Source organism: Myotis nattereri (assembly GCF_964212035.1).
Source record: "Myotis nattereri genome assembly, chromosome: 10".
Lineage (NCBI taxonomy): Eukaryota > Metazoa > Chordata > Mammalia > Chiroptera > Vespertilionidae > Myotis > Myotis nattereri.
Genome location: NC_138085.1, coordinates 36,453,749 through 37,607,181, shown reverse-complemented (window position 1 = coordinate 37,607,181; position 1,153,433 = coordinate 36,453,749). Strand labels below are relative to the sequence as shown.

At 37.2% G+C, this 1,153,433-nt stretch overlaps 1 protein-coding gene and 1 pseudogene across 2 annotated transcripts; both read right to left on the bottom strand.

Moving 5' to 3' along the window:
* Positions 1 to 299,707: 299,707 nt before the first annotated feature.
* On the bottom strand, positions 299,708 to 993,745 carry LRRTM4 (leucine rich repeat transmembrane neuronal 4). Its single transcript, XM_081101041.1, has 3 exons — positions 993,107 to 993,745; positions 989,707 to 991,253; positions 299,708 to 300,934 (listed from the first exon to the last, which is right to left on the bottom strand). Exons 1-3 carry the CDS (start codon positions 993,108 to 993,110, stop codon positions 300,713 to 300,715), a joined length of 1,773 nt encoding a protein of 590 aa, XP_080957167.1. The 5' UTR covers positions 993,111 to 993,745; the 3' UTR covers positions 299,708 to 300,712.
* Positions 769,169 to 870,623, bottom strand: LOC308526348 (COP9 signalosome complex subunit 5-like; annotated as a pseudogene). Its single transcript has 3 exons — positions 870,528 to 870,623; positions 769,957 to 770,331; positions 769,169 to 769,724 (listed from the first exon to the last, which is right to left on the bottom strand). The product of its transcript is annotated as a COP9 signalosome complex subunit 5-like (transcript).
* Positions 993,746 to 1,153,433: the final 159,688 nt, after the last annotated feature.

Below are 1,153,433 nucleotides of genomic sequence, written 5' to 3'. Positions count from 1 at the left end.
ATTTGTTTCTCTATTTAATTATTAGAAGATATTTAGGCTGTTTCCAGTTTTTGCTAAACTGCTATGAACATAAGATTTCTCTTGGGTAAATACCTAGAAATATAATAACTGGCTAGTATACATGAACTTATTATAAAACCAACAAACCATTATCCAAAGTGGCCATATCATTTTGTATTCCTAATAGCAATGCATGCATATTCTAGTTACTCCACACCCTTACCAATACTTGGTCAGTTTTTTTTTTTTTCATTCTAATAGCTGTGTAGTTATTTATCATGTAGTTTTAATTTATATCTCCCCGATGATTAATAATGTTCTGCATTTTTAAGTGTTTTGGTTATTTGTTATATATTTGTTCATTAAATATTTGTTCAATAATGTTATAATAACTTTATACAGGGACATATGGTAACTAGATGTATGGTGGGAATCATTTTGCAACCTATATAAATATCAAGTCACTGTGATGTACACCCGAAACTAATAAGATATTGTATGTCAATTGTATGTCAATTTAAAAAGAAACTTGTCATGAAGAAAAAATCTTTTGAACTAAAGGAAAAATTATTCTAAAGATGGAGAGAGCACTGTTCTTTTAAAAAAGCTTAATCCAGAATAATTAACATTGATAAGTGGCCTGGCAAATTATTAAATTATGAGGAACAAAAAAAGTACTCATGTATTCAGGTACTAAGTCCCATTATCGGCAAGGATGAAAATTTGTGGCTGGTTTTAGATTTCTCCACTACAACTTAAATGTCAGGAAACAAAGAAATGATGTCTATAAAATTACCTAGAAAATAAATGTGACTCAATAATACTATATCCCGCTGATACACATTTCAAGTATGAATAAAAGGGAGAGGCATCCTTAAACATTACAGAACTTAAGGAAAATAATATTCAGTGACTCTTCTTGGAATTTTTTTCCAGTAGCCAAATGCAGCTAATTCAGCATTCAATCAAAATGCAGAACCCCGAAAAGGAGAAACTGTGGTAGAGGGAGTGATAATGAGCATTTAACTAATTTACACACAGAATTAAGAGTAAGCACATGTGATAATTGAGATTATAGAACAAAATATAGTTGTATTATACCTTGACAATGTAAAACATAATATTAATAGTAATATTTGGCAGGAGAAGAGGTGGAAATATATGAGCACTAATTAGCTCATCTATTTTTTGGTGGTCTCATCTAATCATTTGATTTCTTTTTTGGTAGTTTTATTGAAAAATAATTGACATACATCACTGTATAAGTTTAAGGTGTACAGCAGAATTGTTTGATTTATATACTTTGTTAAATGATTGTCCTACAATAGGTTTAGTTAATATCTATCATTTCATATATATACAAGGAAAAGAAAAAAATTCTCTTTGTGATGAGAACTCTTAGGACCTGCTTTCTTAACTACTCTCTTATACATCATACAGCAGTGTCCATTATAGTCATCATATTTCTAGTACTTATTTATCTCTTTTGACCACTTTCCTCCAATTCTCCTGCACCCACCTCCTGCCTTTGGTAACCACAAACCTCTTTTTATCCGAGTTACATGGGCTTTTTGTTTTGTTTCGTTTTAGATTCCACACATAAGTGAGGTCATATGGTATTTGTATTTCTCTGACTTATTTCACCTGGCATAATGTCATCAAGATCTGTCCACATTGTTGCAAATGGTACGATTTCCCCATTTTTTATGTAAATTAATGAATGCTTAGCACTTAGAAATGGTTCTATGAAGTTTCTGTCTTCAGGAGGGTTAGTATTCACTTCCTAGTGAAGGAAGACAGTGGAGAGCACTTTTAAAATATGAATAAATTATTTTATTTAGTGGATAAATTCCTTAAAGGAATCAATGAAGTAATCTTATATAATAAAAGTGTAGTATGCAAATTGTCCCTTCGACCGGGAGTTCTTCCAGGAGTTCGACCAGGGGTCAGGGCCAGCTGGGGGAAGGGAGGGAGTACCTGGCCAGCAGCTCCCAGAACGACCAGAACGACCAAAATGACTGGAGCGACCAGTCACTATGACACGCCCAGCAGCAGCCAACTGGCCCGATGGGGGCCCCAACCTTCCCCTGGCTGGCCTGCCCCTGATCAACCTCCCACCCCAATCAGGGGTGGGGCCAGCCGGCCAACCTCCCACATTCCCTCCCCCCCACTGGCCCAGCCCTGATTGGCCCCCATCGGGGCAGGCCTGCCAGACCCCACCCATGCACAAATTCATGCACCAGTCCTCTAGTAATGATATAAAGAGCAACAGATATGGGGAGAAATAAGTTAATCAGAATGTCAAAGAAGGCCTCTAAAGGAAAGCTTACTATGTAAATGCCTAACATACTTTTACAAATAATAAGGCCGCCACTCTCTTGATATTTTTAAGAGGTATTGTGTTTTGATATAAAGATATACAGTATTTTAAAAAATAAATCATTGAATCATTCAGTTTTACCTCAGATTCACTGCATTTTTATATTAAGTTCAACTAAAATTGTAATAAATACTATTTATTAAAAATATGGAAGAGAAAAGGATACCAATAAAATATTCCTACCTACTCATTTACTATGAAAATCTGTTAATTTATCTATTGTTCTAGTTGTGACAGAGTTACTAGCTATCTCTCACAGAGATTATTAGGACTATTGTTCACCTATTTTACATATTTTTAATTTACTTTTAGAGAAAGAGAAGAAGGGAGAGGGAGAGAGATAGAAACATCAAACATCAATTGACTCCCTTCCACATGCCCCAGGGACCAAAAAACAACCCAGGCATGTGTCCTGACTGGGAATTGAATCAGTGACCTTTTAAAAAAAAATATGTATATTTTTTTATTATTGATTTCAGAGAGGAAGGGAGCGGGAGAGAGAGAGATTGAAGCATCAATGATGAGAGAGAATAATTAATCTGCTGCCTCCTGCACACCCCATACTGGGGATCAAGCATGCAACCTAGGCCTGTGCCCTGACTGGGAATTGAACTGTGACCTTCTGGTTCATAGATCGATGCTCAACCAATGAGCCACTCCAGCCGGGTGAACCAGTGACCTTTTGATGTATGGGACCCTGCCAAACCAACTGAGCTGCACCTGCCAGGACTTGTTCACCTATTTTAAAGCTGTGGTTATGGGTTGTGCCACAATCTCTTAAAACTAAGCAATTTTAGAAACAAAAGATTTATTCCATTATACACACTCCTTGACAAAACATTTTCTAACTCTTTTTGTTTTACTAAACATGCTCTATTGCTGCAAGCATTTGCTGTCCAAATAGCTGATTTCATCCGGTATTTTCCTATCTTTATTCATCAAGGTTAAACTTGCACGGTTTGTTTGTGAGGGAAAATGGATATTTCTCTTAGATATAAATTGGTATGTTTTTCCAGGAAAATAAGTTTGAGGAAAGCAATTGACAGAACTTTTGAGCTCAATTGTCTTATTCTTGAACCAGTTTCATATTCATAAAAGATTTGGCTCTAACTTGAAACAGAAAGTGGCAAATAGAAACATAATGATAGAGAAAAATGCTCATCTTAGGATGCACTCTAAATAGCAAAACAATTATTGTCCAGTAAAAACTTACTTTGACCTGTATGAAATGCTTTGTATTTCCTGTGCTAAGCAACCTTAAAAATAGATGTCTTTTGTATAGGATCACTCGGTGAAATCGGTGTTCAATAAAAATTCTGGGTGTTTCCATACACTTTATTTTCATCATGAACAAAACCTGGTGACTGTATCCTAAGAGAAGAAAGACTAGATCATGGACTATGAAGTATCACTGGGTTGGATTAGCAGTTGAATGTTGGCATTAGCCTATTAAAAAAGGTTAAAATGCATGGATGTACTTGGAAAATATTATGCTAAGTGAAATAAGCCAATCTGAGGAAGACAAATATAACATGATCTGACTTATTTATAGAATCTAATGGGCAGAATGAATTGACCAACAAAATAAGGCCCCGAAGTGTGGAGGGATGGAACAGACTGACATTCCTCGATGTGGGGTTGGGGGAATGAGAAGAAATAAACCAAAGAACTTATATACTTATAGTCATAGCCCATGGACATGAGAAATAGGCTAGTGAAGACATGGGGGTGGTGTGTAGGGGCTGGGAGGGTAAAGTTAAGGTAGGGGGGAGGGGAGATATCTGTAATACTATCAACAATAAAAAGAGTATTAAAATTTTTTAAAATGCAAACAAAATATAAGTCAAAAGCTAAGATGCATTTTGTTGTTCCTGAATACCTTTGAAGAAAAATTAAAAATTGCACAATATGCTGAGAAATAATAATGGCAGGGAAGGTTCCAATAAAAAATAGTCAATAATAAGTATGACAAGGAAAGCTGGGGAAAATTCTGTATCACTAAGTTGGTCCCTTTGAATTCCCAACGTGGTGAAATAATAGTATGTATGTAGATAGGCTTTGTGTCCTCTTTGGATGGATTTTTATGGTTCTAAAGTTTACAGAGCTGGTCCCGCAATAACAAAAAATCATTATCATCAGTTAGTGGGGAAATGAGTGCTCCACAAATGGTATATTGATGCTGTTGAGGTTATAGGCTGTCAATGTTTATTGCCCCTATTTTGTACCCAAATGTGGAGTCCATTTACATTTGTGTTAGATTTATAATTTAATTGTTCCAATCCAGGTTGGCAGACATGTCTTAGCTATGCCATCAAATGGACATGCTGTACTTCCTACTCTCCAGTCCTCCTGTGCCCTCAGTCTAGATTCTAGACTCTAGAACTTGGGATCTCACATCTGAGGGAAAACTTGAATTTTGTAACTGATCGATTGACCCAGAATCTGAGTGAAGAGAGAATAAAAGAGACTAAAGCAACAGTGCTTATGGACTTTTAATGGATTGACTTCATCTGATTAAAAGTTATAAATCAAAGATACCATCCCTTTATCAGGTAGCTTACTTCTTTTCTGTGAGCAGAAGTAAAAAATGCCTAGGAGATAACAGTCATCTTAGCTCTCCTTGGAAACGCAAGGAGTAGGAACTAAGTGTTACCCCTCATAACAAATAACTTGCCCATATAGTTTATCGTCTAATTTAATTTAAAAACATTATTTGAAACCATAGCGTGCATTTATATTAGAATCTCAGATGCTAAGACCTACGCCACACATACATACTTTCTTATTAAAATATTTTTTAAAGAAAATAATAAGACAAGTGTATCTCAATTGGCAAAATTCAAAGAAAAAGTACATGGACAATGAATAGCTTAAAACTAGAGGTAAAAAGAATATCTGCTCTATATGGGTATGTCAGCTTTTCTAAAATTGTCTTGGTCCAATTTTATTATTCTCTATTGGTTATAGCTTCAGTTCTGAAAAACGCTTTTTTTTTCATAATGTGACACATTTTTCAGTTGCAACTCATAACAATTAAATAGCTTGTCAATAGAAAAGTCATAAACAAGGAATGACAGTTCATTCTTATGTTATTAAGATATGAGCCACCGAATCGGTTGATTCTGCAATTTTTGTCAGTCTAAGTGACATTGGATCTACTCAACTTTTAGAATGTGTTAACTTGATAACTTAAAAAACTGGGCTTGTTGTGTTTTCCAGCCAGTGTTTCTTTTTATAAAGGCATTTGTTGAACTAGACAGCTTCAACCCTTTCGAGGCAAGATGGGCACTAATGCAACAGTTGCTCAGAAAAAAGGAGTCTGAGAAATGAAGGGTAGAGACACAAAGAAAAGTGTCAGAAAGAAATCTTACATCACAAGACAATGGAGACAAACTGGCAACAGTCTTAAGGGTTTTATGAATAAAAGGTGTCTTTCTTGCCCTAGGCTGAATTTAATGGGTTCGACTGCCTATACATTTGCCCTGCCTTGTTTCAGAGAGACAGAAAATTAATCCTATGTGTCAATTGAACCTTTTGGAGAAGGGCAGTGTTAGTGCAATGATCAGGAATTAAATTTGATACAATAATATTGAGTAGCCCTAACCGGTTTGGCTCAGCAGATAGAGCATCGGCCTGCAGACTAAAGGGTCCCAGGTTCGATTCCGGTCAAGGGCATGTACTTTGGTTGCAGGCACATCCCCAGTAGGGGGCATGCAAGAGGCAGCCGATCGATGTTTCTAACTCTCTATCCCTCTCTCTTCCTCTCTGTAAAAATCAATAAAATATATTTAAAAAATTCCACTTAGTTTAAAAAAAAACAATATTGAGTAATGCTTTTGGTTTTCAGAGGTAATTTTTATTATTTATTATTTATAGTGGCTGGACCAGTGTTTGGTATTTATGCATCTATAATAATCTATAGTAATAAAAGCATAATATGCAAATAGACCAAACAGCCGAACAGCAGAACCACTGTCCAGACGAGCATGCTGTGACATGCACTGGTGCCAGGCCAGCCAAGGTGGGTGCGGTGCGATTGGTCAGGGGGCCCTGCCATTGCTCCAAGATTGCCCTGCAGAGCGAGGCCCAGGCCACCAGCCAGTGGGGCGATCAATCAGGGGGGCTCTGCGATTGCCCCAAAGAGGGAGGCCCAGGCTACCGGCAGGTGGTGCTGTGGAGGGTGGGCGGGACCTCCCTCTGCTGGGAGATCTATTACAGGGTTCCCAGACTGTGAGAGGGTGCAGGCCAGGCTCAGGGACCACCCCCCCCCCAACAACCCCCTCCCCCTGCTGAGTGCACGAATTTTGTGCACCAGGCCTCTAGTATTAAATAAACAAATACATGAATGAATGAATACAAAACAGTATCAATACCCTTCCATGATCTATCCTATAGGGAAAGTGCAACTAATTTTTTGTTTCCAGTGGATTTATGAATGAACAATTCCAACCACAAGAGGCTCCATCTGTTCTTGAAAATTCTGGGCAAATAAGCATTTTCTCCCTGCCGGTTCATTAACTATAACACTTTTTCTCATAGATCCCTAAACCATTTGGTCATGTCCAGCTAGTTAAGTCTTTTGTCAAACTGTGGTTCATTTGCCTCTCATTGCTAAAAGAGCTAAAGCATCTATTATTTACAATGCTCAGCAGTGTGCTTAGTTTAATACCAAAGATTCTTAGAAGCAGGACTGTGATTTTGGTCCAGGTGTTTCCCTTCCAAACAAAATCTTTGATCATCTTCCATTGCACCCTTCACAGGGACTCACAGCACAGTTCTAACCAGTAACCGGCCATTGCGATGATTTGAGGGAAGCTCACTGACAATATTGTGATTTCAAAGTATGGGAACAAAGTTCTGATGATTCTGATCATTGGCTTGGAGAGCAAACTTTAGACTCCAAATGTAAGGGCATATTAAACATTGATTTCAGCTTAATAATTTGATGGGTACCTCTTCTTTCCTTTCAGTTACACAATTACTAAAATGTTTATTGTAAACAATGTTTTAAATAAAACCAAACTCAAAATTTTAAACTTGAGTACAAATGATTGAGCTGGTAATGCAACGGTATCATGTTAGCTCATTAGAAGTATTTCAGTAGATGTATACATACAGATAGAGATGTAGATATAGCTATGGCTAAATATATGACAAAATTATTCTCTTGGCAGTGTTCCAGAATGTATATTACACATGTTCCCCCTCATGCTGGAATTTATCACTCTTTTTATTATTTTCTAATCATAAAAGATAAGACTGTCATCTTATTTTTAAAATGTGCATTTCTATGATTGCTAATTAGAGTAAATATTTACAACATTTAGAACATCCATTTTTTTTATTTTTGAATTGCCTTTTGTATTTTTAGATTGCTTCATCAAGGTCATGTTGTCTTTCAAATTGCTTAAAGCAATTCTTTTTTAAAAAAAATATTTTTATTGATTTCAGAGGGGAAGGGAAAGGGAAAGAGAGATAGAAACATCAATGATGAGAGAGAATCCTCAATCCGCTGCCTTCTGCACGCCCCCACTGGATATTGAGCCCGCAACTCTGGGCATGTGCTCTTGACCAGAATCAAACCCAGGACCCTTCAGTCTGCAGGCCAACGCTCAACTAAGCCAAACCGGCTAGGGCTTTAAACAATGCTTTATATATTAACAACATTAACCATAAATGCTTCCATTTTCCCTAATTTGTTTAAAGGTGGTTTTGATAAACAAATATTTTAAATTCTTATGTAGTGAAATTCAATAATACTTTTTTATTTCTACATTTATATACATTTGCAAAGACCTCACCTACCCAGAAGAACACAAATATTAAATTACTTTATTTCTGTTTTGCCTTTTAATTATTTCATTTAAACCTTTATGCATATGAAATTTATTTTGAGGTAGTATGTGATATAGGATCCAAATTTATATTTTTTCACATCATTTGTTGAGTAACGATTTTAACAAAAATTTGAAATATTTTACCAATGAAAATGTTTATGCATACTTGGATCTGTTTGTGGACTTTCTATTCTATTTAATTAATTAATTTTGTAAAAGTTGTATACTTCTAACACCTATTGAATTTTCAGAAACATTTTAATTTCTAATGTGATAATGCTATTGTATTACTCTCCTTTATAGTTTTTCTATGATAAAATTAAAGTGTTAAGCCTGGCTAAATATTTGAGCATCAACCTATAAATCAGGAGGTCACAGTTTGATTCCTGGTCAGGGCACATGCCCGAGTTGTGGGCTCGATCCCCAACAGGGGGCATGCAGGAGGCAGCCAATCAATGATTCTCTCCCATCATTGATGTTTCTTTCTCTCTCTCCCTCTCCCTTCTTCTCTGAAATCCATATTAAATTATAGCAGCAAGTGTCACTAGAGTCATTAAAATAACAATAGCTAGTGTACTTTGGAGTCTTTCATAGAAACATATGTTCCTTTCATTTATACAAATCTTTAAATGCCATTCAATAACATTATTGTTTTTGCATAAATTCTTTTCAAGTAATAGGAATTATTTATTTTTGTGACTAGAAACTTTTTCTCATTGTATTTTCAAACAATTTTTGGTATCATGTAGGAAACACTAATTTGTGTATCCTATATAATAAAACCCTAATATGCAAATCGACCAAATGGCGGAACCACTGTCAGAATGACTGGTAGCTATGACATGCAGTGACCACCAGGGGGCAGATGCTCAATGCAGGAGCATCTGCCCCCTCAGAGGGAGGCGAATGGCAATGGTGATCAGGGGGCAGTTCCGGCAAGCAGGAGGCGCCAGGCTGCCAGGCAAGGTGGGTCGCCCCACAGATGGCCCTGATCACTGGCCGGGCCTAAGGACCCTACCCTATGTATTGGGAACAGTCTTAGGTTTAAAAATTAAAACCTGGCAAGGCCACTCTAACACTGGGAAAACAGGATGATGCAGTGATGACATTCATGGACCCTGGCTTGCACATTTTGTGGTCAGCCCTGATTCTGACACTTATAACTGTGTGACAAAGCCAATTACTTAACTTCTCTCTGCTTCAGTTTTTCAACCCATAAGATGGGGAAAAAGGTACTACTGCCTCAGAAGGATCATGTTATGTGCCACTTTTTATAATCAGGGCAAAAAATGTAGCTGCTCATACAACAGCAAGATGCCTTTCACCTGTATGAAAAGTATGGTCACTGGTGCAAGCAGCATCCTGGATTGTGAGAGGGATGTCAGACTGCTGGTTTAGGCGCGATATCCCCCGAGGGGTCCCAGATTGGGAGAGGATGCAGGCCAGGCTGAGGACTCCCCCACCCCCGTGCATGAATTTCATACACTGGGCCTCTAGTTTAGTTTATAATTGGCCATCTCATTGAAATTTCTTATTCAAATCATTTGAAAAGAAACTATTCTCTGGAGAGACTGTTATATTCTTTGTAAACATAATGATTTTTTTTTTTGTATCTTTCTTACCAGCATTTATTTGCTAATGTGTTTGCTTTTTGTTTGTTTGCTTTTGTGTTTGCTGTATTATATTGCTACACTTCCAGAATAATGGTGGAAAACTGGCAGTGATAAAAAGCATTCTTTTGTTTAGAGTAATTATATTAAAAAGTTCCCAAAATCCAGCAACAAATAAAACAAGACCAAGTAGATTTAATTCAGGAATGCCAAAATGTTCTTATGTCAGAAAACCTATTATTTTGAATAATCATATTGATAGGTCAAATAATAAAATTACTGCAGTAATTTGTAAAGAATGCTTTGGAGAAATTCAATATCCTGTTCTAAACTCCTAATAAACTAGCAATAAAACATGAGCTGAAACAAATAGTCTGTAGGATGCTTAAAGATAAACACTAAATTAGAGTGGACCCATACTCGAAGTTTCAACTTCCTATCTATGGGTCCTTTACTCAGTTGGTTGTTCTGCAATTTAGCTGTAATTCTGGTTTGGTCCTGGGAGGAGGTGAGTGTGTAAATTTCACCCACTCCTCTGCCATGCCATCTTGGATCTCCTTTCTGTGAGTCCATTGAAGTCATGAATGAACATCAGAGAGTCTATATACTAGTGAAAGTAAATGTAAAAGTAAGTGTGTATACATATACATTTTTTTTTTGTAGATTTAGAGTTTCAGGAGATTACCTCTGACCAAATTTTCTAATAGATCTAAAGCAAAGTGTTTAAAAATAAATGAAGAGGAAAAAAAAAGACATACTAGAATGTCTTCCATTACTATTTTTTTAAAAGTATTATTCTTGTTTGAAAGGGTGCTACAAATAGACAAAAAAATTAAATTATATGATTTTTACACATTTTCTTCAGGGAGATCAGGTACATTTAAGGATAAAATGAATAGACTGCAAATATGTCCAATTTTCATAAATAGTCTTCCCTTGTGCTGGGTTTTAGATAGAGGTTTGATAGCAGATCATCAAAGATTATCTTTTATGAAGAAAATTTGAAGTGTAGCATTCTCTGAATTTATCAGTGAACAAAGATGACTTATGTTTTAACAATGATAGGAACAGTGGTAAATAGTCCTTTTGTAAAATATTAGACAATAAAACCAGGGGTCTTGTGTTAGATTTCTTCCAGTGGAGACCAGAAAGAACCATTGCTTTTCTGGAATTATCTAAAAGTAACATTAAACCTATTGTATCTATGGAATGTTGACTTAGAAATCAATGGGTGCATGCACAAAGGTCTATTTATCTATATCAAATTACACATTAATTGCTTTGTGCAAAAACTGATGCATACTAAAGGCACAGAGATCTTTTCATACCACTACTAATAAAGATAAAGTGTTTCACTCACCATGCAGTGAGTGTATTTATTGAGTGCCTGCTTTCTAAGCTCTGTCAATGGCTAAGTCATCTTTTGTGTATCTTCACAGTTTCAAAGTCCTTTCATATAAACCATCATCCTTAGCTTCAGATGAATTTACATCTCTGCAAAAGGTTCTCTATGAATTTGAATTAAACAAATCACACAGAAAATTTTTCAGTTTCTTCCCAAAGCTGCTTTCTGGTGAAGGTTTACAATCTGCCCCCCTCGCTTATGCACCTCTAGAGTCAACTGCTTGCACTGAGATGATTCCTCTGTACTTGTGGGCCAACCCATCCTCCGAGAAGACTGTGTCTGGAACGGCCAGGTTTTATCAAGTCACACATCCCTTCATTCTCCATTCCTGATAGTAAATCTCACTTTAGTTCTCTCATCAGAAAGAACCCCAAAACAGGTGTCTGGGAAAATTCTTCATGCTATGTCTATTCTAGAGGAGTTTCTGGGTCCTACGTTAGTTCCAAAACATCCTTGGGTATCGGCTTCAGACTTCAGGTAAGATAAGAGGCCTTTTCTCCAGATCTTTATAAGATCATTCCTAGTGTGCTGATTCTCCAACAGTGAGGAAATCAGTTGCTTAGTGTTTTCTGATGATGAGTAGTCTTACATTGTTTTTATTTCACCTTGTTAAATCACCATCTTACAGAGAGGCCCTCAGTGAGCATATCTACCACATCATAAGAGCAAAATCATTCTAAGTATTTTAAGTACCATTACTTATTGCTTTTGCCACCACATAGTATTGCCACAACTTTGTCTTTGCTGTCATGCTTTAAGTGCCATATATATTTGAATTGTTGCCATTTCTTAGGGTGCAGCCGTATAATCTATATGTAGTACAGCTAGTAGCTCATACTAAAAGGCTTGTTTGGAAAGGCCTATCACCCAAATTACAAATCAAATCACCCGAGGGAAATTCTTCTGAAAGCAGACTGTCAGGTAGAGTTTAGTGGTGGGATATGGAAGAGTGAGGAGTGATTGCACAGAGGGAAAAACCGCTGTGATACAGACCAGACAATACCTGACCTATTCCATGGGAAGTCTTAGAACATATCACATTGGACCTTCATTGCAATACTATCCTGGTTAAAGACATCTATGATGCCAACATTAACTTTTGGTTGGGAGGAGGTGATGGGGGAGGTGAGATAGATGGCATAAAACTTATGCAAATAAAAATATAGCTATTATTTCAAGATTGAATCCCTGCCTTTTTATCCCATATTCTTCAGTAAATGATGATGGATGAATGTATTATTTAGCTTGATAGTTGTTACATTTATTTCAGTCTAGTTCTTTTTTCATAAAAGTTTGAAGAAAAATTAGTTGAAACTAACCTAAGAAGCATACTATTTGCAAGGGTGACCGTTAGTTCAATACTCTCATCTCCAAATCAATAAAGAATTGATAAAATAGGTAATTATGAGAACACTGTGACCCTAAAGTCAAAGTTATAAAACGTGTCAATAATGCAAAAGATAAAAGCAGTAGAGGTCCAGAATTAAAAGACCAGCAAGTGATAAATTATAATAACAATAACAATAAAAAAGATTGCAAATATTTGAGTATTTTAAATATAAAACATTTAAATCTATGCATCAATGTGCCTTTTGGAATAAAAGTGGATCAATGAGTAACTAGCATGTACCAATCATTTTTTCTCATGTTGAAGGCAGTAGAATTCAGACCTGCCTCTGGAGAAATACAGTATGCACTCATTTTGTATATTTCACTAAGGCAAATTATAGCATTAACTTTTCACTCAGAACTCCCACTGGGAACAGTACATTTCATAGAAGAAAGAAATAAAGGGGGGAAAAAAAAAGAACTGGATGTTTTGAGAAACAAGCCAGAGAATAAAAACAAGGCCTGACAGCACAGTGAGCCATATCCCGTCATCACAGGCATCTTCTGGCCACCATTGCTGCCAACATCAATGGAACCCACTTGGAGCCCTTTCTCAGGGAAAGCTCCTATAAGGGCATGTCTGCAGGGAGGTTTGGGGAGCCTGCCTATTGCTTTCAGGAAGTTTGCACCTTCTTTGTATGACCTGCCTAAAACGAAACTATCTAATTATGTAGTCAAATGTTTGGGTTAAATGCTTCACTTCTTGTTCTAGTTATCACCCAGCTCAAAGGCAAGAGCTTCACTGTCATAAGTGTTTCCCTCCACGTCCTGCATGGTTCAGGGTTCGGGTCTGGAAGAGGAGCCGCACAACAAATGAAAAAGAAAAGACACGAGATAATTTGGGAATATTGGGGGACCAGGCGAGCAAGTCTGACTCAAGAGGAAGGACTTCCACTGTGCTCAGGCCTCACCAAGCTTTTTATAGTGAGAGGTAAACAAGGTAGTGGTTACCATAGTTATACAGTTCTTGTGAGTTTCACTTGTTTTGACCATGGTTACACTTCCTGCACTTCCTCAGCCCCTTAGATTCCCAGATAAGATCTAGGGAGTGTTACAAGGTCAAGCCTAATTATGCTAAGAGGACTGTGCCCTCTAAGCTGGGACTTGTTTGTGACTTTGCCAACAGGTCAGTCCAGAGGCTTAACCCTATATCAGTTTCCCACACTTCACTTTATAAAGAGTAGGAAGAACACGATTAACTTCTCCTCTCAAACTTTCATAGATGAAAAAAAACACAGACCTGGGCACTTAACTGTGGTGTTTACCTATGTAATTGGTTGCTTTTCTTAATATAAGTTCACTCACCTAACAAACACCCTCTGAGAAAACAGGAAAATTTGTAGTCACTAAAATGTAGATTTTTGTACACTAGAAGGTTTAGTTAAAAAAAAAAAATTGTTAGTGAATTTCAAATTGGTCAGAGATTAAATTGAAAAAAGTTTTAATTGAAAAACTAATATGCAATTAAATTATTTATTATATGTCCTGATGCAAATTGAGGTAGTAATACCTTTAGGGCTGTTTCTCACATGCTAATAAACATTCCAGCTTCTGTGAATATATCCAAGGGCAGGCTGTACTTTAAATTCCAACCTTCAGCTTAGTAGCAGCTTAAATGCTTTCATGCATTGTAATGATCTCCAATTCTTAAAAGTATTCACTTGACCCTGAACATGATTTTACAAAGCTTATATTATATTCTAATTTGTCCAGGAATAGTAGGTTTCTTGTTTGAGCAAATTCTCCACTTTATCCTCATTTAAAAAAATATATATAAATCTGCAATTTTGAATTGGTTAAAACCTACATTTTTGTGAGGTATATACCCTGACTCTCTCTGCTTTATGAGTCCTCATGACATCTCCTGTACCAATGAATGTATCATAAGCTTTTGAAATTGCCAGGCCTACTGATTCCAAATCCATGAAAGTGGTGAAACTGTTCAGGTGAGCAGTCTTTGACCAAGAGGAAGGAGACATATGACTGGTATCCAAATCACAACACTTATTTTTGCTCTCATGGGGATACTGTGTTTTTATGGCCTCTACAGAGATGAACATCAGGACTTCAAGGAGGAGCAGAGACGTCTGAAGAAACTTCATAGAAAGGGGTAACCAAGGAAAGGAGAAGGAAAAAGAGCAGCAAAAAGGAAATAGTGTTGGTCAGTACAGAGAGAAACTTCCTCCCCAGCAACTAAGAGTAGAAGCAAGAGTATTTATTCTCTTTCCACATGTTGGACGAGTGTAGGCTTCCTGAGCTGAAGAGCATTTGGAGGAACACACATGCTCAATACTGAAGTCTGATCCAGTTAAAGTGGGTCTGGTTTCTTGAACACATTCTGCAAAGTTATTTTGGCCTTGATTTTGTAATCTGAGATTTATCTCATTCCCTAAAGAAATGAATGCAGACTAGCCGGTGTGGCTCAGTGATTGAGCATTGACCCAGGAACTAAGAGTTCATCTGTTGGATTCCTGGTTGCAGGCTCAATCCCCAGTGGGGGACATGCAGGAGGCAGCTGATCGATGATGTTGCTCTCTCACTCATCAGTGTTTCTCTCCCTCTCCATTCCTCTTTCTCTAAAAATCAATAAAAACATTTTTAAATGTAAAAAAAAGCTGGCAGGCTTGGCTCAGTGGTTGAGCATCAACCTATGAACTAGGCGGTCATGGTTCGATCCCTAGTCAGGGCACATGCCTCGGTTGTGAGCTTGATCCTCAGTGGGGTCATACAAGATGAAGCCAATCAATGATTCCCTCTAATCATTGATGTTTCTATCTCTCTCTCACTCTCCCTTTCTCTCTGGAATCAATAAAAATATATTAAAACAAAAAATCTCCTTTTCTGAAAATAATTACATCTATGTGCTATTTTTTGTGTGCAAATATATGCTATTAATATCCATTATCTCACTTCAAAATCTTACTTTTTGTGAAAGCATAGATGGACCTGGAGAGAATTATACTAAGTAAATAAAAATTATTCTAAAATAAAAAAAATGCATTAAATTTATATCAGGAATAAAGACATCCAGAGGAAATTGCTTAAAACATTTAACTAGACATCAGAGAGAGGAGCCACAGAATAAAGATAAGAACATTTGGCTAGAGATGCTGGGACAACTGACAAGAGCTGGAGCCAGGGTTTTGTTAGAGGGCAGGGTTTGGGTTGCAAACTATTTTAGCCTTACAGGCCATGTAGTCTCTGTGACAACTAATGTTACACAATAGTCACCACATACAATTTATAAACAATTGGGCATGCTTGTTTAATAAAACTTTATTTACAAAAACAAGAAGTGGGCTGGATCTCTCCACTGGATTGTAGTTCTTGAAGATAATTGGGGAAATTGAGAAAGCAACAGAAAAAAAAAAAAAGGACAGAAACATAGTCACTAGAACTGGAATTTATAACAGGGCTTAGCTCAAGGAACACATGATCCTAAATACCTGAGCAGTGATACAAATCAGAGTGATTTAAAAAAAAAAAAAAACAACACAAAAAATGACCTCTATTGTGGGTTGTCAGAGTTATTGAATCCAATCCTTGACATTCCCTTGACTGAGGAGATGATTTGCTCCAGGGGCTGTGCTGAAAGGACTGTAAGGCACAGAGCCTGGGCCATTCTCCATGCCCAGGACCCAGAAAGCAGGCTGTTCTCTATTGCTGGCCAGGCCCAGTCATACATTCAGTCTGTATTCAAACACACCGAGAAAACCTTTTTCCTACCAAATTCTTTTGGCTTATTGCTCAGGAATCACAATCAATTCTTTTTTTGAAGGATAAGGAGGCAGACAAGTCGTATTTATCCTGTTTGCTTCCACAGTTTAAGGAACTAAGAATGGGTTAGTGCCCTCTCAAAGATTTAGTTGGTGTTTTGCTTATTTTGTCTGAAAATGAAGGATTCATAGATTAAGAGCATCAATTGTTTTAAATTATACAATATAGAAAAGCATCATAGATGTAAATATCCTTGCTACATTTTCTAGAAGTTTGACATACTTCAAGTCCAAGGTGAATTGACTTGAATGAGACCTGATGGAGATCAGAGAATGTTATTTCAAGGAAATAAAACAAATTTATTGAAGGTAAACATGTTGTCAGAATCCAAATAAATTCAGGCTAAACTCAAAGTTGAGGATTCATTGGTCTGACAATTTTACATAACAAGTTTTAACTTTTTTTTGTCCCCATGGGTTGCTTTTCATTTGTCCTTTTTGTTGTATTATATTTTAAGGGTATTTTCAGACTTCTTCCCTCATCACTGTATCTGAGAAAACAGACAGTTACCGTTATATATCTTTTATAAGACTGCACTGTAAGGGAGGGGGCCTCATATGGTTTACGATCAGGAACTCTTTTTATTTCTCAAATGTCTTAAGGTTAAAATGGGAAAAGCTTGCAATGGCGGAAGGGTGGAGTTGTCAAAATAAATGTGTCTGGTGGAGAAGGAAAGGTTACTAAATCCTAGGAAATATCAAGAAGTAGGTCGTTGCATTTTCAGTGGGGTCAGCAATCTCCCAAGGTGTCTACCAAATAACTGGTAAAAACTTTCTTTTAAAAAGTTCTAAACAAGAGCTTTGGTTGCATTCAGCATTTTTATATCCATCTCTAAAGATCACTGGCCAGAGTCAGGGAGACATGGATTCTAATTACAATTTAATTCCTAAGAAGCCCTAGTGTCCTTGTAGAAACCAATTTATACATTCTATATTTCACATTCTTTATTAATAAATTTCAGAGTTTGAACTATATCAGTACTTTCCAATTTGATAGCATATCAGTATTCGTTAATATTATATTAGGTTGTAAACAACGGAAATGAAAAAAAAAACTTTAGCAAAAAAGTAGTATTTTCTGGGTGAGTATTAGAATTGCTCACAACACTGATGGAATAGCTACTCAAGCAAACCATTGGAAGGACATGAATAAGGAAAGCTCTGCAATTGTGACTAACTGGAGTTGGTAGATATTTTTCTCTAAGTCACTGCAAATAGGATGACAGCCCCAGGCATTTTCAGTCTTTGCTTAACTCCATTAAGACTTCAAATTCTACAGAAAGAGAATCTAAATTGGCCCAGTGAGTCAATAGCCTCCCATTAGGGTTTCAGCTATTACCAAAGTATGAGACCATGTAGCATAGACATAGCCATGAAGTGGAGGGCTCCACCCTTATGTAATTTAAAATAATTCTTCCCTACATTCAATTAATGTGATTAACTTATTGATGATTCTAGTGCATGGTTCTTGTACGAGCCATCTATTATCATGTACAATAAAAATGCACTCACATATTTTCCAATAGGAGACAAGCCATTCTTACCCCTAATTTCTGCATTTAAATTTTCTTAGGTGGTCTCTGCTGTAGTGTACATTGTTCATAGCCCTCTCAGTATGTGTCTCTCCTTCACCCCTTCAGACACCGCCCCATAATTAAATCATGTATTTTATCTCTTTCTGTAGACCTATACAATGCTCAGGGATGACCACATGCTCCGCTATGCTGATCCATGTGTACTAGCACCTCCTTTGTCAGAGATTGCCTAGGATTGGAGCTATAACTTAATTCTGGCTATTGAGCTATGAGAAGAAAAGTTCCAGAGGTTCCTTGGGATCCTGGGTTTTAGATACGGGAAATAAACATTCAATTTTTTACTATGAACTTTTTTTGTGCCTAGATGTGAGGTCCATTCTACTAAAGGTCATTGAGTAAAGAGCTGATGTAGGAGAAGAGAAGACAAAAATGATCTGAGGGAAATGAAGCAAAGCCTTCTCTCCATTGAACTTTCAGGTATGTGACTTAAAATATTTTGATGTTACTTACAGCTGAACAAATTCTAATTTGTACTCTCTTCTCTGATTCCAAAATATGTTGGTAATGCTTATTTTTCCTCTATATCTATGTTGGTCATTTCTTAGTTTACTGTATCTATGAGGGGAAGAATATTAGTTTCCCTTTACAAATATTTCCTAATATATGACAGAGGAATAAAAGAAACAAACATATTAAAATATATAATTTGGTTGTTGTTGTTTTTTAATGGAAACTGTAAAACTCCAAGGACATACCAGTGTCCTTGAATTTGCAACTGAAGTGTGGCCATGACTTACTACCACCACTATTATTCTGCTATACTACATTTCTATGTTCCACATGGATTCACCTGGCAACTTTGCTTGTATGGAGAAGCAAAGAAAGTTCTCATATGAAGAAACTGGACATTTGACTATTAAGATGGTAAAACGGGCAGCAACTAAACAGGAACCATTCTTTTTCTGGATATTACTTTATAATATCATCATATTTGCTCTGGATGGCCAGATTTAATAACCTCAACACCTATTTGTTTTACACAATTTTCCCCTATTTACATTAGGAGTTACATAAAGCCAGGTCACACTTTTAGCTTCCAGTTAAGAGAAAACATGATTGGGGGCCCATTCCTTAGCGTAATAAAGCCTCTCCAGCCGCGGGCAAACTACAGCCTGCGGGCCCGATCCGGCCCATTTGAAATGAATAAAACTAAAAAAAAAAAAAAGACCGTACCCTTTTATGTAATGATGTTTACTATGAATTATATTAGTTCACACAAATACTCCATCCATGCTTTTGTTCCGGCCCGCCGGTCCAGTTTAAGAACCCATTGTGGCCCTTGAGTCAAAAAGTTTGCCCACCCCTGCGTCTAGCCTGACATATCCCAAGGAAGTTCAAGTTTTTGAGGGGAGCTACTAGCTGAACTCTTGATAGATACCATTGTGCCCTTTATCACCACTCCTTTGTTTATGGCACTGCATTTAGCACTGTGGGGTTGAGATAGTTTATCTCTGCGAGAGAAGGAGCATCTTATCATTGAAATGTATTGTCCCACAGCATCCAATGGGCTTTCTCTCTCCCTTTCTTTCTTTCTTTCTTTCTTTCTTTCTTTCTTTCTTTCTTTCTTTCTTTCTTTCTTTCTTTCTTTTCTCTTTCTCTCTTTCATTTTATCATTTAGAGAACCAGTTGCTTACAGGTGATAGAAAATAATACCAGTGAATCTCATAGGCAATAGCTCCTTGTTCACTTCCTTTATTTTGAATCGGTTTCTTAGTTTAATGCAGAATATGAAGCATTAAGTAATTTCATGGATGAATGATATTGGTAACAGAAGGAAAAGCAACTTCAAATCTAGGTTAGGTGTCAATTTGGTAAAAAGAAATCTTTGCACCCTTCATTATAGAAAGGGTCACATGCAGTAAACCTACCACTGGAGAGCTGGCTGAGACCCTAGTGCGTGATGTCATGTCATAGGTTCAGAGAAGTCTCAGCAATAGGCATAACCAAGCCAGACCTAATGAGAGGAAATTCATATGCTTAAATCTATGGATTCATTCCATCTCTGTCCCTTTACTCACTCTGTTTCTTGGACTTACTGCATAAACACTGGCATGGCTGGGAAAGAAACTTAATAAAGGCTCCTTGTGCCCTTCTATATCCGGAGACGCTGTTTTGCAATGGTAGCCTTTTGGTTGAGGATACAAATATTTTCAGACTTTAGGCCAATACCTTTTAAGACATCTGCAGTGAAAGATCTGTTTTGGTTTACTAAAGTCTAATCTGGTGGAAACCAGCTATTTGTAGCACTGCCCTAAGTGCATTCTTAGATCTGCAACCACCATCATTTTCACCAGAACTCCTCGTCACAAAATCCTCTAATATCGCCATACAAAGTCCTTTATTAGCTATGTGACTGCACTATTAGTCATTGTCTAAAAATCAGTGTATATCCTGAGCTGATGCCATCTCTCCCTTGAAGGCAAAGTGAAAAACAAAGTGCAGTCTTTGAAGATATGCCAATGGGAAACATTTTTTTCTCCATTATTTGATAATCCCTGAGAGAGTGTTAACACTGCTGCAAAACCCATTGGCTGGTGCTACTACACTGTGTAATGCCATCTCTATATCAGGCTCATTTTTTTTTTCCTTCTCAGCATCTGGTCAGTATATGAATACATCACAATATAGTGAATGAGAGATGCTCTGGGGTTGTATTTGTATAACTATTTGCCTCTTCAGGTTCTGTTTGAAGCTTCTATCTGATGGGATGCTATTCGATATGCTACCTAGAAAGCTCAGAAAACATCTGGTCGATGTTGTCATCACGTCCAATAGTCATATGCTCCTTTATGATCAGAAACTGTTTCTTTAAAAAACAAGTTCTTTGTGAAATGAAAACTGATCTTAGGATCCTCTGCTCCATTGTTCTGCTGTATGTTTGTACCAGGTGGCACATACATATTGCCCAGTCTGCTGCCAATATATTGAATATCAACTTGATAATGAGTTACTTGGGCAAAAGCACCAGATCTTTTACTCATAGTAGATAGTGCACTAAATAACTGTTTCTACATTTTAAAAATTGCCCTGAACCTTAATGGATTAAAACAAGAACACCTTTCCAGTTTCTATAGATCGGGAATCTGGAAACTGTTTAGCTGTGTCCTCTAGTTCAATGTCTTTCCCGGGGCTGAGCCAGGTGTTGCTCAGGGCTATGGTTTTATCTGAAGGTTTGACTAAGGGGATAATCTTCCAAGCTCACTCATGTGGCAGTTAGTAAATTCAGTTCCTTGGAGGCTGTTGGATTTTGGGTCTAAGTTCTATTCTGAATGTTGGCCAAAGTTCTCCCTTAGTAACTGGACACGTGGCTCTCTTCCTTGAACAACTTAAAATATTATGTTTGGGTTTATCAGAGTGAACAGGCGAGAAAGGAAGAAGAAAGCCAGAGTCCTTTTTTTTATAATTTAATCATGGAAGTCATATTCCATCAATTTTACCACATTCCATTTATTAAAAGCAAGTAGTAGATCTAGTCTACATTCAAAGGGATGAGGTTAAAAAGAACTTAAACAGGAGGCAAGTATCATTGGGAATCATTTTAGAGGCTGTCTACCACAGATGATGACACATTGTTGGTCATCTGATGAATAGAATAAGGACATTCAAATATGGTATCCAACTAAGCAGGAGACATTATATATGTCCGTCTTTACCAAAGAAGACATAGGCTGTCTTCACTTTGGAATGCATCTCTCAGATGAGTTCAGATGTGTAAGTGCACAGAAACTTCACTGAGGTGATAATGTCCTGTATTTGTTGTGAGATTTATGCCCTGTCCACAACCATCCATATATTTTTGGAAAATTTGTAGGGAACTTATCGCTCCATACTGTTTTCTATAGTGGCTGCCCTAGTCTGCATTTCCATTAACAGTATACTAGGGTTCCCTTTTCTCCACATCCTCATCAGCATTTGTTATTGATTATTGATGGTAGCCTTTCCAGCAGAGGTGAGGTGGTACCTTATTATCATTGTAATCTGCATTTCTCTGATTATTAGTGACATTGAGCATTTTTCATGTCTCTTGGCTATTTGAATGTCCTCTTTGGGGAAGTGTCTATTCAGGTCTGCTGCCCATTTTTAATCGGATTGTTTGTCTTCCTTTTGTTAAGTTGTATGAGTTCTTTATATATGTTGGAAATTAACCCCCTTGTCAGATGTATCATTGGCAAATATATTCCCCCATTCAGTGGGATCCCTTTTGTTGATGGTTTCTTTTGCTGTGCAGAAGCTTTTTATTTTGATGTAGTCCCATTTGTTCATTTTTTTCCTTTGTTTTCCTTGCCCTAGGAGCTGTATCAGCAATAAGAGCAATGCATATTGCTATAAAAGATGTCTGAGATTTTGCTGCCTATGATTTCTTCTAGGATTTTTATGTTTTCATGATTTACATTTGAGTATTTTATCCATCTTGAGTTTATTCTTGTGTATGGTATATGTTGATGGTCAAGTTTCACTTTTTGCATGTACTTGTACAATTTCCCAAAATCATTTATTAAAGAGATTGTCTTTATTCAGTTGTGTGCTCTTATATCATTTGTCAAATATTAATTGAGCATAATGGCTAAGGTCAATTTCTGAGTTCCCTGTTCTGTTCCACTGATCTATATTCCTGGTCTTGTGCCATTACCAGGCTATTTTGATTATAATGGCTTTGTAGTATAATGTGATAACTAGTACTATGAAAGATATGGTACATTTACACAATGGAATACTATGCAGCTATAAAAAGAAGGACCTCTTACCCTTTGAGACAGCATGGAGGGATCTGGAGAGTATTATGCTAAGCAAAATCACCCAGTCAGAGAAAGACACGTATCACATGATCTCACTTGTATGGGCAATCTAATGAACATAATAAACTGATGAACAAAATAGATCCAGCAACATTGAAGCATGCAACAGAACGATGAATTTCAGAAAGAAGGGGTCAGGCCGAAACCGGTTTGGCTCAGTGGATAGAGCGTCAGCCTGCGGACTGAAAGGTCCCAGGTTCGATTCCGGTCAAGGGCATGTACCTTGGTTGTGGGCACATCCCCAGTAGGAGATGTGCAGGAGGCAGCTGATCGATGTTTCTCTCTCATCGATGTTTCTAACTCTCTATCTCTCTCCCTTCCTCTCTGTAAAAAATCAATAAAATATATTAAAAAAAAAGAAGGGGTCAGGAAAAGACTAAGCAAAGAACTTACATGCATATATGCATAACCCATGGACAGACAATGGTGCGGTGAAGGTCTGAGGAGGGGGCAGGAAGGGGATGGAGGGAATCAATGGGAGAAAGAGTGGGGACATCTATAGTACTTTCAACAATAAAGATAAATTGAAAAAAATTAAAATAATCTAGATTCTGAAATTCAGAATTAGAGTAAGAAAGAACATACTATACCTGTTTAGAGGGAATTACAGAGAATTGTTAATCTTTAGCATACACATCTAAGAAAAATATTTGCAATTGTTCTAAACACCTACATGTCTTTGCAAAGTTTCCCTCTTCGTCGCTATAGTCACAAATTAACACGGGTGATAATGTAATTGACTAGCACCTAATCTATGGACCTACACTAGTGTGCCTGGTATCTATCAACATCTTTTCAAGATTTGTCTAACTGGAATCCACAAAAACTGATGCTGCCTGATTTGGATAAGAGAGGATTCATGTAATGTCATTGGAGGAGTTCATGAAATCAAAGGTATAATATGCCAGGATATTGGGCATCTCTGGGATCATCGGCAGTGGGAGTATATTTATGTTTCTTCTTCTGAGGGTGCTGACTTTAGCTGACTCAACTCTAGATACATTCAACTGTCAAAGTTCTTAAAAATCACTAGTTGTGTGCATTCTATAGCAATTACCCAGGGCATAATTTTTCTTCCTCAGGGAAATTTTCTTTAGCTCCCTTATTCCACTCATGGAAAGCTGCTATGAGGGCACATGGGAAAATCTCTCCCATAGTCATAAAACAGTTTTGCTAGTGGCAGTAGGCAAACTTCCCTTTGCAGTTCAAAGATCAGAAGCAGATGTTAGGCCAGGGTCCCCTTAAGGAAAGTGGAAGATTGCCAGCCTCTAAAATTAGCACTATCTCATCTCTGCCAAGTTCAGACCTGGGCTCAATCCAGGAGCTCCTTCTCTAACGGAAAGGTTTTGGTGTGGTTCCCTATGTTCCTTGATTTACTTTTCATCAGCTGTTCCCCAGCATGCAGGCTTTTCCAGCCTTTGCTGGATTGCGCATATATGTAAGAGTTGCCATTCTTTGTGAGAAATATAAAGGGATTTAGTGGGGATAAGAAGTTCAGACAAATTAATTGCTGGGTCATGATGGAGTTTCCTGTTTATTTTATTCTTTGTGTTTGTTAGAGCAGGAGCCCCTACTAGATCTAGCTCTGTTTCCCATGCCAGAAACCTTACTGAGCAATGTATCTTCCAATGAGTCATCCTTCCTAAGGACAAACAGAAGACAAAAAATACTGATTTGCCTATTGATGGACAAATGTCACTAATTGAAATTATGGCTCAGACTCTTATTTTGGGGGTGTAGTAGATACGTTATCCATTTTTAAAAACAAAAATGAACAGATAAAAGTTAAACGATTTTTTCTTTTTAGCAGGATTTATATTATTCTCTTGATCATCTTTAGGTCATTTTTCAGCTCAGTACAATTGGCTTCATTTTTGTTGTTGTTGTTTTACCATTTGTTTGATCTCTTCTGGGCATTTCTTTAGCAATATCAATTGTTCTTTTTTCATACCTTTGTTCACTGTTCACTATGTCCTGATCATAGTGTCAGTAATTTTTGTAGGTCATTTTATTGTTTCTACTGTAATATTTTAAAACTCTATTCAATTATTAGTTTCTTTACATTTCCTTACACAGTAATCAGTTGTCTATTATATTTATTAACTATTTTTCCAAAACTTCTTTAAGCCAACATATTAAGATTATAAAGTAGATAGTCTACAAATATTATTTCTATTTTCTTAACCATGTTTTTGTTTGTTTTAAAAGTTATCCCTTTCACCTGCAATCTGGTCAGGGCATATGCCTGGGTTGTGGGTCAATCTCCATTGTGGGGTGTGCAGGAGGCAGCCGATCAATGATTCTCATTATTGCTGTTCTATATCATTTTCCCTCTCTGAAATCAATACAAATATATTTTAAAAATAAAATAAGTTTTCTTTTCTTCTGTTTTTTGTTAGATTGATTTCTTGTTTGTTACAAAACATTTTAGCAGGCTATTCACGAGTAGTCTGTTACGCTTTTTCTGTTAAGTTGTCTTTGAGCACAGCCCTTCTCCATGACTGACACATTCTTCCCAAGAAGGCTGTGCCGATTTTTATTTTTATCCCCTATCTTTCTTCCCAAATGCTATTGGAATCCTCTCTGTTGTTAAACTAAAGGATTTACGAAAAAAAAAAATTGCAACACCACTTTGTTGATATGTCAGTCCCTTTGAAGTAAATTGGGATGGATTGGTGGAGGAAGGGGTCCCAAATTCTGAGCTCTATTAAAAAAAGAATTTATTCCTGACACATATTCTTTTCTCTTTCATGTCATTCTTCTACTCAGTGTGCATACTCAATTTCTGTTTGCCTAGCTTCAAAGTCCTGGCATTAGCTGTGGGCATGGCCTTTTTAATTCTGGTACTCCTGCTCCCTATAGTTGAGAAGAACCACGAAACAAGTATACAAGACAAGTGTGGATGGGAGAGTTGGAAGGGGTCGACCTCAGCGAACGTACCTCAATCAGATTGAGGACGTTTTTAGCAAAGGCGAGCTTAGGAGTGCCCTAATTAAGTTAATAACAATGTACCTACCTATATGGTTTAAGTTTAAAAAATTTGGCTCTCAAAAGAAATTTCAATCGTTGTACTGTTGATATTTGGCTCTGTTGACTAGTGAGTTTGCCGACCACTGTTCTAGGGAGAAGCACTGAGGTTCTATTGGTGTGACCTCACTTGCCCAGTGCCATTTTGGAGCAGCTGGTTTCATTTTTATTTGATCCCAGACATATAAAAAACCCTCAATGTTATATTTTCTTCATTTCTTTTATGATCCTTTATCTTCCATATGTCACTTAGACCGCTCAGATTTTGAAGTCTTCTGGATTTCTTTCTGGATCAGTTCTTGCAATATTATGGTGCTTTCCCTCTCCTCTCAGGAAAGCAAAGTTTTCTTTTGAGATTTATTATCAAGCTTTTCTTCTAATATGGCCTCATATATGCTAGATTTAATACAAATTCTTTGACTTGAATTGCACATTGATGGCCCCATTTCCCAGTTCTTCATTTGTTATGTATTTTTCCTCTTTGCATATGTTTCATTTCCGGTCTAAGTCAGCATCTATGATAAGGAGAGGAGTGATTATGTTCAAGTTTCCATCTTTTACAGAGGCTCTCTGTCTTTCATTTTCATTGTCTTCTTGCACAATAGCTAATTCTCACAGGAAGAAAAGATACTCAGAGTTTGTAAGGTTTGCTTCTGGCCATGATGTTAGAGCAAGCAACCAGATCTAATCTTCATAATTTGTAGCCAACATTCCCCTTGAGCCTTAGTCAGTCTTTGGAACAAGCCAACATGTTCAGAGATTTATTCTAAAATCCACAATCTCATGTCCCATTTCCCCTAGCTATATCTTTTAGGAGCAAGCAACCACACCAAAGTGTTACTAAAAGAAGCATTTAGTTTTATAGAAGATAGTTAAATTTTAAACGACAAATGAAGTAGATCTCGAACTACTTAAAAAGTGCTAAAGAAATGGTAGTATGTTTAAACTGTGCAAAAAAGAAAATTTATGTATTGTAACATGCACTTGGATTTTCAGCACAAATGGTTTAAGTGACAGGAAAAAAGAAATAATGATGACCCAATCCTATTCCCATGGCCCATTCCCTTGTGGAAATCTGTGTCTACAGTCCCTCTAGCTTGTTAGTGTGTCTTTTTACCTATTCTGGTTGGGTCTCAATATTTCCTAGCTCTCACTCTACAGAACTAAACTCCTATTTATATATGAAAATGACATTGACAAATACCTTCTTAAGATCAAAACTGAACTATCTGCCTACCTCAACCTAAATTAGTCAAATCTTAATGGATCAACATATACTTAATGAGTATTTTTAATATTTGAGGCACTTTGTTCATAGATATTTTGAGAATCGAGTTTATACTGTCATATTAGTGTGTAAGGGCTGCCATAACAAGGCACCACAGACTGGAAGGTAAACAACAGAAATTTAGGTTTTTACAGTTCTGGAGGCTAGAAGCTTGAGGTGAGGATGTTGTTAAGGTTTGGTTCGTGTGGGGGTCCATGAGGGAAGGATCTGTTATAGTCCCGTCTCTCTGCCTTATAGATAGCCATTTTCTCCTTATATATTCATGTTGTCTTCCTTCTGTCTATAGCTGTGTCCAATTTCTTCTTCTTATAGGGACACTAGTCGTATTAGAATAGGGCCTACCCATATTACCTCATTTTCACTGCAATCACCTCTGTAAAGTCCCTGTTAAATTCTGAGATAAAGGGGATTGGGATTTCAACATATAAAATTTGAAGGGGGTACAATTCAGCTCAGAGCATACTACATACTACTTATCATATACATAAAAGACAGTGTAGTGTTTTGGTTAAGAGAGAAGACTGTGGAATCCATTTGCTGATATGTGGAAACATCAATCAGTTGCTTTCTGTATGTTCCCTGACTGATGAATCAAACTCATAACTAGGTATGTGCCCTGATGGAGAATTAAATCTGCAATCTTTTGTTGTATGGGACGATGCGCCAACCAACTGAGCAACCCAGCCAGGGTAAATATTAAATTAAAAAAAAAAATCTTTAGCCCTGGCCCTGACCCTTGCATGCAAGGGTAGAGCATTGGCCCACCCACTGAAGGGTAACTGGTTTGAATCCCAGTCAAGGGCCTGTTGCAGGTTCTATTCCTAGCCCCAGTGGATGTACATGTAGGAGGCAACCAATTGATGTGTCTCGAGCATATCAATGTTTCTCTTTCTCTCTCTTTTCCCCTCCCTCCCTCTCTTCCAGTCTCTCTAAAAATCAATGGAAAACATATCCTAGGGTAAAGATTAACATAAAAAATCTTTGAAAGAAATTGTTTTTAAAAGACCATCCTTTTGAGCAGCCAAGGGTGAAAATCATTGGTCTAGTGCAGGGATAGGGAACCCTTTTTCTGCCAAGGGCCATTTGGATATTTATAACATCATTTGAGGACCACACAAAATTATCAACTCTAAAATTAGCCTGCTATAGTAGATCAAACATATAATTAACTCACCCCTAATGTCTTGACAGGGCCAGACCAAATGATTTCTCAGGCCTTGTACAGCCCACAGGCCGGACATTCCCTACCTTTGGTCTAGTGCAATCCCCTTTGCTTTCAGATGAGGAAGCTGAGGCTGAACATAATTTCCACCATTAACGTTCTCTGCCACCTAGACTCTGAATACTATTTACTACCAGTTGTTCTCCGGATATGCCAGTATGATGACTCAACTTTCAATCTAATTCATCATGGTCTTTCAATCCAGCTTTCTATCTTCCTTTATTTCTCAGAAAGCTTTCTTTTGTTTGTGTATTTATTTCTCAGAACAGTTTGCAATTAGCTTTATTTTTCACCTTGATTTGAGTGCTAGCTTGGGACATGTGGGCCACTTGCGTCGGCCTGAAATTTGAGAGGACGTCAGCAGTTTAAGTGATTGAGATAAATTGTATTTGGAAGCACTAGTTTTAAAAGTCAAAATTAATTCAAACAGGTCCATGATAAACAAAATATCAAAAACTTAAAGTAAAAATCACTAATTGTTAGGAGAGGCCATATTCAAATTTGAACAAAAAAAAATATTTACCTTATTATTATTTGGAATTTTGATGTTCTATTTCTCAGACATTTTTTTTGCATTTGTTGACTACATTAATTATTATAAATAATTTGTGCATTGTTGAAATATTGTTTGCCTTGATTGCTAAGTTTTTTGCCGACTCTTGGATTTGTGCTTGGGAAGAACCTTGCCTGGTTTACCCTGATCCCCAACCTGAGTACAGCACCTATTAAGGAGGGCCTGGGGGGATGAATAAGACGCTAGCTCCTGGCCATTATAAAAAAATATATTAAACCACTGGGAAGTGGAAGCATGGACAGAATGAACAATATCAAAGGCAGAAAGAAATGCCTATGCACATTTAATGCTTCATTATAAAACTGGATACAAATTTTGCTTTATTAGCTGACACCAGAAATTTTATTTGAAGAGGGATCAACCTTCTTTTCATAACATTGTTTAATAAGTTGGCTAAAGTGAAATTGAGCATCTGAGTTATTAGCAACAATATGACCTTTTTAAAAGATGGAATTAAATAGGTTGTTTGATGAGCAAAGAAAAAGAGAATAGAGGAAGAAATAGCTGAGAAAGCAAGAGCAATGGAAAAATAGGAAGGAATTGCTAATATCTAAGCTGTTTGCACTTGAAATACAAATCTTTCCATCTTCCTAAACCTTACAGTGAAGTTCCTATAAACTTTTATGTGAGTGGGTTTTATTTTATTTTTATCTTATATGAGTTAAAGAAAGTGACACAATTTTCTGTTAGTGGTAACAATAGAAAGAAAATGACAGGATCCTTATATTGAACTATTTCAGTCAAAGCAGGAGCTCAGAGGCAGAGAAGCACATGGAAATGTAAGGCCAAGTAGCATCCTCAGAAATGTCATGGAAGGTGTTGGGCTTTCCAATATTTGTAAAGAGTTGATTCCAGCCCTGACCGGTTTGGCTCAGTGGATAGAGCATCGGCCTGCGGACTGAAGGGTCCCAGGTTCGATTCCAGTCAAGGGCATGTACCTTGGTTGCGGGCATATCCCTAGTGGGAGGGTGTGCAGAAGGCAGCTGATTGATGTTCCTCTCTCATTGATGTTTCTAACTTTCTATCCCTCTCCCTTCCTCGCTGTAAAAAATCAATAATATATATATATATATATATACATATATATATATATATATATATATATATATATATATATATATATAGAGAGAGAGAGAGAGAGAGAGAGAGAGAGAGAGAGTTGAATCCATCTTCCCAAGACCAGAAGTTTCCCATGACCACAGCTGATAAGTGGATGACACCTTAGCATAGCTGTCAATGTAACTGGATGGCCCACATACTTTATTGGTTTCTAGCTGTGTAAACTCTTGGCTTTCTTGTGAGTGATTATGCAGTGTTTCTTCTCCAGCCAGTAATCTTATTACTTCTTTCCTGCTATTAAAAAACTTATCCAAAAATTGTAAATAAGACAAATAATAAATGGGCAGCATGTCTCTTCAATGTTGTATGGGGCAAAAATTACTTAAGGATTGTCTAGTGTAATGCACTTTCTTCAACTCAATGTGTGTTCTTCAAAATTACTAGACTTAGTGAAGTTACATTTAAGTTGTAGATTTTGTGTGTGTGTGTGTTTGTGTGTGTGTGTGTGTGTGTGTGTGTGTGGTAGAAATGCAAAGAATATTTGACTGGCAGAAAAAGATAACTTCAAAGTTTACAGTTTATTGGTTGCCTATCCAACCTAGCAATCTTATTCTAAGAATTCCTTTTGTAAATTCCCAGTAAATACCTAGTTCATCCAAAGTCTTTAAAGACAAAATGGCAAAAAAAACCCCAAAAACCAAAAACCAACAACAACAAAAAATAAAAATAAAAAACAACCTTACCAAATTTAGATAAAATAAGAAATGCTTAGATTGAGTAATTTCAGAAGATCACACACCAAATAAAAAAAAGCAATTGATGCACCAGTGAAATCATGACCAAAGTTTCAAAAATTAAATACAAGGAAACAATCTTGAAAGCAACTAGAGAGAAATGGCATATTACCAATAGGAAAATATGATTTGAGTGGCAACAGTTTTCTCATCAGAAACATGTGAGGACTAGGGAAAGCAGCTTGTTATTTGTAAGGTGATAGGAAAAAACCAGTCAACCCAGAACTATACCTGGTGAAAACATTCTTCAAAAATACAAATGATATGAAGATTTTTTAAATAAAGGAAATCTAGAGAATGTGTGATCACCATAACTTTTAAAAAATTTTTTATTAAGGAAAGTTATTTTGACAGAAACAAAATGACACCAGAAAGGAGGAAAAAAAGAAAAGAAATATCAGGATGGTGGAAGAGCAAGACAAATGATAAATATTGATATAAATGAAATTGACTCATTTTAATCTCTTCTTGAGTTTTTTAAAGTATGGTTGTGAGTTGAAGCAAAAAAAAAAAAATTGTAAAATCACCTGATGGATCTTCAGTGCAAGTAGATATATCACATAAGACAATAATAAAAAAAGGGAGGGAATGGGCTCTATTTGGGGGTACAATTTCTACATTCCATTTGAAATGTAAAATAAAGTTAAATGAGTGAACTGTTAAAAGTTATGCAATATATTATAATACTGAAGGCAACCACTCAAAACACTATAAAAATTATAGTCAATAATACAATAGATAAAATAATAAAAAATTTCAAAATATCTAAAAGAAAGTTTGAACAAAAAAACCCCATAGAAATGAAAAAACAACAACAAACAGATGAGGGGTGGTGGTAGGAAAGGGGGGATAGGGTCAAATATATGGTGATGGAAGGAGATTTGACTTTGGGGGAAGGACACAGAATGCAATACACAGATGATGTATCATAAAATTCTACACTTGAAACTTATATAACATTATTAACCATTGTAACTTCAATAAATTTAATTTTTAAAAATGTATATGGATATATAAAAGATGTATAATAATAAAAATAGTCTTGAGAAAAATCAAAGCTGAAGAAATTATATTACCCAACTTCAAAATGTGCTATAGTAATAAAACAATGTGGCCGAAACCGGTTTGGCTCAGTGGATAGAGCGTTGGCCTGCGGACTGAAAGGTCCCGGGTTCGATTCCGGTCAAGGGCATGTACCTGGGTTGTGGGCACATCCCCAGTAGGAGATGTGCAGGAGGCAGCTGATCGATGTTTCTCTTTCATCGATGTTTCTAACTATCTCCCTTCCTCTCTGTAAAAAAATAAATAAAATGTATTTAAAAAAAACACAAAAAAAACAACAATGTGGTGTTTGAGTAAGATTTAAAAGGTTTAAGCACAAGAAAAAAAAGAGTACAGAAATAAGCACTGATTTTTCACTAAGGAGGCAAGCCAACACAGTGAGGTAAATTTAAATATTGTAAGATGATGTGTTATAGAATTGTACACCTGAAACCTATATGATTTTATTAACCAATGTCACCCCAATAAATTCAATAAAAATTAAAAATACAGCAATCAAATATAAATAATACAGATAGACTAGGTGAAAATAAAGTTAAACTTTTCTTCACTCAAAATGGATATAATTTAGATATAAATTATATTATATTAAATCGAAATGTATAAGCTAGAACCATAAAACTTCTTGATGAGAACAGAACCCTATGTTTGTCATTTTGGATTTACCAAATATTTCTCAGACAAATGCTAACAGTTAAAAAAAATAATAAATTGGACTTCATGAACTGCCTTACTTTAAAAAAAGTCAGCAAAACACATAATTAAAAAAAATATTTGCAATACATACATGACAAAAATACTCAAATCTAGATCATATAAAGAACTCCTAAAAATCAATGTATTAGGAGAAACAACCCAAACGACTTGAACAAATCACAAAAGCATAGAGATGTCCATAACATTGGTCCTCAGAGAAATGCAAATTAAAGACACAATCAGACATTCAAGAAAACAATAACTCAAATCATCTGCAAGTGCTTTCAAAAATAGAATAAGGGACACTTTCCAGCTTATTTTATGATAATAAAAACCTGAAAAATGCATTGTATATAAAGGAAATAAAAAACTAATATCCCTCATGAATAAAGACACAATAATCTTTCACAAAATAGTAGTGAATCCAATAATATGTAAAAAGTATAATATACCTGAACAAGAGGAGTTTGTCAGGTAAATAATAGGCTAGTTTAATTTTCAGAAATCAAACAATTGGCCAGGCGGCTCAGTTGGTTGGAGCTTTGTCCAGTGCAAAAAAAGGTTGAGGGTTCAATCCCAAGTCGGGACATGTGTAGGAGATATTGATCAATGTTTCTCTTATATTGATGTTCTCTCTCTCCCTTCCTCTCTCTCTAAAAGTCCTAGTTGATTTGGCTCAGTGGTTAAGAGTCAGTCTGTGCACTGAAGAGTCCCGAGTTCGATTCCGGTCAAGGGCATATGCCAGGGTAGTGGGCTTAATCCCCAGTAGGGGGTGTGCAGGAGTCAGCCCATCAATGATTCTCTCTCATCAGTGATGTTTCTATCTCCTTCTCCCTTCCTCTCTAAAATCAATAAAAATGTATTAAAAAATAAAATAAAAGTCAATAGAAACATATCCTCAGGTAAGGATATAAAAAAAATAATTAAAGAAGTCAAACATTAAAAGAAAAAATGAACAATGTATTAATACAAATACCACTGTAGAAAAGTCCTCTCTAGTGTGATAAAGCAAGAAAAAGGCACAAAGGCATACAGATTGTAGAAAGAAAAGCAAAATTTTCTATATTTGTAGAATCCATGATCACATATGTAGAACATCCAAAGGGATATCCAAAAAATTATTGAAATTAAGAAAGGAATTTAGTAAGTCTACAGCACACAAATATCAAGTGTATTTTTATATACTAATACTAAACTATTAGAAATAAAACTTAAAGAAGTAATATAATTTATAATAGCATCTAAAATATGAAACACTTAGAAACAATTTCTTTAAATATCTATAAAATATTTGCATTTAATATTAGAAACCATTTCTGAGATGAATTAAAGAAGACACAAATAAGTGGAGAGATATATGATGTTTATGTATTAGAAACTTGATATTGTTAAGATGCCAATTCTTTCCAAATTAATCTATAAACATGATATAATTTCAATCAAATTTCCAGCAGACATTTTTCCATTGAATTTGCCAAGGTCATATCTAACGTTTTATGAGTGAGATGAATTTAGAATAGCTAAAACAGTTTTGAGAATCAAGAACAAAAATCAGGCCTGACAGGCATGGCTCAGTGGTTGAGTATTGACCTAAGAACTAGGAGGTCATGGTTCTATTCAGTTCAGGCACATGCCCAGGTTGCAGACTCGATCCCCAGTGGAGGGCTTGCAGGAGGCAGCCAATCTTTGATTCTCTCTTATCATTGATGTTTCTATCCCTCTCTCCCTCTCCCTTCCTCTTTGAAATCAATAAAAATATATATTTTTAAAAAGAATAGAAATCAGAAACAACATTAAATGATTTAAAGGTGTAGTATAAATAAATGGACACTAAGCAAGGCAATGTAATTTTTCCTTAGAATAGACATATAGATCAAGAAAAGAGAAAAATGTCCAGATTTAATGCTACACATAAATTTGTTCCTATATATTTTTTCCAAACATGTCAAGGCAACTCAATAGGAAATTTTAAAAAATGTGGTGAACAACTGGTTATATACATAAAAACAATTATGTAGCCTTACTGAATACCATGCACAAAAGTTAAAAATTAATAATAGGCTGAAATGTAAAAAATAATTTAAAAAATAAAACTAAAAAAATTTAGGAAAAAATCTTTGTCACTTATCATAAGCAACCACTTCTTAGGTATGTGCAAAAAACATGAACTATAAAAAATTGATAAATTAAAATTTATCAATTTTAAAACTTTAGCCCTTTGAAAAATTCATTAAAAAATGAAAATGTAAGCCACTGACTAAGAAAAAATATTTGCAACACATAATTTGGCAAGGATATTACATGCAGATTTATTTTAAAAAATATTTTAATGATTTGAAGATTGAATTTAAAAAATGGCAAACAATTTTGAACATCCACTTCAACAAGGGAGATATATGAATGGCCAATAAGCACATAAAGATATTCAACATTGTTGATTATCAATGTAATGCAAATTAAAATATTTTGAGATATCTCTACACACTCAATAGAATCATTAAATACTGACAATTCCAAGTGTTGGTGAGGATGGGTAGCACACAGAATTCTCATTCGTTGTTGGTATGATTGTTAAATTGTCCGGTCATTCTGGAAAGCAATTGACAGTTCTTTATAAAGATAAAATACAACCATTATAAAACCTAGCAATTCCATTACCTCATTAGTTAAAGGGAATAGACTATGAATACATGCAATAACATGAACCCCAAATATTTCACATACTCTAGAATTCCCCTTATATGACATTTTAGAAGAGACATAATTAAGCAAATTGGTGATTGCTTGGAGCCAGGGGTTCCTCAGAGTACTGCCTTCAAAGGGGTACAAGGGAGCATTGTAGGGTGATAGAGATATTCTTTATGTTTGGTATTACCGAATTGTGTGCTTTGTCAAAACCTATCAAACTCTACGTTTTCATTGATTCACTTTGCTTCTATGTAAATTATACCTCAATAAATTTGATTTTAAAAATGAGCACATGACTTGAGTCCCCAAGATCCTTCCTTGACCAATGTAATCCTCTATCATCCTTTTCCTTTTTCTGCCTTATCTATGTTCTATTAATCTTCCATGTCTTTCAAAACTTGTTCATCTTTTGAAAATTTGATTTATTTGCATCTCAATCATGGACCACTCTTCAATCTTTCAGTTCAGTTCAGTTCTCACTTGTCTTTAAATGCCTTGTTTTGGTATAGTCCAATATGGGGCCATGGTAGCACACAGAATTCTCATTCATTCTTGGTAAGATTGTTAAATTGTCTGGTCATTCTGGAAATCAATTGACAGTTTAATTGTAGGGTATTCGATTTTAATCAAAATAGAGGCTATCCACCAAGGATACGGTTTGGAAGAATTAGTTTTAAAAGTTCAATAGCATTTATATGATGTAATTTATGGGAAGTTGCTTGACTTTTGCACTGTTTCAAACTTTTAGTGCACACCAAGACCACCTGGAGACCTGTTACAGTTCAGATGGTCTTGAGCAGGTTCTGAGATGTTGGTTTTGAATAAGCCTCCCAGGTGATTTGAATGCAAGTGGTTTTCTAATCATATATTAAAAGCATAGGTTTATTGGAAAAAGTGAACTTGGCCTGTTTTGGGGTAGAATGTGTGTGTGTGTGTGTGTGTGTGTGTGTGTGTGTGTGTGTGTGTGTGGTAGTGATGAGGGTTAGAGAGGATGACACACACTGAATTCATATCCCAGTTCTGCCATTTTCAAGTTGCAATATATTGAAAATCACTTAAACTCTTTGAATATCAGTTTCCTTCTTCCTGCGAGAAAAATGATTATACCTAGTCCTGAGATATGCTATGCTGATTAAAGGTGTGATGTTTACTAGGCACCTGAAACTATGCCAAGCATATAGTGGACAATAGATGTTTCTTCAGTTTATTTTAAAAACAGCATACACATTCTTAATATATATTTAGATACTTAACATGGAGATGATATCTACAAGAAAAACATGTTTTTTTTCTACATAGTTAGTCATAAACTTCAAATTACAAAATAATTATTAGTCCTTTGCTGTCACCAGCTCCTTTTACTTGTTTTGTCATAAAAATTGTCTAGTGGATATACATGAATAAGGTTTAGGGGTATGGGATAGCTGGAAAGGACCTTTCATTTCTTCCTTTTTTCTTTCCTTTCATTTATCTCTTCCCCTCTCTCAGTCTTCTTTCTTTCCTTCCTTTCATCAACTGGTCTAAATATAGATTTAAACTGTGAACTAAGCCTCCTTTTATCCAATTCTTTTTAGCACAATTACACTGAAGATTGAATGATACTGACCCTTTTCTGGCATAACACTACCCAACTAAGTATCTCCCTCTAGGTATGGGTCAAGCCCTGAAAACAACTCATACAGATTATTTTATCTATGCTGCATCATTAGGTTCTGGTATATTGAATCCCACTAATGTGATTCTTCACTGCCATAAAATGAGGTTACAACGGATTTATCAATTCATCCCAAAGTCCTCAATTCAGACTTTTCTTTGGCTTTTGAACACTTTTTAGAAGTCTAGGCCAGAATATTATTGCCATTACTAAACTCAGATTTCATTTCAGTCACCTTCAGGTGCTTGTTTATTTCCTATTTATTATTACTTGCTTTTGATTCAGGCTTATTTTTCAGTATCCAGCAATCTGCACATACTATACCAGTCAAGTTTATCTCTCATCAGTCACTCTGCACGCACCTTTTCCTCCCACCTCCCTGCTTTTGAGTCATGCCATTTCTCCAACCCGAGACAATCCATTTACCAGCTTAAATTCTTCCCATTATTCAAGACCCTATTCAATCCCCACATTTCCTCTAGGAAACTTTATTCAATGACCCCAGCCTTCTCTGAACTCCTGCTATAGTAGTAGAGGGATCACAGTGCGGCTCTCTAATTACACTCAGAATGTCAGAGGGGGAAGGGACCTCAGAAATCATAGAGCCCAATGCCTCTGTTCACAGGGACGGAAACAGCACAGGATGCAATCTGGGGAAAGTGGAAAGGCACGATCTTAGCGGGTAGGGACAAGATTTTGATGTAGCCCTGATGTTATACGTGATGATAATGGTCTGGAAGCAGGAGGGGAGGATGGAGATGGGATTCGGTGTTGAGAGGAGTAATCAAGGTAGAACTCAGACAGGAGGGAGCTGTGATTGGTGGTTCACCGGAGCTGCACTGGTGTATAGGAAAGGGATAAGGAGGTGTGAGTGCTGATCTGTATGTGCTGCCAGCCGCAGTGACAGTCGAGGATGCTGGTGCCTTACAGGCCACGTCAGAGGCCAATGAGATGCAAGCTCGCTCGACAGGTTTACTCCTGCTTTCTTTCTTTATTATTTTAAAATCCTCACCTGAGGATATATTTATATTGATTTTAGCGAGAGAGGAAGGCAGAGAGAGAGAGAAAGAGAAACATTGATGTGAGAGAGAAGCATCGCTCGGTTGCCTCTCCTACACGCTCGGACCATGGATGGAACCCGCAGCCTAGGTATGTGCCCTGACTGGCAATCGAGTCTGCGACCCTTTGGTGCACCGGGATGAAGCTCTAACCAACTGAGCCACACGGGCCTGGGCAGCTTTACTTTTTTTTAAAAAATCGTATTTCAGAGCCAGTTTTTTGTTTTAAGTCAATCATTCCAATTGGTCAACCAGTATTTATTGATGGCTGATTGGAATGTAACCAATGTAAAAATGAAAGAAAAAGCTGCATTCTGAGTTAAGAGCGCTGCAGAAGATAGACTCTGTTAGAAATGTTTGGGGAGGGGGCTGCTTTAGCTAAGGTAGTCATGGAGGTATCTCTGAAGAGGTGATATTTAACTTAAGATTGAGCAGGGAAACATCAGTTGTGTGAAGGCCCAGCAGGAGTGGCAGCAAGGGCAGAGACCGTGGTATGAAATAAACATTCCGTGCAGATGGCCAGCAGTCATTCCAGGGTGGCTGAAATACAGAGGCTGAGGACTAAGACAGATGACATTGCCATGGGAACTCCCCTAACAATGGAAGCTGGCCTGGCGCTCACCCCAGGCTGTGGTGTCTTTCTGTTGAGCATCATTTTATAGAGCACCAGTCTCAAGCAAGGTGATCGTAAGGGAGGAAAAACAGAAACAAGACCACTCCGTAATTATGTCTGATCACAGATGAAAACAAGAACACCGTCCACTCCACAAAACTGAAGCATCACCATCTTTCCTGGCTAACAGGTGTGGCTACTGCTTTCCACCCATCACAACTTGAACCCTGTTTTGTTCCTCCTGCCTCCTTGATGAGAGTCCTTCAGATACCCAATTATAGAATCAACCTGGCTGACTGAACACATCTGGCCTAGAACAAATCCATGCTTTCTTAAACACTCTTCAAAATCCTGATATAAGACAAACTCCTCTAATACCTTCTTTCTAACACTTTCTTACCAAGACCCCACCCCCACCCCATGGGTCCCTATGGTTTGTTTTCTTCCTTGTTTCCATGAGTCCGTAAAATAAACTGTATTCACATACAGGTGGACTTTGTCCAGATGGCGTCAACCAGATCCCATTGAGGAAATATTTTGGCTAAAATAAGAGACAGATTTGTGAGAAGTAAAGGACACCTTGAGTCCACTGAAAATTTTGATGTGTATATTTTGTAATGTTAAAGATGGGGTAGAAGCGAATTGACAATAGATTGACATTAGATAAATAATTTGAAGAAAATTACTTCTCCTCTTTTCTATAGAGCAATATTCTTTACATTTATCTTGCATCATCACCTGTTGAGCTAGAAACAAACAGACAAACTTGGGAGTCTGCCCTCCTCCAACTGATGCAATTGAATGGGGAGAGCCTTGGACATTTTAGTTTGTAAAAGCTGCTCAGGTAATTCTAATATGCAGCCAATATTGAGATTCACTGTTCTAGAGGCAAATGATGGCATATTTAAATTTTAATTGGCCCCTTGCAAATTTATATTTAAAGCTTCCACAGATTTTTGTGTAGCTAAGGGAATAATCATTAAGGAACAACATACAGTAGTTTTCTTATTTCCAGTAGCAAGGGAGAAGAATCTCGAGTGCTGCCTGTAACAAGTAGTATAGTATTTCTTATTCTGTGAGTGAGATGGCCTTAAAAATTACTGTGTAATTAGGAAAATTATGGGTTTCGTGGGCTGATTGCATTTTTCTGAGAATTATTGTTTATCCTTTGAAACTATGTGGTGATCCAATCATTAATGGCTGGACCCTTAGTGGAACACAGTTATTTTTTTTTAAATATATTTTATTGATTTTTTACAGAGAGGAAGGGAGAGGGATAGAGAGTTAGAAACATCGATGAGAGAGAAACATCGATCAGCCGCCTCTTGCACACCCCCTACTGGGAATGTGCCCACAACCAAGGTACATGCCCTTGACCGGAATCGAACCCAGGACCCTTCAGTCCGCAGGCCGATGCTCTATCCACTGAGCCAAACCAGTTAGGGCAAATTTTTTATTCATATCTTCAAGAACTCAAAAGTTTTCTTAACTACCCACACTTGTGAATTGTTTCATATATTTCCTTCAGTATCCCCTCACCATTTATGAAAGATTAGTGCATCTCTTTAACTTTGTGTGGGGTGTGATGCTTTGAAAGTCTATTACAACTACTGTCACCCTCATGCTACTTATTTCAGGCTGTCAACAATAGTAAATGGACATGTTTGTTTGTTTTTTAAATTCTGTACACCCATAGTCATTTTGAAGAATGTGATTCTTTTAGACTTTAGCAATGAGAAAGATTGTTGGGAGTGGTCTTGTAGCATCTGTATTTTATTTGCACTCATCAGTAAAGCCAGTAATTCACTGGCAATTATATTTTTTTGTGTGGAATCTCTTTTATGTTTTGTTTGTTTTTTAAGAGATTGGTGTTTTAAGTCCACTGCACTATCTTCTTTACAGGTATTCAAAATATATTTTTATGTTTGTCATTGCTTTTGTAACTCATATTTTTGGTATTCTTTTGACCATTGTTTTCTTATAGTCACATAAAGTAATATTTTCTTTTATTGTTTTGAGCTTTGTATCAGCCCTTTACTGGATTAAAACTATGTGAATATTTACATATGTTTTATTTTTGTGATTCTATTACTCTTGAACTTGGAAAATTTTGTACCAGTTAGAATTAAATTTAGAAAATAAGAAAAAAAGTAGTCTGTAAAAATATTTATAATATGAATAAAAGGAAATAGGCTAAAATATATAAAAAAATTTATTTCAAAAATAAAAAATAAATATCCCAATAGAGAAGATTGAGCCTAGGGTATAAATAAGGAATTAGAAAAAAAAAATTTTAAAATTTAATCCATGAATTCAATAAACGTTTGTTAACTTTTTCACTATGTGCTTTGTACTGTGTTAGACCTTGAATAGTAGTATACACTGGATAGTAATATACACTCAGGTTCCCTGACCTCCTGAAGTTTACTGAAAGTCATTAACCACCCGGATAAATGTTTTCAGCCATGCTTTAATTTCATTGTCCAAATTACATAATTAATTTTATGCCCTCTTTCCCAAATTAAATTTATAAAAAAGAAGATAAATGGAATAGATCATAACATACAAAATTGGTTACTCAGTGTGAAGTTATTTTAGTAAAATCTTTCTGGCCTGAGATTTAGTAAAATTCAAAATAATATAAAATCATTTGATTTTGGAAGTGCATCCCAGGAAAGAAAATAACCCATAAAATTAATTATGTAAAAATATATTGGATTCTTGTGTCATAATATGCAGACATCTCGCAAAAAAACTGTACAATAGATAAGTTTTAGAAATATGTAATATATTTATTAGTATATAGAGGATAAACAGCTTACAAGAGATAGTTATGACAATGTGTGTACTCACAACCACATATGCACGTACACACTCACAAAGATCCAGAACAAGATAGTAGTTCTGGGAGAATCACAATATTAGGATTGTATCCAAGTACAATCTGTGATTACCTATCACTAGTGGAATTATGAATTGTTTTTTCCATTGACTATATAGTCTATTTTTTTCTTAAATAAAAATTGTGTAATGAATGAGGAACATTAAAAAACCTACTTCCTTCATTTTTTAAATTTCTTATTTGATTTTTAAATATATATTTCTTTATTGACTTCAGAGAGGAAGGGAGAAGGAGAGAGAGACAGAAACATCAATGATGAGAGAGAACCATTAATCAGCTGCCTCCTTCACGCCCCCCACCGGGGATCAAGTCCGCAACCCAGGCATGTGCACTTGGCTGGAATCAAACCCGGGACCCTTCAATCCGCAGGCCAACGCTCTATCCACTGAGCCAAACCGGCCAGGGCTCTTATTTAATTTTTAATTAATTTTTAGAGAGAGAGGAAGGAAGAAGGATCGAGAAATAGAAACATCATCTCTCCACTGCCTCCTGCATGCCCCCTACTGGGGATCGATCCTACAACCTAGGCATGTGCCCTGACTGAGAATTAAACCAGTGACCTCTTGGTTCATGGGTCAATGTTCAACCACTGATCCACACCAGCCGGGCTCTTATTTGTGTCTTATAAAGATAGTAATACCTACTCAGGTAGGCAAGGCCACTGTTATTAGCAATCTAGAATTATCTAAGCAGTGAATTTATTCTACATAAAAACCTTGATTTTTTTCTGATATTTTATGGAAGAGTGATGATGACAAGGCAAAATTAGTGAGTCATTCAATAGTGTAATTTTGAATTATTAAACTAATGCATTAGTTACTCTCAATGGTTTTAAGTAGAGTAGGTCTTTCAATGTCAAAATATATTGGATTCTTGTGTCATAATATCCAGACATCTCTCAAATTACTTAATGGTTTGTCTAACCTTTAATTCCACAATGATAAACATAACTCCATGTAAGACTCCGTTTTTGGAGTCTGGGTAATATCAGGATCTAAGGGTAGAAGATGTCCAGCAATAGACAAAGGTAATAGTAAATTGTTTTATTATTTTAAAAACAAGATAGATTAATTGATTCTGTCATAACATTAGCCCTTAAGGTTATAAACTGTGAAATGATTTAAAATTATAGCTGTTATCTAATGTCCAGTGGCTCAATTTGTCTGTGCTGAATGAAAAATGAATGATATATGTGCCAGAGCAAAAAGGAATTATCAAGTTTGATAAAAGCCAGACAGAAATCACATGATATCTTGCTGTACTCTGCTTTATTTCCTGTTTTTTTGTTTCATTTTCATGGAAACTTTTGATCTCCTCTGTATGGTTTATCACTTCAGACATATTATGTGACTGAATACAAAAGGGTTTGTATTCCTTATCTTTAGGGAATGTTAGTAGGTTTGATGCTGCTTGGGTATCTATATATATAAAACCCTAATATACAAATAGACTGAATGGTGGAACAACCGAACAACCAGTCGCTATGATGTGTGCTGACCACCAGGGGTGTTGGCAGCAGGAGGCAGAGCATGGACCATGACAGGTGTCGGCCGCGGCAGAATGGTGGAGCAGGTGAGCGGGGGCGTCAGATGAAGGCAGGAAAGATGCTGGTTGCTGTCATTGGGGCGAACCTCTGGTAGTTACTGAAAATTCTTTGCTCCCACATGCCTTGGTCTCATCCAGTGCTCACACCTACTATTGGTGCCAGAGCCTCCGCTCGCACCCACTGCTGGTGTCCAGCACTGGCCCCAATCGCTTAGTGCCATCAGTGGGTGCGAGCAGTGGCTGCCAGCCCTGATCACCCCTCAGGACTTCTCCACCTCACCCTGCTTCTGAGGAGTGATTGGGCAGCAGCTGCCACTCGCACCCACTGATAGCGCTGTCAGTGGGTATGAGCAGGGCTGTCACCGTCAGCATGTGGGAATCATGGCGGCAGGAGCGGGGCTGCAAGCAGAGAGGTAACCAGGGGCCATGGTGGGAGGGGCCAGATGGGTGCTCAGAGGATGGGCCGAGACCTGCCCCTGTGCCCACGACAGCCCCGTGGCCCACAGTTCCTTTCGAGGTGCACGAATTCATGCACTGGTCCCCTAGTCTATGTATACAAAAGGCTAAGTATCCATCTGTCCTACTGGTAGCTATGACACTCACTGATCACCAGGGAGCAGACACTCAATGCAGGAGCTGCCATGATGCGCACTGGCCATTTAAAAATAAACGGCACCATGGACCTGGTGCCAACAAACCAACACTAGGCTTCCCCCAAGTGGGACACAGGGCCCGCCACCATCCTGGAGTGACACCCTACCAAATTGCAGCTAATGCTGCCAAGAACCCATAGCGCAAAATGCGGCCCACAGCCCAGCCCAATCCTGAAATGGTCACTGTGGGCACCGGGTAATGACGTCATGAGCAAGGCCCAGCTTCCTCTCCCTAGCGACTAGCCTCCTTGGAGCTTCTTCAGCTCAGGATCCCGACTTGCTTTATAGCCAGGTGCAAACATTTCACACTTTAACCAAATGTTTTTGAAGAGTTTTTCTGTGCCTCATCTCATTTGATCCTCACAGAAGTCCTGGAGTAGGTAGATAGGAGACTTGGTAGAATCCTATTTTCTTTTCATTAGCAAGATGCGAATAGTGATATAAAAATATTTCTTCTAGTTAATTTCCTTTCCATGGGCACGAATCCATGCACTGGGCCACTAGTATATTAATAAAAGAGCTGAAAATCCATTAATCCACAAATAAGTACTTATAAACTCTACTATATGTCCACATTGACTTATGAAAATCTACATTTCCACTTTGTAGAAGACAAGGTTTTTTGATTAACGCAAAAGGCATGCCCATTTACCTCCCTTATCTATCTTGCACTATACAGTAGGAAAGAGTAATATACTGACTTTTTCATCTTCTTTTGTAGGTAGAGGTGGTGATATGATCCAGTTCTGGACAATGGCATTTTCTGGGAGATTTAATAAAATCTTTTTCTTTTTGGTTATATGCACCCTCCACATGGGCTTAGAAATAGCACGATGTCTGGGAGTGTGGCTGCCATCTTGAAACCTCATGTGAAGGGGAACACATCTATATATATAAGACCCTAACTGACTGACCATTCGATCAGTCGACCGTTTGACTGGTCGCTATGACACTCACTGACCACCAGGGGGCAGACGGTCAATGCAGGAGCTGCCTCCTGGTGGTCAGTGCACTCCCACAGTGGGAGTGCTGCTCAGCTGATGGGTGCCAGACTCCAGGCTCATGAATGATGAGCGCCACTGTGGTGGTGAGGGCACTATTGCCTCCATGGCAGTGCTACCAAGTGGTAGCAGCGGCAGGCGCAGTGGGGCTGGGATGAGCGGGAGTGACATGGCCCTGGGCCTGGGCTCAGGCTCCTCCCCGGCCGCCTGCCAAGTCATGCACGACTACATCCCTTGGGGGATGTTGGACTGCCGGTTTCGGCATGATCCCAGCAGGCCAGGGGATCGGGCTGAAACTGGCAGTCCAACATCCCCCGAGGGGTACTGGATTGTGAGGGGGCACAGGCCAGGCTGAGGGACCCCACCAGTACACGAATCCATGCACCGGGCTTCTAGTGAGAAATAAGATCCACGAGGCTATGAATAATAAAGAGAAAGACAGTGAGAACCCAAGCTCTTGAGTGCATTGCTGAGCCACTGAACCATCGACAGTGTTCCCTACCCCCAGACATTATGTGAAAACAGGAAATTCCTATCTTTTAAGCCACAATTCATTAGTTTTTATTACGTATATCTAAACACTTTCGTAATTGATTAACTTTTTTAACATTTATTTATTCAATAAATATTTGAACATCTATAAGGAGCAAGGCATCTTGCTTGCCCCTGTGTTTGTGATTATTAACAGTCCTCATTTCAGGGGTATTGAAGAGGGAACATGTTATTATGAAAATTGTTACTAAGGCCAAACTGGTTTGGCTCAGTGGATAGAGCGTCGGCCTGTGGACTGAGGAGTCCCGGGTTCGATTCTGGTCAAGGGCATGTACCTTGGTTGCAGGCACATCCCCAGTGGGGAGTGTGCAGGAGACAGCTGATTGATGTTTCTCTCTCATCAATGTTTCTGGCTCTCTATCCTTCTCCCTCCCTCTCTGTAAAAAATCAATAAAATATATTTTAAAAAAAAGAAAATTGTTACTAAGGAAATCAGGACACAAAGAGATTCTGTTACAAAGATTTAGAACACATAAATTGAAACCTGTGAGCTGCAGAGTACCCATCTGGGTAGAGGGGAAGGGGAAACATGCCTGGCAGAGGTCAGCATATGCTTAAGCATGAAAATTCACAGCAGGAAGGAGCTTACTTAATATTCAGGAGTGGGGATAAAAGCAATGCTGCCAAATAGACACAGATATAACATAGTTCAGATCAGAAAACAACATTCACTAAGTAATAAGAAATAATTCAAATGAATGTATTCTCAATATAAGAAACATAGAGAGTTAGAGGAGAATTTTGGTCCTAAGTGCTAGCCTAGCTGAAGGTAAATACATATATTTATCTTGCTACCTTAATAAGAATCTCTTGAGAAAAAGAAGAGAAAAATTAAATGCATTCATAAAATCAGTGTTAATAGGAAACAATAGGAGATGACAACAGAATAGGTGCTATAACCCATGTACCTAACTCCCCTGTATTTTAAAATTATAGTTTACTTATTTTTAATATCTTATTAATTTAATAAATTCCTCTTGAGTCTTAATTCCAGTAGATTGGAGATTTTGGGAAGTGGGTTTAAACTGCCAGTTAATACTACCTTGAATGTAACATAAATACAGAAGAGTGCACTAATTTTAAATAACAAAACTCAAAACATTATAGCAAAGCAAATATACTCATGTAACCACAAACCAGGTAAACAAATAGAATAATTACAACACCCTAGAAATATCCTTTCCTTCTAGTAACTAATTACAACTTTTATTTCCAGACTTCTTTGTTTTTGAATTTGAAGGAGGGCATACAATACACAATTTTTATTATTTTTTGAAACTGACATTTTTTTTCTCCTATTGTTTTAGGTAGTAGCAACTCATTTATTTTCATTGCTATATAATATTAAAAATGTAACATTTCCTTTGTCCACCCTACCATCACTTCATTTCCACTAATAAATTTCAACTGCTTTCAGTTATCAGTTATTGCAAACAATGCTACTATAAATAATACCAGGGTGAGGGCTCAATCCCCAGTGGGGGGCATGCAGGGGACTTGTGGATAGACGTTGGATAGATGTTTCTTTTTCACATTAATTTCTCTCTCTCTCTCTCTCTCTCTCTCTCTTCTTTCCTCTCTCTCTAAATAATAAGAAATGAAAAAATTAAAAAGACTGTAATAGAGATCCAGTGTTTCAACTTTTTTTGTATTTACCTAAAATAATTGAAAGACTTGAAAATATCTTTGTATATCCATGTTTATAGCAGCATTATTCACAATAGCCAAATATGAAAACAAACAAAATGTCCATCAATGAATGAATGGATAATTAAAACATGGTATCTACAGACAATGGAATATGTTTAATATTTAAAATGAAGGAAACGCTGATACATCCTATAATACGGGTGACTGAAGACACTGCACTAGGTGAAGTAAGCCATCATAAAAGGATGAATATTATATAATTTCACATACATGATGTACCTAGAATAATAAAATGTATAGAGACAGAAAGTATAATAGTGATTGACAGGGCCTGGCAGGTGAGAGTCCATGAAGAATTATTATCTGATGGAGTATATTGTATTATAATAAATTATATATACACACATATATGTAATATAATATTTGAGAAGTGTGGAAATGGAAGGAGCTGGTATATTGGCCAATTTCCCATCACTCATAGTATGATTTCAATAAATATCATTTATTTATAAGAAACTAAGCTATATATAAATAAACAAACTATATATGAGTAAAGGAAGAAATATGAAAGGAGGTTCAAAAGTTTATTATTATTTTCAATAATTGCTTTTGACAGTGGAAAACAACACATATGCTTGAGGTAATATTTTTAGTGAAAGAACTATTTAAATACATTTATTCTCTTCTCATTAATTATACCTCCCAATTAACTTACAATTTTGTGCTCTAGAAAAGGTGTGAAGTCAAAACAGAGATGTGTTAGTTCTTTTCATTTCATTGTCTTCTCTTAACACAGTAAGCAACCTAGCCAAAAAACAAAACAAGACAAAAAAAAAACAAACAAAAAAAGACACCACAATTTTTATAAAGCATAAAAAATAGAATTTGGCTTAATTGTTAAAAGAGAAAACCATTTTTTGTTTTAGATTTATAAAGGTAAATTTTGTTTCTATCCAAATTTTCTGTTTTCTGAATGTTTGCATTTATTAAAATACTAGAGGCTCAGTGCATGAAATTCATGGACTGGAGGGGGGTGTCCCTCAGCCCAGCCTGCCCCCTCTCACAGTCTGGGAGCCCTCAGGGGCGGGAGGCGACTTGGCGATCAGGGGAAGGCGATGCCCCATCACACCTCTGCTGCTGCCACGGCCGACAGTGCAAGCTTCGGCCGGCCCTGGTTACCTGAGCCTTGGGTGACCCTAGGTGGCTGGACAGCCACCATCCAAGGCTCGCCTGTGCCTCAGGCCGGCCCTGGGAGGCTGAGGGGCTGAGGGGACTGGGGGACTTTGGAGGCAGGTGTGCCTGCTGCCCCAGCGGTTCTGAGGGGACTGGGCACCACCATCTTGTGGCTGTGGGTGCCGCCATCTTTGAGGGCGGGACAGTCAATTAACATATTCCTTCCTTATTGGCTGTGGGGGCCACCATCTTTGTGATGGTGTGAGGGTCAATTAGCATATTCCCTCTTTATTAGGTAGGATAGCTTATGTATTTAAAAAAGCATGCTCTTTATACAATATGCTATGATTATTTTAAAAGATTTTACCTTTTTTAGAGCAGTTTTAGGCTTACAGTAAAACTGAGGGAAATGTGCAGAGATTTTCCATATACTTCCTGCTCCCAAACATGCATAGCCTCTCCCATTATTAACATCACTCACCAGAATGGCACATTTGTTACTAAGGATGAACCTGTACTGACACATCATAATCACTCAAAATCTATAGAACCTTAGAGTTCACTCTTGGTGTTACATAGTCTATGGGTGTGTACAAACGTATAATGATGTATATCCATCACTATTATATACAAAGTATTTTCACTGTTTTGTGCTTTGCCTATTCATCTCTCCCTTCTACCACTCACTTCTGTGACTACTGATTGTTTTGTTTTATCCATAAATTTGCCTTTTCCAGAATGCCAGATAGTTGGAATGATAGAGTATGAAGCCTTTTCAGATTGGCTTCTTTTACTTATGCATTTAAATTTCCTCCATCTCTTTTCATGACTTAACAATTCACTTATTTTTAATACTGAATAATATTCTCCTGTCTGGATATACCCTGGTTTACTGATCCATTCACTTATTGAAGGGCATCTTCGTTCTTTACAAGTCTGAGGAATGATGAAAAACACTTCTATAATCACCTATGTGGTGGCTTTTGTGTGGACAGACATTTTTAACTCCTTCAGATAAATACTAAGAAACGTGATTGCTGGATTGTATGGAAGGAGAAGGTTTAGTTTTATAAGAAACTTCCAAACTCTCTTCTAAAGGTCTGTATACCATTTTGCTTTTCCACCAGTAAGGTATGAGAGTTATTGCCATCCTTCAGCGTTATCCATGTTTTGGATTTTGACCTTCCTAACAGTACACTTTTGTTTTAACTTTCATTTCTCTTGATGATATATGATATGGAACATTTTTTCATATGTTTATTTGCCTTCTTTATATCTTCCTTGAAACTATGGTACATCTATCTATGCAGTGGAATACCATTCAGCAATAAAAATATTTAACATTGCATGGCCATTAAAAATGAAGTATATACTGTGTTTATTATACTTGTGTTCATTCAAGCTTGCAAATTGTATTTTCATCTCTGATTCCTGTGACTCTGATGTGACAATCTGATCCTTGTGTTATCTCATCTTATAATTCTATTAAAATAATTCAAAAGGAATAAAACATAGATGAACAGACAATAAAGTGAACAGAGATGGGCTGTCTTCAAATAAGAAATATAAACACATTTCTGAAACACAAAAAATGTAGAGACAACCAGAGATTCTTTTACTCTTAGTTAGGCTGAAGTCCCCAGTGTAGAGTGGGTTACAGTGAAGGAGAAAGTTAGCTTTACTTCCAGGACCTCAGAGAGACTTGGACATGAAAACATTGGTATTATGGAGAAAAGTTAATCAAGAATTTATAGGGATCAGTTGATCCCTTCACTTTACTTTTCCTCGTATTATCCATACAATTCTGAGAAATCAGTAGTGATAGCAGCAAACCCTTCTCAGGTGCTTACTATGTGACAGGCAATGTTCTAATGCTTTATATACGTTAAACTTAATCTTCACACATCTTGATAAGGAAGTTATTGTTATTAGAATTCCCATTTTATTGTTCAGGAAAATGATGTATAGAGACATCACATAATGCTGACAATAGGTGGATGAACTAGAATCTGAGCCCAGTCAGTCTCCCTCCAGAGTTGAGTTCATTGTTAACTATTATCATATTTATGACTCTCATCTGCCTGTCCCCTTGCAGCAAAAAGGGAGGGTATCCTGTCTGGCCACTGTGGTGGTCCGTTTTACAGGTCAACTTGGTTAGGCCGAAGTCCGCAGTTCTTCAATCATCCACTAATCTGAGTGTTGCTGTGAAGGTACTTTGTAGATGTAATTAGCATCTACAATAAATTGATTTGGAGGAAAGGAGATTATCTCTGATAATTTGGCTGAGCCTGGTCAATTTGTTTAAAGGTTTTGAGAACAGAAATAGGGTTTCCCTGAGGAGGAAGAAATGGTACCTGTGGACTGCAGCTTCAACTTCTGGCAGAGAGCTTCCAGTCTGCTCTTACTGAAGTCCTGATGACCTAGTCTACAGATTTCAGACTGCCTGGCCAGCCCTCACAATTGTGCAAGGCAATTCCTTGCAATAAGTCAGTATCTATCTATCTATCATCTATCATCATCATCATCATCATCATCATCATCATCATCTATCTATAATATTTCAAAACTTTGAGGGATATAGTTTAATGTTTTAAAGTAGATTATTAGATGTGATGTTATAAAATCTTAAATATTAATGGATATTCAATAACCACAAGGCATTTCAAAGAACTGAAAAATAAAAGTACAATTAAATAGGACAAAGTCATAAACATCAGAAGATCCAGAAAAAAAATTCAGGATTGAAAAAAACCCAAAACTTAACATAAACATTAATATTCTATTTGGTATCCTGAGAGACTCAAATGTAGTGAACAATAAACAATGTGATATTATGATTTTCATTCATGGGTAATAGAGACCACTATAAACTTTTGAACAATAATAGATACAGAGGCAGAGCTGCCTCAAACAGATTGTCAAACTGCAGCGGGAAGGCCAGGGAGGGTTGGGGGGCAGGAGGTAGGGGGGTAAGAGATCAACTAAAGGACTTGTATGCATGCATATAAGCATAACCAATGGACATAAGACACTGGGGGATAGGGGAGGCTAGGGGACTGTCTAGGGCGGGGGAATAAAATGGACACATATGTAATACCCTGTGTAATACTTTAAGCAATAAAAAAAAACAAAAAAAAAACAATGTGATATTATGATTTGATATATATATATAATACAATATATATATATATATATATATATATATATATATATATATATATATATATATATATATATTGTTTTTCCTGGTTTCTAGCACAGAGCTCCCCAAAACCTTAGAATTTTCTATGGTAAGAGTGAATAATAAGAAGGACGGAAGATGGCGGCGATATAGGCAGACGCGTCCCAGGTCCTGTCCCGGAGCAAATGGAGTCAGCAGCTGAAACTAGTAACACCCACACCGAATTGGCGAAATTGCTCAGCTGGTGAGACGGTTTGCAGCCGAGAAGAGCAGAACTCCCCAGGAAAGGTAAAAAAAAACCAGGGATTTGGGCAGGAAAGTTTGCCAGACCTCTGAACCCAGAGAGTCGGAGGGAGACCGCGCGGCAGCCGCGTCCCTTGGGACAGGCACAGCCCCTGACGGGGGAAAGGAGAACCGCGGGATTCCTGGCGCCGCCGGGGGAATTGAGAGCTCAGTGCTGTGATCACAGAGGACTGAGCCTAAAGGGGGCAGCCTGAAGAGCTGACCAGACCATGCAGTCCCGGTAAGAGAAGAAGCTTACAGAAACCAAGCCTTCCCTGTTTCCGCGGCCGGTGTTTGTTTGATTGTTTTCACTGAATCCTGTTCATGGGACATTTCGGATACAGACACTCACCTGTGCTGAAGAGAGGGAGAGTGTGCGGAGGAGTGGAATCTGGGGAGAGACTGAGGAGAGAGGGGGAGCCGGGAGAGGTGGCAGCGAATTGAGTGCTGAGACACCCCTGAGCACAGGACTGGGGCAGCCATTCTCTCCGGAGAGTGAGACTCCTCCCCCCAGCCCCCAGGCAAGGAGCACAGCCACACCCAGATTCCACCCTGTACAAGATCAAGGATTAAAATAACCTGATCAGTCCCTGGGAGTTAACAGGGTGTGGCCTATAGAGGGATTTTCAATCCCAGCAACAACACAGCGCTGGTAACTAACTATTACGCAGCCAGCTCTGGGCAGTGAACTTCCACTGGACAGAAAGGCCCTACAGCCTCAGAGGCCAACCCCAAAACACTGCCACCCAGAGGCTGACCCACAAACTGACTCTTTGCTAAACACAAAATAAGGCAGTCTGGGAAACAAAAGCGGTCTGCTTTAAAATAAGGACTGTGGTTTACAACACAGAGGAACAGTGTATCGCAGGGAAATTCAACACTCTCCTGGATACCTGGCAGGTCTAAGGCGAGCCACACTGAAGAATAGAAGAACCAAGGGACCTTCACTACTGCAATTTTTTTTTTCCACCTTTTAACTAAGAAACCAATTTTTTTTCTTTTTTTTTTTTCTTCTTCTTTTTTTTTCTTTTCTTTTTTTTTTCTTCTTTTTCCATCACCTGATTTTACCCTTTTAATTACTACCTTCTTATTTTTAACCAGTATTACTACTGCTACCATTTTACCATTTTTTAAAGTGCCATTTTATTTTCTCTTTATTTTATTTTGGGATTAGTGTTCTCCATTCTATTTTCATCGTTATATTATTGGTTGTTTCTAGTTTGCATTCATCTCCAGGGAGCTGTTGCTGGAATTTGTTGGGATTAATGGCTGTTCTATAGGAGTATTCTCCTCATATAAAAAGTCTCTTCCCCTCTTCCACTTCATTCTCTCTTTTCGCTCTTTTTTTTTTTTTCTTTTCTTTTCTCGCTTTTATTTTCCCCCCTTCTTTTTCCAAATTTCATTTTTGCACTCCTTTTTTTTTTGGTCCCTACTTTTCTTTTCTTTTTCTCTTTTATCTTTTTCTCTTTCTTCTTCCTTGTTCCCTAATTCTCTTAATTTGGGTGATCACCTTTATTTGGGGTTATTAATATCGTGAATATATTTGTGTATAGTGCCTGGTACGTGGTGCCTTGTTGTGTTGTATTTTGTGCCTTTAAATCAACGCAGCAGGTCCAAGCAACAGCAACCTCCTGAGCAACACACCCTCTGCCGAGGAACAGCAGCTGTACATGAAACCTCGCCCACCAGCCAGAAGAGCCACCACAGCTGTGAACAGAACCCACCAGAGGAGCTGCTGCCAACTGAAGAGCAGCTGCTACCGCAACCGCCCGAAGAGCAACCACAGATCAAGGAGTCACTGCCACCAAGGGAGCAACCACTGAACGACTCAACGTCTAGATATGTCAGTGAGATCAAACATGGGTAGACAAAGAAACCCCCAAAGGAAAGAGAAGGAGGACTCTCCAGAAAAGCAGCTAAGTAATACAGAGGCATGCAACATGACAGAAAAAGAATTCAGAATAAGGGTCCTAGAGTGCATAAACCGGATGGAGGAAAAAATCGACAACCTCTGCAAGAAGCAAGACGAAACAGATGAAAAAATCGATAACATATGGAAGAAGCTAGAAGAAACAGATGAAAAAATCAACAACTTAAGTAAGACCCAAGAAGAAATGAAGAGTGATATAGCTGCAATGAAAAACTCCATTGAAAGTATCAACAGTAGACTAGGAGAAGCGGAGGACCGAATTAGTGAATTAGAAGACAAGGAAGCAAAACACACCCAAAATGTACTGCAATTGGAGAAAAAAATTAAAAGACAGGAGGAGAGCCTAAGGGAGCTTTGGGACAACATGAAACGAAACAACATACGAATAATAGGAGTACCAGAACAACAAAAGGATGAACAAGGATTAGAAAACCTATTAGAAGAAATAATATCAGAAAACTTCCCTGAGGTGGGGAAGAAAAAAGTCACACATGCCCAGAGAGTCCCAAACAAGGTGAACCCGAAAAGACCCACACCAAGACACATCATAATTACCATGGCAAATGTTCAGGACAAAGAGAGAATCTTACAGGCTGCAAGAGAAAGACGGAAAGTTACATACAAGGGCTCTCCCATTAGATTGTCAAATGATTTCTCAACAGAAACACATCAGGCCAGAAAAGAATGGACTGAAATTTACAAAGTGATGCAAAGCAAAGGACTGAATCCAAGAATACTCTATCCAGCAAGGCTATCATTCAAACTTGAAGGGGAAATAAGAAGCTTCACAGACAAAAAAAGGCTAAGGGAGTTTATCACCACCAAGCCAGCAATGCAAGGAATGCTAAAGGGACTGGTATAAAAATAAGAAATAAAAAGCTCAGAAAGAAAACAGCCACACAAAAACAGAAATGGCTACAAACAAGTACCTTTCAATAATAACTTTAAACGTAAACGGACTAAATGCTCCAAACAAAAGACATCGAGTGGCTGAATGGATAAAAAAACATGACCCATACATCTGCTGTCTACAAGAAACCCACCTCATTAGAAGGGACTCACACAGACTGAAAGTGAAAGGATGGAAAAATATCTTTCAGGCAAATGGAAAGGAAAAGAAAGCTGGGGTAGCAATACTTATATCGGACAAAATAGACCTCAAAGTGAAGGCCATAACAAGAGATAAGGAAGGCCACTTCATAATACTAAAGGGATCAATACAACAAGAAGATATAACTCTGGTAAACATATATGCACCCAATGCAGGAGCACCCAAATTCATAAAAAAACTCCTGGAAGATATCAAAGGAGAGATCGACAACAATACAATCATAGTAGGGGACTTTAATACACCACTGACAGCACTGGATAAGCCCTCTAGACAAACAATCAGCAAAGATACAGCAATCCTAAATGACTCACTAGATCAGATGGACTTAATAGACATCTTCAGAACACTCCACCCCAAAGCCAGGGAATATACATTCTACTCAAATGCTCATAAGACATATTCAAAAATAGACCATATATTGGGTCACAAGCAAAGTATCCCCAAATTCAAGAAGATTGAAATCATAAAAAGCATCTTCACAGACCACGATGGCATAATATTAGAAATAAACTACAATAAAAACAACCAAAAATACTCAAACACCTGGAAGCTGAATAGCATGCTATTAAATATTGATTGGGTTACCAATGAGATCAAAGAAGAAATTAAAAACATTCTGGAAACTAATGACAATGAAAACACAACAATCCAAAACCTATGGGACACAATGAAAGCAGTCTTGAGAGGGAAGTTTATAGCTCTACAGGCCTATCTCAAAAAACAAGAAAACATGGTAGTAAATCATCTAACTCTACAACTCAAAGAATTAGAAAGAGAGCAACAAGAAAACCCCAGAGTGAGCAGAAGGAAGGAAATAATAAAGATTAGAGCAGAAATAAATGACATAGAGACCAAAAAAAACAATACAGAAAATCAATGAAACCAAGAGCTGGTTCTTTGAAAGGATAAACAAGATTGACAAACCTCTAGCCAGACTCACCAAGAAGCAAAGAGAGAGGACCCAAATAAACAAAATCAGAAACGATAGAGGCGAAATAACAACAGACCCCACAGAAATACAAATGATCATTAAAAAATACTATGGACTGCTCTACTCCAACAAACTAGACAACCTGGAGGAAATGGACAAATTCCTAGAAAAATACAACATTCCAAAACTCAATCAGGAAGAATCTAAAAATCTCAACAGGCCAATAACTATGGAAGAAATTGAAGCAGTCATCAAAAAGCTTCCAGCAAACAAAAGCCCAGGACCAGACGGCTTCACAGGGGAGTTTTACCAAACATTCAAGGAAGAACTAAAACCTATCCTCCTCAGACTACTACAAAAAATTCAAGAGGAAGGAACACTTCCAAGCTCATTCTATGAAGCCAGCATCACCCTAATACCAAAACCAGGTAAAGACAACACAATGAAAGAGAACTACAGGCCAATATCCCTCATGAACATAGATGCCAAAATCCTCAACAAAATCTTAGCAAATCGGATCCAGCAGTACATCAGAAAGATCATACACCATGACCAAGTAGGATTTATCCCAGGGATGCAAGGATGGTACAATATCCGCAAATCAATAAACGTGATACATCACATAAACAAACTGAAAGAAAAAAACCACATGGTCATATCAATTGATGCAGAAAAAGCATTTGACAAAATTCAACACCCATTTTTGATAAAAACTCTCAGCAAGGTGGGAGTAGAAGGATCATACCTCAACATAATAAAAGCCATATATGACAGGCCCACAGCCAACATCATACTCAATGGGCAAAAACTAACACCATTTCCCCTAAGAACAGGAACAAGACAGGGATGCCCCCTCTCACCACTCCTGTTCAACATAGTACTGGAAGTGTTAGCCATTGCAATTCGGCAAGAAGAAGAAATAAAAGGCATCCAAATTGGAAAAGAGGAAGTAAAACTGTCCTTATTTGCAGACGACATGATATTATACATACAAAACCCCAGAGACTCCATCCAAAAGCTACTAGACTTAATACATGAATTTGGCAATGTAGCAGGATATAAAATTAACCCCAAGAAATCTGAGGCATTTCTATACACCAGTAGTGAACTTTCAGAAAGAGAGATTATAAAAGCAATCCCGTTTACCATTGCACCAAAAAAATTAAGCTACCTAGGAATCAACTTAACTAAAGAGGTAAAAGACCTCTACTCAGAAAACTACAGGACGTTGAAAAAAGATATAGAGGAAGACATAAACAGATGGAAGAACATACCGTGTTCCTGGATTGGTAGAATCAACATCATTAAAATGTCCATACTACCCAAAGCAATCTATAAATTCAACGCACTTCCCATTAAAATACCAACGCCATACTTCACAGATCTAGAACGAACTCTCCAAAAATTCATCTGGAATAAAAAAAGACCCCGAATAGCTGCAGCAATCCTGAAAAAGAACAAAGTGGGTGGGATCTCAATACCAGATATCAAGTTGTATTACAAAGCCACTGTTCTCAAAACTGCCTGGTACTGGCACAAGAATAGGCATATAGATCAATGGAATAGAATAGAGAGCCCAGAAATCGGCCCGAACCAATATGCTCAATTAATATTTGACAAAGGAGGCAAGAACATACAATGGAGCCAAGATAGTCTCTTCAATAAATGGTGTTGGGAAAATTGGACAGATATATGCAAGAAAATGAAACTAGACCACCAACTTACACCATACACAAAAATAAACTCAAAATGGATAAAGGACTTAAATGTACGACAGGAAACCATAAAAATTCTAGAAGAATCCAAAGGCAACAAAATCTCAGACATATGCCGAAGCAATTTCTTCACTGACACAGCTCCTAGGGCACTTGAAACTAAAGAGAAAATAAACAAATGGGACTTCATCAAAATAAAAAGCTTCTGCACAGCAAAAGAAACCATCAACAAAACAACAAGAAAACCCACTGTGTGGGAAAACATATTTGCCAATGTCATATCTGATAAGGGCCTAATCTCCAAAATTTATAGGGAACTCATACAACTCAACAAAAGGAAGATAAACAATCCAATCAAAAAGTGGGCAAAGGACCTAAATAGACACCTTTCAAAAGAGGACATTCAGAAAGCCAAGAGACATATGAAAACATGCTCAAAGTCACTAATCATCCGAGAGATGCAAATCAAAACAACAATGAGGTATCATCTCACACCTGTCAGACTGGCTATCATCAACAAATCAACAAACGACAAGTGCTGGAGAGGATGTGGAGAAAAAGGATCACTTGTGCACTGCTGGTGGGAATGCAGACTGGTGCAGCCACTATGGAAGACAGTATGGAGTTTCCTTAAAAAACTGAAAATGGAACTCCCATTTGACCCTGTGATCCCACTTCTAGGAATATATCCCAAGAAACCAGAAACACCAATCAGAAAGGATATATGCACCCCTATGTTCATAGCAGCACAATTCACCATAGCTAAGATCTGGAAACAGCCTAAGTGCCCATCAGTAGATGAATGGATTAGAAAACTGTGGTACATCTACACGATGGAATACTATGCTGCTGTAAAAAGGAAGGAACTCTTACCATTTGCAACGTCATGGATGGAACTGGAGAGCATTATGCTAAGTGAAATAAGCCAGTCAATGAAGGAAAAATACCACATGATCTCACTCATTCATGGATAATAGTGACCATTATAAACTTTTGAACAATAATAGATACAGAGGCAGAGCAGCCTCAAACAGATTGTCAAACTGCAGCAGGAAGGCAGGGGAGGGTTGGGGGGCAGGAGGTAGGGGGGTAAGAGATCAACTAAAGGACTTGTATGCATGCATATAAGCATAACCAATGGACATAAGACACTGGGGGATAGGGGAGGCTAGGGGACTGTCTAGGGCGGGGTGATAAAATGGACACATATGTAATACCCTTTGTAATACTTTAAGCAATAAAAAAAAAAAAATGATTTAAAAAGAAAAAAAAAAAAAAAACCCTCAATGATTCTTTTCAAAGGACAAAATAAATCTCTATTTTCTTCTTTCAAAAAAAAAAAAAAAAAAAAAAAAAAAAAACAAAAAAAAAAAAAAAAAAGAGTGAATAATAAATATGTCTTTTGCTATGTTAGGGAATTGACTTTTGGGAAATATCTAAGAATGGATGAGGGTTGGTTGCCAGTGGAGCCAACCACAGTCATTGGAATATTAGAGTTTTAAGACGTCCCCCTTCCCACCTCTAGGGAGAGAAGAGAGGCTGGAGGTTGAGTTGAATCACTGAATGTTCAATGATTTAATCAATCCTGCCTGTGTAACAAAGTCTCCATAAAAACCCCAGAAGAGGGATCAGAGAGCTGGGTTGGTTTAAAGGTAGAAATTTGAGGAGAGTGGTGCCCTCAGAGAGATCCCCCTAGTTCACCCTATGCATCTCTTTCATCTGTCTGCTCTTGAGCCATATCTTAAAAGAAATTGATAATCTAGTAAGTAAAATATTTCTCTAAATTCTTTGAGTCTCTTTAGCAAATTAATCAAATCCAAGGAAGGGGCTGTGGAAACCTTTGATTTATATAGCTAGTCAGTCAGAAGCAAAAGTGACAACCTGGCCTTGCAATTTGACATCTGAAATTGGTGGATGGGCAGTATTGTAGACTGAGCCCTTAATCTGTGCAATCTGATGCTATCTCCAGGTAGATAGTGTCAGAATTGTAGGATAGTCAGATAGTGCTGGAGAATTGCTTGATGGTAGTGTGGGGAACTGCTCTCCCACCCACCCCTACCTTGGAATTGGTGACAGAATTGTTAAACAATAGAACAAATAAATGCTCTTGAAAATTAAAATGTGATTGCAAAATAAATGTGGAAAAAACAACAAAATAAGTGTGGAGCAGAAGTAGGTTTACAGATGTGAGTGCTGGAAACACAGAATTTATTCTTTTTTTTTAATGGTAAAAAAAAGTGACCTTTTTTTTTCTTTTCTTTATTGATTAAGGTATTACGTATGTGTCCTTATCCTCCCATTACCCACCTCACCCACTCATACCCTCACCTCCCTGGTGTCTATGTCCATTGGTTGGGCTTATATGCATGCATGCAAGTCCTTTGGTTGATCTCTTCCCCTTCCCCCCCACCCTCCACTACCTTCCCTCTGAGGTTTGACGGTTTTATCCTTATTATATATTAAGTGTTGAATTCTTCTCCATACAAACAACTGTGAACCTACTTTTGCCACACAATGTTCAGAAGATAAAGCTGAAGAAAAAATTTTATGCAGTGCAGCAAAAAGAAAAGACAGCATATGTGAGGGAAAATAAAAGAGATAAACTTGAAATCAATATAACATAGGAGGTCTAACTTTCTACTAATGAGCTGCCTAAAGAATTGAATAGTGATAACAATAAGGAGGAACATTTTAAAAGGTATAATGCAAGAAATTTCCTAGAGCCTAAGGACATAGTCTTAGGATTCAAAAGAGGCCACTGAGTGTTTGTAGCCTAATGAATGAAAAAGATAAACAGCTGGACATATCACTGTCATAGAATTAAAGAAAAATATCTGAAAGAGAAAAAAAAATTGAAAGAAGTGAGTGGAAAATAGAGCAGTTAGCCGCAGAGACTAGAATCAGGCAGGGGTAATTATTTTCTTACCAGCAGCACGATGCGCACTAGAAGAACTGGAATCAAGCCTTCATGTCTTAAGAGAAAGTTATTTCCACGTTTAATTCCATACTTGGCCCACAAATTGTAATGACATCCAGGTAGGTGAGAACTAAGAAAAAATGTCTTGCAAGTACTTTATAGGAAATTCCTCAAGCCTGTGCTCTAATAAAACAAAGGAGAAAATTAAGAAAGAAGATGGATGTGATTCAAGATGTGTGGCCCTTGCCCTGGTGAGCAATGAAGAAAGCCTACAGTGGACCCGGAGGACACTCAGCCCTATGTGTTTAGACCCTGTCAAGCAGAAATCAAGCAGGAAGCTGATGTGTGTGCTACTGGCAAACCACCCATGACACCAGTCATGCAGGAAAGACAAGGAGTATGTCTCCTTAGTTGTTTTTTTTTGCTCCCAAGTTCTTTATACAATTGAGATCCCTTGTCTTGCCCATGTCCACCCACCTCACTGCCTCATATCCTGCCCTTCCCACAAACCTGAGGGGGTCTTGCTGGGGACTCTGCCCACTAATCTCCCTGAGAGACTTTTGCGTTCTTTATTTTTATAGTCTTTATTTTCCCCAACCTGGTCTCAAAGTTTCTTACAGAAAATGATCAACTTGGTGATGCCAGCATTTCCTGATGTCCAGTTGGTATGCAACGCTTCCCTGTTTCCTTAATACATTTAATGACTGAAAGGTCGGGGCCTCTGAGGGGACCTTGACTTTTCCAAACAAGTCCGATTCCCCGGGGTGTTTTGCTAGAATCTCTATGTTTAGTCTCTACCACCTGACCTTGTGGAAGCATATACTTTCTCAAGGATACTTACCCTGCTGATTGTACCTAAATGTTAATTTGAGTTCAAGCTGTTGTTATAATAAAAAGCCAACGAGGCAGGCAAACAGGACTGCTTTTACCACTAAAGTAAAAGAGTCCCTTAGGCCCTAACTGGTTTGGCTCAGTGGATAGAGCGTCAGCCTGCAGACTGAAGGGTCCCAGGTTTGATTCTGGTCAAGGGCATGTACCTTGATTGCGGGCACAACCTCAGTTGGGGGTGTGCAGGAGGCAGCTGATAGATGTTTCTCTCTCATCAATGTTTCTAACACTCTATCCCTCACCCTTCCTCTCTGTAAAAAAAATCAATAAAATATATATTTTAAAAAAAAAGAGTCCCTTAGCCCTCTCTTTCATAGAAACCTGTGTCAGAGTAATCTATTCATCCATCGCTCAGGGTCTGCTGGTCAGCCCAGCAGAGAGAAAGTATATTTAAACAAATGAACTGAAATCATCAACTCAAACAAAGAAAATAAGCATTAGGAGACATTCAGAATGATAAAGTTAACTTACATGCCTGTGCTTTGATTGTTAGTTAACTTCCTTGAGCTCTTTTACTCATAAGGAGGTTGTCTTCACATATCAATATATACATTTCAGAAAAATAATGTTTATTTTTCTCCATGGTGACCTCACTACTTCAGACAGAATTTGTTAATCGATAGCTTTGTACAGTGCTATTGAACAATACTCTCGGCCCAATCTCATTCAGTGAAGCCATTGAATCCAGTGAAGCCATATTGTGTTATTGTTCTCTTAAAATGTGCTCTTCTTCTTAGGGCAAAGTTCTTCATTCTCCTATTTCTGTTGGTTATTATTTATTTATTTATTTTTGCTACAAGTCAGACAACGTTATATACAGTTCTTAGATTTAAAAGGAAAGTACATAAAACCAGAAGGCAAGAAACAAAACTCGTTCTGAAATTAAGCAGAAGTTCTGGTATAATGAGCCATATAATTAATCTAAGAACAAAATGATAAAGTCTCTAATCATACATATATTCAACTGGTTCTTTGTCGATTTGGTTACTAACTCAACTGTTTCATTTAATACTCTGAGTTAATGAGGGATCTCATACTCTAACAAGATGAACATTACCTAAGTTTTGCATTAAGCCAAAGGTTTTCATCCGCCTGGATAGCAAATATAAAGAATGATTAGAAAAGTAAGTGTGTGTATGGATATGTGTGTGTGTGTGTGTGTGTGTGTATGTGTACACATGTCCATATATATGATGGTTATTTGTATATTTAAATAAAATTCTGTTACATAATAGTTATAAAAATAGTATGTAAGGGGAAAAATGGCATTTTAATTCTGTTCTCAGAGTGAAAAAAATACACATATAATTCAGTGGAATATAAAACACTTAAGATTAGTCTGGAGTATACTAAATTATTATAGAAATATTAAAATATTGCTTAAGAAGAGAGTTTTTAAAGAAGAGCTTTTATAAGTAGAAGGTACGGTTAGGCTAACCTTTACAGAAGGTAAGGTAAGAGCAAAGTTATAATGATATCTTTAGAGAATAACAACAGCTTTAGAGAATAGAACAGCTTGCCTAGATTAATGGAATTGTGAGATATAAGGCAAGAAATTTAAACCTAAATCAGCATCATAGTTTTATTCATCTAAATTTGAAATGACCAGTTAATCACCTGAAAGTCTCTAAAAGATTTTTAGCAGAGGAAGGTCACAATCAAAGTAGTGGTTGAAGTCCCAGGGTGCTAGATCTAGTGGGCTAGAATCTGGTGATAGGGAAGTCACTGGCAATATTAAAATGGTCTATAGATCTACAAATGAGAGTTTAAATTTATAATATGTTGGCAACTAGGAACAGGGAGAAAGGATGTTTGTGGGAGATTGAAAAACAACAACTGACACAAATGAATGATATTTTTGTCCTGGGACATGAAGAAGAAAGGGGCCCAATGATACCAGTAGGCTTCTACACTTGGTGAAGGAGAGAGTGACAGATTCTTAAGAGAATACAGAAACCAGAAATAGTAGCTGGATTTGTTCAGGATGGGAAAGGGAACAGGAAGAGAGAAATGATGGATTCAAAAACTAAATTATTGTTTGTCATAATTTCAGAGAGATTTCATTAATGTTATCATTGGCTGTTCTACACTCCTTTTTTTGAATCCAGAAGTTGTGCAAAATTATTCCACATTGTTTCTAAGCACCTAAATATCAGTTAAAATGCGTATAAGTGAGAAAGGAGTCAAAGTGGAATGATATTGACAGCTGTCTCTGTGGCTTATTACTATTTGACTGTGTTCTACAACTTCATTAGTTCAACTGAATAGATATTTTGAAATAAAGTAATTTAATGGTTCAGCTGACTATATAGCAATTTGCATAAATTATACAAAAAACATTGATGTAACAGTGTACTGGAAATAGTAGAAGAGTGTCATTATTAATTTATCTGTAATAGTACCAACAAAATGTATTCCTATGTCGTGAGTCATGAAGGAATCAGTTTGGTTTGAAATAGTGTGGTTTATTCTTTTCTCTTTGAAATACACTTCATTCCTAAATATCCTATCACACAACCAGGAGTTAGCAATGGGACTTCTGAATTGATTTCAAAGGATGAATGTGATCTGTAACATCATAAGTAGATTGCTTTTCCAGTTTAACGAAGGGACATCTATGATGCATGGATGAGTGTATCACCGTCCATCTCTGTCACCTCAAATAATTCATGGGAAGTAACAGGAAATTAGTAAGCACAACAGCAAAATGCCGACACATACTTCCCCTCTTAGATAGAAATATTATTGGAATGATGTCCTATAACTTGTGATATATATATATATATATATATATATATATATATATATATAATATATTTAGTACATATACAGACAGATATCTATATATCACTATACTTTTATAGCAAGTGAAATAGTTTTTATTATTTATCCTTCTCATACATTTTAAAAAATAAATATTTTTATTCATTTCAGATAGGAAAGGAGAAGAAAAGAGAGGGAGAAATATCAATGGTGAGAGAGAATCATCGATTGGCTACCTCCTGAAAGATTGAGCCTGCAACCCGGGCATGTACCCTGAGTTGGAATGAAACTGTGAGTTCCTGGTTCATAGGTCAACGCTCAACCACTGAGCCATGCTGGAATACATTTTATTTTCTAAATCATCAACCCAAATCAATGAGTTTGATATTTTTAACTATGCCTCATTCATAAAATAATTGATTTTTCATATAACTTTGAATTCAGTATATTTAAAATCACATGATGGGAAGATCATCAAGTTTATGTCTGCATACTACGTGTACCGGTTAATAATGTGGATTTTTTTTCAATAGGTGGAGTTACACATATGTTGATATATATGCGATTTGATGTGTATGCTATTTTGTTGTATTGACAACAAGCTTCAAAACTTCATATGTCAAATTTGCTGAAGATGCTAACATCATAGATATTTTTACACTTAAAAATGTTGAATTTCGTGGAAAAAAAAAGAGCATTTGTGGGAAGTTTTAATTCATTACTTTATTTTGAAGAAAAAGTTATCGTATACTTCGGGAAGCTTATGGTGAACATGCTCCATCTCAAGATACTTGTGAAAGCTGGTTTAAACGCTTTAAAAGTGATGATTTCGATGTGAAAGAAAAAGAACGTCCAGGTCAACCGAAAAAGTTTGAAGACCAACAATTAAAGCATTATTGGAAGAACATGTGTATCAAACTCAAAAACAACTTACAGAAAGATTAAACGTTGCTCAGCAAACAATTTCTGATCGTTTACAAGCAATGGGAAAGATTTTAAAGGAAGGAAAATGGGTGACACATCAACTGAACAAAAGACAAATGGAAAACCCAGAAGTCATCAGTAAAATAAATATCAGTGTAGACTAATATATTTTATTATAGAATAAAATTGGAAAATGATTAGCTTTATTTGGGTTTCTTAAATCAAAGCTATATATGCATGTACACAAACGATCATTTACAAATTTTTCATTAAAAGTAGCACTTTAAAATAGCATTTTTTTTCCTAGAGTCACCTTTATATTGCTACTCTGATGGAAAATGTTCTTATGTAGTTCCTTTAAACTATTCTCTATATGTCTATTAATATTGTTCAGCATATATTTTTCAATATCTGCAACATAATTGCATTTAATCTATGGTTTTAGAAATTCCCAACAAAGTACAGAAAGAAAAGGGGAATTAAACTTTCTTGAACATATGCACTCAAACATGCTGAGTATTTTAATTGTGTAAATCAAATTAACCCTCCCAAAACTTGTGTGGTACTATTTTTTACTATAATCTAATAGATGAGAAAAATGTAAATAACTATTAGTACCAGAGCTGAGGTTCAACTGCAGGTGGACTCCATTCCAATCAGAGTAGCATTTTGCTGAACACATCGTCAGTCCCTATATTTAAACATACCCTTATCTTATCCCACTCTTTTTATTTATTTTTTTATTTTCTTTATTGATTAAGGTATTACATATGTGTCCTTATCCTCCCATTGACCCCCCAGAAACCCCCGCTCATGCCCTCACCTCCCTAGTATCTGTGTCCATTGGTTATATTTATATCCATTCACGCAAGTCCTTTGGTTGATCTCTCCCCCTTAGCCCTACCCTCCCCTGCCTTCCCTCTGAGGTTTGATGCTTCTCTGTCTCTGGATCTGTTTTTGTTCACCAGTTTATGTTGTTCATTATATTGCACAAATGAGTGAGATGATGTTGTATTTATCTTTCTCCATTTGACTTATTTCGCTTAGCATAATGCTCTTCAGGTCCATCCATGCTGTTGCAAATGGTAAGAGTTCCTTTCTTTTTATAGCAGTGTAGTATTTCATGGTGTAGATGTACCAGAGATTTTTAATCCACTCATCTGTTGATGGACACTTAGGCTGTTTCCAAATCTTAGCTATGGTGAATTGTGCTGCTATGAACATAGGGGTGCATATAGTCTTTCTGACTGGTGTTTCTGGTTTCTTGGGATATATTCCTAGAAGTGGGATCACTGGGTCAAATGGGAATTCAATTTTTAGTTTTTTGAGGAAACTCCATACTGTTCTCCACAGTGGCTACACCAGCCTGCATTCCTACCAGCAGTGCAGGAGGGTTCCTTTTTCTCCGCATTCTTGCCAGCACTTGTCATTAGTTGATTCGTTGATGATAGCCATTCTGACAGGTGTGAGACGGTACCTCATTGTCATTTTGATTTTCATCTCTCAGATAATTAGTGACTTTGAGCATGTTTTCAAATGTCTCTTGGCCTTCTTATGACCATGATATGCTGGACAAAGTTAACTCTCCAGTAGCTGCATTCAGTGATACCAAAATTCCCTCACTTTGTGCTCAAATGAGAGTGTATGTCTTAATCATATTCTTTGCAAATACTATTTTCTCCAGAACACATTTGTTAGGACATTGGATTCATTTTTCATGACCAATCTGTTAACGTTGTTTTCACACTGTAGTAACTGGGTCCTGTCCACAAAATTGACCAAACGAATATTACATAGGACTCTTAACTCATTTAATAAATAAAATTCTTTGGGATCTCAAAGGTTAGGGGCATGCATAGATCTTTTCTGTTTTAGTTTGTTCAATGTTGTGTTTCTACTGCCCTTAGAAATTAGATAAAACAATATCATTGAAAAAAAATTCTATTGATTTTAGTACACCAAAAAAATAACATATCTCTTTATAACAAAGTATTTATTTAAAAAGATACATATGAGAAGACCAACCCCACATTTCTGGGCATGTTAAGAGGGAAACCTAAGAGCAATTTGGTTTCTTCTATTGTATCTCAAATACCTTTTGACTGGATGGGAAGAGATGGAAAAATCTAGTGGCTTTCCAGGTGACTACTGTTATCATTGACATGTATCAAGAATAGCTCATAATAAGAAAGTGGGTAGATAACAATAATATGTTCAGTGTTATTAATATTTAATTTGGGCTTCAGTTGGAACATCACCATGAAAATGCCCAGTGATTGTGGGATTCAGAAGAGAGGCCCTGACTAGACATAAACATTGGTGGGCATCCTCATGAAAGAATCAGAGAATATAAAGTAAGAAGAGAAAACCTGGTGTAAAATTCCTATGATCATTTGAACTCCCAGTTGCATATAAAGGACAATGTTCAGACGCCTTTGCATGATATATAGGGTCTCTCATATCTGTTTGTCTTCATCCTGATCTTGTTGCTCTTCCCTTCTTTATACAACTTACACTGTAGTCAGAGAATTGCTGCTTATTTTCCTGAAGAGGCATATCTTTAAACATGATGTGCCTTTACCTTTAGTCGCTATTCATTCATTTACACTTAGAAACACTTCTCTTTCAAAATGCAGATCAAGTACCATCTTCCTTAAAGTTCTTACTTGACATCAGAAGTCATCTTTTCCACTTTTTATCTTAATGTTTTATTTCTCATGCAGCAGGTCCTGGACCGACTTCATTTTGTTCAATGCCGTTTCTTTATAATGTTGATGAGATGCTGCAGGAGCTTAATTCTTGTTTATATCAATTAGTCTATGGTGAAATTGATTTCATTATACATAATTTCTCTTAAAATGACAGAAACTATCAATGATAAGTGAGGACTTACTATACTTTTATAGAATTACACACCCTATTATAAACACACGATTAAAACAAGAAGCTGCCCAGGGTAAATATTCCATCGTCCACAAGTATTTTATATAACTAAAATGAGAGATGTTAATTGATGGAGAATGCTGAATCAATTCAATAGAAGATTGGGTACCATTAGTTTAATTTCCTCATGTCACCTTTGAACTATGACCTAGTTTCTCAGATTTGATCAAGTCATTTCACTTGTTTTAATTGCAATTATTCCAATTTTGAAATAAAGGGGTTAGTATAAATGTTACTTAATTTTCTTTGACATTAAACATTCCATAATCACACTGATATTTTTCTCTTGGATAATTAATGTATGGATAAACAGCAATCATTTCAGAATTAGAAACAATATAAAAGGCAAAAAATATTAGAATTCCTTCTTTTGAAAGACAACTCTTAAAAATTTTGACTCGAGTTGTTGAAAGAATAATTTTGTAATAAAAGCATAAAAACAAAAGAAACATGTTTAGGACAGCTACAGACGTCCAGCTAGGTAAAAGTGATCGGCATGTCAAATAACATAGAGTTAGTGTCTTAGTAAAAAATAAATAAATAAATAAATTAGGTGAATTAATCGTCTTGTAATTTGGCCCTAAACAAAGGGAATATTTGCTAAAAATGTATTGAGTCTTGTGAGTCTAGAAAAATGTTATAACTATAAATTTTTATATCCTCTGTCGACTGAGAGCTAATATTAACTTATACTATTCTAGGTCTAAACACAGGCTTTGAAAAAGGCAAGGAACGGGTCAGAGAGTAGAGGGGAAACTTCTGACTGGGCTAGAATAGGAAATAGTCTCCAAGGAATATTGAAAAGGTTAAGTTTTCACTCTAATTCTCTCACTACAAAAGCATATATATATATATATATATATATATATATATATATACCCAAATCATTTAAATCTTAATATGGAAAAGATAAAAACCACCTGTGTTTTCATTAATAATGGTATTAGAGGAAGCTAAAAAAGTTTTGAATATTTTTAACACGTATTATGTTGAAAAAATGTTTTCCTTTACCTTAAAAATAGTATTTTGATATAGAAACAGTTTTCTAAAAAATCATCAGATTGCTTTCAACGTATTCTCTATAGCCCCCAAAATTATATTTCTTATTTAAAGTTTTACACAATCAAAACTCATATAAAGAGATATGATTTTGAAGGTAATAGGTATAATGATCAAATACAAGGCAATGAAAGGAGACTAGATTTCAGGTGGTGAGCACATAATAGAGAGTATAGATGTTGTGTTATAAAGTTGTATGCCTGAAATGTACATAATGTTATTTACCAACACTACCTTAATAAATTTAATTCTAAAAATGGAAAAGTGAAATGAGGAAAGATCTGGAGGAAAAGAAAAAAGTGGCTAAAATTTTTCAGAGAAGAAAGTCATGATACTAATTAAAACTGATGGAAAAAGAACTATAGATATATTATTTAAAATCACGCAGGTAAATAATAAAATATTTTAAAATAATAATATTACTATCAAACTATGAAATGATTGTATAATAAGAACAGAGAAATATAAATGTATTATAATGCATAAATATGATCCATGAAGAAACAAAGGTCTGAAATATTGTTTTGAGTCAGGACAGCTGTCACTAGGAGAATGCAAGACAGATAAACGAATTTCTTTCTAGGAGTGGACCAGGGTTGGTGAGAAAGGCAGGTGTTCAGTCTAAGCTCTTCCTCACTACTCAATCTACGACCATATTATATACATGTGTCAATTTGTTAAAACAATTAAAAATGTAATGACCCCCCCAAAAATGGATTTTGAAATTCTTCAAATGCCTGTTCTTTTCCCCTAAAAGATATACCAGTTAATAAATTCTACAATATTAACTTTTAAATGTTTTCCGGTTGTTTTAAAAGGTAAGATATTTCACAATTTTAATCATATTCCTATCAAAACAATACTCTACCGTTATGACTAAAAAGGTACAGCGAAATAAGCCAGTCAGAGAAAGACAAATATCACATGATCTCACTTATATGTGGAACTAATGAACAAAATAAACTGACAAACAAAATAGATCCAGAGACATGGAGGCATGCACTAGACTGAAGAATCTTAGAGGGAAGGAGAAAGGGGAGGGATTAACCAAAGAATTTATATTCATATATGCAAAAACCATGGACACAGACAATAGTGCAGTGAAGGTCTGGGGAGAGAGAGGGAGTGGGGTGGAGGGGATCAATGGGGAAAAAAAGGGGACATCTGTAATACTTTCAACAATAAAGATACATTTTTTAAAAAGGTAGAGAATGTTGGATTTGGTTCAGGTGAATTGAGCACTCATTAGTGGGTATGAAAAGCATTTCTTATAAGGGCCCCTAATAAGAGTCTTTCTAATCAGTAAGAAAATAGCTGAAATTTCCATATAGATTTAGTATGGTTTATCCCCACATTTGAATAAAAAGTTTCTGATCTGTGGAGTTTCCTGCTGCATCATCGATGACATTGGAGTTTTCAAGACCAGTTAATAATCACTACAGGCCAGCATGTGTGCTTTCTAGATGTCACACACATTCTTAGGTAGTTACGATAAGGTCAGTTTATTAAGTAGTAAAAGGGAATATCTAACTTAATGTAATTTCTCTGCCAGGTAACCTATAATTCTTTTGATGACCAGTAGACTTTGTCCACCCAACTTTTATATTTTTAATGAGTCCATTGTGAGTATTGATATGTATTGGCAAGAAACAACCTTCTTAAGAAACCTATGCATTATTGCTATTATTGGGAATAAATTTAAGAGTAGCAGAAATGAATTAATGCATGTAAAAGAACAGTGTGTAAAATATAAATGTTTATCTGTAATAATAAAAGCGTAATATACTAATTAGACTGGATGTCCTTCCGGACATCCTTCTAGACAACCTTCTGGATGAAGCCAGGGCTGTAGCCGGGGGTTAAAGGCAGCCGCCCAGCTGAGAGGGAGGGATCCAGGCAACCACTGTGGCTGGGAAGGCCTACTCTTGCACAAATTTTGTGCATTGGGCCTCTAGTATAAACATAAGATAGTAGTGATAAAAATAATAAACAACTGAATTGAGTATCTAGGATATGTAGGGGAACCCCATGTTTTTTTCTACCAACAGTTCAATTTTGATTTTGAAAATGTTTCTTTTCTACTCCGAGTTCCTAGGATTCCCATTAAACAGACTGCATTCCCAGCCTCTGAGAGGGCATGTGCCTCAGGCACTGTGTCACATTGCCTTGGCAGTAATGACTGCTTCACATACGAGTACCTGAGCAATCAGAGGTTATGAGACTGAAGTTACAGATAACTGTTGGTATTGTGAGGAGCAGCTTTTCTCCTTTGCCTTAGAGCATAGCCACTTGACAATCATAAATGATGGATATGTCTGAGAATAAAGCAAACATATTAGGGAGGGGAACAGGAGCTAATCAAGAGATGGACAAACTCAGGTCCCGTTGGTGTTGTTTCATCTCTTACTAAATGATGCCAAACCTAAAACTTTGGATTTTCCAGCCTAACTTTGGATTTTTCCAAATTTACATAAACTAATAAATTCCCAAAGCCTAATTTAAAAAAAAATTAAATTGATTTTAGAGAGGAAAGGAGAGGAGAGAGAGACAGAAACATCAATGATGAGAGAGAATCCTACTGGGGATGGAGCCCACAACCCAAGACTCAACCTCTGAGCCACACAGGCTGAGACCAAAAGCCTAATTATTTAAAACTACAGTGTAATTTGGACTCAGTAGCAACCAAAATGTCCTAATGATTTGGAAACGGCTCTCTCTAGGAGTCTTTAGGTAGCAGAACAAAAGTCAGCCTCAGCTCTTTCAAGAAGTCATAATAATCATCATATTTTCCCGGAAATTAGAATAGCAGAAAACACATCTGGTGATGACGTGGAGTCTGCCAGAGCATTGCGGAGCAGTGGGAAGAACACCGGAACTTCAGGAGGAGACAGTGAAGAAAGGGCGGCTTGGTACAAGGATGCTGCAGCCAGAGAATGACTTGAATCACAACTTTGGCATTTAGTAGCTGTGCAGTATCAAGCAAGGTACTCTCCACTGGTTAGCCCTAGCTTTCTTTCTTATAGAATAAAGAGGGGGTGAATTAATAGTAGCTGCATACGTCAGTTAATTAATGCACGAATTAATGCAGATCTCTTAGCACAATGCCTTACTATTGTTATAGTAAGAACTTAGATAAATTGTAATAATTATTGTTGTCATTACACAACCCAAATGTGAGTCTGATCTTTGTCATTTACTGTGTGTTAACAGTAAGTCTGTTTAGTTTTTCTAAACTCAAATATTTTGATCTGTCAAATAGGGGTGACAACTTTTGCCACATCTGCTTCACAGAACTGTTGTCATGAAATGAGAAAAATGTAGGACTCTTAGAAGTCATTATGAAGCTGAGGTAGAATTAGGGTGATGTGAGAAGCTGTAAGATGTTAGACATTCTCGAGCAGTGAGTGACACCAAAATATCTTCCTGATACTCCTAAGGATAATCTGTCCCATCCTAATGAATCGGAGTCTTGCAAGGTGAAAGACCAGGCATTTTTGAAAAATCGCCACAGGTATTTCTAAAACTCATGAAAGTCATAGGACTGATGCTTTTGTGCAGTGACTCGGAACCCTGGCTGCTTGTTAGAATCATCTGGGGAGCTTTACAAACTACAGATGCCTAGAATCTGGCCCAGAGCAATTTAATCAGAATCTTTGGCAACAGAGCTCAGAGAATCAGTAGTTATAAAAGTTCACTGAGCGATTCTAACATGCATCCATCATTGAGAACTGTTGTGTTCAGGAAAAGGGAATGTAAATACATTCCTTGATACCATCCTATGTACCAACCATGACACCAGAAGTTTCCTATATGTTAGAGGCACCTTTCCTGACACCGGAGAGGTATTATTGCATGCCCCTCTGAGTCAGTGGGAGCGGGCTGTGTTCCCAACTTCGATCCTTGTCTTCTCATAGAAATGAATTTATACAAGAGACCTAGACCTAGAAAAGCCAATTTATTAAAGCAATTAAAGTACTTAAAGCATGAACCTTTATTGAAGAAGCGATGCAATCTGGTTTAGGAAGTGCAGACAGGCTCTCAGCTAATCTGAAGAGCCAGTTGGGTGGGGGTCCAAGGCCTTATCTACCCTCCTGTCTTTAGGTTTGAAAATTCCTTTTCTGACTATTTTGGTAGAGATTAATTCTCAAGGTTCCTTTTTACTTAGTTGTGGCCTTCCCAGAATTCATGAGAGGCACCTGGCAACTTTATCTTGTCAAGCCTTGAGACTGCTGGCTTTTCTGCTTAGGGAATGAGACTGTCCCCTTTCCCCCTATTCTCTCCTTTCCCCATCCCCTTCTGCAATCTCTCATTAGGGAGGCTTTTTATTTTTAAATCTTTATCTGAGGACATTTTTTCCATTGATTTTAGAAAGAGTGGAAGAGCGAGGGAAAGACAGAGAGAAATATCAATGTGAGAGAAACACATCGATTGGTTGCTTCCTGTATGCGCCAGAACCCGGGCCAGGGAGGAGCCTGCAACCAAGGTATGTGCTCTTGACTGGAATTGAATCCGGGACCGTTCGGTTCATAGGTTGACGCTCTATCCACTGAGCCAAACCATCTTGGACTAGGGAGGTTTTTTTAAAAAATATATTTTTATTAATTTCAGAGAGGAAGGGAGAGGGAGAGATTGAAACATCAATGATGAGAAAGAATCATTGATGGCTACCTTCTGCACATCCCACACTGGGGATCAAGGCCACAACCTGGGCATATACCCTGATGGGGGATCAAACCTTGATCTCCTGGTTCATATGTTGATGCTCAACCACTGAGCCATACTGGCTGGGCTAGGGGGGTTTTATTAACCCTTTGCTTTCAGGCATCTTTGGCTGGGGAAGATAATGGCTTTTTAGTTACAAGCTGGCTGCAAATTGCTCACACTCACATTATTTGGCTTTGTTTTAACTCTCCTGTCTCAGTTTCCCTATCCCTCCTGCCCTGGAATCCTGTAATATATATATATATATATATATATAATGTTATGTAAGTTTTACTTTAAATTACCCACATAAAAACAGGTGTTATTTTTTAGGTTCTGTAGTTAAGAACGAAGTTCACGAAGGTCAGGTGGCATGCTCAAGAATTTACAGTTAATACATGGTAAAGCAGTCATTGGTCCCTCAGCTCCAAACCCCATTCTTTCTTGTGTTGCTTCTCTGCTGACTCTAAAGTACCTGCCACCTGAAGTCTGCCAGGGGTGTATAATTTAAAAATGTAAGATTACCTGTTTTCTCTTGAAATACACTCTTAATTTATGGTGGTTTTTTTTTTTTATTTTCCTCCTCTATCATACGTACTGTCAGATGCTTTTAAAAGCTTAAAGGATGTGGTTTGGGATTTTAAATTAATCTGTAGTCATAAAATCTCAAAACATTCCATTGACAGCTGCTCTCCTTGTATTCCAAAGAGAAACGTAAGTTTTGAAAAAAATCACTGAAAGAAACCTTCAAAACTTAAACCCTTCAGGAATATTGAGAACCATACAGAGTTTAAAGTAGATTCTTGTCAGATATTTGACAATGAAAATAAAACGGTTACTTCTTGGGAACCAAAATAAGATATTTAGAAAGTGACTGATAAACCACTGTATTACTTTAGGGGAAACAAAGGAAAAAATGTTAACTTCATGGTCCCCAGTGGGAACTCTGTGTCTTAGGATGTTTCAGGAGAAATGTTTACGTAGGTTGAACAGTAGGTTCCTGCAATTTTAAAAACATGAATAAAAATATCCAGTGGGAATGGGACCGGGGTAGAGGAGGAAATCAGGTTTGAAGACCTGAATAAAAGTTTACCCTGCATAGTTGCAGAAAGTTTCTTATATGTTTTGACTTCTTTTTCAAACCAGTTGGTTCCAACGTCATATTAACACAGCTGCAATGCTAACAGCCTGTCTGCTAAGACTGTCTGCTGACCTCAGAGGCTGCAGTCACCAGCTTGAGCTGATACCTCCAATGCAGGAAAATGGAAACATGGGATCACACGTTACCTTTCACAGAAATCAGCTGCCTAAGCAAAGTGTTAAAGGTCAGATTCATCTTAACTCTCTCCCTTTGTTAACTACTTGTCGTATTAGGCCAGGAGATATTTTCTGATTCATAGTCAAAACGATTTAAATGTATCTCTTTCAAAAGAAAAGAGATTGAAGGGAGAATGACAGGGAAACATTCCAAACTATGGGCCTACATTTGAAATATAATTAGAAAAGATATAGTAGAGTAGAGCTTATTTATATAAAGCGATGACGTGCTGCTTGGTCTGTGGTTCCAGCATTGACAATTAGCATATGCATTTTTAGAATGATGCTTGTCAATCATTAGTTTATCTTGGTATTACTGACATGTCTGTTTAGTCCATACAGAAACTAAGAAGGAATGTTTTACATATATATAATAATTCTGTCATGTGTGGCTGCCATGATGATTTTTAGTTGTATTTTATTTTTGGTCCAGTAAAAAGAGTTATAAGAAATGTCATACTATTGCCCTGGCCGGTGTGGCTCAGTTGGTTGGAGTGTTGTCCCATGCACCAAAATATCACGGGTTCATTTCCCGGTCAGAGCATTTGCCCAGGTTATGGGTTCGGTTCCCCAGTTGAACCCTGGTCAGGGTGGTAACAGTTGACTGATCAATGTTTCTCTTTCTCCCTTTCCCTTCCTCTCTCTAAAATCAATTAAAAAAACATATCCTCGGGTGTAAATTAAACATAATTTTTGAAAAGTTTATACTAGCACCGATATGATGTAAATCAGTGGATCTCAAACTTGAGCATGCATCTTAAATTATTTCTGGGCTCCAAAATTTCTGATCTAGTAGGTCCAGGTTGAGGCCAGAGCAGAGACATTTCTAATGCCTCTGGTCCAGAGAACACACTTTGAGTAGCACTGCTGTAAATAAAAGGTCATATGAAGGAAAACTAATAACGATAATAAAAACACTAGCTCCCATTTGTTGGGCACTTATTCTGCATCTGACCTTGAACTCATTTAAACCTCACTGGTGAAGAAACTGCAACCCAGAGGAAAATTTCTCAAAGTGAGGTCAATAATAAGGGGTCAAGACATGATTTTAATCCAGTTTGTTCAAGTCCCAAACCTTGAAATTTAACAAAAAGACCCATAATAATTGTTCTATGTTCTGTATTAACTTAAAAGAATTAATATTGATTTATTTTTCCTCTCTAACAATGGATTTTCTAAACATTAAAAGTATATAACATAGGTATTTAACATATTGAACACTTCCATTATCTATCTAATGTTAATCAATTCTCAACAACTGAATCAAGAAATTATAGATTACTGGCTCAAAATCACAACAGTGAACATACTTCGATGTAATTACTCAAATTCTTCCAATAATACCAAAATAGGTCATGGGTGGAACAGAAGGTGAAGAAAACTAAAACTAAGTTTAATAAACTATGTTCTGATTAACTATTCAACAGTGGTACCTGGGGGAAGTGACATGAAGAAGAAGATAGAGCTGAATAAGAAGAATTAAGTGAAGGATTCTGGGTTCCAGATCTTTCCTAGTCCAAACTGATTTTAGTAAATAGGGGTCTTAGAAAAAGAACATAGCAAATTCCTTTATAATTTTCTCCCATTCTTTCCCCTGACTCATTGACACAGAGGAAAACTAACTTGAAAGCTGATGGGAACCATTCTCCATCCTCTTGGCACCATCCTGGGAGAGACACAGAGTTTTACTTTAGCCTTGAAAATTCCAGAAGAATATTGAGGACACACCCTAGATGTTTTAGTCTTCCTAAAATGCATGTGTTCAAAGTATCAGAAGATCAGGAAGTTAAGATGAAAGATCCCTAAATGAAGCTTTTTAGATCCTGAAATCAGATGGGTGTTGTGCATATTCACTTGTGTTCATGTGAGGAAAGTATCCAGTCACCACAGGAGATAGAAAGTGACCCATACCAAGACCAAGGAGTCTTCACTTCCCTATCTTTTAAACATAATTAAGTGTGTCCAGTTGTTGCCTCATTTTAGGATGAAGAAAGGCCCACACACACATACACACACACACACAACAAAGAAAATGGAAAAGATGAGAATAATTGCCAATTCTCCACATATTTATCTTTATAATATGGTTGGCAGTTTAAATCAGTACATAAAATCTATGTTATTTAATAAATAGTTTGGGGTTCATTTAGCTCAATATTTGGCAAAAATAAATTAAGGATCTTTGCTCACATGTTTATCAAATTAATTTATAAATTAATTAGATGTTTGAATATTATTAAATAAATATACTATAAGAAAATAAAAGTGACTACTTATATAATTTGGGGAATAGACAAACTTTAAATCATGATAATAATGGAGATAAAATATAGAACAGTTAATGAATTTTTTCTCTACAACATAACTTTAAGATCAATATATTAAAATCAGCAAAAATATTAAAAATAAATTTGAGAAAATATTAAGGAAAAAAGATACAGGTTGATATTTTAAACATAGGGACCTAGTTCAAAATCAATAAATGGTAATAAATACATATCTAAAAATAAATATAAAAATAAACAAACAAGCAAAACAGAGATTCATAGATACAGAGAACATTTTGATGGGAGGATGGGTGAAAAAGGTGAAGGGATTTAGAAGTACAATAGTGTAGTTAATGAGGATATAAAGAACAGCATGGAGAATATAGTCAATAATAATCTAATAACGATGTAAGGTGTCAGTTGGGTCTGAGATTTTTTAGGATGATCACTTAATGAGTTTTATAATGTCTAATCTCCAGGGTATATACCTGAACTAATACTATTGTATGTCAACTTAAAAAAGAAAAAGTAATGATAAAAAATACAATTGAAAAAATAATAATGATTTTTAAAAAAGTAATCCTTTACTCTGCTCCCAACTCCGCACACTCAATGGCTCACAACCAGTTATATTTGACCCAATGATTCCAATTCTGATAATTTATCTGAAGAAACCCAAACACGAATTCAAAAGAATATATGTACCCAATAGTCAAGATTTGAAAGTAGCCCAAGTGTCCATCAGTAGATGAATGGATAAAACAGGGTATGGTACATGAGCTATTAAAAAGAAGAGAATTTTACCCTTTGTGACAACATGGAAGGTCCTGGAGGACATTATGCTAATTGAAGTAAGCCAGAAAGAGAAAGATATGTACCATATTATTTCTCTCATATATGGAATCTAATGAAGAAATGAACTAACAAGCAAAATAGAGACAGATTCATAGATAAAAAAAGCAGGCTGACAACTGTTGGGGAGCAAGCTGCGTGAGAAGGGGTGGAGGGACGGAGCAAAAAAGAAAAATGAAAGAGAAAGAAGTCATGGACCAAGTGGGAGCTTAATTTATCACCTTCAGACATGAAACTTATGCCACTGGGAAGACACTTCTTTGTATCCCCTACTAGAGTTTCTTGTTGATGGTTGAATTTTTTATCTTAGTCTTTTACAGAATGTCTTTATGTTTTCTGCAACAAAGATGGAACCTATCACCAGAGTTCAGTCATATATAGGTTTTTCTCCTTTATGACCATCCCTGACCTTTTCAATTGGACAACATACGTGAGAATTATTAAAAAGCATGAACTAAATATATTTAACCACAGGTTTATCTTTAGTAAAATATCTAACGTACCAAATAAAAATGTGGGTCATGCAACTAAAAATATTCTAAGACTTCAATTATGAGCTATACATGTATATTAAATTTTAAAAATAATACACAGTATTGTATTTATATCATATACTTATATATTATATATGCATGAATATAATATATATGTGTGTGTTTATATATAATATCAAGGTAGACACATAACATTTATATAATAAAAATCGATTATAGGTGTTTCTTATTTTCTTTTGTATGCTATGTCCATTTTCCAAGATGTTTTTAATTAATTTGTATTTATGTGAACTGAAAAAAAATAATTTGTACTTTATTAGCCTATCTGTGGTAATTAAGCATTGTTGTGTGTGGATCATCAAAATTTATAGATTTGCTTAACTTTCAAAGAATCTAGTTTTAACAATGGATAAAATAAAACCCAATTTGCATTAAACCAATTAACTTAGACTAACATATTGATTACCTTCTTTTTAAAACTTAAAACTCCTCTTAATTAAAGGCATTTCCATGGGTAATACAAAAACAAATTAGAAAAACTCAGAGGTGGGGTGAAAAAAGATACTTTGCAAGGCCAAAGTTAAAATACTGTCAATTTTATTGGTCTTAAACTTATAAATTAGTAATATTACTTGACTTACACTTAGATTTTACTTGTACATTAATCTGAGATTCTTTCAGATATTAATAATTTGCTTTTTTTCTTATACAATTTATATTGAGAAATGTAGGCTTGTCTGTTTTAACCAAACTTAACCAACCAAGTCAAGTCACTAGACCTTGAAGAACAAATAACAATGAACACACACTAACTGGGAGTAATGATTGACTCACACACCTTGTCATGTGGAAGGAATCAATTAAAACATTGAAATACTGTAGTGACCAGAAAATAAAAGCCAAAGGTAAATATCTCTGTAATGAATGACACATGGATGAAAAAGGTAAAGATGCTTAGAAAGTAAATAGGAAGCAATTTTGGAAAGATATTTTATTCAATCTATATTTCTTTAGATCTTTTCCTTGCTATGCAGACTTTCTCTCTACTTTGAAGATGCTAAACTTTTTTGTTTCTTATAACAACTCCATGTGATAACATGTAAACACTCTAGCAAAATTCCTGAATACGTATAAAGCAGGTAAGCAATATTTCTTAATGCTAAAAGTCCTATCACTTCTCTGAGCTGTCACCTGCTCCATCCCAGCACAGATGTTCCTTATGTCCACAATCTCACTTCTCTCTTTTTTTTTAATTTTGTTTTATTGCTTAAAGTATTACAAATAGTATTACACATGTCTCCCTTTTTTTCCCCTTGACCTTCCCCGGACTCCCTTACCCCACCAGTGTCTTGTGTCCATTGGTTATGCTTATATGCATGCATACAAGTCCTTCGGTTGATCTCTCACCCTCCCCCATCCCCAACCCTCCCCGGCCTTCCCGCTGGAATTTGACAGTCTGTTTGAGGCTGCTCTGCCTCTGTCAAAAAATCTCACTTTTCTTAACTGTTCTGTTCTGGAGTCACATACAAAGCCAGACTAAAATATTAGCAGCTACCCTTCTCACAAAGATTTGCTTGGAAATTATTTTATTCATAATTCTTTTTGCCTGATATTTTTCTACTAACACTTGGAACATGATATAAATTTGGTGAATGTGTTATTTGTCTACCCATTACTGACACTTCTTCCATGCAAAGCTCATAGGTTTAGCTAGCCATGCTGAACAGATGTCTAAAGGTGGATAAAAGATGGATAAGGATGTGCGACTTTCTCACCTCATCCCATCAGGTTCTATTTCCATGTGCTCTATCTGTTGCCTAAACTCATGGATCTATGCTGAATACATGCATGGAATGGCTAAAAGCCCATCTTCAAGTATGTGTTTATCCGAAGTCTGTTCAGTTTTTACCTAGTAGTTTTGCTTCATTATTTCTAGGTTTTCTGACCCTTGATTTTACATGTCAACTCTGGATACACAATTCAGACCTTCAGTGAATTGACAGCCCATTTAGACCAGAATTTTGCTTTCCACCCATAACCCTTAGGACTCTTTCTCTCTTTAGATATGACCTTGTTCTAAATAACTTTATCCATGAATTCACAGTTATAAGTAAAAGATGCTTCTACTACCATTTATCAGACTGCCTAGCCTCCCTTCCATAAAAAGAAATATAATAATCTCCTAATTTCAGTTTCCCCCTTACTTATTAAGGACTGGCCATCCTTTAATATCAGAAGTGGTGATTGCTCAGAAACCCTCACACAGAATTACAGACAGTCCCCTTACATAAATCTCCAGTTAATTTGGATATCACACATGGCCTCCGGCTGTGACTTCCCGCCCTTCTCTTTGATGATGGCCCACCTGTGAAGACTGAGCTGCTCACAGTCGGCCTCTCATCCATGCTTTAGAAATTACTTTAAAGACAATCGCATGTGATTTTTCCATTTTAAACATTGTCACAAGGTAGTGGTAGTAATTCGAATTCAACTTTTTTTTAACTTTCCTGAGATTCACTGAATAATGAGAACTTTGTCTTTAATATACTCCTAAATCCCATCCCTCTTTGATAGGTCATACCATCTCCATATTCAATTATTCTCTATATAATGTGAGTTCTTTTTCACTTTAAGCCAAAAATCAGACTCACTTTTGCCTAAATAGAAAATAGAAAGTATAGCGTTTGAAAGGATGTGTGATGGTTTAAAAGCACGATTAGAATTATGTCCCCATCCCTGGAATCTGGGTGGGCTCTACGTCTATGACCACGTCAAACAATAGATTATGCAGAAGCGACACTGTGACTCCCAAGGCTCATCTTGGAGCCAAGAGCTGCCATGTTAAAGGCGTGGCTTCCCCGAGGTCACCGTGCTGCAGAGGCCACAGAGAGCTGCCATGTTAAAGGTGTGGCTTCCCTGAGGTCACCGTGCTGCAGAGGCCACAGAGAGCTGCCATGTTAAAGGTGTGGCTTCCCTGAGGTCACCGTGCTGCAGAGGCCACAGAGAGCTGCCATGTTAAAGGCGTGGCTTCCCTGAGGTCACCGTGCTGCAGAGGCCACAGAGAGCTGCCATGTTAAAGGTGTGGCTTCCCTGAGGTCACCGTGCTGCAGAGGCCACAGAGAGCTGCCATGGTTGACAATGTACTTGAGTCTTTCTTTTGCCACCCAAGACCAGGCATCCAACTCATTAGTAAATAAGCTTTCTTGGAAACCGCTCCTCTAGCTCACTAGTATTCTATCTCTCACCCATTTGAGGAACCCTGAGCTATTCTAGTTATCTGTTATGGAGTAAATGATTGTGTTACCCCTAAATCCACATGTTGGAATCTAATTCCCAGTGGAATACTATTTGGAAGTTGGAGGTCTCTGGAAGTCACTTAGGTCAGAGGGGGAGCCCTCATGAGTGGAATTAGTACTTTTATGCTAGGAGGTTAAGGTGGTGCTTTTGCTTTCTGCCATGTGAGGGTACAATAAGAAGTCAGCCCAAAGAAGGCCATCAGCAGAGCCTGACCATGCTGGTGGCATCCTGATCCCAGACATCTAGTTTCCTGAACTGTGAGAAACGCATTTCTGTTGTTATAAGCCACTCACTTTATAGCATGTTATAGTGGTATGTGCTGACTAAGGCATCATCCCAGCTAGCATTATGGAGAAGAGAGGACCATTCTTTCTGTGCTTTTTTTTTTTTAACCCTGACCCACAAAATTCATGGACATAACAAAATATTTGTCTTGTACAACTAAATTTTGGGGTGGTTGTTATGCTGCAATAGATAAATAGTATAGGTAAATAGATAAATATTCCTTGGTAAATAGAAAGAATAGAGCATAGAGCATATCTTGTTTGAACATCTCATTTTATAAAAGATAAAATTAATATTTGTCTTAAGCTGCCACAATTTCTTTACTATTTCTAATATAATATTTTATTATCAAACCATTTTTGTTAATTCTCTCTCTTCTTTTTAAATGGGTGATGTCTGATGAGTGGCAAGTTCAACCATGGGCTGTCACATTCTTTGTTCTGGACTCCACTGAAGCCGATTAGGACTGAGCTTCCCTTTTGGGTAGTTGTATCGCTGTTTACTTAGCTGAGGAGTCAGCTAAGAGTCCCTAGGCCTCTCAGTATACCTGCCAACTCCACATTTTATCCCATTAAATCTTTAAGTGGTTCCAGATTACTATTTCAGTCTGTTGAAGTACTTTTGAATTCTGATACCTTTAAAAAATATTTTCAACCATTTACAAGCTTAGTATTACCTTCACATAAAAAAAATCATACTGTTTTCCATTTTTTAATTTTAGCAGGTCTCTGTTTGCCTTTTACAGTTACTCATGGATTTTACATCTTATTTATATAAGAAAAATACCTTTGAACACAAGCATGAGCAGCAACTGAACCGGCATGTAAGCAGATAATTGGAAATCTATAACTGAAACTTCCTCTTACATTATTTCATTTCTTCTGTGCAGCAACATGATGATAAAGGTATTATTACAGGTGGAGAAATTGAAGCCCATGGAAATTAAGCGAATGCAGTAAGGCTGGGATTTAAACACAAAATGCATCTCTCTCCAATATCTCTGCCCTCTCCTTTGTACATTGGCACTAGAAATAGGACATTCAGAAGATAATAGTCATGACCATGCACAGTGAGCACCTCAGTCACTAAATCAAGACCCACCAAAGGGAAGTGACTTGCACATTCACTGGTATTTGGTTGTACATTTTCCCTGGAAACTGCTAAGAAAATAACAAAAGTTATTTTCAGTCATGGCAAGAAAGCTAAATATATTTTATATAAAGAACTCAGAAGGATTTGCTCCAGGAAAACATATTTGGCAAGGAAACCAACTCATCCTAAAAGAATAATGCACTACCTAATTATGAAAGAATGACTTTGAAAAGAGGTAAGGATAAGAAGTTAATGCCCAAACTACTAAGTCCTTCTTTTAATCTGCTGTGGTGTGTGGTGAAATATTACTCAGGCAGAAATATTACTTAGGCCATGAGTACTGGTATAGTCCTGGAAATAAGACATAGAGCCATTATGTGTTAAAAATAATTATTATTGTTTCCCAAACTAGCTTCTTCCTTCGTATCCCTGATACTGATTAATTACATACTCACTAATTTAGTAGCCTAGAAAGAAACAGACACAAGCCTCAATTTCATTCTCTTCCCTCCTTACTTTGTTAACTGGTTAACAAACAATTTTGATTTTACTTACTGAAATACTCAAATCTATTTCCTTCTTCCCAACCTCACTGCCACAGCCTTAAATGGGGCCAGCTCTCTGTCTTCCCTCCTTAACAGTCATAATCCCAAATGATCTTCTTTGTCCATTTCCCTGCCTTCAATCTAGGTTCCAAGATGACATGGTAATTTTCTGAAACAAAATCCCAATTACTCATGCTAACATTTATTAAAACTTTACAATGTGGCATGTACCACACTACACACTGATATAAAAGTAAATGAAAACCAGTTGCCAACCTCAAAACTTAACAGTCAAATTGCTCTTCAGAGGAGTCTGTTATCCTATATAATAAAAGGCTAATATGCAAATTGTTCCCTGGACAGGGAGTTTGACCAGGGAATGGGGCCAGCTGGCCAACCACCTGCATCCCCTCCTCCTGGCCGGCTGGCCCAATTGGCCCCTATTGGGCGGGGGGGGGGGAGCAGCTGGATCCCACTTGTGCACAAATTCGTGCACTGGGCCTCTAGTTACAACACACAAGTTAATAATGTAGAGAGATAAGTATAGGGTAATATGGAAAGACATAGAAGTGAAATAGAATCTGTTCTAGGAAGATTGCCCCTGTTTAAATTCTAAATGATGCCCTTACACCAACTCTCACCTACAGAATACAGTTCAGATTCCTTAATAGTTTGTATTTTTATTCATAGATAAGTTGTAGCCTGTTAGACCTATACTTAAGATGTGGTTCAAGTCAATAAAAATCAGTGCTGTATTTTTTTCTGTATAGTCTTCCATCAGCAATAATTTAAAGTAAAGACATCAATTCCACTAAAAGCAACATCAAGCTATTGCATTTAATTTTTTTACTTCTCAATTTTGATTGTTGGAGGTGAAGTCTTAGGTCGGCCTCACAATTTTTGAAAGTGACAGCTTAAGGTTCACACATGGCTTGACTCATTCTCCCAAGGTGAATGATGTGAGTGCAGCTCAATTTATTGTCTGTGGCATTTATAGACAAGACCTTTAATGTCCCCAAGCAAGGAAGTGCCTCTATGTTTAAAGGTTTTCATTCTGAATTTTCACTTATGTTTTTATTCATCTATTTCCACACTGGGATTGTCTTTCTGCTCCTTTTGACAATATTGTCATCAAGTAAAGTACACTTGACCCTTGAACAACATGTGTTTAAACTGCACTCATCCACTTATAGGCAGATTTTTTTCAATAAATACAACATGTGTTTAAACTGCACTCGTCCACTTATAGGCAGATTTTTTTCAGTAAATGAATTTTTTCCTCTTTATGATTTTCTTCTTAATACACGTGGGGCAAAGTAGTTTTACAGTTGTGTATAGAAAAATAATGCCATATTTATAACAATACAATAATAAACTGCTTCATGTACTCACAACTGTAAACCTATTTTTTTTTTAGTTTATATATATTTTTTATTGTTGACAGTATCCATATGTCTCCCATTTTTGTCCCCTGTGCCCTCTTCGGTTCAGCCCTTACCCCCAACCACTCTATTTTCTGTGTCCATAGGCTATGCATATAAGTATACGTTTTTTGGTTTATCTCTCCCCATTCCCTCTGAGGTATGTTGTTCTATGCCTCCATGCCTTGGGACTTATTTTGTTGGTCAATTTATTTTGTGCATTAGATTCCACAAATAAGTGAGATCTTGTGATCTTTGTTTTTTTCTGACTAGCTTATTTCACTTAGCACAATAATCTCCAGATTCATCCATGCTCTCTCAAAGGGTAAGAGATCCTTCTTTTTTACAGTATTCCATTGTGTAAATGTACCACAATTTTTTTTTTATCCACTCCTCTACTGATGGGCACTTGGGCTGTTTCCAGGTCATAGCTATTATAAATTGTGCTGCTATGAAAAAAATGAAATATGGAACTGCCATTTGACCCAGTGATCCCACTTCTAGGAATATATCCTACGAAACAATCAGAAAGAATGCATGCACTCCTGTAAACCTATTTTTGCACACTGTATTTTCTTTCTCTGGTTTACTTCATTGTAAGAATACACTGTATAATACATATACCAACAAAAGATAACATTAATTGACTGTTTATGTTATCAGTAAGTCTTCTGATCAACAGTAGGCTATTCGTAGTTAAATTTTGGGAAATTCAAATGTTATAAATAGATTTGCAACCGCACAGGGGTGTCGGTGCCCCCAAAGTCGGTGCATTTTTTCAAGGGTTAATTGTAAATTTTTGCTGTTCTGGTAGAAAAAGAAAGAAAGAAAGGAAGGAAGGAAGGAAGAACGGAAGGAAGGAAGGAAGGAAGGAAGGAAGGAAGGAAGGAAGGAAGGAAGGAAGGAAATGCCCTTGAAATGAAAGATTGTTTTGAGCCCAACTACAACTCAACTAAAGCTCACACCAGCAGTGCATGAAGGACAGAGACTGTGGGGAAAGACAGGTTTCTTGCATCCATTTTCTAGCCTTGTGACCAATGTTCTCTCTACTTGTCCTAAGCTTCTGTCCTGTCATCTGGAAAATGGGACTGATAATGCAGCTAGGCTCTGAGAGTCATGGAGCTTTCTTGGGATTTAACATTGTTAGACCACTGCCGCTTATATTCTCCAATATGAAATGGCATATAAAACATAAACAACATATTAGTGCTACATTCTTATCTTAACGTTTCTATACACAAGTGACCAATATCTCATGAGATATTTTTCAAATCCATTTTCAAACACAAATGATGTTTCCATTTGTCTCCTTCAGTGTGGGTTTGTTTTCACTTCATATGAGTTCTTTCACTTAAAGGGGAGAGGAGAGCAATGGTGAAGGGTGAGAGCCAATGCTGAGTCATCAACTGAAGAAATCATTATATTATGGATGCTGACCTCAAAGCATACCAGAATCATAATATGTCACAGCAAAATTAAGCATTATTGTAATTTATGAGGATTTCCTACAGGAGATTCAATTTTCTAGTGGCAGATTAGTTAATGATAAGGGATTTCATATCTATCCATATAATGGTTATGAAAATGAAAGAAGATACCATATATGAACCACCTAACATAGTATCTTGCCCAAGGTAGACAATCAATAAAGGTTTGTTTTTGCCCACTTTGTTGGCCAGAAAAATTGTATTTGTCACTTTATCTAAAGTCCCCTGCCAATATGGACTTTTCAAACACCATTAAAATTTATTTGTAGTTGAAGAATATATTCACATGCAATAGCCACACAACTTACTTCACATCGTATTTATAAAAACAAGCTTGCTCAAATAGCCCTCACATCTGTTTGTGTGTGTGTGCATTTGTGTGATTGTTTTGCCTCAGGCTAGCTCTGGGCTTATGTCCATCATAGATTTAATTTCCACAGAGGTATTATATCCACAGCTTTAGCAGTTTGCTAAAATGTGAATAGCTGTTTTACCACAAAAGGCAGAATGCCGTATGCTAGAGTTTTCAGTTAACGCAATTATATAGATAGCGTAGCCTTGGTTTACATAATAGGTCTGCAGGTGTTTTCTGGACAGACAAATGCAGGAATGAATAAAGTAAAAAATAAATAATAAAATCCCCATTCGTGATAAATAAGTGGAAATACAGAAAGGCAACTATTGCTGTGTCTCTGCCATTTGCTCATGTGATTCACTTTTCCCCGATCCAGGGGTGGGCAAACTTTTTGACTTGAAGGCCACAATGGGTTCTTAAACTGCTCCAGAGGGCTGGAACAAAAGCATGGATGGAGTGTTTGTGTGAACTAATATAAATTCAAAGTAAACATCATTACATAAAAGGGTACGGTCTTTTTTTTCAATAGTTTTATTCATTTCAAATGGGCCGGATCCAGCCCGTGGGCCGTAGTTTGCCCACGGCTGAATTAAACCTTCAATAGGCCAATGACAGTATGACAGGAAGGTATATAGCTGCTTACTCTCCACTACCATGTTCAAAGTTCCTCAGGGTTTTTGTAAGCTCTGGTGGCCCTGAGCCACCCTGGTGGTGAAGAGGCAACACAGTCCTCTTAGAGCCTCCATTATAAGATTTCAGTAGACTTAACTCATCCTTCTGTCTGTTCTTCCTCTAGTTTTCCTTTTGGAATACATTTAAATCTCAGTCATTAGATTGGACGAGTGATTTCTTAGCCTATTTCTTTCCACTCATTTTTCTGCTTTACCAACCTCTGATTGCTTTTAACTTCTTTACCTGTTTGTTTTAATACTCTACTCAATTAAATTAGACCTGCTCCTTTTGTCTCGCCACTGCAAATTAGTATGGATAAAGTGTAGGTTTATCTCTCTTCCTTGTATTTGGTCTTATCAGCATTGTCTTGATCCATTTTTTCTAGGTCCCCCTTTATGACTCCAAATTTGTTCTTATCTCCCTGGTGGGAGCTCCAACTGTGCTGTGAAGGCACCATTGCCCAATTTCTGACAGTTGAGAGTTAGTCTCATATCAAGGTATTGTATGTAAGTAAGTCTAAGTCAGAACGGTGAAGCAATGCAAAGATATTGGCATATTGTGCATGCAGTAACCTAGCTGGCAAGTTATGTCCAATTATGTTTGTCTTAAATACAAATATGGATGTTAATGTAATTTATCATTTGCTTGACAAGCATGCAGCATCATTGCAGGAGAATTTTAAAGTTGTTCTTCAAATAATATGTTCAATCTTTAACATTTAAGCATTTATTGACTATCTCCAATGTGAAAGCACAGTCTTTGTACTACTCTTTGTAGCTTATGGCCCATATAAAAAGTTCTGTGGATTTTATTTCTATTTTAGATTTATTTATTTGCTTATGGGATTGTCTCCATCACTAACTACTTAAATAAAAGGGCAATAATATTGATTGTATTATTTACTGGTCCTAGAACAGTGGCATGAATATAGTTGGTGTTCACAAAATGTTTGTTCAGTGAATAAATATGTTACATAGATTGAGAATTGAGCTCAGAGAAAGGGGAAATACCCAGGTCTAAATTATTCAAACCTAAGTCTAAGTTAATAAAACATCGTATCTGAAAACCTTCAAATGGCTCAGTGAAATGTCTAAAAATCTCAGAAGCACTTAGGGTTTGGAAAAAAGGTTTTCCAGATCTGCCTCCAGACACTATCAGGAATTTTGTATTAAGGACACATTTCTGAGGTTCAAGAGGCATACTGGGTTTCTGTCAATTAAAGAGAATTAGAAACCATGAAAGCTGAGTCTATTCCCATAGAAAACAGGAAGAAAATTAAGCTCCTAATGAAAATTGCTTAGTCTAAAGAAGATACAAATAATCCTTATAGACACACAAATAGCATATGTAGACACCACTACTGACAATAGCCTCCTTGAGTGAAGGTTCTATTTAGTAACTCACTTCCAAGGAATAGAGCACAGAAAGTGGAAAACAGTGCTGTATAGTAGAGGAAAGTGGTACTCATGACCTTAGCCAAGTGGTTGCTCCCCCTTGACATCACCAGTGTTAAGTCACATTGACCTCATGTACCGCCTGACCTCCTGTATGCCATCAGTGTCTGTTGTATTCTTCCCTAAACCTTAAAACCTCAGTCTAGTCATGACCAAAATTTCACATGTTTAGGGACATTTTACAAAATACTAACCAGTACTCCTCAAAACTGTGAAGATCATGAAAACCAAGGAAAATCTAAGACACTGTCAGGGTTTTTAAAAATTTTATTAATTTCATAACTATGGACGACTAATTTAAAATATGTTCATTCTTGGGTCATTACAATTTGCCAACAGGAACTTGAAATACATAGATTTTTCTCTGACAGTCGGGTGGAATACAGATGGGCATAGTATTGCCCCAATGGCATATTTCCTTCTGGGAGGACTTATAGGTTGGCAGCTCTGAAAAACTGTTGCATTGAATACACTTATTTATACAAAATTGAGATATATCCATTTTTACTTTTGTTCCATCGTGATATACATCAATGAAGACTTCTTAAGGAATATTATAGAAAATAAGGACTTTCATACAAATATTACAGTGATCCTTATCCATTAAATATTTGAATTCATCATAAATGTTTAAAATGTCATCAAAAATTCATTTTTGTCTTAGACTATTTCAATAGGTTTTATATAATATTTTTCTTCAAACTTATGGACTTCTACATTCTTCATGCACAAAAGTAGTCTAGGGCATACTTGAGAGTGAAAAGTCTATTTTCTCTGTGCCCTAAAGAAATGAGCCTGCTGAGGGGGAAAAATAACAGCTGTATGGTGAAGTGTTAAGCAGACTTTTTCCACCTTGTTAAGAGCAGTGGAAGGTTACTGTGACCATGACTTCATTACCGAGCAAACTCACCTTGTATTATCTTTTGAGTCCCCCTGTGGATCTTTTTTCACTTTATTTTCTTCCATATGACATCTGCTGTTCAATCTAAGAGATAGAACCAAAAAAATATGATATTTTAGCTCCGTGGGTTTATCTACCTACAGCTCCGTGATGCACTAGCACATGTCTGGCCTAGTGCACACCTAGTTTATACTCTTAAGAGCCAAAACAAGCACAAAGAAATATTTTTCTATATTGCAACAAAAGTGATGCTAGTAAAATATAAGCTAAAAATTACCTTCTATGGGATCTTCTTTTCACTTAAAAAAAACGTCCTCAAGACGTCCTTATAGCTTCAGAATAGTTCCGAGACAGTCTCTAAAGGAAAATTAGAACTTTTCCTCTCAGATCCTTCCTTGTCTAATATTAGACAGTTTCTGTTCCTAATCAATTTTACTGGTTTAATATTATTGCTTTTGTTCCTGGTATATAAATGTTATACTAGATGCAGAAGATCAAAACTTAAGACAAGCAGAAAAAATACTTGGATCATGGTAACTCAAAAATGAGAAATGATCCAAGATACTCTTTAACAAAGACATATAGGATCAGACTGTCTGTTACCTGCCTTTTATTTTGAATAATAATAATTTGATCTTAAGTGCCATCTAAGGTTATGGTTTTCCCCATCCCCAGCGGTCCACCCTGTTCAGCAAGACATGCTGACACTGAGACATCCTAGGGATGAGCCTTCCTAGCACCATAGGACTCCATTATCCAACCAAAAGTTTGGTCATCAATGCATCCTTTGGTTTGATTTATGATCAAAAGGGAGATGTGTGGACGAAACCTGTCAAACTCAGGGAAGGCCTGCATGGCAGCCTTGCAAACTCAAAGACCTAAAGTAACCATAAAGAATGGTCTATTCTTTTTTTAAACATATATATTTTTTGATTTTAGAGAGGAAGCTAGATGGAGAGAAAGATAGAAACATCAATGTTGAGAGAGAATCATTGAGCGGCTGCCTCTTGCATGCCCCCTACTGGGGATCAAACCCACAAACTGGACATGTGCCCTTGACCGGAATCGAACCCAGGACCCTTTAATCCATAGGTTAATACTCTATCCACTGAGCCAAACCAGCTCGGGCTCTATTCTTAACCCAGCTTTTGGTTTACAACTTTGGGAAACCCAAAATAGGCCCCATACACAGAAGACAGGGAGAGAGTGAAGAAAGAGGCAGACCACTCTAAATTGGTTGGTGACAGGCTTAATAAGAAGGGAACTTACATAAGAGGCTTGTCTTGGGTGGCCACAAAACAAGTAGATTTCTGTACTTGCAAGTAAGAATCTTAAATGTTATATAGAGGCCTTAATTGGGTTCAGTCAGTATAAGCTCCAGATGGTCTCAACAGCATCCAGCTCTCCCAAGGTTGCTTCCTTGAAACAGTTCTGGGTATGGGAACAATGGATGAAACATACATTCCAGGGACAGCAGAGCGTCAGTTAGAGCTTACCCATGCTTAAGGAAGGCCTCTGTCTTACTCTTCTTCATGCTTCATTTCCTCTTCCAGGCTTATTGCCCTTCATTGGTCAAAAACTTGCTCAAAATTTCCCTTCAGAGATGTGCTATCAGAATAAGACAACCTTACTTATCGTCGCTCCACCATCATTTTTGCCTGTTTTGCCCTTGTGCATTACCTTCACAGTTCTTAACATGATTTGAAATTACATGATAATGTTTCACCTATTTACGGTTCACCTTTTCTGTAAGAAAGTAATTTTTATGAAGGTATGAAACTTGTCTTTTTTAAATTTGTGTTCCCCATTATAGGACAGTGCCAGACATAGAGTAAAGTTAAAAATAAATCTCTTTAGTGTTTTCCTGAATAAACACAGAAGGAAAGTAGGAAAGGGACATTAAAAATTATTACAATATAATTTCCCTGAGATTGGAAAGACTTGCATCTTTGGCTGTAAGCAAGGTAAACCCAACTCTAGTCATTTAAACGACTAAGAGGTTAGTTTTCTTCTGTAACATGAAGTCCAGAAGCAGATGACCACAAGCTGATGTAGTTTGTTCAAAGATATCTGTTGCACCCCCACATACTAAGTCTATTTTTCAAGCAGAATGAATGAGAAGGCCCAAAGTGAAAAGCATGTGCAGGATGATCCTTCTCTGTTTATAAGGAAGATAATAACACTCCTGCAAATCTTAGTTCACTCCTGTAACATTGCTTTTGCCATAACCATGTCACTCTGTTACAGGACCACTACTATTTTCAAAATAAAATTTTTTTAAACTTAGATTTATTATTGCCTCAGATAAAATCTGGATTCTATTCTCTTAGTACTACGGAAGAGAGGGTTGGAGATGGGATAGACAACCAGTGGGGTTGACTCTGGTTGAGCGTAGACCTATGAACCAGGAGGCCAGCATTAGATTCCCTGTCTGGGCACATGCCCCTGTTCCAGGCTCGATACCATTGGGAGAGTGCAGGAGGCAGCTGATCAATGATTCGCTATCATCATTGATGTTTCTATCTCTTTCCCTCTCTCTTCCTCTCTGAAATCAATAAAATATGTTTTTAAAAAAATAATCCAAAATTTAAGCAAATGAGGACTAAGGTATTGCCATAGGTTATATCAAATGGGGTCAGAAGTGAGTCCATTTAAAAGTCAAGGTTCAAGAGATCTGACTTCTGATCTAACTTCTCACAATCGTTTGATCTAGGAATGTGAAAGCGACACCTAGCATTTCTGAGGCTCAAATGTTTTATCTTCCATATGATGAACATATGTTTTTTATTCCTTACTGAGTTTACAGACTTGTGAAAATCATCTGATTTGCTAAATACAAAGACACTTGACAATGTATTAGGTAAATCATAACTCTAACATTTCATTATTTTTTTATTATTATTATTATTTTGTTTATCCTCACCTGAGGATATTTTTCCCATTGAGTTTAGAAAGAGTGGAAGGGAGCGGGGTGGAGACATGCAGACAGACAGACAGACAGACAGACTTGGATCTGTTGCCTCCTGCACATGCCCCAATTGAGGTGGGGAATAAGTCTACAACCCTGGTAGGTGCTCTTGACTGTGCATCCAACCCATGACCTTGTGGTGCATGGGCCAGTGCTCTAACCACTGAGCACACAAGCCAGGGCATAACTATAACATTTTATTTTTCCTTCTCATTTGGAATGAAAACAGGTTTTTCCCAGGTCTTACATTGCCAATAGGCAATTATTATGTAGGTAAAAGTTGGTTATAAATTTTTTTTTACTTCAATAATGACCTCTTAGTGATCAAGAGATTCACTAGTTATATATTAAACTAGAGGCCCGTTGCAGGAGGATTCCTGCAAGAATAGGGCTTTGCTCCCATCTCTGCGGCTCCTACCCTGCCCGTCTCTGTGGCTCCTACCCCGCCCTTCTCTGTTGCTCCTACCCCGCCTGTCTCCACTACCTCAGCTCCATTGCTTGGCTTCCTTCTACAGTGTCTTCAGTCTTCGCTCCCAGCCAGTATATGCAAATTAGCCACCATCTTTGTTGGTGGTTAATTTGCATATCGTGCTGATTAGCCAATGGGAGGCATAGCAAAGGTATGGTCAATTGCCATGTTTGTCTATTATTAGATAAGATCCTGTTCATGATAGCAGGGCATTTCAAATTATCAGTACATGTAAAAATAAGCTGGCATCTTAAAACTCTTAGTTTATATTTAACAGTCCTGCTTTATGTATGTCAAAGCAAATTTCTTAATTATCTAAGAGAATGTGATAAAATATCCTCACCAACTTCCATGCAGTGATAGACTATATATTGGTATTGTCAGTGGCTGGATTAATACATTTTGCCTAATTAAGATAAGGCTGTTGCTTCTTTGCAGATTTCACTAGTAGAAAATTACTGATGCTGCATCAGAAATCCATGCCATCCAGCCTAGGCAGAAACTTGAAAGATTCATGAATACAAACAGATATATGTGCTTTGACTTTGTGTCTGAACAACAGTGCTTTGCCTTGAAAGCAGGGCAGCCTCCAAGTTCTGCTTCTCTGGGACAAAATAATTGCTCCATGACTATATTTGGGTTTAGGTTTCAATGATAATTCTAAAACTTATTCCAAATGTGTTATAATAATATCAAGGCTCATTTATTGAAAACATCACCCTCCATAGGATAGTACTTAGCATTTAAGGTTGTACAATTTTTATTATTTCAATTTTACTTTTGAATTAATTATTTTTCTGCTGCCATTTTATGTGCATCCTAGGAGAAGAGGCAGCCTGTCTGTAATCGATATTTATTCTCAGTAAAGTTTTGGCTTGAATTTATATATCTCTTCCCCATCATAAAGTATGCACTGCCTGTGCTTGAGTTGGCATCATAAAGTATCTGCCTGTTCGTAGAACTGTAAAAGTTGCTTAATGAAGACTATCCTTCTTAGCTTCGATATGATTTTGTTTTCCTTCAGGTAAATCCTACAAATTGATGCAAGTTATCTATTTGCCTGTTTTAAGAGAGATCAAATAATAATAGTTTAAAGAAGATAAAGTATTTTTAGGATTTACATGTCTGTAATTAAAAGGCCAAACTCTTTGATTTTTTTAGGCTGGATTCTTCTCAGTTAGGACATCTAGGCACCCAGATTGCTCCTCTCATTTTTTAATTAAATTCATTGTGGGTCACTCTTATTACTCTGCCATTTCTAAAGTATATTCTCCTTGCCCACATGGAAAAATCTGACTTGCTAGCATCCCAGTCTCTGAGGAGAAAGAGTAAAGCTAAAGGCAAACTGCTTCCTTTAAAGAATGTAGCCTAGAGGTTGCACAGATCATTATAGACCTTTGGCCCAAATTTGGTGACAAGACCATAGCTAACTACCAGGGAGGCTGATAAATCCTGTCTATGACTGAGAAGCCATAGATCCAGCTAAAACTGGGCATTCCGCTACCAAAAGGAAGCATGGGGAGTATTATTAAAGGACCGCTAGGGGTCTCCACCACAGCAGGATTGCTCAAAGTAGAATCACCATGTTGACTATTAAGTTAGTTTATTTCAGCTACCTCTGTTTACAAAGGCTCATTCATTTGAAGGATTGGTAAAGGTCAGAAAGTGACGAAGTGAAAGTAAAGCAACATTATATAATCAGCTGTACTAGTATACCACTTAGAGAAACAATTAATGCTAAGAAAAGTTTGCAGTAGTTTACAGATAACATATGGGTCTAATTATAGTGCAGACCAGATGTTAACTATCAATTTCTCCATGCAAACATGTCATTGATACAGGAAAGGGTAAGAGAAATCTATCTGCCCTTGCTTCTCGAACATCATCCATGATTTGTTCGCTCAGTGTACCCCTGAGTTTCAGTGATGCAGCCACTTCCTTAACCCCATGATAGTTTACGTGCTGCTCAAATCAGTCTCTCTGCTTCCTTAAATAAAGGTTGATATATATTGAAAAAAATTTGACTCATTTGTCTTTATTACCAAAAGTCTACATTTTGGAATACGGAATGCTTATTAACTGCATTGTCATACTTACCATTATTTTTGTTCTAGATATCTAACAAATATATGAATGCAAATTCAAGGACTCCCAGAAGTACAGCTGTCTTCTATTTCATACTACAATTACTGCTACAGAAGTTCTCTTCTCTCTGTACTTTTTCAGGCAACTATATTTATGACAAATTTGGAAGGATGAAACAACTTCAGGCCTGGGAGATATTTGGAAATCTTTCCTGGTTACTTTGAGGTCATTTCAATGAATATTTTTTTATATCTCAGGAACAGGGTGGAAAACATTTAATTTGTGTTTAACATCTTTCTGATGATTAATTTGTGCTATATTCTGAAAGAATTCATTGAAGAAGTGTAATGATTTAGAGGAAAATGAATTACTCTTAACATAAAGAAAGTCACACACATATACACACACATTATACACCACAGCACTGCTACCATTTAAATAAAATAAGAAATGCTGGACATGAAATATTGAGAAAACTTGAGATTAAATAAAATGTATTCCCAGTTTTCTGAATTTCTGTGAAGGTTTCAGAAGAAAATTGGAAGTATTCTGAAAGTTCGTTATAATGAACTACATAATAAGATATATAATTACTGAACTTTTCCCGAGGTATAGTCCTTGGGAAAAGTTCAGTAATTATCTTCCATCCTTTTAGACATTGAATTGGACATCTCTGAGACATTTAGATCATCACTATAAAATACAAAATCCCCCAGCCTATGAACCAGGTAGCACAGTTGGTCGCATTTTCAAAAGTCAAAAGAAGCTTTAACTCTTTAATGTAGTAGAAACAATGAAAAGAACACTGGTAGAAATTGTGGCAGATCCGTGGGCTCTCTGTGGAAATCTGTGTAGTGTAGCAAAGTTTGGATTAAATTCTTCACAAAGCCTCCGTGCTCCAGTGCTTAGTGACTATGAAATGCAGCAACATGTCCATTTGACACCTTATTTGAATTACAGCTCATCATGTCATTGTGTGTTATGGCCTCTCAACAGTCCACATGTTCTGGCATAACATGTTCTGGTATCTCAGAGAATAACACTCTTGCATGTCATCCATTTTCTATTTACTACAGCCATTGATCATCTTCTCTACATCTAGAAAAACAGCTGTGATGCTTTTCTTGACAAACAAGATTAAAGTCCTCAGAGGTCTTTATCATCTCCATTGACTTCTGTGCTCCTCAACTGGCTTGTTTGTCACATCAACTGACACTCCCTGCCATTTCTTGAAACGTTGAGGACTATTTCATTATTCCAATTATTTTTAAATGAAAATGTTCTCACTTCCTCCAGATTAAACACTTCCATGCTTCATATTTATTATGGCACATTTCTTTATAAAATAGATAAACAATGTTGAACTCCAAATTATGCCTTGCTTGTCACAAAGCTGCAGCTGTAAGCTGCAATGTTAAAATATTAAAATATGAGCTGAGCGTCATCAGAACAAACAAGGTCACCATCAAATAACTGCTAAGATTAGCTTCGTTTTTATCACTTGCTAATTGCAATATCTGTTGGATCGAAGGGGAAATCTAATATGCCATTTTTAGAGGGCATCACAGCCAATACAGTAGTATAGCTAGTGGGGCCCTGTTGCATCCCAAGGCAATAAAGGCAGACTTATCCATTTATTCCACCCGTATTGAGCACCTATTTTTCATTTGCCAGGCATTGTTCTGAGTATAAGAAACATAGACAAGAATAAAGCACAATCCCCGATTGCAAAGATTTTACAATACACTTAGGGAACTAGACAAGTAATAAACAAGTTGTATGAATGAAAACGCATTTATAAATGTTAAGCCTTTAAAAGGCTGTTAATATTTATAAATGTAATCACTTCTAGTCACTATTGGTTATCTATCTATAATATTAAGAAATCTGCCAGGGACAGCATTGAAGAAGGTTCCATTGTATGTGATTTGTAATTCTCAACCAGGAGCTAGGGAGTAAAAAGAATACAATGTTTGATGCAGGGAAATATAACAAAAATGTTTATACTGGACTTTTAATTTCCATTCTTAAGATGAATTTCCTTTTCCTTTCTCATTATAGGTTATTTGATAGACTCTTTCAGTGTGGTAACATTCACTGAGGAGCTAGAAAGAGAGGGAGCAAAATGTTTTTTTCCCAGGCTCTGTACTGTACCTGAGAGCCTCACTTCTACCTCCCCAAAACAGTGTCCTTTCCCCTCCATACTCACTCTGACAAAAGCTTTGATTGACGATCAAGCAGTGGGAATCAGATTACATGAAACCCGATACATATAATGCATCCCACCTTTTGACCTTAGTGACACTTCAGTTAAACAACATTTGATTCAACAATCTTCATTTGGATGGTCTTCTGGTATTTGTTTAATGGAATATTTGAACTATCCATAAGAAATGCCATTTAATTACTCTTTCACTTCAAATTTCATCTTAGGTTTTTTCTTAACATGAAAAGTATACTGCTTTCTTCCCTTCAGGTATTTTTTCAGAGCAAACACTTTGTAAATAACAAAGTACTTTTTGTTGGCGTTTGGGGAGGTAATATAATCTTCATTAAATGTCTAATGGGAAACTCTGGTAGGTCTCAATAGACCAGTGATGTTTAGCACAAGAGTCAGCGTTGGCCAAACAGCTGGAGAAATAGAGCTAAGACTATTATTATTCAGCTCAAAGTTGTCTTCCATATGGAAGGTGTCATAAAGGTGAACAGGCAATTCCAAAGAAGATAGTTCTCTACAAAGAGTAGCAATTTACTACTGCTCTGTTGATCACTCAACCAAAAATGCATGAATTAATATACATCTTTTTCCATTTTTCTTTTCTTTTTCCCCTGACAATTTTATTTGCTACAGCTAATACTTTAAAAAAAAAGTTTTCCAGTAGGAGGGTTTTGTTTTATTTATTTGCTTGTTTATATACTCAATCTTTGACCCTTTTCATCCATTTCTCCCACTCCTACCCCCATATCTGGCAACCACAAATCTCTCTATATTTATGGACTCTTTTTGTTAGCTTATTTTTGTTTGTCTACTTTTGATTCCCATATGAGAAAGTTTCTATGGTATTTTTCTTTTTATGTTTGATCTATTTCTTTTGGCAGAATGTTCTCAAGGTCCATCCAATGTCCTCTCATATGGCAAGATTTCATTATATTTTATGGCTGAATAATATCCCATTGTATATGTACATCACAATTTCTTTATCCATTCATCCATCAATAGACATATAGGTTGTTTCCATATTTTATAGTTTGCAGTATATAGGTCTTTTATCACTTTTGTTAACTTATTTAATTCTTTTTGATACAATTTTAAATGGGATTGTTTTTCAATTTTGTTTATCTTTTAAAAGAACCAGCTCTTAATTTTATAGGTTTTTAAATTCTTTTTTTTTTACTCTCTATTTTATTCCCTTCTAATCTGTTATTTCCTTCCTTCTACTAACCCTCAGAAGGTTTCTGGCCCCCCTCATTGCCATTGATTATTATAGAGGACAAAATCAGGAAGGTCACTTTGACATTGCAAGTTGAGTGTTCTCCCCCTTAGAATATGAGGTATTTTATCTCTCCAGCATGAGAGAACTTTTTAGATATTGATATCCTACATGGTCAAACTCTGCAAATCTATCAGTGAAATCCACCTCCTAGTTAGAGTAATCAAAATAGTGTTGAGGAGCCCAGCCAGTGTGGCTCAGTGGCTGAGCATCAACCCATAAACCAGGAGGACACAGTTTGATTACCTGTCAGTGCACATGCCCAGGTTGCAAGATTGATTGATCCCCAGTAGGAGACATACAAGAGGCAGCACATCCATGATTCTTTATGATCATTGATGTTTCTATCTGTCCCTCTCCCTCTCTCTAAAATCTATAAAACATATTTAAAAAAAATAGTGTTGAGGGGAAATGCCAACTGGGAACCGGTAAGTGTGCCACCCTCACAAGAGGAGTAACTTTCAAAAAATAAAAATTGACTTTGGGGGAGGGGCATAGGAAATAGGGTAAACTATTCAAGAACTGCACTGAGTGGGTATTGCACACCCTGCCCATGGTGCTTTCAACATCTCCATAGGCTGGAGGAAAGACAGATTGCTCATAACTAATGACTGCGGACAACTGAGCACTGAATAAGGCAGTGCTCCTCATCTACGTGTCTGTGCCCAATATCACCAGCATCTTAGATACCTTGGCCACATTCTGGGAGCATACCATACTGTACTGGATGTAGACAATGCTATTTTTAGTGTACCCCTGGCTGCAGAGTCACAAAATCAATTTACCTTCACATGAGAGGGGCAACAATGGACCTTTAAAGTGCTTTGTCAAGACTATCCACACAGCCTCACAACTTGTCATGGGATGGTAGTCCAAGGTCTGTCTTTGTCCTCCTTACCCACATCAGAAAAATGGGCACTTTATATTGATGATATAATGTTAACATGTTAAGTCTTGCCTCTCCTGCTGGACACTGCAGATTTTGGTGGAACTGGTGTGCCTGTGTGTGTGTGTGTGTGTGTGTGTGTGTGCAACATTTTTGAGGGGGAGGATGGGTGGGGAACCTACAGAAAATTCAAGACCCAGGCACTGCCCGGAGTCAGTTATTAAAGTAAGAAGTGCATTGTTGCAGGATCTGTGATTGTGAAGATGCAAGCCCGTTCAACCCCTAAAAATATAAAAGAGGTGCAAGCATTTGTAAGGATTTGGGAGTTTGGGGGACTTTATTTGCACCTGGCATAGTGCCTCCATTCCTTATACCACCTGGTAAAGAAAGGGTCCATGTGGCTCTGGGCATCACAGCAACAAACCTCCTTGAGAAGACAAAAGTACTAGTGAAGTCGGTTAAAGCTCTGGGCATTTCCCAAGCAAGGCTCCTATTAGAGTTAGATATACTTGTGACTCCAGAAGGTCTGAGTTAGGCACCATGGCAGAGACAACAGAAAAAAAGCATGCCCCTAGGATTGTGACCCCAGCTTTGGAGGGACAGAAACCCCTCCACAGCCCCATAGAGCAACAGCTCCTAGCTGTGTACACAGCGCTCCTCCAGGTAGAGCCTCTCCAAAAGGAATGGCTTATCATGCTAAAAACTCCCCTTCCTACAAGGGCTTTTTATCACATACGAGAAAATTCCATCAACCCGTGGCAGGATAGTAAGAAGACAGGGAAACTCCTTGACAAGTGGGATAAGGGAAATTGAGACAAAATAATTAAACAAGACCAAATGATTTGAGCAATTTCCAGCCAGTTAATGAATCACAGTGTTTTGTTTTCCCTAACCACGGCCATTTAGGAGCAAATGATTTACACTTTCCAGACCTTGCCAGGACAGATGGGCCTTGGTCCCAGTCCCTCTTCAATGATGTTCTTGATGACATTCTTTAAAAAGAAAACTAATCAGAAGATAACTCCTGACCCTTCTATGTGCACATTTTGATGAATCAACATATTGAAGGACACACCTGGAAAGCTAATGAATAGTCTGTTAAGACCCTCCTGTGAGATCTCCCCTAGGACTCCAGTTGGCCAAAGAAAGTTAAAAAGTCTCAAGACAAAGGGCCCACAGCACGCTCTAGCGCATGCCCACACCTGCATCTCTCTACTTTTTTCTCCTAAACTTTAAGGGTCTACATGAGACTTCCAACCAGGAGAACAGCAGGTGGAGGCAGCTCACCCCAGGCTTAGCACGTCAAACTGTCTCAAGGCCCCTTTTTTCTATGACTTTTCGTTGAGCTAACAGCATCTCTGTCTGGCTCACTTCTTTGTACTGACTTCTATTTCATGATGAGCCAACACAGCCCCGTCTAGGCTCATTGTTTTCCTATAATATTTCTAAAGAGGCAAAACAGCCCTGCCTAGGCTCTTTCCTGTTGCTTCTTCTACTTTGAGCCCTTCCTTTGTTTTACTGTCCCCAGCTTTAATAAACATATCCTCAAAATCACCTGGAATCATATTGTGAAATCTTTCCTACACAAAGTCAAGAACCCACACACTACCAGCTAGCCCAAGGCAAATATGCCCCAGGCCCAGACTCCATCAGGTAACAAACTCACCTTTGCCGTGACTCAAATCCCCATTTTGACTAAGTAGCATACCTATATGCAAAAAGGAGCACATTTTCTGCCAGTCCACTATCTCTAGAAATGTGAGTGCTACTGGGCTCTATAGTGTGTGTAGATCTTCCAAATGCCCCAACTCTATTCTGAGGCTCCTGTGGCCTATGGAGGAGTGAGAGAAATTTCCACTGATGCTCAGTTGGGGCAACCCATCCACATGGATTGCAGTCACTATTCAGCCCCACACTGGTACCATCTGGATGAAAACAAGAATGAATTACAGCCTCCAGTGAGCTAAACTCAGAGTGGTTTGGCTGATGACCTTTCATGAACCCTGGCCATTAACCCTGCCCACCAACAGTTGGGCTATTCAAAAGGGATCACGCCTATGGTGTAGAATGGAAGGGAAAGGAATGGATATCACAAATTAGCCCTTGTGTGGTCAGGATATGTGGAAAGAGACTGAGTTCACTTGTAAGAGCCTAAGGCAGTACGCTTTGTTTTCCACATTCCAGTTCGTAAGGTGTTGATCTCCTGGCAATCAGGAACCCCCTTTGCCCTCACTCAGGTATGAGCTCTAGCTACTGAGCCTTCCAAAAATATGGCATATTAGGTGCCTAGAAAGAGTGGCCACTGTAGAGCCATGTGGGGTGCCATATTGCACAGGATGCCACATCACCCTTGAAATACAATGACTTGGTTAATTCAGTTACAGCATGTCCTGTGTGTTCTCAATAATGCCTAAGTCGATTACCAAGAGGTCTGGGGCCATCCAACTCATAAGGGATTGCCAAATTGATTATATTGCATCCCTCCCTTTGAGTGAGGTTTCTAAATATACCTTGGTTTTAGTGGACAGTGCATCTGGCCTAATCCAAGCTTTCCCCTGTGGCCATGAAAACCAGGCTGCACCATTAAGGGATAAGAGAAGCTGAGTACCACCTATAGATACCCTTGTCAGATAGAAAGTGATCAGGGATTACAGTTCCAAGGTCATGATATGCAAGGCTGAGCAGAAGAACATGACATTGGATGGAGGTTCTATTTCTCATATAACCCAAAAGCAGCAGAGTTGGGAGAAAGGAAGAATGAAATATTAAATTGGTAGATTCAATTACTAACAAGTAAAACTACATACATTTGAATGGTTAACCAGTAGAGCCTGTTGCCCCATATGCCAGACTGAGAACCCCTGCTAAGACCACAAGCAGCATAAAATATGGAAGTTGCCAGAAACAGCCATTGCCTCGACTTTCACCGTGTATCAACATGTTATGCTGCAGAGACCTCTAAGCTCCATCACACCTGGGAAAGACATTATATACTGAAATTTGTAATGAGGTGTCCTCCCTGGATGATGGAGTTACTTCTCAACCCTAAGTGGGGGAAACTACTCATTTCCTACTGGGATCCCATAGTCTTGCTGCAAACTGGACCTGTGGAAATGCACTAAAAGTGAAATGGAACACACAGCATTGTAAAGAGGAGAAAATGGGAGCCCTCGTCTGACATATCTGTTCATGCCTGACAGTGCTGCATCCCCTAGCCAACATGTATGGTATGCACAACCAGGTCAAATTCCTAAAGCTGCAACTACATTAACATCTGAGGGGTAGGTCGTAAGGATAGAGAGGGAAGAGTTTCCCATACAAATTCCTAGTAGATATCTGTTCTTTGATCTTAGATTTCTGCTTAGATATATGCCCAACAGAGGAATCAACCCAGCTGTTGGGCGTATGGGCAGCTGCCTCTTTTAGATCGTCAGGGTGGCTATGGTGGGTATCACCACCCCAGAGAAGGGATTGGAAAGCCCTAAAGCAGTGTGGTAAGGAAGAATAAGCTAGGACTAGTACTCTTCATTCATTTGATATCATCAATACTGATCCAGAAAACTGGCCTATGGCACATACCACCAATAATACTGGGCATAGGCATTCTTTTCCTGTTCATCAAACTACACCAGCAGCTGACCAAACTGCTGACCAGAAGTATTCTAAAAATATTACCATCAGAACATGCTCAGATTTGGGATAGGTTAATATGGTTCACCTTGTGTTATGGGCATCTGAGCACATGGACATCCATATCTCAGGAACAGAAAAATGACTCTAAACAGAACCTATGCAACTATACCAGGGATATGGAACAGATGTGACCAGAACTGTGTAGTCATTGTGTCACTTTAAAATATAGCTACTGGTTTGGCACTGACTGGTTGTGCCACCCAGGTATTATGTATCTCCCAGTGGGACCTAGTGGTAGTGTGGTATAAAATTTTGGCTGTGTTTTCCACCTGGATGATTGGGCACCATGGATTTTCTCTGGGCACAGGGGGAAATCCACTTCATGGTGACAAAAATTGCCACCCTCCCCTCCTCAAGTCCAGGTGGACATGTTTGTTTCCCACTTGCATTATCATTTGATCGCAGTCTTTGTCCCTTCCATTGGCTTGGAGGATGTTATAGCACACATGGCAAACCTTAATGTCCAAGGATGGCCTTGGACACTATTACTGCCTCAAAAGGAGGCATCTATGCTATTATTAAAACATAATGTTGTGTGTTCATACCTAATGAGTGTGCTAATGTATCATCTTTATTAAGTCACATGAGGACACAGGTGAGGTCCTTAGTTATCTGATCTCCAGCCTAGCAGCCTTAATCAGTGGTTTAGATCACGGGCTCTGGGTGGAAACAACTGTTACTCTGGGTGTCATTATTTTGATCTCTGTTTTCTCTTGCAAGTGCCTCAATTGTTGCTGTGATATCTGCCTCAAATTCAGCCAGATAGCCACCCAACAAGCCACTTCCATGCCAGTAAAACTCCCTGCTGACTGTTCAGAGAATATTGCTGAAGATGGGAGGGTATAAGAGTGTCACGAAGGCTTGAGTGCTGGGGGAGGTCATTGAGAGGATGTGACCACAAGTTGACCTGAGAGCTGAACCCGGGCTATCAGAGGCTTTTTACTTGTTCTCTGTTCTTGAAATGTTGCTTTGCTCACCATTCCCACAGTAGGACCTATTTCAAGGACATAGCCTCGAGAGAGTAAGAGATTGTTGAAACCATCTGGACTGTATCTGTGATTGAACCCAGTTAAGAAAAGCCTCCAGGTAAACCTTTAAGATTCCAGCAGGGAGGTGCAGAAATCTATTTTGTAGCTGCCCAAGGCAAGCTTTGTAAGTACTTGGTTATCAAACCTACCACCTACCAATCTGGAGTGCCTCTTAGTATCCACTCTTCCCTTGCCCTCTGTGTGTATATGGGGCTGCTTTCTGATTTCACCTGGGAAACTCCTGAGGTTTTGACTCTACAATGAACAAGTCCTGATTGTTCACTCAGAACAAGAGCAATGCTGAAAAAGTAGGTTCCATAGGCTCAGGCCTACTGGCTGGGTCCAGGGCTCTGTGTCCTGGGCTGGCAGTTCAGGAACAAGGAGGTAGGCAAATGTCACACAACAGGACCCACTGAATTAAGTCTTGGGCACTAAAGGTCAGGATGAGAAAAAGGGTCTGGGCAAAAAGAAGCAGAATCAACCCAGGTTTCTGAGCAACATAGATAAAGTTCCAAGAGCAGCTACAGGATCTGAGATGAGAGTTTTATTTCAGTTTTCTCTGTACTGTTTTATTGTCTAACCATCTAGAGCAGGGGTGGGCAAACTTTTTGACTTGAGGGCCACAATGGGTTCTTAAAATGGACCGGAGGGCCGGAACAAAAGCATGGATGGAGTGTTTGTGTGAACTAATATAAATTCAAAGTAAACATCATTACATAAAAGGGTACGGTCTTTTTTTTTTTTTTTTTAGTTTTATTCATTTCAAATGGGCCGGATCCGGCCCGCGGGCCGTAGTTTGCCCACGGCTGCTCTAGAGTCTCTGACTACAGAATGGGGAGAGAGAACTGGACAGCAGCCAGTTTTATAATTTGAAGTCCACTGTGACTTCTGAGGTCCAAGGTTCTAAAGAAGACTGCTGAGCCCAGGTCGGGTAGCCCAACTCTCTCTCTCTCTCTCTCTCTCTCTCTCTCTCTCTCTCTATCTCTCTCTCTCTCTTTCAAAATTAATAACTTGAAAAATGAGGACTACTGAGTCACCAGTTTTATACTCCATATCAATATATATATATATATATATATATATATATATATATATATATAGAGGCCTGGTGCACAAAAAATTGTGCATTCGGGGGTAGGGGGTCCCTCAGCCCAGCCTGTGCCCTCTTGCAGTCTGGGACACCTCGGGGGATGACCACCTGCTGGCTTAGGCCCGCTCCCCGGGGGATTGGGCCTAAGCTGGCAATCAGACATTCCTCTGGCAGCCCGGCAGCCCTCGGGGGATGTCCACTTGCCAGCGGGGTCCAGGCCTAAACTGCAGTTGGACATCCTTAGCGCTGCTGAGAAGGCAGGAGAGGCTCCCACCACCACCGCTGTACTGGCAGCCATCAGCCTGGCTTGTGGCTGAGCAGAGCTCCTCCCATGTGAGAGCACCCTGACCACCAGAGGGCAGCTCCTGCATTGAGTGTCTGCCCCCTGGTGGTCAGTGTGTGTCATAGTGACCAGTAATTCCCAGTCTTTCTGCTGTTAGGGTCAGTTTGCATATTACCCTTTTACTATATAAGATAGAGGCCTGGTGCACTGGTGGGGGTCAGCTGGTTTGCCCTGAAGGATGATCTGGATCAGGGTGGGGGTCCTGCTTGGGTGCCTGGACAGCCTGGATGAGGGGATGATGGCTGTTTGCAGCTGGTCACACCCCCTTCAGGGTGGGGGTTCCGCTTGGGTGCCTGGCAGCCTGGATGAGGGGATGATGGCTGTTTGCAGCTGGTCACACCCCTGTCAGGGTGGGCATCCCCACTGGGGTGCCTGGCCAGTCTGGGTGAGGGGCTGAGGGCCGTTTTCAGGCTGGCGAGTGACTGAAGCTCCCAACCTCTCCTTTTGTTCTTTTTTTTTTTTTATTCTGGGATTTATTTACCTTCTATGGCTGTCACTGGAGCTGAGAGCCGGCTTTAGATCTGAGGCTCGGCTCCAGCTCTGAGGCCATAGCTAGCTGAAAGCAGTTATCTGGGTTTGTTTAGCTTCTATAATTGAAACTCTGTTGCCATCACTGGCACTCTAAGCACTGAGCCCGCTGGCAGCTGAAAGCAGGTTTCTGGATTCGTTTAGCTTCTATAATTGCAACATTGTTGCATCTGGAGCTCAGAGCTGGGCTACGGCAGGCGGGGAACCTTGGCTTCCTCCATCACTGGAGCAAGCAAGCCTCATGTTCTCTTCAGCTGCCTGGCTGCCGGCCGCTATCTTGGTTGGCAGTTAATTTGCATATCTCGCTGGTTAGCCAATGGGAAGGGTAGCGAAGTTACGGTTAATTACCATGTTTCTCTATTATTAGATAGGAGATTTTATATATATATGGCCTTAATCTTTATTATCATCTTGTATCTCCATCTTTGGATTTCAGTTCCAGAGCTTTCCTGATCATATTATTTTCTATTTCTCTTTAAAGTTAAGCTTAACTCTTTGCTTTTAAGAACAAACTCCCCCCAAAATACAATTAGCATTTTAGTATCAGGGACCTCTGGGCAAAGATCCAGTCTAATTCTCATCTGGTGGCTCAGCATGCACTTGACTGAGATGAAGGGTAACAGGTTTTTATCCAAAGGGAGGGCTGACTGCAGAGCCCCCAAACACAAGCCGCACGTGTGGAACTAACAAAACAGCATCTTTGAGAAGCATCTGTGTTCTCTCGTCCTTGAATCATGATAAGATTATTTTGTTGCTCAGAAGCCCAAAAATGTCGAACAAAGAAAAAAAATGTGTAGTCTGATCTTGTTCTTGTTGGAAATAGCATGTAAATCCATGTTTATTCAGCCTAATAGACCACAATGCTAATGATCATGATAGCTCAACGCAGGCAGCTCATACCAGTAAAGACCAATGGTCACAGGCATAGAAGCAAAGTGCTGGGATGGACGAGAAAGAACTATGTACCTTTTGCAGTCTGTGTAGATATTTAGTATAGACTAAAGATATTGATCAATAGATTTATGTTTTTCTGCTGAAGAAAGTAGATATAGCACAGTTGTACATTATTAGCAATGTAAACATTTCACCATACATAATATTTTGTATCTATAGTTAATCTTTGTGGACAGTGATCTATTTTGTATGTAACATTCACTGACCAAAAAATCTAATAATGAAGCAGCATTAGGCAAGTAGGAGAAACAAAAACACATAATCACCACCAATACATACAGATTATATTCATTGTATTTGTAATTCTTTTAGCAACTGGAAACCTGCTTTAAAAAACCCCATGGGGGAGAGGAGCAAAAACTTAATATTAGTTCAGAACCCCATCATTACAAATGTTCCTGTTTTAAGAATGCATGCATCTCTGTTGTAGTGAATGGTTCAATTAATTGAAGCTTTGCTTTCTTGTGTTAAAGATTAAAAAAAAACAACCCAAAACCCTTCATGTGCAGAATTTTGCTACCATCTTGTCCATGTGTCAAAGCTTAGGCAACTTTATAGGATAAACCTAATGCTTTTGAAATATAGTGATGGTGGGGGGTGCGTTTCTTTGGGTGTAATCCATAGGCCACAGGTTTTCATTTGTACAAGCATGTGGATCACACTTCATTTGCCTTTTATTAGCATAAAATTTTCTAATGAATAAGTCCCTTTGTCCCTCATCACATAATTAAATTTTGTAATAGTTGTTGAATATATACAATATTTACTCATCACTGAGAGAGGGAAGGCCAAGCCTTAGAGATTATTACATGTAACCTCATTTTCCTGAGTTGTCCATGGACAAACTTGAGTACCACATGTGCTTTAACTTTCTGGAGTGAAGTCAGATACTAGAGCTAAATGTATCTGCCCAACAGATGCTAAAATATTGCATTACAAAGAAGGGAAACCCGAATGCCCATATGTAAAAACTAAAACACTGTGTCAAATGCAAATGTAAGCATTCACTATTTTTTAAACTACTGCTTTTTGTCTTGCATATTAGAAAAATAAGTCAATCCACTAAGGCTTTTTCAGTCTTTGTCAAGAACTACGAAGGGTGTGAGATGTTACCCTATTTGCAAGTGCACAAGTTAACCTGTCACAGTTTCATAGACGCTGGCAAGAGTCACAGGACTCCTGGGTCAGAGATTAGGACCTTTTGTTACTCATGGCACAGAACACACCAGGTTGCCTTGCTCTCCATGCCTGTGGCAATGCAGAGTGGTCAGGGTAAAATTAGTCAGTGGATTTGTATCACCGTGGGGAACCTCCGTTTAGGAAAGCCTAATCTTTTTTAATGAGCTGCAAAGAAACCTGCGCAGCCATTTCCCTGAAGGAAGACATTATGTTTGATAGCCTGATAAGGAAACACATTTGCTTTCTACCTGGAGGGAGACACTATCTCTGTCTTCCAAGGTTGTTTACTGTGTGGACATCCTTGTGAAGATAGTTTGGACCAAAAGCTGATACAAGATGTGCAGAAATGGAAGAGACGCACAGGAAATTACTGCAGCAATCTTTGCCTATGTCAAAGTCTTGGTTTTAAGAACTCCGGGAGATACATATATGGCCTTCCAATGTAAAAGAAAGTGTGTAATTTCATAGTTGGAGTAACAGGAGGCTTAAGTATAAAGGTACAACTTAAAAGAAGAGATAAGGTCATCCGGTATTTTTCCTGAATGATGTGAAGCTTGGAAGCTGCTCATGAATATAACACTCCCCACCCCTCCTGCACACAGAATGTCACCATATCCACAGCAATATTTGTTTACAATGGAGTCATCAATATACATAAGAGGTCTAGTTTTATAATTTTGGCAGGAGATATAAATGTTGTTGGGGAGGTTAGTAAAGGGATTGAGGGAACATGTTAAAGAAGGATGATTGGGGATGATAAACTAACTCCCATGTCCCTTGAACTATGAGCTCTGACCACAGTCACAGATGATCAGGGCTGAAACAGCAGTCGTAGAACTGAGCAGGGGCCGAGGGCATTCTCCCACTGCTCAGAGCCCATCTCTGCACTGACAGCCCATAGAATGGAATGCATGGGGGCATCTGTAGGCAGCATCTTTGAAGAAATTTCACTCTTCCAATTATTACCATTTGAGTGATGATTTTTTTAATGTTATTTCACAGTGGCAGCCAGAACAGCAGAACAGAAAACAGAATAGAAGAGAAAAAAGAGGAAAGATGCTTTATGTGTGTGTGTGTGTGTGTGTGTGTGTGTGTGTGTGTGTGTGAGAGAGAGAGAGAGAGAGAGAGAGAGAGAGAGAGAGAGAGACTTAATAATTAAAATTGGCTGAATGTTTACTGTTCTAATCAATTTACATGTAATATTTTATTTATCACTAGAGGCCTGATGCATGAAATTTGCGCAAGTGCAAGGGCCTTGGCCTCGGCCCTCGCCCACCACCACTGTGGCCGGGGGCCTCTGCCGCCTCTGCCTCAGCCCCTGCCTGCTGCGGCTTTGTCGAGAAGGAAGGACATCCAGAAGGATGTCCAGTCTAATTAGCATATAATGCTTTTTATTATAGATTATCAGTATTATTATTATTATTATTAAAATAGTAGTTTTACAACTTGTGGAGAGAAGGGGCTAGGGGCTATTGAGTTAGTAGACAACTGAGTTAGAGAAATATAAATGAGCAATAGAGGGGACAATAGTTTAGAGAATGGTCAGAAGATCCAAGAAACAGAGTGGTCACTGAAGACTGATAAAACTGATAACATATAATATAGGCCGTGTGAAATGATGGAAGCAAAGGCATAAATGTGGAGAAGTTCATGATTGTGTTGGGAGAACAGTAACCAAATTAATGTGGTTGCAATGGAGGGTTCATCATTTATTCAACATTTCTATTGTTGGAAAGCTATTATGTGTAAAGCAGATAAGGCACAAGGAAAACAATACAGAGTGTGCAGACTGGATTTGTGAAGAAAACCTTCTAGATGAAAATATGAAATATATTACATTTGTTAAGATTATTGCTTCTTTTTATATTGTAAATTTGAGCTTTTCAAGCCTATTTTTATCTCACTTCTAACATTTGTGATTCTATTACCTTGCCTTAAAATGATAGTTCTTTAAACTGCTAATTAAAACATAATAAGCCCAAGAAAATATTTTCTCTCCTCAAAACTGAAGATCCTGTTTTCTCATAACATCTTCCTTGCAACAGTTATATCTAAAAGAGATGACTTTGAAGGTACTCACACTTCACAGAATATTGCTCTGTCTTTTGAACTTAAGTTTTAACTTTTAAGATATTTGAAATTATTAAATACTGAGATTGTGCTCCTAAGAAAGTTACAGTTGATGTTTTTGTTTTCCAGTTTCTTGGACCGGCCACCTCTGGTGAAGTTAGGGAGAGGCCAGGACCTTTCGGTAGAAGTTTCTGGAGACATTTGCTGATGACCTTCTGGAGACAGGGGCAAGGCAATCCCACCTTTCAACCTGCCCACCTTGGGCCTGTCAGGAAAGGCTATGATGGCATTTGCTTCTGACCCTCTGGAGACACAGCTTAAACTGACCTCATTCTAGGCCTTTCCTACTCCCTCCCAAAGTAACCCCGGTCCCTGTTGACCAAGGTCTCTGCTTTGTGGACCCGAAGGCAGCTCAGGCGAGGCCAGGACCCAAGTCCAATGGCAGTTCATGGCTTTGGTTCTCATCCTTCCAAAAACCGAAGACTTTATTTTTTCTGAACATTCTGGGTTTTCTTCCTGAAGCCAATTGAGAAGAAATATGAATTATCCCTTCTTTCATATTCATGAAGACAGAAAATACCTTAAAGTTTATCATTCTTAGGTTTTTAAAATTTAAATAAAGAGTCTTTCACATTTAAATTAGTAATATTAGATATCTGTAAGAAGAGTTTAAATTGCCTAAAATATACTAAAGTGTTTTTGTGTTTTTTTAAACATATGCTGATAGTTTTCTTTCTGGGGTTCAATAAAAATTGAGCTGTAAGGGGGAAAACTGATCACTTGAGAAGCTTTAAATGTGGGCTGATTATGTGAGTTGATGGTAACTATTAAAAAAAGACAGGGTAAAGTTAAGAAACAAAAACACAGGAGAATAACTTAGAATTGAAAACTGATTGCTTAAAGGGTAGGAGGCAAAGAAAGAAAGAGGAAGGTGAGATATCTTATCTTTAACATTTTCAAAATAGTCACGGGTATATAAAGTACAGTATAGGGAACATAGTTAATACAACTGTAATAACTGTGTATGGTTATTACAGGTAGATACTAGAATTATTGGGGGACCTAATTGTCTAATCACCATGCTGTACACCTGAAACAAATATAAAATAATATCAAAGGGAGTCTGTAATTTAAAAATAAAGTAGAGCATGAATCTTAAAGGGAAGGCAGGGGTGGGTGGGAAGAGATCAACCAAAGAACTTGTATGCACATATGCATAATCCATGGACACAGGCATTAGGGAGGTGAAGGGTGCGGTGGTGGGGGGGGGGGTTCAAGGGCAGGATAGAAGGGGTCAATGAGGGGAGAAGGGGACATTTATCATACTTTCAACAATAAAGATTTTAAAAATAAATTAATTAAATTAAATCTTTTTTTAAAAAAATACAAAACAAAGTAGAGACCTTTAAAATTTTGGTGGGCAGCCAGAAAAGGACTTTGACAACACCAACTCCTTGTCTCCATGTTCAGAGCACATAATTTTTCAATATAAGCATCTAACCATGTTACTAAAATTGGTTCTTTTACAGAGATGCTGGTAGAGAATATACATTCAAATGCTCTTTCTCATCTAATGTTGTATTAGATAAAGGGTATTTTAGGGGACAAAAGGCTCACAATTTATTCATTTGAGATTAAGATAATTATAATTAAACATCTGGACTTTGTGCCAACTTAAATAACTTTTTCTGCTCTGCATAACACCATTAGAGATATAAAAAAATTGCAAAATTGCACACATATTTGCAAATATTTCAGCAATAAAATTATCTATGAATGCACCTAATTGCATAATAATAAAAAAAGTATTTCAACACACTTTAAGTTTAAATGATCCAACATAATAATAAAAAGTATTTCAACACACTTTAAGTTTAAATGATCCAACATGTCCCCAATAGAATAGTGTGCATTTTTCCTTTTACCACTTTGGAAAAGCAATCACATTTTTATATCTATTGGATAGAACCACATTTTTTGTTAAATAGTTTTAGCTATGAAATGCTAATTTTGTTCACATGCATGGATTACTCCAAAAAGAGATATATGGCTTTTCAGTCATAAAAGGCTGAATTTAAAATTGCGTGGTGGTTAAAAGTATCACTTTTAAAACTAGGTTAGACATTCACACATGAATGAAAAAGCAAGTCTTAAAAGCGTGGTAAAAATTTGTTAAAATTATGTAGTTATATTTTTGTTTGTGGTCAGTGAAAGCTCCATGATACTGGGGCCTATGTGTGTACTTGTTTAATTCTGTGTTTTCAGTGCCTAGAACAGAGCCTGACACACACAAAAATATCACTGGGTATGTAATTTAAATATATGTATATATTACCTATATGTGTGTATATTTATAAGAACATATCTATAAGTGCTTATAGATACCCAAAGGAAAAAAATCTCTAAAGTATATTATTGGATGTTCAATTGTGAATTATTTAATTTTTTTCTCTATACATTCCTTAAATTTCAAAATATTCCACAATAACCAATTATTACATTTTAATGGGTAAAGATAGTTATGCTATTAAAAATAATATATACAATAATAAAGTCATATATATAATCAAAACTGAAAAATATAGTGTTTCCTTTAATGTGTATAAAATACTTCAATCTTTTACAAAATCTCTACAATTAAAATTAATTTAAATTCCTTCCTATGTAATGTGGAAACTGTGTGGACCATTATCTAGTTTAATGGCCATTTTAAAATTCCTCCAAGATCTTCCAGGGGGGACTAACTAATGAATAAGTGCTTTAGGGCTATTTTGTCCCCTTTTATGGTGGCTGGTGTCATTTGAGAACTAATGAGCTTTAGATAGGCAATAATGTCTTCATTTTTGATTGACTCAACTAGTGACCTTGTGACTTCTAAAGCCATTATGAACTAGAGAAAGAATGATCTAGAAAAGTGGCATTATCAATGAAAACCTCATTATTATTTTATTTTTTAGAGGAAAATTCAAGAGGGATGAGGAATAGTAATCCAGGTTTCTTGGCTTTCAACCTATCTAATGTAGCTAACATTTACCTAGTATTTGTGGTGTATTACAAGTACTCTCCTAAGCACATTGCAAAAATTTCATTTAATTCTCACAGTTGTCAAAGAAGCACAGATTATTTTGCAAATGAGTAATGTGGGGTACAGATGGGTAAGATAGGTTACACAGTGTTACCTAGCTAGTAAATGTTTAAACCAGGATTCCAAACCAGGCAGTCTGACCCCAGAGTTCATACTCCTGACCACAAGAGTGAACCACCTGCCAACCCTCCAAATCTGGAGCCTCCCCATGGTCTGGTAGAATGAGGATTGCCCAGAGAAATGAGATGACATGGCTATAATTTTGTATGTTTCATATTATCTTCATAACCATTGGCAAAGATCTTTCATCCTTGATGAACACATGTGCAAAATGTGAGAAAATTGCACTTGTCTATCCTGAAAGAACCATAGTCCAACCAGTTTGGCTCAATTGGTTGAGCGCCGTTCCATGCACCAGGTCAGTGGTTCCATTCCCTGTCAGGGCACATGCCAGGCCCCTGGGGCTCCATTCCTAATAGGGTACATGCAGGAGGCAGCAGATTCATGTTTCTCTCTATTGATATTTCTATCTCTCTCTCCGTTTTCCTTCCTCTTTCTAAAATAAATACAAGCATATTTAAAATAGAAATTAAAAAAAAAAATTGTAGCTTATGTCCTGCACACTCCCCTGGGGACTGAGCCTACAGTCCAGGCATGTGCCATGACTGGGAATTGAACTGTGACCTCCTGGTTCATAGGCCGATGCTCAACCACTGAACCACACCTGCCAGGCACTATGTAACATTTTCATACTCATTTCTTTCACCTAACAATGCTCACTTAAGGTTTCTCAATGTCTTTAGCAATAATATTCCATTGTATGGATGTATTGTGATATATTTGTCCATTTACCCATTAAATGATATTCTAGTTATTTTAATTGTTAGCGATTATGAATAAAAATCTCCTATAACCATTCATATGCAAGTTTTTGTATGGACAAGTTTCCCGCTTATTCAAGGAATCAATTATCTAGAATTGCAATTGCTAAATCTTATGATAAGACTGTTTAGTTTCATAAAAAAACTGCTAAATTGTCTTCCAAGTGGCCATATCATTTTGCATTCCCACCAGCAAAAAATGAAAGTTTCTGTTGCTTGTACATCTTTTGTCAGCTTTTGGTATTGTCAATGTTTGGCATTTTAGACCTTCTAATAGGTGTATAATGACACAGTATCGCATTGATTGTTTTTTTTTATTTGCAATTCCTTAATGACAGATGATGTTGAATATATTTTCCAATGTTTACTTGCCATCTGTATGTTTTCTTTGGTGAGCTGTTTGTTCAGATTTTTTGTCCACTTCATAATTGGATTGTTTGTTTTCTTACTGTTAAGATTTGAGTTCTTTGTTTTGGATATTAATAAAGGATATGTGTTTTGCAAATATTTATTCCCAGTCTGTGACTTGTCTTTTCATACTCTTGCTATTGTCTTTCACAGAGCAGAAGTTTTAAATTTTAATGAAGTGCAACTTATCAATTTTTTTCATTGATGGAGTCTGCTTTTGTTACTCATTGCCAAGCCCAAGATTATCTTGATTTTTCTCCTGTTATCTTTAGAATTTTCATAGTTTTGTAGGTCTATGGCCTGCTTTGACTAACTTTTTGTAAATCTGTAGGGTTAGCGTCTAAAATCATTTTTTGCATGTGAATGTCCAGTTGTTCCAACATCATTTCTTGAAGAAATACTAATTTCTCCATTGCATTAACTTCGTCCTTTGTCAAAGATCTGTTGACTTTATTTTTAGGTCTATTTCTAGGTTGTCTTTCTGTTACATTTTGGTACATTTATCTGTTATTTCACTAATACAAATTTCAATTGTATATGACAATGTTATCAACTATAGCCAACATATTTTATATTAGGTCCTCAGACATTATTCATCTTACATGATGCAATTGTAAGTGAGATTGTTTTCTTAATTTCTCTTTCTGATAGTTCACTAAGAAGTGTTTTGTTCCATCTTAAGTTATCTATGACTGAAGCATTAGTGTTCAGACTATGTGCCTGTGTTCATTGCTACAATCAAGAGGCAGCATGCATAAACAGTTGCTAAAAGTTTGTATTCTGTTATGTAAAGGATGAAGCAAATATTTTTGCCAGCTGGAATAAAAAATCCAAGTCAATGGAATGAGGGAAATATTAAAAATCTTACCAGTACTGTTCAGAAGTGGTTCTGGAAGTCTATGCAAACTTTCAAGATTTCAGTGTGTGCACCTGTATTTTACACCACCCCAGGCAAAAAGAAGATCTACTGGTTCCTATCTGAAAAACTGTTGATATTTCTCTCCCAGTTGATTTGCAGATTTTTTTTTGGACTTTTATTGTACTTCATTAGATTCCAGATTATGCATTCATAAATGATATATGCCAAACTTCATATCTTAAATTAATTGCATGAAAACATTAACCTAATATAGACATTATTCCATATGTAGAATAATAGCTATTATTCTAACTTACCCATACCTTATATCAAAATAAACTGCAGAACTATACAGTTAGGTTTTGGAAACATGATATTTAAAATTAGATAGACTTGGGGTTTTTGAAGTCCAGAAATTCATCCTCAATCATACTGGTATTCCTATTTTATAGAGACCCCACTTAAATAAAACTCTATCAATAAAATCAAGATAATAATGCATATTTACAGATTGATATAGATTTAAATAAGAAGTCACACATAGATAGATAAAAATCTTTTTTTCTATATCAACATCTTTACTAAACTATTCTGTGGCTATGGCTATTTTTCTCTCCCAATCTCTTGTTCTTTCTATCTGTATCTATTCCCAGTACCCTGTCACACAGGAAATGTGTGATATCTTGATAAAAACATGAAAATGGAAAGCAGAGAAAAGAAATATATATATAATCTTCCTGCTTTTTGAGATTTAGAGCTTAGAGAGAATTAGGTGGAAAGAACTCATGGCACACCACATTTAGGATGAGGGAGAGCAAAAATGCTATCACTGACCACCTTTGTGGTCGTGATGAGATTCAGTAACCTTATAAGAAGTGACACCAAAGAGCCTACTCCCTCTCCACCAAGTGAGGCCACAGTGAGAACATGGCCTTCTACAAGCCTGAAAGAAAGCTCTTACCAGAAGCCAGCCATGCTTCTCCACTGAACTTGGATTTCCAAGTGTCCAGAATGTGAGAAATAAATAGCTTTGTTTAAGCCACTCAGTCAGTGGTAGTTAGTTATGGAAGCCCACATTGATTAAGACACTGCTGAGCAGCCAATCTGAGATAGAAGTCATTGGCATCTTAAATTCATTGCATGAAAACATTACATGCCATTGATCTGGCTCTGAGTCAATTCATCCCGTATGTGGTTTTCTCTTTCACTGCTGCCTTCTATTTTTCCCAGCATTATTGTCTTTTCCAAAAAATCCCGCCTTCCCATCATGTGGCTGAATTAGGACAACTTCAGTATTGTCATTTTGCCTCCAGTGACGTTTCAAGACTAATTTACTGTAGGACCCACTTGCTCATCTTTTCGGCAGTCCTGGGGATTTGCAGAGCCTCCTCCAACACCATATTTGAAATTAATCAATTTCCCCCTCATCAGCCCTTTTTGCTGTTCAACTTTGCATTTGCACATGGTAATTGGGAATATAGGGTGTGGATGATTATAGCCTTGAACTCTAATGACACATTTTTGCTTTTGGTGATCTTTCCTAATTCTTCCATTGCTGTCTTTCTGACTCCCAGGCTTCTTTTGATTTCTTGGCTGCAGTCTCCATTTGAATTGATGACTGAGCCAAGGTAAGCAAAATCTTTAACAATTTCCATGTGCTCATTGTCAATATTTAGATACTCCATTTCTTGATATACCATTTCCAGTTCACCTTGGTTTATGTTGGGAGACTGGGGAGACTCATCTTTCAACACTATCTCAGGTTTCATATCGGACTGTGTCTTATATGATTTTTTAGGGTAAAACAAAGGAAAAAAAGAGAGTAAGAAAAGAAAATGAAGCAGTGATTTGCTATTGCCTTCTGCTGCTCAGGCATGAGTCCAAGCCACTTGTGCTCTGTCTGTGATGTTACAATTACCAAATGCCTACAGAATTCAAGTGCCCCTGTGGGTGATCACCTTTAACGACCCTTAAAACAGAAAACAATTCTCAAGGCTATGGAGAGAGGCAACATGAGAGATGTGAGGAGACTTTGTGTCCTTCAAATGGGTCCCTGAATCTTGCTTTCTTGGTCAAGCCCCAGAGAGATGGCAAGGGTAAGTTTATGAAATTGGAACATAGAGGAAACCTGACTTCCAGCTCAGGTTGGCTGCTCAGCAGTGTCTTAATCAATGTGGGCTCCATAACCAACTACCACTGACTGAGTGGCTTAAACAAAGCTATTTATTTCTCACAGTCTGGACACTTGGAAATCCAAGTTCAGTGGAGAAGCATGGCTGGCATCTGGTAAGAGCTTTCTTTCTGGCTTGCAGAAAGCCATGTTCTCATTGTGTCCTCACTTGGTGGAGAGGGGGCAGGCTCTTTGGTGTCACTTCTTATAAGGTTACTGAATCTCATCATGAAGGCCCTATCCTCATGGCCTCATCTAAACCAAATTACCAGCTGAAGTTCTAGTCTCCAAATCCAATCACATTGGGGGTAAGGACTTCAACTTTGGAATTGGAAAGGGGGTGCACAATCTATATATATAAAAGGCTAATATGCAAAGTGTTCCCTTGGGAGTTTGACTGACTGGGAGTTTGATTGCTTGCTATGATGCACGCTGAACACCAGGGGGCAGTGCAGAATGAAGGGAGGCCCCAGCCGGCAGTCAGCTGCCCCTAGGGACCCTACCCTTACATGAATTTCATGCACTGGGCCTCTAGTTAAGTCTATAAAAAAAAATAAAGACCTTGGAAAATAAATCATTTCATCCGTATTTACAGAAGAGAGGGTCTTAGAGAGCTAACAAGTTTCCTTTAACATTATATGTATAGTATAGGAGCAACACAATAAAATTTGTGCATCTAACAGTGGCACAGATTTCATAGTCATTGTATCTAAAGTGGTATTGGAGGACAGAATATATGGAAAATTCCATGACTGACCTGTGTGAATCCAAACAAAATATAAGGGGAGTTGGGAGATGTTAAAATAGAATGTGACATCAATAATCAGAAACCCCAACCCTCACTAGCTTGGCCTTATCCGAGCACCTTAATTCGTGGACATTATATAAAGCCCTGTGGGAATTTAACATAATGCTATGGAGAAGAGGGAGGCAGGAACCAAACTGACTCAAATCAGGTCTACGTCATCTCTTAAAAGTGGATATTTGAAATTAAATTTTCAGTTATAAAAAAGCAAAAAAAATAAAACAAAAATCACTGCATATTTGAGTTTGTGGTTTATTAATGGTTGGTGATCAGATGCTATTTTGAATCAAACCTGATTGTTATAATTTTTAGTACATTTGGTCTTCTCTTTTTGAAATATTTTGCTTTCATTGAATTGTCCCCTCAATCCCTTTATCAGCTTCAACTAAAAAGAAAGCAGGCCATGTCATGCTTTAGTCAATGTATTTTAAACCACCTGCATAGAGGGAGTAGTTATAGGTACTTTAAAGGCAGCTTTCCTTCTTCTTTTAATTATGTTAGTATCATTTTATTTATTGAATATTTCATAGAGGAGTTCTATAATAGCAGCCACTCCTATTTGTCAGTTAGCATTATCACAGGAGTTGTAGGAGTAGTGTAATTACCAAATAGTTCTAGCCTGGTGAAGTGGATAATGAGAAGTGCAGTGAATATAGATTAGGGGTGTGTGTGTGTGTGTGTGTGTGTGTGTGTGTCCATAACAGTTCAATTCTTTTATTATCACTATGCTTCACAAATGAGTCTATGCTTTCAAGGTTGCTACAGAGAAAAGCTCTGCTTTTAACTAAGTAGGTAGGGGGTTCCTGGTTAAAATGAATAGTATGAGAGTCTCTAAAAATAATTCTGAGGCAGACTTTGAGTCGTGTAGATATTAAGTAGTTTAAAAAATCTATTTTATCAAGTACCCAAAGGATAATCAGTGTTTCTCCATATCTCCAGGGCATTGGATTTCAAACCTTAAAATAAGAATTTGGCCCTATATTTTATACATGCATTTTGAGTAAACAACAATTTCCTTTTGTCTATTCTCAATTTATACTTTTCAGCAGAAGAACTAAAGGCAAAATAGCACAGAATCTTATTTAATCGAATGACATAAATAAGGTATTATGTTGTCTTCTATGAACTTTTTGTAAGTTCTACTGGCTTAAATAACAAATTAAAATGTTGAAATATCTCAAAAGGATTTGAGTGAATTCATTCATACTGTTTTGACTTATTGGTAATGATTTCTAGACACTTAGCTTATTTGCAATAATTAAGCTTTATTATAAACTAGAGGCCCGGTGCACAAAAATTTGTGCACTCAGGGGGGAGAAGGGTCCCTCAGCCCGGCCTGTGCCCTCTCACAGTCTGGGACCCCTCGGGAGATAATGACCTGCTGGCTTAGGCCTGCTCCCCGGTGGCAGAGGGCAGGCCCAATCCCTAGGTATAGCCCCTGGTTGGGCTCAGATCAGGGCCAATTGGGGAGTTGGAGCGCTGCCCTCTGTCATGCACAGAGCAGGGCGATCGGGAGGTTGTGATGCCACCCTCAGTCTCGCTCAGGGAGGGCCGATTGGGGGGTAGGGGCACCTTCCCTTGTCACACTCAAGGCAGGGTCGATGGGGAGGTTGCAGCGCCACCCCCTGTCATGCACAAAGCAAGGCCAATCAGGGGGTTGGGGCGCCGCCACTCTCACACTCAGGGCAGGGCTGATGGGGAGGTTATGGCTCTACCCCATCACACACAGGGGGGGGGCAGGGTTGGGGCGCCACACCCTGTAACACATGGAGCCGCTGGGCGATCCGGGGGTTGGGGAGCTCTCCCCTATCAGGCACAGAACAGGGCTGATCAGGGGGTTGGGGCACCTTCTCCTGTCACGAACAGAGCAGGGTGGATAGGGAGGTTGTGGCCCCACCCCCTGTCACACACAGAGCCACAGGGTGATCAGGGGGTTTGGGCGCTGCTCCCTGTCATGCTGATCCTGGTGCTGGGAGGCATATTACCCTTTTACTATATAGGGTATAGGCCTGGTGCACGGGTGGGTGCTGGCTGGTTTGCCCTGAAGGGTGTCCTGGATCAGGACGGGGGTCCCCACTGGGGTGCCTGGCCAGCCTGGGTGAGGGGATGATGGCTGTTTGCAGCTGGTCACACACCCTTCAGGGTGGGGGTCCCCACTGGGATGCCTGGCCAGTCTGGGTGAGGGGCTGAGGGCTGTTTTCAGGCCGACTGAAGCTCCCAACTGCTCCTTTCTCTCTCTCTCTTTTTTTTTTTATTTTTTTATTCTGGGCCAGTTTTAGCTCTGGCTCCAGATCTGAGGCCTCTGCTGCTGAAAGAAGGTATCTGGTTTGTTTTAGTTCTATAATCGAAACAATGTAGAACTCCAGCTCTGAGATCCCCAGCTCGCTGAAAGCAGGTTTCTGGGGTTTTTTTTAGCTTCTATATTTGTTACAATGTTTCTTAAACTGCAAGCTCAGAGGCTGACAAGGCAGGTAGGGAATGTTGGAGTCCTCCATCACTGAAGCAAGCAAGCCTCATGTTAGTTTCAAGCTGCCTGGCTGCCGGCCACCATCTTGACTGGCAGTTAATTTGCATATCTCGCTGATTAGCCAATGGGAAGGGTAGCAGTCGTATGCCAATTACCATGTTTCTCTTTTATTAGAAACATGGTAATTGGTGGAAATCAGGTTTTACCAAAACCCAAAATGCTGGTGAATGTTACTTCGGAGAACCCAGGATGAGTAAACTGCTCATCCTGTCACAAACCCAGGTAGTCTGTTTCCAGAGTCTATGCTCTAAATCCACCCAAAGTGAAGATTGTTACTCTATGTGACTGCAACCTGGTATCAGGAAGAACATGGGCTGACGAATCAACCATAGAGTCTTAGGGTGAAAGTGATTTGGTGCTAGGCAACAAGGGACTTTGTAGAGTCCAGACTAGACTCTAGATCACCAACCGGGGTGAAAATCAGGACCAAGTCAACAATATCCTGCATTCGGGAGCAAATCAAACTCAAAAAGAATGATCTAATTAGTGAAAATATTAGACTGCCTCTTGTAAAAAGTAGGGAGGTGACTTTAATATTTTTAGTTACTCTAATTTTAAAGGGAGAAAAATCACAAAAGTAGCTTAGAAGGTGAGCCAACACATGGATATTGATCTATAAGTCTTCCTGGAGCTCCATGAAGTACTAGGGATTTTTCTCCACCTCCCTGTTCTACTCTAAAGGCTCATCTTAAGGTAACCCTTCTTCTGGTTACTGTTCTTTATCCAGTAAAGTGACTCTAGCATAAATTTATTAACCAACATCACCCCCAATAAATTAAATTAAAATAAAACTAGGTACATTAAAAAATATATCATTTTGAGGGATCTTCATATCTATCTCACAATTCCTAATTCTGATTATCCCCCATTTTGTATGGTTGGGTGAGAGGCAAGGCTTCCCTTTCCACAATGGAGATTGTCACTCTTCTAATCAGATAGCTAATTAAAAGCTCTAAGAAGGATTCAATTCCTTCTTGTAAACCAAGATAGCAATGACATTTAGCAGGCAGTCATTAATTCTTTCTTGACCTCCAGAAGCTGCCTTGGTTCTTGTTGTTCCTTTCTTTTCACACACACACACACACACACACACACACACACACACACACACTGCAGAGGGATGGGAATGGGGATATTTGTCATTTTCTGTTCATTTTATAGATATACATTGAAAATTCAGCAGGAACTACTGTCCAGTGCTCCAGAGGTCTGAGGTCTTGTAACACTAGATGGTCTGACAAAACGTTTTTCATATTTTGAGTGTTTGTCTGTTTAAGGCTGCATTGAAGGCAATTTACCATGTGGATCTGGTAAATATCCACAATATTTGAACCAGAATATTATCTTGCCTTTATAATCTCTATAGTTTTCAAACTTTTCAACCAAAGGCCAAAAAGATCATTTACCTGAAGTTAATAAAATTTAAGCCCCAAGTTCCTTCACTTGCATAGACCCCTTCCAGAGTCCTTACTAGGCAACCTAACCAAATTCAGAAAAAATAAAATGATAAAATTAACAATATTTCAAGATAATAAAAAATGCATGCAGACTATGGTTTATTTCAATTCTGTGCCTTATCAAAACACAATGAAATAGAAGGCAAATATGAGTAGTTTTATTTGTATATTGACTTGTTTTAAACTAAAATAAATTATACTTTTATTTATTTATAACAGCACTTCTGTTGATTTTATCTTTCTCACTGAAAAACCTGAATTACAATAATTTAATTGAAATAATCAGCTGCAGGTATCCTTCTGCTGGGAAAACATACAGTTTTATCCAGAACACACAAAACAGCATATTGAGTACAAAAGGAATGTTATCAAATTAGTTTTCCAGGCAATGTGAAATAGGGTGCCCCGATTGAAGTAAAAGAAGATAATTTTGTTTTCTCTTGTCCTATTTTTAAACAGCATTGCTTCATGTGGTGAGTCAGACAATGTTGTACATATTATAACTTTTATTTATATCAGGTCATTAGACTAAAATTAAAGCCTCAAACAGCAAAGATTCTATTTTCATGCAAATCTTCTTAGTAATAAAAGATGAACTAAAAGACGTTTTTAAAAATATCTGTAAAGAGTTGCCTTGAAAGTAAATAACATTTAAACAATTCTCATCAACTCCAAATTATCTTTTGTATTTGTTCTTACTTGTTCCAAAACAAGGAATTTTCTGAAATATATGTGGGTTCTCTTTCTTTCAGCTGTTCTCTCTTTTTGGGTCTTATTTAATATCAGAAGTCAACAAAATACATTAAAATTGCAAACAGTTGTTTTTTTTAGGATGTTGGCAATTAGCTCACTCATTTATGTCCCATTTCCTATCTTCACTGGTTTTAAGTTGTATATGTCTTTAAATTACCTTTCTAAGTAAAAAAAAAAAATTGCATCCTTTCTACTCCATTATGCTATTAGCTCTCACATAATTATGTTAGTACACTGGAAAAATTTTCATTATAATTGAAAAGAAATCTTAGTCATATCACAGAATAGAAATTTTCAGTTGTGAAGATCACTGAATAAACCATTACCAAAGACTGATTTTATGTTCTCAATTGGAAAAAATTAAAATTTACTTCTAGTTTTATTTGTCAGAGTACTAGAACATCATAGTGGTTACCTGAACCTCATATTATAAGAGATGTAGGGTAGAGTAACTAATTACTTAAATTTGAAAGGTAAAAATTATAGAACATATAAAAATAAAATTATACTCCTAAAAAGAAATATCTTTCCCAGTCCTGTCACCAAACAGCTCGGTAATAGCAACAGTATCAGCATGCCATTTGCTCACCAGAACCTCTGGTGGCTCCCCTGGGTCCTGCTACTGATATGTGACATACTTGTCTCGTTGATATAAAAAAGAGTAGCTGACTCCATGTCCTTCCACAGGAAAATACCAGAATGAACTTGGAATAGCCTGAGGTTGCCACAAGCAAGAATAATTACAAGGTTTGGTTGGGGGCAGTGCCTCAGAACAAATGATCAGCTTGGGAACAGCCCCATGGTCGTGTTCTGACAATTTTAGAAACATATTATTATTGAAAATGTGTGAACAATTTAAATCTCTGAAAGGCCCTAATGATACTCCAAAAAGAAAAGTTAAAAGGAAGTCTGTAAAAATCATGCATTGTATTGCTTCAGCATTTCCTACCTACACTCCCATCAAGTGTTTCTTCCAAACGTGTACAATGTTCAGCCACAAAGGCACTTGTTTTGGGTTTTGTTTTGTCTTACTGATCATATTTCCAGTGATGTATTGGTTCCCTGGACTCATTTCAACATGTCTTATAGAAAGGCTGTCCAGGCAAGTGTCTTGCTGGCTCTCTCTTCTCTATTCTATTCTGCTTCTCAAGTCATATCTTATATTAAATAAATGTTATTCAGTGAAACAAATCAAGGCACAACCATACAACATACACGTTAAACTTATGCGCAACAAACATAAATTGTTGCCCATATTATCACATGAGATAATGCACAAAAATGCCCCTCAGCTTCATTTCTATTCTATAGTTTACAAAACACTTCTACATGCATTATGGAAACTGATTTTATAACAATATGAAAAAGAGATAAGAAATGATAGTCCAATTATCCATATATATATATATATATATATATATATATATATATGTAAAATAAGACTACACCAGTTTACACACTCATTCACAGATTATATAATATAATTCAGGGATGTTAGACCAGAAATTTAAATTCAGGCATATTGATGCCAAAAACCTGCTTCTAAGACATACATGCAAAACATTAAGTGATTTTTCAATAAACACATGTTTTTTGAATGAGTGAGAGATCTGGGATTTAAATAAAAGTTAGCATTCCTCAACCCTAAAAAATTGCCAGGGTGGTTCCCTAAACACCAACCTGTTACCAAATTACTGAAACACCTCAAGCTAATCTGTTTAACCTCTCCCTGCATGCCTCTACTAGCCTGTCACAGGAATGGGATTGATTACATGGATAGGAATATTTCATTCAGCTCTAAAACAAATCTAAAACAAATTCTGTCTCTTGAAGTAATTTGTGTACCAGAGCAGTAGTTGTCAATGCCATTCATTTTCTGATGCCATCTAAAATAATAATGTGACCAGCTAAGGAAATGGAACAAGGAAGTATAAATGAGTTCTTCTTAAAATGAGAGCAGTTGCGGAGTTGCAGACATCACCATAGACCCTAAAATATGAGCATATTTTAACAAGCAACGCCTCTTTCTCTCCCTTCCAAATAGACCATAAGGCTTATATATATGCTAATCCCTGCCCTTATATAATATCTTTCAGTATGGTTTTAAGGAGCCCTAAGTCAATACTCTGAAATTTTGGATTCAAATTTAAGCCATATTTTATAATCATGTAGGGATAGAACTCTTCTTAAGAGATCCAATTTGGGGAAGGGACCCATAGCCCATGATGTAGTGCTTCTTAATAGCACCTCTAGAATGCAATCCTCAGTTGTCTCAAAATTTCCTGTCCAGTTACCTATTGAGAGGGATTTTCTAAAAGGAATAACTGGAAGAATAAGGTGACAATCTGATGACAGGCGGGGTTCTCAGATTGAAGGAATTTCAGAAAGCAAAAGCATTGGCCTCCAAGGCAGAAACATGGCAGCCCAGAGCTCCTAAAGCCTTAGGGTATGTCTGGGGATGGAAAAACAGTGAGTTGAGGGCATAAAGCAGGGATGGGGGACATTTAATATTATGACATTTGCTTGAAGCATTGCCTGTGATTGGCATGAGGAACTCTATATGCATAGATATTAGATGACGTCTCTCTAGCCCGACCTCATTCTTAATCACTGAGGCACTAAAAACGCAAGGGTCAATTGCAATTTTAATAGGAAATAGAAGTTTTAGATGTTTGGTACCAACACTGAAAGAAAGCAGGAGATCTCCATAAAGATTTAAGGGATGGACAATAAAGACAGTTTGATGTCTAAATTAAAAAAAAAAGCAAATGTGTTTGACATGCTCTCTTAGAGAGATAAAAACATTCTAAGTGGTGTCCTGCACCCCTTAAGGATTTTGGAAGCATAATGGAAAGTTAGAATTTTGATAGCATATTTCTCCCAATTAAAGGTATAGTTCACAGGTATCAATTTCTAACTAAATCAGCATAGATTTGCTTACCAATTGGTCAAATTCAAATTTTTTTTTAAAAAAAACAAGAAAACATGTTTTGTCTTTCCTCATTTTTCTTTGTCTACCATCCTAGTCCCCCAAACACTATCTGCTCTAGTCTGGTAATATTAATGTACTGCTAGATTTTATAAGATTGGATCTTTCGAGAATGAATGGTATTTAGGGAACAGAGGGAAATGGTGTTTCGGAGCTGGATGCTTGGGATGTTCCTTGTGTTTACCTTGGAACTTTAGAAAACTTGAGTGGTTCTTAAAGATATATCTCAGTTGGTGAAGAGGGCATCCCTGAAGAGTAATTCACATCCCCTCTGTGGTGTGAGTGAGATCCCTCGAAGTGGGAGTAAGTCTAATTAGAAAATGATGAAGGAGATGGGATGCTTTGTCAATATTTGGTCCCTAAATTTATCTATAGGGAGAAAAGAGAACAGTTAATTTTGTTTTAAATTTAATTCTCTCTGGGAACTGAATGGACATGTTGATGGGAGAGCTGACATATTAAAATGTTATAGGTTGCAGGTAAATTGGCAGCATTGTATATTTTTAGCACTTTATTATTAAGGCTATCTCTCTCATCCGGGCAGTTTGTATAATCTGTCTCCAAAGCTTTATTGGACAGCAGAGCTGTCATAATTTGGACAGGGGTCTTTCTTTGGAGTGGAGTATGTGCTTTGGGGTAGACTTAATAACCTATCTTGATAGATTTCAGAGATTTGGGGTACAAAAGAAAAAGACATTCATAAAATGTCCTGAAGGACCTAGGGGTTCATATAATTTTTTCTATGTTTTTAAAGAAACTAAAAGTGGTGACAAAAATTTAACAGAATGGTTTTTTATACTTTATGTTCTCCATTAATCGAAGACACACACCACTGAGTAATTAGTATACCTATACTTGCATTTCTTTATTCCATGGAGAGGCTAATGTTTCTTTACCTCAACCATTGCCCCTACAAGTAAGTCTAAATAGAGGCTAGGGGAGTATATATCTGGCCAAACTGCTAGAGATTGATTTTTTAAAAATATGTTTTATTAATTTTTTTACAGAGAAGAAAGGAGAGGGATAGAGAGCCAGAAACATCGATGAGAGAGATCGATCAGCTGCCTCCTGCACGCCCCCCAGTGGGGATGTGCCCGCAACCAAGGTCATGCCCTTGACCAGAATTGAACCTGGGACCCCTGAGTCCGTAGGCCGACGCTCTAACCACTGAGCAAAACCGGTTCGGCGAGATTGATTTTTGATATTCTTTCAGCTTTTGTTTATTTCCCTGGGTTCTTTTTGAGAGGCAGTGTAGTTATACGTGCCCACAGTTGTTTCTTAGGAGGTGAGGTCTAGGGTGAATAGTTTCATTTGATTTTGCCCTACAGATTTGTCAAACTAAAATCATAGAAATACAAGACACAAATGAAGTGAACATACTCTTTTTCTTATCCCTCCATTAAGTACAACTGAATCATATATTAATTATATATTATTACTTAAACAAACATGAAAATGCACTGAAAATCAGAGAGAAGAAGGGATCTTGGAAACTAAGGAATGGTATGGTGGTAAATTTCCTGACATATTTTTCCTTCTGGTTGAAGAACACAGCAACCTGTAAGTGTTCATGGGATAGAGTAGACACACACACACACACACACACACACACACACTAAACTAAACAAAATGAAAACCACAATCACCAACAAAAACCCACAACAACAAACAAACAAACAAAGCCCAACAGAAGCCTGTGATCTTTAGCCAAAAGACCAGGAAAAATGCAAGACAGAAACATTTTTAGACAATAGTGACTCCATCCCAATCAAATGTCACAGAATAAACTGTGCCCCACACCAGCAAAAGTTGACTGGGGAACCGGACTTCCATTGTCAAAAGGTTGTAACAAGGCACAGTGACATTTCTGTTGGAGTGGTGCTGGAGAAGGCAGGTAGAGAGCCATGCTTTACCCGCCTGTGAGCCTTAAAGAGACTCCCCAGTCCTGTGGTGTCAGTGAAAATCAGGTGGGAATTCCAGACTTCACCCCCCACAAATCAGGGATAAAACTACAGACCCTGATGACATGAAAAAGATAGTAAAGATATTCTATAAACAACTTTAAAAAATAAATTTGACAACTTAGATGAAATAGACAATTTCTTTAAAACCATAAACTACCACAACTCCTTCAATGTAAATTTATTAGTCTTATTAAGAAAATTAAATTTGTAATTTAAAAAATTCTCAAGTGTAAAAATTCTTTTTGGAGGGAATTAGGGGAGAAATTATATCATATAATTTTCTTTAGAGTTCTCTGTTTTCTTTCTACCACACATTTGATGACAGATAATCCTTCCCCAGAAAACACTGTTTTTCTCTCTTTTATTTTCTTTATCGATTAAGGCAGTGATGGCGAACCTTCTGAGCTCGGCGTGTCAGCATTTTGAAAAACCCTAACTTAACTCTGGTGCCGTGTCACATATAGAATTTTTTTGATATATGAAACCATAGTAAAACAAAGACATATTTTTGATATTTATTTTATATATTTAAATGCCATTTAACAAAGAAAAATCAACCAAAAAATGAGTTCGCTTGTCACCTCTGACACGCGTGTCATAGGTTCGCCATCACTGGATTAAGTTATTACATATGTGTCCTTATCCACCCCATTGCCCCCCCCCCCACTTACGCCCTCACCCCCCCCGCCGGGGTCTTTGTCCATTTGTTATGTTAGGCTTATATGCATGCATACAAGTTGTTTTTGTATTCTTTTGTTGTATTCTATCATAACTCTCTTTTTTTAGAGAAGGAAGAGAGAGAGAGATGTGAGAGAGAAACATTAGTCAGTTGCCTCACTCATGCAACCTGACCAGGGGATTGAACCTGCAACCTGGTTATGTGCCCTGACCAGGAATCAAACCTGTGACTTTTTGGTGTATGGCGCTCCAACTAACTGAACCACACTGGCCAGGGCCACAACTCTCTTTTTTAAATGAAGAATTCCAAACAGATAATAGCTCAGTGTCAAGATTTGTAGTATAGGCACACTCTTTTGTGAAGGGAGCAAGCTAACAATATCAAGTAGATGTGAGCACTCTGGTTTATATAGGTAAGTTATCTGGCTCACACTGGACATCATCGGCTAATGACTGATGTTACGGATCCTGGTACCTTTTGCTTCTTGGCAAGCCCATAAAGAATACTATATATAACTCATTAGCTTGGAATAACAACATCACAGAATTTAATTACTTTAAATACACATTTTAGAAAAAGGTGAAAAGAGCTAGACTCAATACAAATGGGCATTAACATTGGAGAATACAAATGATTGTCTTCTCATCAAGAAACACTAGGTATGCCATCTAAGCATTCTGTAACTCATTACAAATGGCAGCATATTTCACACAGAAGGTAATTTATACACCAGACTAATATGCAATCAAGGCTTTGAGAGAAATAGATATCAATGTGCAGTGGGACAAATTCAAGGAAACCTAATTACATTTACATTAAACAATCAGATAAAGCAAATCCCAGCAGACAGGCAAAAATTCAAGGACGGCCTTACAGGCATGCTAGATGAATAGTAAAATTATTTCAAAGTGCAAGGGAGACTCTTCTTCAAAATAATCTCTGATTGCACTTTTGATATCGTGACTTATAATTATAAGTAGTATATATTTAGTTTCTGTCTTCCTCCTGTCACGGAACTCCTAAACCCTTCGGAATTTCCTAAGTAATAAAACCAATAAAGGTGCCTTGTTATTCATAAGAAGCCCTTTTTGAACCACACTTGAGTTTATGTTAATACAGCGATTTTTGAAAAGCTCCTCGATATCCACAGGATGGGGGCTGCTTGCCAGGAAAATCAAGTGTGATTAGGATCTTGGAACATTCAAGCCAAGTTTCAGAGACTGAAGGTTGACTTACTCACCAAATGGTAATGATTTAATCAATCATGTTTACATAAGAAAGCTTCATAAAAAAATTCCCAAAATACAAGATTTGGAGAGCATTCTCATTGGTCAACAGGTAGAGATGCCAAGAGAGGCATCCCCAGAGAGGAAGTGGAGGCACCACACGCCCTCCTTCCTCAGGACCTCGCCCTATGCATCTCACATCAGCCTTTAAAATAAATCAGCCATCTAGTAAGGAGACTTGTCCTGAGTTTTGTGAACTGTTAGACCAAATGATGGAACCCAAGGTAGGGGTTGTGAACCTTAGATTTATAGCCAATTAGTCAGAAACCCAGGTGACAACCCGGACTTGTAATTGGTATCTGATATGAGACAGTCTTGTGGGACTGCGCCCTGAACCTGTGAGATCTGAAGCTATCTCCAGTTAGATAGTATCAGAGTTGAGTTAAACTGTAGGACACTCAGCTGGTGTCAGAGAACTGCTTGATGTGGAAAACCCTTCCACAGATCTGGTGTCAAAAGGGAACTATTGAGAGTAGAGGGGAAACGGAGGATTTTTCCTTTTAGTGTGGAACCTAAAAAGATTGTAAATTGTGCAGACTTTGTAGAAGACAATATGGGGATATCACACATGGTATACTCAGCACAGAGAATAATCATACCTTAGATTTCAAAAGTGGAATGAAAGGTCATAAGACTAGCAGGAAAGTTACTGTGATGGAACATCACTGAATGTTCAACCAGATTTTAGTTGAATGAATATTTTTTGGCTGCTAGCTACTTTTAACAACATACTCTATAGATAGGTAATAAGGTGCAGTATGCACAGAATAGCACAGATGAGAAAGTTTGGGTTAATAAGCAAGGACTTTCACCTTGTAGTCAAAATGACTTGCATTCAAAACCCAGTGTAATTTCTTACAAGCTTCGTGGTCTAAGGTAGGGTTGGCAAACTTTTATTATAAATGATCAGACAGTAAATATTTTAGGCTTTTAAAACCACATTAGATCCCTGACACAAATTGTGTGTTCACAATCCTTTAAATTTGTTAGCTGTGTGACAATCGGTTATGTGGCATATTAGGTCTATGGGCTGTACTTTACCAACCCTGGTGTAGGACAGATTACTTATCTTTAGTGTGCCTCCGTTTTCTCATCTTATAATGTGAATGGTGCCTATATTGCAAAGCTGCCTTGAATAGTAAATAAGGTAAGGTTTGCAGAGTGTTTAAAATGTGGTATCTCTTTAATAAATGGTAGTAACTGGAGTCATTATGATAGTTGCCATCATTAAGCAGTTTAGTTTTACATGATTATTATAACATTACTATTACTTTTACTTTATTAAAACATTATTATTATTATAAAATTGCTATTATTTTATTCTCCAGAATTTTGGGGTGTTCCTCTTAAAAACACTATGTCCATTTTGGGGGAGAAGGCAATCCACGAGAAGAGAATTCTTCAGCTCTGTCTAGTAGGTATACTAAGAAGCCCCACAAAGAGAATCAGCAGATGTAACAGCAAGAGCAAAAGTGTGAGGTCATTTACTAAAGTGCTGAAGAGCGCATGCAGAATCCTATTTCTAGCTAAGCATTCAGTGCAGGATTACATGTGATGTAGCATTCTAAGTTCATACACTCCATAAAATATGACGGTCTTTCCTTGACCAAACTTTAATCAGGTTCTTCTGAATTCTCTTCCCACCTATGCCTTGACTTTTGTGCTTATGTGTCCTACTTTTTATTGGGTAATTTTAGCAAGAATCATGCTAGGCTGGTTTGGACATAATTTCCCACCATCCATATCTGATTAGGTTCCCCATCTTCTACCATTCCCTAGTTGATTACTTATCACCTTGGCCTACTTGCAGCAAAAATCCTATTTTATTAGGTTAGCCAGAATCTCTCCTTACTCCTGACATTTCCTCTTGTTAATTTTCTATCCACTAACCTCCCTCCTCGCCTCCTCCTCCCACACATTCTGCTCCTTGGCTATAAATTCTCACATTTTCTTATATTTGAGGTTGAATCCAATCTCTCTCCCTTACCACAAAACCCCATTGTACTAGTCCCCCTGAATAAAGCCTGCCTTTTTGTTCTTTAACAAGTGTCATTTTCTCCTAACTAGTATCACAAGTAAGGTTAAAAAGGACTGGATCATATAGCATTTTTTTCAACATTATAGAGCAATGGACTTTATCCTATAGGAAAGGATTAAATAAGATTGGACAAAGGATTTGAACTATGGGAGTCACTTGGGCCTGATATCTTTTGATATTGGGCAACTACATGGGCATATCACTTAAACAACATTAAAAAGGTCACTCTGTCTGGAAAGCAGAGAGTAAGTTAAGTAATGCTTATACTGAAGACAGTGAAATCAGCTAGTATCTAATTGGATCAAAGATTATGAGTGTCTGAAATGGAAGGGCATATGGATAGCATAACATCATGGGCAGGATTTTAAAATATTTTCAAGAAATAATGTTGGATTTTATCTAGTGCAGGATAGAGAGGTATCTAGGATAAGTCCTGAGTTCCTGGCTCAGGTGCTACTGGATGACAAAACATTTACAGGAAGTCTGATAACAGAAAGTCACAGATTAGGTAAAGAAGATACACACAATTTTGGACATGTTGAGTCCAATGTCTACCATGGTTACTTAACTCAACATGTCTGACAGGTGGTTGTATATTCAGTTTTGAAGGCCAAAATTGAAGATAGATATTTTTAAGTCATGTCACCACAGTGAATTTTTAAACCATGAAGGTGAGTAAATTTGATCAGGAGAATAGGTGAGACAGAAAGAAATGTGGGCAGAAAATATGTGGGTAAAAAAAAAAACGTATTGTATTAAAAACCAAAATAAAGGGCTAATTTTACAGTTGTGATTGACATAAGCTATGCTAGAGAAGAAATGGTGCAAAGAAAGGAGTCATGCAGAAATTGACAGATTAACCTGTTAACAGTCCCTGAAAATATTACAATTTAAATAAAAATCAGTACATTGCATATCTTCCCAAAATGCAATTTCAACATGCTTTAAAGTTAATTCAGTACAAGCCTTGCAATTATAACTTATTTCAAAACATGACCCAGGAAGAAATTAGGCAGCTTGGTATAGCAGGTCCAATTTCCATTCTACTTGGTGCTAAGTAAAGGTGTTCTTTCTTTACCTACTCAATTATCTCACATTGTTTAAACACAATTAGGCCAAGCAGATGCAGATTCTGTTAAGGCAAGTACTATTGTTTTTACTAATCACATGATCTTATTGTTTCTTGAATTGGCATGGAAAAAAAGAGGCATTAGGATCTGTATACCAACATCAACATCAATTACATAAAAGTCAAAAAGGTTGTATTCACCATTAGCTATTGATCCTTCTTAAATAATTTTTTACAGAAGGACAATATACTCAGAAATGATGGTGTTCTATAAACAACAGGCAGCCTTTTCAATATATATAGCAGACATCTTTCCAAAATATTGTGCAGACAAAAATATATGGCATGAACCTTGGGGTCACATATAATAAATATTGAGATCATGTGGGAAAATATAGTATGACTAATTTGGTCTCAAGTGTTCTACATTGAAACAATCAGGCAAATGCTAACTATGTCAAAACAGTACCTACATATCTATTTTGATGCATGGTATAATTTGACATAATTGACCCCAGCTAAGAAAAGCATCATTATCTTATCATAAGCACTTATTGAAAATTTAATTATGACACATTGTCTTCTCTAGTCTTCACATGAATTTATTCATTTAATTCTCATAACAACTCTATGGTTTAGGTATATTATTATTATCATTGATGAAGATGAAAATGTAAAGACAGCATAAGTAATTTTTCCCAAGTATTTGCCCAATCTGAAACAGTTAGTACATAGTAAAGATGGCTTTTATACATAGGTGGCATATTTTCACAGTCTGTGCTTTTAACCACTACAGCTCACCTCACTAATACTGCTTCTCCCCTCAATATGAATATTTCCTAAAATATAGTGCCAGGGACAGGGAACACCATAGCTCAGATATGCCAGAAGGAAAAGAATTTTACACTGGCAAGGACTGGGTTAGATTCTAACCATTAGAACATTACAAGATATTTATCTACTTGAGGAAAAGAATTAGTTTCCTTCCCTTTAAAGGGTATCCATTATCAAGAAAATGGAGACAGTTTAATTTTTGCCTTTTGAAGAGCAAAATTCAGTGGAATTATAAAGTTTCAGCCCTAGCTGGTTTGGCTCAGTGGATAGAGCATCAGCCTAAGGACTGATTTGATTCCAGTCAAGGGCACATGTCTGGGTTGTGGGGCTCAATCCCCAGTAGGAGGTGTGCAGGAAGCAGCCAATCAATGATTTTCTTGTCATTGATGTTTCTATCCTTCTTTCTGTTCCTTTCTGAAATCAATAAAAATATTAAGAAAATAAAGTTTCAACCATAGCCATTTCAAAAGTCTGTGAATAATGCTGATGAGCAGTGTGGGGCAGGTAAGCTTAACAATTAGAGGTCTCAGAACTATAAGGAAAATCATGTAGTCTTTAAGTAATGATATTTTCAGTTTCCCATAGCTTTCTCTAGGTTAGAAACAAGTATTGTAACTTGCCAATTTGTATAGAAACTTCAAAATTAGAGATTGTTTATGCAGATGTGGAAATAAATGAAATCCATCCAAATAAATACAAACAGAGGTTATTTGTTCAGAACTTACCACAAGGCAGTCAGCCATGGACACTTGCATTTGGCAACAACTCAAAGGCACCCAAGGGACTGGGAAAGATTTATAGTAGAAGAAAAGGTACGTCATCATTGGTTATGGTTAAGCTCTGATTGGAGGTCATTGGCATGGGGAGGCAGGAAACGAACAAACTAGAAGTAGAATTTCACATAATTGTTTTGAAGAACATATCTGTCTTTCATTGGTTGGCCCTGAGTTGGAAACTGGGGCAAAATATAAGGAAGCTGGCAGTCATTGACTAAGTTTGAATGTCTTGACTGATTCCTTCAGAGAATGTGGGTCAGAATTTTACTAACGTATTTGGTCTGGTCATTGTTTACTTGTGTATTTAGTCTCATAGATAAATTTTAAACAAAAAATAGGACAGTTTTCAGAACTGTGTAGAAAAAGCCTTCAAAGGCAAGAAGGGCCACAGAGGAGGTATACTGACATAAAGGCCAACAGCTAATTATTTAGGAGCACAAAGCAAGAAGTCACAAGATCTGTTTTAACACTTTGTGCATATATTATAAAAAATGATATGGAAGTCAGGGCCTGGATGGAGCTGCCATGTCAGCCGCTGTCACCAATTCTCCCATCCTGGGGCAGTGATGGGTATAACCCCAGTACTGGTTGCTCTCAGGAGTATTATTTTACTTCCCTTCCATGAGAAGTTCGTCCTGGATATGAGTTTATTCTGGGAAGGATCGAAAGGGCACTAATAAAGTACAATGGTAGGAGTGGCTTTGAACAGAATTTCCATGAAGCCAAAGATTAAATTGGGGCTGAGAAAATTGAAGGTAATTTGATTAGTATGAAGGAAGAATGATAAGCTGTCAAAAATGGAGTGCGATGACTTTCTGTGGATGGTAGTGGACTTGAGAAACAGGTTGTCAGAGAGCTACAATAAGCCAAATAGGTGGTAGATGATAAAGAATTTTAGAGAAACTTGCTAGGGCTCCCATTAGCTCTTTAGGAACCCATAGATTTTTCTTACATATAAAACAACATAAACATCCATGTTTGAGGGAATGTCACATGTTAAAAATACAAAAAATGTTTTTACAGTTGTTTTCAATAGACAGTTAGTAAGCACCCAGGCAAAGAGAGCTACATATATATTATTCCTCTCTTCTAAGAACTGGGAAGATATACATCAGGGCTTACAGAATGTACAATAAATAAGAACACTCATCATTCACTTAACCATTTATTATTCATATGTAAGTAGGATATTAATGCCACCTACCTCATAGAGTTGTTGTGATCTTTCACTAAATTAGTAATGTGAATTTCTGAAGAGTGCCTAACACAAAAGAGTTGTAAAAGTACTAGCTATTCTTCTTCTTATTATTACTACTCAACAATTTCGAAAATGGTATAAAAGACCAAACAAACAAAGACAAATTAGACATAAGGCCAACCAAAAAAATTCATGGCTAAGAAAGGGAATGAGGGATATAATCAAATAATTACAATACAAACTAAGTGCCATGAATAAAGTTACACACAATTCCCATGGAAACAGAGGAGAAAGTCACAACTAGAATGTTAACCCTGGAGCTGGGATACCATATTGGTAAAATTCCATTAACATTAAAATCACAAGGTTGCTTTCTGTTATATTATAAGCATCCCAGATGGCAGCTGATTAAACATGACCTGAGCGAACTTTCAAAAGGATTAATTCTGATATAAGAGATGAGTGAAGGGTTTGCTTTTTAAGTTTCTAATTTAGAAGCTCTTTAATTTCACACTAATTTAAGTCAAACTACTTTAAATCGAGACACGTCTCAGTGGGGCTGGTCTGTATTAATTGAGTATTTGCATTTGCAGTTCATATGTGCTGCCAAGATTTTAAAGTTATTTATCTCAGTGTTCATGGAGATGAAGTTAAGGGAAGACAAAAAGTTACTACTATGTATTAAACACAAACATATCATTCCATCCTCAAAATATTCTTATCATAAAGATATCATTAATTCCATTTAATAAAATAAGGTAAGTTATATCAAGAATTTGACTAATTTCTTAAAAAATGTTTTTTAATAATTTACTTCAAATTAGGTATATCTAACTCTGAGGACAAAAAATATTCATGCTGCTTCCTACAGCATAACCATCAGTAATTATTGTCTAAGACAACTAAATAATGGTCAGTTTCTTATGTACATTGTATTTAGTCATAGTTTCATGATATAGATGTATACATGTATATATGTCAAATTAACAAAAATCATCTTAATGATTTGGGGAAATGCTTTTTGATAAAACAAAACACCAATTCTTGATAAAAATATAAGCAACTAAGAATAGAACAGAACTTCCTTTGTCTGATAAAATGTATCTGTCAAAATCTATAGCAAAATGTATTTAATGAAAACATTATAAGCATTTTCTTTAAAATCAGATATAAGACAAGAATGTTATCATTTTTTCTAATAAAATGTTTACTAGCGATCTAGTATTTAGCTTATCACTGTTATAAATTTATTTAAAATAAAATTATATCTCTATAAAGAATAAGATAACACTTATATTGCAATTGTTTTGGTTTTCCTCAAATTGATATAGTGAATCATTGCAATTTGTATCAAAATTCCAGAAAAATTCTTCTGAAACTTGGCATATTTTTAAAACAATGGTGGGAAGCTTTCTCTAAAATCCTCTCTTTCAAGAAGAGTTGCTCAAATAAAAGCATAATTTCTGATTTAAAAGATATATATATCAGCATAGAAAGAGGAAATAAGGCAACATTGATAAGCCTTGAGAATATCAAGCTAAGCAAAATAAGTCACTCAGAAAAAGCTAAGAACCATATGACTTCACTCATATGTTGGATATAAAACTGAAACTCACAGGTACAGACAACAGCATGGTAGTTACCAGAGGGAAGGGGGTGGGTGGTTAGTAAAGGGTAACGGGGACCAAATATACAGTGATGGACGATCATTTGACTTTGGGTGGTGTGCACACAATGCAATATGAAGATTATGTATCATAGAATTGGATACTTGAAACCTATATAATTTTTAAACCAATGTCACCTCAATAAATTTTTAAAGAAGGAAAAACTACATAAAGCACAGAAAAAAAAGGATAAAAAAGAAAAATAACCCACAGTCTCCGTGGGGGGCATCTGTAAAGGAAAAAGGAAAAAGAATAAGGCTTACAGCTTTTAGCCTCACAAATCATGTGGCTGTAAAGTCTTAAGTTGTTTTAATCTTCTCTCTCCATACCGCTGGTTTTCTTGACCTTGCAAAAGTCACTCCGTATCTGTTCATATATCTGTGAAAACAAGGGCAATGATCTCTTCTCTCTGTGGATCCTTTGGGATAATTTAGTGACTTTAATATCTAATACCAACTACTATTATGTCCATTGCCTTTGTTCTCAAAACTCACACCACTGACCTAATAATGGACAAAATGACAGCTATGTCTATAGCCACTTGCAGCAAAAGACTCTCCATAGCCTCATATTGCAGTATAATGAAGAGAAATTACAAGTGGGTAGAGAGCAGCAACTACCCAGAGAGAATCTGAGAATGGAATGAAAAGAACAGTCTTGATGATGTCCTTATAAATGTGCCACTGGCCTAATGGGGGAGAAAGCATGCTTCCTAGTTAATTTTCTATATTAGTGTAATGAAAAGAAATAGACAAACTGCCAGCAGGTTCATTTGGCTAATGTCTCAGCCAGAAGACACGGCACAGCTCCCACTAAAAGGGGTTAAAGGTGGACAAAAGTACATATAATTCCAAGCAGCTTCTTTTGGCCTTAAAAAAATAACAGAGTAGGGATGCTAAGGATAGTGGTTTGGGGATGAAACCAATTATTTATAGTTCATTTCTCCTATCAGATTTTTATTTTTGCAAAATATTTTATTTTAATAAACCTGAATTATATGTAGAGCATCAAGTCTAGACTTATACTTCCCATTGCTGTGAATAGCTTCCCGGGCAGTCAAATAAATGTCCATTTTTTTTGTGGATGCTCATTCTGCTCATTTTCAAAATGTAAGAGTGAGTGCTCATTATTCAAACTAAATAGCAACTATTCAACCTAAAGACCAACTTCTCTTAAAAATTTGACAAGCAACAAATGAACATAATATAGATATGTAGTAAAAGCCTGACTTTGCTTATAGACTGGAAAAGCTGCTGACTCCTAGCATAAATGCCCCACATTTTAGCAATAGAATGACTGGTTAAAGGATTGTATTTATTAGGTCTAAACATTACAGATCCACTGGGAGTACAAGATTGGTTGTAAAGTATTTATATGACATATTTTTCTAAAATGCTCTGCAATCAGCTATTCATGACAAGGGCTCTCTGAGAATTGTGAGGTGGGTTACTACCTACTCAGTGCTACGTTGGAGCAGGTATGGAAAACACCTGTCAGAAAATTACCCAGGGCGATCATTCAGGGCTGGAGTTGGGCTGAGATAAAGATATACTCATACTAGATCCACAGTTAATTCATTGGCCAAACTCCTCATTTGAGAAAACACTTATTGCTTCTTCTTCTTTTATTTTTTCTTCTTTAAACCACCGAATTCACAAGACTATTTAGGGCAATTCTCTTTGTGTAATAATTATAAAAATTTAAAGATATCAATTATCTATAAATTGATTCTTTTTTACAGATTAGCCACCATGACTATGAGTAAAAGCATGGCATGACGGAAAGAAGACATGATTTGGAGTCACGCCTAGCTCTGCCATTCATAAAGAGATTTGGTTAGGCAAATAACTCCTTCTTTTTGCTTATCTGAAAAAAAAAATAAGAGAGATTTTGAACAACTGATTTATAAGATGCTTTCTGGCCTGAAAAGTCAGTAATTTTACATACTTGATGTTCATATAATGGTAAATTAAACAATTATATTTTTCTCTGATTATCTTCTGGAAAAAAATCTTAGACTATCTAATAGTTAAACCTGTATTTTAACTACTGCCTTTTTGGCAACATGATTAAATACAGGCTGAAAAAGTCCCTGGTATTGACTATCACTGGCCTATTATAACAAATTCACATCAATAGGAGTGAATGACCTGCCAGTACAGGTAGCTAACAAGGAACTCAGTAAATACATGATGCATTGTACATGTTATTTAAAGCTGTCAAACTTATCTTTAGTGGAAGATAACTAAAGAAGTATTCTTAAACTACTTGCATTTCAAAAACCATATGCAAAGAGTCCGAAATTGTTTTCAGCTTACTTCATTTAGCATAAAAATTGGTACGTGGTCGTGGTTATATTTAAATATCATAGTTCCTTAATGGCCTAACAGTAATTCAGACTAAGGTGATGCTGCAGAGTGTTGCTAAGATTTTCAGCTATGTAGGGTAAAATGCCAACATCCTTGAGCAAGGTATTTAGAAGCTCTAGTTGGTCATTAACACTTGATTGAAAATTAATTTATGTGGTTTACTAATCTGACTATAAAAATAGGACATAAACATGACAGTGTGATAAACAATATAGCAAGAGCTTAGGGTCTCATTTGGGAGAGCAGGTATGGATAACAAGCAAGAGTGGGTGATGCTGGCCAGGAAGTGTTTCTGGAATCCAAAGATTGATGCCAAGAGAAGGAACATAGAAACATAGAATAACGTTCAATATTCTCGCATTCCTTTTCAATATTGCCTTTAGTTGCTCTTGGCCTCATTAAACATCATCTGGGAAATTGAATTATTGGTGCCAATTTTTCACTCTCCTGTTTGAAAATTGGGCATCCACAGACTTGCCATGTCATGGTAAAATTACACACACTTTCACTTTGGGCTTGGCTATGTGACTTGTTTGAGTCAATGGGATGTTAGTGGATGTGACACTAACAGAGGCTTGATTATAATTGCTCATTTTGACTTGCCTTTTACACTTGATAATTTGTTAAGAGAAAAATATACACCAGTTAGCCTCTGACCAATGGGGAATTAGAGGCATATGGACTCAAGCTGCTGCTTGCAGTCAAGCCCAGCAAACCTGTAGCCAAAAGCCTTGCCATAAAGCTGCACAAGTGAACCCAGCCTAGGCTAACAAGGCTGCAATTGGCTTGCAAACCTAGAGTAGAAAGTGCCTGTTTTTAAATATATTTTTATTGAAATCAGAGAGCAAGGGAGAGGGAGAGATAGAAACAATGATGAGAGAGAATCATTGACTGCTGCCCCCTACTGGGGATGGAGCCTGCAACCAGGGCATGTGCCCTGACCGGAAATCAAACTATGATCTCCTGGTTCATAGGTTGACGCTCAACCACTGAGCCATAGCTGTCAATCAAGAAAGTGCCTACTATTCTGAAACACTGATTTTGGTGTTTGTTTTGTTGTCGTTGTTGTTACACAGCATTATTATAGTGAACAATCTAGTAAACCATTCTTTAGTAGTGCTTTCTCCATTTTTCAGAATTTTTATTTTTTAATAAAAATATAATTCATACGTACAACAAAAAAATTAGAAAATAATTTTGTATATTTTAACCACATCTGTAAACATAGGTAACAAGTATTTTGTTTTAAATGAACATAAAACGCAAATAAGATGGCCATTATATCTATAAAAATAAGGTCATGTTAATTAATTTTCCTTTCACAAATAATTGAGTTTGTATTATAAGGATCGAGTTCAAGTTAGACTTGAGCAGGGAAAAAAAGTCCTTCTTTGTGGACTAATTTCAAGTAAGTTAGTACAGATCTTATAAGTTAGTACAGATCTTATTTGTTATAGAGTTTTTAAACTGAAGGAAATAGTCGGGTTACTTACTAAATGTAACTAAGTATTGCCAGATTTTGTGCATATCTGAAATATAATCCTATAAAAAATTCTGATAGATGGAGAAAAAACATCTGTTAAACTCTCAGACATGAGACCCTATAGTTAAAAATAATTTTCTTAATAATTATATTTACAACTGTAATTCTCATTGATTAATTTTTATTACAGTTTAACTTTGCTTAGGTGTGAAAGATTCATTTTAAATTTATAAATTTAATCAGAGCTATCATTTACAATATATTTGTGTTGAGTTTTTTTTTACTCTCTGAGTTTGCTAGACCACATAAAATCAAACCATCTCACAGCAGGTGGTCAGTGAATGAAGTGTGAAAAATATGTCACACAACATCTAGAAACCATATTGTATGTTTTAAAACCTCCAAGTTAATTTTTTTAAATTATTTTTAAAATTTATTTTATTGATTTTTTACAGAGAGGAAGGGAGAGGGATAGAGAGAAACATCGATGAGAGAGAAACATCGATCAGCTGCCTCTTGCACATGTCTTACTGGGGATGTGCCCGCAACCCAGGTACATGCCCTTGACCGGAATCGAACCCGGGACCCCTCAGTCCGCAAGCTGACGCTCTATCCACTGAGCCAAACCAGTGCTGGCTATTTTTATTTTTTAATAAAAGTATAATACATACGTACAACAACAAAATTAGAAAATAATTTTGTATATTTTAACCACATCTGTAAACATAGGTAATAAATATTTGTTACTGATGGAAATAATACTAACTTTAAAGTGCAACATTTATTGAAGTGTTACCAAATGCCAAGCATTGTGATGAGCATTCTATATACATTAATTCATTTAATCATTACAGCACCACTCTGAATTTGCTGTATGAATATTCTCATTTTGAAGTTGAAAAAAACTAAGGCAAAATTCTCCCATTTTTCTTAAATCTGTAAGGCCATATTGAAGCAAAAATGTTCTGGTGTCTTCTATCAACATATGGAAAATATGATCTATTGAAAAACAACGGATTTACATAAGTGACTGCTGCTTAATATTAGGCCACCATGGAAAAGGGTAGAGATTGCAATGACCCTATCTCCCACCCCTGTCACCATTGACGTTATGTTAAAGATTTTCCAAATATCTGTCAACCCATCTAATAAGTAGAGACTCAGCCACATTTTTCCTTGTTTGTTAGTGATTAATGGTGTTAAATGGAACAGCACTGAAAATCTTGTTAACATCAAGATATATTTAATCTATTGCTTCTCTTTGATCTCCAAAGACACTGTGACATATAAGGAAATTAGATTAATCTGACATGATTCATTCTTTATACAGTCTTATTTATTACTCCCCAGGACAAGGTAGCTGGTGTTCATCTAGCTGTTGCCAATTGATTTTTGATGATAAATTCTACCTTCTTTTTTAGCTAGAATGCATCATTACTTTGTGATCTATATTGTGGGTTGGAAAAGAGATACACACATAACTCAATGGTGTAGATCTGTTTTAGCAAGAATCTGCAAATTTAATTTCTTGATTCTCTAAGTCTAGAAACTAAAAAAAGATATGCATCATAATTCAATTAATGTCTCAATTATCTGAGGCTGTTGATCACTAGGAACAAAATGTAACTTCAAGTCTAATTTTTGACTCATTTAAATTTACTTTGTTCTACTCTGGCTCAAGTATAGCATTGCTTTTCTTTTTCGACTTTCAGTTTATTAAATAATAAACAAAAGTAACATGTGAAAAGTTTTTCTTCTTGAATGTTCTCGCTATGGGTGGATACTTCATTTTTATTGGATTTCTCGCCACTTGGACAACAGTATACACCATCCTTTCCATGCGGCCACTCTCTGGATATCCGCTAATTTTTCTAGGAGAAGTTTCCTTACCAGCCCTTATGGAACCAAAAGGTCAAAGACCAAGCACTCTGGGAAGAAGAAAATATGACCTAAAATAATAGTGGACAATATCTACTAGTAAGTATTCAAAAAGCAGAAAAGGAAACAGAGGAGTGCATTTATATCTCAGGAGTGGAGTGAGTAGGGGTTTGGGAACAGGCAATGAGGATGAACAGTACCTGGAGGTTTTGCCATCTCTCCTGCTCCCCACCAGAAACACACGCAGGATGTTGTTTCCAAGTTGCTTCTAAATGATCCCTGTTCATCTATTCTGCAGGCTGCCTCCTGTCAGTCAGGACTCTCGGTTTAATACCTCCTAATCTGGCAGCACATACAAGAATATTAATTTAAATGAAATACATTTTTTACGTTTCACAACTTTAATAGAGTATTCTAACTATCCTGTACAAATTGAAAATGCCATTTTCAGTTACAAATGTATCTTAACTAAGTCTGAGCACTATCCCAGACAGGTCACAGTATGGACCGGATGCCCAGGGATGCCAGAGACCACAGTCACACACTCAGAAACCCGAGCCAGCAGGAACAGTTCACCCCGAACCCAGGGCTTTGAAGATACACAAAAGGAGAGTTGTGTCCCTGCCCAGTCCTCTCCACAGAGCAGGCCACAGCGTTCTGCCCACAGCCCCACCTGGCAGAGGCTGAGAGACCTGCAGTCAGTGGGTTCCTTCCACACAGACCTCCCTGAGGGGGGCAGCCACCACCTCCTCCCGGTCAAGTTACCAGGTCTCAGTCACAAACATGATTTTAGAAACTCAAGGACAGGCGGCAGGATGCATCCCAAACCTTCACTGCATGGAAGAACAAATAAATAGGAGGATGAAGCACATGCGCTCCATGGGCACCACGACCCCACCCTCACCTGGAAGAAAGTAAACCAAAGAAAGAACAATCTGAGGAGAAGGGGACTCTACTCTACAGCTCCTCCCAGACACACAAACCTGGCAGCTGGAAATGACGCATGTGGTGTCTTCAAAAGAAAGATCAGAGCAGACCCCGGACAGATAGTGCAGTTGGTTAGAGCATCTTCACCATAGGCCAAGGTTAGGGTTCCATCCCAGGTCAGGGCACACACAAAAATCAACTGACGAATGCATAAATAGGGGGAGCAACAAATCGATGTCTCTCTCCCTCCCCCTTCCTCTCTCTCTGTCTAAAATAAAAATAAAATGAAATAAATTTTAAAAAGAATGAAAGCAGAAGCTCCCTAGACAACTGCTCTCCAGTGACCTTCCACCCCTACCCCCGAATGTCTATGCATGCCCACCCCACCCCAAACATCGGCCTGGGAAATTCTACTGAGCTGCACCCAAGTCCCTAGGACCTGGTGGGAGCTGGAATTAAGCCTCCTACTTCTGAAATGCATGTAAGTTGCCACTGTACAGGTTAATAAGGGAAAAGGAAAAGTTAATAAGAAAAGTGAAAGCCATGCACTTAAAAACAGGTTAGGTGTGAGCACTGGCAGTAGGTGGTCCAGCCCTGTGCCATGTCCTTACTTCTCACTGCTGCTTGCATGCTGAGTGCCGACTGAGCTCTTCTTGGGGTTCACTTTGACATTGTCCTTGCTCCTCATCTACTCCTAACACCCCCTCTTCTCCTTCCTCACCTTCTTCAAAATGTTGTCAACCTCTATGGCCTCCCCTATGAAGTAAAAGCACAGTCCCAGGGACTATCTGCTCATCAACGTGTCCAATCTCAAAGTCAGAGACTAGTGTGAACTCAGAATCTTCATCCAGTGACTCTCCATCCCCACATGCTTTGAGCACATGGAATAAGGTGAAAGATAAATCCTTGGGGCCATGAAATAATGTAAATTGAAAGTGTTTGGTACAATATAGGTGAGGCAAAAGTTGAGAGTATGTGCAATACCGAGCTTATTCTTGTATTCCTGTTTATTAATTACTAGTGGTCCAGCGCATGAAATTCATGCATGGGGTGAGGGGAGTGTCCCTCAGCCCAGCCCGCACCCTCTCCAATCTGGGACTGCTGTACCTAACCGCTCACCTGCCTGCCTGCCTGATTGCCCCTAACCACTCTGCCTGCTGCCCTGCTCACCCCCAACTGCCCCCACTGCAGGCCTGATCTCCCCCAGCTTCCCCCCTTACAGTCTGCTCGCCCCAACTGGCCACCCCCCAACTGGCCTGATCACCCCCAACTGCCCTCCCCTCCTGGCCTGATATCTCCTAACCACCTCTGTCTTGGCCCTGCCACCATTGCTTTGTCCAAAAGGATATCTGGAAGGTCTCCTGGTCTAATGAGCATATTACCCTTTTATTAGTATAGATTGTGTTATTTTCCAGAGGAACGACTGTAAACCTACGTTTGCCCCACCCTTTATTTGTTGAATATCAATACAGCATCCTCACTTTTAAAAGTCTCTTATTTCTTGTTTATATTTCTGATTATATCCTAATGTAGTATTCTTTTCACTCCCTCATCTTTTTGGAAAAAGCTCCTTTGTGTCTATTTAGTTATATACTACTTCCTACACTTCTTACGCATCTATTCCTGAGTGCTGGAATGTTTTCTCATCCAGCTATTGGTAGTTTTTAAGGGTTGTCCGAGAATCTTTGATACTTAAACTGCATCTCTCTGGACATCTCCTGTGATCTCCACCAGCCTCTGAAATTCAGTTTCTACCACAGCACACGGAAAATGTCTAATCGTCTGTAAAGTGCATGGAATGACATCGAGTTGAAGCAACAAAGAGAAAGAGGCTCCACAATGAAAAAGCCTGCTTTGGGAGTTCAAAGCCCTTTTATGCATTCAGCTGACTATTAATAGAGACGCTTTCTTCTACTAGGGTGTTAGAAGCAGGTTCTGAAGCATTCGCAGAAGTAGCCTCATTATTTCTAGCAAAAGGAGCTAGGCACATTGAAAACACACACAAAGTGGTTTTATTATCACATGTTACATTTTGTGCCCAATAACCATGGAAGAAAACATATAATCATCTCTTTGAGATCAATGAAATCTTGGTGGTTAAAAAGGCGAGATAAATAAAACTATACCAGCATCCTGAATGTTATCTTTTTTTGTCACTGTAGCTTAGATATATTACATTTATTTTTTAACACACACACACACACACACACACACACACACACACTCACATAAAGGAAACATAAAGAAGTGCCACTGATATGTATACTTTTTGAGAAAAAGAGAAAAAAATTTTCTATTAATTTTTTAGATCTTACAACTCTAATATTTGCCATTTAAACTTGTTTTCTATAGCTTAGTAATTTTTCTCAGTGTATTGATTCATATTTTCTCTTTATCTGGGTGATTGCCATTTTAACAAATTTTATTATTTATTTTTCTGATTCCATAGTGACGAGTGAGAAATTGAACTTGCATGAAATGTCAAGAGTTTGAATTCAATGAGAGCTAACTAACCTAACATTAAATTTAATTATATCTTCTCTTAAGCATTTTGTATTTTTCAGCACGGTGTTCAATAAGATTTAACTGCAGCAAATAACAATAATATAAATAAATAGGGCAATGGTTTTATTACTGATAGATGCAAGATTAATAAAAATGTGAAGAGGAATCATAAATGTAATTCATTAACATTTGTTTGACATCATTCCAGTTATTGTTATAGATAGTAAGATAGTAGAAATATGACTAGATAGATAAAGCATTTCTTAGTATTTTATATTTTTACTTAAATATATTTACTTTTTTATAAATATAAGAGAATAAAATAAACTTGACATAAAAAGAAAAATATTGCAGAATTTAAGGTGAAAAGTTCTTCATGAAATAGTAATCCCCTAAAAATCATCCCTCTGAAGCTGAGGATAGGGAAGTTCTGAAAATCTTACCTCAAAGATTGGAGTCAGTGCACATTGTGTGTTAGCCAAACACTTCAAGCATTTCTAGTATTTCCAACATTTTCAATATTAACTCCCTGCCATGAAAAAACAGAAAACTGGTATATTAATATGCACTTCCCATTTCTAACCTTATGATTTTGTATATTTAATATTTCTTATACTTTTAAGATTTTTTATAGCATAGTGATTCTATGTTTGCATATATTACAAAATAAATAGTACAAGTCTAATCCATCACCATACATACTTACAAAAAATGTTTTTCTTGTCATGACAACTTATAAGATACTAGAGGCCCGGTGCGTGAAATTCGTCTGGGGGCAGGGGGGTCACCTCAGTCCAGCCTGCACCCTCTCCAATCCGGGACCCCTCGGGGGATGTTCGACTACCGGTTTAGGACCGATCCCGAGGACATCCCTCTAACAATTCAGTACCACTGACTCCTAACTGCTCACCTGACTGCCTGCCTGATCCCCCATAGCTGGCCCCCCTGCCACCATGATGAAATAAATCCTGCTTTATCTTGGTGTATGATCCTGTTAATACATTGTTAAATTTGGTTTGTTAATATTTTTTTGAGAATTTTTGCATCTATGTTCATCAGGGGGTTATTTTTAAAGTATAATTTCCACAGTCATAGGGCATTACTTTGCCATTTAAGTGATTTATTTTTACTTTTTCTTTCCTCTATTACAGCCTTCATAATTTTGATATTCATGAATCTGTCACACACACACACACACACACACACACACAACACACACAAACACACATAACACACATGCACACACACATACTTTTTCTACTTTTCCTTTCCTAATACAAAGTGATTTGCTCCATTACAGATCAGCTTTCTTTTCTTGTATTATTTTAAGCTGTGTTACTTTTGCAACTAGTTCTATGTCAGTTCTATAGATTATAAAGACTACTGTTGGCATTTGTATCTTTGCAAATATATATTGTGATGAATCATTATAATTCTTTCTTCTCTGTGCCACATATAAGATTTGCATGTGCAACAAAAGCATAAATCATTGCTATGTATTTGTTACTCATATAAAATGCATTCCAAAGGGCTGAGGGAGAAATATCTAAATTGAAATTATTTAAAAAAGAGTTCACTTCCCAGTCAACATACCAGGAAAATTAAATGTAGTATAAAAATGACTGATGTTTTTAAAGAAATATATGATCTAAACTATTTTCATCTTTGCAAGGTACATATTAGTATGATTAGTAAACATTTGGAGTTTGCATTATGCTTAATAATCTAAAGCATCATAAAAATAAGATACATAGCTGATCTTCATTTTAGAAATGAATAAAAGTAATAAAATAATGAAATATAGAAGATTTTTAGATGATGTATTTTTGCATAGTTTAGAATAATTTTATTTTAGAGCAATAATTTTGCAAGAGTAATTTCATCCACACAAAGGGACACCTCTTTTGACAATTATTTTGCCTCTCTATTCCAATTTTAATGACATGGATAATAACAGAGACTAGAAACATATATTCTAATTGCTTTTATCTTCTAAGAGCATGCAGACTTTTAGTAACAGTGATTTTACCATGTGTGATTTTTTCATCGTTTCAATAACCACACAAAGCAAGTAAATGGCAGGAACTAGAATCACAATAATCACAATTTTTATTTTTTAAAGACCAAATAAAAAAATTCCAGAATAATTTATGACATAATCTAAAACTTTTTTTGTTGGAGAGGCAGAATCATGGGGACTAGGCAGAGTATAAACAAAATCCATAGAAAAGGGAAAGATAGAATATGCACACACAGTCATGTACACCAGACAATTTAGGTTTTAATCTATAATGAAATCATATTATTTATATATTTCCTAATATTTTTATATTAAATATGTTTAACCTGATATCAATAAAAAATCAAGTACATCACAATATATTTTACATATTTAAATTATAAAAAGTCTTTGATAGATATTTAGCAGTAATTGTATTACTTATAAATTTTCATTTCTGCTCATCCTTAGAAATTTTTAATATTTTGATGCTTTCAAAATTTTTGGCGTTCTGAATTTCTGCTACTATTTCTATAAATGTCCTTTTCTGAAACTTTCCTCTGTGAAAAAAATTACCATTTTACATAAACATACAATAATAGCCACATTTGTTTTATTAAATGCTTTCATTAATGTTTTATTAATCCATTCATTGTGGATTAATAAAATAAAATAATATATGATAGAAAAAGTTTATAAATAAATATTAATCCATATCAGAGAAGTATAAGAAAAGTATTTTTTATTTTATTTTTATTTTTTAAATTTCATTATTGATTAAGTTATTACATATGTGTCCTTATCCCCACATTAGCCCCCTATCCCCCTCCACTCATGCCCACACCCCCCTGTTGTATTCGTCCTTGGTTAGGCCTATATGCTTGCATATAAGTCCTTTGGTTGATTTCTCCCCCTTACCCCTCCCCTCCCCTACCTTCCTTCTGAGGTTTGATGGTCTGATCAATGTTTCTCTGTCTCTGGACCTATTTTTGTTCATCAGTTTATGTTGTTTATTATATTCCATAAATGAGTGAGATCATGTGATATTTATCTTTCTCTGACTGGCTTATTTCACTTAGCATTAATGCTCTCCAGTTCCATCCATGCTGTTGCAAATGGTAAGAACACCTTCTTTTTTACCACAGCGTAGTATTCCATTGTGTAGATGTACCATAGTTTTAAATCTACTCATCTACTGATGGGCACTTAGGCTGTTTCCAAATATTAGCTATGGTGAATTGTGCTGCTATGAACATAGGGGTGCATATATCCTTTCTAATTGGTGTTTCTGGTTTCTTGGGATATATTCCTAGAAGTGGGATCACTGGGTCAAATGGGAGTTCCATTTTTAATTTTTTGAGGAAACTCCATAATGTTCTCCACAGTGTCTGCTCCAGTCTGCATTCCCACCAGCAGTGCATGAGGGTTCCTTTTTCTCCACATCCTCACCAGCACTTGTCATTTCTTGATTTGTTAATGATCAAATTCTGACAGGTGTGAGATGATACCGCGTTGCCGTTTTGATTTGCATCTCTCAGATGATTAGTGACTTTGAGCATGTTTTCATATGTCTCTTGGTCTGTCTTCTGTCTTCTTTCAAAAGGTATCTGTTTAGGTCCATTGCCCATTTTTTGATTGGGTTGTTTACAGGGAACTCATACAACTGAACAAAAGAAAAGTATTTTTAAAGTTGTAACTTTGTAACTATTTCCTGAACAAATACGACTTTTATGCCTTTTCAAACAGAATAAACTAATGTAAGGATATATTTATTTTTTAGATGTTATACTGATATAAAATATACTCTTTTCTAAGATAATTTTGTGCTGATTAGCGTAATGTAAATATTAAAGTCATATGTAATGCCAAAACTTGCTTCTATAAATGTATATCATTGAGACATGCCTCTCTCTTGTTCCAACTGGATATTAAGAAAAAAATGTTATTAAAGTAAAGAACTCTACTTTTAAAGTGATAGCCTTGAGTCAAAGTCACATGGAGAGCTATCCCTGCTCTGGATAGGCATGTGGGAAGCTCCAACAGAAGCTACTGTTGGTCATGGATTCGTGATGCTGTAGAGCAGGGGTCCTCAAACTACGGCCAGCGGGCCACATGCAAATACAAATATTTTATTTGTTCCCATTTTGTTTTTTTTACTTCAAAATAAGATATGTGCAGTGTGCATAGGAATTTGTTCGTAGTTTTTTTAAAAAACTATAGTCCGGCCCTCCAACGGTCTGAGGGACAGTGAATTGGCCCCCTGTTTGAAAAGTTTGAGGACCCCTGCTGTAGAGCATATCTCCTTCTCTTAAAGATGGTTTAAGAGCCGCCAGGAGTCCTTAGCATTCTCCCTATAAAAATATGCCAAATAAAAAACAATGGAAGCTCAGCATAACCATGGCCCAATAGAGGTAACATTTCTATTCATGACTGAGAAAAAAAATCCAATTTATGAAACCCTTTTACTTTGGTATTTTGTGTGGGCATTAAAGGTGGTAGGGGTTAGTGCTGTAAACAAACAAAAATGGAGGTTTGACTACCTGGCTCAACGAAAGGCAACCTCATGAGGCAGGTATAAAAGGAAAGAGGTTCATTCAGGAGCCCTCAACCTGAGAGAACAACGGGCTCCCACCTCAAAGACCAATCTCGCTTCCTGCTCAAGCCTACAGTTCTTATAGGGATAGGGAGGGGAGGGCTTTTTTTTTTTTCTATCCGTTTATACTGCTAGCTTTTGGCATGCTCAGGGCCCTATCCATTCATCTTCCTGGCTTTCAGTGTGCTGGAGGCCCTATCTATTCATATCTCTAGCTTTTGGTGCCTTCAGTGTTAGAACCTCTGCCTGCCACCATCTCTGCTGATGGGGGAGACTCCCAAGCACTTTATGGTGACAGGGACATTTCTATCTTTTCATTTCCTGTCTCCTCACCACCTTTAAAGTACCTACTATTAAAACAACAACAACAACACAACATTTAACTGTGTGGTGAGTGTTGTAAGTTAAGCTCACCTAGAAACCATTCTGTAATCAAGATCACATTCAGGAGTTATCTATTACAAATATCAGCATATATCATTTTAACTGGGCAGCAATCCTTTCTTTGAAATATAAAATGTCTGTAATGAAAATGAATTTATGAGAATTCAAATGCACGTTTATTAACCAATGCATCTGCAAGTGCCAACACAACATAATTAGCCTTGATAGAATTATAAGCAGTGTGATCTTACTTGCTACAAATACAAACATTTTATCTTTGCCCATCAAACACAGACATTATGAGTGTCCCCTAAGTGTTTACATGTTGAGAAAATATACTGGCGTCATCTTACATCCTACCATTTTACTTTTCCTATCCAAACACTCCTGACTTTGTTACATTTTAACTCACAGCAGGCTACTATGAAAGCCAGAAAAACCTGGTTCCGCTCATGGGGTTTCAGCCTCTCCCACCCTGTGTTTTCACAGCACTTTATAAAACACTGTGGCTTCCATTTCTGATATTCTAGCCATGCACTCTAATGCCCGCTTTTATATTATTGGCCCAGTTCCTAGAGGCTTGGATTTCTTTGTTTGTTTGCTTTTTCTTATTCATTGTCAGATGAATCCTTGAAGCTGGTATAATAGATAGCTAATATTGGCTCTCAAACATATTTGAGTAATAGATAAAGTAATTAATCTAACAAAATCCTGAGATGTCTAACTCATATTTAAACAAGACACGCTCAAGCCAACATTGAAGAGCAAAGGAACTTATTTAACTAATTACTGAAATATGGGGCACAGGATTAATTTATGTAACTCCAGTGATTTTCCTTCAGCAACAGTTATAAAAATCATTTTCTATGTCATTTTTCTGAGATTCCATCAGATATAAATTTCTGAAATAGAAGAGCAGGTGTAAAGACGCAGCCCACAGATGAACATGTGTTAGAGCTACAGACTAGTAAACATGCCTTCTTATAATTAATGCATCCGTGTTATATTTTATCTCAGAGGCCTCTCCAAAACCCATGACTCAAATATTTTTTTTTAAATATATTTTATTGATTTTTCACAGAGAGGAAGGGAGAGAGATAGAAAGTTAGAAACATCGATGAGACAGAAACATCGATCAGCTGCCTCTTGCACATCTCCCACTGGGGATGTGCCTGCAACCCAGGTACATGCCCTTGACCGGAATCGAACCTGGGACCTTTCAGTCCGCAGGCCGACGCTCTATCCACTGAGCCAAACCGGTTTCGGCGACTCAAATATTTTTATTTTGCTTTTATGAGTATCTTCTAAAGGGAGGTGTTTATGTTTTGTCTTAGTTCTTTTTTTCTTACATAATAAAGTTATATTTTATTATTGGCATTTTATTGTCCCCAAGGTGAATAATTAAAAATGGTAAAAGCATGTGAGACCAGAAATCAGGTGGATTTCTTACAGTATGCTGCAGTGTTCTTTCTTTCTGTTCAAGTTTTGAGTTCAACTTGACAGGAATTAAATATGCTTTCTTCCCTATGAGGATTAAAGTTCTCCTGATAGTCACTTCCAACCAGAGGAGTGAACACTGCTTAACAATGAAAGTTGGGATTTTATTTTCACTTCCCCTGGAAATCTTGTCTCTCCAAGGGCAAAACGCATTTCTGAGGGAACAATCAAGGAGAATGTTGTACTTGGTGCCATGAACTTAAAGTAGATGTGTGTTGATCTGGCTCTATTCTAAAATATTTCACTGCTTTCCAAAAGGAAATATATTCAGATTTATTGATGCAGAAAGAAAGTTGGATATTTTCAAAAGGTTGTTATTTTGATTAGGTATCTAATTTTTACTATCTGTGAAATGGGTGAATAATACCTTCCATATAAATTTTTTTATTTTTTAGAGGAGAGAGAGAGAGAGAGAGAGAGAGAGAGAGAGAGAGAGAGAGAGATCCATTTTGTTGTTCCACTTATTTATGCATATACTGGTATGTGCCCTGACAGGAGATTTAACCTGAAACCTTAGTCTATTGGGATGACATTTTAATCAACTGAGTTACCGGGCATTTTTTTACTTTCATTCAATTTTTAAGTATTTGTTTTTCTTTCCTTCTTTTGGGAAACTGAAAAAAAATGAGACTGCTCACCTGTAAATCATAAAGATGAATAAAACACCTACCAGTGTTAAACTGCCAGGTGATGAGCTGGACACTGAGGACAATGAGTCAAACTGACAGTAACAATCCGGCCCTTTCCCACTTGCTGTGCTAGTGTAATCAGGAGGCAAAAATAAGCTTCAGCTCCTAGTGTTTCATTTTCCTCTGGAACAGCACTGGTAGAGGGTCAAGTGACATGCAGCTCAGGTGCAGGAAATTGTCCCGCTTAGATGCACTAAAAAAAGGCTCCTGTCTTTTTATGAACCCAGAGTACCAGGGTGGAGAGGAGAGGCCGGGGAAAGGGTAGGAATGGAAAAGGACTGAGTCAAAGTGGATCATCGCGCCTCATCCAAAGCCACCTGACAAGGAGGTCTCAGGCCCGCACTGAGGAAAGTAGACCTGCATATGAGCAGGGCTGGTAGGTGGGTGTGGGGTGAGGGGATGTGCGGTGAGGGGTTCTCAACTGCAACTATGTCCCCAAAACTTTCATTCACTAGCTGGGCACCAAGTCTGGTATGGGGAGCACAGGCTTGTCCTGTGAGATCTGCCAGCCAAACCCTTATTACCTGTGGTCAAGCTTGAAAAATCACACATGAGGTTTTTGCCTGGAGTCAGACACCTTAATTTTGTAAATGTAAAATTAGAAAGCAACTCACCCACCTTAGGGATAAAATTATATGCTAGAGAAAAGGTCCTGGCAATTCTAAGTGGCAAAGTAGACGTAAATGACATCAGGAGAAAACGAATGTGCCCAGTGTTGGAGCAACAGCCAAGTAGATCGTGGTATATCTACATCATGAAATGTTAGGTAGCAGCTATAATTGTGTTTTCAAGAAATAGTTAATGATGTGAGAACATATTTGAAGGATAAGATGTAAAGAATGTAGAACATCTCTTTGATATAAAATGAGATACCCAAATGTATAGATATATGTTTGTGTGTGTGTGTGTGTGTGTGTGTGTGTGTGTGATGTAACCTTGAGAAAGCATATTATTAAAAGTGGGATTTCCAGGAAAATAACCTTGTAACTTTATGAGATTTGACAGATTCTCAATAGTGAACATGTATAACTTTTATAAGGATTGATTATATAATTAACCAGGCAAGTTTTTAAAAAATTGAAGATATGTTCTGAGCAAGGGGAAAAGGAGTTGGGAGAAGCCAGCTCAGGTGCGAGTGTCATTGCACTTAGCACAGGTGGATGCTGCAGATGAAGGGAAGGAGGTCCCAGAGGGGGAAAAAACTCACTGGAACTGGCCTTTCTATGAAACTTAAGTTTGCTTCTTCATTGGACTTTTAGCTTTCTCTGTGTGCATGTGGGCGTGCACGCATGCGTGTAAAACTATTATGCATACAAATAATAATGTAGTAAACCTAATGTTTCATTAATTGATACCAAATGAGCAATGATGTTTTTAAAGACCTTGGAAGAGACATCATTTATATATAAATCAATATATATATTTTATTGATTTTTTACAGAGAGGAAGGGAGAGGAATAGAGAGAAACATCGATGAGAGAGAAACATTGATCAGCTGCCTCCTGCACACTCCCTACTGGGTATGTGCCCGCAACCAAGGTACATGCCCTTGACCGGAATCAAACCTGGGACCCCTGAGTCTGCAGGCCAACGCTCTACCCACTGAGCCAAACCAGTTAGGGCGAGACATCATTTTTTATATATATTTTTACTGATTTCAAAGAGACAGGGAGAGGGAGAGGAAGATAGAAACATCAATGATGAGAGAGAATCATTGATCGGCTGCCTCCTGCATGCCCCCAATGAGGGTTGAACCCGCAACCCGGCCATGTGCCCTGATCTGGAATTGAACCTGGTTCCTGGTTGACGCTCAACCACTGAACCACACCAGCCAGGTGAGAAAACAGTTTCTGAGATAAGTGGGGTTCTTACCGTTACTGCTGAACCACTGCAGTGCTCCCTCCTCACTTTCTCCCCAGGCCTCATTCTGCCTTTATGCTTCAGCAGTGGGTGCACAGCTGATATCATCTCATTTCTCTGGGTGCTCCCCTGAGAGGCTTGCACACACTGTCTCTCTGCAAATGTCACCTCTGCCATTTCCATTGTGATACATGCCTTGACAAGCAAGGGAATTAAAGAACATCACTGCACTTTTTCTATTTTATATCATCTTGACAACTTAAAACCTCTACAAACACCACAATCCTTATGGAATTTTCAGTTACTTTTTGATTTCATAGGGGTTTGTTTTAGAGGATGAAGGACTTGTCACCTTGGCCTCACCTCTCCTAATCACTGGTCTTGATCCTGACATTCAAACTTATTTTCCTCAAGAAATTCCAAGGCTGAATCACTGCCATTTAGGAAAGCAAGGGGAGCAGGCTGAGAAATAAGAAAGGAGGACAAAGCAAATTATTCCTGAAATATGATGTAGAACTGATGCCATTGATTCTTTATATTACTATTATTATTTCTTATTTATGTTACTGATTTTTGAGAGGGAGGGGAAAGTAGAGGGAGGGAGAGAGAAACATCAATGTGATAGAGAAATGTCAGTCAGCTGCCTCCCATATGCACCTTGACTAGGGCTCAAACCTGGGTATGTTCCCTGACTGGGAATCATGGGACCCTTCAGTGCACAGAGCAAAGCTCCAACCATCTGAGCTACACAGGCCAGGATTGACAGTGATTCTAGTGTTTTTTCCCAGGGCTGTTTTCTTCCTGTTCAAAATAACCCAAAGCAGAAGCAAGTAAGTTTTAAATTTACTGGAAAGCTTGGTCTATAATCACTGAACAAGTTAATCAAGAGAACATTTGTACCATGTGTGTCAATTTGAATATGAGTTTTTAAGAAATTCTATGTATAATGAATATAGACAGCCATGTACTCATTGACAAAGGCCAGGAGGTTGAATAGTTTATGTTCTTCTTTTCACATTCAGATAGATACACAATAATGGAACTTTTAATATTTTAATAGCTCTGATTACATATCTCATTTCACTCAGCCGAGGGGGAAAATTGATGCCTACCTCTAAGGTATTATAAATGAGTAAGCCATCTCATAGATATAAAGAATTAAACGGAAACCCAGGCTATGAAGATAGATGTAGATGAAGTGTAATGTTTTCAGTTAAAGGAATGAAGGATTTATACATAAACATGAAGTAGGTAACCTAGATTCCTTGGTTTCTCTCTTAGATTGATCTCAAACCCATTACCTCCTGTAGACTGTAGACTGTGATGTCTTATTTGGAATAATCCTCTACTGTGGGTGAGGCACCCCTGCCCTTGGAAAATCACACAGGATCAGGGTTTGAATTGTGAGACTTTTATCTGAAAAAAATTTCTAAATCCCCTTGTTTCTGAAGCTAGAATATTGAGAATTTGGAGAGCATATGTTTGATTAGTAAAAGGTACATTATTTTATTTATGTTTTTTCATAATTATTGTTAAATAACAAGGCACATAGGTTTATTTTCTGCTACTCTAATACTAGTAAATTAATTTGACAAAATGAGATTAGCAGCTATCTTTATTTTTCTACTTTCTTGAGCAAATTTTATAATAGAATTATATGTTCCTTGAAAGGGCAAAGGTGAAATAACATTTATCTCTAGCACCATCTGGTTTTGGACTGGATTTCTAGGGGTGAACTAGGGAAGAGTGTCTTTGATTACTATTTTAATTTGGTCAATAGTTATTTTATTTTTCAAACTAATATTTTCTTATATTAACTTAGTATTTTTTTCCTCTTAGAAAAAGCACTCATCTTTTCTAAATTTTTAAATTCATTTGCATTTACTTTATTTTATCATGTTATAATATATCAGAATTATAATACTTTATTACTTTTAATCTCTTATAGTAAACTAGAGGCCCGGTGCACAAAAATTTGTGCACTCGTGGGGGGGGTCCCTCAGCCAGGCCTATGCCCTCTCACAGTCTAGGACACCTCGGGGGATGAACACCTGCTGGCTTAGGCCCGCTCCCCGGGGGATCGGGTCTAAGCTGGCAATAAGACATCTCTCTGGCAGACCTGGAGCCCTCGGGGGATGTCAACTTGCAAGCGGGGAGCAGGCCTAAGCTGCAGTTGGACATCCTTAGAACTGCTGAGGAGGAGGGAGAGGCTCCCACCACCACCGCTGTACTGGCAGCCATCAACCTGGCTTGTGGCTGAGCGGAGCTCCCCCTGTGGGAGTGCACTGGCCACCAGAGGGCAGCTCCTGCATTGAGTGTCTGCCCCCTGTCTGGGAATCATGGGACCCTTCAGTGTGTGTCATAGTGACCAGTCATTCCCAGTCGTTCTGCTGTGAAGGTCAGTTTGCATATTACCCTTTTATTATATAGGATAGAGTCTTGGTGCATGGGTGGGGGCCAGCTTGTTTGCCCTGAAGGGTGTCTCAATTCAGGGTGGGGTTACTGCTGGAGTGCCTGGTCAGCCTGGGTGAGGCACTGAGGGGTGTTTGCAGGCTGGTCACGCCCGCTTCAGGGTAGGGGTCCCCACTGGGGGACCTGGCAAGCCTGGGTGATGGGCTGATGGCTGTTTGCAGGCTAGTCACACCACCTTCAGGGTGAGGGTCCCCACTGGGGTGCCTGGCCAGCCTGGATGAGGGGCTAATGGCTGTTTGCAGGCTGGTCAAGCGCCCCTCCAGTGAGGACCCTCACCCCATTGAGGTTTGGCCAGCCTGGGTGAGGGGCTAATGGCTGTTTTCAAGCTGGCCATACCCCCTTTAGGTGGAGGGTCCCCACTGGGGTGCCTGGCCAGTCTGCGTGAGGGGCTGAGGACTGTTTTCAGGCTGGCCAAGCCCGCCAGCGATGGAAGCTCCCAGCATCTCCGTTTTTTTTCCTTTTTTTCTTATTCTGGGGTTTATTTATCTTCTATAATTGAAACTTTGTTGCTTTGAGTGGAGCTCACAGCTGACCGTGGCAGGCGGAAAGCTTGCCTTCCTCCATCATTGGGGCAACCAAGTGTCCTCCTTGCTACAGCTTTGTGGCTACCGGCCGCCATCTTGGTTGGGTTAATTTGCAAATACTCACTCTGATTGGCTGGTGGGCGTGGCTTAAGGTATAGCGAAGGTATGGTCAATTTGCATGTTTGTCTTTTATTAGTGTAGATAGTTTTTGTTTTCATTCTATATTGTTCATTTCTAGAAACCTTTCTAAAAGTATGTTGTGCTAGAATTTTTAAAAGGTTTTTTTTTAGTTTTTCATAAAAACACCTTTTAATTATCAATTCATTTTTTAAAGTATTGATTTTCCTATTCTTATCTTTATTAATTGTTCTTTATTATTTCTATATTTTTGATCCTTTGCATTTACTTTGTTGCTCCACTTATATTTTTTTTCTGAAGTTGCACAAGTATTTTTTTTCAAAACCTTAGATGTATACAATACTTTTTAAATTTAAATTATTTTATTTATTATTTCATTAAGTATTCCTTCTCTAGTGAATAATTAATATAATTTTTTCAACATGTGGAATTTATAGCTATGTATATTTGTTTTTATATTTGTTGATTTCTAATATTACTTCATTATGGTAAGATATATATGTAGGCTACATATGGAATATATTTTGGCCCTGAACATTCAATTTTTGAAAATGTTCCACCTTGATTTTATATTTCTGATAGTTTGATTAATTTACATTTCTTATATATAAGGTTTCACATATTGAAAGAAGGTATTAAAATCTCTAAAATCTAACAGGTATTTATTTATTTATAATTTTATTGTTAGTTTTGCCTACATTTAGATTTTTGATAACCTCTTTGCTATTATTCTTTTATGCAGTATATCATTCCTTCATTTTGTTTTGGTATTTTTCAGCTAAACTTACATTTTTCTAATATTAAAATTGTTATCATTACTGACTTATATAGGCTTATACAATCAGAGGCTTTATTTTATATTTTGTAGTTAACTCTTTTACATTGATTATAATTACTGTTATATTAAGATTTACTTCTGCCTTTGTTTATAAAGATTTTTTATATATCATATTTATTTCAGATTGTATACTACATGTTCTTTCTTCTTTACTAGCTGTTAAATAAGTTCAATTTAATTCCCCTGATTTGAAAGCTGGTTCACTTGATTTTTACTCTTGGTGACACACACATCTATTTACTAGTATACATATATGCGTGTATATTTCTCCCCATCTCTTTCTTAAGGACATCAATATATCCATTTCTTTCTCTTCTTTGTTCTTTGTCTGCTAATCCACCAACCCCAAGATTACCTTTTCTGCTCTTTTCTTAATTTGGCAACATTGTTTATTTAGAGCACTATAAAGCATTGTCAAATTATTTATTCAATGTTTTCTCCTATATCTTGTTTCTTTCTGAATTCATTTCTATTTCTTCCAGATGTGTTTAAAAACTTGAATAGGAAATTTTATAAAGCCTCATTTGCTTAAGAATAATATCTTGCTCTCACATTTAAATAATAGTTTTACTGGATAAAAAGATATTTTCAAATTTCTCTTCTGTCGACACACATATTCCATTACCTTCTGGCATGCATTGTGGCTGTTATGAAATCCGGTTTCAATTTGATGCTTGTACTTCTGTAGGTTAACTGCATTTTTCTCTCTGCAAGCTTTCCGAATATTCTCTGTATTGGATTATCTCAAATATTACAGTAATATATACAATACAAGAATGGGCTTTTACCTTTTTGTTTAATACTTTTCATGCACCTTTAATCTCTTAAGTTGAAAACCTTTTTAGTTGTGGTTTCTAATATTTCTTCATACATTTATATGTATTTTCTCTCCTTATATATGCATGCTATAGGTGGCAACACTTCTATTTTTATACTCTATCTCTAGATGTATCCCTTGTTTTGCCATCCTTTTAATCTTCTTGTGTGTTTGCTACAAGATATTACTTAACACATTGTTTGTGGGTAGTTTTTATCGTGCGCTAACAGGTGGCGTGGGCCATTTTTGCTAATTTTTTGCACAAATGGCAACGTTCAGTAAAATTACGATAACTTTAGTTTACGTATTTATACGTTACCCGCATCCTACTGCTAGTCTATAAAAAACATATTAATACGTATCCCACACTGTACTACACTGGTAGAACGTATAAATATGTTTCCTGCATACAATGTGTTAACATCATTCTTTTATTAATATTTTTCTTGTCTTTTTCTAGTTCTTTATTTCATATTTTATATTATAAACACCAGTATCTTTAATTGGCTCCTCTTTGCAAAACTTATGTCTCTGCTATCAATTCTATCCCTCATCTATAATAATAAAAGTGTAATATGCAAATCAACCGAACAGCAGAACAACAGAACGACCGTCCAGACAACCTTCCAGATGACCTTCCAGATGCAAGAGCTGAGGCAGCCATGGCTACAAAGGCCTACTCTTGCATGAATTCCGTGTATCAGGCCTCTCTATATATAAAAGGCTAAGTGACCGGCTGTATGTCCATTGACAGTCCGACCAACCAACTGGCCAGTACATGTAAAGCACACTGGTAATTTAAAAAATAAATGTTGACTCCCGCAAGCATGATACATATAAAGCTCTTACTGGCACCAATCATGTGTGTGTGTTAATTTTATAATGCTATATTATATATTCTATTTTGATACATAATATTTTTGCAGTAACCTAATTACTGCACGAATCTTTCTTCTAATTAATTTCCTTTCAATGTGCATGAATCCATGCACCAGACACTAGTCTGTAATAATATACATGCTGTGCTTGGTTTAAATTCATATGTTGTGTGGACCATTATTATCTTTTTCTGACAAATTGTTCATTCCTTTATTTTCTTTCATAACTCTTGAGCTCCCAACTTTATCCCTGTGATTTCTCTGTGACACCTTGGTGTGTCAGTTACCTTGGCTTTATTGTAAACTTGTAAAAATGGTAAAAGCTACAGTCCTATGTTATGCCTTTTTCAAAGGCTCTTTGGGATAAGACTTCAGAGCCAAGAACTTCTGGTGTTCTCCTGGGCTCTTGACTCCATTTCCATCAGGTGATCTTGCCTATCAATGAAAAGAAGAACCTTTATGCGATTTTCCAAGTGTTTCTTCCTTAGGCCGACATTATGTGCTTCAGCGGTTGAGTGATGGAGGAGGCACGACCATCCCAAGCAGTCTGCCTGTTCTGCCCCAGCTGGACTGCATAAGTTAACGCTGCCATCTCCATCTGGTGTTCAGTTGGTGTTATTTTCCTGCCACCCAGGAAAGCAAGGAGCCATCCTGCACAGAGGAAAGAGATGGCCAGCATACCAGGAAGCTCTTCCGTAGCTGATTTTCTCTTTCAGCTCCACCTCTAGTACCATTTTTTTTTACTACTAAGAACCCTACCAACTTCTCAACTTCTAGTTCCCCACAGGCCTTTTGTAGTTTTGTCTTATGTTCCAGATTTGGTCAACCACCTTCTATCTTCTGTGGTAGATTCATCAGCAATTTAAACAAAGCCATGATCTTGTTTCCTATCTTCTATCTTCTATAATAATAAAAGCATAATATGCTAATTAGACCAGATAGCTGAACAACCTTTCGGATGTCATTCCGGACAAAGCCGCCACGGCAGGGGCTGAGGCAGAGGCAGTTAGGGGTGATCAGACAAGCAGTTAGGGGAGATCGGGAAGGCAGGCGAGTGATTAGGGGTGATCAGGCAGGCAGGTGAGTGGTTAGGGGCAATCAGGCAGGCAGGCAGGCAAGTAGTTAGGAGCCAGTGGTCCCGGATTGCGAGAGGGATATCCGATCGCCAGTTTAGGACCGATCCCCCTGAGGGGTTCCAGATTGCGAGAGGATGCAGGCCGGGCTGAGGGCTTCCCCCCACTGCTGTGCATGAATTTTGTGCACCGGGCCTCTAGTATTTATATAAAGATGCATAAATTGTGTCTGTGGCATGTATTGATAATAATTGCTAAGGTGCCATATTCACTCCTTAGCAAGCTGAACATACATTACTGTAGACCAGGGCCCTGGAATTAAGTGACAACCAATTTGATTTTATATGAGGTGCAGATTTATATCTGAAGTTGAATGATTCTCTGGTATCATTCAGTGTTGTTTTTTTTTTTTTTCTCTCTCTCTCTCTCTCTTTAAAACATATTTTGATTGATTTCAGGGAGAAAAAGAGAGAAAGAGATAGAGACATCAATGATGAGAGAGAATCATTGATTGGCTGCCTACTGCATGCCCCACACTGGGGATCAAGCCCTGACAGAGCCCTCACAGGGAATCAAACCAGTGACCTCCTGGTCCATAGGTCGATGCTTAACCACTGAGCAACACTATGCTGGTCTCTCTTTTTTAAATGTTATGAGTGTTTTGTAATTTGAAAGCTATTCAGGTGAAACTTCAGAGCTGTGTTGAATTGTTGGTAATTTTATTGATAATAGCTTTGCGATTGTGCCTGGTAGCACAGCAGAATATACTAAGAGACTCTGACAGTCTAAAAATAACTAATATTTGTTTAGCATTTGGCAAAGCATTATTTTAGTGGCTGATAAAACAAAACAGTAAAACAAGCCTTATTATAATTCTCATTTTATGGGTGAGGAATTTAGGATTAAGAAAGGCTCCCTGACTTTTGCCAAATCACTCAGTCAAGAATGAAAGTCAGGTAAACAGCATAAAGAAAATCACAAAACCTGGGATGCCCCACATTCAGGAATAAGCAGGCACAAATAGCAAGTGTTCTAAGTGGGAGACCAAGCCAGCAGAAGGGAGAAAATACAAAAAATAGATTTCTACTTATGGCTACAAAATCTGAAAGACCTAAGGTGGTTTTACACCAGAATTTAGTCCCAGCTATACCTATATAAGAGCGGTTCTCAACCTGTGGGTCGCGACCCCTCTGGGGGTTAAACGACCCTTTCACAGGAGTCGCCTAAGACCACCGGAAAACACATATATAATTACATATTGTTTTTGTGATGAATCACTATGCTTTAATTATGTTCAATTTGTAACAATGAAAATACATCCTGCATATCAGATATTTACATTACGATTCATAACAGTAGCAAAATTACAGTTATGAAGTAGCAACGGAAATAATTTCATGGTTGGGGGTCACCACAACATGAGGAACTGTATTAAAGGGTCGCGGCATTAGGAAGGTTGAGAACCACTGGTCTATTATATATACATGTATATATATATATATGAACTAGAAAAATTAAAACAAAGAACAGATCCTTCCTTTAACATTGTCCTAACAGTGGGGAAGCAGTGAGTGGGAACAATTCAGGTGCTTTCCCACAACTTTGCAGGTGAGGATTTTTGGTTATTACACTTGTTTAACAATTATGTCAAAACAATGGTAGTTTCCTTCTCTTCACACTACCCTGACTGTTTCTGCCTCTCCCTTTCTTGACTTTTTCTTCCTTTGTACTTCTTGCCTTCTACCTCCCTACTTCACTATCCCAGTAATTTCTATGTATAGATGCCTCTCCTGTTTGCCTCTATCTTTCTATTCTTCTCTTCTGTTTCTCCCTAATTCATCATCTGGATCAGAATTATTATACAATGATGTACCATGACCACTGACTCTGCAATGTTTATACCTAAAAAGTGTTTAAGGTATAAAGTTAAAGTGTTTTTCTTTCTAGTATAGAGATATTATATTACATTCTAAATACTTCCTTAGCTATCAAAATTTTTTCAATTTATTACAATAATTCTTTTTAGGCCTAGACCTAGAGGGATTTATTACTCTATCTTGATAAGCTAAACTTTTAGTGGATACTAAGTAAATCTAACATTTATTGAGTTTTCTATGCCGATGTGGTATCTAATTACTTTGAATCTCTATTAGGTCAATAGTATAATTATTATTATCATTCCAGTTTTACAGAAGAGACACCTGGTGTAAACAATGAATATTCAAAGTTACTCTAGATCAGTGGTCGGCAAACTGCGGCCCCTTGGGTGTGGCTCTTCCCCAAAATACCACGTGCGGACGTGCACCTACAGTGCGATTGAAACTTCATGGCCACACTCAAGGGGCCAAAGAGCCGTATATGGCTCGTGAGCCACAGTTTGCCGACCACTGCTCTAGACTCTCAAGTAAAGGAGGTGTCCTAGATCCAAAACCACACAGGTTGGCTTCAGAGTCAGGCTCTCTAACTACCGTTCTCTGTGAATTATCATTAATATCATTCACAGTTTTGTCTTCTCTTTGAATTCTATTTTGTTCTTTTCTTTATATAGTGTTTATCTGACATACTTTCCCATTCTTTTGTTTTCAGTCACTTAGTGCATTGTGTTTTATATTCAATTTTTGTTATTATCACATAACTGAATTTTTAAAAGCCAATGGATAGTCTTTCCTTTAATAAACAACCTCCTCCCCCAACACACATTTTAATTATTCGTATTTTGACTTATTTTATTTTCCTATTTACTATATTCTTGTTAATTCTTTAATTTGTTTTTTTCTTCTCCAACTTTTCTTTTCTAATTCTTTATTATTCATTCACTTCTCCTAATTTTCTTCATGGCTCTGTTTTATTGGGAGTCATAAATCCTTTCCAGTTGTCTAAGGATTCACTTCAACATTTTATTGTGTAATTCTCTGAAAAGGCTAAGAGAAATCAGCTTTTATTTCTCCTTCTGGAACTATACAAAAAATTGAAAATGTCTACCCTTACCACCAGATGGTAGGGGAATTTTGTGCCAAGGTTATAAATTTTTAATATTGGACATTATTAATAAGTTATATTTAATTAAAATATTACATTCTGTTCATCAAAGTTTCTTTACATCAAATTTTTTCGCTTTGTTTCTGTAATATTACTTTAACAATTTGAATGATTGTATGCCAAAATTTTTATCTTTAATTATGAAATTCACTTGTATTTTTGCTTACATAATTGTTAGAGAATATTTTTACATTAAAATATCAATCTTTCACAAACTTATGTGTTGCTGTATAGCTCTAAAAATTTTATACTAGAATGTCCAATATAATAACCTCCTTCAGAAAAATAATTTATGTTTTTTATTCTTTGACTACTGTTTATCTTCTCTCTGTAATGTTCTGATATTTCTTCTACATGAATACCAGATTTCTTAAATCAGTCTTTCAAATCTGTCATATTAAAGCATCATTTTCTTATCCTTAGTGATTTATTTTTAATTCCAGGAAAAGAATATTAAACTAGTCATATAACATTTTAATTTCCAAATTATTTTTTTACTTTCTCCTTGACACTTTTAATTTGTCTTTAATCACTAAGTAATCCAATTTTTCTTTTATGACTTATGACTCTAGATCACAAATACATTTTTTATGTTATAGAGACTTTCTAAGATTGCATTTCTGTCTTTGATAAATCTCATTTGTAAGGGAATCATTCTTCCAAGTAACCTCTTCTAACTTGCTATGTATTTGGCCTAACTTTTTTTGTTGTTTGCTTTCATTTTATGCCTTCTATATACTGTTTATATATGTGATTTTGTAATTATAAAGACTGAGCTGACTCTTCTCTGAGTATGAAGATCCTGTCCAGATAGCACACATGCTCTGAAAAAGTGAGGTCCTTTGTTGATGGCTGGGAATGAGAATTGAAGATGCTCTGCAGGGGAATTGTGGTAATATCTAAAGACATTTTGGTTGTCACAACCTGGGTGAGCTACTGGCCAAGAATGCTGCTAATTCACCACCAACACACAAAACAGATCTCCACACAAAGAATGACTCAGTCTAAAATGTCAATAGCATGGAACTTGAGAAATTCCTTTCATAGAAATGAAAAGGAACTTATGGTTGAGGAAAGGCAGGCAACCAACTACTCAAAAAAGCATCAGGAAGAGGAGAAAAGGTCGTTGCCACAAGAAGAATAAATATTTGGAATAGCATGTCTAAGCAATGTCCTCTTTTCATTTCCCCAAGAACATTGAGCAAAAAAAATATGCATTGTTCAACTTACTTTGAGTGTTGCATTTGCATTTTTTATATCTGTCTATTTTGTTTTCAAAAATGTGCGAAGAATGACTTCCCAGCAGGTGAAGCAGAAACTACCAATGAGTCCCTATAACATTGTTATTACATTTAAGATGGCTGTTATTTACTAAGCCATATCAGAAGTTTCCCAGTTTCTGAGAAATAGGAAGCAGCAGCTGTATGATAGGGCAAATGAACTAAATTTCCGAGTCTTAACACAAAATAAGTGAATTGTCTTAAAATAAATGAATTTTTATTTATGGCCAACACAAGTGTTACTGGTCAGCAAGCAGCTTTCCCTCCAGGATAATTTAGGGACTTTGGGATCCATTTATTTTTGCTTAGGCCACCCAAAGTCTTCTGCATCTAGTTAGCACATGAAAGATGAAAGAGTAAAAAATAAATATAGACTTCTCAAATACCCTACCCAGATACCATGAATATGGAGAACGTAATTCTTAACACGGCAGACACTTACCAGCAATAACTTTATCCTATATAATAAAAGACTAATATGCAAATAGACTGAATGGCAGAATAACCAGAACAACCAAACAACCAGTTGCTATGATGTGCACTGACCACCAGGAGGCTTGTGAGGAACATGGTGGGCATTGGCCGCAGCAGGATGGTGGAGCAGGTGAGCAGGGGCACCAGACCAAGGCAGGGCACAGGTGCTGTCATTGGGGCAAGCCTCTGGTGGTTACTCGCACCTGCTACCTGTGCCGGCCCCACTTGCTCCCTCTGCTGGCACCAGAGCCAACGCTTGCAACTGCTGCTGGTGCCCGGCACCAGTCCCAATCACTTGGCACCATCAGTGAGTGGTGGCTGCCGGCCTGATCGCCCCTGAGGGTGTCTCCACCTACCCCTGCTCCTGAAGGGCGATTGGGGCAGTGGCCACCTCTTGCACCCACTGACGGTGCCAGCCCCACTCCCACCTGCTGCCGGTGCTGGCCCCAATCACTCCACACTGTCAGTGGGTACAAGGGGGGCGGTTGCAGTCAGCATGTGGGAGCAGCGGCAGTGGGAAAAGGGCTACCAGCAGACAGGGGTCTAGGGGCCATGGAGGGAGGGGCCGGATGGAGGCATGGAGGATGGGCTGATGCCTGCCCCTGTGCCTACCACAGTCTCGCGGCCCACAGTTCCTTTCAAGGTGCACGAATTTATGCACTGGCCCCCTAGTATGTTAAATAGGAAGCATGCATTTTGGTTTTGTCTTTGAATTAGATTTTTTTATATTAACTACTACAGTTGGGCACTTAAATGAGGAAATTCAGTTATTCTCTTATTGACATAACCTTTGGCCTTGCTAGAAGCAAAACATGTCAATATTTTTTCTTTTCTTAACATTCCTTGTTCTTATTAATAAGAGCATGGTCTAGGGCTGAAGAGTATTCTTTCCTTTATCAATTCAAGTTCTCCTCTGAGTGGAAGAAGTCAAAGAATTTCTACCTTTAGAGAGATTTTTTAATTCACTGTACAAATGTGCAATATATGTGTAGAAGTTGTGAGTTGTTTTATCATGGCTTCAATATTATCTTGTTTACATTATAATATGCAGAAACTCAAACATATTTGGAACAGATAGATTGTATCTTTCTTGAGTTTCTATAAAATATGAACTTAAAAAACTTATATTCATTATTTCAATGAGGATTTGGAAGAAAATGACATAAATGAATGCACCCAAAGGGTGTTCTGATCACTGACAGCATTATTTTCTTAAACACCAAGCTCTTGTCAACCCCAGATATGAAACCCCTAAAGAGTCAGCCATTAATGCATGTGTAAGTATTACAATTCTGAAATAATACCTGAAAAGTTCTTGATCACAATAAGATATGTGTTGATTTCCTTAGAGAAATGAAATCAGTTTAGTTGTGTGCATGTTTTAAGATGTGAGAGGACCAGCATCGACGGCTTACAATGAGCAAACTATTTAAAACAGTCTGACTTCTTTTGTAATTGCTGCTGTATGAATTTCAATAAAAGTGTTTTTCATAGGAAGAACATGAAAAAAATAAGCATTATCACAAAAAGAAATTATCCAAAGAAAATAACTATTGCCTGCCTTTTTAGAAATGTAGACCATTCTTTTGAATTAAAAGCACTTTATTTAGAAACAATTAGGTCATGCAGAAAACAGTCTCAGTACTTCACATTTTTCTAGTGAGGACAAGGAGAGTATTTGTACATCTACCAGGCCATTACATCAACTTCTGGAACACAAAGCATGTAGGGCTGGCCAGGCCTACAAGTCCAGCTAAGCACAATTCTGAGATTTTATTGGTTTTAGCAAATATGTATTAGATACAGGTAAGTAACTGAAATAAAGGAATAAGCAGAAGTATAACTTTAAGAAGGAAATTAGAGGGCAGACTCTTAGAAATCATAAAATTAGAAAACAACATTAGCAAGCAAAATTGATTCATTTTAATACAGTGAGTTTTCCTCTGGGTTATATGCTCTCCTGACTTTTGAATTTTTTGTGCTCAACAGGAATAATTGGAGCCAAGTAGAAGGTAGGGTAAACCTACTCATGATTAAATAAGGGAGAGATAGGCAAATATATTTTACACAAACAAAACTTAAATAGATCACAAGATTTATTGAGGACCATTATATCAAGTTTCTATTCATAGAAAATATGTTTATTCAGTACCTATTCTGGCTAAGAATATGGAAAGAAAACAATAACCCATAAGAATGTGCAAACTTCCAGAAATTTATAGACTAAAGTAGAGTAGATATGAGATCTATCCAAATAACTACACTCTAGGTGAAAATTATTGACTACTATAGCATAATGAAAAGATGAATAATTTCAGAAATATAGAAAACAGGGATACTGCTTGCTTGTGTTGAGGGCGTGTCAAAAAAGCATTATGGAAATGGGCATATTTGAAGAGAGCATAATGTAAGGGTAGTATTTGGATATGTTGTGGTTGTATAAAAGCACATTTGGTAATTTCCACAAAAGATATGATACTTTGATAATATATAAATCTGTTTGTATGTGAGATAAGTAACGGAGTAATAAATTTGGAGAACAAAACTTAGGATATATTAACAGAAACCCTCACATGCTGGATTAAAGAGTTGCAACTGTAGTGCCCAATAATAACCACTGTTGCTATTCTAAGAAGAGGAATAGGGCAGTCTACTTTAGGGAGGTACCTTTAGTAGCACTGCAGTGTCACTGCAGGTAAACAGACTATGAAAACGAAAGGGCTGTTAGTCAGTTATTGCAGTATGTATGGTGGTGACTGCAGTAGCTCTGGTAGAATGGATAAGAGAAGTGAGTGGTAGGGATGCAGCAGGCATGTGCTCATCAGAATGTGCTCATCATTGCGGGTGAGTCACAGATAATGACATCACTGATGTTTCAAATCTAGATATCTAGAAGGATGGGCATATCTTCAGTTTTAAAAAGGGATATGCATGGAAAATATGGTTAGAAACAAATTTAATTACCAAATAAGCAATATAAATATTAAGCAGAGTTATTTTAATATTTTAACACAAAAAAATAAAATTGTAACACAATTTTCTAAGGATTAAAACAATATAGCATTGACCAAATCATTTTTTACAAAAGAAAATAAAGACTGATGGATCAAACCTCCAATTCTAGCCATTATCTAGTTCAGCGCCTGCTAATGTTTAGATTAATCATCTCATTGCTATATTCTTCATTTTACTTGATTGAGAAGACTTATCCTTAAGAAGGTCAAAGGGCTCTAGTTATGAGAATATTAATGGCTAAGTTGGCTTGTTAAATTATTTTTTGCAATATTACCTTTGGCTTTTAATAACCATTAACAGTAAAAACAATGGTCATGCACTTTGCAGATTATATATATAGAGTTTCTTGTGACCTTCTCCTGGGGAAGAGGAATAAAATGAACCAAGAGAAAAATAGCATACGTAATTAGAAGAACTTCTAGAGTGCAAAGGAAGAAGGTCATGTTGTTTATATCAGTTTGAAAACAAACTTTTCAACTAAAGAATCCTTAGTGCCAGGGAGGAGTTAAACATAGACTGGAGGAAAAGGGAAGTTGGAGCCAAAGAGAATTGTTCCAAATCTTAACTGGCATTTTTTCCCTGTAGAAGTAACAAGCAGATCCTGAAGTAACTTTTCAGAATATAAAACAACAACAATAGAATACACATGCACAAATAATCTCTCTAGAATTTGCATTTCAGCTCATATTATTTCCATCTTTTCTAGTCACATATATGCAGATATTTAAGTCATGCATTCATTATTGAGATCTAACTCTGTTAATATATTGATTTAGATCATTAGGTCTCAACCTGGGTCAGTTTTGCCCCCAACCCCGCACCTCTGAAGAGGACATTTGGAAATTTTTGAATACATTTTTGGACATCATACTTTGTAGTAAAAGTGCTCCTGGCTCCTACTGGGTAGAGGATAGTGATGCTACTGAACATTCTACCATGCATAGTTCTGTAGTCACATCAAATAAATATCCAGCCCCAAATGTCAGTAGTGCTAAGACTAAAAATCCCTGATCTAGATGGTGAGGATTCAGTAATTTATAAAACAAAGTCTCTGTTTTCATGGAAGTTTCCCTATTTGTTGGAGTCACACACACACACACACACACACACACACACACACACACAAGCAAATATATAAGATGAAGACAAATTAATTCATAAAATGTATTAGAGAGAGTCATGGTGTGGGAGTTGGCAGTTTGTATAAGGCAGTCATGGAAGGTTAACTAAAATAAGTTATCATAAGAGCAGACATACAGATATGATGCATGGGACCTAATCATATGGCTATCTTAGCAAAAAATCCACTGAGCAAAGGGTAAGTAGGCACAAAGACCCTGAGGATGAAATATGTCTAGTGCTCAAAAAAGAGCCAGGAAGCCAATGTGCCTAGAGCACAGTGAGGAAGTGATTGATAGAAAGAGGTCAGATCAATGGTTGCCAAGTGTAGTGCCTTGTTAAACATGACAAAGTTAGGGGCTTTTACCCTGGATGAGAGAAAAAGTCATTAGGAAATATTAAATGGAGGAGAGACAGAACCTAATTTGAATTTTAAAAAATCGCTGTCTGCCATGTAAATAGACTAGAAGCGAAATTGGGTAGGTTATTGATATTGTTTAGACAATAAATTATTGTGGTTTGGGTCAAAATAATAGCAATGGAGATAGTAAAACATTATTAGATAGTGTATATATTTTGAAAGTAGAGCTGAATCATTTTGCCCTTGGAGACTGAGAAGTTCAAATTGACCAAACTCAGTTTGCCACAGTGGGAGCAAAAATTGTGTATATTAGTGAAAGGAGACACTTCTACTCTATGACCCACTGATTCTGGCTATAGAAGGAAAAGTACCATGCCAATATATATTGACTCAGTAACATACAGTGTTGGGCAAAAGTAGGTTTACATTTGTTCCTATTTAAAATAAAACAATAATTAATAAATAATACAAGAATAAACTCTGTTTTGTATACTCACAACTGTAAGCCTACTTTTGCCCTACCCTGTGTATATTCCATTATGTAAGCCCATTTTTTTCAGGGTGCTGTCTCCCAACCAGAGATTTAACTGAGTCTTTGGTTAATCATTTTTCTTTCATTAACCCAGCTGCTTCCTTGTGGTGAGAAATGGAGAAATGTAATTATTCAGTTAATTCTATGCATATGAACCTACTGTTGTACTTTCTTTGGTGTAAAATGAGTTCTTTGTTTAGAAGCAATGTGATGGGGAATATTCTATGAGTCCACAGATTACAAATTGCAGAAGCATCAGTGGCAGTAAAGACAAATCCATTTACAGAATGCATGTCTATGTCAGTGAGGTTTAATCTCTACTCTTTCATACTCTACCTACTACCAGATAGCTGGCTACTTCACCCCAGGAAACGGAGCTATACCAGGAAGAGCTAATTTTTGCTACTGACAGATTAGGTACCTGACAGTCGTGTTAGCCAGGTATTCTTGGTAAGGAGAAGACCATCTTGTTGACCTGAATGCATCACTTCTAACCTTGTCACCATGGCCACTTGGTTCATGAGCAAACTGCGGGGTGGCTAAAGAAAGAGGCTGATTAATACACACGGAGGGTATATGCCATTTTGTCTATCTGACTAGTAAGTCTCCCATGCATTGGATGCCCTTTAATGGGACACAAATATCTTCACAGTCGAAGCCCATCTGAGAGGTCCATGAGCATACTTCTTCACCAGATTTCATTGAGGCACAGTGGCAATTTGAGCCTTTGGTTATTAGCATCAATTCAAAACCAGTAACGTCTGAAAAATCTGGGTATTTCATTTTCCCCAATGTACAGTCATTCTTGTAAATAAGCTTTTAGAGAAAAAGGCTTGGAGAAAGATTTATGTAGTGGGCACTTCTGGCAAAAGTTCCTTAAAGGTACCTAGCCTTCCAGCCTTCAATAAAAGGTCTGCGAATTGACTTAGGACAGGAAAATTATGTGAGGCTGGGACTCTCCATGGCGATTATTCAAGTCAGCTTTTTGGCTACTAGACTTAGAGTTTTTTTCTGTTATATTGATCAAGCAATGCTCTAGTGGGCTGCCCAACTATTTCATTGCTAGAGATTTCATATCAATAGTCACTGCCAAGTATCTTTGAAGGCCAAGTTTTAACTGATTACTGGTACATCCCTGTTGCTTTTTGTCAGTATGCCCTCTTTGTGTTTATGGTTTAGTGCTGCCAGGTGGCCTCTGCTACACTCAGACTTCACCATCTCCTTTGAAATCAGAGAGCCTATCTCATACCTATCATATGGCATGAGACCTTGTGATCACACCTGATCTGCTGGAAATCCACACTTTAAGGTGCCTGGGAAGCTGTTCGCCACTGTTCACTCCTAACTACAGTGCATTGTAAGAGCCTCGACAGAGAAGCAAATGGTGTCAGCAAAAATGTCTCTTCCTCCTCAAATGCCCCTCTAATGCCCTCTACTGACAAATTATCACTGTGCTGACTAACAAAGAAGAAATATTTAGGAAATCCAAATCCTTGATCACAGAAGAGTAAATTTGAAGCTAGGGGGGTCATACATTGATAAATAGCTCACCTTCTACTGTAAAGGTTCAAGAATAAGAATTTGGGGCTTATCTATAAATTCCACAGTTGAATAATTTGCACACATCACTTTCACATGCATGCCAATGCCCGGAGCTTAATCACTGGGAGACAACTAGTTGTAAAGAAGGCTGGATTATGCAGTCTTTATCTGGGCTGTCTGTGGGGTTCGGTTCCTATCTACACTAATAAAAGAGAAACATGGTAATTGGCGTACGACCGCTACCCTTCCCATTGGCTAATCAGCGAGATATGCAAATTAACTGGCAGCCAAGATGGCGGCCGGCAGCCAGGCACCTGATGCGAACAGGGAGGCTTGCTTGCCCCAGCATGAGGAAGCCAAGGTTCCCCGTCTGCAACTGGGGGGCTCTGAGCTCCTGAAGCAACAACTCCAAAAGATACAATGTTTCAATTATAGAAGCTAAAAGATGGTGGTTAATTTGCATACTCAGGCTCCAAGCGGAACTAAGACAAACAGCCCTGAAGCAGCAGGGCAGAGAGGCCTCAGGGCCCCGGGAACAGTGGAGCAGACAGGACTCCTGGCCCAGGATCAGCGGAGTCGCGAGGCCTCCCGGCCCCGGTTATCAGCGGAGCCCAGAGGCCTCCCGGCCCGGGATCAGCAGAGCCACGAGGCCTCAGGACCCCGGGATCAGCGGAGCTGAGAGGCCTCCCTGTCCAGGTTATCAGCAGAGCTGAGAGTCCTCCCGGCCCCTGGGATCAGCGGAGCCACGAGGCTTCAGGACCCCAGGATCAGCGGAGCCGAGAGGCCTCCCGGCATGGGATCAGCGGAGCGAGAGGGGTCCTGGCCCCAGGATCAGCGGAGCAAGGAGACCTCCCAGCACCTGGATCAGCATGACAGGGGCCAGCGACAAAACCCCTGATCGCCCTGCAGCTCTGTGCATGACAGGGGGTGGCGCCCCAACTCCCCAATCGGCCCTGCTCTGAGCCCGACCAGGGGCTGCACCTAGGGATTGGGCCTGCCCTCTGCCACCCGGGAGCAGGCCTAAGCCAGCAGGTTGTTATCTCCCGAGGGGTCCCAGACTGTGAGAGGGCACAGGCCGGGCTGAGGGACCCCCCCTTCCCCCCCCAGTGCACAAATTTTTGTGCACTGGGCCTCTAGTTGGAAATAAGAAGAATGGATATTGGAAGCCAGCTCTTTTGCTACCTGTTGAAGGAGATCATCAAGAGGCCATGACTGACAGTTGACCCTTGAACTAGACCCTGGAAATTGGAGGCTCCTTTCCTTTCCCTGCCTTTGGAATGTATATTCCCCCCACCCCCCCACCCCCCGTTCTCATACCAGGAGCCTTTTTGAAGGACATAACCTTAATAAAAGAAGGTGTTATTAAGACCACCTGGACTAAATATGTGACTGGACTCATCCTATATAATAAAAGGCTAATATGCAAATTGTCCCCTTGAATGGGAGTTTGACTGGGAGTATGACCAGGAGGTGGGGCTGGAGGGCCAACTGCCCATGGCCCCACCCCCTGGCTGGCCCCATCCCTGACCACACACCCCACCCTGATTCGGGGCAGGGCTGGCCAGTCAGACCCCACCTGTGCACAAAATAAGTGGTGATACTAGTTGATCTTCTCTAATTTCACAATATTAGTAGAATACCCATATTATTTCACCATAAGCATGATAATGTTATAGGTTAAAACCATTACCATTCATCATAATTAAGAAGCATCTTTTTATTACCAATCTATCAAGATTCCATTGGCCAAACTTTTATGTAGTGTCTCCTAATCAGAGCAGTGGTGTAAGCAGTGTGCTCTGGCTAAGATCAGGCTGCATATATAACAAAGTCTACAAAAAGTTGTGAAGATGGTGGTATGAGTTAGCAAAGCTTACTAGTGAGTGGAGGAATTATAGGTAATCCATTATCTGGCCATTTGATTTGGGCTTTTAAGTTGGAGTCTCTGTCAGGACATAGTGTAATTACAGACATGCTCTAACTAGGGGCATTCACAAGAATGCAAGTAACCCTGATTTACAAGTCTAAAGAAAGCCAATGTCAACCACATGAAACAACTTAAGAAACTTCACTTCCCATATTTACACTAATAAAAGAGAAACATGCAAATTGGTGTCACTCTGCTACACCCACCAGCCAATCAAAGCGACTATGCAAATTAACCCAACAAATATGGCAGTTAATTTGCATACGCAGGCATGGAGTGAAGACTGAAGGCTCCGGCTGGAATGAAGACTGAAGACTGAAGAGGCTTGTCTTCTACACTGCAGCCACAGCAGAGAAGCCAAGTCTCGCTGCAGCCGGACCAAAGGCCTGGGTCCCCGGTGCCGGAGAAAAACCAGTGCCTGCAGCCAGGGGAAGGAAAGCCTATTGCACAAATCTTCATGCAATGGGCTTCTAGTATATATATAATCTATTTTAACTCTAATATGTGAGAACTTTGTACATAATAGGCATTCAAAAAACATAGCTGACTAAATAATTTGAAGATTATATTCTTAAAAATGTTGTATAATAGTGGTTCTCAACCTTCCTAATGCCGCGACCCTTTAATACAGTTCCTCATGTTGTGGTGACCCCCAACCATAAAATTATTTTCGTTGCTACTTCATCACTGTAATTTTGCTACTGTTATGAATCATAATGTAAATATATGATATGCAGGATGTATTTAAGCGACCCCTGTGACAGGGTCATTCGACCCCCAAAGGGGTTGCAACCCACAGGTTGAGAACTGCTGTTCTATAATATACAGCACAAACTCATTTGCAGCATTTATTAGAGAGTTGAGGAACCAAGATTAAGCATGGTTCCTGAAAAATGACTAGTAATTTCTGTCTTCAAACCAAAACAGAGTAGAATAAAAGAGCAAAATAAAGAAAACACAAGGAAACATGTTAGTACCCTCTTTTGTTTTCTGCACCTAGACCTAGGCTGTGTTTCAAATATGACTTATGACTTAGATTTTCAACCCTTTAATTTTTGGTGTGATCACTAATTTTTAATGAATGTTCTATGTTATGCTTTTACTTTATTACGTATTAAATTTTTTTATCTTTAACAACTTTGGAGAAAGTAAAATTCATAAATTTTAATGAATGTCTGTGAAGCATGAGCACTGTTTTCTATTTTAAAGCCTTAAAACCTCACACATAAGTGATTGGGCCAGTTCAGGGCAGTATTCAGACATAATATAACAAATATATATATTTATATTGTCTACCATAAAGCTCTCCACAGTCAGAGCATCGCTCCTTTGAGAGACAGCCTTTCTGAGCATAGAGTCAAAAAGTTTGATGCAACACAGGCATTTCACTATTCCCACCATCTGAGAACAGAGAGAAAGTCCATGCCCTTATCCCCTGATCATTGTCTGATATTAATGACTATAACTAAAGAGAAACGGACTTCACATGCAAGCCATATCTTAACAGCGCTTAAATTATCTGAGCTAAGTTTAGACACCTTAGCATACCTGATGGGCCCAGTAAGCGATAATAAGTGGCTTCTGTGTTGCTGGGTTAGTAGATAAAGCTTGATGTCTGAACTTCACTTGTATAAATTCCAGATACTGTAAAGGTATAAATGATTTCAACTGTGATCATGGTCCAGACCACAGCATGAGAGCAGTGCAGAGAACATAATATATATGATATTCATATTTAGGAAGAGACACATTTCTGGCAAACATGTGAACTATTTATTTTATAAAAAGTATATATATAAATGAACTTGTATTATATTATTACTAGTTTCAAATTTAAATAGTTTATAACTTTATTTTATTTGAATAGTACATGATTTTCAATATGAATGGTAGAAATAAAAACAATAAACCAGGAAAAATGTTTACTAATATTTATGGAAGATAGCAAATTAATATTCTTACTATGCAAAATAAATTTTCAAATAAAAATAAATAACAGCCCAATAAAGAAAAAAGACAAAACTGGAATACTGACTCACAAAGAAAGGAAATATAAATGGTTAATAGCTCTTTTGGTGAGGAAATGCATTTTTAAAATATATATATATATATATATATATATATATATATATATATATATTGATTTCAGAAAGAAATGGAGAGGGAGAGAGAGATAGAAACATCAATGATGAGGGAGAACCATTTATTGGCTGCCTCCTGCATGCCCTACACTGGGGATTGAACCCACAACCTGAGCATGTGCCCTGACTAGCAATTGAACTGTAACCTCCTGGCTCATAGGTAGATTGATGCTCAACCACTGAGCCACAATGGATGGGCACAAAATGCATTTTTTAAGATACCATTTTATATATAACATATATTCTCTTCCAAACATTTTCAAATCCAATTCATTGCTTAGTATAATTATCAGTAATTCTTAGATGTAAATTGTCATTTTATTATCTTCATTAGTCTCAGCTCTTAATATCCTATATAATAAAGAGGTGATATGCAAACTGACCATCATGCCCTCGCACAAGATGACCACTCCCATGTGGGCACAAAATGGTCACCCCCATGTGGTCACAAGATGGCCAGCAGGGGAGGGCAGTTGGGAGTGACTGGGCCAGCAGGGGAGCAGTTAGGCGTTGATCAGGCTGGCAGGGGAGCGGTTAGGGAGTGATGAGGCTGGTAGGCAGAAGCGGTTAGGGGGAATCAGGCAGGCAGGCAGGTGAGCAGTTGGAAGCCAGCAGTCCTGGGTTGTGAGAGGGATGTCCAACTGCCGGTTTAGGCCCGATCCCCATGGGGTCCCAGATTGGAGAGGGTGCAGGCTGGGCTGAGGGACTGCTCCCCCTCCAAGTGCATGAATTTCATGCACCGGACCTCTAGTTATATTATATCTTCCCTATTTTTAATTTGTATGTGTGTATGTTTTAATTTATTGATTAGGCGCACTATTTTGTCAAAAATTGACACTCCAGAAAAGGTGGCATATTTTGTAGCCTACTTTTTGATTCAACAAATAGCCCATAATATCTTTCTGTTAAGTTTCCATATGGAAGGGAGAGGGAGAGAGAAACATCAATGTGAAAGAGGGACACTGATCAGCTGTCTCCTGCATGCCCTTACTGGGGATCCGGCCAGCAACCTGGGCATGTGCCCCAACAAGGAATTAAACAAGCAATGTTTTGGTGCATGAGACTACACACAACCAACTTGTCCACACCAGCCAGGGCTGGATAAGTAGAAATTTATATAAAAATTATAAATTGTTGCTCCTTTGTCTTTCAACATTTAGTATTTGGAAAAATAAGACAATTAAATTTAAATTTTCTATATTTGAATGGTGTCTTTATTTTTTCTACCTATATTCTTTCTACCTAAATAATTTAAATATCTGTGTCTTAATTTTCGAGCACAAGGAAAAGGCAGAGAATATGCCTAACACCAATGGCTTCTAGGGAATAGATTCCATAGGAGAAAAATCATATACATGGTGTCTAAGGGAGTTGGGGTCCTGGGCTCCTCTGATTGGTTGGGGCCACAGTAGGGAGTAGTGGATAATTGTATTGGGGCTGGATGTCAGCCAGGGCATCATTCTATCTAGTTTCCTGAGGGTGTTGGTAAGGTGTTTCCATTTCAAAGGCCTGGGGCTCAGACACAATGGAGATCAAGATGTTATCTTTTTTTGAAGAAACTCTGTTCCCTTGATCAATAGACCTGAGGCTTTTTCTTAAGATAGTTTGAAGCTGACCAGAACCTGATATCCTTAGGACTTAATGATTAATGGAGTGGACCTGCAGTAGGTGCAAAGGTGGAAGGGTCTGGTTGAAGGAAGGCAAGTGAGTCATGGTATTATTATTCTAGCAAAGCTAGCTAGAATTAAGGAAAAGGTCATATTAAAGAAATGAAGCTCTTGTGCAAATACATTATTCCTATTATTGCTGTTTATGTTTACTCTGTGTATTCTTTCCCTTGTGTATTTTATAATTTCAGATAGTTTGTTTATATTTGACTTATTTATCTTTCTTTTGAATACCTTGTGCCTTGGGTTAAGTGTTTTTGAAGACTGATTTTTATTGGTTTCTGCCAAGAAAAATAAGTATATCATTGGCTCAATATCACTATCCATATTAATTTCTCAGATTGAAATTTCTGGGACCACTCAGCATAAACTGAAACACAAAATTGGGTAAATTATATAGTAGTGGATTTATATTCTCAGGGTAAGCTTTTCCATATCCAGAGTGGACATGGAATCTTAAGCAAAGATACACAACATTTTTGTTATCTTTAATAACTCTTTTAAATTGCAGATTTAATTATGAAAATGAACAGAAGTTCTAGGTGTAGGCCTATTATCATTACTACAGAAATAACATCAAATTCCCCTTTTCTTTTGTTCTTTCCTCTTCTGAAGTTGGGCACTGTAGGAAAGGGACCTTGAACCAGGAATTTGGGAGTTTTTATATAACAATTTGCAAAGGAGACCCTCTCCCCTCTAAGAGAGGGTAAATACTTTCTTTTGGTGTAAACAAATCCTTTGTAATGTAAATGTAGCTCCTGATGTAATCCCTCTGAAATATAAACACGTATGTCAAGGGAGATAAAGCTCTGCTCTAGAAAGATCTAAATCATTTTTTTTTTTTCACTTATAAAACAAGTTCTTTAATCCAGATTTCAGGTGTCTTTGTTTAGAAAGCCCTAACCATGCAGAACCATCAAAATATTTTCTGAGTTGTCCCACAGTTTCTAATTACGGGTTAAGTGAATATTTTTTAATATTGCTTTTTCATGAAAGGCACATGTAGGCTTTTGAAAAGTTCCTACCAAACATGAGGCATTCATTCCAATGTCACCACTCACCCAATATAAAGGCATCATTTGCTTTACCTGCATGAAGATTAAAATTCAGGCCTTAAATTGCTGTGATGAATAATCCCCTCAAATTCAACTCTAATGCTATTATACCAGTAATGTTTAATTCTTCATTTCTGGCACTTGAGGATTTTTCTTTGTTTCTTTCAAGATTTTCTATGATTTATTTATTTTTTAAAATTACATACAGTATTTATGTGTTTGTATCTGAAAGACATTCTGGTTATGTTTGTCACATTGTCAGAAATGAACAACTGATGATTGTATTCTGTAATTATAATAATAGTCGGTCAATGAGGTGTCTGGATAAAACATAAATTCAACAGATGTTCCATATGACAGCAATAATCAGATAAAATATAGTGAGGGAAAATCACATTCAAAACAGAAAACATATGCTGTTTTATAGAATAAATGTGTTACAATGTGTTTTATAGAATAAAAATGGGGAAAGAGGCACTTTTGATGGGAGAGCAATGGGACCATTAACAAAACATTCTTAAAGAACATATAATGATTTGAGAAAAATGCAACCTGCATAAGGTTAGGTTAAAAAACAACAATACATGATTGCCCTGCCAGTGGTTGAGCATCGACCTATGAACCAGGAGGTCACTGTTAGATTGCTGGGTCAGTGTCCTGTAAGGGTCTGCCAGAGGCAGGTGATCGATGATTCTCTCTCATCATTGATGTTTCTATCTCTCTCTCCCTCTTCCTTCCTCTCTGAAATCAATAAAAATATATTTTAAAAATAAATAAAATAAAAATGAGGTGGGCTTTCTCATAATAACTCTAATTTAAAAAATACATAATTAAAGGTCATAACAATGTTAACTTATATTTGTTTTCTTAGATAAAATTTAAGTAGTCTTCAAGATATTAAATAATAGCTATGGCTACCATGAAATATGCTGCTTTTTAAATAAAATACTTATCTATATTCTGTGAGATTTCATAGGGCTATAATATTTCAGAAGGAATAACTGTGATCTCATTATTCTTTAGAATATATTTTATGTGCTTGATAAAGCATACTTTTATAAGCCTTTGAAATTAAATCACCTAGTCAACCGCATAGCTGGTGCTGTACAATATTGTTGCCACTAGCCACATGTGGTTATTTAAATTTAAATTAATTAAAATAAATTAAAATTTATGTTTCTTAGTCATACTTGCAGCATTTCAAATGGACAATAGCCACATGTGACTAGTAGTTACCCTAATAGCAGTTGGCATAAAAGCATATACCATATGCAGTTATAGAATATTTTATCATCACAAAAAGTATGACTAGTAAGCGCCACATAGAGTTTTCAAAACAATTCCCAAATGTCTAAGAATATATACAATTTTTTTTAAAATGAGTGCTATAGGTTTACATTTAAAAAATAATTTTTGTTTGTTGTTTACACTGCTGGTTATATGCTGTCTGTGAGGTCAGGAAAACACAAACCACCCTAGAAATTTCAACAACAAGGGATTTCATACAAGAAATTGGCACATAGATGTTAAAAGTTTAAATGAACAAAAGGAGAACCAGATACTAGTTACTAGAAGAAGCAGATATTATTCATTATGAGAAGACGAAAAAGGGCTAATTCCAATGTAACCCTGACATTTGGGGGGCTAGCAATCAGAATCCATGCCAGCAAGCTCAGTGTACATTCTTGATAACCTATAATTAAGTCAGTACCTCCTTCCCAGAAACAGGCCTTACAGAACCTGTCACAGAGGCCATAAAACTGTGAAGAGTGCACCGCCCTGGAGGGAGGGTTATTAACGCTGACACCAGGCCAGACCATCAGATATGTCCTGGAAACCCCCAACACCTGGGAGCCTTCTTGCAAAACCTGCGAAAAGGACCGGAAGCATAATCCATATTTGCTGGACAAAGACCCCAGAAAGATAGAAAAGAGAAGCCCCTTGCATGTTACTTTATTCAGATTTGGAAAGTTATTCCCTGAGTCTGCTGGTGTAAATAAAGTGTCACTCCTTTTCTCTAAAGTGTAGCTTGGTTTTTCTTTGGTCTTCTGCAAGAACTAGACAATGGTAACCTGCATAATAGTAACTGAGGGAGCCTATGGGTAGAAGAAGTGGTGTTATCTGAACATAGCACCCCAGATAGTCCCATGTTAAACCGCCTGGAGGGATACACAGGATGGCTGGTACATGGATCACTGAGAAAGGCATGGGCAGCTGGGGCTGGTATCTCTGGGGATGGAAGTAGCAAAAAGAGACAGAGGATAAAATTATAACTGTCATCTGAAATTTTACTGATACTGACATGAATTGTAAACAGAGGGAAATATCTGTTCTCCCTTCATCCTGCATTGCTATCTTCCTCTGATAAAGCTCCTAATAGGGCTAAGAGAACATCAGTGGTAAAGGGAGGTGAAAATTGTAGTTTTCAGGTGAATATGAGAATCTCAGACCCAATAAGTAAATTACCTGAACACACTTACATAAAAATGAACCTAAAATTACCTCATTAAGTATGGTCCTCCAAAGACAAAAATCACACTTAAGTAACATACATATATTTATATCTGTAAGTACATGTATACAGATGTACACTAGAATTTTGTATTTAATACTAACGTTGAAAACAATAGAAGTGGCTATTAATCATTAATAATACTACTTATTTGTCAGGTACTCTTACATATATTATCTCATTTATTTGTAACAAAAATCCTATATTCTATTATTTTAACTCATTTAATTCATGTGAAAACTGAAGCTTTGTAACATGCCCAACAGTGACTCTCGGGAAATGGAAAGCTGATATAGGAACTGAGCAATTTGCCTCCAGTGGCCAATGGCAATAAGAGAATAGTCTGAGGATGCCTGCTTTTATCATTCCTCTCATACATGATATTTTGACTAAGTACTGCTTAAGAAACAAAGGCAAACAAAAGATATAATGATTGAAGTAGTAACAAAGTTTTCTGGTAGGAATGTGACAAAGATTTGTGTAATAGCACACTAATTTTGACTTTTCTTACATAAGTCCTTGGAACATTTTTGGCATATATAGTCAATCTATGAATATTGCATTTCAAGCAGTTTCTCCTGTCACTTTTATTTCTCATAATTTATGTATTTATCTATAATGTTAGAATCATGCTCCCCTGAACCATTCAGGAAAATCATTTTGGAGATCATTAAAACTGGTTTTTATTTTTATTTTTCCTGGTAGAGATTATGCATGTGTCAATAAGAACAAAGGAGAATGTACTAAAATGTAAAAACAAATTTCCAAATACTATGCTATCACTGAGTCTAGAAATGTGCATAATTTTAGGACCATGTGTTTACGTGTAAAAGCTGAGAATCTGAAAGATAAAGGAATAGGAAAATGAGAGGGAATTACATTTTATTGCATTGTAACTATCTGCCAAGTGTTCTGAATATGTTTTCAATTAAGCAGCAACATAAGCCTATGAGAAAAAAAACGTTATCTCATCTTCGATAGGTCAGAAACCTGAGGTTCAGAAGGTGGGGTGGGTCCTTCTGACAAAGCCAGAGCCAGCTCTGCAGGCCAGTCTGCCCCACTGTCTGTGTGCAATCCTCAACAGTAGGGGGGATCGTGGCTACTCATTTGGTTCAAGTTCATTCCCTATTCACCAACGGAATACAATTTTAAGAACCCAATTTATTTGCTGGTAACTAGAAATGCTAAAAGCAGTGTCCCCAACAAAGAAGAGCTCTGAAACAGGGGACAAAGATCAGACATGAATTCAGACATTTGCATCTCAATGATTATTGACAAGAAGACTCTCTGAGTCCTGTAGAAGAGATAGGGAAAGCCCAGCTTTTCTCTGCATTTGGGAAGGCTTTCTTAAGAAGATGGTAGAGATTTAAGGCATAGCAGAGAGTTGCCTGTTAGTAGACATGGAAGGCTTCCTATCTGGAAGGTTCTTAAAGGCAATTGAAAGTTCTCACCATTCTCCCCTGTACCAGGCCATTTTAAGGCTTGCTGGGATCCCCACAGGAGAATAATGCAAATTGGATGTATTATATTTGATTCTCAGAATCTCATATCTCCCTTGGAGCTTTCACAATTACCATTATGCCTGATAATATCAAAGATTTGAAGAAATAGAAATATATATCGTATGTTTCTAATCTGATAGAAAACCCTATTGGTAATACTCATTTTGCCCTGATTCCTTTTTCAACACTCAAAATGTAAAAATCTAGATAAGCACTGATTTTATATAGAGAGCAGTTTTCAATTAGATGCCAAATAAGAAAATAGAGCATTTCTCAAATGTATTTTTAAACTTTTTAGAACATACTAGGATAAGCCAGTTTATAGCATAATCAGCTAGTATATGTTACTAATCTCAAATACCTGTTTCCAAATGAAACAGAATTTTTGGACTGAAACCGGATGCTTCATCCGCCAGAGTTGAAGAATGAATCCACGGACAGGAAATGGTATAGCAAAGGTGGAACTTTATTAAAGAACAAGTATTCTCACGTAGGGAGGGGGAAGAGTCCCACAGAATGGACTCCCACATGGGGAGGGGGAAAGGGTCCCCTGAGTTCCTTTTCCCTATGGCTTATAAAGGCTGTAGATCCTGGTGCCTTGATATCCCCTCTGATTGGTCACTATTCCCTTAGACTGGTTACTATAGTAACTCCTAGGCTCAAAGGTTGAACCTCACATGTCTCTCCCCGCCCCCCCCCTCCTTCCTTATTGTTTTCCTATTCCCTTGGGCTTTCTTATCCTCCTTCTGGATGAAGGGCTTCCTTCCCTTTATTTTGTAAATATAGACCTTTTGCTGTTCCCAGCTCCCTCATTTTATGGAAATGTACCTGTTGAAGCTTTTCAGCTTCCCTAGTCTATGGAAATATACCTTCTGCTGCTCTGCGGCCCTGTGCTTCCTCCATGGTCCCCTTAATTTCCAAAATTTCTAAAATTTCCTAAAACCTGTCTATTTCCATGCCTAAAAATTCCTGTTTCACAAATAAGGCCTAATTGTTTACATCCAAACTCATATATGAACAAAACCACATTTAACATCTTTTCTCATTTTGATCTCTAGGGCCTGTTTATTTGCACCAACATTTATTCAAGCCATAAATATGAAAGAATGCTAGACACCTTCCTCAGTCACACCTAAGGGGTCACCTTGTTCCATCAATTATATTTCCTCCTCTGCATTTCCATAATCATTTTCATCGTTTGAATTCTCATCATTTATATTATATTTACTAACAACTGCCTCACCAATATTAATTCTACCTATCAATATGTTAGCATAAATCCTCATAATTTTCCACTTGAATTTTTATAAGTATTTTCTACCTGGGCTTCATGTTTAATCTTACCTTGTTACCAAAGCAAATCTAACGCATGATTTATCTACTGAAATGGTCCAACATGTAGTCCTTATTTATACAATTAGCTCTCTGTGACTTAGCACAACTTGCAAAGTTCCCTATACTTTTATCGTATGTCCAACCTTTCCCAATACATTCTCCTTCCATGAACGTTACCACCATGCTTCCAAACTACAACCCATGTTGAACTTCCCCATTTTTGAAGGAGCCCTCCTTTCTTATGTCCCTTCCCTGGGTGCAGGCTGCTGGCTGGGGCCTTCCTTCATTCCATGCCTCCCACTGGTGGTCAGTGCATGTCATAGCAAGCAATCCAACTCCTGGTCTTCCAGTGGAACTCCCGAGGGGACACTTTGCATATTAGCCTTTTATATATATAGATGTCTTTCCCTTTTAACCTACACTTTCTCTGCTTGGAATTCGCTTTCCATTCCTCAACTCTTGGGCACTTCAAATGTGACCTCCAGTATTTTATTTTCTAGTCAAACCCTTTGACTTCCCCAGGTGAAGTCACATATTGTCCTTTGACAATATTTGTTTGTACTGTATTTGTTTATATGAGCCCTGCTTATCTCCCATCCCCCGCAATAGCTCGGCATTTTAAACAGGGTCACATTGACAACAATTCCTACTTTTTTGTTGTTGTTGTTCTCAACTTCTATTTCAGGCACTCCATCCTATTGCTGGCCTATTATTACTCTGGTTGTTCTCAGTTATGTCACATCAGCCTTGACAAATAAGGCTATTCAGCTCAAATATACTTAAAAAATAACAAACTTCTATGACCTGTGTGATTTATTGTGGTTGATACCAGAGAAAAAACTGTGTCAGCTATTCACTCTACCTTTGCACAGCTGGGTCCACTGATGTTTTTCATTCCTGCTTAGTATTACCTCAGTTTCCAAGTAAATCTTTACTCAAGTGGCTAGCATAAATACACATACAGGGGAGCTTAAAACTAAGCTCTCCAACCAGATGGGGATTTAGTTTTCCTAGCATGAATGTCAAACTAATTCATTGCTCCTAAGAGCTCCCTTGCTGTATAGTTAAACTTTAGACACTGTGTTCCCAGGAAAATCATATCCACACTCATTAAACAAACATCATTACATACCAGATGTGGGTCCATAAGTTGAAGTTTTCCTTTTTCCTGATTTAACCTTTTAGATTAAAAAACAAGTCTGATAAATGTTTGTTAAAAATAAATTATGGACATAACAACCTGTTTGGAGAAAGCAGTGCTATCAAGCCATGTCCATAAGGTTAGCCTCACTTTTCTGATTTTTTTCATCTATGAACAATTTGGCTGAGTCTCCAGGTTCTGATCATCCTCTGTCTCCTATTCTCAGATCTCTTCTCTTCCCAAATTCTTGGCATCTCACATTAATTTCTGGATAATTATACTTCCAGCATCATAAACTGAGCCCACCATGTTCTTGCTGTGGGCTGATGTTGACCATTAACCTTCCTTCAGCTATCACTTTCAACCTTCTCTGCCAGCATCCCCGTTCTAGCCGCCACCGCTCCCACATGCTGACAGAGCCAGCCCCGCTTGCACCAGCTGATTGCATGGAGCAATTGGGGCCGGCGCCAGCAGCAAGTGCGAGTGGGGCCAGTACTGTCAGTGGGTTCAAGCAGCAGCTGCTGCCCTGATTGCCCCTTAGGAGCAGGGGGAGGTGGAGAAGCCCTCAGGGGCGATCAGGGCCAGCAGCCGCTGCTTGCACCCGCTTGATTGCACTGAGTGTTCGGGACCAGAACCGGACACCGGCAGTGGGTGTGAGTGGCAGCTCTTGTGACAGTTGCAGGTGTGAGAGGAGCCGGGACTTGCAGTGGGTGGGAGCGGTGGCTCCATCACCAGCAGCGGGTGCAAGTGCCAGGTGGGACCGTGGCACATGGAAGCAAAGAATTTTCAGTAACCATCAGAGGCTCGTCCTGATGACAGTGACCAGTGCCCTGCCTTGGTCTGGTGCCCGCGCTCACCTGCCCCACCATCCTGCCGCGGCCAATGCCCACCATGTTCCGCACATGCCTCCTGGTGGTCAGCACATGTCATAGTGACCAATTGTTTGGTTGGTTGGTTGTTCCACCATTTGAGCTATTTGCATATTAGCCTTTCATTATACAGGATTGAATTTATATTATAAAACAACCTTTTAGTTCAGTTTTAGCATTTTAGATTCAAACATAAAGATATATACTCATTTCATTAAAAATATCTTTTGGGGCCGAAACCGGTTTGGCTCAGTGGATAAAGCGTCAGCCTGCGGACTGAAAGGTCCCAGGTTCGATTCCGGTCAAGGGCATGTACCTGGGTTGCAGGCATATCCCCAGTAGGAGATGTGCAGGAGGCAGCTGATCGATGTTTCTCTCTCATCGATGTTTCTAACTCTCTATCTCTCTCCCTTCCTCTCTGTAAAAAATCAATAAAATATATTTAAAAAAAAATCTTTTGGGTTCTTACCAGTGTGTTTAGTGGTTAGAGCTTAAGCCTGCACACCTGAAGGTCTTGGATTTGGTTCTTAGTCAAGGGAACATCCTCACCCCCCAATAGTGACTCATGTGGGAGGCAACCAATCCATGTGTCCCTATCACATTGATGTTTTTTCTCTCTCTCTCTCTCCCTCCCTTCCTCCCTTCGTCCCCTCTCTCCCTCTCTCTCTAAAAATCAATGGAAAAAATATTCTCACTCCTTGGGTGAGGATTTAAAGAAAAAATAGAAAAATATTTTGGTGCCTCATATATTACCATATATTCATGTTAGTATATATACTATTTCATGTTTGCTGTTCATGAAAATTAGCACTATACCCAAAATACAACACTGTTTTGAACTGTGCAGGTCTATTTTAAAAATACTTAGATTTTAAAAAATAAATACTGTAAATCAATTTTCTCTCCCTATGATTTTCTTATAACATTTTCTTTCGTCTGGCTTATTTTACTGCAGGGATACTGTATATAATACATATAGCATTACTATTTATGTTAATTGACTGTGTATGTTATTGGTAGGCAATTAGTAGTTAAATGTTTGGGGAGTCAAAAATCATAAGTGAATTTTCAACTCTGTGGGGGTTTGATGCCTCTAACTCCCAAGTTATTTAAGAGTCAACTGTATGTATGGAGATTTTCTACATGAGAAGAAATATCTTAAATTTTATCATCCATCATTACCCTCAGATCATGTCCCTTCCAAGCCATCAAACTGACATTCAGATCCTTAGGTATCTACAGTGACCTCAGGAGAAACGTCTCTGAGACATGAGTGTACCTTTGGAATAGAATGGTTTGAACTGTTTTCTGTCTTTTAGAAGATCTACAGATATAAATTGTCCACAAAAGACAAACCATTTGTCCTAATACTAAATATTTCCTTTAGCACAGGTTTCTTTTCTCTTCACCCAGTATCCAAAAAATACTTTTACTTTCAGAGTGAACTACATACAGCATCTAAAGCTGGGCCAGAAAAAATATTTCACATAGTTATTGCCATCACCACTTGGCTCTCTTGTCAGCTACTGACTTTAAAGTATGGGGATTTTATTAGCTAACTTCCTAGTCTTTCTCTATTTATCAAGCTGTGCTTGGTTGGATGTGGAAGAAGCTTGCCAGTTTATAGGATTTCCATGACATATTAAATGCCTAATAGTTACATTAAATTAAAACTAACTGTTGGATAGCTTACAGAATATGTGAAAAGGTATAAGTAGATTAATTGCCTTTTATTAACACATGATCTATAATTTTGTTTCCCAGTGTACTTGCATACTGAACATATATTTTAGATTTACTTGAGATCTGCAAAATTAATCTCAAATTTGACTCTTGGGCATAAAACCAAGCCTATTTTGGATTTTCACACTGCATTATAGCTTTTTGGAACACAGAAACATTACTATATTAAAAGGTCACAACTAAATGTGACTCAGACCCAAGGCTCAATCATTGCCTTCCATAATGTTATTAGAATAGAAAATGCAGAATTCGTGCACCAGGCCTCTAGTGTTACTAGAATAGAGAATGCAGAAAAGCCCATCTTCAATTGCTTATTTTCCCTTTACAACCAGTGGTAACTTTGTCACATGCAAGCATACTAATCAATGAACTGATTTCTTATTTATTTTGGGCTTATTTCAGAATCATTACTCAATGTTGAGATCAAAAGAAAGTGTAAGATGTGGCCCTTGTCCCCAGTAGCAGATAAGTAGTAAATTTAGGTGGAAGGACATTGGCCAGAAAAAATTTTAAAAATGAGGGAGATCAGAGAAAGGTAATATATCAAGGGAAGTTTTCTTGAAAATGTTAGAAATTAAGGAAGATTATGAAAACCAAATGAAAAGGAGAACTGATTCAATGGCAGCACAGTAGGTTATAGCTTTTATTTTTTTAACTTTATTTTTTATTGTTGACACTATTACAGATGCTCCCATCCTCCCACCCCTTTGCCCACTTCCACGAAACCTTCACACCCTCCTTCCCTCTGGCCATCACCACACTGTGTCTCTGAATTATGCTCTTTGGTTAATCTCTTCACCTTTCAGGTTATTCCCATCCTTAAAGTCAAGTCAAACAGTCTCTTTGAACCTTTCAAAACTTTATGTCATTATTATGTCAGTACAATGCACTATACTAGATATTCAACTGTGAACGAATTGAATTCTCATTATTGTTTCCCATATGGATGTGTCTTTAATAACGTTTTAATGATGCAAATAAAAGTACTTGCATTTATTTTTATGAGATTTTTCTATGGTACAAATGGAAATACATATGTATATATTTAGTTCTTGGATATATATAATTTTTCTTTTTTTTTGTTTTCCGTCATTCACTATTCAGATATTTTCTTTAGTTATTTATTTATTTTAATCCTTACCTGAGGATATTTTTCCACTGATTCTTAGAGAGAGTGGAAGAGAGAGGGAAAGACAGAGAGAAATATTTACGTGAGAGAAACATATCGATTGGTTGCTTTGTGAATGCACCCTGACCAGAGTCCAGATGCGGGAGAAGCCTGCACCCAAGGTATGTGCCTTTGACTGGAATCGAACCCGGGATCCTTCAGTCTGCAGGCTGACACTCTATCCACTGAGCCAAACTGGCTAGGGCTCTTTGGTTATTGTCTCAAGTTATTTGATTAGAGTGGCCCCAGGAATAATCTGATTACATATGTGTTTTCTTTGTCATTTTTAAAAATTGGATTTCAACCCTGTAGATAAAACATTCATTTATTTATTTTTTAATAGTCTCCCTTTTTTAAAAGTAGATCCATGTTCCTGATCTGTATCATTTTTTTTTATTAAGAATTTATTTTAACAGTTCTTGCAAATTCCCTCAACATTTGTTTTTCTGAGGAAGTTTCTATTTCACTTTATCTTTTTAAGGATAATTTCACCTGATACAGAATTTTAGGTTGTCAGGTCTTTTCTCTCAACACTTTAAATATTTCAATCCACTCTCTTCTTGCTCACAGTTTCTGAAGAGTACTTTGATGTAATTCTTATCTATGCTCCTCTGAAGGTAATTTATCTTCTCTAACTTTTAAATTTTTTCTTGAAAATTTATTTGAAATTTTCTATATTTTACTATTTTGCAGTTTGAATATGATATGCCAAGGTAGAGTTGATGTGTGTGTGTGTGTGTGTGTGCGTGCAAATATTTCTTTTCTCCTGCGGTATCACTATTACATGTTTTGTAGTTCTCCCATAGTTCTTGGATATTCTGAGATGTTTTCTTGGTCTTTTTTTTCTCTGTTTTTCAGTTTTTGATGATTCTATTGACATGTTTTCAACCTTACTGATCTTTTTTTAGCTGTGTCCAGTTTATTAGTGAGCCCATGAAAGGCATTTTTTTGTTTGTTTCTGTTACATTGTTTTTGGTATCTTATATTTCTTTTTTATTCCTTCTTAGAGTTTCCATCTGTCTGATTATATTACCCATCTGTTCTTGCATGCTGTCCACTCTTTTCATTAGAGCCTTTAGCATATTAATTGTAGTTGCTTTAAATTTCGGGTCTGATGATTCCAATATCTCTGCCATATCTCTATCAGATACTGATGCTTACCTTGTCTCTTCAAACTGAGATTTTTGTCTTTCAATATGCCTTGACAATTTTTGGTGTAACATATGATGTACTATGTAAACAGGCCTGAGATATATATAGTGGGCCTTCAGTGTGAGTTTTAAGTTTATTTTGCTAGGGGTTAAGTTGTGTTTATTATTGCCATGGCTGTAAGTGTCAGAGGCTAAAATTTCATCTGGTGACCTTGTTTTGGTCTCCCTTATTGTCTTTGATGTTTCAGAGACTTGTTTTTAAATAAAGTCTTAGATGTGAGGTTCTTTCAGTTGGATTACCCTGTTATTATACAGAAGCCTAATGATTGGGGCTAAGAGGAGGGAAGGGCCTCATTTTATAGTTCTATGATTAATTTCAGTCTTTCAGTGAACCTGCACCCTTCACAAGTTCTTGTCAGTCCAGTGTTGGCACAAAACCACCTAGACGAAGCTGGAGTTGGGTATTTTCCTGCCCTCACCTGGAAGGCTAGTGGAGTCTAGAGATGGCTATTTTCCTTTACCTGGGTTAGAGAGGATTGGGTAAAATGCCAGCCATTTAGTAGGCACTCGTGAAATCTTTTTTTGTTTTTATTTATTTTTTGAGGGTAGATCTTGTTAAGAACATAACTTACCCCCTACCCATGCCAGAAGCAGAAAATAATATTTCTTTGATCTTCACTGTAAGACTCTGGTAGAACTCCTGGAGGTAAAACTCATAAAAGTGTGTGTGAGTGGGGAACCTCCCTAAGACTGGGCACCCTATCCTTAGAGCTTTAAACTCGTAAACTTACCCACATTCAGTCTCCAGAAATTTTTTTTACCTACCATTTAGGTTTTCCTACCCTGGTACTGGTTCCCATGGATGTGTCTATTCTTGTTATGATTCTCTGGATCTGCCTATCTGTCCCTCCAATTTTTGAGGCAGCAGTTTGACCTGTGACTTTAATTACAAATTATATCAGAGACAATCATCACACTGGAGCCATTTTCATTTATTGGTATTCTTTTGCATGTCTTTTAGCTTCCTACATCATTTGTTTCTGAATAATATCTAATAAGCTGGGTACTCCCTTTGTGTCCCTTTGGGCAATATTTCAAATTATAGTATATGAGTAGTATTCTATCAGGATTTCCTATAGTTATTTTCTACAACTCTGTACAGATATCTTGGGTAGGGATTTGTAAATTAACCTTCATGTTTCTCCAATATCATAACACTAAATCTCATCAAAACTATTTTATTTTATTTCATTCTGTTAGCACTCTTTCTGAGTTTTCATTGCTATGAAAAACCATCTTATCAACACAATATAAATATATATGTATGTATGTATATATATACAAATGTATTTATTTATGCATATATAGATACATGTATATACACATGTATAGGTATACACATATAGATATTTTCATAAATTTCTGCTATGTAATGGAAGGGGGGTGGCAGCACAAACACCTGTGCTCAAGTCAGCATCTTTTCTAGGTGTTGTCTTTTCCACAATGTTATATAGCAAATTGGGAATCTCCAGAACCTTGAGAAAATCAGCTTTACAGAATAGGAACTCCCAATTTGGCAGCATTTACCATTGGGCCATGCCTTAAAATCATAGAGTGATACACACTTTGAGTTATCGTGCCTCTGTCAGAGGTAGAACAACAGGAACTGTTAAACAGATTTACTCAATTAGTCATCTAAGGGCACTTGTCCACAGCATAATATATTACATATTGATAAAAATTACTGTGGTAAATGCCAGCACAGGGGAGGGGTTTGTCAGGTGAGTTATGTGTTTTTTACTGATAGGGAAGAAGTATCACATAGAGCCAAGTAGGTTGAAATAATGACTTTGCATACAAAAGAAAAGAAAAGAAGAGAAAAGAAAAGAAGAGAAGAGGAAAGAAAAAAGAAAAGAAAAGAAAAGAAAAGAAAAGAAAAGAAAAGATAATGTTTGCTTGGGATGTGAGGGTAACCAGTATGCTCACATCCAAGAGAGGAGGAAAAATCACACAGACTCTAAATGTAAGCCTGTAATCACATTTATTACCATAATCTCCCAAGAGGCTCAAAACTAACATAACAGGTTGCAAATAGATTCTTTTCATCTGGTGTGAACATAGGCCCATAATCATAAATAGTATAACATGTTTTCAAATAGGTTGAAATAATGCTTAACCGAATTCATTAGCAGCTCAAACTCCTAAACACTGAAATAAAGAGAATTATGGGTAAAACTGGCAGTGAGCACTTGAGTCCGTGTTGTGATATTTATTGGACGGCTCTGGAAGGCTTCAGCTGTGCACTTTGGGTTAGTTACATAAATAGTTTCTGTTATTCAGACTATAGGCAGATTTGATATTTATACACCTTTGTTAAATATTATCGTCAACAGGTTTGGCTGAGCAATAAGTGCTAATATATGACTTCAACACTTACTGACCCACCAGAATAAAGGAACATAAATTTACTAATTATTTGAATCAAGTAATGAAGATAAGACATTTTCTAGAAATAGAAAACACATTAGTTTGAAAAAGAAGTGCTTTACTCTACCTCTAACTATGAAACTCTGCTTAGTTTCCATTTGAAAGTAAAAAATTTGTTCTATACAACCTATTAAAATTTTTTCCATCTTGAGAACTTATCAAAACACATGCCAAGCTTATGATAAAAGTAACGATACTTAGTTTTTCTCTAGACCATCAGAAACAGACTACCCATCCGGTAGTCAAGCCATTCAGGTACATACTTTTTTTCTTTTCTTATTTGCTTAAAAAATTTTTCATTTTATTTTTATTTTACATGGGATTCTGATACATAATCAACATTGAAAACCCTTTCTATAAGTATTTTCTAAATCTTAACTTGATTAGTGCCCTATAGGGCATTAGATCTACCCGAGTTTCCTAGCCATAGTATACCTCAAGAGAATAAGAACTCAGTTTAGGAAGAACCTGAAACAACTACCCAGCACAAAGCTGGTGACAAAGAGCAACAATAACTTAAGTATGAAGAGGAGAATGGCAAATTTAAGGCAATCTCAGGTATATTAAATGCCCAACATTTGTTCTGATTTGCCAGAGTATTGAAATAACATGTCTTCAAGGTCTGATGCAGTCAAAAATTATTTAATCAAATTTATTAATTTATGCAAGGTTAGGGAAGTCAATGCCAAGTGCACAACCTTGGGAGAGAGTGGGAGAGTCTTAAGAAAATAGAACAGGTTCTAATGAGATGGCTGGTTGACCATGCTTGACATCATTGGAGGGTGGACAGTAAGTCTCCATTAGAATTTCCCAATACGAAAATCATTGTAGTTGGGAAACTGTGTGCATGGGCGGGGCAAGGGGAACTCGGGGGGCGGGGGTGGAAGGAGATAAGAAGTGGTAAATATTAGATTTGAGAAAATATTTTCTAAATTAGTTCTAAAATGCCAGAGGGAGACGTTAATTTGGTTTTGATGTTTCAGCCCTAGAGAAAGTTTCTAAACTGTATTATTTAACACAGCAATAATTTTTATTTCTTTTTAACCTCTCTCATCAAGAATATAGAGAAAACCCTAGATGGCGTGGCTTAGCAGATAGAGCATTGGCCTGTGGACTGAAGGGTCGCAGGCTCAATTCCAGTCAAGGGCACATGCCCGGGTTGTGGGCTCAATCCCCAGTAGGGGGCATGCAGAAAGCAGACAATCTATGGTTCTCTCTCATCATTGATGTTTCTATATCTCTCTCCTCTTTCCTCCTCTCTGAAATCAACACACACACACACACACACACACACACACACACACGCACGCACACACACACACGCATCTTACCGGTCAACCGGTTGCTATGATGTGCACTGACCACCAGGGGGCAGACACTCAATGCAGGAGCTGCTCACTGGTGGTCTGTGTGCTCCCACAGCCAACCTCCTACAGCCGGCCAACCTCCTGCGGTCCCTCACCCCAGCTGGCCAATCTCCCGTGGTCCCTCCCCCTAGCAAGCCAACCTCCCCCAATCCCACCCCCCACCCCCAAATGCCCCCCCCCCCGATCTTCCCTGATTGCTGGCCAGGCCAAGGGACCCCACTATGCACAAATTCATGCACTGGCCCTCTAGTATATATATCTCTCTCTATATAAAAGCCTAATATGCAAAGTGTCCCCTCGGGTGTTTGACCAACTGGAAGTTCGATCACTTATTATGACATGCACTGACCACTAGGGGGTGGCGCGGAACGAAGGAAGGCCCTGGCCAGCAGCCAGCAGCCTCTAGGGACCCCTACCCGTGCACAAATTTTGTGCCCTGGGTCTCTAGTATATATATAAGAATCTAGAGCAGTGGTTCTCAACCTGTGGGTCGCAAACAATGAAAATACATCCTGCATATCAGATATTTACATTATGATTCATAACAGTAGCAATATTACAGTTATGAAGTAGCAACAAAAATAATTTTATGGTTGGGGGTCACCACAACATGAGGAACTGTATTAAAGGGTTGTGGCATTAGGGAGGTTGAGAACCACTGATCTAGAGAAATATGCATATAAGTTCTTTGGTTAATCTCTTCCTATCCCCCACCCCTTCCCTCTGAGATTCATCACTCTGTCATATGCTTCCATATTTATTAGATGGGACATATAAGTGAGATTATGTGATACTTGTCTTTCTCTCACTGGCTGATTTTGCTTAGCATAACACTCTTCAGATCCCCTCCTCTTTCCCCAATGCGGTCTCAAAGCATAAGAGATCCTTCTTTTTATAGCTGTATAATATTCCACTGTGCAAATATACCACCCTTTTTTTTATCCACTCATCTACTGATAGGCACTTGGGCTGTTTCCAGATCTTAGTTATTATATGCATATATGCATAATCCATAGCCACAGACAATAGTGCAGTGAAGCCCTATGGAGGGGGTGGGAGCAGGGTGGAGGGGGTCAATGAAGGGAATAAGGGGATACCTATAATGACTTTAACATAAAGATATATTTTTTAAAAAAAAGAATCTGGAGAACAATTTCTCCACTATCTCCCCTTATCTCAAATCCTCACTTGCTCCTTTAGTTAAGATCCTTACTGTCTGCAGCCTGAATCATTGCTCCAGCTTGCTTACTGGACCTCCTCTGTCCACTCTCTCCCTCTTGCCATGCAGTTCATCCTCCACACTCACCAGGGTATTTCTGAATGCAAATATGAGATATGGTGCTGGGGTTCTTGTTCCAGCATCAAGAAGGGTTCAGCAATCTGGAGAAGGACTGTGTGTAACTTAATAGAGTCCAGAGATGAAGTATAATTTTGAAAAAGATTTGGGGGTCAGACGAGCCTAGCTAAAGAAACTAAGATCTCCTTGTCTCAGGACCCCTTGCTTTTTATTAACACAAACTGTCCTGAGGCAAAGTGGAGATAGACACTTCAAAGGGTTAGGTTTCGTTTATAGAGTCCATTGTCAGATTATCAGGTTTTGGAGAAACTGCCTTCAGCTGTTCAGGTGTTTGGCCAGTAGGAGGCAATAACATGTAGATTAAGATGCCCTGAGCTGTCTGGCAGCAAGCAATCATCCCTTTTCAGGTTTGGGGAAATGCCCTTGCCACTCCAGATGATTCAGTCCTGCTGTCATGCGGGAATTGGCTCCAGGCAATATGGTTTACAACTTTCAATAGCTGTCTGTCACTGACAAACATCCTCTTCCCATGTGTGGCTGGCCCTTCATCATCTGGGCCACACTCACCAGGGTATTTCTGAATGCAAATATGAGATATGGTGCTGGGGTTCTTGTTCCCCAGAAAGTCTTAAGACCTTTCTGCTGTGCCTTCCCTAAGGCTCAGTTCCAATTAGGAATAGCCACTTGACTATTTCTTCTGCGGGATCCATGTTGATGTAGCCAGTGGAAGCTAAAAAAGATAATTCCCCAAACCGAAATGAGGAAATCAAGTCTTCTAAGGAATAAGAATAGGAATGCTCAGTGTAATTGAGTCAGCCTCTCCCTTTGTCACAGAAGGTCCTCCCCAGTCATTCAGGACCCCCCTTGAGGACCAGACAGGCTGATTGCCCTTCAGGCTTGTGTTTGGTTGGGTTTTATGACTGCCTGCAGCACCTGACTCAGCCCATTGCTTTAGAGGTAAAGATAAGAAGATGTGGTATTTTGGAGTTAACCAAGATCAGCAGGGATGAGCCTAGCTGCATTCAGGACTTATCCAAAATTCTCTCCTGAAGAGAAAACTCTTTTTCAAAACCTCACTTCATAAAAGGTTGATTATTATTTATTCAACCAATAGGAAAGGCAGGATTCTCTGAGTTATTGAAGGAGAAGAGGTGAATCTCTGTTGATACCAACTCATAAACAGAACACAAAAATGTTATGCTACCTTGAAGAAGGAGGCACTGAGTTTCAGCCATGCTACATCAGTACAAAGTGATGATTCCAAATGCAGAGACACAAAGTTCTGAAATGAAAATGTATGGAATAGTAGTCAATAATTTTTAAAATATGAATGCCTACTTTATGAAATGGTGTGCTAGTATTCTATTTCCTAGTGGTCTTATTAAGCAAATAGAAACTAACAACTATGTCAGTCATCTTTTTCCCCCTCATTGTATTGCACTATTGATGTATCACCATCTTTCTGACACCAATGAATAGCTCCTATTGAATAAAAATTCAGTAGTGGGAACAGAATTATAGTTTATTGATCCTCCAAATTCACACATCTGAGAAAAACTTACAAAATAGTTCAGGATTTGTACACTGACTTATCTCATATTTTGTTTCTAAATTGAGAGAAAAATATATTTTCCGACTATGTCACCTTTCCTTTAGCCCTGTCTATGGAAAGAGTGCACTGATTGGGGAAACCATAGTATGTATTTTTATTCAGTATTTTTATATGATATTAACAAGTTAGCACTCTGGTTGTACACATTATTATATACATGTTTTCATCTGCACACACTCAACCTCTAAACCAACTTTCATATTTCCCCTCAAATTCACTTATATTTTGCATAGTTTTAAGTGAAGTTAATAGTTTAATAAAAATAAAAACAAAATTAATATGCTCCCATACTCTAAGACTTGTATTGCTTAAATGCTATACCCCTTATCCTATTATTTGAATCCCAATGTACAAAATCTATGTTACTTTTCAATTATAACTATTTATGTGTGTAGTACTCCTGAATATATTCCAAATTTTGATCCTCAAAAGGACACTATGAAAGTAGCAGATCATATGTTAATCTCATTTTACATGTGCGCAAAGACTAAGATGGGTTTGAAGATTTGCTGCCTAGGGTCACTGTAAATACTAAAAGCCAGTGAAAATCAGATCTTACAAATCTGGGATTACCCATCAGAGTACCCAAATGCATTAGTTAGGACTTTTGGTTCGCAAGTTCTAAAGGGAATTTTAATGTAGTTGACATGATTTATACACTTAATATGAATAAACTAAGCAAGTGTCATAGGGCTTTGATCAAAGAAGTTATAGGAATTTATATTTTTACTCAGTCATTCCAGCTGCTTTTATGAAAATAGACTGCAGAGGGTAAAATATGGAGGAAAGGAAACTTGTTAGGGCAACCACTGCAATAAATAACCAATGAGAGATGATGGCAACTTGGACTAGGGAAGTAAGTGGTAAAGATAGTGAGAAATGATCTTATTCTGAATGTTTTAGAAAAAGAGTCAACAGGATGTGCTAATAATCATGGGAAATGAGATAAAATAGAAGTAAAAGATAACTCTGCTTTTTGTGTGTAAGATGCTCAAAGTATGTAGTTACATTAAGCCAAATGGAGGATAAGCAAGCTGGAAAATTTTGGAAAAGAATGGAATTTCAGGCATAGCCATGTTCTATTAGGATTATTTTTGGATATCTAAGTTAGGATGTTAACTAGACAGTTGTCTATGTAAACCTGGAGTTCATAGGAGAGGTCTAAAAGGAAATATAAATTTAGGAGGCAGATCTGCTTTGTTTTTTTGTTTTTTCTTTCTGAAAAACTTTCTCTGCCCTTCAGTTTAAAGATGGGCCCATGCACCTTTCCAATTTAAAGGCAGTCTAGGAAGAATAAAATTATTTTGTCCCAATTCCAGTTTATTCAAGAGAAAACCTGATTGGACCCACGTTAGTTAGAAATCTACATCTTAACCAACTAGCTAAAGCCAGAAAGTTGAATTGTGAGGCTGAAATATTGTTGAGTCCTGCAGCATTGGTGAGTAGTTTCTGGACAAGAGTTTAATAGACCACCCTGTAGGTGACCACAATATACAATTAAGCTGTTTATAGGCAAGATCTTAATGTAATTTCTATGTTAGAAGCAACCAACTTTGACATAGTAGAGAGAAATATCTATTAAAGAACTGTAGCAGAGTACAGACATGTATATTAATATTTTACTTAAAATAAATCAAGACATGCAAGAAAAATTGTAGAGAAAATCCAATGAACCATCACTAATAACAGCACAGGCAAAATATTATCTTAATAGAAGATGCTTTGTTATATTCAAATTTGATTCAAATTCAGATTTGATCTGGTGATAATATTGAGACTCATTAATGGCTGCTATATTCACATTTGATAGAATAATGATGAGCCTCGATATTATCACCCAATCACTAAATTCTTATTAAATTTTACTTGAAATCAATATCTGACATACTTAATAAATTATAATTTTTGGCTTATTTTCCTTATACTTTACACTTCCTTATTTCTTGATTTTATTTGTGATTTACAAAAATAATCATTTAACATTTACTTAAAAATAAAATAATAAATTATTTGTGTGCAGAATTATTAAAATCCCTTATATTTTTATTAAAGGGCCAAATATTCTCTCCATGTTAATGATGATCAAGGATAACTATTGTCATTGACATAAATCTAACAACTATTTTTAAAGTCAAACCATTAGAGAGGTGGTGTCATAATTGATGAATAAAACCACTAAGTGGTGCTGGTCGTCATCAAAGATACAGTAGGTTTAATATTAAAATTTGTGTTAAAGTCGCTATAAAATGTATTTTGCTAGAACAAACATTACAATGTGTGGTTAATACCCTATATCTCTTTTCAAAGGGAAACATAAAGAGTTCTCTATAACGTTTCTTCTCATAATGTGGCCCCGACAATGGACAGGTACTAAAAGTGCACATTTATTTTTGTCTCACCCCAGATCTCTAAGGTAAGACCTAGTGAGAAATTTGTATTTTTAACAAGCATTCCAAGGTGACTTGATGTGTACAATAGTTTAAAAGTCATTTGCTGAGAGTCAATATAACCGAATTTACTTACAAACTCAGTCTAAGCCAAAAAACACACTAAAAAGCCAAATGAAGAATGAGATGACCGGTTGTGTTTCACAACCTTAAATGTTGGTGGGGAAAGAAGGACATGGATGGTGATAGGAGTGGGCAAAAAGCCAAGCTCATCAAAATTCTGACTGGCTCCCTGCCTGACCAGGTCATATTTTAAGCAATTCATCAATCAAGAATAAATATTTAGTGAGAATGTGTGGCATGCTCAAGGTGTAGTGCGATTTCTTCTAGTCCCTGGACATATGGACATACGTTATATTTGCATGATTGATTGTACATGATATCCCAGTATTTCTCCACTCCTTTTGGCAGGGCAAAACCACTACTCTACTCAAATTGCCCTCAACAGGCTACTGAAGAAGGAAGTAAGAAAACCTCTAAGCTAAATAAATGAGTCAGGTTTACATATTAGGTATATCTAATAGGACTGTGTAGAATGTGACTGAGGTTTCAAATTATTTTCGTGATGAGCACAGAGAGCCTGGGCTTTAACAGCATTTTCTGAGTATTTTCATCACATTGACTGAACTATATATTTGAAATTATATTGATTTTTGGAAAATGTTTACTCTGTAGACCAGCTGAAGTCTAAAACACAAAGGCATTGTAATGCAATAACCTTGGTTCAAGTTTGACTGATTTACTCTAACATGTTCTCTCTATGGCTAATAATCGGTGCCTTACCAATTATTGTAATAAAGAACAAATGCCTTATTGTATCAAATAGTGAAAAATGTCTTGACACTGTAAAGAGCTATGCAAATATTATTTGAAAAAGTCGCTGTTCATTTCAGGTAGACTCATGACAAGACTAAAGTTTAAAGCTTGTGCTAGCATTTCAATAACATGGCATGTGAAAACCAGGGGAAGTCAGAAATTGGCAGGCTTTTTGGCTCAATGTGGAAAAGTTTTCTGAGGAGAAGTTAGGGCTAAGATCCAATTAGAGGAGAAAACACCCAGCAAAGAATAGGCAAGTGTGATGCCAGGAGTACCTTATGGAGTTTCACCATCCTTGGCTACAATAAGTCCATGATCATTACTTATAGCGATTTCATTTGTCTCTCTTCGTGTATTCTCTTGGTTTCTGTGAATTTATCTATTATTCACAACCAGGTAGTACTGAGCTGAGCAATAGCTTATTTAATAGTCACAGCACCAATATGAGAACAAACACTAAACTGGTTCCATTTTCATTTATGAAGACAGTAAACTCTAGTAACAAGAAGTGGCTTGTCCATATTACACAGAAACCTGAAATTAAAGCAAGACCAACCGCCTTTTCTCTCTGCCTCACACTGTGAAGGACTCATTGTAATTTATCCTAAGGTTTTTAATTACTCTAAATGACCTATTAAAAGACATGATAATTATGCTCTTTGTTTACACTTTCATAATTTTCATGTATTTTAAAAATTTTAATGGAGTACTTTTAATACTTTTAATAAAATCCCTTACATTTTGAGTCCTAAGCTCTAATGTTGATGCTCAAACATAAATTGTGTCTCAATATAAAGTAAATGGATGATGCAATGCACTTTTAGTAATATTGGTATTTTTAACATTTTAAAAATCAAGTCAGTATGTTTGTATCTACACCCCGTGTTAAAGATTCCAGAATTAATCTTCCCTCTGAGCCTGACTTCTATTCCCTAAAATAGCCAGATAGAAAGAATAAAGTGTGAGACGTGTGCTTATCTGGCAAGTCGGGGGATACTGGTGATCGAAGGAGAGAGAAGGGCTGGGCAGAGAGGGAAAAGGAGACAACTGGGTGAGCACGCCTGTCACAACTATACACCCCCCCAGGATTAGTGGTCCAGAAGTAGCCCTGGCCTCTTGAAGTAATCATGAACGCTCAGCCTTCTGAGTCTCAGACATTCCATTACAGCAGGTAGGATGGCCAAATATGGTCCAGTGTGCTGGGAAAGAAACGATGTAATTATCTAAATAAATCACATAATGTATTCTAAATATTCTTTCTATAGTATGACTTGAGTCCCAGTTCTGTCATTTACCCACTGCATGATCTTAAGAAAGATCCTTAAGTTATTTATACCTAAGTTTCCTCAAGAGTAAAATGAGAGCTCAGAATAATGTCTAATTCTTTAAGTTTTCCAGAAGAGAAATTAGTTAATACATACAAAATATATATAAATAAATAAAAAGTTTCCTGAACTATACCACACACTCAATAATTGCTAATTGTTGTTCTTGATTACCTATTTTTATCTGATCTAATATAGATCATATTGCATGGAAAGATGAATGCTTGGCACAAAGATGGTTCTGAGCACATTTTGTTGAATTTAATAACATATTTAAATTTTCTCCTGTGATTTCACTTCATAATTCATAAAATATTAAATTATCTATAAGAAATTTTTATGTAGTTAAAAATATTCATACATGATCCCATCCTTATCAGATACTGCTAGGAATGTTTCTTTTGCTAAAGTCAAAGCTAAAACGGAATATTTTATCTTTTCAGGAAAATACTGTACCTGGTGGTCTCCAAGATATATTAATCTTTAGATTTCCAATAAAAGAGCTCTGATAAGGACAGATTTGGTTCTGCAAGGCTCTCTTATAAAAGAATTCTCAGCTACTCGTCTAACAAATCATCACTAACAGAAGTGCTCGGCTAAGATATGATTTGCTGTCAGGAATGTCTTTCAAAGCAGGTCTTATAGATTTTGAATCCAATCAAGTCCAAAAAAAAAAAAAAGTTTATACTTAATTGTATTCTCTCTGTCTCTGTCTCCTCTGTCTTTGTCTCTCTCCCTAAATTACATCCTCCTACATTATTTTAATAGAGGGATATACATTAAAATCTTTAAGAATTAACAGTATAAGCAAGCTTGGTCTCATAATACCCACTCATTTTTTTTTTTTTTTTAAGAAATTTAAGCCGAAAGTGATATACTTGGAGTAGTCCCTACCTCACACTCCAAACTTTGAGAAAGGACAGCCAGCACTTCTCTTTGTTATATAAATATCCTCCCCCTGTACTTGGAAGAGACAGCTTGAGTTTATTCGAATCCACCAGCTCTCCTCTAAGTGATAAGGAGTGTAAGCCTTGCATATGCTCTGCATCATTCACTGGCGCTGTGCGCACTGAGGGCTCCCAACCCCCTCAGTTGCCAACAGAGTTGCTGCTGCCAATGTCTGTTGCTGTTTCCCAAGTCTTCCTTATACTTGTTCTTTTTCCAGAAAGGCCTTGTATTTTATGAAAGAAGCCTGGTCTGGTAGCAAGGGACCAGAAAGAAGGAGAAAATAGCTTTTAGCTTTATTAGAAATAAACTAATAAGAACAGATGTACAACAGGATATTGGATTAGGTGACTCCATAATCTTTTTCCATTCAAAATAACACTGATTTAGGAATTAAATCAAGCATTGGTGTTTTCAGTAAGGGAAGGAGCTTGATGTGTCCACAGGTCTACGTGGAATTCACTAGATAGACTAGTATATGAAAAAATTAAGTCAAATAACTAAAGAATAAAACTGAAAAACCTAGTAAAATAACTAAGAATAAAACTGAAATCCAGAAAGGTTAAATGTAATAGACTCAAGATTAGAACTTAGATGATCTAGTTTCCAATCTGATATTCTTTCTATAAAACCTCAAAATTTCCATAGGCCTATAGTTAGGCATCATCTGGTAGCTTGTGGAAGAGGTAATGTATGATAAAAAGTAAAGAAGACTTTTCAAAAATCACTGAAATCAGTTTGCATTGACTTTCTGTTTGTGGAAATCATCATGTATTCAGGTCTTTAAAACACCCAATCCAGTTGGTGTAGCCTTTTGTAGGGCTGGTTAAATCCCCTGTACACTGGAATGCTTTTATGAGAGGAGGGTAGAGTGAAGATGCCCATTCCCACAGTTTCCTGTCCTGTCTTCAAAATTTTAGAAACTTGCTCAAAAAATTTATTCTATATGATTTTATCCCATAATATATACACTTCTCCAATTTTTCTTCTCATTAAAATTTTGATTCTCATTAAGATTTTTCTTTAGTGTCTCAAATTTAGGAAATCTAGAATAAAAATTGTCTTCCAAACATCTCTCCTAGGTATCTGGACTGAACTAAAAATCTCCAATGTGAATGGAATCACCGGAGATAATCATTATAATCTCCCAGGGAAGTTAAGACTTCCTTGTTTAAGTTCTCCCATGTAAAGATCATGAGGTGCAGACAGGGAGCCAGTCTTTATTAATTGTATCCAGATTAGAGCAGTAGGTCAACAGTAGGTAGAGTATTTTATCCTTTGCTGCCCATGAAGAATTAATATGGGATACATCATTGCAATGTATCTGGTCTGGTTGAGAGTAGTGAGATATCAGGTGAGAAGGAGACAAGACCAAGTAAATAAAGAAATTGTCAAATACCAGTAATTAATTCTCAAACCTAATTTTATTCTCCCAGCATTGGGAAAATCATCCCTTGAGAACATAAACTTTATTTGTCAGTTCAGTGTAAGGCGCAATAGTATAGCAAACAACAATAAAATCTCAGAGACTAAAAACAGAGTTGCTGTTTTTCCCTCTGAAATTATATATCTCTCATGAGCTGGCTCTGCTTCTGTTTCATGTTGCCTTATTCCAGTATGCAGGTTTACCAAGACACGCACAATCTCATGTAGAAAATGTAAGTCAGAGCTAATACAAAAAGAATGTGTGGGACTGACAGTTGACATATTCTTTTAAATCTCACTAGTAATTGATAGGCCAAAGTATGTTATGTGTTCACGCAAGAGAACTGGGATTATATTCCAAAACATAAAGGGGAACACCCAAGAAAGGGAACAAGTATGCTAAGTCATAATGCATATCAGCACATTGACCAATGTGTCAGAAGAGGAGAACTTACAGTTGAAAATAGCATGCAGCCTTGCTTCCTCTCCCAACAAAAATAACTATGGCTATACATGCCACCCCCTCCTCCCCACCCCTGAAAAAAAAGTCAAGACTGACTGCAACTGGATTCCACTCTTGATTGATGGAGCTGAACTGAGAAAACAGATAACCAACTAACACAGCGGTTCTCAACCTGCGGGTCGTGACCCCTTTGGGGGTCAAACGACCCTTTCACAGGGGTCGCCTAAGACCATCAGAAAACATATTGAATATGTAATTACATATTGTTTTTGTGATGAATCACTATGCTTTAATTATGTTCAATTTGTAACAATGAAAATACATCCTGCCTATCAGATATTTACATTACGATTCATAACAGTAGCAAAATTACAGTTATGAAGTAGAAACGAAAATAATTTTATGGTTGGGGGTCACCACAACATGAGGAACTGGATTAAAGGGTCGTGGCATGGGGAAGGTTGAGAACCACTGAGCTAACAGTTTCTGTATCTCATGACCTGTGTCCCAGTTAGCCAGAGACAATCTCCTTATACTTTCAAAAGTGTGCTGGCTTGTATGTTTAAAAAATTTTTAATAATGAGATGTTGGCCTCCCCCAAAAGTGCCCCAGATCGATGGTCAATTATATGGTTATTCTTAGGGACATATAATGCCTCTCTCTGCAGATTTATGTTTCAGAAATACAGGCCTGCAACCGTGAGACATTAGAGAGCCACCAGATAACCCTGGGTGATGCCTATGAGGGTCTGGAAGGGCTCTTGTCCCCACACATCCATGTTCTAGTGCCTTGTTTTGCATTTGGGTTGAACAACTAATCAGAACTGAACAGGTGCTATTGAACCAAGCAGAAGTAGAGGATCACTGGTCTACCGTGACACTGTAAGTCAAGTGAACACAGACGGTGGAAATTGCCACTTTTTATATCTTCTTTCAAGTGTCAGTGTGACAGAACCAGGTGGCAAGAGAGCCGAAAATTAGAACTTTCACAAAAGATGAGTAAAGTGGTATAACCCTTTTCTAAAGGGAATTTGTTGATATTTTTTTTCAAATTCTAAACAATGTACATACTATTTATTTCAGCTAAGGAAATAATCAAGCTATGAGCAATGACATATTGAGTAATGACTTTCTATGCCATTTTTATAATACTTACAATGCACTAAGTACAGTACTAAGGACTTCACACACATTTTTAAGCTTAATATTGATGACAATGTTAAGAACTCTGAATAAGCATCCCTTTTTTTCCAGAAAAAGAGACTGTGGTCTAAAGATTTTTAGTAACTTATACCATAAGCAGAAGTGGGAGAGTAAACATTTCAATCCATATGTGTCTATCCAAATAAATAAGAACAGCTTCCTATGCTGTTCTCAGAAATTGAAATACTACCTAAACGGGGGGAAATAACCATCTATTACTTAAATTGCAGTTCAAATATTCTACAAACAGACAATTGCAGTTTTTAAAAAAGAATATTTTAGAAGAGCCTAGCAGCAAAAATAGCAGAGTAATAAGTAGCTCCAAGAATTAATCCGTCAACAGGAACATTGAAAAATCAAGCAAAAACTGTTTGAATCAACTCTGTCAGAGCTCTGGAAAAACAGTCCAAGGCTTTCAGCAATCAAGTCAGCACTGAATCAAGAAAACGTAACTTGAAAATAGTGGAAAAGGCATGTGGTGTTTTTGCTCGCCTTTGCCCCGCCCCTTCACGACCTGATTGCAGTCTTAAGGATGGCCTACTTCCCAGCATAGACCCCCGTCTCTGGTTCCACAAGGAATAGACAGACATTATTCTCAAATAATTATTTTCATCTGTTCTAACGTGCCTGGGGGCTACCTGAATACTGACACGAAATGCCTTATTTCATTTTGCCTAACATAGAACCCACAAAGTGTGGAAATGTGGTAGACATTCCGCACACACACACACACACATGCATGCAAAATTGTAAGACAAACAACTCAATGTGGCCAGTGGTTAACTATTACAGTTATGACAAACAAAAAGATATCTAAATCTTGGGAGTAAAAGATGGGAAGACTGAGATTTTTCTCTGTGTCATTGTTTTTATAAACTTAAAGGTGTCCAAGCATACTAGAGAATTTAGAAAGCTGTATGCATTCCCAGGGCAGGGAAAATGGACATAAAATAGCCTAGAAGACTAAGCTTTTACATTTCACTGATTTGAGGTGAGAAAATGTATACACAGATTTCACTACAATAATGTAAAGTCAGAGAATAACCAGCTACACCACATAGCAGATAAGGGAAAAAAAAAAAAAAGTGTGCATAGAGGGAAATGTGCTTTCCAGAGTTATAGCATTATATTACCCAAATGTCCAATGTTTAAAAACATTACAAAGTCTGTAAAGAAATAAGGATGGCCCATTCACAGAAGAAATCGTTGAAACTATTCCTGAAGAAGCATAGGCACCAGATTTACTAGGCAAAGACTTTAAATCAACTGTCTCAAATATGTCAAAGAATTTTAACAGGACAACAAAACAACTATATCCAACAGGCAGATGTAGAACACTATCTAAAAACAACAGCAAGTGCACATGGAACATTTTTTTTTTTAAGGATAGAACATAGGTTAGGCCACAAATTAAGTCTCAGTAGATTAAAAATATATAGATATTTTACAAAGTATTTTCTCTGACCACAACAGATTAAAATTAAAAAGAAATAACATAAGTAAAACTGAAAAGTTTCCTAAATATTGGCAATTTAAAATACTCTTAAACAAAAAATTTATCAAAAATAAATCACAAGCAGCCCAGACTGGTGTGGCTTATTTGGTTAGAGCATTGTCCCATGCACTGAAAGGTTGCCAGTTTGATTCCTGGTCAGGGCACATAGGGCATATACCAAGGTTACAAGTTTGAGCCCTGGGAGAGGGGGAGGGTAAGTATGGAGGCAACCTATTGATGTTTCCCTCATACATTAATCTCTTTCTCTCTCTCCCCCGACCCCCACTCTCTCTTTTTTCCTTCCCCTTTCTCTAAAAGCCATTAAAATATATCCTCAGGTAAGAATTAAAAAATCTCACAAGGAAAATTAAAAAAAATACTTAGCAATTAATGAAAATAAACACTCAACATATCAAAATTATGAGATGCAACAAATGCAATGCTAAGAGGAAAAACTATAGTTGTAAAGTCTTATATTTTAGAAAGAAAGATCTCAAGTCAGTAATCTAACTTTATAACTTAAGGAACTAGCAAAAACAACAACAACAACAACCACACACACAGAAAACTAAACTAAACCCAAATCTAGCTGAGGAGAGGAAATAAAGCAGAGATTAACAAAGTAGAGAAGAGAAAAGCAATAGAGAAAAATCAATAAAACCAAAAGTTGGTTCTTGTAAATCTAATATTCAGAAATATTCAGAGACAGAAAACAGAATGGTGTTATGCAAGGACAAAGGAGTGGAGAATAGGAAGTTACTGTTTAGTTGATATGAGTGAAATTTTCTTTGAGAAGATGAAAAGTTGAAACTAAACAGAGGTGGTGGCTACAAAACAATTGAGCGCACCAATAGACACTGAATTGTACTTTTTAAATGATTTATTTTATGCTGCTTGAATTTCACTTCAATTTTAAAACACAATGTTTTAAATGCTTTATGCCCCAACAATGCTGAACATGCATATTTTTACCAGAATATGTATTAAGACAAATTTGTGTGTATATGTGAGTGTGCATTCATATATCTGGGTTTCAATTATATTTTACACCCTATAAAGGCAAAGTTTTTTTTAAAAAAATGTATATTTTGTTCACTAATTTATTATCAAAACCTGAACCTGGCATTAGATTGTACTCAGAAAACATTTATTGAATGAATAAATAAATCTGTGAATAGATTATAGAGAGACAAACTATAGAGGTAAAAATAAAAATGTTACCGCTTGCTCTCACTCAGGGAATTGTGGATTATTTTTATTTGCTTAGTTGTACTTTTCTAAGATTTAGTTCTTTTTAATAAACGTGTAATTTTATAATGAAAACTAATAATAACAAGAGTCTTTTAAAAAGAGTTGGATGGTTTTTACATCAGGGATTCACAGAATTGCACCCCTTTCTATTCTAGTTATAAACAGTCAGATTTTAAGTAAACTAGTGACCTGGTGCATGGATTCATGCGCATTGAAAGTAAATTAATTAGAAGGTGGCTGGCAGGGCAGGACTGGGTGAGATGGGCAGGACACACCCTGGAGCCAACCTCCTGTGGTCCCTCTCCAGTTGGCCATACCTGGGAAGGAGCCATGGCTCAAAGGGCATCTGCAGAGTGAGCAGGGTCCCTCCGGCAGGTGGGGTCCCTCGGCCTGGCCTGAGGGGATCGGGCCGAAACCAGCTCTCCAACATTCCCTGAGGGTTTCCAGAGTGCAAGAGGGCACTCTGCAAAGTTGCTATTGTACAGGGTGTTGAGCGCAAATGCAAGTGTGCAGTAAACCTGATTTGGCACCGACAGTGCCGCAGCAACGACATAACCCACGGCCAAAGGTGGAATCGTTCAGCCCCAGGAGGAATCGGGCTCCCTCCTCTCTGGTTCAAGGATGCATTACCCGAGAACTGCCGCTGCCAAGTCACAACAGCTTGGCAGCTCCTGTGTTGAGTGTCTGCCCCATGGTGGTCTGGTGCGTCATACCTACCAGGTCGTATGGTTGGATGGTTGGATAGCCGCTTAGCCATTTCTATATATAAATATTTGAATATGATATCAACCATCTACTAAATCTTTGGGAAAAGCTATTGAAAATGCATTTCTTAGGACACTACTAAAAATGTCTTAGTGCTCCAAATATGAAGCAGGAATGTCTTTTTGAAGAATGGAAAAAATATAGTGATCCATAGCAAATATTCTCTAGTGAAGAGAACTCTCATATAAAAGCAAAAACAGAATTGTATGACCATATCATCATTGTGGGTGTAATTGCTAAAAATATGCAGTAGGAAAATCAAGGTTACTAGAAATTAACATATAATTTTTCAGAGCCCCAAGCAGGCAGATTAATGGGCTACTTAATACAGTAAAAGCCTTTCAAAAGTGGCTGTTTAATGAACAATTATAGCAGTGTAAATGTTAGAGAAAAAGCTGAAGACAGGATAGTATTTTGGAACTCATAAGGAGTCTGGATATAATGAAATCAATTTCAATGAGACAACAATAGACCTGGAACATGGATCCCTGGAGCAGTGATGAGTTAACCTTTGAAAATCACTGTGAGATCTAGTTAAGAGAAGTAAGTGAAAACTCAGAATCTTTCATCCCATTAATCAGAATCTTTCACTACACGCACTGAAAATAAGGTTCATTATAAATGGAGGCTTCAATTATGTAGGAATAAAAATTCTTTTTACTAGGATATTATTTGAAACTAAACTAGGGAAATTAAATTAAGGGGGAAAGTGCCTTAAACATTTATGGCCTCTGGAAAAAAAATAGAAAAAGTGAACATCTGGGCTGGTTTCTTTTTATCAGAATTGACTTTTCAACTTTAGCTGGAGGCTGTCCTATTTCTCTAGGGAATTCATTAATGATGCATTTGAAGTCCCCATAAAAATTCCAAGTGAGAACATAACAGGCGCTCCCTGCCCATAATGAAAATCAGAATCTATGTGCTTAATATGACATCACCTTGCCATATCTGCACTGAAATGATAAAACAGTATGAACATCTCATGAATCGTTTAGAGTTTATAATCGCAAGCAATAGGAACATCTGAGATATATTTCAAGAATATTAACTCACACAAGAATCACCAGGTATCCTTGAGTTTATACTTGTGAAAGAATTGGAATCAAAGACAACTGTGCACCATGATATCTACCCACTTCCGCTGTCTTGGAAAGCTTGTTTCTTGGATGCAGATGTACAGGATGCAGGATACCACTGCATGCACTGTTTCATTAGGCAACTTGATATTGCTGCTATCACCACCATCATCAAAACTGAGTCCACATCGTTCCCACTTCTATATCACTAACTCCCAATTCAAAGTCAGGAAAAGTAACGCTGTATTCTTAGTGGAAATACTTCTCCAATAAGCATTAAAATCTCTAAACAGAGTTCAAAATGAAAGCAAATATTTTGTCAATAGACATGGAGGGCTAATCATGAGATGTTCTGTTCTGTAGATATCTATAAGTCCCTCCCAAAACCAGTAGATTTCAAGCTAAAAAATATTTTGGTTTTCCTTTTATCTCAGATAAAATAATACCAGAGAAACATAGAGCTGTAGTTGATAACACAGACATTCAAATTAGCCAGTCCTGGGTTAATTTTAGCCAAGACAGCTATTGGTAGTGTGATCTTGGGTAAGTCATTTAATATCCTTTGAGCTTCTATTTTTCCACCTATAAAATGGAGATGACAACAACTACATAAGGTTGTGGATTTTTCCCCCCTGTAATATTATAGTTAAAGTGCTTAGCACATTGCCTATGAATGTTAGTGTTTGGTTCATAGAAGCAGGGGCAATATTTAAAATACTTTGCAACTGACACATCACAACTGCTGAGTAGTCAGGGCAGATTCAGGCTTTGATGCTAGAGCAAAGATATTCGGGGCAAGGCGTCAGCCCTTATGATGGTGTATACTGAGGAGGCTCAGAGGAGGGGTTTGGGCATCAGAAGCCATGAAAGGAGGGCCCAGGCAGCCATATTTTACCAAACCAAAAAGGAGTGTTTCAGTGGTATAATGACTGGCACAGCTGTGGTGTAATAACTGATTGCCAGTTCATCACCGAAACAAGAGGAGTAGTAATGGGGATGGTGAGGGTGCTGAGGGTAGTTGTGGTAAAACATTCCCTTAGTAAGGATGAGCAGAGAGAAAGAAATTATTCAACACATGAAAAGACCCATACCATGGGAAATTAAAAATAAATACTGAGAGTAGGGTAAAAAAAAAAAAGAGAAAAATCATAAACTGAATGCAAATGATGTTCTTGAAATTTCCAAGTACTACAGTTGTTCAATAGCTTTTAATGGAATAAAAATGTGACTCATTCTTCTTAGAAATAGGAACTCCCCATAATGTTTGTTTTTTTCACTTTATGAAACCATTAATTTTTAAGGAAAATTTAATTTTGTTTGTCAGTGTTTTCTTCTATCCAAATGGAAAAACTCTTATCTAGAATTAATTATATTTCATTTTCTAGAATTTGTGAGACAAGAAAAGAGAAAAAATTAAGCTTCTGAGTCTTATTATGTTTTGCTACACAGAAGAAAATAATACTCATCAACTTTCAGTTTTTGTTATGTTGATATTTTAGAATAATAGCTATAATTAAATATGTATTCTCCTTTTGAGATACTATATTTATTTCAAGTCATATTTATTGAGCATTTATTACCAACTAGCTAGACAACAGAATACTGTGATTGATAGATCATGGTATTTGTGAGGGAAATCCAACATTTAAGCTTACTGCTATCTTATATGATAGATAAGTGCCCTGGCTAACTCTCTGAGCTCATGTCAATTTCTATCTGTTCATTATACTCCAGAAAGACAGTTTCTTTTTCAGTCCCTGGATGGGGCCAAGCTTAATCTGCCTTGGGTTCTTTGCATTTACTCCGTCCTCTCTCTGGAGTACCCTTAACATTTACCATAAAGGCCAGCTACCTTCTTACAGAGGTCTCATGTGACCAATCAGGTAAAGCAGCAATGATTCCTCACTTGTCGCTTTCTAACTCATGGCCATGTTTTGTTGTTTTAGAGACGCACCATTATCTAAATTATTTATGCGTTTATGTACTTACAATAGACCCTCCAAGTATAAACTCCACTAAGCCTATACTTTGGAGTGGTCAGCATGAGAGGACTCAAAATAATTATTTAATAAAAATAGTTACACAAAGGAAAACTAAGTCACTTTATCTCCAAATATATACGTTTTGAAATAGTTGGAAATTTACACTTCAAATTCTACATTTGAAATAGGCTAACTGCCATTATATACATCTCATACATGAGGGAACAAACATGAAGCTTCCCTTGGGAATGGTATGTCAGCTTATTTTATTCTATGTGAGATTTTTGGCTACAGTACCACATCTCAATAGTAGATGGGGCTTATATTAAGGCAATAAAATTTAAACATCAATTATGTTTCTTAAAACTTTCAACATTTTGGAGTCCTGTTCCTGAGGCCTTGGACTAATTTATAGTCATCTATTAAATATGATGTCACTCCATCCAGTCCCATGCTGTGAGGTTGTGCTAATAATGGTATATCTAATTTTTAAATCCAGTGTTCAAAGGGAAACAAGAATTTTTTTTCCCCCTCTGGCTCCTTCTGGAGATATAAAATGGCTCTAGGGATGAAAAAATAATAGATCAAATGTGAAACCACACATCTAAAGATAGAGGAAAAAGGCAGCAAAGGAGATGGCCAGATACCAACTTTTAAGGGAAGAAATGTTCATATAAGAGAAAGAAAATGAGAAGAAAAAAAAGGATAAAGGTTTCTGCTATGTAAATTTTTCCAGAGCTATAAAAATATTAAAAATCGACCCATTTGATATTTAGTTTGCTTATCATTGTTATATAATTACTGACATAATTTTAAAAACAATGCACACAATAACAGACATTTACATAATTGACAGCAGATGAAAGATGAATATCCCAGGCACAATAACAAAAAAGGTGAAACACACAGGAATCTTCTATCTATCTATATAAAACCCTAATATGCAAATAGACTGAACTGCAGACAACCGAACAACTGGTCTCTGTGAAGTGTGCTGACCACCAGGAGGTGCATGCACAACACTGTGGGCATTGGCAGCAGGGGGCAGAGCACAGAACATGGCAGGCATTGGCCGAGGCAGGATGGTGCAGCAGGCGAGCGGGGGCTCCAGACCAAGGGTGGGTGCTGGTCGCTGTTACTGGAGGGAGCCCCTGGTGGTTACTGAAAATTCTTTGCTCCCAAGCGCCATGGTCCCACCAGGCGATTGCAGCTGCTGCTGGCGCCAGCCCCACTCACACCTGCTGCTGGTACTGGAGCTATTGCTCGCACCCACTTCCAGTGCCTGGCGCCAGTCCTGATCACTAGGTACCATCAGCAGGTGCAAGCGGTGGCTGCCGGCCCTGATTGCCCCTAAGGGTTTCTCCACCCCCCGCTCCTCCTGAGGGGCAATTGGGGCAGCAGCTGCCACCCTCACCCGCTGACGGGGCCGGCCCCACTTGTGCCCGCTGCTGGCGCTGGCCCCAATTGCTCCGTGCTGTCAGCGGGTGTGAGCAGGGCTGGCACTGGCAGCACATGGGAGTAGCAGCAGTGGGGGCAGGGGACCAGAGTCCATGGCAGGAGGGGCTGCGTAGGGGCGCAGATGATGGTCCAAGACCGCCCCTGTGCCCACCCCAGTCTCATGGCCCATAGTTCCTTTTAAGGTGCATGAATTCATGCACTGGGCCCCCAGTATGTATATACAGCAGTAATATGTAAAGTAGGCTGGAACACTGTAACAGGTCACGATCAGACAGGAGGAGGTTGCACGAGCAGGTGAGGCCCGGAACAAAGTTGGAGGGGGGCCTGCACGAGCCAGTTCAGTGGCTCGGGTGGCCCTGGAGCGGACACAGGCAGGGGAGCTGGGGGATGCTGTGAGTCAGGCATGGGTCCTGGCCCCCCATGGGATGACTCCTCGCACGATTTCAACCATGCACTGGGCCTCTAGTATCATAATAATAGAAATGAGACATATAAAGAAGGAATAAGAATACTTTATTGATTTCAATATATTAGAAGGATGTTGTTTGATCGTATTACTGAATAGAATAATACACATTTGAAAATAATTCTCAAATTTATTGAGTTTAATTCAATTCAAATCAAAATATTAATTATGTATTTTTAAAAAATTATTCTAAAATTTCTCCAAAGTCAATATAAAAATGTATGGCAATTCTCTCTCAAATAATTTTTATATAATTTATTATAGGCAAAAAAATTCATGTCTGAATTTAAAAAAAAATTGAAAATTCTAAAATAGAAGAGAACTATAAAGAATATACTTAGGTTAATATTAAAAGGTATCAAATTTATCTACACAATCAAGATTAATATGGTACTGGTCACTGATTGAACAAATAGAAAAGTAAATCAAACAGAACGCTGAGAAATAAGCCAGAATACATAACCATTTAGTGCATGAATAAGTTGGTATTTTAAGGTAGCATTAAATATTCAAGTTCCTCTATAAATGGTGTTGAAATAAATGACCGACTTTTGGGGGAGGAAAGAAGATGCTTACCTCACTTTATGTATCAAAATAAATTTCAAAATGATTAAATAATTGATAGTAAGACCTGAAACCAAAAATATAAATAGAATATAAATGTTAATATACTATTCAACCTGTAGAAAGCCTTTTTATTCATGATACCAAAGGTAGACATTATAAAGAAAATTATTGATAAATTAAAATCCTTCATCACCAAAAAACACAACTAAAAAACAAATAAACAATAAGAAAAAAAATCATTAAAAATTAACTACCTTTATTCTCTTGTAGGACTCATAAGCTCATAAAACAATTCAGAAATGTACAAAGAATTAAAGAAAAGTGACCTCCAAGGTCTCCTGCACAGATTATTACATAACTAATTTTTGCATGAATTTCTTTGCAAATATTATTTTCTTTGTATTGATACACATGAAATTGAAACAATATAATTTTACTTGTTATATAGGTTGCTCTGATAACCATTTTACCAAACAATACATTCTAGAAATGTTTTTATTGCATAAATGATACATCTATGTCATCATGTTAAATATAGATTATTCTATATATTAAAATTTAATGAATAAATCCATTTTCCTCTATTAGCATTTGTAGAATAATGTATGCAATTATTTTTTTCTGTGTAACATTTTTCTTCCTTGCTACAGAGTGACTGTCCTGACAGCAGAAATGGTCTCCGCAATTTCTCTTGCTATAATCCCAGTCTGGGACCCAGCTAATTCTGTGTTCTCTACATGTAGCTATTGGGTTAAAGTTAGAGGTGTACTATATGCTTAACGATCCCTAATTTTGAAAATAAAATGGAGACTATGTATAGCCTGCAGGGTTAGTAGCAGGATTTGAAGCCCAAGATTTGTTATCTGAGTGGTAAAGACAGTGTGTGATACAGAAATGGTGGGAACTGATTCTCACTGAAATATGTGACCCTGAGGCCAACATCATCATACCTCTAAAGAAACTAAGAGCTACCTAAGTTTTGTGAATTACTATTACTAAGAAAAAATTGCATATTGGTTTTTCAACAAGGATCAGCTATGTAGCTAAGTAAACTTATACGCAGCAATTCCACACTTTTGAAGAAATGATCTCCTTTTTTGAGCTCCGCAGAATGAAACTGGTTAAGATGAAGAAGGGGCTCACATTGGAGTCGCTGGCTGACCCAACTACCATTTATTTTCAGAAATTTCAAGACACCCAAACATTAATGTCCAAATATTGTGGATCAAAATTACTATTAGTAGAAAAAATTATGGGCAAACCCCACATAAACAGTGATTAAAGGAATGGTTAAATCGAGTGTGCGGTGGATTAGCAATGTCTAATCATGAGAAGATAAGGAAATGGTGACTAGAACACTATCTCTAGAACAGGTGTTCCTCAAATTACATGTGGTGTAAATATTTTTTCAATTTCAATCTATTTTAGACTGATCCTATATTATAAAAAGCCTGTGGTCGTGACGCCCTCATACTGTAACAACCCATCAGCAAGAGGCTGCGTGTGCATGTATGGTGGGGCAGAGCTGCCGTGTTGCTCTGGGAATGGGGCAGAAGTGGGGAGGCATCTGGAGGAGGCAGGACCATTCTGTGGTGGGGAGGGCTGGGATGAGAGCCCATAGTGCCCCCCTCACCAGTCCCTTGCAACCCACCGCTCACACTCAGCACGCCCGCCGCCCACCTGCCAAGGGAAGGAGCGCAGAATGTGTGCTGCCAGGAATCTGTGCTCGAAGCTTCGCAGCAGGTGGGAGGCTTCCATGCTCTCCTCTGGCACCATGACAGGGCGGAGCCATGCATTGCTCCAGAGACAGGGGCAGAAGCAGGTAGGCTCCTGGAGGAGGGACTGAGGGTGGGACTTGAAGCGGCCAGAGAAGGCCAAGGAGTTGGGGGCAAGGACAGGTGTGTTTGAGCTCTGGGTGGAGAGGTCAGGGTGTCAAGGCAGGGTGGCAGGCAGGTGGGTGAGGCCATGCAATTTTGTGCCCAGGTCTCTAGTATTTTATAAAATACAACTAGAGGTCCAGTGAACAAAAATTTGTGCACTGGGGGTGGGGGGTGGGTGTCCCTCAGCCCGGCCTGCACCCATTCATAGTCCAGGACCCCTTGGGGGATGTCAACCTGTCGACTTAGGCCCACTCCCAGGGGGATCAGGCCTAAGCTTGCAGTCAGACATCCTTCTGGCAGCCAGGGAGCCCTCAGGGGATGTCCGACTAAAGGCTTAGGCCCCCAAGAGATCGGATCTAAACCGTTAGTTGGACATTCTTAGTGCTGCCACAGAGGTGGGAGAGGCTCCTGTCACCACCACTGCGCTGGCCAGCCATGAGCCAGCTTCTGGCTGAGTGGCACACCCCATATGGAAGTGCACTGACCGCCAGGGGCCAGCTCCTGCATTGAGCGTCTGCCCCCTGGTGGCCAGTGCACATCATAGCAACCGGTCATTCTGCTGTTCAGTCAATGTGCATATTAGCCTTTTATTATTATTATATAGGATGTCCCTACTTCCCCCCTTTTGACCCCTCTATCCAGCTCTTGCCCCCCACTTCTCTCTGGCCATCACCATACTGTTGTCTGTGTCCATGGGTTGTGCATATATTTTCTTTGGCTAATCCCTTCTTTAAATTCACTTCCTTAAATTTTTATTTTCAGATAAGTGCTTATAACTGCACTATTATATATTTTTTATTATATCACTTAGAATTAAGATATTTTTTAATTGAACCCTTGTAAATTTTAGCACAATTTAATAAATTATTCTAGAAGCAATTAGGAGGTTTTTCATGTAATGCCTATTCATTTCAATTAATATATTATTAATTTTTAATTTTTTAATATTTTAATTTGAAATAATCTCATACATGTAAAAAAAAAAACTATAAAATACTACAGCATATTATATGTGCCCTTCACCTAATTTCTTAGGTGTTAATAATTTAAACATGACCATTATACAACTAACAAAATTTGGAATATATTTTTCTTATAATCTCTTTAATGTTACTTAATCCACTTACTTTGTTTTGTTCATCTTCACTCAAGGATATTTTTCCATTGAATTTTAGAGAGTGAAGGGAAAGAAAGAGACACATTGATTGGTTGCCTCCTGCACATGCTCTGATAGGGACTGGGGATCAAGCCAGCAACTGAGGTACATGCCCTTGACTGGAATCGAACCTGGGACCCTTCAGTCCATGGGCTAATGCTCTATCCACTGAGCAAAACAGGCTGCAGCTTAATTCATTTACTTTTAATCTATATGTGTATAATATAAATTTAATCTAAATTTATATTTAAAGTGGGTGTTTTTTTTTGATTCACCCTCATAATCTGTCTTTTAATTGGTGCATTTATGCCACTGACTTTCAGAGTGCTTACTGATAGAGTTACTACCATATCAGGAGGCTGCTGGGGCCTCTGGGGTGGGCCTGCCTTGCCACTGGGACCCGCCGATTGGTCTGGGCGGCAAGGCAGGACGGCTGCTGGGGCTTCTGGGTCCGGCCTGCCTTGCTGCCCTGGACCCACTGGATGGCGGCGCACTGGTGGATCGCTCTGTCCCGCCCTGCCTGTAGTATGCAAATTAGCCGCCATCTTTGTTGGCGGTTAATTTGCATATCACACTGATTAGCCGATGGGAGGTGTAGCGAAGGTACAGTCAATTACCATAACTGCCTATTATTAGATAGGATAATTTTTTTCAGCATTATTGTGTTGCTGTAAATTTTCTAAGCATGTCCTCTGATTTTCTCTATTTAGGTTTTATCGACCAATTACAACAGTTCAGAAACTGGCATCATCTCATGGACCATACTTTGTGTAACACAGTTTTGTACAACTTTGGTAAACAGGCTAATAAACTCAAAATTGAAGTGTCTTTTTTAAAAAAAATCCAATCCCAAATATTATTCTCAAAGTAAAATGTATTTGTGTAATACTGACTACACTGTAGAATTTGGGAGTCATTTGTCATCAATGGTTTCCTGCCACCAATCACAAAACTGGAAACTTTCTTGTTTCTCTATGTTTTGTAAGCAAACACTAAATTGACAATTTAATAGACTTTATAATATACTAACTACTCCACCGATGACAAAAAGGTTTTGAATTTACCGTACTTTTATCTGATCATTTCTCCTTTATAAATAAGATAAATAAAATTTTTATAAATAAAAATAATTGGTTTGTTCTTGGCAAAATCTTAAATAGAGTTCATGGACCTCGGGAAACAAATATCTAATATCATCCCAGCCAGAAACCCTTTCCAAAGAGCTAATTAACTCAAAGAATTTGAAGCCAACAGAATTGCCCACCCTCACCCTAGAGAGGGCAAATAGGCCTTATTTTGCTGTCATACACTCACAGGCTCTGTTCGTCGTTAAATTCTGGCAGTAGAAACCCAGAGGTTGAGTTTTTAGTGCTGTTAGATGATCCCAGAGCAGCAGCAATTTCTGGCAGTGATAACACATGCAATAGCTTTCCGGCAGGACACGGCCACGGGGTTCCTGGCAAAGCCACTGAGTAAGGTTTTTGTAAGCAGATCCATATCATTTTTGACAGGACTAACATATGGCTTTGAATTTCTGGCCAAAGTCTCTCTCATGGTTCCTATCAGAAGAGACCCTACATGCTCTCTGGCAACACTGCCATGCGATGTAAAGGATTTAATTCCTGGAAATATATTGCCGCAATGATTTGCTACAGAACAAATTTTAAAGTTGGTTTCCTGCCAACATACAATTCTATAGGTCATGTCAAGGCCAACACTGCAGTGAGTTTTCAGCAAGATGATATCAAGTTGATCTTTTAATAGCTTTTATACTCTCACTTTGCTACACTGTGAAGGGTCTCCATGTGCATTAAGTGTAAAAGAAATATTTTCTACATGAAAGAATATTGCAATCACATAATGTGTTTTGGGCATGTACATATACAGCACTCTCCTGCACCTCTCACTTGTCCATCTAATACAATGAATTGCAATTATTTCAAAATTTCACTTTTATTGGTAAGAGATCCAATCCATAGTCCTGTTTACAGTGAGGATGGAAAGAACAATAATATCCAACCATTCAAAGTGCCATTTAATGTTTCATCTTTTTACTTTGACCACAGACTAACTCAGCAGCTTCACTGACTGCAAATATCTGAAGGAAAGACTCCGTGGCCTTTAAAGGGGATTAAAGTTCAATATGCAGGACAGGAAGTATCAATATATGCTTGAGTGGGAGTGATGCATCATTGTATTTTCCTAAAACAGCAGTATGCACAGTGCATATATTGAAAACACTGTTCTGACGCTGCTCTCAGGACAATGTTACCTCACATTTTCTTCAAACTTCCATCATAGCTGGGGTCACCCTGTCCAGGATGAACTCAAAAAGTACTGATTCAGATAAGAGATATCTCAAATTAAATATCCCAGAATCACTAGATATCATTTGACTTATCTATAATAAAAGCATAATATGCTAATTAGACAAGATGACCTTTGGATGTCCTTCCAGATGACCTTCTGGGCGAAGCCAGGGGTGCAAGGAAAGCCAGGGTCCCGGGTGCCAGAGGGAAGCTGGTGCTGGCAGCAGGGGGAAGGAAGTCCTACTTTTGCATGAATTTCATTCATCAGGCCTCTAGTATAAAATATTAAACAAACCTACAAGAGCTCAGCTCAAAGTAAGACAAAATTATTTTTTAAAGTGGCCATTATTCAATAAATGCAAACCAAAAATTATTCTAGGTCACTTTTTATCTGTTCTTTGGTCTTATGATAACAATGAATTCAGTGTAGCTTTTTAAATGTGTTTATTACCATCCTAATAAAAGCACTGTCCTCAAATTGAAAGTCATTCACCCTTGAGGTATATACAGATGAACTGTAATGTGAAAATGATTTGAGGGAAAATGTCTGGGTGAAATGCAAAGCTGCAAAATTTACTGGCAAATTAAGTTATAGGTGTGAGGCTTGTTTCTTTGTTGTTTATTTTGGTGGGCCTAAGAGATAGAGAGTAAAATAAAGGTTAGAAACAACCAGGACGAATATTTTCTGAATGCCCTTTGGGATCAGAGCACTTTATTGATGGATTGCTATCTTTGTAATTCCAAGTCAGCTCTTACCTTCACTAGATAGAACCCTTCTCTAAAACCTGGGAAAGACCTCTGAAGCCGATTTCTGTTCTTTTTCTTTAGTAGCTGCAAAGACATCCTGAATTAGTAAAATTCTAGTTGTTCTTCTATAATAATTCCAATAATTTGGAAATTGTCCTACTATTACTGATGCAAAGTTTAACACATAATTGTCACAGACCCTCAATATTTCACTCATTTATTTGTTCAATCTATACATAGTGATTGAGTAGCTAATATGGGCCAGGTACCTAGATGTAGTGTTTGGATGTGGAGTGTTCTTACACAGTTTTTAAACCATGAACCTCACCCTTCAACCATAATAATAAGAGAAGGCTTATTAGTTGTTATTAATTTTTGACTTGCCATAAAACTCCATCAAAGAAGAGTGATGGAAAGGTAAAGCTAACAGTTTTAAAAGCTGAAAGATCTCAAAAATTTTTTAGTGAACCATGGTTAAATTTGAAAAACAGCATGTCATACTATTCTACTAAATACATGTATATTTTGATTTATAAGATGTAAGATTGTGGCACCACAAAAAAACAAAACAAAAAAACAACAAGAACAACAAAACAACTTTTAATTTAACTGACACTTTGTTTTGCAATTTTGCCTTAATGCAGGACTATCTCACACTAACTTAGTAAGTGCCATAGTTTCAAACCAAATAGTTTGAGAATCATTGATCCGACTGGTCCAGACAACCAATGGCTCAAACTCAAGGTACTGCTAAGACACAGAGGAGAAATAATTCTGGCTTGTTAGAATCACAGAGAATGACACTTACTCTCGGATGATAGAAAAAGACCCTTGGTCTCTGGCCTTTCTTTGACTTTGTATGTTGTAACTTGGGATGACTGGGTTTCTTGGTTGGTAATTATAGCAGCAGTAAGTCAACATGACACAGGTTCATCCTAATGCAGACAGCGACAGAGAAATCAGACTTTGTCCCAACTTAGGGCAAGAGAGAGAGCCCACGAAGCAAACTGATCAGAGTTGAGTGGAGTAACTACTACACAAATGATGGATCTGCTTGAAACAAGAGCAATGAAAGAGCTTGGGGGAATCCAATAGAAATATGCCTTCTTTTCTCCTGAGAAAATGCAATAACTACAATTTTTAAAGCACATTAGGCACTAAGAATTTTTTCTGGTGATATTGTTATGCTGTTTTAAAAATAAGGATAGGGCCCATAGAAGTTAAGCAAATAACCCAAGAATGCGGAGCCAGCACCTGGCAGAGGCAGGGCTGGCAGGCAGCAGGCCGGTCTCCCCCACAGTCAACTGCACCCCACACCAGACTCTCCCTGAGCCTGTGGTTTCTTTTTATCACTGATGGTGATAAAAGCATCACTTTCACAGACATTTTATTTGTTAATTTTAATGTACCTTTATTGCTGAAAGTATTATAGATGTTTATTTTCCCCCCATTGACCCCCTCCACCCTGCTTCCACCCCCTCCCCTGGCCTTTTACTACATTATTGTCTGGGTTATGCATATATGCATATAAGTTTTTTGGTTAATCTCTTCCTGCCCCTCCCCACCTTCACAAACATTTTAGAGTAGATTGTGCTCACTACATTTCTCATTTCCATTCTCACAAAGAATCCATGGTGTCTTTATATGGGGTCAGAAATGTCAGATTTCAACATGATACCCTGAGTTATTATTTTTTAATTGAATTTATTGGTGTGACACCGGTTAACAAAATTATATGAGTTTCAGGTGCACAATTCCACAACACAACATCTGTACACTGCAGTGTGTGTTCACCACCCCAAGTCAAGTCTTTTTCCATCACCATTATCCTCCTATACCCTCTTCAACTTCCCCCAACCCTCTCCCTCTGGCAATCACAACACTGTTGTCTGTGTCTATGACTTTTTTCCCTCTTTTTCTCTTTTTTGCTTAATCGTTCCAACCCCCAAGTCCCCTACTCCTGCCCCCCAGACAGCTGTCAGCTTGCTCTCTATCTTTAAGACTGTCATTATTTTGCTTGATAGCTCATTCCGTTCATTAGATTCCACATATGAGTGAAATTATATGGTACTTGTCTTTCTCTAACTAGCTTATTTCACTTAGCACAATGCTTTCCATGTCCATCCATGCTATTGTAATAGATACGATTTCCTTCCTTTTTACAGTTGAGTAGTATTCCACTGCATAAATGTACCACGGCTTTTTTTTATCCACATATCTACTGATGGCCATTTGGGCTGTTTCCAAATCTTGGCTGTTGTAAATAATGCTGCAATGAACATAGAGTACATATATTCTTTCAAAGGAATAAACAAATAGGACATCAAATGAAAAAGTTTTTGCACAGCAAAGGAAAACATCAGCAAAATCAAAAGGCAAGGCCTAACCAGTTTGGCTCAGTGGATAGAGCATCGACCTGCAGACTCAAGGGTCCCAGGTTCAATTCCGGTCAAGGGCATGTACATTGGTTTTGGGCACATACCCAGTAGGGAGTGTGCAGGAGGCAGTCTATCAATGTTTCTCTCTTTTCGATGATTCTGACTCTCTATCCATCTCCCTTTCTCTCTGTAAAAAATCAGTAAAACATATTTTAAAAAAAAGAAAATCAAAAGACAATCCACTGAATGGCAGAACATACTCGCCAGAGATACACCTGATAAAGGTTTAATATCCAAAATTAGTAAAGAACTTATAAAACTCAACACCAAAAACCAAACAACCCAATTTAAAATGGGCAAAGAACCTATATACTAGTAGACACTTCTCCAAAGAAGACACACAGATGGCCAATAGACATATGAAAAGATGCTCAATGTCACTAGTCATCAGAGAAATGCAAATTAAAACCACACCTGTCAGAATGGCTATCATCAATATATCAAGAAACCACAAGTGTTGGCAATGATGTAGAGAAGGGGAACCTTTGTGCACTATTGATGGGAATGCAGGCTGTGCAGCTACTGTGGAAAGCAGTATGGAGTTTCCTCAACAATTTAAAAATAGAACTGCTTTATGAACCAGTGATTCCATTTTTCAGAATTTATTTGAAGAAACCCTGAATTTTAAATCCATAAAGTTTTTCCCCCTGTTTTATATGTGATTTTTGAAAAGTTGCCCATTGGAGAAAAAACATTAGCAAATTAATTAATTAGGACATTTAACCTTGCTAGGAAAATAATTTTAGAACAACTGTTGAGCCTTCAATAAAGCCATTGCCATTCTATAGTATAGAAAAAACGTTTGAACCTCCCACTGCTGTGTTGCTAGTTGGATTGTCTTCTACTCCACATTTTATTGAACTATAGTATAATCAAGGTTCAGCGGTTCTCAACCTGTGGGTTGTGACCCCTTTGGGGGTCGAACGACCCTTTCACAGAGGTCACCTAAGACCATCGGAAAACACATATATAATTACATATTGTGTTTGTGATTGATCACTATGCTTTAATTATGTTCAATTTGTAACATTGAAAATATATCCTGCATATCAGATATTTACATTACGATTCATAACAGTAGCAAAATTACAGTTATGAAGTAGCAACGAAAGTAATTATATGGTTGGGGGTCACCACAACATGGGGAACTGTATTAAAGGGTCGTGGCATTAGGAAGGTTGAAAATCACTGGATTAAGGTAACACATTACTTGGCTTCCCAAGAGAAGTGTAAATAAATACTGACTTGTAAATTGGCTAATTATGTTTTTGTGTTACATCATCTTACCTAATAATAGACAAACATGCAAATTGACTGCACCTTCCCTACTCCTTAAGCCACGACCACCAGCCAATCAGAGTGACTATATACAAATTAACCAAACCAAGATGGCAGCCAGCAGCCACGGAGCTGGAGCAAGCAGGAGGCTTGGTTGCCCCAATGATGGAGGAAGCCAAGCTTCCTGGCTGGCTCTGAGCTCCACTCAAAGCAACAACGTTTCAATTATAGAAGGTAAATAATCCCCAGATACCTGTTTTCAGCCGTCCGTGGCCATGGAGCTGGAGTGAGCAGGAGTGGGTTGCCCCTGGTGATGGAGGAAGCCAAGCTTCCCAGCTGGCTCTGAGCTCCTCTCAAGGCAACAAAGTTTCAATTATAGAAGGTAAATAAACCCCAGATACCTGCTTCCAGTCACCATGGCCATGGGGCTAGAGCGAATAAAACAAAAACAAAAAAAGGAAAGGCTGGGAGCTTCAGTCACCGAGGGGCTTGGTCAGTCTGAAAATAGCCATCAGCCCCTCACCCAGGCTGGCCAAGCACCCCAGTGGGGACCCTCCACCTCAATGGGGCTGTGGCTTGCCTGAAAACAGCCATCACCCCTTACCCAGGCTAGCCAAAACCCCATGGGGTGAGGGTCCCCACTGAGGGGCTTGACCAGCCTGCAAACAGTCATCAGCACCTCACCCAAGCTGGCCAGGCACCCCAACAGGACCCCCACCCTGATCCAGGACACCCTTCAGGGCAAACCAGTTGGCACCCACCCATGCACCAGGCCTCTATTCAATATAATAAAAGGTAATATGCAAACTGACCCTAACAGCAGAATGACTGGGAATGACTGGACTCTGTGACACACACTGACCACCAGGGGGGAGATGCTCAATGCAGGAGCTGCCCCCTGGTGGTCAGTACGCTCCCACAGGGGGAACTCTGCTCAGCTACAAGCCAGGCTGATGGCTGCCAGTACAGCGGTGGTGGCAGGAGCCTCTACTGCCTCTTCAGCAGCACTAAGGATGTCCAACTGCAGCTTAGGTCTGCTCCCTGCTGGCAAGTGGACATCCCCCGAGGGCTCCCGGGCTGCCAGAGGGATGTCTGATTGCCATCTTAGGCCTAATCCCCCAGGGAGCGGGCCTAAGCCAGCAGGTAGACATCCTCCGAGGGGTCCCAGGCTGCAAGAGGGTATAGGCCAGGCTGAGGGACCCCAGCAAGTGCACACATTTTTGTGCACCGGGCCTCTATTCACCTATATAAAGTCTTTAGATTCCAGAGTATTATTGACAGAAAAATTCAAGTCTATTGTTTAAAAAAGGCACAATATATTCATTATTCAAGGACATGTTATAGCTGAGCCATGAAAGAAGGATTTCTTCCATTCTTCTCATTTTATAATTAGTTTTTACTATAAATGTAATAACTGTTCCTTGCAGAAAATGTAGGAAGATATAAAAAAGCCATAAAAAATAAGAATTGCTTGAATCCCACAGCCCAGCCCAGGGATAATTATTAGCATACCCAGTCTTTAAACATATATAAAAATGCAAATATATTTATAACTTTACAAAATTGGGAAAGTAGTATATTACTTGTTTATAGCCTAATTTTTTCCACTTAACAATAAACTAGGAGCAGATCTCTCTGTTATTAAAATATTTTGTATAAAGTTATATATGTGAATATAAAATTCATAATGTACCAGTATTTATTTAGTCAATAATTTATAACCATGTTTCAAGTTTTTAAACTATTATGAAAATCTCAGCAGAAATATACTTATTGAAAAAAATGTTTTCCTAAGAATAAATTAATGGAAGTAATCAAAGAATATGTATTATTAACTTGTTTCCCTAAAACATCATACTAATTTAATGCCCACCAGCCATGAGATACATTGTTTATGTTTCTATTACTGCTAACAGTGGCTATTAAGAAGTCTTTTAAACACTTATGTATTTAGTAGATTAAAGACTTTATCTCATTTTTATTAAACTGAAGGTCTTTGATTATTACTTAAGTAGAAACAATTCTCAATGTAGTCATTGGTAATTTGTAATAAAGTATAAATTGCTTTTTTATTGTATTCATTCACTCATTCATTATTTATTTACTAGAGACACAGTGCACAAAATTCATGTATGGGGGTGGAGCCCTCAGCCCGGCCTGCACCCTCTCACAAACTGGGATTGCTGACTCCTAACTGTTGGCCTGCCTGCCTACCTGCCTGATTGCTCCTAACCACTCTGTCTGCCTGCTTGATCTCTCCTAACCCCTCTGCCTGCCTGATCACCCCTAACCCTTCTGCCTGCCTGCCTGATTGCCCCTAACTGCCTCTGCCTCGGCCTCCACTGCCATGGCTTCGTCTGGAAGGATGTCCGGAAGGACGTCTGGAAGGTTGTTCAGCTGTTTGGTCTAATTATCACATTACACTTTTATTATTATAGATTTATTTATTTATTCCTTATTTATTAAGTACCTACTGTGTTGCAGGCAATATCATTGCAGTCACTGGAAAAACAGTGGTGAAGAAGACAAACCTGTGCTTTCATGTGGAAATACGCCCCTGAAGGGAGACAGACAATAAGGAGGACGTCAACAATAGACCAGTTGATTTCAGATCATGTATATTAGTTTCTCAGGGGCCACTGTAATAAGTCCCTGCAAACTGGGTGGCTCAAACAATAGAAACTTATTCTGTCACAGGTCTGGAGGCTAAAAGTTTGAAATCAAGGTGTCAACAGGGCCATGATCTATCTAAAGCTCCAGGGAAGAGATATCTTTCTTGTCTGTTCGAGTTCTAGTGGCCCCAGGCATCTCTTGACTTGTGGCCCCACCACTCCAATCTCTGCCTCCATCTTCTTCTCCCTGTCTGTATCCTCTATGTCCCTGTATACAAATCTCTCTCTCCTTTCTCTTATAAAAACATCAGTCACTGGATTTAGAGCCCAATCTAGCCCAGTATGACCTCATATTAATTACATCAGCATAGACCCTGTTTCCAAATAAGGAGCTGAGGCTTAGGACTTGAACATATCTTTTTTATGGGTGTGGGGTGGAGAGGTACAATTCAACCCACCACAAGGAGCAAAACACTAGGAGGCCTTGTCTCTGGTACATCTGCTCAAAGCCCCTGCACACAACTGCTATTCCAAGTTTAAATCCACATTAACAAAAATCCTTCCTGTACCAGGGCATGATATGACCTTGTCTTAGTCAGTTCAGTCTGCTATAACAAAATGGCTGTAGGTGAGGTGGCTTAAACAACTATTTTCCACAGTTCTGGTAGACAGAAAATCCAAGAATAGGCTTCTGGCAAACCCAATATCTATGGAGAATCCTCTTAATGGTTTGATGATGGTTACCTTCACTTTTTTTTAATAAATATATTTTTATTGATTTCAAAGAGGAAGGGAGAAGGAGAGAGAGATAGGAGCATTAACAATGAGAAAGAAGCATTGATTGGCTGTCTCCTGCATGTCCCCCACTGGGGATCGAGTCTGCAACCCTGGCAGGTGCCCTGACCAGGAATCGAACAGTGACCTCCTGATTTATAGGTGGATGCTCAACCACTGAGCCACATTAACCAGGTGGCTACCTTCACCTTGCATTTTCACATGGTGGAAAGTAGAGAGAGAAAGCTCTGTTGTGTCCTCCTCTTCCTACGGGCACTAATCCCATTGTGAAGGCTCTACCCTCTGTCCCCATAAAACTACTTAGTTCCCAGAGACCCCCTTCCTCTAAATGCCATCATTTTGAGAAGTAGGGTCTCAACATAGGAATTTTGGGGGAATACAAAATTCATTCTACAGCAAATTTCTAGTTCTTGGCTTTTCAAGTCACAGAGCATTATTGCAGCAAACCAACAAAATAGAAACAGGCTTAAAGATACCAAAAACAGACTGACACAGCTGTCAGAGGGGAAGGGATTTGGGGGGCTAGGTGAAAAAATTAAAGGGATTAAGTAAAACAACAACAACTTGTAGACAGATAACAGTATGGTCACTATAAGAGGAAAAGAGGGCAGGTGGGAGAGGTAGAAGAGGTTAAAGGGCAGATAAAGGTAATGGAAAGAGACTTGACTTAAATGGTGAACACACAATACAATACATGTATTATGTAATATATAATTGTATACTTTAAACCTATATAACTTTATTAACTAACGTCACCCCAATAATTTCAATAAAAGGTAAAAAAAGAAAGCAACCTCCCTCCTGGGTTCCTATAGTGCCTCATTTCTTTCACAGAGAGGATGCTGGGAGTCAGCTTTCGGTATTCCTTCTTGTTTTTGTTTTTATGTCTCAAGCCTGTCCAAAATGACAATTTCACATACCTTTCCTTTAATTTTCAGAGCTAAAATTTGACTCTGGATGACACCAGCTTCAATAAAGTGTTGGATTTGTTTTTTAAATCAGTCATTCACTTTATTCCCAAGAATGTCAAATTTCTTAGTTGTTAGTTTCTGGTCAGATGGCTAGGCCTTCTAAACAGAATAAATGTCAGATCATATCAGAAAGAAGAACCAGTGAAATCGAAGTAGTGTAATTGGTTTGGTGTAATTGGTTTGGCAGAAAAGCATTTTAAAACATCTGGATGCTATAAATTCTGTTAAGATAATGACAATATGTAAAATATTCACACAAAATTGTGAAACAGACAATACTGGGTCAATAAAACCATCAAGAAGCATAGCCCTTGAAAACAGAAAATGGCATGGTCTTTTCAGATAATTGATTTCTTAGTCACTTACATGTGGCAAAGTAGCTATATTTTAGTTTGGTAGATTTTAACACTGTGTCAACTTTAGCCCCTAAAATAAAAAAAGGAAGATGTGATTATTGGTTTAAAAGTCAATAGAAAAATTATACAGAGACACAAGAAATCCTACCAATTTTCTCACATAGAAGCAACTCTATTTATGCAGCTTCATCAGACCCATTTATGTAATTGTAAAAATAGATGGTTCACTTTAAGTTAGGGATGCTGAAAACTGTGCTCAGAGTCTGATAGTACCTCACTTATTTATTTTATGCTATTGTGATTCTATTTTTCCCTGAATAGTAACACTACACACAAATTCCTTAAAACATAATAAATAAAATTAAAATCATCCTATTATACCCACCAGTTAAAAACAAGGACATTAAATTATTTGTTCTTCTGTGGGTTAGTCCCATACTTTTCTTGATTAGAAACTGCAAGCTGGTACCTTTTTTTTTTTTTCCTCCCCTCTCTCCCCACCCCTTTCTTCTACTATGCCATCTGGGTAGGCAAACCCAATTAGCACATGTTGAAAGCTAGCGACACCTTTTACAACATTTCAAAGTTTTGGCAAGCTTTAAAAGTTACTGTGTCACATAAAAGCTCATTTGGCACATTACAAGGGTTTGCAGTATGAATTTATCATATGGAATGATCATTTTCCAAGTGCATCCAGAACATACAGCACAATTCGATTTGGAAAGATCGGTTGAAATAAACGTCATAATTGTGGTTCTAGGATCAATGCACTCAATCTCTTTAATGGAGTTCTTCACCTTCTTTACTCACACAAGACTATGGTCCAGAAAAGGCCTCGCCTTGGTCTGAGGCAGTCTTATTGCTGGCACTATATCAATTCACTAAAGGAATCTTGGAAAAGACGGAGTGAAGGCTCCAAGTTTACACTACAGGTTTTAGAACATTTCCTGATATCTGTGTCTTTCTCATTATGCTAATAGTTTCCAAGGCTGCTCAAAGCTCAGCAATCATTGCTTTCCTCAACAATTACCTCCCTGAAACTGGTTGCCAATTACCCACCAATTTCTCCCTTCTACTTCAGGAACATGCATTAGAGAAATTCTCTGGTGTATTGCACTTGTCTATTATGGTGTATATGCTAAATTGTGTTATTCACCATCTGTTCCAAACTCCTTTAAGAGTGCCCTCCTTTATTGAAGAGGCTGGACAACAAAATATTACATTTCCCAGACTCCATTTTACCTGGAGTTGCAGGTGTAATTTAGGACCCACCATTTGGATACACTTGCCTGCGTGTTGAATCTGTAATTAAGTCGAGAGATGGGCAATAACTCTTGAAACATCCATTTCACTGTTGCACATCAAGCAATCATTACAGGGCTCTGGGGCCAGCAGTCCTGACAGCAGCTCCCTACTCTCAGATCAGGGCTCAAGCAGCTTAGTCAGCAACTACCTCATGTTTCAAGATTCTGGACTGTGGCAGAATTGGCATTTCTTTTGCTTGGCCAGTTCTATGGATTATCTTTTTCTTCTTCTTCTTCTTTTGTTAAGATATTTTTATTTATTTCAGAGAGAAAGGGAGAGGGAGAGAGAGAAGTAGAAACATCAATGATGTGAGAGAATCATTGTTCACTGCCTTTCGCACGCCCCACACTGGGAATCAAGCCTGCAACCCAGGCATGTGCCCTGACTAGGAATCCAACCATGACCTCTTGGTTCATAGGTTGACACTCAACTATTAAACCATGCCAGCCAGGCACGGATTTTCTAGGTGGCAACCTTCTATGAATCTCAGGCAGACCTTAGCCTGCCAGTCTTATCAGTGATTTGCTTGAGATTCTACTTTCCAGGATTAAATGTCTTTATGTTCAAAATAACTAGTTTTCATCTGTACTGAATTCTGACTCATTCAGACGGGTGTTAAATGAGATTACTATGTCCTTTATGTCAAACTACATTTTTGAAACTACACTACAAATTCTTTTACCTCCTTCTTGCTCACACAGAGATGAGAACATGAGGAATTATTTTGGAATTCAAATATCATGGTAGTTCAGGGAGACAAAAGTTTGTTATAAAACTTGCCATAAAAACAGTTAATTCTAAAACTATTTTTTTTAGGTTTCTATCAATAAAAAGAACTATGTTAAGAGCATGCAACACCTAATTCCATACACACATACTAACATTTTAACTTTCCAATGAATATATCTGTTTGAATGCTCCGTTGTAAGCCAGCCCACTCTCCCCAGTCTAAACCCAAAACTTGATAAAAAACAAAAACAAAGTGACACTGAAAATATTACCTTCACTCTATTCATGGTCTTATGTTACTATTTTAAAAATTTATTCCTAATATCTGAACAGATTCTTTGTCTTATTCTTCTATCCCAACTGTACTTCATCAAGGGAAGCATGATGCACTGGGACCAACAGGTCCTATTCTACTACATTCTAGATCTCTGTGAGTGACATTCTCTCATTGTCCTTAGTTTCTTCAGCTAAAAAAAAAAATGTGCACAGTAATGTCTACTCTATGATGTCGGAAGGCAAATGAATGAAAACATTTATTCATTAGTGGTGACTGGCATAGTAGGTGTTCAATAAATTGTTGCTTCCTGTTTGCTGACATCATTCTCCATCCAGCAGTTGTCATTGCATGCCATTGTATTGTAATGACCTGCACATGTTTCTGGCTGTGGCAGAAGATATTTAGATTGAGAGATCACCATGTAAGAGGCCATTAGGTGGGAAGACCAAAGTGTCTTATAGAAATACATGTAATCATAGTTTTTCTCCATAAACTACTATGAGTCCATCAACGTAGAGTTAAGCCTTTACTGATAAGACAACCATTGGCAACCTCTTCCTCTATCACATGTTTATAATCTTTAACTCTGCAATTCTTACATTTTCACATATTTATGTTTTTTTCTAATTATGTTATAAAATGAACCTATGGGTTGTGTCAGGGCTCAGGGCTTATTCTCCATTCTTTGCTGCTTATCACACTATAGGTACCTTAAAAAGGCACAGATTGATCTAATCTAATGTTTAGAGATTTAGGATAAGCTACATTCTTGAATCACTGTAATACTTTTAACTCCCACAGTATTTTTTCACCCAGATAGCTGCCTCTCTGTCTTATTTATTTTATTTTTGTACACTCTTAAAATATGACTTATTTTTTTACAAATATGTAATTTGTTAATCTGGCCCCTTGCCACCAGAATTGAAATCTGTCCAGTCTTACAAAAATAGCTATTTTTAAAATTCTGATTTACTGATGCTAAAATGCCACTCAAAGTTATCACCTTGTCAGAGGTGAGCAAAAGCCATACTGAATGGACTCTGCTTATCATAATATACATCAGGCTATCCCAAAGTGATCTTTTAAGTGGCTGACACACCTCGTGTCATAATAAAAATTGTTTAAAAAGTAAAAATGACTGACATATCTCAAGTATCATAATGAAAATTATTTAAAAAGTAAATGAGGTTCTCTTGCCAGTTTGGTTCAGTAGATAGAGCATCAGCCTCTGGACCAAAGCATCCTGGATTTGATACTGGTCAAGAGCATGGATCTGGGTTGCAGGCTCCTCCCCAGCCTAGGCCCTGGTCAGGGCTCATGCAGGAGGCAACCAATCAATGTATTTCTTGAACTTTGATATTTCTCTCTGTCTTTCCCTCTCTCTAAAAATCAATGGAAATAATATCCTCCAGTGAGGATTAAAAAAAGTAAATGAGGTGAAGATCCTTAATAACACAATGTTTGCAATAGAGAAGTTTTTGTATTGTCTTTTAAAGATAAATTTGAACCATTGATGGTGTGTTCTCATAATGTTTAGTATATTCTCTTATAACATTATTCATACATATTGTTATTTACTGTTAGAACTTAATCAAATATCAAGTGTGAAGCAGCACATACATAGGCAACTCTGATGTGTAAAAATTGCCATATATTTGGCTTGAATTAGCCAGTTATTGGCTGAAATGACAACATACCAATTCACATTAGTGGCCTAAGAGGTTAAGTAGGTCAATAGGGTTATCCTCTTAAAAAGTCATTGTTTCCTCGCCCAGCATGCAAACACTTATGCAATGTGGACCCTGCTCAAAAGGCTCATTTCTACAGGGTGAAGAAGAAAGCCAAAATCTGAGTTCCCAACTGAATGAAAATGTGTTCATTCCTCCCACTCCAGGGAGGTGTCAAAAAAGACTGTCAGATATAAAATTATGCCTCTTGAGCAGATGGGCGGTAAGACATTCTGTGACATTTGAGAAGAAAATAAATTTAAAACCCTAAAAATAATAATAAAGAAACTTCTAAATAAAGTGCATGCTCCAACACACAAGTAAAATATCTGAAAGTAGTAATGGGGTTTTTAAAATGACTAGAGACCCATTTGTTAGCTAGACCTTTCTATGTTTACCGTACACACACCATCAGGTTTTACAGCAGGTCATAACAAAAGACAACCCTGCAGAATGTTCCAGAATAGCTACGTAAGTTTGGAGCCAATGAATTTATGTAGTAGGAATCCACAGTTTGTTCCTGCTTTGAATCAACCACAAGAAATAGCAGATGCAGTGAATAAGGTTAAAATTATAATATAAAGCAGGGTTCAGGGGAGGGGATGTTAAATCTCAGCTTTTGTTCCATTCATTCAAAAAAGGTGAAACATAACACAGGCAGGAAACTCACTCCTATCTTAACCTGAAAGCTACCTGGCTCTCTAAACTGCCAGGCTACTGATAGATGATAAAGATTTCCATTCTCTGAATCATTGCACCCTTTCTGTATGCTGTATTTTCCTGACAGTGTTTCTTTGGGTCCACTGGGTAGATAAACACCTCAGCTTCAGGTGTGAACAGGCCAACTAGAGAAGCATGAAAAAGAATATTGACAAGTCATTTGTTTCTCTTGTCTTTTGTGTCAGATTCAGAAAACCAAGGAACAGGAAAAAATATAACAACAAACAACTAAACTAAAACAAATAATAAAAAAATAAAAATAAAAATAACTACCAAAAGACAAAAGCCAGAAGATTTCAAAGCTCACATCAAATTTTGGTTGATTTAGCAACATCACCACATGGGTCCTGCAGCGACCAGGACTGCTTTAATAAGCAAATGCCCTCAATTTTTAAATATAATGTATTTTCAAATTACACAAGAAATACATGCTTATTATAGAACAAATAGAAAATAAAGATAAGCACAAAAATAAAATTTGAAATTATCCATAATTCCACTATCTAGAGGTCTGTACTGTAAAAATTTGGTGTTTGGTCTCCCTGGAATTTTCCATACACACATAACTATATTTGCAAAAATAACATTATTTTTAGCTTACTTCTTTTGTAGGCTGATTTTCCATGTATATTTGTTGACAACTTGCAGTGCTGTTATATTCCTACTTTTAAGGACTTTATATTGCTTATATGTATACATATTATATAGACAGATATAGGTATAAGATAGTTGCCGTGCATTTTTACTAAATTCTGGTCAGTATTAAGTATTTCACTTGGGCTATTTCTAATATTTTGATATAAATAGAGCTGTGATTAATTTTCTGCTATATACAATTTTTAAAATAAATTTTCTGAATTGCTGAAATTATTCCTTTGTAATTTTTAGGAGTAGAGTTGCTCGGTCAACAATAATATAGACACACATATTTTTAAAGATTTTGATATATATTATCAAGTTTTCTTCCAGAAAACTGTATCAATTTAAGCTACCCCTAGCAATTATTATAATGCTCAATTCTCTATACCTTGTCAAACCTGAGTTTCACCTTTTCAAACCTTTCCTATATAGAAAATGTCATTAACCAATTTTCCATTTAATTTATACTATTTGCTTACCAGGGATGAGGAATAGTAAAGGGTAAATGGGAAGAAATATATGGTGACAGAAGAAGATTTGACTTTGGGTAGTGGGCACACAATGCAGTATACAAATAAAGTATCATAGAAAAATACACTTGAAACCAATATAACCTTATTAATCAATGTCATCCAGATAAATTAATAAAAATAAAATGTATGATGTATTTTTAAATAAAATAAAGGGATTTTATTGAACTAGGCTAAATAAGACTATGAGTGTTGTACTTCATTTTGTGTCATCGCTGTATAACTAAAATTTGTTCATTAAGTAAAATTATTAAACAAATTAAGGTGGTTAAGTATTTTTTTTTAATCCTGTGATAAAATAAAATAGGAAATAAATACCTTTTAACTTTTGTGATATATTGTGACTGAAATTACGAATGAAAACTCTATTAGGTACATATGTATATACACCTATTTAATATATATATTAAATATTTATCCTTGTGTAAAGAGATCTAAATATTACCTTAATTCTAGTTATAATATTAATTCTCTGCCCTCGGGATCTCAGGATCTTTTATAGTACTGTTGAGCTTAGAGCTATTATGTTCAAACATTAGTAAGAAGGATACATAGTGGAAAATGTCCTGATGAACATACTTCAGGCTTTTTTTTTGTTACCAAACTACATAAAAGCTTGCTTGGCCTTTAGAATTTGTCCCCTCAGTACTTCATTGGGAGGCAGGGAAGTAAAGATGGGGTTGGTTTCTAGTTGCCCAATCTTTGGCAATGGTGGGGAGGGGGGAAGGTCGTCTCAGCAGAACAACCTCATAGCTGGGAAATTGATTTTATACAGTTACAACTCCTAGTGACTGCTGTCTTTTCTGATATTACAAAAGACTTACATTCTCAGGAAGCAGCCCTGGGCTTTCCCCCTCCCACCCATTTCTTTAGCTGTAGGCCTGAGGTGTGTGAGGCTCCAGCTGCCACAACTTTCTCACACCCCGAGGGCAAAGGACCTCCAAATGGGATGTTGACAGTAGGTCTCCCTTACCATGAGTCACCATTCTTGCCTCCAGTCTTTGATTCTTTAAACTAGGAGCTTCAGAAAAAAACCAATTTTTATATAGTATTCTTCATTAAATCCTGTTATATCGTGATGCATTTTGGGGATGGTGAGTTTTGTGATCACTCTGAGTTCTCTTTATCTCCTATCCCATCCATAACAGATTTGGCAGAAAATTTTAGTGTTTGGCATGTAGATAAAACTAATTCAAACACCAATGCAGGGTTTTATCTATCTGTCTATCCTGTAGAAGTTTTAATATACATTGGGCAAAACTTTCATGTAAGAAGTATAAATGAGTTTAAGAGGAAGTTATCACAAATACTCTTGAATGGCCTAATTATGCACCTAAAAGCATTTTACCTAATTTAATGGCTAGAACATGTATTAATGATCTTTTCCTGCTATAACATGCTACTACAGACATAGGCATAAACAACATACATTTAATATGTTAAGGTTCTGTAGGTCAGAAGTCCATCATGGGTCTCATTGGGTTACATTCAAGGGGCTGTCGAGGTTGAGTTCCTTTCTGGATACTCCCAGCAAGAATCTATTTCATTGCCTTTTCTAGTTTTCAGAGGCTGCCCAGATTCTATTTCTGATCTGCTTTCATCATCACAGCTCTTTCTCTGAGCTCAGTCAAGAAGAATTCTTTAATTTTAAGGATCCATGTGGTTAGACAGGGCACACCTGGATAATTAAGGAAAACCTCTTCATCCCGGGAGCCTTGAATTAATCACATCTGCATAGTCCATTTGTCATGTCGAGTAAAATATTCACAGGTTTCAAGGAATATCATGTTGACAAGCATGAAATTCTGCAAATAAGTACTGAATCAAAGAATAAACACATGTCTTGATCAATCCGTCGTTGGACCTTAGTATGAATGGATTTGAGATTACTTTCTGAAACAATTTTTTTTTTTTAATCTTTGGGTTAATTTTCACCCAAGCATACATTTCCATTGATTTTTCGAGAAAGTGGAAGGGGTGGGGATAGGTAGAGAGAGAGAAATATCAATGTGAGAGAGACACATGGATTCATTGCCTCCCGCACACATCCCAACCAGGGCCAGGGATAGAGCCTGAAACCTAGGTACGTGCCCTGACCAGACTCGAACTTGGGACTCTTCAGGCCCACTCTCTATTCACTGAGGCAAACCCGTTAGGGCTGAGACAAAGTATTAACTTGAGTTTTATGGGATGTTCCAGGCTTCCCCGCAGGAGAAGGTGGGACTTTTGGTCACAGATAACATGTTGTCCAGGAAACCTATAGTAACATTCCAGGGTCCTTTCTTAGGCAATCCTTCTCCTTGACAAAACCCCCTAAATGTATTGATATTTAAAACAGTGTATTACTCAGGATGCGAAACATTGGTATTGAGAATTCCGTATCAAAGTCGGCTGCACCCTGCCATGTACGACCTCAGCCACATTGTGTGGGCCCTGAGGGGGTTGAGCATGCCCTGTTCCTTCGGACAGACTCAGTCCCTAAGGCAAAAGAAGCCTGGGGCCTTCCCCAGCTCCCACGTTGGATGCAGTGGTTTCTACACAGAGATGATCAACTGGCTGTCATCTGCTGTCACGTTTCATCTGCTGTGATGACATGACGGCACAGGCACCTTTCCATTGGGCAGCCAGATGGAGAGGAAGTCTTTCTCTGGGAAAGCACCCTTTGGATGAGTAACTTCGTCCTCTCCTCTCACCGAAGCTCCGGGGAAATCTACAGGATGAAGCGTCCTCCACACCCGTTCTTGTTACGCTGCTCTTTCTGTTGCTGCTCTCCCCCCACAACCTCGCCCAGCGTCCGGCAGATGTGCTCATTCTGCCGCCTGCTTATTTTTCCTTGAAGTGGTTGGCCTGGCAGATGTTGCAGTAAGTGTTTTCTCCTTCAGCTCCTTACAATTCTGCTACAAAATAGGAACCGTACGCTGCTATTGCCCTTCAGATTTTCAAAGAGAAAACTCTTCACAGCCCTCTTTCTGCCTCAGTAGAAACTGCCCTCCTCCTGGCCTTCGGGCACGGATGTAATTTATTAGGAGAGCATGTCCCATCCTTTTTCCATCTGCTTCTCCACTTCCGGGTGCCTTTCTTTACAGCCTGATGACTGCATAGTTGTTTTTTTTTTTATTTTATTTTAGATTTTTCTGCTTCTTCTAAGCCAGTAGCAGCACGGCTAACAGAACAGTTTGGTCATACCTGTCTTTTTCATCCCACTACTGTTCTTAGTCCGGCATGCTTATTGCCCAGCTTCTGAAAATGGTAACCACAAGGTCAAATACCATTGAAAAAGAAAAGCGCATTCCATTAAGTGAGCATCCCTGTTAATTGTATTATAGTAATGTCTGCAGGAAGTGTTGTTTAAATGATTATATATGTGCATTTTATAAAGCCAATACGCTATTTTAGTAAGATCAAATCCATTACATGTTAAGTTACTGAAGTGCATTTACTCATCCATTTTACCAATATTTCATGAACACCTAATACACGCCGGCTTTGTGTTAGGCTTGAAGGGCAGGCGCCAGCCACCAGGTCTAATTTATTTGGTGTTATGGGGTTTAGTATCCTGTCCAGCATACCAACTTCCATTAAATGTGTGTGGAATATTCTTAGAGAACGAAAGCAGCAGCTAAATATAAAGGCTCTCCTCCTTGTCATTGAAGGCCAATACACTAGAGCAGTGATGGCGAACCTTTTGAGCTCGGCGTGTCAGCATTTTGAAAAACCCTAACTTAACTCTGGTGCCGTGTCACATATAGAAATTTTTTGATATTTGCAACCATCGTAAAACAAAGACTTATATTTTTGATATTTATTTTATATATTTAAATGCCATTTAACAAAGACAAATCAACCAAAAAAATGAGTTCGCGTGTCCCCTCTAACACGCGTGTCAGAGGTTCGCCATCACTGCACTAGTGCAATGTACTCCCAGATTCAGACAAAACTGAGACCACATTGAGACGCTGACATTCAATGGCTGTGTGCCCTGGGAGAAATTATTTGACATTTCTAAGACTCAGTTTACTCATCTCTTAGTCATTGTAAGATCAGATGAGACAATATCTGTAAAATCCTCCTGATAGTGCCTGGCAGAGAGTGTGCCCGGCATATGTTTTAGTTCCCCAGCTGTTGGTTTTGTCATCACTTCCACGCTAGGCACATGGTTAGAGTACTGAGGGCCAATGGGGACTGCCTGCTCTAGCACAGGAAAAGAACAATTACACAGCTTCCCAAGATGAAAATGATCATCCAAAAATTTGGAAAACTATCCTCGCTTACAAAGAGAGGGCAAAGTTCTCACACTGAAGAGTTGAAGAGAGCTGAGGATGTCATGTTCATGTTAGGCACAGATGTGTTAGGTAAGACACTGAGGGAAATCCATTAACCAACCGACCAAAGCCTTTGCTCATATGGTTGTTCATTTGTGTAGCGCCACCTGGTGTCTGCTGAGATAATTATGAAAACTGCCATAACTGTGGGTGCGTTGCTGTGTTCAGAGTCAGGGCCAGTATGGATGATGGATTCCACCCATACTTTAAATAAACCATTTTTGACTCATAAGGTATTGATTGAATAGAGAAAATCAGCAACCACTTTTAATCCAATGCTAGTGACAGCCCATTTACTCACCTGAACACATCAGACCCTCTTTCTCAAACGTTTTCCTCTTTTTACACACAGAGTAAGATTGTCTAATAAAATATAAGACTCCCAGGTAAAGTTTCATTTTATCTAACAATGAATAATGTTTGAGCAGTCCCAAATTTAACTCAGATATTGCATAGAATGTTTATTGTTTATCTAAAGTTCAAAGATAATTGGAGATCCAAATTTTTTACTATTTATTTATTTATTTTTCTTTTTTATTTATTTATTTATTTTTTTGCTAACTATCGCAACCTTAAATGAAGGTTAATTTCCTTTGTCCATTTGCTTCTAACCACTGTCAAAGGCATTAATGAAATCTCTTTCAAACTATGCTCCCTAACAGAAAACAAGGACCTGGGTCAGTGTGACCTTAATAATGTCTCAGAGAAACCATTTGATTCATCTGTAAGCTTTAAACAGAAAGTTCCAGAAGGGCTTCTTATGCACACAAACTTTGGGAAACTATCCTGCATATGAATAAATGAGTTAATGTTTGTTTGTTTTTTAATATATTTTTTATTGATTTCAGAGAGGAAGGGAGAGGGATAGAGAGAGAGAAACATCAGTGATGAGAGAGAATCATTGACTGGCTGCCTACTGCACGCCCTCCACTGGGGGTGGGAGGAAGTCGAGCCTGCAACCCCAGCATGTGGCCTTGGCCAGAATCGAACTGGGGACCCTTCTGTCCGCAGACTGATGCTCTATCCACTGAGCAAAACCAGCTAGGGCATGAGTTAATGTTTTAAAGTGTATTACCTTTATTAAATTTACTTGTTATTCCATATTATAGATGAGAAAATTGGGATGGTGCTGTTTTAATTTACTTGATTTCCTGAGAGCTGCTATTCAAGATCAGATTCTACTAATTGGAGTACCTACTCATACATACCATGTTATTCTTTCTTCAGTTGATATAACTTAAGATGTAATATCCACAATTAATTCAAAGACAAGAAATGACAAGAAATCACACTTCTTCTCTCCCATCTCATAAAAGTTTAAATTATCTAGGCTCATCAACCAATATGAGCCAGATGACATGATAATCCCAAATCCTATATAATAAAAGTCTAAACTACCCGTGGTGGCACGGGGGCGGGGCCAGTGAGCGGGCAGCACCAGGCCAGCCAAGGTGTGTGCCAGGGGGGTGGAGGGGGCATCGCCTTGCCAGTCACCCCACATATCAGTTCTGATCGCCAGCCAGGCCGAGGGAGCCTAATGGTGCATGAATTTCATATAACTGTGCCTCTAGGATTATAATGAGCACACCAGAAAATGTTCCAAATTGGGCTTTACTTTATCAAGCAAAACTTTTTCCCCCCAAACTAAATTAAGGATAACATATGTCCAAATTTACTCCCTTTCCCCCCTTATATTGTCAATTCCCATGCAGAGGATGCGTACGCGGTCCTGGGCTCATGCCAACGCCACCACTGCTGCTCCTTCAGTAACGAGTGATCACTCGAATACCAAATCATTCATGTCGCCCACATTTCTGAAGTTCCAGGGACTCACCAAGACACATATCATATACAAATATCAGAACATCGGCCCTGAACTCACCGGAATTCTAAAATATGACCAAATCTCAGATTAGTTTCCTAATGGCTCCCTTGAGGACCTATCATTTCTCATCCTGTTCATCTCTCTTATTTAAAAGCTTTTACTTCCCCTTGGGTTTTTTCTTCCTAGCATTTCAGTGCTAGACTGACGCGGGCTTTGTATAAAGAAAAGTCAATTCTTTTGTTGTCAGAGATCCCCATAATTGAACTGGCAACCTCCCTGCCTCCATAGTCTCGTCCTCAAGATGTTTGTGTCCCAGGGCTGTTTATGATGGCTTTTCCTCCAGCTGTGACCTTTAATCAAGTGCTCTGCTAAAAACCATGCCTATCCTCGGCTTTGGAAATGTATTGCTCCAAAAACAGTACAGTGTAGTATTAATGTTTTGCATACGCCTCTATGTTTTGTTGTTGTTGTTTTTTTTGTTTGTTTGTTTTTGTTGTTTTTTTTCGTTTTTTTTTCTGGGTTAATATGTCAGTCACTCATCCCAAGAAGAAAATAAACTTTTAATTCTAAACATAATGCCACACACTGGCTTCTGGACCCTCTAAGCTGGACCCTTACAGTGAGGTTCTGCAGGGAGTGCTTCTCTCTCCAGGAAATAAAGCCCAAGTTCCACCAAGGCTTTCTGTGCATATAGGACTCTGCCTGAATGGGTTCAGCTGCCTTGCAGTTTGAGACCCTAAATAACTCTGCTTCAAATGCTAAAATTAATTTTCCCTCCTGCCCAGAATTTCTTCTACTCCATGTGAGATTGTATTTGCAAAAAAAAAAAAAAAAATGCTGTTAGTTGGAATAGCAGTTTAAATCTAAGAGAAACTTTTCCAGCCTCAAAGCAAATATCTCATCCTCATCAAAGCAAGATCCTCTGAGAGATATGAACAGCATTTACCAAGGGAAATACTATATCAGAAGACTGAGATGTTGTTAGCACTTGCTCAGGTAGGGTTTGCCTCAGCCCCCATCCATTGCATATTCTCAATCTGTGAAGCTATGCAAAACCTCGTATTATAAGGGAAGCTAAAAATACAAGTACTGATAATATTATGGTATATTATATTTTACCTAGAGGCCTGGGGCACAAAATTCATGCACTCAAGGCGGGGAGGGCAGTGCCTCAGCACGGCCTGCACCTTCTTGTAGTCCAGGAGCACTCGGGGGATGTCTGACTGATGGCTTAGGCCTGCTCTGTAAGACGTCAGTCAGACATCCTTAGCACTGCTGTAGAGGTGGGAGAGGCTCCTACCACCGCCACTGTGCTCGCCAGCTGTGAGCTCAGCTTCTGGCTGAGCGGTGCTCCCCCTGTGGAAGTGCACTGACCACCAGGGGGAAACTCCTGTGTTGAGCATCTGCCCCCTGGTGATCAGTGCACATCATAGCAACCGGTAGTTCTGCTGTTCAGTCAATTTGCATATTATCCTTTTATTATATAGGATACTATTAATATTTCTTTGTGGAATTGGGACTTTATGAATAATTATTGTAGAAATATGAAAAATTTTTATTCTTGTTTATAAAAATAATAGATGAAGCATTCATATTAGCTTTGAGTTGTTCTTTAATCCTTGTATAATATCAATGAAAGGATTTTTTAAAGGTATAATCTCATAGAGGAAATTAAAAGAAATTAGCGACAACACTTTGGAAGCAAAAAGAAGGATGAGTGGAACCTGACTTAGCATATAGATCCAAAGTAGAAAAAGCTTAGATATCACAAAGATGCCTCAGAAATAGTCAGTCACAGGTGATCTGCAAGCCAGAGTAAAGATGGGGCTAAAAAAGGAAATATCACAATATGGAGCAAAACTGAGGGGAAAAAAACACCAACCCAAGATACTAGGACAGGTAACAGAAATTGGCTAGTATAAATATGGACTACTCTGACAGTAAAAGATTCCCACCCCAACTCTGTACAACTGGGTGGCTGTTCCTTCCTCATCCAGGCAGAAGAGGGTAAACTGGAGCATGACTACAGAAAGCACAATTGACAGCAGGTACATGTACATGATATGAAGGAATTAAGTGAGCACATATCAAATGGAGAAACAAACAGCCCTCTTCTCCCTCTCACAATCACAGGATTCTCAACCAGGTGGACACCCTCCTGGCAAATATTAGAAGGTCCTCAGAGAAGACCAAAGAACCTGAGTAGCCCAAAGACCTGAATAAACACATCAGAAAGGCCTCAACAATACAGCCCCAGGACATGATCTACCAGAGAAACTCACATCTCAGTACATATTTGGAGCACTTGAAATTAGGAGGCCAAAATAACAAAAAAGGAAATTAAATTGGAGGACATGCTGAAGGGACAAAACTTTCAAACATTGAAGAAAAAAAATTTTTTTTTAAAGTCAAGAAATATTAAAATTTTTCTAAATTTTCTAATTAGAAAAGAATTATTCTAATATAAATCGAATTTATATTAAATATAAATATATGTATATTACATACACCCAAATTAAATAGATATATTACCTAATAATAGTCAAACATGTAAATTGACCGTATCTTTGCTACACTAACTAGCCAATCAGGAGAGTATGCAAATTAACCCAACAAAGATGGCGGTTAATTTGCATAAGTAGGCACAAAGAGGCAGAGCAAAGACTGAAGGTGTCTCTGGCCAGAGCAGCGAAGACCCAAGGTGGCTCCAGCCGGAGCGAAAGCCTGGATCCCATGTACCAGAGGAAAACCAGTGCCACCAGCCAGGAGAAGGGAAAGCCTATTGCATGAATCTCTTCGTACAACAGGCCTCTAGTCCTATCTAATAAAAGAGAAACATGGTAATTAGCATACGACCGCTACCCTTCCCATTGGCTAATCAGGGTGATATGCAAATTAACTGCCTGCCAAGATGGTGGCCGGCAGCCAAGCAGCTTGAAACTAACATGAGGCTTGCTTGCTTCAGTGATGGAAGAAACCAATGTTCCCTGCCTGCTTTGCCGGCCTCTGAGCGAGCAGTTTGAAACATTGTAACAAATATAGAAGCTAAACAAAACCCCAGAAACCTGCATTCAGTGAGCCGGGATCTCAGAGCTGGAGTTATACATTGTTTCGATTATAGAACCCAAACAAACCAGATACCTGCTTTCAGCAGAGGAGGCCTAAGAGCTGGAGCCTCAGAGCTAAAGCTGGCCCAGAATAAAAAAAAAAAAAGAAAAAAAGGAGCAGTTGGGAGCTTCAGTCACCCGCCAGCCTGAAAACAGCCCTCAGCCCCTCACCCAGACTGGCCAGGCACCCCAGTGGGGACCCCCACCCTGAAGGGTGTGTGACCAGCTGCAAACAGTCATCATCCCCTCACCCAGGCTGGCCAGGCACCCCAGTGGGGACCCCTACCCTGATCCAGGACACCCTTCAGGGCAAACCAGCCGACCACCACCGATGCACCAGGCCTCTATCCTATATAGTAAAAGGGTAATATGCCTCCCAGCACCAGGATCAGAAAGGCTGTGAGCCCTCCTGGCACTGGGATCAGCGTGACAGGGGGCAGCGCCCAAACCCCCTGATCGCCCTGTGGCTCTGTGTGTGACAGTGTCGGGGCCACAACCTCCCTATCCGCCTTGCTCTGTTAGTGACAGGGAAAGACTCCCCAACCCCCTGATCAGCCCTGCTCTGTACCTGATAGGGGGGAGCTCCCCAACCCCCTGATTGCTCTGCGGCTCTGTGTGTGGCAGGGTGCGGCGCCCCAACCCCCTGATCAGCCCTGCTCTGTGTGTGTCAGGGTGCGGTGCCCCAACCCCACCCCCCACGGGCCCTGCTCTGTGTGTGACGGGGTAGAGCCATAACCTCCCCATTGGCCCTGCCCTGAGTGTGACAGTGGCAGCGCCCCAACCTCCTGATTGGCCCTGCTCTGTGGGTGATAGAGGGCGACTCCCCAACCACCCCCCATGGGCCCTGCTCTGTGTGTGATGGGGTAGAGCTGTAACCTCCCCATCAGCCATGCCCTGAGTGTGACAGGGTGAGGCTCCCCAACCCCCTGATACGCCCTGCTCTGTGTGTGACAGGGGGCGGTGCCCCAACTCCCCTATCGGCCCCACTCTGTGAGTGACAGGGGAGAGCTCCCCAACCCCCTGATGGGCCTGTTCTGTGCGTGACAGGGGGGAGCTCCCCAACCCTCTGATCAGCCCTGCTCTGTGCGTGTCAAGGGGTGGCGCTGCAACCTCCCCATCGACCCTGCCTTGAGTGTGACAGGGGGCAGTGTCCCAAACCCCCAATCAGCCCTACCGTGAGTGTGACTGAGGGTGGCATCGCAACCTCCCGATCCGCCCTGCTCTGTGCATGACAGGGGTGGTGCCCCAACTCCCCAATCAGGCCTGCTCTGAGCGCGACCAGGGGCTGCACCTAGGGATTGGACCTGCCCTCTGCCACCCGGGAGCAGGCCTAAGCCAGCAGGTCATTATCTCCCAAGGGGTCCCAGACTGCGAGAGTACACAGGCCGGGCTGAGGGGCCTCCCCTTCCCCCCTGAGTGCACAAATTTTTGTGCACCGGGCCTCTAGTAAATATATAAAATTAAAAGTGTGAAATATTTTTATAGAAGAAGAAAGACTGGCAAGTGGAAAATCACCATGAAGGATAAACGTATAGGGCTCATATTTAAAGCTTAAGTGTATTGTAGGGCCTTTTAATAAGCATGCAGTCCTGCTTCCTTCTCCTCTCGATCATTGTTTGAGACTGGGAGAGTTCAGTTATTCATTGGGCCCCTCTTTTGTAATATAAAGATAATGAAATATACCTCTTATAATTGACTTCTAAATTAAATGAGAAATGGATCTAAAGGTCTGAGTATAGCCTTTGTCACTTATGAGATATTCAGTACTGCTAGTGATTAGTATATGGAGAAACAGAGTTATTATCCTATATAATAAAAGGGTAATATGCAAGTTGATCCTAACGGCAAAACGACTGGGAACTACCAGTCACTATAACGTGCACTGACCAACAGGGGGAAGATGCTCAATGCAGGAGATGCCCCTGGTGGTCAGTGCACTCCCACAGGGGGAGCTCTGCTCAGCCATAAGCTGGGCTGACGGCTGTGAGTGCAGTGGCAGTGGTGATAGTCTCTCCTGCTTCCTCAGCAGCGCTAAGGGGTAGTGGGCCTAAGCTGGCAGGTGGACATCCCCCTAGGGCTCCCAGGCTGCTAGAGGGATGTCTGACTGCCAGCTTAGGCTCAATCCCCCAGGAAGCAGGCCTAAGCTGGCAGTGGACATCCCTGAGGGGTCCTGGACTGCAAGAGGGTGCAGACCGGGCTGAGAACACCCCCCCACTGCCTTGAGTGCACAAATTTTCATGCACTGGGCCTCTAGTTTTCTACATAAAATAAAAGTAAAACTAATCAACTTATCATCACCAGTATAAAAATCCATGCTGTTTACACATCCTTGTTTATTTCTGGTTGCAAATGAGAAATCATGGACTCTCCTAGATGAATAGAGACACATGACTAGAGATCATAGTCACTGCTATCTCTCCACCACTCAACATATGGTGTTGGACTGAACTCATAAATCTTCAAAGCAGGAAAGACTGGAGAACATCAAGAATACCAGTGTCAGGTTTACAAACCCATAGAGAATGTAGGACTCCATCGCAATGAAGAGCACCCCAGTTTGACCTCACAAACCTTGCTTTCACTCCACACTCATCTTCAGAGCACAGTGGGCCTATGGAAGTTTGTGCTCATTGGATATTCAGCTCACGCTGGACTCCACGCACTCCACCAGGCATCCTTCCTGCGCTCTGTGGCACAGTCGCGGGTAAACAAGGAGATAATACGAATAAAGCACAACAGATCTGATCAGTATTGCAGATAAAAACAAAACACACAAACAAAAAGTAAAACTCAAAGGCAATGTCCCAATGCAGCAGAATTAGAAATTACTACCTAAAGCCCAACTATAGCTACAGCCAAATGAGTTCTCCTTGAGGCGAGGTGATTTCCCCCTGCTGGCATTGTTATCAGCTTTGGCTGACCCTGCGCTTATGCCATGCTGTTTTGGTGCATTAGCCTGCTGCTACTGTCTCCACCACGCCAGAGGGAGCAGTCTTTGAGAAGTAAAGCTGCTTGACACAATTGAAAAAGACAAAGCACACTCTTCCCTTTCTCAATGTTTTAGGACATGAAACCAGGCAATTTATAAACAGGCTGGTCTGTTCGATTATGTGTTCCCTTTCCTATACTTTCTGTCCATATTGGAAAAAAAATGGATGCATACATCACTCATAAACATTTACATAAATATACTCATGTCAACAAAATATACTTTTAATAATTTTAAACATAAGAAAGCGTCCCTGTTACAGACTAAAGTTAAAATAGATGCAAGTTCGCAAGTACTGTTGCAAAGAAAGAAATAGAATTAGGAGGTGGGTGGTTAACGTTTCAAACATAAGTCAGGATTTTTTTCTCTCGTCTCAAACAGATGTGTCCACACTAAGATTTGATGTTTTGTTAAATGATAACCTTTTCATCACTGAAGGTAAAGACAAAGTTATTTATGAAGAAAAAGTACGTCAGAAGAGAGTTTAGACATTATATTTTCTTTCCATTCTAAGATGTCTTTGTTCTGTAAATAAACCCTGATTTGAGAAAGAAAAGGAACATTGTAATTTTAAATGTGATTGATATTCATGCTAAAACACTATTCTCAGTATTCTTGTAATTTGTTTTCAAGCTGAATTATATTTTAAGCTTACATGACTCCACCTTCCACAGCACTGTGTAGCAAGTGTAATTCTAGGGTCCCGGATTCCAAAGTGGAAAAAACAATGGGCTTTTAAAATATATATATTTTTATTTATTTCAGAGAAGAAGGGAGAGGGAGAGAGAGCTAGAAACATCAATGATCAAAGAGAATCATTAATTGGCTGCCTTCTGCAGGCCCCCTACTGGGAATTGAGCCTGCAAACTGGGCATGTGCCCTTTCCCGGAATGGAATCCCAGACCCTTCCCTCTGCAGGCCAACGCTCTACCCACTTAACCAAACTGGCTAGGGCAAAGCAATGGGCTTTACTCCCACTAGTTTGCTATCTCATTCCTTCTAAGGCACTGATTTGGTCTTGTTACTCCCCCAAATTAAAGTAATAGCTCTAAACTCATTAGCCACAGGTACTTCCCACCACCTGTTGGTTTTCTCATCCAGCCAGTCTACCCCTCTTCCCCTCACCCCTTTGCTGTCTCTATCTTGTCTTGCCTCTGTATGTTTTATGCACTGAGTTAGGTATTTTATATTGGTTATCATAATACAGTCTTACAAAGTATACACTTTATTCTTAAATTTCAACTCAGATTCGTCCAAATTTTTGTATGTACTATATAGTGTGTCCTTCTTAGAGTTCACAATTTGTATGATATCCTGGCAATTTTAGATTTTCCACTTTTATGTGGTTAGCACATAGGGTGGGGATATTAAAAGTCAAATAAAAATTATTGCAAAAACCACAGTTATTGCAGTTATTGGCAAACATTTAATGTAATAGATATTTATTCATAAATGAAGAACAATTTAAAGGTTATTAGTAACATGGTCCCAAAAGACATCACCCAAACCCACATGACAGCCCCTAATGAAAAAGACTTTTTAAATCCCTCTGCTAGGCACCTATATGTCACACAATATCCCAGAACCAAGGTAGGCAAGGTTTTATATGAAAGACAAGTGCAAGTCAGAGTTAAGATAAAGTTAGAACTATTGAGGCTAGTGGAATATCTTCAGGAATAAGCCTGCAAAAGCCTTGGTCATATATCTTTGCATTGCTCCAGGGTCCACACAGAGAAATAGGAAAAAAAAAAAAAAAAACAGGCCACAGTTCCAGACGCATTCTATAGTTATGCCCATTAACTCTTGGAGAGAATACAGACGTACCACCTAATGATAGCAATTTCCAGTCAATCTAGCAAAAGACCTGACCTGTTCTGGGTTTCCTGGAGGTTATAAGAACATTGACTAATTTACTGAGCCACTATAATAAAATAACCAGATGGAGAAGCTAATGGGCTGAGACAACGACAGTTAAACATTATTTGCTAACACCGGTATAGTGGAGAATGGAGTACATTATAGGCCAGTACTTCCTTTTAATTAAGATAATACTGTTTTCAGCATTATTTTAATATAGCCGTTAGGCAACATGGATTCAGACTACCAGCCTTATTGTTTTTTTAACTTCTTTTGGGATGACTGCTTAAGCAAAGTCAGACAACCTGAATATCACAGTATTTTGATTCAGCTGTTGGAGGGCTATTTAACTCTACCCAGTTAATATTTAAAAGATTAAGATGCAGTAGAATAATAGTCACAAGAATCAAAAAAACCTTAGAATTGAAAAATAAAAGTTTTAAAGATCATCTAGTGCAATCTCTACATCCAGGCTTTGAATTTTAATGATCTACAAATCATTGCAATTTAAAATATCCCCTTTAAGTTTCTGTTTTTAAGTGCTTTTCAGTTGTTTATTATAGCAAGACATGAAGATATTTCCTTAAGCAAATCCATTTCAGTGGCTAACACTCTTCTAAATCCATTTCTATGATTAATATTTCAAACAATCTGGAAATCTAAAGTCTGATCAAATATCATCGACCATTTGTGTTTTGGGGATTCTTCTGCACCACAAAGCCTTGAAGGTATCTTTATATCTCCTCACTTCATATAGCTTTTTTTTTTTTAATTTTAACCTATGAAATTTAATTAGAACAAATAAAACACATATTTCCTTTTGCCCACTTAATTCCATCCACTCTTATTTTTCCTCTGTGTGCTTATCTTTAACTTATTCTGTCTCTCTGCCTCTAACTTTCACTACTGTCTTTCTTTCTCTGCCCTTCATTATCCCTTTTTCTCGCCCTTATTTTATACTAGAGGACCGGCGCACAAAAATTTGTGCACTCGGGGGAGAGGAGGGGGTACCTCAGCCAGGCCTGTGCCCTCTCGCAGTCTGGGACCCCTCAGGAGATAATGACCTGCTGGCTTAGGCCTGCTCCCGGGTGGCAGAGGGCAGGCCCAATCCCTAGGTGCAGCCCCTGGTCTGGCTCAGAGCAGGGTCCATTGGGAGGTTGCAATGCCACCCTCAGTCATGCTCAGGGTAGGGCTGATTGGGGGGTTGGAGCACCGCCCCCTGTCACACTCAAGGCAGGGTCGATGGGGAGGTTGTGGCGCTACCCCATCATGGACAGAGCAGGGCCCATCAGGGGGTTGGGGAGCTCCCCCCTGTCACTCACAGAGCAGGGCCGATAGGGGAGTTGGCACACCGCCCCCTGTCACACACAGAGCAGGACAGATCAGGGGGTTGGGGCGCTGCCACTGTCACCCTCAGGGCAGGGCGGATGGGGAGGTTATGGCTCTACCCCATCAAACACAGAGTAGGGCCCATCAGGGGGTTGGGGAGCTCCCCCCTGTCACTCACAGAGCAGACCCGATAGGGGAGTTGGGAGCTCCCCCCTGTCATGCACAGAACAGGGTCAATCAGGGGGTTGGGGAGCTCCCCCCTGTAATGGACAGAGCAGGGCCCATCAGGGGGTTGGGGAGCTCCCCCTTGTCACTCACAGAGCAGGGCTGATAGGGGAGTTGGCGCACCACCCCCTGTCACGCACAGAGCATTGCCGGATCAGGGGGTTGGGGAGCTCCCCCCTGTCACACACAGAACAGGGTCAATCAGGGGGTTGGGGAGCTCCCCCCTGTCACGCGCAGAGCAGGGCCCATCAGGGGGTTGGGGAGCTCCCCACTGTCACTCACAGAGCAGGGCCGATAGGGGAGTTGGCGCACCGCCCCTGTCACACACAGGGCAGGGCAGATCAGGGGGTTGGGGCGCTGCCACTGTCACACTCAGGGCAGGGCCGATGGGGAGGTTATGGCTCTACCCTGTCACACACAGAGCAGGGCCCGTGGGGTGGGGGCGTTGGGGCGCCGCACCCTGTCACACACAGAGCCGCAGGGCAATCAGGGGGTTGGGGAGCTCCCCCCTATCAGGCACAGAGCAGGGTCGATCAGGGGGTTGGGGCGCCTTCCCCTGTCAGGAACAGAGCAGGGCAGATAGGGAGGTTGTGGCCCCAACCCTTGTCACACACAGCCACAGGGCGATCAGGGGGTTTGGGCGCTTCCCCCTGTCACACTGATCCCAGTGCCGGGAGGCCTCTCAGCTCCGCTGATCCCGGTGCTGGGAGGCATGTTACCCTTTTACTATATAGAATAGAGGCCTGGTTCATGGGTGGGGGCCAGCTGGTTTGCCCTGAAGGGTGTCCTGGATCAGGGTAGGGGTCCCCACTGGGGTGCCTGGCCAGTCTGGGTGAGGGGCTGAGGGCTGTTTTCAGGCTGGGACTGAAGCTCCCAAATGCTCCTTTTTTTCTTTTTTTTCTTTTTTATTCTGGGCCAGCTTTAGCTCTGAGGCTTGCCTCCAGCTCTGAGGCCTCAGCTGCTGAAAACAGGTATCTGGTTTGTTTCGGTTCTATAATCGAAACTCTCTATCAACTCCAGCTCTGTGATCCCAGCTCTCTGAAAGCTGGTTTCTGGGGTTTTGTTTAGCTTCCATATTTGTTACAATGTTTTTTAAACTGCAAGCTCAGAGGCCGCCAAGGCAGGCGGGGAATGTTGGAGTCCTCTGCCACTGAAGCAAGCAAGCCTCATGTTCAGTTTAAGCTGCCTGGCTGCCGGCTGTCATCTTGGCTGGCAGTTAATTTGCATATCGCCCTGATTAGCCAATGGGAAGGGTAGCGGTTGTATGCCAATTACCATGTTTCTCTTTTATTAGATAGGATTTCTCTCTTCATTGTTTTTCTTGCTTTCAGTCTTCTGAATTTACTGCTTGGTCACTCTTATTTCAGTACTTCTGCATCTTTTGAGTCATAGTTTGGATTTTAATTTTATTTTTCTGGCTGTAATCTTTGAATGACATACACAAACACTGACAAAACCAGGGTCAAAATACACACACACACAAACATACAGACACAGAAATTAAAAGAAACAAAAACAAAAACAAAAAACTTTACTCTTCATTCTTCACAGAAGTAGATAGAAAGTAGTGATAGCCAGTCTGAATTAACTAAAATTTTGGCTTGCTGAATATTATGTGTAATAATAAAATTATGTTTGAATAAAAGTCATTTTTGAGATATTTTAATAGACTATTTTTTTTTTTTGCTTTCTCGCTCAATGTATATTCTACTACGGGTAGTTGAACTAATGAAACTGTATACACCTTTTGTGTGTGGTCTATGCTACCATACAGTAGTCCCCACCTATCCACAGGGGACATGTTCCCAGACCCTAGTGGATGCCTGAAGCAATGGGTAGTACCTGACTCTATATATGTCATGTTTTTACCTAAACAGACATTCCTATGACAAAGTTTAATTTATAAATTAGACACAGTAAGATATTAACAACAACTACTAGTAAAATTGAACAATTATAATAATATACTGTAATTAAAGGTATGTGAATGTGGCAACTTGATTCAGGGGACCCTCTGCTGAAGTTTTCATATAGGCTCAATGCTTTCTGGTGCAACACATCGTTGTCCTCATTGGGAACATGTGTTCTGTTCATGTTTTCCACCCAAAAAATCAATGCCTTTTCCCTCTTAACAGATCACTTACCACATGCGGTGGCTGTAACTTTTGCAGTTTAAGTGGCAATGGCATAACTAGTCTAAATTTCTTTTTCTTTCTTCACAATTTCATGACTAGAAGCTGCATCCCTACCATGAATCTTAGCAACCTCAGTAGGTAACTTTTTTTTTCTTTCCTTATTAAATAAAGAACTGTCACTCATGTCTTCATCTGAGAATGGAGAAAAAGGGAACTTACAGGCTTATGAATGAGACTGAATAGCAAAATAGGTGACTTTATACCAACATTTCTGATGAGGAAAACTATAAAGGCTATATCAAATACTTTAAAAATCTGCATGAGGGCATCATAAAACTACTAAGTCGGTGGCTTATCTTTGAGTCAGAACCAGGAGTCGTAGACAGAAGCTTAGGGAATTGGTCCTGTTAGACCAGCTCTTCCCTTGGGACGCTTGCTGATAACTAGGGAGATAATTGAGAGGGTTGGCAGCTTGTCATCATTCTTGAGAACCTCAGATGACAAGGGAAAGAGGGCTTGGAATTGAGAGCCCACCCAAGTGTGGATGTGGTCCTGGAGAATTCCCCTTCATTTATTTGGAATCTGTGGGGCTCACACTAAGAATAAGAATGGAATGCACATTAACATTCCATTGCAGAGTATTCCTATCCCAAATCCTCTCCATAGAAATATACGAAATTGAATTAAAACATTACATAGTGATAATGCCCCCAGCTGTTTGGCAGAAGAAAACATCTATCCTTTGATAAAGAAGGTAATATTATTAGCATAAAATTATGTTAGCAAATTGTAAGTAAAATGTCCTGCACACAATAAGGAATAACAGGGCTCAATAAAACAAAACAATTAGAACAACAACAACAAATCCCAGAAATCCAAATAGTGAAAACAATGACCTTCTCCAGCCATTGAGCATAAGTTACAACAATATATACAACTGAAAAAAATAAAATAAACACAATTCAAAACTCAGTGGGGACTTTTGGTTTTAGCTCCAACATATAAAATGTTTGGAAAATATCCACAGAAAGGTATAGCATAATAAAGCTGCTTGCTGTTCACTTCTTTGTATGTATATTTTATAATAAAGTGGAGTTTTATTTAAAAGTTTGAATGATTTAACTTTTATTTCTATTAGGAAAAAAAAAACCACAATACTTGCCCTAGCCGGTAAGTGGTTAGAGTGTTGGCTTGAGGACTGAAGGGTCTCATATTGGGTTTCAGTCAAGGGCACATACCTCAATTGCAGGCTTGACCCCTGGCCCTGAGCCCCAACACATTCAGGGAGGCAACCAATAAATGTATTTCTCTCACATTGAAGTTTTTCAATTTTTGTCTCTTTCCATCCCTTCCACTCTCTCTAAAAATCAGTGGGGGAAAAAAATCCTCGGGTGAGGATTAACAAAACACACACACACACACACACACACACACACACACCTCTCCACAATTCTATTATATTTATTCGTCAAATTTTTCCAGACTTGGTTATTGGGAGTTTTTTTCAGCTGGCTTCTGTATGCCTTGACATACTCTATCACTCACATGTGTGTGTGTGTGTGTGTGTGTGTGTACACCTTACTTTCTGACACTACAAGATACCCAGGCCTATTTTGTATACTCCGTGTCCCAGTCTTAAAATAATCCACTGCTCCAAAGAGCCCAGTTCCTTCAATGGGAAAATAGTATTTAAAAAATCAAGATCTGGTAGCTACGTGTCTTTATTGAGATGTCATTTCTAGGCCCTCTCAGCTGACAGAGCAGGAACAGATATACATGTATACCAACCTGTGTATATATACATATCAATACAAATTCCTATATGTAAACATCCGCATCTATACTAAGCATAAATTTACACTGATGTCTCCAACTCCAAACTATTGCTACATGGATCATTTTTGTCTCTTTCATTTGTTTATCTGTGACGTGACCTCTCACTCCAACAGTGAGAAACTTGGCTCCCGCAATCATCATTAGTTTAATTAATTGTTCAATTCAGAACACATGTAGAGCAGTATTAGAATTGTTACCCTTACCCTTGTGGGAAATGACTCTATCAACTACACACAGTGCTCACATTCAGTTTCTCTTGCCTTTAGTCTTACTAACTCAACTCACTTACAAAATTACTTAGGGTAGCACCACCTCTTCAGTGAGGTTATCTCATACACTTGTGATACAGTAAAATTGTTATGTGCATTCTTAATTTTATTCTGTGTTTTTTTTTTCTGGTTCCCCCAAACTCATCACCACCGCAAATCGTTTTACTATATCTATAGGTTTGCCTTTTTCAGAATTCATACATATGTTATCTGCTCAAAATGGATTCTTTTACTCATCAAGATGCACTGAAGATTTATCATGTTTATTCAGAGCTGGACCAATCATTTTATTGCTATATAATATTCCCTTGTATGGAAGTGCCAGTGTTTGTTAAAAAAAAACCACCACAATTTTGTTGATTTCAGTTTTGGGCTGTTATAAATAAAGTTTCGATGGACATTTTCTTACAGGATTTTATGAGGAAATAAGTTTTCAAATCAGTTGAGTAAGTACTTAGAAGCACATTCTCTGGATTATATAATAAGACAATGTTTAGCTTTTTCACACACTGAAACTGCCTGGCAAAGTACCCATACCATTTTGCCATTCTACTAGCAATTAGTAAGAGTTAATCTGTATAGTTGCCAAATTTGGTATTATCATGTGTGTGTTTTTTAAATTTTTAGCCATTTAATAAGTGTGTGGTGGTATCTCACTGCTGTTTTTATTTTAAATTTCATGATGACTATAATTTTAGTTACGTTTTCACATGCTTATTTTCCAATAGTACATGTTCTATGATACAGCTCAATGGTGATCTTCTGCCTATTTTTTAGTTGGATTATTCATTTAGTTATTGTTCAGTTTTAAGAGTTCTTTGGATATGTTGGATACCATTATATATCAGATGTGTGTTTTGCAAATAATTTTAACAAAATCTGTTCATCATTTTAATGGATTGTGTTTGATGTTTTATGTAAAACTTATTGCCAAACCCAAGTTCACCTAAATTTTCTTCTATAATTACTTCTAGAATATTTATAGTTTTGCATATTATCTGCAGGTGTGTGATCTATGTTAGTTAATTTTTGTAAGAAGTGTAAAATCAGCTTCTGGGTTTGTTTGTTTTTCATAAAGACATTGAATTTTTCCAGCACCATTTCTGAGAAAGATAACCCTTTTCCCACTCATTTGCCTTTGCCCCTTTGTTAAATATCAATTGACTATATTTGTGTGGGTCTATTTCTGGGTGCTGCAGTTTGCCCCATAATCCTGGTTTGTATGTGTATCATGTGCCAGTACTACCCTGTCATGTGTAGCTTTCTAGTAAATCTTGAAGTTGAATAGCATGTATCCTCCAAGTTTGTTCTTATTCAGTATTATGTTGCTATTCTAGGTTGTTTGGTTTAATAAATAAACTTTAAAATCAGTTTGTCAATGTCTACAATATAATTTATTAAGACTAATTGAATTGTATTAAATTTATAGATCTGGTTGAATAGAATTGATATTTTAACAAGATCTCTCCTCTTATTTAGATTCTTTTTGAAAATTTTCACCAGTGTTTTATAGTTTTCCACAAGTAGATCATGTACATATTTTGTTAAATTTAAACCTAAATATATCATGTGTGTTTGTGTATGTGTGTGCTAATGTACCTTGTTGATAGAATGGTGAGAAATGCTTTTACTTGATCTTAGGATTAATAGTTTTCATTTAATTTAGTGAAGCGTGATTTTTATATGCTAAATAAACTCAAATTGCATTAGAAGCAAAGCTTAAATCTGTAGTTTAAAACCTAAAAATAAAACGTTAGAAAGATTAACTATAAAACAATGAGTTTTAGGGAAGAAATGTTACATTAACATAAGAAGACATCAATGTCACTTTCACACTGTGCAGAGACTAGCTGATCCCTCCATTGCCTCTTCTATGGTACTATATTGACTACGAAAGCTGGGCAAAAAAATCTAACTAAAATGATGAAAAACTGCCTCGAGCTATCAAAATACTCTTTGATCTTTCTCCATTTGAGCTTCCTCTGTGATCTGGTTCTATGAGAAATTTTCTAGAAAACGTGATGAGAACTTCTGTTAGAATAAGTGAGTCACAGTAAAGATGTAGACATATTAAAATAGTATTTTAGCCTGATTGGCCAGGCTCAGTGGTTGAGTGTCAATCTATGAACCAGGAGGTCACAGTTCAATTCCTGGTCAAGGCACATGCCCAGGTTGCAGCTCAATTCCTGGTCTGGGGCATGTAGGAGGCAGCTGACCAATGATCTCACACATCATTGATGTTGCTATCTCTCTCTCCCTCTCCCTTCCTCTCTGAAATCAATAAAATTTATTTAAAAATATTTTAAACTTAAAAATAAAGCAAGTTAAGTATACTTATTTCAAAAGTAAATTTTCAATGATTTTATTCTTGTTACCATTCATGAGACTATGATTTATTTGCTAGAAAATCCTAAAGAAAAAGTAATTTGTTATGTTTAGGCTGAAATGCTTATACTATACTATATTGTAATATAATACATCATAACATACCATACTATACTAAAAACTTATGTCTTCTCTCCCCAATTTTGCATTTCTTGATCAAGAAAAGGAAGTGCAAGATTTAAAATAAATATTATTTTAATTAAATAACATTTTATTTAAATGCCTGTATTAAGCATTCAATGATTAACATTAACATGAAAGCTGCTTATTAAGTAGTTTGTTTTGAAAGACTGATGTTGTACTATCCCACCAGGTGACACATCTAATAGCTGTGTTCTTTAAGATTTTTCTTGTTCTAAAAAGACTTTGCACAATGTCTGGCTTTTTAGAAGGACAAGAGATTATTAACAAGAATTTTGAAAAAGATTAATTAAATAAAAATCCTTGAATTGAGAAAAAAAAACCTATTTCTCTGTCTATAAGGAGTTTGATAATTGCATAAATAAATAAATAAGTAACACCCTAATAAATTTTTATTTCTCAAGTTTTTGGTTGTTTCTAATAATTGTTGAGAATACAACTGTCTTTTGTCATAAAAGGACCAGACTTGAAATGACCCTTTTGGTTTAAAATGGTATCTAACCTGGACTCTTCCTGCCCATACCCCTAACTTCTCATTAAATTACCCATGGGGAAAGGGAAAGAGGCAGCAACAACATTAAGAACTAAGATGAGCATGCATCTGGCTTTCAATTTCTGAGAAGAAAGTAGCAGTAACTATCAAACTGGTGAATTTGTATGGGGATTATACATGCCAGAGTGGCAGACACTGAATCTTTTCATGAAACAAGGAAGCCGGCATTTGTCGTCTTGCCACCGTTTGCTGTCAGTCTCAGAAATACAGGGTCTCTGTCTCCCCAAAAGTCCAGGTATCTGTCTCTGTGTGTGTGTGTGTGTGTGTGTGTGTGTTTTAAAATCTTTTGCCCAGATGTTTTGTGGCTAAGAGATCAGACTGTTATTTCTCCACACAGGGCCTTCATCCTGCTTTCTGTTATCTTACCTTGAAACCAGCAGAAGCATCCAATTCTAGAAAGCATTAGAAGGACATGACCAGGGTGTAGGCGGGAGTAGGGTTTTGAGAGGATGAGACTACCTATAACACAACAATGTTTAGTCTGAAAGATAAAAATACCATAGAAATAGAAATAAAAACACCTGCTTTAGCAACACATCTTATTAGCAATTTGTCAACATAGACATCTGTTTAGGATATTAAATGATAAGATAGTATAGAGAAGAACATTTGATCTGTGTACAGTGAGTATATCTTGTGAGCTCGGAATATTTTAGAAACTTGAATCTGAACACAGAATTGTGAATTCTCTGGCAAAGAAGCATAGAGTGATTTTATCTGTAGAGTTCAGAAGAAAAGTTCATAAAGCAATGTCTTCAAAAAATTTAAAGGGACTTGATATCCTTCAAATAAAAAAGAAATATGACCAGCTTTCCTTGAAACCAGGTGAAGATTATTAGAAAGCACATTTTGAAGAATAGCGTGCTTCCCAAGCCAGCATTATTAACATCACCAGGAACTGGTTAAAAATGTAAATTCTCAAGCCCCATACCAGATTTACTAAATAAAAAACTCTGGGGTTGAAGCCCAGCATTTACTGTAAGGAAGAAAACCTTATTTATCATACTAGAGGCCCGGTGCACAAAAATTTATGCGCTCGGGGGGGGGGAGGTCCCCCTTAGCCCAGCCTATGCCCTCTTGCAGTCTGGGACCCCTTGGAGGATGTCCACCTGCTGGCTTAGGCCCACTTCCTGGGAGATTGGGCCCAAGCTGGAAGTCAAACATCTCTCTGGCAGCCTGGCAGCCCTCGGGGGATGTCCACTTGCCAGCAGAGAGCAGGCCTAAGCTGCATCAGACATCCTTAGCGCTGCTGAGGAGGCGGGAGAGGCTCCCACCACCACCGCTGTACTGGCAGCCATCAGCCTGGCTTGTGGCTGAGCAAAGCTCCCCCTGTGGGAGTGCACTGACCACCAGGGGGCAGCACCTGCATTGAGCATCTGCCCCCTGTTGGTCAGTATGTGTCATAGTGACCAGTCATTCCCAGTAGTTCTGCTGTTAGGGTCAGTTTGCATATTACCCTTTTATTATATAGGATAGAGGCCTGGTGCATGGGTGGGGGCCAGCTGGTTTGCCCTGAAGGGTGTCCTGGATCAGGATGGGGGTCCCCACTGGGGTGCCTGGAAAGCCTGGGTGAGGGGCTGATGGCTGTTTGCAGGCTGGTCACACCCCTTCAGGGTGGGGGGGGTGTCCCCGCTGGGGTTCCTGGCCAATCTGAGTGAGGGGCTGAGGGCTGTTTTCAGGCTGGCCAAGCCCCCCGGTGACGGAAGCTCTCAGCCTCTCCTTTTTCTCTCTCTCTTTTTTTTTTTTTCCTGGGATTTATTTACCTTCTATAATTGAAACTTTGTTGTTTTGAGTGGAGCTCAGAGCCAGCCAGGGCTGGTGGGAGGGAAGCCTCCTGCTTGCTCCAGCTCCATGGCCACGACTGGCTAAAAGCAGGTATCTGGTGTTTATTTAGCTTCTATAATTGAAACTCTGTTGCTTTGAGTGGAACTCAGAGCTGGAAAGCTTGGCTTCCTCCATCATTGGGGCAACCAAGCCTCCTGCTTGCTCCAGCTCCGTGGCTGGTGGCCACCATCTTAGTTGGGTTAATTTGCATATAGTCACTCTGATTAGCTGGTGGCATGGCTTACGGTGTAGCGAAGGTATGGTCAATTTGCATGTTTGTCTTTTATTAGTGTAGATCAGTGATGGTGAATCTTTTGAGCTCAGTGTGACAGCATTTTGAAAAACCTTAACTTAACCCTGGTGCCGTGTCATATATAGAAATTTTTTGAGAAGGTAGATTTAGTTACATTCTTTCTTGCAGGGAGAGTTGGAAGAGTCTATTTCAAGCTGCCCTGTTGTCCAGGCAACGCAGGATGGATTTACTTGTGGTTTCAGAGCCTCTTACTTTTTTCCATATTTTTTTTTTGTGTGTTTTGTTTTTCACAGACATTTTTTTTTTTTTTTGCCTGTTAACATACTATATAATTTCCCTACTTATTATGTCTTGCCCATTGTTTTCTATTTGAAATAGAATGGAAAGTCCAAGAAAGCACAGCTTTTGTTTGTTTACTGATATTTTTAAGTGTCTAGATTTATTCTGCATCCTAGTAGGTAATCAGTAAACATTTATTGAATGAATGAGTGAATGCATGAAAAATGAAGTTCCTTTTTTCCCAAGTCTAGCTGCCTTTTCTGCTCGCTTTCTCATCTAGACCACTAGCCCCGGCCCTCAGCACGAGGAAGCATTTTCAAGCTCTGCTGTCTAAATCAGGTTCAGCTTTTTGTATCAAGCACCATTGTCTTTTCTATGACTTTTGTATGTTTTCTCCCTCTTCATTAGTGCCTCTCTCAAGTTTATTTAAAGGAATGTGAGTTAAAAAAATAAAATGGCAAGTAATGTTATAAAGTGATGGGGAAAATGCAAATGTGTAATTGGAATGATCTGAGTTTATAAAAACAATAAAATGAAAGAAAAGGAGACCGAAAATGAATGGTGTTTTCCAGAATCTCAAAGCACAACACTGGAAAAAGGCAGCGGGTTATAAATCTGGTAAGATGGGTAATAGTAGTCAGAATGTTATGTTCAAATAAAAGATTTTTGGAAAGGAGAGAAATCCAAAAGAAGACAAAATGTGTGCCATTGCTACAGGGGTGGGTGCTCCAGGAGAGGATTTGAGTTTCAGAGGGAAGAGTAAAGGATCTCAAGAACCAATGTGTTGGATGGGCCACAAACATGTATATTTAAGTCAAAGATATGATTTCAAAGGAGATCTTAAGCATAGAATTTTGTAGCTAACAGCTGCCAGGATAATAACTAAATGGTGTTTAAAGGGGAGAAGTTATGTTCCTTATTTTTTCCCCCTTTATTTTATTTTATTTTATTTCAATTTAATTTAATTTTATTATTTTATTTTTAAATTTATCTTTATTGTTGAATGTATTACAGATGTCTCCTCTTTTTCCCCCATTGACCTCCACCCTCACTCCCCCCCCCCCCCCTTGCAGGCCTTCACCAGACTATTGGCTGTGTCCATGGCTTATGCAAATATGCATATAAATTCTTTGGTTACTCATGTGTAGAGAAACTGCAGAGGGAGGTCAAAAAGATGATTTTTTCTCCCTCATGTCCCTGAGCTAAAAAAGAAACAGAAGTTTTAGCTGGAAAAGTTAGTGAGACCATACAACCAAATTCTATGAATGAAAACCTCAGGAGAAATCTGAGGTGAAGAAAGGTGGGGGAGGATGGGTGGGTGCGAAGAGATCAACAAAATAACTTGAATGCATATATGCCAGCCGTGGACAAACTACAGCCCACGGGCCAGATCTGGCCCGTTTGAAATGAATAAAATTAAAAAAAAAAGACCGTACCCTTTTATGTAATGATGTTTACTTTGAATTTATATTAGTTCACACAAACACTCTATCCATGCTTTTGTTCCAGCCCTCCGGTCCAGTTTAAGAACCCATTGTGGCCCTCGAGTCAAAAAGTTTGCCCACCTCTGATATATGTACACCCATGGAAACAGACAATAGGGTAGTGAAGGCCTGGCGGGGGGCATGGAGGTGGGCTAGAAGAGGTCAGTGGGGAAAGAAAGGGGACATATGTAATAGTTTCAACAATAAAGATTTTTTAAAAATCTGAGGTAAAAAAAAGTATCTACCCACCTGATACTCGAAGCTTGGTTAATTTTAGAATGCACTATCTGCCACAGACAAATTAGCCAAGGATTTGGCTCAAAGTAAGATTTCAATGAGTGCTTATCCTATCTAATAAAAGAGAAACATGGTAATTTGCCATAGGTCTGCTACCCTTCCCATTGGCTAATCCGGGTGATATGCAAATTAACTGCCAGCCAAGATGGCTGCCGGCAGCCAGGCAGCTTGAAGCTAACATGAGGCTTCCTTGCTTCAGTGACGGAGGACTCCAACGTTCCCGCCTGCCGCTACCAGCCTCTGAGCTTGCAGTTTGAAACATTGTTACAAATATAGAAGCTAAACAAAACCCCAGAAACCTGCTTTCAGCCAGCCAGGATCTCAGAGCTGGAGTTGATACAATGTTTCGATTATAGAACCCAAACAAACCAGATATCTGCTTTCAGCAGCAGAGGCCTCAGAGCTAGAGCCAGAGCTAAAGCTGGCCCAGAAAAAACAAAAAAGAAAAAAAGGAGCAGTTGGGAGCTTCAGTCACCTGCCAACCTGAAAACAGCCCTCAACCCTCACCCAGGCTGGCCAGGCACCGCAGTGGGGACCCCCACCCTGAAGGGTATGTGACCAGCTGCAAATAGCCAACATCCCCTCACGCAGGCTGGCCAGGCACCCCAGTGGGGACCCCCACCCTGATCCAGGACACCCTTCAGGGCAAACCAGCCGGCCCCCACCCGTGCACCACGTCTCTATCCTATATAGTAAAAGGGTAATATGCCTCCCAGCACCGGGATGAGTAGAGCTGCAAGGCCTCCCGGCACCGGGATCAGCATGACAGGGGGCCACGACCAAACCCCCTGATAGCCCTGCGGCTCTGTGTGTGACAGGGGGCGGGGCCACAACCTCCCAATCGGCCCTGCTCTGTTTGGGACAGGGAAGGCGCCCCAACCCCCTGATCAGCCCTGCTCTGTGCCTGATAGGGGGGAGCTCCCCAACCCCTGATTGCCCTGCCGCTCTGTGTGTGACAGGGTGGGGCGCCCCAACCCCCTGATCGGCCTTGCTCTGTGGGTGATAGAGGGCAGCGCCCCAAACCCCGCCTCCCCACGGGCCCTGCCCTGTGTGTGACGGTGTAGAGCCATAACCTCCTCATCAGCCCTGCCCTGAGTGTGACAGGGTGCGGCGCCCCAACCCCCTGATCTGCCCTGCTCTGTGTATGACAGGGGGTGGTGCCCCAACTCCCCTATTGGCCCTACTCTGTGAGTGACAGGGGGCAGCACCCCAACCCCCTGATTGGCCCTGCTCTGTGTGTGACAGGGGATGCTGCCCCAACTCCCCTATCGGCCCTACTCTGTGAGTGACAGGGGGCAGCACCCAACCCCCTGATTGGCCCTGCTCTGTGTATGACAGGGGGCGGTGCCCCAACTCCCCAATCAGGGGCTGCACCTAGGGATTGGGCCTGCCCTCTGCCACCTGGGAGCAGGCCTAAGCCAGCAGGTCGTTATCTCCCGAGGGGTCCCAGACTGTGAGAGGGCACAGGCCGGGCTGAGGGACCCCCCCTCCCCCCCGAGTGCACAAATTTTTGTGCACCGGGCCTCTAGTTAAATATAACATTGATTTATAGAAATTTCATTTGTGGCCGAAACCGGTTTGGCTCAGTGGATAGAGCATCAGCCTGCGGACTGAAAGGTCACAGGTTCGATTCTGGTCAAGGGCATGTACCTGGGTTGCAGGCACATCCCCAGTGGGAGATGTGAAGGAGGCAGCTGATTGATGTTTCTCTCTCATCGATATTTCTAACTCTCTATCCCTCTCCCTTCCTCTCTGTAAAAAATCAATAAAATATATTTAAAAAAAAAAGAAATTTCCTTTGTGTAATGGCAAACATCCTCACACTAAAAGAGATAGGCTTATAAACACATCAGCACAGTAGTCAATCCTCATGGATGCCTTTGGCAATTTAGGCAACATTTGAAGCTAAATGTCACCATAATTCCCAGTTTGATTTTCCTTTTGAATCTTGATACACTTGTTTTCAACATTCAAAATCTAACTAATTTTATTAATTATTTGACCTACCTTCTTCATCATCTCAGTTATAATTCATATATGAAACTTATTAAACCTATTTTCTACTTTTGTCTTCTCTATTAATCGGCCATAACATGTGAATTTAGGAAATGTCAAGGGTAAGTCCCTCACGTAGATGTAGAAAAAAGATGACAAAGTATGACAGCAGGAATTGTATATGATATGCCCTTCTATTCAATCATGTATAGCATGTCACTTCTTGTCCAACTTATCACGAGAGCCATTGAATGGATCTGACAGGACATATATTTGACTGCTGGAATGATGGACGTCTCTGAATGTGTAGACCTGGCTTGATGGGAGAAGATTATGAATGAGTGGCATCGAGGGCAGGTTCCCAGTGTGAAAACTGAATTTCTACCTGACGCTGCACCAAGGTTCTGGAATATTTGCCCTATTATGATGGCTGACAGTTTGCATGTGTTTTAACTTTCGCAATCAGTCAACCTGCTCTTGATGGGTAATTGCCAGCAGGAACCTATTTTTTCCACATCAATGTCACACATGCCTCTGATATTCTTATTCACCATTAACTAGATTGACGATGTTGTTTCAGACAAGAGTAAGAGAAGGAAGGAAAGGTTTTGTTTTCTTTGTAGAAAGATGACATAAGAAAAAACTAACAAATCTTTGCAACAGATACTTAAGATTCAAATAAATGACAATGTCCAATCTTGCACTCATGCCTTGATCAGTGTAGATGTGCTAATAACATATTATGTTGTTGTTCAGGAAGTGAGCCAAGTTACTTTCACTTGTGGAATGGAGAGCCATGGATGCATTTTGAGAGTAGGACCTTTAGTTACCACTTTATGTGGACATGTTGCTCTCTTTCTAAATTTGAAACACATTTTAAACTAAAATAAGTTACTAATTTTTCTAATTTTAAAAAGAAGGTATAAGAGATTCTGGAAACAAGATGAGAATTGATATAATGAACAAAATACAAATTGCTAATGAATCCATCACAAAATAGCAATTTTACATATGTATATATTTACACATATATTGTTATGTATCATCACTCTAATGAACGTTTAATATTCATTTTAATAGTTCTCTGTTCTTTCACATATGAATGTCCTGTAATTTTTAATGTTCATAAGTTACAGTTTGATAAAAAAAAAGATTATTGGGCATTTTTTATGCCTTGGGTATGTATTTGTGTGTAAATGTGTATATGAAATGCATTTTTACAAAATCATGATAATTTTCCTCAGATTTTTTATATAATTTACTATTTAATTTTTTTTTGAGTTAATTACAGAATCATGGGAAGTTGCAAAGCAAAATGCAGCATTCTTGTGTAAACTTCATCTTATTTTCCCAATATTTACATCTTACAAAACTATAGCACAATGTCAAAACTAGGAAATTGACATGACACAATGTGTGTTTTTAGTTAATACCATTTTTATCATGTTCTGTAGCCACCATTACAACCAACGTGCAGAAGTATTTCATCACCACAAAGATTTATTGTGCTATTCCTTTATAGTCACACCCACCTCTCTCTTCCCAACATTGCTCCACTAATGTTTTTTCCACCTCTATAATTTTGCCATTTTAATGATGTTACATAAATAGAATCATAATTTACCCTTGTAGTACTCTTTGTATATTAAAGATTTTACATACTTGTAATTGTTTCTTTATGCTGCAAATTCTTTTAAAAGAACATTTACTTTCAATTTCTATGAGATATTCTTTTAAAGAGTTTTATATTTTATTTATTAAATATATTATTTTTGATTCCTGCCTTTAATGTTTTCTAATATTATCCATTTACTCTATAGTCTTCTTGTGCACTTAACATGTATGTTTCTATATTTGTTAAATTATTTAAATTTTTACCTTTAGTTTTTCTTTACTTTTATTTTGAAGCATGTTGTAAAATAAAAACTCTAACTTTATTTTGTTGTTAAAACAATTTCCAAATATAAGCAATTGATGTATACATACAAATATATATTTCTCCAATTTGAAAATGCCAACTTTATATAATATCTAATTATACATGCACACACATAGATGTACACCCATATACACATATTCTGTTAGGTCTGTTTCTGGAATTTTTAAGTTTTCATAAACTATTTTTGTATTCTGTCAAAAGAGTAGCCTTCCCTGAAAGATTACTTAATTATATATATTTTTCTATTTCTGAAGATGTAATTTTCCCTTTGTTATGCTTCTTTTTCGATATTATTGCTATTCTCAGATTTTTGAATCCTCCTCTGATGTTAAGATGTAGAAAAGTCCCATTAGGATTGTAAATACAATAGTGTTAAATTTATAGCCTGGTTTTGCAGAGAATATATAACAACACCGTATTAATTCCTCTCAGTGACCTCCAGTGCTTCTCATTTTTATTCAAGCCTCCTGTCCTGCAAGTTATGTGTGGACGAGTGTTTATACAAGGTTTATACATTTATCATCAGGTAAATCCCTAGGTATTTTATAAGTTGCATCCTCTCGCCTCACCCTAATAGTCTTGCCAGGTTACAGTACCACTCACAAGGCTCCCTAAATCATTTTCACCAAATCAAATCTGACTCTAAGGAGTGTTTCCAAGTTGTCCCCAGAGGGAACTGGACAGCCCGCCCTTCCCAGGCAGCAGTTATTAGAGGGACTCAGCAAGCTGTTCTTCTTGCCTTTGCAGGCCTCCTGCCCCTCAGGGGACTGGGCTAGGAGTGAGCTGGCAAAGATGATGGCCCAGTGGGGACTCTGGCTCCTACACAACTCAAGCATTCTCTGTCCTGCTTCTCCTGCCACTGCCCAGCTGTTAGGTGCGCTTCCCTAAGGAGCCCTTGTACCAAACTCCTCACAACAGCTGTTTATAACCTCCACCTCTATTCCCAAACCTCAGATCTTGCAACCTCCCCTCTCACGCCCAGCAAATGACCTGTTACCTACTCACTAGGAAGTAGGTAGCTAGCTGTCTTAACTTCTCACCTCCTCACCTACCACCTACCAGCCGTGGGCAAACTACGGCCCGTGGGCCGGATCCGGCCCGTTTGAAATGAATAAAACTAAAAAAAAAAAAAAAAGACCATACCCTTTTATGTAATGACTAGAGGCGCGGTGCACAAAAATTTGTGCACTCAGTGGGGAGGGGGGATCCTCAGCCTGGCCTGTGCCCTCTCGCAGTCTGGGACCCCTCGGGAGATAATGACCTGCTGGCTTAGGCCTGCTCCCAGCTGGCAGAGGGCAGGCCCAATCCCTAGGTGCAGCCCCTGGTCGGGCTCAGAGCAGGGCCGATTGGGGAGTTGGGGCGCTGCCCCCCATCATGCACAGATCAGGGCGGATTGGGAGGTTGCGATGCCACCCTCAGTCACTCTCAGGGTAGGGCCGATTGGGGGGTTGGGGCACTGCCAACTGTCACACTCAAGGCAGGGTCGATGGGGAGGTTGCGGCGCCACCCCCTGTCACGCACAGAGCAGGGTCAATCAGGGGGTTGGGGCGCTGCCCCCTGTCACGCACACAACCACACAGCAGGGCCCATCAGGGGGGTTGGGGCTCTGTACCCTGTCATGCACAGAGCAGGGCCCATCAGGGGGTTGGGGAGCTCCCCCCTGTCACTCACAGAGTAGGGCCGATAGGGGAGTTGGGGCAGCGTCCCCTGTCACACACAGAGCAGGGCGGATCAGCGGGTTGGGGCACCGCCCTCTATCACCCACAGAGCAGGGCCGATCAGGGGGTTGGGGCGCCTCCACTCTCACACTCAGGGCAGGGCCAATGGGGAGGTTTTGGCTCCACCCCATCACACACAGAGCCGCAGGGCGATCAGGGGGTTTGGGTGCTGCCCCCTGTCACGCTGATCCCGGTGCCCGGAGGCCTCTCGGCTCCGCTGATCCTGGTGCTGGGAGGCATATTACCCTTTTACTATATAAAATAGAGGCCTGGGGAACGGGTGGGGCCGGCTGGTTTGCCCTAAGGGTGTCCTGGATTAGGGTGGAGGTCCCCACTGGGGTGGCCTGGCCAGTCTGGGTGAGGGGCTGAGGGCTGTTTTCAGGCTGGGGGTGACTGAAGCTCCCAACCGCTCCTTTTTTCCTTTTTTTTTTTTTATTCTGGGCCAGCTTTAGCTTGAGGCTTGGCTCCAGCTCTTAGCCTCCGTGTGGCTGAAAGTAGGTTTCTGGCCTTTGCATACAATGGTGCGAATCTGCTGGCTGAAGTCCTGCGGTATTTGTTACAATGTTTCTTAAACTGCAGGCTCAGAAGCCTGCAGCCACAGGCGAGGAACGTTGGTTTCCTCCAACGATCCTCTGTCACTGAAGCAAGCAAGCCTCATATTAGTTTCAAGCTGCCTGGCTGCCGGCCGCCATCTTGGCTGACAGTTAATTTGCATATCTCACTGATTAGCCAATGAAAAGGGTAGCGGTCGTACGCCAATTACCATGTTTCTCTTTTATTAGTGTAGATGTTTACTTTGAATTTATATTAGTTCACACAAACACTCCATCCATGCTTTTGTTCCGGCCCTCCGGTCCAGTTTAAGAACCCACTGTGGCCCTTGAGTCAAAAAGTTTGCCCACCCCTGAGTCCTAACCCATTGATGGCGAACCTATGACATGCGTGTCAGAGGTGACATGCGAACTCATTTTTTTTGGTTGATTTTTCTTTGTTAAATGGCATTTAAATATATAAAATAAATATCAAAAATATAAGTCTTTGTTTTACTATGGTTGCAAATATCAAAAAATTTCTATATGTGACACAGCACCAGAGTTAAGTTAGGGTTTTTCAAAATGCTGACACGCCGAGCTCAAAAGGTTCACCATCACTGATATGTACCTGCATCAGCACTCACTTACTTTTGCTGTTGTTATAATAAAGAGTTGTCCCTATTTATATATATATATGGCTTATTTTCAACCTGTGCTTCTGCCTTCTTGGAGACCTTGTGCTACTAATCTCTTTTTCTTGTATATCTTCAATACATTTCTAACTATCGTCCTCTGTCCCTCCAATTTAGAAATTTTAAAGCTTTGCCCACTTAAAAACAAATCCAATTTTCGTGTCATTTCGGGTTGCAGTTTCTTTGTTTATATATTTTTAATTATACAACCTATATATTAGTGTTGTCCATTATATTGATCTTTTCAAATAACCAGTACCAGTGTTGCTTCAACTCTTAAATTTGTGTATTTTCCAATTTGTTGATTTTGTTTTTATCCTATCTCCTATATAAAAAATGTGTTTCCTATATTTTTAGCTATAGTCTTTAGGAATATAAATCTTTTTCTTTCTTACTTATTTAATTAAATGTGGAATTTTTTAGTTATTGCTTTTTTTTTTTCTTCAAAATGAAAGTATTTGTTGCTACCATTTTTCATCTGATTTTAGTTTTAGTTACATCTCATGTGCTTTGATGTATGGTCTTGTCATCTTCATTTTAATTTAAAGCCTGTAATTGCAGTTTTGATTTCTCTTTGACTCAAAAGTTATTAAGGATAGTGCTTTTGGTTTCCAAGTAGTTTGATTATTTTGGTTTATTTAATTATTACTTTCTGGAATCATCTAGTGGGAGTCAGATAATATGATCTCCATAAGATATTCTTTGTTACCTCACTTTAAAAAAAATTCACGGACATTTAAAAACAGTACACATTTTCTGAAGAGTACAATGTTTAATATGAAACTATAAAGGCAACATTGTTATAAAAGATAATATTTTACCCATTTTTTAATATTTACTTTTTCTCTTTTTAATTTTTAAGTCTAACAGAGTTAAGCCAAATTTTCTATTAAAATTGGTTTTAGGAAATACTTTCATGCATGTGGATGGTATTTATCTAATTGTATAAATGCTTATGGCAATACATCTTCACTCTGGAACAAAATTTTAATAAAAATAATATAATCCTCTTTATCTAATTTCTTCACCTGGAATATTACCTTACCCGTTAATATAGATTTGCTAATATGGTTTGCCTCATAGAGTTTTGCTAATCTCTTTATGGTTTTGTTTTTTGATGGATTGTCTCATAATTACCATACAGATGAATTTTGTGTCTGACCCTTTTTTTGAGAATTCTATTTTCATAAAAATCTATTTACCCATGTATTTATTAATTAGATAAGCCTTTTGGAATGTTGCAAAATTTAAAAGGTACACAATGGTATATGTGAAAAAATAAATCTGCTTTCCTTCCCTTTATCCCAGGCAACATTTAGTGTTCTCAAATGTGACACTATTTCTGTATAACTGTTTGTCATATCTGAAAGGTCTGTGCATTTGCACACATTTGTTCATATGCTATTTTGTCAAACAATGGTAGTATATTTTATACAGTTATTTTGCCAGATATATTTTACTGATTGTGTGACTAGACATCCTCCCTCTCTATTCTTACGCCACCTTCTTTTTGTTTTTCAGTTCGCACATTTAGCTTTTGCTAAGTTTCTTCTTTCTCACTGTGGATGAGTTTTGGTACGATTAATAGATCTGATGATCAAAATTAGTCTAAAATTAACAGATACATAGGAATAATCCAAAATGCCTTCTGAAATTGGCACTCTGCTGTATTGAGCTACATAACTGAGCTAATCAAATTACTCATACTACACACATTGACTGTATTGACTTATTGGTGAACGGGCATCAAGATTTCTCACAGAAACACGTGCTTCTTCAGGCCCTTTTGCTACATATATGGAATGTCAATTAGGGAAAAATAATCACTGGTATTATTAATTTCCTGTGCTTTAGTACCTAAATTCGTAAGTAAATACTAAGTCATTGAACATAAAAATTTACTTTTTTTCACTTAAATTCATACATACATCCTGAATTCTAGTAATTGGGCTCTCCTTCTCTCTCTCTATCTCCCTCTCTTTCTATATCTTCCTCTGTCTATCTATCTATCTAGATCCCACAACAGGTCCAAATTGCCCATGGCCACTCCAATACCACTAGATGGAGATGGAAGGGTAATATTTCATCAGTCTTGTTTTTAGAGTAAAAACAACATGGAACCATCAACAATTATGAGGATCTGAGATGTTAACCTACTTGTAAGCTAACAACGTTAGCCTCCCACTGTTTTAGAGAAGGCACAATGAAATTTGTGTCAGAGGGAAAAAAAAAAAAATTGCTCAGCAGCATAAACTTCATGTTTCATGTAAGTCTACCTTGTCCCCTAATTCCCATGGGGGTGATATGGAGGAGGTCAGTGTGCAGAGCACATGTCTGGAACCTTGAGTTAGGGAACTCAAATATTTCCTCATGGATTAAGACAAATCTGTACCACCTTTGCCTTGGAGGAAGAAATTACCTTTATTATACTGGACACCAAACAAGCCTTCTCTTTGCTTCAAAGGGAACACTAGCTCTATATTCCAAGGTTGTTCACTGTACACACTTCTCTAAAGAGATAGTTCAGAGCAAAGTCCAGTAGTTCTGCTCACAAGATGCTCATAAATAAGCAAGAATCTTGGGGATTTTTCTCCCAAAAGAAGAAGAACCTTGCATTGAAGGCTGCACTGAACTGATAGCATGAGCTACAAATAAATCTGTGATGTAAGCCACTGTGATTTGGGCCATTTACCCTCTTTGTTTGAAATCGTAGGACTTCTTACTCTTCATCCACTTACCAAATTGTCAGCAGCTAACTAATTCCCACAAATTCTTCTATGGCCCAGATTTATAATAGTTTCACTCAGTCTTCAAAAGGAAGATAAAGGAAGATTTTCAAAGAGGGTCTCCTCAGACTCTCAAGATAGATTTGTCTCAGACATTAAAGCCGCACCTCACTGGCTGACAAGAAACTTGTAAGTCACTTATGAATTAGTTGAAGTAATGAGTAGACTAATAAATATTAGTGCAACTGATACACTGTAAATATTTTACAAGGGATTTATTTGTTCCCCATCATAATTTTATGTATTCTGTTACATGATAAATCATTTCATTAGGTTAGTGTGCCCTGTAAATAGCTTATAAACATTTGCAAACAATTTATCTCCTGTAATGACCCATAAACTATTTGTGATTTATACTTTACCACATGCTTATGATCTTCTGTTTACCATAAATATTTGAATTCCTGGGAATTCATTTTAAGGTCCTGAGCTCCGAAATGATCTATGCTAGCTCACTGTGACCGGGAAGAATAGCAATGATGCTTCATGGGGCTTTGTTTGCTTGTACGCTTTCATCTTAGGAATCCCATATTTACATTGATGCCTCTAAGTACTGGATGATGTGGTTATTTATGGTGAGATGGCTAATTTTTAGCAGTAATGAATACTTTGCCAAAATAAATGACTGCCAATTTTCAAAATGTTTTTTGGAGACCTACGTAGATTAGATTATCAAGAAATACTCCTGTTTCAAAAATTACTTCTGAAACCTGCTTTTAGAGCTGTATTTATTCTTCACAAACTTGAACTTTTTTGATATTTACTCTATAAACTACAGAGTTTATTTAAAAACAAAAAGCAAGCATTTCTTGTTTTTCCTAACATAGTTTTCCTAACTCCTTTACTTGCAAACGACTTCCTTATTACATCACTCTGTCACAAATCCACTAAGGCCTGTGTTTCCCATCGGTCTTCCATCAGAAATATTTCTCTTAAATTGATAGCAAGATTTCTTGTGTGTATGTGTGTGTGTTTAATTTTAAAAGTTATACAAAATACTATAGAACTTTAGAACAGTGCAGAAAAATAAAAATAAGCAATTGCTGCCCTCAGAAATATGTACTATTACTACTTGAATAAATATCCTTCATTTTTGTAGTCTCTCTGTTTTTAAAAGTATAAATATACATTAAAATTTTGCAGATGTCACCAATTTTTATTTTTACTTGCAATCTGTGATGACGAGGTCTTTGACTACGGATAAGTATTGATTTATAAACTAGGAGGAAACTACCTGAGGAAATTAGCAAATCTTGAACAGTGTTTTTTTAAGCCTTTTTTGCTATGTTCCATATTAAGAAATATTTTCCGTTGTGATCAAATATACACATATATTTTTAAATGTCACATAAAACAACCCCTGTAGGAATGACATCACTTTTAGTATTATCTACCCTCTTTTGTATTTTTATTTTTTGTAGATTATTTCTTTTAGTATGGCAAGTGGTTTTCTTAGTGGGTCACAGGCAACGGTCACTATCTCAAGTTTGGGAAACAATGATCTATGAAGTGCCTTTATTACCAGATCTGATAACAGACCTTAAGAACTAATTCACTTATCTCTGAGTGCTCACGGCTTCCTTCAGTTTATTTGCTATAGGAGTTGCCAGACCTCTGTGGCCACCAGGAGTGAATTACCACTGATTCAATCTCTGTCCCAGAGCAGAGCTTCCCAGGATTTGTTTCAGTTTTAATCAGTAAATGTCCTGACCTTCCTAATCCATAGGTGTTTGATCAAATCAAAACACTATGTATGAAAGTTTCTCAATAGTGGCACTACTGACATTGTGGACTGAATAATTCTTTGTTATGGAGGTCAGTCCTGTACAGTTTAGAATGTTTAACAGCATCCTTGACCTCTACCAACTACATGCCAGTAATAACCCTTCAGATACACCATGCATGACAAGAAAAAGTATTTCCTGGTTGAGTGTGTGTGTGGGGGGGAATCAAACCCCATTGAGAACAATGATTCTCTATGATCAGGCATTTAATAATAATACATAAATAACTTATACAGAGACAAAAAATGAAATTCAAAGTGACCCATAGTAGGCCATTTTGTCATGCCACCCACTGTAAACTCCCTCACCCCCGACCACCACTTTTTGCTCAGGTCCTCAATGCCTGAGTGTTAGGTAAGAAGTTAGACATGAACGGCTGGGACGGGGCCTGCCCTGGGACCCTAAACAGGGATCAGACCAGCATTGCCTTCAGACCGCCTCTCTATGGGCTGCCCAGCAGACTTCCAGATGGCAGGCTAGGAGCCAGCCATTATTGGCATTATTGGTGGAAGCTCAGAGGAAAACCCCATGGCCTCAATGCCAATGAGACCTTAATAGGGCCCTGGACTAATTATAATAAACTTTGCAATTCAGTTTTGACCCCAGCCCCTGTGAATTTTTCTGTGTACATTATAGTTAAGGGCATTCCCAGATGAAAATTAGTTTCTGAATGGAAATGCAAGTCTCCACCCAGAAAATCCCTCTTTTAAGCCCAGGAGTTCTGGGCCACGCTTTCGCACGTGCTCTAGCTCCAAGGAGCAGCCCACGCCATTTCCTTTCCTCTTCCCTTCCCCCACAGGCATGTATCCCCAATACCCTGAGGGACCCCAGGAAACTTTCAACCAGGGGATAATTGTCAGTGGCAGCTCATCCCCTGCTAACCCCTTCAACCTGTCTCCAAGGCCTCCTTTTCTCTTCCTTCCCAGTGAGATGAAACAGCCCAGCCAATCTCTCTCTCTCTCTCTCTCTCTCTCTCTCTCTCTCTCTCTCTCTCCCTCTCTCTCTCTTCCTCTCTCTCTCATATCTGGCCCACTCCTCATTTAGAATGTACCTTCAATAAACCCCATTTTGCTTTACTTTCATTTTTGTTGACCTTAAAATATTTTCTGTGTCATAGAAAAGAGCCCAGGTTTTAGCCAGTAATCCCAATAGGTGACACCAGGACACAATATGGTCACCATGGTTACGTAGGTTATGTACCACGTTCATAACAACTTGATGTGGAAGAGAATAATAATGTGCAAATATTCTGTACCTGACACTACTTTAAGTGCTATAGATAACAAGTCCACCCAGGGCTTGGAAAGGCAGAGGACGCTTAAATGTCTTGCTTTGTTAGGCCAAAGATGTCTATAAAGGAATTAAAGCAAAATGTGAACCCAGGCAGGATGGCTGCCAAGTTCACACATTTAACCACCCTGCCATACATGTTCTAAAAAATTCAGATATATTTGATTTTTAACAGATTGGTTCCCACACATCTGTGCTTGCCAAGCAGCAATGTCTGCTGAAGAGAACTCCTGCAAAAGGGAGACACAGTTCTTCCACTGTCATCTGGCTATCTCCCAGACCACCCCTTTAGCACAATTCTTACCTAAGGACACAGGGAGTAGTTAATTCAGGGCACTCTATCCATACTTTACATAAGATTTAGTCCTCGATGGGTCTGGTTCTCTAAAGAATATGTGCAACGTGCCCAGCCAGCATGACTGACCAATGAACCAGGAGGTCATGGTTTGATTCCCGGTCAAGGAATATGCCCAGGTTGTGGGCTCGATTCCCAGTGTGGAGCATGTAAGAGGCAGACAATCAATGATTCTCTCAAACATCATTGATGCTTCTGTATCTCTCTCTCTCCTCCCTTGCTCTCGGAAATAAATAAAAATATATTAAACACACATACACACAAAACAAAACAAAACAAAACAGAATCTTTTTTATTTTATTTTAAAGACTATGTGCAGTGTTCAATTAGCTACTGGGATGGTGGAATCCACTTTGCTCAACAGTTTTATTTAGCCCACCCTTCGCCCCAGCCTGTATAGTCTCCCAGCTCACATGCAAACCACTGATTGTGATCATAAGAGAAATGTCAGCTGGATTTTTGGCTAATGAGTGGTGTGGTTGATCTTGGGTGATAGTATTTTACCTTTTATCAGTTGAGCCTGGGGCTGGGTGACAGGTTGGTCTAAAAGGGCTCAAGAACCATGGTTCCTCTCTTTCAGCTTCTCTGAGCAAGGCAGTTATATTGAAAGAAGTGAAATTGATTGGAAAATTGTCATGTGCAATTCAGATATTCATTTCTTTCCCCCAGTGTCCATGTTTACCATGCTTCCTTCTGAATTATATTAAGATCTAATCTCTTTAATCAAACTTAATTTTTCTATATTTAGAGAAAAACATAGTCATTATTTAGATAGAAGGTGAACATCTTTGCGTATCAGGGCTGCAATCATTCCTTTTTCTTTTATCCTAGGCCATATTCAAGCTGCTTTCACCTTCATAGGCATGTTTCTTATCTAGGGGACTGATTTTTTTTGCCTCAGGTGATGCGTACACAACTCCATTTTAAAGTCTTCTGTTTTATGAATCTTCCAAAAACAGACCTACTCTCAAGCTCTGAGAATTTCATGTGTTTTAGATTCAAACATATTGTTGCAGTCTATTTTTCAAAAAGATAAGCTGTCACCCTAAGGTAAATATCAAATGGGTACATGAAAATATTTTACTTAACTTATTAATTAACAAGACAATCAGCAAGATGTGATGGCAGGTTCAAAAAGCATTTAAGGAGCAGCTTATTTACAAGCACTTTGACAAAGAAGTGTCAAATCAACCTGCAAGTTAATAGGTAATTTCACTAAGTCTGACACCGTTTGTCACTAATAAACAAGTAGATGAACTACATACATCCCCCAGTTAATTCTTGACGGCCTTTTCTCCCATATAACATTTACAGATTCTGTCACCCACCTTTCCTACCTTCTTTCAATTTGCGTATTTTCTTTTGCATGAAATTAGTCTTTTCTACCATGAAATTCCCTATTGCATTCCTAATTTTTAGAAATAAAGTACAAACAATTCAAACAATCCAAGATAATCAAAGAGCTAATTTTAATTCCTTTCACTTCTTTCTTCTAATTTACCCTTCACAACACTTACGAGTATTCTTTCAAGAAGTGTGTGTTTTTCCTTAAGCATGTGCCTTGCTTTCGAATATGTTACTGGTCTCATCATTGATTTTTCTATCTCAACTCAGCCTCTGAAATGTCATTTTTATTTCATATTTTATCCAGACAAGAGACCCAAAAGGTAGTTGCACAGGACAGTTGTTGAGCTTGGACCTGATACCACAATGGAATACCTGGAGTATTTGTGAGTGTGTGTGTATGTGTGTGTATTTGGATTACTTAATCACTGGAGGGAAGTATCAGATAAAGTCAAATAGTATATAATAATCATTACATCCTATTTCCCTGGGTCAGAGGGTTTTATTTTTCATTAAAAGCTGATGCCAAATGGACCTAAGGCTTCTAAGATTCAGTGGAAAGCCAGGTCTCGGGCATTTTATCTATATTGGCAGGATGATCTAGAGACCACTAGTAACTAATTCTCCTGTAGTAGCAAGTCTATAAATATACATGCTGCAAACTTGGAAATATGGTTAAATGTGAATTTCAGGGCCAAAAGCAGTAAATCTGTCGTAGCACTTCTTTTCCAGAGTCATGATGCCACGCTGATGAATGTGTGATAAACAAGACTTGGAAGCGTAATACTATATTGGGTTGCTGTAGACACTTATATGTGTCGAACAGAAGGTTGCTTTGAGCTGTACTCCAAGTAGAAAGGCAGGCACATTATTTGCTCTGAGAGCTCTGCTCACATGGAGAGCTGCTGCTTTATAATTGATGACTTTCTTGATTACCTTCCATTCTAGAGAATTACTGATTTTTTTTTTTAATTTTAGCTCTGGCAATACAAGCAACAATGCTAGAGACAGTGAGACAGTGCCTGCCTCACCACACTGGTTAGCATAGCCTCCTGTCAGCCCTTAATGAGTTATGTAACATGAGCAAGACATGAACCTGTGCTATTTTAAGCCATTGAGATTTCAGGATTATTTGTTATTGCAGCATACCTTGCTTCTCCTAAGGTACTTCAAAAATTATTTTTATCATTAACGTGCAGGTGAGCAAATAAACAAGTAGGAAATACAAGTAGAAAAATCATGTAGAACAGTGATTCTTGTGCCTGAGCATGCTGATCAGGATTACCTGGTGGTAATTTTGAGGCCCCACTCCCAGGATTTCTCATTCAGCAGGTTTGGGAGATAGGACTCAAGAATTTGTCACTCCAAAACATTCCCACGTGATGCTGATGCTGCTGATGTGGACTTACAGCCAGAAATGCATTTCCAAAGAATACTAACGATCATGAGAATTCACATAGTTTATCATATGATAAATCTACAATGACTCAAGTAGGCTGGTCCTCTGATACCAATGAAGACATAATTTAATGAAATTGACTAGAAGGTCCAGGAGCAGATATAATAATATATGTACATGTTTTACTATTGCAGTTTAAACATGAAATTATTTTAATTTTCCAAAACTGTTAACAACTATAAGCACGTTTCCTCTTGAGCAATTGAGCCTTTTAAATGATATCTTGGTCCAAGTGCATAATTATACCATGGTTATTAAAAAAAGTACAGTCCATTAAAAAATTCAATTTCACATAAAATTCAAAGTTTCCCCTCTCTCCTACAACTTTTTCATCCCCGGCCCCAGGCTGAAATTGGGGAGGGGAGATGAGGAGAGTAGTGTGTTATCTCTCCAGCAGCAATCACTAACCTGCTTCCTGGTGTCCACTTCTCAAGAGTTAGTTGGGGTGGGAAATGGGGTATATTTTTTTGTGGCTGCAGAGAGTGTCGGATGAACCTTTCTTGTTTGTATGTAATTGTTGTGACACAAGGAATTGCACATCCGTGGTGGCAATGACCCTGATCAAGATGGTTATCTGCAAGGCATTATGTTTTGAGTATTGGTGGAGTCCCCATGAGAGCTGATTATTGACGAGGAATTTAATTCCAAGCTGCTCAGCTGCCATTCATGACCCTTCAGGACACAGACATCTTCAAACTCACCCATTCATTCATTCCTTTGAAGCATGCTCCTCTCCTTGAGTGCTGCCTTTAGGGTTAGTTTCCACTGCTCTGCCTTCTCAGCTGATACCAGGTTAATGTTTGGGGTCCACTCTAATGTTTTCTTGCGTGCAAGTGAAGAGATACTATTTTCCCTTTAATTAAAATTATTTTTTAAAAAATACATATTTTTTATTGATTTCAGAGAGGAAGGGAGATGGAGAGAGAGAGAAACATCAATGATGAGAGATAATCATTCATTGGCTGCCTCTTGCACGTCCCCTACTGGGGATCCAGCCCGCAACCTGGGCATGTGCCCCGACTGGGAATCGAACCATGACCTCCTGGTTTATAAGGCAATGTTCAATCGCTGAGCCATACTGGTCAGGCTTACTTAAAATTCTTAAACTTTTTGGGAAATCTTATGAAATAAGGTAGGGAAAAGCAGCAATTTTGTCCTGATGGGGGTTGCTACTCTAGGGAGATACTCCATGGAGCGTCATGCTTTCAGAACTATTCAGACCAGAAAAGAGCACTATTTTCTATGTTTAGAATAGCCAACATTCAGCAAATAAACATTAAGCGAAGATGTTCATCACTCTGACCTGGAGAAATTGGGGTGCTATGGAGGATAAAAAAGCAACACAATATGAAACTTCTAGACCTATAGAATGTCCTTCCTGGTTCTGCTCTTCTCTCTCAATGATTCCCTTTGACTTTTCATAAGGTCACTTGCCTGACGTGTATTGGGAGTCATTTGCCAAGAACCAGACATACTTTGAACTTAGCTTTAGAGAATGTGATAATTATATTTTCAATGGGCTGATTTTTCTCCAGGCTAATCTCTATTTTGTAAACTCCCAGGGCAAGAAGGAATCTTAGTACTTAATACCTTCATGTTCCATAAGTGTGCATTACATGGTAAATGTGGTGTTTTTAATCAGTGAAGAAATAATTATTTCATATTGGGTCCTAGAATGAATAATTAACACTTTGAAGAAAAACCATGTATTATTCATAGTTAACATTTATTGAATATTTGCTAGACTGTGCGCTAAATCTACACCTTTAATATCTCATTTATTCCTCATAGTATCCCAAGAGGTGAGTCAGAATAATTCCTGCTTGCAAATGGGGAAACTGAGGTTTGTGGAGGCTAGAAATCATCAAATGTCTGTTTCTGTCAGATTGCAGAGCCAGGGTTCTTATCAAGGTAGTTATAAAACAAAAAAAGTTCTAGATGAATTCTAGACATCAAAAATAAAACCCTAGTAAACAAAGATGTAGTTTTATGTAAAGATAATAATATTGATTAGATAGACAATAAACCAGATCAAATTAGTGTTGAGGGATGTTTAATGAACCGAAGACGCAGAGGTAAGATGAGCACACAGGGTGATTAATGCTGGACAGAGGGCTACAGCTCACTCAGGCATGTAGCAAACTCTGCACTCTCACCATCGCTTTTATTGGGGTTTGGTTCAAGGTTAGTGCTTCAGCAGTTAATCAACTAAATCTTGTTTTGTTCTATATTATTACAATAGCGTATTGAAGACAACTTGCAGCTGTGCCCTCCCTTTCTGCTCTACACCCATAACTATTTAATCTTAGCCTTTCTTAGGGAGGTAAATGTTCCTGGAACTCAAGATTGTGTGCAAACTTGCAAGCGAGTCACGCTGTGCTCCTGATAGAACATTCACTTCTTCTTGGCAGGACTTCACATCCTTGTTTACAAATGTCCAGCTACAAATTAGCTACCTAAAAGTGAAATATTAACAAAAACAAATAATCTTGCATTTCTGTTTTGGCCTAGATCTGTTTAAATCTAAAATAAATTGCAAACCACACAACCCCAAAAAACCCACACATTCTTTTGATTCTAGGTTTTGACTCAGCATCTGAAAAGCTAATGAAATGGTCATTCACATATGGTCTTTGAAATAGTGATCAGAATGGTGAGGTATGAAGCCTCCCTCTTATGACCTATCACTCTAAAGAAAATTATGGATGATTATTTTTGACATTGGAAAATATTAATAATATATTAGAAGCAAGCCAAAGTCAGTAAGCAAATAATACTGAGATTAAAACACACACACACACACACACACACACATTTGTAAATTTTATATATATAGCATATACAAATCTTAAAAGTATTTAGTCGTTGTTTTCTGGACTGTTAAGGTTATAAAGAATATTTTCTACATATTTTTTTCTTACACAAGTATTTTAAATTTCAATAATAGTATTTTAATGATTAGAAAAAAGCTAATGTGGACTATGGCAATGATGATGTGTAATAGAGGAAATGTGAATAAGATAAGTCATGCACTGCATATTTAGGCTTCTGTTTTTCCAACACCAATTCTCAGACACCAACTGGGTGTCCTAGCATTCAAATCAATTCAATTTTGACACTAACTGCCTGCAGTTAGTGTGAAACCCACAGGTTAAGGACTCAGTCCCACAAGACTGCCCCCACTTTAGATGCTAGCCACAAGTGGGGGTTGCCAGGTTACTTATACTTCTGTCTGACTCAGCAACTACTTTGGAGATTCCCATAATTCCCCTTCAGGTTCAATGATTCATTAGAATGGCTCAGAAAACTCAGGAAAATGCTGTAATTACCACTATGGCTTCATTATAAAAGATACAGCTCAGGAGCAACCAAATGGAGGAAGTGCATAGAGCAAAGAGTGAGGTAGTACAGAGCTTCCATGCTGTTTCTAGGTGCTTCAACCCTACACATCATTGATGTGTTCTCCAACTGAGAAGCTTCCTGGACACATTACTTAAGAATATTTTCATAGAGGATTTATTCCATAGGTATGGTTGATTAAATCATTGTCCATTGTTGGTTAAACTCAATCTCAAGACCACTCTCCTCCTCATATATTATTATCATGAGTATTATTATACCACTAGTGGCCCGTTGCACGAAGATTCGTGCAATAGGCCTTCCTTCCCCTGGCTGCCGGCACCGGTTTTCCTCCGGTGTCCGTCCACAGCAGCTTGGCTTCTCTGCTCTGGCTGCTCCCAGACCCTCCTTTTTTTTTTTTTTTTTTTCCAGCTCCTCTAGCAGAGGCCAGGGCTGGTAGGAAGCATGGGTTGTCCCTGGCGACTCAGGCCCGCAGCCACTCCTTGAGCAAGTCCAGGGCCGGTGGGAAGCTTGGCTTCCTCTGTCGCCAGGAGCAACCCAAGCCTCCTGTTCACTCCAGCTCTGTGGCTGCCACCATCTTCAGTCATCTTCAGTATTCACTCCACGCCTGTGTATGCAAATTAACCATCATCTTTGTTGGGTTAATTTGCATAGTTGCTCTGATTGGTTGGTGGGTGTAGCGGAGTGGCAAAGTGATGGTTAATTTGCATGTTTCTCTTTTATTAGTATAGATAGCCACAGTTAAAATCTGTTAAGTATTTGGTGAAAAAAATTCTAATATATTTCTAGAGGAAAAAAAAGCAAAAATATTAGTAAGCAAAAATGAAATTTCAAAGTCTCTGTTACTTAGAAGATAATCAATAACATTTATTTCAATCTCAAATATAAAAATGTGTAAGGCTGTCCATTCTAAATGCCAATTAACCACTCAATCACCATGAACTTTGTAGCGCAGGAAGAACAACTTTGTCGTGGGTGCGATGGAAAATTATCTTTCTCTCATTAAGACATTTACTATTTGCAGGTAAATGGGCCATTTAACTGATGGACCATTGCAAGTTACTGAGTCCCCTCTTTTTTGATTCTGAATCAAACAGTGTAGAATGAAATAGCCTGCTTCCCTCTGTGGCCAGATCCTCCTGAAATAATTTTTATCTGTTAACCATTTTAGCCTGCCTCACCATTTACAAAAATTCTTAAAACTCGAAATGAACTGATATTTATTTTTTAAATATATTTTTACTGAATTCAGAGAGGAAGAGAGAGATAGAAACATCAATGATGATAGAGAATCATTGATTGGCTGCCTCCTGCACTCCCCACACTGGGGATCCAGCCTGAAACCTGGGCATGTGCTATGACCAGAAATCAAACTGTGACTTCCTAGTTCATAGGTCAACACTTAAATGCTGAGTCATGCTGGCTGGGCTGAACTGATAGTTAAATATTTAGACAGTCTTTGCATCATTGAAACAGGGTAATATTAAATGATGCAATAATTGTCTGCCTTTGCCCAGTAAACTCTAAGGTTTTAGATAATATTGTTGATAGCACAACTTAATTATGATCAGTATGTACTAGTACATGAGCATATGGGTATATACATTCTGGATGTTCCATACATTCGAGGTGCAAGCATCTCTATAGGTTTATAGAACTATATAAAATGGGGGTGTTACTAGCGATATATTTTATGAGATAACTTTAGGAATATTTTGCTATGCAATAGTCTTTATGTGGTATAGAGATCTTGTTCTCTAAGAGTTTAAATTTTAGGAAATATAGAGTTAAAAATAAATAATGCTAAGTAACACTATGGAATGAATAAAAATCTAAGACAACAATAAAAGAGGTAAAAACAAATAAATAAATAAAAATAAAAGAGGTATGTAATTGTTATCTGATAAACTACCAAATAAACAGTACACACAAATAGCAGGAGTTTAGAGGAAGAAAATATATTTAATGTGAATCTATTCTAGCACTCTAAATCTCAATTCAAATAAAGTATAAACTTGATCAACAGAAAAACTATCATTGCTATATGATTCAATCTAAAAAAAATATAGAAGTCATATCTTTAAAAACTATTTCCAGATTTGTATCACCCAAATGTACCTGTCTCAGCATATGCCACATTTTACAAGTCATCCACAATTCTAGCTTCGAAAAGGTTACTACTTACAATTAAGTTAGAGATGATGTAAGCAGCTGTCACATTTAAATTAACAGAGCATTATATTTTATTATTTGCTTGTTCACTCCTTGAAGAAGTCACATAAATATTTGGGTGGATGTTTTAAATTTTTGTATGTATTAACTGTTATTGTTTAAAAAATACTGTAATTGAATGGTTATAAAAGTCTGACAATATATTTGCACAAAGAAAATATACTTGAAAAGGAAAATTACTTCATCCATGCAGCAGCTAGTTAATAATTCCCAAATTTCTTCATAGAGAGTAGGATAAAGTTACGTTTTGCCTGTAAGAGCACTTTGAATCCTGAGGGACCCAGCAGCACTGATTGTAAGAAAGTAATGATTTCATTAGCATACATGCAGGCAATTTACCTTGCTCTTTGAAATAAGTAATAAGATCTTGAGAATAGACATATACAAATTAAGACATACTTCAGGCAAAGTAATGTATCTTACTTTTGAGGGTGCATTGTTAAACAGGTTCTGTGATTGCTCTGGGAACAATTTCTAATGCCCTGGCAAGGATACCTGTTTCCTGCCCCTTTTGATGTATTCATTAAGAAAGTAGATGCTAAAAGGCAAGATTTTCTTTGAGAAGGTAACATGGATGATAAATATAAAAGGTAAAGAGCTTTAAAGAAGAGAGAGAGGGAGAGAGAGAGAGAGAGAGAGAGAGAGAGAGAGAGAGAGAGAGAGAGAGAGAGAGACCTTGAAATAGGTGAGAGCAATCAAGAGATTTGAGGGCAGAAAATAAAAAAAAAAAATGTATTGTTGAAAACATTTAAAAATACTACATTAGTGGATGCAAAGACATTTAGGATTTGTTTAATTTGACACAAAGGATCTGGCTAAAGACATTTCAAGGTCATAGAGATCTTGTATTTACTTGATAAAGTAATTGTTGTTTCTGCGCATTTTGGTGTGTGTGTTAGCCATACTAAGCTGGTTTGCAGCAATCACAGAACCTATGAAATATCAGTGGCTTTGTACAAGATTCTAATTACGAGCATTGTTAAGTGTGTGTTCTGCTAGCTGCATATGAAACCTTTTTCTTATGGGTAACTCAGAAAGCCAGGATTTTTTCAATAGCTACATGATCAGGAAAAAGACAGAATGGAGAATTTCCATCTGTTCTCAAGTGTCTCAGGTTGGAAATAACAAGATCACTTTGACTCACTTTTATACCAGCAAGAACCCAATCTAACCATCTAGATTGGGCCACATCTAACCATCAGGAGTACTTGGAACTGTAGTTTTTCAGGATTCTACAGGAGGGGAAGATGATGTAGGTAACACATAGCATCGTCTCTACCACAGTACTCTGGGAAACATATGAAGAGCTAAATGAGTGACCAAAGGCTCTTAAAAATATATACTTGAACAGAAAAATGGCTTCATACATGAAGCAGCTAGTCAAGATTTCATAAATTTCTTCACAGAGTATAGAAGGCTAGTTAGAGTTGATAGAGCAGAAAATGAACTCCAGGATAGTTTTATCATCTCTACTGAAAATCAGCACACGGTTTGGGACTTTGGGAATGAATATCATGTCACCTATAATGGAAAATGTACCAAATCATAAAATCTTGTAGTTAGAAAGAATCAAGGTGTCATTTAGTTCAAACTCCCAACTAATACAAGCCACTTTGTACAAGTTGAAAATCTGCAAAGTCAGGCTTCTCTTGTCCATATGTCCATGAATCTGTTTTACCTACCAAGAGAAAGAAGACTTGGATATATTAGTTGAAAAACATAAATTTACCAATGAAGCATAAAGCAGGGGAGACAAATGAGAATCACTTTTTTTCTGAAAGGAGAAAAATATTGATTATGTAATATACTATAAAAAAGAACATGACCCTTACTAAGTGCTGTCATGGAAATTTGTGTTAAATATTAGTCAGATAATTTATGGCCCTCAGGAGGGTCTCAGAAGTCTTAGTCACCTACAGTGATGCTCATTTTACTTGGGTTTTTGCTTTGGCTTGGATATTGAGACTGATGACATCTCACCTGCAGCAAGAGGGTATGAAAAGGTTTATTAGTCACATAATAACATTTTCTGGAGAGAATAGAGCATGCTCCCAAGCTGGTTCAAAAATGGTATTGAGAGAGCAGGGAAAGAAGACTAGCTTGGGATTTATGGTAGCTAAGAGTTGGAGGTGGAGTGTGGGTTGCCACTGGTTTCAAGGAAGGTAGTTCTCAGATTTTCTGATCAGCTTACCCAGGTGTGGAGCAGAAAGAAGAAGGGGAGTGGTGAAATTTCAAAGCTACCAGCAGTAGAACATCAAAATGGAGTCAGTATTTAAGGTAATTTTCCTGGACCTGTCCTATTTTTTTTTCAGTCTCATTATACAAATAACAGCTTATTTTACTCTTTCTCAACATTTTAAAGTTGCATGGGGGAAAGGGAAATTGTAATATTAATAAGAATTGGAAATTTTCATTTACTTATTTTTTTTAAAGTAGTCACTGTGGTCATCTTTATTTTATTCACAATCTTGGGGAATCTTTATAATATTTTATAGCTATATATGATGGTAATAGTAGGCTTAATTTTTTAAAGATTCTTGTATTGATTTTTAGAGAGAAATAGAAAGGGAGAGGGAGAGAAAAATAACATTGATGTGAGAAGGGAAACATCCATTGACTCCTTCCTGCATACCACCTACTGGGGATTGAACCTATAATCTGGGCAAATGCCCTGACTAGGAATTAAACCAGCAACCTTTCTGTGCATGGGATGATGACCAACTAGCTGAGACACACTGTTCAGGGGGAAAGAATGGACAATTTAATTTGTATGACCTGAGAAGATTCCTTAGGCAATCTTTGTAACTTATAACAAACGTAGAAATTTAATATTAAGAAGTAAAAATTATGAGACTACTCATGTATTCTGTTTCTGCGAAGGTCATTGATTGTCCTTGGGGTAAAAACCATCCATGGAATAAATATTAGAATGCATTCTGCACCTAGAAAATTTAAAAAATCCATGATGAACCCAAAGAGGCCTACCCCAAGACACATCATAATTAAAATGCCAAAGGTTAAAGACAGATAATCTTAAAAGTAGGAAGAGAAAAGCAGTTAGTTACCTACAAGGGAGTGCCCATTAGACTGTCAGCTAATTTCTCAACAAAAACTTTTCAGGCCATAAGGGAGTGGCATAAAATAGTCAAAGTGATGCAAACAGGGACCTAAACCAAGCTTATTCTACTCAGCAGAGCTATCATTTAAAAATCAAAGAACATATAAATAGCTTCCCAGAGAAGAAAAAGCTAAAGGAGTTCATCACCACCAAACCAGTGTTACATGAATGTTAAAGCGTTTTTTTTTTTAAGAAAAAGAAGGGAGAAAAAAGATAAAATATATGAACAATAAAATGGCAATAAATACATATCTATCAACAATTGAATTTAAAAACAAAATATATAAACAAGCAGAACATAAACAGATTCATAAATACAGAGAACATTTTGGGAGGGGGTTGGAGGGATGGGTGATAAAGGTGAAAGGATTAAGAAGTACAAAGTAGCAGTTACAGAATATTCATGGGGATGTAAAGTACAGCATAGGAAATATAGTCAATAATATTATAATAACTATGTATGGTATCAGAGTGGTACAAGATTTATCAGGATGACCACTTAGTAAATTACATAATGTCTAATCACTGGGGTGTACACCTGAAACTAATATTGTATGTCAACTGTAACTGAAAAATTAACAATGGCCTTAGCCAGTGTGATTCAGTTGGTTGGGAGTCATCCAGTGCCATAACAGGTTGCTGGTTCAATTCCTGGTCAAGGCACAAGCCCAAGTTGTGGGCTTGATCTCTGGTAGAGGACATGCAGGAGGCAGCCCAATGATGTTTTTCTCTCATATTGATTTCTCTCTCTCTCTCCCTTCCTCTTTCTCTTAAACTCAATTTTAAAAAATCTTTTTAAAAAGAATAAATGATTTAAATAAAAAAAGAAAGTTAAAAAGATTTATGTTAAGAAAGAGTATCCTCACACTAATTTCAAACTAATTTTAAAAAGTGATGCCATGGATTTGTCTTATTTATTCATTTTCTAACAAATGTTTATTGTTTCACTACTGTACATATGCCAGTCTCTGTAGTCTTGGCAATTTGAAAACATTTGAGTAATTCATAGGCAATTTGGTATAAGTATCATAAAAGTTCTCCAGTCACTCATTATTCAATTTAGAGATTGAAACGTTTGACAAACAATATGCCTCATGAAAAATAATATCTGAATGCAAAATTAAAACTGATATAAACTGAAACTGAAAAAAATGAACTCCAGGATATGTTTTTCATCTCAACTACTGACAGTCAATGCACAGTTTCAGGCTCTGGGCATGTATATCATTTCAGCTATAGGAAAAATGTGAAAATCATAAGATCATAGAGTTAGAAGGAACCAAGGTGTCATCTAGTTCAAACTCCTAACCAATACAAACTACTTTGTACGTTGTCTCTGAAGTTGGACATCAGATATCCTTGTTAATACTTCCAGTGACAAGTTTTCACTACTTACCAAGACAGGTCTTTCTGTTATTTGTCGAAGTTGGAAAATTCTATCTTCCTTTGGCTTAAAAAACAATCAAACAGAAAAACCTATACTTCTTGTTTTCCTGACAATTTTCTAGGTAATCATTTTGATTCTCCTTTGATGGCACTTTTGCTATTATCAAGGGTTCTGGTGTGGTCCCCCCTCCTTTTTCAATCTACACACAGTTCATGATTAATTTATGTAATTCCCATGAATTCAACATCAAATTCTAGTGTATATGGTCCTATCATCATTCTTAATTTTACATCTACCTATCTCACTGGCCCCTGAATGGCACCAGTCAACATCTCCATAATAGTCTTAAGAGTTAATATATCCATAATAGAATTCATCATTTTCTACAGCAAAACAGGTCATCCCTCTTGTGCCTGCTATAGCAGATGATAATATCAACATGGTCTTCATTGCTCAAACCAGAAATATGGGCACTATGCTCAGTACCTCCCACGTCCTCAAACTTTTCCTGCTTCCATTTGCAGAGTCCTGCTGTTTTTACATCCTAAATAGCTCTCATGTAAAATTTTAAGAAGCCATAGAGCAGAAGTGCTCAGAGACCCTCTTTCTTGAAGAGATTTCCTGCCTTTGAATACTGGTACTATGACTTAATACTTTAACCTCTCCATTCCTGGCATTGTTATCTATAAAGTGAAACTAACAACAATAAGTAGTATATTTACTTCAAATATACTTGTTGTGGGTTGTTAAATGTGACATTATTGGAACTGTGCATGATATATAATAAGCACTCAGTAAATCTTAACTATTATTGTAATTATTTTCTGCTTGTAATTCCTACTGGAATTTTCCTAGATAAAACCTGCATCATCTTCCTATAAGTGCTATATTGCAGTGGACTCCTAACTGGTCTCTAGGGTTCTGATCAGTCTTCCTATATACAGTCCTCCTACCAAGCCAAAATGATATGTGCAGTACTTTCATTAAGATGCATCTATGACTCCCTGGTTGCTGATAGTATGCACTGAGTAGCCAGATTATTATGACCGGCCAGATTATTATGACCACCCCATCAGTACTTCGTTGGGCCACCTTTTGCCTTCAATACTGCAGTGATTCTTCTTGGCAGTGACTCCACGAGATGTTGAAAGGTGATGCGAGGAATCTGACACCATGCCTGATGAATAGCACTGTCCAGTTCTGTGAGATTTGATGCTTGTGGAACCAGCTGCCTGATGGCTCTTTTAACTTTGTCCCACAAATGCTCAATTGGATTGAGATCTGGTGATTGTGGGGGCCACCTAAGCAAGGTAAAGTCTCCCTCATGTTCTTGAAACTACTCCTGCACAATCCGAGCACCGTGGCATGGCGCATTGTCTTGTTGGAAGAAGAATCCATCTCCATTGGGATATGCCATCAACATGATAGGGTGAACTTGATCAGCAATGGTACTTAGGTATGTTGTGCTATTCGGACAACATAATGATCTGGCCCTCTAGCAACTTCAGTGCGAAATTATAGCTAATTTGCCTACAAACGTCAGGTGGTCATAATAATCTGGCCACTCATTGTAAACTCCTTAAGCTAAAGCCTGTACTCCTTTGCATAGCTGCCTCCAAATGCATGATCTGGGCTCTGCTTACCTTTCCAGCTTAACTTTGTACCACATTTTCCCTTGTGTATTATATTCTGGCTCCTTAAAACTACCATCTTCTTTTTATCTTTGGGTTGATTGTTGCACTCCTTAGAATACTCTTTCCATCTCACTAACCCTCAGCATACTACTTCCATTCTTGCCTATATGTTACTTTAGCATGTGTGTCAATTCTACCCATTCTTTATTTTAGCACTTTAGGCATGGAATACAATAGATAATTTTCTTGTCCATAAAATACCCTTGGGGATACTGTAATCTCTAATAAAGCAACATGAGTGGCTGGTACAAAAGAAGTGCTTATTAAATACTTATTGAAAGAATGAGTACATTTAACTAAAATCTGCCATCTGGTACTATCCATTCTGACTTGTTTTACATTTGGAAAAGGGAGCAAGTGCACTTCCACTTTTTATTGCAATCATTTCAATCATGGAAGACAGGAATGTTTTGCCACAACTGAATCTCTTCCTTATTCTAAAGTTCTCCAGTGTATTCCACAATTTTGTTATTATTTCCAGCATCTCAATACTCTATTCATCATACTGTGGTGAATTTCAAGGTGTAAGTGAATATAGTATCCTAGTTTCCTTCAAACCATGATAAAATATGGAGAACTGAGCTGCTCAACTTATGTAGAAATTGTTACTCTAGGCATTGTTTGGGTAATAATTCTGATTAAAAGCTCTAAATATTTACTTTTGATAAAAAATCCAATACATTCGTAAAGTGGTGTATCTTATAGAAAGTACCTACATTTGTAGGTATTAGAACTCTACAGCCCTAGCCAGTTTTGCTCAGTGGATAGAGTGTTGGCCTGCAGAGCAAAGGGTCCCAGTTTTGATTCAGGCCAAGGGCACGTACCTTGGTTGCAGGCTCCTCCCTGGCCTGGGCCCTGGAGGCATGTGCTGGAGGCAACCAATCAATATGTTTTTCTCACATTGATATTTCTCTGTCTTTCCCTCTCTCTTCTACTCTCTCTAATAATCAATGGGAAAATATCCTCTGTTGAGGATTTTTAAAAAAGAACTCTATAGCCATGCTAAACACTCTTATTTCTCTTCGCTAGGTTAGCACTTCATCACATAGGTGAGCTCTTCATACAGTCCATCACATAACCCTAGTTGGGCATATAATGTCTTCCTAAATGTACTCTGTTGAAAACGAACACAATAGTTGTGATTTCACTAAGGGACATTTCATAATCCAACAGCACTGGGAAATGCTGAATTCAAATAGCTTCTTTGCTATAGGAACTTGGAAACCTTTTACTATATTAATGAGCACTGAATATATTTAAGAGGGTGGATAAAATATGCAGGTTTCCTTAGGGTTATCTGACCTTGGAATCCTTTTGGCCAAAGCACATCATGGGACTAGTGTAAAACCAGTTTGGGAAATGTTTTCTTTTTTCTAAGTAATGGATCTACTTAAAAACACTAAAATGCTGCATAAAACTTATTTAATTAACTTCTTTGATGACCTTATTAAGCGATATTTTTAGTACCCCATGCCACTAATACAAAGTGAACCATATTATATCCCCTTATAAATGTATTCGGAGTGCATACCCACTTGAAATTCCAACTAGTCTGTTTTTTCCTCAAGCATTCTTCTGATAGAATAAGCTGGCTCTTTTCTCTACTCCCTCCTCCCTCCCCCCTCCCCCGCACCGTGACCCTCCTCCCCTCCCCCACATAAAATCATTTGGGTTACTCTTGTAGGAATCCTGCAACTGTTTGCTTGTTTGTTGTTGTTTTGTTTTTCTGGTTGCCTGTCTGGACTGAATTGTGTTCCCCCCAAATTCAGATACTGAACCCTAAACCCCTAGTGTGATTGACTGTATTTGGAGTTCAGGCCTATTAGAAGGTAATTAAGTCTAAATGAGATCATAAGGGTGGGGCCCTGATCTGATAGGATTAGTGTCTTTCTTATAAGCAGGGGCACTAGAAAGTACACTTTCTCTGTCTGCCACCTAAGGATATAGAGAGAAGGTAGTGATCTGCAAGCTGGGAAGAGACCTCCCACCAGATACCAAACCCCGACTTTGCAGACTCCAGAACTTTAAGAAAATAAATTTCTGCTGTTTAAAACACCCAGTCTACGGTATTTTGTTATGGCAGTTTGAGCAGAGTAAAATACTGTCTGTTTAAGCCACTCTTCAGTCATCTTCCATTAGATTCCCTCCATTGTCTAATAGCAAATGTATTTTCCCCTAAAAGGGTATAGTCCCACTCAAGAATTTAGATAATATGAATTTTTTAAATTCTCACCTGAGGATATGTTTTTTTTAAAAAAATTGATTTTAGAGACAGGAAGGAAGAGAGAGAGAGAGAGAGAGAGAGAGAGAGAGAGAGAGAGAGAGAGAGAGAAACATGTGCCATGACCAGGGTATTTAACCCACAACCTTTTGGTGTACAGGATGATGATCCAACCAACTGAGCCATCCAGCCATTGCTAATATGAATATTTTTGATCCCAGGGAATTTCCATCATACAGTTATTAATTATTGCTATAAGGCAACTTTCTTAATTCATATGAAATCCAAGCTTATATCTAATCTCATTTTTATTCTTATATCATTTTTAAAAACAAGCCATAATGAATATAGAAAGTCTAAAATCCATTCTGACATTGCAATCAATTGCCCGGATCTTATACCAAAATGACTTAGTGTGAGCCAAGTGAGTTTGGTTTTCTCCTCTGTCCTTCGCATAGCTTTTTTCTTACCTGTCTGAGGGGACCCTCAGGCCCAGGAAACACAGATGAATGAATGACATCACCTGAGGCCATTGACTGATCAGGAGCTTGTCAACTCAGATTATAAGGTTGCTTACATTTCTATGTGCTCTTTGTTGACTTATTATGATGCTACAATGCTTTACACAGTAGAAACAATGGACCTAATTTCCTCTAAGGAAAAAAAATGTCATATATGGAGAGATCTATTTTCTATTCATGATACCAGGTCCCTATCATTTTAATTATTCACTCTCATTTAATCCAGCAAATGTGACATTGGCTTTATTATTAGAGAGATTAAAATACATTGAGCCCTTGATTTAAAAACAAGCCTTCATGCATCTCAGAAGAGTACATTATGTCATTTGTAAATATGGAAATAGCTTTTTGCAAAGGTACATGCTTTTCTTGATGGCCAGGGGAAGAGCATTCTTTAAATGAGCATTTTCCAGGTGAGCTCTACAGAACATTAGTCCTGCAGGAATGTGTTAGGTAGTAAATTGAGGAAGGGTATTATGCTTGAACACATTTAGAAAATTCAGGGTTAAACAAAGTGAAATCGGTTTCTCAACTACACTATTTCTGATAACCTTTAAATGTTAAAGTGCTTTGTGAACTTCCAAAGGGAATATGTCTTAAGCAATATATTACAAATTAAATTTGATCATAGAAACTTCTGTTGTTGTTGTGGCTGATGTTTATTTATTTTTTTTTTTGCTTCTTTTCTTTCACAGAAAACATATTCTAATAGTGTTATGCAGCACATTTTACAAAATGTTCTGTACATAAAGTCATGGGCCTTGCAAGCTGCATGATTGTATAACACTTCTACTTGTCTTTCTTTTTTCTGTAGGTTGCTACTTCTTCTTATCTTTAATCAATGCTTATTTTAAAGCTTCATTTAACATTAAATCCTAAAGCTTCATTTGGCATTAAATCCTGTCAATATGGAATATAAACTTTGAGTCCCTGGGCAGAGTCATTAACCTATGAGGGATATAAATAGCTATTCTCTATGGAAATGATTTCCAACTTGTGGTCCACATTCCAGCAGCATCAGCATCCACTGGAGACTTACTAGGCATGAACATTCTCAGACTCCACCTCAAACCTACCGCATCAGAAACACTAGGGATGGGCCCCACACATACATTTAAAAAAAAAAAACAACAAACATTTAGGGTAATTGTCCTATATGCTAACATTTGAGGGTCTAAGCACCAGATCACTGATCTTCCATTATGGAAACCCAGATTTCAAATGTGCAGAACAGGCCTTTTTGAAGCTGGATTGTACTCCTAGAATAGTGCAAGCTCAGCAACAGAGGACGGGAAGTCAAGTTGCTAGGCAGCAGAGCAAACTATGAAAATAATAGGGTACTTGCCAGAAAGTTACTACAAATGGAATCAAGGCTGGCCTAGCAGGGCAGACTGGGTGTTGGAGGAGCAGAGTATTATTTAGACCTAAGCAGAGCAGGTTTGGTAACCCATGACTGGGATTTATGGGAAGAAATCAGGCGCCTGGTAATATGGGCAAGAGAAAGATGGTGGCCAGCCTTGGAAGAACCAGGATAAAGGCAGGAGGAGCTCAGCTCTTCAGGGAACAAAACAGGAGGCAGTTACTGAATTTTATTACAGGAACAATGCTGTGCCCTGTCACTATAGACATGCACGTGGGACGAGAGAAATTAAAGCTCAGATAACCCGAATTTCTGAACTTGGACTGGTTATATTTTCTGAATGAAAGTCCATTAAAGGCTATATAAAATGGGAGGCCATGAGGCTTTAGAAATTAGGAAGTCCACAGAAATGAGGAGCTTGACAAGGACCTATACAGGCCATTGCCCCAAGAGCTTTGCATTCCTCAATTAAATAATCCGTTATCAAAAAGGTAAAGGGATTAGAAGCATTAATTGGAAGTTACAAAATGGTCATGGAGATTTAAAGTACAGGACAGGGAATATAGTCAACAATATTATAATAGGTGCATACAGTGCCAGGTGGGTACCTGGAATATTGAGGGGAACAATTTGTAAAGTAGATGATTGTCTAACTATTATGCTGTACATGTAAAACTAACACAAAATAATGTTGAATCCAAACTATAATTGATAAATTAAAAAACAAACAATTACCAACACTGCGTGACAATCATGGATCTGTGAAGCAGGGATGTATGCTACAGATTGAGTAATTTCCAATATTCTGGCTACTATTCTTATAGATCTCCCCTTGGAGGTATGACACTGATACTGAAGTCCAGGTGCGGTTTGACCAGTAAAGGTAGATTCAAATAATAACATTCCTTATTTGGGGCATTTCTATGATTTTTTTTCTTTGGTCATCTTGCTATATTATTAATAATAAGCTGACAACCAAAATTCCCAAATTCAATTCGCACTTATGGATTTGCTCATAAAATAGAAAGGTTTCCAGATTGGAATGTTACATTTTCTTCCATTTCTCATGACATGAGTCACTTTGTTATGTACATCTGCCTTATCTGCACTCAAGTTACTGATATAAGTGTGGCATGAAGGCCAATAATAGATGCCAGGGCCTCCTCCTGGAGCCCTCCTTCCCCTCACACAGCTTTATTGTGAGTGAAATTATTTGAAATATTGTAACATAGTCTACTTTTGATTTTTAAAAGTACTTGGGTTTTTGGCATTCTTCAATTGATGAGTCTTATTATTTATATCCTTAGTCTTAGAAGGTCATACATGAAATATTATAAATAGAGCTATGATAGCATAAACATTTAAACCACAGCTACATTTATACATATATTAATCAAGCTTCTGATTTTAGATATTTCCTTATTGCATGATACAATAAGTAAAAGCAAACTCAGCATTACTAAGGATATTTATGAAATAAATTAATCAGAATGTTTGAATAATTGACTGCTCCAATCTGTATGTTTCACATTCACAATTCCTAGCAGGCATAGTTTTAATGTTTTTGCTCTATAAATACTCCATGATACTCCCAAATGTGCAAAGCTTTCAGAGTTTCAATAAAAAATATAGTTTAAAGTCAAATGACTAATTAGAATAGTCTTGAAATGAAGCATAACATTTCACACAATATCAAGCTTGAATTTTCCCATTAAGGGCTTTTCCAAGATTCCTCAAGCAAAATTGTTTTGGGGGTTATATTTGTCTATTTTGGTTGTTGTTTAATCATCAATAGATTTCCAAAACTCAGTGCAAACTTACTCTGGCATATTTAAATGATATATTTTAAAAAGTTATTTTGAAAATTTTCATTTTCATAGGGCAAAGCATTTTCATAATGCCACCTGTTTTGCAGTAGTTCACCATTTCGTGTTAGGCTTGAGACAACTCTTGGCCAAGTATGGAGTTTTAAATAATATGAAGGGTGTTTTCTATTTTGGACTCCTTTGCTTATAACAAACAGAATAAATAGTTGACTTAAGGCAACTTTAATCAAACATTTTCAGGTATGTCTTCTAGTATATTGGCTATGGCAGGAGTGGGGTGTTATGGGTGATGCTGGATAGATGAAGGAGATGGGAATGGGAGACACTAAAAAATGCCCTGCCTCAATGCTATCAAATATTTTTAAAAGAAAAATCATAATGCCAAAAATAATTTTAACATATAAATTCATAATTAATTAATTCTACTTAAATGGTTAGGACACATACCCAGATATAATGAAATCCTGATTGTAAATATTAGTAGGAAAGTTATCAGAGTTTGACAGCCATAGTCCCTGTGTTCCAATGTGAAAAAAACTTCCTTTGATAGAATTTTCTTTAATATGGAATAATATTTTATCGATTGAGAGTTTACATTCAAGTATAATATAAAATAGTAGTAAAACTGAAAGACTTTGAAAAAATAAACATGCTTCGTACTCTATGACAGTTTACTTTGATGCAAAAGTATTCACAAGGCTCTTTCATTATTATTTTAGCAGAATTTGGAATTAAATGGAGGGCAGGTATCAACTTAGCTCTTCAGATAACCCACTCAAACTACTCCATGTTAGCACCTTTCAGAAGGCAAAACCTGACATAACAAAGAATGGCATAAGCTTGTAATTTCATTTTGTTTTAAAAATAGAAGAACACAAATGTGCCTAGATTAGGATAAGTCCATAGTGAATCAGAAAATTACTGAAAGCTGGCATCACAGCCCTAACGAAGTCAAGTAAAAGTGGTTCAACTGGTGTGTATATAGTTATCTCTCTGGTTAAAAAATGAGCGATTACTATGTTTCTCTCAGATAGTAACCGATTTCCACACACTTCTTTCTTTCCTAGAATATCATACAACCATAACCCTTCCATGAATACTTACTGTCACCTCATATTTATTATATGATTTTGCATCACATCATAAATCTGAAAAAGAAATAATTGTGAAACAAGTTAGGGCATAAGCCACACCTCATACTTATTGTCTATACTATATAGACCAGTGGTTCTCAACCTTCTGGCCTTTTAAATACAGTTCCTCATGTAACCCAACCATAAAATTATTTTCATTGCCACTTCGTAACTGTAATGTTGCTACTGTTATGAATCGTAATGTAAATATCTGATATGCAGGATGGTCTTAGGCGACCCCTGTGAAAGGGTCGTTCGACCGCCAAAGGGGTCGCGACCCACAGGTTGAGAACCGCTGATATAGAGTCTCTCTACCTGATGGTGGAACACACAGAAGACACTTGACAGACACCAATGCATTCTTATTGAATTGCCCTAATCCAGGCTAGAAGGGTTTCACATTATAGAGATAAAACACTCAACCTTAGATGGGCTGTGGTGTACCAACCACAGAACAATATATTTATTTTTCCAACATTTTTTTCTTTTATTGATAAAACTACACAAAAAATTAATTGATAATTTAAAAAAAATCAATGTTACACATTATCTCGTATTTAGAGATTTGTTGGCTTGGCAGTTTCATTCATTGACCACATGACCATCGTAGTTCATAGACCCCCTGGTCCCCATGAGGAAGTTTCTGCTGGCAATTTCTCTTGGAGGTCTTCAGGGGTCCCTCCTTCAGCCTTCTCACACAGGAAAAAAGCAAAGCTCCTCACACTGTGTACACCGAGTGTCAGGAAACGTCATTCCCACACCTTATATTGGATCTTCATTGCAGTACTGTCAGACCTGGTGGTCAACTTTGTTCATCTGTGGTCTGTGGTAAAGCAAATTTTCTTTTGGTACAACATAAGCTTGATGCCCATGTTCAGAACCGGAAAGAGAATCACTTGACTAGGTGAACAATAAAAATCAAACAAACCAGACAAGAAAAAACATCATTTTTAAAGGAAAAAAATGAAACAAAGCAATCAAAACAAAAAGTCCAAGCGTTACACATACCTAACAAGGAAAACTCGTATTGTTTCCCCAACTTCCCACCCTCCCCAGGTTCTCCCCGCCCTGTGGTCGTCCAGGCCAGGAACCATGCAGAGTAGAAAAAGCAAATATACAAACAAACCTATGTGTAGCTAGGATGAAATCTATTTTTATAAGAACTCAACACTTTTACTATTTACATCCAGGAGCACGTTTGTTGGTTTGTGGTACGTTTTAAAGCAAAGAAAGGTCTGTGGTTCTCCTGGTTAGGTTGCAGGTGCATCTGCTCTCTGTCAGCAGTTTTGTTTTTCCTTTCCAATCGGTCATAAATGTCTTCCCAGGAACATGAGCCGCCTTGATTGCGCAATGTTGGACATCCGTTCTTCTTTAAGACGAAGACCCTCCCTCCCCGCTCATGGAGTCCCCTAGAAAGGAGTTGCTGTTGCATTAGTTTGTTAATCTCTCAAGGTAAATGGTTGGTGCTGCTGACCTGGCGATGGTGGCGATGAAGCTGTGGTCACGCCTGAGCTCCAGGCCGGGGGTTTCGTCCTGTTCCAGGGACACGGCTTCATAGCCCTTGTTGACGTGGAGCGGCTGGTGAGCCTGGCAGTACCCCATCACCGGCTGGTCGTAGCTGTAATACGGCAAGGGCTTCACATGGTGTGGGACCTGGATGTGAGAGAGAGAAGATGGATGGTAAAAATGCTTTGGAAAGATAAGATGACACAGGCTTGTATTTTGTTCTCTTTCATGCTGCTTTAAGTCATCAACTGCTGATTCAAATATTAATGAACATTAAACAAAATAATGATTATTAGTATATATATCTATATAATTCTATATCTCTCTCTCTCTCTCTCTCTCTCTCTCGAGAGAGAGAGAGAGAGAGAGAGAGATACTTTGCATAATCAGGTTAACATACAGATGAAAACCAGTAGCTCATTTGTTAACATGACTGCATTTTCAACGCAAAATAATGTCCTTCAAGTTGAAATATAATGGAAATGAACAATTTCATATCTTAGGCACCATGGTATTTGTCTTCAAATTAAATTGATTCAGATGTCAAGCAGTCGGCTTTCACTGCAGAGCTTTAAGTTTATATATTGCATCATCTCTGAACTCAAATAAACTGTTTTGCGATTACAGTTTATTTTTTACTTCAATTTACTGCCATTTTCTCTATTGTATTCGAGATGGGCTTAGAACCTCTAGCAGGGCCAAACACATTGTAAAGTTTCTTGCACAATAGTCCAAGAGCCAGAATTCGACAGCCAAGTGAGTTGGCAAGCTCTGAAAGCATATCTGAGATGTTCGCTTATTCACTCTTAAAATGTATTCTGTAGGGCACTATGTGATCAACTGACTTTGTGGTTTCTGAGGATCTAAGAGACTGAGGTCTGTACTGTATAGTAATAATGGGCAGTGCATTAACCACCTGAGTCCCCATGTGTATCATGGTTTCCCTTCCAGCAGTCAAAACAAACCTATCCTTAAGTTCCCCTTAATGTGCATTTAGTATTTTTGTAAATGTGCTCTTAAGTTTTTCCAAATGGTCCCTATGTTCCATCAGCTCTTCGATAGACTTCATTCTGTAGCAGAGCAAAACACTACTTAAAGATGGCCTCATTTGTGTGCTTGACTGCTCATTGATTGCATTGGAAGCTACTCTTTATTTACAGATAATGGGTGTGGTACGTAGAATGAAGGAAGGATCTCACTAGGCCCTAGTTACTAGGGGAATATATTACACTATCCTAAAATTCATATGAACATTTGAACTCAAATCGAATTGAACTTTCTATAAAGGTGTTGCCAGTGGAGAGAGGTCCTCGTCCCCACCTGTTGCTCATGGGAGTAGAATTCTTGTGATACCCCAAGAAAAATAATTTTCTAAAACTTGCATGGGAGGATGAAATATTATAGAAAGCTTTATTCCCTGAGCTCCCAAGGTCCCATTTCCCCGTGTCCCACCAAAGAATAAGTCCCATGTTGCCTAACAGGCTAAAATTAGAGCCAGTGTCCAGAGTTTCCATTCAGCCCTAGCCTATTTGGCTCAGTGTATAGAGGGTCGGCCTGCGAACTGAAAGGTCCCAGGTTCGATTCCGGTCAGGGGCATATGCCCGGGTTGTGGGCTGGATCCCCAGTGGGGGACTTGCAGGAGGCAGCTGATCCATGATTCTCTCTCATCATGATTGTTTCTATCTCTCTCTCCCTCTTCCTTCCTCTCTGAAATCAATAAAAATATATATTTTTTAAAAAAGAGTTTCCATTCTATGTTAGAAGAGTGCAATCCAGCATCAGGCTGGTTCAGCTTGTGTTCTCTGCTGCAGTCGATCAGCCCATTGCTTATAGGGTCCACAGGGCCATGGCTGTGGAGGAAACACTGGTGAATGCAGGGAACAAGAGAGCCCCATGTGCTAAGAGCCACAAGAGAGACCTAAGAGCAACAAGAAAGCAAACCGCTTTGTTTAGGAGATTATGTATCACCACATTTTCAGGGGCTGGCAGTGGCCACACCCATTCCGGCCAATGATTTCTGTTCCCAGGAGTGACTGACAGGCACCTTCCCTAGTCACCCCAACGTCACTGTGCAGGCCTCTGTCTCCCATGTGTTGTACTCCTTCCTCCTGTGTTTTGTGGGAAATGAGCTGGTGATTCACTGGGAGCTGCAAAATTGCAGCTTCCTGCTAAAGCTTCCCAAATGAAATGCCTATAATGTCTTGCCTTCCCTTTGCTCCTTTTATTAATAATGAGCTATTTACTATGGTATCAGTGGCATGTAAACTTCTGTAGAGCCATGTTTTATAACTAAGTGTGAGGTCAGTTACAAAGGGGAGGAACAATTATTATCCCTAATTAAAGTCACTTTAATTCTCCTGAGTTTCCTGTGAATCCTCTAAAAATGAGGATAATAATGACACTTTATTCACCACTATAAACTTTGGATAACTCTGAAAGTATTTCCTGATTATCAAGAAAGAAAGTCAGAGAAAGATAAATACCACATGATCTCACTCATTTGTAGAATATAGAGAAAAACATAGACTGATGAACAGGGACAGATCCAAAGACAGAGAAACAGTGATCAGACTATCAATCCCCAGAGGGAAAGTAGAGGAGGGTGGGGGTAAGGGGAAGAGATCAACCAAAGGACGTGTATGCATGCATATAAGCCAAACCAATGGACACGGACAACAGGGGGATGAGAGCATGAGTGTGTGTGTGTGTGTGGGGGGGGAGGTTGGGGGTTAATGGGGGATGAGGACACATTTGTAATACCTTAACCAATAAAGAAAGATAAAAAAAGAAAAAAAAGAAAGAATATACAGAAAAGGCATATTCCCACTCTAGTTTACTCAATAGTGACAGTATCTTTCCTGAACACGTGCTCCATCTCTTGTCTTCTGGTTTCTCTTCAGAGAGATGCAAGGGAGGGAAGGTTCACAGAGGGGTTCATTAACCAAGGCTTCAGTACCACTTTGTGCACTCAGAAGCTTAGAGTCCTTAGTATATGTTCTAATTTCCTAAAAAGACCATATACCTTTTGCCTAGGGCTAGGCCCTAGAATATGTTTTGCTTCCAACATGTTGGAGGGAGTATAAAAGGACACACTCCTTTCAATTACAGTGGCTCATAGCATTAGTGAGTCAAAGAGGGAAGTCAGGGGTAGAGAGAATTTTTAAATCTTGGAAGGAAGGGCAAAATTAGAGAGAAACATGTGGAGCTTAAAAGTCTGCAAATTGATTCAGATCCCATAATTTCACATCCATAATAATTATATTTAAAATGAGAAATGTGTCTGTATATAAATGTGAGAACATTGTGAAATGGGCTCTTGATATATGTGATCATGAAAAGCTTTTGAAGTTCAGGGGTTTTTTTTATGAGCATGAAATTCCAATATTGTTATACTCTTTTCTCAAAGATATTAGCATTAGTATAAGTAGTTTAATAGCCTAATCATTCTAAAATTACCATGCACTATCATTAGTCTTATTTATTAACTTTTCATGAACATTGTTCACATTTCAATATAAGTTCTTTCAATTGAACTCATAAAAAGTTGATTTTCAATTTCCTAAATGACATTTGGTCTCTAATTTTTAGAATTAAAGGGTAGTGTCTGACTACTCAGACCATTTAAAAAATACCATCCTATAAATACAGATGACAAATTCAATATAGTTGAATTGCTTAATTAAGATGGACACTTGGTTTATTGGAAATAAAATTAATCAAAAATGAAGGGCAGTAGCTAAATGAATATATAACAGCCTCTATTCTACTTACTTTATTAATAGGTGATAAGAATGGCCAGGAAATAAGAAAATGTAAACAAGTTTGAATAAAGTTCTTTTTTTTTTTTTTCAGGAGCCTTGATTAAATTTTACAGAACTTCACATCACTTATGTTAATTGGATAACAGGGAAACTTAATGGACTCATAGACACAAGAAAGAATTTAATAGCTATACTGGAGGTTTCACAGGTCTCAAAAACAACTGAAACCAGGAACATGAATGTCACCAGGGTCCTCTTCATATACTGATTGCCAAACAGCTTCCTCTATCTAATTTGACACACAACTGTGACAGCTCCAAAGTATTATATATTCCACCCCAGAATTGTGCACAAATGACCACAATTGTTTCTAGCTCTTCTTATCAAGAAGTAGAGTCTATTTCTTCTTGGGTGTAAAGCCTTGTGGAGTCACTGAGGTAGAGAACCTAGCACCCGTTAGGGCTCACAGAAGCTCATTACAGGCACAAGAGTCCAGGAGCAAAACACCCATGCAGCTGGCTCTGAATAAGCAGAATCACAGCTTTTTTCATCTCATTTCAAAAAAGCATATCAAACATTGAACCGAGCTGTGAAATTCACAGTTCCTATAAATCTGATTTCATCCCTCACTCCTCAACTGAGATTATTAAAATCACAATTGCCTTTTCATAAATTTTGCCTTTCTAAGTTTTGAATATCTGAAGCCATTTATAATTTACAGAGACACAAGATAATTAATAAATCTAAGCCAATGTATCAAATCATATTATTTAATCCCATTCTGCAATGAAACAGCCTATTTCATTTTTTTTTGTCCAATGCAGGCTTGCTTCTTAATCAGAAAACACCAAGCATCTAAGCATAATTTCTGTGAGTTAAAAAGTAAAACTTTCAACATCACATGACACTATTTTAGAAAGTACTTGTTTTAAAGCTAATTTTAAAACACAATTTTGAGAAATAGCTTGAACCCAAAAGTTAACAACTGTTTTCTGTATCAAGATGAAAATTGGAGCCCTGATTACTACCTTTCCAATTTACCATTCAAATGAACAAAGTTGTTGTTGTTTTTTTTTTTAATAAAGATGTTTGTTTTATTGTTTGTTGTTTATTCCATCATTAAATTAAAAAAAACTCTTTAAAATTACTACAACTTACATTAGATAAATGAATGAGTTAAAAGAGCCCTATGGCCCTAACCCAGCCATGGGCAAACTACGGCCTGTGGGCCAGATCCAGCCCGTTTGAAATGAATAAAACTAAAAAAAAAAAAAAAAAAGACCGTACCCTTTTATGTAATGATGTTTACTTTGAATTTATATTAGTTCACACAAACACTCCATCCATGCTTTTTTTCCGACCCTCCGGTCCAGTTTAAGAACCCATTGTGGCCCTCGAGTCAAAAAGTTTGCCCACCCCTGCTAACCGGTTTGGCTCAGTGGATAGAGCGTTGGCCTGCGGACTGAAGGGTCCCAGGTTCGATTCCGGTCAAGGGCATGTACCTTGGTCGCTGGCACGTCCCCAGTGGGGAGTGTGCAGGAGGCAGCTGATGGATGTTTCTCTCTCATCGATGTTTCTGACTAAAAATTTTTACAGTATTTTAAAAATATATTTTATTGATTTTTTTACAGAGAGGAATGGAGAGGGATAGAGAGTTAGAAACATCCATGAGAGAGAAACATCAATCAGCTGCCTCCTGCACACCCCCCACTGGGGATGTGCCCATGACCAAGGTACATGCCCTTGACCAGAATCGAACCTGGGACCCTTCAGTACGCAGGCTGACGCTCTATCCACTGAGCCAAACTGATTACAGCTTAAAAAAATATGTTAAAAAAAGAGCCCTGCCCTGACTGGTTTGGCTCAGTGGATAGAGCGTCAGCCTGCGGACTCAAGGGTCCCAGGTTCAATTCTGGTCAAGGGCATGTGCCTTGGTTGTGGGCGCATCCCCAGTAGGGGCTGTGCAAGAGGCAGCTGATTGATGTTTCTCTCTCATCGATGTTTCTAACTCTATATCCCTCTCCCTTCCTCTCTGTAAAAAATCAATAAAATATATTTTTTTAAAAAAAGAGCCCTATGGTTCATTTTGTGGAGCATTTTTTTTTTCCAGCAACTAGCAATTTAAGCATGGCTCTACAAACTGCCATTAATTTTTCAAAGAGTTACTGGAAAACTAGGCGAATCACACACTTCTTTTTCAAAGTTCTTTTGAGCCATGACAATACAATTATAATTTTCTATGTCAAATCACAAGTATGCAGTCAGTAAAGACAATGATATATACTAACATGGAAGGACCTAAACAATGTTAAGTGAAGAAGCACCAAGCCCAAAAATGTTTAGGAAAAATTTGTTATTAACCTCGATATACACAAGTGGCCAGAAGCATACACCAAGTTTGTTATGTTAAGGGAGAAAAATGGGAGTGGGAGAGGTGCAAAAATGGACACCCCTTTTACTCTCTCTACTTCTATATTGCTTGAATCTTTGCTGAAATATATTAATGAATTATTTATGTAATAAAATAGTTTTTGAAAAGTGACAATAAATGTGATCATTAAAAAAACAAAATTAAATAAATAAAAGAGGAATTTACTAGCTTATCGTTCAATATAACTGGAGGAAAAGCTGATTTGGGGCTTGGGAAAATGTCCTTTGCAGAACTTTGAAGCACTCACCAGCTTTGAGTATCCAGAACTGGTAAGGAAGAAAGAAAAGGACAGGGTTTTGAATAATTCCCTAGCCACGAGTCTCTCCTTCCCTCTCCCTCACCCTCTCCCTCTCTCTAAAAGTCAATGTGCCCCAAAGGGGTGGCCATGAACTTGCAGCCCAGGTACCGCCCTTGACCTAGAGAGACACTTTGGTGCACAGGCCAATGTCTAACCACTGAGTCACACTGGCCAGGGATTAAAATGCATTCTGAAGGATCATTATCTAGACATTGTTTGGGTACAAAATAGGTATTCATATATTTGTTGAAAAAAAGAACCAGAACAATCTTTCCCCCACTTTGTTTCAAAGACTAAAAAAGTAATAAATGTGAGAAATATAAAATAATCTATCAATATTTGTTAAATACACTCATTAAATGTATTGATCTTTGGTTTCTAAAATCTATAAAGGAAAACAAGAAGACAGTGGTACAAACTGGTAATTGTCTCACTCCCATTTTGTTTATGGGCATGTGAAATACTTGATGCTCAATACACTGGATGCTGTCTTTTTATTGACGAGACTATCCAAATCATTGTAAGTTCTGACAACAGTTGCACAGTAGCATTTTTTTCCTTGTTCTGTTCTTATTTAAAGGTGGCAATGTGTACTATTTGTGCACTCATGGTTGTCCAGATTTTAAGGTTCAAGTCAGTTGTGGGATAACAGAACACAACATCCACTTACATCTTTATTGCTCTCCTACCAAGATGCCTTGCCTATGAAGTGTCTAGAGAGTTGATTAAGTTAATGAATGAGGTACTAGCCGTTCTTTGAAGTTAGCTTTGACTGCATTAGCTGGGAAGCTTATTACATTGGCAGCACTCTCAGCATTCAGTGAGATTTTAGGCTAATGAGCTGGATTAATTAGCTAGTATTAACTTGTAAAAAGCTTTCCTTCTGTAGCTCTGGCCCTTGAATTTGAAGAGTAAGGTCTCCCCAATAGTGCATTGCAAGCAAACATCCTATTTTAGTGAATTCTACATAAATTTGCTTCCAAAATACTTAAATAAAAAATAGAGACACCAAAATTTCAAAACCCACATCTTTCCTTTCTAAAAACAAAACCCATAGAAGTTTCGGTGACATAATGATGTACAGAAGACAAGTCTTTCCTAATAAAAGAAGACAATGATCATTACTTGAGTCCGCATCTTCTCCTGGAAAATTAAAAATAAAACCATACAAAAGAAAGAGACAAACAAAACCAAAACTTATCAGCATATCTAATAGATTCAATGTCCAATTTATTTTGTCAACCCTTCTCAGAAATTTGGAAAAGGAAATAAATAAAAAGCTACAGAAATGCTGCTACTGAGAAGGTACAGGCAATAGGAATTAACGGTAGAGCTGTTTTGCTTCCAAATTCAATTTCTCCACAATGATCAGAGTAGCTTATTCTATTTCCATATGAGTTCATATAGTATTTTGTATACTTTTGTGTTGAATATTTAATCGTGTTTATAACTTGTTTTATGGAAGAGCATGCTTCTTGTATAATCCAAATGTGACTGATCACATTTTGAAGATATACGCTATTTTGTAATCCTCCCAAACATCCAGTTCACTAGTGCAGTGGTAGTCAGTAAAAAAAAAAAAAAAAAAAGGAAATTTTTAAATATGTAAATGAAATGAAGTTTATCTAGTAGGAAGGTGATTGAGTTTCCTGCATTTCTGTATTTTTTTTAATAGCAGAATTACATACCTGGGGTAAACGTTTAGAACCAAATGACAAGCACAGAAGGACATACACATACTCGATAGAAGAGATATGTAAGCTGGTTTTAATAGAGTTTAAACAGAACTTTTTAGGGTACTGGCTGATCCTAATGAAAAGAAGCTTGGCAATGTATATTTAATTACTAAAATAGGCGAAGCCCATTTAGAAAATGCAATTAAAGTTTTTATTTTGATTGAATATGTTTTAGAACAGCATGGCAGAATAGTGCATAAATAATACTAGTTTCATATTTTTAATAAAATGTGCTATGTTCTAGGTTATTGCCAAGAAGTGTGTACCATTAAGAAGTAATTATATAAAAGTGAATTGGCCATGATAGTTCACTGATTTATGTATTCGTTCATTCGTATGGAAAATATTTGTCACAAAGGTTGACAGACTTTTCCATGAAGGGCCAGTAGTAAATACAGGAGTGGCAAAAGCCGGTTTACAGTTGTGAGTACGTGAAATAGTTTTTTCTTATATTTTACTAGAGGCCTGGTGCATGGGATTTGTGCACTGGTGGCGGGAGTGGCCTGTGAGGATCAGTGTGCTGTGGGAGTGTGGCTCATCCTGGTCAGCCGAGTGGCTGTGGACCTGCCCTCTGAACGGCTGCTCCCTGGTCTGGCACCTTCCGTGGAGCCTGAGCACTTGCCTCTCCAGGGGACCCGGTTGGGGCTGGACCCAGGGACAACAGCACTGAGAGGTGGCAGAGTAGGCCTCAGTCCCACGAAGGCCACAAACCTGCCTCCCAGCCTCCGGGGTCAGCTCTGTGAGCCCGGCGGCACCGCTGCACAGCCTATGGGCATCCAGGGGAGGCAGCAGGGAGCGAGGAGGAGGAGCCTGGGGCGAGGTTGGGAAGATCACAGCCCGGGTCCCTGCCTGTTGGGCCAGGGTTCGCAGCAGGAGCAGCCGCTCATCCCAGTCAGCCAACTGGCACTCTCACTGTGGTAGCACACGGACTACCAGGGGGTAGCTCCTGCTTGAGTGCCTGCCCCCTGGTGGTCAGTGTGCATCATAGCAACTGGTCGACCTGTCATTCTGTTTTTTCCGCCATGCCGTCACTGGGCTTTTATTATATAGGATTATGTAGTAATTATAGTATTACTACTGGCCTTGTGCACAAATTTGTGCACATTGAAAGGAAATTAATTAGAATAAATATTTTAATATTGCTATTCGCCCTTTCTCTGTAATAGAAATGTCAACCAAATTCACAATTGACAATTACAGATCAAAAAATACGCGTGTAATTGGTACTAGTGAGAGCTTTATCTGTATCGTGCATGCATGAGTCAACTTAGCCTTTTATAGATATAGAATAAACTTGCTTAATTAGACCTGCTTTCTTATTTAGCTAAACTTTTTCCAGCCCAGTGAAGCACCCCAACTTCTCTTTCAGGTAATTGTCAGCAACACAGCAGTAAATATCAACACCAAGCAGATTATTATTATAGATCATTCAGGGAGAACAAAGGATAAAATAAATAACTGCAGCAGTTTTTAACTATATTCTGCGCAGTGGGAAAACCTGAAGTCATTTTCAAGGTCCACCATTTCTTACTTCTTTTCAGTCAGGTCAACTTTCTAAGTTTTCTAAATCTTCATTTTCTGGTTAATGAACAGAAAATAGGATTCCATCGAGTCTCCTATCTACCTACTCAGGACTTCTGAAGGATCAAATGAGATGAGGCAGGAGAAAACGCTTCACAGACATTTGGTTAAAGTGTGAAATGTTTCCACCTGGCTATAAAGCAAGTGGTTTTCCTGGGCTGAAGAAACTGCAAGGAGGGTAGTTGCTAGGTAGAGATGAAGCCGGGCGTTGCTATGTGACATCATTACCCAGTGCCCACAGCCACCATTTCCAGGCTTGGCTGGGCTGTGGGCCGCATTTTGCACCATGGGGTCTCAGCAGTGTTGGCGGCAATTTGGTGGGCTGTCGCTCTGGGGTGGTGGCAAGGCCTGTGTATCAGCTGGGGGAAGCCAAGTGTTGCTTTGTGGGTGCCAGATCCACGATGCCGTTTCTCTGTAAATGGACAGTGCATGTCATGGCAGCTCCTGCATTGACCCTGGTGGTGATCAGTGTGCATTATAGCAGCTGGTCAGACAGCCAGACACTTAGCATATTAGCTAAGTGTAAACAACTGTAGACCTACTTTTGCCCACCCTTGCACTTTAGGCTTGCAAACCAGGGTATCTGGCAACTCCTGAAAGCCAGGCTGCCATTACAGTGTGAAAGTAGGCTTAGGCAAAATATCAATGAAGAGAGTGAGCCTCTGTTTCAATAAAAATATGATGTGTAAACACTGAAACTTGAGTTTTGTGTAATTTTCAGTGTCGTGTCACAAAACTATTTATATTCTTTGATTATTTTTTGAACCATAACAAAACGTATAAAAACTATTTAGCTTGGGGCTAACTGTCTGTGAGCCAGGCATTATGGTAGGTGCGGAGCGTATTAAAAAAAATAAGGTTCTTTACTCAGAGAACTTCTTTAGAATGAATAGAATGAGACAAACCTGATGTTTGAGACTACGTGATCGAAGTCAGCAGAGCAGAGGGAGAAAAGGGCTCGCAGCCAGTTTGCATTGCATGTTTCCTTGTGAAGATCCTGGTCTTCCAACTGCACAATAAAGCTCTCAGTGGATCGCAGACAAACAGTTGCCCTCACAGGACCTTGGCCCTTAGAAGTCAGACTTGAACCTCCAGGTAGGAGTTCTGAAGTCACCGTTCAGGTCATTTAGATCAAACCTGCTCTGGCAGAATAGATGCCCAATGACCTTTTAGTGAAGATCTTAAGCGACACTCAAGCCATTGAACCTGCCCCTGGGTGTATGATGGCGTGTAACACAAAGCTCAAGAGAACTTTGGTGATTTTCTAAAAGAGGATAGGTTCAAGGGTCATCTAATGATAAGGAGGTTTTGTTTTGTGGATATGTTAGAAAGCTTTTTTTTTCTTTCTATTTTTCAATCTCACCAAACCTCTTCCCATGTTTGAGCCTATGTATCTGAAGAATTCCCTTTGACTGGGATATTCTTTTCCCAACTATTTACAGTGGGATTATGGTGATCTTTTAAGTCATGGCATAAATGTCATGTTTCTAAAGGGGTCTCACATATGTCAGCCATTCCTTGTTTATTTCCTTTATAGCATTTATCAAAATGTTAAATATATGGTGATTATGTATCTCTCTGCTCTTTTACTGTCTGCTTTCCCCCAAGGTAAGCTCCGTGCTGTCAGAGTTATTTCTGACTGGGTTCTTTCTATCTGGTTAACCTACTTCAAGAAATGCGTGATAAAAGAATGTATGAATTTATGAGAGACATTTGTTAGAGAATTGGGTTTTATTTAGAAGAATTTTGACTTAAAAACTGTAAGCTCCTCCCTTTTCCTTTCTTTTTCTATCATCTCCCATCTGTTCTCAGCTTTGAATTTAAACAAGGGGAAGTAGGACGGCACACAAACATTTTCTATCTACAAATATTTGCATGCCTGGCATTATTCTGAAAGCTAAAGATATTAAAATGACTAAAGATGTCCATAACCTTAAAGAACCCATATCCTAATATGGAAGACAAATGTGATCATATTTTCTAAGGTGATATCATTTATGGTACAAGGTAATACTGGAGGTGTATAAAAAATGACAAGGAAAGAAAAAAAGAGGGACTAAGAAGTTTACAGTTGATTTCTGATCTCAGGTATAGATGCTGATGAAGTCACCAAGAGAAAGCCTGGTGCCACATGTAGCTTCTATATGTCTGCTATTGTTGGCATCACGCATGGCTTTCTATGAGCCATTGGAGCCTGCTGTCTAGGTCATATGTATCAAAAAAGAACTCATTTTTTTTTCTTTTTTTAAAATAACAACCTATCCAACTCATCCCAAACTGCTCTTGTGGAGAATAAATTCCACACCTTCAATCTCTATAGCCATTTTCCTCACCTCTCAGCCAAATACTCAGCCTTCGTCTCTCATGAATGACGCATCCCAAAGTTATGATGCGCAGTAGAGACTGACTCTGCTTCCTGGATATGGAGGGGGCAGGACACTGCTACAGCTGCTTTCTCAGCTTCTGCTGAGGAGCAGAACAACCAACCCATGCCGCCCTTAATGGAAGCCGAGAAATGCAGTGCTTCATTTGCCATTTGGAATTTCATGAACCACACAAACTGCCCTTTAAAAAACGGTTCCCAGCTCTAGCTGCAACTTTGACACATCTGAGGTGATTTTATAAACACATGGAATCCCTATCCCAGATCAATTACATCAGAATTTTGGGGATGTCACCAAGGCCACCCTATTTTAAAATAGCACCCAGCTGATTCAAATGTGCAATCGAGATTGAGAAAGCTGCTTCTTATTACATTTAGATTGCCATTTCCTTAAAGATGTGGGCATAGGATGGAGTACACAGTTTGATTGACCTAATTCCCCACGCCTTTCTGGAAAATACCTGACTCAAAACAAAGCCGATTACTTCCCAACCAGAAGTCACCAAACATGGTGCACATATGTGTGTTTTTTACTCTCCAATTAAATTGTCTTTTAAGTTCAATTCATTACTGCTAATTAGTCTGTCTCCCCAAGTTGAGCTTCCACAGTTGGACTATTCATACTCTCGTCAGTTATTATTCTGTCGCCCTTTTAGTTATCATCAATTTGGTTGTATATATATTCTACTCTATTGTCTGAAAGTTAGGTGCAATTCAGTTGGGCAAGTTTAACAACTATCATTATACACATGCTTTTAAATAGCTACTTGTAGGTGAATTTACCTCGCCTTGGTGGCGAAGTGCCCATAAATGTTCAGTCAGCTGGAGAACTCCTTTGGCTAAACATTTTCACAATCTATTTCTTTTATTTTTTTTAAGTAATTTAATTTACTGAGATGGTAGTAACAGCCCATTTCACTTTGCACTATGGGGAAGAAAAGATATTTTTATCTACTTAAAAGCTAATAAAGACTCCCACTGTTGAAAAATACCCAAACCTCCCAATTATTTCCATCAAGCAATAAATTTAAAAGGAAAGGAAAAGAATTAAAATCCAGAAGTACCAGCAAGTAAGCAATAAAGACAAGGAGAAACTTAGGGAAGGGTCATTAAATTCATCTTTTTCCTTAAAGCATCTTGGTACTCATATACATATAGATTATGTCCTTTGCAACTGGAAATAGTAAGTTGACAGAATTTACCATCTGTGGTAGTAAATCATAGGAGGAAATTATCTGTATGTGTGAGACTACAGAGAACAGCTTGAGTGAGCTGCCCCCCACCCCTTACTCCATCCACCACCCCCAACTCCAGCTGCCACCCACTCAAAAGAGACAGGGATTCCTTGCTTGCCTCTTACTACCAAGCTCCCCCACAGGCCACCAGGCCCACATGCTCATAGTTCCACAGAAAAACACGTATCATCTTTGCAGGCTGCCTCCATTGGTCCTTATTTCAGAATGAAGCTAAATTGAGTAGCTGGATTATTCGACATATTCCAAAGGAGTTGGGTAATTCTATCATGCTGCACTTCATTGTTTTCCATGGCTAACTCCCAAAATCTGACCTCTTCCGGTTATCTATACCCCCTCATCCTATAAAATTATTTTTCCCCTGTCCAAATTTTAATGTTTTCTACCCCAAATTCCACCCTGTCCTCTTAATTCATATTCTATCTTTAACTACATTTTGTCCCAAATCAATGAATGCATGTAATTTCCTCAGCTGTTTTTTAGGATTCAATACCTTTTCCTTCTGACCATCTAAGTATGTTACTTCTAATCTACTATTATGTTCTAGTTTTATGTCTTCCTCCTAGATCCTGACCTCTGGATGCTTGAGCCTAGTCAGGGTATTTAGCCTAAATTCCTAATTTCTTACTGTTCTTCGCAGTTTGATTTGAATGTTCTCATTTCTGAAATGTATCTTACTACAAATAACCATAACTTTTTAGCATAAAAGCTGATGTTCATTGAATATTATGAAGAGTGCTCAGTGGAAAGATTAATATTTTACAGAGCCAACTGAATTGTGGTTTTCTGGTTTATCATTACAAATACCACTTGTTCTTTATAATAGCACATTATAAATAAACATAGCATATTGATATTAATTATTATAAAGAAATTTATTATTTTATCATGAACTGAAACACTGAGAGAAGTCCTAGATTCTTGAAACTGAGGTTAGCACTGGCAATTTGATAATAAAATTTGATCTGATAATAATAATATCCACAATATGCTTAGATTGATTTAATTTTACGTGGCTTCCATGTGGCCACCCAAAGTAAAATTTCTTGGATGGCAGGTCATTTGTATTTAACTAAGTGAAAATGTGGAAAGGGTCCATTATCTTTCTAGTTAAATATCTAGTAAAACCTCGCTGATTCAGACTAAGAGATAATCACTCAATGGTTGAAACAATAAATTTGTGTTTAACTGACCCAAGGTCAACAAGCCACTAGTTGGTCCAATACTGTCCCAGCTCTATCTCCTTGATGGGCCAAGTCATTTTGTAAAGTGAGCAGTGGTAGAGAGAGACTCTATGTAAGCAGGGACTAACAGTGATGGTGAACCTTTTGAGCTCGGCGTGTCAGCATTTTGAAAAACCCTAACTTAATTCTGGTGCCCTGTCACATATAGAAATTTTTTGATATTTGCAACCATAGTAAAACAAAGATGTATATTTTTTATATTTATTTTATATATTTAAATGCCATTTAACAAAGAAAAATCAACCAAAAAAATGAGTCCGCGTGTCACCTCTGACACGTGTGTCATAGGTTCGCCATCACTGGAATAGGATGACTGAGGAGAACAAAAGAGATGATGAAATGATATCTCTTTCCAGTCCATTGTCTATTGTCAATGGTTTGGGGAGGTCAGAAGTTGATGAAAAGGTTCATGAAAGATTTGGAGACACACTGAATACTAAAGGTGGCATACACTCATCAAGAAAATCATTCTCCACTTTTCTGTGGAAGAAACAGCACTCTTATCTCCCTTACTTAGTCATTGGGATTTTCAAGGTGGAGCACAATATAGACCACCAGTTGTGGTCTCAATATTTGTGTCTCCCAATTTATATGTTGAAACCCTAACCTCCATTTGTGGTTCTGTTTTGAAATGGATCCTCTAAGGCAGTGGTTCTCAACCTTCTGGCACTTTATATACAGTTCCTCATGTTGTGACCCAACCATGAAATTATTTTCTTTGCTACTTCATAACTGTAATGTTGCTACTGTTATGAATCATAATGTAAATATCTGATATGCAGGATGGTCTTAGGCGACCCCTGTGAAAGGGTTGTTCAACCGCCAAAGGGGTTGTGACCTACAGTTTGAGAACCGCTGCTCTAAGGAAATAATTAAGGTTAAGTGAGGCTATAAATTAGAGCCCTGTCTTCATATAAAAAGAGACATTAGATAGCTTCCTCTCTCCCTCTGTCCACATGTGCATAAGGAAGATGTCATGTGAGCACACAGTGAGCTGATACTTCCTATAAGCCAGGAGAAGAGGCCCTAGAACAGTGGTTCTCAACCTTCTTAGTGCCGCGACCCTTTAATACAGTCCCTCATGTTGTGATGACCCCCAATTTCATTGCTACAAATTGAACATAATTAAAGCATTGTGATTAATCACAAAAACAATATGTAATTATATATGTGTTTTCTGATGGTCTTAGGCGACCCCTGTGAAAGGGTCGTTCGACCTCCAAAGGGGTCGTGACCCACAGGTTGAGAACCGTTGTCCTAGAATGAAGAGCACCATGCCAGTACCTTGAGCTTACACTTCTCAGATTCCAGATTTTTGTTTAAATCACCCGGATTGTGCTACTTTGCTATGACAGCCTGAGCTGACTCATACAGGTATCATGACCATTCTGAGTCTTTGCATGAAGTTGGGTGGATGCTATCACAAGATGGAAGAATTGTGGCTGGAGCTGATGATCATAAAACTATTTTGTGAGAACTTAACTCTTCTGCAGACCTTCAAAAACAATTTATTGAGAGAGATGAGTGAAATCCTGTTATTTGATAGCAGAGTATATGGACTTTAGTGGTATTTATCTGATATATTGCTGCTGGATTGAGGAGAAGACTGCAAGTATCAGTATATTGGCTGTCACAAGATGTCGAATTCTGCCTCCTAGGAAAATGTCTGAGTTCAGGGCGAAGTTTACAGAAGCAAGATGATTTATATTCTTCTTTCTTGAACATTTGCATTATATAATTAAATCCTTCTATTATTATGTAATGTTAAGCTTTATACTATTAAATAAGGCTCAAGTTGGGAGGTGGTTATACATTAGAGGATTATACAGAAAGGGATTTTTTCCCTTCTTAGTGTCTTATTTTTAATGTCTATTTGGAATCCAAGATGGACACATTTATAGATCTCATGGTATCCAGCTGGGGCCTATGATATCAATATATTTTCCAAAGATGCTACAAGCCATTGTGTTCCTTGTCTTTTTATGTTACTCCAGGGGGTCATGACTACTGAAAAGCGGCCCAGGTAACTCTAACGTAATGCACGTCTTTGGACTGCATATTAATTATTCTCCTTTTGTCCTCTATGGCCATTTCTCACCCTCTATACCCTACTTGTGTCCAAGGAGGCTCGATCTATGACTATAGTCCTTCACCAAGCTTCCTTGCTATGTGGCTTTGACTAGTTTCAGTAATGTGAGGCACTCAGTGGTGGTAGGAGATGGAGGTCAGAGTATTTATTCCTTGCTACCCATTCTGGCCTTGCTATAGTTCTCCAGAGGCTGGTTCTTCTACAGCAGTGGTTCTCAACCTGGAATAATTTTGCCTCCCAGGGAACATTTAACAATATCTGGAGGCAATTCTATTGTCAAGACTGAGGTTGTCAAGATAAGATGTTGTCAAGAATGAGGTAATATTGGCATCTAGTGGGTTGGTGCCAGGGATGCTATTAAGCATATTACAATGCTCAGGACATCTCCTCCCACACACACAACAACAACAAAGAGTGATCTGATCTAAATGTCAAAGTGCTACTGTCAAATAAGCCTGTGCTGTAGCAACAACTCCTATACATGGGCCCTCTTTCACAGCCACAGGTCCTACTTGGATCTAATAACATTACCTTCCCTCTTCCCCTTCAGGCCAAGATGGTGGGTGTGGGTGGGTTTGGGCTTCTTGCTGTTTCTATTTGAATTCTTCACTGCCCTTTGTAAGTCCTCTCTTAAACTCCTCTCCATGTTATAACCCCCCCCCCCATTAAATTCTATTTGATTAAAACTTTTGCGTGCACAATGTCTCTTGCTGGGACACTGACAAAACTTTATGAACACATGTAGCAATTGATACGGGCATTTAACATCATACTCGGTTTTCTTCAGTTAGAGGTAGAATGGCAAACTATCACCAGTACTAATTGCTAACATTTATTTATTGAGTGATAAGTGCTTGACCTGAATGAACTCATTGTCAACAAGAGTCCTATGATTTGGGCACTAATGTGATTCTCACGTAAAAGATGTTAAGATTGAGGCACACAGGTGAGTGACTTGACCAAGATCATGTACTGAAAATGGCTGTTAAGCACAGGCACTTACCCATGGTCGGCAGCCTTCAGAAAGAAACCACATTATAATATTTGCAAGAAGGTGACAGTTGGCTCTCATGAATCATTCAAATGTGAATCAAGGGGAAATTTCAGAGTGGCATCTAAGGCAATTCTTTGTGTCATTTTACACCCCCACTGGGTGCATCCTTTTTTAAAAATGTTTTCCTTCATTTCTATGTCTTTACTTTCTCCTTATCTCCTGCCTCTCTTTTCTGTTCCCTTTTGTTTACCTCTTCCTTTTATTCTTCCATACCTTTTCACTTCCATTCTTTCCTTTCTCTGCCTTGCCTAATTTGCAAAACTTAGGTCTGCTTCTGGCACCTTAATGTTAAAATAATCTAGGTTCAGTTTTTAGTCAGAATGGCATTCAAACCATAAGGGACCGAAAGAATGTGTGAAATGTTAATTAAGCCTATTCCTGAGACTTAATGAAATTTTAAGCTTAAAGTCTTTTAAATGTTATTTGCCAAGTGCCAGTATCATAAAACAATATAGCCAATTTCATAAGGAATTTGTGATATATAATCAATTAAGTCAGAAAGCTTATGCTTTAGAAATACAGAAAAAGCAGATTTTAATTTATATGCATATTATATGGAGATATAAAGCTTCTAAAATGACAAAGTCCATTTATATAAAGGCTTTGGTTTGCAAATATGAAATGCTGATATTTGAAAATAATAGTTTCTCTGAAAATACTTTTCAAAACTGGGCAAATTGATTCATTCCCTAAGGAATTGTGACAGTTAGGGGAAAAGTACAGTTGCTTTTTTACATGCAAAAATCCTGGAGACAGAAACCTACTCTATCCATTTTTCACAACAAATATGTATAGCACTTAATATCAAATCTGAGTCTGCCTGACACTGTGATAAATGGATGCATTGGTAGATGAGTAAAATAAGATTTTGTCTTAGAGGAAATATTGGCTTTTCATTAGGTCAACTGAGAATTTATAGCATGCAAAAGAACTACCTAGAAAGTGATGTTTTCTCTAAAGAGGTTTAAATACTCTTTCTAAAGATATACAAGCCTAATTTTTTTCAGGAAAAAATTATTTCCAATTTCTATAACTAATTGAGAGCAATGCACTACAACCTTGTCCTAAACTTGCATATGGAGAGAATCAAAACTCAAAGTTTATGCTTGGAGATTCAGTGTTCTTCTGTTCTGTCCTCTTACAGACAAAAGTAAATCCTCAACGAATAAGAAAACAAAAACTCTCTGTTTCTCATGGCAATATTTGTCTATAAATATCCCTCTCACAGCACAAGAAGAAAGCAATTCTCTTGACATTTCAGAAATTTCACTGAAATCAGCACAACTGTTCATGATAACTGAAGAATTGGGAGAGATCAATTGTCTCAGTCATTGCTTGTAGAGAACAGAAAGTGCTGGGAGCACATTCGATGGAAATTCACATGAAACTGGCAGTTAGATTTGTCATCTTTTGATGTGCGCTTCACCCGAATTAGCGAATTAGCGTTGTGAACAGGTTTGAACAAAGATTCCAAATGAAGATCCTGTGCCACTGCTTAAGAAATAACTGTTTCTTTGAGGCCTGCGTGTAATCAACAACCAGGTTCAGGAAGAGTGGGGGCTCTAAAGTATGTGTTTCATTTCATAGCCATAAAAAGAGGTAGGCGAAGGTCATTGGCATCTTCGTGGGCCTGAAAAGGATCATTCTGCTACTTTGGTTTCCTAAACTGCCACTGTTATCTAAGAAACTTTTACTTTTTAGACTAAATCTACCTTGAAAAATGCAAAGGAAGAGGCCTCAAACGATTACACCCTGTTCTCATTTCCAATCAGATGTAGGACTAGGAAAAATGTCCTGATACATAAAATGAAGGAATTGATTTGAAAGATATCTAAGGCACACTTTGCCTTATTCTGTGCATTCTGTGATACAAAAGATCTTTTCTATTGGAATAGTTGACAGTCATAATATTATTGAAACTGTTGATTAGGTAAATTTAGGATATGAGATGTCCCTTAACAAAAGCTCTTTTGCAACTGAAAAACACTCATATGGTTGTTGAGGTGCTATGCCCAGTATCTGTTGGTACATTGCTTCTAGTGTCCACATCACCTAAGACCTTGTTAGTAATGCCAAGTCTCATGTCTTACCCCAGACTTACCAAATCTGAATGAGCATTTTAACAAGGCCTCTAGATCATTCATATGCGTATGAAAGTTTGTGATGCACTGTTTTCATGGATCACTTGTCTTATAGTACTCATCTACCTGAACAGCAATGATATTTACACTGGAGGAGCCCTATGTTTCCACTAGACCAAACATTATCAAGAGAAAAATTAATATTTTTTTCAGAACCCAGAAAAGTGGTCTTCCAGGTGGAAAGCATCAGCATGACCTGATAACTTTTTAGAAATGTAAATGATCGTCCCCTGCCCCAGCCCTACTGAATCACAATGCCAGGGTTTAGGGCCCTGGAACCTGAGTTTGAACAGGCTCTACAGGTGATTCTGATATACAGTGTGACTTCCGAGTGGGAGCTGAAGTGACACCAGGTGTAGGTGATCAGGCTGAAAGGCAACTGACAGGACTTAGCAAATACAGTGGGGACTTGACTTTTTGAGATACCAGCTGTCTCTCGGCCAATTTTTTTTTGCATTGAGTTGATAGAGTAATTTGAGTTAATGAGCTCCTTAACGAACTCCTTAACGAGCTCGGTCTTGGAACGAATTAAACTCGTAAGTCAAGGCCTCACTGTAAGAAGAAAACAAAAATTCCAAGAGAGGGTTAGAAGGGAAAACTGACCATAAACAGTGCCATGTTTTAAAAGGTTAGTATCATAATAATGTAGAATGGACTATGGTTGTTACATTTTCTCAGACTCCATAAATTGTTGTCCTTCAAAACTCATGAAATGCCAGCTCCCTCAGGTAACACATTTGCTAACAAGAGTATTGTTTTTGCTGTTCTATCTCATCGCCATAGACCATGTGGTGTTTGTCACTTTCCAATAATTGTTACCGGGGCACCACTAGGGGACTACTTTATATGCAAAGTTTCCAGAGGGTAGAGATTTTATCTTGTATCTACGTAGCCCCCTGCAGCTAGCACTATATATTTGGGATGCCATTGATGTCTAATGTTTTCTGTTTGTTTCTTAATATTTTTGTTTTGGGATAAAAAGGCCTATTGTTTTCCTAATTTAGAGGGCATTCTACTTCTTTTCTAAAAATGAACAACTACTATAAAATATGTTGAAATCCTCCGATTAAAAGTAAGTTTTGTTAAGAATGTCTCCTTTTATACATTAAGCATTAAAAATCCAGCAACAAAGTCATAGGTCTTTTGCTCCTCAGTAGTACAATTTAAACATTTGATATAGTATAAAATATGTCTCCATTTTCATGCATTTAAATTTCTAATTGTTTCTCAGTCCCTTGGAGAGACTTTCTAGGTCAACTAAGTGCTCACACTGTGCTACATGTTCCAAGACTCCAAGTTCGTCTCATCTCTGTAATCCTCAAAAGAAAGAATGCCAGTCAATGCTCCTCATTTATACAATAATTAGAGAAGATCCAAATTAAAAATTGACTCTTTGTCAAATGCAAGCCCTGGCAGCTGTTAGATTACAGGCTCACAATGTTATTCCTAGCTCCTTAATATTTCCCCTTCTCTCAGTTTGGCTTCTAACCAGGTTTAATCCTGAGGAACAAAACAACAACAACCAAAAAAACATGACAAAGAATCATTGAAAATATAGTGATGTGGTCACAGATTCCTAAACATCCTCTCATCTCACTTTCTTTGTTAAAACAATACATATCTTTATTGATTTCAGAGAGGAATGGAAAGGGAGACAGAAACATCAATGGTGAGAGAGAATCATTGATTGGCTGCCTCCTGCACCTCCCCCACTGGGATCCAGCCCACAACACAGGCATGTGCCCTTGACCGGAATTGAACCTGGGACCCTTCAGTCCGCAGGCTGATGCTCTATCCACTGAGCCAAACCATCTAGGGCTCATCCCACTTTTGACCCAGAGAAATAATTAAGGTTGAAAAAAGTGTGTGTGTGTGTGTGTGTGTGTGTGTGTGTGTGTGAGAGTGTGTGTGAGGGTGTATGAGTGTGTGTGTGTATGAGGGTATGAGTATGTGTGTATGTGTGTGTGTGTGTGTGTATGTGTGTGTGTTGGCAAGGTTGGAATCGCTGTATCAGCTCTTTGGAAAGAATGTAAGTGACATCCCTTTGCTATTACCTTAGAAGATTTTTGTGGGATTTTTATGCAACCGCAGCTAGACAGAGAAAGAAAACAATGGCTGACTCAGAACTACTGAATGTGATTTAAATGCGATTCAGACAAAATGCCACTGACATGATCCTATCTGTAGGAACGAAGAATGGAGGTGAGGTGGGATGATAGCCATGGCACCACATAGAATCCCTTTAACCACCTGCTTCCAAAGTGTTCCTAAGTAGCTGCCTGGGAAATGTGTGGCCCAGCACTGCCACTTCTAACAGCTTTGACTAGAATAATTCCCTGAAACATGGAGAAGGCTGTGTGCTGTCCTTCCAGCCATTGCCAGGTGAACTGAAACACCAGTTCAGTTTACAGCTGTTCTCCGTGCACCTCATGAGGAATGCAGTGGTGAGCCCAAACCAGCCTGAGTGCTGTAGGATCCGAAATTCAGTTTGTTTGCCTCAACATCCCCTTGTATCCAGAAGGACTCTAATATTCTCAGGTGAGCAATGAGGGATCTGAGGAAAGCCTGCCCAGGTGATTTTCTTAATGTATTTTTATTGATTTCAGAGAAGATGGGAGAGGGAGAGAGATATAGAAACATCAATGTTGAGAGTGAATCACTGATTGGCTGCCTCCTGCATGCCCCCAACTTGGGATGGAGCCTGCAACCTGGACAACCCAGGCATGTGTCCTGACAGGGAATTGAACTGTGACCTCCTGGTTCATAGGTCGATGCTCAACCACTGAGCAACACTGGCTGGGCCCTCCAGGTGATTTTGAGAGAGCTTCCAGGCCAGGATTTCCCTTGTCTCCTCAAAACAAACAAACAAACAAACAAAACAAAAAACAAAAAAACCAGGGACAAAAAATCTACAAACAAAATAAACATCAAAACACAGAGGAATGCAAAAATTCACAGAAAATTACTGAAGTAAAGATGTGGCTGTGGGCAAAGAGAACAGTATGCTTAGCAATGTTGATTGTCTATTAACTACTAAAATAATAGAAAATAATTATTAAAAATATGTAAAAGAAATAATAAACTAGCTATAAAACCGACAGCCTCTGCCTTCTCCTCAGCTGGACTAAACTTTAGCTCTTAGATCGTTTCTTCCTGACTATAGGCCCCTGACCTCCATTTTGTAAAAAGAACATTTACTTGAGAAAACTTGCAATGGAAATTATTTTTCTGTCCTTGGGAGATGTAGTTCTCTTAGACTCTTACCAATTTTACAACCCAGGAATCTCTTTCTCAAGGACCTGGGAACTATCCCTTTGAAATGTAATCATTAAAAAGATAGCATCCCTGTCTCTCAGTGTGTGTGGGAGGGTAGGAACCTAACTTCGAAAACGACCAGCTAGCAAACACATACAGACTGATCATATTGATCAATTTCCGCCTTAACCACCTCCAGTAACTTGACATTAGCTCACTACAGGGCTTAAATCTGTCCAGACTTTTGTTTCAGTAAGTTCAGTTCAATATCTGTCCCTACTGCAATCATTTCAAATAAAATCTTTCTTGCCTATTTAACTCTGCCCAGTGCAATTTTTCTTTGACAAAACCCATGTCATTTTAATAAAAACTGGTATAGAATATGGAATATATGTAAGCCAGTAAAATAATACATTTTTCATCATCATTTTATACAGCTATGTAATTTCATTCTAGAAATTGAATTGAAAGAAAATATAATGTTAAATTCAGGCAAAGTAGATTCAAAGCAAGGAAACAACCAAAAATAAAAAAAATAAAGCTTTAAATTAAATTGAAGTTCCCAAAGATGTGATCTTTACATAGAATAGCACATCAAAGAAATATATAAAGCCAAATATAGTTTAGGGGAAAAAAAACAAGAAATTCAAAGAGAAATTGATCAATTTCTTTCAATTTTTGACAGACCATGTGGACAGGATAATAAAGAGGGATATAGGAGGTTTAATTTTGGACTCAGTAAGTTTTATTTCCAAGTCATAATATAGTCTCAGACTACTTAAATTCTATAAATTCCAAATATATCTTAAATTAAGCTGACTATAGCTTTTTGTAAAATAATAATTAACCATATTACATTGATTTTAAATATCTTACTAATTTCAGAAACTTTAAATTAATGCCGGGGGGGGGGTGGTGCATCTTGGAATTAAGGACATATCAAACAGTGCTAATTAATATTGGGAACAATTCAGATCTCACCAACATAGAAATAATAACTAAATTACACTATTTTCATTTAGAGGAAAATGCAGAACATTAATTTTCTTTTAGCATTAAAAAGTGAACTAAACATTTACTTCATGAAACTAGAACAAATAAAAAAAAAAGATACTGAACTAAATCTGTGGGAGAGAGGCTACCTCAAGAAGGAATTGAACCAATTATTGAATAAAATAAAAATAAAAATGTTAGCCATAATTTTAAATGAATCATTTAACCCTTTTCTCTAAAGATAGTTATAAAATATCACAAATAAACTTTCCTTCTGTTAATCCCTCTATATATTTTTAATTACCACATATTATGTAACAAATATTTTTAATATGTTTTTATTGATTTTTAGAGAGAGAGGAAATGAGTGAGTTAGAGAGATAGGAGCATCAATGAGAGATGTTTCTATCTTTCATTGATGTTTCTACACCCCCTACTGGGGATCAAGACAGCAACCTGGGCATGTGCCCTGACTGGGAATTGAACTGGTGACCTCTTGGTTCCTGGGTCAACACTCAACCACAGGGCACACTGGCTGGTAATATGTAACAAATATTTAATTGCACTTGCCATTACTGGTAAATAAGACCCTGGGGGATAGATATATAGTAGACAAAATCAACAGGTTCCCTGTCTTAGCTCATAGCCTGTTGCAGAAAAGAGACAGGGTGATAATTATGCCAGAGTGTTTAGAGGTAATATAATGAGAAGGCAGACAGAAGACTCTTCACTCTAGCTAGATTTGTGATGTCAGATAACCAGTAAAATTTTGGGTTGGGGAAGATGACATTTCAGGCAGAGAAAAGATATGAGACAAGAGAACACAATAGCCTTTTTGACAGAAATCCAAGTTGATAGTGCTTATGTGTTTGTGTTTGTGTGAGCCATGTATTTTAACTATAATGTTAATTATGAGCATTTCAGAATGATATGGGAGAAGGGTGTATATGACCTTACATTATTAAGGACCATAACAAAAGTGCTTAGTAATATCTATATTATTCTTTAGGGAAAATGTAAAACTGGAGGGTTAACAAAATGTTTGAATTTTGAAGCGTTGCTACTTGCATTTTCTTTATTTTATGGTGAAAGTGAAAAAATGTGAATAACTATTTAGTGAAAATTAATTTCTAAATAAACTTTTATATGTTGCACTAAAATAGCCTGAAAGTTTATGATAGTTTCATATTTGTCTGATTTAATGTTCAGTTCTAGTATAGATGTGTCACAAGAATGGTGCATTGGTACCACTAGATGAGTGTATCACACTTTCTTCAGTTAAATACATTATTTTAATAAATAGCTTATACTACATTAATTCATGCATCGTAATTGTATGCAGACTGAAAATTATTAAGGAAAACATATTTAATGTCATAAAATATTTTTGTATACATGGTAAAATGACATATGAGGATCAGGAATTATTATGCTTCCATTAAAATAAATCTAACACATGTGCACATCTACAGATATATGAGTGCCATGGTTTTCACTGGGTGATGAGATTAAGCTGATTTTTGTATTCTTTTATAATCACATAATATGAATAAATGCCATATTTTCAAAATTAGATGTTCTATGCAATTTCATTCATTTAAATTGTATTTATTATTGGGCAGCACTGATTTTGAAATGATAAATATAAATGTTCTTTTTATTTCATGCATGAATAACTTCTTATCATCTTGTTAATATCATTATTCCACATCTGAACAGCTTTTAAAAATACCAGTAGCTGTACAAGTTGGCTAGTAATTTGACCAATACTAAATTTTTTTGTGTGTAATTTTTTCATTTAGCTATTTTCACAAAAATAAAATACTTAGACAATTTCATAAATTTGCCTTAAAAAAACTGTACTCAGTTCAGCATGCCCTGAAATGCTTTCATTGTGAATTCAATAATTTTTTACAAAACTAAATCAATTCAAATAGAAGTTCATAATAACAAGTGGCAGATTACACGCTACCAGTGATGGCGAGCCTTTTGAGCTCGGCGTGTCAGCATTTTGAAAAACTCTAACTTAACTCTGGTGCCGTGTCACATATAGGCATTTTTTGATATTTGCAACCATAGTAAAACAAAGATTTATATTTTTGATATTTATGTTATATATTTACATGCCATTTCACAAAGAAAAATCAACCAAAAAAAATGAGTTCGCGTGTCACCTCTGGGATGTGCCATCACTGCTCTAGGATGTACTGTAGTGATTTGGGACTTCCATTTTTTTCTATCCTATTCTAATTTCCTATAGGCAACATTCTCTAGTTGTCATTCTTATAATATACCTATATAAACATTTAATTTATTCTGCAGTAGGAAATACACTGTTAGATGTAAGTTCTCCAATGGTAGCTTGCTTCATGCATTCTTAAAAAAGAAAGTACAAAGAACTAATTGAACATTCTGATCATGTGTTTATACTGTCATTTACATTTTGAATAGTCTGCAACAAATTCAAGAATGGGAACTTTAATAATTGACTTAGAGTATTTGTAATGAGAGGAATATTTTCTAAAATGTGAGACTATAATTTCCCTTCTGAAGTTAAGCATGCAGAACAAATAGTCTGATAAGTTTAATAATTAGAAGAATTAAGCAAAGAGAGCATTAATTTATAATAATGTGTTTTATGACATCAATAGTATACTTATTAAAGTGACTCAGATGAACTTAACAATTAAGGCATATTTCATGAGAGTGAATTTTGGTTGGGAAACCAAATAGTTCTATCATATTTTAGAAGCAGATTACCACCAACCACCTTTCGTATTATAATCCAAGAAGAATCCTTTTCTATTTAATTTAGAATGCTTCTAGTGTTTATATTTTCTACCAAGAATTTAATTTTAACATATATTTGCAACAGCCGTCTTCAAAAAAGTCCAGCCTGGTCAGCGTGGCTCAGTGTTTGAGCATCAACCTATGAACCAGGAGGTTGCAATTCGATTCCAGGTCAGGGCATATGCCAGGGTTGCAGGCTCCATCCCCAGTGAGGGTTGTGTAGGAGGCAGCTGTCCATCAATGATTTTTTCTCATCATTGATGTTTCTGTCTCTCCATCTCTCTTCTTCTCTGAAATAAATAAAATTATTTATTTTTATAAAGACCACAGCAGGGTAAAGGTTAGACAGTATATATTGAGGTATTCAAGTAAGAAAATATTTTTTTACCCTTCTCATATTTATATCATTCAGATGTTGCAAATACCTAATGGGAAATTAAATTTAAGTAGGGGAAGCTTAATAAATCTGTGTTTAAACTGATAGCATGGCCTGAATCCATTATGTTCTTGAATTTATTTATTTTTAAGTTACATGTTTATTGATGAAAGTATTACCTATGTCCCCCTTACCCCCTCACTAACCCCTTTTAGCCCACCTCCATTAATCCCCCCAGGTCTTCATACTTTATTGTCTGTGTCCATGAGTTATGCATATATGCATATAAGTTCTTTAGTTGATCTCTTCCCACTCACCCACCCACCTCCACCTTCCCTCTGAGATTCTACAGTCTGTTTTGAATTTTTGTATAATACATTGTTATTAAAAGACAAAGACCAACCAGACAAAGTTGCCCAAGGAAGAAAAACCCTCACCTGTGGGTTAGCCAGCAATAAAATGAACTATGAGCAGAAATATCTGCAGTGAAAGTTCATCAGTGACAGTGCACTTGACTGATTTCTGAACAATATGCACTTTAGCTGCATGAAGCCTGGCTGTGTCTATCTTTTCATTAGTTTGTGCATCCAGAAAACATAGCTATATGAGTATCTTGGCAAGCTATATCTTCAACCCTCACCTAAAATTGAACTTCATCTGGGAAACCTGCCACAATTGATCAAAAAAGAGGTACAAATGCTTTCCTATTCATACAGCAATAACGTTTCTAGCCTATCTTCCTAAATGAACCATGAACCATTAAAAATAAACTATACTTGAAACCATCTTTCCAAGTGACCGATTTTCTTTAGATTAAAAGCTTGAAAATGGCAGAAAATGTACTAAATTTATAAAATATGAAAAGCCAAGAACATACAAATGATACATTAGTAAACTGATGATCATGTTTGCCAACATTTCTAATCCTTACTTAGCAATATTTGCATACTATTTTCAATTCTATTATAAGTTTAATTGTCATAAATTAAAAAAATAAGTCATTATAATTAAATTTAATGGAAACTTTGAATATTTGTCATGTAGCTCTTTTTACCTTTAAGGGAGTTGTCTAATTCAATTTTCCTTTACATTTTCTCCACTTCAACCTACAGAGGACCAAAATAACAAGAGAGCTAACAGCAGAGGTAAATGGTTTTAACAATGTCTGGGGAAGGTGCAGATGGTTTCAGACAGTTTCTCCCACTTTAATTCCTGTTCTCTAAGTGGCTCCCTTTCTACTTCTTTATCTGGAGTCAACAGGCTATAAGATTACTTCAAAGGAACGCATCATTTTCTTGGTTGACAAACTAAAAATAGTTTGTTTAAAGAATGCAGAGGGAACAGGATTTTCATATTGCCTCCCTTGCTGTTTCTTTTCTTCATGCTGATAGCATCGAAGTCAAACCCATTCCAGTCAGCAAGTTCCTGACACCTTGATTGGCTGAACACAATGAAAACTTGTTGAGGAGCAAATTTAACTGTTGCCTTTCTATTTCCACCCATGACCAGGTGACTTAGCAGATCCAAGGGCATATATAAAGGAAGTTCATAGGAGTGTTCTGGGGAAAATTGCCACTTTGTTAAACACTGAGAAAGGCAATGTTTTTGACGAGGGAAATCGAAGGGCAGTATCTGTGCTATAAATGAAGAGGTGTTCCGTCAGACAACAAAATATATCTCAAAAGGAAAGAGAGAAGGGATGTGGCAAATAAAAACTATTTGGCATACATGACGTTTGGGTAGAGAAAAATCATTCAGTGGTAAAGAGTGAACAGTTGGCATAAGATATTTGGATTTGCACAAAAATTATTAGAAATTTCCAGCCCACAATGATCTTTCTCTCTTTTGTCTGTATTGACATATGCAGCATGTTCTGCATAATCTCACATGTCGTTTTCCCTTACTTTATACATTTCCTGTGTTCAAGATTAACAGGTAGAAAGCTCGTTGTCTACTGAGGTCAATACAAAATATTTAGTGTTCAAGTGTTGAATTGAAAATGGAGAGTGATTGTTAAAAACAGGAGAAATAAATATAACTTCTATAGAGTTAATGGGAAAATTCAGTGATTTGGTTAATTTTTACAAATATCGCCTATTTTGTGAGCATTAAAATGTTATAGGGAAAACGGGGTTTCAGTGGGAAACGATGCATTTTCTAGAGTACACTTTCCAGTTATCTGATTCTGATCCCGTGGGAGTTATTTTACAACCATGTGAAATAATTCTTATCTATAGACAACAAATATGTCCTGTCAGTTGGAGGTTCAGATGACTTTGCTCCTTCTCCATGGAGAAAGCTAGTTTCTGTGTATTTGTAAATTTATTTCACCAGTGCTTTTTTGGCTTCTTCTTTGAATGAGTTATAACATCTGTCTGATAACTTCATGATGAATGAAATCAAATCTTTAATATTCATTTATGCCTGTAAAAGATTCATGATTTTACCATTTTTTTTAGAAAATTATTTTTAACGAAGTTAATATGTGTAAAAACTATTAGAACCTTGCCTGATATAAGGAGAGATATTGAATAAAGGTAGCAGTTGTTGCTATTGTTCTTATAAGCCAGCATTCTTGATTCTAAGTAGTGGGACACAGTCATGATTAAAACTGAAAGGAGGTCAAAGCGTAGTGGAAGAATCAAGTAAATAAATAGTTCCAGTACAACGTGTTAAGAAATTACATTTGAAGTAAGCACAAGTTCTTATAGAAATGTGGATCCTATAGCAATTGACTCTGCCCAGGGTCAAGAGAAAAATGGATGGTGGGGGACAGGGCAGCATTTGAGATTTAAATTAGAAAAGGAGTTAGCCAATCATATTATTGTCTCTTGCTACTCCTGATGAATAACTGTAATCAGACATTGTAATATTAAGCATAGAATCAGGGCAAACGCAATGAGTGATTCAGCGCTCTTTTACTGAATCAGAACTAAAATGAGCTTGAACACAAGGTCACATTTATAGTACTACGAAGTCAGCAAAAATACAAAGTGTAATGTTCTTTATTTAACCTGTGTGGATTTAGATATGGCTAGAATTAACGATAGCCATGGAAAAGAAAAGAGATCATTAAAAAATAAGTGCAAGGAAGCTTATAAAACAAGGTTAAGTTTATGTAAAAATGTAAAGCCAACTTTTTAAACATAATCACATAAGAGGGAAATCACATAAGAAGTAAAAGTAATCACACAAACTTGTAGCACTGCGTTTCTACTCAGTGTCTTATATACCCATTCTATCATTGCACGATAGAAGACCCTGTAAATTCACTAAAGAAAAGGAATAGTTTTTTGGCTGGTGTGGTTCAGTGTTGAGTGTAGACCTATGAAACAGGAGGTCTCGGTTCTATTCCTAGTCAGGGCACATGTTGGGGGTGTTCAAGAGGCAGCTGATCAATGATTCTCTCATCATTGATGTTTCTATATTTCTCTCACTCTCCCTCTCTGAAATCAATAAAAATATTTTTTTTACTAAAAGGAAAAGAATAGTCACATTGTTTCACAGTTAGGAACTCTTAAAAATAGAGATATTTTTATATTAAGATATGTGATAATAATGATAAATGCTTTCATGTGTAGAGAAGTAATAGATTCAAAAGTAATTTCTATATACAGTGTTTCCTTTAAGTCCCTAGCCACTATTGAAAAGGAAGTTTTATTTTTCAAATTTTACAGACTGAAAGCTGAGTCTTAGAGAAAGATATTTTCTTATGCTAAGTTAAACAGGTAATATGTGGCATTCTACTTTCCTGGTTCTGCATTTCTGCATTCTTTACTTTTTACACTATATGCTGTTGCTCTGAAAAAAAAAAAAAAACAAAAAAAAAGCAACCTTATGCTTCAAAAATGCTAGAGTCACAGAGTTCAGGTTGAAGATCCATGAGGGCTAGGGATAGAGTTTGAGATTAGAATCATGTGCTGGAGCTTTGTCTATAATCCCAATTTTTTAAAAAATATATTTTATTGATTTTTTACAGAGAGGAAGGGAGAGAAATAGAGAGTTAGAAACATCGATGAGAGAGACACATCGATCAGCTGTCTTCTGCACACCCCCTACTGGGGATGTGCCCACAACCAAGGTACATGCCCTTGACCAGAATTGAACCTGGGACCTTTCAGTCTGCAGGCCAATGCTCTATCAACTGAGCCAAACTGGGTAGGACTATAATCCCAATATTTTTAAATGTCAAAAGAATAGGTGGGAAAGAGATGGCAGAAGAGCCAATTAGATCTTCCTTCCTTTCTATCCCTCCCTCATACTATGATACTTGTAGATAATAATAAAAAAAATTGCATGTTATGCCTGGCCTGCATGGTTCAGTGGTTGATTGTTGACCTATGAACCAGGAGGTCACAGTTCAACTCCCAGTCAGAGCACATGCCGGGTTTCAGGCTTGATCCCCAGTAAAGGTGTGCAGGAGGCAGCTGATCAGTGATTCTCTCTAGCTCTCTCTCATTCTCCCTTCCTCTCTGAAATCAATAAAAATATATTTAAAAAGGAATTGCATGTTATAATAGTTTCTCTGATCACTGTTGTACTTGGTTTGCCATTTGACTTCTAAAAGAAATGCACTTCAGTTTCTAAAAATTGTTGTAGTTTTATTTATATTACAGGAAACAGGTAAAGATAAAGGAAAGTCCTGACCATCTCCACAAAACCATATCCATTTCAATAATGTTAATGTTAAAGAAATCTATGTAGCCTAGGCCAGATAGACCCTTCTTGCTTAATTTATTACAGGGGCCCAGAATTCCAGCTTGTTCTCAACTTCAGTGTGGGCCATTGTTATGATATGCTGCATGCCCAGGGTATTGACTAATTTATCCAACATTGCAGAGCCACTCCTTAAGGCTTGTCGTGTTGTGCCCTTCAGAAGTTGCCCAGCCAGCTAATGAGGGTGCTCAATTACAGGCCACAGTCCACCCATACTCCCTTCCTCAAGGGGAATGCCTGGAATTGGGCTGCAATTATCTGGAGAGGATGCTCAGTCTTTTTTTATTCACATCAAGGCACTGCACATGCTAGCTGAGATAGTGATGAACGCGATGCAAACAGCAGGGAGGACACTGGAAAAGGTGGTCAGTAGGTTAGGAGCACCTTTAGAAACCCCCACTTCTGGTTTCTACATCGCTTCTGTTGCTCAGCAGCCTGGAATCCTCATCACTCAACTCCATGTTAGTCCCCTCTCCCTCTTCCAAGAACACTCTTCTTCAAAAGATAACTCAAATACAGTGGAACCCTGACTTATGAATTTAATTCGTTCCGAGACTGAGCTTGTTAAGGAGCTCATTAACTCAAATTACTCTGTCAACTCAATGCAAAAAATCAGCGGAGAGACAGCTGGTATCTCAAAAAACTCGCTAGTCGGGACACTCGTAAGTCAAGGCCCCACTGTAGTGTGAGTGATGCAGTAGACCTTCTTTGGGAGAGCATTTACCTGGCTAACAGAGGATGGAAAAATGAGTTTGCTAGTTAGTAGGTAGCTTTGACTCTTGTTTTAGAGTCAGCCCAAATGGTCTCCTTTTTGTCTTTGTTTTTCACTGATTTCACTTACAGATGGTTTTGATCTTTTTTGCAGCCCCCAGGATCCAAGGGCTGCTTCCTTAGATGTGTTGTCCAAGGCAGGTGACCTGCAACAGCTCTGCTGGGAAAAGGTGGGTGTATGCTCTCTTGCTTGTTTATTTTCCTAGACTTGCTTCATCTTATCACTCCTGCATGAAACCTTTACCTAGCATCAGAGAATTTAGTTTACTCTTAGAAGTATCAAAGGAATTATTCCAGGCTTAATGAAGGAGGCACCGCAAGGCTGATTTGGGCAATAACGCTGTCTGATTAACACTGACCCAGAGACGGTCATTGTTAATAAATGAGCACTGAGCTGCTACAATAGCAAGGCACATTTCTGTATCTGGCTCTAAATATGGAAAAACACACTCCACAGGTCTTTTCTCAGCTGCTTGATAAGCTAGTTTGATGTTAAAATGACCAAGGGATAAATGACTGAAAACATAATTTACTGGCTGTTACCTTGATAGCCTCACAGAATACAGAATTAATATTCCCTTGTATTCTCCAAGTTCCCTGGTGTGTTGCAGGGGCTACTTCTTCTTAAGTCAAAATTGGAATCAGAAAACGATAGAACCACAGTACATTAGAAATTAAAGTGATTTCAGGAAGTATCTTGCCCAAACCCTCACACAACAAAAAGATGTGGAGGGGACACGCAGCTTCCCAACCTCTTCTGTGACCATTCCAGGGTGGCCAGGTCGGGAGGCATCATCTATTTAAAGAAAATAAGTTCCACCCTAACCTGTTTGGCTCAATGGATAAAGCATCGGCCTGCAGACTGAAGGGTCCCGGGTTCTATTCCAGTCAAGGGCTTGTACCTCAGTTGCGGGCACATCCCCAGTGGGGGGTGTGCAGGAGGCAGCTGATTGATGTTTCTCTCTCATCCATGTTTCTAACTCTCCATCCCTCTCCCTTTCTCTCTGTAAAAAATCAATAAAATATATTTTTTTTTAAAAAAGAAAGAAAATAAGTTCCTTGGCCAAGTCTATCTACCCATGTTCATTAGCAGCTTTGAAACTCAACAGAAGCCCTTTGAATGCAAAATTGGTATATACATCTCATAGCTAATCATTATAACTGTAGCAGATAATTTAGAAAAACTTAAGACTATCTTATGGACATCAAGCTACCATAAGGAAGACACAGGGCTCAGGGATTTAGGGCCTCGACTACAGTATAAGTATTAATAGAGTGATTCCTACCTGCCAGATATAGTATAGAAAACACAATAGGACAAGAGAAAAAAACCCAGTGGATGTTTCTGGATTGTATATAAAACTTTTTTAAGCTGTGAGGGGACCAGCTAAAGACACAATTTCAATGCCTGTTATGTTCTCATATGGAGAAATGTCATAAAGCAAATTAGTGACAGAATCAACTACACTGAGTGCACATTCTACAATACACAACAGAGAGGCACTGAAGGTTTAGAAGCTGTACTTATTTTGCCAACAATATCGGTCATAGAAAATCAAGTCAAAACATTGTAATAAGCTAGTTTCCAATATTGAAATAGACTTTTAAGCCCCAGAGAATTGTTAAAGGAAAGTGAAAAACAAAACCCGAACAAAACTCCTTAGCCAGCTTAGCCGATCACCCACTCATGTTTCTGTATCAGATCTGGGTCATAAATTTCATTACATTTCAGTTTTCTCTATTATATCGTTCCATTTCAAAAAGAAAGTCAGAACTCATCTAAGCACACAAACCTGGAGGCAGGCAGAATACTTAAAATAAAAATGCCCATATTTAGAGAAATGAAGTTTTTCTAATCATAAAAAAAGGGTTTGCAGAGTCAGAAAATAATATCATATACATGTGTGGCTTTTGGCACAGTACTTTACCTGTAGTATTACTATGGCCCAGCATTAAAAATAATGTATATTAAATTAACTTACAAACAAATAATCAGAATAACCATTCCTTCTCACTATGTAAGAAGAAAGTGATAAAAGGCTGTCATTTTACACATTAAAATATTTACTAACCCCCTCCCCCAGAGATCAGGATTATAAGAAATTGGGCCAAGTGGTTATAGAATGCCAATGTTCCACTCCAGATAACATTTATTTGGCTTATACTCTGTACAAAACACTCTGCTAGGAACCATGGATGATCCAAAGTTAGAAAAAACATATATCCATCTTTTAAGAGTATATAGTATACTGGGAAAGATGTGTGTGTGTGTGTGTGTGTGTGTGTGTGTGTGTGTGTGTTATTCAGTCATATACCTAAGGCGCAAGGTAAGCTGTTATTCTAGCACAGTGGTTCTCAACCTTGGCTGCGCATTAGAATCACCTGGGAATCTTTTTAAAATCCTGATTTCTGGGCCCCATCCTCCAGAAATTCTGTTTCTTTGTTTTGGGGTGAGGCCACATTAGTAACAAAGAAACAGAATTTCCAGAGGATGAGGCCCAGAAGTCAGGATTTTAAAAAGATTCCCAGGTGATTCTAATGTGCAGCCAAGGTTGAGAACCACTGTTCCAGTAGGTAGCACCTAATGCAGCGTTCTAGGCAAGAGAAACCGCCTTGTGAGTAGTAATGCTGCTGCTAAGGATTTCTTCTTTGCTGAATTCTTGATGAGAAGCCTCTCCAGATCTCTGGAATTCTCTCTTTGTGCTTTCTTTCCTCTCTAGTACTTTGTCCTTTAAAAGCCAGCCACTAAGGAATCAGGAAGTCAGCAGGAATCTGTCTGGGTTCCGCCTCCCTGTAGTGTGGCCTAGATGCTCATTCAAGGCAGTAGGCTGGAGCAATTACAGGGCTTACTTTGTTTCCTGTCTCTCAGTGATCGCTGTCCTGCACTGCTTGATGTCTAGTGCCTTGAAACCATTGTTTTATATATTTTGTACAATTCTTTGTTTGTTATGTGTGTGAGAGGGTGAAACTTACCTCTGTAACTCCATTTTGATGAAAAGTGGAAGTCTTCACTGATTCTTACTTTTAGAAGAATTTGCCAGTGAAGAAACTGAGACTTTAGCAATATTAAATAACTTCCTTAATTTTACACAGAAGATGGACGTATGAAAATGAACAAAGTGGGTTCAGCTGCCTGTGCAGCGAAAGTCAAACTCATGAGATAGGTTCTGGTGCAAAAGGAAAGTGGTTTATTCAGGTGCCAACCTGGGAGAGTGGTGGACTCCCATCTCAAAGACATCTCGCCTTCCTGCTTAAACCCATGGTTTTATAAAGATAGGGAGGAGAGGGCTTTTTTTTCCCTATACAATTAGCTTGCTATCTTTTCTCATGCTTGGGATGCTTGGGTCCTATCCATTCATCTTTTCAGCCTTGGTGTGCTGAGTGTAAGAACCTCACCCTGAGCCATCTCAGGCCATGGGTGAGACTCCAGGCACTCACTGACTGTCTACAGATCAGAGTCAGTGGGGAGGTGGAGGGCTATAGGACCCACTCTCAGGAAGCCTGGAGATGCCACAGCCCTCAGCCCATATCCTGAAGCTGGACTGAGCACTCATCCATCCAGGGAGCTGGCTGGAGTCTGCAGGGATCCCCTGGATTCTGGTGCACCTACGTCTTCTGTGCAGCCTTCCAAAATGTATGAAGTGTATGCCCTTTGATTTTGAGTTTGCAGCCCACCTCTCTGATTGAGTTTCTATAGTACATTGATATTTACATTCAAGTCTTCAGGCAAGTAAGGTCAAGGGGCCCCTAGATTGAGGTGAATGACTATACCATTTATTCTAGGTTTCAGGGAAATCATTCCCCCTTGGTATTCATTATGTTTGTTTGTTCTTCCTTGACCTTTCTCACCATCAGCGTGCTTGCGTACAAACAATGTGTTTTACTTACTTTCTTCTCAGGAGTCTGGAAGGTGCCTACATAACCAGCCCCCAATAGAAAGCATGGGTGCGGAGTCTCTAATGAGCTTTTTCCTTAGACAATCTTTTGCACTTGTCACAAGTCACTGCTTGGAGAATTAAGCATGTCCTATGTGACTCTACTGGGAAAGGACTCTTAGAAGCTTGACCTGGTTTCCCTGGGCTTTGCTTTATGTGATTTTTCCCTTCTGTGATTTTACTTTGTATAATATTGCTTACTAAATTACAGTTGGGAGTAAAACTACATACTAAGTCCTCCAGGTGAAACTGCCGGTGGTCTTGGGCATTCCTGGCAGAGGGTAGAAATACCTTTGTTTGGTGTTATCATGTAGAGACAAGCACCCTCCCATGAGAATTTTAATTGGTTCGTTATTTCTGGAAAGTGATTTGGAAATGTGTATCAAAATTTACTAAGTGTATGCCCTTTGATTTTGTGTTTGCGTTACTTGAAAATTTTTGTAAGCGAAAGATACATGAAACACTCACACACACACAGCTATATAACTTTTCAGTATTATTTATAAGTGTGAAAACCCTGTGACTACTCATGAATATAGGACAAGTTAAATAAATTATGCCGTATGCATGTATCAGCTATGCCTGGTTTGAGGAATCAACTCTAATTTGCTGGTGATGTTTTTGATGTCTTGTTAAAATGTTTAATTATGTATACTATACCATTATATATACTATACCATATTGCAATAAACATTTTTAGATAGGTAAACACTTCCTCAACTGCTTACAAATTTGTGATTTAGAACAAATGTGTAATCTGCCACTAGATAGTTGGCAGACAAAAAAGAAATCATATTATGAAGGGGCAGAACTTTTGATAATTTCCTAAATATTTCAAATGGTCTGTTATTGATGCTAAAAAAGTGATTAGGCCCCTATTGTCATAGGGGAATAGTTTATCATGAATTATTTTCTTTTATTTTTTTTTCTTGACAAATGTTCTCAAAATCTCTCTACAGAGCTAGGTAAAATTTTAAAGAAGATAAGGAATTTAGACCCCACCCCCCTTCTTTTGAGTTTCAGTGTTCTACAATCTCAATGTATAAAGATTTTCCAGGCCAAGTTCTACTGGTGGGAAAGAGCTCTGAAAAGACCAATTAAAAGTACAGCCCTGCCGAAACCGGTTTGGCTCAGTGGATAGAGCGTCGGCCTGCGGACTGAAAGGTCCCAGATTAGATTCCGGTCAAGGGCATGTACCTGGGTTGCGGGCACATCCCCAGTAGGAGATGTGCAGGAGGCGGCTGATCAATGTTTCTCTCTCATGGATGTTTCTAACTCTCTATCTCTTTCCCTTCTTCTCTGTAAAAAATCAATAAAATATATTTTTAAAAATAAATAAAATTACAGCCCTATTAGGCATGGCCCTCCTTCTTCTCACTGGTAGTTGGGTCACAATATATTTTCAGTAAGTTTGATTTGTACAATCTACGTCTTAAATTTATGATTTTACCATTTGGCACTCAGAGTAAATCTCCAATATGTTTAAATGTATGTTATCTGTGCCCTTGCATGTTTTATAACATCTTTTGTCACCTTTAAATAAGACAAAGCTTATTTGGGTAAAATGCTTTTCTTGAAAAGCCAGAGGTTTTGTTCCACTATATTTTTTGTTCTCTCTGGTTGAGGCAGAGAAACTAAAGCCAACATAATTTTAGGTCCATCATAAGTAAATATGTCTATCCTCTGTCCCTCTCCATAGGAATGTTTGTAGGCATATCTCATTATATTTGCAACTCAAAAAATAATTCCAGGATCTATACAAAAAAAGTTATATCTGTCAATTTTATGTAAAGCATAGTGAACTCCTTCAGCATTAATATTTTGCAGTTCAAAAATACTTCCTGTTATTATATTTTAAATACTGGCTTTGTTTCTTTATTATGGTGCTTACTTCAGTTATGTTGATGATCTACACCAGCAATTTAAACCAGTGTGCTACAAGACTTTTTATTTTTTATTTATTTTTAAAATATATGTTTATTGATTTCAGGGAGGAAGGGAGAGGTAAAGAGAGATAGAAACATCAATGATAAGAATCACTGATTGGCTGCCTCTTGCATGCCCCCTACTGGGGATTGAGCCAGCAACCTGGGCATGTGCCCTTGACCAGAATCAAACCTGGGACCCTTCAGTCAGCAGTCTGATGCTTTGTCCACTGAGTCAAACCAGCTAGGGCGATTTTCAAAACATTCAGTACCTGAGTATTTAGAGGCCAGGTGCACTGACCTCTTTTCTCTTAAACTGTCAAATAAAAAAATGACAAGAGCCAACACAACAATAGCCATTCAGTATGAATGGATCAAAACTATACCTTTTTTGTGTGTGTATGAGATCAGTAAAAAATATATTTTTGGTGTGCCATATAATTTTAGTAATTAGTTTGTGTGTGCCTTCAGATGAAAAAGGCTGAATATCACTGATCTAGATGGATATCCCTTTTTCTCTACATATACATTGTTTTCATGTATTTGTGGTTCACAATCTACAACACTCAGTTGCATCTCTATAGTATCAATTTTGTATTGCCTCCAAATGAATTCATTGCAGGAGAAGAGAAAGCTGGTTATAAAAATCTCAAAATTCACACTAGCTATTTCTGTGCCTGCTCCATATTTTCTTTCTGCTAACTTCCAGAGGGGTTGGGAGAAACTACACAAACCAAAAGTGACTCCTTGGTCTGATTCCATGTATAGTATCAATAAAAATAATTTTAAAATATTAGAATAAATTCAATAAGAAAAATTATCTATAAAACACAAGGAAAAATGCAATTTCAACTCTGAACACAAAATAAGAATTACATAAAATGGAAATTCCTGAATAAGAATAACCATTTTAATATTTCCATGATCCCCATTAATGAATAGATTCCTTCACCTCTTTAATACAGTTTATGAAAAATACTAAAAAGCAACTTTTTAATAAAATTTGATAAATTATTGTCAAAGTTTTTTTGAAAAATATATGAATCATTGTTGGCCATAAAGTAAATTCTCAACAAGTAGTTATGGAATGAATAAGAATGGTAATGATAATTTAGCAAAAGCTGAGATGCTGGAGGTACTGGACAAGACAGACTAGTAAGCAGGATACAAAATCTTAAAATATGTTTTACCAGATCTAAGAACCTAGCAGTCAATAAAGTTGATATTTCAAGTGAGTGGAAAAAGGCATGAATCAACAACTCATTTGGATGGGCACTTGAAGAAAAAAAAAGTAGAAACTACTTTAAATTATAAAAGAAAACAACCTCACTTTAAACATTTTAAAGCAGATACATATGTAAAAAAAATATTAAAAGATAACAGAGTTGAACTTTTGTATAAACTTGGCATAAATATAAATGCATAGTGATATGCAAATTATTATGATATATAAGATATTGGTATCTTTAAGATACAATGGTTTTTAGGAAAGATAAACATTTCAATAGAAAAATAAGCAAAGAATCTATAAATGCTTTTTATAAATTGACATGCAAATGGCTTATAAATATGACAATATACAAATTCACTGGTAAACATGGAAATGTAAATTTAATAATATAATGATGCTTCAAAAATTATCAATAAATAAATTTTGTAAATGTATTAAAAATGCACAATAGATGAAGTATGGACAAATAGCTGCTGCTATATTTCTGGGAGTGGAGTGTGCAAACCTTCTTGCAATGTGGCACTAAAGATTCCCCTGTTAAGTCATTCAGCAATTCTACTTCAAGGAATTGACTCAAAGTAAGTAATCAACACTACTTGGCTATAGAAATGCTCACCGAAATATTATATATTATGATGAACAACAAATTTTTAGCTATAAGGACAAGGTAAATGAATTGTTATATACCCACCTTACTTAACACTGCAAATATTGAACATTTTAGAGTTGAAAAATAGATAATTATGGGTAAATATGTTTCCAGCATATGCATAATAAACTTTTGTATAGGCCTATATATCTATGCAAAACTATAAAATAAAATATTGATCATGGTAATTTCTTCTGTGTGTCATAATCTTTGTTTTCTATATATTTTCATTTTCATAGCTTTTGACTTATTTTTTTATTTCCTCCTACCTTTATTATTCTCAGTTATCTGTAAAGATCATTTGCTGCTTTTTCACAGTGAAATATTTTCTGATTACATAAATAATATATGTACATTGTTTTTAAAAAAGACACACACATAAACTCATAAAATTTAATCACCCTGAAATAAACACCATTTTGGTGTGTGTGTGTGTGTGTGGGGGGGTTCCTTTTCTTTATCTCTTGATGTCTACATACAATTTATGCTGTTTTAAATTTTTTAAAATTTATTTATTATATATATTGATTTGTTGTTTCACTTATTATGCATTCATTGATTTTTTTTCTTATATGTACCCTGCCCTGAGATCAAACCTGCAACGTTGATATGTCAGCATGACTCTAACCAACTGAGCTACTGGGCCAGGACCAATTTATGCTATTTTTAAAGTTGAAAATCACCATGGACATTATTTTGGCATGCGTTCTCATTTTCCTGGAATGTAAAAACCAGTATTCTGAAGGTCACTTCCCAGTTCCTAGAATTGGTGCGGAAGGGTTTTGGAATAGGCCATTATGTGCCCCGCGATGTAGAAGAACATTGCATGGTCAGTGCACTTTCTTGCAACACATTGAGTCAGGAAATTAAAAAATGTTATGGATGACTGAAAATTTTCTGCTAGGATTCTTTTATTTTTAGTTCAACTTAGAAAAAAGATGACAATCTTCTTATTTTAAAGGGATGTTTCCTCCATTCATTTTCCATTTTAGCAAAGACAGTAAAGATTTTAAATTATATAATATCTCTGTTTTCCAAGCCAGCTGTGTTTTGTGTTTGTCAGATGCTTCAAGTGATTTTCCAACAGCTGGGCTTTCTCAACCATATTTTACCCCAATTATCTTTCTCCATGATCTTCAAAGCTATTTCAAATGATTTTTCTCCTTACTCAATGCACATGTTTATAGTAAAAAAAAAAAAAAAATTGGAAAATAGAAAATGAAATGATAAAGAAAAACAGAGTCAGCTATAATCACACCAACCAGCGATAAATAGTGTTTACATCGTTTTATCATTAGTCATTTTCTATACACACACACACAATCCTATTGTACATACTGTTTTGTACCATTTATACCTCATAATAGAGCTTTAGTAGTTTCCAATTTTAAGTATTTTTCTAAAGTATGAACATCAATGTTTGCAGTTTATTGCTACTATCTCATCAACACCTGTCCCTCCCTGGGTCCCCCTATCAGCTATGCCAACTCCATCACTCAGGCCTAATACCATGTATTTTTCCATTATTTTTTCTTGCACAGTCCTTATCCAATCATCAAAAGATTCTCATAACATTTCCTTCAAAAACAAGCAAATAAACAATCATAATCTACAGACTTCCCACCCTTCTACTCCGTAGCCAGGCAATCATTATTATCTTTCTAGTCTTCAAGAGAAACCTCCCTTCTTCCACTTTGCCATCCCTACCTTTGATTAAATATGTCAGACCTGCCCAGGCCAGTGTTGCTCAGTAGGTTGGTCATCATCCCATGCACCAAGAGGTCACGGGTTTGATTCCCTGTCAGGCACATGCCTGGGTTTCAGCCTTAATCCCCAGTAGGGGGTGTGCAGGAGGCAGTCAATAGATGTTTCTCTTTTTATCAGTGTTTCTCTCTCCCACTCCCTTGCTCTTTCTCTCTAAAATCAATAAAAACAAATTTTAAAAATAAAAAAATATATATCAGACTTTACTCCTCTGTTTAGAACTCCCCAATGCCCTCCCTTCACTCTGAAAAAAAAAAAAAAAAGTGGCCTATAAGCCCCTGGATGACTTACCTGTGGTTTCCTCTTTTATTTTTTAATATATTTTTATTGATTTTTAGAGAGAAAGGGAGAGGGAGAGAGAGTTAGAAACATCAATGATGACAGAGAGAATCACTGACCAGCTGCCTTCTGCATGATCAGGTATTGAGCCCGCAACCCGGGCATGTGCCCTGACTGGGAATCGAACTGTGAGCTCCTGATTCATAGGTCCACTCTCAACCACTGAGTCACCATAGCCGGGCTGGCTTCCTCTTTAGCCTGTTCTTTATCCTTCTCTCTCTCACGTGGTTCCACCCATACTTGCTTCCTTAGTGACCCTTGGATGTGCCATTTTGTTTCTGAGCTTCTTTGCACTTTCTGGCTGTAAGACATTTTCCCAGACACCTTCATGATTCCTTATCTCACTTCCTGCAGTTCCTATTCAAATGTCACCACCTCAGAGACTCCTGCTCTGACTAACCTATGAAAAATACTAGTATCATCACCTGTGACTTGCTGTTCTACATTTTGCTTTATATTTCTTCATAGCATGTATCACCAGCTGATAGTATATTATATATTTATGAATTCATTTTACGTATTTTCTATCTCCTGCACTCGAAGGATAGCTGAATAAAGACAAGGACATTGTCAGTTCTTAATAATTACTATATTCCCAAAGTGAGTGGTACACAATATTCATTTAATTGATTTAACCGCTTTTCCTTTAACTGGACAGCTTTTAATTTGTCTTGTAAACAGTGAGTCTCATCCTGGATTATAACTTAAGGGTAAATTCTAATATCACATTATATCATTTAAAGAAGTGAAAATTTTGCAAGATAATTCTCAATAACAGGTTTTCCTAATTTATAATTATACTACTAAGGTATAAAATATCTATTTTCCTATAATCTTATGAATATTGAGTTATATATTTTTTATCTTTTATTTTCCATTTACTTGTGAGAGAAGGTGCTTGTTTTCACATTTTAAATATTATCAATAAAATTGCTCTGTGATCATTTATGTAAACAGCCTGATACATACTGAGCTATCAATGCAGGTTAGTAATTTTAAAAAGTTACTGTGTTTTTCTAGGAAGCCTTAAAATCTATAAAAATTGTTTTCTAAATACAAAATATTGTTGCAACTTAACTTGCTTATTGGGTTTCTCATTGTTTTCACTAAAATATTGAAGACCCTGTATCAGTAGCAATATTGGCCTCTTAATCAAAAGGATGCTTTGAGATCAATGGATAAACCACATTACAAAAGCATGCTGATTGAGCCTAAATTTGTTTTCTTCTTTTTTTAATTGAATTTATTGGGGGTGACTTGGTACTAAAATCCAGGAGGTTTATTTATAGTTATTATTCAGAATTACAAACTCCCTTTTACTATTTATGCATACTTTGGGTTAATTTGAGAAATAGGAGGCTATTCAATAGTGTGGCCATACTGTAATCATTGGTGGCCAGGTAGCTCAGTTGGTTAGAGCATTGTCCCCATACACCAAGGTTGCAAATTCTATCCCTCGTCAGGGCACATACTGGAATCAACCAATGAATGCATAAATAGATGTAACAACAAATTGTTCTCTCTCTCTCTCTCTCTTTCTCTCTCTCTCTCTCTCTCTCTCTCTCTCTCTCTCTCTCTTTTGCAAAAATCAATTTAAAATTTTTAAAAATATATTAGTGACTAAATACACTCACAACAAATTAGGAGATATTTTCAGATTGCTCATTTAAGGAAATACAAAAATGGAAAGTTCTTACTTAGATGAGCTGCATCAGCCACTCCACCCCACCTTAGCTCCATCCTTACCTGATGTCTCAGCTGCAGACCTGGAACGTTCCACAGCTAGAGGCTCCTCTATCTGTTAAGGCTTTGCTCCCAAAGCCTATCATCAGCTTGCTTAAATACACAGCTCCTGACATTTTCTAGGCACCTCAATTTTTTGAACATCCATGAGTTAATATTACCAAAGGAAATAAACACTTGCATCTTATAGCCTGTTAGCCTCAGTATTTTATCCAATGCCGCTGTTGTTACAAAGCAGCTTACAGATGCTTGAAGGCCTAATGACAGATGAATAGACACGTGGAAGCATGAAAAGCAGATGAGGACAAAGCAACTCATTTGGAAGCTGTTGGGCATCCAGAAGGCTGCAGGTGGACACTGGCTACCTGATGTGTGGGCAGCAGATCCCGGGATGCTCAGAGGGAGCAGCCACACCTTCAACTCTGCTCTCCAGTGTGAGTTTACCTCTGGCCTTTCAGCTAAAGCAAAACCCTCTCCTTTGGGGCTGTCACTGTAGGCGGGACTGCCTGTCTTTGTTTCTACAATGTCTACATCTACTAGGCAAATTCGTTTGTGTTGGGTGTTTATGCAAGGATCAATATAAAGAAACTGCAAACACTAACAGACTGACTTCTTGTGTGTCTGACCAGTGCACTCGACCCTGAGAAGGGCCCCACGCTGGCTCTTCTAAATAAGTTTTCAGCAAAGGCCTTATATGTTTAATTTAATGGTCCTGAATACCAAGGAGGCAGCCCATTAGAATCTGATTTCTCAGTGGTGGAAAGTAAGCCTTCCTTTGATTCAAAAAGAGGAAGTTGCAGTGATGCAGAATAAAGAGAACATGAAAAAACCCGTGTCTTTCTTCCTCAGTCCCATTTATTGTTTTTGTCCCATAATAAGTTTACTCATTTGCCTTTCTTATGTTAATCTCCCATTTTCCTCACTCCCATTATACTTAATATGTTTTATGAGAATTATATTTCAAACACCGAGCTTCTTTTTGTTCCTGGAGCAATAAAACATTAAAATAACTTATACTCCTTTTGATAAATGGAGTTATTTGAACTTCATAAAGCACGAAGAAAAAAAATTATAGTGTAACTGAATAATAAACACAGCTAGTGGGAGTCTTTGAGTTCTCGAAGGAGGAATGAAAGAATGCGTGCTTCCTCCTACCTCGTATATCTAATCCAATTTTCAGATCTCAGATCCATTCTAGTCACTTAAACATCACATAAACTTCTTTGACATTTAATTATATTATGCATATGCCTGGTACTATAGAAGGACTGACAGTATGAAAACTTCATTGAGTGTTTTCCTGGCTGCCAACCAATGAAATGTTCTGTGGGAAGGGGCAGTGGTTAACAAATGCCTGGCCCAGCAGTAAATTCTCCAGTCAGAAGAGACTGTTGGGGAAGCCTGAGAGTGGCAGCTTGCTAAACTGTGGTCTAAATTGATTAGGAATACTTGTTAGGATTGAAATGAGGTTTAATAGTCTCAGCCCGAGCTTGGTAAGAGCCTGCATCCACAAGAGACACTTAATTCAGTTTAATTATTGGCTTTTGGTTATAGATGGGTCATCTCCTTCCCAAATGCTTTCCTGTGAAGGAGACTGTTATGAAGCAGCTGTTTTACAATAAGACAGCATTTTGTGCTGGGGATGAAGGTGGGATAAATATTTAATTGGAACCCGCACTTTCACTGAATTTCTATATTAAAATAGGCTTTTTCCAAGGTCAGATTTGAGAAAGTTTGCATATGTTTCTGCTAAAATAAAACTTCAGATGCACTTAAAGGAGGGATATGTACACATATCTCATGTGGAAAGGTGTGCACAGAAAATCACTCCCCTGGGGAATTGTGTGTAGGAACTATTTTTCTCTACTTAAATCAACATGAAGGGTGTAATCTTGCTCCTGTCAGACAAGGGCCATCTCTCATCAGATGTTGCATCAGTTGTCTTTCATTAACCCTGGGCTTGACTTTGCCTCAGTCAGAGAAATACAAAAGCCCTAGGTCTATGGACAGTTTCAAGTCAAGAAATCCCCAACACATAGAATATGAAAATATCTATTATGACTCTGTTCTTTGCAATTTTCCTCATTTTGGGGGGTTTGAAAAATATATATGAATATTTATGTATTTTAGATGTAAGCTACTCATTTATGTTAGCAGTAAAAAGAAATAATCCCAGGCAGCAAAATATGATTAGTCCAAATTAGCTTTTGGTACATTTCTTTCCTTGTGAGATTCAGATTAGAGCTAGTTGATAAGCTTTACATTGTATTACCTCTGCAGCCATGGGATGAGGCAGATGAGGAAGATAGAAGGGATATTATTTTTTAATAAATATTTTTAGAAGAGGTTTAGATTTACAAAAGATTATTAGAAGTGTTTTTACCAAAAAGACAATACAGAGGGTTCCCATATACTGCTCAATCAGTTTCCCCTCGTCCTAACATTTTACATTAGTAAGGCATTGGTATTACATTGTCACCATTAGAGCACCAAATTGGCACACTGTTGTGAACTACAGTCCATTGAGATTTCCTTAGTCCTTACTAATGTACTTTTCCTGTTGCAGGATCCTACATTTAAAAAAATCATGGAGAAGTAAACATTTATTTTTGTCTCAAAGCTTTCATAAGTATTTAAATCAACACAGTAATCATTATTTAATTGCCAAAATCTGCACAAATATACAAAAACTGTAAACTCCCCCTACTCCACATGCACACTGAGTTTGATGCACTGCCCCCTGTCTGCTCACCTTCCTGGCATTATTTCAGAGGGTCAGAGGAGGAACAGCTTACAGAGTGTTGCACATTTGGTCCTCATGTCTCCTTAGCTGCCTCTGGACTGTAAAGTGGGTTAGACTTTACTTATTATTTTTTATATATTTTTTTATTGATTTCAGAGAGGTAGGGAGAGGGAGGAAAAGACAGAAACATCAGTGATGAGAGAGAATCATTAATTGGCTGCCTCCTGCATGCCCCCTACAGTGGGACCAAACCTGCAACCTGGTCATGTGCCCTTGCCTGGAATCAAATCATGAACTCCTAGTTCACAGGTTGATGCTCAACCACTGAGCCACATCAGCCAGACCAGACTTTACTTCGTTTTTATGAACTTGACAGTTTTGAAAAGTACTGGTCAGGTATTTTGTTGCTTTCCCTAAACTAGAATTTGTCTAATCCTATATAATAAAAGCCTAATATGCAAATTGACTGAACCACAGAACGACCAGCAGAATGACCAGTGAAACGACCAGTTGCTATGACACGCACTGACCACCAGGGAACAGATGCTCAACATAGGAGCTGCCCCCAGCCCGCAGGCCCCAGACCAGTCAAGATGGGTGCCAGCGGGGGCCCCTGATCACCCCGCCGGTCGCCCCAGAGGAGTATTCACTCTAGCATATATTTATATTAGCAAAAGTTGTTCAACAACCTAAATTTCCATCAGAGGACTTGGGCTAAATAAATTAGAATCCATCATAAAATGGATTAATATAAACAAATATATTAAAGGGAGAAGCTAATAAGGAAAAGTACTCAAGAAATAGTGCAAAGTGAAAAAGAAATCAAAGCAAGGTGTAAAACTATGGGTTCATTATGCTACAATTTGGATTTGAAAATGTGAAAAGTAAGAGTATTTACATGTGGATAAGACACTAATGACAGTGATCCCCTGAGAAGAGGGAAGAGTGACATGAGTGACAGATAATGTCACTATGTGCCTTTCTTTTTTCTTTCTTTCTGCTTTTTAAAAAAATATAACAATATCATCTATTTAAAATAAATAATCTATAATAATAAAAGTGTAATATGCTAGTTAGAGCAGACATCATGCGGACGACCTTCTGGACAAAGCCGGGGCTGCGAGGAAAGCTTAGGTCCTGGGTGCCTGCCAGTGGCTGGAGGGAAGCCCAGGTCCTGGGTGCCAGAGAGAAGCTGGTGCCGGCAGCTGGGGGAAGGAAGGCCTACTCTTGCACAAATTTTGTGCATTGGGCCTCTAGTATATATATAAAAACCTAAGTGACCATCTGACAGTCCGACCATCTGGCCAGTAGCTATGATGTGCACTGACCACCAGGAGGCAGACACTTAATGCAGGAGCTGCCGAGCTGCAGTGACTTGGCAGCTGCAGTTCTCAGGTGATGCACCTGGAACCAGAGAGGAGGGAGCCCGATTTCCAGGGTGCGTCACCTGAGAACCACCCTCTCGTAATCCAGGATCCCTTGGCTTGATCCCCGCAGGCCAGGCTAAGGTTCCCCACTGGTGCATGAATCCATGCACCGGGCTTCTAGTAGTTAAAAAATACATTTTTGAATGAGTCAATGACTCTTCATACAGAAAGACTATAGTGATGTGTCCAACTGAAATTTAAAGTTAGACTAATCCTGTGAATTAGGTTGACAGGTCTTGCTTGCAAGTGACAGACAATTAAATTAACTTGAAGATCTTAGGTTAACATCGCAGAGAGGGACCTGGCCCCAGGCTTGCCAGAAGCAAGGGATTCAAGTTGAATCAAGATGTCCGGCTTCAGTCTCTCAGCTGTGCTGCTCTTTGCAAGGCCACATGGCTGGAAATACGGCTGATGCCAACTGAAACAAACTATTCATTTATTTGTCATCTATCAATTTAAATGTTTTAATATCTGTAATGGCTTAAAGCAGAATCTGGCAAAAAAAGACCTATGCAAAGTTAGTATTCATAATAGAAGGAGCAATAGTAATTGTAGCATTTATTAGTTAATGGATTTGTATGAATGGATTCTTTTGAGGAGTACAAAAAGTTGGGAATCCAGATTGGGACTGGGAAAAATCATAGACTTCTGCTGAATCCAAGCATTAGAGATAAGAAACTGATTTTGCAGATTCACATAAAATAAATATATATCAGAGATGAAAGGTAATGATATGGAATGGAACAGGGGGAGGGATGAATTCCTGTGTTTTGGGTCCTTAGCTGTCACCACAGGTAGAACTCTTCTACAAACTGCTATCTTCCTTCCATTAGGGTTTTCCCCTCTACTTTCTCTAATAATTTATATTTTCATTTTTGGTTCTTGTTTGTCACTATAATCATTTTTATTTTTATGACTTTTGAGATGGGGGTTAGGATTCCTTAGACCTGCCTCTATCTAATCCTTCCAGAATAACAGATACAAAGTGGAGAAGATCAAAGTCAGGAATCTGTACCATTTTCTTTCTGTTTTCCTCTGTCTGCCTGGAGAAGGTGACCTTGCTGGTATCAGACTGAATCTGATTAAAAAAAAAAAAAAGATTGTTTGTATGCAAAGGAGTTAGTTAGACATGGTGACAGGAGCTGTTCTCTCACAGATCCTTAGCAGACCTTCCCCATGGAGTGCAGTCAGCCTTCAGAACTCTGGTCACCAGCTGTTTGCTGGCTGCTTGAACTAGGGACCCCATGGAGATCAGCAGTGTAATGACGGACCCGTTTCTGGAACACAATGTTCTCCTGCAGTCCGCTCATCAGAGTATGTGAGCATTCAAAGAAGGCTGATTCATAGGTCTATTATAATAAATTTTAATTGGTAGGAGAGGAACAAGGAATCTAGTGTAGTATTTTTCTAAAAGACTCCAATATAATTTTAAGGATCAGTGACTCTTGTACATTTTCTTAATAATTATTTCCCTCTAGCTCCATGCTTCATAAGCTGGACCAACCCTCTGGAGTCATAAATTTCAGCTGGTGACACAGGTCACCCCAGAGTCTGCCTTCTTATTTCCTTTCCCTTCTCCTTTCTTGTGACTTGTCTCAGATTTGCAGGGGATTATCTGAATACGGCTTTTACTTGAGGTAAATATTGCTAGTGTTTAAAGACATTAATGCGCTTCCTTAAAAAAAACAAAACAAATAGGAAACAGAAATGGCTTTTGCATGTGTGGGGGGAGTGCACCCACAGTGAATTGCAGTGCACTGGAGTAAAGACAGTCATGTAAATTGCCCTGTGTGTTCAGGTTAAGTCACATAGTTCTATTAAATCCTGGAAATGAGATTAATAATAAATGTATTTTCAAGGGTCAGAGGAAGTTTTAAGAATAAAGTGGACCTTACTCTCTGAATAAGCTTAGATTCAGACTAAGAGGAGAAAGGGAACGCATTTCAGAGGGAGGGAATAGCTTGAAAGCATTGGTGAGTGCCAGGAGCGGCATGCTGTTTCTAGTATCAGAGAGAAAGCAGTCTCACTAAATTGGTAATTCACTGGGACACACAGTGGGGAATGATATTTCATAAATAATATTGGATTAGATTAAAAATTCGATTGAGGTTGTTGCTGAGTCTAAGTTTTCACTGGCGTACTAAAGTTGACATTGATGATTATAGAAGCAAAAGACAAGAGGATTGAGGTTGTGCAGGATGGAGTTGGGTTTGGGATATAGGAGATGAAGCAACCAGCTAACATTGAGCAAATTCTGATGTTGGGGATGGAATGAGTACTAACTTGTATAATCCTCACAGTGATACTAAGTTACTTTTAAATGACAAAAAAAAATGTCCTTGGGAAGGAAAAATAACTTATCCAAAGTTGCACATCTAGTAAGTTAGCAAGATCACATGCTATGACTCCATTCTTGGCACTAGAAGTTCTGGGGAATGATAAGAATTGCAGCCAGAGTGAGGCTATGTCCCTATTATATCCGCTCAAGTCCTCTGCAACTGTCTTGGAAAACCCCATTTAGTATCATTTCAAAAGGAAAAGTGCTTTAAAACATGCTTGAATTCTCTTTAAACAAGAGATCTTTTTAATGATTCCATCAAATTTGTATTTATGAACCTGAGTAACATTGTCTTGCTTCAGATCTGCCAGGTTTATGTGAAAAGATTGGTTTTATTCTCCAGGGAAGAACAGTTGTGATATTAAGCACAGAGCATAGCATCTCTCATAAAACATAACCATGTTGGACCTACCTACCACTAGGGGGTTTCATACGCCTTTAAACTCCTAATGAAAATTCAGAAAAAATTTGTTAAAAAGCTAATGAGGACATGGATAGCAATAGAAGCATGGGAGTTGTGGTTTTGTAGACTTTGGTTAAAGAAGGGAAAAAAAAAAAGGCACCATGCATTTTTCTTTGTAACATATATTTAAGCTGCCAATATATTTATTCTCCCCTAAACATACAGTAAAAGTACTTTATTTTAAAAATAATGACAAAGAGTAAATTAAACTTTATCATCTTAAGAATGTTCTTTAAACTTATTCTAGAAACATAATGCTTTATTGATCTGTTGTGTTTCTCTAGTGGGTGAATAATGCAGTAAAAATTACTTACTAGGACATATCTCTCATAATATCAAATTTCTACTTTGAAGTTTTTTAAAAACATGAAAAATATGCTTTCCACACAGCTATGACTCATCATATTGCTTAACATGAAGTCTAAACTATCATGGCCTCTCAAAATCCTTAGCTAGAGTAAGCAAATGTTAAAATGGAAAAATATATTATAAAATGAAAAAAAATGTGGTAACCAGTTTTCCCTTTCTCAGTTCCTCAGAAATAAAATACGGATGCTTTCCAAATTCTCACTTACTATTGAAGGTCACTAGAGAGACATCCTTGAATATGAAAGTCAACCGTGTACCATCAAACCACGCATGCAGACACCCACATACAAATACTATATAATTGTGTACGTGTTTCCAGAGAATATTCTCTTTTAAAAAAATGGTTAATCCCCCCCAAAACAGAGACAAAGTAAAAAAAAAAAAAATCACATATGATATTTAAAATTAAAAGGTGAAAAGTCCTGGCATATTAAATATTAGTGAAACCAGTAAAAATTATGTTCTAAATAATTGTTGACATGGTTATGAAACAAATCAAATACCAGAACAATTCCTGAAATAGAAATAGAAATAGATTTCACTTCATAACCTTAAAAAAATTATATTTCAAGAGAAGCAAATAAAATTTGAAATCAAAGACTTTGCCATACCCCAAATGGTACTTTCATACTTTTTCCACTCGTGAAACTGTAATTCATCTTCTAGATTGTTATTTCTAGCCCACCACTGTGATTAAACCTTCAGTTTATAAATAAATAATATAATTTTCTCAAATTCCCACCATCCTATCTAAATTTTGACTTTCATGTGCAACCATCTTTCCTTTCTTCCTCCATTTTTAATAGCCTTCCAGTGAAAGGCTAATCCATCTACTTTTTGCTTTTTCTGGAATTCCAACTCATCAATATATCTACTTCGTGATCTGTATTTTCAACCTCAATATCTCCTTGGCATGCTGCAGTGTCCGAACAGTACCCATCCTAACAGAAATGGCACTACAACAAAAAGAGTGTCTGCGTTTCATAGCTACTTAGATGTCCACCTTACAATTCTCTTATCCTTTAGAAAAATTTAGTAAGCAAAATAATCTATACCAATAAAAGGGTAATATGCTAATTGGACCAGATGTCTTCCAGATGTCCTTCCAGACAAAGCTGCGGCTGTGAAGGCTGAGGCAAGCTGCCACAGCTGGGAGAGCCCATCGCAGAGCCCCAGCCAAGTGGGCAGGGCCTCCCCCTGCACACAGCATTGATCACAGAGCCCTGGCAGGGTGGGCAGGGTGGTCAAGGCCTCCCTGTGGGCGGGGATCAATGGCAGAGCCCAGGCCAGGTAGAAAGGGCCTCCTTCTACTTTGCAATTGATCACAGGCCAGGCCTAGGGACCATACCCACATACAAATTTCACGCACCAGGCTTCTGATAATAATAATAAGAAGAAGAAGAAGAAGGAGAAGAAGAAGAAGAACAAACTACACAACTACCTCAATTCTCTACTTAACACAGGTTTTTGCTCATGCTACCAAAATGAAAGCTATGTAATTATTATTCAATTTAATTGATGCTTTTTGAGTTTTCATGGACTCTCAGTCTGTGTTAGATAGTCTACCTCCTACTTGGCTTCTTAATATTGGTGTTCCTCAGGTCTCCATCTTAGACTTGCTTTCTTCCTCCATTATCCGGTCCCTATGCTCTCTGATTTTTTGCCACATCAAATTGGAAAAGACAATACAGAAGACCAGATTAAGGCCAAGGTTCTAGCAATGTCAGTGGAATCCAAGATGAATGAAAAGTTTAAAATTGCTCCAGGCCCCCATGGGAGTGAAAATGTAGACAAAACAGGAATCTAGGATCAATCATGGCTTTATTTTATCCTTAATCTCTGGGGCTTGCAATCACTAGAAGAAATTTATCATAAAAATAATAGACCCTGTTTTAGATATGTTAATATTGAAGGAATTAGATAGATATCACTACTCAACTATGTATGATTTTTAGTGTTTTTTGCCTATAGAGAATTACTGAGAATTCATTATCAATTATCATAAAAATTAATCAAGAGACTGAAACTATATTTCTATTAAAATAATAGAAAAAGTCAGATTAAGTATCAAGATGGCAATACTGACAATGTACATTTGTAATTTAAGACTATATGAAATTGTGAATGTGGTTATTGCACTAATAAAATGGAAAGTCATTGAAGCAAAAATGAGAAGGAAGAAATTGCTGTAAGTGAACTCAATTATATCCATTCTCTGAAGACTGAGAATTAGGACAAACAGGTAGGACATCACCCAACACATCTGACATCAATTTTTTGAAATAAAAATAAGGTGACTAGATATATGTTTTGATGTAAAATCATGGGTGATATCAGCCTACTGAGCAGGTACTCTACCCCACTGAAAATATGAGTAAAAATAAATAAATAGATGTTGATGAATATAAGAAATAAATGAGAGATGGATTTTTGAGCAGTCTGTATCAAGATAAACTGAGTTGCTCTTATAACATAATCCTATATAATAAAGAGGTAATATGCAAATTGACTGTCACAACCTTGCACAAGATGGCTGCCCCATGTGGTCACAAGATAGCCACCACAAGATGGCCAGCTGGGGAGGGCAGTTGTGGGCAATCAGGCCAGCAGGGGAGGGAAGTTAGGGGTGACCAGGCCAGCAATGGAGGGCAGTTGTGGGCAATCAGGCCAGGAGGGGAGGGAAGTTGGGGGTGATCGGGATGACAGGGGAGGCCAGTTGGGGGCAATTGGGCTGGCAAGGGAAGGGCAGTTGGGGGCAATTGGGCCGGCAAGGGATCAGTTAGGCATCGATCAGGCTGGCAAGGGAGTGGTTAAGGGGTGATCAGGCAGGCAGGCAAGTGGTTGGGAGCCAGCAGTCCTGGATTGTGAGAGGAATGTCCAGATTGGAGAGGGTGCAGGATGGGCTGAGGGACACCCCTCCTCCCTCAGTGCACAAATTTCATGCACTGGGCCTCTAGTGTGTCATATAATTGTATAGCAAAACAAAGCTAAACATTTATGGAAGCACATATTTAAGAAGGGGTGATTGTGCTTTGTTTAAATGTATCCTAAAGTTCAACAACTTGAGGAAATCACACAGAGTGAGTAAGCTCCCTCTGCTCCAGGTGGAATTAAATTAAAATATGGAAGAAAAGTTGAGTGCATCTCTGAGTATTATATACAATTGAGGATAGATTATCTCTATTTTTCCCTGAGTTAGAATATAATTCCTATATATTTTTAAAAGAAGATAAAAGCCTTTATTTCTGAAACATCTTGGAAATCTAAAAAATATTATTCTGTGTATAAAATTAATAGAAACAAAGTGAAAGAGATCCCAGAGACCTATCAATTTAAAAAGAAATCAGGCATTAGGTAATAAAAACAACTAATGGATATTGACACAATTTTATGTTCCTGACATGATCATCTTCTTTGATTCCCCTGGTATTACCTGCTTAGAAAAGAGGGATACTGGGAGATGATGTGCTAATACATTCGGCACATGCCCATGTCAGCAGGGAGAGTGGAGAAGTGGGCTTTCTCCCTGAAATGGTAACATTCCCACCTTATTAAAATAAGGTATAAAAAATATTAAAGTTTTACCAGACAGGAGGGCAAAAATCCACTTCTTGGCCATCTACATAGCAAGTGTGTATTGAAACAGAGTCTAATAACTTTTTGAAAGAATCACAAGCAAATTAATCTATCATGGTTTCGGAAAATAGTAGAACTGAATTAAACTTTAAAATGAGTGAGTGTAAGTGGAGAACCAAATTTGTCTCATTAAAATATTTAGTAAAATTTTGATAGCAAGAAAACATAATATTTGAGTCAAAGATCATATTTTCAGAAAAAATGCTCTCAAGAATACATTTTTAAATAGCGTATGTTTTGTGCTTCAAAAACAACTTAAATGAAACATAAACTTCATGAAATTAAAGCTTAAAATAAGAGTTGCTAAGACCTGAAGATGATTGGAAAAGATGAGTTGACTATAAAAAATATGGAAATAAAGACAGTCTGATATTATAATAAAGGAATGTAAGCAAACTAAAATGTTATAGAATTAAAAATGATATTAGGTAGTAAAAATAAAAATTAACATGGCAGAAAAACAAATTAATAACTTATTATCTACAAAAAAAAAAAATAGAACCAGGGATTGAAAATAGATTAAAAACCCTGCTTCCTAAAGAAGAAACTGGTAATATTATAGTAGATCATAATAAAAGAAATAAAAGGAAACAAACAGGGGGTGGAGGTGGGCAAAGTGGGGAGAGAAATGGGGAGCATCTGTAAACGATGTCAACAACAAAAAAAAGAGAAAAACGTTATTTGAATGATGGGTGGAGAATTGCATTCAAGGAGCTAAGTGTTAAAGCTCAGAGAAGAGTTAAACTATTGCAGCAGCCTATGCTAGAGCTAATGGTTGGTTGAACCATTCTGATGGTAGTTTGGGATATAGAGAGGTGAGCAGGTGGCAAAGGATATAGGGGGAATTGGCCTAATTCCTGGTATATTCTGAATGTGAGTTGATATACTGATGGGTTGGATGTAATGGAGAGAGAAAGGTATTACTAATGACTTGTAGCTATTTGACTTAAACAATGGTGATACCAGTTAAATGAAAATGATGATGGGAGACATAGAGTGAGGTAAGGGTTTTTGGAGTGATGTGATGGCAATAAAAACAAGTGAACATTTTGTATATATTAAGTATAATATTTTCAAAAGCCCTCTGGCTATTGCATACACTGTCTAGTGTGCTGGGGAGAAGAGCTATACATACAAATAAGTGCATATAAATGGTCTATAAGTTCATGAGACTGAATGAGGTTACTTAGCAAGAAAGTCTAGAAATTGAAATGAAGAAGCCATGGAACTGAGCCTGGAGCATTAAAACATTAAGGGTGTAGTCAAAGAGAAAAATACCAGAAAAGGATAATGAGAAAGTGCAGGTGGTAAAATAAAAGGAATCCAATGAATTATGCAGTTGTAGTCTCCAAGAGAAGAAATTATTTTATAAAAGAATCATTCACTTTTCCGAATATATCAAAACCAGTCAAAGAAGTGAACACTGAATTGGCTAACATAGGTTAATTGATGACCTTGATAAAAGTAAGTTGAATTGATGGAAGTCCACATAGCTGAGGGGACAATAAGAAATAGAAAGAGGTGGTTGCATATAAGCAAGTGTCATTCATTAGTTTTGCTATGAATAGGACCAAAGAAAAGCCATGGTATATGTACTGAAACATTTTTTTTTTAATATTGAATATGCTAAGTCATTATCAAATGAAAGTGTTAATGACACAAATAATTTAGAAAAACTAAGAAGAAAAGTTACAGAAAAACCACCATGTCATTTAAAATAGTGGCAAAGAATTTAGGTTAGAGGAGTGAGGAACAGCTGGCTTTGAATCTAATTATCATTGCACACCACATGTGCAATCTTAAATAAGTAGGTAAATCCTTTTAATAAAATCTAATCATTTAGAAAAGAAAAAATATAATAAAGTTGCCAACATTAAGAGCTGCACTCATGTACACCCTGAGATTTAGGTAAATAGGAAAATGGATCACCTTTGAAACAGAAACTTTTACATAGATATAAATAAATACATTTATTTATGGATGTAATTTATATATTCTATAAATAATGGATTATATATATGATGGATTTTTAAATATACCTATAAGAGAATAGCTACATCGCTAGACTATTTATCAGGACTTAAAGTGAACTGCATTAAAAGACTTCTAAAATCTTGTGTCATTCGGAAAAAGGATCTGACCAGCCATAAAAGCAGAGATAAAAGGAAAGTCAGCAGGGAAGATGTTCATCACACTGATTCCAGTACTACGCAGCAACAAGTGCACATTAGCCGTGGCCTGAAAACATGTCTTTTGTGAGGAATCCATCTCTGAGGTAGAAATAACTAGAAAGTTCTGTAGCCAAGGGGATGTGTATTTCCTTTCTTGCAGGGAAACTCATCACCAGCATGAAAGTGGCCTCCAGCTTTCTCAGCAGGCACTGGGCAAGCTTGGATTCACCCACTTGCCTTGTTTGTTTCCAGGCTCATCAAGCCATCCTCAGACTCTAGCACCCATCTACCTCATGAAGAGAATGTGCTGATGGGATGGACTTTTTGAGTATTTCTCTCTCCTGAGACCATTTAGTTCTTGGGATAAGTCAATATAAAGTGGTTTCTGATTTTGATTTGGCTTCCTATACTATTGGATGGTAGAGGAGAAAATGTTCTGATGACACTCGCATAAAGGATTTCCAGGCCCTGTGACATTATTTTCCATTGTAAAATAGTAAACCTAAAAGTTGGTGTTTCAACCCCGTAGGCATATTAGGTGGCAAGGGTTAGAGTAGTCTCTCAGACCCTGATCATCTCCAACCACTTGAAGAGACACTTTTGGGGTCTTTAAAGAGAAACATCAAATCCCAGGGATCTGCCCTTATAAGTCACCTGTCATAATTCTTACTGATAATGAGTTACCACTAAAACAAAAATTCATATTTATGCACTGTTTCCTCTTACTGCTGTTCAGATTTCATCTAAGATTATGGTGATGCTAGAAACTACACACTGTGATGACTTTTGCTTTGATGGATTGACACAGCACTGAGAAATTTTCTCATTTGATTCTGAAAATGTGTCGTTTAAATTGATCAACTTTCAGATTCATGCAAAAAAGTTGTATTTGTAAGGATAATGAAATCAGCCAACTGATTTCATTTCTTTTTTAAAATATTTTTATTTATTTCAGAGAGGAAGGGAGAGGAAGAACGAGATAGAAACATCAATGATGAAAGACTCATTGATTGGCTGCCTCCTGCACACCCCACAATGGGGATAGAGGCCACAACCCAGGCATGAGCCCTTACCAGGAGGAACTGTGACCTCCTGGCTCATAGGTTGATGCTCAACCATCTAGCCATGCTGGCTGGGTTGATTTTATATCTTCGAATGTGTATTTAAGATCAGTATATTGAGTAATGATAAGATTACAAATAAATTGCTTTAGTTTTTAGTAATGCAAAGTCTGTCAAGATATCAGGTCCTTAGGGTTATTTTTTTTTTTCTCTCCTCTCTGACTTTAAAGCTATTTCTTCATAGGAACTAGGTAGTTACAATAATATTACTGTTATTGTTTCGTTTTCTCAGGAATTCGAATTTCCATTTTCCACAGTTACTGATTCTAAATATAACAGTCTAGTTTGGGAACACAATAGAACAAATAAAATGTTATTTTCAGAACACACAGGAAAATGGCATTTGCTTTTACTCTTGGGAAATCCTAAGCGAATAAAAAGATCTGTTGCCTGTGTTAGGAAAGTCTTGCTTAAGCTTAAGTGTTTACACACTGATGTTGAACTTCATAAAAAGAAGAATCATCTCTTTTGTCATTTCTTTATAAATACCAATCTTTGAAATAGAATAATCTCTTATGAGTTTCTCTTTAACATTGAATGATCTGATGGTAAGGGATTGCCTGATTGCCTAAGCATGTAATTTGAGACACTAGTGAGTGCTCTAAAGAGCAGAGCTGCTGCTCCCTCCCACATTGTACTAAAGTAGTAAAGCTCTTAAAACTTCAAGAGGTAAAGGATGTCTCCATTTCAACTCTTCCAAAATTGCCTCTTATTTGGACTCGAATGTGTAGTTTCTAAAAATGGAGCAGTAATATGAAGTGGAAGTGACATCATCGTAATGCACATTTCAAAGAGACTCAGGGTTAGTTCTCTTGACTCCCTATACTTTGAAGTGCTCAGAGAATGAGATGGCGACACTTGTGAAGAAACTGAAAAATTCCTTCTCAAGTGTTACTGTAATGCAGTCCTTTGAGAGAGAATAAGAGAAGACTGTACAGATCCATTAGGAAGTTAACAATTTCCTCCTACAGCTATTAAGCTGTGAGTGCCATGAGTGCTACGTACAACTGAGTTTTCCTTTGCATTTCCAAAACCTGTTTAAACCTTTCCGTCTTTATTTGAAAAATACACTGTAACTAATTGAAGCTCATATGGTCACAGTGCCTATGGCCTCCTCATATTAACTAAAAGTAAATTCGTCTTCCAGCTTCCACTTTTATTTTCTTTCATTTTGTAGATGTAGAAGAATGGAAAAAAAAATGTAATATATCTAGCACCGAGCTACTGCAACCCACTTTCTCAGTCTTCCTTAGTCATTCCTACCTTCCAATGTTAATTCTAGTTTGATTTTTAGATCAGAAATATAGCTGATACCATTGATCTATGATCCAATAAATAAAATATAAATATATTAAAATATCATAATTCTAGTTATGATCATCTTAAAAAATAAAGCTTAATGGGATTACAATGTACTGTAATTAGATTTGTATTGATAGCCTATTACTTACTTTTAAGAATTTCATTTGCCTTAATAAAGTTAACAATGTTCCATCTTCTATCTTGTTTAAAGGTGATTTTATTAGTAGAGAGTCTTTTTCTTTAATTCTATTTTGTAATGGCAAAATACTAAGTCATAGCTACCAATATAATAAAGTGTGTGCCTCTCTCTCTCTCTCTCTCTCTCTCTCTCTTCTCTCTCTCTCTCTCTCTTTCTCTCTCTCTCTCTCTCTCTCTATACACACACACACACACACACACACACACACACACTTGAGGCCCGATGCATAAAAATTTGTGCAAGAGTAGGTCTTCCTTCCCCTGGCTGCTGGCACCGGCTTCCCTCTGGCACCCGGGACTCAGGTTTCCCTTCTCTGGCCACCAGCAGGCACCCAGGACCTGGGCTGGCTTCCCTTGGGCCACCTGCAGGTACCCGGGACCCGGACTGGTTTCCCTCTGGCCCTGGCTTCATTACGAAGGACATTCGGAATGACATCTGGAATACGTCTGGTCAAATTAGCATATTACCCTTTTAATATATGTATATCCTATATCATAAAAGTCCAGCAATCGAACAGCTGAATGACCAGAACGACTGGTCGACCAGTCACTATGATGCTCACTGACCACCAGGGGGCAGAAGCTCAATGCAGGAGCTGCCCCCTGGTGGTCAGTGTGCTCCCACAGTGGGAGCGCTGCTCAGCTGACCAGGATGAGTGGCATCTCCTGCAGTGGGAGCAGGTACTCAGAGGGCAGGTCCACAGCCTATGGGCTGACCAGGATGAGCAGGCTGATACCTGCATGCCACGCCGCCCCCCCCCCCCCCCCCGCATCTGTGCATGAATCTGTGCACTGGGCCTCTCTCTCTATATATATATACAGATAGAAACACATATAAAATGAATATGTATTAAGAACTTATGGTTCTTTGAAAGTACTGAATATTATTTGCAAATTTGGTATTTTGGTCTATGTACTTTCATTGTTATGTGTGTTTGTGTCCTTTACAATCTTCATGATCTCTGCATCTCTCACTATTCTACACACACCTAGGAATACTTTAACCATTCTTTGGAACTTATTTTTATGCCTATTCCTAATGTGTTTCCTATTGAAAATAGCTTTGCTATTGGCCCTCATCTATTTAATTCCTTCTATATCATATATAATCCCAAACACAAAATTTGATAGCTAATAAAAGGATGTATCCCTTGATATCTGATTGTTTAATATTTCAAACTTGGCTATAATGACTTGAAAAATAGTATACCCCAAATCCATAATCTAAATTGTAAGAGTGTTTTAATGAATATAGTCATACATCAGTGCAACCCCTTTTGAGATCCCATTATTGTCACTAACCACTTTCTAATCTTTCCTGAAAAATTAGCCTTTCATGGCCCACAGTGTTGCATCTACCAAGCACCTAAAGGCACTATCAACCTGGGTATAATTCAGATATCATCTTTAGTATTTTTAATATTTTTTTTACAATTTATATGGTAGTTCATATTTTTCCTTTTTATAAAAGAAATGTAATCTATATCTGACACGGTATGGTATCTTTATATTCTACCTGTATACATACCTTTTGGGGTTGGTTGAAGTTAAATAATTTGATAATTGGTATCTTTAAAATACCAATGGAATCTTCAATGGATTGTTATATTGGTGTTAAAATATTTTCATGGTTTGCAAGATGTTTGGAGCTTTGGATATAGTGGGGACACATTCTCCACACCCCCCCCACCCCGCCTTAAAATAATATAACCTGAGCCCTCCCATGTATTGAGAGGTCACTGGTTCAATTCCTGATCAGGGCACATGCCCAGGTTGAAGGTTTGATCCCCGGTGGGAGGTATGTAGGAGGCAGCTGACTGAAGTTTGTTTCTCTCTCTCCCTCTCCTCTTCTCTCTCTCTAAAATCAATAATAAAAAAATTAAAGTAATGTAACAGAGGCTCTCACTGTCTGAAAATTTGTTCTATAACAAATCAGACACAAATTAGGTGTTGTTACTTAGAGATGTCTATGTTCTGTTTTGTCTTTTTTGCTTTGTTTAGCTTGCCTGAGTCTCCTATCACCAATTTGATTATATATAAAATATTTGGACATTCCTCTTAGGTATCTTTGCATCCCTAGTGAGCCCAGAATATGTACTAAATGTAAAGCAGGTATTTTACATGTGTTCAGGTTAATTAAAGCTTCATACACATGCACCTGTGCACATGCACAGACACACACACACACAGTTTATTTGACCACTACTTGGATTCCATATCTTATAATTTCCTGTAGTCCATTTTCACATATATCTATAATAATCTATAATAATAAAAGCATAATATGCTAATTAGACTGGACGTCCTTCTGGACAACCTTCCAGAAGAAACTGGGACTGCAAGGGCCGAGGCAAGCTGCCATGGCTGCGAGGGTCAAGCTCCTTGAATGAATTTTCGTGCATTGGGACTCTAGTATATATATATGGCTAATATGCAAATTGTCCCCTCAGAAGTTTGACTTGGAGACTGGGAGTTTGATTGCTCGCGAGGACGTGCACTGACCACCAGGGGGTGGTGCGGAACAAAGGAAGGCCTTGGCCGGCAGCCTTAAGGCCCCAATCAGGCCTAGGCAACCTACCTGTGCATGAATTTCGTGCACCAGGACTCTAATAAATATATATATATATATATATATATATATATATATATATATATACATATATATATATCTATTTCAGAGAGGAAAGGAGAGGGAGAGAGAGATAGAAACATCAACTAGGGGAAAGAATCATTGATAGATTGCCTCCTACATGCCCAACCCTGGGGGGATGGATCTTGTAACCTGGGCACGTGTCCTGACCAGAAATTGAACTGAAACTCAACCACTGAGCCACACTGGCTAGGCCCAACTTGTGCTATTTTAAGTTGACTATAGCTCATGGATGAGGCAGTGAGATTGAGTAAGATCTGCAACATCTCTACTGCATTTAAAGACATCCAAGACAAAGACAATGCAGGTCTCTAGACATGATGTGATGAAGGCTAGATTAAAGTGCTATGGTTGCAGTAAGAAGTTGGGGAGGGTTAGTAAAAGAAAGAGTCAATAGAACATGCTGATTGATCTAACCCAAGAGTTAAAGGGCTCCAAGGAGTTCAGACACTAGCAAGTTGTTAATGTTGAGAGAATTGGAAGGGTATGGTACACTAGGCACATTTGATGCTATTAGCAAAATTGGAAAGTTAGAAAATAGAACATGTTTATTGGGTGGGGAGAATTATGGTGGGTTATTTCGAGTTTGCAGAGACTGTTAGATGTCTAAGTGGAACTGTGTATGAAATATGAATTCAGAACTGGGGTGAGTGATCATGACTGGAAATACAGATTTGGGAGTTGTTTGACATAGAAATAATGGTTGAGACCATAAAAGTAAATGAGCTCTGCAAGGGAGTGATCATAAAGGGCGAGAGTTTTATTTTAAAGCTCCTATTTTCCTTTAAAAGAATCCTCTGTGACTTACCCATCCACATCCGTGCAGCAAACTGTGATTGTAAATATGCCATTTGTTCTCCAACTTTGTATGGATGTTCTAAGTGGGTCAGAGTAGTTGAATCCATAAATTTATCTATAGCCAACACATTTTATCTCAGCACTGGAGAAAGTAAATTTAAAAAAAAAAAAGAAAAAAAAAACTTTTAAAAGACCTCAGCTGTTCTTACATATAATGCACCTTTCAAATATATGATAGTTTAATCATTATACAACCTAGTAGAACAAGGCTGATGATTGATTTTCTCAGTTTAACTATGTAGTATTAGAATATCTATTTATAAATTCACAGTAGTACATATATTATTAATAAATATAATACACATCATTATAGAATATGTTATAAATATGTAATTCAGTTTTAAGTGTTAGCTTTTAAAGTATTTAACATTATCATAATGATTTATAAAATGTTTAACCTGTTAATCTTGGAACATTTTAAATATATATATACATATATATATAATTTTAACCCTAACCGGTTTGGCTCAGTGGATAGAGCATCGGTCTGAGGACTGAAAGGTCCCAGGTTAGATTCCGGTTAAGGGCATGTACCTTGGTTGCAGGCACATCCCCAGTAGGAGGTGTGCAGGAGGCAGCTGATCGATATTTCTCTCTCATCGATGTTTCTAACTCTCTATCCCTCTCCCTTCCTCTCTGTAAAAAAATCAATAAAATGTTTTTAAAAAAATAAAAAATAAAAATATATATAATTTTAATTTATATAAATTTAAAATATTTTTCTTAGAGAAAATAGAAAAATATTATTTTGATATGTCTGCACTTTAAATATATACTGTTCTATTTAATTATAAATAACAAAGAAAATCTGCATTTTTCTCTTTCCTTTTTCTCTTTTCCCCAATGCCATTCAATATTCTTTATAAGTAATTTTTAAAGAATATATATATCTCCATTAAATAGATAATCATGATTTCATTGAACAAGCCCTTATTTTTGTACTTAAAGGCAATTTTTCAAATATCTGTTTCTGTAAATTATTTGTCAATGAGAAACTCTGCATATAAAATTCAGTTAGTTTTTTACTTGGCATATATTCCTAGAATTAGGATAATGAGTCAAGGCTTTCAGGTTTGCATAGGCTCTTGGTCCACATTATTGCAATCCTGGGTCTGGAAATGTTTGTAAAATGGTTACCTGTCATTGTTTACTTATTTATGTATTTATTTATTTATATTTTATTTATCTATTTTTACTGATGACCTCAAAGAACAGATTTTTAAAATATCTGTAATAAGTAGATTTAAGATCAGAAAACAATTAAGAGTGTCTTTATACCACTTTCATTTCTGCTTACTTTTTAAATGTGAGCAATATAAGTGTATGAGCCCATCACAATCAGATTTATCATGTCCTTTAGATAATATGTCATTTGGGATGGGTATTCTTTCTCTATGTTTAGTGACTCAAATGCCTATTCAAAAATTATTTAACTCTGAGCAAGGATTTGTGAGACTAGTAAAATATTTAATTTGCTAGTTTATTCTCTATTTGTATAGAAGACAGGCATATTAAATATATTGATCACTTTGGAAAAATGAATCGTATAAAAATTCACTGAAAATAAATGGAAGAAATACTATATACAATGTTATACAATAGTACTTGAATAAATGCCAATGCGTGATTTCAAAGAAGGCTGAAGCCCTTGTGCTTGTATACAACGGCCAATAAAAGAAAGAGCATAAACGTCTGATCCTCTCTTCATATGTGGAAAAGTTAATGACAGAAAGAAGACACAGTTGACAAATGCCTAAGTGAAATATTGTGATATGTAAAAACTATATATTTAGTTATTCGGAGGACCACAATTCCCTGGCTCAGAGCTTCACAAACCCTCAAAATTTCCTGAGCAATAAGAGCAACGGTGGCATATTTTTGTCATCATATTTGGTCTCTGGTCTTCAGTTCCCGAAATCACTTCAGAGTACTACAGATGTTCCAAAGTTCAACAATAATAGAAGTTATTGAAGTAATAATTAGTAAAAGTTTATTGTACACAAAAACAGTTTACAAACAGGAAGCACTCAAACCAAAACATGGAATTGATACAGTAGACAGACAGACATGAGCAGAACAAGGATGATGGGGCAGATCTAGAAGGTCACCAGGGCAGAAAGCCCAAGGTGCTGAAAAATGGGAAAAACTAGGAAAACAAATATTTTAGGGTGGGACCTTGCCCCCAGAATGACCTTTTCTCCCTTAGCACATTGCTGGTCATACCATTTAGATCCCCTGACCTTTCATGTTGGTAGTCACTGAGTTTGTACCCTCCCCTGACTTTTCCTCCTGAGGTATGTAACTAGTTATGTGGGTAGACCCCGTAGAGGAGGATCAAGGGGGCAGAGAATAGTCTCATATTACTCCCATACAAGTTCCTCACTCTCTTAAGCATTAAGCCCTCAGGAAAATGAGGTTCTGACCCACATCAAGTAATCTTAGAAACAAAGCCTCAGGTCTGTTGATCTTGAAGACAGAGTTTTTGTCAAACTTGAGATAACATGGAGGCTTAAGTGATTTTTCAGCTTGGGACCCAGAAAGGAAGCAAAACCAGGTGAAATGACACCAAGACTAACATCAGGACCAACTGCAATGACTAATGACCCCTAGTTCCAACCAATGAGTAGAGACCATGACCCTGAAAAGCTGATGAATATTCTACTGAAATCCTCCTCTGAGAATTCCCCTAAAATCCCTGTCTTTAGAGAACAGATAAAAGCCCTTAAGAGGAAGGACCCAATGTGCCCATTTGCGCTCTCTCTCTATTTCTCTCTCTCCCTCCCTCTCTCTCTCCTTTGCCTTTCCTCCCTGCTTTCTCTTGCCTAAGCTCCAAGGGTCCTTCTTTTGACTTTGCAACATGTTTCCTGAGTCCATGCAGCCCAGCTAGCTCCCTCCCTCTACCTCTGTGGCTTTGTAAATATACTTTCACTTGTACTTGAATTCTTGGCTCTGAATTCTTTCCTAGTCAAATTCAAAGACAGAGGTCTAATAAGTGGTCCTATTTCGCCATTAACAAAATGGGGCTCAGGTGAATAGTGTTATAAAACAGTTAATATAGTAAGAAACAGTGATATTTTATTCTTCGCAATGATTGGTTCTATTATTAGAATTTCCAGTGCTTAACTCATATTAACCTTGGGAAACAGTTCGAATTTTTCGTATAATTTTCAGAGGCATAAGCAAAAAATAACCCAAGTCAATCTAGTCTTGCAAAATAAACTATGTCAAGAATTATTCGTACAAGTAAACTAGTTTTGTCTGCTCAGGGAATTTTCAAGGCTAGTCTCCTTTTGTTTTTGCTTTTAACAAGGTGAAATGGGTGTCTTGTTATTCATAACAAGCCCCTTCCATCACATCCTGAATTTACGTTAATAAGGCGACTTTTGTAAAGCACCAAAGGAAGGGGACTGGTTGCCAGGATGACTAGAGGGTGTGAACTTTCAGCCCCCCAAGAGGGAAAAGGGCTGGAGATTGAGTTCAGTCATCAATGGTCATTGATTTAACTAATCAAGCATTTGTAATGAAGGCTCCATATAAACCCAAAAGAACAGTTCCAAGAGCTTCCAGGTTGGTAAATACTTACAGATGCCTAAAGAGTGGAGCACTCAGAGAGTGTGGAAGCTCCTTTCCACATACCCTGTTTTTTCCATCTCTTTCATTTGGCTATTCCTGAGTTATATCCTTTTATAATAATCCAGTGTGGCTCAGTGGTTGAGCATTGACCTATGAAGGAAGATGTCACCAGTTTGATTCCCTGTCAGGGCATAAAGGGGCAGATCTAGAAGGTCACCAGGGCAGAAAGCCCTCAGGACAATGAGGTTCTGACCCACATCAAGTAATCTTAGAAACAAAGCCTCAGGTCTGTTGATCTTGAAAACAGGCTTGATCCCCAGTAGGGGGTGTGCAGGAGGCAGCTGATTGATGTTTCTCACATCAATGTTTCTATCACTTTATTTCTCTCTCTTTCTCTCTAAAATCAATAAAATCATATTTAAAACAACAAACAAACACACACAAAAAACCATCATGATTAACATCAAATATGGAAGTATTTTCTGGTAAAAAGTATAATAAGAAAAAAAAATAATAAACTTGTTCAGTCACTTGACAATTTTCACATTTATTTAGGTATATATTTGCTTATGCATCTAACTATTTTTGTAAAGGTCACTTGATGCAGGTTATCCCAGGGGACCAGCTTCCTATTTATAACTATAACCTAAGCCCTAACTAGAAAAATGTTTCAGTAAAAGCCATTACAAAATACATAATAATTATAGTTGAGGAAACAGTTGAAAATATTCTGGATGGATTCCTCATGCGATCAAAAATCAGCAGGGCCAAATTTAAGTTGATATTGGCAATGTTTTAGCAATTTTTTTTTTAAATTTCTAGAGTATTACCAATCTCTTAAAACCTCAAGGATATTTATTTTTCTCCCTTGATACTGTTGAAAATTAGATGGCATGAAGTTGGGTAGAAGATGAGAGATAAGTCAAGGGCCCTATCCCCTGATCAAGCTTTATAGGGATTCATTTTAAAGGGGAAAAGAAGAAAATTCTTAGAGGAATAACATTGTTAGGTGGTATATTTTGAGTTAGTTTCCCTAGCCTTCAGATATCACAAATCATATGTGATAAAATGAAGAAACAAAACAAAATGTGAAATATAAATATTTTAATATCAATTCTTTCTTGTTAGTAATATATTAGATACAAGACTTTGGTTCAAATGCAATCCATTTCTGAGCTTCTATTTCATTCTAAACTAAAAGACAGTGTAATTCCTATGATGTAAATTAGAAATGACTTAAGAATATGTTTCAAAAGTTCTTGGCATATTGTAATTGCTCAATAAATATTAGCTTACTTCTTTCTAGTTTTTTCAATGTCTTTGATCACGCCCATGCCAACATTTGTAAGTGCCTATTTCAGGGTATTCTGTACCTTCCTATTTTCTTTCTCATCTTCATTTTCTTTCATACATCATTCTATTTGCTCTATCTCATTTTTTTGTTGTTACATCTTTAGTTGTAAAGACAGAGAAGATAATAATGTTGATAATTAAGAGTTAGTGAACAATTAATATATACTAGAGACTATACTAAATGCTTTACATACCTGTCATTTAATTCTGATAACAATCCCATATGTAAAGTCTACTGCTACCTAACCTTATATATAAAAGAATAAAGGTCAAAATGTTAAGTCATGCAGCTAATAAGTATACAGTTGTAATTCAAATTGACATGATCAGAATCCAAGATCTTACCAAATTCAGTACAGACTATGTTTCCCAAAGTCTAAGAAGGCAGAGAGAAAAATGAAACAAGTGGCTAAATTTTATGTTTGTTTAAGGGTTTTTAAAATTGATCTGAGAAAATTTGTTTTAATTTCTCTTTTCCCTTCTGTTGCAAAAACAGTTTAGTATAAGTTTTATTAATACGGTTAATCAAAATTTACAATAACATGAAATCAGAATTTTTTCCATGTTGTGAAATGTTAAAACGGGATTATTCTGTCACTTTCAAAGGTTAAGCATTTATAAGAATGGAAGCAGAAGCAAAATTTTGGGAATGTTTAAGCTACTTTAATACTCTTTAAAATCTCAGAAGTGTCATAAAAGTCAATTAATTAATATACAAGAGATGCTTAATCACATTTATCATTCAATTTATATCACTGTAAGAAATGGTTTTGGCTGTGTTATCCAAAAGCATATTTTCAACTCGTTAACTCTGTACGATATTTATAGTAGTTGTTTTCCAACTTCTAAGATTATAATTAGTTTATCCAGGAAAGATTTTTTGCAAAGTTTAATGTATACCTCTAAATCAAGAAGAATAACTTATTGAGTAGGAACAAATAATGTAAAAATTCAAGGCCCTATCATACTATTCTTCATGACAGTGTAAAATAATTTCAGCTGTGGAAACTAATTTTAATTTTGTTACCTCAAGTGTCTTTGCAAATTAGTTTTGGAATCTATTTTCCATCCCTCCATACAACCTCTATTTCATTCCTAGAGAAGCAAACTACCACTCTCTACTTAAAGCTGGTATTAACACTTATTGAGTTCTGAAATATTACAGTTTCTTCTCTGAATCAAACCTGGAATAGCATCCAGAAACATATGAAAATGGATTTTTTTTTAAAAAAAATTGATGTTCTTTGAATGAAATATTTTTGTATTTGACAATGACATGGCAGGAGTTAATATGAACTTATTGATAGACTTAAAGGGCTATATAAACTAAATATCACTTTTGAAGTTAATCTGAGAAAATGTCAATGATTTATCCTCAATTTAATAATCAATTATTTCAGGATGTCTATTTGTTTTGTGCAGAAAACAAACCCATCCATCCAATTTGATTTAGTTTACATAATTAATTCATATTTATTAACAACAATACTAGCAATGAAATGCATAACATCCACTCCTCAATTAAAAGAAAGGAAATTCAGGTCCCATTATGGAAGCCAGATTACCTCAAGTTTTCTGTAATGTAAATATTTCTCACTGAAATATTTTTGTAGCATTTTCCCAAGGATATTTACCACAATATAACATTAATTATAAAACTGTTAAAAAGAGAAAAAGAAATTAAGAGATAGCGTGAGGAAAATAAGAAATGTTCTCCAATGATTGTAACAACAGATGGGGAGCCAATGAAGTAGAAAGATACAGACATTTTATTCTCAAATGACAACAGTTTCTGAAAGGAAACTTCTCAAAGCAAGAAAACAAGACTGCTTTAGCCATTCTAGTCAGGTGTCAAAGAAGATGAAACTCACAGAAGAGAGGGAAAAAATTGTTCCATTAACTTATATGTAACTGAAACATTTTGCTGCTCCTAAATCCTCAGATGGTAATCTTACTAAGAAATCAGTGAACTATTTTTACTGTACAATTACTTGATAATTTACAAACAATTTCCATTTTTCTTATAATTAATTAATTGTATTTTCTAATCTATTAAGCCTCAATTGCATATCAAGCCATTCGGCTAGATCATTTTGATCCTGTCATTTCCAATTAATTATTCTTGTTTTCTGGAGATGATTATTCTGGAAATGTCTCATGAAAATATTATTATTCTAATACAACATTTCTCACCTAGTTGAATAGCTTATCTTACTTGGAAGCACATATTTGCATGCACTATATGACGGAGTTATGTATGTATATTTATTTATTTATTTATTTATTTATTTATTTATTTATTTTATTTCAGAGAGGAAGGGAGAGAGATAGAGAGATAGAAACATCAATGATGAGAGTCATTGATTGGCTGCCTCCTGCACGCCTTCTACCGGCGGGGGCAGGGGGATCAAAATATTTCTGTATTTGACAATGACATGGCAGGAGTTAATATGAACTTATTGATAGATTTAATTTTTCTTATTAATACAGTATTTATTTGTCTTCCTTCTGTCAAACCCTGAGCCAACCACTTTCCCCAGGCTGCCTAGGGAGGTATAGGAAAAGGAACATACAGGGCAGACAAGACACTGGAAAAAGGACTATGGGAGGTGGAGACAGCTCCCTCCCATGGCGAAGAGGAGGAGAAAGGCCACCATCAGACAAAAGAGCCCCATGGCCTCTGAGAGGGCAAAGCCCAGAATGGCGTAGGAGAAGAGCTGTTGCTTCAGAGAAGGGTTCTTGGCATAACCAATGATGAGGCTCCCAAACACAGACCCAATTCCAGCCCCAGAGCCTGCCACCCCTACTGTGGCGGCCCCAGCCCCAATGAACTTGGCTGCCGTGTCGATGTCCCTTGTAACTGGGGCGCCGTGGAGCTGCTGCTGCCAGGCCTGGAGCATGCGACCGGAGTACATGCCCTTGGCTGGAATTGAACCTAGGACCCTTCAGTCCGCAGGCTGATGCTTTACCCATTCAGCCAAACTGTCTAGGCCTAAATTATTTTTCAAATAATACTTTGTCTATGCTTATAAACATTTCTAAATAGAATTTTATTTCAATGATGAATATTCTAAATGTAAACAATGGGAGCTATTTGTTCCTGGGATATGAGGCATAATCTCAATGTCAGTGTTAAATTAGGAAATACTTGCTTTATCATATGATTCTAAAATGATGAATCCTTCTTCTATTCACTTATTCAATAAGAATTATTGTCTCCTATATGCCAGGCACTAAGCTTGGCCATGAGGATGCAGATGATAAATAAGGAAGACCCACCTGCTGTCCAAATATGTTTTCTACTACAGAAAGACCCTCTTTTAAACTTGTTTTTAAGGTTATGGTCAGTATTTTTAATATAATCAATAGTGACAAGAATTGTTTCTTATTTACTTATTTATTTACTTACTTACTTACTTACTTACTTACTTACTTACTTGAGGCCCAGTGCACAGAATTTATGCAAGGGGGTGGGGGGGTGGTTCCCCTCAGCCCAGTCTGCAACCTCTCCAATCCGGGACCCCTTGGCAGATGTTCGACTGCCGGTTTAGGCCCGATCCTGGGGATCGAGCCTAAACCTGCAGTCAGACATCCCTCTCACAATCCTGGACCACTGGCTCCTAACCACTCACCTGCCTGCCTGCCTGGTCACCCCTAACTGCCCCACTCTGCCGGCCTGATCACCCCCCACTGCCTCTGCATCTTGGCCTGATTGCCCCCAGCTACCCCCTCCCTGCTGGCCTGGTAGCTCTTAACTTCCCCCTCTGCCAGCCTGGTCACCCCCAACTGCCCCCTTTGCTGGCCTGGTTGCCCCTAACTGCCCCCCCTGCTAGCCTGGTTGCCCCAACTGCCCCTACTGCTGACCTGGTCACCCCACACAGACTGCTGTTCAGTTCTTTGATCATCCCTCACTAACCCCCCTGCTGGCCTGGTTGTAGGCAGCCATCTTGTGAGGGCATGAGGGTTAATTTGCATATTACCTCTTTATTATATAGGATAGGATTTACTAGAGGCCCAGTGAACAACATTCTTGCAATGGGACAGGGGTCCCTTAACCTGGCCTGTACCCTCTCACAGTCTGGGAGCCCTTGGGGGGATGTCCGACTGCCACAGAGGCACTCACCGGCCATGAGCCTGGCTTATTGGCTTCTGGTTGAGCAGCTGTCCCTTTGTGGGAGCACACTGACCACCAGGGGGCAGCTCCTGCATTAAGCGTCTGCCCCCTGGTGGTCAGTGAATGTCATAGCGATCCATCGTTCTGCTGCTCAGTTGATTTGCATATTACCCTTTTATTATATAGGATTGTTAATCCTCATCCAAGGATATTTTTTTTTCGAGAGAGTGAGAGAGATATCCATGGATTGGTTGCCTCCCACATATGCCCTGACCAGGCTGGGGATGGAACCTATAACCCAGGTAAGTGTTCTTGACTGGGAATCAAACCTGTGATCCTTTTGAGTGCAGGGTGAAGCTCTAACCACTGATAACACTGGCCAGTGCAATTTCCCCTTAAAAAATGAATTTCCTAGTAATGTTGTATGGGGTAAAGACAAGGTCGGCTAACAGCCATTTTACTATTTTAAATTAAGTTTAGTGAAATTCATAATGATCAAGTTGTTATAACTATTCCCTTTAAAAAAAATCATAGTAAATAAAAAACAATGGGGGCACAAACAGGTTCTGTTACCCTGATAACTACCTTGTTATTAAAATGAATACTAGGAAGTCAGACATTACAAGCATGGTCGTCTGGGCAGCTTCACCAGGAAGCTGCACTTTCATACTCCCCAGGGAACCACTGGTCCATTCCCTGCAGATCACTGCGGGACGAGGTCCAATAAGGGGGAAGATGGGCCCATGGGTGGTGAAGGTGAGTGATGTAGGGAAGGGGCTTGCCTGTCAGTCTAACCTGGAAAAAGATAATTGGCTAAAGTGGGTGGAGCCACTGTTCGCGCATGAAATCCTGGAAGATTCATTGGTTAAGCTCCTTTTTAAAATTCCCACAACAAATAATTCTCCCTCTCTTGGTCCCTTTGTTATGCTCTGCTTCCTTGAACTCACTTGCTCGGTGACCTGTGCTAGCCTGCCATGTGGCCCTGGAAGCTGTATGGCCCATGGCTATGTGGACTCCACATGCAATGGATGACAGCTGACAACATAAGCTAAGCTAGCCAGACTCTGGACTGGGTTGGCCCTTAATATGGATCAGAATCTCTGGGCAGTGGCTTTGGTTCTAGCTCTGCTGAAGACAAAAATGAGACTTTTCCATGGTGGGATGGAGGGAGATAGGACCTTGGAGGGAAACTCCCTTAATGTTATATCACCAATAAAGCTTTCCCCAATACCTCATCCTCCCATGGGGAGCCTCAGGAAATTCTTATTCCCACAGCACCCCAAGAATTTCACTTCTACCAGTAACAGGTGGGGACACAGAGGACACCCACTGATCACAGTTCAAAAGGAAACTGAAAAAAATAACTCTAAATTTGTTTGGGCAAAGGCATCCTCCTACCACTATTGTCCACAACCCAGCCTTTTGAGGGTAGTAACAGAGGTATTCCTTCTCTTTTATTCTGTCTCCCAGAATTGAGTTCTGGGCATACAGCAAACGCTTAAGTGCACTTGATGGATGGCTCACCTTCACCAGGTAAGGCCATTCAGTCATATCAATGAATATAATACAGATGGAGGATCATAAAACAAACAAATGAAAAATCAAATAACAAAACAAAACAAAAAAGCCAACAACTGGTTGGATTTTTCATAAATGCCCGACTAGATGTAGTTTTCTATTTCATATGAAAACAGGTAAGAAAATAAAAAAGAGAGAGGTAGAGTTCGAATTGATATCTGAGTTCTTGTTTCTGATTAGAAATTGGTCAACTCTCTGACCATACATCTAGCAAAATGTCACTTTCAATCTGCCATGTTTAAAAGACACTAGGAGGAGTAGAAATTTATTACTATGAAATATTCTGACATGCCCAACTTTTAAAAACCATGTAATTTCAATGATAATAAGTATTCAAAACACACCATGCTAGTAAAAAATGCAGGCAGGTCTGAGTCAGTCTGGCAACCTGGAAAAAATGGGAGATAAAACAGTGCTGTGTACATATGATAAAAGCATTCGATATGAAAGAGAAAAGTGCTCCAATAGAAAAATGTGAAAAGTATATAAATATGCATAAAGGGCAGATAAAAATAGCCAATAAAATAGCAAGTATTAAACCATAGTAGAAACCAAAGAAGTGCAATTTAAAACAAAGATATATTTTTTAAATAAATCAAATGGGTAAAAATTAAAAAGGTGTTAATGAGCCTGGAAAAACAGGCTTTCGCATACACTGCTCAGAGGAAAAAATTAGACATTTGTTATTAGCAATTGAACATTATTATCATTAAAATGTATTTGGACTTCAACTTTAACTTAGCAATTTAGGCCAATATATTTAACATTTAGCTTTCCTTATTTAATTTGAAATAATATGAAAATAAGGAAAATTGTGTTTTTGTGACAAATTAAAATGGAGAAGGGAATTTCTCTTTTCACAGGAGGGGAAAGTGATTAGGATAAATATTTATGAGAGCTACCTACATTAAGGGAAACTTACTTTTATGAATACAGAGTTGGAGTTGGCTGTCCCTTCTATGGATTCAGATGCAAGAGAAATTTCTGCTACTTAAATATTACCATAGTCTCAAAGTTATGCTTTACAATAAATGAGAAAGTTGACATACTGCCACCCTTTTTTTCTTTTCCATCTTAACTTTAACATTATACTGTGGTTTTGTTTGTTATTATTTCCAAGTGACTGACACACAGGTGATAGGGCACCAATAGGTATATATATATATATATATATATATATATATATATATATATATATTATAGATATATAGTAACTTAATTCACCTTTCTGATGGGGCTTTAACATTATTTTACAGGTAAGGAAAACAAGGCCATACAGAAATAAGTTGAAAGATAGAGACTAAAATCCAGTTTCATATTAATGAACAAGTCGAAATATCAATGCTGACTAGATATTTGATAATAATAAATTACTTTTAATTTTTATATCTGGTAATAATAATTGGTTATGTTAAAAAAATGAATTTGTGAAATTATACACAGATACATTAGTAAATGAAATGATATGATTTCTGAGACCCATTCAAAAATTTGGAAGAGGTGAGGTTGGGCCAGGATTGACGAGGGCTGAGTTAAGGTGATAGGTACAAGGGGGTTTATAAGACAATACGACTCATGTGTATGTTCAAATTCACCATTTTGAAAAATTAAAACAACATCAAAACTAAATCTTTCTCCAAAGTCCATGCTCCAAAACACTCACTTTCAACTTTTTCTTAATATTTGCTTGAAAAAGAGTCACTGTTTTTGTAATTTTGGGGAGTTGAATAATCTTTTTTTTGTTCCCATATCTATATCAGGAAAAGATAAATGAAACCTTTTTTCTTCATCTACTACTATTTAATTACTTTTGATTTTAACTGAAGTTTAGCAAACAAGCAAAGAAAACACAATGTAGCATTTCCAATAATGTCTTAAAATCACTGAGTTCCATGCTAAAAGTATGTCAAGGAGGGTTAAATTGTTTTGGATAAAAAGACTATTTGATTCTAATGTCTTTTCATCACCACTTGTAAAGTCATTGAACATCTTACGGATCACTGGTGCATAGAGGTTTTAATGAAGAAAGATGGTACAGGGCTATCAGACCTACACACATTGTGTAGTTAGATTTCAGCTTAGAGGTTGATTAGTCATTTTTTAAAAAACAGAGTGTATTCACTTCACTTTGAGAAATGACCATAAGATTCTTTTGTTAGCAATCAGGAGGCTGTGGTAAGCAGAAGGGAAAGACAGGCTGGCAGGGCCGGGCTGGCTTGAGGCAAAGGTAAGGTGGGGTTGCAAAGGTGAATTCATTTGAGTGATGAAAGTGAGAATCCTGCCACCAACATCTATAGCTTCCTTCACCCTATTTCAGTCTGCTTCGATGTCAGAGAATTCATGTTTTGTGCTTTATTAAAAAAAGAAAAAGAGTCTGAATGTGGCAAAACCTGACTGTAAAAAACTGAAATTCAATCAAGGTAACAAAACCCATGCATATAATACAATTGAAAAATAACACTAAATAAGAAAGTAAAAGTGTATGGAACAAACTAAGAACAGGGCAGGTCTGGTGCAGACTGCAACGTGCATGGTGGCTCCCTGTACACATCAGAGGCAGAATGTCCCCAACAGGAGGCTCCATGGGGGCTGTGGGTGGACAGGGGATCCGGTCATGCAAGCAGAGACAGGGCGGTGGAGAGGAGCGTTGAGGACACTAAAAATATATTCCTTAGTATTCAGGCATTTTCCTTTAAAATGCAAGTACTACCTGGGGAGCTAACATCAAATGCTTTTCAGCTTGTTTTTATCTCAAAAAAGAAATGGCTATTTATAAAATAGTCTACATGACAGTGTTCTCCCTACGAATGGTACAGACACAACTGGACTTTGATGTGGCAGTAAAAGAGAGCAGCTCCTAAATATGACTGGTTCAGAGCCCTAGTAGAGTGGGCATCTCAGAATTTGTCATCAGAGGAAGGTGCTGGAAGTCTAGAGGAAAAATGGGCCAAAAAAAGAGGGCAGTTGCAGAGACCAGGGTGATATGAATGAGTCAGCTAGGAGTCACAATTTATGGAAATACTCTCAGCGGCTGACTCCACACTTGCACCACCTTCAACGCATGCCCTGGGCACCTTTCTCCCTTCTGTGTCCTGATCTAGGTACCACAAAAGGAAACCTCAACCGGAGAATTAGAGTAACAGTTTGTTGAAAGTGTATACATTTTAGCCAGCATGGCTCAGTGGTTAAGCGTGGACCTATGAACCGGAAGGTCAGGGTTTGATTCTGTGGTCAAGCATATGCCCAGGTAGCCGGGTCCATCCCCAGTGTGGGCATTCAGGAGGCATCCAATCAATGATTCTCTCCCATCATTGATGTTTCTATCTCTCTCTCCCTTCCTCTTCCTCTCTGAAATCAATAAAAATATATATTAAAAAAACAAAATGTACACATTTTATCTAGTTGTTATTATCTTTTCTCTCTCTGACACAGACAAAAAGAGAAATGTCTCTTTGAGTTACAGATATTTCTTAACTAGAGGCACGGTGCATGAATTTGTGCAGGGTGGGGTCTGGTCAGTCTGCCCTGATGGGGGTCCATCAGGCCGGGTGGCAGGGGGGAGGGGCTGCAGGAGGTTAGCCGGCCCTGCCTCTGATGGGGCGGGGGGGGAGGGAGCAATTAGGGGTGGGTGGCAATCAGGGCCCAATCAGGCTGGTTGGTGAATGGTCGTTCTGGTAATTCCGGTTTTTCCAACATTCCAGTCGCTTGGCTTTTATATATATAGATAATTAGAATATTCAGTTGGTCTGTCTGCCTTGTACCATTAGATACAAGTGTTAGAAATATTCACACTCCCTCCCCCCGCTATATACTAAGAACTTTTTGGAATTTTGGAAATAGAAAATTGAGTCTGTCTAGACACTTTTCTGAATGTAATCCACCATCTGGCTAGTGAAAGATATAATGTGCATAATGATCAATGAAATTAAAGGCTAAAAAAGTGTCACATACTAATCACAAATAATGAGTTATTTAAGTTAAGATAGTTTTTAAAAAATTCTTACAACTGAGGAGGTCAGGAAAGATTTATGTGAAGCAAGTTAAATGTAAGCTGGATTTTGAGACAAATGAACAATAAGCTATTAGATGAGCACTCTTCAGATAGGCCAGACATCAAAAAACAACTAGGAATGTTCCAAAGTGTAGTCCTTCAAAAACATGAATGTTTATTGTCATGGCAAGTATGGCAGAGAATGAGTGTAAGTTTTGCAAAATACTATGAGGTGATCTATCCTTCCATCACCTCATCCCCGCATTCCTCTTCTGCACTCAAATAGCGTGTATTGAAAATTCTACTGAACAGAATATGCTTTACTTGGAATAGGCTGTCCAATAAAATGTATGTTTTTTGTAACAATGGCCACAGATATAGTATTTTAAAGGCATGAATAATATCTAGAAATAATATCTTTATGTACCATTTGCAAATAGTGCCATCTTATATTTCTTTCATTTATTTTTGCATTGCCTAAATACCCCAGAATTATATAGTTCTCACAAATTGTAATTCATTTACCCACAAAACTTTCTAAATCCATTGCCTTTTTAGAGATAGTTTGATGATTAATATTTAGGATCTCACTTGGTTCATTTTATGTTCAGATTTTAAATTTCATTTTGAGTCAGTTTTAGATATGAATTTTTTTAGTTTTTATCTTAGAAATTACTTAGCAGTCATTATTACTTTAGAGTTGATTTCCATTTCATTATATTTTAAATATATAAAGTTTCTATTTATAATTTGTGCTGAACATCTCCAAAACTGTATTATAACATGCGAATGCTAATAAACAATTACAGAAAAAGGAAAGGAAAACTTCACCTGATCAACAAATGTTTGGAGAACACATCCTTATACCAAGTGTGAATGTTCCTTTTCTACAGATTGCTTGGAGCAATAGAGACTTTACCTATTAAAACATGTTTATTACAGGGGCATGAAAGGATATGCAGTTCTGGAAACTTATTTTATGAAAGCACCCTCCTTGATGGGCACTTGATAAGAGGTGAGAGTTTCATAGCTTGCAAATGGCGTGGGACAAAAGTGCAGAGTGGGATGAATCAAGGAAAAGCAATCAGATGGAGGACCATTGCTCTCCTAACAGGCTTCTGTCCTTCGTGCTCTAGACATGCATTATCAGTGTGATCCTCCCCCACCATTCTTTGGGACATCATAATTTGTCTCCTTGGAAAAATGGAAATTTCTCTTCTGTGATATAGCATATTTGTGTAAGTAAAAGAAGTCTAAAAACACAGAGTTGGAATATCACCCAGAAGTAATATATATATATATATATATATATATATATATATATATATATATATACAGTGATATATATAGTGATATACTATCACAGAATAAAATTGTACAATAAATTATAGTCATTTCTAACAATACAATGAATTATAGTTACTTAATATTTCTATAGAAGATAGCTTTTAAGAAGCAATCATTTGATTATTTTTTAAAAAAGTATCCATTCTGGTCAACAATTTCCATCAAATGGCTCCTTAGAAAATAAGTTTCAAAATAAAAACTTTGTAAATTTTTACATTGACCCAAAATACCTTATTAATAAATACTTTTAACTAGATTATAATCTCCATGTAGTTGAGTCTGTAGTATATAATTTTGGTTTCCTCACAGCATTTAAATTAATATTCAGCAACACCTTAGAAGTTCAAAATAATTTTCTAAAAAGAAAATGCTAATAACATGTTCCTTTCATGCAAAGAACTAGTTTGTAATTCTATTTTCTCTTCTTAACCACAAGTAGAGGAAAGTGACTGACAGTGAATTGGCAGAAGGTAATGAAAGGAGTTCACTACTGAAGCACAGGTGCAAATGGTGGTGGAGAGAAATACACCCTCATGCCCAAGTGCCAACCATTTGATACTAATGGATAGTTATTAGTCCTTGAATTTTAAATTCTCCACCGTTTTATATATTTCTGAATAATATTTTTAAATTTCTAAATTTTGGTTCTCACATGTCTTCAAGTTAAACATACCATTCTAGCCACACTACTGGTAGGTTGGTTTTCTTGTTTGTGTTACTCAAACCCTTCATTTCTCATCTGCACTTTCATGCCAGATCTCTTTTTTCCTTTACAGACATTCACATCTTATCCATCTTTCAAGACCCACCTAAAGTTCAGTGTGCTCCATGAATAGGTGCATTTACTAGAAATTCCATGAAAAGCAAGCCTTTGTGCAGTGGAAAGATCAGAACATGATATCATAGACAGACCATGAATTAAGACTAAGAAAAGTGGATTCACATCTTGGTTGCATTGATAATTCAGTGATGTTAAGCAAAAGAATGAATAGTTCGAATCCTTAATTTTGTTATTCGATGGGTGAGAATGAAAATAACTTGGAGCCACAATTTCTGCCATGATTAAATGTCATGTTTAAGCAAGACATTTCAGAGAGAGTAGGAAATGGAAGGTATGTGTATTTCTCTATTATATGTTAAGCACTATGCACATAGTAGGCATTTAACATGTAAGTGTTACTCTCCTCTCCCCATCTCTGCTGATCTTAAGAGCAGGGACCCTGTGACCATGTCATCATATATGTGTTTGTGTGTGTATGTGTCTGTATATTTGCACACATGCTTTGTAGCCCCTGATCCAGTGTTATGTATATAATTTTCTCAGTAAATATTCTGTTATTGTTTTACTTATTCTTAAAATTAAATTTTTTCATCTTTAATGATAAAAAATGGAAAAAGCAGAGAAAGCTAGAAATGAATCAAATATCACAAGTAAGATATATGGCGTATCAATTTATGTTCCCACATGCCTTATTATAGACTTTTTTGGAATATCTAAAAGATTGACATTATTTCTAAATACATTTAATTCCCAAAGCTCCAATTGATTTTGACTACATAGAAGCAACCAATTTGGGTAAATCTGGAGCCCCACTTGGGCTGAGGGCCCAGTTTTGCTAACAGTGCACATTCAGGGAACATTGTGAGCAATTCTATTTATCTAAGAGTTCAGCCTCACGCTTGGGTTTGCAGGTGCAGCTGTAAATTTCAGGTGATTTACGGAGTGGGAAGCACACCAAATCTGAAATTATAATGGAGCCTCAAGGCTCACAGCATCTTTTGTTCGATGTCCTGGTTTTATGATTTTGGGTGGGTGCCACCACATTTTTCTTCCAAGTGCAATAAAAAAATGATGCCTTTCAAGCTGAAAAGCTTAACAACCACTTTACCTTTATTGAATCTGTAGCTAATGTACTGAAATAGCAAGGGTTTTGCTGCAACTGTAATTTGGATTTTTGTCTGGGCATCTCTGTATGCCTTAAAAATGGGTTTGCATTGAGCACAAGGGAGTTAGCTAACAGTGCTAAAGATAAAGATGCACGGTCTGATCTTCTTGTTGCTGACAGATACCCACCTCGGTCCAGTGAGAAGGACTACCGCTTCAGAGATCATAGAGATATGGAAGTCATAGTCTAGAAGTCACCCTGCTACAATGACTGTGGCTCTCAGTATTTGCTTAATCTCCCCAGGGCTCAGTTATTTTATAAACAGTTGGACAGTGTTGGAGATGATAACCTTCGATCCCTTCAAAGTTCAGGATGCATACTCTTCTAAGGAAACTTGCACGTTTAGTCAAGTTTGTTTATTCAGCACTCCATGTTTTCCTGGGTCTTTCCCCAAAGTGATGCTATCCTCCTGAAATGTAGTAAATTAAACAAAGGTCTTTGATTCTGAATTATGCTATCATTTTGACGATACTGGTTCATCACATAGGAAACAACCTCTATGACTACAAGCAGAGGAGAGAAGAAAAAGTGCAGCTTTTGTGATTGTGAGATGTTGAATTATATTTCATGTCTGTTAAAGCCCTAAGGAAACTTTATTTCTTCTAATCCTATTTAGATTTATTTAATATTCTAGAATCCTTATTATTTACTACCTATCATGCTGGAGAATTTCACCTGATTCATTTATTTATTTATTTTAATTTAATTTTTTTATTGTTCAAAGTATTACATTAGTCTCCTTTTCCCCCATTGACCTCTTGCCGGCTGCCCCCACCCCCCAGCACATGCCCTCACTACCCCCCCCCCCCCAATCTGTGTCCATTGGTTATGCTCATATGCATGCATACAAGTCCTTTGGTTGATCTCTTACCCATTCACCCCCCTCTTCCCCTCATAGGTTGGACAGTCTGTTCCATGCTTCTATGACTCTGGTTCTATTTTTGTTCATCAGATTATGTTGTTCATTATATTCCACAGATCAGTGAGATCATGTGATATTTATCTTTCTCTGACTATTTATTGTTGAAAGTAATACAGATGTCCCCCTTTCCCCCCTAATTAACCTCTTCTAGCCCATAACTTCCCCCAGGCCTTCACAACACTATTTAGTGTGTGTCCATGAGCTGTGCATATATGCATACAAGGTCTTTGGTTAATCTCTTCATATCTACCCACTCCCACCTTCACGCAGAGAGTCAAAAGTCTGTTCAATGCTTCTATGCTTCTGGATCTATTTTGTTCATCAGTTTATTTTGCATTATTGAATATTGTCATCACAACAATCTTACTGAAGGTCACACATGAGCAATCAGGACTTGGATTCAAACTCCAAATCTTCTCATTCTAAACTTAGCAGATTTCATTATACTTTTTCTATTTAATCATGTCTTTTACTATAACACAGTACAAACCAGAGGCACCAGACAACCTAACTCTTATAATCACAGCTTCATTTCATCCTCAAAGTTACCTCTGCTTTTCAGCTTTGTTTTTGTTCTTCCCCTATGGACTATGAAAACTTTATGTTTATGTTAAGATTCAAATGATGTTCTAATTCTCATCGAAACTCTAAATCACTACATCAGATTTCATTTACTGCTTTCTCTGAATATTTTTAGTGAATTTTGACTGTATCACGTTTAGATGTACTTTTGTATTCTCTTATGTCATTATTCACTAGAGGCCTGGTGCACAAAATTCATGCACTCAGGGGGGGTCCCTCAGCCAAGATTGTGAGAGGGCACAGGCCAGACCGAGGGACCCCACTGGTGCACTATCAGGGCTGGGGAGGGACACAGGAGTTTAGCCAGCTGGGGAGGGATTGTGGGAGGGCTCCAGGGCATGTCCGGCCCACCTCGTTCAGTCCCGATTGGCCAGACCCCAACAGCAAACTAACCTATAGGTCGGAGTTTCTGCCTCCTGGTGGTCAGTGCACATCATAGCAAGTGGTTGAGCAGCCTTACCATATAATTAGCATATTATGCTTTGATTGGTTGAACAGACGACTGGACGACCGGACACTTAGCATATTAGGCTTTTATTATATAGGATTAAATTTATGTGTGCTGATAAGCCCCTACCTGAAAAAGGGTATTTGTCTACTCATGCAGAAGATTTACAATAATTATTATTTAATCCATTCATTTAATAAGAATGTCAACTTTCCTTGCCCTAGACCAAGCAAATATAATAAAGTACCCTTAATCTTTTGGGAATTTGAAGATTGAGATGAGGGATACAGACACCAAGTAAATTAAAATATTAATCAGAACAATTCATGATTAAGAACAGATGTGAAAAATAGCTTTGTTGAGGGAATTAGTTTGAGAGATATTAACTAATTTGGAGAAGGCTGCAAATGAGTGGAAATGTGATCTTTTTTTCAGATAGGAGAGCACTTTGCTATTAGAAGAAGCAATATATGCAAAAGCAAGCACAAGTGTGGTTTATTCTTGGGAAAGAATGACATTCTGTGTGGTAGAGCTAGTTGAATAGTGAGAGATGGCACAGGATTCATAATTTGGTACCTGTGTGTTAAAAGATTTATGCTATGCTGAAAAATCTAGGCTTTATCTTGGGGACACTAAAGATTTTTCACTTTTGTTTTGTGTTTAGGAGAGCTTTGATGTGATAAGATTTGGTGTTGGAGAGATAAGGCTGGATACAGTGTAGAGGATGCATTGGGGAGGGGCTGCTGTCACTAATATAGCTGTGGTGAAGAAGGAGAGGTAAAAAATTGATTCAAGAGATGTTCAAGAAATATAATCAACAGAACTGATTGAATCAAGATAGGCTCTCAGTCCCCATAGATTTTTTTTTTAATACAAGCCTGCCTTTATTTCAACATCCCAATAGTTGAGAGCACCTGTCACAATCTAAATAGAACTCAATTGCTTTCTTGCTGATATTTTTTTTCTAGGACAAACCAAACATTGGTCCTTGCCCTTTGGATGTTAAAGCTGTCTTTAAATGGAAACTACTGTTCAGTTGTGGATGATTTGTCTAAGATATGCTACCCAGAACATGTACTTAAAAGTGACCCTCTGTAGTACTTCTTAAAATAGGTTATGTGGAATATACTTGTGCACAGAAAATAGAAAAGGTTAATTCTACATATCTTGAAAATAGCGCTTTACACTCTTTCCCACTGTAACTATCAGGCATATAATACATCAAAAATGGTAAACTGAAGTCAAGATCAAGTCATTTTCCAAAGGAAGAAACAAAACAAAATAGAAGACTTGACATTCTTCAAGGACAAATGTAATCACAGTATATAACTGAGCCTACGTGATGCTAACCTACTATATAGATATCTAAGGGATTTTCTAAATGAAACCAATCCATTTGTCTTTCCATCCCAGTTGTGAATTTTGTTGAATTTTCGCATATATGTGGCTGCCTCAAAATTCCAGATGCTCAACTGTCTACCTCTTAAATAACTCAATACTTAAAAAATCTTTCATCATGGTTTGCATTTAGTAACCACTCTGAGTTGTCAGTCTTACAGCCTTCATACTCCTCTTCTTCCCTAGCAACTAATAATTCTCAGGAGTTGAGTCATGATTACTGTAAGGCAGGGGTCCTCAAACTTTTTAAACAGGGGGCCAGTTCACTGTCCCTCAGACCGTTGGAAGGCCAGACTATCGTTTTTTTTAAAAAAAAAAAAAAAAAAAAACATCAACAACTATGAACAAATTCCTATGCACACTGCACATATCTTATTTTGAAGTAAAAAAAACAAAACGGGAACAAATACAATATTTGTATTTGCATGTGGCCCGCGGGCCGCAGTTTGAGGACCCCTGCTGTAAGGCAATAGTGGTAGAATATTTTCCATTGCTAAACATTTACTCCTTTGCAGTCTCCTGTGCAAGTAACAGATGGTCTGTGACAAATATGGGCCAGTGAGAGGTTAGCATTAATGTTTTAGGAGGCTTCTGAAAGAGCTTTGGGTGTCTCATAAAAGAGCTTGTCATACTGAGAGTTTGCTTTCACCTTTCCTCAAGACATACATAAATCCTTAAAGTGAGTCAAGATATTGCTGAAGCGACAGTCATATTTCAGTCATGAAGTAACAAGCCAATGACCAAAATCCCAATTAATGAGCATGGTAGAACTAAAGAAATGAAATACCTGGGTTCAGAGGTATGCTGATAACCCACCCTCTGAGAGCGAAGAAAAAAGTCCTAATTCATAGTGTGTGCGAAATTTAATGGTGTAAATATATCCACTATGGGCAAATTGAAACAACTAATCACTGAACATTCAGCACACCACTGCCTAAGTATCTGATGACAAAATTTGAGCTACTGAGCCTATTCTAATTTATCTACTTTAATATATCTTTTTTACTTTAAAAAAATATTTATTGAGCACCTACTATATAACTGGAGCTATTTAAGACATTTGGGTTACACCAGCGTGCAAAGTTAGAGAAACACATGTCTGCACTCATGGAAGCAATATCCTAGAAGGAAGGAAAAGATAATCAGCAAGAAACAATAAATATAATACGTAAATGAACTGTATAGTATTTTATAAATTGGTAAGTATTAAAAAATAAATAAAAAAGAAGAAGCAAATTGAGGGGATAAATCAGATGGTCCAAATAGGATGCACTGAGACAGTGACACTTGACTAAAGATTTAAAAAGAAGGAAGGTTTAGCCAGGACAATATCTGGAAGAAGAAGCATTCCAGGCAAAGATAATTGGTAGAGCCAAGGCTGTTGGTGAGGAGCCTGGGAGGCCTGATTGAGGGCTCTTTAGAAGCAAAGTGAACAAGGAGGAAGAGGAGGGGTGACAGGCTCGGATCAGTTAGCCCTTGTAGGTCATCAGCTGTTAAGGCAGTGACCATCATTGCTAAACTAACTGAAGAAAGTTACTGATGCATATCTCGGACAGTGATAGATGTTTATGAACACCCTATCTCATAGACTTTGACAATCCTTTAATGTTAACTTCTGCTCTAAGAGATCAATTTCCCTTTTGGACTTAAAATATTCCACAAGAAAACATTTTTTCTCCTGAAATGACAGTTACAGCCAAAGCTATTAAACTTTCATAAAATTTCTACTTTATTATAAACCAAAACAAATTCTCTCTTATCTGACAAATGGTAGGACCATATCAAATACTTTATAAAGTTCCACTTAAAACCAAACCTACAAAACACATTCTAGGAACATATTATTGCTAGAAAAAAATACACCTCATTTATAATAACAACCTCTTCTTTTGTCCTCCAAACTGTATGTAATGAAACCACCAAAAGCATATAAAAGTTTGGATTATTATTAATCAACCTTAAAATAAAAAAAAAAAAACAACAACTAGAAAATAATAGCATTAGCATGCCAAAATGTAAAAACATTTTCTGAAAACAAATAAAGCAGATGAGTCTCAAATGTGGATCTGAGGGCATTACTGGGGAAAGAGAAATGACCCTCCTCTTGGCACATTTGGGTCCTGTGAGGGGCTCTGGACACTGGATAACAGGCCCCAACAGGGATGGGGAGCTTTGAAAGAAAGCACAGAAACCCTGTTGTTGAAGGGCAAGAGGCAATAGCACCGCTCATTTAGATAATGCCTCCTCTGAAAAAATTTAAAGTGGGAAATTGAAATACACAATCCATAGGAGAATTACAACTGGCCACTCTGATAATCACTCAATCACTCTGGTAATCAAAGAAAAACATACATTAAGAAAGGAAATATAGTGTTATTTTTAATTAATTCATATATTTTCAAATTCATTTTATGTTGGATATACTATTTAGTATGTTTTATGTGCAACTTAAGAAGTCTTTTATGTACATAAATGTAAATATTGAAATGGGCACATTTGCTACCAAAAAATATTAAGGCCATATGTATCTAAAGCATTTTCAATATGCCTAATTTTATTTAGAAATTTGATTTCTAGAAATTTCTATGAAAGGGTTAATCTTGCTTTGTGTAATTTGTCTACAAGTGTCCCTCTAATAGGAAAAAGAATCTGGAAATAACCTAGATGCTTAATATGTTAGTGCTTAGAATAAATTACTATTTATTTATCAATAAAATATTTTATGCCATTAAGAACAATACATATTAAATAATTTGGAACTGCCTCTATATATCATCAAGCTAAGTATGTATTATAAATCTTTATAGTGTTTTTGTAAAATACATATAAGTTATATATACATATTAAATATATTAAAATATGTATAATAAAATTTTAGTAAAGCATATACCATGAAACAATATAATCATTGCATGATTTTTGCTCATTTGCTTTCATGTTTTTCTGTTTCCCCTCCCAAGTTTTAAAAAATAACCATGTATTTATTCTGTTATAAAAAAATAATTAAAATAAAATAAAAACAGCAAAGATTTTTCAGATTGTTAACAAAATTAGCTTTTCTCTTACTCTTCTAGCATATAAATATTTTCATTATCCCTTTTTTTGAAACATATATTTACAAATTTTTATATTTATATATAAAATTATATAATACATAATCATATTCATAACAAAATATTTGTATCTAGTGAGCAGTTTATAAGAGTTCATAAACTCAAAGAAAATATTTTTAAAAAGGCAAGAAGCATGACATTTAGAATTATCTTTGTTACACATTTCTATGTAACTTTTTATTATCTCTATATTTTGCATTTAATCATACACTGTCATATGCTATGGGGTTGAAAGAGAGTGACTTCTAAATCCAACTTTTTCATTAACCATGTCTCTTGGCTTTTTATCTATCATTTGAACATCTCCATGTCTCATTTTTCCATTCAAAAGCAATACCATCTATATATATAAAAGGCCAATATGCTAAATGTCTGACCATTCGACCATTCGACCGTTCTACCATTTGACAGTTTGGCCAGTAGCTATGATGCGCACTAACCACCAGGGGGCAGATGCTCAACACACAGGCATAGAAACATAGAACAGACTGATAAATCTCAGAGGGAATGGGGGGATGGTGAAAAGAGATTAACCAAAGATCTTATATGCATACTAAAGGCCTAGTGCATGAATTCATGCATCAGTGGGGTCTCTCGGCCTGGCTTGTGCCCTCTTGCAATCTGGGGCCCCACAGGGGATGTTGGCTTGCTAATTTCAGCTTGATCCCCGCAGGACAGGTCAAGGGACCCCACTGGTGCACGATTCTGTGCACTGGGCCTCTAGTCTATACTAATAAAAGGTTAATATGATAATTAGACTGGACATCTTCTGGACAAAGCCATGGTGGCAGGGGATGAGGCAGAGGTGGTTAGGGACAATCAGGCCATCAGGGGAGGGCCGTTAGGGGCAATCAGGCTGACAGGGGAGCAGTAAGGGGGCGGTCAGGCCAGCAGGGGAGCAATTAGGGGGCAATCAGGCCGGCAAGCCAGCGAGCGGTTAGGAGACAGTGGTCCTGGATTGCAAGAGGGATGTCCGACTGCCGGTTTAGGCCCAATCCCCGGGATCTGGCCTAAACCAGCAGTCAGACATCCCCCAAGGGTTCTTGGTATGGAGAGGGTGCAGGCCAGGCTGAGGGACGCCCCCCCCAACCCCCCGCGGTGCACAAATTTTGTGCACTGGGCCTCTAGTTAATATATAAAATGGTTAACACATTGAAAGTGTAATACATTCTGGACAGTATTTAATGAGTTTAACATGTATCCTGTATTTCTCAAATCAAGCCTATGAGTAGGTAATACAATTACTTTATTTAATAACTGGAGAACTGAAGGAAAAGAGAATAACATTAAGAAAGGAAGAGTCAATAAGTGACAAAACTGGGAGTCTGACTCCTTGTCCTTGCACTTGACCCATATCTTTATCTCCTCATTAAGTTAAAGAGGATACTTTGCAGCCTTCCCTGCTTTCTGCTTTTTTTCTGAAGTGCAATTAAGATGATAATAAGGACATTACTTTGGAAAATATAAATAGCTGTTTTAAATATAAATTCACTAGCAGTTATTGGGTTGGTTTTGAAGAACCCTCCATAGTGTAGTTTTTTGCTGGAGAAAAGTGCAAATGGGCTTCTTAGACACACATATGAAGACATTTCCTTGATAAATGCACTGGAGCTTTGAAATCCTAGAAACTTGAACTATTCAGTATCTCAGGGACTCTGTGACTTAAAATACTGTTTCAAATAAATTAAATGAGCAAAATGTAAGGTCTGTACAACTCAAGAAAGCCTTTTAAAATTGTAATAATAAAAATAATCTTTAATGTGATAGACATCCATATCTTCAGCCAGCACAATTTCCCTATAATCCAAGAAAGATCAGTTGACAATCAATGTGATTGTCAATTGACAATCAGTTAACAATCAGTTGAGCAAAATGTGAATATATGACTTGATACTTGTCACTAAAGGAATGATCTCACTATAATAACCACGCTGTTTTACCTACTGAAGAGGAATGCAAAACCCTTCAGAACTCTAAGGACATCAATTTCCCATTTACTTTTTCATTCAGATGAATCATTGCTAATATTCTTTCAGTAGTTATGTAGAAATTGCACTAGATAAAAATTTAGGACATGCTAATAGTACCAAGAATTATTTGAGCCTGCACTCTGGTACCTTGTTAGGGGAAACTTCCAAATTGCTCATTGACATTTTGTCTTTTCATAATCTTATTCTGAAAAGTCACATTCTCAAAATGTCACACAGGGACATTTTGCTAGTTTGTTCTTTTAATGCCTAAACTGTATGATTATTTGCCTATTGGATATTAATGTAATATTATTGAATTAAATGGAATCAATTAAAATATATTTACAAGGGCATCATTTCACAAAAGCCAAGGAAAGAGGAAGGACCACTGAAAAAAAATTTTGTTATTAAAAACAGTAAAGTGTGCATTCATATAAATACATTGTAGGACATGCATCCCACAGGTTGTACTGATACCCATTTCCTTTTTAAAAATATTTTTATTGTTTACAGAGAGGAAGGGAGGAGGAGAGAGAGACAGAAACACCAGTGATTACAGAGAATCATTGATTGGCTGCTTCCTGCACACCCCTGACTGGGGAATCCAGCCCACAACACAGGCATGTGCCCTGACTAGTAATCGAACCATGACCACCTGGTTCACAGGTCAATGCTCAACCACTGAACCACACAGGCCAGGTCCCCTTTCCTTTTTTATAAAAAACAAAACAAAACTTGCTTTTCAAACACAAGCTACCTGGAGATTGTGACCTGCTCTTCTTTTCTTTCAGTAGGCATGGTCATTACAGTCTTGTGTAATGTTTATCTCTGAATGCATATTAACATTTGCCTTCCTCATTTATGCATTGGCTGGTAAGTGTGAGATGTAACATTTCTTAAATCCTATAACCAAATCATAGACTCTAGAATGCATATATGTGGTATAATAAGTGACATTTCTTTCCACTACGAGATATCAATTAAAGTCCATAGTGGTCAGTCTGCTCAGTACAGAAAGGCCTGGGAATTCATTTTGACACAATGCCTTAAGACAGTGGTTCTTAACCTTCCTAATGCCGTGATCCTTTAATACAGTTCCTCAGTTGTGGTGACCCCCAACCATAAAATTATTTTCGTTGCTAATTCATAACTGTAATTTTGCTGCTGTTATGAATCGTAATGTAAATATCTGATATGCAGGATGTATTTTCATTGTTACAAATTGAACATAATTAAAGCATAGTGATTAATCACAAAAACAATATGTAATTATATATGTGTTTTCCGATGGTCTTAGGCAACCCCTGTGAAAGGGTCGTTCGATCCCCAAAGGGGTCGCGACCCACAGGTTGAGAACTGTTGCCTTAAGAAGACACACATAACAAGTAGATGTGTGTCAAAGGGTTAAAAAGATTTGCCAAACTTCTAAAATATTCCAATGATATCACAAAGATACAGTGTTCTGAGGCTTAGTTTAAAATGGTAAGTCAGCCAAACGGTCATATTGCTACACATCTCGTGACATAGGGAAGGCTGCAAAGACATGTCACTTAGGTTAGCTCCCAGAAGATGTTTAGAGTTTGCTTGGGGAGCAAGGAGCAGTCAGGGCATTCCAACTTATTCACATGATATCTAGGGTTACTAATGAACACAAGTTTGTTTGTTCACATGTAGAGCAGATCAGATAATTGAAAGCAAGAACAGATATTACCATGAAACTTAGTCAAGATTATTTTACAAAGCACCCCTCTGGGCTAGCCACAGATGCTATGATATTCTAACCTTCATACCATAGATAGACAAAAATGTGCCCTTGGTTCAAATAATATTTGTGTATGGTTGTATACGTAGGTGCATGTGTGTATGTCTATAGTATTGCTTAGGGAACCCCTATGAGAGTAGAACTTAGGTTTCTGGATTTCAATTATGTTCTATCTGTTTTTTCCATTTTATTTATTTATTTATTTTTTGTAGAAGAGGACCAGACTATATTGATAAAAGGCAGGTTTAAATAGTGACTTAAAATCTCTTTTTATAAGTTCCAGAAATCTAAATTTATTTGCCAAGATTTACATATTGTAATTTTATTTATTTTTTATTTATTTATTTTATTATTTTTTTAAATATATATTTCTTTATTTGTTGAGTGTTTCCTTCCACGACTCGCGTGGAGTAGGGTTCGGTATCTGAAAGAGGAGCCTCACAACAAATGAGAGAAAAAGACACGAGATAATTTTGCAATATTGGGGGACCAGGCGGCAAGTCCCGAAGGACTTCTCCCTGTGCTCAGGCCTCACCAAGCTTTTATTGATCTGGGATGCACCCATAGCATAGCCCTAGGCAGATGACCCCCTGCAACAGGCAGACTAGCCCATCAGCAAGGATTTACATAATAAATGGGGGAGTAGTTTCAGCTACCACTGTCTGGACAAACAGAGGTGGCGCCTAGCTCCGACCTTTGGGAGGGCTTCAAAGGCACCCAGCCTTCGGCGGGCGGGGGGGGGGGGGTTCTCTGTCTATGCTTATCAGATAGTGAAGGCAATAAACAGTTTCCCACATTTATTGATTTCAGAGAAGAAGGGAGAGGGAGAGAGAGATAGAAATATCAATGATGAGAGGGAATCATTGATCGGCTGCCTCCTGCACGCCCCCGACTGGGGATTGAGCCCGCAAGCCAGGCAGATGCCCTTGGCCGGAATCAAACCCCCCGGGACGCTTCAGTCCACAGGCCAACGGTCTATCCACTGAACCAAACCAGCCAGGGCATACATATTATAATTAAAAAAAAAAATAGAGACCACAAGGAAAGATGACATGTCAAGTTGGTGATAAATGTAGATCAAATATGGATTTATATAAGATGTAATAAGATAAGAAAGAAGGCTATAAGAGAAAAGGCCTCGGTATAATACCGCAGAGTATGCAAATACTAAGAATAAGTGAAAGAGGAACAAATCAAGGCACTTTCTCTTTGACAAAGAAAGTGGCTGATCTACTTTTTCCAGAGAAAACAGTTTTGAGGGTAAAAATAGGAAGATCTGACTTTGTATTTAAGTGGTGGGTAGTTTGTGACAATTTATGTTGCCTCTTTAGGTATCAAGTTCCACATATCTAAATTCAGACAAGTTGTATTTTTTGGAGAATGAAGTCAATTACAATGCAATCTTTTAATAATTAAATGATTTGATTAAATTTATGTATAGTCTCATTTTTGAGAATTCCAAAAATGCAGGAATAAAGCATCAGCCTAAGATTTCACTTAAATCATTTTTTTTTGAGTCACCAAAAATCATTCTTTACACTACCAATTGATTTGCTTTTTCTTCCCATATCTACATTATGTGTCACTTACCTCCAAGAGACATGGAGTTACATTCCACTTCTTCATCAAAGTGGTCTGGTTAATTCACAGTTTCGATTTCTTTCTGATACTTTGTTGGCTATAGTACTTTGCTTTCTCAGCTCAGTTGTCAATCCAATGTTTTCAACAGTAACAGTGTCTGTCCTTTTTTTGAGGAAGTTGTGTTGGTCTTTGCTGCTCTTTAATTTTTGACTTAGACATTGAAATCTGCCAGGAAGAGCACTCACTCACTTATTTGGAAAAAAGAAAAGTACTTTCTCACTTTCACTTTCCTCTTTTTAGGAATCCTATATAATGAAAGGGTAATATGCAAATCAACTGAACGGCAGAACTACCAGTCGCTATGATGTGCACTGACCACCAGGGGGCAGATGCTCAACAGGAGCTTCCCCTTGGTGGTCAATGCGCTCCCACAGGGAGAGCATTGCTCAGCCACAAACTGGGCTGAAGGCTGGCAAGCGCAGTGGTCTGCCTCCACAGCGGTGCTAAGGATGTCCAACTGTGGCTTAGGCCTGCTCCCCAGACGACTTAAACCATCTGTTGGACTTCTCCCGAGGGCTTCCAGACTGCAAAAGAGTATAGGCCAGGCTGAGGGACCTCCCCACCCCGAGTGCACGAATGTTGTGCACCGGGCCTCTAGTCATCTACACTAATAAAAGAGAAAAATGGTAATTGGCGTACGGCGATACCGTTTTCATTGGCTAATCAGGGCTATATGCAAATTAACTGCCAACTAAGATTGGCAGTTAACTGCCAACTAAGATTGGCAGTTAACTGCCAACAAGATGGCGACTAATTTGCATATGTAGGCACAATGCAGGGAGGCGAAAGGGAAAGCAGGAAGAAGCCCCCTGCCACTGACAGTGATCGGAAACCCAGGGGGGAGCTTAGAGCTGGGGGGCAGGGCAAAGGCGGCCCTGGGGCCGTCTTTGCCCTGCCCCCCAGCCATGATCAGAGAATCAGGCGCCTTTGCTGCCCTGGCCAGTGATAGCAGGAAGTAGGGGTGGAGCCAGCGATGGGAGCTGGGCACGGTCGAAGCTGGCAGTCCCAGGAGCTAGGGGTCCCTTGCCTGGGCCTAAAGCGAAGCCCACGATTGCGGCGCCCCCCGCTGCCACTGCAGGTCCCCGCTGCCCAGGCCAGACGGCTAGGCCAGAGACGTTATGCCTGGGCAGGGGCGGAGCCTGCAACCGCGGGGAGCTGGGGGTCCCCTGCCCAGGCATGATTCCTGGGCCAGAGGCCTCAGGCCTGGGCGGGGGCCAGAGCCAGTGATTGGGGGGAGATGGGGGTCCCCTGTCCAAGCCTGACACCTCTGGCGGAGGCGTCAGGCCTGGGCAAGGGGCCGATCAGGCGATCGGAGGGTGATGGGGGTCAACGCCTGAGGGCTCCCAGTATGTGAGAGGGGGCAGGCTGGGCTGAGGGACACTCCCCCCCACCACACACACACACACACACACACACACACACACCCAGTGCACGAATTTCGTGCACCAGGGCCCTAGTAATATAATAATCCAGATTAACGAATGGTAATACAAGCATTTAGTGTTTATCATTTCATACTAGAGCCTGTGATTAAAAAAATTATTATGCTGGCTTTGGAATTCTCATAAGATAAAAGAAAGTCTACTCTATCCTTAAATATATAGCAAAATTTATCTGAAGTAATAGACACAGATATGAAATAATTTCAACAAATCATGTGATTTTACCTTGGTAGGTCTAGGAACAAAAGCAGCTACAGCAATGTGTGTCTAATTAGGCATTCTTTGGCTGGAATATTCTTCGTAACATTTCTCAGGCTATTTCTTTTTTAAATATATTTTTATTGCGTTCAGAGAGGAAAGGAGAGGGAGAGAGAGATAAAACCATCAATGATGAGAGAGAATCATGGATTGGCTGCCTCCTAGACCCCTCCCACTGGAGATTGAGCCTGGAACCCAGGCATATGCCCTTGGCTGCAATCAAACCTGGGACCCTTCAGTCCACAAGCTGACACTCTATCCACTTAGCCAAACCAACTAGGGCTTCTCAGGCTATTTCTATGTTTAGCACAAATACAATCATATTTAGCCACAGGTACAGATACTTGCTCACTAGGGCATTAAAAAAATCATTTTAAAAATTCACATTGCTATCAATACTGACATTTGTTTGCCCCTTTGTTTCAATTAAATTAAGACCCCAAAAAGGGGGGGTGGGGCTGCAACCTCTGAATCTCTGAACGTCTGGTGACATTTGGTATCCCTGCTCATGGGGCTGGTAATGCCGGGTGGTGGTTGGGTTTTTGTACTTTTAGCGCCCAGAGCCCAGACTTTCTCAGGTCAGAGAATGTCCTTGGCAGGTGAGGAAGCTTGGATTAAATGGCAATTCACGGCAGTGCTCAGAAAATACTTTCTTGGGGATCTAACAATCATTTATTTGTTGCTTCCACCTAAAATTGCTGTGAACTTTGTTCTTTATTCAGGGAAGTGCATGGAAGAGGTGATGGCGCCAGCTGTCACTTCTCAGGTGAGAAGCAAATGCTGAGAAGTGCTATTGTCCTACAAAGATCATCCTGAAGGTTATTGCTCTGGACCAGACAAAGTGACAATAGATAGTAGCAGCATGACCTTCCTGAAAGAAAGAGAAGACTGTACTTTGAGGAGCGAGGGGAAATATTATTTTCAAATATTTATAAATGTTTATTATGTGTTTTATAAAAATGTTACATATACAAAAGCAATGATAACATCAGAGGATGCTTTATAGGTGTATTTTTTCTGTAGAGGTGAATTCTGTTGACTCCTATTTGAACAATCCAAGAACTAAATATGAGGTTCTTACAGATATTGATTGACTTAGTTGGAGAATTAGAGCTAAAAGAAAGAAATGAAACTTTTATAAGTGAAGACACCTAGCTGGCAAGATGAATTTGTATGTGTATAGAACATCTCTTTGTTAAGGATAGAACCATCTGTACAGTTATTTTTGTCATCCAAATCATACCCTACTTCTAAACTACTTCTCTACTCCCAATTATCTACTTTTTCCAGGAAATAACTTAAAGTATATACCATCACACCAGCATTACAAATTGGAAGCAGTTAGCTGGTGACATTAACACATCCAACTCTGGACAGTTCTATCTCCCAAGTCCCTACCACCTTCATTCAACTCTTCTATTATTTGTGCACTTGTCCATCTTCTCCAGGCCATTATAACCTTCCGTGGAGAGAAAAAACCTAACTGCCAAAAAACAGGTTCTCAGATAAAATAAATAATTCAGTTCTTACAATGTCTTGGTAAGGCAGGTGTGTCTGTGTTCCATGTCAGAAAATCAAGATTCAGAGATTAGTGGTTATATCCTCTAGGTCACCCAGCAAGTGTCCACTATAATCTATAGGTAGAAGAGTTTTATATTTATTTGTATATGATTTCCCCCTTTCATTGCCTAAAGCAGTGGTTCTCAACCTTCTGGCCCTTTAAATACAGTTCCTCATGTTGTGACCCAACCATAAAATTATTTTCGTTGCTACTTCATAACTGTAATGTTGCTACTGTTATGAATCATAATGTAAACATCTGATATGCAGGATGGTCTTAGGCGATCCCTGTGAAAGGGTCTTTCAACCGCCAAAGGGGTCGAGACCCACAGGTTGAGAACCACTGGAAGTGAAGTCTACAGTTTTTTTAAAATTATAATGGTCAATAGATGCTAATTATATACAAATAACTAAAACCACCCCTCAAAAAAAATTAATAGAACACAGAGAAGAGAAAGTCATTTTTCTATATATTAACACTTTGATTTTTAACAATTCTAATAATAATGTAGAAGGTAATGTAATAATATTACACAAATCATTAACACTCAGGGACCTGAAATACACTGGGATATTAAGTGAGATCCCAATGTTCTCACCCAGTTAAAATAGTAGGCAGCACCTAATAAGATTAAACTTAACAAGAATAAATGTTAAATCCTGCACTCTTATTTTTAAAAACCTGAACAACTTAAAAAGATTTAGGCATTGGCTAGCTCACCACATTTCAGCATGGGAAACCAAACAAATTATATCCCACTTAGAGGATGATGCTCATGATTATCATGTAAATTGAAAATATTTCATCAAACAAATTTTGCTAGGAGACTAAAAGTCTTTGGGAAAATATAATAACCTTCTTGCAGTACTTTCATATGGTCATGCGGAACAAAAGTTAAACTAATGCTACTTGTTTTTTAAAGTGATGGAATTTAAGTCAAAAAGCAGAATGTAGAATAGGAAATTTACTCTTACTATTGTAGCCAAGTTGACCAAAGATGGAATAAAACCCCAGAAAGTATAAATTATCTCACCACTGGAATTGTTTTGCAAATATTTAAAAGAACATTAACTGGGGATTTTTAATACATTATTTTAGTATCAGATGATGCTTATAATCCACCTAAATAGTGATGCTTACTTATGTTTCTCACATTCTTATGGGAGAAACCTGTGACTGGGATACTGACTCCATGCTCTACCCTCATTCCTGGTTCGGTTCGCTTGCCCCGTCACACTCTCCTACAGCACAAGCAATAACTATGTAGCACTTTGCACACATATATTTTTAAGAAGTTATTTAGCATTTTGTATTTAATTCCTCTCCTTCCCTTTGGACTATAAACTCCATAAGGACAGGAACCATCTACATATTTATGGTCTATCTACCATCATGGGAGAAAGAGCCAATAAATATTAGTGGACGGATTAATTATATACTAGGAACCCCTTTCCAGGAGCCATTTTTTATATCATCAGATAGGAAAAGAGTTAAAGGGCAGTATAGCATTGAGGCCAACAACACCTTGGGATCTAGGGGATGGGCATGACCCACCTAGCTCAACAGTCATTTTTTTTTTTTTAAATTAGTGACAGTGTTACAGATGTCTTCCATTTTCCCCACTTTGCCCCCTCCATGCAGTCACCCCCACCTTGACCTTCACCACATTGTTGTCTGTGTCCATGGGCTATGCATATATACATATATGTTCTTTGGCTAATCTCGTCCAGTCCCCCCACACACACCCCCTCTGAGAGCTGTCAGTCTGTTCCATGTATCCATGCCTCTGGGCCTACTTTGTTCATCAGTTTATTTTATCCATTAGATTCCATATATAAGTGAGATCATATGGTATTTGTCTTTCTCTGACTGGCTTATTTCACTTAGCATAGCAATCTCCAGGTCCATTCATGCTGTTGAAAAGGGTAAGAGTTTCTTCTCTCTTTTTTGCAGCTGCGTAGCATAATATTCCCTTGTGTAAATGTGCCACATCTTTTTTTATCCATTCATCTACTGATGGGCATTTGGGCTGTCTCCAGATCTTGGTGACTGTAAATAATGGTGTCATAAACCTAGGGGTGCCTATATCCTTTCCCACCTAGATCAAGAGTCATTTTGAATACAGTTTACAAGATTAATGAGAATTCTTTCCAATTCAGCCATTTAAATAATATTTTAGAACCAAGGATATCTCTAAGATAGTTCCTATTTCAAAATAAATAAATAAATAAATCAGGCAGAAATAGCCATGCTTACAACAGATGATGACTTTAAAATGTGAATGTCATACATTTAAACAAAAGAGAGCTGGTATTACCCGATGACCCTGTTGATATATAAAATAAAATGTATTAAGATGGTCACACTGCATATTCCTAGAGAGTAAGAAAACACAGCATATTTAGTTCTAGATTTCTAAAATGTAAGGAGTGAGTCCAGAACACTACTTTCCCATCATGACAATGTTTTGAATATCACAATTTCCAGGTTGAAATCATTTAAATTATTTTGAAGAAGACACAGGTTGCTCTCAGGGTGAGCAATAAAAACTCCAGATAAGATTTCACTGAGTAGCTGGAGTGAAAGGAGCAGATGGAGAGGGAGAGGGGTCTTGGTATCACTCCCCTTCCCATCTCTGAATGAAACTGTAACAGCGTGACTTGGTACTAGCTCCACCAGTGCAGGACAGCACGCTTGCCAAAGAAGAATCCCAATTACCTAGCTCGTGAAATCCACCCTCAGGTAAGGAATTAAATCTGTTTGAGGGCCACTGAACATTTCAGAAGTTAATGTAAACCTATCAGTATGCATTTTCATTGAGGAGCAATCTCAGTCCCCACCATCCTTCTCTTTGAAGCCTCGACGAGTTCACCAACATGAAATGATTACGACGCAGGGATCTCATTTGGAACATTTTCCTCTGGGTTTTCATCAGCTCAGCTGGTTACCTTTCATTCCTTAGAGCATTTTCAATTTCCTTATGACTCAGCAAGCAGCATTTGGATCAATACTGTATTTTTTCCTCTTTCAGTTTTGGATTAGCCCTTCATCTTTTTTTTTTTTTATTTAAGACAAATGTAAAAGCTTTTTCTTCCAAAAGACAATACTTTTAAAACTCTAAACTGTATCTGCTTTCAAACAATCCTTGATGGATGTGTCTTGTTGTGTCACATCACTTTAGGTAACTCTTGTCTCCTTGTGTTGTACCAGTCAATGAGCAAGTGAGAATGATGGGCTGAACAGAAGCACTAAGATACTTCTTGGTGCTTATTCAATAGATTTCTTCGAGGCTTTACAACAAATTCTGCCAGTGAATAGAAATATGAAAGCTTTAGATCATGTTTGAAAACTAAACTGGACACAAATAAATCCAAGTATGAAAGATTTAAAGATAAAATACCTGTGATGTGGCCAAAACCCTGGAAACGCCTTTGCAATTGATTTCCTCTGGGTATATATGGTGTGGATGTTAAGTGAGGCTGTTTAATACCTTTTTTTTCTTGATTCCTTTCATGAATATTAGAAGTTCGGTGCTATAATAAATCCTTCAGGGATTTTTTTTTTATTGAAGAGATATTTGCTATTAGCTTAATGTGCAACCGATGCTACAATGATTCTGAAATCACAAACCATATATTCCAATCACTGCTCATGCATTTCCCCTATTTGATAATGCACCTTAATAAGTAATCACGACATAACCTTGTGAAATAGGTTGCTCTTATCAATTTACAGTTTTTAGCATCATGAAGCATATGTTATCTGGAATAGAATATGTTTTCTACCGGACATACCCCTTCCCTATAATGCACCCATCTACACATCTTCTCATCCCATTTAGCAATAAAATTCCCCCTAAGTCTCAACATACATAAGGTTGAGGTTTGATGGGAATCAATAGCCTTTGGTATTTTTTAGAATCTAGAGAGTTTAACTCAGTGAGAACTTTTTATTTATTTTTTTCTGCCAATGTAACCAAAACAGCCTTTCTGAATCACTTTAGCCATGAGGCATTTCCTTTACACACGGATGTTCTGTCCTACCAGAGATTTCAGGAACCTGTCTAGTGTATCAGACACTGAGTCAGGAAAAGGTTATAAAGTCATCTCATTGAATCAAGGACTATTTTTAATCAAGGAACTCAGTCAATCTATAGTAAGATTTTAGAAGTAGATATTTGTCCTAAAATATCAAAACATAGCTAGATTTCTCTGATATTATTTTTGCAAGTTGATTAAATTAATAACTCATGGAGGGATTATATTTAGGACCCAGTCTATAATCCTACACAAGTCTGAATCACATTTGTTAAAATTTCAGTATGTTCTGTGTTTTGACATATGCCATGGTCAGTTTTTAACAATGTTTTTGAGTGTGAACAGACTAAGAAAAAAAATTAAAACTCATTTATTTTACATCTGTACACAGTTAATTTCCTCCCTCAAATATATGTGTTAAACTCCCACAGATCTACCAGCAATTTCATGAGGCTATTTTAGGATTATGTTAGAGAAAGGCTTTAGCAGAATAAAAAAGCCTGGTGCAGACTTCACTCAATTTAAGGAAGTTTAAGCTATTTTTATATAGTCCAGTTCTATGAGAAAATGTTGCTAAGAATGCAATAAAAATATCCAGTGGATCTTCCATAGGTGATGTGTAGGAGGAAGCCTGGTCACTTAAGTAAAGAGAAGCATAAAAACTTAACCTGAGCCCTAGCAGGTCTGGCTCAGTGGATAGAGCAAGAACCTATGGACCAAAGGATCCCAGGTTCTATTCTGGTCAAGGGCATGTACCCAGTTGCAGGCTCTTCCTGGCCCAGACTCTAGTCAGGGCCCTAGCAGGAGGCAACCAGTCGAGGTGTTTCTCTCACAGCATTGTTCTCTCTCTGTGTCTTGCCCTCTCTCTTCCACTCTTTAAAAATCAATGGAAAAATATCCTCAGGTGAGGGCAAGCCTTTTCTTTGTCTTTCAGATTCTGTAATAGAATAGTTATCAGTTTTTTTATATTTCTTATATTAGGCTTGTCTTAAACTTATAAATGCAGACTGGCAAAGCTAAAAACTCTCATGGGATACTGCTTGGCTTATCGGAGGCCAATCTTAAAAATTAATGGGAGGTGGGAAAGGGAAGATGATTGATTTTTTTTAAAAAGGTCAGACATTTTGGGGGAACTTTAAAAAATGTCTTCCAATTCCAGATATACTTAAAACACGGCTATTATGAGGTATGATATAAGTAAACTTCCGCTACTAAAATCGAAATCCTGTATAACCAAAGGCCAAATGAATTTGACTTAGGAAACAGGGTTGTGTTAATATTATAAGATTAGAAGAGAATGTGATAGAAAGCCACAAAGTAAAACAATACCCCAGGACAACAAACTATTCTAGGAGCTAACTACATATAAATTAATGATAGTAGTGAAAAGGATAATAGCATTATGAACTTTATTTGGCATTTTACATGCAATTTACATTTGCTTTTTTATAATATCCCCTCTAGGTGAGTGAGAGTGTAATTCATCTAGGACAGAAACTGAGATGCTTTCAATATAAATAAAAAAGGAAAGGAGATTTAGGGAGGCAGAAAACAATTACATGCATTGGACGGCGGCCAGAGCACACAGACTAACGGCCCCATCCTGGAGGAAGCAGGCAGGGATCCTTAGCGCTCACTAGTGTCCAGGGTCCTTCTCTCATTTCTCACCAGAAAGACATACGACCTTTTGTCCTACTGGAGCCCTCCCGTGCTTCCTGCCCGCTCAGCATTTTTTGCATACCAGTACCTTTTACTGCCTTCTTCAGGGAGAATATATAGCTTGCATTGGGATCTGTGGACTTGCTGAGTAGCCTGACAAGGTCTTTTCAAAAGGGTTGTGTGCTGTGTCTTTTTTTTTTTAAATATATTTTATTGATTTTTTTTACAGAGAGGAAGGGAGAGAGATAGAGAGTCAGAAACATCGATGAGAGAGAAACATCGATCAGCTGCCTCCTGCACACCTCCTACTGGGGATGTGCCCGCAACCCAGGTACATGCCCTTGACCGGAATCGAACCTGGGACCTTTCAGTCCACAGGCCGACGCTCCATCCACTGAGCCAAACCGGTTTCCGCCTGTGTGCTGTGTCTTACAATAAAAAGATAGTATAACCCTCCCTGGCACCTCTCACCAAATTCTATATTATTGAATAATGATGATTACATGTGAATTATCAGAACACCCCAACTCCACCTTTAGGGTTTCCCCACCCAATAAAGAATTGCAATCTTTAACAACAACAAAAAAAGGAAGCTGTTGGGAATGTTGGGAAATGTTACATATATATGAAGCACAGGTATACAGCAGGTAAATGAATCTTCTTCCAGTATCAGAGTCTATTGCTCCACACAGTAGCAGGACCATTCCTCTATGATCACATCGGAGCTTTTATTTTTTTCTCCATTAGAGCACATGCCAAACTTAGAAAAAATAAACATCTCTGTACACAAGTAATTTTCTTCACCAGGAAAAGTCAAGAAAATGTACTGGGAACAGAGTGGGCCAACCTGTCTGTAATGCCATGGAAATTGCTTGCTTGTGGCAGGACACTGTGGGGATTAGTTAAATGGAATCACCATGCACAAGGTTACATGAATGCAGATAGTCAAATGGTAGGATGTCAGGAAACCACACACAGGAATGCCTTAACTCCGCTGGTCCCCAAGTATATACACTTCAATCATCCTACCTTTGTACTGAACTTAGTTTCTGAATGAATCCAGGAACACTGCTCCTGATTATGCTTGCACAGTTCTACATCTCACTGAATATACAATTAGGTTGCGACATAATGCAACATAGATTATAAAACGTTTGGAAAATCAATGCTGCATCAGCATGGTTGCCCATATATAAAAATGGCATATTCTGTGCTGTTGAGAACAAACATTATTTCAACTTTCATATCATGTAAAATTGCTAAAGCAGAAAAAAAATGAACTTCCACTTAAAATAAATATTAAAATAAAATGTTTGCAAAACTCACCTTGAAGCTTCAAATAACTGTGTGTTATACACAGTAGTAAAACATTAGCATTACGGTTATTTTTAGTTCAATGTCTTGATACCACATATAATGGAAATGAGCAAGAGTGAAATTGAGATTGACAAACATTATATAACTAGAGGCCCAATGCATGAAATTCATGCAAGAGTAGGCTTTCCTTCCTCCAGCTGCTGGCACCAGCTTCCCTCTGGCATCCAGGACCCAGTCTTCCCTCTGGCTGCTGGCAGACACCCAGGACTTGGGCTTCCCTTGCAGCCCTGGCTTTGTCCAGAAGGTAGTCGAGAAGGGTGTCTGGTCTAATTAGCATATTACGCTTTTATTATTATAGACTAGAGGCCCAGTGCATGAAATTCATGCACTGGAGGGGCGTGTCCCTCAGCCCAGCCTGCACCATCTCCAATCTGGGACTGCTGGCTCCCAACTGCTCTCCTGCCTGCCTGCCTGATCACCCCCTAACCACTTCCCTGCCAGCCTGATTGACACTTAACTGCTCCCTTGCTGGCCCGATCACCCCCAACTGGCCTCCCCTGCCGGCCCGGTCGCCCCCAACTGCCATCCCCTGCAGGCCTGGGCATCCCCAACTGCCCTCCCCTACCAGCCATCTTGTGGTGGCCATCCTGTGCCCACATGAGGGCAGCCATCTTTTGTGAGGGCATGATGGGCAATTTGCATATTACCTCTTTATTATCTAGGATAGTTTGAACATGTAGAGTTTAGACTGTAGTCTATTTTCAACCAGTAACTAGTATAGCAATCCAACTAGTCTTACCATATCTTCTAGTCAAGGATCTCTTAGTAATGACCTGTACTGAATTAAAAATCTTATGTTTCTGCCATAACTTATGCAACCCATGTAAGCAGAAATCATGTATGTTTTGTGATACCCAGTGATCTCTGCCTTCTAGTACTCATGCCCTTATATAATCATTTCCCATCGACTGGGCAGAAAGTGTGATTTGCTTCTGATAGAATACTATAGTTGATAGATCTGTCACTTCTATTATTACATTGCATATAATTGCAAATTTTGTTGTTGGTAACAGAATAGCTTCTTTCCTGACTTGGATGAACTCAGTGGCTATGTTATAAAGAGGCCCAGGTGGCAAGGAACTGAAGGTTACCTATGACAGCCAGCAAAAATTTCAGTCCCCCAGTTACACAGGCCAAAGGAACTTAATTCTGCCAAGAGCTATAGAAGTAATCTTGCAAGAGGATTCTTCCCCAGTCACATCTTCAGATGCGACCTCAGCACCTTGATTGGAAACTTGTGATACCTTAAAGTAGAGGACCCAGCCCAGCCATTCCTTAACTACACACTCAGAGAAACTATGAGCCTATCAACATACGATATTTTAAAACACTAATTTTGAGAAAATTTGTTATGCTGCAATAGATAAGTAATACAATTTGCTTCTTAATAAAATGTATAATACAAGAGTGGGTGAAAGTAGGATTATAGTTGTAAGTACACAAAAATTTCTTTTTGCATTATTATTTATTAATTATTGTATTATTTTCCATAATAACTGAAAACCTATTTGTGTCCACAATAAATTTTGTCTATAATTAAGGGACTGGGACTGCAATAGAGGAACCTTATTTTTTATATTCAGGATAGATTAAAATCAGAGTCATGAAACCTCTATTATAATAAAACCATTGTGCAACCCTTAACTAGTAAAAACAATAATGAAAATGGAATTAATACTAGACGATTGCAATTATTTTCCAAAATGTCTTTGCTTACAACAAAGCAATTCTATGAATGACACTCTCTAACTGCCTATATTGCCCTTCCTGAAGTGTTCATGTGACACCTCCAGGAATCTCTCTCTGACCTCCTTGGCCCATTTGTTTTGCTAATAGACTATCTCCCTTCCAGGTTTGGATGAAACTACCACATTATGAGCTTCCTTAAGGAGAGGCCAGGGTGGCAAAGAACTGAGGGTCACCTCCAACAGATAGGTTTTGCCCTCTCTAGGAACTCACTGTTTGTGTCACTGACATGAGGAGACACTTAACGTACATTACAGATACTGCTGGTGGGTGCACAGACATATCTTATATGCCCTTACGCAATATGCCCTTCTAAGTGAGTGAAACTTCCAAAGGGCAGGAACAATGCCCTTTATTCCTCTCATGACAGAGAAGATGCTCAGAAATCTGTCTTTGTAGGTCATGGTGCTGAAATTGATAACAGGAATAATTTATGTCTTTTCTCTTTAAGGAGAAAATTTACATATCAAAAGCTTTCAAAATAAGAGAAAATGCATTTGCAACACAGTGGTAGAATAACAGGTAGTTTAGTTAGTACTTTAAGACCCAGAGTCCTTCTAGATACATGTACATTTCCCATTACCTAGTCAATTATCGCTACATGCAGCTTAGGTGTAAACCTGCTCTGAAAAAACAGCTAGATCCTGTAAACAATTATTGATTTTTCTTATGACATTCAGGCAGGTAATTATACTAATACTATGACCTATCGTTAAATTCTGGGATAGCCTTGTGACCCTGACATGCGTGTGATAAACATGTGCTGCAGGTGCCACATGACCTTATGGCTCATCATCAAGGAATGCTGCTCGAGGTCACAAAATATGACAGGGGAAGCATGTGAACAGGCTGATAGATAGATATCCCAACTTTGATGCCAATATATTTAAACACAAGAGAACTCTTGAGCAGAGTGCACAGAATAAATTTAAGTATTGATTACTTCTTCTGAAGGTCACTCTCCTCTAAGCATTTGAATCTCTTTAAAATTTATAAGGTTAGTTTTTCCTAATCCAATAGCAAATCTGTTTACAGTAGACAATATTTAATAAAATTTTTGAAATGAGGAAAATGTTGGAGATATCACCTCAAAATCTACCTCCTACAATCATTCTTAATATGTTGAAGTACTTCATGAAAAACTCATATTGTACTGTACATGAAATATCTCTTTCTTTTCTTTGAACATTGGCATATAATATTTCTTCTTCCTGGAACATTCTTCCAAAGACTCTTTGTCTAAATCCTGCTCATTCTTCTGGTCTCATTTTAGGCAACAATTGAGGAAATCAACAAGTCAAAGTTGACGGCCTGGACATGCTTTGCTTTGCCAAAATTTTGTTCTCCTTGTAACTTGCTCTTCTATCTCAACATACACACACATAATATTCCCTTCTAATTGCATGCCTCTTTGTTTAATTTCACAACTAGACTATAATTCTCATGAGGGCAAGAACATGTCTTGCACACTTCTATACTCCCAAAACAGGTACAGAGCTGGCTATGCCATAAAAAAAGCAATATAAGTTTAATAAATGAATGACTGGATGAATAAATGACCTCATTTAATACATAATTTATGAGTATATTTTATGATAACTAAATATTGAGAACAAAATTTTGAATAGCTGGGAAATATTCCATCATATGATTATATCATCATTTACTTCGAAAGTTCTTTTTATTTCTTTGTTCATTCATGTTGTTCATTGGTGTTATTTCTAATGCATATATATATATATATATATATATATATATATATATATATATAATCTCAAGCAATCTGAACAACCTGAACGGCCGGCTGCCATGACACGCCCTGCAGCTGGCCAAGCGGCCCGATCAGGGGTGGGGCCGGCGCCCAGTGGCCAACCTCCTGCTGGCTGGCCCAGCCCTGATCTTCCCAATCAGGGAGGGCCATCCGGACCCACCAGTGCACAAATTTGTACACTGGGCCTCTAGTTTTACATAATTAATTCAGTGGTCAACCTTACAATGGACTCTTAATCTCTATTTTTGATTATTTCTTCAGAATAAATTTCTAAAAGTAGAATATTTTTAAGGTTTTTGATACTAGGGCCACATTACTTTTTTGAAAAATTAATGACTAATGTTAACAGTAGGTATAGTTTACTTCTTAAAGTTTACTCATTTTATAGGAGGGCAGCCTCAAGTTTTGTGTTACGTTTATGTGATAAAGCTCAGATATTCTGTTCTTATATTTATCATATATCTATTATAATAATTTACATCTCTTCATTTGTTATAATTATTTATATTTCTAATCTAAACATTGTTTTCCACTATTTTTGGTTCATTTTTCCATTGGAGTGGTATTTGATTGGTGGAATTATTTTCATGTCCATATATTCTGCTGCATGATGACAGAAACTGGAAGAATCTATGTGAGCCCAGTAGCATACAGAAAAAAAAAAAAATAACCACATTAAATGATATATATTTTTTAATTGATGCATACATAAAGGGCATATATTTGCCTGAAATAAGTTTGGCAAGTATTCCTGTAGGAAAAGTTAAGAGATGTAAAAGATGTGTCTGCTACAGCTATCAGCTAACTCCTACCACATTCTGACTACGCAAGGACTTTTCAGAGAAGTAGCACTACTTCCTTAATATTTCTCAGTTTTCTCCTTCCTTAATACTTGTGTATCATTTACATAAACTTCTCTATTCACCCAATATGGCTTTTACACTATACACTAATTTAGGTTTAGTTCTCTAAGTGCCCGGAGGCCACCTTTGTTGTCCCTTGTCAAGCCCATACGTAACAGATTTTGTTGCAATGTGTTGCTGAAAATAAGTGAATTATGGGTAAATGAGAGAATGAATCAGTAAAGTTATTAAGATACATTTCTATCCATTTTGTCATTGCAGATAGTGGGGATATAAGAGAATAAGAAAGTTGAATTTTAGTAACCAGCAACTGTTTGGAAAAAAAAAATACTATGGCCTTTGCCTGTTTCTCTATGTTTCCTTTAGCCTAATTAAGCATTGCTGTCAAGTAATCATTCATAATATAGAAAAGTTTGATATGTTTATATAGGTTATGATTTTTTCTCCCATGAGTTGCCAGATATCATCAATTGAAATTATTCTTCTAAAGGCAACAGTACATTTTGAGACATTGTATGGGAACCATAAGCAATTGCTACAGGCAAACTTTACTTTAGCTGAATTTTGTCAGAGTGTGTAGTTAAAAATGAGTGTTTCATTAGAGGGGTGCCAACATTGGAACACGTCTTCAGTGTATTTACTGACTTGGAATACCAGTAACAGAAAAAAACATATTTCAACTTGTTGCCATCTTTACAATAATTGAATTTAATGAGCTTTACTCTAGCTTTTCCCCAAGGAATCATTTCTCTAATCAAGTCTAATTGGTGTTTTCCCTTAAGATGAGTATAATATACACACCATAACGAACATAGTATGCCTAAAGATTTTAGAGAAAAAGAAAGTATTTTATTCAAGTAGTGAGTAAGATTTTGATCGATTTATGTTAAATTCTGATATACTTCCAACTTATTTTAAAATAATGCTTATTTATAATATCTCTTAACTCAAAAATACACTTATAAAAGCTAACAAAGTTCCAGATGTAACGCTGGGGTACAGAGACATAAAACTTCCTAAAACAATGAATTATTTCATTAAGATTAAGAATTTTACAGAATTTCACTGAAGGTCTGGGAAATGTATTGGAATGAATATTGTTTTTATTAAATCTCTATCTCTATTAGGCATTATGCTATAAGTCATTAATTTCATTCTCTTAGATAAAAATATAGAAAAATACGAAAAATAATATAATGCATATCTATATATCTGATCTTAAAATTAATATATAATGCCCATGATTTTCATATTTGCCTCAGATCTTATCTGTTAACAAATATGTATATACAAGTCGAACATCATTCTTTATGCTCTTTTCCTTTCTCCCTTTCTCCCATGCTACTTCCCTCCTTCATAAAAGATAGCCACTTTATCATGACTTTTTGATATTTCTAGCCCATGTTTTTATATATTAAATACTTATTGTGACTCTAAAAAACAGTATCTAGTGTTTTTATTTATCTACTTTGCTTTAACTCTGGCTATATATATATATATATATATATATATATATACATATATTCATATAAATATGAAAAAATCACTATCTACACCAGGGGTGGGCAAACTTTTTGACTCGAGGGCCACAATGGGTTCTTAAACTGGACCGGAGGGCCGGAACAAAAGCATGGATGGAGTGTTTGTGTGAACTAATATAAATTCAAAGTAAACATCATTACATAAAAGGGTACGGTCTTTTTTTTCAATAGTTTTATTCATTTCAAATGGGCCGGATCCGGCCCGCGGGCCGTAGTTTGCCCACGGCTGATCTACACTAATAAAAGACAAAAATGCTAATTGACCATATCTTCACTATGCCCAAGTCACGCCCACCAGCCAATGAGAGTGACTATATGCAAATTAACCCAATCAAGATGGCGGCTGGCAGCCAAGGAGCTGGAGCAAGCAGGAGGCTTGGTTGCCCGGCGATGGAGGAAGCCAAGCTTCCCGACTGGCTGTGGCCTCCGCAAAAGGCAATAAAGTTTCAATTATAGAAGCTAAATAAATCCCAGATACCTGCTTCCAGCCAGCCTCCACTGGGAGCTTGGGTGTCTGGGGGCTATGGCCAGCCTGCAAACAGCCATCAGCCCCTCACCCAGTATGACCACACCCTCATGGGGTGAGGGTCCCGGGGTCCCTGCTGGGAGGCTTGGCCAGCCTGCAAACAGCCATCAGCCCCTCACCCAGGTTGGCCAGGCACCCCAGCCGGGACCCCTACCATGAAGGGATTGTGGCCAGCCTACAAACAGCCATCAGCACCTCAGCCAGGCTGGCCAGGCACCCCATTGGGGACCCCCACCCTGAAGGGGGTGTGGCCAGTGAAAATGTCCCTGCACCCCAGGAGTGACCCCACCCTGAAGGGGCTGTAGCCAACCTTCAAACAGACATCAGCCTCTCACCCAGGTTGTCCAGGCACCCCAGGGATCCCCACCCTGATCCGGGACACCCTTCAGGGCAAACCAGCAGACCCTCATCCATGCACCAGGCCTCTCTCCTATATAATAAAAGGGTAATATGCAAATTGACCCTAACAGCAGAGCCACTGGGAATGACTGGTCACTATGACACACACTCACCACCAGGGGGAAAACGCTCAATGCAGGAGCTGCCTCCTGTTGGTCAGTGTGCTCCCACAGGGGGATCTCTGCTCAGCCACAAGCCAGGCTGACGGCTGCCAGTACAGCGGTGGTGGTAGGAGCTTCTCCCACCTCCTCAGCAACACTAAGGATGTCCAACTGCAGTGTAGGCCTGGTCCCCGCCAGCAAGTGGACATACCTTGAGGGCTCCAGGGCTTCCAGAGGGATGTCTGATTGCCAGCTTAGGCCCAATCTCCCAGGGAGCGGGCCTAAGCCAGCAGATGGTCATTCCCTGAGGGGTCCCAGACTGCAAGAGGGCACAGGCTGGGCTGAGGGACCCTCCCGCATGCACAAATTTTTGTGCACCGTGCCTCTAGTCTATATTATAAAAGGCCTGTGGTCATGACGCCATTATGGCATCACGACCAAACAACCAGTCACCAGGAGGTTCATGGACTTGTGGACCAGGACTCGTGGCTTGTTCAGCGAGGCAGGGCTCACGTGGGGCTGGCTGGGGTGCTATACAGTGAAGATGGCATGAGAAATGGACGCCATGTGGGCGGGGGGGGGGGGGAGCATGGTGCGGGTCCCCAGGTGGTAAGCGGAGGTACATGTGGCCAGCGGTGGGAGGGAGGCAGCATGCAGAGGAAGGGTGTGAGCTGGGAGGGTCACAAGGTGCTGGCAGAGTCCATAGAGTGTGCAAGGCAACATGGGGAGGCAGACATGGCCCTGATGGCAGGCTAGGCCTAGGGTATCCTACAGGCCTCTAGTCTATATGTATAAAACCCTAATATGGAAATAGAATGAACAGCAGAACAACCGAACAACAAAACAACTGGTCACTATGATGTGCACTGACCACAAGGGGACGTGCGCGGAACACGGTGGGCGTCAGCCATGGCGGGATGGTGGAACAGGTGAGCAGGGGCGCCAGACCTAGGCGGGGTCTGGTTGCTGTCATCAGGGTGATCCTCTGTTGGTTACTGAAAATTCTTTGCTCCTACATACTGTGGTCCCACCCGGCACTTGCACCTGCTGCTGGCACCAGCCCTGCTCACATCTGCTGCTGGTGCTGGAGATGCCACTCACACCCATCGCCAGCCCCGATTGCTCAGCACCATCAGTGGGTGCAAACGGCGGCTGCTGGCCCTGATCACTTCTGAGGGTTTCTCCACCTCCCCTTGCTCCTGAGGGGCTATCAGGGCCAGCAGCTGCTGCTCACACCCACTGCTGGCTCCAATTGTTTCGTGTCGGTGGCGGCGGGAGTGGGGCTGCCAATAGAAGGCACGGAGGATGGACTGTGACTCACTCCTGTGCCCACAGCAGCCTTGCGAACCACAGTTCCTTTCCAGGTGCATGAATTTGTGCACTGGGCCCTAGTATATATCTATAATAATAAAAGTGTAATACACTAATTAGACCAGACAGCCGAATGACCTTCCAGACAACCTTCCATATGACATCAGGCTGGGAGGGCCAAGGCAGCCACAGCAGCTGCAAGGGCTGACACAGCCGCCATGGCTGTGAGCACCGAGTTCCTTGCACAAATTTTGTGCATCGGGCCTCTAGTGTATCATAGAAATAGAAAAATCACTCTGGAACTTTGTAAACAGTAACAGATTGTTGGTTGACAGAGGTGGTGATTGGGATAAGTGAATTTATCAGAGTTTTGGTAAATAAAAGGTCTTGCGTCCATTTTTACAACATTTTTAAAGAGCTACAAGTAAATTTCATTTTAGCTTGAGCAGTTTCTATCTGCTCTGCTTCTTTAGTAAGGCGTTTTGATAATTTCATTTATTTCCTTCAATTTTAAGTGAATAGTCAGAAGAAAAGTTGGTTGAAAATGATTTTTATTAATTAACATGTCAATGATATTTGTCCAACTTTTTAAAAGAGTTTATATACTTTAAAAACAGTCCACTTTTAAATTATTTTTCTGCTTAAATAAGAAAATAAAATCAGCACTAATGACTAGCTTACCTTATGAACAATGGTTTATAAACTAACGAATCAGCTATTGTTACTTAGAGTGATGTGTAAAATAATTCCTACAATTATTGTAATTTTAAATCAAAGTCAAAAGGACAAATTAAAAATGAGTTACTTCTGTGTTTTACATTCTAATATTAAAATTTGTTATGTTTAGTTATTTTTATATTCATTTCAGGAATGCAAAACCAAAATTTCACTATTCTTCTATTTCTTTTAGAATTATTTTTTCTTCGTGATAAAAACACTATCAGAGTCACTTAGATATAAGTGGATTATAAAAGGATGCATTAGTTGGGTATCAGGGTGCTACCCTTTATCTTCAGCATAGGCCCAGCTCCTAAGCTCTTATTCAGACCTCAGAGAATATTCTCCCAGTACGTTCTACCATGCTGCCACATACCAGGATACCAAGGAGACCCAGCCCTGCAAGGCAGGGTTGCCACATTTTAACTGCAATGCTACACATTACTTTAAAAGGAAGGTATGCAGCGCTAAATTTGCAAGAGGATGTGTGTAGGCAGACCAAGCTACAATTTGAAAGTCATATTCACATGAGCTCAAACCAAAAAGAGAATCAAAGAACCTCAACAGGGTGTTCATCTTGGGGGCAGGAGGACTGGGACAAGAGAAGATCCGTACTAGAAAACAAAGAAGCCAACGCTTTCTCAGTACACCCCACTCTTCACCTCAATTCCATTTTTTAAAAAACATGGTTACCCCAGGAGTTGAGGACCTTGAAGCAGTCAGTTCCTACATTTTCCCCCTGAAAATTGTGTCAGCAATCTCAGCTTGAGGGACCCAGGAGAACTAAAGTTGAGCACAGCAAACAGGCTCCAAATGAATATGAGTTGGAGGAAAGAAGGATATTTTATACTAATCTTAACCTGATCAAGATTTGGATGAATTATTAGTAGCTAATTTAAATTAAGCGAGGGAAATGAGATTTAAAATACCTTTGAATCTTATTTTGTTTCGCACTTGATTTTGTAACAAGAACTGTGCTAAACTCATTGTTATATTATTCATTATCACAACAATCTTATGAAGTAGATATTTTCAAAACTATAATTTTTTTGTAAGGAAGAATAAGAAACTCAAAGAAGTGAAGTAATTTGCCCACCTTATAGAACTAATTAAAAGTTAATAAGGAATTCAAAGCCAGTTTTCAAAAATCAGAGTATAAATAGTATTACTAATCAAATCATAGGTTTAGTTTAATACACAAAATTACATTATGCACATAACAATTGGAAAACACTAAATTCCAACAACAGACAAATTTTTAAACAAACAAAAATTGCATACAAAGATTATTATGTGCTATTAAAATATTTATACATAATGTGTGATCATATGGAAAACATGTTCTTGTTAGGCCAAAGAAGTAGAATGTAAAATTATACATAAAGCATTATTACAAATATGCATATGTATATGTGAAACTTTAAAAAATCAATGACAAAAGAAAACTTGTGTCTACTGATACACAATTGGATAAAGAAGATATATTATATATGTAATGAAATATTACCTGGCCATAAAAAAATAATGAAATGTAACCATTTGCAACATGGATAGACCTAGAGGGTATTATGTTAAGTGACAAAAAGTCAGACAGAAAAAGACAAATACTATATGATTTCACTATGTGTGGAATCTAAAAAACAAAGTAAACAAGTAAACAAAATAAAAGCAAACTCCTTGATACTGAGAACAGACTGATGGTGCCAGAGGGGAGAGTGTTTGATGGTCTGGGTTTAAAAAATTAAGGGATTAAGAAATATAAATTGGTTGTTACAAAATAGTCACAGGGATCTATAGTATAGCATATGGAATATAGTCATTAATGTTGTACTATGTATGGTGCCAGGTGAGTACTCGACTTATCAGGGGGAATCACTTCATAAATTATAAAAAACATTTACCCATGATGCTGAACATCTTAAATAATATAATGTTGAACATCAATGTAATTGAAAAATTACAATTGATTAAAATTAAAAAATAACTGGCCTCTCTGAAATAAAATAAAAAATATAAGACACTGAACTTGGGCATGGGGCAGTAAAAGGAGTAACAACCAATACTATTTTTTCTGGATATGTACAAAAAGCATTCAAAATGCTGAGATTTTTCAGCTAGTAATTCTATTTTTTATAATCCTTTTTTGAAGAAATATTCTAAAAATTAGATAAATACTTGTGAACAAAGATGCTCATCAAAGTGAAAAAATATAAACAACTTAAATGTCCAAGTGAGTACTTTCAAGAAAAGCATTGTGCACATATAAGATGTAATTTTATGTAATGCTTATGCCTTCAACACCTTTTTAGTGTCAAAGAAAACTGCTTTCAATATAATGGCAAGCAGAATTACAGTATTCAAAATTGTATGTGTATGGTAAAAAATATAAGCACAGATAAAAGATTGGAAAGAAATATGTCAAATGTTACTGGTTTTTCTCTGGAGAATAGGAGTATGATTGATTTTTCTCTTTATAACTTTCTGTATCCTACAATTTTTTCTACAATAATCATACAGTATATTATTTTATTTAAAATATAAAGTCACTCTACTCTCTAAATTTAATAAGCATGATTATTTTTTGTAAAATGAAACACATTAAATGAGATATTGAATGGTGACTTGTTAAATAAGGCTCTTCCCTATTAGACTAAACTGTAAAAAGCAGCTATAGCATCTTAATTATACCTGTATTCCATTGGCCTACCACTGTGTGTTCAGTGAATGCTTACAGAACCAATAACAACAAAAGACATGGAGGATTGGAGCTGACCCATAAATACCAAGAAGCTTTTGCGAATTAAGAAAAAAAACATACACAAACAAACAAACAAACAAACAAAAAACAGGCTAGAAAATATCACAAATTATTTTAGAGAATACATATGAACTTTCAATTAATAAAGAATAATTTTGCATATAAACTTTTCCAGATCATAAGACAGAAAACTTTTAAATTTATTTGGAGAAGCTAGCAACAACTCAGATAAATAAACCTGACAAAAATAGCATCCTCCAAACAACTAAAAATACAGTACACTATAACAAATATAACCCATTTGTAAATTTTAAAATGTTCAACATAATTTATCAAGCCAAAGGATAAACTTAAAGGCATTGGAGAAAAGTCTATATCTTGAATAGATAGTCAAAGCAAAGGAAAACTAAAAAAAAATTACGAGGGAAAAAAAGTATTAGGAAATAAAATGTCATAATACTGTCCCCTTACTGTGTTAAAGGATACTTATCTCAAATAAACAGCAATATTTCACTTCTTAATGAGCAATAGTCTCAACATTTGATTCACAAATATTGTTGAGATCATCATTGATTATAATTAGACACCCTTAAATTTGTACATACACATGCATTTTTATGTAATATCTGGGGTTACATGGATTAGTTTAAATGCCCTTTGAACTCCAGGTAGACATGTCTGCTTTAGAAGCATTCCATTTAAAGTCAAGACTAAGTAAGGATTTATCATGGCCTGTTTGAAACAATGCCTTATCTCAAGAAAAAAAAGTACAGACAATATGAATGAATGAATATGGAGGGGAAAAAAGAAACATCTTTACTTCAAGATGATATATTTACTACCTAGAAAAACCAAAGGAAAAAAATAAAAAGCCAATAGACAATAAAATGATTGTAAAAATGCTGGTTACAAAAATAAAACCCAAACAACTTCCTTAGATACTAAAAATAACCATTTAGAAAAAGAAGTGTTTAAAAGAAAAAGATTGACAAAGAAAAATATTACTTTGTAAAACTTTTAACACATACATACAGGATCTCTACAATGTTATTTTTGATAGACTTAAAAGAATAAAATAAGTCAAAATCTGTTATACTATAAGACACTACCTATAAATGAAAGATTCAACACAAGAAAAACATCGATTCTATCAAAACCGATCTATAGTTTTAAGGAAACTTTTTGAAGTTAGTCCACTGATTCTCCCATTTGTCTCTAAGTCCAAATGTGAATTTCAGAATATTTTGATGAATTATAGTAAGAGCAGACTTGCATTTATAATTTTTGCATTACTGTTATTTGTTTTAAAACTGTGATGCCAATACCAGAGTGCCCTGAGAGATCTATTAAATAAAATATAAATCAAAGAAAGATATACAGATAAGCAATTGTCTTCCCATAAGGAAAGTCTGAATTATTGAAAATGCTTTTGAATGAACTCTTTAACTCATTAAACGGAAAGCAAATCTTGTCTACTCTATGCCAAAAAAAATTGAAGAGGGTAAAGTGTAAAGGGAAAGTAAATGTATAAAATATTAAAAATTTGTAATCTTTAATTTAATTTGGTGTTTTCCAAAACCACATATAGAATGTTATTTACATTTTCCCAGAGCATAAAAAGTAGAATAACACTCTATATGAAGCAAAGTTATTATTAATTCTGAAACATGTCTGTATTCATGTACCCCAAATTAATAATCTGTCTCATTTATGCATATTGATATAAACTTCCTAAATAAAATATTTGCAAAAAATTTTTAAACACATTAAAAATAATGCTTCATGATTAGGATCCTAAGAATGTCAGAATAGTGTAATATTCAGAAATCTTTTGCTATCATTTACTACATTAATAGTTCTAAATAGAAAAAAAAATCATGATTATCTGTGTAGATACCGAAAATGTCTTTTATAAAATTCAATACTGTCTGGTAAAAACATAATAAAATAGGAGGTGATGGGTACTTGCTTTAATATTAAAAAATGTATACCTAAGAAAAGTCATCATTTTACTTATTCTGGAAACATTGTAAGATATACTAAAGATATACAAAAGCCAGGATGCCCAGTATCTCCACTAATATTTAACATTGTATGGGTGGAGTTAATTAACCCATTCAGACAAACAACAAAACAAAAACTATTAATCTATAATAATTGGACACAAAATAAAAATATCTTATTCCAGATCACATAATATTATTATATGCAGGGATCACTAAATTATAGCTGATGGGCTATACTTTATGATTTTGTAAATAAAGGATTATTGCAGCAAGCTATGTTCACTCATTTAAGTATTGTCTGCAGCTGTTTTGCACTACAACAATAACGTTGAGTAGTTGTGACAGAAACTTTATTGCCAACAAAGCCTACAATATTTATGACTGTTTAAGAAAAAGTGTTTTGACCCTAACCTAGAGAATCTGTGATAAGCTTAACACAAAAACCACCATGTGGCAGAATATGAAATAAACAGGCAAAAGTCAGTAATCTTTTTATATGACTAAGATCTGGTTAGAATATTGAAAGCAATACTAGAATAAAATAATAAATTTTTAAAATTGATAGGAGGAAAAATAAATACAAATAAGTGACATAAAATTAGTAATATCTTAATTTAATCACCTCTTTACTCATCTGTTTATAAACTAAGGGTTTGATTTTAGTTTTGAAAATGCCTCACCACAAATGTCTTTAGAAGCAGCTTAGACTGACAAGATGTTGATTGTAAGAAATAAATACTTCATATAGACTTTTAAAATGTTGCTTTAGTGCGGATAATCTTATAGAAAAGAAATAAGAGTATTTGCTTGAAATGTCTTTAATTTTCAACGGGATCAAAGTGAAAAATCAAGTACCATATCCTTCAATATTTTCATGAAACTTAAAAATCATTAAGGATTCATGTTTGATTTATGTGTATTTAAGAACCGAGGGTGATAAAGATAAGCTGAACACCTGGCCATGGATACATAAAAATAAAAAAATCCAAGAACACTGGTTGAAGCAAATGGAAGATTAAGTTAACCGATGATCCAATTAGGAAGGCAGCAGGTAGGCAAAAAGATTGTACTTCAGTCTGAGCAGGGGCTCCTCCTGCATCCCCAGGGGATGTCTAAATGATAAAGCAGAAAAAATATTGTGGAGTCTGTCTTTCTTTACATTTCTTTTATGTAGGAGAGGAAGGGAGACAAAGAAGAGAGAGGAGGAAAGGAGGGCAGAGAATGAGATTGAGATAGAATGATTGCAAAGAGAAGCAATCAAGAACATGCAAGCCATGGCCACAGGTATTGAACCACCATTCACCTCAGGGCATTTTGTTTTGTGACCTACTCTTAGATGGATGACTGCAAGGATATTTAGGGAGTACTTTGATTTTGTCAAGGGAAAAAAGACCTGAGGTCATTTTCCGGTGAATGTCCCATCCAGGATCAATGAAAAGAAATAACTATAGATAGAATCTTAGAGTTGGATTTCTCTTGGAGTTAGATTTCATTATCCTGCCACACCAATCCAATAATTTTATGCTGAAAGGACCTAGGCTTATTATTGTGAAGGCCTATCAGCTAGCTGTCTAGCCTTGAATGGTTATTAGAATCTAGGTCTCATGTTTCCAGATCCAATAGTAGTTTTTTTTTCTTTATTTTTTAAAATATTAGTTTGTATTAGTTTCCGGTGTATCGCATAGTGGTTAGACAATCATATACTTTTGAAAGTGTTCCCCTTGATATTCCCAACCCCCACCTGGCACCATACAAAGTTATTACAATATCACTGACTATATTTCTTATGGTGTAACTATTCTTCCTGTTTTATAACTACCAATCTGTACTGCCAGTCTGTTCCCTGTATCTAGGAGTCTGTTTCTGTTTTATTTGTTCACTTACATTGTTCTTTAGATTCCACATATAAGTGAAATCATATGGTATTTGTCTTCCTCTTACTGACTTATTTCACTCAGCGTAATACCCTTAATAGTGTTCTTAGTTTCCAGTTATTACTCCTGCAAACTAACATTTCAAATGGGGATGAGCCAAAGCCTCACAAGTGAACCAAGAACAAAAACATTTATGTCTTGACCATCTTAATATTCTACTCTACAAGTTCTAACAAATGGGGTAAACATGATTTATGTTAATATCAAAAGACTAGAGGCCCGGTGCATGACAATTCATGCACTGGAGGGGGGAAAACTCAGCCTGGCCTGCCCCCTCTCACAGCCTGGGAGCTCTCAGGGGCGGGAAGTGACCTGGCGATCAGGGGAAGGTGACACCCCCATCACAACTCTGCTGCTGCCGCTGCCAGCAGTGAAAGCCTCAGCCAGCCCTGGTTACCTGAGCCTCAGGCAGTCCTGGGCGGCTGGCAGCCGCCATCCGAGGCTTGTCTGTGCCTTGGGCTGGCCGTGGGTGGCTGGGAAGTCACAATCCAAGGCTTGCCAGTGCCTAGGGCGTTGGCTGGGCAGTCGACATCTGAGGTGTGTGCCTGCCACCCTGGTGGTGCTGAGGGGACTGGGTGCCACCATCTTGTGGCTGTGGGTACCATCATCTTTGAGGGTGTGGCAGTCAATTAACATATTTCCTCTTTATTGGCTGTGGGCACCACCATCTTGTGAGGGTATGACAGTCAATTAGCATATCCCCTCTTCTTTATTAGATAGGATGCTTCAGAGACCAAAGTGGTCACAGGAGCTTGTCATTTCTACCTTATGTTTAAAATGGTCCATGTCCATGTTTTCTCACACTCAGTTGATACTTTGCAGTATTTAAATGTGCATTGAAAATGTATATTTATCAAAATAAACAGCTGAGAGAAATATAGAAAAAAGCTTAAAATTATATGTAAATATAAAAATAACTGCATAAATGGTAGTGAAAGGCCATGTTTTTATAAAACAATGGCAGCCAACTAAATTTTCCAAAAAATTTCAACAAAATTCACCAGTACAACTGACCATAACCCATACCTAAGTGTAATTAGTCAGTAGGTAATGATGCAAAGTTGAGTTTGTATAACAACAAATACCTAAATAAATAATAAATACTGAAAGCAGAGCCAACTCTGATTCATATTTCAGAAAAGAAGGTTGGGAAGACACTGTCTGGGAAAGAATAGAGCTGCAGGGCCTAACAGCAGCATAATACAGGTCAGATCAGTCCCAGAAAGAGAGAAGCACATCTGGGTGGAGAGGACTCAGAACAGACATTGGGCTGATGCCTCAGAGGAAGGATTACTGGGAAGATAAGAAGCCTTCAAATTCTAAGGTAGCATATATGGCAGTCTTAAGTGTGAATGACATAAAAGGAGGAGGCATCATTTGAAGCCCTGTTAAAGGAAAGAAGGAAATTAAAGATTCAATGAAACAGAAAAGAATTATAGAGCTAGAAGGAATGCCAATCCCTTGCCAACAATCCCCCTCCACCAAGAAGTTTCCTGAATAAAACAAAACAATGTCTTAAGAATTCAGGAGCTTGTCATTTCTACCTTATGTTTAAAATGGTCCATGTCCATGTTTTCTCACACTCGGTTGATACTTTGCAGTATTTAAATGCGCATTGAAAATGTATATTTATCAAAATAAACAGCTGAGAGAAATATAGAAAAAGCTTCAAATTATATGTAAATATAAAAATAACTACATAAATGGTAGTGAAAGGTCATGCACCCCACCCCTATATCCACATCTAGTGGTACCTAAGGCCATGTATAGCGCTACTGAATATACTGTATATACTCTGTTTTTTTATACATACATGTAAGTGATAAAGTTTTATTTATAAAATTAGGCACAGTAAGAGATTAACAGCAAAAACTAATAATGAAATGGAATGATTATAACAATATACTGCAATAAAAGTTAGGTGAATGTGGTAGTTCTCTCACAAAATCTTACTGTACTCTACTCATCTTTTCACATAAAGGAAGCCCTTCATGGTTTCTCATTGGCATATCTGAATTGCGTGTCACTACTCTTGAGCTTTGGGGCCATTATTAAGTAAAATAAGGGTGACTTAAACACAAGCACCGTGATCCTGCAACAGTGGATCTGATAACCCAGATGGCTACTGAGTAACAGGTGGGTAGTGTATACAGCCTGGAGACGCTGGATAAAGGGATGATTTACATCCTGGGCAGGATGGAGTAAGATGGCATGAGATTCCACTGTGCTACTCAGAACAGCATATAATTATAATTTGAGTTGTTTATTTCTATAATTTTCCATTTAATATTTTTGAAATGCAGCTGACCACAGTAATTGAAATTGTAGAAATCAAAACTTCAGATAAGAGGGGACTAATGTAAAAATAAGAGAGGCTTTTAAGAAATGTAGTAAACCAACTCAACCACTCACTAATGCTTAAAAGAAATAACTGTTATTGCTGGTACAGAATATTAGAAGAAATTTCAAAGTAAACTAAAGAGTAGATAACATACTTTAAAATTAAGAAAAAATGAAAGTATATTAGCTGGTAGAATGGAGAAAATCTCACTGAACTACTTCATGCAAACACTTGGCAGTCTCAGAAGGTTTTACAATAAATTATATCTAATTTTCCAAAACCTATTATAGAATGTTATTTTACATTTCCCCAGAGCATAAAAAGTAGAATAACACCCAGATTCTCTAAATGAAGCAAAGTTAACATTAATACCTAAACATATTCATATTATGTACACAAAATTACTAATCTATCTCATTTATGCATACTGATGTAACTTCCTAAATAAAATATTAGCAACAAAATTTTTAAATACATTAAAAACAATGCTTATGATTATGTGGGATTTGTCCTAAGAATGTAAGAATAGGTTAATATTCAGAAATATTTTACTATCATTAGTTCTAAATAGAAAAATCATGATTATCTCCTTAGATACTGAAAATGTCTTTATAAAATTCAATCCTATCTGGAAAAAAACATACTAATAGGAATTTATAGGTACTTGTTTTACATATTAAATATGCATAATTAAAATGTCATCATTTTACATATTGGGAAACACTAGAGGCATTCCCACTAAAGGTATACAAAGGCAAGGATACCCAGTGTCTACACCAATATTTAACATTGTATGGGAGGAGTAAATGAACCCATTCAGACAAAGATGAAACAAAATGAAACACAACACAAAAAAACAAAAACTATTACTTTGTAGTAAGTGGACAAAAAAATCTTATTCCAGATGGCATATATGCAGGGGTCAGTAAATTATAGCTGATGGCATATACTTTATGGTTTATAATTTATGATTTTATAAATAAAGTTTTACTGGAGCAAGCTATGTTCATTCATTTATTGTCCACTAGAGGCCCGATCCACAAAATTCGTGCAAGATTAGGCCTTTGCAGCTGCGGCTGCCTTGATCCCTAGGTCGCAGGCAAGGCAGCTGCCTCAATCCCGTGGCTGCAGCCCTTGCTTAGTCCCAGAAGGACATCTGGAAGGACGCCCAGTCTAAATAGCATATTACCTTTCTATTATTATAGATGGCTATTTTTCAGTACAACAATAGAGTTGAGTAGTTGTGACTGAAACTATATTACCAACAAAGCCTAAGGTATGTATGACTCTTTAAGAAAAAGTGTTTTGACCCTGCCCTAGAGATTCTGTGATAAGATCAACACAAAAATACCAAGTCATTACAGTGGCAGAATATGAAATAAACAGGCAAAAGTCAATAATCTTTTTATATGAATAAGATCTTGTTAGAATATTGAAAAAGTAAACCCACTTTATAATAGCAATACAAAAATAAAATAATACATTTTAAAAATTGATATGAGGAAAGAGAAATACAAATGCAAATGGATATTTAGTATATTATAAAGGTGGCATTTCAAATATATGGGGGAATGCAAATTTATATATAAAGGTATTAAGCAATTAAAGAGCCATCTGGAAAAATATGAAATTGGATTCATACCTCACATGAGAATTGACTTCAAATTAATAAGATATCTAAACATAATAAATAAAGCCACATAAATACTAGGAGAAATCATTGATGAATTAATTTATAAACTTAATAATAATGAAAGTCTTTTTAATTATGTCTCAAAATCCAGCTTCAAAAAAAAGTACTCATTTGACAAAGATTTCATGAAAAAAATATCAAAATAAAGGAAAAAGACAAAAGATAATCAAGGAGAAAATATTTACAACATACGTCACAGATGAAAAATTAATATCCCTAAGTCTGTAAAAATCTAAAATATGAAAAGGGAAATAATAAAAATCAATGCAGATTAGCCTCTATTTAAAATACATGTAGAAAATAAAAATAAAATATGAGTATTACTTTTGTATTACTGAAATCACCCTAAGACATTATTGTAAACACTCGAAAATTTTTTAAAATTTAAATTCAGTCTCAGTTATTATGTAAAGAATTTATATAAGAATCTCTTGAAGTGGAAATGTTTTAAAACTGCTCAATTTCCAATAGTAAGAAGTTTTGTCTAATAGAATAGGGAGGTTTTTGCAAGATAGTTAGATATTTGGTTATTTGGGAGAGAACAGATATTTTTAATCTCTTGTAATACCGGTAACAATTGGAACAGCTGTAATAATTGCTGTAATTTTAGAAAGCCCAATATGTGCCTGATACTGTTTCATAGGCTTTTGTGTATTATCTCCTCTACGTTAATAAAACCCCCAAAATTATTACCTCCATTGCATACATAAGGAAACAGAAGCAGCGTGGTTGAGTACCTTCACCAACATGGACAGCTGGCAGGGCTGAGCGTTGGGACTCACCCTGGCAACAGCACTGCACGTGATGTCCAGACTCACAGAAAAACCAGGCTTCCACCATATGTTTGCAGCTTCTCATCATCTCTTAATACCATCAGAAGGGAAAGGTAATGGAGACTATGGAGCCATCAGATAAAAAACTGATCAAGGAACCAAGTCTTCTAACCATTGAACCCCAACGCATGCTTCATTCTCTAATTTACCTTTTCAACTGGGAAACTGTTTGGCGACCTTCCTCAGTCTCACCTTGTCCTTTCAGACACCAGATTTGGAGGTGGTTTTATAGTTTGTTTGCCAATTATATATGTTGACTACTTTCCTTTCCATTTTTAGACCTGGAACAATAAATAGTTCCTTCTTTCCTAGCTGCGGATGGTAGCACAGACCTTCCATGCCAAAAGCCCTAGCTGTTTCATTGTGCTGCCAAAGTTTCTGCCAGGCCCATGATGTAAATGCTATACTGCTCATACTGTGCTTACTGCTTCTAGGGTAGATTTTAGGAAGTTAGGAAGAGCGAATAGGCCTGTGAAACATAGTTCCTCCCATTTTAGGCCTTTTGAAAACCAAGTTATGTTTAAATTGCCATGTTTTTGGCAAATCTAAAAACAGAGATACATATTATCAGGAACTCCCAAAACATGTTTTCAAGGAACCAGAGAACACCAATAGGTTTAGTTTTAAAAGAGAAAAAGTCCGTGGTGTAGGTGAAGATTCAAAGTGAAACACAGTTAGGAAGAGCTGGGTGATAATTCGTATTTAAAACTCAGAAAGTGCCAGCATTTAAATATTCATTATGGCCCTCCAAGAAGGAAATGAAGTTTGCTGCATTTCTCAAGTATATTTATTGCCCAAGTCATTTTTTTAAGGTGTATCATAAATGACTAATGTTCCTCAATAGTCTTTGGGAAATATTGATTTAGCAGGAAATATGGTAAGAAACATTGAAGTGACACTTCAATGGCATACTTTGGGGATTGTTAAAAATATTTTCTACTAACATATTTGAAGTTCTCCCAAAAGTGTGAGAATATGCTGCAAATCATAATTAGGACCATTACTTAATTTGAATCTCAGAGAAAGAGGCATATCTTTTATCAGCAAAAAATAATCAAAATGTCAATACACAAAATGTTCAAGGAACACTCATCATGGAGTTTGAATTTATAAATCAACCATAAAATAAGATTAAAGAAGTAAAATTATTCTATTATTTAGTTACAAAACATTAATTAGTTACTTTTTAAAAAATATATATTTATATTGATTTCAGAGAGGAAGGGAGAGGGAAAGAGAGATAGAAACATCAATGATGAGAGAGAATCATTGATTGGCAGCCTCCTGCACACCCACACTGGGAACCAAGCCCGCAACCCTGGCATGTGCCCTTGACCGGAATCGAACCCGGGACCCTTCAGTCCACAGGCTGATGCTCTATCCACTGAGCCAAACCCGCCAAGGCACTTACATTTCGTATTAAAAGAAAAAAAAACTTTCACATTTGACTTTTAAAATAAATCCAAGTATATGTTGTTCACAAGAAGACATGCAAGTAATTATGTTTTGAAGAGTCACATCAGGTAAAAAGTGTAATATTCTAGGAAAGGGCCCCTTAAAAAAAGAAACAGTGGAAGCAGAAAATCTCTAATAACTTCGGATAACATTACTTTTTAAAATATATACAGTATATTGTTATTGATTTCAGACAGAGGAAGGTAGAGGGAGAGAGATAGAAACATCAATGATGAGAGAGAATCTTTAATCGGCTGCCTCCTGCTCGCCCCACACTGGAGATCAAGCCCACAACCTGGGCATATACCGTGACCAGGAATTGAACCGTGACCTCGTGGTCCATAGGTTGATGCTCAACTGCTGAGCCACACTGGCTAGGCTGATAACACTACTTTTAAAATAAAAAAATAACTATCAAATGCCTCTGAATACAGATAATTCCTGGTAAGTTATATGAAACTTTCAAAGTGCAAATAATTTTTAGCTTATTTGACCTATTTCAGTGGGTAAAACGTGTGTAAGCAACCACAAAGTGTTGCTCCCTGTTTGGTTAACCACATGCAATCAAAGAAAAAAGCAGACTAATCTACCACTTGGGTTAGTTGTATATTTTTTTGTCATCAAAATTATGTTGATTATCCACAAAGAGAGGGAAATTTTAGTGAAATTCCATGTGGGTCTTGATTCATGACTCATTTTTTTCTTTTTTTTGTTTGTTTGTTAAGTGTCATCTGAAGATATTCTTTCCATTGCTTTCACAGAGAAACTGGGAGGGAGGGAGGAAGTGAGGGAGGGAGAGGAAGAGATATCAATGAAAGAGAGACACATTGACTGGTTGCCTCCCACCCATACCCCAATCTGGTGTGGGGAGCAAACCCAGAACCCAGAACCCCCAACTTAGCTACGTGCCCTTGACCCAATGAAACCCATGACCCTTTGGTACCTGGGCTGAGGTTCCAACCACTAAGAACTCTGGTGAGGGCTTTTTCTTATTTTTTGGAGTGTGTGTGGGGGAGGGGGGGATAGGAGGGGGTGTTAGTGTGGGTGAATACCTATGTAGGATATCAACTTAGTCTAAATTGAATCCCCTGCTCAGTTAAGGCATGGGTTCTGCAGAATCTATTTGATGGAAACACTTAGAAATGACCTGAGAGAGAACTCATCCTAAGGAAATGAGCATAATTCCTGACATGCTTGACCCAATATGTAAATTTCAGTGTCAGGAGTAGAGGAGACTCTAGTTGTGTCAAGGCATTCTGTACTTATTTGTGGCCCACCTGACCCCACCCCCCTCAACAAAAATAAATAAATAAATAAATTCACAGACTTGTCCCTTGTTCCCAAGGTTTTTTTTAAAAAGCTCTATATAAGATCTGAAAGAGTTATTTTTCTAGAAATTCCATACATATTTAGTATACATTTAGGTTGCATGTCTCATATGTTTAACATTAGAAGAGCAGGAAGGCGCTTTTCATTATTTATTCATGAACCGCTGCACAGCACAGAACTTTTCCCCCTCAAGTATTAGAATTGTCATGTGAGGATAAGTTAGTCAGATTTTAAATGGCCTGAATTTAAACAAGTTTGAAGCATAGCTGGCTTAGTCAACTACAACTCCCCCAATTAAATAAACTCAAATATGCATATTATACTGAAATGTTAACCTATTGTATGTAGTCATGGTTTTATCAAAATCAGTTGTTAAAAATATATAAAGATCACTTGTGGTGGAATTTACAGGAGATATATTTTGGCTACTTAAATCTTATTTTCCTGGAGTTTGATGGGACTTACACTCAAATAGGCTTCCTCCAGAGGAGGTGGGCCTGGCCCACATGCTAGAAAACCATGTTATGATAACAAATTAGTAAGATTTCAAGCACGGATATGTAATTGGATTTTGTGGCAGATTAGGTCCCATTGGTCCAGGGATTCTAGGATGCTATGATTTTTGCTTGAGTCCTCTGATCTCCAGATCTAGAGAGAAGCCATGTCTACTCTGGTTTCCAAATTGGCCACTTCTGAGGAGAATATGTTTAATCCATCTTCTTAATTAGTTTGTAATCAACTGAAAGTTTTGGACTGTTAGCAGAACAGCTGATTGTCAATAAGTGCTTTGAATTAAATGGCATTGTGCTGGAAGCTAAGTTAATGGTCCTGTTTGCAAAATGGGCCAACCACTAATTCTTTTGTAAGTTTCTGAATTCTATTTGGTGAATGTATTATTAATATATCACTATTACAAATATTTTGCAAGTAGCTTGAGTGACATTTTTAATTTTTTTTAATAAACTGGCTATTCAGCTTAATGAATAATTTTACTCATTTGGCTGTAAGCTTGCAAGGAAATTTCTGTGTGTGATACACACATATATGATAAATATGTATGCATATATTTATACATATGTGCATATAGTTAGACTTACCTTCATATATAAGTTTATAAATACACACACATCGTTCATTACCCATATATGTGCACAAATATACATAGCTATACTAGAGAGTTAAAAATAATAAATTCAATAACCACTTTATTTGTGCATTATAAAATATTATCTCTTAACAATAAATTATAATCTTGCATCTTTCAGTTCATTAAAAAATTTACTTATAAAATATAAGAGAATGACCTTTCATTTTTAAATTTTCATTTTAATCACCAAGGAGAAATGCATGGCAAACAATGCAACTGTTTAATAAAAAAGAGCCCAACTTCATAGAACAATCCCAGGCTGATATTTTCCCATTATAAAATTGTAGCACTTCATTTCCATTTCTATTTGTAACCTACCTACTTCTTATAGCACTCTGTGATAATTGCCAACCCTATTTATATAAAACTTATGGGAGATGGTAGACTGACTTGCTACGGATAAAAATACCTCATATTCAGGTAAGCTTTATTACATCGATTACCTATACGTTCTTTACTAGTGAATCTGTTCTCAATTGCTGTACCATTTATCCATCAAAGAGAAAGGGTGGTCATAATAAAAACAATGACTTATCGATTATTTGTGTGACCTGTACAATTTATAAATTGAGGTCACAAATATCTCATTTTGATATAGATTCTCAGAAGAAAGAGAGACTTGGGTACACATCAAGCTAAAATCATTCATCCTCAGAGCCAATGGGAATAGAGTTGAAAACACTGTTCTCAGAATTCTCTTCCCTCCCAGTATGGTTTCTGATAAAGGGAAGCAATATTTCTCTACTTTTACCTTGAGCCTATCCATTATCTGTTCATCCATCCAACATGCTCTTTAGGTTGTACAATGAAGACAGCAATCTGTGCCTTCATCACTCCATCTGAAAGGAATGTACTGGTAAGGAGCCACAGGGGTAAACACACTGAAAAAACATACAGTGGTGGTACTGAGGCCAATTCTGGCTTTGATACATAATTAAGAAAATGGCAAAATCCCATGCAGGCTAGGGAGGGTGGCGACATAGCCTCGATTACTTACACTGACAATGGAATTAATCTTCTTTTTTCTTTTTCTTTTTCTCTTTTCAATAACATATGGGCTCCAGTCAGCTGTGGAATATGGTGGAACCTCACTGGGATCACATCTGTCAGGTTTCCAGGGTGAATAAAAGCACTCAGCAGGTTTGTGAGCTACCGTGTGTGTGTGAATGTGGGGAAGAATTAGAGCCAAGTCATTGTCCTTGGGAAAACACTTTACCTTGTCCCAAACATGTTAAAGAGTATCATCTCTCACATAGATGGACCCCACAAATTATCCTTCATGGGGAAAATTCAAAGAGGAAAATGTCTCTAAAATGCCTTATATTAAGCTAGAGTTTATTTGCAGCTCACACACACAGTTTAGACACTTGGGAAGTTTTTCCCATGATGTGTACTAAAATAAATCTTGAACATTTTTGACCCAATAAACACCATGCAGTCATGGTTAATAAAAATAAAATAGGGTGAAACAAGATTTTAAAAAGTAACTAGGCTATAATTGGCAAAAGTTTATATAGTAAAAAATTAACAGGGCACATATCTGTTATTTAGAGCCTTCCCAGAAGGGACTCACTTTATTTAAAACTATGGTTTCTTTATATTCTTATTTTGGTAATAAAAGTGTCATCTTATCAAATCTTTAAGAGTCAGACAGCATTTCAAACCCTTTCATTTGAAGTTAGCAAGTGTTTACTGGACACATTCCGAGAGCACTTCCTTAGGGACTGAGACTGCTTTTCAAGATTTACATGACATGCTGCTGATACCAAAACCTCATTATCTAGTCATGCTAGCTACAGAAAAAAGATAGAGTTAAATAATTACATAAAGCAATGTCTATCTAACTAATTAAAATGTAGAAAAAGTATAAGTAGGCCCTGACTAGTATGGCTCCTTTGGAGCATCTTCCTGTGCACTGAAGGGTTACAAGTTTAATTCCCAGTCAGGGTACATATCCAGGTTGTGGGTTTGATCCCCAGTCAGGTCAGGGTGCATACAGGAGGCAGCAAATTGATGTGTCTCTCTCACCTCTCTCTCTCTCTTTCTCTTTCTCTCTCTCTCTCTCTCTCTCCCACCTCCTTTCTTCTCTCTCTAAAATTATATTTTTTAAAGTGTAGCTTGTACATTTGTACAATAAGGAAATTTGAAGAAATCTAGAGTCTGTACTTTTTTAAATATATATATATTATTGATTTTTTACAGAGAGGAAGGAAGAGGGATAAAGAGTTAGAAACATCGATGAGAGAGAAACATCGATTAGCTGCCTCCTGCACACTCCCTACTGGGGATATGCCTGCAACCAAGGTACATGCCCTTGACTGGAATCGAAACTGGGACCCTTTAGTCTGCAGGCCGACGCTCTATCCACTGAGCCAAACCAGTTAGGACGAGTCTGTACTTGTAATTGTCCTGAATTTGGTGAGAATATTGTGATGAGTGTGCCTAGGGAACTTAACTAAGATTGACATTCTTAGGTTGGGTTTCAGAAAGGATTTCATTACAAATCTATGATTATTAATGAATCTGAAAGAGGTCAATTTCTCTGTGAACTTGAGATGAGGCAGCGAGCTTTGAACTAATTTTTTGTTATTTGTCTCGTGCAAAGTAGGGGTTTCCTGATAATTCAATCAACCATATTCCACATTAGACAAAAGTTAGCTCTCTGAAAAGTAAACTCCTGGGTGGATAGAGGGAAAGAAAATGTAGTCATACAACTCCTGTGACATCTTAAACATCATCCTCACATCCAAAATAAAAGTAAAAGCTTGTATAATAACTAATACTTTTATTACTAACTCTACTGGGTATAAATGAAACTAAAATGAATCGATTTGAATTTTTGAATTTTCTCATTTTTTAACATTATGATATTCTCTATAGAGTATATAACATTATGACAAAATTGCCTATCATTAATTAATCTCTGGCATATAGGTATAATATTAGATGTGATGAATGAAGAGAGAAAAAGGGTAATATGGAGCCTTGAATCCTAGATGTTAGTTTGTGAAAGATAAGCATCATAGCTGTTTCTCGACCTATACCAATGTTTACCTTTAATTAATAGGAGGTAATATACTTTAGACAAATGTTATATTTTATGTATTTTTTATTTTTTATTGTATTCCTAGCAAATTTATCAACTTTGGAATTTCCTTAAATCACCGATCATTATACATGTGAATGAGCCTGGTTTGTGAGTTTTTGCTCTGCTAATATAAATGTCTGACGGAAACTTCACACAATTACTAGCTACTAAAACATTATTTTCTCTATATGTAAAGTATGTTTTATACAAAGACTATATTTTAATCACTAGTTGGGCTATGGCCCCCTGAACACTAATTCCTACAGTGACATGGGCTTGGCGCTATGGTAATTCCTAGTCATTCACTCTGTGGACCCTTGTCCTTGAGTCCCACCTCTGTTCTTGCCTGGCCAAATAATAACAGCAATGCCATTCATTCCATGGAGGCAGAAAAAAAACCCCAATAACAACAACAAAACAAAACAAGAAGTAAGCCATCAAAAGGGAATACAATCTAGATAGGGAATACTTTCTATAGAAAAACATATTTTACTCTCTGTTTTTTCAAATATAAACTTCAACCCCTAACAAAATGGCCTAAATTTGCTCCTTTGTTTGGTTCTCCTTCAGAGTTTCTCTGAATGAAGGTGAGGGTCCAAGTGAATGAATAAAATCTCTTAGTGTCAGAAAAGGCTGGCAAAAGAAATGTGGCAGCTTCTAACATGCTCTCTTTCCTTATAAATAATTTTCCTGAGTATTCTAAAGCATGTCTACTGAGACTCACATGCATTGTGTCATAACTCTTGGCTGTTTCTGCTTCTTAATTTTACATAAAGTATGTACTCATTGGATGGTGACTCTGTATTTGCTTTTAAATACATAAGAATGCATCAGCAAAATCATTTTCTTCTCTTTACATCCTAATAATTAGAAAATTTAAATAAACTGTTTGCTGTCTAACACATTTTTGGAAATCAGCAAATTATACAGCTATATTTGACACAATATGACAAACAACCACTGAAATAATTTCCCCTTATGTGCTTTGTAAGTCAAAATTTCACTGCTGTAAAAGAGGGCAATTTCAAAACATTCATTATGCCAGTACAGTACTGAGCGGTGGTAAAGTATAATTTAATTAATCAAATACTTTTTTTGTGTTTTTTTTTTTATTGTTCACACTCTTTAGAGTCTCCTGAGAAAATAGCTCAGAAGATATGGGATTTTATGGAAGATATCTACTAGATCTTATTATAGGAAGTATAGGATATATATAGTTTTATTTATAATTTTGCACATATAGACCAATGAAAATGTGAATTTAGTCTAAAAGAAAATAATATAGTGGAAACCCACTTAATTGACCTCCACTTAACATACTCATAAAATAAATGGTCCATCTCCAAGTCTTTTTATTTTTTTAACTCTCACCTGAGAGATATGTTTTTATTGAGAGGGAGGGAGAGAGGGGAGAGAGAGAGAGAGAGAGAGAGAGAGAGAGAGAGAGAGAGAGAGAGAGACATCAACTCGTTGCCTCCTGTATGCATGTATGCATCCTGACTGGGAATCGAACACACAACCTAAGTATGTGCCCTGACTGGGGATGGAAGCCACAACCTTTCGGTATACAAGATGGTGCTCCCATCAACTAAGCCACTCGGCCAAGAATCCAAGTCTTTTGTAAAATGTATTGCTCATCTTCTACAGCAGCCTGACCCCTGTTGCTATAGCCAAGTATTCCTGTTCCTACCTACCACACTATAAACAGGCCACAGTCATTTGTATTTTCTACATCAACCTTTCTTAAATTTAAATAAACATCTTCTTAAAAATTTTAAATTCATTAAACAATCTATCTCTATCCAGTCAGATTTAAGAAATTGTCTACATTAATGCTTTACATGAATTTGAGTATTAGCACACCTCTGATTAACCAGAGCCTCTTAGAGAAAAGAGCATGAGGCATGTGGATTTTGATAACTGAAGGTAGTGTGGACAGTTTAGAATTTTGGGATAAAGATAGAAGATGATAGCCATGAATGGAAGTCTCCTGAGTCCAGGGACTATAATGGGAGTCCTAGGATAACTAGGAGACAATTCCTGGATGAGATTTGGGTTAGCAAGTAAACTTCGCCAATTTTTAGTTTTACCTGAACTTGTACTCTTAAGGAGTTCAGTTTTGCCCCATCATTTATTTCTCACTGAACACTTATCTAGAATCAAACTGCCCTTTTTAAAATATTCTATTGAGTTATACATCATCGAGCCCAAATTGGTAGATGTCCCTGGTGCATTTGAAAGGAGTTTTTGAAACTGTTATATTCACTGTGTTCTGAACATTTCTTGGTGTTTCTTAATTAGCTCTATTTCCAAGAACTGTTAGTGATTTTTTTCTATAATAAACTAATAAATTGGGTGGGTCAAGGTTAATATAATTTTAAACTGTCAATCAAATTCCACAGCTTCTCAGCTCATTAATATATGTTGAACTGTTTCACTTATCTTTCACCCAGATTTTATTAAAACTACAAAAACTCATTTTTAATTTTTTTTTAAATTTTAGAGAGAGGAAGGGAGAGGGATAGAGAAATAGAAACATCCATCAATCAGCTATCTCCTGCACACCCCTCGCTAGGGATTGAGCCCACAACCCAGCCATGTGCCCTGACTAAGAATCGAACCGGCGACCTCTTGCTTCATGAGTCAAAGTTCAACTACTGAGCTACACTGACTGGGCTACAAAACCTTATCTTACTAAGCATGGTAATGTTTGTTGATGACATTGTTGTCTAGAGAAATTGAGATTCTGAGTAGCAATCAATAATATGATATTCTTGCAAGTGAGATAAACTAAAAGGAGAAATATCCAGAAAGCATTTTCATTATATGTAAATGATAGATTTAGTATTTGCCTGGGTTGCAGATATTTATAGATCCAGTTTCTGATAAACCAATCATAGAAAGGTTGCATCCCAGGAAAGTGATTTGCTGCATTTCTTAATTATGTAATTTTTTTCACTATATTATAAGCCCTTAGTGTATCAATTATCCTATTCCATCCATTCACAAATGGCTCAAAGTGTTATAAGATTTAATAGAATTCCCTAAAATGTGTCAGCATCAGTTTCCATTCTTCAAATGTAGGAATGCAATTTACTGAAAGTGTGAAAGCCAGTAGCTCAAACGTTAATATCTAGTTTAATCTAATTGCTGCAGCAATACTGAGTGACAGGTCTCATCCCCACCTACTTATAAGGAACTGAAGTTGGGAGGAGTGAAGTTACTTCCCAGGTTTGCACAGCAGGGCAGTGTCCGGACTCAGACAAGCACTCCCCATGAAGTTCTCACTACTGCTATTGCCCTTGGGGCAGAACAGCACTTGACTTAACCTCAGAGAATGTCTCCATTGTATGATTGGAGTATACTTAGCAGATCTTCCTATCTTCTAATTAAGCTGTAAAGCTAATTGCCTAAAAACATTTTACCAATTTTTCTAGAACAAAGTCTTCTTAAAAAATAACCTGGGGAAGATTATAAGAGAGAAAAAAAGTATCTGCTTAAAAGGAAGATGGGATGGGTATTTTCTTATAACAAAAAAGAAAATAAACAGAAAAATGGCAAAACTTGGGTGAATTTGGGATAATATGGCATACTACTTTTATTAAGAAAGAAGAAATTAGTTTTTAATTCATACTATGAAATGCCAAGCATTTTTAAAATTTATATCCCCAAGGTTATACAAAAATGTTGGGGATTTTTTTGTGTGTTTTTTTAAAATATATTTTTATTGATTTCAAAGAGGAAGGGAGAAGAAGAGAGAGATAGAAACATCAATGATGAGAGCAAATCATTGATTGGCTGCCTCCTGCACACCCCCTACTGGGGATCCAGCATGCAATCCTGAATCAAATCATAGGTCATTGCTCAATCACTGAGCCATGCTAGCTGGTCTAAAAGGTTGTTTTTACAATCCTTGTACTATACATACAAAAAAGGTAAGGCTCATGGTTTAAAATGCTGGGCTAAATTAATTAGATAAGAACAAATAAATTGAGGTAAATACAAGCCTATCTGTCTCTAAGACCATACACTGTCAATGGCTTAACATTTAGTATACTGTCAAACAATATTCCCATATGGGTTATCAAATGAAAATAAAATAAATTATAATTCTTTCTCAAAATCATTGTGATGATGTTGTTGCTGTGATAGAAGCATCAAATAAATATATTTATCACTTTCTGGAATTGTAAATAAAACATATACCTAAGGTTAATAATAATGTGGCTATTGAAAACATTTGATGATGAAATTAAAGTACACATCACTTTAATTAGATTTTACACAAGATAATGAACATATGCGGTATATATATATATGCAGAACTCATTAAAATAACTGTATTAAAAAATAAAAACAGACTAAAACAGTAATGAGTTACCTTTATCAGATCTGACTCAAGTAATAATAATAATAATAAAATTTGAGATTTAAATGATACCCCAAAAAGAGTCGTCCAAGATTTAAAGACCTACTGCATGAAATAAGTCTTAAGTTTCTGGGTTGAATTTATAAAGAGGTATTTTTTTCAACTCCATAGTAGATAGGAATTGCCAGCAATTAAAGCTTTATAAAAATGGAATGAACTACTTAATGAAGTTAATGAGCTAATCATTGCTAGAAGTTTCGATGGTGGAGTAGGCAGGCTTTTGTTTGGCAAGCTGCACACAGGACTCAAGCAGGCAAAGAAAGAATTGACTGGATGCTTAAGTCTCTTCTAACTCTGCTTATGGTTTTATTTCACTAGGGAATATGAATGTATAAATTTCTGTTTACTTAAAAACTATGTGATAATGATCATTGCCTCAACTACCAAATGTTTTCCATATGTTCACCCCTGAGGAGGCCGAGATGGAAGAAGTCATGAAGTTTCTATTACATAGCCAGATAACTTCTACGAAGATTATAACTTGATTCCTTGAGCAGCCATATTTTATTTTAGAAAATAAAACCTACAACTCCCTAATCACACCTGATTTGATTCAGTGATTGTGGTGTAAGGAAGGAAATAATCACAGATAGAATGGACATGGAATCTTCCCAGCTCAGTGGGACTTGATGTTGGCCTTATGTTTTATAATCACATGTATTAATACAATAATATTTTCATAATACAAAATAATATGTTTTTTTCATGTAAGCACGATAAATATAGCTGGCTGAAACATTGTATATCTCAGCAGAGTTAATGTAATTCTTTGTGAGAATATACATCATCCTCAGTGGCTCTGTAGGACCCATTTTCATGTATCAGAACAGAGAGGAATGTATCAAAGGCTGTTGGCTCAATGGGGAAGAAAAAAAATGACTTGGAAGTTAGAAAACTCATGTTCTAACTCTATCTGCTATTAACAAGTTTTGTGAGCTGAGGCAGCATCAGATGTGACATACGTAAAAGTTGTATGCCAACTTGAGGTAAATTCTTTTATATAATTCAGTTCCACCCTTATGTCCCATTAATCCATTAGTTTTAACCTTTTTTCTGGAATTAAATAATTCCAAATAGGCTTGCCACATAAGCCACACAAGTGTGGAACATGAGCGCTTATCCACAAAAATGTAAATGGGGAAAAAAAGCATTTAGAATAAATGAAACTGGCCCCCAAAAAGAAACAGACATAATGAGGGAGTGAAAATAGAGAGGAACCTGAAATCACCTGTGCCATGGCTCTCAGTGGCCTAGTTAACAGCCATTTCCTTAATAACAGCCCACATTCTCAATTAGCCTCAGTTGCAGCTAGGAGTGACCCTGTGACCTGGTTCTGACCAAAGAAAATGAAGCTGTCTTAGGGGAAATTCTGGGAAAATTTTCCCTTTGTGGTAAGAGACATAAGTGAAAATGATGTTCTCATTACTTCATTTTTGACACTGATTTAGCTGGATGTCCCCAAAACTATTCTCAGGATGGGTCATTAGCTAGAAGGACTCACAGGACTCAAAAAGCTGTTAATGCAGCGCTGTGGTTTACTACAGCAAAAGAACATAGGTTAAGATCCATACAGAGCAAAGATGCATAGTATAAAATTTAGGAGAAACCAGGTATAAGCTTCAGGGCATACTTTCCCAGTAGGGTCATACCAACATGCTTTTTCTCCCAGCAATAATGTGTAGTACACATAAAAAGCACTGCCAACCAGGGCAGCTCATCTAGCCTCAATATCTAGGTGTTGTTTTGTTTTTTTGTTTGTTTATTTTGGGGGGAGGGGTTTGGGGGCACTGTAATTAGTCATATAAGCACACAGCACCTCTGTAGTTGGCCTCAGCTATTCAGACTCCAACCCCCCAGAGCAAAACAGGCATTCACCATAAACAATACTGCTGGTATGAAATGTCTGATCAAACTGGTCCCTCATGGCCCAAGTCATGCAAACAAAACACAAAATATTTAAAACAGCCAGAATATTCCAAAGGCTCAGTGTTCATCTCCCAGGAGCCAGCCAAGGGCCAGTCCTGAAGGCAAATCTTTCTTGGGAATGTACAGGGCTTGAACAGCCCAAGGGTGTTGAGCAACCCAGATGTTCTAAATTAATCCTTTCCCCCACACTCGAACATGGCTGTGAGCTGACATAATGTTTGGAGCTGTAATCTCCATCCTATGACTCTAGGAGAACAAGGAGAGGACTGTGGAAGTTGATAAGAGCCTTGACATTTTTGAACTTCTGATTTACCAACTTTAAACCACACTCCTGTGAATGCCTTCTTACGTGAAATACTAGAGGCAGGTTTCGGCCCGATCCCCACAGGCCACGCCGAGGGACCCCACTGGTGCACGAATCCTACACCGGGCCTCTAGTATTCACATAAGATCTTTGGTTAATCTCTCCCCACCATCCCCCCTCCCCTCTTCCCTCTGAAATTCACCAGTCTGTTCCATGTTTCCATGCCTGTGCATTGAGCATCTGCTGCCTGGCGGTTAGTGCATGTCATAGCTACTCGTCGAATGGTCAAAAGTCTATATATATAAACTTTATATATATATATATATATATATATATATATATATATATATATATAGTTAAATTCTGTATTAAAGTTATGTTATTTGACTATTCTCTTTGGTTCTGATAAATGGATTTTAATTGACTCATCATGCAATGCAAACCATGGCATCTATATGAAGTTTGAAAGTTAAAAATATATATATTCTGATAGAGTTGGGCCTTAGAGTGAATACTGATATAACAGGAAGCCTGCCTTCATGTCTTTTTTCTGGTCCTCTATCCAGTGCTCAGTAGGCACAATGACTGCAATATCCTCATTGCTACAATTCTAAGAAATTATCATTATTTTTTACTTAGTTATATTTTCTTAAAATGTTATTTATTTTTAGTAACCTAGCCCAGTGTTTTGCACAACAAACTTTCAATAAATAATAATTTCAATTATATATTTTTTCCAATGAGATTTTGCCAAATAACTCTTCAAAAGAACAATTGAGGGTCCTTTTCTGGCACCAAGAATCACTATGCAGGAAATATTCATGACATTTTAGTCTTGATGGAATGGTTAATTTGTAGCCACTCCACATTTTCTATAAAAATACATTTTCCAAAAAAGAATGCACTTTTATATAACCCCTGTTAGTTTAGATAAGCTGCTTTTCATTCAAGTGTTTCAGCAGTCCCATCCACAACACTTGGAGTTCTTCAGCACAGTTTTAAACTACAGAAACACCTTTTATAGTCTCCAGGCTTGAATGCTCAGTTTTGAACAAAGGTTTAGTTTCCTATAGAATTCTGGTTTTGCATTTGTGTGAAAGAATGACATTGAGGTTTTAGTAATTTGTTTTAGAACCTGGAGAAGACATCATTTTCCTAGCTGTCACACTAGGTGATATGTAAGCCCTAATGACATTCAAAAGTTGTCAATTTGATTTATTTGTAATTTGAGAAACTTGGCTGGTAGCTATTTGGAGCTGGTTTATTGGTTTAGAGGTATTTTCTGTGTGCCTAAATATAGAGTGATGCAAAGGCAACAAATACAATATGTTATATTGAATGAAGCACCTAGCACAGCCTAGCCCATGGTAGATTCTCAACACATGGTCTTTGCCTTTCACTTCATTTGCCAAAACACCATTATTCTGGTCCCTACCTCTACTATATTTTAATTAATTTACATATATTTGAAACATTTTCACTAGGGCCACTCTATGTTTTTTCGATTTAATTAAAGGTTTTTTTTGTGGTTTTTTTTTTACATTATATTTTACAGAAAAGTTGCAAAGATAGTACAGAGTTCCCATCTACTCTTTACCCTATTTTCTTTTTCTTAACGCTATATTTAGTATGCTACATTTATCAAAACTAAGAAGCCAGCCTTGATATATTTTTATTAACTAAACTTTATGCTTTATTCCGATTTCATTAATTTTCATCTAATGTTCTTTTTTGGTTCCCAGATCCTGCCCAGGATATTATTTTAAATTTAGTCACGACTCCTTAGCTCTGACAGTTTCTCAGACTTGGCTTATTTTTCATGACCCGACAGTCTTGAGGAGCACTGGTCAGGTATTTTGTATAATGTTGCTCAATTTGGATTGGTGTGATGCTTTTCATATGGTTAGATTTACAGGGCCATGGTTGATCAAACAGGTGAATTTGTCTTCGCATCCCATCATATCAAGTGTACATGCTATTATGGTGGCATATCATTGATGATGTTAAACCTGATCACCTGGCAAAAGTAATGTTTGCCATATCCCTCCCCCCCCACCCCAACACACACCTTTTCATGCTCTATTCTGTAAAGGCAAGTCATTAAGGATAGTTTATACTCAGGGGTTGGGGCATTAAGCTCCATCTCCTAGAGCAGTTAATATATATATAAACATCTTAGAATTCTTCTGTAGGAAAGATTTGTCTTTTTCACCCATTTATTTATCTGTTTGATTTTTAAAAATATACATATATATTTACTGATTTCAGAGAAGGAAAGGAAAGGGAGAGATAGAAACATCCTATATAATAAAGAGATGATAAACAATTAACCCTCACGCTCTCACAAGATGGCTGCCTACAACCAGGCCAGCAGGAGGATTAGTGAGGGACGACCAAACGACTGAACAGCAGGCTGTGTGGGGCGACCAGGCTGGAACGGGGGTGGGGTTGTGGGCGTGAGGTGTGACAAGGCTGGTGGGAGGGCAGTAGGGGGTGACCAGGCCAGCAGTGGTGGGGACAGTGAGGGGCAACCAGGCCAGCAGAGGGGAGGCAGTTGGGGGCACCCAGGCCGGTAGGGGGGCAGTTGGGAGCAACCAGGCCAGCAGGGGGGGCAGTTGGGAGCAATTAGGCTGGCGGGGGGGGGGCAGTTAGGGGTTAACAGGCTGGTGGTGGTGGCAGTTAGGGGTGACCAGGCAGGCAGGCAGGTGAGCACTTAGGAGCCAGCGGTCCAGGATTGTGAGAGGGATGTCCCCGATTGGAGAGGGTACAGGCTGGGCTGAAGGAACTCCCCCCCCTCCCATACACAAATTTCATGCACCGGGCCTCTAGTCAACAATGAGAGAGAATCATTTATTGGCTGCCTCTTGCATGCCCCCACTGAGGATCGAGCCTGCAACCCAGGCATGTGCCCTGACTGGGAATTGAACTGACTTCCCGGTTCATAGTTTGACGCTCAATCACCAAACCACACCAGCTGAGCTGATCTTTTATTTATAGCACATGGACTCATGGACATTTTTTATAGACTATAAGTTATATTAATTTTTTTGTTGCTCAAATTGTCCAGCTTTGGAAGTTGACTTTCTTTCATGTTGGCTTCTATCTATGTCCTTTAACATATCCTTATTGTTTCAGTTTTGAGGTTTTGACCACTTTCTTACTTTCTGGCACAAGATGCCCCAGGCTCATCTTGTTTATTCATGTCCCAGTCCTAGAGCCAGACATTTTCCCGAGGAGATCTGGGTACTTTTATTGAGAATGATATTGTAACCTAAGAGCTGGGTGCTCAGTGTGCTCATTGCTACTGGGCTAAGTTTTAGTTTTGTCTTGCAAAATTTCACACATATACATAAGTAGAAAAATTATTGAATCTCTTAAAATCTTTCACTTAGTTATCAACATAGGCAAATTTCCTTTCATCTAACCCTCTTTTTCTCTACCTGCTTTTCCTACATCCTCCCTGCCCCATTTTAACTGTATATAGAGCCTCTAGAAAATTTAAAAAATACACCTTTTTATGTTTTTTAACATAACTACAATGCCATTACCAAACTGATTCTGTAATTTCATCCAAACTCCAGTTAGCATTAAATTTTCTTGATTATCTCCTATCTTTAAAGTTGATTTGTTCCCCTCCTAAGCTTATGTGAAATTTTGAAAGTCCCGGAAATTTTTAGTAAACTTAGCCATGAATGAGCTAAGTTATTTAAACAACAAGACCTCTTCAGTGATTGTCAAACAAAATTGTAATTTCTAGATCAACATATTAGCAGAGATTATGTGTATCCCTAATTGTATTTACTTTTTTGGGAGAGCAGGGGAATAAAGCTTATGGTATAACTCCATGACTAGTAAAACATTGATGCCTCGGATTATTTAAGAAAGACAGAGATGATGAAACTTGGCTGAGGGAAGGGAAAATTATAAAGTCTTTTTTGTTTGTTTTTTGTGGGATTTTTTTAAAACCGCTCCGATGATATTTTTCCATTGATTTTTAGAAAGAGTGGAAGGGAGGGGGAGAGACAGAGAGAGAGAAAAAAACATCAATTGTTTGCCGCCTGCACACACCCAGCCAGGTCTGGGGATCGAGACTGCAACTAAGTACACGCCCTTAACCAGAATCAAACCTGGGACCCCTGCAGTCCACAGGCCGATGGCCTATCCACTGAGGCAAAAGGCTAGGGCAGACCACAACGTCTTTTGCCTGCACCTGCTCATTTCAACACTCAGCACTACTTCTGGATATAGCAAGCACCACGTAAAAATATTTGTCAAATGAGTCATACCTTTCATCAGAACTGTACATTGTCATATATTGTCTAGGATGGTCACTGGCATTATTTTTTGTTTGTATTTAGCTAATGAACATTTGTTATTCCTGTAGTATTATCCCTCAATGCTATTTTCTTTTAGATGGATTTATTGCAAATGACATTCAGTTTTTTGTTTCTGAACCAGCTTGGGAGTCACTGACATTTTTTAAACAAAATTCACCTTTGTTTCAATAACAAGCATGATGTTATTTTTGTGTGTTTACTCTTACATTGTTTAGCTACTGCATTTTATATTATTTTCCTATTTTTTTCTAATTAGCACCAAGTTTTTCTTCTCAACCCCACAGATACCCCATATATTCTAGAAAGCTTTCCCGTGTGTTTATTAAGTTTCAGTTTGTTTGACACTTCCTTTAGTCATATCACAATGCACTAGTATTTTGTTCGAAATTCTCAAATTTGTCTTGTTTTTGATGCTATTTCATTACTGTATCTAACAAAGGCTATTAAAAATACTCTTATTTCATGTATCTTTACTTATTTCAGTGGTAATTTAGGTGCTAATTTGAATTCACTGTTTGGTCCTCGATCATTATATTCAAAAAAAGAATATCTTCCTATGGTCTTCCTCACATGATTTCATAAGTTACACTAGATAAGCTACACACAAAGCATCCTAATTTTGCTACTCCACAGATGAAAACCATTTTTGACAGAGTTTGTTTTGACACTTTTCCTGCTTGTGTTTAGGTTCCTGATCATGTTTCCGTGGAGGAAGCACGATTGGGGAGCTACGTTGAAATTTCTTCAATATAGCAGATCCTTGATTACCTAGGAAATATTTTACAAATGCCTCAAGTAGGAAAAGGAGACAAACCTATTTATGTGTTTTTGAAAGGTTCTGTTACAGATGCTCATCTGCTTTCAGAAACTTACTTATCTCAAACACATTTTAAAACAAGGGAAAATTTACATAATGAAGATCATCATAATAATTGTTAAATTAGAACTCAGGTATCCAAACTGTATCATTCTGCCTTCACAATATATTTTCCTGAACGTTTACCATTTATTCTGTATGAGTTCTACATGATTATGCAGATAAACCATATATTCATCAGTTTCTCTTTCTCTTTGGCTCAGGGGAGCCATGAACACAAATCAGTGAGGACTCGATGGATTAAACTAAAGCCCATATGTGTTTCTATCCCAAATTCCAAAGTCTATTTCAATTTTGTCCAATTTAAAAGACATTGCACAACTTCCACTACATGCCAACATTATTCTAAGTATTAAAGACAATAGAAAGATAAATATGTATAGTTCATTCTGCTGTAATGCTTGTTTTAAAAACCATGCATTAGTCCCAACACAACTGCTCTATTAAGGAACAATTTGAGCATAATACAGATTTCACATTTGCTTATGCATGATTTCATCTGTGAGAAACACTAGCTGAATGCACAAAACTATACCCAGCTAAGCTGAGCTACCACGTAGGCATTCACTAACCACACACATACATACACCTCAAGTATCCGCCAGCTACCTCAATTCACTGCATGTGTTGTGAGCCCCATTGGTCCACATCTTGTGTTAAAACTTTCCATGCAATTTCACATAGCCCTCCTTCCACCACTGCACATTCACTCGCAGGCAGCAACTGTTCTGCCTTCGCCAGAACTCAAAGATGACCTTCAGTGATTCATATCCTTGTGTTATCTCCCAGCTTTTAGGTGGGAGAAACTTGTCATTTGCTTCTGATCAATGAAACATGGCAGAGTGAGGGTTATCTCTCCCACGACTATGAAACATTATAGAGTAAAGATGAAGGAAATGTACAGTTATAATTAAGTTCTCTAATCAGTTACCTTTAAGTTAATTGAAAGGTAGATTATTCTGGGAGAATCTCAATTATGTGAGCCCTTTAATAGAGGGCCCTTTAAAAGAGGGTCAGAACCCTAAACAGTTTGGCTCAGTGGATAGAGCATTGGCCTGTGGACTGAAGGGTCACAGGTTTGATGCCAGTCAAGGGCATATACCTTGGTTGCGGGCACATCCCCAGTAGGGTGTGTGCAGGAGGCAGCTGATGGATATTTCTCATTGACGTTTTTAACTTTCTATCCCCCTCCATTCCTCTCTGTAAAAAAACAATAAAGTATATTTTAAAAAAACAGAGGGTCAGAGTTGGCTAAGTTAGAGATGTTCTCCTGCTGGCTATAAAGAAGCAAACCACGGAGCCTATGGAGGGGGGTGGCCTGTAGGAGGTGAGGGCTCCACTCTTACAGCCCCAAAATCTACTCTGCTAACAACTGAGTGAGCTTAGAAGAGGACCAGAGCTCTAACAGCTGCTGCTGACCCTTGATTTCATCCTGTGAGACCCTGAGCCCAGGATCCAGTGAAGCTATGCTAGACTTCTGGCCCTATAAACCTACAAAATAAAAATGAAAAAAAATGGGTGCTGCTTCAAGGCAGTAAGTTTGTGGTGATTTGTTATGCAAGCAATAAAAAACTAATATAGTTTCTGAAGCCCACATCCACAAACTTCAGGCATATTTTAAGGTAAAGTGCCATTTTTGAGGCACTATTCATGTGTTTCTTCACCATTTACTATGTATGAAAGTGTGCCACTGTTTTTATTAGGTTCCTATCTTAAATGTGTCACTAACAAAGTTCTTGAGTGCTGTGACCCAACCACATTTTTCCCATAGGCCCTGTGTTTTTTTATGGTGCAATTTTACACAGCACAGCGATTTTTAGGACTACATATGGTATGTTATATTAGAACTGGCTGTACTCACAATCTATTTGGAAAGAAACCACTTCACAAGTATTTATAATGCGAGCATCCTATACAGGGAAAAACATTTTTTAAAAGTATAATGTAGTTGTCATATTTATTTTCAAACTACCTTTAATAAATAGTTTGTGAGGTCTTCAACAATAAAACCAAGTTATTACAAGATTCTTCTTTTCAACCTCTAATGTTATAAACAACATGAGCTAAATCTGAGATTTCATTTGGGAATTAGAACTCTAAGTGAATTTGTTCTACGTTCTACTTTTTATAAATTGAGGAATTTAGTCATTTCCTCATTTGGGGTTCTTCATTCAATTAATATTTAGAGAACCAAATGAAAAATGAAAGTACTTAAGAGTATTTTTATAAAAGGTTAATCAAGATCTTAAAAAGCATTCATTTAAATATATAAATATAATAAAGTTATCCTATATAATAAAAGGCTAATATGCAAATCAACCGAACTTTGGAACGACTGGTTGCTATGATGCACACTGACCACCAGGGGCAGATGCCCAATGCAGGAGCTGCCTCCTGGTGGTCAGTGTGCTCCCACAAGGGGAGAACTGCTCAGCCACAAGCTGGGCTGATGGCTGGGAGGGCAGCAGTGGTGGCGGGAGCCTCTTCTGCCTCTGCAGTAGCGCTAAGAATCCCTCGGGGGATGTCTGCCTGCCAGCTTATGCAGGGAGTGGCCTAAGCCAGCAGTCAGACATCCCGTGAGGGGTCCCAGAGACTGAAAGAGGGCGCAGGCTGGGATGAGGGACCCCCCCCCTCCCCAGTGCACTAATGTCCTGCATTGGGCCTCTAGTAAGATATAATCATATAGATGAAAACTATTTAGACAAGGCTATGTACTGCCCATTAGCAATATTACTGATTTATCCTATATTAGATCCAATAAATTTTATACATAACACATACATTCTTTTGTTAACTTCTTCTAATAAAAATCCATTCTTATCTATTATTAAAGAGTAAATTGATAAAGTAAAAGGGACTTGAATTGCAGGTGACATTTTCATGAATTGCTATAAACTAAAATGATAAAAGTGCTTAATAAAGATAAAAGAAATTACCTCTCAACTGTATTCACATACTATTCTTATCTTAAAATGTCCTAAATCCTACATCATAAAAGCTCAATTGCACATGAATCTTCCTCCTAGTTTCACTAGTACCCAAACAAAAGCATAAAAAATGTGCCAAGATGATGAATGGAGACATAAGGTATTCTATCTGCTTAATTTATTTCTGCATTAAACCACAAATTGGAAACTTATTTGTGGTGTTTTTATTTATGATATTTGCATTTATGGTTCTTAGTCATTTGCAATATTTACATTTTATATGTCTGTAGTCAATCTCCATAGAGGCCTTTATTAGTGGCTGTCTTATGGCTTTCCTGGTAGCACTGCCTTTGTTATACCTACCTGACCCACTGAGACACTGGCATTTTTATGTACACAGTTGATATATCTTGGGAGGTGAACCTTTCTCAAACTGAGTCAATCAAATTTTCCCCCCAGAATTCTATAATGATGGGGTTAAGAAATCAGCGAAGTCCTCTCTAACATAAAAATTAGAAGATTTAAAACTTTGTTCTTCTTGATAGCTATAATTCCTAAAGGTCAGGCATGAGACATGATGAAGTGATTGCCAGAGGTAGACAGAGCCAAAGATGAAGTGGACAAGGCTATATGGGAGAGCTGAATTCTTGGAGCTGGCATCCATCCCATGGTTTGGCTTTCTGAAAGTCATGTATTTTCAAGAGTCAATATATTTCTTGCCGAAACCGGTTTGGCTCAGTGGATAGAGTGTCGGCCTGCAGACTGAAAGGTCCCAGGTTCGATTCCGGTCAAGGGCATGTACCTGGGTTGCAGGCACATCCCCAGTAGGAGATGTGCAGGAGGCAGCTGATCGATGTTTCTCTCTCATCGATGTTTCTAACTCTCTATCCGTCTCCCTTTCTCTCTGTAAAAAATCAATAAAATATATTTTATATATATATATATATATATATATATATATATATATATATATGTATATTTCTGTTTTCCTCCACTAATTTATTTGGGTTTCCATCACTTAAAGCCAATAGACTCCTAATTAATACACTGCTAGAGAGGTAGCAAATAAATCAACATATGTTATTTTGCTTCCTAGTTTGTACCTTATGTTTTCTCAGTTTAAAAATTCAGTCTAATGTGTTGGTCTCATTATCAAGATTTTTTTTTTTTTTTTTTTTTTGCAAAGCACTAATTTATCTCTGTAAGGGTTCTAAATAGTTGGGACAGGAGATAGAGAGACCTAGCAAGTAAAAAAGAGTAATTTTCCTCTAATCAAGTAATAAGATTCATTTTCTCATATAATTTATTGCTCCTGAGGTGTTTTCTATATTAAATTTAGAGAAGAAGAAGAAGAAGAAGAAGAAGAAGAAGAAGAAGAAGAAGAAGAAGAAGAAGAAGAAGAAGGAGAAAGAGAAGAAGAAAGAGAGAGAGAGAGAGAAACCCATTTGCTGTTCTGCTTATTTATGCATTTATTGGTTGATTCTTATATTTTCCCTGACCAGAGATCAAACCTGCAACATTGTCATATTCAGACAATGCTCTAAGCAACTGAACTACCCAGCCAGGGCTACTTCTAAAGTCTTGTTCTTGAAAAACAATTACACAGAAATGATTCACATAAGCTGACTAATTTTGTAAGACACATGCCCTAACTGCTTTTTTAAATTTATGCTCCTAGAAGGCAGAGCATGTGCCTTTCTCATTGTACATGGCTTTATATCAGACATACAGTAGTCACATAATAAATGTTTGTTGAATCCAATAGAAGGGCAGGAGCCATGTGGATGTGGAAATTTTGATTTGTGACAAAAGTCACACTTTAGAATCACACCTCATATCTGATGCTTAAAATCCTTTAAAATATTGATAAAATAAAAATTCAGTGTTAATTGGAATTCTCTATTTTGACTGTCAGCTCTCTCATTTAAAACATTAGAAGTGGTATCATGTATAATTTACTGAATAACAGCAAAAGCCATTCCGAGGTATAATGAATATGTTTAAACACATGCAGGACTGGAGGCTCAGTGTAAAGACTTTCAATTTTGTGGTTTCAAGATCACATTTTTCAGTGTGCCCATGGGCCTGACCACTGTTCATGGAGGAGCTTTGAGAATTTTTGATGATGTAGAACCATCAGTGGTGAAAGATCAAAGACTAGAACATTGAGGGCAATGTATAGGTTCATGCATTTTAAAAGCAGTCGTGCCTTAAATAATTTCAAGGCAGAGGATGAAGCTGCTGGTGCTGGTGAGCTAGGTATTCAAGGAGGCCAACTCACCTTCTCTTCAGATGAACAGGAAAATAAAACTATGGCCCAAAACCTAGGCTCATTCTCAAAGCTAACTAGATGACCTTTAATCAGTTCAAGGAATAGAACAGTTTGTCAAGATTGCTAATTAGTTTGTGACAACTTAGCTTTTCCTTTTCACTTTCTGCCAGGAAAAAAATTAAGCAAGAACTATCAAAAAACAAAAATACAATAAATATATTTTCTGAGATCGGCTCTGTTATGATATTTAATGTTATAAAATCTTTAGAAAGTTTTATGTAGTGTAGTATCCTCTTACTTTTAGAGTGATTGAACATGGTTTTTGTGGGGGTTTCCGCTGCACGTGCAGGCAGATGATTGCATTACAGGTCTAGGTTAGTAACGGGGTTACTAATGAGGAAAAACTCCCTTGGGATATCATTGACTACATATTTTAACCTGAAGCTCAGGATTACAAGATTAGCCTCTGAGAAGCAGCTCTGAATGCTTCAAGAAACTAAAACCAAACTAGGCCATAGAGTTAAGGGTCAGAGACATCAATGAAACAAAGAGTCGTGTTTGTTTGTTTTCTTTCTTTCTTTTTTTTTTGGGGGGGGGGGAGGTGTATTTTTAATTTTTATTTCATTTTATTGTTTAAAGCATTGGTTCTCAATCTGTGGGTCACAACCCCTTTCACAGGGGTTGCCTAAGACCATCAGGAAACACATATATAATTACATATTGTTTTTGTGATTAATCACTATGCTTTAATTATGTTCAATTTGTAACAATGAAATTGGGGGTCACCACAACATGAGGAACTGTATTAAAGGGTCGTGGCATTAGGAAGGTTGGGAACCACTGGTTTAAAGTATTACAAATAGTAGTACATATGTCTCCTTTTTTTCCCCATTGACCTTCCCCCGGTATCCCCTATTACCCCCCCACCTCCCCACCCCCCCCCCCACCAACCCAGCACATGCCCTCTCTTCCTTGCCTTTCCTGTAGTTCCTTCCAGGTGATGGCCTGAAGCCTCTTCATGCAAGGAAGGGCGACAGAGTATTCACTAAACACCCACATAGTCAGTACAAGAGGCCCAGAGGCCACATCCAGCCAGTTCTACTGCCAATCTGGCCACGACCACTTGTTTCTGAATTGTCTGTGGCTGCCTTCATGTTGTAGTGGCAAAGTTGAGTGGATGCCACCGAGGTCTTCTCAGCCACAAAACTGGATTTGCATTTACTGTCTGGATGTTTGCAGAGAGATATCTGTCAACCCACCTGATGCGGATTCAGGCAAAAGAAGCATAAACTGAGAATTTTAGGCCTGTTCTGCTCTAGTTCTTATTTTGTTCTACTTCGGTTTTTGATTGGAGCCTTCCTTTGGCATTAGGGTTCGAAAGCCTAAATGCTCTAGTACAGACAAGGAAAAGCGAGAGTAGGCATGCTTGGAGCCTTGACCTTCAGTCAAACACCCCAAATAAGGTCTTAGGCTACACGTGCAGTCCAGCATATTTCACCAGGGCACAGACACAGGGGACTCAGACAAAACTCTTCTTACACTGCAATAAAATGAATATGTGTCTGGCATTCCCTCCATGAAATCCTCATGGACCTAGTGCAGGTCAGGCTGCAGGTGCAGCCATGTGCTCTAGTATCCGTAACCTAATAAAACACACTGCTTCGAAGTGAAAATCAAACGGACCTCACTTTTTAGCTTGTTTTCAATATTAATACAGAGCCAGAGACAGAGAAGCATTGACCAGACTGTCAAACCTCAGAGGGAAGGTAGGGGAGGGAGGGGATAATGGGGAGAGATCAACCAAAGGACTTGTATGCATGCATATAAGCCCAACCTATGGATACAGACAACAGGGGGGTGAGGGCATGAGTGGGGCCGGGGTGGGGGGGAGAATGGGGGGATAAGGACACATATGTAATACCTTAATCAATAAAGAAATTAAAAAAATAAAATATTCAAAAATATTAAACATACATATTTCAATGTTTTTTGGAGTAAAGGTCTAAAAATATGTTACTTTCAATTAGAGGTATTTTTATGTTACTTAAGCATATTATCTTAGAATGGAATACAGTTTAAGTTGAACTACTATGGGATTTCTTTGCTTGTTTTACCATTTATTAACTACAGAGACTGGAGATCAGTACTGTTTTGACTTCAAGCTCTGTGTACTAATAGTGTAATTTCTAACAGCCTATCTGCCACAAACCCATAAAACTTGTCCTAATGGGATTTTGCCTTGAGCACCATCTGTAATTAGGTAGGGGGTTACCACTGCAACTCCATTACTGTGATTTCTAGGTGAGTCTCTCGGGGTCCCTTTGGCCTCTGGGCTTCCAAGCTTTACAGCCTTCGCTGAGCATTAGGTAAGCCTCTTCTGGTGCTCAGGCAGATAGGCACACGTGCGTGCACGCGCGCGCGCGCGCGCACACACACACACACTCACACAAGACAGTATGGTTAATATCCATCAGCAGTTTCATAATTAGTAAATGTGTTCACACTAAAAGTTTTGTTCTTATTTTATTATGATTTTCTTTCTTTCTGAACATATTGGCTCTTTGAATGTAAGTACTATCCAATGTAGAAGCACAGAAGTAACCGCAGATGCCACACCAGACGTGTGCTGTTGACACCATCTGCTTTCTACAATTCTCTCCTGGTCATTGATTTCGCTGGGAGATTTTCTTCAAAATAGTTAGAGAATCTTATGGCATGTTGTGTGACATATGGAGGGCTTTTTCACTAGTGACTTCAGTACGCTGTAGTAGAGAGAGCAAGGAGTGTGAAATCAGAGGGCCAAATTTAGAAGTCTGGATTGCTTTCCTTACTAGACAAAGTCATTTTTCTCCCTGTCCTTAGTCTCCTAGCCTGGAAAATAATGGTCAGTGTTATGTAGCTACCTAAGAAGTATCTATGAGAAAACATTAAAATTTCTTAATCCTTAGATCAACCAAAGGATTTATATGCATGCATATGAACATAAGCAATGGATACAGACAGTAGGGGGGTGAGGGCATGTGCCGAGGGGGTGGGAGAGGCTGGGGAGAGGTCATTGGGAGAAAAAGGAGACTCATGTAATACTTTAAACAATAAAGAATTTAAATTACAAATACAAATTAAAAATTTCTCGATCGTTTTATGTAAACATAAGTCAATTTTATGTTCCTTACAATGTTCTTATTGGGATTTAGATCATTTCTAAAATAGAAGAGCTTCAGTATTCCTTGAAGCTCATGGACTCTTGGATTTTTTAGGTATTAGGCTTTTATTTGAAGAATCTGCACAGATTTGTTTTATGGCAGTGTCTTCCCTACTTATGTAAGCCAAAGGCTATAGCTGTATAGATGAAAATCAATGAGAGTGTGAGAGAGAAAGAGAGAGAGAGAGAAAATGAAAAATTTGTTCCCTGGTCCTGGCACATATGGTGGTTGTGGGTTCAGTCTCTGGTCAGGATGCATACAGGAAGCAACTGATCAACGTTTCTCTCTCACATCAATGTTTCTCCCTCTCTTTTTCTCCCTCTGCCTTCTTCCCTCTCTAAAATCAATCAAATATATTTAAAACAATAAAACAGGATAGGGGAAACCATTTTCTTATTCTCCCCATAGTTCCTTGCTTTTTGTTGTACTGCTCTTCTTGACATTCACCACAATGTCTTCTTTGATTCAGGAGTACAGAATAAGGTTCCCAGGGGGGCCCATCACTTGCATGCCTTTCAGCTGTTTTGCCCCGCCCTCAGAGTTGTAAAGACAAACTCCAGTTGTCTGGCAAGTACATATGTTCTAAAAAGATCCACCTGTCCCTGCAGATAGATCACGAGGGCTTGATTTAAAGAAGGAAAGTATACAAACCCCATTTAGATCTCATGTCTAAAGCAACTTCTTCAGTCTAGATTTAGCAGCCAAGTAACTGATCTTTTGATACCTATCTTACTCGTATGTTAGTTTTCAAATGATTCAGAACCATTAAGTGAGGGAGTTATGATTAATTAGCATGTTTCAAGTTCTAACAAATAATTTCAATATCAAGGTACTTGCCATTTGGTTGAGGCACAGAAGGATGGGCAGAACAGAGAGGCTAATAAGTAAAACAGTGATCGCTTGAGACTCAAAAATATGTCCCCACAAGATATTTCGCTCCAGTTACTTTAACTTGGGAATTGACCACAACAATCACAGTGACTACTGTGCCATCCCCATTTCTACCTTGTTCAAAGTTAATATCATTGTGCTTGTCCTGGGCCTCTGACATACTGTATGTTAGATGAGGCAGAAACAGCTGTCTTGAGCAATGGGCATCATATGCAGATCTGACCTTTATCTGAGTTGCTGGATTTTGAACCAAAAACATGAATTATCTACAACCTTGAGGTTATTTCCTTCGGTGGGGGACAAATATGTTCATGTAGGAGAAAAAGGGTTCCTACCATCATTTGGGTAGTCAAAGCACTAAATGGTAAGACATAGGTGCTGTCTCCCATCAATCGCTTGCATCCGCTTCTTTTCCTGAGTAATAGAATCTCAAACCTGTATCTGGCCACACAGCCATCCTATAATAAAAATATCCCCCGTTTTCCTCAAAGCTAAGTGTGACCACTGCACTAAAAGGTGGTGAAGAGATGTGAGTGGAAGTAATGTTTGCCAGGGGCAGGCAGCCTTAAGGGGAGGGAGGGCACAGGCTTATGTTTGTATTCAGTCTGTACTCTGGACCTCAGTTGTCCCCTTGTGAATAAAAAAGCATTTTCCAGATTATTATCAAGTTCACTTCAAAGTCACTAATCATCCGAGAGAGGCAAATCAAAACGACAACGTGGTACCACCTCACACCTGTCAGAATGGCTACCATCAACAAATCGGCAAACGACAAGTGCTGGAGAGGATGCGGAGAAAAGGGAGCCCTCCTTCACTGCTGGTGGGAATGCAGGCTGGAGCAGCCACTGTGGAAGACAGTATAGAGTTTCCTCAAAAAATTAAAAAAAATGGAACTCACATTTGACCGAGTAATCCCACTTCTAGAAATATATCCCAAGAAATCAGAAACACCAACCAGAAATGACTTTTGCACCCCTAAGTTCCACAGCAGCACAATTTACAACAGCTAAAATTTAGAAACAGCCTAAGTGCCCATCAACAGATGAGTGGATTAAAAACTGTGGTACATCTACACAATGGAATACTGCCGTGCTATAAAAAAGAAGGAACTCTTACCATTTGCAACAGCATGGATAGGCATAGAGAGCATTATGCTAAGCAAAATAAGCCAGTCAGAGAAAGATAAATATCACATGATCTCACTCATTTGTGGAATATAATGAACAATATAAACCAATGAACAAAAGTAGATCCAGAGACAGAGAAGCATGGAACAAACTGTCAAACTTCAGAGGGAAGGCAGGGGAGGGAGTGGGGTAAGAGATCAACCAAAGGACTTGTATGCATGCATATAAGCCTAACCAATGGACACAGACACTAGGGGGGTGAGGGCATGTGCGGGGGGGTGGAGGTGGCCAGGTAGAGGTCAATGGGGGGGAAAGGAGACATATGTAATACTTTAAACAATAAAGAATTAAAATAATAATATTAATGAATAAAATAAAAAGTTCACTTCCAGGTCTACAAAGCCTATCACTATGATAATCTCCTGAAATCTACATCAGACAGTATGGCCAGAACTTGCCCTTGGCAAATTTTAAAACAGATTATGCTTGTTTTTAAGTCCAAAGGCATCCTTCTTCTGGCTTTTTGTGAGTATGACTTCCTCTATCAGAGGAAAGCCAAAAGTTATTTCTGGGAGTGATGGTGGTGAAGGAAGCAAGCTAATTCATACTAATGTTTACTAGTAGTGACTAACACACTAGTCACTAGTTGGGTATTTAGTTTGCTTATTTTTCCCTTTCCTTAATTTTCTTTACTTTTGAGGAAAAGAAACACACACATAGCATATAATGAACATTCCATATATACATTAACACATAGCTATTCTCTCTATATACATATACACATATATGTGTTTGTTTATATACATTAAGAGAGAAAAATGCTTACCTTAAATAAATGAATTTCAACTGATAGACTCTCACACATTTTGTTGAAGTCTATATATAAAAATAATTTAAGATATGTGCATATTCTTCAACTTTTCAAATATTAATCTTGGGGTGCAGATCTTAGCCAATCCTATCTAATAATAGACAAAAAGGGTAATTGACCGTACCTTTGCTACGCCTCCCATTGGCTAATCAGCATGATATGCACATTAACCGCCAACAAATATGGCGGTTAAATTGCATACGTAGGCGCCCAGTTACTATTGGAGCCTGCAATCAGAGCTGAGAGGTCCCCTGCCCAGGCCTGACACCTCGGTCAGAAGCATTAGACCTGGGCATGGGCAGAGCCGCGATGGTGGGGAGCAGGAGTGAAGCCCGCGTTTGTGGGAGCTGGAGGTCCCCTGCCCAGGCCTAAAGCCTCAGTCAGAGGCATTCGGTTTGGGCAGGGTCGGAACCAGCGATCACGTGTATCAGGGGCGGAGCCAGCAATGGTGGGAGCTGGGGGTCCTCTGCCCAGGCCTAATGCCCTGGCCAGAGGCATTAGGTCTGGGCAGGAGCGGTTCCAGCAATTGGGGGTAGAGCCAATTGGGGGTAGAGCCAGCAGGGGCAGAGCCAGTGATGGTGGGAGCTGGGGGTACCTTGCCCAGGCCTAAGGCCTTGGCCAGCAGCATTAGGCATGTGCAGGGGCAGAGCCAGTGATTGCGGGGAGCAGGGAGGGAGCTGGCAATGGCGGGGAGCAGAGGCAGAGCCAGCGATCATGGGGATCAGGGGCTGAGCTGATGATTGAAAGAGCTGGAAGTCCCCTGTACAGCGCTAATGACTCAGCCGGAGGCGTTAGGCCTGGGCAGGGGCCAAGCCGGGAATTGGTGTGAACTACAGAGGAATCACCTTTTCTCACCGCTCATTGGCTTAGCTCCCTGTATGCCACTGGTAATATTCTTAGTAACTTGGGTAATAAGAATCCAAATAGGTGATCTAGGGTTTTTTACCACACCCCTGGAGAAAAAGAGGAAGGCCCGCTGCTGGAGGGTTAAGAAATGTCATATCCTGTCCTAGCTGGTTTTGCTCGGTGGATAATGCCCACTATTGGGTCTGGGTTCAATTATGACTAAGGGCATGTACCTAGGTTGCAGGCTCCTCCCTGGCCTGGGCCCAGGTCAGAGCTCATGCAGGAGGCAACCAATCAGAGTGTTCCTCTCACTTTGATGTTTCTCTCTGTCTTTCCCTTTCTCTTCCACATTCTCTAAAAATCAATGGAAACATATCCTCAGGTGAGGATAAAAAAAAAAATAATAAAGAAATTATTATTATATGAAAGACACATCTTGGAAGTTGTCAGTTTTTCATGGTGAAGGACTGGAGTCTGTGTTGATGAAAACACCTTGGTGGCTGCGGTGACTGGCAGTGGCTACAACAGCGGGGTGATAGGGCTGGTGCCTTCCCCTGATCAGCCCGGTCGCCTCCCACAAAGGGAGGCCAGACTGTGGCTTAGGCCCGCTCCCCAAGGGGAGCAGGGAGCATGGAGTAGGACATCCGTTGAGGGCTCCCAGTATGTGATAGGGGGCAAGCTGGGCTGAAGGCCCTCCCCCGTCCCCTCCAGTGCACAAATTTTTGTGCACTGGGCCTCTAGTAAGATAAATAACATAGAATACAAGAGTAAGTAAACTTATGGTAAATGACAGTAAATTTATCTAAATTTCACATTTTAAAATCCTTGAAATACCATCAATTTCTTTCACCTGAATCTCAAAAGTATTCAGTGAATAATTAATGAGAGAGAGATGCTTTCTCAAACAATAGAGTGCTATATTATCTCATTATACTACTGTTTAACTTGAAAATTAGCGCATATTAAAATATTAGTGCATTGCCTTGGCTGGGTAACTCAGTTGATTAGAGTATCACTCCAATATGCCAAGTCGTAGGCTCAATCCCTGGTCAGGGCATATACAAGAATCAATCAATGAATGCATAAATAAGTGGAACAACCAATTGATGTTTCTCTCTTTTTCTCTCCAATCAATAAATAAAAAATTAAAATATTAGTGCATATTACAATATTTATTGTGTCTAAAGTAGACATTCTTTATATCCTCATACTGCCATACAAATAGCTAAGTACCCAAAGAGACTGGTCATTCTTTTAGTAGTACAGTAAGAATCAGATTTTGCATATTTAACTACCTGGAGTAATTCAAGGAAGATAAATAGAATTGAGGTATGTAAAAGGAAAGGAGTACTTACTAATTTTTTAGAGTTTATTACTATAACTAGAGGCCCGGTGCACAAAATTCATGCAAGAGTAGGCCTTCCTTCCCCCAGCTACTGGCACCAGCTTCCCTCTGGCACCTGGGACCCAGGCTTCCCTCCAGCCACGGGCAAGCAACTGGGACCTGGGCTTCCCTTGCAGCACAGCTTTGTCTGGAAGGTCATCCAGAAGGATGTCTGGTCTAGTTAGCATATTATGCTTTTATTATTATAGATTAGCCTATGGTGTTAATAATTGTATTTCTTCTAGGGTATCACACTTTGAAATAATCATTTGTAGGGTTTAGCCATTGGTGCACTAGCAGTATCTATTCTGTTGATTGAAAGCTGACAGATAAATCTCTCTTTAGTTACAAGTTGTTGACTGGATCCGAGATTGATGATTTAAATAAATAAAGAGGGAGAAATTTCTGAGCACAGCATTACTGTCAGAATCAATGAATTATCCCTGCTGGGTATTTATTAGTGCACCCAGGAATACTAGTTTTAGAGGCAACCAGGACATTTCTGGGAAAGTTGATGAAAAATTTAACACTTCACTCCAATCCTCTTCTAGAATATTAAAGGTTAAACATTTTAAATATATTGGCAATAGTCTCCCCTATGCAAGTACTCTTGGGCTGAGAAATAACATCTTCAAGTCTGTGGCCCAGATGCCAATAACATTCACATTGATTTATTGCTGTACACTTTGGATGGGGAATCAAGATTCTATATTAAATGAAAATAGAGAATGCTACAGAAACAGCTCATAAGAATAAACTTGTATCTTTGTCCTTATCACTCAGAATTCCTCCATAAATGTCAATAAAATCTAATTAAGTAAAACAATTAATAAAATAAAGTGTGTGTACACACACATACACAAACCTGTACAATTTTAGCACAGAGATAAACAATATTTAAAGACTTAATTTTTAGTGGCACAGAGAAATAAGTGTAGTGGAGAGTAAAAAACGTAACTGAGTTACAGTTTGAAAGCCTTCATTTCAACATGATTACATACAGGATAGTCAGGATGAGGAGCAAGCCAACTGAGACTTTGGAATCATATATGCCTCATCTGTAAAATCTGTGTACTTTTCTCAGGTAGTTAGTTGTTTCAAGGCCTTCATTCAGTGGTGTTTAACAACCAGTTCTCCAGGCAAAACAAAAATAAAACAAAACAAAACATCATTAAAATGTCCAAACTACCCAAAGCAATCTATAGATTGAAAGCAATTCCTATTAAAATACCAATGACATATTTCACAGATTCAGAACAAGTAATTCTAAAATTTATATGGACCAGGAAAGATCCCGAATAGCCTCAGCAATCTTGAGAAAGATGAATAATGTTGGAGGTATCACAATACCAGATATCAAGCTATGTACTACAAGGCCATTGTAATCAAAATAGCCTGGTGCCAGCCTAAGAACAGGCATATAGATCAATGGAACAAAACAGAAAGCCCAGAAATCAACCCATATTGTAAAAATTATATCACAAATTGTAGACTCTTTTACTGATTTGTGAATTATATTATTTCATTATAAGGAGCTTTCTCTTAACTGCTTTTTTTTTGTAGCTACATTTGGGAGATGTGATATAACACATGCTATGTTTGCATATGTGTATTAACAAGCTAGATTATAATGAGCTTCACTGAACAAAATGAGATACTGAGTAACCTAAATTTTTTTGAGTAACCTAGAATTTTTCTCTAACATTTGTTATTATTTTTAAATAAATTGTCAAACAAGTTTTGATTTAATACGTAGGCTTTTTTATTTTTTTTTCAGGAAGAGATCATGTCCAGATATGAATTTCATGCATTATTGGATTTCCTAAAGGTGCATTGTGAACTTACTTCACTTTGCATTAACATTGACTTCAGATAGATCATTACTCAATCATAATTTATTTTATATATTTACTTTGGATTTCTATAGGGTAAATTATTAAAATAAACTTGTTTAAATTTTATTATATATGTAAGTGTGTCTATGTAAATGCATTTATGCAAATGTTTCATATGTTTATATATAAAAATTAAGTAGTTATACTGATAATGTAATATTTTTGCATATTTTGTGTTAAGACTTTTGACACCTTACACATTTAAGAATTAACCCAGAGGAAATGTATCTACAGTGTGAAAAGTATTCTAAATAATAGAGTTTAAAACACTTACAAATGTATGAATTTTAGGCCTTGTGTACAGAACACATCTGGCCTCAATGTGCACATGTAGTTCACTGGAATTAATGTATTTGTAACCTTAAGCATAGTGTCTAATGCAGGGGTGGGCAAACTTTTTGACTCGAGGGCCACAATGGGTTCTTAAACTGGACTCAGAAGAAGGAGCTGCGGCCGTGTTTCCCGATGTTGCCATGTTAACACTGCTGCTGGTGAAGGAGCGGAGGGGAGAGCAAGAGAACCCTCCGCTCTTTTGGCTCCGCGGGCCGGATAGAACAGCCGAACAGGCCAGATCCGGCCCGCGGGCCGTAGTTTGCCCACGGCTGGTCTAATGCATAAGAGCACAAAAGGTATCCTATATAATAAAAACCTAATATGCTAAGTGTCTGGTAGTCGGGTCAACCTTTCAACCAATCAAAGCATAATATGCTAATGATATGCTAATGCAGCTTAACTGCTCGCTATGATGTGCGCTGACAACCAGGGGGCAAACACTCTGACTGGTAGGTTAGTTTGCTGCAGGGGGTCCGGCCTATTGGGACTGAGTGAGATGGGCCAGACACACCCTGGAGCCCTCCTGAGGTCCTTTCCAGCCCTGATTGTGCACCAGTGGGGTCTTTTGGCCTGGCCTGCTCCCTCTCATAATCCGGGACCCCTTGGTGGATGTCAGAAAACCAGTTTTGAACCAATCTTGCAGGACACTCCACTCAGGAGGGTGCCAGATGCAGGGCTCAGGGGTGGCAAGCACTGCTGCTGGAGTACGAGCCTCTTTGGATAGGGATTGATTGGGCATAAGCCCACGGCTGGCGCAGTGGGGCAGATGAGCGGGAGTTGCAGATAGCAGCTACAGGCAGCATTGGGCTGCAGGTTTCAGCCTGATCCCCACAGGTCACCCAAAGGGACCTCTCCTATGCACGAATTTGTGCACGGGGCCTCTAGTGTAAAATACTATTGATCATTATAATAATGATGACAATAATGATAAATATACTATTATTTTATCATTATTATCCAATACTTGTGGACTTACATGAAGAGCTCAAGGTTCTTTCATTCTGCTCATTTCATGATCTGATGCCCCTCACGTCTAAAGTAGAAATATTGACAACATTGGATCATGATTAAGAATATTGATTATATTAAAAGGCAGAGAGGTTTTAATTTCAAGATCTATTACAGATCTACCATTCAAACTGTTGGTTTTAGCATTTTCTCTCTCTTAGGTGGAATATGGGATAATCACAAAACTTGAGGCTACCTGCTTTCTGGACTATGCCTCTTTCTTAAGACCTGTGACAGATCATTTAGATTAACTCCATATTTAACATTAAGGAAAAGTACATTTTCCTCTCCTTTTTTTACTTAGGGTTTTTCTTTGATGTCAAAATAATGATAGTTTTACAGATAAAATGTAAGGAAAAGAAAACTAAGGAATCCATTATTGCTATTACAGCGTAGATGGGCAGCCTATCTTTTCAACACAAGAGAGTTCTGTTTATAGGCTCCAGGTTTGTTCATGAGGCTGTAAGATTAAGGTCCACATGAAAACAAGGATTAAAATGTTTCTTCCTTGTTGACTTCTGTATCTACATCTCCCTGAAGAAATTTGTACTGCAATCGTTATGTTAGGATAGCTTTCAGGAATGGTAGTACATGGTTTCTCTGATAAAGGTTTCACTAGGCCCATGGGCTATAGAACCTCATAGATAACTTATATTTTTTATTTAAATCCATTCATGAGGAACCTATTTGGTAACTAACAAAAGGGAACTGGAATGAAATCAACAAGCAAAAAACCAAATAGCAGACATGGTAAGTGGTAACAGTGGAATGACATACCACTAGTGAAAGGCAGGAAAATCTAAATCAGAGTAAGCTATTGGTCTATGAAGAGTTATTTCTGAGGTCTATGATAAAAAAAAATATATATATATATCATTCTAGAGAATCTAGAAACGCTCCTCATTTCCCACCTTCAAAATGAATATTTACACTCTAAAAACTTGCAAATTTACTAGAACAGATGATAATACATACCTGCTAGCAAATTTTTTAAGTGATAACTGGCTTTTGGAAAAATTCTGGGGATTATACTCTTAGGAAATGTTTGCACCTATTAAAAAAAACCTTGAATTTGAGATGACTTAACACAACAAAAATTTCTCAGGTAGGTTTTCCTGGAGAATTTCCTCTGTGTGAAGATTCATGAACCCAGATTGCTTGCATTTTGTAGCTCCACTATACTCTATGGGCTTAGAATCCACTATAGTCAATATAAAATGGGGAGGAAAGAGAGTATTAAAGACATACCTCTACCTTACAAACCAGGAAAATGTCACGTGTTACTTCTGTTCACAAGCCATTGGTGAGCAGTAGTCACATAGTCTTGCCAGTATGAAAGGGAAGCCTGGGAATGCAGTTCCAACCTGTATAGCTCCCTCTCAGTAATGTATTCATGCTATGAGAAATAAAATACATTTTTTGGTAGCTATCCAGTGCTTTGATCCTTGAATTCAAAGAATAAAACAAATATTCCGCCACTGTTTTTGATAGATGCAGTGATTCTCTCCTGACTTTGTAAACCATGAATTTTCTTCTAGCCTCCAAATTGTGAAATATACTTTATTCAAAGTATCGCATATATTTTAGACAGTTCTAGAGAGTCTGGTTTTTATATGGTATCTTTTTGGTAAATCGGTATCTGGTTCCTTCTCACTTGCCAGAGAGCATCCGTAATTCTCTGCATTTCTCATCAGATTTAGAAGAAAAATAACAGGGAATTTTCCTGGATCCACTTGGTTGATACCATTCTAAAAGTCATAATTTCCTAATTCATCTCCTTTCTACTCATACTTTCATGCCATCTCCTCCAAGCAGCCTTCCTGACACTCAAATCTTGATGAAATTTCTTCTCAGGGGTTCTTATGGTACTCCTTCTCATACTTACAACATTGTATTTAACTCCTTCTCTACTTATCTGTTAAAAAAATACTGAAAGTTCTCTAATGGGACCTAAACTCTTTGCTCCCAGCTGTGTCTTCAGTGATTTTTCTAGTGCCTGAGAAGTAGTAACCTAATAAATATTTGACAACTACTCTTGAATGAAAGAGAAGAGGTAAATGCATTGTTTATGAGAATAAAATAGTGCACCATATCATAAGCAGGTATGGGTAGCTTTACCTACAGATAGGAAATAGTGGGAGGCAAAGAAGATGAAAGAATCATAATGTTATTGACTTCAACTTTGTTCTAAATGTATAGTCATATTTACCTACTGATCTATCTATATTATTTTATTAATTTATCTATATCATTATTATTATAAAATATTCCATTATTAAACTGAGAAGTGCTCTTCTAAGTGTTCCTAGAGTTTATTTAAGAGAAATGGGCAGAAAATGGATCACCAACGGAGAGTGAAAAAAGTCTTCATAGTAATGATGAGATAATCAAAATCATGTATTTATAAAGGTACAAGTCTGTATTACTTGAGGTCATTTATAAATTTTCTTCAGCTAAGGTTTAACAGAGATAATTATAAATTATAGGGTTTCTACAGAGTTTACTTGGAGGAGCCAGAACTGCCACAAGAGGCCACACAAATTGTCAAAGGTAGACATCGCCCTGTGGAGTCAGGGCTCAGATCTGAAGATTTAAAAACCCTAATTTAGATTTACAATAGGGGTATGTTTTGTCCAAAGTCATGGATATAGCAAATAGCAGGATATTATAACATATAGATCATTACAAATAAAATATCATAAACTAAAGATAATCTTAGCCAGTGCATTCAATCCCTTAATAGTTTTCCCTTTACTTTGTAAAAGGAAGAGAGAATATGCAAGTAACTTCAACTCCAAGGAAATTGTTCATAAGATAAAGCAACCAGTATATTTAAATGACACTTTTTATATTTTCCCGAGGAGAGGAAGATTCACTTTAATATATATTTATTGGTCTCTGAGTACAACTTTTTTAGTGCAGAAACATATGTTGTGAAAATGCCACCACCATAAAATGTATCATGTTTTAGTTCAGCAGATTGAAAATGGCCCTACAAGGCATGGGGCATATTGGTGCAAATGAAGAGTAAGCTGCTGTGGCAAATGTGCAATGTGATTGCTGGCAGAAAAAGGATTTATGGTGTCATATAAAATATTAAATAGCTTTCCATAGAAAAAGAAGCAGCATTTTGATTACAAAGCCATTTGCACCTAAATATCTATTGGGCATTGAAAAAAGACCTGCGTATCTGTAATGCAATCCTTTACTTAAAGTCTTACAATGAACCTCAAGAACAAAGAGAGCAGAAAAGCAATAAAACATTGACTAGTATAACTATAAAACAATTTAGAGGAAAAAATGAAATATGTCAAGCAATCATATTTTGAGTGATGAAGTGTGTATTTTTTTCATAAAGCATTACAAGAGAGTGGATATTTTAAATTACAAAAAGGAAAACTGGTTTTTGACTTTGAATTCATTCAAGTATGCGACCATAATTATATCCACAATTGAGAAATCATGGTAAGAAATCCACATATCCCTTCTCATGCTCGCCATCCAATCAATTTCTCCTTAAAAATATGGGTTTCTCTTAAAAATGATAATGATATTTTAACTTTTTAAATGTCTAGTCTCAAGGCAATGTCATTAAAGTATAGCATTTGCCATGTTTCAGAAAGGCAGGCTCATTGTATTCGTCTCCATGGATAATTGAGGCCTTAGAAGTCAATCTTTTACCTAGATTAAATATTTTTCTAAAAGATAATAGCAAGCCTCTAAGGAGCAAATATTCTAAGAAAATTACACTATTAATCATTCTAAATGAAATTCATATAAGTTTATAAATTAACAAACTTTTTAAAACTTTTGCATTATCATTATAACTTGCTACAGAATGAGTTTTTGTGCCCCCCCCCCCACGCCCCACCGCCCCCAATTCATATGTTAAAACACAACTCCCAATGTGATGGCACTTGGAGGTGTGGCCTTTGGAAGATAGTTAGTTCATGAGGGTAGACCCCTCATGAATGGGATTAGGCCCTAATAAAAAAGAGATTCAACCCTGCTGGCATGGCTTAGTGGTTGAGCCTCAACTTATAAAACAGGAGGTCAAGGTTCGACTCCGTGGTCAGGGCACATGCCCAGGCTGTGGGCTCCATTCCCAGTGTGGGGTGTGCTGGAGATGGTAGATCAATGATTCTCTCTCATCATTGATGTTTCTATCTCTCTCTATCCTCCTTTTCTCTCTGAAATCAATAAAAATGTATTTTTATAAAAAAGAGATTCAGAGAGCTCCTCCCCTTTCCTCCATGTGAATACACAGCAAGAAGCGAGTTCTCACAAGACATCAAATCCCTGGTGCCTTAATCTTAGACTCCCTAGCTTTCAGAATTATAAGCAATACATTTTCATTTTTTTAAATATATTTTTATTGTTTTCAGAGAGGAAGGGAGAGGAAGAGAGAGGTAGAAACATCAATGATGAGAGGGAAGTGTTGATTGGCTGCCTCCTCAACCCATGCATGTGCTCTTGACTGGAATCCAACCCTCCATCCACTGAGCCAAACTGGCTAGGGCTTTTTCATTCTTTATAAACCACCAAATCTATAATATTTTTGTTATAGAAGTCAGAATAGACAAAGACATATGTAGAAAAGCCAATTTAAATCACAACAAATATGTGAAAAATATCAAAATTATACTTCCTTGCTTTGAAAGAAGATGTCCAATGTTCCTTCATGTTTTTGTAAATAAGGCCAGAGACTAGCTATAAAGTCAAATTAAGACTTCAGTGTTGGAAGCAGGCTTAGCAGTGAAGTGGTAAAAACGTACACTAAGTAGTCATACGCATTGGATAACTCTATCAGTTCCTAATATTGAATAAACTTAGCAAGTGATTATTTCTGAAATCAATTTGTTTATCTTTAAAATAAGGATAACGATTTTTGCAATGCTACATTTATTGGAGGAAAAAACACAACAGAATACATAAAGTCTGGTCAGTTTCAGTAAGAAGTTGATATGTAATCTTCAAAATTATACAACATAATAAAAAGAGGTTAATTTTTCCTGTAAAGTTTTTATTGAAATTTTTAAATATCATTTGAGCCATCATTCAGTATCCATGAATTTATTTATGTCCCATTGTTTAAAATCTGTCTTTTTATACACAAATGAGATACACACACCTGTCATACACAGGTGGGAAAGAGAACAAAAGACCAAGTTTCTTTCTTTGAAAAGATCACATTTTAACCAGAAAGGCTTGAAAGAAGAGAACAATTATAGACTACTATATCAAGAAGTATAAAGCAGTTAGAATGATAAGTAAAACAATTCATAAGTGAAGAAGGGAACAGGAATTTTGAACTCTCAGTTCCTGATCTTGGAATTTCAAGGAAATATAGAGATTTGAGTTTGAAAGAAAATAAAACTCTTAAAATGCTAAATGCACTTGTCAACTACAATCAATCATGGAATAAGAGAGAAGGATGTGTTAACAATAATAAGTCACAGAAGACTATAATTAATATTTATTGAAAGCATTCAATGATCCCCAGGCTACAATGAGAGGCTATAGACCTCTTGCATCCAAGCCTTATAGTTTCCCCATTGTAGAAATGAGGAAGTGAAGAACTAGATTAGATGGTATAAATAAATTGCCTAGAATAACAAATCCAGTAAGTTGCAGAGGCCTGGATTTGAAGCCAGAATTCTTATAAGGAATTGTCATTTTAAACCAAATACAGTAATTATGAAAATAATGACTTGTTATGTAAAGTTATAATTTATCAATATACTAAAAATATCCAAACATTACCTAGTGCCTAATATCTACTTCATGTTTGTATGTTCAAAGAATCAATTTACAGATGAAACTGAGAAATGAGACTTCCTTATGCAGAAAGACACATAGTCAAATGCATAGACATTTGCACATACCCTTGTCTGCAAGCACACAGACACATATACACACATAGAAACAACATTCACATTTTGATAATCTACTTTAGAGGCAGCTGCCTATTACAAAGGAGCAGCAATATAATTAATACAGTACATTCAGTAGTCACATTATCATTTGTGCCTCACTTTTAATGTGTTTTTTTTATTCTAAGTTTGAGAGAATAGGCACATTTATACTAAATTCTTAGTAAAGACCCAACAAAAGAAAGACATTTCAAGGTGACTTTTCACATTTAATATATATATGCTTCCCAGATACTCAGATCTCCCTCCCTTGTGCCCTGGGCTGGAGCATCTTTTAAAATTATATACCATAATTTGGCTTTTGCCGTTTTCTCCTTGTGCAGATCTTTAATCTGTTTTATTCACAGCAGGATAGAGAGCACGAGAGCTTTGACTTAAGACAAAGATTCCAAATACTGGGAGAGGAGCAAGTTGCAGGAATACTGCAAGTAAACCACATCACAAAGTGAAAAATTCATTCAATGACAAGAGGGACAAGACTGTCTTTTATTTCTTCCTGCCCTCATTACTTGCTCTTATTGTGAGCAGGAAACTTTATAGATAGAGGTGATGACAAATATACCTGGGGGCTACATTCCTATCTCACCCATAAATCCTTTTCACTATTTAATTACACTAGAGATGTGTGTAATCTACATGACTAAACTCTCTTGGGCTTGTCAGGTAAAGACAAATGTCCTTGCATTTTCATTTTTTCTCTCTTTGAAGCCTACTGGAACTATTTGCAAAAAAATTAATAATCTTACACTATTTAAAAATTCTTCATTTTGTGGTGCCTCTTTTTTTTTTTCATTTATCTGATTTCCACTTTCGTAGAATCGGTCATAGTAATTTCATTTGGGATCAATTTCTTGGTCTGATTATGATTCTGCAGGTGTTATATAGTAACTTAATAACAGTTCTTCGGCAGTTAAGTCACAGGAGCTAATTTACAGTGGAAATGCATATGGAATAATAAATTACCGTTTCACTGATTTTCAAGGAAATTCATTGTGATTAATAATACTAAAATAGCAATTGGAGGAAGTAATAATGATTGGCCACAAGTTGCAAGGACTCATTGAATAGTTTTAATCTGACTATATTTAAACATTGAACTGCAAGTAAATTCAACAATACTCGGTAATGAGATTTGAGATTCATAATAATGCCACTAATCATAACTAGATTTTGTACATTTTATGGTATAGGACACATGATATTCAGGGGGTTTAAAATATTTTACTGATCTTAAATTAAGCTATCTGTGTGAGATTTAAAGCCTGCAGCGATTAAGTATTTACAAAAGCCGTATTTGCTTTAAGTGATTGATGTGCTCAATTATCTCTAGTGAACACTTCATATTTACACCCAAATCTAACTACTTCGTACAATTAAGAGAAACAGAGTGATCTCGGGAAAAAATAAACAGTGCTTTAGCTAATAAAAATGCATTAACCTCCCCTTCTCTGTTTCCTAGGCATTCTCAGGTATTGGAGACAACATTGACTCTGGGCACAATTTTTAAAAATGAGTTCAAGTAAATGAATACTTATTAAGTTTCTGGCTCTGTGTTAAACACCTGGGATACAAGTGTAAAGAAGCCTGGCTGCTCACTCAACTGGAATCCCCAATAAAGTAGCTGCAGAGCCACATAGATCTAAATATAATACAATGTAAAACCTCTTCTACTAGAGATGGAACAAAGTACCCCAAGGAAAAAACAATTCTTTCTGCTTGAATAGTTCACAGAACATTTCACAGAAGAGATAACATTTTCAGCCAGACTTGATGGATGAAAGGAATTTAAAATGTTGGGGGTGGCGTGGAAAACGTGCCAAAAATTATTAGTAGAGAAATGGTGATGCTTGGTCACCACAGGATGTGGAAAGATCCCAGACTCCTCCCTGGTATGCAGTCTCTTTGTGTCTCAGCTGGCTTTATCTGTAAAATGTGTTATCGTCCTGTGATTGTGATCACTTCTTCATCTCTAACAGGGTATCATCACTGAACATGGTGAGGTTGGTGAGATCACTTTGGGATAGTATAAATATGTTATTTATTTTGATATAAACTATGTATGCTGTTAATATTAGAAAAATGTAGGAACACAACAACTGTTTCAACAGAAGAGGGGTAAGTAGCATTATCATTGAATGGTCAAGATCATAGACTAAGTCCCACTATAGCCAAAATTATGAGCCATGGAAAAAGTTTATAAGAAAAGTAAGAGAGAACATAGAAAAAATGTAAAATTATTAGACAGTGAGAAATCAGCAGTAAGAAGCATACACTTGAGTAGAATGAGCAGTGGCCATAATGCAAGCAGAGAAATGGATTCTTATGATGAGAAGAGTTGGAATGATGGAATTCACGGGAAAGGAGTTAAGCCCCCCCAGATCTCTTGTCATATCCATGAGAGCTTAGTAATCCTTAAACAGCTTTGCCAAGAAAAAAGAGCAACCCATAGTTCTGAAGAAAAATCTAGAAGTATATTATAAAAGGTCAGGTGAAGGCCTCTATGGTGTCCCTGCATTTAGCTCATGAATACATCTAAAGGCACATCCACCAAGGCATGTCAAGTATCAGGAAGGAATCGTCACAAATACGACATAACCTCATGCTTGACGCAGCTCAGTTTAACCAAGCAAATGGCAGAAAATCTTCCCTGCTTATAGCTTCCAAACTCGATCTAATTCAAAGTAAACAGAGTTATTTCAGAAAAGTCTATTAACCTTCAAAAACAAAACATAAATATGTATCTGAATTAACAGCTTAGGGAAAAAACTGAATCCTTGGATGGATCAAGGCAATACTAACTCATTTGCTTGATATAATATTTCAACCAGAACATATTGCTGTCTAAAACCTCTGATAATAGTTTTTACAGGCCAAAACCGGTTTGGCTCAGTGGATAGAGCATCGGCCTGCGGACTGAAAGGTCCCAGGTTCGATTCCGGTCAAGGGCATGTACCTGGGTTGCGGGCACATCCCCAGTGGGAGATGTGCAGGAGGCAGCTGATCGATGTTTCTCTCTCATCGATGTTTCTAACTCTCTATCTCTCTCCCTTCCTCTCTGTAAAAAATCAATAAAATATATTAAAAAAAATTTAAAAAAATAGTTTTTACAGTTAGTTAAAAAGTACTTTACATCCTGTATAGAGATAAATTTGTTTCCATATAAGAGTATTTTAATAGGAATATTAAGATGTGACCCAATTCTTACAAAAAAAAAAAATTCTTAAAAGCAGTTACAGTTGAATGTGCTTTTAAAAAGGGCTCTGCCATATATGGATTTTTAAACCACATCAAGTCAGAAACATTGTTTTGCTGTTCTTTTGTCCATAAGATGTTTCAATAAATCTGTGTTTGTTGAATAAATGAAAGTGTTGATAAAACTTTATGAAAACAAGTATACATCAAAAAGTAACCTTCAGAATAAGTGTGCAACTAATTCAAGGAAATACATTTCTGAACGTTATTGTTCCCTTTCAAAATATTAATAAACCTCTTTCTGTTTCAGCATTCTCAAGTTGTATTATAATTGGTGCCTAAGAATCAGTTGTCCTTGTAATGAAGGAGATGTAAGACAAGCTGATATTTTAAGTGTGCCAGTGCTGCAATCTCTTATAAAATAAACCTTTGGTGATAAAACAATATGATTTTCCCACCACATGGAAGCTATAGAACATTAATTTATTGCTTTCAGAGTTTATGTTTATGTTTGAATAAGAAATGACAAATATTCCCTAACTGGCTGAGTCAGACATTTCTATCTTTACTAATATATTCAGAATACAGTTCAGCTCTTCTATTTCTGGATAATTGTAAACCTTATCACAAGGACAAGCAATAAAATTCTCTTGAAAACAGAAGACTTGGATTATTTAATAATAATGTCCTTTACATTCTTAATGGCTTATTGATTGGGAATTAATGAAATGCTATCTGGAAGTACATTCGTCTATTTGAATGGAAGCAATTCAGACTCAAGCAATTATCATACTTAGTGGCATATTCTCTTGCCTTCCTGGAAAGAGCTTTGTTATCACCATTAATACACAATGTAATTGAGTTATTCAGGGGCTGTTTTGCCCAATATCTACATGTGCATCATTAATGAAGCTAAAATGAACTTGAGTTTCCCAGATGTCAGAGAAAAACCTCATTGTTTCCCGACAATGTAGCTCCAAATAGACCAGACAGATGCATTCACAAGCAGCCTGTTCTACTTCATTTCAACACTTTCGAGGAGGAATACATCAATATGATTTAAGGATAGATCTGCATGTTAGCATTTGTTCTATATTAATAAATAAATAAATAAAATAAATATGCCACATATAATTTAATGGTGATTTTACTCTAGAGCAGGGGTGGGCAAACTTTTTGACTTGAAGGCCACAATGGGTTCTTAAACTGGACCGGAGGACCGGAACAAAAGCATGGATGGAGTGTTTGTGTGAACTAATATAAATTCAAAGTAAACATCATTACATAAAAGGGTACGGTCTTTTTTTATTTTTTTTTAGTTTTATTCATTTCAAATGGGCCGCATCCAGCCCGTGGGCCATAGTTTGCCCACGGCTGCTCTAGAGGATATATATATATTCAACTGATAGATCAACTGTTCTTTGAATAATACCTGGAAAATATTACTAAGTAAAAATGTACATAAATAAGTTATTTTTACTTTTTCCAAATGTTTAAAATAAACTGACAAGTGTCAAATAGTCATAAAACTGCATTGGAGTGATAAAAGTTAAGTAGATTTACTGTGGTGATCATTTTGCAATATATACAAATATCAAATCATTGGGTTGTACACCTTAAACTAATAAAATGTTATATGTCAAATATACCTCAATTTAAAACAAAATAAAGAAATAAAACTTGAGTGCTTAACAGACAAGAAGTGTCTGGCCTGGAATTCTGCTGATCAATATGAAGACAATTTGAATGATAAATGAGTAAGTGTAAGGATTAGGAGTGTATAGTTGATTTGAGTCTTATTTGATGATAGTCCTAAGCGTGGCTTCTTTTTCACTCACTTTGAAAGACTTCCAACCTTATTCACAAACACAGTTTCCTTTGAACTCTATTCTCCATAAAGAGGAAATATTTTCTTAGTTATTATGAGAAAACATGTCCCTTGGCCACATCTTTTTTCTATTCCAAATAATATTTTTCACTTTGTTTTCCTAGTAGTGGAGACATAATTTAAGAATTTCAGGGTAAGAAATAATGTTTTACTTTCTAAAATAACAAAAAATACATTAATTTTAGTAGAAATCCTATTTGATTTTTAAATCTAATCTTAACAATTTCAAGAGGATTCCTTATTTTCAACTCCATAGTTTACGCTTTAATCTTGGGCAAACTTCGATTATCACATTTCACAAATGTACTTCCAGATAGCACTTCATTAATTCACAATCAATAAAGCATTAGGAATGTAGAGGACATTATAATATTTGACTGCCCTTACCTGATAGTGCTAATTGATTTAATTCTGTATAGTTTTAATAACCAATGTCGCCCCAATAAATTCAATAAAAAAGATGAAAACAAAACAAAAACTAAATAAGAAAGATCAAACATGATATTTATAGGTAATGAATTATACATAATATACATAACTAATGTTTTTTTGGTTTTACATTAAACATGGGAATAAGATATTAATATGCATATGTGCAATTTATTGCTATATAGCAAAAATTCTGGGATCCTATTTCATTTCCTTGGATTTATTTCTTTTTTCTTGAACCCAATGAAGTTCTGGAAATATGGATATTAAAATAATCTATATATATAAAAGCCTAAGCAACCATCGCAACCGAATGGACGACTGAACAGGCTGTGTGGGGCGACTAGGCCAGCAGGGGGGTTAGTGAGGGGCGACCAAATGATTGAACAGCAGGCTGCATGGGGTGACCAGGCCTGCAGGGGGGGAGTTGGGGGCAACCAGGCTGGTGTGGGGGGGTGGCAGTGAGGGGCACCCAGGCCGGTAGAGGGGGGCAGTGAGGGGCGACCAGGCCGGTAGAGGGGGGGCAGTGAGGGGTGACCAGGCTGGCAGGGGCAGTTGGGGGCAACAAGGCTGGCGGCGGGGGGGGGGGGGGGCAGTAATGTGTGACCAGGCCAGTGGGGGGGGGGCAGTTGGGGGTGAATAGGCTGGCAGGGGGGGCAGTTGGGGGTCACCAGGTCAGCAAGGGTGTTAGGGGCAATCAGGCAGGCATGCAGGTGAGTAGTTAGGAGCCAGTGGTCCCGGATTGTGAGAGGAATGTCTGACTGCTGGTTTAGGCCTGATCCAGGGAATTGGGCCTAAACCGGCACTTGGACATCCCTGAGGGGTCCCGGATTGGAAAGGGTGCAGGCTGGGCTGAGGGGATGCCCCCCCTCCACCGCCCCATGCACAAATTTTGTGCACCAGGCCTCTAGTCAATAATAATGTAAAAAAAAAAAATCTCAGCTGTGGTTTGGCTAAACTGAAGGCACTGATGCCATTTCTTCCTCAAACCAGGAAGCCTAGCAAACTTGATATCCTTAAAGGTGCAACAATATACATACAAGTTCTCAGTGATGTTTTGGAAGGAGCCACAGACTCTAAGAAACGAGACCCAGATCATCAGGACTATATCAACAATACTTCTGAATCACATATATGCTTAGCTAAAGGGCTGTTGGGAAACAATACCCAACATGCTAGCTATGCTGTGGGCTTGAAGAATGAGGAGAAAGGGCCCTGGGCAGATGGTGGCAGTGGTGAGTTGGCATCCATTTATTGCCAAAGCGTGATGTCTACAACTGGATTTATCTCCCCAACCAGGAGTCTGGATAGATTCCCAGAAGTAGAACTCCTGAGTCATGGCTCCCCCAAGTGAAATGTATAAAAAGTGAAAAGGCTGGTCTAGACCTATAATCTAGAGACAAATAAATGCAGTATTTAAAGTTAAAAAAATTTAAATAAAAGAGAAAGAGAGAGAAAGAAATAATGTCACATCCTTTGGAATCACAGGAAGATTCTAAGTTCATAAAACTATATCATGTGTTGGTAACAATATGAATTTAAAAATAAATGTCATGGAGAAGAAAACTGCAATTTGAATATAAGAATCTAGCAGCACCATAAATCTAGCAAAAGAGAACACCACATCAGTATTAAAGGTGGAGCATAAGGGTGCTGTCTTATATCTAACATCACAAACATCAAAAAAGTGAAGACCATCAAACTCAGAGGGAAGGTAGGGGAGGGAGTGGGTAAGGGGGAGAGATCAACCAAAGGACTTGTATGCATGCATATAAGCATAACCAATGGACACAGACACCGGGGGGGGGGGGTGGTGAGGGCATGAGCAGGACTGGAGGGTGGGAGCAAGGGGGGGGGGATAAGGACACACATATAATACCTTAATCAATAAAGAAAATTTTAAAAAACTGAAGACAAGATAGAAAACAGAACAGAAATTATTCCCTCTCTTAAAAATGAATTTAATTTCATTAGAACTGCACAAAAGAGAGCTAGGAAGAAAAAAATCACTTCCCTTAATTTGAATAAGGAAGAGATAGAGGAGAGGGTTGTATCTGGAACAAACAAGGCACAGCCTCCTGGAAAAAAATGTAAGCAGCGTGTGCATTTGATATTGTCCCAAGTATTTCATATTGTCTAGACAGAATTGAAAGACGACATGTGACGCAACTCTTCCTTTGTCTGGGTAGCTGTGGGATATGATTATAATAATAAGAAGCAATAGCAGGTCAAGGCGTATGTGTGTGTGTCAAGGGGCTACATCCAGGCAGAAAAGAATACAGTATCACTTAATTTGTATTCTGCTTGGTGGTTTAAAAATTAAAAGGCCAACAACTCATTTTATGTTATTATTATTTGTTAAGTCTCTACAGACAAAGCGTCCCATCATTGCCAGTGCTTGAGGCAGACCACTTCAATCATTACCACCTTCACAGGCACTGGTTTATTGTATATTAGAAAACAAAATATGGCCAAGCAGAAAATGAGCTATTGGAAATCCCCTGATGCCACACTGACTCTCCTAGACTATAAGCAGAAAGAAGACAAGAGGCAAGTTGTCTCACTAAGAAGAACTGCCCCCACCACATCTCCCTCTCCATCCTCCCAATTACCAAACTGTAAGAAGCTAATCAAACTCTAACATGTTAAAAGTGGGAACAATAATTTATATAAAATTATGTTATACTAGAGGCCCGGTGCACAAAAATTTGTGCACTTGGGGGGAGGAGGGGTCCCTCAGCCCGGCCTGTGCCCTCTCGCAGTCTGGGACACCTCGGGAGATAACGCCCTGCTGGCTTAGGCCTGCTCCTGGGTGGCAGAGGGCAGGCCCAATCCCTAGGTGCAGCCCCTGGTCGGGCTCAGAGCAGGGTCGATTGGGGAGTTGGGGCGCCGCCCCCTGTCATGCACAGAGCAGGGCGGATCGGGAGGTTGCGATGCCACCCTCAGTCACACTCAGGGTAGGGCTGATTGGGGGGTTGGGGCACCGCCCCCTGTCACACTCAGGGCAGGGCCCATCAGGGGAGTTGGGGCTCCGTACCCTGTCATGCACAGAGCAGGGCCCATCAGGGGGTTGGGAAGCTCCCCCCTGTCACACACAGAGCAGGGCCCATCAGGGGGTTGGGGAGTTCCCCCCTGTCACTCACAGAGTAGGGCCGATAGGGGAGTTGGGGAGCTCCCCCTGTCACGCACAGAGCAGGGCGGATCAGGGGGTTGGGGCGCCGCCCTCTATCACCCACAGAGCAGGGCCGATCAGGGGGTTGGGGCGCCGCCACTCTCACACTCAGGGCAGGGCCGATGGGGAGGTTATGGCTCTACCCCGTCACACACAGAGCAGGGCCCGTGGCGGGGGGCGGGGGGGGGTGGAGGTTGGGGTGCCATACCCTGTCACACACAGAGCAGGGTCGATCAGGGGGTTTGGGTGCTGCCCCCTGTCAGGCTGATCCCAGTGCCGGGTGGCCTCGCAGCTCGGCTGATCCCAGTGCTGGGAGGCATATTAGCCTTTTACTATATAGGGTAGAGGCCTGGTGCATGGGTGGGTGCCGGCTGGTTTGCCCTGAGGGTGTCCTGGATCAGGGTGGGGGTCCCCACTGGGGTGCCTAGCCAGCCTGGGTGAGGGGATGATGGCTGTTTGCAGCTGGTCACACACCCTTCAGGGTGGGGGTCCCCACTGGGGTGCCTGGCCAGCGTGGGTGAGGGGCTGAGGGCTGTTTTCAGGCTGGGGGTGACTGAAGCTCCCAACCGCTCCTTTTTCCTTTTTTTTTTTATTCTGGGCCAGCTTTAGCTTGAGGCTTGGCTCCAGCTCTTAGGCCTCCGCTGCTGAAAGTAGGTTTCTGGCCTTTGCATACAATGTTGCGATTCTGCTGGCTGAAGTCCGGCAGTATTCGTTACAATGTTTCTTAAGCTGCAGGCGGGGAACGTTGGTTTCCTCCGTCACTGAGGCAACCAAGCCTCATGTTAGTTTCAAGCTGCCTGGCTGCCGGCCACCATCTGGCTGACAGTTAATTTGCATATCTCGCTGATTAGCCAATGAAAAGGGTAGCAGTCATACGCCAATTACCATGTTTCTCTTTTATTAGTGTAGATTATGGATAAGTGTTCTAAATATATTAGTTACATACAACAAAGTTACAATGGAGAATTTACGGAATGTTTATCAATTTGTTAAAAATACAAATTGGTGGTTTTACTGTAAGTTCTCATATATATAGAATGTCATGTATAATATATTTTTATGTATTTGTATATAAAACATGAGCAATGTAATTATATAAATTTTCATTTTATGAATTTCTATTTTGAAACTTTAAAAAAAACATTTTTATTATTAATAAAAGAGTTGACATTTTAAAAGTATAACTCATTTCATTTAAAGGATGACTAAAGCTAGAAAGTTTTACACAACAAATAAAATCATTCACAAAATGAAAAGACAACCCACTGAATGGCAGAACATATTTACCAATGATACATCAAATAAGGACTTAATATCCAGATTTATAAGGAACTTATAAAACTCAGCACCAACAAAACAAAACAAAAAAATAAGAATTGGTCAAAGGACCTGAATAGATACTTCTCCAAAGAGGACATGCAGATGGCCAATAGACATATAAAAAGGTGCCCGATTCACTAATCATCAGAGAATTGCAAATTAAAACCACAATGAGATATCACCTCACACCTTTAAGAATGGCTTCCATCAGCTAATCCACAAATGACAAGTGCTGGTGAGGATGTGGAGAAAAGGGAACCCTGGTATACTGTTGGTAGGAATGCCGATTTGTGCAGCCACTGAAGAAAGCAGTATGGGGTCACCTCAAAATATTAAAAATGAAATTACCTTATGACCCTGCAATTCAATTTCTGGTAATTTATTTGAAGAAACATGAAACACTATTTCGAAATGATATATGAATTCCTATGTTCTTTGCAGTGTTATTTACAATAGCTAAGATTTGGAAGCAGTCCAAGTGTCCATCCTCAGATGAGTGGATAAAAAACAAAAACAAAAACAAAAACCTGTAGTTCATTTGCACAATGGAATACCACTCAGCCATAAAAAACAACAAAAAAAAACCCGAATATTACCTTTTGTGACAGTATAGGTGGACCTGGAGGGAATTATGCTAAGTGAAATAAGCCAGAGAAAGATAGTAAAAAGGATTTCACTTATATTGGAATCTAATGAACAAAATTAACTAAAAAAGTAGAGACATACAGAGAACATACTGACAGCTGGGTGAGGGAAGAGGGTTGGGTACTAGGTGAGAAGGGTGAAGGGATTAAGCAAAGACAACCAAAAAAAAAAAAAGACTCATGGACACAGATAACAGCATGCTGGTTGCCAGAGGGAAGAAGGATGGGAGGAGGTAGAAAAGGGTAAAGGAGGGATAAATTGTGATGGACGGAGACTTGTTTTGGGGTGGTAAACATACAATGCAATATACAATGTATTGTGGAGTTGTATACCTGAAACGTATATACTTTCATTAATCCAATAAATTCAATAAATAAGGAATTAAAAAAAATACATTGACCATTCTAATACTAAAAATAAAAAAGGAAAACTAAATCTTTATGGACTTGCATAATCTGTTGATTATTTCTAGTCAAACACACACGCACACACACACAGTAGACAATGTCAGAATCCTTTTCAGCAAAAGTTAGTTAACAATGGTTTCCTGAGGGTCTTGGTAGTATAAAAGACAAGAGGACTCTAGAATAACAAAAAGTTTGGGACCTGACTATTTCCTGGTGGTGTGACAGTATGCACATTTTCTAAAAAAGTAATCTCTATAAATGTATAATCTAATCTTAAATATTTGAATTTGCACAGTTCTTTAAAGGTTTTAAATTGATAAATGTATTTAAAGTGGTCAGCAGAATGTTTGGCATGTTGTAAAGATTCAATAAATGCTCATCATTTCTACTGAGTCATGACTATTCATAATATACTGTGCTAGGACTGTGGGGGAAATAAAAGTAATACCATAAGATCGTTTAATTTTGAAGTCAATACTTGTGAAAGATTAAAGAAAATGTAAAATCTTATTTTTAGCTTGCCTATCAGCATCCATGGTGCAAATACATTAATTTATTACATATTTTCATTTGTACTTATTATTCTAGGATATAAAACATTTCTTTTATTGGTTGATATAAAATACTGATTTTTCTGCTCAAATAAAATAATAGACAGTGGCATTAATTTTCAGGTGGCATATGTGAATGTTTACTTAATATAATTGGAAATCTTTGGGCAGTGAGAGGAGATGCTGCCCAAACATAAAATATTTATCCACACAATCATTTCTGTGTCTTGAAATCCCCAACTGCTACAATAGAATTTATTTGAAGTAGAATTTTACAAATATGTAGTTTGCCAACATTCTTATACATTAAGAAAGACCTATCATTATCATTTCAGACCTTTGTGTTTCCCAATGAGAAAAACTTTACCAAGGAATGGCTACCTTAAGTGGCCTTTCAGCGTCTAATTATATATTTTCTTCTGGGAGAGGTGTATAATTGAGTAATCATCAGGAACTAGGTGTTGGCCATCCTCATTGTTCTATGCCAGAGTGTGGAAAAGAAGTTGGGGGTGGGGGGTAATGGTGAAGTAATGAAGTGAGGCATTCATAAGTAATTTTGTTGATGCATCCGTCCTGTGCATTGATCATCGTCTCAAAATATTATCAAATATTTATAAAATTAAATAGTATATGCTTTATAAGAATTTCAGGGCAATTCAGAAAATAAAATAAAGAATGGGTTGATATGTAGATGAATGTTCAGTGAAATTTTGTCACCTGATTTGAAAGATGAATATTATATAAACTTCTACTTTTTGCCTCTGCTAGTTAAAATTTATGAAATCTTATAGATTTTCTTGCTCTCTTCTATTTTAAATGACATTTTAATTTCCTACCATGGGAAATTTCAGAGACCAATGGCAATTATTATTTTTAAAGCTTGTCAAATTAATCATCCTTAAGACTCTCCAACTCTCCATCACCCCTCAATAAGGAAGTTGTTTTTGTTTGGAAATCCTTTTGTGAATTAATAACCTTGAATTGATGAAAAGTAAAAGACTATACCAAAACATGTGTAAAACCATGCCAACATATAAAAGTGAATCAAAATGCTTCCTAATATTTTGAGTATAGACTTTAACAATAGAGCTTCATTCTATGATAGCTTGAAACAATAGCAAACTTTGAGGGATATGGAACTGACATTGTATCCCCCTAAAAGGAATCACCTCTAAGTCTTACTGCATTACTACTAAAATCAACAATTTTTAATTTCATTTAAGTCTCATTTAGTTGGTGAATTATCCAACTTAAGTTGCATTCGATTGAAATGAAAGAATCAATGTTTCAATAAACATAGTGTAGTAGATTCTATATATGTATAGAAATAATTCCAATTAATTATTATTTTACCATTACATTTATTCTATAAGGCATATTGATACATAATTAAAGATTTTTAAATAGTTTGGTACTGGAGGACAATGCTTCAGCTTTCACATCCAAATTGGAATTACTGCTTTAAAATCTTGACATTTGCAAGTTTGGATACTAAAAGTACTTTGCACTTTAAATGTGTGAAATTGTTCTTACTAAACTGACCTTATATTTTTTGAACAGTGTAGTAGATTCTATATATGTATAGAAATAATGTAAGCCACACTCACATTATACATTTGCTGCCAATGAAGAAATAAACATTAAACATTTGAGGAATTTACCTCCAATATAGAAATCTTTGATTAAATGTAAGGAATGGAAGAAGCCAGAATCTAGAAAAGACTTGTTTAAAGAGGAAAATGCAACACTTTTACACTTTTTTTCCTCTAAAATTTACAATAACATTAGGCTCTTCCCATCTGTGCAAAAATAAAGAAGGTTAGTTTCTCGAGTCAGGAACAAAACAAACAAAATATCAAAACCATGCCTTTTGTAATGAACAGAAATGGATTCTGTGTGTGAGGAAAGAGAAAACTGTTCTTTTGCCTAGATCCCTTTCCCACCTTTGATTGTTGTGTAGTGCACTGACTTAGCAAGATTGAGTTCACTGAATGGAAAATCACCAATATTCCAGTTGATAAAAGTGACCTTTCTATGTAGGCAACCCTAGTCTGGCTTGTGACTCTTCCCTTTTTTTCTAACAATGCCATTTGCCAGACAAATATCTCCTTGTTACATAGTGACCTAGATGTTTCGAGTCCCTCTCCTAATATCTCTATAAATAGATAAAGCAGTACCTTTGGAGTGAGGAGTTGTGGGTAGTTGGGGCAGGGAAGAGTAAGGCCCCTTTCCTAAAGGTTGCTATGTTCCAGGTCTGACACACCTTTCCACAGGATAATAGGAGGACAGCCTGCTGATCCTCTGTGAGTTATCCTTAATAAAACATTTTTAAGCCCATTCTATCATTTACTTTCCAGTATGTGTGTCCATAGAAGGGTAAGGGGTAGTAACCACATTCCTTGGACATCAGTATGATGACTAACACAGACATCGAAATCCCTAGATTGCTATCATGTTAAGAAATGATAAAACCTATATATGTCAATAAAGAGAGTTGTTTTAGAATAATAAATGATGGTTCACAATAGATTTGAAATATTTTATTTTCCAATGACATTCATCTTTTAAAATGTGAAGCATTTTGCTACTTATCTTCTGCAAGTTATTTTTTTAAATGTTTTTGTAATTGATTTCAGAGAGGAATGGAGAGAGAGAGATAATAATATCAATGATGAGAGAGAACCATCGATCTTCTGCCTCCTGCATGCCCCATATTGGGGATCAAGCTCACAACCGGGCATGTGCCCTTGATAAGAATTGAACCTGGGACCCTTCAGTTCACAAGCTGACTATCTAGGGCATCTTCTGCAAGTTTTTATCAAGTTCTTATACTACTCTGAACTTGTTCTACATAACAGGCATGATTATTTTATTACCAGTGGCCAGGATTGTCTTGTCATCACTAAAAATCATCAGTGTAATATCTTTTCTTCACTCTACCTTTAGCCACAATATTTGAAAAAAACAGCATCCATTAAGCAGTTGAACAGAGACCTGTAGGAAATGCAATGTATAATGGCCCAACCCTCTAAGGCACAATTTTATATTAATAGGGTCATTGCAGATTCCTGAATGTCAGTTTCTTCATCCTATGTAATAAAGAGGTAATATGCAAATTAACCCTCATACCCTCACAAAGATGGCTGCCTACTACCAGGCCAGCAGGGGCGTTAGTGAGGGACAACCAAACAACTGAACAAGCAGGCTGTGTGGGGTGACCAGGCCGGCAGGGGGGCTGTAAGGGTAACCAGGTCGGCAGGGCAGGTAGTTGGGGTGACAAGGCCAGCGGGGGGGGGGAGGCAGTTAGGGGCAACCAGGCCAGCAGAGGGGGGCAGTTGGGGGCGACCAGGACAGCAGGGGGCACATAAGAGACAACCAGACCTGTGGGGTGGGGAAGTTAGGGGCAACCAGGCTGGTGGGGGGTGGAGTTGGGGGTGATCAGGCTGGCAGAGGGGGTCAGTAAGGGGTGATCAGGCTGGCGGGGGGGCCGTTAGGAGTGACCAGGCCAACAGGGAGAGGGCACTTGGGGGCGACCTGGCAGGAAGGCAGGTGAGCAATTAGGAACCAGTGGTCCAGGATTGTGAGAGGGATTTCTGACTGCCAGTTTAGGCCCAATCTCTGGGATCGGGCCTAAACGGCAGTCGGACATCCCCCAAGGGGTCCTGGATTGGAGAGGGTGCAGGCTGGGCTGAGGGGACCCCCCCCCCCCCGCATGAATTTCATGCACCAGGCCTCCAGTTCCTAAAATAAGCATGTGTAATGAAATAAGGACAAATGTTTATTCTGGCTCTCATACTCTGAGCAATTCATTATGTACCTATTGTGTATCTGATTTTCAACAAATTTTACTTCAATAACATACTTTTAAACTTTGCTTGAGGCCATTTAAATCTTTGATAAATTAGCAGATGTATAAAAACTGACAAAACTTTAACATCATAATTATGAAGTTACTTTTACTTATTAATTTTTGTAACAGAACTGTGAGTACAGACTTTGTGGGAAATGGACCAAGTTTATGTCATAACCATAAATATCCTGGATTTATTTTCCATAACACATGAATCGTAGCAAATTCTACAGATCAAATATCTGCAAGGCATTTCCTTTTTCTTTTTTGTGTTCTTTACCTTAGGCTCTCTCTAAATTCCCTTTTGCAAACTTTGACCTTGATTCCTTAATTCTCAAAACTCTTGTTAAATCTTAAAGTTGAGAAAAAAATAATTATAGCCTCTATTTGAACTTGGGTCCTATTTGCAGTTACTCATCTTCTCAAGGAAGCCCGTCTAATCTATGGGTATAATATTTCTAGTTTTCTGAGATTTTTCTCCTTGATGTAACTCATATATATTGAAGATAACCATACTATGCTAAATGCATATGTATATGTTGATCCTAAGTCCTGTAATAACCTTATGCATTCTCTACTGTAACTTTCTTTTACACATGATTAAACTGAGGCTTGGAGTGTAAAACACTCTGTGTAAGGGTACATTTTAAAACTGAGGGGTTTAATATGATTTTGACATCACTATAAATTACTAGTTTGTGATTTAAAAGAGAATATATATATATATATATATATATATATATATATATATATATATATATCAAGGCCCAGGTTTGTACAAGACAGTTTTTACAAAATCAGATACATACTAAGATTATAATACATACAAAGTAGTATTTGTTACAGAATAAATAAGTGATGGTGGTTATAAATGCTTATAAACTCATCATTTTGTGTAATTTTATTACATTTTACCTCCCCTCCTGTATCTCTCAAATTTTGTTGGTTGTATAACAACAATATACTGTCTAGATTAATAAATCATATACAGAGGAAGAGAGGTATAATTAAACTATTTAGTTCAATGCTAATTAACAAACAAGAGTATTTTTCCTCTTGGGAGAGGGACTGAATATGAAGCATTGGTTGTGAGCTGAAGTGACTTGTACTATTCACATTTTTAATCCAGGCATGTATTAACTTAAATCTAATCTAATAAAGAGAAACATGCAAATTTACTGCACCTCTGCTATGCCTCAAGCCATGCCCACCAGCCAATCAGAGCGACTATATGCAAATTAACCCAACAAAGATGGCGGCCAGCAGCCACGGAGCAAAGCAAGAAGGAGGCTTGGCTGCCCCAGCGGTGGAGGAAGCCAAGCTTCCCACCTGCCCTGGCTGGCTGTGGCCTCCGCTCAAGGCAACAAATTTTCAATTAGAGAAGATAAATAAGTCGCAGATACCTGCTTCCAGCCAGCCTCCACTGGGAGCTTGGGTGGCTGGGGGCCGTGGCCAGCCTGCAAACAGCCATCAGCCCCTCACCCAGGCTGGCCAGGCACCCCACCAGGACCCCCCTCCCTGAAGGGGGTGTGGCCAGCCTGAAAACGGCCCTCAGCCCCTCACCCAGGCTGGCCAGGCACCCCAGTGGTGACCCCCACCCTGAAGGGGCTGTGTCCAGCCTGAATACAGCCCTCAGCCCCTCACCCAGGCTGGCCAGGCACCTCAGTGGGACCCGCACCCTGATCCAGGACACCCCCTCAGGGCAAACCAGCCGTCCCCCACCATGTACCAGGCCTCTATCCTATATAATAAAAGAGTAATATGCAAATTGACCCTAACAGCAGAACGACTGGGAATGACTGTTCACTATGACACACACTGGCCACCAGGGGGCAGATGCTCAATTCAGGAGCTGCCCCCTGGTGGTCAGTGTACTCCCACAGGGGGAGCTCTGCTCAGCCACAAGCCAGGCTGATGGCGGCCAGCACAGCGGTGGTGGCAGGAGCCTCTCCCGCCTCCTCAGCAGCACTAAGGATGTCCAACTTCAACTTAGGCCTGCTCCCTGCTGGCAGTGGACATCCCCCAAGGGCTCCCAGGGCTTCCTGAGGAATGTCTGACTGACAGCTTAGGCCCAATCCCCCAGGGAGTGGGCCTAAGCCAGCAGGTGGTCATCCCCTGAGGGGTCCCAGACTTCGAGAGGGCACAGGCCGGGCTGAGGGATCCCCCTGAGTGAACAAATTTTTGTGCAAGGGGCTTCTACTATATATATATTTGTATTGATTTCAGAGAAGAAGGGAGAGGGAAAGGGAGAGAGAGATGGAAAATCAATGATGAGAGAGAATCATTGTTAGGCTGCCTCCTGAATGACCTCCACTGGGGACTGAGCCAGAAACCCAGGCAAAACCCAGGCAAAAGCTCTTGACTGGAATGGAACTCAGGACCCTTCAGTCCACAGGCTGATGATCTATTCACTGAGCCAAATTGGTTTGGGTGCATATATTAACTTTCAAAATCAAAATAAGTGAAATAAGTATATGAATAAACACATAGTAATATAATTAAATTTTTTGGTGAAATGAATGGTTTTATAGTATAATCCTATCTAATAAAAGAGAAACATGGTAATTAGCATACAACTGCTACCCTTCCCATTGGCTAATCAGGGCAGATATGCAAATTAACTGCCAGCCAAGATGGTGGCTGGCAGCCAGGCAGCTTGAAACTAACATGAGGCTTGCTTGCTTCAGTGACGAAGCAAACCAATATTTCCTGCCTGCCTTGCCAGCTTCTGAGTCTGCAGTTTGAAACATTGTAACAAATATAGAAGCTAAACAAAACCCCAAAAACCTGCTTTCAGTGAGCCGGGACCTCAGAGCTGGAGTTATACATTGTTTCAATTATAGAACCGAAACAAACCAGATACCTGCTTTGAGCAGCAGAGGCCTCAGAGCTAGAGCCAGAGCTAAAGCTGGCCCAGAATAAAAGAAAAAAAAAAGAAAAAAAGGAGCAGTTGGGAGCTTCAGCCCTCAGCCCCTCACCCAGACTGGCCAGGCACCCCAGTGGGGACCGCCACCCTGAAGGGTGTGTGACCAGCTGCAAACAGCCATCAGCCCCTCACCCAGGCTGGCCAGGCACCCCAGTAGGGGCCCCCACCCTGATCCTGGACACCCTTCAGGGCAAACCAGCCAGCCCCACCCATGCACCAGGCCTCTATCCTATATAGTAAAAGGGTAATATGCCTCCTAGCACCGGGATCAGCGGAGCTGAGGGGCCTCCTGGCACCGGGATCAGTGTGACAGAGGGCAGAGCCCAAACCCCCGAATCGCCCTGCAGCTCTGTGCGTGACAGGGGGCAGTGCCCCAACCTCCCCATTGACCCTGCCTTGAGTGTGACAAGGGGCGGTGCCCCAACCCCCCAATTGGCCCTACCCTGAGTGTGACTGAGCGTGGCATCGCAACCTCCCGATCCGCCCTGCTCTGTGCATGACAGGGGGCGGTGCCCCAACTCCCCAGTCGGCCCTGCTCTGAGCCCGACCAGGGGCTGCACCTAGGGATTGGGCCTGCCCTCTGCCAACTGGGAGCAGGTCTAAGCCAGCAGGGCGTTATCTCCCGAGTGGTCCCAGACTGCGAGAGGGCACAGGCCAGGCTGAGGGACCCCCTCTCCCCCACCCCTACCCCGATTGCACAAATTTTTGTGCACCGGGCCTCTAGTATTAAATAATATTAAAACCAAGATAGTCAGAAAATCTGAGAAAAGATAATTAAAATGGGAGAAATCCCAGAAGGGATTACAGGTTAGCTCATTCGATTCACTAAGCCACAGATAATTCTAATGTTATTTGAATAATTTTAGAGGATTGAAAAAGATGTCAAATTTTTCAATCCATGTTTAAATGCCATAATGACTCAGAAACCAAAAAAAAAAAAACAAAAAAAAAACACGTGTATTTTCCCTCTCTCTGTGTCTGTCTATAAAAAATATATTTAAAGTGTAATTATAATTCTTGAAAAAACAAATATTACTAAAATTAAATTTTAACACAATAAATATAACAGTTATATGTATTACAAACCAATAGTCAAAATTAAGTGATTAAATCTAGATGCTTTTTTCTGAAGTCAAAGGTATGTTGATCTTTAGTATTAGTAGTCATTGCTCTGAAAGTCATGGCCAATGCAAGATACCAGGACAAAGACAGGAGTATACACCTGTCTGTGGAAAAGAAGAAATAATACACACATATACCCACACATGCACCAAAAAAATTATTAAAAAATATATGAACAAAATACATGTAAAGTGATTAATCAAAAGCCATTTTTCATAAATATGAGAAAATAACATGATCAGGCAAAACATAAACACAATGGCCAGGAAAACTTTGAAAAAATATTTTGGTTCAGAAATACTCTAAGTTAAAATTAATAAAGAATACAATTCATTTTCTTCTATCATATTAGAAAGTATGCTTTGATTATTGACTAAGCTAAAAATAAACACTTTTATGTTTGTAGTAAAAGTGTCATACTACTGTTTTTATTATCATTTATTTTTTATGAAGAGGTGAGGAAATTTAGCTTTATGTTTCTAAAGCCTTAAGATTTTACATAAGGATTGCTATAGCTTTTCCATATTTCAGAGATATTATAAGAAAATACTCATAGATATTGGTAAAGTTCAACACCATGTTGTTTATAATAGTAATAAAATGTAGACAAAGTCAATATTCAACAAAAACTAGAGGTTTGTAACATAGGTTAATGGAAATGAATATTTAATGAAGCCCTTTTAGCCAGAGCATGTTACCAATATTACATCATTTAAAATTTTTCATTGTTATATTTAGTATTTTAAATTTCTGAAAGCATATGTTAATATATATTTTCTAATACTTCAATAACTAATATATTTTATTACATATTCATTGCAAATTATGTTTTTGTTAAATTTAACTTGTGTAATACAATCAAAATTATGTTACAAATATAAATGCTAAAGCATTTGGGTAAGAAAAATAATTTTAGCCCTGGTTGGTTTGGCTCAGTGGATAGAGCATTGGCCTGTGGACTTGAGGGTCTCAGGTTCGATTCCAGTCAAGGGCATGTACCTAGGTTGCGGGATCCTCCCTGGCCCAGGCCCTGGTCATTGAGGCGCATGCAGAAAGCAACCAGACCATGTGTTCCTCTCACATTGATGTTTATCTCTTTTTTTCTTCTCTCTTCCACTCTCTCTAAAAATCAATGGAAAAAAGTGTCCTCGGGTGAGGATTTAAACACACACATACACACACACAAAAAAAAAAACCAACAAAAAAAAAACAGCACACCCAGAAATCATTTTAGTCAATGGATATCAGGTAAAATTTTATGGAATTAGTAAGAGTTGATATGGAATTAAAAAGAAACTTGCATAAGCTAAACAACCCTAATTCTGTGACCAGAATAGCAATTCACTTTATTTGGAGAAAAAGGGGGTGGGGGGGTAGTGCCTTTTTAAGCAGTAGACAACCCAACCAGTTAGATATTTAGGAATTATTAGTTGCTCTCTAATATCTGGGTTTTTTGGCTATCATATGAAATACTTGGAAGAAATAAGTTTATGTTAAATTTCAGGTCTGCCATACAGAGTATCTCTATAATATCAAAAGTCAGTACAAGTAAAATTTTCCTCTGATCCTTCTTTACTGTCCTCCAAGGTTTATTGGAATTTAACATTTTTTTTCCTGTGTCTAAGTGAAACTCAATAATCTTACAGGCATCTGTATCACATATCATATATTTAAATTGTTTCATATATTAAAAACTAAAATACAATTATGCTATTAAAATGGTTTGAGTAATGTATATATTAGAAAAAAAAGATTTAAAATTACTAATCTAAGTTTCCAAACTAGGATAGTAGTGACAGAAGAGCAATTTAAGATTAAATTAAGCAGAAGAAAATAAATAATACAAATTAGGACAGAAATTCATGACATTGACGACAGGAAAACAACACAGAAAATCATTAAAACAAAATTTAGGTCTTTGAGAAGATCCATAAAATTGATGAATCTCTAGCTAAGCTAACCAAGACAAAAAGAGGAAAAGACACAGATTACCAATGCCAAGAAATGAAGACGAGTACTCACGACTTATCCCACAGTCATTCAAAGAATAATAGAGGAATACTATGAACAGGTTTTTGTTTTGTTTTTAATTGTGGGTGCTGCTTTATTTATAAAGGTGCTGGATGGCCAGCAGCTGGCTATGCCAGCCAGGTCCACAGACAGCCATGGGGCATAGGGGTGGGGTCACAGCTCAGCCTTGGTGGGCAAGGCCGACTTGGCCTTGCCAGGGGTGCAGTGATCCCTCCTGGGGCTTACATGGGGACCCTGCTAGGTGGTGCATTCTATGGCCACATATTTTATAATTTAGAAAAAAATGAATCAATTCCTCAAGAGATATAAATTAACAAATTCAGAGAAGGGAAAAGAGATCATCTGAATCATATTATATTCAGGTAGAAATAGAACCAATAATTTAATGACCTTGTGTTAGGCCCAGATAGTTTCATTGGCAAATTCTACCAAACATTTAAGGATAAAATGTTATAAATTCTTCACAACCTATTCCAGAAAAATAGCAACAGAGGGAAGAATTCTTAACTCATTTGCTGAGGGCAGTATTATGCTAACACTAAAACTGAATTAAGATATTGCTAAAAAAGAAAAAGAAAACTACATACCAATATCTCTAATGAATATAGATGCAAAAATCCTTAATAAAATATTAGCAAATCAAATTAAAATGTGATGAAAAGAATTACACTCCATAACCAAATGGGATTAATTTCAGCTATTCAAGCCTAGTACACCATTCAAAAATCAATTAATGTAATCCACCACATCAATAGGATAAAAGGGGAAAAATCAAATGATCATATCAATATATTTAATTTCTAATCACTTACCTTAGGGTTATGTAAACTGTTTCCATATTTTAGTACCTGAAGTAAATACATATTTACATAACTCCAAAATTATCACAATTTGCAAATCAAAAATAATTTTCAGAACTGACTTGGGTCTCTTGTATTTGAAGTCACATTTGATAAGGCTTAGTCATACTAAATTTTTTTAATTTTTAAAAATAAAATATTATTACATTCTTTAATTGTAAAATACATAGAACTTGAAAATAAATTTATGTAAGCAAAAATTTTGATAAAATGTCATCACCATTACACAAATTGTTCTTGCTTATTTAGGACAGAAACTATCTATGCAAATACAAGTACAAATTATCATCCTATATGTACGTCAATAAAGTTGAAACAGAGAATCTGACATTGCTTTTGTACAAGTCCATTGTATCATGTCTTAGGGATAGTTGAAGTCATATATACACAGCCTGGCTTCAAAATCAAATTACAAATTAGTTTCCTGGCAGCTATACCTGGGGCAAGAGTAAGCTTCAAATTGTCATGGCTATGTGCGTGCCCACAGTTTCAGGAAAGGTGAAATCTATACTAGGATTGACAAGAGGTTCTAAGGTAGAGGTGATCATTCCAAATCCAAGATCTCTTGACAGATTTTATAACCAATGGCAATAAATATTTTGAACTTTGTAACATAAAATTGAATTGAAAACAATAAGGAAGAAGAAAGAGGAGAAGAAAGGGTGAGGAGGAGAAAGAAGGAAGAGGAAGCAGCAGGTGAAATAGAAGGAGGAGGAAGTAGAGGAGAACTGGGGTTTGGACTGGAGAAAGAGTAGAAAGGAGACCAAAGGGATTGGATTGGGAGTATTACCTGAGTGTATGTATCTTTGTATCTGCTGTGTGTTTTTACTATAGACGCTGCCCTCAGATTTATACTTCACTTGGTAACAAAAGAAAAAAAAAATCATTGCATCATTTTTAGAAGCTTTTAAACATGCATAAGCTTCTTTCATATCTGAAAAGCAAAGAAGCAAGCAATTAGCTTGTGGCAAACACATGCAACAAGACAACCCCTCAATTCTGTTTCAACTTTTGAAACTCTTTTTGTCATTGTCCATTCTACTAGAATCTTGTTCCATCAAATTAACTCTACAGGAAATGGTAGTGTTGTGACTTAAAGTGCAATCTAAGTATCATTTGCTGGGCACTTTTTAAAATTCTCATGCAACATTTTTTTAGTGTTTGATACTGATGATTGTTGATGAAGCCTCTTTGAAGGTTTGAATAATAACCTCTCCTGGTTTCCCTTCCTTCTCTTTGACTAATTTACAGGCTGCCTTCCTCGGCTTCTTTTTTCCTCTGGATCCTTAAATATTTCCCTATAAGACCTACTGAGCCTTTCAATTTTGCCCTAAGATATTTTCTGTAGTAACAACATCTACAGTTTTGACTTCTATGATCATCAGCCCACCTATTTATTAAATAAATGACTTTTTAAATGAATTAATTGGTTCCTAAATTTCTATTTCTAAAACATATCATCTGTGACTCTCCTAATCCACCTTTACTGTCTTTTAGATATCTGCTCCTGTTTTGCATAATATATATCTCTCCTCTCAAAACTGGGTCCTCTCCATTTTATCATTCTCAGGAGAGGCACAACAATTTACTTAGTTAACAAAATTAGCAACAAGGAAGTTATTCAGTTACTTTCCTCCCTATAATACTCCAATTTTTTTTTAAATATACTTTATTGATTTTTTTACAGAGAGGAAGGGAGAGGGATAGAGAGTTAGAAACATCAATCAGCTGCCTCCTGCACATCCCCCAGTGGGGATGTGCCTGCAACCAAGGTACATGCCCTTGACTGGAATCGAACCTGGGACCCTTCAGTCCGCAGGCCGACGCTCTATCCACTGAGCCAAACCGGTCAGGGCAATACTCCAAATTTAATTAGTCAGAATGTTTTCCTGATTTGATCTTCTAAATATATCTGATCTATTCCTTTTTAGTCTCTATCAAATCAGATTCTAATATCATATACATTTCCATCTACTGAACCATTCTACAATTGGCTTATTCTTTCAATGTGGCAATTTTGATCATGTCACTTCCAACGTGAGGCCATTCCGCAGCTCCTCAATGTCTATAGAACACATTTTAATCTCCTTCATATTTTGGAAAGTGGGCATGGGCCTTTTTTGACATGCTGCATACCTCTTTTTTACCTTATCAAATTATCTTTCCATCACTTAGCCTATGTTTCACCACACAAAATAATTTGTAATTCCTCAATCTGGTCGTGGTCACAAAAATTTGTCTCTTTGCACATGAGGATTCTTTTTAGAATATATTTTTTTCTTCAGCAATCTTACACATTACATTTATTTCATTTGAGAAGCAGGTTTTCCCACAGTTTTTTTTAATAACACCTTGTAAACATTATTGATATTATAACCCTCATTATATCTCACCAAATATTGAACTTTAAGTGAATTGACCCCACTTCTTATTTGTAACTCTTTCCAGCAACTATTTCAATACCAGAGGCATTATAGGTTTTAATGAGTATGAAGATAAATGAATTTTGACTGAACACTGGCATGATTTTGTCATCTACTTATTTGATTAAAAAGGCAATAGGGATGATTAAAAGATTCAAGATGTAAGTAAGCAAAAGGAAGAAAATCAAAATCAACTACACCATCCATCTGTCACTGACATTTTGGCACACATGCAGGTATTCATTTATGCAAACCTTACAAAAGAAAAAATGATGTAGCTCACAGGGCATATGCAAAAACTGCTTAAGTCACTCATGGTAATCAAATGTCTATAAGTTAAAACAGCATTAGGAACATTTTTAACAAGAAAAATAAAATCTGGCAATGAATCTAATATCTAATAATACATAGTGTTGGTAAAATGTAACCCTTAAGGTTGGTAAAGCACAAAAATCAAATCAATCAGTCATTTTGATTCTCTCTCCTCCTGTTTACATCTGTTTATCTATCATCTATCTGTCTTCTCTCACTTGATTTAAGTATCTGAAATATATGTATTCTTCAGGTTAACTTTAAGAAATATTTATGCTTTCACAGTCATCCTAGTCACCCTTGATAACTTTAATTTTATCCATAGCTCATGTTGCCTTAGCTAACTCTTCTTTCTTGGGTTGGGCAGAAGAGGAGTGGAGTAGTTTGTATGGTGGGGCGTGGGGGTAGGGGGTGGGGGGCAAAGAGAAAACTATGAATTATGTACACATGACACCTTTTAAGTTCCTACCAGATGTTTCTTATACCCTGTGAAAATACCCCTCTCTCAGTCCAGACACCTTCCCAGGCTTTGAGAGTCCAAAGGTTTCTGCTCAACAAAGTATTTAATGTAGATCCCTACACATGGATTTGTGGCTACTTTATAAGGATCTTGCAAACCAGAGTTTTGTTGTCAATGTAGTAAATCAAAACCTAGCTCCTCCTGCCAGGGCCTGGGGGGAGAGGGGGAGCTGCCAATTACCTTGCAGTCATTTAGTCTTTGCTAATTGCAAAGTAGAGAGACTGCTGCCCTCATTACCCTCCCACAGGGCTGTCCTCTCCTCCATACAGTACATCTAAGGATCTGCTATTATCTACTTCACTTTTTAAAGTTGAAGGAATCTGAATTCCAGAATTTAGAAACCTGTTTCAGAGCAACTTTTGGTCCTCTCAGATCCCCTGCCTTATGTTAGCAGTCCACCAAGCGGATCATCAGTCTATTGTGAGGGTGGCGCAGGGTGCTGAAGGGGTAGCACCATTGACCTTGCTTCCTGACGAGTCATTCTGCAAGTTGAGTTTTATTTTACATTGGAGAAATTCTGGTAACTTTTCTATATAACTCATCAGTTTTCATTCTCTGTTATTCCTGTTTTCACCTGATGCCAGATATGGTAAAGTAGTGGTTTTAATATTTGCCTCAATCCAGAAGCATATGTCTGAGAGTTCCCGCACAAACACAGCTCTAGAAAAGTTGCAAGTTCAGCTGTAATTATAGGAAAAATGTAAGCCATTCAGGTAGACATCCATAGAGCTAAAAACTGATAATAAGACTTTGCATTTTCCAAACAGCAACCAAATTTTCTAACAAGCAAAATGCCTTAACAACAAAATGAAAATAACACATATAATCATGCAGAATGATGATAAAAATGATGATGATATCGGTAATGATGTTTGAGTACTAACTGCATTCTCAAACTATATTATGGACCATTTTGCCACTTGTTTTTAGCTATGTTTTCTTCATCAAACCTCACAACAATTAAAGAGTTGAGATTATCTCCATCTTTCATTTTTTTTAAAGATAAGAAATTGATGATTTCTCTCTTGGTCTGTGTCTTCTTCAGAATACCTTTATTTTGCTGAACTTTGATAACTGCCATGTAACTTCATATCAGAAACAGTTTTAGAAATTGCACAGTCCCACCCCCTCATTTTAGGGAAGGAAACCGAAACTCAGTTAAGTGATTTGTCTAAGGTCACTCAACAGGGCAGTTTCAAAGCAGGCCTCTAAAGTTAATCCCCTGGTGCACAGTACGGTCTTCCTTCCATGATATCTAAATGAACTCTAACAATGAGGACTCATAGCTTGATCACTGTGAGTAAGTGTACAAGTGAAAGTGATAGACTATTTAAAATCTCTGAGAGGCCTATGTATGCATTCAACGAATACACCAGGCTGCCTATTTGCTTCACCGACAAAAGTGATGAATTTTTCATTGTTCAGTTGTGAAAGTCCTTTCTTTTCCTGGTATACATGACAACTAATAGTATTGTATAGTGAGAAGATCATTTTTATTCTCAAATGTCCCTTTCCTGTTAAAATAATAAGCACGTTGGTGTGAGTCCTTATTCTACAGGTATATCATTGATTCGTGACAAGGTACAAGAATTCTGCGAAATTTGTGGCATATCATCTGAATATTATAAATGTTATAGAATATCTATTATCCTTAGCTCGATAATTCCTGAAAATAATTGGTTTGCATTATGAAACCTGTAATTTCTCACAAAAGGAAAATACCCTGAAGCAATTTCACACCAGCTTCACATATGTTCTGCCAAAAGTTATATAAAGCCAAACCTCCCAGCCTAGAGCTGCAGCAATGTAATTAGATTTCTATTTTACAACTGAATATGCTGATTTCATTGAGAGGTGTTTAACCATATATTTTCCTTATTATGCAAAAATGTCATTGTTAGACTGCGAGAAGTTGAGTTATAATTAATTACACAGTTTCGGGAAATGACTTTGAGACAATAACAGGATGGAGTTCCCATTGAGATGTAAATGAGGCCCACTTAAGTCTCCAGATCATTGATTTATTTGCTCTTTAGAATCAACCCCTCAGCTCAAAGATCTCCAGAACAGAAAACACAGGGCGAGTAGGAAGCATTATGTGGGGAAGCATTATGTGGGATGCGGCAGGTAATTTGGTGGTCCAAACATTCCGAGATTCTTGAAATGGAGATAAGAGTGCAACTCTTTGTGGTGGGGCTACTGCTAGAGCTGAGAACAGCAGCCCTGGGGAGCAGTCTTCCCAGGCAGATAAAACAAACTCTCAACAATAACATTCTCAAAGTTTTGTGAGAATGATCTGTACCTGCAGCAGCCAGTGTGTTCCTTAAAAATGCACATTGTCAGCCCAGCCTACCTAATCAGAATGTCTTGAGTTGGAGTCCTGGAATGTGCATTTCTGATGAGCTCCCCAGGCCTCTCTTACAGCTCAGGGAAGTTTGACAACCACTGATCCCTAGAGCTTGGTGACAGGCAATTGGTGAGAGGCAAGCAGGTGGTTAACAGGTGCTAAATCCCACACCCTGTATCAGGTGAGTTTCATTGGGGAAGGCCAATTACTGCCTCCCGGGAACTGGGAGAGATTCAGAGGTACCTTGCAGACAGAAGGGTAGCAGGGGTAGCAGAGCTCCAGTCTCAGTTTTGGGTAGAGTTCTGATCTCAAGGAAGAAATATGTGTGGCCCCTTGTTTGAGGAATCCCAGTGGAAGGCTGGATCATAAACTGAAAATAAGGAATCAGCTTGGAATTGAGAAAACAGAGCCAGAGTTTAACTGTATTGACTGTAATGAAATGTATTTACAAATACATCCAATCATTTATTTGTGGATTTTTTTTTCCAAAGGTTTCTTGGCACACAAGAGCAGAAAACACCCCATCCCTTTCTTCCAGAAATACATAGATGAAATAGAAAGATCAATAAGGAACTGTAATAGACACGTTTTAATGGTTATTTACTTTCCTACAAAATGAGGACTGATAATCATGGCGATGGTGCTATACCTCATCCCACAAACAATGCTGTTTTATTGGCCTCCAGGGAACAAAAGCCTATTTCTGTGGGGACATTGTCATTCCTCTTTTGTGGCCTCCATTTAAAAGGCAGCACAGAATCTGGTTGTTGTTCTAGCACTTTTCCTAGAAATCAGCCAGTTTAGTAAAAACCCCAACATTCTCAACTGATGTTTCCCAGAAGAATGTGTTTCAGTGAAAAAGAGGGACCCGATAGTACTCCCCCAAAATGCTGGTCAGATGGTCTCATTAGAGGAGAGAGGACTGAGGGAAGAGATCAGAGAACGCACTAACACCCATCGGGAGCCTCTCAGCAGGGAGACAAATCTCTTCCTCCTCCTGGTGGAAGCCAGCTCCTAACTAAGAGCACATTGAAGTCACCTGTCGTTCTCCTCCTGGTATATATTGTGGGTAATTCCTTTACTTACTGCGCATTTTGAAATCTCCTTCTGTGTGCCATACGGTAGTCTAGGCACATCCATAAGTAAGACTGATGATGTCACTAACTTCTGTGTTTCCTTTTCCTGAATTCTCTTTAAAAGATAGGCTACTCGAAACCGGTTTGGCTCAGTGGATAGAGTGTCGGCCTGCGGACTGAGAGGTCCCAGGTTCGATTCCGGTCAAGGGCATGTACCTGGGTTGCGGGCACATCCCCAGTGGGAGATGTGCAGGAGGCAGCTGATCGATGATTCTCTCATCGATGTTTCTGACTCTCTATCTCTCTCCCTTCCTCTCTGTAAAAAATCAATAAAATATATATATATATATATAAAAAAAAAGATAGGCTACTCAGTGCCCGGCCAGTGTGGCTCAGAAGTTGAGCTTTGTCCAGAGCACCAAGAGGTCCCCAGTTTGATTCCAGGTTAGGGCACATGCCTGGGTTGTGGGCTCGATCCCCAGTTGGGGGCATGCAGAAGGCAACCAATCAATGTTTCAGTCTCATCGATGTTTTTATCTCTCTCTCCCTCTCCCTTATTCTCTAAAATCAATAAAATATATATATATATTTTTTTAAAAAAAAAAAACAGGCTAGAGTATTATGTAAAGACTTTTGTCTACCAATGTTTTATGCTTGTCCAATTTTGACCAGATCAAAATGGGAATGCTTGCTAGGATTCTAATACAACAAAAACAAGTTTTGATCCCTTTGGGTAGATGGGGAATCTATCTCATGAGATATAGACTAATTTTATTGCATATAAGTGGTATATTTGATGACAATTGGAATGAAACTCTGATAGCTACAAAAAAAGGGTTGGAAAGAGTTAGTGGTATTGAATTAGGATGTGATTTCTATGGTTTTAAAATTATAGATGAAGTGATTAAATATTTTAAAAGTAGTAGTTACAAAGCATCCCATTTGTGCACATTTTTCCTGTTTATAAAATAGGAGATTACTAGTTGTTCCTCCTTTCAATTAGTCTAAATTGCTGAGTGTTTGTGGACTTAAAACATATGCTTAAGAAAGAAATATGTTCTCAAAAGTTTTAGTTTTCTAGTGCATAATACAAAAAGGATGTATCACACTTAACATGCATATCTCCTGAAGGTGGACATGCTATTCGCCTTTCCCACGGTGTACAATCAGATGGAGAGAGCTCTTCAGCAATATATGGAACACTCTGCCCAAGGAAGTACAGTCATTCCTGTGAGGCAGAGGGTATTGCAGACCATATCCCTTCTGATGAGTGCTAATCTGTACTTTAATGGTAATGCTTATTTCTATTCTATCAGTGCTCATATGACTGAACAACCCATTTATGCAATCAATTTTCCATCCTCCTACAAGATGGATAAGTAAGCTTAATGTATAAGAGATGCCAAAATGAAATCTGGACAGAATAACCAAGGTAGCACATACAATTATTAGCATCTGTCAATCCTTCCCCATCACTTGTCACTCGTTCTGTTACTAATTCTACTGTTGAAATTATGTGTCACAGGCTAAATGTGATGGAAAGTTACTTTTCAGCTTTTCTTAAATAATCAATGAAAAACCCATTCAGAAAAATAAATGCAACTGGCATTGCTTGTCGCTTTTACATTTTCAAAATGGAGGAAAATGTACTCTCCATCTTTGTGTTTTTTTTTTTTTTTCTTTTTTAAATAATGTAGCCCTGTTAAGAACACAGTGTGGAAAATAATTTCCAATTCCTTAGAAAAAGTTTTCTTTTATCTGTTCAGATAAATGCACAGTTTCTATTGCAGAGTCATATGGTTATTAACACATTTGGTATAATATATTTGTTTTTTATTCTGACTTACCAAAGTATTAACAATGATTTAACAAATTTTAATCATATTTGTGATTGTTACTCCTAAAACTTACTAAAAATGTTTTTGAGCTATAACATTTATCTTGAAAACACTAGAAATTTAAAACATCTAGTGATTCTGTTATTATTATGACATATGACATATTTCATGATATTAACTATACCCTCACTATGCCTACCAGCTTGTAATAGATAAACAGGGTGGGATTACCATTGTGATACACATACTCACATAATGAAAATGAAGAGAAAGTCCAGAGAATGATCTAGGGAGATGTCTAGACTCTACTTTCTAATAAAAGCGAAATTTCCAATGAGTGCAAATGATAGATTTTTTAGTAAATGGTGCTAGCATTTGGAAGGAAGGAAATTTAGTTACATTTGAGAGAATGAAGTCCAATGAATATTCTGGTATAGCAATGTGAGAAATTTAACTTTCCAAAATTATTTGTAGAGTGTATACAACAATGTATTACAAGAGTTCTAAAATTGTACATTTTTAATCTTTCCCTTATACCCTTTTTAAATTTAAGGAAACATGGTGGGCATGCAGAAGTAGTTATGCACAACAATAATCATCTTGGCATATGTTTTTAAAATATTTTCTTTATTTCTGTATTTTCTACCTTTCCTGGCATTCAAAATTGATAAATTAAGTGGCACTTTGGAGAGTGGCTAATTGTTTACTGAGCCATGTACACTGGTATGCTGATAAATATTTAGCAAAAACAAACAAACAAAGCCCTAATTGATGGCAGTGGGTGCTTACTGTGTTATAAATACTCCCACCATGGGGACTTTCAAACTACCATCATCACATCATTGAAGGTGGAGATGGGAGGAGATGTACACAATTGGCCCTATCTTCCAGCAGGTTCCAGCACACCGTTGGACCCATTTATTAAAAAAAAAAAGAAAAGAAAAGAAAGAAAGGCCTGGCCAGTGTGGCTCAGTGGTTGAGCTTTGACCTATGAACCAAGAGTCATGGTTCAATTCCTATTCAGGGCACATGCCTGGGTTGAAGGCTTGATCCCCAGTGCAGGAGGCACCCATCAGATCAATGATTTGCTCTCATCAATGATGTTTCTATTTCTTTCTCTTTCTCCTGTCCTCTCTAAAATCAATAAAAACATTTAATAAAAAAAGGAACTTCACAGGCTAGAGGAACTCAGAATTCATTTTTTCTGAGTCTTTGTTCTGCATAGTGATTTCCTGAGAAACAGACCACTTTGCTGCTAACACCTGCATCACCGGAAGGCAGGGAGAAGGCAGCTTAAGTGGCTGACTAGGGTTCTGAGGACAAAATCTAACAGGAATTTCTAAAGTGCATTTTTCTAGCCCAGTGGTCGGCAAACTCATTAGTCAACAGAGCCCAATATCAACAGTACAACGATTGAAATTTCTTTTGAGAGCCAAATTTTTTAAACTATATAGATAGGTACATTGTTATTAACTTAATTAAGGGTACTCCTAAGCTGGCCTTTGCTAAAAACGTGCTCAGGTACGTCTTGAGGTACGTTCGCTGAGGTCGAGCCCTTCCAACTCTCCCATCCACACTCGTCTTGTATACTTGTTTCGTCTATTTCAGTGGTCGGCAAACTCATTAGTCAACAGAGCCAAATATCAACAGTACTTCTTCAAAATAGACTCACCCAGGCAGAAAACCAACTTCTGCGCATGGGCTATGAAGTTTCACGCGCCCGCACGTGGTATTTTGTGGAAGAGCCACACTCAAGGGGCCAAAGAGCCACATATGGCTTGCAAGCCGCTGTTTGCCAACCACGGCTCTAGCCTAATTCCTTATGGTTTTGAAGGGGAAAATCTGGGAGGAGAGGGAAGCTGTTTTCATAAAGTCTTAACAGTGATGTTTGGGACACTAAGGCGCTGCCATATTCTTGTTATCGCTAATATTTCTTATGATTCTGGGCATTCTTTTTAACATCACTGCATCTGTTTTCAAATCTCAAAAATAAAAGGAGATAATCAGACCTCCACTCACAATCAAAAGATGATCATGAGGTGAATGTGAGGAGTTAATTGTGGAAGTTCCTCTTCTAAGCAGAAAACATTAAACAAACATGAAGATTTATTATTGGGCATTTTTGGCAGAGTCCTTTAAAAAAGACCCTGAGGTGTCTTTATGATGCCAAAATAACTGGCCAAGTTTATAGGAAGCAATGCATTAAACCAGTATCGCTCTCTCATTTATTTCTTGCTTGTTTTGAAGCTAATTAAATAATTATGAAATAATTTAGAAACAATATATGAATACTTAAGACATAAAGTAAGTCATAAGAAATTTTTGCAAAAAAGGGTAACTTCCCATCCCGTCCCTCCCTATTTTGCATTATTGTTCATTCATGCCATGTATGAGGATTATCTTCTTTTCTTACCTCTACTGTAATCTCTCTTTTCAGGTGTCCTTGCTGTTTTTGCCTTCTCCATAGACCTCTGAATATTGGTGTGCCCAGGTTCAGATAAGATTGTTTAGAATTTCTACTCACACACACCATTATCCAATCTCATACATTTTTATGGCACCAAAAGGTATCAATATGCCAATTGTGTGTGTGTTTGTGTGCACGTGTGAACATGTGTGCATGTGTAGATAGTTCTTGCTCTCAGTGGAAACCTTCCCATTGAGTCAGAAACTTGGTCCTTTCCCCTGGGTGTTCATTAATACCATACATATTAATAAGTAAAAAAACGGAACACTTGATTCTGCAACCCCTGGTATTCTTCATGACATTAGCAACTATCCTTAATTTTTTACAGAAGACCAAGATGTGGTTGTGTACCCATCCCCAAATTTTGCTTCTGAATATTTTAAAACTTTTGCTAAGGTTTTTCTCCTGGAAATAATAGATGGTTCTTAATTTTTGATCAATTTAAGTACAAACACCCAGAAACTTACCTGCCTGGTGGCAATCACAATTTCCTATATAGAGTACACACAGCATGAAGACGTTTTATTACCAGCTAACTCAGAAAGATTGCAAGTATTGGCTCATTCTCAATGTGAAGCCAAAATTTCAGAAGGCAGGTAGAGCATTAACCCACCGCAGTCATTCACACTTGAAACGGTAGCCTGTTGATTTCCAAAATATCTAAGGCTGCCTCTCAATACCCAAGGCATAAATGCAATAACCATCACAAACTGAATTCCTAGGTCCTCACAGAGGTAATTCACTGTAAATTTTTATTTCTTTGGGAACATGGATAATGTTGAGACAGGGAAAATGTCACATTTCATTCTTCTTGGTATAATGGTTGTTAATTGGTGAGTCTTTCTTATATTTCAGTCATGAAGTAGCAATGTAAAGCATAAGATATATGTTTTCTCTTTCAAAAACCTATTAGGAGAAAACAAATAAGGATTAGGGCATAAACTATTTTTTTCATCCAAATGTAGTGAAAACAGTGGGATGCCTTTTTATGCTAACTATGTCTAGGAAAGAATTGAAAGGCTTGCTGAGCCAGAAACATAAATGGCTTTGATAGCTCTGGAGTTGAAAACCTTTATTTACATTCACTCAGTGTGAATGTGAGCTTCCATATGGTCAAAACCATGGCTTATGAGTCTATAGAGAAGGTTAATATGTTATCTGGCTCTTCTCACACAAATTATATTCTGATGGCCACGATTAGCCCCCTCATAGTTTTCTTTCTTTTATGAGCCTTCCCAAACTCTTCTCCCCCTTGACCTACCAACAGAGTAACTCCTTCACCAGGCTTAGTTCAGCATGATTGACTCTGAAGGCAAGGTTTTATGTTTTCTACTACAGAAAAGTAATGCTTCGCTAAGGCATTTCCTTCAGAATCATTTGGCTGTTCAGATATAGGAAAAAGAAATCAAGGCGCATACTTGGCTTAACTTAGAGGATTTTATTGCTTAGTTATGCTGTTGCTGATGAATGGTAATGGCTGTAGACATTTTTTTTCTCATATAACATTAAAATATAGTGTTTTCAATGCTCTGTTTTCACATGTATTTCCTGCAATCCAAATGCTCACTTGCTCATATAGCCTCTAGCTTAATATTCTTGCATTTCAAACGGTGGATGAGAAGATAGACAGTCATAGAAAAAATGAAAGTAGTGAGATACTACAGTGCATTTAATCACTCTTTCATTAATTCTGTCATTTATCCGATCAATATATTTCCAGAAGTTATGCCTACCAAGTATACTACTTCCAATACAAATTGAAACTTAAACTTGCCTGGGTTCGGCTGGGGAACTGATAAACAGATCTTCAAGTAGTTGGTTTGCATGAAGATGTACTTATTTTGGTAGAAGGTGAAAGGGAAGATTTTTGGATGTGGACACCTGGTGACGGAGACCAGAATGGGGACAGTGTAGAACAATGCAGCATGGATTGGGTCTGAGGTCTGAGAATATAGAGATGAAGGGGAATCTGTAAAAGTTATTACTATGTAGCCTGGTATTTGATACTGAGAAATTGTCTGAAATCCTGTGTCTCTAGACAACAAAATATGGCAGGATGGGGGGTGGGGCATTAAGGTTGTTGAATCATGTGGATTTTCACGGTGATTCTCAGTGATCAGAAAAGAGCCACAGAGACCAGGCGCTCAGTGGTTAATGAGGATGCCTGGCCCCCACTTAGTGCGCAGCAGTTGCTCATCTAAACTAATAGCAAATTCCAGTATTATCAGGCATACGGATGACCCCATAGCAGACATCCTTTGGGGACTCCCAGAAGCATTACAGGATAAGTTCAAGTTATTGAGATCCTAACAAGAATAAGTAGATTTTTCAGTTACTAGTGTTAATGTAACCTCACATCTACCTGAAGATTGCTGAAGCCTAGGAAAGACAAGTGTCACTTTCTGCAGGTAATTGGGATTTTAGGTGATGAGCAGAGAAAGGATGTACCTGAAAGACATGAAACCAAGACGCTTTTATGGTAGCGGGAGGGGCTGGAAAAATAAAGCAATAGTAAACACAACCTAGTGTGAGATGCTTTGATAATTTGGGGAGGAAGAGTGATGTGGAAGCACAGAGGATAGATCTATAATCCAGACTGGAAAGGCTGAGTTTTGAAAGATACAAAGAAAAAAATTAGAGGGAGCATAAAATGCACTAAAGCAAAGGAATTAATAAGACTTTCTAAAGTTTATTCATGGACCTGCAAGAGCTTAGTTGTATTTGAAACATGGGTTTCAATTAGAGTATAAGGAATAGCTAATGGTAGATAGATTAATATAAATGATAGACAGCATGATGGAGAAATATATAGACAGATAGATATGCGTTCAATAGACAAGTAGGGCCCATTTCATGAAATACCATGTCTCCTTCCCTGATATTAGGTCCTATGAGTCCAAGGACCATATCTATTCTATTCGCTGATATACCTCAAACAGCAGGTCAGTTACTGGTAAGCAGTAGACACTCAATAAGTAGTTGTTGATTGAATGGATGAATGCATAGCAATGTGGTTCAAGTTTATTCTATACCTAATGTATGTCACCAGACAATAGTAGATAGATAAATCTTTTGAAGGGAAAAATAATATATAATTGTGGTCCAAGAGAGACAACTTTTGGATCTTATTGTTTTCTTTTAAGATGATAGTGGTGAGCATATTTATATGCTGGAAAGAATGAACCAATAGGAAGAGAGAGGATAAATGTTCAAAAGAGAAATCAAATGTTGGCATAATTGCCATAAAAAAATGAATGAAGAAATAGATCCTAAATAATAGGAAGGATTTGCCTTGGACAGATGGCATCATGCCTCTTCCACTGAGAAGAAAAATAAGTAGATGAAGGTGAGCAAAGAGGTTATACCACTGGAGAGAAGAGGTTGGAGGAAGAATGGAGGCTGAGAAAAAAAAAAAAAAAAAAAAAAAGAAACAACCCTCCTGATGTCCTATGTTTTTTCTAAGAAGAAGAAAATAAAATAGTTTTCTCAGAAGTGCAGAAGAGACCAAAAAAAAAAAGAAAGAAAGAAAGAAAGAAAAAAGCAGAAGATGATCCTGATCAGAATCAGCATGATGTATGGGGAGAATATGCTGAATGTCTTGGCTAAAGCTGGAAATAGGATTAGTGTCAACAATAATTTGGATGTATAATTTCTTTTCTCCCAATTTTATTCATAAAGGGGTAAATGAAAGGGAAGTATCTCATTGTATAGAGAGCATACGTAAGAAGCAAAACAAGCATTTTTTTAGAGCTTTTGTAATGTAGGCTTATATAAGACAGTGGACATTCTAATAGTATAAAGAAATATCTCTCATGACATTGCACATGAATGTGAATTTTACCTCACCAAGTTGACTCCTTCAGCTCTAATAATATCCTTAGGGGGTCCTCTTCTTGTTCTTTTTTAAAAGTAGAATAAGGTAAAATGAATGATGATAATATTATGAGACATTGAGCCATGTATTTAATACCCACTAAGACTTTGTGCCAAAGGCTGAATCAAGTTGGCCTCAGTTAGTCCCACATGACGCAGTCCTGAGTGGATTGGATAAGAAGCAGGTACTGAATCCAAGAATGAACTTCCAAAGGTTATTCAGGCACCTTTGACTTACATTCCAGCCCCTAAATTACTCAAGAGCAGTGCCACTCATATTCTAAAACTCCTGTCTTATAACCTGGGACTACCGATAGAAAAGGTAGGTTAGGTTTGGAAACTGATGCTCAAAAGATTCCTTGAGAAATAAAGGATTGCCAGTTTTATGACGAGTCAAGCACAAATTCAACTTGTAAGACAGAATAAAGTATGAGTAAGCAGAAAAATGCAGGCAAAAGATAAAATAGGATGAGATACTAATGCAAATCAGATAATTTGAACAAGCCAACATGCAGCCTAAGAAAAATATGAAGCAAGTCTACGGACTACAGGCACTTTGCATTTTTGCAATTTTCAGATATTGCATTTTTTACAAATTGAAGGTAAGACCCTCCAGCAGTAAAAATGATATGACTTTCTGAAGCCTCAGGTGATAGCTAGCATTTTAAATAATACAGTAATTTTAACTAAGGTATGTCCATTGGTGTTTTTTTTTAGACATAATGCTACTGCACACTTAGTAGACTACAGTATAGTGTAAACATAACTTTTATATGCACTGGAAATATACAAAATATACAAATGATTTACTTATTGTGATATTTGCTTTATTGCTACGGTTTGGAACTGAACCCACAATATAGGAGGTATGCCTATATGTCCCTACTAGCATTTTATTTCCATACTAGAGACCGGTGCATGAAATTCGTGCACTGGGGGAAGGGGGAGTCCCTCAGCCCAGCCTGTGCCCTCTTGTAGTCCGGGACCCCTTGGGGGATGTCTGACTGCCGGCTTAGGCCTGCTCCCCTGTCTTGAGAATCTGCCCCCTGGTGGTCAGTGAGCATCATAGTGACTGGTCATTCTTATTGTTCTGCCGTAATGGTCTCTTAGGCTTTCATTATATAGATTTATGAATATCATAAAGGTTAAAGGCACAGGCTATGGAAACAAACTTTTTGGGTTTACGTCAAAGCTCTACTATTCATTAAACACATGATCACTGAAAAGTTAAAGCTTTCTGCCCTCAGTATTGTCATTCATTTGATGTGAATAATAATATTATAAAGATTAAATTAATTACTAGAAAACACTTTTGAGACATTCTTCAGTATAAATCTCTTGCTATAATTTTAATATTCCTTATAAGCAATGAGTTGTGCCTAAAATCACACCTTCCATTTCCCACCTACCAATTGTTTTATTCAACCATGTCCCAATTTTTAAGACACTAAAAAATTAAACTGTATTTGTAGGCTCAAAACATCTTTGAAACTTTTATAAATAGAAAAAGAATGAGAGGTTCTTGCTGAAGATGTGACCTTGGAAGTTATTTAAGCTAACATCAACATGATAGTATATGAAAACAGTGTACTAACAGGAGCACAGTCTAGATTCCTATCGGACTGCTTGTCCCTTATTCCACTTATTATGGTAACTTTCTTCCCTTATCACTGATTCTTTTGGGCATTTCTTCTGATCCCACTCATCTTGCACTACATTCAGATGTTTAGTTTCAGAACCTGAACACAGTTGCTTCGGCCATGACTGGCAGGTGGAAAGGCCTGACCTCAGTTCAGACAATCATTCCCTTCTCTGGGTTTTAGATAATGGAGAGTGAGGTTATGCTTTCTTCAGGTGAGTATAACTATAAAACACAAACTCAGATACTGTAGAAAACCATGTATTACTTGCAGACTGAGGAGCATAGAACACCATAGATTCCCAGAGAGACGCAACAGTGAGAAATGGAGAAAATGTGCTGATGAAAATTGAGTCTCTGGGTGGAGTATTGCTGAAGTCTGGGCATCCCTGGGACCTTTAAGTGCTTTGGTCTGAAATGTTTGTCCCCCTCACCCCTATTCCCTGCCAAATGCACATGTTGCATTCCAAATGCCCAATGTGATGGTGTTAGGAGGTGAGGTGCACTTGAGAGTTGGTTAGGTCATGAAGGGTGGAGTCCTCAATGGGGTTAGTGCTTTCATAAGAGATTCCTACAGGGCTCCTTAGCCTCTTCTACCATGTGAGGATATTATGAGACCTCTGTAACTGGGAAGACAGCCCACAGTCAACCATGACACTCTATTTCCAGCCTTGAGAACTATGAGAAATAAATTTATGTTGTGTATAAGCTACCCAATGTATGGTATTTTGTTATAGCAGCCCAAACATACTAAGACAACAAGCTATACATTCACTCAAACTAATTTGTGTTTAGCTTTGTATATTTTCCAAAAGAACAAAAAATGGCTCTGAAAAACCAATGTGGGTTAATTTCTTTCAAATATATGAAATTTTAAAAGAAAATTAAAATTGGCAGGGAAACAAATGGGATATTGCTACAATCTATGTGATTCTTATAGAAAGATTTATGAAAAAAGAAGATAGTTATGAAAAAAAGGAACTCTTAGAAGACATGTTCTTGGCACAAGATTATTAAGACAGATAAACTCTACCCTGGTATGTTAGCTAATAAAATGCAGGAGGCACTTTTTAAACCAGTAACTGTGTAGTGGAGAGTTTTACCCTAGTGCTTCAAAGTTCCAGAGTAACGCCTCCTGAAGTGAGGACAGCCAACCTTTGATGGCCAATAGAAAATTCAGATGTTTACTTTCAGAACCTGAACATAGTTGCTTGGTTCATGTTTGGCAGGTGGAGGGACTTGACCTCAGTTCAGACAATCATTCCCTTCTCTGGATTTTAGATAATGGAGAGTGATATTATACTTTCTTTAGGTAACTATAATTATAGTACGTAATTCAAATAGTATAGAAAACCATGTATTGATGGCCAATAGAAAAGAATCCTAGTGTTTAACCTCAGTTCCTAATGAATGCCAGAGGGAGTGACTGGGCACAAAGCACCAGTAAATGATAAAGGATAATGGAGGTACTATCAATTTATATTTTTAAATTACATTTTATTTGTAATAAATGTTTAAAATGTTCATGAAAATTTGAGAATTAAGTCTGCAATGGTTACATCCTGATATTTAAGAGTTCTTATCCACAGTTAACAAAATAAGTTTGTTCTTTACCACTGGCCTTCAGTTTCTTTGGGGGCACAATTACAATGAGATGATTAATGTAGTTATCTGATGCTGTTTCGCTCAATTACAGGTGCTTGCCACCATAGTAAATGCTATAAAATATTCATACTCAGTGAATAAATATAATCATTGTTGATCCTGTTACATTAAAAAAGTGATAGTGTTCATTCATTCTCTATTCAACATTTATTGGCCTTGTTTTAGGCAACACATACTGGCTATGTGTGGGAAATACAGAGATGTGACTCTGAAAAATCATAGTTTCTGCCCTAAAAGAAAAACTCAGATGGTAGGAAGTTATCTCTCAAATATTCCTCACTCAAAAATTCACAGTTTGGAATAGCAACTAGAGGCACCATTGACAGAAATCTCCATTCACCTCAGGGCATCAACTCCTACTGCATCCAATCTGCCAAAGCAGAGCCAGCTGGGCTTTGAAAACCCAAACCTATTTTAAATATAGAGATTTAATATTAGCACTATCTGCAAATACATTAGAAGTATAATTTTAAAATATTTATTATGAAAGAACCTATAGGCTTCAATGTACAGTAATGAAACATATGAATTTTACCATAGACATTGAGCAAAGGGTAAATATAAAAATAGGGAAAGTTGAGGGGTCTGAGTTTCCTTAACTTGATTGGTCTTAAAAAAAAACTGAAATTAAAGTTTCTTGGAGGAGACTTCTTTGCTTTTTAATAGAAACATATTTGCTAACAAAACAATTGTGCTTGGTGAGTTATTATTTTCTTATATCAATCCTAGGTCCTATTCTACTACATTGTTCATGAATATTGTTATGATCTGCAATTTGCCACATTTCCTTTAATTATTTGACCTTAAAAAGAAAATTGGCTATCAGCCTCTATTGATTCACTCAGTCATTGTTTAATTTGAATACAAAAAACGGTAAAAAACAAAAAACAACAACAACAAAAAAAACTGAGTAGGAAATCATCAAAGTAATATAAATTCCTAGAACATTTCTAACATTAATATAACTTTACTCTAAAAATCCCAGTGAGGCAAAATCGAAAATGTATTTTAACCACATAAAGATCTTACTTTCAAGCAAGCAGTTTCTTTCTTTGATTTAAATTAAATAGAAAGGAGAGAAAAATTTGAACTCCATTACCTGCATTTCAAGGATGATAATAAAAGTGCAAATTTGCATAATTCTTTACAATTTTCCAACGGTCTTTGCCTCCAGTGGGTGCCATTGGTTATGAAGGAGTTTGTGACCAGCTGGGGAAGCCAGGGTGAGTGATAAAAGGTGACCTATTCCAGATGCTGCAGGATGTGGGGATCAAGAGGCGATGGGCAGACACAGAGAGGTTTGGGGGAAATCCAGAGTTACACAGGGAGATCATGAAAGTCTGAGATGGAAGGGAAATCCAACACCAGGTAAAATTGTGAAGGCCGGTGTTTAAAGAGATTTGCAAAAACAGCATAAACTTGTAAATTGAATGAAATGAGGGTGTTGACTTACAAGTTGTATTCATTTTTTTTTTTTTTTTAAAAACACATCTTATTTGTATAGCTATAGCTAATGGCCACAAGTAGAAAAGCATTTTTAAAACAATTTCTCTTAGATCCAAAATGCAGATACAATTGAGGCTCTGGCAGTTAAATAATTTACTCTAGGCCACCCTTCAAATTAAATACTTAGAGTTAAGTCCGCTTGTGGCCAAAGAAGCTAGTGGGCCAGATATCCCAGGCACCAGTGGGTGTGAGGTTCTTGGGGTACTGCTGGAATAAGCATTTTCAGAAGCCCCCAGGGAAGAATGAGTTGTGGTAAAAGGTTTTATTTCTGTGGAGTTACATTTTGGGGATTGCAAAGTCCTAAGCCTCTTCGCCCAGTCCTGAAAGTGGTGCAGCGGGGGTTTCAGCAGGGTCAAAAGCAAGGCCAGTGTCCAGAGCTTATATTCCATGTTGCAGCCAGGTGTGGTTCAACATTCAAGCTAAGCTAAGTCCATTAGTCCATTATGTGGAGTCCCGCATGGCCATGATCATGTGGGCACCGGGGAGGGCAATCAATGCAACAGGAGATTGGAGCCTGGCATAGTGCATGATAGAGCAAAGACCAAGAGCAAGAACTTCCTTTGTTCAGAAGTTTAAACATTCAGATTTCCCATGCTTGCAGTGGCCACGCCCATCCTAACTATTAATTTGTTCCCAGGTGTGACTGACACACAGGTAGGCACCTTCCCAAGTCACTCAGCCCTTACTGGGCATGCATCTGGACTTCATTTGACCATTCCTTGCCCCATCAATCAGCAAATAATAGACTTGGAGAGTATTAAATGCAGTTTTTTGGCAAAGCCTATATTATTTAGTCTTCCCTTTACTCCTTTCCTGTTAATAATAACTAGGTTGTTTTAACAGTGTCATTCTGACTATAAATATTATGTTCTTTATGCAATAGTACAGTTACCCTCAAAAAATTTTTAAGTAGTTCATTAATTCCAGCATAACATTACAGTGAGAAAACCACTCCTTTCTGCCAATATAGAAAAGTCACTGTACAATTCAGGAATGTTTTAATAAACGTAAATATGCAAGATAATCATATAGTTAGAATGGAGCAGGAGAATTGGTTTCAAATTCCTAATACTTTTTCTGGACTCTAACCTGTACATTACTGAACAGTAGAATTTCCTAGTTTGATCTTTGGGTTTATATTGTATTCTTCAGAATCATACAAAAACTGGAATGGAAATAATTTGAAAATTGTTTCCAATGATATCCACAAAATCCAGTGCCAAAAATAATTTCAGCAAAATGAAAGAAGAGTAGAGCATAAAATATTAAAATGTATCTGCCTTCATAATGACCTAGGTGATAGACAAAATCCAATCAAAACAGTGGCAGTGAAGCCACAAGGAAGTCATGCTCTCAGATGATATGCACCTATTTCTTTGTATGCTTTTTAAGATGAAAAGTATCAAAAATGGAACAAACTCCCATTTGAAAACAAGCAGGGTGATTCCCAGTGTGACTAGCAGACACCTGCTATTTGTGATCATTATCTGAATTAAGATTCACCACATGGTTAGTTAAACAAGTATGAATTATTTAGTTTTAATGAAATTTACCTTGTTAAAATGTTAACAATCTCATTTTGGAAAACAGACCGAACACAAACGGATCATCTGATAATTAACACATCGTGGCTCATACATGACATATTTTCTCAGATTGAAGACACATTATTGATTTAATAACAGCTGATTTTTAAGTATATAGTATATTTGATACTAGTACATAGTGACTAAAAGTTGTTTCTCAGATTCAGAAATGTTTCAGTATAAAACACTCTGTAGAACTCTTCCTTTTAGAATTAAGGAACAATGGAGTATCAGGTAGCTTTTACATGTTTATCTCAAAGAAATTAAACAACAGTCATGTAGCAGACACTGTTGACTAATCCTCTTTCTGGGGTGACTTATATGTATGGTAGCCATGTGATACAAGTTTGGCCCATGAAACATAAAGGGGAATCTTCTGGATGAAACATACTCGCCAGAAAGCCCTTGCTGCCACCTTCCTTTTCCTGACATAAAATGGGATGTGATGCTGGATTTGGAGAAGGTTTCTTGCAACCTGAGGCCAAGGACCTACATGTTAGAGTTGATAGATCAGAAAAACAGCAGACGCCTGAAAAACCAAGGCTACTATGGAGCCACTAGATCAGCACAAAACTGCTCTCCAAATTCTTTACATAGGAGGGTAAACTCCTATTTATTTGAGACTAGAGGCCTGGTGCACAAAATTTGTGCACCAGAGGGGGGGAGTGTCCCTCAGCCCAACCTGTGCCCTCTCACAGTCCAGGAGCCCTCGGGGGATATCCAACTGATGGCTTAGGCCTGCTTCTGTGAGCCCCGCTTCTATTTGAGCTGCACTCACTCTGTGGGAGTGAACTGACCACCAGGGGCAGCTCCTGCATTGAGCATCTGCCCCCTGGTGGTCAGTGTGCATCATAGTGACTGACTCATAGCGACTGGTTGACCGGTTGACTGTCTGCCCCCTGGTGGTCAGTGCATGTCATAGCGAGTGGTTAAGTGGCCTTAGCATATGATTAGCATATTACGCTTTGATTGGTTGAACAGCTGACCAGACAACGGAAACTTAGCATATTAGGCTTTTATTATATAGGGTGGTGTTAATTTGATTTGCTGTCACTTCCAGCTCAAACCATTCCTAACTATACTAGTTACTCACTGGCAAGTTAACATGACTAAAAATCAGAAGTGGGTATAACATATTTCAATTTACGTAAGTAGATAGTGAAATGGAGGTTTGACAACATAAGAAATATGTTTAAAAGCAATATAAGAATTTATTTCTGGATTTTGGAGAAAGTCAGAGGATAATAAGTTCAATATTATAACACTGTAGACATTCAATGTAAAGTATATTTGACCTTGAATAGCACATGTTTCAACTACACAGGTCCAATTATCTGTGGATTTTTTTTGTAAGTACCTGTACTCTTTTTGATCTGTGGTTGGGAGTCCACGGGTGTGGAGGGCTGACTGCATGAATTGAACAATGCCTTTATATATAGGGGGCTTGAGCATCTGCGGAGTTTAGTATCTGCAGGGGATTCTGGAACCAATCCCCTATAGACACCAAGGGACAATTTAATTTGGAGGGGTCAAAAATTATACACGGATTTTTGATTGCACAGGGGGTCCACATTCCCAATCTCCACATTTTCACGGGTCAATGGTACTTTAAATTTAGAAGAAATTGGGTGCAATTGGGTCTTTCAAAATCCTATAACTCGACACAGTTCCTCTTATACCTTTCCTCTGAAAATAATTCTTTACCTTGCATCAAAATGTGGATACTCCGGGAAAGTCTTTAAACTATAGTTTAAAATTATTTTGTAAAATATGATACACTTCCAGTTAGAAATTGGTGAGAGGGTCTGCATTAAGAAACTTGCAAAAATTGTGTATATTTAGAAAAGTTCCAAGCTGTGACCTAATTGGGGGGATAATGTTTCCTTAAGAGTAAATTGAGAAATTACCTTCTTGGCATTAGAAAGAATTTCCAGAGAGATTTTGCTTTCAACTTAGAGGCTCAGTGGGGTAGCATTTCTTTTTTAATGTCTGCCAATCCCACAGAAAAGGAACAGAAGAACTAGAAGAAATAGATGGCCTTTCCAGAGACCTTGAGTGGCAGTAAGGCAAACAAGGGTCATCACTTTAATTATCTTTAATAACCCAAAGCAGGGTGAGAGAGCCCCTCCTGAGACAAAAGTCGCCAGCTGCTGAAAGGCTGTCAGGGAAAATTCTGTTATGTCAAAAGTCTTGCCGCATGATTTGAAGTTTTTATTAAGGAGTCCAGGAAGATAGAGGCTCTGAATAACATGTAAGAGGCAATCAAAAAGGAAATGAAATGTAATGCCTTTTCTTTTAAGCTGAAAGCTGACTTCTTTTAATGACATAGTCTTAGTGTATTGTGGTAGCTTCATTAATTTACCAGACACTCACCACTTTTAATGATAAAAGGGACTACTGAAAGAATAGGAAGCGTTAATGAATGCCTGGTAAAAAAAAAAAAAAAAGGAATTTGCTTTGCTGCGCCCTATTCACCACACTCTGTTAGAGGTTTCAAAGAGCTGCAAACAAATAATTCCCTTTCTGAACCTCTAAACTCTTGATTCTTGGCTAACTCTAATAAAGGGTGGACTCCATGACCCTGAATGCACATTGTAACTTTGAAGCTTATCATTTGCTTTGCCATCCAGAGATAGGACTGATTGAGTTATATTTGGAATGATTGTTTCTAAACAACGCCGGTTTATTATCTCAGGTCTGTACGTTGGAAGCCCAGCACAAGAGGACTGGATGCTCCTCTTTGGGTTACACTGGGCTAACGTCAAGGCATTAATTGGAGCTCTCACCTAGGACTTGGGTTGTCAATGATGCTTCATGGGACGCTGGTCCTGTGCATTTAAGCAGTGCTACATGTTCCATGATGTCCCTTCTAGTTATTGACTTGAATTTTCATTGGTTGACTTGAACTTTAGTGTACAATTAATCATCTGTTCTTTGCCAAGCTAAATCCGATTATTCTATCATCTGATATCAATTAATAAATTGAACTGCAAAAGATTTTGCACCTGAGGAGATTTGCATAGTCTTCAACCAGAAAAAAAAATAGTAGGTAAATTCATTCTGGAGTTATGATGTACACATGGGCTGAAAAACCTAGGTCAGAGTTCCTCCTGCACATGGCAGATTTTATCCGTGCCTCGATTATTCATATCTTTTGCTTTTGGAAGTATTCCTCCTTCTGCAGGGAAATTAATCATTTGTTAGTGCTTCTGGTTCACAGGATCTGGTGTGGCCAAACTGAATATATTTGGTGGGTGCAACATGAAAGTCATCTCTTGCTACTCAAACCTCAGGAGTTGAAGGTAATGGAAGCCTGAACAACCTGGCACAGCTATTCTGGCACTTAAGAGTAAGTTTGCTTGAGAATGAAATCATCAGAGAGAAAATAGAGCAATAAATGGAGGAAAGGAAAGAGATTCACTGATGATATTGTTTGCTCTCCCTGGGCTCAGTCATACCTGGAGCAAGTTCTACTCCTTGGACTTTGCAGTTATATGGGCCAATGCACTTCTTTTGTTGGTTTGTTTGTTTTAGCTAATTTGATTCTGCTTTCTATCCTATGCAACCAAAATTAGCATGACAAATACACTGCCTTCTCTCCTATTTATAAGGTAGTTAGTTGCTAGAGAAAATTTCAAACAACCAGGTAGCATGAACTATGTTGATGCTGTATTTATCTAAAACTTAGTAGTCAGTGGTAGATAAAACTGGCTCCAATAAAATATTCCTTTATTGATTCCATACAAAACAATAGACAAATATCATATTTATATTATTTGGAAGAGTGATATGGGTTAGTAACAATGAATCTGATTGTATTTACATGGTCATCACTTCTTTGAAAGTTTTATGTGAGAATCATCTTTATGGTATTCATTTTTTTTGCAATATTTTTTGTTTATTAAACAGGTTTTGTTTTTTTTCTTTTTATAGCCAAAGCATGCATAATATCTGCTTGTACTGAGAATACTAGAACTTCCAATATGTGAGGCAGGTACCCACACTTTACCTAGTGATAAAGTACAAACTCTTCAGCATTATTTAATGTGACATACATTTATTCTTTAACAATTAGAAGACTAAAGACGCTGTTTTACAGTTGCCCTTGCATGGCTATCTATTCTGGTGATATCAAGTGATTTCTACAGTACTGGTTTCCAAAGGAGAGATAATGTATCCCAGGGAATGTTCAGAATTATGTAACGGGTACAGAAATAAAATGCAGTTGACACTTCAACAACACAGGTTTGAACAACCCAGGTCCACTTATACATGGATTTTAAAAAATGAATATATTTTTCAACTGCAGATTCAATCAACTGTGGATCAAAAACAGCATTTTCAACTCAGGCTTGGGGATCTGCTGATGTGGATGGCTGGCTGTATGCATTGTTCTATGCCATTTTACAGGAGAGACTTGAGCTTCACAAATTTTGGTATCCTCGGGGCCACTGGAGAGACAGCTGTAGCTAAGTTTGGGAAGTCAAAGGTTATACAGTACATGCATTTTCAACTGCACTGATCATTTAAATCATGATGTGGCAACAAACAACTCCAAAATCTCAGTGGATTAACACCATAACTTGTCCTTATCTCTCATGCTCTGAGTTTACCATGGGTTGGCTGAGGCCTTTGTCCCACAGTTGCTCAGAGACCCAGGGTGGCAGTCTCCACTATCCTGATGCACCATTCCTCTACTGCAGAGGCCTATAACGGGGGTGGCAGGGGAATTCTGCAGGACTTTTCACTGCTTCAGTACCTATAGTTACTCAGATGTCCCCCAAAATAAATGAAAGCTGAGTAGTGGTGGGGACTAGTAATGCTTGACAGAGTAGACTTATTATATATATAATATATAATATATTTGTAGAATACTGTACAAATAGAGTTTTTGAGAGATAAATATCTCGGGAAATGTTTAAAAATTTTAGTACTGTGTGTGATAAAAATATTTGGAGATTGCTAAGCCATTCTTAGTTCTTTCTTGGTACGGCACCTTTTTTCTTTGCCAACTTTAATTTGCCTCTGTGATTGCTTCTAATCATTAGTCTTTTCTCCTGTGTTTTCTAGTTTACAGCCAACCTAATATCTCCTAATCTTTCCTCTTCCCAGATTCTGTCATTCTTATTGATAACTTGAAAGCGTGAACCAATAATTTTATAGCAGGTCTTCCTAAGCACAAAACAAGAAGGAATAAAATGAATGTTTTACATGTTTATGCTATATCAGGAATCTATCAAAACATGGTAAAGATACCAATAAATCTAGATCTGGGGCATCAAGGTAGTTGATGATAATAATACACCCCTGTAAATTCAGGGTAATTTATTCTCTATGACTTTATGTTGATGGAATGATCTAGTCAGCATGAGAGTTTGAATTTTTATTGTACCACAGACATCAACTGATTTATTCTTTGACTACTGCAATCACATATTTCAATAGCCACTTCTTCAAATTTCTCAAAAGGGAAAAACAGAAACTTTTAAGAGCCAATTTTGTCTCCTAAATATTCTGAAAAACATAGATGCAATGATTGCAGTGTACACACATGCCATAGTAAAACTACTTTAAAAAGTATTATTTGACATTTCTATCCACCGAGCCTTCTCAGTTTATATTAAAAAATGTGAATGCAAAAGGACTGCAATGATAAAGCAAGGGAGACGTAAACTATTGAAAATAATAATTATTCTAAAAGATATATTCAAAATTCTAAATAATAATTACATAGAATGTGGAATGGGGAGCATAGAGAAAAATGGGGGAAGAGGCCATTTTTAGTTAAGGAGAAAGGTAGATTAGGTAAATAGCCTTATATTTTGATAGAAAAGTATAAAATTCAACAGGTATAATAATATATTGAGTGGGATGTATATACAAGGTAGGGCAAAGCAGGTTTCCCGCTGTAAATATGCCATACAGAGTTTATTTTTGTATTATTATTTATTAATTATCGTATTACTTTTCCATATGAAAACTGCCCAGCTTGCATTTTATTATATAAAACTATGTTATGAATTGTTCTAATATAAAATTGAAGTGACTAATGAATTGTATAACCAGCAATATGCTGCCAAATTCAAATCATAGTTAGCTCATCATGAAGAGTCTTAGGTAAGTATTAGGCAGAAGAGAGGCTATATGCTTGGATGTGGGAATTTCACACTTAGGTCAGGCCATGTTATAAAAGATCATGTGAACATTGCTACTTTGCTAAAAGTTGACTTGATATCTCTGGTCCATTTTACATGATAAGCCTTACAATGCTTTCTTCATTGTTCTTGACAAAATGCAGATCAAGAAGCTTAAGTTTTTCTCCATATAAGAATTCTATATTATTCCCACACCAACCAACCAACCAACGAACAAAAGGGATAACTGACCAATTTTATTGGTTTAGATGAACATGGCTTAGAAAGCTCATGGAGTTAAGTCAAATCTTGTCAAACCTTTGTTGAATAATCATTAAATAAATAGAAGGATGAAAAGGTGGTCAACATTACTAATCCTCAGGGAAATGCAAATCAAAACCACAATGAGATATCACCTCACACCTGTCAGAATGGTCATTACCAATCAATCAATAAACATGTGTTGGCAAGAATGTGGGGAAAAGGGAACCTTTGTGTGCACTGTTGGTGGGAATGTACATTGGTGCAGCCACTATAAAAACAGCATGGAGGTTCCTCAGAAAAACTAAAACTAGAATTACCATATCATCCAGCAATCCCACTTCAGGGTATTTATTCAAAGAAAATGAAACCAGGATATCAAAGAGATAGCTGTACCCTGTGTTTACTGCAGCATCATTCATAATAGTCAAGATATGGAAATAACCTAAGTGTTCATCAATGGATGAATGAATAGAGATGTGGTACAAATATAATGAAATATTATTCAGCCATAAAAAAAGAAGGAAATCTGATTTTTTGCTGGGAAACACATCAAATGCACAGAAACAGCATAGAAAAGGAAAGTGGTTGCCAGAAGCTAAGGCGTGGGAATAGCAGCTATGAGGTAAATAAGTTCTGAGGAGCTAACGTAAATCGTGGTGAGTATAGTTGGTAATACTGTACTGTATAGTTAAAATGTGTTAAGAGAGTAGAAAAATATTTTCACACAAACAAACAACAAAAAGTGAAGTGATGGATGTGTTAATTAACTAGATGAGAGGAATTTTTACAATATATACATACTAGAGGCCCAATGCATGAAATTTGTGCAAGAGTAGGCCTTCTTTCCCCCGGCTGCCAGCACCGGCTTCCCTTTGGCTGCTGGCACGCAGGACCTGGGCTTCCCTCTAGCTACCAGCAGGCACCTGGGACCCGGGCTTCCCTCACAGCCCCAGCTTCGTCCAGAAGGTCATCCGGAAGAATGTACAGTCTAATTAGCATATTTTGCTTTTATTATTACAGTTGTCAAATCACCACAATATACATTTTAAGTATCTTACAATTTTATTAGTCAATGGTACTTCCCACTAGCAAATGGTACCTCAGTACAGCCAAACTTAAAATATCTACACTAATAAAAGAGAAAAATGGTAATTGGCGTACGACGATACCCTTTTCATTGGCTAATCAGGGCTATATGCAAATTAACTACCAACTAAGATTGGCAGTTAACTGCCAACAAGATGGCGGTTAATTTGCATATGTAGGCACAATGCAGGGAGGTGAAAGGGAAAGCAGGAAGAAGCCCCTTGCCACTGACAGTGATCGGAAACCCAGGGGGGCGCTAAGAACTGGGGGGCAGGGCAAAGGCGGCCCTGGGGCCGCCTTTGCCCTGCCCCCCAGCCATGATAGGAGAATCAGGTGCCTTTTCCGCCCTGGCCAGTGATAGCAGGAAGTAGGGGTGGAGCCAGCGATGGGAGCTGGGCACGGTCGAAGGTAGCAGTCCCAGGAGCTAGGGGCCCCTTGCCTGGGCCTAAAGCGAAGCCCACGATCGCGGGGCCGCTGCAGCTGTGGGTCCCCACTGCCCGGGCCGGACACCTCAGCCAGAGGCATCCTGCAGAGGCAGGGGCGGAGACCATGCGATAGCGCCCCCCCCCCCGCCCCCCCCGCTGCCACTGCAGGTCCCCGCTGCCCAGGCCGGACGCCTAGGCCAGAGGCGTCAGGCCTGGGCAAGGGGCCGATCCAGTGATTGGAGGGTGATGGGGGTCAACGCCTGAGGGCTCCCAGTATGTGAGAGGGGGCAGGCTGGGCTGAGGGACACTACCCACACACACCCAGTGCACGAATTTCGTGCACCGGGCCCCTAGTATATATATAATAAAATTAAAGAAGAAATAACACTAATCATGAGATTCCCAGTGTCCTGCTAACGAAAGCCATGCCAACTCGTATGCTTATGCTTAGTGTCTTGTAAAATGTTATATTTTCAGCTTTACCAAAACAGAGAAAGAATATTTTAGAGGGAAAACTATAGAGTGAGAATAGTTCATTGAATAAGTGTAGGGAGAAAGCAACTCCTCATGATGGTATATGGTAAAGTGAAATTTTGCTCAAAAAGCAGATATCGTTAAAAATTAACAGGGAAAAATGAGAGTTATAAAGGTGCACTAATCCCTAAATGCTACCCTAAAACAAATGGTCTCTTCCCTAAAAAATAAAATTAAGTGCAGTTATAGAAAACAAACATATTTTTTGTGTAATTGAATATTGGTCTAAGATTCATGCCTAATACAATCTTCTACTTAGAGAACCCCTCCTACAGCTTTGCAGGAACTTTTCTGTGTTTCACTGTATCCAGAAAGCAATCAAGAGCACATATTGAGTTTGGCAAATATGCTGTGCAGGAGGCAAATGTTCATTCTGGTCAAGGGAAAAGGATCCAGAGCCATAGGACAAGGTATTGTAGGCTTATTTTGAGTATTTATGCAAAATAAGAGTGTTCTGAGATGGATTTCTCAGAATGTCTTATTTCAAAGCCAGTAAAATTTTAATTAACCTAATTTCCCTCATTCCGATTCCAGGCTCCCTGAGCAACCACCAACTTATGAAGCTCAATTAAATAGGCTTCACATATGTATGATCTCTCTAACTGTGATTTCTAGAAGTAAATTATTACTCTCAGTCCTGATTGTGTGGGATTTTTATTTCTGTTCATTTTTTTGGTTCCCATGCCATATATATATATATATATATATATATATATATATATATATATAATTTGTTGATTGCACATATGTTAGTGTACCTGTGTAAATGTTTTATTTCTCATTATAGTTTTCGTGATTTAGCAATTTTTTGTTTGCTCAGTTTTCTGGATATTTTATTTAGCATGACACAGTCACATGTTTCAAGCCTCGTCACCCATGGATGGATACAATAAGCATCTGGGATACTAAAATGATGCTACCAAATTGAGGTACTACCCCAGGACATCCAGCAGAGCTCAAGCCAGTCTTTTTTGAGACCGTATCACTCCCATGTCTTGATTCATTCTATTAATTTATACAATTCCTGTTTGACAAAATAAAATAAAATAAACAAACCAAACCAAAAAGTACTCTGAAGTTACACTTGAGGATCTGTGTTTGGTAACAGTGCTAGAGGAAGTAGAACTAACATTTTGTGGAGTATCTACCGCATTCCATACACTGTGCTCCATTCTTCTTTTAATAGAATGTTCTATTTAATCCTTCCTTTTGCCTACATAGGTTTAGAGGCTAATCACAGGTCCCACTAGCAAACCGAGGGATCATACCTACAGATGGCATGCAGTGTCTTCCCAGGCCACCTCCAAATGAGGTCAATGTGAAAGTGTGGTCCCTTTATTATCTATGTTACGATCAACTTGAGTGCTGCTTCCCCACCACACACACATCCCGTACAATAGCCCTTCCCTCCCCTCCTTGAGCTACCCTCCAAATATAACAAAACTGTGAAGTCAATACCTCCAAGCTGAGTCTCTGAAACCTGCCTAACAGGTGAGCCCATGTGAACGCCTGACATCCACAGCTATCATTGGCTACCCCTTCCGAGAAGGAACCGATGTGAAAAAGTCATTGCCACCATCCTCGGTTACCCTTTCCTCAGGTTTTCCTTCGCCTTTGCCTGTGTTTTTTTCTTATCAAGCATAAGTTGGAGCTTCTTTTAGTCAGTCCTGCCATATAGTCCCTTTGTGGTTATGACTCATCCCCAACACTTTCAAACTGAACTGCAGCAAAAATCAATACATCAATGTAATTAAATCACGATCATAAAGAATATTGCTCAACAGGATAAGAACTGTAACTACTTGCCCTAAGGTGAGTTTCTTTCTGTTTCCTGTCCTTTGAGTAGATATAACTCTCAAGTGAACAGTTTCAGAAAAATACCTTGGTAGAATCTCAGGATGTATTTGAGTAAATGGTACACAGTAATGGTGACTCTGACTTAAGGCTCTCTGGGGGCCAATCATGGGACCATAAAAAATGCTTAAATCCAAGAAAGAAAACACAAAAGGCAACAAAAAGGGGGCTGGTGAGGAGTCTATAAATACTAATGTGAGGAATGTAAACAGTTTTTCTCAATTTTATAAAATCGACATGCATGTAGCTTAGGCAGGTTAAAATAGAGAGAGCTACCCTTTTTGGACTCATGAGGACAACAGAAGGACATTTGGGGTTTCTCTACCTTTTTTCCCAACTTCGACATTAACACTTGAAACACTTAAGCTGTTAATACAGTGCGATCTGCATATGTCTGGTGCATTGAATTTTCTCCACCAGACAATACGAAATTCAATTTTGTCTTCCACAGCACACCACTTAGAGTTTCCATAGCTCTATCCATTTTTCCATTGTCTCAGGATCTTAAATCAGAAAATGCATTGGACAATTATATAATACAGATTCCAAACTTTTATAAAACTATCTCAAGTCCCATTGTCAGATGGTTTCTATTGTACTTTCAAACTAAGTTGTTACAGGTTAAAATTGTACAAGGGCAGGTAGACAGTTCTATTTACTATGGAAAGAACTAAATGGACAATGATAATAGCTCTTTAGGCCAGGAAACTGTACAATAGATCATTCCTTTTTACACATTACTGAAAGTAGACTGAAAATAAAGCCTATGTGGCCTTTTTTTTTTTGGTTCCTAAGCCTCATTTAACTTGATGAATTGACACAAGCCTCAGATAGTTTCTGAGAGGAAAGAGACTGGCAAAGCATGTCCACCGGTAGAAAAGCATGACCCTCAATCAAAGTGTGAATGAGTCTGTGGGGGCACTGAGGCACAGAAGAGTCCTTTGCCCTCATTGGGGAGCGATTTCCCCTTCAGGACTGAGCTTACAGTCTCTGTACTTATCAGCCTTAAAGGATTTCTAGGAGCAATAAAGTGTTAGTAATTGTATGGCCTTCTCCATATCAGAGATGCTGACATTTCCAATTCTGAGGGCTGTCATGACTGATAGCTTGGGAGAGAATGTGGCAGGTTGTGGATGCAGACCTGTTAATGGAATGGTAGAACATGGCTGTGCTCTGGGTCTTGGCAGTTGCATCTATGATATATGAAGGGTAGACTGATCACCAGAAACCTATAACTCAACATTGTTAAGTGTCTTCAGAAACAGGACATTGCACAGGTGCAGTGTTGCCTGTTTGTAGGAAAGGACACCCTAAATAACTGGAGTTGGGAGGTGTCCCTTTACTGTTCCATCATTGTGTACTGGAGCAAAAATAAAAAAAAAACAACTTGCAGATCTTAAGAGTAATAGAATAACTAAGATTACTCTGGCAATTCCTTCATCTCTCTGCTGGTTTTCTTCAGAACTATTATTTAGGATCTGCTTTCTGTCTCAGGAAGTTTCTTTTTTTTCCATTCCTGAAATCAATCAATTTCTCTCCATGGGGGGGGGGATTTTTTACATGGAGGCACCCTGACTCTTATTTCCTGGGAACCTCTTTGCCCTTGAGAAAGAATTGTCCCTCTATAATACTTTGTCTTAAGAGATGCCATCTCTACCTATACTACAGAGGAAAACAGTTTGAAACACTTCAACAACAATGATGACAACAACAATCATGCCACAAAAACAAAATGTTCTTCCTAAGCCCAAGGGAAAACAAAGAATATATGTGCACATATTTAAGCTAACTAATAAATGATATTCTGACATGCTCTCTGAGGCTATAGGCCCAGTCCTCTCAAAGCATTTACTCACTGGGTGGTGATAGGTGTCATCTTACCTTGTGAGTTCTGATTTTCTTTTTCTTAAGGATCACACTTTCTCCTTGAATGATTGACAGGGTGTCTGGAATGATTAGCATATTCAATGGCAATTCTGGGTCCACAGTCCCAGGAACGTGATCCACTCTGTTGCCTCAGTGAAGTAACCTTATCAGAAAGCAGTACCCGTCCCTAAGCCATGTGTGCCTATGTGATAGGAGGCTCAGGGGGTGGGGAGAAGGGCTGCAGATCAAACACTCCTTTTGTCTCAGAGAATTTTTCATTAGTACGTCTTTGGGATAAGAGGTCAGAATAGAATCAATGAATGGCCAACAAAAGCAAGGCATCATTGTTGAGCTCTTGCCTTCCTAACCCTCATAGCCACTTCTCTACATGTACACTTACTACAAAGCCAACCACTCCAGATCCAGCAGATACCATGTAAGGTATTCTAACAATTAAAACAATGGGAGAGATGTTGGAGATTAAGAATTTTCTACAGTGCTTCATGTGCTTTTGTCCTGGCTACTATTCTTCCTCTATCCTCTTGTACATGACCTCAGCTCCTCACTGTTAACCCTCCCGCTTCTTCACAAGATGCATATTGCATAATGAATCTGCACAAATGACTCCTTCCTATTCACAAACCACCTGTGATACACTCTTTCTGAAACCAGCCAAATTGCAACTCACTTGGCCTGTTAAACCTCCTTAAAACATTCTACCCTCCTACCCCAAGTTAGAATGTTTCTGTGGAGCCTTTTCATGACTGCTATTTTTAAATGAACGTTTATGTTAATGAAGCTTGATGGATTTACTTCCACACAATGTATAATATACATGCTTGATATTTTACTCAATTAGAATCCTACCACTATACTTTTGCAAATCTTCAATGTCACTCTCTGTGTTCTTCTGAGGTGATATTGTGATTCCCCTTATTTTCAAATGCATATCTGGCATCTTTTCCAATGTACATATTTGTTTGACTTTCAAATAGCCTTTTAGTCTATTTGCAGAGGACCCCAAAACTACTCTGAAAAGAGTGGAAGTTGGGGTCCTACTCATGCATGAAGATTTCCAGCAAATGTCAAAAGCTATATTTCAAAAAAAAGCTATATTCCTAGTATGTAATCCTTTTCCCTCATAACCACAACTGCTGTCTTTGTTGCAGTTGAAACCATCATGAACTATAACATATTGCCCTTTAAGTGGTGTCCCTGATTCTATACTAGTCCCTATTTATATTGATTTGAGAGAGGAAGGGAGAGAAGAGAGAGAAAAACATCAATGATGAGAGGGAATCATTGATTGGCTGCCTCCTGCATGCCCCCAACTGGGGATCGAGCCCGCAACCCAGGCATGTGCCTTTGACTGGAATCAAACCTGGGACCCTTCAATCCACAGGCCAACACTTTATCCACTGAGCCACACTGGCTAGGGCACCGATTATTCTTTATAAGAGCAAATAACAAAAATGTGTCACTCCTCTGTTTAAATCTCCAAGGTTTCACCCCACAGTGCCCTTTGAGTTTCCTGAAAACAAGAGATCATTTTTTTCTCTGCCCTTGATGTGCCCTTTTGCATCCTTGCTCTCACATTCTCCCAAGACTGGCTTCTTCCCTTCCTGTGATTCAGGCCTCTGCTTAAAAGAAATGTCCCCTAGAATACTGAATCTATCCTCTCTCTTCCTTCAGTCACTGTTTACCACATTAATGTCTCCTATTTATTTAAAATACATTTTGGAGTATGTATCACTATTTTATTCATTTTTACTTGTTTCATAGCTGAGAATTTATGCTACATAGGGCCCAAAACATGTTTGTCTTGTCTATAATAGACCCGACATAGTGGTTATTTAGTTAAATTTTTATAATGTTTCAAATTTATTTTTATATGTCTAATCTTTTCTTTTGCAACAAAAAGATATGCAATTTCTCTTCTTGTGGAGTCCTTTAGTCTGCAACTTCAGCCTTTTAAGTTATTTATGTTATTTTCTTCCTGTTGATGGAATTTTATCTGTGTGTATGTTTTTATAAGTAAACTTTTACTTTTGTGATAACATGTTTCCAGCTTATTTTATTTGTGCACTGTCATTATTATCATTGGTGTTATCATTATTATTAACTACTTATATAGAGCTTCTAAAATGCCAGGAATTATCCTAAGAACTTCAAAAACATCAGCTCATTTATTAACATCCACGTGTGGTTGCAACGATACTATTATTATCCCTATTTTACACACAGAGAAAGGGAGGCACAGAGAGGATAAGTCATGCTCATCATCGCAGAGGTTGTGAATAGAAGAGCCAGGATTTAAATCCAGATCCAGGTTGTCTGTCTCCAGAGTCTAAGCTCTTCAGTGAGTAAATAGATCAAAATCCACAGATGACAAATTAAAAATTTTTTCTCATATATGTTGATTTCTTTTCAATCATTCTCTTCTGAGAATTCATAATTCTTAAGCAAAGAGCATTCATTCCTCAGGGGAGAAAGAATATGACTTGGAATGAAAGAGTTACTGATCATTTTTGAATCTCAAAACTAACATTTTGAGGAATTCCAGTTATTATAATATTTTTTAACTCAGGCACTGCTGAGGAAATGATCTTTTTCCTAAATTCTCAAAGCTCATTTTCATGCAGGTCAGATATCAGAGAGATGTTCAGAGGGAAATGGTAAAAAATGGTTGTGGATTATTACCAAAGAACATTCTCTTCCACAGGTAAAGCTGCCAGAAAAATTTTTATTGGGAGCTGAGAGGGAAGATATGAGAATCTTCACGTTAGGAACAAGGGCCGTTGCCCTCAGCAAAGTCCAACAGTCCACCTGGCATTCTGAGGTGTAGAGACATAAGGGTTATATAAGGTGTCTAGGTGGTTGGGCTGGACAGCAGCCCCTCAGAGTCTGCAGGTGCCTCTGAGACTGCAATATGATGCAGAGAAATAACCTGAGATATCCCAGACTTTGGGAAGTCATGGAATACTTGATTTGATTAGAAAGGTTTGTGATCATAATAAAGGGGATAGCAAAATAGACCTCTTAGCAGGGGCCTCTCGTATGTAGCAACAAGCTTCCCACAAGAAATAGGCAAAACCAAAAAGCTTCCAGTGGACACTGGACTTCAGACTCAAAGAGAAGAGGCCAGGGCAGACCTGAACCCTGGGAAGTTTGGTAGAGGCCCAGCAGTTGGACTGACTGTGTCTCTAGCCAAATACAATCATACAAACGTCCTCTTACATCCACATTCAAGGAGGGCAAAGGGTAAATTTTATAAGAAGAATACCCCAATATGATTTTTTTAAAAAAATATATTTGTTTAACTTTTTACAGAGAGGAAGGGAAAGGGATAGAGAGTTAGAAACATCGATGAGAGAGAAGCATCGATCAGCTGCCTCCTGCACACCCCCTACTGGGGATGTGCCCGCAACCAAGGTACATGCCCTTGACTGGAATCGAACCTGGGACCCTTCAGTCCCTAGGCCGACGCTCTATGCAGTGAGCCAAACCAGCTAGGGCACCCCAATATGATTTTAAATGTTAATTGTTTTCACCCTTAAATGACCTTTGGTTAGGAAGAGTTTGAGTTAATTTAAGAGACCTTAGGAGAAAATGGAAACTGAAGAAAATTATAGTTTCTTCTTATAAGAAATGAAGAGAAGTAATTGTTTTTGTACCCACAAGATGTAGTATATGTACACATGCATTCTGCCTTCTAAGAGAATTATGACTAAATATTCACAGAGGAGATGTGAGTGAAAAGAGGAAGTGAACATCCAGGCTCCCTTGTGTATTATATTAATGGAAACATTGAGTGCCTTTAGACACAGTGCAAAATATTACAGCAATTTAAAAAGATCAATATGAAGATAGCAGTCATGCATGTAAAATCTGCTGAGCTATATTGCTATATGATCAAATTCCATTCCCATGTGAATGAATATATTTGGAAAGCAATAAAAGTCTATAAATAGAAATAGGCATTTCTGTCCATTGGAGGACCAAGGGAAAAAAATGATTCCAAGGTTTGAGACAGAATTTATCTGCAATAGTCTATTTCTTGTCTAATAAAATGGTAACATGATTGTGTTGATAAATTGTACATTTCGCTGGCATATTAGTGGATGTGCTTACAATGAAATCTCACCAGGTCTCTTGTAAGCGGACATAATAAAGTAAGGTATTTACAGTGATATTGCAATGGGTCAGTTGAAAAAGTAGTCTGCATGTCTTTTGTTCTTTAGAGAGAGTTCCATGAATAGAAATTGACTCTTTTCCTAATTACTCGCCTGTAATCAGCTGCCTATTGCAACTCCATAACCTAGATCAACTCACAAAAGTCACAGCAGAGGCTAAGCGATTTTGTCCTCCTTCTAAGATAGATTTCATATAGCTTCATTGTTCCTGCGATTAATTGAGTCATTCTCTGAAAATACACACTTTTACTGTGCCCCAGATATATTATCTAAGGCATTAATCTTCACAGCATCAAATTGAAAAATGGAAGGAAAATGTAAACCACACCAATTGAACAAGTGTAGAATCCTGGTGTTAAGACAACCACTTATTATACTTGGCCAAATGCATTGAGAAAGGAGACAATGAAAAAGAGATCAATGAAAAACTTGAATGTGGTATGGTGCTCAATTAAATTAATGTCATCCCCCATGACTCTCTTTACATTTAAGTCAAAATGACTAAAGGAAAAGCTACATGAATTGGTAGTACACATACTTTTACTTTTATTTATTCCAACATTCTAAATAAGAGCTGGTAGGTAGAACCTCTAACCTTGGTTTACTTTATAATAAGATCTAACCTGCATTATTTTTTTCTTAAACTCAGTCATCCCAAAAATCAGAGTCGCAGAGATCTTGTAGAACATATGGGTTAAATTCTTCCACATTTTCAAAATAATGCAGCTATACTCAAAAGCTGGCATAACTGTGGGCAGTCTGACTTGATCATGGATGTGATATTGGTTCAGCCTCTGAATGAGGTTGCTGCTGTTGTCATCAAATAATGTAGGGGCTGAGGAGGTTAAATTCACTAAATGTTGGCAACACAGTGTCTGACAGTTGTATACTTGAATAGCATCTGAGTACCAGACTACACTCCTGTCTTTCTTGTTGAGGTGTGTTTGCCATATAGCATATGTTTATATCAGCAGTCAAATCATTTACCTGAACTCAGTCAATTTATTGCTTCTACCTGAGATCCACTGATTTCCAATGTACCATTTTTATGATTGTTTTCCAGGCCTGAAGTCATGACTAGACATAGGCAGTGCCTTTCCGATAGCTTATTGTTTTCTCCTTGTGGGATTCACTGTTTCTAACTGGGTTGGCACTTTCTGTCTAACACTTGACTGTGTTATACAGAATGCCAAGTCTCAAGCCACATTAAAGCCAAAAAGAAAAAAAAAAGAGAGAGAGATGAACTGCAGCTACACCATTTTGCTGACATTGTCCTGTCTCATTTTATTCACAGAATGTAAGCCCTGGAGTCTTACAACCATTTGAAATTTAAAGGCAAATGCTAAGAGCATACCCTCCTGAGACTTGGCACCAATCAAAAAGTTTGTCAAAACTGCTTTGGCATTGAACCACTGAATGTTTTCGGCACAAGCAGAAAGCTGACACCATTCATAGACAACTCCTGGGCCAACCCAAAAGAAAAGCTGTCAGATCCAGTGAATTTCTTCCCTTGCAATTACAGTGATTTCAATATTGAAGTCTAAAAAAAATACGACTTTTCTCTGAACTATGTTCTGTGGCATTATTATTATTTTTTTATCATGAGAGGTTGTCCTCTCATATTTTCCTTACAACTTGGACATGCATTTGGAAGTCTGCTAGTGTTTAAGAGAGATACCAAACATGATTCATGTACTATGACTCATCCCTTTTAAATGTACTAATTGTATAAATTACATCCTTCAAGCACCCTACAGATACATTAAATATTAATAAACATTTAAAAGCCCCATGAGATATGATCGCTTTATGTTCACTGATAAGACTGTAACTGATCCTCTACTTTATGTCTGCAGTTGAAAATAAAGCTAGGAACCTGGTAAACCTTGAATTTTTAACATTAAATTTGATCACATTAGCTCTAACGTTCAGTAGCCACACCTTGCTATCCATGGCAATCAACTCCAATATAACATTTGTTGTTTTCTATAATTCCCCCTTTGTTGCTTCAAATAAATAAAATTGAAATTGTTATTGTATCTTGTGCGATTTTTTATGAATAAATGAATCATTTTTAACACATGTATGCTTCTATCATATAATAATTTAGAAAAATAATGGTCATTACCCAAACTATCTGAAGAAAACCATTTTCATTCACGATCATATTACTTTTATTTTTCTCAGGATACTCTTCAAACTCTCTAATCATGCCTTTGGTTCATGTATCATCTGACTCCCCTCATTAAACTCTAAGTACCTTCAAGGCAGGGCCCTTTGGTAACATGTTCAAAGTGGTGCTGAGGAAGTAAGTCTTTAGAGAATATTTGTTGACTTATTAAATATACAAATGAACCCACTGTTCAGAGTGAGGTTCTCCACAGGTAATTTTCTAAATTGAAATTGATTATGTGTTTCAGCCATGGAAGAGAATCTTACTTCACCACTCTCACCAAATTAAAAGAGAAGTAATCAGTTGTACATCAAATATCAATTTGGAGGTTATCTCTAATATTACTCATCCATATAGGAAACTGGAAATATTAAAATTAATAAATTAGACAATTTTCTATAACAGCATCAGAAGTGCTATGAGTCATCTAGAACAGCAATAATATGAATATGATTTGACCCAAAGATGTAATTTAAAACATCCTTGGGGCCACATTACAAAAGTAAAAAGGAAGATGTTATGGAATGATTGTGTCACCCAAAATTCACATGTGGAAACCTTAACTCCCAGTAATGGTACAGGGAGGTGAAGTCTTTGGGAGAGAGGTAATTAGGGTTAGATGAGGTCATTAGAGTGGAGCTACCAGGTGGGATTAGTGTCCTTATGACAAAAGGAACAGTCTGGAGGTCTCCAAATGAGGATACAGCAAAAAAGAGGTTGGTGTGAAAACCAGAAAGAGGCATTCACCAGACACTAAATCTGCCAACACCTTGATTTTGGTCTCCAGAATGATGAGAAGTAAATGTTTGTTGTGTAAGTCATCCAATCTATGATATTTTGTTATTGCAGCCAAAATTGACCAAGACAATATGATGAAATTAATTTTAATATGTTTTATCTAATGCACTATTTTCAAAAAAATAATTTCAACACAAAGTCACACAAATATTATCATGAGATTCCTTATATTCCTTTTTATATACTACGTCTTTAAAGTACAGTGGGGCCTTGACTTACGAGTTTAATTAGTTCCGTGACGGAGCTCATAACTCAAATTACTCGTATGTCAAATCATAAAGTGAATGAGTGAGACACGTGATGCTGGGCTGATGTTGTGACGTTTGCTGCGCCAACTAGCGGTGGGGCATCTGAAGCTGGCTCGTAACCCAAATTTTAGCTCGCAACTCAAAGCAAAAAATCGGCCGAGAGACAGCTCGTATCTTGAAAAACTCTTTAGTTGGGACACTCGTAAGTGAAGGCCCCACGGTATGTGTATTTTATACTCAGAACACATTTCAATTCAGAGTAGTTTACAATTATGTGCTCAATAGCCACATGAGTTAGTGACTATCACATGGGACAGAATAGAGCTAGAATAGGGAATTTATTATTAGGGTTAGACACTAAGAATTATAAGAAGTGAGGGAGGAGTCTATGAAATGCTTAGATTCTGTGTTTAATGTTAAGCCTGGTGTCTCTAAAGGTCATCCCAACTGGCAACTAGTGAAGATACTTTTTTTTTTTTTTTTTTTTGGACAAGAAAGGAAAAAAGAGTGAACACACGGGGACAAAGTGCTACACAGGTATGTTTCTCACCACCTCCAACCTAGACCCAATAGGTGACTTGCAGAACAGACTTTGGCCATTCACCATGGATCCAACTGCCCACTCCTGTGGTTCAAAACCCAAAGTTGTTCTTGGAAGAGAACTGATGGGAGGCAGGGTGGTCACAAGTTTAGATGCTTTTTCACACCTACAAGGTGAGATAGCAAATCAGTGACAACATGTGCCAACCGCCACAGTGTTTGAAGGCCCACATCACAAAGAGAAATATAGCCATTGCTTTACTTCTGCCTTCCAAATCTTATGCAAAGATGTCTTTTGTGGTTAATGAAAACCCCAAAGCATGCAGGGAATGAATTCTGGGAACTGTAGTTCCAGCTTAATTACATTGATACAGTATAAGTGCACCACAGACATGTAGGATAGCTTATGTCAGTGTTTCCAAGTCCTATCAAAATAGAAATTACTCTTCGGAAATTTCACTTCAATAATATTGCAATGCAGGGTTTTGAAACAGATGTCCTAATGTAGCCTTATGAAGTGCAGAAACACTTTTTACATGGAAAAATGAATGCCTTTGGAGTCTGTATGGGGGCATTTCTCCCTTCTCTTTTTTCTTCTTCTTTTTAAATCCAAAACTATAAACACCGATACAAAATCATTTAACTACAGAGAACCTGAACCATATAAAGAACCTACTAGAGCCCAGGCAGGATTGATGAGTGCTAATTGCACTGGAAGTCAAGTTCTAAAGTAAGTTTTTAAGTAAAAGTATCAAAGGCTTTTAGAACTAGAAATGATTTTCAAGTTAACAGATTTAATTTCCAGATTAAAAAAACAACAATTGAGACCCAGCCCTAGCCAGTTTGGCTCAATAGATAGAGCGTTGTCCCTTGGACTGATGGGTCCCAGATTTTATTCCAGTCAAGGGCACATACCTCAGTTGCAGGCTCCATTCCCCCGCCCTGGTCAGGGCATGTGTGGGAGACAACCAATTGATGTGTCTCTCTCACATCGATGTTTCTCTCTTTCCCTCTCCCTTCCACTCTCTCCAAAAATCAATAGGAAAATATCAAAATATCATCAGGTGAGGATTAACAAAAACCCCACACACAGCTGAGACTCAGAATTATGAACTGAGTAACTTCAAATCAGTTGATTATGTAGCAATTCTGCAAAAGCTAGGGCTCTGTTTTTCAGAGAAATAATTTACTATAACTGAAATAAAATAAGAAAAGTAAATAAGATTATGCAGTCAAATAAGTATTGTTTCCCTGTTAAGTCTAACTCACCACAGGATACATAATACCTATATAAAATCTCTACCCACAATACTATTAATCACTTACTTATATAATGGGTGCAGGGCATTTTTAGTGATGAGTGAGCTTAAGGCACATTCCACCAAGGAAAAGATAAATGTTCAGGTGGTATACTCTTAATGGCTACAGATTTAAATAGAATATAGCCTGAATGATTAAGATTCAATGACCTCTTCCCATCTTCCATCCTTATCATTTTCTTTCCTTTTTTAAAAAAAAATCTTTTTTTCCCCCTCTGGCTTTCCCACTGGGACAGATCTTCACACAAAAGGCTTCACTTTCCTGACTTTAGGTTGAATCTCAAAGGGAAGAGGTGGGACTACCCAGAACACTTGAGATAGAAGCAGAGTGGGAGAAGGTATGTGCCTTTGATTCCAGTTTGTTTTTCATGCTCCTCTGTTGGCTGCATAGAGCAGATGTGATCTTGTCACATGTTTTGGCAAAGACAGAGCCTGAGGAGGCACCTGCCATTCTCTCTTAGTTCCAAGGCAGTACAGAGGGTCTTCCTGTTGATCGAGCTTGTCTGCGAGGTCACCACTGTGAGGGAAAAATGGCCTTGTAATGAACCCTGCAGGGCACAGTAGGAGTCAAATGGAAGTCACAGACGGGCCTGGGAAGATGTGAAGTGATATTAAAAATTGAAGTGACTAAGAATATCAATATCAACGAAGACCCTCTCTTCTGCAACAATTGCCTCAACAGCCTCTGCTGAGAGAACAGAATATGCATTAAAATAGCCTCTGGCTTCTTATCGGGTTAGTAACGGGGACAGAGGTCAATGCAACCCCAAAGCCAAAAGCAATAACAATCTTCCCAATAAACTGACACATTCTTTTGGACAGAAGAAGGGGAAGAACAACTCTGCATAATGGGAGAAATAACTCGGGTGAGAAATTTAAATTTTGAAATGCTTAAATATTTACAGTGAGGTCATGTTGACTATAAAGAGGCCATTTTAAGCTGGGAGTGGGAACATCTGTTCCTTTCACTTGTATGTGTGTTACTTAACCTTTTAGCGCCTCAGTTTCCAAAGAACAAAATGAAGATCAACATACCCATTTAAAAGGAGTTTAAAGGCAAGATTAGATTTTGTTATAGAAAATGAGCTTATTTTTTTTTTCTTTCTCCCATTTGAGAATCAAAGTGAGTAAATTTTCAATCTTGTGCTATGAGTATGCTGGATATGATCACATTTGCATGGTGAATATGAACATGAACAAATCCATACAGGCTATGGGTTTGTAGGGCTTGATGGAGACAAAGGATAGAGAGGTGTATGTGAGCAAACAAGATCAAGAAGGCCAAATTGGGAAGAAAATGAAAACTAGGCAAAAGCTGATGCTCGAGGGATGGGCCAAGTGTGAGCATAAGTATGTTTTGAATTCAGATGATATGAGCACAGGTCCTACTTAATAAATGAAATCTTAATTTATTATAAAAATATCTGCCCACTGAAACATTTCAGATTTATAGGATACAAACAATTCCATCCTCTGATATGAACCATTTCCTGCCATTTTATATCTAAGAACTTTTATGTAGTTAATAAACACTGTTTACATGATTGACTATCTCTTTCCTCAATAACATTACAGAAGAAGCATTTTAGCCATCTCATAAAACATTTAGAACCATTACTTTTAATGACTATACAGTAATGACTGTGTAACATCCAATAAGATAGCTATACTGTAATTGACTTTTATTTCTTTCACGGAACTATATTTCTTAGAGACCATGAAGGTGTTCTGATGTGTCAATTTGGTAACGTTACCATCTCCACTTATTCACCAGGTACTGATGCTGTATGAAGGTGATTTGTGGATGTGATTAAATCCATAATCAGTTGACAGGCAAGAAACATATCTTGGATAATCAAGGTTGGGTCTGATTTCAGCAGTTGAAAGACCTTAAAAATGGAGCCCAGGCTTCCCCTAGCTGGACAGCAGCTTTTCTGGTGTCCAGAGTCCCAGCTTGCCCTTCCTGGCAGCCTGCCCTTCCTGACAGTCTGCCCTAAGGAGTTCAGACTTGCCACTGGATCACAACTGTGTAAGTCAACTCCTTGCAATATCTGGCATTATACAGTATAGCTCCCACTGCTTTGTCTTTTCTGATTGAACTGAATTGATACAGGGAGGAAATTTTGATTTTTAGAAACAATATTGCCACAAAACGTATGTTGAAGTTGGGGCTAAATGACCAAGAGAAGCTCATCGGCCTAGTGAATGCAGGAAATGCCTAGGAAAACAACTACAACAAACCGGGAATTTGAAATCTCTCCGAAATATCTATAAGTACTAGATATGTAATGCAGAGAAACTGAATTGCCAAGGTGATTGCTAACATGCTAATGTAGCCCTGTTTTGCAGATGGTGAGGAAAGAAAGAGGGAGAAGGGGAAATGAAGACAAGTTCTAATTGATGAATACAAATACGTTCTTCAAATGTAGAGTGTCAGAGCAACCAAGATCTGAGATTCTCCTCCTGGCACCACAAAGCCTGCAAAGTATTGCAGACACGCTGATGCAGTAAATCAGCTGGAAAATATCTCCACATCCATTGCAACTGGACCACATGAACTGCCTCTCTCCTCTCATGAAAGGTTCTTATTTCTGATGAAAGGCAGAACGTTTTGCCCCTGAAAATGCAAATATACTTACCCCCACAGAGGCAGCCACTCACAGATGATAAATGGAGGCCTTGAAGTGTTTCCTCTCTTGTGGATTACATATTAGAATTACACGTTCTATTTCTGGGAACTTCACATTCTCACCTATTGCCTTGTTCACCATTGGCTGCTTCTGGCTGCAGAAACTGATTAGAAAGCAAGGCCAGTTGGAGATTTGAAATGATACTGTATTGACTTTTTTTTTTTTTAATAAGGGAGACATAGCCAGCAGAGAAATATGTATTAATGTTTTCTATTTGATTGTATTTAGGGTCATATCTTGTTTTCTCTATCCCATAGTGCAAACCCCTGAGTCTCAATGACACTCAGCTAAAACATAGTGGGTGTTACTCATTTTAAAAGCCTGAGGGAAGAGAATCTACAATAGACTGTAGGCACTTTGCCCTTTGTTTGATATCCCCTAAAGGCCATTAAAAGGGATTCTTGGGGACCTGTATCATTCCAGGTGAGGGCATCACAGCTCCAGAGTTTAAGTTCCATATCCAAGGCAGAAATGGGATTTTTACTAAGGCCTGCTCTCTTTTTGCCCTGCCCTGCTGCCTCTTTAAGTAATACATGTGTTCTCTCAAACTCACATTGTAATGAACCCCTATTTTAGTAAATATACTCATGAAATATCTACTAAAAAGAATCACCTACTGGAAACACTGTGTAGAACAAATGCTCTGCTTATTTGCCTTATTCATCCCCCTTTCCATTTACTTTTCTTTTAATTCGGAGAAGTACATATGAGATTTTTTTTTCTTTCTAGCATCCTCTCCATTAGCTATACATCCTAGGATCTGATAAATCTGGTTAAGAGATTATTTGCTGCAGCTTTCTCATGTACTTGTGTTCCATCTCCACAGAAGCAGTTTTCCACCGATAAGGACGCTCACCAGACATATGACACAGTTGTGGACTACTTATACCAAAAACACTGTTTCTGAAAATAAATGTTCTCTTCCTGCTCCACTGCCCACAACTCAGAGTAATCATAAGAATATCTAAAAATAAAAATGCATGGTAGGTATAAAAGACAATGTTAGAAATGACTATGTGAATAGTCTTAATTTCAATATCCAATTAATTTAGCTTTGTATAAGTTTGCAGAAATGAGAATCCCATCCAATTATATTTAGCAAGTTTGCATAATAATCAAGAGTATTTATCTCAAAATATCCTTATTTTAAAAAGAAAGTGTAAGCTCAGTAGAGATAAGATGTCAACAAATAATCATAATGAAATGTTGAGACGTAAATATATTTTGTATATAATTAATGCAAATTTAAATCTCTGATTCATCTATATGTATGATTAAATCAATATGTTTTGACTTATTTATAGATATGATATACAAATTGGTCATTGTAAGAAACAATCGAAAGAAATATTTTCATTTTGATGTTTATGAAATCCATTTTCCATCTCAAATATTTAATTTCTCTTATGTGATAAAATATAGCTCCCCTAAAGAAAAATACATTCGTTTTCTTTATTCAAACACACATTCTGCTTAGCCATGAAGTTCTGAGTTCTCAATGGCTTTCATTTTTGTTTTTGCTCTTTTTCTGACTGTGAGCAGATGAAAAGAGAACAGGAGGGGTGTAAGGCCCTCTTTGGTACCTGGAGGATTCCTAGGGGTTCTTTTATTTGTTGATGGCTGAGACTATCTCATTTACATCCTTTCACAGAACAAACTATGTAGCTGCAATATTATACCTGTGTCTGGCTAACCTTTTGTGCTGTGCTGCTGTGCTTGGATTTACTCATGAGGGCTGTTTACTCAGACTTCTTATGGCATTCCTTTGAGCAGAAGGCAGACATTAGCCTCTTCCCTGCCTTCTCCTAACAACAACATCCAGACCAATTTCTAGATTTTGAAAGAGGTACATTTTTCTTACCTTAAGTTACATTTTTTAATACATATATTTTATTGATTTTTACAGAGAGGAAGGGAGAGGGATAAAGGGTTAGAAACATTGATGAGAGAGAAACATCGATCAGCTGCCTCCTGGACACCCCCTACTGGGGATGTGCCTGCACCCAAGGTACATGCCCTTGATGGGAATCATACCTGGGACCCTTCATCCACAGGCCAAAGCTCTATCCACTGAGCCAAACCAGTTAGGGCTTAAGTTACATTTTGAATTGTTAATAGTTTAGAAGAAGTTAGGGTGAAGGCTCTTAACTAAAGAGAAAAATACAATTGTTAGAACAAGATTTAAAGCCCTTTAAAATATTTAAGTTTTCTAATACAGTGTGAAAAGTATAATTTGCATATAAACAATTTGGATGACAATTAGAATTATTTTCCTTTCATGAAAGCAAATTAAAGACTTCTAAGGGGTAGCGCTGTTTTAGTCTAATTTTAACATTTGTTTATGTTTGAATGTGGTAAAGCATAATTTCTTTAAATATTTTTAATTAGCATCCCCATCCAGTCTCTAAGGGAAAAAGAGGAGAACCTTGTCACAGAAATGTAGTGAATTTGCAACTCCATTCTCCAATCTCACACCTTGGAGGGCCCCAATCTGCTGTTCATTTCACAGTGCTATGTGGAAGTTTTTGAATGAAATATGGAAATTCAATTTTTAAACTTGTTATGCACAGTCAGAAGATGAATCCTCCAACAAATAGATCATATTGAGTTTTACAAAATTGGATTTATTTAAGAACCTACTACTGGACACTAAGCTTGTCCCCATGTTACAAATAAAGAATACATGGTGTATTGACTTGATTATTGATAACCTTTGTGATCATTAAGTCCCCGAAGGCCTTAGTGTTAGTTATGCGACATTTTAGACAGCATTGTGTAGTGTTTAAGAGTATTGTTTCTGCAGTCAGAATAATAAAGTACGAATGGCAAATTTATCACATTCTATGGGACCTTGAGAAGTATAAAAACCTTTCTTAAGCCTCAGTTACCATATCAATGATGCCATGAATCTCATTGAAGAAATGGTTGTGAAGGAAGAATAAGAAAATTAGTTTAAGTCTTTAGCACAATGTCTGGCACACAGTAATTGCTTAAAGGATTAACATATATTCATACTGCAGAGTTATAAAAATTAAATCAGTTGCAGATAAAGCCAATTTCTTGTTTCTGATACATGCAAATCAATTTTAAGAGAGACAAACTTGGTTACAATTACATATTATTACATTAACTAGAGGCCCAGTGCACAAAAATTTGTGCACTTGGCGGGGGGGGGGGTCCCTCAGCTCAGCCTATGCCCTCTTGCAGTCTGGGGCCCCTCGGAGGATGTCCAACTGCCAGCTTAGGCCTGCTCCCTGGGGGATCAGGTCCAAGCTGGCAGTCAGACATCCCTCTGGCAGCCCAGCAGCCCTTGGGGGATGCCTACTTGCCAGCGGGGAGCAGACCTAAGCTGCAGTCGGACATCCTTAGCGCTGCTGAGGAGGCAGGAGAGGTGCCCACCACCACCGCTGTGCTGGCAGCCATCAGCCTGGCTTGTGGCTGACCAGAGCTCCCCCTGTGGGAGCACACTGACCACCAGGGGGCAGCTCCTGCATTGAGCATCTGCCCCTTGGTGGTCAGTGTGTGTCATAGTGACCAGTCATTCCCAGTCGTTCTGCTGTTAGGGTGAATTTGCATATTACCCTTTTATTATATAGAATAGAGGCCTTGTGCATGGGTGGGGGCTGACTGGTTTGCCCTGAAGGGTGTCCTGGATCAGGGTGGGGGTCCCACTGGGGAGCCTGGACAACCTGGGTTTGGGGCTAATGGCTGTTTGCAGGCTGGTCAAGTCCCCCAGTGGGGACCCTCACCACATGGGGGTTTGGCCAGCCTGGGTGAGGGGCTGATGGCTGTTATCAGGCTGGCCACAGCCCCTTCAGGGTAGGGGTCCCCGCTGGGGTGCCTGGCCAGCCTGGGTGAGGGGCTGATGGCTGTTTTCAGACTGACCAAGGCCCCCGGCGACCGAAGCTCCCAGCCTCTACTTTTTTTTTTTTTTTTTTTTTTTTTTTTTTGCTCCAGCTCTGTGGCCATGGAAGCTGGAAGCAAGTATCTGGGGTTTATTTACCTTCTATAATTGAAACTTTCTTGCCTTGAGAGGAGGCAGCAGCAGGCCGGGAAGCTTGGTTTCTTCCATTGCCAGGGCAACCAAGCCTCCTGCTTGCTCCAGCTCCATGGCTGCCGGCTGCCATCTTGGTTGGGTTAATTTGCATATAGTAACTCTGATTGGCTGGTGGGCGTGGCTTGGGCGTATTAAAGGTATGGTCAATTTGCATGTTTGTCTATTATTAGGTAAGACTAGAGGCCTCGATGCACAAAAAATTGTGCACTCGGGGGGGGGGGGGCGTCAGCCCGGCCTGTGCCCTCTCACAGTCTGGGACCCCTCAGGGGATGACCACCTGCTGGCTTAGGCCCACTCCCTGGGGGATTGTGTCTAAGATGGCAATCAGACATCCCTCTGGCAGCCCGGCAGCCCTGGGGCGTTCTCTACTTGTCAGTGGGGAGCAGGCCTAAACTGCAGTTGGACATCCTTAGCGCTGCTGAGGAGGCAGGAGAGGCTCCCACCTCCACCACTGTACTGGCAGCCATCAGCCTGGCTTGTGGTTGAGCAGAGCTCCTCCCATGTGAGAGCGCCCTGACCACCAGAGGGCAGCTTCTGTATTGAGTGTTTGCCCCCTGGTGGTCAGTGCCGGGGTCCTGCCCCAGGAGGTCCAGGGGTCCCCAAAGGTGTGGACGGAGTTGGCGAAGAAGGAATGACAAGGAGACAGCGTTCAGTTGATCAGCAGCCAGGATCTCTAGCCACAATCTCCAGCGAAGTTCTGGTTAGGATCTCCAGTGAAGGTTCTGTGTCCATGTTCTCTTGCTAGGTTCTTCAGCCAGGTTCTCCAGGTTCTCCAGCCAGGTTCTGTAGCCATGTTCCCTCGCTAGGTTCTTCAGCCAGGTTCTGTCCAGGTTCTCCAACCAGGTTCAGTCACCAGGTTCTAGTCAGGTTCTCTTGCCAATTTCTGTAGTCAGGTTCAGTCCAGGATCTTTTGCCATGTTCTCTCCAGCGAAGTTCTTCTGTCTGTAGGTTCTGTGTAGGTTCTGTCTTCTTAGTTCTGTCTTCTTAGTTCTGTCTGTAGGTTCTGTCTTCTGAGTTCTGTGTTGTTACATCTGTATTTATACCAGTTGATTCCAATCCTATCAATCTCTATTCCAAAGGTTAGGGCGTTTCTTATCTCCATTCCAGGGAGTAAAGATTATGTAGCTTAAGCATGATTGTTCAGAGTTAAAGTGATTAATTACCCGCCTGGCACTTAGTTAAGAGGTTTTATTCCCTCCCTAACTTCAGGGGAAAATCCCTACCTGGGGAAACAACCTTTCTCAGAGACCTTGGTTAAAACACATAGTGCCAAGAAGGTGAGCAAACATATTAAGAACAGTATGCCATATATGCCAGGTCCCTTGAAACAGCAAGGATGGACTGGCTCCCGGCAGGTCAGTGTGTGTCATAGTGATCAGTCATTCCCAGTCCTTCTGCTGTTAGGGTCAGTTTGCATATTACCCGTTTACTATATAGGATAGAGGCCTGGTGCATGAGTGGGGGTCGGCTGGTTTGCCTTGAAGGGTGTCCCATATCAGGGTGGGGGTCCTGCTTGGGTACCTGGACAGTCTGGGTGAGGGGCTGAGGGCTGTTTTCAGGCTGGTAGGCGAATGAAGCTCCCAGACTCTCCTTTTTTCTTTTTCTTTTTTTTATTCTGGGATTTATTCACCTTCTGTAGCTGTCACTGGAGCTGAGAGCCGGCTCCAGTTCTGAGGCCGTTGCATTGCCGGCTGAAAGCAGGTATCTGGGTTTGTTTAGATACTATAATTGAAACTCTGTTGCCATCACTGGCCGCTCCTAGCTCTGAGGCCATGCTGGCTGAAAGCAGGTACCTGGGGTTTGTTTAGGTTCTATAATTGCAACATTGTTGCATCTGGAGCTCTAGCTGGGTTGCGGCAGGCAGGGAACCTTGGCTTCCTCTTTCACTGGAGCAAGCAAGCCTCATGTTCCCTTCAGCTGCCTGGCTGCCGGCTGCCATTTGGTTGGCAGTTAATTTGCATATCTCGTTGATTAGCCAATGTGAAGGGTAGTGAAGTTAGAGTTAATTACCATGTTTCTCTATTATTAGATAGGATGGTACTCATTATGCAACAATAGATAACTGACCAGAAAATTTTATTAGAAGTAGGGGTCTATCCCTAACTGGTACTGGCTTGGCTCAGTGGATAGAGCATCGGGCTGCTGACTGAAGGGTCCCAGGTTTGATTCCAGTCAAGGGCATGTACCTTGGTTGTGGGCATATCCCCAGTAGGGGGTTTGCAGGAGGCAGCTGATTGGTGTTTCTCTCTCATCAATGTTTCTAACTCTCTATCCCTCTCCCTTCCTCTCTGTAAAAAAATCAATAAAATATATTTTTTAAAAAAGAAGTAGGTGTCTAATGTAATAGAAATTTGAAAGATATAGTTAGCACTGACTTTGATACTCAATAGTGATTGGGCAAATATTAGAAATGTAACAAGAAGGCTATTGGGAAAAGTTGGGAGATTGGTAGACAAAATATTAGTGGAAAGTGGAAAGCAAGTAAAGAAATTGTTATTAGAGTCTGAAAAAAAAAGTGGTTTTATGCGATTTTTTTTTTTTGTAGCAAGACAATTGGCAATGCCATATTCTGAGGTTAACTACAAAACATAAAATGTTTGTTTTTTTTTAAATATATTTTATTGATTTTTTACAGAGAGGAAGGGAGAGAGAGAGAGAGTTAGAAACATCGATCAGCTGCATCCTGCACACCTCCTACTGGGGATGTGCCCACAACCAAGGTACATGCCCTTGACTGGAATAGAACCTGGGACATTTCAGTCCACAGGCCGACACTCTATCCACTTAGCCAAACCAGTTAAGGCAACATAAAATGTTCTTAATAAGGTTTTGAATCCATGATTCCAGGTTGGATACTGTAAGTTTGTTTTTATTAGCTGTATACATTAGGGTACAAGAAGAAATTCCGAAATATGGTAGAAAATTTCAGTTTGAAGTGGTATTAATAGAAAATATAGAGGGCCCAAGACTCAATTTAAAGAGAAAACTGTATTCTCTCTAAGTATTAAAAGATTCTCAAAAGAAGAACTGGCCTTAAGAGTAAGGATTAAGTTTAGTGTAGCTTTAGGATCCTTTAGGATAACTTTAGAAACAGTTATGGAAGCATAAAATAGAACACAAAATGGTTCCTAAGAATTTTAAAGGCTTTATCTTTTCAACACTCTATGAACAATATAGAGAGTTCTACCTCAGAAATAATTGTAGATATGGGTTTTGAAGCATGGTATAAATAACTGTTACATGCATATGAAATTCACATTTTTAAGGGTGTATTATTAAATTGAATTAAAAGTGCTTCCCAGAGGGAGAAACCAAAATGGCGGCATAGGTAAAGACCAGAAATTGCTGCCTGACACAACAACTTCAAAAATACAACGAAAAGACAAAACGGAAATCATCCAGAATTACAGGAAGGCTGGCTGAGTGGAAATTCTACAACTAGAAGAAAAGAGAAAAGCACACTGACTCAGAGGAGCTGCGGAAGTAAAGTGCAGAGGTACAGAGGCTCGAGCACTCACGGAAAGGGGAGGCTCAAGCGCGTGCGGAAAGGGGCTGGTACCTGAGGACGCGGCTGTCTTTTTGAATCTGGAGGGAGTCACAAGTTCCCGACTGCTCTGAACTCTGGTTCCGGGAAGTCTCTGGGGACCCAGGGCTCATACGGGGAGAAACTGGACTGTCTGGCAGCAGGCAGAACTCAGAACTTGCGGGCGGCTTTCCCTCAGAGGTGCTTGTAGCAATTACAGGGACACTGAGACGCGCAGCCCCTTAGGGCAGGGCTGAAGATCCACCATAGCTGCTTGCTCTGCCCTTTGATTCCCTGAGACCCCGCCCCACCCAGGCTGCAGCAGAGGCTTTTGCATATGAATGCCCTGGCCTTTTGCAACCTTAAAATTACCTAACAAATTGCAGCTGGGCCAGACAGACCCAGAACTTCCAAGAGAAGGCCCAAGGCCCCACAGCAGCTTGCATTGCTTCACAGCTGGGCCTCATCTGGGCACCTCCAAACCCCATAAAAGGAAGGGGAATCTGCAGATCTCTTCATAGCTCCTGCTGGGTAACCTCAGGAAGAGGCTAAATTAGCACCTCCTTAGAGCCAAGAGCCAGTGTACCCAGTGGTCAGAGTGGGACCATCCAGATTACAACTCCTCAGATCCATAAGGGACACACTCAGGGGGCAGACTCAGTGAGCACCAAAGCCCCACTGAAGCAAGTCTTGCCCCAGAAGGGTGTCTTCAGCACAGAAGTTCTCCCACTGCAGACACAGCTGATTCTCACTGCCAACTGGCCTGGAGGTCAATTCCTCCCAGTGATACCTACAACAATCAAGGCATAACTACAACAAGACTGTGCAGAAAACCCACAAGGGGGTGCACCAAGAGTGTCCACCTCTGGTAACTGGGGAGGCTGAGCCACTGGGCCCTATAGGACACCTAGCACACAAAGCCACTCTACCAATACAGGGAAGCATAAAAAATGCGGAGACAAAGAAACAGGTCACAAATGACAGAAATGGAGGAAAGAAAACGACTAGATATAGAGTTCAAAACCACGTTTATAAGGTTTCTCAAGAATTTTATGGAAACTGCCGGTAAATTTAGTGAGACCCTGGAGGATATGAAAAAAGACCAACTAGAAATTAAGCATACACTGACTGAAATAAAGAATAATCTACAGAGATCCAACATCAGACAAGAGGATCCCAAGAATCAAGTCAAAGATTTGAAATACGAAGAAACAAAAAAATACCCAACCGAAAAAGAAAAAAGAATACAAAAATATGAAGATAGTGTAAGGAGCCTCTGGGACAACTTCAAGCGTACCAACATCAGAATTATAGGGGTGCCAGAAGAAGAGAGAGGGCAAAATATTGAAAACCTATTTGAAGAAATAATGACAGAAAACTTCCCCTACCTGGTGAAAGAAATTGACTTACAAGTCCAGGAAGCGCAGAGAACCCCAAACAAAAGGAATCCAAAGAGGACCACACCAAGACACATCATAATTAAAATGCCAAGAGCAAAAGACAAAGAGAGAATCTTAAAAGCAGCAAGAGAAAAAAAGTCAGTTACCTACAAGGGAGTACCCATACGACTGTCAGTTGATTTCTCAACAGAAACCATGCAGGCCAGAAGAGAGTGGCAAGAGATATTCAAAGTGATGAAAAGCAAGAACCTACAACCAAGATTACTTTATCCAGCAAAGCTATCATTCAGAATTGAAGGTCAGACAAAGATCTTCACAGATAAGCAAAAGCTAAAGGAGTTCATCACCACCAAGCCAGCATTATATGAAATGCTGAAAGGTATTCTTTAAGAAGAGGAAGAAGAAAAAGGAACTCTTACCATTTGCCACAGCATGGATGGAACTAGAGAGCATTATGCTAAGTGAAATAAGCCAGTCAGAGAAGGACAAATACCACATGATCTCACTCATTTGTGGAATATAATGAACAACATAAACTGATGAACAAGGACTGATCTAGAGATGGAGAGACATTGATTGGACTGTAGGGCCTTGGAGGGAAGGTAGGGGAAGGTGGGGGTAAGGGAGAAAGATCAACCAAAGGACTTACATGCAAGCATATAGGTCTAACTCTAACCAATGGACACGGACAATGGGGGGGTGAGGGTATGAGTGGGGGGGGTATAGGGGGTAACGTGGGGATAAGGACACATATGTAAGATCTTAATCAATAAAAAATTTATATATATATATATATATATATATATATATATATATATATATATATATATATAAAGTGCTTCCCAGCTGCCGTGGCTCAGTGGTTGAGCATCTCCCAAGCATCAATAAATCACTGGTTCTATTTTCAGTCAGGGCACATGCCCAGGTTGCGGGCTCAATCTCCAGTAGGAGGTGTGCGGTGGGGAGATCTGCATGTCCCCAACTGTTGCCAAGGGATGTGGGCTTCTTGTGATGTCAGGAGAAAAATAATTTTCTGAGACCTGCAAGGGAGGATCAGATATAGTAGAAAGCTTTATTTCTGTGGAATCATACCCCTGAGTTTCCAAGTTCCCATTTCTCTTTATCCTCCCAAGGAAAAAGCCCAAATGTGCCTTTAGCAGAGCTAGAATCAGGGCCATTGCCCAGTTTTCCCACCATGTTTGTGCACAGTCCAATCCGGCATCAGGCTAGCTTAATTTGTGTTGCCAGTGTAGTCCATCAGTCCATTGCGTATGGGGCCCACATGACCAGGGGAATCATGAGGACATTTACCCAGCTATTTTTAGAATTGTTATGGTCCAGATACTCCTCCCATTTTTTAATTATTTTTAAAAAAATGTATTTTATTGATTTTTTACAAAGAGAAAGGGAGGGATAGAGAGTTAGTAACATCAATGAGAGAGAAACATCGATCAGCCTTCTGCACACTACTGGGGATGTGCCTATAACCATGGTACATGCCCTTGACCGGAATGGAGCCTGGGACCCTTCAATCCTCAGGCCGATGCTCTATCCACTGAGCCAAACTGGTTAGGGTCAATTTTTTACTTTTGAGGTTGAAGTGTCAATTACAGTTATCCTATACTGGTCTCATCATTGTGTGCCGCTAGTGTAAAAGTATAACTTGTCTTTAGTTTTATGAACCCCTGGAACAACCAGAACATAATAAAGGAACTGCAAGTAAGAAGCATTATCGATATTCAGAACTGATACAGGTAACAATCATAATAAAATATTGGAGTATAGGAAGGTGACTGTATTTTACAGGCAGGGTTGGTTGGATCTTAATCATTGGACTTAGAGAGCATACCAGGATACAGTGTTTCATAAGTGGCCCCCTATCACTTCATCAGTCATCCATGATTGAAGATAATGCCTTTCCACTTTGACTCTGGGCTTGTCCATCTGAGATACCTTGGCCAAAGGACATCAACACACATCACAAAAGCAAAGAAATGATAGTCGATTGCACATCTAAACTCTCCAGCTGTCACTTTTATACTAAGTGAAAGATCATACTCAGATCCCTAGTTGTCTCAGTCTTCCCAATTAAATTCAGTCTTCAGCCGAACATGCCAACTGAATGTAGCTGCATGGGTGACAGCCATTGAGACTAGCAGAAGAAACTCTTCCAATCCACAAAATAAAGAAAAAATATATTTTTTGTTTACTCTCTAAATTTTGTGGGTAGTTTTGCAGTAAAGATAACCAAAGCAATTACTAATGTTATAAATCCTTAACACCAGTGACCTACCTCACAAATGCATGTCATTGGTTGCAGAGACTCTAGAATACAAAGAACAAAGCATTCTAAGTCCTTTTTTTTTAAAAAAGGAAATAATTAGAAGAAAAATGGGGGGAAAACCATATTTCTTTGTTACTTTTTAGCCATGTAGTCTCTTTGCATTTTGTTTTTAGATAATTTTTTTCACATGTAGAGAATCATAAAAATTGTTTTACTAATCTAATATTTTTCCCATTGGAGGATTAAATGAGAGAATATATGTGAACCATTCTGAAAAATATAAAATACTCAGACCCCAAAAATGCGTCAAGGTAGACAATAGGAATTACATGACTGGAAACATATTTTAAGCACTGACTCTACTACATTGTTCTCTAAGACTGTTTAGAAAGCCAGTTAGGATTATATCTTGTTTAAAATTCAATGGCCTTCTTTAATAATAATGCAAGAAGATAATATTTTTTAAATTTTCACCTATGTCATCAATTGGAGAAATTACACTTTTGTGTTTCAAATATGGTGAGACTCCTGATGCATATTTTTAAAGTTCTAATATTTTAGCAACTCAAAGACTATGTATTTTCACATTTTGAATTATGATAAGGGAATCAGTCCCTCCATAATATTGGAATTTTATGTCAGATTCTAAAAATTAAATGTCTCAACTAACAAAGAGATCTGTAATGCCTTATTACCCTGGCTAAACCTGTTACCCCTTCCCAGATAATAACTATGTTCTTGGAAAGACATTATGAGTTCTTTCAAATAATAATAATCCCTTCAAATAATAGCTTGAATAAGGCTGATTTATAACTACGAGATCCACTTCTTTTCTTCTGTCGTTTATCACATCTAATCTTTCTTACTTGAATATCACTACGCCCTCCTATCTCAAATGAACAGAAAGCATTTTGGAAAAGGTCTTGCTCATGTTTAAGTGTAAAAATGATATATCTGGTCCCCACTCCTTAATGGGTGAGCATTCTCTTTATTCTATTTCTGCAATGCAGTTCTTAGAAATGGGAACTATTGGTTCATGATCCTTCCTTCCTTGATTCCTTATTTTAGATGCCATTTCATCAACAACCATTTCAGCATATACTTGATAGCAGACTCTAGCTAGGTCAGGATTACAAAGATTGAAGTCAATTACTACTTTTCACAAACATCAATAAATTATCTTGCTAAGTAAACAAATTATGACTACATATCCCTCCTACTTAAGTCATAATAGAGCATGTGCAATGAAGGAACAACAAATATACATCCCTAAAATTAACTCATGCATTATAAACATTGTGTGAAACAATATTTTATTTTATTTATCTTTGATTGAAATGACACTGGAGCATACTCTGTGGGATACTCTTCAATAATTAGCACAAGAGGAAAAATCTTTTGATTTATTACAATAATAGCTATCATTTATGTTCTAGAGGCTGTTTGAAGCACTTTACCTGCATCATCCGATTATATTTTCCATATAAGGGAAATAAGGCACAGAAATTAAAAACTTAGTGCAACTTGAAAGGTGAAGCTGATAAATAATTATCTGTATACTAGATTCTAAATGCTTGTTATTCATTAATTATTATTATTATTTTTATTTTTTAGAAAGAGAGGACAGGAGAGGGGGAGAGAGAGAGAGAAAGAGGCGTCAATGTGAGAGGGAAACATTGATTGGCTGCCTCCTGCATGGATCAAGGCCACAACCTGGGCATGTGCCCTGAGCAGGAATCAACTGGCAACTTTTTGGTGCATGGGATGATGCCCAACCAACTGAACCAAACCAGCCAGGGCTAAAGCTTTGTTTTTAACCAAATCAATGATTATGGGAGTAGCTGCTGTCCAACATATGCATTTGCAAAAGATTTAAATGATTATATAATTAAGTTTTCACCCTTTTTAAATTACATGCAAAATTAAACCAATGTAATACAATGTAATACTAAGTAACCAACCTAATTTTTGAAAAAAACTTATCAGGCTCTATTTAAATTATTATACCAATATATATATAAATCTTTCTACAAAACCTGAAAACCAGGTTTTTGTCATATAAACATTAACAATCTGAATTAAGAATGTTTTACTTGCATTTTTATTTGCCTATTATGTACTATACATATATTAACCTGAATATTGTTTTAAAAATTTTATCTGAACTACAATTCTATTTTTTGAGAAATTCCCAATATAATATTGATCTGTAGGGATATAAGGTATTCAAAAGAAGATTTTAATAGCTAAAAATACAATGCAAATAAGTATTAGATGCAATTGTGAACATTTAGTAAAAGGTTACTTGAAGAAAAATCTATAATAATAAAAGTGTAATATGCAAATTGACTGAACGGCCAAACAGCGGAACGACCGCAGCCAGGGCTGTGAAGGCCTACTCTTGCACGGATTCCGTGAATTTGGCCTCTAGTATAGCATAACAATAAAAGGTAAGCAAAAGAAAAGTATCTCCTATTAGTCATAATTCTGGAGAAAATATTTGAGTTGCCCCATTTACCTTGTGACCTTCTAATATCCATCATATTACTAAGACCTACTGGAATTACAGTAATCCCTAAAGTGCCCATATCACACATACCCATGCCACTCCTCCTTGCCTTTTCCCCTGTTATTTATGGATTATATCCACCAGCAGATATAAAGCTCCTTTTCTGCCAGATAATCTAAGGTCATTATTCCCATGTCTCTTCATTTTATTATTATTATTATTTTTAAAATATATTTTTATTGATTTCAGAGAGGAAGGGAGAGGGAGAGAGAGAGAAACATCAATGATGAGATTTATTGATTGGCTGCCTCCTGCACCCCCCTCCTGTGGAATGAGTCTGCAACCCCAGGCATGTGCCCTTGACTGGAATTGAACCCAGAACCCTTCAATCCACAGGCTGACACTCTATCCACTGAGTCAAACCAGCTAGGGTAATGCCTCTTCATTTTAAAGAAAGTACGATGTCAGAGTAAGGTTCAATTTTTAATGGGGAAAGAGATGCTTAAATCTGAGGAATTTTTAAGGTTATAAAATTGGAGAAGATGAATTAAATATCAAAAGGAAATACATTCTTTTAAAACTAGCTTATGTAATAGACTGAGTAATCACAGCATGCTAAAATTAATTTTAGCCGTAGATGCATGCACTGGTGATTAAGACGTTTTAGGAGCAATGAAGTGCTCCTAATCTCAAAAGCCAGGTGGCAAGGGCTGAATGGGTGATAGCCACTCAGGAAGCTCATAATAAAAACTATTTACCAACCAGTATAGAAGCAGTTTAATATTTTGACAAATGGCAGTTTAATATTTTAACAAATGACTATACCGATCCTACTAGTGGAATACCAGCTCTGATTGCATAATGTGCATTTTGAGTCACTGAGAGTCTTCTAAATGATTATAGTTATAAGTGACTTGTCTAAAGATTCATTTCATTTAGAGTTTACTCTTTTATTGACTCTCTTAAAATAACATGTAAGGGAAATACTATAAAAATCAAGACATTTGAATGACAATGTGCATCACATTAACTTTAGCATGATTGTCTGGTTCATACCATGTGAATTTTAACACATTCTATTTGCTATATCCAAAGGCTATGTTCACTAAAGTTCTATTTGATAAGCAGCAATACTGCTCAAAAGCAGAATAAAAATTATCAATAGAATTAACAGTAAATCATTTTTAACTGCTCCCTGTACCTTTTACTCTTTTTTTTTTTTGGTAACTCTAAATTAAAAATATATATAATAAACTCATTATACTTTGAAAAAAAATAAACTCATGAATTTTCACTTTACACCTACATCAGTTTTTCTAAGTTCTTACTCAAGATAATAGTTATTTGTGGTGCTCCCTCTATTAAGCTCTGCAAGGATCAGGAGAGGTTAGCACAAAGAACTGAGTGTTCAGCGAGGAAAAAAAAAAGCAAACATATGTTGGGGACCATGGCAGGCCACTCCAAAATATCCCATCATGACATATTGATTATTTGGAATTAAAATCACTTGAGAAGCAGCAGGAGTGAGTGAAGTTTTCTGATTTTCCTGTCTCTCCAAATTCAGGAAATAAATCTCCATGCGGAAGGTGCCCTCCCTGCTGTAAAAGGGCTAACAAGCAATAATCACACTAAGGAAGAGAAATAGCCTTATCACCAGAGATAGAGAATCCAGAGCTGAGAAGTCTATGTAAACAAACCCTTTTTATTTTTACTAATTTACTACCCTAAGCCTCCATTTTACTTAAATTTCTTATTAATGACATCCCCCAAAACATATGTGCCATGTCTTGTCAAATCTCCACGAATTTGTTTCTTTACATAAAGTAAACCTATATGACCTGTTTGCAATCTCTCACAGGAAATTATTCTTTTAATTCTTCCATGTACACATAATAAAGTGTGGGCTATTCTCATGTTATTCTGCCTTGTGGCAATTATATTAGTAGCCTAGCTTTAAGAATTCAAGAAGGGTAGACGGAGGAATTCTAAAGTCCAAAGTAGGATTTGAAGAAGGAGGAGATATCAACAGGTAATATACGACACATTGAAAAATGAAGGTACATAGATTAAGAAAGGTGACAAATGTTCAATGATATAGAAGTAGAACATCAGAAGCCAAAGGCATGGATGGGAATCAGGTCTCAGAAACCACTTAAAAACATTAATCAGAGGATTTCCAGGAAAAGTGTTGAGTTGAGATCAATTTTTGAACCTCCCTTCACTCCATTAAAAGACCTCTGGGAAAACCCAAGGGAAGGTAAAATGAAAATAAATCATCCACATGACTAAATCTTCAAAAATTTGGCTTGGATATTAGAGTCTATGAGACAATATTAAAGGAAGGTATGAGGAACCACTCTCAAGTCATCCTTGTTATAATTAAAAGGAAACAGACAACAACAACCTCCAAAAAGTATAAACCCTTTATAATGAAAAAAAATATGTTATGATTATAAAATTAGATGAGTCAAGTGCCACCACTAAAAAAAAGACACCTTATTATCTTTTTGGAGTAAAATATCCCAAAATGTTTTCTAGGCCAAAGATTGTTGGAATCTTTACAATTTTTATCAATAATGCTAAATTATCTGTCAAAAACTTATACCAACATACAACATATATTTTTATTAGCAGTGTTTTAAAGAAACTTATTTTCATCCTGTCTAAGCTCAGACCCTATTCAGTTTCTAATATTGCCACTTTCTTAAGTAGTATGTTCCTTAAATTGAAATTTGTTAAGAAATCTTAATATAAATGTTTTGAGAGATTTATTGGAATATGTTGATTTATTTATTTTAGAGAGAGGAAGAGAGAGAGAGAGAGAGAGAGAGAGAGAGAGAGAGAGAGAGAGAGAGACATCAATGTGAGAGATAAACATCAATCTGTTGCCTGCAACCTGGTATGTGACCTGAACCAGAATAAAACCTGGCAACTTTTTGTACACAGGATGATGCTCCAACCAACTTAGGCACACTGGCCAAGGCACCCATATTTTTATTAGTGTATTATTTCCCTCTAGATTTATGTATTTTATAATATGTTATGTAGAATGTATATGCATATTATTATTTTTCTCTTATATTGCACAGGATATATTTCTATATTTACCATTTACTTTGAATTTTATGCTGTTCATTGATATGCCATTTTTTTCAGGTTTTATGTAGTTGAATTTACTATGCCATTAATTTACCATTTCTTCCATTAGGAATAGATTTTCAAATGTTTTTAAAACTTTAAGATCAAATAAATATTTTCTCATACCTGTCCCATGGTTTTAAATCTTTATTTAATTATTCATTCCACACAAAATTAATTTTACTATAACATCTGACAGGGATTAAACTTCCTTTTCAAGTAGATAACAACTATTTTAGGGCCATTAATTAGTTATACTTTAATTTTCCCACGTAACTAAAAGTAGACCTTGTTCAAGTAACAGGCATTGGGAAAATTATAGATTATTATAAATCATGGATTACTCAGGGAGCAGCATTTATTGCAGAGCTCCAAGGTTTAGTCTCAGACCTCTTTTTTGTTTTGTTTTGTTTTAAATATATTTTATTAATTTTTTACAGAGAAGAAGGGAGAGGGATAGAGAGTTAGAAACATCGATGAGAGAGAAACATCAATCAGCTGCCTCCTGCACACTCCCTACTGGGAATGTGTCTGCAACCAAGGTACATGCCCTTGACCGGTTTCGAACCCGGGACCCTTGAGTCCGCAGGCCGACGCTCTATCCACTGAGCCAAACCGGTTAGGGCCTCAGACCTCTTTTTAATGCATAATTGTGTTTTTGATCACATGAAGTTTAATGGGTTTAGGTATCATATATGGCTGATGACCCCTATATGAATATATCCAGACAGGAGCAGATCCCTCTCATTTCTAACTCTCTCACTGTCTCTTCATATACAGCATATTTGCATGTTGTGTGAATAATATATAAAGTAAACATAGATATGTATTTTATCGCCCTATTGACATTTCTCTGGGAACAACTGTCTCCCCTTCTTCTTTATCCATGCCAGAACAGCATGTCTACACTTCCGGTGGCTCAGGTGCCAAACCTTAGCATGGTTATCAACTCCCCTCTTCTCTACCCCACAGCTCAGACCTCAGCAAACCAAAGTACTTTTTAAAGATGCCAAGATTTTTATCTCTTTGTACTGCCTTGACAGCAACTGCCCTGGTGCAAATGCCATCATCTTGGGCCTGCATCATTGCACTTGGATTCTCACCAGACTCTCTGTTTCCTTCTACGCTTGTACTTTCTCCCCAACTCTGCAGAATTTTTCTATATAGAAGCAAGACTGCAATTTTTTTAAATACAAGTCAGGTCAAGATAGTATCTTCTCTTCTAAAATTTCTGCCAGTTTCCCATCTTAGTTAGTGAAATCCAACTTCCATAGCTTGTCCTACCATGCTCCGTGTGATCTGTCCCTCCTTCGCCTCACCAGCCAGTATACACCTGTCCTTGACCTTCTCACTATCCAAGTGCTGCAGGGCCTTAATTACCAGTTCCTCTTTCTGAAGCTTCTCCCTCCTCCATTCACATAAACTCCTTGCTCAGTTTCACCACATCAGAGAGATTGGCCTCATCATCCTTCACAAAATAGCAGCCCCCAACCCTGTCCCATTTCCTCCTTAATTTTATTCAGGTTCCTTCAACCACGTACCACTTAAGGGGTTATTACCTATACATGTCATTACCCATTTCTTCATCTTTGCACTAGATTGTAAAGTCTATGACCACACAACTCAGATTGAATAAATGAAAGACAACCTGAATCATTAAGATCTGATTGATTCTATTAACTTCCATCTTTTTTCTAAGAGCTGTTCAGTTTGGGAGTAAATTGATTATTAATGTATTTTTTTATAGTCACATAATCAAGTGTCATTCCTTATTATGTGCTAAGGCTGCATCTGAACTTTAAGTAATGCCTTTTAAATTATTTTTTTACATTGCTTTAATTTAGGAATAGTATTGGTTTATAGTAATTATGTTTCACTAATGATAGGTTTGGAATTACTTATTCATTTTACCACCAGTTTTGTCATATTTTTTGGTGGGAATTTATACCACACAATATTTGTTTGTTTTTTTCTTGCTGGGACCTAATTGCCTATTATGCCACAGAACATGTTTCTACTAATTGTACTAGGAGTGATCTACTTATAACACATTTTATATTTAATACTATGTCCAACTCGCAATGGAACAGCACACAGACATAAACGAAGAAAGAACATTTGAGACAATCACAATCTATAGTTACCTGCTGTTTTTTAAGTTGAAAAGTAACTGAAAAGCTGCAACAAAAATTATGTCGCTTGGGGCTTTAAATTTCTGTTACAATGAAAGAAGAATAATTCCAAGGAACCAACATAGGTTGCTATGTATTCAGTATTTAAAACTCATATTTTCCTAACAAAATCATTGTCAAATGCATTTATTATTTTAAATAGGCTCTCTCAGGAAAGCTTTGAATTTATATTTACAAAGACATTTATTGCACACTAAATGCCAAGTAAAGATTATAAAAAATATCTTTATTGAAGTCTAACAGCCAGAAAAGACATTTGCCATTAGTAGTATAATTAGTTCATAAGTATGTAAGCAATAAATGCATAATTAGGTTTTTTTATTCTTATTAATATGGTCTACAATATTGGCTATAGAGCTATAAATAACATTGACAAATTAAATCACCATTTCCCTGTGTACTGAATATCAATGTAATTGAAGGAACAAATACACATTTGGGCAGAAGTAGGTTTACAGTTGTTTCCATGGATAATAATACAGTAATTAATAAATAATAATAATACAAGAATAAATACTGTTTCATGTACTCACAACTGTAAACTACATTTGTCCCACCATGTATTTCAAACACATTCAAGGGCTGAAGAATTTCTCCACAGTAAATCTACATAGAACCCTTCCTCTTATAGATTTAAGAATAAAGTATACTTTCCTGTATTTGAGCAGGTGGGGAGGGGTGAGGATAGTAATCTACACTGCAAAAATCAACGTTAAAGTTAGAACTTATCAGTTTAATTTGCTCTTCAGGTCATTTCTAATATTAACAGGGGCTTTAGTTTTATACTAAAAAGCAGGCATGTTTTTCTCAAAATGTAATAACGTCTCATTAAGTAGATTAACTCCCTCCTGCCTCCCCCTAAAAACAACCTATAAGGCATGAGGCAGTTTGCTTAAATGCTAAATGGAGACTTAGATTGAAAATGCTCAGGTCATTACAACTTTATATTTTTCTTACATTCGTGGCAATAAGCCAAGGATGAGCATGCCTGATGCTAAAACTATAACACAGTCAATATTTCAAGATGTTTTTATAAAATAGAAAATATGCTTTCTGCACCTTTAATTAGTGATATTTAAAAACTGACTAAATAAATAAAAAGAACACAATTGTCCTATTATGGCAAATCTATATATACAAAAGGCTAATATGCAAAGTGTCCCCTCCAGAGTTTGACCCGGAAACTGGGAGTTGAATCGCTCACTGTGAGGTATGCTGACCATCAGGGGGAAGTGTGGAAAGGAGGAAGGCCCCAGCCGGCAGCCAGAAGGCCCTGATCAGCCCTGATGTCTAGCCAGGCCTAGGGGCCCTACCCACACACGCATTTTGTGCACCGGGCCTCTAGTTGTTATATAAATATTGTAGTTCCTACAATGGTATATTATAAAAACAATTTCATATAAGGATTTCAAAGCATTTATAGAATTTGGAAAAAGTTTGATGAAAACAAACCTTTCTTAAAGCTTTAATTAAAAAGTATAATAGAAAATATATGCAGAGCTTACTGAAATAGTTTAAAGTGAGCATCCCTGGAACCATAACCCAAGCCAAGGAACAGAACTTTGCCTGCCCCCTGAAAGTCTTTTCCAATGGTCCTAATTCAATTACAACTCCCCCTTCCCTGTAAAATGAAGTGCTCTCTTGGTAGTCAGAGGAATCGTGTTCTCATGAACTCGTCTAGTTTTAATATCAGAGTGTGCTTCCTAAGAACTACAATTTAATCTTGTTCAGTTTTTATATGTGTTTTAATTGGCTGCAAATTCTCACTCCATCTCTTATAGTTCCCTAACTGTTTATAAAACAAAACAAAACAAAATCCCACAAACTGGAGTTTTCTGATTTCGTAATCATGGGATAGCTCAACATCCCTCATCTCTTGTAATTCCTGGAAAAAGGCAGCAGACCCCAGAGGCTTGATTAGACTCAGTTTTGTCACGTGGTCAAGACTACAGATGATGTTTTCTTTATGCTGGAAGATTATTACCTCTGCTTGCTTGTGAAGGTAAACAATTATTTTGGAATGCATGGAATCATTTTTTTAGGGTTGCAAAATGGTAATATTCTAATTCTAACTGATTTTTATTTATTAATTTAAATAACTAATTTAGAGAGAAGCTGTCACTTATCTACTAGTGTATTCACCAATATAGTTAATATATAAAGGCAGGATAAAGGCAAGGATTCCCCCCCCCCCTACTATTTACTATTTTTCAAGAAAATGAATCAGTTCTCTGTAGTGCATCAAAGGTCACAAACTAGGCTCTTTCTTCCTCCCTTCCTTTCTTTCTCTCCTTCCCTCCCTCCCTCCTCCCCTTCCTTCCTTTCTTTCTTTTTTAATAAACTTTTTATTTTGAGATAATTTTATATTCACATGCAGTTTTAAGAAATAATACAAACAAATACCAGGAACATTTCACCCTGTTTTCTCCAATGAGAACATCTTACAAAACTATCATGCAACATTACAAGCAAGCTATTGATGTCCACAGGTCAAGACACAGTACATTCCCATCACCACAAAGGCCCTTCTTGTTTCCCTTTTAAAGCCACAGCCACTTCTGTCATGCTCCCGGCCTCACCATCATCTCCAACAATGACTAATCTGTGCACAATTTCTATAATTGTGTCATCTCTAGAATTTATAAAAATGGAATTATAGAAGAAGTAACTATTTTGAATTTACTTTTCCCATTCAGCCCAATTATCTGGACAGCTAGGGGGCTATGTGTATCAATAGTCCATTTCTTTTTATTTCTGAGAAGTATTCCATGTTATGAATACACTACAGCTTAATAATTCACCTCTTTAAGAACATGTGAGAGATTCCAGTTATTAGCTATGACAACACTGTTATTTTTTAAAAAATGATCCCCAATTCCTAAAATGTGTATGTTAATTTTTAATACCAAACTAAATTTTTATTAATCCCTGTAGCATTTTAGAATTAGAAAATAATATTAGGTTTTTAAAATCATTATTCATAGTATAGACATGGACACAACTGAAAGGTCCTCCCATAGATGATTTGATAAAGAAGATGTCGTACATATATACAATGAAATACTACTCAGCCATAGAAAAGATGAAATACTGCCATTTGCAACAACATGGATGGATGTTGAGAATATCATGCTAAACAAAACAAATCAGACAGAGAAAGTCAAGAACCATATGATTTTTCCCATATGTGGGATATAAAACTGAAAGGTCCCAGGTTTGATTCTGGCCAAGGGCATATGCCCAGGTTGCAGGCTCGATCCCCAGTAGGAGGTGTGCAGGAGGCAGCCAATCAATGATTCTCTCTCATTATTGATGTTTCTATCCCTCTCTCCCTGTCTCTTCATCTATGAAATCAATAAAGATATATTTAAAAACAAAAACCATGGTATCTCCCTTTCTGAGCTCTCCTGACTCTTCTCTTTCTTCATTTTTATTTGGAATTATTTATTCTTCATATTTATTTTTCTTGCCTTGTTCGAATTACATTTCACTCCAAAATTTTTTTTCTCAATAAAAAACACACACACATATTCTAGAAGGAGTCCAGGTTGGTTTCTGTTGAGCATTCACAAATATTATATCCCTGCAAAGCCTGTAGACCTGAGCCCTGGCAACTTGCACTCACTTATCTTTGGGTTAAGTGAAATGATTTTCAGTTTTACCTTGAATTCTCAAATTGCCCACTTTCTGTTTTTCAGTAAATATATGTTGGCTATTTTGGGGTTCTCCTACTATTGCTCCATCAGATGTCTTAATTGCTTTTCTTTTATCCTTCTCTGCTAAGGCCAAGAGTTCTTATGTTTCTAACTACTGAATTTAAGGGTTTATGGGAATTAATCTGTCACCTAGTTTGTATTAAATATTATACATGGATTTTTTATTTAACCATCTTATTTATCTGTCCATTATTACATAGGTTTTTGAGAGATTCAAGCACTATGCACATAGAAAACTGCATTTCCTCACAATAACCAAGATAATTAACTTTTATATTTTTTATAATGTTAATAAATTACCCTTCAGAATCCCAAGGGAGATACACCATCTTCCATTTTTAGTCCTCTCTCAGACACATATAATTTTACCAAGGAGACAATAAAAAAAATAAGACTGGAATCATCCCCATTTTGGCCGGTCTTTTCCTGAGAGAGGACTCACCTGTCAGATAAAGGCAACTGAGGAGAAGGGTTTTAGTAGGTATGGATTTGCTTTTTTGTTGAGATTACTAGATTGACAGGCCTCATCAAAAATGCCAAGTTCACTATGTATTAATTTTATCTAAGTATGACAATGACTGACATGTTAATTTTGTGAAAATAGGCATATGCCTTGTGAGGATACTAGTAAGATTATGTAGTGTCACAGCTGGTTCAATAATTATTGCAAAATGGAGTTGATTAATAACTTCCCATCACTCTAGAGGGAGGTTTTAGGTGTCTATTAAAGATTTCAAGGAAATTATGAAAGCAAAATTTAACAGATTTTTAGATGGCAGAAGGTAAACCTATAGGATAGTTCACAAAATGAACATTTAATAAATGCTATCATGCTAATGTGCTCTTCCATAAACAGAACAATAAAAACTCATAATATAAATATTAATACTCAGAATAGCACAAATAGGGAATAAAAGGGATCTAATAGCTAACACAGGTCTTAGTCGAGCAGAATTTCTGAACACCATGCGATATAAGAAAAGATTGACAGGAGTGGAGTAGCTTGTGCTATTTAACATGTCTATATAGACTAGGTATATTGGTCTTGAATGCATTCAGTCCAACTCACCGCCTTATTTTTGTAAAATTCTATTGAAAAAAAAATAGTCTCACCTATTTGTTTATGTATTGTCTGTGGATGCTATTTCACCACAATGGTAGAATTCAGTAGTTACTACAGAGGCCATATGGACCACAAAGCCTAAAATATTTATTATCTATCTCTTCACAGAAAATTATTTGACAACTTATTTGGCTGGAAAAGCAGTCTAATGGGACACATGATTGCCATATTTAAATGTGAGTACAGTGGGGCCTTGACTTACGAGTGTCCCGACTAACGAGTTTTTTGAGATACCAACTGTCTCTCAGCTAATTTTTTGCATTGAGTTGACAGAGTAATTTGAGTTAATGAGCTCCTTAACGAGCTCCTTAACAAGCTCCTTAATGAGCTTGGTCTCGGAAGGAATTAAACTCGTAAGTCAAGGCCCCACTGTATTTGAGAACTATCTTTATGAGTGGAAATGTTCATTTACCTTAATGTTCACACATACTGGGTACCTTTTGGTATTGGAAATGGCAATCAATGCTGTGACTCATCTGTGGTCTATAAGGGAGAATGGGTTTGCTTTGTGCATATGGCAGGTGCAAAGTAAAAATTTAATCTGTGAATCAATCATGAATGAGTGAGGCAGAGACTCTGCTTTCATAAAGCTTACATTCTGATGGGGAACACCTGTTATGAAATAAATAATTATCTAATCTAGGACATGTTTGGTAAGTTCTATTGAGGAAAAATAGAAAGTGTTAAGAGAGCATGTGCATCATTCCATTTATTTAAACATACCTTTATTCCCACATTTTTAACATCTCTGAAATAAAAATATATGATTAAGTCAATTAAGTCACTTTATAAATGATATCCTATATAATAAAAGGCTAATATGCAAATTGACCGAATGGCAAAACAACTGGTTGCTATGACGCTCACTAACCACTAGAGGGCAGATGCTCAACACAGGAGCTGCCCCCTGGTGGTCAGTGCACTCCCACAATGGGAGCACTACTCAGCCAGAAGCCAGGCTCGCAGCTGGCAAGTGCAGCGGCGGTGACAGGAGCCTCTCAATGGGACATCCCTCAAGGGCTCCCAGACTATGAGTGTGTGCAGGCTGGGCTGAGGGACCTCCCCCCTGCCCCAGAGTGCACAAATTTCATGCACTGTGCCTCTAGTCTGTTATAATTGGTGGAGTTGTAGATTGGTTGGAAAAGTGATACAGTTACAATTAGCTAAGGAATTTTATCAAAACTATGAAGATTCCTGTTAGTCAATATTTTCCTTCTTCATCTTGCCTTGAACCTAGGAGAAAGTTTCATGACAGTGGTGCTTCAGGCTATTAACTGTATTTTATAGGACCACAATCTTGTAAAGTTTATAATTATGGCCCAGCTGATGTAGGCCATAATTATAAACTTTGAGTGTTTATCTATGAACCAACAGGTCACCAGTTTGATTCCAGGTCAGGGCACATGCAGGGGTTGTTGGCTTGATCCCCAGTAGGGGGCCTGTAGGTGGCAGCCAATTAATGTTTCTCTCTCATTAATGTTTCTATTCCTCTTTCTTCCTCTTCCTTCCTCTCTCTCTAAAAATGATAAAAAAAAAAAAAAAACAGCGACCATAAGCATAACAACCAGAACAACTGCTTGACCATTCGCCATGAGGTGCATTGACCACCTCTTGGTCCCTCCCCTCCTTGGCCCACAGGCTCTGATTGCAGCATGGTGAATGGGAACCAAGGTGAACCAGGTGGGTGGTGGAGGGCAGGACTGGTGAGCGCACAGAATGGCCGACCTCTTGGTCCCTCCCCACGGATCACAAGCTCTGATCGCAGCATGGCGAACAGGGAATCACAGCAAACAGGGGGGATGGCAGTGGGGCAGGACTGGGGACTGGCGAGCGGGCGGAAGATGGCCCTGATCATAGGACAGGCCTAGGGACCCTACCCATGCATGATTTCATGCGCTGGGCCTCTAGTATAAATATAATTATGCATATAAAGAATGTTATCAATTATCAGAGTTAAATAAGTGTTAGGTATTAATTTTTATTATTTTATTTTTATTTTGAGAGTACGTTTATTAAAGCTTGTGATAGTGAAACAAGAAAGGTCTCAGGATGGAGGGAGCAATGAGAGAGAGCCTTGTTGGGGCAGCATTAGCTTTCTAGAAATGTTATAGGAAAGAAATGAGCCTAAGCAGAACTCTGTCAGCTCACGGGGAAATAAAAGTCACAGTGTTGGAAGTGGGCCAGTGTGGGGCTGCTCTTAGCCCATTGGGAAGTAGAGAAAAGGGGACCTTGGAGACAGTTCAGGGGTTAGCCTGGAACGAGCTGCCACTGCCCAGTGCTCCCTGGTAGCAAGTCTTGGGATGCTCACAGTAAGGAGATGCACACCTCAGAGCTAAACATGGCATGGGCAGCCTCCTGAGATGGAGAGTGCCAATTGTAGGTATTAATTTTACAGACATTTATTTTATCTTTATACATTTTTTAAATGCAATAGTAATCATTTCATCCTTAGATAGCTGTTACTGTGTCTGCAACTGTTGCGAGTACTTACAAAACACACTCTTTCCACCACTGAGGTTAGGTGACTTGCCCACGGCCACTTGGAGTGTGTTGTGACAGTTGTCAATCCAGGCCATCTGGTTTAAGAGACCATGTTCTTAAATGCTGTGCGGTACTGCTTCTCAAACTGGAACGACTCAGAATAAAATGGGCAAGTCCCAGAGCCCATTACACTCAATCAGTTAGCATACAATGGACTTCATCTTCCAGAGTTATTAAAGATGAGATATGTTCACCGAGTAGTTTGATTTTATGTGCAATAGTGACGAACTCTAATACATAATTATATAAGAAGTGGTCCTTTTCTATGTCACAAAACACATACTATGACTAATAAACATAAATCCTCTCTTATTTGTTACAGCTGTGTTTGTATTCTTTCAATGATGTGCTTTAGTATCTTCTTTTGGTATAATTTTAAATCGACTGGGCATTTTTAAAGCAAACAGATTATATAAGTTCTTAGAAAAATGACTGGTCATCTCAAGTTTTCATGAGATATTCTATAAAGTATCAGGAAGAGGGATAGATATTTTATGGTTCTGTTAACTGTCACTTTTATTTTTAATTGTTTGCTTGGCATTTAATTGGTTCTGCCAAATTTTAAAATTACCGCAGGGTTTCTGAATAATTATATTTGAGAGTTTAAGAGTACCCAGGTTCTCTGATTTGGTAAAAGAAAACATGAGATACATGCCAGATACACTATATTAACTGTTGATGTTTTCTAAGCAATGAGATATTAATGAAGTACTAGAGAGTAAGAAACCAAGGATCCACACATATCTCAGAAATTTCTACAAAGATTTCTACATATATATATATATATATATATATATATATATATATATATATATTTGCATGTAAATGAGTGTGTGTGTGAGTGTGTGTGTGTGTGTGTGTGTGTGTGTGTGTGTTTTCCCATTAAAGAGGAGAGACAAGGAAGTGGGATTTCTACTCACTTTATCAATGCTGTAATTCTCCACTGTCAGTATTTTTCCAATCCAAACATAAGTACAAGGGGGCTTCTCAGAATTAATTTTGGAATTTTTTACCTTTTAAAAATTTTACATGTTGCTTTCTTTTATTACAATAGATAACTGAGAGTTAATATTTATCCTCTGTGCCTTTGTGTCTTTCTGCATTGTTTGGGTGCACATATGTACGTAGAGCTCGGGAAGTATGTCTCAGCGCTGCGGCTGATGCAATGGTGTGAGCACACTCCACCATGACATGCTTCCTCGGCACAACAGGAAGTAGCAACGCCCGCCTGAACGATCTCCTAGAGCCACGTGCACAGTACCTCAGCCTTTCAGCCATTGGTCGCCTGTAGCAACGTGTCTCCCTCTGATTGGTCCCCTCATGCTGTATATACCCCTGTAGTTCCACAATAAAACGGATCTGCATCACCAAACCTCGTCTCCAGAGTCACGCATGCAGACGCCCTCGCGCGTTGGGGCTCCGTCGTCCTCACCCCTGAGGGACCCCTTGCTTCACACATAGATACATATAATGAAGAAATGAGTATAATCTATAATCACATTTTGGGAAAACATGAATAGTTTTATAAGTATTTTATCTCAACAGCTTTTCTTTAAATGTGATTGTTGAAGATTTAACTATTTTGAAATAGTTTTTGTTAAAGTAAAACAACTCTATTTGAAGAAAAGTAAATGGTGTCAAAACAGCAGTTAATAAAAACAGACAAGGTGTCCTTGGAAGCTTTTCATAGAACATTAGGTTAATTGTTATCTTGTTCATCTTCTGACTTGTTGACAAACACTAATCAGTTTATGTTTGCACTTCATCAGCCAATGAAGATTCACTCCTTCATGAATATCTTTTGAATGTATCTAAATTATATGTCACATTCAGGCCAAAATCTGAACTGTACTTCATTATTTTATTTCCCAAATCCTGCCCTATACCTGATATATAATAGGCTTTTGATAAATATGTACTTAGTTAAATAATAAGATATTGCTAGGCATTCAGAGATTAAGCATATAATCATGGCATGACTGATAATGATAATAAGTCACCTGATATTTCAAAACTAGATTGAATAAGTCTAGTTTTCTTATTATTATTTCTTACCTATAACTTAAAAATTATAGGTAAGAAAGAGAAAAGCAGGACCAAATAATTAGAATTCCTCTTTCTTCCTTCAAAATTAAAGGTAGATTGTGTGTAGAAGCTACAGCAAAATAAACTGAGAATTGATTTCCAAGGCACAAGAGGAAATCCAGGAAATTGTGGTTATCTGAATTGAACAAGAAAAGTAGGATTCAAGGAGAGCAATGCCAGCTCTATTGAAGGTTACTGAGAAGTAGGGTAAAATCAGAACTGACAAGTATCAACTGAATTCAGCCACATACAGATTACTGATGACCTTAGCAAGAGCATATTCTGGGAGGTGGGAAGACATTATTTTAAATCTATTTATTAGTGGTAAAGGTCACTTTGATCTTTAGATATGATGATCAAATATTTTTGGAAAACATATTTGGAATAGGTTAAAGAGTGATTGAGAGATTGGAAATATATATTTTAAATAAAATAACTTGCTTATTTCTAACTTTATACCTTTCAAATTTCCTCCCACACTCATATCTATATAATCCATAAGAGACACAGTTGAATTGAATGGCCAGATAATATTTTTTATCTCACAAGAGTGATAGCTATCATACAGTGTAGCACAAAAGGGACTAAATTCTCTGTACTCTGATTTATGGCCCAGTGCTGCTTTCACAACAAAATATAATGCAGTATTCTCTGAAATATACCTTTACTATAAGATAACATAAGCATTTAATACTTTATAAGAATCTGGAGTACTTGTTAGTGGTTAAATCTAATCAACAATAGTTATTATCAGGGGCTTTTTCAAAAGCCTTTCCCTTTATAATTTGATTGGCTTATGCTCTAAGGAACAGTCTAATGGTTTTGAGATTCCAGGCTTCAACTACACTTCCCCAGGGTGTTAGAGCGTCTGACTCTCAAAGAATTAGTTTGGACCTTTATTAATTAAGACATATTATGCCCATAGTGATGTAGATGTTGCTATATGAAAGCTAAAGAATACAAATTGATATTTTATTCATATGTAAAAATGAATCACATGCTTCAAAAAAATAATGAAGACCATGACAGAAATGTAAATCAGAGGAAAGCGTTATGCTGACATGAAAAACCAAAGTGAGGGAAAATATTGAAGAGAAAATTGTGGATATGGGAGAAGATAGAAAAATGAAATGATTGAAAAATAAAGCTTATTTCATTGGACATAACATTTCTGGTTCTATCCATAATTTAATATAGAGATTACATAATTTCATGGACTAACATGTTATTATACCATTATAAATTCCTTTGTTAAGGCTAACTTTTAATACTTAAACCATTATTAGTTTTGTCAGCAAACAAAGATTTGTTTTCTAAAACTCATTATTTAAGGTCCTTGCCCAGATAGTTCATTTTCAGTAGAGTCATTCTTGACTAGCCAAGCTCATGTGGATCTCTCTACCAAGGCATGTGCTCCTGCAATCCTTACCATCTATTGATTTCTTGGCACTCTGTAACTTTTGCATTTTTCTTTTCACATATACTTATCTCTTAAAATATTATGTATACTGTGGAGTATCTACATTATTTTTTATAAATTTCTAGGCACCCATTATAGAGACTTTCAAATACTGAATATACTAGAGTTGGTAAGTTTGGTTTTAGGCTATTACACATAGATATTGCTGAATCTTTAGTAGAAGAATCCTTCCCAGTTGACCCAATAATAATGATAAAAAAGAAAGATGGTGAGAGATGTTTTATCTATACCCCTTCCATTTCAATTTAGAAAATTTAAAAATAAATATTCAATTGATTCATGTGAAGCATAGAAAGTTTTTATTAACTAAGATTGTGAGTGGGTAATCTAAATATTTCTAGAAGTGGTTGAGCCCTTTTTAATTCTGCAGAAACTGGTGGTTATTCACATGCTTAGAATTCTTGGTGACCCCGCTTCCCATTGCTCCCTCCACTGATTCCTTGGTATTTTCCCTAGGTAGCCTTCAATTAGATGGAACTGTGAGAATTAATTTTACCGTTTCTCTATCCACAAAATGAGGCCCCCAAAGACAATGGCATGGGGTTCCACAAACTACAGTCATCAAGGAGGTCAGGAGTATAAAGTGACTAATATATCCTTAACTATAGAAAGAGAAGATGTGGACTTCAAGGATCTGGCTTCCCAATAAGGTCTTCATCCAATTCAGTGAGTGTTAAAGTAATCTATACAAACTATGTTAGAGATGAAATTAATATTGTGAGAAAACAATATGGTCTCCTGCATTTTTGAGTCTTTAATTTATTATTAATTCAGTCACTTAAGTATCTGTATGTCATAATATTTCCCTGCATAACTATTGTTTAATTCTGCCTTGCTGACAATTTAAAGCATTACACAGAAACTCAATGTTCTGTATGTCTCTCAATGCTTGAGGCATTACTTACAAATATAACCTTGTCAATGACTGCTTTCATAGTTGCTTTAATTATTCCTAGACTAACCAAAGAAAGCCTCATATTCATGTAACACATCATGTCTCCTGCAGACAGGAAAGAAAACTCTCCATTTAAAATAAATGTAAATATGCTAACACAGGAAGAAAGACTTTCATTGTATCTTAAGCCTACAATTTAGATATTTCTATATAGTCCCCAATGGACACATTTTGTTTATTTGTTTGTTTTTAGTTTGGAGCATTTACAACTAGTGTTTACTTTTGCCCACAATAAAATTGTTATAGATTTGAAGTGATCTCTCAATTGTTTTTAAAAAACAATATGTTTTTATTGATTTCAGAAAGGGAGAGGAAGAGAGGGAGAGAAAGAGAGAGAGAGAGAGAGAGAGAGAGAGAGAGAGAGAGAGAGATCAATGATGAGCATTGATCAGCCTTCTACAGGCCCCCTACTGGGGACTGAGTCACAAACCAGGCATGTGCCCTGACAGGGAATCAAACTGTGACCTCCTAGTTCATGGGTCTATTCTCAATCCTTGAGCCACACCAGCTGGACAATGGTCTCTCAATTTTTAAATTCACAATTTAAATCAGCTTCATATTATTTGGTGGGGTGTACACATTTATCTGGCCACTATCCCAAAGATTTTAGAAATGCCTGGAGGAGGCCAGAGGCCATTGAAACTGTCAGCATCCGCAGGCTCGTGTTCTTGGCTGAGTCCAACTGAGCCTAGTCATCTTCAAAATATTCATATAATTAGAGTAAGATATTTTCTCCCAAATGAAGTATCCATCTGTTTCTTTTTCAGAGCACTTACATTTCTTTTTAAATATTTATTCATGAATATACACTATTATTTCCAAGAAAAATATCTATAGGCTTCTAAGTAGAAAAATGTGAGGACTAATTCAATATTGTTACTAAGATTTTCAATAATTTTTTGCAAATCCTTTAAAAAGAGGCAAATCAAGGCTGTGGTTTAATCACCATTTTTCGTTAAAAATTCATCATTTTAAATTTCCTAATAGACTGTTCTTTGCCATGCACAGTCAGGCACAGCTTTGCTATTCGAATTCACTTGACCTTAGGCATGTTAACAGCAATTCTAAAATAGCATCTATTTTGTTTCATTTTCATAAGCTACCCCTTATATTCTGATAGCTAAACTTTTACTTTAGAAAAATTACAATATGTTTCAACATTATATAAGTCACATGTCAAATGCTGAAGTTATGTAAAATTCTGGGCTCCTTATAATTTCATTTCTATCCTAGTACCCAAAGCACCTGCATGACGTGCATAAGATTTATGCTGATAGAACTGAGCTGTTAGCAAAGCAGTATCTTCCCCACAGTTTTTACTCTCCTCCTGCCTTTTGCATAGACCATCCTTGAAAATCCATTCTGAAAATACAATTAACTAAGGGTTTTCTTCCTGCCTCAAGTCATCATGCAGTACAATATTAACAGGGGAGTCACTTGAAGAGTTTCTTTCTCCATTAACCTACTCATTTCATACTGTATTTTATTTCTTTGTATAATTGTCTCCCATATCAGACCAAGCAATAATTTAGTATAAGCACTATATTACATGTGACATCCCTTCTATTATACAGTGAATGCTTTAAAAACATATAAACAAAAAGAAAGAAAGATAACATTTGCAACGCTAAAAGTCTGGGGAAGGTCAATAGATTTTTAAAACCCCTTTCAGTTCATAAGAAATTTCATTTAGGCTATAAATATTTGCAGTATACCAACGAATGCAACTAATTTAAAAAAAGTCAATTAAAATATTTCATTGCTCAATTATAATAAGAGAAGTAATCTACACTAATAAAAAAGAAAGATGCAAATTGACCATACCTTTGTGACACCCACCAGCCAATCAGGAGTGAGTATGCAAATTAACCCAACAAAGATGGCGGGTTAATTTGCATGTACAGGTGCTGAGTGGCTAGGGGCAGGACAGGAGGCTTGCATCATCGCCATGGCAACGACATAGGCGTTCACACTGCCCCAGCTGCTTGGAGCCTCTGGGCAGCATAGGAAGGCAGAAAAGCAGTTTTGGGCCAGAACGAAGGCAGAAAGGCGGCTCTGGGCTGGAGCAGAGGTGGTGCTGGCAGCCAGGGGAAGGAAGGCCCATTCATGCATCTTTGTGCATTGAGCCTCTAGTTAATATATAAAATGGTTTACAAAACAAAACAAAGATATTACCTATATAAAATTTAACAGGGCTGGCATCTAAGAACAAGGGCATCACAAAATAATTTCTGTGGTTGAAGAGACTAACAGCAACTAAGTTTTCAGATTTGATAGAGGCTTTAAGACCAAGCCAGGGACATGTGGTGAGATGAGATCAAAACATCTTCTAACCAATGTTTTTAAAATTACAATATTATTTTTATGAAGCAAAGCCACAGAATATTATGAGTTAAGGGCCAGGTGTATTTGTCTTACTCAAGTTCTGTTTGTTGTTTAATCATTAATGTCAGTTCCTTCAGTGTCACTAATATTATTCAATTTGAGAAGATGCATTAGGACTAACAGAGGCAATTTTGAAGTTGTTGTATTTGGATTGCTATAAAATAAGACACACCTCCCCCCCCCACACACACACATACATAAATCTGTCTTCTATTTTTATGAAATTATACTATTTTAAAATACATAAGAAAACCTAGTTTTTATGCCATATTTTTATTAATTAATATCATCTTTAATAATGTCATGATTAATTTAATATCCTTTGTGTTTACATGCACAGACTGATTCTTGCTTTAGGATATCTCTCTTTTTTTCATGTTATTCATTTTCAAGAAACATTGCTTGATTGTTTTTACATTTGCTTAGTTTATACAAAGCCAAAACCTATTGGACAACCCACTAGAACAACCTTGAGCTCACAAAAGGGAAAACTATATTTATATTATTATTACAGAATAATTTTTGCAGAAGGAACAAAACTCAACATAGTGATTTTCTCATTTTATAATATTAATGACTTATTCTTAATAAGTATTTTCTTAGCTTTTAATTCATTAAAATTACTTTAAACTCTCTTTATACACAAGATTATTTGAATTTTGGTTGTACCTTTTGGCTAAATTACGTTACCTTGAGGTGTAATTTGGTATTACATACCTGGTGGGCAGGGTAACAGAAAATAAAATCAGTGTGCTCTAATTTACATAATCTCAGCTTTCATTGTGGTCCAAATACTTTAAGTATTAAAATATTGAGATTGTTCTGTGCTCTTTTAAATTTGGAATTATGCTAATTGAGATATAATTGTTGGGAAAAATCAAGATGGCGGCATAGGTAAACACCGAAGATTGCTGCTTAGCACAACCACTTCAAGAATACAACTAAAAGATGGAATGGACATCATCCAGAACCACAGGAATGCTGGCTGAGTGGAAATTCTACAACTAGAAGGAAAGAGAAAAGCATACCAAGACTCAGAGGAGGTACAGTGCGGAAGTGAACTACAGAGGTACGGAGGCCCACGAGGAGAGGGCTGGTGGCTGAGATCATGGTTGTATTTTTCAATTGGTAGGGAGTCTCAAGCTCTGAGCTCCAGTTCCAGGCGAGTCTATGGGGACCTAGCCTCATACTGGAGAAACTAGACTGTCTGGCATCAGTTGGAACTCGAGGGCAGCTTTCTCTCAGAGGTGCTTGCAGTGATTGCCGGAACACTGAGAATTGGGGCCTCTGAGGGTAGCCATAGCTGCTTGCTCCGCCCTGTTGATCCCCTGGGACCCCTGCCCTGCCCATGCTATGTACCTGCTTTTGCATATGAAAGGCCTGGCCCTTTGCAATCTGAAAATTACCTAACAAACTGCAGCTGTCCCAAGGCCCCAGGGCAACTCGAATTACTTCACAGCTGAGCTCCTGCTGGGTAGCCTCAGGCAGAGGCTAGATTAGCACTTCCTTAGAGATCCAGGAGCCAGTGTGCCTGGTGGTCAGAGTGGGACCATCCAGATTGCAGCTCCTCGGATCCATAAAGGACACACTCAGGGGGCAGACTCAGTGAGCACCAAAGTCCCATTGAAGCAAGTCTTGCCCCAGAGGGGTGTCTCCAGCCCAGAAGTTCTCCCGCTGCAGACACAGCTGATTCTCACAGCCAATTGGCCCAGAGACCAATTCCTCCCAGTGATACCTACAACAATCAAGGCTTAACTACAACAAGACTGTGCACAAAGACCACAAGGGGCTGCACCAAGAGTGTCCACCTCAAGTAATTGGGGAGGCTGAGCCACTGGGCCCTATAGGACACCTAGCACAGAAAGCCACTCTATCAACACAGGGAAGCATAAAAAATGCGGAGACAAAGAAAGAGGACACAAATGACAGATATGGAGGAAAGAAAACTACTGGATATAGAGTTAAAAACCACACTTTTAAGGTTTTTCATGAACTTTCTAGAGACCACTGATAAATTTAGTAAGACCCTCAAAAAGTTTGGTGAGACCACTGATAAATGTAGTGAGACCCTCAAGAAAACTAGTGAGACCCTCAAGGTTATGAAAAAGGACCAACTAGAAATTAAGCATACACTGACTGAAATAAAGGATATTATGCAGAGTTCCAACAGCAGACTAGAGGATCGCAAGAATCAAGTCAAAGATTTGAAATACAAAGAAGCAAAAAACACCCAACCAGAAAAGCAAAATGAAAAAAGAATCCAAAAATATGAAGATAGTGTCAGGAGCCTCTGGGACAGCTTAAAGCGTATCAACATCCAAATTATAGGGGTGCCAGAAGGAGAGAGAGGGCAAGATATTGAAAACCTATTTGAAGAAATAATGACAGAAAACTTCCCCTACCTGGTGAAAGAAATAGACTTACAAGTCCAGGAAGCGCAGAGAACCCCAAACAAAAGGAATCCAAAGAGGACCACTCCAAGACACATCATAATTAAAATGCCAAGAGCAAAAGACAAAGAGAGAATCCTAAAAGCAGCAAGAGAAAAAAAGTCAGTTACCTACAAGGGAGTAACCCATACGACTGTCAGATTTCTCAACAGAAACTTTGCAGGCCAGAAGGGAGTGGCAAGAAATATTCAAAGTGATGAATACCAAGAACCTACAACCAAGATTACTTTATCCAGCAAAGCTATCATTCAGAATTGAAGGTCAGATAAAGAGCTTCACAGATAAGGAAAAGCTAAAGGAGTTCATCACCACCAAACCAGTATTATATGAAATGCTGAAAGGTATCCTTTAAGAAGAGGAAGAAGAAGGAAAAGGTAAAGATAAAAATTATGAACAACAAATACACATCTATCAACAAGTGAATCTGAAAATCAAGTGAATAAATAATCTGATGAACAGAATAAACTGGTGATTATAATAGAATCAGGGGCATAGAAAGGGAGTGGACTGACTATTCTTGGGGGGGTGGGAAGGGGTGTGGGGGGTGCTGGAAGAGACTGGACAAAAATCGTGCACCTATGGATGAGGAAGGGGAGGGTGGGAGGCCTGAGGGGGGTGGGAACCTGGTGGAGGGGAGCTATGCGGGGAAAAAAGAGGAACAACTGTAATAATCTGAACAATAAAAATTTAATTAAAAAAATAAAATATAAAATATAATTGTTCTTCCTTTGAACAAGATGTATATCTTGAATCTTCTTTATGTTGTACGTGTTATATATAATCATTAGGTATCTAAATTACAGCACTTCATTTGCTAAAATGCTTGCAGAGATTTTGACAAATGATACACGTGTAATAACTAAAAATAAACAGGTCTTGTTTAATCTACTGAAACTCTAAATGAAGCTTGAATAAGGTCACATCACATGAAGCCAAAAGAGACTGTCAAATTGATAAATTTTAGCTAAGCCTCAGTAAGTTCAATAAAAAGTAAAAAAAAAAAACAAAAAAAACCCAGAAATCATCAAGCTCATGATTTGGTGGTTCTACTTAGAAGCACTATTAAATGGCCTTTTCAGTAGATAGAACTACTCTAGAATCTTGGCATGTGGAAATCGCAGACATGAAACACTCCATATAAAAACACATGCATTTCCAGCATATAATGTAGGAGAGTTGGCATGATATATTTTTCTAAGAATAGGATTAAGAAACCAAAGGAATAGATATTTGGATACCAACCCAGTTATTAATTATTTTTGTAGTCCTAGATAAGACAAACTGTGTAAGTTCAGTTTCTTTATTCATATAATGAGACTGGGGAAATGTTCCAAATTAAAATGAGACCAAAGAGATGAAACAACTGAATGTAATACGTGACACATAATTTTTTTTCAGTGAGACATTATTGGAACAATTGGAAAATTTTGTAGAAAGTTTGTGGTTTAGATATCAGTAATCTGTCACTCTTAATTTCTTGATCTTGACAGTTACACTATACATGTATAAGGTAATGTCTTTGTTTTGCAAGAAATATACACTGGAATATTTAGAGGCAAATAATCATTATTTTTCTATTTATTCTCAAATAGTTTAAAAAAACAGAGAAAGAAGGAAAATGATAAACTGATATGACAAAATGTCAACATTTGGGGAATGAGAAAATCTTTTGTTCAACATTCATATAAATCTAATTTATGTCAAAATAAAGTTAAAATTAAAAAAAAAAATAAGAACAAGAATATCTCTTCCTATCATGAAATTTTATTTTACATATGAGACTTGGTAGTTACTTAATGTCTGTTATTATGGGTACTCAGCAAAATCAGAATTATGGCAAGACTGTAATTTACATGTGTAATAGAGTATAAAATAAAATAAAATATGGGGTCTTTCTATTACATGGGAAATACTTTAAAAATAAAATTAATTTTATATAATACTTATGATCATGTGTAAAATACTTACGTGAATGTTACCAATGCAAGATTTATAAACATATACATAAAGAGCTTTTCTAATAGTGAACCTTAAAGATGCAGTAATAGCAGTTGTAGCCTCAGAGACAGTAGGCTCCTCCCTCTTCTCCTCCTCCCCTTCCTCAGTCCCCTCCAGCTCTCCTTTAGTAAAGTCTTTGAATGGACCATGTGGGTGAAGGATAGCGCTTTCTCTGAGTTAAGCAATGGGATTAAAGCTAAAGCTGATGTTTTGGTCAGGGGGAGTCTTTGTTGGACTCTGTCTCTCTTCTATCAAGATGCCCGGTTTACCCTAGCTGGTTTTGTTCAATGGTTAGCACACCAGGCCTTGTACTGAAGGGTCCCCTCAATTCTGGTCAAGGGCTCATACCTTGGTTGCAGGGTCCATCTATGGCCCCTTCGGTGTGGTGTGCACATGGGAAGCAATCAATGTGTCTCTCTCTCACATCGATGTTTCTCTCTGTCTTTCCCCCCTCCCTTCCACTCTCTCTAAAAATCAATAGAAAAAATATCCTCAGGTGAGGATTAACAAAAAACAACAACAAAAAGATGTCCTGGTTATATTAGAAGATACTCAGAACTAAGAAAGTTTTGTTAGGCCATTTCTGCCCTTGATTTCAAAAATATAAGCCTTGTTTTTCCACTCCTGATTCCTAGCTTCTAGTAGTACTCACCGTTCATTGACACTGCTGTGTACGTGGTTTTGGGAGTAAAATAGGGCACTTTATTTTAGTTGTAGGACAGAGGCTGCCTGTACTCTAGGCATTCAAATTTGGGTTAATGTTCCAACTGACAACTGGCCTTCTCTATGCTTAAATTTTCTCAGTATTTGTCAGAAGTTTTGTCTGTAGGAGGACACAAAACGAGGATTCAGGCATCCTAGCTTCTCAACAAGCATTACCCTTCCTTTCTAACCTAACATATAACCTTGCAACAAGAAGCACTTCTGAGAAATTTCTAATTCCCTGAAGTGTCTTCCTGGAATAATTGCACAAAAGTTTTCAAGATGTTTAAATGAATGCTACTATGTTCAATTTACAATGTCATCTGAAATCAAAATCAAGCCATTATGAACAGTCATATAGCATGAGAGAAGAGAGAGAAGGAGTTAAGCAAGTGCTGTGTTCTTCAAAAGGTATAATATGGGAACACTTAATTATAACTGGAATATTATCATATAAATGTGCAGATTACAGCCAAGCTTTATGAAGGATGATGAATCAGGACCAGTCTAATGATCCTATAATCTGGCAGAATTCCTCTTGCAAACATCCTTCATCTTAAAGCGATGAAGGATTTCTGCTGGAATAATAACTAATGGATGTTAAGCTCTATATGTCAGCTAAAAAAGAAATCAATGATAATTTATTTGCAATTAAAATAGCAAAACAGTAAATTCTGCAGCCCACAAATAGGCAAGAACAATTTTCAGCCCACATCCTCGGCAGGAGATTAGTAAGCATCTCAACGAAGGAGATGCCTGCACACTTACTGTGGGATGTGTGATGCTCCAATAAGGAGATTCCTCATTTCCTCCTTTATTAGTGTTTGCTTTCTTCTACCTCATCTTCCCAGATAATAAAATCATAAATGCATTAAACTTTCTAGGGAATTTCCGGTAGGTATTTTAATGACTGCTGAAGGAGTTAGAATATCTTGCTCATAATTGGGAACACATACCTAAAGGACATGCTGTCCTTTACACTTGAGTACCTTGAACCCATTTGAATATATAATACGCATGAAATTTGTAAAGGTAATATTATTTTATTGGAATTACACATACACTACTTAAATAAAAAGTAGTTCAACTGAAGATTATCTGTACAATATGGTGCTTAGAATATTTGTTAGAAACTCTGCCAATTAGATCAAACAGTCCAAATGTTACTTTGTATGAAAAGCCTGAAAATGTTAGCCTTGATCCTGTTTTCTTTGAAAAGGGAATTTTTTTAAAAGAGGAATTTTATACAGATATTCAAGTTGACATTAAAAATCTATGATAATGTATTTTTCTTAAAAAGGCAAATATTAGTTAAGTGTGTGTGTGTATGTGTGTGTGTGTGTGTGAGAGAGAGAGAGAGAGAGAGAGAGAGAGAGAGAGAGAGAGAGAGAGAACATGGTATTTTTTTAACAGAATAGGAAATTAGGTTAGAAAAATTAATAAATAAGTAACCCAGCAGAAAGCTAATAAATCTGGAGAAAAAGGTAAAATCTGAATACAGAATAATGGGATTCTAAACTAGGTATTTTTATATTTTGTATGTTTACTACACAAATTTTCAAACCTCACAAAATAGTAGAGAAAATATCACAAATGAACTCCCATATGTCCATCACTCTGTTTCAGCAACTATCAATATTTTTGCTTCATTTATTTTATCTATCATTTATTTGTATTGTTTTTAATGAAGTATTATAAAGCTGATCCTAGGCATCATGTCATTTCACCTGAAAATTACATTTCTATTAATATTTTCAAAAATATAGACTGTCTCACCTAAGAATATGTTCATCTTTTCACCTAAAATAAAATTAGCAATATGTTTGCATCATTAAATATCTAGTTCATAATCAAATTTCCCTGATAGCTTCAGAAATATTTTAACTGTTTTGAATCAAGATCCAATTCATACATTGCATTTGGTCTCTATGCCTCTCAAGTTTATTTAGTACAGAACAGCCTCCTGTTTTTCCTTCATACACTGACTTGTTAGAATTCATTGTCCTATTGAATGTCCCACAGTCTGGGTTCTCTATGTTTGATTTGTCTTATCATCATTAAATTGGTCCTTTACTCTCCCATATAACCTATAAATATACCTAAGTATAGCTTCTTGATTTGATGGCAATTCAAACATTTAGGGGGGAAATATTTCACAGGTGGCCCTATGTACTATACATTGCATTAGAACAGACCCTATGAGCTTAAAAGAAAGGGTATCAGATTCTAAAATGATGCTCTTTCCAATATGTCATATCTCCCTTCACACTAGTCTATGAAGTTTATCTTTGGGGACAATTGTTAACACAAAAGACCAACAAAAGGCCAAGATGTGCAATAGGCAGATTTTTCCCCCTCTAAAAATAGCTATAAATTTGGGTAAATGGAAGCTTAATGCCAGCCTGTACATTCTACTATTCACCACCACCTAGTACACTCAAAAATAATCTGATATTCAATTGACACAGAGCCCTGGCAGACAACCTCAGTCATGAAGTCTCTGTAGGAGCCTTTGGCAGGAGGACTAGAGCAGATACCGCTCAGCAGGGAGACATCCATGTGTCTGATACATGAACTCTTGGGGTTGCAGAACAAAATTATCCATTTTCTCCAAGGAAGCAGTTGCCTCACTCACACCGTGAAAAACGGTAGAATGAGTAAGATTTTTAAATAAAAAGCATAGGAACAAAGGCAGAGGATCTCCACAGTATAACACACACACACACACACACACACACACACACACACTGTCACCAAAAAAAAAATACAGGATAACTTTGAAGTTTGAATTATTTACATCAGTATAATCATTAAACCAAACGAGGTGAATCTGGCTGGCTGGATGAAAGGGAAGAAGAAGCATGATATTTAGAAATGTGTTCACAGGCAGAGAGAGATCTGTGGAAGGAGGAAAGGGCTTGAACTCCAGTTCTGTGTTTTGATTGCTACTTTGTCTGCATGATGTCCTTGATGCTCTTGTTTCAGAACAAGCATCCAAGGAAGAAGACACATTCTGTCACCATTCAGAAGTTCAAATGTGGTTAGTGGTCCAGAAATATATTACATTTCAGCCTGGGAGAAATCTTTACAGGAAGAAATCCTGTTCTTGGCAACCTTGCTGTGTCTTGGCACATCTTTCGAAAAATACTTGTTGTCCCTGTTTTGATTTTACATATAACATTGGCTTCGGTTAGGTGAGCGCATTGCTACATGAAGTGAACCTTAGGCAGTTATTACAGGTGCAGCATATTGTTGTTATTATTATTTATTTTCACAGCTGTTCCGAAGAAGAATCTTTAAGTAAACTGCTTAGTAACAGAGAAGTTAACAGCACGATGTATTTGTTTTCTAGAACTGCCATAACAAAGTACCACACACTGAGTGGCTTCAACAAGTTTATACAGGGTGTCCCCAAAACATGTATACACACTTTAACAGCTGATAGATCAACTTTGAAAAGGAAATGTATTTTAATAATCACTGTCTCTATAATTATGCAAAGTGTATGTATCCATTTTTTGGGACACCCTATGCTTATTGCCCCAGAGTTCTAAAGCAGTGGTTCTCAACCTTCCCAATGCCGCGACCCTTTAATATAGTTACTCATGTTGTGGTGACCCCCAACCATAAAATTATTTTCGTTGGTACTTAATAACTGTAATTTTGCTACTGTTATGAATCGTGATGTAAATATCTGATATGCAGGATGTATTTTCATTGTTACAAATTGAACATAATTAAAGCATAGTGATTAATCACAAAAACAATATGTAATTATATATGTGTTTTCTGATGGTCTTAGGTGACCCCTGTGAAAGGGTCGTTCGACCCCCAAAGGCGTCGCTACCCACAGGTTGAGAACTGCTGTTCTAAAGGCAGTAAATTGAGACCAAGGTATCAGCAGGATTGGCTCCTTCTGAAGTTTGTGAGGAAGAATCATTCCATGATTGCCCACTGGCTTCCTGTGACTTGCTGGCAATCTTTGGCATTTTTGGGTAGCAGAATCATCACCTTCATCTCTGCTTTCATCTTCACATGATATGTGTATGTGTGGATCTAAACCCCTCTTTTTGAATGACACCAGTCATTGGCATAGGGTCCCACCCCATTCCAGTGTCACTTCACCTTCACTAATGACATCTGCAGTGACTTATTCCCAAAAGTCCACATTCTGAGGTACTGGGGATTAGGACTTAAATATACGAATTTTTGAGGGATACGTTTCAACCCATAACACCCAATAGACTAGCTGTGCTTAGATGATAAACTATTTAGGTTTCTCAATGTTGGCCTATGACATTTTGAATCTGCTGACTCTCTGCTGAGGTGGGGATATGGGCCATTCTGTGTATTATAGGATGTTTTTAGCAGTATCACTGACCTGTATCTATCAGAGCCAATAGGAACTCCACCCCATCATGACAATCACACGTGTCTTCTTTGGGTAATGAACATACAGTACAATATGCAGATAATGTATTATAGAATTGTACACCTGACACCTATGCAATTTTTTAAACAATGTGACCCCAATAAATTCAATACAAATTTTTAAAAATGCCTTCAGACATTACCAAATGTCTCATGAAGGGCAAAATAGCCCAAGTTCAGGACCACTGGACATTTAAATAGCTTTCAAGTTATTTCTGTATATCCACTGAAACTTGAAAATTATCATAAAAACAGAAACAGTTGACTTTTGTTATTACTCCCAGCAATAGCAATACAATTAAATGTTTTTTTTTAACATTTGTGTTTTATTTTAAAAATTAAACAGATTTATCTACTGTCTTATCATGTGTCTCTGCATTTTTATTTTCATCTCATAGAAATGATTTGAAAATGAAGTCAGATGCAGGCAATGGAAGGTTCTGTGTTAAAAGGGAACAATAAAGCAGAATGTACTTCTGTGTACATATAGAACAATCACGATTTAAAATAGTTAAATGTGTGTTCTTGTGTGTATATATTTGTGTCTGTGTGTGTGTGTGTGTGTGTGTGTGTGTGTGTATGTGTGTATTCAGATGTGCCTTACAAAGCACTGGCAAGAAAATATATTTTAATGGTCAAGTGAGTCAAGAAAAGTGGAAACATACAATATTTGGGTGATGTAAACCTGTTTTGGCATAAATTATTTTATTAAGTAAAAGCACTTGCCATCTGAAGTCCATTTTTAGAAATAGACAACAAAGTTGGTTTGTGTTTAGAGCTTAATATAGCTATCTGAAAACAAGAAGTTCAACGGCAGAATTCCTATATGCATATGATTAAAACTATACTTCAAAAGACAGGTCTAAATAAATTCCATTAATGTAAACAAAAACAGTTCCCTGGTTTGTGCATTTTTTAAACCATTTTTTAGGGTTTCTCTTATTAAATTTTGATGCTATGGGCATAATATCCCTTGCTTGCTTTGAAAAGGTGCAAAAAATAAATGTAGACACTTTTTTTGCCCCGTAGTCTCAATATCTCTTACTTAAGTGACTCTCTGACAAGGAATATAACAAATTTCGCTTATTTGAGTAAATCTGTAAAATGGGCATAACATCCTTTAAGCTGGCAAAATCATTCATGAGAATTTAATGAGATAGTTACAAAAGTGCTTGGTAGACTTGTGTTTCTTCTAGAAGTAAAAAAAAAAAAAAGGAAAATGACCAAAAGGTTCATAATAAATAGTTGTTACAGAAATTGTCCCACTTTTTTTTTTTTTGTAGAAAGGAATGAATCTTGTGCTATGCTATAACTTAAGGACATTATTTAAAGGTCAAAAACAGTACCCAATGGACGGCATTTGTCTACAGCTGTGTTTTGTTTGGTCAAACACTTCCTTTGTATTTTATTTTATTTTATTTCAATTCATTATAAGTAATAACATAAGAACATTTTATTTAAAAATGGGAGATGTCTGCTTTTGTTGAGAAATTATCAACTTTGGGATTGATCCCTGACCTCTCATTCTTGTGTGGAAACCATCAGGTGAAGCTCAAAAGCTGTAGCCCTTCTGACTGTAGTCAGTCCCTTTCAGTGGGCTGCTGGCCGCACCATTGCCAGTTTCCTTCACTGAGGCCTAATGCTAGGTGCCATTTATTCTTGTTGGTTTAGTTAACTAACTCCAATTCCACTAATCTCACTGCCCTGTAGAAAGCGCCCAGGTTTACCATCTCAACTTAAAACTTTAATCGATGGAAACCAACTAAGTTAAACAAAAACACACAAGAAAAACCAACAGGTGTCAGAACACTTTTATAAGGAATAGGGCAAAAACTATACGGCATCATTATGAAGGCCAAGAACCTAAACCCACAGAGGTTTCTTCATTCATGCATTCAACCAAAGATATCATCACTAACTACTTTGCATTGTTAGAAACACATAGATCTCAGATCTAACAATATCTTGAATATCTCAAACTGTATCTCTTACATACTTTTTTTTTTTTTTTTGCTAGCTATGGATCTTGGCATTACTTAACCTGTCCAAACCTCATTTTCCATTTATATAAAATGGAAAAAGTAATTATATTTATTTCATGTGCTTAAATGAGTATTTAAAAAGTTAACACACTTTAACTGCTTAAAATTATATTTGCCAGAATAAGCATTGTTATCTACTATTATTTTTACTACAATTATTTTGATTACCCACTCACCCATTCTCTAATCTTCAATGACTCAAATGGATAATTAACTTTATTTATGTGTATCTAGGTCAACCAGACTCCAAACAAAGGCAATAATCAGCATTACATATTAGAGCAATGGTTCTCAGCCTTGGGTGATTTTGCCTCACTGCCCCTTCCCTCACAATGGGACATTATTAATATCTGCAAACATTTTTCATTGGTAAGAGCGGAGGTGTATGATATTGTCATCTAGTTGGTAGAAGGCAAGGATGCTTCTAAATATCCTTCAGTGCACAAGAACCCCCACACCACAAAGAAATATATGGCCCAAGCAAAACAGTAGTAGTGTGCAAATTGATAAACTCTGCACTAGAGATATTTTCTAACACAAACCAAATAATTACTGTTATGACAAAGGAAAATAAGATCATCAGAAAAGGAGGACATGTCTAGAGAAAAGCCAAATGACAGTTAAGAAACTGTTTCCATTCCCACCAGAGATTACTCAACGAAGTTTTTATTGTCAAATGAATTAAGGACTTTTCTCTGGACTACTGAAGTCTGACTTTCAAAAGAAAGCTTTTAGGATCAGGATAAATCTATCATCTTAATGCCTAGAACTAAGCTCTTGAAACAAAAATAAATGAAATCCCCCAGTGGATCATTAGCCATGTGTGTGAGTCTGCTCCTAAAATTAATACATGGAATGTCATGGCTGGCAACTACTTTCCATACTTTTTCTTCAGGACAGATAATATACCAACATTTTAAAGGTCCCTAGATATCTATAAAGCCAGCATTTATGCAAGGCTGTCATCTGTTAGCATTAACTATTTACATAAAGACTAAATTGATTATCAAATTTGCCATCTGAGCACCTGCATAAAGACTAACTTTTTTCCCCACTCTTTGTCTCACCTTGTCAAATTGGCAGCTAAAAGCAGTGGTTGTTCACAGGACACTAGAAGCGTCTACGAAAACCAACCAACCATTTCCCTCCAGTATGCTACTGTTTTTAGAAAGTATAATTTGTTCTTGGATCCTAAATGCTTTCATTTCCATTTTCTTCAAGGACCTGCAGTAAATGTTAAAAACTGTATTTTATTTGTAAACTAGTGGCCCGGTGCATGAAATTCGTGCATGGGGGAAGGGGTGTTCCTCAGCCCGGCCTGCACCCTCTCCAATCTGGGACCCCTTGAAGGATGTCCTACTGCCGGTTTACAGGGATCAGGCCTAAACCGGCAGTCGGACATCCCTCTTGCAAACCGGGACTGCTAGCTCCTAATCGCTCACCTGCCTGCCTGCCTGCCTGATTGCCCCTAACCACTCTGCCTGCTAGCCTTCTCGCCCCCAAATACCCCCTGCCAACCTGATTACCCCCAACTACCCCCTCTTCTGGCCTGCTCGTCCTCACCTTCCCTCCCCACTGGCCTGCTCACCCCCCACTACCCCCCTGCTGGCCTGCTCACTCCAAACTGCCCCCCACCACTGTCCTGATCACCTCCAACTGAACCTCACTGATGGCCTGCTTGCCCTCATCTGGCCCCCCTGCTGGTCTGCTTATCCCCAATGGCCCTAAGCCCCAGCCTGATCATGATCACCCATAACTGACGCCCCCCTCTTGGACTCTAACCACCTCTACCTTGGCTCCACCACCATGGCTTTGTCCATAAGAACGTCCAGAAGGTCTCCTGGAAGGTCTCCCAGTCTAATTAGCATATTACCATTTTATTAGTATAGAGGCCTGGTGCACGGGTGGGGGCCGGCCGGTGTGCCCTGAAGGGTGTCCCAGATCAGGGTGGGGGTTCCCTTGGGGCATGGGGAGGCCTGGACAAGGGGTCTGTGGTGGTTTGAATGCCGGCCACGCCCCCATGGGATGAGGGTCCCTGCTGGGGGGGCATGGCCAGCCTGGGTGAGGGGATGAGGGCTGTTTTCAAGCTGGCCACACCACCTTCAAGGTGGGGGTCCCCACTGGGGTGCCTGGCCAGCCTGGGTGAGGGGCTGATGGCTGTTTGCAGGCTGCCAAGCCCCCCAGCGGGGACCCTCACCCCATGAGGGTGTGGCCAGCCTGGGTGAGGGGCTGATGGCTCTTTGTAGGCTGGCCAGACACCCCAACAGAGACCCTCACCCCATGGGGGTGTAGCCAGCCTGGGTGAGGGGCTGAGGGCTGTTTACATGCTGGGAACACCCCCTTCAGGGTGGGGCTCCCTGCTGGGGTGCCTGGCCAGCCTGGGTGAGGGGCTGAGGGCTGTTTGCAGGCTGGCCACGGCCCCAGGAAACCCAGGCTCCCAGACCCTCTTTGAGCAGAGGCCACAGCAGCTGGAAGCAGGTATCTGGGATTTGTTTATCTCCTATAATTGAAACTTTAGAGTCTTGAGCAGAGCCCACAGCCAGCCAGGGCCGGCAGGAAGCTTGGCTTCCTCCATCGCCAGGGATAACCCAAGCCTGTTTGCTCCACCTCCATGGCTGCCGGCTGCTATCTTGGTTGGATTTATTTGCATACTCGCTCCTGATTGGCTGGTGGGCGTGGCTGGTGAGTGTAGCAGAGGTATGGTCAATTTGCATGTTTCTCTTTTATTAGATAAGATGAGAGGTAGGTTATGGTAGGAAACATTTTTAACTGTTGATCACAAGGAGATCAATAAAAGATAAGCAACAACCCTCACATGACCCAGGCAAAGATATACAAAGGAAATCAGGTTACAATTCCTTTTTTCACAAAAGAGAATAATGCTCTTAAAAGATCTATGTCCATATTACTCATTGAATAAGTTATAAAGTTTCCTTTTGTCTTTTACCTCTTTTGTTTTTTATAAATTGGAAGAAGTTATATGCTTCCAGGTTTTATAATGATATTGTGCTCAGAATTTACACAATAAATTTTATTCTAATATTTTATAAACATTGCATTTACTTTTCTATAATAAAAATTTGTCTCTCTTTGTGTATATATCCTTGTGAAAGTTTCTATTAATTTTCTATTTTATTTTCTTACAATAACGAGAATGCGACACTGAAATTCAAAACAAAATGAAAAATGTGCTTGATGTAAAGTTTAGCCTCATTAATTTTTTTCAGGGGCATATACAATAGAATAGCTTTCCATTTGAATTCAGGAAGATAATAAGGTTTCAGGCCCCATTCAGTAATTTTTGAAAAGGAACTAGGAATCCCAGGATAGAAGAAAAAAAAGACAAAAAAAAATAAGATGAAGATAAAGGGATATTTATTAACATAGTTTAGAAGAAACAGAAAGCTGTGTTAAATTTGAGAGAGATCCAGAAGAGAGTCCTTGGTGATAACTACAATCTCACTGATTCAAAGAAACCATAACTAGAAGACAAAATGCAAATGTGTCACCCAGACAGAAATCAGATACTGCACAAATGCTATGTTTATAGGGGATTTTATTTTAATTTGTGGAAGCATGTCAACTCTGTCTCCTCTGTTTCTATAGCCGATCACTGTGAATGCTTAAGTTCAAATAAGATATTCTTACTAAACAAATAAAGTAAGTGAACAAAATTACTAGTTCAGTAAAACAGCAAAGCAGGGACAGTCCATGAGAAAAACAGACAAAAGAATTGAGGGTCAGTATAATATGAAGCTTAGGGGGTCAAATTATTTATAAACCAATATATAACATCACAAACCAATGATGATAAATCTATGGAATTGGATAACAGAAAGACAACTGTAGGCATATGACTCTCAATTTTAAAATAATACACTTAGAGTTTGCTTTGTATTTTCTGCGATTTATCCCAGACCTAAAAAATGATTGCTTACAGCTGACAGCTTGCTAGTCTCCTAGTGATTTCAATAATTATCTCTATTGAGTTAGGATATTGATCTGTAGCTGCCAGCCATTTCAAAATTCCCCTTTTATCCTGCTAGGGGTAATAGAATTAATGAGTCTCTTTGCCAAACACAGCAGGAACATGAGGTACACAATTAGGTCACAATGTGAGACTGAAAAAAAAAACATAAAGAAACATTAAATAAAACTTTTGCCCTAAAAGAAATTTATATAAGGTAGTTTACTTTGTTTGTTATATATAGGCATGCTATGAAAACAATAGCAAAAGAAAATCAGATAAATTGACAGTGCATCTTCAAATCATCCCATGCTAATAGGAGTGGTGGAAGAGTTAGTTCAAACATAAGTGATTTTGAGTTAAAAATATACTCAGTGATTTCTACAAAACATTTTTCCATGGTAGTTATTGTATGGTAAGGATCAGAGTTCCGACTTTGAGTCAACATGCCTCCAATGAATTCTGTGTTTGCCTGCTTTCTAGCAGTGAGACTTTGCCTCAGTCTCCTTGTCTATAGAATGGGATTGGGTAGTGCCTACTTATGGGTTCTTTGGAGGAGTCAGTAAAAGGGCAGGCCATGGGGAGGGTAGCTACATACATTCTGTAATTTCCCATCCAAATGGACAAGTGGTTAGAAACCACAAGGAATGGTTCCAAGTAAATGTATATATATATATATATATATATATATATATATATATATATATATATATATTGGTTGACAAAATATGTTGCACATTGTTCAAAATTAGAAATCAATAGAATGTAAATTGTCCATTGATTTAAAATCATTTTTCCAGAGGTGCTCACTTTTACTTTGCAAATCATTAAGCAAATCAGGGGATTCAGACTACCTGATAGATTGATCAATGAGAAGGGTATTAGATACATTTTTTTCACACTCAGACAAAAATTCATATTTATTTGCTTCACTGGGAATTTTAGTTTCCTTATCAGACAGATTTTTTTTTATTATTGACACTATTACAGCTGTCCCCCATCCCTGCCCCACTTTTCCCACATTCCCCCAGCCCCTGACTCCCTCCCCTGGCCATCACCACGCTGTTGTCTATGTCCATGGGCTATGCATATATGTTCTTGGGTTAATCTCTACACCTTCTTTTATCCAGTCTCCCCCACCATCTTCCTCTCTGACATTTGTCTGTCTGTTCCATGTATCCATGCCCATGGTTCTAGTTTGTTCCTCAGTTTATTTTGTTCATTAGATTCCACATATAAATGAGATCGTATGGTATTTGTCTTTCTCTCACTGGTTTATTTTGCTTAGCATAATAATCTCCAGGTCCATCCATACTGTTGAAAAGGGTAAGAGTTCTTTCTTTTATATAGCTGTGTAGCATTCCATTGTGTAAATGGACCAAAGCTTTTTTATACACTCATTTGCTTATAGGCACTTGGACTTTTTTCAGAGCTTGGCTATTGTAAGTGATCTTGATATTGCCTTTTGACCCAGTGATTTCACTTCTGGGAATATAATCCAAGAATCCTGAAACACCAATCAGAAAGAATGTTTGTTCATGACAGACATTTTTTTAAATAAAGCTGTGTATTAATAAAAGAACTAAAAACTATGAATGATAAAAAAGTATACATAGCTAAACAGTTAAAGTACGTATTATTAAGGGGGAAATTTTCATTTCTCATTAATTTGTCATTCCTAATAATTATAGATATTATTAGAACCTTGGCCTTAAGTATACCTATTTACAATTAGAAAAGGCTATACCCTTAGACGAAACAATCATGGCTTGTAAACACACTAGTAGAAAGGTAGCTACCACTGGTTGGCCACTGTTTTTAAAAGTAGGAACAATCAGGCTACTTCTTTAGTTTGAGTAATTGCTGTTTTTAAAAGTAAAGCAGGCATCAGTGACTGGACAAATTGCAAAGTCAGTGACTGGAAAAATTCATTTTGACCAATTTATCATTTCAACAAGTTTGTTTTCAACTTACTCATTTGCAACATTTCCCCCACAAACAATTTATTTGGAACCAGATCGCCTGCTTTCAACACAGTAGAAATTGAGTAGCTGTATTTATTCTTGCCCCAGTGGCAAGGCTGGGCCAGGAGCAGAGGCCCTGGGATAGCTGGCCCCCAATAAAGGGCCAGTGCTGGCAGAGAGGGAGGACACGGACTCCCCTAGAGTCTATAGGAAGTCTATAGGAAGGAAAACCAGCCAAAGTATTTGAGATGCCCTTCTGTGAAATCAATTTACCTAAAAAATGAGTTTATTTGAAAGAAGTCTCAAATTTATATTTTACAGTAGATTCAAAAGTAATACCTTGTATATTAACAGTAACAATGAAATAATCAAAATTTGAGAGCAAAGATTTAGGAATACAGGTCCTTGTTCACTGGATATTAGGCGGAGAAGATGTGAGAAGTCAAAGGCATATAAGAAAAACTTTATTACAGACCAAGTAGCCATTGCTAATAAGGAGCCATCAGGCAAAACAGTTGTTCAAAGTAGCCCTACAAAGGAGCTGCACAAAGCAGCCTTACAAAACAGTCACAGACCGGCGAGTTCAGTAACACATCTTTATACAAAAGAAGCTTCTTGCCAAACAGTGGCATTGCTATTTGGGTTATAGAAAGGTATGTCCGCACAGTGCATACAGTAAAACTGCTGTGTCATGGCCTTTGCATACGTGTATGGTAAATTGGCCTTGAACAGCCGGTGTACTTTGGACAGGGCCACCATGAAACACAACTACAGAAATAAGACTAACATAAATTTAACATAGAAAGTAGGCAATAGAGAGCAGATTTGCTGTAAAAGAAAACAGGAAATGACTTAAGCAAAGGGTCAAGAACAATGGAAAAATATAAAAGATTAAAGAATAGATACAAAACATGAAAAGACTGTCATTGATAATTATACATAAAATAAGAATACAGTAAGAGGTAAAAATAGTCATTCGCTAAATAAATATTTAAGATTTTATATTATTGTGTACCAGGCAAAATTGTATATATCTTGGTATATAATTGGCTAAGTTTTAATTCGTAATGATGTAAGAAAAAAGTCTAATTCTCCTCCATCAAAAATGGTTGCCTATTTTGGGTGAAAAATTATTTTGGTTATCTAATTTCCCTGCACAAGCTAAATATCTCAAGACAAGGCTCATTAAATCTAAAGTTTTTAAAGGATAATGATTGTAGCAGAAGAATTGTTTATATAGACAAACTATATTTTGCACAATGCAGGGTTTGGTGAACTACAACCCATATGCCAAATCTGGTCTACCACCTGTTTTACTACATAATGTTTTATGTTAATACTAGAGATCTGGTGAAGAGAAATTTATGCACTGTGGGGGGGGGGGGTGTCCCTCAGCCAGGCCTGTGCCCTCTCCCAGTCTGGGACTCCTCGGGGGATAACCACCTGCTGGCTTAGGCCCACTCCCCGGGGGATTGGGCCTAAGCTGACAGTCAGACATCCCTCTGGCAATATGGGAGCCCTCAGGGAATGCCCACTTGCCAGCAGGGAGCAGGCCTAAGCTGCAGTCGGACATACTTAGGGCTGCTAAGGAGGCGAGAGAGGCTCCCACCACCACTGCTGTACTGGCAGCTGTCAGCCTGGCTTGTGGCTGAGCAGAGCTACCGCTGTGGGAGCGCACTGACCACCAGAGGGAAGCTCCTGCATTAAGCGCCTGCCCCCTGGTGGTCAGTGTGTGTCATAGTGACCAGTCATTCCCAATCATTCTGCTGTTAGGGTCAATTTGCATATTACCCTTTTATTATATGGGAGAGCCACACCCATTAATTAGCATGGGATATATGATTGCTTATAAATATTACATAGAATTAATTTGGGAAAGAATCCTGTAAAATGTGAGGTAGAGCCTGGCCAATGTTGCTCAGTGGTTGTCAACCCAGGAACCAAAAGGTCACAAGTTCATTTCCAGGTCAGGTCATAAACCCAGATTCCAGGCTCAATCCCCAGTAGGGGTGCCAGCAGGAGGCTGCTGATTGATGATATTTATCTCTCATTGATGTTTCTATTTCTTTCTCTAAAAATAAAAAAAAAACACATGTTTTTTAAAAAATATGGGGTAGAGCATAGATAACTGTGATGTTATTATGAAGCCTATGTATATGTAAAAAATATATATATTGTGGAACAGAGCAGGCCAACAGTATACCTAACATTGAAAGCAATTGGGGTTATGTATGTGAAAATGCTCTGAAATTCGAAATAAGCAAAACAATTTAATTTGATTATCATTAACCATAAGAAGACCATTAATTAGAAGAATAACTAGTTCACAGTATAGTAGCATGCAATTTAGTGGCTAAATTCTAGTGCAGGAGTGGCTAATTTTATCTTTCTGTACTTTTAATAACATGAATTTCAGTATGGCTGTTTTGATTTCAGGAAATTAAGCACCAACCAAGCTAGTCCACTGGTTCTCCATCTGGCTACACATTAGACTCACCTGGGAACTTTCAAACAAAATACCAGTGCCCTTCACACACCCCAGATTCATTAAATCCAAACCTATTGGTGATTTTTCAAAGCTCTCTAAATGTTTCTAATGTACAGCCAGGTTCAACAAGCAGGAGCTATCTTCTTCTAATTAATTAATAAGAGGAATCCGCATTTAGGGTGCTTATTGACTGGGAAAATTTCATGGAAAACAAAGAATAAGATTTGCCCAGCCAGTATTGCTCAGTGGTTGAGCATCAACTTATGAACCATGAGGTCACAGTTCAATTCCCAGTCAGGGCACATGCCCAGGTTGCTGATGCCATCCCCAGTGGGGGAGGGTGTGCAGAAAGCAGCCAATCAATGATTCTCTCTCATCATTGATGTTTCTGTCTCTCCCTCCCTCTCCCTTCCTCTCTAAAATCAATTATACACACACACACACACACATACACACACACACACACACACACACTCACACACTGGAGGCCTGATGCATGAAATTCATGCAAGGGGCTCAGCCCTCACAGCTTCAGCTTTGAAAGGTCGTCCAGAAGGATGTCCGGAAGGTCGTTCGACTGTACAGTCTAATTAACACATTATGCTTTTACTAGAGGCCTGGTGCACGAAATTCATGTGGGGGGGGGGCATCCCTCAGCCTGACCTACACCCTCTCTAATCTGGAAGCCCTCAGAGGATGTCCTACTGACGGCTTGGGCCTACTCCCCGTGGTTCTCTGCTCTCTGCTGGGCCTACCTGCTCCACAGCACGGCGATGGGCAAGCAGGCCCTACTGGATGCTGCCTGCAGGCTGAGCTTGCCTGCCCCCAGGTCACCAGAGCAATGGCCAAGCAGGTCCTACTGGGTGCTGTCTGCAGGTGTGCTTGCCTGGTCACGTGTCACCGTGGTGACGGCCAAGCAGGCCCTGCTGGCCCCCGACACTCAAAAGGCGGCAGAGCAGTGAGGCTTGATCCGCTACCAGAGTGGGCAGATCCTGCTTCTCTGCTTGGACCCCGTGACCCCTGGCCAGGTCGACAGGTGCTAACACTCCAGCAGCAGGGCTGAGGGGACTGGGCATTGCCAACTTGTGACTGAGTGCACCAGGTTTGTGATGGAGTGACAGTTAATTTGCATATTACTCTTTTATTAGATACGCTTATTATAGTTAGGTTTCTTGTATCAACTCAATACTATAGGTAAAGTGGACAGTTAGTTCCTTTAAATCTTAAGATAGTAAGTCCTGATCTTTACTAGTTGCTTTTTTCTTTGAATATTTAAAATATATTTAGAAACAAGAATTATCAGATTCAGTGAATATTAGAATAAGCATTTCTAAGCAAATTTTACAAATTTCTTCATTACTTAAATCAGTCAAAAAGTCATTTTAAAGACAAAGTCTTTTTCTTCTCCCTCTAAACATTGTCAGACAGTCTCTTTTTTTTAATGTGCTAAATTTGGCAATGGTTTTCAGAATCTGAAACTGAATTTAATATTTTATATATAGTGACACAGCATACTTCAATCAAAAGAACTAGACTATCATTCTAAAACAATGTACTTCAAAATAAATATACTATGTTGACTCAATTTTTATTTCCTGACAAATGACTTGAGATTTGAAAGACTATTTGTCTTTCAGTAATAAACCATTATCTTGTCAGAGTAGATAATTCCTGCAGAAGAGTTGTCTAAATATTCCCAAGTCTTTTTTTTTTTTTTCTTTACTATTTTCCCCCTACTTGATAGCATCAGCATTTAGGTGGTATTGAAATAGCCAGAAACAAAATGTAATGACTTATGTTTTGAACTTGAATCAACACAAACTCTGTCAGGGAAGTGCCAGCTCCTCTCAATCATTTGGAACACAACCCATATGTCTGACCAGCATTGTTTGTTTAGAATCAAGTCAATGGCAGCAGACCCAGTAATTCTGTGTGTGTTTTCAAATGGAGTTACATTGGATTTCTTAAACCTGAACGACATGCTATTTTCATGAGCAGGTTCTACACCAAGTGATTGATTAACCCACACACAGTGGCCATTCAGTAGGCAACCATAAAGGCCAATAATTTTGTTCAATGAACTATACTTGTTTCCTTTCAGGAGAAGTGAAATGTAAAGCAAAAGACATTTTGCTCACACCTTAAAGTCACGTTTTATATTAAGCTAGTGCCCCGTGGGAGATTCGTGCACATTGAAAGGAAATTAATTAGAAGGTGGCCAGCAGGTTGGGATTGGGCGAGATGGGCTGGACATGCCCTGGAGTCAACCTCCTGTGGTCAATCCCCAGCTGGCCGCATGTGGGACAGTGCCCAGGCTTGAAGGGCATCTGTGGAGTGAGTGGGATCCCTCCAGCAGGTGGGGTCCCTTGGCCTGGCCTGTGGGGATCGGGCTGAAATTGGCTCTCCTACATCTCCCAAGGGATGATACACCCTGGAATCAGGCTCCCTCCTCTCTGGTTTTGGGGTACGTCACCGTAGATACACCTCTGCCAAATCACCGCAGGTCAGCAGCTCCTGCATTGAGCATCTGCCCACTGGTGGTCAGTGCGTGTCATACCTACCAGAAGGTCAGACTGTCACTTAGCCTTTTATATATATAGACTAGAGGCCCGGTGCACAAAAATTTGTGCATTCGGGGGGGGGGGGGGGGAAGGGGTCCTTAAGCCCGGCCTGTGCCCTCTCGCAGTCTGGGACCCCTCGGGAGATAACGACCTGCTGGCTTAGGCCTGCTCCTGGGTGGCAGAGGACAGGCCTAATCCCTAGGTGCAGCCCCTGGTTGGGCTCAGAGCAGGGCTGATTGGGGAGTTGGGGCGCCACCCCCTGTCATGCACAGAGCAGGGCGGATCGGGAGGTCGCGATGCCACCCTCAGTCACGCTCAGGGTAGGGCCGATTGGAGGGTTGGGGCACCACCCCCTGTCACACTCAAGGCAGGGCCAATCAGGGGGTTGGGGTGCTGCCCCCTGTCACGCACAGAGCAGGCTGATCAGGGGGTTGGGGAGCTCCCCGCTGTCACGCACAGAGCAGGGTCGATCGGGGGTTGGGGAACTCCCCCCTGTCACGTACAGTGCAGGGCCCATCAGGGGGTTGAGGAGCTCCCCCCTGTCACTCACAGAGTAGGGCCGATAGGGGAGTTGGGGAACCGCCCCCTGTCAAACACAGAGCAGCACGGATCAGGTGGTTGGGGCGCCACCACTGTCACACCCAGGTCAGGGCCGATGGGGAGGTTATGGCTCTACCCCATCACAGAGCAGGGCCCGTGGGGTCGGGGGGGGGGGTTGAGGCGCCGCACCCTGTCACACAAGGAGCCGCAGGGCGATCAGGGGGTTTGGGCACTGCCCCCTGTCATGCTGATACCGGTGCCCGGAGGCCTTGCGGCTCCGCTGATCCCGGTGCTGGGAGGCATATTACCCTTTTACTATATAGAATAGAGGCCTGGTGCATGGGTGGGGGCTGGCTGGTTTGCCCTGAAGGGTGTCCTGGATCAGGGTGGGGGTCCCCACTGGGGTGCCTGGCCAACCTGGATGAGGGGATGATGGCTGTTTGCAGCTGGTCACACACCCTTCAGGGTGGGGGTCCCCACTGGGGTGCCTGGCCAGTCTGGGTGAGGGGCTGAGGGCTGTTTTCAGGCTGGAACTGAAGCTCCCAACTGCTCCTTTTTTTCTTTTCTTTTTTTTATTCTGGGCCAGCTTTAGCTCTGAGTCTCCAGCTCTTAGGCCTCCACTCCTGAAATCAGGTATCTGGTTTGTCTCGGTTCTATAATCGAAACTCTGTATCAACTCCAGCTCTGAGATCCCAGCTCACTGAAAGCTGGTTTCTGCGGTTTTGTTTAGCTTCTATATTCATTACAATGTTTCTTAAACTGCAAGCTCAGAGGCCGGCAATGCAGGCGGGGCTCGTTGGAGTCCTCCGTCACTGAAGCAAGCAAGCCTCATGTTAGTTTCAAGCTGCCTGGCTGCCGGCCGCCATCTTGGCTGGCAGTTAATTTGCATATCTTGTTGATTAGCCAATGGGAAGGGTAGCAGTAATACGCCAATTACCATGTTTCTCTTTTATTAGATAGGATGTATTTTTTCTTCCTTATGCCATTCTGTTATACTCCAAATTATATTTCTAATTCTTCTCAAGACCCCAGACTTGATATTTCCAATTGGCTTGGCAAACAGGCATCTAAAGGAATAACACAGTCAAAACAAATCCTGTTCTCTTTGTCTTGTGTTTTGTTTTGTTTTTGAGAGGCAGGGTAGAGTAGCAGTCAAGAGCACAGGCCAGCAAACCATGGTCCATAGGCTCAATATGGTCCTTGAGCTAAGAATACTTTCTACAGATAAACATTTGCAATTGATTTGATGATAGGGAAGGTTGAGTCATTTTTTCTGAACTGCATCTTGCTTTGGCTATATGACCTTAATCCAGTTATGCAATCTCTCTATGCCTTAACCTTCTCACAACGGGTATGCTGAGAAAAAAATGTAAAGGCATATGACTAAATGTTAATAATAGTGGTTGGTGAAAGAATTACTGATGACTTTTTCCATTTTCCATGTGATTTGGGGGGAAGAAATGCATTTTCAAAAGTTTCTACAGTAAACATGCAATTATTTTTTTGAAATTATTAAGCAGTACATGGAAAGAGTTCAGATAATATATATCCTTTGAGAAAATGGGTTAGCATATTTGGGTAATGGATTTTGGAATTTTAAAATATTACTTTAAGGAAACATAGGTATATATTTTCTTATTTGTACCAAAAATGATTCAAATTTTTTGGGAAAAATCAAGCTTGAACACATAGGATTATACTAGATAATTTAACAATTATTATTTAACTCAAGGTAAAGTGCAATATTAAGAAAAGGAAATATCTTTATATGAAATATACACTATTATAAATGGTAAACAGCTCTAGGTCAGGAGTTTAAGATTCAAACTGGCTTCTGCCATTTAGCAGCTCTTGACTTAGATAAGTGCAATTTAAGATTCTGTTTACTTATTTTTTCCAAAATGCAGGAAAATGTAATATTTTCTTAATACGGATGTTTAGAGGGAGAAGTAGAATAATTCTTGGAAAGGTTTTAGCACAATGCCTGGCACATAATGTTTACTTATCACTCAAAACAATTTATATAAATTTATTCTCTGTGTGTGCTTTTCTTTTGCAATATAAGTACTGAATAGAAACAACAGCAAATCATAAAATTATATCATTAAGAAGCAAACCATAGTTTATTAGAAAGTTAAATGAAGGGTGTCACTTAGAGTAAAAAAAATCAACTCGGGTTTTATTTTTGCCACTTCACTGATTTATAACTTTGGAAACATCATTAGATTTCTTTTAACCTCAATTTCTTTAAATTTATAAAATGAGTTCATATTTGTGTCCTGATATCACAGTGTCATAGTGAGAAGAAAATTAGCTAATGCAATATCCTTCAAATTATAAATAGTAGCAGCAATTTTAATTAACATGATTATACTTGACAACTCTTAAAAGTAAGTTCATATTGCTAATGTCAATAATTCAAATGTTAAGGACATGGTTTTATAGCTGCCCTCATAATTTCTTAATCTAGTCTATCAAAATTTGAAAAAAATAACAACAGTGTTCTTGAAAATCACAATAATGAACAATTAACTTGCTGAAAATCTGAAAGCCAACACTTTAATTGTTTCTTCACTTAATATGATGCAAAAGCTCTCAATGGGAGCCCAGTACTGCTTTGGCCTGGTCTACTGCATCTGTGTGAGAGTTTCTGACCAACATTCTAATTCCTCCAAAAAGAGAGTTCAGCATGGGGCCAGTTGGGTATAATTTACCCTGCTTTGTCCGTAGCATTGCTAATTCTCAAATGAGTATGAAATATCATTTTCTTATATATGTGAAACCAACTTCCAAATATGATTATCCATTATCCACCATTCTGAATGATCTACCATTAAATTCCTGAAACGAAGAGTCAATAGTGTGAACACTCATGAGTTAATTGAACTATCTTTCTCTCGGTTTATTTATACATATCCAAACTATTCACTGTGTTATCCTCATTGCCTGATGAATAAATTGAACCCAAGTTGACTTTCAAAGTCATCTACACAGTATTTAATAGCTGATAGCTGTTAATGAGACAATTAAAATATGTTATGCAGACTCCTTGAGAATGTGTAAAGCATAAGTGACCTTAAAAAGCATGATACAATGAAAATAGTGTTCTGGAAATGTTTGAAGGGAAGAGAGAGGTGACATGGGTCCAACACATTGTATCATTGGTTAACTTTGATTTGAATTAACCTTTGGAAAATACCCGCTTTTTTTCCTGCATAATATTGTGCATATTAATATTGTTGGACATATCCCCAATCTAGTAATTTCCTGGGTGCATTAGTCAATAACTTCAAGATCTAAACAAAATGGAAACATTAGTGTTTGCAGGGTTTTTTTGTTTATGTATTTATTTTTTAGCTTCTAAACTAGATAAATCAAGAAGCGCATGGCAGAAATAAAAGCAGATAAGAATTTCTCCATTTAAGATACTAGAGCCCTACATAACAATAGCATTTCAGTTTCTTCAGAAAAATGATACAACTCGAGATTTGAGAAGAGGAACTAATGCTTGTAATCTGATGCAATCAGTTTATAAAACTAATAATAATTTAATTAGTGGCTGATCTGATGAGTAACATAATCTAGTAATTATGGCAAGTTTCCCTACTTGACAAAGCCTAGTCTAGAAAATGACCTGGTTCTTCTGCCTACTCAATATGTCTAGAGATTATGCTGATACTTTGAATCCAGTAGAAGCATGATGGTAAGAGAGGTATTCTCTCTGTCTCTTTCTCTCTATCTCCCTCTCTTCCAAATACTAAGTACTCTTGGATCATTCATGGTGTCTTATTCTTGCCTCCAATAAAGTGGAGCTGGGGCAGGTGGCTTATGGATCTCCAGAGTAATCACTCTTCAGCATTCTGTGATGTTGGCACAGCAATAGCATTCTCAGCACAGATGCAGGAAGGTAGAGGTGGGCCTTAATTGCTGTCAGTGTGAATTTTAAGGCTGATATTTTTCCTGTGTTTAGTTCCCCTTGTTCTTTTTCTGGTAACATAATCTGCTGGTCATTGTGTTCACATTTTAAATCACAGTAAGGTCTCCAAAGACTTGTTTTACATCTGTTGAGTTCATTCTATTTAGAATAATATAATGTTGTCTTCTTAGCCTTGTGTATTTGCTAGCTATGGCGCCATTATATGATATGCGTCTATATTTCCACCAAATTATATGTACAATTACTTTCTTGGGAAGAAAAAAATATAAGACAGTAAAGTATGGTCTTTTTTTACTGGTGACAATTTTTCTGTCAACAGAAGATTTGTGTGTAGTCTTATCCAAATTATTTGGGTTTTTTTTCCCCCATAAGTCTTTAAAAGATGCTATTGAACATAAAGGGCAAAGGTCATTCAAGTTCAAAACCAAACCAACCCACTTTATAACATTCCAAACTTCAATAACATTAACAATTGTTCATTATCCTATATAATAAAGAGGTGATATGCAAATTGACTAGCTCTCCAACACACAAGATGGCCAACACAAGATGGCCAGCAGGGGAGGGCAATTGGGAGTGACCAGGCCTGCAGGGGAGGGCAGTTGGGAGGGACAAGGCCTACAGGGGAGGGCAGTTGGGGGTGACTGGGCCTGCAGGGGAGGGCAGTTGGGGGGGCATTTCATCAAGGGAGGCCAGTTGGGGGTGATCAGGGTGGCAGGAGAGGGCAGTTGGGGGCAATCGGGCTGGCAGGGGAGGGCAGTTGGGGGCGATTGGGCTGGCAGGGGAGTGGTTAGGGGGTGATCAGGCTGGCAGGCAGGCGAGCGGTTAGGAGCCAGCAGTCCTGGATTGTGAGAGGATGTCCCAGATTGGAGAGGGTACAGGCTGGGCTGAGGGACACACATCCCCTTCTCACTCCATGCACGAATTTCATGCAATGGGCCTCTAGTTTTTAATAAAAATTAAATTGAGCAGAGTTTAAAGCAATCATTTTCATATGCTGTCCTGGGGGTCAAATGCCTTTTATAATAAAGTAAAACTCATTAATTTGTCACATATTTAATATTTTTTTTCTTTGTGTCCCCAATTCAATCAACTCCATTCAATAGTTACATGAAGTCTAGTACTAAAATAAAGATTATTAATGGCCTGGATTTTTTTTTCTGAAGGAGATTAAGGTTATTTGGAAAACAGATGCTAGATTCAAAGTAAAAGTATGAATGGGAGGAAACATCAAGTCTGTGTGTGTGTGTGTGTGTGTGTGTGTGTATGTGCATCATACTATATGATTTTTAATGAACTCATGAAAGGTAGAAACATAATTTAGAAAAAACACATAGAAACAAAACCTTAACATTTTTATCTTAAAACACATTCATTTTTTAAAAAAATATATTTGGGGAACTCTAATTTTATCCAGTAAGCACTCCTACCCTAGAAAATATTGCATAAGATTAAGAAAGTAATAGGTAAATAGAAAACGATGTGTTACAACAGTATGATTATCTGTTATCTAAAATAGGCCTTCAGTGGGCAACCTGATAATTTTCCCACTTGCTGGAGTATATATAGTAGAGATAAAGCATTGAGGGCTACAAGGAAACAGAGAAAGGCTATCTTAATAGCTTAATTTAAAAGTAGATTTCAAAGTTGACATTTTCTCTCTATTGAGTGTTTTAGGAAAATTGTGACAGAATACACAGAAATAGATCTTTGGAAAATCACCTGCCAAAAATAATTTCACAGAGCAACTCTCAAACACATTTTTCAGATCAGTGAAGTATGTGCCTATCTCAGTGGGGTCCATTTTACCTTCAAGCAAGATAGTGGTTGGTCATTCAGGCCAGAGTGTATCGCTCAGCACATTTCTCCTACAAGATGATATTTTAGATTTGCTTAGAGTCTTTTCTTAATATTCTCTAAGGAATATAGGTCCATAACATTACCCAGCATCTTGGGGAAGTTTTTGTCAGAGACCTAAAATACCTGTGTTCCAATTCTCTCACTATTCAGCCCCTTCTGATCATTTAAACATATTTTTATTGATTTCAGAAAGGAACGGAGAGGAAGAGAGAGATAGAAACACCAATGATGAGAGAGAATCATTGATTAGCTGCCTTCTGCACGCCCCCCACTGGGAATCGAACCCACAACCCAGGCATTTGCCCTTGACCGGAATTGAACCCGAGACCTTTCAGTCTGCAGGCCAATGCTCTGTTCATTTAGCCAAACTGGCTAGGACCCTTCTGATCATTTAATACTTGATCCTTACCACCTCCCCTGTGAAACCCATTTCCAGCTTAGGGGTAGTGTTAGGAACCCCAGGACCTTGTGAATACCTTGTACAGACCTCTATAGTAATTTATGTGCTTCATTTCCCTATTTCTAGCAAGGAGTGGTAATGATGCTAAGCACAGAGGGTTGTCAGAATGATTAAAAAAGGTTAAATGGATATATATATATATATATATATATATATATATATATAAATTATTTCAGAGAGGAAGGGAGAGGGAGAGAGATAGAAACATCAATGATGAGAGAGAATAATTGTCAGCTGCCTCCTGCATTCCCCCAACTGGGGATGGAGCCCACAGCCTGGGCATATGCCCTGACTGTGAATCAAACCATGATCTCCTGGTTCATAAGTTGACGTTCAACCACTGAGCCACACCAGTGAGGCAAGAATTTTTGAATATTCTCTTTGGGCTATGAATTTTTAAATATTCTTTTTGGGCTATGCTTTTTCGGTACCTTCCTTCTCCTACCTTTTCTGACTGACAGACATAAAACACTTTTGGGCAACCTCTCTAAGATATCATCTACATTCTGAAGGCTGTCCTTTCAAGCACTAGTCCCTCAATATTCTAAGATCTGATAAAACTATAATGTTGATTAATGTTATAACACCAATTGCAGTCTGCTCTGGTTCATTCTACACATATTAATTTAACACCTGTAATAATAATTAATATTATTAATGCTTTATTGAAAAAACTATCATGTGTAAAGTGTTACATTATTGCATTTAATTGTCCTCAAAATCCTTTCAAGTATTACTATTCCAATTCAACAGGAAACTTTATTACTTGCTTAATTTAATTGAGTGGCAGAAATGCTTTTCCACACAGATCTGCTGGACATGGAGCCATATACTTTTGCTCAATTTTTATTACTGTCCAATGATAGGCCCAGAAATTACAGAGATAAAAGTCCAGTCCTTGCCCTCAGAGAACCCACATGATAATAATAGATATTAATTATGAAAGATATCTTAAAAATACAATGTAAAATCAATGCATGTCTTGCTCTTTATTGACCCATTTTTGTTAGGTCTTATTATTTTCATCATCTCAACTTTCCTAGAGAGGATGCTAAATACTTTATTGAGTGAATAAGTACTACTCTGTGCTACTAAATCACATTTTGTCACAACAGAGTCTGACAGAATAACACTCTGGATTACATGAAATGAAACTGTGTACGATGCTGGGAAACGCCTGGGGCCTGATTCAGGAGACACAAACTCAATATCAAGAAAGAGGTGTTACACAGGAACACAACATTTGGCTAAAGCTCCATAAATTCCTGGTTCAAAGTCAGGAACCTCCTTTAAACTTATAATTTGATTCTTTTTCATTTAATAACAGAATGGAGCTTATTCCCAGTTTGCCTATCAACCATTCACATGGTTGGCATCAACTCTGATCCTCCATTTTTTATATTGGTAAGAAGAAAAATAATGTCAGCTTTATGTATTTTATATCAATAAAATCATATGTACCAGATAGTTACTAGAGCTCCAGGCACATAGCTAGTGCTTAATAAATGTTTGTTTATGTCTAATAGATCTTCCCTTTGCAGCCTAACAATCTGTACAAAATACATCCAGGATGGTAAAAGAAGCTACAGCTTTTCAAAGCAGAAGAACAGTGTTGAACTATAGCCTTCTCTTTTGGATTCAGCAGCTTACATTAGTGAAAACAGACTAGCATACTAGTCAGGAGCTGAGATGCTGAATTCTAGTGTTTGTTTTTTTTTCTTCTCCAAATCCCAGCTCTATCAATTACTATTTCATGAACATCAATTTCCTACTGAATTGTTTATGTATCTCAGTTCCTCCATATATAAAAGGGGGTTAATAATTGTACTGAACCTGCCTGGTCTGTTTATTAAGTGAATGAAACAGGAATGTGGCTTGAACACCACTGACATATAGTCAACACTTGAAAAACAGAAGACTCATGGTCATCGTCTTAGTGGAGGAGGAAGTCACATGTCATAGATTCATGCTCTGAAGTTCAAATTCTCTTATTTGACTCATTTTAAAGTTCAACCCGTGGCTAAAGAATCACCAAGGCACAAAGGGAGTGTAGTAATAGAAGGGATTTCAAGAACTTAATGTGAAAGCTCAGCAGTTTCCTTTTATTTGAACATCCACAGTGATTGAATGCCACCATGAAAAGAAAATAAAAAAGACTCTTCTTGCCATAGACACCAACAAAGATGGGCATTTTTTTTTAACAACGGGATTGAAAAAGATATGAAATTTAGGTTGAGACTTGAAGACATACTGGAAATTTACTCAACCAAGGATGCCTGGTGATTTTGTGTGTCTTATGTTCAGCACAAATATTCAGCAGACAGGGTAGTGGGGGCCCAATTCCAGGCCATAACTGATTTGATCACAAACCTAGGAGGCTTGTCTGAACTCCCCTAGGGAGAGTGCCAAACGCCAAGTTCCCTCAAAGCCGATGGATCGGCCTGGGGCATGGGGGGATTCTGATACCCCATCATAATTGGAATTTGGCATTAATTAGATCTGGAAATGTGTCCTATTCTGAGTGTTTTATACTGCCTATTGCAACAGAATGCTGGAAAATAAGTGAAGTGATTGTCAGGGGACAATCTAAATTTAACACCACTTTTTCTCAGTTCCTATTAAAATGACTGAAGGAAGAAAATAATAGACAACATAAAAATCACTTACAAAGCATAAGAAAAAATCCTGAAAACTAGAGACATTTCCAAAAGATAAAAAGCAGGTGAAACAGGATGGTGGAAAGAGCTGAATGCATGTTTATGGCAAGTTAGAGAAAAGTACTTCTACAGAACAAAACCCGGGACTAAGATAAACCAACAATCATTTCTGATTAGGATCAGTAGTCTAACCAAAAGGAAGGCCACAAAGTAGGTAAGGCGGATGTGGGGTGAGGAGGTATTTCTTGATATAAGTAACTAAAGTTATAAAGCATCTCTTAAAGATCAGATGGGATTCTGTAGAAATAGGGCAATAAGTTAGAAGATAAGACCAAGCATTTTCTCAGAACTCAGGGGAAAAATAAAGGGATAAATGTATGGGAAAGACATAAAGAGAAGAGCTAGAAATGTTGACTTTCAAAGCACAGAAATATAAAACAGGATTTTCAAAAGAATAAAAAAACATAGAAGCTGGGGGAGCAATAATCCATACATAACAACAGAGATTTGCTCTGAGCCAAAGGAAACCTCAAAATTAATGAAAAAAGATATACAATTATAAATATAAATATATACTAATCTCGTGTGTCAAAACTAAAAAGAACTAATGCTAAAAATTATATTAAATGTATCATAAAATAAATTTAAAATAAAATGACAACTTGGACTAAATAACATCAACATGTAGGAAAGGTAAAATAATAAATTTATAAAGAGTCCTTATATATAAACTTTATTGATAACATAAAAATAATATATACTTTTATTTATATACATATTATAAGTAAAATATGGATAACAAATACATAGAGACATTTTGTTTGTTTTAGAAATGTAAACACTGGTTTATTTATGTATACTCTGTTTTGGAAATGGCACAATTTTTAAATTTTGCTATAAACTTCTTGTTTCCTAAAGAATTTTGCCTATAAAATGATAAAAAAGGGAACATTTGACAGTCTGAAACTATGTGTGACAATTTCACTTTTGTTTTTTTGCTTCAGTTATTTTGTTTTGAGATATAATTTATATACCATAAAAGTCACCCTTTTAAAGTGTACAATTCAGTAATTTTTAGTATATGTACTAGTACAGTCATGCAATCACCACTGTTTAATTTCAGATCATTTTCATCAGTCCAAAAACAAAAAAAAAATTCAAATTATTCATCAGTCCCTTTGTTTCCCAGACCCTGGCAACTACTATCTACTTCCTATCTCCATAAATTTGCCTATTCTGGACACTTAATATAGCTGGAACCAAATAATATTTTAACTTTATACCTGGCTTCTTTTTTTAAAATATATTTTATTGAATTTTTACAGAGAGGAAAGGAGAGGGATAGAGAGTTAGAAACATCGATGTGAGAGAAACATCGATCAGCTACCTCCTGCACACTCCCTACTGGGGATATGCCTGCAACCAAGGTACATGCCCTTGACCAGAATCGAATCTGGGACACTTGAGTCCGCAGGCCGATGCTCTATCCACTGAGCCAAACTGGTTAGGGCATATATCTGGCTTCTTTTAATAGTATAATGGTTTCATGGATCATGCATTTTGTAGCATATATTAGTACTCCATTTCTTTTTATGGCTGAATATTATACTGAATGTATGATTATACTACATTTTGTTTTTCCATTATTCAATTGGTAGACATTTGGGTTATTTCCACTTTGGGCTATCTATATATATAAAAGCCTAAGCGCCTGTTATGACCGAACTACCAGAATGACTGGAATGACTAGTTGACCAGTCGCTATGATGTGCACTGACCACCAGGGGGCAGATGCTCAATGCAGGAGCTGCCTTCTGGTGGTCAGTGCACTCCCACAGACAACTTCCTCAGGCTGGCCAACCTCATGCGGTCCCTCCACCTGGCCGGCCACGCCAATCAGGCCCAATCGGCCCCCATCGGATGCGAGGGACCCCACCTGCATACGAATTTGTGCACTGAGCCTCTAGCAATTCTATAATGTAGAAACTGTACATTGCAATGTGTGGTGCTCAGATCAGTTACAGCAGCATCATCTGGAAGACTGTTAGACAAACAGAATATCAGTCTACATCCCAATCAGCAAAATAAAAATCTGCTTTTAAATAAGATTCCCACGTTTTCATTTGAGAAATAATGACATTGAGGCAACCACTAGTGATATTTTGGTGCAGATCCAGTATTCTACACAGAATAAAAAATTATATGCTGTATAGATCCTTGTAACATGCTTATTTTAATGGCACATTTCTTGCCATTACAAATTTTCTTTCTATGATTAGTACTATTATAAACATGTCAGAAGTATTATATTTCTTAAATCATTAGTATCTTTCATTATTTCCTTAATATTGAACCCTCAGATATGAGTATTTTTTACACCAAAATGTATCCATTATTATCATTATTATTTAATACTCACCCAAGAAGGGAAAGAGAGAGAGATCAATGTGAAAGAGAAACATGGATCAGTTGCCTTCTGAACATGCCCCAACAGGATCTAACCGAAAACCCAGGTATGTGCCCTGAATGGGAATCAGACAATCAACCTTTTGGTGCACAGGATATTCTCAACCAACTAAACCACTCCTGCTGGGCTCCATTATGGATTTTTAATTTTTATTATTGTCAATTGATCTTCAAATACATTGTACATGAAGGGTATCAAAGAGTGAATCTGTAGACGGCCAGTGTGGCTTAGTTGGCTGAAGCGCCCCCAAACACTAACATGTGGAGGATTCTATTTCTGAGTCCTTGATCCTGCAAAGGAGAGGCAGACAATTTCTGTTTTTCTCTCTCTCTCTCCCTTCCTCTCTCAAAAATAAATTTAAAAAAAGAACTTATATACTTATAGGCATAGCCCACGGACATGGGAAATAAGGTAGTGAAGACATGGAGAGGTGGGTAGGGGCTGGGATGAGGGGGATAAAGTAGGGGAGATACATTAACAATAACATTAACAGTAAAAAGTATGTTAGGGGAAACATCTCCAAAAAAATATATTTTAAAAAGAGTGAATGTGTATTACCATGGAAACTATAATACTAATTCTAGTTTTATGTTATAAGAGAAAACCTTGATTTCTTTTGTTATTGAGTTTATTGGGGTGGCATTGGTTTATACAATTATATAGATTTTACATATAGAATTCTAGAATATATCATCTGTATATTGTATTGCGTGAGTACCATCCCTAGTCAAGTCTCCTTCTATCACCATTTATACTCCCTTTACCCTCTTCCATCTCCCTCCACTCCCCGCCTTCCATCTGGCAGTCACAAAGGAAAAAAAGAAAAGCTCATAGACAGTAGAATGGTGATTTATTTTCCTTTATAGATAATTTATCATTTCCTGCCTGGATATTTGTATACATTTTTATTTTAATAATAAATTAAAAATTAGCATGTCTAAATATGAACCTTTGCAAAGCTTTTTTTTCTAGGAATTTGGTAAATATTTTCATTTATATATTTCAATCTTTTTTCATCTAAGGGCCTTTCATTAAATATACACAATTTTACCATTTATGTTTTTGAGAAATACATTCTTAATTAGCTCTACATTATTTTTCTTTTCAGTATGTACATTTGTACTTTTCTTCTGCATAAACCTTTACAAGTTTGCCCTTCAATAGTGCACTGTGTCTTTTTATGTTTCATTGTCTTCAATGCAATTTTAAATGTTTTAATAGATATTTTAATTGTGCCAAATTAATCTTATCTATTTCTACTTTAATTTTATTCTGCTTTCTGATTATCTCAACCTTTATACTGTCCTCCAGCATACAAATATACTTATAATTACCCTTTGCTAACATGTGGGAAAGTGGATTACATTTATCTGTACAGCCTGTGTCCTTGAGCCTGGCTGATCAGCATCTTCAAATCTGTAGCTGAAAAGGTGCATTTTTGTCCACAGTTCCTGGAATACTTCCCACTGTTGACATTGACTTTATCATGTGTAAATTATCTATACTAATAAAAGCATAATATGCTAATTAGATCAGACAGCTGAACGACCTTCCGGACATCCTTCCAGATGAAGCCGGGGCTATGAGGGCTGAGCCCCTTGCACGAATTTCAGACATCGGGCCTCTAGTCAGTAGTAAAAAGGAATGTTCTTTTTTCCCCACTGCTTGGAATTATGAAAATTTAGGGCTAAATATTTAGCATTCCTAGATTCATTGTTCCTTTTATTAAGCCTATTGCACTCTATATTTGGTGAGTGAATTTCCAAGATTGCATTTCCCTGAATTTGTCCTACCCACTTGATATGTCATCTCTCTATCTAGATGGATGGATGAAATGGCTGTGGAGTATGGTCAACAACTGAAAGTGGAAAGAGAATTTCTAATGTGGAACAGAGGAAAGGAGGGCTGTTTTAGAAATTTAGAATATAGCTTCTCAAGATTAGAATGACAGCAGATAGTTTGTTACAAACCTGCCCTTTCTAAACAGAGGTGGGAAAACAAAGAATAGATTTTCCTATAATTCCTGGTTGGTATTGCAAAAGTATGCCAGCATTGGAGTTAATAAAAAAATTCCATCAAGTATGGTTGAAAGGAAAAGTAGATACACCAGCAGATATTTGACTTTAAGCTTGATTTACTTTGGAACTTTATAAGATTCTGCTGTTTTCTATGTTTTAGTTAGTATTTCAGTGGAAAGGTGGATGACAAAATTCCAGACTACTAGCTAATTGTGAATTTAAACCAGAAACTATCTCTGGATCATGGAAACCAGAGCAATATTTTTACATCAAAATTAAAGATTCTTTTTGTTTTTTTTTGTTTTTTTGTTTTTTTGTTTGTTTGTTTGTTTGTTTTTTACTATCAGTCATGTTTTCCTACAGAGTAGATAGTAGGTGGGATATCCCTTCTAACATATGATAAATCTGAAGTTGAAACAGACCAACATAAGGTGTAGATAGAATACCCTCTGAAACTTATCTAGAGATTGAGTTTTGGAGAAATACTAGTAATGTTTACAAAAAAGGCAAATCATTTGATTATGATTTTTTCTACTTGTAAAAATTAGGCTTAATCACAAATAGGCTGGATTCTTTGTCAGTTTATTTATTAGTCTTAGTAAGTAAAGCTGCAGTTAAATTTTTTCAATTTCTTCAGATTCAATAGAGCCATGGGTTTATAGTTAGTGTTTATTTCACAAAAATGTGTGACATGCTTCATAGAGGTAATGAGGCTCTAGCTATGGTGGCAATAATACTAAATGCTACTTAAGATCGCTTTACAAATGTGTCATAAAAATAAGTTGTATGTTGTTCGTCATACATGCAAATAGGACTCAAATGTGATCATAAGAATCACAATTTAAAAGTGATTCTCATATAAATTTGTACAATAGGGGTAACTTTTCCTTATTTTCTTTTTTTAAAGAATATTTGTAAACTCAAAGCTGAGCAGAATTGACTCTACTCTAAGTTTGATATTGAGTTGACTGCGTTTCTTCCTTTGCCACCTCATTGCTCCCCTTCCCTTTCCTAAGGCAATGATGCACAACTTAGGTTACTTTTGCTTCAAAAATTTGAATGAAAAACTTCATGTCATGATTGTTTTTCTTTTGCAAGACATCTGTTTATCACATTGTTCAAAAGTAAGTGTTTCTTTATGCTTTTGAAATAAATTTCCTTTTGTAATTTTAAAAAAAAGTGATTCTCAACTTTGTGTTAAATGGACTGGGATGAGTAGTTAAGCTGGGTTCTCTTAGGGTCATTCTGCAATTGGATGCAGATTCCTTTCTAAGAACTATTTTCATGTATTGCAGATTTTTTAGCACTATGTTGATCAGTGAGGCTTCTGACATTTACATGAAGCTAAAAGGCATTTTCATTCTCTCAGAGCCATTCTTCCAAGAGAAAACTGCAGCAGCCAGGGAAAACATTAATTACAAGCACATCTACCATAAATGGCTTGTCACTGAGTTACAATACTTAGCAGAACTCACACTGTCCTTGAAAGATAGAAAAATGCCTTCAGTGCTTGGCTCTCACTTGAGGAGTTAACTACTCTAATTTGTAGCAGTACATATTATGCACAGGCTGCAATGTATTTGCATATTTTAAATACTTTAAAGAATATTTCACCAAATAAATCCCTGATGGAATATAATTTAATTCACAAGTTGAAAAATGGGATAACAGCTTCAGCCTCCGTCACTCTCCTAATGTTTGAAGTATAGCTGGAGAATAAAACAAGCAGTGCATAAAAAACAGATATTATAGCAACAACTATCCATGATAATGAGAAGGAAACACTGCAGTGTTTTTGCTTACTTATAACAAATGAGCATGGATATCTTCTTGTGTTTCTTGGGGGAATAGTATTAATTCCTTTTGCTAGATTGAAATGAAGCATGGGTAATGCCATTGAAAGTGTGTCTAACTGACTCTGAAATGTTACATTAGTAGACATGAAAGAATAAAAGTCCATGCAAATAAATGTAATGTTTATGTTGTCCATATTCTCTAGTTTTAAGTTATGTGATTTTGAGAGAATTCTTTCATTGTCCAAATTACCCATGAATGGCCACTTTATTTGTCAAAGTAGCCTTTGAGAAAACAGAGACTGTGTGCCAGATTTGAAAGTAACAAAATTTGCATCAGTTTATCTCTTTATCAGGAAAGTACTTTTTTCTCCCCTCTCTATTTACCCTGACAACAATAACCTGAACAACACCAACAAAAATGAAGCAATGCTAACACAGGCATTGCAACTACTGCAATCAGTTCCCTTCTCCAATAGATTACTTAGCTAGTAGTATCTAGATCCTCTGAAAAGCACACTGAATTTTCCAGTGCATTAGTATGTGCATAAAATATATCACAGTATGAAAAATTACATAAAAAAGAGGCAATAACTCTATATTGATTTGTGTGCCTAATACAAGGATATCTTTGCAAACATGCAGCAACTTGCCTTATTACTTGGAATTTATAAATTGTGCCACAGGTTTTACTAAGTGACCTAAATCCATACATATATTACATAACTATAATTAACCTGACAAGGTGAGATGAGGACATGTGGCCAGTACTAGCTTATTGCCAGGCGAACAACATAATTAGAGTTATCATATCCTAAGAGATACTTCAGTTGGGACGTGTCAGAGATATTTTCTAGTGCTTCCAGGAACCATTTGGAATTAAGTCCGAAACTTTAGAAAATTCTACTATGACATTAGGTATAGACATTAGACATTTCTAACTCTCCAAAACTGCCTGTGGACCAGAGTAGAAAATTCCAACTGTCCATGTATTGCCATGGATTCCCCAATCACAGGCCATGATCTTGGAAGTTACACAGACGCTCCAGTGCACAAAATCCGCAAGGCCCACTAGCAGCATCATAACCCTGGCTCCTGTGAGATTATAAAGATTGGGATGACCAACCTAGTAAAAATTCTGGGTATGGTTTTTGGTGAATAAAATGAAAAGTTTCTTTGTCTGTCCTTGTATTTGTATAATGTACTCAGTATCCTCTAAAAACAATACATTGACCAAGATGGAAGGAGCTTGCATTTTGATTAATGAGAAAGTTACATGGAGCACATTCATAGTAGTTAGTATATGTCAAATAATTAATCTTCACAGCTCCCTGTAGCAGGGAGCACTGCATTTCTAAGTGAAGACAAAGAGACACAAAGAAGTAAAATGATGTGCTTGCTTCTGTTTTCAAGAGGTTTTCTAATCCCATTTTCCCAGGAGCCATAGTCCATGAACTCCAGATTTCACTTCCTTTCTGAAGGAGTTGAGGTACCCTTTCAAATCTCTGAATGCAAGCTCTCCTTTGTGATTTTATGTGTTTACTTTTTTGCTATAAGGCGATAAGCAACATTGAGATTAATTTTATTGTTGTTGTTATATACGCCCATGAATCATCTGAGATTTCTTTAAGAATCCTGTCCTCTTACATTTCTGTATCTACCACAAACCAATCCAACAGGGACTGGCAAAGTGGCATTGGTTCTGAGCGTTAGCTTCTTTTGTTACTATTTCCATTTCATATCTAGTACCTTCTAAAACATCAACAAAAACAGAAAAGACACCATTCTTATTGAAGAATATATATATATTTTTATAGAGAATATATGTACAGATATTCTCGTGTAGTGCACTGCAGTCCCACAGATGGTAAAAGACAGAGGAACTGTCAATAAAGCAGAATAATATAACAATATTGCATGAGCTGCCTTTGTTCTTTATTTATTATAAAATATATTTTTTTCTAATCAATATTTTATTAGCTTAGCAAGTCAGAAAGTCTTTTGTATGGATGAGCTGTCATAATATATCATAGAACAATTGCCATTATTTTAGAAAGCTACTTATCTTTAGGGACTTTGGCAAAAATAAGATTATCTGATCCACATAGAGACAGTGCAAGCCTTGTACAACAACCAAAGGCTATGGAAAAATGTTCAGATTTCTGTTAAAATTGCCTCTAACTAGAGAAAAAAATTAACTATTTATTTTTAATCATATTTACATGTGACTGACATACAAAAAGGTGTAGATATTTAATGTACACAATTTTCAGTTTGTAGGTAAGTATACACCTGTGAAAACATCATCACTATCAGTGCCATCGCTTTAACTACTATCTACAAAAGTTCCCTTCCCACTACTCCCAACTTAGCAAAACATTTACACACAGCAAATATTTAACTATACAATGCTAGAGGCCTGGTGCACAAAAATTTTTGCACTCAGCGTGGGGGCGGGGGGGTCCCTCATCCCGGCCTGTGTCCTCTCGCAGTCTGGAACCCTTTGGGAGATGTCCTCCTGCTGGCTTAGGCACACTCCCCAGGACATCGGGCTTAAGATGGCAGTCATACATCCCTCTGGCAGCCCTGGAGCCCTCAGGGGATGTCCACTTGTTAGCAGAGACCAGGCCTAAGCTGCAGTCGGACATCCTTAGCGCTGCTGAGGAGGTGGGAGAGGCTCCCACCACCACTGCTGTGCTGGCAGCTGGCAGCCTGGCTTGTGTCTGAACAGAGATCCCCATGTGGGAGTGCACTGACCACCATGGGGCAGCTCCTGCATTGAGCATCTGCCCCCTGGTGGTCAGTGTGTGTCATAGTGACCAGTCATACCCAGTCGTTCTGCTGTTAGGGTCAATTTGCATATTACCCTTTTATTTTATAGGATAGAGGCCTGGTGCATGGGTGGGGGCTGGCTGATTTGCCCTGGAGAGTGCTCCGGATCAGGGTGGGGGTCCCGCTGGGGTGCCTGGCCAGCCTGGGAGAGGGGCTGAGGGCCATTTTCAGGCTGGCCATGCCCCCAGGGACCCAAGCTCTCAGCCTCTCCTTATTCCTTCTTTTTTTTTCTTCTGGGATTTATTTATCTTCTATTATTGAAACTTTGTAGCCTTGAGTGGAGCAGAGGGCCGGCCAGGGCAGGCGGGAAGCTTGGCTTCCTCCATTGCTGGGGGCAACCCAAGTCTCCTGCTTGCTCCAGCTCTGTGGCTGCAGCCATCTTAGTTGGGTTAATTTGCATACTTGCTCCTGATTGGTTTGTGGGCATGGCTTGTGGGTGTGGCTTGCGCATAGTGGAGGGACGGTTAATTTTATTATATAGGATAGTGTTAATCATAGGCCCTTTGTTGCATAGATTTCCAGAACACATTTATTTGCATAACTGAGACTCTTTACCCTTTGACCAGAACCTCCCCCATTTCTCCCTCACCTAAGCGCCCGGAAACCACCATTTTCTTCTGTGTTTGACTATTTTAGATTCCACATATAAATGAGATAACCCAGTATTGTATTTGTCTTTCTGTGTTGGGCTTATTTTACGCAGCATAATGTCCTCCAGACCCATCCATGTTGTCACAAATGGCATATTTTCCTTCTTTTTAAAAGCTGAATAATATTCCAGTATGGATATACCACATTTTCTTTATCCATTCACCTGTTGCTAAACTTGGATATTGTCAATAATGCTGCAATGAATATGGAAATGCAAATATCTCTTTGAGATCCTGATTTCAATTATTTTGGATAAGTACCCAAATTTAGATTGCTGGTTCAAATGGTAATTTAATTTTTAATTTTTTGAAGAACCTCCTTTCAGTGTTCCATAATGACTGCAGTAATTTATATCTGACCCATAATGTACAAGAATTCCCTTTTCTCCAGATCCCCATCAACACATATACAAGAAATGCTTTAAAGTACTTTATAGATGAAGAGAAACACATTAATAAAAGGAAAACTATCTTCTCTGTCAGTAATAGATTTGGACTTTACAAATATCAAATATTTGAACTTTTATTTTTTAATCCTTACCAGAGGGTATTTTTTCCATTGATTGTTTTAGAGAGAGTTGAGAGGAGGGAGGAGGAGGGGAGAGAGAGAAAAAAAATGGACATATGAGAGAGACACATCAATTGGTTGTCTCCAGCAAGTACCCTGACTGGGGCCTGGGATCTAGCCTGCAACCAAGGTATGTGCTATTGACCAGGAATGTAAACCTGCCACCCTTCAGTCTGAGGAACAATGCTCTAACCACTTAGAAAACTGGCCAGGGCCATTTCAACTTTTGTATGGAGTTAAAGTTAGGGGTTGGAATCTTAAATGCCATGATAGTCTTGCACTGGGACTGGCAAACTAGAAGGGCTCAGTGCCTGCTCTTGTAAATACAGTTTTATTGGAACACAACTCTGCTTATCGACTTACATATTGTTTGTCGCTTTCAACATACAACTTCAGAATTGAGTGTTTAATGTGGTAACTGTCTGACATACAAGTTTAAAATACTTACTATGATCTCTATTACAAAACTAAAATTTCTAATTCTTCATCTTGCTATCCCATGAAGCACAATAATTATTGATTAAAAGTTAGGCCAGTACTACTTATTGAATGGAGGAATAATGGTGGTTTTATTTCCATTAATTTACTTTCTTCTTTCTAGTTTTCTGTATGTTCCATTTTTTTGTGGAACGCTCGAATGTAATTTCTATAATGAAAACTCAATTAATTTGAATTAAATATGCATTTACATATGTAAGTGAACATTTACATTTACATATGTTGTCATGACTGCTTCACAACAAATGAATTTAGGCTTCATTATTTATAAAGATTATAGTCTAGAGAATTGGCTTTCTTCCCAATAAATGCCATCTATATTTTGTAGTTTGGGATTCTATATATTTTTTCTCAAATCTTACATTTTAGTAGCAATTTATCAGTTTGGGAGTGCTCTGTGGATAGGTTTTTAAAATGTTCTAGACCTAATTTTCTGACAATATTGCACCATGAAAAACTGTTCAACTTCTTTCCATAGGTGATTACTGAGTCAATAAATATCCTCCTAGACCAATCATATATATTCATCTTTGAAAGCAATATTCCAATGGTGACAGTCACAAGATCCATTAGGAGATTTACAAAGACATATTTAGTCAGCTTTTTGTATTGTTTTGTTTTGTTTTTTAAAAATAATCAATAAATAAAAAACTGTCCTCCAGGTTTCATCCTACTTGGAGTTTATACCTATGTTTGACTTATCTATTTTTATTTTGTTGTTTACTTATTTTTGCTATCTTTCAGAGCGATCAATAGAACCAGAAGAGTACCTGTTTTCTTGTTGGCCTTTTCTCATTGACTTTTCTGTGGTAATTTTTACTTACCTTTATGCTTCATGTAAAGTTCCAGAAATATTGATGTGTTCGTTTGGATTTTGATCCTGAGGTCACTCATGTTTTTGCTAGTTGCTTTGTGTCAATTCCCTTGTTGTTGGATTGTTTTTGTGTTTTTTCACTAATTTTGGAGTACATGCTTAGGGGAACTGAGATCCCAAAACTTACTATCTTGTTTTATTTCCTTCTTTAACAAATTTTATCATGGAAACAGCTGTTAATTTCAAATACATTTACAAGTTAATGTTTACTGTGAAATTTTACAGCTTCCACTGCTAAGGACAACTTTGCAGCTTTACTTAAAGCTACATTACTTCCATATGATCTAGCAATCCCACTTCTGGGTATATTCTGGGAAACTAAAATATTAATTCAAAAGATATCTGCACCACCATGTTCATAGCAGCACTACTTATAATGGTCAAGATGTAGAAACACCTAAGTGTTCATGGATGGATGAATAAATAAATAAGTTTTCACACACACACACACACACACACACACACACAGATATTATTCAGACGTAAAAAGTGAGGAAAATCGATTTTTTGCAAGAACTTAGATAAAATTTAAAGGCAGTGTGCTAACTGAAATAAGTCAGAAAGAGAAAGACAAATACTATGTAATCTCACTTATATTATACATAACAACAACAACAACAAAACTCGTAGAAAAAGAGATCAGACTTGTGGTTACCAAAGGAAGGGGATGAAGGTAGGGGGAATTGGAAGAAGGTGGTCTAAGGTACAAACTTCCAGTTATAAGACAAATCAGTACTAGGTATGTAATGTACAGCATAATGACTATAGATTACACTGCTGTGGTCGCCAAACTGCGGCTCACGAGCCACATGCGGATCTTTGGCCCCTTGAGTGTGGCTCTTCCACAAAATACCAACTTCTGTGTATGGGCCACGAAGTTTCAATCGCACTGTACATGTGCACCTGCACGTGGTATTTTGTGGAAGAGCCACACTCAAGGGGCAGAAGAGCTGAATGTGGCTCGAGAGCCACAGTTTGCCACTACTGGTATAGAAATGTTATTGAAAGTAAATGCTGGGAGCTCTCATCACAAGGAGACATTTTTTTTCTTCCTTTTCTTTTTAGTGTATCTACATAAGCAGTTAGAAATTAGCCAAACCTACGAAAGTTCACAATACATATATTCAGACTATTATGTCACATTCCATAAACGTATACAGTGATGTTTATCAATTATTTGTCAATGAAACAGGAAAAAATAAATTAAATCCATTCAAAAGGGCACCATTCAATACCAAAGAGGTATGTGTAATTTTATATTTTTTCCTCTTTATATTTATTTTTAAAATAAAGTGAGAAGTACAGATATGTGCATGTATATGTGTTCACACCTGATTTATCTTTAGCAGTTCTCAGTTTAACAGGTGTGGACACATATACATGCACATATTTGTATTTCTCACTTTAGTTTTAAACATCTATATAAAGTGGAGAAATATAAAATTACATCTCTTTGATTCTGACATACAATGAGAGAAAAGATATATTTCTATTTTGAACATGTTTGTCCCTTTTTTACAAGAACTTCATTACTTCTTATGCTATGTTGCACATTTGCTCTTAAAGAAACAGAAATGTCCTACTGCAAATACTATGCATGATGTAGTATAAATAATATTTCATCATTTTCATATATTTTTTATATCCTATTGTTTTAGGAGACCAACTTGGTATGCATAATATATGAAACTAGAGGCCCGGTGCACAAAATTCATACATGGGGGGGTGTGTCCCTCAGCCTAGCCTACACCCTCTCCAATCTGGAACCCCTCGAGGGATGTCCAACTGCCTGTTTAGGCCCAATCCTGGTGGGCCTAAACGGGAAGTCAGACATCCCTCTCACAATCCAGGATTGCTGACTCCCAACCCCTGGCCTGCCTGCCTGAATACCCTTAACCGCTTCTGCCTGCCAGCCTGATCACCCCCTAACCACTCCCCTGCCAGCCTGATTGATGCCTAACTGCTCCCCTTCCAGCCCAATTGCCCTTAATTGCCCTCCCCTGCTACCCTGGTCGCCCCTAACTGTCCTCTCCTGCTTGCCATCTTGTGTCCACATGGGGGAGGCCATCTTGTGTATTGGAGTGATGGTCAATTTGCATAGTACTCTTTTATTAGATAGAATAATTCCAAGCCAATATCTTCAAGGAGAAAAAAAAAATAACTGTTATGTGCTGATATTTTGAGGGTTATTATTTTATTTAGAACGTTAAAAAAATGCCATTACTCTCATTTCATTAATATAAAAATGCTATATTTCTACATATGTGTTTTTGTTACATATATTATTTTCTCTATGAACAGACTGTAAAATCCCAAGCTCTTTCATTTTCCATAAAACAAGAGTTGGCACAATGGTGGGAATTGCATGGTGCACAAAAGGACACAAAGTATAATTGGGATGTGGTTCAGCCCCCCAGATCCCCATTAGCCACCCTATAGAGCCAAGGAGCTCATCAAGCAGAGTCTGTGAGGTGGGCTACATGTGAGGGGTCTGCAGGAGTGTTTATGCATCCTTGAGGTCCTAAATCCTAAGAGACTTTGAATGGTTTGTCCATATAGGAACCAAAACAACTTGAGATGTACCATGAGTCAAAAGTTGTGGCCAGTAGACAATCTAGCACACATTTCTTTCTTTTTTAAAAAAAAATATATTTTATTGATTTTTTTACAGAGAGGAAGAAAGAGGGATAGAGAGTCAGAAGCATCAATGAGAGAGAAACATTGACAAGCTGCCTCCTGCACACCCCCCACTGGGGATGTACCTGCAACCAAGGTACGTACCCTTGACTGGAATCGAACCTTGGAACTTTCAGTCCTCAGGCCGACGCTCTATCCACTGAGCCAAACCGGTTATGGCTCTAGCACACATTTCATGAATCTGTTATTTCAACACTGAAAGCCAGTAAGACAGCCAAAAATGTGATGTAATTATCCATGTTTATGAAAAGCTAGATTATTACACCAAGGCTCAGCTGGTTTAATAATAAATAATTATGATAATAGTACCTACAACATAATATTGTCATGAGAAATAATTTTAATAGTGTATATAAGGGGTTAGCTTAGCTGAGAACACATATGAAGTATTTAAAATTTATATTATAGATATAAACATATGTACAATTATAGCAATATGTATTTTGAATTATGAGCTATAGGACAAGTTAATAGAAAATTAATGTATGCTAGAGTTTAATACTTAATAATGGCGGTGATAATTTCATATACATAAACACATACACAATAAATTTTAAATTCCTAAATATCTATTGTAAAATGTAAGGTTGTCATCTTTCTAAAATAAATATTTTATAATACCTGAAATGTAACAATAAATGCTTATATATCAATTATAATTGATCTGATTTGTGCAGTATAATTTCAAAAGCATACCTTTCACTTTATTGCTGAGAAGAAATATTTTCATGAGTTAGATGAGCTAGATTTAAGAATTTTAGCTATACATAAGTTTCTAAGATCTATTTCATATGAAATATTTTTCTTTAAAATATGTTTATTACTTTAATATATACATAGAGTTAATAAATCATATAAACTTTTTTCAGTAATAGATGAAAATACTTTCATAGTCAGCTTTTTATTTTTGGACTTTTTTTTTTTTTTACCCTACAAGTGTAATACAGTAACAATAGCTTAAGAACCACTATTTGAAGAATTGAAAGAAAAAGCACCCCCTCCCCCGCCACACACACACTTTTTTTCTGTTTTAATTTTTGGAGGTTTTTAAGAATTACCTGCTTTTCCCAGTAAAAAATAGATTAACTTAAAAATATTAGAGATTTATCTAATTTCCTATTCTCTTTGAAACACAGAATTAAGTATTAAAAAGGAATAGTAGTCTGGCTTTGTATTCTTGGGAAAAATTAATGGGCCATTTGTCCATTTTCAGCCAATACTCTATGAAAGACAATTTTCTGCCTGACACAATCCCTTTATTTTTTATCAAGAAAAAATGTGATCAACTAAAGAGAACAATCAAACCATTTTCTATTTCAAATTGATATCCTATTCTTTTTGTCTGTTTTCAGCATTTTGTACATCAGATAACGGTTTTTTGCTTGTTTAAATATAGCTTCTTATCATAAACTGATTAGCCAATGTAAAATAGATGAAGCTAAAATGGTTTCTAAATGTGCTCAGTTCCCACTCTTAAATCTCTCCTGTTTGCCTGCATATGCTTATCCTCAGAAAATTTATGTGGATAAGGGCCATAGGGAGCAAACTCTTTTATTCTATTGTTACTGCACAGTAATGTAAGCCAATTTTTAAAGAGGGGAAAATGCATGTGAGTTTAATTTAGGTTAAAAAATCCTGTAAAATGCTGTCTTGACCATATTAATTAAGTAATTCAGAGCTGCCCTGAGGGTGGACCCTATAAAGCAGAGGTGGGGAATGTTCAGCCCGCAGGCCACATAAGGACCGCAAAATCATTTGGTCTGGCCCTGCCAAGGAATTACGGGTGAGTTAATTAGACGTTTGACTAAATATAGCAGGCTAATTTTTAAGTTGGTAGTTTTGTATGGTCTGAGAATGATGTTATAAATATCCAAATGGCCCTTGGCAGAAAAAAGGTTCCCCACCCCTGGTATAAAGCAACAATAATAATAGGAAGTATTCATAGAGCATTTTAAAGTATTAGGCACTTCTTCTAAACTAATTCATTTAATCATCACAGCCATTCAAAGAAGTAGATGCTGTTATTAGTGCTTCTATTTTGTAGATAAGAGAAGTGAGTCACAGAGAATGGCAACTGGCCCAAGGTCTAATGTTACAGAAGCCATAGAGCCAGAAGTCAAGTACAGGCTGCGTGCCTTATGTTTTTTTTACCAACATATTTCTGTTGCCTCTTCAATGTTGCATGTTTTCATGTGTATTTTTTTAAAGCAGTTAAGATGAGAAGCCATTCATGATAATTTTAAAAAATACTGGGTGCAAGTCTGTTAAGCCATAGCACAGTGAATTAACACCATAAGTCAATGTCAGAGAACAGACTTCCATTTCTAGCAGCAAAGTTATCTAAATAACCCAGAGAAACAAGTAACAAAACACACCTAAGCAGTCTGGAGAACATATAAAAATACAACTTTGTAAATGTTGTAGCTGAATTCACAATATAGTATTGTAAACATCAAAGTCTCCAAAAAAGAGGGAATTAGACATGAGACTGGTAAGAAGGTGAAGGGATTAGGAAAAAACAAACAAACATAAAAAAACATATAACACATAGACAGACAACAGTGTGGTGTTAGCCGGAGGGAAAGGAGGTGAGGGGTAGGTGGGCAAAGTGGGGGAGAATGGGGACTAAAAGAGACTTAGCTTAGGGCAATGGGAGCATGATGCAGTGTGCAGATGGTGTTTGGTTGAGTTGTACACTTGAAACATGTATGGTTTTGAGAAGCAATGTCACCCCAAAAATTCAATACTAAAAAAAAGGTGAGGCCCGGCCTGGGTGCTCAGTGGTTGAGCCTTGACCTATGAACCAGGAGGTCATGGTTCAACTACCAGTCAGGGTACAGGCCTGGGTTGTGGGCTGGATACCCAGTAAGGGGTGCGCAGGAAGCAGATGATTATCATTGCTGTTTCTATCTCTGTCTCCCTCTCCCTTCCTCTCTAAAATCAGTAAAAGTGATTTTTTTAAATAGTGAGAATGGTAAGTTAATAGTAAAACTAAAGTAGCCAGTGTATAGTTGCTGATCCTGTTAAGCAAGAGGCTTATTTGCTGGCATCTTCGGTTTTATGCAGGAAATGGCTCTGAATGCAGGAAATAAGACCTTGGCCTAAATAGCATCAAAGAGGGGGCACACATAGAATTAAGTTGAACTCTCAATGGCTATATCCTAAGTGAACTGGTGGACTAGAGACATTCTAATGCTGCCCAATGCAAAACCATAAGCTAACATACCTATCTTAGCCTAGGATCTGATAAGAAAAATCATCTCCCATAAAAATTTATAACCGCAGCAGCTCTCAGCAGTTAAGATTCTGATTTTACAATTTCTGCCTGGTCCCAGAAAAATGTCAGTATTTTTCTCAGATTTATAGTAACCTATGATACCTGGTTGAAGTAAGCCTACAAGCTCTCCTGATATACAGATGCCAAACCAATCTTCACAGAATTCCCACAAAGTAAACCTTGGGGTACTTGAGCTCATTATTTAAATGTATCAAGCCAGCCCTAGCCGGTTTTGCCCAGTGGATAGATCATCAGCCTGCGGACCAAAGAGTTCAGGGTTTGATTCTGGTCTAGGGCACATACCTAGGTTGCAGGCTCCTCCCTGGCAGGGATACCTGCAGGAGGCAACCAATTGATGTCTTTCTCTCACATGGATGTTTCTCTCTGTCTCTCCCTCTCTCTTCCATTCTCTCTAAAAATCAATGGAAAAATATCCTCAGGTGAGGATTGAAAAAATAAATGTATCAACCCACAGTGAGTGAGAACTACCAGGAACATTCAGAAACATAACACAAACACCATCACAGGGCAGATAATTAAAATAAATTGATAAAGAATATAAAATGAGTATATTTAAAACAGAATTGAGAACAATAGAAAAGCACATAGTATCAAAAGAAAATGAGCAGCTATGAAAAACAATCTATGAAAATGTTATAATCATTTAATTAAAAATATCTCAATAAATGTGCTAAATTAAATAACCAGGCAGAGAGAATTAATAAACTGATAGACATATGTGCAGAAAATAAAGTAAAGTAATAGAAATATGAAAATGTAAAAATACATGTATTTGCCCGTATTTCCTTTTACATGAGCCAAAATAGCATATGCTAATACATTATTAGAAGTGTAATTCCAGGGAAACAAAAGTGAATGGAAAAGTGAAGCAGACACAATAAGTATTTCTAAGTTTGTTAAGCATGTTATTGAGCTAGTCACGGCTTCATGGCAAGCTGAATGATTGGTCCTGCCTTGACTGGAGGTGGAAGAGATGAGAATTGTTCTGTACCATTGCATTTAATCTCCTATTTGTCAGTTTTCCACCCGGAGGTAAACTCCATACACATTCAGGTTGCACATGTGCAGATATAAATAGATCCTACAGTGTCTCATGCCTTAGAAGTTACTGGAAGCCCTGAGGTGAAGGGAAGAGGCACATGGTACAGGTAAGAACTTTGTATCATCCAGTACTGTGGCGGGTCGCCTATGACCAGTAGCCTCAGAAAATCACTCAGCCTGTAGTGACAATGGTCATCATGACCTGGTGCCAAGATAGAGAAATAGCACAAAACATCTATAGATCCTTTGGACTAGTGAGGCAAAGCTCACACTGAATCTGGCTGCATACATCCAGCCTCTTGCTTACTAACATCCACAAATATGCCCTATGTCTATTATTCATCTAAGTGATGTCACAGGTGGATATAACATGGAGAATGGGAAAGAGCTAATGGTAAAGAAGATGACTATTTTTAGAATTGAGAAATGACATGAAATTAGAGAATCAGAAGATTTCTCAACAGTGATAATAGGGAAGGTATGGAATAATGCCTTCAAAATGTTGAAGGAAAAACTCTAAAGTTAGAATTGAAATATGTTCATGTATCATAGTTATAAGGAAAAAAAAATGACATTAAAAAAAGATAGCTTAGAACTAAGAAATTTTCACAAAAGGAAGTTCTCCAGTAATAAGGAAAACATTTCATAAGAAAATATTGAGATGTAAGAAAATTATAGTGAGCTAAGAAATTGATTAATTCATGAATTGGCATAAATAAAAAATAAAAATGTTTATAATTAGGGAGTAAAAGACAAAATAAAAATGAAATGCCTGATTAGAACACCACATAAATGGAAGAGAGTGATAAAACACTATGTTTTCTGAATTACTTTTGGAGTAGAAAAAAATAGAGATAGGTATTTCAAAATCAAGTATGAATAAAAGCATGTTGGGAGTAACTACATAAACTAAAAATAAACTACATAATTTCTTTTACTAGGAGAAATTGAATAATCTTTAATGAATCCAATAGGAGAAATAATTCTAAAATATAAGGAAAAAAGCTTAGAAAATCAAGTAAATAGAAAGCCCATATTAAATGACAGAAATAATTTCAAATATTTGTTATCAATTTAAGATAAATGGACTAAACTACTCAGCTAAAAATAAAAACTTTATGACCTCAATCAAAATACAAAATTTGTATGCAAACATAATTACATATACATGTTATAATAGTATTTATAAAGAAAATAGCAAAACCATGGGGTTATTGAACATTTGAAAGCAGAGGTGAAAATATATGGCAGGCAAAACTAATCAATAACAAGCTGGTAGGGCTATAATAACGTCAAGAAAAAGTACTTTTCGGTTAAAAACATACTAGACAGTAAGATAATTTTTATATAATGATAAAAGTGACAAAACACTTGGAAGATACTAAAATGCTCTTATGTTGTGCATTTATTGACATTGGCAGATTACTCATCAGGTAAAACTATCTGAATTACATATATATAGTCAACCTGTCACTATGACACACACTGACCACCAGGGGGCAGATGTTCAATGCAGGAGCTGTCCCCTGGTGGTCAGTGCACTCCCATAGGGGGAGCGAAGCTCAGTCAGAAGCAGGGTTCATGGCTGGAGAGCACAGCAGTGATGGCGGGAGTGTCTCCCACCTCCGCAGCAGTGGGGGATCCGGGATTGCGAGAGGTTGTAGTCTGGGCTGAGGGAACCCTCTTGGCCCGGTGCATGGCACTGGGCCTCTAGTGTATATATAATCAATAATATGTGGTATGTTATTTCTGACTTTTGTCACAGAGCACTGTATAATGTTTTAGAGGTTCACCCATGTTGTATCATAAATCCATAGTTTCTTCTCTTTAATTGCTGAATAGTATTCAATTGTATGCATCAGGGTCATGTTATATATTGATTCATCAGTTGATGGACATTGATTTGCTTTCCTGTTATAAATAAGACTGCTATGAATATATCTGAATAAGTCTTTGCTTTGACATATGTTTTCAAATATCTGTGTACTTTTAAGTAATTGGCCTAAGATTAAATAAAAACTTTGTAATACATAGAATTTTTAAATGACTCAATAGAAACCAAAATTGTCACACTCTTTTCACTGTAAAACTTGAAAAAGCTGTTTAAATGTTACCTTTTACATATGTTAATAATACATGCATTCATTTGTATTCATGAGAAGAAAATACATTATATACTATATGAAATCTCAATTACAAATCTCCATGTGCTTTTGTTTCCTGAAGCAAGGTTCTTTCCTTTTTTACCATAAACCATCTGCTCCATATGGGAGTGGAAAATATGCAAAGTAACTTCTCTTTATATCAGCAGTGACCAAATAAATAAATAACTTTGAATAAATAACTTTGCCAAATCAAACTTACTTATGCTGTTAAGTTGGTGCATAAAATAAAATAGGTTGATTCAATTTAGACAATTTTTAACCATATTGGGATTCCACACTTGTATGAACTCACATAAATATACACTTTATCTTATGTGTTATTTAAATCTCATAAGTGGTTTAATTTATTCAAACGTTATAAAAACATTTATGGATTCTAGACCTATCCTAGGTGCTGGAGATTATTTCTGCATCAAGAATTGAAGAGTTGTTACATATGGTAAGATTTCATTATTTTTATTTATTTATTTTAAATATGTCTTTATTCATTTTTAGAGAAAGAGGGAGGAAGGGAGAGAAAGAGAGAGAGAGACAGAGAGAGAGAAAGAGGATGGAAGAGAGAAACACGGATCTGCTCCCTCCTACAGGCACCCGGACTGGAGATTGAGTCCACAACCTGGGCATGTGCCCTGACCTGAAATTGAGCCAGCAACCTTTAGGTGCCTGGGATAGTGCTCAGCAACCATCTGAGCCATACCGACCAGGGCAAGATTTCATCACTTTTTATGTTATGTTAAGTGAAATAAGTCAGACAGAGAAATACAAATACCATATGATTTCACTTTAAACAAACAAAACAGAAACAAATTTATATATACAGAGAACAAATAAAAAATGCTTGCCAGATGAGAGGTTTGGGGGCTGAGTGAAAAAGGTGAAGGGATTAAGAAGTAGAGATTGGTAGTTACAAAACAGTCAGGGATGTAAAGCACAGCAGAGGGATAGTCAACAATAATATCATAACTATGTATGGTGCCAGGTGAGTACTAGACTTCTGCAGGGGATCACTTTGTAAATTACATAAATGTTCAGCCACTATGCTGTACACCTGAAATTAATATAAAATTGAATGCAAATTGTAATTGAAAAATAAAATAAAAAAACGAGAAATTGAGTATAAGTGTGCTGTTTGAGAAGAGAGGATTCCAGCACTGTGGAAGAATTTATTTTCTATCTGCACAACTCCCACTGTGAAGTCCAGAACTTCCACACTGTACACAGAACTTTTATTAAAATCAAAAACTAGAGTTTATTTCACAAGTTAAATTACCATTTTCCATGTTCACTGAATTTAGCAATCCATATTTTAATTAAGAGTAAATTTGTTGCCTTCAGAAAAATGTTTCCCCTCATCACAGTGATCTCATTTATAGATACAAGGCTAGCACTTTTATCAAATATTGTCACTGCGCCGTAACCGGTTTGGCTCAGTGGATAGAGCGTCGGCCTGCGGACTGAAAGGTTCGGGTTCGATTCCAGTCAAGGGCATGTACCTTGGTTGTGGGCACATCTCCAGTAGGGAATGTGTAGGAGGCAGCTGATCGATGTTTCTCTCTCATCGATGTTTCTGGCTCTCTATCTCTCTCCCTTCCTCTCTGTAAAAAATCAATAAAATATATTTAAAAAAAATATTGTCACTGCTAGAAACTGGTAGACATTAAATGGGCCTCACTCCCTGCCACTGGGAGTGAGGCCCATTTAATGTCACAATGGTTATGGGAAAATGGATAAAATATCCTTAAAAAATAAAGTGATATTCTTACTTCCAAACACTATTAAATTATAGCTTAGCTGAGGAGCATGAAGTACTAATAGGGATGCAATACCTAGAAAAAACTACAACTGCAAACTCAGAAGCACATCTTCTTTCTTCATGAAGGAAAATGATATACTCATTAGTAGTAATGTCAGTGCAGCTGGTAAGTCACGGCCTAACTCCATTTTCATTTTTTGCTGTGGTTTTTGAGTTGGTAGGGGCACAAAGGAGTTTCTTTCCATCCTACTTGCTTGTTATTAATGCTCAACATCTCTCAATGATGGATAGATCATGCCACATTGCTAAGGCATCATTACACACATTTATTGCTGATAACTCTTCAGCTTTTGATAAAGTGTAATTTTTGGAATCTAGTAGTACTGAATCAATCAAGGTGAATGTTCATGGTTGAATGCTGGAAAGCTGAAGGTGGTAAAGCTTAGTGGTCAAGAATATGCATTAATTGAGCCATAGCTGCTGACTTGTTATTTATTAATTATTTGAGAGCTAGGGACAAATAAGTTGGTTTTATCACCTCTCATGATGTCATAGAAATTCTTTGAGGATCAAATGAGAAAATCATAAAGGGTTAGTAGATCAAATAAGTATTCATTCTAATCAAGATACTTTGAGAAAGAGAGCTATCAATAATTATGCTGGGATAACACACATAAAATAAGAATTCCTGATCAAGTGGGACATATGATTACTCCGGGTCAAAAGCACATTTAGCACAGTATTTGATACGTAGTAAGCGTTAATTAGCATAAGCAAAAATTAATGTTTGCTTAATTTTTATCTATTTACCTGATATTTAAATATAAAATCTTCTTTTAAAATACTTTGATCTAAGAGCAACTAATCAAAATTCAACCTACCCATTGTCCTAGGGCAGTGGTTCTCAACCTTCCTAATGCCATGACCCTTTAATACAGTTCCTCATGTTGTGGTGACCCCCAATTTCATTGTTACAAATTGAACATAATTAAAGCATAGTGATTAATCACAAAAACAATATGTAATTATATATGTGTTTTTCCGATGGTCTTAGGCGACCCCTGTGAAAGAGCCATTCGACCCCCAAAGGGGTCGCGACCCACAGGTTGAGAACCACTGTCCTAGGGTCTTTACTTATAGGCATAGTTATCAAGTAACCATTCATTCATGTAAGCCATGTTTTACCTTGCCTACTCCAAGTACTAGAGCAGATAATATAGATAGAGCAATGATGAGATAGTCCCTTCCCCTTGGAGCTTACTTCCAAAATATAAAATCAAAATACAACAATAGTGCTTCAATAATCTTAAAAAAAAAAAAAAAAGAGGTAACCAGTGATTTAAGTTTGCCTTTATAGCAGAATTTCCAAATGAAGCTAGGCTTAGACCTCTAGAATTTTGAATAGCATTGTTCTAAGTAACTTTTTTCTCTCTTCCATGCTTCTTTTCTACTCTTTACATCAAGACTGGAACTGAAGTCTGAAGATATTCTGGGATAGCTGATTGAGGACCTCCTGTCTCTGAAGACCTAGGACTCATATACTAGTAAGGATAACCTGAATTCATGCAAATCTCAAAGCTCAATGCCTTAACAAACATATATTTACTCTTTACTCATGGAAATTTTGCTACTGCCTAACTTTTGAACAGCTTCCAAAGGGTGACTCAGTGATCGATCTCTACACTGCCCTTCACAGTTATTGCCAAAAAGAAAGAGAAGTGCTAGAAGGTTGAAAATTAGCTTTGGTCCAGATTTTTTTTTTTTTTTACATTACTTCTCACACCTCATTGGCACTGAGTAATTGCAAGAGGGCTGGAATATGTGGGGGAACATAAATTTATTCCACTATCAGCAAATGTATTGACCACATGAGTCTATGAGTTTCTCAAGTGACTTTGAAAACTACTTAAGAAATTATCATGTGGAGTGGACACTAACAGTCTAGGACTAGAGCAGAAATTGAGGTGAAGGGTGATGGTGAGAATTTCCAAAGATATGCTTTTTATTAAAATAATGAAGAAATGTTTTCATGATGTATCACTACTACTTAAAGCAGAGATCTTCTCCAATATGAGTTCAATAATATAAAGTGGAATATAAAAATGGGTCTTTGTAAAGGATTCAGAAAATTGAGGTACATAAGGTTTTCAAAGACTTCACTAATTTCCTTGGTCAATAATGTAATTTCATGCTTCTGATGCTTCGTTTTCAAACTTAGATCACAGCATCTCTCTTTTGTAAGCTCACTTTTTTAGATGCAGGTCCATTTAGAAATGCCTCAACAGTGCCTGGGAGTATAGCTTTTATTTTCTTTGCATAAAGGACAATATTTATCTTGGTAGGAAAACAAAATTTGCACATTTAAAGAATATCTTTGGCATCTCTGATTGAGCCAAATGTTGCACTCACTTCACTGATGCATGGTATTGTGTCAATGGAGGAAAACTTTCTATCAACATTTCTTGTTTTCTGACAATCTGAGAACATATAATTTAAGTTGGCTTTCTAGCAGCAGCTCTAAGTACAGAACCTCTAGTATTCAGAATGATTTTGAAACCAATCTCGAAAAAAACAACAGCAACACAGAAGATGTATGTGTCTGTGGGCGCATTGTGTGTGTAGGAGTACTGTTTGCAAGATAAAGACAAGAGAGATAAACAAGCCAAGAGACGGAGTTTTAGTGTCAAGCCATCAAGTCTAGGTAAAATAATTAGGTTTTTTTTTGTAATGGGATGGGGAAGAATGTGGAAAGGCAAATCAGAAACTCACCATTTCATTTCATACTTCCAACAGCTGTGTGCTATATGCCTATGCAGTGGTGTTGGCTCCAACTCCTGTCTACTCTGAATGAGTGATATCTCCAGTGCCCTGTCCTCCACAGCTCTGTCAGTTCTTGTAGACTCATGCCTATGGCTTCTTATATAGAGTCAATTGTTCTCATATTTGGGCTTTCTCTTTTCCTGCTGCCTTGTATTTTCCCCAGCAGTATTGTCTTACCCAAGAACTCTGCCTTCTCATGATGTGTCTGAAGTTGGACAGCTTCAGTTTTGACATTTTTATCACTCTGAATTTTGTTTACATGAGAGAATATGTATGAATTTTAAAAACTAAATAAGTTTTGATTGTTCTATTTTTAGCTCCTCAACTTAATAACAATATGAACATCTTTTCTTTTATATTTGTTAATCCTTACTGAAGAATATTTTTCCAGTGACAATTATTTTTTTATTTTTTTTTTTAAGAAAGAGAGTGGAAGGGAGGGGTTAGAGAGAGAGGACAAAAATAAACAAACAAACAAACAAAAACCCACATTGACGTGAGAGAGACACATCAATTGGTTTTCTCCCACACACGCCCCAAATGGGGCTGGGGACAGAGTCTGCAACCCAGGTACGTGCCCTTAACCAGAATCATACCCAGAACCCTTCAGTCTGTAGGCTGACACTCTATCCAATGAGCCAAACCAGCTAGGACAATATGAACCTCTTTTCAATAAAACTGGACTACACGTAAATAAGAATATAGCACAATAAATTACCCCTCCAAGACAGAGGATAAATGGTGTTTTCTCAATTCAAGAAAAAAAAAAGCGTTAAGAAAATATATATTTATTTTGATGCGTCACATTTAAAAAACATACTTCTAAAACTCTAAAACTAAGATGCTTGCTCTGAAAAAATTCTGCGATATTTGGATTTACAAGGAGAACAAGAATTATCTATATCCTATCTAATAAAAGAGTAATATGCAAATTGACCATCACTCCAACACACAAGATGGCTGCCACAGATGGCCAGCAGGAGAGGGTAGTTGGGAGGGACCAAGTCTGAAAGGTAGGACAGTTGAGGGCAATCAGGCCTGCAGGGAAGGACAGTTTGGGGGTACCCAGGCCTACAGGGAGGGCAGTTGGAGGTAAACAGGCCAGCAGGAGAGGGCAGTTAGGGGTGACCAGGCTGGCAAGGGAGGGCAGTTAGGGGTGACTGGGCCAGCAGGGGAGGTCATTTGGGGGCAACCAGGCCTTCAGGGGAGGACAGTTAGGGGTGACCAGGCTAGCTGGAGAGGGCAGTTAGGGGCAACTGGGATGGCAGGGGAGCAGTTAGGCATCAATCAGGCTGGCAGGGGAGTGGTTAGGGGGTGATCAGGCTGGCAAGCAGAAGCAGTTAGGGGCAATCAGGCAGGCAGGCAGGCAAGTGGTTGGGAGGCAGCAGTCCTGGATTGTGAGAGGGATGTCTGACTGCCCTCTCACCGTTTGGGAACCGGGATCGGGCCTAAATGGGCAGTTGGACATCCCTTTAGGGGTCCCAGATTGGAGAGGGTACAGCCTGGGCTGAGGGACACACACCCCCGTGCACAAATTTTGTGCACTGGGCCTCTAGTGTATATATATAAAAAAGCATAATATGCAAATCAACCAGTCATCTATGACACACACTGACCAACAGGAGGCAGACGCTCAACACAGGAGCTCCCCTTAGTGTACAGGCCCTGATTGCCTGATTGGGGTCCTGCCGGCCAACCTCTCAGTCCCTCCCCCTGGCTAGCAGGCTTCGATCGCCCTGGTTTCCTGGGAAACCAGGAACTGGGGGTGGGTGGTGGTGGATGTAGGAGGTACTGGGCCCCAGTCGTCCCACCAGTCGCTCCACACACAGAGGATGACTGGTGGTGGCAGTGGCAGTGGCGGGGCCACCTGCACACACAGAGGGTGACTGGTGGTGGCAGCGGTGGTGGAGGTGGGGCCAGCTGGCGGCAGCAGAGGAAGATTGGCCCTGATTGCAGGCCAGGCCCAGGCACCCTACCCATGCACAAATTTCATGTACTGGGACTCTAGTTTAACAATAAAGATCTTTATGCTACAGAAATGTTTAAACAGATAAAATACAGAAGTTTAGAAGATGATGGAAGGCTCTGGTGCAAATATGTGTCCACAGGAGAACAGCTGTAGTGTTGTTGTACAACCAGGGATTCATAATGACTACAGATGGTCCCTGGCTTCTCTACTTAATATTTTTCAACTTTACAATGGTGTGAAAGTAGCATGCAGTCAATAGGAACCATACTTGGGATTCGTATTTTGATCTTTTTCTGGCTCTTCATATGCAGCACAATAATCTTTGGTAGTGATGAGCAGTGGCAGCTCCTAGTGAGCCACAGGATCGTGAGTATGAACAACACACACTCTACAGGGTATTATGTCACCAGCATTTTTTGGATAATGTGTTCTGTGTGTTTGCAACTCATCACATCCAAAAAATGCCCCCTGTGTACAAGTGCATGTACATTAATTTCAGATGTGTACATAAATGGTGAATGCCTATGCAGTCATTCTGTTTTTCATATGCAGAACAGTATTCCATAAATTACATGAGGTATTCAATACTTTTTTGTAAAATAGGTTTTGTGTCAGATGATTGTGCCCAACTTTAGGCTAATGTAAATGTTCTCAGCATGTTTAAAGTGGGCTAGGCTAAGCCACGATGTTCAATAGGTTAGAAGTACTATGTATATCTTTTGGCTTATGATGTTTTCAACTTAACGGTAGGTTTATTAGGATATAACCCCATTGTAAGTGAAGGAACATCTGTATGCAGATTTTTCTTTAATTTGGTGACACTATTATTATTCTAGAGAGTATAGACATGTATAATATTTATGTTTATGCATAAATATGTATTCCATATAGTATATGTTATTTTGTAAGCACTCAAATACGACATATGCTTTAACAGGTTTATATTAAAAGCTAGAGATCTTAAAGAACTTTTCATAAAAGGCACCTGCACAAACACTTCCTGAGTGAAATGTTTCAACTCAATAGGAATGATCCACATCCAATATTATATGTGAATCAAATTATGTGCCTTAGTGCAATGCAAGTACATTAAAATATTTGTATAGTTTAAAAATAAATGTAATGAGTTCTCATAATAATATTGTCTTTGGTTTTCTTTTCAAATATCTGACTTCACATAAAGCCCACATGCTGTAGGATTCAATATATATCTTAAATGACATATTTTGAGTAGGCATACAACATTCTAGCAATTTGCATAATTGTAGCTCAGAAAATCTGATATTGGGCAATTGGATGTTAATATTCTGGTCAATAGCTCTGCCATCCACCATCCATAAATGTACACTTTTCCCCATGGGAGTCTGCTCACTGCCTTAATTGAATAAATGATCGAAAATCATCCAAGTAAAAAGCTTCTCTCAAGTAATAAGGGACAATAAGTTCAAGGAGAGGTGAAACTCTGAAAATCCAGCACTTCGGAACGAGTGAGAAATAATTAGTTTTGAAAATATTATTCGTGTGATTCTATCACTCCAAGTGACTCAGCAGCCCCTTGGATTTCCTCCAGGCTTTTATTTATTGAGGACATGTCAAGTTTTATATGTATCCACTCTAACAGTCAGAATCTGATCAGAGCCTTGAATAAAAACGACTCCAACCCCACATAGAGAGAGAAGAGGGGAAGGAGGGAGGAAGAAATGTAATTCATAATTCATTCTTTTTACTTTTATTTTGGCACACTTTTCATATTCTCACACTAAAGTAAATTAACTTTCCTGTTGAACTCCATTTAATTAAATATTTTCTTTCTGTGCTCTGGCTTACAGCCTCAAGTAAAAAAAAAAAAGAAGGAAACCCCAACTGAACCGTGTAAAATCCTAAATGGCAACGCTGCCGCATTTCTCCCATGCTCATTAGTTTCTATGCATTTTGTGTGGGATGAGGCCTTTGCAAAGAACAGTGGAATTAATAAACAGACATGGGCAAAAGCATCCCAATGGCATAAGTTCATGAATCCAACATCTGAACTTATTATCATATTACATATTAATATAAATGAAGAAAAAAACATTTTTTGCATTAAAATTTAGGAAGAAGTTTTTGTGTGTGTGTTTTTTGTTTTTTTTCTATTTTAGAAAATCCTGACTCATCTCATGTTTCTTTCCCTTTTAGAGGAACAATGATGGAAACTATTACCTAGTTAACACAAAATCTAGGGTTTGATTTTTTGTTTTTGTTTTTTAAATCTGTTTTAACATCAGGAGTCAATATTTGCTATATTGATATATATTGACTGTCACCACAGTGATTTATATGGCATGCATACCAGTATTTCAGTTAAAATACTAACATAAGACTTCGCCTGTCACTCATTCTGCCTCAACTGTAAGAGTATACTAAGTGCATCTTCCTGGGTTTGGGGAGGTAAGGAGAAAATAACACACTTTATGTGGTATTGCACTGTCATAGGCCAATTCCAGCATGTCATAATTTTAAGAGTTTCATCAAAAGGTTGATGAAACTTGGGGACTCAACAGGGTTGAGTCACACATGTAGTCACCTGCATCTAGGAATGGCTAAAGACATTTCCCCAAACCTGAATGGGATACATTAATTTAATTGATTGTGGTTGCCAGACAGTTAAAGGACATCTTAATCTACATGTTATTGCCTCCTACTGGCCAAACACCTGAACAGCCATAGGCTATTCCCCAAACTGACAATGCCTCTGTACCCTTTGAAACCTTACCCTTTGAAGTGTATTATCTCCACCTGCCTTAGGACAAATTGTATTAATAAAAGCAAGGATCATAGACAAGGAGGTACTCTTCAGTTCCTTTTGCTGAAGGTCCTCTGACCCCCAATGCCTTTCAAAATTATAACTCGTCTCTGGACTCTTTATTAGTCTCTGGATTTCTATGTCATTTACGCACAGTGCTTTTTCCAGATTCCTGAACCCTTCTTGATTCTGAGACAAGAACCCCAGCATTGCATGCTGTATGTGGTATTGCACGCTGTAATACAGTGGAAATAAGGAAATCTAGAAATTGGTGAGGCAATTAACCCCACCATATGCTAATGTAAAGGATTAGAAGCCAAGGATAAAGAATGCTTACTGGCAGGTAAAGAACTGAATTATTTATTTGTTAGTATTATACTTAGCACAGATTTTTGGAGCAGGTATTTCAAAGACAGTGGAATATGGCGACAAGGTATTCTATTGACAATACTGTTTTTTACTGTGATGTAGTTCATGACATCCACCTTCTTCAAGTCAATACATAACATTGTGCTGACTTTTCAGAAACATTTCTGTTGTCTAGCATGTCTTGCAGATGCATCTTCAGGGAATAGGAATCAGCAGGCAGAAATGTTTTTCAGCATTCTGGGCCTGGTTGAGTAGGATATGTTGGGTGGCACCATGAATGATTTCCATGGAAGGACATTAAATAAGCAGCAAAAGTGTGTCAGTTACTCCACTATCAATTTTCCTAATTGGAGGTCCTCAAAGTTTATAAAAACAAATTTACTATAGTATTTATTGCCTACATGCAAGCAAAATAGATGTATATATGCATTCTGATATATCCCATGTGTGTGTGTTTATGATTTAAGAAAGACATAAAGATATGAACATGTTAAAACTCAACATTGAAAAAATATGAGAGCATCATTCCTAGTTTATATCATTTGAAAAATCATCCTATCTAATAAAAGAGGAACATGGTAATTAGCATATGTCCACTACCCTTCCCATTGGCTAATCAGCGAGATATGCAAATTAACTGCCAGCCAAGATGGCGGCCGGCAGCCAGGCAGCTTGAAGTTAACATGAGGCTTGCTTGCTTCAGTGACGGAGGACTCCAACATTCCCCGCCTGCCTTGCCAGCCTCTGAACTTGCAGTTTGAAACATTGTTACAAAAATAGAAGCTAAACAAAACCCCAGAAACCTGCTTTCAGCCCGCCGGGATCTCAGAGCTGGAGTTGATACAGTGTTTCGATAATAGAACCCAAACAAACCAGATACCTGCTTTCAGCAGCAGAGGCCTCAGAGCTGGAGCCAGAGATAAAGCTGGCCCAGAATAAAAAAGAAAAAAAGGAGCAGTTGGGAGCTTCAGTCACCCACCAGCCTGAAAACAACCCTCAGCCCCTCACCCAAACTGGCCAGGCACCCCAGTGGGGACCCCCACCCTGAAGGGTGTGTGACCAGCTGCAAACAGCCATCATCCCCTCAACCAGGTTGGCCAGGCACCCCAGTGGGGACCCCCACCCTGAAGCGTGTGTGACCAGCTGCAAACAGTCATCATCCCCTCACCCAGGCTGGCCAGGCACCCCAGTGGGGACCCCCACCCTGATCCAGGACACCCTTCAGGGCAAACCAGCCGACCACCACCGATGCACCAGGCCTCTATCCTATATAGTAAAAGGGTAATATGCCTCCCAGCACCGGGATCAGCGGAGCCGAGAGGCCTCCCGGCACCGGGATCAGCATGACAGGGGGCAGCTCTGTGTGTGACGGAGGTGGGGCCACAACCTCCCTATCTGCCCTGCTCTGTTCGTGACAGGGGAAGGTGCTCCAACCTCCTAATCAGCCCTGCTCTGTGCCTGATACGGGGGAGCTCCCCAACTTCTGATCGCCCTGCGGCTCTTTGTGTGACAGGGTGTGGCGCCCCAACCCCTTGATCGGCCCTGCTCTGTGGGTGACAGGGTAGAGGCATAACCTCCCCATAGGCCCTGCCCTGAGTGTGAGAGTGGTGGCGCCCCAACCCCCTGATCGGCCCTGCTTTGTGGGTGATAGAGGGCGGCACCCCAACCCGCTGATCCGCCCTGCTCTGTGCGTGACAGGGGGGAGCTCCCCAACCCCCTGATGGGCCCTGCTCTGTGAGTGACAGGGGGTGGCGCCACAACCTCTCCATCGACCCTGCCTTGAGTGTGACATGGGGCGGTGCTCCAACCCCCCAATCGGCCCTACCCTGAGCGTGACTGAGGGTGGCATCACAACCTCCCGATCCTCCCTGCTCTGTGCATGACAGGGGGCGGTGCCCCAACTCCCCAATCGGCCCTGCTCTGAGCCCGACCAGGGGCTGCACCTAGGGATTGGGCCTGCCCTCTGCCACCCGGGAGCAGGCCTAAGCCAGCAGCTCGTTATCTCCCGAGGGGTCCCAGACTGCGAGAGGGCACAGGCCAGGCTGAGGGACCCTCCCCCCACAAGTGCACAAATTTTTGTGCACCAGGCCTCTAGTTGTGTATAGTAGAAATTTCATTTCAAGCCAGTAACATTTCTGATTCCAGTGATTTAAAAAAGTAAGGGATTGCTCACACACACATATTTGGCTGTGTGTAAATAGATAAAAATATGTGTATAGGTATGTATGTATACACACACACAGGATCATATTATGCATATATGTTTGGGTTATCTATATGCATGTATATGTGTATATACTGCTTAAAATAAAACTGATCTTCAATAGGAAGCTTACATAACTCACTTATTTTCTCTATAGATGCAAGTCAATTGCATTCATAGAATTGTAGTTATTAACCCACATTCAATTTCTTTTTTCCTCCCCAAATACTCTATGCCTTTATGTGGTAATGCTAAATTGCTTTCATTGTTATTTATTTCAAAGTGACATAACCTAATAAAGAAATACATTAATAAATAGTGTTCTTAGAGATAATTGAAAATTAGAGAGATAAAGATTATACTTAAGCATTATTAACAATGACATGATAATGAGGGAAGAAATATAAGAATTTCATATTGGGCCTATTGGGTATACAATGAAGAGAAGCAGATAAAAAAAAAAAAAAAGCTTGGGGAAGTGGATATTATTGTCTTATCTACATATAAAAAAGGCTAATATGCTAAGTGTCCAACTTTAAGACCGGTCACTATGATGCGTACGGCCCACCAGGGGGCAGAAGCTCAACACAGAATCTGCTGAGCTGCAGTGACTTGACAGTGGCAGTTCTCTGGTGACACACCCTGAAACCAGAGAGGAGGGAGCCTTATTCCTCATGAGGCTGCGGATTATGCTGTTTCTGGGGCACTGTCGTCCCCAAATCTGGTTTACTGCACACTTGCGTTTGTGTTCCACACCCTGTATGACAGCAACTTTGCAGAGTGCCCTCTCCAACTCTGAAACCCCTCGGGGGGATGTTAAAGAGCTGGTTTTGGTCCAATCCCTGCAGGCCAGGCCAAGATACCCCACCTGCCAGATGGACCCAGCTCACTTCGCAGATGCTGAGGAGGGATCCACGGGAGGTTGGCTCCAGGGATTGCCTGGCCCATCTCTTTCAGTCCCACCCCGCCAGCCATCTTCTAATTAATTTCATTTCAATGTGCACAAATCTGTGCACTGGGTCACTAGTTTATTATATCTCCCCCTTGCTCTTAATGTGGTAAGTCTCCTTGTGTAATGAAAGCAAAAGGTTCTGCTTTCAGCACCCCAGAGGTAAGTAAAATGGTGATTCCATTAGAAGTAAGAAAGATAGATTTCCTTCATGAGAAATCAATTCTCTAAACTCGCTTTTTATGGATTTCTCTCATCCTACAAGTGAAATGTGGGATGTAGAAAGAAATGTGAAATGACAAAGGGGTCTTGTCAGGTCATTCCTGGAAAGGTTTGGAGCTATTAATAGGGTCCTCTGGGAGTTGATTTAGTATTACCTAAAAGTATAAGAGCAAAGTAGTTGAAGGTTATCAGGATGATAAATGGAAAATCAGGCATTAAATCCTTGCAAGGTGTTTGCATCACTGTTTTTTTTTTTTTCTTTTTTCTTTTTTTTCCTGGAGAGGTCTGTATTCCTTTGAGTTCAAAGATATTTACCCACCTTCTCTTTTTGTATATCTCAGAGAGCTCCAAAGAATTATGCAAAGCCAAGGATTATAATTGTGAGTGGTTTTGGGATTTATTTTTGGTTCTGCCACTGGTTTTCTGAAGATTTCTATAGTTTCTTTATGCACAAATCCATCTTTCTCCCCTACCCACACTTAATTTTTTATTGTCCTCTAAATATAGTGAAAAACTAACATGATATGCATGGTTTCTTACCTTCCCAATATTGTTATTTGACTCTTCTCCTCAGTTTACATGTCATGTACACAGATATTTATCTTCTGTGGATGGCCACCCAAGCCCTATTGCTCTCAAAGCCCAAGCCAGATCTAACCTTTCTCACTTCCTTTTCCATACTGCTATATGACTCTCATTTAAATTCCTATAGTCCATGTTATGCACTTAACAAATATACATTGAATAAACTAATCAAATTATTCATTTAAATTAATAAATCAAAACATAATAAGAACCCATAAACTAATAAATTATATTGCTGCTAATATCCAAGATGGTCCACGATGATCCTCGTTATTGCTTTATATTCACCTGTGTGGATATCTGTCCACATTATACTAGAACTAGAAGCCCAGTGCACAAAATTCATGCACTTGGGGGCGAGGGGTCTCGCAACCCAGCCTGTGCCCTCTCACAGTCCGGGAGACCTCGGGGGATGTCCAACACACAGAGAGTGGGCCTAAGCCAGCAGTCAGACATCCTTAGTGCTTCTGTGGAGGCGGGAGAGGTTCCCACCACCGCACTCGCCAGCCTTGAGCCCTGCTCAGGGCTTCTGACTGAGTGATGCTTCCCCTGTGGGAGTGCACTGACCACCAGGGGGCAGCTCCTGTGTTGAGCATATGCCCCCTGGTGGTCAGTGTGCAGCATTGACCAGTTGTTCCGCTGTTCGGTCGATTTGCATATTAGCCTTTTATTATATAGGATTGGTCTGTGTGACCAATAGAATATTACAAAAATGATGGTAGATTGTGTTTGAGATTGTTATATGAAAACTGCATCTTCCATCCCGATTATTCTCTTCCTCTTTCATCACTTGTTCTGGGGGAAGTAACATTATAGATAACCTTATAGAAAGATCCATGTGTCAAAAACCGATGTCTCCTATAAAAATGCACATGTGTGGTCTTGGAGCCCATCCTCTAACCCCTGTTAAACCTTTTGACACCACAGTAGCCCTGACTATAATCTCAGGAGAGACATTGAGCCAGAACCACAGAGCATAGTAGCCCTCAGATTTCTGAGCTTCAGAAATTAAACAACAATAAATGCTTGTTGTTTAAGCCACTGAGTTTTGGGCTAATACAAATCAATTATTTCGAGGAAAAAAACCTCAGAAATAAAAAAGTTCATATGTATTAAATGTCATTTCTAAGCAATTGGTAAACTTTAGATGTTTTCTTCACCAGAAGTTTGACATCTGGATTTAGAGTTATAAGACAACCATGACAGAACATGAAATATTAAATTCTGCAAGTTACAAACACATGTTAAGAAGTGTGTCTTCAGAGTTAAGAGAAAGTATTTTCCCACTCATGTCCTTGGGCCTATGTATTTGTGACAATTAGATTCACTCACAATGGAATCTCAGTAGATTAAATGCTCCAAGAAATCCTGCTAGTAACGCCATATAAAACCTTTCCAAACCTACGCTTCTCTCTTATCGTTAAAAAGAGATTCCATTGTGCATTATAATAAGAAAGGAGAATTGTGCTAACATTATTATACTTGAAAATTGTACTGATATTTTTCATATCTGTCATCATGTCATGTTTGATTTTCCTTGCAAACAGGTGTTTCCAATCGAAAAACATATTTGTGTCTCTAAATCTCCTTTGTTTTTCTTTTTTTTTTCTACTTATTTATTTAGTTATTTATTCGGCTTTTTATTTTCAAGGTATGCTGTCAGGGATCCAGCTCTAAGCTATGGCCTAAGAACATTGATTTAGTTCTGAGTGGTTTGGCTCAATTGGTTGGGCATCGTCCCATGCACCAAAAGGTTGCCAGTTCAATTCTCAGTCAGGGCACATGCCTGGGTTTCCGGTTGTATCCCCGTAAGGGTAATGCAGGAGGAAGTTTATCTCTCTTTCTTTCTCCCTTCCTCTCTCTCTAAAAATCTATTTAAACACAAAGAGCATTTATTTAATCTAGAGAACAAAATAAGCAATGAAAAATAAAGAACAGTCCACAGTCCATTCCTCTTCACCATTCACACAACTGACTGAGCTCTTGATTCTCCAGTGGCCTCACACAATGAGTCAGCAAGACATTCACTGAAAGCAGATACGAAGCACTCTTATGGTTAAGGGTGAGGGAAGGACAGTATGTTCATATCCTCCATACAAATAAATGCTTGTAATGCAGAGGTGGGTGTCTTGACTGTCTAGACAACTCCCGCCAGGAAGACAAAACCAATCAGTTAGGTCCAGGATAGTGCAAACTCAGAACTATGTAGAGTGCAAGTACAAAAGCCCCCTCTGAAGGAATGACGGACACAAGCCTTCCTAGTTTTACTTAGCATACATTTTCTTCATAATTCAAGCTGGTTCTTTCAAACTTTTTCTATGTTTGATAAAGGTTGTCTGACCCAACACCCCCTTGGCCTACTTTGCATTGCTGGCTCTACAGAAGAAGTGCTACAGCCGTTCCTTTTGGGTAAGGACTGACTTACCCAACCTTGATCATAAAGGGGAGGATACATTATCCTCCACTGATAGCACAATCCTAGTTACCCAAAGCTTCCAAAATATCTCTATGAAAACCTGGTTGCCAGAACTATGGCCTTGTAGATATCAAGTAAATGACTGCCAGCATGGTGTGACCCTGAGGGCTTTTACAGAATTGTTCTCTTTCATTAGTAAGTGAAAATCTGTTACTTCTCTTTTAGGGTAATATAGGTGTTGTGAAAGAAAGCAATCCAGAATGGTCATCAATGATTTCAAACATACTGAAATATCATGGTTAAAATTCAAATTGCAGCAACATAAGTAATCACAGAGATATACCTGTCATATATAGTCATCTTCCAAAAAAGTTCTAATATCACATTTTGGCAGCTCTTATTCATTAGAGTATTTCATTGTTCCATAAGTTTTGGAATCTACTAGTCATTTTACCTCCAGAAAAGGCAGGTAATTATCAGAATCTCTATTATATGCCTCATTTTATTCTTTTCAGTTGTTTTGAGTATCACAATTATATATAAGACTACGCACAATATTTTCTACTATGATTAAGATACTTGCTTCTAGTTTACAAATGAGAATAAAAGTGAGAAACAAGGTTCACACATTTTTATCTGGAAATCTTAACTCTGTGTATGTTCTGGAAACAAGTTCAAGAGCCTTTCTACTTCCCATATGTTTCAGACCTACAGGGTGCGTTCACAGTTAAATTCTCCTTAAAGCACTCTCTGGTTTCCCCATACATGTTACTTCATTGTTCTTTAATGTACCTCTCTACCATGAAAGGTATAATTTTAACAGCAGAGCAAATAAGTGGATGCTAGAAAGTGTGAGAAAGAGGGATTTTTTGCTTCATATTCTGAAGTGTGTGTGTGTGTGTGTGTGTGTGTGTGCATGCACGCACGAGGGGGAGATAGAGAGAGAGAAGCCTAAAACTATCAATAAAAATAAATGAATTGCTTTTCTTTTGAGTAATTTTAATTTTATGCTGCAAAATATTGCTAAGGGAAGCTTTCAGTTTGTTATATACTAAACAATCCATGTTTACTATCCAAAGACTATGAAAAAGAACAAAAGTTTGAAGTGTGGCTTAGGGCCAAGAACATGAGTAATTTGTCATAGCTGTTTTTAATGTGTATCACTGCTTTCTAATGGATTTATTACTAGGGAAATTAGTTAGAGGGGATGACTTATTGAATTTCACAAAACATGAGTATAATTTAATGTATTATTCACTAACTTTATTAAGAAGTGCACATTATTCAATTGTTCAGGTTTTCCAAAGGTCAATATACTTCTCTCAAGTCTGGTAAAAGTTATTAGTCTTTCATTTCATTATTTGGATTATTTAAGTCAGTGGACCTAAATTGACATTTCTCCTAAAAGGACATACATATTGCCAACAGATATATAAAAAGATGCTCAACATCACTGCTTATTGGGGAAATGCAAATTAAAACCACAATGAGATACTTCATCATACCAGTTAATGGCTTTCATGAAAAATAAAAATTTAAAAAATCAACAAATAATTTCAGGAGAGAATGTGAAGAAAAGAGAAACATCATATGCTGTAGGCAGGATTGCAAATTTATATAACCACTATAGAAAACAGTATAGAGATTCCTCAAAAAAATAAAATAAAGTTGCCATGACCTGGCCTGTGTGGCTCAGTTGGTTGGAACATTGTCCCATGCACCAGAGGGTTAAGGTTTCAATTCATACTGGGGCACATGCCCAGGTTTTGGGCTAGATCCCTGGTCAGGGTGCCTGCAGGAGGCAGCCAATCGATGTTTCACTCTCACATTGATGCTTCTCTCTCTCTTCCTCTCTCTCTAAAAATCAATTTTAAATATAAAATAAATAAATAAAAATAAAGCTGACATTTGGATATTTATCTGAGAAAATAATACAATATTAATTTGAAAAGACATATGTATCCTTATGTTCATTGCAGCATTACGTATAATAGCCAGGATATGGAAGCAATGTAGTTTTCCTTTGAGATATGAATGGGAAATATGTGGTGCACATATACAATGGAATATTACTTGTCAATAAAAAATAATGCAATCTTGTGACAACATGGATGGACCTAGAGGGCATTATTTTAAGTGAAATAAGTCAGACAGAGAAAGAAAAATACGTTATGATTTTACTTATATATGGAATCTAAAAAAACAAACAAAGAAACCCAAACAAGTGAATAAATAAGACAAAATAGGAACAGACCTCTATATAAAGAGAATAAGCTGATTGTTGACAAAGGGGAGGCTGTGTGGGGATGGGTAAAATTAAAAAAAAAAAATTCTGTCTTCCAAGTTATTACTTAGATTATTTAAGGCTGAGATAGACTGAGAGTTTTATTGACTTTTTGAGCATTATTTGTAAAATGTGTAAAGTGTTAAAGAGATTTCCAAAGTAAAAATATAGCAGTTATTATTTTGGTCGTCAGGCACTACGTTATACTAGATAATTATTTATATTTCATTTTCAAATATTTTACTTTCCTACGTATTGAATATGTGCTGAAAAAAAAAAAGCTCCAAGTAAATGTTTTATAGACATTTAATTATCACATGTGGTAGGTATCAGTATTATTCCCATTTTACGGACAAAGACATTGAGATTCAGAAAGGTTAATATAAACAAGGTCACTTTCCTTGTTAGTGTCAAAACTGGAAGAAACATCAGCTCTTTTGAAATTCCAACTTTCCTTAGCATCTGTGTTTCCATCATTGACTAATTGGCCGTGATAATCTGTCTATTAGATACATAAAACTGGACTGATGAAGTTAGCTTGCCTTTTGTTCAGTAACATAAATACCTGGATTCAGGATTGTAACTAAACAGAAATTATTGTTCACAATATGGAATATATCATGAGAACATAATTTACTTAAAAATGATGATATTCGGATTAGAAAGGTTGTCAAGGGCCAATCACAAATTTCTGTATTATTTAATTTTGTCAAAAACCAGCCTAATCTGTGATGTATACTTTGGAAGAAATGTCAATGGTGTGGACACTGGGGAGGGATTTGGAATAATGTTTTCAAAGGTAGAACCTAAAAGCTCCTTCCTGCACCTTATCAATAAACTTTCTGTGAATATACCTGACTGATAAATACTTAGGAAGAAACATCCCTGAAGCAATCCAAAGCAGAATTTTAAGAAAAAGAGAAGGAGAAAAGGAAGGTGCTGGAAGCCGATCCACCCTGGCTGCTTGAGGCAGTCCCCAGGTTTCAAGGGACCTGGCGTATATGGCATGCTGTTCTTGGTATGTTTGCTCCCCTTCTTAAACAGCTGTGTGTTTTAACCAAGGTCGCCTCTCTGAGAAGGGTTGTTTCCCCAGGTGAGGATTTTTATCAGTGAACCCATTAACTAAGTGCCGGAGGGGTGGTTGATCACTTTGACTGCGAGCAATCACGCTTAAATTAAGCTACATAATCTTTACTTAGAATAACATCCTTCAGTTACTTCCTTGTAGCTTAGTGGAAAATAGAGTAACCTTTGAATGGAGATGGGAAGCCCCCTGGCCTTTTGTATAGAATGGATAGGATTGGGACCAAATAGTATAAATACAGATGTTAGATGACAATAAAGAGAAGAACCTGGCTATGATGATCACCTGAACACTGCCTCCGTGTCTTCCCTTCCTCGCCGACTCCGTCCACACCTTGGGGAACCCCTGGACCCGCTGGGGCTGGACCCCAACAAGAAGGGAAAGGAAACAAAGAAAGGAGGTGGAGGAAGTGAAGAAGGAAGCAAAGGAGGAGGAGAGAAATAAAATACATCTGAGGACAGACAGAAAGCCACTGCCACCTGATACTTATTTGCCGAGAGCGAATCTAACAGTTTCACAGAGAATCTACTTCAAGTTATTGACCATAGCCAGGGGCCATAATAAGCATTTTGAGTATAAATTATATCTTCATTGAGTTTTACTTGTTTAGTAATGAAGCTGGGCTCCTGTTGGCAGCTTTGCAAACATCTAAGACAGAGACAAGCCAGCTCAGCAGTACCTGGGATAAATATCAAGAACATTAAGCATGACATGACACAATTTATGCCTCTCTCCCTGCATTATTTTTCTCAGTCTACTCTATTTTCTTTGTTTTTTTGAAAAAGATTTTAATGTCTTTGCTGCCTGTGCCTAAATCTGCTAGGAATATCCACAGATCATGGTTTATATTTGCTAAAGCTCTACAAGACAAAGAAGTGTCCAATCAAATTAAGAAACTAGAAAAGAACTACTGCCAAGGTCAGTTCCCTATTAAGGTGAATTAACTTGTACTGTGGGATAATTGGGGAAGTTGCCATTCAGACTTCATCAGCTAGTAGGCTAATGATCCAAGTTTTTTGTGTCTATTTTTTTTTCATGTCACAGGTTTCTGTTGTGCCATGTAGTTAAGGCATTCTAATTTATATTTAGATGTTGGGTGACATAAACAATTCCTCTGCATGAATGTGTATGCAGCCTCGTCCTGTGGGTCCCATGAAAAGAATAGCACCATGACAACTGTCTCCTCACTATATTACCACCACCATAAACATCATCCTGACTCATGAGGCATGAATGTGTTACCACAGCCAGCTGGGATAGAATGATGTGGCTACATTGTTCCATTTTATTTTCCACATGTAGATATGAGGAATTTTAAACCACTCATTATTTGAAAATAGATTTTTAAAAAGTGGGTAAATCTGCCAAACCCCAAATTCACTGTTGATTACTCAACCTTTATAGTTAACATTAAAATTAGTAAAGATTACAAGGCACTAGAAAAAATATATTCAATAAAAATATGAAATACATCCATATCTTCCTATATATCTGTAATATACAGGAGTGGGCAAAAAAAATAGGTTTATAGTTGTTCGAATGGAAGAAGACATGTAGGTTATGATTACTACAATAGCTTTTTTAACTCAAAAGAATGTCACTCATGACTGTAAACCTGCTTTTTCTCACCTTCATATATATATATATATATATATATATATATATATATCTCAAAAGATATATATATGTATCTATATATATAAAAATTAAAGATATGTTATATAACATACCATATATATTATAGTTTTTTTAGTAAACGTGCATATATGTTGAGAATTTTAAAAAAATGGAGATAAAAATGAACACATTTTTACTTTAAAGTAAGTTGCCAGCTCTTCAAAATTGACCAAATTAAAGGTAAATGAAATTTAGATCTTACCGTGTCATGGCTTGTTTTTGAGAAAGCCATGCTACAGGTATCCTAGAGGTAGCTTACACACTGGGGCACCTTGCCCAGCTTGAGGTAATTGCTTTTACATTGATGCGGTTCTCAACCTGTGGGTCGCAACCCCTTTGGTTGTCAAATGACCCTTTTACAGTGGTTGCCTAAGACCATCGGAAAAACACATATATAATTACATATTCTTTTTGTGATTAATCACTATGCTTTAATTATGTTCAATTTGTAACTATGAAATTGGGGGTCACCACAACATGAGGAACTGTATTAAAGGGTCGCAGCATTAGGAAGGTTGAGAACCACTGACTTAGTCTAATATTTTCATATACAGTTTTTCCATTAGACAAATAGTTTTCATTAGTTTGTGTTACCCCCAAGAATTTCAAGATTTAGGAGACATTTATTATTTTAAAATATGATATATATATATATATATATATATATATATATATATATATATATATATCTCCTATATAATAAAAGGGTAATATGCAAACCGACCGAATGGCGGAATGGCCAGTCACGATTATGTGCACTGACCACCAGAGGCAGATGCTCAATGCAGGAGCTGCCCCCTGATGGTCAGTGCACTTCCACAGGGGGAGCACCACTCAGCCAGAACCCCAGAAACTGGGCTCACAGCTGGCGAACGCAGTGGGAGCCTCTCCTGCCTCCGCGGCAGCGCTAAGGATGGCAGTGCTAAGGATGTCCTGGGGAGCGGGCCTAAGCCCTCAGTCAGACATCTCCTGAGGGCTCCTGGACTATGAGAGGGCACAGGCTGGGCTGAGGGACTCCTCCCCACCCCTGCCCCCTCCCAGCACGAATCTTGTGCACCTGGCCTCTAGTGTGTGTGTATACACACACACACACACACACACACACACACACACACACACACACACATATATATATATTTGAACTATGTATGGACTTACTAGGGACATAAAAAATGGACTTAATGCTTTTTTTTCACATGACTAAAGGTATCTAATACTTGTAACTCACAAATATAGTGATTTTTTTTTTCATTTTTAACTTTTAATCACAATTTTAGTTATTCATTTCCTATAATCTTTTTAAAGTATATATTTTTACTGATTATTTAGAGAGAGAGGAAGGAAGAGGAGAGAAAGAAGCATCCATGTGAGAAAGAAATATGGGTCGGTTGCCTCCTGCATGTGCCCCTACCCAGATCGAACCCACAACATGTTCCCTGACTTGGAATCGAACTGATGGTCTTTCAGTGCCCTGGATGGTGTGGCTCAACCAACTGACTGAGTGAGCCACACTAGCCAGGGCCCCATCATCTTTGTAGACTTAAATGCATAATTCCTAAGAGGGAAGAAAAGTAATGAGATCTTTTCTGAAACAGAGCCCTGATGACATATCGAACATTATAGGTCTTTTGGGTAAAGAAAACTCATGAGAATATCTTTTTCATCATGTAAATAATAATTCCCAAAATGAATTAAATGGACAGAAATAATTCCTTAATTTACCACATCTATGTTCAGGTTACAGATAAAGGGGGAATAATGCACATTTGAAGACAAGACCTGCTTACAGTAATGGGAAGTTTAGTTTTACAGAAAGTGAGTGAGATCCTTAAAGGCATCCAAAACTTTCAGAGGTGTCAGTAACACTTATTTGAAAGGCACTCCAAATCTAAGTCCTGAAATTATCTTGACTGAAATTATAGGTGAAACAATAACAATGAATAAAAATGAATTGATAAAACATTCAATCTGAAACTTGAAACACTGGATTATCAGTCCCCTACCTCCTACAGAATCAGTGTCCTGGCAGGAACTGGCCAACATGTGGAGTTGATATCATTAGCCATTGACTTACTAGTGTTAAAGGACTCTAGAGCTCTCTCTGCATGAGGCAGACCCACGAGTCTCTCTTCAGAGAGATAAAGCATTCCTTCTTTGAGGCACATTCATGTCAAATGGCACTTGCCTTCTCACATCTGTCCTCACCACAGCCAAGTCAACAATGAGGAGTTCTCCATCTTAATGAGAGAACAAACTCTGAAGAGTTACTTAGGGTCTTCTGGGATTAAAAAACCCCAACCATATATGGACCAAACATCAATATGGTCAGTGACAGCATGATATATGTACAATGAAATTGCTTATGGGAGAATTTTTAAAAACATGCTTTTATTGATTTCAGAGAGAGGAAGGAAGAGGCAAAGAGAGATAGAAACATCAATGATGAAAGAGAATCATCTATCAGCTGCCTCCTGCACACCCCTATGGGGCATCGAAACTACAACCCAGGCATGTGCCCTGACCTGGAATACAACCATGACCTTCTGGTTTAGGGGTCAATGCTTAATCACTGAACCACACCGACTGGGCGCTTATGAGAGAATTTAATTTGAAAAATAAATGCTACATTTGCTTATCCCATTTTGATTATTCTGCATCATTTTATTTCACAAACATGAAATAAAACTGCTATGAAAGAAGAAGATATCCTATATAAGAAAAGCCTAACATGCGAATAGACCGAACAGTGGAACAACAGGTTGCTATGATGCACACTGATCACCAGGGGGCAGACTCTCAACACAGGAGCTGCCCCCAGCCTACAGGCAAGCCAAGGTGGGTGCCATTGGGCGGCCCCTGATTGCCCCACTGCTTGCCTTGCAGAGGGAGGCAACTGCTGGCAGTGGCGGAGGGCAGGGCCTGTGAGTGGGCAGTGCCAGGCTGGCCAAGGCGGGTGCCAGTGGGGGCCCCCCAATTGCCCCGCCGGTTGCCCCACAGATCAGCCCTGATCGCCAGTCAGGCCTAGGTACCCTACCTGTGCACAAATTTTGTGCACTGAGCCTCTGGTTGGTAATATAAATGGAAAGTGCCAAGGTAGAGTCACTTAAATCAGGGGATCTAAAATGGAGCTGGGAGGCCATAAAGAAGCTTATCCTACACATGTCCCCCCCCCCCCCGCACCTTTCTCCATGAACTTTTAGGCTTCTCAGCCATGGCTCCTAATATTGTTATTATTATAAAGTTTTTACTATTATATACCTCGTCTACTGGTGTATATTATGGCACAATAGTACTAAGGATACAAGGAACACCAATCAGCAGTTGAAAAAGCTGAAACTCAGAAATTTCATTTTAAGAAGGTAATAGGAAGAAGATACAAACACAGGGAGAAGATACAAAGCCTCTCAACTGTAATTTTGTTTTTACTTATTACATTCATCTCTAGAATTCATGTCTGCTAGAGCCGGTGCTGAGCTAGACTGAAAAATCTACAGTCACCAACACATTAGGTACAGCAGCCCCCCTTATCCACTGACTCACTTTTCATAGTTTTAGTTCCATGCAATCAAATGCAGTCCAAACATAATAAGCGGAAAATTCCAAAAATAAAAAAAAATCACAAATATTAACTCTTTTGCCATTTAAACTCAAGTGATAAAATCTCAGACTGTCCTGATCCATCTCTTCTAGGGTCTTCATGCATTATAGGCTCTCTGCCCATCAGTCACTTAGTAACCACCATGTTTAGCAGTGCTTGTGTTCCAGTTACCCTCATTTTACTTAATAATAACTCACTCACCTCACTTCACCTCATCACAAAGGCATCATATCATGTCACATTATCATAAGAAGAAGGGTGAGTTCAGTACTATGAGATTTGAGAGAGAGCAAGAGACCACATTCACATAACTTTTATCATAGTATAGTGTTATCATTGTTTTATAATTTAGACCAATTTATTATTCTAATTATAGAACATTTTTTCTCTATCGCTATTCTTGTTCATCTCCTATTGTTCCTAATTTAAAAATTAAACTTTATCATAGGTATGTATGTGTAGAAAACAAAACATAGTGTATATCAAGTTTGATACTTTCCAGTTTCAAGCATCCACTGAGGATCTTGGAACATATTCCTGTATAGATAGCACAAGTAATAAGTGTACCTTACATTAAAGATGATAGGTTTTAGCCCTAACCGGTTTGGCTCAGTGGATAGAGCGTCAGCCTGCGGACTCAAGGGTCCAAGTTTCGATTCCAGTCAAGGGCATGTACCTTGGTTGCAGGCACATCCCCAGTGGGGGTTGCACAGGAAGCAGCTGATCGATGTTTCTCTCTCATTGATGTTTCTGACTCTCTATCCCTCTCCCTTCTTCTCTGTAAAAAATCAGTAATATATATATATATATGATGATGATAGGTTTTATAGTTTAGCCACAGGTTTCACAGTTCTAGAAAATGACTTTCTAGAAGTCTTCTTCAGTGACCTGAACATTAGAATTAATATCCTTGAAAATACATGAGGATATTTACAGCAACAAATTGTTTTGTACTTTTGTCACCACACATTTTAAAGATTTTTTTAGCAGGCTGAAAGTATTCTATGACATACCCTTTGACTGAGTTCTTATTGCCATGGTTTCTGGGATGTTTGGTCCCTGGACCAGACTAGATAAAAAAAAAAAAAAACAACAAACAACTAATGAGGCATTCTTCTTTTTGTTGCTACTTGTAACCCTCATCTCTCTCTCTCTTTCTCTCTCCCTCTCAAGCTTCACTAAATAAATAATAAAAAGTTTCAGTTGTTTGAAAAATATATAAGGTAATATTCACTTTTAATTTAATAGCCTAAGTGTATTAATAATTAATTCTTGAATTCAAAGGCTAGGCACTGATATATTCTAGATATTTGTCCCTGATAAGTAACTCAGGTGAATCAGTGTTAGTATAATAACAAAACCAGTCTTGATCCCTCGACCCCAAGTTCTACAAACTTTATTCAGGATAGGATATCGATAAAGCTGGATTAAAGAAGAGGATAATAATGACGATGCCTTCCATGCTTACAAGACTAAAATAATTTTTAATTTTTTATCTATATCTTCTAAGCTGACTCTCCTAACACATGATGTCCAACCAGTTTGTGAGATACCAGCTTTGTTGTGCTTTGTTTTGTTTCTGTACTTGCAGGTGAGAACTCTGAGTCACAGTGATATTAAATAATTTTCCAAGGCCTCATTCCAGCTGGGACAAAGCTATAGTATGAACCCAAGTGTTTAGTTCATGGAATGATGTTACACTAAATAATTACATTTTCTTTATATAATTGAGCTATCCGTCCTCCCACTCAAAATTAACAGCAACAGCAACACCACCAATATTGAGGCAAATATATGACAGAGCCAGGATTAAAATCCAGATTGGATAGTTTTTCGATTTATGATCCTAATTCCAATTGTAACTACTCTGAGTACAGCAACTTCAGTTAGAAAATTTTTGGCATTTCTTTCCTTATCTATATGATCTTTATAATCAAAGTAGTTTTAAGATAACTATAACTTAATTTCACCTTCAATTATCATTTGTTTGTATAGGAAAAAACACTGTAATATTTGTTCATTTTTGTTTTAATAAATTCCAGTGCTCTGTGTTTTTTCCCCTCTATGATATATTAATTTTGATATCAAGAATATGTCAGGGGCATTTCCTTTGAGATAGTCATCTGAGCTCATGTTTACAGATTTTTCTTTCCCTCTAGCTTTGGTGTAAATAATCAATTGTATGCAAAAACAGAGAAAGCAAGCAATACGATAGAGAGAATCAAGGACAATTGTATCATCCTCAAACCAGAAGCTTTTAAGAATATCTGCAAAGTATAAAAGAGAGGCTGGGTTGAGGGAAGGGCCAATCAATTCATTGTTTACAATATGCTGAAAAAAAGAACCCAGAGGAAAAATAAAGGGGCAAAACCACTGGAGGATTTTTCAATGCCAACTGCTAGCTTAGGGGCAAGGAGTGAGAGCTAGCTATATCAAGTGCTTTCTGTAAATTAACTGTTAATGAGTTCACACACAGCTAAACTACCCAGAGGTCATTCCATAACTTAATGTTCCATGGTAAATTCCCCTGGAATCGATTCAGGGACAGAGTTTAATGTTTAGGATATTTATCAGGGAATGTCCTTCAGGACAACTATGAAAAGTAGGGGAAGGATAGCACATTAAGCAAAGGGAGAAGCTGAGATACAATAGGGTCTGATTGTAGGTTCAGCTAACCCAGTAGGAAGCTGTGGAGCTAGAATGGTATGTCTGAGTTGCCCCAGGGTGAGCCAAAACGGCCAGACTTTCATAACTCCAACCCATTCAGTTATTGAATATGGATCTTCATTGGAAGAGCTGTGGCCTTGACAGCCCTACCAACAACTAGTCTGTAGATCCTTTCTTGAAGTTGGTAGTAGGAGGGGACCAGGGCAGCACATAAAAGTGTTCACCACACTTACTCCAGGCATGACCAGATCACTATATTAAGTAGGAACATAACATCAACCCCTGATGACAATAGTCATGCTCGGTAGAGAAGGGAACATGAAGCCAGTTATCAATGACATGAAAGAGAAACTCATAAGTCCACAAATAAGGCCATTTTCCACGATGCTTACAACTATAGGTAGACTCAACTCTGCTGAGAGAAGCAATAGGACTTCAGCGCTAGAAAAAGGAAACATCAGAAGAGCTAAGAGTTTCCTTGTTTTTTTCATGTGACTATGCAACCAGAAGAGAGAGTCACAAATATGGTACAGTTACTCTGAACTCCCAAACTATATGATCGGCTATAATTTGGAAAGATGGTCAAGGAGAAATAAAAGGCACGAGTCATAGAAAGAGACTGAGTAATTCTAAAAGAGAGAAAATGTCTGCAGAGCAAGAGCAAATACATTTGTGACACAATAGTTGCTGGAAGGGCTGCTAGAAAATTCTTACTCTCAAAGATCTTTGAAACAAGCAAAACAGAAACAGACTCATCCATAGAGAGCAGGCAGATAGCTCTGGGTATGTGTGTGGGGAGGGGGATAGGGCTGGAGGGATTAAGCAAAAAAGAAAAAAAGAGAGAAAGAACTCTTGGATAGGACAACAGTGTGATGATTGCTGGAGGGAGAGAAGTGGGATAAGGGGGATAAATGGTGACATAAAAATAAAATAAAGGGCTTTTAAAGGACTGAATTTATGAACTGGGGAAAGACTAAGATTAGAAATGTATGTGCTGATATGAAAAAAAGGTTGGAAAAATGTTTAAAAATGAAATAATGCAAATAAACTATGTAGGAAACAAATTGATGGACTTTAAAAGGAAGTCCAAACATATTCATTTCAGCATGGAAAAAGGCAACATGAACAGGAAGAGATAAAGATAATGGAGAGAGAGTGAAAAGCAAGACAAGATACCAGAGTCACCGAAGGGTAACCCCAAAAGTAAAGAGCAGAGCAACTGACAGAGAAATAGTCATTAAATCATTATTTTTAAAAAGTCAGAAGACCCTGTCTTCCTTTGTGTCCCAAATCTATACTTCATAATATCGATACTGTTCATATGTGTTAATTTCAAGACAAAATCAGTGAATGCAGTGAATGATTTGAAGAAGAATCTTTCAAGTAATTGCAACATTAATAGATCAGAGTTTTTCTCATGTAATTTGCATGTATGCTTGGGTAATGAGAAGGGGATAGGCCAGGGGTGGGCAAACTTTTTGACTCGAGGGCCACAATGGGTTCTTAAACTGGACCGGAGGGCCGGAACAAAAGCATGGATGGAGTGTTTGTGTGAACTAATATAAATTCAAAGTAAACATCATTACATAAAAGGGTACGGTCTTTTTTTTTTTTTTAGTTTTATTCATTTCAAACGGGCTGGATCCGGATCCTGCCCGCGGGCTGTAGTTTGCCCACGGCTGGGATAGGCTAAGAACATTGCTTATACATTCTTGATATGTGTTTCAAAGATTATCAAAGTTTTCCAGATTCAATCACTACTACCCACCCATTCAATGTCACTTTTAATCTACAGTCTTCCATCTGCTTAAAGTTGTAAATTCAATATTAAAAATGTGGCATTTTAATTTTTTTATTCAGTACTCTTCAGCTGATGATATATATTTAACCTCTTGTTTCAATATATGCGTTTTTTCTCTTAAACTCTTCCTTTAGAATTAGCTTTCAACCACAATATGTTGTTGAATACTTTGTCCTTAGAGAAATAATATCCTGTTCTCTATATTATTTTGTAATGGTTGTGACTCTAAGGACTGAGAACAGAATTACAATAGTGAAGGGTCCATGCCTAATTTTAAGGAGGAGGTTTGCAAGAGCTGTTCTAATACTTTCCCCCCAACAATTTTCATTTAAACCCAAGCATGTGAACTTTTTCAAGATCAGTTTCATTGCTTACCTTTGGTTACATGGGGACCATAACATAGCTGCTAGGTCCCTCCTGCTCTAACTGTTAGAACTGAATACCCAAACTACATGGAGACACTGAATTATGAGGAACTTATGAAACACGAGGCCCTGTTTCAACTGAGGGTCTCTGAGAATTAGCAAGGAATGGAAGGCTCTGGTGTTCGGGACTAAAGGTAGCCAGAGTAAAACTTCCTTTTTTCCATTGCTGCCGCATTCCCCTTTAGATCTTTGAAAAAGCTGCAGATTTCTATGAGGCAGAATCCAAAGATTCCAGAAAATAAAACATGTTTCACTAATAATTTGTTATTTCACCCTAATGGATGCATTCTATTACAATGTTGGGACCAGTTCCAATTTCCAAACAGTGAAAACAATCTTAAATATTTTCCTTTACCCAGTTAAGCAGCTTATTTAGAGATTGTAAAGAATTAAGGATTTTTCCTCTTTCCTCCTTCTCCTTCTTAGCAAACATAACTGGAGCATTCCAATAAACATAATTGAAACCATAAAAATATGACTAGAACAATACCTATTTCCATATAGAACAAAGGAATTTAGAGGGAGCCAGTTTACCTGACAAACCAATTCAAATTAATGGAATAATAAAAGTAGTAGTAATCAGCTGGCACTATCTGATTTCATACAAATTAATAAAATGTTGAATTTTAAAAACTATACAAACTTTGCGAAGAAATATAATGACACCGCATAAGTGGATTGAAGCTAATATTTTTTCTACACATATATTTCTTTTCCACTAAATCTATAAGCACACTGAGTTCAAAGGGATGGTTTCAACATTGTTTGTTCTTATATGTGTGCCTGCTGTTCATTGTCAATAAAATAAGGTACTCAGAGACCCTCTGTGCCGGGAAGTCCTTGATACAGATATAAGCCTCCAAGAGGGATTTCCCATCCCAGATGACAGGACTCAGAAGTATATGAGATCTAACCACACAGCTCAGACAATAAAACATATGTTCCAGGAGCACGTTTAATTAGGACAGGGACTGTTAGTGTGCAGGGGAGCAGAGCCGAATTAACGGCACAGAATTTCCCTGTGGGCTCCGAGGGGTTGGTTTTCATGTGCTTAGAAAAGACCTGCCATGTACACTGCGCCATCGTCTTTCTAACCTGTTACTAGGACTCTCTTAATTTGCATTTGCTTTCTTACTCAGATAAGTGTTTCTCCCCCGACTTCGGCACTTTCCCACCTACCACTGAAGTTCTTTTTTTTTTTATTTTTCCAAGTTTCACCTAGCTCTTCTGCTGCAAACAGTACTTTTTAAAAAGTTATTTGTAAGCCATGACAGACTCAGTGAAAGCTCTCTCTTGCACTCAATTGAGAAAAATCCCAAACTATAAATATAAATTAATAAAAGAACATTGATATGAATGGGGTGATTTGTCAGGAGGTATACACTAGAAATTGTGCCAAAGGTATAAATTAAATGAAAAGATGCATTTACTTAGACATAGAATAGGGTTTTGATCTTTATAATTTTTAAAAATAAAAATGGCTTTTAAATATTTATTCTATTCTAGTAGACCTTATATTATGTAGCATTTGGCACTATGAAAAAATTGCTAAAATTTATTATTAATAATGAAAGAAAAGTTACAATTATGGTTATGATGGAAGGTTTCCCCCAGTTTATGAGCACCCTTTGAACTTAATATAAGTGACTTTTGTTAAGCACATTCACAATGACTAACATGTCTTGGCACCCAAATCTGTGGCTCCATCTCCAACCACTGACTTTATATCATCTACATCCCTTTTTAATTAATACCTCATGGACATTGTAATTAGCCGTTCCTTTGGTTACTCTTGATTTCAGCCTGGCAAATATATGGTGAGAATGGTGTCAGTATCTTGCAAAATAAAAATTATTTGGCACACCTTGACATTTGGGGGAAAATACATTGGGAGATAGATATGAGAACTTGGGTGAAACTCAATTGAGCTGGGACTTTACTTAAACTGCTATGAGAATTGGTATATAGAGTTAACCCCTCCACGTCTCATCATCTGTCTTCTTTTTATTTTTTTAAGAACTAGATATACAATTATTGGCATTGCCCAAGATACAACTCCTCATATTAGTCAATTTACTTTCGTAGGTGGTCATTCTGTTGCATTTGAATAATGGAAATGAAGGGAAACATCAACTAATTGGGCCTGTGGTAGATAGGAATCAAGTGGACATAGAAAAACAGAAACATGACAGGAGAGGAGGGCTGAGATTAGGAAGAGGGTGAATAGAAAGCGCTGCCAGTGATGGTTCAGGAAGCCGTTCTGTTTGGGTAGTTACAGTAATTCACAGGCTGTCCATGAACTCCTATGGGGGATTTTCTACATTCATAATCCAATGAGGAAGTGAAAGGTGGGAAGTAAAATATTTCATTCTTCTAGCAGAGATTCCTAAGGCTGTTGTCTGCCTTTAATTTTTATATGATCAGAAATGATTTTATCCTAAAGCCACCTTTAAGAAATTTCTACAATTTCTGCCAGGTACATGTTCTTTTTAAGGAACATTTAACTATGTAAACAAAGAGTCTTTGTTTAGGGTCTCAGGACCAACCTGACATTTCATTAAAAATTTTTATTTGTATATATTCACACTATGTTTTTTTTTTGTTTTTGTTTTTTAACCTGGAATCAAGAGCATGTTTAGTAAGTATTAGACACACATAGCTAGTAAGCATTTAAAATATAAACAGTCTTAGCAGCTGGTGTGACTCAGTGGTTGAGCATCGACCTATGAACCAGGAGGTCATGGTTTGATTCCTGGTCAGGGCACATGCATGGGTTGCAGGCTCAATCTCTAGTGTGGGGCGTGCTGGAGGCAGTGGATCAATGATTATCTTTCATAATTGATGTTTGTATCTCTCTTGCCCTCTCCCTGAAATCAATAAAAATATATTAAAACATAAAATTTGAGCAGTCTGAACTGAGATGTACAGTGAGTGAAAAAAAATATAAGCTGAAGTTTAAAAACATAATATAAGAATATTATAAGATATATTAATAATCTTTTTACTGATTAAATCTGAAGTAAAATATTTTAGATATAGTGGATTAAGTAAAATATATTTTATCTATTTTTATTTGTTCGATGTGGCCATTAGAAACTGTAAAACTCCACAGAGACACACACGTATGTCTCCCACGATAATTCTATTGAACAGCATTCACCTAAGTCTCATTAATTTCACAGATTCCTTGGTCTATTAAAGAAAAATCAGAGGCTCACAAGGTCTCCTCTAGTAAAGAAAGAGTTTGTCATTGCGAATGTGGAATAAATACTTGCTAATTATATCTTATCTGTGGGAAATGTGGAAATCATTTTGTCAAGAAGCATAAAAATCCTATTTGAGTTTCCATTAAGGAGATTTGGTTTCTGACATATCAGGTTTTTCTGAGAGACTTTAAGCTGCTGAAGGAAAATTCTCTGCACACGGAAAGACTCATGTGAGAGTTTTTGAATGTAACAGTGCAGATGCACATTCTTTTCTCTTTTTTTAATATATTTTTATTGATTTCAGAGAGAGAGAGAGAGAGAGAGAGAGAGAGAGAGAAAGAGGAAAGAGACATCAATAATGAGAATCATTGCTTGGCTGCCTCCTGCATGCCCCCTACTAGGGATCGAGCCTGCAACCTGGTCATGTGTCCCTGATCAGAATCAAACCCGGGACCCTTCAGGCTGTAGGCTGATGCTCTATCCACTGAGCCAAACCAGCAGATGCACATTCTTTAGGAGCTGCACGCCTTATTGGTGGGCACTGCCTCAGCAAACTTGGACTCCCAGACCACCACCCCAATCATTTTCTGCCTCACTCCCGCTCCTGAGTTTAAGGAGCCCTGGCCTTGGGTTTGCTGGAGAGGCCATATAGCCTCACCTACATACATTATTGACTTGAAGACAATTCACTTGGTCCTTGGGGCTAATTTTTTATCTAAGCAAGTGAAAATTTGTATTTATTCCTGGTTACTTTATACATTGATACTTTTCCTAACTGCTTCTTAAATGCCATCTATTTATAGTAGAGAGAAAAAGAGCCACTATTTTGCCCTGGAATTTGTATTTTTAAATAGTGGAATTGAGCCTGTGCAAACCTGGAAAGAAAATACTCCTGGTAGATGATTTAGGCCAGGGGTCCTCAAACTTTTTAAACAGGGGGCCAGTTCACTGTCCCTCAGACCGTTGGAGGGCCGGACTATAGTTTTTAAAAAAAAACTACGAACAAATTCCTATGCACACTGCACATATCTTATTTTGAAGTGAAAAAACAAAACGGGAAAAATACAATATTTGTATTTGCATGTGGCCCGCAGGCTATAGTTTGAGGACCCCTGATTTAGGCTATTAGGTAGTAGGGATAATAGGTTACCTGAAATATAATAGAACCTGAATTCTCTTTTATTTTTGCCTTTTTCTCTTTCCTTCAAAATAGAATACAAAAGGCCCAGCCTCCCACCATGTCACCAGGCCAACTTGGCTATAACTCCACTGTTTTATTCTTTCTCTACTTTTTAAGAATAAAAATTGTTACAGAACAAAATTAAAAATTCAACATTCTCCTAATAAGACACTGCCTTTGCAAATCTGTAAGCCTGCTGCACAGCGAGAGCTCAGCCCCAAAGAGACAGAATTGATTGACTATCTGCATTTACAAGAATGATCCAGAGCTCACCACTTATTTTAAATTCTCATTTTTAGTGAACTACGCTTGTTTTCAAGTGGCATTACACTTTTCATTTACATAATAACACATAGAGATACCAAATATAAATAATATACACATATGCATCCTATTTTATGTAATGTTTATATATACAACATATATATGTATTTATATATACATATCTTTACACATATCATTTTATATGTAGTTTTTCCTACACAATTGAAGAAGCCTATGCAAGAAACTAATATAATAATTGTCTATTAAAAGAACAGACTGAGTGGCTTAGAAACAGAGGTGGCTGACTATCATTTTTACTTTCTTAATTCTGTGCTACATGCTCATATTATTCAAAGTGCATGCAAATAATATTTTAAGGCAAATCTCTGTGTCATACTTTCTCCACTACAACCACTCCTCAATTGACAAATCCTTTTCCATTGTCCTAACCCTTTTTTAGTAGAGGCTTTCTCCATCATTGTCTAAAATTATTTTTCTCCTTGTCTCCCCTTCCATTGAATTTAACAAGTTAAATGTCTTTACACACTTTTAAAAACTTCACATGAGGAAAAACAGATTTGAATTCACTTAGGCATAGTATGTAAGTTTAAAATGGAAAGATTTTATTTTCTTATCTAATCTAATAAAAGAGAAACATGGTAATTGGCGTACGACTGCTACCCTTCCCATTGGCTAATCAGGGCGATATGCAAATTAACTGTCAGCCAAGATGGCGGCCGGCAGCCAGGCAGCTTGAAACTAACATGAGGCTTGCTTGCTTCAGTGACTGAGGAAACCAATGTTCCCCGCCTGCCTTGCAGGCCTCTGAGCCTGCAGTTTGAAACATTTTAACAAATATAGAAGCTAAAAAAAACACACCCAGAAACCACTTTCAGCGAGCTGGGATCTCAGAACTGGAGTCAGAGCTGGAGTTATACATTGTTTCGATTACCTACTTTCAGCAGCGGAGGCCTAAGAGCTGGAGCCTCAGAGCTAAAGCTGGCCCAGAATTAAAAAGAAAAAGAAAAAAAGGAGCAGTTGGGAGCTTCCGTCACCCACCAGCCTGAAAACAGCCCTCAGCCCCTCACCCAGACTGGCCAGGCACCCCAGTGTGGACCCCCACCCTGAAGGGTGTGTGACCAGCTGTAAACAGCCCTCAGCCCCTCACCCAGACTGGCCAGGCACCCCAGTGGGGACCCCCACCCTGAAGGGTGTGTGACCAGCTGTAAACAGCCCTCAGCCCCTCACCCAGACTGGTCAGGCACCCCAGGGGGACCCCCACCCTGAAGAATGTGTGACCAGCTGTAAACAGCCCTCAGCCCCCCACCCAGGCTGGCCAGGCACACCAGTGGGGACCCCAACCATAAAGGGTGTGTGACCAGCTGCAAACAGCCATCATCCCCTCACTCAGGCTGGCCAGGCACCCCAGTGGGGACCCCCACCCTGAAGGGTGTGTGACCAGCTGCAAACAGCCATCATCCCCTCACCCAGGCTGGCCAGACACCCCAGTGGGGACTCCCACCCTGATCTAGGACACCTTTCAGGGCAAACCAGCCAGCCTCACCCATACACCAGGCCTCTATTCTATATAGTAAAAGGGTAATATGCCTTCCAGCACCGGGATCAGCGGAGCTGAGAGGCCTCCCGGCACCGGGATCAGCATGGCAGGGGGCAGCGCCCAAACCCCCTGATCACCCTGCAGCTCTGTGTGTGACGGGGGTGGGGCCACAACCTCCCTATCTGCCCTGCTCTGTTCATGACAGGGTGTGGCGCCCCAACCCCCTGGTCGGCCCTGCTCTGTGTGTGACAGGGTAGAGCCATAACCTCCCCATGGGCCCTGCCCTGAGTGTGAGAGTGGTGGCGCCCCAACCCCCTGATCCACCCTGCTCTGTGTGTAACAGGGGGCAGTGCCCCAACTCCCCTATTGGCCCTACTCTCTGAGTGACAGGGGGGAGCTCCTCAACCCTCTGATGGACCCTGTTCTGTGCGTGACAGAGGGCAGCGCCCCAACCCCCGGATTGGCCCTGCTCTGTGCGTGATAGGGGGTGGTGCCGCAACCTCCCCATCAACCCTGCCTTGAGTGTGACAGGGGGCGGCACCCCAACTCCCCAATTGGCCCTGCTCTGAGCCCGACCAGGGGCTGCACCTAGGGATTGGGCCTGCCCTCTGCCACCTGGGAGCAGGCCTAAGCCAGCAGGTCGTTATCTCCCGAGGGGTCCCAGACTGTGAGAGGGCACAGGCAAGGCTGAGGGACCTCCCCCCCCCCCCGAGTGCACAAATTTTTGTGCACCGGGCCTCTATTTTGATTATAACCCAGATCAAACAATTTTTATAAAGGTTTTCTATCCCACTCACTGATTTCTTATATTTGTGTTCATCAATCCACACATGTTAATTTTGTAAACAGGAATACATTTATCACAGTAATGCTTTTGATTAAATTTTATCCAATAGAGAAGCTTGCAGGGATAAGCATGTAGACAACATGTATGGAATTTAACAAACATTTGGCAAAAGCAAAGCAGAAAATTAGAAAGAAGATTTACCTCATGGTTCTGTACTTATATCTCTCAACTAATATCTGAATCACGAAAGGCATGCTTCAGCTTCATGCAACATGGTATAATAAGCTCCTTCTAGGAATTCCCAAAGGAATTCACACAGGCTGTCTAATATGGGTTTATAAAGATGCGTAACTGATGTCCTCAGGGATGTCATGTGGGGCTGGCTTTTGATTCTCCCAGAAGGTAGAAAGTATGGTGTTAACAGCACTTATTCTGGAGCCTCAATGCCAAGGTTCACCACACACTTGACAGGGAACCTTTGACATGTCTATACTTCCTTTATCTTAGTTTATTTGTTCATAAAACAGAGATAGTAATTATATTTCAAGGATGGCTCTGTTAAGTAAATGAGATAATCCATGAGAAGTACCTTTAATAATGACTAATCAATCACTCATTAGATATCAATTATTCATTATTTTTCTCCTATTCAACATCCAGCCTACTTTTTTGATATTCCATTTAAGATTTCCCCTGTCTACATATTTGTGCCCAGATGACTCCTTATTTCCTTTCCTTCTCACAGATGACCTCCTCCCCATTAGAACCAATATTGAGCCTCCTGGAGAAAGAGGTGCTGAGGTGTCTCAGATCAGTACTGTGCTCTTTACATCCATCACAGTGATGTAACTGTGCTGTCTGGAGATGTGGGGAGAATGCTACCTGCCTGCCTTTCCTGTAGTAGTTTGTCAGATTCTTAAAAGTAGGGCTGCCTTGTATCCTAAATACATAGTCTTCAATGAAGTTAGCCCTCTGAGTGTTTTGCACAGCCTCCAAGTTTAAGAATCTAAGAAATACTAATTTTTTTACATTTAATGCAAAAAATGGTGATTCAGTTTTATCTCTCTTTAAAAGCCAAGGTAAACATAGTTCTTATTATGCATATGCATGCAGATTTTCTTTATTATTTCTTGAAATAAAGAGCAGATACCTTCTTTGAAAGCTGAATTTTCATCTCATGGTCAGACATATTTTTATATTACTCTTCCAGGTGGAATATTCCTTTGAGCAAAAAGGGCATTTTTTAGGGTTAATGGGCTCTGTTCTCATTAATACTAAAACTTATGAAATGCTTTTAGATTTCACCTAGGGGAAAACACCGTAAATGCAAACTGTCAACTCATATATATGCATCCCAAAATCTCCATCACGCACAGTGAAGTATAGTCAGGAAAAATAATTATCCTCTTGGTCCCTGGTGATGAATCATTTAATTATTAAAAGTTTATAGTAGTCCACAGTTGACATCTAATTCATTTCATCACACAAAATATGTTGTTAGATATATATTCAAACTTTCAGAACAGGATTTTAAGATAAATCACTATTTTATTCAATATTTTGCAATGACAATCTTTCAATTACTAAAAATTTGATTACTATTAATCAACACCAAGGGCAGAGAAATTGTAGGATAACAGAAAGTGTCCTAAAATTGTTTTATGAAGACTTGAGTATCAATCCTAACACTCCCAAGAACGCTGTGATATCAACACAATCATTTAGTATCTTATCTTTTTACTTTCCATGTCTAACAACTCTAGACTTTGTTTATACTCCACCCTAGAGGCAGACTACTTAATAGTGTTCTTTCCCTAGTAAAACTTCTGTGCTTTTGATCTATCAAGAAAAAGAATAATTTTACAAATTGTGATTGAACAATAGAATATATGGCCAACCTAACAAATTATCAAATAATTTTAAATAAAAATACATTGTATAATTTCTGGGTTTTGACAATGCAATCGATGATTGGCAAAGAAAAAAAGCTGACTTAGTATGTGGATTTCTTTTCAATAAATGTACAGTTGATTCTTGCACCCCCAGGTTTTACATCTGCTGATTCAACTAATGGCAAAAGGAAAACTGTGTTTTCAATCTTTGGGTCTGGGAGGCTGATTGCATGCATTGTTCTACACCATCTATGTATATAAAAGGCTAAGCGACCAACTGACTGTCTGGCTGGTAGCTACAATGTGCAATGACCACTAGGGGGCAGACGCTCCAACTGGTAGCTATGACACACACTGGCTACCAGTGGGAAGACGTTCAACACAGGAGCTGCCGAGCTGCAGTGAACTGCCCTCTTGCAATCCAGGACCCCTCAGGGGATGTCGGAGAGCTGGTTTTGGACCAATACTCGCAGACCAGGCTGAGGGACCCTACCTGCCGGAGGGACTCTGCCCACTCCACAGATGCCCTTTGAGCCCCAGCCACCCCAGGTAAGGCCGGCCAGGGAGGGACAGCAGGAGGTTGGCTCTAGGGTGTGCCTGGCCCATCTCATCCAGTCCCACCTTGCTGACCACCTTCTAATTAATTTCCTTCCAATGTGCATGAACCCGTGCCCTGAGCCTCTAGTTTTATATAAAGGACTTGAAGATTCATGCATTTTGGTATCCCCAGAGGTCATGGAACCAATCCCTTGCAGATACCAAAAGACCACTCAAGGTTTTGGGAAGTCAAAAGTTACAGTATGCAGGTTCTCAACCTGTCAGGGGTTGGCATCCCTAATCACCCCCACTTCTGTGTTGTTCAAGGATCAATTATATATTTAAACAATGGAAATTTATACAGAAACTAGAGGCCCAGTGCATGAATTCATGCATGGGTGGGGTCCGGCTGGCCTGCCCCAATGGGGGCCAATCAGGGCTGGGCTGGCCAGGGGGAGGGGCAACAGGAGATTGGCTGGCTGGCCCCGCCCCTGATCAGGCCAGTTGGCAGGCCACAGTGGGCGTCATAGCAACTGGTCATTCTGGTTGTTCCAGTTGTTCTGACATTCCGGTCCCTGGCTTTTTATATATATAGATACAAATGAATCAATTCAAGTTTTCTGTATTAAAAGGAACATTTGGTTTAAAAATGATACAGAGGATATATACAGAATGTTGCCAATAATATAAAATTAAAAACATTCAAAACAATGTCATATATTATTTAGAAATACATGTGTAGTAGCAGTGCCAACAAATACATTTAACACATCATGTACCACATAGAAATCTCTAAGACATACACCAGGGACCGCACGTTTTTGGGCAAACTGCATGTTATTTAAATCATCATAATGCACTTTAGGTGTTGTTTTTCAATAATTATAACATTTTTATTTACAAAAACAATGAAACAATTAAAGTTCCTAGTACTTTTTTTAACGTATGGTACTGCATAAAACATTTTCCTCTATGAAGAGGGACCAAACAAAATTTACATAAGTATCTAGATTCGCTCCTTTTTCCATGGGCATGAAAAACAAGAACACTCGTGAGCGGTCCTTAACAGATGGCGTGCGAAACATGAGAAAACTCCTGAGCGGTACGAAATGTGTTAAATACAATACTCTGGGTGACATATGAAGATGGGAATTAGAAAGGGACACAGTGGGGCCTTTCGCTGCTTCCTTTCTCTTCAGTGGGCATATTTTTACTATGTTTTTTAACATCTTGTATTTCTGAAATATTTTACAATAATATTTATTAAGTTCCTGTACAGGATTTAAGAACAATTAAATAAATAAAAAGATAATTCAAGAATTAATAGATATATCCAGGAGGGGTTACTTAACATTAAGAAATCTAAATATTATATTGCTCACTGCTGTATAACAAGGTCTAAAACTGCATAATTGTGGAAGGGATAAAGAAAAGGAAGAGGTAATGATGGGGTAGGACTGCCAATAAACTTATATCAAGCACTTTGTAAAGGGTTATATTAATTAGTCTAAACTCAAAAGAATATGGATATCATCATGTGACTAAGGAGATAAAGTTTTAAAACTAAAACATCAACACTTAAGTTTGATGTTGTAGAAATCATGATGAGTTTATTTCTCTAGTCCTGGAAGTTAAAATTAATGTTTCTATTTCATCATTGCATATGACACTTGATGCATTTTTTAAAAGTTAACCTTTTCCCAAATGCATGAGTATAGTTATCTTTTTGATATTGATATTTAACTTGATATATTTGTGATCAGACAATGGAGCAGGATTCTACATCTGACTAGAGATAAGCTGTGATGTGAAGTTTTTGTCATCTTATTGAATGTTTCTCTACTTTCTTGATCTATTATTGAGAGACTAATGTTTGAATCTTCCTCTTGGGCAGTATGAATAAGGTTTTGGTTGATATTGCTAAGCACATGGAAGAAACTCTCCTTTGAGGTTTTCACTGTAGTAAAAATACTCCCAAAGGAATTTTATTAATTACAATTGACTACAAAGCTCCTCATGGGTCTTGGAGACAGCTGACTGGAAGGAAATAAAATGAAGGTGCCAGGAAAGGATAGAGAAGAAGGATCAGGAGTGTCATTGGAATCAGCTGCACTCATGTGTAGAAGGGGGCTATAGTCATGGGGTTGCAGCTAAAGCTTTAACTGGAAGAATCAAGGCCTAGTACCAGTGTCACCTGGTTATTTGGACTTGTGGGCCTTAATCAGGCAAGTTGTTTAGATAGTGGGAGATGGGTAGAGGGGGGCAAAGAGGCAACTCGAGGCATCTGTAATACTCTCAACAATTAAACATATTTTTAAAAATTATATTTTAGCCTTTGTAATTCGTATTTTTAAATTATTTTAAGGATATTTTCACATAATTCAAAATGTTTTCATAATCTCTTGATGGAGATGGGATATGGATAATTAAGGCACAGCATTACAATGGCAATCTTGTGAATGGATGGCCCAGTCAGCAAATAGTAAAGAAGCAAAAACCTAGGCCTTTGAATGCCAAGCCTAGAACTCTTTCCTATAGAAGCAGAATTAATGCCAGTAAGCAAATGTCCTGAAATGTAGTGGTAGCAGCTAGGATCATTCACTCTGTTTTAGAAAATCTAATTGGCATTGCACTTTACCTCACTCAAAGATGTCAATGAACAAAGTCGGAATAAATGTACTTATAGGTGTCCTGAGTCAGTGGTCTTTGAAATATTTAACTCCACCTCCCCCCCTGTGGATTATTTGGGGTTTTGCTGAATAATGTGATGTGAAATTTAATAATTGTTCTTTCAGTTGACTGACAAGCATTGCATTGAGTAAGTAATTACTTGTCATTCAGCAGTATTTCAAGAAGACTGTGTGGTTAAGTCTAGAGTAAGTCACTTAAGGTTTAGGGGTTTAATGTTTGATTTTCCATTGATTTATGTCAGTTTTTACTCTATTAAAAAAATTAGACCATAAAACTGTCCTAATAAGGATGATTTGGGCTTCAGCTGCAGGGAAAAAAAATGAGAATAAGAGCCAACTCATTTTATTACTAAGACAAGACTGATTGCTTATCAACATAATCAGCTTACAACCAGGATGCAGGTCTCAATGTAGTCAAAATTGAACTGTCTTGGCTATAGACATAAACACACACACACACACACACACACACACACACACACACACAACAATTCTTTTAAATAAGTAGTTTCTCTGATTTTTAGGAAAACAAATGTAACAAATGTACCAACAAACAAAATTACTGATCAGAAGTACCTAGATGTGTTACAAACAGTTATAACAAACTTGTCATTTTTAAGGAATGAAAGCTATGTTCAAGAGTGAATAAAAATTATAAAAAAAATAGTCAAAACCAAGAAAACTAATTAGAATTGCTTATGAGATTAGTTGTAGTCTTGGATATCAAAGTATAAGAAGTTAGCATCTGAAAACCTATCAGAAATAATTTAAGAATACAAGAGTGTTTGCTGAGATCTTGCAGGATTGTTTTAGTCTCACACAACAGAAATTACAACTTGAACATCAGACAGAAATTACAACTTGAACATCAGACAGAAATTACATCAACCTGATTCTGCCTGATTCTGAGCCTCAGTACATTTCTCTGGTAAGCTAGTCTCTCTTTCAACAAATGTAGAATGCGATTTGCGACCCTAAAGTATACCTGCTGACCTGCCTAATTCTCTCTCTCTCTCTCTCTCTCTCTCTCTCTCTCTCTCTCTCTCTCTCTCTCTCTCTCCCCCTTCTCTCTCTATTTATATTTTGTATATACAGACGCAATTATCATATTATTAATAAACTTAAACTCGTATGCAGCTATGGAGTCTACTGGTGTAGGTTTAAATCCTAGCTCCTCCACTAATTAGCTGTGGGGCTGATATAATTGTAATTAACCTAGTTATTAATAACAGGAAAGGAGCAAAGAGAAGGCCAAATATTATAGACATGTCATTTGGGCAGCTTCACCAGGAAGCTAAGGCTTTACACTCCCCAGGGAGCCCTTGGTCTATTCCTCATCTATGCCCAGCAGATCACTGGGGAAACGGACTGATCAGGGGGGATATAGATGCATGCCCAGCAAAGTTATGGGGGAGGGGGGTTAGTGAAGGCGCTTGCTGTCAGGCATGCTGGGACCAGATCATTGCCCAGAATAGGTGTGGCTCAAGGACACAAACTTTGGGATATTTAATCCCCTGAACAAAGAAGGTCACTCTCTTGGTTCTCTTGTTGCAGGGGTGCCCTCTCTTGGCTCCCCCTTATTCACTCACACACCATGGGCTAATGGGCTGCAGCTAGCTAGCCTGATGCTGAACGGGACTCAGCTGCAACATAGAATGGATGCTTTGAACACTGGCTTTTAGCTCATCTGAAACCTCATTTATACTTCTTTTGGGACTGGATTAAGGGAAATGAGACTTTGGAAACCCAGGGATTTACTTCCATGCAAATAAAAATCTCTCATTCTCCCATGCAGGTCTTAGAAAATTCTTTTCCTCAAGATATCATAAGAACTCCACACCAAGCACTCAGTAGAAAAGGGATAACTCAACTTCCCCAAAAACAGGACCTGTCTTAGTAGTTTAAGCTCTCTTGCTCAACTTCACCCAAAAGAAAAGATTTAGTTTTTCCAATCTTGTAGCCTTATAGAGAAATGTATGTAATACTTTCATTTTAATAAAATAAAACTTTCATAATTTTTCCAGGAAGTTTATGAAAATCATGAAAATTATTTTTTAATATTCTGATGTTGAATATATGCTGATTTTACTTTCATTTGTATTTGGAAGAGAATGCTGATTGCCTCATTTATGCCACTGTACTATACATTGATGATATTCATCTGTCATAAAAGCTATATCAAAGGATATCACACACACACACACACACACAAAAAAAAAAAAAAAAAAAAAAACATTTGGAAAAAATAGTGAATCCAGAAAGTTATGAAACACTTCTAATCTATGAAGATACAATGTGTATATTCCCAGAATCAGGCATGGACAGTAAACACTGAATTATGTGAAGTTTCAGTATACTTACATTTACTATAGCAATTCCATCCTCTAATGCTTTATGTTTAACTCTGACACAGCTCTCTAATCTTTTATCTTTAAAAGATTTAAAAGAACAAACAAACATGAGGAATGGAGACTATAGTTTGAGCCCATGGATTAATCTGTCCATTCTTAATCCCAAATGATTTTACCAAAGAAATATAGTAATGAGTAGAAATTGATTCTAGCACAGGATGGCTTAAATCAGAAAGATGTTTTGAGAAACACTGCAGGTTAGACTGGGCAGAAATTGTGATTTACTGCTTGAAGGAAAATCCCGCCTGGGTATATTAATGGCAAGGTGTTCAAAAAACCCATGGACAAACCTAACTTGGACCAGCCATTTGATGTCTGATGGTGGAGCAGATGGGGAAAGGAAGATGGTGGGGAGTTGAGTAAATCACTAAAGAGTTAAGAGAAGTGGCCCAGATACCAGAGGCAGCACATAGCATTCTCACCCCAGTGCCAAGAACTGCATTTGACTGAATGGCTGGTGAGGAGAAAAAACAAACAAAGGCTTAAAATGGACTCAAGAGAAAGGCAATGGTGCCAGTCTGGGAAGAATTAACTATCATTCCGTTGACACACAAAAAAAGGAATGCAAACTTTTAGGTATAAAAATAAAACTTTCTATAAAAATAGCAAACAATAACAACAAAATGATGAATTACCCAGGCATACATTTTTCAAAAAATGAGCTAGAATATGAATAATAGTTTAAATATACCCAAACGACACAGAATAAGAACAGATGGACAGTCAACTAACACTGTTATATAAGGTATTAAGTTTTCATATGTTAATTAATAAATGTAATGAGATGCCAATAAAAAAAATCATAAGTTTTTTGGGAGAGATGAGAGTGATAATTTCACAAGACTATTTTAAAGTACACATAAAAATAATCAAAGGATAACTGTTAGTTCTGATCAAATAGTTGAATCAACATCCCCACCCCTGGGAACTGACCTTTAGACCTCTTCACAGCCAATCTTTCCTTTCCTTTAGACCACATTCCACTTGCTAGGACCACATTCCACTTCTAAGACCATTATCCTTCCCCTCCAGACCTTCCCAGGATCCTACCCTTATCCCTGGGCACTGGCACCATTTTGGGGCTTAGCCCATTTGGATTTTTTTGAACACCTAATAAATTCACAATTGTTTACCCCTTTTGGCTTCATGCATTCCTCCTTTGGCAACCCTAACATTTGGTACCAAAACAAGGGATAGGGAGTTACAGATAAGGACTCTAGGCAGGGTTTTGCTGGGTAGAGAATTCTCTGGGTGGGTCCTGAGGGGAAAGATAATGGTCTTAACAAATGGAATATGGTCTTAGCGAAGGAGAATGTAGGTTGTGAAGTGGTCTAAAGGTCAGTTCCCAGGGGACAGGAGTGTTGATTCAATTATTTGTTCAGACCTAATAGTAATAAGTAGATATTAGCTGTTATTTTCATTACTTTGTAAATGAAGCCCTGATATCCAGAGAAAAATAAATAATGTATTTTATATCACAAGGCTACAGAGTGGCAGAATGGAGACAATATTCATTGTTTTTAATATTCTTCAACATCACATCCACCCTTATTTTTATGAACTTCAGTCAAACTAGTTTCCAGTCACTCAAATGAAGATTTTGTACCTTGCTTCCTTTACGTATTTTTTTCTTTGTGCTCCAGATAGCTACATGTAATCTTCCTGTTCTGCAGTTTATTGTGTATCAGTTTATTATGTACCTCATCCAAGAAACTCTCAAAGACTGTAAGGGGGTGTTAGCTCTTTTATTAGCAGACTAGAGGCCTGGTACATGAAATTCAAGCATGGGGTGGGTCCCTTAGCCCAGCCTGCACCCTCTCGCAATCTGGGACCCCTGGCTTCTAGCTACTCCCCTGCCTGCCGGCCTGCCTGATTGTCCCTAACAACTCTACCTGCCTGTCTGATTGCCCCTAACCACTCTGCCTGCCTGCCTGATCACCCTTAATCACCACTTCCTTGGCCCCCACTGCTGTGGCTTCGTCTGGAAGGACATCCAGAATGATGTCCGGAAGGTCGTTTGGTTGTCTGGTTTAATTAGCATATTAAGCTTTTTTTATTATTATAGATATAGCCTGTGCCCCTCATTTGGCACTAATCAAAGATATCCTTGAGTTGAAATGAATTATGAATATGTCTCAGTTATCTTGCTGGATTTTATGTTCTTGAGTAGCAGGATTTGTTTATTTCTTTGTTTAGTGTACTATCTTATCTAGAGTAGGCACTCAATAAGTATTTGGCAAATGAAAAATAAATTAGAGAACCTGCCAATATTCACTTAGAAAGTACTGCATCTATCAAAAATATTGAAGTAATGAAATTGTAAACACAATGACAAAGTTAAATCCAATTAAAATGCCATAGGTCTCATATAAGAAAAATAACAATTCTCTACAATGTAAAATTAATTGGCAGAAAGTAACATCACACTCAAATGGTGCTTCTATTACATTTGGGTATCAATGTTATGATCACTACAAATGTTTTATAGACAGATTTATATAGTCACATGCTGCTTAACAACTGGGATATATTGTGAAATATGTATCATTAGGTGATTTCATTGTGCAAATATCACAGTTATGCATTTACACAAACCTAGATGGTCTAGCCTACTATGTGTTATAGCTTACAGTTTGTTACTGTACCAAACAACATGAGATGAAATCAAGCACAAGAGAAAATAAATCGTGAGCTATATGGAGCTGCTGCTAAAGTGTATTGTTTTATAGCAAAGTATTTTTTATTAGTAGAAATAGTATACTCTAAACCAGGGGTGGGCAAACTTTTTGACTCGAGGACCACAATGGGTTCTTAAACTGGACCGGAGGGCTGGAACAAAAGCATGGATGGAGTGTTTGTGTGAACTAATATAAATTCAAAGTAAACATTATTACATAAAAGGGTACGGTCTTCGTTTTTTTTAGTTTTATTCATTTCAAACGGGCCAGATCCAGCCTGCGGGCCGTAGTTTGCCCACGGCTGCTCTAAACTAACAATCCTATCTAATAATAGACAAACATTGTAATTAAACATAGCTCCGCTATGCTTCCCATTGGCTAATCAGGACAATATGCAAATTAACTGCCAACAAAGATGGTGGCCGGCAGCCAGGCAGCTGAAGTGAGCAGGAGGCTTGCTTGCTCCAGTGATGGAGGAAGCCAAGGTTCCCCACCTGCTGCAGCCGGGCTCTGAGCTCCCGTCTAAGCAACAATGTTGCAATTATAGAAGCTAAACAAACCCAGAAACCTGCTTTCAGCCAGCTGGCCTTGGGGCTGGAGCCGCAACAAAGTTTCAATTACAGAAGGTAAATAAATCCCAGAATAAAAAAATAAATAAAAAATAAAAAAAAGGAGAGACTGGGAGCTTCAGTTGCAGGCTTGGCCTGCCTGAAAACAGCACTCAGCCCCTCATCCAGGCTGGCCAGGCACCCCAGTTGGGACCCCCACCCTAAAGGGGGTGCGGGCATCCTGAAAACAGCCATCAAACCCTCACACAGGCTGGCCAGGCACCCCAGTGGGGACCCCCACCCTGAAGGGGGTGCAGGCAGCCTTAAAACAGCCATCAGCTCCTCATCCAGGCTGGCCAGGCACCCCAGTGGGGACCCCCACCCTAAAGGGGGTGCGAGCAGCCTGAAAACAGCCATCAAACCCTCACCCAGGCTGGCCAGGCACCCAAGCGGGACCCCCACCCTGATCCGGGACACCATTCAGGGCAAACCAGCCAGCCTCCACCTGTGTACTAGACCGCTATCCTATATAGTAAAATGGTAATATGCAAACTGACCCTAACAGCAGAACGACTGGGAATGACTGGTCACTATGACACACACTGACCACCAGGGGGCAGACGCTCAATGCAGGAGCTGCCCTCTGGTGGTCAGTGTGCTCCCCCATGGGGGAGCTCTGCTCAGCCACAAGCCAGGCTGATAGCTGCCAGTACAGCAGTGGTAGTGGGAGCCTCTCCTGCCTCCTCAGCAGTGCTAAGGATGTCCGACTGCAGCTTAGGTCTGCTCCCCACTGGCAAGTGGACATCCCCTGAGGGCTGCCAGGCTGCCAGAGGGATGTCTGATTGCCATCTTAGGCCCAATCCCTCAGGGATAAGGCCTCAGCCAGCAGGTGGTTATCCCCTGAGGGTTCCCAGACTGAGAGAGGGCACTGGCCAGGCTGAGGGACCCTCCTGAGTGCACAAATTCTTGTGCACCAGGCCTCTAGTAAAGTATAGTATGGTAAAAATATGGAAACTGCTAACAGTTGTTTATTATCACTGTTAAGCATTATGGACTGTACATATTGTATGTGCTATACTTTTATAAGACTGGCTATGCAGTAGGTTTGTTTACACCAGCATCATGACAAAGACATGAGTAATGCATTGTACTATGACATTTTGACAGATATGACATCACCAGATGATAGGAATTTTTCAGCTCCATTACTATCTTATGAGACCCCTGTCATAGTTGTGGTTTGTTGTTGACCAATATATCAATGTGCTGGGAATTAATATCTGATGTCCCACTATTAGTCAAGAAAAACTTGGTTTTCCTACATTATTGCTAATCTCACAACAAAACCCCAAGGCCTACTAATTAATTTTGGAGTCCTCAAATTAGTGACTAAAATAGGGTATTACATTGTGATGAAGACAAAAAATAGAATAATATATCAGCAACAGGTAGATAGATTTGCCTTTTAAAAGCTATTATAGTCTTGATTCCCTATGGCACCTTCTAAGTAATATAATACCAGTACTGACACTTGTTTAACTTTTAGTCTAAGTCTATTTTTTCTCCAAATTATGGTTATATGTTTTATATATAAGTTTAATTCACATTGAGAATTACATCATTATAAATGGTAATACAGTTAATTCATTAAATGAATGAATGAAACACAGTGCTTATTTATTACATTAGGTTTTAGAATGTTTAGTGAAGATACTTGCTTACCACTTCCTTGCAAGGACTTCTGTGATCTCAGGATTTTGTTGACATTTTCAGTTTTTAAGCTTTTTTTATTTTTTTTGACTAAGATCTAAATTTGATGCTATCTTTATGCAGGGAGGATGGCTAATTATTAATAGTTGCTTTCATGGAGGATATATTTGGTTCTCCTGAGTAGAGATAGGACTAGTACAAGATGAATAAAGCATTAATCTCAGATACAAAATGTCAGGGCTGACACAAACATGGTGATCAAGATAAATATTATATTAATGCAATGTTTTATCAAATTAGTAAAATATGGTCCATAAATTAGCTGCCTATTTTATTAGTAAAGTTTTATTAGAAGTAGCAAAACTATAAGTGTATGTTTAATGACACTTGGATTTAGGCAAAGAATTTTCCTGACACTGATTAAATCATGTCATAATAGAAGTCAGCACTTAATACAATATGTTAACTTGCTCAAGTGGTATCTGATGAATACTGAGTGAATTAAGGATTTTGGAAAATTATAGAAAGACAGTAGTGAGTATTATAGAGATTATATCCTTTGAACTTCTTTCTCTTTATTAAACAAACAAAATGTGCCAATTACTGTACTCTCACTTGGAAATTTTTTCTGATTTTATTTAGACTACTTTAACTTCATTTAATTATATGGAACTTGATAGACCATATTCAGTAATTGAGTCCAAGGAGAAGACAAGAGCTATAAACCTTTCTAATTTGATTAAAAAAACAACAAAAATGGTTTTAGCAACATACATATACTATACTGACAGCTTACAATGGTATTTCACCTGAACCACAGAGACAAGGGTTATATAAGAAGGTAATATATATATATATATATATATATATATATATATATATATATATATATAATTTATTTCAATAACTAATCATTTATTGATGATGATTCTACCAAAAACTTCATTAGATAAAGCCACAGCAGTTGATTTGGGAATTGTCATTCACCTTTTATAGATTAAAAAAATTTGAGACCTAAAGTAAGCTACTTGCTGGTGTACAACTATTTGAACAGTTTTTTGTTTTTTTCAAAAGTTCATAATCTTTCTACCAAAACACATTGCTGAAATTACACTTAGAAGTGTCTTAACCCAACTCCCCTTTTCACTATGAAGAAAATGGAAAAAAAAATCAGCATGAGAGCTAGATACTAATTCTTACTTCCCGGGATAGGGCTTTCTCCATTTTCGATTACAGTAGAAGTGCAGTTGCCTCACCCAGCTCCCATTTGCTGCAGGTGCACCCACCCATGAGGAGCCATTGCACTGAAACGTGCTAAGGGAAGGAGGAGAAAGGTAGCCCCCCACTGAGTGCTATGGAGGTACTAAGCATACAGTCCCATTGCCTCTAGATGGGACACCTGTGGTACCACTGGCGCTCCGGAGATCATGTTGAACCTCAGCTTCAGCTGAACCATACCTTTGCTTGGTTTCCTTCCTTGTCTTAACCTGTGCCCTCGCTGTATCACAGTCTCTCTCTTGTGATCACTCCTTCAGGTAAGCACTTCTACACGAAATTGCTTTCTCAGAGATTACCTAAGATATCTGTGTTGTCTATTTCTTTTCGATGTTTTTTTTAATTTTATTTTTTAATTCCCAATCCTTTAACAAGCAAAAGCTGTGATTATATTTAGTCCCATCACTGAACTGGGGGAAAAAACAAAACAAAAATTAAAAGTATGTCCTTTAGCCGAAACCGGTTTGGCTCAGTGGATAGAGCGTCGGCCTGCGGACTGAAAGGTCCCAGGTTCGATTCCGGTCAAGGGCATGTACCTGGGTTGTGGGCACATCCCCAGTAGATGTGCAGGAGGCAGCTGATCGATGTTTCTCTCTCATCGATGTTTCTAACTCTCTATCCCTCTCGCTTCCTTTCTGTAAAAAATCAATAAAATATATTTAAAAAGAAAAAAGTATGTCCTTTATATAAACATGCAAATTAAAAGCTTTAGGAGAAAATTGATTGACAAAAAAGGTAAATCCATTTAAAACATTGTCTTCTGGTTAAATAGTAATCCATACCTCTTATGAAAATGTATAGCAACATAAAATTAAATTTTAAAAGTGACTGATGCAAATACTGTATTTTATTCTAAACATTGTTCTGTATTTTCCTATTTTTTATAGTTTTATTATGTTTAAATTTCCTTGTGTCTTATGTGTATTAAGTTAAATAATTTTTACTAAAATCAGGTGGCATTACCGTGTGTGTCCAAGAAAGGTATCTATATCAAATTTATGTGATCCTCCCAAGATATTTCATCGTGGGGCAGATTTAGAAATTATCATGTATAATATGTAAATTATTCCACAGAATATCATTGCTATTACCTCAGTAACACTAACTAGACTATATATGGAATAAAAAAAGTTTCTGATTTTCAGTCAAAATTCTAATCTGTGCATTTCCCCCTTTGTTCTCAAATATTTAAGTTACTTAAATAAAGTTCAAATTTTAATTTAATATTTTGTAAATAAATGAAATGTTAAATATTTTTTATAAAATAAAATAATTCTCTATTCTTGTATTTAAGACAACACCTAGTTGCCAGTGTACAAAGTGGTATCATGAGTTATTCATGTTTCTTGTAGAACTACATATATATATATATATATATACACATTTGAGAGAAGTGCATATTTTGAATATCACAGAATATTTTTCAGTCATCATGTGCAACTGTTGTACACTGGTAGGGCAAACTAGCCAGCATGTAAATGGGCTAGTGAGGAATATATCATGAGGAATATATCATGAAACAAGAAAATGCAAACTTGTCCCTTCTGGAAAATGACTATGCCAGAATTTATGGGACTCGTGCTAAGAGAAACGATTTAGCAAGTTAATTTGTTTTCGTTCATCTATGTTGCTTAAAATTTCTTTATTCTGAAATGAACAGACACAACTCGCACACTCACCAAGCATTCAGCTGTAGTTACTTGTTTTGAGGATTAGGATGAGAGTGATGGATATGTCGTAGGGGCCCTCTTAAGCTGGTCTCAGAGGAGTACTGAGAAAAGAAGCTAATCCAAGGCCAACATCTTGAAAATGGCATTGTAAGTCATTGGGTCTTTAGTGATGTTAGTTTGCCCCTGAGATAATGACCCTTAGAACACATCTACCTCTAGAATTCTTAAATAAAAGTCAATTTCTTTAGGTCACTTTTAGTTGCCATATCAGTCAGAACTTGAAGACCAAAGGAAAACTGCTCTATGTATTTCGGATTTAATGTTGAATTATGAAAGCCTTTAAATATGGGGAGAAATGAAAATCAAGAAAGTCACCATGAATATCTCAACCCTAAAAGCTGAAGTGTGAGGTTCTTGGAATTCACATGGAAGTTGAAGTAATTCTAAAGAATCTGTACAAGTTTCCACCAAGTATGCAGATAACATAATAAAATCAGGATGTACTCAAGAGCTTACTAGTAAATTACTCTATACCCTGTCAGAGTAATAGCATCAGTTGCTATCATTTGAGATTGCTGATTTTAGAGGCTATTAGACCTAAAAAATACCCATTTTACAACTTCTTGCTCAAGCATATTAATACAACTGTAATATAATACTATATATCTCTTTAATACTATTCTGTTAATCTATACACTATAAATCACATACTGCAAATGTAAATAAATTGGGAGGCAGTGATGGAAAGGGGCCTCAGTGAGGTATATTTTATAATTTTGCAACAATTTTAGAGCCCTTCAAATATTAACTCATTTCAGCTGAACTTCAGTTATACAATCTGTACAGTGAGTATCTCTTATGTCTTCCATGCTCATTCTGCTCATCCACATACTGAGTATCTTTATAATAGGGAGTAATACTAGGTTATTTTTTTCTCTTATTTATTAAAAACTTGCTGTCTTCCAAAGGCAAAGAGAAAGTCCTCAATTTTTTTCTTTGCATGCATTTTATCAGTTAGTAGAAATACACTCTTAAAGGGAAAAGAAATCTATACACATAAACATAATGTTATTTTGGCAGATAAGAGTATCAGTTAGATTAGATTAGATCATGTTGCAGTACCGTAAAACTCTCAAAACCTCAACACTTCACACTACATACTTTCATTTCTTCCTCATGCAACCTGTGCATTGAGGGTTGCTTTGCTCAATGCACATACTCTAGGACCAAAGGCAACCAAGACTTCATCTTTTTTTTAATTTTTATTTTAAATATGTTTTTATTGATTTCAGAGAGGGAGAAATAGAAACATCAATGATGAGAGAGAATCACGGATTAACTGCTTCCTGCACACCCCCCCAGTGGGAATGGAGCCTGCAACCCTGGCACATGGCCTTATAGAGAATTGAACCTGTGACCTCTTGGTGGACTGTCAACCACTGAGCAACACCCGGCTAGGCAAGAAACTTCATCTTGACAGCCTCCTTTCACTGGCTCAGTGGGGAGGGACCTCTGCAGGATTTTGCACAGTCTGATGCTGTGTTCTGGTAGAGACTTGCCATTCTCTGCACCGCTCACTGGTCAGAAAAGTGCCCCATCTCCCCACGTGGTGCTCAAAGGTTCAGCTTTCCTAATGTCAGTTTGTGGTCAGGAGAAGACAAGAATATTAGGAAGCAGCTCTCAAAGCTCACATTAGGCAATGTTGTTGGCTCAGAAAACATAAATATTTTTGCCTACATTAATTTTAGATGCCACATGGCCAAGATGATAGAGTAATTCCAGCATTTTAGTGATCCTTAGAAAGATCAAATGAAAATAAAAATGTATTATTTGGAAACAAGTAGGGGTAAAAGTTCAGAAAGCATTAAAACAAAGCACCTAGATAGCATATCTGGCATAGAACTTATAAAACAGAATTTCTAAAAGAATCATATAGCTATAAAAATCAGTGAATTCAGTTATTAGTTTTTAATCATTGGCATTTCCCAAGCTACTGGGTGATCTTCATTCAGACACATACAACAAAATTTCCCTCTCCCAGTCGAGCCTCCTGTACTAGATCTAACTTAGTTCTCCTTGGTTACTCAGTCAAACATATCCTAGAATGCTCTCTCTCTAAGCATCCTGCCTACCTTCATAATGCTCTTCATGTTTCCTATGTACATTCTCCCCCTCTTACTTGTGATCACCACTTTCCCCAGACTGTAAATGCCATGTAGTCAGCGACCCCATCGGCACTGTTAGCCCATGATCTTTGGAGCCTACTGTACAGCGATGGCCCTCTCCAACTTCCCAGTTCCTCTGTGTCTGTGGTGTCTGTAGCTCTGGTTTGACACATTGGAACTTTGATTAAAACAACCATTCAATGTTCTTCTGATAGCATTCATTAAGTTTTAAGTCATTAAATATTCCCTATCGAATCATTAAATAATATTTTTCTGAAGACACCTAAAAATCAGAGACTTGAGTCTTAATTATAATAGCAAATAATTATCCAGCACTTACTATGTACCAGATCAAGTTTTCTATATTTTAGTTCACTTGGCCCCAAACAACCACCTTTGAGGCAGATACTGTTATTATCTTCATTTTGCATATGAAGAAATTAAAAACACACAGGGTGAGCCATTGGTCGAAGCTCAAAGCACTAATAAGTGGCGGAGCCAGGATTTGATCTTAAGACAGTCTGGCTCCAGTCTGGCTCACTCACTAAGCTACAGTGTCCCTTAATGACAGATTCCACCTTCATTAAAGTTTCTAGCTTTTGAGTAGTTATTTTTCCTGTTTTGCATTTTTTTCACTTTCTGTAAAAAAAAAAGTTTCAGAACAAATGATCAAATAATCCTCAGATCCTACTTTCCATTTCCTGAATCTCTGAGTAAGGTGAAAGAAATGGTTTTAAATTGCAAATCTTTAGCTACAGGAACCTGCACAATTTCTCCCCAGATATGACAGAAGTGACACTAGTCTTGCTTGTAACATCTTATGCTGTCATGTTGTTATACTTCAAAGACAAGGAATAATTATAGCTGTTCAAATAAGGGAGGTTTACTCATTATAATTAATTAATAGCAAACATAAATCAATTTCAAGAATGCCATGCCCAAGATAAGTGGAAGTGTCATGTCTTATAACCAAGAGAACGCTAGGAATCAAAGCCATGTGAAGAAACCAGTCATAAATACATTAAGAAATTCTCTGAAAAGTTTAAAATTGCTAACTTTTTATTAGCACTTCAATGTCTCTGAGAAGTAGTTAGATCTAGAATCTTAATTTTATAGCAAACATGTGTGAAAAATGCAAAATTAAGCAAAGTTAAGCAAGTTTCTTAGAACTTTTACTATGATGATAAAATCATACACTGCTCTTAGAAGGTAACAGCAGTCTTTCTCAACTTAGTTAGCTACAGAACTTATGTTTGTGTCATAAAATATCCTGCTTGATTAATGATCCCTGAAACATCCTTCTGAAATACTAATTTTGAAGTTAAAAATTTTTTTAAAAAACAGTGAGTTTATTTTCAATGTTATAGAACTTGAAACAAACAAAATTTACCTTTCTAAATAATGTCACTTTCTGATCAAAAGTTTAATTTTTCTGTGGCCTAATGATATAGATGATATAGATATAGATAGGTATAGATGATGATATAAAGATAGATGATAATATAGATAGATATAGAGATATAGATATACATATAGATATAGTTATATAGATATAGATTGACAAGAATTATTAAATCTGTGTATGTATATATAGATCTCTCCATACATCTATATGTTACTATAACTATATAAAAATATATAACTATATATAAATGCAAAACTCATCAATTGAGTTATGTACAAAGCAATTAATTAGCTTTTTAAAAATGTTTATAAACAATATGAATATCAGCACTAGAAAACTCTCATTAATGGTTGTATCCATGTTCTGAAAAAAATATTTCACAGAGGTGGGGATTGGTAAGAGTCACTTTAGCTAGGGTGAAAATGTTCAATGACATATAATCTTCACTCATTTTCCCCCCCAAGCTACAACTCGCTGCTACAAAGGTCAGCAGCATGGTCCTCAGCAGATTTTCTGAATGTAGAATAGGAAATTTGAAATTATTTGTTCTGTCACCTGTTCGCAAAAAACCTGACATAATTTAATATGAAGACTATTCTACTTTACCTCATGAAACTGGCAAAGAGGAGTTGGATAGAATCCTAAGTTATTTATGACTTATAAAATATGATTTTGGGATTTTAACCTCTACTTGCTACAATTGCCTTCCTCCTCCCACCCACTAGCTAAAATCATCTGTATGCATATAATAGAAATCCTGGAGCAAACTCCCTTTTAAATCAGCCAAGGCAAATGCAAATAAGCATATACAGTGTAAATATGAATGAACCACTATCTTTGGCTTTTAGCAAAACGATGAGAAGGCTTATCCTTTATACAGCCATTTCTTAGAATCATTGGGTTACAAAAGAAAAGAAGAAGCATATAAGTATGAACGTGAAATACTAAAGAAAAAAAGAGCATTATGCTAAGCAAAATAAGCCAGTTAGAGACAGACAAGTATCACATGATCTTGGAATATATTGAACAAAATAAACTGATGAACGAAATAGATCCAGAGACATAGAGGCATGGAACAGACTGTGGAATCTCAGAGGGAAGGTGAGGATGGGTGGGTGGGTGAGAAGAGATCAACCAAAGAACTTATATGCATATTTGCATAATCTATGGACACAGATAATAGTGTGGTGAAGGCCTGGGGTGGGGATAGGGGGGCTAGAAGGGGTCAGTGGGGGGAAAAGGGGGACATATGTAATACTTTCAACAATAAAGATCAATAATAATTTTTTTTTTAAATCCTTCAAATAGGACTCCAATGTAGTGGTTGAGAGCCTGAGTGCTTAGAAATTAATTGCACATCGAGGATGCAGACAAAAAGTAACCCTCATGCACTGCTGGTGGGAATGCAGACTGGTGCAGTCACTGTGGAGAACAGTATGGAGTTTCCTCAAAAAACTAAAAATGGAACTCCCATTTGACTCAGTGATCCCACTTCTAAGAATATATCCCAAAAAACTAGAAACACCAATTAGAAAGAATACATGCAGCCCTATGTTCATAGCAGCACAATACACCATAGCTAAGATTTGGAAACAGCCTAAGTGCCCATCAGCAGATGAGTGGATTAAAAAACTGTGGTACATCTACACAATGGAATACTACACTGTGGTAAAAAAGAAGGAATTCTTACCATTTGCAGCAGCAGGATGAAACTGGAGAGAATTTTGCTAAGTGAAATAAGCCAGTCAGAGAAAGATAAATGATCTCACTCATTTATGGAATATAATGAACATAAACTTATGAACAAAAACAGATCCAGAGACAGAGAAACATCGATCATACTGTCAAACCTTAGAGGGAAGGTAGGGGAGGATGAGGGTAAGGAGGGGAGATCAACCAAAGGACTTGTATGCATGCATATAAGCCTAACCAATGGACACAGACACCAGGGGGGTGAGGTCATGTGTGGGGGATATGGGGGTTAATGGGGGAATAAGGACACATGTAATGCCTTAATCAATAAAGAAATTTTTAAAAAAGAAATTAATTGCACAGGTAATTAGAGGTATCTGCCAAGTATAATTTAGAGTTTCAGAAACCAAAATGGGAGTCATGTATCATAACAGTTTCCAGGAAAAACACATTGTTACATTTCCTTGCTTTTACCTAGAATTATTGTAAGCCCATGTGCTAAAGTAATGCTATCTCTGTACATTGGAAGTTATATATGTCTTTAATTGTTTGAAGTTTTGAAAAAAGAAATATTATCACTTAAAAATTATAACATGGTTGACTAAAACTTTTTAGAAACTGTGACAAATGGAGAGGCTTTAAATACATTATTTGTATATTTAGGCTAGTGTAATTCAACTTCAGAAACCGAATGCTGAGAGGGAAGAGGCAATTTTTCAAGCAGATAGGACTGTACTCAAAAGAAAAGGTTTGTGTCCTTCTAAGCTCCCTAGTGGAATAAATGACATGGGCATGAAAGCAAAATTCTAATATACACCAAGAAGAAGCAATATTTCATAGCATTTCTGATAAATTTTCTCATAACATTAAAAACAGTTTTCTAGGCCTTTTTTGCAGATAAATGAAATAGTTTATAAGAAGTTAGCCATGATCCTAACCTCCTTCAATTTGTAAATCACTTATCAAATTTCTAAATATGATTTTTCATGATGTTCCTTTTACAGAGGTACTACTAGGGAAGGATATCATGGATGCTATTTCAGATCTGTCATATATAATCTTCTAATCGGCCAAAGTTTTGTGGCTAAAAGATGAGTTCATGTACAAACTGACAAGAGGTGATGATGAGTCTAGGCTTTCTGGAAGGTTGTTATAAGTTTAAGTCCCTCCCATTGTGCAGATGCTCTCTGAATTGGGTTGGCAATTTTTATAATGACAGATGCTGTCAGGTGAGAAGGAAAATGAATCAGTTCAACTGGGAATATTGTCAGTAACAGTTCAAGGGTGCTAGAAATAGAAGTGGTCCCAGATTGTGGAAAGAGTGACTTGTGTAAACTTATCAAATCTCTCTGGGAATTCTGAATGTTTCCCTCCAGTGTGCTTTAAAATCATTGCTTCTGCTGATAAGTATGCTTTCTTTACATGGAAAATGAAGTGTAAAACTTAATCAGATTAGCTGATATAGAAAAAAAAAGACAGACATGTCAATCTGGAGATTTTGGCCTTGACATCCCCAAGTCTGACAGCTCCTTATAAATGATATTACTATAATTTGCTATTATTAGAAGAGATAGTACCAATACTAGTATAAGTGTACTACATAGTTTAATGTATGTATATATATATATATATATATATATATATATATATATATATATATATAATGTGTATATATATATATCCATAAATGCCTACAAGTTTCAATGATCTCTTGGGTAGTGGTCAACCAAAATAGTCTACCATTTTATATTGGAACTTGGATAATTATTTTTTCTAGGCAAGATGGGGTCTAATACTTAAGAGAAATTACTCAAGATATTAGAGCTGATTGGGATATCCCAAATGAATAAAACTGAAATTATGTCAGCCTTGGATGGGAGATGAGATCCTAGGGCATTTGTTGTGGTTGTTGTTTTATTTGTGTGTTTCATTTTATTTTTATCTTCTCAGTGTTGTTTTTTAATTTCTGAATTATATTCCAATTTTTATAAAATTGGAGATTTCATATAAAAATACAAATTCTTATATATGTAATCACAAGGATCACATTTAGCCATGATAAGAGTGAGCTCTTACTGAAGAGCTGTGGCTCCCTGGAAATGCTTTTATGTCACCATAGTCCCCACCTGACTGGTGTCACACACTTAGGTGACCTACCTGGTCTCTATGAGCATCTGAGACTGATAATTTTGCAATAGACAATGAAAAAATCCAATGGCAATAGGTTCTTAAAGGTGAGTAGGAAGCAAAACAAAACAATAGGCAATATATAACTGATATAACAAATTATTCAAATGTTACTTAAGATCTGAGAGGTCTAGCAATGGAGAGCCGGACTGTTAAACAATAATTTCTACCCAGTTACCTTTGTGGTCTTTAGAGAGTGGCTGATAAAGACAAAGGCATATCTCCATTAAGAGGAGAAAAAATTGACAGGTTACTCAAAAGCAACAATGACAGAGCTCAGGCAAATGTTGAATTATACAATGTGAGGGTCCTAGTGGTGGATAAAAAATGATAAGCAATAAAAAAATGGATTTCAAGAACTAGGTCACACTGTCATTTTTGGAAGAGCAGCAAATATAACTTAAAACAGAATTCCAGAAGACACAGCTTGTTTGCTACTCACTGCCTTAGGTCAAGGTTGATGTTGGAAGCTGGCCATGAGTCCTAGCTTACAGGTAGGGCTTCAGGAAGCCACTACTGCTGTGAAGATGAGAATGAATGCAGAGACTCAAGTCTGAGCCATAATTATTTTGTATTTCTGGAGCGGAGCTCTAGAATGTTGGTGTAGAAAACACAACTAATGGTTTTATAATGATGACAAAACTTTCTAAGCTGTGGGGATACAGAAGAGAGAGTCAAGTACAACAGTTTTGTTCAGAGGCAGTGCATATTCTTCACAGGAGATGCACACTGTTGGTACAACAAGTACATGATAACTCCCTTCTGTCAAAGGACTTTATTCTCAAAACTAGAGGCCTGGTGCATGAAGATTTGTGCAAGAATAGGCCTTTCTTCCCCTGGCTGCCAGCACCAGCTTCCCTCCGGCACCCGGGACCTGGGCCTTCGCTCTGGACACCGCCTTCTGCCTTTGCTCTGGACCAGAGCTGCCTCCTGCCCGCTCTGTGGCTGCCACCCAGAGACCAGCCCTCGGCGGCAGGCTGGGGCTTGCAGGAGGCTTGGCTAAGCATCCCACCCAAAGGAAGCCAAGCATCCCGCCTGCTCCAGCTGGCTCCAGCCAGCATCACCATCTTTGTGTCTATGGATGCCACCATCTTTGTGGATATGGGCGCCAGCTGCCATCTTTGTTGTGGAGTAATAGTTAATTTGCATATTACCCTTTTATTAGTATAGATGGTTTATTATAAGGTTAAATTAAAGAAATATGCTATTTCAAGAGATACCTTAGAATTCAAGGTAGCACTCATATTTAGTCTAGCAACCTAAGTTAGAAGGCACTTTTCCTCTTTCTAGGTCATAGAGTAAACTATAGTAACCCTAGACCTGAACTGAAGCTACATGATAATTGTCTAGTCTCATTATCTGCAATGTCCTTGAATTCACAAGGTCAGTGTCAGATGTTGATACCATTGTAATTAGTTAGCTATTAATAATAGGAAAAGAGCCAAGGGTGGAGGCCAGGCATTATGGGTATGCCATTTGGGCAGCTTCACCAGGAAACTGGATTTCACATTTCCCAGAGAACCACCAGAATCATTGGGGAATGGGGTCCAACAAAGGAGAGATAGACCCAGGTGCAGTGAAGTTGGAGTAACTAGAACCGGTTCCTGTCAGTCACACCTGGGAACAGAGATCATTGGCCAGAATGGGAGTGGCCACAGTAAACCCATGAAAATTTGGTAATACATAATCCCCTAAACAAAGGAGTTCACTCTCTTATTGCTCCTGGCTCTCTTGTGTGACTCTTGGCTTGCTCTTGGCTCTCTTGCTTTCATCCAAAATTGTCCAGGGCCATAAGGGCTTTACACATAGTGGACTAATGAACTGCAGTGGGAAACATAAACTAAGCTAGCCTAATGCTGGACCGGACTCAGCTCCAACATGGAAAGGAAATGCTGGACACTGGCTCTTATTTTAGCTTTGCTGAAGGCCTAGCTACACGTCTTCTATGACTGGCCCAAGGAAAATGGGACCTTGGAAACTCAGGGATTTGATTCCAAAAAAATAAAGCTTTCTATGATATGTTATCCTACCTTGTGAATCTCAGAAAATCTTTTCCACTGGATCAGCAGTTCTCAACCTGTGGGTTGCAACCCCTTTGGAGGTCAAACGACCTTTTCACAGGGGTCGCCTAAGACCATCGGAAAACACATATATAATTACATATTGTTTTTTTGATTAATCGCTATCCTTTAATTATGTTCAATTTGTAACAATGAAATTGGGGGTCACCACAACATGAGGAACTGTATTAAAGGGTCGTGGCATTAGGAAGGTTGAGAACCACCGCTCTGGATATTGCAAAAATCCACTCCCAGGAGCAACAGGTGGGGATGAGGACCTCTCCCTACTGGTAACAATATGAAGACCTAGTCATTAAACTATGTCTTTTGTTTACATTGACATTTTATTAATATTATCACTTAAGAAGGAATCTGTCTAGTAACTGAGTCAATGCAGCCATTAAAGGGAGCATTAGAGAACAGAACTGCAGGATTATCTGGATGTACTGGGATAAAACATTGGGAGCTTCACTTTCTCACATGTAAAATAAACATAATATTAACTATCTATGTTTAGGGTTGTTAGGAAGATTATTTTCATTATCCATATAGAGTGTTCAGATATAATTTTTCACTAAATAAATATTGATAAAGATGATGATCATGATGATGTTGATGGTGGCAACCAGGTAGACCATACTTGGAAGAACACCAAAGTTTACACTGCCTGGAATACAATGAATCATTTTTAAGATTGGATTCCAGCAATTATTCTAGTTGCTAGATCAGGCCAGGTGGATATATGGTTTCTCCTGACTAATTATTATTTACTCATCTAGTCTCCAGTTTGGTGCCACTTCTGGGAAACATTCCCTGACACCCGAAATTGAGTCAGTTCTCCAGCTTTCTGAGCCCATGATATTCCATCATTCCCATAGCACTTTTTATGACTCATTGTGAGGAACTATTTAATTCTCTGACTGTATCAATAAACTATAAACTCTATGAAAGTTGGGACCATTATAATTTATAATATATACCAAGTACAGCACTAAGCAAACAAGAGGTGCTCAATAAATACTTGACTAATATATGAATATAGTAACATATTGATTGCCATAGTATACCTACTCACTCATCTCCAAACTCAGGTTAGAGTTCCATAAGTAAAGGCATCAGATATAAACCAGTAGCATTCAGAACTGATGTGAAATTTTCCAATTTAAATCTATTCTGAAAGCATTATAAAGTAAAAGTGTAAGGCTGTTGGTAATTTTATAAATCCAAAACTAATTTGAGGGATGTATAACTTTCCATGTTTAGAAATAGAAAAGATGATAACTTATGTATTGAAAGGCTAGGAACATTTTCCAGTCCTGGAATAAGGCAATGTTTACATGCAGTACATTACAACACTTAATTATTTATTCACACGGCAACTATTAGAGTAGCTCTTTTCCTAGATTTGGAGGATGCAATAGGGAACATGATAAATATGGTTCTTTGTTTCCATGGAGATTATATTTAGGAGAGGAAGAGAGAAAATAAAGAAACAAGAAACCAAGCAAAAGTCAGCTGCCTGTGCTCTACCCGAGGCCACCCACCATGAGCTACAAAGTGAGGTACAGATGGATGCTACTTGTGCTGGGTTTGGAGGTGCCCAGATGAGGCCAAGCTGCAAACCAAGGCCAGCTGTTGCAAGTGCTGGGCCTGGGGCCACTTAGCTAGAGGTATAAGGCACACTGGGGCCAGATGCTGCTTGTTTGAGAGATTTCAGGAGAGTCTGAAGTGTGAACCAAGAGGTCATTCTAAGGAAAAGCCACTAAAAACAGCTTGGGTGTGCCCACAAGTTGGGTGGGACAGGGTCTCAGGAAATCACCAGGACTGGGCTTCAACAACACGTGGGTGGACTGAGAGGGTATTATGCTAAGGGAAATAAGCCAGTCAGAGAAAACAAGTACTATATGATTTCACTTATATGTGGAATCTAATGAAAGAAATAAACAAAATAGAAACAGATTCATAGATACAGAGAACAGACTGATAACTATCAGAAGGGAGTGGGGTTGAGGGTCAGGGTGAAAAAGGTGAAGGGATTAAGCAAAACAAACCAACAACAACAACAACAACAAAAACACTTTTCATAGACACAGACAACAGTATAGTGATTACCAGAGGGAAAATGAATGGGGGGGGGGGGTAGAAAGTATATAGTGGGGATAAATGGTGGTAGAAGGAGACTTGATTTGGGGCGGTAAACACACAGTACAATATACAGATGATATATTATAGAATTGAACACATGAAATCTATATAATTATATTAACTAATATCAACCCCAATATATTCAATGTTTCAAAAATCAATTAAAGAGAGAAGAAAAAGAAAAGAAAGAGATCAACCAAATGAAATATCAGATATTGAAAGGTACCACAGAATATAATAGTAGGTAATGGGATGCAGAGGACTGGGAGGTTATGAATAGGGGTTACTTTAGATTAGATTATCATGGATGGCCTCTCTGGGGAAATTTCTTCTTATTTCAGAGATGAACAATGAGAGGTTTCTAGCACTGAGAAGATCTGGGGGACACCAACCAGACAAAAGAAACAACATGGTAAAGGCTATAAGAAGGGAGTTTTGTGATGTAAGCAAAAGACCCTGAGAGGAAAGGAGTCTAGAGCAAGAGGGAGAAACAGAGGGAGGGTGGAGGGAGGTGATGTCAGAGAAGGAGGAGGGTCTAGATCCTGTAGCTTTTGTGCAGCATAGCAATTAGGATGTTGTTCTGATTCCAGTGGAAATCCATGTTGTTTTTTTCTAGCATCATTTAGGTTATAAAAAAATAATGGTTATTTTAAGGAGAACATACCAATTCTGTTATGAATGCTGAATGAATGCACACATTATATATAAATTTCAGACATCATTAATAATGATGTTGCTAGAGATTTTGCCTCTTTTTAATGCTACATAATGATTTCAAAATCCTTCTGGCTGAATATTACAGCCCAATTGTTCTCTATTCTCCAACATCCCCAAAATGATTTTTGTTGACAGATCAATGAAAATAGCCTTAATTAAGGCAGTGGGGGGGATCACATTTCACATCAAAGACAGCTAATTTATATCAGGACCAAAAATTACCACACTATAGAAAAATCTCCTGTAATAATTCTAGTTGATGTAGTCCCATCACACAAATCATCCCACAGAGGCAGCAAGGTCATTCACGACAATTTCCTAAGACGTTCCCTCAGAGCCTAAATCCCTCGGTGCAGAATGTGACCTGCCACTTTTTTTTCTTTTTGTTTGCAACTGATTGAAATTCAGATTGAAGAAAGTTAAATTACGCGGGGCTTTTTTTTTCTGTTTTTTTTTTTTTTTTTCATTTGTTTTCTCACCAGAAAACTTTGGGGACGCACTTAGATGTTACCTTCTATTCTCCTTGTAGCCTGTCGCCAGGGTGAGGCTATAATTGATGCTGACTCTCAAGCTGGCTGTGACTTATTGTCCACTGCAGAGTTTAGCTCACAGCATTTGGCCATTTGTTATAAATCCATACACAGTTTCACAAGTAAGTATCCTTGGTGTCTCTTTATGCTATTACCTTTAAATGCCTATAACAAGCACTGACAATTCTGGCCTATGTGGAGGTTTTAGCCAGCTTCTTGGTTATCCTTATTATTTTGAGCTCATAAATAAACAATGGATTGTTTGTTCCATCAGTTATTTCAAAATAAATCATGTTCTTCCCCCGCCCCCCTCCCCCGCCCTCCTCTCTGAATGGAAGTATTTCTGTATACTCTGTTCTGTGCTATGTGCTGGTTGATAAAAGTTGAATAAGGCATGGTTGCCTCATTTAAGGCAAGGGTAGAATGTCAGGCCCACGGACCATATAAGGCCTGCGAAATCATTTGTCCTGGTCCTACTAAGGCACTAGGGGTAAATTAATTGTTTGGCCAAATATAGCAGGGTAATTTTTAACTTGATAATTTTGTATGGCCCACAGAAAATGTTATAAATTTCCAAATGGTCCTTGGTAGACAAGAGGTTCCCCACCCCTGTTTTAAGGGTGGTAAGGAAGACAACAATTTAATCAATAATTACATGCTATATATGGGAACTAGGTCCTGTAAGGGAATTTAACACCTTCCTCTGTCTTCCTTTCTCACACAGCAGTGGAATCTAAATTATCAGAAGTTCCAACAGAACTTTGAAGGATAAATAGAATTAATTATATGAAGAAGGAATTGTCTTCCATACATGGGGAGGTAGACAGGATTGGAGATCCACACGACCTGTGAAGGTTGTAGGAGGAAGACTAGGTGTACTCACTGAGTCATAAGGGAAGGAGGAAAGGTTATAAGTAAAGAGATTGAATACTGCTCACCTGTTGGAGGAGTTGGGGTGCCCACAATTATCCCAGAAAGTATCAGGTTAGATTATGCTTATAGAGAGAGTGATTAGGGAGGTTGTGAAGAAGAAAGACTGGTCTACGGCCAGCATGGGAGCCAGGAGACCAGAGGTTTAGACTGGAAAATGCAGGTTAATAGTTTATCAGAAAATGCCAAGGTCAGGGCCCTGGAAGTTTTGATGGAAAAAGTAATTTTACTTACATTATATACTAAAATAATTATATTTTGGGATGAATTAACAGAGTTGACTGTTTGTACCACATGAATACAATGGTATTAGTAAACAAAACACTTGGATTTGTTAGAGATGTCAGTGATTCTGTGATTCAATGATAACAGCTTATACACATACAATTTCTCTGCATGAGATTTTACTCCATATCTAACCCCCAATTCGGATTCATCCCTCCACTCAGCCTTCCTCACTCCTACCATTTCTAGAATACCCAACCTGCCTGATCACCATCTCTCATTTCTAACATGACTCCTTCCAATCCAATACCATATAGTTTAGACCTTAAATGGTTATGTACTTATCAAGATAATAAACTCATTATAAGAGAGAAATGTTGTCTCAATTTATGTTTCCTTTCTGTTTCCCCTATAGGAGAATTCTCAACCAAGCTGTACATTAAAAACTATACTGTTGCCTTGTCTCCACATCTAAACACTAAATCATAATTCTCTAGAAGTGAAGGCTGGGCAGTGATGTTTTGGGAAAATTCTCCAGGTAATTGTAATGTGCAGCGATATCAACCCAGTGTTAGTATCTAGTTGGCACTCAGAGAAAGGTACAGTGTTTCAGAAGCCTTTGTACATAAGAAGAAAACTAGCCAATTAAACACCAGTCAAATTGCAAAAGCACAAACATCCCAATTTTTTTTGCTTCTCTTGCAGTGGAGGGGTCAATATCCTTCAAATCACAGGTGAGGTTTTAAAGCTAGGTATTATCAACAATAGTGTCATTTAAACAAAGCTTATTTGCTGGGACACTCAACCATTCTGTCAATCTGACCGTTGCATGCATCTAATTAATGAACAAGATTCCAAAGGAGGGGTTCTAGTGAACTGTAATCTTCTCCTGCCATTTTCTAAAATGAATAAAAGGTAACAAAAGCAATTACATTGAAACAATGCTCTGACCTCAATAATCACAGGTTGGAAATACTTTTATCTGGCAGAACCATTAGGAGGAAGTGTGAACGAGGTGAACATCAGCTTCTCTGTGTTTTGGATAATAGTAACTCAGCAGGACTGCAAAAGCGGAGCCCTAGTAAATCTCCTTCACATCCTACAATTCCTGCTTCTTCACAGAGTAACTCTTTGATTCCTGGTTTCATCCACCCAGCTTTTATGATCATTATACTTTTCACTAGGATGTGTTAGACACTTCATGAACCCATTAGAAATACACCAAGATATGCTCCATTTATAGACATAAGAACTAATTTTGTTACTGATGATTTCTAACATGTCAGGGGATGGACTAGGCATTTAAAGGAAAGACAAAGAGCAAAATGGCTTTAGCTCGTCACTTGTCACCTCAGGGCCTCAGGCTATCTTTTCATTTTCCACCCCCTGTATTAATAACATCCCTGCTACTTATCTCACAATAACACAAAACTCATGCAGTCCTGTTATTTCTGGAAAACTGTGCTTCTGAGGGTTCTCTCTTTATCATGTCTTTCCTTCTCTCTCTCTCTCTCAGCTAGCTAACATCAAGAAATGATAGAATCGTTTAAAATAAGTTAAAATTCTAAAATAATCACAAGATAACATTACACATAATTTAGGAAACAAGGAGGAACAGTTTGTATAAATTCACTATGCTGATAAAGCATGCATCATCATTTGGGTGGCATTTCTTTTTTTGTCTTTGTATCATATTCATGAATAATTTAATAAATCTTTTCAACTGAGCCTCCTTTCCTAACAATCTTTCAATCCTTACCTGTCTCCCGACCCATAACCCTAAGTCACACAGCTGGTTAATTATGGAAATAAAACTCTAATCAAGTTCAGTATGACTCTTATTTTCTTCTTCTTCCTCTTCTTAAAGGATACCTTTCAGCATTTCATATAATCCTGGTTTGGTGGTGATGAACTCCTTTAGCTTTTCCTTATCTGTGCAGCTCTTTATCTGACCTTCAATTCTGAATGATAGCTTTGCTGGATAAAGTAATCTTTGTTGTAGGTGCTTGGCATTCATCACTTTGAGTATTTCTTGCCACTTTCTTCTGGCCTGCAAAGTTTCTGTTGAGAAATCAGCTGACAGTCATATGGGTACTCCCTTGTAGGTAACTGACTGCCTTTCTCTTGCTGCTTTTAAGAGTCTCTCTTTGCCGAAGCTGGTTTGGCTCAGTGGATAGAGCGTCGGCCTGCGGACTGAAAGGTCCCAGGTTCGATTCCGGTCAGGGGCATGTACCTGGGTTGCGGGCACATCCCCAGTGGGAGATGTGCAGGAGGCAGCTGATTGATGTTTCTCTCTCATCGATGTTTCTAGCTCTCTATCTCTCTCCCTTCCTCTCTGTGAAAAATCAATAAAATATATTTAAAAAAAAAAAAAAAAAAGAGTCTCTCTTTGTCTTTTGCTCTTGGCATTTTAATTATGATGTGCCTTGGTGTGGTCCTCTTTGGATTCCTTTTGTTTGGGGTTCTCTGTGCTTCCTGGACTTGTAAGTCTATTTCTTTCACCAGGTAGGGGAAGTTTTCTGTCATTATTTCTTCAAATAGGCTTTCAATATCTTGCTCTCTCTCTTCTTCTGGCACCCCTATAATTCAGATGTTGGTATGCTTGAAGCTGTCCCAGAGGCTCCTTACACTATCTTCGTATTTTTGGATTCTTTTTTCATTTTGCTTTTCCAGTTGAGTGTTTTTTGCTTCTTCGTATTTCAAATTTTTGCCTTGATTCTTGAGATCCTCTAGTCTGCTGTTGGGAGTCTGTATAATATTCTTTATTTCAGTCGGAGTATGCTTAATTTCTACTTGGTCCTTTATTACAACATTAAGGGTCTCATTAGATTTCTTGTAGATCTCATTAAGTTTATTGGCAGTTTCTAGAAAATTCTTGAAAAACCTTAAAAGTGTGGTTTTGAACTCTATATCCAGTAGTTTGCTTTCCTCCATTTCTGTCATTTTCTTTCATTTGTGTCCTTTTTCTTTGTCTCCACATTTTTTATGCTTCCCTGTGTTGATAAAGTGGTTTTCTGTGCTGAGTGTCCTCTAGGGCCCAGTGGTTCACCCTCTCCAATTACCTGAGGAGGACACTCTTGGTGAACCCCTTGTGGTCTTTGTGCACAGTCTTGTTGTAGTTAAGCCTTGACTGTTTTAGTTATCACTGGGAGGAATTGACCTCCAGGCCAATTGGCTTTGAAAATCAGCTGTGTCTGCAGTGGGAGAACTTCAGTGCTGGAGACACCCCTCTGGGGCAAGACTTGCTTCAATGGGGCTTTGGTGCTCACTGAGTCTGCCCCCTGAGTGTGTCCTTTATGGATGCATGGAGCTGCAAACTGGATGGTCTCACTCTGACCTCTGGGTTTCCTGGCTCCTGGATCTCTAGGGAGGTGCTAATCTAGCCTTTGCCTGAGGCTATCCAGCAAAAGCCTCCCTGCACGGCTTGGGTGGGGCGGGTCCCAGGGGATCAACAGGGCAGGGCTAGAAGTTATGGCTGCTCTCAGGCCTGCACTCAGAGGCTCTGCTTCTCAATGTCCCAGTAATCGCTGCAAGCCCCTCGGAGAGAAAGCTGCCCTCGAGTTCCAACTGATGCCAGACAGTCCCGCTTCTCCCGTATGAGTCTGGGTCCCTAGAGACTCACCGGGAACTGGAGCTCAGAGCCTGAGACTCCCTCCTGATTGAAAACGACAACCATGCCCTCAGCCGCCAGCCCTCTCCACATGCACCTCCGCACCTTAGTATTTTACTTCCGCACCGCACCTCCTCTGAGTCTCGGTATGCTTTTCTCTTTTCTTCTAGTTGTAGAATTTCCACTCAGCCAGCCTTCCTGTGGTTCTGGATGATGTCTGTTCCATCTTTTAGTTGTATTTTTGACGTGGTTGTTCGAGGCAGCAAACTCCGGTGTTTACCTATGCCGCCATCTTGGTTTCCCTAGCTTATTCTCTAACCTGTGACCTTATTTGAAAATATCTGCTCCTCACTGTAGACCATGCTGTGATCAGTACAAAAATTAAACTGGTTAGTGTAAATACTATATCAGGTCTAATTTACTTCAATAAAATTATTTATCCAATGTTTCCCTTGGATATAAAAAGGGTTTTAATTTAATTAGTCTTTGAGAGTAAAGGCAAAATATATTAGATATGAGTTGTAGTTTCCACACAAGTAATCATATTTCTTTGTACCCACTGATCATATAATGAGCTTCACTAGAAATACAGAATATATATACTCTTTGAAGATTCTGATCTATCAAAATCTTTGAATCTTGAACTTTGTCTCAAGTTCTCAAATTGATTTAGTAATCAAATTTAAGTTAATCATTTTGAATTAGTGGCATAGCAATTCTCATCAACACTAGTTAACATTTGCAAATGATACCAGGAAATAAAAACACCGGTAGGTCATTCTGTCAAAAATAAAATTCTTAAATATAATTTTTATTTTCTTTTAAACACTGTCAACATCAACTTTATTTTGCGAAGTAGGAACATGTTGTCTCGCTAACACTGAAGAAACAATGTCAGCCTGATAGCTAAGTGGACAGTGCAACTACTAACAAAAGCAGCAGCTTCAGAGTTAGCTTCTTAACTCACTGCATCACCCTGTCATGTCCTCTAATCTCTTGTGGCCTCAGCTTCCTCATCTACAAAATGGACATGGTGATAGCAGCACCCATCTCATAGGGTTGCATTAAGAACAAGTTAAATAATCTATATTAAGCACATAGAGGAGTGCCTGGAACATGGTACACATTCAATAATGTTAGTTACTATTAAGCTCTACAATAATTTGAAGCCAGGCCCTACATTATCTTCCAATAACAAAAGATAAGAAATATTTCATCATGAGCTGTCCTTTCTCAGTACATGCTGAGCTCTATAGCATCCAACCTCAAGACTCTAACAACCCGTGTGGGACTGATGGGATAGGCTGAGTTATCTTCTTCTCTTACCTGCCAGCTAGCTTCAGCTCAGATATGCTAGAGTCTTAAGGGTTGTTGGGAAGACGTAATCTATTCTTTGTTTGATGGAAATCTAGCAGAGATAAAAATGCTTTACTTCACCTATCCTAGTTGGAAAGATATAGAAGATAAAGGGAATAAATGTGGAATGTTTTGATTGTTGTGAAATTAGCCATTCAGTCCCTGCAATAATAGGCTGGGTCCTGAGTCCTAGAGGAAACAATGCAGGGGACTCAGGACAAGATGGTGTCTACAGTTACAACACTGTACTGTGCACTCAAAAAAAAAAAAGGTTAAGAAGGTAGATCTCATTTTAAGTGTTCATATCAGAAGGAAGTACTTAAGTTAAACAGATGTTGTGGGGTTTGGAATCCTAACGAGGCAGTCTCTCCTCTTTATTCCAGGGTAACAGTTCTCTGTGAGATAGCCTCATAATATGTTCTTTTATTAAATAATTTAGAGTCTGGGTTCTTTGAATTAAATCAAACCAAAGTTCCTATGTAATTAATTGGCTGATTTTATACTCAGTAACTTTCCAAATGTCTCTTTTTAATAATCTGATAAGGACTAACCGTGTATTCCAGATGTGAATTAACGTAGTCAATTTGGAATTGCTACTAATTTAACATAAGCAAACTTTATGTTTTAACAATAAGAGTCCTTCATTGAATAACATGTTCCAAAAGACTCATTTTAAGAGGGGGGGGGGGGAAATGCTAGGAAAGAGAAAAGAGAAAAAAGGTGATTGCAGAAGGTTTTGAAGGGAATGAAATCAGGAGAAAAGCAATCACTCCTAAAACTTGTGGCCTGTCCAAGTAGAAAGGTGTTTTAAATGATTCAATAATGAGAACACTAGCTTGCCCCAAAGTACACTTCAAAGTTACGGGGTACAATTAGGCACTTCTATGCCTAAATGCATGACTTGCCTTTAAGAAAATGTCATAGACTAATTAGGAGATAGTCTAACACTATGTCTTTAACAAGGTGGAATTATGACCTATTTTTTAACTATTCTTGGCATCTCATCATTAAAAACCAATTGGCTTATTCTCTCATACTTAAAGCAGAAATGAATGGAAGCCTTACTTTTGAGGTAAAACTTGTGCTGAGCTCCTGTCATTTTCATTTGAAATGTCTCTGAATCCCTTTCTATTCATCACAGTGGAGAATGGCTTCAGAACTGGCTAAACATCCAGACTTTCCTTTTTTGTCATTTAATTGAACTTTGGTTGGTCTAGTTTCTTTGGGATAACTTATTTTCATTGCCCCTCCTGAACAATGTCAATTATAGTAAAACCTCACAGATTTTTCACTGCTCATGCAATCTTGAGTAATGGAAGTTTGAAATAATGCATAAATATCATTTGTATTTAGAATGACCATTGCTAATGGCACCATCAGCAAATTTTCAGTCAGCTATAAGATCCCCTCCCCACATACATTATTTGATCTCTGGTCCCATTCTTTGCCATGGTGTATGCTGACTGTTGGAGCTGGCATAACATAAAGAAGAGAATTTTCTATTCCTTGTAGAAAAGATGAAGACTACAGTGTTTTGAAAAACCTTCCCACTGCAATAGAGATAGGACTTAGATAAACTAGAAAACATGATTAGTAAAGCATTTCTGGGATTTCAAAAAGGTAATGAAAAACTTCCCGGACCAAGAGTGAGGTGAAATATGCTTGACAGCGTTGCCAGAATATGAGATGGAAAACTTGGGTGGACCTGGTTTAAAAAATATAGATATTTTTAAATAAATGAGAGTTAATATATATATATATATATATATCTCACATATAAGATTTTTTTCCATAGAGTAACTTGAAGGCAAGGCTAACAAAGTATTTCTTAGAAGAAATAATAATGAGCTTATTTCATATATGATATATTTGTAAATAGCAGTATTTAGTGAGGATATCTCCCTTGAAGTTAGCTTTTCACCTATACAGGTAAAGCTGAGCTCCCTTGCTTTGTATTTTCTATTTGAAAGGGTTACCATGTTACTTGAACACAGAAATTATCCCTGTTACTGCAGGCAAGTTTCAGAGGATTTCACACTTACATGTGCATCGTGATCACTTAGACAGACTTTTGAAAAAATGGGAGGGCACATCATTAGGTCAATGAATCAGGATTTCCAAAAATAGTTCAGTACTGGTACCCAGGCACTGATTGCTTTCTTAAAACAGACACACACATATACACACAACCTTCAGCCCGGGCCAGCGTGGTTCAGTGGTTGAGTGTTGACCTATGAACCAGGAGGTCCTGGAGCAATTTCTGGCCAGGGCATATGTTCAGGTTGCAGGATTTTATTCCCATTGGGGAGCATGCAGGAGGCAGCCAATCAATGATTTGCTCTCATCATTGATATTTCTATCTCTCCGTCTCCCTTCCTTTCTGAAGTAAAAAAACAAAACAAAACAAAAAAAACATTCTTCAGGTGACTTTCATGCCCAAAGATGTTTGTCAACCATCTTATCCTTTGATTAAGAGGAGACTTGTTTACTTCATTAGCTTACTGTACATACCATAATTTTGAAGTCAGCCTATTAGAAATATTAATATTTAATGATATCTACCTTGATTACATACAGTCACTCAATTATATTAATTGAGAATGACTTTGGCAACATCACCGAATGAACTATATATATTTATTAAGTCTTCAGTTTGAAGATAATTTACAAATAATACAAAGTGTGATTTGAGAATTAAAGTCAAATTACTCCTCACTGAAGCTAGAGCTAGAAGTGTCAAGGCAAACTGCCTGTTTTGGAGGGTCACATTGTACCAATATTCACATCATGGCTGTGCTAGAAGGAGAAGGGAGGGAGAGAAAGAAATTGAAGACCTATTTGACAAAATAATGACAGAAACTTCCCTAACTTGGTAAAAGAAATAGACCTACAAGTACAAGAAGCACAGAGAGTGAAAAAAAAAAAAAAAAAAGAACCTAAAGAGGCCCACACAAAGACATATCAGAATTAAAATGCAAAAGTTTAAAGACAAAGAGAGAAACTTAAAACTAGCAAGAGAAAAGCACTTAGTTGCCTACAAGGGAGCTTCCTTAAGACTGTCAAGAGATTACTCAAGAGAAACTTTTCAGGTCAGAAAAGATTGGCAAGGAACAGTCAAAGGTTTGTAAAGCAAGAACCTACAGTCAAGATTATTCTACCCAGCAAAGCTATCCTTTAGAATTGAAGGACAGATAAAAAGCTTACCAGGCAAGAAAAAGCTAAAGGAGTTCATTACCCTCTAAGTTTGTCTAGTGTTAGATGGGTGCCTAAAAAATTCCTTGCACTTAATAGTTAGAAAAATTTTGTCAGATGATGTAATATTCTGTCAAATATTAAACAAATAAAATTCATTCATTGAGCTTACTATGTGGAACATTCTCAAGTATCCATTTTTCCTCTCATGGGAAATATACATTCCATAAACCTGTATTTTGACATACTTTAAGTCCCTAAACAGGACTATGGTTAGGTAGACTATTATTCTGAAAATACAACTGTCTGAATAGGCACAAGGGAGAGTGTACTATTAATACTTGAGTGACTTTAGGAAGATGATGGATTTTAGACAGAGTATGTACATAGTACCTCTAAGATCTGAACTAAATCCTCCACTCAATATCCAATACTACTTTTCCTCTGATCCATTTTATGTTTTCAATGTGTTGCCTTATACTGTATTGGATGGAAAGTTAATGAAATGTTCACTGCACTGACAGTTATTCCCAACCATATCTGGAGACAAGCTGAGACTGGGTTAATACCACTGCACCTGATTTCCTACTTCCCAGGGCTAGTTGTTGCTAACACCTGTCTTCCTAGAGTAATACCTACATCACTTTTCCTGCCCTCAACTTCGGTTTTATGAGTGTTATCAGAAATCTGCTTTAAGCATTTAATGTACAGCCTCCAAGAAACAAAAGAAAATAAAATTGCACTTTTATGAATTTCCAAATCGCCATAGCTCACACTCAATATTTATTTTATTTTAATATCACTGCCAATGCGTTTTGTCAGTGAAATAAATTTAGCACTAATGAGCATATTTCAAAAGTTTAAAAGCACAGTTTAATTAATGATTCAATGCAATCTCTACAAAAACAACTCTAAGAGGCCATGGAGTCATTGAGCAGGAGGGAAACCATGAGAAGACAATGGAGCAAAAATATAAATAGGCAAAAGCAATAATGATGCTTACATTAGCATTTAATAAAGGAATCTTATTTCTTTTCAACATCACAAAGACAAAGTTATACAATAACAAAATTAGGTTAAAATAATTATGAACATGCCCCAGACTAGTTACTTCATTCAATTAATTCAACTGTTGCCCTGGCACATAGTAGGGTTTACACATGTTCATTCCTTTCTATTCTCTGCTTCTCTTTTGTTTTACAATGTTTTAAATAAATATCTGGTCTGGAATTAATTTTAACAATTAAATTTGTTGTCTTTTAAAATATAATCATTATTTTACATTTAGAATTGTTTAAAGGAATATATATTTTTAGGCTTTAAAGTGTGGTTGTAATTTCCAGTCTGTCTAATGTGTATGCCTACATTATTGATTTTTTCTTACAAATTGAGATATCATAGGATCATTTTGTTCCTCTTATTACTACTATTTAAATAGTAATTAATTTGTTAATCTCATATAGGACTTTTCAAGCAAAATAAAATATCTTGGTCATAGAGATTATTATTATCAAATCTAATATTAACTTTGTTTTGAAATAGCACATTTTTTAATTCTTACAGCACAACACAAGCCTGAGCAGAGGAAAAACTCTGAGGAATCAAAATGAAAAAGATTCAATTTTTTGCCCACTTTCCATAACAAATCTGAGATTTTTTAAATTAAACTTATTGGGGTTAATAAGATTACATAGGTTTTGAGTGTACATTTCTGTGATACATAACCTGTATAATTGCATTGTGTGCCCATCACCCAAAGTCAAATCATCAGCTGTCACTATATGTTTGCCACCCTTTACTGCCCCTCTACCCTCTTCCCTCAGGTTATAGTAGATGCCACCCCAATCTATAATCTTCCTACTAAACTTGGTTTTCCCCACATATTAATTTTATATTTCCATTGTTTAGTGATATTTATATACTTCCTGACCTCTCTTCGCTCTTTAACCCATTTTAATGGCTTTGTCCCGTCATGAGAGAAAAGAATGAACCAGTTGTGGATTGATCTCCTGCAGATTGGTCACGCAGAGAAGGTGCAGGCATTCTGCAGAATAGAGCAAACTGAATAGAGCCCAGCGAATAAGGCATTCAATCCTGGACAACCCCAAAGCTGATATTCAGTTTACCTGATCATGGCAGAGGAGGGTCTGATGCTTATCCAACCATGCATCTATGGAAGGAATCTTGCTGCCAGCTTTTTATATTACACAGCGACAAGCTCAAGGCTTGGACGCTAGCCCACTGATCATGCCAGGGAAAAAGATGGTGCTATTCCCACCATGAAAGCTGAGTCAGCAGGATCAGCCTGTAGCCAAGGTTCTGCCAAAATGTATTCCTGTTGTGTCCTGCCTTTGTTCACAACAGGAGAAGAGCCAGTGCTTCTTTAAAGCCAAGTCAGACTCCTTCTCTCAAAAGTTGATGTCCTCCCCTAACCGGTTTAGCTCAGTGGATAGAGCGTCAGCCTGCGGACTGAAAGGTCCCAGGTTCGATTCCAGCTAAGGGAATGTACCTTGGTTGCAGGCACATCCCCAGTGGGGGGTGTGCAGGAGGCAGCTGATCCATGTTTCTCTCTCATTGATTTTCTAACTCTCTATCCCTCTCCCATCCTCTCTGTGAAAAATAAATAAAATATATTTTTTAAAAAAATTTGATGTCCTTTCCTGCTAGATACCCAGAGGTTACCTTATAATAAATGTGCATCAGAGATCCATAAATCTGCTGCTGTTGCTCCTTCTGAACCAGGGGGCCTAGTAGATACGCTCTTTGGCTATTTAACCTCTCCCTTTTTTTTAATGAAAATCTCCAATTACTCATCCTGGAGGCAGAATTGGGCAGCTCTGAGCATGACCCCTCCCTGGAATACCACACTCTTCCTTTTTTTCCTACCTTATTTGTGACTTCACCTTATTCTCCTTTGCTGGATTATATTGAATTCATAAATTGTAAAATTAGGGTCAGCGAGTGTTTCATCCTTCTCTCTACTTCTCTGTCCTCATTCCCCAGATCACCTCATCCTGGTCTATGACTTTAAATATCATCTGCAATCAATGAGTAACAACTTTATACTTCCAGCCCAAACCTCTTCTCTAAACCACGAATTCAGGTATGCACAGACTTCTCAAGTAAGTAAGAGGGTCATAAGCAAATGAGTTCTACCTTAAGCAAGTTTTTACTCAGACTAATAATTAGTACTCCATTTTAATACATCCAAATTTGCCCAACTCTAAACTTACTTCTTCTTTACTCTTTCCATCATCATTAAAAGGTAACCATAATTTTCTAGATAATTATACTAATTCACTTGGCATCCTTGCTGACCCCTCTCTTTTCTCTAATACTTTTCATCTGAGCCATCAGCAAATTGTTGATAATTCTGAAATATATCCTGAATGCATCTGCTGCTCCCCACCTCCACTACCACATCCACAATCCAGGGCAACATCACCTCCTGCCGGGGCTGAACAGTAGCTTCCTAGTTATTCTCTGTGCTTTCGCTCTTGCCCTTCTAGTGAATATTCTTCAAACAGCAGCAGCAGAGCACAGGTTTTGAGTACAGAATTGGGGCCACCTCACTGTCTGAGTGTCATTCGTCTCATGTGCCTCCTCAAGAACAGGTCTGCTTCGGGCTTTTGCACTAGATGTTCCTTTCACCTGGGATGCTATTTTCTTAAGTAGCTGAATGCCTATTCTTATTTTCTCTAAACCTATGCTCATATATCACCTATTCCATTTTTTTAAAAAATTCTCATATAAAATATAAAATCCCCCAGAATAATTTTTTTATCTATTAATCTTGCAGTATATTGCTTCACCACATTTACCCCCACTGAAATAGTCTATCCTTGTTTGTCTTCCTCCGAAAAATATACACTGCAGAAGAGCAGGGCTTTCTTACTCTTGTCATTCTTCCAATTTGTCAGTGCCTATGTCCCTGTGTGGTAGCTTATAAAAGTCACTCCTTTTGTAGCTTTTAGTATCTTGCTGTAAATTTAGTTTCAAAACAAAAATAAATAATAATAATGTAAAAGCATCACACCCTTTGCATGTATTTAATATATACATTAGGGTATCACATCATTAACTGTTGATATATAATTGTTAATTATTTAATGCTAATAAATTATTTACCAAATATACTTTTAAGCCTGTAGATGAGATTGTGCTAAATACTGTTGGGAATACAAACATATATAAAATCATTGTTCTCCTTAAAAAAGCAGTATATAAATTGGTATGCATCGTCAGAGACAAAAACATATAAAGATAACAGTCTAGGAAAGTTCCAGAGCGAGAAAACAAAGATTCTTAGCTGGATAAAAGACAGCGATACAAAGTTTTGTTGCACAGTTGGCAATTGCATTGTCTCTTGATATGATTTGAACATAAAAAGATGAAGAAGAAATAGCAATTCTACCACTTGCTAATTATAAAATTATGTTTCCTTAAACTTAATTGATATTTTAACTATCAGATATTTAGTTTCCTCATCTACATAATGGAGGGTTTGTGCATATTAAGTGAGAAAATTGTTTGTAGAGCACATAACTTAGTGCCTGGCACATAAGTTCTAAATAGTATAATAGTAAGAAAAATATAGACCAAATAAACAGCATGAATGATACAGCTATAAAATGGCAGGGCTTTTATTTTATATTGTTTTAAAAACAGAACATAAATTGCTATTACTTTAATAAGAAAAAAAATAACACAAGGTATTATGAAAAAATGGATAAAATAGCTTTTTTTTGTAATGGCCATTTTTGTACATAAACAACATGCTTACTAATGTTTCTCTGTTCTTCACAAGATTTCTAATTAATGCAGGTAGAGTTGCATATTTACCAAATTAAAAAATAAAAAACAATTTTCAGTTAAATTTGAATTTCAGATAAACAAAAAAGAATTTTAATATAAATAGGTCCCAAATATTACAATGCACATACTTGTATTTTTTTTAAATATTGTTATTGTTTTTCAACTAAATATCAAATTTAACTGGCATGCCTGAATTGAATCTGGCAACCATAAATACAATGTCTGCTTTTATTTTTTTAACTTAGACAGTGGTATGCTCATAAACAGGCTCATCAAAAGTATACACACACACACACACACATTCACAGAGGCCTTATATACTTTGCCATTTCATTTATTCAGCTGGTAAGGGCGAGCTCTAATGTACCCCTAGAAAGAAACTAAAAAAAAAACTAGAAGTGATTGTAGTAATCAAATTAAGGCCCATTTAATATAAACATCAGGGATCTGTAAACTATGGCCTGTGGGCTAAATCTCATCTATTACTTGTTGGGCACATCCCTCAAGCTAAGAATATTTTTTCTTGTTTTATATTTTAATTTATAAACAAACAAAAAATACAAAGAGAACTTATGTGACTCACAAAGATTAAAAATTTATTTTCTGCCCTTTAATAGAAAAAGTCTGTGGACTCATGAATAGAGAAAGAAACTCATTTGTCATTCATTCATTCATTCATTCATTCATTATTGAGAGCCCACTCTGTTGCAGGAACCCTGCTTATAGAGCTTACAGTGTATTATTAAAGGGAAAGAGAGAGAGAGATTAAATTAAATAAGCATTGAAATAAATCTATAAGCACTCAAGAAAATCATGTACAAAAGTGTAGAGCATTATGCAAACAAATGATTCTAAAGTTAGGTATTTTGATTTCTTTACTCTGCAAGGTAACAATTTAGCCCTGACAAGAATGGAAACCTATTTTCTAATTTCAATAAGCTAACATTTCAGATACTTAATTGAAAATTGTACTTTTTGTATACCCTTTGCTTTTCTTCAGATTATTTCTTTGTTCAGGATTTTCAGAGATTCTAGCAAGGCAATGTTATTATATGTGTATTGCCCATAGAATGATTCTCATTATCTTCAAGGTCAACTTCTTTTATATAAAAATGCAGGTTCCAGCAGGGTACATATTGCATAGTAAAACCTGAATGGGAGAAAATAGGCAGGCAGAACTGTTAAATCTACTCTGCTTTTGAGTGTGACAGTAAATATCATTGCCCAGTAGACATTAGATCTGAACTTCATCTTTACTCAAATCTAACTCATTTTCCCAAGTCATCTCCTTCTTTGATATTCTCTTTAATGTTTAACATTAAAAGGTAAGGAGGTGTCACTTATGTAACTTTAAGTCCTGCTGAAGAACAGAATTTGAGTGCTAAAATTCCACTTAATGCATATTTTTCCATGTCATTCATGAAAGTTATGCCCTCCACAAAGAAAATCGAGACAGACTCTTCAAAGACTGATTCAAAATATGCCTCGTGTGGTTGGGCTGCCCTCTTAAGAGGCTCATGGTTTTCTTTTTTGTCTTTAGAACAAAGTCTAAGTCCTCCTTCCCCAGGCACCTAAGCTTTGTTGTATATATGTCCGGGGCCTTCATCTGACCTCTTATCTACGCATACAAGTTGTACATAAGAAAGAAAATCTCTAAACTCTTATTATATTGCTAATGGCAGAATTGTGACATAACCTTAATGTTTTAAAAGCCAACATGAATATACTGTCACGAATATCCAATAATTACATTTTAGGGTCTTTTCCAATGCTACATTCGAAATTCAATAGAAAAAAAAAAAAAAGGTACTTCATATAAATGGCTTTATAAGACATGGAACACATTTACATTTTAAAATTACTTCTCTAAGTCAGTCAGAGAAAGACAAACACCATATTGTGGGGAAGCACGGGACTTGGTTGGAATGTCTGAAAGGAGGATTCTCTGAAAGATCAGGGCCTCTGAGGAGACCTTGCTGAAGGCTGCAGCCCCTATCTTGACTTTTCCAAATAAGTCCAGTCACCCAATCACGTGGGGTGTTTTGCTAGAATCTCTATGTTTAAACTTTATATATATATATATATATATATATATATATATATATATATATATATTTTATATTGACTTTTTTTTTTTTACAGAGAGGAAGGGAGAGGGATAGTTAGAAACATCAATGAGAGAGAAACATCAATCAGCTGCCTCCTGCACACCCCCAACTTGGGATGTGCCCACAATCAAGGAAGGTACAAGCCCTTGACTGGAATCGAACCTGGGGCCCTTCAGTCTGCAGGCCGACCCTCTATCTACTGAGCCAAATCGGTTAGGGCTCTATGTTTAGTCTTTAAAGACCTGACCTTGTGGAAGCATATACTTTCTCAAGGATACTTGTCCTGCTGATTGTACGTAGAGGGTAATTTGAGTTCAAGCTGTTGTTCCAATAAAAAGCCAATGAGACAGGTAAAGAGGACTGCTTTTACTACTGAAGTAAAAGAGTCCCTTAGCCCTCTCTTTCACAGAAACCTGTGTCTAAGTAATCTGTTCATCTGCCACTCAGGGTCTGCTGGTCAGCCCTGGCACCATATAATTTCACTTATATGTGGAATCTAAAGAACAAAATAAACAAACACACAAAATTGAAGCAAACTCATGGACACAGAGTGGACTGGTGTTTGCCAGAGGGGAAAGGTTTTGGGGGACTTGGAGAAAGAGGTAAAGGGATTAAGAAGTATAAATTGGTAGTTAAAAATAGTCATGGGAATATAAATTAAAGCATAGGAAATATAGTCAGTAATATTGCACTAACTATGCATGGTGCCAGTTGGGTTCTGGAAATATCAAGGAGAGCCCTATGCAAATGATATGGTTGTCTAACCACTAAGCTGTCCACCTAAAACCAATACAAAATAATATTGAAAATAAAAAAGGTAAGGTCTATTAAAGATATGTAATAGATCTCAGATAAAAATCTCCCCTCAGAGGCATGATCTTTACCTACTGAAGAAAAAGTGGATGATTAAAATTATAATCAAAATATAAAGGCTGATTCTGCAAAAAAAGTTAAGTGTGTCACAGAGAGCCAAAGGAACATTAAACTAGTTCCTAATGTTAAACAATTTCAGTAGGAAATAGTTTCTAACAACTGTTGTTCCAAGGGTATAAAATCACTGAGTCCAAATAATAGTCAATATTTGAAAATTATGTAAGAAACAGTCATTGTTTTGGATACTCCTTGTGCCATCCAGTAGTAAGTGTCCTGAACTATGGGAAAATTATTCAGATTCACAAAAAGCACTGAGATATACCAGTTAGGTGGTGGTAGGAAAGGTGACTAGCCAATAGACTGATGTTGGGATGAAAACATCTTTTCGGCATCACATACTACATTCTCAATTATTGTTAAAATTCTCTCTTTTCTTGGTTTTTATGTCAATATTCTTTCTCTATGATCTCCTTAGTCTGTTTCTGTTAAGCTTCACAACTTTGTATGTACTACCCTTTCTCAGATATTTCCAGCAATATTTCACAGACATCTAAAACCCAATGTAGCCAGCTTAAACTAATTCTCACATTTTCCTTAAATAGAATGTACTGATTTGTTGTATTAATAAAAGAATATTGTCCTCAAATACATATGTTATTTCTCATTAATATATTTGCAGTTGAGAGAAAATGTTTCTTTAAATTTTCAAGTGAATTGTCAGATCAAACTAATCACTTTGATTAACCTGTCTTTAGAAACTGTGATACAACTATAACAACAACAAAAAACTGTAAAAGAAAAAGAAAAATGTACAAAGATGATAGATGGATGGAGATATATATATAATATATATATATATATATACACATATCTACATATATATGTTGAATATATAGATAGGTAGATAAATTGTATAGATGAAAAGATACATCTAGATTAAAAGATTAGATTGCTTGATTATTTTTGTTTGTTTTTCATTTTCTAAGGTAAACATGGGTAGAGAGTCTGTCTTTGGGGGACATAAATCTTATGACAAAATAATATCTGAAACATATTAATTTTATAGAAAAAAAATAGTGTTTATGAAGTATTTGGAGGCTTGGCCCTTGCTAAACGTGTTTTAAATGGTTAAATCCTATCAATTTGCTTGCCTTTCTGCCAAATATTTAATCTTTCTAAGGAGTCTGGTTTTATAGCTACTTTTTTGAAACAACTCCTAACTGGATCTCAGGGAGCCTCCTCACTCCCAGCTGTGCTATAACAGAAAAGTTAAAATATTAAAGTTATCCCTATAAAATTCAGAGGTGACATTTCTTTTCCTTTAATAGGATGAATTCTGGAGTATCTCAGAATCATAGCTGTACCTATGACTCTTTATTATTTTGATGTTTCTGTTAGTATTCCTAATGTACTATTTTGTCCTTTTATTTTCTACTAGAGGCCCGGTGCATGAAATTCATGTACTGGATGGGGAGGGTTGTCCCTAAGACCAGTCTGCACCCTCTTCAATCTGGGACCCCTCAGGGGATGTCCGACTGCCGGACACAGGAATCGGGCCTAAACCGGCAGTCGGACATCCCTCTCACAATCCGGGACTGCTGCCCCTAACCGCTACTGCTTGCGAGCCTGATCACCCCCTAACCACTCTCCTGTCAGCCAAATCAACAACTAACTGCTCCCCTGCCAGCCCGATTGCCCCTAACTTCCCTCCCCTGCCAGCCTGGTCACCCCCAACTGCCCTCCTGTGCAGGACTGGTCCCCCCCAGTTGCCCTCCTCTGCAGGCCTTGTCACTCCTAACTGCCCTCCCCTGCTTGCCTGGTCACCCCTAAATGCCCTCCCCTGCTGGCGTGATCACCAACAACTCCCCCCCCCCCGCCGGCCATCTTGTGGTGGCCATCTTGTGACCACATGGGGGTGGCCATCTTGTGTGAATGTGTGACGGTCAATTTGCGTATCACCTCTTTATTATATAGGATACCTCAAATTATGCATTTCATCTTGTGTCATAAATTCTCTATAGTTTCACTGCATAATTTCAACATTATGCTCACTAATAAATTCATATTTAATTTGATGGCTTCACAATTAAGACTATTTTATTAAAAGTGTCCTTTTGTAAATTTAAACATCAGAGGATAGTTTCTATTAATGAAACCTGTATATAATACTATTTCCTGAGTAACAAGTTCATGCCAGCTGTACAGTACATGATGTATCTGACAACATATTAATCACATCTACTGAACTGAGTCATAAGAAACCAGATCATATAAAGGAGATATATGTTCTTATTGTTTCAACCTCTCCCCCCCATATTTCTAATATTCTGTGTTTCATTTAAAAGGACCTCCGTTAATGTTCTATCCAACCATGAAAATAGAAGGGCCCAAGGGGACTGATCTAACAACTTGGAAAAGACACTTCTCTCCTTAGCTCACAAAATCAAGACACTGTAATAATTTAAAATAATCTGTGACTACTGTTTGGATGTGGCCTAAGGCAGAATATGTGTCTCCAAGTGTAAAACATGTGACCTTGGTTAGTTTCATAGTGGAGAGTAGAATTAAATAGTATCTTCAAATAAGTGAGTGATCATTATAGATTTAAATATTCATGGTTTATACACTGTAATTTGTTATTTCATGCACTTATAGGACCATTTATAATTATAATAACAGTGATCCTAACCTTGGTTGTACATTAGAACTACCTGGGTAAATTTTAATAAATACCCAGACCAAATTAATTAGGAATCTCTAGGGATTGAGACTTGAGCATCAATATATATATATATATATATATATATATATATATATATTTTTTTTTTCCAAAAAGTCTCCTAGTGACTCTAATCAACCCATAGGGTTGAAACCTATAGCATTGGAGGATATGCATATGCTCAGTTTTCTGGGGTTTTTAACTGCAGTGGTATATGATACATGCTAAGAATATTTTGTTATTGTTTTTGTTTAGTACTGTTGCAGTTTTTCTTCCACCAAGGATTCAGAAATCTATAAAAAAGCCTAACTCCCAACCTAACAACAAGAAAAATTGTACAAACTCAAAAATTACAACTTTTTTAAAACCCAGATTGCTGAGGTCGCAAGGCCGAAACATAGGCTGCAATCTAAGATCCTTCTCAACTCTGCCCAATGGAAATGGTTTGCAAGCCCTGGCGAACTTACTGCGGAGCATTGGCAGAAGACACATAAAATGCCCTACTAACAAGTAAGAAGAATTTGCCCCCACATTTTAATGAACTTCTGAATGCATGAACTCCTGTGAGCATGAGCCACAGTGAGAGTACCAAATCACTGGGAGCTGGAGATGAGTTAACACCCACCCTGGCCCTCATCCTTCATGAACCTCCACCAAGTTCTCATGGGTAAGATTGGAACAATCTCATTCATGTATATGATCTCTAGGTTGCGTGGGAAGGGGCAGCCCATCTTGTTGTCCCAGGGCACAGGTAAGGACCATCGTGACTGAGTGTAGAGCAAAAGAAAGATAAACTCTAACTCTGTGGGAGGTGCAGGTTCTGGGTCCAGAAGATATACCACTCTCAATGGTGGTCTCCTATCTTTGGAGCAGAGCAGGAAAATCTCCTTCAAACGTGCCAAAGAAACATGACAGCATTTGTCTGCTGCAGGGAGGTGACATGGCAAAGGAAAGCACCACTTCAAAGACATAGGCACACAGTGTCTTCCTAGCATTAAATCTGGATCAGGACAACAGAGATCATCCCCTGTCCCCCTGTGTCCCTCCCCCCCAAAACCATGCTAGCAAGCACCACATAACAAGCAACAGCATTCTACTGCTGGGAGAAGGTACAGAAGAAGGTGCAGAAAGATACAACCAGAATAAATACCAAAAACCAAAACAAAAATAAAACACTACTAGGCACATTATATTCAATCTGCTTAAAACCAAAGATTAAGAACTAATCTTATAGGTAGTCATTTAAAAAAAAATAGAAATATCATATACTGACTGAAAATCAAAGGCAAAACTAGATCAGACTTCTGCTCAGAAACTATGCAACCAGAATACAAACAAACAAAAAACCAAAAAACAAAAAAAAAGAACATCAATAAATGACCAAAACCAAGATAAAGTTAAACCAAAATACTGCATCCAGAAAAAACTTATTTTATTTACTTAATTTTTTTAATATTTCTTCCAAGGGCAAAAAGTGTATTATTTTTGCTCAATCCTTCACACCTCCCCCCCAACCTCCTAATCTCTCCTGACAGGTGTCAGCCTGCTCTCTATCTATGAGTCTGTCCCTATTTTGCTTGTTAGTTCATTTTTCTCATTAGATTCCACATACGAGTGAAATCATGATAAAAGGACAAAAAAAGCAGTTGTACATGGACACAATGGAATACTACTCAGCTGTAAAAAAGAAAGAAACCTTACTCTTTGCCATAGCAACGGAGCTGGAGAGCATTATGCTAAATGAAATTTGCCAGTCAGAGAAAGACAAGTACCATATGATTTCACTCACATGTGGAATCTAATGAAAAATCATTTTAAAAATAAAATACACATTTTTAGACAAATCAGTTCTAAAAATAATCCATTACCAGCACACCTACACTATAAGAATTTTAAAGACAATTCTTCATACAGAAGTATACAATATCAGAGAGAGAATTGAAATAAAGAAAGCACTCCAGAAAATGTTTCAATAAAACTAGAGAAGATGTTTTTATTCTTAATTTTAATTATTTTAAATATAATTGACTGCCTAAATAAAATTAATAGCAACGCATTGTAGATTTATTGCATATGTAGAAAAATATATGACAATGATACAGAAAAGGAGAGGGAGAAAATATAAGTATAATGCTCTCTATACTTCTGTATAGTGCATGAAGTTGTATAATATTACTTGAATGTAGATTGTAATAAAGAAAGAAATAAGAAACTAATATTATAATTAAAATAGAACAATAAAAATATATCCAATTATTCTAAAAGCATGTAGCAAAAGAGAGAAATTAGAATAAAGAAAAAATGAAACAATTTGAAAACTACTAGCAATCTGCTGGATTTTAAAGCAACCATATCAATTCTTAAATGTTAATTATCTAATATAATAATTATGAAATAAATTGTTGGTTTGGATAAAAGAAAGCATGACCCAACCATATGCTGTCCACATTTCACTGAGCCTGTTAAGCAACATATGCACTGTCACTTAAATTATACGAGTAAAATAATGGGAAATGAAGTATTTCTCAAAAGCACTTATCTAAAAGAGAGCTGTGGTTGGCTATATTAAGAATATCAGCAGGGTAATTAAATTCATCCTAGAATAATAAAGAATTTAATTTATCCAGAAGATATAATAATCCTAAACATTTTTCACCTACTAACAGAACTAAAGAATTCATAGAGCAAAAATAGATAGATCTAAAAGCAGATTATAAGAAGTCCACGAATGGGCTTAGATACGTCAATGCAGTACTTCTCTTTCAGTAATTGATAAAATAAGTAGACAGGAAATCAGTACAAATAGAGAAGACTTGGAGAGCACTCCTTGTTCTTCAACCGATCAAGTCAACCCGTTTGACCTAATTGACATTTATAGAACAATCCACTGACCAACAGCAGAATACATGTTTTCTTTCCAGTGTATATGGATCATTATTGCATGGAGTTGAGGGATAATTGGTAAGCCATTTCATCTTTTAATATGCAGGGTTACAAGACACAGATGGAGGGCTACTATAATACATTAGCGATCTCTCTCACTAATACAGGTGGGCATAATCCAACCAATTGAAGGCCTAAACAAAAAGGAAGAGAAAGGGGGAATTTGCTCTTCCAGCTTGAGCTGTGACATCCATCTTTCTGCCCTTGGACATAGCACTCCTGGTTCACAAGATTTTATACTCAGAGCAGGACTTATGCCATCGGACCTGATTGACCATATGTGCAAGAGTCCATATTTCTGGGCTCTTTATTCTGTTCCATTGATCTACATGTCTATTTTTACACTAGTACCACACTTTTGGTTATTGTAGCTTTATAATAAGTTTGGAAATAGGAACTGTATGAGCTCCAAATTTGTCCTTTTTAAAGATTGTTTTGACTAGTTGGGATCCATTGAGATTCCACATCAATTTTAGGAGGAATCATTCCATTTCTGCGAAAACTGACTAGAATTTTGGTAGAGATTGCCATTAAATTAAATATTGTACTCTTCAATCACTAAGCATATTTAATGTACTAGTAGCCATATGAGTTCAATGGCTATTGAACTGAACAGCATGTGTATAGCACGTTTCAATCATTACAGATCACTTGTGATGATTATTAACATATTAACAACACTAAATAAAAATGAGTTTTTGGATTTGACACCAAAAGCACAGAAAATAAAAGCAAATATAAATAGACTGGGCTGTATAAAAATTATATCCTACCTGATATTCGTGAATTCATTTCATCCCTTCTTGACTGTGGGTTGAACCTAGAGGCTCATAATTAATAGACTATGCCATAAGTGATAAGGATAGCATTTTTAAGATTAGGTCACAAGGTACTATAACTCCCCTCTTATTCTCATTGTCTTGCCTAGTCTCTCAGAGCATTTTATCTCTCTCTGCCACTTCTCACTTGCTCACCCTGATGAAGCAAGTTGCAAAGTTTTTAATTGCTCTATGAAAAAGCCCACTGGTAAAGAACTGAAGGAAACTTCCAGCCAGTGGCCAGCAAATAATTATGTCCCTCAGTCCGAGGCCCACAGAGAAACAAATCCTAGTAATGTCCTCAAGAGTAAGCGTGAAAGTGGATCTCTTCTCGGTAGAGTTTTGGTATGAGTCTCGCCTTGGGCAATACCTTGATTTAACTTTAAGACCCAGAAAACACAGTAAAGCCAAGCTGAGATTCCGGATCCACCTATATTGTGGTTTTTCAAGCTACAGAACTTTAGGATGTTTTATTACACCTAAATAGGTAATTACTATTGACAAACACCATTGAGTGAGACAGACAAAAGTTGCTAAAAGATAATGAGAAAATTCAAAGAAGGCAATAATCTCCAAGAGTTAGGAAATAGGAGGCATAATTCCCCAAAAGAGGAACTCCAAATGTTCCTAAAGTTAGAAATTATTTATATTCAAATTATATGTTGGGGTGTGAAGGGAACAAAAACCAATGACATTTATTGTAAGCACATTTTCTTGGGAGTTTCTGGTGTCACCATGGACCAGGCTACACTATTTCTTCCACAGAGTGAACTAGCTCTCAATTGAGTTTGTGAGATTATATTTTTACTTCTACATATAAGGTGTATTTGATATTTTGAAGCTGTGAAATGCGAAAGAATTGAAAGGATTCAAGTAACTTTCTCAATCATTAGTAGGGATATTTTTTGTAGTTTCTGAGTAAACACTGGGGCTGTGAAATAATATTTGGATACCACAGATTTTCCCCTGGCATCTCACAAGAAAAACCCCAGTCCTTGTTAATTGCCAGGAATCTATGGTGCTCAACTATATAACATGATCAGTTAATTCCATTAATCTTAAATGCCACTAAATTCTCTGTAAATCCTGAGCTGAATTATTTATCCTCTCTGGGTTTTTCCAATGCCTGGTTTGATTAACCAACTTTAGTGATGAGTAGGCAAAGCTTTCTTTAGTTTGGAATGTGTTTTATTCTAGATAAACATTTGCAAGTGACAAAATAAATTATTCCACTAGATTCAGTTTATATTCTACAATCTAATTGCTTAGCAATTAAAACACATCTCCATCTGAACGTGCTTTCTATTCTCCGCTTCCCCATGAATTGGAAATTAGGCAACTTTGCCAACTCCGTAATGTAGACAGCATGATGGAAGGACTCAGAAGGCATAGGTCCAAATCTATTGTCATTTCTCACATATATACACACACCTCAAATCTAAACAAGTGTTTAGTATATAAATGTACAATATTGTATACCTGTGCTATTAAAATTGCCCCCTGTGACTATTAACATATATTACATTTTTAATTAAATTAAATATTGTACTCCTCAATCACTAAGCATATTTAATGTACAAGTAGCCATATGAGTTCAATGGCTGTTGAACTGAATAGCATGAGTATAGCATGTTTCAACCATTACAGAGAGATCTATCATACAGAGCACTTTTAAACAGAGCTTCTTTAAACTCTTTGAGGTTTTCCCATCTTTAAAATAAAAATGAAAACCCCTGATTACCTCACAAATACAAATAGGGTGATCAAATATGTGATAATGGTTGTAAAAGCTCTTTATATATATTATGGCATATTATTATAATCATACTAGAGGCCTGATGCACGAAATTCATGCAAGAATAGGCCTTCCTTTCCCTGGCTGCTGGCTTCCCTCTGGCACCCAGGACCTGGGCTTCCCACCCTTTCATTATTATAGATTATTTTCATTTTTTAAATTTAATTTTTACAGAGAAAATGTGCAACCTCTCAATGAACTTATAGGACTATTCTCAGAGACAATGATGATACCTTATATAAAAGTATTTACAAAATGTGATGTTTTACTCTTAGATTCATAAGCTACTATTTTTTTTAATATTTAAAAAATAACATTGTCACCATTGCAATCAATGTAATTTGTACTTCATTTTTCTAAGTAAACATCCTTCTTCTCATAGGGGGAGATTTTTAAAATTATATTGATTGGTGCATAAATAACATTTTTTTAACAAAAGTGCAGAAATGTGCCATACATTGTTATTAATAAAATAATAATCACTTGAAAATGTATTTTAAATTAATGAAATTATTTAAAATTAAAGAAACATTAATGGTAACTGACATAAAAATAAAATATAACTTTGAAAGGAATGGGAAATATACAATGTACAAAATTGAGTACCTGCAATTTCTATTCATTTAATCTTGATATAGGTAAATTGAATGATCACAAAATCACACTACTATATAATTTATTGAAAAATTTCTTCTATCTTCTTATTAGAGACCTGAAAAACCTTCCTTCCATTTTCTAATTTCTAGCAATAGTGACTTTTAGGTAGGTATTTTAAGGATAATAGCCCTATTTGTTCTTCATATACAGCACTCAGAACAGAACTGCTGTGCAGAATCCATTGCTGTTGTGAAGATATTGTGCCTTAAAGTTATAAATCCCCTAATAACCATAAGTAGGTGCTTATTTTTCATAATAGGTGCTCACCATATCTTCCAGAGCTCGTTACTCTTCCAAGATGGAGAGAAAAATCTGAGCAACACAAAAAGTCGGAATGAGGTATTCTCCAAATAACATATACATGGGTAATATTAAAGAAAAACTATTAGGCTTACATCTATAATTAAGAATTCTGCCCACAAAAAATTGAGATTAATATTTTGAAATTGTGCTTTTACATTTAGTATTTCCTATAAAAGCATTTTGTAATTTTAATATGATAAAATTGATAATAATTATGTTATTGCAATTTATAATAAACATATATTAATATAATAGATATCTTATTTAACATAACTGATATTAAAATAAGTTAATATATTAATAAATATAAGTTATTTTATATAATACTAGAGGCTCAGTGCACACAAAATCGTGCACAGTTAGGGTCCCTAGGCCTAGACTGGCCTCCGTCACATGGCCTCTGCCGCCCTGCGACACTATGTGAAGCTCCCGCCCCAGGATGCTCCACGAACCCCCAACTGCTCCGCGAGGCTCCCTCTGCCCCTTGACTGCTCTGCAAAGTTTTCTGCCACCCCATGAAGCTCACCGCTGGATGCTCTGTGAAACTCCCCCCCTCTCCCACCCCACAACTGCTTTGCGAAACTGTCACCTGGGTAACTGCTCCACTATGCTCATGGCCACCCTGCAAAGCAGCCCATCACCACCACTCAACAGTCCCCAGTCGCACCCCGCCGCCACCCCCCCTCATGGTGAGCGGCTCGGGAGCTGTGGGAGGGGGGACCGAGAGGTGCTCCATGCACTTCATGGTGACTGGTTGCCCGTTTGGTTGTGATGGCACCTAGCTCTTTATATATATTAGGATTAATTGCATTAATTAAATCAAGATATTATTGGTATATTCTTTTAACTTTGGAGACTGTTTTCCTTTGAAATTTGATAATTCTAGGGCACCAGAAATAATTATCATTAGCTATTCAAACATAAATTTTAAAAATTGCTGGAACAGGAACACATTATCAAACATGTTTAGATCTTGCTGTATGTGAGGCACTGTTCTGATAAATTCAACTATATTTATTCATTTATTCCTCACAAAAATCTTTGAGATCAAGTATTAGAATCTGCTTTTTACAGATGAAAAACTGAGGTAAGGAGAGGTTATGTCATAGGCAATGCCACACCACAACTAATAGTAGAAAATGTATGTGACTCAGAACTGCTTACCTCCACTTACGCATATACTCTTTCCCTGCTAATGGCTGTGTAGAGGGCTAGGCTTCACCTACATGGTAGCCTGTTAGCAAATTCCTCACTGTCTCGGCATAAAATAAAGCCCCTAGGAGAGTTTGTCTCTTTTAGGGTGATGATATTTAAGGGTGTAATAATTGTTAGAATATGAATTTTCTGAGATTGAATTTTCTATCAGCCTGGTGAAATGGGGGCTCAGAGGCATAATTACGTTAATTAAAACAACATTTTAAAATGTCAACATTCCCACACACTTTCAGACAGATAATAGCATGAAAGAAACCTGGAGGAATTTAGGGAAAATATAAAGCAGAGAGAACTAGATCTGATGAAAAGTTAAACCCACCGTTCACCAAATTCAAGACAACCAATGACCTCAAATATGTGGAAGAAATTCCAATAGATCTGCCTGCTTGTTTCAGAATTTCTGGTCTCAGAGGAAGGAGAACTGCTGGAGCAGATGGTTTGTACAAATCCTGATCTAACTATGTCCACAGGGAAGATCACCTCAGGGATGCCTGAGGTGACACAGAGTAGGGATCCTGTATTGGCAGATATCGCTCCCTGTTTATACTTGGCCAGTTGAACTTGCTAGACAAAGAGGTTTGTTTTTTTGTTTGTTTGTTGCTTTTCAAGATCAAATAAGCCTGTGAGAGAATGAGAGTACATGTCCTAACCACTTTCTGGTGGCACATCCAAAGAGAGTCAAAAAGGCTATGCCATGCTTTCTGCTGACTCCATGGCTGCCTCGCTCCCTCCTAACTCTTCATAGTTGGGGGTCTCTGAACTGAAGAAGAAAGTTAAAACATTTTCTTTCCTACCACATTTGGGTATAACTGATTCAAACCAAAACCAAGCCAGTCTCTGAGATGGCTCTTCTAAATTTTCCATGAAGTACAAGCACACTGGGTTAGCAAGGAAAAAAGTCACTCAAACTAAAGTAGATATGGACGGGCAATCATAGTGAGGAGATAGAATTTCGAAAAGGAAAAAGAAAACATTATGTGCATCCTAGGAAAGATCCCTGGGTTGTGGTTGTTTTTTTCTTGAAAAAAATGGGAGAGTGGCTTTAAGAGAAGCTAAGTGTTTTACAATTCTGGATACTAGACATCAAAGACCAAGGTGTGGGTAGGGTTGTTTCTTCTGAGGCCTTTCTCCTGGGATTGTAGATGGTTGTTTCTCCCTCTGTCTTCACATGGCCTTCTCAGTATCCTGTTCCATCTATGGCTCTTAAATATTAGTAAAATTGCCTTGAATCCCTTCTGTGCCTGATTGCACTATCCTCACGACCAAGTTCATAGCTCTTGGAAGTCCAAGGAATTCCCAAGTATCTATGCTTAATGCTAAGGAGTTACATTTTGCTTGCTTTCTATGTGCCCTTCATTATTTACTGACCCTAACACATTAGCCCTAACATAAAACATGACACTTAGACATTCCATTTTCAAACAATCAAAAAATTATTCAAATGTATTAACCAAGCATTCATATGCTGAAAATGCGTGGGAGCCCCACCAGGGACATCATGAGGAGTATCTCAGGACTTTCCAGGACTTCCCTGATTCTGTCCCCTCTCCCATCACACCTTAAAATTCAGAAATCATTATTTGTTTCATAATCATTTCCTCAGTTTCTCACCCACGAGCAAAATGCTTTTATAATAGATTTATTTTTCTCTAAGAGAAATTTTTGTGCGACCTATTTAGAGTCAAACCTCAGTTTCAGAACATCTCAGTTATCAAACATCTCCCATCTTGAACAGTTCACTTCTCAACCCCAAAACCCTTCCATGCTGATATCTGTACGATCAGTTACAGCTTTCTCTGGAGAAAAACAAAGGAGAGAATGTGCAAGTATGAGTCAGTTTACCACTAAAGTTTATATTGTTAACATCTCTGGAAATTGTGCTGTGAATATTTGTTGGAGACCAGATGTAAGCTGACACAGTCCTTGCACCTGAAGGGGCTAGCAAGGCTGGGACCCTTACCCACACAGTTTTTCCAGATTTGTTTGGATGGCGGTTATCAGTAGAATGAGAGCAACATTTGTTGAATGAGAACAGCCTTTCATGGCTTACCAAGAAGTCTGTAACTATTTACTGAGATTTGCTGTACAGAGAATTTGTCCTTCTGCTCTGTCTCGGCCTTAGAGATTAAGAGGAACAAAGAATACATTCCTTTTGACAGATCTCCTATTCAGTGTTTTGTGTATAAAAGGCATTGCGTGGTTAATAAACTTGCTGCAGTCCCTCCATTGAGCTGTAGTCCTCCCGATCCCGCTCTCCTGTCTTTCTTTCTTTTCTCAATTCCCACCTCCCTACCTCAGCCCAGTTCAATCTGTCAGGCTGGCCCTGACAAATATTTTTGCTTGTTTGTTTGTTTGTTTTTACTTTTGTTGCTGCTTATTATTATTAAAATAGAAGCCCAGTGCATGAAAATCATGTACTCGGGGGTGTGGGGTGGGGGGTCCCTCAACCTGACCTGTGCCCACTCGCAGTCCAGGAGCCCTTGGGGGATGTCTGACTGCTAGCTTAGGCCTGCTCCCTGCGAAGAGTGGACCTAAGCCAGCAGTTGGACATCCTCAGTGCTGCTGCATAGGTGGGAGAGGCTCCTGCCACTGCCGCTGCACTTGCTGGCTGTGAGCCGGGCTTCTGGCTGAGCACTGAGTGTCTTCCCTCTGGTGGTCAGTGCACATCATAGCAACCAGTTATTCCTCCGTGCAGTTGATTTGCATATTAGCCTTTTATTATATAGAATTTTCATTTTTTACTGTACATTTTATTTCATTTTTTGTTAAATTTTCATTTATATTTCATGTCCTTTTTTAAAGTGTTTATTTATGGATTAAATAGTACATTAGAGATTATACTACATATAAGAAAGCTAAAACAAGGAATCATCTGGGGATCTGGAATGGATGAATTCAGTTTACATTATTTCTAATGGGAAAAAAAATGATTTGTTTTTGAACAGCCTTCCAGAATGAATTAAGTTTGAGAACCTAGGTTTCACTGAAAATATGTCACTTGGATAAAAAACATAACTGTTACAAAAACTGTAATGAAAGGGTATACAGAATTTGGATATTGTAGAACCCACAAAAGTAAATCAGATGTCAATTTTAAGATCTCTTTTACAAAATACCTAAGGAAAAGGAAAAGAGAACATAAATTATGAGAGTAAGAAAGGAACAGAAAAAGTACCCTAAAATACAATTAGTAGTCCAGATTGTATTAAGAATATGATGAAAATTAATGATCAAGAAGTAATGAAATAAATATTTTTTGTGATAAATGCATGAGTCTGAAGATCAAGATACTTAAATACTACCATGCAATATAAATATCTACAGAGTTCCAAGTTTGTAATTATTCCTGTAGCGAGTCTTAAATGTCAAAGATAAAGAAACAAACAAAAATTTTAAGTATTTTCTAAAAAACAAAGAAAAATCCAATTCACACCAATGTTGATAGCAGTGTATTTCTCTATATCTGTAATGCCAAGGAGCTACAAAACAATTGTATCAACACAATTTGGGGGAGAGGGACATACATATACATCCTATATAATAAAAGCCTAATATGTAAATCGACCGAATGGTGGAATGACTGGTCGCTATGACACGCACTGACCACCAGGGGCAGATGCTCAATGCAGGAGCTGCCCTTGGTGTTCAGTGTGCTCCACAGTGGGAGCGCCATTCTGGTGACAGGGATGAGCCACACTCCCACAGCAGCCAATTTCTGCAGGCCACGCCCCCCACCAGTGCACACATCTTCTGCACAGGGCCTCTAGTTTATACATACTTATATACCAACATATATGTACATATACACATATGTATATTTATTTATTTTAATACTCTAACCTATAATACACAAATTATGGCAGCAAAAGAACATTTCCAGAGATGTAAGAGTTCCAAAATGCAATGTAATCTAAAAAGTAATCTGTCTTAAAGATGTTCTCCAGATGAATAAAAAAATGAATCACATAAAACATTGGCAATAAATAAAGTTAAAATAAAAAAAGCAAAGGCTTCTGTGTCCTAAAAGATGAAGTAGGAGTAACTCATTAGTCAGCCTGCTAACTATAGCGAAAAACACTGCAGAGAAGAAGGCAAACGGGCAGGGCACGCTGACATCCAGGGAGTGACACAGTGGTGAGTTCTACAGGTTTCCTTCTTTCTTCATACACCACAGACATGGTGTTGCAAAAGCCTGTAACCCACCAACGCTAATGAGAATAGGAGATAAAAAAAAAAAATCTTAAGAAAAGCCTGATCCTGTCTATCTAGTAAAAGGACCAGAGAAGAGGAAATGTAGCAAAGTAAAAAAAAAAGTAGAAAAGTTTTATAAAACAGCTCCCTTATCCAAACACCACAGAACAATATTGTGGTCCCACCTCCACCCACACCACCAAATGCCTATGGTGGAACCTAGACTTCCACCTCCACTGGTTATAAAAATGTGTCCCAACCCTCCTTTCAATGAAAGTGGATCGAAGTATTATAAGTGGTGAGCAGAGTGAGGGATGAGCCTGTCTTCCCCCTTTGCCATCAGTGGAGACCATGTAGAAATTATGCACTTCTCTTCCCACCTGAGGGTAACGAGGTTCCCTTCCTTACTCTTAGCTGACATGGTGCCAGAGGGATCCTAGTAGTAATAGAGTCAGGACTGTCACTACTCAGTGCTAAAGAGAAGTTCATCGCGGACTCCAGTGTCAGCAAAGGCTGAGTAGGACATCTGGACTTCCACTCTAACCTAGTAGTAATGAGCAGCACACCCGCTTCCCTGCCAGAGTGGTGTCAGAAAAGACCAACTAAAACAGGAATAAATGAGAACCAGAGTGTCATGTATCATCTCTAAAATATCCAGGATTTAACCTTAAAATCTGTTGACATACCAAGAACCAGAAACATCTCAACTTGAATGAGAAAAAGTAATCAGTAGATGATACCTAGATAATACAATGTTAGAAATATCTCTCTGACAAGAATTTTAAATCACCCATCATAAGATTGCCGCTATGAACAGTTATGAAAACACTTGATTTATTTTAAAAAGAAAGCTCAGCAAAGCAATAGAAGATATAAAGAAGAACAATGAAGGGAGAACAAAGAAATAATGACATTTGAACAAAAAGAAAATAATCTGGAAAAATAACACAAAGACAAAATAACACGAAGTCCCTTAGCAATCTGTGGGACTACTACAAAAAAATCTAACACCCATGTTATCACAGTCTCCAGAGAAGGGGAAAAGGGCTGAGTTGGAAAAAGTATCCAAAGAAATAAAAAATATTCAAAATTGCCAATAGACATAAACTTATAGATTCAAGAAACTGAGCAAATCTGAAACAGTATAAACCCAAATAAAAAGAAAAATTTTGAAAGTAGACAGAGAGAAACAGAACCTTACCTGTATAGGGGGTACATTTATAATGGAAGTTAGTGTCTCATCCGAATTCATGGGGACAAAAGGAAGTGGCACATTTTAAAAGTGCTTAAGATAAAGAACTGGCATTCTAGAATATACATACGACAACAACAACAAATGGCCTTTAGGCAAAAAAGGAAATCAAGACAGTCTCAGAGGACGAAGAATGAAACAAAAGAAACAAATCAGAAACAAAAGCAAAAGAGAATCATTGCCAGATAACTTACCCTGAGAGAATGGCTTCAGAAAAAATTAGGTAATCAGAAATGATAAAAGCACAAATTTTGGAACATCAGGAAGGAAGAAAAAGCAACAGAATGCAAAACTTTGGGTAAATACAATAGACTTTTCTTTTGTTGAATTTTCTAAATTATATCTGATGGTTGAAGCAAAGAACATAATACTATCTATTGTAGTTCTCAATGAAGGTACAGGAAATATTTAAGACAGTTATAATTGAGAAAGTTTCCTGTACTTTACTTGAATTGCTAAAATGTTGGCACCAGTAGATTTTGATGTTATGTTTACGTAATGTAATATCTAGAACAAATATGCTAAAATTCTATACAAAGAGATACTTAAAAACATCATAGATAGATTAAATGGATTTCTAAACAATGGTAAACTAACCCATAGGAAGAAAAAAAAAACAAAAACAGAGAAATATGACAGTGAGCAAACAAAAAAAATAAAATGACAGTCATTCATAAGTCCTGACATATCAATAATTATATTATATATCAATGGTCTAATAGATTTAAATAGATAATGTAAACACTGCCATAACTATTAATAAATTGATTTTTTAAATCCTAAAAACAAAAAATCCCTAGGCTCAAATGGTTTCATTACAAATTATACCAAATATTTCAAGAAGAAAGAACAATTTTGAACAAGCTTATATAAAGAGTAGAAGCTGAGTGAAGACTTCCCAATTGAGGCTAATATTACCCTGTTAAATAATCCAGATGACAAAGACCATAGAAAGAAAAGAAGAAGGAAGGAAGGAAGGAAGGAAGGAAGGAAGGAAGGAAGGAAGGAAGGGAGGAAGGAAGGAAGGAAAGAAGGAAGGAAGGAAAAAAGAAGGAAACTACAGGTCAATATAGCTCATGAATATAGACACAAAAATCCTTACCAAAATATAAGCAAATAAGATTACAAAATAAATAAAAGGTGTGCACCATGACTAAATGGGGTGATTCCAGGGATGAAAGGTTGGACCAATATAAAAAATCATGAAATGTAACCCATCATATTAACAGGCTAAGACATAAATATTAGGTGATCTTAACAACTGATGCAGAAAAAAGTATTTGGCAAATTTCAACACCCACTCATGATTAACATTCTCAGAAAACTAGGAGGAGAAGAACATTTTCAACTTAAAAAATTGCAAAAAAAAATTCTATATTTAATATGACACTTACTGATGAAAGACTAAATGCTTTTTCTCTAAGATTAGGAATCAGGTAAGGCTACGCAATCTTAACACTGATATTCAACATAGAATTAGAAGTTCTAACCAATAGGATATGATAAGCAAAGAAAATAAAGGCATACAGATTGAAAAGGAAGAAATAATTGCTATTTGCAGATGACTTTACTATGTAGAAAACCCAAACCAAAAATATGTTTCTGGAATAAATGAGTTTGGAAATGTTATAAAGTACAAGATTAAATTTAAAAAAAAATCAATTGCATTTCTATACACTGGCAATGAACATGTGAAATCTGAAATAAAAATACAATACCAGTTATAACATATTTTCCTCAAAAAGGGAAAATACTTAAGTATACATTTAATAAAGTATATACAGCTCTTATATGTTGTAAATTACAAAATAGTGATAAAATCAGATAAGATATAAATAAATGAAAAATGTAACATGGTTGTGGATTGGAAGACTCACATAGGATAAATATCAATTTTCCATGAATTGATATACATTTAACACAATTTTTAATCAAAATTCTAGCAAGATCTTTTGTAGTATGTACAAGATTGTTCTAACATTTATATGGAAAGGCAAAGAAAATAAAAGAGCATGTTGTTTCTGAAAAATATAATACATTGTTGGAATTATCAGTCTGCCTGATTTTCAGACTCATTATGAAGCCCAGTAATCAGGACTGTGTGTTATGAGCAAAGGGATAGACACACATATTAATAGAATAGGATGAAGAATCCAGAAACAGACCTATGCAAGAATAGCTAACAGATTTTTGACAAAGGGACAAAAGCAATTCTATAGAGGAAGAATAGCCTTTCAAGGAATTGTGCTGGAGCAGTATAATACCCACAGGCTAAAAAAATGAATATTATCCTAAACCTCCAAATTTATACAGAATTTAATGGCATGCAGATTTAAATAAAAACATCCTATATAATAAAAGGCTGATATGCAAATTGACTGAACAGTAGAACAACCAGTCGCTATGAGGACACTCAAGGCAGGAGCTGCCCCGTGGTGGTCAGTGCACTCCCACAGAGGGAGCGCCACCAAGCCAGAAGCCAGGCTCACAGCTGGTGAGCGCAGCGGCAGTGGCAGGAGCCTCTCCCACCTCCACAGCAGCACTAAGGATGTCCAACTGATGGCTTAGACCGGTGATGGCAAACCTATGACACACGTGTCAGAGGTGACACGCGAACTCATTTTTTTGGTTGATTTTTCTTTGTTAAATGACATTTAAATATATAAAATAAATATCAAAAATATAACTCTTTGTTTTACTATGGTTGCAAATATCAAAAAATTTCTATGTGACACGGCACCAGAGTTAAGTTCAGGTTTTTCAAAATGCTGACATGCCAAGCTCAAAAGGTTCACCATCACGGGCTTAGGCCCACTCCCTGTAGGGAGTGCACCTAAGCCGTCAGTTGGACATCCCCTGAGGGTTCCCAGACTGCAAGAGGGTGCAGGCCAGGCTGAGGGACCGCCCCCCCCCCCCCCAGTGCACAATTTTTGTGCACCTGGCGTCTAGTAAAACTATAAAACTTGTTGAAAACTTAGGAAAAAATGTTTGTGACTTCAGCGTTGGTGAAGAGTTCTTAAACACAACAACAAAATCCATAAAACAAAGATAAATTGGACTTTGTCAATATTAAAAATGTTTCCTTTATAAAAGACCCTGTAATCAGAATAAAAAATAAGTGATGGACTGGGGAAAAATACTTGCAAACTACATATCTGATAAAGAACTTAGATCAAGAATTTTTAATGAACTAAAATACTCAACAGGGAAAATAAATCTAAGTAAAAATATGGGCAAAGACCTTTCACTAAGGAAAATGCATGATGCATATAAGCATGTGAGAAGATGGTCAAAATCAGTAACCACTAGAAAAATGCAAATTAAGCCCACAGTGCTATATCACTGCACATCCATTAGAACAGCTATAACTAAAAATAGTACAATGCCAAATGCTAGTGAGGACATGAAGCAACTGTCTCTCCCACATTGCTGGCAGGAATATAAAATGACAGTCACTGAAAATAAACAGGTTGGCAGTTCCTTAAAACACTAACCCATACATTACTATACAACAGATCAATTGTACTTCTGGGAATGTATCCCAGAGAAATAAAAACTCATATTCACATAAAAACCTGTACCTGATTTTTCATAGCAATTTTATTTGTAACTTGAGGCCCGTTGCACAGATTCGTGCACTGTGCAGGGCATGGCCTGTGGGGATCGGTCTGCTATGGGAGGGTCACTCATCCCGATCAGCCAAACGGCTGTGGAACTGCCCTCTGAGCGGCTGCTCTCACTGTGGGAGTGCCACTCATCCTGGTCAGCCAAGCAGTGCTCCCACTGTGGGAGCACAGTGACCACCAGGGAGCAGCTCCTGTGTTGAGCATCTGCCCCTTGGTGGTCAGTGCACGTCATAGTTACTGGTCAACCGGTTGTTCTGGTTGTTCTGCCATTCAGTCACAGGGCGTTTATATATATATAGATAGCCTAAAACTGAAAGCAACAAAAATGTTACTTAGTACATTCATATTTAAACAAAGTGTAGTATCTCCATATCATGGAGTACTATCTATACTAATAAAAGTATAATATGCTAATTAGGGTGGACATCTTCCAGATGTCCATCCAGACAAAGCCCCAGCAGCTGAGAGGCCTGGAGCTCACGGCAGCTGTGGGCTCAGGCAGCTGTGAGCCCCAGCAGCTGAGAGGCCCAGGGCTCAGGCCTTGCAGTTACCATGGACAGTAGTGGCAGCAGCAGCAGGGTGATGGGGGCAGCACTGTCCCCTGATCAGCCCAGGTACCTCCACAGGCTTAGGTTGCCTCCTAAGCTGTCAGTAGGACATCCCCTGAGGGCTCCTGGACTGTGAGAGGGGGCAGGCCGGGCAGAGGGACCCCTCCACCCAGTGCACAAATTTTCGTGCACTGGGCCTCTAGTTAATCAACAAAAAATAATAAAATATCAGTATATGCAGCAGCATAAATGGTTAAGGGCATTGTGCTGAGTGGGAAAACCCAATCTTTAATGATCACATACTGTATTATTCCATTTATATAACCATCTCAAAATGACAAAAGTAGAGATAGAGAACTGATTCACAATTGCCATGGTTTAGGATAAAAAGGAGTAAGGGGTTTGGGCATGACCACAAGGGTATCATAGTGGGGATCTTGTGGTGACAAAGTACTTCTGTATCTTGATTGTGTAGTACAGTGGTGGTTTCATGAATATAGATGTGGCAAAACGACATAGAACGATATTTACATTTTATAGTATGTTTGGTTTCCTGGTTTTGTTCTTAGACTATAGACATGTAAAATGTAACCTACGGAGAGAATTGAAAGAATACTACTAGATTCCATTCAGTGCTATTTTTGCAATTTCCTGTGACTCTATAATTACTTCAAAATAACAAAAAAGAGACCAAAAATAAGTAAATAAAATAAGCATAGTCCATTTCAATAGGAAACTAGAAAACCTTTTGTATTGCTGTTAATAATTATTTATATTGTACTAAGAAAAATTATCAAAAAACTTTAATATAAGGCAAATGGATACCTGCATGTTTTATTTTTATACTTGTAAATTCTATGACTAAAATTAAAATTTTAGTGGGATTTTATTGCAATGAGACCAATTCTTATAAGGTTTACCTAGAAGAATAATATGAGCAATACTTACAAGATATTGGAAAGAAGTTAAAACCAAAGAAAACAGGGAAGATATATGACAGCAGAGATTTGGAGAAAAAGCAAAGAACAGAAAGGAAGAAGGCCTTGTACTAGAAGACACCAAAATATATAATGAAATCACTACAACTAAGTTTGTACATTATTGACCAACAATTAGCTGGAAGGTTTTGGCACTAACTTAAAAATCCAGAAACAAGCAAAAATTTTAAAATAGATTCTATGGTACTAATATTAGTGACACAGTATGCCAAGGATCAAGATTATGGATTTAGGAACCAAGTTAAGCTCAGAAGTGAATCCTGGCTCTTACCTTAAGTGGCTGGATGATACTGAGAAAATTATCAGCATCCCAGAGAAATAAAAACTAGAGGCCCTTTGCAAAAACATCTTGCAAAGAGTTTTAGTGTAGAAATGACACTACTCTTGTTGCTCTTAAAATGAGTGATGAGTGTTGATGCAACACACACAATATACTAAGGGCCTGCCATATAGCTTATGTTCAATACATATTTGCTATCATAATCATAACTACTTATTGAATTCATTTAATAGCAATTTTGTGAGGGCTATCTATGTTTCAAGGACTATGTGACACATTAGTAAAGCAACAATAATCCTGATACTTATTCTATCTTGTAAGAGAAATTTAAGAAGGATATAGACACATGAACAAGCTGTTAAGATAAAGTGAGATATTTCTATACAGAAAGTATGGGGAATATGGAGGTCAATAGGTAAGAAACTTGATTTAAGGTTAAAAAGTAAAAGTACCTTTTCTGAAGGTTATATATGAAAGATGAATAAGAGTGATCTAGGTGAAGGAATGGATAGAAGTGAATGAAGATTGTAAGCATGATTCAATCCAGTGGGCACATCATTTGCAAGAATGAGAGGAAGTAATTTATTCAATGTTGATATAATCCATTGACTTTTCATTCTTTCATGTGTAATATATACATGTTTGATGAATGAAGAGATTTAGTAGAATAGCCCACAACATGTGCCTTGAGGGTCAATATAGTCTCATAACATGTTGCTTAATTATTGTGAATGGAAAGAGAAATACAGAGAGAAAAGAAGAGAGCATTCTATTTGGAGAGTGATGAGTCAAACAAAAGCTCAGTGTCAGGAGGTTTAAGATGTGAATTAAAAGATCAGCCTAACAGATCATAGGGTTCTTTCTGGGACTAGCAATAGAAACTTCTGTATGAAGAGACTATAGAAAGTCTCTATTAGATTATTAATCAAAAGGTAATATTTCTAGAACTTATACAGTTTCCAGTCTTATAAATGTATGGGTCACAGCACAGGTTCCAGAGGTAAAAAAAAAAAAAAACATGCTCTTCTGAAATTCCACAGAAGAGGTCAGAGAGATCCATAACATGAATAGATCATGAATGCATGCAGAAGTCTCCTCCAGTTTTCCTACATTAGATTTTCCCTACCACTTGACCTATCATTATAGCATTATAGTGATTGGAACTGCCAAAAAAGTGTGTGTGTGTGTGTGTGTGTGTGTGTGTATTTAGTTAAGTTGTTACTTACAGTAGAGTGTACATTATAATCTGTATTTTGGGGTCAGAATATAGTCTACAAAAGCGAATTTAAATATTAGTTGTAATTCACAGCACTACACAAATTGATAGAAGCATTTAGATATCAAACCACTTCTTGACAATGTTTGTCACTGTTTTAGTAACAGCTATTAAGTACCACAAAGTCATAAAAGAGACTCCAATTTGTCATCATTTAGTTCTTGATATTATTAAGAAAGGTAAATATAAACTCAGCTTGTACTGAGATGCAAATCTAATTCAACTCTACTCATAGGCACAGATGAAATAAATGCATGTCAAAACACTATTTTCATAAGCAATTGAGCATTTACATTTCAGAGCAGGTTTAGAGAATTATAATTACCCAATGTATAAGGCAAGAGGACAATTTCCTTAAGATAAAGCTTCACCAAGACTAATAAAAATGCACTTGGGGACCTCATACTAATTTATGACACTGGAAATGGAGATGATCTTAAAATAATGATTTCAGGAGATGAACCATAGAGTAACTTGTACATTTTCCCATCACCAGACAATAACTTTAAAATAATCACCTCCTATATTCACACACATAATTATTTCATGTTTCTTATTATTTCCATTAATAAGGCTTAGAAAGGCACAAAATGAAGGAAGAATGTATTGCTTTTAGTCTATAAGGGAAGATGAATTATTGGGATCTGTATTGGGATTTACATTTACTCTAGGAAAGGGATTGAGATTATTGTGAATATCAAAGGTTTCGCAGTGTTCATAAAAGGAGAGTTCGCAAATATTTTGGAAGTAGTAATTTCAAAAAAAGAAAATTGGATACAAGTAAACCAATGAGTAGATGGAAAAGAATCAGGAAATAAGAATGGATGTTAAATTAATGCTCACCACATTTTCCATTGGTTTATCACATTCCCTAGTCTTCTTGCAGCCAGCTGTTGTCCTATGACAAATTCTAGCCAATGGGCTGTGAGGAAAAGTAACATGCGCCATTTCTAAATGAAGGCACTGAAAAGTCTCTATGTAATAGTCCAGTATATCTTTACTTGTTCTGGTGAACCCAGAAACCTTTGTGCTGTTATATAAAGCTTCCATTATCCTTGGTCCTTGAGTAAGCACCCTTGGTGTCCCAAAATGGAAATGAAATATGACCAAAAAAAAAACCAAAACAAAACAGGATTACTTTAAGCCACTTAAAAAAAGCCAAGCCTAGCCTCTCCTGACTAATACTCAGGGTGCCTAGGAACAGGGTGCTAGGATGCCACATGGATAAGTGAATCTGTGCAGGATTTCTCAGAGTTTCCCACTACTGATCTTCATCAGAGAGGCTCTAACATGGTCTATGAGTCTTGTTGACTTTAGGTAAAAACAAATTTGAAAACAGCATCCCTTGCACATGCCATTTTAGAATATGTATTACATTGCTTTCAAATTTACCAAAATGTTATTGAGAGTTCCCATATACTCCATTAGGGGTAGGTATCCTGTTTCCCCTAATGTTAACATCTTACACTAGTATGACACATTTGTCATAACTAATGAACGATCACTGATATATTACTATTCATTAAAGTTCATACTTAATGCATTTCTTCAGTTTTTACCCAAAGTCCTTTTTCTTGTTCCAGGATCCCATCCAAAATGACATATAATTTTATTTGTCATATCTCCTTAGACTCTGCTAGACTATGACAGTTTTTCAGACTTCCCTGGTTTTGGATGATCTTTGTCGTTTTGAGAACTGGTGAGATATTTTGTAGACTATCTTACAATGTGTATATGTCTAATATTTCCTCATAGTTGGATTGTGCCTATGGATTTGGGGCGGAAATAGCACATCATACCAAGGGTAAGTATTATAAAAATGACTTACCACTGATGAAGTTATCCTTAATTACCTGGCTAAGGGAGTGTTGGTTAGGTTTTCCCCCCTTATAGTTAATCCTCATTTCAACTTTTCATGTTATACCCCACAGAAGGAGGTCAATTTACTTACTTACGTATTTTTATACCTAGATGATTCTACCTGGAATTTCATTCTCCGCTAATTGAATATTCCAATGTTTCTTGTTACCTTGTCCTAATGGTATCTATACAAAAGAAGACCTTAGGGCAATAAAGGCTCAAGCGGGTAGAAAGATACGTTAAGCCCATTCTCTTTAAATATTTCTATGGAATTCCATCTAATACCTACATATCTACTCTTACAGCAACTCAGAGACTGAGCATCTGACATCAGAAAGCCAGTACGGTTGGTTTCTGGTGAGGACTTTCCTCCCGGCTTTCAGATCACAGCCTTCTCCATTTCACATGACCTTCCACAGTCTTACCTTATGGGGCGAGAGAGAGCCAGTGAGCTCTCTGTGTCTTTTCTTATAAGGTCCTTTACCCTATTAGAGCAGAGTCCCATTTAACTGTCATTATTCCTTAGAGACCCATCTACATATACAGCCATGCTGGGAATTAGGCTTTCAACACATAAATTGTTAGGAGACAAACATTTAGTCTATCACTGAAGGTAAACAACTAAAAGCAAAGCCAATTAATTAATAGAAGACAATATATGAAATCTACTTTCTCAAGCAATACAAATAAAACAACAGCAAATTACCAGAAAAAAAAATGTTTTGTTTTTATAGAGTCTATTTGTCTCTGGGAAAGCAGCAGTCTGTACCTTTCAAATGTGTGCTAGGTGTCAAGATGTGATTAGATATAAATCTATTCAAACCAACCCTAAAATAAGGCCCCTTGTATAAACACACTGCACAATTAGAATGAAACGGTCATCTCAATAGTGCGCTGCTAATGAGAATTGCCTCTATGAAATGACTATATTCATTTAATTAAAAAGCCCATTATGGATCTCATTCAAAATGCTGTTCACTGAACTCTTCAAAATAAATTTAATTTGTTTTAGTGGAGTGTTTAGAAGTGTCATTTTTATTTGTTCTCAAAGATGGTAAAACAACAGGGTCTTGGAAAATATAATGAGCCGTTCACCAGGAGAAGTCACAATGAATGGCTCTTACAAGTTGAGAAAGCTTTAAAATCCAAAGGGAATTCATGTGGTGTTAAGAGAAGAACAAAGGAGAGGTTCTGTCTAATACAAGGGGAAAAAAGGAACAATGATATAAAAGGTAAAGCTTTCTTCTACTTTTTTCTTATTAAGCATATTTATAAATTTGCATTTAACTACTCTATCATATCTGAGAAGGAAACAGCAGAGTTATATTTGTTATAGTAGTAACATGTTCAAACAAATGTGCTACACAGTTTTACATGTAATTTTCTTTTATTTAATACATGCGAGACATTAAGAAAAGGCTTTTGAAATTTGAGGAGGCATATGAAAGTTTTTAGTCTATAATAACATGAGGACAACTAATTGATGAGAAAATATTGGATAGTTAAATATATTGTACAAGAATAGCTGATATTTTAGCAGAAAAAAATTAAATTCTTACCAAATATTATACTATTCTAAAAGAAAATTCATGTTGAATAAATGTTTTAAATGTAATTATAATTGGTATATAATATATATTAGTTATATTAGTTTCAGGTGTATAATACAGTGATATGACATTTTTATACCTTATAAGTGATCACTCCACTAATTCTAGTAATCATCTGTTACCATGCAAATTTATTACAATATTATTGAATATATCCCCCTTTACCCTTTCCACTCATCCATCAACCCTCCCTTCAGGTAACCATTCCTTTGGTCTCTGTTTTTATGAGTCTGTTTTGTTTTGTTTTATTTTATTTTCCACATATATGTGAAACCATATGGTATTTGTCTTTTTCTGCCTGACTTTACTTCACTTAGCATAATATCCTTTAGATCCAACCATATTGTCACAAATGGCAATATTTCACTTTTTATTGCTGCAATATATATATATATATATATATATATATATATATATATATATGAGCTGCCCCAAGCCCACAGGACTCAGGCCAGCCAATCACTCCCCTGGTTGCCCCACAGAATGGCTCTGATCTCCGGCCAGGCCTAGGGACCCCACCTGTGCACGTAGTGTATATATATATATATATATATATATATATATATATATATATATATTATATCTTCCTTATTCATTCATCTATCCATCGACACAAAGAGTTGTAAATGACTTAGTAGTCTGGAGTGAAGTGCATTACAAATGTCTACAGAGGGGATTCTAATAAGAAAAAGGCCTATTTGTCCCACTGATCACATCATAGGACCCAGAAGAAATAATAATGGCTAGTGGGAGACTGGTGCTAAAATGTGTTGAAAAGGCCCAGTTATTTTTGACCACGGAAACAGGGGGATACATCTACAGGTGAGCAGAGCTGTGAGGCTCTGAATGTGCGGGACACCAGGCCCAGTATAACGCAGAGATGGGCTAAGCATCAGGCTGAAGTGGAGTGAGTGACATTCACACGCTACTCTCAGAGCCCTCTCCCAACTCTTCTAATCTGTTTCTTGAAAACAAGTCAGAGTCAGGAAGATGGCTGAACAAACTGTACTATCCAGAAGAAACAAACAAAAATATTGAAAAACTTATGTTAGAGGGAGAGCCCTCCCACCTCTAAATGTCATAACCTGCTTTCCTCTTGATCTCTGTACAGTGAAGCCAACAGGAAACAAATGGTGCCATGTAAACCTTCCAATAAGCCTCCTAGTGCTTCAATTATTACTGAAGTAACCACTCCCCCCGGAAAGTAGAAAATGAAATAAAGTAAAAAAGAATATAGTAGAAAATGTAAAATAACCCAGACGATCCAACATATCACTAACATAGAGAGACAATATATTCTAGTTTGTCCTGGTCAGTCCTGTTGAGAACTGTTTTCCAGCATACTTATTGATAATGCCACTTTTGAGTTCAAAAATATCCTAATTTGCACTATAAATAATAAGATCACACTATTAGACAATTAGAATTTCCAAAATGAATAAAAAAATAGTAAAACATGAGAAAAAGTTTCAGTAGGTGGTGTTAAAACATCAGAGCATGAATATTACATCGAGGATTCTAAACATCTTCAGATGTGAGAAAACACCACATAAATGTCCCTATGAAAATGATTAGACACCTGAACAATTTAAGTAATTTTCCCTTCTAAGTCTCTGGCTCTTATCCCTCCATTTTTTAATCAGCTCATATTCTTTTCTGTCGAGTTTTGTTCCTTCAACTCAATTCAAAGCCTTTTCATGTTTTTTTTTCTATATTTTAATTTCAGATGACTTGATCCATACACAAAACTTTGTATTCATCAATGAGTCAAATGACTTTTAAATTTGTATTTTCGACACATACTTTTCTTCTAAGTTCCAGGTTCCAATATATCCAAATGCTCACTTGACATTTTCACTGAAAAAAATAAAATCTCAATACCCTAATTCCATATGATAATTCCCTCTTCTTTTCATTACCTCCAAGTCCAACCTGGCCTTCCTCAAGGAATCTCCTTCCCTGGATGGTACCACAAAGTGCGATTTAGGCATCAGAAGGTAGAATCTTGGAGTCATCTGGACTCTTCTCTCTCACATACAATTACAAACTTGTCGGTTTTGTGTTTTTTTTTCCTCCTTTGTATCTCTCTAAATATTTGCATTTCCACTCCTAACACCCTGCTACTGCTCTCCTCTGAACTCCTGGAATAATCCCCCAACTATAATCTCCATGAAACATTCTTCTTACTTCCCCTCCAATTCATTCTACACCCTATACACCTAGCAATCTTTCTTAAAAATAGATGTGATCACATCAGTTCCTTGCTTCAAATCTACTAAGGCCATTCTAATTTCTTTTAAAACTATTTTTTATTTATTTATTTTTTTAATATATTTTTTATTTATTTTTTACAGAGAGGAAGGAAGAGAGATAGAGAATTAGAAACATCGATCAGCTGCCTCCTGCACATCTCCTACTGGGGATGTGCCCGCAACCCAGGTACATGCCCTTGACCAGAATCGAACCTGGGACCTTTCAGTCCGCAGGCCGACGCTCTATCCACTGAGCCAAACCGGTTTCGGCAAAACAACTATTTTTTTAAAAATCTTACAAGGGCAGAATTAATTTGTCTTCTCTCTACATTTGGCCCCTCCAGTACTTGTTCCACAGTGGACTAGCCATAATGACCATTTCCAATTTCTCTAATTCAATGGTGCTCAAAGTATGTTCCCCAGATCAGCAACAGCAGCATCACCTGAGGATTTATTAGAAATGCAATTTGTGCAATTCTTGAACCCTTCCCCAGGCCCACAGAGTCATAAGTCTAGAGTGCAGCTCAGAAATGTGTGCTTTAACAAGCCCAGATAATTTCAATGCACTCTAAAGCTTAAGAAAAATTCAAAGTTTGTCTCTACTGATTCCTTCACTTGCAATTGTTGCCCTCCTCCCCTTTTCTTACTGTCTAGTTTTCAATATTTCAGTTCAAATTTTATTTCTTCTGAGCATCTTTACTGATGATCTAGTTTTGATTTCTTTATTATAAACTCTCACAGCTTTCTAGATATTTGTATTCAAATCTCCTATCACAGTGTGTGATTGTATATTTGTGTGATTAGTTGATTGATGTCTACCTCCTCCACTACATTGAAAAATAGGAGGCCTTGGCCCTGGTTAGATTACCTAGTAATTTATCAAGAATGGTAGCTCAGACCTGGCTGGTATAGCTCAGTGGACAGAGTGTTGGCTTGTGGACAGAAGGGTTTTGAGTTAAATTCCTGGTCAAGAGCATACACCTGGATTGCAGGTTCGACCCCAACCCAGTTGATCAGGGTACATGCAGGAAGCAGCCAATCAATGTGTCTCTCTCACATCAATGTTTCCTCTTTATCTCCCTCTGTTCCTCCCTTTCAGTCTCTCTGAAAATCAACTGGAAAAAATATCCTCAGGTGAAGATTAACAAAAAACAACAACAACAGAAAAGAATAGAGATAGATGGTGGTAAAACAAGGTAAAGGAAGACAATTAGCACACTGTAATGTCAATGATAAGCATTCACTGATTTAATTAAGACAGTAGATTATATGTCATTATATAAAACTTACTGAATCAAAACAAAGTATGTGCCAAAAATTCTGTCAGTACCAGTATAAATGAAATTCAAATATATCCTTTGCTGATAATCAAGAATGAGTTTAATGAAAGAAAAAAAAAAAGTGCATAGTTATACAAAGCATGATTGTATGGTGCTCACTTGTAAATAAGGACCTTTGTTAAATATTTTTCCCCTTAATTTCTTTTTCTTTCAGAGCACAAAGAGCTTTGTTCAATCTGTGCTTTCTTGCATAGGTTTTATATTAAAACTTTTTATAATGTTCAACAGAAAACAAATAATAAAAGAGACTGAATAGTTAGATGTTTTATCTTTGGGAACAGTGATTTATTAGAAAGAGCTTAAACTAAACTCCTGGAGCCCTGGTTTCTTAAACTCTGAATCATGTTGCCTGGTTACTAAACTATATGGGTGCTTCATGGAGGCCCACGCTTGCAACACCAATTTAGCTGCATCTTTCATACCTGTGATTACCAAGAGACACAGAAGTCGAGGTCGTCTGGCGTGCACTGGAGTGGAAAGATGCTGCCCAGACCTGAACTGTGACACATGTCTGGATTGACTGATAAACCACCACTCATTCATCTGCCTCCCTCAGTCCAGGCTTGTTCACAAGTTAAAACCTCTATCTTAATAAGTTATGCATTTGGGTCACTGGTTTTAAGAAAGAAAGGGACAGCCTAGAAAAATTGAAAAAATCAGGGCTTAATTGAAAGAAAAAAATAAAAATATATATATACTAGGTCTTGCTCCTGGTTTGCCAAGGAAGGTTGTAAAATTGCATCCTATGGCTCTTCTTCCTGTATGTCCACTAAAAGGAGATTATATAGACTCAGGTCTGTCCATGATGACTGATGTGAAAATAAGGTCATTCTTGATTGGTTATCCTCCAAATGCCCTTTTCTATGAAAAAGATAATTCTGATTTGGTGTGATAATAAACATATGGCAAAAGGCTGTGTGGGATTAATAGCTACGAGGGCATTTTCTGGAAGAAATGTCTACTCCTTTTCGGGAGCCGGACTTTCAAGGATCCTCATTTCATAGCCCATGTTAGTCTTCCTCATTGTGATTTGATGATTTACATTTTTTAAAACTAAATTTATTGGGGTGACAGTGGTTACTAAGATTAAACAGGTTTCAAGTTTGTGTTTCTATGATGCGTGATCTGTATATTACATTGTGTGCCCACCTCCCAAAGTCAAATCTCCTTCCATCACCATATATTCACCCCCTTTTCTCTTTACTACTCTCCCACCCCCCTTCTCTGAGAGTAAACAGGCCATCTTTTCTGTCAAAGAACAGTTTAGACAGCCGCCATGTTGGACTGTGTGACTTGGCAGATGCCATGTTGGCCGCATGACTTGAAAGAGCAAAGGCCAACCCCTCCCTTTGAATTAGCCAATTGTGAAAGACTGTGCACCTGAGCTCCAATCAAGAGTGAGGGACAGGTCACGTGCGTCAGGATTAAAAAGCCAAGCAGATCACCTGCTCAGTGTGCGCGTGCTTCCAGACCATGTGCTGTGCACCCTCCTGCAGGAGTAAAGATGTGTGCCTTGCTGCCTGGCTCCGGAGTCTGCTTTGTGTTCTACCAGGACCCCTGAATTGGGGGGCTCGCCTTATTTCTTACATCTCTAGTAATCCCTGTACTGTTGTCTGTGACTATGAGTTTTGTTTGTTTTTCTTGTGTGTTCACTTGTTGCTTTCAGTTTTATACTATTTACATTCCTTTTACAATCCATACTGTTCTTTTCTTTTTTTTTAAATATATTTTTATTGATTTTTACAGAGAGGAAGGGAGAGGGATAGAGAGCTAGAAACATCGACAAGAGGGAAACATCGATCAGCTGCCTCCTGCACATCCCCTACTGAGGATGTGCCCACAACCAAGGTACATGCCCTTGACCAGAATCGAACCTGGGACTCTTCAGTCCGCAGGCTGACACTCTATCCACTTAGAGAAACCGGTTAGGGCCATACTGTTCTTTTCTTACTTCACCCCTCATTAGCTACACAGAGTCTAGACCAGTGATGGCGAACCTATGACATGCGTGTCAGAGGTGACACAAGAACTCATTTTTTTGGTTGATTTTCTTTGTTAAATGGCATTTAAATATATAAAATAAATATAAAAAATATAAATCTTTGTTTTACTATGGTTGCAAATATCAAAAAATTTCTATATGTGACACAGCACCAGAGTTAAGTTAGGATTTTTCAAAATGCTGACACGCCGAGCTCAAAAGGTTCGCCATCACTGGTCTAGACCATGAAACAACCTTCTAAAACAGTGGTTCTCAACCTTCTGGCCCTTTAAATACAGTTCCTCATGTTGTGACCCAGCCATAAAATTATTTTCGTTGCTACCTCATAATTGTAATGTTGCTACTGTTATGAATCGTATGTAAATATCTGATATGCAGGATGGTCTTAGGCGACCCCTGTGAAAAGGTCATTCGACTGCCAAAGGGGTCACAACCCACAGGTTGAGAACCACTGTTCTAAAAGATCTTCCTTATTTCTGCTGCCTCTACTGTAATTCATTTGCCAGACTACTACACACCCAACATTTTTACATTATCATTCTGATTATGCCATCCTTCCATGGTTTGTTTCCACTTACTGTTGATTAATGGTCAAATATCTTAGTCAAGAAGTGTTCCGTGACCTACTACCCATGAAAACATGCTCCACCACCCAGCCCTATGCATGCTTACTTCAGAAACACATGTAATTCAAAAATAATAATATTGTTCAAATTTCTTTGACTATGTCATGTTGTTTAACACCTCCATGCTATTATACTTGCTGTGCTCATTTGCCAATATCCAATTCCCTCTCTACAGTTTTCTGCCTGGTTATTCCTTAGTCCTCCTTCAAATTGTTTCTTGTTCCATCTCTTTTTAAAACTTCTCAAACCATCTTTATCAGCTCTTCTCAATAAGCACAGTTATTATTCCTTCTGTAACACTCTAATTTTATCATGCATTTATCAACATGTGGCATTTTATGTAGATAATGTAGGGTTTCAAACTTAATTTTGTGTCTTCCTCCACTAGATAGCTCCTTAAAGACAGTGAAATAGGAAATTTAATGGTGAAATAGGCAGGTTTAGGGGATTTTTAAAAATTAAAGGGATCCATGAAGAAAGCACAGGATACTGAGCTGTAAAAAGTTACATTTCCACAAGACAAGGGAATTGGGTGAGGCAGAAGTTACATTTCCATAAGATAAGGGAACTGGGAGTAGCCAAACATCTATATTTACCAAATAAAGAAGGAGGGACCCATATGAGATTTGACCTTTGAGTTCAGGAGTTGCTGTAGTGACCAAATCAAAGGGGAATAGTAGCCAATCAGAGGGGGTAGCAAGACACAAAAAACTGCAGCCTTTATAAACCAGGGAAAAAGGAACGTGGTGGGACTTTTCCCCCTCCTCGTGCGGGAGTCTGTGCTTGTTCTTCAATACGTTTCTACCTTTGCTATACTATCTTCCATCTGTGGTTTCATTATTCGACTCTTACAGACAAAGAATCCAGGGAAGCCATCCTGCTCAGGGGAACACCATGTGTTCCAATCCAAAAATCCTGTATCAACAGCAACAGCAATGTCTGGAAACTTTATAGCCAGTGCCATGAGTAGGAAGACCCTCAGTAAGTATACCAAATAATAATTTAAAATTTACTATAATAGAATAATTTGCACTTATAATTCACATTACATTAGATTGAACTGGGACTCTGTCATATTTATCTTTATATGTCCAGTGCCTTCTCAAGACCAATCAGGTTAGAAATGTTCAATAAAACAGTTTGAACAGATGAATCAGGGGGTAAAAAACATAAGTTAACTTTCTGAACTAGACATAAGCAATATCATAATGCAGGAATACTTGTCTTTGGTCCCCACTCATCTTACCTTTTACTAGCCCACCTATTAAACACCCTTTCCCCTGCCCCAAGTTTTATATTGTGCCCATTCTCATTGGTCTCTGCTTCTTCTTTTTCAAACCCAAGATGGATAATCCTTGCCACCTGTGACTTTTATTGAGTTGCTTCTTAGTTGATGACTCAGGCATATTAGCACTTTAATGGGAGTGTCTTGAAAAATAGAAAGATTTAAAGGTCCCTTAAGAAAATCATGAAAAGGGATTTTCAAGCAATTTAATTAACCTAATAATAGCTGTCTGTAAAGGCATGGAAGGCAGAGGGAGGAGCAAGAGGCAAAGGAAAGGAGCAGCAATTCACTTTGCCTGAGTTGGCAGTTTCCATGAAATGAGGGCACTAAAGAAGTGTTTTCATCACCATGACCAAGTCCCTGACCATCAGGAAGTGAGCTTATAAATATTGATCTTTTTTTAATAAGATGCATATTTATTATTCAGAATCATAGAAAGCCATATTTTTACATAAGATTTTATGATTTGACAGTTTTAAAGTCATGTATTTTATATACAAAGAGCTTTCAATGGTATAATTTTTTTAATGAATTTTATCTTAACATTTTATTCTGTGGCATAACAAATTATAATGGGACCATTTTTAGTCAACTTGTTTTTTCATCCTGGTAATTTCCATGTCTATTTGGGACATCCATTAAAGTCAATATCCTTCATTTAATGGAAGATTTCCTTTTGAAGTTGCTACATTTTTCTGTCTAAATTAACAGTGAGGATATGTAATGGATGTGTTAAATAGATAATGCTATTAATGGGAAAACTGCATAAATTAAACACAAGCCTGATAATTTTAAGACCATCTGTTTTATTTTCAACAGTTCAGATTCTCTTATGTAATGAATAAGAACTCTGAGCAGCAGACCTCTACCCTGGATTATCTATTTCCCTAAATGTATAAGGACTATGGCAAATATTTTAGTCACTAAACCAGATTTTTATTTTGATATGGATTTAGCAGAAGGAAGAGAATAAGCTCAATCTCATATGGACAACACCTTCACACACGCAAAATAAATAACCTAGGTTATAGTTAGATTTTATGTGGGAGTTGTTATTTAAGAAACCTTTAACATGAACAGTGAATTAAGAAATTTCAGGAAATTAGATTTAAAGTTTAAGAATGTTTAAAGGGACTAACAAGCAAAATTCTCTGTTCTAACTTTCTACTTCTCCTTTAGAAACAAAATATAAAGACCAACATATAAAAGAACCCCTAGAATTTAAAATATGTTTTTTTGTGGTTTTCTGTTTTGCTTTGACATCTTCAGGCTTTTAGAAATAGATCCAACTTGTGAGATTCTTAAACTGATGATTATGTATTTATCAGCAATTGATTTTACAAAATATATGGCCAGTTATATATTCTAATGTTCTGTAACCAGAATTTTTTTCTCCTTATTGATATGGTAAATGTGAGATGCCTATTTCTTACTTATTTTAATAATAAGAGAATTTTTAAGAAATGACCCTCACAAAAAATATTTTGTTAGTTGCTCCTAAAAATAGAGGTTAACAGTGTTTAGAGCCATTAATTTGATTTATCTGGCAGCATTTATGTTCACTCTGAGGAAATAATGCTAAATTTTATATTCCCAGAGATCTCATACACTTGTTCGTTTTTGCTTTTTCTCTTCTGTATGTGAACACACACACACACACACACACACACAAACACAATGTTAAGCTTTTTGGTAATCAAGCAGGATATTTTTCTGTTGCCCATTCTAAATTTTAAGAGACCAGACAATCTATCACAAAAAAAGGTTAATGAGCATCTATATGAGCTGGAGCCCAAGGGTTTTGATGTTCATTCAGTGATTTTAAATGTGGCCTTGGATTCCTGCTGTGTCTGTACCTGTGGAAAAATATCTCAAACTGCAGAGGACTGTGGTGAAGCCATGGGCATAATAAAGGTGGGGTTGTTTGAATGAAAAATGTGCTCACCTAACTATCCATAATTTTTATGAATATAAGTTTTTAAAGAAACAACAAAAATGCTTCCTAATTGGTATTTGGAAATATTTTATACCTCTGTATATTTTTTTTTCCTAGTGTACTTAAACACTAAAATTTAGGTTTTGAATCAGTAATTTTCAAGTAACATTAATAAATCCAATTTACAATGTGTCAAAAGGTTCTGACCAAAAAATTCTGTTATTGCTATTATATTAAATGTATGACCTTAGGACTTTTTAACTATATTATTATCATAAATAGCTTTTGGATAATTAATATAATGATCCATTCACAACCTCATGAAATCCCTGCATGTTTAATTATTAAAATGAATATAAAGTGAGCCACAAACAAGTTAATGAAAAATAACTGTCATTAGGTCCTTTCTTCTTCCCTACATTGAAAAAACTTAGATATCTGGAAAGAGTGTGCAGTTGGAAAGGAAACCTCATTGTTCATGGGTTCCATTCACTTACCATGGGTATCATTGAATGTGTCTGTCTCTGTGAGGGCCCCTAAGGACAAAAGATGGACATTGATGTGCAAGTACATTAGAATCACATACTATCCTAAGGCCAAAGTTTAAATATTAAAAGAGAGAGGGAGAGAAGAGATAAGAGAAAGAAAGGGAAGGGAAAGGAAAGGAAGGGGAAAGAGGAGAGGAGAGGAGAGGAGAGGAGAGGAGAGGAGAGGAGAGGAGAGGAGAGGAGAGGAGAGGAGAGGGGAGGGGAGGGGAGGGGAGGGGAGGGGAGGGGAGGGGAGGGGAGGGGAGGGGAGGGGAGGGGAGGGGAGGGGAGGGGAGGGGAGGGGAAGGAAGGAGAGGGGAGGGGAGAGGAGAGGAGAGGAGGGGAAGGAAGGGGAGAGGAGAGGAGAGGAGAGGAGAGGAGAGGAGAGGAGAGGAGAGGAGAGGAGAGGAGAGGGGAGGGGAGGGGAGGGGAGGAGAGGATGGTTGCTATGGATTATTTAAACTCATTCTGATGTATATGCATAAACCACTCTGGCTGCCTATAAATAATCTCTTCCCTTAAAACTTCCACAGCCCTTCTCTGTGCCACACATTTAGTACCCACCTACACTCATTTACATTGTTATTTGCTCCTGCAGGGATTTCTTTATAATTTCCAGATAGATCATAAAACCTCTTAGAAGTGGTTGGTATTTTATAATGTTTTGATTCTCCCCTCCTTCCAAAGCATGGATCAATCTCTTCCATAATTGGGGCTAAATAAATATTTGTTTATTTTTTATAGAACCAAATATAGCCTCATGCAATCAACAGAAGCTCAGAAAATGTTCCTGAATGTAATTTAAAAATATAACTGGTAATAAGACAAAGTTATTCTGTAGGGCATGTTATTGTGCAAAAGTGTCCCCCAAGTAAAAGTACAAAAATACAAATGGATTCAAGAGGCTTACTATTACATAAATAGTAGCAGGACTTTAAAACTATTGTATCTCTTGTTTAGCTTCAGGAAGATCTATAGGAGGAGATAGGTCTCTAGACATCTACAAATGCACTCCTCCCTGGACCTCACCTGTGCTCATTTTTACTTAACAGGAGTTAAAATGCCCAGCTTTTAAACTGCTATTAAATGTAGGCGTAAGAAAGTTCATGGGCCCTGACTGGTTTGGCTCAGTGGATAGAGCGTTGGCCTGTGGACTGAAGGGTCCCAGGTTCGATTCTGGTCAAGGGCATGTACCTTGGTTGCAGGCACATTCCCAGTGGGGAGTGTGCAGGAGGCAGCTGATCTATGTTTCTCTCTCATCAATATTTCTGACTCTCTATACCTCTCCCTTCCTCTCTGTAAAAAAAAAAAGAAAAAGAAAGAAAGTTCATGGATGCTGAAGGTTAATTTGATATAAATGGGAAGAGATAGATAATATAAAGAGATAGAGACAGATAAAGAGATACACAAGATAATAAAATAATTTTTAGAGGTTATTCCTGGGAAAATATTGTTGATATGTTTTCAGTTTTTAGGATGAGCTTGCAATGAAATTCCCTACACTTAAGATGACAATCCCTTCCTATTAAGGCTTTAGGAGAGAACTGATTTTCAAAATTTGGAATTAAATGGGAAACACAAAAGTCATTGAATTGAGAAAAGTTAAATGACTTAAATATTAGGAGTACAGGCAAAATAATAAAGTATCAATATATATAAAAGGCTAAAATGCTAAGTGTCCCTCTGACCATCTGACCGGTCGCTATAACGCACACTGATCACCAGGGGGCAGACGCTCAACACAGGAGCTGCTGTGACATGCACTGGCCATTTACAAAGAAATGGTACCATGGACCTGGTGCCAATAAAGCAACACTAGGATTCCCCCAAGTGGGACACAGGACCCGCAACCACCCCAGAGCAATACCCCACCAAATCGCAGCCAACACTGCCGAGACCCCATGGCACAAAATGCGGCCCGTAGCCCAGCCCAAACTGGAAATGGTCACTGTGGGTGCCAGGTAATGACGTCAAGTAGCAATACCTGGCTTCCTCTCCCTAGAGACTAACCTACTTGCAGTTTCTTCAGCCCAGGTATACAACTTGCTTTATAGCCAGATACAAACATTTTACACTTTAACCAAATGTCCGTGAAGTGTTTTCCTGTGCCTTATCTCATTTGATCCTAACAGAAGTCCTGGAGTAGGTAGATAGGAGACTCAGTGGATTCCTATTTTCTTTTCATTAGCTGGAAAACGAAGATTTAGAAAGTTTAGAAACTTGACCCGACTGAAAAGAAGTAAGAAATGGTGGACCTTGAAAATGACTGCAGGTTTTCTCACTGCGCAGTGTATAGTCAAACACTGCTGCAGTTAAATATTTTACCCTTTATTCTCCCTGCATAATCTACAATAATAATCTGCTTCATGTTTATATTTACTACTGTGTTGCTGACAATTACCTGAAAGAGAAGGTGGGGTGCTTCACTAGGCTGGAAAAAGTTTAGCTAAATCAGAAAGCAGGTCTACTTAAGCAAATTTATTCTATATCTATAAAAGGCTAAGTTGACTCATGCATGCGTGATATGTGTACTAGTAAAGCTCTCGCTGGCGCCAATAGTGTGCATGTGTTTCTATCTGTCATTGTGAATCGTGATTTTGTTTGAAACTTCTATTATAGAGAAAGGGCAAATATTAAAATATTTCTTCTAATTAATTTCCTTTCAATGTGCATGAATTTGTGCACTGGAACACTAGTATCTATAGATAGATGATGATAGATAGATAGGTAGATAGATAGATCTATCTACCCTCACCTACTGCTCCTGAAGTATGTTAAATCAATGAGTTCCATGTTATTCTCTACCCTTATTATTAAGTCATTATTCTAATTATTAAGAACTGGTTAATGGGAGGGTTTTTGTTTGTTTTTGATTATCCAAAAATCTTCCAAACTGCTCACTTCAGAGTCTCAAATAATTATCCCATGCAAATATGTAGCTAGGAGAAGAGAGAGAGAGAGAGAAAGAAAGAAAAGAAAGAAAGAAGAAGAAGAAGAAAGAAAGAAAGAAAGAAAGAAAGAAAGAAAGAAAGAAAGAAAGAAAGAAAGAAAGAAAGAAAGAAAGAAAAGGGAGGGAGGAAGGGAGGGAGGAAGGGAGGGAGGGAGGGGAAAGAAAAGGAGGGAATTGGGGAGGGAGGAAGGAATCTCATTAGAGGAAGTATATATAGACATAAAATTACTGTAAACTTAAAGATCATAAAATTACTGTAAATTTAAATATATTTTTAAAATATATTTTCATTGATTTCAGAGATGAAGGGAGAGGGAGATAGAAACATCAATGATGAGAGAGAATCATGATCATCTGCTTCCTGCACAGCCCTACTGGGGATCAAGCCCACAACCTGGGCATGGGCCTTGACCAGGAATCAAACCATGACCTCCTGGTTCATAGGTCAATGCTCAACCACTGAACCATGCAAGCCAGCCTTAAATGTATTTTTTAATTTTACATATATTACATATATTTAATTTTATAGTAGTATAATTAATGCTGGTGTAATTTATGCAAGGAAAAGGCTTAGAAGCAAGAAACAGTATGCGGGATTGAAACAACCTTGTATTTATTCCAGGAATGAAGAGGTAGGAGAGCTGTATGATAAAGATTAGGAGGGACTCAGCAAAGCCAAACAAGTACAATGATAAGAGGCCATATTCAGAGTTCAGGGAAAGAGGGCAGGTGTGAGCAAGCATTTGTGTTGCTTTGTCCTTAAAATAAAGGCCTTATGTCCTCCATAGGTATTCTGTGCTTTTGTATGTTCATTATTTAAAACAGGATAGTAAAGGCCGTGACTTACAAAAACAAAGTACATGTCAGGACAGAAGGAACAATCCAAAAAGGTTCATTTTAAAATATTGTCTATCATGTGGAACATACCTCATTTTCTAGCCTTCACGTTTTGAAAAAACTTACATTTGAAAGCAATTACAGACAGCGACAATGGTGCACAGAACATATTTTCTTAGAAAAAAATACTATTTGCAGTATCCCTGTGTAGCAGTGAAAAAAATTTTTCTTTTCTCATCTGGCCAAATATATCACGAAGAAAATAATTTTTTGCTGATCACATTGTATGTTGCATAAAATTAGAACATTTGCATTATGAAAATTTATAGTTCTGAGACATAAAATAATAAATTTAATCAAAAGAGATATCTACTGGTTTTTTATTCACTTACCAGCTGAACACACATGATATTAAGGTTTTACACATATTCTTCAGGTTATCCTTTCTTTTCTCCACCAGCATTTATCAAGGAAAGGGCAGATAGGAAATATCCTCATTGTTAGATTATTTGAATGCAAACCAGTATAGATTTGGACATTTTCTGGCTTGGGCTGAGTTAATACACTGTTAAATGTCTCCCTTCATATGTAAAAGCAGATGATCTCATTTTCCTAAGTGACAAATGGATTCCGTGCAGTATAGCTCATTCATAGTGAACTTTACAAATGACTCATACCATATATGACTTGTGTCATCACATTTACACTTGCTTGTCATATCTACTCTAAAATGTCACTGAGTACTTTTTAAAATTGCTCTATATGGAAAATTAAAGATGAGAAAACTGTAGCTATTCATTTCAGATTAATTCCAGCACTGATTACGTCCATAAAAAAAAAATAAATCAAATTTATTTGCTAGGGTTAACTGGAGTGTTTCACATGGGATTTCTCTCTCCTCTCTCTCTCTCTCTCTCTCTCTCTCTCTCTCTCTCTCTCTCTCTCTCCAGATCATTCATATATATATATATATATATATATATATATATATATATATATAAAATCATCTCTCTTCCTTAGTAGAATCACTGCCTCAAAGTCACACTGAAAGCTACTTGCCATGTTGGGAAAATGTGGCATTTTACTTGGAAAGGTCACATAGCATAGTGAAAAGAGCACTGAACTTATAAATAGAAGTCCAAGGTTCAAAGCCTGTTTCCCCCCGTCTGGTGGGATCAGTATAGGACAGTAGTAACTCCTCTAAAGCCCTGTGACCTTGAACCAGCAACGTTGCCCTGGACGAAGACATCGGGTCTCTCATGTTCCCTCAGGACACCTTTCTTTTTATACAGCTCTTGTAATGATCAAAGGAGATTATAGCTTTGAAACATTTAAAATATGTTAAATTTATTCACAAATGAGTTTAAACACCAATTAATAAATTAAAAACATATTTTTGTATATAACACTCTTCTATGACAGCTGAAAAGAGCTTAAAAATTCGCCATATGTATGTCTTTGCATAATTGATTGGCATAACTGAAATATGTTTTTTTTATTCATCAAGCATTTCATAGCAATAGATACGAGGCTGAGACTGCCAGGAAAATCATGACGCTAGAGCACTAAATGTCACTTGAAAAAAGATTTTCCCAAAACTGCATAAAGTTATGTGGAAAGAGTTAGCAAAAAAAGTTAAAAGCCAAAAATATGAGTTTCAGGGCATTTCTAGAGGGAGAGAAGGAGGCAGTTATCTTAATAAAGCTGAAGAAGAAGGAACCAGGTATGAGGAGGGGAAATAGATATCCCACCCACAATATCTTACTTCACCAATTTGTAGAGGTAGATTTATGAAGAGTATGCCAAGGGGACTCCACCAATGTCTGCCTCAATATAATTTTGCAAGTATTGTGAGTTGTTTTTTTTTTCCTCCCAAAACTACCCTTCTGCGCTTGGTATTTCATTACCCACTACCCTCAGTCAAGTAAGATGCATAATGTGCCCTTTGTACATTGTATCAAACCAATGACACTTCACTTGTCCAATCATTTCGGTGTGATTATAATAGGCAATGGTGACTCTGCAAGACTTAGAAATTGTGTAGAATGTGATGCAAGGTTTGGAGGTCATTACTAACTAAAAGGGCCAAAGTTTCATCCATTACCAAATTTTCAGTATAGGTTAGAATAAACTAACTGAACTTCAACAAACTATTGCTTGGATCCTATTCATGGGCTTATCTAACTCACTATCATTCAAGACAGTGTCTTCATCTTTGTATAATTCAAATTATTATAAACACCAAAAACTCTTTCATGGACTTACTGAATAGTGGCAAATTATTTAATCATACTGTACTGTGAAACACTTTCTCTCTTGTTCTACATATTAGAATTCTATTATTTTAATATTTATTGTATTAGCTTTTAGATTATTCTCATGATATGCCTGTATGGGATGGGGCCTAAACCGGCAGTTAGACACCCCTCACAATCTGGGACCTCTGGCTCCTAACCACTCACCTGCCTGTCTGCCTGCCTGATTGCTCCTAACTCCTCTGCCTCCCCGTCTGATCTCACCCACAACTGTCCTCCCCTGCCAGACTGATCTAACCCCTAACTGCTCTCCCCTGCCTACCTGATTGTCCCTAACTGCCTCTGCCTGACTTATTGCCCCTAACTGCCCTCCCCTGCCGGCCTGATCTTGCCAACTGTCCTCCTCTGCCAGCCAATTTGGTTCTGATTGGTCAGTTTCTATGCCAGTCAGCCTCAAAAGATTCGCCTCCTAGGCAGTTATTGGCTCCTCACAGCTGACCCAGATTTGGTTCTGATTGGTCAGTTTCTATGCCAGTCAGCGTCTCTGGGCCTATCAATGGGGCCTGATCAGAAAGGTGGGGCTGATCAGCAGCTCCAGTGGAGGCCTGGAGAGAAATGAAGGCCGGTTGTTAGCCAGGCAGGGTGAGAAAGAGAGCCAAGTTCTGATCAACAGCTGCCACAGAGGCTATGGATCAGACTCTGCCTCTCTCTCTGCAGGCCTCTCTCTGGGCCTGATCCGCAGCCCCCTACGCAGTCAGTGCTGGGTCGGTGCCCACAGTGGCTCCAGTCAGTGCTGGTTCACCATGGCAACCCATGACTGACTTCCTTTGGGTCTGGTTGAGCCTTCAGTCATTACAACCCTGGCTCTTTATTATATAGATTTTTATAATAAATTAAATTATGCTTTTGTTCAAACAATTCAAGTGGTGTTATCACATAGTAGTTAAGGGCATGCTTTTGACATTACAATTACTGGGTTCAAATTGTAGCTTTGTCATTTGCTATCCATATGACTTTATACAAAGTTCTTAACTTTCCATTGCCTCACTTTTCTAACTTGAATAATGCTTATAACACTTCAAAGATTTTGAGGGTTAACAAAGTTAGAGCATACATGTAAAGCACATAAGAGTGGTTTGCACATGAAGAGTTATAAATAAATATCACTAGTTCAATATTTTTTACATTATTTACGTATTACCATAACTTTTCTTCAAGCAGAAATTCCTCCTAAGTCAAGCTTATTTTAGTTACCTCGTCAACAAGGAAAACCTCAGAAAATTTGTCAAATGCCTAGGTGAAATCCAGACCCTGTCTGCCTTGTCTCTACTATCCCCTGACCTATTAAGTTACTAACTCTATTAAAAGAAAAAATTGAATTAGTCTGGCATGACTTAGTTTGAGTGAAGCCATATTGAAGCTGATTGGTATGTGTATCTTCTTTCAGGTGCTCTCTAATAATTTCCTTTATAATTAGTTCACAAATTTCATCTCAAATCGATGAATTTCATTTAGCTAATGTTTGCCCAGTCTTCTGTTTGTGGTTTCATTCCAGAATCCCTTGCTTAGTGCTTCCTCTGATACTAAATAAAATATTGTGACAGTCTATAACAGCCGTGGGCAAACTACGGCCCGCGAGCCGGATCCGGCCCGTTTGAAATGAATAAAACTGAAAAAAAAAAAAAGACCGTACCCTTTTATGTAATGATGTTTACTTTGAATTTATATTAGTTCACACAAACACTCCAGCCATGCTTTTGTTCCGGCCCTCTGGTCCAGTTTAAGAACCCATTGTGGCCCTCGAGTCAAAAAGTTTGCCCACCCCTGGTCTATAAGCAGCTCACAGTCTGGCAGAGGTCCTCCTCAGGGTTCCAGAATCTCATATTATCCATGATTTCTGGAGATGATCAGAGTGTTTCCAGAGTTTATAATTTCTAGATTTTTAAATAACATTTAAATATTTCAATAGAAAATATTTTCAGTGAGAAAGCAACTAGCCAAGCTTCTGTAAACAAGGCCTTCCTTTCTTGCAACCCTCTCTTCTTAACGTGAAACATGAAATCTACTCTCTTAATGTTTTGAGTGTACATGCAGGATTGTTAACTACGGACACAACGCTGTATAGCAGATCTCTAGAACATTTTCATCTTGCATTTCTGAAGCTGTGTTCTCATTAAACAGCAACTCCCCAATCTCCCTCCTCCAGTTCCCAGTTATCATCATTCCAATTTCTGTTTCTGGAGTCTGACTACTTTAGATACCTCATGCAAGGGAATTCATATAGTATTTGTCCTTCTGTGACTGGCTTGTTTCACATAGCATAATGTCTTCAAGGTTCATCCATGTTGCACAGTATAACAGGTTTTTTATGCCGATTAATATTCCATTTGATGTATATGCCACATTTTCAAGTTAGTTTTCTTTTTTCCAGTTTTATTAAAACATAACTGTGTAAAGTTTAAGGCGTACAATGTGATGATTTGATACAGGTGTATATTGGGAAATGATCATCATAATAAAGTTAGGTAACACATCATCCTTCATTATACATATTTTTCTTTTTAATTTGTCATTATTGTTATGGTGAAATCATTTAAAATTTAGTCTCTTAGATATTTCCAAGGACACAATATAGTACTGTTAACTATAGTCACTATGCTATATATAACATGCCCAGAACTTATTTCTCTGGAGATTTGTATCATTTGACCAACATCTCCTGATTTCACAATCCCCAGCCTCTGGTGACCACGAATCTACTCTCTGTTTCTATTCATTTGGCTTTTATTTTTTTCTTTCAATTTTACATATAAGTGAGATCATGTAATATGTGTTTTTCTCCGTGTGACTTATTTCACTCAATGTCCTTAATTTCTGTTTGTTGTTGCAAATGCCAGGATTTCCTTTCTTTTCGTGGCTGAATAACACTCCATTTCATACACATACCACGTTTTCTTTATGCATTTATCCATAGATAGACGCATAGGTTGTTTTTACCTCTTAGCTATTGTGAATAAGGCTTCAATGACCCTCGGAGTACAAATATCTATTCAAGATCCTGTTTTAGTTCTTTTGAATAAATACCCACACGTGGAATTGCCCTGGTAGTTCTATTTTTATTTTTTGGAGGAATCTCCATATTGTTTTCCATTACAGCGGTACCGTTTTACATTCTAGAATCACTTCTTCTTTTCTTTTTTTTAAATATATTTTATTGATTTTTTACAGAGAGGAAGGGAGAGAGATAGAGAGTTAGAAACATCGATGAGCGAGAAACATCGATCAGCTGCCTCCTGCACATCTCCCACTTGGGATGTGCCCGCAACCCAGGTACATGCCCTTGACTGGAATTGAACCTGGGACCTTTCAGTCCGCAGGTCGACGCTCTATCCACTGAGCCAAACCGGTTTCGGCTCTAGAATCATTTCTTAACGGAGCTTCCAACTATCACCATTTGGACAACATTGGTGCTTTCTCATGCTTGTGAGCCACTATGACTAAAATATCAATTTAGTTTTTAAACAAATGATCAAGGCAAATTTAAAATTATTGGGGGTAAAAGAGGAAATTTGATATATCATCTCTGTCTGTGGCTCAGCTTTGATCTAATTTGTGATTTAGGTAATAGGCCTGCCAATTTGCAGCTGTTTCCAACTGCTAACTTCTCAGTAGAACGAAAAAAGAACGCATGACAGAAATGATGTGATTTGCATCCTGACAGCTTCAGCCTTTCAACTGTAGACAAGAACAGGCAAATGGGTGGGAGAGAAGCCCTGACTTAAGTAAATGTGTTAAAGAAAATATGCAAACAAAGTTACAAAAACAGCCACAAAAAGAAAGAGTTCTCCAACAGAAAACCTGACCAAGTAGACTATGTCAGTTCTCTGGCTTCTGTTGTGCTTCATAAAATAATTAGAAATAAAATGCAGTTTACATGTTCAACAACTTTCATCCACATTGGGTGTGTCTTTAAATAGAACACCTATCCCTGTGTTGTCTCCTGCATATGTAAAAATAGTGCCAAGCAGCTTCTTAGGTGAATTCTGAAATTGTGTTACTGTGTTCCCCTATTTGTCCAACAAGCAAAACTCATTCCTTATTTAGGAGTTAATAGACAGCAGGTACTTACAGCCCAAGTCTTTCCTTGGGCTGGGAAGGATGCACACGTTTAGTAGTGGAGGCATCAAAGATGTGCACTTTGGTCTCTTAATGATAATTCTCATGTGTACTCATTGTTCCAGATAATAATAGCCTATTAACAATAGTTAAAGTCAGGTGATAACACAACTAGAAATGCAAACTTATCTAAACTGGTGAATAATTACATTTTATTTCAGATGTAAAATGTTTTTCTCTAGCAATCAAATGTCTTTGCCTTAAACATAGAAAGTAGTTTAAAAATAAAAAGACAACTCTATTTAAAATTCCATGTGGATGGGTGACATATTTCCTTTTAAGTGTCAGCAAATCCCTGACAAGATGATTAGATACATCGTGCTTATTAACTACATTCTTGAATAATCCCAATATTCCAAGTCATGCTGTCTCTGGGCTCCCCCTCCCCCCCCGCCCTTCCATTCTGAAGGTGATTCATTTTTCTCAAGGTCAAGGTCATTAGAAGACATTGATGGAATTAGAAATAGAATTTCTTTTTTAAGTCCTTCTGTGTTCCTTGATATGTTGCTTGCCTGCATGATTTCACAGTAGTGAGAAAGAGATGAATTTCAAAGAAATTAGAAACTGAAGGAATCAGAGGAAACTGAATGTTGATCATCTCAACGGTCCTTGAAGTCTGCTTATCTGCTACTAAACAGGCAATTCACTCAGAAGCTGGAAACCTTAATACACTCATCAAAGCCCTCTTGGCAATTACAGAGGTATTTCAGAAAGTGTCCAACAGTGGGAGGTGAATCTTAAGTAGTTAAAGATTGCATTTTGATGATGAAGATAAGAGTAATAATACTTAATGCTACTATAGAGCCTTTATTACTGAAGTCTTAGAGTTTTTAACTAAAGGTCAAATGATATAAACCTCTGATAGCTGCCAAATTGAGCTGAAAAATTTTATCTATTCTAATAGTGCTTTGTGTTTTTTTCTAGTAGAAATAAACTCAATGCCTATTTGTGAGCATTCTAGCAGAAATTCTCTTTAAAAAGCAATGATAGTCTTTTCAACTTCAGTAAAAGCAAATATGCCTTAAAATGCTAAGTTTAAATAATTGTTGAGAGTAATTATATCCATGTAAATTGAATTCTATCTCTAAGACAAAAAATTTAAAAATTCTATTTGGTTCATAGAAATACTACAAAATATAGCATCACGAGTAATTACTAGCAAGTATTATAGAAATCCTGTAAGAAGAAGGAACATTAAAAATAGATTCCAGTCGTCTAAAACAGAAGACTAAAAGCAATAAACATTTAAGGGTTCTACACCTTCCAAATTTCGCCAGTTAGGTATATCTTTATCTTTACAATGTATGATAAAACAAACCACGTTGGATGGCAACACTTTAAAATTAATGTAAATCTAGGCTTTACAAAGTAATATATAGGCTGGCCAGGTGTGGCTCAGTGGTTGAGCGATGATGACCTATGAACCAGGAGGTCACGCTTCAATTCCTGGCCACGGCACATGGTCGGGGTTTCAGGCTCAATCCCCAGTGTGGAGCATGCAGGAGACAGCAGATCAATGATTCTTTCTCATCTTTGATGTTTCTCTCTCTCCTTTTTCCTTCCTCTCTGAAATCAATAAAAACATATTTTTAAAAAAGTAATATAAAAGTCTGTACTGCCAGATAAAATTATAAAACATTTTTCTTAAATATAAATAACTTATCCTTATATATAATTATACCTGTCTAGCTTTGTATTTCATGAAGTGTTAAAACTACATTGTGTGAGGCTGATGGGAAGATTATAATCTAGTAAACCTTGAGAAGATTATAAACTTGTATATGGCCAATTTATGCTTCCTGCTATTTACAGAACTGAAAGAATGCTGTAGATGAATTGATTTGAGGGATTGTTTTGGTCCTGTAAGTTTAGCTGGGGTTTGCAGACTGAAATCTCAATTAATAAAAAGGTTAAGACTCTATTCTTTATACTTACCTTAGTGAATAATTCAGTAAAACGAAAGCATGTTTTTAAATACATAGACTATAAGGTAATCAAAGTTTACCTTAATAAATCATTCTAAGCCATTTTATGATATTGAGTTTAAAAAGAAGCGTTAGTTAAGAAATTTTAATTAGTAGCCATCATACTCTTTTTATCTAATTTAAAAAGATTTAAATTTATAAAACTAATGTCATTGATTAAAAACACATTAAATGTGAGCTAACATTTTAGCCTTTAAGCATCTGCTATTTTAGCATTATAAAATGCAAATGATTTTTCTCTCAACTGGCAGTTTTCCTTCACTATAAATCACCACCAACAAAATATACATAGAGGAAAAAAAAAACTCTAGCAAAAAAGAACTTCATACTGTAGAAACCACACAGTGATATTTAAGATAGAGTAGGAACTAAGAAAAGGGCTTCTATTTAAATTGATAGGAATCCCTATTTTAGCCTAGGCAGGTTTCATAAGAATCTTCATTAAGACAATGAGCAAGATCATAAATAAGGGAATATCTTGGAATTGTAGTATTTTTTAGAGGGAAAACAAAGACTAATGGAAGCTATGGGCTATCTGAACAAAGACTTATTCAACATTAATCTTATTAATTTTTCTTGTCCAATCCTATCTCAGACTCTCCATCTTTGCACACTGGGGAAGTAGAGAGAAAAAATCAAGAGTAATGTTGTGTTCATAGCTGCAATCCCAAATCAATTCTCCACTGGGCCACTGGGTGAGTTAGTTCTGGTTATGCCATGCAACATCCCTGCATCGATTACCCAGCAGATAAGATGAGAGGGGAGGATATGATGGAAAACCAGGAAGTTAACTGTACTTTGTTTATACTTGTTTCACACACTATGTTTCAGGATGTGGAAAATCAAGAAGTACGTGAAGGTGTCATGTGAGAACAACAGGAATTATGTGGATATCCATTACCAATCAGGTCCTCTTCTTAGTTACTCACCCTTTACCTTGGGGGAAAAAAATTATATATATATATATATATATATATATATATATATATATATATATATATCCCTATCTATCATACTTATCCAAAACACAAGGGTACCAAAAAAAGCAAAAGGGCAATCTATTCATCTCCAAACATTGGACAAATCTGTTGTCTGGACATTCTTTAAGGACGAGTAAAAACAAACCAAAGATAGCAAGCTACAACATTGGTCTGATGGAAGAAAATAAAAGCTTATTTGATCTTACTTTTGAATATGACCCAATAGAAGATGAATAAGGAAAAAAACAGAAAACTGACATACCAAATAGATGATAACAGAACATTGTCCCTGCAAATCAGAAGCAGAGCATGAAGCAGAGAAAACAGACAAATTTAAACATTAGATAAAGTAATATATTTAAAAGGTAAACACAAAAAGGAAGAATAATAAAGGAAGTTTTTTATTTTTTTATTTTTATTTTTTTAAATATATTTTATTGATTTTTTACAGAGAGGAAGGGAGAGAGATAGAGAGTTAGAAACATCGATGAGCGAGAAACATCGACCAGCCGCCTCCTGCACATCCCCCACTGGGGATATGCCCGCAACCCAGGCACATGCCCCTGACCAGAATCGAACCCGGGACCCCTCAGTCCGCAGGCCGACGCTCCATCCACTGAGCCAAACCGATCTCGGCAAAGGAAGTTTTTTAAATGAAAATATAATACAATTCAGAGACAAACAATAAATATAATGTTGCAAAAAATGGTATGGAAAACAGACTTCTATGTAAAAATAATATAGATTAATTAGACGGTGTAGCATAGACATGCTAAGGAGAAGAGTGTGTGACAAGCTGCTGTTTCTAAAGGAAAGATGACAAATGAAAGAAACAGAAGTGAAAAAGCAATGCCATCAGAAGCTAATATTCATAAACTATGAAAAAATGTATACATACTGCCTTTGAGAACTCATTATTTTCCATGTTAGTATTGTCCAATCCATCAACATACAATTGCAACAGGCAATGAAAAAAAATATATATAAAGGAATGAAAATGTGTCTGCCGACAAAATTTCACACTATAAGCATTAATGTCTAGAAGAGAATAAAATAGTATCTATATAGTTGTTAGGAAATACTGTGATTTATTCAAACTCATCTTGAGGATCCTATTTCTCATTTTCTAGTGTTCTTCCGGCTAGGAGTGCTGCTGCACCGTGGTTCTGCTAAATGGCAGCTCAGGGGAATCCAGCTGGGGTGGACCAACAAAAATAATTCCAAGGTATTACCACATTCTTAATCTTTAAACATGGGGAAAGGAAAGCAATAATACAATTGATCGGCTAATTTCCTGCTCGTCCATATAATGGGAAGTTGTTTGCCATTTGCAATATTTTGAAAATGAATAGATGTTTTTGGATAGATAAATATGTTTGTAATATATTATTGAGGGTTTTTTTCCTCTAAAAAAAGTTACAACTCTTTTAATATAATCGCATTCTTTTATTAAAAATAATACTATTAGCATGATCTGAACCTTGACGAGTATCTCCAAGATGTGAAAGAGGTTTACACAGAGTGGTAGCATTATGCATATTTTTACTTTCTTTCTTAAGTCACTTATTATTTTTGATCCTCACCCGAGGATACTTTTCCATTGATTTTTAGAGAGAGTGGAAGAGGGAGGAAAAGACAAAGGGAAACACTGATGTGAGAGAAACACATCTATGGGTTGCCTCCTGCACACCCCCCCCCCCCAAGGAGATTGCTACTAAGGTACATGCTCTTGACCAGAATCGAACCTGGGACTCTGGTTCACAGGTCGATGCTCTGTCCACTGAGCCAAACCTGCCAGGGCTTAATTCACTTATTTTTTTCCTTGCCATAATAATGTATTAATTTAGGCACTAATGCAAAATAGGTGGTTTTATTTTCAAAAGGAAATTTTGTAAAGCAATGGATGTACAGCATGATATTCCTAAACTGTGCATCTGGACAGTGTGTTAAGTGATTGTACCCTTCATTAGCTACATATTTACCCTTGAATTGAAACATCCACGCTTGCATTATGTGCTCCATGATTACCATAATCCCTGGAGCTACAACCATAACCCTGATTAACATTTATATTAACCATGGGCTTCATAATGCACCATTCACAGTTGACAATGAAACCCATTATCTTTTTCGCGCCAACAACACAAGCAGAATCAAGAAAGGTGTTTGTGTCCTTAGGAGTTGCTTGGAGGACAATCTGGGCTACCACTAACAACTTGGATGTTGAGGCTGGGCCTCAGGCAGGCCTTTTTCTGTCTCCAAAGTTAGCATGTGGATTGATTTTCATATTTAATAAATATGCAATATTCAATTCTGTTTGACACAGAAACATTTCAATGTTTAAAAACTCGGAGGTGAATCTTTAATATGAAGAATCACACATTTTGCCAATTTCCAACATTCTCAAAATAGTGTTCATTTATTCTTTCCTTGCCTACTCAACTCCCGGTTAATTTATCTCTTAATCCCTCAGGAAAATTCATGAAAAACATCCTGGAGAAATTACTTTCTGATCATAAAAGTAAGATTGATTTCATTGCATTATCAGTTGACTCCGCTTATTTAATTCTTTAATGCTTTGTAAGCAACCTTAAATATTTTGTAAGCTAAAACAAGGTGAAAATTAATGAAAATGTACACATAAGACAGGAAGGAGAATCTTACACTGTGTGGTGCATTATACAACTGTGTTGCACGAGGAATGTATAGGCCAGATTTTCCAGACACCAGTGGGAATGAGGTTCTTAGGGTACCACTGAAATAAGCATCTTTAGAAGCCCCCAGGGGAGAATGGAATGTGGAAAAAGCCTTGTTATGCATAAAGTTAATTTTCTGAGGTTCCAATGTCCCATCTCCCCCAAGCCAGTCCGGAAAGAGGGGCAGCTAGGAGTTCAGCAAAATCAAAAGCAAGGCCAGTGTCCAGAGCTTCCGTTCCATGTTGCAGTCGGGTGTAGTTTAGCATCCAAGCTAATTAAAGTCCAAAGCTCTTAGCACCGATTTACACTATTTTTTCCTCAAATTTTACCTTGTGGATTTGTGGTACCTTCTCAATTCAAATATACAGTTCAAATTTTAAGAAACCATAAAATCATCATTTATTTTGTATCATGTAGGTGTGTCTAATTATTTCCAATGATAGCAACTTAAATAATTGCCAGTAAAGATTAAACTATTATAACGCTATATTCACATAGAAATGTTTAGCAAAGTTTCTATGTGCTTTAGGATTTCAGATAAGAGCAAAATTTAGAGGGAAGAGGAACATAAATTTCTACCGAGTGGCATATGGTCTGTATTTTTCTATTTAATAACTGTTATCAAAATCTGTTATCATCCCTTTTATTTTTGTAATGGCAAAATAAACATTCATCTACTTATTTAAAACACATCACTAGTTACTAGCAGAACTGGAAACTAAATTCAGATCATATGACTTTATGTCTAGTTTGTTTTTTAAATATACCACAATGTGTCAGAGAAAAATGTTTAGTTTCATATCAAGACAGTACATGAATCATGTATGTTTGATTCTTTCCTTTTCATATTCTCATAGACACACACACATAAAGTTGTTGGGAAGCATGAGACTTGGTTGGAAAGTTTGTAAGGACATTCTGGTAAAAGGGAAGTGTGTGAAGGGCCACCTGCCCTGTTTATCATAATTCCGACTTAGGGGAGACTTAGGGGAGTGTTGAAGGCGGTGCCCCTAATTATTCCTTGACCTTTCCAAACAAGTCTGTGCATGTGCAGACCCCAGTGTTTACTGGAATCTTTATGCTCAACCCCTAGATGCCCTTGCCTAGAGAAAATGTAAACACATTTGTCCTCCCAAGCTTACTCACCCTACTGATTACATCTAAAGATAAAAATTCCAATAAAAGCCTAATGAGGCAGGCAATCAAGACTGCCCTGGCTACTAAAGCCAGAGGCCCCTTAGCCCTGTCTTTCACAGTCAAACTGTGTCTGAGTAATCTGTTCATCCATCATTTAGGGGCTGATGGTCAGCTCCAGCAAAAGGCAACACTTTGGGGAAGTAGAACCAAAATGTAAAATGAAGAGAAAAAAATGTTATCAAATAAGAAACAGGAATTTTCACTAGGTATATTAAAAATGGGACCCAAGTGAGGAAACTGGTGATTATGGCCACAAGTAATAAAAGCTAACATTTCTGTGTTGAGTGTGTATCAAAACACTTATTTGTTTAGATGTCTGAGTGGTAGACACTTACGTTGCTTGATCATCATTCTTTATTTTCTGTTTTTGAGGATTTGAGTATATTTTCTACTTCAGATGCCATGAACTATATGTTGAATAACTTAATCAATTATTCAATTAATAAAGAGTTTCTGATATTTGGAGAAAAAATTAATTAGGTATATTAGAATTTACCTTACTTTCAGAACTATTAAGAATGCATACATTTGGCAAACATGTTCATACAAGCTAAATATTTTAATTTAGCAGTTAGAAACATGATGACAGCAAGCAATATTAGAAAAGAGGAGGGTTAATAAAAGCAATCATTTTTGTTTATTGGTTTCACAAAATGTTGTAGTAACAAAAGCAGATACAAAGCTTAAAGACAGCCTTATGTATGTCTTCAGACACTAACTACATGGAATTTATCTTTTGAGTGGGCAGGAGAGTGCACATTAATGGATACCAGCACGACACTTTTTCTGCCCTACTTGTAACAACACTCAAGTGTGACCTGAATGGCTCCCTAGTGCTTGGATTTATATTCTTCTCAGAGGCATTGGATATTGTATTTCACTACAAAGAGCTAAAAACATTGCAATCATTATTTATAAATCTTTTAGAAAAATGCATTTTCTTAGCAGCAACTATGGCAACAAGGAACTCAAAATGACACTAAAAAAGAATTGAGCTCAGTTGCAATGGGTAATGCATGCAGGATTTATATTTTACCACCATCTATATTTTAAAACTGGAAAAATCAAAACAAACATTCACTAGATACAATCACTTTTTATATTCAACTCACATGTCCTGTTTAAGTAACATTGAAATGTGGAAATATAAAGTACAGTCACTTAATAGTCATGAAACCCTTATAAACATAAATTGACTCCAGGTGATCAATAACATCCTATTTCTAGGGTACAGTCAACTTCACACAGTTGCAATAATACTAGTATTACTGTCACTCATTACAAATTTAATAAAGCATTTCTGGAATTGAAGATACGGTCATTCTTTTCAAGTGTTTAAAGCAACCATTGTTTACTTTGACATTAGAGTACCCTCTTATATTGCATTAGACACAGACAGTTTATTTCTTAGCAATTGTTTTTCCTTGTATTAAGAAAAAAAAATTTTGCTACTTATAATTTTTCTTACATATATATATATATATATATATATATATATATATATATATATATATAATGTAAAGCCTACGTTATTTTAGGAGTTAGGAGTTCTTATGTTGATCTAGTACTTACAGGCCCATGTTAAGAGATATAACTTCCTCCTCCCAGAATAATACTGACAAATTATTCTATCCAATTACAGGACTTGACCATCACTATATGACTTTGGTAAGACTATCATAAAAGTACCACAGCCCACCTGCCTGGCTCAATGGTTGAGCATCGGATTGTGAATCAGGAGGTCGCAGTTCAATTCCAGGTCAGGGCACATGCCTGGGTTGCTGGCTCAGTCCCTAGTAGGGGGCATGTAGGAGGCAGCTGATCAATGATTCTCTCATCATTGTTCCTATCTCTCTCTCCCTCTTCCTTCCTCTCTGAAATCAATAAAAACATATTTAAAAAAGCAAGTACCACAGATTGTGTGACTTAAACCACAGAAACTTATTTTGCAGCAGTTCTGGAGGTAAGATCAAGGTGTACGCAGGGGTGCTTCCTTCGGAAGTTTGGGAGGGAAGAATCTATTCCAGGCCTCTTTTTCTTTCATTAGGTGCAACCTGGAATCAGCACAGAAGAGCGAGTTCGCTATCATCCCCCAATCCGCATGGCAGCCCCACTAGGTAATCAATGGACATTCTCATCTAGTATTCTAGAATTAGTTGTTTTCTCATTTGGTTTTGCTACATGTCTGTTTTGCAACTATATGGTGCTTGTATTTAAATGTTTTGTGTGGCAAAAAGGAACAGCAGAAGTTCCATTCTACCTTTGACTGTTAAGAAAATCCTCTTTCATATGAGTTTTACATCATCATAATAAATTAAAGGAATAGACAGTTTGACCTATCAAGTTCTATAAAATGTTTACTCAAATGTAATGAAACTGATAATTTGACTTACAGAGATTTTTCTATAGTTGCCACAGTTTATTTTATAGCTGATGAGGTTGAGGCCTTCTGTTTAGGGACTTTATATATGAAATGAGAATTGGGGTAAAGAGAAAAGTACAGGCAGACTTCAGAAGGTTGATCATAGGGACCCTCCTCATGTTTGCAGTGGTCTGTGTTTCCGTCTCTCTTTCTGCCCCTTGAGACTCAGGAAGTAAGCCTGCCTATTCTTTGGTCTGTTTAAACCCAGGGTCTCTTCTACAAAGCCTGGCTGTGAATTTTTCAGAAGCCTCTATGCTGTCTCTGAAGTCAGTCATGCTAGGGATTGTTGCCTTAATAAAAAAGTCCAAAGAATATTACTTAAAAATAAATTAATCTACACTAATAAAAGAGAAACATGAAAATTGGAGTCACTCGGCTACGCCCACCAGCCAATCAAGATGAGTATGCAAATTAGCCCAACAAAGATGACGGTTAATTTGCATATGCAGGCACGGAGCGAAAGACTGAAAAAGACTGAAGACAACTGAAGAATGAAGAGGCTTGGCTTCTCCGCTGCAGCCAGAGCGGAGAAGCCAAGCCTTGCTGCTGCGGCCTGAACAGAGAGTCCAAGCCTCGCTGCTGCCAGACCAACGGCCTGGGCCCCGGGTGCCGGAGGAAAACCAGTGCTGGCAGCCAGGGGAAGGAAGACCTATGGCACGAATCTTCGTTCAACGGGCCTCTAGTGATTATATGAGAGAAGTTTTCTACTCCAGTGTTTCTACTGCTCTTAGTTGATCAAGTTTAAGTTCTCCAGATTATAGTACAATGACACAGGTCACGTGGCCAATAACCCACATAAAAGTAAAATGAACTTCCTTTTTTTAAATTTCTTTTAATGTTGTATTATTTCCTGCTGGGGTCCAACCCCAGCAGGTCCAGGGGTCCCCAAAGGTGTGGACGGAGTCGGCGAAGAAGGAATGACACGGAGACAGCGTTCAGTTGATCAGCAGCCTAGCCAGGATCTCTAGCCAGGATCTGTCCACGTTCTCCAGCCAGGTTCAGTAGCCATGTTCCCTCGCTAGGTTCTCTTGCTAGGTTCTGTCTCTAGGTTCTGTCTCCAGTTTCTGTCCAGGATCTTTTGCCATGTTCTCTCCAGCGAAGTTCTTCTGTCTCTAGGTTCTGTGTAGGTTCTCCAGCCAGGTTCAGTCACCAGGTTCTAGTCAGGTTCTCTTGCCATGTTCTATCCAGATTCTGTAGCCAGGTTCTGTCTCTAGGATCTTCATCTAAGTTCTGTCTCTCGGTTCTGTCTTCTAAGTTCTGTCTCCTGTTGTCTTGTTACATCTGTATTTATACCAGTTGATTCCAATCCTATCAATCTCTATTCCAAAGGTTAGGGCGTTTCTTATCTCCATTCCAGGGAGTAAAGATTATGTAGCTTAAGTATGATTGTTCGTAGTTAAAGTGATTAATTACCCGCCTGGCACTTAGTTAAGAGGTTTTATTCCCTCCCTAACTTCAGGGGAAAATCCCTACCTGGGGAAACAACCTTTCTCGGAGAGGTGACCTTGGTTAAAACACAGCGCCAAGAAGGTGAGCAAACATATTAAGAACAGTATGCCATATATGCCAGGTCCCTTGAAACAGCAAGGATGGACTGGCTCCTAGCAATTTCCCAAAACAGATGATAGTTTAAATTTCTAACTATACACAGAACCCTTGGGAGTTAAGATGGATGAGCATGTGTTCTGTAAGAAACTCAAAAAAAGAGAATAAATGTTTCCCTTCCATAGTCCAAGATCAAGAAACAAATGAAGCCCTGGTTGGTGTTTCTCCATGGTTAGAGCATTGGCCTGCTCACCAAAGGGTCATGGGTTATATTCCAGGCCAAGGGCATGTACCTGGGTTGTGGGTTCACTTCCCACTCTGGTTCAGGGTACATGGGGGAGGCAACCTATCAATCTCTCTCTCTCTCTCTCTCTCTCTCTCTCTCTCTCTCTCTCTCTCTCCCTCTTCCTTTCCCTTCCTCCTTCCCTTCCTTCACGTCCTTCCACTCTCTATAAAAGCAATGGGAAAAATATCCTTAGGTGAGGATTAAAAAAAAAAAAGAAAGAAAGAAAGAAAGAAAGAAAGAAAGAAAGAAAGAAAGAAAGAAATGAATTAATCAGTCATTTGCAATAATGTCAACTAGCATTCTGTGTGGATCTATTATCAAATAAAGGCAATCTAATTAAGATAGACACCTGGTTCTAAAATTATTTCATATGAGAACCTCTAAATGAACTTTTTAAATCAATTCCATATCTAGTCTCAGACTTACTACATCACCAGCTCAAATAGCAGAATCCAACAACAGACATTTTCTTAATACCCTAGAAACAATTTTTATGTAAAACCAGACTTAAAAACACTATAATAATTGGTAAACCAAAATCATGAACTAAGAATGCATAAGCCAATCCCCTCCACAAATTAATCTCATGACCTTTACAACTGACTAATTAATTTTGCATTCATTAGAAAGTGCCCTACTGCTATTATTAGAGAAAAAAATAACTTGAAGAAAAACAATGCCATTTTTTATATTCATTTTCCAAAACCAAAAGTGAATTTTGTTGGCACTTTAATTTATTACCCTGCCTTAGTACTAATTGTAATTCTAATCTAATAATAATAAACATGTTTATTGATTAATGTCTCTAAGAAGAACCACCTAACAGTATAGAGGATGACATGTATAAATGTTTACATAAAACATTGTACAAAAAAAATCTTTGTGCAATGTACAAAAATGTTCTTCTTCTAGTGAGATAGAGATTTCTAGTCTGGCTAAAGTGAAAATTAAGAAAACAAATACAGGAATAGCAATTAAATTTTAACATAATATTCTACATGGTTGTTGGCAGCAATGCAGTCCAGTTTTGTTGAGAAGGAATTAAAATGCACAGGTTTGCTCTGGCCAGTGTGGCTCAGTTGGCTGAGCATTGTCCTGTGCACTGAAAGATGCTGATGCAATTCCTGGCCAGGGCACATGCCCAGGTTGCAGGCTGGGTCTCCCGTTGGGGTGCGTGCAGGAGATAGCCCATATATTTCTCTCTCTCTCTCTCTCTCTCTCTCTCTCTCTCTCTCTCTCTCTCTTCTTTCCTCTCACTCAAAAAAAAAGCATATTAATAACAAAGAAAAATGCACAGGTTCTCCTTACTTGCCATGAAATATATATATATATATGTGTGTGTGTGTGTGTGTGTGTGTATTTCACTATGTTGACTTTATGTGTATGCTCTCACAACATTTTCTTCATTATGACAGTATGAGTGGTGGAAGACAATCAACTTCAACTTTAAGACAATTCACAGAGGATTCCTGAGGTAAACAATTTACTTCAAAATTCAGTCTCATGACTGAAGGAACTGGGAGATGGTTTCATTTTCTTGTGGCAGCAGAATATTTGGTACTTTTCACCTTCTATTTCTAAAATCAAGTGTAGAAAAAAAATAAAAGCCTCTTTAAGCAAAACTAGCACATTAACCATTGTAAGATACTCTAAGACTAAAAGGGGGTAAGAAATCTAGAGGAGTGTATCCATTATAACACATTGAAAAGAAACAATTTACCTTTTCAAAGAAAACATGTTGACAGATATATGGAAACATAGCAAGGCATTGTCACCAAGTGGGAGGATATGATGTGAGATGATTTTTTAAAGTTTATTTGAAGCTCATGTCTTCTAGTAGAATACAAATAAAGGGGTTACTTTACATATAATTTATAGAAAGGATTATTCACACATCATTTTCTCCCACCAGAACTGCTATCATAGCGAAGAAGACTTACTTATCTTTTGGTGCTAATATTTAGGCAAAAAAATATAAATACATATATATTTTTATTTGGTCTGATTCCTAAGGTATTTTTTATATGAAAAGCAGGGGAAAATAGCTAAGTGTTAATGCAATTTAGCATTACAAACAAGGATTTGGCTGAGTCCTATCAAAGATTAGGTGAGCAATTTGGGGCTAATTTCCTTAATAAGTGGATCAATTCTTCATTTGTAAAATACAGTTGATAATAAATAGCACATAGGGTTGTAGCAAAGGATGAATTATAACAACTATGCAGGCCATTTAATAGAATGTCTAGCACAAAGGGAGTGCTCAATATTTGGTAGTTACTTCAGCTGCATGTCAAGTAACTATGACATACACTATGTATGCAGATCATTTATTGATTAGTTACTACTTTTTTATCCTCACCCAAGGACATGCTTTTATTGATTTTAGAGAGAGAGAGGAAGGGAGAGGGAAAGAGAAAGAGAAACATTTATGTGAGAGTGAAACATTGACCAGTTGCCTCCAGCACACATGTGATCTGGGAAAAACTGCAACATAGAAATGTGTCTTGACTGGGAATTGTGCCTGCAAACTTTTGGTGTACTGGGCAGTGCTCCAACCAACTGAGACACATCAGCCAGGGCTAGTTACTACTTCTTATAGGAGGACCTGAGGGTTTTATTTATATGCACATTCACATGTTCATTTCATGCTTATTATCATCATCTATTTGATTAGGATATCAACTTGAATTTGACAGTATCCTGTGCCTTCATAATTAAAAACAGCGGCACAAACTAAATTAAAAGAATGAAAATCCAGTTGTAATAAGTGGAAAGGCACCTCCATTGATGCTAAACAAATAAGATTTTCTTGTTCCCCTACCACCCCCCGCCCCCACTTTAAGTAGGGTAACAAAGCCACAGAGTGTTTCTTTTAAAGCTACTTGTACTTTTCAGTGTGTCTAGGTTACTAGTACAAATATAGGCCTACTACCAAAAAACACACTTTGTACATTTTCAATATACTCTGAAACAGACACTTCGTGACATTCTAAGATTGCTTTTTTATTTAACTTTATAATTCAAGCAGGTTTAAAGAAAAGGGATCATTTTTATGCTTCCAAATATTATGAACATTGAGTGTGGAGAATTTCTAATTTTTTAAAAATATGTTTTTTTTTATTGATTTTAGAGAGAGATAGAAACATCAGTAATGATAGAGAATCATGGAACAGCTGCCTTCTGCATGCCTCCTTCTAGGGATGGAGCCTGCAACCTGGGCAAGTGTCCTGACCAGGAATTGAACAGTGACTTTCTGGTTCTTTTGTTGATCTTAATTAACCACTGAGAGACATCGCCCAGGCAAGAATTTCTAATTTTTTAAATTTTTATCATAAAGTAATTAAATTTAAAAAGTATAACACCATAGCTAAAGAAATAAATCATTTCTTGCTAAAATATTTTAAGGAAATATTACCAATATAAAATATTATCAAAAAATGTTTAATAAAAAAATTGGCATTTCATGAAGTTTTACATTGATGGTGTATGTCCCAGAAAGATGTTTTATGTTATGTCACATAGACTATATTAAATAGTAATTACTTCTAATAAAATGTAATATTGAACAAATTACCAGTCATTCTTTTTATTAAACACAACTTTAGAAAAAATAAGAAAGCTATTGCTAAAACTATCACATTAATATCCTTCTGAGATTTGAAATATAATTACAGTCACTTTTATTCTGCCCCATGAGATATAAGAGGAATGCAGGAAGCAGCTGGCTATTCATTCATGTAATTATATTCTCCCTATGTTTAAATTGTTGGGCAGAATTTTTGCTAATAGAACTGAACATGAATAGTATCCCATTCTCTTCAGACTGAATATGGTTATTCTTGGGCCATAGAGAGCCTAAAATGCAGGGTAGAAATGGCATATTGTGTGTCTGTGACCTTTACTCAAAACTTATCTGCAACATGGATAAGCTAAGGAATCACAAGAAATAAAGAAAAGTTAAGACATTGCCTAGCAACACATAAAAAAAAAAAAAAAAGGCAAGGGAAGGCTCACCAGAAGTGAGAACAGGTGAAATCATTTAAAAACTATTTGAGACATAGTTTCTCCACTTCTAAGTCATCTAGGCAGAAAAAGAGAGCTAAGCAGAAATGGACCTATCTCCATGCATCAAAGAAGCAACAGAGGAATAGATAGAAATAACGACATACTTTTCTAGTCATAACTGCAAACTCACATCAGGGCAGTACAAGTTCCATCCGAAATACTCAAAAATGATTTCCAAATTTACAGCATTAAAATATAAATCTAATACAAAAATGAAGAACTGTGTCCCAATACTATTCAGTTTGATTCAGTGTGGCATCATAAAACCTTTTCTAGCTCTTTTTATTCATTTCAAAAAATAGTAGATAGACCTAACCTTTATTTTAAAATTTAGGTTCACATTAAATATAAACATATTTTTACATTTTTAATCACTGAATCTGATTGTTCAAATGTTGACTTTTTCGCAAATGGCTCTCAAAAGCATTAAGTGTGGGACTCAAGATGTTCTCTAAACCAGCTGCGATATAAGAGCTAGGATGTAAATGAATGCCTTTCTGACTCCAAACATCTTAAGATGAAACACTAAATTTTGTTAAAATAATGTCTCTTAAGGTCACTGTATAATATACCAAGAATTACATAGTCTAAATCAACCAGGCCTTTCATTAATTTACTGTGGATCAATTTTTCATATGAAAACATCATGCCAGGTACATTTATGAAATGCAGTAGTATTTTAATGCACACCGAACTCGAGAACATTGGGCCATATTAAATCAGGTTGGAAAGATAAAGATAACACTCAATTCTTTGAGATTACTACTTAATTATTAGTTTTGTTTTTGTTTTTTGAGTGGAGATAACATTGGCTAATAACATATAAGTTTCAGGTATACAACATCAATGTTGTTGAGCCCAAAAAGTCTAGTTTCCATCAATTCATGTTCTGGGTATTTATCCAAAGAATATGAAAATGTTACAGAATAGTGAGAAGCTAGAAAAATTCTAAGGGACACTGAGAAAGAAAATTAAACAAGGCCAAACAGTTTGGCAGCCCGCAGGCAGCTTGTAAATAGCAAGTCCTATGTCTCCCCAAACAAAGACACTTGTGAGCAAATGGTTAATGTCTCTCCAAAGACAGTAGAGGGGAGGGGAGGGAAAAGGAAGGAAGAGTGCAGTCTTGCCTCCTCCCACTCCCTAAGCCAGTGATGGCGAACCTATGACACGCCTGTCAGAGGTGACACGCGAACTCATGTTTTTGGTTGATTTTTCTTTGTTAAATGGCATTTAAATATATCAAATAAATATCAAAAATATAAGTCTTTGTTTTACTATGGTTGCAAATATCAAAAAATTTGTATATGTGACACGGCACCAGAGTTAAGTTAGGGTTTTTCAAAATGCTGGCACACCTAGCTCAAAAGGTTCTCCATCACTGCCCTAAGCAGTAAAGGCAGCAGTCTCTGGGCTTGGCAAGATAAAATCGCCAGGTGCTTCTCCCAAATTCTGGGAAAGCCACAACAAAGTAAAAGGAGGGACCTTGAAAATTAATCTGTACCAAGTTATTCAGCAGAGGAATTTTAAAATCTATACCCAGAAAAGTATATAAGGGAGATACCCCCCTCCCAGCTCCCTCCTCAAATTCGCCTAAAGAGCCCAGCCACTTTTTATGTTGGATGATAGATGTGTTTCCCTTGCTCCTTTAATAAATTTGCATGCTTTAATTTCTTACTAAATTATCTTATTAATAAATTCGTTTTAACACAATGCAATTATCTGGAGTCACTCCTTTGAAACGATTCATAGGAGAAGAGAAGAACTGAGGAAGGATAGCTCTCCCCTCTGACTCAGGAGACTGTGTGATAACACTTCCCTGATGTTCTGTGTGCCTGTAACAACAATACTAATTTGAAGAGCGATATGTGCCCATATATTTATTGCAGCATTCTTCATAATAGACACAATATGAAAATGACCTAAGTGTCTACTGATGGATGAATGGACTAACAAGATGTGGTATATATAAATAATGGAATACTATTCAGCCATAAAAAAGGTGAAATATTGTGTTTTTGTGACAACATGGATGGATGTTAAGTCTATCAATTATTCTTCTCAAACCCAAAACTAGGTAATTCAAAACTAATGTAACACCAATTGTCTAATTTTCTATTTTGACTTGCGCATGACTTAGGCTGTTATTTTTTACCTCTTGTCAAATTTCTTATACTTTTACACTTCAAATGCAAACCTTATATAGTGCATACAATTTAAACTGCAAATGATTTGAGACTCTCGAGCTCATTTAACAGTGTGCTGCTACTTAATTTAAATTGTCAAAACATTCAAATACTAATCACACATGCAGTTTTTCCAACTTTACACATTTTAAAGACAAAGTTTCAATACAAGCAGTAGCTAAAATAATTTATTTTAAAACAAACTTTTTTTGTAGTAAACTTCCTTCTCAACCTTGCTCTTCATTTATTAAACCTAGTGCCTGAAAATAGTTCCAAGGTTTATATACATTATGCTGAATAAAATGCTTTAGGCACTAGCAATTTCAATGTTTAATATTCAACAGGCAGTCCTAAAAGTCAATGCACACTTTAAAATTTTCATTTTCAGTGCTGTTGCTGAGCTCTTAAATTCATTGCTTTGTTATGCTACTAAAAGTTGCCAAAATGGCTTTTTCGTATGATACCTTATGTTTAAAGTAAAATAAAAAAAGACCAATGCTGTATTTTCTGGAAATTGTGCAAATTTACATGCTTAAATAGCCTGTGCATTCTGTTTCTAAAAATATACCTATCAAATCATTGCTACTGTTTCAATGCAGATTATTCTGAAAGATAAACCAAAATAATAATGTGTGCATATATTTGTGCGTATTAATGGATCACATTATTTTGAAATCTTTTCCTTAAATGTAACCATGTGTTTAGGACCATGTGTCCACACTTACATATTTTTCTTAATGGCTGCTATCACCCATTGCATGAATGCATCATAATCTATTTATTCTATCCTAGATATTTGGAGATATACATACACACACACACACACTGGAGGCCTGGTGCACGAAATTTGTGCATGGGGCATGAGGGTGCCCTCAGCCCAGCCTACACACTCTCCAATTTGGGACCCCTTGGGGGATGTCCGATTGCCGGTTTAGGCCTGATCCCCAGGATCAGGCCTAAACCGGCAGTCAGACATTCCTCTCACAATCTGGGACCGTTGGCTCCTAACTGCTCACCTGCCTGCCTGCCTGATTGCCCCCAACTGCCCCCCACTGGCCTGTTCACGCCCAACTTCCCCCCCCCCCGATGGCCTGGTCACCCCCAGCTGTCCCCCTGCCAGTCTGGTCGCCCCATGCAGCTTGCTGTTCAGTCATTTGGTCGTCCCTCACTAACCCCCCTGCTGGCCTTGTCACCCAACGCAGCCTGCTGTTCGGTCATCCAGATAAATTACTGTAGGTAAAATTGCTAAGATAAAGTTATAATTTTTCTAAAAGAATTTTAACATTGATTGTCTTTGTTATATCTTAACAAACAACAGAATCAAATGCTGTGCCCTTTCCCATCCTGCAACCTCTGATGGGTCACTCAACAATGACAGGCTGTAGAAACAAGACCTCCCATCAGGATGGTGTGCAACCCGCTTGCAACAGTTCTGCTGCAGTTAACTATGGCTTTCAGATATTGTGATCTCCCTGTGTCACAAAACCTTCAGCTTGATGATTTCCATTAACTCGCACCTGAGGCACTGGGAGACGGTATATTCCAAAACGGTATGCAAATGTGGTATCACTAGGATTCAAATGCTTTTGCAGCTGATAAATCCTTAATATCTCTCTCCTAACCTCCCCAAAGCAGGTAACCTGAGGCCAATTAGGGATAATATAATGTGATTTCCTGTGATGCAGTTACCTTTCGAAGTTGAGAAACAACTATACTTAGAAAAGAGTTCAATACATGTGAACAGATATTAAAATAAAGTCTTTTTTAAAATTCCTTCATTACATAAAAAGTGATGAGATAGAAAAAAATGACATGATAAAATCAACTATCAAGCAGTGAACTGCAACTGATGAAATGAAATTCCTAATATTCTTAATCATTTAAAAGTAAAGTTAAGAACTACCTGTCATTTCAAATAACTTTTCTAAAATAGAGGCTATATCTGCTTGTATATATTTTGGGAGTCTACTTTGGGTTCTACAATCTTACAGATGCAAATATAAATGGGCTGGAGACCAACTGGCAATTTGCTCTGAAATATTAATTACTGATTTTTCCTTCTTGGCTCTGCTTCTTCTTATTATATTTATCTATCTAGTATCCCAGATGTCATATATGAACATTTATTTAAAAAATTGAAATATACTTTTCTGTTTATGACATAAGGTTTATGATTTGTGCTTGCTTTTAAAATTTAATAACTCAATGTTATATATATAACATGTGCCACTTCTGTTACACACAGGCACACACACACACACACACACACACACACGTGATTTTGGCATTCTATTTACTTTTTATAGGGAAAATGTTAAAAAAATGAATATTTATAATAAAATAGTTCATGTGAAATGGGATGTTTCTTTCATTGTTAATAAAATACAATAGAAATTCATGTGTAAGAGGTCCTCAGGTTAGAGAATTATACTAAATGAAAATGGAAAGACGCTAGTATGACCCTGTCTCATTTTCAGTGCCAGTATAAGAACCATTTAAACTCCATATGTGTGCTTTTTTGTTGTTGTTTTGTTTCTATTTTAAAGAGCTTTATTACAGGAGGTTAATGTTCAGGACACTTCAGAGCACCTAATACATCTTCTAATCAGATAACCGGTTTTTGGTAACTGGTTTAGAAGTGTTCCTTGAGAACTTTTTCATATTGGTTTTCAGGCAAAAGTGCTACTTAGTGATTGTGTAAGTGGTGTTAACTTGATTAAATGGTTTATCCTTAAAAACCTGAAACACCAATCCAGGGATAGCTTCTAAGGTAGTTGTACAGTGTCTCAGGTAGCTTTGGCAAGTTTGTCTTCTGACTTTCGGTCCTGTGTTTCTAAACGCAATGTGAAATTCCCTCACCCCAGCTGGGCTACTGACTGTTTTAACTTTTCAGATAAATCAAAGCCCTGGTGGTGAGATTGTCTGCATTAGTAAGCAAGCTAGAGAAGCTCAGCATGTTCACCCAGTATTTATTCCACAAAAGCCCAAGCAATTTGCAAACCAAAGAGGACTCAAAAATGAACCTTCTAATTAAGGCATAATATTGTTGGCAGTGTACACCAAAATCTTCTATATTATTAAGTGGGATAATCTGGTACTCAGAAGGTCCTTCATCGGAAGGTTGTAGCCTTTTGGGTGTGTATTAAAGGCTCCAAGATTCATTTTCCCTGCAGATTCTGTTCTTGTTGGGTTCTTGGCCACTGTTAGGAATGCTGATTGAGCATCCGAATCAGGGGTCCTCAAACTTTTTAAACAGGGGGCCAGTTCACTGTCCCTCAGACTGTTGGAGGGCCAGACTATAGTTAAAAAAAAAAACACAAAAAAACAAACAAACAAAAAAAACAACAACTATGAACAAATTCCTATGCACACTGCACATATCTTATTTTGAAGTAAAAAAACAAAACAGGAACAAATACAATATTTGTATTTGCATGTGGCCTGCGGGCCGTAGTTTGAGGACCCCTGACTGAGTACTGACATGGATCCCAGAAAGCCAGCAGCCATAGTAAGAGGGGGGCCATGAAACCAGCCAATTGCATTTCCAAGGCGGCCAACCTGTTTGGTGGTTTCTATACAGTTTGCCATGTATTCACATGCAGCTGCCTCAGCATTTACTCGGGTTACAGCGCCCTCTACAGGCAAAGCAAAACTGTTCGCAAAGATCATCATTTTACCATCCATCTTTCCCAGCATTTGCCATCACTTCCAAGCTGCTTCCTGATCCTGTGTGCATCACCATTTTCAGTAGAGCCAATGCTGAGATTTTGCTTCTTCTTCTTGTATTTGTAGATTTCATAGATGCCCTTGGCTTCCTTCATGTTATTGGTCAATTCCCATGTTTTCTAAGCAACACCACTCCAGATGCAACCACTGCTAGTAACTGGAGAAGCTGTGGCCTCCATGATCAAGATGCTACCTTACCTCGCTAGGTGTTTGGGTGGGGGGGGGTGTGGGCTTTGAACCTTCAGAACCACAGGTGCCTACTCATACTAGCCATATATATAATTGATTTCAGAGAAGAAGGGAGAGGGAGAGACAAAAACATCAATGATGAGAGAAAATCATTGATCATCTGCCTCCTGCACACCCCCTGCTGGGGATCCAGCCCACAACCCAGGCATGTGCCCTGACTGGGAATCCAACCGTGACCTCCTGGTTCATAGGTCAAGGCTCAATCACTGAGTCACACCAGCCCAGCTTAACTCAGTTTTGACGATTACATTGGTTACTGTTCTAATTCTCAATAATAGGCTACTTGAGTTTTAATGTCAGACCGTTTCAACTTCCTAGCCATTTTTACTTTGAGGATTTTAGTTCATATATTCATATGAGCTTTATAGGTATGTATTTCCTTATCATTTTAAATAACACGCATTAGCCTCTATTTATTGTTCTGTCATCATGGGATGCTGTCCCGTAAGCCACACTATGTAAGAGAGGGAATAAATGTCATTATATTTTCTGACATTTCTTATATCATCCACACATCTATCATCACAGCTATGCATGTCTATTGACAAGGTTTGACATAAGACACACCTATTCTCTTCTAGACAAAACTATTTTACTTTATAGCAGTTTCTATCAAAGTATGCTATATTCAGGCATTTGGAGTGTTAGCTAAGTACATTCTAAATCTCTGCAACATGCACACAAACTTTAACTCAAAAACAACAACAATAAAACACTAACCCCAAACTAAAAATCACAAAAGAATCTAACTTAAAATTCAGACTCTCCTGGCATAGAGCACATAAATTGCAAATCAAACACAAGTATACCTAAAAGAAAGGAACACAAGACCTAAACATTTCTATTCATTAATACATTCACAAAAAAGAATAATATGAGTTAGAAATGAGAGGGCAGAAATAAAACTGCTTAATGAAGACTCTTTGTTCATCATTTCCAATGCAGAAAGGCAGAAGCTGGGGCACATTTCAAATAATGCACTCTAAATGATATTAGAAGATCAACATATCCTGAAAAAATCAAATGAACAGGTCTTGCAGGAAGGGCACAATGACAAATGGCTGAGTTCCTCTTCCTCCCTTTCCTAGGGCTTAGGAAATGTGAAACAGGAGAAATAAACTTCATGGACCTTTCAAGTTATGTAAAATAACCATTCAAATGCTAAAAATGTTGCAGAATGTCTGCACAGTGGCGTGCCAATACGACCATAATAAAACAGCACACCCATTAAAGACTGTCGTGTAATTAACTTCTCTCATGGGATGGGACACTCTGAGGACAAAATTGTTGAAATCCAAAGTCCACAGAGGCCCTCCGGCTAAGAAGGAGGCCCAGAAGTCCAGTGAGGCTGGGAGAGTTATTAATTGATAGGAAAGCTACCCCCCAGGGATGCTAGGTACTGCACTGGGAGGAATGCCTGCCATCGAATCCTTGGCAGTGCACGAGTTTTTATAATAATCAAACGATGAAAGCACATGGAATATCCTATGGGAGCAAAAGGCTTGAAAAAATCATAATATGTCCATATCACGGAAACTTATGGCCATATTAAAATAATAGTGTAAGTCAAGAATGGACAATTGTTACTTATCAGTCAGTTCTGGCACACTTCCTGCTTTTATAAATAAAGTTTTATTGGAACACACTCACACATTTATTTAACTGTCTGCTTTTAGTTACAATGGTGACATTGGAGAGTTGTGGCCAGCAAAGTCTAAAATACTTATCTTCCCCTTTACAGAAAAAAGAAACATTTTCTTATTCCTGGAGGAGCAGAATTTTCATCCCAAATATGATTATTTTCAATAAATCACAAGATTCGGGAGGAACCTTTGACTCCCTGACTATCCAACTAAAATAATTTAGATAGAGGACCTGCCCAAGAAGGGAGATAACATCACAGATAAGCATAGTTTAAAATGAACTAAGTGTGATCCATAGAGAGGAACCTAGAAAGCCCCTTTGATTGGTGCTCTCTTTGTCTCACTGTTAAAGATGGTCCAGCAAACATTTATTTACCAAACTTTGCTTTTCCATTTCCCTGTGAATTACCTTACCTGTCATTTGAAGTCCCCAACCACAACCCCCCTTCTTCTTATCTCAAGACATATAAGCTTCAACTGATTTGTCTGGTATTCTTTAGGGAAACATGTACACACATAATTAAATTTATTTTCTCCTGTTAACCTGTGCCATGTCAATTTGATTATTCCAGGAGAAGCAGGAGAAAAAGTTTTCCTCTCCTCCCCATTAACATAGAAACATTTTTGTTAGGTAATATTAAGTGAAAGGGGAAGTTAAAAAATTGTATGCTAAGCTTATATTTTTATGTCCCTAAAATTTGTGCATGTGTTTTGTATGTACGTGTATACATTTGTGAATGTCTGGAAGGGTAAGCACTCTAATATTAGAAATGGGTATCTCTAGGATTATTAATGGCTTCCATTTTGCCATTATTATCTACTTTTAAAAAATTACCCATTGCTGAAACCGGTTTGGCTCAGTGGATAGAGCGTCGGCCTGCGGACTGAAAGGTCCCAGGTTCGATTCCAGTCAAGGGCATGTACCTGGGTTGCGGGCACATCCACAGTAGGAGATGTGCAGGAGGCAGCTGATGGATGTTTCTCTCTCATCGATGTTTTTAACTCTCTCTCTCCCTTCCTCTCTGTAAAAAATCAATAAAATGTATTAAAAAAAATTACCCATAAAGAAAATATATTACTTATGTAACAACAAAAAAATACATTAAAATGCAAAAATGAGCGAAATCACCGAGGTAGGTCTTAATATTGGTTTTATAATCTTTGGTTCCAACAGCGGAATTTTCAGCAGAGGAGAATGAAGCAGGCTTGTGTTTCAGTAACATGGAGCTTGCCAGCCTCAAGGACTATGTGGGCCTCATTCTAGTGCAGGGCAGGCTGCAAATTATTTCAAGGTTCTATGAGTTTGATAGCAGTTGTCTGGAAGGGGGACAACTGCTCATTTTCAGCTGTGGACTCACAAGCATGGAGAGACTGTTATTTTCATCTGCGCTCTTTCCATTGCACACAGAACATCTGTCACAAGACTGCTGTCGGATGCGGCAGCAAAGGCTTCTCTCCATCTATAAAAGCCCAGCATCTGCTACAGGAAAGGAGATCAGACAACGACAACCAATGTGTCGATACTTACCTGTACCAGACCACCATGATGAATTAATTTTTAATAACAGTAAGCACTGCAGCAATGGATATAATAATGATGTTATTGTCACAATGACCTAATTATTAATATTAATACTAGGAAGAGAGCCAAGGGAAGGTCAGGCATTAGAAGCATAGTCATCTGGGCAGCTTCACCAGGAAACTGCAGCTTCATGATCCCCAGGGAATTGCTAGTCCATTTCCCGCAGATCCCCGGGGGGAGGAATCAAACAAAGGGTAAGATGGATGCATGCACAGTGAAGTCAGAGGGAGAGATGGGTGCATGCACAGTGAAGTCAGAGTGAGGTAGGAAAGGCACTTGTCTGTCAGTGTAGCCTGGGGAACAATGATCATTGGCTAGGAGGGTGGGGCCCATGCAAGCCTGTGAAAAAATTTGGGAATACATTATCCCCTGACAAAAAGTTCCCACTCTCTTGTGCTCTGGCTCTTGTGAGTTCTCTTGCTCCATGACCTGCACTCACTGGTGAGCTATCCTGCCATGTGGACACAAGCTAAGCTAGCCAGATGCTGGACTGGCCTGTGCTGTAATATGGAGTGGAGACTTTGGGTATTGGCTTAATTCTAGTCCTGCTAAGACAAGATTGGACATTTCCATGGTGAAAGGGAAGGAAATGGGACCCTGAAAACTCAGGGATTTAATTCCACTCATCTTCCCAGGCGAGTCTCAGAAAATTCCTTTCCTGCAATCTCTCAAGAATTTCACTTCCACTGGTAACAGATGGAGATGCAGAAGGCACCCCACTGATAACAATGACTACATAATATATATCAGAGGCCCGATGCACGAAAATCAGGTAAGGGGCTCGGCTCTCGCAGCCCTGGCTTAATCTGGAAGGTCATCCTGACGGTTGTTCCACTGTCCTGCTGCCTGGTCTAATTAGCATATTACACTTTTATTATTATAGATATATGTGGTAGGTGTATATTATACCTATATGTGCACACATATATTTAAATGATTTGTGTTTAGCCTATCATTTGAACTAAAACAAACTCTTATTCTTAAAGAAAGAATATGATAATATATTTGAAAGATTTAAACCTCTCTCATAATTCTTGCGTTTTCATTTTCAGGATGACCTTTCCTTTTCAGTAGACTGCAACGTTTGGCTTTCATTGTTAAGTAGAGCTTTGCAAATATTGCCACAAAATATCCCCAAGTTATTTGAGGGTACTGAGTACTTTTTGCAAAAAAATCAATGGAATTCAAATGTAACTGTAAAACAGTGCCTCAGGTTCACTTTACGTGCCTGGGCCTTTAAAACACAACAACAACACACAGTTTTCTTTCTATCATTTTTTAATGGATTAAAACTCTCTTATGTCTGCTGGTTCAAAGGATATGGGTGAAATCTGGGACTCAGAAGGAATTAATCTGGGGCCCCTAAGGGGCGGGTGTTGTTGATATGCAAGAAAACAGGGTATCAAGGGTAAGAGCATAATCTCTGGATCTCTGGAGTCAGAACACTTGGGATTTAACTCTGTTTACTGCCTGTAAGAAACTGTGCACGTTTCAAGTCCTCCGTTTCCTCAATGTTAAAGTGCAGGTGATTGCACTACGACGTGTCTCCCTCATAAGGTTTTTCTGAAAATCACAAGGGTTAATACTTGCAAAGTGGTTAGCACAGCAGATGGCATATATCAGACTGTAAGTACTCTGTATTGGTTAAATAAATGGTAGCAAGTGTGATGTTTATTGGACGGTCATGATGGGCCACCAAAGTAAAGTCACTAGGAAGAGTGAGCATGAATAAAGAAGCACTTAGGAAGGGAAGACGAGTTTGGTTGTCAGCTGAGGTATAGGCAAGACATGACTTAAAAAAAAAATTCAAATAGGACAAGACATTTGTGAATTCCAGCTAGCCTTGTTAGAAAATGAGTACAGGCTAAATATCGAACTGAAAATTCTGAGTTGCCAGGAGAAATGCAAGTAAATTTTGATTAACTCTTACCCTGACCATTCTAAATGTATACAAGGCAATCTATGTAGAGGGCATTGGACTCTGAGAGTTTTCTGTTTATTATTCCACAAATGACTAGAAGGCACAGTCTGTTATGCCTTTTAATAATCCATTAATATTAAAGTGTTAGTGAGTGCCCATAACCTTCACTCATACCCCAAATCCCCACCTTGGACACCCAAGCTATTGAAACATGTGATGCTTCTTTTAAAACTTGTTTGATTTCAATCTATTTTAGTACCTGAATGTCACTGTTATTACTCTGAATTTCTCCCATTTATTACTCAATAGTGTTTTCTATGCTATAAAACTATATAATCCCTTAGTGCTAATTAGATGTCACTTAAATCTTTCTAATGATGTAAAACTGACCTGCTTATTCATGTTGTATTTCGACCCCTTCTGGACTGTGATTGCTTCAATCAGTGAAAAATGCTTTCATTGAATCCCATTCAGTTACATCAATAAGTTATTAACATAATTATGTAAATGGAGTGCTACATTGCTGGCATTACTAGATAATTTTAGATAAATACACATAGCTTCAATTATCTACTTTGAATCTCAACTTACAAATTTTATGTTTAGAGCAAAAAATATTTCTCAGCTTATATAGCTTTTGTTAGATAATATATAAAAATTCTCATTTATTTCACTATAGTTTATAACACTTATACTTCCATCATTTCAGCTTTGCATAATTACCTATATGTTCTTAAACACACACACATACACACACACACACACACACACTTCTATTTTGTGACTTAAACCTTAAGTCCTTTCTAAAATTTCAACTAAGTAAATGAAAATTCATCACCTAATAATCTTGACCTACTCTGAAGAAAAGAAAAATGTAAACAAATACCAACTCAAATAACTCTAAAACCAAAATAGATATTTGATATGGCTCTTTTAGATCATGTAATGTTAAGGAGAATATTGAGATATTGACTGAGTACATAAATAAGTATGTTAGTGCCCTGCTGGCGTGGCTCAGTGGTTGAGTGTCGACCTATGAACCAGGAAGTCACGGTTTGGTTCCAGGTCAGGGCATATGCCCCCTTTGCAGGCTCTATTCCCAGTAGGGGGTGTGCAGGAGGCAGCCAATCAATGACTCTTTCGCATCATTGATGTTTCTAGCTCTCTCTCCCTCTCCTTGCCTCTCTGAAATCAATAAAAATATATTTAAAAAAAATAAAATAAATAACTGTTTTAGTACTAAAAACTCTTCTTTGATCACTGTGATGAAAACAAAAGGGAAAGTTATTTTTTAAAAAAATGGTGTATGCCTACAACTACAGTAAATACATTTTAGAGTAAAATAATTTGTAGAAAAAAAAAGGTATCATACTTTTAGGTTGTTTTCTTTTTTTCCATCATTTAGGAAAATCTAACCCATATTATAGAGGTAGATTGTCAGACTGTTTAAATCAAAATCTACCTTCAATGAGAAAACAGACTCCTGGGAACTAGTGCTATGATATTCCTATCTACCTTTTCCCCTCATCCTGACATACTTGAGCATCATTCCTAACGCTCACTTGTCCCATATTAGCTTTCATTTTCTTTCTTTTTTTAAAAAATATTTTATTGATTTTTTACAGAGAGGAAGGGAGAGGGATAGAGAGTTAGAAACATTGATGAGAGAGAAACATCGATCAGCTGCCTCCTGCACACCCCTAACTGGGGATGTGCCCGCAACCAAGTACATGCCCTTGACCGGAATCGAACCTGGGACCCTTCAGTCCGCAGGCCGACGCTCTATCCACTGAGCCAAACTGGTTAGGGCTTAGCTTTCATTTTCTTTATAGGCCTAGCACATATTATCTGCTGTTTAACTATTGCTATTCTGATCACCTGCATGATATTCTTTTTTTAAAGTTTATTTTTGATATTGATTTCAGAGAAGAAGGGAGAGGGAGAGAGAGATAGAAACATCAATGATAAAAGAGAATCATTGATTGGCTGCCTACTGCATGCCCCCTACTGGGGACTGAGCCTACAACCGCAACCCAGGCATGTGCCCCTGACTGGAATTGAACCAGGGACCCTTCAGTGCACAGGCCGATGCTCTATCTACTGAGCCAAACCAGCTAGTGCTCTGTGTGGCATTCTCGCCCCCTATCTCTCCTCTACTTTGGTTTATCCCACATACTGTTGACCAAGTATTAATCCGGAAATAAATAATACCAACATATTACTTGAATAATAATAATAATAATAATAATAATAATAATAATAATAATAAAATAAACTTTAATGATTCCCCAAAGGCTACTCAATAACATCGAAATTCCTTTGGAAACCATACTCTACTCAAAATCAAAGTATGTCAATACATTATTACATGCCACTTTCTTTTTTTTTTTTTAAATATATTTTATTGATTTTTTACAGAGAGGAAGGGAGAGAGATAGTTAGAAACATCGATGAGAGAGAAACATCGATCAGCTGCCTCCTGCACATCTCCTACTGGGGATGTGCCCGCAACCCAGGTAGGTACATGCCCTTGACCGGAATCGACCTGGGACCTTTCAGTCCGCAGGCCGACGCTCTATCCACTGAGCCAAACCGGTTCCGGCTATTACATGCCACTTCCAACAAATATCCATTATTTACTGAAAAAGTCTTAGGTGAAATGAAAAAGAGGAGAGAGAGAGAGAGAGAGAGAGAGAGAGAGAGAGAGAGAGAGAGAGAGATTGATTGAAGAAAACCTTGCAGTGGGAAGTGCTAGCCTCAATTTTGAACCTAAGTTCATTTTCTATCTCTAATGTAACTTATATTATGTGGCTAAAGAGGTACTTTTTGAATCACTGTCTACTTTTCAGATGACTGTATAACACAAATTTACATGCACATATGTTTTAAATCAAGATTTTTTTATAATATTTAAAGCATCTAGGTTTTATCTATTTATTTGGTTTTCTTGACATTCAAATATTGGAAAAGAGTAATAGAGGGTCTTTATATTATAGTGCTTCTCATAATCTAGGTCAGTGATGGCGAACCTATGACACGTGTGTCAGAGGTGACACGCGAACTCATTTTTTTGGTTGATTCTTCTTTGTTAAATGGCATTTAAATATATAAAATAAATATAAAAAATATAAGTCTTTGTTTTACTATGGTTGCAAATATCAAAAAATTTCTATATGTGACACGGCACCAGAGTTAAGTTAGGGTTTTTCAAAATGCTGACAGGCTGATCCCAAAAGGTTCGCCATCACTAATCTAGGTACATTTTGTTGGTTTGTTTTCCATTTTGGTGCACTTTAATGTTCAGTGAACAAAGGTACATTAATCATAACTTTTAAAAATAAATATTTATTACGTATATTAAAAATATAACCCTTGCTCAAATATTAACAAAAATAAAATTGATTGTCTCTAGTCAATGTAAACATTGTTCAGATCTTCTATAACCCCTTGTACATACATACATATATATGCATATATATGTTTTCTAAGAATAGAATCCTAACGTACTTATTTTTCAAACAGTTTTTTCACTTAACATCATATGCTCTACACTTGGCAGGCTTACTAATTAAAAGTTATTCTGCAAGATAATTTGCTGTGTGATCCTAGGGGAGAAACTTAATACCACAGTGATTAAATTTGTTATCAGAAATATAGAAATAAAAATAATACCTTCTGTTTGGACTCTTGAAAGAATTATATGCAAAGTACCTAGAAAATATAGAATGTACTATAAAATAATAATAAAAATATGCTACTATTTTATGCAAAGATAAATATGTTTTTTTGGAATAGTAAATAGCATGTATACATTTTTATTATTAGGTTGAAAACAATCTACAGGAACTAGTAGGGGTCCATATAATGATAAAACACTGATAAGGTGCCAAATAGAAATTTAGAATGATATGATAGAGTGCTATTAGTCACAAAGAACATGTTTAAAGCACACTATTAATTACAAAAGTTCAAACTAAACATTTATGGATTTGCACCAGGGGAAAACAAACTCATTTGCATAACATATAAGTAACTAGTCTAATTAAATGTCTTCCTCCACTCAGTTGTTTCTCATATACAGAATATTTGCCATAAGTATGATTGACAGAGCGTTAATATCTTTGACTATCAAATGTTATTGTGAGTGACTAAGAAGGCCTTAAATTTCTCAGCTTTACTAAACTTTTGATAGGTTTCTTTCTGACTTTAGACTCCTAACTTCCCTTTTCTTAGAGCAAATTAATCCAAAAGGCAATGTAATTTTAAATCCTTTTTCTACCTGAAGCCCCTTTCCAGTGTTACAAGCCAGAAGTGCCATTTACAAGGATCTGAGAACTATGTCCTTGAAATGTAATCGTCAAGCAAGAGAGTGTGCCTCTCTGAAAGATTCTGCGGGATGGTAAAAGCCTAGCTTTGGTGAGCATTTTACTTCAAATTGTAAATGAAATCAATTTTGTCATCTCATCTTCTTGTAAGATTTCTCTTTTTTAAGCAGAGACACAGTGGTTCTGGATTTGAATGGCTTAATCTATAATTTGGGACCAATTACATGGTTAAACTTTAATTTTCTATTTGTAAAATGAAATGTATAGTCCCTCCCCAAAAGGGTGGTTGTCAGGATCATAGGAGATAAGTATGTAAAGTGTTTTAAAAAATGATACATAGCAAAAGCTCAGTAAAGGTTAGAAATAGCATAGCCTAAGGCAAGGGTGGGCAACCCCTGGCACGCGTGCCAAACATGGCACGCCAGAAACTTTTGCTGGCATGCAAAAAGCTCTCTTATAATCTTCCATTTACAATTTTTTTCTTCATATCAACTTTTTTATTTTTCAGATAAATTCAGTGTAGGTGCATCTTAGATAAATAAATAATTTTACATAACAAGTTATCTTAAAGACCATAGACATGGCTGACTTTGAAATGCAGTTGATTGAATTTCAGATTAGCTCAATTTGGAAGCAGAAATTTATTGACCTTAGAGTTGACTTGGAAAACAGAAAAAAAGCGATTAGAGACAGGAGTACCAGAAAGAAGTGTCAAAAACGAACTATTGAGGACTTGGAATGCCAGTCCAGAAAACATTTTCTGTTTAAAAAACTTTGCAACAGCATTACTCTCCATATTTTCATCCACATATGCTTGTGAATCTTTGTTCTCAGTGATGAATTTTGTTAAGTCTCTTAATAGGATGAAAGTAGTAGCTCGTGCATATCTCTGAAGGTCACGAAATATAAACCTGATGTAAAATCTCTGTCATCAGTGATGCAGCAGCAAAAGTCCCACTGATAATATCAAACGGAGTCATAAAGTTTTCTGTCGGACTATCAGTGTACGTGTATACATTAAAAAATAAATGTATTTTTCATCATTTACTGTGTTTTTGTCGCTTGAATGAATTTGATTATTTCTTCAAGGTTCTTCACATAACGTACACCTTAAGAGATATCAAGTAGGCCTAACATGTTCTCAAAAAATTAGGGTTGGCACGCAGAAGAATTTTGAGTCAGAGATTTTGCTGGTTTTGGCATGCACTCACAAAAAGGTTGCCCACCCCTGTCCTAAGGACTTGAATAAGCAATTACAACTTTAATCTGTAAATCAGCAGGTGCTCCATGTCAGTTGTAAATTGTTTTAAAAAATGCAAGTTGAAACAGTGAAATGTTAGTTTTCAGCAATCCAAGTGGTGTAGATTTTTTTTCAAATGTTTCATCACAGTTGGAAATCTGTTTGGCAAAGCAAATATTCTCATATACTAGGGGTGGAAATAGAATTTGTGACTATCTTTAGAGAGGACAATTGACAATAAGTATCAAAACACTTTCAACATAGGTAAATATTAATCAACACTGATGTTAACAAAACATTGGAAGCAACTGAAGAAGATAAATAATATTGTATAATTATTCTTTCTTATATTTATTTTATTTGTATTTAATTATATATATACATATATACATACATATACACACACATACATATACATATATACATGCAGATATATATATATATATATATATATATATATATATATATACACACTCACCACCCAATGGCAAGTCTCCTTCCATCACCATTTATCTCCCCTTTACCCTCTTCTACCTCTTCCCACCACCTTTCCCTCTGGCAATCTTCACACTGTTTTCTGTGTCTATGAGTGTTTTGTTTGTTTGGTTGTTTTTTGCTTAATCCTTCACCTTTTTTACTCAGTCCTCCAACCTCCCTTCCCTTTAACAGTTGTCAGTCTGTTTTCTGTATCTGAGTATGTTTCTATTTTATTTATTTTGTTCATTAAATTCCACATATATGTGAAATCATATGGTATTTGTCTCTCTGACTGGCTTTTTCCCTCCGTTTAATAATCTCCAGGTCCATCTAGGCCAGTGATGGCGAACCTTTTGAGCTCGGCGTGTCAGAATTTTGAAAAACCCTAACTTAACTCTGGTGCCGTGTCACATATAGAAATTTTTTGATATTTGCAACCATAGTAAAACAAAGACTTATATTTTTGATATTTATTTTATATATTTAAATGCCATTTAACAAAGAAAAATCAACCAAAAAAATGAGTTCGCGTGTCACCTCTGACACGCGTGTCATAGGTTCGCCATCACTGATCTAGGCTGTCACAAAGGATAAGATTTCCTTCTTTTTTACAGCCCAGTAGTATTCCATTGTGTAAATGTACCACTGCTTTTTTATCTACTCATCTACTGAGGGGCATTTGGGCTTTATGCTAAAATTAGAATGGTACAGAGAAGATTAGCATGACCCCTGTGCAAGGATGACATGCAAATTCCCACTATATTTTATATTTGTAAGTTTATCCCTAAATAGACATTTAGGTATCAAGTGGTATTCAGAAAATTAGATCATGCTATTTAATGATCCCTCAGAATCAATAAAACATCAGTTCAGCCAAGACAAGGCTAAGGTAGGGGCTAATGGAAGTCTGAAGGGCAATCTTTTTTACTTGACTTTTTAAATAAGTGCTTTTGACTAACTGGTTTATTTCTGTTCTCCACATAGATAGAGGTTAAAACCATTGATTACATATTGGCTATTGAAAACAGCCTCTTGTCTAAGAACTGTCAAAATAAATGGACTCATTTTTTGTTGATGATGATGTTAATAAAGATAAATATGAAGGATTTTATTTGCTCAGAGGATATAAAACTAGTGTATTATTGTTTTACTCTCCAAATCAACATTTTCCTTTTCATTTCTAGCACTCAATTTCATTGAAAGCATGTTTTATGATGAGTCTGCTTAAATGGCATATCATTAAACTGTTACATGTGGCTCATGAAAAGACACACAGAAGTTCAAAACTAAACATTTATGGACTTAAAAGCACCACAGGAAAATAAACTCAGACCCAAAACTTCCAAAGAACTGCTGCAGATCACATTACTTTTGGCGAAAAATTAAAATGACAACTGGCAAATATTTTCAAGGGACAGAGCCCAAATCTAATCATTTTCTTACTTAATGTCATTTAGGCTTAAAATAGGATAGTTTATCTAATTTGGGTAAAGGAACAGCTGGTGTCAATTCATTTATGCAGTATGTTTACTGTTTTCCTTGATACTACAGTGATAATTATAATTTTAGAATGGATAATTTTAAAGAATAACACTTCTTTCACAGTTTCTCCTTTTTGTAAAACCTCCCTCTACTTGACTCAGAAACCAATGAGAGTTCTTGAATGCTTTCAACTTGTTCACATCTCTCCTCCTCCTGTGTCTTGTAGGAACAAGGTCAAAATGATTGGGAATTATGAAAAATTAAACATGTCTAATTTTGTGGTGAGAAGTTCTCAAATACGAGTATAAACTGAACGAGTGCCACACTTTGAGCACAATTCATAATAAGCACTATAGCTTATTGACTTTAAAATTAAGGACAAATGACCAGCTGGAGAGGCTCAGTGGTTGAGCATCGACCTATGAACCAGGAGGCCACAGTCCGATTCCTGGTCGGGGCACATCCCCAGGTTGTGGGTTTGATCCTCAGTGTGGGGTGTGCAAGAGGCATCTGATCAATGATTCTGTCTCATCATTGATGTTTCCATCATTCTTTCCCTCTCCCTTCCTCTCTGAAATCAATAAAAATATACTTAAAAAGAAAAACAACTAAGGACGCCTCATTTTTTAAGGTCACTGTAATGTGCAGATTTTGTTTACTAAATTCAAGATTTGTTGTTTCTGGAAGATGCCCTATTCACCTCCAAAGGTAAGAATTAATGTGTGCTTTTTAGTCAGAGATTCAAAACCCAGGCTGATCTACTTTGCTGACTTTTATGAAAACCATCAACTATCCCATCTAGCATTGTCCACTCACAAGGCAAGTTCTCTTTTCATTGACTTTTAAGGAAGTATACAAAGTAAAAGGGGAAAATATAATCCCGTACCTCTTGGATCTTTCAGGTGAAAGTGTGCCAGTAGCTTTAGGCTCGCCATTTACCCTCCATCACTCCTATTTTGCTATTTTCTAAGGTTCCCAGGCACCCTAGCACCTGTGGCCTCCCTTTTCTTTATTAATGTCAGATTAGCTGGGTCTATTCACACTCAAGGCAAAAATGAGAGACCCAATTGAGCACAATACATAGGCTTAAGACACTCTAACAAGGGACAAAATGGTAAAAACAATAATAAAAAAAGTAATCGCAGTTTCCTAAATTTTAGCTTATAAAAGAGAGTTGTAGAATAGTCTCATCAACATCCTTAATTTCTCAGCTAGTACACAGTGGCCATGAAAGGAGAATGAAACCTTTCATGCTTTTGTAAATGCATTTAGTCTTCACAATGTGATGAATTCAAATGGTTCTGTACAATTCTTCCACAAAAATCAAATTGATATGTTTTCCTTGCTAAGCTCTTCAAACAACTCATGTGAAATTACTATTATGCTGTTAAACACTGCATATTGCCTAGTATTGTGCATTTATTTAAAATCAATTTCTGACTAAAAAGAATTTGAGATGGCCAACTAGAAGAGCATGATACAAATAACTTGATTTAAGAGAATGCAGGTCAGAACTGAAAGAAAGAGACCAAATAAAACATGCCAAGAGCAAATGCTAATATAGCTGTTCTTGTTAGAGATCAAGAGTTTACCTTCATTGTGATTGTACCCACATGAGTCGATGAACATTTTAATGATTATTTTACAAACAAAGAAAATGTAAAATCAAAGTAGCATGAGTTAAAGCAATACATTTGAGTTTATCTGTTAATTAAAATTATGCTGGAAGTTAAATTACTCCAACTACATAAAGATACAGCACTGAATTAAATCAGTGGGTTATAATACTCATATTAATTTAAATTTTTAAATATTTTATTTCATCATCTGGAAGGTGTCTAATAGGAGTGTTGTAAAAGCTGTGCTGAGCTTTGTAAGTATATACATTACTAACAATAAAAATAAAGAATTTGCTTCATGTCATGGCAAAATATTACCTTGTCTTATTTCTAGTTAGTTTTATCAAAACAACAACAACAAAAAATAAAAACTCTACAGACAAGATATTCAAGTAACCTTTTATAAACTTATTACTAAAAGCACCATCTGCTGGTTACTAGAAACTGATGCATTTCAATCTGTCTGTCTTAATACATCCTTTGATAAAAGAATAGAAAAACTTTTCTCTCTTGCATGCCTGCATAGATTCCCCCTCTGCCTAGAGAGAGAGAAATTAGATTTTATTGATAAAATGTTTTAGTCTATGTGTGTGTGCTTGCAATAGAAATCAGTTTTTTCAGCTTGCCTTTTATTGGAAAACTTAGGTATGTAAATGAATGTATTTTCTCCTCTAAATCAGTCTTACATAACCAAAAGGCAATTATAGTTCAGTAAGTGCAGGGGCCTCCCTCACAAGAGACATTATAAAATCTAAATAAAGGGTTTTAACTAGTCCAGCCTTCAGCCTAATTCTAGCACACAGTAGGTTCGAAACAAGTGTTCGCTGAATGAAGAAAGAAAAAAAATCAGCACTATGACTTGGTGTGAGATAAGACCAAACTGAGGGGAAAAAACACTCACATTTCAGAGTCATTAGGTATTTTTAACCATGCCAAAATTTGATGTGTGGATTTAACATGAGCAAGGAAGGGAGTGATGCATTTTATTTTTAAAGAGAGATCGTCACAGAAAGTAAATTTAGAATTTTTTGAGATTTCAAAAATGTGGCAAAGTATTATTCCTGAGAAACTTAATAGACCTTTAGTATGAGCATATGATCCAGTGGATTATAAACATAGGAAAAGAAATCTTCTGTTGCTGAATAGCTTTGTTGTAAACTCAACAGAAATAATTTTCTACATTCTCTTGAGAGCATTGAATTAGATTATTTCAAATTAAAACTTAAGATACGAAATTCTGACCTGTAGGAGGAAAATGTGGTTTTATGTGATTTTTGTGTGTTTTTTAAATTTCTCCCCATTACAAATGGAGAAGTTGTTTCAAGGGTAATCAGGGTAAAGTCAAGTCTTACAAAATCTGTGGAGTTGGCATTTTAAATTGGGCCTTTTGTTTAGGAAAGCATTGTTTTTCAAATTGATGAATAAGGCCCTCAATTATACCCGCACATTTTTCTGGGATGGGATTTGGAAGGGTGAATACAACTTCTCCTATATAAGGGTAATCTCCTCCAAGTTTCACTATGATGTGACTTTAGTACCCCTCTTATGTGATCCAAATATTCCTCTTTAAGTAAAATATATTGACATTAAAAACTACGAATCTGGAGCCTCTAACCCACTTTCAGAATAAATTTTAGCGTTTCAGTGTGTGATTCCATATGACAGTTGAACTACAAAATGACTCTTCTTTCACTAAATAATTGGACAAATGGAACAGTTTATACAACAGATACTTTCTAAGTGTTTTGGAACATTTATGAATTCAATAGGGAGAAAAAAGGCTTTCATACAAACTCTGTAGGTGATGATAAAAAGCATTTAGCATAGCTTTAGGGGAAAAATGCTTCTGCCAGGAACACTTTCCTAGTTCTACAGTAAAAATAAACCTTCATAAATCCCAATAACAATAGAACTCTTCATCAAACAGGCATCAAAATTAGATTTAAAAAGTGAAATATCTAGAGTCTACACACAATTCTTAAAAATCTATCTGATTTTTGTATATACTAGTATATGCCAGAGAAGGCCCAAGACTGAGAGTTGGGACTTAGGGATTTGGAACTACATGATCTAGTCTTTCTTTCCTTCCTTCCTTCCTTCCTTCCTTCCTTCCTTCCTTCCTTCCTTCCTTCCTTCCTTCCTCCCTCCCTCCCTCCCTCCCTTCCTTCCTTCCTTCCTTCCTTCCTTCCTTCCTTCCTTCCTTCCTTCTTTTCTCTCTCTCTCTCTCTCTCTCTCTCTCTCTCTCTCTCTCTCTCTCGTTTCTGTCACTCTCTCATTGTTTTTTTTTTTACACAGAACCAGTTTTGTAATAGAAATGTCAGTTTCCATTATGTTACATTGATATTTATATTAATAACAAAAGCATTGTAAGAGTAATACTTTTTAGTAAAAATGCGTTAGCTGTCAGTCTAACACCATTTCTCTCCATAGCATCCGGAAGTTCTTTGGGAGAGCCACCCTTCTTTCCATGAGATTGAAAGCACAGGTTTGGGTGACACTGGCTTCTGAGGAGAGCTCTGATGACCACAGGCTGCCCTCTGTGCTGCTAGTCCTCCTGCCCCGATGAGTAGTCGCCCAGATTATCTGATGCAGCGGTTCTCAACCTGTGGGTCGCGACCCCTTTGGCGGTCGAACGACCCTTTCACTGGGGTCGCCCAAGACCATCCTGGATAACAGATATTTACATTACAATTCATAACAGTAGCAATATTACAATTATGAAGTAGCAACAAAAATAATTTTATGGTTGGGTCACAACATGAGGAACTGTATTTAAAGGGCCAGAAGGTTGAGAACCACTGATCTAATGGCAGTCGCCTGTGATCATTGATTCCTGACCAAAGTTATTTCAAACAGAGTAAAGCACAGAATCTCCATGCCCAGAATTTGTTTGGTGGTTGGAGGGAAAACACTTGCACTCAAACATGGAGACAGCACCCTGAGAGCCACCATCATGAAATCCTGAAGGGATCCAGATTCGGCTGCTACTGCGGAAGAACAGAGTTGGAAAAATCCCAAGTCCTGGGGAACATTGTTCTAACCCTTGCCTGGATTTCATCTTACATTGTATTTATCAGTTGAATGAGCTGAACATTTCTCCTTATTGCTTATCCCAGCTTCATTTAGGCTTTCTGTTACCTGCAAACACACGCCTAATAATTAAAAGGCTTCGTGTTAAATACTGGCCTGGGAGGCAGATTCTTTTATTGCCTCCATTTTACTGACAGGAATACAGATTTGGAGAGGTTCAATGACTTCCTTCAGACCATACACCTAGCATATTATGAGAGCTGCAAATGAAATATGTATTTCTGATTATAAAGTTCACACTGTTAAACCTTACACTATGAGTTTCCTAGTTGAAAGTGTGGCTGTTTAGAAAAGCCATCCTGGGCTGGAATATTGGCTTCACCATTATTAGCTGTATGACCTTGAGTGAGTTGTTTAAACTCATTGGGTCTCAATTTCTTCAAAGGTAAGCTTGGGAAAAATAATAGTTTCTAACTTAAATGAGGATTACAGGAGTTAGTATATATTAGGTGCTTAGGAAAGTACCTATATAATATTAATCACTTAAGATATTGGCTCTTATTATAATTATGAGTGATAAAGTTAGTTTGTATATTGGGATGCACAAGATGGAGGGAGACCACCCCTGTGTCCCAGCCCACATCACAAGTCTAAACCTAAGTTAGGCAGCATGTATGGGAATACCTGTCAAGGAAACCTATCATACATGGATCAGAATCCCCCAACTCTGACTAGCTCACCTGCCCCTGGAGAATGGGACCTGCTGGCCTCCTAAGGAAACCCTGCCCTCCAGCCAACCATGCCCTGCTTCAGTGTGGCCTGTCCCAGGACTCAATACAGTCTCTCTTCCCCCAAACCCCTCAGGAAGCATGCCCACTGCTTGGGAGGCACTGCACTACCCCAGCCCTTTGATAAAAGACATCAAACTTGTTACTAAACTCTTTCAGTTCTGTCATTTGACACTAGGCTTGCATTTATCAGTTTTTTATGAAAAAGTTTTCAGATTTTTTCCTAACCAACAGAATACAGATTCTTTGGGCACATCCGCACTACCTAAATACAGCTTTAAATGCATCTCCGCTGGAAACATGCAGTTTTCATAGAGCTCAGATAAGAACAGCCACGATAATTCTGGTTTGGCCTTCTTATCCCAGATGTATTTGACTTTATTAATTTGTTTTTCTCATCCTATATTTAATGAAAGCTTAGCTTGTGTTAAGGACTTTTGGAGAAGGGGGGCTGAGTAGCAAACATAAAACAGATAAGGTTTTTATTTTCCTGGAGCTTAAAAGTCTTGTGGGGTAAAGGAGATAGACACTTTGAATAGGTAAGCCCACCCACAACACACAATCGTATTTCTGACAGAGTGCTACAAAAGTAACGTGTAGTGTACTGTGAGAGTAGGTAAATGGAGGCTCAAATCTAGTGCAGGAAGCAAGGGGAGGGTCCTCTGACGATGAGATTTATCTAGAACCAGCTTTATCTGGAGGAAATGGGTTAGTGGAGAAATAACAGCATGCACAATGGCTATGAAGCAGGAAGCAACATCATGGTTTCAGGGAACTCTAGTGTTCTATGAGAGCAAAAGTAGAATGAGGTTGGATGGACATATCATTACTGAAGTGGGTGGAGAGGTGGACACAAAATAGATCCTACTGCATATTGGCCATTTTATGGGATTTGTGAATTTATCCCAAAACTATTAAGTAAGACAGTGTTGTGGTTTCATTTTGTTTTTTGAAGGAGCCACTGACTGCTCTGTGGAGGATGGCTGGGAGAGGCCTACAGGTAGATGTGTGAAGAATGTTAGGAGAAAGTTAGAGTGGTCTTGATGAGGAAAAACTACTGCCTTAGCCAAGAGTGATGGGAGCGTGATGGAGGAGAGTCACTGAATTAATAACTATTTCTGAATTTGAATAAATAAAACTTGGTGATGAATTCCATGTAATTGGTGGAGTAAATGCTGTGGTGCCCCACCCAAGTCCCCTCTACTGGACCAGCGCTGTTTAAGCTGTTTGCTAGGCTCACAGCCAATTTCTTCTACAGAGAAATTCAAGACGCTGCTTGGAAGTTAGATACCACCCTTCATTCTTCATACCCGCACCCTAAGCCAATGACTGGCAGTTTCCAAAGGACTGTCACCCTTGACAGAGAATGTCTTCTGTAGCCAAGAGCCTGTCTCAGTCTGCACTTCTAGGAAACCCAAAATAAGATAGCTGGGCAATTGGCAAAAGACAGATATTTCCAGAATGATTCTCATTCTCCTGGCCAGTGTAACTTTTGCACAGACAGTAGAGCTGGTTATGAAGATTATAGATGTGAGTTCATTTTGGAACTTAGTTTGAGACCCATATAAGCCAACCAAGTGGAGATGTCAAGTTGTTGCTCAGCTACAGATGACTCTAGACCAGTGGTCGGCAAACTGTGGCTCGCGAGCCACATGCGGCTCTTTGGCCCCTTGAGTGTGGCTCTTCCACAAAATACCACGTGTGGGCAAGCATGTACAGTGCGAATGAAACTTCGTGGCCCATGCACAGAAGTCAGTATTTTGTGGAAGAGCCATACTCAAGGGGCCAAAGAGCTGCGTGTGGCTCGCGAGCTGCAGTTTGCCAACTACTGCTCTAGACCTCTGAAAGAAAAGGAAATAATAGATTGTATAGCTATCATAAAAGTAAATGAGCATGGAAATGGAGAGAGGATAACATGAGAAAAGCATGTTAAAGAGAAAACCAGGGACTCAAAATGGAGTCACTTGTGCCAAAGCCCATGACACTGAACTTAGACTTAATACCTGACTTAATTGTAGTTTCAACATTCTCCAGGAATGATATTTTAATTGGACAGTCTGGAATTTTCTGGGTGGCACCAATGAGTAATCTGTCACATGGAACCTCATTATCCCTCAAAGGAAGCTTAGGCAACCTGCCTGATAACTCACCCCTACCTTACCTAAGGGAAAATATTCTGGCATGAAACAGTTCTTTTTATTTTCTTTCTTTTTTAAAAAAACATATTTTATTGATTTTTTACAGAGAGAAAGGGAGAGGGATAGAGAGTTAGAATCATCAATGAGAGAGAAACCTCCTGCACACTCCCTACTGGGGATGTGCCTGCAACCAAGGCACATGCCCTTGACCGGAATCGAATCTGGGACCCTTGAGTCCGCAGGCTGACCCTGTATCCACTGAGCCAAACCGGTTAGGGACTCTTCCTTCCTTCCTCCCTTCCTTCCTTCCTCCCTTCCTCCCTCCCTCCCTCCCTTCCTTCCTTCCTTCCTTCCTCCCTCCCTCCCTTCCTTCCTTCCTTCTTTCCTTCCTTCCTTCCTTCCTCCCTCCCTCCCTCCCTTCCTTCCTTCCTTCCTTTCTTCCTTTCTTCCTTCCTTCCTTCCTTCCTTCCTTCCTTCCTTCCTTCCTTCCTTTCTTCCTTCCTTCCTTCCTTCCTCCCTCCCTCCCTCTCTCCCTTCCTTCCTCCCTTCCTCCCTTCTTTCCTTCCTTCCTTCCTTCCTTCCTTCCTTCCTTCCTCCCTCCCTCCCTCCCTCCCTCCCTCCCTCCCTCCCTCCCTCCCTTCCTTCCTTCCTTCCTTCCTTCCTTCCTTCCTTCCTTCCTTTCTTTGGGTGTGTGAGGCTAATAACTTTCTTACCCTGCCCAGTTTCTGCCTATAAAAGCCTTCCATACTGTACAGCTTCTGAGTAGCTCTCTACTTTCTAGATAGGATGTTGCTTGATTCATGAATCATTGAATAAATCCAATTAGATAATCAACTTTATTCAACTGAATTTTTGTTTTTAACAAGGGTCAAGGCCTCCCTCAGAGGTTTGGAATTACCAATGGCCATTTGCTAACAGAATTCTCTCCACTTCTCTGAGGGCACTTGTCATGCTGAGGTTTGGGAAATCCATCCCTTTGGCTTGTTTTGGTGAGGGCACTCTTTCTAAAGCGACACCGGCTGTTTTTGCGGGTTTCAGCTCTCAGCTTTATCTGGGGTCGACTCTGGCAGCAGAATACTAGTGGCCATGTTTAAACTAGTTATAGTTTACCTTTCTATCCTCAAAACAGATCACTCCTCTCCCCTTCTTGACCATGAATTAGATCTACGAATCTAACCTTATTTTCTGCCAATGAAGTAAAAGATTCAGCGTTTTATCCCACTGGACTAGTCTCTCCTCCTCTGTTGCCATCTTGTCATGCTTACTTCATGCAGGCTGGAGACTTATCATTTGATAAAGATGTTTTCACTGATTTCCCTGCGAGCTTCCATTTCTCTTTCCTGGCTGTTAAAATTTCTGAGTGTAAAATGTTTCCTCAACCTGGGCCTGGGCTGTCTTTGCTGCAGGACATGCTTTAGAAAAAGAGAAGACTGGTTTCATTCTGTTTTCTAATCTGTAGTTCTCTAAAAGTAGGGGAAAGATTTTCCTCCTAAATTAAATGTGGAGGACATCTCATCACCTGGAGGCAAGGATCCCAATCTAGCTAATTATTAATATTAAGCTATTTATAGATACTGCAGAACTAAAGGGTAACACTGTGTGCACCAAACAAATTCTGGGCCTAATCACACTGTACAGGATATAAAAAGTCCTAAAAGATTCATTAACAAGATGGAGTAACCTGAGAATTTGATGTAAAGTGTACTTTTATATAATTTCAAGACTCTCAGCTCCTGCAGCTCCCAACATTACTCACTGCTTAGGTGGGTGTAGAGCTCTTTTTTCCAGCTTAATTAGTAACATATCGATAACAATGAAGAGCTATTTGCCTATGTATTAAAAGACTGTTACATAAAACTGTTCCTTAGTCATGGTACATTTCATATTTGAAAAAAGCCATTTAAATTCTCTATAGGTAAGGGAAAGAAAGGAAGAATTATAGGTTTTAAATTAGGGGGTGAAGAGGAAGAAAGGAGAGAAGAGTTGAGGGATCCCTTATTCTTCTATGTAATTACAGCCTTTTGGATTGATGTCATTGTCTTTTCCTTCTATTTTTTCCTCTGCCTAATTATAGTCAGGCCTATGTTCGCTATGAAGTATGCTTGGGGCAACAGGGAGCCAGCAATATTCACATGGTTATCCCCTTCAAAACTTATCTCAATAGCTGGTACGTAAAAAATAAAAGAAAAAAAAACGTAAGTGCGCGTCAGTAAAAAGGAGCAAAAACAGAATGAAGGGAAATAAGCATGCGCTGCCCATGGAAAGAGTAAAGGAAGGGCGGAAGTGGGGAGGAGAGGAGAGGAGACAGTCACAGGATAGAAAGAGAGGAAAGAAGAGAGGTGAAAACATACAGGAAAAGAAAGGCTACCTGGTGGATATGCCATGCACAGATTTCATGTCTGGAATCTGCCTTTTATCAAAATACATGTGCTAAGAGACATGCCATTGCATTTCTTATCATACACTATGTTGAATCCTTGGTAACCTCTTATTTTTAGAAACAAAAGTTATAATTTCAGCCACCAGGTTTTAGCCATTAACTCCATAGCTGGCTCTATATAACCTGAGATTAAGTCACATTTAAAGTCCAAGTGAGCTCACAGGTGTAGGTGCAGGTTGGAGCTATTAGGTCTGACAATAATAGTGCTCTGCAAAATCCCAGTTACATGCGCTACTGCCAAGGATAGCAACCCCCGTGTGCTTCAGATGTGATTGCTGCCAGAGAGTGCACTGATTTTTCCATGGTCAAGCCCGCAGCTTGCTGTTTGCATTGACATTTTACAGCTGTGTGGTTGAAAAAGAGAGATCTCCAGCATTGGGTTTAAGTGCCATCTTCCTTTCTCCTCTCCCTCTCTTCCTTCTGTCATTTCTTCCTTTTCCCTCATTCTTTCATCCTCTTTCTTTCACTGATCACAAAGACTGTTTGAGAATATTTCCAGCCCATGGTTTGAGGAAAATAAGAATTGGAGCTTTACAATGACAGCTTCTAAACCTTAACTTCCCAAATATATTATTCATTCATGAGCGAAATGTGAAGCCCTGGGAGAGAGCGCAGTGAGCTATGATCTATGGATTCCAAGTGCTGTCGTTGGGAGAAGTTACACGGGACTCTCCACATACCTCTGCAGGTGATTTATTCCTATTTAGGGATTTTAAGCTGCACTATTGACGCATAAATTGAAAGAAGCTGACACATGGCTTCTCTACTTCAGCTCTGATATCTCAAAAGGCGCTGCACATGCTCTAGGTAGAGAGTTGCTGGGAGCAGAGATCTCTTGAGGGCTCGGTGAGACAGTAACAGGCCAAATGCTCCAATGGCTACCTGAGAACCGTGACCTGGTAACCTCAGAGCTTCTGAGTTTTCTCACTTGAGAAATTTGGAGAATAGCTAGGGTTTTGAGATGGCTGCTAAATGTGAACCATCAGGGTATCTTCTCCTGAGTTTAGAGCACTTAGGAAGCTATATAACTATGCAGAAACTTCATCTCTTTCTTTCTTTTAATATTTTTTAGAATAGTTTATTGATTTCTAGAAAGAGAGGAAGGTTGAGGGAGAGAGAGAGAGAGAGAGAGAGAGAGAGAGAGAGAGAGAGATGTTGATGTGGGAGCACTACATTGATCAGCTGCCTCCTGCATGTCCCCCACCAGAGATTGAGCCTGCAACTTGGGAATGTGCCCTGACCTGAAATCAAACAAGCAACCTCTTGGTGAAAGGGGAGACACCCAACCAACTGAGCCACTCTGGCCAGGGCAAAACTTCGTTTCTTTAATCTGACCTTTTCTCTTTCTTTCCTTTTGATTCAAACTGGCCTCATCCAGCACCATGACGCACCCTTGCATGCCCGATCCCTTAATCATTAAGCCCACAGGACAATGAAGTTCTGGTTAGCATCAAATAATCTTAGGTACAAAGCCTCAGGTCTGTTGACCAAGGAGACAGAGTTTGAGTCAAACTTGAGACAACATCTGGGCCTCAGCTGTATTTCAGCTCCAGAAAAGTAAAAAACCAGACCAGACACACCTTTGTGAAACTCAACAGAGCAACGACATGGCTGATATCAGGACCAAATGTGATGATTAACTACCCCCTACCCTAGCAATAACCAATTAATAGAGGCCACGACCCTAACTCTTCCATGATTAATGACTTTCCCTTATATAACCAAACCATCCCCTAGAAGCCATGAGAGAGCCAGGTCTTAGAAAATCACTCACCTGTGACTCCAGGTTTTGTGCCCTTTCATTAAATAACCCTTTACTTTCTTTGCTGCAAACTCCTGTTCGAGTTTGATTGGGCTTTGATGTGTGCAGGCCAAGGAACACAATCAATTCGATAACACTTGTCCCAGGATAAGATTACCCCTAGGATAGCCACCTGCTCATCACAGACATGCTATGGTGCTCCACGGACTGGTTATAAGATATTCGGTTCTGTGTTACTTTACAAAATTCAGTCCAACTTATCAGATAATTGCTCACATACAATTGCATCTTTTGGTTCCCTGTCCTCTGAATTTCTTATCAAACACAGGTTTTCATTCAATAAATATTTAAGTGAGGACCTAATATGTGCTGGGCTGAGAGTTCCTCCAGATGAATAGTGGTGTGAACACAATGAAAACAAAGTCTTATCCTCAGGGAGTTTACATTCTAGAAGAAAATACAAGCAAATTAAAACAACAACAACAAGGAAAAAAACAGTAAAAACTATACTATGCTTAGCAGTGCCAAGTGCTAAGAAAAAAACAAAGCCAGAGAGGTTCCTGGGGCTGTATTTGCACTGATGCTCTAAAGCTGCATAGCACAGCCCCTACCCTGAAGGTGTTCAGGTTAGTAAGGGTGTCCAGGCATTCCAACATATGGTGCATTGAGCCATGATGTCCTCACAGCAGGATGCAGAAAAGTGTGTGTGAGGGGAGTGCAGAAGATACTGTGTGTGAGGTAGAGAAAAAAAATACAGAAAAATTTCTGGGAAGGGGTGGGCAATGGTTTGGGGTTTTTCCAGATGGCTTGATTAGCCTGGGTAAAGGAGCAGATAATACCCCATTGTTATAAGAAGAAATTGACTAATCCTATTCAAAGCCCGAAGTTGTGAATTATTAAGGCAAAGAATAATCAGGCAACTGAAAGAACTGAAACAGAGCCTGACCTGAGTGAGTTTCGCTGAAATATGGAGGAAAGACAAGAGGTGCAAAGGCAAGGTCAGATCACGCCATCTGCCCTCCCCCCTCTAAGCAACAGTCTGGATGAGAGAGTGACTGATTCAGATTTGTATTTTAGAAATGTCACTCTGTAAATGTCACTTGTAGGGGGGTGATCTGGAGGGGTAGAACTATAGGTGGACAGACCACTTGCTCAGAATGAACTGAGCATCTAGCACAAGTTTTGCAGGTGTTTTGTGATTTAATTGTTTGCTTCCCTAAACTTGATTACTTATGTGCTTGCATGGTTCGAATGACTTGCTAACTACCCACAGAATGAGCTGACATGCATCCAATTAATAGCGTTTTATTCAATAGAGCTGACTGCAATCAAAAGAGTGATATTTAAAATATTACTAATTGTTTATATTATGTTAAGTGGCAAGAGAAGTAATCCTTCAAAGGGTTTCATCCTACAATAAATTAAGACAAATAAGCTGCCATACAAAATTATGTTTATAAAAATTTTTAATGATGTAAGGAAAATCCTATTGAATGGGCAATAAAACGAAAATTAAAAATATTTTAATCTATTTTCTATTTTTATATGCATGTGTATATATGTGTGTATGTATATTATATTTATGTGAATAAAATATGACAATTTAATAGTTGCTCTATTTAGGTAATTGGATAATGGTGGTTTCTTTATTTTCTTTTTCACTAATCTGTTTTGTCAACAAACCTGTTTTAAATTTTCTATGAGTGAAATTTTTTATTTGAACAAATAAAAATCCTGTATTTAATTCTTTGCAATGGGGGAACCAGTTTCAAAGCCCAGAATTTCATAATTCTTTTTATGTTATGGGAAATGGAAATGATTAAGTTGTCAAAATATCAAATTGGTACTTTTTTCATTATAGAAATTAAGTGGTGTGACTCAAGGCAAGTTTTCTTTATATGTTTATGATTATGAAGACTCTGGAAATTGGGGACAATTCATTTTTTTTAAATATATTTTATTGATTTTTTACAGAGAGGAAGGGAGAGAGATAGTTGGAAATATCGATGAGAGAGAAACATCGATCAGCTGCCTCCTGCACATCTCCTACTGGGGATGTGCCCGCAACCCAGGTACATGCCCTTGACCGGAATCGAACCTGGGACCCTTCAGTCCGCAAACCGACGCTCTATCCACCGAGCCAAACCGGTTTCGGCCATTTTTTAAATAATAGTTTATGTTATTTCAAAGACAAAAGTTGCAACTGGTAGGTTGATCTAAGGAGGTAAAGAAACAGCAACTTTAGAGATCTAACTTAGGACTCAAACAATATTTTTATCTTGTTTTCTCTTATTTTCTTTCTCTACTGTTCTCTCTCTAGTTTGCTTTCTTCTTCACATTGAAATTATTCTCTCTTACTTCAGACATGTATTCTTACCATGATACAGGTTTAGAAGTCCCAGTAGGAAAAAAAAAAATCAATCTCCCAGGATTTATATATCAATTCCTGGGAAGATCCATTGGCCTTGTTTGGTTTACATCTCATCCATTGGGCCAGTCATTATTACTAGAGCAGTGTGGTGGAGGGGACAATGACTGTCTAGGCCTACTCTTAAAGTTTGGAACTCTATAATCTCTGTCACAACTACTCTACTCCACAGATGGAGCACGATAACAGCTTTAGACAATACATAAGTTGATGGATATGGTTGAGTTCCAATAAAATTTCACCTATAAAAACAGGCATTGGGTGGATTTGATCTGGAGGTCATAATTTGCTGACCTCTACTCTAGTGATTTTACTCTTTTGTGAAATTATTTCTAAGAAGAAATAAAATTTTATTTTATTTTATTATTTTATTATTCTCTAAGGCAACCTTAAACCTTCAACTGTTGGCTCATAAATGAATTTTGATCAAAATTATAATATTCTACTATAATTCCTTTAATATATTAAGATATTCTCAAGAGTTTCTTCAAATTACTTCTCACAACATATTTTAAACTTTATTTTATGTAGTTGTCTTTCCTAAAATTAATAGTTTTATGATATTTTATGTTTTTCTACTATCAGTGTATTGAAAGTCATTGAAGGTTACTGATTCTTAAATCTTGTATATCACGTGTTTCTCATGACCAGTTCCTGCTATAGCTATTGAAAAGGCTAGTACATTTACCCTCTTTAGTTTAAAAATTAAACTTGTTTTAAAACTATTTGACCAGACTAAATAAAACCTTTTCTACAGAAACTACTTTTGTATCTAAGTAAAAAAAGGATGCCAGATGTCAATGTGGACTTAACTGATATTTATACAGGGTGGGGAAAAAGTAGGTTTACAGTTATGAGTACACAAGAGTTATTCTCATATTATTACTTATTTATTATTATATTATGTTTCATATGAACAATTATAAACCTACTTTTGTCCCATTCTTTATTATTGGAATTTAAAGTATTATATTCTTGTATGCATGCATATAAGCATAACCAAGATAATTGAATTAACAAAATAAAAAATTAGCATAGCACTTCGCAATTCAGGAAGCCATAGCTTGGCCCACCATTTCATTTATGCCTAATTCAAATGCCAACTTCTCAGGAAAAATTTCCTTGCCAGCCCTATCTAAAGTATCTTCTGGTGCTTCCCCATCACTCTCCATTCCCCTTTTTTCTGCCTTATCTTATCAAAAGCAATTATCACTGCTTGATAGTGTTATATATTTATTTGTTTGTTTGATATCTTTCTTCCTATTAATTTCATAGGGGCAGCATGGCCATGTAGCAGGTGTTCAATAAATACATAAGAAAATAACTATTCTGCACAACAAAAGAAACCATAAACAAAACAACAAGAAAGCCCACTGCATGGGAGAACATATTTGCCAATGTTATCACCGATAAGGGCTTAATCTCCAACATTTATAGGGAACTCATACAACTTAACAAAAGGAAGATAAACAATCCAATCAAAAAATGGGCAAAGGACCTAAATAGACACTTCTCAAAAGAGGACATTCAGAAAGCCAAGAGACATATGAAAACATGCTCAAAGTCACTAATCATCTGAGAGATGCAAATCAAAACAATAATGAGGTACCATCTCACACCTGTCAGAATGGCTATCATCAACAAATCAACAAATGACAAGTGCTGGAGAGGATGCGGAGAAAAAGGAACACTTGTGCACTGCTGGTGGGAATGCAGACTGGTGCAGCCACTATGGAAGACAGTATGGAGTTTCCTCAAAAAGTTAAAAATGGAACTCCCATTTGACCCAGTGATCCCACTTCTAGGAATATATCCCAAGAAGCCAGAAACACCAATCAGAAAGGATATATGCACCCCTATGTTCACAGCAGCACAATTTACCATAGCTAAGATTTGGAAACAGCCTAAGTGCCCATCAGTAGATGAATGGATTAGAAAACTGTGGTACATCTACACAATGGAATACTATGCTGCTGTAAAAAAGAAGGAATTCTTACCATTTGCAACAGCATGGATGGAACTGGAGAGCATTATGCTAAGTGAAATAAGCCAGTCAATGAAAGAAAAATACCACATGATCTCACTCATTTATGGATAATAAAGACCATTATAAACTGATGAACAAAAATAGATACAGAGGCAGAGCAGCATCAAACAGACTGTCAAACTACAGCAGGAAGGCCGGGGAGGGTTGGGGGGTGGGGTGGCTAAGAGATCAACCAAAGGACTTGTATGCATGCATATGAGCATAACCAATGGACACAAGACACTGGGGGGTAGGGGAGGCTTGGGGAAGGTCAAGGGGGAAAAAAGAGACATGTACTACTCTTTGTAATATTTTAAGCAATAAAACAAAATTTTTTAAAAAATAAAATAACTAAATAAACTGTGTCTATTGGCAATGCATGTATTATTGCCTTAATTTAGAAATCAGAAAACTTAGACTCGAGGTATAAATCAAGTGTTCCAGACCAAATAGCTAATTACTAAGGCTTCCAGACACTTTTTAAAAACCTCTGCTGGGTATTACATTGCCTCCATCTCCCCAATGAAATGGGTCAGAGGCAGATATATAGAGATTAGAAGGAAAGTAAGAGGACAGAGTCGAGTCTCGTCTCTCAGAGGCTGGGGATAGTGTTTTAGTGAAGGAGAAGAGTAGACTCATTTCCTGAGCAGAGGGAAGGTCATCAGGGAAAGCTTGTGTACTCTTAACCCTCACACTTTATTTTATTCCCTCCAATGAATGTTGCTTCATTTCCTAACTAGAATAATACACATTGACAACTGTGACCCAAGTGGGCAAACCCTTTAAAGCCATCAATCTATATTCTGAGTATGAATTTAAATGGATTTAAAGGAAGGTTAGTATAAAATAGATCCCATATGAAATGTGATACACCACATGTTGCTATTTAAAGAAAGTAATAACATTTTCAGTGTATACTTAAGAGGAAACATAATTATCTCCATTTGGTTTCACAAAAATATATATTCACTAAATATACATTTTAAATACACCCTCAGCCATGCATTATTGGTAGCATAGAGTAGTTAAGGCTATGGCTTTGGAGTCATCAGTGTAAAAATCCACAATTTATGAGCTCACATATCATGGGAAAAACACCCATTCTAAGTTAGTATCTTCAGTTATAAAATTAGGATCATAAAAGAATCTACTATATGATGGTACTGTTACATAACTTGATACATCTAATGAGTTCATTACATCTGGAGTGCTGTCAGTCCTTACTAAGTGGTAGGTATTCACATTAAAGGAATCGTACATATACGTAACTGCTGAAGTAATACTAAATTAATCACAATAAAGCTCTATACAGATTGTTGACCTTTTAATCTCTTTCACTGTCATATGTAGAAAATTAGAAGTGCTTATACTTGGGGAATTATTGGTAGAAATAAAATTATAAGCCAGGAATTCAAATTACTGTAGAAATAAAAGAATTTATAGTGCTCTATGTTTATATTCTCTTTTATTGAGGATCAGAAATTATTTTAATTTAGCCTCCATACTCATGACTTCAATATTCTTTTCAGGTATTTAATACTACAAGTTGCTTATAAAATAAAGCTATGGACCTTGCTCAAGGAGCATGATCTACATTTCAAAATAAAATGATGTTTTTAAAAAGTTATTTGGTGAGAGTATAGAGAGGAAATTTATCTTGCATATCATACACAACCTCATAAAATACCTCTGAGCCAGATAACATTCAAGTAGTGTAAAACCCTGATATAAAAAAGCATTTTGCAATTTCAATTTCAGATGTTCTGCCAGTTAAATGCATATCCGTTACTATCCAATAGATTATTGGGAACATAAAGGTCCATTCATTCAAAAATACTTGAATAACTAACATGAGTCAGGCATTCTGCTAGCCACATGAAGGGGCAGATATGACGACTAGGATATAATCCTTAATATCTAGCTGAACATATGTAGGTGGAGAGAATCCCCATTTGAACTAGATTTTTCTTCTCATGCTCAAAATCAATGATCAAGTCATTCTTTTGTTGTAGCAACTCCATTAATAAAACATGTTCTCTTTGCCCGTGAGCCATTGTTCATGTTCTCATTCTTCCTGGGATGCTCCTCTTCAATTCCACTCTTTTTCCTTTTGGTGGACCCTGCTTAGCCTTGAAGTTCCTGCTGAGATATTGCTCTCCTATGAAAGACTTTCTTTATCCTATCACTCGTTTATTGCAGCTGTTATGGTTATATAGAACAATTCATATAGTACTTCTTCTTTGAAAACAGTGTTTATCATATTTTTGTTGATAATCACATGTTAAATGTTTTCTCCCCTGTTAGCTGATATGCCCATTGAGTGAGTATAAGAACCATATATGCTGTCATTCATCACAAGAGGATGTGCTCATTAAATACCTGTTGAACAAATGGAAAAAAAATGCCACAAGACAATTTAGGTTAAATGCTGAGAGGCCACTAGGATAAAATAATTTAGTTGGGGGGAAGGCTAGGGAGTTTACATTGTGTAGTGACTCTTTCTGGTGGGCCTTTTAGGCATGAGTAGGAGTTCAGCCTGGGTGAAGAAGAAGGGCATTTGTGGACAGAGAAAAAGTGTTAGTATAGACCAGAGGATTTTTTCTAAGTTTGAGTTGGAAAAGTTCCTTATAGAGAATAATAGTTTGTCAAAGGCTATGAAGAGCTTATTAGACTCTGCAAAGGCATTGGGATCAAGATGGATGAAGCATCACCATATCACCAAAGGTCTATGGCAGTTAATGGGTGTATAGCAAAACAGCAACGTATCAGCTGAATAATTTTGAGAGAGGTTTTATAACTGCAGGGCTCCTTAGCACTATTTGCTATACCAATGTCCTATGCAATGTACCTTACCAGGAAGTTATAGTATATAGAGAACCTTTTAAATATGTTTTAGGTTAAGGAGCACTCTTCTTCTCCATGGAACATCTTAAAGGATTTATGTGCACAGGACACATGCTAGGAATTAGCTGTGTAGTGCAATGGTTCTCAACTGGGTAATTTATTATTATTATTATTATTATTATTATTATTATTATTATTACCCCAGAGGTCATTCAGCAATTCTGAAGATATTTCCGACTGTCACAACTGTGCAGTCAGATGTTGCTACTGGTTTCTGGCAGACAGAGACCAAGGATGATGCTAAGTAACTGTATAATGCTCAGGCGCTAAGGCCCCCTGACAAGGAATTATTCATCCGAGAATATTAGTAGTGACAGAGTTGAGCAACCCTCATGTAGTGGAAAGTGCAACACATGTAGATTCAGCTAGAAATTCAAATCTCTATTTTGCTGCTCATAACTATTGGATCTTAAATTATTTAATCTGAGTAGGTCAGATTTTTCACTGGGATGATAGGAATAAAATCAACCTAATTTGAAGGGAAAGGTTGATTAAAAAGAATGTATATAAAACTGTATGGTGGACTATCTTCTGCAGAATCATTACTTACTAAATGAAAGCAGAACAGTCACTTAGCTAGATGTTTGTTTTCCACACCCATGAATCCTATTCTCTGTCCTGTTAACAAACTATTCTCCATGAACATACAAGTGGTGCGTGCCCCAGGCTGATTTAAATTAGGATCCTATGCCAGGATCCACACTAAAAATCCTGAGAATGGGCAGCTGATCCAAACTGGCCATTAGGGCCATTCCCAAGGATTCCAAACTTGGTCAAAGATAACCCTCTTGCTTACTATCCAGAGACTGTGACACTGTTACAGTGGATATGACTAAATCTTCTGTAAGGTAAGAGGTAAGAGAGTTTGAAGCTGACACTGAGAGACGTAGGTAGACTAAAATTAAGCTCTTTATCTGGTCATTGCCGAAGCCTGTTCGTCCCCCTGTCATTTTAGGTAACAAAAGCCAATATATCTCCCAATTTTCATTAGCTGCATCATTGGTTTTCTGTTACTTGTAAATGAAAGTTGTAGAACGAAAAATAATCTAATGGGCTTCGTAGGAAAATAGGAATTACACAGGAAAATGGAGTGAACTTGAAGATATATTATAATAAAGCATTCAACCTCAACAACAGGGAGAAAGATGATTGAGGGAAAACAGTGAACATGAGCCTTAGGGATCTAAAGGGCAATAGCAAAAGTTTAATATTTGTGTTATTGTAGCACCAGAAGAAAATTGAGTGTGGTGCAGACAAAATATTTAAACACAATGGCTGAAATTGCCAAACGCTGTGAAAGTAATAAGTTCACAATATAAAGACGCTCAGAGAATACCAGATAGGGTTAACTCTAAGAAATCCTTGCCAAGGTATGAATAAAACTTCTGATTAAACTAAAGACCAAACACTCTAGAACAAACACTAAAGAAATTATACAAATAGTGAAGCACTCAATAGAATAACCTAAATAAAATAATAAAACTATTCAGAGTTAAAAAAAAGTAATTGAAAAATAAAAAAAACAAAAGAAAATAAAAATTCACACATATCAATGATCATATTAAATATAAACTGTGTAATCATACTACTAAAAAGGAAAACAGAGACTATAAAACACCCCAATAGGAAAAAAAAGGCAAAGTATTTGAACAGATCTCATCAAGGGAGAGATACGATAGCTAATAAGGACATTAATGGATGTTCAACTTCCTAGGGTAATACAAATTCAAATGTCATAGATGATATGATACAAACACTGTAATGAAACAATAACAGCAAAACTCTGACAATACCATTTGCTGATGAGGCTGTGCAGCAACTGGAGAGCTCGAACGGTGCTGGTGAGAATGCCAAATGATAAACTTCACCTAGAAAACAGTTTGGCAGTTTCTTTTACAGTTAAATATACATTTGCCATATAAACTTGTGATTTCATTTCTAGGCATTTACCCTAAAGAAATGAAAGCTTACATCCACACACAACTCGTACAGTCCTTGTTACGTCGGTGATCCGTTCCTACGGCAGGACGTAACCCGATTTCCGCCGGAAGTCGGAACCCACCTACATAAGCACCTAGTCACTCACATGGAGCACATACACAGCAGTAATGCAGTGAAACAGTAAAACAAAGTTAAAAGAAAGATAACAATTCCTGTCCTTTACTTGTGGTAAATAAATAATAAAAAACATAAAGCACATATGTACATATGCTGAAATGACAGAACTTTTTTTTTAAATACTGTAAATGGGAGATGGCATTGTAACCACGAAGCAACGTATGTCGAGTCTGACGTAACCCAAGGACTGCCTGTACTCGATGTTTATAGAGGTTACATTAATAATCATAAAACTCGAAAAGAATTCAAATGTCCTTCACTGGATGAATAAATATACGAACTGTGTTACTCTTGTGCAATAAGATATTACTCGCCAATAAAAAGGAATGAACTATAGTTACACATAACAACTTGCATGAATTTCAAAAGTATTGTGCTGAGTAAAAGAAGCCATTATCAGAAGGTTACATGATGGATGATTCCTTAACATAATATTCTGGAAAAGGCAAACTATAGGGACAGAGAATAGATCAGTGGTTGCTAGGAGTTAGGTATAGGGGAGAAATATTTTCAAATCATACACCCAAAAACAAGGTAGCAATACTGGGTGGGGTAATGGAAATATATCCCAAAAATGGTGATTGTTACACGTATGTGACCATGTGTTATAATTCTTATAGTGGTAAACCAAAAGCAAATCGGTTTTACTGAAAATAAATTTAAAAAATTTAAAGAATGTGAGAAACTTTGGTTATATATATTTTTAAATCATACAAAATAGAAACTCTGTTAAAAATATAGATTTGAAAAATGTAAAACATTTTGTGATAAATAAATGCAAAAGTAGATACATCTGGGGCAAATTTGCAATGCACATGACGATAAAAGGTTTGAATTAACACTAAGTTTATGAAGAGCTCTTGACAATTATTTTTTAATTGATATAAAATAAAGCAATAGTAATGCAATTCACTGTAAACTAAAAAGATATGGCTAAAATTATTGAAAAGCATTTTATTTTGCTCTCAAATAAATTTAAGAAGAATGAGAAAGTGTATATGCCCTACAATAGGACAGGTAAAAGAAGATTATTACCAAGTACATGCATGTACATGTGTGTGTGGGAAGAGCCTGTGTACTTACATATAGACACAGGAAAGCGGGATGTAAAAAGTAGGCATTCATATATACCGTGAGAAGGAATTTTGAATTGATACCATAATCCTTGGAATAAGTATGATAACCTTTAAAATTTTTCAAAAACTTAAAGGATCTACTTCTGGAAATCAAATTAGGAAATAATCATGGATGTAGACAAAAATGGCTTTTCCTATTGCAGTGTTGCTTATAATATTGAGTTATTCAATAAAATGTAAGTAACCGACAACAGAGTTTTGATTAAAAAATATTGTGTCCATCAACATGATTCTAAGAAGTATATTTACTTAAAAGAAACTCACCACAATAGGTTTTTAAAAAGTAGATGGGGAATATAAGAACAGTTTGCCAATATTTTCTTAGTGAAACATTTATGGTAATTCTTAATTTGCATACTATCACAAATAGCACAAATACTGTACATTAGCCTGCATATCCCTCACGCTCCATCCTCCTCTTCCTGCCCTGGAACTCCATCAGGGGGCCCCCTTGCACTCAGGCTTTCAGTTGGTTGGGCCAGCATAAGGCACTCACAGAGTTGGAGGGGAAGGAGACTGAAAGTGTTCATTTCTCAGCTCTCTTCTTGTAGGCTGTGATTTGAGAGTGGTTACAATCCTTGACCAGAGGTCATAACTCCTGTCAAGTGGTTACACCAGAAAGCTAGAGTTGCCATAGATTTTCAATAACCAGTGCCTCCTGCTCAGGCCCAGGAAATAGGGTAGTTTCTCAGGAATTTTCAGCATTCTTTGTCAGTGTGCCTTAATGCCTTAATAAGTAGTATATTCCTTAAATTTTCTCTTTTATCACCTCATTTTCATTACCAGGATCCTGACCAATACTTTCACCAAAATACTAGAAGTCATTCCTTGCTAGGAACCACTATTTCCTTATTTATATTACTTTTATGTGGATTGACTTTTATGTGTGTTTTGTGTGCTGTTTACATTTATGTAGATTTTTATAACTACAAAAGAAAAATATGTAATTTACTAAAATAATGTTTCTCAAACTGTGGTGAAAGATTAGTCATACATATACAGTTTTATAAAATATAATGAAAATTAATTGCAAAAATGTAAATTTAAAATATAGATACAAGATCACATTTTTGTATTTAAATTTAGCAGACATAAATTTACTCTGTTAAATTGCTTTAAATTTTTCTAGTTGATTAATTTTAATTTATATAGTGTTCATGAACTGCATCAATTTGCAGATCACAATTTTGGAAGCAATGACCTAAAATATCAAGTAAGTCATGAAATAAGGTAATAACTGTAGCTATAGCTACGTAATTATACTACTATATGTTAATATCTACAACTATCTCTACATATAAATTATTAGTGATGGCTAAAGCATACCTTATCTATTTGGTACTCAATAGATATTTGTTAAATATATAAATAAACACTTTTTTTTAAAGAAAATAAGATAGGTAACACAATGCAGAATATACACAAAGACATATACAATCTCTTTTACTGGTAAAGTTGCAGAGAATATGTTGTTCTCTTATACTACCTGCGCAGTAAAGATAGGCACAACATAATTGTTTCAATGAGTATACATTTGACCTGGCAATGAAACTTAAAAGTATTATAGTCAAGCTCAGAGAATTTAGAATAATCCAAATAAACATCCAAGCAAAAGGAGGAGTTTTAAATGCTTTCATAAAATCATAATGAAACCAAATGCAGACCCTAAAATAAAATTGTAGAGGCATATGTAATATCATGGAGAGATACAAATATTTTATCAAGTGAAATATAAATTAAAAGTATGAAAAGTGAAATGTCAAATTTTAAAGAATATGTATCTTGGAAAACATGCAAACAACATGTAAAAAGTTATTTCTGTTAGTAGGATTATGATATTTGTTTTATTTTATTTTTTGCATACATACCATCTTAACAGATGTATAATAAACCTATATTTTGAAATAAATAAATATACCCATAGGTCAAAAATTATTTAAAAATAGTGTTACAAAAGTATACCAAAATAATAGCAAATGGAATACATTAATATAAAAAAAAGATTATATTTAAGTAGAACTCATTAAGTAGAACATGAATGAAGAAGTGGTTAGATAAAATTTGTCAATATAATCTTACATCCACAAATTAATGAGAAAATTAAATGAAAAGGCATTTGATAAAATACAGCAACCCCTTAAAATAAAAACTCTAAAGGAAACAAAAATAGAAGACCATTAAAATTGACAGCAAATATGATTATTAATGTCAAGCCACTAAAAGCATTTCCAGTAATATGAGGAGGTGGACAAGGATACTGACTAGCTCCATTCTTTTAATCAACAGTTCTTTGGAGGATCTGGTGAATGCAATGGGAAAATGAAAGAGCATCATAAAAGTAGTGATAATACCCTACTTATTTTGATGATATTAGAGACTAGTTAAAAGCCATTAAAATTAATGATCACATTGCATTTGTTGGTTGGATACAAGGTAAATACTATTCTAGCATGAAGTTCATGTAAAAGCAGTTGGAAACTTGAGAGAGAAAAAAAAAAAGAATGAAAATCTCCCATTCACAGCTGCAGAAACACCTAGAAAGTGCTTATGAGTGAATGTTTAAGCAATTATCCTGAGGAAATGTTGGAGAAACTCTAGTCCCTTCTCTGAAGCATATAAATAATATGCAAACAAATGGAAAGTGAAAATTATGCTTTTAACCAGAGGTTTATTTCTCTCAAATTTACTATACATTAAAATAATTATGAAATCACCCGCTTGTGACAATTTTGTTGATTTTTTGGGGGGGGTGTGTGTTGGTTTTTTGTTGTTTTTTTGTTGTTGTTTTTTTGTTTGTTTGTTTTTTGTGGTGGGGGTGAAGATAAGATTACAAATTTACAAGAAAGAATAAATGCATCAAAACCAAATACATTTTTGCTAAAGAACATGGAAAGAGGAGATATTAGAAAACTTATAAACTTACTGCAATACAATCTATATGTAAATTTAAGAACAATTAGTGCAGTTGAATGGAAAATTCATAAAAATAAAATCCAAAGCATATGAGAAAAATCATGAAAGTTGTATTACCCCAATTCAGTAAGTGAATTACAGGTTATAAATTAATTATTATCAATGAGAAAGCTATCTATCTAAGAGAACGTATAATTACATCTCCTATCTTAAAACATATCCTATATAATAAAAGGCTAATATGCAATTGTCCCCTTGACTGGGAGTTTGACCAGGGGGTGAAGCATCTGGCCAACAGCCCGAAGCCCCTCCCTCAAGGTGGCCCCACCCCCAATTAGCGCCCCCACCCTAATCGGGGGTGAGGACTGCCAGCCAAGTGTCTGCAGCCTCTCCCCCTGGCTGACCCAGCCCGATTGGCCCTGGTCGGAACAGGCCAGCCGGACCCCACCCATGCACGAACTTGTACACCAGGCTTCTAGCATAATAATACATTATAATTATTCCCCTAGAACTAGGTTCATAGTCTTTAATGACAGGGACTTTAACTTCAAGAACAACAATTTTGTTCTTTATAAATTTTTCCCCACAGATAATTTGATAATGCTGAAGTGTCAGAGAATTAAGTTAGAATAATTTTAGAAAATGTAATGAATTGAAGTAAATAATTATTTAAATGGTTCTTAAAATTTTTTGAGTTCTCTGAAATCATATGTATAACCCATTATTAAAGAAAAATCAATACTTGAAATCTAAAACTATGAAAGAGATGGAGATATATTTGAGTATAAAAGTAATTTAATGTGCTGACCAAGTAGCCCAGTTAGTTAGAGCATTGTCCTAATATGCCAAGGTTGTGGGTTCTATCCTCAGTTAGGGCACATACAAGAATCAACCAATGAATGGATAAACAGGTGGAATAACAAATACATCTCTCTCTCTCTCTCTCTCTCTCTCTCTCTCTCTCTCTCTCTCTCTCCCCCCCTCCTTCTCTCTTTTTCTCCCCACCTCTATCTGTCTCAAATTAATAAATTTAATTAAAAATAACTTAAAGCAGTTTTTAGAAAAACCACAGACAAGTTAAAGGTACAATTAATATAACTGAAAAAACTTGTTTCTACCAGCAAGCAGAAAATTAATAATTACAAAGTTTCCAAAACCACATAAAAATTGTGCAGACTAACCAGTACTCAGGAATATGCTGTTTATAAAATTGTTTCACCATAGTAAAATATCACTTTAAGCTTAACACTGAAAAATTTTTAAAGGCAAACAAACTAATAAATATTAAACTATATTTAATGATATAAGGGGAATGCTGTTTACTGAAGTATTTTTATAGTATAACTAGTGGCCCAGTGCACAAAATATGTGCACATTAAAAGGGGATTAATTAGAGGAAATATTTTAATATTGCTATTTGCCCTTTTTCTATAATAGAAGTGTCAGAGATGAAAGAAAATTAGTAAAATATATATGAAAAAATTCCTCCTGTCAGAGTCTGGGGCACACCACAGGACCCAGAGTCAAGTCCCCGCCCACCTGTGGCACCTCAAAATCAGGTGAGACCCAGACCCAGCTGGCCCCACCCACATTGGGTGAGATCCAGACCCATCCGGTCCCACCCTTGTCAAGCCCCACTGGGTGGGAGGCACAGCCTCAGGGCCCCCATCAAGCCCTGCAGGGTGGGGAGCACAGCCTCAGGTCCCCCAGTGCACCCTCAGGTCCCCTGGCCCAGCGCCAGGGCAGGGGGTACGGCCTGAGGTACCTCGGCCCAGCACCAGGGCAGGCGGCGCAGCCTGAGGTCCCCAATTAAGGCCCTCCAGGCGGGGGGCACGGCCTCAGGTCCCCCAGCCTGGCGCCAGGGTGAGGGGAACGGCCTCAGGTCCCCCAGCTTGGTGCAGGGGCGGGGGGACATGGCCTGAGGTCCCCTGTCAAGCTTCACCAGGTGGGGTTGCAGCCTCAGGTCCCTGCTGATTGCTCCTTAAGGCTCATTATGGGAACTCCGCCTCCGCTGTGGGTGCAGCCATATTGTGCTATGGAAACCCCGCCTCTGCTATGGGTGCTGCCATCTTTGTGACGACGTGATGGGCAATTTTCATATTCCCTCTTCATTAGATAGGATGGTAAAAGACATGAAATAAATTGAATTCCAATTAGTAAGTAGTAGGCTGGCTCATGACCTTATGGTACATCTGTACCATGAAATATTAAAAAATAAACTGAACTAAACCAAATGATTTGGAAGCATTTCTATGAACTAGATTTGAATGATAAAAAGCAAAATGAAAAAATTAAAACACTTTTGTGAAGGAATGATAAATCCTTATATTTGTGTGTTTATGTGCATAAGTGTGTACACACACATACACACATACAAACAGAGAAAAATATAGAAGGCATAGTTAATCATTAACTCAGACTACCCGGTGGATCATGTGTGTTATAAGAATGCAGGAATGAAGCAAATTGGGAACAAAAAGATCACACCACCACAAATAGCAGCAAGAAGAAAAAAATGAAAAAAAATTATATATAGGAAAATAGAATTCCTTCATGATTATGTGGGTGTATAAAATTTGTATTTGTACATTTTTAAAACAAAATACAGTCATTCACTGCTTAACAACAGGGTACATTCTGAGAAATATGTCATTAGGTAATTTTGTCATTGTGTGAATATCGCTGAGTGTACTTACACACCCCCAGATGCTTTAGCCTACTACACACCTATATGGTACAGCCTATTGCATGTAGCCTATTGCTCCAAGGCTAAAAGTCTGTACAGCAGGTTACTGTACAAAGCAACAGCAGATTAAATCAAGCATAAGATAAAATTATGCAATCAGCTGAACCAGTTTGGCTCAGTGGATAGAGCATTGGCCTGCTGACTCAGGGGTCCCAGGTTCACTTCCGGTCAAGGGCATGTACCTTGATTGCGGGCACATCCCCACTGCGGGGTGTGCAGGAGGCAGCTGATCGATCTCTCTCATCGATGTTTCTGGCTCTCTATCCCTCTCCCTTCTTCTCTGTAGAAAACAATGAAATATATTTTTAAAAATAAAAATAATCTATTTAAAAAATTATGCAATCAACTGTTGTAAACACTAGATGTACAGGGCTGCTGCTGGCATAACAGGCCATATAGTCTTGTGGCAAAAAAAAAATATATATATATATATATATATATATATATATATATATATATATATGAAATATGCAAATTGGTGTCACTCCTCTATGCCCACCAGCCAATCAGAGTGACTATGCAAATTAACCCAACAAAGATGGTGGTTAATTTGCATACGCAGGTGCAGAGCAAAGACTGAAGGCTCCGGCTGGAGTGAAGAGTGAAGACTGAAGATGACTGAAGACTTACAACTGAAGAGGATTGGCTTCTCCACTGCAGCCAGACCAAAGGCCTGGGTCCTGGGTGCCAGAGGAAAACCGGTGCCAACAGCCAGGGGAAGGAAGGCCTATTGTGCAAATCTTCGTGCAATGGACTTCTAGTGTATATGTGTGTGTGTGTATACATATATATATGTATATGTAAAACAAACAGTCCCCTCTAAAATAATAAAAAATATAGTATAGTAAATAATAAACCAGTAACATAATCCTTAATTATCTTTATCAAGTATTATGTGCATAATGGAATGTACTACACTTTTTATAAGATTGAATATACTGACATCATCACAAATACATGAGTGATGCATGGCACTATGACATTATGACAGCTACAACATCGGTAGGCAATGGGGATTTTTCAGCTCCATTATAATCTTATGGAACCACAGTCCTCTATGAGGTCTGTGACCAAAAAGTTGTTAAGGGGCTCACGACTGTAATAATTATTAAAACATACGTATAGGGACAGTTGATATTTATTGTCTATATTTCTCTGGGTAACCTCCTTGCTTCATTTTGTGCAATTGTATTAATGCAGTCACCTTTATTATATGTTTGAAACATGTAACACTGTAAGTTACAATGAGAAATGAAGGGTGCAGGTGCATAAGCATGTCATAATCCCTAGTCAATCAGATAAGCATCAATTGGTACTGAGAGAAGATTCTATTACATGGGACAACTTTTCTTTCCCTCTGTTTAGCATTCATGAGAAGACATTCACCCTTCTTTTGATGTGGAACCTGACCTTCCATTTTAGGGAATAACAGTTTAAATCTATTTGTTCAGTTCTCCCTCCCAATGTTTGAATAATAAATAGATTTTAGGAGTGAAGTCATATTACTGATTTGATGTACAACTCACCAGATGGCCAGAAGAAAACGTGTTAGTTGCCTACATTTGATTGCAATGAAGAATAAATTCAAGCTCTCCCTCAGTGACCTAACACGGGGAAGACAGATTACTCTCGCAATTATTAAGTGATCTGCAGCAGCCTTGGATCATTCTGTGCACTACAGGGATTGCAATTAATTTTATGCATGACCCACCTTATTTAAAATCCTCACTATCCCAGGAAATTGCTCGGAACTAAGTTGTAATCAGATGTTCTCAATATTCTAGGTGTTCACATTTGAGAAGAGACAGGATTGTTTCTGCTTGATAAAGTTATATTTTACCATGAGCTACTGGTCAAAATGTGACAACACAGGTATCCCTTCAGCCTCACAACAATTTATCTTCCAAACCAAGATAAGATTTTATTGCAACTTGGCTTGGAAACTCCAGGATGTTAAGGAGACCAAGAAAGAAGAGTTATTTTTGTTGTTCCTTACTGCCAGCTATTATACATTCCTTTTCAGTGAAAGTTGACTGATATGAAAACAAGAACATACAGACTAGGAGCCTAATTATAAGACTTTTAGCAAGAGGATTAATTGATAACAATAAACCAATCAAAACAAGATCTAATTAATGTTACACATATGTCCTTTAAATAGTTTTAAGTAATTAAAATTTATAACTAATTTTATTTATGAATTTTATTTGCACAAGAGTTAAGCATTATAAAATGTTGATTTAAAATTTTAAGTACCAGCTTACCACACATGCAAAAATGAAATCTAATTCGAACTCTTTTATTTAAAAATGACTTTACTTATATAAGTTACATAGTGACATTAGAAAATGCAAAAATTAAAACTAAAGGACTCAAAGATCACCCTCAGTTTTAGCATCTTCAGTTAGCAGATGTTAACTTTTGATGTATATTTTTCAAGGCATTATATTCTTATTTCTGTAAAAATAATATATGCCTATTCTTTATTGCTCAATGTATGTTTTAGACATTTTTATCATGTTCATGAACTTTACAAAGCCATGTTTAAAGACTAAGTGATTTTCTATTTCATGGCTAAATCATAATATGTAAATTCCATTTCCTGTATTAAGATATTCAGATAGTTTTAACTTTTTCCTTATTTTATATAAACTATAATGAACATCCTTATACATTTTTTTCTGAATTGTACATATAAAGATAATACCAGGTTAAAAGAGTATAAATATTTCATTTTCATTGAGTTATTTTTAAATTTTGTTATTTCTTTTCAGCTTGTGAAGTTTATTTTGGTATAAGAATAGAGTTTAAATTTTTTTAAGTAGGTTTTTATTCATTTCAGAGAGAGGAAGGGAGAAGGAGAGAGTGATAGAAACATCAATGATGAGAGAGAATTATTGATCAGCTGCCTCCTACTCACCCCCTTCTGGGGGTGGACCCTACAACCAGGGCATGTGCCCTGACCTGGTATCAAACTTTGACCGCCTGGTTCATGAGTTGATGCTCAACCACTGAGCCACATCAGCTGGGCAAGAAAAGAGTTTAATATTTAAACAAGTTGTTTTCTACCTCTCCCATTATACCTTATTGAAAAATTTGTTCCCAACTGATATTAAGAATTACTTTATCATGTTTTACTTATATATCTGTGTGTATATGTTTTTAGCATATTTGTGCATATATATTTAGGTGACATGTATGTGAACATGTGTATACATGCACACAGACATGCACACACATGTAGATATATATGCCTTTGCTCTTTCCATCTACTTTGCTATTGTGATTTTAGTTTGACTTTAACTTATTATAGACATGTTATATTGGGTATCAGACAGAGTAAGTCACTCCTTATATATTTAAAAACTCTAAACTATTCTTGCCTATTGCACCAGTTGTAGTTTACTCACAATTACCAGTTTTAAAAATCTCTTTGGGGTTTTAATAAAAGTTTTTTAAACCTATAATTTTAAAAATACACAATTTACCCATGTCTGAAATTTTATTTCTAGGAGTCTATAGGCAAGTGAAAATTTACATAAAAGTAAACAATTAGGGACATTTATTTACTCCCTCCCAACTTGAGTATCCTCCTTTGTGAATGAGTATAATAACAGTTCCAAGTCATAAGCTTGATGCAAGGATTAATGAGATAATTCCTGGGATACAAGACAGTAGTTGGCACAGAGTAAGTTCTCAAGATACTATACCTATTGTACTCTACACGAGGGCCAAATAACTAAAAATTACCACTCTAATACTAAGTAACAGTCACGTAAATCATTCATCACTTGGTGTGACAATATTTTTCATTGTTACAATATAATACCTTTTGAAAATGACTTCTTCTTCTCATTTGAAATGTTTTGATTCTTAAGAGAAAACGTAACAGAAATATAAAAAGGTGAATAACTACTAAGCAACAACCACTTATGATCTAAATTACCCATTTGTTTAGGAGTAGAGGGGTACATAAGTTATTATTCTTTCTTCCCCTGCATGAGGGAAAAATCTCTTTGAGGTTAATGGCAAGCCTATAAAAGGGGTAGGGGGAAATGCAAATAAATTATGCTGGTTTTATTTATTTGTCTTGCTAGGGAGATGATGGTAAATAATAGGTGAGAGCTAGCTTGGCATTTAGATGAAAGGAAGGGGGGAAGGGAAGCAGGGAGGGAAGCAAAGAAAATGGGTGAATGGTAGAAGAGAAAACACTGATAGAAGAGACGCACAAAGATGTTCAAGAGCTCTAACGAGGAGCTCAGGGATACGTTGACATGTGGTTCTTAAACTTTAGCATCTATACAAATCATTTAGAGAACTTCTTAAAACATCTTTGGAGATGTCTCCTAGAAGATCTATTCATTGGATCTGGGGTGAGGCCACAAAAAAATACATTCTTAATAACTTCCCAGATGCTGCTACTGTTGTGGGTTTGAGGACTCCATTTTAACTAGCTGTTCAAACTTGGCTCTCACTAATCACCTGCATGACTAGGAGAGTTTCCCAGAAGCAAACCTTAACACCAGGAGGCATTCAGGGGTGAGTCTTTTATTAAAGGACATGTTCCCAGGGGACACTGGAAAGGGAACGGAGGGCACAGGGCGAGGAAAGGGGAAAAGGGCGTGCAATCTTGTGATTTCAAGCAGTTTCAACTTCAGCCAGATCCGCAGGTGCAGGTAAGTATAAATGACCTCAGAGAGAACTCAGGCTTTTTCTCAGTCCTAGGCAAGTAGCTGCTCTTTCACACTCTGCACCAGTCAGCCACAGGCTGAGAGCCTCTTAGAGATGGAACAGGGTGTTCTCCCTGCACTTCTATCTTCTTCACCTACTTGCAAAGTGTCAGTGCCTGGACCAGAACCACAGTTCCCACAGGAAGCTGGGAGGCATACAGACAATATCCACTTCTCTGTCTCCCTCATTGGTCAAGGCTGTTAACTATTTGCTCAAGAGGCTAATGTTGGTTTTAAATATACCTGAAGATATAAATAGAAGAGATGGAAACAATGTAACTGCAGGCTCTCTCATAACACCCTATTTCATTGAAATGCACTATTGACTGTGAGAAAGAAAATGATCATCTCATGAAAGGATTTTGTATTCAAAAACGCTCAAAGGCCTAATAACTTGCTTCTAATGTTTGCTATGCCATGGTCTAATGAACAATATAAAAGTGCCATTGATTATGCCATATGCATTTATAGGTAAGTAATGTAGGATAGCATCTTTAGGAAGTCTTCCTCAACTAATTCTAATTCATATCAAACTAGCCACCATTAGAATGGTGCTTTTGAAATTAAGGATGGGAATTATAATATCAAACACTCCCTCCCTCATAATTTACATTGGACAATAGAGCGTATATGTTGAATGTTTTTCTTTCTGTTTCCAAACTCCCTTGGAGGGTCTCAGAGAATTCCTTACTACTCAAAATATCAATGTTGAAAAAGTTACCTGATATGTCAAAATGATTCATTCTTAACAATTATCAGTTTTGGATCTGTGAATGGCTACAAATATCTATAACAGTAAGGCTATAACTGTAGGACGCATATATTAAGGAAAGAGACAAAAATCACAGATTATATTTGTTTTTCTCAGTATCAAAGTGCTTAACCAAGAGGTGTAAACTTATATTGTGTGTCTATCTACATCTGTCATCTATATCTATATCTATAATCACACTCCAGTAGAGAAAAAGGAGTCTGAGAAAGCAAACACATTGAGCCCATTCCTTAGAATTCATATTGGAACAAAATTATACGTGGCCTTTAAATACTACTATAATGTTATTTTTTTACTTTAGATCATAAAGTAATTGAAACAGTAGATATTTATTCAGAGCAGTATCATGACTATAGCCAAAGTCTAAGAATATTTAATGAATCCTAGCCTTAACGGCAGTTAGAAAAATACTCTAAAAGACATTAGACCAAATTTGGAGGCTCCTTAAGTTTTCTAGCCTTGAGCTTATAAGAATCTCTACTAGTCTGATAGCAGTAGGAATTCAACAACAACAAAAAATGGACAATGCAAAGAAAAATATTAACTGAAAACGTACGAAGATAGAAGAACCTAAGAGGAGGAAGTGTCAAAGATCACTCTGAGGTTCTGACCCTCAGACACTGGAAGAAATTCATCTCTGTAAACTAGAGTAGGATCACAAACCACATGGAAGGCAAAAAAGAGGTTATTGGCAAGCCTATAAAAGGGGTAAAGAAAAAGAGAAATAAACTAAGCTAACTGTATTTGTGTTACTAGAGAGATAATGGTAAATGATAGATGACAGCTAGCTCGGCAGATAGATGAGAGGGAGGAAAAAAGGAGGGAGGAAGGTAAAAAAAAAAAAAGAGAGAGAGAGAGAGACACGCAAAGAAGTTTAAAATAAGGTAAGGGGGAGAGATCAACCAAAGGTCTTGTATGCATGCATATAAGCCTAACCAATGGACACAGACACCAGGGAGGGTGAGGGCATGGACGGGGGGGTGGGGTGGGGGGAGTAATGGGGGGATAAGGACACATCTGTAATACCTTAATAAATAAAGAAATTAAAAAATAAAATAAAATAAGAGTCAGGATCAATTTAATTTGAGAAATTCCTATCCAAAAGTCAGTAAGACAATGTGCTCATATGTTTGCTGGGCCTTGACGCTATATTCTCATTTCAGCGGAGAGTCACATGACCATATATAATGAACACAGGTGCTAATGGGCAAGGCTAAATGCAAATGTCCACTTGAAGTGATTATAGAACCCCAAGTCTGAAATCCTGTCTCGGCACTAGGCTAATAGAATGTGGGATTTTAGATTTATCATCCAACCTTTTGATGTATCAGTTTCTCTCTCTGTAAAACAAGGGTACATGCTATATTCTAGGTACCATAACTACTATGATAATCCAATTAACACAGTTAAAAATTTTGAAATAGGATAATGTGCCATTTGACTATCATAATTATGAAGCATTGATAACTAGTAATTCACCATGTCTTCTTCCTCTCAGTTTGAAGAAGTTTACAGTGGTATCCTTAGTTCTTAGTAACTTAATCATTAGAGCTGGTACTTTATAACAGGGGTCCTCAAACTTTTTAAACAGGGGGCCAGTTCACTGTCCCTCAGACCGTTGGAGGGCCGGACTATAGTTTAAAAAAAATCTATGAACAAATTCCTATGCACACCGCACATATCTTATTTTGAAGTAAAAAAACAAAACGAGAACAAATACAATATTTGTATTTGCATGTGGCCCAAGGGCCGTAGTTTGAGGACCCCTGCTTTATAATCTCTTGTGTTTTGTGGTTCTGAATTAGAATCAAATTAAATTGTTTTGCCTGAGATATTTTATTTTATGTGGGCATGGCATTGATTTACTTTTCTTCGTTAGACAGTAAAATGAAGGCTAATTTCAAGTCTTTGAAGAAGAAAAACAAAACAAAAACAACCTTTGACAAGAAGTGTCATCATAATGTGCAAAATGAGCAGGGATGATACTATCCTTTTCCTATTTCTCAGAAAACACAGTCAGTTAGCAGAGCTGGAATAGTCTGTACAAGATCAAGAACCGCAGACACATATTCAATTCCATACTGCTTAGGACAATCCTCCTCCAATAGTCCAGATCCTCCTGAATTCCAATCAAATGGAAAACTCTGACAAGGCTAAATGTCTGCTTCAAATTTCCCCAAGAGTTATGTCTATACAGGGCTCAGCAAAAGTCGGTTTACAGTTGTGAGTATACAAAACACAATTTATTCTTGTATTATTATTTATTAATCATTGTACTATTTATTTGTATTACAACTGTAAACATGCTTTTGCCCACCCCTGTAAATAGAAACTTCATTCATTTGCCAAACCAAGTTTGATAGTTTGCTGTGTTCCTGGAGATGTGGGAGATATTATGAAAATAAAGACAATTAGAGTGTGTCACCCCAGCAAACTTGGAAACTCAATTATAATTTACATAAACTTAAGATTAAGAAGATAACATAATTTATTACATTCAACAGCATTAAGCCATTATTTTTAAAAAACCTAATTTTCAATGCATATATAACATTAGTTCTCTCTCTCTCTCTCTCTCTCTCTCTCTCTCTCTCTCTCTCTCTCTCACACACACACACACACACACACACACACACACACACACACCATTTTAAAAGTAATGAATGCCCATTGTAGGGACTTAAGAAACACAGCTAGGGATAAAAAGAAAAGAAAAAAAGTAACTGACCACAAGAGAAACTGTAATTATTTTAATATGTTTCCTCCCTACATTTTTTTATACTTATGAATACTGTTTGAATATATATTATTTTAGTTAAAGTGAGAATCATACTTTATATACTGTTTTAGACTCAAATATTTCCCATTTAATATATGTATATTGAAATCATTTTCTTGCTCATTCTCCTAAAACATGTTTATTTCAGGAAAAACTTCTATGTTGTGGTTGTTTTCAGTTTTTAATACCATTCATTTCTGTATATAATTTTTCTACATCTTTGAATATTTTCATTGACAAATTTTACTTCTGATAGATAAGTAGATAGCAGTGAATGAAATTGCCCATTACTTTATGGATTTATTAACATTTGTAAATAATTTTGCAAATTTTTCAAATTGCATTTAAAATATATTTTATTATTAGTGCGATCCAAATATTTAATACATACTTTGGCTAACACATAATTTATTCTTTGTGAGTGGATTACTTCTCTTGATACTTTGTCTCTCCTGTTAGGTAGTTCAATTTCCTCTTCTTGATTAAATGAAAGTATTTCATAACTTATCTAATAAATTTTATACCTTATATAATAAACATATTAAAGTTTTCTTTATTATTTTGCATTTGGATGTGGGCATAACTATTTTGCAGCTTAAAATCAGATAACTATTCTCCCTGAGTTCTAATTGTTTTCTGTTCTTGTTTCTCAACCTTAATATTTTAATCTAAATCAAATTCACTTTTGTTGTCTGTTGGGAGTCAGGGTTCCTCCAGTTTTATTTTTCCCCTTTCAAATCCAATCAAATTATTTAAATGAGATGTTTGATATAATCAATCCTCTCCTATCATTTAAAATGGCATATGTAAAATTTTGGGCTTTCCATTTCAGTTTTCCATTTTATTTCTCATCAATACCACATTGTTAACTATTGCAATAAAATTAGCATTTCATATTCCTCTAATTCTTTTTCTCCATTTCCTTATTATTTGGATAATTTTTCTAATTAGAAAAAAGTTAAGATTTTACCATATTGCATCCTTAGGTCTTATGAAATATAGTGCTGTAAATTATATTATCATTTAAAAGGTGTTTCATCTATCTGAAAACTAATAGCAATATAATATTAGAAGCTGAGGTTGTGAGTTGTGCATCTTTAATAAACCAAGATTTGAATTCTGGATGCACCACTATACACAATCCACTGTCTTATTTTCCAAGGAAAATTAGCTTAATATTTTATGGTTAATTTAAGTTAAAGGATACATTATTGATAGTGAAGTTTTATAAGCTTTAACTTAGTTACTATAACACAACATGAATTCTTCTGATCCATATTATAAAAAAAACACACCAAGATATATGTTTAAGTATCTGAGAATTGAAAATGTGGGGTCATATAAATAAACAAACAAACAAATAAATATTGTTATAATAACTCTTTTCAAATTTATCCTTAAACTTCAATGACTCCATTTAATAATTTATTCATCTGATAGAAATTGATTGTCTACCAAAAATATATAGTGCTATAATTCGTGGATAAATATATTAGCCCAGTCAAGTTAAACAACTTCCCTAACATTCCCTTGCTGAAGAATAACAGAACAGAACTGGGACTTGGAGTTTTTTTTCTCCAATAAACGGAAGTGTCTATATATATAAAAGGGTAATATTTGAAAGTTCCCCCTCAGGAGTTCAACTGGGAGACCAGGACTTCGACTGTTCACTATGACATACACTGGCCACCAGGGGGCGGTGCGGAACGAAGAAAGGCCCAGGCTGGCAGCCAGCAGCTGGGGAAGGGAGGCCCTCGCAGGCAGCAGGAAGGAAGGCCCCAGCTGGCAGCCGGAAGGCCCCAATCGGCCCTGATCTCTGGTCAAGCCTAGGGACCCTACCTGTGCACAAATTTCGTGCACCAGGCCTCTAGTTATGGTATAACTGAATAGAATTGGAATAAATTCAACAAAGAAATTTGGACTGTTTGTTACCTTTAAATAGTCAGTAGTCATTCCTCGCTCCAGGCTAATATTACTCTATTATCTATTTTTTACAGTTGTATTATAGCATCCCATATCAGTATTCTCCTAAACCATTAATTATTTTTCCTCTACATTTTATTCAGAATCCATCACATGTGCCACCAATGCCATCAATATATCACCATTGAGCTTACCTTTCTCGTTTAGTTATCCATCTTTTGTCCCAGGCTGGGGGTGAATCCAGCCATTTAGCTCCTCTGTTCCTAGTCTTGGACCAATGACTGCATGCATAAGAAAAATCTCACAGTCCTGTTACACTCTCACAAAATATCCAGTTTCATTCATGTTCTAAACTCTGCCAGATTCTCCTCAATATGCTCCTAGTTAGTTCTTTAAGAACTCCTTCAGGAGCTCTTCATATTGATTTCTCTCCTCAAAGTCCATATGTTTCATGCCTTCCCTCCTCTCAGCAAATGATCTTTTCTCCTTCATTGATAAACAAACAAACAAACAGGCAATCAGGAAAGAACTTCCTAAAATTCCTTCTTTTCCTACTGGTAAATGAACCAAGGTCTGTGCATTCCTCCATCCATCCCTCCATTTTAGTTGAAGAGATTTCCATTCTGACGTAAAATATAACCCTTTCTTCAGAACTCTTTTCCTGTTACTCTGAGATATACTATTTCAATCATCTTCATTTTATCCATTCACACTCTTTACTTTTTCTTGACTTATTACTTTAGCCGTGGGCCCTATAGGGCCCAAGAAATCATTTGATCTGGCCCTGCCAAGCCATTAGGGATGAGTAAATTAAATGTTTGACCTAATGTAGCCCGCTAATTTTTAACTTGCTAATTCTGTATGGCCCTTGAATGATGTTATAAATATCCAAAAGGCCCTGGCAAAGAAAAGGTTCCCCACCCCGCTAATGATTTTCAACTGGTATGCTGCAAGAATTTTTAAAACATGCAATACCTGACTATTCAGTCAACAGCACTGACCTCTTTTCCCTTAGACCAGTGGTCGGCAAACTGCAGCTTGGCAAACCGTGGCTCATGGGGAGGGGAACGGCCTCAGGTCCCCCAGCTTGGTGCAGGGGCGGGGGTACACGGCCTGAGGTCTCCTGTCAAGCCTCACCAGGCAGGGTCTCAGCCTCAGGTCCCTGCTGATTGCTCCTTAAGGCTCATTACAGGAACTCTACCTCCACTGGTTTTGCTCAGTGGATAATGCCTCGGCCTGCCCACTGCTGGTAATATTCTTAGTAACTTAGGTAATAAGAATCCAAATAGGTGATCTAGGGTTTTTTACCACACTCCTGGAGAAAAAAAGGAAGGTCCGCTGCTGGAGGGTTAAGAAATGTTATATCCTGTCCTAGCTGGTTTTGCTCAGTGGATAATGCCTCGGCCTGCCCACTGCTGGGTCTGGATTCAGTTCTGATTAAGGGCATGTAGCTAGGTTACAGGCTCCTCCCTGGCCTGGGCCCAGGTCAGGGTTCATGCAGGAGGCAACCAATCAAAGTGTTCCTCTCACTTTGATGTTTCTCTCTGTCTTTCCATTTCTCTTCCACATTCTCTAAAAATCAATGGAAACATATCCTCAGGTGAGGATAAAAAAAATAAAGAAATATCATATCCTATGAAAGACACATCTTGAAAATGCCTTAAAAAAGTTGTCATTTTTTCGTAAAGTGGGGTAATGGAGCTGGTACCTTCCCCTGATCAGCCCAGTCGCCTCCCACATAGGGAGTCCAGACTGTGGTTTAGGCCTGCTCTACAAGGGGAGCAGGGAGCAGGGAGTAGGACATCTTCTGAGGGCTCCCAGTATGTAATAGGGGACAAGCTGGGCTGAAGGACCTCCCCTCCGCTCCAGTGCACAAATTTTTGTGCACTGGGCCTCTAGTTTCTAATATAACAGCTTTGAGGGAGAAACTGCTTGGCTTGAAAGACCAGAGTTAGGAACAGACTATTAGAGAAAGCTGAGCTTTGATAAGATACTTGTATAATTAAGGTCCAAGTTACCTCAGAAGCTACTTTAAAACTGACCCAATTCCTCCTCCTTCCTTGTGAACAGTAATAATATGGAGACTGGCTTAAGTTAGCTGTCATCCCAAAAGTGAGAAGGATATCACACTGGGTCTGCCGTACTATCAGGGTCAGAAAAAAAGATTGTTAGTACTCCATTCCCCCCACCCTTTTTTTCAGAACTTTTGTTCCATAACAACCAAATAAGTGAGTACTATTTTTAAGTGTCTGATTTATAGATTTCTTAAGACAAAACAGGTCAGTAGCATTAGGAGCATGAGAACAGTCTGTAAACAGCTCAAGCTGGCCCAGAGTTAATATTAGCGTATTTCTTAATTTATAGGGTAAGAACTTTTATACTGTATAATTTTATGTATTGAACAAAGAAGTTTTGTAAAAACCCATATGGCTTCTATTATTGGCCACCATTTCACAGATGAGAAAACTGAGGCACTAAGAGGTCAAGTAACCTGTGAAAGGTAAGCAGTAAGAGGCAGAGAGAGGATGTGAAGCCAGCCAGTTTATACCCAGATGCCATGCTCTTAACCAAGATAGATAGATAGATAGATAGATAGATAGATAGATAGATAGATGATAGATAGATATCCCATTAGAATTTATACTGTGCCCATAATTAAAATCTATAGTAAGCTTCATAATGGTTTATAATAAAAAGTTAGTCTATACCTCCAAATTTTACATTATGCAGTTGTTCTGGGATATCCACATATTTTTAGTCTTTGGAACTGATTGCTGAATATAAAAAAAATTAGGAGGCAAGGAAGAAAGTAATAAAACTGAAAAGTCTAGGAACACAAAAGAAAATAAAAAATATGTTTCTGAGAATATGGCATATCATCCTGAGCTGATATAGACTCATCCAGGATTGTCCCTAATGACAGCCGTGAGATGGAATCTAACAAAGACAGGTATTATTACTGTCATCTCACTGAATAGGAGCAGCAGTGATCATTTCCCTTTAAATCCCTTAAGGAATCAGGGCCACATTCTATTTCATGCATTCCATGTTTTGTCATCTTGATCTGGTTTGCTGAGCTTTGCATCCAACCCGAAATTTTATTCTGATTCAGAATTTTGACGTAAATAGTAAATGACTAATGAATGTGCTCTTCAAAACACTGTCTCATTAACATTGTCCTCAAAAGGTGTGTGTGGGGGGGGGTACCATAAATAATTGCATCCCTTATGTGTAGGCACCATAGTCCTAACTGAACATAGAGCACATATATAAGATTTATCTACTCATTTTTTGAAGAAGGTATTAGAGGAATGCTTTGGAATTTTACTATACATATTATATAACAATTTGAATTCTCAAATGAAAAGAATTCCTTTAAAGTCATTGAACTAGACTTCGTGGTATCATGGAAATATTGAATTATAAGTGATATATAACTCCACATATGGCTGAAATATTTACCAGTTACAAAATTACTAAAGAAAAGTAAGTTACATGTGTCCCCTCTAAATACACCAAAATTTGAATCTCAAGAGAAATTTTAGTTGGTAAAGGTTCTCTCATAAGCCATGCACTTAGCATTTAGAAGCAGAGAATGCCATGATTAGCTAGCACAAGCACACACACACACACACACACACACACACACATACACACACATATCCTTTACCTCTGTGTGTTTTCAAAACATTTGCATTCTGCATTCAACATCAGCACACCTGCCACACTGTACCAGGATGGGTGGCTTTAAGCACAAGAATGTTTACTTTCTGCTCTTCAGCACACATTTATTTTAAAATTCCTCTAGAAATTGAGTCTTCCAACTAACTGCTATATATAAGGGCTGTATTGGGAGAAAGCTACAAAATTGATTCCATTTTAAAGGACTTAAAGAATTATAGAAAATTGTAGATTTAAATCCAAACAAAAAGGAGGAGTTATGAGCAGAGGACTAAATGTTCACTTACAGACAAAACCTCTCTACCTAGACATATTTTAAAGGAACAGCTCCCTAACAGCCTAGTGGCCATAATGAAAATCAGAGACACCTCTCTGAATTTATGGAGCCATCGAAGTTCCTACTGTGCCTCTGTAAGCCCCATCCTGCCCTTCCACTCCCTCCTTGTGCTACATCCTCCACCTCCTGGCAGCTCGCCTCACCCTCAGTGAGTCAATAACCTCTAATGCAGCATCTACCTCAGAAGGAACATAGAAGTGGAACTAAATCCATTCCAATAAATAGCTGTCTTAACAGTAAGGCAGCATATAAAATGAGCCCAGAGATCATAGACTCACCATCATAACCAGTATCAAGTCTATTATTTTTGTTATTATCATTGTTGTAGTCATTTCTGTGTGGGAAAATCACTGCTTTTAGATTCACCAGAGTAGAACAAATCCCCAATAATCACATAATCCTACCTCTTAGCAGATAAACAAACATTTATTTAAATTATACTTTTAAACCAACACTGATCCTTTCAGTGAGAAGGATTTTACTTTTATGGATTCTATCAGATCTTTCAGGGACCAAAACTCTACCTCTATAGTCAGGACAGAAGTTGAACACTAATGAGATGTAAGAAATCATAAACTTTAGAAGAAAAAAAATTAAAGAATAACAATCTCTTTCTTTAGAGAGAATCTACATCTATATTTTGACTCTTATACATTAAAAATATTTTAAGCCCTAGGTGGTTTGGCTCAGTGGATAGAGCTTTGGCCTGCGAGCTGAAGGGTCCCGGGTTTGATTCCAGTCAAGGGCACATGCTTGGTTGAGCGCTCGATCCCCAGTAGGGTGTCCAGGGAGTAGCCAATCAATGATTCTCTCTTATCATTGAGGTTTCTCTATCTCTCTCCCTTTCCCTTTCTCTCTGAAATCAATAAAATATATTTAAAAAATATTTTAAGTGGAATACTATTTATCAAAAACATGTTTACTGAACATTAATGTTCTCAGAGAAATGCTACAGAGTTAAGTATAAAAACGTATTTTTACCACATAGGTAGTTTTAAAATTCCACAAAGTTCAGGTTCATCTCCAGAATATAATGCTTAATTACATTCCTATAAGCCTGTGTTTCAGTTCTGTGAAACATTTAGTTGTTGTTGCTTTTTAATTTCATGAATAAAAGTATGGATAACCTGAGTTATTAAATGATCAAACAAATGGGAAAGCTCTCATGATTTTCTCTTGGCACAGGTCTTCTTTTTTTTCTAGGTTAAGTAATTTGTTTTGGTAAGTCTTTTAAATAAGTTGTAAGACCTCCATCTAAGTAGAGGGAAGGTAAATAATAAAAATTTGCTTGACTTACTAATATAAATATGAATATCAATAGAAACACATAAAATGTGTTGGAGTGTTGGGATTGTGGATGTTTTTATTTGCATTTTTCTTTAAATAATATTTTTAAAAATCTAAACAATAAGTTCCTACTTGTTGATGAAACAATTTAAAATATATGTAATAAAATGTGTCGGATTGATTGATGCACTTCTAAAAGTTAAGTTAAAAATAAATATAATTTTCCTCTTCATAGACAACTCTGTTAAAAGCATCATTCATAATGTCTACCACCATCCCTTTACCTTTCCCTCACACAGTCACCTAATCAAATATGGCTTCTTATACTGTCCTCCACCACAGCACCAGACCAAATGGTCACCAAATGTGATGGTCATTTCATAGTACTCAACTTATTTAAATTTCCACTTGGGTTCACCTGAGTTGAGCATTTCTTCTTCCTTAAAACATGCTTTTACATAGCTTCCAAGACATATCCCTGCTCTTTTCTTTCTCTAGTTTCTCCTTTTCAGGCTTTGCAGCTATAATACCTTCTATTTAGTTGTCAACCATTAAAATACTCCAAAGCTTAGTCTTAGGTGGCTTTCCTTATACTTCTACCCTGGATTACCTCATTTTTATTCTAAACTTTATTTGCCCCTATAAGCAGATGACTCACAAATATATCTCTCTAGTACTGACCACTTCTAAAAGCTCCAAGCAATTATATTAACTTTCTATCTACCATCTCTATTTGGGTTTCTCAAAGGTCAACCTCATAAAAAATTAATCTATAATTCCTTTTACCTCTCTCAAATCCCGTCCACTTCCAGTGCCCCTTATTTCAGTGCAAAAGTACCTCCATCCATGCTGCTGTATGAGACACAGGAGAGTCATCAATGTTGTTAGTAATCCCATACTCATCGACAATATCCAAAACCCTCTCCAGTCTCAAGAATTGTACTATTATCATTTTTATACATCAATAACTCTCTATATCTATCAATATCCTAGGCCAAGTCATTATTATCTCTGCTCCAGATACTTCATTAGCCATATAGCCTCCTCCCACCCCATCTGTCTTAGAGTATATATATATATATTTTAGAGGCCCAGTACACGAAATTCATGCACGGGGCGGGGGGGGCGGGGCGGTGAAGTCCCTCAGCCCAGACTGCACCCTCTCCAATCAAGGATCCCTCAGATATCCCTCTTGCAATCTGGGACTGCTGGCTCCTAACCACTCTGCCTGCCTACCTGATTGCTCCTAACCACTCTCCTGCCTGCCTGATCATCCCTAACCACCGCTGCCTTGGCCCCCACTCCCGAGACCCAGGCTTCCTTCCTCCAGCTAGCCACAGGCACCCAGCACCTGGGCTTCCCTCCCTCTGGTTGGCCGCAGGCATCCGAGACCCCAGGCCGCTTCACCTGGGCCCCGGTTTTGTCAGGAAGGACGTCCAGAATGACATCCGGGAGACATCCAGTCTATCCAGTCTAATTAGCATATTACCCTGTGATTAATTAATTCCAATTGCTCTCATATGAAGATACAATTCTTTTGCAGCTCTCAGCTAAAGGGGTTCTTCCACAGAGAAGCCTTCCTGAACTCTCAAACTAGGTCAGTGGCCCTCCCCTCGTCCACACAGGCATCCATGGCGCTTATAGGTGCTGGTGTCATTCTTCGACTTTTGTGTGTATTACATACTAGACTATAAACTACATGAAAGTAGTAGCTTGTCTGCTTTTGTTCATGATTGCAGATCCAGCTACTACCATGAGACTGTGTACATAAGACAATGATTAATTATGAATAAATACCTCATTTTCTACTCGAGGTAGTAATTTATTTGAAATTAAATAACTTGTCTAAAAGACTTCTAAACAGGCACACCTGTGAAGTTGTGGAGAAGGCAAAGATTATTAATACATCTGTGCTCCCTTATTTAATTTTGGCAATTCCCTCACCTTAGGTAACTCAGTGACTTCCAGTGCAGGCATCAGACAGGTCTATTCCTGAGTGAAGGGTACTTCTTTTTCCAGGTATCTGAAGGACAGGGGCAGTTACAGAAAACATAAAACTGCAGGAGTTAATAATATGGGATGATATATAATTATGCTCTGTCACCTTCCAGGTCTACATTAGGAGAGGTTCATTAAATGATTATAGATTGCCTCACCCCAGCCAGGTGGATCAGTTGGTGGGAGCATCATCTGTACACCAAAAAGGTATGGGTTCAATTCCAAGTCAGGGTACATACCTAGGTTGAGGATTTGACCCTAGTCGTGGAGTGTACAGGAGGCAATCAATCAATCAATGATGTTTCTCCCTCTTTCTTTCTCTCTCTCACAAATAAAAAAATTAATAAAAACATATCCTGGGGTGAGGATTAAAATAAATTACTAATAATTATAGATTTCCTGGTAGTAACACATTCCATTTGTTGACTATAAGATTCTATAGCTGCACTGTCCAATACAGTAGTCACTAATCATATGTGCCTATTTACATCTAAATTAATTAAAGTAAAATATTATGTCCTTGTTTGCAATAGCTACACTTTAGGTAATCTTTTCTATCATCCATTGGACAATATTGTTCTATTATCTGTGTTTTACTTCATGAATTCTGTGGTTGGAAAATATTGTTTCCTCTGCCTCAACTTAGACTCAATCCCTGATACTTATGCTCCCAGTGGTGGCTTTAGAAAAACCAGCTTTCTATTATATGATTCTCCCAGTATTCACTACCTCTTTTGCCAATGAACATGTGTGGGCATGTGCCCAAGCTAAGGCAACATGTATTTTCACAAAGAATTTGGAATTTGGACTAAAGAAGGTAAAACTCATTTTATCTCCAGGTGACTCACCTACTTCTATGATATGTTTTGAAGAGGAAGAGAAACCAGAGTCAAAAATAAAGAAAATGGCAGAGATGCCATCAAGCAAGTATAGGAAGAAAAATGCAAGTCATGGCAGTATTCACACAGACTCTCTTTCTGAGTCCTTCCTTAATCCTTGCCTTTGGGGTACTATGAGCTACTCTAGAATGTTTAAACATAAGTTACCTTTTAAAAAATATAATGTACTTAAGTAGGTTTTATGTAATCCTCTTAATAAACCATGGGACATACTTTAATATTTCTATTTACAGATGAGAAGATGTTGGTTCATTGATTTAAATAAAACTAATATAGAGTCTAGATTGAAATCTATATAGTTTATGTGAATTGAAAATATGTCATATATCTATTATGCTATAACTAGAGGCCCATTGGAGGAAGATTCATGCAATAGGCCTTCCTTCCCCTGGCAGCTGGCACTGGTTTTACTACGGCACCCGGGACCCAGGCCTTTAGTCCAGCCTCAGTGCTCCTCTGGCTGCAGCAGCGAGGCTTGGCTTCTCTGCTCGGGCCACAGCAGCAATGGTTGGCTTCTCCACTCTGGCTGCAGTGGAGAAGCCAAGCCTCTTCAGTCTTCAGTTGTCTTCAGTGTTCAGTCATCTTCAGTCTTTGCTCCATGCCTGCATATGCAAATTAACCACCATCTTTGTTGGGTTAATTTGCGTACTCATCCTGATTGGCTGGTGGGCGTAGTGGAGTGACACCAATTTGCATGTTTCTCTCTTATTAGTGTAGATATTTGCAAGATGCAAGTCTCTGTGCTAGAAGCTGAGGGTAAGTAAATAAATAAGTTACTGTACTTGGGCAATTATATTTTAATCCAATGTGACTCAGATTATAGGATAGGAATGAGATTAACAATTGAGTCAGGACTGTGTGCATCTTATAAGGGAATCCCAGAAAGAGTGAAACTAAGGTCATCCCCACACTTTTTTTTTTTTAATTAAAAATACATTTTTTAGTTGTGGTAGGCACACAATATTATATTAGTTTCAGGTATATAACATAGTGATCAGACATTTATATAATTTACAAAACAACCACCCTGCTACAATAATTATTACAAAATTACAAAATTGTTGAATATATTCCTTATGCTGGACTTCATTTTCACAAATGGCAACTTGTACTTCTTTTATATATATATATATATATATATATATATATATATATATATATATATTAATATATTTTATTGATTTTTTACAGAGAGGAAGGGAGAGAGATAGAGAGTCAGAAACATTGATGAGAGAGAAACATTGATCAGCTGCTTCCTGCACATCTCCTATTGGGGATGTGCCCACAACCAAGGTACATGCCCTTGACCAGAATCGAACCTGGGACCCTTCAGTCCACAGGCCAACGCTCTATCCACTGAGCCAAACCGGTTTCGGGGCAACTTGTACTTCTTAATCCCTAACTATTCTCATCAATGAGAGCAAGTTACAAGGAGCACTTGAGCAGGTTGACATTGAAGGATCCAGAGAGACTGTGGGTCAGATATTGGGCCCAACAATTATTTATAAATATGTAATGTACATGACATTTCCAGGAAAAAAAACATGTTCCCCACTAAGGCTAATCTAAACATAGGGCTTGAAATAAGCAGGAAAGATGCTGAGTTTGGCTTGAGAAAGGCAGGGAAGGGGGGGGTTAGAAATGGGGACAAATCCTGATGTAAGGCTGTAGATTTATAACTCATCAAGTTACAGAGTCTAAGTTTAATAACTACTGCCCCAAAAATGCTACTTCCTGAACCATCAACCTCTGCGTATGGTTGATTTGAGAGTAATCTTTATGCTTCTAACTTTGGGGAAATAGCATTGTCAAACTGTAAATGAGAGAATGTTTCTATGGCTGCTGAACAAAAATGAAAAATAAAAAGGGGGTTGATTTGTTTTTGAAGTTTAGAAATATGTCTATAGGTGACTAGCCAAAGATGGCAGAATTCGGATATGATGAGATGGATTGATGTAGCTTCCTGCCAAGCAGCATGATTAAAACCATTCAGACCCTGAAAATGGAGCAGAGAACATTGGCCTTATTTCTGTAAAGTAAACTGTCACCATCAGCCTTAAGTGCTCTTGTCTTGTCAGAGGATTTATTATTACTAAGAATTTCTCTGACATGCACTTGCCCAGGGTTTCATTGAAGTTTTCCATCACTCACAGCTTCTTGGTGACATGGTCTTGCTAGACTTCAATAATAAAAAGAACTGAGGCATTCATGCAAATTAGCTTTAGTTCCATGCCTCTCATTAATACCTGATTTCAAGATAAGGTGGATTTAATCTGTAATATGATTAGTTCGACATCAGAGGACGGGATCATACAGTAAAAAGGTCTTAGAACATGTGTATCACTTTCAACTTTTACTGGAGAAGCAAAGGGTGAGTGTCCTGTTAAAGGAGTGTCAGTCATCCATCATCTTAATGGTCAGCTATATCTGTAGCTGTACAATTAGCTAGGACCTGGAATAGGTGTGTTGCTTTAAGGCTCATCCCAATGTTATCAGAAAGGGATATCATTCTTTGTCCTTACCAGGAAAGTAAAACTTCTAAAATGGGCCTTCTATATCTCAGAGCATCTTGCTTCTATTGTGCAACAGTATGAATTTAAAAACTCTACAGGTTTATATTTTCTGAACTCAGCTCCACCTGTCAATCCTATTATCCGTCTTTAGTTAGCTACTTCTCCCATCCTTTTCTTGACAATTTCAGAACTATCCTTTTTCCTCAGACATTTCTGTACTCAATTCCCACCCCATTCCCACACAGCAGATAGTCTGACTACCTAGAATACTGTGGCAACTTTTCACCTCTTTACTGTCAGCCATCATTTCTTCCTTTTCTGCAACCATACAGAATGAAGTGTCATTCCTCTTGCTGTAGGCCACACTTTACTCTTGTGCCTTTGAACTCCTCCCCTCATTCTGATTTAGGTCCTACTGCATCATTCATATCTCCTTTACATATCTTCAACTTAACTTTTTAATTTGATTCAGAGAGAGAGAGAGATTTACATATACGTTGTTCCATTTATTTACACATTTATTGGTTGACCATATGTGCCCTGACTGGGGATTGGACCCACTATCAGGACACTGTTTTAACCAACTGAGCTATCAGGCCAGGGTTCAACTTCTCCTTGTCTGCTGGTTCTTCCCACTAAACTTCATCCTCCTAATACTAAAGCTCTTCTCTTGGCCTCATGGTTTCCCTACCTTTTCACAAAATCATAATGAGCTCCACGCTAAATGGTTGTGTCAAGTACATTAAAAGCAATTTTACTCTACTTGAAGACTAGCAAGTTTGCCACAGTTTTATACATATTGGCAGGACACACAAAACTCATTAGGAGGAGACAAAAGATTTTATTACTCACTAGAGGCTCGGTGCATGAATTTGTGCACCAACAGGATCAGGCCACAACCAGTCTCTGACATCCCCTGAGGGATCCCAGATTGTGAGAAGGCACAGGCCAGGGACCCCACCGGTGCATGATCATGGCCTGGGGAGAGAACAGGAGGTTGGCCAGGCAGGGAGGGACCGCAGGAGGGCTCCAGGGTGTGTCTGGCCCATCTTGCTCAGTCCTGATCAGCAGGACCCCAGCAGCAAGCTAACCTACTGGTCAGAGTATCTGTCCCCTGGTGGTCAGTGCACGTCATAGCGACTGGTCAACCAGTCAACTGTCTGCCCTCTGGTCGTCAGTGCACCTCATAGTGAGCGGTTAAGCGGCCTTAGCATATCATCAGCATATTATGTTTTGATTGAATGGATGACCAGCCACTTAGCATATTAGTCTTTTATTATATAGAATGGTACAGCAAGAAGTATGGGCTTTTTGTTTGCTTTGATCCCCTGTGTCCTCAGTTCCACTGTGGTGATGCATATGGCCAAGGGAATGCTGCACACACAGTAGGTTTATGCTATAGCCAAGGAACCACCAACACTTAGAAAAAACCCCAATACTCTAATAGGCTGTTAGGAGTCTCATCCAACTTTGTTCAGGAAGAAGACATGACTTTTGCTATTCTGGTCAGGAAAAAAAATCTGCCCTCTGTTCTGGAGGGAGAATATATTTCTATTTTCAAAGGTTTATGTTACACAAACATTTTTGAAAACATAATCTAGGACAAAGCTATCTCAAGACATGAAAAATGCCATAGGGAATTGTTCCAAAACAGGAGCCTTTCATTTATTTATGTTCTTATTAATTAAAAACGGACATTCTACTAAATATTCTCTATATGCTAGCCATTTTGCTAGATAGGGAGTTTTAGAAATGTAGAGCACAATACTAGATTTGAAGAATCCTTTTGAATTCTTAATAAACACAAAGAACCTCACTGTACATTTCAGGAATAATGGTGATTTTTAAAAGCCTTTAATTATAAATCATAAATCAGACATAGTCATTTCATTATAAACTTCTGAAAGGTTACTAGGCCTTGAGATCTGCTAAAACATATCCACATATATGAGTATTGATCCAATAAAGAAGAATAAATTGCAAATAATATTTCAGCATTAACAGCGCTTTCTACACTTCATAAGGCACACAAATGGCACTTCATGGAAAATATACCGTTGCAGTTGCTGTAAGCTTCCATTTCATTTTAAGCCAACAGTCAAAATCACATTATATTAAATAACTGTATGTGCTTGGTCTTTTGGGGTAGGGATGAGAGAACCCATTTTGCCAAGTTTAGCCATTGTGAGTTCAGAGTTCAGAAGCAAATCCAATTCTTTCTGGAAATGAGTGCAATTGAACATCTGGTCAAACACAATTTACTTGCTCATAGAAAGACACATAATGATTTCTAGGGGGAAAAAGCTTAGTAAAAAGGGTCATAAGAAATATCAACCAGATTGGGGATACTTTTGGCTTAAAATCGCATCTGTTTATTGACCCTTGTGCAACTTTCCCCAATCCTAAAAGGTAAAATAATAAAAACATACAAAATAGAATAAAAAAAAAAAACCCTCAAAACTAAAATGTTGGAGACTAAAAAATGAAGAGTCACTTAAAATACCTAAAACTTAGACTGATGGACAACTCACAATGAGGGTGTTCAAAGATTTTTCATTAGCAATTAGAGTAATAAAAGGATGTTTAATAAGTAAACAAATAATACATAGAATGTTTGCATTATATTCAATCAGGCTTTGCTTTCTAAAATAAAATTCACTTAGAGAAAAATTCTAGAAAAGGATTTGTCTTCAATTTCTATTTGTCTCCAGACTCAGAAAGCCATGGTTAGTAGAAAATGTGAAATGGGCCCTAGCCAGTTTGGCTCAGTGGATAGAGTGTCAGCCTGTGGACCAAAAGGTCCTGGGTTTGATTCTGGTCAAGGGCAAGTACTTTGATTTCAGGCTCCTCCCCAGCCCAGGGCAACCAATCAATGTGTTTCTCTCACATTGATGTTTCTCTCTGTCTTTTCCTCTCTCTTCTATTCTCCCTAAAAATCAATGGGAAAATATCCTTAGGTGTAGATTAACAAAAAAAAGAAGGAAGGAAGGAAGGAAGGAAGGAAGGAAGGAAGGAAGGAAGGAAGGAAGGAAGGAAGGAAAGAAAGAAGAAAGAAAGAAAGAAAGAAAGAAAGAAAGAAAGAAAGAAAGAAAGAAAAGAAAAGAAAAGAAAAGAAAAGAAGAAAAGAAAAGAAAAGAAAAGAAAAGAAAAGAAAAGAAAAGAAAAGAAAAGAAAAGATGAAATGTAACAGGTGCTGTCCTACAACATTGGTATGTGTTTTGAAGTATATGGGACACTCACTGCCTCACATCTCCTCCCTATTCTTTATTCTTTTATTTTAAAGGATATTTATATTCCTAAGGGGTTGTACACATAGTACAGAGAGTGTCCCACACCAAGTGTTCAATGAAAACATCTTATAAAAACACATAACATTAAAACCAGGAATCTGACTTTGGTACCATACTATGAACCAAGCTATAGACATTACTTAAATATCACCAATTAGCCTGTCCTCCCTTTCAACTTTAAAGCTATATTCAGATATGCAACTCATCCTATATAACAAACGGCTAATGTGAAAATAGACCGAACTGCGGAAAAAATGAACTACCTGTGGCTATGATGTGCTTTAACCACCAGGGGGCACGTGTGGAACATGGCGGGTGTCAGCCGCAGAGGGATAGTGGAGCAAGTGAGCAGGGGTGCCAGACGGGCACTGGTGGCTGTCATCGGGGTGAGCCTCTGGTGGCTACTAAAAATTCTTTACTTCCACACTGCACGGTCCCGCCCAGTGCTCGCCCCCGCTGCCGGCGCCTGCCCCATTTGCACCCGCTGCTGGCGCTGGCCCCACTCGCACCCACAGCTGGCACTGGACTCGTCACTCACACCCACTGCTGGCACCTGCCCCAATTGCTCTGGGCCATCAGCAGGTGTGAGCAGGGCTGGTGCCATCAGCGCGTGGGAGCAGTGGTGGCAGGAACAGGGCTGCTGGCAGACAGGGGACTGGGAGCTGCAGCAGGAGGGACCAGGGGGGGTGTGGAGGATGGGCCGAAACCCGCCCCTGTGCCCACACAGCCTCGTGGCCCACAGTTCCTTTCAAGGTGCACGAGTTCTTTCACTGGGCCCCTAGTAGAATATAATTGGCCAGGAAGTACAATGGGAAAGGAGTGGGAGTGGAAGTGGGGGTTCCTCTCTCAACGGGGCGTTCCTGTTAATATAGAGCCAGATAACCTTGGCAGGACTTTGAAACAGGCTGGCTCACTACAAAATGAAACATCTTTTTTAAAAAATATGTTCACTATTTTACAGAAACACACCACTATGTACCTGCTCAGAGTCTAACAAGACAAAGGCTTGCTAGAAATGAGAAATTAACAAGGAGCTTTCAACATGCACCATTCTACTTGCTAATACCTGAAGCCAGAGGGAAAGCTCCTGCCCATATCCTGCCTTTCCACAGTTTCTACTGCTGAATCCTGTATAATAAAAGGCTAATAGCATGTCGACTGAACAGCGGAACGACCGGTCGCTATGACATGCACGGACCACCAGGGGGCAGACGATCAATGCAGGAGTTTCCCCCTGGTGGTCAGTGCACTCCCACAGGGGGAGTGCTGCTCAGCCAGTAGCCAGGCTTACACCTGGCGAGCGCAGCAGCAGTGGCAGGAGCCTCTCCCGACTCCATTGCAGGCAGGTGATAAGGAGTGAGGGGTCCCAGACTGCAAGTTCCCTGGACGTGGAGAGGGACGTCTGACTGCCGGCTATCCCTTGAGGGGACCCGGACTGCGAGAGGGGACAGGCTGGGCTGAGGGACCCCCGCCTCCCAATGCATGAATTTCATGCACTGGGCCTCTAGTAAAAATATAACATGCTAGGAAGTTAGTTAGGCACACTCAGAAGATTGCATGAAGATGTCAGGCTGGAGGAAATTGCTGCAGGAAAGACAAGACTAAAATTAAAAGTAAATGAGCTGCAATGAAATGTGAGATCAAGGAACTAAGAAAAAACTTCAAAGCAACTGGAAATAAATATACTGAAAACAGAAGAGAATACTGATTTGCAGGGAATTAGTGAAATTCTTCTCCCCATCATTTACAAAGATGTTAAAGAAAATTAATTCAGATACTAAAAGCAAGTAACCATTTCCCTATGGCTTCCATATTAGGTAGGTCTGGTAATTTCAAACAAACTACAAAGAAACAAAAACATACTATTTATCTTCTCAGAAGTATTTGTTTATATGTGGCAGTGATATCTTTACACAGATCTAGCATCTTTTCAATATGGAAGTAAAGCTCAATAGATGATAATTCTATAGTTTATATATACTTTACTTTTGGATGAGAGGCAACTCATGCTGTAGGCTAGGATTCTTCTAAAAGGGAACTGCTCTCAATGACTGTTGGCTTTTATTGATGAAACTTTAATGCCAATCTTAATTGTCTTCAGAATCTTGACTAAAGATCATTTGGTGCCCAAATGTATCAATGTCTAATTTATAAATTAGTATCAAACTTTCTGTGGTTGTAGCTCTACTTGAACTAGTTGCTATACATTATAAGTTCCAAATTCATTTTGAAGGAAAAAAAAAACTTTCTAGTTTCCTTAATAAAATGAAAATTAATTACTACGTTTTTTTCCTCTACTTTGAACTTTTAATTTCTAGGAGAACCTCTTCCAGAGATTATTGGATGACCCTAGTAATCTTTCTGTCAGTTTACTCAATTTCTTTTAATCTAAATTTCCCAGACTTCCTGTTTTCTAAGTTTCTTCTAAATCTTAACCCAAACTTTTAGAAAAAGCAAATGTTACAGTTGTACATCCACTCAATTTTCTTCTTTCAACCTTGTCTTTCCTCTGTCACTGTGAACCTCACTACGCAATAAGAATTCAAACCGTAAGAATTTCAGATTGCCATCTTTCCAAGCTCAGGAGGAATCTTTTAATTTGATTATTTTTAGAATGCGTGTATTATTAGGGAACAGAAGTTTTTTATGTTTTGCTACATTTGCCTTAGCTCTCTGTGGAAGAAAAGACACACAAAAATTGAGGGAAAATTAAATAAGGTGAGAAACAAAGAGCACATTATATTTATAACAGCTTGTTCTTTCCACAACCCCCAAAACAGCCACTATCTTGAAGCTGTTACTCCAACCAATGCTTACAAATGTATGAACACTAGAGGGAGACAGCTTGAATTGTAATCTATACTGTGTTTATAACTTGGTGACCTTGGGTAAAAAAGCATCTCATTCTATGCCTTGGTTTCTGTCTCTGTAAAATGGGAAAACATGGCTGTGCTCTAGTCTAGAGTGTTTGTAAGAGGAAGAAAAATTTGAGAGAAGTCAAGTCCTTATAAAAATGCCTGACACTGAGTAAGTGCTCTATACATGTTAGGTATTATTGTCATCGTTATTACAAACTTATTTCTGAAAGGGCCAAATCGTAAATATTTTAAACTTTGGGAGACCTGTAGTATACCCACACTGGGCTGGGGGTGGGGAGGCGGGGTTAGGTTGGGAGAGGTCAATGGGGGAAAAGGGAAACATATGTAATACTTTCAACAATAACTATTTAGAAAAAGAAAGGAAAAAGCATTTGCAAAGGAATAAATTAAGATAAAATTAAAAAATAAAATAATTATCAATATTAGATTAAATGTTAGGTATAATATTATTCTGCAGGTGACAGTTGGATGTGATAGATGAATAATTTTTTGGCAATTTTATTTCTTCTTTCCAATTCTTACACTTTTTATTTTATTTTTAGTCATTATTTTGGATAGCTTTGTTAGGGCATTGCTAAGATGTAGCATGTTTATCATATATCTGACTTTAAACAGATGTTCTACTGCTTCCTGTAAAGTGTGAAGTTTTCTGTAAGCTTGTGATAATTCTACTTATCAGTTGAAAGAAATAATCTTCTATCTACAAACTGCTAAGAAAAAATAAGCAAATCTTATAGGAGTACTGAATATTATCATATGCTTTTACTGAATTCTGAAGATCATGTGCTTTTTAATCTTTTAAAGAAGTTTACATGATGAATTACATGAATAAATGTTTTTAATACTAAGACACCTTGTGTGTCTGACAGACTCTCTCTGGTCAAGACATTTTTTTTTTCATTTCTCTGTAGAACATTCTAACACTTCATTCTGTAAATTTGCATCGATTCTCCTAAAGTCAAACTATTAATTTTTTAAAAACCTAATCTGATCTCTTAAATGACAGTATTTCTATCAAAATTTTATATCTTTAAAAAATATTTTGGGGCCCTGGCCAGTGTGGCTCGGTTGGTTGAGCATCATCCCATTCACCAAAAGGTTGCTGCCTCCATCCCCAGCAGGGGGCATGCAGGATTCAGCCTCTTGTTTCTCTCTCACATTGATGTTTCTCTCCCTCTCCCTTCCTAGCTTTCTAAAATCAATAAAAATATTTTAAAATATTGTGGTAATTTAAGTTGTTTTATAAAAAGTCCATTTTCTTGTTTCCAGATTTATTGGTTTATAATTATTCAAAGTATCCATTTATAATTTTAAAAACTATATCTGTTAATACTTCATTATTTTAATGTTATTTTGTTGAAATTTTGATATCTATTCCTCCCTTTGTAATCTTGTCATATATTTGTCTATTTTACTTTTTTACATGACAATTTTAAGGGCACTATGTTCTATTTTTCAATCTATTGTCCACATTATTAAATCTGCTTTTATCATTTTCTTCCTACTCTTGGGGATATCTCCCCTTCTCTCATTGTGATAAATAAAATTAACTTTATCTATCTTTATTCTAATATAAGGTTAGAATTTTTATTTCAAAGGCTGCTTTAAGTTCATTCCACATGTTTAGATATGTGATGTTTTATATTATTTCTGTTATGGTTTCTTTTATCTAATGAGTACATGTGTATCTGTATTGTGTATCTTTTTTAAAAAAAATCTCTACACATCTTTTGGGAGCAATATATATTTTTGCTGAGATCATTAACTGAATGCATTGAAAACATCGCTATGTATTTTAAACGACTAGGTATTTTTGAGACATTCTTTGTACCCTGGGACCTGATCAGGTGTTTTTAAAAGTTCCGCATGTGAAGGATTCAATCTGCAGTTTTTCAGATATGAGGTGAAATCTTTTGGTGTGATTGTGGTATGTTCTGCACTGGCCCAGGCTTTGCAAACAGGCTTGCTGCATGCATATCTGGCTTCATCTATGGCTAGATGTGAGAGTTCACTCTAGGCATTCGAAGTTTCACCAGCCTCAATGTCCTCATGTGTCCAATGGACCCTCCTGTCTGGTTGTGACAAGCATTAACAAATTAATGTGTGTGACGCACCTGGAGGCTTTTCTGGAATGTTAGGCGACATCGTGTGTAACATTATACATTTCAAGGCTCAGAAATATACCGCTTCGGGGAAGTCTTCCTTTTGTCACCATGTGTCATAATGCTCTTTACCACTACAAAATACGTTTTTCTCAGTTCGTGTAATCTTGATCTCATTTGTAACTGCTTAGAAGATTTTCCGGTGTTTATTTTTAATTTACATGTTTTAATATATAGTTCAAAGGTATCTATTTTAAAGATTATATAAACGTTTCCATTGACTATGTATTTCTGTCGTTTGAGTAGATTTTATTTGCATTTTTATTACTAATATTTATTTTTTGCTATATTTTGTGCTTTTAATGTCAGTGCTTATTCTCTCCCACCCCCTTAATTGACATCTATTCATCTATTCAATTTTCTTTAACTTTTTTCACTCTCTTTCTCCTCACTAATATGAAAGTAATATTGTATATTAATGTGATTTTAATACTGATGTGTGTACATTTAACAGATACTTGGCATGGCAATATATAAAAAAAAAATTCTTCTACTCTCTGTTCCACTAACCTCTGGCACTTAGATGAACTCCAGTGGCTCTTCTCAGACATGTTACCTTGAACTTCCTTCAATAGTTTGTGCTGCTAATATAATGTTTACAGTTAATTATATATAGATTTCCCTACATAATTATCAATTTCTTTGCTCATAATTATTATTTTCCTGAGTTAAATACTTTTATTCTTCCTCAATTATACCTTTGCTGTAGTTCCATAGAAAATACTTATAAATAAACTCTATTTTTCTTCAATAGCAGTTCATCTGGTTAGTTAATCTGCCTAGAAGCTATTTTTCTCAACAAGTTAAAAAGATCATTGTTTTCTGACCTTTATGTTGATGTTGGAAAGTCTGCTCTCAGTTCTTATGGTTATTAATTTGAGATTGATCAACCTTTTTTTTCTGGTTGCTTTAGAACTTTTCATTTAGTGTATGGTAATTTACAGTTTCATAATAGTCTGATTATATGCTGATAACATGCAACAAAATGGCATATACAGCTCACATTTCATTAGGTAATATTTGTAGCCAGTAGGCTATGAACTTATAATTATTGGCCATTATCTTAAATAGTACAGGCCTTTAAAATTGTGGCTGATTGGGTAATGTTCTTAATGCACAACAAGGGCAAATATTACACTAAAACATACATTTTCCAATATTAGTATTGTTATAGATTGACTTTAAGAAACACTATTAAATATTGGCAAAGTTTGATGTAAGTGAAAAACCTCATGCACAACTCAGGAAAAAATAGTCAGTTAAACATCTCTTTAGGGAATTTGATAACATTAAAAGCTAAAAATATATTTGTACAGATTGGCCTAGTAATTTAACTTCTTAGAATTTTCATAGTGATCATTTTATTCAGAAGATTATGAAAAAAATATTCAACATAATTTTTAATAAAATAAAAAATTTACACTGAAATAAGCATACTTTAAAGTATAGATTAACTATATAATAAAATGCTTATATGGCTCTTAATATTTCCAAGGAACTTCAGGTGAAATAAGATATATCATGTCAAAACTTTAGTTTAGCCAGAACCGGTTTGGCTCAGTGGATAGAGCGTCGGCCTGCGGACTCAAGGGTCGCAGGTTCGATCCCGGTCAAGGGCATGTGCTTTGGTTGCCGGCACATCCCCAGTGGGGGGCGTGCAGGAGGCAACTCATCGATGTTTCGGGCTCTCTATCCCTCTCCTTTCCTCTCTGTAAAAAATCAATAAAATATATTAAAAAAAAACCCAACAACTTTAGTTTATTAAACAATATATATATTGAGATAAAAATATGGCCAAATCAATTGATTAGCACATAAATGTATAGAAAATAACACATATGAAAAATTAATATACACAAACTAGTGGCAGTTTTAGTATTTTGATAATTTCATTATAAGTAATTTTAATATTTCTAAATTTCTGAAATTTCCAAGTTTATTTATGGAAATTACCCTTATAATAAGGCAAATCAATTTTTTTAAAATGAGAACACAATAGCCCAGCTGTCATGGCTCAGTGGTTGAGCATCAACCTATGAACCAGGAGGTCACAGTTTCATTCCTGGTTGAGGCACATGCCGGGGTTTCAGGCTTGATCCCCAGTGTGGGGTGTGCAGGAAGCAGCTGATCAATGATTCTCTCTCATCATTGATCTCTCTCTCTCTCTCTCTCTCTCTCTCTCTCTCTCTCTCTCTCCCTTCCTCCAGGAAATCAATAAAATATATTTTTAAAAAAAGAACACAGGAAAAATAGTAAAAGTAGATATATACCAGATGTTTGTAATAACTAATTATTATTATTATTTTTTTGAGAGCACCGAAGACAGAATTTATACATTAAATATTTGAGTCTCATAAAAGCATAAAAAGACCTAGCAAGCAGGTAACATATATCAAAGGCAGAAAAGGAAATATCAATAATTTTATTGTGACGAATTATATCTTGCATGGATAATAAACAAAGCTAAAGGATGAATAAAAACATAAAAAATGACAGTAAGAGAGAAAATTGTTTTAACATAAAAAGTCTCTTAGAAATCAAGAAGGGAAGCCGAGACCGGTTTGGCTCAGTGGATAGAGCGTCGGCCTGCGGACTGAGGGGTCCCAGGTTCGATTCCGGTCAAGGGCATGTACCTGGGCTGCGGGCACATCCCCAGTGGGAGATGTGCAGGAGGCGGCTGATCGATGTTTCTCTCCCATCGATGTTTCTAACTCTCTATCTCTCTCCCTTCCTCTCTGTAAAAAATCAATAAAATATATTTTAAAAAAAAAAAAAAAAAAAAAAAAAAAAAAAAAAAAAAAAAAAAAAAAAAAAAGAAATCAAGAAGGGAAAGTCAAACAGACCAGTAGCAGAATTGGCCGATCCTATATATTAAAGGCCTATTATGCGAAGTGCCCAGTCTCCCAGTCATCCGTTCAACCAATCAAAGCATAATATGCTAATGATAGGCTAAGGCTGCTCAACCACTATGATGTGCACTGACCACCAGGAGGCAGACACTCCAACCAGTAGGTTAGCTTGCTGCTGGGGTCCGGACAACCGAGACTGAGCGAGACAGGCCAGACATGCTCTGGAGCCCTCCCATATTCCCTCCCCAGCTGGCCAACCTCCCACATCCCTCCTTGGCCCCAATCATGCACCAGTGAGGTCCCTCGGCCTGTCCTGTGCCCTCCTGCAATCCGGGACTTCTTGGGGGATATTGGAGAGTCAGTTTTGGCCCAATCCCATATGCCAGGCCGAGGGACCCCACTGGTGCACAAATTTGTGCACTGGGCCTCTAGTAAGTATATAAGCCAAAAAGAGCACAAAACTGCAGTCTCATGTTATTTATTTAGATAATTTCAGGGTGACAATATTTGTACAAGAGAAACATTTTTACTGTCTTTTAAATCATGGTGAAGACTCAAGTATGCAGATTTAATATATACTCTGAAGAGTTTTCTGTATTGAATTAAGCTAAATATAAAATAAAATATGTATTAATATGTGCTCTATTCTCTCAGCATATATTTTATCACTGATTGGCATGCTTAGTTTATTTGCATACTTCCTAACCTAAAGGAAGGAAAGGTAATTTATTTTTAACTATGTAATTTCTCCCAGGAAGCCTGTCAACATCAGATAGCTAATGGCTCAGGAAAGAGTGTCTGCGGAATCTCTAAAACTATTGGATCATGAGCCAATCTATAGAGTTTGTGAGTCAGCAGTCCCACGAGGTGCTCAGAGACCTAAATGTTTTATTTATTTTTTCTTTCGTGATTTTATTGATTTTTAAAGAGAGAGGAAGGGAGAGGGAGAGATAGAGACTTCTATGAGAGAGAAATATTATTGACAGGCTGCCTCCTGCACGCCCCCTACTGAGGATTAAGCCCACAGCCAGGGCATGTGCCCTAACCGGGAATCTGGGAACCATGACCTCCTGGTTCATAGGTTGACACTCAACTACCGAGCAAGACCAGCCAGACAGGTGAGACCTAAATTTTTTTTAAAAACAACCTGTGTGATTCTGGGGCAGGCACCTAGAGATTACACTCTGAAAAACACTGGCAGAAGTGTTTGTCCTTTATGTAAGTCCAAGCAATGTTCATCTATTTTTATTACCCTGTCGCTGCCTCTTGAGATATGCAAAAATAATCGGGAACATATTCTCAGAACAGTGGCCACAGAATGACCTTTTACCTCACGCTGTCTAAATCAGAAACCATGCCCCTGCTGTATTTCCTCCTGATATCATTTTGGATTAGAATAATGTGATCTTGTTAAAAACAGAAAGGAATATTTTATTTAAATTGAAATACAAATGTACAAGGAATCGAATCTAAAAATAGGCCAATTGGTACAGTACTATCCATACCATAAAGCAGATCCTTCATATCTTTACATATTATCCTATTACGAGGTTACCTTCGCTGTTTAAAATCCTGATATTAATAGAACCGTAAAACGATACATCCTGCTGGTGGGGGAAAAAAAATAGATGTTTCCTATTCAGAGCAATAAATTTTGAAACTCTCCCAGTTTCTGATTTTATTGCTCACATGTTCACAAGAAATCGAGACAATATTTGATATATATTTTGTACCTCAAGTTAGGTTTTAGAAATTATACCAATTTCATGTTTCATAAACTAATGTAGCATGACTGAGAAAACTATAGATCATTTAACCATCCACAAAGCAGTGATAATTTTATGCTTAAAAATTCATCTTGAATTTTATACATTTCAGATTGGGTCCCATGTTTATTAAAACTGACCTGACTTTCTGACCTCTACCTTGTCTGTTTTAAATCATGCTGTATTTCCTCTCTTCTCACAGACAATTTTTCCCTACGGGAGCGCTGTGTTCTCTGTCAAAGCACTTTGGGTCATAGTACAACTGTTTGGATTTTCCGCTAGGGCTTTTCTCATATCTCATGCTTTTCTTCTCTGATATCCCAAGAATCACAGCTCTGAGTCTATTCCTCAATGCTTTCCTTTTTGTACTACAACACAAAAGACATTCCAAGAAGGAGCTAGTGATATGGATTTTTGGAATGTAATATAGTTGTTATAAAAATAAGTATGGTTAATAACTCTTGAGAACTTGTTACATTTGTGCCAGGCCCTGTTATAAGCACTTTGTTTATACTAGCTCACTAAATCCACACAAAATATTTTTTTAAATATATATATATATATATATATATATATATATATATATATATATTTCTTTATTAATTTCAGAGAGGAAGGGAGAAGGAGAGAGAGATAGAAACATCAATGATGAGAGAGAATCATTGATCGGCTGCTTCCTGCACGCCCCCTACTGGGGATCGAGCCCACAACCTGGGCATGTGCCCTTGGCCGGAATCGAACCTAGGACGCTTCAGTCTGCAGGCTGACGCTCTATTCACTGAGCCAAGCCAGCCAGGGCCACACAAAATATTTTAATGTCTGCTTTGCATAGATGAAGAAACTGATATATAAACATCTAAAATAAATATTGCTCAAGTTCATACAGGGTGTAAGTGATAGAGTTGGAGTTCTAAGTCCACCCTTCTTGTTCTAGAATCACTAACCGGTGGTTCTAGAAGAATTGTTCTTGGGATAGCAACATCAACATCACCTGGGGATTTATTAGAAATGCAAATGACTGGATCTACCGAACCTCTAAGAGTAGAGTATAACACCCATGCATTGATAAGCCCTGCACAGGACTCTGATGCAAGTTCTAATATGAGAACCAGTACACCAAGCTGTACTGTTTCAGTACTGAAATCAATGTAGAGCTGGATGTAAATACAAGACAGAGATATGCTGGAAGAAATAACGCTAATGTTGGTTATTCTATTATTACTCTTAATATTTGTATTTTGCTAAACATGTTTACAACACACCATGTTAGTGTTCAATTACTGACAATAGTAATGAAGGCCTTTTGATGTCCAAGAAATTAGTATCTATGAGACGCAAGAAATGTATCAGACATTGTCATTTTCCTTAAAGAACTTATACTATATATAACTAGAGTCCCGGTGCACAAAAATTTGTGCACTGGGGGGTGGGGCGGGGAATTCCCTCAACCCAGCCTGTGCCCATTCACAGTCCAGGACCCCTAGGGGGATGTCCACCTGTTGACTTAGGCCCACTCCCCGGGGGATCAGGCCTAAGCTTGCAGTCAGACATCCTTCTGGCAGCCAGGGAGCCCTCAGGGGATGTCCGACTAAAGGCTTAGGCAACCAAGGGATTGGGTCTAAACCGTTAGTTGGACATTCTTAGTGCTGCCATGGAGGTGGGAGAGGCTCCCGCCACCACCTCTGCGCTGGCCAGCCATGAGCCAGCTTCTGGCTGAGTGGCACCCCCCATATGGAAGTGCACTGACCACCAGGGGGCAGCTCCTACATTGAGTGTCTGCCCCCTGGTGGCCAGTGCACATCATAGCAACCGGTCATTCTGCCATTCAGTCAATGTGCATATTAGCCTTTTATTATTATTATATAGGATGTTCCTATTTCCCTCCTTTTGCTCCCTCTCCCCAGCTCTTGCCACCCCACTTCTCTCTGGCCATCACCATACTGTTGTCTGTGTCCATGGGTTATGCATATATTTTCTTTGGCTAATCCCTTCTTTAAATTCACTTCTTTAAATTTTTATTTTCAGATAAGTGCTTATAACTGCACTATTATATATTTTCTATTACATCATTTAGAATTATGATATTTTTTAATTGAACCCTTGTAAATTTTACCACAATTAGATAAATTATGCTAGAAGCAATTAGGAGATTTTTCATGTAATGAAGATACATTTCAATTAATATTTTATTAACTTTTTAATTTTTTAATATTTTAATTTTAAATAATCTCATACATGAAAAAAAAAACACTATAAAATACTACAGCATATTATATGTACCCTTCACCCAATTTTTAGGTGTTAATAATTTAAACATAACCATTATACAACTAACAGAATTTGGAATATATTTTTCTTATAATCTCTTTAATGTTACTTAATCCATTTACTTTGTTTTTGTTAATCTTCACCCAAGGATATTTTTCCATTGAATTTTAGAGAGAGTGAAGGAAAAGGGAGAGACACATTGATCGGTTGCCTCCTGCACATGCTTTGATAGGGACTGGGGATCAAGCCAGCAACTGAGGCACATACCCTTGACTGGAATCAAACCTGGGACCCTTCAGTCCATGGGCTAATGCTCTATCCACTGAGAAAAACAGGCTGCAGCAGAATTCATTTACTTTTAATCTATATGTGTCTTTATATTTAAAGTGGGTTTTGTTTTTTATTCACCCTCATAATCTGTCCTTTAATTGGTGCATTTATGCCACTGACTTTCAGAGTGCTTACTGATAGAGTTACTACCATATCAGGCAGCTTCTGGGTCTTCTGGGTCCCGCCCTGCCTTGCCTTTTTTTTTTTTTTTTTCTAAGACATTTCACATTATTTAAAAGAAGCCAATATACAGGATATAAAGGGTATGATATTTACAACAGTACAGTAAATAGGTTGGTTTTCCGGTAGGATCCGTAGACTTTCGGTGAATATAAACCCCCCTTCCCCTTGATGCCCGATCCAGCTGGCAGACAAACAGCAACAGTGGGGTGGGATGGGACTGCAGGATAGAAAGTCTCCCTGAAGGGATTAAAAATCACGTAGATGCTAAAATGTCCACGAAGGGATCTTGGGGGTGAGGGGTGCCTCTGCCTCATTCGTTTGAGGGCTTGGCAGCAGGAATGCTGAGGGATTTGCCCCAAACTAACACACGGCCCACCCTGAGCCTGTAAATATTCCACCCATGGAATATTCCCTTCCTGAGAGAACCAGCCCTAATCCCTCAGCCAGGGCCTGGAGGAGTAGCCCAGGCCGTGGGCACAGCCAGGACTGTGGATATTTCATGGCCTTTCCACTCCCACTCCGGCTGCCTAACAACTCTGCACTGCTCCCCTCGCCCACCTCCCCCGTCACCCCATCAGGACACCATGCACAGGAAGGGACACTGGTTTTCCCATACCCATTGGCAACTGGCTATTTCTGTTTTCTGGAGTACAAAGGTCCCTGTGGGTCCAGTAAGGTCTCTGCTTGGCAGGAAGTTCTGAAACAGAGCCACTGACCACACCCACCTCCTCTGGGCATGGAGCAGCTCAGGCCCTCAGAGCTCATCTCTCCAGCAGAACTGAAGGGAAGACCTGTGTACCCTTCTGTCCCTCACCCTTTACATGCCCAGAACCATCAGTGTCGCACTTCCTAATTCCTATCACTGTATTTCATTAGTTCCATACTGTTTTACTAATCCTGAATCTAAACAGATCGGTTCAAAAGGAAATCGTTCTATTTTTAAAGTAGCTGGGGCTTCTGGGGGCTGGCCTTGCCTTGCAGCCCTGGACCCGCTGATGGGCGGCTCCAGGGCCCCATGGCAAGACAGGCTGCTGTGCCTCCTGGGTGGCATCCGCCTCTTCCCTGCCCCGCAGGGATTCTCCAAGCTGGGGAGTAGGGCCGCCTTTGCCCTGCCCCCTGGCTCTTGATTGCCACCTGGGTTTCTGATGGCAGGTGGCTTCTTCCATCCTTCCCCTTTTGCCTCCCAGCATTGCACCTATGTATGCAAATTAACCACCATCTTTGTTGGCCATCTTTCTTGGCAGTTAATTTGCATATCGCCCTGATTAGCCAATGGGAAGCATAGCGGAGGTATGGTTAATTACCCTTTTTGTCTTTTATTAGATAGTATTTGGAAAATAAGAAAGATTAAAAAGCAAAGCTCACTAAAAACGTTGCCTATAATTTAATGGCATAGTTTAGAATGTAACATCTTGGATTGGAAAACCTAGGTTTGCATCTCTAGTCCAACATTGATTAGTTGTGTGACTTTACCCAAGTTAGTTGACTGTTCACTCAGTTTCTCTATATTCCTTCAAAGAACTCTATTAGGCTATCATGAGAATTAAATGAGAAAGTACACATGCTGTATAAAGTCTACTATATATTAAGCTTTCAACAAGTGTTAATTTTATGTCACTACTTCCCTTGCTGCTTATTAGAAGTTGATGAAGCTGAAAGAGCAATGAGGACTGGTATATTCAAGGAAGAGTTTTAAAGAGAAGATGGGAACCTAAGTTGAGCAGCATCTGTATTTATCTCACTCTGGGGAAAAGGAATTGGCAAAAAGAGGAATTTGAAAGAATATTTCTGGGAAAGTGAATAAACCACTTTTATGATGCAGCAGTTTTGTGAGTGAAAGTGGAAGATGATAACTCAAGCTCAGATTTAAAGTTTACATATGTGGGTTTTATCTTGCTACAAAGTAAAACTCATCTCTTCTAAAGGCAAATTTCAGGTTATAGAAATCATTTATATATGATAGAGCAAAACTATGAAAATTATAACACTCAAGGAGAAGGCATTTACAAAGATCTAATAATCTCCCAGATATATTGGACTTCTTTTAATCCTCTAAATGTAATGCCAAGTGGAAAATACATAGAAATAAAATGTGAAGTGAAGAATGAAAACACTGTTAGGAAGGTTAAAAAAATATTGTTTGACAATACATGTTAAGAGGTAATGATCACAGTAAGAACTCTTTCAGCTAAAATTTGAGCCTGAGAAATGGATCAAGGGATAAGAGAAAATACAATTCTTCGAAAGGGATCAGAGTAGATTGCAATCTAATAACCCATTTGATTCTACAATTCCATTAATAATTCTAGCTGTACATTTCTCAACCTTTTATCTTTAGGGCTTAGCCAAAATTAAGTCAACTAACAATAACATTAGCAATAAGCAAGAGAATAGAATTGTGTTTACTGTGGTTCCACAGAGATTTCCAAAGTAGATACACAGGTAAAGAATAAATCCTCTTAGCTATTTTTGGATTTAAAATGTTTGTGCTGTGCAATGCTCTGCTCCTAGATTAACCCATTCATTCACTCACTCACTCACTACATTGGCAGTTGTCCTACGGTAATCGTGAGTTTTAAAATATGATTAGTTCTCTAAGGAAAACTTCAGATTAATAAGCACAATTTATGATATTCTTAAAATAATCTAAAGGATTACTTTAAAATCTTGCTTTGTCAATATGTAAATGTTAGTCTTTCTCACTCCATTAATAATACCTGATGTACTAAACTAATAATAGACTTTATTCTTCTTTTCTTTCTCTATTTTTAAAAGTAAAGATCTATACTTAAAATGTCACATGGTACAATTTCAGTAGTTCTAGTGTACACAGTAAACATTAGCTCTAAAAGTTTTTCAAAATATGCTATGGAGTTTAACTCTTCATCAAATTGTTCTAAAATAACTGCATTTGAAGAATTAATAGAGAGAAAATAATTCATACTAGAGATGTTCTCTTAATAAGCTTTCTAAAATAAAGAGTGCCTGAGTTTATAAATCTATAAATCTATTTGATCCTATGTTAGCACATTTATATAATGGACATTGCTACCACTTAACGAGGTGATTACATAAATTGGTGCATCTACTAAGAAAAACAATCAAGAGTAATTTCATGATTAAAAGTTGGTTATTTCTTTCACTCCATTCTAAAGTCTCATACAAATTATTTCTCAATGTGTTGTACTGGATTTAAATTCTAGTGCTGCTATGGGAAGTTTTATGAGCCTGCGGTGGGTTCCTTTTATGAACATTAATTTCCCTGTTTGTGGACTTGAGGATGATATTCCCCATAGAGATGCTTTAGGAATTAGAGTAAAGGTATATATAAAAACATGATAGACATTTAATAAATGTTAGATGTGGCTAAATTTAATTGAATCGATCTGCTTCTTCCTTAGGCCAGAGGACATGCTAATTTTTACAAGCATGCTGGTTTGTATATGAAGGTGAATTTTCTGAGTGTTTGGTTTTTGATTTTTGTCTGTATGTGAGGAACATTAGGACACAATTCTCCACATGGTCTACACATGTTTCTACATGTCTTCTAAGCGAAGGGTAGGATTCTTTGCTCTCTAAGATGTCTCCATTGGGGGAAAGTTGGCAGGTTTGCTAGTAGTCTTCTTTAAAAAGACTGGGGTTTCCTAACCTCAAGGATTTCAGCTGTCACAGAAACAGATCTGATGTTCACCATCAAGATGGATGAGTCTGTATGGCCCCACGGGGCTGAGGGAGCAAGAGGAGCCATGTGAACATGAAGCTTATGCTGTCTGCTGTGCCTTAAATTCTCAAGCACCTTCTGCCAGCTTCTATGCAAGTGAGGCTGGTTAGCTTGCAAGCAGGGTAACATCTCAGGCTCTTCACAGATCTTGACAAGGACTAGCTTACCTAAAGGAACGTTATTCCACCCGATGAGAAAAACTATGTAGAAACTGGGGGCGTGGTAATGAGTTGGAAAGCATAAAGCTAAGAGTTAATAAAATTACTCCACCATATTGTGCTTCTTGAACAGAGAGACTTATTAAAATGTCCTCACACTTTTATCACACACCATTGTAGTGACAGTGAAACAAAAATAAGATGAAGGATATGCAAATTGGTTCTCTACTTCATATTTGCACAGGCCCTGGGATAAGATCAGATCCTTGTTCTTTTTCTGTTCAAATTACTCTTTTGATGCAAACTTTTTGTTCCTGCCTGGATGAGGGCCTTTGTTGTAACTGCATGGTAAATTGATTTACCTGACAGTGTAATGGGAGACTAAGAGACATGACCATGTGCAGAAAAGGAAAAATCAGGTTAGCAACTTCAGTCTTCCAAAATAAAAAATAAAGTAAGGGTTTCTGAAAATGAACAGTCATTCGGGTCCTGTGTGTAGAGAAGTGAACAAAATGAATCTTCACAGAAAGGATTAGATTAGATATAGAAAGTTAAAGCTGGATCAGACCATAGATATCATCTAGTCCAGGTCTAGAGAGATCCAGTCACTTGTTCAAGGTCACACCATGCATTTGGCGGGACACAGATCTCATAACTACAAGGCCAGCATGTTATTTCTCTATATCAGACATTCCACACTGTGACAGCAATACAGAAGGAGTCTGCACAGCCTGCAAATAAACCTGAGAGAGTTTCTCTTTTTAATGTATTGTCTCTTTCCTTCACTTTAGTGGAGCCATTCAATTAATTTTCTTTCATGCTCCTGTGTTACCGTGACAGTTGTAATATAAGCATTTTTAAGATTTATAAATATGGTTTCTTACCTAGGCTAATTTATAAAGTTCCTATTTCCAGTACAATCATTTCTATATCAAATACTTTATAACAAACATGAATGAGTACTGTTTATGAAATAGTAGTGAATTACTTTAGTGTTATTTGTATTTCAAATGAACCTAGTTGGATGTTTTTGTCAACATTTTCCAAGGCAGGTGTGGGGAATGTGTTGTGTGTCATTAATGTGTTATGTTATTTATTACTTTCATTGAATTAAATATATATGTGTATATATATTTCATTGTATATACTTTTAGTTTAAATGACCAGGTTAAATGAAAGGGTTCTGTAAATAGTAATTTGGATTATATAAATTTCAATTAAGGCAATATCTAGAAGTGAGATCGTGTTGAAAAGTCCAAGGGAATATTAGATGGAGAATTTCCCATAATGACTACCAAAATATTTACATATTTAAAAGTAAGTGTGTGTGTGTGTGTGTGTGTGTGTGTGTGTGTGTGTGTGATTGAGCATAAAATAATGCCAGGTAAAATTTTTACCATCTTACTCTGAATTATATCTTTAAATAAATGCCAATAATGCTGCCATTCTAAATCAAATTAAGTATATTTTTAGTATAGCTATACTTTAATATACCTACAGAACAGAGTAAAGAATTAAAAGGGTTGAAAACTACTTGGTTTTGACCCAAAAAAGAAATGTGGAAAATCTGAGGGACTGAATTAGACATCAAACCCTCCCTGCAGTGAAGGTGCTGAAGGCTTTCCTAAGGCCAAGGCCCAGGACAAAGTCAAAGCAGTGTTGTGATCGAGTGCAACCATTCAATTATGTTAAAGAGACAAAAGTAATTGTATGTGGGTAATTTTGAACAGGTGATTATCAGGTTATTACTTCTTCATTGACTCTTTTTTGTTTTTTTTAGATGGAAAACCAAAAGACAGAGGCTTTAAAAGGCGTTGATATTCCTGAATCCTTAAATGGTAGGTATCCAGTTAGAAATATTAATTGGTAGTTTAAATCTCCTGACTGATCATCTTAAGAAGAAGACCTATGCCATCTTATGCTCAAACTACCTACTACCGAAAAGAACTTTAAGCTTCTATTTAAAGACTAGTGGCCCGGTGCATGAAATTCGTGCATGAGGAAGGGTTGTCCCTCAGCCCAGCCTGCACCCTCTCCAATCTGGGACCTCTTGGGGGATGTTCAACTGCCAGCGGATGTTCCTGTGGGAATTGGGCCTAAATCGGCAGTCAGACATCCCTCTCGCAATCCGAGACTGTTGGCTGCTAACTGCTCACCTGCTTGCCTGCCTGATTGCCCCTAACCACTCTGGTTGCTGGCTTGCTCGCTCCCAACTGCTCCCCTCCTGCCAGCCTGCTTACCCTCAACTGCCCTCCCCTGCCAGCCTGATGACCCCCAATTGCCCTCCCTGGCCAGCCTCACGGCCCCCAACTGCTCTCCCTTGCCAGAGGCCCTCTGCTGCCAGGTGCAGAATGCTTGCCTAGTTGCTGGGGCAATGAGGCAAGTATTCTCTGCCACCCCCCCACCTCCTCCCCCCACACACACACATACACACCAGCTGCTCCATTCCTGCTGCCCAGAGGCCCTTCGCAGGAGGGGTGGAACACTTGCGACAAAGCAAGCATTCTGCCAGGCCACTCACGCTGCCCTCTCTCAGCGGCCGCCCCCCCCCAGGACTGGGGGACTTGGGTGGGGCTGAGAGGACCGGGCACAGCCATCTTGTGGCTATGGGTGCTGCCATCTTTGTGGTCAATTTGCACATTCCTTCTTTATTAGATAGGATGGTACTGCTAACTGAGTTAATAAACCCCCACTTATCCCATCACCCCACAAGCAAAATTAATTCTCTCCTTGAACAATTAATTTCTCTATATCAGACATTCAAAACGGTGACAGCAATACAGAAGGAGTCTGCACAATCTGAAAGTAAATCTGAGAATTTATTATAAATTATAAATAAGTACCTTCCTTCCTTCTTTTCTTCACTACTGCTACCTTCCTTTTTACTTCACCTCTCTCTCCCTCCTTTTATTATTATTTGATATCTCCTGATGTATTCCAGACACTGTGATGGGTTTTGTGAATGAAACAGGAAGTCTTTATGGGAATCATTAGGACAGGCAGATGATGCAATGACTATGGTGGTGCTACCATTACACCTGGACCTCAGAGGGGCCTCCGACTTGAGTCCTGGGCTTTAGAGGACTTGTTATATCACAAACACATGCATGACATGCATTAAAGACCACAGCTTTCTTATCACCTAGAATCTAGCATTTGGGTCCAGTTGAGTATAACAATCCTAAACATCTGCTTTCATGATAACACTTTTCAGACCTCAAAGAAACACTGCTCCACATGTTTACCCTATTCCTTCCAAACCAAAGGCAACTAACTATGTGGACATTGTAAAAATGTGTGGGTTGTACAGCATTGGAATATGAGAAATTCTTTGGACACGGTGGAGAGAACTGAGCAGTGGATGGTCTTGGGTAAGAGAACATGCACATGTATTTACCTTCACAAACAGTATGAAGGCAATAGCTTCTTGCATAGTGAAATAGCATTTCCCAGAATTGTGTAACATCCATTTTTTTCCACATTATTCCATTTTGTACTTTCAGAGGTACTCATAAATTAGTGCAATTTTCATATTGCAGTTGAGAACAATTTTGCAGTATGAAATAAGCCATATCACTGGTAAATTATTATATATGAAGGATTAGGCATAATATGTGTGCAGCATGATTCTCATTCCTAACATTGTCAACCAGAATGTTCTTTATATTCTAGAAAGCTAAAATTGTGAATAGCTTTGTTACTCTAAAAACGTTATAAATTTGACTTCAGTTTTCAAAAAGCTACATAAAATTATCTTGATGTAAATATTATTTAATGATTTAATTTACACTAATTAAGATTAAAAAGCAAAACAAATTCTAATTTTGAATAATGTAGAAGAAAATAGGTTGTGAGAAGTTAATATTCTAATTTTAATATTTTATTTATATTTTTAGTAAAGGATATCTAATTCTACCACATGGTAAACAAATCATACTTTAATTTGTAATCCTTTTGTACTTTGAGACTGTATAAAAAGATTATTAGAGAAATAGGAAATTTAAAAGGGTGACATTGAGAAGGTAAAAACTGAAAACAAAAGGAAATATATAATCTTCATAGAGACTGATAAAGCCTGAAAGAGTGAAATGGAGAATATTTTTATGGGACATGACCCACTTAAAACTTGCAATCAGAAGATTGCAAATGCTTTATTAATTAATATTTAATTACTTAACTACTGATCAAAACAGTGAAACCAAGAAAAATATTATTCTCATGAAATCCATTGCTTCAATAGGTCAGATGAAAACTTTATAACTTTATATACTTTCCTCGTTGAAGATTTAATTGCCCACAGAAACAATGGAAATTTATCTGTGCTTCTATTTCCATATATTTGCTAATGTATGCATAAAGTGTCTGTGGAAGGTCACTGGGAGACCTCTGACTATTGTTATCTTCTGGAAGGGAAGTTTGTGACTGAATGGGTGGAACTGGTGTTGAATATTGTGTGCATGTTACATATTTTAAAAGTCAGTTGTTTTTAAATCAAACATTTTTAAAGAGTCCTTGATTTAAAGTGAGGAAATTCTTTTTCCGTCATGCTAGCCTGTTCACTTCTGTCTTTAATGCATATAAAAACAAGATACTAGAGCCATAATTTTATATAGTATTTAAACAAATAAGATGTCATTTACTGAGCGTTTCAAGGACTGTGCTGCCAACGAAAAAACAAAGATGATCAAAACATGAACTGAGAGCCTTGCTTTAGTTTTACTACTATAACCTCTCAGGAATACTCTCATTTTAGCCTGGCCAGTGTTGCTCAGTGGTTGAGCATCAACCTATGAACCAGGATGTCATGGTTTGATTCCTGGGTGCATGCTCTGGTTGTGGGCTCAATCCCCAATGAGAGGTATGCAGAAGGCTACTCATCGGTGATTATATCTCATCATTAATATCTCTCTCTCTCTCTCTCTCTCTCTCTCTCTCTCTCTCTCTCTCCCTCTTCCTTCTTCTCTGAAATCAATAAAAATACATTTAAAAAGATACTTTCATTTCATTTTACCTGCTGCCTTGACATATTATTAAACTAAAGATCTCTTTCTGCTGAACCAGTTTGGCTCAGTGGATAGAGCGTCAGCCTGTGGACTGAAGGGTCCCGGGTTCGATTCCGGTCAAGGGCATGTACCTTGGTTGCGAGCGCATCCCCGGTGGGGGGCATGCAGGAGGCAGCTGATGGATCTTTCTCTCTCATCAGTGTTTTTAACTCTCTATCCCTCTCCCTTCCTCTCTGTGAAAAACCAATAAAATATATATTTTTTTAAAAAAGATCTCTTTCTTCATCCAACCCACTTTAAAACTGTTTCAAACAATATGTATTAAAGTTTAAAAAGGTCAGTCCCTTCCTTCCCGGAGCAGAGTCTACCAGGGGCCTAAAAAGTGAAAAAGACAATTGCAATATACTATATAATAAAAGCCTAATATGCAAATCATCCCCTCAACCTGGAGTTCAACCAGGAGTTCGACCGCTTGCTATGACATGCACTGACCACCAGGGGATGGCATGGAGCATAGCAGGTGTCGGGTACCCAGCTATGGCTGTGAGCAGCGGTGGAGGCGCTGCTAGCCCTAATGGGTCCCCATGAGAGTTGGACCACGGCGGGATGGTGGAGCAGGTGAGCAGGTGGTGCCAGGCCAAGGTGGGTGTGAGGGAGGCCAGATTGCCCTGCAGATGGTGACCAGCAGCCGTGGCAGGGGGCAGGGCCGCCTTCTGGCTCCCAGGCGCTGAGTGAGGGGGGGGGGGTGGGCAGCCCCAATTGATCATTCAGTAGATGGCGACCAGCAGGGCCTGATAGCCTACATCAGGGCCGGGGCCTGGGCTGGGACAGTGAACTGGGTGGGTGGCAGCGACCAACTTCCTGTGGCGCCCAGGCTGGGGGCTGTGACCTCTCACCAGCTACCTGGGAGTGGGGGTGATGGGGACGGAGGTGCGGTGAGAATGCGGGGTTTCCGCCAAGCTCACTCTCACTCCCCTGGTTACCCTTCCCCGGGATGCCAGGGCTCACATGCCAGAGAAGCCTCCTGTGCTCGGGCACCAGGCACCCATGAGGGGCCCACTCTGCACCAGCGCAGCCTCTGCCAGGTGAGCTGGGCCACAGCTGCCGGGACGGCAGGGGCCGGTCGGGCTCCCCGTGGGTTCGCACAGGAGCAGGTCTGCGAGGCTGGCCTGGAGAGAGTGTGCTGCCTGCCCGGCTTTCATGTGGTGCCGCTGTGTGGACAAGAGGCCCATGCTGCACCCTGGCCCATGGTGTCTGGCCAGGCTCACCACATCTCCACTTGGGACTGGGACAGCGTGACTCAGGTGGAGGGGGGCGCAAGGGGTCCAGGGGCCCAGGTGCTGCCCAGGGCCCAGAGGTCAGCTGAAACCTGCCCTTCCATGCCAGATGCTCATGTTTCGATCACCAGCCAGGCATAGGGTCCACACCCATGCATGGATTTCATGCACTGGGCCTCTAGTTATTTGATAATTGTAAGAATGTGCTAAAACTGAAACACTGAGGTAACTTAAGAGAAAATGTACATAACTCAGCCTGGTGAGCAGGAGTTAGCAAGGGGAGAAATCTTTCCATCCAGAGCAAGCATGTCAAACTCAAAGGCAAACACGGGCCAAATAAACATGGTTTAAGTTTCTATGGGCCGCAATAAAACAAAAGCTTCAATTTTCATAGAGACATAGGTTTATTTTGATAGAGACATGCTGGATACAAAGGGCTGAAATGAATGAGTAATCGTTAACATAAAATAGAACATTTTAACAAAATTTAATATTTTTTCTTGAACATTGACTTACCAGACACTGAATAACTGCACAAATTAATAAATGTAAAACAAATAAACCTATTTTTCCTGTTTTCCGAAAGCAAAATATCCCATGTTACGCACACCAAACAAGTCAGTCCAAGACTAATGACGTGGCAATCGGCTGCTAAAATATTCGCAGCTAGTATTAGTGGAGAGAAATGGTGCGCCTTTGTGTAAGGCACATAAGGGAAATGAATGCTACATGATTATAGTAATCAGTCATTATGAATGTTGTAGTTTGTTATTAATAATTATGTTTCATAAGATATAAAAATTAAGTTATGAAATTTTTATTAAAACGTTTCTTACATATTTTTATATTGGCTGGGTCTCAAAAATATCCATTGTTGGCCATGAGTTTGACATGCTTGATCCAGGGGAATTAAGACATAATGAGGATTAATGGTTTGACTCGGTGGATAGAGTGTGTCAGCCTGAGGACTGATTCCAGTCAAGAGCACATGCCTATGTGCCCATCAGCAGATGAGTGGACTAAAAAACTGTGGTACATCTACACAATGGAATACTACGCTGAGGTAAAAAAGGAATTCTTACCATTTGCAACAGCATGGATGGAACTGGAGAGCATTATGCTAAGTGAAACAAACCATTCAATGAAAGAAAAATACCACATGAACTCACTCATTTATGGAATATAATGAACAACATAAACTGATGAACAAAAACAGATCCAGAGATAGAGAAGCATCAATGAGACCATCAAACCTCAGAGGGAAGGTAGGGGAGGGTGGGGGTAAGGGAGAGAGATCAACCAAAGGACTTATATGCAAGCATATAGGCCTAACCAATGGACACAGACACCAGGGGGGTGAGGGCATGAGTGGGGGAATGGGAGGTAATGTGGGGATAAGGACACACATGTAATAACTTAATCAATAAATAATAATAATAATAATAATAATAATAATAATAAGAGCACATGCCCCTGATTGTGGGCTCGATCCCCAGTAGAGGGCATGCAGGGGGCAGCTGATCAATGATATTCTCTCCTCATTGCTGTTTCTAACTCTCCCTTTCCCTTCCTCTCTGAAATCAATAAAATATATATTAAATAGTAAAGAAAAAAAGACAGAAGGAGGCTCACTGTAACCTTGAACTTAATTTGCAACAGATAAACTGGAGAGGAGATGAGATCACCTAAGTCTTAACCTTACATTATTTACTAAGGGGGTTAAAATTTATCCCTGGGGTTCTGGAACCACTGACCAGTTTTTAACAGACAAGTCACTGGGATCAGATTTGTGTTTGAGAACAATCACTTCGCTATGGGTGGAGAATAGATTGGAAGATGGAGAGAATAAAGCCAGAGACCATTAGGAGGCAGATGGAATGATTAGGGACAGGATGATTGCAGTATAAAGAAAGGAGGTGGCAGCAGGGACCGAGATGAATGCACAGAATTGCTTGGTGATTGATTTGGTTTTGAGGTGACACACTGGGGATTAGTGAGCTTCCTACAGCCCCAAGGCTGCCAGATTTACCAAATAAGAAAACAGGGCGAGGAATAAATGTGACTTTAGATGAATTGAAATGAATGTGCCACTATAAACATGTGCTCTGTAATTTGGGAGATTATGCTATAAGATTATACCTTGTTTATCTAAAATCCACATTTAAGCAGGTGTGTTGTATTTAATCTGTCAACCATATTGCAGTGAAGTAGTGAAATTAGTACCTGGGTTTTTACAACATTCAGAAACACCTCTATCTTTTAACACAGATATAGGTTTATGTTTCATTTAATACAATTCATAATTTTAAATCCAGGATAGCAGACAAAACAAATCTTGGGTCAGAAAAGACTGGAAAGAAGGAAAGCTAGCTGTGTAAAAATAAAATCAATTTGAATTATAAAAATCAAGAAACTTAATACCACTGGCTTCCATACAGATTTTCAGGCAGGAACATAAAGAATCATTATGGTATTTGTGATGATTTCCCCATCAGCTTTTTCTCCCACTCTTTCTTGATGTCAGTTTTCTGTTTTTGTTTTGTGGGAAAGAGTTGCTGAGACTTAATATTTGAGAAAATACTAGACTTACAATTCACATGTATAAACTTATTTAATTTTTAAACAAATAATGAGGTAGTTATAAATGTTATCCAAGCTTTAACATATATACTTTTTAAAAGGTTCAGAAAGGTTAAAATTTTTGCCTGAAATCACATAGCTGAATCCCAAAGTAGCTAGTGCTTGTATTTAGATCCTTTTCCACTGTGCCATAATACCAGTTCTCTCAAGCCTCTTTGATTAACTTATGGAATTTTATAAGACGACGATGCTTAATAAGTTGCTCCCATGTGGCTTTCATATTTAGGTGGACCTCTCTGAACATACATAAAACATAACATAAGCTTATCTTGATATAAACTTAAAATACATTTGCTCTTTCTCTATTCACAGAGACAAATGAGACTAGCTGGTGAGTGCTATTTTCAAAAAAGTTCATTTCTATGCATTTGAGTTCATTGGGCCAAGACCTTATTTCAAATTATTTAAAGCACTCAAAAACATGTTTTAATGCTTTAGCATTCACGTATATTCATTTGATATCCATTGTGTGACTTAGAGTTTTTTTTGTCTTTAAATGACCCAGCTTTCTTCCTAATTATCACCACTTTCTAAACAATTAGATACTTTGGGTTGTGTTTCTATGACATTTGCCATGGCACAGGATTTAATTTTGATCATTATAATTATTTCATATCTTGTAATTGGCATTTGTATTAAAGCATTACTTTGAACATTATTAAAACTAGCATCAGAAGGAACTCTTACCATTTGCAACAGCATGGATGGAACTGGAGAGCATTATGCTAAGTGAAATAAGCCAGTCAGAGAAAGATAAATATCACATGATCTCACTCATTTGTGGAATATAATGAACAACATAAATTGATGAACCAAAATAGATCCAGAGACAGAGAAGCATCGAACAAACCTTTAAACCTCAGAGGGAAGGCAGGGGTGGGAGGTGGGGGTAAGAGATCAACCAAAGGACTTGTTTGCATGCATATAAGCATAACCAATGGACACAGACTGTAGGGGAGTGCGGGCATGTGTTAGGGGGTGGGAGTGGCTGGGGAGAGGTCAATGGAGGAAAAAGGAGACTTGTGTAATACTTTAATTAATAAAGAATTAAAAAATAACTAGGACCAGGTTTTGAATCATTGAGATTCTATCATTAGGACATGCTTAATTTCGTTGGTTTATTTATTAAAACCACCATGACTTACCCATTTAAAGACTGGTGAGCATTTTAAAGACTGATTAAAAGATGAAAGAACCCTACAAACATGCATGATATGTGTGTGTGTGTGCATGCACATACATATGTGTGTCTATGGATAGGTATTCCACATTTAACTTCAGGAGGAAAGTAGTTAACAGCTGTTGAACTCACTCACAATACTTTTTTAATGGTCCCCTTATGGCATTAATCATTTTGGAGCTTGTATTCAAGCTATTTATATGTATTTCTAGTCTCCCCTAAGATTTTTACAGATAGACACTGTGTTTAATTCATCCTTATATCTCCCACAGTGCCAACACACAGCTTTGCGTACTGTGAGTGCTTGCTAAATGTTTGTTAAATGAATGACAGAAGAAAGTAAATTTAGTTTATTTGACCCCTCAGTCAAGACGTTTTTTATTAAAATGCAGTAAATGCAATCTCTACAAACGCTTTTCCCCAGACCTTTCTTTTATTTCTTATTGATGTATTTTATTTCCCAAACCTTAAATTACTTTTTTATCAATAAAGTATCATCTTCTACTGCAGATGTGAGGTTAAAAGGAACTGAAGATGAAACTGGAAAATACTTGAGATGTATTATCCTGCCTCCTGATTATCCAATCCTTCTATACTGTCCAGTGAAGCATAACAATGTCAGTTCCTGATACAGCAACTTAACTGACCAGTCTGAGAATGCCTCAAAACCAAAAGCTAATTCCATAGTCTTCAGAGAATAGTAATGCCTTCAGAGTAGGCAAGCAAATCCCCCTCCTGCCTATCATAATAAAAGTTAACTGAAATGACCAACGCCATATAAAAGTAGAGAAAGTCTCCATCGACACTGTTACTACAGAAGGAAGACAGCCACATTTTGAAATCCTTAAGGGTCTTTGCTGCATTCAATCAAACTAGAACCTAATTGAAGCGTTGCTATTTATTTCCTGAAACCGCAATGCAAGCTGGTACTAAGTAAGTGGAGAGGAGGAAGCTAAAGGAACCCACAAACATGCCTTAATTTAGAAATGTGAGAACTGGAGGGGAAGAATACTAGATCTATTCCGCTCTGGAATTCCTTTGGCCAACTCAGATAAAAAAAAATATTTCCAAGTCAGCTGATTTGAAACAAAATTCAAGAGCAAGAGTGAGTATGGCCATATTCAACTGAAATCAGCGAATTTTCAATGTGGTGAGGGTTTCCCCTGATGCTGTAGGCCCTCCCTTGTCACCATCAGTGACAGAGAAGAGGCAGGGCACACCAGCCCTTGCTTGTGAAGTACAGACAACAAGAGCAGAAAAGCTGGTCTCGGGAAGAAACGATTTAAACAACACAGAGAAGAAACTTGAGTTTCAAAGAATCCCTACTGGGATCCCCCATGGCAAGCCTTACTCTTCAGTTTCTAGATCACTGACCCAAACAACTAAATTTAAATTAGTCACTTTTCCACATCTGAATTTCCAAAAGGACTACTTCAGCAATAGATGTGCTGAGAGTAAAGACATATAAATAGTTCACTTACATTATTTTCTTTTTCTTTTCATTGAACGTATTAGAGTGACACTGGTTAACAATTGTACAACACATCATCGGCACACTGAATTATCTGCTCACCACTCCAAATCAAGTTTCCATCATCGCCATTTATCCCCCTATAACCACCTCCATATCTTCCTATCCCCCTCCCCCTGGTGATCACACACTGTTGTCCCAGTACATGACCTCTCTCTCTCTCTCTCTCTCTCTCTCTCTCTCTCTCTCTCTCTCTCTCTCTCTCATTCATTCATTAGCTCTACTCTCCGACCTAGCCCCTCCTTCCCTGACAGCTGTCAACCATTATTATTTAAAGGTGAAAGCAAATTATAAAGACCATTTTTCCTCTACAATAACAAATAAAAACAAATGAAACTGTTATCATCATAATTAGCTAATTAATATTAGTAATAGAAAGAGAGCAAAGGAGAGGCCAAATGTTATACATATGGTCATCTGGGTAGTTTCACCAGGAAGCTACAGCTTCATGCTCCCCAGGGAACCACTGGTTTATTCCCTACTGATCACTGGGGGAAGGGGTGGAACAAAGGGGTAGATGGGCATATGTGCAATGAAGTCAGGGTAGCATGGGGAAAGCACTTGCCTGTCAGTCTAGCCTGGGGAACAATGGATTGGCTAAGGGCAACCCCATCAGAAACACATGAAATATTGGAAAGTTAGAATTCCCAAAGGGTTCCCTCTCATTTCTCTTCTTCTTGCTCTCTCTTGCTCTGTGACACACACTCCCCCAAGCGATTGTGTGATCTCTCTCCACAACCCTGTGGCCTTGAGCAGCTACAAAGATATTTGGACCCCGCACACAATGGGCTGCAGCTGGGAACACAAGCTAAGCTGGCCAGATGCTGGACTGGAAAATATTTTAATATGAAGCAGGAACTATGGGCAGTGTCCCTGCTGAAGACAAGATTGGACTTCTTCCATAGTGATACAGAGATGGGACCTTCGACTAAATTATTAACAAACAAGGAAGTTCTGTCCATTGAATTCTCTGTGTGATAAACTCAATTTTTGGTAACATTCAGTAGCAACCACACAAGTACTTATTTAAATTACATATTTTTTTCTATTTCCCCCAAATATATGATAAACAGCAAATGACTATCAAAATGTTATCCCCACAGCCCGGCCAGTGTGACTTAGTGGCCGAGTGCTGACCCATTAACCAAGAGGTCACTGGTTCGATTCCTGGTCAGGGAACATACCCAGGTTGTGGGCTCAATCTCTGATAGGGGATGTGCAGAGGGCAGCCTATCAATGATGTTTCTCTCATCAATGTTTCTATCTCTCTATCCTTCTCCCTTCCTCTCTCTTTAAAAATCAACTAAAAAGAAAATTTTGAAAAAAAAAAAAATAGGTTCATCCTCAAGCAGGACTAGGAGCCTTTAGAGCAGCCATGCGCAAACTACGGCCCGCGGGCCAGATCCGGCCGTTTGAAATGAATAAAATTAAAAAAAAAAAAAAGACCGTACCCTTTTATGTAATGATGTTTACTTTGAATTTATATTAGTTCACACAAACACTCCATCCATGCTTTTGTTCCGGCCCTCCGGTCCAGTTTAAGAACCCATTGTGGCCCTCGAGTCAAAAAGTTTGCCCACCCCTGCTTTAGAGCCTAGAGGACTTTGAAGGGGACTTTTGCATCACCCTGGTGTCTGGTTTAAAAAAAAAAAAATCACCTTAGATAACTACTCTCATTTCTAGAAACCAAGGCATTTCAAGCCAATTTTAGCATTGGACATGGAGGGATTCTCCTCCATTCAGAGGCACTTGCCATCCTTAAAGCTGTCCTGGAGATATGGTCTCTTGGGTAGCTAAATTCTATTATTATTAGCCGCTGAATTAGATGAAAAAGTAATGTAACTTCCTATGTTTCTTAAAGCACAACTGTTCCCTAGCAAAGATGGGATGTTTTTAGTGCAGATAAAATTGGTCATTCTGTTGAAAAATGTATCCAAAGTTTTGAACCTACTAGTGACCGTTTGTCCACAATACCTGTTTTGAGTAGCAAGAAAATGACTTTGGAGTTTCACGTAGGTTTCTGTGCTAGAATAACATCGTCTTTCTTCTGGATCTCAATCCATTGCCCAGCATTTGCATCCTGACTCTCACTGACTGGCTGTGTGATTTTGAGCAAGTTATTGAAACTGTCTGGGCTTATTTATAATACTTAGTGGACAGGTTTTTATATATGTATATTAAATATATTTTTATCTATTTCAGAGAGAATGGGAGAGGGAGAGAAAGATAGAAAATGATGAGAGAGAAGCATTGATCGGCTGCCTCCTGCACGTTCCCCCCCTGGGGATCGAGCCTGCCACCAGGGCATGTGCCCTTGACTAGAATCGAACCTGGGACCCTTCAGTCCACAGGCCAATGTTCTGTCACTGAGCCAAACCAGCTAGGGCTGGACAGGTTTATTTTGAATATTAAGTAAAATAATGTAAATCATAATGATTGTAGTTTTTTCCCATTGTTTTTACCATCTTGTGCTGAATGCATCTATTTCTTTTTCCTTAATGTGAACACATTAAAGAAAATACAGTCATTGTTTTATTGAATAAAATGTGCCTATTGAAGGAAATAATATATAATAAGAATATTTCACAAGTCAACATAAATGAGGGATAAAATAGCATTTATTGAGCACCTAGTACATACTAAGGTCTTTACATGTATCATCTGTTTTTAATTGGTGGTTTTATACTTGTATTTAAATATTAATTTTCTCTTTTCTTTAACAATGTATTCCTCAATATTCATCTCTACCTATTGCATAATAGAGGCCTAAGGCTTCGGAGACCCTCACTTGTTTAATATTCACTCAGCTGACTGGATTTAGAGATTTTTAGGAAGCATCTACAGTGAGTTTATCTCTTGATGTACTTACTTTAAGTGAGAAATTATACTAAATCCACATTCACCCCCTGGTTCTTCATTTCAGTCTCCGGGACTCCAGGATCATCATAGGATCCAGATCACCACACTTGTTGCCATTCACCCTTATTTTCAGTGAATCAGAGAAGAAGTACTCAACAGAGCACACTACCGTAAGATTCTTTATCTAGAAGATGATTCTCCATACAAAATCCACACTGTGCATTTTCCCCTTGCCTGCTGTATTATGTCTGAATTTGAGTCTAATTTTTTCAGGCCCTGCAAAGCATATTTTATTAAAAATAGAATAATATAGAGAAAAATGAAGAAATAAGAAATGGAGAGGATTTAGGAGGCAGGGAGGGAGGGAGGGCAGAAGCAAGTGAGAGTAAGCACACACACAAAAAGAAACAGCTGACAGCTGTCTCTAGAGTCTACCCTTGTGAAAGTTTCTCTGAATAAATCACATGAGGCTGAGGCACATGGTATGGTCTTTTCCTAGGAAATGAGGAACAACCTCAAATCCCCTTAAAACCAAGATAGATTACAGAAGTTTTTTTCATGATAGACCAAAACAATGCATATGATGATGAGAGTTTAAGGAATGGATAGGATTATGAGAGTGGAAGGAAAAACAGTGTCATATTTTTATGTTCATCAACAGAGCTGACAGTAAGTGATTTCTGAGACCAGGCACCTGCACGCAGTTGTTTCCTGAATATCACATAGAACAACAAATTGATTAAGTGGCATTGCTGCAGTTAGAGTGCCGATCAACAAGGTCAATTGAAATCAGGCTAAATATATGTTTCTTAAGAGAAGGCTGTTTATACATAGAAGACAGTACATTGCTGCTGTCTAATTATTTTATTGCTATTCTTCATTTTACCCATGGGTAGGTTAGGCATTATAGGGACCTCAGACCCGTGGCTTCCAATACAGCAAGACACAATGAGTAACAGATGGACTGACTCTTTGATTTACTTATTCATTAAAAAAAAAAATGTTTACTGAGTGTAGAGAGTGTGCAATAAATATATGCTGAGAGCTAAATAAGTGCAATTTAACAGATTTTTGTAATTCTCAAGGTTCTTCTTACATGCTGTCTAGTTGATTATCAAAATAAGGAGTTGAGGCCATATTAAAATATTTTATTCACACAGTAAATGTGTATCAGGTGCAGTAATAACTCCCATCTTAGAATAAGATATAAAATTGAGACTAGACTCAGGTTCCCTGATTCAGTATTTTATGGCCATGGCTTACTAGTATTTGTATTTTCAACCCTTCCTTAATCCTCAGTACCTTAGAAACAGGAGGTGGGGGGAAGACCTCTAAGACTGATTTCTGTTAATTAAATGCAGACATCAGCAGATAATAAATCAGAGAAAAGATAAGAAAAGGCATTTTACAGAGGCTTGATGGCTTACAGGCAAGCAGGATGTGATTATAACCTGATCAAATTATTTATCATCTCTAAAAGATAACGCATCTCTCTAAGGGGCTGTAATTGCTTGCAGGGAGTAGAATACAAAAGAGAGTTGCACCGAACAACGTCTGCAATGCTCATTCCAGAGCTGTGCTGAGCTGTGAGGTGCCCTGGCCCAAAAGTTTGATTTGTCTCCTTGGGGTCTACAAAAATTCTTTGCAAGAAACTATCTTTAGTTTGTCTTATGCATACACCACTAACCATTTAAACTCATGCTTTCTTTTATTCCTTGTTATATGCTAAATAGAGTTATGCATGTCATTGTCTTCCCATGTGGTAAACCAAATATGCTACCTTCTTTTCAGTTCATTTTGAAACTTACATCTTGACTCTAGTTTTGCTTTCTAAACCCCTCGCCTATTGGGAGACTCTGCACCAAGTATATCTGATTTCATTGGCAGTGATGGTTCCCCGTGGAAATTACTAGGCTGGTGTTATAGCTTTCCCCCAGTCTCATGAGCTTCACTTAGATGAGCCAAAATCCAGGTTGCACATCCATGCTTGAGGAGGTGTTGACAAATTTCTTAGGCTAAAAGGCTTAAAGTCAGATTCAGACATGCAGTAAATCTCTGGATGTCATGCTACCCATCAGGTTTCCATGGAGCCAGCTGGCTAGCCTGACCCAAAAGCAGCTCCCACTTCATTGTGCCCTACTTTCAACTTTCGAATCTCCAATTTCCACATAAATTTCCAAATATTTTTACCAATGTATTTCATGTACTTCTAATTGCATTAAGACTTAAAGAAATATTTTTCTTGCAAAGAAACTAGTTATTTTACATGATCACATCAATGCCCAATTTATTCTGTTAAGGGATATGGATAATGATAATAAAACAGGTCTAGAATACCTTCACTGGAGCCCATGGAGCAGGGTATATTTAGGATTTCAGACTATTTTAGAAAAATAAATAAGCACATATTATGTATATTGCATATTATAACTCAGAGTCCAAGATGCACCCTATAATCAAATGCATTAATATTTTTTTCAGATAAATATAAGAACATCTAGAGTAAATGGAAGAATTAAAGGTTAAATAGTCCCATGTAAGTTTAAGTTAAATTTTTATGTCAAATAAATTATAAAACAGCTTTCAGTTTTTTGAATATATGGATTTCAGAATTATGAATAAAGGATTGTGAACCATTAATAATAGCCAATGAGCATTTGCGAGTTCTCGTATTTCCACAGTAATAGTATGAATTACATGGTTCCTCACTGTCTTCATATAAATAAGGAGGAACCAAACATTCAAAAACATTTCATAGATTAGCCTTGTCATGCAGTTAGTAAATTGCTGAGAACATAATAAAAATCAGTGTCTTGTCCTAAAACATGACATTACACTAACTCCACAAGGGAAATTGGGAAAGATGTGCAAGTTAAATCTTTTAGCTTCCTCATCACTTTGTCTACTTAGAAGTGGTCAGAAGTATATAGACCATGAAGTCCGATAACTGGATTAAAAGTGAAGGCTTGGAGTGGGGGAGCGGGGTCAGGCAAGAAGGGACTGATTGGGGGGGAAAGGGGACACATGTAATACTTTCAACAATAAAGATTTTTAAAAATTAAAAAAAAAAGCTATCTCAGAAAACCTGGGAAAAAGACACTTCAAAAATCTCCCTAACGCTAATTTCTGAAATGTAAGGCTAAAGGTCCCTATAATGCAGTGTTGTTAAGATAACTAATTGAGGTAATGTCAGGTGGCATAGCAGGCTGTGTTCACTCGTGATCCTCGGCTGCCTGCTCACTGGTCCTCATCGCCATCCCAGGCCTCATCACTGATTCCAAAAGACTGAATGACAAGCCACAAAACTCTGCTTTCTCCTGGTCAGACAACCACCCTTCCCCCACACTCACATGACACCGGCCAATCTTAAGAAAATGCAATAGTTTGAACTTGGACACATATCCCAGTTATGTGCTATCCACAGTCTGATTTGAGATCCTCTCTGAAACCCTTTCTCTGGCTCTACAATATGTCCTCATCAACAGACTCCTTCCATCTCTTCTCTGAATAGCTCCTTCGGAAATCACACTGCCCTTAATAAAAAAGAAAAAAAAAATCCTTTCCTTTATTTCTCAATCCAGTTCATGGTACCTGGAGGTATGCAGAGTTTTTCCTTGTTATTTCCAGTCCAATTAAATAAATTCACCAGAAAGTCAAATGGACAGCCTTTCCCCACATTCACTGTGTCTGAAGCTGCACATATTACTCTTACTTCTCGCCTGTTATATGATGACAATCCTCCAGTTATGAGCGAGAGCCATTCCTTCAAGCAAACTGAAAAACCTAAATCAGAAAATTGTCTCAATATCTTCCCCTTCACCAAGTTTTTCATTTTACTTGGATAATATATACATACTGTAATATTCCCAACATTTACCAAAACAGGGCCTGGCCGGTGCTGCTTAATCTATACCAGTGGTTCTCAACCTTCCTAATGCCGAGACCCTTTAATACAGTTCCTCATGTTGTGATGACCCCCAATTTCATTGTTACAAATTGAACATAATTAAAGCATAGTGATTAATCACAAAACAATATGTAATTATATATGTGTTTTCCGATGGTCTTAGGCGACCCCTGTGAAAGAGTCGTTCGACCCCCAAAGGGGTTGCGACCCACAGTTTGAGAACCGCTATTCTATACCTATCCAGCCACTTCCTCATTCTCTGTTCCTTGTGTCAGAAAAACTCCCCTGGAGCTATCTGTAAACACTGCCTCTATATTTCCTCCCTTGCTCTCTTAAACCTCACCCACAATTTCGCAATTTAACACCACAATTCCACAGAAACTGTCAATGTGATGCCTGTGACCAATTCTTCATCCTCTTTTTTACCTTGTTTCCCAGGATCTCACCATGATGATCCCGTTCTTCTTGAAACACATCCTTGATTTGGTGGCATGACACCGTAGTCTTCATCTTTTTCTGCATCATGAGTATTCACCTTTTCACAATTTCTTTTTTTTCTCTAATGCCTACAGATGAATAATTAACCCCACAATTTGCTCCAAATGCCTCCAGTTAAGTAATTGGCCCTATAATTTGCTCTAATGCCTACAGCTGAGGATTTGGCCCTGTCTATGGACCTTGCTTCCAAGACCAAAATGCTTAGAACTATCATTGACTTCATTTCTCTTTCCTCGCACTACTCATCCATTAGCACATATAGGTGGTTTTATATCTCAGAAAAACTAAAACAGTTTCTACTACCAGAAAACCACTGCCTGAGGCCAAGCCCAAAGTATTCACCTGGACAATCCAGGGAGGTTTCTGACAAGCCACCCAGCCTCTTCTCTTTCTCCATTTCCCCACGGTTTTGCCTCAAGTTCATGCAATTCTCTGCTGAAAATCTCCATCAATTATTTACTCATTAGCATACAGTCTGTGAAGGGCCTATATGACCTTTCAAAGATGCCTACACATATTGACTGAATATCTAACATCTTCAGGGCTCTATATTTTGATGGTAGATAAGAAAATCCTTTTGCTCATAAAAAGTTTACATACATTTCTACTTCCTACAGTACACTGTCCTAATTGAGATCAATGTGATTAATCCTTAGATTTTTAAAAGAGTATTTTTATGTTTTCTTTACTCCCTTTAAGCCATTCCCCGCACTGAACCATAAAAATCATCCTCAAGTACAAATCCTATCTTACTATTTTTGTGCTGAAAACCTTCTAGCAATGACTCCCTGCTAAACTCAGGTACTGTTTCCAGTCCCTAACCTGATTTATCAGTTTGCCTTTCTATCCTAATCTTCGTAATGTTATTATTTCATGACCCACCCCCACCCAAGAAAAAGAACAAAACATAACAACAACAAAACAACAAAGAACCCTCCCTTCTCCGCCCCACCCCATTAAACTGCCCTGTTGGTTTTTGGTTTTAGGGCTATAATCCTACTGAACAAATTTTAGCCCATTGATTAGTATCTTTTATTATACAGATACATGTTGATAATAGTAATTCTATCCAAAATATCTCTTACATCTTGTGAAAATGAACAAAGGAAATATAAATGGCAATGGAGTCAGGAAGCCATAAAGCAGTGGTTCTCAACCTTCTGGCCCTTTAAATACAGTTCCTCATGGTGTGACCCAACCATAAAATTATTTTTGTTGCTACTTCATAACTATAATGTTGCTACTGTTATGAATCATAATGTAAATATCTGATATGCAGGATGGTCTTAGGCGACCCCTGTGAAAGGGTTGTCTGATCGCCGAAGGGGTCGCGACCCACAGGTTGAGAACCGCTGCCATAAAGGAAGGACTCTGCAGCATGTATGTACTCACTGTTCTTGCACACCCAGCAGGAAGAAAGAGGATTTCCTTCTGACCCAGCAACAACAAGCTGCCCACCGCTTGCGGCCAATAAAAACCTGCCACAGCCCTCCCCAGTTGCCTCCTAATACCTAATAAAGACTGACCTTCTGTTTGTCTCCTCCATTTGCCTATGGTTGGCTATAGTTTCATGTTCCCAATTGCAATTCCTCTGCTATTCCTGGATACGTTATTGGCCTTACTATTTCATATGAAAGGTCGTCATCCTTTTTCCAATTTTTTTAAAAATATATTTTATTGATTTTAGAGAGGAAGGGAAAGGGAGGGAGAGAGAGAGAGAAAGAGAGAGAGAGAGAGAGAGAGAGAGAGAGAGAGAGAGAGAGAAACATCAATGATGAGAGAGAATCATCGACTAGCTGCCTCCTGCACATCCCCCACTAGGGATCGAGCCCATAACCCAGGCATGTGCCCTTGGCTCGAATCGAACCCGTGACCCTTCAGTCCACAGGCCGGCGCTCTATCCATTGAGCCAAACCAGCCAGGGCCCTTTTTCCGCTTTTGCATTTTAGCAGAATAACTCTTGTTTGTGTGGTTTTTAATGTTTTCTTAGTTAATTAATTTATTTGTTTATTTTTAGAGAGAGAAGAAGGGAGATAGACAAAGAAACATCAGTGAGAGAGAAACATCAATCAGTTGCCTCCTGCATGCTACCTACTGGGGATCGAGCCCTGTGAGGGCCCTGACCAGAATATGCCAGAGGCAGGAGGCCTATTCACCACGTGCATGGGTGCAGGCAAGGACACAGCAGGATTACTAGGTTAAAGGCCCCTTTGCCCTATGCATGCCCAAGGACAGTGACTCAGTAGTAGCAACATAGGTACTGAGCAAGGCACCCTTAGGTAACCTGTTTATGTTAATATAGCCTGGGCTCTCTTGTTTGAGCATGGATATAAGTTACCACTGACCAGCCAGTTTGGGCTGCTTTGTTCCTAATAAAGCATGTCCCACTTACCCACTGTTACCTGTGTGTTCTTCCAATTTCATGCACTCAGAGGGGTCAAGTCCCTGGTTGAGGAACTTGCCCCCAACAGAGCCCAAAACCCAGGCATGTGCCCTGACTGCGAATCAAACTGGTGGTCTCTTGGTACATACACTGTTTTAAGGTGTCCTCTCAGAATTCCGTAGCAGTAGACAGCCTGTGTACCCACAGTACCCTGAGCATGGACCCAGGAATCACTTACTGCTACCTATTGGCTTGTCACTGCCACGATTTCAACTTCCTTGAGCTGTGTGTTGCTTCAGCTGGATTTGTAGTACTTAGTACAGTACAGTACTTGGAGTAGTAGCATGGGTATTTAATATTTACATAAAAATGGATAAACAAATGAATGGTGAATAAGATCATGGAAATTGAAAAAGCTTTATGTATGTAATATAAATATATTTATGTTTAACTATAATGCTTTTAAAATTCACCATTGACTATAATCTTTTAATTTCTTCTTTATCTTTTTGATCTACTTAATAAGTATTTAATGGTTGATTTCTACCTGCTCAGTAGTGGGGTTGGAACTTGGTAGGTCCCATATACTAATAATTGGCCAGTCTTAGATACTTGGGTGGATCTTAGATAATTCCTCCCTTCAAGTCATGTTCTCTGACTGCTCTCAGATTTGTATCATATTTTGCCATCATCATCTTCAATCTTAATCATACTCTGAACCTAATTCTATCATGCAATGGCAAATACTACATATAACTAATTGTGTGTTTTTTCTCATTTACGAGAAACAGACACATATTTTAGGAAAGGAGATTGGAATTTGATTGAGGGGGTTTTTCTTTGTATTTATCAAGAGGAAGAAAATGTTTATTGCACTTTTTATCATTTTATAAAATGTCTTATAGAAAAATATAATACAATGTAATTTATTGCTATAGTTTCAAAGGATTCACCTGAGTGTTCAGCACAAGTTAGAATCATAAGTACCCTTGTCTATATAAACAAGACAATAGTATTTCTATTCTAATGTATTTTTTTATATAAGAGGATGGTCCTTAAATCAGCTCTTATTACAAGAGTGTTGCATGATGGTGTTCTGATTTAGCAAGTCACTCTACTTTAAAATATGGTCACATAACTAATTTACAGAAATGAAAAGCAAACTTGAAATTGTTATAATTGTGCACTGGGAAAAAGCAAATTCATCAATTGTTCCTATCTTTAATTTCCCCATCATCAATTTTTAAGATGATTGCTACTTAATATAGGCAAAGGTTTGTGATTTTTAAAAATTTGATGTGTCATCATTGTACAATAGTAACATTGAAATTAATTTGTTAAAAAATATTGGAACTTTCTCTATGGGGTACTACATTTCAAAAAACAACAACACATTTAAATCATTCAGGAACAAGGAAAATATTCTCCTTTAAGGTAACTTAGAAAGGCAAAAATAAATAAATAAATAAAACAACCCCCAAACTTCTTACAAGGAGAGAAAATGCTGGAAGTATATAATAGTTGAATACACTGCTTAACATATTTATCACAATGATAGTTTGACTTCTGAATGCCTCAGCTTAGTGAATTATCAAATGTACTGAAGAGATCTAAAGTTTTCTTTGAACACCCTCATAAACTCCAAATTTTATAAAATATAGGTATAGTTATCTAACCCAACACATTACGCTATCTGCTTGTCTCACAGGAGTGGTGGGAAAGCTAATTAAAATGGCCGCAGGGAACCTCTAAATAGGAAGCTGCATGAAATAAAGTAAAAAATAGAATTTTTAGTTAAGCAACAGGAATTATGTGGGGTCCTGAATTTCATGTTTCTAATGTTCCTCATGAACCCCTCCCACCTCCTCCTGTTTTTCAATCAGTGAACTTTCACATTATTGGTAAATGTGATGCCACTTTTTAAGCTAAATTTATAAACTTATTAAACACTCTCCAATCAGAATTACTAAATAGCAGGTGTAAGTCATGATTTTAATTACTCTTGTAATGTAATTTTTAAAGTCTAATATAAAGGTTCAGCTTCCACAGATGTTTGAGTTGAATGCTTCTACTTATCAGCCTCACTCTAATTGCAATTGAATTAATACAATTTACTTTGATTTATGGGAAAAATGCTAATTTTGATTTGGCTGCCCTTCTGGGAATCTATAATAATAAAAGCATAATATGCAAATCTACCAAATGACTCAACAGCAGAAAGACCATCCGGACGACCACGCTATGACACCCACTGGTGCCAGGCCAACCAAGGCGGGTACGATGCATTTGGTCAGGGGCCCAGCCATCGCCCCATGATTGTCCTGCAGAGGGAGGCCCAGACCACCGACCCATGGGGTGATCAATCAACTGGGGGGCTCCACGATCATCCCAAAGAGGGAGGCCCAGGCTACCGACCAGCAGTCTGTGGCGGGTGGGCAGGGCCTACCTCTTTGGGGCAATCAATCTCAGGGCTCCTGGACTGTGAGAGGGCACAGGCTGGGCGGAGGGGATCCCCTCCCCAGTACAAGAATTTCATGCACCAGGCCTCTAGTTATATGTAAAGGCAAACTTTACTTTAAATTATTTACCATTCAAAACTGTGGGATTGTGGTGGAGGAAGCAACTAAACATCCTATCGAGACAGGCGCTATTCATGAAGTGGGCCACCTCTCACAACCCTAACCTTAAAGTCTTGTTTCTATTCTGCTGAACAACACGCATTTACCTACAAGAGATGGATCTCTTAGACTTTGAATACAGTTTCATTTAAGCTTTGAACATTACCCCATAACATCATTCTACTACTCTTCACCAGTGTCTCTTCCTTCATTTCCCTTTCTAACTTCACATGGCTAATACGTATTTGTGTTCAGTATTTGATACAAAGATATACCCTTTCAGGAATTCTCTTCTAATTATCTGAAATTAATTTAGCAACAGAGCTGCTACTGAAACAAAAGAGGTATTGGCAGCTATAATTGGTAAGTGGTTTAAAGGTGAAGGGGCCGAAACCGGTTTGGCTCAGTGGATAGAGCATCGGCCTGGGGACTGAAAGGTCCCAGGTTCGATTCTGGTCAAGGGCATGTACCTGGGTTGTGGGCACATCCCCAGTAGGAGATGTGCAGGAGGCAGCTCATCGATGTTTCTCCTCATCGATGTTTCTAACTCTCTGTCTCTCTCCCTTCCTCTCTGTAAAAAATCAATAAACTATATATATAAAAAAATAAAATAAAGGTGAAGGGGAATTAGAGGGCCAAGAATTTGGACTTCCAGCTATCCCACATCTACCCAGAGTCTTCTTGCATTGCATCCCTTGGATTATCTCTTTTATTGTACTGAGGAAGCAGGCAGTTTCCTTATTCTCTCCTCAGTTTAGTAAGTCTCATCCTTTGGTTTCCACAACTTTTACTTTTTTCTACTGTCTTTGTGTATTCACATGTCTTACACTCACGCTAGCTAATGAGCTTCTTAAGAGTAGGACTAGCTTTCTTATTTTTATCCCTACAATAAAGCCTAACACCTAGTACCTAGCCAATAGGTATTTAATACAGGAATGACAGAATAAATTAAAAACAAATTATGGCAAACCAATAGCATTATGCATGTTTTTATAGAGTATTTGCCATTCATGGCTATCTTTCTTCAGTGGTTGGAGGAATATAGTTGTTACTATGAAAATTGATATTATCAGATCACTTTATACAGTTCATAGATTGAGTTTAAATGTCTTTTATCAGTGTGATGAGAGTGTTTCCATTTCATATAAATAAATACAGAATAAAATAAGAATATTTTGCTCTAAACCCACAAATAACAAGGCAAAACTAGAATACAGTGATCTTGTATCTTAAAAATTATGACCCCCAAAATAGGACTTGCCATTCTAATGGGAAATAATCAAAAAATGTATTGCCCAGTGCCCAAGGAGAAGTAAATTCTCCTTCCACAGGCTGCTGATGCATATCCCATGAAGTTAATTACTGTAAAGTTGGTCTATAATACCCATTTTTTAAGTAGATAATTTGTAATTGTAGAGGAAGAAAGTATCCCTTAGACCTGGATTATTGAGTTCATGTGCAATTAACAGTAAATTTTACCAAGAAAATCTCACAAAGATTTGGTATCGGCTAGTTTGCTTTGTGGTATTCATTAGCAGAGAGGAATGTATATATGTATGCAACCTTCCATGCCCCTATAAGAGAACAGTTTGAGACAGGAACAAGAAAAGTAATGTTTGGTTAGGAGAAAATGGAATTTATATAAACTAATTAAATTTACTTTTATGTTATGTTTAGAATGCACCCTGAAATATCGTTTTCTCTGTGTAAAATATAATTCCTGCATGAAAATTTTGAGAGCTGACTTTCTAATTACTATGTGTTGGTTCCAGACTAACAAATACTCTGGAGAATGAAGCTTTAGAGTTGGACCAAAGTACATCCACTGTTGAGTGTGTGGTTTCTTTTTTTAAGTTTTAGTCCATTGTTAGTTATTGTTGGGTTTGGCAGCCAAGGTCATTGGTAAATCTTGACAAGAGCCCTGGTAAAAATCATATGTGTGCATTTAAAGGGCTGGCGGTAGTCACCGACCACTCTCAGCACTATTTCAATGCCTCCAAAATTGTCTTTGAACACTAGCTCAGGCTCTTTTCCAAATCATTACTGAATGATTTTCCTTTGATCTGGGTGTAGGTTTTGAAGATATAGTGGTAATTAAATAACATGGACACGTGTTCTTCAGGTCCAAACTCATAGCTGCCCTTTTTACTCTTGGAAAATCTCACATAGGAATTTGTAAATCATTGTCTGCAGGCACACACATGCAAGGATCTTTTGTATTTTGTCAAATATTAAAAAAACAACAACATTAATAAGCCTTGTTAGAAAATACATTTTTCTATAAAGAGTTCCCCTTTTAAAATTAGTTTTCTGCATTGATGCTTTGTATATCCATCCTTTAATCTCTCCTCCTAATGAGAAGGAATTTTTTTTTTTTTTTGCTACATTTGTTTTTGTTGGTTTGTATTTTGATTTTGGTTTGTTGGGTGTTTTTTTTGTTATTTTGTTTTGCTATGTTTGTTTTTCTAAGAGTATGGCCTCTGCCTGGCCCCGGGTATTCTTCCATGATGCTTTCTAATTTCATGAAATTGGGATATTTGCTCTCATTTCTGCTACTGAAATTTGTCTTCCAATTTGGTGATTCTTTGTTATCAGCTGAATATTTATCATGGTTTGAAATATGTATCTGGACATAATTTTTATAGAACATATTGTATCAAATCATAAATCCCAACTTGAAATAACTCATTAAAATATGCTGCTACTAATTAGGACTTTCTTCTATCTGTTAAATTTAGAGTTTAAACCCCCAAGAAACATAACATAAAATCAACACTCAATTTGCTAGAATTCAGTTCACAATTATCATCATGTGCTTTGTCATAACAATAAGTAATTGTAGCAACTGGGCCACTCACTGCTATGTTCACCCAAATTGCCAGTGAGCCCTGATGTCTCCAGGAGCCTCCCAGTCCTCTTGGCAGTGTCAGGTGCTCCTCCTCTGTCACACTCCGATTCCCCATTGCGGTCCTTGTCACTCTGTATTATAATTGCTTTTTTCCTTCTATCTCCCATTAGACTGAAGCTCTTAATAAAAAGAAATTATGCCCGTGTGAAATCCCTAGTGTCTAACACAGGTGTTATAGTGTCTGTTTAATAAGTATGTTTGCATAAAATATTAATATCAATTAAACAGCCAATTAAGAAAATATGTAATGAATCACATGTGCATCCTCTGCAGTTGACTGGTACTAATTATTTGCCCTTTTTTGAGAAAATATTATCACTGAGTCAACTTCTATCAGGAAAAATCTAGCTGTTTTCAACTAATCATGCAAATAACTAACATTCTTCCTTCACTGAAAGCATTGTTTTAATTTAATATTCAATCCTGCTATGTGTGATTTTTATCAAGGCGCTTAATGGCAGAAATAAATGAAGACAATAATAATTTACTCTCCACAGGATTAGTATATGAATTAAATATAATAAATATGTAATAGTGTCTGATGTACAGTATCATTTAAACAACTGGAAGTCTTTTCTTTATATTTTAGTTTGTATAGTTTGTGTATTTTTCTGTATGTGTGAGCAAAGGCATGCGTGTTTTTACCTACTTCAGAAAAAGTAAAAAAAAAAAATGAATAAAAGACAAACAACTGGCAAATTCCCTTAATAAGAAATACCATTTCTATAGCCTTTTCTCTTATAAAAATAAAAACCAGAGTGTTTAATAGTAAAAGCGTCCTATCTTCAGTTTTTTCTTATCTGCCCTATGTTGATATTGAGGTTGACTGAAAAAGTTTAAGGAGCAATGCTAATCAAACCCAAAGTGGAAAAGAGAGGCATTTGCAACCTCCTGGGCAGCGATTCTTTTCTGGTGGTAATTCTGTCCCTTCTTGTCCCACTTAACCTCATCATGAGGGAAGTAGAAAATGTTCCCCGACAATAAACCTTGATTTGGTTCCTGAAAGAAAGCAGTTTGAATTAATTAAGGTGGCATCACTAAACTTCTTTTCACAAGTCATGATTTCTTAAAGATTCTGGAGGAATAACTATATAACTATCTATACTAATAAAAGGGTAATATGCTAACTAGACAAGATAGACTGGACATCTTCTGGACATCATTCCACATGTCCTTCCTGACAAAGCTGGGGGCGTGGCTGGCCTGCAAACCCTCGGCGGCCTCAAGCCCAGGCTGGCCCCACCACCCAGCGGGGACCCCCACACTGATCGGGGGCAGAGCTGGCCTCAAAAGCTCCCGTGGCCTCTTGCCCAGGCCAGCTCTGCCCCCAGCAGGGACCCTCCCACCCTGACCCGGGCCCCCCTTCAGGGCATGCCAGCCGGCCCCCACCCATGCACCAGGCCTCTATCCTATATAATAAAAGGATAATATGCAAATTGACCCTAATTGCATAATGACCAGAACAGTTGCTGGACCAGTCACTATGAGGCACACTGACCACCTCTTGGTCCCTTCCCCCGGCCATCAGGCACCAATGGCGAACAGAGAACCTGAGCTGGGTGGCAGTGGGGGGCAGGGTCAACTGCAGGAAGCTGGGGAAGATGGCCCTGATTGTAGGCCAGGCCTAGGGACCATATCTGAACACGAATTTTGTGTGCCTGGCCTCTAGTCTATAATAAAAGCGTAATATACTAATTAGTCTGGACTTCCTTCTGAACATCACTCCAGATGTCCTTCCATATGAAGCTGGGCCAGAGGGAAGCCCAGGTTCTGGGTGCCAGAAGGAAGCCGGTGCTGACAGCTGCGGGAAGGAAGGCCTACTCTTGCACAAATTTCGTGCATTGGGCCTTTAGTATATCTATATATCTATATATCTATATATCTATATATATAGATATATAGATATATAGATATATATACAGTGTGGCCTTGACTTACGAGTTTAATTCGTTCAGTGACCGAGTTCGTTAAGGAGCTCGTTAACTCAAATTACATTATCAACTCAATGCAAAAAAATCGGCCGAGAGACAGCTGGTATCTCAAAAAACTCGTTAGTCAGGACACTCGTAAGTCAAGGCCCCACTGTATGTATGTATATATATACACTCACAGACATACACACACTGAGTGGCCAGACTATTATGACCACCTGATGTTTGTAGGCAAATTAGCTATAATTTCCCACTGAAGTTGCTAGAGGGCCAGACCATTACAAACAGGGAAGCAGGTTGTTTACCATAACAGTAGAAGTGATTGTTTTCTGAAGATATGGGTAAGCAATGCAATTTAACAGCCTTTGAACATGGGAGATATATATATATATATATAGTATATCTTATATGTTACATATTAGATATATTACATATCAGATGTACATATTATGCATAATCAGTGTTAGAAGATATTATGCAAAGAACAATCAACAAAAATGCAACAAATGTTTTCTAACATTAGGATTTTATAATTCTGTAGAAAAGAAATCGTCAGAAACTTTTTCATGTCAGATATAACTGAAGTCTGATATTTGGGGAAAAGAGGCCAACCACATGAGTAGGAAGTCAGTTTTGTTGTGACTTTTAAGGTCTATTTTAAAGAGTTTCCTGCCCTGAAATAGCTCCCACACTGGTACTTGAAATTCCTATTAGATATCTTAAGCCCCAAAGATTTTAGTCCTCACATTTCCCTATTAAATTGAAATTGTCTTCAAGGATGTAACACCATAGGAAGCATCAGCTAACACCTGATCAGGGACTGGTTTCCAATCTGGCAGGCAGCTAATTAAGTGAAATAGTTCCTATGGGAAAGTAATTTGAGGATGGGGTGTCCATAAGGAGGAGAGAAATACTGACTGAGACGGTGGATGCTAAAGAAAATATGGTTAAACTGAAATTTATCCTAGGTATTCATGTATTGGAAGTCAACACCATTTTCTTTCCCACTCTCTGAAGTAGTGATTTTTAACCAGGAATATATGCCAGAATTATCTGGGGTAGAGGGTTTACTAAAACTATGTCCTAAGTCCCCAAATTAAGTGAATGCATCAGAAACTCTGGTGGATACATCAGGACTGCATATTTAAAATCTCTCCAGACGATTCTGCTCCATACACCATGGCCATAAATGGCTAGCAAGTTTACTACATTGGGGTCAATTCTATTCAACCAAGATTCATTGGAAACTATGTAGAAAGGCCAGTGTTGAAGTAATGTGCATGTAATAGATGAACTAGACATGAATCTTATTTTCAAGGAGATTATAATTTATCAGAAATAATACATCATGAGCACTGGAAATGCAAGAAATAATTTACTAAGTATTTGAAAAACACTACAAATGAAATGTAGAGAAATGGATTATTTTTAAGGGAACATTACAAAAAGGCTTTCTGGAGCATATGTTCAGGCCCCTTTCTTGTTCCCCCTAAACCTACTGGTCTCTCACAAAGGACTTTGTCCAACAGCCTTCATCTTCTTTGTGTCCCTAAGCCATGTAGGCTTAAAACCACAAAAATTGGGGGTTGGTGGCACCCTAGATTCTAGTAATTGTCCCATATACCTTGCCCCAGGATAGGGTACCCACGCATTCCATCCCAATACCTTGGGCTTCTACTACAATGCTCACCCCACCACCAACCCAACACATATGCTGAGCAAATTCGCAAAAGGTTCACTACCATATAAAGTAGAATGACTGGCTCTGAAAGACAGCAGAGAATAAAACATCCTTATTTTGAGGAATATGTAAACTATTGATAAAGGATCTTGGTGTTAGGGTTCCCAGGCCATGCTGTTCCTTTGCTTCTCTCGCGTTATTTCATGAATGAGCTTCTGTGGGGTATCAGCCCAGTCACCTGTCTCAATCCTCATGCGCCCATAGGAACGACTGTGGCTGTTTCGTGTGTTCTCTAAGGACTGACCACCTGTTCCTGAATTCCACTGGCTGAAGTTCTGCCTCACTTTGGAATTATTCATAGGGAGCTCCAAATATTCCTCCACAAATATATGCCTCCTCAGTGCAAGGAATGAGAGCTCAGTGGCGTGGACAAGAACAAGGCATAGGTAGAGAATCTTTTTTTTTTTTTTTTAATATTCACCCGAGAATAATACAGTGATTCTGAGAGAGAGAAACACTGATGTGAGAAACACCAATTGGTGGTCTCTAGTAGGTGCCCTGACCTGGGATCAAACCTGCAACTTAGATATATGCCCTAGCAGTCGTCAGCAAACTCCTTAGTCAATAGAGACAAATATCAACAGTACGATGATTGAAATTTCTTTTGAGAGCCAGATTTTTTAAACTTAAACTATATAGGTAGGTACATTGTTATTAACTTAATTAGGGTACTCCTAAGGCTTAAGAAGAGCCACACTCAAGGGCCAAAGAGCCGTATGTGATTCGCGAGCCGCAGTTTGCCGACCACAGCTAGAGAATCAAACCAGCAACCTTTTTTAGTGTATGGGTCAATGCTCCAGCCACCTGAACAACCCCACCAGGGCAGGCAGAGAATCTTAAGTCAGCATTTTACTTTGCAGTATGGCTAAAATTCTAGCACGATATCTTTTGGGGAAAAAAATTAATTGATATCTGAACAAAGACTAGTAGACAGTAAAAGAAAAGTATCTTGTCTTAATATGTTCCACTCCTAAGTTCCCCCAAATCTCTACAGCATACTACAATCGCATCTGTTCAGCCACCTAGCAAATATTCTATATTTGCAAGCATTTTGCAAGCCGCTACCAGTGTTTAATCTTGGGATAATGCCTTCTTAATGTGCTAACCCCGAGAGTATTTTGAAGAGCCTAAATGTGAATTACTGGTTGTAAAAAGGAAATTCGGATGCTTCTAATCATGTCTGTCTGTAACCGAAGACATGACAGCATTGAAATACAAGGTCATGTCTGTGCAATCAAAGCCCAATAAGGGTAATTCTGACCACAGGAGTATCAAGGGAGAAGTGTACCATAATTAATGAGGAACGGCCATCATTAGCAAAATATAATTTTGAAAATTATTTCACATTTTACTAGCAGCACAGCGTGGCAGAGAGAAACTTGCATTAAAATTTGAATTATCTTTCCACCATCTAATTTCGGTACTTTACTTTCATTAACGTTATAAAGAAAATACAATGATGCTCATTCTATGAGGTATTATTAATATTCCCCTATATTTATTTGCTTATCGATGTACTACTTTAAAAGTATTTTTATATACATTGTTTTTATCAAGACTCACAACAGTATTTTGAAGTAGGCAGGAAAGAATATTCATTTATATATATTGTTGTCAGTTTTCTCTACTAGGGAGATGTCTTGTTTTTAAGGGCAGTTGGTTAATGGCAAGATTATAGACTCAAATACTGGTGTCATACTTCCGACTTTAAGGTAGCATTAAGAATTTTTTTCTTATTTATAATTGAAAGGAATCCTGTCCCACACTGTATTAAATTCAAAAGAAATTTATTGGCTTATAGATCTGAAAGAATTAGGGGTAGATCTGGCTGTACTTGCAGTTGAGGCTTCAAACCAGGTCATGACAATCCTATTTCAAGTCCCTTTAGTTCCTTCAGCGAGCAGCCCCCCTTCGGGATAGCCAGTTTCTTCAGCAGGCCCAGCCTCCTAAACCCATTCTCCACACTCCGCAGAGAGTGAAAGGTTTTTCTTTTCACAAGTCCCAGCAAGTGCTCCCTTTGATTAATTTTGTTCTGAATGCGCTCCTTGCCCTACTCTGAGCCAAATATTGTGGCACGACCAGATGGATAGGCTAATTAGTTTAAGTCAATATGGCTGGTGTTGGAGCAAATTCTACCCAAACATGAATGGGGGATGATTTCTCACAGGAAATTCAGAAGACTATCTCTAGCAGGAAGAAAGATTTGTTATTGAGAAGAATAACACAAATGCCTACTACTAATGCTCTGCCTCATTTCAGCCTTCACCTCCACAAAAAAAAAAAAAAAAAAAAAAAATGTGCACTGGAAGGAAAGTATGTGTTTGTATATAGATCCATGTTTTATAAGGATAAAGCACCTGCCAAGTAGTAATCATATGTCTGTTTAGTTATGTGTAGGGTTGTGTTAATTCCCTCAGATAGATTCTCAACTGTGTGAATGGCTGGGATCTTAGACCCTAGTTTGAAAGGCAACTTATTCACTAAAAGTCAATGAGATTTTCTTCCAAGCAGAGATTTAAACAAATTGGTTTCATTATGCCAGAAAAATAAGGAAGTATTTGCAGTACCTCTAACTTATAAGGTGCTTGAGGGGGGAAAGAAGACTAGACTGATTTGAGAAACAAACAAAAACAAGCTCCCAATCCCACCTGAGGTTAATTTTCATTCTTTTACTTTCTTCTCTTACTTCCCACATTTCTCTGTCCCTTTTTTACTCCATTTCTGTCTTTCTTCCAGTCAACAAATAGTTACTGGAAGTTTCCTAAGTGCAAGACATTGTACATAGATCTAAGAAAACAAAGATAAAGCCAGATTCTTGCCTTTAAGAGATGGACAAACACAGAGATAATTATAATTTAGTCAGATAAATTCTATTGGCTAGCTTCACTTGTCCTGCAATGAAGATTCCCCTGCTCCTTTCCCAAAACCTTGTATGATTAATGACCACTTTCTGTGTTCCCAAAGAGCCCTGCTCACACTTCTACTTATCTTAGTGTGTTTTAATTGTCTTTATTCCTTTGCCACTATCAGCATTAAAACCATTTAGAGACCATGAACTCCATAAACACAGGTTGTTAAGTATAATTTGCCATCAGTAAAGGATGTATTTTTTTTTTCTATAATTTCTCATTGCAATTAGGGATCGTCCTTATCCAATCATGCTTTCTTAGGAAGACAAAGTCTATTAGGGGAGAAGTGAGAGGTAAGTAATCTGTCTCCTGTTTGTGCCAAGAATTATGTTGATTGATCTATGTGAGCTTCTTAACAAATTCCCCTGCAGACATCTTATACCCTTTTCCCCCTTCACACATACAGAACACCAATAATTCATTCCCAATACATGATCTATCTGGCTAGGAAATCAAACATCAAACTAAAATCAAAGATGGATAATTTGCTAAGAGATCTCAAGTGTTCTCACTACAAAACAAAACAAAAAGGTAACCATGTGATGTGATAGATATGTTAATTATCTTGATTGTGGTAATCATTTCAATATATATATATATATATATCACATTGTGCATCTTATGTACCTATAATTTTTTGTCAATTTTACCACAATAAAGCTGAGGGAAAAATATGGAGTTTGACTATTTCCAATGGCTTTTTTATCTCATACAACATGAAGAAGTTAGACAAGATAATCCCTAAAGTCCTATTGAAATTCAATCATTCTATAAGAAGTTTAGGAAGATTTAATGGTAATGATTTAGGAAGGAGTGAATATTGAGTATAGTCTAAATTGTGCTGAAGTGTTTGCATTCTAGTGTATTGCAAATCAAATTCACTGTAAAATCAACCAAGGAGACATAAATAAGTTTGCCCACTTTGCCTAAATATTTGGTACTCCTTCCCTTTTTGAAGAAATACTTTTAGAAAAGCCATATCCCTATACATAATACTTATAATGGATGAATGACTATCTCTATGTAACAGACTTTGCTTTAAAAATGCATTTCTTCATTATAATACTTATTCCCTTTTACTGTATTAAAGTGTACCCTCTATAACATACTTGACAGTTAAATTATTTTTCCTAGTGCAAGAATACATTAATTCCCCAAATACATTCTTTTTAAGTTTTTTAGCAATCCAGATTTCTTGGTGGATTTGAGATTTATCTATATGGCCTACTTAAGTTCCAGGTGTCATTCATTTTGAGCTACATTTCCTTCTTGCAAAATACCTTGTTCTTTTGACTCCCAATGAGAACCTCTGTGTATATTGTTCTGTTTGCATAAAACATTCTATCTCTCCATCCATTTGTCTGTTTAATTTCTTCTCAACATATAGCTTCACTATAAGTACCATAGGACTCTTCTGTAGAATCCTTCTTACAGATAACTCATAGAAATTTCCATAGCAATTTGCCCTTCTCTCAATATTTTGCATTGTGAATGCTTGCTTATTTGTGTGTACCTTACTGGCCTTAATTTAACAAACTATAACACAGTTAGTTTCTGTGTCACAGATTTTAGCACAGGGCTTTCTACTTCAAAGGCACGTCCTAGATATTTGTCACATGTGTAAACAAATAAAAACAAATGATATCCTTGATTAAATACAAGTTAACTAACCAAACCTAAATGATTGATTTATTCTTGATTACTAGAGTATGACTGAAATGCACTATAAGAAATCTATATAATTCACTATGGTTTTATTTAGTTTATACTTTAGAATCAAGGTGTAGCATGAGAACATAACATTTTCTCTCTATAGTCCACGTAACATCTCTTTCTCTTTAAAACAAAATATGGTTTGTACTTTTCCATTTGTGTGGTGAGTCATTTTCCCAAACTACATTATTATAGTATAGAATAATATTTTATTCATTATGCCGTCTAAATATTGTAGACTTTCAAATCATGACAGCAAAAATAAAGACAAACAATAACTAATAAATATTCACCTTCATGAGGTAAATTTAGTCCCATATGGGCCTAGAAATAGCAAGCCTGATATTATTACACTTTCTGGACTTTACTAACAAATAATATTCTATGGTTAGGAGTACCAACCCCCACACATTTGAAAATCCATATATATTTTTTTAATTTTATTAAGCTTATTACAATAACATTGGTTAATAAAATTATATAGGTTTCAAGTGTACAATTGTATAATACATCATCTGTATAATATATTGTGTGTTCACAATCCTAAGTCAAATCTCCTTCCATCATCATATATCTGACCCCCTTTACCTTTTATCTCCTCCCCCACACAACCTCTTTCCTTCTGGTAACCACCATATTGTTGTCTGTGTCTATGAGTGTTTGTTTATCTGTCTTATTTATTCCAAGATCCATATATAACTGTTGACTCCCCAAATCTTAATTGTAATAGTCCCCCGGTATCCACAGGGGATTGGTTCTGGGATCCCCACTAATACCAAAATTCTGTGACACTCCAAATAGTGTAGGACAATGTATACTGTCAGCCCTCTGCATCCATGGATTCCCAATCAGGGACGGAAACTACTGTTTTCAATCTGTGATTGGTTAAATCTGTGGATTTAAAACCCAGGAATATAGAGGATTGACCGTATAATTATTGAAAAAAATGTGGCTGTAAGTGGGCCCTCGCAGTTCAAACATGCGTTTTTTAAGATCAACCATATATAACTAAAGTACACACTAAGATATTTACTTGTAACAGTTGCGATTGAATGCCTTGGATTTGTTTGCAAATATACCCCAACTTTTACGAAGGTTTACAATTGTTGACCATTGAAATGGCTACAACTTCATTCTCGAGAAAAAAGAAAATCTGACTTTTCTGACCCTCCATTAAAATGAACACAGAAATCTGCTATTATCAAGAGGTTTCTTTTCAGATAGACACTTATTAATGGAATATTAGTAAAGGCATAGAACCTCAGACAAAACTAGAGCTTCGAACTAGACTCCCCATGTTTAGTAATAAAGGCTCCTTGCAGCCAGAAAACTGATGGGGCTGGGGGGGTGGGGCGAGGCGGGCAGGAAGCACTATAAAGATGTTAGTATGGTAACTAAATAAATGGGCCGTTAAAATAATCAAATTCCATTCAAATAATATACCAGTTCATCTTTCATTACACCTAGTTATTAAAAAAATAATTCAAAAGCTTTCAAAAAATGAGCTGATTGGCCTCTATACCTCATTCCTTAATGATGAAAAAATTAACACATAATTATGGTATTCTCAATCCTTTGTTCATTCAAGAAATATATTTTGAGTATCACCTCTGTGCCAAATGTGCTTTCAAGTGCTAGAGGTAGATCAGGGAGCAACAATGACAAACTTGCCACATCTACTTATTCCTTTAAGTACTGACTTAAATGTGAAAGGATAGTTTTGCTGTATGAATTTTCCTGTAATTTTTATATTAGAATAGCTTTAAAAATCTATAAAAAATCTGTACTATTTATTTTGAGAAAAGCTAATACAATCTAAATATGTTAAACATTATAATAAACAAATAATATAAGTATATATGCAATGAAAGTGGATTCTTATTTATTTTAATGGTATGGTAATGCTTTCTGAAGACAAGTGGGACAGTTCACACTGAACTATTATATTTCTACTAGAGGCCTAGTGCACATAATTTGTGCACTCCCAGTGTGGGAGGAGGGGGGAGGTCCCTCAGCCCAGCCTGCGCCCTCTCACAGTCTGGGAGCCCACAGGGGATGTTGGACATCCTTAGGCAGACATCCTTAGCACTGCCGTGGAGGCAGGAGAGGCTCCTGCCACACTGCTGCACTCACCAGCCATGAGTCTGGCTTGTGTCTGAGCAGCACTCCCCCTGTAGGAGCGCACTGACCACTAGGGGACAGCTCCTGCTTAAAGCGTCTGCTCCCTGGTGGTCAGTGTAAGTCATAGTGACCCGTGTCATTCCTGTTCAGTCTTTTTGCATATTAGCCTTTTATAGGATTTATCTTCACAATTAGGATGCAGAGATTTCAAAGAAGCATGACTGTAATATCAGATATATTTTCTTTTCTACTATAAATTATATAAAATGTGTAAAAATAAAAACTTTCTCCCAAAACTGAGATGGTTCACATTTTTAAAAAATCAGAATCAAAAATATTTTCTAAAATCAATGCCAGTTAATTTTTAAATTATAATTTCATTCACAACATTTTGCTTTTGCTTAGAAAGTATTTACATTAAATCTTATTTTGTAGATAACCTGGCAATATGCTTTTAACTCCCTAAAATATATCTATGAATAGATGTCTCTAAAGTAGTAGGCAAAGAATTTAAGAACATGGTAGGAAGTTAACCACTGTTTATAACCACATGGCAGTAACTCAGTCCTCTAAGAAGCATTTTAACGTAATATTTTAGACATTTTAGTGAATAAACTATTATTCTGTTTTTTAAGGATTGCAAAATAATTTTTTAAATTGCTGTTTTAGAGTAAAAGACCATGTGATTCAAGAGTTTCTGAGTCATTAGCAGGAAGGATAATGAAAAAGCATTTTTTTTTTCATTTGGTTCTTCCCTCATCGTGATTTATTGGAGAAAGGCATCAGCAACCAATATATATTGAACCAAACTAATTTCTATCAGACACCCACTAAAATTCTTGATCTGCACCTCTTTCAAACTATGTCATTTGCATAATTTCTGTGTTTTTGAAAGTTTCCTATGAAGATTTAATAGTCCATTGCTAGGGAAAGCCTTTATCCCCAAGACTCATTCATATTTTATCTAAGGTTGGGTCAGGGGAATAAAAATAACTTTCTTATTCTTGTACCATTTCTATACTGGCAACTGGTTAAATCAGAAAATGAGACATGCATACACTATATTTTCATGTACTATAACTAATTACAATTGTAGAAATCCAATAACAATTGTTGAAAGAAGATCATTTAGTACTTATGAAGTAAGCTTGAAATTCATTGAGTTATAAAAATTACGTTTACTAAATGGAAAAAAATATATGCTAAAGTATATTTGATATTATTTAAAAGCATATCAACTAAGTTATATCTGAACTATGCTTACTTGAAACTCTTCTAATCATTCTTGCACCTTTATTTGCTTTTACATTTGCTTCTCCTTTTTTTTTTTTTTTTACATTTGCTTATTCTTGATATAGACTAGGCAACAATTTCCAACAACTCACATTCCTGAGTTGCTTTAAAACTTCTTCAAGACATTTTCTCCAATAAATCTGGTGAACTCTAAATTCAGTCTGACCACCATTATTTTGTTTCCACGGGACTCTATATGACAGTCAGCAAGAGGCTATCACAGGTTTATTTAATCATGCCTGAATTTCTAACTACATAATAAATTCAGGAGGGTCAGGAGGTCTCTTGCAATTTCATTATTTATCTAGTTATAGTTAGTACAGAATTGTATAAACACCAACAAGACAGCAAATGATTGCTAAATGAAGTTTTATTAAATTGTTAAACTTTTCCTTTATAAGAGAATAAAATGAGAACACAAGATATAGGAAACCCTTTTTTTAAAAAAAAATTGAGATGAACTCTGAGCCCTGGGACAGACTGAGGGAAGAAAAGAGATCTTGGGTCCTCTGGCTTCTGCAGAGCACAACAGGCCTAGGAGGATGTTGTCTCTATTCTGCGATGTATTGCTAGGCTAAGTCAACCAATATCAGAATAAGGCACTGTTAGTAATGATGGGGGAGGCTGTGGAGTGCGGCCTGCTGGGATTCCGCACATGCACATTCTTGATGCTGGGACATACTTGTATGTATAAATCAGTGGAGCATACCACTGCAGGCACCAAAAGGCCCTAGATATCCCTCTAACATAAGAAGATGATTTGCTTCTGCCTACATCCTATGCTAATATATGGGGAAATGCTGCTGAATTATCTCTCCTGACTACCTTCTAATCTAAGGGTTCTAATCAAGAAGTAGAATTATTTTTCTCTAATGCAACTGAAAGAGACCTACTCCTTCTCTTGTCAAAGACTGAGAGCCAGGAGTCTCCCCTTGCTTCCCAGGAAGAGACTCAGCTCTGAAACCCATTAACTGTCAGCCAACAGGGAAAGAACTGTTTCTGTTTACTGCTTGGTGAGTGATAACTTCTTAGTCCCTGCACACAGAAGCCTATAAAACACCCGCTCATCTGAGGGTTAGTTCGTATGGATGGAGTAGCCTAAGTAGACAATGGAAATGTACCGTTTCTTTAAGGGGCTCAGTGACTTGAACAATAGTGATCAAACTGACAAGTTGGCATAGGTGTTTTCTCTAAGATTTAATGGAGAGAATTTTAGGACCAAAAGTATTATTTATTTCAAATTATTAAAGGAAATTAAGAATCTATTGCAAAGGAATTATTTGGGAGATATATAAATATATATATACACACACACACACATACATACATATTACATATATGTATTTGCATTACAACCCATTTTATCTCATGACACATATAAACCAATTACTAATATTCTGCAACACACCAAAAATATAATTTTGGCAATGTAATCAAAAATAGGTATAATTTTGACTGATTTACAAAAATAGTATAATAATAGTAATTACCTACCCTTTTTTCTCAGAAGTGACTTTTTAAAATAACAGGTGACTATACTTGTATATAAGGATCTCTGATACCAAAATTAACCAATCAGATGCAACCTTATTATGTGGTATAACCAATAAGATGTAACACTATTATATGACTTATATATTTATGGTTCAAGACAGGGCATTCATACCAGACCATAGCTATTGTTGTGCTGGTGTTTTCATTTTTTTATTTGACAATCTAAGGGAAAAGAGGTTAGTGCCCCTGAGTAAAGAGTCAGGCATTACATGTTTTAAAAATTCTTGCAGCACACCAGTGTGCTGCCTCTCACTAATGTATATGAAAATCACTAATGTACATGTATGTAAACATGTAGACATATACTACACATACACATATGTATATATAAACTTTAAAAAAATAAAAAGAGTTATAACAGGATAGATATGTTGGAATAAAATTAAGGGTCTAGAATGCTAATAAAGATAATTATTTAACAATACTATTATGAACTGAATTGTGTCACCCCCACTGCCACATATATATGTTATGCTCTAACTTTCAATGTGAGTGTATTTGGAGGTATGGCTTATTGAAAATAGAAAGCAATTAAGGTCAACTGAAGTCACAAGGGTGAGGTCCTAACCCAAAAGGATTAGTGGTCTTATAAGAAAAAGAAGATGGTGAAATTTTCCTCTTTCTCCAGCACATGAGAACATAACAGGGAGGCAGCCATCTGAAAGCCGGGAAGAGAGTTCTCATCAGAACTTGAATTCTGATGGAACTCAACCTTGCAGGCACCTTCAAAACTGTGAGAATATAAATTTCTGTTGTCTAAGCAACCCAGGCAATGGTATTGTGTTATGGCTGTCTCAGCTAAAACAAGCATTGGGCACAATATTTAAAATAAATAGTGAGAATGAAACCTTAAGAAACAAGGAAAATACACCACTCTATTTTCTACTCAAATTATGAAAGTTTTAGAAGGAGGAAAATACCAAATGGAGGAAACAGTTACATTTATAAGGTGACTAGCCCCACAATTAGTTTATGGCATAGGGTAATATCTGAAGAAGACACATGTGGACCTGTAGCATGAAGCCCCTCAGCATTAAGAAGAGAAACACAGGGCCCACTTCCAGTTGCTCCTGTGTTGAAGTGTTTTTAGTTTAGGCTCCATCTAAATGTTCATCAGTATGTTCCTTAAAACACAAAAAATATGGGCTTGTGGAGTTCTTCAACTTGATTCTTCAAGGTAGAGATAACAGCATTGTTGCACACAGTATTCTTGATTATTTAAAAAAAAACAAAAAACGATGTGTGAGGATCTGGCCAATTGATATGGTTTGTTTATTTCAATCTTTTCATGATTTTATAAAAAATTAAACTAAGAAAAGTGTTATGTTTTATATCAGACACACACAGAAATTTGGCATCATGTTAACAAATTATTAGGTGTTACTCCATCTCTGAAAAATTTCTTTTTGCCTACTGTAGTGTATAAAAAGCATGCGAGATGATAAAGGGATTTCAAAAGGCAAACGCAAACATGAATCACACCTGTCCAGTCCTCTTCCTCCCACACACTTCAGGAGTATAAAGGAAAGGAATGCTTAATCAGTCATAGAAGGAATCTGGTCAGTAAATCCGATGTTGTAGTTTGTACTATTGCCCCACCTCTTCCAAGAGGACACTTGGTAATGTCTGGAGATATTGTTGGTTGTCACAACTGAGTGGATGGTGTTACTGGCATCTAGTGGGTAGAGGCTAGGGATGCTGCTAAACATGTTAAAATGCACAACACACACAAGAAAGAATTACGTGGACTAAAATCTCAACAGGGCTGAGGTAAAAAACAAACAAACAAAAAAACCTGGTATCATAGAAGGAAGGTAGTAACATAGTTAAAGGATCACAGCACCCAGGGATTTTTACAGTAGAGCTCAAACCAAAAGAAAAATTAAGCCAGTGTCAAGCATCAACAAAGACACCTTCAATTTAACTGGGCCATTGAGGGAGGAAGCATGGTGATGTCAATGATGTGTAGCAGCTCCATATGCACACTCACCCTCACTTAGGAGTTCCCTCTTCTTGAGTTTGCATTTCTAGCATTTCTCATTCCATTTTTCCTTGGTTTCCAAAAGGGTTAGCCAGCAGTAGGTTGACTTCACATTTTGCTTAATCTTTAAAGTTTTGTTTTTAATTGTTAGTTTCCACATTTGTGTGCCCGAGTATAAAAATAAAGACTTCTTGCTTTCACTTAAGGGTTAATTCAAAATTGTAAAGACAGTTGCACCACTCTGGGACTTCCTCTTCTTGGCAATAGAGACAGCTGACTGCTTTTAGGATATGTTCTTGGACAAAGTTGCTCATAACAAGTTCGCTTTTACTCACTGTCAATACCTATAGCCAAGAGCTGAAATTTTTACCATAGACTTGGAAGTAATGCGAGGGCTTGTCTTGAGATAATGCTCAACACTTAAAGATTTCCAGAACATGGAATAGTTATTTCACTTTTAATTTATGACTGCTGCACAACAATAACACATTTCCTTAATTTCTTATTGATTTTCAGACAAATAGAAGAAGGGAGAGAGAGAAACATCAATTTGTTGTTCCACTAATTTTATGCATTGGTTGATTCTTGTATGTGCCCTGACCGGGCATCAAACCCACAACCTTGGTGTATCAGGACGATACTGTAACCTACAAAACTACGCAGCCAAGGACAATTTTTTAACACTTTTCAAAGAACATATCCTTTCAATATAAATTTAATGATAACGAACCAGACACATCAGACTTCTAAGACTTTCACCTTTGACTATGTCTTCTAACATTTATATTTAAATAGAATGAGAGACAATTAATTTTAGTCATAAGCCCCATTTCCTTAAAAATGCTTTTAATACAAAGTCTGAAGCTCATTTGACTTGAACCAATGATTCTGCTGGTTTCTGTTACAGGATTGCTAATAATATAAATTTTCAGTATTTTGCATGTATAGTGGTTTTATTTGTAAATATGTTATAATAACAAAATAAAATATATTAAAACAAATAATGTTTCTTCAGAAATAAGAAAAAGAGAAAAACTACTATTTGTTTAATAAAGGAAAGAAAAAGTTGAACATAGTTTGGGGGAAGAAGATTCAGATCATGGAAAAGAAGTTAAATGATAAGGGTAAAATAACTATTGAAGAAGATAAAATTAAAAAAAAATAATTTGGAAACAGATGAAATGCATAATTTTCTAGACAAATACAATTTAACAAAATTGTCCCCAATAAAGACAGAAGTCTAAAAGGCCAGTCACTAAAGGAGAAATAAAGTTGTTACCGAGCACAAAACCAAAATAACCAAAACGTAGGTCCAACTGGTCTAGGTGAATTTTCTTCTTAAAATAAGAATTGATGGGTAACTCATGCCAGAAATGACATCTTTCTCAAAGGGGAATTATAGGGGCGTTCTGGATAATGCCACAAGTAAAACATGATATCCCAGAGCTCTGCTCTTATTTAGATTTTATTTGCGTTATCTTGTAGTCCAATTATGAAAGAGAAAGCAGTTAGAAGCATAAAAATTGCAAAGAAAGATATAACATGTTTTTAGATGATACTGTTATAGATATAGAAAACCCCAAAAGTTAATGGGAAATGAACTGTAAACAACAAGACAATTGAACTAAGTAGAAAATTATAAAATCGACACAAAAATCAATAGCCTTTATAATAACAACAACAACTTGTTACAAGAGGTAATGGAAGAGAAAACTACAAGATGTAATGAAAGAGATTATGTGACAAAACAGAAGCGACTCCAGTAGGCTCAAAAAGAAAAGCCTAAAACCTCTGCTCTGAGAGACACGAAACCAGACTTGGTACAAGCCAAGGCCAAGACTTGGTACAAATGGAAAGATGTTGCTCATTCTTGTACATTAAAAATTAATATCATAAAAATCAATGCCCTCCCCCACCTCAGAGAATTAATGTAATCTTAATTAAATTATCACCTTTCAAAAGTGAAATCACAAAAAGCAAGAATAGATAGGAAACACCTATTGAATGGGGTCTAGCTTTTCATACATTAAAATATATATTTTCTTTAATTAAATTAGTGTGGTTTAGACTCATGGACAGACCAAAATTAAAGAATAAATGTTCCATGAAAAGAGTTTGGAAGTTTTTTTTTAAGTTAAATATTAAATTTACCATATGATTCATCAATTCCACTCTTAGATATATTTCCAAGAGAAATAAAATATGTATTATATCCACTGCAATACATGTGACTGTTCATAGCAGCACTATTCAAAGTAGCCAAAAAGTAGAAACAATCCAAATGTTCATAAACTAATAAGTGGATAAAAATATAGTATGTCCATCCCAAGCTGGTTTAGCTCAATGGATAGAGCATTGGCCTATGAACTGAAGAGTTCTGGGTTCGATTCTGGCCAAGGGCACATGCCTGGATTGTGGGCTTGATCCCCAGTAGGGGAGGCATGCAGGAGGCAGCTGATCCATGATTCTCTCTCAACATTGATGTTTCTATCTCCCTCTCCCTCTCCCTTCCTCTCTGAAATCAGTAAAATATATTTAGCCCTGGCTGGCTTGGCTCAGTGGCTAGAGCGTCAACCTGTGGACTGAAGGGTCCTAGGTTCGATTCCAGACAGGGGCACGTGTCTGGGTTGCGGGCTCGTTCCCCAAGAGGGGGTGTGCAGGAGACAGCCAATCAATGATTCTCTCTCATCATTGATGTTTCTCTCTTTCTCTCCTCCTCCCTTCATCTCTGAAATTAATAAAGAAATATATTTAAAATATATATACATATTTAAAAATATATACATATATATTATGTCCATATAATGGCTATTGTTTAACGGTAAAAAGGAATGAAGTATTGCTCATCCTACAAAATTAATGCAGCTGGAAAATATTATGCTAATGAAAGAAAATCAGCTACAAAATACCATATATTCTGTGAGTCCATTCATATAAAATTTCCATAATTGGCAAATCTATAAAGACAAAAAGTTGAACAGTGGTTTCCTTGGGCTGGAGATGGAAAAAAGTGTGATGGCAAATGGGAATAAGAGAAATTTTTGGAGCAATTCTATTTTAGGGATTGTTGAACAACTCAGACATTTACAACATCATTTAATTTTACTCTTAAAACAAGTAAATTTCAAGGCATGTAAATTATACTTCACTAAGTGTGTTTTTCAAACAAAATTTAAAAATTCATATATACTTGATACATTTGGAACTATAATATAAATGTATCATCTCAAACCAGTGAAGAAAAGATGAGCTTTTAAAATTAGCATTGTTGGGATAACAGAATGGCCACATTGAAAAATACAATACTGAAATTATTCCTGTTACTATATACATCAGAATAAATACAAAATGATTCAGAAACTACACAATTGCTAGGAAAAGCTTGGCTGAATTCCTCTCTATTTTGGGGCCTTCAGAGAATTTCTAACCATTACTCAAAATCCAAATGCAATAAAAAATTTTGAACAAAAATTAAAAAAAATTTAAAAATATTTATATTGTAAACAAGTAAAAAAAAAAACATGGATAACTGTGAAATTATTTTCTACTTACTCTACAAATGGCTACTAGAACAAATATGTAAAGATCTCCTAAATGCCCTAGCTGGTTTGGCTCAGTGGAAAGAGCATCAGCCTGTTGTCTGAAGGGTCCCCGGTTCGATTCTGAGAAAGGGCATATGCCTGGTTTGTGGGCTTGATCCCCAGCAGGGGGCAACATTAGGCAGCCAATCGATGATTCACTCTCATCATTGATGTTTCTTTCCCTCTCCCTTCCTCTCTGAAATAAATAAAAATATATATTTTTAAAAAAGAACAAATTTTTAAAAAATCTCCTAAATGAAAATGAGAATAAAATAAAAAAAATAAAAAATAGTAAATGGGCAACAGATATGAAAAGACCAAACTTTATAAATAAGGGGCCAGTGAAAATAAAAATAAGGACTGCATATAGATTGAATATGCACATAAATGAGTATTGTGCAGCTGCTAAAAAAATGTAGTATATTGGACTTCTAAGATGGTGGTTCTCAAAAGGGCTTGATATTATTCTCCAGGGACCTTTGGCAATATTTGAAAACATGGTTTGTTGTCACAACACAGTGGGAAGGTGCTACTGGCATCTACTGGGGAGAGAGAAGGGGGACTGCTCAGCATCCTGCAGGGCTGGATAGCCCCTCATAACAAAGAAGTATTCAGCCCCAAATGTCAATCATGTGAAGATTAAAAAGTCCTAAACTGGGATATATTGACAAATGAGTAAAAGCCAAGGGAAGGACAATGTATATACAGGATGGGGTAAAAGTAGGTTTATAGCTGTGTGGATAATAATACAATCATTAATAAATAATAATACAAGAATAAACTCTGTTTTGCATGTTCATGTCTGTAAATCGATGTTTGCCCCACCCTGTAATATGCTTGCATTACCTGATATCAGTAACAGAGAAAGTAAATATATGTAATTATTTGATACTTTTTGGAAAAAGATAGTATTAATCATGAGGTGGTTAGATAAACAATACTAGTAGGACGGAGGGAATAAAACTGAAAAATAAAATTTTCTGAATATTCCTTGGTTGTGAATTTTACCTTAGAACTATGTCATTTCATAATTATAAAACAAAATTAAATTTATAATAATAAATATCAAAATATAATAATGAGCCTAATTTTGTATTGATATTGAGTTGGTGGTATAATCACACAATTGGGATTATGTTAAGTAAGTGTAAAACACAATCACTTTTTCTGTCCATCTCCAGTAATTTATCTATCATGAACAAAATAAATGATCAAACTTTTTAAACTTTTAAAAGTATATTTTAAATATTTAAATTGTTCATAGCAAGAGTGAGGGGCAACTTAAACGGGATGCCTGTATTGCATATCTCTCAAAAGGCTGCAATCAAGATGTCAGCTGTGGCTACAGCCACGGGGATCAGTTCAAGGATCAACTCTGAAAGGATCTCTTAGCTCAAGCACAGGTTTGTTGACAGGATCCAATCTCTCCTGGCTTGTTGGACTAAGGGCCTCCATTCTTCTATGGCTGGTGGTGAGAAGTCTTTCTCAGTGTCTTGCCACCTGGGTCTTACCACAGAGCAGCTCACTACAGAACAGATGAATTTCCTCAGAACAAACCAGCCAGAGAACTAAAGAAAGCCAGCAAGACAAAAGTCATGCTCTTTGCAACCTAATTTGGAAAGTGACATCCCATCATCTTTGCTGAATTTTACTCATTAGAGGTGAGTCACTACACTCAAGACAATAGGATGATTCTAGGGCGTGACTACCAGGAGGTGGAGATTTAAAGATAACATTAAGGTTTACCTATTACAGGTATAAAGTAAATGAGTGACTACGTTGATTTCATTAGTAACTAGGATTTGTAGAAAAGAGATGCGGGTGTAACGATAAAAGATTAACTAAAAATCGTATAGTCCTGCATTTGAACGGAAGTATGAATCCAAATATGCATACACATACACACACAGACAAATATAAATACATGTGTAAGTATATGTATAAATGTTCTATTTTTGTCCCCTGAAAGGTCTAACATGTAATGAGCACCTCAAACATCCACTGCACTCTGTAAAGCATATTTTCTCAAAAAAACCGGGGGGAGGACTCCAGGAGGTCTGGTCAGGAAATCTACAAAATTAGATAAACTTGTTATAGTAGAAAGCAAGGCCAATAAATGCATCAAATGGATTTAGGAAACAACTTGAAGATGATCAAACAATCCCAAAAAAGTACCACAAATCAGAATAATAAGTACATTGACTTGAAAGACATAAATATATTTTAAATCAGAACTTCATAACGTATTAGGAAAACGTTCATCTCTCTTCTATGGAAAGCTTGAGAACTAACTAAACTGATTTTTTTAAAATGGAATTAAGTATATATTTTGTTTTTCATGAATGAACCATAGGAGAACCCTGTGTTTCTCAACTAGAAGTGATTTTGTTCCCATGGGTAATTTGGCAAGGTCTGGGGACATTTTTAGTCCTCATTACTGGAGAAAGGATGCTAGAGCCATCAAGAATGAAGGGGCCAAGATGGTACTAAACATCCTACGGTGCACAGCACAACCTTTCAGAACAATGAATTAGCCAGTCTAAAATTATCAATATTACCTCCGTTGAGAAATATTTGGATAACCAAATAGTTGAAGAGATAAAAATTTTTAGAAATATCCCAGTTATTGAACAAAGTAGGAATGTTTGAAGTATAATCCTACCTTTTTGCAACCTCAAACAAAATGTGGATATTTGCCTGGCCGGTGTGGCTCAATGGCTAAGTGTCGACCCATGAACCAAGAAGTCATTATTCAATTCCCAGTCAGGGCACATTCCCAGGGTTGTGGGCTGGATCCTCAGTAGGGGGTGTGCAGGAGGCAGCTGATCAATGATTCTCTCTCATCATTGATGTTCCTATCCCTTTCTCCCTCTCCTTCCCTGTCTCTGAAATCAATTTTAAAAAGTGGATATTTTATGCTAAGTGAAATAAACCAGTCAGAGAAAGATAAATATCTCATGATCTCACTCATTTATGGAATATAATGAACAACATAAACTGATGAACAAAAACAGATCCAGAAACAGAGAATCATTGATCAGAACATCAAACCTCAGAGGGAAGGTAGGAGAGGGTGGGGGTAAGGGGAAGAGATCAACCAAAGGACTTGTATGCATGCATATAAGCCTAACAAATGGACACAGACAACAGGGGGGTGAGGGCATGAGTGGGGAGGGTAATGGGGGGATAAGGACACATATGTAACACCTTAATCAATAAAGAAATTAAAAGTAAAAAAAGTGGATATTTGCATTGATCATTAATGGTTGTTAATAAACATAAAAGTGCACAACCATCCACATAGTATAATTGTCAGATTAAATCCATTTCTGATGAAGAAACATAATAAATGCCACCAGCTAGATGCAATTTGCTAATTCCATGCTTTGAGAAATCCCACTAGAGAGTATCTCAGTTTCTCTAATAAGTAAACTGCAAAAAAATCAATGAGACAAAGGAGACACATCAATCAAGTGTAATAGCTGGAATATGTTTGGATTTTAATTAACACATATAGCAGTAAACAAATTATAAAGGTATTCAGAGAAATTTGAAAGAAAATAAATACTTGATTATGATATTAGGGATTATGTAAATCCTTACAGGTGCAATAATGATATGGCTGTCATATTTTTTAAACCATTCTTATCTATTTGAGATATGGATTGAAATTGCTACAAAAAATGTTGGTAGTTGCCTTAAAATAATCTAGAATGGAAAGAGAATATGTGTAGGAATATAGGTGAAATAATTTGAAGCTATATATTTATGATACAGTAATTTAGTCTATTTCTGTGTTTTTTTTAATTTTGCATGGAAGTTTTAAAAGTTTCAAAGTTGTATTTATTTATTGTATTTATTTATTACTATATTATATTAAGGAAAAAGCAGATGATAAAATAGCAACAAAATCTTTCATAATGTATATCACCTTAAAAGAAATCTTAATATTATACTTGCTTCAATAAAGCATTTTAATCATGCTATATATAATTTAAATATTAATTTTAACTTTCTATTTTTATTAAAATAAGTTTGATTTTAGCATTACTCATTTTCAAGAATCATTTTAATGGTTAAATAATGGTCTTTTAAATAGACATCACTTTTTTACTTTTCAATCCCTGTTTAGCATTTTTTTCTACTTTTTGGTATTATAAATAATGTTGAAATAAACACTTTTGCATATGATATAATTTCTTATCCTAACTCATTCATTATAGGGCATACAGGTCTGATATAAATCCATCTCTTTGGAAGAATTCCCAGAATTTAAATAACTGAGTATAAGGTCTCATTATTCTAAAGATTATTGAAACATAAAGACAGATCACTCTCTGCAGAGATTATGAGAGCTTTTGGCTGCAAAGAATTGAATATCCTCTAACAATTATTTAAACAAGAATGGTTTTGTTTGTCTTACATAATAAAATGGCACCATGATGTCTTCAATAACGCAAATTCTTCCTGTTCTTCTGTTCTGCCATCTTTAGTGCTGCCTCGTGGTTACAATTCATTTGCTCTAGCACCCGATCTAAAATCCAGACTGGTAGATAATAAAAGCGGCAAAAGCATTTTTTCAAGGTTTGATCTTAAAAGCAGTTAAGCAACTAATTCCAGCAGGCATCTTTTGAATTCTCATTGATGAGAAGCTTATTACAAATATATACCTAACTAAAAGTGGTGTAGAAAAATAGGGTGTTTAGTTTTCCAGCTTCCATAAAAGAGATAAGATAGTTAGGAACGGATGCAGAGTGAGCCTGATCATGGTACATGACCTCCACAAGAATACCAAAGTGCTAAGTGAGAATCATTCACATTTCACTTAATAATTATATATAAGATGCTAGTTTTCTTTTAAGTTACATTTATTTGGTTATTAATGAGATTAAATTTGTTTTTTATCTCTTAATTTGATTTGGTCTTTTCTAAATTATCTTTTCATGTGTTTTGTTATTACTATGTAGATATATGTGTATTTATTAAACAACTTATATCAACAATTTTGGGTAGGAAGATGTTATAGTGATTGAGATGGTTGAGAACTCAGAATCTGAAGTTAAATATACTATTTTAATGTGATGCTTAAATCAGCCATTAGTGATTACACAAACTTAGCAAAGTGCTGGGCAAATAGTAAACATTCTATATATTTTAATTTATTGTTATTGTTGTTGATAAAATAAGTGATCATTGGAAAGTTAAATGTGAGAAAAATATATTTGATGTAATATTTTTCTAATCATTCTCCATGGATATTGCTTTAGCTCTGGGTTCTTCTACACGTTGGCCTTCAAAAGTTTTGCATAATATTTCTCATTATATAATGAGCTGTTATCAGTTCACTGTCAATATGGTTAGGATCAAATAAACTCATCAGTAATGAATTGTCAATAATAGGCATGAGGTAATATTTTAATTTTAACCAAGTTTCTTATCCTAATGGAATGCATATTTCACAATGTGTGATGTCACTATTGGCAACTGTCTGATGGGTAAAATATTTTAGCAAAGGAAGATTTCCAGAACCCATCAATCAACTTAAAGATGGTTGTGTAAATTGCCACCCCTGTTGATATGAATTTCTTGAGATTTTTTCAACTAAAAATGCATCAGAACCAACAAATGTTTTACACCTGTGCTGTAAACTTGAAGATATTCCAGCCTTAACCACATGCATACTCCTGTGAAAGTCATACTATACTTGGCTATAGACCCAGAGATGTCTGCAGATGACAGAGGCCAGTGTTGAGTCCATTGTTAGTGTTAGTTGTGCTTATTAAAATATCTCAGTGCTTCAGGAGGAAAAATAATACATGATTTTTTTTAATTTTAGATGCTTGATGTTTTAAATGGAATATGAAACATCTGTGAATCACAGTGGCAGATTCTTGAGGATGATTAAGCATGGTATCTATTAAAAACCTATGTGAATTAAAAAAAAAAAAACCCTGTGCTAAATAAAACTAAATAAATGTGGTGAAATTTAGCATTTTTTAATCTTCAAATATATTCATTTTATCTTATTAAGTTTTTGTTTGGTCAAAGTGACCCAGTGTCTGTAAAGTAGGAATAACGTTAGAGATCCTCCAGTTTCATCCACAAACTCCTTGTAAGACCTCTCTCTATTCTTCTCTCCATTTTCTGTCCTTTAATCCAATTCTCTGCTTAGTCATTAGTTCGTTCTATCACTCTAAAATTTTTCAGGATGGTCAACCAATCAAATCCGTTTTTCTGAATCTATTGCCTATTTTCCAAACATCATATTACTTGGACCGTAAGCAGCATTCCCTTTAGTGATATACTTTCCCATGGCTTCTAGGTCATTTCTCTTTCGTGCTCCTCCTCTTATGTCAGGTCACTCATTCGGTGTCTTCTTTGGAGCCTCTCTTTCTCTAGTTATTGAAATTCTCCAAGGTACAGTCTGAAGTCTTTCTTCTTTTCATTTTTATACTATTTTCCCAGGTACATAGAGAAATCATATACAGGTCAATAATACCTATAACAGAGACATAACAAACTTGTGTCTTCAGGCCAGATCTCACTCTTCAACCCCATAAATCTATGTACACAGCCTCCTTGGTAGCATCTCTTAGTTGTCTCGAAAGCATTGTGATCTCCAAATTTTATATAAATTTTATATATCTATCTTCTGTTTCAAACCTTGTCTTCACATGTAATGGAATCCCTATGCATTTACTTTGGGTAGTGAATACACAATACAATATACAGATGATATATTATAGAAATATACACCTGAAACCTATGTAATTTTATTAACCAGTGTCACCCCAATAAATTCAATTTAAAAATCCTCTCAGATATACCTGTTAAATGTTTTAAATATACCTATAAATTCTCAGTTAATTCTGAACATCTCTATAGCTAATATCATTTTCTTAGTCCAAGCTACTATAGAGACCTTAATAGAGATCTAAATCACTTACCCATGTGCATCCGTGTGGCTCCCCTACAGTCCCCTGTCTACATTCAGTGAGAACAGCAAATGTATCATGTTAAGAGGATAATGGTATTCAAGTAAAACACTTACAGGCATTCTTTTTCTCCTAAAATCATTGAATTATCTTTACCAACCTTTCATTGTAGCCCTTCACATTAACCTGTTTCCCTAAAATCTCAAGGCCTTCACCTCCTCCTTTAGTTTGAATTCCATTTTTATTAATACCCACTTATTCTTCAGATCTGAATATATATATATATATATATATATATATATATATATATATACTAAATGGCCAGATTATTATGTTATTATGACCACCTGACATTTGTAGGCAAGTTAGTTATAATTTTGCACTGAAGTTGCTAGAGGGCCAGACCATTAAAAAGAGGGAAGCAGGTTGTTTACCACAACAGTAGAAGTGATTTTTTTCTGAAGATATGGGTAAACAATGCAATTTAACAGCCTTTGAACATGGGATATATATATTCATGGATAATGAATATCCATAATTAGAAGAATAAGAACAGAACTACATTAATTCTCTACTGGGTGGGTAAGTTTAACAATGTCATTCCCCAGGTTTGACAGTAACTTTATTTAAAGATTTTTATAAATAACCTCAAAGTAGGAGTGCACAGTAAATTATTCAAGCTCTTCTAGGCAAAATAATGCTGAGTCAGTGGGAGTGAAGTACAGAGAACCATGAAGCTGTGTGGGGTATGACAAATGGCAACTGAGCCCCTAAGTGGGCAAGTGTGAAGTAAAGCATTAATGAACAATTCTAGATATGTAATAATAGATTATGAGAAATCATTTATGATCCAGGAAAATGATCTAAGAATTACAATATTCTCTTTCATTCAAAAAGTCTTTGCCACACCTTCACTCACTATGGACTCCTTCAACACTGGAGTTTTCTTAAAAGATCACAAGATTTTGTCTTTTCCCTCCTATACACTATCTAAGGTAATCTGCTTCCAAACCTGTGGTTTTAATATGCCTAATGGATATTTTTCAATATTCTCCTCTTTGGGTTCATGTTTTATTGCCCGATAAGCATTCCATTTCCCTTCTTTGGTAACATATTCACATTTTTCATGGCAGAACTGTCACCTTTTCTGCTCCTGGCCCCAGTGATGCTCCATGTAGCTCCAAAGAGGCAAGATTAGGCTATGGCAGTCATCAAATCCTGTACCCTGCCCAGGTTCAGTTCAGGAAAGAGCAAACAACCCACTCTCAGTAAACAAGTTGTGAGATGTTTGGTGGAGGTTTTTGGAGAAGAAAATCATGTTATCTTTTGCAGGTTTTGGTGACATCAAAATATGGGTTCTAACAAAAGTCATTGTTAAGAGAAACCTGTAGCAGATGACAGCCTTCAAATGTACCCTGGAACTGGAGCCAAACCCGAGGAAATAACAGAGACATGACATTTTGGAACTCTAAATAAATTTCTACATGAAAGTAGCCCTATATGTCATATCAGATAAATTATTATTTTCTCCTACAGAAAGGGTATATAAATATTTGTGCCCAGATTTGAGCTGAGACATGAGGGGTGTCAGAAAAAAAGAACAAAAGAATCAAGTAGACTTTGGAAATGCTCCCTGAGAAATGGCTTCCTATGTTGCAATTGCACCTTTGTCTGAGCTTCATGGAAGAAGATCAATAAAATCCGCAGATACATTTTGGGATTCTAGAACAGAGAATTACTTAGCCTCCTTTCATGGGCTGCATGAGAGTCCAGTTCTAGAGTTCCCTGTACCTGTATTGCCACAGCAATAAAGTTATACAAAACCGTCTAGTGTTTAGATGTGAGATCATCCTACTGAGCATGTCACAGAGCCAGCGTGGTATAGGGTAACATCCAAATGTTCCCTGTGGCAGACAGAGAGCTGCAGAGAGTGACATAAGGACTAGACATCAAGCAGGCAGAGTGAGGTGTTTGGACACTAACTGGGCCCAAATTGGAAAAAAAAATGTCTTCCAAACGCCAGAGGAGTATAGCTGTTGCTAAAGGGAATGAGGGAAATAAAGTTTCAAAAGATATCAAAATAGGCCAATAGTGACTAAGAATCCAACCACTTTACATTAGCTTTGATGAGTATCAGAAATATACATGCAACTTCAGCAATGCAAAGAGAACACAATGACTCTTAATGTGTTAAGAAACTAATGAAGTAATTTAGTTTACCAACAATTGACTAATTGTAATTTATATCAGGCTAAGAAGAGCCAATGGCAAAAATTAATTAGAGCTATGAAAAAAGTTAAATATTTTTTGCACCACAGTTGATATATCTTCATAAACATTGGTGTACAATATTAACATAATAGGTGCCATTGATTGAGTACTTAATTCTCCAAGTTAGGTGTTCAATCCTTTGACTCCATTTACCTTCAAAACAACTCCACAACTATAAATCATTACTATAATATTCCATTTTAAAGGTGAAGTTTAAGTGATTTGCCCAAGGTTATAACCAATACATGGTAAGATCAGGAATTAAACTCAACTATACTCAAAGTAACTCTACTTCTAAAATCATAGCATATATTCATGAGCATAGGGATGATAAGGATGGTGGTGAGTGAATATATAAACTGAACCTAAATTGCACTTTGTTTTTTTGTCTTCCTCCTATCTCAATAGACCTGGTCCTCTGGTTTTAGGGATTCTCAGTCTTGGCACTATTGAAATTTTGAGCCAAATAATTTTTGTTGTGATGGGCCCTTTTGTGCATTGTAAAATGTTTAGCAGCATTCCGGACCTCTATCCATTAGATGACAATAGGTATCTTTGGTTGTCACAATTTCCACTCCAAGTTGTGACAACCAAAAATGTTTCCAGACATTGTCAAAGGTACCCTGGGGAGTGGGGTGGGAGTGGGGGGATAGTTGCAAAATAGCTCCTATTTGAGAAATACTGATTTACACTTAAAATGACCATTTTCTTTATCAGCTGTCCTGATTCTAATTTTGAGATTCCTTTGAGCTTATAATTGATGTTGAAGACTTGAATCCAAGTAATTAGAAGAACTGAAAATATATCTACAATTCATGGAAATAAATTGCATCGTAAGGCATGTTTTCAAGTTTTAATATTCAACCAGTTCTTTTCTTTTTTTTCCCCACTGTATTCCCCCATTCAATCTTGGCTGCCACAATCAGACAGACAGAAAGCATAAGGACCCTTTTTTCTTGCATCTGCACTGGAACCTTGGCATATTCAACCAGTTCTTAACCAAATTGCTTGAGTGAATATTCTTAGACAGGTCTACCTGTCTATGCATAGTCTGTCATTTCTAATATAAAAATCGCAATATCTACTTTTATATAATAGGATTATGGGGATAAAATAAAACAATAAACACAAAACTTCTTTAATTGCAAAGCTATTAATCATGGGGAAGTTGGGGGAAATCAATGACCAATAAAAATATCAGAAAGATGTTTGATTCATGCCCTCATTAATTTTTTATTTCATTGTTTTCACCGCATTAATATATCTTTCTAGGTAGTTTTGAATCTCTATTTATGTGGGTATATATGTGATTAGGAGAGGCATTGATAATTTCAAACAAGATAGAATGTTGAAGAAAAGATATCAAAAGCAATACTAAAATTATTGAATTGTCCCTCAGCATGATGAAAAGATTCTATGTATTTTTATGGACTACTACCAGAAAGAATGCCCAGGGTAGGAATTAAAATATTTCAGCAGCTATATACATCATCTCATAAAGTCAAATATGTTGCAAAGTGGTAGAATTACAATGCAGACCATGATATATGCCCCGACCTCAAGGTGATGTCAATGATGCTGGTATAATTATGAGTAGAGTCCTGAAAATAGAAAAGTAATCTCTCTTTGACAATCATGCTAAGTTTGTTAGATAGTTATATCAATATCATTAGTTTATTTCTACATATAATATCTCAGGACATTATATACTTAATATAATTGATTTTATGTAATTGTATAATGCCAAAAATAAAAACAATATTAGGAGTCACACCTTGGTGTTAAGAGTAAGTTTAAGACAAAGGGAAGAGAGATTAAATTGTTGTAGAAATCATTACCTCCAGAATTAACATGCACCTAAACAAACAAAAAAATTCTAGAAAGCTTCAGATGGATTAAATGAGTAAGTCACAATATATAATCTTTAGATGCTGAAATATAATACAAGAGAAGTATAAACGTTGTGCCTTCAATTTTACTAAGATTAGGTACAATGGTAATATTTTATTTGTATAGACAAATCATTTGTAATCCTTTTTTTCTAAACTCTTAAAACAGCAAACAAAGTTTAAGGACGTATATTTCATATAACTTGCAAACAGTTCTTGTGCAACTAAAACAAAGGGTGTTTTTCTATCAGCTGAGAATCCACACAAAATATAGCATCTTATATTTTAAAAATAAATGATTGATCTAGTAATGACTCATATGTTTGTTTTATAGGAACAAAATGAAAATTATAATTATGTGTTTTGACAGTGATCTGATTAGAAGAACTCAGGGTATAATAATTTTCTGCAAAGTATCACTTTTAATTAAGGTGAACTTTTTATAATACTGGCCTATAACATTTTCAGTTGGCTAAATATGATCATTTTTATAAATTTTGATCAAGCAAGATATTTAAGATAGTTATTGAAATTAGAAATATCATGATATTTTTAAATATGAAAATTTGAGCTTATTAAATATGCCCTTCTGGGCAGGCAAGCATGAGAAATATTAAATATGGTTCGCCTTTCACAGCAGCTTCTTATTACACAGAGATCCAACCTTCTAATGAACTCTATTTGTTGACTCATGCAAGAAAACAAGGTAATTGTATTATCTCAACCCCACTGACTTTTTAAGCTATGGTTTTAAAGCTATTACACCCGATATTTAAAAAGAAATATATTAAAAAATAACCAAGCTACTTTGAGGAAATTGGGGCATAACCTTTTCATATTAAAAAAAATGAAAACTCATTGAATTGGAAAAAATAATACTTCTAATAGGGGCATTTAGCTCACTAGATAAATGTAAAACATTAGCATTGCTCTTGTAAAGTTATCACAGTGATTAAAAAGAACATAAAAAGTGCAATTATAAAATTAATTGACTCATGTTTGATAGAAAACATAGACCAGAATATTTATTTTAGATTTTTTTGCTTCTATGGACAATTTAATATTATCTCTGTCCCTTTTTAAATATTTTTCCCCTGTATATAACAATAAAATAAATAACAATATATTTACTGGGCATTCATAATATACTAGTTTCCTTTTAATTTTCCCCAGTGGGATCAGAGGAGAAACTATGTAGGGATTATTAAACAATTATAAATAATCAAGAGTATTATATAAGTATAGCTATTATATATGTATAGGAAAAGTATTATCAAGCTGTTTTACAGATTTAAATTCTTGAAACTGAGGTCAATTATTGTATAAATATAATCTTTTACTGACTTTCTTTAAATTAAAGAGAGCTAGATCACAATATGGTACTGACTGTATTCTTGTTTTAGAGCCTGTGAATTGTCATACAAAGTTTATATAAAATATATACAAAATACATTGCCAAACTATGAAACGAACAAAATTTATGCTTTATATTACAGCGGTAAATATTGTAATAGCATTGAATAAAAATGTCAAAATAATCTTGACATAGATTATATAAGAATGATATTAAGTATTAAAATGAGTAGTAATGTGAATTTAAAACATTTTAAAATGCTTATTTTGTAGATAGGGTAGATATAAAATATACATTGAAATCCAAAATATACTTTTTCTACCTTTATAATGAGCATTACAAAAATAAAAGTTAACAAAAACCTTTTCAAAAAATAAAGGTTGTTATTAGTATAGGTAAAGGGAAAGACTTATCAAACTCTGAACCTATATATAGGTCTTCCTTGAAATAGCAAAAGTAATAATGACACAATAGCACTATATAAAGGCCAGCACTGTTTTATTTTACATGCATTATCTCACTTAATCCTCAGAACAAAACTATATGGAGGGCAATACTATAATTGCCATTTTACAGATAAAGCAATTGAGACCAGAAATATTTGACTATTATTTTAAATGTCATGGCTAGTATAAAATGAACCAAGATGGCGGATCCCAGAGATGGTGCTCATAAAAGTTATAACCCATGGGCATGGACAATAGGGTGGTGAAGGCCTAGGGTGGAGTGCGGGGACAGGCTAGCAGAGGTCAATGGGGGGAAGAGGGGACATACATAATATTTTCAACAATAAAGATTTTTTTAAAAGAAAGAAAAAAGTTATACTGTACATCTTAAACACAGAAAGTGATATGTGCCTTACCAAATAATAAGTTATTCTGCCATACAGTAATTAAAATATGGCACTGGCAAAGGAGAGAAGGATGGAGTTGAATATATTTTAAACAGACCCCAGAATGTATAAAAAATATGTGAGGGATAACACTGCATGGGAGTCTGAAGTCCAATGAGAACAAAACTCAGAAATAATTTTCCCAGTGTTTACTAAGGAATTAAATATTTGCTACAAAAATAATTTTATTTGGGACATTGGTGCTCAGAATTCTAATGCCAAATAGAATAAAACTCAGCTGTTCCTGTCTTTACGTTTGCAAATCAGTACTAATTCAGTAGTGATGAATTAATTAACTCATACTGAATTCATTCTTACAAAGGCAGTGAAAATACAATTTATTTCTAGTGGATGTGGTGTCTTATGTTAGATATTATTTTCAAAACACAAAACTATGCTCAGGAATAATTTTGCTTAGATAAGAATAGTTTCAAATGTCCTAGAAGCATACTCCCTCTGTCTCATAATAATAGTAACAGTTGATGAGTGTAATTTGTCCCATAATAATAGTAGCAAAAGAAAATAAATATAGGACGCAACATTTATTATCAAAAAACTAGATTAAATTAAACAATAAATTAAAAATAGTACTCCTAATTTTTATTTTGAGCGTTCAGATAGCTTCTGGATTTCTCAATAATTTCGTTACTGAATTTTAAACTTGTAGGTTGGATCCCTTGGCTGCGAAGCTTTGCTTTCCCTATAGGCATGAGCTTAAAATTATTGGAGCCATCGGTCTTCATTGCTTCCAGCATAACTTGTTGAAGTGACAGAAACATATTATCCAGCATTTCGGGAGAAATATTATCAAAGGCTAATATAGTGCCTCTTCTGCTAAGAGGAATATATCTAAGTGTTTCAAGTTTTTCTCCATAATCTTTGCATTTACGTCCACAGTTTCGTTTTTTCAAAGAATCAACATTAGCATAAGATTCTCCTTGACAATTATTTTTGGAAGCACATTTCCAAATTCTTGATATGGTCATTCTGTTGCACTTAAATTGTTTTGCAGCTAACATAATTGCACCTTTCTGCAACTCTTCCTTTTTCTTTTGATGCATCAAGAACTGGACAATCACAACTCGATCTTTGCTTGAAAACTCTATTTTTTTCATCTTACTTTTACAATGGGTTGACATTCAACTGAAATAAAACAATTGATTTCGATCAGTGGATGAAATTAGAAAAATAGCTATAATTCGTAATAATTAGATTAATCTAAAAATTGAAAGATGTGCCAAAACAAATGACAGATGTCATGAAACATTGATTTTGATTGAAGGCTTCGCAATTTTGCACTACAACATAACTTACAGCTGCATTCGCCAATAATTCCAGTTTAAATATTCACTTGCTATTATTATTATGGGACAGAGGGAGTATTTATATACATTTTTCTTTTATAGTCAGATTTTATTTTACAGGAATGAGTGTGACATTTAAATGGAACAGCCTTGTTGGGCCATTTCATATATAAATTAAGAGATACTTCCTCAATGAAGAGGACTTGTTGTTGTACAATTGTAGGAGTTGGAATTGTTTACATTGCTTATTCTTGCAAAAACCATTGTCACAATGAACTAAAACTGCTGAAATTGTTTACAAGAAACCTGCCTTTGTTAATAAATGTGTGTACTTTAATAAAGTTGGAAAAGTTTGTTTAATGTCTAAACATCTCTATCTCACTTTAAATGAAGATGATCTAGTATAATTTATTTAAACAAAGTACTTAGTATTGAAAATGAAAATCTTTATTAACATATAGTAGAATAAATTCCCAGGAGAACAATGACTAAGGCTTTATTGTTATCATTTTTAATTATATCCATTGCCTAGAACAGTAATCTATCCCATGTAAGTGCTCAAAAATTCTTATTGAACAAATGAATGATATAAACAGTTAATATGTATTGGGTACTTACTATTTTCCAAATGTTGTGATAAGTACTTTAAATGGATCACCTTACTTATGGCTCAAAATCACCTAATTTTGCTATTCCACATCTATAAATAAAGTTAAACATCAGCTTTTATAGTAGCTGTTTTACTGGGGCAAGTCAATGAACCTCTTCTCTCTTTGAGCGTCTCTCCTCATCTGTAAAATGGAGGTAATAAGCTTATCTGGCCTGAGTTGTGAAAAATAATGACTAAAAAAATAAATATTTATCATAATGCTAGACACATAGTTGACAGTATATAATCACTAAATACATTTTAATGAGCCTTCAAAGCACATATTTTTCATATCTGATGACAGTCAACTAATTAGAAGTTGGACATAATTGTCCTTGCTTGAATAAGTATAAACTTGTTATTTCTGGTTGCTTAGCTAGAAACTATGACTGTTAACTGTTTTAGTCAATAAACCATTTAAGATCCATTTGGAGTAGGGATATGAGTCCTGGTTATTGTCTAGAAGTTGTCTTTTGGTTAAAAACAAGAAAATATCATTAGAAAGACTTTAGGCTATAAGTAATTGGCTTGGAAAAACAAAACAAGACAAGAAAACAAGAAAATGAAGCAGAGACAATAAGTATAATTTTCAGAAAATCTGTGCAACCAACATTCTCAGTGTTCTAGAGAACAATGTGATATGAAAGTACAAGATCAAAGGGGACTCTGGATCAAAATCAGTACAGAAGAACAGGGTGCTAATATAAAGAGGCTTTAGAAATACCATAAGCAATTTATTTTACATATATTTCCTTTTGTCAAAGTGCATAACATTATCTAGATAGTCTAGATATGCAAGATTCTAACTGATAATTCTAATGTATCGTGTATTTTCATTTTCTAAGAAGTGTATGTAAAATAATGGTGAGTCTTATAATTGGTTGCATTTCATGTATCTGGATGAAGCAATAAGAAATTGTATATAACTCAACTCAAACTATTTTTCCTTCCAGAAACAAAAATGTATGACTAATTGATACCTCCTACAACAATTGCATGGTGATGACATTAGCACCTTCCAGGGGACTTTTCTCAAAGCTGCATGTGTGTTAAGCAATTCTTTCTGTTATAAATATTGCCAGAAGATCTGAAAATGTTTGAGTATGTGTGAAGTTCTTTAAATCCCCCCTATCAAATATGCATTCTTGATAGAGCAAATATGTCTTGATATCATGTTCCAGGCCCTGTGAGAAACTGAGATTGTAATGGTGAGCAATAAAAGACATTTTCCTCCCTCATAGCACTTGGAATTTAAAGCCCCATGGAGAACACTGACTTTTGAGGTGCAAATCAAAGATATCCAAGAAGATATTCCTAAAGAAGAGATACTTAGGCGGAGATCTCAGATGAACCAAATGGTTCTAACTCCATGGATAGGGTATGGAGGATCAGTCTAGGTGTTCATGTTAATAGTCTTACTCTATTGGCCATTGTGAGGATTTGGTTATACAACACATGTGCTTTGATCAGTTCCTGGAACATAGTAAGGGCTCACTCAGTACATATTAGCTATTTGTATTCATCTACTTATACCATTATCCTTCTTCTGCTAGTTATTATTATTAGCAGAAATAGCAAATGATAAAAAGTCCTGATGTCATGAGAGATTGTGTCTAATAAAAGAGTCTCAAAGAGCAGTATAACTCCAGTGGAAAGAGAAAATGGAAAGTTGTATAAGAGAGATACAGAAATAGGTTGGAGTCAATACAGCCAGAGCTTTGTATGCTATGCTGTTTTCTTTTCATTCTGGAAAGGTTTCAAAAGAGAGAGTGAAAATAAACTGATTAGATTTGAACTTATATAAGATGACCCCTGCTTCAATGAGTCACAGAGATTGGAGGGGGTCAGAGTGGATGCAGATCCATCAGTTAGATATCTTGGTAGTGGTCCAGAAAAATAAATAAATAACACAAAGGTGTCATGGAAAATACAACATGTATTTTCCAACATCTACATGGTGCTCAATAAAGAATTGATTATTTTTGCATACTTTGAAAATACAGATGGGTGAGTGAACAGTGGAGAGAGCTATTTTTATTAAAGTGGGTATTATAAATAAAATTCTTGCAATCCCAGAAGCAACATATACTTGAACTAAATGTATAAGTTTAACTATCTTTATCAATTTCTGACACTGAATAAGAATGCTACTTAGTTATTATTATTATAATTACTACTACATTTGCTAAATGAGATACTGGGATATAAAACATATAACATGTGAGGCATTCCAGTTTCCATGGAAGAAAAACATGTAATATAAATTTAAACATATTTCAGAGCCACAGCTGTGTCTTGTAATATTTTATATAAAATATACTAGCTTTCTAGATGTAGACATTTGATATGAAGTTGTTGATTGATTCATTTATAAATTAAATGTCTTCACCAATATGATCCCTAACTCTAGCAGTATCAGGCAACAGCACATTAACAACAATATGACTCTGACTTAGTTTGAATCCTAAGGGAAAAAAAAAATTAAGTAGGTGGAAAAAAAGGAAGCTTGAACAAAGAGATACATGGACAGGAGCAGACTGATCAGAACTAAGTCACATCGTAAGAGTTTAGTTTAAAGAAATTAAATGCCTATGAAGTCCTTTTAAACAGGTAAATAAAAGCTAATTAGGTACTTCTCAAATAGGTTAATACAGCAAGATTTGAGAACCTTTAGTAAGGTGATAATTAAGAATTAAATGTATTTCTTATTACTATAACACCCAATCATGTGAACAACATTTACACTGCAGTTTGATGTTCATGCATAGACACAACATACTGTCCGCCTACAGGAGACATGGACCATGCGGGAACACACAAAGCATGTCACATAGTCACACGTTTCCAGGAGACCATTTACTCAACAAATGTAACCTTTATACTTTCAGGAAAAATAAAAATCATAATTTTGAAGTGAAATCTTTCATTGTAGTGATATAACTGTTGGTTTTTATGAATGTAGATGTTTCGTTTTATTATGTTACTAGAGGTCTGGTGCACGAATTTGTGCATGGGTGGGGTCCCTTGGCCTGGCCAGCAATTGGGACCGATCTGGGCCGTCTTGCCCAGTCCAGGGGGAGAGACTGCAGGAGGTTGGCCAGCCAGGGGAGGTTGGCTGTAGGAGTGCACTGACCACCAGGGGGCAGCTCCTGCATTGAACGTCTGCCCCCTGACGGTCAGTGTATGTCATAGTGACTGGTCGACTGGTCATTTGGTTATAATAGTTGCTTAGGCTTTTATATATAGAGAGATTTCTAATAAAGAACTTTGTGGAGGAACAGACTCCAGACTGACAAGTTGACTATTTCAGGGATGGGAGCAGATATAAAGAGATATAACAAAGGCACGTGATATTTTTACATAGATAATTCTCTGTATTATTTCACTTCATATAATTATCATATATCGCTGTTATAATTTGCAAGACATCTAGTAAAGTTAAAAAATATAACAATCTTTCAGTACTGATTTCACCCAAACATGATAATCACTAGACTCAAGACAGGAGTGTCTATCAACTGATTATTGACAACTTCTTCAGTAAGTTACTTCAACCTCTAGCTTTCTATTTGTTAGAAAATACCAGAAAAGTGAATCAGTTTCACTAACCTTCATGCCATGTCATTTACCTCTATTACCCTATTTAAGAGGCTTTAAATATGTTAAAATGCATAGCATATGCACCTGATCTCTCTCTCTCTCTCTCTCTCTCTCTCTCTCTCTCTCTCTCTCTCTCTCTCTCATGATAAGCCAAATTAAGTCAATTCTTAACTGAGTTATGCTTAGAAATGTTGTTCAGATATTTCAGGCACTGATTTTTCTTGTTTTAAGCCTCAAGCACCTTCTTTAAGGAAATTGAGTATGATTAAGCCCATGGATGTTAGTGCCTTGGTGCCCATATTCAAGAGATATATGGGTTGCTTAACGTCTGGAGGGCCTGGACACATTATTCAATCTCCTTAGGCCTCATATCTAAAATGGTTGTAATAGGCAGACTTGCCTCGTAGGGTTATTGTGCAAATCATGTGAGTCAACACACATAGCACACTTACAACAGTGTTTCATATCTATCTAATAGGCCTGTTTTTATCATCTTCTCTGCTTCTGTGAAACTCCTTCTCTTACCCTTGAACCTGGCATGATTCTTCTACCACTCAAGCTACAAATCTCTAGCATATTTTTAACTCTACCTCCTTTCTTTTTTCCCATATTTTATCCATGTCTTGTGTGTAATCTTCAAATAATATCTGAATCTCTAGATGGAGGTGTAAGTGTAGGATATGCAGCAAAGTGTACTGCTTTCCTCAGCATCAATAAAGCACATCTGGAAGTAACCTTAATATGCTCAGGATATGAATGCACAATATTATACCCAAAACAAAATAGCATTTGTTCCAGTTACAATAAATTTGGGGTCCCTTGAGTTAAAAAATTTTAAAGGGTTTTCATAAGTAAACCATCTTGATTCTCAACTTCTTGGTTCTACTACTACAAGCTGTTTAACTTGGGTCCTTAATCTCTCAGTTTCCTTACCTGTAAACCAGTGAGAAAAATCATATGTATTACATGGGTTGTTGTGAAAATAAAATAAAATATGCGAAGTATCTCAAACAGTTTCTGGCTCATGCAAACAGTCAGTAACGGTTAGTTATTAATATTACCAGTAATACTATTAATGTTATTTTGCCAAATGATATATTACCAAGCAAAACATGGGTGACATGACGTGTTCTGAATTCTTTTTGGATAGGGTTGGGGACTGTTATGCAATATAATGTAAGCGGTTTCTAAACAGCAGCATCATCATATAATTTTTATAGGCAGCATAGATCAATAGTTTACTAAATGTAACACTCAGCACATAATAATCAATATATTGATTTATTTAAATGAATATAATGTTATGTTTCCTCAACAGAAAGTTCTCACAATCTTGATATTACTGATATATATTATCAGTGCCCAGGTTCAAATGCCATCTTGGTTGGGTCATATAATCCATTTTTGTGGGAGGTGGTCCTGCATATTGTAGGCTGTTCAGGAGCATCCCTAGTCTCTCTCTGACAGATGGCAATTGCACATCACCTACCCCACTTGTAACAATGTCTCCAGACATTTCCAAACAGCTCCTGCTAGACAAAATTAGGTCAGGTTGATAACCACGGCTCTATATTGATCTGCAGTGATGACAGTATTAGCGAATCATTGGCATCAATTACAATATACAACATATTGAAAATTAAATGAATAAAAATATTTAGGTCATTCTTATGACTAAGCATTTATAATCTACAATAATTAGCCCTTTGAAGGGTTTAACTTGGTCTATGTCTAATGTGAACTCACAACTTTTTAGTTTCATTAAGAATTAACATCAGCTATACTGGTTTTCCTCTTTCCTTTAATTGATGTAAGCAAGGGTCAGAATTTGGAGTTTACCCACAACAAGACAGACAGCACTGTAAACATAGATATTGTAAATTCACAATAACTTTGTTATGTGAACTTCCCCCAACAAATGCACTTTCCTCTGAAAACAAACAAACAAACGAAAAACCTGCAACTCCCCCCCTACAAGCATAAAAATGCAATGAGAAAAATAGCTTAGGCTTTGGGGGTTGACAAAGGAACAAACAATTATGGAAACATATTTGGGAATGAAGTCAAAACTTTTCCAGTGAATTAAAGAAGTATTTGGTATTTGACTTTACAGTTTCCAAAGTATGAGTCAAAACAAGTACAAAATAAAGGTAAAGAGGATACATAAATTTAGGATGATAAAATGTGTTAAACACAATGCCTGTGATAGAAACCATAAGGAATGGGGATCTTATTTTATACAATGTGCTTCAATGTGTGCATATATATGTGGATATTTCTGGAAGAAGAGTGACATTTTTCATCAAGTTCTCTAATACTTTAATAACTCCATGTAATATTACACTATACTGTATCACTAATATTTACTAGAGTCTATTCTATAATAATACTTTTTTTGAAAATGCAAATTTGTTTCAAGGCAGTTGATTCAAGGCATTTATATATGTGATATAAGCAAATGTATCTATATCCTTATAGATAATTTTGCATGTCTAAAGATGTAAATGATTTTATTATGCACAATTTTATTTGCATGAACACCAGGTGAAGACAGAAAACTATACCAACCTGAATGGAGCTAGAGGAAAAAACCCACTTAAAAGGTCTATCAGCTACCTCAATCCACTCTGTTATCAAACATGCCCTCCATATCTGATGTTCGGTTTCAATAACCTCCTCCTGCCGAAACTGGTTTGGCTCAGTGGCTAGAGCGTCGGCCTGCAGACTGAGGGGTCCCAGGTTCGATTCCAGTCAAGGGCATGTACCTGGGTTGCGGGCACATCCCCAGTAGGAGATGTGCAGGAGGCAGCTGATCGGTGTTTCTCTCTCATCAATGTTTCTAACTCTCTATCCCTCTACCTTCCTCTCTGTAAAAAAGTCAATAAAATATATTTTAAAATAAATAAATAAATAACCCTCCTCCTATCACTGTATAATAACTCACAAACTATAATCATTCTAAAGTTCACTTCTATAAGTAGCACTTAGGTATTTTTCAAAATTATATGCCATATTTAATGCCACTTCTATATTTCTTAACCATTCAATACATATAAAACTGTGCCACACTTTCATTAGGTTCCTAGGATTGTTTTCTTAATATGTCACTCGTGAAATTTTGAGTGCTGCACCCTGACTCCATTTTCCCACAAGTTCTATGGATTTCATTGCACAATTTTGCATATCATAGTGTTTTTTTAAGAATACATATGTCAAGTGATAGAAGACCGAACTGTAGTTTAATAATGCCTGTGGATATTTCTACTGCTGTTGGAATTAACTGTTCTTGCAAAACATTTTTGTAAATAATGCTGCGCATAGAAATTTTAGCATTGAATGGTACAATTCAGTTCTGAAACATTTCCCTTTTTATAGAAGAAGCAGAGAAGGCATTGTTTTTTAAAAGAGCAGGTTAGCTGATAAAACCATAAGGGAAACAGTAAAAAAAGAGAGAAAACAAATTATGAAACTGTTCCCTTCCCTTAATCATTTTATAATTAATTTCTTATCCACTCTCAAGGGGCTAGAAAGTAGGACGAGTGCTATATTACACAGAAGGTGGCATTAGCTCCTTTGTCACTGTCAGTATGATTTTGCATAAGAATCAGCTGCTGAGATGTGGATGGCTCAGCATGTTCTGGCCTCCTGTCTCACATGGTGGTGTAACTACAGACACCCTCAAATGATTGGCAAGGCCTGAGCCTACTTGGCTTATCATATAGACCAGCCCTTTACTGCAGTGATGAAATTATTACTCGTAAGCCACATAATACCTTCCCTAGCTTCATCTTTAAATTATTATTTTGTTTACAACAATAGTAACCAGATCCCTAGGGGGAAACAGTTTACAATTTTGCCTCTGTATCATCCTAATTTTGTTATCAAGAAAATAAAAATAATTTTTCAAGTAACTTTGTTCATCTCTGCAGCTTAGATATTAAAGTTACTGATGTATTTTATTTGGAAAAGAACTGGGGAAGGAGTCCATACACATGATATTACTCTTTTCCTTTTTTAGATCCTTTTTCCCATAGAAAAAAGGAAATGATTGTACTCATATGTGGAGTCTAAGTAGCAAAATAAACTGATGAATGGAGTGGATCCAGAGACATGGAAGCATGAAACAGAGTGCAGAATCTCAGAAGGAAGGTGGGGGAGGGTAGGTGGGTGGGAGGTAATCAACCACAGACCTTGTGAACACTGAGTCCGAAGAGTAAAGAGAAATAAAAATTGGGGAGGAAGAGGAAGCAGTCACTGTCTTCTGTTCCTAGTTCCTCGTTAATAAAAGAGTAATTTGGCTAACATGTGAAAGCAACATAGGTGTCCATCAATAGATGAATGGATAAATAAAATATGATACACACGCACTTACAACGAAATGTTACTCAACAATAAATAAGAGTAAAAGCTTACCATTTGAGACAACAAGGACATAGTGAGAGTATATTATGCTAAGTGAAATAAGTCAGGCAGAGAAATACCATATGATTTCACTTATATGTGGAATCTGAAAAAAAAACCCACAAAAATAAATGAATAAATAAAACAAATAGACTCACAGATATAGAGAACAAACTGATGGTTTGTTCTCTGGAGAGTGGAGTAGGGTGATGGGTAAAAATGTGAAGAGGAATATAAGTTCAAATGTCCAGGCTAAAAGAAAAAATGGTGGAGATGTAATTTAACAGCATAGGGAAACGAGTCAATATTGTGTAACTTTGTATGGTGACAGATGGTTACTAGACTTATTGTGGTAATCACATCATATGAATAGAAATGTTGAGCCAGTCCTTTGCTACCTGAGACAATATAACATCGGGTGTGAATGAAACTTTAATAAAGATAAATAGAAATAAAATGTGGGCTGTTCATTGTAGTAATTAGAATCTCTACATGTCAGTTATCTCACGTTTTAAAGAATTACAATAACACCAGAGTTGTAGCAACTTAGATTATGTTCAGGGAATGGATATTTATCAATTTTGCTTCTTGTTTGTTTGCCTTTTCAGAATGTTGGACCAGCTTTCTCTGTTTAAGGACTCACCCACCTCAGAAGGCAAAGCACTCTTGCATCTATAGAAGCTAAAACAGTCAGCTCATTTTCCAGCCTCCTGTATTACTCAGGGGCAATCCTCTTACCTAGACTCTGACCATTAGAGGTACCATCCACAGATTTGGAATCAGAAGACAGTGATATAAAGCAGCAGGGAATAGACAGAATCCATTGTGAAAAGAGGGAGCCTCTGGCAGCAGCTACATCTAGTTCCCAGAAACAGCAGTTCCATGGTCCACTGTGCTGTGTAGGTGGAGCCAGCATCGCCAACTACTGCTGCCGGTGCCCAGTGAGTGCGATTAGTGTAACTTCACTGGCTCATTTCCTTTGGCATAAATTTGGACACCGGTACTGGCTCTGTCACCTCAAATCCAGTTCTCCAGCTCCACCGTTAATGAATTCTGCTCTGACTTAAATCAACCACCTTCTCTTGCCTTTGTCAATAAGCCTTAACTGATACAGCGTGCTGAAGACTTAAGCAGTACCAGGCCTGTAGCAATAGTAAATATAATATCCAAGAAGTCAGAAATTATGTTCAACTTATTCAATGTTACATTTTCCAGCACCTCACTCAGGTTAGCAGATAGCGGACACTAAATAAATATTTACAGGATGAAAGTTTCCTATTATTATCTCAGAAATAATTGTCAAATGAAAATTTAGTCATGAAAAAATGTAGTCACTGAAATTATTTTTAAAGATTAATGTATTTTGATAGTAACTGACATTACTCGGTAGCTTAATATATGCTTTAAAGAGACATTATTTAACAGTTTTGGAGTTTTATATCAGATTCACTACCACCTCTACCAGCCCATCCTCAACACACACACACACACACACACACACACACCTTAGCATCAGATACAAAGACATAATAAACTATATTACAGAGACATAATAAACTATATTTTGTTCCTTTCTTATTAACGAGATATAATTTCCAACTGCAGTCTACCAGTATAGAACTTAAATCAAAAATTTTAAGTTAAATAATATAGGGAGGGCTTTATACAATCTTTGCTTCTGTTTTAAACTCAGTATTTTCTTACAATAAAGCTAAGTGAAGAAAATAGAAAAGTATATTTATTCTTCATCTAAGTGCCGACAGTCAGCACTGTGACTAAACTGGAATTTTAGAAACTGGGGAAAAAAACGTATCTTTTTATATAAGAAGAAATCAAGTTTAACAGGAGTCTCCATTTACTATTCCTGCCCCACTTCATCTCCAAATTGCAGAGTTGAAACAAAGAATTTGATTCCTCTCCTTCCAAGAGCAACTACTTCTGGTCACATACTAAACACTTGCTATTTTTATCTCCTTAGTTCCATTTTCACTGTAGATATTCTAGCTGAAGCACTTATCACCTTACATCTATTCTAGACAATATAACATTCTGATTTTTATTTTCAGTTCCAATAGATGGCTGACCCTGTCTATTATATATATTTCTACAGATTAAATCCTAAAAATACTACTTCCCTCAAATTACTCCCCTGCTGAAAAGGTTTTCTGAATCTTTATTACCTACCTTTTAATTTTTAAATGCACTTAGCATTCAAAGATCTCCACAATCTAAGTAAACATAACTTTCTAATTTATTTTGATATACTATACATGTATACTTTTATAATAATCAAAATAGTTAATGTACTGTTTTATAAAGTTCCTTTAGAGAGGATCATAAAATCCACATTTGCAAGTCTTATTCTCCAATCCCAGTCTACTTTTTAAAGCCTTATCTATATCTCTCATGGACACAGACAACAGTGTGTTGATTACCAGAAGGGAATAGGGGGAGGTAGAAGAGGGCGTAGGGGGGAGAAATGGTGATGGAAAGAGACTTGACGTGGGATGATAAACACACAATACAATATACAGCCCGAACCAGTTTGGCTCAGTGGATAGAGCGTCGGCCTGCGGGCTGAAGGGTCCCAGGTTCTCTTCCGGTCAAGGGCATGTACCTTGGTTGTGGGCACATTCCCAGGTAGGGGTGTGCAGGAGGCAGTTGATCAATGTTTCTCTCTCATCGATGTTTCTAACTCTCTATCCCTCTCCCTTCCTCTCAGTAAAAAAAAAAAAAAAATTAATAAAATATATTTAAAAAAAAAACAATATACAGATGAAGTACTATAAAATTGTATACCTGAAGCCTGTATAATTTAATTAACCAATCTCACCCCAATCAATTCAATTAGAAAAGGCTTACCTAAAGATGCTATCTCCCTGAAGTGATCTGTTTTAGGAATGTCTTCAGCTTTCTCAATGTAGCCCATGTCAGATAGCATTGTTAGCATCCAGTCCCCTTTAACAAGGGATAAAACATTGCATTTTATGTTTTCCCAATTTCCCATATCACCTAATCCTGCTCAATGCCTATAAGAGGCGATCAATAAATATCTGTTGATTGATTTTTAGATGCCACCTGAGCACCGGTGCTGTTTTTCCTGATGAGCTGGAAAATGAAGCATGGAAGTCCACTGGGCTTGATGAGAGATGAGGCTCAGAACACGAAGTCAGACGTGGCACATTTTTATCTTACCTTGCACTTGGGGATAGCGCGTCTGTGTGCTTGCTCATTCTTTCATTGGTAATTCTAAGTTTCTTACAGGAGTTAGAGAATAAGGCCTGTACTGTTTCTCCTTGTAAATGTTCATTTAAAAACGTCTCCTAAAGCCTGCTAGGTACTATCCCAAGCACCTATAATGCACTAAGAGCAAGCTATTCTACTCATAGATATTGCTTTGCAGTACATGGATATAGAACTAACAACCCATCCGTAGATTTTAGATAGCGATAACCGCTTTAAATACAATCCACAGGCTTTGGGTAAGGGGGAAGAGCCTGCTTAAGGTTCAAAAGTCTGTGGATGTGATGGCTGAACAACAACAGTAATGAAGAGAAAGAGCTGTGAAAAACTCCAGGCAAAGGGGTCTGTAAAAGTCCGAAGGCCTTTAATTGCCAATGAGTTTGAGATGTTTAAAGGTAAAAGTCCTGCCCTAGCCAGTTTGGCTCACTGGATAGAGCCTTGGCCTGGGGACTGAAGAGTCCCAGGTTCAATTCCGGTCAAGGGCATGTACCTTGGTTGCGGGCACATCCCCAGTAGGGGGTGTGCAAGAGGCAGCTGATTGATGCTTCTCTCTCATAGATGTGTCTGACTCTCTATCCCTCTCCCTTCCTCTCTGTAAAAAATCAATACAATATATTTTAAAAAAGGTAAAAGTCCTGATTTTTCAGATAAAAGGCTTTTATTTACTGGATACGGGAAGGATAGGGAATGAGGGGGAAGGCAAGTAGGGAGTTGAGCTAAAGAGCAAGATCTGTGGGTTATCCTTGCAGATCGCTGGGAGGAGTTCAGGTTTAATTTTAAATGCAAGTTGAAAGCCACCAAAAGGTTTTAGTCAGAGGCTGATATGATTTAAGAATGTATTCCTCAGTTATGGATTGTTAAATATAAAAACAGAAAAAGGAAGAGCATTTAGGAAGTTATTATAGTGTTCCGTGTAGCAAGGAGTAGGATGACAAGCAGAGGAGTTCTGGAGATACTGACAAACTCAGGATATATGTGAGTGGTACAGCCCACAACGTCCTGATGGATTGAATGTGGGAGTAAAAGAAAAAACCTGGAATCAAGAAAAGCAAAGGTTCGATTACTCAGTGAGAACTTTGCATTTAATTCTAAGAGAGATAACATTTGGAGGGGTTGAGAATGAATGCTTCATGAACTCATTGCAATGACCTTTCTAATGAATAGATTCTATAAATGTTAGGGGAAGTGCAAGATAGAATGATCTAAACTGCAATAGTAAAAATAGTGTAAAATCCTTTAAAAAAAATTTGCACTACACGTGGCTGCTAAGTCTAAACAGGTAGAAGTTCTTGAGCAGAAATAAGTAGAGAGGAGAGTAAGAGTTTAGATAAGGAAGGGGTTGTGTATCACTTCTTGGTGGTTGTCAAATTCACCTCTTTATTTCAGTACTCCTAAATGCAAAAAAAAAAAAAAAAAGCATGAATTGGGGTGAGTAAAACTATCTATCCAAAGGTAATAAAACAATTCATGACTATCACACTTAAGCAAAGGGCTCGGGATAGACTAAATTGATCACAAATAAAAGAAAATGTGAAGTTGATACTGGCTGGCCTCAGAAAGCAATGAGAGTAGAAAGGTGAGTGGCAGAAAGAGCATTTCCAGTCAGCACAGTGGGAGGCAGAGGAATGTGCCCTCAAGGGAGACCAAGAGATGTGTGCATTGACACAGAGACCAGATGAGCAAGAGATGTGTGCATTGACACAGGGCCCGAAGCTCTGAAGGGCACTGCCATTGATTTAATGTCCTGCTGTCAGTGTCTTGATGGTTTTAATGATTTTTAAACAAGGATTTTGTGTTTTCATTTTGAACTGCCTTCTGCAATTCATGTACTTGGTCTTGCCAGAGAGTCATACATAAGAATAGAAAGTGATATTGGGAAAGAGTCAACAGTAGCTAAAATGATCCAAGATCTTAGTATTTAATTCAGTGTACTATGGTCACTGGAAGAGTGAAGATTTATATTTTCATCTCCCAAGTCTATATTCAGTGTATTTTTAATAAATTAACTGCTTCCTATTGCCTCAACCAAATTTGTTGATGATTTTATTGTGATATTGTAAACGATCTCTTATACAAATACTCTATGCATATTTGAAAATAATTTAAAACTAATAGGAGAAAAATTTTGATGTAGAATTACTAATCCAAAGTTACTGCTAATATTATTTAAATCAAACATCCATATTTTTATAATTTTTGATATGTCAAAATAGATACATATATTAATATATTCCACTTTGATTTTATCATTTTTTTCCCAAACTTTTTATCTTCTTTGCAAATGATCATTCTAAGATATTGGCTTATAAGGATTCATTGTGGTTTGCCTTAACTCTAGATTACACATTTGATCTTTGCACAATAATGATTAAGGCTATTGAGTAATTACTTTTAGCCTCGCATTTTACTTTTCTTGATATAAATCTACTTACAGTAATATTACCTTTAGCATTTCTTTGGTTTGTCTATATATTTTTCTTGTCTTTTTGTTTTTGATGTTTCTACTTTGTTTTGTTTTGGGTCTCTACTGCAAAGGCATATTATTGAGTTATCTTCCTATATATTCTTCAACTTCCTCACATTTCTTTTGATAGCCTTTCATTCATACTTTTATAATTTACTTACTTTTTGCTTTCCATTGTTTTCTTCCTCCTATCTTCTACCATGCTGGCCAAGTTTATGCAACATTTCTACTCTCCAGATTAATTTCTTCTGCGCTTTATTTAGCATCTGCTTATCTTTCAGATTTCAACGCAAAGTTACTTTAAATATTCCACATAACAGATACTCTCCTCTGTTATCTATTCTCATAACTCCTCATACCCCTTTATATTTTAAAATTACATATTGTGTGATTGTTTCAGGAGACTGGGACCATAATTGGTAAATTCTTCTAAAAGATCGACTAAAGTAGAAATTCATAAAATAACCCAAGCAAGTCTTTTCTAATTTTAAAATCATTTTTAAAATTTAAACTTAGTTTCATCTATTTTCTGATGAAGGTCCCTTATTATTATTTTTTTTTTAAGTAGAGCAGAGACTTACACATAGTAGGCAGGGAATCTGCAAGCAGAATGCTTTCTTATTACTTTTTTCCAACCAGGTATAGTGGTTCTATCCACAACTAATTCTATATAACAATGGTTTTCAGTGATTTTTTTTCCTTACCATGTTTCTGAAATCACGCAAGTTAGTTTTCATAAAATAAACAGCTTTCAAAGTTTATCCTCTGTTTCATCAAGTTGCACCATTACAAGCACAATGTAGAAACACGTTCGGGAACAAGCTCAACAAATTTTAGTTAAGCATAAAATACAACTGATTGCAGCAGAAATTTTCTGTTTTCTAAAATGCAGCTAACTGCACCTGCTCAGAATGCTAAGGACTTATCCAGTTAGGGCCACGGAGAGAAGGGGTTTCTGGTTTTGCTTTTGTGTTTCAATCTTGCTAATGATTTAAATTGAGAAAAGTTCAGATAGCTAGACCAGTAATTAAGCCAGAAAGCATGCTTGTTTTGCTCAGTAATGTACTGTTAGCACCTAGGTTAGAATCAGTCACATAGATGATACTGTATAAATATTAGTTAAATAAATGACAAGTGGTTTTTTCGTGTGTGTGTTTTTTTTTCTGTTTTACTCTAACAAGCTCCAGGAATTTTTTTTTCTTGAATACCCTACAATTTTATGCAATCCTGAGCAGAGAGACCACAGAGATAATAATATCATATTTTCAAAAGGGTACTATTAATATTTGAATGTTTGTAGATACATATTCTTCTTTTATTAGTGATTTTTATATTTTTTAAACTATCTCAATATCTATTTCAAATTTAAAATATGAGGAGATGGAACTCTAGGTCATCAAAGTTTCTTATATATTCAACTTTTCCCTCTATGTTTACCTGTTGCGCAGAATCTGACTGGCCCTGTGTGACACTGTATAGCGAACTTCTGTTCAAGAGGCTTTCCTTCAACACATCACAGGCTTCTAGCTTGAAGGTGGGATGCATATACCTCTCATTCACCATCTCACTTCCATATCTCTTTCCTCCTCCCTCTTCCCAAACCTCAGTCTGCTCTTCCTCCCTCTTCCCCTCCCCACCTCATCCACCTTTTCTCAGTGCTGCTAGTGTCTCTCTATCTCCTACCTGATCACCATGGTGTCCTCATCTTTGATCTGTCCCGATATCCTGTCTTTTACTTCCTGGATAGCTTACACCCCGTCTCATAGTAGCCAGCCACACATATAACAATGCTTTACATTATATCAGAAGTTACACTTCCAATAAAATCTCTGTTACAAACAGTCCACTGTCCAATATCGCTCTCCGCCATTCCGGGACACTTACTTTAATGGCCTCACTCCAACATCCCTTTGCCTGTAATCCATCAATTTTTTAATCCATCACCTTCTTTAGGATTTCACTTCCCTCCTTTCATAGCTTAGTGTGTACTCTTCATAACCAGTGAACTTGTCAACATTCTTACATACTTTTATTTCTTCCACATCAAACTCTTCTGTCAAAATTGCAAAACTGGTTGTACCCAATCAGCCTAACATTGCTTCAGACAATCATGAATTCTTAACAATTGAACTCACTTTACACTTACATCACATATTTAAGTGTAGAGTCAGTCCAGAAAATCCTAGTGCACTCCGTTACTTACTATTTACTGTGCCACCCTAAAACACCTCTGAAAACTTCAATATTTTCCCCAAAATCAAATTCTTAACTACTGGCATTTCCTAATGCCATAGAGAGAAATGGATAAAATATGAAGCTACTTTATTTCCCTCTTATCACATACTAGTAAAACAGAAAAAAGGCCTACCTACTTCTTCCCACAAATCCTATTCATTCTCAAACTAAAATACTTTAACTATGTTTTAACTGTCAGTCTTTCCCTTTGTCATCTAGTTTCTATTTATTCTTACCCCACTTTTGGCTTCACTCTTAAAATTGTCCTTTTCTCTCCAACATCCTCAGTCTTCCTCTTTCTATTGGTTTATTCCCATCTATCTACCCACAAATGTGTTTTCATATAATTTATATAAAATGGAAACCTCCCCTGGCCTTATGTCTACATCTGCAGGAGCCTCTTTTTCCAGATTCTTGAGTAAAGCTAGCACCTTTTCACTCTTGAAAAGGTTCATATCAAGGTCAACAATGACCTCCATTTGACAATGAGATCCAAGGTATATATCCTACCTTTATCTTATTCTGCCTCTCTTATTATTTATCACAGTTATTTAAAGTCTCCTACTAAAATACTTCCTTCATTCTCTGCAAAACCGTATTTTTCCCCCTAGGGCATTTTGGCAAGCCTTTGTTTCTCTTCCCTTGATTTATTTTGTCTAGTGTGTTTTTTGTTTTGTTTTGTTTTTAAAATATATTTTTATTGATTTCAGAGAGGGAGAGATAGAAACATCAATGATAAGAGAGAATCATTGATTGGCTGCCTCCTGGGGATCAAGCCCAGGCCATAGCTCTATTCACTGAGCCAAACTGGCTAGGACTAGTGTTTTTTTAATACTATCTAAATGCTAATTAATTTTAAACTATACCCCCAAAACTGATCATCTCCCAGAGTTACATATTTCAATATCCAACTCTGTAGTGATATTTTAAATATAAAGCCATATAAAATTACGTTAGTACCACTTCTTTCATGACAAAATATTTTTCTTCCTCAGATTTTCATATCTCAGTAAGTGGGGGTTGTTTAGGTTACAATTCATCCTTGATTATTTATTTCCCCAGTTGCCCTCATCTCTCAACACACAGACCTAAAAACTCTTCAAGTTCTGTTATAGCTCAGCATAATCTATTCCTCTATCCACAATGCTAATCCAATCACCTTCACTTCGCAGTAAGAGCTTCCCCACCATCCTCCCTACCTCAGTTCATTGTCCATACAAAAAGCCAGAATGATATCTTAAAATATAAATCATACATATATCTCTCCTACTTAAAAAAAACCTAAATAGCACTCTATTTCCCTTAAACACACACACACACACACACACACACACACACACAACAAACAAACAAAAACTCCTAGAGTTGTAACATGTACCACAACCCCTAATGTGGTCTTCCTACTCACCGATATACTCTTTCATCTTTCTCTTCTTCTAGAAGTGCACTAAAGCCATCCCAACCTTTTTTGGTCCCTCCATGAAGCCCATTTTATTCCTGAATTAGTGCCTTGACCTTTTGGTTCTTCTGTCTAGATCAGTCTTTTCAAATATCATCACCTGCCATCTTCCTCATGCCTCAGCTCAAAGGTCACTTTCGAAGAGATGCTTCCCTGGATCACCCTGCACTCCTGACACTTTTAGGTTAGAGACCACTCTGGCTACAGTGCAGACATGAATACAGAGAAAGGGAGCCCAACTGGACGATAGTTTAAATTATGCAGGTGAGAAAAAGGCCAAATATGTGTCACCGCTAGTAGCATTGGCTTGTCACCTTAGATTGACTGGCTTTTTAAACCCTTGCATATGTCCAATGTATTTGCCCACCTCTACAGAGTGCAGAGTCAATAATTCTCTTCCAGATTAGAGATTTGAGATCTGTCAGAGACTGGGTTGGTCTCTGCTCAAATATTTCCAGACCGGACAAAGGAATAAAGGGGAAGTTTTAGAGTTGCTCTATTTTCACTTGCCAGCATGGAGCAGCAAGGGAGCTATAGCCAGAAAGCAGAGGCATCGTGCTTAACCTTTCTGCCAAATCTTTCTTTCTTTTTTTTTACTTCTCAGCACAGCAGGCATTAGCTGGGTCAGTGGCACTCTTTAGAGCTGGCACCACTCCATTCCTTGGGAGCCAGCTGTAGCCCTGCCCAGCTTTACTTAAAAAGCCAACCATGCCAGATGCCCCCTGGAGGTGGCACCCTGCAGGGTCATCCCACGGAAATGACTCCAGTGTTTGGTAGAAATCTGAGGGAATAATGAGGTCAATTAGTTACTTCCCATCAACTGCTTAAAGGCTGCCCTCGGCTCCAGCTTTCGCTGGTGCAAATGAAAGAATGTTAGTGGGATTCCTGGTGCAGCTACATCCAAGTGGTCTTGTCTTCCTCCAAGAGACTCACTAGATGGTCGATGGTTCTATTACGATGTTCGTGACTAGAATTTATATTATAGTAATTCTTCAATATGTTCCACATTAGAGTGGCTTTCTGGTTTTAATATGGATAATGGTTTTCACTTGCATGACATTACTTAGCCATTTTAGTGGAAATGCAAAAAAAAAAAATGATGCATAAAGCTTAAATGTGTGAGCTCTGATCGCTATCTAAAATATGCATCAAACTGACCATTGAAAAGAGCAGTATTATATCCATGGGTTCATAACATCACACACTTTGATTCTTTCTTTGCTCTGATATGACATCATCTATGCACATTGTTTTAAGTTTATAATGCAAACTCTTTGAAAATTCTTTTTTTTCACAACCTGTTAGTTGTATTTGTTCAAACAGTTCAGATATTTACTTCAAATATCTGTATCCAAAATAGAATAATAAACTTGCCATACCAAAAAATTTCTGAAGAAACTATCTATATATATAAAAGCCTAAGTGACTGGCCAATGTCTGGTAACTATGATGTGCACTAACCATCAAGGGGCAGATGCTCAATGCAGGAGCAGAAACCACAGGCATGGAAACATGGAACAGACTGATGAGTCTCAGAGTAAAGGGGGGAGTAGGGAGGGAGGGTGGGAAAAGATTAACCAAAGGTCTTATATGCATACTAGAGGCCTGGTGCATGGATTCCTGCACCAGTGGGGTCCCTCAGACAGGCCTTTGGGTATCGGGCCAAAACTGGGGGTCCCAGATTGTGAGAGGGGACAAATCCATGCACCAAGCCTCTAGTTTTATATATTCTTTAAAAAATGTGAATCATTTCAAGGGAGAAAAGGATGACACAACAAGGTGATTATTTCAGCTGTAACTAAAACTCAGCATATTAAAGTTAGGATTATGTTTTTTATGATATATATATATATATATATATATATATATATATATATATATATTATTTGTGTTCCCATGAAAAATATTTTAAAAGACCTTAATAAAATATAAATTCAGCCCAGCCGGTATTGCTCAGTGGTTGAGCATTAACCCATACACCAAGAGATCATTGGTTCTATTCCCAGTCCAAGTTGTGGGCTTGATCCCAAGTGAGGGGGTGGGGGATGTAGGAGGCAAAGGATTGGTGATTCTCTCTCATCATTGATGTTTCTATATCTCTCTCCCCCTTTCTCTCTGAAATCTATAAAAATATATATTTTTAAAAGGAGCCATTCAACCCCCACCCTCACACAGTTTCCACTATAGAGTAATTCTGTAAAATATTGATTCCTTAGAAACATTATATAGTGGCATCCATGCCATTTGTATAAACAGCTCATATTAAACATATTTAATGCCAGGCCTAGTTGAGGCTCCAGTGAAATATATTTCAGTAAAACAAGGGAAAGAGGAGTGAATTTGTTTTTCATGGCACACTTAAGGCTTTATACTCTTAGTGTATAAATTGATTTTGCTTAAAAAAAAAAAACTTGGCTCTTGAATAATCATTTATGCTGATGGAATCGCAAATGCTCATGAGTTAATCTTGCCTTTTAGCAATGGGCTTCTGCCTTGTATTATGCTTACACACATAATTCTTCTTATTACAATGACCATCTCATCAAGTCCCAATCTTACGATCATGATGAAAAATGATAATCCTCAAATTACTACATTTCTCTTTCCACTTGAGTGATCTAATTGAAAGAATTTTACATCTACATTCTCCATGGATACACAGGAGAATATACAAAACATATAGAGCGCTGACTAAATACCTAAATATCTGTATAGCTGCAGAGCAACACTCATTTTCTATAGATTTAACATATTAATTACCTGATACTCCCCCACAATCAAGCTAATCTAGGCTGCTGTCCATATCAGAGACAAGCTATAATTTTTCTTGTATTTTAAAACATGTTATTAATCAAATTTAATTATGTGTGGTGGAAGCAGTATGGCTGCTGGATTAAGACAAAACTGAATGTGCACCTTTGTCAAGATGCATGCTTTCGGTCAAGTTCTTTACTAGCTTTCTGTTATCAGTAAGAGAAAACCATTATAGCTACTAGTCTGAAGATCATGATAACAAATCTCTTTTGCATGTCCATTTGTCCCAGGCAAGAAAAAAAAATGTTTCCTAGGTGGTTTATTCCTTGAAGTCATTTTAGCAGGTCTTGACAACCATTAAAAAATTACTTTAAGTCTGGCCAGTGTTTCTCAGTGGTTGAGCATCGACTCATGAACCAGGAGTTCAAGATTTGATTCCCAGTCAGGGCACATGCCCAGTTGCAGGTTCCATGCCTGAGTTGTGGGCTCAGTCCCTAGTATGGGGTGTGCTGGAGGCAGCTGGTCAGTGATTCTCTCTCATCATTGATGTTTCTATCTCTCTCACCATCTCCCTTCAATAAAAATCTATTTTTTTAAAAAAATTACAATTTATATAGCTCATTGATCAAAATAATTATTCACATGCGGTAAGACAATGGCTCATGAAAACTTTCTTTTTGAGGGATGTCATCATTATCTTAGATGTCTGCTTGGAAAGATTAAAATACTTTAATTGACTTGTTGGTTAGAGAATACATTTCACATTTCTTAGAACAATTGTTTGGAGCACCAGGAAAGAGCACCACTATGAAAGCACATAGGAATTTAGTTGGGACAGTAACCACCAATAAAGCAGTTGCACTCTAGTAATTATTGTGACAGTGAGAATTCTAACTCATTTCCCTACATTCTACCAAGCCCCACTTCTTTAAAGTAGTGTTTATTTCTCATTTAATATTCAAAAAGAAATGTAGACTAAATTTAAAGCATTTAAAAAGTATAAAGAAGTTATTGAAAGAAAAATTTTTTCAACCCAGAATCAATCATTTTTAATTAACCTTTAATGTACTTGAATTTCTTTTCTTTTCTTTTTTTGGAATTCAGTGTATTCTTACATACATACACACATGCACACTAGAGTTGTATTTGCTGATTTTGAAGGTTTTTTCTCCCTTTGACTTAGAATGTACTATACTTATTTCACGAAACATGAAAATATATGAGAGTAGATTATAAATCACCCAGAGGTATCTACTGTTACCATGGATTTTATTTTCTTGTTATTGTACGCATCTACAGATGCAGAGAATTTTATTCAGAGTCAGTCCTTGCCAGCAGCCCTGGTATTTGGATTTCCTTGGCTCTGCTCATTTGAGTGCTGGTTAAATATCTTCTCAGATTTGTAACAGAGTGAACATACCTTGCCGTCATGGGAGGGATTAAGAACTTCGAGGCCATATGGACTGAAAATGTCAAAACACCCCAGTCCCCACCTCTAATTTCCTCTATGCAATAAAACATAAAAATAGTACAAGAATGTAAAACCACCATAAATAATATCATTTTACTAATGAGGACTACTTTTATAATTATTTTGAAATAACAAATATATTTTTTTATTTAAAAAAAATGTGCATGAGGAAACTCCATACTGTTCTCCACAGTGGCTGCACCAGTCTGTATTCCCACCAGCAGTGCACAAGGGTTCCTTTTTCTCCATTTGACCCAGTGATCCTACTTCTAGGAATATAACTCAAGAAACTAGAAACACCAATCAGAAAGGATATATGCACCCTTATGTTCATAGCAGCACAATTTACAATAGCTAAGATTTGGAAACAGACTAAGTGCCCATTAGCAGATGAATGGATTAAAAACACTGTGGTACATCTATGCAATGGAATACTATGCTGCTGTAAAAAGCAAGGGACTCCTACCATTTGCAACAGCATGGATGGACCTGGAGAGCATTATACTAAGTGAAATAAGCCAGTCAGAGAAAGATTAATATCACACGATCTCACTCATTTGTGGAATACAATGAACAACATAAACTGATGAACAAAAACAGATCCAGAGACAGAGAAGCATGGATCAGACCGTCAAACCTCAGAGGGAAAGTAGGGAAGGGTGAGGATAAGGAGAAGAGATCAACCAAAGGGCTTGTATGCATGGATATAAGCATAACCAATGGAAACAGACAACAGGGGGTGAGGGAATGAGGGGGTGGGGGAAGGAGTGGATAAGGACACATATGTAACACCTTAATGAATAAAGAATTTTTTTAAATGTGCATGCATGTTACTTTTTCTCTAGGAACCTAAGCAACTTCTTTACAGTTAATTGAATTCATTGTGAGGATTTGGGAACATTACAGCCTTTTCACTCAGCAGCCTCTGCTCTGTGGCTGATTTTGGTCTCTCACCCTGGGAATATTGAATTATACTGAGCAACCAACGGAATGAACTTTTGGTCAGTTGCCTCAAATGGCTGACTAAACTGCTACTCCTTTTTCTGATTACTTGTTTTATTTTTCTGCTTGCCTTTAGCAAAAACGTACTGGTTGTTTTTGTCTTTCTGTACATATTCATTAGCATCAGTCAGGCCATATCCCTTCCACATTTAAATAGAGCAACTGAGCGCATCCTTTCTCTTTAACCCTGCAGCTCAGCTGATGCTTTCTTGGGAAGATGGATTTAAATGCCCCGCCTACTCTGTTCCCACAATATCCATGCCTAATTCTACCAAAGCACTTCTTATGCCCTATTGTAAAGGTCTCTTCCTCACAGTACTGGAAAAGCCAAGATGTTAGCTCTGGAATATTCACCATTATGTAACATAATATTTGACAGAGAGAAGTCATTGTCAAAATAAAGCCACTATTCTCAAAAGAATAATTATAGTTGCAAAAGGAGACTAATCAGTCCAGATATTTTAGGAAGTCTTAATTCACATAAGAATTATGTGGCATAGTATCCGTCCCAGGTACAGATTTGAGTCAACTCGGGGGAGAACAGCGATAAGGATGATGTAGAACCCAGCCCCCTCCTCACACATCCTGACCCAGCCCTGCCCTCTCTCCTGAACATCACCAATCAGTTAATCAACTGCCTGTCTTGAAACCAGGAAACTGACAAGGAAAAGGTCTAGCATATAAAAAGGCATTTCTGGCTCACCAGGAAAAACATTTAAAAATTAAAGCAGGTGGCAGGAAGATCTACCAACAGCTCCCCCTTTGATATTCATGCTGCTGCTGGATTCACAGATGATGAAAAAGTCACAAGCAAAGACTTTCAGGGAAAAAAAGCAGGTCTTGCATCCACACTAATTAACAATCAACATAAGGAAACAATGTAATCACAAACTGCCTACCTTTGCAGAAGAAATTGCAAATATGATTTCAAAGATTTTTTAGTGCTAAGGCAAACCTCACTTTAAGGAGCCTACTAGAAGGGCATGTGTGTGTGTGTGTGTGTGTGTGTGTGTGTGTGTGTGTGTGTGTTGGGTTGAGGAACATGGAGGCAACCTAAATTAACAGAGGCGTCTTTAAGCAAAGAATGATAAAGATACAAAAAATGATAGGTAGCCAAAGAGGAGAATTATTTTTAATTGTTTATGCTGCTTTAATTATTATTTCATTTTATTATCCTAGTAAATAAATACCCTGTTTCCTTTTAAGTTAAGGTATTTTCAAGAATAACCTGTCCATTGAAAATCTCAAGTCATATTCATGAATATAAATACTTTAATTATTCAATAAATCAAAATCTCTCACATGTTCATAGTTGCTATACTCACAATAGCGTATAAACACAAATATTGTAACACAAGCTTGGAAAATGTTTATGGTTTCTAAGTGCATTTTTTATTATTGTAATTATCCTCCAAGAAAACTCACTGGAGAACAGCAATAATAATTTGCACAAATGAAAGGTCACTGCGTATTTCATAGTTCTGATACTTATTCTAAGGTTGTATTTTTCTTCCCATTCACAGACCTTGCTACTTCCCTCCTAGTTGAGTCCCTGTTTTACAAGTGGAATGATGATTAATGACGTAAAGGTGCAGACTTTATTGCAGTTGCAATGCAGCAGCATCTCTAGTGATGCATTTGATATGAGTGGAGTCACTGCTTGCACACCTCCTCTGCACACCACACCACTGGCTGCTGCACATACACAAGGGTAAGAAACATTACCATCGCACCACTTCAATCACGTTTTACTGCATCAAGTAATTGATGAATATTTAGTTATATAATAAATATTATAGGCGAATGGGAATATTTCTTAAAAGGATGGGATTTGAATTGAGCTTGATGGAATAATAGGATTGTAGAATAGTAGATTGTAGAGAGTAGATAACCTGAATGAAGGCTGGTGAGGAGCATAGGAAGCAAAGAGAACACATGGATCTGGTTTTGCTAATGCATGGACTCAGACCAGGGAAATATCAGGGGGGAAAACATATGTGCCATAATAACATGACCCTGGGAAGCACGTTTAAAATCATAGTAGAGTCATTTTCTATAGATTTTTAAATCAACAAGGGCTCATAACTTATCTAAGTCAGCACAATCCAAAACAGCTATAATGTGATCCATACTTAAATTTTTAAATTTTCTAATAGCCAATTAAAATGTTTAAAAAGGTAAATTAATGTAACAATATGTTATTTAGCCCAATATATCCAACAGATTATCACTTCACACATAATCAATATGAAAATGATTCAGAAACTATATTGCAGTCTTTTATTCACTATCTTCAAAATCAAATGTGTTTTTTTTACTTTATTTTTATTGTTTACAGTATTACAGATGTCCCCATCCCCTCCTTTTCCCACCTCTCCGACCACCCACCTACACTCCCCCTTTCCTTCTAGCCATCACCACACTGTTGTCTGGGTTTATGGGTCATGCATATATATTCTTTGGCTAATCCCCTCACCTTCTTTCATCTAGTTTTGTACTTTCAACCCATCTAAGTTTGGGCCATGTGTATTTCAAGGGCTCAAGAGTCATAGGTGTTGAACAAGGCAGTTCTCTGATATAAACTGGTCTTGAGCAGGTTTGTTTTTCAGACCCTCACTGGTGGGGCCTGATATAAAAATGGATAACCAATGTTAATTATCCATTCTTTGAGGTAATTGCTTTTATAAAAAATGGCCAATGAACTATTTGCATTCGAATAATCTCAGATGCTTATTAAAATAATCTTTTACACAGGTTTATTAAATTAGAATCTCTGGGTTGGACAATAAAATCAGCATTTTTTAAATAAGTTAACCAAGTATTTCTAATGTAGATTAATGTTTGAAAACACAGCTTTTAAAAAATACTTTCCAGATAAACAAATGACTATATGAAACCATTAGTATTTTAGAGCCAAGTCAATTCTAATCACACTTTACCTTGAGAGGAAGCTTAGTAGAGACAAAAAAAAGCTATACATATTTGTCATCTTTTCAGAAGCTCAAATCCCTAATTTTCCATCACAGCATTCATTGATCACTGCCTTACACTGTAATATCGCATGTTGATGCCTTTTCTGCCACCACTAGCATGTAATCTTCAAGAAGTTTAGGACTGGTGTTTAGTACCCATATAATATATAGCATATATTTATTAAAATAGTGTTGGCAAAATAGTAGGTGTTCAATAAATATTTGATCAAAGAATGATTGAAATATCTACTTCCTTTTAGCCAGTTACTGAAATATGTGAACTAAAAATTTGCCCATCCATTAATTCAAGATAATATGCATCTTGAAGAATTGTATGAAATGGAAACTTATTATATACACAGGGTCTTTATTTAATACAACGTTTTCTCACTGCTTGTCTATTTCTCCTGAGAGAGAGAGGAGTGAATTCATAAAGTCACAGCTATAAATAACCACCTGTATTCCCTTTCCCAAGGACACTGCATTTTAAAAGCAACTATCTGAAGATATTCCCAGAAGTTCATAAGGAGTTGCTCTAAGGCTTATCCTGACTTCTGACCTTAGTGAGGCTCAAGGGAAATTCCCAATAATGTTAATGTAGAGAGAGGCACCTAAGATTCTCCTACCCCTTAAACCTGGTTGCACCCAACAAGTATAAGTGAGAAACACATTTGTCTGGGAAAATATTTTCTTTCTGAACACAACAACGTTAGGATTTCTGTTTGGATAAATTGTTGCTAGCGAAATTTCTCTGGTTTGCAGGATAGTATGGTCCTGCTCTCTGTATTGATTCAACTGGTTTTACAGAACAACACAAATGGGCAGCTGGCCCCTCAGGTAATGATAAAAACAAAGGCTTCTCAAATGCAATATGGGCTGTTTTTCCTTTCCGTCTGTATTCTCCTTCGTGATTATAATCCATTTACAGAAAATAAAATGTGTCTAACTCAGGTCCTAAGCAACCACCACTCTTTTTATGTAAGGAGGAGATCTTTGTATTAGAGAAAAACAACAAGACTTTAACTTTGGGACACATTTCTTAGGAACAATAGAATTAAATTCAGATCAGTTCTCCACAGCGTTTCAATTCTGAACAAAGCTTATCAGAAAGGGGCATATGGAGACAGTAAAGGCTTGTGAATTTAATTGAATAGAAGTGAAAAGAATTCTGCTTCTTTAGGATTCTGATTTTTAAAAGACCCCAAATTAATTACTTCACAGGAGTTGAAATCAAATTGGTCTTGGTTACTACTGAGCAAGAAAAAATAAAAGGATATCTGGCAGCTACATGTAAATATTTTGAGTTTTATAGCCTCTAAGATGAGTTTAATGGTCTGGGAGAGATGTCTTAATGCAAGGAGGTGAATGTTTTTGATGTATTTCACTGTAGTCACTAACTAAACAATACAATTTGTCAACTATTTCCTGTTTCTCAACATTCTTCACTTCATAGCCTTATTCACTCAGGTGATAACATCATGCTACTTAATCACTGTTTTTCTTTGTCAATAATCAACAAAGTCAAATCTGTAAGATACTAACACAACAAAAGTTCCCTTTCCAATCCTTTGCTTTGGGAACAATCTGTCACCAATAAAATATTTGGTGTCCTGATAAAAGCTTCCAAAACTATAGCAACTTTCACTTCCTGTTTGCTAATGCATGATCATTACTGAAAGTAAGCATCACATTTCACATGCTAACATCTTCCTATAAAACAGGCCTTTTTCTTTAGGTTGTGATTGTTTTCTTGGGTGGGAGGAGGGAACAGGGTTTGTAAGGTTGAGCGCTCACTCATTTTTCACAGGGTCTGGTGGTCAGCACATTACGTTTCTCTCTTTACTCACCTATCCTCAGTTTGCAATGGCCCTTGGGACACCTAACTGCAAAACTCAGTCACCTCCACTCACATTTCCAGAAAGGCCTCTCCATCTTGTGGGTATCCAGGAAGGACAAAAGCCACACTTTTGATGCTGTAGATTCTTACCCACCAGGGCTACACTAAAGCCATCCAGTCATCTTACATACCCTTAAGGAGCCTGGTGGTTGGATAAAATTCCACTCTGGGTGGTCTAAGAATACACAAATATTTTTACACATTTGTGTGTGTGTGTGTGTGTGTGCAGGGTTGTACACTTGCATTCTTAACCACCAAATCTTTGGAACATATTCTAAGAATAATACTAATAAATGTCAAAAGAATAGTTACTTGATACATGTCAAAGAAATTCGTATTTTGGTTATTAGTGAGGCTGAGGATATAAATAATGGGACAGTGGTTTTAGACACAACTTGAATTGACATTTGATTCTGAAAACCATACATTTTTTGAAGAAAAAAAAAGTAACAAAGTGATCTTAAGTTTGGTTGGTAGGGAAAGTGACAAGACTTGTAGGAAAGAAACATATTTTGTGTATGTGCTATAAAATCAATGGGTATCAAGCCTGAAAAAAAAATCCTTTTCATAAATGTCAGAGGTTATGTATTGATTGGTCTTTCCCCCTCACTACTGTTTACTTTTTTGACTCGCAGAAGCACTTAAATAGTTTTCTGTGTCAGCCAAGGGGTAAAAAAGTCATACCACATTGGTTTCTGTTTATTTATTTTTGTGTCTTGCTTTTATTTCATTAGCTTTTCTTTTTTTCAAAAAAATGCCTATGATATTATAAATATCATGGACTATTTTGCCAGTGACTATCGTACTTGTTTAATACCACACCTCCTCTTCTTCTCCAAAGAATAAAGACCAAAGGATTGGGTAGTAGCAAGGGAAAAATGTCATTGAAACCACATTAGTTAGCTTTATGTTAGGCTATCACGGATTTTTATTTTTTCATTCTTCTTTTATTTATGTCCTCATTTGACAAATATTTAGTTCTTACTATGAGTACAGTACTATGTTATACTCTGGGGAAGCATATGAACTAAGAATCATTTATTGAGAATGCAAAGATGCTTCATACACACTCCTTGATCACAGAAAGCCCAGTGCTGGGCATATAGATCATTCTACCACAATGCATTATGAAGTAAAGATGTGCTTAAAGTATTTTTGATGCAGTCTTTATTCTTCAAATACTGAAAAGCTGTTATATTCTGGGCACCGAGGCCTCGCTGAGCTTAGAGTCTTGGGGAAGACAGACATGTCAAGGGGCAATCGCCATGCAGCATGGTGAATGCCAAGAGAGTGCTGCCTGCAGAGTGCTCTGGGCTGAGCAAAGGCACTCCACCAAGATTTGGGGACACTAATTCTGACTGGCAGAGTCCACAAGTCCCATGGCTTCCTTGTGCTCTCCCCTGGGTGCCTATGTCCTATGTTCCCAGGTATCTCTGCATGTGCAAGCTCATATAATGTGATGTCCACCCCACAGAGGTCATAGCCCTAACTTCTCAATGATGCTCTCCCCTTTACACACGGGGGCGGCCCAAAAGCTCTATCCTCATCACCGAGGACATGACAGAGAACAGCTGCTAAATGGGTCCACCCTGAGATTTCAATGCCTTACAACAAGGAGGTCAAACTCGTGGCCAACAGGCCACATGCCTCATTTACTTGGCCCGTGTTAGCCTTTGAATTGGACATGCTTGCCTTACAAGTACCTAGTACCTGGCTTGTTTTTGCCATATTTGTGCTAAAATTTAAAGGGAATCCAGATCTTCACATGAGGGCCAGTGGTGCCTCTGCTGGTCACAGAGCACAGAAACTGTCCTTTGGATCCCAACTTCAGTATCTGTCTGAAAAGGAAGGGCTGAGGAAGGGAGTGAGGAGGGAAAGGGGTTAGCTTGGTTCTTGCTCAAGCATTTACATTTGGGGAACATAGCTAGACTGCAATGGTGATCTCTAAAAACCACAGAAGCAGCCCGGGCAAAGGAAGCAGCAAGGGTTTGCCTCTGAAAGCCGGGACAGCAGGGAAACCACAGCCCACACAGAAGCGCCTTTATTTCACAGGAGGCCACTAATAAACCACTCAAACAGAAGCCTATTTGATGGAGAAAGAGAGAATGTGTCAGGGGGCAGAAAAAATTCCTACAAAGAATTCAAACTGAATTTCAGTAATAGAGAGTTAATGTACTGAAAAAATAAGCTTGCTGCTAACAGCAAAGACGCTGCCAAGAAATACATGAGAATTAGTGCCAGGTTAACACATAAATCAAAATTTGGCAATTATGCAAATGAGAGAGCCAGAGACTTTATTTCATTTCCATCTGATTCCAGAATAAAGGCCCTAATTTTGATGAATATATAAAGAGATTTTAAGAAACTGAGATGATGAATTGCAGCAAACTAAAGATATCAATCTCCTTCTGAAAAAGGAAGATGATTAAAATATTTTATATATGAATATCATATATATTCAAAATAGACATATGAATGCACATACTGCTACAAATATATTCAGCATTTAATTTGTACATATTCAAGGGCATCTTTCTTTTTCTATAGTACTTTTTTCTGACATTTTTACACAGCTCTTAAGAGTACATAAAGCTGGTATAATTTCTCCATTTATGAGATGATTAGTTTAATATCATAATTGAGTAAAACAAATGTTTCTTATTTATAAAAGTGCAGCTAACCACAGTAACTTTCCATTCCTTGAAATGTGAGATTACACACTGCTTTGAAAGGCCTGGGTGGGTCAGATAGGATAAGAAGTGGGTCATTCAGGATTAATTTGTAGTTGCTCTATTAGGCATAGTTTTTTAGAACTGACATAGAACGGCTACAGAAAAAGCAGGGGCATATGCTTAGGCAAACACAGTTCAAAAATGCATAACATTAGGCAAACAAGTTGAGTGTTTCATTCATAATCTCATATCACATAGCAAGGTAGAATATTTAATGCTAAGAGTCCAACTATTCTCTTAAGAACTAAGGATTAAGAGCCATTCATCCTGGGTTTTGGCATATGGACAAGCAGATGGATGGACGTAAGCATTTTGGAAGGCACGCCAAGTTGATGCCAAATATGATGAAAATTACATAAAACAGAGACCAAATGACACAAAGCAAATGTTTGAACACATAGAATACTTTGGAAAAGGAAGACATGAACATGTACTTTTTGAATAACTATGATACTAAACCACAAAAAGGCATTTGGTTTGCTAGCCAATGAAGCTATATAAAGGGGAACAGAAAGGTAAGTCAGTTGAACAAGCATTAGATACTAGTAGATCCAAAGACTATTGCATCAGTTAAGATAAGAAGGTTTATGGCATAATCATAACCCATGCTGTTGGCAATCCATACAAAAGCATCATCAGTCAGAATCAGCAATCCCCTTTGTGTTTTATGATATGTCTTAAAGTTTTGCTTTTGCAATTATAGAAGGCCAAATTGCACTCTTGGAAGATAGAACACAATTATTTTTTTAAATGTACAACTTCTTCTTTCCATTTAGATTACATGAATAAGGATACAACAAGATGCCAATTGTTTCAGAAATCATGGGAAATTTTGCGAGATTTAATTAGTACCAATAAAATGGGCATAAACATTTATTGAGACCACAAATCATGTGGTGATTTAATGTGCAGGACTCATTCTTTTCTGGATCCCTCTTGCTCAATGAGCCTCTCCAGTCACTTGGCTTTAATTCCCTATCATGTTGCTGACTTCAGATATACACCTCCAGTCCAGAACTTTTCCCAAATCTTGAAACTCACACACTATGGATTTGGCATAGACACTTGTTTTTCAAATCTGTGTTAAAATGTGGCATGCACTAAACCAGGTTCCTTCCCTACAATGACCCTTCAGGTTCCTCCTTGTTGAATGAACATTAGATAGACCCAAAGACTTAAAAGCAATCCCATTCTTCCAGCTTCTCAGAGAGTCACTATGGAATTACTGTGGACTCCTTTTTCCCTACACCTTCTGTGCAATCAGCAAACCCTAACAAGTGTTTTCCAAATAGTGCCCCAAATATGACCACTCTTGACCCTCTCATTGCATGGTATCATCTCTCATTGAAAAATGTATTACTCTCTGGAACTGTAGCATTCTCCTAAAGGATTCTTGCCTTCCTCCCATTGATTCTCCACAAAAGCCAGAATGATCCACTTTACCAGTACATATGCCAGATTATGATATTCATGTTCTTAAACCATCCCTCGAGTTCTCCTCGCCCTCTCTAATGCCTCATGTCTAACCTGTCCCTTTATAATCTTTCTGATCCCACCTACTCCACATGCCTCTCTAATGCCTCTCTCCACTTCAGCTCCCAGGCTGTTTTGCTGATCTTCAAACAAATCAATTATGATGTCGCCTCAAGGTATTTGCACTTACTGTTCTTTGGAAAGTGTTTTTGATATATAAGCACATGGCATTCTCCCTAAGCGTCCTAAGATCTTTGTTCAAATGTCAGCTTGTGTTAGAGGTCTTTGCTGACTACCTGAGATACAGGCCACAGGCCACTATCACCATCCTCAGGAGCTCTCTCTGGCCCCTTTGCCTTGATTTATATTTCTCCATAACACGTTTATCACCTGATTCATTGTAGAAACACACATATGTGCACTCACAGTCTTTCCTCCTTATTTGGAAATCCTGCATTCCCAAATGTGCCTACTCACTAACATTTATTTTTATCTCAAACCTAATATCAGCAGTGTTTTCAGGGTCACTCATAGCACGCACAGAGCTGCGAACAATGTTCTACCCAGGAGGCTCGTTCTCACCTGAGGTAAAACTCTCCACCTTCTTGTTTCAGCTGGAATACTTTAAACAATTGTCCTTTTTGCAGCCTATTTTGTGCCGTGTTTTACACATTTTTGTGACGATTGTTGGTGATTTTTCTGTTTAAAATGGCCCCAAGTGCAGTGCTAAAGTGCAGTGCTGTCTAAGGCTCCCAAGCACAGGAAAGCCATGACGTGCCTTACAGAGATGTGTGTTTGATGAGCTTTGTTCAGCCATGAGTTACGGTGCTGTTGGCCATGAGCTCAATGTCAGTGAATCAACAACAGATATTGAATAAGGTGTCTTTAAGCAGAAACACACATAAAACAAGGTTATGTATTGATCGGCTGACAAAACTGTGATCAGAGCCTCACAGAAACCTACCTTGCACTTCCCCTAGGACCAAGGATTTAGTATGTGCTAACTCAGTGTTTGCGGTGACTTTCTGAGACATAACTACTGTGAATAAGGAGATTGAAATGCATTTTTTATTGTCACATTCTTCCCTAGAACACAGGGGATTCTGAAGCAGGGCCTGGTTTATTTTCCTCACTAATGTATCTCCAGTGCTTTAACCTGAGCCTGAAATATAGCAGGTGCTCAGAAGTAGTAATATTTTATTACATTATCTAATCCTCCCAACATGTCAGTGTTGCAGGAGTATTGCACTCATTTAACATACGCCAAAGAAGTCCATCACTTGCTGAAGGCCACTCAGTGGTAATTATCAGTGCTAAGAGGCGAAACCAGGAAGTGTGGTTGGGTTCCTAGTCACCTTGGCATTGATCAAGGTGGAGTGGGTGAATACCTGTATGATCGGTGAATGAAATAAAGTGAGAAATAAATGAATGAATTAAATAACAAGTGAGTTTTGATTATATCTCATTCTAAACTGAATGTATCTTTTGGTGACAGTCAAGCCCATAGCACTTGCTATTAAACTAGTCGTGACATAAAAATGTATTATCCCTAAATTAAAGCACTAAATAGAGGCGGCAATGAATATAAACCTTAATGCAGCCTAGAGTAGATAACAGATCAAAGATATAAAGTCAGAAAATGTGGACTCCACTCCTGTATTAGGCTATCTTCAGTGTGTTACACACACTCAGTCACACACATATACCATCTGCCCTCATTATAAAGTCACCAACACCTGGAGATTCAGATTTTGCATTGTTATCCTATATAATAAAAGGGTAATATGCAAATTGACTTTAACAGCAGGATGACTTGGTATAACCAGTCGCTATGATGCACACTGACCACCAGGGGTCAGATGCTCAACACAGGAGCTGCCCCCTGGTGGTCAGTGCACTTCCACAGGGGGAGCTCCACTCAGCCACAAGCTGGGCTGAACTTCGAGCACAGCAGGGTGGTGGGAGTCTCTCCCGCCTCCTTGGCAGCCCTAAGGATGTCTGACTGCGGGGAGCAGGCCTAAGCCATTAGTCAGACACCTCCTGAGGGCTTCCAGGCTACCAGAGGGATGTTGGACTGCCAGCTTAGGCCCACCCCGCTGGGGAGCAGGCCTAAGCCATCAGATGGACATCCCCAGAGGGGTCTCGGACTGTGAAAGTGCACAAGCCGGGCTGAGGGACCCCCCACCCTCCACCCCTGAGTGCACAAATTTTCATGCACTGAGCCTCTAGTGTACATATAAAGATATCCTCTCTGTTTGCTTTTCTGGATTATTAAAATAATAATGGGGGGCAATGAATATAAAAGAAATTTGAAAATGGCTAAATGTTATGAAATACTATTAAAATGATTAATTATTATACAACATTAATGATTCTTCTAAGTATTTGAAACAATTTGTCCAGGAATTCATAAAGAGGTCATTTTGGGATAACTATGCTGATACAACAAGAAAGCATGTAAAATCAGACACACAGAAATGAGCATCACTCAGACAGAGTTTTGCTTTCCCTTCAGGCTAATGGGATGATTTTATGCACAGTGCTCACCTGATAGCTCTATTAGTCCTTTTTCTTCTTTTCTTTCTAGAAAGGAGTGGGGCTGTAAAATCAAATAAAGACAGGACCATTGACCCAACTGCAGCCTGACAACTGTGACACAGAGCACCTTCCATTCACAGACCTTGAGCTTTCGTTTTGCCTCATGAGGCCTTCTGAGCTGTCACTTTGACTTAATTGTTTCTTTGTGGAGAAAGAACCGATAGTTGACCATGATTTGTGTTGATTTTCAATAAAGTTGCTGCCATGGGTATTTTAGGCAAAACATCAGCCTGACAGCTTTAGTGGCACAGTGTATGTGACACTAATAAAGAAATGAAAAAAAGATTTCCTTGTATTGTGAATTTTCTCCACTTTCTTTGGCAGGTGGAATTCTAAACACTGCAATAGGGAAACCAAACTTACCTGTATGTCATTTTTAAAAATAATAAACATGTACTCAATTAGTACCAGCAATTAGAAAGCGTCCATTGTCACTTCCCTATCTTACAATGTGAGTCAGATAGATGTGTCTGCTTTGTCCTTGTATGGCACTAAGACACAAATATGGGTGTGTTTTTTTTGTTGTTATTTCTGGGTCATGAATGCAGAAAAAAATTCAGCCACAGGATTCAACACTTAAAGTGGTGTGCGTGTGTGTGTGCGTGTGTGTGTGTGTGTGTGTGTGTTTAATTTTCAGAGGAAATCAAAACAATTATTTTAAAAATGAACATGTGTGGAGAGATAGGCTAACAGAGGGAGGGGAGATGGGAGGAAAGGAAGGAGAGAGCAAAGGAGGAAGTTTGTAGCTGAGAAACAGAGTAGAAAGGCACTGAGTAGATTTTGAGATTTTTGCCCAGGTTGCAGCTATTTGTTTACCGAGGTAAGATTTCATAAATTATCAGTCCCATTGCTTGCTTTGTTGACAACCATGTTTATGACTTTCTTACAGAGCCAACCTGCCAAATTTTATGTGATTCATTGTACAGTAAAGAGTCACAAAAGCTTATTTCAGTATAAACCTCTCAACAGAGGTGGCTACAACATCAAGACCAAGGTTTGGACCAAAATATATAAAAATTAATTCAAGATAATAAAATATTTGAAAGTCAAATAAATGTTATAGAATTTCTGGTTACAAAATGTTATCAGAAAATAATAAATTCCTAGTTATCCTTGACTTTTCTTCTCATTGACCTACCTTAACATATTTAAATATAACATGTTTATAATTAAGGGTCAAAATAAGTTGTTTTCTGTAAATATGGCAATGATCATCTGATTCAATTATTTTGTGTGTAACAATCAGCAACTCTTTCATTTGTTAATCCTTATAAAATAAAAGCACAACATGATAACATTTTCAAATACTCAACACATGCCCTTGTAATATGAATATAGTTAAGATTTTCACAACTTAATTGTTGACTGCCAGGCAGCATCATAGCATCATAGCATCAAACTTTGCTCATTGGTTAGTATCCAAAAGTCCAAGTACCATTTTGTGAAGCAAGTTTAATACAGGGGAAAGAGATGGTTCAGTATATTGCAAACAACTGATTGTGTGAAAGGCAGACATATGGACATCCAAAAAAAATTTGTGGCCGAAACCGGTTTGGCTCAGTGGATAGAGAGTCGGCCTGTGGACTGAGGGGTCCCAGGTTCGATTCCGGTCAAGGGTATGTACCTGGCTTGCGGGCACATCCCCAGTAGGAGATGTGCAGGAGGCAGCTGATCGATGTTTCTCTCTCATCGATGTTTCTAACTCTCTATCTCTCTCCCTTCCTCTCTGTAAAAAAATCAATAAAATATATTTAAAAAAATAAAACCTAAATCAGAAAATTGTCTCAATATCTTCCCCTTCACCAGGTTTTTCATTTTACTTGGATAATATATACATACTGTAATATTCCCAACATTTAACAAAGCAGGGGCTGGGCAGTGCTGCTTAATTCTATACCAGTGGTTCTCAACCTTCCTAATGCCGCGACCCTTTAATACAGTTCCTCATGTTGTGGTGACCCCCAATTTCATTGTTACAAATTGAACATAATTAAAGCATAGTGATTAATCACAAAACAATACGTAATTATATATGTGTTTTCCGATAGTCTTAGGCGACCCCTGTGAAAGAGTCGTTCGACCCCCAAAGAGGTTGCGACCCACAGTTTGAGAACCACTATTCTATACCTATCCAGCCACTTCCTCATTCTCTGTTCCCTGTGTCAGAAAAACTCCCCTGGAGCTATCTGTAAACACTGCCTCTCATCGATGTTTCTAACTCTCTATCTCTCTCCCTTCCTCTCTGTGAAAAATCAATAAAATATATTTAAAAAAAAATTTGTGGCCAAGGGAGATATACTTTGATGGCAAAACATTTTCTTCTAAAATATGTAGAAAAGGAAAATATTCTTTCCCTAATACAAGCCACTGTGTATTGCAGATGAAGCAACTCCAATTCACACCTAAAAGAAGCACAGGTGGTGTTGCTTTTACAATTCAGTTCATTCATAAGCAATTAATTTAGCTTAATTTGGGAGGCACATTAATATTATTATGGGGAAAAAAAACAACAACTTTGCACTTGTACCAATAGCCGGCATCATTTTTATAGCCAGCTGTATATTGCTAGATATCAGATTGCTATCATAATGAGTAATGTCTAAACTACTTTTCACAGATATCTATTTTATTTTTAAATATATTTTTACTGATTTCAGAGAGGAAGAGAGAGATAGAAAATCAATGATGATAGAGAATCATTGATTGGCTATCTCCTGAATGCCCCACACTGGGAATTGAGCCCACAACCCGGACATGTACCCTGACCAGGAATCGAACTGGTCACCTCCTGGTTCATAGATCAACGCTCAACCACTGAGCGAGGCCAGCGGGTGCAGATATCTATTTTAAATGGATGTAAACTACTCTTCACAAATATCTATTTTTTATTCTCATTCAAAGATATGATGTTTCATTACTATTGATTTTTAGAGAGAGAAGGAGGGAGAGCGATAGAAACATCAACGTGAGAGTGAAACATTAATCAGTTGCCTCCCCTATGCCTCCCAAATGGGGATCAACCCATAACCCAGGTATATGACCTGACTGGGAATCAAACCTGCAATCTTTGGGTGTAGGAGACAGTGCTCCAAGCACCTAAGCCATCAGACCAGGGCACAAATATCTATTTTAAATGGACATATATTCACTATGTACAGCCACCTCATAGAGAATATTTTTTCCCTCTTTGTAGAATTTTTTTTCTACAGATGAGGCAAGGTTGGTTATTTCTTTCAGCAAATTATATGGATACGTATTTTTTAGGTTAAATGATATGCATGTTTTAAAGTATTTTGATTGTGTCTAGAAAGTTGTTTCCATTCTCCAACAATACTGGAATTAAATCAGTTTTTAAGTATTTACTAATATGACAAGAAAAAGGTCATTATTTTTAGTGTAATTTGCATGTCTTTTTTAATGTTTAAATTTGAACACTTTATCATACATTGGCACTTTATATTTACGCTTTCTCAGGTTGCCTATTCATCTTCTTTGCCCCTTTTATTGAAGGAATATGACACTTTGTCTTTATTGATGTGTTTGTAAGTCTACTTGTCCTATTTAATAAAGTAACTATTTTTTTTTCATCATAGCATTCTACATGTTATCTCCTTCATTATAGTTTCTTAAGGTTTTATAATACATAATAATAAGATTTTATATTTCTTTATTTATCAATAATGACTTTTATATCACAGACGCATTGAAAAATGTAATTAAAGCAATGATTCTTTCTTCAAGGTAAAATATTCATTGAAATCTTTATCAGGAGAAAAGACTCAAAAAGAAGTCTTATGAGTTACCTGAATTCATTCATGGAGTTTGCAAAAAAGTAAATGCTTTTCCTGTTGTCTCTTCTGAGCCATGCATGTAACACCTCCCAGTGATGCTTTTGTAAACATCCATTAAATGGACATTATTTGATTATGTACAAGCATCTCATATAGAATATTTTCTGGTTATTTTATGATCTAGTCTATTTCCATATGTTCATTTATTCAGAATACTATTACTATGATTATATATGATATAAATAAATTACCTCCTTTTTTCTAAAACATTTAACCACTTATGCCTGTTCAATTAAGCTAATATCCATTTTCTCATTGGAAAGAAACATTGGAGGGATATGTTTGAGATTTATAAATTTATTAGCTTTCATATGTTAAATTTTCCTCTTTGGGGAAGACATAATTTTAATATCTTTTAAGTCCTTGACAAATCAAACTCATACATACATGAAAAAAGATGATCAAGCAATCAGATAATGTAATTGGTAGGCTTTCATTTAAAGCTATGTATTAAAATATATACAATACTAAAGGTATACCATTCTTAGGTGTTCATAGAACATTTAAAAAATATAATCACAATCTAAATAAAAATTAAATACAAAAACACTCCAGACCAATAAATATATATAGCTCAAATTATCCTCTCTTGATGCAAAAAAAGCCACAAATTAAATTTTGTATTAAGAAAAAAAAACTTAGAAATGTAAAAGTAAGCATTCTCTCTAATAACTCTTACATCAAAAAAATCCATAATTCCAAATATGTTCAGGATATAAAGAAAGAGTAGAAACTATGAGTTGCAGTTAATGCTATAAACAAAGCCAAATTTATTTTGAAAACTCTTTATAATGGTAAAAAATGAAATTTATCCATAATGTTGCAATAAAATAATTAATGACATAGAATGATTGCTGTGCTAAACTCAACTACATATATTTACAGTAATAATCCAAATTTTACAAATTAATAGTCTAAATCAAGCATGTCAAACTCAAAGGCTTACACGGGCCAACTAAACAAGGTTTACGTTTAGGTGGGCCACAAAAAAACAAAAGCTTCAATTTTCATAGAAACGTAGGTTTATTTCAATAGAGACATGCTGAATACAAAGGGCTGAAATAAATGAGTAATAGTTAACATAAAATAATAGAACATTTTAATAAAAATAATATTTTTTCTTGAACATAACTTACCAGACACTGAATAACTGCACAACTTAAGCGTAATGAAAAAAACCTACTTTTCTTGTTCTCCAAAAGTGAAATATTTCCTGTTGCACACACCAAACAAGTCAGTCCAAGAATAATGATGTGGCAATCAACTGCTAAAATATTTGCTGCTAGTATTAGTGGAGAGAAATAGTGTGCCTGCATGTAAGGCACGTAAGGGAAATGAATGCAACATGGTTATAGCAATCAGTCATTCAGGAATGTTGTAGTTCCTTATTAATAATTATGTATAACAGTATATTGTAAAAATGAAGTTACAAAATTTTTATTAAAATGTTTCTTACATACCATTATATTGGCTGGGCCTCAAAATACGCCCACAGGCTGCAAGTTTAACATGCTTGTTCTAAGTGAACAGTTTACTCTATTATATTTTACCAGGAAAATAAGGGAATGAAGGATTTCTTTAAGGGCTGAAATACAGATGATTCTCTTTTTTTTATCTTAGAAGTGCACTATTAATCTTTTTACAAAAATTCTACTTCAAAAAGAATTAAAATTAATAGTCATATGTGGAATAATTAATTCTGAACAGATTTGTATGTGTGGTTTATCCTATATAATAAAAGCCTAATATGCAAATTGACAGTGGAACAACCAGTGGAATGACCGATTGCTATGATGCACACTGACCACCAGGGGGCAGACACTCAACACAGGAGCTGCCCCCAGCCTGCAGGCCCCAGGCCAGTCAAGGTAGGTGCCAGCACCTCCCACCCCCCAATCGCCCCACAGGTCACCCCACAGATTGACCCCGATCGCCGGCCAGGCCTACGGACCCTACCAGGGCACGGATTTCGTGCATTGGGCCTCTAGTGTTCCATAAATGCAATGAAAAGATGATAAGTGTTAACTTCTGTGGAGGCAGTTTACTGGGCTGCCCTTCTCCAGAGACATCAGAGCAGAGTGGAGGGAAAAGAGCAAGAGAACAAGAGAGAGGGGTAGAAAGGAAGATAGTGAGTAGATGACATCATGTCATGATTAGCATCATGCTCAGTTCAAGAAAACCTAGGGAGGATTCAGGGAGCCAGTTTTTACACAACCAAGATCTACCATAGAAAATAAAAGTATTTTGTGAAATACACCTAAAATATTCTAGGTGATTTAATGGATGGCAAAAACAACAAATTTTGAATAAGACCTACTTTCATCCTGACTAAAGGAGGATTTGGCAAGTTAATGGCCTTATTCTAGAGAGTTGAATCTTTATTTCAATTTCTTTCTGAAGTACAAAACGAAATATTGTGTTGCGGTTGTCCTTTTTAAGGAATGATTCACTTTGAAAAGCTTCTCTGTGTCACACAGTATTTGAAATCTATTAATGTGTATTGCTCTTTCAACAACTACATGAAGCTGGCATTGCTAATTCTATCTTCAGAAAGAGGGAATCAAGCTCACAGATGGTCAGGATCTTCTTCGTGGATACACAGATTCTAAATGGCAAGATTAATTAAATTAAAATTCAGTTTTGGCAGTTTTGAAAACCACTGCTCTCCCTGCTATTCCTTGCTCCATCCTAAATATTTGCCTCACCCTCTGTTTCCTTTTCTATCTCACATAATATTAAACCTGGTCAGTATTTGTATGAAGGTTAATGAAGACACACAACTTCAAACTCTACTCCTGGAGAGAACCCCCTTTTTTTTCATTGTTAATACAAATGTTAATACAAATGTAATTTAAAATACTATGTTTAGTGCAAATATATCTTCGTAACCATGCAAATGTTATTTATCATCCAAGACACAGCTTAGCTTTCAACATTTCCATGGTGAAGGGCCATCGCTAATACCCATGCCTTGCCCCTGAGTCTCTGCTCTAAATTATGAGGGTCCTCACATGTTTAGAAAACTAAATGTACCTCAACATATAGTGTCCCATATCAGTAGTTAGTATTGTAAATATTTTATTTTCTGGATTCCTTAAGCAGATAAACTTTGCCTTCAGAAATACTTTGCTCAGTACTGAGCAACTTTCACGCTCTTGACAAAAACTCATATGCATTCCTATGTTCATAGCAGCACCATTTACCATAGCTAAGATTTTGAAACAGCCTATGTGCCCATCAGCAGATGAATGGATTAGAAAACTGTGGTACATCTACACAATGGAATACTAAGCTGCTGTAAAAAGGAAGGAATTCTTACCATTTGCAACAGCATGGATGGAACTGGAGGGCATTATGCTAAGTGAAATAAGCCAGTCAATGAAAGAAAAATACCACATGATCTCACTCATTTCTGGATAATAAAGACCATTATAAACTGATGAACAAAAATAGATACAGAGGCAGAGCAGCATCGAACAGACTGTCAAACTACAGCAGGAAGGCCGGGGAGGGTTTGGGGGGGGCAGGGGGGTGGGAGGTGGTAAGAGATCAACCGAAGGACTTGTATGCATGCATATAAGCATCACCAATGGACACAAGGCACTGGGGGGTAGGAGAGGCTGGGTGAAGGTCAAGGGGGGAAAAAAGGAGACATATGTAATACTTTTTATAATACTTTAAGCAATAAAACAAATTTAAAAAAAGAAAAAGAAAGCAATTGCCTCCGTACATACACTGGCATTTACATACTAACTCTCCTCCTGGACAACAATCTGGGTTTGTAAGCTATTCAGTTAAAGAAAATGAACTTTTATCTGTTGGTGTCATTTCCAAGGCACTTACTTCTAAAGACCTATACGTAGTATCCAACATGAAGACAATGTCTGCTATAATTGCCACATATGAGGGCAGGGAGGGAAAGATAGTCTTGATCGGTCCCCGACAGTAAAGGATTTTTACACAATTCAGTATTTATTTTCATATCAGGACTTTTCTTTCTCCTATGCAATTTAATTTCCTTGTTGACCTTTTCATTAATAGCAATGTCTGTGGTTTATTTTTTTTAATATGAAAGTGAATGTGAGAACCACTTAAAGGGCACTCCAACACCCATCATAAACTGTATAAAAAGTAAGATGCTCCAGAAATAGATAGTTTTCTGTTAATTAGATATAGCTGACCAAAAATAAATAAATAAATAAAATCCAATAGTCAGTGCTCTTTATAAAAGCACTGGAGGTTTCAAAAAAGCCAAGTCCTCAGAGTTTACAGGAGGATGTGCACCTTAGCAGGATACCGACTGCTGCAGACTCTGAAACAAAGCTAGCCAGCAGGCAGGTGACTTTGACTGGGAAAGTGATGTGACCTGGGGAGTACATGGTGCATTGCTGCCCTGTGTGTCCTCCTGTGCCACAGTGAGTTTCAGGGTTAGAGGGGGCATCCTGCCATTCCTGCATGTCCTTTCCTGTCCCCTCTCTTTCTCTCATGCCCATGACTCCCCACTTTCCCTCAGAACAATTGTACTCTTTTCTCACCAAGGCTGCAAGCCACCTGATACTCAAATACGGAACTAGTAGAAAGCTAACTATTTGGAGAACAAAACAAATTTGAAATAATACTTTACATATGATGCACGGTTTTCCCATCTAGGATCACAGGTCACCCTCATCCCCCAGTTTCATTTGGCAGATGAGGGTGATGGCAGCACCATCCAGATGAGGAAAGTGAACTTCCCAGAACCAGAGCCCTCCACAGGCTCTGACCACATTGGACCTCGGTGTAAGGGAGAGATGGGTGGGCATGAGCCCATGCTCTTTCCTTTAAACTATGGTGCCTCTGATTATCTGCCTCAGCAAATCCTGCCTATCTGTTAAGTGATGTTTGTTGGTTTCTCCTTTAAAGAGAAATTAATCAAGTATAACCACAGAGGAGAGGAAGGCAGAGCCTTGCAAATTGTCTCCAGCACGACTGCCTGGCAGCAGATTATGTTCAGATGACTCAGAGGATGTTCACTCTTCTCTGGAGATGCTGTGTGCTAATCTTGTCCTAGTTTCCCAGCAGAATGGTTTATTTCTCCTATTTCACCATGTTAGCAAATGCAAATGCAGAGAAAGAGTGCACAGCCTGCGGAAAATTGACATCTCTCTGCCTCACCATGATTAATGTCTGGCTGCTCACTGGACACTCACTGTTCAATTCACCATTGTGAAGGCAAGCAGGCTTAAGCAAATCTACTAATGCATCATTTCAATTCCTAGATAGATCTTTCTCTGACTCCATACTGCCACTGTTAGTAAAGCAGGCAAATTAAGCACTGCCAGCCACAGGGGGTAAAATGAAAGCACAGGCATCAAACCTCAGAGTTTACAAAAGAATTCCCCATCGGCGTCATTTGGCACCACTTTCCAACATTCTGACACTCAAAGCATGCTATATGTAGCTGTTTTAGGGGTGTGTTTGTTTATGGTATATATGTGAGAGAGAGAGAGAGAGAGAGAGAGAGAGAGAGAGAGAGAGAGAGAGAATAGATGATAGATACATAGCCAGAGATAGATAGTGACAGTGCAGAAAGACAGATTGCAAAAGCTCTTGTACAGCTCTTTTTCTCTCTTTTTCTTTCACAGTTGAACTCTACATCCAATGCGACGGAGGGTCTCTGAATCACCTAACACATCCCAAACTGCCAATTCAGACAGGACCTTGAATTGATGTAAGAATTTTCAGATATGCCCTATACGGAAATATAGCAGTCGCCACCCCTCTGTGCACTCTGCCTAGAGAATCCAAACTCTTCCACCAAGAGTAGTCAACCATTCCCTACTTATTGGCACCTTTCAGGAAAAAGCGACATGAATAATAACTAACATTATTGAGCACATTCCTTGTGACAAGTCCTGTTCTAAACTGATAAGTATGTTGGTCCTTTAATTCTCTTTCCAATTCTGTGAGGCATGGCCTATTATCTTTATTTTACAGAAGAGGACTTTGAAGCTCAGAGACGTGAACTAACCCACCAACGATGGCAGATCTAGAGTAAGACAGAGTTGAGATTTAAATGAAGTGATCTGGTTCTAGAACTTGCTTGTTAAACCATGAACAATATCTGACTTCAACAAGGCAATCCTTTACTTGTCCCCTCCTTTCTGCATACCACAGAGCTAAGCAGACAGGAGTAGCTGGGCTCTGCCTTTGCCTAGGTACCAATATAGAGGCTTGATGACATTAAAACGATGCATGAATAGTGGTTCTCTAACTATTGGAGCCAGGTCTTCCTTCTAGATGAAGCTAGAAAATAAAAGTGAAGGACAGAGATTTTACCAGGCCAGGTCTTCTCATGAAATGGGATCCACCCTGTGTGTGTCCTTGGATGTTCTTGCTTCTTAATTTGGAATTGTGAGGTTGTTGTTGTTTTGTCTTTTTTAAGTGTGTGGTATGTGCCTCAGGCATCCCTTGTCAGTTCTTTCTATGGATACATAAAATGGAAAGCCCCCTTTAAAAAATGTATGATTATCCAAAGTATGAGGGTAACTACTCCAGGTTAACTTATTTCACATGGCTACAATTTAATATAAGAAGAGGGTGGAGGTTGTGTTTCTGTCTAGTTATTTTGGGACTTGGCACGAAGCATGAATTCCATCAGGTCTCTCAGCTGTTCTTGATTGCTGTAAAATTCTGTGACAGTATTTATGACCTAACTCTAATGTACAACTCTAATTTCTAACCAACTGTATAGAGATAATAAAAAATGTTCAAATCAAATGTTATATGTTTCAGGTCAATGAATAGCTAAACCTCTCCTGAGTTTGAATCGGTGACTTCAATATAGAGAAGATAATGGATGGGAAAGCATGTTATGAACAATGACTGTAGATGATTCTCACTAATTTGAAGTTGCTCGTGCTTTTTTCCAATATGATTTGGCCAATCTTTATTTCAACTGTGACAAAATAATAGGAATCTTTATTTCTCATTTGATTTCCAACTAGGCATTGGCTTGTAAATTGAATACCCTACATGAGATTTTTGAGACTTCATGAAGTAAATAAAAAGGCAAAGAAAGAAAGGAATAGAATATAAATCACCATAAAACAATGCATTCTGGAACACAAAAACAAGTACAGAAATATTTTTAAAGGGTACATTAGTACATGTGATGAAGATTTCTTAATATTTTAATGCTTTATTATCTAGACTAGAACTTGACATTGATTCCAGAGCAATCTTGATTCATAGAGAGAGGAAAAAAAAGATGCTAAATTTAAAAGTTTATATTCATTACATAATATATTGACTGTATACTTTTAGACATAAGATGACATGGTAGAATAAATTGCAGAATTAGCCTTCTGTAATTTTATTACAAATAACTGTGATATGTATTATTTTAAAGTGCCATTAGGTTCTATGTAAAAATGCATAGATGTCATCTAACAACCTATGTATGATGAACAAGTCTTTGTTTTAGATGAAAATCTAGATGACTACATAGGCAATTGTTTAATTTATGTGAAAGTTAGACTAGTTTAGAATGGAGGATGACAAAGTCCTGGGAAGAAGTCTTTGAGTGGATTTACCTCTTTGGAGAGAAACTCTAGGTAGCTAGAGATAAAAAATAACCTTGGGTGTGAATTGAAATCTGAATGAATGTGGACTACAAAAACCTCAGGTATTAGTATGAAAAAAAAAACCCAAGTTTATGTGCCTAATACATTTACTGACATGATTATTGTTAAATTTAACAATCTGGCCATCTAAGTAATAGCTGGAATGGTATCTTTAATAATAGCTTGTATTTATTGATTGTATGTCAGAGGTTCGATCTATCTGTCTATCTTATCTATTTTATGTAGACTTATTAACCTCAATACTTCGAAGTAGGTGTTTTGTTTTTAAATAATTGCTAACTCAGTGTAAAGGTTTCTTTAATAGAAATCATGTGTTGCTATGTTATTATTAGGCCATATTACTGTAAGAAACAGTTGGGATGCATTTATTTGAATGGTTTGAGCCTAACTAAAGGGTGTCTAGACCCACATAGGTTAAGAAATAAGTGATGTCATTCCTAGGCAGGCAGTGGGTAATGTTTCAGAAATGAAGTCAAGGTTTTGGGCCACTGGGAAACCAAGCACTTCAGTTAGCGAGAGGTTATTTCTTGGACAGTTTACTTGAGTGTTCTTACAGCCCAATGCTAATATTTCTGATAATTTTAACATATTTTCCCCCTCTATCATACTTAGAGGTCTCCTGCCCCTTTGTGGTGTCTTGTACTACATTGGCTCATGGAATCATTCATATATTTTTGCAAGGTTAGTTGCCTGTATCTGAAGGGATGTCTATCTTCAAGCCAGACACGAAATTGCAAAGGGGTGGCCATGGATCCAAGACTGATCTAGATTATGAGAACTTTCTTTATTTGAAAAACAAAATTATCTTTTAAGAATTCCTTTATCAAGATTAAAGACACTGTGCAGAGTCAGTGTATTAGTAAATACAATAAAATTTGCTTAAATGTATAACTAATTAAGTAGAAACACATGTTTTAGACATCCACAAAATGAGTTTGACACTAGAAAGTATAATTCTAATTTAAATTATGTGTATTTGATTAAATTGAAATCTTTGAAAATTAAAAAAAAATGTTCAGGGTGGTTGTTTTTTCTTTCCTTTGTATTGATAAACTCACTTTCCCTTTATTGTTTTCAACAGTTAATAAGGAACAATTGTGCAATCACTAGATTTAATTACTGTAGCTCAAGTTTACTGAAGCACAAATAGAAGTTAATGACATGAGTAGAAATAGAGAACACCAAAGAATATCTGGGTGTAGTATCTTTGCAGGCAGACTAGGAACACACAGGTTAAAAACAAAAATGCTCAATGAATCAGGATCTCAGGTAGAATTATAATAAGTTCAAGAATTCGTTTCTGTTCAATGGGATATTCAGAAAATTTAATATGCTCTTCAGACCATGTTTACTTTTAAATTTTATTGTGAGAACCTCCTATATGTCAGATAGTTTACTAGGCTTCTAGATATAAAAGAGAAATACAATGTAGGTTTTTACTGCAGGGAGCTCAAATTCAAATGAAGAGAATAGTATGTAAACAAATATTTTTTAAGTGGGTGGTATAATGTAAAGATGAAGAGACAGAGGGAGCATACAAATCCTGGAACTATAGAAGAAGGACCCGCTAAGTCACTTGGAGAATTAAAGATGAAATTTGAACTGGATCTTAAGTGAGGGTGATTTTACAAGTAGATAAAATGGGGTAAAGTATAATCAACATAGACAGGAAACTATGAGCAAAGACCAAGTAAGTGAAGAAAAAGGTGTTGTTCTTACCTAGCTATGCATGGATCAATGGTCTGCTATAGTTAAAAAAAAAAAAAAAAAATTAAAAAGCCCAAGCAGTGTGGCTTAGTGGTTGAGCTTCGACCCAAGAACCAAGAGGTCACTGGTTTGATTTTTGTCAGGGCACATGCCCGGGTTGTGGGCTCAATCCCTAGTAGGGGGCGGGCAAGAGGCAGCCAATGTATGTCTCATAGATATTTCTAGTATCTCTCTATCCCTCTCCGTTGCTCTCTCTCTGTCTCTCTCTCTCTCTCTCTCAAAAAATCAATAAAAACATATTTTTAAAAAACTGTGTAATAGGGATTAACAAGATTTTAATCCAAAGAGAAAGTTTGAAATCAGATTATAAAGATGATAAGGAGGCTAGGAGTTTGGATATTATCAGGAAGAGAAAGGAAGCCAGGAGGTTTTGCAAATCAGGAGTGTGACATAAGACTGTTCTTTCAGAAGACAGCCCTGGAATAACTCAACAAAAAATGAAAGTTGCCAGCTTTGCCCATATATTTCCTCAAAGGAAGAGCTGGGTTTTTAAAAAACAAATTAAAAACCTTTATAATGCCTTATAGAATACACTTAATCACATTCAGTGATTATTACATATCTATGTTTCTTCTACAATTAAGTCATGAGGACTATTTTAATAGGCTATTGCTTCACACTATTTAGAATGTGCATTTTTTTTTCCAGCTCAATAGAGCAATTTCATCAGAAAGGAACAGGAATGGCAGCTATTTTCATGGAAGTTAACAATATATGAACTTTTTGGAAATACATTTAAAAATGGAATATCTTTATCTAACTTATTAAAAAAAAAAAAAGGATGGAGGGAATGCTGCTTTCCATTGCCATATATTTGCCTATCTTGGGAAAAATAATAAAACCTTTTCCTCACTCATTCTGTCAAGTAGGATTATGTTTTTATTTAATCCTCACCCAAGAATATTTTTCCATTGATTTTTAGAGAAAGGGGAAGAGAGAGGGGAAACAGAGAGAAACATCGATGTGTTTCATTGATTGGTTGCCTCCTACATGCACCCCAACCAGGGCCCTGGCGGGAGAGAAGCCTGCAACCAAAATACGTGCCCTTGACTGTAATCGAACCCAGGACCCTCGGTCCACAGGCCTATGCTCTATCCACTGAACCAAACAGGCTAGGGCCTGTCAAGTAGGATTTTACATAAGAAATTATAATGAACTTATTTTGTGACCACTTTAAGAAAAAACATGGCATAATTATGGATTATAAAAATGGGTCCACTATAACAGCATATTTCTTATTTAAAAAGGGACATTATTAAGCAGCTTGAAAACTGTTCCTTTTAAAATTTTACACATCGGTTGTGATTGCTCATTGGCCTGTGCTTTTAAAGAAGTGGACTGAAGTGAAGAAATTAATTAATGCAAAGAGATGTGCCATGTAGTGTTTCAGAAAAATGATAATGTCCATTTCCAACTCTTTTGGTGAACATCTAAACATGTCAGATCTGTTAGCACTGTGCTCTCTCATTTGAATGGAAGAAGACTGTCAGAGACAACATGGTGTGCAGAAAGAATGCAAAATTAAATAACTGAACATGTCTAGTAGCACAAATATTTTACAGAACATCAAAGGATGGTGTTGTACTTTCACTTGAATACCAGTTAAGCAATAAAATTTTTAAATTAAATAGAAAGAGCAACATGTTGAAACTTCAATGGAATTTTAAAGTGACATATTTGTAAATCAATCAAGCAAAATAACAAGCTGTTCCTTTGTACAAGTACAAGTACAAACAAATAGGAACAAAATTCCATAAGGATGATCTAATCAATTGCAGAATTTTATAAACTGAATTTTATCCTCTCTTCTTACCACTCACAGTCTTTGCCATGTTTCAAACTGGTACTAGAATGAGACTTACACAGACACTGAAATCTTTGGTATGGAGCAAGAGGCTTTAATAATCCATCTTTACTGGTGACCTTATAAAGTGTTACAAATCATTACACAAAGTCTACTATTCTGTCTAACAGGTATATGTATTTCTAATGCATACAATGATGGTGAAATAGTCTCCATATATCTTGATTTTTCAGTACTATTCTAAGACGTTTACTTCTGATCTGTTCAAATTGCCTCTTGTCCAGAAGACTATAATCTGTCTGAATCTGTGCAAATATTACCCTTTGGCAGCAGATAGCACATGAGTTATAGCCACAGGTGGCCCTTCAGGTTTTCATTTACACATAACTGCAACTGACCTACTATTTATTGGTCTTTCTCAGAAGTCTGCTTTCACTGTAATTTGGAGAACTGAACACTGATAGTCAGCATATTTAAGCAACCATATCTAACACGGTCTCTGATTTATGGCTGCACAAATCAACAAGGCAAATAACCAAGAACAGCTTGTTCACCAAAATAAACTACTTTATTTTAAATAATTCTGCTATAAGAAACCTATTAAACATTTGGAAAAATATGCATCTTTAAGAGTTTTCTTTATTTCAAAAACAGGAATAGCAGTGCTGGAGGGAAAATGATCAGAGTTAGCCTTGCAGCATGCGTCAATAATTTATTATTTCAAAGAAACCATAATGGCCTCTTAGAACATGTAAGAATCATAACTCGATTGACTAAAATGACAAAACCTATACTCCCAGACTTCCAGCAACTTTCATGTACTCTTCCCATCCTAGTATTCTCTGTATAAGATCCAAAGATTTAGAGTGTGATAGGGGATGGAAGTGTATACATCATCTAGCCCCCTGCTATCTTGAGTTTTAGATGTGTTCATATTTTTCAAAATGTGATGGAAATTATTCATCTGCTATCTAAAGCTAAGGACAGTATATCACAAAAGAGGGAGTGAGGCCTTGAAGGGAAATGAGTCACCAAAAGCAAGCTCTTTTATTCTCACCAAGCACAAAGGGAACAGAGGTTAGGAAGTCAAGTGAAGGGACAAGACTGCTGATAATGTGGAGAACTGATTCCAAACAGGGATAAGCAATTTGAAAAATGAAATTTGATTTAATAAACCCTAATATAGCATAAAGATTTTATATCTCTTACAGTGGATCAGTTTAATCAATTTATTTCAAAATTGTGTATGTCAAGCCTACCCAATTTAAGGGAACTGTGGACAGGTGGCTGATATTTGTAGATATAAAAGTCATATGCATGTTTTATAAATATAAAATGACATACACCTAATAGTCTCTAATACATATTCTCTCTCAACTCATCACAGAATCATATACAAATGATAAAAAATTTAAAATAAGATAAAAAAAAACTAAGATAGAGAGATAATCTTTTTAAAGATATTGGATGATTCTCCAAATCATCAGACAAACGGAGCCTAAACAGTCCTAGATGGAAAAAGTTAGTGTCATGAAGTAGCGGTTCCTGAAAATAGTCAGCCAAACCTTTAATCCCTCCTTTATTTCAAATATCCATGTACTGCACCACAAACAAACAAACAAAAACTGGCAGTCATCATTCATTCATGGTTCTCAAAGGTATGCAAGATCACAAAATTAACAGAAAATCTTATTGCACTTAGGTGAAAGCATTTTTATAGACAAAGTAAATCAATATATAGTTCTAATTTGTATACTCCCAAAGTACATGTAAATTCCCAAAACATTTTGTGTGTAATACTATAGAGTAACAATGTATGCACACATATTCACACTAAAAATAAAAAGTGTCAAGAGGTAAGTATCCATTATAAAATTGAAATTAAGAATTGAGGTGTAGAAAACTATAAAATTAATATACATCTCTCAATTTTGAGATATCAAAGAAAGGAAAAGGCTAGCATGAAATTTTACAACTTATGTAGTATTAAGAGGACAATATATTAAAAGTTGCACCATAGAAAGAAAAAACATTTTCATACCCAAGTCCCATAGCACTTAAATATTGTTGTGCATTGATCAACAAAGAGAAACATCAATTTGTCACACGAAGTAAAAATAAATTAATGTAATGGAATTTAAAATTAATTATAATTGTCTTTAAAAGTTTTAAAAAATCAACAATGCAACACAAAACTAAATATAGCCTCTTCCCTAATAAATCTAAGGCTAAAATAGAAAACAAAATAGCAAGTAAAATCTATTTGAAAATGATCAATAATCGGTTCTATACCCATCAGAACTCATGGAATGTAGTCAAAACTATACTTTGAGAAATGCCATGGACTTAATTTCCTTCATTATAAAACAAGAACGAAAAATTTAGAAACTAAATATCATACTCAGTAATATAAATAGTATAAGAATATATATTTAAGGGAATATATAAATTAATAAAGAATAAGCAGGAAAAATTAAATGAAACAGCAATAAGAAATCAGAAATCAGCCGAAACCGGTTTGGCTCAGTGGATAGAGCGTCGGCCTGCGGACTGAAGGGTCCCGGGTTCGATTCCGGGCAAGGGCATGTACCTGGGTTGCGGGCATATCCCCAGTGGGGGATGTGCAGGAGGCAGCTGATCGATGTTTCTCTCTCATCGATGTTTCTAACTCTCTATCTCTCTCCCTTCCTCTCTGTAAAAAATCAATAAAATATATTAAAAAAAAAAAAGAAATCAGAAATCAGAGACAAAGTGGTATATTCAATAAATACTTATTAAAGCCATTTTTAAAGCAGTAACATATAATATATGCAAACTTCTTTAAAACAAAGTCAAGAGAAGAGGTAGGTATACTAGACAGCAGAATTTAAATAATAGTTAAGACCACAGAAAAGTAACTTATAAAACTGTAAATAGAAAGCCTGCCTCTTTACTTTACTTTAAAATCTAAAATTTCTATTTATATCACTCTGAAGATATTGAGAATCTCTTAAAAATAAATTTTTAAAAAGTAGAAAATTTTAAATCTATTTCATGAGGAGGATTGTATAAATAAATCCCTGACCATAGAAGTTAAATAAAAATTAGTTAAGAAAGATCCTGAGTCTTCCCCAAAAACACAGGATCCCAAGAATTTTAGAGATGACATAAATATAATAATAATAAAGTTTTAAAAAGCATATCCTTATCCTCCTCCAAGGATATGCTTTTTAAAAATTAATTTTTAGAGAGAAACGAAGGAGAGAGAGAGGGAGAAAGAGAGGGAGAGAGAGAGAGAGAGAGAGAGAGAGAGAGAGAGAGATCTATATGAGAGAGAAACATGGGATTGGTTGCCTCCCCTAAGTGCCCTGACTAGGGATTGAACCCACAGTGCAGGTATGTGCCCTAACCCAGAATCAAAACCACAACCTCTTGGTGCATGGGACAAAGCTCCAACCAACTGAGCCACCAGGCCAAGGCCATTTTTATATTCATTAAACTATTACAGAATGAAGAAATTATGAAAAGCTTCACATGCATTTAGCTAAACTAATTAAATACTAGTAATAACTATAACAAAGGGGAAAAAAGATGCTAATTCATTTTATTTACATATCTAGATATAAAATACTTATAGCCAACTTACTTCAGCAATATATTACCATGATAATATACAGTTTCTAATAGTAAAGTGATGATGGTTGAAAACTAGAAAACCGCATAAAGTAAGTCTATTTTATTAATGAGCTAACAAAGAAATTATCTCCATAGATATGAGAAAGCTATATGATAAGCTTCAATATGTATTTCTTATCAGCCCATCATAAATCGGGAGAATAGACTGTTAATTTCCTTAGCATGTTCAATAATTTCAACTAGAAGCAAGTACTCTCCTTGTCAATAATGATGGACTACAAAAGACCTGCCAAGCTTCTGTCTATGAGGGTGGAGAATATAGAAGAAGAAAAATAACTGAATTTTTAAAATTTAGAGACAGAAATGTCTTTAACAGCTTTTGTTCTGTTTTGTTTTGACCCCCACATGCCCCACTTCCTAGATCTCTGTTACCAGATCACCCTTGATCTTGCCAATGGCTGTCCCTGGCTCTTTTTCATGGTGGTGGATGATGGTAATGGCTTGTGCTAGTGGTTTGCTAGATCTGGTTGCCCAACATTTAAATATTTCTAAATACTTCTATAGGTTGACACTTGCGGCCTGCCCTCAGCAAAGAGATCAACAACTGATTCAATGTGAGGCTGCCTTTCTTATTACTGCTTCTACCACTATGCTAAGAATTTGTCACAGAAAAAAAAAAAAAAAAACCCTAAATCTGCCTTTCCTCCTTTCTTTTTATTTTGCATGGTCCAGGCAAGATATTCTCTTTCAAGACTGCAGTTGCATTTTTTAACAGCTTTACACAGGTCTAGTTGACATACAACTTGCTGCACATATTTAAAATGCATGACTTGCTAAGCTTTGGCATGTTTATACACTGTGAAACCACCAACACAATCAGGTCTGGGAACATAGTCACCACTTCCAGAAGGTTCCTTACAGCCCCTTTCAGTCTTCCTACCAGCAGTCCCCTCCATCTGCAGGAAAGCAGGGGTCGTTTCTCTAAGACTCTAGATTAGTTTCTATTTTCTTTCTTTAAAATATATTTTATTGATTTTTCACAGAGAGGAAGGGAGAGAGGAACATCGATCAGCTGCCTCCTGCACACCTCCTACTGGGGATGTGCCCGCAACCAAGGTACATGCCCTTGGCCGGAATCGAACCTGGGACCTTTCAGTCTGCAGGCTGAAGCTCTAGCCACTGAGCCAAACCGGTGAGGGCTAGTTTCGATTTTCTATAATTTGATACACATGGAATCATATAGAATGTCCTATTTTTATTTGGCTTATTCCATGCAGCAAAGTTACTATGAGATTGATCTCTGTTGCAGCATCTTTAGTTGTGTACCTTTTTATTACTGTCCCATTCTATGGATAAACCACAATTTGCTTATCTGTTAATCTGATGATGGACATCTGGATGGTTTTCAGCTGTTGGATATTACAAATAAACCTGCTTTGTTTATTCCTGCACAGGTGTTTGTATGAGCATATGTCTTCATAGCTTCTGGTTAAATACCTAGCAGTAGAATGGCTAAGTCAATTGGCTAGTTTTAAGAAACTGCCAAATGGTTTTCCAAATTATTTTACCAGATTATATTCCCTCTAGTATTATATGAGAGTTCTCATTTTTCCACATTTTTGCCAACCCTTGGTTGATCAGTTTTTGTTTTTTTTTTTCATTTTACCTGTTTCTCTCAGTCACTAGAGGCCCGGTGCATGGCATTCGTGCATTAGGGCAGCAGGGCAGGGGGGCCCTCAGCCTGGCCTGTGCCCTCTCACAGTCCGGGAGCCCTCGAAGGATGTCCGCCTGCTGGCTAAGCAAGGAGTGGGCCTAAGCTGGTAGGCGGACATCCCCCGAGGGGGTTCTTAGAGAACCACAGAGACAGGAGAGGCTGCCACCACCACTGCTACACTCACCAGCCATGAGCCCGGCTTCTGGCTGAGCCGTGCTCCCCCTGTGGGAGAGCATTGAGCATCTGCCCCCTGGTGGTCAATGCATGTCATAACAACCAGTCATTCCACTGTTCGGTCAATTTGCAAATTAGCCTTTTATTATCTAGAATTCCCTTAACATTGTCTTTCCAATAGTAAAGTTTTTATTTTTAATTAAGTCTAAATTATTTAATTTTTATGGATCATGCTTTTGTTATAATATCTAAGAAAACACAAATATTTGCTCTTATACTAGAAGTTTTATTCTTTCAGGTTTCACATATAGGTCTGTGATCCATATTAAGTTTGATGAGGTATGAAGTGTTTTATGTTTTTGCATATCAATATCAAACATCATTTATTGAAAAGACTATACTTTCTCCCCTGAACTGCCTTTATATCTTTGTCAAAAATCAGTTGTCCATTTATGTGTGGGTTTACTTCTGTGTTGTATTCTGTTTCATTGAATATTTGTCTCTGTTCATCTCAATTCCACACCATGCTGAATACTAATGCTTTATAAGTCTTGAAATAAGGTAATTTTCCCTCCAATTTTACAAATTTGTTTTGGTTATTCTAGGCCTTTCAAATTTCCGTATTCTAGTATTTCAATGCCAATATTTCACTCTGTACACATGTGTGTGCGTGCATATGAGCGCACGCACACACACACTTACTCACACACACACAAACATACACACAGCCTGCTAGGATTTCATTTGGGATCATGTTGACTGACTATTTGTGGAGTAGGGAAAACATAGGTTTACAGTTGTTCATATGGAAAATAATACAATAACTAATAAATATGATACAAGAATAAACTCTGTGTTACGTGTACTCCCAACTGTAAACCTACTTTTGACCCACCCTGTAGATCAATCTGGGTAAGATTGGCATCATAATAATAGTCATCTGATTCACACACAAGGTGTGCCTCACCTATTTTCATGTATTTTTAAATTTCTATCAGCAATATTCTGTAGTTTTCAGAGTACAGATTGGGTCTTAGACATTTTTATCAGATTTATATCTAAGAAATTCATAATGTTGATGTTATTATAAACATCATTGCTCTTATTTAAACATTTTTGTTGATTAATATAGAACTAAAATTGATTTCTTGTATAATAATTGTGTGCCCTGTTACATTACTAAATTCACTTGTTCTAAGAATTGTTGTGGCTGTTTTATAGATGCCACTAGATTTTCTACATAGATGGTCAAGGCATCTGCAAATAAAAATAGTTTGATAGCCTTCTTTCAATCTGGATACCTTTAATTTCTTATTCTTTCCTTTTGCACTAGCTAGAATTTTTACGTTATGTTAAATAGAAGGTAAGAACAGACAACTTTGTCTTGCTATTGATCTCAGAGGGAAAGTATTCATTTGTCATATTATGCATGATGTCAGCAATCAATTTTTTATTAATGTCTTTCATCAGGTTGAGGAAGTTCCCTTCTATTCTCAGTTTGCTGAGGTTTTACTAAAAAGGTATGTTTGATTTTGTCAGATATTTTATCTGCATATGCTGAAACAATTATGTTAATTATGTCATATAATAAATTATACTGATTGATATTCAAATGATACATAAACCACGTATTCCGGGGATAAACCTCACTTGATCATGATTATATATTTTGGAATATAATTTGTTAAAATGTGCATAGAACTTTTGCACATATGTTTATTAGGTACATTTGCCCATAGTTTTATTTTCCTATAATTTATTTCTCTGCTCCTGGTGTCAGTGTAGTGAAGGCCTGCTGGAAAGTGTTTTTCCTCTTTTATTTCTCTTCAATCCTCCTCAATTTGCATAGAATTTTTATTATTCCTTCTTTCAAGGTATGGCAGAATTTACCTTGCTGTCATCTACACCTGAAGTTTTATTTGTGGGAAAGTTTTTAGGTACATATTTAATTTCTTTAATATACATAGGGATAGGATATTCAGGTTACCTATGTCTTCTTGAGTAACTCTTGTTGCTGTGTCTGTCAAAGCATTTTTTGTAAATTATGTCTGTCAAAATAATTTGCAAAAAGATATTTATAATGGTCTCCTAATGTGCTGTGGCTGCATTTAGAACCTAATGATCTCACCACTCTCACTGAGATTTGATATTCTAGTATTTGCTTTTTGTTGTTCTTGATCATTGTAATTAGTGCTTAGTCAATTGAGCTGCTTGTCTCAAAGAAACAGCTTTCACTTAATTCATTTTCTTTACAATTTTTTATTTGTATTTGATTTCAAATTCTGTCTTTATTATGTTCTTCTGCTTACTTTGCATTTGATTTTCTCTTCTTTTTTTCCAGCTTTGTATAAGCTGAGGCCATTGATTTGAGATCTTTCCTTTTTCCAATATAGGCATTTATTGCTACAAATTTTTCATCAGTACTGGCTGCAGTTTTGATATTTTTTTCAGAGTCTATAGTCAGGATCTTCTTCCACATCTACCTTACATTATACTTTCATGCAGCTTCAAGAAGTCAAGAACAAAAATATTTTAAGTCCAGGTCTACATTCACATACATTCTCTATGTATATAGAGTTGTATGTTATATGCATATATGTGTATATGTATCTAAGTTTATATATGTATACAAAATAATGATTATAATATTTTTATCGTATGTAATGGCATATTACCAAAAAAAAATAATACCACATATTCTGTTCTATGCTTAAATAGCCATTAACAATAACATACATAACCCAAAACAAGTGCTATCTGGGTAAAGAAGTAGGTTATTATAAGTATAATAACAATATCATAATAATAACTACTATTATATATATATATATATATATATTTTAATTCCAGCCTCTCTATGGTACCAGTCAGACTGTGGCATTTGTTCAGATTTCATTATACGTTAGCCTCAAACTCAATTGGAAGAAATCTTTCATCAAGAGTTAACCATAGGTCTCCCAATAATAGGGGGAGATTCTACCATCCGTGAAAATTGTATCCTCCAATAGAGCAAGACATCTGGAAAGCTCTCCTCTTAGAGATTGTAGAAAACTAAAGAAATGTGTTGGCCAGTCCCCAAGTTTTCCTGAAGCTAATTTCCTCCTGCACATTTTCATTTGGTGTGTTCAAAACCTTTCATTTGCATTTTAGTTTTCCCCTAATTCTTACTCTGCAGGGCTTCCAATGTTGAACTGAGCTTAGGAACTCATCCTATTAGGGTTTTTCCCCTTTCCATATACAGGGATTTCCCCAAAAAATGTATACACACTGTAACATCTGATAGCTCAATTTTTGAAAATAAAATGTATTTTAATAAACACTGCCTTTATAATTATTCAAGTATATGTATACATTTTGGAGGACACCCTATATATATATAATAGGCAAAAAGTCTAGTAGTAAATTCACTGATTTTTAACTCTTTTTAGGCCTTATTGGTTCTTATTTGTGTTTCCCAAACCCAATTACTCCGAAACCTTGGGGGAAGATGTTCCATTTACCCTAACACTGTCTCTCCTCACACAAAATTTTCTAGGCTTACGGTATGACTGTTGTGCCAACAAAACCATATATTTATTCTTGTTCATTCATTAAACAGGACTATTACTGTTTTAGCTGTAGAAACTTGTTAGTGCCTGAATGTTGGCAAAGAGTCACAATAAACCAAAGCATAATATTCATGTCATCAACAAAATCCCAATACCATTTTGTTAAAAAGCCTGCACACAGAAATTCTCTCAATTTTGAAGTGAGCCTGAAATTACCTTAGGTACCAACCAATGTCTGCATGGATGACCCCTTGCTCCCTACATATGACATCTAACTCTTGAAGTTTTAGATCACTAGTAAACCTTTCTGGGCTACCAAAATGTACCCTATCTCTCTAAGACCAGATTCCATGAGCTACATCAGTGATTCTCAGCCATGGTTGATTTTGCTTCTGCTCACCCTGAGGGTGATTTGACAATATCTGGTGACACTGTCAGTTGGTACAACTGGAGGGCAGGGATAGCTGCTGGGTTCTAATGGATACAGGCCAGGTGTGTTTCCTACAATGCTCAGGTCAGATCCCTACTTCCCCCCATTGCCAAGTACCTGGCCTCAATGTCAACTGTGCTGAGGTTGAGAAACCCTGTTCTAGCTCATTTCCTACTCTACATTTTCTTTTGCATGGCAATGTGTCCCTGGGAACTACACCCACCTCAGCATTTATAAGTCCTTAAGGAAATGTGCCCTGGTTCTAGTGCTCACACTTATCTGAGCCTGCCCAGCTGTGCCCGATGTTAATTGTGCCTCATTATCTTATAGGTAAGCAAATGGGTTGACTTAGGTTACATAGTCCGCCCAAGTCATTGTAAATTTCCATAGTCCTCTACTTCCTCATCTTTATTTGTTTTTACATGCTGCTTCATACACCAGCTATGTGACTTACCTTGCTTGCCCTTGATGGCATCTGAGTCGTCCTAGGCTTCAATAAAAGCAAATTCAAACAGAGCACTTTTCTAATATTTTGCCCCAAACTTGCATGCTTATCTTAGCTTTTTTGGTCTCAAACACAAGCTTATAGCAGGTAGAGGAGGCCAACTAAAATATACCAGAGAAGAAAGTGGTATGGCTCAGAGTAACTCATCTAAGTCTGCTTTCCCAGAGTGGGAACACTCTTGTTTGAGGATGGCTGCCAGGCCAGCACTGCATCCTCTTCTGGCAGAAAAGTGTTACTATCAGCTGTAAACACTTCTCCATCACTTTGAACATTCCATGTTTTTTTTACGCAAATCCGCCACAGTAATTCTTTTCTTTCTTAGAACTACTGTGGAAGGGAAAGACCATGCAACTGTTTAGCTTCCTAATTGGTCAGCATCGTTTCAGAAGATGGACTAATAAAATTTAAAAAATGTGAATCCTAACAGTTGGGAGGGTTGAGCAATAATGGATAAATAAAGTCTGTCTTATTAATTAAGCCAATGAAAATATACTGAAACACAACTGGAATTAATATTCGGAAATTATTTCTGGTTATGAAGGCACATACACAGATCTGCATTGCAGGGATAATATCAGAAAACAGGAAGAAAATAATGAAAGGGAATATTCATCATGTTCCTATTAAGAACAAAAGTAAAATGATTGTAATATGTGTAAAATTACATTTTCTCCCATATGCAGAATATTTTAGTGTAAACTTGCTCACAAATATAATTCAACATACGCCAAGTTTTATTATATCCCAAGATAAAAGATTTAGAACTTAAAATTAATTCACTCCAATTATTCTTTAAAAATAACACAATTCAGATAAATTCATCAAACAAATTTTATTAGGGCACTGACATAAAAAGTCTAATGTTTGTCTGTATCCTCAAACATTTCACTTATCCACCAATAGAGAATCATTTTAAGAAACTAAATCAAAGAAGTAGAACTTTATTTACTGTCATGGAGCAATGTCAAAATATACTATATGAAACAAATAAATCCAAAAGCATACAAACAGAATTTAGATCTGTACAGCTAGTATAATATTGAAAAGAAAAACATATTCGTTGTTATATGCACAGAAAATATCTAGAAGCATACAAAGCAAAGTGTTAACGATATTTTTATGGTTCTCTGGAACATAAAAGCCAATGGAAAACAGGATAGTGAGAAAGAACCACTTTTTATATATCTATTAATTTTACACCAAATGTAGACATAAGATGAAAATGATAGCCAAAAATATATTTAAAATATGAATGATAAAATGGAATTTAACCTATTCTATTAATTAAACAGCATGATACAAGCATTACAGAAATAAAAAGTTTAATAGTAGAGAATGTATATTCATATATATTTGTATATATATATGAAAACGTGTGAGTACATAATCTATACACATAACACATAAATACATATGCATAAAATTTTAATATATATATAAGTATTTAATACTGTGTAAGTTAACAAATGAAACGTTTCATAGCTGTGAGTAAATGACAAATGAGATTGGGAAACAGGTAAAATTTTTGACAACAAAGTTAATAGAATTAATGATTTTAATGCCAAAAATAAAACAATGAACCTATTAGAGGAAAATTAAAATAAATATTTATTTAATATTTTGGAGATAATTTTTGTACCATACAAAAATGCAGAAACAATAAAATAAAATATACAGTAATTTGAAATGATGAAATTAATTATCTAATTATACAACCAAAAGCCCACCTAAAATAATTAAAAGATGAATTACAAGCTCTGAGGAAAACATCTGTGTTGTTTATAGAAGCTAAAGGATTAATACACACATTTAAAACCTATTTTAAGTCAATAAAATTATAAATTGACAAAAATGAACGTATAATACAGAATACGTATACAAAGGTCAAACAAATGTAAGAAATTATATGTGTCATTAGTCGTCAAAGTGGTGAATATTAAAAAAAAAAAATACCATTAAATCTTTAGGGAACAAATCAACACTAATTTCTTTTAAATGTTGAAATAGAGAACATGGGTTGAAATATAAATATATAATTGCACAGGTGGTTGTCTTATGTTTGTTCATTCCAAAAATATTGAAACAATTACCCAAACAGCACTGGGCCCCACGTAAAATGATATGATCCACTAAGCGAAATTATGCTGCAGATGGTTGATTATAAATGTATAAATATACTCACTATAGAGTTAGTTAAAATATCAGGAACAAATTATTTTTATTAATTTTATTTGTATATCAAAAATACAAATATGCTAGTAAAACGATAATCAAAGTTATTTGAAAGCATTTTCCTTCTTTTTGCCCTTACATATTTTGTAATCTTGAGCATATATTAATGAAAAAAGTCAGTGAGAAAAATGTATATTTAAAAATGTGCTACTCCCAAATCCATACCATAAAGTTAATTTATAGTTTTATACTTTAAATAGTGAATAACCTTACTAATTTTTCAAGATAAAAATGTGTAAAAACTTTTCAAAAAAGAGAGTCTATTATTTTTTTAAAGGCATGGAAGTAAAATTTAAAAATGCGATCATTTATTTTTTCATTTATGAAGTTTTTATTCTATAGAAGATGTGAAACAAGGCACTGGAGGTATAATGTCAAACAAAAGGAAGCATCTATTACCTTCCCTTAGCTAAATTAGATTCAAATTAAAAAAAAAAATAGAATTGGAGGACATTAGTTAAATCATTATGTTAAAAAAAAGGTGGTAGTGATAATGAATAAAATAGTGTGGTTTGACAATGCAAGGGTTTCTGCAGTGGCTTCCTAGGAGATGATGAATGGGAGATGACTAAGTGGAGTATGTATCATTCTAGGGCTGCCTTATCCAATGATGTTGTCAAAGGGAGAGCAAAGCAAATAAGAGTGGATTAAAGGAAGCCAGTGTAGAGAGTGTGGTTTCCCTTGGACAGATACTGGCGATCAAGAGGGGTATGAAGTGAGAAGAATCTATGAAGGCAGAGCCAGATTATTCAGAATTTTTGAGGTTAAGGGTTTTAGTTTCCATGCTAAAAACAACAGGACTCCACTAAATGGATTTAAATAAAGGAGGGTGACATGCCCAGCTTTCATTTTGAATGATGCCCCTTTGTAAGCAGTGCAGAAAATAAATCCAACTGAGCAAGAGCTGATATGGGGAGGCTAAATTGGACAAGAAGGTGGCACTAGTAAAGTTAGAGAGAAATGGGTGGATTTGAGAGATACTTCAGAGGTAAAGCCCAACAAAACTTCATAGTAGATTGCTTATGGATTGTGAGGTTGAAGATGGGGTCAAGGAGGAATCCTATGATTCTGACTTGCAGAAATGTATAGCTTCATTCACAAGACAGAACTAGTGAAAGAAAACAAGCTTGGAAAGAAAAGCTGTGGTGTGGTTTGGCATTTCTTAGTTTTGAAACCAGATGCCAAACAGAAAATTGGTATACATGTCAGAACTCAGAGAAGAGGTCAAGCAATAGGGAAATAACATTTATTCTCTGTATGTAAATGGTAATGCATGCTGTATATGTAAATTTGTTAGAAAGAGAAAATGAATATAAATGTATAGGGCATAAGAGGAGGTACAGGAGGGAGCCATAAGGATATAAAAAAGCAGCCATAAAGAAAATAGGTAAAAGAATTTGAGTTTTAAAGGGATATGGAAAAGGAACATGAAGAAATAAAGATGAACGAAAATAGATCCAGAGACATAGAAGACTATCAAACCTCAGAGGGAAGGCAGGGGAAGGGTGTGGGGAGAGACCAACCAATGAACTCATATGTACATGGGCATAACCCATGGACACAGACAATAGGGTGGTGAAGGCTGGGATGGGGAGCAGGAGCAGGATGGGAGAAGTCAATGGGGAAAAGAGAGGGCATGTTTAATACTTTCAACAAAAAAGAAAAAAATAAAGAAAGAAGGAATGGTCGGAGAATATAACTCCAGGAAGGAAAACAATTAAGGAAGGAAGAAAATACCAAGTGTAGAATGCTACTGAGATATCAAAGTAAAGCAAAGAGTAAAAATAGAGCATCCCATTTAGTGATAATAAGGTCAGTGGTAATGTTAGCAAGAGCTGTTTTGATGCTTGATAGGCTCTGAAGACAGATTAGAGCGGGTTGAAGAAGATGGTGATGGATGAGGAAATGTGGACTGGTGTAGAATTTTTTGGAAAGATTTTCTATGAAGAGGGGAATAAGGCAGAGGAAGATATCAGGTAAGGAGAAAATTCTATGTGGTTTATTTTTGAAAGATGATAATCCAGTGTGTATAAAGCCTATAAAAATTACCTAAATTAGGAATCAGCAAACTAAGGCATGAGGCAAATCCAGCTTACTCATTTTTTGTAAATAAGGTTAACTGGGACACAGATGTACCCTTCCTTTATATATTTTCTACAAGAGGCCAGATGCACGAAATTTGTGAAACGGGCTCGGCCCTCGCAGCCCCAACTTTGTCCAGAAGGTCGTCCAGAAGATCCTTTGGCTGTCCAGTCTAATTGGCATATTACGCTTTTATTATTATAGATGCTTGCTTTCATGCTGCAATGGCAGATTTAGGTGGTTGTGACGGAGATCATATGTCCCATAAGTCTAAAATATTTACTACCTGGTCCTTTACAGAAATATCTTGCCAACTCCTGATCTAGATCACAGAAATAATTTTGATATATCAGAAAGCAAAATGCAATATAAGAATGATAAGGTAAAATTAGTTAGAAAGTCAAAGAATATTAGTGGAGGGATTCTTTCAGGTGTAGGTGATATTATACCTTAGGAAATAGAATATTGAAATAATTCCCTATAAGTTGAAGGTAATTCTCCTCAAATTCTATTTAAAAAACAACAACAATAAATCTTAAAAGCTTTAGCAATTATGAACAAAAATAAATTGATGAAACTAAAATATAAAAAAAACTGGAGGAATTTTATATATTTAAGGAATTTTAAGGAAAACGTGCATGTAATGATCTAATGATTTTATTCTGGATTATAAAAGCAGGGTTCAAAGGAATGCACCTGCCTCACTTATTGTTTCAAGTACAGTGGTCTATAGTAATTGAATGAACAAATATATAACTAGAGAAGATGTTTAAGAATAGTAATTATTACATAAAATAAGTCTTTATATTTTCAACATTTTCAAGAAAATGGGTATTCTAAAAAACTATCCTTTAACAGTCTGATTCAAAGACACAAAAAAGAAAACAAATATGGATAAAATTCATAATGTTTCTCAGTATTATGTCCAAAAAAGGTACCACAAAATAGTAGATATTTTTAAATTTCAAGGAAAATAAAATGACCATATTTTAACTATTTTGGTTAGAAAAAAGATAAATTATTAAATATAACTACTGATAAAAAGGACATACAATTGAACCACCTTATTAAGAGAGATTTTAAAATTGTAAACAAAACAAAATAAACTCAATGAGAGCTGTTTTAAGAAAGACTGTCATGAAAGGAACTACAATAATGCAAGTAACATGTAACATTAGGAAATAAAAATATATAATTTATACTTTCAATAACTAAAACCTGCAAGCTTGCAGTGTCAGAATCTGATCATTCTTGTGATTGATTCTGTGACAGCTCTTAAAGAGCTCTCCTATTTCTGTGTGTGAAGCTAAGGTTTACCTTGGAAATTTTGCAAGATATATATGAGGAAAAAATAAAATATATTTGGGGGAAAAAACACTAAAAAGTGGGGAAAAAGACACGCCTTGCAAAAAGAGAATAACAACATGTCAAAAAGAGATTTTTTAGTAAAACTTCTAGTTCGCCCTGATGTTTATTTTATAAATAAAACTATAGGTAAGATAAATGTTATCAATTTTTACCTAAAATAAAATATTTTATTCATTATTGTAAATACAGCAATAAGTCCCATGTCAACACCTACTAATAATATAGATACAGAATACATTTTTGATAACCTAGTGAACGAATAAATAAAATGACAAGATGGATAAAATCACAGGAGGCAGTCTGTTAAAATTAGAGAAAAATAAGTTCTTAATCACCAAAATTATTTAATATGTTTTTAGAAGTTTTAATTAATAAAATGTAGAAATTAAGTAAATAAAAAAGGAACGATTAGAAAGTTAACACATTTCCTACTTTACAAAATTATTTTTAATTAGAAATTTCCAAAAATTAGCTTAATGTGTATTGAATTGATTTGGTGAAAACATTGATAATAATTATATATACATATATACACATATATATTCTTATATATGTATTAGAATTTTAAAGTAAAGCAAATCAACTCATCCTTATTGGGGATGTAAGAAATGGGTAATATAAATGAACCTTAATGCAATTTTTATAACATAACATCCATAACATTCCTTTTAATGACTGTAGAAATTTAAGTATTTCCTTTCGGATTCATTGAACCACATAATCTCAGTCAAAATAAATTGTGTATGTATATGTTCAGAAACAAAAAGAAAGAGAAAAACATGTAGAATTTTATTATAAATACTAATAGCAAAGAATGACTGAGATCATTGTTTTAAATATATGACATTTAGTAGAAATAACAGATTTATAAAAATTAAAATGTATTTCAAAACTTTAATAGTGTAAAAATATAATACTGTTACAAGAATAGAGGGAATTATGGGAAGAATACAGAATTCACAAAAATGATATGGATATATAAAAAATTACATTAATATTAGGTAAAACAGACTAAAATTGTGTTTTAGTAAGAAAAAACAAATTGGTCTGTTTCATATGATATACTGAAGAATATTTTAGGTAGCTTAAAGAATTAAATATAAAAATAAGCCTACAGAGGAAATGATCAAAATTCAGTGAGTGTTTACTTACACACTGAATGGGAAAAACCTTTAAAAAAAAAGATATTAATGAAAACTAGTTTATAGTAGACTCATGGACTTAATATACCATATTTGAAAGTAAGAAATTCGATAATACAACATATACAGAAAAAATCAACTTCACTAAATCTGAAAATATAAATATTAAACATTAAATATATAATGTGTCTACTTCTTAAATTTAAAAAGAGTAAATAACATTGGTGTACAGATGGGAAAATGATGACTCTTGTACAATGCATGTTGTAATACAAATATATTTTTGAGAGAGTTATTTGTTAACATGAGTTAACTTTAAAGCTTTCATTCTTTTAACTCTGAATTTTCTGTTCCAGTAATCTATCTAGATGAGGAGTTAATTAAGAAATATTTATAACAGTGAAACAAAGCATCATCAATGTCTAACAAAAGGAAGGCATAAGTAAAACATGACACATCTTAAAGATGTAATTTCAAAAGATAATATTTAAAAAGTGATTGTAATCATCTCAAAATTTGAACTTCAAAGTTATAGTATATAAATATATGTATACTGTTTTCAATGTCCAGTTATTTTTATCAATATCCATATAGACATACATATGCATATGACAGAAGAAAATGTAGCAGATTTTAAATGATTTCCATTACTGCAGGATGGAAATATTTTATAATTATCTTATTTATTTTTATAAATAACCTCATGCTTTCAACATTTTCTTTAGAAGTATTCATTTATAATTAGAAGGTAAAATGTCAAGTTGACCCATAAAATTATACTTGTTCATAATTCAAAATAATATGTATCTAACTATTTAGCATTAATAGAATAGAAATAGACTGACAAAATTAATAAAAGAATTTTCAGTAAGAAATGCAATGAGAGAGAATGGATGCTGTTGTCCTCACCAATCTTCATGTTTTGAGTGAAGAATTATACACACATTCCCGAGGCTATCCCAAAGTTAAAGGGCCAAAGGGTTGAAAGAGTAATTTAAAATTCTCTTTTTCTCTTTTCTCCAGTCCTTTGAGAAGACAGACCATGAGTAGACAGAGATCCAAAAGGAATTATGATTTGCAAAAGGTTAAAAATTTACATTTACATTTTACATATTTTATCTTTCAAGTTTCATGATTAGATCTAAGCAATGATTCCCCAATTTAAAAAAAAAAAATCTGATTAGAATACTATAGACAATGTCTCAGGATGTAAACCTGATTGATAAGCTTGCAACTGGAGAGGGGAAAGAGACTGAGAAAGGCAATATCAGGATTAATATCTCTGTTATTACTCTTTCCCATAGGTCAGAAATTATAATTGGAGCAGCTACCACTGAACTGGCATCCCTAAATGCAAAGGGAAAAAGAGATCCCTCTGTGGCAAGGTCCTAGTGCCAGCACTTCATTGCCAAAGGCAAGATAGGCCTGGTTATCATAAGGGACAACACTATCAAAATAGTAATAAAAATAGTTCAATTCAAAAGCCACATATGATGTTGTCTACTTAATCACAGTGTCCTTAGATAAAAAGTACAAATAGTGGGGTGTGGGCCCGGGGAAGAGGGGAGTTAATGTGAGAAAAAGGGGACACCTGCAATACTTTCAACAATAAAGATAATTTTTTAAAAGTACTTGAGGAGCCCTAACCGATTTGGCTCAGTGGATAGAGCGACGGCCTGCAGACTCAGGAGTCCCAGGTTCGATTCCAGCCAAGGGCATGTACCTTGATTGCGGGCACATCCCCAGTAGGGAGTGTGCAGGAGGCAGCTATCAAGGTTTCTCTCTCATCGATGTTTCTAACTCTCTATCCCTCTCCCTTCCTCTCTGTAAAAAAAATCAATAAAATATATTTTTTAAAAAGTACTTGAGGAAAAAAACAAGTATGTGATCAATCTCCTAAATTCTTGTCTATATATATTGAATCATCATAAGCAGTTCCCAGAGGAGGCAGTTTACAGATCCAGAGCCTTCTGAATGAATGGCAGGTCAGATCGCCTTGAGGGAAGACCCTACTGAACTATCAAACACATAGGCGTCTATCCCTGCCTTCCCCATGAGGACATACAGCTATTTACCAAGCTGACTGTGCATTGGGGAAAGTAGAGTGATCTTTGGAGGATGGCTGGAACCTGCCTCTACAGTGACTAATTCCTGGAGATCCCAAACGTCGCTGTGGTCCCCTAGTCAGAGTGGGGTCTCGAGGCCACTAATGGACTTCTAGTTCAGGTCCATTTCACAGTGGGTTCAACGGGCCCAGAAACCCATCCTGTAGTTATTTCCCTAGTTCCAAAATGCATACTTGGAGGAGACATATTCAACAACCGGCAGAATCCAAAATTTACTTTTGTCTTTCCAATCACAAAGAACACAATGGGTAGTCTTCTCTAGAAGAGTTGCCATTTTTCTTTTGTCTGTAAGGCTTTTTTTTTTGGTTTGTTTTTTGTTTTGTTTGTTTTTGTTTTGTTTTTTCTTAAGGACATGTATCCAGTGATACCTTCTATTACATAGCACACAATAGCAACAAGACATATTCTATGGGGATATTTAAAAAGAAATACATTTCAAATTAAAATATATTACAGATATTGGGACAAAAATAGTAATTGTATAATATACTCATGCAAAAAATAAGAGTTCAGATTATATTTAAGCAAATATACATCCTAGAGAAATGGTCTTCTTAAAATCACATATTAAATTCTTATTCAAGAATACCCTGTATATTGTTTAAAAATTCCAACTTGTCATGAATAAACACTTTGGGGAAATTAAAACTGTCTCTACTTGTTAAGAAAATGAACCTAAGGACTTTAAACATAATCAGATTGGAAATTTATAAGTTCTTTCTACATGCTAATTCCTCTTTAGAGTTAATACCAATAAAAGAATTGTAAATGCTGCTTCTTTAAAATTGAATAATATGTTCAGCCAATGGAGTATTTTATAATCCTGAGGTATTACTGAAATATTTACAGCTCAGACAAGGGACTGAAAGGTCAGGTTTATTATTCATTTTAGTAAAAATATAACCACAACACTTGTTTCTACATCAGGGAGTATTATAACCATCATTATAATAATAATAATAACAATGAAAATAATATAGCCACATTGTATTTTGCATTTTTCAGTAGACAGTATGGCTTGTGACTAATAATCATTTATATTTACACTGAAGCTTTTTTTTGAAGGAGTTCAGAGTGGTTTTTGAATAGTAGCTCATTACTCATTTCAACAAGTTATTTAGAAAGTTCTTATCCCAGTTCAATAGATGGAAAATTATATCACAGAAAGGTCAGATTTATATTTACTTGTCCAATATTACAGAAGTAAAGTGAGTCAGTTTCAAATCTCTGAGACCTCTTTTTCACCCCTTGATCTAAGCACTGGACCAATGCAATTTTGGTCCATGCTGTGGTTTGACCATCAACCTAAAAGTATTTTAAGGCTGACCTCTTTGCTATTACTTTTACAGACCTATAAGCACAGAAGAAAATAACAATTTTTCATTTGTGGAGACCACACTAAAAAAGACTCAGGCATAATTAATTTCTTTTTTTTCTTCTTTTTTAAAATCTTATTTGAAACACTTAACCATAGTTGATGTCAACTAAAATTTATAAATATCAAATACTTAATAGTGAAATGCATCATGATCAAATTTATGCTAAAACAAACAAGCAATGTTTTCAGGACTTTATTTGAATATAAATGTATTTGATAGAAGTTAGTTAAAAGAAACCAAAAAATCAACTTTCAAAAGTTTCCATCACCACAAATAATTAGTTATGTAGGAAAAAATTAAAGAACCAATGTTTCAGGAAAGTGACTTGAAAGAGGGAGGAACTGAAAAAGTAAACATAGAATTTATACCAAGGAATGTTGCTTGTCTTTTTGTTTGTTTGTTTAAAGAGTTTTAAATAAATAAATTGTTTAAACAGTTTTAAATAAATTGAAATAAAGTATAATTCTAATGCTTTATCTGACGATGCTTGATTTTAAAAGAAGATAGCAAAACAACAATTGTTATTCTTTAAAATTGAAAATATACAGTGAATATAAATTATACATTAACGTTCCAAAATAAAACAATTTCACTTTCCCTCTTTGTCTATATCATTTGGCTATTTCAAATTCAGTGTTATATTGTTTTGCTATAAATTTAAAAATAACCCCAAAATGGAATTAATTCACAACTATTTTCCCATTTGAAAGTATAAATTTGCTTACAGAGACCTTAAGAGTGAATTTTCTTAAACAAATCCATTTATATTTATTTTTCTCTTGTCAAATACTCAAACATACTATAAAAATCAATATACATTTTAATTTTTAAATTCAATGAGATTCGAAGATTCCAACCATTAAAACATTAATTAAAATTGTAAATTTGTGTAGAAAATTTTGTTTTGCTATTATATTTACTTTGTTTACCTTAAAATTTTCTTTTAAACCAAAGTGATAAAAATGTTTACTGTACCTTACTTTCTTCTACTACAAAACTTTATATTAAAAAAAAAGAATAAAAAATGAACCTTCTTGCTAGGTTTAATGATTACAACTTTACCCCTAATTCTGAGTCTGAAAATTCAGTACATACACAAAAAATTGAAGTAAGGGGGAGATGATAACCTTCCAAGATATGGTGATGTAGATGTCTGAAAATTCAGAAAGCAATCACAATAAATGGAGGTAATGCCAGAATAAACAAACTTATTTTGATTTCCTTAAATACTTTAATGTCTCCCCCAAATATTTACTTTTGAGGAAATTCATGTGAACTGAACAGGTTAGAAAAGAACAGGGCTTATTCAAAAGTATAATATATATTACTCTACTGTGTGCAATGTATGCTTCAGTTTTTTAGAAATATTTATGGGGAATATATGGATGTTTAATTTTACATGGTTATTTAAATGCAATTATATTTCAGTTACTTTGATGTTTATATTTAAAAATACCATTTATATAATATTAAAATATAAAGATATCTCATTTACATGTACAAACGATAATGTCAAATTTTATCATAATCTTATTTAGTTATACATGTGTTTATTGTTTATCTGATATCCAGGCCTCAGCTTTTGCTCAATGTTTTCCTTTTAGTCAAGCTTATTCGTATTTTTTGAAAGAATATTTCTGATTTTTTAAAAATTGTCACCGTTACTTTAATATTTTATTAACATGTATCAGCTTTGTTATCATTTCATTCCCAAACTTTGTGTTTATGGGTATTATATAATATGTAAGATTTGACTTAAAGTCCAACTTCTATCTTTTAAAGGACTTATCCCCACATTTGTTTAGACCTTAATTGATCTTGACAGTGAAAGCATTATTTTTAAACCATTTAGCAGGAGTATAAATCATAGCCTTGGCACATTTCAAGCAGTTTCAAGGATATTAAAGCAGTTTATTTAAAAGCCAGTGATTTTGGTATCATAGAAAATACTGTTTTGTGGAGTTTTTTTTGCAACCTGTCTTATCTTACAGTTAAAATTTCTGTACTATGAGTGCATGAAAAAAATACCCTCATAATTCTTTTTCATTTTAAGAATATGGAGATTTTATTAAACTGACCAAATGAATTCTAGTTCTTTGGGTACTATAAAAGGCAATTTTAACTTTTAAAACGTATTCAACCTAACTTTCATGTTGTTGGTTTGTTTTATTTTCTGATCCAAAGGCATACTAATTTTCAAAACTCCCAGTATCTAGTGATATACAGGTTGCCACTGTTTCATTTTGTTTTAGTGACTCATGAAACTCTAGAGACATGAAAATTCTGATGAGTCACTATCCCCAATGATGTTACCAAACAACTTCCAAAGCATAAAGTTATCTATAAATGTAGTTACTGATAATGAGGATGACTAGATTCTATTGAATACAGAAAAGGCTCAAGAAGAAAAATCCAGGAATGATGTGAATATTACTGGGGTGTTTCAAAAGCTATATATTCCTAAAACATCTCAACTTGGGATCCTAGAGAGTAATCAATTATTATAACCTTGTCTATTAATTGTGAATCTGGGCGAATTTTAGGGAAAGAAATTGAACCCTTTATCGTCACTTTAAATTGTTCCTAAATTGGTAATGTCAGGCCTTTTTGACAGCTGTCACTCTGAAAACGCTATTCACGTGACTTTAATTGGATCAAATTCAGACTATAGATTTTTTAAAAAGAAGTAATACTTTAAATGCTGTCAAAACAACTAGTTACTTGATAGAATCTAAAAGATATATAAATGTGTGGGTTTGCCTCTGCATGTGTGCATATGTGTTCACACATGGGTGTGTGAAATGTATGTGTCCATGAAGCAGGCCATCTTTTTTTTATTAACTCAAGTTCTCTCTTTTCTCTTTGACAATGACTATAAATAGTTCAGTTTCTCAAGCATCTCCCATCTTGCACTTGTAGTCCTGGGATTGGTCAGAGAAGTTTTACAAAGTTTACTGATCTGAGAAATGTTTTGATTTGAGCTATACTGTGCTAGTTGAATAGACTCAATTCAGTGATGGGTCACAGAAAAATGAAGGAACCAGTCCAAAGTCACACCAAATATGACCATGTGTAGTATAAATCCTGTTTGTTTGTTTTTTACAGAACGAATAGTAGACTATCTAGACATAGGATACTTATAATTTTAGAGAGGATTAACTATACATCTTCAGAAGTATGTTCCTGACTAACAAATTCTGGTAATTTAAAACTGTTTTGTTTTTTAACTAATATGTCAAAATGGACAAAAATTGTAATAGAAATATATTTATGTTGTCTCTATCCCCTCCTCTTTCCCTCCCTCTCTCTGAAAACATACAAACACACATAGATATATACACACATAAATATACAAAGTATAATTTCAATTATAACATTTTAACATAATACAACAGTAGACAGCCACCAAAATAAAGTCTATTTTCTATAACCTTATATTGGTAATGTATAAATTTAACTCAATGATACTGATTCTGCTTCACTTAGAATCCTCTTTGAACATATTATGCTTTTTAGTTCTTCGAAATTCATTCAGTGTACTTCAAAATGTCAACTTCTAAAGTGTAGAAAGATGTTAATAACTTCCTTAGGTCAATAGTTTGAACCAGACCCAATACAGTCAATAAATATAAACTTTTAGTAATGGTCGATACAACCCACTGCATAGCAGTGAAAGGAAGAATAAAAGCCCCTAATAACAACCAATATATTTATATTTTACTCGACTCTGAAGAATATAACCAAAATATCAAGTATTTAGAAAATATATAACTAATGTCACCTATCCTCCCATTTTCCTAATGGCAGTACTTTTAGCACTATGGGATCATTAAACTTTATATTTCAATAACTTAACTGTTAAAAATCTTGGATGGAAGATTTCATTCATTGTTACCAATTTCTTTTTTTTATTCAAAATATAAACTTGAAATGTTCTCTCTTGTACTACATTCCCAACGACTAATTTTATAAAGTACCTTGCTATTTCCAGTTGATAAACACATCCTAGAAGAACCAGGTATTCAAAACTGTGTTCTATATCACCTCTACATAACATTTTGGTACGCAAGATGAAGTGATTTCACGATCCTATATATTTTTTAATGAGATAAAACTATGCAAAAGTTCACAAGCTATCTTCAAAGTATGCATTAGAAATGTCCTCTTTTAATGACACCTTACAAAGTTTTAGGCAAAGCTGTGTCCTTTTGGCTTTAGTTGTCTTTTCTGATAACATATTGAGTTCAAATTAAATGATTCAATTAAACCACGCACACTGATCCTCTCCAAGTATGATGATTGAGAAGTATGTATCTGTTAGAGTTGTGCCATATATCATATTAATTATTCATAACTATCTACTCTATTCTTCTTTTATAGATATAAGGGATTTTTACTGCCTAACTTATTATAATATTCCCCTTCAATTTATTAGCAGAGAATGTGCACATGGACTTGTCAAAATTAAATTTTGTAAAAAATAGAGCCCAACTTACTTCTTTGTAAACTGCACGCTATATTTGTGTGGTGGCTCACAGACATCATTCTTATCATAAATATTAATATTTTTATTTTCTTCTTAAAAGAAATATACAAAATGAATATTTTTACTATTTAGATAACTAAATATGACATTCATGTAGAAGTGGAATTTTCAATTTAATGAAACTTTTTTCAAGGCACTATCAGAAAATTAGCATTTGGTGCTAAGTGTTCTAGTTAAATATTTATGGCTTTGTTTGGGTACAGTTTAACATTTTGAATTTAAAAAAGCTACCTCAAAAAATTATAAATATATTATGATTCTCTATTGATATGTAAGCTTTATGAAGAACACCAGAATTACATTTAGCATACCTCTATTGTCTTAAAAAATCATTATCTTGGGCAGATCATTCCTCTTGCTTGGGTTCATATTGCAGAGAAGTTTTCTTAACAGGAGAAATTTTACTCCAGGGTGACCAAGAAGTAAGAGAAAATTATGGTTTTCATAAAAATTTCTAAAAGTTTGCTTTCCCTCATTTGTTATATCCACCTATCACTATAACCTGTCAGAAAGGGATAGTGGTGGCTGCAAGGTTAGTTTTTGCATGCTTATGTTTCAAAACAATTTAGTAGTCATTTAAATGTTGCTTGATTGGACCACTTATAATGGAAAGGGAGTTATGGTCTTAAATGTATAGTCTACTACTTTCTACTTTTTAGGGCATGTAGAGTTTGATCTACTTCAGTAGGGCTGCCATATTAACACATCAAATTCTTATAACATTTAACTAAAATCTTCGTTACTTATTGCCTTAACACCATGTACATCCCCAACAATGCCACTGCAATTTCATAATCATAAACTCCAATCTACATAGAATATATAGTATCAAACTGTGTTTTTAAACACTCATGCAGTCACAGGATAAAATGAGTTCTTGTCTTTTTCCGATTATGATACCTAGGGTCTTTGAAAAAATAATCTGGAAAAGTTTTGGATCCATTGTTCTTGATCCAAGTTTTTTAAGAATCTCACCATTCTATTACAAAAGTCAAGAGAAAATGAATAAACGGAAATGGATTTTTCCTTCCTTTTTGTAATACTAGCCTTTACATGGATCTCAAATTATAAGAAGACTCTAGAATAAAACAGGGTGAACTTGTTTTACTAATATACACATATAAGTGTCAGACTGTAATAAAGACATCTTTATATAGACTTCTATATAAAATCTTTTATTATCTTTAATGTTTAAGGGCAATTGCATATACAGGTTTTTTGGGGGAAATTTATTATCCAGGGTTACTTTTCTCACTTTCAGTCACGGACTAAAAAAGAGAAAATGAACTCTGTGAAGAATAGCTCAATACTGCAAATTATACTGAGTTGGAGATTATTTCAAACTCAGTATTTGTCTGAAAAACATTTGCATTAGGATCTACATTTAGACTATGGAAATATTTGGGTATACATTATCAAAGAAATTATATTTTAACTGTTATAACTAGTATTAAAAAGAGCAAAGTCTTTACTCATTAAAACTTTATTTTGAAAATGTAATCATCTAAAATTGGATGTTAAGACCACTAGTGCCAGAACTTAACCTCTTCTCACTCTTATATTCTAGCAACAAGGCCCTGGCAGTTACAGTCTTTGCACTTTTTGATCAGTTTTACCAAGAAAAGAATAATTTGTATCCAGTATTATTTACTGACAAGTTGAAACCTGTGGCTATTTTTCTATTCATAAACATGTTCCTATAAGTGATCTTTAAAATAAATAATCAGAAACTGAGTCCAAACTTTGTCTCATGAAAATGAAAAGAGTATAACATGAAATGCCTTCATTTGAGGCAAATGTCACAGAAAGGCTAGTACCCAGAACTCAAATCTCTCTCTTTTTATTTATATACATTTGCATCACGTAGTTTTGGATAAGTTTAACAAGAATACACATCATTTCTTTTGGGGGATGACAGCAACACTGACAAACACCCCTGTCTTGCCTGTCATTATGTTACTGCTAAATCATCCACAACATCATGACCTGATTTTATTTTCTGGGGACGTAGCCCATAAATGAAACTTAAGTTTCATTCTGATTACATACAAATAGCCAGCACTTAAGAAAACCCTTGAAAAGTGATCTATGTCTGATAATTAAAAAACAAACAAAACAAAAAAAAGGAGGGGGAGAAGGAAGGAAGGAAGGAAGGAAGGAAGGAAGGAAGGAAGGAAGGAAGGAAGGGAGGGAGGGAGGGAGGGAGGGAGGGAGGGAGGGAGGGAGGGAGGGAGGCATATTTAAAAGCCTCATACAATTACACAGTAGGCCTCTGACATTCTCTATGCTGGTATAATAACTAAATGGCAAGTAACACAAAACAGTTATCCTTGTGAGATCCCTGTTGCATGCTTTAATTAAAACTAAAAATTTACAACAAAATCAACCCTTGGATAAATTGCTCTTTGGTTTAAATCTCCGTTACCTCCTGGAATTTTGGTAAAATCATTGTGTTTTTAAATTAAGCTGGCCTCTCCTTCTCTCTACTCCATTATAAAAGTCAAACAAGAACCAGACAGAAATCTTAGAATAGTTTTGTTTGTGTGTATGCGTGTGTTAAGTCCAACCCCTGTATACAAACTGGTAAAAAAAAAAAAAATAGATGTTGTAACATAGTACTTTATTCCAACTTAATCTCATCCTTGAATGAACTTCCTTCAAATTTCAACCATTAAAAAAAATAAAATAAAATAAAAGCAGTCAATTTCCTGGTGGTCGTCATGTAAGTAAGTAACCTTTCACACTGAGCAAAACCCAAAAGCCACAGGGTCATTAATCTTTTCTAGTGATTAGAGACACCTCTAAGCGCTTCAAACATTTACCTCTCCTTTCCCGCAGTAGAAATGCTTTTAGGAGGATCATGGTTCATACCTCGCATTCCCTGGAGCCAGAGATGGTATATGTGCAGGGCCCAGATCCATTAACGGATATATCCATGGTCTCAGAGTTTGTAGGCTTGTAGTCCACGTAATACTCCTGTAACGGGGAATTCATTTGTCTTTCAGACTCCCTGGTCTTTTTCCGCCGTCTCTTCATGAGAGAGTGCTGCTGGAGTTGTTTCATGCTGGCGGGGTAGCGTTTCCATGACACGTAGATAACCAGGAGGATCATGGCCACCGAGAGGAACAGGGCCACGCTCCCGGCAATGATTTTGTGAAACGAAACGTGCTCATACTCTTGTTCTGCGCCCGGGATCGGAAACCCCGGGGAGGCGCTGGGTGCTTCCAGGGTGGGCTGGACTGGGTCAGATTTGGAGACTGTCGGTTTGGGAATAATCAGAGGCTTCTGGGGGGTTTGGGGCACCAGGTGGGATTTTTCTGTGTTGACCACCGGGACTTCGGAGCAGATGTTATAGGTTTCCACGGCGTCGCTCACCTTTTCACCCTGGATATGCTTAGGTCCCGCACATATCATGGTGCTTTCCTTATTCCCTTTGAAATTCTTAAGCCAGTAAAATAGAGGGCAAATACTCCGACTGCATTCCCACATATTTCCGGACAAAGTGATGGATATTAATGATATCCACGCGTTGACAGTTTCCTGGGAAATGTTGGTGAGCTTGTTGGAATCCAGATTCAATTTCTGCAAATTGGGCAGGCATTTAAATGTGCCCGGCTCAATTCCTTGGATGTCATTCCCTGATAAATCCAAGTTGTGCAAGGAACTCCAAGTCCACGTCAAGCCTTGGCTGATGGAGCGAATCCTGTTCCATTGTAAGTAAATGGAGCGGAGGTTGAAGAGACGCGGGAAATGAGCAAAATTGATCTTTGAAAACTGATTGTGCTCCAGGTGGAGTTCCTTTAACTTCAGGAGGCCAGCAAAAGCATTGCGGGACAAGCTGCGGAGACGATTGTAACCCAAATCCAGGAAGTCGAGGTTTCGACAGTCTTGAAAAACTCGTATTGGCACAGTCTTTAGTGAGTTGGATCTCAAGTGCAAAATGATGAGTTTCCGGAGGCCTTTGAATTGTTCCGATTGCAAAGTCTGAAGCTTATTGTAGGAGAGGTCCAGATTGCGGAGATTAGGAACCGGGTGAAAGGTTTTATTGTGCAGATAGGTAATTTTGTTGGAGCTTAGAATTAATTCTTTCAGTCTACGAATGCCTTGAAATGCATCTTCATCCACCGAGCTAATGTAATTATGGTCAAGATAAAGCCATATAAGCTGGTTAAGGCCAGCAAACTGATTGGATTTGAGTTTCTGAATGCTGTTGAACCTTAATGATAAGCCTTGCGATCCTCCAGAAATGTTCTCTGGGATATCTGCGAAAGCATGAGACTCACAGTACACAATTTTACCATCACATCTGCAGTTCTTTGGGCAAGCTCTCTGAGCCCCCGTGAACATAACAAGCAGCAGTGTGGAAAGTAGCGCTAGCACCACGCGCATGCCTCGCAGCTGCGTCATTAAACGGAAACCTACAATGTTAAAAAGAAGACAAATGCACATTGTAAAGCTGTTCATATAAAGCATCCCCAGCTTACCAAGATCAAGGGCATTTCCTCTCGTGCAGTGACGGGACAGTTGATTTCAGAACCATGCATTTAACACTGAAAGCTTTCTTGTCTCCGGGGCTGCAAGTTAACTATCAGGTTTCATTCGTTCTTCCTTGATTTTCAATCACCACAGGGCTGGAGGACCGAGAACAGCTTTCTTTCCTGAGTTTCAGGAGTTCATGCGAACATCAGCAGTGAAAAGCCCTGCGCCTGGCTTATCGCTGGATGCCAACATTTTAATAGCAGTGTTATTTGGCACGTCGGTGTTGAATACCAATACCAAACGCAGGAGCACCGAGTCTTCTGGTAATGGGGGGGGGGGGGGGGGGGAATAAAATATGACTTCCTAAATCCCCATGCGTGCACATCTTTCCTAGTTGAGCACGCAGGCTGTGATTTGGCAAAGGAGCTTCAGTCATATGTCAAGGTAATCCAAGTCTGTCCTGCCTGAAATTGTATCATTATTGCATAATAGAAAAACAATGTTTGAGCTCTGAGAAATGGCATTGGGACCAGCAGCACGGGCAGCCAATGAAGCCTGGTACGAAGACTAATTACAGTCAAGATACTCAACATTTGGAAGAGCTGCCTGCCTTAGCTCTCCTGCCCAGTGATCTGCACAGCTCAGGACCCTGACTGTTGATAACACAAAACACTCCAAAGTTCAGATCCTCAGGTTCTCATTAAAATATCTGCATAAGGTGAAACATAAGCTCGCGTAGTGTTCCTTTTACGGTTAGGTTTAATATAGTTGCTTTTGCAAATGTGGGGTATAAACAAGTAGAGAAACGCAAGCTACCATCCCCCTCCCCCCTATCCCAACCTGCTCAAATGTCTCACGGACTTTTTTTTTTTTCTCCCCTACCTCCATTAACTTCTGAAAACCTACAAAGTTGCAATCTATGGGCACTGAGGCTGCATTTCCAAGTCATAGCATCTTAAGGGATTTCTTTACCCTGTCAACAGGAGATTTATGAGTTCTTAGTGGTAGGAAGGGGAAAAAAGAAAAAAAAAAAAAAACAACTACTGTGTGCTGCGGTTTCTATATTTCCCTTAAATATTCATATTTGTAACCGAGTGGCATCAGCCAAACCTCTAAGCAAAAAACAACCTCGCCTTTTATTCAACCAGTTAAGTCTTTTTTTTTCTTTCTGTTTGAAACCCGATCTTGCTCTCTGTCCTCTTGCCAGCTACAGACTCATTGAAATACATTCCAGCTCTCCCAGACAGGAGAAGGGGGGCTGGGGGTGGGGTGGGGGTGGGGGGGAGCCAGTCACACTTGAAAAAAGAAGACGGGCAAATGACTGCTGGAAATTTGGATGCTGTGGTCAGGATACAGCCTCAAAGATAAAACAAGCCCTTGTGCGACCTCTGGGAAAGTAACGACCCCACCCCTCCAGGAACGCAGCGAAGTGCTAACCACCTTCCTGACAGCGACCAGAAACGCACGCACGGTTAATATCATCAAGAATATAGAAGCAAGCACAATGTTTATCTCATGCTCAATTCCAATCTGTGGGTACGCATACCGAAGAGACAGTCTGAAAGAGATGTCTCTCGAGTCTAAGTCCGTGTTATGCATTTACGAATTTTAAAGAAACTACCGAAAGGAAAATGATCTAAAAATATAATAGCAACTACAGTGAGTCAACTGGCAAACTCAGAGGCTGCTGCTTTTTGCCTGTTTCCCCCGTCTTTTATCAGCTAACGCCGCGACGGAGGCTAGGAAGCCCAGAGGATCAGCTTTGCTAAGGAAACAACAAAAGTTCACTTACCCATCCTTTGTCATCCAAAAGCGGTTCCCCCCTCTCTCAGCTTTCTTCTTAATTGGTCTCTTGTGCCGAAACCACCACCACCTTCATGACACAGTGCGGCTGTCATTCACACCATCCTGATCCCGCATGTGAGCTAGTAGCCCCATACAAACTTCCCCGGAGAGGACGGGCAAAAAAATATATATACATATATGAAAAAAATCAGCATGGGGTGGGATGGGGGGGGCAGGGAGAAGGAAGCTCTGGGGGGGAGGGGGGTGCCGGGAGGGCTTCTAGGCTCTGAGGACCATTGTGTAATTCACCAGAGACCCATCAGCAGTAATTGGCAATCTGTGCGAAAGAGCTACAGCCCATCTTGAAGGTAACCAACTTCTCTATAAAAAGACAGAGAGAGAGGGGAAAAAAAAAAAGAGAGAAGAAAATCTTCAGAATACCTGGCATTCCTTATTGTGCTGGCTTTTGCCATTCCCAGATAAAGCAATTCATCCTCTGGCTTTTCAGTTCTTGAAGCAAGCAGGCCTCCTGTGCTGCCTGAGACCCCAGTTTAAAAGCCATGCAGGCTAGGTTTATCCATTTAGCTGGTCAGGTTTAAAGTGTTTTGTAGCTGTGCTGAGAGGCAGCCCTTGTCTAATTCAGAAGGCTTTCCAGAGACTGATGATGCTCAGAGCTTGTTGGTGCTAATGCTTGAGTTTGTGATACACTGAGTGCCCTCCGCTGGAGAAAACAGATTGCACATTAAAGACGGGAACAAGTGAGCCTGTCAGTGGTGTGCAGCCTTCCCTCTCTCAGAAAGGGAAATTAAAGGCACAGGATCACTTTTTTTTTCTCTCTCTCCAATAATATATATTATGAAAGGTTTATGCAACGGAGTACCATACTCTGATATCAAATATTAAGTAAAACACTGCTTCTCTAAATATTATGTAATTGGTAATTTTTAAAAGTTGCCTTGACCCGATTTATTTCTTTTTGCTGCATATGCATGCATCACAAGGGAATTGATTACATGCTTTTTTTTCCCCAATAACAGAACTAATTTGAGCTTTATTTTTGTTGCTGTTTGTTTGTTTGATTTATTTACATTTTTTAAACAAACCACACAGAGAATCAATCTTATTCAAGGAGGGAAAAATGTAATAAAATCACTTTTAAAGATGATTACCTGGAAAATCTTAGGTCTAATCTTTAAATTCCCAACTTATAGTAATAAAATAAATTCTGCATTTTATGCATTGTATTGAATATTCTAGATCATTGCTTTCTAAAAGTGTACATTTTGAGTTTTAAATCAGTTATTTTTAATACTATATTACCAAGTGTACAGGTAGCTAAGAGAGTCTATGTTAAATAAGAGTAGAAATGCCAGCTACGTATCATTAGCACAGGTACTTTTTAAAAACTTGTCTACATTTTAATGTAAATGTTTCTCCAGCAAGTCATTTATCATAATGTTTATTTCTATTTTAAAAAGTAAGTATGTTCTAGATCATTGTTGTATTTCTCTAAAATGTGCAGAATATCCTCAGAATTAGGAGGGATGAAATGATGAAATACCTGAGATATGTATTTTTTAAAACCTATACACTATTTTTGAACCTGAACTGAAATTTAAAAAATAATATAACATCACACTTCTATTTTGTTTATCTTCTTTACTTGTTTATTTCATAATCCTCTTGCTAATAATTTTGGAACAATTCAGAATGAACCAATGTAACACAGAGAAAGACTGCTGGATAAGTTGCTAACCTAATTTACCCTATGTGAGAAGTTTAAATGGATTTTACATAAGCAACTAGAATTACTGAAAATAAATTTTTTAGATATACTTCTTGGTTTTAAATTATCTTCCAAAATATTTATATGTGGGGAGGGCTTATCATATATGTAACAAAAAAAAAAATTTGACTCAGATTTAATAGTATGCTGTCACAGGCAAATTATCAAAGTACTAGGTTTTCTGGGGAAAAAAAGGGGGGGAGGGGGGAGGGGGGGAGGATAATATGTAACCCAAGTATATTGCTTTCCCATTAACTGATACCTGAATTTCTATTTTAAGAATGTTTACCCTTGACTTCAGGATTAATACCGGTTGAAATGCAAATGCATACCAAAAGAGACAATATTATTTGGTTAATGAAGGGGGTATATCTGTCTACAAAAATAAACATAAGTGATACACATATAATTTGTTCATCATAGTGTAGTTTATATCGAAACAAAACCCCATCCAAATATTCAATGATAGAGGATTAATTCTGGAAAAAAATACTCATGAAATAGAACATATGCTGCCGTTAAAATGAAAATGGTTTATACCTGCCGAGAGGAAAGGATGATCACAATGTGTAAAGTAAGGAGAGCGGGGAAGAGAACACCACTGGAAGAGAGTCTGTCACTCTACACATTTTTGCTTGCACTGGGCCGGAGTAAAAGGGAGATCATTTAAATGGATTTTACATAAACAACTAGAGTTATTGTGCATCACTGAAAATGAATATTTTTAGAAATATTTCTTGGTTTTAGACTACCTTTCAAAATATGTATAAGTTTTGGGGGATACCATATGCGTAACAATAGAATGTGTTTTTATTTCATCTTTTATGATTTTTTTCTTCTACATTTTAAATTTTCAAATGTGATGAATATATGGTCCCTATATGTGCCAAACATATACAGAGATATGAATTAATTTTTCTTTGTTTGAATATAAGATATGAGAAGAGCTTTTGCTAGTGGATTAAAAATACCCAATGACGTTACACACATTTATGGTGTAAACATGCATAAATAGAAAAGTTGTTTGAAGTACTAAAAGCTAATAGACGCTGATTTATAAAGTCATTACCAGATCATATGCAGAAGATATAAAGGATGATGTCAAAAATCAGTTACCGTTCCCTTGAACACACTGTGAGGACATAAGAGGGTCAAGAGATTAGAGAGTGGCAAATGATGTTGTGTGAAGATTTCTAGATACCTACACACACACACACACACACACACACACACACTCATCCTTCCAAAGGGAACGTTTTGGAAGGAAGAGGAATGTCAGCTACTAGGTTTAATTGTAGTGAATGGGATTTCTATGGGCCACTCGGACATGATATGTGTTTCTAGCAGTGAGCCCAGTACAATAGAATGGTATCTGATTTCTGTCTGGGAAATCCAGGAGATAAGAAGAAATAATACTTTCACCAATAAAGATTTTTTTAAAAAGAAGAGATGGGTGAAAAAATAAAAGGGAGAAAGAAGAGTAAAACTTCTGTTGAGATTGGCTTTCGGGTTTCACTTGCAGAGTTTATCTGGATAAAAACATGCCCAAGTGTTTTCCATGGAATAAAGGAGAACTATGTGGGAAAACTATGGGTGTTATTTTCATTCCCGAGGAGAACAGAAAGAGTCTACATGGGTACACTGCCCAAACAGACTATGACAACAACAACAACAACAACAACAGAACAAATCAAGTTTGACAAGCATCACATGGATGAAAAAGAAAAAAAATGTGTCATCCTCGCCATGGGAAATTTGACCCATTATTTCTAATGGTGCAAAAAGGGAAATATCAATGTGCCTGTAAGAAACAGAAATACCTTTGGCATCTTCTAGGCTCAGGCATCTCAAACCTTTTTACAGTAGTACCAGTTTTACAACCATGAAGTTTCCTGATTGTCAGAAACAGCAATGAGCAAGTGTGAGAGGAGGTAGGCAAGAATGAGAAAAGCTGGGGGACATCTGTAATAGTGTCAACAATTAAAAAAAAAAAAGAATGAGGAAAGCGAACTATGCTTCCTCTGTTTTCTACAGCAGATGGCTCACTTGCAACTGGTCCTACATTTGAACATGGGGAGAAGGTTTCAGCTTTATATGAAATATGAGCTATTGACTAATATGGTAAATTTAATACTTCCATTTTCTGATTTCAGACATCATGAACTAAGGATAAAATAAAATATTTTGTTACCTCAAAGCATTTACTGATCTCACCTTGATAACTTAGAATTGACCATGGTAGAAGGATTTTACCATAAATAGAATGTTCCATAAATTCTATTTTCCAAAGATTTTTTCATACATCATGGAAATCAGCAAAATCTAAGCATGAAAGTATGATTCATTTCTTGAGTGTCCAGACTTAAAGAAAGTGATGAAGAAAACATTAGTAATATGGATTAATCTAAAAAGTGTGCTACATCTGTAACTATCCTATATAATAAAAGCTTAATATGCTAAGTGTCTGGTCCACCAGTCAGCCATTCAACCAATCAAAGCATAATATGATAATGATATGCTAAGGTCACTCAACTGCTTGCTATGACATGCAATGACCACCAAGGGGAAGACACTCCAACCGGGAGGTTAGCTTGCTGCTGGGGTCTGGCTGATCGGGACTGAGCGAGACGGGCTGGACATGCCCTGGAGCCCTCCTGGGGTCCCTACTAGGATGGTCAACCTCCCACATCTCTCCCTGGCCTTGATCATGCACTGTGGGGTCCCTCAGCCTGGTCTGCACCCTCTTGCAATCCAGGACCCCTTGGGGGGTTTGGAGAGACAATTTCAGCCCGATCCAGCAGGCCCGGCTGAGGGACCCCACTGGTGCATGAATTCATGCACCAGCCTCTAGTTTAATTATAAATAGCACAAAAATTGAGAACTTTATTTCCAGTATTTGAAAATTATTATCTGGATTGAGTGAAAAAGTCACTCATATTGCCCAGGCTGGTGTTGTTACATGGTTAGAGTGTCAGCCTGTACACCAAAAGGTGATGGGTTTGATTCCTGGTCAAAGACATGTACCTAGGTTATAGGTACTATTTCCCGCCCTGGTTGGAGCATGTGCAGGAGACAACCAATGGATGTTTCTCCCCGCCCCCACTCCCTCCCACTCTCTCTAAAAATCAATGGGAACAAATATCCAAAAAAAAAACAACAACAACAAAAGTCACTCATCATTAACAAATGAACAAAATGTCAATATATGTCTATGTGATTTCACGTTTGTCTTACTCATTAATGTAAGAAAAATATCACATAGTTTCAAGTGTGAATGATACTCAAAGAGCCAGTTGTTAAACATTACACTAGGGGGTATATATTTATTGTTCCAAAAGCAAACTAGTCTGAATACTTAAATGCTAGTGATGACCTAGTTTTAATGAATAAATTAAGTAGTCAATCATTGTTATTATTAAAATCATTGTCACTTTCAGTACCCGCAATACCTTCTTTCTTACCTAAAATAGTGTTTTTCCCAATTAAAAAATAAAATGGTATGTATCAGTTAAAAAAATTAAGTTACAATTTAAAAAAATCTCAACTCAAATTGAAAGAAAATAAAATGGAAAATTATTTTAGTTCATGCAAATGAATATTCTATTATAGTCAGATATTACTTGATTCAGAAATGAAAAGTATCACTGGTAGCCAGGTTCTTTTGGTCCATTTCTCAGGTCTAACTTCCTTATTTCCATTCTAATTCTGGTTTCAAGATAACCCCCGTAGCTCTAGCTCCATGTATATTACAATTCAAGAACTAATAATCATTCATTGCATGCAGTGGCTTTAGTGGAGTCTTTTTCTTATTCCACCCCTGAATAACTTTCTGTTCTACAGGACTGAGAGTCCCTAAGTAGTTTAGTTTACATATAGGCCATACATTCCATCCCTGGAGTTGTGCTGGGCATAGCTTATAAAACAAAACAAAACAAAACAAAACAAAACAAAACAAAACAAAACACTGAAAGTGAGAGGGGAAAAATGTGTGTATGTCTTCCAAACTATAAAGTCATCACTAAAAAGTGGCTGCCCTGCCAAAGCACCTCATGCATCTAGGCAGGGACCATGTAACTAATCACTTCCAGATTAACACAAGCAAGAAAGAGGGTTTCTTTCTCCTTCCTCTGACTAGAGCCCTTTAAAGCCGTTTAGGTACTGGATGACAGGGGATAATATATGTTACCAGTATAAATGGGATGAGGGGTAATGATGAATATTGGAAGCAAAAAATATACACCATGCAGATAAATACACAAATGAACCAAACATATAAACAAATGAAAATAACAATTAAAAAGCAAAAACAAAATAACAAAATATAACTATGTCCCCATAAATTTCTTTTGCTCTTGCTCTACCCTAGCATCAGGACATCATGGTACCTATGCTTTCTTTATTCTCAATATGCGAAGCTCTTCCTACACATATGTAACATATCCCTAATCCTCCTAACTTCACGTTTAAATGGTAGGAGAGCAAATTAATGTTGTCAGTACTTTCTCCTATACATACATACATACACACACACACACACACACAGAACCATCATACATGCACATGCTTAAAAATAATTTACTCTTTAAGACACATTTGAATTAGGCACATAATTCAATTTCAACACAAATCATCATTTTTGAAAATAAGTGACCTTTGACCCTTTTTCAGTTTACCTATAGTGACTTAACAGCACCTAATTTCTGATAGTAGTGATAATTAGTTACTTGACTTCTTAAAAATTTAAAGAAAAGTAACATTTTATGTGTATTTAACTGAGTTAAACTTTGGAGACACATACTTAAAATTAACTGTGGTTACTATCTTTTTAAAAAAGTAAATCATGAGATAAGGATTTCATCAGATTAATAGAGTTTGTAAACAAGAATGAAATCAAAATGATAGACTTATAACCGAATAATTAAAAATAATTTAATTTAATATCTCTATAGATAATTTAAATGGAAATTGGGAAGAACTTAATGGGAAATTATTTAGTGATCTAGATAAAAGAATATAATATCAAATTTATTTTAGGGGCTTTCATGAATATCTCTACATATTTTTTCCACCATATACCATAAAAAGAAGCCATTTTACTGAATTGAAAATACTTTTATTAAAGCAATTCTTACTCTTATATGCTTAACTTTACTTAATTTTACTTAATAATGTGCTGATAGTCTATTTCACTGACTTCTAAGTGTATATAGAATGAAGGATATAGATATAAATAGACAGATATAGAAATTAAAATTAAGATAAGCATAATAGCCTTTCAAAATCTCACAAATAGTTAATATTAGTTTTATGACTAGAACTCAATGCATGTGCAATGATTGCAGTTTGCTGGTATAAGATTTTGTCTACTTTAGCCAATAGTGGAAACATCCACTGGAAATTCTGTTACCAAAAAGTAAATCTTGGCTCAATCGCTTATGATTGTTTGTCTTCAATGTCTGCTGTTTTCAGAAACTTTGAGGTGACTTAAGAAATCATACCAAAAAAATGACAAATTCTGATATATAACAATGCACAACTTTGGTTCAGGAAAAAATTTTAAAAAGGAGAGCAATAGATCAAGGATTGTTTCCATGCAATATTTTAAAATATAACAATATAGATAGGGGTAATAAGTTATAGAAAATTTAGAAAGTCAGACTAGAAAAAACAAGCAAAATATATATATCTCTACCAGGAAAAAGAAAGAAAGGTTAAACACCACATAGTAACTATATTAACAGATATTATATTTTCAATTATAATACAAATGTTTTTATGCCTGTTTTTATCTTCTATAAGAAAGGGGATGGTATGAATTTAAATAGCAGAAATATTTTGAGAGCAAAGTAAATAATGATAGTAGTGCTACTATAATATTGCCAGTAAGATTCAAGTTTAGATAGCTTTGACATATAGCTTTTAATAGTCAAAAATACATTTAGTAAACAAGTACTAATCTCTGTGTAGCTGGATATAAAAAATTAAGTTAATTAGTCCTAACTTAAGTTCCTTATCTATAAAATGCATACAATAGAAAAAATAGTATATCATTTCTATGGTTATTGTTTTTAATATGTTTTTATTGATTTTTAGAGAGAGAGGAAGGGAGAGGGAGAGAGAGATAGAAACATTGATGAGACAGAAACATCAATGGACTGCATTCTGTATGCCCCCTACTGGGGATCAAGCCCACAACCTGAGTCAGTGGCCTGACTGGGAATGGAACCAGTGACCTCTTGGTGCATGCGATGATTGGGACCTATGGTTATTTTGAGTATTAAGTTATATATATGTGTGTATATATATATATATATATATATATATATATATATATATATATTCTCCATGTCAATATCCCTATATTAATAAGGATATACATTTGTATTTAATGTATATTTGTTGTTTTCTCCAATAGATTTAAAAATATTTGATTCAGCTAGACTGTATATATTTTGTATTGTTCACTATCAACTTTTTCTTGAGAGAAAATTCAAGCTTTACAGTTTTGTTTTGTTTTAATTGACTAACACTGTCAATATATTATCAGGCCTACACAGTCCTTTCAGTCATACATATATTTTTGTATTGTCACTGTCAACAAGGGGACCTGTATATAGTCCAGGCTCAACCATAAATTAGCAAAATGACCTTAGTAATATCACAATTTCTACAAACATTTTCCCCCATCACCTCTAAATGAAGACATCAGTTTGTTTTAGGTGCTAACAGTCTCTGATCAATTGCATGCTATCTGAATTACAGAAAACAAATACCGTAATAGGTTATAACTATCAGGAAAATTAAAGGGAATCCAGTCATGCAGTGCAAAATGATGTTTCAGTCAACAATGGACTACATATATGATGGTGGTCCCATCTATCTATATATATATATATAAAACCCTAATATGCAAATAGACCGAACAGCGGAACAACCGAACAACCTGTCGCTATGACATGCGCTGACCACCAGGGTGCGCGCGTGGATCATGGTGGGTGTGGGCCTCAGCAGGATGGTGGATCAGGTGAGCAGGGGTGCCAGACCAAGGCGGGGCACCGGTCGCTGTCATCAGGGCAAGCCTCTGGTGGTTACTGAAAATTCTTTGCTCCCGTGTGCTGCTGTGCCACCCGGTGCACGCACTTACTGCTGGCGTCGGCCCCACTAGCACCTGCTGCGGGTGCCTGGTGCCAGCCCTGATTGCTCAGCACCATCAGTGGGTGCGAGCAGTGGCTGCCGCCCCGAACACCCCTCTGGGCTTCCCCACCTCCCCCTGCTCCTGAGGGGCGATCGGGGCCAGCAGCTGCCTCTCACACCGGCTGCTGGCGCTGGCCCCAATAGTGGGAGCAGCAGCCCCAATGGTGGGATTGGCAGTGGTGGGAGCAGGGCTGCCTGCTGACAGGGGACCCAGGGCTGCAGCGGGAGAGGCTGGGTGGGGGTGCAGACGATGGGCTGATAACCCATCCCTGTGTCCACCACAGCCTCGTGGCCCACAGTTCTTTCAAGGTGCACAAACTCATGCACTGGGCCCTTAGTAGATTAGAATGGAGCTAAAACAAGGCTATTGCCTAGTGCAGTCTTAGCCATCATAAGGTTGTAGCACAACGCATGTCTCTTCCGTGCTGGTCTCAGTCTATTGATGGTAATACCAACAGCTAGAAATGTCCGGGGCACTCACCTGGGCCCCAGTGAGCTTCCCACAGACATCTCTCCTTTCCAAACCAATGTTGTAGTTGGACTGACCCTTATTATGACTGTAAGACACCCTTAAGTGATAACCATTACGAAGATTTGTAGAAAAAAAGAGGCTACGACTTACAGCCTCTGGAGCATACAGGCCATCAAGAGGGCATACAGAGAGGTGGAGGAGACAGTTAAGAGAGAGAGAGAGAGTGGAAGAGAGAGAGAGGATACAGACCTGGAGTTCTGCATTTAATGGGATAGCAGGTGGGAGCCATAGGTTTTCCTGGCTCACTCTTCGTTGGAGAGTTTAAAACATAAGAGAGAGCCCTGGCTAGATGACTTCATTGGTTGGAGTGTCATCCTTTACACAAAAAGGTTATAGGTTCCACTCCATCCAGGGCACATATCCAGGTTGCAGGTTCAAAACCCTGTTGGTCATCCTGCTTCCTTGACAAAATTGGACCTATCATGGATTATTCCACCAGCCATTAAAAATTCCTCCAACCATCTCGTGCATTACATTAAACAATAAAGAGAATGTTTGAAAAAATTTAGTGAATTAGATGAGAAGACATTTAACGTTCACCTGGCAAGATTGAAGTCTTTTTTTTTTAAATATATTTTATTGTTTTTTTACAGAGAGGAAGGGAGAAGGATAGAGAGTTAGAAACATCAATGAGAGAGAAACATCGATCAGCTGCCTCCTGCACATCTCCTATTGGGGATGTGCCCGCAACCCAAGTACATGCCCTTGACCAGAATCGAACCTGGGACCTTTCTGTCCGCAGGCCAAGGCTCTATCCACTGAGCCAAACCGGTTTTGGCAAGATTGAAGTCTTTATCAATGAATTTATGACTTCACAATGAGTCCTTTAGCCCTCTACTTCTAAAAAAAAAAAAAAAAAAAAAAAAGCCTTTCAACTGAAAACAGAATAAAACAAAAAAATTAAACATACCTCAAATGCAAACTCTCCTTATTTGTAACTATAAAGAATCCAACTGAAAAAAACCCAAAAATCTTGTAAGTTGATTTTAGATGTATGTAACAGCTTGTAGTGAGTTCAGCATTAACATTGCAATTATTCAGGGATGGAGCTATATAAGTTTCTGTTACAAGGTCCCCCACTGACCCTGAGAAACTCTCATTTACAGTAGACAGCATGGAGTCACTACATAGCAAATGGACAAATAAACATCCTTCAGCAGCTGGGAGTGGATTCCTTCTTATTCTGCAGGAGAGTAAATAACAAGGCAACATGAACTTAGATGCACTGCAATTCCTATACCAGCTTAATGATGACACATAACTACAATGTTAATAACAACCATCCAGATATTACCCTGAAACACACTTCGCATCAGAAAATGCTACTACACCAGAAACAGATTTCTCATACATACACATGCCCACACACACAAACATCCAACACTTTTCCCACAAACATTTTTGTTTGTAAGCATTTTACTTGCCATAAATTACTGCCATGAAGATGTAGTTATATATTTTCTACATCTAACTTATTTGAAATTTAAGGTTTTAGTAACCTTAAGGAAAAAAAAAAAAAACACACACACCAAAGAAACCCAGTGCCATTAGAAATTAGTAGAGGAAATTGAAAGGGTCTGCCATGGTTGGAGGTATTCTCAATTTTAATTCTATCCAGATACCAGCTAAAGAGTATGACTTTGGTCTAGTTATTTAAAAACTCAGGATATAGTTTTTGTTGTGTGTGTGTTTTTTTTTTATAAAATTTACTATATTTTTTAAAGGTAATGGCAAAAATGAATAGGTATTTAAAAAAAATGAATAGGTATTAATAGGTTAAAACATGCACTCCTGGAAACTTCCATAGGCTAACTAAAACATATTTCTAGGGGAACAGGGGTTGCATTTCAAATTTAACAGAAAGGCTTTATTTCAGTAGGTGGTATTTCCCAATTAGAAGGCAGGCAAAACGGACTGCCCAGTCTGGTAGGCATGTAACGCCCTTCAGCATATGGAATGAAAAAGGGGCCCACATACTAAACCTGACGAGCTCAGGGAAGGCCTACATGGAGGCCTTACAAACTCAGAGACCTAAGTAAGATGGTCAGAAAGTAAAACTTTCTAACTAAAAGGGAGTCCTGGAAGGTAGTCATGTCTTAGGATGGTGTCTTCCTTGACAAAGATCAATCTTTCCCTTAACTGAACCTATTGTCTTTTTGTACCTATGAAAACACATCTTTGGAATGTTAGGTAATTCTCTTTTTCAGATCCCTCAGGGCAAAACCTCATCAGAACAGGAAGCCACAGAATTCTCCATTGTTCTCCCACATAGCATCTCTATGTGCTGTCCATGTTCACTGTTAACTATCCCATACTCACCAATGTAACAGAAGTTTGTGTCTGTTTTATTTTTTATCAAATCTCAGAGATTTCATCCCTTTGCTTCCTTCTACCTCCCTAATCTATCACCAATGGATTTCACACAACCCCCTTATGTCTTCCCCCTTTGACTCTGATGTATACAATAAATGGTAAACCTGCCATTTTCTCGAGCATTTTCTCAATCCATTGAGATTTTGCTTTCCCTGCAATTGTTATTATTTTGGCTCAAATAAACTCATAAAAATTCTCTACAGGTTTGGATGTTTCTTACATCAACAAGCAATAGGACATGAGAGCTTGTTTCTGAGGACAAATGGGCTAGGGAGATGTAAGCTCTATACCTCAACACAGAAGTTAGAGTCCCACAGGCACCCTGTTCCAACCATTCAGGCATGAAGCTCGAGGGTTCAGCCAAAGTACAGCTGGCAGAGAGGGGTCTGGAAGGGCAGCCTTTCATCCGCCTGGGATAGGCTACATGACCACACATCAGAATTGCTGTGTGATCATAATGAAAACAACAAACATCGATTTAACCCTTACTTTATGCCAGTCACTCCTCTATTTATTTATTTTTTGTTCAAACATATGCTCTAAGAACTGTTACTAATTTCATTTTACAGATGAGAAAACAGCAAAATAGATTAAAAGATAAATTTCTGAAGATTGTACAATGATTACATGGTAAAGTCAATATTAGAACCCATGAGTAAAATTCCAAAGCCTATGCCCTTAGCCTCTAGGCTAGCCCAATGCAAGCTATTCTGCATTAGTTGCTCTTGAGGGTGGGAGAACATAAGCAGAAGCTGTAAGCACCAGCAGTATTGGAGGTAGATTCAGAACTCATCAGGTTTGATTTTTACACTAACTAAAGTTGTATGGACAATGGCTAATCTGCAGAGCTAAGTTAGAAAATGAACTCACTCTGAGTTAATAAAAGTATGGAGCTAGTCTGGCCAGTGTTGCTCAGTGGTAGAACATTAACCTATGAACCAGGAGGTTAGGGCTCGATTCCAGGTCAGAGCATGTGCCCAGGGTTGTGGGCTTGATCCCAGTGGTGAAAGGGGGTGTGCAAGAGGCAATTGATCAAAGATTCTCTCTCATCATTGATGCCTCTATCTCTTATTCCCACTCTAAAATCAATAAAAATATATTAAAAATATATTTTAAAAATATGGAGCTATATAACCTCTCTGACACTTTGTGTGGGCTGAGATCCTCTTCAAGGGGACTAGGAGAATATCGACTGCCTCCAAGAAGGAGTGATTGAATTTTAGGTCAAATGGAGGATGGTATTGATATCATTGTGATTAGCTAGTTATTAATAATAGAAAAGAAGCAAAGGAGGAAGTCACACATTATAGGCATACTAGAGGCCCGGTGCACGAAATTCACCGAGGGACCCCACCAGTGCACGGTCAGGGCCAGGGAGGGACAAGGGAGGTTGGCCAGCCAGGGAGGGACCACAGGAGGGCTCCAGGGTATGTCTGGCTCATCTCACTCAGTCCTGATCGGCTGGACTCCAGCAGCAAGCTAACCTACTGGTCAGAGCATCTGCCCCCTCATAGTCAGTGAATGTCATAGCAAGCAGTTGAGAAGCCTTAGCATATCATTAGCGTATTACACTTTGGATGAAAGAACGACTGGACAACCTGACACTTAGCATATTAGGCTTTTATTATATAGGATATCATTAGCATATTATACTTTGATTGGTTGAACAGGCAACCAGACAACCCGACACTTCGCATATTAGGCTTTTATTATATAGGACTGTTTGGGCAGTGTCACCAGGAAGCTGCAGTTTCACACTCCCCAGGGAACAGGATCTATTCCCTGCAAAATACTGGAGGAAGGGATTGAACAAAGGAAAGATAGATGCAGTAAAGTTGGGGCGACATAGGGAAGGTACTTGCCTATCAATCACACCAAGAACAGAGATCATTGGCCAAAATGATCTGGCCAATGCAAGCATGAAAAAATTTGGGAATATATAATCTTCTAAACAAAGGAATTCTCTCTCTCTTGTGCTTGACTCTTGGCTTGTGGAGTTATTTTGCTTCTACTTCCTTGCATTCACTCTATTGCCCACAGCCATGTGGGTTCTACACCCAATGAACTAATGGACTGCAGCAGGAAGCACAGCTAAGCTAGCCTGATGCTGTATTGGACCTGGCTCCAACAATGGAATGGAAAGAAAACTATGGACACTGGCTCTTACTTTAGCTCTACTAAAGCCTCAGCTACACTTCTTCTATGGGAAATGGGAACTTTTGAAACTCGGGCATTTAATTCCACAGAAATAAATCTTTGTACATACTTCATCCTTCTAAGGGGGACTTTGTAATTTCTTATTTCAGCCATACCCTAAGAACCTCACCCCCTTGAGCAACCAGGTAGATGAGCCCCACTCCTATCCTGTAACACTATCATTCATATAAAAAATGAACTGAAGGGTGGAGCTCACACTGATGAAAGGCTAGTGGGCTGCAGATTACTAGACTTTTCATCATATACTTTTTTTTTTTTAACCAAGCACTCTACTGAATAGAAAGTTAGAACAATTAGAAGAAATTTCTCTTTTGTTCACAAAGTCTATAATTCTCTCTCCAGCCACATATTTTACAAATGCAATTCACTTACTACACAATGAACTAGGAAAGGCAAGAATATATATTCTGTGAAGAGCCATTTACTAAATGTCCACTTTTGCTTTGCCTGGTATTAACCTGAGAGCACAAATAAATATGACATAGATCCAATTTCAAGGTATTTTCTATCTTTCTAAAAGAAGTAATGCATATATTTTAAAAGACAGATTAAAATAATACCTAAAAACTTACAATAGTTAAAGTAATTAAATGAGGATACAATTAGACTGGGGTGGCTCTAGTGCCACAGTAGCCTACGTAAGCAAACTGAAACCTAAGCCAGAATCTATACTGTGGAATCCAAGAAAATGAAACTTGGGAATTATCCATCACAAACAGCCAACCAGGATTTCCCAAATAAGACAACCTTAAGCGATGAACAACCAAATCATTTTCTTAAGCTGCTTTCACACCTTCTCTATAAAACCTCTCCCCTAGCTCCTGCTTTAGTGATGGTCAATTTGAATTCATTGAAATAGAAATAACCTCTTGAGATTAATGTTTTAAATGTTTTAAAATATGTTTTTATTCATTTCAGAGAGATGAAGGGACTGGGAGAGATAGAAAGATCAATGATGAGAGAGAATCATTAATTGGCTGCCTCCTTGCATGCCCCCTACTGGGGATCCAACCTGAAATCCCAGCATATGCCTTGACCTGGAATCTAACTGTGACTTCCTGATTCATGGGTTGATGTCGCACCTGCCTGGTAGCTCTTGAAAATTATACTGTGCCTCACTTTGTAGTTTAACACAATGCATGACAAAGGCCAGTGATAAAACTAAGTATTCAAAGTGTGTAGAATGTGAATATAGAGAATTACTTCAGTGGCCCATGAAGCTTTTGACAGATTACAAATTTGCAAGTTTGGAAGCCATTTGTCTCTCAATAGAAGTGTCAGCAAAAATTCTCGTAATTCAAGTTTTCTTAGGCTGCATAGCAATTCCTTACTTATACTGTCCTCTCAGGTCAAGTTGTCTGTGAGTTAATCACATTATTAGAATAGATCTGAGCTTTAATTTGTTAAATTCTTATTCACTATTAACTTTTAATTGGAGTCACAGAAAGGTTTATGCTTCACAGTGAATTTTCATGTCAATATAGACACATGATTATGACTAGATATCATATGATGCGTGTAGAAATGAATATTGTTATGTGGGTGCTAAAAATATTAATACTTTTCTCCCCTCCTTCTAAGTTCTTCTGGATGGACTAATCACCAAATTAACAAAGACTGACTAACAGGAGAAAATCAAGTTTGAATGCATGCACATGGGGAACTCACACAGGCATGGACATTCCTTTGCATTTCCAATGAGGCAAGATCAGGTATGTAAAACATGTTTGGACAAATGAGAGAAGGGTGATGGGTATTAGATTTCACAAGTGAGAATGGGCGATTTACTGGTAGTTGAGGAATACCAGAGTATACATGGCAGGCAAATTTTTTTTTAACAATATATTTTTATTTATTTCAGAGAGGGAGGGAGAGGGAGATATTTTTAAGTTAATCAGCTTCAAGACCAAAATAATTCATTTATCCATATAATTTGAGATCATCCGAATTTGAAAATTAGGAAAATGTAACATTTGAAGGTACTATTGGTAAACAGGCTCTTTTACTCTGAAAGTATTAGGCCCTGAAAGCCCATTTTCTCCGATTTTCAAAATGGGAGGTTGGAGTAATAGTATTTTCAGATTGAGGTATTTGTCACATCATCTTACAATGATGGCATTTTCCAATTATTAATCCTTTTAAAACAAAGACTAATTGAGGAAAAATGTATCTTCAATAAGAGAGACATTATTTGACTATCTCAAAACATAAAAATATTATTGAAAAATGGTTGGACACTAAATTAGTTGTTCAAACAGTCTAATTACTCATTAAAAAAAACCTCAAAACACAGAATTATGACAAAGAAATTAGAAACACAATTTCACTAATATAACATTTAATTAACATTACCCTTAAATAATGTAAAAATGATATTAAATAAGATGTGCATTTACAAGCCCCAGCTCCAATTCTTTCCTTAGACAGTAGCAACTATCATTTATATTAAAGATCAGCCTAGAGTTAGTTAATTGTGGCTTGAGTGTCATAAAAATAATTCAAACTTGGCAATTCTTAATAAATTTAAACTCCATAATTTGTGTCAGCCTCAGAACAATTCAGCAGACTAAGAAGTCACTTGTCCTTATTCTTAATGTTATTAAGAAGAAAATGTATGATATATACTATATTCTATTACTACATTTACATGTGCTCCTTTATAGCCACAAGTAGAAAATTAAACTTCTGGCATTCCTGCAAGCCAAGATGTGTCAATTCTTAAATCAAGACAAGATTTATTAATCATTTCTGTACCGTATCACAGATCCTCTTACAAGCTTCACACTGTTCCCCCATGGTGAGACCTTAATTTCTATAACTAGAACTGCTTGGAAAACAATGTAATATTGTAAGTACATGGAGCATTTCAAGGGATTTCACAGAGAAAATATCCTTCTTCATACTGCCAATGAGCTTCTGTCCAAAGGAACTGACAAATGTCTTACTGCACTATTCATTCCCTATGTGAAGTTAACCCTAAGGCTGACTTTAGAGACATATTCAAATAGAGTCAGGCTCCATTTCTATAGGAAAACATTGCTTGCGAAAACTCTTTTATTCTCAGTAGCTTTTAAGTTCTTGAAAGCTTTATTCTAGGCTTGTATGTAAAAGTTAAATATCAGTTTAGCTTCAGAGAGTAAAGTCCTAATTCCACTCAAGCTCTGTGACTGTCTGTGGACCCCAAACCCCTGTGGCAGCCTCTTGGTTATCCTACACATGAGAGCCTGCTTCAGTGATCTCTTCTGTGGTGACATTGGTCAACATGAGCTGCTGCAGATTCTTCTTTAAAGAAAGGATTACTGAGTGTTTTCTTTAGCTATGTCATTTCCATGGTCTGGGGTTATACATAGTTTTTCATTGGATAGATGAATTTCTAAAAATTCATGTATGGCCCTGACTGGTTTGGCTCAGTGGATAGAGCGTCGGCTGCGGACTCAAGGGTCCCAGGTTCGATTCCGGTCGAGGGCATGTACCTTGGTTGCAGGCACATCCCCAGTAGGGGGTGTGCAGGAAGCAGCTGATCAATGTTTCTCTCTCATCGATGTTTCTAACTCTCTATCCCTCTCCCTTCCTCTCTGTAAAAAATCAATAAAATATATTTAAAAAAAATTCATGTATGCAAATGTCCTATCATAAGCAACATTAAATCTCAAATGAACATAAAAGTTAAAGTGACATTTAAAAATAGAGAAATGTTGATTCAAAGTAGAAAGTTGATCAGGTTGTTGGAAAAATCTAATTTGTTAGTCATTGAGGTGAACGGAAAATTAACTTATGGCTCAATTGGCTACATAAAATTAAAAGAAATGTCTCTATTTAAAAAATGGAAAGCAGACCTAGCAAATATTTAAAGCAATTTTGAGAGGCCACTTATAAATATGTTTCATTAAAAAAATCTTGTAAAATTGCTAACAACATATCAATATTCAAGTAGATATGCCAATGATGAATGTGAAAATACTATTTGTATTTGGTAAATGCAATCAGAAATTCTGAAAATGGGAATGTATCTTTTGTGATAAAATAAGTGCAAATAACACAAAAAAGAGACAGTGCATTTACGAAGCACTAAAAACATAATAAATCTTTAATATGTATGTAGAATAATCATTTCCTGTGGGATATATAAGTGCGCATAATTTATAAATCAATGTTACAAAGTCTTTCAATAACCATATATATGTATGTATATATATTTATGTACTTTGACTTAGTACTTTTTCTTGTCAAAACTGATGTAAGGGCAATGAACTCCAAAAAAGAGAAGATGCTCAGTATAGCCTCACCTATTTTTTAATTGGAGATAATCATCTATTATTTTATCTGTTCTTCAATAAATTTTATAATACACTAGAGGCCCGGTGCACAAAAATTTGTGCACTCGGGGAGGGTCCCTCAGCCCGGCCTGTGCCCTCTCGCAGTCTGGGACCCCTCGAGGGATGACCACCTGAGGGCTTAGGCCCGCTCCCTGGGGGATCAGGCTTAAGCTGGCAGTCAGAAATCCCTCTGGCAGCCTGGGAGCCCTCGGGGGATGTCCACTTGCCAGCAGGGAGCAGGCCTAAGCTGCAGTCGGACATCCTTAGTGCTGCTGAGGAGGCGGGAGAGGCTCCCACCACCACTGCTGTACTGGCAGCCATCAGCCTGGCTTGTGGCTGAGCAGAGCTCCCCTTGTGGGAGCGCACTGACCACCAGGGGGCAGCTCCTGCATTGAGCGTCTGCCCCCTGGTGGTCAGTGTGTGTCATAGTGACCAGTCATTCCCAGTCGTTCTGCTGTTAGGGTTAATTTGCATATTACCCTTTTATTATATAGGAGTGCCTGGCCAGCCTGGGTGAGGGGCTGATGGCTGTTTGCAGGCTGGCCACAGCCCCTTCAGGGTGGGGGGTCCTGCTGGGGTGCCTGGCCAGTCTGGGTGAGGGGCTGAGGGCCACTTTCAGGCTGGCTAAGCCCCCCAGCGAAGACCCTCACTCCATGAGGGTGTGGCCAGCCTGGGTGAGGGGCTGAAATGCTGTTTGCAGGCTGGCCACAACCCCTAGCCACCCAAGCTCCCAGTGGAGGCTGGCTGGAAGCAGGTATCTGGGATTTATTTATCTTCTATAATTGAAACTCTGTTGCCTTTAGTGGAAGCCACAGCCACCAGGGCAGGCAGGAAGCTTGGCAAGCCTCCTGCTTGCTCCAGCTCCATGGCTGCCGGCCACCATCTTGGTTGGGTTAATTTTCATATAGTTGCTCTGATTGACTGGTGGGCGTGGTTTAGGGCGTAGTGAAGGTACCGTCAATTCGCATCTTTGTCTTTTATTAGTGTAGATTATATAATCTCTAAGTAACATTATTGATACTCTGTGGTAATAAAGGGAACATAATTTTAGGTAAGTAAAGAACAAATCAAATGTATATCCATTATGTGATAATAACTATATGAAATTATATTTTCTTTCTAGATGCAAGAAAAGATAATTCACCACATAAGAGTGATAAGGATTATGTCTTTCTTGTCTCAATTTAAAAATTTTTAAATTACATACAAACATTTCACTATAAAAAAGGCACACATACATCTCTCATCTATTTCTCAGAAGAATAGCAGCTAGACTTTTGCTACTTCCTTTATCAGAGTTTGGTAAACTCTGCACCTTGTGCCAAATCTAGCCAACCACTTGCTGTATATATATTAATTTCAGAGAAGAAGGGAGAGAGAGACAGAAACATCAATGATGAGAGAGAATCATTGTCCAGCTGCCTCCTGCTTCCTGCCCTATGGGGATCAAGCCTGCAACCTGGGCATGTGCAGGGAATTGACCTGTGACCTCATAGTTCATAGGTTGACAATAAACCCTGAGCCACGCCTGCTGGGCCAACCACTTGTATTTTTGTATCACTGAGGGCTAAGAAAGGTTTTCAAATTTTTGAATGATAATTTCCCTCACTGTTATTTTTGGGTAATTCTAAAAACCAAATTGCTTATAGTAGTTATTTTGGAGTATTAGCTTAGTTGCCATTTTTGGGTGAAATAACAAAACAAGAAATAAAAATTCAATGACAGGATGAGTCAACATGTTAAATATTTTTATTTATGTATTATGGTTTCCTGGTACAATACAAAGATACTTAAATTGTTCCCCTGCTTGAAAAACCCATATGGTCCTATAACTTCTTTACTTTTTTGATCATGTAATTAGAAATATGAAGTGCTGGCATGTTCTCTTTCCTCTACACTATTAAACTATTTAATTGCAAAGGGGATGTCCTGCACATTTTAAGCCAATATCATTGGGGTGGTCTTGACTTGGCAACAGCTGCTCTAGGGGTGAAAAAGCAAACACTGAGAGGGCTCCCCAGTCAAGGGAGAACAGCTGGGGCTCTGCGATGGTTCACTGCCTTGAAATGAACCTACCCACGTTCTACACCAGGATAGGCTGAATGTCAGAAAAATACAATGCAGTGGATCCCCCCAAACACAAAAATCAAGGTGGGGGCGCTGAGTCAGGCAGGCCATTTTGCAGAGAACATTTTAGTTTCTTTTAAGATTTCTGTTATTCTATTCAATGCTACATTGAAAATGAACTTAAAACAAATTGGTTGTCTACTGCCATTATTATTAATTATGATATGTAAACTCAAACAAGTGTGCAATTCAAATATGCCATTTTTGTATAGAAATTGTCTTCTTTTTTCTGAAATTTAAGTAGTACACACAGCAAAAATATTTCAGGAGTACTATAATTATTAAAAACAAAGCAAAATGAAACAAAACAAAACTGAGTTTTCTTGTACTTTGACCCCTATTCCCTCTCTCTAAAGATAAATACTACTTAGCTTTTAACTTTTTCTTTCTGTTCATTTATATAAAAAAAAAAAACACTATGTAATTGGATCTGCATATATGCATATTATATCTCCACATATAAACAAAAATATATTTTACCCTTACCAATTTCATCCTCTTGCTCTTATAAGTTGAACATATTTTAAAGCTGTTCATGATAACTTCAAAAATTATAATTGACCCTTGAAAATACATAGGTTGGGAGCACTTAACACCCACAGAAATGAAAATCCATGTGTAACTTTTTGACTCCCCCAAAAGTTAACAAATGTTGGCCAGAAGTATTACCAATATATAAACAGTCCATTAATACATATTTTGTATGTTATTGTATTATATACTATATTCTTAGAATAATTTAAGCTGGAGAAAATAAAATGTTCTTCACCATAAGAAGACAAAATACATTTACACTATTTATTGGCAAAGCTCCACATATAAGTGAACCCAAATGGTTTAAACCTGCATTATTTATGGGTCAGTGATTCACCAGAGGTTTTAGGAATCTATACTATAAAATAAATCATATTCCCCTAGAGTAGACCTAGGTGCCAGTATTGGTGGTCCCTCTGATTTCTTAATTGATCACAGGTTTTGAACAGCCAAATGACATTAACTAATAATTACTGTGATTCTGAATAATCAAACACTTAGGTTAAATGTCATTTCAAAACTTATCAGCATAAGAATTATTTGTTCTCTCAAGATACATCCTTTGCCAGTGTGATGAGCTAGTCACTGAGTTCAAACTCATTCTAGGAAGGCAAAGTCACTTAGGCATGCACAAGCAGCTGTGGAGAACTGGTCTGCCCCTCTGTATGGATGGAGGTCTTTGGTGGTGCAACATTTGGAGTTGATAAAGGCTCTGCTGTTGACATGAGTTGGTCCTTCTCCATATTGTTCAAATCCAGGTGAAATTAGAATGAAATCACTTATACTCATTGTATTTTCCTTTATCTACTTAGAGATGCACAGAATAACTATTCACAGAATGAAGAAGCAATCTGACACAGCTTACAGAGACCATTCATACAGGCTTGTTGGGGGGGGGAAATAAAGCAAAAGCACAAACATAGGTGTAGAGGCTCCTGAGCTCTGTAATCTGTTGTTAGTACAAACGTCACATTTCTTGGGAAATCAAAAATCAGATTTGCTTTGATATAAATTATTCCTAGGAACATTATTTTCTGTATATTTGCTTAAAATGTATTTAAATTTGGAGAGGGTAGAGAGCATAATTACTTCAGTAGTCTACATTGGCATTTATTTCTTTAGCTTTGGATTGGAGATTTGGAAAAGTGCTTAGAATGGTACATTTTGTAAAGCCAAATACTTGTATATAAAAATTTTAAGGTATAAAATGCCAATCTGATTTCACCATAAGCAAAAGTAAAAGGGAAATGACAAGTTGCCACAGTATTGGCAAAACATATGAATGTGAAAGGGTTTTAATTTCCTTAAGAAGATATATCAGGGTCATAATTAAACCTTAAGAATAATAAAAGTGAAGATATAAAAGGCAACACACACATACACACAGAGAGACACTAAGATAACAAATACAAAAAAGAGTTCACTCTGATAAATAGTAAAATAAATGAAAATTAAATAAAAATGAGTCACCATCTACTATGTCCACCACGGGCCCAATCCATTGACAATTCTTTCAAGATAAAGTGAGACTGTGTCCCCTGTGACCTCCCTAGTCTAAGGCACTGTCATCACTCACTTGAACTATTGCAGGAAACCTCCACAATTCTACTCTTGCTTTCCTCAGATCTATCCTACACTAAATAGCCAAGAGGATATTTTTAAAATATAAATAAACCATGTCATTCCTGTGTTGAATGCTCTTCTCAGGGCTGCTGCTTCTAGAAAGGGCAGCACAAGACATATATATATATATATATATATATATATATATATATATATATATATATATATATAGTAACCCTGCACATGAATCCATGCACCAGTAGGTCACTGTCGCCGCCCTCCAGTAGCTCTCTGCCCTCTGCCCCTCCCTCCTGTAGCTCCCCCTGCCCCCTCATAGCTTGTTGCCCTGCCCTCTCTTACAGTTCTCTGCCTCCCGCTTGCGTGCTGCCCTGCCCCATCCTGTAGCTCTCTGCTGCCCGCTTGTAGCCAGTAGGTGGCTGCTGCCCTCCTATAGCTCTCCACCCGCTGCCCTGCCCTCCTTTAGCTCCCTCTGCCCCCTCACCCCCATAGCTTGCTGCCCTGCCCCCTCCTGTAGCTCTCCACAGCCTGTTTGTACCTCTTTGGCCCACCCTCCTGCTGATCCGTGATCTTTTGGTCATTACGCCTCAGGGCCTCAGGGTGTAATGGCTAGTTAGCATATTCCTTTCTTATTATATAGGATTCTTTTCAGATGTATGAGGGCACCTAGCCAATATGCTCACAGGTTTCTACTTAGGTGTTTAGAGGTGTGCAGTGAGTTGGGACACTTGCCTCCTTCTCCAAAGAGCATAATTTAACTTATTGGATACTTGTAGTAAGGGGGGAGAGGGGTATTATGTTACTGAGAATGTAGACCAAAACAAAGCAGGTTGGAAATAGTATTTTTGTCTGTGCCAACACAGTGAATGTACATTCAGAAACAGCTAGTACGAGTAAAATTTGCTTCCTTCAAAATCCAGCACAAGCATCCCACCCCCTCTTCTCCCCTCATTTATAACTTGTCTGCTACGCTAATATTGGCAGTGCCAGCACCATTCTTCTTTTGTTTATAAGTAAATCCTTGGGTTAATTTACCCTTCCCTCAACCAGCCTGCAGTGTCGTAGAAAATTCTCTCAAAGTGCTCTTCAGCCAGATAGCATTTGTTAAAATTACTACTGCTGTGTAACAAATTAATCAAAATTAGCAGCTTAAAAGGCGTAATTTGTTATGCTCCCTGTTTCTGGGGACAGGGATTTGGACAAGGCACAGAAAAGGTGGCTTTTCTCTACTCCACAGTGTCTGGGGCCACAGCTGGGAAGATACAAACAGTGAGAATATCCTTCAACATTTGTTCACTTCCAGGACTATCACCTGAGCTTCAATGGCTGGAACACTTGGGCTGCTGACTGGAGTCATACATGTGGCTTCTCTATGCCTCAGCTTCCATAAAGCATGGCAGACTCAGGCTGGTCTAACTGAATGACTCAAGGCATGATCACAAGTGTTACAACAACACAAGGCAGAAACAACATCCCCTTTAATGACCCAGCCTCAGGAGTCAAACAGCATCATTCACCTCATGATGGTCCAAGTAGTCACAAACCTGATTAGATGAGATTGCCAGAAGGAAGGGAGCATGTCAAAGAATAAGAGGGCCATGCCTTAAAAACTGCACTGATTTGTGTATTTTTTAATTATACTAGTATTTATTTTTTTAATTAAATTTTATTGGGCTGACATTGGTCAACATGAACATATGTTTCATGTGTGGATTTCTAAGTTACAGAGTTTGTATATAGCAACATGTGCTCACCACCCAAAGTCAAGTTTTCTCCTGTCACCTCATATTAGGACCCCCTTCCCCCCATCCCACCCCCAACCCAGCAAGCACCACACTGCTGTTTGCTGTTTGTTTGTTCTATGTATTGATACAGTTATCCATTTTGATGACTCCACCAGGACTGTGTGGATCTCGGTAATCCTGGAGTGTTTTGAACTCTATATCTGGTATATTGCTTGCCTCCATTTCATTTAGTATTTTTCTGGAGAGTCCTCCTCTTCTTTAATTTGGGACATGTTTCTTTGTAGCCCCATTTTGGCTGACTTTTTGTGTGTGTTTTTCCTATATATTAGGAAGACCTGCTGTGTCTCTTAGTCTTGGTAAGGTGCCTTATGTAGTTGTTGTCCTGTGAGACCCAGTGATACAGTATCATTGATCACCTTAGCTGGGTGCTCCAGGAATGCCCCTTGTGTGGGTTAGGTGAGATCTGCTGTTGTAATTGAGTCTTGACTGCTATTGTCCCATTTGTGTATGGGGACACCCTCAGGCTGGCTGACTGGAGGATCAGGTGTTGACCACATGAAACAGAATTTGCCTCTGCAGTGTCTGGTGCCTGCTGACCTCTCCCTTTGGATATGCTGCTTGTGAAGCTAATTGAATACAGCTCTGATGTTCTCTGAAGCTAGCCGCTAATTGTGTCTGTTCTGGGGACTCTTAAGAAGGATTCTGGTGCAGGTCAATGTCAGACACTGCCTATGGCTGGCCTTGGGCAACCTGTTTGGAGCTACAAAGTGAGCCACAGTTTGTGGCTGCCTCTGCTTGGCCTTGATGTGCATGTCAGGGACCAAGTTTCACACCAAGGCAAGCTTCCACCAGCACTGATCCCAGGAGCAGGTCAGCCAAAGGAGTACAGCAGCCCAAGTTCGCCTCTACCTACCTCTATCTGTCTGCTGCGTATTAGGCTCAGTCACTGAAAGAGCCTCTAGAAGTACTTGAGTTGCATGAGGTAGGGTCTCATTGAGTCACCTAGTAGGGGCAGTGGTGTTCACCAAATTGACCCAGATTCAAACCAGGTGCCAGTGCTGGGTTGGAAGCCACTCAGCAAATGTCCTATTGCATACCAAATCCAGCTGCCACCCACGTGGTGCCTGTAGACCTTTGTGGTGGTGTGGGGGTCTTAGGGAGTCATCAAAGTGTAGCCAGTAGAGTTTATTAGGCCCAACAGACCAAGATTTGGCTGTGTGAAGTGAAGGCTCTGCACCAGTTGGGTGTGTAATAAAATATTCACTGTACTAGAGCCATACAACTCAGTCTGTCCCAGATTCTGCTGGGAGCCCTTGCTTAGCAGGGAGGGTCTTCCAGGAATTGGGAGGGTGGGACTAGTTAGCGAAGAGGGGGAGGTGCTGGTCAGGCTTGGGGGAAGGCCTTGCCCCATAGTCACAAAAATTCATTCACTGACACCCCCTGAGTCTGCCCAGACCTCTACAGGCAGTTGACTCCTCAGCAAGGTGTTAGCTCTGCAGGGTAGGACAACAGGGATTGCAGAGGGTGGGGTTTTGCATTCCCCCAGGCTGATGCTCCACGTAATGAAGGCAGTGCTCCACCTAAGCAAGATGGCATCTGCAGTGTGGGAGGTAGACTCAGCACAGGAACCTGGACGGCTGTCACTTCAGCTCTCTCCCAGGAGTCGCAAACCCCAATCTCTCCTCACACAATTGTAGTCCATTCTTCCTTCCCCTTACCAGAGAACAAGGTGACCAGTGTCTCTCTCTGGCACACAGAATCCCTGCTGATTTTCCAGGCCATTTGTTATGAGAGCATCTCTTCCTGGATTTTGTCCTTTGGTCTTGGGAGCACTGCATGGGGTTGAGACCCTATACTCCTCAGGGAAAAACCTTTGCAGCTGAAATATCCCACCAGAATCTCAACCACCCTGCATTCAAAAGGGGCCAGCCCTTTTGTATCTCCACCCTTCCTACCAGTCTCTATGGGACTTCTTTTGTAAATCCTTGGTTATAAGATTTCTCTTCAGCTAGTTTTCAATTGGTTATTCAGGACGATTGTTGTAAATTTTAGTTGTAATTCCAGTTTGGTCCTGGGAGGAGGTGAGTGTACCTTCCATGTACTCTACCACCATCTTCTAAACTTTATACTCTTTTGACTATTGTTGTAAAATTTGAGAGATTACAGTGTGGAGGTGGCTATCCAGGAAGAGGAAGGTCATTGGGAAACATGATTTTCCCTACTCCATTTTCAGAAAGAAATGGACATGAACAGGGATATTTGAAATCAAATCCGATTCCCCTGCTGATTAGATATTTGTTGATGATGAAAGTGATATTGATGTTTTATTTATTAAAGTTCTTGGATATATTTTTTTAAACTCCTCTTTATAAAAATATTTCATTGATTTCAGAGAGGAAAGGAGAGGGAGAAATAGAAACATCCATGATGAGAGTGAATCATTAATTTATTGCCTCCTGCATGTCCCACACTGGGGATTGAGCCCGAAACCCAGGCATGTGCCCTGGCCAGTAATCGAACATGACGTCTATGTTCATAGGTGCACACGCAACCACTGAGCATTGCCGGCTGGGCTTCTTGGATATTTTTAACTTACTTGGAACCTAAAAATATAAAAGTCATTATAAAGACAAAGATATAGACAGATGTTGCACAGAGTCAAGGCAATAATTTATGAAAAATTATAATGCAACAGGAAGTTGAATTTCTTTGCATGTTTTGTTCAGTATTGCATGTATTATTAAAATTATTCTAAAAACTGAATACACATTAAATTTTTAGGTATGTATGTATATAATTTTTGCTTGATGTTAAGTTTGTTTACTAAAAGTCAACAGAGAAATATAGTATAGAATACATGAAAGAAAACAGAGCTTTTACAATGTAAGTAAAAGTAAGATGTAGCAACTAATTTAAAAAAGTAAAAGGTGTGTGTGTGTGTGTGTGTGTGTGTGTGTGTGTGTGTGTGGTCAAAGGTAGTTATATATCAATATTCAATAAATTTATGGATCTATGTCTTTTTATTGAAAAAGTTTTGATAAGTGTGGTATGCAACATATTTGGTATATTTTTCTTAAATATAACTAGATATAGTTAGTAATTAAATCATGCTAAAATATTTTTATGCTTTTTATTTCTATAGCATCTTAAAACATGTGCATTTCTGGACTATAATTTTAAACATCAGCTCTTTATAAGATAGGTCTTAAAAAGTATCAGCTCAGAAAGAATTCTGGGTAATTCAATAATAGCTCTTTAGGACTTGCTCTGTCTACCTTTCTTATAATTAAGATATTTTTATGGTAGGAATACTCTTCTGCTAATACACAAATGTCCTTTAAAAAACAGATGGCATTTTTATACTCAAGAGTTCAATTAGTGCTTCATAGTGAATTCTTATCCTACTGTCTGTTTGGGGATTGGGGAGTATTATCCCTTAAAGAAACATATTTGTAAAATATTAGTGATGCAAATGTCTCAGCCTCAAGTGGAAATGCTAAAAATGATCATGTAACATCATTAAATATTATAACTATGCCATATCATTTTCTTCCTCAGAGGAGCTCTTTTAATTTTAAAGTTCTTATCTCTTAAATTGCTATGAATTTTATAATTGACTCCATTATTCTATTGTAAACAAATAAATAATAATATGTTGTTATGGCCCAACCCAGTGCTTTATTTTAAAAAATGGTATAAGAAAATAAGCATACATTCTATGAATTATCATACACTAATGGGATCAAATAAAATATTAGGTTTTATCACAGTTCCCACTTTCTCTTTTGTGATAGGAGTGGTTTGAAAATAGCTGGTAAGTACATACATTAAATTTTCTGTGTAATACACCTGATAATTTTTTATCAAAATTTTTTGGCTATCGTAAGCAATATATTATTTAATAAATAATGTAGAATCATATCAAATGACAAAAAAAAATTTAGGAGAATGGCCAAAGGAAGAGAAAACTAAATCGTGTCTGAGTTTCCAGAAAACAATGTAATATAATTCCATAAACTGAAGAACCCCAGTCTCTTAATTTTTCATAGGAATTAGTAAAAAAAAAAAATTCAAGAATAAAGAAACATATTTTCCATGTTGAAAACCAGGACAGGATATGCCTCAAAGCTCAGAAACTTTTCGAATTCTTTATCAAAAGAACAGATTGAGAAATGTCTAACCAACCTGGTTAACTATATGAGATTAAACATCCCATTTTGTTTTTGGTGATAAGGGTCATGAAAATGAATTTTGAAGAATGAGTAGTAGAAGTTATAACAACTGGATCTAAATATAGGAAGCATAAGTATCAATGAGGGAGGGGCAGTTATTGACCCTAAGGAATTGATTCTCCTTTTACAGATATTGACTGTGAATCAGTTTTATTTTCTTTGAAATTGATAAATAGAAAAGTAATAGCAAAGCAAATTTTATCAAGGCTGTAGAAAAACTCATAAAGTATTTTGTGTTGCTAATATTAAAAATTGTCTGAAGCCCTGGCCGGTTTGGCTCAGTGGATAGAGTGCCTGCAGACTGAAGGGTCCCAGGTTTGATTCTGGTCAAGAGCACATGCCCAGGTTGCGGGCTCAATCCCCAGTAGGGGGCGTGCAGGAGGCAGCCCATGAATGATTCTCTCTCATCATTGATGTTTCTATCTATCTCTCCTCCCTTCCTCTCTAAAATCAATCATATTAAAAAAAAGAATTGTCTGAAAATATCAAGATAGCGCAAACTTAAAATGTTTAAGGGCAAACACAGATCGTATAAAATAATGTGTATGTATATGCACATGTATATGCACACTAGTAATTAATATTACTAATATTGTCACCTGTAAAAATATTTTAAAATATATAAACGTGCTTTAAAATACTATATTATATAAATAGAGAAGAAAGTTAGGGAATATATAATTTGAAAAGTGAAAATGAGCTAATTGTCTTATATTTTATAAAAGGGGTAAAGATATTTATATTGTACTGTGTGTTGTTTAAAAATATTTTATTTTATTTAAATTGTTTTTTATTTAAAATATATTTCTACATAGAATTGATATAAATGAGTTTTTGAAAATTCATTATTTAATAGATAACTAAAATAGGCTGGTCTTTTAAAAGATATATGTGTTTCATTGATATTTTTTATTTAGAGAGAAAGGAAGGGAGAGAAAGAGAGATATAGAAACATCCATGAGAAATATCAATATCCATCAGCTGCCTCCTGCACACATCCTACAGGGATCAAGTCTGCAACCCAGGCATGTTTCCTGACCAGGAGTTGAAACATGGCACATGGGTTGACACTCAACCACTGAGCCACAGTGGCTGGGCAAGTTGGTCTTTTTTTTTTTTTTTTTTTTTTTTTTTTTTTTTTTTTCAAATTGCTAGCTGAAGGAGAAATAAATGTAAGGAACTATGAAAAGCATGTAGCACTCTGAAAAGGCTATATACTTTACAATTCCATTTTCACAATATTCTGCAATAGGCAAAACTATAGAAATGGTAAACAAATTAGTGGTTGCCAGGGATTTGGGAAAGGAAATGTGTTGAATAGGTAAAACATGTTTTTAGGGTCATGAAACTACTCTGTATAATACTGTAATGGGTGGGTACATGACATTATGCATTTGTCAAAATATATAGAACACAGAAAGATTGCACATTAATGTATGCAAATTTAAAAATCATTTATAATATCATGGGATCCTAGAATGGAATACAGATTATGACATAAGAATTTCACTGTATTAAAAATGTATAAAACAGACTCACTATGGGAGATGGGATAAAAGTGTTGAGCTAAGTTACAATAAAAATGTGAAGAGATTATAAGACTAAAGAAAAAAGGAACTGTACAGAAGAATTGTACTCTAGTGGGTAACATTTTTTCCCCATTGGGAATGGGTTAACAGTTTTGAAACCACTATATATGTATACTGGAATCCTATATAATAAAAGGCTAATATGCAAATTGATTGAACGGCTGAACGGCCGATCGCTAAGATGTGCACTGACCACCAGGGGGCAGATGCTCAATGAAGGAGCTGCCCCCTGGTGGTCAGTGTGCTCCCACAAGGGGAGCGCCGCTCAGCCAGAAGCCGGGTTCACGGCTGGCGAGTGCAATGGCAGTAGCAGGAGCCTCTCCTGCCTTTGCAGCAGTGCTCAGGCTGTTTGACTGCTGGCTTAGGCCCATGGGAAGCGGGCCTAAGCCAGCAGTCGGACATCCCCTGAGGGCTCCCAGACTGTGAGAGGGCACAGGCTGGGCTGAGGGACCCCCCTGAGTGCATGAATTTCATGCACCGGGCTTCTAGTTGCAAAAAATAATTAAATGGATGATGGGTTGTGGGAACCAGGTTTTTCACTGTTGGAGGTGACAGGACAAGTAAGACAAGGCTAGAATGATGAATGTAATGGTTAGAGAGGAGGCATCAGTACGAACTTATTTAGCTTAATCTTGATATGGAGGGATACATTTTTAGATTTCTGTATATACATTGGTTAGCATACACACATATGTTTCTATGTACTGCCACCTGAGAAGACATAGACTATTGAAACCTAGGGACGACAAGAAATGTGACACTCTAATCTTGCTTATGGATACCATCCTCCAGAAAAAGTAAAATCATGGTTCCCTGGAACAATGACTAATTCTGGGGTTGGGGTAAAGAATGTATAGATGAACCTTGTACAACATTTAGTGCTAAAAAATGAAGAAAGTACCTAAAATAATAACACTAACAACAATAATGATGAGAGTATGTGAAAGTGACCCAGGAAACCAATGAAAGAGCTACTAATAGCCAATGCTGGAACAATTTGAGGAACAGATTAAATAACATATTGAATTATAACCCAAAGTATAATAGGTTAATACCCATGAGTGAATACTGATATAAGTAATTGAATAAATAAATAAAATGGAGAAGGGACAAATTTCCCATGCAGAACAATTCCAAACAATGTATGTGTATACATCACCCCCCAAAAGGGGGCAGCACAACTCTCCATGTTTAAAGTGTGGGCTGAACACAGTGACTTTCTTCATAAAAGTACAATATGGGGAGGGAGAAAAAAGAATAGCTTTACAGTAGAGATACTGCACACATATTACCTGTAGCCAGATCATCAAGGTTGTAGTAACAGCAATTAGTTATTTGATACTCTGTACCCCTGATATTAGCACACTTTACCTCTGTAGACGTCCTCTCCAGAACAAATAACCTCACTCTAATCGTGAGAAACATTTTTTAAAATTTCAATTTTAGAGCATTTTATAAAACATACGAGGATTATATACATCATCCTCAAAATGATCAAGATGATCAAAAATAAGGAAAGTCAGAGAAACTCACAGCCAAGATGATTCAATGGAGACATGACTGCTAGACATAATGTGTCCTGAATAGGATCCTGAAAGAGAAAAAGAACATTAAAAATATGGAAATATAAATAATGTAGGGACTTTAGTTGATAATAACATAATCAACGTAGGTTCATTACTTGTGACAAATGAACTATATTAATATAAACTCTTTTTAGAAGGAGAAACTGGGTGTGGGATGTATGGAATGTCTTTGTACTATCTTTATAGCTTTTTGTAAACCTAAAACTTGTCTAAAATGAACATTTATTGTTAAAAATAATTTAAGTCATACCATATGTGATAATGCCACCTAGAATTAATCATCCGTTCTATAAAATAGAACATTTCAAAAAGGGCAGGTAGCATAATAAGATAAAACATTGGTGACTATCCTGCTGGTGTAGCTCAGTGGTTGAGTGTTGACCTATGAACCAGGAGATCAAGGGTTCGATTTCTGGTCAGGGCACATGCCTAGGTTGTGGGCTCGATTCCTAGTATAGGGGTGTGCAGGAGGTATCCAATCAATGATTCTCTCTCATCATTGATGTCCCTCCCCTCTCTCTCTTCCTCTCTCTCTCTCTCGAAATAAAAACATATTTTAAACACACACACACACACACACACACACACACACACACACACACCACGTTTGTGACTATCAATGTCAAATAACTGTCAAAATGAAAACACAAAGACTAATACTTGGTTATTCAAATCTGAAAAGCAACAATTCAGAAAGGGTAAAAATAAATAAGAGTTGAGGAAAATAAATGGCACTTGTATTCAGATAAAAATGCAGCCTGTGCCCCATAGCAATATTGTAATATGCACAGCATATGAGATCAAGAGTTTTAGTTTTAAAACTAGAAAATAATGTCCTTCAATAAGGTCACAAAGGGAGCACTCCATATTTCACATGGCCATCTTATCCAGAAGTTCAGAACACTTCTCGGAGTTTCCACCCAACCGGTATTTCCAATCAGCCCATCTTGTTTAATACTAAATGATGAAGCTAGATATCAAAGATGCTTTTGTGAAGCTGGAAAACACCAACAGTTCTATTATTTTCCTCATTTTAAAACTTAGGACTCCAAGGTTCAGAAAAGTCATGTGTTGTACCCAAAGGCACGCAGGTAGAAAAATGAGGGTTCAGGTACGTCTTGTTATTCTGACTCTAGAGCCAGAATTTTACTTCCACATACAAAATGGACTGAGGTTTTCAAATGGATTTTTAAAAGCCTTTTCTGATAATACAAATTCACATACCACCAGGGCATTAAACGAAACAAGCAGTACCACAGATGTTAGAAAACACACGATGAAAGTATCTTATTAAAACAGGATGTTATTTTCTTAAATCACCTTCTTTTTGAAACAAGAATTTCTAGCCTAATTGCTTTGTATTTCTTTCCATACAGAGTTTCCTTTAATTAACAGCTTACCTTTCAGGGTGTGGTTTACATTTATTATTTGAGTAGTTTTTCTATGAGATCAAAATACGTCCATACAGATTAGATTTTCCCCATTTCAAAACCAAACGTTTGACCAGAAAACTTGTTTAAGAATAAATTCAAAATTAATATGTAATTAAAGACACTCACATGCAAGACTAAAGAATTAGCATATTTAGAAATATGCCATGGAAAATAAACACTTTAAGCTGAGTGATGTGTGGTCCCACCAACAGCAAATAGGATGTGACAAGCTGCAGGCCCAGATATTACACTGATGACAATAATAGACATTCAAGGATATAGTGTAATGAGCACACAATTATGAGTTTTCATAAGGATATGCTACAGCTGAAGTTGGAAATACTTTTAGGCGTAATGGACCTTCATCATTTAAAGATAGGCCGTAAACTGCAGACAGTAAAATTTAATTACACTGACTGAGATGCATTCAAACACGCACCCATGAAGCATAGGATTCCCAACATCATTTTGCTGATAATGTTTCCTACGCTTATGACTGGACACACTTTTGTTCTGATCATTTAGTTTATGAACAGAATAGGGAAACTGAATGGTCACTTTGGGATTAGACAAGACTGCTAGTTTATCAGGGTGATATATTGTATCTTCCAAAATGCCTATGTGGACTTTGCCCGGTCACATAGTTTTACAAAAGGGGGTAATTGTTCAGCCAGCGTCCCAAATTCATTAGGAAATGAAACTACCATATATCCATGGGAGAAGTAATGTTTATGGAAGGAAGCTGGAAGAAAACATAGTAATGGATATTTCTAGTGAGCATGTCATTCTGAGAATGATAAGGTATTTGGTTGGACTATTCATTTTCAAGGTCATCAGACGAATTCAAGAGAGAGGGAACAATTCCTTTAGGTATTTTAAAAGAGTACATAGCAAACTTAGGGGAATCTTGATTTCATTACTTCAATAAATATATCTATATTATGTTTCTTAGAAAGAGCCATTGCTTCCTATATGGGGGTTTTAAACTCCTATATTATAGAAGGCTAGTGTAGCATATCTTTTATGAACAGAGTGTTTAAGAGTACTTCTTCTGCAAGAAAAATCAAATTGCCCACAATATATGCAAATTGCTTGGGAACTGTTGATCTGAATGAAATGCTCAGACCCTTAACTGGCAGGTTATTAAATACTAACAAGAGAATATATGGCATTACATTTAGCAAATTTACAGGCCATAAAAGGAAAACATACATTAAAGCTGTTTATATCATAACATTGCAGGCGATGGAAAAGTAACACATTAAGTTACTTTATTTTGTCAGCAAACACTATCCAAGCCACTCAGCTATTTCCAATTGTGTACCATTGTCAATGGACTAATTTTTTTTAAATTAAGTCATTACTTACAAAATGATGTGAAATATTAATCTTACATTGTTTCTTCATTGTGTCCCCACCTCTACTTACTAAAATGATAAAGTTATATATAAATATCATTGTTAGAGTCATCTTAGTAGCAGTGCCTTCAGTCATAAAGGATGATAAGAAGCCAAAGATAAGGCTTTCATAGTCTCAGGAAATGTACTGAGCATCTTTTCATATTATTATAATTAAATTTTTACTTGTATTTTCTAGATGCCTTCAAGTCAAGGATGAAGTTAAAAAGTAAACATAAAGATCAGGTAAGAAGGCTGTGCCTTAGGGCTTTAAGGCTCTTTGGCAATCCTGTTTGATTACTTTCTCATCTCTTGGATTTTTAAAAAAACATAGTTTTTTTTCAAGTTTTAATAGATTTTATTTTTTAGAGCAGTGTTAGGTTTATAGAGAAACTGTACAGAGAGTGCAGATAATTAACATATACTCTCTCTACCTCACATTCCAACCTACAATTTTCCTTATTATTAACATTGGGCATTAGTGTGGTAAATTTTCCTGCAATTGATAAACCAATATTGATGCATTACTAATAAAAGTCCATAGTTGACATTAGGGTCCACTCTTTCTGTTGTGCAGTTCTATTCATTTTGACAAACGCATAAGATTATAAAACTACCATCCTATCTAATAAAACAGTAATATGCAAATTAACCATCACTCCTCACTCCATCATTCTGTCACAAAGATGGTTGCAGCCACGGAGCTGGAGCCAGCAGGAGGCTTGCATTGCCCTGGGCGATTTAGGAAGCTAAGCTTCCCGCCTTCCCTGGCTGGCCCTGAGCTCCACTCAAGGCTACAAAGTTTCAATTATAGAAGTTAAATAAATCTCAGATACCTGCTTCCAGCCTGCAGGCATGGCCAGCCTGAAAACCCAGGCTGGCCAGGCACCCCAGTAGGGTCCCTCACCCTGAAGGGGCTGTAGTCAGCCTGAAAATGGCCCTTAGCCCTTCACCCAGGCTGGCCAGGCACCCCAGAGGGACCCCCTCATCCTTAAGGGGCTGTGACCAGCCTGCAAACAGCCCTCAGCCCCTCACCCAGGCTGGCCACACCCCCATGGGGTGAGGGTCCCCACTGGGAGACTTGACCAGCCTGCAAACAGCTATCAGCCCCTCACCCTGGCTGGCCAGGCACCCCAGCTGGACTCCCACCCTGATCTGGGACACCCTTCAGGGCAAACCAGCTGGCCCCCACCCATGTACCAGGCCTCTCTCTTATATAATAAGAGGGTAATAAGCAAATTGACCCTAACAACAGAATGACTGGGAATGACTGGTCACTATGACACACACTGACCACCAGGGTGCAGATGCTCAATGCAGGAGCTGCCCCCTGGTGGTCAGTGCACTCCCACAGGGGGAGCTCTGCTCAGCCACAAGCCAGGCTGACGGCTGCCAGAACACCGGTGATGGCAGGAGCCTCTCCTGCCTCCTCAGCAGCGCTAAGGATGTCCGATTGCAGCTTAGACCTGGTCCCTGCTGGCAAGTGGACAGCCCCTGAGGGCTCCCAGGCTGCCAGAGGGATGTCTGACCACCAGCTTAGGCCCAATCCCCTGGGGAATGGGCCTAAGCCAGCAGGAGGACATCCCCCGAGGGGTCCCAGATTGCGAGAGGGCACAGGCTGGGCTGAGGGACCCCTGCCCCCCCCTCTGAGTGCACAAATTTTTGGGCCTCTAGTTATAATATAATAGAGAATAATTTCTTTATTCTAAAAATCTCCTATGCTCCCTGTATACATCCCTCCCTTCCTCCATTTCTTCAAATATCTGGAAGGGAACTGATGATGCTTTTACTATCCTATATATATTTTTCCTTTTATAGAATATTATATAATTGAAATCATACAGTAGGTATGTCTTTTCTGATTGGCTGCTTTAACTTATCAATCTTTTTTTTTTTTTTTTTTTTTAGTGTGGAGTTATCATTAAAGTATATGAAATATTACTCCTACAGAACATGTGCCACTCAGAGACAAGTATGCTATTGTCTCCTAGCCCAGTTCAGAGAAGTGGTTATATATTTTACCCTTTGAAAAAAGTAGGCTGTTAAACAGCCCCTGATCTCTTCCCAAACTGACTTTGTTTTCAATAGATTGTGGAGAAATTCAAGCCTGGGGGCATTTCAAAAACACTTGAGTTTGTGGCAAAAACTAATTAAAAGTGATACATAGATTCATTAGACATATAGGCAAAACTGTAGGGAGATATTTACACTAAAAATGAAATAAAAAAACAAATAAATACAGACCACAGAAACAAAACCATTTATACTCAACTGACTTTCAATAAGGATGTGAAGATCACTCCATGGTAAAGAATAGTATTGCAATGATGGTTCTGGGATAACTGGGTGGTAACATGCAAGATAATTAATTTTGATCCTTATCTCACACCATACATAAAAATGAAGTCAAAATGGATCAAATATGAGGTAAAATGATGAACTGTTGAAAGAAAACACAGAAGCAAATTTTCATGACCTTGAATTTGGCAATAGATTCTTAGATATGACACCAAAACCACAGAGAACAAAATGAAAAATAGATACACTGGACTTTATCAAAATTAAAAAATATATATATCTAACAAACACTATCATTAAAATGCCAATACAACCCACAGAATGGGAGAAAATATTTGCAAAACATATCTGATAAGAGATTTGTGGCGATAATTATTACAACTCAAAGTTTTAAAATGATCAAAATATCTGATAGGCATTTCTCTGAGAGCAAGATACAAATTGCCAAGAAGTAAAAAAAGAGGTATTCTATATCAATAGCTATCAAAATGAGACGCCAATTCATACTCGTAAGATGAAGAGATTTTAAAAAGTCAGAAAATAACAAGTGGTGACAAGAACGTGGAGAAACTGAAACTCTCACACACTGTTAGTGGAAATATAAAATTATATTACTGCTTTGAAAAAAATCAGAAAGTTTCTCAAATAAATAAACATCAAGTTACCATATGAACCAGCAATTGCACTTCTAAGTATAAAAAACTAAAAATTAAAATATATGTTTATGAATACACAAATGTTTATAGCAGCATTGCTCATGCAATTTTTGCTAAAAGATGGAAGCAATCCAAATATTCATCAACTGATGACAGATCATTATAATGTAGTAAATACATACAATGGAATATTATTCAGCCATAAAAAGAGATGAAGTGCTAATATACATCCCAACATAAGTAATTTGAAAAATTTTTGCTAAGTGAGAGAAACTAGGCAGAAGATGGTCACCGATGCTCACATACTATATGATTCCATTTATATGAAATGTCTAGAATAAAAATTTATGTTTAAAGAAACATAAAATAGATTATTGGGTTGAGGGAAAGATGGGGAGACAGTAGGGTAATAGCTAGGGGAACAGGATTTGTTTTTGAAGTGATAAAATATTCTAATATTGATTGTGGTATTTGTGTCAAATATATTTGAATATACTAAAGCCCATTGAATTGTAAACTTTAAATGGATGAATTGTATGGTAGTGAATTATATCTTGATAAAGCAATTTTAAAAATGAATAGATGAAGAAAAAACAACATAGCACATCTTTTCAATTGAAAATGTACCTATAATAATAAAAGTGTAATATGCTAATTAGACCGAACAGCCAATCAACCTTCTGGACATCATTCTGGACATTCTTCCAGATGAAGCCGCAGCAGCAGGGTCCAAGGCAGAGGTGGTTAGGGGTGATCAAGCAGGCAGGCAGAGTGGTTAGGGGCAATCAGGCAGGCAGTCAGGTGAGTAGTTAGGAGCCAGTGCTCTCGGATTGTGAGAGGGATGTCTGACTGCTGGTTTAGGCCCAATCACGCAGGGATCCCTAAAAGTTGACATATTTTACACTGTAAAACACTATAAAAGTGAATGATATAATAAAAGTATAGGATAGAGTCGAAGTCTAATAATGAGGACATATTTTGGCAAATTTCAGCCTGTAAAATTACTAACTTCATTGATCTTTCCTAAATCTCACCACAGATTTGCTTCATCTTCAAAACATTTGGTAACCATGCCAATCATGGTCTACAGAGCCAAATTTTTCCTTCTCAGTGAGATAAGCATACAACTATAGTGATATTAACTTGTGACTTACCTGAATTTCAAATAGAATACCTTTAAAACTTAAACTTTACAATTATTTTTTCTGTTTACATTTGCTTGCTGTTACTGATATGAGATCTTTCTATACTCATACTTTCTTGGGTATCACACTTTTACTACATAGAATTAATTTCTTCTTCCTGTTATTTTTCAAAATGGCAAGCAGTAATGAAACATGTAAAATAACTGCCAAAAAGGAATCATTACTGAAGTAATAAGAACAGATTGAATATTCAAGTACCTAGGACTATATGATAATTAAGTAGAGCAAGTGCATAGTGTGGTGGAACCCTTTGGTGATGCTATTATGAGAACAGGAAACTTGCCAAGCTAGGTTAACGCTAATGGAATTGATTATATGATATTATATTAGATTAAAACATTTGAGTGAAAATAATTATTTTCTCTTATAAGTTAAATTTCCCCACAGTCTAAGAGCAGTCTACAATATACCATAATTTATTCATATAATATCTCAAAACTGGTTTTCTTTTCAAAATCCTCTTATATATATTGAAATTTGAAATATATTTTGATGCCATTTTAAAATTAAATCATAGTAAAATGGTTTTGTACAATTACTTCCACAAATTTAGGAAAAGGTTAACCAAAGGTCACGCATCCTTGCAGTCCATGTATTATGCTTGTGGCATGAGGAGCTTGAGTAGACCTGAAGCTTGTTATTAACTGGCTTTTCAAGCTTCATGATTAAGACTCAGAAAGCTTTGATTTAAACTAGCTATGTAACACAGTAATAAACTCTGCCTTTGCCCTAACTCTGAGAGATTTAACAAAATCTTAAACTGGTAGGGTACTCCAAGGTATATTCTTTGTAGTTCCATTGTAGTTCTTTAGTGACACATATACTTCATGACATAAATATTTATGTTTCTGTAAATTGTTAAAACTGTTTCTCAATGTTCATATACATATTTTTAATTTTTCCAATTAAATTTTATATTTAGTATTATTTTGTATTAGTTTCAGGGGATAGCATAGTGGTTAAACAATCATATACTCTGCATAGTGATCCCAAAGATATTTCCATTACCCACCTGGCACCATACATAGATATTACAATATTATTGACTATACCCCCTAGGCTGTACTTTACATCCCCATGACAATATTTTAACTACATCTACATATTACTTTTTACGATAAATACCCTGAACTTACTATTTGTAAAACTAGTCATCCAATAATACAATAAAGTGAAACATAATTTCACTCACTTCTTTCTCTCCTGTCAAATATGCTATTCTAAACTTTAGGGCAGTGATGACGAACCTATGACATGCGTGTCAGAGGTGACACGCGAACTCATTTTTTTGGTTGATTTTTCTTTGTTAAATGGCATTTAAATATATAAAATAAATATCAGAAATATAAGTCTTTGTTTTACTATGGTTGCAAATATCAAAAAATTTCTATATGTGAGACGGCACCAGAGTTAAGTTAGGGTTTTTCAAAATGCTGACATGCCGAGCTCAAAAGGTTCGCCATCACTGCTTTAGGGGGAGGGAGAATTATTTGGATTACATCTAGTCCCATTGTCTCTGAGACCAAAGTAGCATCAAGATTAGGAAAAACAAAAACACAAGACTATAAATAATCAGATGTTCTTTATAAGCAATTTTTAGACACTGAGAAATTTATTAAGCCTACACTAATAAATAATGTATTGAAAAATGTTTCCTCGATTGCTTCCATTCTCAGAAAATATGGATTAGTCATTATTATTCCATGTTCTTGTTGTTTTTCCACTTGTTGGACCTGCTCTCAGATGATACCATTAAATGCACATATGCCAGCACTTTGTCCTCAGTAGAAATCCAGAAATGAAAAAGGTCCCTCACTTATGGATAAATAAGAGCTTCTACTAACACACACTACAAAAATTGAAAAAGTTTGTCAATATTTACTAAATCAGATTGTATTTACAAGATTTCTTTGGGCTTCTCATGAGTTCATGGCATGAATCAAGTGACAGAGAGAAAAATTCACATTATACATAACCTTGTATGCCTTGACAAGGATGTTGGATTTTAAGAACAATGAGAGCTATTTTCAAGTTTACAGTAAATGAGTGGCATGGTATGGTGTAGATTTAGATACAGTAGGACCGTGGAAAAAGATTGAAGCTAACAGAATTAGAAGTATGGCCATTGTGATGGTCTGAGGTGAGTGATGATAATGGCCTGATGGGGCCTGGGGAAGGAACAGAGGTAGAATAGGCATGTGTTTCTATCTAGAAGCAGATTCACTTGGATTAATATGAAAAGGAAAAAAAAGAAAGAATATATACCGAGGCTTAAGCAACTGGAAAAAAACATGCCTTATAGAGTCAGGGGAGAATGAGAGAATCAAATTTATAGGAAAAAATCTAGAGCTCTGTTTTGAAGATTTTCAAATGATTTAACCTATATTTAACCTATGCCAGCCAGGACAGTAGCCACTAACTTCATGTGGCTATTGAGAACTCAAAATGTACATAGTCAAAATTAAGATGATAATAGTAAAAAATATGCACTGGGATATAAAAACATAGTATAAAAATAAAATAATGTAAAATATTGAATTAATATTTTTATATTGATTACGATCTGAAATAATATTTTGAATTTACCCAATTAAATGAAATATTAAAATGAACCACTAAATGAATCACTCTGGGGTTCACACTGTATTTCTATTAGAAAGTCCTGGAATAGACCAGCCATCAGCAAACTTAACCTGTTTTTATATGATCTGTGAGCTAGATATGATTGATGGTTTAAAAATAATTGAATTATTGTTTTTATTTTATTAAACTTAATAATAACCTCCTTGCATCTTTTCATTTGCTATACACAGTTACATAGACTGAGGGAGGAGATCCAATCCTGTTAGCCCTGTAACATCTATTTATTGTAGAAACATTTTTCCAAATTACAAAATGTGTGTTACCAATTTCGAATAGTTAATATTTTCACATGGAATCTAAGCATGGAGATATTTTCTCATTTAAAAGCATTAATAAGGTAAACTCCATTAACTTACTTTTAAAAATAATTATGTTGCTAAAATGTCATTTTGTTTTATTTAAATCAAATCTAATTTTTTCTAATCTCCCTTACTTAGGCTATGAAATTTTTAGTAACTGAAGTTTAATGTGTAGGTTAAAACTGTATATGGTATATAATCATGCACTTAGAAAAACTACTTGAAATATGGTTCTATGTGCACATACACATTCATGATAAGGGCCTATACAGAACCAGTCAACAGTCTTGGGGAAGAAAATATTTGTGTCCCCCCCCCCCAAATTAATATCTGTGGATAGGGACTGTCAAAACATATATGCTGGTGATGTTTAAACAATATAAGATACATAATGATTTTTTTTTTCTTCCTATTTTTCAGAAAAGACATATGGGGGGATAATTCAGAGATAAAGAACACATTTTGTTGTAAAATAGTTCTACCAAAAAAAAACAAGAAAGAAAAGAAAAGAAAAAAAGGAGGCACAAGTCTGCAACTATAGCTTACATGTGGAAAATAATATAATATTTCCGTATTGAGCTATTATAATTTTAAAATATATTTACTAAAGAAAATATTTATTTAATCTTTGCCTTACTGTTCTCTATCCTCTCACAATATGTAAGCAAACAAAATATGTTTTTGCTTGGTAAGGCATTTATTATCGAAGTACAATGGACTTGGTGGTTATATATAAACCTAAAATATTGGCCTTTCTCCCTATGTTCAATTTTTTTTCCTATTTTATCACTTTGAGCAGAGATGCAGAACACAGAACTGACCGTGTTTTATATGTAGACTCTGCCACCGGGTTTATTGCTTCCTTTGATCGGTACTGTTTTGTAAACTTAAGGTAGAACAGATATATAACCTATGGCAAAGGAAGAAACATCGGTGTAAGTCTTCAACAGAAGCTGTTTTCTAATATTATGTGCTTCATAGAGTAATTTCAAAGGGGGACCAAACTATTCACTTCTATGTGTTTATCAAAACATATATTCATGTCATAGGTCTGAAAAGCTGGAAAATTTAAGGAGTTGTAAACACATGCTTGAATCTTTGGAAGCAATTCTCAAAAAATCAGCACTGTCTTGTAAATATAGAGCTATAAGCAGAAACAAATGAACTAGAGGAGAATCCAATGTTACTTTTAAATCATGAGCAGATTTTTTTTTATGTGCTGGGCTTGGGTATTCAGTGTGTTTTCTCAAATAAAAGAAGCGAAATTCCATCTTCCTGATACCACTTGGCTCTGGAGCCCACTTCCACGTCACACTGCCTCCTACTGGGCTCTGTCCTTGTCACCTTTCTTTAATCCCTTTTGCATCCCCGAATCAAATTAAACTTTAGGGAATATCACTTTCAACATTTTACTGCCCTAATCACAAAAACTCCTTTGGTTACACATATTTTGGCAATCAAGGTCTTCTACAATCAGATCTCTACTTTCTTTTCTATACCAATATACCAAGAAAGAAGTTCTACGTTGTTTGTTTGATTATTTATTTATTTTCATCTTTTTCCACACTCACTTTTTTATTTATTATTATTTTTTAATATATTTTTATTGATTTCAGAGAGGGAGGGAGAGGGGGAGAGAGATAGAAATATCAATGATGAGAGAGAATCATTGATTGGTTGCTTCCCACACATCCTCTACTGGGGATCGAGCCAGTAACCATGGCATGTGGAATCAACCCATGACCTTCTGGTTCACAGGTCAATGCTCAACCACTGAGCCACACCAGCCAGGCCACACTCACTTCTTTAAAGTACTAGGGAAGGACAGGCTTCAGATCGTGGAACCAAAATTAATCCATGAAACTAAATGAAGGATTGAAAGGAAAACCAAATTCTGGCAGGGCATGCAACCCAGTCATAAATCTAAAGAGACAAATCTCAAGGTTGGGCACCAACCCTAGTAATGTTCAAAGAGAGACATGATAAAATGAAGAGTCAAGAGAGGTTCCCTGAGACATCAGAACATTGCAGACACATTTGAAAGTGTTCTCAGGTAGAATGTATGTATGTGGAGATTTTTTTAAAGTACCAAGAAAATGTAAGTTGTGATAAGTGAGGAATGGAAGAAAGAGACAAGATGAAGGGAAGGAGCAAGGGAGGGAGGGAGGAAGGGAGAGAGAGGGAGGGAGAGAAAGGGAGGGAGGGAGAGAGAGAGAGAGAGAGAGAGAGAGAGAGAGAGCGAGCGCAAAAACAGAAGATAAAAATACTGTAGAATTTCCATGGCCCTCTTGCCCAAAAAGTATTTCTGTCTCAGAGGTTACTGTAATGTAGATTCCAGACTTAGGCATTTAAATACACTTTTTAAATGCTTGGTTCTTCAGAATGGTAAGAACATTACAGCTAGATGAAAGATAATTTTTCATCATCTTCTTATATCTCAAATTCCTTTGAGCAATTTACAGCATTCAAAAAGTATATTGACAGATCAGCAAAAATGAAAGGGCATTTTCATCACCTTGAGAAATAGTGATCAAAAGAAATGTGCCAACCAATTAAAACATGATCAATGCCTCTATTTCCTTTCTTTTCTGTCATAAACTGTGGCTAAAAAGAATTAAGTTATAATTTTTTTCAAAGCCAGCCTCATCTTGATAATGTCATATAAAAAAGCAATTTGGATCACAAGAGTTTAAATATACCATGTGGTGAATTACAGTGATACAATTTTATGAAGGCAATATTAATCATATTTGAAATTCATGGCAATCTGTCTAGTAGTTGGTTCAGTTTAGAACAAAGCTATTGGCATCGGTAGGTTTAAAATGCTTTTATGCTTTTGTAGAAAGATATGTAGAAACAAAATCTGAATGAGATACCGCCTTAAGAATAAATTCCTTTGTTAAAGCCATTTGTAATAAAGTATATATATATATATATATATATATATATATATATATATATATATATTCCCAACATACCTATTTCCTTACTTCAGGAGAAGGCCAGTGTTTTCAGCTGGTTTATCATTTGGGTATATAAAAATAGGGAGTACATTTTCTCTATCTGCTACACAGTTCATGTAAATTTAGGACTTTGATTTATGGATACTGGATAGCTCAGGAAGGCATATAGGTTAGGCATATGCTCACGTGTCATAATATTAGGAGCCTGAACACATCTGGAACTTTTACAGTTCCTGAGCCACTGATTAAAAGCTGTCAAAATCTCACTGAGGAGAGAAGGAGTCAAAAGAGACTCCCAAGGACAAATGTCTTAAAGGGAAAGGCGTGTGCATGCTTGCTTCTTTCACCTCACCTGCAGGCCATCTGCTCTGCTCTTCTACTCTCTTGTTTGTAGTGACTACTCAATCCTTGGACCCACTGTGAGCTGCAATCCCAATAGTTATTACCATGCGTTAGTCACAGATCTGAACCTTCCTGGGAGCTACCCCCTCTATTGTGTCTGTTTTGAGATAGTAACTAGGTTCGCCCCCTAACATACCAGCTAATGCACTTAAAGTAAACCATGTCTCACCCATAACCCATCTGCCAACTCGAGAGGACACAGCAGAGGAGCGAGGAGGTAGGAAGGACTTTGCAGGAATCCATGAGAGATGATCATGTGGCCACATGATGGATGGGTGGATGTCAAGGGAGGAATCTGATTTCTCTTAGCCTGGCTTCAACTATGTTTCAAATGAAAGAAGCAGCAAAGGCTAACATCAGAGAATGAACTTGGAAGAGGAGATAATGGGCTTGAAGGATAGAAAAAAAGGAATTAGAAAAAGTAGTCAGCTAAAGAAGAAAAGAACGTACAATTGTGAGTGGCCTAGGGACTTACAATGTAGCTGTCTGGAGGCGTTAAGGTGAATTCACAATTCATGATCATAAGCCTGAATTAGGTTTACTCATTGTGTTTGCAAGTTTCCTCCAGTCATTCAGCAGCAGAGGATTAAATTATTTATAGTCAGAAAAAATAGTGTTTGTGAGTGTGGGTGTGTTTTATATAAGCAGGAGATTGGGTAAAATAAAATAGACAACTTGAAAATATTCTCCACCTTTTCATCAGAGTGCTATAGTTTTCCTCTGTCATTAATAATGCATTACCTTTGTCTAAGCCATATATTTCATAACTATGTGTTTTGTAGATGGTTAATTTATATGATTTATAATTAAAGTAGCAATGATATGATATTTGGAAGGCATCCACACTAAATGAAGTAAAAGGATTTAGAAAGCCTGAAAGTTGGCCTATAAACATACAAATCTATATTAACAGTGTTGCATAGTTATGTTCTTATCTATGAGTTTTGGTTAAAAAATACCATGGACATGAGTAAAAGAAAAAAAAAAAGAATTGCTTAGAGGACTGTAAAAAAATATTTACCTCTCTACAGAAATTCTCTGGCAATTAGCATTGTTAGGGTGGTAAACACATCCTTAGATGGACTCAATATGTTTTGCCCTCGAAAGCCGACCAGCCCTTTGAGCTCCCAGGAAGGGAGCCTGCAGTTTCCTGGACGCAGAGCAGCAGGACCAATGAGCAGCCCTGCTGCAGCAATGCCAGGAGAGAGCTCCAGAGCAAAGGCAAAGACATGAAGACAAATTGCCCAAGTAAAGTCTCACAAAAGGAAGGTCCATCTCATCTTAAAGGTAGTATAACAAAGACACTAAATGTTCTAACAAATTCAACTATATTGCTGAAAGGAATAAAGCGGTATACTAAAGAAGAACACCTGTATATAGAGTTTAAACTAAGAAATAATGGCTAGCTCGTATCAGTGCAACTATTTCTATTACTGTTAAGAAATCTATAACCACAGTTTATGTACCAATATATAAAAAATGTATATAATCCTCTTAATAGCATGAAATATAATTTGATTCAATAAAAAAGCTACTAGTATTTTTATACAAACATACAAGCATTTCTTTATCATCCTATCTATTTCAAAAATAGTCACTAATGCTATAAATTTTGCTCCTATTAAAAAAATGCCTCTATTACACCTAATATTATTTCAGAGGGTCTATTCCATCCAATGAGAGAAAAAGTCATATAGAATAACTAATGAAATGAGAGCACAAAGAACTTAAAAGAATATTTAGATGATATATAACCAGAAAATCATAACTACTTAGAATTTTTGAATATTATATTTTATTAACATTTATAAAAATATATAAATATATATCATAAAATAATAATATTTAAACATTTTAATAAAGCAAATGCTATTCATTTTTTGTTTGTTTTTGTGATGAATCTGTCTTGAATCTGTAGCAATGTGGACTAGGGTTTTTCATATTAAGACAACCTTTTATTCCATGTATTAGAGTATGCCTGGTCTTACAGAATAGATATTCTAAAATGCTGTTTTATTCTCTTTACTATCACTTAATATTTCTGCATATTAATTTATAAGAAAGATTATTTTTTACTATCCCTTATTGCAATTATCTTTTTTATAAGCATAATTACGATTTAAAATATGCACTAGGTTGTACTATATAACTTTTGGATAGTTTGTGCATTTTTGCCTAATTTAATTAAATTTAATATAAAATTAAACTTTGAAACTATCACTGTAACAGCACAAACAACGAATAGCCACTGTGCACATTTTGGTGTGTAGGCAGTCTCTCAGGCCTCATCATTCTCCATTTGTACAACACCCTTTTGTCGTGGCAGTTTACTTTTCCTTCTTCCCATTTCCCCCTTTCCCCCTGCTGGCATCATGAAAGATTTTTATAGAGTTGATCTCTCTTTGAACCTAGACAGTCTATCAATTATCCTAGAATTTTCCTCTGGAAATTGAAATGGAAAATTTTAAGTCTTTTGATACTGATTAGCTCTCTACCTTGACTACTATGGTACATTCATATACCACCTTTTAATGCCTGTGTTTTCTTATTTCTGAACAAGGTAAAATAAATTTGGGTCGAGCTCTACAAAAACAGGTGTATGATTTAAATTTTCACTTGTTCATGTCCATATGAGTGACAACTTTGCTATAGTCACAAAATGTTTTCTATTGTGAAAGCAAAGTAATTTCTGAAAATTAGTTATATGATTTTGCAGAATGATAAAATGGCCAAATCATTGTTTTGTTTTGTTAACAACTTTCTTCTTTTACCTATTATGGAATTCATAAAATTTTGTATTTAGAAAAATAAAATCTTTTAAGTAGGTTTCCTGCATGCTATAATCCATGTAGTTCTACCTTTCACACATCTGCTAAGCCAGCAAATTGCTTCCTCAGGAGGTCAAGAGAGAGGCTTTGGCAGAGCATGGGTTTTGTTGGGGTTATGGGTAGCAGGTGGGGGGGAGAGTTTTGCATTCTTGCTATACCAGTGTATGTATATACAAACATGCTTATTTACCACAGCTCCAAAGAGATGGGGTTGTATCTGTGGCTCTAAAAAGGGCTCTCTAGCCTTTAGGAAAATACTTTCTTTTATTTCTTTCTTTAGCATAAATAAAACTGTATTTCCACACAGTCAAGTCTTTCTCACTAGAGAACATTACTAGGCTTAAAGTTCAAAGTTGCCTAGTTACATATCCCATTGTCTACCATTGTCTCCTGCGTATGCCTTTGCCTGCAATACCTGAAGGGGAAGGGAAGCTGGATGAGAACATAAGAACATGTCAAGTTATCTATGCCCAAGCTTTATTATTATTTCTCTAAAAATCCCTCTTTTCACATGATTTGAATATCTAGATTTTATGCACACTCAGGCAAAACCATGTGTACAAAGAGAATTAGTAAGCATTGTTCATAATGCATGAAATGGAGCTAGAATGTTTATCTAACAACCAATTTAATCCAATTTGTTAAATATTGCAAAAGAACAGTATGTGACTGTTAAAACTGATGTCTATTTTTTTGACTTGTGTTTCAGGTGTTACTTAGTTATCAGGAGAATAAAAATGTGCAAAACTGCTTTTCACATGTTTTTAGAATATATGTGAATGGCTGATGAAATTAACATGGTGTTTCCATTAAGGATGTTAAAGACATGTCTTTTACTTGTGGCACACATTATTTGTTGGACATCGTTATTCCAGCTATGCCAATGATAGAGCAGACAGATAAAGACGTAGGCATGGATACATACATTAATTTATGCAATATGTATTAATGCATATTTGCATGGAACAAAAAATTCTGCAAAAACATACTCTCAAACAATGACAATCCATGAGGGATAAATTTATGATAGGTTTAATAAGTCTCATGGGGGTATATGAAGATATCTACTAGATTTTTTCAACTTTGTCTTTTTTTTGGTAACCTTTTTCTTAGAGAGAAGAGAATTTGCTCCTTATAAAATTGCCATCTTCTTCATCTTTTCATAGCATGTTCTTTGACCTGGACTTCATTAAAACTAACTCCATTTACTTATTCTGAGCTCAAATTTGTTTGTGAAATTTTTTACATCTGACTTCCATCCCAAGCCTTGTACAACACAAAATCTTTATCTCTGGTGTACTCTTTTGCATGTTCATAAAATGTGAGGCAAACTCTTCCTGCGTCTGTAAGAGACTTTGAATCTTAACTCATGAACAAAAGTTAAATCTTAGAATACGTAAAAGGTATTTTCAGAGAAAATGCATTTTAATAAAAGTATATCTAACTATTTTATAGGCAAAATTCCTCTGTATCTGGTTGAAACATTTCTTCCACAATAATTAAAATTATGTAATAAATGTGAAATATGCTTTCTTTATAACACCTGGGCTCTCCATCATAAGAACACTTTATATATTACCTTATAAATATTCTCTCTGTATCAGAGAAGCCTTAGTTTAAGAAAGATAACTTCTTGAGCAATATTAAGATGTTGATTCTGGAATCAGTCAGGGAATAAAAATGAAGTTATGCATATTTAATCAACTCAGTGAGGATTTGGGGCTGCCACTGAGAATAAGAGAGAAAATTAGTAACTCCTCAACCAAATCTCACAAGGTTATTTATAAGGACAGAATTAGATCAAAACATATGGGAAAGCATTGTCAGAGGATAATAGGATATAAAATGTAGGATATTTTATGATTTATATTTAATTGATAATTATATTATTTAAACTTTATAAGAAATATTCACTTGACTTTTGTGAATTGAACATTTTCTGTAAGCTTTAAGGGCCAGTTCCTTTTTTACTTCATTTCTTTCTACATCCATAATAGAATGTATATATTCTTATGTTTTTATAACCTTTTAGGAATTCTACTTTATGGAGAACAGTGCTTATTTTAGCCCTTACCACCTTTTCTAAACAGTCTATGCCAAGGGGACTCTAACATGCTATTCCTCCCAGCAAAATAAATAATGTATAGAATAGAGTTTCTTTCAGAGTTATACAAGAAAACACAGAAGAGAGAGAAAATAGGAAGATTTTAATTTTGTCCTTATTTTCCAGTATATATAACCTTTAAAATATTGTTATCTTCATTAAGTTATTTAGTTTATTTATACCCAAAGACTTTAAAACAACTTTTATTTTCAAACTAAGCTGTACACACATTGAAAGAAAGAAGAAACGAGAGAGAGGGAGATGGACTGAGTGAGAGGGAGAACAAAAGAGAAGAAAGAAAGATGAAAGAAAGAAAGAAAGAAAGAAAGAAAGAAAGAAAGAAAGAAAGAAAGAAAGAAAGAAAGAAAGAAAGAAAAAAGAAGAGGAAGGAAAGGGGACAGATGGAATTTGGAAGGAAGGAGGGAAGGATAGAAGGAGAGATGGGAAAGATAAATTAGGCCCTGAATTGAGTAAGTACTCAAAAAGGACTAAAATTTAACTATATTTTCAGGTATAAAATTACCTACTTTAGTATTTTAAGAGTTTCTAGTTTAGAGACTGGAACTCATTTTGAGGAAACACTCTCACTTTATTCTGGGACAGAATAAAGGTAGACCTTTTAAGTCATGAGGCCCTATGATAATACCTATTCATTGCTGTCCTTCTTGTAGTTTGAAATAGTGAGGTAGTCAAATGTTACCTTTATTTCTAATAAGAACACTTTCTATTTGGGCAAAGTACTGTGCTCTCTGAGACTATATGTTTTCCTTTAAGTCTGCCAAAGGGGTAAAAAGCATTGTTTATTTTATGTTATGTTAACCATATGTGAGATACAAGGATTAAAGCTTCCCGGGAAGGGCTGATGAACTCAGATTAGAGCTGTCATCTCTTAGAGAAACTGCTTTCAATGATTGTGGTCATCTAGCCTCTGTACAGTATTTCTTGTTTTTGTGCAGTGACTTTCAGAAATATCTTAAGATCTTAGCTGGGTTAGGTCATTTGTCTTTGTTTCTGTGGGTTTGTTTTTTTGTTTTTTGTTTGTTTTTTGTCACCAGTTTACAACATCAATGGCCAGCGGAGTGACAATAGCACAAAGATCCTCTGTGGCAGAGACTAACTAAATAAGAGGCCCGAAAAGAAGGTCTGAAGAACTAGTTCTGGAAAATATATATATATATATAGTGATCATTAATTTACTCACATAAAAATCAAATGTGTAGAAATAACAAAACTGTAACATTAGTGCCACTGCTCTATCATTCTTTTAACCCCTCAACCTGTAGGGTAACAAATACACTTGCCAAAGAGCAATATCTCATTTATTTCTAGTATAATCAGTCTGAATTCAGCCCAAATCTTGATTCTATCCAATATCTATCACATAATGACCAATTAAATAGCCCCTTTTGATGACTTTGGTCTACATGTTTTTCAATTGAGTTCTCTCCAAAGGCTGCCCACCATTGCCGGGAGCCAGTCCATCCTTGCTGTTTCAAGGGACCTGGCATATATGGCATACTGTTCTTAATATGTTTGCTCACCTTCTTGGCACTATGTGTTTTAACCAAGGTCTCTGAGAAAGGTTGTTTCCCCAGGTAGGGATTTTCCCCTGAAGTTAGGGAGGGAATAAAACCCCTTAACTAAGTGCCAGGCGGGTAATTAATCACTTTAACTACGAACAATCATGCTTAAGCTACATAATCTTTACTCCCTGGAATGGAGATAAGAAACGCCCTAACCTTTGGAATAGAGATTGATAGGATTGGAATCAACTGGTATAAATACAGATGCAACAAGACAACAGGACACAGAACCTAGACACAGAACCTACACAGAACCTAGAGACAGAAGAACTTCGCTGGAGAGAACACGGCAAAAGATCCTGGACAGAAACTGGCCACAGAACCTAGAAACAGAACCTAGCAAGAGAACCTGGCTGAAGAACCTAGAGACAGAACCTGGCTACAGAACCTGGATAGAACATGGCAAGAGAACCTGACTAGAACCTGGCGACCGAACCTGGTTGGAGAACCTGAACAGAACCTAGCGAGGGAACATGGCTACAGAACCTGGCTGGAGAACCTGGAGAACCTGGCTAGAGAACCTAGCAAGAGAACATGGACACAGAACCTGGCTGGAGATCCTGACCAGAACTTGGCTAGAGATCCTGGCTAGGCTGCTGATCAACTGAACGCTGTCTCTGTGTCATTCTTTCTTCACCGACTCCATCCACACCTTTGGGGACTCCTGGACCTGCTGGGGTTGGACTCCAGCACACCATCATCTCCAGAGTTTCCCCTATTTTGAATAATCACTGTGTGGGTGAGGGTCTTCCTGTGCTTTCACTGTCATGGTGAAAAGGGATGGTGGGCTGGGACTGGTGATGGCCTGCATATCAGCTTGTCTCTGTGGGAAGCAGGCAGAGACTGTTCTTGGGACTAGTGGTGGCTTTAGTGCAGCTGACTCATATGGCCATTGAGTGTGAAATTCTGGCATCTGACACTGGAATCCATTTTGCTACCTTATGACTTATGGCAGGCCTGACAACTAGACCTGAGTGGGGCAGAAAGATCCAGGGATGTCTAGTATTGCTTTCTCTCAATCCAGCCTATTATATTTGCTAAGAATAGCTTCAGCTTATTTATTTGCTTATGAACAACTGCCTATGCCAGCTGCTAAACTAAAAGTGAGAATTAGATTAAATATTTCCAGAGCAATATCACCTTTGTTTAGTTATTTATTTTTGTACTTAATTTCTGTCATTTTGTCTTTGGGTGTTGTGTGTGTGTGTGTGTGTGCGCGCACAGACACGAATGGAAGACAAATGGCAGTGGGGACTTATTTTATTTATGGCTATATTTCTACACTTAGAAAGAAAATTGCTGGAATATAGTCAAGAGTCAATAAATATTTGTTGCATGTGGCCCTGGCCGGTGTGGTTCAGTTCGTTGGAGCATCCTCCATATACTGAGAGGTCATGGGTTCGATTCCTGGTCAGGACACATATTCAGGTTGTGGATTTGACCCCCAATTGGGGTGCTTACAGGAGGCAAACAATTGATGTTTCTCTCTCTCTCTTCCTTCCACTCTCGCTAAAAATCAATGGAAAAATATCCTTGGGTGAGTATTAAAAAATAGTAACGAAAGTATATATATATATACTTTCATGCATGCATGAATCTTCATTTATATAAGCCCCAAATCTCAGTGATAAATGGCACCATATATATATATATATATATATATATATATATATATATATATATATTAATAAAAGAGAAACATGGTCATTGGCGTACGACCGCTACCCTTTTCATTAGCTAATCAGCGAGATATGCAAATTAACTGTCAGCCAAGATGGCGGCCTGCAGCCAGGCAGCTTGAAACTAACATGAGGCTTGCTTGCCTCAGTGACGGAGGATTGTTGGAGGAAACCAACGTTCCCCGCCTGCGGCTGCAGGCCTCTGAGCGAGCAGTTTAAGAAGCATTGTAACAAATACCGCCGGACTTCAGCCAGCAGATTCGCAACATTGAAAGCAAAGGCCAGAAACCTACTTTCAGCCGTGGGAGGCCTAAGAGCTGGAGCCAAGCTTCAGAGCTAAAGCTGGCCCAGAATAAAAAAAGAAAAAAAAAGAAAAAAGGAGTGGTTGGGAACTTCAGTCACTCCCAGCCTGAAAACAGCCCTCAGCCCCTCTCCCAGACTGGCCAGGCACCCCAGTGGGGACCCACACCCTGATCCAGGACACCCTTCAGGGCAAACCAGCCGGCCCCACCCATGCACCAGGCCTCTACCCTATATAGTAAAAAGGTAATATGCCTCCTGGCACCGGGATCAGCGTGACAGGGGGCAGCGCCCAAACCCCCTGATCGCCCTGAGGCTCTGTGTGTGACATGGGGCAGGGCCCCAACCCCCTGAGCAGCCCTGCTCTGTGCCTGATAGGGGGAAGCTCCCCAACCCCCCCGCCCCTCCCTGCGGGTCCTGCTCTGTGTGTGATGGGGTAGAGCCATAACCTCCCCATCGGCCCTGCCCTGAGTGTGACAGGGGGCGGTGCCCCAACTCCCTGATCTGCCCTGCTCTGTGTGTGACAGGGAGCGGTGTGCCAACTCCCATATCGGCCTTACTCTGTGTGTGACGGGGCAGCGCCCCAACCCCCTGATTGGCCCTGCTCTGTACGTAACAGGGTACAGAGTCCCAATCCCCCTGATGGGCCCTGCTCTGTGAGTGACAGGGGGCAGTGCCCCAGCCCCCTGATTGGCCCTGCTCTGTGCATGACAGGGGGTGGCACCGCAACCTCCCCATCGACCTTGCCTTGAGTGTGACAGGGGGCGGTGCCCCAACCCCCCAATCGGCCCTACCCTGATCGTGACTGAGGGTGGCATCACAACCTCCCAATCTCCCTGCTCTGTGCATGACAGGGGGCAGCGCCCCAACTCCCCAATTGGCCCTGCTCTGAGCCCGACCAGGGGCTGCACCTAGGGATTGGGCCTGCCCTCTGCCACCCGGGAGCAGGCCTAAGCCAGCAGGGCGTTATCTCCCGAGGGGTCCCAGACTGCGAGAGGGCACAGGCCAGGCTGAGGGAGCCCCCCTCCCCCCGAAGTGCACAAATTTTTGTGCACCGGGCCTCTAGTATATATATAAAAGCCTAAGCGACTGGCCAACCGGCTGACCAGCTGGTAGCTAAGATGCACACTGACTACCAGGGCCAGACACTCAATGCAGAAGCAGACTGATGGATCTCAGAGGGAAGGGGGAGGGCATAAAGAGATTAACCAAAGATCTTATATGCATACTAGAGGCCCCATGCACAGATCTTTGCACTGGTGAGGTCTCTTAGCCTAGCTTGTGGGGACTGGGCTGAAACCAGCTCTCTGACATACCGTGAGGGGTCCCGGATTGCAAGAGAGCACAGGCCAGGTCAAGGGACCCCACCGCTGCATGAATCCATGCATTGGGCCTCTAGTTGATTAATAAACATTTATGACCTTCATCCTCAAAGTGCAGACTGTGAACTAGCAGCATCCACATCTCTTGACAGGTTATAAAAAATGCATAATCTTGTGTCCCACCCAAGATCTTAGCAAATAGAATCTGTGTCTCATCACATTTCCTAGGTGCTTCATATTTCACATGACAGTTTAAAATGCCCAGGCTCTTGTTAAGTCATCATACATAGTGCCATACTCTCACCTATATCATTAATTAATCAAAGCAACTTTCCACTGATCCTTAATCAACACTCAGAGTACCTCTTACTATCCAACTCCATGTAGCTTTGGCTGATTCAATACAGTAGACATATAGAAAGTTATAGATCTTAGGGTGTTTATTTAATGATGTCAATTAGGCTCTCTTATCTGGACATGTGAATCTTGATGCAAGGCTCTGGGACTAAAAACTGCTGGAGGTATTTGTTGGCAGCCCCTAATGACGTTTCATGAATTCATGATCCTGAAATCTCCAGGTGGGTCTGAGAGCAGACTGATATTTTAACTTGGCTGTTAATAACAGTGTACTTTCAATAGCATTCTTGCTCTGCCCCCCCCCCCCCACACACACCCCAGTTAACTAGACTTGGTTTCTGTCACATACAAAGAAATCTATTTTTTTTAAAAGAATTGATAAATAAAGAGGAATATAAGCAAAAGACTCCAGGTGAAATATGGGAGCAGTTACAATTAAATGTTAGAAACAAACAGGGTAAAATTCATCAAGGAATATATATATATATATATATATATATATATATATATATATATATATGTCTTTTTTTTTTCTGGGTGGGATGGCATTATACAGGATGCATTGAAAATCTGGATATTCAAATAATTAACAACATACTCATTGAGAATGAAACCTGGGGGTAAGGCGTCAACATGGGAATAGGTTAATTACAGAAGATAAATAATATCAACTGTGATAAAGATGACTTTTTGATCCCCTTAATCAATTTTGCTCATATTCCTTTAAAATGAAAACCACAAGAATTTTCTAGTGTATGGCCACCAGTCAAAGACGACATATGCCTGCTTACTTGCAGCTAGGTATGGGACTTTGCCTTAGTTCCAGTCAGTGGGATATATGCAAAAGTACTTGTGTAATTTCTGGGTTATGCCATTAAAGGGAAGAAGTGTACACTTCACTTCTTCCAACCTTTCCATCGGCTAGAAAATTGTCTTAGTGAAGGGAAGCAGAAACAGCGGTTTTAGGCCACAATATGGAATCCATGAGTTGAGGATGTCAGAGCTGTACTCAGAAACATTCACAGAGCCCTGGGCTACTTATATTTGGACTACAGTTTGGGAGAACATTAAAATTCTACCTTGTTAAGCCACTGCTATTTTAGCTTTTGTTAGGAAACTTGATCATTATCCTCCCTACTTCACAAATGGAGGTTGCTCATAGCAACATTAAAATTGAGAGAGAAACAAGCACAAACTTTAAATTCTTGCCTCAAGGTATGAAATAAAATGCAAGTCTTTTAAGCACCAAGGTTTAGTGCTTAAACCTGTATAGTGAACTTTACTACCTATTAAACTCAGCAACTGATTTCACACAATTTGGAATACATAATAACAATTGAACACATAAACTTTCAGGGTGCTTTTTTTTTTTGAAACATAGGATATGAATAAAGATTAGGATCTTAACTGTAGAATCAGTAATGTCTCTAAGAACTCAGAAATCCTGGATTACCTTAACCCCCAAACATTACAGAAAAAAATCTCCTTACTAACTTTCTTTTGTCTGAGAAAGCTTTCCTTAAAACACAAAACAAAACCAAAACAAACAAAACACCTAGAAAAATAATTACTTATACACTCTCCTCATTGTTTTTCTTAATCAAAAAGTGATTTTGCTACTAATGGTAAAATGCAAAAAAATAGTGAAAGTAAACTTCATACACTAAATTTATTTAAATAAATGAAGAAAAATCATCTTATAAAAATTTTGAAATTATTTGTGGGAATAGAAAGAAAAAGGGCATGACAAAGGGTATATTAAAGTTTTTGTTGTTTTTTTTTTTCATGTAGATCAATTTTGACATGAGTACACCTAACCAGAGAGTTACATTAAACATTGTTCCCCAGTGTGGGGAGAGCTCAGGAGATTTATCTCAGTGCAGTGGCGGATGCAATGGCGTGAGCGCACTCCGTCTATACAAGCTTCCTCGGCGCACCGGGAAGGGGCAGCGCCCGCCTGAGCAGACCTCCTAGAGTCCCTACATAATACCCTGATCTTTCCTACTATTGGCTGCCCTAAGGATGGTGTAAACTTCTGATTGGTCCAAAAAGTTATATATACTGCTGCACTTACACAATAAACTTAGATCTGCGTCACTGAACCTGGTCTCCGGAGTCGGGCATGCTTCGTTAGGACTCGGTTGGCCTCACCCCCGCGGGACCCCCTGCTTCACCCCAGGCTATATTTTTTTCCTGATGTGTTAACCTTTACTGTATAACCAAATGTGCAACAATTCCTCAAATGTAAAACAAAACATTGAAACAAACAAAATAGTGTATTACTTTGGAAAATTAAACCTATCCTGCTTATATCACTAACCCTGAGTTTTTGGAGTCTAGCGGTGCTAAAGGCCTTTGCTGGCATTGTTCCGTTCCGTTTATCTACCCAACTGACTAATAATTCTGATTTGGATGTACAATAGCTTCATAAATTTAACAAGTTCAAAACAAATTATTAATTCTCACACCCACCCCTTTAACCACAAATTCCTTCCCTAGACACTCCTGTCTCTAGGTTTCCTTATTTTGCTGATGCACAAAACCACTGGAGCTGTCTTATTTCTTTGCTTCCCTTATATCCACATCCAAACCTTCATTAAATAAGCTGGGCCTTCAAATAAGTTCAGAGTCAGACCATCCAGTATTTTTATACTGACTTCTCTCATCCAAGCCACCTTCCTCTCCTGTCAGGATGAGCACAATGGCCTCCTAACTGTATGACATTTTCTTTCATGGCTCTCATGCAGTTTCACTACTTCTAGGCCAACACAGGAAATATAGATTTCAGTATGTATTAAGAGTTTTTTCCTGAGCAAGAAAAATGGAGTAAAAGAAGAAAATAATTTTTGGTAGAAAAAAAAAACCCACATTAAAATAATATCCATTTATATTACATGGAAAAAAAAAAAAGAAAGCAAAAGAGGTCGGTGAAATTAGAGTATTCAATGACTTCTGGATTGTTTATAAACTGTTTGTAGTATAGTCAACATTTATTTTTACTGGATCCACACTATGCAAAAAAGAAAACATTATAAGTGCCTTTCCTAATTCTAAGTCCCGTACCTAATTATTAATAGTTGATTATCAAAGTATGATTTAGTGGTTTATTCTTCATTTGTTCCCACCAATTCTGTCCCCAACATTCTCTAAGAAGCTTCATGATCTCTATAGGCTGTAAGTCAGGTTCTCTTACCCTGTGACTTTTAGTTGGATTTGGTCAGAGAGAGGCATTAGCATGATGGTGGGTAATTGAAAAGAGATAAAAGAAAAGGAAGGTTTGTCAGAAATAAGAGCATTGGTGTGAGACTTTGCTAATACGAAATATCTCATGCTATTAATTTCTCAGAAAACACTGCTACATGTACAGCCCATATATTTTTATGTTTCAGTTTTAATTCAAATCAAAATATTGTCAATTTTCACTATAATTTCCTATTTGACCCATGAGAGTTGAAGATTATATTGTTTGACTTCCAAATATCTGGGGATTATCTCTTCTTAATTTTTAGTTTAATTTATCTCTTAGAGAACATGCATTTATGTTTTTATTGTTTTAATTTTATTAATGGTTTTTGTCTATCATGGTGAAGGTTCCATATGCATATGAAAAGAATAGGTAGTCTTATGTTGGTGGATGGAGTGTTACTTAAGTATAAATAAGGTAATGTTGGTTGATAGTTCTTTTTAGGTATCTTATAACTTTTACTCATTTTATATTATTTGTTTTATTTATTACTGAGATAAAATTGTTGAAGCCTCCAAATATAATTTAAGTTTATCTCTTTCTATCACTTTTTGCTTTAGATATTTTGGAGTTCTGATAAATTGACATCTTTATATATTTGTTTTTATCCCTGACAATAATTTTTGGAATCTACTTTATTTCATAATAATATAGGTATTCCCCTTTTTTACTTAGTGATGAAAAAATGAATATTTTTCCAAACTTCCACTTCTAACCTATCTATGTTGTCTTTCTATTAAAAGTATTGTTTAAATATATAGTTGGGTCTTGCTATTTTATACTATTTATCAATCTCTGCTTTTATTTTATTTTTTTATAATATATTTTATTGATTTTTTTACAGAGAGAAAGGGAGAGGGATAGAGAGTTAGAAACATCGATGAGAGAGAAACATCGATCAGCTGCCTCCTGCACACTCCCTACTGGGGATGTGCCTGTAACCAAGGTACATGCCCTTGATCAGAATCGAACCTGAGACCCTTGAGTCCACAGGCCGACGCTCTATCCACTGAGCCAAATCGGTTAGGGCAATCTCTGCTTTTAAATTGGGGTGTTTCAAAATTCTGTTTTAATGCAACAATTTATATGATCATATTTAAATCAATCATTATCTTAGGTGTTTTTTGTTTCTTGTTTCATTTGTTCCTTTTCTTCTGTTTGCTATATTATTGACATTTATTCTTATTCCATTTTATCACCTCTATTGGCTTATGTGTTAAAATCCACTTAAAATTTTTTTCAGGGGTTGCCTTAGAGCTAATAATTTATGTTTTTATTACAATTGGCCTGTAGGTATTATTAGATTAGTTTGATTATAATGCAAACCTATCACCAACATTTATATATGTTATAAGCCCACAACAAATTGTCACTGGTTTTTGCTTTAGACATTAAATTGTCCTATAGACATATTAAAATAAATGGAACACTTTTAATATATTTGCTCCCCTTTTTAACGTTTCCATTTGTCTTTATTTCTTTTTACAGAAACACATTTCTCTCTGGTATTACATTCCTTGCCCTAAGAACATCCTCTATTGTCCTCTATTATTTCTTATAGTACCTGTCTGCTGGAAGTAAATTTTTTTAAAAATGTTCTATTCCACTTACTTTTTGAAAGGTATTTTACTGTGCATAAAAGTCTGTGTTGACAAGAGTTTATTTTGATTTATTTTTTTTCCTTTTAGTACTTTAAAGATACCACACCATCACTGACTTTCAGAGCTTCTGGTAAGAAATGTGCTATAACCTTTTTTATTCTTTATTTAATTTTTCCATCGCCATTTATCCTTACTATACCCTCTTCCACCTCCACTCTCCTACAATCAACAGACTGTTGTCCGTGTCCATGAGTTCCTTCTTTTATTTTTTTTATTTTTTGCTCAATCCCTTCACCTCCCTAACACTCCCCAACCCCCACAAGAGTTGCTCGCCTGCCCGCTATGAATCTGTCTCTATTTTCCTTGGTAGTTCAGTAATTAAATTCCACAAATTAGTGAAATCATGTGGTACTTATCTTTCTTCAACTGGCTTATTTCACTTAGCATAATGTTTTTCCATGTACATCCATGCTGTCCCAAAGTTTAAAATTTTCTTCCTTTTTACAGCCTAGTGTTATTCCATTGTATAAATATACCAGAGCTATTTTATCCATTGTTTCTCTTTAGATAAATGCCTATTTAAAGGAAATAATAAATTTCGCAGACAAATTCTGCGTTGTAGCTAAGTAAGCCTTATATGGGAGAGAGGTACGTGCTCCTGCCAGAAGTAGAAAGTCCTAATGGCATTGTGCCCAGAACTCTTTTCTGATTATTTAAAAAAAAAAAAAATGGAGTGATGGAGTGAAAGGTTTTTTATTTTGTTTTTCTGGTTTTCTTCTTCTTCTTCTTTTTTTTTCTTGGTATCTTTTCCTCAGAAACAAGTCATCTGTTTTTATATCCTGCTGGAGTGGTGTCTGATTGGTACTTCTGGAAAATGCTCTCTCTCTTTGTCCTCTATCTAAAGAAGAAGGAGAGAGAGAGAGAGAGAGAGAGAGAGAGAGAGAGAGAGAGAGAGAGAGGCCAACAACTGAATGAGAACTCTTCTTTTGTCTGTAACTGCAGAAGTTTTTTAGAAATTCATTAAACTTATTGTTGATATTTTCCTCGCTTTTTGTGCGAACTACATTTTCTTCCTGTGCTCTTCCCCTGCCTGCATTTATTAGACCTCACTAGGCAGTGGTTCTCAACCTTCTGGCCCTTTAAATACAGTTTCTCATGTTGTGACCCAACCATAAAATTATTTTTGTTGCTACTTCATAACTGTAATGTTCCTACTGTTATGAATCGTAATGTAAATATCTGATATGCAGGATGGTCTTAGTCGAAAGGGTCGTTCGACCGCCAAAAGGGTCGTTCAACCGCCAAAAGGGTCATTAGACCGCCAAAGGGGTCGTGACCCACTTGTTGAGAACCGCTGCTAGAGGGACATATCCATATTTAAATATTAGAATACTAGGTGCTCTATAATATCAGTTCCATGTTGGGATATATTCTTTATTAGGTAGAAGGGACATTCCTCAGCTTTTTTCAAATCCTCCTCATAAGGAGGAATCATAAGTTTTAAAACAGATTGTGCTAGATGCTTTGCACAATATAGTTTGTAGAAAAACAATGGTGAAACCTGGAGACTAAATGCGAGGTTCTTAGAACAGGTTGATTGCGTGGCCAGGGTGGTAGCAGTGATAATCAGATTTTTAATGTATTTAAAAGGCAGTATGGACAGAGTTCACTGATGGATTCAATGCAGTGTATGAAAGACTAGAGTTAAGTATAGCTTCACTTTTTTTGACCAAAGATACTCAAAGAATAATGTTGTCATTTGATAAAAATGAGAAAGAATGATATAAAATCTCAGTTTGGAAGTGGGATTTAACATATACACAAAACATTGGCCTCAGATAAATTAATTTTCAGATACCAGAACTCTGAGTAGGGATGTTGGATAGGCAGTCTAATATGTGAATCATCTTCAAGCAGACAGATTAGTTTAAAAATTACATTATGTTTATCCCATTGCATTTTGTACTCAACTTTAATACAACCAGTGTTCATATAGTACCTACTATGCACAAGACATAAAAGTGAACATGATAAGATTCTTGTTGCCCAGGAGGTCATAATTAAGTAAGAAAAACACATACCGATAGAGGTGGAGTTCAAATAAAAACAAATTAATAGCTTCTTATCATTTTTCATTAAGTGCCATTGAAATATATGGCTATTGATTTCAGCTACAATTTTAATCAAGTATGAGTTACAGCATGGGGATTATGGTAATTTATTACTACATGAATAAGTAAAGAAATTGTGGCAGTAAGGTTTTTAAATTAGAGGGATAAAAATTGAAGACTAATGATTGAGACTGAAATCATCATTTTTATTGATGAATAGTAGTCATTTGAGAATGGGTGGCTGAACTGGACCAGAAGAAATACTTCCTATAAATGACAAAAAATAAGTGGCCATATTGTATGATTTAACATATTGGAATCTCCAAGAAAAACACATTCAGGAATAGGTTTAGACAGGAGTAGAAAATTAAAACAGTGGGAGACACAGTTTGAAAGACAATAAGCCAGAAAGATTCAAAGCAGTTTAGGCAGACAGTGTGTGCAACAAAAGTATTCACACACCACACACATATATGTGTATAATTTATACATATCTAAGTATATATACATTATTTTACTGCTCCAGTATATTTACATATATGTGAATACATTTTTATATTAAAATAATGATAATAAGTATATTATATATACAACATATGTAAATATTTTTCCCCAGGAGGAGTTGGAGTAGGGGTTTGGACTGAGAAAGCAAAAACCTTTTTTTTTTTTTTCCTAAAAAGTTATGACTATTAGAGAAAAGACATGAATGGCCTAATTTGATAATTCTAGTTATTCTATAGAAAAACTTTCCAAGGTTATGTTTCCTGATCCTTATCCACATTGGTTGCAATAAGACTTATAAAATGTGTAACCAAATTAAGTCTACCTCCTGGGAAGGAAAGAATACATCTCCATTCTTAAAAAATAGCACCTATTAGAATGACCAAAACCCAGAACACTGATAAAACCAAATGCTGGTGAGGATGTGATGGATCTCTCATTCATTGCCAGTAGGAATGCAGAATGTCACAGCCATTGAGGAAGACTGTTGGCAGTTTCTTACAAAGCTGAACATACTCTTACCATAAGACCCAGCTATAGCAATCTTTGGTATTGACCCAAAGGAGTTGAAAGCTTATGCCCACACAAAATCTGCTCACAGATGTTTGTAGCAGCTTTAGTCATAATTGCTCAAACCTGGAAGCAACCAAGATGTCCTTTGGAGGTGAATGAATAAACTATGTGACATCCAGACCATGGAATATTATTCAACACTAAAAAGAAGTATGCTATCACTCTATGAAAAGACATGGAAGAAATTTTAATGTACATGACTAATTAAAAGAAGCCAATGTGAAAAAGCTATATACTGTATGATTCCAACTATGTGATATTCTGGAAAAGGCAAAACAATAGGAAAAAGTAAAAATATCATTAGTTACCAAAGTTTAAGTAAGAATGAGAAATGAATAGATGGAGCATAGAAGAATTTTAGGACAGCAAAAACTACTCTGTGTGATACTATTAATGGTGGGCATATGTCATTATATATTTGTTCCAAGACATTGAATTACAACACTATTAGTGAACCCTAGTATAAACTATGGATTTGAGGTGATCATGGTGTGTCAGTGTAGGTTTCTCAACTGTAACACATGCGCAGTGAAGGGAGTTATAGTGGGGGAGTTATGCGTGAGTGGGGGCAAGAGCATATGGGAAATCTCTGTACCTCCCACTCAATTTTGCTATGAACCTAAAACTATTCTAATAACATTGATTTGATACAAACAAGAAAACCATACATTATTAGGTAGAGTATGAACATATAGTCCTTTGACAGATAATAAATAAAGTTAAATGGAACTAAACACTTACAATAGTGTGTGTGTGTGTGTGTGTGTGCGCGCGCATGTGTGTGTGTTTAATTCTTATTGGGGGATATTTTTTCCATTGATTTTCAAACAGAGTTCAGGGGAGGAAAGAGAAACACCTACATGAGAGAAACACATTGATTGGTTGCCTCCCATACCCTGACCAGGCCAGGGATCCAGCCTGCAACCAAGGTACCTGCCTTTGACCAGGGAATCAAACACTCCACCATTCCATCCTTGGGCTGATGCTCTAACCACTGAGAAACCATAAGAGTTTTGTTTTATTTTTAGTAAATAAAAACTGCTGGTCCACAGAATGACAATAAAAAGTGACTTTTTTGTTCAATGTTTAGACTCTGCCAAACATTGTTCAAAGAAATCTACATGTAATAGTATATTAAATCCACACACAAAAACTTGTGGGTGCACTTGCAATACTTCCTGATTATTTAGATCAGGGAACTGAGGTCTATAGAATTTATGCAGTTTTTCTAATGTCACATAGCTCCAAACTGGTAGATTCCAGTTTCAAATTCAAGCATTATAGATGTTGAGTTATTAACACTACTACTATTCATATACATAGTCATCACCTGAATCTTCCATATGATAGTATTATGATTCTGCATTATTGCATCTAAACAAATAGAATACTGTAGCGTGAAAACCAAGTATCCAAACTTATTTGTCTAAGTGAAGTAATGCTGGAAATCATTCAGAAAGACAATTTCTTTCATCCTTGCAGATAAGATTGAATGCCCTTTTGTTCCCATCAGGTTATATACTGGATGATATAGCTGAAGTGATTATTTACCATAAAAAAAAGTTATATGAGGTTTTTAGTACTTTGGTTTCCAAGGAGAGGAAATCTATTGACACTTTATTTTTTATGTTTTCAAAGATATGCAACTTTAGTTTATACTTTTTAAAACCAGAAGATATAGATCCCTATCTATTTCTAAGCTATTCTCCATAGAAAACAGCTTTTTTATGAGATATTAAAGTTTGAGAGATAGTTGGTTGACTATATTTGAAAAACTCTCTGTAGGCAAGGTTAAATAAATAATTCTTTCCCCCCTGATACTAGTATTTAGCCCTATGACAAGAGGAACAAAGTATGAAGTATTTCCCAAACTTAACATCTAGTTACAAATCTTGGTGTGTGTGTGTGTGTGTGTATATTTTTAGGATCACTGTTTAAAATTTGACTCTCCTTGAAAATGCTAATGATATGATTGATGGAGCTATGCTTATAATAACTCTACTTCAGTGAAAAAGCATGGTAGTGAAATTTTCAGTGAGGTAAAGCTAACCGTTACTAGTTAGTGTTGTTAAATGGAATAATATTAAGTGGTACCATATGGTGTAAATGACAATTACCCATTAACTCCTGAGACTAAAGTATAAACAGACTCAATTTACAAGGAGATATTTATTCTCTCCAAACGAATGATACACCTTTTTCATTTGCAGAAATTGAAAACAGATCCATTTAGCTATAGAAATTTAATTTGCCACATTAAAAGTGGCATTTGACAGGAATGAGGAAAAGTTGGAGTATCCAACACATTGCCTGTATTATAAGTCCATTCTGGGGCTGGGGGGATCATTACCTCACACTACATTAAAAATACATTATAAATGGCTGAAGGAATTATTTTATAGTACCAAACATTATTTTTGTGAATGTTTATAATATTAAGTGCATAGAAGGCCATATTAAATACATCAGTAAACCCAAAAGCCAGAAATGCTAATAATAAACACCACAAGTACTGATAAGTTACTCTGTGTCAAACACTATCTACATTCTTTATTTGAATTATTTAATTTAAATTATCTAATCAGACCTCACAATCAACCTAGGACCAGTTAGCATTATTTCCCCTCTATTTAAATATTAATTATCCTAGCCAAGAGAGGTTTTTTCTTTGTCTGAAATTCTAATTGCTCAATTTTATAGCTAGCAAATAGCATAATCAGAACTTAGACCAATTTAATTTGGCTTCAGAAATGCAACAAAATACCAGATAACAGTTTCTAATTGTCATAATTCTTTCCATCTTATATTGTTCAGTGATCTCAAATAAAAGAAGGAGAGGTTATTCACTTACAATGTTGTGACTACTGCAGTGTGATACTTATTTTTGAAGATATTCTGATATTAAAATTTAAAATATGGTTATCCCTTGATTCAGCCTTTGCACTTTTAAGTATTTGCCTCATTAATCTCCTGCTGGACTTCTTTTTTAATTCTTTGTTTTCATTACACATGAAAGAACTATGATTGCAATTTTTTGGTTTCTAATTGGGTTTTTAGAAAACAGAATTTAACAAATATGAAGCAAGGTTTGGAACTGAATATAGGTCTTGCCTAGTCTATCCTTCTATTTGATAATTGGCAAAATTAAGACCTAGAGAGGTTAAGTATTTATTTCTAGTCATAGAGCTGATTATTATGGAGATGGGAGTAGAAAATAATATGCTGTTGTCTGTTCCAGTAATGGAGCTTTCTATCCCACAGACATTTTGTTATCTGTATTATTCCTGCAGACATCATTTGGGTAATTCTGCAGATATTTTCATGTTATTCTGAAAATGTCTTGTTATTCATGGAAGATAACCATAGAGATTGTATGTACCACAGTTTATGAAATCTTGGGTTCTCTCAAAATCCTAGCTCTTCAAATTACATGCGTGCCCAGTTATTCTACTGCAATGAACAGCTAGAAATAAAGACTTTTCGCCTCAGGCAGCCAACAGATTATGTGTGAATTTATTGTTTGAGTTATTTATAGAAATCTATTAAATATCCTTCATACCTTCTGCCAGTGATATTAATACTCAGAATAAACTATGTCATAGTTTAGTAATAGCAAGATTCACAAGAGAGTTTTTGAAAATTAGTATCATAATTATGTTTTAGAAATCATTTCCTGTTGAACAATAGGCCTATAATTTTCCTTTTGAGTATAGCAGAATATTTCTAAAATTTTCCTAAAAATGGACATTACTCTGTTCCAAATTTTCTCCATTATATAATATGTTCTAATGGATGCCCTTTAACATATAATTGCATTCTGGGGCCGGTGTTTCTAATAAATAGAAGAAATATAATTGGCAGGTCAAGTGGTCTAAATATTATATTTGTTACTCAAATAATCCAAAAAGTATTCTAGTTTGAACTTCCAAAAAGTGTGTATGGAATGACTGCTTCCCCATAATCTTGCCAACTATCCTAAATAATAAAAGCCTAGGTGGCATTGTATTACGTCATCACCAGGTGGCCACCACAAGATGGCTTCCAGGGGAGGGCAGTTGTAGGTGATCAGGCTGGCAGGGGAGGGCAATTGTAGGTGATCAGGCTGGCAGGAGAGGGCAGTTGGGGGGCAAACAGGCCAGCAGGGGAGGGCAGTTGGGAGTGATAGGGCAGCAGGGGAGGGCAATTGGGGGCAACCAGGCCTGCAGGGGAGGGCAATTGGGGGCAACCAGGCCTGCAGGGGAGGGCAATTGGGGCAACCAGGCCTGCAGGGGGACAGTTGGAGGTGATCAGGCCAGCGGGGGGGGGGGGCAGTTGGGGGCAATCAGGCCAGCAGGAGGGGCAGTTGGGGGCAAGCAGGCTGGCGGGGGGTGGGCAGTTGGGGGCAAGCAGGCCAGCAGGCAGAACGATTAGGGGTGATCAAACAGGAGCCAGCGGTCCCAGATACAAGAGGGACAGGCAGTCGGACATCCCCCGTGGGGGTCCCACATTGGAGAGGGTGCAGGCAGGGCTGAGGGACACCCCCCATGCATGAATTTCATGTATCGGGCCACTAGTTGACATATAACATTGTATAAATGTAATGTGTACAACATACTGATTAAATTTAACCCACAGAAAAGAAAGCTTCTGTTTGCAAAACTGTACGCCTTTTCAATTTTCTGCAATAGGCTAATTCTTTCCAGATATTCTCTTTTATTTGGAGAGTAGGATGTAGCCACCATATCTGTACATTCTGTTTGGGTAGATAACTTCATCAAGATCTATGGTTCAAGAGTCATTTGTTTTGACTTCCAAAGCATAACAGACTTTGCCAAGGTATAGCTGGAGCTTTTATTTTTCGGCATGCAAATTCTTTCTCTGCCTGTCATATAGTTAACTGGATACTAATTGCTTTGTTGATGCTTTTAAAATTAACAGTTTAGAAAATAACACTGCAGAAACACCCTATTGTCATTTATTAGAATGGCAAGGTAAACAAGCATTATTTTTTGTCCAACACAGGAAAATAATTACATCATTTACAGAAAAACATGTCACATCCTTACCGGTTAACAAAATCACAATTTTAAATTGTAAATCCATTTAAGATTTTTACCTCTAACCCTTTTATTTTAGATATGATTTTGAAACCTTGAGGTATTAGCCAGTAAATCCTAAACAGGTAGCGATCATGGCATAATTGGCCTAACACCAAGTCTTTGCATCCTTAAGGAAGTCTGTGTTTCACTGATGTTTTCTGCCTTACACTTTCGAATTAATTTCCTACAGGCAGGTAGTTTGGGTTTTGGGATTTACTATTTTCTATTCAGTCCGATGGCAGAAGCAAAACCCGAGAATGAACCTTAGATCCCCAAATAATATGCAAACAATATACATCTTGTCCTTTGCAATCCACCTTGGATTACACTGTTTGTAATTAAACTATTCCCACCAAGAATCACATCTCCAAGGACACTATGTTCTTTTCAGGATAGAAATATTGATTCTTTTTTTTTAAATATATTTTATTGATTTTTTTACAGAGAGGAAGGAGAGGGAAAGAGAGTTAGAAATATCGATGAGAGAGAAACATCGATCAGCTGCTTCCTGCACACCCCCCACCGGAGATGTGCCCGCAACCAAGGTACGTGCCCTTGACCGGAATCGAACCCGGGACCCTTGAGTCCGCAGGCTGATGCTCTATCCACTGAGCCAAAGCGGTCAGGGCGAAATATTGATTCTTGATTAGAGAGAACTACTCACTAGCTTTGTTGTCCACATCCACTGAGAACACTTAAAACCACTTGATGTTAAATACGCTTGTGAAAAAATTTAATGCCACAAAAGAATAAAAATTATAATTATGCAGTAAAAGAATGGAGAAAATACAAGTGCTGTTGCACTTGAGAAGTATTTTGAAGTTGTTTTTCAAAGAGAATTAGTCCTGGGATGCTACAATTCGCAGCATAAAATAAAGTCTTTGGTATCATACACCTAACATATTTTTTCTTTGCAATCTGCATTGGATTACACTCTGTCATTATGTTCTTTTGAAAGATTATAAAAGGATTTGTATAACTGGGAATAAAAGGTTTTAATTACTATCTCTCAGATAAGAGATTTCTACTCTGTTAAAACAGATAAGCTTAGGTCAAAATGCATAATATAGCTTATTTTAGTTATCTTTTTTATATATAGTATTATGCTAGTATTTCACAGAATTACGCATGGTAAAAAATTCTTCCCTTTTTTAATTTAAGTGAGCTATAATGCAGGAGAGAGAGAGAGAGGAGTACACTTTCAACTAATTTGGTATATTTTACTATTTTCAAATACACTTATCAAATGTCATCTCAATGGAATATCACAAAGACAGCATTTCCTCAAAATCAGAATTAACTCATGGTTTTAACAACATAATCAATTACAAAATAAAATTAAAATATATAGGAGTTGGCAAAAATAGGTTTACAGTTGTAATACAAATAAAAAGACAATAATTAATATATAATAAATCACAATACAATAATAATACAAGAATGAACTCTGTGTTTCATGTATTCACAACTGTAAACCTATCTTTGCCTCCCCCTGTATTATGTGGATATTTTTCTTAACATCACTAATAAAAATAAGAAAGCAAATCAAAATAGAAACTTAACTTCATATTTTGACAAAGAGGTAAGTAAGCAAGGAGTTAAAAGATATGTTAGTAAATGTTGCAATAAGCAGCCCCTACCATCAAATGTGTATTCACTGAATGCATTTTCAATGAATGAAGAAATGGACTCGACACTGAAATATTTGTGTGGTTTTTAAGACTAATAATTTTCAGGCATTAAAGAATTACAGCAGAAATTGTAATATTTACATCTGGTAGTGGAAGGTTCAGGCACTATCCACAGCTTTATAGAAATCCAGTGTACTTCTTCCTACACCACCAGCTCATGGCTCACATGTCAATCAACTGTCATCAGAGATAAAGAGTGCATTTTCAAAGGCCCCACTGAACGCTGGTGGTGGCCACAAACTCATAACTAAAAAGAGCCTCAGAAAGCATTCTGTTTACAGCAATGAACTGGACCGGAAGCCCTATCAGCAGTTCCAGTAAGCATGGTCTCTTTGTGTCTGTCCTTTAGTGTTTAAAACTTGATAAAAAAAAAAGTAAAAAAATTGAATACATTCCTCTGCTGCACCTGGTAGATATGATACACTCAGTATTAGTTTCCAGGTTGAAACACAGACATTTCAATGAAAACCCTCAAATCAGCAACCGACTGTCCATCCATTTGGCAGCATTTAACAGAACTGAATTCATTCTCATTAACAGAAAAGATCCTGGCTCTAAACTGTAAACTTATATAGTCATATGACTGTGTACACACCTTAAAATTTTTTTAAAAAAATGTAAGTGATGATGTTGTAGGTAGTTAGACAGACATGAGCAGAGCGAGGTCCATGGGCCAGGTACAGAAGGTCACTAGGATGGAAAGCCCCAGGTTCCTAGCTATGGACAATCAATTGTAGGGCGGGACCTCGCCCAGGGGTGACTTTTCCTCCCCTAGCATTTTGCTGGTCAGGAGGATTGGACCCCCTGATCTTTCCTTCCTAGAGATAACAGTTAGGCCTCAGTTGTAGTTCAGCTCCAGGCCCAGATAAGGAACAAAACCAGCCATGGCTGATGTCAGAACCAGATGCAATGAAAAAAGACCCCCTGCCCTGGTGTTGGCCAATCAATCAGTGGAGACCACAACCCTGAATGGACACACTTGGAAAACTACTGAATATTCTATTGAGATCTTCCCCTGGGACCTCCCCGAAAATCTCCATCCTTAAAACCCTTAGGATGGAGGATCCAGTGAACTCTCCCTCCCAGGAGCACACATGTGCCTTTCCCTTCCTTCCCCTCTCCCTTCCCTACCCCGGGCATGTTACCATTAGCTTCCTCACTCCCACCCACACTCCAAAGGCCCTTTCTTTACCTCTATAACTTGTTTCTTAAGCCCATTTCTTCTAGAAATTACTTTTTCTACCTCTGTGATTTACCCAATAAATGTGCTCCTATAGTTTGGGTCTGGAATCTGAATTCTTTCCTAGCCAGAACCCAAGTTCCAAGGTTGCTGAACCCAGGTTTGGTCTGACTATTACTTGTAACTTGCATTTTCTTATTAGCTTGGATGCTGGGAGTGGTTTTGCTATTCTGACGAAGAATAAGCCTTAGTTAGGCAAGATTTTCTCTGGGAGTGTCAGTGAGCTTGGATTTTTTGGTTCAGCCCTGACAAATCTATAGTTTGAAATTCAGTGTTTACTCTTGCCCCCCCCCCCTCTTCCACTCCCTGTTCTCTTCACAGCTTAAGTAAGTGTCCCCTAATCCCTTCCAGCAGCTCCTTTGGTCCACCCTTTTCCACCTGCCCCAGGTGGACATGAACTAAGTAAGCACATGTTTATTCTATCCCAAAGGCTTCTGTCCTTAAAAAAGGGAGAGGTATAAAGAGAAAAGCAATAATTGTTGCATTTCCCACCGCTAATTACACATTTTGTTCTAAAGGAGATGTAGGAGAGAAGGATCCAGGTGGAGTTTCTTGCCCCACATGCACAGCTGCTCTCTCCTCTCTTATATGTGCTCCATAAAGGACACTTCTTAGGGCTCTTCTATAACCTTTTACAAACATGCTGCAGTGAATAGCCTTGCACATTTACAATAGTAGAAGATAGATAGATGATAGATAGATAGATAGATAGATAGATAGATAGATAGATAAAAAGATAAAAAGATAGATGATATATAAATAGATAGGTAGAAAATTTGCTAGTGTAAACTTTACACAGATTCTAGAAGGGATTAAACCTTGTTATATACAATTGATTTTAGAGAGAAGTACATAGTTACAGAAGAAAAACTAAACTTAATCACAAAGAAAAAAAATAATTTTCTAAAATTTAAATACTAACAGAAACATATAGACCTAACTGTATCAAGGTCAACACACACACACACACACACACACACACACACTGCCCCCAACACACACACACACACACACTGGCTACCTCTTTAAAAATGAAAATATATTTATATGGGAAATAGCCAGGAAGATTATAAAGTAGATGAATTATGGAGGAGCACTTGTTCTGTAAGTATTTAAGTATGTTATTAAGCTTTAAATTTTAAATACTAAAACTTTCCCTGGTACTCAGATTGAAAGTGAATGTTATGAAAAAAGAAAAGAATTTCAGAAATAAAGAGCCAGCCCCTGGCTGTGTGGCTCAGCCGATTGGATTGTTGTCTCATACACCAAAAGGCTGCAGGTGTGATTCCTGGTTGGGGCACATACTTAAGTTGCAGGTTTGATCCCTGGTCAGGGCGCATACAGAGGCAGCCAATCTGTTTCTCTCGCATTGATTTTCCTTCCTTTCTTCCTTCCTCCTTTCTCTCTCTCTCTCTCTCCTTTTCTTTTTATTACTCTCTCTAAAACTCAATAAAAGGGCATATACCTGGGTGAGGTTTAAGGAAAAAAAAAATAGCCAGGAAATTATGCAAATGAAGACTATGAAAATGTTAACATTTTAAAGTATATAGGAAACATAGCTATTATATGACAGGGTCATGCAGGCTGGCTTGAGTGAGGCTCTTTATTATATACATTATTCAATAAGTGATGTTGCTTCAACTGTCTAACCATTTGCAAAAATGGTTGCTGCACAACTGCCAACTCATAATTTCAAAATGGATAAAATTGGTAGATGAAAAATAGGAATTGAGAACTAATTGCTTATTGATGCCTTTATTGTAATTTTAAAGCTTTTTATTTTCTAAATGTTATGTAAAAGCTTAAATAAGTATCGAATGTTTTTTCAAAAAATGTAACTATGCCCTAGCCGGTTTGGTTCAGTGGGTAGAGTGTTGGTTTGAGAACTGAAGGGTCCCAGGTTCGATTCTGATCAAGAGCACATGCCCGGTCTTGGACTCGATCCTCAATAAGGGGTGTGCAGGAGGCACTTTGGTCAATGATTCTCTCACATCATTGATGTATCTCTCTCTCCCTCTCACTTCCTCTCTGAAATCAATAAAAATATATTAAAAATGTAACAGTGATAAACCTCATAAACATAAAATAGGAATAAGAGCAATAAAGTTAACTATAAATTTAGTAAGAAAATAAATGTATAAGCAAATTTTCATTATTAGTTGCACTAACATATTAATGGTTAGTTGGGAAAAAATAGAAGAAAGTAGTTTAGTTCCAAGGGTATTACAGCTGTCCGGATAAATATAAGCCAAGTATAAGATAGAATGGTTTCAAGAAGACCATGAAATATTAGGGAGATTTGTTTATTATATTTGAGCCACATCCATAAATGCCAATCTTGAGTGATCCATTGCCGGAAGCCGGTCCATCCTTGCTGCTTGACACAGTCGCTGCAGGGAAGAAACATCTGCACAGCATATGTTTCAATGGACCTGGTGTATATGGCATATTCTTCTTAATATGTTTGCTCCCCTACTTAGCGCTATGTGTTTTAACCAAGGTCACCTCTCCAAGAAAGGTTGTTTCCCCAGGTGGGGATTTTTCCCTGGAGTTAGGGATTAACAGGACTAAAAGGGAATAAATCAGTAAAGCCCCTTAACTAAGTGCCAGGCGGGTAGTTAATCACTTTAACTACAAACAATCACCCTTAAACTACATAATCTTTACTTAAGCTAATCTCCTTCAGTTACTTCCTTGTAGCTTAACAGAACAATAGAGTAGTGACCTTGGAATGGAGATAACAAATGCCCTAACCTTTGGAATAGAATGGATAGGATTAAAGTTAACTGGTATAAATTCAGATGTAACAGGAGAATAAAGAGAGAACCTGGCTATGCTGATCAACTGAACGCTGCCTCCTTGTCCTTCCTTCTTCGCCGACTCCGTCCACACCTTTGGGAACCCCTGGACCTGCTGGGGCTGGACCCCAACAATCCATCTAGCATTATATCACATCCTCATGTTGTCTTCCCTTACACTCCATATCCCCATGCTCTCTCACTTGCAATGCAACCAAAGTCTGGCGTGCCTATGTTGTACCTGCCTTTTCAGATGACCTGGTGAAACCATCTAATTATATGACAGACCCTGGAGTTCTGGCTGTTAATCCAGACTCAAAACAGTTCACACAATCACCATCATTGTATTCATCATCATCATCATCTTCATCATTGGGCATATTTCTAAGCATTTTACAGGTCCTAATACATTTTTTCCTAACAAAACTCTGATATAATATTTTCCTCCATTATAGAGATAATAGTAATAAAGTATAGAGGAGTTATGTAAATTACTCAAGAAAATCCCACTAGTTTATGGCAAAACCCAGCTCTTTATGACGGGGCTATTGTTCCTGAAGAAGTTAGCACTTTCATTGTACGAGGCCAACTTATTTTTCTGACATCTCCCAAATTGGCTGAACCAACAATACCCAGAGATCCTCCAAATTCCATTCTACTGAGACTTAATGATCTTTTCTTCCTTCACTTCTTCCTCCCTGATAATCTGACTTTGCACTGTGTGTTTAAATCTTGAACACTGACATTTGGAATTTTTCTCGAACATCTTGGTTATTAAATAATTTCCCAAAATGTTATTTTTCCTGTCTCAAACACTCGGAAGGCTAAAGAAAGAAAATGTGACTAAAGCATTCTTGGAATAGCAAAGCCAAGATAAGCTGGATCAAGTCTATTATGGTCCAAAATTAACTACTAAAATACCTAGTGAATAAATGTATTGCAAAATTTGTAAAAATCACTTTGACCCAGAGCAGCACCTGATAATATATATGTCATACTCCCATTTCTCTACCAAATATCATGACTGAGAGCAAAAGCCAACATAAACCCTCTTCGCCCTATTGACTTAAAATCTTATACTAGTAGATGTGCTATCCAGTCACTCACAATAAATGTGTTCTGTTCCAAGGCAAGATGGATAGATGACTGTGTCAGAGTGTATTAATAATTTCATAAAATATGTCAATAAATAAGTCAACAGAAACTTCAAGTGTAAGACATTTTAGCAATTTTGTATTTAGGTGCATTTCAATACTAATAATACTTGCAATGGACTGGCCAGCAGGTAGAAAGAACCGTGAAACATGGCAGAAAGACTTGTAGGTGAGGCATGTAACATTATTTTTTAAAGTGATAAAGCCTTGCCTACGGGCCTCTGTCCGTAGTGTCTAATACTTTTTTCTTTTGAAATCACCATTTGCATGATCTCAGTTTTATACCTTTTTAAATTAATTTAAAAATTAATGAGATGACGTAATTTATGGCTAATATCTTCACAATTACCATTAAATGTGAAAACTTACTTGTAAACCGTTTGAAGAGGGCATGGAGATCTTCTCTGTAAATTTCAATATCCAAAGCACAGAAACGAACCTTCACAACGTAGGACTAGGAGACTCAACTAAAATATAGACAATTATCAAGAGGGGGGAATTTTTCATTTGGAAAATCAAAACCAAAACCTATATTATAAGCATTTTAAATTTGAAATATAATTTTAATGGGTTTATCATGGAGTAGATTTAAATATGTTAAAGCTGATACATTTCATAATGTAATGAGGTTGCTAACATTTAAGTAGATATAAAGAACAGATCGCTTTCATCTTTTTAAAAAGTCTATAATTTTGTTTCTGATATCTTTTTAATAATAATAACAATACTATTAATATATAAGTTTGATAACCAAAACCAATCCCCCATATTTGTACATAGACACATATTTTGTGTGAATGTTAATGCTTTTTTACTGTTTTATGTATTGAATGTTTCCTCATATTTAGTTTCCTTTAGAATACAGCTAGAAAATCACAAGTAGCTAAAATCATGTAAAGCATGTAATATGTAAATACCAGTATATTGTTAAAGCCAGGATTCATTTTCTCTACAATCAGAAATAAGCTTGCCATGCACTGAATCATGAAAAAAAAAAAAGTCAAACATGGAGGAAGAAATATTACTAAGTTCTTGAATTCATAGGGAGAGTAAAGACTTGACTTTCCCTGGGCCAGCGCCTGCTCTAATGATCTTACCTTAAAATTAGTTTATGCCCATCATGTTGAGAAGAGAAACCTGCATTCTTACTGACACTGAAAAATATGGTTAATTATCTAACATCTTAATTGCAAAATTAACACCTTACTTGACAAAAATAACTCTTTTCAGAGTAAAGTAATTCGTTTTTAAAAAAGTACCCATGGAAAAACTCAGAGGAACAATTAATATAAGATATTTTACTACTGTTTGCACTTATCTCCATGTTCAAAAGTAATTCTTAAGGAAGCCTTCATTCAAAATGGAGAGTTTGTGAATAAGAATTATGTCTTTGGTTTTAGGAGAAAAAGATCCCATCATATGTTAAGTATAATTTCTCTATTTTTACCAGTTGGTCATTTTCATAAGGCTTTCTCTTATAAGTATTTTTTATTGCACAGCTGGCAACAATCATGCCATATAGTACTTTAAAGAATACACTGTAAAATGTGCTCACAGCATGTGATTACCCCATGTGCTATCCATCTAATTAAGCTTATGCCTGGAATTCATCATTTCTAGGTTCCTCTCCTTCTCCATTCCCATAAATTCATCAGTTCCAGCTTTATCTGCAAGTACCTTTCTCATCAGCATGCTTCTCTGCAAAATTACCCCCAAACCCAAGCTCAAATCACTATTATCTCTTGACTAGTCAGTCCAATGATATTTCTAACCATCTCATCTTCATATGCTCTCTCCTACTTCTCCTCCCAATTTTTCCTTCACGTGGCAGCCAAAGCAATCTTTTCAAAACTCAAATCTGATAATGTCTCCTTCTCTTTTCCATATGCCACACTAAAGAACTGACAAGCATGGTGACTGTGCTTGTCATGAGATCAATTTCCATTCATCACCCATAAGGTCCTGGGCCCAAGCCTTAGAAAGGCATGCCAGATTGATAAAAACAACTTAAAGGAATGGACTAGCATTGCAAGAGAATCTAAGTGAAGATAAATAGTTAGTTGGCTCTATCTGGGTAAGACAGACTCATATTGACATATGAGTAAATTTTTAAAATAGAAAGCAAATATTTTTTAAAATGCCCTCAAAAAATGTGTGTCACAAGTTGGCTGCACACACCACATTCGCGATTTTATATAAATAAGCCTCCAGATACCACCACTTGCACCAAAATCAATAATTTTCCTTCTAGCATACTGCTACTATCCTTTACACAATGCCAGTTCTCTCAATGCCTTTGGAAAATGGAGTAGCTAAATGCCTCATCAGTTACTGCATCCATCTCAAAGTTCCGGTCACGGAGTGTTGTTCACTCATTTATATGTTGACTATATTGACTTATATTCTGTAATTTAGGAAGAAAATTGTAATTTTTACTATGACCTGCAATGCTTAAATAAAATTATAAAAAATAAGAGAGGAAATATTAAAATGTATATATAACACTTTTATTATATTAAACATATAACTATAGGTAACATAAATTATTTAATAGTTTTGTGTATATAAGTTATGTTGTATTCACACACACCACACACACACGCACACACACACACAGGATAGAGAAAGGACAATCATAAAGGTAGATCCTCCAGTCCTTCCTTGTTTTTTGCAAATGATTAGGAGGCCATCTACTACCCATTTTTCTACTTCCTTCTCATTCAGGGAATACTTCTATTGAGATTCTTTATCTGAGGATAATCAAACATTCAATCTTGAGAGATCTGCAAACTTGGTGATGCTCTTTGACTACAGACCTGCAGAACCTTTTAGTACTAGAGATGGTAAAGGTAGGAGGAATCCTAGGGATTTATCAAGAGTCCTCTTTGCCCTTTTTGTGAGGAATTGATACTCTTTCCCCTTCATAGTGAAAAATAAAATACTCCTGGTTGCATAATATTATCTTTTGTTGTCTGTTCTATGATGGCATTAGGAAACTGAAGTGACCAGGGGCAGCTTCAACTCTGAATTCAGTGGAAGTGATGTGCTATTCTTATTCAAATTGCAAGTTACCAACATTTTTTGTTTCATTTGCATTACCAAGGTTTTATTTTTCCTTTTTTTCCTCTGGGTTTCTTATGTTCTATCTTTTATCCATTTATCCATAAAAATAAATGTTTCAGGAAAGAATAATAAAAATATCGAACATTGATTTAGCACCATCTATGTGCTGGTGACTTTTCTCAACATAAAATATTAACTCATTTTAGCTTTTAAATGATTCTGTAAGATAGGTAGTGTTACTACCCTAATTTTACAATGAGAAAATAGAGGTATACAGAGGTTATTACCTGCCATAAATTAATAAATCATAGTGGCAGGCTGATATTAGAATCCAGGCAGAAACATAATGCTGTGCTTTAATTTTAATCATAAAAACACTTCTGATTTTGACTGTTCAAGGATGCCCTATTTCATTTTGGATAACATCCAAACACCTTAACATGACTTACAAAGATGCTTCTCCAATCATACAGCTTGGTATTTTGCACATACTGCACTACAGACATCCTGAAAATATTTTTATGTTCCCGAAGGTTCCAAGTTTGCTTTGATTTTGAGTCTCTACATAGTTGTTTCTCACTTCCTAGGACTAATTCCTTTAAATAAAGGAATTCTTAGCTTGATGGCCCACTTGAAGAAGTAACCAGACTCAGATATGTGATGTAAACTATGTTATTAAAACATTTGATGTATAACCTACTGTAGTACTCACCAAATTCTGCTATAATTGTATGTTTGCCTCTTCATAAAGTTGTATGGTTTATAGGTAATAAATATATGTTGATTGAATAAATCAATGAGCAAATGGGTGGATAAATAAAAGAATTTATCTAATTTCTTTACTATTATATCAGATATAAAATACTATATACAAAATATAGTGTGTTTTACAGTATATTTCTATTATATAAAAATATAGTGTTTTACAGTATATTTCTATTATATTTTTGCAAAAGTATAAATAATGACATTTGTAAATGTGACTCATTGTTTACAACTGTAATTATATCAGAAGTTATAAAGTGAACACCATTCAGTGGGTGGTATGATTAATGAGAAATCCTAGTTTTAAATCCTGCTAATGTACATTTTGAGATTTTGTTTTACAAGAAGTTTATGAGCTTTGCATGCATATAGAATTGTGCTGGTGTCAGGATGGATTGAAAATATAAATCACAGTATTTTTTTAGGGTTTGTCTGGTAGGCCATGATTCAATGAAAATATAAAATATAGAGTCACATGAATTGCATCTAATGAGGATTATAGAAGATAAATGCAAGTGAGCTCCTGAGAACTGATAGAAAGACCTGCAGAGAAAGAAATGCCTTTACAGAGAGATGAATTTGGGAGCAACTGTGGACTCGAAGAATGTATGTAGGTAATAAGGAAACACTAGGGCACACAAAGCATGAGGAACATGTAGTCTGTCAAGACTTTTAAATATTCTGCAGAAGATGGAATATTTGTACACCAGAAGCAAATACAGGTAGACATGACAGAAAAAAGGAGTGCAGTCTGTGTGGTAAAGGAGTCATTCAGTAACCACTCAAAAGCTTTCTGACTTTCTCATCACAAATCAAATTATTCCACCTTGCATTATATTTGTTGTTATTAACTGAAAACAGCCACAAAATCCATAGAAACAGTTGACTAAAATAATGTCTTCCAGCTTTTGACTTTTTCATCACAGATAAGCATAGAGAGCCAATTGAGACAATTCTTTCAAATATTTATACCATTGCACTAAAAGGGATAATTGAGTACAGCTGATACTTGAACAATGCAGGAGGTGAGGGGCACTGATCCCCAGACACTCAAAAATCTATGTATAGGGGGTAGGGGAGGCCAGGGGATTGTCAAGGGTGGGGGGAAAAAAAGGAGACATGTGTAATACTCTTTGTAATACTTTAAGCAATAAAAAAAAAATCTATGTATAACTTTTGACTCCCCCAAAACTTAACTATTGGTAGCCCCTTACAAATCATATAAATAGTTAATTAACACATATTTTGTGTGTTTTATGTATTAAATACTGTATTCTTACAATAAAATAAGCTAGCAAGAAGAACATTCTATTCACAAAAAACATAAAGCACTGGACCATGTAGCTTAGTGGTTAGAGCATTGGCCCGAGTATCAAAGGGTCACAGGTTTGATTCCAAATCAAGGGAATGTGCCTGGGCTGCAGATTTGATCCTTGGCTCAGGCTGGGTTGAGTGGAGGAGGCAACCAATGGGTGTCAATGTCTCTCTCTCTCTCTCTCTCTCTCTCTCTCTCTCTCTCCCTCTCTCCTTCTCTGCCACCCTCCCTTCTTCCCTTCTCCCTCCCTTCTTTCCACTCTCTCTAAAAATCAATGGGAATATCATTGGGTGAGGATTAACACAAATAAAAAAAGAAAAACATAAGAAATAGATAATGCATTTACAGTATTTATTGAAAATTATTTTCATGTAAGTGAACCTGCATACTTTAAATCTGTGTTGTTCAAGGACCAACTGTATTATGTCCACACACACAAAAAAAAATTCACAAGACATCCATTAACCTAGGTCTATTTTCAAGTGCAAGTGAATTAATTAATTAAACCATTTGCCATTTCTAGTTTAGGAAAATCCAGATTAGCTCTAGGCTAGAAACCCAACTTTGATCAAATGCACTGTCTCTCTTCTATTTTTATATCCTTTGAAAGCACTGATCAGCTAATTCTTTTCATGCTCTCTGTTCTTCAGACTCTTTTTTCCCAAAAGTACTTAACTTAAAAAAGTGGAGGGAGTTGAGACATCTGTTTAAGTGAAACCATTCTCTATCCCCATTTGTGAATAATAAAAGTTTCGTAGGAAACTTTTTAAGTAAGTAAATGTAAATGCTGTTCCATTATAGATTTTAAAATAAAAACATTTCTTATTCATTTGGTCAATTACTCTAAGCTTTTCCTGGTAAACTTTTGCTTTTCTTAGAAAAAGTATTTTCATATGTTACTATCATTCTTAATACTATTTGCTAGAAAGAATAATTTTTTTAGAAAGAATAATTTTATAGCAAATTCTTTGTTAGCTTTTGTATGTGTCTCAAAAAATCAGATGATTTAAATCAATACCAGTAGAAGAAATAGAATGTAAAACACTTTATACTTTTTATACAGCAACTAATCATGGTCTTTTTTGTTGTTCCAAACACATATACTCAAAAAAAAAATTAACTTAAGTATGTTTGCTGACCTTACTTTCCGACCAAGATTTCCATAGCTGGGTTCTTAATATAAAACACAAATTAAAAGCCTTAGCAGCTTTTAATTAAAAATGAAGAATTAAAGCCATGCCTCAACTCTTTTTGGTGATTGCATTTTATTTTCTGAAAGGGATACAAAGGGAAGTAATTCACAGGAGCAAGAGGCAGTGGAAATGAGCAATAGTGGAAGATCTTCCAGTGCAGGAGAGAGCAGGCAGATGATAGAAGGTTAACTAATGGCACTGGATGGAGTGAACTCCAAGATGCAGCTGAGATGGAAGCCCCTCACAATCTGGGAGGAAACCAAGTCACAACTGATAGAGTTTAGTGGGAGGCAGAAAACACATTATATAGATGGATGGGGAAAAACTATTATCATCATAAACATTTCCTTAAGTTTAGTTTATAAAGGTAAAACTATTCCATTCATTACCCCAAAGGAATAATATCCCCATTAGTGAATAATAAAATAGTTTATCATTGTGATTTGACTATATGAGAACTATGAAAGGTTAGATATAAAAATGTTGATTGAAAAGAATACTGATGTTGAATTTGCATTAGCCAGTATCAAGCCATATTAAAGCTATAATAATTAAATCAGTTTCAGACTCTCTCAGAAATGGTCAGATCACTGGAACAAAACATAAAGCAATATGCTCACCTAAGTAAAGTAGTGTAGTATATGATAAAGTTTATTCCCTTGACAGATTCAATCACAAAATTCTAAATACATATAAATACATCCACATACTTATTGTCTATATAGATGACCAGACTTCATTTTGTTGACTTGATCTGCCTGTTTCTGAAAGTGGCTAGCTACGTACAACCACTGAGATTATCTATTGTCTTTTTATGTTTAAGTAGAGGCCTGATGCACAAAATTTGTGCAAGGGGCTTGGCCCTCGCAGCCACGGCGGCTTGCCTCGGCTCTCGCAGCCCTGGCTTCATCTGGAAGGTCATCCAGAAGGATATCCAGAAGGTTGTACAGCTGTCTGGTCTAATTAGCATATTATGCTTTTATTATTATAGATGATTTCATCATAATGACTTTAAGGTACATAGAGGTTTTTGTTGTTAATCTTATTGGATTGTACTCTATGAAAATGTCATTGTTATTTCAGTTTAATACTATGTGTAATTTTGCTTTTTTATATTAATACTAGAGGCCCGGTGCACAAAATTAATGCACAGGGGGAGTGTCCCTCAGCCCAGCCTGCACCCTCTCTAATCTGGGACCCCTGTGGAATGGGGCCTAAACCGGCAGTCGGACATCCCTCTCACAATCTGGGACTGCTGGCTCCTAATCGCTGACCTGCCAGCCTGTCTGTTTGCCCCTAACTGCTTCTTCCTGCCAGCCTGATCACCCCCTAACCACTCCCCTGCCAGCCCAATTGCCCCCAACTGCCCTCCCCTGCCGTGACCCACCTCCTCCGCCAGGACCCACCTCCTTCATGTGAAGCGGCAGAGACACTGGGACTGGCCTCCTCCACATCACGTGCAGCCGTGGGACCCTCCAGGCCTCATTGTGTGGAGCGGCTGCCAGACCCTGCCTTTGCTGTTCCTGCGGCCATCTGTGGCGGCCATCTTTGAGGAGACCATCTTTGTGGTGGCCATCTTGTGATGATGTCGCATGCAAGGGCACTAGGACCACCTAGGCTTTTATTAGTATAGATTATAGATTCTGCTTTCAGTGATATTAAAATTTGCCTAAATATCTTGTTTACTGCTTTTATTAAAATTTATTTGGCCGTTTTTATTCTTCTGTTTGTATATTTTAGGAGAAAAAAAGGAAAGTTATTCACTCACACATTATAATTTTTCTATTTTTGGAATCCTTACTTATAGTTGTTCTAAATTACCCAACTGAATCATCTGCAATTATTATGCCTAATTATATGGTTATGTTTTTACTTGTCTTCTCATGTTTCTTATATTTCTGTCTTCTCCTTTCTTAGATTTATTTATGTAATTTTTAAGGAAAGGCTATGAGGTATATGTATTTTATTAATCTTCATATATTGAGAATATATTTATTTTGCCTAATTCTTTTTTAATATATATTTTATTGATTTTTTACAGAGAGGAAGGGAGAGGGATAGAGTGTTAGAAACATCGATGAGAGAGAAATATTGATCAGCTGCCTCTTGCATACCCCCGACTGGGGATGTGCCCGCAACGAAAGTACATGCCCTTGGCCGGAATCGAACCCGGGACCCTTCAGCCCGCAGGCTGATGCTCTATCCACTGAGCCAAACCGGTCAGGGCTATTTTGCCTAATTCTTAATCAAAGGTTTGGCCAACTTTGGGATGCTAAGTTCAAATATTTATTCTTAGAATTTGGAGGTAGTGATCCATTGCTTTCAATATCCCGAATTTCAAATAAAGGGTCTGAAAATGGCCACAACTTGATTTCTTTGTAAATATATTCCCTGTTCTCCCCAAATTTTAGGGCACGTAGTACTTCTATTTATCTTTAGACTTCAATTTTCTTTTGTACATGTTAAAGTCTCTCACAGTACTAACATTGACAAACAAGTTGGTCACTTTCCATAATTTATTCATAACTTTTGATATATTTTCTTCAATTATGCTTCTGTATTTATGCATGTGTGCTGTGTTTCTCTCTCTCATTGGATTTCCTAATAACTAATAAATGGATATGAGTATTGGATTCTTTAAACCAATTTTGAATTCTCAACCTCTCCTTCATAATTTTAACCTTTATATTGTATTGCACTATATTTTGAGAGACCTCCTCAGCTTTTTAATATAATGAATATGCTATTATTTTATTCTTATATTTGTTTAATCTCTATCCTAAATACCATTAACAATTACCTAATTAACTTATTTTCAAAGAGAGTTAGTTCTTCCTTCTCTCTTTCCCTCTTTAACTCTCTCTCTGTCTGTCTCTCTTTGATGCAAGATGTAACGTGAAATAACATTATATATATATATATATATATATATACACACACACACACACACACACACACACACACACAGTCACAAAACACACTGGTAGTTATTAGTTATGTTTCAAATATACAGAATCACTTGCTTTTTGGTTATTGTTTGTTTTGTTTTTTTCATAAGGCTACTAATTTGAAGCTGATTACTATTTTTTTTAAATATACTATCTCTTTTTGTTGCCTTGAGTATGGGTTATTTCTTCTTCAATTAGCAGTCCCAATACTGAGGTTTATGATCATTAAAAGTTACATAATACTTGTGTCTTGGATACATATATGCACACGTACATACTGAATTAAGACTTTTCACGAGTAAAATGAAGGTCGGGGATTGCTGTGGCTCACTATGGGAGCCCCCACCATCCCAGTGAGTAAAGAGGTTAAGTGGGGCTGTTTTCAATCTGTGGGGAGAGGAAAGCCTGTCTCTTTTTCTAAAGCAGCTTCCAGCCAGCTTTTAAAAATCCCTGTGCTTCTATCATAAGATACCTACACAGAAATGTGTGCACAAACTTAAAGATACAGCTCAATGAGTTACCACAACATTCATATCTATGCAGCTATCACGCAGGTGAAGAGAACACCGTCAACACCCCAGAAGTGCCTCTTCGTGCCCGCTCTAAGATGCACATCACTCTGTCCAATTCAAGGTAATTACTATCTTGACATCACATTCATTCATATATATTCATAAACATATGTACTCATATTTATTCATTTATATTAATTTCAAAGAACAGACCTTAATGCAGGCTCTGAGGATAGCAGCATCCAGAATGGGGAATCTCAAGAATGAAATGGCTGTTCAGGTTGCTGCAGCCTTGAACTTTGGAAAGACATTGAACCAGGACTCAGGGTTTGGAGCCAGAAACCTGGTGGCTGCCCATCTTCCCCTGGTTTCTGGAAGACCAAAGGTTTGGACCACACATGTGCTATTCACTCCCAGTTGCTGGCTTCTGGTGGTCCCTTCAGCAATTGGGCCAGAAGGCACCCTTGCACCTGAGGGGACTCTGGGGGAAGGAGCCTTCACACTGTGACACTGATGGGTGGGGGTAAGCAGTCTGGTAGTCCACATATATGTATCCAGCACTGGGGATTGCGTTATGGATGGAGTGAGCAGAACTGCTTCCAGTTGAGTCTGGGAGAAGCTGCCCTTCGGTACCAGGCATCCAGGTGTTTATCATTCCAAAATTAAAACAAAAAAAACAAAACAAAACAAACAAACAAAAACCCACAAAAACATCCCTAACCATCTAAACATCGTCATTTAGGTTTGTTCTTGAAAATCAATACAAATGAAATAAGCGTGTATTATCGTATGTCTACCATCTTTCACTCAATATTACATTTGAGATTCATCATGTTATTCCATGTTGCCTCTGGCATCGTTTAGTTTCTTTTCATTGCTATATAATAATTCATTCTATGAATATAGCACAATGTATTTTGGGTTATTTTTAGTTTTGGGCCGTAATGAACTATACTGATATAAACATTCCTGCATGTCTCCAGGAAAAGCTCTCTACCCATTGGTTGAACCTGAAAATCACCTGCAGGTATTGACATGTTTTCTCTCATCTACATGGCCAGCTATGGAAGTTTCTGATGGTTTATCATCATTATAAAATGTAAAAAGTTTCTGTATTTATCGAGGGTCTAAACTCACAAGCTATGAGAATAGAAGGCAGTTTTCCCAAATTGTGTAATTAATTATCCTGCTGGCTCCTCCATAGACTGCCCTCAGTCTCTGATTTCTCAAGCATGGAAACTGAACTGGTAATTTGGGCTATTATCTTGGGAAAACTCACTGTGATGAATGCTGTATGGGACTGCAATTTTCTTCACCGGTTAACTAAGTGTCATTTCTTTTGTATCAAGAAATGTCTCAAATGTCCTTCGTTAGTAATATCTTTCCAAGTGTTGCAATAATGCTATGGGATTATTTTTGTATCAATAATCATTTATTAGGCAATAGAAGAGGTAAATAACTCTCACAGTCATTTTAAAACATAAATCAGGAATTTAATGAGTGAAGAGACAAAGAAAAGAAAGTAAAATTAGCAGCAGCAAAATAGTCATAGAAATCTTCTGAAACTACTAAATAATTTATATATTAACATCTAAAAGGATAAATGAGTTGAGGTAAAAATTAATATCACATGCCCACTGAGAAATATCCAGAATGAAGTATATTGTTGAATGACTCAGAATCTATTCCACCCTCCTCCCAGTGTTCCATTTCACTGAAGAAGCAAGACAGTTAAAAAAAAAAAAAAAAAAAAAAAAAAAGAGGCATTTTTCCAGAGCATCTAACAACTAAGATCTGGGATGTTATTCTGCTTCTCTTCTCTGATATAGTTAAGGAAGCAGTAAGTTGTCCTGGGTGTCAAAAGTAGGCTACAAACTTCCTCCTTGGATGGAAGTTGTGTTTCAATCACCTGTGATACAGCAGCTTCCTGATGTCTGGGTCACAGGTAAATTGTGTGTCCATGCCCTGGCTGGCTGGCTCAGTTGGTAGGAGCATCAACTTTGTTATGCAGTAAAACTTAAAAAAGTAAAATTACAATACCATAACTTAGATCCATGTATGATTAGAGGACCAAGGAACTTCAAAACTTCCTTAATATAATCTCTTTTATAGTTTACTAGAGGTTCGGTGCATGAAATTCGTACACTGGGGGGGGGGGGTGCTCCCTCAGCCTGGCCTGCACCCTCTCACAGTCCAGGACCCCTCACTCCTTACCACCTGCCTGCTCGCTGCTCTTTAGAGCTGCCATGGAGACAGGAGAGGCTCCCACTGCCACCATTGTGCTCGCCAGCCGTGAGTCTGGTTTCTGGTTGAGCAGCACTCCCTGTGTGGGAGCTCACTGACCACCAGGGGGCAGCTCCTGTGTTGAGCATCTGCCCCTGGTGGTCAGTATGCATCATAACGACCGGTCAATTTGGTTATTCCGCCATAACGGTCACTTAAGCTTTTATTATATAGATTTTAGGACTGAGATGTCCAAATACAGACTAGGTTAGAGCATTTAAGTTGTTGAGTTCTTATAATTTTACAGCCTTTCCAGAAATCCAGTTTAAGGCATTACATGGGAATAACTGAGAACCTAAGAATTGCAATAGTGATGCTTTGGAGCATTTATGTGACTTCAAGTGTACTTGAATTCAAAAGCTCAAGAGTCTTTTTACCTAGAAAAGTAATCTATTTTCCACTATCTGATGAAGTTCATTTTTATTTTTATTTTTTAGAGATAATGATAAAATCTGAGGAAGTGATTATCTATTTCTTCTTATACCCTATGCCTTCCAACTTTTCTTGCCATCAGATCTATAAAAACAAATCAAATGACTCATTAATTAAGTCTAATGTCTAACCAAAAATATATATATATATCTATGGGCTAAAAGGATTACATTGTTCTGATAAATTGGATGCCCAAAGGAATAGATATGCAAAAATGGTTTCAGCTTTTTACTTTAAATACTTTTTTTATTTTTCAATTGACCTTTGAATCTGGACAAATTTGTTCCCATAGAGCATTGATAAGGTTTACTGCATCTTGTGTTCCAGGCCAACCTGCTAGGAATGATTCAATTTGCTTGCTCAGTTGGAAAAGGACAACCTAGATTTAACAGTGATCGACATGAAAATAAGATGAGATGATAGGAATCAACATCTAATGTTGAGGAAGGAATCCACACCCTGAAAGGGATAGGAGAGTTGGTTTAATTTATCCTTTGGACTCATAACTCAGTCTCAACTGAGTTCCATAATGGTCATAGAAGACAATTCATTCATGAAGCTTTGTCAACTAACTATGAAAGGGGAGAGCATTAAACTTAAACAGGCTTCCCCATTTCTCCATGGAGAATGTGATCCTGGAGTTTCAAAGACTAATAACCAGGATTTTACCAGTTATCATACACATCAGCAGGTTCTTGGGTCAGACTGATTTGATCCAAGCAATCACTGGTGGCTGTTCATTGATCTTTGTGCTCCTAGGTTAGAATATATATGGAAATATGTTAACATATAATTTAAATTGTATAATTGGAAACAACTACTACTATAACAGGAACAACAGTAAAATAGGCCTGGCAATGAGGTCCTAATTGTTTGGGGAAGAGATGCATTCATGATCTTTCATTTAGTTCACAGCATGGTTCAGTTCACAGGCCTAGATACTTTCAAATGAAGGAGGAACTTGATAGTAATCAGGAAGGACTCTGCAAAACCCCAGAAGTGAATTTTTCTAGCATGCTTCAGGGTGACCAGAGGTTGTTTACAAGGTAACTGCTCTAGGAGAAAATAAAATCCCCAGATCTGAGAATTACTGGACACTAGCTCTGTGTCAACACTATTTGGGGGAGATTCAAAACAACTTTTTAATCCATCATTTATAGTAAGAAGTTATAGGGGTTGAATAATAAATGGAATTTTATTTGGGTTTCCAGTGAGTGCTTGACCAAACTCTAGTTATTGTCTTCAAAAATAAATACTCAACCATCATGCAAATAAGACCCACTAGATTTCTATACTTCTTATGCATATATCTGTGTATATAAAAACCCTGGGTGTAACATCACCACAGGAGGCTGGACCAACCGGAAGGAAGTCAGTTCTGCAGGGGTTGTCTTGGCAACAGCTGTGCCCTCCCCCAGCCGTTTCCCTGGAGGGTGGTAAGGTTTCAGGCAGGAACCGGCCCTCCAAGCTTGGACGCACTGAATCCTCAGGGTGGGTGGCGGGAGACTGGGCTGGCTGTCAGGCTGATGGGATCACTAGCTAATCCCCAGCTGCTCGGGGGCTAAAGCCTGCGGGAAAGTGGGTGCTGGCAACTTCACCTCCATGCGCATATGCCAGACCAGCCGCTGATGGAACACACTGCCCGCTCGGGGCCACTCACGCCAGGGTGGGTAGGTCGCGGGCACACCCCACAGCCTCCATCAGCACCTCAAGCTCCAACAGCAGTGGCAGTGGCAGCTGAAGCAGCGTCTGGAGCGGTCCGAGCAGGCAGTGTGTTCCATTAGCAGCCGACCAGCACACACGCATGGAGGTGAAGTCTCTGGGACCCACTTTCCCGCAGGCCTGAGCCCCAGAGCATCCAGGGATGAGTTGGTGATCCCAATGGCCTGACAGCCTGGTGGCAGAGGTGGCATTTGTCCTGGGAGCTGGTGAATGGGCAGAAGATGGCCCTAATTACGGAAGGCTAGGGCTGGGGACACTCCCCGCATGATTTAATCTTGTGCTGGGCCTCTAGTATGTATAAGTGTGTGTGTGTGTGTGTGTGTGTGTGTGTATCTATATATGTGTATGTGTTTGTATATATATATATATATATATATGGCCCGGTGCATGAAATTCGTGCATGGGGGGGGTGGTTCCTTAGCCAAGCCTGTGCCCTCTCACGGTGCAGGAGCCCACGGGAGTGGGCCTAAGCCGGCAGTCGGACATCCTTAGCGCTGCCTCAGAGGTGGGAGATGCTCCTGCCACCACCGCTGTGCTCGCCAGCCTTGAGCCCAGCTTCTGGCTGAGTGGCGCTCCCCCTGTAGGAATGAACTGACCACCAGGGGGAAGCTCCTGTGTCGAGCATCTGTCCCCTGGTAGTCAGTGTGCATTATAGCGACCGGTCGTTTCACCGTTCGGTCGATTTGCATATTAGCCTTTTATTATATAGGATATATATATATATATATATATATATATATATATATATATATGTAATTTGATAAATATATTGTGCTGCATGCTATCTTGTGAAGCAGAGTTGGATTCATTCAATGGGTCCTTGGTTAAGTGAAATTCAATATTTCTACCTATTTAAATTTTTGGATTCTTTCTTCTACACTTTATGTAAGAATTTCTGGCATATCAACTTTATTTAATGTTGGCCACCTTACCACCTAGGAGGATACTCATAATGGCCCCTTGTCTTCTATAATAAGAGTTATTATTGTAGGCAGTGCCAACTTGCCCATTAGGAACTGATCCTCTTTCATAGCTAATTCAAAGCAACACGCAACCCATAGGGAATTGCAGTGGTTAATGAAAATCTTCAAAAATTTAAAAGATGAAAGTGTGATGAATCCAATCATGTCTCTATTTAATTCTACTGTTTTGACTCAGCAAAAGATTAAAGATTTTTGGATAATGACTTGGATCATTGAAATCTTATGTATGTCAAGAATCCAAGGACCTTCTAAAGGTACTGCAGTTCAGAAGAAACACTCAGAAAGTATATGGTACCAAACCCAGAATACAGTGTATTTATTAAATCTTAGACCGTTATAATATATTCTATCTCTAATAAGAATACAGCCCCACATACCATTATTCCAAACTACCTATTTGGATATTGTGATTTCCACTCCCACAACTATGGCCTCTACAAGCTAATAATCCTGACCCTAAGAGTAAAATGGAGAAAGACAAAGAACTTTGCCTTAGAATTGGGAAGAGGGCAAAGATGTCTAGAGTCTTCTCTCAACACTTCTATTCAATGAAGGCCCTGACCAAGTAGTTCAGTTAGTTACAGCGTGGTCCCAATACTGCAAGGTTGCAGGATCAATCTCCAGTCAGAACACATACAAGAAGCAAACAAGGAATGCAAAATAAGTGGAACAACAAATCTGTTTCTTTCTCTCTCCCTTCCACTCTCTCTAAAACCAATAAAATATAAAATAAACAAAAAACCTATTCAATACAACACTGGACATTCTAGACAGTGCAAAATAACAAAAAAAATAATGTTAAAATATAGAGATGAGAAAGGAAGAAATACAAATATATTTATTCATAAATGACATCATCATCTGTGTAGAAAGTTTTCACAAATGTACCCAAAAAGGTACTAGAACTAATCAGTTTAGAAATTTGGAAGGTTATAAGATTTTTTTTATTGATTTCAGAGAGAAAGGGAGAGGGAGAGAGATAGAAACATCAATGATGAGAGGGAATCATTAATCAGTTGCCTCCTGCACGCCCCACACTGGGAACTGAGTCTGCAACTCAGGCATGCACCCCCAACCTAAATCAAACCCAGGACCCCTCAGTCTGCAGGCTGACACTCTATCCACTGAGCCAAACCAGCCAGGGCTATAAGATCTTTTTTCAAAAGACTCTTTGCAGCCCTGACCAGTGTTTCTTTCTAAGTGGTTAGAGCATTGGCCTGAGCACCAAAAGGTCCCAGGTTCTATTCTCCGTCAGGGGCACATGTCTGGGTTGTGGGGGGTGGGGGGGGGGTGTAGGAAGCAGGACATTGATGTTTCTCTCTCATTGATGTTTCTCTCTCAAATTAATAGATATATTTAAAAAGACACAGAGAGAGAAACATCAATTAGCTATCAGCTATCAAAGTGTGTGTACATGGTTTTGGGACACCCTGTATATAGAAAGCATGATCAGTGGTTGCCTGCTGATGGGACTAGAAAGAGAAGACTGCCCACAAAGGCCTAAGGGAATATTTTAGTGATGGAAATGCCACAAAACCCTATGTGGTCATCATTGCACAATTCTATAAACTTACTGAAAAACATTTAATTAAATGCTGATAATGGGTGACTTTTATGATGTTTTTATTAAAATAATTTTTAAGGGTGTTTTTAAAGCTGCTTCTTTAAAAACAATGAGAGCTACCATTCCTTAAGTGTCTAATCAAAATGGAAATGGTACACCCATACCATCCAGAAAAGATACATGCCAGATTTGCTATTTTATTTTAAAATCAGAAACTTCCCTCCCCCAACTTAACTGGATGGTTCTCTAGAAAAATATAAAGTGCTAATTTAATAAGTAAAAACACTTGAACATGGCCATAACACCAAGAGAAATTTTTAAAAATACATTTAAAGAAATCATCTTTTCCAAAATATTGAAACAAAAAAAGGTGGGTTTTGAGACCCAGCTCGTTGTCTCTCAAAAATTGAAGAACCAAGTTGTGGGCAAAACCAATGAATGGAACTGAAGTTTTATTGAGAGAAACCAGTCCTGGAAAAGGTGCAGCTGGGATCCAGAATACTCCAGAGTCCAGAGTTTTCTTTCCATGTTACAGTCAGGAGTAGTTTAATATCCAAACTAACTGAAGTCTCATAGTCTATGTTTGGAGGCCCACCGGGCCATAAACCACGTGGACGCAGGGGATATGCTCCCCGGCAAAAGGAGCCTCAGGTATCCATGTGCAGGAGAAAGGGACTGAGAGCAAGCACTGGCTTTTAATTTAGGGGGCGGAGACAGCCTTGCTAGCCCCTGATTGGTCTTTTATGAGAATTCTGCCTTAATAACATCCTTGGGATTGGTTTATATGCCTCCCTGCCTTGTGATTGGTTATCTGCACACTGTCTATCTTGGCAATACCATACATTTTAAAGTTCCTGTCTCTCAGGCTGCCTTTCCTTCCTGGCATAGTTGGGGTGTCTTAGCAACTCTGCCTAGCTGGGTCCTTGGGTTTTACCTTCCCTTCCAGTGGTCCCACCACTATCTACCCAGCTTCTGGCTGTCTCCTCAATATCAAGGCCCAAACATGTTTGAAATTCTTTATTGAAATATTCTAGTATTAGCTAATTTCTGATATTTAATGTTTTCCAGGTCATATAAAACATATTCTATTTTAACTATGTTTTATTCTATAAACAGAATAATAAAAGGAAAAAAAAAACCTAAGTGTTACTTAGAAATATTTGGAGGTCATATATATACAACTAGAAAATTGAAATAATTTTATATTAAGTACTTAATTAACTCTTCTTAAAATAAATTTATTTCATGAACATTTTAATTTATAGAATTCACTTCATCCTATGAATAATACAGAGAGAAAATTTTAATTATTTTCTTTGGAAGAATTTAAAAGCATTTGATAAAAGCTATGTAAATGTTTATATAGACATATTCATACTTCACAGAAGCAGAGTTCATTTAAAGATGAGACCTTCTTATTAATATTTTTAAATTAGGAACAAAATTCTTATAAGCATAAAAATGATCTGTTTTAACCAGTTTGGCTCAGTGGATAGAGCGTCAGCCTGCAGACTGAAAGGTCCCAGGTTCAATTCTGGTCAAGGGCATGTACCTTGGTTGCAGGCACATCCCCAGTAGGAGATGTGCAGGAGGCGGCTGATCAATGTTTCTCTCTCATCAATGTTTCTAACTCTCTATTCCTCACCCTTCCTCTCTATAAAAAATCAATAAAATATATTAAAAAATAAAAATCATTAAAAATGATCTGACATTTTTCCCGCAGTAATTTTAGCAGTCAATTTAGATAAGGAAACAAAAAAAATTATTATAAGCATTGGAAAAAGAGAAAAAATATTACTATTAATTGGTGCTATTATTCTTCTTAGAAAACCTAAAGAATCAAATATAAATTAAATTAGATCAATGTGGCATGCAATAAAAAGGTAGGGTTATGGTACATAAATTTTTGAGAGGCAAAATAAAAAAGAAAAATAGTATTTCTTAGGTGAGATTTTATTAGAATCTATCTAATCTATTGATTGCACAAAATTTCTATAAAGATCTCAGCATATACTTTGATTCAATAACGCAAAACATTGAAAAATGCTCAATTAGAGGAGAAAATAGATTAATTGATGAAGCGCTTTGATAAACTCCCTTATTATTTAGGAAAAAATTAGATTTTATTCCACAGTTACTAGAAAATGAATACATTGTACAGTGCATATACATATATATACATATATATATATATGAATGTAATAGGAGATTGATTAAAATATTAGACTGTAACATGTGAGTATGTATAGAATTTTTGACTGGAAAAAATGGTCTACTGATTCAGAGGAGGTGATAACTAAGGAACATATTTAAATGTATAATAATAACTTTAGATATAAGGAAATTCAGAAATTTCTGCAACATATGACATTTTATAGTTCATTATTATTATTTCATTAGGAGCACTTACAAGTCAATAAAATACTAAGAGAAAATTTAAAAAATTATACTTAAAGTAATTTATTAAAAATATCATTTGAATGACTAATATGCACTTCAGTAAGTAATACAATCACTGGAATTTAAAAAAATGACTAAGTATCATATTTTCTTTAATAATCAAAGTTAAAAATAGGGGACAATTTTTGTTACTGTCTATAATAAACTTATGTGGATACTGTCCTACATATATAAATGGAATAAACACTGGTAATCCTTATAGATATCTATTTGGCACCTTTTAGAAACAGTTTTTTAAAATGTACATTTTGCTTGATTAAACCATTCCATTTCAATGAATTTATATAAATAAATAATAAAATGTCACATATAGTTTAAGGATATTGATAAAATTTACGTTCACAGAAGCAAAAAATTCAAACCATATTAGATGCTAAGCCATTATTTATTTAAAGTCTTATTAAGGTCATATTACTTCCATACAAGGACACCATTAAAATGTGATAGAACATGGAATTTCTCTAATATACACTGAAGTATAAAATAGGCAGCAAGTCAGAATAGCGTTCCCCCATTGTGCATGTGTTTGTGTATACTTGCGTACATGTGCATGTAAACACTGATATTTCATATTAATATGAAAAATCTGGATGATAACAGTGTTAACTGGCTTTATATGATTGATATCATAGGGTTTGTTTTCACTGAATTTTTAAAATATATTTTTATTGATTTCAGAGAGGAAGGGAGAGAGAGAGAGAGATAGAAACATTATCGATGAGAGAGAATCACTGATCAACTGCCTCCTGCATGCCCCACACTGGGGACTGAACCCACAATCCGGGCATGTGCCTTGATCGGAATGGAACCGTGACCTTCTGGCTCATAGGTTGATTCTCAACCAAAGAGCCATTCTTAACTTAATTTTTTGTTTGTATTTGTTACAATGGACCTCATATAACAGTAAAGAAAAGAACAGTAACTATATTAAAACTAAAAACCTGCAAAGTACCAGAAATATTGATTAAGGAGAGCTATAGGAATGAAATACTGATTCTTGTAAAGAATACCAATAATAATATCTATTGTCCCCCCCAAACTAAAGAATTTCTCTCTATTGACCAAATCCTCACTCTACCAGTTTTTAGGTTTCTTATTGTACCTTTAATTCTGTGATTAACTGATATAAAGATATTGGGCTCTTTTATCGTTCCCATTTGAATCCTGATACCACTTTGATAAGTGGGTAGTTAATATATTTAGTTATCAAATATTAAATGTCTAATCCATGACAGTTACAGAATGAGGTTCTGAGGATAAAAATGTCTAAAATATAATTCCTCCTCTCAGTCAGTTGCCAGTTGAACAAAGAAGTTTAAAGTTATGTTGCTCTGGTTATGTTCTCATTTCTATTATGCAAAGTAATTTATATTTGGATTCTTGCCTATATTCCTGGGATGGATCAAGTAACATCTGATAGCTTGAGAATCTGGCTCCCTAATCTACTTTTAGCATATATTCTGTAATTTATACTTGAAAGATTCACCTTCATTTACCTTATATTATTAATCTTCATTCATCTTAGATTATTAGCCTCTGTTTCCTGAAGTTTCTATACCAGCCTCTGAGATCCTGAAGTTTTAACTCCTCATTCTAGCAGGAAGGTACACCCAGAATGTTGGGCAATAGCAGCAATCATTTAAAGACAGAGGATATACCCTATTGAGGCATTATGTTTCCTATAAGCTTATAACTACAGAAATGCATTTTTACTTAGTTATTTAACAGAATTATTGAGTCATTATTATCTTCACTTGTTTTGAGAGATTGTGAAAAAGGTAATACTTTTCTGACTCTATAAAACTAAACCAAGTAATTGTAGCATGCAAAAAATTATATCAGTCCTTGAACATCACTTATTTTGGCTACACAAATGCAAGCCAGAAGTCTTTTCTAATATACCTCCTGATGATTGTTTGATAACATAACTTAATTAGTATTCATTATTTATTACATTTAGCAAAATAATAACGATTTTAATCCTCACCCAAGGATATATTTTCCTCATTGATTTTTGGGGATAATGGAAGGGAGGGGGAGAGACAGAGAAAGAGAAACATAGATGTGAGAGAGACACATTGACTGGGTGCCTTCCGCACACATCCAGATCTGGAGCCAGGGATCGAGCCTGAAACCGAATTACATGCCCTTAACCTTAATCAAACCCAAGACCCTTCTGTCTGCAATCTGACGCTCTAACCACAGAGTAAAACTATCTAGAGCTAGCAAAATAATTACTCATTTAATTGTTGAGGCATTGTTTACCTGGGACTCATCTTCCAAGTCTTTTAATTGAAGAATTTCTAAAGACAGATAAGATGGAAAGTGGCCTAGTATTGTTTGGGAGCAAGAGGCAAAGTAGCAAGCAGCAAGTATGGAGTATATTTGAAAAGTCACATTTAATTTCTTAACCAGTTACTGTTTTTCTTTATGTTTCAGAACATTTGTTGTTTCTTATAATAATGTTTGTGTCTTTCCACTCTTTGCATAAAAATCCATCAAACATTTATTAGGATTTTCATGACTCTAAAAAAAAATCAGCTAAATTAGACCACTGACATTTCTTGAGTATCCCTCAATTAGCAAATATAGTTTTAAACAGATAATGTTTATGAACTCAAATTGTACTCTTATGAATCACAATTTTTAAATCACCTATTTTTATGTCTTTGCCTTATTGTAGATTTAAATCACTTGAGATATCTCTATTGATTCAAAAAGTGCTATTGCAATTCACTTTAAAGGAAAGTGTCACTCACAATCTTGGCAATTAACCCAGTTAACCTGCTGTGTGAAAAAGTTAGCATCAGCCTTAACCTCATGCACTGAACTGTTTCTCACCATGCGAGATGTGCATTTCATTTCTGAGAAAGCCATACTTTGGTTTCTTTTGCAATTAAAATTGATAAATAATTACACAACTTGGAGACGCCATAACCACTTTAATTACAAAGCATTTTGATGTGGAACATATGAGACCTAGAATGCAGATGTAGTAATCAAGCCATTTAATAAATAATTCTATACTCTAGTTATAAAGCTGCAATAGTTCCTGACATCTAAATGCAAAAGTCAGTGGGTTCATTATGTAACAGTGAGATTACTTGTACCTTATCTCTTCTTTAAAGCCAAATTTAATTTCCTCTTCTTCTGGGAAGCCTTCCTGCACATATAAAAGATGTTATGTTATTGTAATTTTTATCCCTTCTCCATAGGGGAAAAATGTTTCTTCTCTTCCCAATGCTCACCATGATCATTTTATGTCTTTTTCATTATACTGAACTTTAAAATTGTAGTCATTATAATTGCTTTATGGCTTATTTTCCCTGTGAATATTCTGAGACGTGACAATATTATTCCTGTTTGCCCACACATTGAGAATCACAATGTTTTCCCCATGGTTAGTACTCGATCCACATTGAAGAAAGTGGAAAACACTTGATGGAATTGTCTGCCACTACCCTACAGTAGCATTTTTTTTGTAATGCTAATAAAATGTCCATGAGTATTAATGTGTGATCTAAACTTTTTTTTTAAGATAGAGCATGGATATTATGCTGCCCTTGAAGTTTCACAGTTTTTAATATTATTTCTAGTTAATCATTATTATTCTGCGAGAGAATAACAGTCATGCAAAATGTTTTTGTTTGTTTTTTTGCCATGTATACCCAGTGGGCATCACAGAGGCAATCAATTCATTAAAATGGTTAACTATGCCATTAAATGGTAAATTATGTCAGAATAACCTTAAGGTTTTGGAAGAAAGATGAAGAGATTGAGAGAAAGATGATGATAGGAAAATACAATGAATGATAGAGGTCTGGGTTTGAGATCCATCAGAAATACTAAATGAATGAACTTGTGGAAATTGAAAAATTGTACTTCTATAAAATAATAAAAAATCTTAAACTACATGCCTTTTATATAACTCACATAAAATTGTAGAAATTGATGACTATGCAAATATACTTCTATATATTTGACATTTATTTTCATTCAAGTAGTGTGGTTTGCTCTATAGTAGTTATTTGAAATAAGTTTTTTTTAAAAAAACAAAACAAAAAACAACAACTTATTTTAGAGAGAAAGAAACATTAATTTGTCATTGCACCTATTTATACATTTATTGGTTGCTTGCTGTAAATTCCCTGACTGGTGATCAGACTCACCAGGGTTTTGGGAAGATGCATAGGGAGGATGCTCTAACCAATGGCCAGGCCCAAACACTCTTTTGTAATGCCCAGATCAATTATTGTTGTCAGTTGTGCAACTCACATATACTCTTTCTTACTCTCTTCAAATCACAGTAGTATTCAAATCGAGGGCGAATATGCTTAGTTACACTACTTATAAAAAATATTGAACATAATAATAACAACTTTAATATTCAAGAAGTAATAATGTTACTTTTATTTTCTATTCTACTTAAACTATGAAAATATTATCCTATATAATAAAAGCCTAATATGCTAAGTGTCCAGTCAACTGGTCGGCCATTCAACCAATCAAAGCATAATATGTTAATGATATGCTAAGGCCGCTTAACCACTCACTATGACATGCACTGACCACCAGAGGGCAGACAGTCAACCGGTCAACCAGTCGCTATGACATGCACTGACCACAAGGGCGCAGACACTCTGACCGCTAGGTTAGCTTGCTGCTACAACTGATTGCGACTGAGGGACATGGGCGGGACACACGGTCCCTCCCCCACCCTGATCATGCACCAGTGGGGTCCCTCATCCTGGCCTGTGCCATCTAGAAATCTGGGACCCCTCAGAGGATCTCAGACAGCCGGTTTTGGCCCGATCATGCAGGCCAGGTCAAGGGACTCCACTAGTGCATGAATTTGTGCACCCGGCCTCTAGTGTTTAAGAAAACCACATTTCTAAGAACTTAAGCTAATTTTAATGCATTGCATCAAGTATACCTTGATTTATTGTCAATATTCTTCTATTGTCAAACATAGCTGTGTTATTGACAATAATATTCTTATTGACAGTGGAGAAACTCCAAGAATATAGGTACTTTTTACCCGTAGAGATTACAATGCCATTTCTTCTACAGAAATCTTAATAGATTAAGTTGTTTATTCATATTAAAATGGAAGACTAAGTCAATTTATAATGCCTTCAAGTAATTGTATTAATCTCTATTTACCAGTAAACCCACTTGATTTATAAAGTAACTTTTGATGTTTGGTGTTAAAACAAGTAATATTTTCTGTGCTCAACACAGACAAAATAAATAAACATATTAAAATTATTTTTGATAATTTACATAAAATCTTCAAGAAATGCTAAACTTGAAATTTATTTTAAAATAAACTTTTATGGGCTTTATATATGATAAAATATTTGTTTTCCATTGATCACTGGAAAATAAAGATAACTAAAAGGTGAAAAGTAATCACACACATTTCACATTTTCACCAGAGATCAATACTTCTATTGGTTTGATTTATATCCTTCCAGGAATTACATAAAATATCATAAATATGTTTTTATGTAAACAAATATTCATTTCCATAGTCAATTATCTCCAAGTCTGAATGTGCCATATTTGATTTACCTAGCTGAGATATTTGGAAATTCCTATTTTTGAGAATTTTTCTTGCTATAAATAACTCTGATGAACCTTGTTAAAGATGGCTTTAAATTAGTAAAAACTGAAAGGAAATGCTTTCTTTTTTAGTGTTTGAGATCCAATCAAGTCCTGACCCAGAGGATTTACGCCACTACCAAGACCCTACTGACAAACATGTGAAAGCATAGAAAGGATTCAGGAAACCACTCTGTATGCCAAATTATTAACATACCATACCCAATAATTTCTGATTTTGTTAGTATTTTTAATGTCATAAATGAGATGACACTACAGTCATTTGCTTGGAATTGGATTCAAGATATATAGCATTCTCTCCTTAGATGCTATATTTAGATGCAAAGTAAGTCAAGATCTGGCAAGATTTCTTATGGAATCCATGCTTCATATGTGGACTAAACAAATGAAGCATTCTTAGTATCAAGTTTTTTTTTGTTATATTTTGGTAGTATGGGTGAGAAAACTCATAACATTTGTAAATATTTTAATTAATACTTTTATAATGGCTTAGATTCTAGATTATCAAGATGAGATTTATGCATCTAATGTATTTACTTAGTGAATTAAGGAAGGCAAGTAGATGTTTCAGACATGATAAATTTAGATACTAATGGATTTAAATGAATACCTTTCTATTAACTAACATATGCCAGTGGCTTTTATCTATAAATTCAACTTATTAGCCCCAGGATAGATGTAGTCCCTATAATTTATAATCCAGGAAACCGAGGCACAGGAAAAAATGCAGAGCTAGTAATGCTGCTATAATACAAATAAAACCTGATTTTCAAAAACATGCCTCTTTCTACCTTTCCAAATAGCTCTATAATAATATTTGGCTAAATATGACTCGGTAATATGATGTTTAAATAGTATTATATACCACATATGTACAAAATATGTAGTTCCTTACAGCTTTAGAATAATATAATAAAGACCTGAAAATGTAATGTAAATCATACTAATTTAAAACATTGATTTAAGAACTTTTGATGTTGATGTTAAAACAGGTAAAAATAAATTATCTAATAATATGACAATGGCTTAGAATATTACTTTTCAAACTTTCTATACATATTACATGGGCATATTGTTAAAATGCAGATTTTTTTCAGTAGCGCTGGAGTGGGGTCTATACAGTTACATTTCTAACAAGGTGATGCTGATGTACACTGTGAGTAATAATAAACTATAGGGTTAATCATTTATGATTCAAAAAACCCAGCTTTTTTAGGAGGAACTATTAAAATGCTGACAAATCTATAGACATGTTTTTAAACCATATTAAAAATAGCAAGTACTAAAATACATTTTTGTGACTTTTTAATCTTCATTGATTAGATTGATTAACACTGGTGCAAAGCCCGCAGTGTCTATTGTATCCATATCTCTACATGAAATGTTCAGCTTCTCTCACTCTCAGCATGTATGGTCTCATTAGCACCTGTGATTTAAAAAGCCCAAATTTTTTTCAGCAAGAAGTTTTATTAGTACATGTTTTATTTCTATGCCTCTCATTTTGTGATGTTATTATGTGCTACCAAATGTATAGTTATTGCCCTAGGACATGTTTACTTCATACATATTGACTGCTAAAGATGTGAATCGCAATCGGGTCTTCTGCATAACTAGATGAGGGTAAGCATTAAACAAAAATGACTTCAGAATAAATGAAAATAATAACTTGGCTCAAATGGCGAGTAAGACGACAAGAGTAACAAAATAAGAGTTGCAGAAAGAATATGTTTGCTAGCTGCTGGTATATATGAACGTTATTATTTTTGAAGAAATTAATATACAGCTATCTATCTATCTCTTTTAGGAGAATTGTGAATTGTTTACTAAATATATTTTTTGAAATACCTTTATTTGGTCTTTCTTTGCACTGTGGTGTAAAGATAAATGTTTAACTAGGTTTTTTTGTAATAAAAAGTCCAGAATTGTAGCATTTTCATATTTCCACTGTGTAAAAAATTGCCATGGTCAATTTCAAGCAACCAATATGACATTCCTGAGCACAGAGTTAGGAAAAGATGTATAGAGGGGCTTTTGCAAGCCAGAAGTCATTTGCAGTTCTTCACTGACTTAGTGAAACTGAGCACCTTAATAGTGTTGCATCACAAGAATTGTCAACAATATTTTTTATATAACTTATTCGTTTACAATGATAAAATGTGGAAAATGTCAGTAAAATAAAGACAAAATTAATTAGTAATAAATCTAACATTTAAAGAATAAAAATTACCTAGCAGTGGTCGGCAAACTGCGGCTCACGAGCCACATGCGGCTCTTTGGCCCCTTGAGTGTGGCTCTTCCACAAAATACCGACTTCTGCACATGAGTCATGAAGTTTCAATTGCACTGTGCGTGCGCGCCCGCACGTGATATTTTGTGGTATTTGTGGAAGAGCCACACTCAAGGGGCCAGAGAGCCGCATGTGGCTTGTGAGCCGCAGTTTGCCAACCACGGACCTAGTGGTACATGCCTTTAAGCATTTTAATTAAAATATTTATATGAATATTTGTAACAAATTGAAAAAACTCATCTGTGTTCCACATTTAACTGTAAAAAAGTAGAATTTTTAAAAAGTATTACTTGTTCTTTAAAAATATATAATGCCCAAATGAAAATATATTCTATCAGTACAATAGAATAAATTGACTAGTCTCTGTAGTTGACTCATCTGTATATTTAGACTGGTTTCACAATTATAACATAATAGTTTAAATAATATTCTTACACAGAAATCTTTATATTCATTACCTCTGTCTCCTCAGGATAAGTTAATAAATGCCAAAAGGTGCAATTACTTTTAAAATTTTTCATATGTGTTGCTAAATGACACTCAGGAAAGTTCCAATTAGCACATTTTCATTATATCATTTCATAAATATTATATTCCACATGGAAATTAAGTAGTGAAATTTTTAGTTACAGTGTCATTCCCAAAACACATCAGCTATACATATTTATTTCAAGGGTAGCTTCTTAATGGTATAAAATTTATCTCTACATATTTTATGTTTTTAATGTGTTTTAAAATAGTTATTTTTAAATTTACATTTTTAGTGATTTATTATACTATATAAATAAAATTATATTTATCTATATTAACCTAAGATATATGGTTGTACTATATCTAACTTGTTTTCTTCATTAGTTCTAAATTTGGAGGAGTATGTCAGAATTTTTACACAATCATTACTTGTCAACAATTGCATTATACTTCTTGATTTACAATCACTGTTTGTTTTCTTTTTCTTGCCTAATTAAACTAGCCTAGATCTCTAGTATAATATTGAGAACATTTTTCCCCTGAACTTATGGAAATTAATCAATTTTCCCCACAACATGATATTAGCTGTAGGACTTTCCTTTATCCAGCTATTTATATTCTTAAAATATTCATCATGATTAAATTTTAATGATATTAAAAGATTTTTCTTCGTCTCTTATGATGATTATATATTTTTCTTTATTATAGCAATCTGGAAAATTCCATTGATTTATTTTTTATGTTAAAACAAGATTTTATTCCTGGAATAAACTGTTTTATTATTGACTAGAGGCCCCGTGCACGGATTCATGCATCGGTGGGGTCCCTTGGCCTGGCCTGCGGGGATCAGTCCCAAACTGGCTTTCTGACGTTCCCCGAGGGGTCCCAGATTGCAAGAGGGTGGTTCTTGGGTGAAACACCCTGGAATCAGGCTCCTTCCTCTCTGGTTCCAGGTGCGTCACCTGAGAACCACAACTGCCAATTCACTGCAGCTCAGCAGCTCCTGCGTTAAGCGTCTGACTCCTGATGGTCAGTGCACATCATAGCTACCTGTCAGAGGGTCTGCCCCTTGGTGGTCATTGTGTGTCATAGGTACCGGTCTGACAGTCAGATGGTCGCACAGGCTTTTATATATATAGACCAAAAGCCTGGTACACAAAAATTTGTGCACTGGCAGGGGGGTTGGTCCCTCAGCCCAACCTGTGCCCTCTCACAGTCTGGGAACCCTCGGGAGATAACCACCTGCTGGCTTAGGCCCACTCCCCTGGTGGCAGAAGGCACGCCCAATCCTGCGGTATCTGCCCCGTCTCCCCCCGTCACAGATGGCAGGCCCGGATCCCGAGCTGGGGCGGCCAGCAGCTGGGGATCGCACTGCCACCAGCCCCAGGCAGGGTGGCGTGGCGGGATCTGCCTGCAATATGCAAATTAGCCACCATCTTTGTTGGCAGTTAATTTGCATATCATGCTGATTAGCCAATGGGAGGCATAACGAAGTTACAATCAATTACCATGTTTGTCTATTATTAGATAGGATGGGTTTGATTTTTAATTCTGTTAAGAATCATTGCAGATATGTTTAACAAGAATAGCCATCTGAAATTGTCATTGTCCTTTATGGACTTGGAGTGAGGTTTATAATTATTAACTCATAAAATTACTTAAAAATGATTTTCTTTTCTACTATTTATTTGTTTAATTTTGGATATTTTACATTTAAAATTGTCTTCCAATCTATTCATGTCCTTCCTGGTGCCTCACCATTCTATTTAAATTAAAAAAAATTCAATCACAGCCCAGTAGGTGTGGCTCAGTGAGTATTGACCTATGAACCAGGATGTCATGGTTCGATTCTTGGTCAGGGCACATGCCCAGCTTGCAGGATTGATCAACAGTGTGGGACATGCAGGAGGCAGCTAATCAATTATTCTCTCTCATCATTGTTACTATCTCTTTCTCCTATTCCTTTCTCTCTGAAATAGATTATATGTATGTGTGTATATATATATATATATATATATATATATATATATATATATACATACACACATATATATATTTAATTATAGTTTACATTCAATATTATTTTGTATTAGTTTCAGGTGTACAGCAGTGTGGTTAGACAATCATACACTTTACAAAGTAATGCCCTGTTATTTCAAGTACCTACCTGGTACTATACATAGTTATTACAATATTATTGATTATAGTCCCTATGCTGTAATTCCAGAACATTTTAATCACCTCAAAAATAAACCCCATTTATACATAATAAAAGCCACTCAATTCTTTGGTAATGTGAAAGTAGTCATAGATAACCCATTAACAAATGGCTTTGTTTGTGTATGAATAAAATTTTATTTTCAGAATGAATTCCCAGGATGCAGGCAGATTTGCTCTTCAGGCCTTAGATAACCTATCCCTGACTTATTGATATTTATAATAAACTTGGTGTCTACAATGTTGTATCCTGTTCTATGACAGTTATTCTCTATTACAGTTTGTGTTTTCTTTCATTTTTCCCTACCAGATTACCAAGTGTTTTGTCCTTTTACTTATCCTTGTAAAGAAGTAAATTTTGATTTGATATGCTTTCTCTATGTGTTGCTTCTCAATTTACCGTATTTATGCTCTGATCTATTTCTTTTACTTTCTTTGGATATAATTTACTCTTCTAGATTTTAGGGGGTGTCTAATATATTTTATACTGTTCTTTTCCAATATAAGTGCTCAAAATTATAATATTTCTTCCAAGCACATAGAAGAAATATGCACAACATATTTTAATATGACATTTTACAATTTTATTCAGTTAGAAATATTTTCTAAATGTTTTTATCATTTTTCTCTTTGAATAATGAATTGTTTGAGTTGCTTCATTTGAAAGTGAGAATTTTTCTAGGTTTTTTAAAAAAATAATTCTAATAATTCTAATTTAAATTCCTTATAACCAGAGACCATCTTCTGCATAATTTCAAATCTTTGAATTAGTTTATTTTATTTTATTTTTCTCCATCACCATTTATCTCCCTTATACTCTCTTCCACTTCCACGCCTTCCAACCCACAGTCACAGCACTGTTGCCCATGTCCATGAGTTCTTTATGTCTCTCTCTCTTTATTTTAACCTTTGTTACTCAATCCCTCCATGTCCCCTGCTCCCCGCCCGCCCACCCCCCCCAAAGAAGTTACTTTATTATTTCATGAGATTGTGAAACATTATCTTGGTGTGAACTTGAGATTCTTGCATAAATTCAGTGTTCAATTAATCTTTCTACAAAATGGAGTAATTCATCAAGCATATCAATAATTACAAAAGGGGTTGTGAAAGGATCAAAATTCAGGTAAATATAAAAACGAAGAAAAGAATAAAAAGTCTCCAGATGAACATCATGTACATAAAACCTTTGAATCTCATGATTGATAAACTAAAACTTCTAATTTACTTATGATTCACTCGGGAGTGCTTCAACCTAAATTGATTCTTAATAAACATAAATACGATTTTACTGACAAATCCCACTTCTGAGGCAAGTGCCCGAGTCCCTGTCACATTTTGAATAATGTTTTATTGCTATAACACACAGAGACAAGATTAGGTGGTAAATCGATTTCTCAGTGCACTTAACTGAAATTTTAAATTCACTTCTATGATATATCCCACAGTGAAGTGTGACCAAAATAATCTGGCTTTATAGAGACCAAGTTTATAAATCATTTGATAGACATTTTCTTTAAAAGCAATCTCTAATTTGTTATTTACCTATATGATAGGAACACTTTGTGCCCAACTCTCTGAAAAGAAAAACATTAAGCTTATACTTTTCTATGTGTAATTGTACATAATTGGACCATTGAAAATATGCATCACATAAAATTTAAATCTACCTCCTTTCAAACATAGTGAAATATTACTTCACAGCATGCTTTGGAGTTAGTAGGAATAAGTTATGGGATTTTTATCACACTAACAAATTGTATAACATTCACAGTAAAAATATGCTAACTGAAGAACTTAAGTCTTAGATTGTTTTAAAATGTAATGATGCTTTTTAACAACTCAACAACATAAAAATGGGATGCAAGAAAACAATTGATAGTGTAAAATTTTCCTTCACATCCAGAGGTTTTGCAGGTAAATTCTATATTAGTTTGGCTTATTGTTTATTTGACTTTATCAAAAATAGAGGCAGATACTTAATTGAGACAATTAAAATAAAATCCTTAACCTGAGGATCAGAAATGTGTATGTACCTGTGTTAACTTTCTAATAGGAAGAAAACAGTATTGCACTAAATAAGGAGAAAATATAAATGTTACCTCTAAGATTTTAATAAAATGGAATGATAATTTGGAAGTGTCAAAGAAAATGATAATTTGGAAGGTGAAATGGGGACAATTGTCAAAAATTTAACCTTATGGGGTCTTCTAGGTTAGAAAAAATGAAAACTCCCTGTGAATTGATTAATTTCCCCCATAAGTAGAGGGCTTACTAGGCAGTGATTATCACTTGTTTGCCATTACCATGAAGAAGTTTTAAATTAACATACAAGACAGTTATATCAGGTACATTTATGAAGTTCTTAACTACCTGCTTTTATAGCAAATATGTCATGATAGCATTTCCAGGAAGATAATAATCTATACGCCCTAATAGAAAGAAAAGAATGTCTTCAGAGCAGACAGCAGTTGAACAAGATGGATTCTCAACTCTCTTTTACAAGGTTACATATTTTTTCTACAGAAATTATAACAGACTACTACTCTGCCACTAAGAGGATGAAAATTTTACCCTTTGTGACAGCATGAGTAGACCTGGGGAACAGTATGCTAAGTAAAATATGCCAGGCAGAGAAAAACAAGTAGTACCATATGATTTCACTCATATGTGGAATCTAATGAACAAAATAGAGACACTCAGAGATGTGATGATTGCGGGGGGATGGGGGGAGGCAGCGTGGAAGTCATAGTGGAGGTAGAGGGCATAGAGGGGATAAATGGGTGGTGGAAAAATAAAACAAACAAACAAATAAAAAAACAGAATAAACTGCTTTAAGAGCGGCATCCACAGAGGACACAGAAGGTGTGTGTAGGCTCTTACTTTTGCAGTTTAACAGTCATTCTTTTTCTTTGACCCTCTAGTTTGGGGGGGAAAAAAACAGAAAGTAAAGAAAAAAGAAAAACGTAACTATTCACTGTATCTCAGTAATGCATAGTGTTTACATCCATCTTAGTAGACAGAACACCCTCATATATGCACTTCCTTTTGATATAGGATAGAACTCTAACTAGCTTGAAATATCAGTGAGTTATGTACTTTCTTATGAAGCAATCAACAGATTGCTGATGCATGACTTTTTTACTTCATTATACATTGGTCTTTTCCTTAAAGTTTAGCATTAAAACAAATTTGTTTGTAGTGAAAGTTTACAGTGAAGAATGGGGTGGGGGCAGTAAAAGGAAAGGCATTTTCATAGACCAACCATAATCCAAGGGCAATCTTATGGAAATCTCCCTCCAACAGCACACTAATTTGAATCTCAGCTGATATTGTGTAACAGTTATTCAATTTAAGAAAAATACAAGTTCATTTTGATAGAAGAAAAAAATCATAAAAGGAACTATGTTTACGTGTGGCAAAAATGTTTTGTATTAATTGCTTCAAAATAATAAAAAAATGTTTTATATTAATTGCCTCAATTATTATTCATGGTGTCTTTTGTCTGTTGGGCTTTTCTTGTCTTAACTAAAAGAAATACAGCATTTCCTTCAGTGGTTCTTAGGCAGGAGAAGTTTGCAGATACATATACTCTGACCTTCGGCTGTCCTAGAACAATAGCTTTCTAAATATGCCTCTAAAGACAGGTAACAGAATAGGCAGGCCAGCATAATAATGAAATTGAAATACATAGAAATTTCAAGTATGGGCCCCCCTAGACAGATGTAAGCCACCAATACTTTTGAAATCCATTGACAAAATCTATTAGTATGATGGCAATTATATAACTTACTTTGTTAAAAACAGAAGCTCTTATTTGTAGTGTTAGCCAAATATTCTCAATGATGTTGTTTTTAAGCTAGCAGCAAATCACTGACCCAGGAGGGGAAATGTAAATACCTTTATTTATATAAATACATATATTTATTTTTATAGCATCCTAGAAGATAGAATACATATCCTGAAGAGTATAAATAATATCAAAAGGTAGTAAAATAATTAGGAAGTAATAAGTCTTAGTGTTGGAAGATTTGCTAATATAAAAATGATTCATTATTGCCCTAACTGGTTTAGCTCAGTGGATAGAATATCAGCCTGTGGACTGAAGGGTCCCAGGTTCAATTCCGGTCAAGGGCATGTACCTTGGTTGCGGGCACATCTCCAGTAGGAGGTGTGCAGGAGGCAGCTGATCAATGTTTCTCTCCCATCGATGTTTCTAACTCTCTATCCCTCTCCCTTCCTCTCTGTAAAAAATCAATAAAATATATTTAAAAAAAATAATTCATGCCTTAACCGGTTTGGCTCAATGGATAGAGTAAGGCCTGTGGACTTAAGGGTCCCAGGTTTGATTCCGGTCAAGGGCATGTACCTTGGTTGTGGGCACATACCCAGTAGGGAGTGTACAGGAGGCAGCTGATCGATGTTTCTCTCTCATCAATGTTTTTAACTCTCTATCCTTCTCCCTTCCTCTCTGTAAAAAAAAACCAATAAAATATAAAAAATAATTCATTATAATGTACACTTATGCAATTTATTTTTTAATAATCACTTTGAAAATTTTCTGAAAATTACAAATTTGTTTTTATGAGCCAGTACAAGTTGACTCCAGCAGACTATTGAATAAAATTATTTCTTTCATATATATATTACATGTTTTATGTATGCATGTCTTAATTCAAGCTGCTGTATTATAAAAAAAATTATAGTAGTTAGCCTTATATCTAAGATCTCTGATGTCAACTAATTTATGGAAGCAAGCTAACTACCAGATACAGAGTTCAAAACAATGGTTATAAGGATACTCAAGAATCTTAACAAGAACTTCAAGGGACTTAGTGAGAATTTCAAGGATCTTAGTGAGAACATCAAAGACATGAAAAGGACTAGTCAGAAATTAAGCCTACACTAACTGAAATAAGGAATAATTTACAAGGGATCAACAGTAGAGTAGAGGATATTCAGAATCCAATCAGTGATTTGGAATATGAGGAAGCAAAAACCACCCAATAAGAAGTGCAAAAAGAATAAAGAATCCAAAATTCTGAAGATAGTGTAAGGAGCCTCTGGGACAACCTCAAGTATACCAACATTTGCATTATGGGGTGCCAGAAGGAGATGAGAGAGAGCAAGATACTAAAAACCTATTTGAACAAATAATGATAGAAATCTTACCTTACCTGGTAAAAGAAATAGACTTACAAGTTTAAGAATCCCAGAGAGTCCCAAACAAGAGGAACCCAAAGAGACCCATACCACAATATGTCATAATTAAAATGCCAAAGTTTAAAAACGGAGATCTTAAAAGCAGCAAGAGAGGAGCAGTGAGTTACCTACAACAGAGTACCCATACGATTGACAGCTGATTTCTCAACAGAAACTTTGCAGGCCAGAAGCGAGTGGCAATAAATATTCAAAGTGATGAATAGCAAAGGACCTACAATCAAGATTACTCTACCCAGAAAAACTACCATTTAGAACTGAAGGTCAGATAAAGAGCTTCCCAGAGAAGAAAAAGCTAAAGGAGTTCATCACCACCAAATCAGTATTACATGAAATGTTGAGTAGTCTTCTTGAAGAAGACCAAAAATATGAATAATAAAATGGCAATAAACACGTATCTATCAATTGAATATAAAAATTAAAATAAATGAACAAAGAATCTGATGAATAAAATAAACTGATAATAAAATAGAACTAGGAGCATTGAAACATGGAACAAACTGATGAATCGCAGATGGAAGAGGGGAGGGGGCAGGAGGAGATTAACTGAAGTATTTATTGCATATATGCATTACCTATGGACACAGATATTAGGGTGATGAAGGCCTGGGGTGGAGCAGGAACCAGGTGGAAGGGGGCATCAGGGGTATTTGGGGGGACATCTGTAATACTCTCAACAATAAATATTTTTTTAAAAATAGTCATTACAAAATAGTAGAGTAGTCCCCCCTTATCCACAAGAGAAACATTCCAAGTCACATACCCCCAGTGGAACCCTGAAACCATGAATAGTACTTAACCCTTATATACTGTTCTTTTTTCATGATAAAGTTTGACTTATAAATTAAGTAAGGTAGGAGAAATAAGGGTTACTTGAACATAACTGCAATAATGAGACAGTTGATCTGATAACTGAGACAGTATTAAGTAAGCTCAGCGTGGATAAGGTAATCCTCCTGGCAGGACAGAGATAGTTGATGAATGATTTTATCAAACTACTCAGAACAGCATGCAATTTAAAACATGTTTGTTTATTTCTGGAATATTCCATTTAATATGTCAGAGTGTGGTTGACCTTGGTCATTGAAACTGCAGAAAATGAAACCACAGATATAGGAGACAACTTATTTGCCTTGGGAGTCTTGCTTGAAAGCTTAGGGGATTCTCCTTAAAGCTCCTTACCAAGACATAGAGACATACTAAATCCCCAAATCTCCACTGTATATTGACATCTGAAACTAAATTTAGGTTACCCACCTCCACATGACATAATAATTCTTTTAATTTTTAGATGATTGTGAAGTATGGTAGCAACCATCTCAGGTAGAAACTATAGTTTAACTTTAACCCTGTTGTTTGGCTTCTGTACTTATTTGATTTGCTTAACAATAGAAAAGTTACTTTGACTTTCTGAATTGTATAAATCATCCCATTCAATTGAATGCCTATTGATTGTAATGTGAATATCCCATTGATTGTGATCTTACTGGTTTTAGAAAGCAAATTCCTCTGTACCTGGGAACCAGGGCAGCACAATTATCCTAAGACCTGAGGTTTCCAGATAATGTTTCCCTGTCAACTCAGTGGTCCCAAGACCAGAGGGCTCCAGATAATGTGTTCCTGTTAACTCAGTGGTCCCAGATAATGTATTCCTGTCAACTCAGTGATCCGGAGACCCAAAACTATAATTAACATGCTTAATTCTGTTTCTGTAAACTCCTTTTTTTCAAACCAGATTCCTCATTCCAAACCCTGGGATGTAATCAATACCTTTGTGATTTTTGCCTATATAAATCTGGTACTGTGGCCATCTTATCATTGCGTGACTTGGGAGAGCGAAATGCCTCCTCATAGTCCCGGATTGCAATAAATGTGACTCTTTAATTCGACTTCTTGAGGTGTCCTTCTGTGATTTGCGGGGTACATTACAACAATTGTTCTCTCCCAAATTCCTAGCTTGGGTCTTATCTGGTGTACTGTGGTAAAACTCTTGGCAAGTATCCATTTACCCCAAATTTTTAAAATGAAACAAAATCCTCTTCATCTGTTCATTTTCTACTTGACATTATTCTGCTCTGAAATCCCCATGTGAAGAGAAAGAATATCTTAGTAGATGGACACGGTCTCCCCAACAAGAGATGAGAAGAGAAATCGACCTTATTTCTTTTTTCTTCTCTCTCTCACTTTATTTTACTTTCTTGATTTCCTTCATGAAGTCTTTATAAAAAGATGACTATAGTGTTCTCTGTGACCAAATGTCATTCATGAAGTTTGATTTAAGAAAGGAATCATGTCATCAAAATCAAACTCTTAATTTTATTATTCATTATATATGTAGACGAAGGCAAAGATCAGAAAAGTGAAATAATTTGTCTAAGGTTAAATAAAATATAACATGTGACAATGTTTGAACCCAGTTATTCCTGGCTTTAAAGCTCATCCTACCATCAACACCTTTTAGTTCTGTATTAAATCTCAAAATTAAATGATCAATGGAACAAGGGAAATATTCATCCCCAAATACTCCTCTATTTCAGTGGATCAAAATCAAAACTCAACAAAGAAATTGCAGTTACTTTCAAGGGAGAAACAGTATGAAAGACTAAAAATTTAAAATAATGCTGAGTAAATAAAATAAATTGATGAAAATAAATTCACTAAAAAAATTAGCCAATTTAACACTTATTCACAAGAATTTCTCTATTATTTCATCATCCAATTCAATCAAATTTGTGAAAATGATATATAAAGACATGGCCTAAGACTGTATTTTTCAAATTTTGGACATTGTCCAAAGTAATCAACAGATTTTATGTCAAGTCAGACTACACCCTCCCCCTGCCCCGCCCCCCCCCCCCAAAAAAGAGAAGTTTTGCAAAGCAATACTTAACCCTTGTTAGGTGAAATTTTACTCTCACCATATTTTATCTATTCTATTTTATTCACTCGATAATACTGTTCTAACCAGTTCAATTGGTTTGAAAATCATTTATGTAAGGTATGTAAAACTTAATAGTTTTGGTGACATTTTCTACTCCATCTTTTTAATTGATCTTAAATAAATGAGGTCTGTATCTTTGGTTATGTCATTTCACCAAATCAGAGAAAAATAGATTTAAAAATTCTACAAATTATGTAGTGTTAGTTTTCTATCTGTAGTTTCATTCACATCCAAATATAGTATTACTTGCTTATACTTCTCCTAAACAATCAACCAAATTCACTCTAATTTTTGATAGTTTTTCTTGATATGCAGTTCTTCTGTTTACTGAGCAGAAATCTTACTCTTTGAAACTTTTATTTTTTCATCCTTGATCTGAACTCTGGGGTCCCATGGAACCTCCACAGGACAGCTTTTCAAATATTTGATAGCTTCTCAAATATTTGAAGAAATCTTTCCTCTGCCTGTCTTCCAGAATGTAAACATCCAGGTATTGAATATCTTCCTTAGGAAACTGTCTTGAGTATCGTCATTGTCCTGGTCATGCTTCTTGGAATTCACTCCAACTCATTTATGTCCAGTTAAAGTAGTTTGCATGAACTGAACACAAGTCCTAAGGCTTGTTTCTTACCAGCTCACTCTAACTCTCAATGTTCTAAAATTCAAAACATATATTCACAGATTGCTTTCATGTATTTTTAACCTAGCTCCCTTTTTACATGTGAGAAATTTATTACGGTACATAAAATATAGACCTCAACTCTACATTTAGAATTGCTCTTTTGGTTATTTTTAAATACTGTATGCAGAAAAGAATCCCTGGCTGCTCAAAGGTGATAGATCATGTCAGCCAACACCCATCTTTCTTCAAACCACATGCTTCAATAGGATTTATTATATGCCTACATCAATCTCTTGGTATTTTTTTAAATGTTGAAAACTGTAAACAAGAATCATTTTCTGTTCATTGAAATTTACACTGTAGATGGATATTTAAAATACTGACTTTCATTTTCTCCTTTCCTAAAAAAACAATAAAAATACTCTCTCCACTCTAGTTTTCTGTGAAGAGGGTTTGGACACAATGGATCTATTGTGACTGGGTGTTGCTGCATAGTGAATTGAACTGATAGATAATTGAAAGAATGAAAATAAAGAAATTAGATTAGAAAAATTAATCCAACTAAAGAGAGTAGCTGTTAGACCTGAAATGTATCACTTATTTTCATTTAACACTTATTTTTGAGTATCAAATTGTATAGTTTCTAGCTGGCTTGGCCCAGCTTTTATTTTATATTTAGAACTTGCTTTCTTTTTTCTTTTCTTTTTTTAAATATATTTTATTGATTTTTACAGAGAGAAAGGGAGAGATAGAGAGTCAGAAACATCGATGAGAGAGGAACATCGATCAGCTGCCTCCTGCACATCTCCCACTGGGGGATGTGCCCGCAACCCAGGTACATGCCCTTGACCGGAATCGAACCTGGGACCCTTCAGTCCGCAGGCTGACGCTCTATCCACTGAGCAAAACCGGCTTTGGCAGAACTTGCTTTCTAATAGATAGCACCATTTTCAGGTAACTGTCTGTTACATTAGAGCCTTGATTTTATGAATTTATACTGTTCTGAGGTTGCCATTATGCTATCCTTTTACAAGAAAGTACATTTTAATCTGGAATAGCTTAAAACATAGTCTTTTCTTTTATCTAGCCAAAATTAACTATAAAACTGCACCATTCTAATGCCTTTTCCAAACTAATTTTTCCCCAACTACCAGTTTCACATGATATAATTCAAATGCCACTGGATCCAAACAGAACAATTACATAAGCATAGGAGTGAAATTGGATTATGGCAGTCATAGGCTTCCAGAGAACAATACCGAAAAGCAAAGCACTAGTTTGCCTTAATGGATGAAGACTCCATGAATCTATCTCAGGTTTCCAGGAAGGAGAGCATGGCTGAAAAAATAATTTTTAAGGTTATGCATAAAGAAAAAAAATACACTAGTTTCTAAGTTCTTATTTGAAAAGAAAAGGACAGTTTTACTGGCACAGAGTAAATAGGAATAAATGTTAATATACTACAATGTACTAAAAATTATTTTGCTATTTTTTTTTTAATCCTCACCCAAAGATACGTTTATTGATTTTAGCACTGATTGGAAGTCAAACCCACCTTTTTATTAAAAAAAAAATTTATTTTTGTTCATTTCGGAGAGGAAGGGAGAGGTAGAGAGAGCTAGAAACATCAATGATGAGAGAGAATCATTGATTATCTGCCTCTTGCATGCCCCCTACTGGGGATCAAGCCCCAAACCCAGCCATGTGCCCTTGACTGGAATCAAACCTGGGACCCTTCAGTCCACAGGCCAACGCTCTCTCCAGCTGTAACTCTTGCAGTCGCTGCTGCAGTTCAGCCTCTGCTTTGGCAGGGTGCCGTAACTGTAGTCAGCTGGCCAGCTTAATAAAGGCTCTTAAATTTAAATTCTGAGTCGGTGGTCTATCTCGCTGAGTGAACCCACAACAAGATGGCCACCACAAGATGAAGGTCACAAGATGGTCACCACAAGATGGCTGGCAGGGGAGGGCAGTTGGGGGCAAGATCAGGCCTGCAGGGGAGGGCAGTTAGGAGCAACCAAGCCGGCAGGGGAGGGCAGTTGGGGGCCATCAGGCAGGCAGGCGAGCGATTAGAAGCCAGCAGTCTTGGATTGTGAAAGGGATTGTGACTGCCATTTTAAGCCTGATCCCACAGGGGTTCCAGATAGGAGAGGGTGCAGGCCAGATTGAGACACCCCCCTACCATGCACAATTTCATGCACTGGGCCTCTAGTATGTAAAAATCTACCCTTTTGTGTGCCAACTTGTTCATAGCCATTTTCTGAACTTCTCCTATTCTGCCCCATACCCCTGCAAACTATGTTCACTTGTTACCTTTGTGCATGTTCTTTTCCATTAGCTTTGATAAATGAGAGAAGACTGGAAGATGGGAATTTCATGCCCGCATTCTTTCTGCTTTGAGTATGTAAATTTCCTCTGTGGTTTGAATCCCTATGAACAGATCTTCCTTCCATGGACACAGCCCCACTTGGAAGCCCCCACTGCTTTTTACCCTTCTTCCAAGTGACCTGAGATTTTAGGTTCAGGTGATACCATTTCTTTTGCTCTTCTATCTCTGGAAAGACAGGAACTATCATTGTTAATCTTCCATTACATTAGCTGTTTCTCTTTTGGATATTGATCGCCTATAAGATTTTTTACTTACTAATTTAGATTATTCAATCTATTGAACTAATTGGAGTGAGATTTACTATTTTAACCAGACCTACACTAATACATATTGAAGGGGATCTGCACAGACCTGATCAATGTGACTTGCTGGGTTACAACTTCAGTTAGATTCATTGCCAAAGCAGTTTGGAAGTTAATTCTGTCATGTTAGGAAGAAGGATATTTCTCAACTCTATTTCTGTGCTCCTACCTGGAACTATACAAACTTCCATTTATATATAAGTAAGTAGAAGAGCTATACCAGAATCTATTAAGTTAACAGCTGAATGCAGATACTTAAAATAACTATCAGAAGATGCACTTATAAGGTCCTATTTTTCACTAAAATATGTCTGACTTTATAGCTTATATATCTGTAGGCTAGGTTTGTAAGATTAAGCAGAGTTTATCCCCTCTGTGTCTATTTTCTTCTCTTTGTCTAAGAAGTCAGAAACATGTCTATTAAAAGGCTGTTTTGAATGTAATTAAGAGACTAATTCACTATATCATTTAAACATAATAAAGTGTTAAAGAAATTTAAGATAGCGATATTATTAAATGTCCATCAGAAAAGAAACTTCTTGACCTGACAAATATTCTTATTTTGCTTATTTCTTCTAAAGGAGGAAAAATAAATGACTTTGTGGTTCACAAGAAAATTTACACATAATATAATTTAAAAAGATATCTTTGGTAAACCTCTAATTTCATAATCTGTCTTGTTTGCATGATGAATTTTAACTTTCTTCACCTTTATGTTTATATTGTTCAACACTGCTTTTCAAGCTCCATCAAAACTCAAGTCATACTATGTTTAAAAAATAATAATATAATAAATTTAATTAAACACTCAAAGTTCTGCCATTTAGACCAAAATAGGCATATAAAGTGTCTACACCCAATGAGGGGAAGTCACTTCTTCACTGAGACCAATTTCTTTGACCAGGACACAAAAAGGCTACACCAGGATTAAATTATATGAAATAAATTCAATGCATTGTTCAAAGTATGTACAATATATGTACCAAGTATGACCCTTGTTACATGGTAGATAGCTCAACTAAATATTAGCATTTTATAAAGAAAAATTTAACTCAAATTAATAATTTGAATGTACATATGTAAACCTCTGAGGCAATGTCCTAATTTTTATAGCTGAGTAGAAATGTATTCAAGAATGTAGACCCTTTGAAGATCCCTAACTACATCAACTGCAATGCCAGTGCTCCTCTGTATGTCCTGGCCAATTCAAGTGCATTGCAGTGTAATTCAGCTGAAGTCCCTCTGCCCCTGATATGGGAAATTCTTGATCACCTGCTGTATTTCTGGACCACAAGTTGCAGCTTCTGGGCTATTTTCTGTTTACCTCTGGTTTATATATTGGTATAAAAAGACACAACAGTTTTGGTGTGGAAAGTAGAATGTTTAACTATGGACACTGATGGTTTATGAAGCTTATAGAGGCCTTTAAGTGAGGTTGAAGCCTTTATTTTTTTTTTAAGTAAGACAATATAAAATAAAATTTGCATTAGTATGAACAAATAGATGAAATACCTAGCCTAACTATAACCAACCTCTATAACAGCAGGTCTTTTTTAGGAAAGCAATTCCTACCTAAAATAAATAAATAAATAAATAAATAAATAAATAAATAAATAAATAAAATAAAATAAAATAAAATAATGAATTGGCTATAATTTCCAAGCAGCAGATGTGTAGGTTTGGATCTAATTTTCTGCTATTGCTGAATGTAATCTCCTGGTGTCCTAATTTATCTCTTCACTCCATCTTTCTATTGTATCTTTCAGATTCACCATGAAAACTGCATTTCTCTTTACTTCTTCTATAGTCTCTTCCATCTAATAATTTAAAATCCCCTTTGCTTTGCCTAATAATGTTCCTATCTTCAGAGGAATGGTTACATATTTAACCTTATATATAGTTTTTATTCCTAGAAGTGCCAACAGGACTTCATTTTCCAGTGATTTTTTTAAAAAAGTTTTTGGATGTTAAAAACAACAACACAAAACTATTCGTTCACTTCTCTAGGCTGCCTTAGAGAAGAGCTAAGCACAGAGGATCAAACACAGTTGTGTTATATTAAAGACTAAAGGCCTGGTGTAGGAAATTCGTGCAGGGTAGGGTCCCTAGGGCTGGCCTCCCTGCCTCCCTGTCCCCTCCTTTCTTTGCTTCCTCAGCGCCCCCGTGCCACTGCTGGTCACCCACCATGTTACACACCGCCCCCAGGTGGCCAGTGCACATCATAGCGAGAGATCAAACTCTCGCTCTCCTGGTAGAACTCCCGAGTGGACAATTTGCATATTAGCCTTTTATATATATAGATGGCCTCAAATTCATTGCTACTTCTCCCATTGAGAAGTGATGTCTCATTCCCCTTGCCTAGGTTTCTGGGAACACTTGTTCTTGGAGCCGACAGACAACCCATAAGTCTAGATGCCCTGTTGTAGGGACCATACGAGAAGGCCTTAGGATCCATGGAGGAAAAAATGATCCAGCTGTCAGTTCTGCCAAGGTCTTCAAGCCATTTTTTATAAAGTGCCAGACAGATGAATGAAGTCAAGTTGGACCATCCAGACCACAAGCTAAGTAGCACTGAGTGACTCATGTCAATGCTATGTTGGAGCAAAAAGATCCCCCCTGCAGAACTTTTCCTATTAGTACAAAGGTACAAAATAATAATTTATAATAATATGGCTGTTGTTTTAGGCCACTACATTTTTTAAAATATATTTTATTGATATTTTAAAGAGAGGAAGGGAGAAGGTTAGAGAGTTAGAAACATTAATGAGAGAGATACATCGATCAGCTGCCTCTTGCACACTCCCCACCAGGGTTGTGCCTGCAACCAAGGTACATGCCCGGAATCAAACCTGGGACCCTTCAGTCTGCAAGCTGATGCTCTATCCACTGCGCCAAATGAGTTAGGGCAGGCCACTAAGTTTTGAAGATGTTTTGTTATGGAGCCATAGATAATTGGGACACAATTCCATGTCAAATTCATTTGTTGTGCTCATTGGTCAAATGGCCAATGAAGGCAGCAAGATTGCTGTCAGCACTTATTACCATGATGCAGGTTAGATTTAATATATAACAATTCAAACTACTGTGGGGTCTAGAGCAAATTATCCTGAAGTATCTGAATTACTAGTTAGACATTTAAGTCATGAGCCATCTGATATTAATGTCTTTTAATTTTATAAGTATTATGAATGTCTTTAAAACTATTATTTAAAATCAGTAATTCTAGTAGATTAGGAATGAGAAAGAGCTCTATTTAGCTCTAAGTAACCTATTAAAAAACTCAATCTTCCATTTAAAAGGAACAAATAGTGTGTGTGTGTGTGTGTGTGTGTGTATTATGTATGTCTGCATTTATTTATTTTTTGCATGTGTTACCTAGTGAGTTCATGTAAAACCAAAGCACAATCTTGCTAGGTCTTAGGTCTACTGAAAATACAAGACGTTTCACATTTTTTCATTTTTAATTTTCATGACAGGGTCTACCAGTTAAACAGAATCTGCGGGCATAAAGTCTGAGCCTCCAACTGTTAAGCAGTAGAAATGATGACAGAACAACAGTTGGTGCCTAGGCAACCCTCTCCCATCCTGAGGACATCACTGATGTTTCTTTTGTTTTTGTATGTTTTGAATACATACACACTTGCATAAACATAGGGCTATCATTGTGGTTTACTGCTAGGAAAATCTTAATTCCATAGTCAAGCCTTTCAGGGAAGCAGGAAAATGAAAATAAAGAAAGCTTATTTAGGCTAAATGTGTTTGGTACCAATCAAACTTGAATTGTAAACAAGGCTAACAGCAAATTAGCTAATGAACATTTTTTTTTTTATTTTACCGTCTTTATCTCTACTCTCCTTTTCCACTATTTTTATCACCTGTCCTCTTAAAAACAACAAGCCTACCAACAGAATTCCTTATTTTGCAAGTGAGTACTGTGGCACTAATTTTAGATATTTTTCTTTTACTTTATAAAATAAAAATCTTAAATAAGCAAAATATAAAATGTTACATTATTTACCTTCCATGTTTAAGTATATCTGACTATAATTTCTGTGAAATGAGCAAACCTCTCTGATATCTAAATGCCCCACTAAAATCTATTTAATCTTTTTCTGTTATTAATAGTTTTCAAAGTCAATCTATTTGGCTTCTACATATGAGAAATTCATGAGCTTTTAAAACATAGACCATTAAAAAAATTAATACTATTGTGATTGAAGGGATATGTAAAAGATGCAATTTGAAATAACAAACAAACAAACACAGTTTTATATATTCTAATCCCCAGAAGAGCAAGTGGGTAGTCAAGTATAGCTGCATACAAAGGTAATCCTGACTTTTCTAAATAGGAAAATCTAAATAGTCAACCCCAGTGTAGTCACTCTAAAGTTTCATTGAAAATACATATGAAGGCATTAGAAATGTAAAATAACCTTTCCAACACTCAGCAACCAAATGGAAAATTCAAAAGCAAGACCTTGAAGAAATTCCATATTCACAATATACTATTTAAGAAAAACCTATTGTTACCATCACAAAAAAAAAAAAAAATCAAAAATCACTTCCAGCCGAAACCGGTTTGGCTCAGTGGATAGAGCGTCAGCCTGCGGACTGAAAGGTCCCGGGTTCGATTCCGGTCAAGGGCATGTACCTGGGTTGCGGGCATATCCCCAGCGGGGGATGTGCAGGAGGCAGCTGATCGATGTTTCTCTCTCATCGATGTTTCTAACTCTCTATCTCTCTCCCTCTCTGTAAAAAATCAATAAAATATATTTTTTTAAAAAAAATCACTTCCAAAAGTAAGCAAGGTTACTTATACCTCCCTTGCTACCTACATTTATACTAAAGATTCCAGGAAGCCTGCTATACTACTAATAAAAATAAATGTCTGTGCTTCTTCTATAGGAGCCAGAATTTGTTTTCCTTATGCTTGTCCCATGTCTAATTCCCATTATTCCTTTTTATAATAAGACCTCTTGCTTTGAGAAATAATGCTGCCCTCAAATCTATTCATATAAAGAACCTCAGAGTACTGTTTTGGATGCTTTTGGGGAGGAGCAAACATAGTAAGTTGTATGGTTTTGATAATTGAAGAATTAAAACAAAAATAAAAACAACAAAAATTAAGATGTGAACATGAAAAATTTTCCATTTCTGAAGAACAGAGGATCAATAGAAGATACCTATATTCCAGGGCCCCAGGAATAAACAGGCCAGAACCAGGAAAAAAACAAAACAGAAAAATCTTCTGTGAAGATTCAGAAGAATGACTCAGAAAATTATCTTCTGGAAGATGCCATGTCATTTTCGCAAATAAAGGTAATAAGATAATAGAAGGACACTGCAAAAAAAAAACAAAAAACAAACAAACAAACAAACAAAAAAACAAGAAAGAAAGAAAGGAAGGAAGGAAGAAAGAAAGGTTAACTAGAGGGTATCTCTTACAATAAAGTACAAATCTATCCTATATAATAAAAGGGTAATATGCAAATAGACTGAAATGCAGAACAACTGAACAACCAATCAAAGCATAATATGCTCACAATATGATAAAGCTGCTCAACCACTCACTGTGATGTGCAGTGACCACCAGGGGGCAGACAGTCAACTGGTTAACCAGTCGTTATGATGTTCACTGACCACCAGGGGGCAGACAGTGGACCACTCAACTAGTTGATATGACATGCTTCTGACCACCAGGGGGCATATGCTCTGATGGGTAGATTAGCTTGCTGCTGGAGACCAGCTAATTGGGACTGAGCGAGGTGGGCTGGACATACCTTAGAGCCCTCCCGCGGTCCCTCCCCAGCCTGATCATGCACCAGTGGGGTCCCTCAGCCTGGCCTGCGCCCTCTCGCAATCCAGGACCCCTTGGGGGATGTTGGAGAGCTTATTTCAGCTCAATCCCATAGGCCACTCCCCTTGGGAGGGTGCCAGACTCAGGGCTCATGGCTGGCGAGCACTGCTATGGCAGTGCAAGCCTCTCCCGATAGGGACTGATTGGGCATGAGCCTGAGGCAGGCGCAGTGGGGCTGGGATGAGTGGGGGTGGCAGGTAGGAGCTACAGGTGGCTTTGGATGTGGGTTTTGACCCGATCCCTGCAGGCCAACCAGAGGGACCCCACCCGTGCAAAAATTTGTGCACGGGGACTCTGATATATATATATATATATTTATATATATATATAGATAGGCCTCAATCACTGGCCAGGCTGAGGGACCCCACCCATGCACAAATTTGAGCACGGGACCTCTAGAATTTTATAAAGGAAGATTTAGAAGTAGGAAAACTGCATGTGAGCCATTACTGAAGAAAATAATGTGTTGAATAGAAAATAATTAAAATAATATTTAGAAAGAGCAGTTCTTTAAGGAAGTGACTGATTAGAGAAGGGATAATACATAGAAGATAAATAAATAAGATAATAAAGCCCACCATATGACAAACTGAGATTTTCAGATTAAAAGTTTTAATTCTCAGATAGACTAACTTAAAAATATCCACCTGTATTTTCATGGAATTTGTGACATCATACAATAAAGAGAAGAATATATAATCTACATAGAGAGAAGAATTTATGTAGAGAAGAAAAAATCAGCATAGGAATCAATTCCTCATCCACAATACTAACAGCTAGATGATAGTGAAATTTATAGACCTCAGAAATATACACTATATATTCTGAAAACTTTTCTGGCTACAGAACACCTAAAAATGCTGAATAAAATAAAGTGATCTTTCTTTTCCCAAGTGGAGAATTATGTTACTTTCTTTAGGGCAGACTGTCTATAAATTATTTGGATTTTCCTGTATGGGATATTTTTGTTTTCTATCCACTTATTAATCTACTCAGTCATTAGTATGGACATATGAATATTTGTTTAATACTTTGAGTTATAACCCAATAAAACATGATGTTTTGCTCAAATTGTTCCAGCTTTGACAATTGGAAATTTTCTCAGTTGCTACCTGTGATATACCTTCATTAGCCGTTTTATCACACTTTATTTTTTAGCACTATGGGAAGCTCCAGGACCATCTTATATATTTCCCATTGTAGTGTTATAGTCAGTCATTTCTCCATTGTGCTCTAGTTCTATTTGTTAAAAACAAAAGAAATGGTTCAAGAAATATAGATCTAAGTGCTAGGTGAGCTCACTGCTACTGGGATGCCATTTATTTTAGGTCCTCTAAGCCCGTGGTCGGCAAACTGCAGCTCATGAGCCACATGCGGCTCTTTGGCCGCTTGAGTGTGGCTCTTCCTAAGCCTTAGGAGTACCCTAATTAAGTTAATAACAATGTACCTACCTATATAGTTTAAGTTTAAAAATTCGGCTCTCAAAAGAAATTTCAATCGTTGTACTGTTGATATTTGGCTCTGTTGAGTAATGAGTTTGCCGACCACTGCTCTAAGCCAATAGTATAAAGAAATGAACATATATTAAACATTGTATATACCCACTAGAGGCCTGATGCACGAAATTTGTGCAAGGGGCTCGACCCTCGCAGCCATGGCGGCTTGCTGCCTCAGCCCTCGCAGCCTCAGCTTCGTCTGGAAGATCATTTGGCTGTCTGGTCTAATTAGCATATTATGCTTTAAGTATTATAGATATCATAACCTTCTTTATCTACATTAAGCTAAACATGTGTTGATAATAATATCTCCAATTCTAATTTATTATTGTGTGGATTATTTCGTTTCCACTTCTTGCTTATCTTGAAATCCCCACCTACAACAATGACGGACCTGATTCCCATCATCTGCCATGCATTTACTTAATTGTTTCATTTCAGTGTTCATTTATATAAATGCCAGAATTGTTAACTTGTACCCTGTGCATAAAAAACTTTATTAACTAGAGTATAGTGTTTATATGTAGTATCTCATTTCCCATTTACTTAGGTTAGCACATTTTCCTCCATGCTCTTCAGTGAGATTGTTTCATGTATTTGTAAAACAGCAAGAGTCTCTTGAAACCATCTGCATTTATTCCTGGGATCTCCCAAACTCCTAATATGATTAAAATTATATATATTAAGATTCACCCTCTATGCGCTCTAAATTTTTATGGTTTTTGACAAATGCATACAGTCATGGCATCCAGCATTAGAGTTGTATACAGGTAGTTGCACTGCAAACCTCAAGGGAGCACATTAGGAGGTCAGGGCAAGATGCAGGCATTGTGCAAGCACCAGGACCTGGGCATATGCCTTTATTAGTATTCATGGGTGGAGTGTTTCTGGGTTCCCAAACCAAGGCTAGTTTGGTCCATTGAAACAAAAAAGAGGGGTTTTAGTAATCTTTGCAGGGGTCTTAGCTAAGGAGTGCACAAGGACAAGGAGATAAGAAACAGGACAGACTGTTTATCACCAGGGGCATTGAGGGAGTCATTCATATCAGTAGTAGCTTACACTGACTTGTGACTCCCCTGTCTATTATCTAGGGAGTGACTAGCCTCAGTCCAGCTTTTAGCCACACAAAATGAACATTTAGGCAGCAATAATACACTGTTCTTTATCAACACTCGTAACATGGGAATTGGGGAGAGGCATGGAAGTGCTCAATACCATGATACAACTGTATGATGTCTGAAAGATTTCATCACCTACAAGTGTAGTAGTCTCACCCTCATTGTTGCTGATAATTATCCTTGAGCCATTCTCTGTAATTTCTCAGTGATTTCAATTCCAGACCACTTCTAAGTTTTCTTATACAATTCCCATCTTAATTCTTTAATATACTAATGGGTGATTCTTCCAATACTCTGACCTCTCATTTCCTTTAATTCTCCTGCAATGGTCTTGCCCATCACCCAGTCTCCACCACACATTCCATCATCATACTCCCTAATATTTCATTTCCAGTAATTTCAATCTTTCCATAAATTTCATTTGGTTCATCTCACTTATGGCCACAAATTCGCTTAGATCCCTCTCATCCTCTACCACCTAAACTCCACAATTCTTTGCTCATTAACAAATTCAATATAATTACACTTCCACCATCCTGACTTTTCTCAATTTACCTCAGCTTAAATTTGATGATCATCACAATCACTTCCATGCAAATATTTTCAGTTTCCCTACCTTCAGATTTACTTTTTTCCATCATCATGTTCACTTAGTAAAATCACAATCCTTATTAAATATAATGCAGTCTATTCCACATATACACTCATGCCACTGAATGTGGCTGTAGGATTAAATCATGACCATGATCATGAATGATGTGGTCTCTAAATACTGCATAGCAATTACACTGTCATGTTCTAATCATATATATTCCAACATTTCCCTAGATAACTATTTTAACTTTGATTTATCCTTGAAACCTACAACACATCTTTCCCCATACTTAATCTCAGCTGATGACATTTTTCTATTTCAGTGAGAAAAATTAAGCAGTCAGAAGTAAATTCCCCATATGCCCACAATTTCATTCCCCAACCGTCCACCATCTGCACCCACACTGTCTACCTTCCCACCTGTTTCTATAGTGAACCATCTGCGCTCTATACGAAGCCAATATCTCTGCTTAGATACTCTACAAGACCTCATCCTCCTCAGTTACTTAAGGATTTTTCCAAGGATTTCCCCCTCTTTCTTGCTTTGTTAATTTCCCCTCTTTCATGTAGAAACATGCTATTCTCTCTCCAACATTATATTAAAAAATAGTATCTTATTAGTTCTTCACTTTTCTCCAAGGTTATGTCCCATTTCTCTTCTCCCATTTGCAGCAAAATTCCTTTTAAAAATATCTCCTGTTTCTGTCTCTAATTGCTGTGTTCCAATTCTCTCCTAACTTCACTTAAATCCAGCTTTTGCTTCCTGAACCATTTTATTGTTCATGTGGAGGTCATAAATAACTTCATAATTGCTGCATCAATATAACCTGGTTAAGTTTAAGTAACTATCCTATTTGAAACATCGGACACTGTCCATCACTCATTCCTTTCTAACTTGATTTCTAATATAGTGTACTCACCCGGTTGTGTTCCTAATCATTTATTATTCCTTCTCAATCAGATTGTCTTATCTTTTTTTTTCTCTCAAAGCTCTTAACATTGAAGTGTCCCTTGATTCTGTTCTTCACTCTCTTCTTTGTTTAATTACACCAATTTCCTTTGCAATATTTTAAAACACTACCCAAATTCTACTGACTCACAAATTTGTATTTATAGCACTGATTTATTTCTCTAAGTCTGGATCCATATATTACTCTCTCCTCAGCATCTCCTCTTGGAAGTCTAATAAATATCAACATTCATATCCAAACGGAACTTTTGTTTTCTCTTCTCAAACACATTTCATACATAATCTGCCCCTCTGAGTTAATGACAACTCATAATGTAATTGCTCAGTTGGTGTGTTGGAAGAAAAATATCATAATCTAATTGCCCAATTGGTGTGTTGGAGAAAAATAATCATGCCTTGTTAATTTCCCTTCTTTACCCTTTCTTTCATGTGGAAACATGCCATTCTCCAACACACCAAATATAATATTCCAGGGAGTCCTACTGATCTATCTTCACAATATGTCTAGAATTATATTACTTGTTGAAAACTCAAAATTAATACTTGAGTACTTTCCACCCATTATCTCTTTGGTAGTTTTTGGAATAAAGTCTTGTTTCTCCATTTCCAACCTTGTTCTCATTAGTAGGTGTATAAAAGAAAAATGATCATGTTAACATATAATGCTTTTTTCCCTTTCTTTAAAGCCATCTGATGGTTCTGCCTCTTACTCAAGGTAAAAGGCAGTCACAGAGAATTGTGCAAACCGCCCCCATTATTTCTTTGAGCTCACAGTCTACTACTATGTACCTCACATATCCTGTTGATCCTCTTTGCTTTTCTTCAAACAAGTGAGGCGCCCTCTAGCCTGTATATCTCAGTACTAGATGATTCCTATCTGGTCAAATTTTACTCCATATCTTTATGAAAAATTCCTTTACCCCAGTGGTTCTCAACCTTCCTAATGCCGCAGCCCTTTAATACAGTTCCTCATGTTGTGGTGACCCCCAACCATAAAATTATTTTCGTTGCTACTTCATAACTGTAATTTTGCTACTGTTATGAATCATAATGTAAATATCTGATATGCAGGATGCATTTTCATTGTTACAAATTGAACATAATTAAAGCATAGTGATTAATCACAAAAACAACATGTAATTATATATGTGTTTTCCGATGGTCTTAGGCGACCCCTGTGAAAGGGTCGTTCGACCCCCAAAGGGGTTGCAACCCAAAGGTTGGCGACTCACAGGTTGAGAACCGTCGCTTTACCCACTTCAAACTTTTGCAAAATTTTACCTTTTCAATGCACTTACACTAACCAACATATTTAAAATAGCAATATATTAATTCTACTAGAGGCCCAGCACATGAAATGGTGCGCGGGTAGGGTCTCTAGGCCTAGCCTGCGATCAGGGCCATCTTCCGCTCACTCGCCAGTCCCTAGTACCACCCTGCCACCACCCACCCCAGTTCCCTGTGGTTTCCCATTTGCCAACCTGCAATCGGAGCCTGCGGGCTGGCGGGAGGGACCAAGAGGTTGGCCGTTCCTCCCACTCGCCAGTCCCCAGTCCCACCACTCAGCCTGGTTCCCCATTTGCCATCTGGCGATAGGAGCCTGCGGGCCCGGGGGAGGGACCGAGAAGTGATCAATGCACCTCATAGTGACTGGTCGAGTGATTGTTCTGGTCATTACGCTGTTATGGTTGCTGGGCTTTCATTATATAGGATATTCATTTATTTTTTTTCCATAACACTTTTAACTTCCTAACATTTTATTATTAAATTATTAACTATAATTATTGCTTGTATCAGTTTTATTAACTGATATATTCTAAAGAATTATGCCTGGCATTTGGTAAACTCTCAAAAATATTTATTGAATGAATAGATATAAGATTAAAAATTATATATATAAAAAAAAAAACATTATACCAGCAAAAAGAAGAGCTGGAGTTTAATCCAAGGTTATCACAAAGGAAAAAAAAATTATAACTTGGCAAGATAAAAAATGGAACCAGGAGATTAAAAATAATACACATTAATCTAAAATAGTTTTATTTAATATAAACTTGCAGTCTAGATATTTTTATGATAGAGAATTATCATTCTATTCTTATTTTCCAAACATTATTTGAAATAGATATAACATTTTTCTAAATCAGTATATATCATTTAACTATTAATAGTCAGATTTTTTTCATTCTCTTCAAATCTATTAATGTAAATAATTTCAAATCCTTCTATCTACACTTTTTTTTCTCACTTTTTTTTTATTGGTTTTTAAAGAGAGTGGAAGGGAGGAGAGACAGAGAGAAACATCAATGTGAGAGAGACCCAGCAATTGGTTGCCTCCCACACATGCCTTTATTAAGGCCCAGGATCGAACCTGCAACCGCGGTGGTGTGCCCTTGACTAGGAATCAAACCTGGGAACCTTCCCTCTGAGAACCGACCATCTATCCACTGAGCCAAACTGGCTAGGGCTACACTGTCTTTTGAAAAGAGTTCTCATATTCTAACTTATTGTATATTTTAACTATTGTGCTTTATATTATTTTCTCTCTTCTTACTCAAAATTTAGGTGCTATTAGGGCATATAATTTTACACTGCTTGTTTTCCATGGTTATTTAATTGTGCTTGGCACATAGTATGTGCCCAATAAAAATATGGTGAATAGATGAATTAATTGTTATATTTTCTATTACCGGATCAGCCTTGAATTTCTAGGATTATTTATTCTTTGAGTGTTACATTATTCTATTAGTACACTGCTCAACAAAGTTGACTTAAATGTATTGGTATTTTAAAATTTATTCTTATAAATTATGGGTCTATAGATTTTTTTTACGGCACTGTCATTATCCCAATGTTGTATTGTTGCTATTAGTAGCTATTAGTATTATAAAATAATTTGAGGACTATTTTCAATGCTCTGCTTCATTTCTTAAGCCTGGGAACTTGTTTCTAAGAATGAAAAAAACCCTAGTGGTTTAATAACTGTAATTTAAAAGATCTTATTACAAACATGCTAGTATTAATTTGTCAATGGCCTTGCAGTATGAAATCTAAAAAATGTTATTTTCACTGGTATAATAATATCTAACTTAATTATAAATTTAATTTAGCTGTTTATGTAAAGTTAAAATATCTGTATATTAACAAGCACTCTTTTTGTGAGATCAAGTAATAAGAAAGTGTATTACGTATATATTACTATTTCCCTACTTGTTGAATAATTTATCACTGAACTTCTTAATTCTGGTTTTAATGAAGAATAAACAAGATAGTTAGTTTAGTTTTATTACAAATCATTGCATGATGAGCTGAGAAGTTATTAAATCTAAAGTGCTTATGTATATTTGTATGTGTGTGTGTTAATACATGTAAGTAATTTGAAAACCATGAGAAAATCTTTATAGTTCCTTTTATTTTAGCACTGATACTAGATTAAGAGACAGAGTATAGCTCTGGCTGGTGTTGCTCAGTTGGTTGGCTTCCTCCTGTGCACCACAAAGTTGCTGGCTCGATCCCCGGTAAGGGCTGTGCAAGAGGCAGCTGATCAATGTTACCTTCTCATACCAATGTGTCTCTCTTCTCCCTTATCTCTCTGTAAAAAATCAATAAACTGTTCTTAAAAATAAGAGAGAGAGAGAGAATATAACGTCATCTACCATATAACGTAATGATTTGGGCCTGGTGATGGGAATTAATCTGCCATTCTGAAAAAAAAAAAATAATTAGTTAGTCTGGGGCAGGGTGAGTTAATGTGAGAGGTGTGTAAGGTAAGGTATTAGAGGAACTTTGGAACCAGACCATATAGGGCAGTGATGGCGAACCTATGACACGCGTGTCAGAGGTGACACGTGAACTCATTTTTTTTGGTTAATTTTTCTTTGTTAAATGCATTTAAATATATAAAATAAATATCAAAAATATAAATCTTTGTTTTACTATGGTTGCAAATATCAAAAAATTTCTATATGTGACATGGCACCAGAGTTAAGTTAGGGTTTTTCAAAATGCTGACACGCCGAGCTCAAAAGGTTCTCCATCACTGATATAGGGCCTTGTAGACCATGGGAAAGCTCTCTTAGTTTTCTCCAAACATTTAAAAAATATATGTTTTATTGATTTCAGAGAGGAAGGGAAAGAGAGCGAGAGAGAATCATTGATTGGCTGCCTCCTGCATGCCCCCTACTGGGGACTGAGCCCCCAACCTGAGCATGTGCCCGGACCTGCAATGGAACAGTGGCCTCCTGGTTCATAGGTCGATGCTCAACCACTGAGCCATGCTAGCCAGGCTCTCCAAATGTTATTTTTCATTTTGATTACAAATTACTTTTTCATATAATTAACACACAACATAACTGTATAGCAATACTTGCTATTTGAAATGTATAGACACTATTATTTTTATCTTTAAGTTTCTTAGGTAAGTGTACATACTTATTAACATTATAAAATATATTAACTTATAATACCTCCTTTACATGAAAGCAAAATCAAATTATGTTCTACAACTGAATTTTATTCATGCAGTGGGCTTATTTATTCATACCAAAAGAGGCAGTTATTTGAGAAAAATGAATTATTTTTAAAAGATGGTTCAAATCGAAGTTATTTTTCATTCTAACACTTCTACACATTTTACAATTTTAGGTTATGCTTTAAGCAATTTAAATACGAGGGAATGTAGGAATTATGAGCTAGTCCTTGTTTTAATGTTCCTTACAGGATATGAGAGGAAGACTCTGCCATTCAGAGAGGGGAGTGTTGTGCCGTTCTGCAGAGAATATGACTTTTCAGGAATATGTTAAAGAAACATCAACAATGCTATTTGAAGGGCAAGCTGATAAACATATTTTAAAAGGGTTGCAGTGTCTCCAGGTGATGAAGCATTCAGAGAGTATTTATTTCATAAAAAGGCTGATTTCTTTGGCACCACTGCCTGCATCAGCAGTCCGGTTTTAAACCAGAACAGTCACTCCTCAGCCTACAGTATCTGATCTTCGCTTTCTTTGTCACCGTACCGCACTCTACCATAGCCAAACTCCTGGTTTTGTCCTGACTCACACCATCTAGAGATGAGACTGTGTTCACGCTCGTCTTATTTTTTCATCTTTGATGAACCAGAATCAACTTTGAACAGCACAGATCTCTCCTGCTAAGTCACTTTGTAAAAATATATGAACACCTTATTCTCGGAAAGGAAAACAAATCCAAATCAAGTCGTCTTTATGTCCGGCATAAACAAAGTTGCTAAATTCTCATTGAAATGTATGTTTAATGCTTCGAGCATGAGAAATTAATATATTTGTTGATTTTATGAAGATCTTTCTGTCATTCGCTAAAAGCTTAACCTCTAAGTAAGGAAATTAGGGTGTGTGTGTTGAGAGCACCCAGTTCTAGGCTGACCCTATGTAAAGAAAGACCCTTACGATTATCAACACAGAAAAATATAAAACAAGCGTAAATGTTAGATATGTGTTTAACCAGGTATCTGCCTTTTTGTTTTAATAGAGAGATTGTGTATGTAGGGACAGATAATATGTTTTTTTTAAAAATGAAAAGTAAAATATTTGAATCATATTTTTAAAATTTTATATAGTCTATATGGATTTTTAAGCACATCATGAGTGCTTTTATAAGTTCTTTTATATGTCATATTCCATGGCTGCATGCTATTCATTCTATCCTATGGTTGTATAATAAATTTTGACATAAATATTATTAATGGCTTTTGCTAATTTTCTAGTTCTTGTCCTGTTGGTCCTGCTGGTCTCTGAGACATGCCAACCATGATCTCTGCATCTTGTGTGTGTGTGTGTGTGTGTGAGTGTGTGTGAGTGTGAGTGAGTGAGTGTGTGTGTGTGTGTGTGTGTGTGTGTGTGTAGGACAGTTGTCTTCCAGTTTGACCAAAGAGTCTTTAGAAGACAGGAGGGAGAGGGAGTGCATTTTACCCTTTTCTCTCTACTTTGGGTGAAACTTCTGGTCTTCCCTGAGGCCCCAGAACCTACAGGAAGTGCTCACCATGGTGCCAGCTTTTACCAGGTGATCTCGATCTCTCAGTTCTTATTTTGAATCTCCAGCCTCAAGTGGTGACAATTTCCTGCTCTTGTCAACTTCTAACTCCCCTAGATCTCCTACCACCTGTTAGCCAGTTCTCTAGGTTAAATTCCCTTTATTTTGCTTATTGGGGCTGACTGATAATTAGGAATATCCCTGTTTATATATCTTGGCATATTGTTATGCTATTTTTGTATAAAGACCTCCTAATTAATTGCTTAATTAAAACAACTTTTGATATATATTGCCAAACTAATGTCCAGAAGTTTCAGATTCAATAATAATTTTAGAGTGTGCTTCAAGAATTCTTACGCACTTTTCCTAATGCTGAAATTAGCATTAAAAAACAGCATTGTTAATAGTGCCCCATGTTATTTTGTGGTTTTCTTAATTTCTATTTCTTTGATTACAGTGATTATTGCAAAGAACAGCTAATACTTTTTTTACTAGATAATTTAGAGTTTTAAATAGATCATAATACCCGCATTGACACTAAATTATTGGTGGCTCTATGTTTTGTAATTGTATCATGGATGTTTTCTCTCATAAGTTAATTATAGCTCTTCAGTCTGCCCGTGTGACTTTAACACACAGCTACTTACTGGTGGCAAAGGTGCTTCAAAACTCTGATCAGCTTCACTTTAAATTAATAAATAGATGTGTGGAGAATAAAATCACATAACATATAATACATTTAATTAAGGGTAGAAAAAGCAATAATTTCAGAGATTACCATAATGGACAGATTAAGGTAAATGGTAGATTAACTTGTATTTCTTATTATGGTAGTAAAACTTGACTATTTTAAAGTTAGCTTTAGGGGAAAAAAAAAAGAAAGAAACAAAACAAATTAACCAATTTTCTTCTAAATAGAAGAAATCCATTGCTAACATTGTCATTTCAGTGAGGTCATTTCCACCCCTTACATAAAATTAGGTTTGGGGGAAAAATGTATACACACTTTTATAGCTGACAGCTCAATATGAAAATGAAATGTATTTTAATAAACATGGCCTTTATAATTATTAAAAGTATGCTATACTAAAGGCCTGGCGCATGAAATTTGTGCATGGGGGGGGGGGGTCCCTCAGTCCAGCCTGCACCCTCTCTAATCTTGGAGCCCTCGAGGGATGTCTGACTGGGATCAGGCCTAAAAGGGCTGTCGGACACCTCTCTCACAATCCAGGACTGCTGGCTCCCAACCACTCACCTGCCTGCCTACCTGACTGCCCCCTAACCACTCCTCTGCCAGACTGATCGATGCCTAACTGCTCCCCTACCAGACTGATTGCCCCTAACTGCCCTCCCCTGCTGGCCTGGTAGCCTCTAACTGCCCTCCCCTGCAGGCCTGGTCCCACCCAAGTGCTCTACCCTGCAGGACTGGTCCCCCCCCAACTGTCCTCCCCTGTTGGCCTGATTGCCCACAACCTCCCTCCCTTGCAAGCCATCTTGTAGTGGCCATCTTGTGTCCACATGGGGGCAGCCATCTTGTGTGTTGGAGTGATGGTCAATTTGCATTTTGTCTCTTTATTGTATAGGATATGAATATCCTAATAATAAAACCCTCATATGCAAATAGACTGAACAGTGGAACTACTGGTGGAATGACCGGTAGCTATGATGCTCACTGACCACCAGGGGGCAGACACTCAACACAGGAGCTTCCCCCTGGTGGTCAGTGTGCTCCCACAGGGGGAGCGCCACTCAGTCAGAAGCCGGGCTCACAGCTGGTGAGTGCAGTAGTGGTGGCAGGAGCCTCTCCCGCCTCTGCAGCAGTGCTAAGGAGCAGTGAGCAGGTGAGCAGTAAGAGTGAGGTGCCCCAGACTATGAGAGGGATGTCCAACTGCTGGCTTTGACCCGATCTCTGGGCCTAAGCCAGCAGGCAGACATCCTTCAAGGAGTCCCAGGCTGGGAGAGGGCACAGGCCGGGCTGAGGGATACCCCACCATCAGTTCACAAATTTCATGCATTGGGCCACCAGTATGTATATAAAAGCATGTGTATAACATATACTTATAATACATGTTACATGCATAATGTATATACGGAAATTTTTTGATCAGTGGAATAAATAATTTATTAACTTATTTTTATCTAGTCTATCATTTACCTTTAAATCAAATGTGAGTAGAAGAGAGCTGGGCTACCATTCATAACATTATTCTATTAAAAATAAATAAGGAAAGAAAGAACTTGTCCTTCATCATATGACATAATTAACTTATACTGAAATGCTAATTCATAGTTTTTTCTATTATAATGATTTTGTTTCTTTTCCTAGCTGTTGCATCAATTAGATGGAGGAGGCTCAAGGCCCTCTTTATGTGGCTTAATGAAGAAATACCTGCCTGACTTTTAAGTATACGGGGATATTTGTGCTTCTTCTGGACAATGGATCATGTTTTGTTTGTGAATAATTAACTTTATTATGACTGAGCAACCTTTCTCTTTCATGTTGTCTATGAGAAATCATAATCAACTTTGTGGTCCATCTATAAGAATTTTGTAAGCCATGAATAAAATACTGAAATTTTTTCTGATTCTATTTTATCTCGCCATCGTTTGATCTAGATTTGGTGTGTTTCTGTGTGTTATATATCTGTAGAATTCACTTGTTTGGTGCTGTTATATTGTTTAATCACATATTTTGTAACTATTCAATAAATTATATACAACCTAAAAAATAGTTGAATAACTTACATCATGAACAATATGTATTCTAGGTATTAAGTTACTGGGTTATTCATTTAAGTTATCTATAGACTTTTCTTTTGTGTTGCACTTTAAAAAAAAATAACTCAAATATGCATACAGTTTCTCTAGTTTCTTAATCCCATCTGTTTTTTATTCAGAAAAGGCGTCAGAAGAAAGGCCAGAAAACGAAAGTATCATAACAGACAGACACAGAGCTTATTTAAGCTTAAATTGTAATAAAAATATTTTAACTAAATACAAATTGCTATTGAAATAGCTTACTAAAATATAGCAGGAGTCCAAATTTTGCATCTGTTGACATATTCTTCCACCTGTGAATTCAAAGTGGCTGCATAACAACTTAATCATAGGACACATCTTTAGTCCTTGTAAAAGTAAATTATAATTTAAATAAAGTGTTGGCCTATAAATGGTCCTCTTGCTATGCTACATATGGTGAGTTGAGAGAAAAAAAATTGTTACTATAAAATAGGGATACACAAATATTTCTATAAGAGGCCAGATAATGAATATTTTAAGATTCTCTGGCTATACTGTCTCTTTAACCACTACACAAATTTGCAATTATATCTTAAAATAGGCCAGCCGTGGGCAAACTATGGCCCGCGGGCCGGATCCGGCCTGTTTGAAATGAATAAAACTAAAAAAAAAAAAGACCGTACCCTTTTATGTAATGATGTTTACTTTGAATTTATATTAGTTCACACAAACACTCCATCCATGCTTTTGTTCCAGCCCTCCGGTCCAGTTTAAGAACCCATTGTGGCCCTCGAGTCAAAAAGTTTGCCCACCCCTGAAATAGGCTAAAGACAGTAAATAGCAAATGGGCAAAAATGGGCATAATTGTGTTCTAATACAACTTTATTTAAAAAATAATAAAACACGTTGGCTCATATTTGGTTCTTGAGCCATAGTTTAGTTGACCTGTGAAATTAAAAGTCTATTCCATTTTTAATCTTTGTTTGTTTTATTGAAGCAGTTTAGGAAATACAAAAAGCACAAAAATAAAAACAAAATTAAGATCACATTCCTAAGAAATAACTCATGTTAACATCATGTTTTTAGTTTAGTACTTTGTTTTTTTAACATGCACAAACATAAGTATATAATGAATATACAGTTGTTGATAAAAATCTAATTGTGAATATACTCAGTCTATTTTTTTTATTTAAAATTATGTCAATATTTGGGAAAGAAACTGAAGCATGTTTGTGTTTTAAAATGCTCACCCTGTGGTACCTTCACCCACATTTCCCCAAATTCTGTGATAGGTTATTATAGGGTCCTGTACTTCAATTATATTTAATCATTACCATCATAACCATAACCAAATTGCTTACCAAAAAGTTAATGCTATTATACATGCCACACAACGATTTATGAGTATGGATTTTTAATAAGGTAACAGAGGAACTACGAGGCAAGAAATATTAAGGGACTATCATAAACAGCTATGATACCATCAATCTCTGTATTTCTAGTTTCTCAGAGGTATGGGACTGAAAATTCATAATATTCAGCGATTATAAAATGGATAAATATAGTGTTCTCAAGGACTTATACAGCTTAATATTTCTTTTGCCTCAGCACTCTCTGTAACAGTCATAAAATTGCCATATATTAGTAATAAAGTTTTTAAGGTTTTATTTGTCATTCATTCCTCCAGATAGAAAAGTATGGGGGGAGTAACATCTATGCTCTCTATGTGTATACATATAGCCAGGTTCCTTCTCTTCAAGGGACCTGGAGAAATGCTGATTATTGGGGTGTTGGTAAAAGAAATAGTCTGAAATATTTGATGTAGATTCTGATTTTCATAGAGATAATATTCAAGACTTAGTAATTTTTTAGATAAATAAAATAATTAGGGTACAGTCAACAATAATAAAATTCAAAAGTAAATGAAAAGATGTGATTATATCAGAGAGATAACTTCAAGTACCAGGAATAAAGAAAGATTTGAGGAAGTTCTATACATTTTCTTGAACTTTTTTATTAGAAGATAAGATTGTTTTGCATTGCCTCATCAGTATTTGGGAAATGCCTTCCATAACGTCCACCCAGAGAAACAGTTATAACCCTTATCAGTGTTGTTCTAATTGTTAAGATAAACTAAAAACATTCTGGGGCACAAAAAGAAAGTTTTTAATCTAAAAATTTAGAATGGTTTAAATCATGAATATCTTAAAGTAGGGAGCCACTGCAGCAACCACATGGTCACCAGAGAGTAGAAGAAAATATGGCTATACTGAAATATTCTAATGCAATATAGAGATGATGTACCATAGAATTGTACACTTGATACCTATATAATCTTATTAACCAATGTCACCCCAATAAATTTAATTTGGAAAATGTTCTTGCCACTTAAATATCAGAATGGCCATAGCTTAGTGGCAAAATCTTCTGACTGATTGTATCTAGAGAACACTTAATATCTTTCAACCGCCAGTCAGAAATTTTGATCTGTATCTGATACAATCAATCTCACATTGATAATTTAGGCTTAAGAGTTTTCTTGGCTGAGTTATAAACTTTTTAATATCCTTTCTAAAAAGGCTCATATGACTGTAAATCATTTCAATTTAATTCAGTTCAAAATGTTAATTGTTCCCACTGTCAGCATGGTACATTTTGATATATATATCTCCTATATAATAAAAGCCCAGAGACCATAATGGCGTAACAACCAGAACGACCGCTGGACCAGTTGCTATGAGGTACATTGACCACCTCTCAGTTCTTCCCCCCGGCCCATAGGCTCAGATTGCAGTATGGCGAACAGGGAACCACAGGGAACCAGGTGGATGGTGGCGGGGCGGGACTGGGGCCTGGCGAGCGGGCAGAAGATGGCCCTGATCGCAAGCTTGGCCTAGGGACCCTACCTGCACATAATTTCATGCACTGGGCCTCTAGTGAATAATAAAACTTCAGTATTTACTGGCACTAGGAAATGAGTTGTCATTGTCCTGGGTGAGTACGGCTATTGAAACTCAGAGACATAAAGAATCAAGAAGAAAACAATTTGTTACACAGAAGTCTTATTTTAGTTTTGAATTAGGAAATACAGTTCTGTTGGGGAACATTATATTGAGTTAAGCAGTGAGGGTTAATGCAAAGTTTATTCTGACCAGAAACAGAAAATAGAAATGAGCACAAATCAAATCAATGCAAACATTTGTAATGAAGGAAAAACACACTGTGACCACACTCTTAATTTCCCTTGTGTAGCAAGTGAGGGGTCTGTCATGTAGGGTCATCCAAAGCATGTGACAAGTGCAAAGCAATTTAGCAGATTGACAGTGGTAGAAACCAACTAAACATTTAATAATGGAATAAGTTTGTACTACCTGCCAACCCAATGTTCTCTCTTGTGGAAGAATGATATTATAGTGGACCCTTGTCTGATTCCTGCATTTGGAGAAGGTCTGCCCTGGTGGGACATGAATGTTGTACATTTATTTAGAGAGACTTCTGGGAAATAAAAGAAATAGGAATCCGATTCTTTAGATATTTTTCACAGGGACTCAGGGTTACCTTACAATATTTACCTACATTGGTGATACCACCTACATCCCAGTGCCAACTGTTATGGATGGGTTTCCAGTCAAACATCTGTTTAACTGACATAATAATTTTTAATTTTATTTGTAAAGTTTTCTTTCATAGACTGCCATAATATGTTCCTTTATATTAGCCATTATCTAATATATTGAAGAAGAATTTCAACCTAACTTTTTATCTATCTTTGAAATGCTACTCATTGCTCTCTGTCTTTCTTGAATACTCCTATCCCCCCTAACAGCAGGATACTATTTTGATTGTCCATTGCTGAGAATAATCACTGTAATGCTGTTAAGAGGTCTTTAGCTAACCCCCACAATGTGTTTCTCAAGAAATTGCTGAAGGTATCTTTTGTGTCCTTTTGGGTTACAATGAATAACTCAAAAACTATTTGAAACCTGGTGAATGTGGGCCCTAAGTGAAGCAGAGCGAAGTAAAATCCTATCACAGAAAGAGTTGTTTAGATGTTAGCCACTGTCCAACCTACCGATGCCCATTTACTGCCTTGCCATTGGGCCCTCTTGACTGTTATATTTGCAACAAATAATTTCTAAGCAGCATTATCAGGGGTTGAGTTGATATAAAATCTTACCCACAATAACATTTGTAGAGATAGGCTAGCCGCTAGACTCTACCTACTCCTGGCCTATTTTGTCGTTTTATTTCCCTGAGAGAAAGAGGTTGGAAAGCCAAACATGACAAAAGTCTACTTTATGTTTATTTAACTTTATTTTAAATCTCTTTAGTAATTAGACTTCTTCCTTTAACCAAATACCATCAAAATTTGCCCCTGCATGGCCAGTGTTGCTCAGTGGTTGAGAGTCGACCTATGAACCAGGAGGTCACAGTTAGAATCCTAGTCAGAGTACATGTTCAGGTTGTGGGCTTGGTCTCCAGATCTCAGGGGGGACATGCAGGAGACCACTGATCAGTGATTCTCTCTCATCATTGGTGTTTCTCTCTCTCTTTCCCTCTCCCTTTCTCTTTGAAATCAATATATATATATATATATATATATATATATATATATATATATATTTAAATTTCCCTCATGTATTAGGTAGCTTCATGGCATAAATAGTAATGGGCCAGTAAAAGCTGATGGTTGAAAAAGAAAGATATTCATGGGCTATATTTCAAACTTATTAAGAACAGAAACTTTTGTGTCAGCAGAATCTTGAGTCAAAAGCCAGGTTTTGGTTGTGTGGTATTAATAATTTAATCATCATTAGCCTTAGTTTTCTTGCCTAATCTAATAAAGGTAACATATCTGCAAACACATTGGAATACTTCTTGGCTGAGTTTGCAGTAGCCCACTGCTTCTTCCAAAATCCATTTGATTTTTAATAGGAGTGAAAAATATTCACATGTAGTGTGGACTGTGGCTCCTGTATCATCTGGGTCTTTAAGAATGTCACTAGTATCTATCATTCCTCTTATAAGTACTATTGATTCTGATTTACTCTCTTTACTGGAGATGGAAAGGGCAATATCATCTCTAAAAATTCTATTTGACCTCCCTTACTATGGTAGCTCTCAAAAAGTCAATGGTTATTGGGTTAGTTAACAAGTATGTCAATTCCAAGTACAAAAGTCAAGACTCAGGAAATAGCCCCTCGTGGGTCTGGGTACCCAGTGTATCCAGTGTTAACTACACGTTGGCCAGAACTCCATTAGTTACCTGTCTCATGTACTTTTAATCTATTAAAGAGCTATAATGACACTTTAGGTTCTTGAATGTCAATATCAACATATGTCTGTATTTAACATTTCTCAAAATGTCTGAATATTTCCCTTTTCCTAGTATGTGATGACATAAGTAAGACTATTTGAGAGAGGACACAGGGAATCATTACTATATACTTATGAGATAGGATTGCAAGGGAATCCCATTCTACTTTTTCATGGGGTCCTAGCCTCTAATTTAGTTAATGGTTTTGGGGTTTAAGACAGGGATTTCAATTTATTTTTAATTGGTGTGGTTAATAGCCCTCAGCTTCCTAATCACTCACTCTTGTTTTTAATTGTATAGATTGAGGAGCACTCTTGTTAGTTGTCCATCAAGGAAACATGATTGGTCAAAGAAAGAAATTGGATTTTGATGCAGGCACATCATGAGCTTCATCTAGTCTCATGGGAGCTTTAGAACTGGAATGGCTTTTTATTTTCCTAATGTGGGACTGAAAGCCATGCATTTCTGTCTCCACATTGACCAGTCATTCTACACAATATGCCTCTGGGGAACAGAAGAAAGCTTTGTGGAGGCGGCTTTTTTCAGCCAACAGTAAACTCCAGGCAATATATGTGTGTCTGTGTGTGTGTGTGTGTGTGTGTGTGTGTGTGTGTGTGTGTGTAGTGGAGGGTAGGTGGACAGTGAGATTCAGCTATCAACATTTTCAGAAGCTAGAGGCAAATGGTTCAGTCCTCAAAAAAAGAGTATGGTCTGAATTTTTCTATAAAAGTCTTAAAAGTCCAGACCATAAAAAAAAAAAAAATAACTGGTAAAAAAAAAAAAGTTACAAAAAAAAAGTTACATTAAAATTAAGGCTTCAGATATTAGATAAGGTAAAATAAAATTACGAAGAGAGGTTAAAATGCATAAACATGCAAAGGATAATAAATGTCCAGAATGCATGATTTTTCTCCCAATGTTAAGGCCTTCAGATCTGACATACAGAACTTTTCATTGTAAGCTTCTGTACAGCATTTCCAGTTATAATCAATGCCCAGCCACTCTGATAAAATTTCTGTTCCTTCATCTTTATAATTTGTTCCTTTGCAAATGTTATTCACTTTGCTTGAATTGAATTATACCCTTCATTGCTGTGTTCATAGTAAGCTTCATGATTTACACTATTCTCTCAAATTCTTCAGCTCAACAATTTGCTTCTGAGTTCCCAATCATATTTGTACCCTTGCTTATCGAAAAATATTCTGAGAGACTATGCTATACTGGATCACACATCTTAAATCCACAGGACCTGGCATACATTGTAAATAACAGTATGCACCCTTTCTGTTTCATATACTATCACTGTTTCAAGTTCCCTAAATTATTTATGATTTACTGTTAGAGAGAGTAGTCTGTTATTCATGTTAAGGAAAGTCAGGAAGCTCTTTGCATTGCTTTTTTGCCATCTACACCATATCATTCTACCATCAATATTTTCAAACTAGATGCCCAGTGCTCAAAATTCATGCACTCAAATGGGTCCCTCAGCCCGGCCTGCATACTATCACAGCCCAGGAGGCCTGGGGGATGTCCAACTGATGGCTTAGGCCTGCTCCCCCAGGGAAGTGGGCCTAAGCTGGCAGTCGGACATCCTTAGTGCTGCTGTGGAGGTGGGAGAGGCTCTCACCACCACCACTGCTGTAGCCAGCCATGAACCTGGCTCAGGGCTTCTCTGGGCTTCTGGCCTCTGGCTGAGCAGCACTCCCACTGTGGGAGCACACTGAGCACCAGGAGACAACACCTGCATTGAGCATCTGCCCACTGGTGGTCAGTACATGTCATAGTGACTGGTCTGGTCATTCCACTGTTTGGTCAATTTGCATATTAGCCTTTTATTATATAGGATAGGAGATCATTTATTTTGATATACAGGGTGGGGCAAAAGTAGGTTTACAGTTGTATGAAATACAGAGTTTATTCTTCTACTATTATTTAGTAATTATTCTATTATTTTCCATACAAACAACTATAAACCTTTTTTTTTTTTTTCAAGAACTGTAGGGTATGAAGTCATTGCTTGAAGCTCAATTTGATTAAAAAATCAATTCCTGAAAAATTTTATTACTATACGATGTAGGAAGGTAAAAATATTCAGAAGTCCATAATGGTTTGGGTCTACACATTTCATGCAGTGCTTAGATAAGATTTTACACACTTTTGTTTATTCCTCCCCATTACATTCCTATATCCCTACACCATGCTCTTATTATCTTTGTATATTTACTTCTTATTTATACTTATTTCTTGTTTCTAATCTTTTTTTATTAGAGGCTGTGAGTTTCATGACACTTAACCACAACCTACAGTGTATGTTATATTAATATTAAAAATCCAAAGTGATTCATAGCTCCAACCACATTGTTAACATTTTTGGAAGTTGATTCACCATGGAAAGTATATATTTATGCATGTGGGTGTGTACATTTGTGAATTATGTACTTATGTGATGAAACATACTACGGCAGAGTAATCTATGATTATCATCTAAATTGGAAATATGGAGAACTGGAAATAAACGAATAGTAATTTTAAAAGTTACCAGGATTCAGGAACAAAAGCGACCAGAGAAAGTGAAAGAAGAGTAGTGTCCCCTTATCCCAATTATACTTTTTTATATTATGAAGTTTTCAATTAGATAAAATAATTGACTTTACATTGTAAAAGGAAGAAAGCTAGTGTTATTCTCTAAGTGCTTCATCTACAACAATGAAGAGCCTTTTTTCTTCAGATTTAAGGGGAAACAATTATCAAGACAACCTTGAATCTTCTCTCCAAATTTATGGGGTCATGGTGAACTCATTTGTAGATCTAGCTGAATAACAGAGTCTGGAATTTGTGTTGTGGTTGACACACCTACAAAGTGTAAAATGAGTTTACTTTTATTATGACTTCATAGGGTACTTGCAGAATTCAAGGCTGTATTTGCACTTAAATAAGTATTTGTTCCTGAACTTTCTGGGTCCCAGTTAATGCTGAACTCTGGGATATATTAGGTTTGGGAGTGTAGGAAAAGTATATACAAAATATGATTATTTTAAAGGAATGGATTAGGTTAGGATTTTAACTACATACAAAGATGGAAATAAATATGATGAATTTCAAAGTTACCCACTGGGGTAGAATGCTATAATGTGATTATCAATATGCATTACTTTATGAATGATTGCAGATTTTGTTGATTTGACTAGTCTTGTCAAGGCATTTCAGGGCATAACTGATTAAAATGTTGCATAATTTCACAGATTCTATGACTTCCTCAAATTTCAGATTGCTCAACAACTCCAGAAACAAAGTTCCCTGATGCAATGTGTTTTGCCCAATTCACTGTACCTGATTGAGATACATGCTTCACTTATTGAACTGAATACTTCATAGACTAAGATTTTATAGTTTTTATCAATGGAAAATACATTTGCATCTTTTTGTTTTCCTAGTGGAAAAATTAGAGTATGGAAAAAATCCTCTTTGGAAGGTAAGCTTTGGTGTTAATATGACTATCATTTTTATTGCCATCATTTTTACTTTGTTTAAGGAGATTTCCAGGCTCATAAACATTGTCAGCAGTGTAGTTCTCGACAACAACAAAAACAGAAACAGTTTTCACACCAACCTGATGATATTAGTCCTCCCATTTAAGCTTGTTAGGAGTGAATATATGTGCATTAAAGTCCTTTTTTTTCAGTGTTGCTTCTTTTCACTGCACATGAGACAGATTGTTTCTGAAGCATACATTTTCTTAATTAGAATAATGCTTTAAAAAGATTTTTTAAAGTAATAAAAATAAAATGGTAATCATTTTCCTTAAATAAATGCCAACATGTTTATGTTATGGTGTTGTTTCTGTATCTTGAGATATTTTGGTATATAACAGCAGATCTTCAGATTGATAGAAAGAGACCACATATATATTTGGCGAGACTAATTTAAGTTCCTAATTTATACACCAAAGCAGATAGAAACTTAGCTGAAGCTCTCTGGCAAGATGGAGAAAGAGAAGTAAAGCTAACATTTAATACACTTTCTCTACTTTTGACTAGTTTTAGATTTTTCAAGCGTCTTGATATGATGAATGCTTTTTTAGTTACACCCTCTCTCCAGAATCCCCTATTATTCACACCTCAGATCACCCACAACTCAAAAGAAACCTCACAATGGATAAAAGATATAAGAACATACAGTTGACAGAGGAAGAAACCTAAAAGGCCAATAATCAAATATATAAATGCTGAACCTTACTACTAATCATTAAGTATAAATAATAGTAAAGTGGCATTTCTTGCTGAATAAATTAACAAGAAAATAAATGGCTAAGATTTGGAAAATAAACAGGAGAAGAGAAATTCATATATTTTAGAGACAGTAGAATTGATAATTAAATACCAAAATAATTAAAAATGAGCAAGTAAAGGGAAAAAGGCATGTAACCTACAACAACCAATTCTTCTTTTAAGTGTCTACCCTAAATCATTTCTTATGCTTTCAAAAGGAAACATATAAGAAAGTTTATAGTATCTCTGTTTATAAAGTCCAAAAAAACATGGAAATCTTAAATTTCCCTCAAAGGTGAATAAAGTAATTACATTTAACTTTATTGTAACAGTGGAATAAAAGTAATTAAAATGAGCTCTAACTATATGTATGCCTGAATCAATGTTAAAGACATAAGTTCAAGTTTAAAAAGATAGATGTCAAAGTATGAAACACTATAAAAATGGGACAATTATACAAGAATTAAAGCATAAAACAAATTTTCATATTTATTTATTTATTTAAAAATGTATAGAAAGTAAAAATGTAAAACTTTTGTCTTAGAATGAATCACTCTTCTCTTATGTTAGGCAATGCCTCTTTGGAGGTTGGATAGGGAAAATGAGTTGGAATGGGAAATTAGCAGTACAATTTTTTTAACAGCAAGTGATCTGATACAAATATCCACTGCTCAATATAGGCAATGTGTGCCTGTTCTCTATTGTATGCTCAAAGTAATAAATGCAATTAAAAATAAATGAAGTTTAAAAACCCAAAGAAAAAATACCATCTCTTGGCTTTGTAAACCACCCCAATGTTTTTCTATTTCTTCCCACCTCTGTACAGGGGATTCTTAGTGAAGCTGAAATTTCATGATTTACACTCTTCTCTCAAATTCTTCAATTCAACAATTTGCTTCTGAGTTCCCATTTGACTCATTATGACATGAATACTATCCCAACACTACACAAAATGTCTTCACACTCAATTACTAGTGAGCTTATTGTTAATTCTGATGCATATGAATGACCTCTTAAGAGCATTTAATTCATTAACACTTCCCTTACTTGTACAATTTTGGCCACATTTTATCATTCTTTACTTGACAACTAAGTTACTATTTCTGATATACTCCTCTGGATCTTGCTGCTCTCCACTCTCTCTGTACACAATCTCCTTTATTTTCAAACCTTTACAAAAATAACCAGACACACTCATTTCTCAAATTTTCAGATCAAGCCCAGACCTTTCTTCTAAACTCCATGTATTCAACTACCTATTGACATCTCCCTATGTAAGTTTTACATTTTTCTCAAGCTTAGAAAGTCAACAATTAACTTTTATTATCTCATTACAAATGTTTTCTTCCTCTTTGTTACCCCATGTAGTAAATGTTACTCCTTACACCTAGTAACAATGCTAGAAATCTTGACACATCATTTTCTTTTACCCTCCTACGTCAAAATCCGCATCCAAAATACAGTCCTCATGCCACCTCTCTCCATCTATCTACCTAAACCACTTAATGCGTGTCAGCGTTGTCTCTAAACTTCTGCTACCTACCTTGGATCTCCCCAACTCATTTTACATGTAGCAGCCAGAACATAGTTCCTCATGTGATACAGCTTTAATCATATCCCATTGCAATTTGGATCACAGCTAAATTCATGGTCAATAAAGATTGACTTTAGGAGATTACTTCTTAGTCTCAATATTCACTTCAAATTCATTTCCTTTTCCTCATTATTTTTCAGACACACCAATATCCTCTCAGTTCCTTGGTCACATCATGTTTCATCCTTCATAGAGGCTTGCTCATAAAATTCCTCCTACTAGAGCCCCTGCTCCCATACCTGGATCAAATTAAATCTTATTTATATGTCAATTTTCAATTCAAGTGACATTGTTCACGGAAAGATTAGCTGGCCCTTATTATGTTCTGGCATACCTCTCTTTTCTTTCCTTTATAGGCTTTGTTACTGTTTATAACCAGATTTTATTTTCAGTGTATCCTAGCTTTTATTACTAGTTTAATGCCACTGGATGACACTAACAGTATAAAAACAAAACCATAAACAAAATTTACTGTTCCATGACTGTATGTTGACTATATAATTGACATATATAACATTCTCTAAGTTTCAGGTGTATAAAATTTTGATTTACACATTTATATATTGCTAAATGATTACTATTATTGTTAACTATGCCTATATCATGATCACATTATAACCGTGTGTGTGTGTGTGTGTGTGCATTGAGAACATTTAAGATCTCTCTTAGCAGCTTTCAAGTATAAAATTGACTACAGCTATTTGGGAGAGCTTAGGTGGCTATTTGTGAATGGTTGTTCTTAAGTTTTATTTTCTCTGATTCAAGTGAATTGACTGTGACTTAAGTTTTGGTTGGCTTACTAGGCTACCAAGGCATTAGAGTCACCCCAGTGACTGGCCTCCATGTTTAATTACTGTAAAAAAAGTTATTATGTTATTCTAGAGCTGGTTGCTCATGTGCTGCATTTTAGGAAAACAATAAGATTTTTAAATAGTATTAAGAAATGTTTTGTTTTTCTTTATGTGTGTGCGCTTTGTTGTTGTGCGTGTGTGTGTGTTTTGCAAAGAAATAGAGGCGATTTTGGAGGAATTTCATTTTCTTTTGTTTTGGGTATATGTTCTCTCTTTTTTGACAAGTTGGTCTGGTGTCCTTGTATCAATTCAAATTCAATTAGGCAGAATTTTTATTGTGAATCTATTATTTGTCATTCATATTAATAAAACCTAAGATAAAAATAATGATGACATAAGCATAATTTAAGTTCATTAAATCATTTTTATAACTTAAAATTTCCCTTCAATTTCAACTTGGATAAAAAGTTTATTCATATAAATTTCCTTTTACTTAACAACAGCAACAACACCAAAGTTCTTCTAGGTACAAAAGGTGTTTTAATATTCAATAGCAATTTCCTTTATATTCAAAGATAATATGAATCTCCAATTCCACAGATGTCAAAAAAAAGACATTATAGAAAAATAAATATCCACTTTTACTTATAGTTAGAATCACAATTAGGTCCTTTAGAAAACCGCTAAGACTAAAATCTCAACTTCTGAAAAAGCTTATGGCAATTTGTCATTTCAATTATTCACCCTATGTTATCTAAATACAAGTATGGCACTAGGAATCTCTAGAATCTTTAGTAACACATTTTGCTTTTGATTACATGCTTTGTTGTTGGAATTGTCCATTTAAGTCATATACTTTGGCAATGTTTTAACTGCCTTTTTTTTTACTTCAAAATTATCTTCTTTGGTGGGTGATGTTTACTTCTGTGTTAAAGTTTCTTATTAAGAGAATTGTTAATAATGGCTGATCACTTCAGCCAAAACTCCATGGTAAGAGCATTCACTGGAGAATCTTATTTTCCCCCTCAATTCTTACTAATTTATTTTAATGTGTAATAGGCTCACATAGTAATGTTTTGAGAGATTTAAAAAAATTCATGTGGCCATTAACTACCCATTTCAACAAAACTTTTCTATATTGTAATTCAGGGGAAGTATAAGAAATTATCAAATGTTTAAAAATGGAAAAAAACACACACATGTATGGAAGTGTCAGGTTTTCTTGTCATCAGCTCTGCTCTGTAAATGTAAAGTGTTTGCTTAGACTTAAAGTGAAAGGCCAGAGCCTAAAAACCTCTAGTAAATCTCCTATATTTTCTAAATTCTCTAAAATCTCCTATAAATCATTCCCAAATTAAAGTGGTATAGATTTTAGGAATCAATTTGGAGAAAACCCAGCAATCTACAAATTCAACTTGTATGAATTTAGCAAATATTAAATTGGCTTGCTGGTGGCTTTATTCCTCATATGCTGATATAGCATTATGCAAATTTTTCCAGAAAAAATGGTAAAAGCATCAGGAACTTAGTTTTGTAAAGATAATTTTGAAAAAAAAATCATTCAAATACATAAGGCTATTTTTATTTTATTTTTTTTTAAGCATGAATTCAAAATTTATTTATTTTTATTATTATTATTTTTTTATTGCTTAAAGTATTACAAAGGGTATTACATATGTGTCCATTTTATCCCCCCGCCCTAGACAGTCCCCTAGCCTCCCCTACCCCCCAGTGTCCATAAGGCTATTTTTTAAATTACAGGTTAATATTTATTTGCATTAAGGGGATTTTTTAAAAAAAGAATGAGTAAACCCTAGTTTTAATTACATGGCTTATTCTTAAAATTATTAAATTGTTGTTTTAACTAACTTTATCAAGCAATCGCAACTCTCAGGCAATTTCAACCCTGCCAAAATACAAAACAACAAGATAGATTTACCTAACAGCCTAAAATAAAACTGACAAAATTTATGAGACAATGGCTTTCAAAACATATCTGGTCAGTGATCCGTAAGACTGGAAAACAAACAAGGTGAGCCTATGAATGACACAGTCTGAGAAAGTTTCTAGGCTGAGGAATAGGGTACGCAGGTGAAAACTGGGAGACTTCCTGAATTGACAAGATAGACCTGCATTTCCCAGTCTAGGTGGTTCTAATTAACAGGATCAAGTGCGGGATAGAACAGAGCTCCACCGAGAGATAACTTCAGGCATATCTAGATGTCTAGATGTGTCCCCTTGGAATATTTCACTGACTTCTGATCAGGGCAAGTATGTAAGAAAATTAATGTAGGTTTGGAAAAGAACCATCAGAAAAGATTAAAGATATGTGCACAGTACTCATACAGTTCTAAGAATAGTGCTTATTCTCATCATAGATGCAAAACCTCTTGATTCACAGGACATTGCGTTGAGGGCATGGACTGGTAGTGCCTCAATAATGGAGTATAACAGCTATAGCCGGACATGGCTATGGGTCTCACAAATCATAAAACCAAAACCCCCAAATCAAACTCTTTTTAAGTAACTTAACAGCATATCAGAACAAATTCCAAGAATAGGAATTATAGCATGATCACTGGGAAGATGAGTATTTATCACCAAAAGAAGTATATTACTTAAGTCCTTAAGACAGAATGAAAATAACAATGAATAAAAATATTGATCCCCACACAAATGAATGAAGAGTAGTGAAAGAGGTAGCTATGTAAATATATAAAATTGTTCTTAATATTTAAAAATACTTTTAAATAAATGATTCTTTAAACAAAATCAATAAAAATGTTGAATGAAGTTTATAACATGCTAGAGTCCTGATGTATAATATTCATGCAAGGGGCTTGGCCCTCGCAGCCCCGGGTTCATCTGGAAGGTTGTTTGGCTCTCCAGTCTAATTACCATATTATGTTTTTATTATTATAGATAAGTGAAGTTTAAGGCATAAGTAAAATGTATGACAAATTAGCACAAAAGACAGGAGAAAAGAAATGGAAGGATATTATTATAAGGCTCTTATGCTCTGTGTGAAATGGTATGATACCATGTGAAGGTAGAATCAAAAAAGTTACAAGTGTATATTGTATATTTTACAAATATTTCATAACTTGCCAAATGACGTTGGTGCTTTTTAAATATTAGATTAACATTCAGTAGCCAAAATAATCACAAGTTGGTCATATTTCCTCCTTTGTGTAAAGTGATGGATAACTCCTGATAAAATTTTAAAATATTATCTTATTGATGTTTGTGATTGAGTTTAGACTTTAATTTCCCTGTTCATATTACTCTTGTTATGATTTCCTATCAAGCTGGCCTCATGAGATAGGCTGGAACTGTCACCTCTTTTGTAACCCTTGGAAGTATTCGTTAGATTTGTGCTTGTCTTCCTCTGTATTGGGTAAAATTCACTATATTCTTTCTGTTAAGACCTTTAAATGCAAATTTAGTATCATTTTAAGGTCTAGGTTATTTAGTTTCTATTCTTAATTTGTGTTAGTATTGGTAAATTGTATTTCTTATGATATTGCAATTCCATTTATATGTTCAATTATATTGGTATAAAATATTTTTATAATATGCTTTTCATATCTTTGATATATGTAGATATGGATATAACCTTCATTTTAAATTCATTTCATTAATGTTTTTCACTAATGCTTTTGTGATCGTTGTAGCCACTTATTTTATAATTTGTATCTTTTACAACTAATTCTAGATGTTAATCTTTTTTGTGTCCTTGTTTTATAGTTCATTAATTACATCTCTCACTTGATTTTGTTTCTTTATTCAAACTTTGAGGAGTTTTCATGGATTTTAAAATATTTTTGTTATGGCATGATTTTTTAAAATCTTTACTTCTTAAAATTTTAATTTGTACTCTTTTTAAAACTAGAAATAATGCTGTAATTACTCTCTTTTGCAGCTTTTCAGAATATTTAATTATCACCTAAAATTCAGTGACAGTAGCTTGCTTTTCCTAGGATGAAAACCATGCTTTAGCAGGTAGGCACTGGGCAGAGGCAGGAAAACTAGTATTTTTGGCTTATCTCTTTTGGTTGAAGTATCATCTCTATGAGTGAGTTGGTTAAGAAGAATAAATTCCCTAGTATACTTGAGGAGAGAGCAGAAGTTCTATTCTCTTGGCCTTTCTCACCTGGACTTTAGTCTCTATAACATGGACTTTGTGGGAATGAGAAATGGGGTGTTTGTCCCTTCTAGTGAAATAGCATAACCTTGACTCTGAGCTAGAGGATGAGGGAACCTAACACTAGCCATACCTACTCAGAATGAAGCTTTGGTCACATTGACCTGTGGTTATGGAGCAGGAAGTGGATCATGGCTCCCCAAATCCACCAGCCATGCCCCCTAACATCTTGTTCCCAAATAAGGCCCTCCTGTCATATCCTGACACCCTGCCCTTTAATCATTTTCCTGCACCTGAGTCGACAAGCACCCTGTCCCTGTTGGTCTCGCCCCAACCTGTGTTTCCACAACTCATTCCTTCCTGTGTCTCTGTCTGATCCTGGGACAGAGATCCCTGCCCCAGCGGGGACCCAGCAGCAGTTGTGCTCATGTGCCATGGACTCTCATACTATATTTAGTAGAATTTCTTGAATAAAGGCTTCTTCATTTGATGTATGTCCTTAGGACAATTTCCAAAGACTTTCATTTTATACACTAGAGGCCTGGTGCATAAATTTGTGCACGGGTGCGGTGCCTCTGGGTGGCCTGCAGGGAAGGGGCCAAAACCGGCAGTCCAACGCTGCCTGCAGCTCCTACCTGCCGCTCCCGCTCATCTTGGTCCCACTGTGCCTTCTGTAGGCTCACTCCCAAACAGTCCGGATTGGAAGAAGCTCGTGCTGCTGCAGCAGCGCTCACCAGATATAAGCCCTGCGTCTGGCGCCCTCCCAAGGGGAGTGGCCTGCAGGATCGGGCTGAAACCAGCTCTCCGACATTCCCCAAGGGGTCCCGAATTGTGAGAGGGCGCAGGCCAGGCTGAGGGACCCCACCAATGCAGATTGGGCCAGAGAGGGACTGCAGGAGGGCTCCAGGGCATGTCCAGCCCATCTCGCTCAGTCCTGATCACCCAGACCCCAGCCGCAAGCTAACCTACCGGTTGGAGCATTTGCCCCCTGATGGTCAGTGCACTTTATAGCAACTGGTCAACTGTCTTCCCCCTGGTGGTCAGTGCACTTCATAGTGAGCGGTTGAGCAGCCTTAGCATATTATTATGCTTTGATTGGTTGTTTGGTTGCTCTGCCATTTGGTCTATTTGCACATTACCCTTTTATTACATGGGATAACTTTTAGATGTTATGGTTGTTTCATTTAAGAGCATATCCATGGAGCTCCTCACACTGCTTTTCATGACGTTACTTCCCTATTTTTCTTTTCTTTCATTTGTACTTTAATATTTTCATTGGCCTGTTTGCTTTTCACACACACACACACACACACACAAACTCCTGTAGAGAAGAGGTTGTTAAACTACTGCTCATAAACCAAATCTGCCCCACTGCCTAATTTTGTTGAAACACAGTCATCCCATTTGTTTACTTGTTGTCCATGCCCACCTTTGCTGTCTTTGTGTCACAATAGCAGAGATGAGTAGTTGTGACAAAGACCATAGGGCATAAATATTTGCTATCCTGTCCTTTCCAGAAAAACATATGGCTAGACTATTTCAGTGAATTTTTATTCTCCCATCTTCATTCACTTTTTTTAAACTACTTGGTTTATATTATATAATTTTAAATGTTTCCTTCCATATATTAAAAAATTGTGCATATATATATATATATATATATATATATATATACACACACACACATACATTGCTTTGCTCATATTACTTTTTTTAATGTTTTTTTTGGTGGTGGTGATGGTGGTGGTTAGGGCATTTTCTCAAGCATCTCCCTCATATTAATTACATGGATGCTACCTTTTTTAATTCTTACAAAATTACAAATTATTTTTCCCTGACACATGAGTAATATTTTAACTGGGAATAGGACTCTTGGGTCTCTGTCCTTTAATTTTTATTCTATATGGTGCTGTTCATTTATAGCCTCCTCTGCTTGCAAAGAAGAATTTTGTGGTTAAATTGTCTTTCTTTAATATATTTGTCCTCAACTTGTAAGATCATTCGTGTTAATCTTTAATTCAAACATTTTCTTACTGGTAATCATTAATATTGACATTCCATTTTAATTTTTACTTTGTTTTACATTAGTCTTTCCTAAACCTCATGGAAGGTTTCCAATATACAGTTAATGCATTATTTACACAGTGAACATTTTTTTTCCTACTAATTGAGTCAAATTTTATTTCTCTCTACTTTTTTTATGCAGGCTATATGCTCCATATTATAACTCATATATAAGTACACCAAGTCATTTATCTTTTCACTCATTTTCCATCTTTTTCCATTTTTTTGCTACAAATTTTAAGGTGCTTCTTCCACTTGAAATTACATGAGACTTAACTGGTTCTTAATGGTGACCATCTCACTTCTATTTTGTTCACTGAATTTCCAACTCAAAATCCTTGATCACAGTGCATGAAAATATTTCATCTATTAATGCATTTCCCTTAAAAATTCAATTTTGTCTTTGTATTTAAATTTCTCATGTGGATTTTCTATGAGTTCTACTTCAGTGGAAACTACCTATTCTTTATATTCAGTCACTTTTCACATAATGATCTTAGTTCAGCTAAGTATATCTGTACAGCAGGCCTCAAGTAATATTGTTTTGTTCAACATCTTTTCATTATAAAATTGATGAGTTACTGTAGGAACTTAAATCTTGTTTATTCCACTGAGCCTATGATAAAACTGGTTTGTTATACATTGATCCCCTTAAAGTTACAGAACCTGTCAAAAATATTAAGTTAGGACTTACTGTACCAACTTTGGCTGCACATTAGAATCACCTGTGGAGCTTTGGAAACTACCCTTGACTGGTTCTGCAGGTGTTCTGGGAGGTCCCACATGATCTTAATAGGCAGTCAAGGTTGAGTTCTTTGTTTATTTTGCTTCATTATGACTTGATATACCCTTCTATCTACTATCTGTTAGGTGAAAAGCAATTAGGACAGTAAAAACTGAAAAGAGATTTTGGATCAGATGCTAGAAGACTGATATTGAGAAACTACAGAGTCACAGATGGAAAGAACTAAAGCCTATTAACATCATTACATCTGGATCATATACCTAAAAAAAAGATTAAAAAAAAAACAACCATGAAGCTCACCTAATTCACAGCAATTTTGGTCTATTTTTACAGTTGCTTTATCAATATCTTAAATAATATAAGTATGTAATAGGAACTAAAGTCTATCAGTGAGAGGGAAAGGAAAAGACAAATACAATATTTCATCCTTATATGCACTCTGTGTTCTTGGATATTACTCTTCTTCTACTTATAAGCTTTTTTCCTGTGTAAATCATCATTGAGCATGATCATAACACTGCCTTACTCATAAATATGACTATTTTAGTATTAAGAATACTGGATATTAAAATGATGTGTTAATATTAATTTCTCTCTTTAAATACTTAATTCTTCAGAGCCTGAATAACTTCTGCTGTAATGTACTCTACTATTCTAGTTGACTATTACTAATATGATTTCTGTATTAATATGCATCTCAAGTTTAATCATTTACCTATTCTACCTTCCTCTGAACTTTTGACTCACAGAACTAAAACAGAACCACTAATTTTGACAATTATTCCCATATTTTCTTTATAATGATGTTCTCTATGTCTATGAATATGAAGTTAGAATTAGCACCTTATTCTTCTTTATAACCTCTTTGATTCCTGGCATCATTCTGAGCAAATGGCATATCTATATTAATAAAAGCCTAGGTGGCCCTTGCACCCTTGCGCAATGCCCTCACGTCATCACAAGATAGCCACCACGAGATGGCCGGCAGGGGAGTGCAGTTGTGGGTGATCAGGCCTGCAGGGGAGGGCAGTTGGGGGCAACCAGGCCTGAAGGGGAGGTCAGTTGGGGGTGACCAGCCAGCAGAGAAGGGCAGTTGGGGGTGATCAGGACAGCAGGGGAGGGGAGGTGGGGGAAATAGGGCTGGCAGGGGAGGGCAATTGGGGGTGATCAGGCCAGCAGAGAAGGGCAGTTGGGGGTGATCAGACCGGCAGGGGAGCAGTTAGGCGTCAATTAGGCTGGCAGGGGAGTGGTTAGGGGGCAATCAGGTAGGCAGGCAGGCCGAGTGGTTAGGAGCCAGCAGTCCCAGATTGTGAGAGGGGTCCCAGATTGGAGAGGGTGCAGGCTGGGCTGATGGACAACGCCCCCCCCCCCCCCGCACAAATTTCATGTACTGGGCCTCTAGTATTATATATGTCTATCTTGGGTCTAGGCTTAAGAGTTGGAATAAATTTTTGATACTTTTGGACTAATTAGCTTAGATCTTTTGAGGATAAAAACAAAGATTTCAGAAATAAACAAGATTTAAAAATCAACAACTCAGGCATCTATAATATCCTCTCTGTTGTCACCCTAAAACTTAATTAGAAAGTATATGAATGAATGAATGGAGATTGAGCTACACATATTTTTTTCAATTCAATAATGAAATAAGAGGTGTCTTTTCCCAAGGAGAAGGAGAACTTGAGAAGAGGCAACAGTATACCTGATATTTCAACAAACTTTGAAGACAAGAGGGCAAATGGAGGAATGGTAACTGGTTTAGGAAGCAAATTTATTATGAGTACCTGAGTATCAGATATCAACGAGCTAAAAGTTCTTCATTGGACCCTTAAAGACTCATTACATGAAGGCATCAGGTAGTGCAGAAGGCAGAGATTGAAAAGAAAAAGTTGTCAAAATCAAAGTACAGAGTAGTTGGAATCAGGTCCTCTCACTCACATTGAAAGTAACCTAGCAACAATCCTTTCATATACTCATAGGGCACATATTCTGTAGGCAAACTGAATGTTAGAACACTGCAAGTGCAGGAGCTTGTCACTTGAGAAGGCTGGAGTAAGTTACCTATTGAAAATTAGAGAATTAATTCATAGCAGGCATGTTAATTGTTACACATCTACCCCTTCTTAGGTCCAGTTCCAGCAAAACAAGTGAGCAAATTTATACCTTATGGACAAGAAATAGGCAAAAGGAAGTTCCAGTTCACAGCTGGACCAGCCCAAGACAGTGCCAAATTTAAGTTGACTCTTAAAGATTGAGCATTGTGAGATCTCCACGGGTGGGTGGGAGAGGGCCCTAGGGATTATTGAGCAGCTAGAGATCTAATGGGTTTAACTTTGGCCAAATTTTTGATAGGTATACAGGAGATCTATTTGAGTATTTGGAAGAAAATAACAGTGGAAAAAAGTATTTAGATAAAATAAAGATGAAGTAACTGCAGGAAGAAACAATACAGAGGGGCTAACTCTGAGAATTGGGAATTAGGGTAGAAATAGGGAGATAGCATGTTGTTTTTCATTGTAAGTGTTTTTAGGCTTTATTTGATTTTTTAACTTTTTTATTGTTTAACGTATTACATATGTCTCCTTTTTTCCAAATTGACACCCCCCCCCAAGTCACTCCCACCCTTGCGGGCAAGCCCCCACCGCCCCAGTCTCTGTGTCCATTGGTTATGCTAATGTTAATGCATACAAGTTCTTTGGTTGATCTCTAACTCCCCCCTCCCATGCTTTCTCGCTGGGATTGGACATTCTGTTCAGTGCTACCTTGTCTCTGGATCTAGTTTTGTTCATCAGTTTATGTTGCTAAGTGAAATATGCCAGTCAGAGAAAGATACATATCACATGATCTCACTCATATGTGGGATATAATGATCAATATAAACTTATTTCATTTTTTTTAAAGCCATGCATTTACACTACTTTGGTAAACAAGACAATTTGAAAGTAAGTAACATTTAAGATTCAGAGACATACTATGGGGTGAAGAGACAATAGGTCATTTCCATTTGTTCCTTTCATAGCTAGTCTTTATTGATAGTCCATAAAAGCACCTTTTTTTAGAACACACAAAACTATATGAGTGAATTTATTATCTGGATAAGAAGTATTATTGGGTAAATATTAAACTCATTTTATAGAGCTTACATAAAAGGACTGTGGATGAAATAAAAAAATCAAAAGATAAAGCAGCAATGAGGTAAAATACTTTTGGAAGAAGTGAAAAAATTTAAGAGGGAATAGGTAAAATAAAGTTGGTATTTATTTATCTATCTATTTATTTGTGCTTAATCCTCACCTGAGGATATTTTTCCATTGGCTTTTAGAGAGAGTGGAAGGGAGGGGAAGAGACAAAGGGAGAAAAACGTCATGTGAGAGAGACACACCGATTGGTTGCCTCCTGCACACGCCCAGATCCTTCAGTCTATGGGCCAATGCTCTATCCACTTAGGGCATAAGGTTGCTTTTTGAAAAGTGGATGTGAGTTACAGAGCAGAAGCAGAATAAAGCAGAGGAAAGAAAGGAATAAAACTTTAAACCAAGCATGAATACTTTAAATGCTTTGATTTTGAAATGAATTATAATACATGATGGGTGCTATGTAGCATACATTTAAACTCATAACACACAAAAGAAAATACTCATATGTGTGGCTGAAAACGTTTCCCTAGGAGCATAATTTTTCTTTAATTCTGTAGCAGAGATAGGCTGTAATACATTTACTAACCTATCATAGATTTGTCAGGGAGGGGACCCTATGACCAAGGCATAGGGAACAAAGGTGATCAGCAGTGATATGCAACACTTCCAAGTGTGTCCATAAAATCTTCCATATATTTCCCTGCAAACTCCACTTTCACTTGTTAATGATGAGCACCCAGGCCTTTGAAGCCCCCTTTTGAAGACAGATAGAGCTACAGAATGGAGCAGGCCTGGGTACATCTATCAATGCCGCTTTGAGAAACATCACATCAGAAATATTCATTTAGACTCCACGTGAGTGAAAAATAAACTTCTATCACATGAGTCATTATACAGTTTGTGTCCTGTGTGTTACAATTAATATCCTAACACATTTCCTATATAATAAATGAGATGTGGCATGGGTTAAGCTAGTGATGTCAAAATAGGCAAATAATTCTCTATAACTGTAAGATATTCAATAAAGTAAAATAAAAAAGTATGCAAGAGTACTGGAAAGGAGAAAAAAGTTCTATCAAGTTGCCAAAGATAATCCAATAAATCATTAAGACCAATTACTAAAAGAAAGACATCATGACTAAGTATGATGTTTTTTAAAAGACACAATTGCAAATAATACTGACAAAATATGTTGCAGAATGTAATAGCTCTACCTGGAATTATAATATTATGTGACTGGGCTTTTCTCCCCTGAACTTGGCCAGTTATTTCTCAGGTTTTTTGTTTGTTTGTTTGTTTTTTTGGTTTTTTTTTTGTGTGTGTGTTTTGTGTTTTTTTATCTTTTCTCACTGATGCATGGGAATTCTTCCAATAATGAGGGGTTTTATTTATAAATGTTAGGTACCTTACATTTGTCATAAACATTTTCTTAGTGTGCCAATTTAACGTTATTACTAGTGGATCTTTAATATTAATAAAATAATATATATTCACTGAAGAGCATTTATAATTAATAATAATAAAATATTCATTAAAATCAGTCCCATCTAGATAGTCCAGACCAACATGGCTTCACTGAGCTTTTGACTGGACTTTTCTCCCCTGAATTTTACCAAATATTTAAAAAATTAATTAATTATTATTGCAATTTCCTGTTTTAAAAAGGAGACAAATTCTACATACAACATTGTGTAAGTTTGAGATGCACATGTGTTGAAATGATACATATGTGTATTTCAATATAATTATCATCATAACTTTAGGTCACACCTCTATCATGTAACATAATTATATGACTTTTTTGTGGTAAGAACATTTAAGAATTAGTTTCTTAGCAATTTTGAAGTATATAATATATAGTATTATATCCTATAAACACTATGCTGTACTTTCATATCTCTAGAACTTACTCATCTTCTAGTAGAAGGTTTGTGCCCTGTAACAGTATGTCCCCCTTTCCCCCTAACCCCAAGCCCTCGTAACCACCATTCTATTTCCTGTTTCTATGAGTTTGGCTTTTTAGATTCCACATATAAATGGTATCATACAATATTTTATTAAATTTATAGGGGTGACATTGTATATAAGATGATATAGAGTTCAAGTGTACATTTCAATGATACATGATCTATATAATTGTATGCCCACCACTCAAAATCAAATCATTTTCTGTCCCCATATATTTGGCCCCCTTTATGCTTTACTACCCCCCACCCATATCATACGATATTTGTCTTTATCTGGTTTATCTTACTAAGCATGATGCCCTCCTGGTTTATCCAAAAGGCAGGATGTCCTTCTTTCTCATGGCTGAAAAATTTTTCTCTCTCTCTCTCTCTCTTTCTCTCTCTCTCTCTCTCTCATCAAAGGAATAAATTATTGACTATGGATTCAAGGGATCACATCTTCTTTATCCATTCATCCATTGCAGACACTTAAGTTGTTTCCATATCCTGGAGTGGACTATTGTGAATAAAGCTGCAATAAACATGGAAGTGCATATATCTCTTCAATATCCAGTTTTCATTTCCCTTGACAATCTATCCATATGGTAGTTTTATTTGATTATTTTTGAGGAAACACTATATTGTTTTACATAATGGTTGCTGCACTGATTTACATTTCCACCAACAATGCACAAGCATTTTTGCATGTTTTTTACACATTGTTTCTGACATTTATTGTTTTTTCTTTTCTTGATGATAAACATTAAAAAAAGTGTGAGTTAATATCTCTTTGAGGTTTTAATATGTATTTCCCTGATGATTTGAGCACCTCTTTATATACCTATTGGCCATGTAATTGTCTTCTTTAGAAAAAAATGTCTATTCAGTTCCTCTGCTGATTTTAAATCATACTGTTTGTTTTCTTGTTATTGAGTTGTATGACTTCTTCATATATTTTGGATATTAAT

Coding starts and splice junctions, on each gene's coding strand:
- LRRTM4 (XM_081101041.1), bottom strand. Junction 300,935..989,706: donor CTGGCTCCAGGGAATGCGAG/GTATGAACCATG, acceptor TCTCACATCCAG/GTCCCACACCATGTGAAGCC.